The sequence below is a fragment of the Nomascus leucogenys genome, chromosome 21 (genome assembly GCF_006542625.1).
Source record: "Nomascus leucogenys isolate Asia chromosome 21, Asia_NLE_v1, whole genome shotgun sequence".
NCBI lineage: Eukaryota > Metazoa > Chordata > Mammalia > Primates > Hylobatidae > Nomascus > Nomascus leucogenys.
In genome coordinates, this window is record NC_044401.1 from 44,531,281 (window position 1) to 45,577,177 (window position 1,045,897).

General features: G+C 42.8%; 6 protein-coding genes, 1 long non-coding RNA gene and 1 pseudogene across 38 annotated transcripts; 3 read left to right on the forward strand and 5 right to left on the reverse strand.

The window, feature by feature from the left end:
* Positions 1 to 14,837: 14,837 nt before the first annotated feature.
* Positions 14,838 to 60,064, reverse strand: CCDC14 (coiled-coil domain containing 14). 7 transcript variants are annotated; one of them, XM_030801763.1, is made up of 14 exons: positions 59,826 to 59,935; positions 55,415 to 55,470; positions 55,025 to 55,097; positions 54,717 to 54,786; positions 54,513 to 54,635; positions 47,503 to 47,739; positions 47,385 to 47,392; positions 45,914 to 45,953; positions 45,437 to 45,691; positions 43,474 to 43,615; positions 28,999 to 29,081; positions 26,628 to 26,846; positions 26,422 to 26,554; positions 14,838 to 16,877 (listed from the first exon to the last, which is right to left on the reverse strand). In XM_030801763.1, the coding sequence occupies exons 1-14, from the start codon at positions 59,853 to 59,855 to the stop codon at positions 15,947 to 15,949; spliced, it is 2,400 nt and encodes a 799-aa protein (XP_030657623.1). In that variant the 5' UTR covers positions 59,856 to 59,935; the 3' UTR covers positions 14,838 to 15,946. The 7 variants fall into 7 exon arrangements, with proteins under 7 accessions (XP_030657623.1, XP_030657622.1, XP_030657625.1 ...); XM_030801762.1 differs by having other exon boundaries at positions 47,298 to 47,392; XM_030801765.1 differs by lacking the exon at positions 45,437 to 45,691.
* A 7,677-nt stretch (positions 60,065 to 67,741) lies between these two features.
* Positions 67,742 to 79,205, reverse strand: ROPN1 (rhophilin associated tail protein 1). The gene is made up of 5 exons (XM_030801718.1): positions 79,090 to 79,205; positions 75,583 to 75,700; positions 74,032 to 74,193; positions 68,699 to 68,874; positions 67,742 to 67,879 (listed from the first exon to the last, which is right to left on the reverse strand). The coding sequence occupies exons 1-5, from the start codon at positions 79,203 to 79,205 to the stop codon at positions 67,813 to 67,815; spliced, it is 639 nt and encodes a 212-aa protein (XP_030657578.1). The 3' UTR covers positions 67,742 to 67,812.
* Positions 79,206 to 132,636: 53,431 nt separating this feature from the next.
* KALRN (kalirin RhoGEF kinase) lies at positions 132,637 to 827,422 on the forward strand. Of its 24 annotated transcripts, none has more exons than XM_030802195.1 (60): positions 132,637 to 133,108; positions 324,699 to 324,773; positions 331,507 to 331,621; positions 361,183 to 361,375; positions 365,386 to 365,898; positions 395,680 to 395,802; positions 422,786 to 422,977; positions 426,646 to 426,777; positions 431,053 to 431,283; positions 447,499 to 447,621; positions 482,207 to 482,398; positions 492,003 to 492,211; positions 495,580 to 495,754; positions 510,077 to 510,272; positions 519,694 to 519,860; positions 527,526 to 527,645; positions 531,178 to 531,396; positions 535,006 to 535,155; positions 538,018 to 538,132; positions 542,310 to 542,425; positions 542,913 to 543,035; positions 551,345 to 551,527; positions 552,778 to 552,896; positions 558,072 to 558,138; positions 558,699 to 558,808; positions 570,841 to 570,910; positions 573,456 to 573,545; positions 579,738 to 579,830; positions 585,135 to 585,246; positions 587,610 to 587,800; positions 588,239 to 588,340; positions 589,657 to 589,799; positions 593,201 to 593,303; positions 659,717 to 659,963; positions 729,818 to 730,101; positions 731,569 to 731,673; positions 735,012 to 735,107; positions 748,405 to 748,535; positions 753,214 to 753,280; positions 755,054 to 755,157; positions 755,340 to 755,409; positions 756,037 to 756,123; positions 756,972 to 757,064; positions 758,530 to 758,580; positions 759,458 to 759,535; positions 764,041 to 764,226; positions 764,604 to 764,775; positions 769,244 to 769,482; positions 771,769 to 772,019; positions 775,564 to 775,687; positions 776,817 to 776,876; positions 793,602 to 793,629; positions 794,117 to 794,288; positions 795,910 to 796,031; positions 797,346 to 797,477; positions 799,611 to 799,775; positions 801,800 to 801,878; positions 813,750 to 813,950; positions 818,374 to 818,512; positions 820,026 to 827,422. In XM_030802195.1, the coding sequence occupies exons 1-60, from the start codon at positions 133,036 to 133,038 to the stop codon at positions 820,569 to 820,571; spliced, it is 8,964 nt and encodes a 2,987-aa protein (XP_030658055.1). In that variant the 5' UTR covers positions 132,637 to 133,035; the 3' UTR covers positions 820,572 to 827,422. The 24 variants fall into 24 exon arrangements, with proteins under 24 accessions (XP_030658055.1, XP_030658058.1, XP_030658060.1 ...); XM_030802198.1 differs by having other exon boundaries at positions 531,205 to 531,396; positions 820,026 to 827,415; XM_030802200.1 differs by having other exon boundaries at positions 492,003 to 492,172; positions 820,026 to 827,415.
* On the reverse strand, positions 249,695 to 250,995 carry LOC100582776 (annotated as a pseudogene).
* Positions 827,423 to 831,740: 4,318 nt separating the features above from the next.
* On the forward strand, positions 831,741 to 848,530 carry UMPS (uridine monophosphate synthetase). Of its 2 annotated transcripts, XR_004027623.1 has the most exons (7): positions 831,792 to 831,996; positions 836,529 to 836,682; positions 839,019 to 839,690; positions 841,455 to 841,630; positions 843,559 to 843,673; positions 845,318 to 845,596; positions 848,402 to 848,530. XR_004027623.1 is itself a non-coding variant. In XM_030802221.1 (6 exons), the coding sequence occupies exons 1-6, from the start codon at positions 831,841 to 831,843 to the stop codon at positions 845,485 to 845,487; spliced, it is 1,443 nt and encodes a 480-aa protein (XP_030658081.1). In that variant the 5' UTR covers positions 831,741 to 831,840; the 3' UTR covers positions 845,488 to 845,692. The 2 variants fall into 2 exon arrangements, 1 of the variants encoding a protein (XP_030658081.1); XM_030802221.1 differs by lacking the exon at positions 848,402 to 848,530 and having other exon boundaries at positions 831,741 to 831,996; positions 845,318 to 845,692.
* Positions 848,531 to 862,998: 14,468 nt separating this feature from the next.
* ITGB5 (integrin subunit beta 5) lies at positions 862,999 to 985,876 on the reverse strand. 2 transcript variants are annotated; one of them, XM_030802219.1, is made up of 15 exons: positions 985,498 to 985,876; positions 971,975 to 972,060; positions 957,902 to 958,106; positions 947,160 to 947,409; positions 940,232 to 940,400; positions 919,933 to 920,094; positions 918,362 to 918,457; positions 916,251 to 916,340; positions 907,625 to 907,759; positions 895,284 to 895,713; positions 873,678 to 873,900; positions 869,010 to 869,110; positions 866,231 to 866,350; positions 864,404 to 864,570; positions 862,999 to 863,740 (listed from the first exon to the last, which is right to left on the reverse strand). In XM_030802219.1, exons 1-15 carry the CDS (start codon positions 985,565 to 985,567, stop codon positions 863,645 to 863,647), a joined length of 2,400 nt encoding a protein of 799 aa, XP_030658079.1. In that variant the 5' UTR covers positions 985,568 to 985,876; the 3' UTR covers positions 862,999 to 863,644. The 2 variants fall into 2 exon arrangements, with proteins under 2 accessions (XP_030658079.1, XP_030658080.1); XM_030802220.1 differs by lacking the exon at positions 985,498 to 985,876 and adding an exon at positions 977,147 to 977,263.
* Positions 895,720 to 907,201, forward strand: LOC115832183. The gene is made up of 3 exons (XR_004027624.1): positions 895,720 to 895,914; positions 899,106 to 899,252; positions 906,847 to 907,201. It is a non-coding gene; the product is annotated as an uncharacterized LOC115832183 (long non-coding RNA).
* Positions 985,877 to 1,003,806: 17,930 nt separating the features above from the next.
* Positions 1,003,807 to 1,033,137, reverse strand: MUC13 (mucin 13, cell surface associated). Its single transcript, XM_003275550.4, has 12 exons — positions 1,033,086 to 1,033,137; positions 1,026,041 to 1,026,451; positions 1,022,027 to 1,022,149; positions 1,020,559 to 1,020,665; positions 1,018,598 to 1,018,653; positions 1,014,619 to 1,014,782; positions 1,011,865 to 1,011,984; positions 1,011,414 to 1,011,543; positions 1,010,407 to 1,010,444; positions 1,008,721 to 1,008,805; positions 1,006,493 to 1,006,694; positions 1,003,807 to 1,005,101 (listed from the first exon to the last, which is right to left on the reverse strand). The coding sequence occupies exons 1-11, from the start codon at positions 1,033,135 to 1,033,137 to the stop codon at positions 1,006,493 to 1,006,495; spliced, it is 1,488 nt and encodes a 495-aa protein (XP_003275598.1). The 3' UTR covers positions 1,003,807 to 1,005,101.
* Positions 1,033,138 to 1,045,897: the final 12,760 nt, after the last annotated feature.

A 1,045,897-nucleotide genomic window follows, 5' to 3' on the forward strand; every position in this document is an offset into this window, starting at 1 on the left:
GTAGCTGGGATTACAGGTGCCTGCCACCATGCCCGGCTTATTTTTGTAGGTTGTTTTGTTTGTTTGTTTGTTTTTTTGGTAGAGATTGGGTTTCCTCATATTGGTCAGGCTGGTCTCAAACTCCTGACCTCAAGTGATCTGCCCTCCTTGGCCTCCCAAAGTTCTGGGATTACAGGCCTGACCCATCATGCCGGGACAACAGTACATTTTCATCTAGTTTTTTGCATTCATGTTTATAATTGTTTATTAACAAAGTCAGAAGTTATTTTAACAAGTAGTACTTGAGTAGAAGTATAAATGGAAAGAGCTTACTTATTAGCTTTTCTGACTTTAAGATGTTTATTGTTTAATCAGTTTAGCTTCTGAATTAAAAACTTATCAGAGGTTCTTAGTTCTGTTGTAGAAAGCATTCATCTGCTAGCTTAAGTTGTCTTTGATAACTGCTGTTGGTATACGAGAACATGAACTAAGCCTTGAGTACTCCACCCTAGCTCTGCATGCTTCCTAACCCATCTCATGCCCTCACATGGTGTCAGATACCACCAATGATCCCCAAATGTAAATCTCTAGTCCATTTCTTCTGAGTACTCAGCTTTTGGACTTCTTCACCTGGAATTCATGTCCAATATTGCCCTCTTCCCCTCATCCCCAGGAAACCTGCCCAGCCTCCTGGCTCCCAGGTTAATGACACTGACACCCATCCAGCAGTCCTGGCCAGAAACCTGGGTCTTTCTGCATTCCCTTTGCCTCATCAGTTGCCCATGGGATTTCCTACCTATGCAGATGGCAAATTCCTCTCCTCCCCAGTTCTCACTACCACTTGCCTTACCTGCCCCTTAGGCTATTGTGGCAGCCTTCCAACTGGGCTTCCTGTCATCAGTCTTGTCCCTCTAATCCACACTGATAGAATGATTTTCTTCAACATAAATCTGTTAACGGGAGTCTCCTCTGTAAAAGCCTGTAGCTGACCAAACTCCTGATCTTTTTTTGGGTTCTTCTTTAGCTACTCATCGTAACGTCAACTCCAGCCGTGGGAGCACCTCACTATTTTCTGAACATGCCATGGTAGTTCAGGAATCATTCGTCTTTTCCAAGCTTGAATGATCCCTTATCTGTGAAACTGACTGAACTTCACCAGTTTGATTAAGATGTCTCTCCTCTGTGCTCCAATAACATGTGCCTCATACTGAGTAATCCATTTGTGTATCCTCAAATAGACTGCAAGCCTTTGAGGACAAGGACTAGGTCTGGCTTTTTCTATATATCCAAGCAATAAATGGAGAGCTTGGCACGATGTGGGTTAACAAATACATTTATTGCATGACTTATCTGTGGAAAGAAAAAGCTATTAATTGCAAAAACAAAACAACCAAACAATATCATAACAGTAAGGTGGAATTTTTAAGAAAGAAAGAAAACAGAAGAAATACTTTGGGAATTTTTTGCTCTGAATTATCCCAGCATGTTTTATAATGGTCTCCCACACACCCATGTACCCACTGGAAAAACTGGCTAATTAAGTCAACAGCCCTCACATGAACAGAAGCCTGACATTAGGAGGCTGCCTAAAACAGCAACATTCCAGATTCCTTTTCTGAGTAGGTCTTTCAGGGCTCCTCTGGTCCTTCCCCTTATCTCTCAGCAAGACCATAACTGAACAGTCTTAGAAAGGTGTATATCCATTTTTCCTTCCTGGTAAAATGAGAGGGAGCCTTCAACTCACTTACGAATTCCAGCAACTGGACATTCTATCTGGAAAGTTCTTTCTTATGTTTACATAATAATTCATGTTGCTAATAAAAATCTATTCAGATTAAGATAGTGCCAAAAGTTTTAAATACTTATACATTTAACAAGATCAACTCTAGGCTTATATTTTTTTTAATTGGGGAAAAACTATTAAAAGACACAAAATATTTGAATAGATTTAAAGTCATATCATGTACCTGGAAGAAAATACTTAATATAAAACTGTTAATTCTAGAAATTTTAATACATTAATTTAATGTAGTTCCAATTAGAATTTCAACAGAGTTTTTATTGGAATTAGATAAAATGATTCTAAAGTTTATATAAAGAAAGAATACCAAAGAATAGCTAGTAAAACTATGAAAAATATAAGAAGACAGAGCAGGCCAGGCACAGTGGCTCACGCCTGTAATTCCAGCACTTTGGGAGGCTGAGGCAGGCAGATCATGAGGTCAGGAGATCGAGACCATCCTGGCTAACACGGTGAAGCCCTGTCTCTACTAAAAATACAAAAAAATTAGCCGGGCATGGAAGCAAGAGCCTGTAGTCCCAGCTACTTGGGAGGCTGAGGCAGGAGAATCCCTTGAACCCAGGAGGTGGAGGTTGTGGTGAGCTGAGATCATGCCATTGCACTCCAACCTGCACAACAAGAGAGAAGCTCCATCTCAAAAATAAAAATAAAAAAAAAGAAGAAAGAGTATACAGGGGGGCTTATTAAGATATCAGTGATACTATAACACTTATAAATTCAATTCAATATAGCATTAGTAAGAATACAAAATATATTTCTGGAACAGAATAAATAATTAATGATTACATTGTAGTTATTATTTAAATGTATGTCAAAGTGGTAGTTCAATGGGAAAAAAGTTGAACTATTTTTTTTTTACTATGCAGACACAACTGGAAGAAAAGTGTTGAACTGCCATCTTACACTAAAAAATAAATACAAATATATTAAGCATTTAAACGTAAAAAAAATTTTAAGTTGAAGAAAAATATCTGGGAGATTATATGTACACACTATGGTTTGAGGAGACTTTCCTTACCAAGAACTATAAAATAAAAGATAGGCATACTCAGCCATTTATAAATCACTTTTTTGGTATGGCAAATAGTACTATAAACAAAGTTAATAGCAGTCAATGTGTCTGAAAAAATGTTTGTGCTACTATATTCATACAAAGGATCACTTTCTATACAAAGCACCCTTAAAAACTGATAAGACGGTGACTAACAACTAACACAACTGATTAGAAAACTGTGCAAAGGATACAAACAACCTACTAATTAGTAGTATCAAAAGGCCCAACAAACATATGAATATGATTCAAGTTCACTAGAAATCAGAGAAATAAAAATAAAAGTAACAAAAAAATCACTCAATCCCCATCACACTGGCAAACATAATAACAGACATAGTAAAGCTTCCAAAGATCAAACATGGGACAATGTAAGTATCAATGAAAATCATAACTGCAATGGATTGAAACACATCAAAGAAGTTTAATCCATTACTTCATAATGATACTTAAAAAACCCAGTCATCATTAAAGGATGCTAAGGAACCAATTCATTATTTTGAAAACTGGTAAATAATGGGAAAGAATCAAGCACTTATGTTGCCTTATTTATATGAACTATACCATTGGGTAACCAAACAGCAGAGGTGAGAAAATTTTTCTCGATAGACAGTACACCTCATAAATGAAAAAGAGTAGATTTAGACTGTCACCATTTTGCAATCCTACTGAACTAATAGATCTGGCTACTGAGCATCAATGGTTGTTAACATCACAAAGAGGGAGACAACCAAACATTATGTGACTCCTGATCGAGAAACAGTCACTGCCTTTGAATTCTTCTTGCCATAAAAATCAAACCTGAATCTGATCAAGCTTTTAGATTCCATTAACAATTCACAGGCAATAAGGATGAGGAAAATCTTCCACCAAAACATAGAAATGCATCTTGCAAAATTCAGACTGTGAATTTGTGAAGCTTTACAGCACCAAAAACTTGGTTCCTTCAAAAAATAAATTGTATAGAGGAAAAAGAATATGGCAGGGGAGACAATTTGTTAAAAGAGACATAAAAGACTAATCAATTGCAACTTGTGTACCTTTATTTGTGTACCTCAAATTAGATGTAAATACTAGCTAACTATTTAATGAATAATTATTGTTAATTTTTTAGATATGATAATATTGTGCTTATTTTTTTAAAAAAATTTTTTACTCTAAGTTCTGGGATACATGTGCTGAACGTGCAGGTTTGTTACATAGGTATACATGTGCCATGGTGGTTTGCTGCACCTATCAACCCATCATGTAGGTTTTAGGCCCACATGCATTAGGTATTTGTCCTAATGCTCTCCGTCCCCTTGTCCTCCACTCACCGACAGGCCCCGGTGTGTGATGTTCCCCTCCCTGTGTCTATGTGCTCTCATCATTCAACTCCCACTTATGAGAACATGTGGTGTTTGGTTTTCTGTTCCTGTGTTTTAGAAATACATTTATACTTATATTTACAGATGAGATAATAAGGCATCAGGAACTTGCTTTAAAACAAAATGAAACAGAAGGAATTGGATGGGGCAGGTTTGGCCATGGTTATTGGGCTGGCTGATGGACACACGGGAGTTCACTAGGCTATTTGCCTTTTTTGTGCATGCTTGAAATTCTCCATAATAAAAAGTATTATTTTTCAAACACACACACACACACACACACACACACACACACACACGACAAGCCACAGCATCTATTGCTTATTGCTGGTGGTATATAGGAAGGAAATTTTCACACATTTATAGCAGAAGTGTAAAGTGTTACAACCTCTTTAGAAGGCAATTTGGCAAGATCTATTTTTTAAAATAAGTATATCTTTTAGCTCAGCAGTTCTACTCCTGGGACTCTATTCCTTAGAAATAGCAGTAGACACACACATGAGGTCATACGGCAATTGTGTGACAGTGTTGATAGGAGACCCCAAACTGGAAACAAAGTGAATGCTCACAGCAATAGATTTGGTAGATTGGCCCACTCTCTGTTTGGTTAACCCCTTTCTTGTGTGTCTTTCTATTTTGCAGAGGCTGGAAAGCTAAAGACATATTTCCAACTCTCCCTCAAAGCTAGGACTTTAGATTGTGATTTAATCTTTCCAGATGCACTAGTGCAGATCTGACAGACACAATGTAGGTCTGGAGTAAAAAGTTCCTGTGGTAGCCTCCTGATCCTCAAGTTGCAGCTAAGGTAGTGTGATTCTGAAGCGAGCAGCTGGAACAGCAGCTTCTGGAATGTGACAGAGACAGCAGTTCTCTTGGAGAGAACGGTCTGTAGGACTGTTGTGGGCATGATTCTTTGAGGCCCAGCCTAGAGGCTACTACTTGGGCACTTCCAGTGATTTCATAAGTCCCAAATTCCCTACGTTAAATCTCTTTCTACTTAAAATAGCTATTTTCTGTTATATATAACTGAACAAAATGGTTGAATGAATTATGCATTATACAATATTTCCATATCATGGAATACTAACTAGCCATTGAAGAGAATAAATTAGATCCATACTAGATGACTTCCTAGTCATCCAGAGGGATTTCCCTAAGGTACTTCTAAGTCAGAAAATCAAAATACAGAAAAGTTAAATATGATCCCACTTTTGTGAAACAACAATCAGCTCTCTCTGAAGTCTATATAAATCATGGACCTATATGACTTAATGAGCATGGAGAAAACACTGACAATCACCCATTAGGTTATGAAGATAGGTTACAGGTGTGTGGCTAGGGAGTGGGAAAAGGACTAGTATGAAGAGAGAAGGTGGTGAGAGAAGGTGTTGATGAAAAAAATAGCAAGCATGATATGATCCTATATATATATATATATAGAATTACTTGTGTATTTTTATGTGTATGTATAAAGAATGCTTAAAAGGATAACCAACTCGTTAATCTCATGATGGCGGGATTTCAGGTGGGATTTACTTTTATGTGATTAGGAACAAACTAAAGGTCTTTTCATTGTGGAAAAAAAGAAAAAAAAAAAACCCTGGGATGTGCAACTGTAACAAAAGCTGTAAGGTACTTAGGAATAAATTCTATAAAAGTTTAACAAGATTTTTATGGAGTTAGTAAATGGAGCATTATACAATATTAATGGGTTGGAGGTTTCAATATAATAAAAATGGCAATTCTCCAAATTAACCTATAAATTCTAAGCAAGTCTAATAAAATCTCAAGAGAATTTGTCACAGAATTTGACCAACTGGTCCCTCACACAGAAGAGTAAAGGCCCAAGCATAGACAAAGACAATTTTGCAGATGAATGGGGGGAGAAAGGATCATTTTACCTGATATGAAGACATTATAAATCTGCAATAATTAAAAGTATGGTATTGCACAGAGACAGGTAAAACAGATGAGAGGGAGAATAAACAGACCCACAGATAAAGGGGAACTGGGTGAGTGACGCAGAGGTAACATTACACATCAGTGGGGAGCACAAGATGGCAAATGAACCTGGGTTGCTAGTCTTTCAGAACCCACCATGGAAATGCTACAGAAGTGACAGGCAAGTTAATAACGGATAACAGAATATACCATAAAACTACTGAGAAACCTTTGGGGAGACAGGAAGTGATTGGTTACCAGTGGGTATATAGGAAACGTCAGCCTAAAATAGAAGGTGGCCAGGCAGAAGGTGGGCTGGGGGACATCATTCTCCCTGCATTTTTCTTCTCCCCCCACATTGTTCTGAGTGAGTCATTGCTCACCTCTCACTTCTGGGGGGCAGAAGAGCAGTACTCAGGCCAGTGCCACTGAGTATTTGAGTTGCCTATGGCAGGGCTTGAAGAGCGGCTAACAACAGGTGCAGAAGAATGTCTTGACTCTTGAGCAGGCCTAATCTCTGTCCCAATCCTATGGGAGGAAGCTCTTGAAAAATGAGTAGAGCTCAGGAAAAAAAAAAGATACAGGAAACAGGGAATGATCAAACCTAGACTGAAGTGACAGAGGTCAACACTCTAAGGAGTATTTCCTATCACTACAACCACCACCTCACATCACATACACTCAATAACTCATCAGAAGGGTCTCAGTTGGATTCTGGATTTGTCTCCATTCCAGGTATACATTATCTGTCCAGGTAGCTGATACTCCCCAAGGTAATGTAAGCTTACAGGGGAAAATAATGATATAAACCATGTGCACATGTTTAACAGTCCATGCTAAAGCTATCAGAATCAATGGACCAGAGAGGCCTGAATTTAAAATACACATAATAAACACATTTAACAAGATAAGGGAGAGTATTGGAAATATGAAGCAGGAACAAGCAATTATAAAAAAAATACTGTATGAATAATATAACAGTTGAAATTAAGAACTCAACACATGAGTTTATTTGCAGAATAGGGATAGCTGAAAAACCAATGAATGAGATGAAAGATCACATCAGGCCGGGTGCAGTGGCTAACGCCTGTAATCCCAGCACTTTGGGAGGCTGAGGCGGGTGGACCATGAGGTCAGGAGATCGAGACCATCCTGGCTAACACGGTGAACCCCCATCTCTGCTAAAAATACAAAAAAATTAGCCAGGAGTGGTGGCGGGCACCTGTAGTCCCAGCTACTTAGCAGGCTGAGGCAGAAGAATGGTGTGAACATGGGAGGCGGAGCTTGCAGTGAGCCAAGATTGCACCACTGCACTCCAGCCTGGGCGACAGAGTGAGACTCCGTCTCAAATAAATAAATAGAAAGATCACATCAGGAAACTTCCTCCAGAAGAGTTAAGAATAGACAAAGAAATGAAAAAAAAAAAGGAGACATGAAAGTTTCAAATGGAAGTGTAATAGAAATCATAGGAGAGAGAAAAAGAAAGTAGTAGTAGGAAATATTTAAAGAAATAATGACTGAAGTTTTCCAGAATTAGAAAAATATGCAAGACCACTGATTTAAGCAGCTCACAGAGCATTAACAGGTGACATTAAAGATCAAAACCTCCCATACCCATTAGAGTGAAATTTAAGATGATCAAAGCCAGAGAAAATTCTACAGGCTTCTAGAGGGGAAAATTATGTCACCTACAAAGCAACAAGGATCTGCTCCATGACACATTTCTTAGAAGCCATGCTTAGAGCTGGGAGGCAATAGTGTAGTAAGTAAAGCGCTGAAGGGAGGACAAGTTTGAACCTATAATTTTGTATCAAAACTATTATGTTTAATCTATTTTACTTTGACTTGCTTTCAATTTTGCCTTCATTTCTGAGATGGTGTAATGTGTCCTTCCATCTTTTCCCTAAGTTCTGCCAACTCCTGCTTCATCCCCTCCTGTTATCAGATCATCTTGGCCCTAGACTCTTGCTTCTCTGCTCAGTGCTCTTGGTTTCAATAAATAGCTGTTTCATTCAGTTATAAACATTCATGACCAAATACTTAGTCACAAACTTTTGTCTACTTCATGGCAATGTTTTCCTGATAAGTGGTTTTAGTTTACAGTCATATTTTCCTATTTATTTCCCCTATTTCCTAAAAATATTTTAGTACAGATCCTCTGCTGGTCTTTCTTGGTGACTTTTTTTGAAGCAGTTAAGAAAAGTTTTCTTAGATCAGCTATTTGCAGCAAGCTTGTAAGGAGGACTGGAATTTTCCTTAATATTCAGGGTTTTTTGCATTACTATGTTTGGTGTTTATTCTTGCACTTGGGAATAGGCACCTGTGCTCCGTCTCTAAACATAAAATCTATGTAAAGCCCATGGATCCTCTCCCCATTGTTACAAACTAAGGATTTAAAACTTTTCCTGGCTGGGCATGGTAGCTTACACCTGAGATCCCAGCACATTGGGAGGCCAAGGCATGAGGATTGCTTGAGCCCAGGAGTTCAAAACCAGCCTGGGAAAGATGGTGAAACCCTGTCTCCACAAAAAAAAAAAAGAAAAAAATTAGGTGGGCGTGGTTGCACACTCTTGTAATCTCAGCTATTCAGGAGGATGCCTTGAGCCCAGGAGTTTGAGGTTACAGTGAGCTTTGATCATGTCACTGCACTCCAGCCTGGGCGACAGAGCGAGATCTCATCAATAAAAAAAAAATTAAAAAAAAACCCTTTTCACTTCTGGGTAAACCATTTTTCTTCGAGAAATGTAGTCTGCTAGCCTTTTCTGCTATCTGGAGTCATAGCATCCACTGTTTCCTCTCCTATGCACTCCTGCTTGATAACTCCTGCTTTTTCAGTCCTTCTAGCTACTTTGTGGTTTGGTTTTAGAGCTCTCTCCCTGTTTCCCCTGCAGATGGAGTTGTACTCTTCTTAGTTTCTGCAAAAGGGGGAAAAGGGCCACTTTATATTACCATCTTCACATTAAGAACCAGTGTAAATTATTTAATTTAAATGTGAGGGTAAAAGAAAAATGTTCAAGTCCTCAAAATTACCATATAAAGACACTCTTCGAAATTAAAAGAAGAAGAAAAATAAATATGGAGAGCACCCATGACATTAGTATGAAAGAAAGAAGGAAATAAAGTAAAAAAAGAAAGAGCAACCCAAAGCTAAAATTCTGTAAGATACCAACGTGGTAGGAGGACATACCAAAGCCACGTGGCTAGTTCCTTTGGTGTTGCGATCTTTCTTCTTGGAAAATTTAGCCTTTTGAGCTGGAATGAGTCTTTGAGATCGTATCTCCTCATTTGGGAGGCACTGGGGCTCTAGGCCCTTCAAAGGCACACTGTCTTATTTGTCCTTAAATGCTCAGTATGTAGCACACGGCAGGCAGCAATAAATTGTAAATGAATGAAGGTCACATAACACATAAAGACAAAATTACTAGGTCACCTGACTCTTGATCCACTGCTCTTGCTCTTCTAATGCACCATGTTGTTCAAGTGAATTTTCCCACCAACTTATCATTGCCTGTTTAAGTGTTTTATATTAATCAATAATATACCATGGCATTTTCTCAAATTTTGGCCAAAGATATAATACAAAACTATAATTTAAATTCTCATACCCTTTCTGGGTATGTTAGGAGTTGAGAGAAGTTGCTTTAAGTGTTTTGTCATCCATTATTTTTAAAATCTAACCAGACAGATTTGTAGACTGGTTGGGATATGGGGAGGGGAGAGATAGTGATGGTGGACTGAGTCTGTAGTGAAACAATGATCACAAGCTTTGTGTTGGGGAGGGGTGATGTTAGAATATAGCTCACTGCTCTAAATTGTGAAGACCTATTTTTTCAAATGTGATTTACTGATTTGCTCTAGTTTTTGTCTCATCTTCAATCACTCCATCACCCTATCCTAAGATGGCAAGTCTAATCATATTGACTGACCTAATAAAAAGAGAAAAGATTAATTTTCTCTTAATCCATTGAGGCTCTAGGTTTGAAAATTACTTTGCCTTTACTATTTTCTTCTTGCCAAACCTCAAACAAACTACTACCCTCCAAGAAGGTCTGTTCTGCTTGTTTTGGAGCTCCTTACTTTTAAAATATTTGAATCTGGTCTCTTACCCCACTCTGGGCCTAGAGCTCACAGCCAAGTGCAAAATAATCTGGAAAGGATGGTGGGATGAAAATATGTACCTTGGCCGTGTGCTCCCTACTCAGCGGCTGACAACATTTCTTGTTATAGATTTGAACAAACGTGTAAGTCTCTTGCTCCAAAAGGGACTGAGTTTTCTTCTTGGATAGCTGGTGTTCTTCTCCACGTCTTCTTGAGATTTCTGTGGAGAAATGAGCCCTCTTACCCTTGGGCTGAGCAGAAGATAATGCTGGGGTCCTGGAAATGTCAGAGCTCACTTTAAATGCCAGTGTCGATGGGAGAAAAACCTGTCTACTTTAAAACGAGTTTTAGTAATGACTTTGGTGGAAATGGCCAAGTGACAGGCGGGGAAATTGTTTTACTAGCATTATGCCACATGGTAAACAGATTTTAAGAACATTGTGTGCCTTTAATAAAGCAAAAGTAAGACCTTAAGTGTCTATTATAGTACACACACATACATACACATAGACCAACTACATGTAATTAGTAATCATTATCATCCACTTAATGTTTGTAGCTTGCAAAACATTTTCACGTGATTTTATTTAATCCTCACAATAAATCCCAGAGGGAATTCCTTATTATTAGACCATGCTAGTATAGACAGAACGGCACAGAGCTAGGTTCTGGTGACAGATTTGGAGCCCTAAAGTTTCCAGTGGTCATGAGACTGAGCTGTCAGGAAGACAACATAATGAAGAAAGGCAACTGAGAATCACAACATCTGGTTAAGATGTTAGGTGTGCGGCCTTAAGCAAGTGTCTTTAAATATGTCTGATTTCAGTTTCCACATGCTAATTTTCATATTTCATTATTCATGGCCTCTAAAAGCAGACCTGGCTTCAAGGAGAACAAGCACTGAGAGTTTGTGGTAAACTTGAGCTCTTCCTTTAGAAGCAGCTGAGACCACTTATCTAGTTAGAACCTTAGTCTTCAAGGAAATGCTCATGTCTAGCTAGATGGAAACGGCCACCCGTGACTTCCTGCCCCAGCTGCCCTAACATGGTGCCACTCAACACCAAGAATGACAATGTGAATATTATTGGGAAACTAACTACAGCCCTAATATGATCTGCAGCGTGATGGCTAAGATAGCCAACTCAACCTTTGTCCATTTTAAAACTACTACAAGATTAGAGAAAATGACAATCTTACTGTCATCCGCCTGGATCAGATCACATCTGAAGTTCATTGCTGGATTTACATTTTAAGGGACTCACTGACAAACTAGCAGACATCAGAAGAGGGCAAGCAGGATGGTGAGGACTCTTTAAATATTGTCATAAGTCACAGACTGTACAGTGCCCTGCAGTTTTCCAGTGCTTTGCTTACATTCATCCCTCCCAAAAACTGGTGAGGCAGGCTGGTGGGACAGATTACTCTGCATTAGTGTCATGGTTAAAAGAAAAGTTTATGTCCTAAATATTTAAGAATCTGTGGCTTCTCCACAGCACAAGCAGCAGTGTGCAAATGTTTGCCAGTAAGTGAATTTGGTTTCAGAAGTTAGTAACTGAATAAAGAATAAAAGGCACAGGGAGGCTAATGCTAGGAACTTAGATGTGTGTAATAAAGCTATTAACAAGCTGTTTCATGAACTTAACACCAACAGAAAATCAAGTTATGCCTAGGTCATCATCTGCAGAGATTTAGTTAGGTCCAACAATAGTTATTAAGTATAAACTATATGATAGTCACCAAGGGTCATGAGGGCAGTTGAAAATGAATCAATCCTGGTCCCTATCCTCAAGAAGAGTAGAGGGTAGGAAAGGTGGATATGTAAACTGATAAAGGCATCACTAGAAGTATCTACAAGGTACAGAAGTAGTACTGTGGATTTCAAGAATAAATAAAAATTTGTCAGGAGGAGCTTGGGCAAAAGGCGGTCCAGGCAAAAGGAATACCCCTGGTGTGCTTGGAATCTTCCAGTAGTAGGTATCCAGTAGTATCACTGTAGAACATTTCTTTTCTTTGAGTATAACAGTGAGATTATTTCTGTAGTCCTTTCAAAGTTAACTTTTAAACCCTTCAGAAGTCTAAGATCTTATCATCTCTGGTAATTCTATGGGAGGGTCAGCTCAAGACAACAGCTTTAAATAAAATAGTGCCTGGTTCTCTACAAGTGGTAATATTAATACATCCAGAAAAGTTAAGGGGCTTTGTACTGTGTGTGTTAAGGTATGCTATAGTCTTAGAACCCACATGTTTAAGCAATTCTGAGCAGAAAGAAATCTAGAACTAACATTCGAAAAATGATTAAGGGAGTGTTAACTTACAAATCAAACCCAACTTTCCCTAGTGGTTGCTTAAATTCTGGACCCTTAAACATTATTTTTGAGAAGGGGCCTGTTATCCTACTAATTAAAACTTAAGCCAGCGTTATCACTCTTTGTTCCCTTACCCTGCTTTATTTTTCTTCAAAGAACTGACTGTATGTTCCTTTGCTTGTGTCCCACTGTATCATAAGCTCTTTAAGGATAGAATGTCTGTCTTGTTTATTGTTGTCTTCTCAGAGCCTACAATAGTAACTGGCACATATTAGAGCTTTCATTTCATTCATTGAGTGAATGAATCTTTAGCTGAGGGAATGTGAGCACTAGTTACCTACCTGGTCAGCTGTGATGAAGCTGCATGCCCTTTTTACCTAAGCACGTTTTACAATGCTGCCCTACTTTCCATGTACTTGGAGCAGGCCTTTATCACTTTTAAGGCGCTTGACAAGTAAAATGCCACCATCAGTGAAAAGTAAAGGTTTTTGAAAGATTTACGAAATTCCAGGGATGGTGCGAATAAGGGAAGAAAATGTGCTAAGTACTTCTTTGGTTCTTTAGCCCTGCCCCTAGGATCTCTACACTTGGTCCAATACCATCAGATTCTCCCTTTTATCTTCAGTGGTGTTCACAACTACTAAATTCATTGTAAAGGGTTGTATATTACCTCCACAGATCAAAGACAGTAAAATAGTGACAAAATGCTAGAGGATGGTTCTCATTCCATGCTCAATACCTATCAGGAGACACGAATTTCAGTGTGTCAGAGGTTAGGGATACTCTGGAGATCTACTAATACGCTTTTTGCACTCTGGGACATCTGAAAAGGCTGAGAGGGCTGGGATCTGGGACCAGCCTGACCTTTCTGAGACTACAGTGAGGCAGTAATGCTGACTCCTGCTGAGATGATCTAAAGATGACGACTGAGAATGGACACTCTCCTTCTCCCCTTTTTATTCTAACGAAGACAACTTCGAACTTAACTAAGAACTTGACTTTTCATTTTAGACATTGCTCGGTGTGTCTCAAACTGATTAAACTGAAAACCTTGGAGTCATCTTTGATTTTTCTATCCTCTGTAGTTCCTATTTAGTCACCCAGCTGACTGAAAAATTTTCTTCAATTTGCCTCTCCTTTTTCACTTCTATTGCCAAAGGATTATGTCTGAACTACTGCAACAGCTTTCTAAATGGTCTCCAGTCTCTCCCTCCTCTAATCCTTCCTATTTACTATCACTCTATGACATTTTAAGAATACCCAACTTCGCCTGGTAATCCTCAACTGAAAAAAACCAAAAAAACAAAAAATACCACCACCAGATCCCCAAATACTTCAATGACTTAATGTTTAATGGATACTCCTCAGCCTGGAGCTCAAGACATTCCACAACTGACCCAAATCTTCTAATTGTGTTTTCTTCATTTATTATTACCACCCTCTCCCCACCTCTATTTCAGTCAGGTTGGTCTACCACGGTACATCCTAATATACCAAATTCAACCAATCTCCACATTTTGATGATACTGACTTTCTAAGGCGGAAACACTTAAGGCTGTTCACAGGATTACCCAAATCCTAGGTATTCATCCAAATGAAGTTCTCTTCTAGGTCCTCCTCTACTCTTGGCTTCCTTCTGTTCTAAAGTTCTAGAAAACTCACTATCTATTCTATCCATATTGCTAGGTTCATATTCCATCTTGAAATTTAACCAAATTCTTGCACGTTCCTATTTCAAGTCATGTGCATGTCTTTTATCAAATACTAAGCTTCTGCTGAAGGTCCCTGAAGAAATTTCTAGTCTCATTTGTTTCTTGATCAAATTATTAGCCACTAATTAATTGAACACACAGCGTTTAAAAATTTCCTTTGCATATAAGGATGGCTGTTCCATGTTAAGGGCCAAATAGGACTATCTTCTTGTATTACCATATAATCTTAAGATTTTACTTTTGCATATGAATAACAGTTAAATATTTGGGAGTAGATAGATGATACAATTTTCTTCCTTTTTTATTATTTTTTATATCTGAACTTATTTGTTAAAGAGTTGCGGCCTATTACCTCCAAATAAGATGCCAATAAATTAATTCATGAATACTAAATAAAATTAAAGATGCTAATGGACTCTTGTGTGAAATAGTTTAGAATTCACTTAATAAGTTTTTAGACTTAAATCTCTATCTGGAAAATCTGAACATATCAAAGAGACTACAGCTGGCTCCTTCAAATGCTGTAGCACTAACACCTAAAAAAAAAAAAACAAAAAAAAAAACAAAAAAAACACAAGGAGGTTCTGGGACTAGGAGAACGCTCTTTAATGATAAAGCCAAAGTATAATAATAAAATAAAAAAAATTGATAAAGCCTGTCCAAGTACTAAAGACAATTAGAGTAGGCAGGTAACCTGTACAAAGTATTAGTGATAACACAATGTTCAGCTTCCTAAGAGTTAAAATGTGCTGCTTACATGAAGGGAGATGATACTGAGCTAAGAAGTCCTGGTATGGAGAAGCAGAGAGACCAACCTACTTCATATTATTTATAAAATAGAGAATATTCTCAGCTAACATGCTGGAAAAAAAAAATTCTTCCAAAAAGGCAGAATTAAAATCAATGCCAAGATTTACAAATTCCATCATGTTTAAATATAAGGACAAAACTAAACATTTGTTATTTTAAAAAAACCCACAAATTTCCCAAACTATAGCTTATCTGTTAGCACTTCTTTATCAGTCTGACTATTCTTTAAAGGCCTTAAAACATGAATTTGGGATAAAAACAAATAAAAGTGCCCAAGTTTTAAGAAGCCATATGTTAATTTAGGATGTTATCTATATATTTTTTAGACCAATCAATGTTTTTTAAGAGGTGTAGATACTGGTAACTTTTCTCTTTAAATAAATGTTTATATATTTCACCAACAACACTGGCCTGTGGCACACAGCATGTTTAATAAAAACACATTGCTATTAAAAAAAAAAGTATATGGAAACAGAAAAAAAAAAACCTCTAGTTTCAATAGAAAAACTTACATCTAGAGATTCTTTTCCCATTATCTTTTAGGACAACCACAGAACTATTTCAACCTGAACCCTTAATCCAGCAGATACATCTTAATAAAAGAACTCTAATTGCTAAGTACTGAAATAAAACATTACTTACAATAATTTCCTAGTTATCTACAACTTTCTTCTTGTAGCAATTGTCAAGTTCTGAAGATGACTTGTTTTTATAAGCTCCTCAGTGTCAATGTATCTCAACAATACATTTACTACTTGTACAATGTATTACTTCACACATAATTAATAATATAAAACATCACTTCACTAAAGAGAAATACACATTCAATATAGCCAAGTTCTAGTTTTAAAAAGAAGCACCTGATGGATTTTCTTCTGAATTCATTTCTCCAGAAGACCAGTCCTTAAAGACTTCTGGAGTCTAGATATGTTGGCATCTAATGCCGCAAGGCCATTTCTGAAGTCTTGTTCATCACGAGAAGTGAACGTTGAAAATGAAGAGATGCTCCAGTCAGACATCAAGTCAGAAGTGAAAACACTACCATCACAGACAGTATTGCCTTTCACTTGAAGGCTGTTGCTAAGACAACCTGATGGGCCATGACATGCAGTTTGTTCCTCTGGCTCCTTGGTGGCAGCAGGGATCTTACCAATTGCTTCCTTTATTTTCTTGAGGAGCTGTGTGTCATTCATATCAGACGCTCTGGAAAGTTTTTCAGGTGCATCTTCTGCTTCCTTTGTTGAAGAGGAACAGACTACAGGTGTACACAGTTTATTTTCTTTTCCAGAGACAGCAAGTCCACTGTTGCTGACTAGCTGTGTTGTAGCTGCTCTTATTTGTGGCTGAGGGGATAGTCTCTTAGAAAGTGATTTCTTTTCAGAAGTGCTTCTAGCAAAAGGAATGTAAATTGTATTATCCAAATTATGCTCATCTTCTATTAAAGCCATAGTTTCGCTCCCTTCATCAGAATCCTGTTTTGAAAGGGCAGAAATAATTCCAGGTGCAGATATTTCCTCCATGCCCCTAGTGTTACTATTTTGAGGGCCTCTGGAGGACAGAACATAGGGTTTGTCTGGCTCTATGGTTTCCTCATTTTTAATTGTAGAAAGTGGCTCTGAATGTGTAAAACTGTAATTTGTTTCTAACTTATTTAGATAGCTCATTATGGAAGTGTGAGCAGGAGCTGGGTCATGTTGAAGTTGTTTATCATGAATGTTCAAGAGTGATTTGGTAAGGTTATTCCCAGGCTTGCAGCGAACACTGTCCACACTAAGATCGGAGAGAAGCTTTGCCATGCTAGTCTGTAAAGTTCTGTTAAGAAGAATTTAGAACACTAATTATTATTTTTTAACTGTTTCTTTAATTCACTTATCTATACCTCCATCTTTAAAAAAAAGGATTTGAGAGAAGTGTCTGGTTCTTAATACGAAAACAAGCAACTAGAAGCACAAAATCACAGAATGTGTCCAAGCTTTTGGCTTCGCTGGGCCACACTGGAAGAAGAATTGTCTTGGGCCACACATAAAATACATTAACACTAACGACAGCTGATGAGCTTAAAAATTTGTCAAAAAAAAATCTCATAATGTTTTAAGAAAGTTTATGAATTTGTGTTGAGCCACATTCAAACCCATCCTGGGCTGCATGTGGCTCAGGGTCTATGAGTTGGACAAGCTTGGTTTAGACCAAATAGATCTCATAGACATAAAATAGAACATTCCCTCCTATAGCAACAGAGTACACATTCTTCTCTCGTGCACACAGAACATTCTTCAGGATAGATCATGTTAGACCACAAAATAAGTCTTAACAAATTTAAGGAGACTAGAATCATATCAAGCATCTTCCGATTCCAATGGCATGAAACCAGGAATCCATAACGAGAAATTTTGGGAAATTCACAACATGGAAATTAAGCAACATGTTGCTGAACAACCAATGAGACAAAGAAGAAATTAAAAGGGTAATAAAATAATACCTTGAGACAAACAAAAATGAAAACAAAATATGACAACATTTATGGGATGCAGCAAAAGCAATTCTAAGAGGGAAATTTATAGCAATAAACATATATCAAAAAAGAAAGCTCTCAAATAATCTAATATTACACCTTAAGGAACTAGAAAAATAAGAACAAATTAAGCCCAAAATTAGCAGAAGGAAGAAATCACAAAAGATCAGAGCAAGAAATAAATGAAATAGAGACTAGAAAAACAATAGGAAAAAATCAGCAAAACTGAGTTTGTTTTTTGAGAGAAATAAACAAAATTGACAAACCCTTAGCTAGACTAAGAAAAGGAGAGAGAAGACTCAAATGAATCAGAAATAAAAGGAGATATTACAACTGATAACACAGCAATGCAAAGAATCATAAGAAGTTACTATGAGCAATTACACACCAACAAATTAGATAACCCAGAAGAAATGGATAAATTCCTATACAGACACAACTTACCAAACTTGAATCATGAAGAAACAGAAAGTCTGAGCAGACCAGTAATGAGTAAGGATATTAAATGTTCTTAATAAAGTCTCCCACCAAAGAAAAGCCCAGGACAAGACAGCTTTATAGCTGAATTCTAACCAACACTTAAAGAACATTTAAAGAAGGATTGAGAATACCAATCCTTCTCAAACTCTTCCAAACATTCAAAGTGGAGGGAATTTTTCCAAACTTGTTTTACATAGAAAACACTGAACACGGCCAAGAACAAGGCCAATATGACTCTGATAACAAAGCCAGAAAAGAACACTACAAGAAAAGAAAACTACAGGTCAATATCTCTGATGAACACAGATTAAAAAAAAACCCCTCAACAAAATACTAGCAAACCAAATTCAACAACACATTAAAAGAATTATTCACCATGATTAAAGAGTATTTACATTTGAGATGCAAGGATGGCTCAACATACAAAACCAATGTGATATACCACATTAACAGAATGAAGAATTTAAAACTATATGATCACCACAAAAGATGCAGAAAATGCACTTGATAAATTTCAACACGCTTTCATGAAAAAACTCTAAAAAGATTCCATATAGAAGGAATATACCTTAACACAACAAAGGCCATATATATGACAAACCCATAGTTAACATCATATTCAATGATGCAAAGTTGAAAGTTTTTCCTCTAAGATCAAGAGTAAGGTAAGAAGGCCCACTCTCACCACTTTTTTCAACATATTACTGGAAATCTTACCTAGAGTAATTAGGCAAGAGAAAAAAAATAGAAGATAATCAGAAAGGAAGAAATGAAATTGTCTGTTTGCTGACACGATTTTATACACAGAAAATCCTAAACACCAAAAAACTGTTTTGCTGATAAACTCAGTAAAGTTGCAGGATACAAAATCAACATAAAAAATCAGTAACATTTCTATACACTCACAACAAACTACCCAAAAGAAATTAAGAAAAACAAGCGACAAAAAACAAAGTAAAATACTTCAGTGAAGATTTAACAAAGGAGATGAACAATACACATATATTATTAGTATTTACTAAATATATATATATAATTAGTATATACTAAAAACTATGAAACACTGATAAAAGAAATTGAAGAAAACACAAATAAATGGAAGGCTATCCTGTGCTCATGACTGGAAGAAATAATATTGTTGGAATATGCATGCTACCCAAAATGACCTACAAATTCAACAGAATTCCTATCAAAATTCCAGTGTCATTTTTCACAGAAATAGAATAAACCATCCTAAAATTCATATAGAATAATTTTAAAAAACCCCAAAGAGCCAAAAATATCTTAAGTAAAAAGAACAAAGCTGGGGGCACCACATTGCCTGATTTCAAAATATATTAAAGGAATTGAAATCAAAACGGCATGAACTGGCATAAAAACAGACATGCTGATCAATGGAACAGGACATAAATAAATCCATGTATTTATGGCCAATTGATTTTTGACAAAGGTGACAAGAAAACAAAATGGGGAAAAGTCTCTTCAACAGATGGTGATGGGAAAACTGGAGATCCACGTACAAAAGAATGGAATTGGATTCTTACTTCACAATGCATACAAAAATATACTAAAAATGGATTAAAGATTTAAATGCAAGACCTGAAACTGTAAAACTATCAGAAATAAACATGAGGGAAAAGCTCCATGACACTGGTCCAGGCAATCATTTTTTAGATATGACCTTGAAAGCACAGGTATCACAAACAAAAATAGACAAACGAAATCGTATCAAACTAAAAGGCTTCTGCACAGCAAGGGGAACAATCTAACAGAGTGAAGAGACAAGCCACGGTGTGGGAGAAATATTTGCAAACCATACTTGATAAGGGGTTAATATTCAAAATACGTAAGGGACTCACACAACTCAATAGCAAGAAAACAAATAATTAAAAAATGGACAAAGGACATTTCTCCATTTAAATGGCCAATATGTCTAAGAAAAAATGCTCAACATTAGGGAAATGCAAATTAAAACCACAGTGAGATATCATCTCACACCTGTCAGAATGGCTATTACAAAAAAGATGAAAGCTAACAAGTGTTGATGAAGATGTGGAGAAAAGGAAACCCTTGTATACTGTTGGTAGGAATGTAAATTAGTATAGACACAATGGGAAACAGTACGGAAGCTCCTCAAAAATGTATAAATAGAATAACCATATGATTCAGCAATCCCATGTCTATGTACATATCCATATATATATCTATATATATGTATACATATATACACACATATATATGTATACATACATACACACACACACACACACATATCTATGTATCTATACACACATACCCAGAGTATGGGCATTGTAGCATTATTCACAACAGCCAAGGTATGGAATAAACTTAAGTTTCCTTCAGGGAACGAATGATTATTTCTTTATGGAAAACGTGGCATATAAACATATTGGAATACTACTCAGCCTTAAAAAAACAAACAAACAAACAAAAAACCCCAGGAAATTCTGTCATTTGCAACATGAATGAACCTGGAGGACATCCATATGCTAAGTGAAATAAGCCAGGAACAGAAAGACAAATACTGCATGACCTCACTTATATATGGAATATAAACAAGTTGAACTCATAGAAGCAGAGAGTAGAATAGTGGTTACTAGAGACTGGGGTTGTGGTGGGTGTAAGGTAGGGTATGGGATATGGGGAGATGTTAGTCAAAGGGTACAAAGTTTCAGTTACATAGGAGGAATAAGTTTGTGGGTTCTATTGAACAGTAGGGTGACTAAACTTTTTTTTTTTTTTTTAGACAGAGTTTTGTTCTGTTGCCCAAGCTGGAGTACAGTGGTGCAATCTCACCTCATGGCAACCTCTGCGTCCCGGGTTCAAGCCATACTCCTGCCTCAGCCTTCCGAGTAGCTGGGATTACAGGCATCTGCTACCATGCCCAGCTAATTTTTGTATTTTTAGTAGAGACAGGGTTTTACCATGTTGGCCAGGCTAGTCTCAAACTCCTGACCTCAGGTGATCTGCCCGCCTTGGCCTCCCAAAGTGTTAGGATTACAGGCGTGAGCCACCACGCCCAGCCTAGGGTGATTATACTTAATAATAATCCAACATTGCTAAAAAAGTAAATTCCAAATGTCTCACTCCAAAATACAATAAGTGAGATGATGGACATGTTAATTAGCTTGATTTACTTATTTCACCTTGTTTACATATACCAAAACATCACTGTACCCCATATAGTTAAGATGGTATTAATTTGTCAATTATGATATTAAAAGAAGCTAATGAGTTGTTACTACAACACAAAAATATGCTGGAGAAACATATCTTTGAAGGAATGCTGTAATGAATAATGACCCACTAATTAATTTGATCAGACTGCATACCAAAATTTTTATTTTTATTTTCAGTAAAGGAATACTTATATTGAGGTTTCTTTCCAGTTTTAAAAAAAAATTATTGTTGCTATAGATAAAATCAGAGATAAAGAAAGGAAGGGACAATGACATTTAAAAAAGCTTAATTTCTGGAAATTAGTAGCAATTACTAATCTTCTGATGTATAAACAGAATATGACTCATCATTGTCTCTGAAATTAAAGATCTCTCTAAGTAAAGAGATATGAAAACGTTAAAATTTTAAAGGAAGGAATATGAGCACCTAAACAGTGACAAGTGGATATATTGGTGTTTCTATTATATGTAATTCAGCTAAAGACAGTGATTTTTAATACTTACAAAATTGGCACATTTTCATAACAAATGCAGGGTTCTTTCTAGGCTACTTATAAAAATATATTAATTTAAATAACTATGAGTACTTGTAAGAATGCTCTTTGAAACTATTCACTACTTATTTACTTAAATAATGTTATATATTATTTAATTTATGTATTTTTAAATATAAATATTATTTAAATTAAAATATTAATTTTCCTCATTTTAATGGTTTTATAACATGTTGTAGTAAGATCTGAAAAAAAAAGTGATACAGGCACATTTAAAATCATTACAGGTTGGAGAAGGAAAAGAAAGATGATTTGTGGTATTTCTTTAGACCTTGTACATGTACCTTTCAGTCCCATTACTCCTCCCCCAAAGTCTGAGAAAGGCATTCAGAAATTTTACAAAATCTCTTTTCTAAGAGATTATTTAAAACACACATACAAAAACCATATGCCTATCTGACTAAGGTGACTATGGGAAGAGTGAAGGAGTAGAAGAGCATGTAGATTTATCTGTACTGTCGGATGCTGGTGCTTTACACTCTAACGTCCAAAGTAACACTAAAATGGTCACAGCAACCCACCTATAGTACTAGAGATGTTCCTAACCAATTGAATTGCATAGGGTGTCACCAAAGAAATTATAAATCAACAATGTGGATGAATTTAGATATAATTAAGCTCAGAGACTTTTTTGTTTTGTTTTAATTTAAAGAACAAAACAATGGCTGGGTGTGCTGGTAATCCCAGCACTTTGGGAGGCCAAGGTGGGAGAACTGCTTGAGCCTAGAAGTTCAATACCAGCTGGGGCAACATGGCGAGACCTCGTCTCTACTAAAAGTACAAAAAAAAAAAAAAATAGCTGGGCACAGTGGCATGTGCCTGTGGTCCCAGCTACTTGGGAGCCTGAAGTGGGAAGATTGCATGAGCCAGGGACGTTGAGGCGGCACTGAGCTGTGATCGCACCACTGCACTCCAGCTTGGGTGACAGCAAGATTCTGCCTCAAAACAAAAAAAAAGTATAAAACTGACATCAATGAACGTAGTTAGAATTTTGAAGCTGTTACTAAATCTTTAGAAAATGTAGGGATAGTGCTAAACTCTACATGAGATACTGTGCTAAGCCTTCCCATCATGTTTTTACAATCATTCATAAGAGTGCAGTCAATCTGACAGGTGAGCTAGTAGTCACGAGGCAGGATTTATGCCCAGCATAAAAACGTGCTTAACAAAAATATAAAAAACTGATAGGAAAATTCTTTAGTCTTACGAAAAGGAGGGCAAAAGTCTGTATCTAATATTCTAGACAGGGCCTTTTATAAAGGCAAATAGTAAGCAAGAATTAATGAACTTTTTCAGTTCCTATACTTCTATGTTAGGATAAATGTTAAGGAAAAAAAAGGCTCCAATTACACTTTTTCATTCTGAATAAACAATGGAAAAGGCAGACTGCATGTTATTTTGAAAGAATGAGCAGGTACAAAAGTATCTCCTACACAGGTAGAAGAATCCCTCAATAATGGGGCATCTTTATTCAGAGAAAAGCTGTCCTCTTTAAAACAGATAGCAAAGCTGAAGACAGAATCCAAAATCCTGGCTCTGGTCCTAGTTCAGACACTAACTAGCTGTGAAAGTCAGGTAAGTCCCTTTTTTCTTTGGGCTTCCATTTCTACTAATTTCTAGAAAAGTTATACTGTTACTCTGAAAGATTTTTCTTATGTTTTTGTTACCAATTTTCTTAATAAATGCATTGCATATGTTGAATAGTATTGTCAACATGTGCAATGCATTTACTTAAAAAAAAATGTATCTGGCCTGGCACGGTGGCTCACGCCTGTAATCCCAGCACTTTGGGAGGCTGAGGCAGGTGGATCATGAAGTCAGGAGATAGAGACCATCCTGGCTAACACGGTGAAACCCAGTCTCTACTAAAAAAAAAAAAAAAAAAAAAAAAAAAAAATAGCTGGGCGTGGTGGAGGGCACCTGTAATCCCAGCTACTGGGGAGGCTGAGGCAGGAGAATGGCGTGAACACAGGAGGCGGAGCTTGCAGTGAGCCAAGATAGTGCCACTGCACTCCAGCCTGGGCAACAGAGCGAGACTGTCTCAAAATAAAAAATAAATAAATAAAAAAAGATGTATCTCTACGTATGTCAGTAAAGCGCTAGAATAAGCTTTTCATTTGTCAATGTGGATATTTAGCCACTAAAAATAATTAAATATTTTTATGTATGCTTCACACATATATATTTGGAACATAATACAAAATTAATGTTTGTTGAATAAACAAATGAATCCATCCATTCATCTGTCTACCTCCCAGGTAAAAAATTATAAGGTTTACTTAGGCTAAATCATGCATGGAGTTGTTACCATGGCTAAAGCCACTCCATGTGCATGAGGAACATCTGGCTAGAAATTAAGAGATGTGAGTTCTAGTCCCAGCTCTGTTATTAACATTCTACTAATACTTATTTTGCGTGGCCTCAGTTTGCCCATTTATGAAAATGCAGATACTAAAATCTTCCCTCCATAGATGAGGACAAATAAAATGACACAGGAAAGACAGAACTTTGAAAAAAATCGAAGTACTTTATAAATAAAAGATAGCAGCTTGTGATTTCATATCCATAAAGAAGCTGAATTTAGCAGTATGAAGAAAAAGATTGTGAGAAGGAAAGAAAACTACCAGAGAACTATATCCTCCACTTCAACAGATTTTCTGCTTGGGGCTAAGAGTTGCCCCTTAGAATGAAGCAGATGTTCATAGTAACTCCTAAGCAAACTCTCATGGCACTTGACCATGCTGACTCACTATTTTTTTCTTTTCTTCCTTTTTCTTTTCTAAACAGACTGTATACCATATATAACTTTTACAAAATAACAGTTTATTGAGATATTATTTTAATATATTTATTTTATTATTATTTTTTGAGACAGGGTCTCACTCTGTCACCCAGGTTGGAGTGCAGTGGCATGACAGTGGCTCACCACAGCTTCCACCTCCTGGGCTCCTCCCACTTCTGCCTCTCGAGTAGCTGGGACTACAGGCATGTGCCACCACGCCCAGCTAACTTTGGTATTTTTTGTAGAGACAGGGTTTTGCTGTGTTGCCCAGGGCTCAGGCGATCCACCCACCTCAGCCTCCCAAAGTGCTGGGGTTACAGGCATGAGGCACTGCACTCAACAGATATAATTTACATACCACAAAATCTACTCCTTTTAAGTGCAAAATTTGGTGGTTATTAGTATATTCATAGAGTTGAGAACTGTCACCACTATCTAATTTTAGAACATCTGCATCACTCCTAAATGAAACTACCCATTAGCAGTCACTTCCCATTCTACACCCCTAGGTTCCTCCAGCCCCTGGCAACTACTAATCTACTTTGTGTCTCTGTGAATCTGCCTATTCTGGACATTTCGTATAAATGGAATCACACCATATGTGGCCTTTTGTTACTCGGTTCTCTTAGTATAAATACTTGAGACTAACAAAGTTCTCACCCCAAAATTATTCCTTAGAAAAAAGGAAACATGTTCCTTGGGATACCTTACAAAGACTTCCATAAGAAGGAACATTCTATTACTTTATTTTGAATAAGACTGGTATAAGCCAATATTCAGAACCTCTGACTAGAACCTAATCAATTATAATTCTATGATTACAAAAAATGTCTTGCTTTTGCCATTGTTAAATAAAAGTTTGAATGCAAACATCCTATGAAATATAAACGTGGAAAAAGGGCAATATTTCCATGTGAACAGATTATTAATTTCAAATACATTTATAAAACTAAATTAATAAATTAAATGTTATATATTACCGTTTCATCTGCTTCCCTACAAGTTTATCATTCAAAATGAGGGGAGAAGTTTAAAATTCAAAATCGATCTGTTCATTGGAAACACAAGGAAGATTATTTTATATTTGGAACTTCTAGGATCATTCAAAGACAAAGTCAGATCTGCAGATCTTTAGGCCTAAGATAACTGACTTCTTGCCTAGAACTTTAAAAAGCAGTTGAGAATCCAATTCTTCGCAAATATCTCAAAAGAAAACTTGAATTTTGTAAGTGAATATCATAGAAAAATTGAGCGAGGTAATTTTATTTTAGAAAAATACTGTTAGGGAATGAAGTGATCTCAAGGGCTACTGCCAACTCACTCATTTAACTGATGAAATAAGGCTGAAAGAGGCTGACTTACCCAAGATCATATGGCATGAGGGCTTACCATGCTAAGCGCTTTTCATGAATGATTTCTTAGTTTCCCATGACAACTCTATTCATGTCCCTACTTTACAGCTGAGGTTTAGAGAAGTTAAATGGCTTGCTCAAAGTTACTCAGCTAATATGTGGCAGAGCTAGGATTACAGTCAGATCTCTCTAGCTTCAGAACCAGAGGGCTCAATGGTGTTGCTATACAAGTCTTCAGCTTCTCATCAGGTCCCCCGCCCAGAATCACACAGTTTTAAAAAAACATTTCGCCAGGTTTGAAATTTCTAAACTAATTTAATTGGAACAGAAGAAAACATCATTAGAAATTAGCAAAAACATTGGCAAAATAAGAGAAAAAGATATGGGTGAGAAAACAGGTCTAACATTATTTTGAAGTTTATAAAAACATCTAAAAATAAAAAAGGCATGAGTTATTCAAAGGAAGTCAATTTTACCTGGTTAATTCTCTTAGTCGAGTCACCTCAGCATCACGCTGACGTAATGTTATCCCCAATATCTGGTTTTCCTTTTCAGCCGTTTCTAACTTAAACTGGGAGCTTCTCACATTGACTAGGGCTTCCTCCAATTCTAAAACAACAAAAGTTTCAGTTTCCTTATTCCTTTTAAAAGATGTGACCATAACTACTGTCTAAATACGTACCAATTTTTATTCTTGTTATCTCAATATCGTATTGCTGTTTATTTTCAAGTATAGTTTGATCTTTGTCTTTAAATATACTAGTAAATTTTTTGTTTTCATCTTTCTGATTTTCAATCACTTTTAACAGCTCTTCATTTTTACTCTGCAGTAATTCCTGGCTCTTCAGTGACTCCTCCAATTGATTTTGCAGTGACATATTCAATGACTGAAGAGAAAACACTGTAAGACAAAATGGATCAAATAGTTGTTTCCCAAACCTAAAAAGTACAAACTTGGAAAATACCTGTTTCTTTAAAAAAAAAAAAAAAAGCCTGAAATTTACTGATTTTGTTTAACAATTAATTGCATGAGCAGTTCTACATAAATACTACATATATTTTTAAAAATGATTGGCAGAAGTCATACCTTTCTTTTCCAGTTGACATTTAAGCATTAATTTTTTAACCCTTTCAAAAGAAAGAATACATAATCCTTTTAAAAGAATAATACATGTACAAAGTTAAAAAATTCAAACACCACAAAATGTCAATGATACCAAATGATTCTCAATGAAGAATCTCCCTTCCACTCCTCCTCTCTGTCCCCAGAAACAATCAGTATTAATTTTGGTATCTTTCATGAAAACACTTTTGCATATGGTATTAATTACACTACATACACACACACACTATACACAATTTCTAACTTTGCCTTTTTTTCCCATAAGACTGTTGTATGCAAACACATAGATCTATCACGTTCTTTTTCATGGTGATAAAAGTATATGGCACCATTTATTAAGCAAATACATGCTCACTGAATGCTTACTATGTGTGAGGTATTGTATTAGAATCTGAATATACGCAGATGAACAACACAGACGTGGCCCCTGTTCTCACAGAGCTGATAACAAACAAGTAATTATAAACAGTAATGATCTCAAAGAAACAATAAGATAAATGATCAGATAATATAAATAAGAGAAGCTATTTAAAGTGGCAACTACTGATCTCCCCACTTGTCCTCTAGGCCTCCTCTCTCCTACCCTCTCCCTCTCCTCACCTTTGGTTAACAGTGGAGACACAGTGATAATTTCTAAATCACTCTAGTGAAACTGAACACTTTTATAAAGTGCTCATTCTGTTGGGTAATCATATTTTTTTCTTATTGATTTATAAGATATATTTATATATTAAGAAGATTAAGCCTTCATCGTGTCATGTATTGTTTCTCCATTTTGCTTATGTTTTGAATGCATTTATAATTTTGCTATGTAGAAACTGAAAAAGTTTTCTGGGGACATATTTTATCAATCTGTTCCTCTGTGGCATTTGAGTCTTTGTCAGGCTTAGGAAAAATTCCCCTCCAAAAAAATAAAAAAATAAAAATTCTTATCTTTTCTTCTGGTACTATTATAGTTTCTTTCTTTATTAAGCTCTGTGATCATTAAGGACAATTTGGCAATATCTGTCACAATTGCAACTGTATATACCCTTTGGCTCAACAATTCTACTGCTATAAATCTATCCTACAAAAATGCTGGCCAGGCGTGGTGGCTCATTGTCTGTAATCCCACACTTTGGGAGGGGATCACTTGAGGTCAGGAGTTCAAGACCAGCCTGGCCAACATGATGAAACCCTGTCTCTAATAAAAATACAAAAATTAGCCAGGCGTGGTGGCAGGCGCCTATAATCCCAGATACTTGAGAGGCTGAGGGAAAAGAATTGCTTGAACCTTGGAGGCAGAGGTTGCAGTGAGCCATGATCGCACCACTGCACTCCAGCCTGGGCCACAGAGTGACGCCGTCTTAAAACAAACAAACAAACAAACAAACAAACAAAAAAAGCTGACATATATGCACAAAGACATATACAAAGATTTTCACTGCAATGTTGTTTGCACTGGGAAAAAAGGGGAAAGTGCTATCACCAAAGGAACATATTATGGTAGACCTGGATAAGCAGAATACCCAAGTAATTCTTAAAGAGAAAGATGCATAATTATGTATTTTGATAGACAAAAATGTCCACTATATGTTAAGTGAATAAACAGAAGCTGTGGAAAAGTATATACAGTGTGATCTCATTTAAAAAAAAGAAAAAGTACATATATAGTTCTATTTGTGCCTGGCACACAGTAGGTATTCAGTAAGTGTTTGTTAAATAAATCAATTATATATGCAGAGAAGATATGTAAAAGGAAACACATTCCTGTATTTCAAAACAAACAAAAAAAGGTGTATATTATTGGGAAGTGATAGCATCTTTTATTTTCCTATGTTTCTACAATATTTTAAATTTATCCCCTCAAAGTAATTACAAAAGCTCAATTCTTTATCAACATTTCCAGAGCCACAAATAATTTATCAATCCTTAAAGTTCTTTTACCTACATTCAAGGTTGCAATCCACAGCACCAGATGGCTTATGAGTTTTCTGTTGTTCTCTGAGTTGCTGGTTCAAAATTCTCAACTGCCTAAAGAAATAATGAAGAACTATGAATGCAAGAATACCAAGCCAATTTAATAGTATACATGTGATAGCCTATCAAAAAAGATAAAACATAAACCCACTAAGACGGCAGAAGTCCATCTCATCCCCAAAAAACAAAAACTAAATAAATAACAATAACGAAACCATACTACTATTATTATGAGGCCTGAGATAATTTTTAAGGTTGCCTGAAACAACATAAAACCTCCCCTCATAGGCCAGGTGCAGTGGCTCATGCCTGTAATCCCAGCACTTTGGGAGGTCGAGGTGGGCGGATCACCTGAGGTCAGGAGTTTGAGACTAGCCTGGCCAACATGGCGAAACCCCATCTCTGCTAAAAATAAAATTAGCTGGGTGTGGTGCCTGTAATCCCAGCTACTTGGGGGGCCGAGGCAGGAGAATTGCTTGAACCTGGGAGGTGGAGTTGCAGTGAGCGAGATCACACCACTGCATTCCAGCCTGGTGAAAGAGCGAGACTCTGCCTCAAAAAAAAAAAAAAAAACCGTCATGAGGAAAGTGTTCATTTCTCTTTTTTGTCTCTTCAGTGATTTGTTGTTTTTTTTCTTTCTTTCCTTTTCTATCTCCTCATGCTGTTTCTCGTCGTCTTTCTGTGTATCTTCATCACTGTAGTTAATCATCTACTTTTTAAAAGATTTGTCATTACTATGAACTAGAATACCTACAGGCACTGACTGCTATCAGACATCTATCTGCCTGATGTTTGTCATATGCTGAAACACAAATCTATGCTTCTAATAATTTTATTAGATGGAAAAGTTAATGGTCTTAAGTAACGAGAATATTAACATGCTACAAATCTGCCCTGTTACAATGAACTTCATGATATGTATCTGCTTCACAAATAGAAACATATAAAAGTGTTTTCTTTACTCCTAAGAAGTTATCGCTTATGGGGAAAAAAAGTTACCTCTATTATCTTTCCAGAATTACTTACCTAAAAATATTTTGCCTTAAAATATTTATTTTTGGTACTGACTCTAAAATGATAGTACCCTACCTCACATCACTCACATATATTAATTCTGAGTTGATTAAAGTGATAAAATATGTAAACAAAACCCAACTATACAAGTTTTAAGGGGAAATCCACATAATCTTGAAGTCGGGAAGGCATTTCCAAGTGAAACTCAATATCCAGCAAGCATCAAGGAAAAGAACGAAAGATTTAACCATATCAAAATTTGAAACTTTGTAGAATTAAAAGCCTGAAAGAAAATACCTGCACATATGTTATAGACAAGGGGTCCATAACATTTAAAGAACTCCTACAAATCAGTAAGGAAGGCAACCTAGTAAAAAGTGACAAAGGATAAGAATGAGCAGTTCACATAAGAAATAGAAATGGCCTATAAGCATATGATAAAAATGCTCATCTTCACTAACATGAAGAATTGCAAATTTAAAAGAAGGTATTTTTTGGCCATAGGATTGACAAAAATAAAAGGAAATAACATTTTCTGATGATAGTACAGGAAATGAATTAACTCAATTCGTGTGATTATATCAGTATAACCATTCTGGATGGCAGTTTGAAACGTCCAACAAAATGTAAAATGTTTATAATCTCTGACAAAATTATTCTACTTCTAGGTTATCAAGCATCAGAAACAGTTTTACATGTGCAAAAGCATCTCCCACCTTGTAGATACATACAAGGATGTTCACAACAGCAATTATTTAATAGTGCCAAGTTGGAAACAACTTAAAATGTTACATAAATTATGGTACATCCATATATGAAATACTAATACACAGATAATAAAAAGAGCGAGAGGTCCATTTGTACTGACGTGAAAAGATCTCTGAGACACATTATGAAGTGAAAGCAGCAAGCTGCAGAACAACAGTATAATGTGAGCTTATTTTTGTTTTAATAAAATTCTGATTTTCTTTAAAGGTTTCCCCTTTACAACAGAAGCTTTCCTCGATAATCTTTTTGTATGTCCCTGGTCAGATTCTTCTCTTCCCAAATGTAACCAATCTAAACTTCTAATAATTCACTGCAAGCCCCTCATTCCTACCCTCCTCTTCTCAATTGTATACTTTCCTTTTTTCACTAAAAATACTGTGGTTTGGGGACAAACACAGTCATCCTTTGGTCCCAGGGTGTATCCATGTGTATTAGCCCTCATTTTTTCCATCTAGTCTGATGAGTAGCCTCATCTATGCCCTGGATCCCATTCTCCTCCTAGACCATCAAGGACTCTGCTCCTATCCCACTCCCTTTATCTTCTGTATCTGCAGTTTCTCCCTCTTTGCCAGTTCATGTGCCTAAGCCAAGAAACATATCAAAACTCTTCCCATATTTTAAAAAAATTCCCTCCAATCTAACTGTACAACTAGCTACTTTCATTCCTCTCATTCCCTGCTTTCAGGGCTAGGCTTTTAAAAAAATATTCTATTTAAAATGATACATGATAAAAACAGAAAAAAGGATATTTTAAAAATTGATGTTATACATGCTATTTTAAGATATGTACTAAATTTAAACATACTGGATTTTAAAAAAGGAAAAGAACTGCTGCTACTTAGGCAAATATTTCTTTTATTCAAGTCATTCGTTTTTTTTTTTTAAGATAGCTTGAGATAAAACTGACATACTAGAAACTACATAAATTTAAAGTGTGTCATTTTATGTTCTGCCATATGATGTAGTAAAACCACCATCACAATTAAGATATTCATCAGCAGCCATAAAAAAGAATGAGATCATGTTTTTTTGCAATATGAAGGGAACTGGAGGCTATCATCCTTAGCAAACTAACGCAGAAACAAAAGCAAATACCACGTTCTCACTTATAAGTGGGAGCTAAATGATAAGAACTTATTAACAAAGAAGCAAACAACAGACCCTGGGGTCTGGATGGTAGGAGGGAGGGGAAGGTGGTAGGAGGGAGGGGAAGGTGGTAGGAGGGAGAAAAGCAGAAAAGGTAACTATTGGGTACTGGGCTTAATACCTGGGTGATGTAATAACATGTATAACAAACCTCCTGTGACACGTTTACCTATGTAACAAACCTTCACATGTACCCCCAAACCTAAAAATTTTTCAAAAAACATATTCATCATCCCTAAAAGTTTCCTCATAGCCCTTTTCATAACTCTCTCTTCCCAGATAAGCACTTATTTATAGTTTGCACATTCTAGAATTTTATATAAATGGAATTGTGGAATATATACTCTTTTAGCCTGGCTTCTTTCACTCAACATAATAATTTTGGGATTCGGCTGGGTGCGGTGGCTTACGCCTGTAATCCCAGCACTTTGGGAGGCCGAGGCGGGTGGATCACAAGGTCAGGAGATCAAGACCACGGTGAAACCCCGTCTCTACTAAAAATACAAAAAATTAGCCGGGCGTGGTGGCAGGCGCCTGTAGTCCCAGCTACTTGGGAGACTGAGGCAGGAGAACGGCGTGAACCCGGGAGGCGGAGCTTGCAGTGAGCCGAGATCGCGCCACTGCACTCCAGCCTGGGCGACAGAGCGAGACTCCGTCTCAAAAAAAAAAAAAAAAAAAAAAAAATTGTGGGATTCATCCATGCTGTTCCATGTATCAATAGTTCTAACCCTTTTATTGTTGAGTAGTATTCTACTGTATGGATATAGCACTATTTGTTTATCCATTCACCTATTGATAGACATTTGGGTTGTTTCCTATGAACACTCATCAACAAGTTTCTGTGTGGACACACGCTTTGGCTTCTCTTAAATATCTAGGAGTGGACTGGCTGGATCGTATGTTAGACATATGTTTAATTTCTAAGAAACTGCCAAACTTTTTTTCCAAAGTGTTGAAATTATTTTACATCCCCACCAGTTGTGAAATCCTTCACATCCCAACGTTTATTAATTTTGAATTTTAGCCATTCTAATGGGTATGCAGTGGTATTTTGTCATGGTTTTAATTTTCAATTTCCTAATCATTACTGATAAGCATCTTTCCATATTCTTATTTGATATTCATATTTGATATCCACTTATTTGGTGAAGTGTCTGTTCAAATATTTTGCCCGTTTTTAAACTTGATATTTAAAAATTTATACTGTCTTAAGTTCTTTATACGTTCTAATACAAGTCCTTTATCAGGTACATGTTTTACAAATATTTTCTCTCTGTCTGTTGGTTGCTTCTTCATTTTTAATAAGTGTTTTTTGAAGAACTGAAGTTTTAAATTTTGATGAAGTCCACTTTACTCATTTTTTTCTAGTTTATATTTTTTGTGTTGTATTTTTAAAATCTTTCCCAATCCAAAATCCCTAAGATTTTCTCTATGTTTCCTTGTAGAAGTTTTGTAGTTTTAGTTTATACATTAAGATCTGTGATTCATTTCAAGTCAATTTTGTATACTGTATGAGGTAAAGGTTGAGGTTCATTTTTTAAAAACATGACTCTCCCATTGTTTCAGCACTATTTATTGAAAAGAGTATTCTTTCCCCACTGAATTTCTCTGATATCTTTGCAAAACACTATCTCTGTGTGTGAATTTGTTTCTAGACTCTATTCTGTTTCAGTGATCTATTTGTCACCTTTACACCACACCTCTTAGAATACTATTCCTTTATGTTTTGAAATTGAATAGTACCAACTTGGTTTTCCTTTCTCAATACTGTTTTGGGTACTTTAGATTCTTCAAATTTCCATGTAAACTTTAGAATCAGCTTCAATTAAATATTTAAAAAAAGCATGCTTGAGTTTTTACTTTAATTACATAAAATCTATACATCAATTTGGGGAGAAGTGATATCTTAAGTCTTACATTTATGGATCTGGTTTATCTCTCACTTATACTGATCTTTAATTTCTCTCAGCAATATTTTGTAGTTTTCAGTGTATGGGTCTTACATATTTTTCAAATTTATCCCTAAATTGTTCATATTTTTTTGATGCTACTCTAGTACTGATTTTAAATTTAATTTCAAATTGTTCATTGCTGGCACATAAAAATACAATTGATCTTGTATCCTGCAACCTTGCTAAGCTTTCTTATTAACTCTAGCAGCATTTTTGTAGATTCCATAGGATCTTCTACAAGAGTTATCATGTCATCTGTGAACAAGACAGTTTTACTTCTTTCCTTTCCAGTGTGGCTGGCTTTTATTTCTTCTTGCCTTACTGCACTTGTTAGAACATCTAGCACATTGTTAAATAGAAATAACAATCATTATTTGCTGGATAACATTCATACATTCTCCAGCATATGCAGAGACAAAAAGACAAATATCTAAGAAGAATTTTAAAATAATGGGATGATATTACAAATACTATTTAAAAATATTATGTATTGAATTTAGGATTACATGATTTTAATGGAAAGAAATTAACAAGCGAAACCAAAACTGTTAGGCAAATGTTTCTTTACTTCAAGAAATATTATTCCTAAGTAATCTAAAATTTAGGAAACAGGATATGAAAAATGCAGAGTTTGGAATTCATATTGTCAAGATTACTAACACATTCTGATCTATAACCATAATTTCCATGGTTGTCTTAGTTTTACATATAGATTCAATGTTCACATCTGTCTGCTCTTTTGTTTGAATTCATCTTTTGGTTGACTGGACTTTGACATTCAAGTTTTTTGTTTTTTAAAGGTGTTCAAGGGTGTTAAACTTCCTAAGTTCTTGCACACTTGAGAATACGACTGTGGCCTTTACACTAAAAGGACAGCTAGACCACATTAGAGATTATCGGGGCATACTTTCTTTCTCTTAGAACTTTGTAAATGATATTCTATGATCCCCTGGCAACGAAAATCACCGTGGAAAGGCTGGAGACAGCCTAAAACTTTTCTCTTCATACATAATTTTCTATTTCTTTTGAGTGTCTCCAAAAATTAACTTGTTTCATCCTTAGGGTGTAGTAACTTAACCAGCATATGTGTTGGTGTTGATTGTTTTGCATGGTTTTTCTGAGATCTTCTATGTCCTATTCATCTGCTGACACAGATCTTTTTTTTTTTTTTTCTTAGAGATAGGGTCTTGCTCTGTCTCCCAGGCTAGAATAAAGTGGTACAACCAGAAAAATTTCCCTTTTAGGGGATATCACCACCGATCCCACAGAAATACAATCTACCATCAGAGAATACTACAAACACCTCTATGCAAATAAACTAGAAAATCTAGAAGAAATGGATAAATTCCTCGACAAATACACCCTCCCAAGACTAAACCAGGAAGAAGTTGAATCTCTGAATAGACCAATAACAGGTTCTGAAATTGTGGCAATAATCAATAGCTTACCAACCAAAAAGAGTCCAGGACCTGATGGATTCACAGCTGAATTCTACCAGAGGTACAAGGAGGAACTGGTACCATTCCTTCTGAAACTATTCCAATCGATAGAAAAAGAGGGAATCCTCCCTAACACATTTTACGAAGCCAGCATCGTCCTGATACCAAAACCTGGCAGAGACTTAACCAAAAAAGAGAATTTCAGACCAATATCCTTGATGAACATTGATGCAAAAATCCTCAATAAAATACTGGCAAACCGAATCCAGCAGCAGATCAAAAAGCTTATCCACCATGATCAAGTGGGCTTCATCCCTGGGATGCAAGGCTGGTTCAACATACGCAAATCAATAAATGTAATCCAGCATATAAACAGAACCAAAGACAAAAACCACATGATTATCTCAATAGATGCAGAAAAGGCCTTTGACAAAATTCAACAACCCTTCATGCTAAAAACTCTCAATAAATTAGGTATTGATGGGACGTATCTCAAAATAATAAGAGCTATCTATGACAAACCCACAGCCAATATCATACTGAATGGGCAAAAACTGGAAGCATTCCCTCTGAAAACTGGCACAAGACAGGGATGCCCTCTCTCACCACTCCTATTCAACATAGTGCTGGAAGTTCTGGCCAGAGCAATCAGGCAGGAGAAGGAAATAAAGGGTATTCAATTAGGAAAAGAGGAAGTCAAATTGTCCCTGTTTGCAGATGACATGATTGTATATCTAGAAAACCCCATTGTCTCAGCCCAAAATCTCCTTAAGCTGATTAGCAACTTCAGCAAAGTCTCAGGATACAAAATTAATGTACAAAAATCACAAGCATTCTTGTACACCAATCACAGACAAACAGAGAGCCAAATCATGAGTGAACTCCCGTTCACAATTGCTTCAAAGAGAATAAAATACCTAGGAATCCAACTTACAAGGGATGTGAAGGACCTCTTCAAGGAGAACTACAAACCACTGCTCAATGAAATAAAAGAGGATACAAACAAATGGAAGAACATTCCATGCTCATGGATTGGAAGAATCAATATCGTGAAAATGGCCATACTGCCCAAGGTAATTTATAGATTCAATGCCATCCCCATCAAGCTACCAGTGACTTTCTTCACAGAATTGGAAAAAACTACTTTAAAGTTCATATGGAACCAAAAAAGAGCCCGCATCGCCAAGTCAATCCTAAGCCAAAAGAACAAAGCTGGAGGCATCACACTACCTGACTTTAAACTACACTACAAGGCTACAGTAACCAAAACAGCATGGTACTGGTACCACAACATAGACATAGATCAATGGAACAGAACAGAGCCCTCAGAAATGATGCCGCATAGCTACAACTATCTGATCTTTGACAAACCTGACAAAAACAAGAAATGGGGAAAGGATTCCCTATTTAATAAATGGTGCTGGGAAAACTGGCTAGCCATATGTAGAAAGCTGAAACTGGATCCCTTCCTTACACCTTATACAAAAATTAATTCAAGATGGATTAAAGACTTATGTGTTAGACCTAAAACCATTAAAATCCTACAAGAAAACCTAGGCAATACCATTCAGGACATAGGCACGGGAAAGGATTTCATGTCTAAAACACCAAAAGCAATGGCAACAAAAGCCAAAATCGACAAATGGGATCTCATTAAACTAAAGAGCTTCTGCACAGCAAAAGAAGCTATCATCAGAGTGAACAGGCAACCTACAGAATGGGAGAAAATTTTTGCAACCTACTCATCTGACAAAGGGTTAATATCCAGAATCTACAATGAACTCAAACAAATTTACAAGAAAAAAACAAACAACCCCATCAAAAAGTGGGCAGAGGACATGAACAGACACTTCTCAAAAGAAGACATTTATGCAGCCAAAAAACACATGAAGAAATGCTCATCATCACTGGCCATCAGAGAAATGCAAATCAAAACCACAGTGAGATACCATCTCACACCAGTTAGAATGGCCATCATTAAAAAATCAGGAAACAACAGGTGCTGGAGAGGATGTGGAGAAATAGGAACACTTTTACACTGTTGGTGGGACTGTAAACTAGTTCAACCATTGTGGAAGTCAGTGTGGCGATTCCTCAGGGATCTCGAACTAGAAATACCATTTGACCCAGCCATCCCATCACTGGGTATATACCCAAAGGACTATAAATCATGCTGCTATAAAGACACATGCACACGTATGTTTACTGCGGCACTATTCACAATAGCAAAGAGTTGGAACCAACCCAAATGTCCAACAACGATAGACTGGATTAAGAAAATGTGGCACATATACACCATGGAATACTATGCAGCCATAAAAAATGATGAGTTCATGTCCTTTGTAGGGACATGGATGAAACTGGAAAACATCATTCTCAGTAAACTATCGCAGGGACAGAAAACCAAACACCGCATGTTCTCACTCATAGGTGGGAATTGAACAATGAGAACTCATGGACACAGGAAGGGGATCATCACACTCCGGGGACTGTTATGGGGTGGGGGGAGGGGGGAGGGACAGCATTAGGAGATACACCTAATGCTAAATGACGAGTTAATGGGTGCAGGAAATCAACATGGCACATGGATACATATGTAACAAACCTTCACATTGTGCACATGTACCCTAAAACCCTAAAGTATAATAAAAAAAAAATAAAAAAGAAAAATTTCCCTTTTATTTATAAATATCTTAATATTGTCTTTAATCCATTTGTTCTGTTCTCTTGTTTCAGGAACACCAATTTTATATCTATTTTCTTTTTCATATGTATTATCTTCTTCATAATAATTTTTAGATCATTCTTTTTCTATTTTGCCTTGTGTGATTCCCTCAAGCTTATCTACCATGCATTCAGTCAATTTAACAAATATTTGTTAAAGTGAGTGTTAGGCACAATTCCTAGCACTAGAAATATAGTTGCAAACTATAAAGCAACAAAATTTCAGCCTTCTCAAATTCAGAGACAAAAACAACAAAAAACAAGAACTTACCAGGAGGTAAGAAAAGGAAGAAGAGAAAGTTACTGTTTAATGGGTACAGAGTTCATGCTGGGGATGAAAAAGTTTTGGCACAGATAGTGGTAACAGCTACAGAACATTGTGAATTTATTTATTGCCACTGAAATGTACACTTGCAAATGGTTAAAAATAAAAAGGTAAATATTATATATATTTTACCATAATAAAAATAAATAAAAATTTTTTAAAGGGTTTAGGAATAGGAAGAAGCTAAGGGTAGTAGGAGACACTGAACTATGAATTTAGTAGCAATTAAAACAGAAAGACTTAGGGAAAAAACCTAAAAACCCAAAAAGCAACAAAACAAAAAACTTCAGGCTTCACAATACTTAAGTTCTAGTGGACTACACTATCCCTGAGTTTGTCTGTTTGTTAATTACTTTACATTTGTTTCTTTCATTTTTGTAATTTTTTTGCTTTATTTTTCTGAGTTCACTTAACTCATTTGTCTTCTTTTTTTCTTCTTTGAGCACTTTGTCTCAATCTCAGTCGTTCTCCCTGTAAGAGATCCTATTATCTTTAATTTCCTTGAGACTATGGAACACTGTTTTAAGTTTTTCTGAAGTTCTTTGAGTAATTTGTCTTGTGATATTTATTCTGGACCTACCTTTGTTCTTGTTGTCAGTTTATTTTAATGCTATACAAAATCTCTCCTATAAATTGTTTTCTTCCTGTGACTTTTGTGATGTCACTCTCCTAATTTTAATCTTCTGTTCTTTCCTTAAAAAGTTGTTACTCCCCAGCAATTCACCTTTCACTGCGTTCACACACTCTACCTTATTTGTGAATATACCACTTACTTATATGCTGGTTAACAAATCACTTACTTTCAATCAAATTGTCTCCAGTGTCTACAACGGTGCCAGATCTATACAAAAAGCTCAATAAAAACATGTTCAGAGAATAATTCCCCAGTCTACATTTCCATCTTGCATCTTGTTCCTGTCCTCCAGACAGTCTAACTCAGCAGGTCTAAATCTTAACTCACAGGCTCTCCTATTACCTTGCCCAACTCAAAAAACATTAACAATATGAAATAAAACAAATCTATTCTTCCTCTAGTAGCTCCCATCTGGAAGAATTATGTTACCATTTGTTAAATTATGAAGACAGAACCTGAACATCATTCTTGACTCCTTCCATTCACTCCTGTTTCATTTTTATGTTCTGTGTGGCTACATAATGGTCTCATAGTTGAGTTTAATATCAGGAGGTGGTCATGAATTCTTGGCACTCTCTAGCTCAATGGCTCTTAACTGGAGGTAATACCCACCAAACTCCCATCCAGGAAATTTGGAAATGTGCCAGGCCTTCTGGTGGTCAAAATTAATGGGGCACTACAGACATTTAGTGGTTGGGGACCAGGAAGGCTAAATGCTGAATAACTGTGCCAGAAGACACATTAAAAACTGTCTAGCCTAAATGCCAAAAATGCCAAAATATCATAGAAACGATGCATGTAGCTATTTTTTAAGCCACAAGATGGCAATAAACTCCAAGAAAGTCCTAAAAGATGTGGTTAAAAAGAAACACGTAGTTTCCAAATATCTAAACAGGAAAAAAAAAACTTTTTTAAAAATTGAAAATGATGAGAAACACTTTTGAATGAACCAATGTATTCCAATTTTCATTTGTAATGGAGATGATGGGTAATTCTTTCCAAATAGATTACCAAAGTGGCACAAAATTTCCTACACTACTACCAGAAACCTCATTCTGCTAAAAAGAACATATCTAAAAAATTCTTCATTTTTTAGTTTTTTCATCTTTTAGAAGGTCAAGTAAACAACAGTGGCAATAGCATGCTACATAATCTTTGTCCTGTAAAGACAGCCAGCCAAATAGCTCTGGTGCCAGTTGAAGAATTAGGTCAGACATCAAACAAATACCTTTGAAAAAAAACTAGAAACAAGTGGTGGCCCATAAACCAGTAAACTTCATTTTCTTGAGTGGCTTATGAATTAGCTCCTAAGGCAATTTAAAAATGTTCTAAGGAACCGAAATAAATAAGAACCACTAATATTTTCCATGGTGACAATGTTAAAATAAAATATTCTCAGACTACGTTTTGGTATCCTTATTTAAGAAACCAATTATTTGATTGTCATTCCTTTAAATAATATGCTTGTTTATTTTGAATGGCTTACAATACATTCTATGTTCCACAAAATACACCTAAATAGTGAGGTATAATTAAATCTCTACTTCCTAACCGAGACAGTGTAAAAATCTACAAGTTAAGATCACTGTACTCTAAAACCAAATTGCCTGGGTTCGAGTCTTGACTCTTAACTTCTTAGATGTATAACCTTGGGCAAGTTACATAAACTCTTTGTGCCTTCATTTCCTCATCTGTCAATGCGAGTAAATAGCACCTATTTCACAGAGCTGTTGTGAAGATATAAAGAGGTGACACATATCAAGGACAATAGTCTGGCATATATAAAACATTCAATAAATGTTAGCAGTATTTGCTGTTCATTATTTTATTATTTACTCACTTTTGGTTTTAAAAATTTATGCTGGTATAGGAATTCCTTAGGTCAAGACTAAAGGTGATATTAGATCTTAAACCCAGCAACCCCATCTTATATCGTAGTAGCTACAGGATAATGACCTCTAGAGAAAGAATCCTAAATGAGTGCATCTCTCTAGCTATCATGCCCACAGGCTCCAGATATGTATATTTTAGCTATGCTCCAACTATTTAATTGCTTTCCAGTTTCTTTAAAAATTTGTGTAGATCCTTGCAGGTCATATCTTACACAATGTCTATAGCTTATGTGGCTGTAACACTCTCTCAGGGCACATTCGCATTGTAGTGCTGCAGAAGCACTTGATATGTACTCCAATTTTCTGCAAAGTGTATTAATAAACAGACACTGAAGTGTTGGCCTTGAGGGTCATCACTGAAACATTCAAAGTTAAGATATTATTGCTAATATGTGGGTGATTCCTTTTATATTTCAAGATTAGATCCCTGGTCTACATCTTTCCTAAACAAATTAAGAATGTAATTCCAACAAGTTAAGATGACCAAAAGAAAAAATATCAAAGAATTTTACTTTTTTCTTTGTCTAAGTGTGGTGGGGCTATATTAGTGCTTACTAAGGTTCTCCTTTCCTTCCTGGGTGTATAGAAGTAAGTATATATCTGTGACATTATTTTCTATATTTTTATATATACATATTGTATATAAATGTGTGTGGTGTGAGTGTATGTTTGTTACTGCATATACATACATACACATACATATATACGTATATATACACATACATATATACGTATATATACACATACATATATACGTATATATACACATACATATATACGTATATATACACATACATATATACGTATATATACACATACATATATACGTATATATACACATACATATATACGTATATATACACATACATATATATGTTTTCATTCACAGTTCCTGGCTGTCAACGCCCACAGCCCTTGTTATTTGTTAAGCAGTCAAAACCAAAAACATACCTTTTATTAAAGTATTTGGCCTTTTGTCCCTGGTTCCTGAAGCAGCTTCAGACCAGCTTCAGTGATAAAGGTGAAAGACAGTCGTTTGTTAATATTCAGGTACTTTAGGCCTCAGAAGCAGGCCTCAGAAAACAGAATCTCTCTCTCTAACCTTCTCTTGCCATCCTTTCACCTGCCCCTTTTTCCTCCCCACTGTAGGCCATAGGAACTAAAAACATACTCTAATCTTCTCCCACCTTTCTTGCCATAAGGAAATTCTCTGACCTACCTTGTCTGTTTGTAGTAAATAAGAACCCCATTTCCGAAGGAGACCTGCCTCATACTGAGGAGAAAGGAATGCTCCACAGAGAGGCCAAAAAGAATTTGAACAGACAGAACTTCTTGGGTTTCCCCACTCTGTCTATTAGATCATACCCTTTCTGTCAAATCACATATCTTCACAGCTGTCCATGATTCAACCATGACTATCCAATGAAGCCTCCATAAAAGGCCCAAGAGGGCAGGGTATGGAGAGCTTACAGATAAACACATGGAGCTTTCTAGAGGGTGGTGCACCCACTGAGGGCATAGAAGCTCCACGCCCTTTCTCCAATACCTTGCCCTCTGCATCTCTTCATCTGTATCCTTTACAATATCCTTTATAATAAAGTGGTAAACTAAGTGTTTCCATGAGTTCTGTGAGCCGCTCTAGCAAATTAACTGAACCCAAAGAAGGAGGTCAAGGGAACTTCGATTTACAGCCAACCAGTCAGAAACACAGGCAAAATAACCTGGGGCTTGTGATTGGCATTGGAAGTAGAGCTCAGTCTTGTGGAACTGAGCCCTCAACCTGTGGGATCTGATACTATTTCCAGGTAGATAGTGTTGGAATTGAACTGGAGGACTCCCAACTGGTGTCAGTTGCAGAACTGACTGTTTGCTTGCTGGTGGGGAGAAATCCCTACACATTGGTCATGTAAGTGTTCTGTGTCGATTGTTGTGGTATGAGAGCAGAAGAAAAACAGTTTGCTTTTAATACAATGCCCCAGACCTTTCTATTAGGCAGGGCCATGTGCCTTGTTTTAGCCTATAAAATATAAGTGGTAGCGAAACGATCACTTCTGAGTTGAGCCATGTAAGACTCCCCCATTACCATATCCACATTCTCTTTTTCCTGGACAACACATACTGAGACAGTGGCTTCATAAAATGGAGGGAGTCTGGATCCTGAGTCACACGACGGAAGAGCCACCAATGATCCATGTTAGTCTTGGCATGAGGGAGAAAGAAACTTGCTGTGCTATGCAAATGAGATTTAGAAGTTTGTTCCTGCAGCATAACTTAGACTAGTCTGATAAATATACAGAGATACTTCATTTTTCTGCCTACACACTACCAAGTGACAACAGGGGTAAAAGAAGTGGGAGAAAATACGTACAAGTGGGCAGAAGGAAGTTAGAGAATGCTGGAAATCTCTGAAAAGTGAGGAAGAAAGGTAGAAATACAGCTAAGACAGCAAATAAATTTTACTTATGAAGTCCTAGGTATGTCATTTGGCACCTTTGTTCTGGCCAGGAGACATCTTTGCACACAGACAAAAATATTCAAAGAGCAATTCTTACCTTCGTAACTGAGCATTCTCACTTCTTAATGGTTGCATGGCCAGTGCTATCTCAACTTGAATATCTGTGTTTCCACTTACTGTTGGAAGTACAGATATACATGCCTCCATTTCTGTAACCAACCTCTGAATTTCTGAATCCCCTATAAAAGGCAACAGAAATGAGTAAAATCAATATTATATTTTTAGACAAGATTATTAGTATGTATTACTAAAAAAGAAAATCTTTATAGATATGTACATTCTTGTTATAAATTCAACTCAATTATTTATAAATTTATTATACAGGTTCCATTTTTCTCTTTCATGCTGCTGGTATTTGCTTCCTCAGAATTCTAAAGAAATTAAGTTCAGTAAACTAAAGATTAATCTTAAATCACAGGATTATTACATAAGTGGTTTTTTTTTTTTTTTTCAGTTCAAGAGTCAAGTAGGAATGTGACTTGCATAAATCTCTTAGTCCATACTTACCAAGGACCACAGTGGACTCCTATGATTGCTATAGGGTTTCCTATAACTGGTTATAGTATTAACATTTATAATACAACCTTTGATTCTGGCATAAGCAAACAATTTACTTTAGGGGGTTAATATGGCAAAATATTTAGTGAGGGTCTGCTAAGATAGTTTCATTATTTAATTTTCTAAAGTAGATTGAACACAAGCAGCCACATCTCATTTGTTGTGACATCAAAAAGTTGCTAATAATTGTGGAGAGATGTTTTTGGAGATTGCAAACAGACACAGGCATAGAAGGTAGATATTAATTCTTTTGCCTTTTATCTTTGTCCTCTCATTCCCATTCATATTTACTATGGGCTGAAAGTACCTAAAATTATTTATTAATCATCTGATAACCAAGAGGTTGAAAGTGTATTCTAAGTTACAAAAATGTATTCAGTTTCACAGATATTTTAACATCCTCATGAAAAGTATATGTACACAGTAAACAACTGTGTTCAATGATCAAGCAGTCTTCTACCAATCTTTATTTATTTATTTATTTATTTTTTATTTTGAGACGGAGTCTCAGTTTCCTCATCAGTAAAATGGGAGTGGTAACAGTACCACATAGGGCTGCTGGGAGGATTAAATGAGATAATGCATATAAAACACTTAACACTGTGCTGGACACATGGTAAGTGTTCAATAAATGACAGCCAATGGTATTATTATTACCATGATTATGTATCTGATTGTGAAAATGGTAATAAGTTGAAGGTCTGAAAACACAGCAATTTTAATACACTAAATCTTTGGTTTAATGGTGCTACATTTATATAGCATTTTAAGATTTTTTTTTTGTCTGCAAACATTAGGTATTCAATCAATGCTTCCAAAATCAATTACTGTGTTTGCAAGATGACAAAACTGTAACTCATTTCAAGCAAAAGCCATTACTATAGAATACATACACAGAATGGAAACAAATGAATAGAATCTGGCTCAGAAACATTTTTCTTGATTTAAGAAAAAAAAGTCCTAAAAATACACTGAAAAGGGCATAAGAAGGTATGGGTTACTTCTCAAAGTGAGATTTGTTGAACAATCTAACAGTTGGCTATTAAAGAAATGACAGGAAGGAATTCTCTGCATCTTTTTAAAATAGGAAGAATAACCAGTCTACTCAAGGAGTTAATCATTTATAGGCATTCTCTAATTAAAATTTTTATCTGTACAAATTCTCTTTGGTTGACTCTTTTCAAGGTCTACTATCAAGCAGAATAAATACACACTTGCAAGCAAAAGACTGAATGTCTGATATTCTCAAACACATTTTAAATCCACAGGAAAGAAGGGATCAAAACCAAAAAAATAATACAACAAGTAGAACTCATTTTCTTACTAGCTCAAAACACAGTTCTATGGAAAATACCACAAACTCCATTTAAATGATAGCTAAATAATATGACATTGCTATTTAGTATAACACCATACTACAGAAAGTTGTAAGTCCCATCTACCTTGTTCTGCTACCAGGGCCTTGAGCTCTCCCAACAAATATTTTATAATTCTAACTTTTTCAGCTGTCTCGTTCACATTTTTTGCCTTCTGTATATCCTTCGCTGTTTTTGTATCTCGCACACGTATGTTTAAATCCTTTCTTTCACTTGTGGCCTCTCTAATTTGCTCTCTGGCACATTTTTCTTCATTAGTAGCCAAGAAAGCTGATTGTGACTGAGTAGGGCTTCGGTGTGTCTGACTGTCCAGATGCATTTCTTTTCCATGAGATCGAAAAAGAGACAAATATGTTTGAAAACATTTTAGTAGGTCTGTTTCCTTATGAACTCCTTGTTGTGGCAGAATTCCATTAACAAGGCCCAGTTGCTGCAATGTTGGAATAGCTGATATGTCAGTTTTGGGCAGGCTACATGGAACTCCAGGGCTGGTATTAAATGAATTCCTTAGAACATCAGTACAGGTTGCAGAAACTGCTTTACCTTGTGATGCAAACTGACTGTTGCCATCAGTTCGAACTTCCTAAAGAAAGAGAAAAACAAGTCTTCAGAAGTATGAGCACTCATTTGTAGGTATTAATCACAACAAACTCAAATATATGAAATATATTTATTAAAACATGTTTATTAATATATTCATTTTGTGAATATTTAATAAGTAGTTACTACTATATTTTGAGGATATACTATAGTCTGTGTAACTACTCCCACACGGTTAGACATTTAAGTAACAGCCAGTTTTTCACTGCTGAAACATTTCTGTAAATATGTTTGTGCAAAAACTTTTTGTATGTTTGAACTTATTTTCTTATGATGTAATTTCCCAAAGTGGACTAATTTTTGATGCTTTTAAACCATCTGTGGTATTTGTAAACAGTCTATTTTAGTCATGGCCTTGTAATGCTCCCATATTACAGGGTAAACTAAGCTTTAAAAAACAAGAATCTTTATTGTACTGAGGAAAAAAATCCAACTTACTTTTAAGCTAAGAATATTAGTAAGTTTCTGATATTAGAAACTTGCTTATTAATAATAATATTAATTATAACAAACTCAAATATATGGTTACTACTCCTAACCATATAGTAGTTACACAGACTATGGTATATCCACAAAATACAGTATTAACAAGTTATTAAAAATTCAAAGGGTATATATTAATATGTTTTTAATAAAGTATTAAGTGAAAGAAGCAGTATATAAGACTGTATTGTTTACTTATAACTTTATTTTAAAAGGAAAGCAAACGTTAACAAATACAAATCAGAAACTAAAACCTGTACAGAGGATTAAACGACTGGAAAGAACTCTATCAGTGTGTTAACAGCAGTTGTACTTGGGTGGTCAGTATAGTTGATTTTTTCCCCCTACTGATCTCTTCCCCTCTTTCTCCTTCATTATTGTCATTAATAAATAGGTAAAACTTTTCTTTCTTTTTTTGAGATAGAGTCTCACTCTGTAGCCCAGGCTGGAGTGCAGTGGCACGATCTCACTCACTGCTACCTCCGCCTCCTGGGTCCCGGTTCAAGTAACTCAGCCTCCCGAGTAGCTGGGATTACAGGCATGTGCCACCATGCCCAGCTGATTTCTGTATTTTGGTAGAGATGGGGTTTCATCATGTTGGCCAGGCTGGTTTTGAACTCCAGACCTCGTGATCCACCCACCTCGGCCTCCCAAAGTGCTGAGATTACAGGCGTGAGCCACGGCACCCAGCCATAAATAGGTAAAACTTTTATAGCAAAAAAAAAAATAAACAACTGGTCTTTAAATCCTAGTGCATTAAGTTACAATCAATAAATTCAACAGTCCTTCCTGAATGACTGCTATAAACAAATAGTTACTTATGTAGTATACGAACTGTACGCACAGAATGAACCTTTGGAGGGCAGGGTGGCCGCTGAGGTGACCAGACTGGGGTGGAGGTATATAAGCCATAACTAGAATGAGGAGTTACCTGAGATTCTACAAGTAAGAGAGAGAAAAAATTAATCACATATCCTACTTTTTATACAGTAACCAAGCAATTTAATTAGAACTTACACTCATGATTTTTAAACAGTATTTATACTCACCAGAATGAGAGGGAGCATGGTATGGTACAGCAGGAATTCCATTAGGGATATTCTTTTTAGTCAAGTCATTCATCAGTGACATCTGAGTCTGCACATGCTCACAGAGGGCTTGATATATTATGGGTGAATACATTCTATAATGATCTTGCAATGACCAATTTTGTCCTAGGTCTGATGTGTCTCTTTCACTTCTAGCAGAAGCTTCATTAGGTATCTGTTTCTTATTATCTGAAGATGCTAATGTGGAAGAAGAAAAAAAGTTCTTGAAATATGATTATTCAAAAACTTTTACCATAGATTTTAAGAGAAGAAAGGGCTCTCAGAAGTAGTCCAATTCATCACATACTTCATAGAAGGGCTTTACCACTATCACCCCTACTAAAGAAAATCATCTCAAATTCTTTCTGAAAGTAATTAAGTTTCCCCAGTCAAAAATCATCTATACTAATTCTTTACAATTCCCATTTTTTATGCTGCTTGCCATCTGTAAAATCTCTCCTTCAATTTTAACACTTCTTTTAAGGGAGTTATATTATCCCTAAAGTCCAGTCAAACTCCTTCACTTTGTTCCTTGTCAGTTCACGTTCTCAAGGGAAAATGCAATAAGAAAGAGAATAGTTTGTACAATTCTGATGCTTTGGGTCCTCAAAAACAAAACAAAACAAAACAAAACAAAACAAAACAAAACAAAACCAACCAAACAAACAAAATCTCGGCCTGGCATTTAAAGTTTCCAAAGCTTGACCACAAGCTACTTTTCCAACTATCGCCCCATCACCCCCAACTCGAATTTTTCATTTCAGTCAGGCCAATTTAGTTACCCAACAAGCTTTTCTCACCTTCCAGTAACATTGTTCATGAACCATTCCTTCCAATCCAATTCTACCCACTCACCAAGGCTCATCTGAGTTTCCTTCTTCCATATGAAGCCTTTTCCAATCCAATCATTCCAGTATAGTGACTACTCTTCACCACCCCAGAGCACATATTGTCTATACAAATCATATGCCACTGACACACTGCCTTATACTGCTTATCTTTCATCCTCCTGCCTTTCTGACTAAACCATAAGTATCTCTAAACAGGGCTGTACTTCATTGTTTTCTCTTACAGAACCTAGTATTAGTCTATGAACAAGGTAGAAATCGGTATTAACAAAGTAATAAGTAAAAAACAAGAAAGTTATAGCACTACCTATAGATTGGTATAACAATCTGAATTCTATTTCCCTAATTAGGTCCCCTTCCCAAAGGTTTTTTAAAACACTATTAACAGAAATGAAAATATTCTGGTAAATCATAGGTTATCAGTATACAAAATAAATTTAGAAAAATATATGGCTATTTGTCATACCTACCAAAACTAAATGTACATATATTCTATGAAATAACAATTCCACTCCCAGGTATACACCAATAGAAATGAGTGTTTATGTCTACTAAAAGACACGTACAAGAATGTTCACAGCAGCTTGATTTGCAGTAGCCCAAAGCTGAAAACACCAAATAGCCATGAATAGCAGAAATGGATAAACTGTGGTATACTCGCAGGCTGGAATACTATACGGCATTAAAAAAACAACAAAGTACTGATATATACAACTACCTGGATGTTTAACACACTTAAGGCTGACCGAAAGTAGTCAAACACAAGGGCGCACAGTGTTCAATCACATTTACAGGAAGTCATCAAACAGGTAAAAGTCACAAATGGAAACAGAAGTCAGGAAAATGGTTACACAGGGATGAGGGTCTAGGTGATGGTGAGGGTACTGACAGGGAGGGAGCCTTGCAGGGTGCTAAAAATTGTCTATATCTTGATCTAGGTGGTGGCTACAGGGGTGTATACATATGCAAAAATTTATTGAGATTTATGTACTTTAAAATTGTTTATGAAAAGCATTCCTTAATTTTTTAAAAAACAAAATAATTAAAAATTTAAAAGTAGAGAATCCCTCAAATATAGTTTATTGAAAATAAAAACATTACTAAAAGCATAAAACTTCCATGTAAAAGCAAAAACAGAAAAAGTTAAAGGCAGATTAAATACTATAACCAGTGAAAATAGAAGAAAAAATTTAAAGAAAAAGACTTAGTACTTGACTACGAAAATGGCTGAAGATATCAGATGCTTCCCTTTCGACTTTGGGTATGTTTCCTTTTGAGAGGATCTATTCCTATGAGTGTACTTTCCAGACCTAAATACAAGCTTTAACACTTATTAGCTGAGTAACCTTGGGCAAATTAACTTCTCTTGACCTCTTTTTCCTCATCAGAAAAATTTTAATAATGCCTATTTTATAAGATTATTGAGAGATGTAAATGACGTAACACTTGTAAATTTCTTAAAGCAATGTCTAGCACACAGTAAAAACTCAATGTTAAATATCACCAAATAGCTGCACTCTTACAATAGACAAGTAAATATATCATATTCATAAATCATGCTATCTGATGTCAGTAATAAACCTCTGAACATGTCCCCTCTGAGATGATTAAAATCAAAATTAATAAGAGTTACCTTCACTATCTGAATAGATCAGCTCAAACAAAACTGGTTAATAAACTTCTGTAAAGCAAATACTATTTCTTACTGGAAATACAATTTTATAATAAATTAAATGGAAAAGTGCCCTCTAAAATATTTTAACTTTGAAATCTAAAATGATAGAGGGCGAGATCATAGCCCATGGCCATCTAGCATACCACAAGTCCTTTCCTCTTGATTCCTGGGTCTTTCCTTCTGCGCTTGGATTTCCTCTGGTCCTTAAGAATTGGCTAGTTTGAAGAATTCTCAGATTTCACACACAGGTCACAGTATCAGGCTCTCATTTACTTTCTTTTCAAGGCGTGGTTTTCACAGTTTCTAATAAAGCTGAGCTACATTATGCCTCAGCCAGATGTCGTCAACTAACATAAATGAATAAATTCCAAACCTATTTCTTCAAAATCAAAGCCTTAGAACTAAAATGACATATTCTGCTCCTTTATAAACTCAGTCCACACAAAGCTCTATGGATAATGTTGAGTAACTTTACTTAACGATATGAAGTCTTAAACAATCCAAGACAAGTTAGAAACCGTAAGGGAAAGACTGCAGTTATATGACTACTACACAATTTTAAAATAAAACAAACCAATGATCAAATGAGCCTGTTACTACACAAATACAAATGAAGTATATTTTCTTGCTCTTGTTAATTACACCAACGCACTCTACATGAAAATTTTAGCTATTGGTCTGGCAATATGTTTAAGTGATGTCAGGTGATAACTAGAATTCATGAAAGGAAAGTATTCATTTACTCAGTCCATAAAACTTTTTCAGTCCCTGAAGTCTAGCTGTTGTGCAAGCACTGGCTGTTGCTTGGATAGACAAGCACTGTCTGACAGGAAGTTATTCCTGCCACTCGAATATAGAACAAACATCCAGTGCAGGTAAGAGCCACTGGATGCCTATTATAATTTGAAATACGTAAGAACACCTGGCCTTTATGAATGGCAATCAATGCTCAAAGGATTTTTGCCTGTGGTTGGTTTAGTTCCCCAAGATGAAGACAGCAATGTATGTTACTAAAAGCAAAATCATGAAAGCATTCAACACAGTTATCACATGTAAAAGTTGCTTATTTAAAAAATACATATTGTTTTTTAATGCCAGAAGCACTCTCAAATAAGCTCAGTACAATTCTGGAAGGGCTTCTCTGCCTCCTTACTCCCAGAATGCATCATGGTGTGCTTACCTGACTCCATAGGCATTCAATGATCAGGTACGCATTCAATGATCATATGATCCCAGATAGAAAGTACATAAGGGGGCCACTCCCCAGAAGACAGCTAACGCAAAATAGCAAGCTAATGTGTGTTAAAAGTAAAATCATACGTGGATACTAGTTAACATGCTGTAATAGACTGCTTAAAGTTCTTTATGATTACTTCACTTGGAGATGGTCAAGAGAACAAGTTATGAGCTTGGATTTTGTGTATTTTTGAGCATTGTGGTAACAGAGCAAAATCTTGTATTATTGGTTAACAGCTGCCAACCACACACACACACACACACACACACACAAAATTAGGAACTAATTTCTAATATTGCAACCCTAAAGAAGATTGTCCTATGGAAGTAGGTCCTTCCTTCTCATTAAGAAAATATGGGAGAAAGAACAATAAGAATATTGCACCCTGATCACAGGCCAGAACTGCCGATTTGGCTGTAATCCAAATAAGAATTTAACGCTATGGACCCAGAATGCCAGAATCTTCCATCTGCCAATCCAAATCCACCTCTACTGGTCTTCATCCTGCTCTCCCAGGAATGCTGATCTACATGGGCTGCAAAAAGACAGTCCTTCAATATGTCTTGCTGTATATACCAAAAAAGCAAGGCTTTGACCTAAACCCCTTACCTGGGCCGCTTCTCAGGGTTGTGTTTGCAGTGAGCAACCTTGAAGGATGAGGTAATGTTTCCCTCTGGGACAAGCACAGGCTTGATTACTGCTTACTATCAATGTGACAGATTCCCCAAGCTCAGTGCTCCTCAGTTGCAACCTAAACCTAAGGCATGTGCAGCATCCATATGGGTCCACCATATCACCCCAATGGGAACTAGGGTGAATGAGAACCAACACAATATGCTGATGCACATATTGCTTCCTGTGCTGTGAGTAATAAAGTCCTTTGTCTCTGACCCAGTAGTTTTGTCTTCTGCTAGCATCCATGACACAGTAAGACTAACTTACTAGCTTGTAAGAGTCAAATCCCAGACCTGATATACATCAGTAGGGCATCAGTTGGGTTCAATCCAACGGGAGTCTTGGCATATCAAGGAAAGGAAGAAGCATGAAGTCAGGATATACACTTACTCCTGCTCCCTTTCTATAAGGCCACCTTGGGCTGACTTCATCCTTTCAATGAAGCTCACTGCTCTTCTCAAAGTAGCATATTCCATAAACAGTACCTCTTTCTAGATCCAGCAACCTCCCTCTCTCCTAATCTCTTATGGCCTAGAGATGATAACAGCTCTGCTGCTGCTGCTGCTAGCACTAGACTCACACGACCTAGTAGGCAAAATCTGTGGTTTTCCTATACCCTACTCATACCTTTATCAATCCCTTTGTAAATAAACCCTCCTCGAATTACCTCAATTTGAGTGTTGCCATCTGTTTCTTGCTGGAACTCTGACTGACAGAAGCACATAAGTCAAGATCCAATAAGCTGATACCATGACACCCACTGCCAGTCACATATATCGCAAATAATAGTTTCTTGAGGAAAGGTGCCCTGGGTAAGAAATAACCTGCCTACAGACAAAAAGTAGGAGACTGGAGGAACAGGTGCTACTGCTCCTTTCTTTCTCAATTGGGCCCCAATAAAAAGACCTCTGCTTTAAGAGTTAAGGCCAGGGTTTAGCACTCTTTCTTCAAAGGTCAAATAAATATTTTAGGTTTAGCAGGCCTGATGATCTCTGTCAAAACTACTCAACTCTGACACTGCAGCACAAAAACAGCTAATAAAAACGCATTAATAAATTAGCTTGGCTGCATTCTAATAAAATCTTATTTACAAAATAAAATAACTAAACATTACTTATAAAGCTGGCTGTAGTGTGCTGAACTTAGACCAATGCTGTCCAATAGAAATGTAATGCAAACCATATATGTAACTTGAAATTTCCAGTAACCATATAAAATAGGTAAAATTACTTTTCATATTTAAATCAATATATCCAAAATATTAACATTTCAGTGTATAATATAAATAACTGAAATTTTGTATTAAATCTTCTAAATCTAGCATATATTTTACACAAAGCACAATCTAGATGCTAAATTCTCATCAGAAATACTTGGTCTATATTTAGATTTAATAAAATTGACACTTGAAAAGGTAGGTTCACATGCCCAAGTTATTCCAAACATACTTAAAAGTTTTATAATAACTGGATCAATTATCAGTTTTCAAATTTAATTTTAAATTAATTTAAATTAAATAACATTAAAATTCAATTCCTTGGTTGTACTAGTCATATTTCAAGTGCTGAATAGCAACATGTGGCCAGTGGCTACCATCTTGAATAGTACAGGTCAAGATAATATAAGGCTATTGTTACTGGCCTCCAAGATGAGTTAGGTTTCCCTTGCCTTAGTTCTCTACCTCGGGACTATCTGAAACATCAACCTCTAGTCCCATGAATGCTCTACTGACACTTTCTCAGCCTCCTTGCCTAAATCCTGATCTCTTTATAGAGCTATTGCTTTATATGACTTTCTAAACTGCATTCCTTGCCCAAGCTGAATCTAAGCACGCACTACAGTGCTGACATTTCTGGCCCACCTGAACTATAGAACTGGCTAGTCTAATTCTAGTCCATCTGAATTCCCACTGTGGACTTTTTTCATCTTCATTTTGGGCTATCTTGTTCTCTAGGCCTCCAAGGGACAACATAATCAAAACTTTCTTGTTCTAAACTAGGAAAAGTTAGCTAGCCGTGAAGGTGTAAAGTACCCTTGGCTATATTCACCACCAATCAGCAGCAGGCTCTCTTTCCTTATTCATCCAATTTTACCTTCCTATGTACCATGTATCCTAACTGTGTAGCTTGACAAGTTCAGCTTGACCAACTTAGGATATATATATATTTAGATAATAATTTTAAAGCAACTACTGGAAGTATACATTTGAAATACAACCAATTTATGATTATCCATGAAAACAAGTGGCAGGGGAAACTAAAATCACTCTACATACCTCCCAAATGTCGTTCTGAGTTTGAACTTTTTCTCCTACAAAACCCAGACAGTCTCTTTTTCTACTTTTCTTCTTGAGAAAATGACAGCAAGCAAAGTGGACTACTCAGTGATTAGAAGCTGAATAGGGAAAGGCATAAGCACACATAAACCTAACTAATACTGATTATTAAAATGAAAGTCAACTGTATAATCCTGATAACTGATCAAAATACCCACAATTAAGGATTATCTTTAAATAACTAAGAGAAAAAAGGCTTACATGTTTCTTTCTGGACTACCAAAGGAATAGTATGTTTTTCGTGTCTTTTCTTTTTTGATCCATATCTTTTGCTTTCTAAAGGTCTAGAATTAGATCTGTTTTCTAAATATGCTGTTTCTGAACCTATTAATAAAACAAAAACTTGTTAACATCAAAATAATGACTTGAGATAAAGTGATCAGCAAAGAATTTAAAAAAATAAACCTGAATCTTCATTTCTCAAAATGTCCCTCAGCAAAGAAGCACAACCATCAAGCCCGTGTACAGTTTCAGCCTGTAGGAAATAAAGTCATTTAGAATACATTTGTATATAACTGTTAGTGTAGGAAAAAATATATATTATGTAGTTTTAAAATTTGTTTATTTACAAACAATTTATTATTGGTAGAAAAGATGTTTTAAAGCAACAGACTTCATACTTCCTTAGAGCAATTAATACTTTGCATTTTATTCCTACTTTTTAGCTACTATCTGAAAACTAATTAAAATAGTGTGTATCTATTCAATCTTACCTGACTTGCTGAATCAGAATGGATGGAATAGCCAGAATCTGCATTAAAACGTGGTATTTTTCTTAAATAGGTCCTGGAAAACAAGCTCATTAATATTCTTACAAATATTTTTCCCAAAATATATTAGTAAGTAGTCATTTTCTTTCCAGCAAAGACTAGACAAGAAAGCTTGTCCAACTATGTACAAGATGAATTTATAAACACATTTTGAAGATTAGAAAGACTATTAAATACTAAAATGATTAACATGGGTAGACATGAAAAATTGTTCCCCAGAGCTTGTGATGGTAGAGGCCTACCTAATTTTCTGGCGTAGACTACATGTCATCTAGCCCAAAGACCTGAAAAATTCCTTGAAATCTGAAGTTGTAAACGTCTTTAAGTACTTACGCTTTCTTTCCATTTGTTAATTTAGCAGGTCCAGTGTGCCTTCCTGAAGATAACACCTATGACATAATATATTATAGCAGATAAACAAATATTTTTCTATTATATTTTCAATATGCTATCTTGACAAAATTTAATGTCATTTTTTTCTTTTATTCATTTTCTCAAACTGAAACTCTGTATCCATCAAACAATACCTTTCCATCCCCTCTTCCCCCTGACCCTAGCAACTATCATCCTGGTTTCTATGAATTTGACTTCTCTAGAAACTTTATATAACTGGAATAGTACAATATTTGTTCTTTTGTGACTGGCTTATTTCACTTAGCATAATGTCTTCAAGCTTCATCTATATTGTAGCATGTGTCAAAATTTTTCTTCCTTTTTGAGGTCAAATATATTCCATTGTATGTATGTACCACATTATTCACTGTTTTAATTAATGTGATATATCCTAAAAATCCACAATTATAATTTAATTCATATATTAAATTTCTTTTATGTAAAATGTCAAGCAAACAACACATATATTTGTTCCTTAAGTCTATTTAAGGTGAAAAGGAAATTGAGATACCATTTTAAACCAGAAGTAACTACTACACTAAGTTCAGACTATATTAATCCCAAAATATGTTCTATATTCCCAAATTCTTTGAAACATGCAAGTTAATTCAAGACACAGAACAGAGTTCTTAACTCTGGTTCCTTTTATGTACATTCTTTAGAATGCCTGATTAGACCAGCAAGTGAGAACTCTACCTCTTCTCTTTATCTACATCTCACTGTCTTAATCTTTCTTTTTAAATTCATATACCACTGTTTTCTTAAACTTTTTTGTTTTAAAAGTGACAATAATGGACAACCTTTTGTGTAGAAAAACAGGAAAAAATAAGTATTTGCTTTTACATGCATCCGGTATCTTGGGAGTTATGCCAGAAACAGTTAATCATGGTTGCCTCTGGGGAGGGAAACAGAGTATCTGGGGACAGAGCGAGAAGGGACACTTTCCATGGTATACTATTTTATATCTTAATAACTTTATATCAGATAAATATAATCTCTATTCAAAATAATTTTAAATAGACATGAGAAAGTCCCTGATTCCCCCCTAGTTCCACCCTCCAGATGTAGTCACTGTTGGCAGTTTCATTTATAACTTCTCTTGACATATTTACATATTTCATCTCAAGATAGCTTTGAGCTGTAACTACCAAACTTTCTAAAGTTATATGGCACTCTATTATATGCTTGAATATGTGCTCCATCCTTCTAAGAATGTCACTGAGAATGCATTTTTTAAAAAACTGGGTTGGTAAGAGTTATACTTCTTGAGATAACTTGGAATATGATGGAGGGTCATGAAGCCAGCAGTGAGAACCAACAATGTGGGAAGTAAGACCTTGTATAACATCACTCCACTGGTCTCTGCATCACACTCTCAGGGTCTTTCCCTTTGGTATATTTATGTCGATGTCTTGGCTGGAATCACAATAAAAAATCCAAGCCACGACACTATAATACTATACCCTGGATCGAGTCCAAAAACAACTACCACAATTAAAGTACACTGTCTGAGGTACATGTCTGGCATAACTGTAAGATTATATATGGTGTTTCTCCAAAAAATATACACAAGGCTATATTATAGAAAATCTGGTAAAGAAAATTACTCATGATAAAAGCACCTTGAAACAGTAACTATCATATTGGAACAATTCCTTTCCATTTTTTTTTGTAGTTTCTACTATGAAATAATAGTACAAAGAAGCCCTATATATGCTTCACTCAGATTCTGTGACCCTTGACATTTTCCATATTCTCTCTCAATACATATACACAGCAGTACTTTTTGCCTTAACCATTAGAGTTAAGTTTGCAGATATAATACTCCTTTACTCCTAAATATTTCCTAAAAACAAGGCCATTCTCTAACATAACCACAGTATAATTATCAAAACCAGGAATTAACATTGATACAGAATTACGATCTAATGTTCAGACCTTATTCCCATGTTGCCAATTACCCCAATGCTGTTCTTTACAAAAAAAAAACAAAAACCAAAAAACAAAAATCCCTCTGGTTCACGCCCAATCCATGCTCACATTCTGTTTCTATGAGTTTTAACTATTTAGGTACCTTTATGTAAGTAAAATCATGCAGTATTTGTCCTTCTGTGACTAGCTTATTTCACTTAGCATAATGTCTTCAAGGTTTGTCTCTGTTGTTGCATATGACAGCAATTTCTTTCTTTTTAAAGGTTGAATAATAGTCCATTGTATGTATATACCATATTTTCTTTATCTGTTCATCTGTAGATAGACATTTGGGTTGTTCCCACATTTTGGCTATTGTGAATAGTGCTGCAATGAACACAAGAATGCAAGTATCTCTTCTATATCCTGATTTCAATTCTTTTGGATAAATTCCCAGAAGTGGAATTGCTGGGTGATATAGTTCTATTTTTAATTTGGTGAGGAATCTCCATATTGTTTTCCATAGCGGCTATACCATTTTACATTCCCACTGACAGTGTACAAGGGTTCCAATTCTTCCAAATCCTTGCCAACACGTGTTTTCATTTTTTAATAAGTCATCCTAACAGGTGTTAGGTGATAGCTCATTGTGGTTTTAATTTGCATTTCCTTGATGATTAGTGATGTTGAGCATCTTTTCATATACCTGTTGCTCATCTGTATGTCTTCTTTGGAGACATGTCTATTCAAATCCTTTTTTAATTTTTTAACCAGATTATGTGTTGTTCTGCTTTTGAGTTATAGAAATTCCTTATATGTATTTTGGATATTATTTATCAGATACACAGCTTGGAAATATTTTCTCCCATTCTGTAAATTGCCTTTTCACTCCATTAATCATTTCCTGTGCTGTGCAGAAGCTTTTTAGTTTGATGTCTCCACGCTCTTCTTATAATTCCCCTGCTCAGCCCTGGAGTTGGTCATTTCTCCAAGAAGCCATGAGTCCTTAGTGGACAGTGGTGCTTGGAAACCAAGATCTAGGTACTAGACGTGTTCTTTGCTATTGGGCCTTCCAATCTTTTTTCATATGCATTTTTTTACTTAGTCATAATAACTAGGTATTTGCAATTTTAAATCCTGTGTTTTCTACTTTTAAATCTTTTTCATATTCAGAAATTTTTAATGGTTGTATAATGTTTCCTTCAGTGGAAGTAATATAATATGGTCTTGGTTTGCTTCATATTTTTCACAATTAAAAAAACAAACCTGGAATAAGCCTTTCTATCTACTGAAAACAGCCTTTTTATATTTAGGATTAAAAGGAAAATTATTTGGTGAAAGGTTATTAGCAATTTAATAACCCTTGATACAAACTGCAAAGCTGCTCTCCAAAAGGAGTGTCCTGATCACAATACAGGAGAATCAGTTTACTTTATTTTACACTTACTTCTACGGGGTGATTATCATTAAACTTTTAATTTTGCTATTTGAGAATCATATAAGCATTTCTTAGTAGTCATATCTCCTACCAACAAGTACAAGATAATGCTGCCTCTGTAGAATGACTTACAGTGTGCCGAGGTCTTTCATTTCCACTTAATCCACACCTTGTGAGTTATTATTTCTGTGAGGTGGGAACCTACATTTCAGAAAAGTGGTTTGTTCAAAGTCATACATCTACTAGGTAAAATGTTTAAAAGAAGAATGGATTCTGGCATCAGCTTTGTGAGTCTGAATCTTGTTTCCACAGCTGTGTAACTGCTAAGTTATTTGAATCCTCCAGCCCTCGATTTCCTCATATATAAAATAGGGATAATAGTACTTACCTCATAAGGATATTGCGACTATTAAATGAGTTATTCTATGTAATATATAAAAGCACTTACAGTAGTATCTGCCACATAAGTCCTATCTAAATGCTGGCTGCTGTTATCATTAAGATAGTGGCAAACTACGTGTTTTAAAGGGAATTAAATTTTGTTGTATGTCTACAACAACTGTGTGATCGATGTTTTTACTGGGTTCTCTTAACCTTCTCAATTCTTTTGAGACAGGATTTTATGCTTATTTCCGCCTATTTTGCAGCTAAGGAATAGGAAGTTCTGAGAAGTAAAAAGTAGTAGACTCTCAATCTGCAGGTGACTGAAGCTAGGAGAGGTTAAGTCACTCGACCCAGCGGCGAAGGCTGGGACTTGAACCCGGGCCTGACCCCAAAGCCGGCGCTCTAGAGGCCTACGACGATTTCAACAGAAACATCTAGAGACCGAGCGGCCGTGTTACGACGGGAAGATTAGGTGTTCCCTGCACCTCTGTCCCAGCACTTTAATGTCGCCGCATTGTCTTTGTCTTTTTTCGAGCAGAGTTTTACAAGTTCCTGGCCCGAAAACCCCCCTGTTCCTCTCCATCCCCACAGCGGACTCCTCAGGTCCTCAGCCCTCACCTGGCCCGGTCGAGATCCGGACCTGACCATCTCTCGCAGCCTCAGAGAAGCCCAGACCGAGGGAGGTGAAGCCTCACGGTAAAAAGAATTAACCGCCGTGGGCTCCCGGACCTTCGAGCTTCCGCTTCCGGAAAGGATCCCGCCGAACGCCGCGCTTCATAGTCTGCGACGCGCCTCCACTCCGCGTCTCCTGCTCCAGGCCCAGCGCCTTGGGCGTACGCAATAGATCCCTCCCGGCTTCCCGGCTCGTCAGCCACCGGCAGGAGGTGGGAGAAGCCAATAAACGGCGAACGGGGCGGGGCCGAGGCATGGCTGGGGCGGGGCCGGGGCGGAGCCGCCGAGAAAAGAGTTAAGCGGCGGTTCCAGGACTTGCGGTGGGGAAAACGGGGACAAGGAACCGCCAGCGCCAGAGGAAGGGACAGGGGTAGGAGGCGGATAGGTTTCAGAAGGAATTGAGCGCGACTTTTTGGGTTTTCGCTCTTTATTTTTAGTTTGGCATCGTGTGCCTTTTGGATGATTTTGTTCTTGATATTCTATAAAAATAAGACCTCCGGGTTATTATCTTTGCGTGTGATGGCAATTGCAGAATTATTCCCTGTGGCCACTGATCTCAGAACGATGTTCATTAGTTGGGATTTTGGGTTTACTTCCATGCGTACTTGTCTCCTCTTATGTTGAGGTAATTACTTTTGATGAAAAATGACACAACATTCTTAGTATTGGCATGTGCACTCATTTTAATGAGGATTTCAGTCATTGGTTTTTAAGGCATTGAGTTTTGGGTTAACGATTTAAATCAAGTTGAAGAGAGATAACTCAGTTTATTCCATTTCAACTGTCACCCAGGCAGGAGTGCAGTGGCGCAATCTCAGCTCACTGCAACCTCTGCCTCCTGGATTCCAGCGATTCTCCTGCCTCAGCCTCCCGAATAGCTGGGATTACAGGTGCGCGCCACCACATGCGGCTAATTTTTGTATTTTTAGTAGAGACAGGGTTTCACCATGTTGGCCAGGCTGGTCTCAAACTCCTGACCTCAGGTGATCCGCCCGCCTTGGCCTCGAAAGTGCTGGAATTACGGTGGTGAGCCACCATGCCCTGCCTCATTTCTTTTTAATGGAGAAAAGAGCTACCCTTTAAAAGTCTGTTACAATTAATGTGAAAGCCCAGGAACTAAAATATGTCCACCAAAATATCACACATTTATCCTGAGCGATTTTAGGAAACGAGTATTTCACAGATTTAGTTTTGAATTAGATCAAACTGTGAAAACCTCTCCTTTCCTTACCCAGCCCTCACATAACTTCATAACTTGCTGACATATTCACCTGAAATTAAGGGGTTTTTTTTAGTTAAGTTGATTTTTTTAAAATTCATATTGATTTTTCTTAATACATGTTTATTTTAGAAAATATAGATAAGCAAAAAGGAAAATACCACCCATAACCCCATTACCCATGAGTTATCACTCTGAACAGCTTGGTGGATTCCCTTCAAGATTTTTTCCACCTACATATATATGTATAAATGTATTACGACAATATGAAATAATAGGTATTACTGTAACATGAGTGTTTTCTCTTAATATCTAATCAACATTGTTTCTCATTAATGTACAATTATAAAATGGCTGCCTGGTGTTCCATGATTCATTTCCCTAGTGTTGGGAATGTTATGCCCCCACCCCATTTCATTTTGTTGTTTGCTATTATAAATAATGTTGCAGTGAGCTGAGATCTGCAAATGAACTAGATAGAGAGTGGAGAGCAGAGTATTCTAAAGAGGTGGAGACAGCATGATGTTGAGAAAGAGAAACCCAGAGAGGCTCTTGCTGCTGAAGTATAGACAGTGGGGATGGAAATGTATGTAGGGCCAGACTATGCAGTCCTCATAGGCTACATGATTTGGCTTATTATCCTAAGGCCATTGGGAATATGTAAAAGTTCAAGCAGGGGGCACAGTGAACTGACTGGGGCTTTACAAAGATCCATGGCTGTAGTGTAGAGCAGGAATCTGAAATCTACAGTCCCTGGCTAAATTCAGTCTGCCATTCTTGGATATAGCCTGAGAACAGTTTTTACATTTTCAGGTAGTTTTTTTTTTTAAGTCAGAAGAATGATATTTTGTGATGTGAAAAGTTACCTGAAAATCATCTCAGTGTTACAAAGTTTTATTGGAACACAGTCACACTAATGTGTTTACACATTATCTGTGCTACAACTGCCAAAGTTGAGTATTTGTGATAGAGACCGTCTAGCCGGCCAAGCCTAAGATATTTACTATCTGGGCCTTTACAGAGGAAGTTTGCTGATCACTAGCATAGAGGGTGCTTGGGGGAAAGGCAAGTATGGGTGTGAGCACGTTCTCTCCTCCTGCATCCATTCTCTGTCCTCTCCTTGGACTGACATCAGTCAGACATGCCCTCCAGCTTCAGGTTCTGTTTAGTCAATAGAAGAGGGAGAGAATGGGGTATTCCTGCTATCTCAGCACCATTTGGCTGATGCACTGGCCCTCTGCATCATCAGGGGAGCCCCTGGAGCTCCAGTCCTCTCACAATCTAATAAACCATGTCCTTCCCTTTGTCCCTTCAGTCTTAGGGGTGATAATGGTTTGCTAGTCCCTGGGTGCCTCAACCCCCTTGTTGTCCATTACGTAAACCTTCTTTTGTTTGTTTTGTTTTGTTTTTTGAGACAGAGTCTCGCTCTTTCTCCCAGGCCGGACTGCAGTGGTGCTGTGTCGGCTCACTGCAAGCTCTGCCTCCCGGGTTCACGCCATTCTCCTGCCTCAGCCTCCCAAGTAGCTGGGTCTACAGGCGCCTGCCACCACGCCCGGCTAATTTTTTGTATTTTTAGTAGAAACGGGGTTTCACCGTGTTAGCCAAGATGGTCTCCATCTCCTGACCTCGTGATCCGTCCGCCTCAGCCTCCCAAAGTGCTGGGATTACAGGCGTGAGCCACAGCGCCCGGCCGTAAACCTTTTAATTGTCCTCAAAAATCTAGATTGTCTTCTGTTCCCTGTGAGGACCAGACTGATAGAAAGTCCAGATGAAATATGTTGGTAGCTGGGAGGGGATGAGGGGACCTAACGGAGGTGGTGGTGAGGGAAGGTGAAGAGGACATATTTGAGAGATGCACAGGAGGTAAAATGGAGAGCACTTGGTGATAAGAGTTGGAAAGTCAGGCAAGGGGAAGGTATTTGTTGACCTTGGTTTCTGGGTTTTGTATCTTGGCGGGTGGTGGGAGAGATCCACATTTAGGAAGGAAGCTTATGAACTCATTTCTCTCCAACATTTTATTATGAAAAAAATGCAAACCAGGAAAGTCATTTTGGGATTTGTTAAATTAGGGAGTACTTTGGAGTCATCCAAGAAAAGATGTCAAGTTAGCTACTGGATAGTTGAGTCTGGAGCGTGGCAAAGACCTGTGGGCTGCAAATACACCTTTCTGAGTTGCCTGTGGCTTCCGAACTTGTTCTCAAATTACTTCCTCAAGAAAGCCTCTCTATCCTGCCCCTGAAAACTAACTGTGTGCCCCATGCTACTATGTAGTAGCATCATTTCTCACAATATAAACTTGTGTTTAGTTATGTGATGTCTGTCTTCCTAAGTAGAATTTAATCTCTGTGAAAGCAGGGACCTCACCTTGTTCACAGCAGTATCCCCAGTGCCTAGCACAATCCCTTGCACTTGTAGGAATTTCTTAATTATTTGTTGAATAAACCAATGAATCAATTGTTTGGACTGCTTTGGTGCATTGGGGCTGACAGCTACTTGAATGTCCGAGGCTCAGGATTATCCAGGACTGGCCCTTTGAGCTTGGCCCAGAGGTTTAGTCCCTCTAGTATCATGGATACACAACTCTGCTTGTCTATCCAGTCTTTCATAATTCAGCACATTGGACCATGACTTTGCCAATTGGCTCACCTCTGAAGTATGAAAATCTCTGTTCAGGTTTGACCATGTTCCAGTTTATAGGAAATGACCAAAGTTGAAAGTATATGAAGATCTAAACTAAAAACACAGATTTATGGCCAGGATCTAAGATTCAAAAAGTAAGAGGCTGTGGATAAGGAGTCACATGTTGGGAGCGTGAGCTCAGTTCTGCTTGGAAAGATCTGAGAGACTGTGCTGTTGTCTTTCTTCAAGACATTTAGTGCTCTCTGGGGCTATTTTGAACCTGAAGGTTCTTGGCCTTTTGAGATAATATACAACTTTGAGAAATTGCTCAAAGCTTTATAATTTTTTCTTCAGAAAAATGCTAATGAGCACATTTTGGAAACATAGTTTTATATATAATGTTATCAGAGGCACTGAGGAGCCTCTCCAAGGATTTCAGGTTAATATTCCCATTCTAACCTAGTTCAAAACCAGCCTTCCACATTGGGGTGTCCACTCCTTCTGTTGCAGGGCCCTGGTGATCCTGGAAGTAGTTGGTTAACTAGGGATGGTAGGTCCCTGATGGAATAGCATCAAGGAGAGGAAGGGCATGGAGCATAGAGAAAATGGAATTGAGCCATAATCTTTGCATTTCCCACTGAAGCTTATGTATCTGCAGTCTTCACTTTAATCAAAATAGCTTAATTTAGGAAAGAAAGAGCCCACTGTTTCTGCTTTATAAAATCCTGATTTTATTGCTTCCTGAAAATTTTCGTAAAGGAGAAATACAAACCATATGTTACAAGGGCCTTTGTTTGACAGTTTAACTGGGGTCATGCTAGGACTCTATAGATATTGCCGATTATGATAGGAAAGCCAGTGGGATGGGTCTGACAAGGATCTGTTGGCAGCAAGAATCAAGGGACCCCCTTTGGAATGATCCCATCACAGGAAGAAATGGTTGGGGACAATGTGTCATGTTTGTGGGTCAGTTGTGAATTTTAATACAGCACAATGATGGTCACTTATTGCCCTGCAGACCCTGAAGACTTGTGCCTGACCCAAAGAGAGAAACATTAATAGTGATTAAAATGTTAAAATTTTGTTTTATTAAAATATCTCTAAGGCAGTGTAGCAGATGCGGGTGGCTTCTTATTGTGAACATCTATGATTTCCTGGCTGAGAGCCTTTTTCCTGGAGCAAAAGGAGCAAGCTGAGGCAAGCTGGAAAGGCAGAACATTAATTCCCCTGGAAGAAGCCCTCAGTCAGTGACAGGTGGGGATTATCCAGTGATGGATGAAGAGCTTCCTCACCCTTCGATTGGGATAACTCTCAGATGTGTTCTATGTTGTCTCCCAGAGTTCCCCAGCAGTATTGGGGTACAGGGGTAACTGACTGGATAACACACCATTTATTAGCTTTCTTCCCATCACTATAATATCTTACTCTTCCTATCCCTGTTCCACTTTCCTGGGATTGCCTCCTAAATAAAGCATGTAAATCTCTCTCTCAGGGATTATTTCAGGCGGGGGGTGGGAGGAATCCCATACCTAGACAGGCACTGAGGATATATACAAGGCATCATAGGTTTGGAGTCAGATCTGGATTCAAATTCTTTCTCACCAGTGACATTGAACAACTTAATTTATCTAAGATTGTTTCTTAGAGATAATGACACTGACTTCATAAGGTCATATTGTAAGGAAAAATTTGAGAATGTATAAAGCAGTGTACACAGTGGCTTACACATGGTAAGTGCTTAATAAATGTTGGGTATTATCATTAATACAGTATTTATAATATTGTTAATACAGCATAGCCCAGGTAGAGGGCAAAGCACAAAGCTGTTTTCCATCCTTGGGGTGACTGCAGAAGCAGGTTGAGTTGGCAGATGTGCTGTAGATACTGTGTCCCTAGTGAGCAGCTGTGGCATAGCAATATCAATAGCTTAGAGCAAGCATTGCCCCAGTGAGCCAGGGTGGGAGAGGAGGAAGATGGTGCACACCAAGTGGTGGCTCAAAAGATGAGCAATTGGCAGTGAACAATGGTATTGCCAATTGTGCTTAGTCTCAGTAAGCACAGATAGCTACAGCACCAATAACTTCATGTCTGTGTCTAGTATACCCTTGGGTCGTTGGAATTTCATTTGCCTCACTCTTGAGGGATTATGTTCAAGGCTACCAAGACTAAGTTTCTGATTTCAACCTGTTTTCCCAAATGTACGAAGGACTCCTGCTTTTGTTACATTTATGAACCTAATTTGTTATTTTAAGATCTTTCAAATTGGAGCTGTCTCTTCTGTCCCCCTTTATTCCCTATTTGCAGACAAGACCATATTTCAGTTCTTTGGCCACAGTGAAAGAGAAACTGAGAGACACCAAGAATCTGAGGCAGGTTAAAGGATTTCACTCATTCTCTAATCCTGATTAATTACAGTGCCAGGTTTCACCTGTAGTGCTTCAGCCTTCTCAAACAGCCTTAGGTTCCAGAGCAGATAGAAATGAGGGGGCCACTCACATGTATATATATGCAACAAATCTGCACGTTGTGAATATGTACCCTAGAACTTAAAGTATAATTAAAAAAAAAAAAGGAAATGAGGGGCCACTTTGGCTAGGAAGGCAGACAGCAGGTAGGATTAGTTGTTGCCCATCCCCTGCAGGTGCAGCCCAGTGCTGTGGGGGAAGAATTTGTTTCAGTCCCTTTTATTGTTTCACTCGGGTCAGAAATCAAGGACCATGGTAACATCCAATCACAATCTCCTCTTACCTTTAGACACTAATAGACAAATTTCTCCTCAATTGATGGAGAGAGATATATGCATGTAACATAACACGATTTTTGAGCAAAAGCAACTCTTTTTTTTTTTTTGAGACGGAGTCTTGCTCTGTCGCCCAGGCTGGAGTGCAGTGGCGCGATCTCGGCTCAATGCAAGCTCTGCCTCCCAGGTTCACGCCATTCTCCTGCCTCAGCCTTCCGCGTCGCTGGGACTACAGGTGCCTGCCACCACGCCCGGCTAATTTTTTGTAATTTTAGTAGAGACAGGGTTTCACCATATTAGCCAGGATGGTCTCGATCTCCTGAACTCGTGATCCGCCCGCCTTGGCCTCCCAAAGTGCTGGGATTACAGGCGTGAGCCACCACGCCCGGCCCAAAAGCAACTTTTAAGAGGGGATAGTGTTACAAATAGAAGGGACTGACCCAGCGACCTTGGCACACCTGACATTAAGAACCATAATCACAGCCTGTTAATCTCATCTGTTTCTTTCGAGAAAGGAAAATCTTTAAGACCTTGTCAGAAGGTCTTAGGCTCCTGTAGGGGATTTTCTCTAGTGGGTTCCATGACATCTGTATATGGTTTCAGAAAAATCCATTGACATTGACACTTTCTGGAATACTGTTAGTTCTTCTCAAGGCCATTTGCATGAAAATGATTTATGTTCATGTCTTATCTTAGTGTTAGACTGTGAGCTCCTTGAAGGCAGAATTCTGATATTACTTATTTGTATGTGCTCAGAAGCCAGCATAGTTCCTGGAATGCTGCCAGGTTTAGCAAAAACCAAAACAAAACATATTTTTGGTTTGTCTGAAATTCAAATGTAACTGGGTGTCCTGTATTTTTTTCTTGCAACCCTATTCCTGGCACATAGCTAACCTCAGTAAATATTGATGAGTGAGAGGATGAATGAATGACTAGCACAGTACCAACAAATGGAGAAATAAACTGGCAAAAACTTCAATTGACCATATAAAAGACACTCATCTAAATTATGCCTGACAATCACAGAACAACAACACTGTGTCTGGTTAACATACTACTTTTTAAAATCTGACAGTCTGGCTTTGATTGGCGATGCATTTTCTATCCATGCTTTGTCAGCCACTTTTACTCAGTGTCCACGTGGGAAGAATACTAATCTCCTGGTAATGAAAGTGGTTTGTTCTAACAATTTCACATCTTAATTCTGCACATTTCTGATCTCATATGTTTGTTTAATTGTTTATTAGTGTGTACCAGTTGTACAAGAAAATTGATTTTGGGTGGCATATGGGTTTCAGTCATTCTGAAGTACAATCATCTCTGTATCTTCCTTTAAAATTGCCAAAATTGTGCTGTTACTCCAGCCGAACCATGGGGTTTTGGGTAAAGTCATTCACTGTGATTATACCATCAGGGCCAATTCTGTTTGGAAAAAGGTATATCTGCAGTTAATTCATTGACAGTTAATCTTAAGAAGACAATATGCAAACAACTCTCATTTCACATTAATTCTGCTGTTGCTCCTTTTTCTCTTTTTTTGTTTTGTTTTGTTTTCTGAGACAGGGTCTGGCTCTGTCATCCAGGCTGGAGTAACTGGTGCAATCTTGGCTGACTGCAACCTCTGCCTCCTGGGCTCAAGCTACTCTCCCAATTAACTGATACAGACACATACCACCACGCCCAGCTAATTTTTGTATTTTTAGTAAAGACAGGGGTTCACCATATTGCCCAGGCTGGTCTTGAACTCCTGAGCTAAAGCCATCCACCCACCCTAGGGTTACAGGTGTGAGCCACCATGCCCAGCCCTCTTTTTCTTTTAACCCTTGACTGCCTGCTTCTCCTCCTCCTCCTTCTCCTCCACTTCTGTTCCACTGGTCATAGCTAAGTGTGAGTCAGAGTTACTAGGGGGGCTTATAAATACACAGATTCCTGGGCTCCACCCCTAGAGTTTGTGATTCCATAGGTCCAGGGTGTAGCCTGAGATTCTGCATTTCTAACGTGTTCTCAGATGCTGCTGCCACTACTGCTAGTCTCGGTAGCACTCAAAGAATTGTTGTCCTATATCATTCTTTTCCTTCCTCTTCTCCTTCCCTTTCCCCTTTTCTTTCAGATCCATATTTCATGTTTCTCACAATACTTTTCTGTTTCCAGAGCAGTATAATACAATAATCTCACTATCTTGGCCAGCTAGATTTGTTTTCCTGGTATTCTTTCACCTCCACTTGACAAAAGTTAACTTACACTTCCTGTTCCATGTAGTTTAGCATCCTGCTGACGTGTGATGCAGAGATCTCCCCATCCACTTCGGCAATATACGTGTAGAGAAACTGGAAGGTGCTGAACGGGATCCGGGGCGACCCACCATTATGGTCACATGATAAGACCTCACACACTATCTTGAGAGTTCTGGTAATAGTCTATAAAAGTTAGATAAAATGAGGAGAAAGTTACTCTTCCAGGCAATATTCCTGAGATCCATTTAGATACAAGAAAGAAAACAAAAATATTGCTCTTATAAAATGAAGTGGGAAAAATTTAAGATTCTAGAAAGCTTGAAATTTTTACATTCAAATGGCACTAATTCATTCTAAAAAATATTAAGTATTGGGTATCTTTATTTTTTTTCTTTCTTTGTTGGAAGACTACTCAAGGAATTAAATTTATACATTCCTAAGTACTTTAAGATATTTGTTACTTTAGCCCGAATAACCTCACTAAAGGAGGGAAGTTGATTTGCATTCTATATAATTAGAATTATTTCTTCTTATTACCCTCCAATCTTATCTCTAAAGGGCTGAGATAGATGGCCTAGTCTATATAATCCAGCAAGATACTTGTGGCAATGACACAGTAGAGAAGAAGATAAGAGAAGGGTAATTTCCCCAGGAAAATGGAGTCCCAGGAAGATACTGGAAAAATGGTGTTTAACATCAAGATAAACGTTCCTCTAAAGCATCTGGGTCCATCTAAATAGAATCAGCTAGTGCTTTATTTCATATTACATATTACTAACCCTTTTATTGCTGAGGAAATATTGGTTGACAATGAGTGCCAGGAATTTTAATAGAAGGGTTACTACAGAAGCAAACCCTCCTTACAATGAAACTTGAACATTAAAGGAGCACGCTCAGAACTCATCTCATGTCTTTAAATAAACCCACCCTTTGAATAAATGTTACAAGCAAAAGAGTTGTGAAATGAAGGTCAGCAACAGATCTTGGTGGTTTACTCAAACTGATGATGTACGGATCATCCTGACACACTCTTCCAGGGATCAGTGAAAGGTCAGTCCTGAGTCCTTAGGGTGAGTGAAAAAGCAGCTGCTGTATCTTCCCACATGATTAGTAGAGGAGACTTGTCCTGCCTTAGCAGTTGATGTTTGCTGTTCTCCTCTCATCCTCTCCCAGAACAGAATGATTGCCTAGATGGGGCTTCTCTAACTGTGGTGTGTGTTACCCAGGAGCGTAAGTCTATGTCAGGAGGTACTGAGGATGTGAATAAACTATTCCTTGAATGATAGTTTTACTTGATGGCAAGTAATTTAAACATAATTAAAATTAATTTTAATTGAGTTAATATTTCAAATTTGTTTCTTTACATTTAATAAGCATTGTTATTTTATAAAACAGAATCTTCAATAAACCACATGATGTCAAAAAAAAATTGAGTTTGAGGCAGGCCACCTTCCTTTCCTCTCCTCTGCCCCTGGGGGTCCTCTCATGGAAATCGTTGTGAAACGCTGCATCTTCTACTCACTTTCACTTAATTCAGAGCGGATGGGAGGGCGGGCATGGGGCTAACTAGTATATATGAGGCTGTCTGGGAGGATGGTAAGTCATGCATGTGAGTGGGAGAATGCTTTAGGGTAGATTTGCAAGCAAACTCTGAACTTTATAATTTCCACCCACAGCTCACTGTTTCTGTAAAAAACAAACAAACGAACAAAAAAAACCCTCTGCACCCCTAATGCTTTGTTCTGTTGCCCTCTCCCATGGGGCGCTGGTATGGGCTGAATTGTTCCCCCTAAAGTTCATGCGGAAGCCTTAACCCCAGAACTGGAGAATGTGATTGTATTTGAACATATGACCTTTAAAAAGATAAGTTAAAATGAAGTCAGTAGGGTGTCTTTATAAGAAGAGGAGTTAGGACATAGAGAGAGCCACCAGACATGTAGGCACAGAGGGACACAGTTTGAGAAGCTGGCCATTTTTAAGCCAAGGAGAAATGCCTCAGAAGAAAGCAATCCTGCTGACAGCTTGTTCCCAGAACTTCTGTCCTCCAGGACTGAGAGACAACAGATTTCTGTTGTTCAAGCCACCAAGTCATGGCAACAAATTAACATAGGGGCTTTCAACCCTAAACATCATCTTTTATTGATTATTCAAACTACAAACCTTCAAATTCTACTGCCTCATAAGATTTTTAAGTATTTTTAAAGATTGAATGAATGGATGAGTGTATAAATAACTCTTTGGACTGGAGCTATTTGGTAAACTGACCTAAACCTAAAGTAAACAGGTCTTCATTCTCTTGCACAATATTTTTTTTGGGATCTGCTTCACAGACGTAATCTTCAAGCATCTTGCAAGCTTCATTTTCAAAGTTAGAGGTGAAAGCCTTGAAATGTAAATCGTTTGCTAACAAAATATGCCATTCCTTCCAGTGAACATGATTATTTTCTACATATGTGATCTCTTCCTTTTTTAATAATCAGTTCAGTGGAACAGGAGGTGGCATAGGCCAGTCCAGAGGAAGGAGTGCTGAAGGGAGGAGGAATACAGGTCTGCATGCCATCGCTTTCTGAATAATGTGTATTAGATGCAGAGAGCTCAAGATGGAGTAAATGTACCTATTACCTACCAGAGTAAAAATTTCTGTTAGTAGACTCTTCTACAAGGAACAAACTGGCTTTTCTGAATGGCATAGAAATCCTGTCTTGCTGTTGAATTGGCAAAGGAAAGAGAAATTCTGGGCTTGCCTCTAAGGATATATGAATTAACTAGGATGCAAGGTCTTCACCAGATGGTGACCCCTGACTTAGTCTTGGCTATAATAAAATACCTTAGACTGGGTAATTTATAAACAACAGAAATTTATTGCTCACAGTTTTGGAGTCTGGGAAGTCCAAGACCAAGGGGCCAGCAGATTTGCTCTCTGGTGAGGGCCGGTTCCTCATGAATGATGCCTTCTATGTGTCCTCACTTGGTGGAGGGGGCAACTTTTATAAGGGCACTGGTCCCATTCACGAGGGCTCCACCCTCATGACCTAATCAACTCCTAGAGGCCCTACTTTTAAGGCCATGATCTTGGAAGTTGAGATTTCAATATATGAATTTTGGGAGGACACAAACATTCACACCGTACCACTGACCAACCCCACATTTAAGATCCCAGAAACAGTCCAGCTCCAGCATGATAGAAATGAATATAAGGGTATTGATTACTGGATTCATAGGACACCCTTTATTTACAGACTTAACCTCCAGGCTGACTTTATCTCTAGGGGTTCTTTGACATGGGGATGATGAGGAGCAAAGTCAGATATGTCAAGGCCTCTTAGAATTGGAGGAGCTCACTGTTATTCAGAGGTAGGCCTGAGGGTGTCTCAGAGGAAGCAGAGAAGTCTCAGAGGAAGCAGAGAAGTGGGGATAGAATCACAGGATGTCAGAGGTAGATGAACCTCATGGAACATTGAATCCCACCTCCTTATTTTAGAAGGGAAGTAGAAAGATCCAATTCACCTCATGGTTTCCCCTCTCCAGTTTGGGAGGCAGGTACATCAGAGGAAACCTAGCATCTACACAGTGGGCTAAGTAGAGGGAGGGTTGGAATCTGACTTTCCAAAGTCGCTCTTTGTTACTGTGAGGTATGGGGATAAGGGAAGGACTCAGGCACACCACACGCTGGTGACCACCAGAACCAGGGAGCAGATACGACAGCCTGGCAGAGAATCAAGGAGGCCCTTGACACCATTGAGAACGAAATGAGCCAGTGGGGGAGGCATTGTCAGCCTTTCACCAGTCTGGGAGAGACGAGACCAAAAACTTAAGCTGCAAGCAGCTAGCGACCAGACAGACAGGCATTACCATGGAGACCAGAGATGCCAGAGAAGACTGAGGGATGTGAGAAACCCTTCACTTGACTGCTCTGTGGTCCTAGAGTCACCTCTTTCTGTCTACATTTAACTGCCATCTTGGAGAAGAGAGCGTGGTGAGGAAAAACCTGAGATACTGGGAAATTTACCTTTAGGCTGTTTCAGTTACTGCATCAGACTAAAATTTCAGGATTGGATTGAATTTATTTATTTTCTTATTTGACCCTTTGTGGGTGGGGTAGACCAAGAAGATCCGAATTAACTACAGATAAAATTTTAAAGGTATATTTTCCCCCCAAAACGTCTCCAAATGTGGTGTGAAAAAATCTGTAACCCTATGAGAATTTAATAAAATATGTTCATTTTTTATCTTCCCGTTTGTGATTTTCCCCAGTCCTGACTGACAACTCATAGGCCTCTGCTGCTTACTTTCCTTTCCTCCTCAGAGGATAGTGATTTATTCAGTAATAAATGCTATAAAGGACAATGAAGAAAAAAAGCCACAAATGTCCTCTTGTTTACTTCTCTCTAAAGAAATGATTATGATGAAGGCTGTAGGGGAACCTATAGGAAAAGTTGGACTACAATATTTCCACTAAATTTTCTCGGAAACGAAACTGTCAAATATGTATTCCAAGCATATTTGAGAAGAACAAGATTATGTTTAGATATACTGAATGATTCAGACTACCTTTTCGTACCATTTGGTTTTGGCAGAGGCAATTATTTTCTCAATAATTTTCAAACTTGCATGTATCTCAGGGATTCTTTTTAAAAACCATGTTTTTGATTCATTTTAAGTTATTTTAACAATGTTTAGCAATGTACGTTCACATATAAGATACCCAAGCTATAAATATCTATACATATAAACTGATTTCAGCATCTTTGGCTTCAAAACAGTAAAATTGCTTTTCCAATATCAAACAAGTCAAATTTGGAAAAGGCATAAATCTGTATGAACATCCTGCATCCATGGAGATGTCATGACTAAATTCAGAAATAGCCTCATCTCTCTTTTCTTTTGCTTTCTTATGTCTGAGTTCTGCATCCAATTCTGTTTGTTACATAGTAGTTTTCTATAAGATTGTACCCCCTTTAAAAAGTGTCTATTGATACATATTCTAGGTGTCTGGAAGTCTTTTTCTACAGTGGGCTCTTGGTTGTCTCTGGGAATGTGAATGGAGGGAGCGGAGTCAAAATAAATCTGAGGGCAATATTCATAAATGATCCAAGAGCTACACTGTAGTCAACTCTCCCCAGAGCCTGACCATAGTGTTTCCCTCTCTCCTCCTCCCAACCCCTGCTACTGCCTGACAAGCACAGAAATGACCTTGCTTTAGAGAGGAGAAGGACAAGATGAGAAGAGGCATGTTTATCATCAGCCCTGGAGAGTTGACCGCGTGTATAGATGCACTGCCCTTCCAGGCCCAGAGGGAGATTTCCCCTTCAGGAACAAAAAACAGTCAAACTAACTTACAACTCCCAGAGCACTGCAAGCAAGGGCTAAAAACTTCAGCCACTCGATCTCCTCCGTGAAGCGACCCACATTCATCACACTATTAAACAGATCTGTTGGGAGATTCACCACTTTCCACATCTGGGCCAGCTCCTCTGCACGGATGATCAGTCTGCCAGCAACCTGCAGGGCAGGGGACAGACACAACAAAGAGGATGTGGGAGAAGTTGAGACAAGGCCCTGAGAAACACCCCACCCCCAGGCCAGGTCCACATCTCCCAGCACATGGCAAGGGGCGGGAGGGGGTGTTAGGAAGGTAAAGATGGCTCTGTGTGGCAGTTATCTTTGCAAATCCTAGTGAAGAGCATGCTGAAATATAATTTATTAATTGTTAAACTTTAGGTGTCAGAATTATGCAAAAGATTTATATTTATACATTTATATTACATTTATAATTTATATTTATATTTATAATTATATTACATTTATATTTATACATTTATATACATTTTAATTTCTGGTGATGCTTTTATCTGCTGTTGTATTCCTGAATTGTTTTATTCTTTATATGACAGATAGAACAGCCTGAAAACAAAACCAAGGGGTAGAGGGCTTATCTGAGACCACTAATTAATGGTAAAATTAGAACAAGACGTAGGCCTCTTTCTTCCAGATTGCACTGAGTTCTTAGCTTTAGACCTCAAGTGCATCCCTCATGCTTTCCCAGGAATGATATGGGGTATGTGGCTGACCCGTAGGGATTTGGTCTGGATGCCTAATGTTGCTTGATCCCAGGTACTTTAGAGCTCTGTCATGTTCACTGAACAAGGTACTTGGTGGATAAAAGGAGGGAAGGTGACTGATCGTTGGCCACCAATGCAACAAGAGCACAGATGCCAGATGAAGTGCTCCAACACCTTTCCTGACTCTCTGATTCTAGTGAAATGCTAAGCCTCTGGGACGAAGGTGGTTAGCCAAGCCAGTCCTAAATCACCCCAAACCACTCTGTCCTGGACCATAAAGCAGGGTATGGTGGTGCTCAACCATATTTCCTGGGAATTGGCCAAACCACAAACTTTCTCAAGCCAGACCCTCCTCATGCATTCATTCACCAAGCAACTCCCAGGATGATGTGGCTGTGAAGAGGCTCACAGCCTCTCCCTAAAACTAAAAGCTATGTCTGGACCTGGGTTAACTGGGGAGCTAAAATATGCCCTTCCCCAAACTGTGATTGGCATCATATTATGGTCTTGATCAGTAAGGAGACACTGTCGAATGACTGAGGACCTGCACTTTTCTGGAGAGACGAGATTAGCATTGCATTGAGCCCCTGTACATTCTGCCAGCTTCAAGGAAATCTGGGATGACCCCACCAATGACTCAGCCTACAGCCTATTTCAAAATTATTCCCATTTGCCAAGGAAAGATTTACTTTCAGGCCATGGTTTAGTGTATTTTAGGGTGGCGCCAAGTAGTCAGCTGACTGGCAGGTGAACAGAGGGCTTTCGTCTGTACCCACCCAGCCTCAACACTGTCCCTACATTCTCCTCAATGCTGCAGCAGGGCCCTTACCTGAGAATGTAGGACTTTTAACAGCTCAGGTGTTAGCTCTGCCCAGTTACACAAAGCAGCTTGCTCAGACTGCTCTCTCACCGGAGGCATCTCTCCACAGGACAGGGCCTCAAAATAACTACAAGAAAAAAAGTCAGAGAGTAGGAGGAGCATCCTATACGCCAGTGGCCTCTGGAGGTTCTAGCAATCTTTCCCCCTTCTTCTGAGGGAAGGAGGTAGAGAAAGGAACCTTTGTTAAGTGGCTTCTATGTGTCATTATGTTTAGTTCACTTACATATGGGAAAAGCCTGAATGTGTTACTCTCCACTTAGGGCATAGAGAATGCTTAGAGAATACAAAGGTTTGTTCTTCTCTAAGGATGAGGAAGAACCAAGAAAAGTTTGGGTATGCAATTCCCTGGAGCATATTGGGTTCGGGTTTCCTTTTCAGTCATCTCTGAGTGTTTTATACACACAGATATATGTTACATATGTATATATAATCTTGGGAAGAGAAGTTGGAAGAGAACTAAAAAGTAATGTACGTAAGAAAGGGGAAGGCAGCACAGGAATGGTGGCTAGGCCTGTAATCTGGCGACTCCAGAGCCTGAGGCTGGAGGACCACTTGAGCCCAAGAGTTTGAGGCTGCAGCGAACTATAATTGTGCCACTATACTCCAGACGGGGTGACAGAGTAAGACCCCCATCTCTGAAGAAACAAAAAAGGAGGGAAGGGGAAGAGATGGAAGTGTCCTGGGGTGAATCAGGAAGAGTTTCTGGTGGCAGGTAGTGAGGCCTGGGGCTTCAAGAGGGAAGGGAGAGAGGGTTGGCAGGGCAGGCTGCGAGGCTCAGGAGAGAAGACAAGCCAAAGAAGGTTTGAGACAATCTTAAGCTATGAGGTGCCTGTGAAATAAAACTGTTTCTCCATCTTCCCTTAAAATTTTCAGTAAAATCTGCCTGCTCCTCAATGTTTTGTGGAGTGGACTTTGTTTTGGGGCATTGTGAAACAAGTGCTGAGTTCTGTTTCAGGATTGGCATAAGATGAAAAGGGGCTGCCTGCAGCAGGGAACAGACATGAGCCGCTGACATGTGGGTCACCAATGCAGTATGGCAGGGTCTGTCTCCATCAAAAGCCTGGTTATTGATGATCCATGAACCAGAAATTTCTGTCCCTCCCTGCTTTTTTCCCTCCACTACTTCCTCCAGATCCAGGTAGTATGAAAATAATATAGAGGGAATTTTGTAAAAGCCCACTTTAGGGTCAAGCCATACAATGATGGGCTAACCATTGCCTGTCTCTGAGCCACATAGCAAGGCAGAGCGAAAGCTACATGGACTAAAGCAGTAATTGCCAGTCACCCCTTGGAGGTCATCAGCAGGAAGGACACCTTTAACAATGTGCATGAGAAATCTCTGCACACAGATCAGTGTTGGGGTGGGTGGGGCATGGGTGCAATATGACAATAGGAGCAGGGTGTGGCCTCAGGCTTTATAACCAGACTTGGGTGGTATAAATGGGAGGGACAGAGACACACAGTACCTCATTCCACAGAAGTGCTGCCCAGGTAGAGTAACACTCAGTACCAACATCTCTGGACTTCTTGTGGAATTGGTTAGACAACATGGAAGCAAAGCTGTAATCATGGATTTCATTCTTTGGGTTATTGAGCTTCATTTGCAAGTGATCAGGTCCATGGTTATACACATATATTGCAAATTTGTGTTGTAACACATGCCTACCAGAGGACAAATAAGTATATGTCCTGCTGATGCCTGGTAAGAGGTTTCTTCATTGACAACACATATGTAGGGAGATTCTTACTTGCAATGGATTAAAAACGTATTTTGTCTTGGAAATACTTTGCAGAGTTTTATTCTCTAAAATGCTACAGGTTATAAGTAAGTCATATACAACCATCTGAGAGGTGCTTTTCATGTCTGGATAGAATGGAGGGGTCTCTTAGGTCATGTCCTCCTTTTTCATTGTGGTTAAACTACAAACTAGGTTTTTATGGATGTCTAAAAAAATTATAGCACGTGATACAATATGAGAGCAAGCAGGCTAAAATAGTGGAATGCCTCTTCCATAAATGTCAGGGACAATACTAAGCAATGTCATTTTGCTTACTATAAAACAGCAGCACAAGAACAATCAAATGGGTTTGAAACTAACGTATAAGATAAAGTCTATCTGACTATGCCAAAATAAATTAGTCTTCTGAAGCTAAAGTTCAATCTTAGAGGCAATATATAAAATTTAGAATGGAAAACTAAACAGGGCTCATTACTAGGCAAAGCAACCCCCGTTTATGTTTCTTTTTATGAGCACCACTGGCTTATTTTCCTTCCAATTGTAAAAGCTGCATCCTAATCCAGTCCAGGAGCACAGCACTGGCCCAGAGACTCCGAAAGTCCCCTCTTAGATGACATTTTGTGTCTTCTCAAAGGTGTCCACACTCTCCCCACCATCTGGGCAGGACACCTACTCACAGCCTCAGGCTGAGGACATCTTCCCTTCCCCAACTCACTGGCTTTCTCTCAACGGCCTCTCTCACTGTCACTTTCCCACTGAAACCCTCCTAAGCAGGGAATCATCAAGCAGTAAAAATAGCCTGAAAATGGTCCGTGAGGTCTAGTTATCTTCCAACTCCTGTCTCAAGTCCTGGTTCCCCAGTTTCAAGCAGGCAAGTTTGTCTAAGGAGCAATTTCATAGCTGAGAGGTTTTCTGTGCAAAGCTACTTCAATCCAGGCCCACAGCGATTGTTGTGTAAGCTCCATCTACTGAGCAGCCTCTGGAGGTCTCTCCTGAAAGAAAGCACCCGTGTTTGAGGCACACTGTTTTCAGCCGTGCCTGAGGACCCCGTCACTCTGCTTGGCCTTTCCCCAGAATGCAATGTGCACTGTGCGGACATCTTTATGTTGGCAGAACAAATCAGTTCAGAGAAACACTAAAGAAAATAACAACAATTTCCTCCAAGACAAGATACAAAGCGTCTTTGGTTGGGTCCAAGTATGAGTTTTAACAGCAGGGGAGGAAGTGTCTCCTTAAAGGAGTGAACTAGCCGGACTGGTCCCACCCCATCCACCCGGGGCTGTCGCTCCCTCTCCCGGCTGCACTGCTGCCATCTAGTGGTGAGACAGGAGAACGAAGAAAGGCAGATTAAGCTTCGGAGATTCCCAGCCCTTCTTTCCACCGGAAGTGGGAAAAGGAGTGCAGGGAGGAGGTGGGTGTGCGTACGCTGGTGCGACGCGGTCATCTAACTCTTGCTGCTTGCCCCAGGACACGGCTTATTGACCTGGCGTCCTACTGCTCAATCTGGCTCGCTTAGGGGAGGCATCCCATCCTTGCCCAGCTAGATGTAGTATTTATGTGTGAATTTTAAAGCATCAAAGCAATGCAAGAGCTAAAACAAAGACGATGCCGGTTAGTCCCGACCCCCTGGCTGCAGCCATGACAACCTCCGCGGTTTTCCAGGACCCTCTCTCTCCGGCCGTCCTCCAAGGGGTGAAGGCGAGAAAGGAGCACGTACTCGGCTGCCCACTGGATGAGGTCCTGCGGCTGCACCCTAATGGCGGCTTTGGCAAACTCCTTCAGCATCTTCGGCAGCTCCGGCGGGATGCATGTTGGCTTATCTGTCTGAGCCATTGATTGGTTGGCCTATTCTCAGGAGAAAAAAATACATAAGATGGAAACTTCGATTAATAAGATGAGAGCAATCCTGGACAGGAGGTCACCCAGCCTCTGTTTGACCCTCAATTTTGGGGACTCTGCAAGACAAATGCATTCTATTGTTACACAACGCCAAGGTTAGAAAGCTGTCTGCTAACCCCTACTTTTTGTTGTAAATAGTTATGTGCTTTACATAAAAATTACACAGCCCTTGTTCATTTAAAAAGTGGAGGTCAGCAAAAAATTCCCTAATGATATTGCCCCAAAATAATGATATCACCCCCAAAAATCCAGAATTTTTCAGTATATATATGTTTGTAAAATAAAAAAATAAGATTATACAAAACAGCTTATTTACTCAAAAGTATATCATGAACATCTTTCCATGTCGTCCAGCACTTATTAGTTGGGTAAGAATTGTAGCAAAATTTACTCTGAACCCTCTATGAATTGACATTAGGCCATTTCCACATAAAAATAGTCATTAAACAGCCGTTTGATGAGCGTCTCTCTTTATAGCTGCATGTTCTTTTCCACTCTAATTGTCAGGTGGAAAATTCGTACATTTTCTTTCAAAAAGTTCCAGGACAAATTGAAACAAAATACGAAAATCCATAAAGTGTATACAATTCCCTCCACAAATAAAAAATAGATCAAAAGATTTTTTTCTGCTTTTAGTAGAGAAAGGGACAGACTAGATATGCTAAAAAGCTGTCCCTCTTCAAAACACCTAGAGGCCAGACAAATCTCAGTACAAAGCTTTCACATTGCCTTGCTGAGCTTGCAGTGAAGTGAGAGAAATCTTCCAGTGGCCAATGAGGTGAGTAAAGTGGAACCCGCAGTGCTGGGCAAATGAAGAAACTAGGGCTTATCTGGGCACATGTAGATGGCAGGAACTTGAAGCTTTGAGATAAATGGCCAGGCAGGGTGGGTGGAGACCAAGGATTGGGCTTACAAAAGGCAAACGTCTGGACTAAAGGACTCCCCTTCTGACCTAAACTTGAGACCCACCCAGGGACTACACCCTCAGAGTGAAAAGGTGTGGCTGAAAATATCCGCCTACAGGCAGGGGTAAGCAACAAAGAAACCTGTCTCCATTGCTGCTTCTAGTCAGGAGAGAAACAGTCCCCCAGGAGTTTGTAGCCACAGACTAGTTCTAAGTTTTCAACTTATACCAACACCAGCATGGCTGGGAAATCCCAAGACAAGAAACTAAAGTGGTCTTAGGTTGGTAGAACTTCATGACCTTTTACTTTATTTATGTTTTTTTATTTGGAGGAAAAAGAGGATAAAATAATGATTAATTTTAGACTTTGCAAAGTATTAGAAAGGTCGTAACAGTAATATAACCACTAAATCTGTAGAGAGGAAAAAAGGAATTTTTTAAAAACACAAACAAGGAAACAAACAAAACCCTTCATCAGTCAAAAAGAAGGCAAGAAAGGAGAAGTGAAAACGTAGGAAAAGTAGACAAATAACATGGTAGAAAATAATGCATACATATCAGTAATCACAATAAAAATAAATGGGCTTAAATGTGCCAGTTAAAATACAGGTATAGGTACACCTGAAAAAACAAAGACACAGAAAGACTCAAGGTAAAAAGGGTATAAATAAGCAAAGAATAACCAACAAAAGTTAAGGTAGACATACTAATGCCAGACAAAAGATACTTTAAGGCAAAATGCACTATTAGGAATAAAGAATGATAAAAGCTTCAGTTGTTTTTGATAAAATGATAAAAAGCTTCAGTTGTTAAAACAATAACAACAATTCTCAATGAGTATGCCACAGACATCACCGTGGAGGAGTCTCACCATGCTAGGTGGAAAAGCAATATATTGTTTCTGGTGACATATATATGTTATAATATTATAATAAAGAGTAAGGAATGATAAATACAAATTCAGAATGGTGGTTACCTCTGGTGGAGGAGGGAGAGGGATGTCATTAGGGAGATACAACAAGGGTCTCAGTACTATTAGTAATGCTGTATGTTTTAACCTGGATGGTTGCTGCCTAGATGCTTGTTTCATTATTTTTATACTTTTACTTACATCATGTATTTAATTTTGTCAGTATGAAATATTTCATCATTTAAAAACTTACTCTTATAAGTTGTTTCTGATGACTTTTCAACCCATTTTATCTATCAAAGAGCAGTGCCTTATTTGCTCATGTTTTCTGCACATATATATTCTTTTACTGTGTTAAAAATACACACAATTTACCATTTTAAATGTACAGTTCAGTGGCATTAAGTACATTCACATTGTTGCGCCACAATCACCACCAACCATCTCCAGAACTTTTTCATCTTCACCAGCTGAAACTCTGTACCCATTAAGTACTAACTCCCTATTCTCCTTCCCCACAGCTCCTGGCAACCACCATTCTTCTATCTCCATGAATTTGACTATCATATAAAATCATATGGCATATAATATTTGTCCCTTTGTGTGTGGTTTATTTCACTTAGCACAATGTCTTCAGGTTCATTCATGTGGTAGCATGTGTCAGAATTTCCTTTTTCTTCGGATCCATAGTCAGATGTGTTATCCATTGCACCACTGGCCCCAAGCTGAGAATTTCTTTGTTCTTAAGGCTGAATACTATTTTGTTAGATGTACCACAGTTTTATCCATTCATAGGTCAATGGAAAGTTGGATCATTTCCACATTTTAGCTATTGTGAATAATGCTGCTATGAACATAGGTATACAAATATGTGTTCAAGTCCTTGCTTTAAATTGTGTTGGGTATATATACCCAGAAGTGGAATGGATGGATCATATGGTAATTGTATTTTAATTTTTTGAGGAACTGCCACACTGTTTTCCACAGCGGCTGTACCGTTTTCTGTGTCCATGTATTTTGACAGGATCTTTTAGTTGTGCAATTGTTTAATTTCTCTCCTGGAGTCTCAGATAATCTCATGTAAATGAAAAGATGCCCCAATCCTAATTAAGGAAGCTTCCATGACGACAGTAACAATGTTAACCCTTGGTCAGTATAGAGCAAACTTAAGTAAAGCCTTTACTTCATCCCATTGCCGTTTCTAACAACTGGTCTGCAAGCTCTTTTCATTTTGGGGCAAGGAATCTCTTGTAAGTTTTCCATACCCATTGTCTTTCTCAGGGGTTGGTCCTTCTTTAACCTCTTGCAGTTTTTTTTTTCTCTTCTCATCATTCTATTTTTCCCTTAAAAGTTATCAATTATATCTATTAATTTATTGTAAGTGCCAGGTGCACTCATAACAGGACTAGTACTGTGCTAAGTACTGGACCATACATTTTTCTCAAGTAATCCTCAAAATATCCCTATGAGGTAGAGTATATTAGCATTATTTCACAGATGATGAAACTAAAAAAGATAACAGAACTTTTGCAATGACATATAATAAGTGACAGAGGCAGGATTTGAATACACATAGTCTGACATGGGAGGTGGCCTGCTAGACATGACAATTCTTTCCTTCTTGAGCCTTTCTCCTCCTTTGATAGCATATGCCATTCTTGTGTGTCTATTTTCCTCAGCATTGCTCCTTTGCCTCCTTCCATAATTCCTCTTCCTCCTTCCTTGCTCTAAGCAAGAGTTAGCAATCTTCCCCCAACTCAGGTCTTCAGCATTCTTTCTGTTGCTCTTCTTGGAGAGCTTGCAGCCTCTTCACGGCTTTATCTATGACAAAACTGTGTGGATTACACTTGTTTTCCCATCCTTGACCTCTCGCCTCGTGCTTCTATTTCATACTTCCCATTGCCTCCAGGACACTTCACTAGAATCCATTGTCCATCTCCCAACTAAATCCCTCTTCCAGGTTCTTCTCTGAACATGATACCCTAATCTCTCAGTCCTTTGGCCTCAAAGCCTGAGAGTCATCCATTTTCTTCAGTCTGCTGAATCTCACTAAATCCCACTATTTCCTTTGAAATGTGTCTTCAGTTAATCCCTTTCTATTTCTACTCCTGTGGCTCTGGCTCAGCCCCTTATCACCTATTGTGCAGCCTCCTGACTAGTCTCCCTGTCTCAGGTCATTCTCTGGCCTGTCCTGTCCAGTGTGTCCAGATCTATCTTCCAAGTTGCTTTTTATAGTCAGGGAGCACTGCTCACAAAATGACAATCATATCCTGACTTTCAAGGTTTTCTATGATTTATGCCTATAATTCTAAACTAAAAATTTTCTGCTACTTTTTACCAACACAAATTTCCTATACAGTCTGCTCTGGCCACTTTCCAAAAAAAAAAAAATTATATATCCAAAGCTTAACACTGTCTTGCCCACTGTTAACAGTCATCTATCCTTCTTTTCTCTCTTCCCCTCAGTATTTTGCTAATTCTAGCCGGCTTACTTGAAGTGCCCTTCTTCTTTCATCTGCTTAAACCCTATACTTCCCCAGGGTTTTTCATACTGCACCATAGGCGTTCCTAGAAAACTTGGATATCATCAAATATTGTTTGTAGTATGCATTTTACCACTTAATCCTCTTCTGCCTTTCATAGCTCTCTAAAGCTGAGCTCCCTACTAGAGGCCATGGCAGAATGGGCTACAGGTGTGCCATGAAAGATTGATGGTTGTAAACTTTCTATAGCAATACAAAATTTACAACCATTTACAGACTTGAGTTGAAATTATATTTGGATACTGTTTGGCACAGTCGGTAAACTTCCAGATTTCAGTACCTATTGTTTCTGTGCCGAAGGTTTTATGTATAACACCTGCTGCCAGAGACGCCTTTATAGGGCTTTTCCTTTCAACCATCTTGTTAAAACAATCCCTGTACGTCGGATTATTACTTTAATTGCGATGCATTTATTATCAGTGACAATGATAATCTTTATGCATATGTGTTGCAAATACTTAGCTCTACTTTTGATTTAATTTTCTCTTATTTTTCACATTATTTTCTCCTAACAAAGAAGTTATATGATTTGTTTTCATCGTCATCATCACCATCACCATCATCATCATTTGTCCCTAAGAAAACAGTAGATTTTGTTCACTTTTTTTCCCATTGTGACTTGATTTGTTTGTGACTTATTTTTGGCTTTTGATAGTAAACAAATATCCAAAATCTGATACTTAATGGACTTTTATAATGACTTATTGTTTGTTTACAAAAATAATAAACATTTGCCTCAAAAAAAGAAAATAATTTAATTGATTTAATAAAGGAGACTCTAGGCCTTCAGTAAAGTCTTATAAAAATATTTTTTGGCTGGGTGCAGTGGCTCACGCCAGTAAACCCAACACTTTGGGAGGCTGAGGCAGGCGGATCACTTGAGCTCAGTTCAAGACCAGCCTTGGCAATGTGGTGAAACCTGTCTCTACTAAAAATACAAAAATTAGCCAGGCATAGTGGCACATGCCTATAGTCCCAGCTACTCAGGAGGCTGAGTTGGGAGGATGAGGTTGCAATGAGCCAAGATCACACCACTGTACTCTAGCCTGGGTGACAGAGCAAGACCTTGTCTAAAAAAAAAAAAAAAGAAAAAAATTCAAAATATGTAAATTATACTTGAAATAAATAATACTTATAGTTTGTGAAAATCTAGAATTGTAATTATTAAATTAAATAATGTTTCCAAAATTCCCCCTTTACTTACCAAATGCTTAAGTTTTCAAAAATTTTATGTGACTTATTTAAAAATATTCTTAAGGACAGCCATATTTTCTTGAAAACTGATTTTTTGTAGTCAAAAAGGCCTATAGTCTCCTTAAGTACTTTATATATATTATTTATTTTCCATCATAAAAGGTAATTTAAAATTAAATATTAATAATTTTTATTAATATTATTACAAAAATGGTTTCCAAAGTCCTCAGGGACATACAAAAGTTCCTGAAATCACCACACAGTGGCAGAGGCAAGGCAGCTGTTGTGGGGAGCAGGGGTCCCTAATGGGGACTGTGTGTGCTCTTGCACTGGAGGTGATGTTGAATGGGGGCGGGGTGCTGGCCGGTGCAAGTCCAGGTGACTTCTCTGTGCCCTGCAAGCAGGAGTGGTTGCTTAGGGTGGAGGGAGATCTGCTGTTCTCTGCACAGTGTTAGCACAAGGACAGGTGTTGGCAGGGGTGGTGCTTGCTGGTTCTGTACCCACTAAGGCTCTGTCTGCAGTGGCAGTCAGTGGGGTCGGCAGGGGTGGACTACACTCTTGTGTGCTGGCAGGGCAAGTAAAACAAAACCTGCCTGTGCAGACATGGGAAAGCAAAGTGATGTGGGTAGTTGCTGTGGGCTCAGGGAAGCTGTGGTATGGGGAGGGAAAGTACTGGCTGCAGCATGCAGCCATAGGGGCCACCTTGCTGGAGCTCTCCACTGATCAGGCATGGTCCGCCAGTGCAGAAGCTATGGTGTGGACCCCCAAGGCACCTGAGACTGCCCTGTAAGCAGGCATGGCCAGGCTTGGGCCTGGAAGAGGCCAGCAGACCAAGGGGTGCTCAGATCAGACCAGCTCCATCTGATGAACAAGACCGCCCTGCAGAGATAAGGTTCAACAGTTCCCCTACAGCTAAAGTCTCTTATTGGAGCAAGTTGAGCCTAGTGGAATGGCCATCCCTGGCCATGCTGTACTACAAACACTCCCACATCAAACTCTCTGGGCTCCACATCAGCTGGCTTGCTGCCCTACTTCTCTAAGCAGCTCTCCCTGCCACCTCAAGTTTCTGTGGTGACTGAGGGGTCCCCTCCTTCCAGGGTTCCAGTGGACCCTGGTGAGAGCAGGTTGCTCATTGCCAGTTCAACTCACTCATTCCCCCAGAGCTGTTGTGGTTCAAAAATGAGCTTCAGTGTATGGTAGCCCGTATGGGGTTCCCAGCTTTCTCCCCCTTCAGCCAAGCTTCTGTGCCTTCCCTCAGTCCACTGTCTGTGCCTTCCCTCTGAAGACATGTTAAAAGCACTCCAGTCATCTCAGTTCCTCTGTGGGAGCTGTTCCACTTGTCTGCGTCTAGTTGGTCATCTTGCCCTCCAGTAAAATTTCTTAACCACTCATGTTTTTACATAACTCCGAAAAACGTTTAATGGATCTTCATTTCTTTTCTTATAAAAATTATGCCCTGTCTGACTTTCAAGATCTCCACAATTTGTCTTATTCGTATTAACTTTGCTTCTTCAACTGTGTTTCACAGAAGCCTGGATCTTTTTCTATCCTGAGACAAACCCACAGCCAAGTCAACACAGCATTTGGATGCCAACAGCAATATTGCTAAGAGCAGTCCTACTTGACCTTGTCCTTTTTTTGAGTAGTAGTTTTTGGCTTTATTAGCAAATTTCCCAAACTTGCTTATATATCATGCTAGTATTACCTCTTGAAAGCATGAGTTCTACATGTTTATTATTTAACAAATGAATAGGTACCTCTTTTGGTTTATCTAAGCCATGCTCATATTTCAAAGATTTCCCCCATGTTCATTCACATCATCATCCACAATTCTAGGGACACATGGCTCATTTACAGACTGGCATGTAAACTATGTCCTGTAAAGTTGTGCAACATGGTTCCCTGATTTGGGGACCTGGTGTACACACTTGGGTCACCTTAGCCCTGTCTTATATAAGAGTATGAAAGTCTTTATTAAGAGTAAGTGTCATAATACCCCACACCATTTTCATCTTTTACTTGTCCTTCCTACTTTTTTTTTTTTTTTTTTTTAGATGGAGTCTCGCTCTGTCGCCCAGGCTGGAATGCAGTGGCATGAGCTTGGCTCACTGCAACTTCCACCCCTTGAGTTCAAGCAATTCTCCTGCCTCAACCTCCTGAATAGCTGGGACTACAGGTGCGTGCTGCCATACCTGGCTAATTTTTGTATTTTTAGTAGAGACAGGTTTTCACCATGTTGGTCAGGCTGGTCGTCCTTCCTACTTCTGATTTCATTATAGCATTCCTGTGAGTCAGAGATTTAAAACATACAAGCAAGGGCTCTGAGGAGTGAATGCACTATAGTTTCCAATATAAGATTAGGGCTATGTTTCTCTTCAGTTTCCATTACCATTCCTGATGATATTCAACATTGCACTGGCCTTTTCCAAAGCAAAACAGGGCTGCTATCCTTCGTAGCTAGTTGTGGCGTAACATCTAGAGGGCAGATGAAGCTGTAGTGTAGAAGCCACTCTTGACTGTGAGGCAGGAGTCCAGGATTTTGGCCCTGGGACTATTTATGACTAATTATGTGATCCTTAGGAAATCATTAATCTAACAAAATTTAGGTGTTTTATTGGAATTGTGCTGAATACTGGGATACATGAATAAACAAGTCACACACTCTGCTTCATGGAGCTCACAATCTAGTGGAAGAGAGTGACAGGAAAATCAGTGACTCAAATAAGGTATAATAAGTGTCAAGAAGCCTGCACTAGATATAGAAGAACAGAAGAAAAACAGAAGAAAAACTCTTGGATGAGGCATCTAACATCTGCAGGTATTAGAAGGAGGTCAGAAAATACTTTTCAAAGAGTGGTGACATCTGAACTGAGACTTGGAAAAACCTGGTTTGTTCATTGCTGTATTGCAAGCCCTCAGAAGAGAGCTGGGTACAGGGCAGGTATTCAGTAAGCATATGTGTACTTATGAGAGTAAGGAGAGAATTTCATGTAGCTAGAAGGACTTAGGCAAAGATATGGGATTGTCAGAAACATGATGAGTTCAGGGAACTGTAATTATGGAGCTCTAAAGTGGACAAAGCAGGAGTGGTTGTGCCTAAGGCTGGAAATATAGCTCAAGGCCTGGGCTTTTGAACTTTTTGTTGAAGGCAATGGGAAGCCACTAGAAAATTTCCGTCTCAAAAAAAAAAAAAAAAAAAATTTAAGCACAAGAGTCACACCATCAGTGTTAGCTTGAGGTCCAGTTATCAATGTTTGCCTCTAAGCTCCAAATTCACCTTGTATTGCCTCCTCCACAAAAATTGAACTAGGTCCTTTAACATTTTTTCCCTTGCCAGCTGTCGTAAGGATAAGCTTTGTTAGGACAGGGCACTGGAAGGACTGGAGGAGGAAGAGGTTTCTCTTAGGAATTTAGATATGCTCTTCTTGCTAGGCTCCAGGAACTTGTAGTTTCTTCTATGCTGGGATCCTGTAGCACACAGCTTTTCCAGCATCTGGTTCATGCAGTGTGTGATCTTTTGAGTGCCCAACTGCTGGAGTACACGGTGGCCATCAGTGCTCCATGGCTAGCAGTGTCCCCTGGCACCTCTCTTGGGAAGCTCTATAGCAGAGTGCTGTCAGTGAGTTACCTTTTAGTGAATGGCTTCTCTGGTGTTTCAGAGAGTAAATTTTGCCTGCCTGGCACTTCAGCAATTTCTCTGCTCTCCAGTCAGCTGTGGCCAACCCCTCTGCACCAAGCTCTGGGAAAGGTTTCTTCCTTGGGTGATCTATCTCAGGGGTAGTGGTTGCCCCTTATATCTGTGATTCCTGTATATTTTAGATCTCTCCTGACATATTAGCCAATCCTTCATTACTCCAATCCCATCATTAACAATTCTTTATATTGAACTTCTCTTGTTAAAATTATTATATGCTCAAAAAATTGCTATATGATTTATTTCTCTTTGTTGGACTCTGAAACACGTTGACTGACAGCTGTGTGGATGAGCTGAAGAGAGGATGGTGAAGCTTCAGGCAGTGAGCCAGATTAGGAGAATATGGCAGCACTTTTGACAACTCTCAGGAGCTTCACTGCCTTGAAAAGCAGTTGCAATAGGGAGGGGTATAAGAGACAGGTATTTAGGAGATAGGATCTACAGGATTTGGTAACTATTGAAGGAGGAGGAGGAAGAAGAAAAGAGGAGGTGGAGGAGGAGGAAGAACAGAAGGTGGAGAAGGAGGAAGAGGTGAAGGACAGAAAAGTCTAGAGTGACTATCAGTTTTCAAGCTTGGATGACTGGGTGCACAGTGGTGGTACCCTTGTAGAAATAGAAAACACTATAAAGGAGGGTCAGGTCAAATTAACCTCCCATGTTCCCATTTATTTTCAGGAGTTCCATGCACTTTTGAATCACAAAGAGCTGAAATCATAGACTCTCTGAGTTTAAGAGGCACCAAAGCCCAGCTTTTCTGCCTTTGGGCAATAAGGGTCATTTGTTCACATCAAAGAAGTGGGAGAAAGGTCCATTCTGTCGTAACATTCCTCAATTTTAACATTTCGTAAAGTTCTTTTCCATTTTTATTATTTATTTATTTATTTATTTATTTATTTTTTTGAGATGGAGTCTTGCTCTGTCGCCCAGGCCGGACTGCAGTGGCGCTATCTTGGCTCACTGCAAGCTCCGCCTCCCAGGTTCACGCCATTCGCCTGCCTCAGCCTCCCAAGTAGCTGGGACTACAGGCGCTCGCTACCGCGCCCGGCTAATTTTTTTTGTATTTTTAGTAGAGACGGGGTTTCACCATGTTAGCCAGGATGGTCTCGATCTCCTGACCTCGTGATCCACCCGCCTCGGCCTCCCAAAGTGCTGGGATTACAGGCGTGAGCCACCGCACCGGGCCCCATTTTTAAATCTCTTGATATTGTAGGCCTTCTTCAATTATACATTCCAGAGCTTATCCATAACCCCAACTCTTTCAATTCAATGCATTTCCTCTTAAGTGAAACCTACATGCCTCTCAATGTGAAATGGCAGCTCAACATATACCTGCCAAGTGCTGAAGAATGTAGGTCTTAAAATAGACTATAGTCTTGTTTCAGGGATCTCTCACTTGGTTTTATTGGTATGGGCTAAACAGGGTTTCCGTTTCATAAATGAAAGTCTCCAGTTACATGAATGAAAGGCTCCAGGGCAGAAACTCAGAGGGTTTCTATGAGTAGCACTTGGAACCAAGCACAGGCAACTGCACATCCCTGTTTGGGTTTGGAATTGGAGATGGTGGGTTTGGGATGTGGTTACTCTTGTTTGGAATGCATTCTCCTCCTCTTAACAGGTTAATTCTTCCTTTGGAGGTCTGCTCAGCCTTCCCTGATTACCCTGTCAGTTCCATTGCACATACCCTTTGAGAGCATCACTTACTTATCATCGGTGTGATTCTTTGAGTAACATGTGCCTCCCGCAGCAAACTTCACGGCAGGACTGGTCAGTTTTTGCTCACCACACCATCCCAATGCCTAGCCCAGTGCCTGGAACTTAGTGTTCAATAGATACTAGTAAAAATGAACGCGTGATAGCAGTCTATGAAGTGCTAGGTATAAAATGAACGCGTGATAGGAGTCTATGAAGTGCTAGGTATAAAATAATGCGTGATAGGAGTCTATGAAGTACTAGGTATGCCCATTGGTCCACATGACAATTCCCCCAGAGGTATTTTTATATCCCTGTTGCTGATGAAAAAGCAGAGGTGTGGCTGCTCCGTGGAGGGCTCTGATTCCAGACTCTTGAGTCTCCCAACCACTGTCCTCCGGGTAAGAAACCGTATAATAGTATTCTGGGTACAAAATACGCACACAAATTGGCCAGAAAGCCATAATCCCCACAGTCACATTCTCTTGATCTCCTTGCCTTCCCCTTGCCCTGTGAACAAGGAGAGGCTCAGAATCCAGGGGGCGTCCGGCAGGGCTCCTCCCTCAGACCAGCGCAGCCCTCGGGGCGCTCAGAGCCCTGCCCTCCCTCCACTTCCCCTCGGGGTGGCTACCTCAGGCTCGCTCCCAAACCGGCTGTCTGGCTTCAGGCGACACCTGGCTCCTGGCCTCAGGCGAGAGGTGTGGGGAGAGATCCAGTGCCTCCCACCCTTCTTCTCAAGAAGGAGAGCAGTAGAACCTCGGCGGGGAGGGCAGCAGCGGCCAGGGGTGACAGCAGCGGCGGGGCACGACCGCCGTTAATGTTAGGACGGTTAGCGCTGCGCCTTCGCCTGGCAAACCCTGCGCGGGCTCCGCTGCCAGGTCACCCGCGGTAGCGCCGGGCGCGACGTCACAGAGCCGCCCCGCCTCTTCTGCAGCGGCGGGTTCCCAGGGTCCCGCTAGGGCGCTGCTGGGGGAAGCTGAAAGCTGTTTTGGGCTTTGCTGGTGGTGGAAGGACCAGATGGCCTGAAGGGTTCAGGACTGGGCTGGGGGCGTTAGGAAACCCGGGCTGGGGGCGTTGGGGGTGGGGCAGAATGTGTAGCCATTGACCGTGCGCTTTTGTAGGTGAGAGAGCGAAAGTGGAGCTTGATCTTTGGGCTTGTGGAAAGTGGACAGGTGAGAAGTCCTTGGGAATCATAGTAACAACACTTCTTACAATGCGTTTTTTGGTGCCAGGAATTGTTCTAAGTGCATTACACACATGAACTCATTTCATCCTTACTGTCACCCCATGAGGCAAGTACTATTGTTATCCCCATTTTTACAGATGAGGGAACTGAGCAGAGAGGTTAAACTTGTCCAAGATGTCAGCAAGTGACAGAGTCAGGATTTGAACCTGGGTTGCATGGTCCCAGATTCCTCACTCTTGACCTTATAATGCTAAGAAAGGGGGATGGAGTGGATAGAAACAGAGCCTGAGATGCCTGGGGACAACAGGGAAAAATAGAAAATATTTACCGACTAGAATGTGGTCACTGTGCCAGGGCACTTTTACAAACATGATGACATCAAAGTTTCACAGTAAACTCTGAAGGTAGGTATTACCTTCACTTTGGAAATAAAAAACAGGCTCAAGGCTTCGAGTAATTTTGCCTGTGATCGAACAGCTGGCAGTAGGGCCCAGAGCCCAACTTTACTCCAGGTCTTTCGATTTCAAGACTGTGTGAATATGTGTGTGTGTGTGTGTGTGTGTGTGTGTGTTTTGAGACAGGGTCTTGCTCTGTTGCCCAGGCTGGAGTGCAATGGGGTGATCCTGGCTCACTGCAGCCTCAATCTCCTAGTTCTAAGCAATCCTCCCACCTCAGCCTCCCAAGTAGCTGAGACTGCAGGTGCTTGCCACGATGCCAGGCCAATTTTTATAAACGGGGTTTTGCCATGTTGCCCAGGCTGGTCTTGAATCCCTGGGCTCAAGTGATCCACCTGCCTTGGTCTCCCAAAGTATTGGGATTACAGGTTTGAGCCACCACACCCGGTCTCAAGACTGTTTGTTTTAAGCACCCAAGGAGGCAAGAAAAGCCCCATCTTTCTCTGCTGCACCCTGTGTCACTTCACACCTATTTTAAAGGGGCCCATTGCATCATCTAACCTTCATTCCATTTATACAACAGTGTGTATTGGTCTAAATAGATCAGTTCACCCAGGGCCTTCAGAGCTTTCTCTGGTTGTGAGATGAAAGCCTTTGTCTCTTCTTAAAGCAATTTTAAGCATCAGTGAACAAGTCGGGGAACTAGATTTTTGGGTTATGCATGCAGAAAGCTTTTCATAGCCTGTTGTCATCCATTTGTAAAGAGGCCATTCTGCTGGCATTTGTCAAAATCCTGCAGGTCCTTGCACACCTGGAGAATCCTGGATGGTCTGGGGATGGCCACTGCCCACAGGGCAAGATCTGGGAATGAAAGAAACCTAGTCACTAGCTATCACCTGCCTTTCTGAGGCCTCTGTGGAGGAGCTGCCAGGTGTTGGTATAGGCACCTGACCAACAGGGTGTGCCTTAGGTTGGGAGGGGGAGGCTGGAGGCTTGAGGGCTGCAGGTGCATCTTCCAGGATAACAAGAATGCTGTGGCCACTGGGGTCTGTTCTGTATATGCACATGGGACAAAGGTGTGCCAATCTCTTCCTGCTTTCATGCAGAGTAAATAATGCTGACAGGAGTGAATAATAATGATCTTTGTGCAGAAGAAGGGGTTTTTCAGCCAAAGCACTAGCAGCTGGAGATGGGAGATGAAATAGAACAGAATTTTAGTGTAGCAGGTTAAACACAAGGGAGGAATTTCATGGGACTGTCTGACTGAGGTGGTTTGATGTCTGTCTGTAGGAGGCCAGGTTGAGAGGCATAGGTTAGATTATCTTCGATCTGTTAGTCAATAAATATAAGAGGATACAGTCAAGAGAATATAATTTTACAGGAAAATGATAATAACACAATTCAGGAAAATTGCTTTCTTCTAAAACAGAGGTAAGAGTAAAGAGGGAGGAGCACATAGATGTTACTGGTAGTGGTCTAGCTCTTGGGGTCGGTGGTGGGTTCATGGGTGTTTATTGTGTTTCAGTAAAAAAATCTGTCTTAAATATTACAATAAAATATTTTATTACATAAAATCTTTTATCAAGTAGGTTACATTGTTTTCTGCTATTTTCTTGTACAAATGAATATTGACTATATCCTTTCTCATCATTTCCCTTTTTCTACTAGATAATTCCCATCAACATAAAAACATGCCTCTCATCATTTTCCTCTTCAGCTTTGACCCTTTTCTCTGCTTTCCTTTGTTGCCAAGCTCTTTAAAAGAGTTGCCTATACCTGCCACCTCTAATTTCTCTCTTCAAAATCTCTTTTTAATATACTTGAACCATGCTTTTATCCCCATCACTCCACTGAAATGACTTGTGTTAAGGTCCCCAATGACATGCTGTTAAATCCAATATCATCTCTCAGCCTCGGCTCAACCTATCAGCAACATTTGACCCTGTTGATCACTTTCACATGCTTGAAACACTTTCTTTCCTTGGATTCCAGGACATCAGACTCTTGGTTTTTCTCCTTCCTCGTTGGCTGTTCTTTCTCAGTCTCTTTTGCTTGTTCTTCCTCCTCTCCCTGGCACTTTAATCTTGGAGTGCCCCAGGATTTACACTTGGACTTCTCTATCTACATGCACTCTCTTTTTTATCTCATCCAGTTTCATGTTTTGGAAATTACATTTATGTCTTCAGCCCTAATCCTTCCCTAAACACCACAGTAGAACACCCAACTGTTAACTCTGCACCACTGGGTGTCTAATAGGCTTCTCAGACTTAATACACCCCAACTGCACTCCAAGATTCCTCTCCAAACCAGCTCCTCCAGGCTTCCTCGTAGCAGAATATAGCAACTGTAAATTCCAGTTGCTCAGGCCAAAAACCTTGGCATTATCCTTGGCTGCTTTTTCTCTCACACCTTAAATCCAATCAGAGTGAATGCTATTGGCTGTATCTCCAAAAGTCATTCAGAATTGGAGCACTTCTCTCCACTTCCATCACCTTGGTCCAAGCAAACTTCATCTCTTACCCGGACCACTACAACGGCTTCCTAACCCAACTCCCTGTTTCCGCCCTTCCCTTCCGGTGGTCTGTTATCACAGCTGCAGGATCAAATTACTGAAAACCTAAGACTGATCATGTCATTCCTCTGTTTAGAACCCTCAGTGGCTCCCACCTTGTGCAAGTAAAAGTCAAAGTAACCCACAGGCCCTTAAACTCTCTGAACCCATCATTTTCTCTTTTCTCCTTCCTCACTTCCCGCCAGCCATGCTGGCCATCTTATTATCCCTCAGAAAGGCCAGACCCTCTCCTGCCTCAAGACTTGTGCACTTGCATTTTGTCTGCCTGGAACATGATTTCCTCAGGAATCCACAGGGTTCATTCCTTAGCATCTTTGGTTTTGTATCCAAATGTGACCTTCTAAGGGAGTCTTATCTGACTCTTTTAAGTTGAACACCAATATCCCTTCCAACTCCTCCCTTGCTTTATAATCATTACATACTATGTATTTTTAAATTTTTGTTTTATTGATTTCCCTATATTTTTTCACTGGAGTGCATGGGATTCTGTTTGTTTTAGTCACCACTGTATTTTGGGAGCCTCGAACAGAACTGTGCACATAATGGGTACCATAAATATTTGTTTACTGAATTAAATTCTCCTTTTTTTCCTCTCCTTCCACCTTGTTTCCCCTTCCTTCCTTCTTCTAGGAGGCCCTTCTGAAAAATGATACTTTAGTGTCCATTCAGCTTTGCATGTTCAGTATCTTAGGGACTAAAGTTCTATTTGGCCAAGTAACCATAGGTCTGGCATCAGACAGTGGGAATCCCGACAGTCTTCTCTACCATTTCAGCCTTATAATAAATATCAACTGTCTCATACTAGCTATGAGCTCAGAAAGTCAGTTCTGCCTATCCTGTGTGGCTTATATTGTGGCTCACTTTCCCCAGATCTTAAGTGTGCCATTTCATAGGAGGAAACGAGAGTGACCCTGTTCCACCTGCTGCTTGGATCATGGTGAGGCTGGGGCTGAGCAGTGATGATGGGTACACCATACTCGGGACCTTGGCTCAGGTTCAGCACAATTCTGTGATTTAGCTGTGGGGTGTGGTTGTTAGACTCCCCGTGGAGCCAATCAACCCTGTGTATATAAACTCCTTTCACATATACATTTGTTTCCTTTTGCTGCATTGCAAATTACCACATACTTAGCAGCTTAAAACAAGACAGATTTATGATCTCAGTTTCCACAGGGCAGGATTCTGGGTAGATTAGCTGGGTCCTCTGCTGAGGGCCTTGCCCAGCTGAAGTCCAAGTGTTGGCTAGGGCTGTGCTCTCATATGAGCCTTAGGGTCCTCTTCCATATTCATTGGTTGTTGACAAAATTCAGTTCCTTGGGGATGTAGGACTGAAGTCCCTGTTTTCTTGCTGGATTTTGGTCAGGGATTGTTCTCAACTCATAGAAGCCACTTTCATGTCGCAGTTCCATGGCCCTGGAATGGCAGTTTACAACATTGGTGTTTGCTTTCTTCCAGGCCAGCAGAGGCATCTGTTGTTGTTTCTTTTGTCTGTTTTTTAAGGCTCACCAGATTAGGTCAGATCCACCCAGGATAATCTCCCTTTTGACTAACTCAAAGTCAACTGATTAGGGACCTTAATTACATCTGAAAGTTCTCTTTTGCCACATAATATTAATCACAGGAATGATAGCTCCTTATATTCACAGGTCTCACCCACACTTACAGGGATGATGAGATTATACAGGGCACGTACTCCAGAGGGTGGAAATGTTGGAGGCCATCTTAGAATCCTGCCTACCACAATATGCCTCTTTGTGAAAGAAAATGATGGGAAGGTCCGTTATCTCTCTTCAGAGTTGCAACCATTGAGATGACAAGCACAGCTACTCATTGTGGTTCTGGATACCCTCCTCTTCCTGCTACCTCTGTGTGTAGTCTTTTTCCAGAATCTAGGAGAGCAACACCTCCTATAACCACTCAGTTATGAGAAACAAACCACAAAATTCCACATAAATGAAAATGTCTACTTAATCAAAGTCTACTTCTTTAAGGACTTGAGTGATTGGGGTGGGGGGAAAGGAGAATATTTATCACTGGGAGGCAGGGTGAGTTGTGTGGACATGGTTCCTTCCTTCTTGACACCTGTGTCTTCTGTGGGTGCTCTGATTCTACTTAGGACTCCCCTAGGCTGTATGGCATCTTCACATACATTAGAAAAAGGTGGTCACTCAGGGGCAGACATAGCCCCTTGGGTATACGGCCTGACAAGTCGGGTAGGAGCTGAACTTCAGCCCACTCTCACCCCTCAGAAAACTGCCTGGTTTTCCTGCCTCCAGAGCCTTCTATTTCTGTTCCACATTATTCATCTTCTAAATATGCACAACACTCACTTGCTCCCCACCATCACAAAAAAAAAAAAAAAATAGAGAAAAGAAAAGAAAACCTCCTCAGTCCTTGGTTTTCTCTCTATCTTCCCTTCATGAGAACTCCTATCCTCCTATGGATAGAAGTTTTCCAGCTAGTTGTCTGCGTGGATGACTCAAATCTACACCTAAAGTCTCAACCTCCCTGCTCAACTCAATCCCTTGTCCAAATGTCCTGGACCTCAATCAAACAAGTTCACAAGGGGCACATCATCTTCCCCAGGGCCAGCCTCAGACATTCACAGTGCTGTCAGTGGAGACATTCTCCTCCCTCTTATCCCACTACAAACCTAAGAATCACCCTTAGCCACTCCACTCTGCCTCTCACACAGCCCATATGCTTCTCACCTACAGGCACCGTGCCTTTGTCCATTTCTTGCCAGTCTCACTGCTCCACACTGATCTAAGCCGTTGTCATCTTACATTTGCCCCGTGTTTCAACGGTTTTCTGATCATGGTCTCCTCCGTTTCCTCTCCCAGTGGTTCTTCAACGTGGGGGTAGTTTTGCATTTCTAGGGTACATTTGGCAATGTGTGATGACATTTTTGGTTATCACAAGTGGGAGTGAGCTGCTGTTAGCATATAGAGGGCAGGGGTCAGGGCTGCTGCTAAACATCCTACAAAGGAGAGGACGGTCCTCCAAACAAATAATTATCCTACCCCAAATGTCAGTTGTGCTGGGATAAAAACTCTGACCTATGTCAATTCCTCCAAGCTTCCTGAATGATATAGCCTTACTCTTCTTAAGAAAATGCACTGTGCACATATTGCCTCCTCAATGGAAAAAAATTATTTCCCATTTCCTACATACACATGTCTACTTCTGCTTAAGATGATCTCCCCCTTCCTTTTCTATGCCAATATATCTTCCCTTTCTCTTAAGGCCCATAGCAAGCTCTCCAGTCTGAGTGCTGGGCTAGTCTCCATTTGTCCCGCTAGGTCCACTCTGTAGTCTTCTCTAACCTGGTGTCTGCACCAGAATTGTATCTCCTTGGCTTCCTTGCTGTCTAGTAGCTGGTTGGATTTGGGCTATCGGAGGTATCAGCAGGTGATCAGACATTGGGTACTTATTTCTCAGCTCCCAAACTGAGCTTCTTGCCTTGCCTCCGTAGCCTCAGCTACTGTCTAGTAGCTCATCTTCCATGAAATCAGTTCTCATGTGGCTCCAGTAACATCATTTCCTCCCTTGCCCTTTCAGGTCTAGGGGTGGTAATGGCTTCCCACAATTGCTAGTCCCTAAGTTCACCACTGTGATTGATTTACTCAACTCTGCCCATTCTTCAGTAAATATTTCCTTAGTTAAACTCTCTCGAGTATGCCATCTGCTTCCTGCTGGATCCTCAATGATGCTCAGTCACCTGAGGATTTTCTCTTCTCTTGGCTCTCATACAAAACTTACAGTTGGGACCACTCCTCTGTCATTCAGCATGTATGCCTTGATATTGCTGTGATCCACTTACATCCAGTATTTTCATGGTTTCTAACCATGTTGCAAACTCCTTTGGGTCAGGGCTATTTAATACAACATTTCCACTCTCTTCACATAGTGTTGTGCTCAATCAATGTTTACCAATGAAAATTATAATAAAATGCTGCATGAGGGACTCTAAGTAAAACTGGGGATTTCTCTACTGGCTTCCTTCCTTGAAACCTGTATTCCCTCCCTTCAAAGCCCCTTGCTGCGTTATGCTATGCCTCGTCTGCAGGGAGCAAATATTCTATGTGCTCCCTACGTCTAAAGCCTGCTGCTGCATCGTGCCCAAACATGTGCTTCATAAATGCCTTTCTGTCCCACGATTCACTTCAATGAGTTTTTATTTAAATATTTAATGATGTAAAAAGTGGTGTAAGTGCCTCCTTAGGGAATCTTGGTAAAGTACAGGGATATAATCAAATGGCTTGCAAATTATACTTATTTATTTATAACTCTAATTTTAAAAGGACCAGAGTTATGAAATTATGAAAGGGATGTTCACATTTCACAGAAATGTTATCCTAAGGAATGAGGGACAATTATTCCTAGGAAAAGGGGCCAATGCCAGATCATTTCCTAGAGTTATTGCATCTTATTCATCAGTTTTGTAATGGTTTTTGTGGGAGCAATTTAAAAAGCTTTTTCTTCTGCTCTCTGCCAAGTATGTCTCCATCTGCCTAATTCTGCTGTGAGGGTCTCCGTTTAACCTCAGGACTCTGGTTATTTTCATGCCAAAAATCTACACCCAAAGTCTGTTTCCTCTTTACCAGAATGATGAACAAGATGATTAGAGAGGAATAGTAGACATTTTGGTTCATAAGCCACCTTGATAATTTCATGGAAAGGCTTGGAAAATATGAAGCTGAAATATAGGCTAAGTGATGAGGGCCATATTGTGATTTTTGTGGGTAGTAGGCACTTTTGCCTTCTTGGACATTTTCCTCCATTAAGAAAATGAAAAATCATATTTTGTGACTGTTTTGGAATAATGGCAAATACATGAATATAATATGTTAAAACATTTTATGTACCCCTAATAGTATTTTGGTCCCTAGCTACTGTGTCTCCTGTGCCTAATGAATGAGTTGGCCCTGTTGGTGAGCAATGGGAAAAAAATGTATCTTAACTCCTTTTTCAGGGTGTAAAGATACCAAGGTGCCAATCTGTTCTGAATGATGGCTGAGTTGGGAGGTTATAATCATAAATAAGTCAAATTCCTGTTCTTCCTCTGAGAGGCTTTGGAGGGCTTTGGAGGTGTGGGCAGCTGTGGACCACAAAGCTTGGCCACCTCCCAAACATGGGCTGCTCATCTCTTCACCTTTTCCTAGAGTGACATCACCTTCTCCATATGTGACAGATAGTGTTACAGTCTCTACTCTAGGAGGGTCCAGGGTGACTATCCCCAACCCATAGATGGGGAGCCTCAAGCATGGTGAGATGAGCCTGGGTAACTTGCTCTTCTGCCTTGATTCAGATTCTAATGCCTTGCTGCTTTCTTGGCAGCAGGAAGGAAACATCTTTAAAATATTTTTTCTGACTATAAAAGTGATACTGGTTTATTATGAAATTTTGAAAAATATAAGAATTTGAGAGATTTTAAAAAAACAACTCCCTCGATCATACCTCCAGGAGCCAACCACTGCCAACTGCTTCATGAGGTTGTATAAATGGGTGCACCATACCATGGGTGGGATAGGACTATTTGACCTCCTGGGAGCCAGCCCAGGAGTGCTTGTCATTGCTGCTATTTCTGCCTGATGTCTCCCTCAACTGTAAAATGGCTGGATTTTATAATATCCTCCCCTCAAATGCTTACAAGCTACAATGTTAACTGGAAAAGGCAGATTGCAAAATTTTTATACAGTATGATCTCAAGTATGGAGAAACATGCATAAAAAATTGAGGAAGGTAATAGATAATTATGTCAACAGTGGTATTAGCTGTCCCTCAGCCATGGGAGCTCCTGTATGGGTGAGAAACAGCTTTTTGGGGGGATGGTTGCTTTCCAGCACCACACAACATCCCCCAGAAGGCAATTTTCTCATTTTCCTTTGAATACAATTGCCCGTTTGCACTCCTTAGAAGGTGGCAAGAGGAACCGTGATGTCTCCATGCCTGAATCTCAGACCTTTGGAGGTTGTTATCCTCTTTCATCTCCTCTTCCCTGTGCCCACTCATGAAGCAGCAGTTTCTGCAGGTTCCTATTTGTATTCGAGGCTGGCAGTGGGTTTTCCCAGCTATCCTCTTGGGAACGTGAATCTATTCTCTACATAAAAGCAAAGATACAATTAAAGCTACGCATCAGAGAGCAATGAAGGGAACTAACAACTCCACATTATCATGGAGAGGATGCTATAGAACAAGGTCAGTTTCTGCTAGGAGACTCTTCTTACTGTTGCCACAAATGCAGAGGAGCAGCTCCTGGTGCCTCTGCAGCCACTCAAGCCTGGCTTATCCGAGAGTGATGGGCATCTGCAGACAAAATATTTTTTCTTCCTCAGCAGCTTGATCCAGTGTTTTACCATGTTACCCTTAGCTCATACCTACATCTTGCCTACTAAAGTCATCATCCCATGTCTGTTTTCCCTGATGAAGACAAGACAGAGAACACTGGCCTGTGCATCTCCACAGGATAACCTTCCAAACCTTGATGCTGGGTTTCTTCTAAAGTGTCTATATCAAGCCCTGAATATTAGCATACTACCAGATTAAGGAACTTTGAGTCCAAATGGTACATTCACTAATTTAATTCAACAACTATTTGTTTGAGCATCTGCTATGTGCTAAGCAGGAAAGAAATAGTCAAGGGGAACACAGTCTGCACCAGAAGTCATCAGCATGTGCTACATCAGATGCTGTGTTCAAAGATCCCATGTCCTCTTTGGTTTTTAAAGTGAGCTTTGAAGTCAGATAAACTTTTGTCTAACTCTTTTTTGCCACTTACTTCTTCTGTTACCTAGGCTAATCTACTCAACTTGCATGGGTCTCGGTTTTGTTGCCTACAAAGTGGGGATATTAATACCTATTTCACAAGTTGTAGAATAAATAAAATTATTTAAGAAAAACACAATTCCTAAGGTGGAAGTTACTCTGCAAATGTCGCTCCTTCCTTCAGGTTTTAGAATGATTTCGTTATGGGGACATTGGAGATATTGAGTATCATATAAAATGGGTTTTTAATTTGAAAATGTAAATTTTTACATGTATTGTTTACTTTGTGGATTAACTATAATTCCAAATTGGTTTCCCACAAACTCAGGTTATGACTTATCATTTAATATGCTAGTATTCATTTGTTTATCCAACAAATATTTAAATATCTTTTATGGCACAGTCAATGTACATGTGGGGAATAAAAGCTGCCTTTGATATAAGCTTAGTCCAGACATGATCAGGAAAGGAAATCTGCCATGAAGAAAATCCTGTATGGAAGGCATTTTCAGGACAGTAGGAGATCGGTTCAGAGAAGCAGGGCTACCAGCAGAGACACTCCTCAAATGCTAGCAGAAAAAAATCCTAACAAATGCCTGACTGCAGAAGAATCTTGGGAGCCTGGACTTGCCTCTCATTCTTGAATTGCATTTATTCTGGGAATTAAGCAGAGTGCTGTGTCAATCTGCTATGAGGGAGGCAGAATTATAAATAGAATATGTGCTGGAAATAGAAAATGAGATGAAAGATGGCATTTTTGGGCTTTCACGGCTTCCCTCCACCCCCCCCGCCCCCACCTCCTTCAGCAAAGGGAGAAAAGTCATCCAGTTTTGGTGAAGGCAAAAAATTCAGAAGCCATCATTCCAAGAGCAGTGGAAGGGAGGGAGGAAGTAAAAAGTATGAAAGTGGTGAAAAGTATAGAAGTGGGAAGAGTTGAGTGAGATGTGAATAGAGGGGTGGGAGGGTAAGCTGGCCTCCTGGGCAGATGAGAGGAAATCAAAGAGAAGAACCCAGGGCTAGGACACAGAATGAAGATTTACCCAGCTGGAGAGAAACTTGAAATAGCAAGATAGTAATAACACATGGCCAGACAGGGATTGGGTTGGAAAAGAATTAAAAAACTTAAACCCTAAAAATGGAATTAGCTGGGAAGGCTAATGTGACTGTGAGCTAAAAGACCCAGGCCTGATCAGTAGCATTCCCAAGTAGCTCCTTTTACCGTTTTCCCCAATGCAGACCTTGACCTTCAGCTTTCAAGGTGAAACTTGGCCTTCACCTTTCAAGGCGAATATCTTCAAAGGTATTTTTGAATCTGTAATGAGGTGTCATTTCATCAGGTATGGGGAAGGGTGTTCTAGCTATGGTTGAGGAAGGCTTAGTGGGAAAAAGTCTTGAAGTTGGAGGTGGGTTCTGGTCCCAGCATTGCCATCAACTAGATATGTGACCTCAAACAAGTCACCTGACTGGCCTCTGTGAGCTGGGTTTGGATATCATCTCTACCATGAACTGCCTGTTTAATCTTGGTCTATTTAATTCCTTTATCTGTAGGCTGTCACAGCTTTCTTCCCTTCAGCAGAGGGAGAAAAGCCATCCATCCAGTTTTGGTGGAGGCAAGAAATTCAGGAGCCATCATTCCAAGCTAAGTGAAAGGGAAGGAGGAAATAAAAAGTATGAAAGTGGTAAAAAGTATAGAGGTGGGAGTGCGATGTAAACAGAAGGATGGGAGGGTAAGCTGGCTTCCTGGGCCTTCATAGCTAGTCTTCATTTTTTTTCAAATCTGCAAAATGATGGGTATTAGACTCTATGTTTTAAAAGCTGCTGCCTGATGTAACACTTTAATACTTGAATGAATATTTAGGGTAAGAGAGAATAGTGACCCCCTAACTTAATTTGTTCTACAATAGGAAACAGCTGTCATGGAGGTCATTCAGCTGAGATGCTGGATGAATTGACAGCTTTAAGTCCTGCTATAGTCAGAATATGTCTCCTTTCCACCTGGCAGAGATCCATGCCTCCCACCATTGCTCTATTGCAGGGGTACTAACTTTGGATCTGTGCTGCTTGAGTGGAGGAGCTCCCACAGTGTTTGTTCATACAAGAGGGTTTTTAGCAGCTACTCACCCAGAATAATTTGGGAAGAAGGCCTATAGATGCCATAAAATGGAGGTTCCTCAAGGAATTCTCAGGGGAAATGTTACAACAGCACTCTGCTGAGGAGATGAGATGCACCTAGTTATTTTGTAAGTAGAAGGTGTGGAACTGCAGGTATGGTTCTGCTTTGTTGCCCCAAAGTCATCAAAGTTTTGCAGCCCAAACAAGGATTTGGGGAAGTCACAGCTCAGAGAACACCCAAGCACATCAACGTTCAAAAGTGTAGTATGAAGTGGTACTGTCCAAACTCATTAATCAGGAACAGCCACGTGGTATATATAGGAACTTGCATTCTTTTACCTTACAAATTGCATTATCAATTCACCTTGATGCAATAATGTGTCCTCCCATTGGTCCTTGAGCTTTACTAAGATAGTTTCTTTGGCCAGAGTTCCTTTGAGGTCACTATAAAGAGAACCCAACTTACCTATGGAGATTTTATTGCTTCTGCTCTGTCTTCTGCTCATCTATTTCTCAACCCTGATGGAACTAGTATGCAAAACACTAGTAGGGAGATAATGTTGAATCTTTTCAGCCTTTATAACTTGATCTAGTAAGGTACTCCTCAAATAGCTCAAGTAATCTGGCCAATATAGTCCTGATTTTGCCCAATCAAATACACTTCTGACAATAGATATGAATTCAGACACTGGGCCACTGGGTCACACTGTCTGGGGGGCATCAGTCTTGGAGGTTAGGAGTCCTGGCCGGGGAAACAGGAGACTCACTATCCTATCAAGGATTGTATACAGCACACCCATATCTGGTGATGAATGTGGGTCGTGGTCAGAAACCATCCTTGTGGGAAACCGAGGGCATTCCTAGTAGACGAAGTATCCTCTCTGCTGGGGGTATTTTGTCACAGTGACAAAGTGTGGTGTTTTGCAAAGCTGGTTGACTACCGTCACCTCTTAGAAGGAGGTAAACCCATCGTAAAGACTGATTGATGGCAGGGTCAGACTGACTATGGCTTACAGTTGGAGCCCTGTTTGAGTTAGGGTCTTGTTCTCTAACAAACAGAAGTGCAGCCCTGGACAGGTAACATGAGCATCATCTGGAAGTTTGTGAAAAAGCAGACTTAGGCCTCATGCCAATCCTACTGGATCAAAACTCCATTTGACAAGATTCCCAGGCAATTTGTATGCCCATTAAAGTTTAAGAGGCCCTGGGTTAGGGTGCTTCTTTTGAAAAGAACGTAAGTATCTCTTCTAGAGGCCAGTCATTTACATTGTAATAAGATAGCTTAATCACAATACTTCTCATTTATCCTTTAGCTAAAATATGCCAGAATGGGAATTTTTGTTGCAAGGGAGGGATCAACAAATCCCAACTCCTGATTGCTACTGTAACTTCAGCTCTTACCATGAGGATCTAGCACATAGTAGCATCAACATATCTTTTGTCATTTGGCTGAATAACTTATTCACAATGAGAAAGAATATGTGGTTTTGTGTTTTTCAATATTTGACATATGCTCAGGTGTGGTGGGCAGAATAACAGACTACCAAATGCCCATGTCCTAATCCCTAGAACCTGTGAATATGTTACCTTTCATGGCAAAGGGGAGTGGAGGTTGCAGATAAAATTAAGGTGGCTAAGCAGCTGATTTTAAAATAGAGAGAGTGTCCTGGATGATCCAGGTGGGCCCCATATAATCACAAGGGTCCTGAAAAGTGAAAGAGGGAGGCAGAAGAGAAGGTCAGAGTCAGAGAAGGAGATGTGAGAAGGACTAGCGCTGCCCCTGCTGGCTTTGAAGACAGAAGAGGAGGGCCATGAGTTGAGAAATGTGGGTGATTTCTAGAAGCTGGAACAGCCAAGGAAACTCTCCTGGAGCCCTCAGAAAAGAACGCAGTGCTACCAACACTTTGATTTTTGCCCAATAAGACATGTGATAGACTTCTTACCTACAGAACTGTAGGACAATAAATTTATGTTGTTTTAAGCCATTAAGTGTATAGTAATTTGTATGGTAACAATAGAAAACCCATAAAGCAGGAAACTGCTCATTTGTTTTGAATATGAAAAACAGATAAAAAGCTAGAATTATGTCTACTTTTTTTCTTTTTTATATCTTTTGGAATTCAGGTGTACATGTTTGAGGTAATCCTGCTTCTTAGTTTGTGGAATATTATCATACTATCATCATAGAAGAACCAAACTTTTTATGAAAACATTTTTAAAGGTTTATTGTTTTTTCCCCTTCATCTAGCATTCCTAATTCCACTGCTCTCCTCCCATAGGCAACCACTCTAATACATTTAATATAGTTCTTCCAATCCATCCAACAGATGTTTATTTAGATATATAAGCGTCCTTACAAAAATATACAAGACTGCTTTATGTGTGTGTTTGATACATAAATGGAATTGTGCTATAAATCCCATTCTATTTTTGCTTTTTTTCTCTTAACTCCATTTTTGAGATCAATCCAGGTTTCTAAATGAAAATATAGTTCATTTTCCTATTGTATACACATACTACATTTTACCTGTACATTCCTTAGAGATGGACACCTAGGTTGCCTCCAGCAGGGTGGTAGTGAAGCTTGTTAGGAACATCTTGTGTTCCCTGGGAAGAATTTCCCCAGGTGTATACCCAGGAGTGGGCTTGGTGGATTTAAGGTGCACAATTGTCCTTCGGAATGGTGCACCTGCAGTGGGTGAGGGCTCTCTTTCCCCACCTCTTTGCAATGCTTGGTAATATCTGACTTAAAAAGTGATATGCAATGGGCAACAACTAGATGTGACAGGCAGTGCTATATAGATGACTTAGTGGAAACCATTCTGTAAATGCAGAATAAGCAGGGAAAAATTAAAAAATAATTCTTGGAGGAAGAGCGTCTTTTTTTTTTTTTTTTTTTTTTTTTTTTTTTTTTTGAGACGGAGTCTCACTGTCTTCCAGGCCGGACTGCAGTGGCGCTATCTTGGCTCACTGCAAGCTCCGCCTCCCGGGTTCACGCCATTCTCCTGCCTCAGCCTCCCAAGTAGCTGGGACTACAGGCGCCCGCCAACACGCCCGGCTAATTTTTTGTATTTTTAGTAGAGACGGGGTTTCACCGTGTTAGCCAGGATGGTCTCAATCTCCTGACCTCGTGATCCACCTGCCTCGGCCTCCCAAAATGCTGGGATTACAGGCGTGAGCCACCGCGCCCGGCTGGAAGAGCGTCTTACAACCAGGACAGATGTGGCTGGGAAGAGGAAAGCCCTCCAGGCAAGAAGGTTTCGTGTGTGGCTCACCATTGAGTGGTCTTTATCACCAGTGAGATCACCCTTCTGACTACAGCTACCTGGAACTCAGTCTAGTCTATTTCCAGCCTGAGGTTTTTGCTAAACTTCCCTGGACACGTAAGGGGCTCTCTTGACTCAGCTTCCAACTCCTTCTCTGCTTTAACTTCCTCTTTGCCACTATACAAATTTGTGTGATATAATGACTTTTGACAGACGCATACCTCTGGGAAAGCGCCATCATTACCACATGAAACATTTCCATCATTCCAAAAAGTTCCCTTGTATATGTTTGCAGTCCATCTTGCCTCCTGCTCTTAGCATCATAGAACTACTGATTTGCTTTCTATCACTTCAGGGAGGTTCACATTTTCCAGAATTTTATATAAATAGAATTGTTTAGTATATACTCTTCTGTGTCTGGCTTTTTTCCACTCAGCATAATTATTTTGAGATTTATTCATTATATTGACATATCAATAATTCATTTGTTTTTACTGCTGAATAGTATTCCATTGTATGAATATATGGCATTTTGTTTCTCTTGTTGAGGGACATTTGTTTTGGGCTGTTATTATTAAAGCTTCTATGGACATTCATATATAAGCTTTTGTGTGGACATATGTTTTAATTTCCTTGGATACTCAGGAGTCCAATGGCTGGGTCATGTGACAGGCGTATGTTTAACATTTTAAGAAACTGCTGGCCGGGTGCAGTGGCTCATGCCTGTAATCCCAGCACTTTGGGAGGCTGAGACAGGTGGATCACCTGAGGTCAGGAATTCAAGACCACCCTGGCCAACATGGTGAAACTCCCTAAAAATATAAAAAGTAGCTCAGCATGGTGGCGTGCGCCTGTAATCCCAGCTACTTGGGAGGTTGAAGCAGGAGAATTGCTTGAACCCGGGAGGTGGAGGTTGCAGTGAGCCGAGATTGCATCACTGCACTCCAGCCTGGCTGACAAGAGCAAAAGTCTGTAAGAAAGAAAGAAAGAGAGAAAGAAAGAAAGAAAAAGAAAGAAAGAAAGAAAAAGGAAGAAAGAAAGAAAGAAAGAAAGAAAGAAAGAAAGAAAGAAAGAAAGAAAGAAAGACTGCCATACTTTTTTTCAAAGTGGTTGTACGATTTTACATTCTGAACAGCATTATAGGAGAATTCCAGTTGTTTCCACATTCTTGTCAAGGGTTGGTAGGGTCAGTCTTTTAAATTTCTTGCCATTTTAGTGACTGTGCATTGGTATTTCATTGTGGTTTATTTGCATGATGACTAGTGCTCAACACCAACTAATCATGTTGAGTATTTTTAATATGCTTATTTGCCATTCATATATCTTATTTGGTGAAGTGTCTCTTCAAATATTTTGCCCATTTAAAAACTGTATTGATTCTTATTATTGAATTGTAAGAATTCTTTCTATCCGGATATATATCCTTTGCCAGATATGTGGATTACAAATGTTTTCTCCTAGCCTTCCACCTCAGCCTCCCAAGCAGCTGGGAATGCAGGTGTGCACCACCACTCCAGGGTTTTTGTTGTTGTTGTTGTTGTCTTCTGTAGAGACAGGGTCTTGCCATGCTACCGAGGCTGCTCTCAAACTCCTGGGATCAAGAAATCCTCCTGCCTCGGCCTCCCAAAGTGCTGACATTACAAGCATGAGCCACTGTGCCTGGCTAACTTTTCATCTTTTAAAGTAGTGTTTTGCAAAGAACAACATTTTAACATTTTAATGAAGTCCAATTTTTTGATTCATTGTCCATGCTTTTCGCATAGTAAGAAATCTTTGCCTACCTCAAAATTGCAAAGCTTTTCTTCTATGTTTTCCTCTAGAAATAGTTTTAGATTTATACATCACTTGTGCTTATTCTTAACTTCCTCATTTGGTCTCTTGGATCCTTGGGTCCATGGAGCTATTCTGGAAGGGTTACTAGTATCTGTTTTTGCTTGTAATGGGAGCAAACCTTAGGACCTAACTGGAGTCCTTTGATTACATCATCAGCCATTTGGTCTTGCAATCACATAAACATACTGAAGAAAATTCCAGTAGGAGAGTGTTCTCTCCTACTTAGGTACTTTAATAGAGAATAAGACTAGTTATCCTTTTGGGAGCCTAAATTGGACTTGTATCCCTCTGAAGAAAAGTAGGTGGGGTCCCAGGAGCTGATTTGGCTAAAAGAAGAGGGAAGGTGTTCTTGCTGAAATGCCTGGGGAGAACGGGGGATCAGGAGGCAGCAAGGTGTCTGTCCTGGATATTTATGATGAGCCAAATTCTAGCAAGTCAAGCAGAAACTGAAGGATGTGATTTCATAACTGATGTTGTGAGACAGAAGAGCACAAAGGTGCTGCATTGGCACCTGGAGGGAAAGTGTCCTAAGTGGGAGGAATAAGACACTTTTCCCCACTTCATGTAGACTCAGCATGGTTTTAGCCAGAAAACACTCTGGGAAGTCTAGGGCCACTTTGACACCATGGGAGTTTGCAGCTCTGGTTGCTCCAAGAGCACAAATATTAATGTAGCACAGATATTAATATTATTAATTAGCACAGATATTAATGTAGTCACAGAAAGAAAAAGAGATGAAAAAGAGACAGGTTCTTCAGTGCATGAGAGACTCCCTTTGGGATCTCTCAGAAATGCAGAAGCAGAGGCTATAGGACAAGCCCGGGTTATTGCTAGTAGCAAGACAGAAAATGAGGCTTGGGTAAGCTGTAGTTATAGTTTCAATGGAAATGACTAGCCCAAGAGAGTGCTACAGATTACATAACAGCCAGTAAGAAGAAGGACAGGCAGAAGGGGTAGGCAAGACATGTTCTCTGGCTGTTGCAGCCACCAAAAAGCCAGGATACAAAGGCAGGGGGTTATCTGAACTGCCTTCCTGGAGGGTCATACATTTAGGATCTGACTCATTGATTCTTTTCCTTAATTTTGCTCTGTATGTTTCTCTAAGAGGGCTGACCAGTGTCAAGGTCTGATAATATCTGAAATGGTATTCTGGTGCCAAAGTATCATCTTACAAATTATTTAGAAATTGCAAAGTGAAAATGTACTTTATAATCCAGATATCTGGCAGTTAACCACATGACCAAATTTAGAATCACTAACAGTAGGACAACTAGATATAATATACCTCTTGCTGTGATATATTATGAAGTACACATCATCAACTATGAAGTATTCCTTTTTTTTTTTTTTGAGATAGGGTCATGTTCTGTCACCCAGTTTAGAGTGCCGCGATGCAATCATAGCTCACTGCAGCTTTGACCTCCCAGTCTCAAGTGATCCTCCCACCTCAGCCTCCCTAGTAGCTGGGACTACAGATGTGTTCCACCACACCTGACTAATTTTTATATATTTTTTGTAGTGACGGGGTTTCACCATGTTGCACAGGCTGGTCTCGAACTCCTGGGCTTAAGCAATCTGCCTGAAAGTGCTGGGATTATAGGCATGAGCCACTGTGTCCAGACTATGCAGTATTCTTGCCAAAATTGATCAACCTAAATCTAATCAAGCTTCTAGGCCAGAACTGTCCAATAGCAATGTAATGTCAGCTACATGTAATTTAAAATTTTCTAGTTGCCACCAAAAGCACAGAAAAGAAAAAATAGAAAAATTGTGCTACATCAGGATTAAATACTTCTTTGCATCAAAGGACATAATCAACACAGAGAAAAGGCAAACCACTGAATGGGAGAAAATATTTGCAAATTGATATTCATAATATGTAAAGAATCTTTACAAATCAACACCCACAAAATAAAAAAACAGATTAAAAAATGGGGAAAGGACTTGAATAGACATTTCTCCAAAGAAGATGTACAACTTGCCAATAAGCACAGAAAAGGCTAATTATGAGGGAAATGCAAATTAGAACCACAATGAGATCAAACACATTATGTTGGCTATCATAAAAAGAAAGTGTCAGGCACAATGATCACAGCTACTCAAGAGGCTGGGTGGAAGAATCCCTTGAGACCAGGAGTTAGAGGCTGCAGTGCGCTATGATCATGCCTGTGAATAGCCACTGCGCTCCAACATAGGTAACATTGCAAGCCCCATCCCTAAAATAAAATAAAATAAAATAAAATAAAACAAAGGCAACAGAAAATAACATGTATTGGTAAGGATGTGGAGAAATTGGAACCCTTGTGCATTGCTTGTGGGTGTGTAAAATGGTATAGCTGCTGTGAAAAATGGGATGCCTATTCTTCAAAAAATTCACCACAGACTTACTATATGATCCAGCAATCCCACTTCTGCATACACATCCAAAAGAAGTGGACTCAAGGACTCAAACAGATATTTGTACCCCCCTGTTCATAGCAGCATTATTTACAATAGCCAAAAAGTGGAAGCAACCACAGGTTCATCAATGTATGAATGGATAAACAAAATGTGGCATATACACATAGTGGGATATCATTCGGCTTTAAAAAGGGAGGAAATTCTAACACATGCCACAACATGGATAATCCTAGAAGACATTGTGCTAAGTGAAATAAGTCAGTCACAAAAGCGCAAATACGTTGTGACTCTATTTACATGAAGTACCAGGGTTGTCAAATTTATAGAGACAGAAAGTAGAATGGTGGTTGCCAGGGGCTGAGGAGTTAGTATTCTACTGGATGCAGTTTCAGTGGGGCAGATAAAAAATTCTGGAGGTGGATGGTGGTGATGGTTGTGCAACAATGTGACTGTACTTAATGCCACTGAACTGTACATTTAGAAATGTTTAAAATGGTACATTTTATGTTATGTATATTTTAGCACAATGAAAACAACCATAAAAGGCATTCTTGAAACAACCGAGGATATCTGATATTCTGTAATTATTATGACTTTTCTTAGGTGTAATAATAGTATTGTGGTTATATCTATACATTATATAAAAACAGGATAATATCCTTATTCCTAGGAGATGCCTTCTGAAGTATTTGGGGATAAAGAGCTCTGATATCTATGACTTTCAAATGGTTTGGAACACTTAAAAACAGAAAAACAAAAACATTGCACACACACCACACATACAGATAAGCAAATGTGGCAAAAGATGAACAACTGGTGAATTAGGAATGGGGTAAACAGGTATTAATTGTTTCATTCTTATAATGTTTTCTGTCTCCTTAAAAATGTTTGTAGAAAACATGGGGCCAAGAAAGGAGGAGGCCAGGAGACTTCAGGAAATGGTCAAATCATGTCCCCAAACAGGGGACATAGTCTTCTCTGTCTTCCCCATAAAGTTCCTAAGGATGATCCATACATGCACAGGGAGCAATGACAAAGGAAAGGAGCTCTTCATTGAGCTTGTGTCTGAAAGCTAAGTGCCTCTCTTTGTTGAGTGGCCTAGGCCAGAGGCTTACATGTGCCTCTCCTTCCCCCTAAGCAAAGCCCAAGTTAGGAGACTTTCTTCATGGGACAGATCCCAAAAGTGATAAAAGTACCACAGCAAGCATGAGAGAAGAGAACTGAGAATCAGACAGCATCTTCAACAATGCAGAGGGAAGAGGAAGAAAGGAGAGTGGCAGAGGAAGGACACCACCTTTTACTAAGTGAAGCCCACTCAGTGTGAGAAATCTCTCCATCAAGTTGAGGTACAGAGTGAGGGGCATGGGGAGAAGGGAAGATGACTTGAGTTTCTTCTTTTCCCAGAGGCAAAGGGTAGATGGATTGAAGCCCTTAGAGAGTAAATATGAGAAGGCCACCCTCCCACCCCTGTAAGTATTTCTAGCACTGCCATAAATGATGTGAAGGCCATTGATTTTAGAGGAGCTACAAAAAGGAGAAGCTCCAATTGGAGAAGTCAGTATCTGGTAAAGCAGTACAGTTGCTGACCTCTCTAAGGCTGTGTCCAGCGACCAAGACCTCAACTAGAAGGGGAGGTGTTGTGAGCTGTAATAAAATGCTTAGGCATTCAGAGGGAAAATTATAAGCACCAATGATGACTTTCATTAACAGCCAAAGAATCACATGATGTAAAATCGAAAGAAGCACAGCTTGTCTGGAGGAATCATCTACTATCTTTCCTTCTCTTTAACTCATTTTTTTATAACCTGACAAAACAGAGGTTCAGATCATAGGCATAATTCAGGTCCTGTAATTTGGAGTATTATGGAGACAAAGTAACTGAGACTGCTTTGGCATAAATTATTGGCATTACCACTCCCAATTTAACCACTCTGTAAACATTTTATAATATAGATGAGCTCAGGGAAGTGCCAGGGTAGAGATGAGATTTGGGGATAAGGGAACAGATAGTAATCCCTTGAAGCAAAACAGGAGACCTCTGACTTCCAACTTAACTGGACGTTGGATGAGAGTCTCATGCTGAACCAGCAGAAGCTGAGCCACTTACAACTTTGCTTGAAGCTTCTCCTAAACTCTGGTATTTTGCCAACTTCCTGAAATAATCAAACCATCCTTGGCACACAGGTAAAAGTACTTCCTTTGATGCCTCACTGTATCTTTTTGTAAAGGTTTAGAAAAGAGGCAATGCCTTTAGCTGAATAGTTGTTTGTTCCAGAGGATATTGACTTACTGCATCTGATCAGGAATTAGTTTATCCTATATTCCTATCACCACTCCTCGCAATAACCTAGTGTCAAGTGACTTGGCATGGTGAGGGAGTGAGGCAGTTGTAAATATATATTTTAAAAACAGACTTTGTCCCTACCCTTGAATTCTCATGTATCCCATGGAGTCTCTAAGGGAATACGGCTTCTCCAATACTTTCTCAAACAGCTGTTGAGAATCATTCTTTGTAGTGAGAAATATTACTGATGTGGAGCCAGGAAAAAGTATGATAGCCACGGCAGCAGGGGGATGAGGAGGGGATGGTTGTGTGTGCCCTCAGCTCAGTTATCTTCTTAGCGTGGGACTGTGAACTCAAGCTCATGTGCAACACAACCCTACACCTCAAAAATACCTGGGACAGTTGCTCAGTGAGTAGTGGTACATTTAACTTCCTTCCAATCTGGTTTTTCCCATCTGGAAATATGGAGCTAGTGTGACAAACACTGAATGCATATCCCTCAGGCTGCCTTGCCATTTCAGTGTCTTCCAGACGTCTTCCATCTGCCAGGATTTGCATCTTGGTGCTTGAGAACTTTACCTGGAACCTTGGAGGGTCACGAGGCCTTAAGACACATGGCAGTTCAGAAACACTGGAAAATTAACTGCCCTATCCCCCAGGAGCATCCCTCAACCAATGAATGGTGGGAGATGATGTATAAATATCCCAACAACGTCATCCCTTGGGTGGAATAATTCTGAGGTGTGTGTCTTAGACTGTTTCTCAGAGTTTCTCTGCAGGATTAAGCTATAGTTGTCCTCTGTAGTTGGCTTAATGATCCACTTTTTATTGGCTGTCTTCTTTTCCCTGACTCACTTCCTCACTCACTTGCTGGTATTTCCCTGGATTATCTCCCAAATAAACCACTAGTTCTAAAATCCTTGTTTCAAGGTCGGCTTCTGGAAGACCCCAAACTAAGACGATTCTCTAGTATAAGTTAGCATCATTAAACACACATTGCTGGAGAGCTGATAAGGGAGAGAGATACTTCCTCCTCTTCTTACTTCTCCCTCCTCACATCCAAGGCAGTGGGGCTTGTGCCAAGATTTGTGAGCTGTACTGGATGCTGGATGTGCTCTCCTCCACATAATATCTGCTCTGTGAAGACAGACCTTAGGGAGGCTTTTCCTCTTTATTGTACTTCAGTCACCATACTCATCACATGATCCAGCAATTGCCTGGGCTTTGCAGGCTCCAGATGGTCTTACCACATGTTAACCCTCACAACAACCCCAAAGATAGGTCTTATAGATGCCTATTTAGTAGGTAAGGAAATGAAAGTTCCGATGTTTTCCCAGGATCACTTGGTGGTACATCCCTGCAGGCCAACTGGAACTTGAAGCAAGCGACACAAGCTGGAGACTTATTTTCTCTACACAGACTGAAGTTTCAGTAAAGACTCAGTTAACACAGTGGATTTTTCTAAGATTTTGGGGTTTGAAAGGTCACTGGACCAGGCCAGAAAAGAGGAAGCAGAAAACATATCAATTCTTAGAGTGTGATATATGAGATTCTTCCAAATGCTCTGTGGTCTGGGTCTATTGCCCCACAGAAGGTAGATGGCATCTTGGATAAGATCAGGTCTTCCAAAGCAGACTCAGGGTTGGAATTTTTGCTCCATCATTTACCAGCCATGCTACTTGAGTTAAATTACTTAAACAGTCTGAATCTTAGCTTCCTCATCTGTAAAACAGAGATAATAATATTTCTTATGGGGCCGTTGTGAGGATAAAATTAGATAATGTACCCAAAGCTCTTCACACAGAAAAGCCTTCCCCTGCTGGATCTCTCATGTACCCCCTGGATTTTCTAGGAGAGTGTGGCTTCTCCAATACCTTCTCAAACAGCTGCTGAGAATCACTGTTTGTAATGAGAAATATTACGAATGTGGAGCCAGAAAAAGTCTGACAGCCTTTGCAGCAGGGGGATGAGGAGGAGGTAGTTGTGTGTGTCCTCAGCTCAGTGGTAGGTGCTGGGCATGTGGCAGGAATGAAAAAGAAAAGGTAGCTATTATTAGTAGAATAGTATCCATAACTTTTATTTTTTGGCACAAATTAACAATTTAACAAAAACCAGACATGACTTTTGTTGGTGCTTTACCAGAAACATTGCTGTTTTCTAATGACTTCTGGTAGTAGTTTGTCATTATTTTTTCTTTTTGGTTTTATTTTGTGTAAAAGGACTAAGTGAGACGGGTGTTTGCAATTTTTTCTTTCCAACTGACTAGCTAGTCAATGCTCCTTTGGACCCCAGCCCACCCCCCTGAAAAAAAGGAAAAAGAGCAAATTGAGAACTTATGAAACCACAACCCAGAAACCTGAATGTTTTTCATTTTGACTTTTCTTGGAAAAATTTGATGAAAAGCCTGTGCTGTGGTTTTAAACGGCATTGGGATGCCCATCTCCTGTCCTTACCCCTAAGCTTCTGAATGTGATTTATATTTCCCTATTTTAAGCTAGCGCAGATTTATGAGACTTTAAACACCATGGTTGGAGTTACTGGAGGTTTAAAGAGATTAAGCAGGTCCAGTAGCACCTGGAGGTGTATAAGTTGTTTAAAAGATTTATCGGCATTCTCGTTAAAATTCACTTCTCAAGGATTCTCATATCCTGGATCTGAATCTATTTTGGGCAGAGGAGTAAATTTTTAGGATGTTTCATAAATGGAGGAAAAAACCCATCCCTCTATCACTTCTTGCTTTGTTTTTCCGGCTGTGCCTCTGCCCCCTCACCTCTCTATCTTGCATGTCTAGCTAATTCGTCTCTGGGGTTTCCCTTCTCTCTGTTCTTGTCCTCTCTCAAGCAGTTGATCTCTTAGTGTTTCTCTGTGTTCACAAACTCAGCCTGTGACCCAGGAACCTAATAACAGCTAGAGGGAGCCTGAAGTTTTCTTGCCTGCCCTTGGCTCCTTGTGGTCCAGGGAGGGCTGCGGTGGGTGGGAATGCCTGACACAGGGTAAAAAATCTCTGTGTTTACACCAGGGGGAGCAATGACTCCGTGGCTGAGAGGGGCTGGCTAGCGTCTAGAGTTTCCAAATGTCCATTCAAGGAAAAACACAATTCCTAGGCAGTTAAATTTAGGAGACTCTGTATTGAACGATCTTGCAAATAGGTTCAGGGCACAACATGGGCACACTGCTTTGTCATATTCTACAAATACTGGGGAGAGCCAACATTCTTCTCATTGCCAATAATTATGCTCATCAGACTCCACGTCTTGCCTCACATGTTTCTTCCATGTCCCAGCTCTGCCCACCCTGTCAAATCAGTGTGGATGTAGGGAACATGAACGCATTTTAATATCAGCCTAAACCAGACATCCCTGGGAAGGAAATTGGAGAAACCATTCCAAAGTCAAGTAAAAATAACTTGTGAATACGTACTCTATGGTTCCATTTATGTGAAACCCTAGAAAAGACAAATCTAATCTATAGTGACAGAAAGCAGACTGGTGGTTGCTTGGGACCAAGGTAGGGGCAGATTGGCTGGAATGGCACAAGAAAACTTTTTGTGATGTTGAAAGTATGCTATGCCTTGATTGTGGTGATGGTCGGACAGTTATATAAAGTTGTAAACACTCACTAAAATGTACAGTGAAAATGAGTGTGAACTATACCTTGGTTTTTAAATGTCTCTGTCGTACATTCACACCAGCCTTTACCTCCATTAGCATAGACAGTAGGAAGCTGTGTGTGAATCTTAGAATGCTCCCCAATCCAGGAGTGGTTGTTCAACTAGCCTATGCTGTGTGTCTACAGAGGGCACGGATAATCCAAAGCAGCAGATAAAACACCGAATTAGTTCTAATTGACTCTGGACTTTTTCCGTGCATTTGCATTCCCTGAGTACAACCTGACTGACAGGAGCAGGGAGAGTAGGCAGCCAAGAAATGTGGCAGGGGAGGCCAGATTAAACAATTACAAGGGAGGGACAACAAAAGGGTGACTGACCATGCAGATGATAAAGAATTGTTGACTTTGTAATGTGAACTCATATTGCGCAAAGCAATTGGTGAAGTGGAGCAGATGTGCATTAGAAACGAAACCAACCACCCGGAATGGTCATGGTCTTTGGATAACAGGGGAGCTTCATCAACTCCATCTTTTCCACATCTCTAATTAAAATTTTGATATTACCTAAGTCAGGCACACTGCTCTATTCATTCCGACATCTGAATATCCATTTTAAAGTGGGCTAGGCTGACCCAGAGGATGATATAACTAGATTAAGAGATGGTATGAGGGTTTAGAACATTGGATTTTTTGTCCCTGTTTGTGTGACCTTCTGGAAAATCACTTGTTTCATTTATTCGTTCATTTATTCCCTTATTCAATAAAACCATTGAGCACCTATTATAAACCAGGCAGTTTGCAAGACATTGTTGACATATTGCTATAGGCATCATTTCCTCATTTGTAAATGCTCATTCTGGGATCCTTGGACTATCCTGACCACTATGCTAATGATAGATAGTAATGGGGTCAGGCTCTGAGACCTTCAGTGCTGTGCCTCAATGTTGAGGCTGCCTCAGTATAAAAGATAAGACTCTCCAACTTCCTTGGTCTGCATCTTTTTAAAGAGTGGCTCCAGATCACTGAAAGCATCTTTGCCATAAAAATTCTATGGAAATGAAATTAAGCATTTTAGTTTTATTTGTTGAAAATCTGTCCTTTAAAAACCTCCTAAGACCATTTTAAAGTTAATTTCTTATTGCTTCAAAGCACAAACTCACATATAGGTATGAACTAACATTTGATCTAGCGCAAGGCAGCAAACTAGGGTTTACAGGCCTTTCTCCCTGATTTGCAGTGTTCCCTGGCACACCCACTCCCTCACTAAGCAAAATTTAGAAGTCAACAGACACAAAATTGCTTCTCCCTTGAAATCTTCCTCACGCTTATTTTCAAGCATCCAAGATATACAAGCTCTTTTCAAGCATACAAGATCTGTTCCCTTCCAGGTCATCAAGTCAACTCTCAGAAAATAGTCTGATAGAGTGAGATTCAATTTCTACTCTGTCCATTTATAATGTGTGACCCAGGGAAAGTTCCCTAACTTCTTTGCCCTGCAGTTTCTTCATCTGGAAGTGAGGATAACAATATCTACTTTGAGTTGTTGTCCAGTTTAAATAAAATAATGGATGTAAAAATGCCTAGCCAATAGTAGAAAATCAATGGTGGTTGTTATGAAAGCCCAGCAGAGGTGAAGGCTGGAGATTAAAGAGAAATGTCTGCCATCGAGTGAGAGGTACTCCACTTATTCTTGGAATGAAGAACCAGGACCTTCAGTCTTTGTTGAGTAGGTGGCTCCTATGGAAGGATAGGATCTTCAGATTATTAAGCTCAAAAGTATGTATTATCTATCTGGGAAGACTGGCATTCTAAAACGGGAAATATGTCATCCATATGCCAAAAATGGGAGGGCCCAGAAGCCAGCTGTAGGAAGAATGAATATGGAAGAAAATCATGAAGAAAAAGTCAGCTCCAGCCAGCTGTGATGGCCATATCAGCAGATGCCACCATCAGATTACCTCCACATTCCCCCAGGAAAAGTTGACATTTCCTGGTCCTTTTCCAAAGAAGGCACAGTCCCACCAACAGGTCAAAATTAGTATCACAAAGAGGGCTGAGAACCTGAAGATGGAGCATGCCTGCTGATCCAAGAACAACGGACAACTGGCTCAGGCTCTGATTAAAGTTGGTTGGAATTCATAGCCGGTAGAACAATGACCACATTAATGAACTGAACTTTGGCTTACCCTCCTGTTCCGAAGTCCTTCTTCTTCCCTCCACACACACAGCCAACTGTACTATGGAGATTTATGGTGTTAGCACCTGAAGTGTTGGATGGCCTTGATTGCTGTTAAATAAACTCTAACATGTATGATTTGAAAATACAGTTACAGGATGCAAACTTGCTAAGAACACCAAATAAGAACCAACTATATTGTAGAGCTCCACATGGGCAGGGACAACATTTACCTTTTTTACTGCTTTATATCAAGCATCGGGCTCGGAGCTTCTTTGGTGTCCAACCATCCTGGTTTGCCTGGAGCTCTCCTAGCTTCAGCACTGAAAATTCCTGTGTCTCAGGAAATTGCTCAGTCACAGATAACCAGGGGTGGCTGGTCACCTGGACTTGGCACATAATAGATGGCCAATAAATTTTTGACAACCAGAAGAAATGCATTAAATAAGTAGTAGAAGTGTAACTGGAATTACAATGCAATAAGTTATATTAACTACTTTGGTTACAAATCAGCCTCTAATAGATACCGGTTTGAAGTTGAATTTAATGAAACCAGCATACTAGTTTGATGATATATAGGCCAATTTTGCATTTTCTATACCTTCTTATTTCTGTCCCTTCTTTTGACCTTAGTATGTATATCTGGGCAATTAGTCAGCAACAGGGCCACACAGTTTCAAACTGTCAAAACATGGTCAAACATGACTAGGATTTCTAAAGTTTATTTTCCTAATTATTAACTTTCCCATCCCATCTACATAGAAGCTGGGTGTTTTAATATGATCTGTAGCATACACTTGGGAAGGAAGGAGCATTTGTGCAATCAAAGAAATTCAACAATCCTTTACTGAGTGACTGCTCTGGGCACTGTTTTGGATGCTGCAGGGCATTCAAAATGAGTGAAAAAGGATCCTTGCCCTTAGCAGCTCTCAGTCTAGGGATAGGATGTATGAATAAATAGACATGAATATTTATGATATGAAGTAGATGGGTATATTATTTTAATGATTTTAATTGTTCCCTGTATGACTACTGGAGAGAGGGAGGTTGATTTTGAGGCATTGTGGAATGTCCACCTGAAGGAAGTAGGATTTAAGGTGGGCTTTGAGGGAAGTGCAGGACTTCAAAAGTTGGCTATTGGGTGGGGAGAATTTCTTTCCAGGTAGAAGGGAGAGTAAGGGCATGGGAATTAGTTGCATTAGGCCACTCACTACATAAGCCTGACTAAAGGGGCTTAACTAAACAGAGACATATACAAGAAGCCCAAGGCTAATGCAGAACTTCAAGGAGCCATCAATGCCCCAGGCTTATTTTCTCTTTCTGCTCCACCATCCTTAGCTTGTGGCTTTATTAATCTGTGTTCCCAAGGTGGTTGCTCCACCTCAAGCCTCGTGTTGTGCACAAGGTAGGAAAAAGGAGAAAGAAAAAAGGGTAGGAAAGAAAGTGAAGAAGGAAAGAAAGGAAGGAAGGGTGGGGAGAAGGTGGAGCCTGTTATGAGGAGGGCAAAAATTTTCCCCAAATCCCTAGCAGACGTTTTCTTCATTTGTATTTCATGATAAGAAACAGGTTACAGGCCGGGCGCGGTGGCTCACGCTTGTAATCCCAGCACTTTGGGAGGCCGAGGCGGGCGGATCACGAGGTCAGGAGATCGAGACCACGGTGAAACCCCGTCTCTACTAAAAATACAAAAAAAAATCAGCCGGGCGTGCTGGCGGGCGCCTGTAGTCCCAGCTACTCGGAGAGGCTGAGGCAGGAGAATGGCGTGAACCCGGGAGGCGGAGCTTGCAGTGAGCCGAGATTGCGCCATTGCACTCCAGCCTGGGCAACAGAGCGAGACTCCGTCTCAAAAAAAAAAAAAAAAAAAAAAAAAAAAAAAAAAAAGAAACAGGTTACATGGCCACCCCTAGCTGCAAAGGAGTCTGGGCAGGTGAGCATCACAGCTGGACATATTGCCCTCCTGAATATTATTGTAGTTCTGTTAGTAGCAAGGCAGGGCAGAATGGATTTAGGGTAGGTACCCAGAAGGGTCTGTGCCTTTGAGCAGAAGCCTAGACATGAGGACAGGGCAAGGATTGCTGGATAAATGACAGAATGAAGAGTAGAATCTTGTGCCTGGAATGAAGCAGGGGTGTGTGTGTGTGTGTGTGTGTGTGTGTGTGTGTGTGTGTGTGTTGAGGAAGGGGCAGGACAAGATGGGATGGGATGGGATGGCTTTACAGGTGTGGGTAGAAGTCATCTGAAGAAAATAGTGGGAAAACATGTGCCCCAAATGCTGGAGATATGTGGCTTTAATCTGTCTCTTTAATTTCTCTGCAAAAGCTCCAGATTAGCCTGTTTCATGTTTCATGGGATGGTGTTCATCCTTTACTCCCATCTGCTTCCCTCCTCAGTCTCATGTTATCAAGAACCTTGGATAGGCCGGGTGTGGTGGCTCATGGCTGTATCCCAGCACTTTGGGAGGTTGAGGCAGGAGGATCGCTTGAGCCCAGGGGTTTGAAATCAGCCTAGGAAAGATAGGGAGACCCTGTTTCTACAGGGGCTGGTGAGGGGAAAGAACTTTGGATAGTTGTATTAAAAATGCCGCTTTCAAACCTGTACCTTCATGTCAGTATCAGAACTTGACAGAAACATGGCTTTTTCTTTCCCTCGAATTTACCTCTTATCTATATTTCAATTTTGAATTATTATTTATACATTATACTGATTGACTCTTTTATTTTCCTTGGGTACTATACAATATCAACCTTTCAGCATGAAACAATTGTGATTTTAGTTTTGTTAACTAATAATCAGGAGAAAAAATATACAGAAACATAATACTAATCAGAAGTATACATATATATTTTTCTATATATTTCTGATTAGTATTTATGAATCTAAAATCATATTTTACACACACACATACTCCCTCCTCCCCTACATATATTTTCCATCTATAGCAGTATTTCTTTTTCTTGATAGATATTGAGACCTTGTTTTATTGTCAATATAGTAGTTTTCCTTTTTTTATTATACTTTAAGTTCTGGGATACACGTGCAGAATGTGCAGGTTTGCTACATAGGTATACATGTGCCATGGTGGCTTGTTGCACTCATCAACCTGTCATGTAATGCTATCCCTCCCCTAGCCCCCCCAACCCCTGACAGGCCCTGGTGTGTGATGTTCCCCTCCCTGTGTCCATGTGTTCTCATTGTTCAACTCCCACTTATGAGTGAGAACATGTGGTGTTTGGTTTTCTGTTCCTGTGTCAGTTTGCTAAAAATGATAGTTTCCAGCCTTATCCATGTCCCAGCAAAGGACAGGAACTTATCTTTTTATGGCTGTGTAGTATTCCATGGTGTATATGTGCCACATTTTCTTTATCCAGTCTATCATTGATGGGCATTTGGGTTGGTTCCAAGTCTTTATAGCAGTCTTTTTGAGAGTCAGACTTGTTGTTTAGCTTGGCAATTTCTTTTGTATCTTGGAGTGATTTTACTTTGGTCACTGTCTAAGCTACAGCTCTGATTAATTTTCCCATTGCTTGGCTCCAGTTTTGGTTTCTTTCAGGGCAATAGTTTCTGAAGAAAACAACCATTCTGAAGAGTAGTTGAAGAACCACAGAGAGCCTGTCAGTATTAGGGGAAGTTATAAGGTTGTTATTACTCTAAGTCAGGGGTCAGCAAACATTTTTTAAAAGTGCCAGATAGCAAATATTTTTTACTTGTAGGCCAAATGGTCTTTGTTGCAACTACTCGACTCTGCCCTTGTAACACAAAAGTAGCCATAAACACTAAGTAAATGAATGGGCACAGCTTTGTTCTGATACAACTTTATTTACAAGTCCCCTGCTCTAAGTGAACAGCAGAAAGAGATTCTCTCCCTTGAGCATGCTCTTTGTCTGTGTTTCTTCTTTTTGTCTTCATATCACCATCTTTCCTCCACACTTGTCTTTATTCCTTTTTCATCATAACTTCCCTGTTTCTCACTTTCTTTTTCACATCTTGGTCCTTTCTTGTCACTTGCTGCATGACGTGTCCTTCAGGATGCCTGGCAGATCCTCCTAGTCTCCTGGGATGACATCAGAAAGGAAACCTCACTCCTCCTTGGGGCCACTTGGTGACAGAGTGTTTCCTGGTATGACAGGATTGCATGTCTGGCCACCTCTTAAGTACACCTAACTCTTTGTGGGTAGCTTAAGATATGTTTTAGTTTATTAGCTGCATCGTTCCTCTGGCTTCCTGGGACCTGCATCTCTGAGATGACTAAGGGGGTCTGAGGCGTATTTGAGTGTTCTTTAGTTTGTTGAGTTCTCCCATCTCTTCCGAATAGGTGAAGGCTGACAGGGAACATGAGTGTGGCATCTGTAAGGGCAACTTCCTGAGGATCTGTAGGAAATTGACATGATTTTACCTCCTGGAGATTTCCTCATTCAGGCAGATTTTTGGTCACCACATACTTCCCCCAAAGACAGGATGAGAGTGAATGGGCTTCCACTGCAGCAGGAAAGATTAAGAGTAGAGGTCAGGAAGAACTTTGGGGCTGTCACAACTGTATATCAAGCAAAGCCAAGACCAGGGGATGTTTTGGCATTCCCTTGGAATTGTTAAAAGAAGAGGACAGATTATTTCCTGTCCTCACTCTAAACAGAAAATAGTGTGACAAAGGAAACAGCTTTCTGTTAGAAATTTCCTGTGCAGTATGGACTGAGGGCTGGGAATCAAGATTTGAGACCCAAATATCTTCCACCAGCTTCCTCTATGCAGATCATCCTTCAGGGTGTCAGCTGCTCACTTCAGCAGGGAAGACACCCACCCTTCCATGATCCGAGTGATGCTGATATTCTTCTGGCTTCAGAATTCTCTATTCCTCTCTTTTTCTCTCTGCTGTGTCTTTCTCTCAGCTTTTTAGCTATGCACAGCTGCTCCATTTTGAAAACAACAGAAAAAAATAAACATTTGGAAACTTGATCATCCTGTCTAACTACTGTCTTCTTTTCTTTCTTTCTTTTTCTTTTTTTTTTTTTGAGATGGAGTTTTGCTCTGTCGCCCAGGCTAGAGTGCAGTGGCGCGATCTTGGCTCACTACAAGCTCCGCCTCCCAGGTTCACGCCATTCTCCTGCCTCAGCCTCCCCAGTAGCCGGGATTACAGGCACGCACCACCACACCTGGCTAATTTTTGTTGTATTTTTTAGTAGAGACAGGGTTTCACCATGTTAGCCAGGATGGTCTCAATCTTCTGAACGTGTGATCCGCCTGCCTCGGCCTCCCAAAGTGCTGGGATTACAGGTGTGAGCCCCTGCGCCTGGCCCTTCTTTTCTTTTTCATTGCTCACTCTTCATGAAGAGATGATTCCTCTTTGCTGCTTCCATCCCCTCACCACACACTGGCCCCTGTCCTGCCTGTGGTACGGTTGTATCCTTTGCTTTGCTCCCTCACCACACACTGTCTCCTATAACCCAGTTCTATGCTCCTCTTTCTCTACTGAAGTTCGCTTAAAACCTGCCACTTACCCAAATTCTGTCTCCATGTCTTAATCCTCTCTGCCCCTTACTTCCCTGTGGCATCAACATGTTTGACCCCTGTCTCCTTCCTGACACGCTCTTCCCTAGTCTACATGGCCGACATATTCCTGTGACTTGTCTCTCTGGCCTATTGTTTCTTTCAATCATTGGCTTCACTTCCCCACTTTGCCTGGCCAGTTGGCAAGCTGTTGTAGAAATTCAAGACCATAGAGCTGAAGGCTGGGCTAGGATGGCATTAGAGGGAAAAGAGGGCAACGGATGTTCTTTCAAAGGAAAACACAGGGTTAATGATAGCATGGATGCAGGAAGTGGAGGAAGGGGAGGAACCCCACAAGTCTCTCAGATTCTAGTCTGTGAAATTAGAATAAATAAGTCAGAAAAGTGGGGAGAGGTGCTGGTTCTAAGGCACGTTTGATTTGAGTAGAAAGCAGGATATACAGATAGATAATTTCATCCAAAGAGGAAAGTTAATAGAAGTGGATAGAAAATCTTTTATCTCATTCGTTATTGGTGCTTCAACCAGCTCCTAGCTCCCTAATCAATATTCCCAGCTGCCAAGCCCTCTCTCAGCTGCTCTGCCAATTGGACATCACCATAGTAATTGGATATTACTAATTGCTGATTAGACATTACCACTTGGATGCCCATCATCACTTCAGACTCCTAACATAGGCGAGGAAATGTGTGTGATAGGGAAACAGCATGGGAACCGGCCTAGGACTCATGAATTCTGGGGTCTGCTGTGGGACTTCGGGCAAGTCACTTTACCTCTACTTTTCAATCTTCTTGTTGTTGAAATGAGGGGTTTGATTAAGTAATATTTTAATCACTTTCCTCATCTTTCCCCAGATTGTTTTCTCCTCTCTCTCTAGAGGAAAAATTTCTCCTTTAGAAGCCAATTTTTCCTGTTATGCCATTGTTCTCTCTCGGTTACCTAGTGGTTCTTGGACTCGTGCTCACCCCGGCTCACTCTTTCCTGCCCACACCTGCTTCTCTCCATATATAAGGCATCAACACATGCTATTATGTTTCCTTTTTCATTGCCCTCCACAGCTTTCCATTTCAGTCACAGCCATAGCTTCGTTGAAGTACTTCTACACTATTCTATGGACTCTGAACTCCTTCTTCCAGTCTCCTAGGCTCATCTACCTTCCAAAAACACTTCTTCCATCTTGTCCCATCCTTCCTTTAAATCTTTGAGTAGGGGCGGAGCAAAGGGGGTGTGTGTCAAGATGCCTTGGGAGCTGTTTCTAAATACATAGACCTGAACATAGCTCTTCCTTCCTCTACTCTGGCATTCTTATGCATCATGTGAAAAAGTTTCTCCAGGTGATGATTTTCTCCCTGTCTGTCTCTCTCACATCATTGTAAAGAATCCACATTATGAAAATTTAAATATTTTATGGACTTTAAAAGTCCCCTCAAGATAACTGGTATTTCCTTGTAAGCACATGTAGCTTTATCCCATTTACTTAAAAAATTGCTTTTTAAAACAGTTTTATTGTGGCATAATTGACATTTGACAAATTGCGTGTATTTAAAGTGTGCAATTTGATCAGTTTTGACATAAGCATACAGCCATAAAAACCATCACTGCAGTCAAGAACGTATCTATCACCTCCAAAAGTTACGCCGTTCCCATTTATAACTCCCCTCTCTCTCCCTTCAGCTCCCAGTCTCCGACTCTGGTCATCTCCAGACAATCACGGATCTGCTTTCTGTCAGTATAGGTTACTTTGCATTTCCTAGGATTTTATAAAAATGGAATCACCTAGAATATACTCTTTCTTGTCTGACCTCTTTCACTCTCCATAATTATTCTGAGATTCATCCGAGTCCTGCATAATATTCCATTGTATAGATATATCACAATTTGTTTATCTGATTGCTTGTTGATGGGTTTTTGGATCACTTCCTAGTGTTGGCTATTATAAATGAAGTTGCTATGAACATTTGTGTGCAAATCTTTACATGGATATATGCTTTTATTTTTCTTGGGTAAATACCAAGAGTGGAATGACTGTGTCACATGGTAAGTGTATGTTTACCTAGTTAAGAAACTGCCAAACTGTTTTTTGAAGTAATTGTACCATTTTGCATTCAAAGTGTAAGAGAGTTCCATTTTTGCATTCTCTCCTCATCCTCACCAGCACTTGATATGTTCAGGCATTTTAATTTTAGACATTCCAATGAATCATGGCATCTCATTGATCTTTTAGTTTGCATTTTCCTCATGACTAATAGTATTGAGCATTATCTCAAATGCTTGTTGCTGTCTGTATATCTGCTAAAGTGAGTGTCTAGTCAAATCTTTTGCCCAATTTTAAAAGTTGGGTTGTTTGTTTTCTTATCATGAAGGTGTGAGAGTTCTTTATATATTCTAGACACAGAGAGATGGCAGTGTGAGACTGACTTGGCCCATCATTGTTGGTTTGGAGATGGAGGAAGGGAGGCACAAGCTAAAAAATGCAGGTGTCCTCTAAAATCTAGAAAACGTAAAGAAGTGGATTCTCCCCTAGATCCTCCAGAAATGACACATCCCTGCTAACATCTTGATTTTAGCCCAGTGAGACTCATTTCAGACATCTGACTTCTAGAGCTCTAAGGTAATAAAATTGTGTGGTTTTAAGCTACAAAGTTTGTGATAAATTTTTACAGCAGTCATAGAAAACTAATACAGATTTTTCAATTGTTCAAGCACCATTTGTAAAGACTACAATTTTTATACTGAATTCCCTTTGACTTTTTTTATTCTTGAAAATCAACAATAGCAATTGATGATATACATATGGGTCTGTTTCTGGACCCCATTCTATTACATCAATCTATTTGTCTATCTTTACACCAATACCACATTGTCTGGATTACTATAGCCTCATAAATATCTTGAAATTGAGTAGTGTAAGTCCTCCAAGTCTCTTCTTTTTAGTTGTTTTGGCTTTTCTAGGTTCTGTTCATCAAATCAACTTATAAATTTCTACAAAAAAGCCTTTTGGGATTTCATTGAATCTACAGATCAGTTTGGGAAAAATTAATGCCCTAAGGATTTTGAGTCTTCGCAAAATTCCATGACACAGTATTTCTCTCCATTTACTTAGATATTCTTTAATTTCCTTCAGCAATGTATTTTATCTTTGAGTGTATGGGTCTTACATATTTTAAAAATTATGCTAAGCCTTCAAATTTTGTATTTCCATGCTACTATAATGATGTTTTAAAATTTCAAATTCTAAATCTTCATTGTTAGGTTATAGAAATACAATTTAATTTTATATTGGTCTTATATCCTGAAATCTGGCTAAACTCGTTATTAGATCTACTAGTTTTAAAAATATATATATTTCATGGAATTTTCTAAGTAGCAATCATATCATCTTTGAATACAGACAGTTTTACCTCTTCCTCTTCGATCTGGGTGCCTTTAATTTCTTTTTCTTATTGCACTGTACATCCAGTACATTGAACAGGGGTAAGAGTAGACATCTTGCCTTCTTCTGATCTTAGGGAAAAAGCTTGCTGTTAACTATATATTTTTGGTAGATGTCCTTTATTAAGTTAAGAGAGCCCCTTCTATTCCTAGTTTGCTGAGAGTTTTGTTCAGAAATGGATATTGGATTTTGTCAAATTATTTTCCTGCATCTACTTAGATGATCATATGGTATTGCTTTTTTAAATTTAAATTTTATTTTATTTTTTGAGACATGATCTGCCTCTCATGCCACCATGTCCGGCTACTTTTTGTATTTTTTGTAGAGATGGGTTATGCCATGTCGCCCAGGCTGGTCTCAATCTCCTGGGATCAAGGGATTTGGCCACCTTAGTCTCCCAAAGTGCTAGGATTACAGGCGTAAGCCACCACACTCAGACTCGTATTGCTTTTTAAATATGGTATATTGGTTTCCTAGGGCTGCTGTAACAAAGTAGTGCAAACTGGGTAGCTTAAAATAATAGAAATTTATTCTGTCACAGTTCTGGAGAGAAGTCTGAAATCAAGTGTTAGAATGGCCATGCTCCCTCTGAGACTCTGGGCAGAATCTTTCTTTGCCTCTTTCTAGCTTCTGGTGGTGGCTGTCAATTCTTGGTATTCTTTGCTGCTGCGTCACTCCAATCTCTGCCTCTGCCATTACATGGCATTTTTCCCTATGTGTCTCTGTCTTCTCTGTCTTCATATGGAATTTTTTTTTCTTCTTATCGGGACACCAGTCATATTGGATTAGGGTCCATCCTAGTGACCTCATCCAAACTTGGTTATATCTGCAAACACCTTATTTCCAAATAAGGCCACTTTCACAGCTACCAGTGGTTAGGACTTTAACATACCTTTTTTGGGAATACAATTCAACCCATAACATGTGGTAAGTTACATTGAATAGTTTTCCAAATGTTAAACCAACCTTGTATATGTAGGATAAACCCACTTGGTTATGATGTACTATCCTTTTTATATATTGTAGATTTTATTTGCTAAAATTTTATTAAAAATTTTATTCCTCATAAATATTCCTAAGGAAGTAGTCTACATTTTTTTTCTTATATGGCCTTTGTTTAATTTTGGCATCAGAGTAATGCTGGCCTTATAGAAGTAGTTGGGAAATATTTCCTCCTTTTCACTTTTCTGGAAGAGTTTTTGTGGAATTGATATTATTTCTTCCTTAAATGTCTCATAAATTTACCAAAAAAGCCATGTGAATCTTGAGTTGTTTTATGTGTGGGTGTGTGTGGGGAAAGCTTTTAAGCTACACATTTAATTTCTATAGTAGATAAATAGCTATTTAAGTTAGCAATTTCTCCTTGAGTGAACTTTAGTAGTTTGTGTCCATCTTATGAAAGTTGTCAAATTTGTTGGCATAAAGTTGTTCATAATATTCCCTTATTAATATTTTTACATTTATAGAATTTGTAGTGATGTTACCCCTCTCATTCCTGCTAGCAGGAATTTGAGATTTTTCTCTTATTTTCTGATCAGTCTGGGTGGAGGTTTTTTGATTTTATTGATTTTAAAGAACCCACTTTAGTTCCATTGATTTTTTCTTTTGTTTTCCTGCTATTTTATTGCCTTCTGCTCTGATCTTTTTTATTTCTGTTCTTCCACTTTGATTTCATTTGCTCTTACAGTAGAATAGGAGCTTTTTGATGGGAGATCTTTATTTTCAAAATAGGTATTTAGCACTATAAATGTCTTTCTGCTTTAGCTGCATCCCACAGATTTAGACTGCCTTAGCTGCATCCCACAGATTTTTATGTAATGTGTTTTCATTTTTATTCACTTTGAGATTCTTTCTAATATCCCCGTTTGAATTCTTTTTTTGGTGGAGGGTGGCAGGGGACAAAGTCTCACTGTGTCACCCAGGCTGCAGTGCAGTGGCACAATCTTGGCTCACTGCAACCTCTGCTTCCTGGGTTCAAGTGATTCTCACGCCTCAGCCAGAGTAGCTGGGATTACAGGCAAGCGCTACCATGTCCGGCTAATTTTTGTATTTTTAGTAGAGATAGGTTTCACCATGTTGGTCAGTCTGGTCTTGAACTCCTGGTCTCAAGTGATCCCCTGGCCTCAGCCTCCCAAAGTGTTAGAATTATAGGCATGAGCCATGGTGTCCAGCCCGTCCTTTGAATTCTTAGTAGCTCATGTGTTATTTAGAAGTGTGTTATTTACTTTCCAAATATTTGGGAGGTTTTTCTAGATTCTTTTTGTTACTGATTTCTAGTTTAATTCTACTGTGGTCAGAGAACATACTCTGTATGATTTTTTTAAAAAAACCAACTTAGGTATAATTTATATACCACTTTGCATGATTTTAATCCTTTTAAATTTATTGAGATTTGTTTTATGGCTTAGCGTATGGTTTATCTTGACAAATGCTACCTGTGCATTTGAAAAAATGTGTATCTGCTGTTATGGAGTGGAATATTCTATAAATGTCAGTTAGGTTAGGTTGGTTGATAGCATTGTTCAAGTCTTCCATATCTTTACTGATGATCTGTCTCCTTATTCTATTAATTACTGCATTTTACAGATATTAAATTGTCTAACTATAATTATAAATTTTTATATTTCTCCTTGCAATCCTATCAGTTTTGCTTCATGTACTTTGAAGCTGTCTTATTAGGTGCAAACACTTTTAGGATTGTTACGTCTGCTTGATGAATTGAAATGTCCCTCCTTATCCCTGGTAATATTCTTTGCTCTGAAGTCTTCTTTGACATTAATATAGCCATGAACATTTAACATTTTAATAGAAATTGCCAAATTTCCTCTCAAAAAAAAAGTTGTGTCATTACATAAGGTGTTCCCCCATTCTTGTCTATACCTTGAGATTTTGATATGAGCCTTCCTCTAAACATGTAATGTTTCTTCTGAATTGTGATGAGCTAATGCCTTGCCAGGCCACTGGTTCTTTAGCTGCACAATGGTGGCAATTAATTAATAGCAGCTCTGCCATCACATGCGTGTGTGCGGAGGTAGGGGAGCAGACCAGGGGTTAGGCAAAGGATTAAGGGGAAGGAAGATTTTGAAAAGACAAATGAGAAGTATTTTCATTGTCAGAAAAGGCATAGGCAAAAGGGGCATCTTAAGCCCGTTCAAGATACTAGGGCCAGATGAATTAGATCTCAGGGCAGTGAACTTGTGATGTCAGAGCCACTACAGAGGTCTGATAGATGTACTCAAGGTTGGAGACAGGTCTGATAGGTGTATCCAAGGTTGGAAACAGGTACTTTTTTTTTTAATGGGTGAAAAAAAAGTTAGACTGTTTGTGTCAGTGAAGAACGTGATGAGTACAGGGAGCCAGAAAGTGTTCACTAAAAACTAATTTAATTCATTTTATTTGCTGCAAGGTTACACAGTTGGTGGATCTGCATAGGCCCCAGTTGCCTTGGCCCCCAGAGAGAGGTGAACCAAATAGGTTACTAGAGACAAACAGATCCAGGAGATTCTGTCTGATGGGTTGCAGTCATCAACTTCAGACCAGTACCTGGTTTTCCTATTAGGCGTGTTTTAACACATTAGGTCAGGCCACCACTTCTCCATCTGTCTGGATGAGGCAACAGCGAACAGCGCTCAGCGGACCTTATTACGTACTCAGGTCTTAAAGACCCTCTGTTTGGTGGGCTCTGTAGTCACTAGAACCATAAACACACTACTGGCTAATTATTGTTTAATTATTGCTTAAAAACTGATGGGCACAATACAATCACCGCATTAATTACCCCATACAGCATCTGTTTTCTTTTTTGCCGTCATCCCCATTCCTCCCCAGCCCCTCTCCCCACTTTAATTGAAATTCAGCTTGCTGTAACACCTCCTTCCTCCTGGCCAACTGGATCTCTCCATTCACACGAGGGAGAAGAACAAAACCGAGAAGGCCCCAGGGATTAGAGAGTTTTGACAGCTGTCCAAGAGGAGCGCGGAGATACGGGCCAAGTACGGAGGCAGGACAGAGACAAACGAGGGACAAGAGAGTGACGGAGGGAGGGAGAGATAGGCAGGGAGACATCACAGGAGCATTAAACTGGACAAAGAGTCACAGAGACAGGCGGAGATGTTAAAAGGGGCGCTGAAAAGGGGAAAAGGACGAGAAAAGATAAAAAGGAGAGAAACTGTGGCGAGCTGGTGAGGAAAATGTGAGAGGCTCAGGAGGGCAGGGAGACAGAAGAGAGCTCGTCAGTAAGGAGGGGAAGAAAGGCCGGCCTCTAGGGACAGGTCATTCCAGCTTGGGGACCGATCTGAAGATCCAGAGAAGGCGGGCGGGCAGCCTGGTGTTCCCCTCACACACCTGGGAGTGGAGTGGGCGGAGGAGGTGGCCGCGAGGCCGGGAGGAGCACCGGCGGCGCGAGCGGAGAAGCTGAGCGCGCAGCGCCCGGGCCGCAGAGCCCCCTGGACGAGCCTGGCGTGTGCCCTGCAGCCCCGGGCTCGCCCGGCAGCCCCGCCCCCTCCCTGGCCCGGGCTTTTCCTGCGGAGCTCAGGAAGCCGGCCTAGCACAGCCTCGAACAATAGCTCGGGACTCGGGCCCCGCTCCCCGGGAGGCCGGCGCGGGGCCGCTGGGACTGGGGGCGTAGGCGCCGCCGGGGGCCCGCAGCGAGCCCTCGGCCCGGGCCGGAGCTTCAGTTCAGCTCGGCGCTCCCGGGGTCATTGTTGGCCCGGACTGAGGGAGCGGGAGCCGGGGGAGGAGCTGGGGAGGCGGCGGCGGCGGCGGCGGCGGCGGGAGCCAGAGGGGGAGCCAGAGAGCGAGCGAGCGAAGGAGGGAGGTAGCGAGTGAGCGAGTGAGCGAGGGAGGGAGGAGGTAGGGAGACAGGGAGGGTGGGAGGGAGGAGGAAAAATAAAGAGGAGAGAGCGGAGCAGGGCTGAACAATAGAGACAGGCAGACGGGCGAGCAGGAGAGCCAGCTGCCGCTGCTAGGGGACAGCGGGCGCCCAGGCAGCCCGCACCCCGGCCCCGGGCCCCGGCCCTCGGCCCCGGCCAGACAGCAGGCGGCCAGCGCCCTGGGGAAGGGGTACCATGGGGGAGCTGGCGGCAGGCACCCCCAGCCCGCCGCGCGCCTCCGCCTGAGGGAGGCTCAGCGTCCTCTGCCCCAGCCCCGCCGCCCAACGCCTGCCCTCGAAGCCCCGCGGCCGCCAGCTCTGCGTCCGCGGCCGCTGCGCCCCGCGCCCTCCGCCCATCGGGCGCCGAGCAGCCCTCGGCCCCAGGCTTCTTCGGCCCCCGGCTGCCCGCGGACGCCCTCCCACAGTCATGAACCCCCCTGAGGGAGCAGCGGAGGAAGGAGGAGCAGCAGACTCGGACGTGGACGCCTTTTTCCGGACAGGTAAGCTGGGCAGGGCGCGGGAGGCCGGGGCTGAAGGCTGCTGCCTCGGACGCGGCGTCTCGGACAAGTTTGGGGAAGGAGGGCTGTTGCTGCCGCGTGCGTGTTGGGGGGCAGTGCCCCCTCGGCGTCGGGGCTGGAGTTGCCGAGATTCTGGTTGTTATGGCAGTGCTGGCTGCGTTTGGGGAGGCCGTGGGGGCTGGGAACTCCGCGCCCCTCCGCCTTCACCCCAGTTGCGGGAGTCTGTGTTGGGGAGGTGGGAGGCGGTCCCCTCGGACCGCCTTCTCCCGGAGCGCGGGGATGGGCGGTGTTGGCTCACTTTGCAGCGCGCCGCTCCGGCTACCGGCGTCCCGGCCCCTCCCTTGGCTCCCCCTCCCCCGTGCCTGTCAGCGGGGCTCCCGGCGGCCGCCCTGGGCCGGCACCCCTCCTCGCCGTCGGGGGCCCGGGGCCCTGATGTGCACAGAGGGGCGGCGGGGACCCGGAGCCGCGCCGGCTGCAGACTGACAGGAGGGGGGCGGAGGACATCGGTCTCGCCTGGTGCGTGTGGGGAGCTGGTCCCTCTGACTTGAGAGGCAGACCCGGCTGGGAGGGCGGTGGGCGCCTCGGACCTCCCCCTTGTCCTCCTCTTCAGTTCTGGGAACGGAGGAGCTATTCATAAGAATTACTCATTCCTGGAAGTGTGAGTTAGCGTCCCTCTCATACACACCCACTAAGTCTCTGCTTGCTGTGAGGTGTAGAGCCCTGAGATGTCTTTCTAGCTCTTTGCGCCCCTGCCATCGTCCAAGTCCCGGGTCCATTGCTCCTCCTGCTCCCTGGCTACATAGTCCCTCCCTAGAACCGGCACTGGCCACCCTCGTCTTCCACCACCTGTGGCCTTGTTTCTCTGATGGCCAGGGATTCCCCATCTCCCTGTACCTGTGGCTTCCACCAGCTTCTGTGTGTACCTCCCCATCTCCCCACATGTCTGAAACGGTTTTGTCTGGAATCTTTGTCCCAAGGAGTCCAGTAAGTTACTGGGGCCCCGTGCATCTGTTCTCCCTTTTGGAAAGTTGGATTAGAGGACATGAACTGGTGGGGGTCAGGGGTCAGGTTAGCTCTGGAGGGTCTCTGCACATCCATCTGTTTCCTAACCCTGTTACCTTGCCCTGGAGGTCATCTGTAGGGAAGGGGGTGGGGTGCTTTGCGGGGGAGACTTGTGGCTTTGGAAGTCAAGACTCGATTGGCTCATATGTTCATTCTCTAGTTGATGTGCAGAAGAAAAAGCTGGAGGACAGGAGCTTGTGCCAGGGTCTGGGGAAATCAGAGGGAGCCCCTGCCATTCTATTCTGCTTCCCAGGTCTAAGCCTTCTTTCCTTTTCTTTCTTCCTCCTTCCTTCCCTCCTTCCTCTTCCTGAGACATGGATTCCATTTTCTTTCTTCTCTCTCTCTCTCTCTCTCTTTCATACACACACAGCCCAGCACCCAAAAGCATGAATTCTAAAGAGGTGGAATCTAGGGAAAAGGTGGTTCTGTCGGCTAAGTGATATCCAGAAATACTCATTATGAGGCAGAGGAGGGGAGATGTGGGAATTCATAACTGGGACTAGAAACAAATTAACCAGTCAATCAAAAACCCAGCTGACCCCCCTTGCCTCCCAACTGAGGCAAAAGTCTGCATTTTCTTAGCTCTGAGGGAAAAATCTTGAAGTGTGAGCCTTCCCACCTTCCCTTTCTGGACTCCACTTTTACCTTTTGGTGCCTACTTCTCTTTCCCCTTTCCTATCATCCAAACACTAGGTCCTGTTCACTTTCTGTTCCAGGCACCTGTAGCAGAGCTCAGTTCCTGGAGGCTTGCTTATTTCTGATAATAAATTCACACAGTGTTAGTGGCCAGTAATAGTCCAATGTGTTACTTTTCCCAGGGCCTTTCAAAACACAACGTGTGGCACACATTATCTAACCCTGGCTCAAATCACAGAATAAATAGCAGACTGGGGTCAGTCTCCTGTGGGACTCCTATGTTGGGGATATTCTCCCTCCTCTTTGGGCAGCCCAGTGGCTGAGCTAAGTCTGATGTGCACTTAGTATCAGAGAAAGGTTAAGTCATTGGTGCATGAGGCTGGAAATGACTGATGTCCTGTAACATGTTGCAAGAGGGGGTAGGTCAAGGACTACATCCACCATGTGTGGCCCTCTATGCTTGGCTCACTCACTGTCACCACACTTCTGGTCTCTAGCCTAGGCTCTTGCTGGGGATTCTTCTTCTTCTTTTTTTTTTTTTGTTGTTAATTTTTATTTTAGGTTCAGGGGTACATATGCGGGTTATATAGATAAACTGTGTGTCACAGGGGTTTGGTATACAGATTATTTCATCACCTTGGTAATAAGCATAGTATCTGATAGGTATTTTTTCTGATTTTCTCTGTCCTCCCACCCTCCACCCTCAAGTAGGCTCCTGTGTTTGTTATTCCTCTCTTTGTGTTCATGTGTTTTCATTGTTTAGCTCTCACTTGTAAGTGAGAACATGAAGTATTTGGTTTTCTGTTCCTTCGTTAGTTTGCTTAAGATAACAGCCCCCACCTCCATCCATGTTGCTGCAAACGGCATGATCTTATTCTTTTTTATGGCTGCATAGTATTCCACGATGTACATATACCACATTTTCTTTATCTAGTCTGCCATTGATGGGCATTTAGGTTGATTCCATGTCTTTGCTATTGTGAACAGTGCTGCAGTGAACATATGCGTATGCATTGGTGGAGATTCTTAAGCTTAGAAAAGCCATATTTCTAAACCTTCTCCCTTCTGATTCCCCATCTCTATGGAATATAGCACTATACCTGATAGGCTGGATAGATTATAAATGTATTCATTGAACAACTGAGAAAGCTTCAAACAAATTTTCAAAGTCCCTAGCACCAGGGTTACCCCTTTCTTTCTGATGGAAAATTTTGTATGCACAAGGACCAAACTGGAAATTGCTTTGTCAAAATTCTGGCATACTGTGCTTCTAATTAGGCATGTTTCAAATTATTCTGTCATTTTGGTTCCTTGCTTGTCCTTCTGATCATTTTGGTGTTTCAATCCCTTGACCAATTGGTTAAGCTAGATTCCCTAAGTCTCACTTCCCTGTATGCACATGGACAGACACCCCACCCTACCCAGCCTACTATTCTAGATTGGTAGACTCCAGATTGTCTTCTTGGGAATTCTCTGTTCCAAGCCTGAGAAAGTGTGTTACAATAATTTTATTGATCATAGTTATGAGGCAGAGGAGGGGAGATATGGGAACTGATAACTGGGACCAGAAACCAATTGACCAGCCAATCAAAAAGAACTTTTCAATTATCCCTAGAGCCTTCTGCTGTCCAGGGTGCTGTGGAACACAAAAGAAATATTCGAAGTGGTCTCTGTCCTCAAAGAACTTTTGAAGAAGATTGACATTTACTGTTCAATTAGAGATTAATTGCTAAGCGTTGTGGTGCTATAAGTTAAAAAGTTGGCAGAACTACAGAGGAGGTGGAACTTAGAGTGGTCCTTGAAGGATGAATGGAGAATGGGCAGTGGCACATGGGAGTTTGGGCATTGAAGAGCCTGGGCTGACACAGAGGAAGATGTAGGTTAGTGAGGAATGGGAAACAGGATTGGAGAAGTGGGGCAGGGTCAAATAGGGAGAATCTTGAAAGCACAAGAGTGGAGATTGGATTTGATTCTGGAGCAGTAGGGAATCATTATGGATTCTTGAACAATGACACATCATGAAAAAAGTGGTGTTTGGAAAGGTTAATCTGGGATAATATGATTGAATAAGTGGAGAAGAGAAGGGTAGAATCTAGGGAGATGCAAAAGTGATCCAGAGCTGAGGGGGAGGAGCCTTGGTCTGGGTTGGTGGCAGAAAGGATGGGGAGTCAGGGATGCTGTTGAGCCACATTTTTAGAGGTATAAATGTGGGGACTTGTTGATAATCTAGTGATGGGGGAGAGGAAAATGAAGCCCATGAGGAAAATGAAGTAGCTGGGTTGAGGAGCCTAGAGGACTGACAGTGTCTGACTGATGGACGGGTGTGGGCTGGTTGAAGACAGGAACTGGTTTTGCAGGGCCGATAATGATGTTAACTTTGGACATGAAGCATGGGGGGCGACTCAGGGAAATCCTGATGGAGTTGTTTTGTCAGCAGTTGGAAATGTGGGACTCAAGACAGGAGCATGGCCTGGAGGCTAGGGCTGTTGATGTTGATTTGGAAGGTTGGATGCAGCTGAAGCTTTGTGAATGCATCTGCTCTCAGAGGGAAGAAGTAGAGGAAGAAAGGGAAGGGCGAAAGTTAGATTTTGGGGTAGAAATTCTTATTGCAGAAGTGGCAGCAGAGGAGACTTGATCCTGGAGACCCCAGGGAGTCAGTGTGGGCTCTGATGTGATGACAGGCTGCAGACAGGTTGAGCAGGAGGAGTGCTGGGGCATGATGAAAGAAAGACCCTGTGCGCTCCAGGAGCACAAGATTAGAAGAGGTGTTCAGAGGAGGGATTTGGGGTGGTGAGTGGGAATCAGCTACTTGCAGAGTTTATCAGTGAAAGGAAAAAGAGGTGTGTGCTTAGCCAGAAGGGACGTTAGTACCCAGAAAAGGAATTTTTGTTTTTTGTTAGAGTCACAGCAGGTTTGGAGGTGGCAAGGAGAGAATGTGTGGAGAGGAAAAATTGAGGAGGCTAGAACGAGTGTAGGGTTTGATACCTGAAGAAATGAGATAAGAATAGGTTCCCTAACAAAAGTAAGAGCTTAGCTTTGGTAAGCAGCAGAGAAACCTTTTTCTTTAAGGTGCAAAGGAAAAAAAGTAAGAAGATAAATGAAAAGAGAATGATGTGGAGATATTTTCTACCTCTGTCCTTCTGTTGAGCATTGGTTATGTGAATCTAGACATTTTTAACTGAAGTGTTTGTGGTTACTTGGGCTTCAGCCAATCTCAGACTCAACTCTGTATATCTTTCCAACTCCCCAAACTAGCTCTTCCTCTTGACTTTCTTAATTCTATCAGTGACACCTTCACTCTCCCAGTCATGATATTTAAAACCTTGGTATTGTTTGTGAGGAATCTCTTTCCTCCAACAAATCCTGTTGAATTATCTTTCATAGTTAGCCCTTGCTGCTCATCCACAGGGCATGGCCCCAGGCCAGGCCCCATATGCCCCCATGGACTCCTTTCCTGGCCCTCATTCTCATCCCTTGGAAGCTGTTCACTTAGCCCCACTCCAAATTGGACCTGCAGACACATTAAACTTCCTAAAGCACTACTTTCATCACACCACTGCTTGGTGCTTGAACCTTCAGTAACCCCCTAGTGCCTTCAGGGTCAAGTGTCGGCCTCACAGCTCAACTCCAGCCAGGCTGCTCTCCACACACTGCCCCAGGGCTCCTGCATTCACGGTCTCCTTGGATCAAGCACCCTGGCACCCTCCAAATCCAACACAGTCTTTAAGACTTGATCCCTGCCTTCTTCTGGGAGCTTTCACAGCTCACGATGACAGCCCTTTGAATTACTCACTGTGTGTACTCATTTTCTCACTTCATCAGTATTGTATTGTTATTTAGCCTTTTCAAACATGAAGGCTTGTCTCCTCCATTGAAGTTATTTGTTCTTTGGAGGTAAGAAAAAGGATCTTTTTAAAACTTGTGATTAATCAAAAAACACCTCCTCACAATATAAATCAAACATGGCAAAATATAAGCAGCTATTGAATCTAAGTGATGGTTTGTTTGTATTCACTGTATGATTTCTTAAACTTTTTTCTTAAATAATAACCCCATCACATCTAGACAGGGAAACTTAAACTGTTGTCATGTCCAGAGCATATAGAAGGGAGATTTGGGAATAACAATCTATGTTTGTATGCAATTCCTTGAGTAAATATCACCGCCCAGTCAGTACATTGCCAGGTACCTAAAAAGGGAGGGGTCTCTTACTTGCTGAGCTTTCTTTTGCAGCAAAGGAAAACATCTTTTTTTTTTTTTTTAAGTTATGCTTGATGCTCCAGAGTGTAAACACGATGCTTAATTTAATGCTTATTGTCCCTTCTTGATCTCCTCCACTTTCACCCATTATGAACTGGGCTTTTGGTCACATCATTTTTCAGGAGCCTTTGGGGGAGTATTGGGAAGACTTTGTGGTTCTGGAGAGGGAATGTTGTTAATATTTCTAATGCTATATTTTTATAGGCTATTTCTACTGTTAATATATTTTAGAACATATCAGTGACATCCAGGTCCACCTCTGTAAAATTTGGCAAGCTTTGCTTCATCCTTTTGCCACAAATCACCAGTAACTTTATTACTGGTATATACTGTCCAGTCGTATTTGATAATCCCTTGAGGGATGAAAGGAGGTTTTAGAATAAACTGAAGCTACAGAAAGAAATTAGCTGAGAAGTAAGAAAATCTTCCTGACTATAAATAAAATCAATAAAACACTATAAGGGGTGAACTAGAGGTTCTTCTTAGATGTTGGAAATGAACACTTTTTACTTTTCAAAGTTTTCTCTGGCTCTGGTATTTAATAGTTTACTGCTGGAGGTGGTCAGTATGGTATAGCCCAGTGGTTCTCAGCAAGGGCAATTCTCCCCCTCCCACCCCCCATCATAGAACATTTAACAATGCCTGGAGACATTTTTTTGGTGTCATAACTTGGGGAGGGTTTGCTACTGGCATCTAGTGGGTAGAGGTCAAGGGTGCTGCTAAGCATCTTACAATGCACAGGACAACAAATAATTATCCAGCTCCAAAATGTCAGTAATGCTGAGATGGAGAAACCCTGGTATATAGTCAGAGGATGATAGGCGTTGGATGGAATAGGTTCAGCACTAACTAGGGATAGGATCTTGCATTAATTATTTAATATCTCTCATCCTCATCTTCTGCAAAATGGGACTGATAAAGCTTGTTTCACAGGTTGAGAGTATTAAGTAGGAAAAAAACATGTTTGGAGCATCTAGTGGTCTCTGACACAGTAGAAGCACAAGAAATCCTAGTTATCCCTGTTGTTTCTGCTGTTTTAATTATTAATTGAATGTGATGGACGGAGGCTGAAGGTCTCTTGAAGGCATGCTGGGCAGGGCTTTTGACATGGGATGTGAGAGGGTGCCAGAGAGGCCACATAATGCAGTGCAGGGATCCTGTGTGTGGCATCAGAAGGCTAGGTTTTGGGCCTTGGCTCTCTTTCATTCATTCATTTAATCATTTGTTTGAAAAATATTTATCAAGTGTTTACTATAGTCATGTACCACGCATGCTATGGGAGTATATAAAGCCATTAAAAAAAGAATGTAGAACAGGAATGGAAATGGAAATAAATATACCCCCTCTGGGAGCACTTGGATATAAGGGGTTAAAAGGGGAGGGAAGAGTCTATGAAGGAAGCTGAGAAGGTCAGACAATAGAGCAGGAGGTAAACACTCCATTTTGCTCTCTACTTACATGAATAACTTGGGCAAATGACTTTAACATCTGTGTAAGATGAGGATAATAGCCCCCCTGCCCTGACCCTTCCCTTATAGAGCTGCTGAGAGACTCAGATAAGATACTGTATCTGAAAAGTCTTTATAGGTTGTACAATGCTATCCAAATATATGTAGGTCTTTCCAAATTGAACATTCTATTACTTTAAGTGCCTCTTCTGACAAGTATTATCTTATTTAATCTGACTTCCATGGGACCTTTCCAGTCCAGGAAGAGAAGCAGTTCTTCTCATTTTGGTTTCCCAAGGGGACTGGATGGGGCACCCTTTTACAGCAGGTCAGGGGATCCCTGTTTTCTCCTCCTCTGCATAAGTAGAAGAATGCCAGTCCCTGTCTGGGTTGTGGGGCATGTGGCTCAATCCATGTGGAGAAGGTTCTTGCTTCTTACTTCTGCTGAGCCTCAGGTGTGCACAGAGAATCAGGCCCTTCCTGCCTTTTCTCTGTCTGTGTGCAGTTCAGACTCCTCCTGCCACTCCTTTGTGTATGAATGACTGGCAGCGAAAATAACTAGGAAATGACTGACAGCCACAGAGCTGTTGGATCAATACAGCTGCTTGAAATTGTGTCTGCCTAGGAGCAAGGGAACAGAAAGAATCAAATGGGTGGACAGAGGAATTCATTCAGGGAGGTAAAGAAGAAATTGTAGGAGAATTAGCTTTGTCTCCTCCCCATCTGCCCTATGACATTATTAGAAGGGAGCTGGACACTAGCTAGGGAACACGGATGCAACAGGTAAACAAGTGTAAGAGTGAAAAGTGGTAGACACTCTGTACACTTAAGGGAGTGGCTACTTCTCCTTGATCTGCGACATATGATGGGTATGGTTTGGACAGGGAAGACAGAAAGTGTTGTGATCCCAGGTTAAAACAGCATTGAAAGGAGGTGTGAATATTCATAGCATATTTAGGGGCAGTAAATGGTCCAGTTTATGTGACTCAGTGGCTGGTGGAGGATCAATGGGAGATGAGACTCAGGAGGTGGTGACCAGGTTGATTAGTTGATTCCTTTATCAAATATTTACTAGGCTCCTAGATCGTGAAGGCATTGAATGGAAGGTCAATGAATTTGGTCTTTCAGCAGTTGGCTTTGGGAAGCCACTAAAAATGACATGATCAGAAAGATAAATCTGGCAGCCCTGTGGAGGGTCCATTGGAGTAGGGGAGGGACTGTTGGTTGGGGATGGGTTAGGAGATCACTGTGATAGGCTAGGAGAGTCTGAACTTGAGAAGCAGCAGCAGAAATGGAGAGGAGGGGATGGATATGAGTTACTTTGGGAAGTGGAGTCTATAGGGCCGGGCATCTTGGATGTCGATGTGTCAAGAAAGAGATAGGAACCCAAGATTACTCCAAAGTTTAGAGTTTGAGTGACTGGGAGAACAGAGATACCCTTAATGAAAGTCAGGAGCTGGTAAGAGGAGGAGCAGCTGTGGGGAGGCAGGGGAAGAGGGGGGATTTGGAGAATTTACTTTGGGACATGTTGCATTTCAGGTGTCAGTGAAATAGCTAAGGGAGGTGTGGATTCAGTAGGCGGATAACGAAGGGAGTCTGGAGCTTTGGAAAGAGGCCAGATCTGGAAATATAGATTTGGGAGCTATCTGAAAGAAGTTGTGGCTGGAGCTATCAAAATAGATGATATAATAAATGAAAAGCATACACAGAATTAAGGGCAGAGTGCCAAAGACAGAATTGTAGATATAGGGGTATCTACAGTTGGGCCGTAGGAGAACAGATGCAGAAGGGCTGGAGGAGAACCAGGAGAGAATACTTGGGAAACACAGGTGACCAACAGAGTTTAATGCTGCAGAGAAATTGAGGGAGATGGGAACTGAGCAAATACCATTGGTTCTGGAGACTAGGGATCACTGGTAATCTTTGAAATAACAGTTTCAATTGTGTATGGGAGGTGGAATTCAAATTCCAAGGGGAATGAGGAGTGAGCGCATGGGGAGGAAGTGGTGGGAGTGCATATAGATGGCTCTTTGGAAAGGTTTGACTGTGAAGGGAAGATTAAAAATAGCAAAGTAGTTGGAGATGGGGAGCAGAGTTGAGGGGAGGTTTTTTTTAGGAGGGAAGATATGTGAATACCTAGGGATAGGGTAGAGGGAGAAGGCAGGCGTGAGGAAGAGACTTAATATTTAGAAAAGACAGAAGTAATAGATTGAGGAAGGTCCTGGATGAGCCTGGAGGGGTGGATCTCAAGTTCAGCTTTGGGCCAGAGGAGGATGCTTCTTTCTTGGACTCTGGAGGGAAGGCAGACCTCAGTGAAGTAGCTGGCTGGCAAGGACCAATGGGCACAATGTTCCAGATTGACGGCTCCAGGAGAGAGAGCATCATCTGGCTGGAAGACTCAGAGACTAGTGGCGCCATGCTTGGGGAGGGTAGTACAAGCTGAGGCAGCTGTGAAATGGGTGGGCTGAGCTGTTGTGGCCCTAGGAGGCTCTTGGGCAGAGAAGCTAAGAAGCGAGGCTGGGAGATCTAAAGTTAGCAATCCGTTTAAAAGTGCTGGTGGCTTTCTTTTGCAAGCTGAGGTGGGACTGCTCTAGGCTGTAGTGGGGTCTGCAGAATTGCCTCCTACAGAGTATGAGTCAGAAAGGCAAGTGGGGAAAGAAGTAAGTGAGGAGAGGAGAGAGGGAGGGAAACTCAGGCAAGATGGTATCTGGGCAGCCTACTGAGGAGGGGTCAATGTCTGGCCATCAAGGTACTGTATCAGTGATGGGATTTGCTCATGAATTTCGAGTTTCCATAGTGTCTCTAGAAGTCCTAGAAGAAAGGGGAAGCAGACTAGGGCTCATGAAAGAGCCCCTTGCTCATTCTTCTCCATGACATGGAATCCTTCACACAAAAGAGAAGATGCCATACTCTTTTTCTTGGCCCCAAACACTCCTTCTACCGCTTGTTTCAGGGGCTGACCCAAGATAAAAAGCCCCATTTCATCAAAGGCTCCTCAGTGGTCTCACACGACCCTCCAGAGGGCTGGGGAGTAGGAATCTGGGTGTTGCTGCCACCAAAGGGTGGATTGTGGGGCACCAGGCTTATCTTCCCTAGAACACAAGAAGGTGGGAGTTTCCTAAAGTGTAGACCGTTGCAGAATCATAGAATCTTAGAACAGAAACTTACTAGCTTTGTGACTTTGTGCAAGTTATAACCACTCCAAGCTTTAGTTTATAAATCTGTAAAATGGGTAAAAAATCCTTGCCTTTCAGTGGGCACCTGTAATCCCAGCTACTCGGGAGGCTGAGGCAGGAGAATCACTTGAACCCAGGAGGTGGATGTTGCAGTGAGCCAAGATCGTGCCACCACATTCCAGGTTGGGCAACAGAGTGAGACTCTGTCTCCACAAAAAAAAAAAAAAAAAAAAAAAAATTGCTCATGTTAATAGATATATTGTGATAGTTATATTCATATTGTGAATAGTAATGTAAATAGGATATTACTAGTAGTGTGGTATTATATATTACTAGTATGACATATTACACGTACAACATATTATGATTATGTTACCACTTAGATGAATCCCTTTATTTTCAAAATCAGGAACAATGGTTCCTTCCTTCCTTCCTTCCTTCCTTCCTTCCTTCCTTCCTTCCTTCCTTCCTTCCTTTCTCTTCCTTCTCTTCCTTCATTTGGTAACAGTGTGGAGATAGGGTTATGATTTTTAAACTTGCAGTTACAATTATTCCAAGGCATGACAGGCAGGGACCAGGGATGAGGCTAAAATCTCCATCTTTTATACTCTTACCCAGCCCAGGGACAATGGGCATCTATGGGGTGGGGGCACAATATTGAGTTGGCAGCTGGACAGTGGGCCTAGAAGGGGACCTGGGAGACTGGCAGATGGTTAATTGGATGTGACAAAAGAGGGCTAGGAGGAGGGGTCTGGGCTCCTGGGGGATTCTTGTCTCTGACTACTTACTGTCCTGAAATGAGGTAGTGGGGAAAGAGAGGAGTGGCTCTAGGAACAGTTGGGGAAAAGATTGGCAGGACTCCGTGTCAGGGTGTGGCAGTGGAAGGACACAACACCGTAGAGAGTAATGTCACAGCTTTAAGTCAGAGGGAATGTGCAAGATTTTAAGCCTCTTCCGTGTACACCAGTGCTTTGGCACTTGACATGCTCAGATACTTGGATGTAAAGAGACACTTAACCAAAGATTGTAACAGTACAGTTTTCTAGTCATTCTTCATGATCCCAACCACTGAGTTTTGACAGCTAAGTATCATTCCTTTTGATGGGAATTGGAGAAAGAACTAATCAATTTTAGCAGAGTACTGGATTTCAGTGAGCAGATCTCTTCATTTATTCTTACACTCATTTATAGAAGTGTCAGACACCAGCTGTACACCTACTAAGTGCCAGGCACTGGGGGTACACAGACAAGTTATAAATAATCTTTCCCGAAAGGAGGTTAACAGCCTAATGGGAGAGTTGCCTGATACATAAACAGATGATTGCAGTGTAGTATAAGTTCAGCAAAGAGGAATGCACACTAATGTATAGAGGAAGGATCAACAACCTCACCCGGATGGGCGTGGGGAAGATTCATTGAAGAGGGAGTGCTTGGGCTGAAATGGATGAAAAGGTAGTGCAAACAAGAATAATGAGCATAGAGCACTATTCAAGAAGCTTGGTAATAAAAGTAAGGAGAAAAATAAGATGGTAATCAAAAGGACATTTTGGGGGCACTGATATTGTTCTGCTTCTAGACCGTAGGTGTGTTTCTTTTGTGAAATCTTAATGAGCTGTAAACTTATATGTGCAGTTTTATGCATGTATATTATTATTAATTCAAAAATTTAAAAAGTTGTCAGGTCCAGTGAAGTTATTTTTTCTTTCAGATCAAGAAAAAGCTTTGAATATTTGAAAAAGTCATAGGAAGAGACAATGGTAGAGACTCGAAGTATTAGAAGGTGGTATATGTGTTAGTGGGGTACCACGGTGGGTACCAGCTTCCCCAAAGTTAGCAAAGAACAAGATTTCTGGGCAAAGAGGTTATCTCTGGAATGGGTGGTCACCTTTTCTTCTATGGCTATGAGGAAAGACCAGGTGTTTTTCAGATCAGATGCTAGAGCTCTTATTAAGCTAACCTCAGTCATCTTAGTGAATGGGAGCCAAGGTCATCTGCAAGCACTGGGAGATGCTGCGAGCCTGGGAAGAGAGGAGATGGATTGGATCCATTCTCTGGAGAATGAGTGGGAATTGCATAAAAGAATGATCTGTTCAGTTGATTTGAGAATGGGCTGGGTATGTCTGGTTCTGACTCTTGCTCAGCCCTGGAGACTCTGGAACGGGGATAAAAACAGTGTTTTTGGCTGGTGATTTGGACGAGATGTCTAGGGTGAGGATGAGGTGTGCACTTCACTTGTTTGGATACTGTTCTCTTCCCCAAACTTTATGGAACATCAGTGGCTTTAAGGCCTTTTGGAGGCCCTACTTTGGAAAATGTTTTTGTCTGGTTTCTCCAAGTAGGTTGTACACACCCTTTGCTTTGGACTTGTCTGTATTCTTGTCAATGCCCAGGTTAGTGCCTTGCAAATAATACTTGCTCCATTAGTATTTGCTGACCCATTTTTTTTTTTCGAAAAAGCTACTTATTGGTGTCTAGGCTACTTGGGAGTTTTATAATGAAACACTGTGCTAAGGAAATGTATCTTTTTTTTTTTTTTTTTTTTTTGGTGGACAGGCAATTCTGCTTTAAACAAAAGACCTATGAAGTCAACATTGTGAAATACAGCTGTTGTGTGGATTAATTAGGGGGGACTCTTCTTATCATTTGCTTATAAATACTCACTTATTTCACAGGCACTGGAAAAGTAAATATTCACTCTTCTTTTAGAAAGACCCAAGTAGGAAAGTTCAAATATGCAAATGGACCAACTAATTAATATTCAGTGAGTGTCTGCCATGTGCCTAGTATTATGCCAGATACTAAGAGGGCTAATGAAAATGGCTATCACATGATCTTTGTCCCGGAAAAGTTTATAGTCTTGTTGAATTAGGAAAATAACGGCTAATTGGAGAACAATCAGAAAGGGAGTTTTAGTCATTCATTGACTCATTTAATATGTATTTATTGTCTATAAGCTAAGTGATAATTTAAATAAGTGGTAAAATAAGGTTTTATTTAGACAGACTCAATTTTAGGTATACCTTCATAGAACACTTTTTTTTTTTTTTTTGAGATGGAGTCTCACTCTGTTGCCCAGGCTGGAGTGCAGTGGCACGATCTCTGCTCACTGCAAGCTCTGCCCCCCAGGTTCATGCCATTCTCCTGCCTCACTCTCCCAAGTAGCTGGGACTACAGGCGCCCACCACCACGCCTGGCTAATTTTTTTTTTTTTTTGTATTTTTAGTAGAGACAGGGTTTCACAGTGTTCGCCAGGATGGTCTCGATCTCCTGACCTCGTGATCCGCCTGCCTTGGCCTCCCAATCCTGCTGGGATTACGGGCATGAGCCACCGCGCCTGGCCACCTCATTTGTTTTAACAGTTGTGTTACATTCTATTGTGAGGATGTGTTACTTTATTAAACCATTCTCCTAATGATAGACATTTATAACCCAGATTTTCTGTGGACTGGTGTTTGTTCTGGGACATTATTTGGTCCAAAGAGTAGCAAGAAAGGCCATTCATTTTTTTGATCTTGTTCAAAGGTGACTGTAGGACAACTGTAGGTTTGGGCTGTTTTCTCTGCCTTTATCCTCAGGAGAGAGGAAGAACAACCAGTCCCTGTTCTCTGAAGGATAACTTTTTGTGTAATGTTTAAGGACACTTTTGTTAGTGACATTTAAATAAATGGTAGAGGCCATTCTTGACCTCTTTTTCAGTGTGCCTTAGGAGCCAGATTTGCAGTCTCAATTAGCCAAAAAAGCCGCATCTGTTCTTGAGCTTGAATGTAAGTTAATTCCAATACCACAGTTAGCTATGGCAGCACTTTAGATTGTGTATGCAAAAGCCATAGCCTGTTCTTGGCTAGGAGACTCCAAGGATGTCATTCGGGAGACCTTGGTTTCTAATTCTACCCACCACTAAATAGCTCTGTGACTTGGCCAAACCCGGTAATATGCCTGTTTTTACAGATGGGATCTCTCTTTCCTCATTTGAAGAAAGAGGTAAACATACTTGCCCTGCCATACCTCATAGGAATAGTATGAGATAAAGTGAGATGATAGAAAGAAAATGCTTTGGAAAAACAAAATGCTGACTAAATGAAAAGGGATTTTGTCAGCTGCTTCTCTGGGGTCTCCTTCAGTTTTGAGTGTGGTTGAAAGCTGAGCTGGGGGACTCAGATGGGAGTGACAGCCTGTACTGCACTTGAGGACTGTACATTTTTTCATGTCTGGTAGGAAACTGGCAGCACTAGAAATGGAGTGAAACCTTTCATGACATGTTCCATTTGCTTTTGGAAAAAGACGTGTGTATGAGAGTGGAAGAGTAGCTCATCTAACTGCCCAGAATGGCTGAGGTTTTCCTTCTGGTAGGTAACAGTGTAGTTCAGTTGCACACTTACTTCTTATTACCCAGATGTGCAAAGAAACTGTAGCTTTTCAAATTTTCTAAAGTGGAGCCAGCCTTTCTGATAAGCCCCCACCCCTGTTTTGCTAGTTTATAATATATTATTCTTTTTTCTGGATTAGTGTCTTTTGGATGACTATTTCTTTTAGGTAAATTGCTCAGTTGCTCAGATTTTTCTCATTTTCCTCCACTTCTCTTCAGAGTGGGGTCTGGGTGCGTAGAGGTGTTTACATGAACCTGTGGTGGTAGTGATGGGAGCAAAGGAAGAAGAGTACTTGGAGCCAAGGCAAGATAGCTAGATCCCACTAGACTTTGCTTCATTGAGGCAGGGCTGGTCTGATGACCTCTCTTGTTTTTTGGAATATTGCGCTAATACCCAGCACTAAAATTTGTATCCTACTTTTTGCCTATGTGGTCAAAGACCCTACATATGGCAGCCTCTTAGTCCTGACTCCAGGCCTTTGCCCAGTCACTGAATGAGTACCATCAGCAGGGAATAAAGAAGCATATGGATCCCAGGTTGCTCAGCACCAAGTGTGAGAAGACAGAACCTCTGCACTTGGCTCCCTAACTAGACATTCACCTTGGCCAGTGCTGTGTTTTCATCTGTTCACCACCATCCTCTCCCCTCCACACCACAACTGGTGAAAAGGTAGGCATTTTTCTAGAGGCCTTCAACACCTCAGGAGTAGCCTTAGGGTTCTCAGGTGCCATCATAACCATTAGGGTATTTCTAAAGCTGTTCCCTAAACTCTGGTTGAGCCTTGGGGTGGGAGTATATATAGTGGAGCCTGAGACTCTGATATCCGATCTAGACTGAATTTTTCCCATGTTCCCCAGATGCCTGAGGAAAAGGGCTTTCCCTTTTTCCTTATGGCAGGGATCTCCCCTATGTCATATCCTTAGTACTGTCTATCTCTGGTTTAAAGAAAACCTTAATGGTCAACTCCACCCAGGCTGTATCTTAATATGTTAGTGGGAGCTTGAGAATTCAAGCTGCATACTAAAAAAATCCTATTTTGGATGTCAACAGCTGAACATTGACGCTTTCTCTTTGCCTGCTGCTATAACTATCCTAAACTTCCTTGAGGCAAATAGATGCTTCTGGCAGAGTAAGGAGGAGGTTAAATATATATAAAGACATGCAAAAGAGGAAAGTACATTATATTTTAAAAAGTATTACCCTAGTTAAAACAATAATTTGGGGGAAGAAAGGTTTAGAAATGAGGCTCCCGAGATTGCCTTCATTGGGATTCCATGTATATACATGTATATGCTTATGTGCATGTAAACATGCAAGGGTGTGATGTTGTTGATTCTTCCAGCAAGCATATAGTGAGCACTTGTTACAGATCATATACAGAGGGGCATATGGCACAGTCTTTGTCTTCAGGGAGCTCCTGGTTTTAGGAGAATGATGGAGTGAAGATGGATTACATTATAGAGCTGCATGGCTGAATTCTGCTTTCTGAGAGGTTGGTGTTTTGGTCTGATAAATATGACTAATGGTTGAGCTAGGGGCCTTTAGTGGGTCTGGTTTCTCCTTACCTTGCTAGGATCTGCTTTCTAAGTCTCTTCAACTTTCAACAATGACAAGTTCTAGTCACTTTTGCTTTTCTCAAATAAAGTGAATTCCTTTAACATCAGTCTGGGTTTTCATGAACATATGTTTTATAGCAAGGATGTGGTAAATAAGACCAATGTTAGTCAGTAATAAATCAATGGAAAAAAATGAAGTCCAAATTAGATGTTTTGCTCTTCTGCTTCTGTGGTGGTGGAGTTGTTTGGTTGCTGTTGTTTTTATCCAAAATTCTTTCACCTCTTTTTATGCGGAAAACTTGTGTTTTATACACTATACTCAATCCAGGGCTATGGAGTTCAAACAGCGCTAGGGGCTGTGAGCAGTATTTCTACTTTGGTGAAACTGGGAACTCTGTCCCCTGTGAAGGGAGGAGAAACTGGTAGCCTGGCAAGTCAAGCCGGGCGGAGCAAGCACTGAGCAAAAATAACACAACAGGTAAGTGGCAGAGTCAGATGGTTGGGTTCAAGTGGAAACAGCAGTGGGCTGGGTTTCGGAAGAACAGTTGTTACTGCTGAGCTTGGGCAAGTATCTCCCTCTCTGAGGCTTAAGAGAGAGTTGGGCTAGAAGGTCTCTAATGCGTCTTCCATCTACAATATTATGAACTGAATGGATAGCAGGTAGGGGGACAGGGAAGCCCAGGGGCATAGGAACCAAGTGGTAAGTGGTTTCAGGACCTTTATGCCTAGTTCTCTGGAGACTTTACCCTTTTGAGATCTTTCATCTCTGCAGCTCAAGACTGCTTGGTCAGTTCTCCTGATGCCAGAACTCAGAGGTGACCCAGTATCCTTATATGGTAAACAGGGGCACTAACCCCCTTGGGGAGAATCATCCTGACAGTCAGCAAATGAGTGGCTTCAAACAATTTTGGTTCTCAGAATCTTTTCAAACAACCATGTTTCTGGGGTTTCTGGGCCTGTGTTAAAAAGCCTACACTTCCTCACCTTTTTTTTGGGTTCCAAGTCTGTGTGCCTAAACATCCTAGATAATGCCTTCATCACGGAACACCTTTCTTCTGGCTCTTCCAAAGTACAGGGAGGACTAACTTATTCGTCTTCCTGTCATCCCATGTCCTTGAACCTTTCTTCTTTTGCATCAGATAGAGAAGATGGTAAAAAGCAGTCCAGAATCTTCTTTTCTTAGTGTATGTGCAAACCCAGCCCAACTCCAGCATCTCAAAAGGAGAAATAGGGTAAACTGCCATCTTGGCTCTCTTACATTTCCTTCCACGCAGAACTCTCCTTTCTTCCACATTTTCTAGAGCTTTCAAGAACTTACATTTTGGGAGAGGGAAACATACTAGATTTCTAAAAAGTACACTAAAGCATTCCAGTTATATGATAAGACCATAGTAGTGGATAGTGGGGCCATAAACGAGGAATGAAGTCTATGTTGGTGGATATGGTGGTTGTCATAGAGTAGGAAATGATTTGATGGCATTTAGAAGAGGAATTCATTATCCATAGTGACAAGTGGTGAGAGGCATTCCTAGCAGAGGAAGAAAGGTGAGCAAAGGGAGAGAGTTGTGTAAACATCATGGAGAATTAGAGGATTGTAGGGAGAGAGGGACTGGAGAGACATGTGAGGTCTTGGATTTTCTCAGGAGTTGGATTTTATATTCTAGGATTTGGATTATGTTTTTAAAGACATGGGGTCTCACTGTGTCACACAGGCTGGAGTGCAGTGGCACAATAATTGCTTACTATAGCCTCGACTTCTTGGGCTCAAGTGTTCCTTGCATCTCAGCCTCCTGAGTAGCTGGGTCTCCAGGCATATGCCCAACTCTGGATTTGGATTTTATCTTGTAAGCACTAGAGAGTTATAGAAGATTTTAAGAATTGAAGTGATGGAATAAAAAAAATCTAATTTAGAAGGGATAATATGCCATTGGAAGGACAAAATTGGAGATAGAAATTCTAGATAGGAAACTACTGAAATATAGTTGATGATACAAGAAATTTAGTGGTGGGGTATCTGCAGGATTTAATGTCTAATTGATGTTGGGATTGAAGGAGAGGTGAAATCTCAGACAATCTCCAGGTTTTGGCTTAGGTTGTGGGTGAAGACTAATGGTACTTTCACCAAGCCTGACGTCATAGGAATCACACAGGAGTATAGGAACACTTCACATGCTACTATAGCTTTCTGCTGTAAAAGGGTTTAGCACTGCTCCATTCTTCAAACTCCTTACATATTTTGAATACAAAACATTTAAAAAATACCCAGAGTGACTGATGGTTGGACAATTATATACTCAGACAACTTTTCCCACAAGTGGGGCAAGTCTGCATGCTTACGTGTGCATATATGTGCTGTGTGCATGCACATGATGTTGCTCATGCTTTGGATATGAATGTGTGTGCTCCTTTGATCATGTTGGGTTCTTGACACAATGTCATTTTTCAGCGTTAAAATTCCCATCACCTAGCAGAAGTGCTCCCTTTAAGATCCATTTCCGCTTGGCTTGTTGTGCATAAACATTCCACTGGGATTGATTGCTTGTGTCAAATTAATTTTTTCCCTTCCCAGGAACAGTGTCTGCCATGTGCAAAATGGGGGAAATCCCCAGGCCTCTAGCCAAATGCAAAGCTCAGATATAGGGGTAAAGTCAGGTTTGGGTCAAGAATTGTTCTAGATAAGCCACAGAGCCTGCACCTGGATACTTAAGCTAACCTTTCCAGTATGCTTTGTGACTGTTTCTAGGCAACAGGAAAACCCTAGGTTGGGTAGAGATGGCTGCATATGAGAGGCTTGGGTTTTTTCAGCATCAACTGCAGTACCACATCCTCCTCTATATCTTCCTTTTGCTGCTTTGTTTAAAAGGCTGCAGAGGCTAGGTGTTGTGGCTCCTACCTATAATCCCAGTACTTTGGGAAGCCAAGGTGGGAGGATCACTTGAGCCCGGGAGTTCAAGACCAACATGGGCAACATAGCAAGACCCCATCACTTAAAAATAAAAATAAAAATAAAATAAAATGTTGCAGAAGCCTCTGGAGGCAAATGGAGAACATGCTAAATATCCTCCTTCCCTACCTGGCTGCTATGCACACTTCACAGAACTCTGGGGTAGTTTTTCCTCCAGTTCCAGTCCTGACACTTCCCTGAAGCTATGGCAGACCCTCAGAATGTACCTGTAAGGCCTTTCCCTAACAGGTAGCCCCTATCTTCATGGTGCTCAGTTAGCCAGCCTTACCACATTTTGCCTGACTCCAGACACCAGACCAGGGACCTTCAAACTGCCTTACCTAAATTGGAAACTTTGGCCAACTGATCTGTACAACAGGGTAGTCTAGACTATATTGTCCACTGATGAACTAATTTGTATCTTGGCAGTAGGAGCTTTGTGAGTTGTATGATACAGTCTTCCTGAGAATGGTTATATATTCTTTTCCTGAAACCTGGATTTCTGGAAGTCCTAATTAACATCTGTTAAATTTAAGTTTAACTTTGTGGGTTGTGATTATCAGTAGTTCCAACCAAAGGATCTCTAGGAGTTTATCATCTATAATCTAGCTGCATACCGCCTTTTAATTAGTGGAGTTTATAGCAAATAGCTTACTCAGTTAGCCATTAACCATCAGGACTCTTGAACTTTAAGAAGAAAGTGGGTGAATTCCTCATCTCAGAGGGTAAAATGCTAAATTTCTGTGTCTGGTGTAACAGTTACTTTTGGGGGAAGGGGGTTTGGATTCCATTTGCCAAAAGCTTTTACATAAATTGATAACAGAAATGATTTTTAGCATTTGCCAACAGATTTTGTAATGCATCACTTTTAGCAGAGGACATGCATAGGACTTGGTTATACAATTTAATTTTCTGTCATTCCCATAGAATCTGATTGTAATGTCTGGTTTTTGAGCCAGGGCAACTGATTGCTGGAGGGGTGCAGGGTTCATAGAAGTCTGCCAACTGTTAGCAAGAATGTCTCCTCTTCCCCGCTCCTGATGCCACTAAACATGTCTCTTGAATCCAAAAGGAGGTCATCTAATTTCTTCTCTCTACCCTGGCCTAGTTTCTAAGCTTTTACAGCTATTCACTCTATTCTATCTAGTTTGTTTTGAAGTATTTATTCAACTTGTTATGCATAGAAGTCATTCTCTGAGACATATTTTCAGACCACCTTAATTACTCTATCTAGCATGATTCTGGGCATTGAATAGGCCTGTTTGTGATTTCCCCCTTAGATTTTGGGTTTTCCTATGACAAAGACCAAGGCAGCTCTCCAGTGGAGGTCCTCTCTGACAGACTCATGGGCTGAGTGTGTGATCACGATCACATGCTACTTTAGGTTTCCTGGATGCCCTAGAGCAATAGAACTCCAGATTTGATGGGATCTGACTATAGAGATGGCACTAGAAAATCCCATCCTAAATCTCTTTAGTACAGAGGATGAGGGGAATCCCTTTACATTTCTTGTAATCACTCTAGTGGGTGCCATTTTTTCCCCATGCCAAGTCTTTTCCATTCCTGGGCATTGATTCTGCACCCACCTTATTCATTCCTTCCAGGACCCTCAGTACTGAAGCTTTGTTCTCTGGGAGTTTTCCATTTCTGGGCTGTTGGATTTAATGTGACCTTCCTATATGTCAGGTTGAATGGTGAGAGCCTTGTGAATTCCTGGAGAGCCTTTGTGCAGATTAAGAACAAAGGAGGCAATTTATCTCTTCAAGTGTCAGGACTTTTAACCCTATGTTCTTTAACCTCCCTTTCAGGGTTGTTTAACCTTTTGCCAGTCCCTTGCCTTGCAGGTCTTGTGTATGCTGTAGTTGAGGGGGCATTTTACAGGATTGCTCAGCTTTTGAAAGGAAATTTGTTTGTGTTTATTTTTTTTTTTGAGGGAGGAGAGGAATCCCCCAAAATTTGATCAGTGGAAGTCTGTCCTTCTTTGGATGTCGGTGGAGACCTCAAGTCTTCTGGCTGCCTTGTGCAGTTCTATGTCTGTAGCGTGGTGCAAAGGGGTATGTCCCCAGCCTGGAGAGGGGATTCCTGTATGCTGCTCTCAGCTATTATGCACTGGTTTCCTTTCTGATTCTGGGCAGGCCACTGTACCTCTCTGGGCCTGAGTTTCTTCACTGTAAAGTGAAAGTGCTGAAATGGATGATCACTGAGGTTCCTTTAATCTCTTGAAAGTCTATGGGGTCTCTGATAATTTAGGAGAAAGTCTTCCTTTGCTTATCTCAACTCTGGGAAAAAGCATCTTATAATGGTTGTCTTATGTCTGGGAGTCCCTGTTCTCAGACATGACACACAAAACGTACAATAACCTGTCACTGGCTGGTATCTGTCCCTAGCTATTAGAAATCCAGCCGCAACAAACCTCCAGCCTTGCCAGTCTCTGGATGAGCTTTACAAGCTAAGTTCTGAACCAATTACAGTATCCTTAGTTTATTTTTTATAGGACCCACCAAATATTTATGGGCTTCTCAGGAAAGTTCAGTCAACAATTTTAGGGTAGCTATAATCTATATGTAACAGCTACTCTTCAACATGATTTGTTTCCTCTCTTAGTCTATAAAGAGGGTTTTCTGAAAGCAGAAAAGTTTTGTTTGAATTTTCTCAGAAACTCCAAGTTCTTTAAATTGGATATTTGGCAAATCTTTTTCCCCAGAGTTATCCGTGTTGGCTGGCCCTGCCAGATCTTTTTCCTCTCTCTTAGAGAGAGTTTTAACTGCCATTGATTTATCCCTTACCACATTTGGCTTTGTGAAGAGCTGGTGGGGAGGACGATCTGCAGACTGCTTCTTCCTCTGGAGATTAAGCCTTCAGGACCATATCCTGTACTTTTTCTTAGTGCCTTTCACCATACCACCCCCTCTTTTGCCACTCTGTCTTCAGGTATGAGCACATTATTCTGGAAGCTGGGCAGAGAGTGAGGAACTGGGATTGAGGGAACAGAAGCAAGTTTTAAAGGTCAAGAAATTCTCATAGTTTATAGAATGATCAAGAGTCAGAACCAGAGGGGGAAGCCTGGCCAGAGTCAGCAAGGGGCCAGGGATCAGGGAAGTAGATAAAGGCCAAGAAGATGAAATGGTGAAAGCTCAATCATGGAAGGCAGTATATGATGCATTCAGCATCCAGGGCATCTGCAGAAGCAGAAGGAGCAGGAAGAGAGAGGGGAAGCAGATGTGAGTTTAACTGCAGCAGTCCTTATTGATTGAGGAATCTCTTTGCTTTGGCCCTGCCTGCATTCGTGCGGGTGCCAAACTCCCAAGCAGAAGGAGCCTGGGCCTGGGTGGTAGAGCCCAGTGAGAGGACCTGGCCGAGGCACAATTCTTGATGTCATCAGCTGCTGGCTCCCTACTTCTCTCTGGAACAAGTCATCCTGTGAGGCTCTGTATTTCTGCTGCTCAAGGACCCTCTGTCCTTTCCATTCGGTGAGACTGCAAGTATCCAGGTTTATTCCCTAGGCCTAGGGTTTCAACTTGAGGGGTCAAACTATCTGGATACATTAAGAAAGTGAGAATGGGCAACCGTATTAGTTCCTTTTCATGCTGCTGATAAAGACATACCCAAGACTGGGCAATTTACAAAAGAGGTTTATAATGGATTTACAGTTCCACAATTATGGCAGAAGGCAAGGAGGAGCAAGTCATCTCTTACATGGATGGCAACAGGCAGAGAGAGCTTGTGCAGAAAAACTCCCATTTTAAAAATAATCAGATCTCGTGAGACTCATTCACTATTACGAGAACATCCCAGGAAAGACCTGCCCCCATAATTCAGTCACCTCCCATTGAGTTCCTCCCATGACAGGTAGGAAATGTGGGAGTTACAATTCAAGATGAGATTTGGGTGGGGACACAGACAAATCATATCAGCATCCAAATTCCCCACAGAGTATTATCCTTTAGCTTGATGGTCTTTAGATGTGTAATTCCCCCACTTTAGTTCATGATAACAGAGCTGCCTGTATATCTTTCTCTGTATCTTTAGCTGATGCCCTATCTTTGTGTTCTTGAGTCCTTGGGATGGGTTCACTCATTTTGTTGGGTGGGCCAAAGGGTCTTTCTGGCCACAAGTAGAACAGGTTGTGAACTAATTAGCCCATTTATCTTTGTGCTTTTATTCAGTAATCAAGAGGGGCCCTTCCTGCTTTTTGACCCAACTCTCCTCCAATTACCTTTTTCTTCTTTCTCAAGCTTGAAAGTTTTGAATCTACCTATCTCTCTATGGTGCTTGAGAGCACTAGCCTTATCTGTGGCTTGGCTCAGCACGGCAGGCTTCAGCCTTGACCTGCAATTGGATTTTTCTGGGAATTTCTTACTAGAATTGATCCAGCCCAATTAAATCAGTAAGCTTCCCTCTAGTATCTGTCTTTTCACCCTTCACTCATAGATTTAACATCTCTTTTAACCTTTTCCAAATTGGACCATTCATCCTCCAGGCTGAAGATGAAAGAGTCTAGATTTATTTTATATATTCATATATATTTTTTAAAAACTATATTATTTCTATACTGTAAGCATTCAGGTTAAAGTTTGAATCTTGAAAGTAGCTTCTTTAAACATAATTGTGACAAATGTCACTCTGTGTTGATTGTTAGTTTACACTTGGCTGAGACCAGCTCTGATTCCATTGGGTATGTGCTCCTTGTAATCCTCTTCCTTGTCCCTTCCTTCCTGAGACTCTCATTATAGAAGGAAAAAACGGAATTGTGTAGTGTGGAGGTCCTATAACTTTCTCAGTTCACGGTACCTTAACATCTCAGTAAGTTTTCTGTGGCACCCTTATATGAAACAGAATACTTAGTAGATCTGTTGATTAAGTAGTTAAATCCAAACAACTTAGTAAGTACTAATGTTCTAACAATCCAGTAGCCATTTGAAAAAATGTTGCATATAAACAAAAGTATTTTTTTCTTATTTATTTTTTGACAAATAAAAATTGTATATATTTATGGTATACAACATGATGTTTTGAAATTGTGGAATGGCTAAATTATACTAATTAACATATTCAGGACCTCAAATACTTATCTTTTTTTTTGTGGTGAGAACACTTAAAATCTACTCTCTTAGCAATTTCCAACTATACAATACATCGTTATTAACTATAGTCACCATGTTATACAATAGATTTCTTGAATGTATTCCTCCTGACTAACTTAAATTTTGTATTCTTTGACCAACATTTCCTCCTCAATCTCCCCAAGAAAAGTACTTTTATTTCATTTTTAACAAACCACAGTTACTTACTAATGAGATGTGTGTGCCTGTTGGGCACTGCACAGCTTCTCAGAGGCTGGACTCAAATTGGATATTGCTCCCCTTATTTCCTGTTCTCCATTGATTTTTTGTGCTGTGCTTGCTTTTTATCATAGAAATTGCCTCAAATCCAGTTTTGCAAAGATATGACATCATTTAAAGGAATGGAGTGTGGTTTAAGGTTGAAACTGAGAGCTACTTTTTGCTAGTAGCTATGCAATATCTGACAGATGCCAAGCATTGATGTGTTTCCCGCAAAAATTTAAAAATTCACATAGCCCCTATGAATTTTCTACAGTGGCCCACGGTATCTTGGTGCATAGTTTGGGAACCATGGGGATAGTGGAATAAATGTTGGAAAATCTTTTCCAGGAGCAATTTTGGTGCTTTTTATCCCCTCAGCCTGGTTGCCATTCTCTAGGTTGCCAGACTTCTGAGAATCTCTTAGCTTCCAAGTGGCCTTGATTCTCAAGGGACTCTTTCTCTCCATTCTCCACTGGCTTTGCTGGCCGTTTTTGAGGCTGACTGGTATTTATTAGAGTCTATATCAGGGAGTCCTTTCTGAGAAAGGGTTAGGTCTTGGTCCACCAAACATAAAATGAAGGGGAGGTGAACACAGCACCAAGTAGAGCATTTGGGGTGGGGGCCAGATGCTCATGGTCAGCATCAGCTCTATAATTTGCTGGGCCCAGGTCAAAACAGAAATGTGAAGCTTCTTGTTCAAAAATAGCTAAGAAAAGTACTATTGTAGGTGTTAATATATAAAATGCTTTCCTTTCTTTCACTCTCTCTCGATCTGTCATGGTGTTTTCTATTTGTTATTTAATGTTGTACTGCCTTAGCACAAGCCTGTTAGGGGCCAGTGCAAACCTCACAGGTGTCTGGCTCTCTTCTTACCTTGTGATTTGGTACACATGGCCTACTGGCTGCTGGGTTCCCGCTTCCCCCAGCTGCAGGACTGAGCCCTGGCCAGGAGCAGAGAAATTGTTCCAGGTATCTCTCTTTCCATGGACTTGCTGCTTCAACTTAGAGGAGGCAACCTCCAAGGATATTGCAAGCACAGGGAAGTGCTAGCTACCTGGATTGTGGGTGGGCAGGAGGCTTGCTGCTGAGTTGCTGAGCATGCGGTGACGGTGCTGCCAGCTCAAGGGAGGGATGGCTGACACCATGACTTTCCTGGAGACATTGTGGGGTGTATGTACCTGACCTCCACCTTCCCTCTGCTGGGTGGAAGGGGTGGGGAAGCCAGGCAAGGCCTGGGGCCCCAGTGGTTGGGGGAATGGTTAGCTAAGAGCCTGTCCTGAGCAGGTAGCTGGAGGTGGACTCTCAATAAGCCTAGGTCCCAACCCCCAGCACATGCTCCTTCATTCTCTCAGGCTTCACTTACAAAAATTAAATTATTAAGAAATTTGAGACAGTGACGATAGGGCCTTAAATCCCAAACACAGGGCCTTCTGAAGACCCTGTGCAACTACACACCTATGACACTAACTGTGGGGAGGCAGATACATGAGGGAATTCTACTTTGCGACTGATCAGACTGAGCTCACTGTTGCTGAATTAACTAAACTGTGGTTCATTGCTGCACTCAGATCTCTGGTAGTATTTATAGCCAGTTTGTACTGAATGCCCACCATGTGTCAGGCTTCATACTGAGTGCTTTTTTCTGTAGTAACTCATTTAATTTTCATAATAACTCCATTTTACAGATAAGAAAACTGAGGTTAAATGACTTACTCCAAATCCCACAACATGTCAGTGACAGAGCCAAGTTTTGAAGCCAGGCAATATGGTGCCAAAGCCTACCTCCATGCCAGGACACCATTCTTTTTCTGGGTGTCATCCAGCTTTTGTTCATAACAATGGCACTAAGTGCCGCTTTATTTCCTAATTCCAAATAAAACCCTCTTGTTTGGTTCCACATGTATTTCTAGACAAAGAAATTTATTTTTAATTTGAAAGCTTCCTTCAAAATGAAATAATCTAATTTTCCAAATATGTTTTCAAGAACAGTATGTGGCTACATCATTTTAAATCCCCAATTTTCATCAGGCCATGACACTTTTCAACATGGTTGTTACAGTAACAGTTAGGGGCTGAGGTTTGGTGTGAGTACCTTTGTTTTAGGCGCCATCTATGCTGGCTGTCAATAGGCGATTGGTGGGCTGAGGGGCAGCACTATAGAGAGTCCACACACTCCACACGGTGCAGCTGAGGACACCAGGGGTAGACTGCATTCTATGGCACAAGTGCTTGTTGTAAAGAAGCAGACTATTTATTTAGAACAGCAGAAGAGCAGTTATTTTACTTTCTAAGACTTGATGCTTAAAGGGTGGATGCTGACCTGGAAGCAAGGGCATTACCTGGGAGCTTGTTAGAAATGCGGGATCTCAGGCCCCCTCCTTGCTGAATCACAATCTGCATATTAAAAAAAGCCTCAGGCAATTTATTTGCACATTTTTAAAAAGTTGTTTTAAGCCTGTGAGTGTTTGTGTGCTTATTTCCTTTACTACTTCTATGAAAGGGTGTCCTTTGTCACTTAGGTTAAACATTCTGCCTTGGACTTATGTGGCCTTCTGTAGGCACCTAAACTCCTTTGAGCTTCAGTTTTTCTTCTGTTAAATGAAGAAGTTGGACCAGATAAACTCCATGGTCTGTCTTAGTTCTATGGTTTTAGTAAAAATCCCTAAGCAACAGAGCTTTGTAACAGTTTATTGCTTCTATTTAAAACCACCTTTGGGCATTTACACATTTTTAGCCTTGTCTCCTTTATCCTATATCCAACTGCTAAAATCCAGTCTCCCGGAATGTGACCTACAGCTGCTTGCATCAGACCCACTCGGGGACATTGTGAAAATGCAGATTCCTGGGCTACAGCTTAGCCTTCCTGAATCAGAGTCTCTGGGGACAGGTCCTAGAAATCCACATCTTTAACCTCTGCATTAGAGTGCAAGCATTAACATTTTCTTGCTACTTTCTAAATACAAAGGTCTCTAGGGGTTTTGTTCTCTCATCACTTTCTCTTGTTTTTTAAAGTCACGTGCTTCCCATGTATACATATGTAACAAACCTGCACATTGTGCACATGTACCCTAAAACTTAAAGTATGATAATAATAAAATTAAAAAAGAGAAAAATCCTGAAAAAAAATAAATAAAGTCACGTGCTTCCTTGGTGCCTTAGAAAAATGGAGGCCCAATGGAAGAAAGGAGAATGCTGTGAAAGGAAGCTAATTTGGAGAGGGGAGAAATTGAATTTGTGATGACAGCTGGTGATTTGAATGAAATTGTCTAGAAAACATACCAGGCTGTGGTACTGAAGTATACGTGGAGAACCGGTGAGATATATGGGTTTGTCGTTGCCCTGATGTAGGATTGGGAATGTGGTCACCTCGGAGCACTGAGGGATGTAAAGGAAAAAGAATGAAATACATTTAAGTGTAAGAACACATGTCTGAATAAGGCAACAAAGTCTTCCAGGCAGTTGGGGGAGAGAGCTAGATGCACAGAGGATCTAAGGGTTCAGCTTCGATGACTGCTCAGAGTTAGAGGGTGGGAGGAAAAGAGGAGTTAGTGAGCCCTCCCAGGAGAGCTTGGAGAGGCAGAGGAGAGCTAGGACAGCCGGAGGTGAGAACAGAGGAGAGAAGAGCATGGAGGTGATCAACAGTCAAACACTATATGCCAGTCAGTCTGTCTCCAGAAGGACTCGTGCCCTTGGAATGAGGGTTCAGTGTCTTTAATCATGTTACAGCAGCCAGATTATATGTGATTTAAGAGGGCAACAGGAAGAGGAGCAGAGGAGGGGAGGGTGACGGGGCCTGTGATTGTGATGATGTAATACTCATACTTTTGCAGGACAGGGGAAACACTGGGTCATTTTGAGGGGCGTGGTCTCCTCGGTGGAGGGGTGGGTATTCACCCTTGGTGCCTGTACCGTGCTTACAAGGTAGTGCCTGTGAGGTTGCCAGCTCGGGAAGGAAGTGATGTGGGTGCGATGGGGGAAGATAGTTGGTAAAGACACAAACATTCTCAGCCAGTTGGCAAACATTGGGAGCAGCAAGCTGGAGGCAAACAGATGTCAGTATTTAGCAAGATGTTAGGACATTTTGGAAGCAAGAAAGCCCTTCTTTCAGCCCACTTCCAGGAGGGATTGGTAATTTTCTTCCTCACTTGAACTTTGTCAGCTACTTAACATAATTCAAACACACTGTAGCTATATTTGGCAGATGGTCAACTTCTCTGGGGAGCTTAAATCACAGGCACCATCAGGTCAATTCAACAAGCATGTCTCGAGGGTGTTCCATATGTAAAGCACTGACTTTGGCTAGTAGGGATCAAAAAGGCTGGGCCAGCCCTTTAGGAGATGTGGTTCTGAATGTGTGTTGCTTTCCAGTTAGTTTGGTTATCAAGTGAGCTACTGAGAAGCAATCAGGGAATTTTGTTTTAAGTAAACAAATACACACTTTAGTGCCACTAACAAGACAGAGAAGGTGATTTTAGACAACTGTTAGAATTCAGTTAATTTTGACCAACATTTGTCAAATGATTGAGGTTTGATAGGCCCCATGTTAAGGACTGAGAATACAGAAATAAGTAAGATGGCTTTGGCCTCAAAAAGTTCAGAGTCTAGCAGGGGAGACAACCAAGAAGACATAATTACAGCTTATCCTACACATCCTGCAATGGGGTCACCACTGGATGCTAAGGAAGCATAAACCAGAGGGAGTGAGCTCAGGAGGTGATTCTGATTAAGCCTTAAAGAACAAGTAGGAGTTTAAACTGCTGAGAGACTAAAAAAAAAAGTAAATGAGATGATGTGATTCCTCTGTGGAAGCCATTTAGAGGCAGGACATGTGGTTTTGGTTTGTAGAGGTCTGCTGGGGACTTTCAGGACTTTTAGCTCGTGAAGAGCAGGCAGGGCAGCCTTGATGACATCTTCTCTATACTCTTCTTCCACTTCTCTCTTCCTTGTTTTTCTTTGTTACTCAAAGAGGTCTGAAGCAATAAGGAAAGCAACAGTAACTAAGGCCCGTTGCCCTTGCTGACTTCCCACGGCACACACTGCCCACCCAGGGTTGAGGAGGAAATCTAAAGGTTTTTGAGAGGGTGCCCAAAGATACCATCTGGCCATTGTACGAGCAGATTGTCTGGGCACTGAGGAAGAGAATGTGGTATGTCTGTTAGGACAGCTTTTTGGTTTGGGGTTGAGAATCTCAAAGGTAGCCCTCTGCATCTGGAATGGCCCAGCCTTGCTTTTCTTTCCAACTTGATACCCCTTGAGCTACACACACACTGTTTCCAGAACAAGAGTATTCAGACAAAGACAAGGACAAAATGTTGACCCCTCAAAATTTCCTCCCCTCTTGGTGAGACTTCTCACCCCAGGATGACCCCCCAATCCCTGTCTTTGGGAGCTTTCCCTCCGTTCCCCCTTCCCTGAGTAGGTGACAATGGACATAAGCAGTGCTGTGTCCTGTGTGTGTTGTTTACTTGTGTCTCTCACATGGTCTTGGCTACAGTGGGGCAGGAGCTACATTGGGAAGGTGGGTCTTTTCCACTCAGGAAAGACTGCTTTGTACTAGATTTATACCAGAATTGAGTGGAAGGAGTTCTGGAGTAAGAGAGAAGGTTTCTTATTTTCAAAGACTAAGAAGGAAAAGCATAGCAGGAGCATACATTATCGTGATGATAGGGCTGGGTGCTGATGTGGCTTCAGCAGCAGCATATGAGCCAACACTGCAACAATTTTAGCAAGATGAGCCCGGCCCTGTGCAAGGAGGATGTGTGCATTCAGAAGGGTTACATATTTTGGGGATGAAGTGAGGGAAATTTGAATATAGGATGGTTATTAGATGATATTAAGAATTATTAATTAATTTTGTTAGCTGTGGTCATGGTATTGTAGCTGAGTGCCCTCATATTTAAGAGATTCATATTGTAGTATTTATGGGTGAAATGTCAGGATGCCTGCAATTCACTTCAAAATAATTCAGCAAAAATGATGAAGCAAATATGGCAATAAGCTAATAATTGTTAAATCTAGGTTATGGTGACTAGTTATACTATTCTTTCTACTTTTCCATATAACTAAAACATTCCTTAGTTAAAAAAAAAAAAAAAAAAAGAGTACAGGCTCTGAAGCCAGACTGCATGGGCCCAAATCCTGGCATGTGGTTTTAACCTGTGTGCCATTTTTTCCTCTTTAAAATGAGATGAGATAATAAAGGTTCCTACTGCACAGGGTTGTGTGAAGATGGAATTGTATAACACATGGAATGCTTAGATCAGTATCTAGTCCATAAATTCTCAACAACTGTTTTATTATTATTACTAAAAAGAAACCACCTCAAGAAGTTGAGATTTCAAGCTCAGACTGGTGCTGAGAGAGAACATAACTTTTCTGGAAGCCAGTCAGAGACATCCAACTCAGCTCACCTTCCAGTTTGGGTAAGTTTGGTGGGAGCAGGAGTAGAGCTGGGCTAGATGGGGATCCAGGATCCCTGATGACACCCTTTTCCCTGGGAGGGTGGCCTGAGTGTTGTCAGGGAGAGGGGCAGCAGGTCATCTCCCAGAAGAGATACTGAGTCATCAGGCTAGGTGGAAGAGCATATTAGACAATGACGCGAACATTGTGTTGTGTTGTTCATCTATGTTCAGAAATGAGAGTTCTAGCCATTATGATTTTTTTTTCTTTCTATGTTGCACAGGAAATTTTGCAGGTAGTGATAAAGAGGGGTGTGGAGAAAAGAAAACTCAGCTTCTGTCTGGAAATTCCGCTGTACCAGAGAGAGTCCTGAATGTGCGGAGTTGCATAGTATAGAGATTTTCAGAGTGAATCAATTGTTCAAAGATGACACTAGGGTGAAAATGGGTTCATTAGATGTACCAGACAGGGCTTTAGCAGGAAACAGATGGCCCAGCCATGTTGGGTAACCTGAGGAAGGTTTAATGAAAGGACTCTTTACAAAGGTGTGGGGAGGGATTTAGATTTGAAGGAGTGAGGGAAGCGAGTGGTTACCAGAATGTGTGAAAGAGCAACCTCAAAAGGAGGTGTGACCTGGGTAAGGGACATAGCAAGCTCATGGCCACCCATGACAATGTCGGGAATAGGGAACACCGCTTCACCCTCCTTGCTTCTTCTGATCTCCTGCCACAGCTTTTCAAAGGCTGAGCTCAGCAGAATACCAGAGGGCGAGGGAGCCTTCATATGGTCCATCTAGGTCAGCCTTGGGCACTCAGCCAGCTGGAGAAGGACAGAGGGTGTGCCTGGAACAGGTGGAGAGTGGTGGAAGGGCAAACAGGAGCCCCTGGTGGACTAGGAAAATATGAGGCTTTTAGGAGACACAATTTTCTCCAACCTCACTTTCAGTTAGTTTCCCAGTACTAATATGTGAGCTAGGTGATCTCCAGACTCTAGCTACATAAGCTCCAGTATCTTTACACAAACTCCACTTTCTAAGGATGCAGTGTTAGCTGCAGTGCAGACTGGAGCAGACTTCAAATCCCCAAATAGGAGATCCAGAAGGCTCCAGAAGAGACATTAGAGATAATTTAGTCTATTTGCCTCATTCCTTCAGATAAGAAAACAGTTCCCAGGAGGCAAAGTGATTAGTCCACAACTTCTTCATGGCAGAGCCAGAAAGGAGATGCTCATATCCAGGGTCTCAGTAAAATGATATTTTCTGAGGCCCTAATCCTACTCTGACCTCAGATATGATATTAGCACTTATCCTCTCTTCTTACATCCCTGACCTTGACTGTTCTTTCCTACCCCACCCCACCCACCCCTGTTGCGATGGAGAATTACCCTAATGCAATGGTGGCCTTTAAGTATGCTCTACACATAGTTGGTACCCAAACCAGAGGTCATGGAACTGGAAGCTCACAGCCAAATTAGGATGCTCAGATCACATGGTTTATTAGATCAATTTAAAGCACACAGCAAAAAACAAAAAACCACCAAAACCACCCCCAACAAACAAACAAAAAAACACAAGACAAAAGATAAGGGATAGGTCTGTGCACTTAGGATAGGGTAGAAATGGGGAGAAGGATCACATCCATGACTTCTGGGTGACATATCAGAGTCTATGTCCTGTGTATCTCTCTGCCATGTCAGCCTTTCTCGCTGATGATGTGTTTATGGAAACCAGAATTGAGAAGTGAGGAGGAGGGCACAGCAGGTAGGAGGTGCCTGTTCACAACACACACTCACTTTTTCAGAGAGGCTCTGGGGCAGCTATGCTGGCCAGGGGAGCCACTCACCAGTTATCCTAATGAACTGCTCTGGGTTCTGGGCGCATGGCTTGGGCAGAGGACTGGTGAGGCCTGACTAGGATGTGAAGACTCCTGATGTACTGCACATGTGTCCTGAGGCCCTACGCCATAGCTCAGCTGGTTGGCAGTGGCCTTAAGGAGGTCAAACCATGGGTCTGATTGCTATGGGGCCCAGCTAGACTTACACAGAGGAACAAATGGCTTCTACTCCATAGGCAGTGCCTCCTTTAACCCTGAGTGGCTAGTCTGAAAATCTCATCATTGAGGGGGCAGGATGACAAAGTTTGGATAACTTAACCAAATCCCAGTTCTAGGATCTAGATCCCAATTCCAGAAGTTGGGGCTAGGGATATGGTCTTCTTTCTGGGAGGAAACCACCCACCTCCATCTGTTGAACTCAGTATACTTGTCTGGGCCCTTGTCGGCCTCTACTTGGTGTAACCTGCCTTTCCACGGGTAGCATCCTCTGTGACATCCTGTGAGGTTGCAGCATGTGAGCATCCAGACCGCTTTGTGAAATTAGAACTAAAACCAAAAAGTCTGGTTGGCCCAGTGACACCAATGACAGTCCCACATCCATCTACATTTCAAGTTCCTGGGAGGCTTCTTTTTTGCTGAGTGTGCTATAGAGTGAGATTTAATCTTTAGAGTTCATCTAGCAGCACCTCTGTTTCCACCTGACATACTCAATATCTGTGCTTAGGCCAGAGACACAAATAAGAGGCAGCTAGTGCAAAACCCCCTTCCCCATCTGCCTTCATCATAGATGAACATCAAGGCCTCTGCCCTGCCATGTCTGGAGATGATAGAGAAGCCTGGTAGATTTTAAATATTTATTGATTTACACCCTTTCCCCAGCAGTTGAATAATGCTTATTGACAGAAGCACTGGGGACATATCATTTTTACAAAAAGAAAAAAAATATCATGGAGCTTGGAGGAGTTGGGGAGGGGTAAAGAGGAGCCTGCACTGAGTGATGGTCTCAGGAAGGAACAATGTGACATTTTCCACTGGATGCATGAGGTAGCAATGTGATTTGTGATGTGAAAAGGGCCTCCAGGCCCTGGCAGTGCCTGCATTGAGACTGAAGACTGAGGATGTAAAGTGGGTGTCTGACCTCCTGCTTTGGTCTGTCTGGATGTTGAAGCATGAAAAACAGCAAGGACAATAATCATTAGTAACCATACCTAGTATTTATTGAATACCCTCCACACATTTGGTATAAAATCAAGCATTTTCACAAATATCTCATTAATCTTTAAAATGACCTTTTTGGGCCCTATTTTTAAGATAAACAGACTCAGAGAGGCTAGGAACTTGCCTAAAGTCACACAGCTATTAAGTGGCAGAGCTAAGACTTGAACCAATTAGTCTATTTGTCTATTTCTATAGTCCACATTCTTTCTATTGGATCACCCTGGGGGGAAAAGAATTCATGGAAACCTAGCAGGAGGAGGAGGAGGAGGAGGAGGAGGAGGAAATACTGAGGAAACATGATTAAGATGTCTGAGAGACTGGGGATCTCCCAGAGCTGAGTCGACACATGTCCCTCTATGTCGTGCACAGCCCAGGGTCAGTGCTAGAGAGAATCACATGAAATCTGCTGCTCCCTTTCACTTTAGCAGGGAACAGGGCATGCTTGAGAAAGGCAGGCAGGTTGGATTTTTAGGTGTATAGGACAAAAGTAGAAAATCAAACAATGTAAACTGTAGTAAAGTAAGAGAGTCCTTCATTGTGCAATGGGGAACCATTGAGTATTTTTGAGTGAGGGAATTATATGGTAGGACTGCTTTTCTTTAGCAAAATTAATTTTTTAGCAGTGTTTAGAGTGGATTTCAGAGTGGACTAGGGTAAGTGCTATAAAGGAGTAGATACCACATGCAGCTGAAGCTCAGAGGAAAGGGAGGTCAGCTTTGCCTGGGGGAGTTAGGGAATGGTTTGTAGAACATTTGACCTAGGCCTGGAAGGATGAATTTGGTGAGTCAGTGAGTGGGGCGACCAAGATATTTCTGGAGAAGAGACTACTGAGAGCCTCTCTCATCAGGCTGCTGTGCAAATGGGCTTGACTAGCAGGCATGTATTTAGATACCATCTTGCTTTGAAAGGGATTTACAACAGCTTAAAAAAATGTACCACAACAAGATAAAATGAAGAAAAATAAGGAGGTGATGAAATAGAAGCAGAGGAAAAATTAAGGTAGGAAAAATGAGATGAAGATAGGATTACAGTTAGTACAGTTAGCTGGATTTGATCCCTATATTCTGGGGACTTGCTCTCTAACGCTTATGGACAGAGACAACTGTTAAAGACAGCGTGTGTGGAGTAAAGGCAGAGACTGTGAAGTGGTAATGGCTGAAAAACTTGGAGTCTTGAAAGTCTCTGCTCTGAGTACCAAGCTCAATGATCCGTGGTGAGAGGTCCAGGAAGCATCCACATACATACTTACCAGGTCCTCGCAGAACCTGCTGGCATTCTTTCTTTACTGAGAACATACCATACTGAATCTAGATCCCAAGACTTTGTTCCTGCTGGAACCTTTACTTGAATGTTCTTTGCATCCTAGCCATGGTCTTTATGAGGCTGTAGCATGTCCCATTACCTGTGGGGAAGAGATCTTCTATGACATCACCCTGTTTCCGTCTCTGATCTCTCTGAACACATTCCATGACTTGTCATCACAAACCCCCTTTCATTATTGCTGTTTCACATGGTAGGTGTTTGCTACCCAGCTAGACAGACGTTAAGCTCCTGTAGGAAAGCTGGGAACTTGTTTCCTAAGTCTCAGTGCCTATCCCAGTGTTGTTTATAAAATAGCGGCTATGTAAATGTAAGCTTGGCCTTCCCTTCCTCTGGCATTTGCCTTGTGTGTCAATTTCAGTGGATCCTCAGCCCAGTCAGGAGGTCTTGGTTTTAGGACGCTTCTGTCATTGTTGTGGGCCTGTCCCTTCTCCTTTCTAGGTCTCAGTTTTGCCACCTATAAAAAGAGAGGATTTCACTGAATGACTGTTAAAGTCCCTTTCACATATATAATATTTGTGTGATTGAAATTGCCTTAATTAGGGATAGTTTCTGCCTTGTCTTGCTCCCTTCCTCTATCTTTTTTTTTGTGTGTGGGCTGATGTCTGTCATTGAAAGGTTTCTATTCATGTTTACACCTCATGTTTAAAACTTAGCATTTCTATGTGGAAGGTGATCAGGAAGGGGAGGGAGGCAGCCATGTGCCTGATTAGATGACATGGGGGACATGGTGTACATGCCTGCCTAGGTGTGCTGGGATGCTTGGTGATTTGAACCCAGTCAAGTGTTACCTGGTGGGTGACTTCTGTAATGGTGTCATCCCATCCCTTGCAGGTATAAGTTTGCTGGAAATTCATTGACTAAGCACTTTCCAAATGCAATCTCTATTTCTCCCAACAACTCTGAAAGGAAGTAGTTACTCCCATTTATAGCTGTGAAAACATACCCAGAGAGGTTAAGTGATTTGCCAGAAATGTTCAAAACGAAGATCTCAGCTAAGGCTGTCTGGCTCCAAAGCTTGGGTTCTTTTCATCAACTCAACCCAGAAGAGGAGAGCTGAAGATATCTTAGTCTATCTGTGCTTCTGTAACAAAATACCTGATACTTGATAATTTATAAAGAACAGAAATGTATTGCTCATAGTTCTGGAGGCTGGGAAGTCCAAGATCAAGCATCTGGCAGGTTTGTTGTAAGGATTCAGTCTCTGCTTCCAAGATGGCACCGTGAATACTGTGTCCTCTTTTATAAGGGCCTAATCTCAGTCATGATGAGGGGAGAAGCCCTCATAATTTAGTCACTTCTTGAAGACCCCACCTCTTAATACCATCACATTGGCCATTAAGTTTCAACGTCTGAATTTTGGAGGGGATACATCTGAACCATAGCTCTTTTCATCGACATTGCCTTGCCCCTCAATTAAACCCAGAGAAAGAGAGCAGAAGATGTCCATGTCACAACTATGTAGGAAGGTGAGAATTTCCCAAATGGCAAAGTGTCTCCTCTGTTAGAATTTCCCTTAGGCACATGAGTTCTTGAGTCAGAGAGATTCCTAAAAGACCTTTTGAAGATCTCTTCTAGCCTAGGGAGTCTGAGACTTGAGGAATAAGTTGTATTTCTATGCCAGTTTTCAAGTTTTTTCTTCTAAGGACTAAAGCTGGATGTTCTTCCATGGGCTGTTGACACCAGGGAAGAAAAAGAGGATATTGGGCCAGATAAATGTAGTGGGAGAGGAGCTATTCCTTTTTAAGTAGTGGATATCAATTTTCTAAATACAATCATGAACATATTACACTTCCTTCTGCAAGTCCTTGTAAAGGCAGCAGCTCAGTGCATTCTTATTCCTGGACTTGTTCTGTTCCGATCTGCTCCCTGTATCTGCTCTCTGTGTCTCTGTTCCTCTGTCTATCTCTCTCCCTCTTTCCAACCAACACTTGAAAGTGGTCTCTTCCTGTTAATAAAGCAGATATCTGCAGTTTCACCTGATAAGTCAATCAATGCCATTGATGAGGTGGTTACTGCAAATGAATTCCTGTTTTACTTGTGAAATAACCTTGAAATAAAAGAGAAGATGGGGATCCTGGCCCAGGGGAATTTAGCCCATAGAGGTTTCCTGGACGTAACAGTGAAGCCCATCCTCCCACACCCCCAGGAACCTGGAAATAATAGAAATGAAGCTGCTTCTGAGAGTTCAATTGGGTCCATCCATGTATCCCTCATGGATGTGATCTACCATCTGTAGCTATGGACCAGGAGGTGTTTTGCAAATATGTGAAGCAAAAGACTCCATCAGTGTGACCTGGAAATAATCTCAGGTATAGTGGCTGAAATGCAATTGTAATTTAGTAATATAAAACCTAATTAATTGCTCTGAGTGCAATTTGGAGAAAGATTGTATAGAAGGTGCTGGCCAGCCAGGGCACTTCTGAAAGGCAAGTTGAAGCAGAAGCTGGTGGTGTCCATTCAGACTCTGGCTGCCCACCAGGGCCCTTTGGTTCTCCAACAGGACCAGCACTATTCTTGCTAGTCCATCCCATCATGGCCTGCTGTTGTTGAACCATGGCTTGTTCTGCAGGCTTCCCAAGCCTTGATTACATGTTCATCATGCAATGTTCCGATGATGGCTTGGCATCCCCAGTGCATCAGCCTACAGTGATTATACTGAACTGAGCACTCCAGGGTCCTGTGGCAGTTGTGTTTCATTGTTACTTTTGGCACTCAAGATATGGAGTTTCTGGCTTATACATCAGCCTTGTGAGCTTGGTTAATACGAATCTTCACCCAATGATAGATCTGCTCTCAAAGTACTGATCCAGTCTAGTTTCAGCGTACACACCCTTTACCTTGTGGGTTAATCAAGAACAATGTCATCTGTGGAGCCTCTTGGAAGCAGTAAATGGCCCACTCCTTTTAAAATTGCAGGCATGCTGCCTTTTCCATGCAAACTTTACCCAAGAACAGGCAGCAATGACATTGACACATAGGAAGGACTTCACAATTTGTTAAGCAATATATAGACAAGCCTAAGAAAATACTGTGCCAAAAGATACTATAGGGACAACTGAGAGCCACAGAGCTGCAGAACAGAGAATAGAGAACTAGCATCAGTCACCCCCATTTTTTTTAAGTAGCCTTTTAAAAGCTGCATTTAGACAGGAGAAAATATAAAAAAGGAATAAATCTTCTGTTTAGGAATATGTTAGTACTAGCTAATATCAATGGATTTCTTATTATGCACTAGCTACTATATCAAGCTCTTTAAAATAAACATTACCATAATTGATCCCCAGAATTGCCCTTTTAAGTAGATAAACACTATTTTACCTGTTTGGCAAATGAGGATATTGATCTCTGAGTTCACTCAACTCATAATTAGGAGTGCCAGGATTTGAACCTATGGACATAGTTACTATAATTTATTGGAATAGGCTTTTGCAGGTGACACAACATAGAAGTATTTTGGCTCTGATTTCTCCATCAAGGCACTGATCTCAAGCCCAGAATGGTGTAGTAAGTTTCAAGGTCTCATCATGCTATAGGATGACTGAGGGGAGTTCTGTTGCCTGCAGTTTTGAAGGAATGAGTGGACTTGGATAGCAGAGATAGAGCAAAGAAAGTGTTGCAATGCCTCTTACCAGGTTGGAGGTAGTAGGAGAAGCAGAATAGATGGATGGGATAGGTTACAAGGGAACAGTGGGGCTAGGCAGGGGGTGCTGAGCTTACTCAGGTTTCCATTTCGACAGTCAGCTTCCTGCTATATGTCCAAGACAGAGATGCAGTAACAAAAATAGAGGGAATGGGTAAATCCAATCATACTCTATTGTTTGTTTTAGAATTCTCAGTTCATAGCTTCAGAATGACTTTTCTATGAATGTGTGCCCTGAATTTCTAAATCTGTAGTTCCATGCATTGAATGGGCACTGTCACGAAGAAGGAAGGGCAGGGCCATGGCAGGCCTGACTGGTCAGGGTTTAACCAGATGCAGTGGACAATCTCTTTGATAGTCTAGTCAGAAGTATTTTCTTTGAGTTAAATCTGCATTTGTTGCTGTTTTCCAGGCATATGTAAGTTTTGGAGCCCACAATCACAAGGTCTAGAGAATGGAGCCCAGAATTTATCTTATCTGGAGAGGAGACTAAGGAACTGTTATGAAGTAGATAGATCCCTCACACTGAAACTCAGTCACCTCTTCTACATCAACTCTTAGAACCTGGAAAGACTGTCCTATCATTTCTCTTGATCAGCGTTTCTGTCTCCTGCCTGGAAAAGTGTAGATCCATAGAGTACCTCACGTTAGCTCCCTCCTACAGATTATAAGAATGTTATATAAGTTCTAGTGTCATGATGGCTGATGAACCTCACTTTTAAAATTTCTTTAATTTGGAGACATGTCAGTGTATTTTTTCATTTTGTTTCTGGCCTCCAAGTAGTTTACTGAAAAACCGTTTTTCCTGTTGCATTGTTATTCAATTTTAAAAAGCTTTTTACTATAGTATCTTGGAAATTTTATGTAAATTAAATTTATGTAAATGGACAGATTTTCATTAGTTCACATTCATATTTACTCTCTGAAAAACTATTACAAACAAGCTTTGCTTTTATAAGAGCCATACTGTCTTTTTCTTTGATAGATTGTGCTTGCTTGCATGCTCAGTAGTCCTATTCTTAAGCTATGTCCTGCCTACTTTCCTGGTATGAAAATTAGAATTCTCCCTGGATCCTTTCATATGAATGGAGGCTACTTGGGCACTCTGCCAGTTCTAGAGCATGAGTGACTTTGTAATCAGAGGTTACACATTTTGGGCAGCCTCGCCACAATTTCACCCTTGAATTCCTTTAGGACTCCCAGGTGGGTGCCATATGGTTCTGGTGATTTCTTTACACTTCATTTGTCAGTCAGGTTCTCGTGCCCTCACTGCAGTTTCAACCCTGACCTCGCTCCTGTCCATCAAGGAGGGCAAGTTGGGAAGGATTTTCATTCTTGAGGACACCACTTGTACTAAGAGTATCATCAACTGGTTCCACTGATTTGGCCTCATTGGAACAAAATAACCTTTGGGATTGACCTTGGCATTGGCATCTCTCAGGTTTATTTTTGGCCTGATTATTTTCCTGGTTGTTGTTCCATTTTTATGAGCCATTTCTTTCTCCAGGTTCTCTGTGAAATCTCTATCTGGTCATGCAGGGATGTTTGCCTTCTTGAGGGTCTGCTATTTTAGGCACTGGCCTCTCCTCGTCTATCCTGGAATTCTAATGCTGTATTTAAAAACAATAGACTGTGTTTATAAACTTCTCCTTTTGACCTCCCCTTAATAATCTCACTCTCTTTCTCTGAAATTTGGCATTCGGGTTTGGGGTGCAGCTTGAGGCAGGAGCAGGACAAGCTGTAGAGAGGGAGTATTGTGCATTCTTACCAAGAGGCCCTTTGGCAATGCAGATGCAGAGCTGAGCATGCTGTCTGAGACAGGGCAAACTCTGTTTCTGAGGCTTGTGCTCTCAGTCAGGATCTGCACCAAGGATCGCCCAAGGTTGCCAGCCTTGTGAGTGTACCCCTGTCTCTGCAGTGTGGCCTGTGTGCAGGCTTCCTTCCACACCCCATCTCGCATACTGGCCTGACATGCTTCCTGTGATGAGGCCAGAATCTCTGCAGGACAGACTAAGAGAATGGGCTGAAGTGGCACCAGGAGAAACTAATTTTGCTGGAAAGTTTCTAAGGAGCCCAATTGGGAAGCTCAAGGAGAAGGTGAAACCTCTTTGGAGATATTTAGAATATCTATCTGTGTGAGCAGGAGATGCAGACCCAAGGGAAGCAAGGGAAGCTGGGATGGGGGGATAGGAAGGGAGTTCCTGAAGCGTCTAGGCTGAAGCTTCTGCTGATCAGGATCATTTCTCCACTCCAGCAGCAAGTGCCTGACCAGAGTTGTTAAGCTAATTGTTAAATTAGAGTGGCTGGGGAAGCAAATTGCTTCATGATGGGGCTTCTCTGTGTCCAAGACTGATGTCATCTGGCCTTGTGCCTTGTTGAGGGTGTGGTGTGGGGCGGTGGGCAGGCCTGACACACGTGTTAATGAACCTTCATCCGCTGTAGCAAGCCCTTGCTCCTCGGAGGAGCCCGCATCTTCCACTGAGGGAAAATCACTCCCAACTCCTCTGTGCTTCTGTTTAATGTCTCCAATTCCTGAATCTTGCAATGATGATATTTTAGATCGTTTTCTCTAGAGGTTGTGAACTCAGTTCCCTACAGGGGCCAGACCATTAGCATAAAAGATCATAATGACCCATGTATAGATGATGAGTGGCGGCAATCAGGGACAGTAGGCGTGGTGGGGACTGTGGCAAACTGGAGGGTGGTGTCCCAGCAGCCACTCAGCCCCAGCTGATTGATGCCATGTAGGAATGTGGGCTCCATGTTGCCAGACCTTCCTGCTTCAAGAACAGCAGCAAATATGCACTTTCTTTGTGAAATGGCCCAGTTTTTAAATGTTGAAACTAATTAAAAGACATTGTGTTGGTCAGAGTCCATTTACAAGATGAGTTTGTCCTGTGTGCCCCTAGTTTGCAGCTTCTGATTCTGGTTCAAACTGCTCGGTTTACAGATTAGGAAACAAATCCAGAGAAGTTAAGCTTCTGGTCCAAGGTTACAGGGAGTCAGTGAAAGAGTCAGAATAAACCTGTGGCCTCTAACTCCTGTCTGCTGCTATTCCACTTCTTGGTACTGGTTTGGGACCAGACATTGTCTGTGCTGGGTCAGGCTGGCTAGAGGAGAGTAGACCTGGGTGGACATGGTTGTGTGATGTCTCATGTCACATTATTATCCCTCTGCTTTTGTGAGTTGCTGAGCTCAGATGCCCCAAATGGGTGGGAAGGCTCAGGGAATTCAGGAAGCTTTTGCAGGTAGCAGCAATGCTTAGGGAGAGGAAGAGAGTGGGGAGGATTTAGGCTGCCCCCTGGTTTGGGGCTCCTGAGGACTTAAGGCTGCTGTACTCCCACCCATTCATTCCTACTCTTTCCCATGGCATGCACATATGCAGGGCCACTTCCAAATCCGCATCCTTCCAGTCATTCAGGTGCATAGCTTGGGATCATTCTTGATTGTCCCCACTCTTCCTCTGGAATTCCTCAGCTCTGAATCCCCTTGCCAGTCCTACCGCCACTCTCCAGTTCAGAAGTTTAATGATACAACATTGGGACTATTGCAATAGGCTTCAAACCTGACTCCCAATCTATTCTCCCCATTACTGTCTGATACATCTTCCCAAGCACAATCTTTGAACCTTGGCATGCTCCTGCTCAAAGTAGCTCCCACTGGGTAAAGTAGCAACTCCTTAACTTGGCATCCCAGGCTCCAAAGCACCACAGCATTGCTGCCATGGTCATAAGGCTGGCCTGGGTGTGCATCCCAGCTCTGCCACTTATCAACTGTGACATCATGGGCAATTTTCTTGACTTCTGTGAACCCGTTTGCTTCTTTGTGATAGGGGTTTTTACATAGAATTGTTTCAAAGAATAAATGAGATAATGAATGTAAAGCAGTTAGCCTGGCATATACTGACTACTCAAAGGTATTATTCAAGGATCTCTAGGCTCTGGCCCCAGTATTACCTGTCCCATAGGCTTAGCTCCAGTGACTTGAACTACTTGGTGATCTCTGTGCCTTTGCTCCTGTTTTTCCATCCTCTAATATTCATCTTTTTGTGGTGCTCCTTTATATATTTTGTGCCATAGGTATTTGTGTACTTGTCTTGACTTCCTTACTCAACTGTATGTTGTTTGAGGGCAGGACCTGGGTTTGACTCATTCTGTACTATACTTAGCATAAGAGACACAAAGTGTTTGTGGAATGGATATTTACCTCAGTGAAACAGCTGCCTAGACTTGGGTTCCATATGAATTAGTTAATTGATAATGTGTTTATTTATAATAGCCTCATGGATATTTATTGGGTCCTACTGTGTTTAGGGGCTCAGTGGCAAAAGCATCAGGTACAGTCTAGGCCCTGTCGTGTAATGGGGAAACAGGCTGGTAGAGTGACCATAATGCATGTGGTAAGGATGGTGACAGGGCAGGTACAGGGCTGTGGTTGGGGAGGTACAGGGCTGTGATGGGAGACACTGAGGAGGATATGGGAGCACACAGCAGGTACAACAAACATAGTCCTAACATCTCGAGGGCTTGCTGGAAGAAGAGGTCTTTCACCTGAGACTAGAAAGATGAGTAGAACCTTGACTCAGGTATATAGTAAAATTGCTTTAAGTCTCAGTTTAAAAAATCTTGTGTTATTTGCATTTACTCACAAGCACTTACAGAAATACTTCCTTAGTACTAGGTTTTCTGAAGTGATCTCTCACTCTCAACCAAGGCAGTTGTTAACATTCGAAGGTTTCTAGGGACTGGGACAAGGGTTGTTGATTGTATTCAAATTTTACCAAGCCAACAGCTGTGGCTGGAGACAGAAAGTTTTCTCTTTTAAGAGCTGGGTGGAAGATTATTCTCTTCTATCTGGGAAAAGATAATCATATACTTTCATGCTGTCAGGGTGGGGTCTATTCTGTTTTTGTTTGTTGCTTGCTCGTTTTGTGGCTTAAGCTGTGTGGATACAGAGCAGGAAGGCTAGAAGCAGGAAGAGGCTGGGGTGTTTTTCTGACCCTACAGATAGTTCTTCTTGGGTCGGGAAGAAAGACTGTAGCAGCAAACATGATCTGCAGCTGCAGAGGAAGCAGAGGGGATTTTTGCATCAAGGACAGACGTGGGGATGAGGAACTGTATACAAGTCAGGAAACTTGATACCAGAGAGAGGAGGCCACAGAAGATAAGAGGTCTCCGTAGACCATGTACAAAAGAAATGTTCAAGAGGAAAACAAATGGATTAAGAATCATTGTGATGGAATCATCAGAAAGATTATGAATGATACTTACATGTTTCTTTAAAAGGGATTACCTTTTTGGCTTAATGCTTGCACTCTGTTCTCTTATTTTATTATTTTATTTTTAAAGGTATTAAACTGTGCTTCTTTTTAACCACACTTAACATTTAGGACCCAGAGCCCAAGACATCTACTGCCACCTGGTGGTAGATATACCACCTGTGGGATTTGGAATTGATGAGACTATACATTGATTGAAAATGGATTCTGCAGTCATAATACGGAATCATAGAACATTAGAGTGGTTGGAGATATTCAAGATTGCACAGTTTTTCTTCTAATAAAACCCAACATCTTTTTATATACAGTATTTTAGTTGAATGCCTCCAATGACAGAGAGCTCATGATCTGGCCTGACAGGCTATTTTGTCATTCATTCTTGTTAGTTAGAATGTTTTTTCTTTTTATTAATTTTTAAATAGAAAAGTCACTTGTATTTATTTGTCTTCATGTTTACCTCTGGAGAAACTCACAGGTTTAGTGATTCATCTATATAATAAGCTTTCAAATATCTGCAGGAACGTGTTTGTTTCCCCATAATCGTTTTGTCTTCAGGTTAAACAGTCGTAGTTCCATATTTATTATTCTGATGTTATGCTTCTCAGAATCCCCATAGCATTTCTTTCCTCTAGTTGCATTCTATGTTGCCAGTGTTCCTGCTGCCAGAATTGGATCCAACCCAGTGTTCCAGACATGATCAGCTTAGTGAACTCTAGTACCTGTAAGGCTGTCTGAACACCAAACTTCTAACACCTTCTGTATATATGAGTTAGCTTTCTGTAGCCTTTCCACAATGCCGACTCCTCTTAGGTTTGTGGTAACTGAAAGCCCAAGAATTTGTATCCTTTCCCACACTGTAAAACTTTTTTTAAAAAAGCTATAAGCAAGGCTGTACTTTAAAAAGAAAGCTTAATTACACAAGTTTAACACAAATACATTCTAAATTTCAGAGGTTACTCATAAAGCCAAAGCCTTTTTGACCTCCATACCAACTAAGTTTCTCTTTGGAGGTAGATCCTGGTATTAGTTATTAGGGGTCCTTCCAGACCTTTCTGTGCATTTACATAGATAGATAGATATCAGCAGAAATGTGTAAATTGTGTATGTGTGTTTGGGGTTAACATATCATTTTGCAAGTTTTCTGCATGCAACATGTCCTGGAAATCTTCTGCATAGTATATTTTGCAGTGTGGATATTCTGTAGTTTTCTTAGTAATTCTTTGATTATTTCTGGTGTTTAAAATCATCATAAACAGCGTCTCCTTGTACACATGTACAAGTACTTCTCTAGGGTAGATAAAAAAGACTGGGTGAGTGATAAATATATGTTTATTTTAAAATGTAGATCTCAGACATGAAATTCGCCCTTGTTAATTTTGACCTAGTGTTCAAATCTGCCCAGATAATTTTATGTCTTGATTTTGGTCATCTATTATAATATTAAGCCCGCTATACCAGTTTTGCATCATCTGCCCATAGTATAAGCATATCTTTGATCTCCTGATCTAAGGAAATGATTGTTTTAAAAGTCAAACACAACAATCAAGGGAGGACCTCTGTGGCCATTACCAGAGACCTGCATTCCACCTAAAGCTCACTGTATTCTCCTAACAAACACTTTGGTCCGTGCAGTTTATCTACAGCAATTCTACCCAACTATATGCTCATCCCATTCTTTTTTTTACCATCTTATATACAATAATTTCATGGAGGACATTTGTAAAAGGCTTAGCAGAAATCCAGACTCACCTTCTATGACATTCTCCTGTCTGCTGTAGTGGGACTGTCATGGAGGGAAATGAGAACAGCACACACTGCTCCTGGGCACGTGTTCTTTAAAATAGATCCTGGTAACACTTTAATGAGCAATGTGTTTATGTACCTCTATGCAAGAGTGTATTCAGTCTCAAAGATATCAAGAAAAAATAAGCCGTCCACTCCCAGTTGCCTGTCTTACCTATATATTCTCAGTCTAGTTGGTCTCCCAGGGAAACTGTCTGATGGCTGAGACATAGCTGCTTTAGTGAAAAGCTCATGGGTTATATTTCCAATGTTATTCAGGCTAATTTGTCCCACCCCATCATAACATAACAGAGGTAAAGGGGCCGGGCACAGTGGCTCACACCTGTAATCCCAGCACTTTGGGAGGCTGAAGCAGGCAGATCGCTTGAACCTAGGAGTTCAAGACCAGGCTGGGCAACACAGGGAGACATTGTTTCTACTAAAAATACAAAAATCAGCTGGGTGTGGTGGCACACACCTGTAGTCCAGCTACTCAGGAGGCCGAGGTGGGAGGATCCCTTGAGGCTGAAAGTGAGCCAAGATCAAGCCACTGCCCTCCTGCCTGGGCGACAGAATGAGGCCCTGTCTCAGAAAAAAACAAGCAAACAAAAAACAACCTCAAAACAAAAACAAACAAAAAACAGAGGTATGCTCACACAGACATCCACAGGCCTAGTGCATGTATGTGTGCATTGACACGTAGTCATCCTCGCAAAGTTGTCTCTGTAAACATGATAAAAGGACTTTCCCCGAGTCACAGCCTTACTGGCTTACTTTGCATCATCATAAAAAGAATAGAAATGATAAGCAGGTAATTTCTAACTTACTTTTATCTAGATTAGAAATTTGTTATAAGACATGTCACAGATGACCCTCAAAATGGTAGTGAAGATGAGACTGTGGTCCTGGGGTTCTGGGTGGATGGTGGAGGTTGGAGGCAGTGTGGCTGTCCCTGGATGCCCAGCTGCAATTGCGTCAGGCTGCATGGCTTCCTGGGCTGGGGTTTGGCAGCACCATTGCCCTTCTGTAGGTAGCCAGATTTGGATTCTTCATTGAGGAAAAGTTCTCGTGTTCCTCATTTTTAGGGCAACTAGTATGGAAAACGTAACCTCAAGTATCTTTGATGTAATCTCCAAGGGAAAAGTTGCTCCAACTTTTTCTTACTGTAAGTAGAAATTCTGTTTCCCATTTTTTCCTTCAATGGGCCTGAGCTATCAAAGGCTCTGGCAAAGCTACAGCCAAGTAATTCTTCTCCAGAATCCCACAGCTGGCTTTATTTGGGGGGTGAGGTGGCGGTGGTGCCAGTTCTGCTTCAGAAAAGTAGAAGAAACAACAAATACTCCTCTAACAAACCTAAAAATCTTAGTGAGGAATGCAGAAGGGAAGTGACACCAAGTGAGTGAATTGTGCCCCTTTTGCAATCTGCAGTGTCCCTTTACTCTGGGCACTATGTTGGGTGCTTGGTGCTGATTGAAGGCAGCAGTGGGGTAGGATATAAACTATATGATCATGACAAACAATGACTTCGGTTCAGAGGAGTTTACAGTGTGGTAAAAATAGTCTGCAGACAACATGAATGCAATGAACTAACCAGTGTTTCTCTTGAAAGAGTTAGATTGATGCTTGGGTAAATAAACCACCCTTATAAAGAAGAGTCCACATTTATTTTTCATCAGTGCAAAGCTACATTAATTCTTCACATGCAGGCATGATAAACAGAATCAAAGCTTCTGCTGCTTGTTTCCAGTTAAACAGACCTATCCTAGGTAAACCTGTATTCCCCTCTGAGAGCACCCCTTCCTTCTGGTACTTGGTTGACCTCCTGCCTTGGGCAGGGCTACACCCACCTCCACTTTTTTCTTGAGTTACTGCTAGAAGGCAGAAACTCTGTGAGCTCTTGGAGAGCAGCCTTGGTGTTCTGTTCCTTCATGTATTTCCAGGCATAGTCCAGGGTGTGACATCTTGTAGGCACTTAGTAAATGCTTGTTGAGTGAATGAAAGCTGCCCTTCATCTATTCCCCATTCATTTATTCAGCACATATTTATTGAGTGACTTCTCTGTGCCAGGCGCTAGGGATACACTAATGAACAGGACCTGGGTGGGAAGACAGATGATAATATGGGGACACTAATATGGTGTTGAAAAAGTACAAGATTTTGTGGGTGCAGATGCAGGGATGGCTGGCCCCGCTGAGTTGACCAGGAAGGCTTCCTGGAGACCTGAAGAATTAGCACAGATAGCTAGATGAAGGCAGGATGGGAAACAGTGTTCCAAGCCTAGGAAGAGCATATGCAGGGATCCAACGGGAAGAGATAGCTTAGCATGGAAACGTGAAGGCTGACAACATAATGATAATCATAAACACATATATAATGCTTTCTGTGTGCCAGATATTATTCTAAGCCCCTTACATTTATGAAGTTATTTAAATACTATTATCATCCCCATTTTACAGAAAACGGAGGCACAAAGAAGTTTAGTAATTTGACCGATCTCACACAACTGTTAGAATTGGCATTTGAAGGGAGTTGGCTGCGGAGCCTTGGTGGTGACAAAACAATTATTATGCCTGTGTGTGTGTAGCACTGATTCCCAGTGAAAATCCTGGCATGCTGTTAGACATGCATGGGCCTTGTGGTAACAATCAACTTGGAAATTGTCTTGTTAAGACTGACAGAACTTCTGGCATATCCTAATTGTTGAGTCTGTTTTTGTCAGGCAGATGATGAGATTCCTTGCCTCAGTGGATGGTTTTGTTGTGTCTCATCCTATGTGAACAGGCTGTAGGGAGGGTGCCCCGACCTCCTAGTGAGAAGGGACTTGGGGCTCAAACAACAGTTTAACTGTGGATGAGCGAATCACATTTTCCACAGTAGATTCCCATCCCTAAATGGGGAGAAGGAGAAAGGAAAATGGTTTAAAGATCAATACCCAGAAATGGCCGACCTCTACTGGTGCTCTGCCACTGTGTGTGGTTGTTGGAGCTACAGCCCATGAAGAAGAATAGTTTGGTTGATTGCCAACTTGGCCCCGAGGGAGTGGGCCTGAAAGGGGGTTAAGGCATTGGTTCTGCTTTCTTTCCTTCCAGTTTGTAAATGGTAATCCAACCCCACGTCTTCAGTGCACAGGCATTGTGCAGCCCCTCCCTGTGACAGGTCATGGTGGCTGGGCCTTGGCCTCTGCCTTCCAAATTCCCAACTTTCCCCCAAGCTTCAGTATGACCACTTCCTCTGAATCCCTGTTGCTGCTACAGTCAGATCCAGCACGGAGGGGTGTCCTCAGCAGCCTCCTCACTGCCTGCTGCCACTTGCTCAGGAAAAGCACATGAGCTGCACATCAGTGCTTGGAAAAATTAATGCTTTCAAGATGAGCTCCATACAGTTTTAGCACGTCTGTCTCTTTCACCAGCTGAAAGAAAGAAGCATGTTTAGACAATTACTCCCCAAGGGAGCCCAAGGACTAACTTTGTTTATTGAGTGTTTTTAGTTACAACACGTGAAGTTCTGGGATTTTTTTGGCTTTGGCTTCTTTTTTCTCTTTTTGGTTATGGGAATATGAGTGTATTGCCAATTAACAGGGCACTTGGAGGTTTCAAAATTGTGAAAGGCATGTTTCTTACTTGGGCACAATTGCTGAGTCTTTGGGATAAGGAGCTCAGTTAGACGTGACAGATGGAATCCAGGCTCAGGGCTTACCTCAGACCAGCACTGCAACCAGATGTTCAGAGTCTCCCATATGCAGCTGTTTGGAGTCACAGCTCCACCTGCGAGGGCCCCCTTCCCCTTCCTCAGACACCCCATATCTTCACAGTCTTCCGATAGACGTACCATGTAACGACACAGTCACAGTCAGCTTTCACCTTACTTTACCCTGTGCCACCTCCCACCACCTTCAGCTTCCCCCACCTGATGCATAAAACTCTAAGTAGAGATGGCAGGTTTTAAAGCTTGAGGTTTGGGGAGTCAGAGCCCATTGTACAAGGGCAGGGATGGCTGACTTGAAAGCTGGTGTATCACAGTTCTTCCTGCCTTATCCTTGGCAGACATCACTAATTGATGGCACCATTCTTTCCCCATCCATCCTGTAAGTAGCCGCATAATCCTCAACACAAAGCTCTGGACAGTCACTGCCCCTGGGTTAGAGCTGGAACTTGAGATGAAACATAGTTTCCATTGCTGTCCAAAGTCCCATAAGGTGTCTAAGTGGCTGATAAACGAATGGTCTGAGAGGAGTTGAGGTTCTTCCTGAATGCTTGTTATGGAGAACCCATCCTGACTCTTGTGGTAAATAAGGGGTGTGGAACAAAGTGGGGAATGAATAGCATTTTCTCATGATATAGTGATGGAACTCCATCTGCCAGCCACTTGAACAGGTGGATAAGTCTGGTGAATTTTTTACTGTGACCTGTGGGTTCTCTGAAGACCATTTCACATTCTACACCTTATGAGTAGGGAGTAGAGAAGGAAATTGCTGCCATGGCCCTGAGGGAGCACCTCCTTTTTCAGAAAAGATTTGAGCCACTACTTTAATAGCAGCTTCAATATTTAAATGCTTTGAAAATTACCAGAGTAACAAGTGCTTATAGTAAAAAAATTATAACAACATAAAATTTTATAAAACACAATTCTCTACCTTTCTTCATTCTTCAGGGATAACTACTGTTAATAGTTTGGTATATGTATATCCTACTAGAACTCTTCTATGCATAGTGAAATACATATTGATAGTGTGTATGTATATATTTATATATCTATTTTCACAAAAAGTGGGATAATACGAATTGTTTTCCAATTATGTCGCAAATCATATCCTTTCATTCAATAATAGATCATGGAACCCTTTCATGTTACTACATATAAAACTGCTTGCTCTTGTTAATGGTTTCTAAGTATAATGTAGGCTGTGTCATAATTTATCTTATTAGTTCCTTATTGTGGGACATTTAGGTTTTTTCTTTGCTTTTTATTTTTTTCTATTATAGAATACACTGCAATGTGTGTATAAGTACAGATATTTCAGTAGGTGAGAATCTTAGAAGAATTGCTAGGTTGAAGGCTATATACTTTAGAAATGTTGATTGTACTGCCAAATTGACTTATAAGAATATTATATCAATTTAGTCTCCTACCAGGTTGGTTGTTTTGTTGTGTGTGTGTGTGTGTGTGTGTGTGTATGTGTGTGTTTTTGCTGGGGGAAATCTTATAGGTAAAATGTGGCATGCTGTTATTGCTTACTTGCATTTCCCTGATCATTAGTAGTGGTCAGCATCTTTTTACTTTTTATCAATCATTTATATTTCCTTATCTGTGGGTTGCCTGTTCATAATCTTTACTTATTTTTATACCAGGTTGTTAACTTCTTCTTAATGGTTTCTAGGAACTTTTTGTAAATTAGAGATATTAACCCTTTGTATAATTTATTGTTGCAAACACGGCAAATATTTACTTCCTGCATTATCTTTTAACGTTCATGTTTTTGCAACTTTATCTACTATTTTATTCTGTGAGGACTTAAAATATATGAAAATATAATGTACTCACAGTGTTCAAAAATTAGTACAAAATAAATAGGTCTTTATGTGACCCCTATACCTGTCTACCAAGCCACTTTTCCCATAGGTAACCGTCAGTATTAGTTTCTTGGGAACCCTCCCAGTATTTCTTTTTGTAAATATAAGCAAATCAGAATCCATACTTGTGTTATCCCTTTCTGATCAAAAGCAGGTGAATACTAACTATCCTGCTCTATGCCTTGTGTTTTTAACCCAACAGTATGTCTTGAAGATCTTTTCATATTAATTCACAGAAAGCCTCATCATTCTTTATTCATAGCTGCATAGTGTTTCTTTGTGAAAGTATACTGTCATTCAGTGGGCATCAGACTTTTTTTGCTTCTGTATGCTCTAAAAGAATATTGAAAACTTTATGTGCCTTCACACATTTAAGTGGATACCTAAACAATTTTTTACCATGAGTTTAAATGGTTGCAAATAATACATTTTCTAGCATGTTGCATATTATAATAGGCTTTAAACATATTTTCTTCAAAATCTTGGAGCTACGGATTTATATGAATTGGGAAAGGCAAATCTGATTGTCAAAGCAAGTAGCCAAATTAGACATACTTACTTCCTGTCAGAGAAAGTCTAATTTCTTTTTATAATTCAAGCAAGCATGTTAATTAGACACCCTCTGTGACAACCCCATCTTCAGAATTCTAAGAGTAGAGAGGAAGCTATTAATAAATAGATGTGGTCCTGAGACTAACCATGCTTTTTGTCTTCTAGATGAAAGAAGGCACAATCGTTTTCAACATCTCCTTGGCGATCTCATCAAATCACGGGGCTTTACTTTGCTCTGCATGCACCGATGACTCTGTTTTGTTACCTGTTACACTGTAACAAACCACCCTAAATCTTAGCGACTTAGAACATCAATTTATCATTCTCATAATTATGGGGCTTACCAGGCAGTTCTTCTGCTCCATGTGGTGTCTGTTGGGGTGCTGGGATAGCTGGCAGCTCCAGGGTGGTGGCTGGGTGGGGGCTGGGACTAGCTGGGGGTCTCAACCAGCATCTGTAGTTCTCTTCCACATGGCCTTTCCATGTGGTTTAGCCTTCTCACAACAAAGCAACTAGACGCCAAGAACAGTTGATCTATTATTGACTCCATTATTTTAAAACGTCTTTTAAAGAGTTAGGTGATACAGTCCAAGGGTCAAAATTCAAAATGTGTCAGATGATTTACAGTAAAAGGTTGTCGTTCTACTACTGTTGTTCAGCCTCCTGTTCTCCTTTGGTGATTTGCATATCCTTCAAAAAAATTTTAAAAAATATGTATATAAGCCAATATACTGAGTTTTGTGTCTTGATTAGGAAAACCATCCCACCCTAAGACTGTAAAAATTTTTCTTCTTGAAGTTTTATAGTTTTTTTTTCCCATGGATATCTTTAGGCTTTATTGAGTGCATGATGTGAGGCCAGGGTTGATGGACTTTTCGGAATACCAAATAATTGTTGTTCACTATGCGGATGGTCCATCAAGAACTTCGTAGAGTTTCTCTTTTCCTCAGTGCCGAGAGTCATCCCAAAACAGTTTTCATAACTGAATCTCCAGGGGAACTTTCCAACCTGTGTCAGAAAGAGGAGATCAGATGAGTTGGGGCAGCTGGACATTTTCATTTCCCTAGTGAGGGAAGGAGAGTGTCACAGGAATTAGAGGAAATGTAAGCTCTAAGAATCTGCCCCATCCTGAAGGGCAGGTAGAGAAGCCTGGGAAACTTGGAGTAGTGACTTGACTTTAACTCTGGTCCCATGAATTGAGAATTTCAATGTGACCTGAGCTTGTTTTTGTTGCAGGAGAATGCACTAACCTTTATGAAGTATCCACTATGTATTAAGTGTAGTGCTTTGGATTTTATATGCTATTTTGTTTTTTCCTCATGAAAAGTTCAAGTTTTATGGGATTAGTCTTATCTCCATCCAAAAGATGAAGAAACTGAAATGTGGGAAGTTATTCCAAAGCCTCAGCCCTTTCCCAATACCTCGAAGGCTTGCAAATTAATGGTACAAAAGGTATAAAAAGGTTTATAGAATTGATGAGACTCAATTATTTTTAAGAACCATAAGCAGAGTTCATTCGTTGAAAAGTAAAGTGATCTTTGCAAATAGTTTTTTTTCTTTTTGAAAATAAGAGCCAAGGAAGAGAGTATTCAAATTGGCTAGTGTGCGAGTAATTTCATTATCCAGCTCTATGTGTGTGTATGTAGGGAGCTAGGGCATTCAGTTGAGTCAGATATTCTGATTTAACAGTGGGTAGCCCTGTGGAACACACATAGATTATATACTTTCCATAAAAAGAAAAAAAAATACTCAAGGGACTAAAGCAAAAAAGGGACTAAGTAGAAAAAAGAACGTTGAGCTCTAGATATGTGCTAACCAAAATTTAGCATGCATTTGACAATACAGTGGGGGTTCCTTTTGATATGGTTGAACTTCACATTCATTATTATCAATCCTAGTCCTATGGTATGGTGCCTGATTTTACTGGGCAGACCTGCTGAGGGGGGCTATCTGGAAAAGTTCTTGGAGGGGATGGAGAAGGGCATGGGATGGAGAGAGCAGGTAGAGGTTCACAGGAGGGCTCCCCCTGGGCTGAGGAGTGAGGCTTCAGCTGTGGTGACTGGCAACTTAGCTTCCTGATTCTCTGATGGTGACCTCAGGGACTGAGAGATGTGAGGAACATTTAAGAGAAGCCAGACCTCCTGGGGGGTGAACGGCCTCCTGTTGGCCATGAAGTAACACCATCTCCTTTGATAGGCAGAGAAATGGCTCTTGGTGGAAATGAGATGGAGGAACTGCATGACTGGCTGCGAGGGAAACAGTGGAGGTAATAGTGAACTCTGGATTGCAGAGGCCTCATGGATCAGTTTTGAGAGGGTTTCTCCAAATATTTACTGGCTTTGTTTTTTTTTTTTTTTTCAAGAAGAACTCCTTTGCAATGTAGGTGCCTTGGGGAAGGCAACCAACCAGGTGTTCATGCTGAGTAGGAAATGGGAGGTCAGGGCAGTGAGGGAGGATGGAAGGAGCACCAACTTCTATAATTGACTTCATCAGGATGGCCTCACAGGGACATGCCTGTGAAGACCTGGGGAAGGGAGTCATGGACTCTGCTCCCTGACTGCAGATATCCACCCCCACCACTGCTTACCTAAGGCCTGCACTACTCTATGACTTCCTTTGACCTAGGCTTTATCTTTTGCCAAAATAGGAATATTTCCTGAGGGCCTAAATATTAAGCTCTCATCATAAATACCTTGGATGGCATGAGGTTGTCATGGTACTTTTCACAGGACTTAGTGGAGAGGACATGGGGCCCAGGGTAGATGAGCTTTATAAGGTCCTGAAGGAGGAGAGGGGACTGGCTCTTGTGTGGGCAGTGGGGGGGGTATTGGGGTGACATGCTGTGTTAGAGATTCAGTGCAACTGGGGGTTCTATTGACTGCTGGGGGAACTAGAAGCCCCCAGAGAAGGGGTAAGGAGGGATCAGGTTTTTACCACTTAACAAGGTGGTTTACAGCCCAGGGCAGTGAAAGGTTGTCTTCCATGAGCTGGGCATGCCTCAGCCAAGGCAGAGTTAAAGATCCTCAGCAGAGGTCAGAGGTGAGCAAGATGAAAGCTACACAAAAGCTGAGGCAAGGCAGAATAATTAGCTTCTGCCTTTCCCTCCTGCCGCCTGGCCTGATATTTGAGGTGACATTTAAAGCCATTGTACAGATGTGCAGTGGAACTGTGGCAGAACAAAGGCTTTCTGGAGCCTATGGAGAGATGAGGCTGATTTCTCAGCCTCCTGAATGGCAGCTTCTCACCCCTCCATGTGGGGCTGTCTACTGGCCCTTGAGAGGAGAGAGGCCCCTCTGCCTTCCAGGTGAGCATACTCTAATGGGGGACTCAGAATCTCCCTCCCTACTGGACTCTCAGGGTGTTGGGGGAGGCGGGGTACACACTAGAATTCAAGATAGTGACACGAAGCCGGTGCTGAGGGTAGGAGAGGAGAGCATGGCCTGAAGCGGATGGATCACCATCGCAGAATTCTCTGGGGAGCTTGTTAAAAATGCAGGCCTCTGGGAGTGAGGCCTCGTTATCTGCATGGATAACCAACTCTCTAAGGTGATTCTTCTGCCCATTAAATTTTGAGAACCTCTGAGATAGAGAATGTGTGAGGTTAGCTGGAAAGGTCCTCTTGGGAGGGTGGACTTGAATTTCAGTGTCTAGGTGATACTTACTTGCTGTAGATACTGTCCTCAGGTGTGGATCTAAGAAGCCCGTTCACCTGGGGACACTAAGCTGTCATGGGAGAGATGGCAGGGGTCCAACCCACCCTTGAAATGGCATCCCTGAGAATGTGTTGCCACGGGCTCCACTCCACCACTTGGGCGCTAATCGCCAAGGGGACAGAAGTGGTGTGGGAGGTGACTGAGGATGCTGTCTGCTGGAGTGTTTGATTCATGTTACAACTGAAGCACAACTTGCAGGGCAAAATGGTAGCCGGGTGGAGCCCACTTCCTGGGGCAGGATGAGGGAGATCAGTATGTCTGTGGACGGTCTTCACTTTGGTTTGCAGGTACCAGCAACTATGTTACCTCCTGTATTGCCTTCACTTGCCAGATAGGTCCATGTGTCTGAGGAATTGGGCCAGTGCTGCTGAGGGAACAGTGGCCATTATTGTCCTAGGAGATGAGTGGGAAAGATTTGGGATATGGTTGGATCTCTCCTCCCTCTGTGCTGCTTGCCTTCTGCTCTATACACTTGTGCTGGCTTTATCTGATTGGGAACACAGTGTTTTCAAGTTGGGGTGGGTGAAGAGAGGGAGAAAGAACAGTGCCAAGGAAAGAAGAAGGAACATCGAAGAGAAAGGAACACATCCATGTTGTGATATCAAGTAACTGCTGAACATCCGGATGGGCATCAGCTCTCTGGAGTGGATGGGCTGTTGCTGGCCTGGTGACTCTGTCTGTCCCTGGAAAGCATGTCTCTGTAGCCAGCTGGGTGGGCTGGAGGAAACATGTGAACGGGAATAGTTGTGCTTGCTTTGACCATGATGAAAGAAGGAGCCACTGTGGAAGCATTGTATAAGACAAAACAAAAACAACAACAAAAACCTACTAATAAGGCTGTGTTCTGGCCAATATCCTTTCTAATTGCACTGCAGTTAAATGGCAATGCTGACAGGCTCTTGGAAGATTTTGTTCAACTTCTGGAGGGGCTGCATTTCAAGTAAGACTTATGAGGCTCTGTGGGAGATGGAGAAATGAGCAGTGGTGGGCTGGGGAGCTCCAAGGAGCCCAGCTTGATGGGTTGAAGCCAATCTTGAGTAAAACTCCAGGCTGAATGGGTTCACCCTGGGGCTGACCCAATGGGCATTGCTTATGTTCTTAGGTCTGTTTGCGGGGGAAGTGCTTGCACTCATATTATTCTTGACAGTCTTTATTCCCATTTTCTCTGCAAATGAGACTGTGTGGAATGTTTTGCCCTTGATTACTGGAGGGAGGGGAACAGGGCCAGCTTCTTTCTCCAGCCCCAAGAATGAGACTTGTAGCACTAGCACCATTAGAGCACTCTCTGGGACTTTCTGCCTCACAGTCAGATGCTCTTCCCCTGCCCCTCTCTGTCTGGGTCTCCTGCCACGACGGGAGCCTCCCGTTTCAGATTTCTCCCAAGTTGTGTTAGAAAAAGCCTTTTTGGCATTCTTACTTGGAGATGCACTCTCTCTGCAGTCATAAGTCAGGGGCCAAAGAAAAAGATGAAAAGCCCTTAGTTAATAAGTGGCCACATTTGGACCCTCCACTCAACCTGTGCCCATGGCATGTCAGCACCGCCCTGGAGGGGCCTCCCTCAGGGTTCCTGTTAGGAAACAGCAGTGTTTCTCCAGGTCCTGCCCTACTGTGAGGGCTCCCATATCTCAGTGAAACATGTCACAATTTCCCAGGGAATCTCTTAGCGCCCCAGAAACTCTCAGGGAGGAGACAGATGGGCACCTACGAGTTATCTGACCTTAAACAAGTTATTTAATCTTTTGGAACATGGATTTGCTCTTCTGTGTACTGGAGAAAGTGATTCCCATCCTACAGACCTTGCAGGGCAAACAGGAGATGATACTTATGAAAGTACTTTGTGAACGAAAAAGTACTGGCCACACGTGAGCGATGGATTCTTGTTATTTGTGAAGGGAGAAACACCGGGTTACTTCTCTCTGGAGGGAGGAGGAGGGGTTTGCATTCTTGTGTTAACTACACACTGGAGTCTTGTCCATTTAAGGTAATAAGAAAATAATGCTAACAGAGCCTGAGAGGTAGCTTCTTGGGTGGTGATGTCTCTGCCAAGACCCAATGCTGCACTTTAAGAAGAAACCACAAGGCAGTTGGGGGGCAGGGGCAGGCAGTGGAGGTTGGGGCTCTGCTTGCTTTCTCCCTCTCCCTCCTAGCTCCTACCCCCTGGACGTGCCTCCTCCCCAGTCTGAGTTCTTCAGAAATCTGCACCCTCTCTCATCTTGGAGGTATAAGTTCCAAGGAAGAGCTGGTGCTGAGGGAGACATGCCTACCAGCGGCCTGATGGAGACCAGGAGGCCTGGGAGACCACCATTCTGTTAGGACAATGAGAAGGCATTGCTGGCATGGCCTAGGCTGCACAGAGCTGTGATGAATGTGCAGATGGCTGTTGGGTAGTTTTTAGGCTTGGAGAACAAGGTCGTCCTAGACCTGGGGACTCCTCAGGTTTCATTTCAGTGAACAGCACTCCCAGTCACCTGGGTCACAGGCCGGCCCACTGTAAGATGGGCTGTGATTGGGCAAGGACTGGGCACCCCGTCATGCCCCAAAGGCCTTAGACAATGCCCAGGGGCTGAGGTCTCTGCAGTTTATTCTTCTCCTTGCCTTGAAAACAACATTGTATCGGGGACTCAGATGCCCTTGCATGTTCATTTGTCCAGTTAGTAATCACTCAAGTAATTGCGAAGTTCAGGGTTCTTTGAGGGACACAAAGATGGAGTTTATGGGCAAGTAAGGGAGAAGAGTCATATACAAAGGAGAAGGTGGAATGAAAAAAATAAAATAGAAAGGAAGGAAGATCAGGGAAGTCTGCCTGGATTCTGTGGCATTTGAGTTATTTGTTGGAAAAGTTGGGAGGATTTGGCCATGATGAGGTGGAGAGTGGCAGCATGCTATTGGCAGGAAGGGCAGGAGCAAAGGCCTGGGGATAGAAAACCATGGGATGTATGAACGTGTGGGGAACTGAGAGTCTGGCAAGAGGGAGAGGGGTTGAGACGTAAGGGAGAACCTTCTATCTACCAGTATCTACCAGGTGCAACACCAGAAACATTATATTCTTCTTTTGTTTTGAGGCTCACAAATACTGTTCTCTCTGGTTTACAGAGGAGGAAGCTGAGGCACAGGGAGCTGAATAACTTGATCCAGGCCAGGCAAATATTAAGTGGCAACCAGGATTTGGACCCATGACTGTGTGACTTCAGAGCCCATGCTGTCTCTACTATAACAAAGGTTCCCTGAAGGGACGTAGGGAAAAAGGATCTGTGGCCTTTTACTAGTCATGCAGGTCCTGCAGTCTTGGGCAAGGAGAGCCGGTGGTCCCTACAGTGAGGCAGTGAGGCAGTAAGGCTTCCAGGCTCCTGGACTGGCCTCGAAGTCCAAAATGGCTGAGCTTCTGGCTTCCCATCCCATATGCTATTGGAGGAGCCACTGGCCTCTGGTGTGGGAGGTATGGAAGCCAGGATGGCAGGAGATGCTGGAAAAAAATTTAAGACATGGGCTTGACTGTGGATTTTCATTCTCAAGACCACTGCAAACCTTGTGTCTTTGCGAAAGCCCTTCCTGACTCCCTCCCACGCATCTCCGACCTCCCCTTGGGTCCAGGCAGGCTCGGTCTGCACACGGTGTTGTTCTGCACTTGTTCCTTTGTTGCTGTGAAACCGGCTCCCGGCACAGTCAGCCTCTGTGTGGGAGGACTGGTGGCTGTCTTTGCAGGCAGGCATTTGCTTAGAGCAGGCTGTGTGCGAGCCCAGCGTCAAGTGATTCCGGCCTCCTCGAGTCAGCGGTGGTGGGATGAGGCTCTGCCGAGGGGACTGGCTGTGAAGGATGAGTTCAGGGTGGGATGACGGACCGCTTCTGGGACCAGTGGTATCTCTGGTATCTCCGCTTGCTCCGGCTGCTGGATCGAGGTATCCTGAGTGTGTGTATGCTTGTATGAGAGACTGAGAGAGATAAATACACATAGAGACATAAAGAGACATGCAGAAAGACAAAGCAGACAGGGCAGGGGGGTCAAGAAGAGAGAGAAGGTATGAAACAGAGGCAAGTAGCCAACCCATGGAAAGTAAAGAAAGGCTGTTTTTCTGGGGACATGCATGACCCAGCTGGGAATCGGGAGCACAGGGTCATTTGGGGAGCATCTGTACAACAGGATCTCATTTCTTGCTGGGTTTTTGATCAAGCTCAGTACTCTAGCCAAATACAAGTTAAGCCCTCTCTTGCAGGGCTCTTGATAGAACTCTCTGAGAAGCAGTGCAGAAGGAGAATGATTCCTGCAGTAAGAAGCTGGGGGCAAACAGACTCAGGCTCAAGTCTCAGCTCTGCCACTGACCTTAGCCTGATTTATGTGACTTTTCTGAGCTTGTTTGCCCATCTATAAAATGGGCACAGTAAGACCTATGTGCTGGGGTTGCTCTGGAGCTATTATTTAATTCATACATGTAAAATATATAACATCATATCTGGTGCACATAGTAGGTGCTTAGTAAATGCTGAGTTCCTCCCTGTGTACCTCTTAGCTTCACGGAACTATTAATACCTATCCTGAGGATAGCTCCCTTTTTTGATTATCTATAGATAGAGCCGGTACAGAATTTGCAGTTAGTGGAAAGAAAAGAGAAAATCAGTTTTATTTCTCAGGTTAATCTGACCTTAATACATTTTATCAAATATTAATGCAATTAAAGTCTCCTGATAATGTGACACAAATCCAGATGTTCTTTTGTAAGGAAAAGCCACTGTGAACTTGTTTGGTAATTGATTTTTTTAAATGTTGAATATCATTTTTAAAAGCTTTGGCTTCTTTAAGAGGTTTTGGCAAGAATGAGATCAAACTCCTGATGGAAAAGATGGCCCTGGGGAAGCCTTGCTGTACAGCCCAAGGTGTATTCATCTCTATGAGGAATAGTCTTAGTGTGCCGGGAGATCAATACCAGGTGGAAGCAGACAGCTGCACAGAGCAGGTGAACCAGGGCCCTTATCACGAGAGAAATCAAAGATGGAGGAAACCAAACCAGCACACACTAAAAGCAGTTTCTCACTAGCACCGAGAAACAGGCCAGTGGGAGCCCAGACTTGAGATGAGGGCGTTAAGAAGGGAATCAGAACTTCACACTGATGAAGGTTATAGACTGGGAGAAGGGAGAAGAGACCACTAGATGTGAATCCTCCTTATCTGTGTGACCTCAGGCAAGTTGCTTAACCTCTCTGTATCTTCTTTCCTTCATTTGTAAAAAGGGGTAATGATGATAATGGTAGTACCAACTCAGAGGGTTGCTGTAGGGGCTAAGAGAGAAACTACAAGTGAAATACTTATCCCAGTGCATGGCACAAACAAAGTACTCTTTAAATGGTAGTTTTCATTACCAAGACAGTTTATTCTCACTCTCCAACAAACATCCTGGGAAAGACAGGAACAGGTGGTATATAATAACTGGGAACTAAGAAAAATCCAATTAAGAATGGTTAGAGGCTTAGAGACAATTTATACCTAAATGAATTAAAACAAGATTCACACTACCATATGATGCTAATTATAAGAAGAAACTAGATGTTAATGTATAAGTTATAATACTACCAATTTATTTTTATCTTTTAGAAATGCTTGAATCCATGGGTCACAAACTTAGGTTCAAGTTCTGGCTCCATTGCCTTCTAAGTGCCCTTGAATAAATGGCTAAGGGTAAGGACTTAAAACATAAAGGGTATTGTTTTCTAGGGCTATACTTAACCAAATTCTCAGTTTGTTAATCTTAAAAGTTGGAATATTAATAATAATGCCTACATCATAGAATTTGGGGGAAATTTATTGTGTTAGTGCGTATACAGTGTCAGGCATTTTGGAAATGTCAGGTTAATGAATTTATGGGTTGATAGATTAAACTGTCCCCTTGGATAGCAAAAGCTGGTTGCAAGAATTATGTGGTCTTCCATGCATGTTTGATCACCACATATGGCTGTAATTTGAAAGTTTATGTGTCTTTCTATCTATAGGGTTTTCCTTAATGTGAAGTTTTAGACCAGTAGCTCTTGACTGTGTAGGGTGTCTGATTTCCAGGTGTTTGGAGGTTGGGTGTTGATTATGTTGCCCAGTTCTGGTTAATCAGTATTAAAGTATTACACGTGTGCATACCCACATCCATATTCAAAAAGAATTTTCAGTTATAGCAACTTTCCTCTCGTAACGAATGTTACCTAACATTGCATAGAAAATGGCATGCTTTAAAGTGGCATATTAGGCTGAGCTAGCTCATTGAAAGATGCTCAATAAATATTTGTTGAAGGAATGAATGAGTAAATGAATGAAAGATGAACCTGCCTTTCTGGGCAGTGAACAGAATTCCCTTAGATTTGATCTTTCTTAAGTGTAACAGAATTTAGCTCCTTTGATCTGTTTGAAGATTTTATATCATTTTGCCCTCATCATTGTCATGTCTTATGTCATCTTGAAAGTAACAGGCCTCAAGAAAGTAAGGAGGGGATAGGAAATGAGAAGTGGGAACTGATGAGTTTATCCCAGGAAATTAAAATAATTGATGAGCTGTATGCTGGCCTGAGTCACTCACTTGGCTGTGACTGGAGGATAAGTGAATCTGTGATTTGACACACCTAGGAAAAGGCAGGAAACATTAGAACACATCATGGAGCTGAAATAAACTTTACAAAGAAATAACAGCGTAGGCTTGATGATTGCAGACTAATCTTTTGTCTCCCCTATCACTGTTCAGCTAAGGGTAAGAATTTAAAAAATAAAGGGTATTGTTTTCTAGGGCTATACTTAACTATATGCAAGAATTTATTTGACAGTGTACTACCAGCTTGTTCAGACATTATTTTGATGATTTATTCTCCTTAATAATAGATGCTGTTTTTATGGTGTTTGTTACTGGGCGTTTGTCAATTCTGCTGATTGTATTCTGTGCTTATAGACGTTGACTAAGGAGATGGTTGCTATGGTGGGGACTGTCTATCAAAAGAAAAGAGCTCATAAAGATAAGAAGCATGAGTTGTATATAAAAGAAGTCACATTGCTTTTTGTTGTTGAGTTTTGGTGTATTCATGGGGACCTGACAAGTAAGGTAGGGGTTTACGTTCCTTTGTTTACATGTAATATTTTTTTGGTAATGGGAAGAATGAAAGACTGCTGCTCTTTATTCATAGAGCATCAGGCAATGTTTCCAAGCATGTGGGAATGTCCACCACTGGTAGTACATGAGATGATTTTAGGTGATTTACAGACGTTTCTTGAGCTTCTCTTGCTGGTCACTGCTTGGCACAGTCCAGAAGACAGTCTGTTTTCCCTGATGCCTGCTTCTGTTGGGCTGTCCACTCCTGCCCCACCCATTCACTGTTGGCCCTCCTTAATCCCACCCATTCCTCAGCTCTCTCTTCACTCCTACCTCTGGTCTCCCTCTTCTCCTTCTGGCATCCCTGCCTGGGCCTCACACTTTGCCCTGCCTTAGTTTCTTGGCCACAGTATGTCTCCAGCCTCCCTGGCCCTCATACCTATTCTCTGTCCCTTGTATTCTTTCAAGGCACAGCTTTATGCTACCTGCTACAAGTATCCCCATTCCCTGGCATTTCTCTATTATTCTCTAACTCACTGCCCAGCTTCCATCCCTTCTTATGTCTGTGCTGGGCCACCTTCGCCCCACAGATCCTGTGTCTCCAATCCTGGGCCTGTCCCTACCTGTCTTCCTTGCCTCTAATCTTGAGTGCCTTTTCCTTTCAGCCATGATCTTCTTTTTTCTTTTTCTCCTACCTTTTTATGTCACCTTGCAGTCCACTAATTTCTTTTATAAAGAAGTATAAGTAAAAAAGAGTCAACTTAAAACAATACCAAGGAAACAACAGTGTAGGAGGTATGTGGATATGGTTAAAATAGTGACAGAAGTGCAAAAATTACTGATGTTTGTCATTATGTCAACATCTCACATGTTGAACTTAAGTGATATGCTGAATTAGGCTGCTAATTTCTTCTTGATGCTTTTAAAAATTGACACATAATAATCGCACATGTTTATGGGTACAAGTGATATTTTGTTACATGCATACAATGTGTAATGATCAAATCAGGGTACTTAGGCTATCCATCACCTCGAACGTTTCTTATTTGTGTTAGGAACATTTCAAATCTTCTCTTCTAGCTATTATGAACTATACAATATGGTGTCGTTAATGATCATCACCCCACTGTGCTATCAAACCCCAGAACTTACTCCTTCTGTCTATATGTTTGTACGCATTCACCAACCTATCATTGTACTGTTTACACCATAAGATGAACTTTTTTAGCTTCCACATATGAGTGAGAACATGTAATATTTGTCTTTCTGTACCTGGCTTATTTCACTTAACATAATGACCTTCAGTTCCATCTATGTTGCTGCAAATGACAGGATTTCCTTTTCATAGCTGAGTAGTATTCCACTGTGTATATATAACACATTTTCTTTATCTATTCACCCATTGATGGACACTTAGATTGATTCCATATCCTGGCTGTTATGAATAGTGCTGCAGTAAACATGAGGGTACAGGTATCCCTTGATATACTGATTGATCTCTTTTCTTTTGGATAAGTACCCAGTAGTGGGATTGCTGGATTGTATAGTAGTTCTATTTTTAGTTTTTATGAGAAACCTCCGTACTGTTTTCCATAACAACTGTACTAATTTACATTCCCACCAGCAGTGTATAAGAGTTCCCTTTTCTCCACATCCTCGCCAGCATCTTTTATTTTTTGTCTTTTTGATAATAACCAGTGTAATTGGGGTAAGATGATATCTCATTGTGGTTTTGATAGCATTTCCCTGGTGATTAATGATTTTGAGCATTAAAAAAATATACCTGTTGGCCATTTGTGTGTATTCTTTTGAGAAGAGCCTATTTGGGCCAGGTGCAGTGGCTCATGCCTGTTATCCCAGCACTTTGGGAGGCCAAGGCAGGCAGATAATCTGAGGTTAGGAGTTCGAGACCAGCCTGGCCAACATGGTAAAACCTCATCTCTACTAAAAATACAAAAATTAGCTGGACGTGGCAGTGCACACCTGTGATCCCAGCTACTCAGGAGGCTGAGGCAGGAGAATTGCTTGAACTCGGGAGGCGGAGGTTTCAGTAAGCTGAGATTGTGCCACTGCACTCCAGCCTGGGCGATATAACGAGACTCAGTCTCAAAAAAAAAAAAAAAAAAAAAAAAAAAGAAAAAGCCTATTCAGATCATTTGCCTACTTTTTAATGGGATTATTTGGGTTGTTTTGTTTTGTTTGCTGTTATGTGAATTCCTTGTATATTCTGGATATCAGTCCCATGTTGGATTAACAATTTGCAAATATTTTCTTTCATTGTACAGGTTGTCTCTTCACTCTGTTGATTGTTTCCCTTGCTGTGCAGAAGGTTTTTAGTTTCAACAAGGGTGCCAAGAATATATATTGGGAAAAGGACATCCTTTTCAATAAATGGTGCTGGGAAAGTGGGATATCTATTCAGAAGAATGAAATTAGACCCCTATCTCCCACCCTATACAAAAATCAGCTCAAAGTGGATTAAAGACTTACATGTAAGACCAGAAACTATAAAATTACTGGAAGAAAACATAGGGAAACCCTTCAGGATATTAGTTTAGGCAAATATTTTATGGCTAAGACCTCAAAAGCACGAACAACAAAAACAAAAGTAGACAAATGACATTATCTTCTTGGTACTGTCCACATTCCTGTAGCTACCACAAAGTGTTTTGGATTCTGGACCAGAAACCAACTGTTTCTCATCTCTCAATGTATGCTAGAATCATCTGGGAGCTCTTAGAAAGCATAATATCCAGTTCCTCCATTCAACACCCCCACTTCCACCTCCAGCCAATTAAATTGGAATAGCTGGAAAGGGGGCTAAACACTGGCATTTTAAAGATCTCTGTAGGTGATTCTAATGGCAGCCAGAGTTGAGAACTGCTTGTTGTCATCCTTTAACATGGATGTCAGAGAGTAAGGGCAAAAGGAACTCTGTTGCAAAATAACAAAATGAACGAAAAACAAGTCACTACATGGGAATAGTAAACATAGGAGTACACATAGAACTATGCTAAGGAACAAACTGTGTAAGAACGCAATCTTTTGGATACACCTCATGCAACTGTCTTTACAAACTGCAACCATTTTCAACGACTTTCTAGATAAACCTTGACTTGCCTTCATATTCCCAGAAAAGCAGTTTACCTGTGTCACAGGAGGTTGTTTGGCCCCAGCTTGCTTTGGGTTTATTGCTCTCAGTTCAGGCTGCTGAGGGGTTTGGAGGTAGGGATGATGGTCTGTCACTGTAGATGTCAAAAACCTTTCCTTCCTTGGTTAGTATAACTCATACTAGGAAGGCATTAGGTGGGCATTGTCCATATTCTACTAGAATTAGAGAAAGAAAAATCATTTTCTCCCTTCAGGATAAATGGGAGGTAAGGAGAATAACTGTTTTCGAGCCTTCATGGTGTTGGGCTCTACTTTGACCAGGAATCTACCTGGGTTTGTCACCAAAGTTCACCTCTCCCTGACTGGCCATTCTTTGTTGTCTCAACTTTCAAATCTCCCAAACATTCCAAGTCAAGGATTGATTCTGCTCAGGTGCAAGAAGTCAAGAGGCAGCTGGACCTCGTGATCTTGGTTGTCAGGGCACCCTGATCTTTGTGCTTTCCTTTTCCTCGCTCTCATCCTCACCATGCCTGCAGCCTTTTTCTGGCTCCTCATCTTCTATGTCTGACAGATACCCTGTCTTTGACTTGCTCTGTCATTGGCTTGCCTGCTGCTCAGCTATGTGCACAGCTCTGGCCCCTAACCAGGTCAGACTCGGTATCTGTGCTTAGGCCATCTGCTTGTAACTGGTCCCTAGCTTGCCACGGACTCTGGGTACCCATCGTGGTCTGGCTTACCCTGTTCTTGTTAACTATTGCATATGTGTGCCCAGCATGATGTGTGGGTTCTTTGTGCCAACCTTTATGACTTGTTCCTTCTTTCTTATATTCAGTGGGAAAAAGAAGAGAAAAGCACACAGCATGTGTATGAAAAGCACATTGGGTGATTCTGCTGTGCTAGGGTTTTTCTAATTAGAGGAGTTTATGTTTTAATCACCTCATTTGAGCTGAATATTTAGGTAATACGTAAAGAAGTTACTTTAAATTGGCTTTTATAGTCATTTATATATATATATACCTATTAGAGTTATTTAATCGGCTTTTGGCACAAGATCACTTTACTAAAGGGACCAGGCCTCTTGTCTAATAAAGAGTTTGAACACACACCCACTTGAAACACCATCACAGAACAATTCCCTGTTGTTCTATATCAGAGCCTCACCAGCAACCTTCATATTTTCTTGTGCTTTCTCTTGAAATGCCCCAAACCTCCTCCTCTTATAGTTAATCCACATTCTTTTCCCTCCAAGCCTCTTAGCCCTGATGTCCTCCAGAAAAAGATCCCCTGGCTATACCTGGTTCCGTTCAGAGACTCATGGTCACTAGGTGCATGGCTAGTGTTCTGTAATTCACAATGTACTCCTGTGGGTAGTAATAATACATACCTCAGGAGGTTGTTGTGAGCTGTGAAGGAGCTAATATGTGTGACCCGTGTTTGGTACCAGTAAGTACTCAGTAAGTATGTGCTTGTTTTCTGAATTTTTGCAGCTTTAGGAATCTTAGTTTCTTGTCAGGGATAATTTCCCTCCATTAAGAGTGGAGTTTCCCTCAGGGCAAGCCCTTGTCCTCACTATCCTTTGTATTTTCACCTAGATACCTAATTCAAAGTTATATCCTAATAGGAAACCTAATAAATAACTTTGGCTAACAGAGTATCTGAACTCTCCAGGGAACAATTGATTATCACAGCATTGTTAAGGAGGAAAAAGATAAATGTAATTATTTAATAATTCCAAATATGTTACCCCTTTGTTTCCCATTATGCCTTTCTGAGATAGATCATATCACTTCCCGTTTCACAGATAGGCAACAGGCTCGTAGAGATTAAGTGCTTGGTTAAAGTCAGAGAGCTGCTAAGGGAAAGTCAAGATCCAGGACCCTGGACTCCTGTCTAGGATGGGTTGCCCCCTCTACCTGCTGCCATACAGATGGGAAGAGCTACATCTGTCTGTCTCTCCAGCATGCATGTTAAACTGGGAGTCCAGCCACCTTCCCTGTCAGCAGGTAGTAGAGCATATCATTGGGATGTCTTGTCTGTGGTGTGAACTACCCAGGCAAGATGTATCTAGGCCAAGTACTAGGGGAAGGACACTGATAGCTGCTTTGTGAGGTCCCGGTGTGGTGTTTCCATCCAGTGGGGTGGAGATTACTGTGATGTGAGAACAGTAAAGCAGCACTTGCCCAGATATGGCATGTCCTCCCAGGGCCTGTTCTGTGGTGGCATACTCAGTGGTTGCTGAGAACCAAGGGGCAGTGAGACAGCTGTGTCCCTGGATATTCAGAAGGCTAGTTGGATCCCCAGTATAAGTGATGGGTTTGCTCTTCACCTTGTGGACAGAGGTGGCTTGTTATCAAAGAAAACACCAAAGCAATTAGTATCGTTGTTGTTATTAGTAGCAGTAGTAATAGACTCTACTAAGGATCCAGGTAGAGCAGGGAGTGATTAGGGTTAGGTGTAAGCTCGCTGCCCTTAGAGAGCTTACAATTCAAACTCCTGAAAGATCAAGAATCAACAGTAAGGCTGGGCGCAGTGACTCATACCTGTAATCCTAGCACTTTGGGAGGCTGAGGTGGACAGATTGCCTGAGCTCAGGAGTTGGAGACCAGCTTGGGCAACATGGTAAAACCCCATCTCTACCAAAATACAAAAAATTAGCTGGGTGTGGCAGCATGCAACTATAGTCCCAGCTACTCAGGAGGCTGAGGCAGGAGAATTGCCTGAACCTGAGAGGTGGAGGTTGCAGTGAGCCGAGATCACGCTACTGCACTCCAGGCTGGGTGGCAGAGCGAGACTCCATCTCCAAGAAAAGAGAGAGAAAAAAAGAATCAACGGTAACATCTCTGCGTCTCTGTTGGCCCTCTTTCAAGTGATGGATTACTTACAAGGGGGAGCTCTTCTAGCTCTAATGTTTCATGGTTCCATGTGGACAATACCTACAAAATATTTACCTATAATACCTATAATATATCTTTGTGATGCCACAGGTACTCTTTCATGTTAAGTTGCTAGATGAGTGCTATGAATTTAAAAGAGAGAAATAATTGGGTCTGAATGAAGGAAGAAATGTTCATTTATTCAACAAATGTCTTCTAAGGACCTACTGTGTGCTTTGCTCTACCCAAGGCTCTGGGAATACAATGCTAAAGAAGACAGTGTTCTTGTCTCTGTGAAGTGTTATAGTTTAATGGGGGAAGTAGACAATAACAAATAACACAATGGATAATGCAATGACAGGATAAAAAGGAGAGAACAGGGTTAAGCTTTAGTAGCCCTGAATTATGAGGATGGAAATCAGCAAATACAGGGTGTGCTTGGGGAATGAAGACTAAATCAGACTGCCTGGAGCATCTGTGTGATAAGAGTTAAGGTTGGAGGGACAGATTGGGGCTACCTTGTGAAGATTCTTGCATTGGCATGTTGGGTTAAGGGCAAATGGTTCCAGAGTTGTAGCATTCGATTAGAAAAGGTATTGAGCAGTACCAATGTACCAGCCAGTAGACTAAGTACTACTCGGTTCATATGGTTTAAGGAGAGACTCAGATGTGTAAAAAGGACCTTACAACAAAACTGGTAAGTGCAATTACCTAGGCTTGCATAGGATCACAGAGGACAGAACAACTAATTGCCTAGAGGGGTTGGAGAAGTAAGTCTTCTCGGAATATCTGATAGTTTAGCCTGGGGTGCAGGATTAATAAGAGTTTGTTTGGTGGAGAAGGTGGGGCCAAACATTCTAGTCAGTAAAGCATGGGCAGAAGCACAAAGTGGGTTGAAGGGGATGGATAGCTAAAGAAAAGGGGGCAGGTCAATGTATCAGGAAGGTAAGGCACACAAGAGGGAGCAAGGGTCATGGGGAACTTCTGAGCATAAGAGCCTGGTGCTGGTCATGTTCTTTAAAGATGAATCTGAATGCATAAAGACAACTGGAGAAAAAGAAAATGGACGTGAAGGAAGCATTGGCCTATGGAGAGGAAGGAAGAGAAGGATGTACGAGATAACATCAGAGAAAGTAACAGGGATTTCTTACTCTTCATATTAAAGGGCCATCGAAGCTTTCATGCTTAGGTTTGACTTGGGGAGTGGCAAATGTTACACTAAAAGTCTGAAAAGATGAGTAGGACTTGGGGTGTTGGTAAAGGGATTTAGAAACTTTTGAGTTTTAGATGATTACAAGATGTCTGATTCGTTCATGCATTCAAGTAGGTTTGTGTTTCTAGGGGGAAGTTAGGGTAGGAGATGAATATTTTGAGTCATTTGCCAAGAAGTGATGGTGAAACTGGTATTAGCTCAAGGAAGACAGCACAGAGAAAAGTGAGAGTAGTGTAGACTGTTTTTGAAAGTATTGACAAAGGGAGACAGGATAAGAGAGATACGAAGAGTATTCCTTAAGGGTAGGAGGAGAGCCAGGATACAATAATTTCATGGGAATAGAGGAGAAGAATTAGGGAGCTCCATGTGCAGGGAGAGGAGGCAATGTTGAGGGCTTTGGTGACAGAAGGCATTGGTGACTACTTACAGCATTGTTTCAGCACCTCAATGAGAAGAAACCAGATTGCAGTGGGAGGAGGTGGTGAAGATGAGGCAGCAGCAAGCACATATTGTTTGTTTGAGAAATATGTCAGAAAATGAAAGGTAAAAATAGAATGGTGGTTGGTGGGACATTAGGGTCAAGTGATAATTTTGTTAAAGGAGGAAGGCCTGAATGTGTTTGAGGCTGGGGGAAGGGACCAGTGACAGAAGTTTAAAGATGACAAACAGAAGTGAATTTATCCATTCAATAAATATTCATTGAGCACTGACAATATTCCAGGGACAGTGCTATTTGCTAGGAATATAATATGAATAAGGCATGAAATCTTCATGGAGTTTACATTCTAGTGAGTAAGGCAGACAATACACAAGTCAAAGCAACAGTTGAATTTGTAATAACAGCTTGTGATAAGTGCTCTAAAGTGAAGCAGTGGCCTGGAGGAGGTAGGAATGGATTGAATAAAGAGTGCAGATGGAAGTGGTAGACTGGAGGAGGGGGAACACTTCCTCTGTTGTAAGGAAGGAAGAAGGAGTGCTTAGAAAATGATTTTTAAGTAGAAGAAATGAAAAATGAGGAAATGCAGTTCAGATGGTCCTGATATTCTTAAAAAAGAACAGGCAGTGTCATGAGCTCAGACTGGAGAGGTGGGATAGTTCAAGACCTTGGATAGGTGCTTACTGCTCATTCAAACCTCTCATGACCCTGTGATGTTGTGGGAGGGTGTTATTCTCATTGTATACATGAGATAACTGAGGGGACTCAGAGAGGACCCATGACTGAAAAGTATAGGAGCAAGGGAGAGGAGCCTCACCTGGATACTCTTATCATCGAACTCACCTCCAAGGGCTGGCTCAGAGGGTACTGTCAGTGCAATCAAGACACCAGTTCCTCCTCCCTTCTCCTATATAAAGCCTTGTGCTGGGCCTTGGAGAAGACTGTGGAGAGGAGATGACACCTGCACATGGAAAATAACAAAGATGAAGTTGGAAGAGATGAGATGAGGAAACTGAGGTGCAAAGAAATGATTTTACCCCCCAAAGTCATACAATTATTGGCTGAGCCTGGATGTGAAGCCAGAATAAAAAACTCCCAGTTGAGACCTCTTTCCATTATATTCCCCGATATATACCCCTTTACTGTGCTCAGTAGCCTTGATGTAGTCATTGTATGTGGACAGAATGGAGAATTCATGTGTTTGAGGGTTATCTGGTTTGGGTTCAGCTTTTAAAGGCTCCAGGCAAAATTTCTAAGAAGCTCCAAAAGCAGGATTGTATTTCTCTATCCTTCCTTGTTATCATTATGAAAAATAAGCTGAATGGGGTTTCAAGTGGCACTTCTTGGTTCTCCTGGGCTGTTGCAGAATTGTGCTCTAAAGAACCCAGAGGAGTATCTTCCTTATAAACCCAGGATAGGAGGAACAATTGGCATGGGGCTTTTAATCTACTTTCATGCTAAATGAAATCTGTTAGATGGGATAATGAGCTCCATATTTTATAGACTATTTTAAGCTTGTCTCAAAATAAAGTACAGGGCTAGGGATGGAAGAAGGACGTTAAGTCTTAGAGACAAAATGCCATGGCTTACTCATCAGTGTTTTCATTTTAATGATCCAACCCCAGTACAAGTCCCTCAGTGATACTGTAATGGAAACCACATTTTTTTTTCCTGTTGGAAGTTTCAGGATGAACACAGCCAAATGCTTCAAGACATAATTAAGGCTACGATCTCCCATCCTTGGTAATATACAGACCTTTCACCCGGGGGGCTCATCTAGAGACAATGTGGTTGGAAAACAGTTGAAATTATGAAGACTTTTTTCCCACCAATCTGGCCCCCCAGAGCTTCTTTTCTAGGCCTTGTCCTCCCTGTCCTTAACTCCCTTCTCCTTAACTGCTGCCTCATGCCTGGGAAGGAATAAATAAGTAAAAACCCTGGTGTTGACTCTTTCCCTGCCACAGGGAGAGACTCCCAGACAAATGCTGCTGTGTCTGGAGGAGGCTGGACTGCGCTGGCAGAGGCAGCACATACATAGCAGGAAAGGCAGCCAAGAGAGCTTGCCAACAGATGTGGGGTGCTGGGAGGGAGGAGGTGGACAATGTCATCATTAGGTGTGGAAGGAGGTAGGGAATGTTCTGTACATTACAGGCTGGAAAATCCAGCTCATAGGAAGGTCTTGAGGACTTAAGAGAGCAAGACAGCTCCTTCTGTGTTTGGACAGAATGGGTCTCCTTTGCTTTGGCAAGCTTTCTGAACCTGCACAGATCAGAGTTAACAAGCTTGGCATGACAAATCTGATTATGTGGCTTCTCCGCCCCTCACTCTGTTAACCACATCTTGAACACCTGGAATATATAAGATAATGGGAGCCCATAGTACATATATGCATATACTGTCTGTTTGGCCAATTGCAGTCCAGTCTTATCCTTGCAGGGAAGGCTCCAGTTAGCACAAGGAACAAAGGAAGGATTAGGATATTTGCCCCTTGCTACCTTGGTTCCATACTGTGCCCTGGGGGTAGTGATTCTGGGATAGCCGAGGATAAGACCCAACTGGGCACTCTGCTTGGCTCCTTAGAGATCGTATCACTGGTACATTTCTCTTCTCACTACTGCAGCCACCAAAAGGCAGATAGTCTTATTAATATCTCCTCCAGGAAAATGTATTAATTAGTATATTTTTGACTCATTTAACTAGTGACTAAATATTTTTCTGAGTCTGTTTCTTTATTCAGAGAATTAAGATAATATCTATCTGTGGTAGTCATTAGTACCATTCATTAAGTACTTCTAGCTGCCTACATGTTTGGGCATACAGTTAGATTGTACTTCTCTACATCCTTGGTCATGTGACCTGCTTTGGCCAATGAAACGTGAGCAGAAGTCAGGTATTTCATTTCCAAGTGGAAGCTTTAAAAGCCAATATACTGTTTACTTCCTTCCATTGTTTAATTGATTGTAGCTCTGTTGGGATAAATCCTTCATCAGCCTGGGACTGTGAGTGACTATGATGATCACAGCTCTCTGCTGAACCAAGTTGAACATGTAGTATAAGCAAATATTCATCTTATTTTCTGTGAAGTTACTAAGATTTGGAGGGTGGTTTGTATCTGTAGCTTACCTAGCCTGCCTTGGCTGATAATATACTACCTCATAAGGCTTTGCAGGGGATTACACAATTGTATATGTACACATAGTCAGCACTCAATAATTGGTGGCTACTTTATTCTCACCATGAATATAATTTGGGATGCTTTTGGCTGCAGGTAATTCAACCCAAACTCAAAATGCATAAGCAATAAATGCATTTCTCCTCTTGCCTTCACTTCTCCTCCTGCTTCTCCTTCTCCTGCTTCTCTTAACAAGAAGTTTAGAATTTGGGCAATTAAATTAGAGGCTCAGCATCATCACTAGCTTCTTTCTTATTTAGTCTGCCTAGGTTCATTAGATTTCTTAAATCTATAAAATGTTGTAGTAGTTCATCAGTTTGGGAAGATTGTCAGTTATTATCTCTGTTCTTTTTCTTCTTTCCATTTGAGATCCCAACTGGTTGTATGTTGCAATTTCTCATTGTATAGTCTATATTTCTTATTATTCTAGATATTTTTATCTCCCTTTGATGCATTTCTAGATAATTTCCTCTGACATCTCCTCCAGTTTATTCTCTTTTTAGCTGTGTCTAATCTGCAATTAAACGTGTTCACTAACTTCTTAATTTCAATTATTGTATTTTTAGTGCTAAAATCCCTATTTAACTATTTCCCAGATCATCTTTCTTTTAGTTTCCAATTTTATGAAAAATACTTTCAAGCTTATCTTTTGTTTCTTTGAGCATTGAGCATAGTAAGCCTATTTGTTTTATAGTTTTTTGTTTGATAATTCTATTATCTAAAGTCTTTGTGGGTCGATTTTTTTTCCTGGCTTTATTGAGATAAAATGGACAAATAAAAATGGAATATATTTACCATGTACCACATGATACTTTGATATACATATCTCATATATATCATACTTTATATATCATACTTTGATATATATATGACATATGTCATACTTTGATATATATATCACGTGGTACATGGTAAATATATTCCATTTTTATGTATGTATATATGTATATATTTCATACATACATGTTCACACACACACACACACACACACACACACATTGTGAAATGATTACCACAAATGTGGGTCTCTTTCTGTATTCTGCTATTCCTGATGATCCTTCTTCATGGTATACTTTTCCTTGTGTTTTTTATCTTTGTATCTTGATCACTGGCTTTGAAGCCAAGAATGATAACATTCTTCTGCAATGATTTTTATTTTCTTTTGACAGCCCCTAGGATACTACCAGTCCAGTTCTACCTTAACACACTGCTTAAGATTCCTTTGACCTAGGTTGCAGGCAACTGGGTTTCAGGTTTGCATTAACAGCTAGTTTATTCTAGGCTACCTTTATCTTGAGGGTGAAGCTTCCCCTCTGAGAGGAAGCCTAGCTTAGAGTGGATGTTGTTTATCAAAGTCTTCTGGGGCAGAGGCCCTGGATGTTGCTTTCTGCTTTCCTACTCTTCCTGGTTGCCAAAAGCACAGCTTAGTTTTGCTACTAAACTAAATACTATTGTTTCTTGCAGATTGGCAAATGCTCTCAAGGCAAAAGCTTTTTTTGTGTGTTTTGGGCCTTCCTCTTTAGATTTTCAACTTCTCCTAGGTTTCGACCTAGAAATTCTTTATCTTGTTAGCTGTTTAATGCTTTTGAGAAAATAAAAACAAATATAAATGATTGTCCTCAGTGGGAAGGTTGGTCCTAATCACCTAGCCTGCCACTACAAGAAAAGACCATCTTAGAACCCCAATACCTTACATCTTTCCATGCTACCATCCTGATAGTCCCAACATGGCTGCTGTAACTCCATATGTTACGTGCAGAATCGATAACAACTGAAAGAGCCTATTTCTTCATGCGTGTATTTAAGAGCAAGAAAACCTTTCCCAGATGTCCTCCAGGAGATGTTTCCTCATGTCTCAAAGGCCATTATTTTGCCACCAATTCCAAAACAAGTCACTGGAAGGGGATGCAATTTCCGTGATTGGTGTAATGTAATTAGCATTTACCCTGTGGGACTGAAGTTGTCTTTGCTTCCCCTGAAGCACATGGATGCTTGATTTCTGAACAAAATGTGGGTCTGTAAGCAAGGAAGAAGGGGGTTAATGGCCACTGGGTAGGCAACCAACTGTGTCTATCACAGTCTGTGCTCAGGATTAAACATTAAGAAGCATAGTCATGGTTCTTGTTCTACTTTGAGACCTACGTGCTCTGAATGATGCAAGAAAATATAAGGCCAAAAGTAATACAGAAAGGATTCAGAAATATAGGGGGCATGTTCATTGAAAACACACTTTGTAACTTAAAAACTGTAAAAATTTGGGATACTCTGTGATCAAAATATAATAAATTTATTTAATCAAAAATATTTTAAAAATATATAGCAGGAAGAATGGCTTTGTTGGAAATTTACTCCCCAAACTTAATCACATTACAAATTACTTCTATAAATGCATATTGTACAAAATAGGAATAGATCTGATGCAGTCATGATTCCACTGAATGAGCTGGATCCTTCCAAGTGTTCCTGGTAGAGGTGGGCTGCAGTTTGCAGAAGAAAGAAAATATTAAGGCTTAAGAATCCTGGCCGGGCACGGTGGCACACGCCTGTAATCTCAGCATTTTGGGAGGCTGAGGCGGGCAGATCATTTGAGGTCAGGAGTTCGAGACCAGACTGGCCAACATGGTGAACCCTTGTCTCTACTAAAAACACAAAAACTAGTCAGGTGCAGTGGTGCACACCTGTAGTCCCAGCTACTTGAGAGGCTGAGGCATGAGAATCGCTTGAACCCGGGAGGCGGAGACTGCAGTGAGCCTAGATCATGCCACTGCACTCTACCTGGGCTACAGAGTGAGACTCCGTCTCACAAAAATAAAATAAAATAAAATAAATAAAATAAAATAAAATAATAAAATAAAATAAAAAAATATCCTCCAAAACCTTGGAAACATGAGCATCCCTTCCCTAGCAGGGCTAGAAGGTTTTTCTTGATCTAATATACCTGCCTTTGTTACCTGGGAGCAGGAGACCACAGAAGGCGAGGTACGAAGGTACAAAGATGATCTTTTCCAAGTTCTGGCTTGCTCCCAGAAGTTCAGAAACCAGATCCTCCTGTTTGGACAAGAGGCCCCAGAGAGAGATAGGAATTTATCCTGCCTGTCCCCAACTGCACCATCGGAGTATCTGATGAGCAGAGGTCCAATTCCTGAACAGTAGCCTTCCACAGGTTTGGGGTCCATCTTTCCTCCTTCTGTTTTCCATATCCTATATCTATGGCTTGATCTCATCTTAGAAGTCCCCCTTCCTAGTTTGTCATTTGCCACAGGTTGCTAGCTCTTGAAAGTCCCTCAAAGAAGATACCCAAAGGAAGTGTGCCAAGCAGGTTGAAAGTAGGCATGGGGTGATATTTTTGGTCACGAGCAGCTGAGTACAGCTGGGTTTTGGGGGAGGGTGGGGACAAGTAGGGTAAAAGTGAATTCAAAGTGTACCTACATGTACTTGTAGATATACTTTCATGTACTACATAACTACATGTCTCCTTTGATTACCTCCATGCCGTTTCATTCTTCATCTTCAATCCCACCAGTTAAAGCTATTGATTTATGTACCAAACTCCTTTAAAAAAACCAAAGGAAACAAAATTAATAAATTCGGATGTGTCAAGCCCAGTGACAAGGTTTGTTTAGCTGACTGGCTTGCTTTTCAGGCAGTATGCTGAGTAGTTAAGTGGGAGGAGGCTTTGAAATAAAAATGGCCTGGTTTAGCTCGTAGCTCCACCACTTACTATTGTGTGACACTGGGCATGTCACAGCCTCTCTAGGCCTTGGTTTCCTCATCTGTAAGATGCCAATAATATCCTATGTTTACCTTATAGTGTTATTGTAAGGACTAGGTGATGTTACACATGTTAAAGGCTCAATAAGTGTTAGTTATTAATTCTTAACCTGTATTGCCTAAAATCTAACTTTTGGATGAGAAGGGGATGGTGGAGTGGTTTTAAGGTGCTCTGGGGACTGAAGGCTTGGGAAGGCAGGTTTTGAAAGGGTACGGAGATAGAATATGCATGTGAGGATCTGGGCTTTGAAAGAGGATAATCAAAAGTTGAATTGGAAGAGAGTCGACGACTAACTTCCATTTCTCTTGAAGTGTGGCCCAAGGCCCTGGGGGAAACTTCAGCTTCAGGCTGTACCTGTGTACCTGCTTGTGACTGGGATATGTTTCCTGCAGGAGTGAAGCCATCGGTAGTTTCTTTTAAGGCCCCGCCTCCTCACCTTGAGACTACTGGCCAGGTGGCTGAGCTGGGCTGCCTCAGAGGGGGCAGGTGCCCTGCTATCTCCTGCTGGCTCAGCCTGCGAGGCTCAAGGTACATCCTGCCTCACTGGAGTTCCTTCTGCTAAGATTAAGGGCTTGAGTGGCCCAACCCAGAATAATAAATACATGAATTGGCAGGCATTAGAAGGCTTCAGCATCGATAAATCATCATATCCTGGGCAGTATCTGCTGAAACCCATTCTTATCAACCACTTCAGGAGAGAAGGATCCAAGGGCCATGGTGAATATCTGTCTCAACCCAGAGAGGAAGGAGCTGAGGCAACAGGGTCTTTGGTAGTGCTGGAAGGGTAGAGAGTAGGCCCTGGGTGGAAATATTTTTAAAAGGAGAAAGTTAAGAGAAAGGGTTAAAAGGCAGCCTTTTGTCACCACTTCAGGCAGCTGGATGAGGGACCAGGCTTGAGGGAGCAGGTTGGAAGAACAGTTATGTCAGAGGTAGAAGTGTAGCTTCAGTCTTCAAAGTGGCCATTATCAGCATTTGGATATGTTCTGGCCATTTCATCAGAGAGGCAAGCACCCCTTGGTACCTGTTTGTATGGTGGATTTGGATGGGAGGAAGGGAGAAATGGGATTTGGGGATACCATGAGCTCTTTTTCCCAGGGGTTGTTCTTTAGCCAATGCCGTGGGCTCACATCTGAGCCCTGAGGAGAGGAACCCTGTGCAAAAGTTGAAGGACCTGTCTGCTGTTTTCATGAGGGCTCTGTGTAACATATGGGGACAGATGATGCTGATCTTGTGAACACAGTGGGGAAGATGGACTTAGCTTCCATCAGGGCTTGATTCTGGCATAGTGAAGACTCCGGGAACTCAGGCTACTTGGCACTTGGAATATTGGGGATTTGAGAACCCTGGAGCCAGCACTCTGGATCTGATGGTGGTATCCTCACAGAGGGCACCCCAGGCATCCTCCAGCAACAGCGGGCAGCCAGAGTAGCAGAGGAAGGACATGGTAGGTACGGCTGACAATGCCTTGTGAGCAGGAATGAGTATGGGGAGATGTGAGTGGGGCTCCTGGACATAATGAGATGAAACTTTTTGGGGGCTGAGGTGCAACATGAGGAAGAAGATCAGGCCAAAGCCAGTGGAATTTGAATTGCCTCTGTTAATGGGGACGTCTTGTCTGGTGATGGCTAGGAAACTCAAGTCACAGAAGAAACTTCCTGTCAGTGAGGTAGTATTCCCCAGTTTAACAAATATGTATTGAATGCCTACCTTGTGCAGGCAATATTATGAGTGTGAACAAGACAGGCAGAATCTTTGTCTTCATGAGAATGACAGTGAAGGGAAGACATTACCCAGTTAGAAAGTGCCATGGGAGCAGAGAAAAGTAGAAGGAGAATTTCAGCTGTGGACTTGATCTTGAAGGGGCCTTAAAGGATGGGTAAAAGTTGGGCTTGTGGAAATAGAGGAGACCTAGAGAAGAAGGGAGAATTTGGGAAATAGTCTTTATGTGGTAGACGTGTGTTTATACACATTGTGAATATGTATGAAGGAGATTAGGAATACTGAGAGAGAAAGCTGGAAAGGTTGGTTGGGTGGGCTTTAGGTCCCATGCTAGGATTTTATTCAGTAGTCTATGGGCAGCCATTGGGAGATTTTGAGCAAGAAAAGTAACTTGATCAATCATTTCCTGCCTTTGGCTGAGGTCACTTAGCAGCACTGGTGTTAGGCAGGGCTGCAGGCCATGATTGTTTCAGTATGTTCTCTTCCTGGCCTTCTCACGGGAGCAGTCGTAATTTTATTTTTACCCACTTCGCTGTTTTGGGTGTGCGTCAGATTAGCAGCTAGCTCTATGCCTCCAGTTGGAAGAGAGCTTCTGTTCAAAGTGCTGTATGGGTGGAGTCTTTCCGCCACTGTCTGAGCCCTGCTGCCCTAGGTGTTGACCTTGGCTGTAGAGGGTGTGTCCCTTGATTTAAAGCTGTTTGTTCCCCCTTCTTTTTCAGCTTCACCCTGGTACTTCTGAATGACCAGGGTTCCTGCAGGGAGGTCGAGCAAAGGCAGCTTGTGGTTTGGGTGTTAGCTAGGGGCAGCAACTAATAAATGAATGGTCAGTTGTCTTGGGAATGTAGGTCTTTGCTTCAACTAGATTTACTTTCATTTTATCATAAATACCAGAAGCTTCATGAATTTAAATTGGTTTCCTGAAACAGACCCTGGTTCCAGGAACATTTCTCACTGTGGGAGACAGGATTGTCAACAAAAATGGGGACGCATTTTTAAAGATAAGATCTATTTAACAGTGTATGGTCCACAAAGAATCAAATTTGGTGACTGAAAACTTCTGTACTCAAATGAAGGGTGTGGTGCATATTTATCTTACAGTGACAGTGATGTTTTAGAATATCCGTATGGTACTGCTGGCTTAGTTGGCCTGGATGTTATATTCATGAGGCCAAGGCTGCAGCCCAGTTCTCTTCCCTCTGGTGGACAGATATCTTCTCTTTGGTCATGGCTAGAGACTACATCTTCTGTTCCAGCTGGTAGTCTTTTAGTAGCATTTTATTAGTCATGCAAGGGCCAGCAAAAATAGCATAGACAGATAATAAAAATCTAGTCCTTGTACTGGAAAAAGAACTTGGAGAATGTGGCCTGTTGATAATGGTTGTATTATCACTAAGTACTTTTTTCTTTTTTGATATTGATTAAGTACTTCCTATGTGCCAGGAACTGTCCTAAGTGCTTATCTCAACCTTCAAAGTAGTATAGATCCTATTTTACAGATCAGGAAACTGAGGCTGAAATAAGTTAAGTGACTTGACAAAGTCACTCAGCTTGGATAATGGTATGCATAATTAGGTTCTAACCTAGCTTTTCTTAAGTCTTGTGTCCTTTCCTCTCTTCCATCCAGAAATGACGATGAGAATATAGTAGTTCCCCCTTATCTGAGGGGGATGGGTTCCAAGATCCCTGCTGGATGCCTGAAACCACAGATAGTACTGAATCCTAAATATACTATGTTTTTTCCCTGTAGGTTCATACCTACAATAAAGTGTAATTTATAAATTAGGAACAGTAAGAGATTAACAGCAATAACTAATAATAAATAGGACAATTATAACAATATAATGGAAGTTATGTGACTGTGGTATCGCTCTTTCTCAAAATATCTTATTGTACTGCATCACAGGTAACTGAAACTGTGGAAAATGAAACCACGGTTAAGGATAGACTACTGTACCTATACTGTAGATTTCTGGAGGCAGAGTCAGATGTTGGACTGTTCAATAGCATCTTGGAATCTCCTTTGTCCACCAAAATGTCTTTGGCTGTGACCTTAGGCCTCTTGCTTTGAAGCAGAGTTACCTCTATCCTATGTGGAGTCCAAATTAACATCTGCTCACCACCAAGTGGATCCCTGGAGATCTTTCTTGCTCTATCCTCCAGCCCCTAGCCCCTTTTGGACTAGGGAAGTGGCAGATGGAAGATCAAGTGGCAGATGGAAGGTCAGATTTCAGACCTTGCAGGCTTCCTTCTGATCTGCATCAGCTCAGAGGGAGAGAAGGGGGGACTGGCTGGTGTGTGGTCAAGTGTATTTTGTTGACCTGCTGCCCTGAGCTGGGGGTCTATACTAGGAATTTCTTTTATGGGAAAGAAAAACAGTGTTTTTTTTTACCTTGAACATACTGGGGGTGGGGAGAATCAGCAAATTATTTTATATTTAAATAACTAAAACATTTATTAAGGGTCATCTCTGGAGAAGACAGAATTGGTGTGATTTGAAAGATGCTACAAAAGTGCCTCCTGCTCAGAACCTCTCTGACCCTTGTAGTGCTTTGACACCTTAAACAGTTCATTCATTCCTTTTGGCTAATATCACTCAGCTGATCCTTTTATAGGTGCTAAAATAATGCACTCTTGTGTTAATTTAAGATTCTTCCGGAAGAAGTAGAGGAACATTAAGGCAGTGTGTGTGTCGGGGGAGTGGGGTGGGTGGTGTTTAGAGTGAATGGATGACTCAGACTTAGTGAGAGATATTCTGGGATGGCTTCCTGGAGGAGAGAATTACTTAACATGATGTGGTGGCCAAGAAGGCTGTTGGCACCGTTCTTTCAGAAGCTTCAGATTGAGGCATTCACCAAGTTACTGAACATTAGTTTTTAGTTTCTCAGATAATGGAATTCGCTCTAGTAGTACAAGGTACAAAGCCATTATTAACTTATAAGCCTTTATAATTACTTTTCAGAAGCCCTTTTTGCTTTAGCATTGTAAATCTTTCTCACAATGCCAGGGATTTAAAAATTTTAGAAATGACATTTAATTAATGTTGAACGTAAAATCTCTTTGGGTTTTAAGCTGTCTTGGGAATCTACTCATTCCCTCCTCCCAGACCCATCTTGCCTCCTCTTAGGGATCATCCAGGAAAGCTCCCTGAGGGCTGGCATGGAGGTAGGCAGAGGAGAGTGCCTTCCCTCAGGGTGACTGTCAGACTTTCCAGCCCCCAGAAACATTCCGTGGAGATGCAAGAGACACTTCCATCTGTGCCTGGGCCATATTTCAGGGAGACTACGTGGTGGGACTCACAGCTGGGGGACAGGACAGAGGGACTATAGATGGCAGATGGCTCTGGCTGCCACTTGGAGGAGGCTGTTCTTGGGGCCGAGGGGGGGTGTGGCTTAGACTATACTCCCTGTGAAGTAAACAGGGAATGCTTTTCTTAGGATCTAGGGAAGTTTTAGTAACTGAGTTAGGATTGTGCCATCTCTGTAGGAGAGAGGGTTTCTGCAGGAAAGATATACATGTGAACATTTAAAAAGTACAACTTTCCAGCCCCCAGAAGCATCCCATGGAGTTGCAGGAGACACTTCCATGCATCCACAGAAGCCCTCTGTCCCTCACATGGGCTCTGGAGATTCCTAAGACTTCTGTGCATCTCGCTATGTGAGTCATGGGACATGTTCCCTTAGGCCACATGTAAATGCCAGGCAGTGAGGCCTAAATAGTCATTGCACTCTAAAAAAAGTAAACATATTTAATTTCTCATATTTTTATAAGGATGTCTTACTTGAACATTTATTATATACCAGATTTGTTCCAAACACTGGAAATCCATCTTCTCATTTAATTGTCACAACTCTGGCAGGTAGTTGTCATTCTTTACAGTTTATAAAGCATGTCCACCATCTATCTCACTTGAGTCTTTCAGCAGTATATGTATCCCCATTTTACAAGTAGGACGTGGCCAGATAAGTGACTGTCATAAGACTGTATGTCCATGGAGTAGTGACATTGAACTCAGAGCTCTTTGTTCCAATTCCGGTCTCCTTTTCATCATACTGTAATGAGAGCCCAGCTTTCTTCTTTCTCTCAACCCCCACCTTGTTTTACAGAGAGTGTGTCTGGGATTCTATGGCTGGGAGAGGTGGGAGAGGTAGCTGAGCAAGTAAGCCTTTTACGAATGTGTATAGATTTGAGACCTGCAAGGCGAGAGGCAGCAGGGAGTGGAAGCTGACTGACAGGGCCCTGGGGGATGTGTCAGAGACAGTGCAACTGTTGCACAGATGTGGTGCAGGCTCCTCATTAAGAGGGAGCTGGAAAGGAAAAACTCCCACTTCAGAGAAGAATTAGACTGTTCCCAATGTCTTCACATCTGTAAGGGGACTGATGGTACAAAGACTCACTGATAAAGGGACAGAAGTGTTCAGACCCAAGAAGATATTAAAATAAATATTTAATTGCAACAAATTATGCTGTGAATCATTAAGACAAACATAAATCTCATGAATAAGATTTCTGTTATTTCTCTGAATCTCAATGAAATATTTATTGAGGAAAATGAAGTCAGCTCATTGCTTTGCATGACTAAATGCCATTGCTGGCTTCCAAGAGCAGCTTCCTCAGGATCTGTCTTAGATCGCAAGGATGGGGGAGGAGGCAGGACTACTTCCAGGCTGTCCCAACATGAGCAGGGATCAGATCATTCAGATCGGGTAGGACTAAAGCATGGTCTAGCATTGTGTCTGGAATAGAAAATGATATCTAATTTTTGGTTATTTAAGGTTGATTTTGAAGGTCCTGGGGCACTTTCTAATTTGAGGAGTAGGGAGGATGGCTTCAGGGTAAGTTCTCTGAATTTTCAGATGGCAAACGCTGAGACAGCTTTCAAGTGTGTCTAGAACTTAGAATGCTCTGATTCAGGTTAATGCCTTTGGGGGTGATACACGGATGTCCTGATGCCATTCCTGGGCTGCTGTTTGGGTATGCTTTACCAATGCTAATGGTGTGCTCACACCTTGGGGATTGGGAGAACAACATCAATCCACCTAATCTCACCTAAGGTAGTAGAGGATATTGACCCATCTCCCCACAGAGGTCAGCCCCTTTCACTGACTTTCTTAGTTGTGGCTTATCGGAGCAAAACTGGATATTCTAGGAGATGGATTTCAAGAGGCTGAAACAAAAGACAGCAGTGTGGGTACACGGGGTGATGAGGATACCCAGGCCTTCCTGGACTGGTTTGGGCTGTAGCCATTCCCCCGACAGGGCAGGTGGCTCTGACTCCTGAGGCCTTCCTGGACTGGTTTGGGCTGTAGCCATTCCCCCGACAGGGCAGGTGGCTCTGACTCCTGAGGCCTTCCTGGACTGGTTTGGGCTGTAGCCATTCCCCCGACAGGGCAGGTGGCTCTGACTCCTGAGGCCTTCCTGGACTGGTTTGGGCTGTAGCCATTCCCCCGACAGGGCAGGTGGCTCTGACTCCTGAGGCCTTCCTGGACTGGTTTGGGCTGTAGCCATTCCCCCAACGGGGCAGGTGGGTCTGACTCCTGGGTTCGTGGTCCTTTGGCAGGCAGATCCAGTGTGGGTCACATGATGGATGTTTCTATGGGTGGTCTTGCTGTCCAAAGTCAGCCTTGCTGCTCTAATTCCATTCTGGTTTTCTTCTTGCAATCCACAGGTGGTTTAGGTAAATCCTCACAGATGAAATATGACTTTATTCCTCTCTCAAAAAACACAGTGCTTTGGTCAGAGAGAAAGCTTAGCTAGCATGTTGAGGGGACTGTCACTTAGAACTGACCATATTGTTTTCCTTTGCCTTAGACTTCCCGTTTTCTAAATCTAGAGTGCGATTAATGGTATAAATGTAGAATAGGAACTCCCATTTCTAGCAGAATTACTGAATTTAACTAAGTATGTACTGAGAATGAGCCATGTGCCTAGAACTGTGCTGATGCTCTAGAAGATACAGAAATGTGAACAGAAGAATCCCTACTTTTCAAGAAACTTACAATCCAGATAGGAAAACTAAATATATATATATATATTTTTCACATAATTAGCTAACTATTCATTCAACATGTATTTATGCAGCACCTTCTCTTAGCAGAATATAAAAGAATTCAGAAATGCTCCTGTAATCCCAGCACTTTGGGAGGCCAAGGCAGGCAGATCACTTGAGGTCAGGAGTTTGAGACCAGCCGGGCCAACACGGTGAAACCCCATCTCTACTAAAAAAAAAAATACAAAAATTAGCTGGGTGTGGTGGCACACCCTGTAGTCCCAGCTGCTTGGGAAGCTGAGGCATGAGAATTGCTTGAACCCCAGAGGCAGAGGTTGCAGTGAGCCAAGATCATGCCACTGCACTCCAGCCTGGGCAACAGAATGAGACTCCATCTCAAAAAAAACAAAAAGAAAGAAATCAGAAATGGCTACTTAAAAAGATATGTTAATAATTATTTTGTAAAATGAAGAGTAATATGAGTTCCAGGAAATGATATCCGTGAAAGATGCAGGAGTATAAACAGTACTTCTATTAGTAGACTAGAGAATGTAGCCACCAGATAGAGGTTTTGATTGTTTATATTTTCTACCTCCAGAATCTAGCACAGTGTCTGGTACACAGTAGATGCTCAGTAAAGAAATATTGAATGAATAAATTTTTCTAGGCTGGAGTAATCAGAGAAAAGCTACCTCATGGAAGAAGTCAAACTTGAGTTAGATATTTAAAACATGACAGAAATTGAGTGGCAGTGGAGAGGACATTGTAAGTTTTTCAGAGGATATCATTGCCATGTCTACAGCACTGTGTTATTTATTTCTCTCTCATATTTGTAAAATATTGCACAAGTCACCCATGAGCACTCAGCTATTTCTTTTCTCCTTTATCAGACCATTAAGGAAGGGTTGACTCTGGGGCCCATGGCACCTGGTTGTATGATAAAATGCAAGAAGTGGTGATTTATTTCTACTTGAAGAAACAATTTTACAGTTTGGGGATGCTTTTGGAGCCCTGTTGAAAGAGGCTGTGGATTGGAATTCTCCATAAGGCCATTAGTTATTGAATTTACTTTGCTGTAAAACAAAGGAGCTGCTTATAGGTGTCAGCTGTTGAAGGTGCAGAGCGACTTAGTAGCAGTATAAGTGCTCCTCCTAATCACAGGCAGACCTGTTAGCAGACACTCAGAAAAAAAGACAGGATACTGTCAGCACATTGCTTCAGGGAAGAAGGGCAATTAGTGGCTTCAGATGTCACACAGCATTCTTCTCCCTTTGGTCTCCCAGGTGCTGTCTGTTGGGCAATCAGAGATTTTAGTTATGACTCTAGAAACACGTCCCAGTGAGAGAAGTTTGGGCTTTTCACTTGCCAAATGGTGAGATGAGTGGTGCCAGGGAGTTTGGCGGCAGTGGTTGTGATGGAAGTTCTGCAGGTGGTGGTGCTAAAGAGAAAGAGAAAAAATTCCTGGCTGTCATGGAAGATAGTTGCTTTCTGGGCAGTGGAGCTGGATATACCAGTGCAGTCTGCAGTGCTGGTGGAGGCTTAGTACCACTCTGCTGCTGTGATTGTGTCCTTCAGCAGATTCTGAGGTCCTGATCTGCTCTCCTGTCTCATATGTAGGGGTGCACAAAGCCAGGCTGCAGGAGCCTTCTTGGTGGGCATTTTTATAATGATATGCATGGAAGCTTGACTTCTGAGTGTATAGGCATTCCTCACTTTATTGCACTTCACAGATATTGCATGTTTTGCAAATTGAAGTTTTGCAGCAACCCTGCATTGAGCAAGTCTATCAACACTGTCCAATAACGTGTGCTCACTTCGTGTCTCTATGTCACATTTTGGTAATTTTCACATATTTCAAACTGTTTCATTATTATTATATCAATTATGGTTATCTGTGATCAGTGATCTTTGATGTTACTATTATGGTTGGGGGCACCACAAACCATGCCCATATAAAACTGCAAACTTAATAATTGTGTGTGTTCTAACTGCTCCACCTACCAGCTGTTTTCTCACCTCTCCCTCTCTTCTCAGGCCTCTTTATTCCCTGAGACACAATAATATTGAAATTAGGCCAATTGATAATCCTACAGCGGCCTCTAAGTGTTCAAGTGAAGGGAAGAGTCATACATCCCTCACGGTAAATCAAAAGCTAGAAATGATGAAGCTTAGTGAGGAAGGCATGTTAAAAGCCAAGATAGTGGCTGGGCGCAATGGCTCATGCCTGTAATCCCAGCACTTTGGGAGGCCGAGGTGAGTGGATCACAAGATCAGGAGTTCAAGACCAGCCTGACCAACATGGTGAAACCCAGTCTCTACAAAAAATACAAAAATTAGCCGGGTGTGGTGGCACGCACCTGTAATCCCACGTACTCAAGGGCTGAGGCAGGAGAATCGCTTGAACATGGGAGATGGAGGTTGCAGTGAGCCGAGATTGCGCCACTGCACTCCAGCCTGGGCAACAAAGCAAGACTCCATCTCAAAAAAAAAAAAAAAAAAAAAAAAAAAGCCAAGATAGGCTGAAAGCCTTGTGTCAGACTGTTAGCCAAGTTGTGAATGCAAAGGAAAAATTCTTGAAGGAAATTACAAGTGCTATTTCAGTGAACACACACATGATAAGAAGGAGAAACAACTTTATCGCTGACATAAAGTTCTAGCGATCTGGATAGAAGATCAAGTCAGCAACAATGTTCCTTTAAACCAAAGCCTAATCCACAGCAAAGCACTAATTCTCATCAATTCTATGAAAGCTGAGAGAGGGGAGGAAGCTGCAGAAGAAAAGTTTGAAGCTAGCAGAGGTTGGTTCATGAGACTGAGGGAAAGAAGCAGTCTTTACAACATAAAAATGCAAGATGAAGCAGCAAGTGCTGATGTAAAAACTGAAGCAAGTTATCTAGAGGATAATTGATGTAGAAGTCTACACCAAACAACAGATTTTCAATGTAGATGAAATAGCCTTCTACTGGAAGAAGTTAGAGAAGAGAAGTCACTGTCTGGCTTGAAAGGACAGCTTGACTCCCTTGTTAGGAGCTAATGTAGCTGGTGACTTTAAGTTGAACCCAATGCTCATTTACCATTCACCCAAATCCTGAATCCAACAAAGCCTGGATGACAGTACCTCTGTTTACAGCATGGCTTACTGAATATTTTAAGCCCACTGTTGAGACCTACTGCTCAGAAAAATAGATCCCTTTCAAAATATTACTTGCTCATTGACAATACACCTGGTCATCCAAGAGCTCTGATGGAGATGTACAAGGAGATAAATGGTGCTTTCATGCCTGCTAACACAACATCCTTTCTGTAGTTTATGGATCAAGGACTAATTTTGACTTTCAAGTCTTATTATTTAAGAAGTACATTTCATAAGACTATTGCTGCCATAGATAGCGATTCCTCTGATACATCTAGGCAAAGTAAATTGGAAACCTTCTGAGAAGGATTCATCATTGTAGATGCCTTAAGAACATTTGTGGTTCGTGGGAGGAGGTCAAAATATCAACATTAATGGGAGTTTAGAAGAAGTTGATTCCAGCCCCCATGGATGACTTTAAAGGGTTCAAGGCTTCAGTGGCAGAAGTAACCACAGATGTGGAAGACATAGCAAGAAAACTAGAATTAGAAGTAGAGCTTGAAGATGTGACTGAATTATTGCAATCTCATGATGAAAATTGAATGGATGAGGAGCTGCTTCTTATGATGAGCAAAGAAAGTGGTTTCTTGAGATGGAATTGACTTCTGGTGAAGATGCTGTGAACATTGTTGAAATGACAAAAGATTTCTGTAAACTTAGTTGATAAAGCAGCAGCTGGTTTTGAGAGGATTCACTTCAGTTTTGAAAGAATTTCTACTGTGGGAAAAATGCTATGACACTGCATCACATGCTGTAGAGAAATCTTTAATGAAAGGAAGAGTCAGTCAGTGTGGTAAATATCATTGTTGTCTTATTTTAATAAATTGCCACAGGCACTCCCACCTTCAGCAACCACTATCCTGATTTCTGGCAGCCATCCACATTGAGGCAAGACCCTCCACCAGTAAAAAGATTATGAATTGCTGAAGATTCAGATGACTGTTAGCATTTTTTAGCAGTGAAATATTTTTAACTAAAATATGTACATTGTTTTTTAGACCTAATGCTATTGCACACTTAATTGACTACAGTATAGTATGAACATAACTTTATATGTACTCGGAAAACAAAAAATTCATGTGACTCACTTTATTGTGGTGGTCTGGAACCAAACCCTCATTACCTCTGAGGTATACCTGTATATGGTAATGCGTGGGAGAGGGTTTGTGTTTAACATTGTAGGGACAAGGCATTCAGTGCATTTAAACCAAATCTTGCTGAGCCTACAGAGTGGGGCACAACCCTAGTTCAGAACCTGGAGTATAAGGAAGAGACATGGCCTCTGTACCAGCAACAGAAATAGGATGATTTACAATTTACAAAAGGGTTTCACATGGGTTATCTCATTTGGAATCCACAATAGCCTTCTGAATCAGTAGAGCAAGGATTATCATTGCCCTTTTACAGATGAGGAAACTGAATCTCAAAAAGGTGAAGAGATTTGCCCATGGCTTCCTAGCAACAAGCGTTGAATCTAGGACCTTGGATTACAAGTTTCCTGCTCTGTTCTTTCATGTTAGTTTCTAATCATGAGAACAGACAACTACACATGAAATGACTCAAAGATACTGATTATCATGATGACAGGAGAATTTGAAGGGAAGGAGGAAGCCCAAGGTCAGAGACAGTGTAGTGAATGAGCAAACCTCCAGGAGCTAGTGACCTTGAGCTGTCATGCAGATGAGAGGAAGCTGTGATGTGGTGGGCGGAGGGCTCTGGTGCTGTGCCTGGCAGTGCAGGCAGGCACTGTCATCCAGGCCCACTCTTGCTTATTCCTGGACATTTGAGGGAGTCTAAGGGAGGTCCAGAGGAAACACAAACACCTCATTTTAACTTACAGTATAATCCCCCCTTTCTAGAAATGCTTTCAACACAGTGGCCCACAAAAAGCAAAATGACTTGGAGTCAATTTCTTCTACTCCTTGCCTTTGATTCCCCTGTGAGCGGCAGGGAAATACTTAGGAGGAGTAAAGAGGCATTGTTGAGAGCCTGGATGACTCAGAGTTAGGCCAGCAGATGCTCTGCTTAATTAGGAGTGGGCTGTCCTGATTAGGTGTTTCTGCTTTGAGCAGGAGTGGTTCCATGAGTTAGAGGCTGCGTCTTGGTTTGCGTCCTGACTCTGAGGCAGGTTTGGAGGAAAAGGAGGTGACTCTACCACCTTGTACCCCCAAATCTCGACAGCTTACCTACTAACATTCTCTTCTGACTCTAGGTTGCCTTTTAGCAAATCTGTTTTGCCTTCATGGTTTGCCTTGATATACAAAATGTTGAATAGGAGAGAATCATGGTTTTGTGAATGTCTGGCCAAGAATTGGGAGAGATTTCCTTGCTTTTACCAGTCCTCAACTTAATGATTCTGTTTTTTTTCTCTATTTAAAAAAAATTAATCATGAGTGAAATTTTCCAAACTTGAAAAGATATATATCAATCAGAAGGATTTTTCAGTAGGATTCCTTTATTTTTTTCCTCAATATTGTGTTAAGAAATACCTGTAACCTAATATTACCTCAACTGTTTTCTCAGCCACTGTTGGTCAGATTTCTTTCTTTCAATCATTGAAATTTTTGCAAAGTCTAGCAAATATTTGAGGCTCCTTCCTGCTCCCCACCACTCCTGCACCTTGAGAGGTGGAAAACGGAGGTTTGTGTGTGGTCTCAGGACATCCCCTGGCCACTCTTCTCCTTTGGGGTGATTTGCCTCCGTGTTTTAAATCCAAGATGGTGGACATAGATGACATCCAATTATAACTTCTTTCTGATTTGGGGCACAAGGCCAGATTCTCCAAAGAGAATTTACCATCATAAGTTTGGAAGAATTTCTCATGATGTAACCAAGATGTAAAGGCTATTTCCTTGCTTTAACTCATGTACAGTTTCTTGTGAAAATGGAATGGTCCAAGCTCTGCTGTACCATGCTCTCCAAGTGACAGTTTCATCTACTCCATATGTTCACAGATGAGGGAATCATTGTCACATGGCAAATGGCCAAGAAAGCCGCTAGCCCACTTCTGTGGCTTGTCCAAGAGTGCCTGGCACATTCCACCCCTCAATTATTCCCATCAATTGTGAACAGATGGGCACAGTACTCTAAGTCATAGTAAAGTGACTTGTATCTGGCCATTATCCAAGTGAAATGAAAGAAGGTGCTGTTGTCTATCTGGCTCAACTACAATATGGGATTCATAAAATAATGACCCCTGGTTCGATAATGACAGGAGCCCCAGGCTGCCAGGATGGGTACTTTTGTGGCAAGGCAGCTCAGAGATCACCCTTCATAAGTTTCAAATTGGTTGCAGATTTGTGGGCAAGACTTGCCTTGTTATTGGCTTCCTTTAATTTGCAACTCTATTGCCTCTCCATATTGCCTCAACTTGTTAAATATCTGATAAGATTTTCCCATTTCAATTTGATTCAGGTTAGGATTACCTACCAGTTTAGGAAGGCTCCAATTTATTCTAAATAGCTGTTTCTGAGAATAATATCTCTGGACCTTAAAGTGTCCCTGAGACCAATTATACTGGTAGAGTGATTTTTTTTCTAATCCTCCTCCCCTTACTGAGGTTTCTGGACCCTACACTCCAATATGTACCTGTGTTTCTAAACTAGGCTAATTTACCATTCTCTGTTACTCTCTTCTCAATCTGACCCCAAACTTCCCTCTTTCAGGAAATATTACCCACTTTTGACCACAGAGTTCTAGATTAGTAGAAACTTAGTTATGAATGAGATCTTAGAGTCCATTTAGTCTAACTTTCCACTTGAGGCAGAAATTGCCTCTAGATGATCTCTGATTGATGGTGATTCGTATCTTCAGTGACAAAGTGCTCATGATTCCATGAGACAGCTAATTTTATTGTGGGGCAGATCTAATTGTTAGTAAATTATTTTATGTAATTGAAATCTGACTTTGTCTAATTTAGGCATGTTGATCTTAGTTCAACCCTCTAGAGTAATGCAAAGCTATACAATTTCATTTCTACTTGAAGTCCTTCAGCTAATTGAGGACAGCAGTTACTACTATCACACAGTCTTTTTGGCAGTGTGTTATACTTTTTGGTTGATCCATGTCTCCTTATTTTTTTTCTTTCTCTTATGCTTCATTTACTTTATTATGCTTATTCCACAGTTTTAGAGGCTAAATCTCTTCATTATTTTGTGTCCCTTAATAATTTATGTCCTTGACGTGTAGAATATGTTTTAAGTTACTCAGTTTTTGCCTTTCTTCAATCATGTATTCACTCAATATTTATTAAGTACTTTTATTTGTGGAAGGTGTATGGTAGGTGCTAGCAATGACTAAGGCCAACTCCCCACCCTCAAGAAGCACTTACTGACGTGTCACACTAACTTTTCTCAAGTTATTAATTATTACCATAGTCATGTTTATCAGTGGAATAAGATCAGTTTATGAACAAAGAAAACCAGAAGACTAGGATGTTGAGACATAGATGCTTTCAACCAATGTTATGCTTGTTTGTCTGGTGGACATTCCTCACCCCTCTCTCCACTTGCTACTTTTTGTATATTAAAAGATATTTGGACCTGAAAAAGATGAGTTTTCCATAGAGACTATTGAGATAGCAAACACCGAAGCCTGAGGTCAAATAAATTTTTGGGCTGAGAATGGAAGTCTTAGCTCAATGCCATTTTACTTGTTGGCAATTCAAAGGTGGTAGTTATACTTCTGCCCCATCCAGAGGGCAAATGTTCCCTCTGAGTTGACAATACAGGGAAGCAGGAAAATGGAATGAAAATTTAAACCAAGTAACAAGAAGTAGAAGGTCCTTCGTGATGGAATAAGACTACAGAGCCGTGAAAAACCTTGATTTAGGCCCCAAAAGCTATTTGGAGAAGTGAGCTTTCTGCAGGGGAGCACTGTAATCCAAGAACTTCATGTGGGTGGCTGTGGTATGGTGCCAAGGTCTTCCTACTTGCCTCCTTCTTAGATGCTCACTGTGTCCTTTTCAACTGGTCCTGAAGAGTTCTGTGGTCCAGAGTCACCTCATTGGTCTAAACATTGTGTGCTTGTTCCCTGTCCCCTACCCTGTGTTAGCTGCCCTGTTGGCTTGGTTATATCTCTGCACAGGGATAGAAGCAGCTTTCCATCCCAGAAAATCATGGAGTTGTTCTCAGACATTTGCATTTGACATCTAGAGAGCCAAGCAGAAACTATGAATTGTGGAATTGAGGGCATAGAGGCTTACGAGCAAAACTGTGTACAGCCGTATTCAGCATGCTCGTATTTGGGTGTTCCTAAGAAAATTCCTAAAAGTCACAGTCATTGTGCTCAGGCAGCTTTCGTTTGAGGAAGGTCAGCCATACTCAGGAGCATTAGCAGAATGGTGCCCCAGCATCATGGTGGCGTGGAAAGCCACTTAGATAGGCTTGTGCTGTCTATTCACAGATCCCAAGGGTCCCATGTTCTTCCTACTGTTGTCTTTTGCTCTGCTAGAGGGTAGAGCACCCTCTATGTCTGCTTAACTGCTCTGCCTTAAGTCCTGTCTGCTTTAAGGATCAGCTCAATGCCTGTCCATAGTGACTCGTACTCCATTTTGCACCCTACATTTAGAACAGAGCCCCTTCTCACTTTACCCACCCAACTAGAGACATACTCTTTAAGGGTGGTATGTTTTGTAAGGTCGGGGAATATGTCTTGTCTTAGGCACTGTACTTGGTGGTTAGGTGTGGGATGTGATACTCTACTTCAATCTCCTGGACAATGGCACCAAGAGGCAAGGGAGAAGGAAGGAAGTTCGTGATGGGTGGAGGTTGGATAAAGATAGAGCTTGGCCTTCTGTTCTAAAGAAGACCAGAGTTGTAATAACCACGTCACCTTCAATCATCCATTCACTCTATCACCATGGCCTTATGGGCAGGGCTGTTCTCCCCTCTTCTGTTTTCATTCCCCAGGAAACCTCTTTTAGGACTTGCTTTCCCCTCTAAAGCCAAGGTCATCAATGAAGTTTGTTTTAACCTCATTTCATCTGTGAAAGGGGTTGGATGGGTAAAGTGAGAAAAAGAAGGCAGATGACAACATTCCATGTGATGTGTTCTGGAGCCCTGCCCCTTCAAGGAACTTCCAGAATGTCTAGCTCAGTAACAGAATATGTGCTTTATAAATGTGTGTTGTTTGATAACTGATTAACATTTGCCAAGCCACATAAAAGCAAGTGAAATGAATAACAACTCACTTACCTATTTTGGGGACAACTTTTACCATTCAGGACATAGAAATAGCCTTTCTAGTGGAAAGCCCATGTGACCAGAGCTTATTGACTTATGGTAGTATATAAATTAAAGTTCCTGATTGGGCCGTCTTTAATATTTTCCAGGACAGAGATTAGAGGGAGGTGCTCTAGGCTGCTGATACCTTAGTGATATCTACCCATGAAGGAGGAGACAGTGAAATCCCTAGAATTTTAATATCTCTGAATATATTAAATATATATTCAGAGCTCTCTGAACATCTCAGTGTAGTCTGCAATGGTTAGGTGGTTTACTATCTTCAAGAAGTAAAATTATTAGATTTAAAAATAAAACTGCTTAAAGACTAACATCAGTTATCTGGAAACATACATGGGGTGCCGTCTTTTCCAGTGATACTTTAAAAATGACTATTTACCAATAATATCAAGTTTTGTTGAGACTATGGAGTTCCTGGAACTTACTTTGCTGGTGGGAGTGTATATTTATACAGCACTTTAAAGAGAATTTCCATGATATCTATTATGTATACCCCATGAATCCATAATTCTACACCTGGATATACCCAATAGATTTGAACTCCATCTAAAAACAAAAACAAAAACATGTACAAGAATGTTCATATCAGCTTTATTCATAACAGCCCCAAACTGGAAACAACCAAAATGTTGTTTCCAACAACAGTAGAATGGATAAATACGTTGTATATCAACGCCACAGAATGTTATACAGAAAAGATAAAGAGCACACTATTGGCACTGTAATAGCATAGAAGCATCTTAGAAGATTAGGAAAGGAAGCCAGACGTAAGAGAATACATATTGTATTCTCCCACTTATATGACCAAACAAACCTAATGTATGGGATAGAGGTCAGAATAATAGCTATTCTTGACTGGAAGGGGGCATGAGGGAGCCTTCTGGGTAGCTGTAAATGTTCTAAATCTTGGTCTGGTGATTACATTAGTGTATAACATATGCAGAAATTCACCCAGCTGTACCCTTATGATTTGTATTCTTTGTGCAAGGTATGCTTTAATGAAAAAGCAAAGAAAAGGAAGAGAGATTACTGAAGTGTGATGCTGAGTAATTTGCCACAGGCCCCAGTGTCTTCTATATGTCTGAAGGTTAACAGATAATATTCTTAAGGTTCTTGCCCCTGAAACTGCTTGTGAATTTTCGCATATTTTTCCTGCTTCCAACTTGCTCTGGAAAGAACTGGGGTCTGTGACTCAGGAGTCCTCTGCTATAGTCTCTCAGCCCCAGTTACCAACTGTGTTTACTTACAGGTCAGTTCTTCAAGGAAATATATGAAGTAGACCTTCCAATCACTCCTCTACCTTTGACCCATGGGGTTTGGTGAACATAAAGTGAGGTATAAGCTATCAAGGAGTTTTTGAAAAAAATTAAAAGGGCCACCCAAATACTAAGAAGTAAGATTGTACTTGAACTTGATGAAATTGATAGCAGCTACTGATTAGAATCACATAAGGTGCTATTGACAAAGACAATGCTGTGACTTTAAATAATTGAGCAGTGATTTATGAATCATCATGGTACTTGGCCCAGGGCTGTTCAGTGGCAGCTGTGACATCAGGGTGTAGGAACACATGAGGTGACTTGTGTGTTGGGAAATTGTGGTGATTACAGAAGCAGCCACTGCCAGGAGGTCAGCATCACATGCTTAGAATGATGGTTCTTTTCCAGGTGAAGCCCTTGGACTACTGTGGCCAAGTGAACAGTGCCCTGTTTAGACAACCCAGGCCCATTTCTGGCTTTTCCACCAAATGATTATGTGACACAAGGCAATCTGTTCGCTTCCCTGGACCTTAGTTCCTCATCTGTAAAATGGGGGAAATGATGTCATAGGTCCCTCTGAGCTCTAACTTCCTCCATGTCTTCCCCACATAGCCAGTTCTCACTTTTTTTCTGTGTGTGTATTATATGGTCATTTTAAAATCTGGAACAGTCTTCTTTTCATGTGGCTGCTTTTTACAAGTAGATCTTTAAGAAGACAACTCAGCTGCCAAGAATCATGTTGTCTCCTAACAAACAATATCCATTATTCTGGAATATTGATTATTCATCATTTCAAGAACTCAGTATCTCTTTCCATCATTAGTGCTGATGACTGGGTGCTGCCTGAATTACACAACCACTTTCCTATCCCTCCAGCCTCCTCTACCCTGTTGGAGCCCCAGCCTGACATGTCTTGATGAGTAAAGCTGTGCGTTAGTAATACTTAGTTTGGGGCTACATTTTCCTAAGGGTTGTGAGGGAAGCTCAATCATCACTTCAAGTGCCCAGAGCCTGGAACCTGAGTCGGTGAGAACACTGATGGGAGGAGAAGAAACTCAGTGAGAGGGAGCCTCCAGCACTGGGAAGTGAGCACTATAGCACCGCACAACACACATTCCTGGACTTCTTTCCTGGCCTGAGCTTTTTAAGGCTGAATGAATATGCAAAGCCAGGAAGAAAATATCTTACTCTCCTCTGGTCAGCCTGGGCAGAGATCTTCTTTTGCACATGGCAGGACTTGGGGAAGGAAGAGGAGGATGATGAGGCCAGGAGAAGGTGACTTTGTTGTGTCTGGGAAGGAACCAGGGCCTTGTAACTCAGAGAATTGGGGAAAAGCTTTGTGGCACCTTCGTTTTTCTGGCTCCTTCACGGCTGTTTTGGCAGGGATTTTTGCTCCTGTCTCACATTCCAAGTTCTTTCATGAGAGTTTTGTGGGTCAGAGGCAGGGGACTAGGCCAGACCTTGGCCTCTGAAGATGCAAATTCTCCCCTGGCAGCCCCTGTCTCTTTGGGAGTTGTTCTGGTTCCTCCTGCTGGGGCATTTACACTCTTTTCTCTGAAGTCAAATCCATCTTCCTCTCTGTCCTCTGGAATTTGGTTTCTGAGGCACTTAGTAGGTGATAGCATGACTGACTGCATCACTGACCACTTCCAGATGAGGGGTACTCTCCTCACAGCAGGGCCTTGAGGCTGCTCATGCCAGGGATGCTGCCTGTGTTCCAACTGTGGATCTGCATTCTGGGAACAGCCAATTGATCTGATGGTGCGGGGTTATTTTTTATTTTTTAAATTTAAAAATTAAAAAAATATATCCTTAATGGTGATTAAAACTTCAGAACTGTTTTTGGATACTAATTTGGTTTTTGGAAACAGCCCAACTCCATTTGGGAAAATCTGGGGAAGAGGGAATCAAATCTGGGCAAGCTGGGTGACAGTATTTTAGTTTAAAAAACAAAACAACAACCTTCCTCTCTCCCCCACCTCAAAAAAAACAAAAAACAAAAAACAAAAAATACAAGGTTTGTCTATTAAGTAATGAAACAGTTTGCTTGTTTTTAATTTAGAATGGCAGTCGAGGCTGTTTTCAGAAATGCAAAAATGTTTAGTGTCTGCTAGAATAAGCATAGAGCCCTGGAAGTAGCTAACAAGGACAGCCCTCATTTCTGTGTTCAATTCAGGAGGCCACAGGTCAGGATCTGTGGCATTGCGCAGGGCCCGCCCAGGGCACTGCCTGTGATTGCAGACCCACTCCTGTGCCTTATGGGGAGGGAGGCGCTAGAGGAATCTGGGGCTATTGCCAAGTCCCCTATCGTTCACATGTTCCTGGAGAAGGAGTTTGGATACTGACAAATCCTGTGTCAGGGAGGGCTGCCTGAGTCCAGAGATCTCATCCTGAGCCTGTCCGCTTGCCTGGAACCACAGGCAAAAAGAGTTTCAGGGCAGCCGGAATAGGACAATATGTTCCTAGTGTAACTAAAATGGCCTTTATCAAGTTGCTTTAAAGAGGTGTTCTTTGACTGCTGAAAGAAATCATAGATGACACAAACAAATGGAAACACATCCCATGCTCATGGATGGGTAGAATCAGTATAGTGAAAATGACCATACTGCCAAAAGCAAGCTACAAATTCAATGCAATCCCCATCAAAATACCACCATCGTTCTTCACACAGTTAGAAAAAACAATTCTAAAATTCATTTGGAACCAAAAAAAGAGCCCATGTAGCCAAGGCAAGACTAAGCAAAAAGATTAAATCTGGAGGTATCACACTACCTGATTTCAAACTATACTATAAGGCTATAGTCATCAAAACAGCGTGATACTGGCATAAAAATAGGCACATAAACCAATGGAACAGAATAGAGAACCCAGAAATAAACCCAAATACTTACAACCAACTGATCTTTGACAAAGCAAACAAAAACATAAAGTAGAGAAAGGACACCCTTTTGAACAAATGGTGCTGGGATAATTGGCTAGCCACATGTAGAAGAATGAAACTGTGTCCTCATCTCTCACCTTATACAAAAATCAACTCAAGGTGGATTAAGAACTTAAGACCTGAAACTATAAAAATTCTAGAAGACAGCATTTGAAAAATCCTTCTAGACATTGGCTTAGGCAAGGATTTCATAGCTGAAAACCCAAAAGCAAATGCAATAAAAACAAAGATAAGTATCTGGGACCTAATTAAACTAAAGAGCTTTTGCACGGCAAAAGGAACAGTCAGCAGAGTAAACAGACAACCCACAGAGTGGGAGAAAATCTTCACAATTTATACATTTGACAAAGGACTAATCCAGAATCTACAACGGACTCAGACAAATCAGTAAGAAAAAAACAAACAATTCCATCAAAAAGTGGGTTAAGGACATGAATAGACAGTTCTCAAAAGAAGATACACAAATGGCCGACAAACATATGAAAAAATGCTCAACATCACTAATGATCAGGGAAATGCAAATCAAAACCATAGTGCAATACCACCTTACTCCTGCAAGAATGGCCATAATAAAAAAATTAAAAAACAGTAGACATTGGCATGGATGCGGTGATCAGGGAACACTTCTACACTGCTGGTAGGAATGTAAACTAGTACAGCCACTGTGAAAAATAGTGTGGAGATTCCTTAAGGAACTAAAAGTAGAACCACCGTTTGATCCAGCAATGCCACTACTGGTATCTACCTGAAGGAAAAGAAGTCATTACTTGAAAAAGATACTTGCACAAGCATGTTTATAGTAGCACAATTCACAATTGCAAAATTGTGGAACCAACCCAAATGCCCATCAATCAATGAGTGGATGAAGAAAATGTGGTATATACATATGATGCAATACTACTCAGCCCTAAAAAGTAATGAATTAACAGCATTTGTAATGACCTGGATGAGATTGGAGACTATCATTCTAAGTGAAGTAAGTCAGGAGTGGAAAACCAAGCATTGTGTGTTCTCACTGATATGTGGGAGCTAAGCTATGAGGACACAAAGGCATAAGAATGATGCAATGGACTTTGGAGACTTGTGGGGAAGAGTGGGGGGGAGCAAGGGATAAAAGATTACAGATATGGTGCAGGGTATACTGCTTGGGTGATGGGTGCACCAGGATCTCACAGATCACCACTAAAGAACTTACACATGTAACCAAATACCACCTGTACCCCAATAACTTATGGAAAATAAAATTTAAAAAATAGGTGTTCTTTGAAAGGGTATGGGGGTATTAGAGGTCTGGGGTCTGCACTGTGAGCTATCTTATAGGGAAAGTCTGGTTCCAAAGGACCCAGGCTGTTTTTAAGGACAGCGAATCAAGATGCTGGGATTATGGAGATGGCTGCTGAAGAGAACTCTTGCCCCAAGCTATGAACAGTCATGAAGTTTTCTTTCTTGGTGGGGAAGGGTCCTTGATGAGGGACCAGTGTAGGGGACATTGTAAACACAGCAGCCCAGCTGCTCAACTCAGAGTCAACCAGGGGCCCATTCTGGAGAAAGGAGGGAAGTGATGAACACTGGGAATCTGCTATATACCAGGCATTTCCATATATCACTTTATGTAATTCTCAATAGTCCTTCAAGGGAATGTTACACTCCCCATTCTACAGATGAGAAAATGGAGGCACAGATGGTGCAGCTGCTTGTCCTCATCTCCTTACTGCAGGATCCCTTCTCACTTGCATGCACACCCTGTTCAGTCTTTGCACTCAGTATACTGCATTATGATGACTTTTCCACTCCTAGAAATTCTAATGAAATTGGTTTGGGATGGGGCCCAGACTGGTATTATTTTAAAAGCTCCCCAACTTATCTTAATGTGCAGCCAGGGCTAAGAACTGATAGTTTAGATTATGGGTTTTTCATTTTTTTTTTTATATCCCCAGGGCCTAAGTCAGTGGAACTCAAACTTGAGCACACATCAGAATAATTTGGAGGACTTGTTAAAACACAAGTTGTTTGCCCTACCTTCAGGGTTTCCGATTCAGGGGGTCTACAGTGGGCCCAAGAATTTATACTTCTCACAAGTTCCCAGGTGATACTGATGCTGCTGGTCTGGGGACCTTGCTATGAGAGCCCCTGATCCTTTAGAACGAGAGGAGGCACTTGTTCATTACATGCTGACTGAATTTTACCAAATTGCCAAGGTTCCCCATTGATTGGAATCAGGATTTGAATACTGGCCTACCAGGTAGCAAATAGGCTGGCTCTAGGGGAGCCTGGGTGGTAAAGTGAGGTGGGCCCGCTTGTCTACTTAACCTCTGGGAGGAGGGTAGAGTTTGTTGGTCTTCAGGGTCTCCTCACAGGGAGAAACAATAACCAGTTTCTTGCCAGGAAACCTAGTGGCTGTTAGAGGCCCAGAAATTTTGGGTAGAGGTTCAAGGCAGCCAGAAGATCCTAAAGCCCTAATCCAGGACACAGATTCCTAGTGCAGAGTGTGACCTGGGAAAAGATGGTCATGGATGTGCATGTACCAGAGTGTTTGTTACAAAGCTGGTGACACTGCTCTTTAAAGTTCTTGTTTTTGCACTACAGGAAATTCAGGAGGCACTAGTGATGGAAACAGGGCTGAGTGATGTCAGAGGTGGGGAGTGAGACCCTGAGCAGACCTGGATGAGTAGGGAACACGGTTGATGGGGCAGAGCAGCTGTGAGAGTTTGGGCAACTGGAAAGAGTGTTTGAGGCCACAGCAGGAATGGTGTGTTTGGGAGAGGAGGAAGAGGCTATGCTGATGAATATAGCAGAAGACGTGAGGAGTCTGGATTCTCATTCTGGAGGGACGTGCTTGTTACCTGGACACTGGAGTCACTGGTTTTGCTGAACAACGAATTTAAAAAATGAAACCTTAAAACAAATATTTACTTACGTGTACAACACTGTTCTAGATGCTGTAGGGCTGCCAAAAACTGGTTAATGAGAAAATGCAGAGTGAGGTAAGTGTTAAGTGATTGTTGCAGGTGGCAAGTCCATAAGAGTGGGGAGAAGAGTCCAGTTGGCTGTGTGGCTGGGAAGGCTGTGAGCCTGCTGGTCCTGGCAGGATGAGTGAGTGTGAGATGTGCTGTGTCAATGGGGTGAGCAAAGGTGTAGGGTGGGGCTCTAATGAGGGACAGCTCATTATGGGAGCAACGGAGCATTTGTGCAGAGGATGTAAGGATGTGGTTGAAAAGGGGAAATGAATGAATGCCACCTTGTCCTTGTTTGTTGTTCCTTCTCTCTCTCCAAGTGTGAGGGCTGGGACTAACTTGAGGATGCAAGCCTCCTGACTAGCAGGGCTGCTGGAACTGACTACTTCTTAAAAGAGTTTCTCCAAAGAGTCCTTACACGCAAATTTTATGTTATTTTTACCCTTTCCAGAAATATTGGAGGCTGGAGGAAGAGGAGGAAATCTCTCTCTCCTTTTAGAAATGGGACTACTGAGGTCTAGAGAAGGGAAAAGGCTAAAAATGGTACTCTGGGTGTGAGTCGGATGCAGGGAGATGGCTGAGATGGCCATCTGAAAGTAATAGTGTCCTCTGAGGGCAAGGGTGAAGGGCACAGTTTTCCCTGGACAGCACTGGGGTATGGATGCTTGATCCTAAGGCTCTTCTGTAAAGTATGTGTTTTTGTGGATCTGGGAGGAAGTATAGAGAACAAGGGAGGTCAGAACAGCCCTAGTCAGAGCTTAAGGCCCTGGACATTCCCGGGGATCCCCAGTGGCCCCCAGCAGGCTGGTATCTCAAGATTCACAGAGCCTGTCCTGGGTGCCACATCCTCGCACTGTGGTTTCAGGCATCTCCCACAATTTATGCCACTTCCACCACCCTCCTGCAGCTTTCTCTTTGCCCCTCACTGCCACCTCTGGGCTCAGTGGGAGTTGAGCAGCTAATCAGAACTACAAAATCCTCTCTCCCTGCTGGATCACCATTAGACATCAATTTAGCATGTCTTTGGAGAGACCTACTCTTTTCCACTCCACCAACTTTGAAGTCAGTTAGCTCTGACTAAAAGAGGGGGAGGGGAGGCTCTCTGTGCTCTACTCCACCAGTGGTATCACCCACCAGTATTTATACCAAAGAGGTTCTGTTGCCTTGACAACTTTCTTGCATGGGTTCTGGTGCTCAGAATATCTGACAAATAGCAATGCTTCACACTCAATGGGCAGAGACAGACAAGCAGATCAAAGGGCAAATCTCAATAATCAATGCCAGGGTCAAAGATGAAAAGAGTGACTGAGGCAGGATACAAGAAAGCCACTGAGGCCAGAGGATTTACTTAAGTTCTTGCCCTCTCCCATATTCTCTCCCTCCACCTTTCCTTATGTATTCTCCTCCTCCTTTCTGGGGAGTTCCTGGGCCTTTTGGTCTTCTTTGTAGATCAGTCGTCAGCATGAACTAGGGTGCCTGTATGGCAGAGTATTCTCCTGGACCACTGAAGAGACATGGTGAGTACAGAGGGGGTGACTCCTAACTATGGCTTTGGTCCTCAGAGAGCTCCCAGCTTGTTGGAGGAGACCATGGTATTCATCTCCATGACACTTCTGCTGGGGGGAAAAGGAAGGCTATTAGTGTGAGGGAGCCCAAAGGTTGAGATGGTGTTCTCTGATATTGTTTACATATGTGTGTATCATGGCGCATATAATACAGATGTGAGGCCACAGAAAAAGCTTGCTGCAAAGATAAATGGTACAAGAGTGGGTGATGGGGAGCATATGGGAGGACTTGCAGCAGGAGGCTGGGGAAGCTGGCCCAGGGATAAAAGTCCTTTTGTGGTAGAGAAGAGCTCTCCTCTCGGGTTCCATCTATAGGGCCCAGATCCTTTCTTTTTTCTCTTGGTTACATGGTCCTTTGTGAGAACCATATCTCCTTGGATGCAAAAGACCAGAGTAATGAGGAGGCAAAGGGATTCTGATGTTGACAACACTCTCTTTTAGTTGTTCTCTAGAGAAAACATGCTGAATGGGTGGGTGCTCATGTGTCAAAGTTTGGGTGTATATGTTAAGTAAGTGAAGCTTCCACAGAAACAGAACAAAATACTACATCTCTTGTGGCTTCCTATGGCATAATCCTCTTGAGTCACACTTGGATTAGTGTTTTAATGCATTCGTTTCTTTATTCCTCCTGCAGCTTATTGTGTACTAGCTATGTACTAGGCCCTGCACAGTATAGACTCTTCTAAACCACTCCTTTCTGCTTTGCTGAGAACTGCTGGGCAGTGGTCCCTCTCTTTTGTTAGGGACAAGGAGGGTTTGTACAGAGAGGAGAGAGGCAGAGCCTTAGGGCACAGTGAGAGGGAATGCAAGAGTGGTCAGATACATGGTAGAAAAACCAGAGCACCTGGAGATTCCCTTATCAAGGGTTGCAAGGAAGGAGAGGGCACTAAAGTCAAGGATTAGAGAGTGAGACAGAACTGTGGGGGATTGGATGTGAGGAGATCATGGTTATCTTTGAAATAACAGTTTCAGGACTGGGTTGGTGCAGAATGAAAGCATAGGTGAGCAACAAGGGGGGATTTTGTATCATCTGAAAGGGCTTCCTGGTTTCAGACCTCCTCTCTCCTGGTACACCTTGATCTCTCTGAGTTTGCCTTCACGGGAGGTAGAAGTGGCTTTTCTGTTGTGCTTTGCAGTGCTCTCTGGAGAGGTCCTGCCCCCTATCTTTCATATTGTACCCCAAAGGGCCCATATTGTCATATGGTAGTTCCACCAGCAGAGTTATCTCTCTTGTGACCTCTTTTATCTGATGATTAGGACTGATCCCCAGTGAAGCTGTGAAACTTGCTTTCTAGGTCCCTTTGCCATTCCAGTCAATCGTTGACTAACTTCAGTAGCCTACCCAAATATGGCCAATGATTCCACTTCCAGAATGCCCCTCTCCTCCTCTCCAAAGCATTAGAACCCTGGCTCCCCCAGGCGTTGGATAAATGAATACATACTCTTGTACTTATGGCTGGTAACAACTCAATAAGTTACACCTCACAGGAGAATGTGTAGTTTAAAAGAAACATATTAAGCTAGAGAAATAAATCTCTAATGGTAGAATTTCAACTGCCACTGACAAGCAAATAGAAGTGATATTTTAGGGGCCCTGAGCTGCATTTATAGAGCTCTTCTCTATCTCTGTCAGACCTTATCTTGAGGATGGAATTCAGTTCAAGGTGCCCCAGATGGAACAAGTGAGATTCTTACCCAGGTCTCTCTGACTCCAAAATCTTATCCCCTGTCTCTATAACAAGATGCTGGGTGAGGTCTCCTGTGATTCCCCGCCCATGGCAAAGGCTAGATGACCCCTCACTAGAGCACAGAAGGAATTCTTGCCTGGACAGGGAAGTGGCTTCACCCTGTTAGAAAGCTTCACTTGCTCTACTGATGGGAATAATTAAGTGTTGGCCCTGAGAGTCCATTCCCATTCTCCCTGTGACTTCTTTCACCAGGACATACAGTTTCCAACTCCCAAAGCAGCAGCCTTGCCCTCCCGGGTCGGGGCACAGGGAGTAGGGGAGGGCTGGTCTCACCCTGGGTCATGGGTGACTTCACCTCCTCTTCCCCAGCCTCAGGTTTCCTTTTCTTGAGTTTATGATTCATGATTATTTCATTTTGATATCTTAGAAGAATCTTAAAAATGCATAGAATGGAAATAATCTACCTCATTACCATCTTCTCCGCAAAGTTTTTGTTGGACTTCTCTAGTTCTGAATATGATACCATCATGTTCTTGCCTTGAAGCTTGGGTTAACTTTGATTCCCGCTTCTTCAGCTCCCCAGTCACCAGGACTTGTCTGTCTGTCCTTGAAATACGCAGGGAACCAGTCCTTCCTGGCCACCTCCAATGCCATCCCTAATTCAGACTCTCTTCATCCCATGCCTAATAGTTGCTTCCCCGGCTTTCTGAACCCTGCAGGTTTCTTTTACCTTAACTCCTCTTTTCACCATGTCTTTCCTCACTGAAACAGCTGATAGTTTTCATAGCCCTGGTCAAAGATTAGAGTCCTCACTCTGTCAGCCACAACTCCCTAGCCTCACCCAACCCCACTTTTTTATACTGTTTCCCACCAGCTCTGTCTTCTAAGCAAAGTGGTCTTCCTTGGAGCGTATTTTCTGCTTTTTCTCATGTGTGTGAGATTTTTCCTTTTCCAAATGTCCTTACCTCTCTCATCCTCTCCTCACCTGTCCTCCCCCTGAATCCTTTAAGGCTCAGATCCAAGCTCCTTCTTCCACAGAATCTCCAGTGGCCACTACAGTTGGAAGCAACTGTTCCCCCATTTAAACTGTACTATGATTTATTTTTGTACATCTCATTTGGCACTTTTTGTAGGTTTTCACTAATTGTTAATTTTCACATTTTATCTCCTTGGTTGCAAATTGTCTTTTCCATAGCACTTGGCACAATGAAGGGTGTTGGTTAGTGACTGCCTGGTTCTCATTCTTTCTGCTTCCCCACCTTCCTTTCAGTCACAGCCTGTCTTTGCCCCAGGAATCTGCCCTTGTTAATCCTGGCTATTTTTCAGCCTGTCAGTATCTCTGCCTGTGTTGCCTCAACCAGTGTTCCTTGCACCCCTTTTTCCTATTAAATCTCACCATCTCAGAGAAGCAGTGTGGACCAGTGGGAAGTGTTCAGGCTTTGGGGCTGGGAGGATCTGGGTTTGAATCCCAGCTCTACTGTGTGGTTTTGAGCAAGTCACTCTCTGAGGCTTTGGCTTTTTCACCTCTGAAAATGGGGAAACTATTCTTTATCATTAGGTAAAAATATATAACAGGCCCTCAGGAAACATTTGTCTCCCTCTCCCCTCCATTCTCAATTCCCCCTTCTCCATGCAGCCCTTCCCAAGTACCCCAGGTGATACTCAACTCTGCTCTTACTGAGATCTTGTGGCATGTACAGTGTCAGAGACATAGGGCTAAGCTTTGTTTATGTCTCTCAACTTAGAGAGCAGATGCCTGAGGTCCAGAGATGTGGAGCGACTTGCCACAGGCTTCCACAAGCAGGTAAGTGGCTGAGCCAGGTCTAGCACTCAGTCCTGCGTTTCAGGCAGGTGTCTGTCTCTGTATCCAGCCAGCACATGGGCTCCTTCAGCTTGAGGGCTGTCTCTATCCCCACAGCATCCTGCACAATGTTGAATGAACATGGAGAAGGTGCTTAATAAATACTCGTTGGTCAACTATATGTGTGAATCCTACTTCCCTGGCGGTAAGGATTGTTATGTTCAGCTTTTGTCCCTTTTTGGTATTCAGTGCAGGCATGGTTACAGTACCTGAAGGTTAACTTCAGACCTAAGAACCAGGGTTTTTCAGTGGTTCCTGGGGCTGTGCCTACAGTATTCTGTCTATCTCTGGAGAGCATGATTCTGTGGAGTGTCCATTTGTGAGCGGCTCCATGGGGAGAGGCCTGTGTGCGTAGCCTCGATACTTGCTTATACCACTTTTCCTCCCACTGTGTACTCCTCCAGCCTCCCCTCTTTCCATCTCCACCCCCCACCCACTCCCTGCACCATGCTGCTGCTCTCCCTGCTCTAAGAATAAATCATCACTGTTGCGTAGCAACGAGTTTGGTTTCCTTTACTCCTCCTTCTCCTCCTCCTCCCACAAAAGTGCCTCATTGCTAAATTTAAGGTAGTGTGTCAGGAGATGCTATCACCCCACAAATGCCTCTGAACCCCAGCATTGTTCCCCTATAGCTGCTAGCTTTATAAGGACAGAAACTGTGATGGCTTTTTTTTTTTTCACTTTTCTACCCTCAGCACCTAGTACAGTTTCTAGTACTAGGCACATAGTAGGTGTTCAGTGAAAATCTATTGGATGATTAATGAATGAATCATTTTATTGGAATTCTTGCAGTTAAGAGGTGCTTCTGGGAAGGGGAAATGTTATTGCAGACTCTGGGATGATCCATAATTCACCTCTCTTGGCTGGGTGCCTCCCCTCCTTTCTTTCCGCAGCCACCAAAAAAGCTGATCTAGCAAGAAAAGGCACATATTTCTTCATATCTCACTGTCATGTGGATGGTGGATGTGTTTCCCTCTCTATTTTCTGGAAACTGGTGGTTCAGGCAATCCACATGGTTTATTGAGCCCAGTGGGAAGTACCAGTCTAGTGGGGCTTTAGGGTTGGGAGCAGATTGCTCTTTTTGATGACAGGAGTATAAGGCTTGTTTTCAGGGGAAGATGGACGTCTGTGAGCTTTGAAGTCACAAAGTCCTGGATTTGAATCCCAGCTCTGCAACTTGCAAGCTGTGTGGCCCTGGGTGGGTCCTGTAACTTAGTTCATGGATTGTAAGAATTGCATGAGGAGAACTACTAATAGAGCCTCACAGAGTGCTAGGAAACAAGGGTGCCCAAATAGTGTGTGTTTCTTTTTCCCCTTTAAATGGAGAGAGAGAAACATACCAGAAAATACCTATTAATGCTAGTGATGGAATGCCATCTATACACAGACAGGCAGTGCAAACAAAGGTAAACCAAGTGAAATTTAACAATTTTGATGTCCTAAAATCTTCCAATAAAGACTAAAAATGCTGTAATGTATATTTGTTCAATAAATAAGACTGGCATCAAATTCTGTTTGAAAGTGGGGCATGTATCCTAAATAAATTTTTAAAAAGCCAGTTTTCGTTTTAGAACAGGATAATCTGAACAATTAGAAGCTATTAGATGAGCAGTGAGAGGGAGACCTAAGGAGTGTCTCTTTTGAGGCCAGAGGGAGTGTTCTCCTTGGACCTAACATATGTACCTTTTTTCTTTTTCTGGCCTGAAAAACAAGTGTTGGATTTCACAACTGACTCCCTAGCTACCCTGTGTTTATCTCCTTCCAAATAGCATCCCAAATTGACTCAGTTGTAGCTTCATGGAGTAGGAAGTCCAGGATCCAGAGGGAGAATGACAAGTCCAGCTGCTCCTCTGAGATCCTGGAACTAGAGGTTGGAGAGGAGGCTGGGAAGGGGCCACTGTTCAGCTAAAAGTAGCAGCAGCAGCAACTAAGGAGCAGCCAGAGGTCAGAACCTGGGGCAGCCCCAGGCACACATTCCCAGCAGAGAAGTCTGAGCTTAGCTAAATTGTTCTCTGCTCCTTAGGAAGGGGTAGTGGGTACTGCCTGATCTTCTGTGTCATCTGTGCATCTGTGCCTGCCCACAGTGGGCAGCTAGCATCTCCCCTTCCAGGTATGCACACCACTTCCTTGTCATTGCCACCGTCATCCTCGTCCTCCTCCTCTTCCTCATCGTCCTCCTCCTCTTCCTCATCGTCCTCCTCCTCTTCCTCATCATCCTCCTCTTCCTCTTCCTCCTCCTCCTCCTCCTCTTCCTCATCGTCGTCCTCCTCTTCCTCATCATCCTCCTCCTCCTGTTCCTCATCCTCCTCCTCTTCCTCATCGTCCTCCTTCTGGTTGCCATTTCTCATCCTCCCCTTCCCTCTTGTCTCTCTGCAGCATTACCACAGCAGCATCCATTTACTAGACTTTCATAAACCAATCACTTTTTACAGTGTTCTTGGGCCTCTGTCCTCTGGAAGTCTGTAGTTTGAGATGGCATCCTGGACTGAAAGCTTCCAGGAAAACAAGCCTAGCAGCCATTAAATAAACATGAAATAGATGAGACAGAGTGTTCTTATTCTGTAGGAGTTGAGGCCAGTGGTATTTGTGGAGCCTTCTAGGTGTGTGTTCGAGAAAGTTCAGGAGTTTCCTGCTTGAAAAAGGTGAGGGTGGACTAAGTCAGTGCTTTCCTAGGGACCAGTGTTTGAGGGGAGGAGCAAGCGCTTCTCTTATGGGCAAGAGGATACTTCTTGGCTAGAGCTTAAGGCTGGAACTTGGGAAAAGATGCAGAGCAGCTGGAGGTGAGGGATCTGAGGAGACAGGGTCAAGGCCGTGTTTGCATTTGCTCCAGACCCATCCTCTTCCCTTTATCGATCTGCTGATCCAGTGACTCTCTCATTCATCTACTCAACAAACATTTAAGGAACTCTGCTATGTACCTGTGTGGATGGGAGAGTGTTCTAAATCAGTGAGTTTTCACCCTAGCCACACATTGGAATTGCCTATGGAACCTGAAAAATGCTGATGCCCAAGCTTCACCCCAGATCAATGACATTAAAAAGTCTCTGGGTCTGAGATGTAGGAGTGAGTATTGTATCAAAGTTTCCCGAGTGATTTCATTGTTCTGCCAGGGTAGACAGCCATTGGTCTCAGTGACATCCGAGGCTCCTTCCTGTGGCAGTGCCACTCACCGCCCCCCTTCTTCTGAGTGACATGACTGAAGGTGTGACTTGCACTCACTGCAGCAGCTGCTACTCTGTGCCCACTTCACATAAACGTCTACTGAGCAGCTAGCATGTGCCCAGCATTAGAGAGACACAGAGATGAGGCTAACAGTATCCCCAGGAAGTAAATTAATGTAACCACTCCATTTCCTTGAATGTTTATCTGGTGAGCCAGAAGCCAGCTTTTCTGATGAATGGGATTTTCTGAGATTTGTCCTATCTTCTCCCTCTGTGGAAGAAACTGTGACTATATCTGGTACATTTCAGTTAAATGGAGATGAAGCAGGTGGTAAAAAAGACACACAGAGAAATAGATGGTATGCAGGCAAACAGGGAGGGATGTTGAAGGGACAAAGTGTTCTCTTTAGGCAGGTTTTCAAGGATGCACCATCGAGGTGAAATCATGGAAAGGTAAAAGTAAATAATATGCCTGTTTGAGTGCTTAGATTATCAGCAAGGAATTGGCCCCCATGAGGCATCTGGTTCTGGGCTGGGCACAGTGGACATGACCCTGGCACTCAGAGAGCATGCAGTCCTCCTTGGCAATTAAAACCAATATCCCAAACACAGAGATCTTAAGCCCTCAGTTGTGTTTCACTGAAAATAAGGTTCCTACAGGCTTGGAGAAGGGAGGTAATGGAGAAGTGCCCTCTAAAGTGTAGTCCATGGAACTGCTCTGCCAACCATTTGTTGTCAGTCAGTAATGAGGAGCACAGAAATAGAAAGGAAGCATTTAGAAACTTTATACCAATTTTCCAGAGTAATTTTATGTCTGTTGAATCTAAAAATTAAAAAATTGGAACTTTTGTTTTTAAAATTGTACTTCGCTGGTAATTCATTTTTATTATAGTTTACTAAAGTACTAGTCTATAACAGATTAGAATAAAAGCAGAAAAAAAAATCAAACTAGTCCTTCACTGCAAATGGCTTGAGGAGAAGCACTGGACTGGAAATCTGAGACATCCTGGCAGGCTAGAGAGGTACTAGAAGGTGGGGAAAGGGCAGATGTTCTGTCGGATGTTAAAAAGGGAGTAAGGGCCAGGCTCAGTGTCTCATGCCTGTAATCCCACCACTTTGGGAGGCCAAGGCAGGCAGATCACTCGAGGCCAGGAGTTTGAGACCAGTCTGGTCAACATGGTGAAACCCCATCTCTACTAAAATTACAAAAATTAGTGGGTATTGTGGTGCATGCCTGTAATCCTAGCTACTCAGGAGGCTGAGGCAGGAGAATCGCTTGCGCCTGGGACCAGAGGTTGCAGTGAGCCAAGATAGCACCTCTGCACTCCAGCCTGGGCAATAGAGTGACTCTCTCTCTCAAAAAAAAAAAAAAAAAAAAAAAAAAGGTGGGGAGTTAGTAAATCCTGGAAACCTAGAACTTATCCATGAGCGAGGCTCTAAAACAACAAATATTTATTGAGTTATTTGTGGATGCTGGAACTATACCGTGTGCTTTATATAAATTATTTTATTGTCTCCTCTTACAAAACTATGTGAGATAATAGTGCTCATCACCATCTTTGTTTTGCAGAGGCTTGAAAAGAGCAAGTAAGATCCCCAGGCTATCACAGCTAGTGAGTGGTGGGCCTGCATTTTAAAGCCAGGTGTGTTGGACTCCAAAGCCTAATGGTTTATAACTCCCCACCCCATGCAGCCCCTCCAGGTGAGAGGGAGCACAGGCAATAGGCTCTGCCAATCCAGACATTCCAGAATAGGAATGAGGAGAAGGCCCTGCAGATTCAGATCATGGAGGATCTTCTATAAGCAAGTGCTTATGGAAGGTGCTCTGCCTCCTAGGGAGAGACAGAGTCTGGCCTTTTGTCTGACAGTTCTTGCACTCTGTTCACTTCTGTGTTATTTCAAGAACTATTTGAGTAGGTGGACCTATCCTAGTTTGGGCCTTTTATTAGGTTTTGAATTGTCCTGTCAGTAGCTTGTGTTAGTGGCATCTCCATGCATTAGAAAAAATTTATTTTGAAATAATTATAGCTTCATAGGAAGTTGCAAAGAAACATTCATGGAAGTCCTGGGTGCCCTTCACCCAGCATCCCCCACTGTTAACATCTTGCACAACTGTAGTACAATATCAGACTAGGAAATAATCCACAGACTCATCCATCCAGTTTTGCTCCCATATTCTGAAAATCACATTTTAAGAGAAACATCACTAAGCCAAAGTGTATCTGGAAGAGGGAAAGGGTGGTTGGTCTAGAAGCCAGGTCATATCCAGAAGTTCTAAGGGACTACTGTGAGCTTTTTGCATATAGATGCTGTGTGTTATTTACATCTCCTGTCTTAGCACCTAAAACAGTGTGAGGCACACAGTTGATCCTCAGATGATTTTTGGATTGAATGTTTGATTCAGAGCGTAAAACCTGTGTACACACATAATGGGTGCTTTCCATGTTGTGGGACCTCTAGTGAGGAAGAAGGGTGAGATTTGTCTGTCCCCTATTGCTCTAGAATGCAGAGCTGGGATTAGTGAAAGGGGAAAGGATGGAACGAGAAACGTCCCACCCAGATGTATAGAAGGACTTGACCAACAATGGGAGCAATGCAGCAGGGACGTAGTCGGCTCCCCTGTACTTGTTGTGTTTAGTCAGTGGCAGACCATCAGGGGTTCAGTGGGATGATTAATGCATTTTTTGTTCTTAGTACTAGATCAGATGGCTTTAATGGAAATCTCTTTCAGTTTCTTGTTTCTGAGATTCTAAGAACATGTGCTTATGGACAGAAATAGGATAACTGGGAAGGGGGAACAGTTTATGGGAGGGGTCTTCATGGAGTTTGAGGAAACAGCAAAACTTTCTCATGGAAGATCACCTGTAGATTTTGAAAAGACTATATTTGCTTTTTAAAAGGAAGATCATAGGCAGCCAGGTATGAAACCCCTTCTCTTAGTGTTTCTGCGTAACCTGTGGAATTTGCCCAGGGGAACATCTAGAGTTAACCTGGAAATTAGATGCTTTTCTTTCAGGCAGCATTTGGCAACATCAAAACATCAGTTCTAGAGAATATCGTGGGTGCTAGATTCTGACTATAGGTGACATGTTTTTGTCATGTTAATCAATTATTGAAATTAAGGAGAAGATGATTGCAATTTCTATTCCAGGAAATGAAGCATGCGCTGAGTTAATCAGATTACTTCCAGGTGAAAAAGGAAAAAAAAAAATAGGTCAAGGTTCTTAAATTAGGCCACCTGAGAAGGTTATTATATATTCATATATGATTACCTGGAAGGTATGAATTTAAATGATTTATGTTTTTATTTCATTCTGGCTAGCAAAGAAGATAGAAACTATTCCTTTCATGTGTTTTAAAAGCTCGCAGAAAATCCATCTTTTTTTAGTTGGTGAGAAGAGAAAGGAACAAAAATGTATTTACTGCCTACTATATGCCAATAACTTTATATTATTATTATGTTAATTTTCACAATGATTCTGATGGGTATATTTTGTCATTATTATTTTATGACCAAGAAAACTGAAACTCAGAGCAGATAAGTAACTTGTTCTGGGGCACACATTGAGTGAAAAATAGAGCTGGGACTGAAAGCCAGGTCTGGCAGACTCCAAAGCCAGTGCTCTTTATGCTGTTTACTATTGGCGGCATGCAACCCTAGCAGAATCCAAACTGACTGTGTGCATGAATGGATTTCAGAACTTGTATGTCTCAAACCCACAGGTGTCAGTTCACTGTCTGTAGCAAAGTCTGCCCAGATGAGTCTACCATTGCTGTTGACCTTTTGTAGTAGAGCAGACTCAGGCATTCAAACCATTGCTACAAGTAGGAGTCTTGGCACCTACCTATCTCCCTGTACCCCCCAGTGCCTCCATAATGCATGATCTTGAAGGTGAATGCTGTCCTTTCCTTTGACTGTGGCACAGCTTCCAGCTTGCCTGCTGCCCAGTGTCTAATAATCCTAGCTTAATTTTTTTCCAAGTTTTGAAAGTGGAATCTCATTCTCTTAAGTGGCTTGGAGAGAAGCCAAGAGATCCCATGGTACAAAGGACAGAGCACATGACAAATATGTTCTATCCATGCTATGGAACTTGCCAGCCATGTCGTTTTAAAGAGTCTCTTAGCTGTCTGAGTCTCAGTTCTTTCACCAATGAAAAGGGGATAATACTAACCTTCTCTATTTTCATTTTAAGGTGAATATGAGATTCAGATGCTATTGGTATCTAGGAAACTTTGAAAATAATAAGGCATTATACAAATGTAAGAGAACCATCTGTCCACTGCAAAAGCTTTCCTCCAGAAGAGGCGAAAGCCAGTGCACACGGCAGAGTAGGGAAACATCAGCTTTTACTAGCCAGCCAGGTTCCGTTTTGCTAGAAGTAGACTTGGTCTCTGTGGCCCCCTCTTTTTCCTGAATAGCATAGCTGTGTTTCTTGGCTTGGATTATTGAAATAATTGCTCCCAATCTTCCCTTTCCAATGAATGCCAAGCCGTTAGACCTGAACTACAGCCACTGGCTGAAGCCTTCCAAAGATCCTGATTGGGTGGACTGTGTTTTGCTCAGCTTAATTTGCTTGCTGGTTATGTAAATATTAGGGTTTTAATCTTCATTAGAGGGTGTTAGCCAAGAAAAATTGTACTTTATAAACCCGTATATTAACATGGGGAAAAAAGTAAAAGTAAACCAAACAAAATTGAACAACTTTGATGTCCTAAAAGCTTCCAATGAAAACTAAAAAGCCCCTTATGTGTATTTGTTCAACAAATAAGACCATGGCTTCAAATTATTTTTGAAAGTGGGACGTAGATACTAAATGAAAAGCAAATTTTCTTTTTTTTCTTAAGGAATGTTCAAGTTTTTTTTATTATTATTATACTTTAAGTTCTAGGGTACATGTGTACAACGTGCAGGTTTGTTACATATGTATGCATGTGCCATGCTGGTGTGCTGCACCCATTAACTCGTCATTTACATTAGGTATATCTCCTAACGCTATCCCTCCCCCAACCCCCCATGACAAATTTTCGTTTTGAAGAGAATAATCGGGACAATTAGAAGCTATCCATTTTGCTGTCATTTATAGATTTGAGTTTGCAGAGCAGTTTTCATGGATTTTTTGTTTTCCTACATGGACTTTATTCCTTAAATGTAGTTTGTGTTTATATTTTCATGTTATAAACTTTTCACTGAAGTATAGCAAGTGTACAGAAGAGTGCACAAATTCTAAGTGTACAGCTCCATGGATTTTTACCTAGTGAACACACTTGAGTAATCAGCACACAGATCAATAACATTATGAGCACTCTAGAACATTAGCCCCCGCAGGGTCCCTTTCCATTCACTAGCTCCTCCTCTCAAGGGTAATCTCTATGGTGACTCCCAGCATCATAGATTAGTTGGCCTGTTTTGAAACTTGGTATATGTAGAATCCTAAAATACACACTATTTTGTGTCTGTCTTTTGTTCAGTGTTATGTATGTGAGATTAATCCATGTTGTGTGTAGCAATTTATTTCTGTATTATATGAATATGCTACAATTTATCCATCTTACTGTACAAGACATTTGGGTTGTTTCCAGCTTGGTGCTATTATGAATAAAGCCGCTATGGACACTCTTGCACGTGTCTATTGATGAATATATACACCCAGTTTTGTGGAGTATATACCTAAGAGGAAATACCAAGCAATGGGGTATGAGTACGTTTAGCTTTAATAAACACTGCCAAAAAGTTTTCCAAAGCAGTTATAATGATTTATATCTTCACCAGCAGATAGAAGACTTCCCGTTGTTTCATACCTTTGCCAATATTTGGTATTATTTGTCTTTTCCATTTTGGCTTTTCTGCTAGGTGTGTGGTAGTGTCACATTGTGGGCATTATGTTTTTGTTTTTTGCATTTCCTTGATGGCTAATGAAGTCTAGAACGTTTTCATATGTTTATTGGCCATTTGGATATCCTCTTTTGTAAGGTGAATCTTCATGTCTGTTGCCTCATCTTTGCTATTGAATTATCTGCCTTTTTCTTATTGAGTTGTAAGAGTTCTTTATGCATTCTGAATATGAGTCCTCTGTGGAATATATGTATTATGAATATTCCAGTCTGTGGCTTGTCTCTTTACACTCCTTATGATGCATTTTCATGAAATGAACATATGTTATTAACTTTAATGTGGTCCAGTTTATTATTTTTTCTTTTATATTTAGTACTTTTTGTGTCCTGTTTAAGAAATTTTTGTCTACTCTAAATATTTCTTACTAAAAGCTTTATTGTTTTACTTCTCACATTTGGATGAGTAATTCATTTGGAAATGCTTTTAGTGTATGGTGAGAAAGAGGTTATTATTACTATTTTGTATTCAATTTGAGAGCAGGTACTGTTTATTAACTGACCAGCTTAGAAAAATAATCATGGTAGACACCTTAGTTCATTCTAATAAGCCTGTTGATCTGGTTCTCCCTGTTGCCAGCATCTCCACCTTCTACAAAATGGATGGTCTTTTTCTTCATTCCATCTCATGGAGAAGATAATTTAAAGGGCCACAGGAAGTTATTTGCTTCTTTGAAGCGTTGTCCAATATTATAGATCTCATGAATCAGATCCTCCCTGCAGATGATGCCATATTTACCAAGAGATCGAGCAATCAAAGCATTATCTGTCAAAGCAATTCGCTTTTTTATTGATTTTGCCATACCGCGCTTGTATTAGTTCATTTACTGACTTCAGATTTGGGTACCCCTATGCAATATATGGTTCTACAGTCCTCAGCATGTTAATTGAAGTCTTGTTAAGCTTCACAAAGGTTCCACTGAAGATTTGATGAAGGCGAAGAAGCTGCAACGCCTTTCGGACCTTTGGGCTCACACCACTGATACCTCTGATCCTGATGACAAATGCCAATTTGGGTTCTGCAGGTACATAGAAGTTGCCAGCTTTTCTTGCCATCCTGGCCATTCGAATTTCAGTTCTGTACATCTGCCTATATTCTTTGTAATAGTGCTTCGCTTTTTCTTTTTCTTTTTTCTTTTTTTTTTTTTTTGAGACAGAGCCTCTCTCTGTTGCCTGGGCTGGAGTGCAGTGGTGCAATCAAGGCTCACTGCAACCTCTGCTGCCCCAGTTCAAGCGATTCTCCTGCCTCAGCCTCCCGAGTAGCAGGGATTACAGGCTCCTGCCACTGCGGCTGGCTAATTTTTGTAGTTTTTTTTTTTTTTTTTTTTTTTTTTTTAGTTGAGACGAGGTTTCACCATCTTGGCCAGGCTGGTCTTGAACTCCTGACCTCGTGATCCACCTGCCTCGGCCTCTCAAAGTGCTGGGATTACAGGTGTGAACCACTGCACCCGGCTGTGCTTTGCTTTTTCATAGATAAGCTTCCTCCTTGCCTTTCAAAGCACTTTTGTGCAAACTTCTTTCTCAGGTGCTTGATCTTCAGCTCTGTGAAATTCCTTCACTTTTTCTTAAGGGTTTCTGGCACAGCAGGAACCTTCTTCTTCTCTTCTACACCCTCCATGGTTCCAGCCGGAAAAAAAGAGATTTTTTTTTCTCCTGTTTTGTCATCAGTAGACTTGAAGACATTTATTGAAAATACCATTCTTTCCTCACAGCATCACAATGTCACCTTTGTCTTAAATCAGAGGTGCCACCAAGTAGTTGATACTACCTTGAGTTTGATTGTACTAAATAAGTGGCTAATCTCTTGGCACAGGCAGGGGTGACTAAGAAAGGCCAGGACAGGATCAGGGGTCTAGAACATTTCCAGATCCACTGCCCCACAGACTAGGTTTAAATATCCTTCTCCAAGTAAAATAACTTTAATAGAATCATAGTATGAACACATAGACAGTTCACAAACAAGACAGTTAAGAAACCATCCTCTCCATTAGAAGATGGATATGGAGTGGAACCATATGAAATGGAATTTAAAGAAATGCAATACCTACTTTCAAGTTAAATTCAGTTTTTCACAAGATTCAACTGAAAATGATTATTACTTTGTCTAATGCCAGTTCTCACAATAAGGGAAAGGCTTTTCAGGAAACAGGCTTGGCTCATGCCGATTTCTTGGGGTTCATCCATCACATCTCCCTCAGCCGAGTGCAGAATTAGACACACAGAGCCTTTACCTTCTTGCTTATTTTAATTACTCTGTGAAGGGCCTTTTGTTTGTGTCCAGCTGCTTCTGGCAACCTGAAATCTTTCAGGATTTCTAAGACTCATTCGGGTCTGGGATGCTGATAAGGCAGGGTCTCCTTAGATAGATGGGCACCCATCCAAGGGCCCCATCCAGCTTAAACTATGGAGGACATCAACTCTCTGGCCAAGCCCTCATTCATCCAGAGAATACAGCTTCCTTCCATCAGCCAGATTCAGGGTGGTATATGAAGTGGAATCCCTCCTCTTAGGGGACTCGGACCTGGTCTAGGCACCTTTAAGTTCAGGGAGTTTCCCTCCACCTCTGCTTCTCTCTCCTGGGGCTGACCCGAAAGTCTTGGCTGCCGTGAATGAGAAACATTGTTCAGCAAACAAACCTCATTGGAGCAACATCTTCTTTTGTAAGTTTCCATTTGGTGAACAAGTGCAGTTGAATACCTTCTGTATATTAGCACTCAACATCTATTCCCAGTCCTTGAGAGACTTAGTTTACCTCTAACAGTCTCTACTTAAACTTGGGGCCTGACAAACTTTACTAATGCTTGATCACCTGACCTCATTCCTGTTCCCCGCCATGTTAGCTGAGTATTTTGTAATGAATCTCATCTGTCTGCTGTGTATTATGCCCCACTTTGAACCTCTGTTTTGACTTGAGTGAATCCATGTCCTATTAACCAGCAAGACTCCAACTTAGCTGAAGTCCTAAGTTCTTAAGTATCTTGAGATGCTTCGCTGCTGCCCCAGGATCTGCCATTGAGCTCAGGACAAAGCAGTGCACTTGTCAAGAGAGAATTAATCTTTTTCTCATAATACCATCCATGTGTTGGGGTCCTGTGTTTTCCCTGTGCCCAATGACAAAAGATATAACAATGACATGGAGTTAGGACTGTGGCATAATGTCCCAATTGTCATGCCTTATTTTCATCAGGAAAGAGTCCCAGTCACTACAAGCCTTTGCCACCCTAGACTTGCATAATTTTGATCTTGTTCACCCATTTGCTCTATATGTACACAGAATGGCTATTTTAGGCTCTTTAGTGTCTGTTCTTTTAAAATAGCTTTTTAAAGAGACTCTTCTGTTTTGTGTTTATGTTTCTTAATCTCTGCACATTTAAAAACCATTGTATATAATAGAGTCACAGACTTTCAGAGCCCAGAGATATTAGATGCCATTGATTCGGTCTTTTCATGACTACATAATATTGTGAGATTTGTCTCTCTAGAGATATTTTTAAACTTCTGTTACAATCACAGGAAGTCAGAGCTGGAAGACAACTAAGGACTGTGCTAGGCCAGCAATGTCATTCTACAGACAAGGACCCTGAGGAGGCAAGTGACTGGACCACACAGGCAGTGGTGGAATAGGGTCCTGAATCTCCAGACCCTCAGTCTGGGGCTCTTTGTTCTTGTAGACAGGGCTCCTTCTCACTTCCAATTTCACTTCCTAATTGTAATCCAAAGACAGCTAGGAGTTTCTCGTGGAATCTGTGAATATGCTTGTTATGAAACACGAATCACTGCCAGGATTTAAGGTAACATAGAAATACCCGAAATGTCTTTTGGGCAAGAGCCATGAATCCCAATGGGAGTAGGCTGGGATAAGTAGTTATGTTAATAAAACTTTTCCACATCAAAAGTGTGAGTCAGATTCAATGTATAAATACCTTTAAGAAGTTACACGCAGAGGGAGTTTAGTTTTAGTACAAATAGATCATTTGTTTGCATCCCTTTCCGAAATAAGGGGGGTAGAAGTTATGTCTTTCAAGTTACATTGATCACTAAAAAAAGGAAAACCATCTGCAGGAGGGTCATTTTCCTTGTGGACTGCTGTCCTGTGTGATATTTCTGATACAGCTTGAGCTTCCAGTGCAGCAGAGGAGAAGAGGAGAGTGTGTCTTTTCTTCCCTTTTGTCTTAGCTGCATTCAGAAAATTCCACCTCTGCCTCTTTCCCCTGCGAGTGCCCCTGTTCGCAGCTCCTTCCTGAGGCCTGTTGCTCCAGGTGCAGTGGCTGTGGGTCTGGGGCATGTGGGAACCTCCTGTGATGGAGTACAGAGCACTATTAAGGAGAAAGGAAACATCAGAGTCAGCTCTTCTTCTGCTCCTCAGGGCTCCCTCCCCTTTTCCTGCCCATCTTTCTCCTAGGATAGACTGAGCTATGCAGAGAGGCTCAGAGGTGTGCCTTGTAAACTTCAGAAATTATTCTACCCATCACACTCAGGGTTTGTTTCTGCCTGCTCTGTGTCACCTCCACCCCACCCTCTGCTCCTGAAGCAGCGATGTTTGTGGCTGAATGAGGAGGGTGGAGTAGATGGGAGTATGTTTACAGCCTCCTCTGGGCTTGTGCCTGGTGACTAGAAGGACCTGGATGGGAATGTTATGGAAGAGATAGCCCACTTCTCCCAGGAAGCTCCCAGTCTACCGAGGAGATAATTGCTTATCTGATGGCCTCTGGTATAAAGTGCCTGAGCTGAGCATTTCTTCATTACCTCTCAGATGCCAGCACCAGTCTTAGGCTGTTTCATCAGTAGAAGCCGGATCTGAGCTGAGATGGTGATTCTGTCCTCTCTGGAGAGGCCATTGTCCCCAAGAGGCATTCATGTGTTGATTTGCAAAACACTGTTGAGTTTCTCTTTGCCTGTTTGGGGATTTTTAAGCAAAGGGATCTCCATTCCTAGAATTCACTGAAAGCAATCCCTGACATGCCCTCTGCAACTCATCATGTTAATGGGAAAGAAGGGCTGGAGGCCAGCCAGGGTACCCCCCTCCCCCCGCCGCCCGCCAAGCCATGTCAGGATGGCTATATTGATTGCAGAGGCTGACGGAAGATTATGGCAATGGATGGGGATTCACTTGGCTTTTTCAAGGCCACTGACAGTGGAGAAATAAAGCTCTGGCTCTGGAGCCTGTCTTCTTAACTGGGCTTCCATCCAGGTCTTCCTTGCCATCCCCCTACTCGTCCTAGTCCATCATGCACACCCAACCAGATCTGGCTTCCCTGAACACCTCTTAGTCAAACTCCCCAGTTGCTTAGAACCCCTTAACGGGTCCTACTGGCCTGGACTCAGGGCCCTATAGGATCAGGTGTACATCTACAAACAATTGCCTTTACAACCTTATCACTGATAAAGCCTGCCTTCTGCAGCGAAACCTACCATCTAGTCAGATGGGGTCTTCTCATAGTCCCCTAAAAATTCCAGGCTTATTTGTACCTCTATGCCTTTCCCCAGATTTTTCCCCATGTCTTTTGAGCTCACCTCCATCTGCTCAAATTCAGTTCCTCCTTGAGTACTTGGCTTATGCCACACCTCCCTAGCCCTTGGCCCACATGGCTTTTTCTTTTCTTTCTTTCATTTTTGTTTGTTTGTTTTTGAGACAGGGCCTTACTTTGTCACTCAAGCTGGAGTGCAGTGGTGCAATCTCAGATCACCACAGCTTTGAGCTTCTGGGCTCAAGTGATCCTCCTACCTCAGCCCCCCAAGTAGCTGAGACTATAGGCGTGTGCCACCATGCCAGACTCATTTTTTGTATTTTTTGTAGAGATGGGGTTTTGCCCTGTTGCCAAGGCTGGTCTTGAACTCATGAGCTCCAGTGATCCACTAGCCTTGGCCTCCCAAAGTGCTGGGATTACAGGCATGAGCCACTGCACCTGGCTGGCCTTTTTTTTTTTTTAACTTCCTATTTCTTTTAAAGTTAACTGGTTACATTTTGCCTTCTCTGCTCCTGTAGCTGTGCAGTAGCCCATTTCTCTGATGTGTAATACCTGAGGGTAGGAACTGTTAGACCCTCCAGTCCAGGGCAAAATGTGAGATGAACACATGCTATTTCTTGGGTAAATGGGGAGAGATGAATGCTTGAAATAATGAACTCTCTCTGGACAATTTAGCATCATTTCCTTCTTCATCTGGTGTTCATATACCCATTGTAAAGTGAGGACTAGAGGTACTGATGGGTATGGGGGGAGATGGAAGCAGGATTCTCAGAAGGGTTTCCAGCATAGCAGTGATGATGCACAGGATTGAGATGGAGCAGGTGCTAGATGAAAAAACGAAAACGAAACCCAAAGAAAACAAGAAATTGAATTTGACATACCTTGGTGAAGGAAGATGGGTGTACTGAGTTGAATAAATGTCCCTTGAAAGTTCATATCTACCTGAAATCTTAGAATGTGACCTTACTTGGAAATAGGGTCTTTGCGGATATAATTAGTTAAGATGAAGTCATACTAGATTAGGGTGGGCCCTAAATCCAATGATGGGTGTTCTTGTAAGAGGAACAGAGGATACACAGAAAAGCAGACCATGTCTTCCATGCCGTCCTGGATGGAGGGGCCCATCAAGCACTCAGGGCAGCCTCAGGATGATGGGGAGCTGTGGGCCAAGCCATCCCTGCAATGTGCAGGAGGGGGAAATCACATCAGATGGGATCTCTTGAATGTTCACGTTTTTATGAAGAAGGAATCTGGTTAGAATGATCAGGAATAAAAGAGGTCTGTGCAGAGAGAAGGGTGATGGGAGTGTACTGTGATGCTTTTGTGAAAAGTGGATGGGATGTAGGTTTGCTTTTATGTGAGTGAAAAGAGAAGAGAAGGAAAGGAAGTGTGAAATGACCCAGTTGGTTTTTTGCAATCAATGACGTGTAAGAAAATGGTCTTTTTTTTTTCTGGGCCACCAGGCAGCTCTAACTATCTGTCAGATGGAGTCACATCAGGCAGAGGGTGGAGTAAGAGACAGCCTGGCCTTTGGAGGATTTCCTTAGGTACCACTCCAACACCTTCTTTCTCCTCCTCAGTGTCGAAGGTGGTGAGGGATGATGGGATGCACACTGAGAGCCTTCTCTGGATCCCTGCATGGTCAGTGCCCTGTCTGAGCAAGTCTGTCCCCTTCTTGGATTCTTGGTCTTCACCCATGTACAGGAGGCCTACAAAGTTTATGTGAGCATTGAGGAAAAATATTTTGTAAACCTTAAAATGCTATATAATATTGTATCCTATAGTTCTCCAAGGACTGAGAAGGAAGATAGGTGGAGTATTAATCCTTTGGGGTTTGAGGGAGGCTCACATACTGTGTGAAAAGTAATGAAGGTTTCAATTTGAGATGATGAAGTTCTAGAGATGGCTGGTGGTGATGCTTGCACAACAATGTGAAAATGTGAATGGACTGAATGCCACTGAACTGTACACTTAAACATGGATTAAATGGTCAATAATATATGCTATCTATTTTACCATGATAGAAAAGTCACACCTCCATCCCTCCCCCCAAAAAGTAGTGTACATACAGGACAAAGCTGATATGTAAGTAAATTTGCCACTCCAGACATTACAGAGCAATTATTAACATTTTGTGGTGAATGCTTGTATTTGCAATCGTTGCGAGGAATTAGGACTGGTTACCAGGACTCAACACAATATATTATTGTTAATGCTTTTGGATGGCTCTAGAAATTCTTTTGGGAGGGAGTAAATTCTGTCACAATAATGGAAACAGAAGTGAACTGTAAGCTGAACTTAATAACATGATCTGAGATCGCTTCTCCCCCTCTACCCCTGACTTCAAGGTTGTTCTCCTGCCTTAGCACTACTTTTTCTTTGTTTCCCAATTTACTCCTTATCCCAGTAGGTCAAGGTGAAAACAGATTTGCATCTATAGTACAGAAACATGTGAATCTCCTGTGGCCTCCTGTATGTTACTAAAAATGTCTCGTGTTATTATGGACCCCGGTCCTGTGGGCCAGACTTTGCTCCCAGAAAGAAGCAAGAACTATTTGCACATCTCCCAGATCATTCATTCTCCAGGCCTGTGGGCATCCACATCAAAGCTTTATAGGATCACCCCCAATTTTCTCCGTTCTCTAGCTCCAAGATGCTTTTGAAGATCAGAGCCATAAGTATGAATACTGCTTGAGGGTCTCTGCATTTCTGAGGAGTCTCCCATAGGCTGAAGGCCCAGAAAGTAACTCAGAAAGGGGTTGAAAGATAGATACCTTTTGGATTGAGAAATTGTTTTACTTCATCACAAAATAAAGTACTTATAGTTTGGAGTTTAAATACTGGGACATGTATTGTACCTCCTCTAAATCATCCCAGAAAATGAAGCAGAAGAGCAATGTTCAGTGTAGAACTGCCCATGGTGCCAGATGATTTTAAGTCACATACAGAGCCAGGTGCACCTCTCAAATGTTATGGCTACTTGTGTGACAGGTAGCCAGTTTCCTAAGAGGGGGTTGGGGGCAGGAAAAATTCAGTGCCTTCATTGTGGGCTGCTTCTTGTTGAATTTTGCTCCACAGGTTAGAAGACAGGTCCCAGTCTTCCTAATGAGGCATTGAAAGTCTAGGTGGAATAGATGCTTGCTGGAGCCTGTGGATATTATAAAAGAAAGAGCTCACTGCCTTAATGTGGTCAGGAGAGGCAGGAGTGAGAGCCAGTGTGAAGGTGTGGGAGTTGGAAGGAACTTGGAACTCAACCTCTTTTGGCCCCTCAACTTGAGATTCACAAAGAAAAAAAGCAATGTCTCCTTGCTGAAAGTTAAGAGTTTAAAATTTATCTGAACTCGGAATATTATAGTTTGTTTTGGCTCCAGTGGCATATTTCCATAATGTATTTAAATCACAAATCCCTGCTCTGAGGCAAAGTCAAAACACTTGGTCTTAGTCCTGAGGTGAGGCCATCAGAGCTGGAATAGTGCTTTGCCCTGTGCAGGGGCCATTATCAGATTTATATACAATGGGGAAGATTGTCTAGAACCTAGAGAAGCACTAACTACAGTCTTATCCTTTTCCTCCTTAGCAAAATGGAAGCTCCTCCTTGCACAGTGCAGCCCCTTCCTCACTGTAGGTTATTCAAAGTGTGAAGAGTAAACATGACTTCCAAATGCCATCTAACGATATATGCATATCTAAAGGAGACAAGGATGACTGAATGCATCTTCATGTGTAGGAAGTGAAGTGTCTGTTGACATTAAGTACTTCTTCATGAGTGAGAGGAGGCCCATGATGGAGATGACACCAGTACCTCCTTCTAGCACTCTGAATTCCCAATGTTTACTACTGCTGTCTCTGAAACTGCAGCATCCTCACCAGGATCACACAGGGAACAAAGGCAAGACACCTGAAATCCCTTTAGCCATATTCACAACACTTACTTCATAGATAAGATGATGTTTGAAATATGAGAAGGATTTTTTTTTTTTAAGAGCACTCTATTCTCTTGGTATCCCAGTATGAGTGCCTGAAAGTGCACATTGGCTAGAAGGTTTCATGTGAGCATCAGCCCCAGGGTCCAGAAGACACTCTTGGCAAGTCTGGAGAGTGAGGATGTTGAACAGGCAATGGAAGCATCCATGAAAGGCAGGCAACTGCGCATGACTTTCCAACAGATGGCTGGTCACTTGAACAGAGGGAAGGAGCCATGGATTCCATGATAATGACACTTATGCCAGCTTTTGTGTTTCCAGAAGTATTGAAGATATAAGCGAACCACCACATGTAGAGTATGTTAAGTCTTACAGAGACAAGGTCCTAAGGTATTTATTTTGACAAATCATGTTGCAAGTAATGTGAAAGCAGTTTGAAGAAAAAATGTCCCCATCTAATGCTGCATTATGGCATGCATTTCTATAGCCTAAATCTGTCAGTGACATGAAAATATATGTTTTGTTGGACACATAATAGGTTGAACACGTAATAGGTTCTAGCATGGATCTGCATAAAGAAGTAAGAAGAAAGGCTATAAAGGTAGAAGAATAAACTTATAAATATTACAACAGGACACTGAGCTGGGTGGCTCTTTACCATAGACCTCGCTCATATTTCTCACTATAGGCTTGCTCTGAGCTGACTTCCAAGTTCTCTCCTTCTCCTTCCAAACTTCCTTGTATGTAGTCTTGCTCCTGGGCCACCTGACTGATTTTTAATGCCTGGATATTTGCTTCCACCTCTGCATGACCAAGCCTTGGCCAAGTCACTGTTGACTCAGTTGCAACATCTGTCCCCTGCTGAGGGCTGTCGTAGCTTTCATAGCTCACAAACAGCCTGAATCTAACCTTTTCTGTGGTCATTTGGAGTAGCAAGAAGCATTGTGTTTTGGATTTACTGCAGAACTCACACACTTAACTGTATACAGTCAGTTTTTATAGCTATCACTGCATCCAGATTGGACAGTGACCTTGGCTGAGACATCCTTTACCTCTGTTTCAGATTAATTTAGGCGGCATATAAAATCTCTGTGCACTGCCAGGGGAAAGTAAAGTGAAAGACTTCATGAAGAAATGGAGAAGAGCCGAATAGTTGACCATTGTTGCTGTATAAATCTCGGATCCAGGGCTAAAAGGTGGCAGTATAAATGCAGATGGTGCTGCTGCCATATTTTCCTGGCACACCTTTAAGCAGCACATTTCAAGCCTTCAGGGTTGGAATGGCATTTCCAAATATAGACTCAAAAAATCCTCAGATGTTTGATTCTAGAATAGAGCTGGGAATTCTGTCTTGCAAATGCCTTCTGCAGCATGGGAGCAAACCCACTCTTCTGTGTCTGTTGCTCCAAACTCTTTATTTTCTGGAAACTAGAGAAAGATGTGGGTCTACATTTTGAAATATATGCCTTGAACAAGAATTATGCACCTATAGAAAACTTGTCATACATTGAGTAAACTCTCAGTTTACAGAAATCTATGGAAGTATCAAAATAAAACATCAGAAGGAGCAGTAACTATAGAGGTTATTAACTAAGGGGATAACATGAAAAATAAACTTATATTTGCTAAAAACTGTATTTGATTAGTTTGGACTTCTTTTTTCCTATCCCTCTCCTGTTTTATATTTATATTTTATTTCTTCTAAAATTAAGTGATCTTTCACTATCTAATTAATATTGTAGAAAATGTCCAAGTCTAGACATTAGGATGGCTTTTGTTATTTGAGTCACATGCAAGAAGCAGCATGGTTTTGTGGAGAGACCTCTATCTTTGGAGTCCAGCTCTACCTTCGGTGCTAACCCCAGGCATCTTTGTCCTGATCATAGTACCCCTCTGGGCCTCTCCTTATATTTGTAAAATGAGGGGGGCTCTCTGCAGTATCCTTCTGGCTATAAAATCTGTCAGCTCTTATTGCTGAAGGTTTCTTCTGTTCAGAGTTTCTAGGTTTCTCATAAACTGAGGAGCCAGAGGTCAGGAGGAATGGAAACTTGTTATTCCATTTGTAACATTGTTCAAAGTTTTAAATGAAAACACAAGTAATTAATTTGTCATCATTGCTTGAACATATTATACTTTACTGAATTATAAAATATAATCTTTAGAAAAACAAATTTGTTATGAGAAATAAATGTTGCTGCTTGTCTAAAATTTTTTAGGGCCCTTCAAATTATTGCCTACAGTACCACTTATCAGCCCTGGCTGTGCATTAGCATCTCTTAGAAAGCTTTTCAATATGCCAGTGTCTGCCCTCCCACCCTCAGATGTTTTTATCTAATTTGTCTGTTGTGGGGCCTGGGTACCAGTATTTTTAAGAGACAAGATTGAGAACAAAATATGTTCAATTCCCAAGGCTGATGTATGCATGGTTCCCATGCATGGCTCGTACCTATCCACCCTCCATAGCAACCACATGTGGTCCCCTCCAACATGCCGTCATGTTTCACACATGTCATTTCACACTGTTCCATCTTTGCGTCTTCTGTTGTAGCCTGGAATGCCATGCCCCAAGAGGCTTAGACTTTCTTGAGCCCCTCCCTACAGTGTAGATTTCTTTATTAGCATAGCTCCTGTACTTTGTAATGGCCTGCCTTGCACTCATTATTCCTGTACTGTAGATATGTTATCCACCATTGTATATATTTATATTCATACATTTGATCATGTCTCTTGGGCTTAATGCCCCCGCCCCCTGCCGCCCAAGTGCTTTCGCATTGTACCTACCTTGGTCTGTAAGGCCTCACATGATCCCTTTCTCATGTCCTCTCCCTGAACCATGGCCTCTTTCTCAAACCTCTCTTCCTACCACTTCCTGCTTGTTCACTTCGCTTCAGCCTCACAAGCCTCCTGACCCTCAAACATACCATGCTTGTCCTCATCTCAGGGCCTTTGCACATGTGGTTCCTCTGCCTGGGGTGTCTTCCCCTGCTCATCCTCCCATCTGCCTCCTCCCCAGCATTCAGGCCTTCACTCAAATGCTGTCTCCTCAAAGTGGCCTTTCTTAACCACCCTAGCTAGAGTAGCCTGTCCCCCACTCTACCATCCCAGCATCACACCCCATCCCACTGCTTCTATGTTCCTTGTAGGACTTGTAGTATCTCAAGTAATATTGTTGTTTTGTACACATGATTTTTGTAAGCCTCCCATTACTGGAATGTAAGTTTTATGAAGATAGCGACTTTGTCTAGTGGGGGCTTAACAAATATTGAACAGATGAAGATTGTCTCCCCTATGAGATAGTGCAGTGCCTAGTGTAGTGACTGGAAAGATGGTGTTCATTAAGTACTTCATGAGTGATGTTTCATAGATGTTTCTCCTTCAAAAGCAGGACCACCAGATCGCTCAAATAATACTCTTAAAAATTATTTTTTCACACTTTCTTAATTTCCAGTTTTAAAAAGCAGAGAAAATAAATGTTTTTTCTTTTTGTAAGAAAATTATATTATGTCTCTCCCTAATTTAAAAATCTTTATTTCCAGGACCCACACCTATGGGGACTCCCTCTCTCCAGGAGTCTGTTCAGCAGATAACAAAGGGAAAGGGATTCCTCTGGAAATCAGTTTTGCCTAGAAGCCCCAAATTTAAACTGACACCACTGCTCTGAGCCAATGTGAGAGGAAACAGATGTTTTTTTGAACATCTAAATTTGGAGGGCCTGGCGCAGTGGCTCACACCTGTAATCCCAGCACTTTGGGAGGCTGAGACAGGCGGATCACTGGAGGCCGGGAGTTTGAGACCAGCCTAGCCAACATGGTGAAACATGGTCTCTACTTAAAAGAAAAAATACAAAATTAGCCAGTCGTGGTGGTGTGTGCCTGTAATCCCAGCTACTTGTGAGGCTGAGACAGGAGAATCGCTTGAATCTGGGAGGCAGAGGTTGCAGTGAGCCAAGATCACACCACTATACTCCAGCCTGGGCAACAGAGCAAGACTCCATCTCAAAATAATGATAATAATAATAATAATACTAAAATGATAAATTTGGGGACTTTCCAAATAGGTGACTGGACAGGTAAAGATGGGGGGGGCGGTGGACCTAGACTGAACCTGTGTCCTTGCAGGGCTCTGCCTGAGTGACTGGGCCCAGGGCTCCCTTAGATCCCTGCACTTTACTGCTAACCTGTGGCTCCTGTGAAATTGTTAAGCAGTAGACTCTGGTTGCTAGTCATGGTGGTGACAATTCTAATTCCTTCTCCCTAGCTTGGCTCTTACCCTGGGATACCTAGAGGTAGAGAATAATTCGGAAAGTTGTCAGAAACATTGGGAGCAAGTATGGAAGAGCACTGGACTTTCTAGAGAACACAGGATCTGTAAGGTACGACCTGAGGAGAAAGATATAGTAAGCCTGTTTTCCCATCTGTGAAATAAAGGGGTTGAGCTAGATGGTCTTTAGTGGCTTCTCTGTTTCTAACCTGCTTAGTCTGTAAGAGTTCATAAGCATTTTGTTATTGAAGTGATCAACATTCAAACTGTAGGCAAAAGGTGTTTTCATCATGTAATTCTTTCAGCACAGATAACAGGTATTCTCTGTGTAAAATTGCATGACTCTCTTTGTGGACACTGTGTATCAAATTGAAGTAGTAAATTACTATTGCAGCAAAATCTGGTTGGGATACCATAGAGTGTGTTCTCCCGTAGGTAGCCAATAGTCACATGTAGCTGTTAACTTTAAAATTAGTTAAAATAAAATTAAAAATTCAATTTATCAGTCATATTAGCTACATTTCAAGTGATCAAAATGCACATATCTTCTCTTTCCAGTACAGTTCTCTATTGGACAGAGCAGATATGTGCATTTCCATCATCACAGGAAGTTCTACTGCACAGCACTGGTTTGGAGTGCACACCTGCCCTCAGATGAGAGTTGTATAGTTAGGGAGCTGCTAAGAACCCACCCATCTCTAAGGCTGAGTGATTCTGTGACTTTGTGTTGGGAAGATCATATTCATGCTCTTTCTTTGCTGAAAAGGTTTTTGGTTTCCAAAAGTACTGTGGTTGGCGGAGAGGTACAAAACAACTGCAGGGAGTTCCTGTCTGCCTGAGGAGATCATCATTCACCTCAAGAATTGCAATGAGAATAAGAGAAGATTAAATGATACTGAAAAGCTGTTTAAAAAGTTGAAGAGTTATGCGTATAAAGCAAGATGATTGTTAAGTGAATGCATTAGATATAAAGGCCACTTGCTCCTGAACCCTCCTTGACTTCCATCCCTCTAAGCCAATCAAAATGAAGTTGGAAGTGGTGGGGTTTGGTTGCCATTGGCAACTGATTCTCTACTTTGTCCAAGCTCTGGCAACCTGGGTTAGAGAAACTATGAGAAAGTTCAGGGCAGAGCAAGCAATATTGGCTTCTGCTGGTTTGAGTCATGTTTACCTTGGCTTTAAGAGAGTCCCCAGAATGCTGGTGAGAGTCATTGGGAGGGCCTGGATCAGCGGCTCAGTCAAGTTAAACTAGGGGAATCTCCCTGGGGAGAGGCTCAGTGATACCACTTTCTTTCCCAAATGAAGATCATAGAAGAGGTGACTCTACCCGGCCTGCATATCTCTTGGTCAACTTTCCGTCTGCTTCCTCTCATGTTTTTGCATCATAGTTTTAACTTCTGTTGTGACAATATATTATGTTAAATATTGTAGAAAAGGCACCAAATGTGGTAACTACAGCCACATGCCTCAGGTTTGGATTAGATCTCAATCGGCCTCATGGAAGAGGACACTGGGAGTGATTTGGAAGTCATCTCCATGTGTCTTCATTGTCAACACTACCTCCAAGCACATGGCACTGTTCTGGGAGCTATAGGAACCAGTGAAAAAGGCACATGAGTAGACAAACACTCAAACACAGGCAAGTATATTTAGAGTATATACTAAGAGAGCACAACTCTAAGTGTTGACTCGAGTGGAAAGACATGGGATTTGAGTCACAGGACCTTGATCTAAATCCTGTTTATGGACTGTGTTATCTGGGGCTCTATGAGCCTCTGTTCACTCATGTAAACTGGAAATAATATTGCCTTACATTCAGGGATGTTCTAGGAATGAATGCTGAACACATAGTGGTGGAAGGCTTTGCACATTGAGGCACATAAATTATTTCCTTTCTCTTTCTGAGGGGACAGTGCTGTGATTTGGAGGGGAATGGTGGAGTGACTATGGAGAGTCCATGCTTAGAGAATGGAAACCACTGCATTTTACTAAGCTTGTTGGCTCTCTGGTGGTTTGGATAATAGGGTAGGGATGGGGTGGATTTGGCTTACTGGGTCAGGGAGGATCTCCCTACAGGGTAAGGGCTCACAGGAATGGAACTGCCTATCTCTCTTTAATCCTGAGCCAGTGGTTGATGTTTTGGTAGCTTTAGCTTTTCTTCAGCTGTGGGCTCTAGCTGCACAGGGCTTGATACTTGTGGGTAATTTGCAACTACTGGTGCAGTGGAATCCCGGGGATTGACAGAGTGGTAGTGTGTGTACTTTAGCGGGAGGGAAGGAGGATCCCCTGTCTCATTGGCGCCTCATGTCCAGTGAAATGTTGTTCCAATCAATGGCATTGATTGGTCTCTGATGGAAATGTAGTTCTATTAGTTCAATTTCCCGTTTCACTATAGAATGTGACTGTATGTGTTTGTGAGGAGTTATTATCAACAGTGGACAATAGGGGAGTAGTCAGGGGAAGAGAGAGGGGACAGTTCTCTCTGGGACTCTCAGTTGTCCTGAACGTGGGAGTAGTGACTTGCTGGAGTGGGACTATGGAAATTAGGGTAACAGGGTTTTTTCCACTAAGGAAACTAGAGAAGGAAGTAAGATCAGTCTGAGTGTAGGATCAATGTTCTGAATACAAGAGGCAGATGCCCATTGTTGGATATGAGAATCTAAGGTGGAGAAGAGGGCTGGCTTGGCTGAAACTCAACCAAGAGCATTTCAGAGTTCTTTCCTCAGAAAATACCGTGGTAAAGCTTTGGTTAACTATAGATGTACTTGGGATGTGTGGTAAAAAACAAAAACAAATAACACAGGGACCCAGTCCATCACTCTGATTCCTTACCAACCACATCAAGGCTTCAAGATATGGCTTTACCCCAAGGAACCTTTGGCTCCTCCTTGGTATCTCACAAAGTTTTCTCTGAAGGAACCTCTCTTCTCTGAGTGTGATGAAGGGTGTTGAACCATTGGGAAGGAACTTTACAACATCTACTGTGTGCCAGGTATAGTACTGGTCACTTTATATCATCTTAGTTTTTGTAACAACTTCATGATCTATGCGTGCAAAATCCCAGTTTTACTTATTAAGAAACTGAGGCTCAGAGATGTGAAGTGTCTTATCCAGGGTCACATGGCTGGTGAATAAGTGGCAGTATTGGGATTAGAACCCCAGACCTGAATTTAGATCATTTAGAGCCCGTAAATGTCAGGTTAAGGAGTTTGGAATTCTTTTAAAAGGCAACAGGGAGTTGTTGGCTGTGACCAACAGGTTGATATATGAGAGAAGACATTTTCCTCTTGAGTACACACAGAGAAGTTGTAGATCAATAAAAGCAAGCGCTAAACCTCTCTCATTTTTATGGGCCCTTGGGCTTGATTCTTCTTTATGCAATCAAGACTTCTTAATGCTGTCTGGCTCCAGACTTGGGGTTTTTTGAAGCCTGTAGAGTCTCAGGGCACAAACAACACGAGCTGCTTGCCTAAGACATACTTTATAAGCTCCTTCCGCTTCCACATTCTTTTTTTTTTTTTTTTTTTTTGAGACATGGTCTCGCTTTGTCACCCAGGCTGGAGTGTAGTTCAAGCGATTCTCATGCCTCAGCCTCCCAAGTAGCTGGGATTATAAGTGTGTGCCACCATGCCCAGCTAATTTCTTGTATTTTTTAGTAGAGACAGGGTTTCATTATGTTGGCCAGGCTGGTCTCAAACTCCTGGCCTCAAGTGATCTGCCTAGCTTGACCTCCCAAAGTGTTGGGATTTCAGGCATGAGCAACCTCACCTGGCGCATTTCTACATTCTTTATGCTACCTCTGTTCTCAGAAGTGATGGAGTAATGCTTTGTAAGGATTTGGGAAATTAGGCTCCAAGGTTTAGTGGATTGAAAGAACTATTTGCTTACTGGTTTAGCTACTTGGGTTGGCATCAGCTGGGTAGTTTTTCTGCTGGTCTTACCTGGAGTCACTCATTTAGCTGCAGTCATTTGGCAGCTTGACTGGGGCTGGATGGTCTAAGATGGCTTTACTGACAAGTCTGGCAATTGGTGCTGGTTGTCAGCTTACTCTCTGTTCATCTTTTTGTGATATCTTATCCACTAGAAGACCAGGCGGAGTTTCTTTACATGATTGCAGAAGTGTTGAAAGAGGACGAGAGCAGAAGCTGCAACACCTCTTGAAGTCGAGGCCTAGAAGTCACACAGCATCTCTTCTGCTCTATTGGATTGGTCAAAGCAAGTCATGAGATAGTTCAGATTGAGGGGGTAGCAAAATAGACCCTACCTCTCTCTTGGTGGTAAAAAAGGCAGTCACATTGTAAAGGAGCGGGCACATAAGGATAGAAGGACTTGATTTGGCTATCTTATAAACAACCTACCGCAGAAGGACTTCTGTTTTTCTGATCCTCCCTTAAGTTTGAACTACATGTTCCCTGAGGAATTCCTGCCTGTGGAGATCAAATTAGAATTTGGATTCTCAGCAGATGGTTTAATAACTGCAAGCAGTTGCCTTCAGAGTCCCTGAATAAAATCATCTTCCTGGGATCCTGGGAAAGGCTTTGATGGGTGTCTTAAGCTCTCTCTCCGCAGATCTTGAACTACTTCCATAGGTTTTTGGATATTTGGTGAGAAAGGCATCTTGGAGGAATGGAAATGCAGGGGTTTGGGAGGTGGACAGACCTGGATTCAGCCAGTTCAGTCTTAGTTCTGACTGGCTACATGACTTTGGGTAGGTTACTTGACTTCTTTGAATCTTATTTTCCTTATCCATAAAATAAGTGTATTTATTTTGCATGATTGAGTTGAGGAGTCATTCATTCAACAATGGGTGATAATAACTAAAATCAACTCCAACAGTAGCATGAGTTCAAGGCCTCTCATTCAGACTCCTGACTCAGCCCATCTCACCCCTACCCCATTCCCCTTCACCTTACCTTGGCTTGCTGGCCAAATAGGCCGTGAGTTCCTAAGGTCTCCCTGTCTTACTCTGTCATGGTTGTTGTGAGCAAGGCTTATCCCAGTAGGATAAATGTACAAGGAGGAAGAGGGAGAGAGTTTAAGAAAACCAGCCAGAAAGTCTGCTCCAGATAACAAGAAATTCTGCCAGAGTGCTGGATGGAGTAGCCAGAAATGATGCACAGAGAATCTAGTCACTGTTTAGGACAAGGGTATAAGATTTGGATACACAAGGCCAGGCCCTGAGCCTTCTAGCTCTGAAGTCTTGGGCAAGGCTTTGAACCTACTAAACCTAGCTTTTCTTATCTGTACCCTAGCAATCAGAATTTTGTATTGCAAGTTCGTTGAGAATAGGAGAAGAAAATTTCCAGGGGCATCCCTGGAACGTAGAGAGTTCCTGGGCCTGTGTAGGTGCACAGTAAAGGGTGGCTTTGTGATTATTCTCAACCCTCTCAATGCTGTGCTCCCTGTGTGTTGTGGCTCTGTTGTTTGCAGGAAGTAATAGGGTAAGACCATTCCAGGCTTTTAATGACCCATCTCCTGGGACTCAATGGCTGTATTTTTTAAAAGTTGTGCTTTATGTAGATTTTTATAAATTGAGTCCTATTTCCTCATGGACCAATCTGATTATTAATCTCAGTGAAAGAGTTCATTGGAAAACAGATATAATAGGAATGAACAGAGCTGCTGCAATCAGCCTGAATCATCATTCTAGCCAGGAAATTAGGCTTCAGGAGATTAAATAATAACTGGCCTTTCACAACTAGTTAGTGAAAGAGCCAAGGAACCAGAATATCTGGTCCAGATTGGTGATTGGGGGGTGGGGATGGTAGGAAGAAAAATTCACAGCAAGTCGACTAGAAGGAAGTACATTAAAAATATTATGGTTAATATATGGAGAATGGGGTAGAATTGAGACATTAGGTCATTTTCTTTCCTATGTTGATTTTTCAAAATTTCTATGATGAACATGTATTGCTTTTATAATGGCTAAAATAAGTTTGATAAAGAAAAAATAAATTTAAAAAGAGAAAGCTTGGGAGAACAGAGCCTATGTAGTGGCCTATGGCTAGATTATGGACCTGGGTATTCCAGACGGGATGTAGTGAACAAAAGACAGACAGAATTGGGAATAAACACTAACTCTTTCTTAGGCCTTGCAGAAGTGATGCTGAGGTTAATCTGAAGTTACTTGGGAGATAGGGGAGAGGGGAATGTAGAGAGTCAACAAATCATTGTATTGAAGTTTCCTCTACTTTGTTTGTCTTTTGCCTTGGCCTCCTGGCCTAGTGATAATTGGGAGAAGAGGGAGTGAGAGGAAAGGGACCAAGGTTTCCTGTGCTTTTTTTAATTATTATTTTTGAGACAGAGTCTCTCTCTGTCACCAGGCTGGGGTGCAGTGGCGTGATCTTGGCTCACTGCAACCTCTGACTCCCTGGTTCAAGTGATTCTTCTGCCTCAGCCTCCCGAGTAGCTGGGATTACAGGCATGTGCCACCACACTCAGTTAATTTTTGTATTTTTAGTAGAGATGGGGCTTCACCATGTTGGCCAGGATGGTCTCGAGCTCTTGATCTCGTGATCTGCCCACCTCGGCCTCCCTAACTGCTGGGATTACAGGCGTGAGCCACCGTCCCTGTGCTTTTGAATGGCCATGTGTCAGGGCTACCTAGAAAGATCAGGGCAAGGCCTCAGAAATCCCCATCATGATAGACTGGGATGAGATTCACTCCAGGAGCTTTGGAAGAAAATATATAAAACTTGTTATTGTTACCATGACATACAAAATGCCACACTATCTATCATTACCAAAAAATTCCTGGTACTTCCATGGGCTTTCTGCAGCAGAGAGGTGGGTACTTTTAAAAGTATAGCATTTGGGCCAGGCATGGTGGCTCATGCCTGTAATCCCAGCACTTTGGGAGGCTGAGGTGGGTGGATCACTTGAGGTTGGGAGTTTAAGACCAGCCTGGTCAGCATGGCAAAATCCTGTCTCTACTAAAAATACAAAAAATGCCTGGCCCTGGTGGTGTGTACCTGTAGTCCCAGCTACTTGGGAGGCTGAGGCAGGAGAATCGCTTGAACCCAGGAGGCAGAGGTTGCAGTAAGCCGAGATCATGCCACTGCACTCCAGCCTGGGTGACAGAGCAAGACTCTGTCTTAAAAAAAGGAAAAAAAGTATAGCATTTGTCTGTTTTATGCACAAAGCTAACTAGCTTGTCAGTTGCTGCCAATCTGCCCTCAGGTTTGGGCCTTTCTACTAGAAACTCCCAAGCCAAGCTCCCTTCTTCGAGCCACCTGGGCCACTCCTCCATCCCCAGGATGTTAGGCCATTTGGCAAGGTGCCCAGAAGTCCTTAATTGTATCCGTCTCCCAGGAGGGGGGCATAAGTGCAGGATTCCCCTCAGGCCCCCATGCATGTGGCCTGGAGCTGAGCCTCTGCCAACTCCACTCCCCCTACAGAGCAGGACTGACTTGTCCAGGCCCCTTGTCAATGGAGCATATCCAGAGAAGGAGAGCTTTCTCCCAGGAGGGAAAGCTGTGTCTGTCAGAGCTCTTCCTCTCTTGATTTCAACTCTTATAATCTTTGGCAGGAGAAGATGTTTGAGGATAGCTCGGGTTCTGTAAGCTAATCACCATCTTCAGAATTGAGAAAATAGTAGCAGAATTTAAGTCATAGTGGGGCTTTCTTTAATGCCTGGTCAGTCCATGTGAGGACCTTGTGTTGTCCTTCCAAAGGGGCAGATGGCAGGACCAGTGTCCCATATCCCTTGGCCAGCTTGACTTCTATTGTCATAAAAAATTAATGTGGAGGATGAGGTGATTTGTAGGGCCCTGCAGCTGGCAGGCATAGCCCAGCCCACGTGTGCATCCAGGAGAGGCTTTGGTTCTGCACTTGCCACGTGCCCTGTGTTATGTATGGTGAGGCACATGGAATATCAACAGACCAAGTTCTCAGCACTCAAGATGCAGAAGGAATATTCGGAATGGGAGCCGCATGCCTGGAGGTACCAAGCACCTAGCGCTGTGTGCACTGCCAAGGGCCCAGGCCTGCTCTCCAGGATGCGGAGACGCGCGCTGCCGAGGGCCCAGGCCTGCTCTCCAGGATGCGGAGATGCGCGCTGCCGAGGGTCCAGGCCTGCTCTCCAGGATGCGGAGATGCGCGCTGCCGAGGGTCCAGGCCTGCTCTCCAGGATGTGGAAATGTGTACAGCCAAGTGTCCAGGCCTGTTCTCCAGGATGCGGAGACGCGCGCTGCCGAGGGCCCAGGCCTGCTCTCCAGGATGCGGAGACGCGCGCTGCCGAGGGCCCAGGCCTGCTCTCCAGGATGCGGAGACGTGCGCTGCCGAGGGTCCAGGCCTGCTCTCCAGGATGCGGAGATGCGCGCTGCCGAGGGTCCAGGCCTGCTCTCCAGGATGTGGAAATGTGTACAGCCAAGTGTCCAGGCCTGTTCTCCAGGATGCGGAGATGCGCGCTGCCGAGGGTCCAGGCCTACTCTCCAGTATGCGGAGATGCGTGCTGCCAAGGGTCCAGGCCTGCTCTCCAGGATGTGGAAATGTGTACAGCCAAGTGTCCAGGCCTGTTCTCCAGGATGCGGAGATGCGCGCTGCCAAGGGTCCAGGCCTGCTCTCCAGGATGTGGAGGTGCGCGCTGCCGAGGGTCCAGGCCTGCTCTCCAGGATGTGGAAATGTGTACAGCCAAGTGTCCAGGCCTGTTCTCCAGGATGCGGAGATGCGCGCTGCCGAGGGTCCAGGTCTGCTCTCCAGGATGCGGAGATGCGCGCTGCCCAGGGTCCAGGCCTGCTCTCCAGGATGTGGAAATGAGTACAGCCAAGTGTCCAGGCCTGTTCTCCAGGCCCAGCACAGACGTGACTGCCTTGCTTACATCTTTTAGATTTCAGCCTCTATTCTCTAGCTGTCCTCTCTGAGACTGTGAATATCTTCTTTAACATGTCTAAAATTAAACTCAGCGTCTCCTTCAGGATATATTGCCCCTCTTTCTCAAGACCTAAAATTTTGAGTTTTTTCATGATTTTGTCTCTTCCGGGGCTCTTTCATCTTAGGTTTTAGACCCAGTAGCCCCCCCTTTATAACCTCTTGTCTGCATCTCTTCCTTTCCACCCATCCCTGCCTTTTTACCTTGTGTGTAGGTGCCTTCAAAGCCCCCTGACCATCCTCTCTGGTCTGGCATTACTCCTTTTTAGCTTCCCCAGGTCAATCTTCCTAAAACAGCAAGTCTTTTTGGTTGTTTTTTTACCTCCTAGAACAGTGACTTAGCCTGGATTATATTAGGATCACCTGGAGAAGATGGACCGGGATGACTGGAGTTCCCAGGGAACCCACCCTGAGGAAGCCCCACAGTAGTAGTTGTTGAAGTGATCATTTTCAGGCTCAGTAATATCCACGCAGATTACCCACATGGTGATACGTTTTTGGTGTCTTGTAAAATCCTGGACTGGCTTCTCTCTGCCACCCAACTGTGGCCATGGTCTCAGTCCTCACCATTGACTGGTGTGTACTCAGGGATTTTGACACTTTGGGATATCAATTGGAACCAAACACCATGAGGAGGATAAAGCAGCTGCTCGTGCCAAAAGTCAGGGCATGCACTGTCAAGCCGAAGGTGGCTGACCCAAACTGTGGAGGGAGGCAAGCAGGAGAAGCTAGGAGTCCCGGCCCCAACTCAAGCTCAACCATCAATTGTATCACCTTGTGTTTAAGTCACTTTTCCAGTCTGATCTCAGTTTCTTTTGATGCAAAGCAAGGTTCAGTTAGGTGCTCTGCTTGTCTGGTTTGTTCATACCACTGCTATCTCCTGTTTTCAAGGAAATTTGGGAGATGTATTTTCTAACTGTAGATTAGTTCTCTCCTTGCTTCATGTTAAATAGGCATCCTTAGGTCTTGGCTGAAAGGAATTACAGACTGTTGGTGCTGGGAGGGAACTTGGAGATTACCTCTTACCTGATGAGTATCCACACTATTCATAATGCAAAGGAGACAGCAGATTGATTTCCTGTCAGACTCCCGGGGCAGAGAGGCCCATGAGGTCCCAGGGGCTCAAAGCACTTAGCAAGGATCACCTGACCTTTCCTGAGAAGAGGCACACTAAGAAGACTTAGAGAGAGAGGGCAGTCTGTCTCTTCTTAGAGGTGGACAGGATGCCTGGTGGGCACCACTGCCTGGGGCAAGTATGGTAATGGGGTTTCTTTATTCTCTCTCCCTTCCTTTTCACAGGGCCTGGGAGTCTGAGGACTCAGCTCTGTGCAGGATGGAGAACTCTGCGTGTGTTGTCTCTAGGAACAGGCCTGCCATTTCCCGAACACTCGGGGCAAGACTATTGCTTGGCAAGTGTGGACTCAGGCAAAGCCCTCTGTTGCATTTTAAGCACAATAAATATACAGGGTAACCTGGCTTACTCATTTTTAGCTCCCCAAATCAATCTTCCTAAAACAGCAAGTCTTTTCAGTTGTTTTTTACCTCTTAGAACAGTGACTTAGCCTGGATTATATTAGAATCACCTGGAGAAGATGGAGCGGGATGACTGGAGTTCCCAGGGAACCCACCCTGAGGAAGCCCCACAGTAGTAGTTGGTGAAGTGATCATTTTCAGGCTCAGTAATATCCACACAGATTACCCACATGGTGATACATTTTTGGTGTCTTGTAAAATCCTGGACTGGCTATAGTCTAGTAAAAGCATCAAGAATGGCAGCTAATTTGGAGGAATATTAGGGAGTTGGGGGGTCCCAAATGAGTCAGAAGCTTGGGTAGGGGTCATAAGGAGTCATTGACAAGATGATTGTGATGTGCTGGGGAGGGATGGTTCCTAGTATGCTAAAGATCACTGTATTTTAGTGGCCAGTAGCCCAGAAGTTTCTTTTTATCCTCTGCAGTTTTCCCAGTTTCCTAAGCCCCATCTCTTGGAAATCAGCCCCAGTCTGATCCATGGATCTCTGGGTAATAGGTGGACTTTACCATAGCTACTTGGTCCATGCAAGTGTTTTAGAAAGTGTGATCTGGACAACTTGCATCAGTACCACCTGGACTGCTCTTTCAGAGGGCAGAAACCCGGGCTCTACCTGGATTTATAGGTCCAAGCAGTGGCATCCAAATGCCTACCTGAGACAAAAGATGAGCACATGTTTCATAGCCCTCTTGTCGTATCTGCAACATACCTCTTTACTAAAAGGGTCATGTTTAAGGAGCACTAAGCAAGTGCTAAAAGGAAAATATAGTGGTTCCCTTTTTTTGTGGGTGATACATTCCAAGAACAGGTGGATGCCTGAAACCATGGATAGTACCAAACCCTACATATACTATTTTATCCTCTATATTCATACCTATGATAAAGTTTAATTTATAAATTAGCCACCATAAGAGATTAACAATAACTAGGAAATACAACAATTATAACAAATATAGTCATGTGCCACTTAGTGAACAGGGTTATGTTCTGAGAAATGTGTCATAAGGCAATTTCATTGTACAAACCTCATAGAATGTACTTACACAAATCTAGATGGTACAGACTACTACATACCTAGGCTGTATGGTATAGCCTATCATTCCTTGGCTACAGACCTGTGTAGCATGTTACTGTACCAGATACTGTAGGCAATCATAATACAATGATAAGTATTCATGTATCTAAACCTATCTAGACATAGAAAAGATACGGTAAAAATATGGTATAAGATTAAAAATAGTACACCTGTATGGTACACTTACCATAAATGCAACTTGCAGGACTGGAAATTACTTTGGGTGAGTCAGTGGTGAGTGAATGTGAAGGCCTACCACGTTACTGTACACTACCATAGACTTTATGAACACTGGACACTTAGGCTACATTAAATTTATTTAAATATTTTTATTAGCTAGATGCAGTGGCTCATGTCTATAGTTCTAGAGCTTTGGAGGTCTAGAGGGGAGGATCGCTTGAGGCCAGGAGTTTGAGACCAGCCTGGGCAACATAGCGACCCCGTCTCTATAAAAATTAAAAAAAAAATTAGCTGGGTATGGGGGCACACACCTGTAGCCCCAGCTACTTGAGAGGTTGAAGTGGGAGGATTGCTTGAGCCCAGGAGTTCAAGGCTACAGTGAGCTATGATCACACTACGGCATTCCAGCCTGCTGGGTGACAGAGCAAGACCCTGTCTCTAAAAAAAAATTAATAAACTTTTTGTTTAATCTTAGGTTACTGTAATTTTTTTTACTTTGTAGATACTTTTGTAATAACACAACTTAAAACACAAATAGGTGTATGGCTGTACAAAAATATTTTTATATTCTTATTCTGTAAGCTTTTTTCTTTAAAAAATTTTTTAAAACTTTTAAAACTTTTTTTTTAACAAATAAATACACAAACACATTAGCCTAGGCCTACACAGGGTCAGAATCATCAATATCACTGTCTTCTACCTCCACATCTTGTCCCACTGAAGGTCTTCAGGGGCAATAACGCACATGGAGCTGTTGTCTCCTATGGTAACAATGCTTCCATCTAGAATACTTCCTGAAAGACCTGCTTAGACTAATTTACAGTTAACTTTTTAAACAAATATATAAACCAGTTTTTTCAGCAAATATATAAACAAGTAACATTGTCATTTATTATTATCAAATATTATGCATTGTACATAATTGTATATGTTATACTTTTAGACAACTGGGAGTGCAGGTTTCTTTATATCAGCATCACCACAAACATGTGAGTAATATGTGCGTTGTGCTACAATGTTATAGCAGCTATGATGTCACTAGGTGGTGGGAGTTTTTCAGCTCCATCATAATCTTATGGGACCACCATCATATATATGGTCTGTCATTTACCAAAACGTTGTTATGCGGCGCATGGCTATTCTGCAATAAAAGTTATGCAAATATGGTCTCTCTTACTCTAATGTATTTTATTGTACTGTACTCACCTAGTTTCGGACTGAGGCTGGCTGCCAGTAACTGAAATCGCAGAGAGTGAAACTGTGGATAAGGGGGGACTACTATAATTCTTCCTGAGCAAACATTTTAAAGGAATGAATGCCCGAGATACATAGTTGTATAGCTTCCTTTTCATCAGTTGTCCCTTAACCATAATCATTGACACAAACTTTGATCAGAACAATGCTGAGCTTGAGCCTGGGGTAACTGCGTGTGTGGTGGGGGTAAGTTCAGCCTTTCTTGGTTTCATCACTGTGGCTCTTCTCAGCTGCTGACCTTGCCTTTGCCCTTCCCCACTGGGGCTATTCTGTTTCTCACCTGCCAAAGGAGGCTGTAGCAACTTTTGGCAGGAGCGCCTGGTTTTTCTCTTTCTAGTGCTCCTGAGCAGTTCTAGACCCGTTGTCTCCATCCTCCAGTTCCTACCTTGAAGGCTACAGAGCTTTCCATTGGGAAATAAAAACTTTCTGGTTCCCCAGAGTTCCTCTGCCATGTGCTTTAGTGTTGCCTTCCCCCAGCTTTCATCAAGAGAGGTAGAATAAGTGACCCCTCTCCCTCTTCCCTAACCTAGAAAAAGAAGGGAAAAGAAAAGAAGGTGCACAGGGAAGTGGCAAGAAGGTCCTTGCCGGATCTTCAGAGAGACCCAAGTTGGAATCTTGGCCCACCACTTATCAGCTGTGTGACCTTCAGCAGGTCATATACACTCTCTAAGAAGCAGCCATCTCTTTTAAATGGCAGAAGAGGACCTCCCTCGTTGGACTCATGAGGATTCACTACAGCAACATGAGAAATCTCTAGCTCAGTGTCCCTCACATACTAGCTACTCAGTAAAGGTTGCCCTCCCATGCCCCTGCCCTGGCTCTCTTTTCCCACACAGCCCACTTCTCTCTCTGCTCTCCTTCCTCCGAGTTCTGCATGGCCCCTTGCCCACGTTTATTCATCTCTCTCACCCCACTTCCTGTAATGAACAACACTGTCCTCACTCTGTATGTATCTGACCCCAACTTACAAGTGTGTTATATCTAAAAATCCATTAATAAGTCAGGTGTCAGAACTACTCTTGTGCTTTTCTAGGGGTGGCTCACACCTGTACCCCTAGCCCTTCGGGAGGCTGAGGTGAGCAGATCACTTGAGCTCAGGAGCTTGAGACCAGCCTGGCCAACGTGGCGAAACCCCATCTCTACTAAAAATACAAAAAAAAAAAAAATTAGCCAGATGTGGTGGCGTGCACCTGTAATCCTAGCTACTCAGGAGGCTGAGTTATATGAGAATCACTTGAACCTGGGAGACAGAGTGCAGTGAGCCGAGATCTCACCACTGCACTCCAGCCTGGGCAATGGAGACTGCACTTGTGCTTTTCTAAAAATCCACATTTATGCGTGATGGTTAACATTCCCAGGCTAGACCCAAAATAACTCATAAGTTACAATGAAAAAAACATAAAGGAGACAGCAACATTATTTTAATAATCATAGCAAAAACCACAGCAGGCAAGAGTCCTATTATATTTTTTCTGGAAAGCTGCTCATGATCAGAAGCGGGTCAAATTAAATTAGAGGATGAGGAGGTGAGGTTTTGGGGTGCTTTTAAAGGCTTTAAAAGTTGCTGGCTTTGGTTCATCATGAGCTCTAATTTACTACGAAATGCATGGCTCTCCCTTTTTCCTGATGCAGGTGTAAATTCCTGCACCAATCTTGCACTTATCTGCTATGATTAGGATTATTTTTGGCTCTAAAACAGAACAAAGCAGGGAGGAGAATGTGGAGGGGAGGGAGAGGAATCTTTTGCGGCAGTCGTTTGAAAGGAATTGGGAGGAAAGAAGGAAGGCAGAAAGGCCTAGGATAGATATGAATGTGCTGTGCAACACTGTTTGTAGTGGAAAGTGGTTCCTAGGAAGGACAGGAGCACAGCATCTCTTCTGTGATGGGGAAGGAGAAAATAGAAAAGAGAAGCCGAGTCAAGTGGTAGAGTGAGTATTCCCATGTGTTTTAGGTACAGGGTACAGGGATCTTGTAGCAGATCAGGGATGAGCATCTTGTTACCAACCTAAGTTTGGATATTTCCATGTTAGTGTCCCTGGCATGCCTTTGTAGTGACTCTATTCTTTTGCAGTAGGCAAAATCAAGCTGATGAAAATTATATACAGGATAAAATTATCTGAAGGGAATTAAATACAAATGTGGATGCTGGAAGATATTAGTTGGTCAGAAATTAAAACAATAGGGCAGCAAATATTTGGAGGTTAGAGAGAGGACTTTTGGGGAAGTGTATTAGTTATTTATTGCTGCGTAAAAAATTGCTCCAAAACTTAATGGCTTGAAATAACACACATTTATTGTCTGACAATTTCTGTGGTTCAGGAATTTAGACACAGCTTTCTGGGTCCCCTGCTTCATGGTCTCTTAGGAGGCTGCAATCAAGATATCGTCCAGGGTTGGAGTCTCATGTGAAGACCTACGTGGAAAAAGCTGACTTGACTTACATGGTTGTTGGCAGTTCCTCAAGGGTTTTGGGGCTGAGGGTCTCGGTTTCTTGTTGCAGAGGCTGATCTCTGGTCTTTGTTAGGTGGGCCTCTCCAACATGGTAGCTTGTTTCATCAAAGCCAGCAAGAAAGAGAATCCTCTGGCAAGATGGAAGCCACAGTCGCACATAGCCTAGTCACAGAAGTGATCTCCCATCACCTTTGCCTTATTATACTGATTAAGAAGCAAGCTACAAACCTAGTATATACTCAAGGAGAGAGGATCATTGGGGGCCTTCCCAGAGTCTCCTTGCCACAGGCAGGGAGCATTAACCAAGAAAAAGACTCAGGAGATTGAGAGATCTGGTGGCCCAGACCCATCTGGCTTCATCTAGTGCCTCTTTAACCATCTCACTATCAGCCTCCAGTCCTGAAAGATGTGCTTTATGCCTGGGTTCCAAGTGCTCCTCATCTATGCTGACCAAAACCACGTCTTCACAGCTGTTCTTCCTCATTAAAGATTTTCATACTGAAAACACATAAAAAGAAAAATAAAGTGTTGGGGAAGAGGAGCTGAAAAGTTCAAAATATTGAGTATTTGTATATTATATATACAGGGTGTTATGAACTGAATTGTGCCCTTCCCAAATTCATATGTTGCAGTCCTAAATCCCAGTCCCTCAGAATGTGACTGTAGAGATAAGGCTTTCAAGAGGTGATTAAGTTAAAATGATGCTATTAGGGTGGGCCCTAACCCAATCTGACTGATGGCCTTATAAGAAGAGAAGATTGATTAGGGCACATGGACAGAGACTGTGTTAGGTTGTTCTTGTATTGCTATAATTTAATTAATTACTGGGCAATTTTATAATTGCTGGTTAATTTATAAGAAAGGAGGGTTAATTTATAAGAAAGGAGGTTTAATTGGCTCATGGTTCTTCAGGCTGTATAGGAAGCACAGTGCTAGCATCTGCTTCTGGTGAGGCCTCAGGAAGCTTCCAGTCATGGTGGAAGGTGAAGAGGGAACAGGCATCTCTCATGGTGAGAGTGGGAGCAAGAGGCTGGGGGAGGTGCTACACTTTACAGTAACCAGATCTCATGAGAACTAACTATTGCAAGGTCAGCACCAAGCCATGAAGGATCCTCCCCCATGGCCCAAAAACTTCCCACCAGGCCCTGTCTCCAATACTGGGGATTGCATTTCAACATAAGATTTGGGTGGGGACAAATATCCAGACTATATCAGACACCATGGGACACAGACAGATGACTGTGTGAGGAGACAACAAGAAGGCAGCCATCTGTATCTGCAGGCCAAAGGGAGGAGCCTCAGAGGAAGCCAACCCTGCTCAACCTTGATCTTGGACTTCCACCCTCCAGAGCAAGCAAATAAATTGCTATGGTTTAAGCCACCCAGTCTGTGATATTTTGTTATGGCAGTCCTAGCAAACTAGTACCCAGGGCATTTTTGTTTTAAAGTGTTCATTAATCTTGTGTACATTTAATAAATGTCTTTGTTCCAGGAAATGTGTTGGGTAAGGACTGAGGACTTAAAAGATGGACCTGCTCCTTCAGAATCCTATAGGTCAAGAGAGATACAAATCACAATGTAGTAATGAATGCCATAATCACCATACATATGGTGCTGTGGGAACAGAAGAAGGGGCAATTATATGTTGAAGAAATATTGGAAGTGACAGGTGAGCTGCTGCTTAAAAATGCGGTGGAGTTCTCAGAAAAGGAGGAAGGTTGTTCTAGTCTAGACAAACTGAACAGAGGCATGGAGGCTGGAAAGAGCACAGTGTGAGCACTTTGGCTGTAGAGTCCCATGGATCTGGATTTTAATCTGCCTCCACCACTTAGTAGCTCTGTGACCTTGGGCAAGTCACTCTGTGCCCTTATGTCTTCATCTGTAAAGTGAGATTAATTGTAATACTACCTCATAAAGTTGTTGTAAGGATGGGATGAATTAATATGGTTGAAGAGCTTAGAAGAATGTAAGTATTACATAAGCATTAGGTATTATAATTCTAAAATGCAAATCTTATGTCATTCCTTTGGGTTAAGCTTCTCAGTGCTTGTGTAGTAAGTCTGTGGAATAAATTCCCAATTCGTTAGCATAGCCCTACCTTGATCCCCAGCCTCTTCCCCTGTGTTCTAGCCCCACAGGACAGCAATGCCTACATCCTCTCCTATCATATTCTCTCCCTACTGCTGAAATAAAACTGCACATTCCTAAAGACACAGGTCAATTTTCAACTCCCCTTTGAAGGCTTTCCTGACCCTCCTACCCTCACTTCTATAATTATATCATGTAGATCTAAATTGTAGCACTTATGTTTATATTCCGGTTCTTTTATTCATTTACCCCAATAGACCAGAGATACCTTGAAGGGTGTAACTATGTATCTTCCAGCCAAATTTTGTATTCTTATCATCTGGCACATACTGGGCACCCAATAAATGGTTGTTGAATTAAATAAATGAACAAATAGTGATTTGTATGTAGTAATAGTATGTCTAAGACATGGGCAGATAGGTGGGGATGAGCCTGGAAGCAGGGATTTTGAAGGGTGGATCTGTATGAATGCATTTAAATGATGAATAGGAGGAGCCAGTTGAGTATAGCTAGGAACCATCTTCATTTCCCCATTTATGGAGGTTTGTTTGTTTTGTTTTGTTTTTGAGACAGGGTTTCATTCCTGTTGCCCGAGCTGGAGTGCAATGGCGTGATCTTGGCTCACTGCAACCTCCACTTCCTGGGCTTAAGTGATTCTCCTACCTCAGCCTCCCGAGTAGCTGGGACTACATGTTGATGCCACTGCACCTGGCTAATTTTTGTATTTTTAGTAGAGACAGGGTTTTGCCATGTTGGCCAGGCTGGTCTCGAACTCGTGAGCACAAGCCATCTGCCCGCCTCGGCCTCCCAAATTGCTGGGATTACAGGCGTGAGCCACTGCACCTGACCTTCAACAAATGCAACAAGCTACCAAAACTTATCTCAAGCTGCGGGCCAAAGCTTGTTTTTGGGCCCAATGTTTATTCTAGGCAGCTTGAATTTCTGTCCCTTCCTAGTTAGAAAAGGGACCACCTTGGGCTTCCTCTCTTCCCTGCCACCTTTGTCTTTCTCTCAAAGCTCTGATTAAAGCTGTGATTGTGGGGCTTCTGTGCTGGATTGTATCCACTGTGATCCTCCAAGGCTGAGGACCCGCCTTCCTTGGCAGGTCTGTCTGGTGCTGACTCTGTCGTGAGCAGTAGTTGCTCCAGAGTTGGTTCCTTCCTGTTCCTCTGATCAGAGTCTCACCATGAGATGCCTCCAGCTCAGGCGAACCTGGTGCATAGATGGCACCAGTTGTCCTCTGCCTTGCTCTGGGGAGCTGCCTCATAAACCTGCAAGGTAGGTGGGGAGGGGGAGAGGAGGATCTGAGATAGACCAAGGCCACTCAAGGGTCATTTGTCAGCCTAGCACTGAGAGGGTGGTAGTGCCCTTCCTTTACTTTCACCGCCCCCTCCTCTTTCTTTGTCAAGGCCACTGGTATACTTGTTTTGACCTGGTTTGTAAGCAGGTTCAGTGCAGCAGGCAGGTGCTGGGTGGTGCCAGTTGCTGGGAGATGGAGGCAGACCTGTGGGATCTGCCCCTGAGTCAAGGGAATTGCCCTCTGAATGAGGTTAGGAGTGGCAGAGGCATTGTTAGAGTCACACTTTCATGGTGAGCTAGAATCATGGGCTTCAGGGCCCAGCTTTTTTACCATGGTTGCTTCATCAGAGAAAAAGGATGTTTTCAGTGCAGTATCTTCATAAGACCTTGAGGGAAAGTTGCTAGAGAGAGCATATAGGACTCCTCTGAGCAACAGCAATGCCATTAGAATAATGCAGCCTCCGAAGGGGCTGCCCTTGAGGAGCATAGCACTCCTGGATATTGTGTGTCAGCGGTCTCTTGAAGACATTTACCCCAGTGGTTAGGTACATGGATTCTCAAGCCCAGGCTTCCTGAGTTCAGTCCTGGTTCTGTTATTTCCCTTCTCTGTTCCTTAGCATTCCCAAATATAAATAGGGTAATAGCAGCAGCAAACTCCATGTAGTAGGGATTAAATGAGTGAATAAGTTAAAGATGATTAGAAGCAATGCTTAGCGAATGTGTAACATGTTATTTTAAAAATCTTAAAGTGTGATTGCCTTTTATGGTAAGTTCCAGAGGTGAGACCTTGTCATATATACTACTGAATCCATGCAGTGCCCAACCAAAACCTGTCCTAAGCAGGTGTCCAGTTATTTACTGGATGAAATACTGAGCTCTACAACTTCCCCAGTTTATGTGTTCATCAGCGGGGAGCTAAGGCCAATAAACATGTTCCTCATTCCCTAGGAGTAAAAACCCTCTCACAGTTCCCCTAGGGAATCATTCCTTTCAGTTCAACACAGTCCAAATTTCAACCATTAAAGTAACTCATTCCTTTGACTTAAGATGTTTTGCTCCTGAGGCTTCATCAGTCCTCCAAGCCTGAGTGTATCCAATTCCTCCTGAGCAGGGTTTTTGACAGGGGTGATGGGACACTTGTTCGCCAGTTGGGAGGAGGGTTAGAAGATGGGAATGATGCTGAATTATGCAGGTGATTTATTTTGAAGGTGGATCTTAATGACTTGGCAGCATTGCTAAGAGCTCACCTTGGTGCGAGTGGGATATCTTTCTGAAAGACACAGTAATTAGGACCTGGACATGTAGATTGAACTATCTTTGTTTTTTATCTTTTCTTTTTTTGAGAAGGAGACTCATTCTGTTGCCCAGGCTGGAGTGCAGTGGCTCGATCTCAGCTCACTGCAAACTCTGCATCCCGATTTCAAGTGATTCTCCTGCTTCAGCATCCTGAGTAGCTGGGGTTACAGGTGCCCACCACCACGCCCAGCTAATTTTTGAGTTTTTAGTAGAGGTGGGGTTTCGCCATGTTAGCCAGGCTGGTCTGGAACTCCTGACCTCAGGTGATCCACCTGCCTTGGCCTCCCAAAGTGCTGGGATTACAGGTGTGAGCCACCATACCTGGCCTGGGTATATCTTTATTGGCTGTGTGAGAACAGACTAATACACTGTCCAAACACAGGGCATATGTCAGGAAGGTGAGGCAAGGATCTTCAGCAGCTGTTCAGTCTGTATTGGCAGAAGTTCCTTAGCCTGTGGTATGAAAGGCCATCTTCACCTAAGCTTCTATTCCCCTGGAGATTTGGGTGCTGTGGGGAGGGGCAAAGAGGAGGGAGGCCATGAATGGCAGAGTAATCAGCCAGGATAAACCCAGTTGTTTCTGAAAGTATCTTTAGCAAGGTGCACATGGATTGATGGATAGATGAACTATAAATGGATTAATTAGAATGCCAAGGTGAAATAAAAGAAAGGGAACAGGCCAATTAAGTCTACAACGTGGGGGTAGATTTCTGTTGTAAGTGATTATTAGAGAGTTACAAGGTGGGGAGAGATTTTAAGATTTATATTTGAAGGAGGAAGACTAAATGGCTTTGTTGAAGGGCAATTAGGATGTTGGAGCAAAGGAATATTAGGGAAAAGTCCTCAATATGTGCATTTCCACCTGGTTACTGTCCCAATAGGGTAGATAAACTGGAAGTCCTTAACCCTGACTGCAAATGGAATCTCCTAGGGAAACATTTTAAAAAAACCCAGAAATGAAGCGAACCAACAACATACAAGAAAACAAAAAACCTATGTGTGGGCCCTACTTTAGAACAATTATTGAGACTCTTCAGGCTACAGCCAGGCATCATGTTTTTTGTGCAGCTACGGTTGAGCCTCCAGCATTTAGAACAAACTTAAACGTACTCAAGAATCACCTGGGGCACTTTTTAAAAAATGCAGATTGCTAGGCCTCACCACCAGAGACTCTATTCAGTAGGTCTGGGGTTGGGGGAGGAGTCTGCATGTTTTAAAAGGTCCTCAGATAATTTACATTCTGTAGTAGAGATATTGGATTAGAGGATGTGAACATTCTGGACAGCAAGAAAATAGTCATGAGGGGTGACAAAGGGTGGTGGAGGAGAGAAGCTCTGTAGGGAAAAGGACATCTCTGAAAAGATTTCCCTTCAGAGCAAAAGCTGCTATCATTAATATCACTATCCCCTCAGCATGGCTGGTTCTGACAGAAATTGGTGTCTAGCACTCAGATTACTCACTTAATTACATTTATCTTCAGCCTCTCTTGTAATGTGCCAGCACAAGCAGTGGGTCTTGTAATTAAGAGTATGATAGAAGGAAGTACTTTGGACAGGGAGAATGAGAGGGGCTGGAGCAGGTGTTTCAGAGGGGAGGCGTGTATACTCTATTACCTGATGTCAAGAACTGTAAAGTGTCAAGGTCTGAGATTTACCCTACCTGCTAGCTAACAAGTTAGCCTGCCACAGTTTCATGGATGCTGGCAGAAGTTATGAGACTCCTGGGTCAGAGACAAAGGACTTAATGACTCACAGCAAAGCAGGCAGCATGAACGTCAGCATATTTGTATTTGCACTCCTTACCCCCAAGTCCCACAGTAGCAATGCAGAGGGGCCCAGGTAGCTGCTGCACATGCTGTGGGTTTGCATTATAGTTGAGGAACTTTGAGCTTAGGAAATTCCAGTTTTTACAAGGGGCTACAAGCAAATCTGCTTTGTCCTAGGGTAGGGGCATTATCTTTCTTATACTTGTCAGTAAACAAATCTGTCCTTTGCCTCAGAGGGAAACAATATCTCTATCTTCCAAGTCTGTTCACTGTATGAACATCCTTGAAAAGATAATCTGGAACAAAAGCTATCAGGGTCTCACTTATAAGATGTGCAGAAATGTAAGAGACCGTGGAGAACTGTCTCCCAACATTTAACATCTAAGGTCTCCCAGCAGTGGAAGCTATCCACCTCTTCTCACTATGTACCATATGTTCCAGGGAAGATTGAACATGGCAGTTAGCATTGGTATGGAGTGGAGAGTGTTCTGAGACACTAACAATGTACCTGTAAATGTCGAAGTCTGTAAGTGTTGCTATTGTGTGTGATGTCGATTCCAGGAGTTTTGAAAAAGGGACATGAAGGCAGCAAGTGGAAATACTCCTCTCTCTGACCATCAGTTCTTGACTCTGGAGGTGTCATATATGCAAGAGTGTGTAAAAAGCAACATAGAGGGCCAGGCAAGCTGGCTCATGCCTGTAATCCTAGCATTTTGGGAAGCTGAGGCAGGTGGATCACCTGAGGTCAGGCGTTCAAGACCAGCCTGGCCAACATGGTGAAACCCTGTCTCTACTAATAATACAAAATATTAGGCTGGGTGCAGTGGTTCATGCCTGTAATCCTAGCACCTTGGGAGGCCGAGGCAGGTGGATCACAATGTCAGGAGATTGAGACTCTCCTGGCCAACAGGGTGAAAACCCATCTCTACTAAAAAATACAAAAATTAGATGGGTGTGGTGGCATGCGCCTGTAATCCTAGCTACTCGAGAGGCTGAGGCAGGAGAATCACTTGAACCCAGGAGGCAGGGGTTGCAGCGAGCTAAGATTGCGCCACTGCACTCCAGCCTGGTGACAGAGCAAGACTCTGTCAAAAAAAAAAGCAACATAGAAGCAAGAATTTATAGAGTGAACTTTTAAACAGAGCTTCACAGTTCACAAAGTACTTTCCCAAGTGACAATTATTTCTCCATTTTCTGTATATAGGCACTGAAGAATGTAGGAAATGAGACTAATTAGAAGCAGGTCAGATCCCACTTACTCCAGGAAGCAACTCTTGAACAGGGCTGAAAGACAGCAATGGACTAGGATGAAGAAGAGAAAGGAAGGAAAGAACAGAGGGCATTTGGATAGGCAAAGAATAGTGTGAAAGCCCAAAAGCTGAGACAAGCAGGGGGCTTCGTATGGCTGGCCCCCCACTGCTCCCCTGAACCCTTCTAGGGCCTCTGATGTTCTCCCCAGTGGAATTATATGTCTGAGCACCATCATTTATCCTCAAGACCCTACCTTCCCCCTTCCCACCATCACTAATTCTACATTCGTCTGTGGGCATTGGAGCACAATCTTAATTGAGCCTGGGGTTTGACCAGATTGCCACTGAAGACTGCCAGAACACTAGCCAGGCGTTTCATTTATCTATTTCTGACCCCAAGACATAGTGGCATAAACAACCACCATTTTATTATGCTCATAATTTTGCAGCTCAAGAATTCAGGCAGAGCACAGTGAAGATGACTTATCTTTGCTCCACAATGCTTGGTACCTTAGCTGAGATGGCTCTAACAGTTGGAATGGGTGGGACAGGTGTACTAGGGCCATATGTAGGGGGCTTTAGTTCTGTCTGAAGTTATAGTAGAGATAGGAAAATGAAAGTGTTTTTCCTAGTCTCAAACAAACCATGCAACACAGAAAAAGGTGTGGGATTTCTCCCCACCAGCAACCAATCAATTCTTCAGCAGACACCAACTGGGTGCCCTATAATTAAATTCAATTCTGACGTTATCTTCCTGGAGGCAGCATTGGATTCCACAGATTAAGGGCTTAGTCCCTAAGTGTCCCCAACTTCAGATACCAATCATCAGCCCCAGGTTGTGACCTGTGCTTCTGGCCAACCAGCTAAAAATTGGGGTTCGCATGATCCCCTCTTCAGATTCAGTTAATTTGCTGGAGTGGCTCAGGTAACTCAGGGAAACATGGTTTACCAGTTTATTATAAAAGATACTAAAAGGATACAGAGAAACAGCCAAATGGAAGAGATGCACAGGGCAAGGCATGTGGGAAATAGTTTCTATGTCATTTCTGGGTGTACCACCCTTAAGGAACCTCCACATGTTCCACTATCCAGAAGCTCCCTGAGGCAGCCCTTTTGGGCTTTTTATGGAGTCTTCATTGTATAGGTATGATTGATTAAATCATTGGTTATTAATGATCAACTTAACCTTTATCCCCTCTCCCTGCCCCACTCCTGAAGTTGTGGGATGGGGCTGAAAGTCCCAACCTTCTAATCATGCTTTGGTCTTTCCAGTGGCCAGCCCCCATCCTGAAGCTGCCTAGGGGCCCCCAGCCACCAGTCATCTTGTTAGCATACAAAAGACACTATCACTTTAGAGATTCCAAAGGTTTTAGGAGCTGTATGTCAGGAAGTAGGGTAAAGACCACATATATTCATATTTCCACAATATCACAAGCTGCCTTCTTTTTTCTCCCCCTACATTGTGTCTGCTGGGGCTGGAATGTCTAAGATGGTTTATTTAATACCATATCTGATGCCTGGGCAGGAACAGTTGGGCTGGCTATTTTTCTTTGTTTTTCTTTCTAGGGTCTCCCTACATGGTTAGCTTGGGCTTCCTCATAGCATGGTAGTCTCAGGGTAGCCAGACTTCCTATGTGGTGGTAGGCTTTCCCAAATGTGAATGTTTCAGGGTTGCTGGGCAGAGGCTGCAAGGCTTTAGGAGTCCCAGAATGTCCCTTTTACTCCATTCCATCGGTCAGTGAAGCCACCACAGCCAATCTAGATCCAAGGGAATGGGAATTAGACTCTGTCTTTTAATGGGAGGACTAGGGAACAATTTGTGGCCATTTTTAATCTACAACACTAGGTCTGGGCAGATCAAACCATATCTCCAGGTGAAGGGCCTGGGAACCTGTGTGTTCAACAAGTGACCCTAGGGGTCTACTGTTATCAGGAAAGTTTGGGAGATACTGGTTGGTATAGGCTGAATTTTGTTCTACCTAAAATTCATATGTTGAAGCCCTAACCCCCAGTACCTCAAAATGTAACTGTATTTAGAGAAGAGGCTTTTAAACAGGTGATTAAGATAAAATAAGGTCATTAGAGTGAGCCCTAATCTGATATGATTGGTGTCCTAGTTATTCGCAACAACATGGATGGAACTGGAGGCCATTATGTTAAGTGAAATAAACCAGGCACAGAAAGACAAATATCCCATTTTCTCACTTATTTGTGGGATCTAAAAATCAAAACAATTAAACTCATGAACATAAGAGAGTACAAGGATGGTTACTAGAGGCTGGGAAAGGTAGTAGGGGGTTGAAGGGAGTGGGGAGGTGGGAATGGTTAATGGATACAAAAAAATAGAATGAATAACAACTGCTATTTGATAGTACAATGGGGTGACTATAGTCAATAATAACTCAATTGTACATTTTAAAATAACTTAAAGAATATAATTGGATTATTTGTAACTCAAAGGATAAATGCTTGAAGGGATGGATACCCCATTCTCCGTGATGTGCTTATCTCACATTACATGCCTGTATCCAAACATCTCACATACTCCATAAATAATATACACCTACTATGTACCCACAAAAATAAAAATAAAAAAGGGAATATTGTACCTACAAAGAGATACCATGAATGTGTGTGCACAGAGGAGAGGCTGTAGAAGGACACAGCAAGAGGCCAGCCGTCTGCAAACCAGAGGCCTCAGGAGAAACCAAACCTGCTGACACCTTTTAATCTTGGACTTCCAGTTTCTAAAACCATGTAATTGCTGTTGTTTAAGCTACAATCTGTGGGGTGTTTTGTTATGGAACCCCTAGCAAAGTAATACACTGATACCATGAGTTAACTATTAAACTAGGCATTGTTTGCCTTGAGTTAATTATATATGCGTAAAACTTACATTCTCCAAAAATTGTCAGCATATGTACTGCTATTCTTTTTTTTTAAATTATTATTATACTTTAGGTTTTAGGGTACATGTGCACAATGTGCAGGTTTGTTACATATGTATCCATGTGCCGTGTTGGTTTGCTGCACCTATTAACTCGTCATTTAGCATTAGGTATATCTCTTAATGCTGTCCCTCCCCCCTCCCCCCAACCCACAACAGTCCCCAGAGTGTGATGTTCCCCTTCCTGTGTCCATGAGTTCTCATTGTTCAATTCCCACCTATGAGTAAGAACGTGCGGTGTTTGGTTTTTTGTCCTTGCGATAGTTTACTGAGAATGATGTTTTCCAGTTTCATCCATGTCCCTACAAAGGACATGAACTCATCATTTTTTATGGCTGCATAGTATCCCATGGTGTATATGTGCCACATTTTCTTAATCCAGTCTATCGTTGTTGGACATTTGGGTTGGTTCCAAGTCTTTGCTATTGTGAATAGTGCCGCAACAAACATACGTGTGCATGTGTCTTTACAGCAGCATGATTTATAGTCCTTTGGGTATATACCCAGTAATGGGATGGCTGGGTCAATGTACTTCTATTCTTTATTGACCTGACCTAGAATCTATCTGGTATTTGATCTAATGTTTACCTGCTTCCTGTTGGTCCTGGGCCCGTTTGCCTTCAGATCCATCCCAACTTCTGTCCTGCCATTTTGCAGAGTGCCAACCCCTGTAGACTGCATTTCCCAGGCTCCATGAAAGTTGGCTGCTGGCAGAGTTTAGCCAGCGGAAAGCACTGTTGGGAGATTGAAGAGTCCGGAAAGAAAGCGGGGAACTGGAGTATCCTTCCTCAGCCTCTCTCACTCCCACATTTTTCTGGGTGAAGAAATGAGGCTCAGCTGTCCTGGTTCCAGCTTCTATGGTATGACCCTGGTTCCTGGTCATCTCTGGGCTTTCTCTACATCTCGTTCTCTTCTTAGCTCTCCTGTCATCTGGATAAGCTATTTCCTGCATTGAATCTAGTATGTTTTTAATTCTTAGTATGATTTTTGTTTTTCTGGGTGGACCCTGAGTGATGTACTCTTTTAATATTTTCTCCTAATTTAATGAACCACTTACACTTCCCTATTTCCAAGTTCACTCCTACTATACTCCTTTCTACAAATACAATCAAATTTAATGTTCATTCTGGAATTTCTTTAAAGTACAACTTATGGCATTTCCAAAAGAAAAACACAAAACTAAATGAAAAAATAGCCATCTTTCAGAGTCCAACCTGCCAGTGATGACCCCTCTTTAACCTTTGGTATATGCCCTTCCAGTCTTTATTTCACTTTTTTCTTTAATATATTTTCCCTAATATTTTTTGCAATTTTACATAGCTTGAGCTCACAAAGTATATCTATGTTTGCATCCAATCTCTTTTAGCTTGACATTTTATCATAAGCATTTCCCTATTTTTTTAAGAACTCTTTATAAGTATCATTTTTAACTTGTGAAAGGAACTAAAAAGGTAGAATTAGGGAGGATTCTGACTTATGAAATTCTGTACTCCAAAAAGAGTGTTCCAACTAGGCTTTGCATCTGTATTTCTCAACCTAGTTGCTCAGCAGACATTCACTGAGTGCTTACAGTGACCCTGGTATGGTGGGAGAACTGAGGGAAGAAGCCATCTGGGGACAGAGACTGGTTAGGAAGCCGAGAGAACACCTATGAGGCAATTAGCAAGAGAAGGTTTTCGAAAAATCAATTGCTAGGGGGAGTGCTCCAGACAATGAGTATAATAAAAGAGCAGAAGAGGGAGTGATTGATGTGGGCTGGACTTGTCCCCAAAAGTCGCTTCCTGTGACATGATCTGAATAGTGAGTGAACCATGGGCAGGATTCTGGTAGGTCTGGAGGAGACAGAAGGAACTCTGGGGTTAGGAGACTTTGGTGTCAAGCATACCTGTGTCTTAGTTCTGGCTCTGTCATTTCTGCTAGTTATGTGATGATAGACAAGTTATGAGCCTCCCAAGGCTTCAGTTTCTTGGTGGTAGTGATAGAACTACCTACTGCATGGAATGAAATGCTGTACTCAGAAGAGTTCAATCTTATTTCTTCCCACAAGGATTAAACATTCCCCCAGGTGAGGATGGAAATGAATAATTTCCATGTAAACACTTGCTATGGATTATTACCTGTACCTAAAACTCCATTTTCATGTTATTGAAAGCATAAATGGCTTGCCCTGCTAAGACAGGGAAAGTTAGTATCTGAGATAGTATTTGAAGGTATATCTCCTGGTACAGCTCAACCCAAGGGCACTGAGCCCTCTCTCAGTGCTCCTTGTATGCCAGGTACTGCCAGAGCCTTGGATCAGTGTGGCTTCTCAGATTTCAGCTTGGCCCTGTTCCCTTTCTGGGTGGGCCCTTATCTGCTGTTCCATGAGAAGAGGGTTGCATGCTGAGGAGAAATGAAGTATGTTTGCTAAGGACACCCATTTGAGGGCTCTGAGCTGGTAGACCTGAGTTTTAGGAAGAGAAGGCAGTTATGGTAGGAATGGGGGGTTGGGAGAATGACAAGTATGAGAACATTTATATGTAATTGTTGCAAATATTATAGGCCTGGTACAAATGTCTGCAGCCCCAAATACCTTTGGAATCTGTTTGCAAAGTTGGCTTATTACTACTAGCAGAGATTTGGGGAAAAGAAGTAATGAAGAGGAAGAAACCACATACACTCTCTCAGAGGGTGTGAAAACATTTTTACTATAGCCCCTCATTAATGAACTTCTCTCCTGTAGCTTAGCCAAGCTGATGGGGGCTTGCCAGACCTCACAAGGCCTCATTTCTCCTTCCACAGATGAACTTACCTTTCTTAAGACCTCCTATGAGACCTACCTCTTGGGATGCTGCCTTTCCTAAACTGATAGGTTGCCAGCTCCTATGTTGGAAGGATCAAAGGATGGAGCATGTACAAGTATGTCGCTAATGGTGGGGAAAGGGTCCTGAGGAGCTGGGTCTGACTTTCTAAGAGCCATAATAAAGCATGTCCACATTTATGGAACTTCCTCCTGAGGTTCCCATGTGCCGTCAGGGTGAGAGGAGGGAAGAAATATTTTCCTCCTCCTCCTCAAGGACCACGTAGAATTACCTGTCTTACCCAGCCTGCCCTAAAAGGGGAAGGTCTTGAAAGAGAGAGCCTCGTTGAATCATGCGCCTGGATGCCTTATTCCTGGGCATAGAATTGGCTCCACAAGAGCCTATCTTTGCCTCCACTCTCATCTACCTCTTGACTCCATTGTTTGGATAACAATGAGGAGCTGAGTTTAGCAGCTGAACATGGGGTGCTTTGTCCATGTTTCTGCACAAAAGGACAGCTGCTGAAGCCTGCAAAGGCCTGCCTACCTGCCAGAAATCTAATTTCAGATGCTTGCATCAAACTCACCTGCACTCTAGTGCACTTCTATAATTGTTTTGGTTCTTGTCAAAAGCGCTCTTTTGCTTTGGGAGAAGGAAGAAATTCACAGAGGGAAAGGGAGAAAACCAGGGATCTTTCATCACCCACTTTGTCCTCAGGGCTTGGAACTCTTTCCCAACTGTCCACTCTGAATAATGGGAAAAAATGGGAAAGGATTAGGGCATTTTCCATGACCCCACTTGTTTTAATTGGGAACCCCTAGAATTCTCCCTCAGTGATGTTTGCACAATGTGTGTGATCCCCTCTGATTGTGGCCAAAGCAAGCATCCCTGATTTGTCATTTAATTCCTGGCCTTTACTAGGTTGTCTGTCTTAGTCTGAGACAAGCTGCAGGTGAGGTCTTTTTCAGGTTCACTGCTCAGGTTGTTTTAAAGGCCAGTTGGGTATGTGAGGGCTCTGAAAAAAAGTGAGGTGCTCTTCCCATGAGAAGTCTTACTGCTGTTATTACAGATAATGTAATAATAATGGGGACTGCTGCTGCCATTTCCTAGATTGGAGAGGCTCAGATCCTGGTTCACAGACAGAAGAAGAGAGAAGGGCAGGGTGGAGGAGGGGCAGCAGTGACAGCCAGGAATTTTTTATAAGCTCACATCAAAGAAATTCCTCAGGAACACATTTCCCTTAGAGCTTTTTTTGGCTGTATTGAAGTTGGTCTTTCTTTTCTTCATTTCTGAGGGCAAAAGTAATTTCCTACTCTCCTTGGCTACTTATTTCTAAATCTTCATTTTGTTTTCTTGATCATCTAAATAACATACACACATATATATGTGACAAAAATAAAGCGTACACACTTTATAACCTTTTTAAAACCTAAACACATTGTTCATGAACATCTTTCAATGTTGTTACATTTCTGGAAATTACTTTTAATGACACAATAGTATTCTGTCTTATGGCTGCATCTTGATAATGGCAATACTACTAATAGCGAATATTTATTGAGTGAGTTCTTGTTCTACAGTTATCTAGGAATATATCAAGCCCTGTACTAAGTAATAATATTAGGAGGCAGGTGCTATCATTATGCTCATTTACAGATGAGGAAATGGAGACTTTAATAATTTAAGTAATTTTCTAAAAGTCGTACAATTCTTGAGTGGTAGAGCTGGGATATAACCTAAGCATTCTGATTTCAGACCCCACGTACCCAACAATTATGCTTTGCTACCATCATTTATTTCACTACTCTCTTAGTGTTGGACATTTTGGATTTTTTTTAATTTAAAAAGATTGCAAACCCTGTGGTTTACCCTTTGCATACATCCTTAATGATTTTCTTGACTAGATTTGCCTTATATTATTCTATCTTTGAATAACATGGTAACCTCCAGATTCCTAACATGTTAAACTTTGTCTTTGTATTCTATATTGTAACTTTTTATTTGGTTTCCTGAACATCCATGATGCTGGGGAGAAGATGCTTACTTTCTGCAGGTGCATTATTGAAGAGCAGCCCTCTTGCTAATCAAGCCCTTGCTTCTGGCCTCTGAAGGCAAGCTTTGTGTGCTACTTATAAACAAACAGCCAGAACACAGTCTTCTCCTTCCTCTTAGTTTATCCTGTTTTAATTTTATCTTGTCTTATAGATTCCAGACTCTACCAAACCACATCTTGCCTTCATCCTCAGCCTTGATCGTTCTAGCTGGAGCACTTCTCCGGTTGTGGGCAAGAACTTTCCCGCACGTTCTCTGCCTGGCTCACGCTCCAGCCCAACCTCAGTGTCTCTTGTGGACATCTTGTAAAGATAAACCATTCTAATGCTGTTTCCAAGGGGCTGCCACTTGCTCTAGCCCTTTAGCAGGGACATGACAGGGAGGGCATTTCCTCTGCCCTGACCCCAGACCCTATACTGCTGTGCATAGGAAGGGATTTATCAGGAGCCTTCCTATCTGTTTTTCTTGCAGTGCAGTTTATCTAGAAATGTTCCTTCTATCTGCCAGGTAATTGTCCTCATCATATCTCCAAACATGCTCCTCTGCATGTTCTTTTCTGTCTGTTCCCACCTTCAGCTGCTCTCTGATGGTTTCTACCAGAGTGCTACCTACAGCTCTCTTCTGGTGCACACTTAGTGATTCAAGTGACTTCCATGGATTCATTCTCTGGACCCATATGCAATTCTCCAGGCACTGTATGATTTTTAAAAAACAATACCACATTTATATAGGCCCAGAGAGACAGACACATAACAATGAGGTATTACTTCTCTTTTTAGCTAGAGTTCTGATCAAGTAATTAATAGCTTCATGCTAAATGGGGAAAGAAGGGTAGATTTTGGATGGCAAGAGGAACTTACCTTTGCTTACTCCTAGAGGTCATCTAACCTTGGGAAGTCTCTGGAGTGTGGTGTTGAGAAAAGCAGGCATAGACCTTGGACAACACTGGGTTTGATTCTGCACTCCATAACTCATGATTTGTGCAACACAGTCAAGTTTCTTAACTTCTTTAAGCCTGATTTTTCTCATCTGAAATTGGGATAATAGCCACTTTAAGTTTATTGTGAGTATTAGATTTCCAGAAAATGCGTGTCAAGTCCTTTGCCTTTCCACAGCTTGTCGCACAGTAAGTGCTCAATATTGTTTTCATTAAAGGCTTCTGAGGTGGGAGGGCTCAAAGAGACAATCTGTGTTCTCACTGTGGCAAATGCTTCCCTGAGGGGAGGATAAGCTGGGAGTTGCCTGGCTGAGCTACCAGGGGCTTCTCCCAGGGAGGGCAACATCACTCAAACAAAAGTGCATGATATCCTCTTGATAAGGAGTTATTATTCTGGGTTCATGAGTGAGCTTTTTTGGAGGTCCATTCAGCTCCTATAATTGCATGGAAATTTTGTGCATGTATGTATACATGCAATTTACGAAGACAAAAGTCTGTGGCTTTCCTCAGATTCTGAAAGGGGTCACTGACTCCAGGGAGGTTAGGAATCGCTGCTCTAGAAGCTCCTTTGGCTCTTGCATTGTTTTCTTCCATCAACAGTGGCTGCGGACTATACTGGGCAGGAATGAGGGATCCAGAGCAGAGGCTGGGAATGGATCATGGGGCTTTAGCCAGAATCTGGAAGTACCAGGAAGCCAGAGGCCCAGATTGCGTGATGGGTCGTGCTAGGAGAGAGTCAGGAGCAAGAATGGGACAGGTACCTGGGACCAAAGTAAGGCATGCTGCAGACCTAAGGAAGCTAAGGAAAGGCCTGAAAGGCTAGAGATAGGGAGACTTTGAAGCCGAGGCCAGGCTGCCTGTTTCACTGCTGAACTGAGTTCCTGAATGGGAGACACAGGTTGGAACATTGATACTGCAGTGCATGCCTGGCATTCACTCTTGCTGCTTCCAGTCTAGGCTTCTTCCCATTTCCCTTTCCTCTGGTTTATTTGCACCAAGAATTCTCCCTGCCAAAGCTCCAGAGCCCATTCTCCTCAACTTCTCACACACCACATGCCACCCCAGAAATGCAGAAAGATCTTCCCCAATGCCCTAGACCTCTGGCTCCTTGGACTCTTGCATCCTAAGGAGTTTCTGGATTTGTGTTGAATAGCCCACATTTTGTCCTTCCTGGGATCTGTGGAGTCCTAAATTGGGCACCCACAGGAGAGTGACAAGCTAGTTTCCTTTTATACTCTGGAGAGGGGAAAAAGAAATGTAACAAGAAGGATTGATGTTTTGCATTCATTTATTCAAATAATTTTTATTAAGAACTTACATGTGCCAAGCACCATGCTAAATGCTGAGAAAATAATACTGAATTAGATGCAATCCTTTTTTCTTAAGGAATAAAGGATTTTGTACAGAAGTCAGAACAGTGGCCAGGCAATTACCATGCAGCAATCTAAGTGCTCCATTGGAGGGGTATGTGGCTAGCCTGAGCAATATGAGCCTGCACAGCAACACACATCAAGCGGGTAATTGTAGAAGCTTTAGAGAATGTCAAGATCTGTTTCAGCTGTTTGAGGTGGGTGGAGTGAGGCAAGATAGACAAGATGACCACTGGAAGGCATCATCTATTATTGGATTTGGTTTTTTAGTACCTCTTGTGGGTGAGCTTTGATAGAGCATCCTACCAAGATGCATGTTCTGTTGGCAAGAGTAAGAGGTTCCTGAAAAGGTTTTTCAACCTTCTGTGGTATTTGCCAGAATCCCCATGACCGATCCTCTTCTGCATATGTCTAAATTTTGAAATGAGAAACTAGCATCATAAACAGGAAGGTGGGTGGTTGCAGCAGTGGCCGCAAAACTGAGGTATGCAGTGTGAGAAGATGGCCAGTGGTGTAATGAAAAAAGCACTGCGTTGACACTAGAAAACTGGGTTCAGAACCTGGTGCTACCACTAGTAAGCCATGGAATATTTGGTAAGTAACTTCTTTCTGAGCCTCTCCCTCAACTTATAAATGTGGAATAAATCATCCCTGCTGCCTTAGTTCATTTGGGCTGTTATAACAAAATACCATAAACTGGGTGGCTTACAAACAACAAACCTTTATTTCTCATAGTTCTGAAGGCTGGGAAGTCGAGGATCAAGGTGCCTGCAGATTCAGTGTCTGGCAAGGGCATGTTCCTCATGAATAATGCCTTCTGTATGACATGGCAGCAGGGGCAAATGGGCTCTCTGGGGTCTTTTTTAAAGGACACTAGTCCCATTCATGAGGGCTTGGCCCTTAGGACCTAATTATCTCCCAAAGGCCTATCTTTAAATACCATCACATTGCACTTAGAATTTCAACATATAAATTTGGGGCAGGAGGACAGAAACTTTCATTCTGTAGCTCATGCCTTAGAGAATTGTGGTGAACAATACATGAGAGAATGCATGCAAAAGTGACTCAGCATGTTACATGGGAGGGGTTACATCTGGGAGCCTGAGAGGCTTTTCTAAGTCTGGGGTATATTTTTTCACAGCTTTTCACATTGAGAGAGCAGAAATTAAGAGCCACCCTACACCATCCCTCTTGGGAGGGTGGTGTAAGTGTCCTTTTGATTTGTGAATCCATGTGTATGGCATAGATAATGCAGGTTAGTGTACTTAATATCTATTCCAAAAACCTCTTTCCTTCCCTTATTATCAAGGATAGAGAGTGAAATACTTAACTTTCCAGCTTCCCTTGGCACTAAGGAAGATGTGACACAATTCTGTTGATATACAGGCACAAGCCAATGGGTGATCTTCTCTTCCTAAATAAAGGTAAAGCCATCCAAAGAAAAAGCTATTTGCTTTTCACCCTCTTTCCTCCCTAGAATGGGGATATGATGCCAGGAGGTTCTGCAGCCATCTTGTAACCAAGAGACAAAGGCCACGTATAAGACAACGGCCACCATTGAGGCAGCTCTGGAATGCCAGGTCCAAATTCTTACTTAAGACAAATAAGCACCTTACTTGTTTAAGCCATTATGGTAGAGCTTTCCATGACTTTCTGCCAAATCCTAATGTAGGATTCTGAAGCCTGGGAAGTCCCAGCTGAACTTGGGCTCAGAGGCTGGTGGAGATGCTGCATGGTGCAGGCCATCCCTTCCTTGCAGGAGGAACAATGGCTGTCCTTGACTCCATCTGGCTTAGCTCCTGGTCACTCCAGTGTCTTGGCACTTCCCCTGGAAGACTGGAGCTTTGTGTGTGTTTTCTTTTTTAGGAAAAAAGAAAATATCACTAGCATTCAGAAATTTTTCCTTCCTGAAATAGAATCCTTTGGAAAAAAACAAGGATTTAAAATGCTGTTCTCGTCAAAAAACATTTATAAAGTCTTGGTGTATGGTGGCTATGCTGGGGTTTGTACAGGTTGGTGGATGTGATCTCTATCCTCCTCAAGCTCCTTGTGGGAAGGCAGATGTGTAGACCTCCCCCTGGGTGCTCCTAATCTAATGGAGGACACTGAGCATAAACAAGTGATAGACCTGGGAGTGTTTGCTTTTTGAAAATGTTTAACTTTTGAGGACTTATAAATTAAATCTATAAATGCAGCTAAGGGAGTGGTTCCTGTCTTGGGGGAGAAGTGGCTTTTACTTGGGCCACATCTATGTCTCTAGCTAGGTTTGGCCCTTGGAGTCGTGACCAGCAGCTGCTGAAAATGAGGCTCATGCACTCAGCAGTCTGGGGCCAGCTGGAGCCCTGTGATGGGGCCAGGCTGGGCCAGATGCTGGGGCGGAGTGGGAAGCACTTCTTGTCACATCTAATCAGTCCCACTTCTTCCTGTCTCCTACCTCCCTTCACTTGCAGGGGAAAGCACAGCAGCTTCAGAGCTAGCTCAGGTTGCAAGTATGAAATTCTATGTGCTTGGCATGTTTCATCTACATGGAAGTGATTTGGAAATTTTACATTAGGAAAAACATCAGCATGAAGATCTGGAAAGTTCCCTCTTTGTGTAGAGAAGTAGCAGCCACTTCACCTTAGTTTTTTTGTTTGTTTGTTTTGTTTTTTTGAGACTGGGTCTCACTGTGTCACCCAGGCTGGATTGCAGTGGTGCGATCACAGGTCACTACAGCCTCAACCTCCCAGGCTCAAGCGATTTTCCCACCTCAGCCTCCCAAGTAGCTGGGACTATAGGTGCATGTCATCATGCCCCGCTAATTTTTGTATTCTTTGTAGAAACGGGTATCTCACCACATTGCCCAGGCTGGTGTCAAACTCATGGGCTCAAGTGATCTGCCTGGCTAGGCCTTCCAAAGATTACAGGTTTGAGCCACCGTGCAACCCACCCTAGGTTTTTAATGAGAAGTCTGGTAACCTAATTTTCTTTGAACCCCCCCTCCTCCTCCTCCTCCTGGTCTCTTTTCCTTCACCTTCTGTGGGGCTCTCTATCCACCCTTCCAGCCTGCCTGCTCCATTTGTGGTATTTGCTTGCCCCTTCTGTGATTATTTCTTTCAATGGATACAATGGGGGCCCTTCCTCCATACTTTTGCTTCATCACCTTTTCTTCAAGACACACCTCTTCCCCTCTGGAGAGAACAAAATGTGATTCCATTAATTCCTGAGAATCTTCTAGAGTCTCTGGAGCTCTCAATGCTGCTGTGGTCCTCTGAGGCTATCCTGCTGCCCTTCTGGCTGGCTGCATCTCATTTGTAGTGTGTCATGCCAGCTGGCAGGCTGGGCCATCAGCAATCTTCACTCACAGCTTTGCTTGTTTCCTTTCCTCCCTGACAGTTCTGGTGGTGGCTCAAGTTCCATTAATGTTTTATGTGCTGCCCCCAGGAACCTTGGTTGCTGTACTCTGGGGAAGTTCCCACTCCTCCTTCCTCCTCACTGCAGAACTTTGAGGATAGAGAGATCATTTGTTTCCCAGAAACCTGGTGTCATCTGTCATCAAGCTTCCAATTAGCTGAAGCTCAGTGCAGCAGTTTGGGGGGCCAACATTCTCCCTGACCAGGGAGGGAAAGCTCCCAGGGACAGTGACAGTCTGGCTTGTTATCCCTGAGCTGAGAGTCAGCCTTCTCCTTAACCCATTCTCCTGGGCTCTTCATTAGCACTTCTGACCAAGTCAGGTTCTATTTGATTGTGCCCATTTGGTGGGGATGGAAATTAAGACCAAGGGAACCAGGGGGCTGGGTTTCAGGCCATGTAGTGAGTTGAGGGCAGAGCCAAGCTAAAGCTGGTATCTTGTTTTCTGACTACTGGTGCTGTGATTAGCATCTTCTATTGTCCTCAGAGGACTGCTGGAGCCTGCCATGGGCTGCTGCTGGAAGAGAGAGGTTGGAGGGACCCAGGCAGCAGCTTCCATAGCTTTATATGTATTGCTTGGAATAATGTTCCTAAAGCTGATTGATAAAGAAAAATAATAATAATAGGGCAATAAATAACAATGACCTTCTCTGTGCCAGGAATTGTGATAGGTGCTTTCTGTCTTCCAGTAACCTACCAATTCAGGAGTCTTCCCATTTTATAGTTGAGGATTCTGAGACTCAGAGACATTAAGTAATTGCCCTCCAAAGGTAGCTAACAAATGGCAATTAGCTTTTCTGCCTTACACTCAGAGTCCTGCTAGATCTCTGTGAACAACACGGGTTTGAATTGCGTGGGTCCACTTATACACGGATTTTTTCAACTAAATGCAAATGGAAAATACAGTATTTGCAGGATGTGAAACTCTTGTATATGGAGGGCTGTCTTTTCAAATATGTGAGCTCCATAGGGTCCTCAGCTGCAGGACATGAGTATGTATTCTTGGGTTTGGTATACGCGGAGGTCCTGGAACCAAACTTCTGTGTATACTGAAGGGCCACTGTAATTGCAACCTCTTCAAAAATGGGAATCCCCTGTAGATCTCTGTACTAAGTGTTTTTCTGTTCTTTGGCCGGTTAACGTTACGTAGCTTTCTTCATAGGACCCTTTAGTTGCCACAATTATTGTTTTGCTCTTATGCTTTTATGAGTCTGTTCAGCTCTGGCAAACACAATTCTTTAGACTCATTGAATCTAAATATAAATGTAGACACCAAATTTTCTATTTTTACAAATCTTCTAAACCAAATGGGATGATCAGCCAGGTTTAGGAACAAACTGCTGTGGGCTACAAATGAAAACACTAATTTCTTTATTTTTCACATGGGGATTATTCTCCACATGTGGAGTGTTTAAAAGAAAAAGAAACGAATGCAGGCTGACTGCCTGTAACCACTCTATAAGCTTCTATGCTCCTTTCTCCAGATATTGGATTGGTGCATACTCATCTAATTAAGATGCACTTTGATTCAAGAAGGTAAATCTTGTGTAGATCAAAGAAAAAATTCCAGTCATTTATCTTTGGCTTTGGAATTCATCATGTGATTTTATCTTCAGCTTTGGATTATCTGTGCTGCTGCATTAATGTGCTAACTGCACGTTCTTCTTTTTTTAAAATAATCCCTGTTTTAGAATTTACCTCAAGGGACCTGTGATGCCTCCCCCATCTCTTAGTTTAAAAACTAAATCTCTAAGGTCTTTCTTTCCAAAGCTGTCCTCCGCACTGCTCCAGAATTTAACTGCCTCCCCACCTAAAACTAGTATTTTCTTTCCAAATTATTTCTTATCAGCTTGTTAGGAGAACTCATGGAACTGTCAGAAGGTTGAGCTGTGTTAAGGGAGACATGCTTCTTCCTCATTCCCTTGTGTCTTTGTAACATTTGCTTTTACTGTTTCAAGTTTTTGTTTGCAAAGTCTGCAATCCAGGAATTATTTCCTTATTATTGGTCTTGAAATTCCAACAAAACAGCGTCAGGACATAGTGTTGCCTTGCCATACCGGTCCAAATAGGAAGGCATAGTCAGTGACGTGCTGGTAATATTTCCAGGGAAGAATAAAAGCCCTGGTTGTGGTGTTTGTAACATTTGCTGATTTCTATTGTGTAAATACTCCTATCATAGCAGATTTCAAGCTACCAACCTGTTTAACAACGAGCTGGCAAAAATTCTGAAAATTACAATTAGTTCTCAGAAACCAGAACAAGCAGGCTCTAGCACACCACCAGGTGTAGATAACTGTTTTAGGGAGCACTCCAATCAGGTGTGATATTTTACACAAATGAAAATCGCTCTCGCAGCTCCTACTTAACCGACTTGTGACCTTGGGCAAATCATTTGACTTCTATGAGCCTCAGTTTTCACATCTATGAAATGCAGACAGTAATATCTATCTCATGAAAGAATATGAGAGGATTTAATGAAGGAGTTACTATAATGGGCCTGGCATATGTTGTGAAGCAAATGATTCTTCCCCTCCCTGAAATGCTAGAGACACAGAGTAGAAGATAGCGGGAGAGTTTTGAACTTTGGGTGCCATTTAATGGAAACACCTACTGGAGGTTGGAGATGCAACTGGAGGTAGACTGGTTGAGAAACAAGGTCAAGGATTTAGATTTGGGAATCAGAACAATAATAGTATGGTACCTTATGTTCATATCGCTCTCTAAAATTTACCTGATACTTTCACATGTGTTTGTAAGAGGTGTGAGAGTGGAGGAACCCTTAGGGAGAAGAATGGAGGACCTGTCAAATCCCTGGCAGCTGGCATCTAAATTCTTCTAAGTTTTCCCCTCCCCTGTGCTCATTATTCTGTTTCTCTTTGAGTTCTCCTGCCGTTTTTGTATCTAGATCACTGACATATTCTTGTTGCTTTTAAAGAAACCATGTGTATCCTTTATAAAATACATTAGCACCTGACATAAGATTTTGAGATAGAGATAGAAAGTAATTTCTTCAGTCTCCACGGTTTGCCACCCTGATATTAATAACAGAGTGTTCTCTGTCTGCTTATTGGTCAGCATAGGTTGATGGCTGTAATAACCAGTAAGTATCAGAGATCACATAATAGAAGATTATTTCTTGCTCATGTCATAGTCTCCTACAGATGTTCCTGGTTGATGACAACCCAGGACTCACCCTTTCTATTCAGTGGCTTTGCTCATAGGGCCTTGGAGTCCTCCACTCTACACTTTGCACCCAGCCATCCGAGGATAGACGAGAAGAGAGAATGTGGAGGACGTACATGTGGGATGATTTTATGAGCCAGTCCTGGAAGTGGCATATGATACTTCTGCTTACCTTCCATTGACCAGAGCTCAGTCATACAACTGTTCCTAACTGCAAGGGAGGTTGGGAAATGTAACAGTCGTGTGCTTCAGAAGAGGGAACGAGCTTGGTAAGCATCTGGCCAATCTCTGCACCAACCTTATATGGATTGGTGGAAGTAGTCACCACTATGGATATAGGTCAGTCCAGGTCACCAGAGAAGACTTCTTGTGCTTATTGCATAGGGTTTTCTGGGTAGTGTTGAGAAATACAGCTTCATTCCCACAGTTAGAATAAGATTTCATCTAAGTTGGACTTATTGCATTACATGAGTTTCCAGGACTTTCCAGGACTAGAGTGCTTTGCAGAGTGTACCAGCTGGTTTTAGTCAACACTTGAAATTGGTAATAATATTTGCTGTTGTGTTTATAATTACCACATCATTAACAGTCAATGGGATGGGGAATTTCATGGGATTCTTCATTTCCATTTAGCCACTTATTGTTGTCTAAAATGCCTCAGACAGTCTTCTGTGGATTGTTTTAGTCACTTGCCTACATGAAGAAAACTGATTTCCCACCTCAGAACATTGGCATTGGCACTTTCCAAGGGGCTGGTAGAATGTCTGGCTGCGAGTGAAGGGACTATTGGGCTAGCTGGAAGAGGCAAGCAGCAGCAGTGAAATACATGGGATTCACTGGAACATCACAATAAGAAGTTTTGCTCAGGTCAGCATCATCATCCAAGGTGAGGAGTCCTGCGAGGGAGAGTCACCAGAGTTTGCAAGTTGGGGGAGACATTCAGGGTCAGGCTAGTCTGTGGTTGTCCATTACTGGGCCATCACTCCATTCCTGGCAGGCCCCCAGGCAGTGACTAGCGGCACATAGACATCCTTCCCTCCTTCCCCTGCCAGGCAAAGGGTATGGCAAGGGATGGGCAAGGCCCTAAATAGACAGGTGGGGTTTCAGAGCACAGTGCTAGCTGTAAGGTGCTAATTATAGGGCTCAGCAGGAAACTGAGGTAGAAACCTTTGTCCTGTAACTCTCTGTCTTGTAACTGTCCCAAAACTTGGGGCCTGGGGGCTCATCCCAGGCACATCAAACACTGTGTTTGAGGCTGCACCAAACATGGCTATGTCCTAACCCTAAAGAGATAGAAGTGCTGGATATGTCCTATCCAGGGTGACTTGGGAGCTAGATGAGACAGATCTATATGTATGAGGCTTCATGCACAGGCTTTGGAATAGGATAGACCCATATTCAAATCCTGACTTTATCCTTTCCTACCTCTATGACCTTGGGTGCATTATTTGCTTTCTCTAATCCTCAGTTTTTCACCCATAAAATGTGGGAAACAGTATGTACCCCTTAGGGTAGTTGAGAGAATTAAGCAATATAAGATATGCAAAGCACTTAGGAGCCTGCACTTAGCAAGTAACCCTTAATAAATGGTAGCAAGCAACCCTTAATAAATGGTAGCAAGCATCTACCACAAAGTCCCACGAAAGCAGCAAGAACAAAACAACAGTAAGCAGGCCTTGGGAAGGCAGGAGCTGAAAAGTGGGCTCGTGTGATGCTTAATTTACAAAGCCTGTGTTCTGTGAGGTAAGTGATCACCAGTGGGGCAGGGGTATCTTGGTCTGCCTGCTGGCTTTACCAGCTGGGCTTTCCACAGACATTATTAACTGTGAGACTGGGTACACGCTTTTCCCCCCCAGTTCAGTGTCTTTAAAATGGAAAGTAGGACTACTAAGTCAGCCCACATCCTGGCCATGCAGCTTCTTTGGTACTTTCCACCTCACCGCTTGAGGACCCGCGCTTTCTCCTGGCAGCCTGCAGCATTATTATCACACATTGTCTTCTAACATGCACGTATGTAACTAGAAGTACAAAGGTCCCTAAAATGGTAGGAAGGGGCTTTTCCTGTACTAGCATTCAGCCCCTAATGGCTGGAAGGCTGAACATAAATTGCTTTGACCTGTGAAGTCTGGAGGGCTGCCCATGCCTTGGAAAGAGATTGGCCTTCCCTTTAAGACAAGCAGGATGAATTATGAAAGGAAAGGGACTTCTTCCTTTTTTGATTTTTAAAGCGCTTGTATATATATTTTTTGTATATAACAAAAAGTTAATGGAAGGGCAGATAGCTCAACTAAAGCTAGCAATTAAAGTGAGCTTGTGAACAGTTGTGATAGAGCAGGGTTTTAGCTCTCTGCTTGGGGAAGATGGTCTGTTATAGAGGGAGAGGAAGAAGCCCTGTTCTCATGCTTCCACTGTCTTCAGCCAAGAAAATGCACTTCAGATTAGAAAATGCAAAATAGATTGATTCCTATAAGAACCAAGAGCCAGCCAGGCACAGTGGCTCATGCCTGTAATCTAAGCATTTTGGGAGGCTGTAGCAGGAGGATCACTTGAACCCAGGAATTCGAGACCAATCTGGGCAACATAGGGAGGCCCCATCTCTGTAAAAAATTTAAAAAATTAGTTGAGCGTGGTGGTACATGCCTGTAGTACCAGCTCCTTGGGAGGCTGATGTGGGAGGATTGCTTGAGACCAGAAGATCAGAGCTGCGGTGAGCCTTGATCACATCAGTGCACTCCAGCCTGGGTGACAGAGTGAGACTCTGTCTCAATAATAATAATAATCAATAGTTAAGAAAAATGAGGGGATAGTAAAAGCCCTAAACTCCTTCAACAGTCATGGCTATAATAGCTGCAATTGATTATTTATAGAGACTTTATGTACATTGTCTCTCTATGAGGTTGGTGTTTTTAGCCTTATTTTACTTATAAGTCCACAAGGAACAGAGAAATTAAGCATGCTGGGTTCTTAGAACTAGATGGATTAGAACCCATGTCTGGGCCAGGCACAGTGGCTCACGCCTGTAATCCCAGCACTTTGGGAGGCCAAGGTGGGCAGATTGTCTGAGCTCAGGAGTTTGAGACCAGCCTGGGCAACATGGCAAAACCCTATCTCTATTAAAAATACAAAAAATTAGCTGGGTGGTGGTGGTGTGTGCCTATGATCCCCAGCTAGTGGGACTGGGGAGGCTGAGGCATGAGAATTGCTTGAAGCTGGGAGGCAGAGGTTACAGCGAGCTGAGATCTCACCACTGCACTCTAGCCTGGGCAACACAGCAAGACTCACTCTGTCTCAAAAAAAAAAAAAAATCCATGTCTAACTGTTGTGTCCATCCACCCTGACCTCTCTGAGGGTAGCTCTGCATCTCAGGCCTGAAGGAACTGTATCCTGAAATGCTAAAGAAATTTGCCTGTGTGGTTTTAGATAAACCATTAAGAAATTATAGAATAGAGATAGGAAAATGCCTACAACTTGAAAAGAAAGGAATGAATAGAATCTGAAAATTCTAGACTTGCAAACTTGATCTCATGACCCAGCAAAATTCTAGAATCTTAACTTTTGCACTAACTGGCTATGCAACCTTGGGCAAATCACATCATCCCTCTGGGCTTCAGTTTCCTTGTCTATAAAGTATATGTTGTATTACATCATCTCCAGGGTTCCCTCTAGTTCAAAGTATTGCATCCTAATAAGTTCCTTTAATATGTTCTGACAGTTTTAGTGTTTCAGTCTTACTACCATGCAATAACTCATTTTCATTTGGTATCAGATGCTCCGGTGTTTCTTCAGAGAGTAAAGGGTTAAGAAGACGGAGTTTGGAGTGAAATAGTTGTAGGTTCAAATCTTACCTCTTCTCTCTACTAGTTAAATGACCTTAAGCAGATTATATAAACCCTCTCTGTATCTCAGTTTTTCCTCTATAAAATGCTGGTCTTTCCTATGCTTGCATTTATTTCACAGGGTTGTTTTAGAGTTAAATGATATGTATAAAGCACTTAGCTCAGTGCCTAGAATATAACAAATACCCAGTAAATATTAGTTCCCATATTTATTGATCCTAAGATGCTCTTTTTCCTTCTACATTTTGCCATCTCTGAAATCAGGATGCATCTTATAGCTTATGGTATGTAATAGTTTAATTGGTAGCAGTTTTTTCTTTTTTAATGGCACATAAACTAATGATACATTTTGCAATTCATTAAATATGGTATTTCCCCAGCATGATTCTTATCCCTGAGGTTCTCATTTCTCCTCTGGGATGGTCCTTTCTCTAACTTTTTGCAGGCCATTATCTCTTCTACAGCAAAGCAGATTTAGGGAATGGAACAGCTGGGGAAGTGACAACCTCAGCCGTCATCTTATCTGGCTCATTTATTTTACTGGTTTTGAAAATGGAGGCCAGAAAGGGTTAGAGAAATAAGAAAAAAACACAAAGGGAACTGAGGTCTTCAGATTCCTAGTCCAGTGTCCTTTCCCCCATCAGCAATGTTATTGGCATGGAACAATCCCACAACCCTGACTCAGTTGTTCTGTAGATGCCTGGGCCCCAGTTGGATGGTGAATGCTTCCAAATTTACATATAGATTTTGATGGAAAGATTTTAATCCTACAGCCACAAAGCTGGAAATTAATAGATTTTGACAACTGTTTCCATTTGCACAAATGCAGAATTCTAAAATTTTAGAGTTGAAGGGAATAATTTTTTTTCCTGTGGGAACTATAATGTTCTCACCTTTGCCGTAGTCTGAATTTGCAAAGCATGCTCTCTGGAGGCAGCACATTTCCTCTAAGTTATTATGTCTACAATTTCAGGAGCTGATAGCATGTGGATAATTGTGTCTTGAATTGTGAATGGTTTCTGCAGTTTGGCTGTTCCCAGGTTTGTACAGCTGAGCCCAGTGGCAAATCAATCACACAGTTCAGACACTTCATTGATTCATTCACTCCATCACCTAGCACTTACTGGACATCTACCAGTCACAAGGTACACACATAGTCTCAGCTAATTCTCGTAATAGTCTTATGAGATGTTACTTACATTTTGCAGATGGAAAAACTAAGGAATAGTGATGCTAAGTTGCACTTTTTTGAGGTGGACATTGATGAACCTTCTAGATGTTGATTAGGGCATTTAAAAGCAAGAGATAACTTTATTGCTATAAGAAAAATGACTTAAAATTGAAATAGTAATATGAATCATTTTATAGTACAATATGTGAACAAATATAGAAATATGTCCATAGCCTGTAGAAAAGAAACAGAATGTTCATTGGGGATCTTATTAGCTCTAAACATTAATTGTATCAGTGAATTCAGTGGTCCCATGGTGGGCTCACAGGTAAAAGGTATGGGCCCATGGGCTTAGGAGAGGGCAGCAGCAGCCTCCCTCCAACAGCACACTGGTGAGAAGTAATCCCAGTTACCTCAGCCTAGCATCTCATTGTGCTTGTTGCATGTTTGTTGGAGTCTTCATCGCTGCATGATGAGGACTCATACCTCTTGGTGACATGTCCTTTCCCAGTGCTTCTCGGGGCTCTCCTCTGCCTCTCCATGTCCTTTCCCAGTGCTTCTTGGGGCTCTCCTCTGCCTCTCTATTTTAGAGGAGTGGTGGCAACACAAGTGGAGAGGAGGCTACTTACTTCCCCTTCTGTGATACCTCTATTGACTGAAAAGCACAGGGCCATCTCTGGGGATAGAAACTGCATGACTCTTGTGTCTTTTTGGGAAGGCTTCCTGGAGGAAGAGGGATTGACAGCTGAGGTCAGAGCCTTTCTAGAGTTCTCTTTCTTATTCTGGGGATTAACCTCAAACAGCAAATTACAGAACGTGCAAATAAGTAGAATAACAGACAAAAATGAGGCAAGGCATGGGCATTAAGAGATCAAAGAAGCAGAGGATTATAAAATCTAGAAAAGAGAAACCAGAGAAGTGGATTCATACAGTTTTAAATTTGGGGTATTTTTTTCACATGGTCTTTATATACTTTTACAACATTAATTTTAATACATATTTATTGTAGAAAGTTTGAAAACTGTAGAAAAGTGTAAAGGAAAAAATGAAATATCCCCATAATCTCACACCCCAGAAATACATTATGTCCATATTTAGGATCACATCAAATCACTATTTCAGAAGGTAAAAATAAAAAAAAAAGTTGAGTCTCAGCAATCTGATATGATTTAGCCTAACCTGTATAGTGTGTGTATCATTAGTATCCTAATGTTTACTTTACATGTTGTGAGCATTCTTCCATGAAATTAAAAATTACTCAGAAATACAAATTGTAATGGCTGATTTGTATTTAATTTATACCTATTTCAAGTTTATCTTAACTGTTCCCTTTCTGTTGGATACTTAGGATATTTGCAATTTGGGGCCACATTAAAAAGTATTGAATGAAACCCCTTGTTTGCAAATATCTGTCCTCATTTTTCCTTAGTTCCTTCACATAGACATGCAGAAGGGATATCACTAGATCACTGTATTATTATTATTATTCATATTACCAAATTGGTTTCTGAAAAGGTTGAAGTAATTTTACTTGCACTAACAGGGTTATAGGCAGGAAGAGGTAATTAATGCTGAACCTGCTAGCATTGATGATTATTGCCTTCTTAAAATCTTTGCAAATTTAATGGATTTTTAAAACATTTCATTGTTTAGTTTGCATTTTCTTTATTACTAATTAGGTGGACTGCTTTTTCTTATGTTTATTATCCATTTTCCCTCCTTTCGGAAATGTATATTTATATTCTTTGTGCATTTTTCAAATAGGGAGCAGTAATTTTTTCTCTATCGTATTTGTTGCATGTTTCCTAGCTTGTCATTTGCCTTTTAAATTTTGTTTATAATCTGACGTATAGTTTAAATTCTACATAAACAAAACCATCAATATTTTTCTGATTTCTTTCAATACTTTTGTGCCTTGAGAGCTCTTTCTTATTCAGGGATCAGTTAAATGACCATGCATGTTTTCTCTTCAGGTTTTTTAAAAAATGTCATTTTGAAGGTTTGGGCCCTAATCTCTCTAAAATTTATTTTATTTTGGTGTATGGTATGAAGTTGTCAGGATTAACTGGATTTTTCATTTCCAAATATTCAGTTTTTCCAGTGCCATTTATTGACTACTTTATCTTTTCTCCATTGCTTTAGATTATTTCCTTATCATGCATTAGATTTTAAAATATGCCAGATCTGTATTAGGGCTGTGTTTCAGGTTCCATTCATTGTATGTTAATTCTTGTGTCTGCTCCACCTTTTAATAATTTGAATTTAAAAAATATACTTTCATAGCTGGTAGGGCAAGCCCAACACATTATTTATCTTTTAAAAAAAGTTTAATTATTTTTATCTATTTGTTTTCATAGGTAAAAATCTAGCTGAAAATCCCTTTGGCACATAGCGGGTACTAAGAGATTCATTCAACAGATATCCACTGTAATGTTTAGCTTTTTAATCCAAAAACATGATTTTATTTGAATTTCATTTTACTTGAATCTTCTTTTATATCTTGCATTTCAAAGGGATAAACCCTATTTGCATACATGGAAAATTATACCTAATGAAAAATGGAGTTTTCTTTTACAGCTCATTTGGACTTCAGTTCTTTTAGTCATAAGACAATTTCATCTGTGATGAATGGTAGCCATTTTTTATTTGCCACAGGATCACATTGCAGAGTGAACAGCTATGTAACACAGTTGTCCTGAACTTTAAATAAGGTTGCTCTTAAAATGCTATTTGACTTGTTATCATAACCACAACCTAATTATTAAACTTTTTAAGTGTATGAATATTTTACAGATATTCTATATATGAAGGATCAATATACAAAAGAGGGAATTTGCTCTTTTCCAATTATTTCAATAATAAATAAGAAAAATCTGACATAGAAAAAATTAAAGAAACATTAACAAAATCTGCAATCCAACTTTTCAGAGATAACTGCTGTATACATATATGTATGTACATATATATGGTTTTTATACACACACAAACACAGACTGTATGTACAATTAAGACATGGTTGTACATAACTGTTTTATAATCTTTTTCATACTTAACAATATACCAGGAAATTTCCCAAGGTATTATACTTGTATAATATTTAATGAATATTTAATGAATGCATTGAGTAGATATACCATGGTTTATTTAACCACTTCCCTGAGGTTGAACATTTGAGGTTGTTTCTGATTTTTTGAAATATGTAAATCTATCATAAATCTCTTTACTCCCTAACTTAAAATTTTTCTAATCTTAGCATACAGGCTATGTTCTGAGTACACATGCATATTTATCCATGGACAAGACAATCTCCTGGCTCCCCAGTCATGGCAAGGACTCCTCTTTTTCAGGGAGCTGAAAGAGCAGGGGACCAGATATCCCAGGCTCTTAGAGGTCTTCTGCTAAGATTACTGGGAGAGAATTATGAGTGCTGGGGAGTTGGTGAGAAAATCGTTTCAGAGAGCATGGAACTGAGAATCTAAGCAACCTGGGGACATTTATTCTACATGTAGCAAGCAGATTTTAGGATCCAACTCACTTGGATTTGTATTCACCACTTTCCTGTGCCTTCACACCTAGCTCTGTGTGTTAAGGGTAACACAACCTCTCTAGCTTTTCTTTCTCTGTGAACTCCCCCTACTTACTATAGCCTGACAACTCAAGGCCAACTAAGAAAAAGACTCACAGGTCACTGACTCTCCCTAGACCTCTCTCCACGGGGCTCTGAAGACTGCCTACTAGGTAGATGTGGTGGCTTCTTCATCTCAGATGGTGGCCTCACTATCAGGATGTGTTTTCAGTAGGCATGCTTCTCAGAAATGCCAACTTGACCTGTAGATCTTTGTGTAGAACCCAGTCTCATAAGGGCAGGGGGAAGAGGAGTTGGGAAAAGAAGGAAGAAGGCCTGCCAGCTCCTGGCAGCTGCTGGCAGCTATGGTCATGGAGATGCCCCTGACCATAGCCCCCTGGCCACAGGAGGAGGGACGAATGCACAATCAGCTGGGCAGCTGGTCTTCCCTCGGGAACAGGAGGCTTTCTTTTACATCTGGGGCACCTGGGTAGGGGAGCAGGAGTAGTTGTAGTGCTCGCCAAATAGCCCAGGTTGGGTAGCAGAGGGAAATAATAAAAATTCAGAGGACCCACACAGATGGGTGTGAGCCACCGTGGCTTACTGGTATGCAGTGGGAAGTTGGGGAGGCATTTTTTAGCTGCCATTTTCGGAGTTTACTCCTTTCACTTACTCATTCACTTGCTCACTCATTCATATAATCAGTACTCATTGTTGAACATCTACCATGTGTCAGGCCCCATGAAGGAGATATCAAGATGAACAGAGAAGAGTGAGCATTATGTTTACTTAGTATCAGCTAGGTTTCTGGTTTTTCACTTTTCCTCCCTTAATCATTACAACAGCCTATGAAGTGTAGGTATTCTTATCTCATATGAAGAAACAGAGACCCAGAGAGGTTAAGCCGTCCAAGGGCATGCAGCTAATAAGTACTGGAGCTGGGAGTCAGACTTCTGTCCAAAGTCTATGCCTGACTCAGGGCTGTAACCTTCCCCTCAAGACATGCTTGTCCTGGGAGAGCTTGCTATCTTAAGTAGAAGACAGCACGTTGAGCCAGTAATGGCCAGGTGTGTCCTATGGTGCCAGCCTCACTAGGAACACTCCAGAAACCTTATCCTGCCATTATCCCGGCTCCAGCAGATCTTGATAAACATGTTTGCAGACCCTTTCTGCTGGCTCTAACCTTCACACAGTGTCAAGAATCGAGGAAGGGCCTGGGGTCAAGTTGTCATCCCTCCAATGGCAGGGTTGTCATCAGTTTGGAAGGCTTACTGGAAATGTACTGCCTTGATGTCTACAAAACTCATTTTGTGTTAACTAACCTCAGTTCTTCCAGCTCTTAGTAGCTCCATAATGAGAGAGAACCACCTCTAATAAAGCTTATTCTTACAGCACAGGATCCTTCACACAGCCTTCACCTTCTACCATCTGCCACAGTTTCCATTTATCTCAGCTAAGGAATCAAAATCATTTCATTTTTTCTCTGCCAGCCCAACCATGGTATTGGGTTCCAGCTAAACCGTGAGTGTCATAAAGTGTGCTGTGAGGGAGGCAGAGCCTAGAAAATAGGATCTAGTGGTTTGAACCCAAGATAACTTGTAGACTCTCACTGTGACTGCCCTAGGCTATTGGTTCTCAACGATTTAGGTTGTCATAGATCCCTTTGAAAATCTGTTGACAACTGGACTTAAAGATGATCTCTCAGAGAAATAGACACATATGGACAGATATGCAATGGTTTGCATACAGTTTCACAAGGTTCATGGCTTTCCCCCATCACATACATTTTGAGGCAGGGTTTATAGGCCTGCTTCAGTTTGTCAGGTGAAAAGCATAACTTAGTCTGTCCTCTGATGAGTAGAGTTGAGGATTACCCAGTCTACCCTCCAGAATTCTGGAGAAGGATTTTGGCTTCATGAGATATTCAGATCACCCCTGGTTTCCTGTTTAGCACTTAACATTGTTATGCTTCTTTCTAAAGAAATAGCAGACATCATGAGTCAAATGTTTTCCCAATCATGGCAAATCTTCTAGCTTATGCTGGGCCCTGGTTGTGCTAGGTCCACAGGGGAAGCTTTGTTGTTTATCTCCAGCAAACATTAACTCATCTCTTTGTTATTATGGATAGGGTCTAGGTCATGGGAAAACCCCATTGTGTCTTAGTTAGTCTCCTCTCTTCTCCTAGACCCAACAGAGACTCATCACCTGTCTTGTCCAATCTAGGACCTGGGTAATGATCCCGTAATCCATTGCCTCTTCTCTTGTTACTGCTTTTTCACATTTTAGAGACTTCCTTAGAGCTGGAGTTTTAGTATCTCTTTTGGATTATCTGAATATTTGTCCCCCATGTGTACCTCTATATTATATTTCTTGCATGATATTGAAATTACGTGTTGGTTTGTCTGACTCTTTCCTTAAATTAAAAGTCCCTTAAGGTCAGGAACTCTATATTGTTTTACCTTTGTACCCACAGTAAATAAATATTTATTGAATTGAATTGTATATGTTTGGATATCCAAGGCAATAACTTAAACAGGGACTCAAAAATTGCTTGAAACTCCAGGAATCTTTCCATGGCTAATCCGTCAGATATGGTTAGCCAATTTATCTAGATACCTGAACATTGTATCAGGGGACATATAGGGTTCGTGCTGTCTCATTTCCATGGGGCGTGTGTGTGTGTGTGTGTGTGTGTGTGTGTAGGGGTACATACACAGACCTTTGCTTCTTGGCTACTACAATAACTTGAAAACAATACCAGAAAAACTTCTATTCTGTAATCTCTCTGTATGTATATCCCTCCAGTGCTTCTTCACATTTCTTTATCTCCATGATATATCTGAACATCTCTTTCATCTCTGCCTCTTTCTCTTTTGGTTGACATATCCTAAGACAGCATGGACAGCAGCAACTCCAAGTAGCAACGTCACACTAGTTCAGGACCAAGGACAGCGGCATACATGTCCTGCCAGTGGGGAGAGGGTGCTTTAGTTTGCTAGTTTGTTCAGTAAAATGACCTTTGGATGTGTCCCTTCTCAGCTGTCAGACCGTACCTGCAGTTCTGCAAACCTGGTTGTTACTTTGGTCCTAGTTGTTCCGTGTATGTGGTGGACCTGTGCCCAGTCTGTGCCAGTGTATCCCTGTGACATTGCTCATTGATGGTCATGGTGAGGACACTGGAGCAGGAGTGGCATGGTTGTAGAATCAGAAAGAGTGCAAGTGGGAGTGGGGAGAAACTCTGGGCTTGGGTGAGAGGGTCTGCTCCAGAGCTCCCTGTGAGGGTCCTCCGCCCTAAACTCTGTGGTCAGCCATTGCTACTTTACTGCCACCCACATGGGGGTTGGAGAGGTGGTTGAGGGGAGAGACATCCAAGAGGTGCTGGACAATTTCATATTTAGATACCTGCCGGAGTGCCTTCCATAATGACAGAGCCCCAAACTGGCTTTTCAAGTCAACAATTTCATGTTTAACTAGTCTTTATGCCCTGATTAAATTAAGTATTAATATTATTGATATTTGTGCTGGGGAAAAGGGAGGGGGACTGAGATGAGGGTCCCAAGGAGCAAAGCTTTTCTGTGTCTGAACTTGCACAGCACACACCTTCTGCCCCTGGGCACCTTTGTAACTCTCTCCAAATATATCATAATAGCAAATACACAGCTAATGTTCAACAGTTGGATCATAGTAATCACTGACAAGGTAATGTTCTGTGTTACTTTGAGGACCCATCCAAGAGCAGTACTTAAAGTAACAAAAAAGACAATAAATCTACCACTATCACCACTACCTGTGATGTATAAGCACTTTAGGTAGCCTGGTGAGTTAGAAAAGAATCAGTTTCAAAACAAACACAGTGGATGGATAGAATCACTTCTGAAGCGGCCATTTTCTTGTGTCTGCACTATACTCAAGATGTCAACTTTTCTGGGGAGGGAGGGAGGGAGGAAGAGTGAGTAAGCCTGTGTGTATGGCAGGTGAGGTCTCAACTCGAGCTAATATTAAATCTTGTGAAGAATAAACAGAAATGGTTTGCTCATTAGCTGGGCTTAGAGAGGCATTACCCATATGTTTAAAGTGCTGATTATTAGTGATCTTTAATGGAGCTAATTTAGCAATAGAAAGTGTTACAAATTTCCATTCCTCAAAGGTAGCCCACTAGCCAGGACTTTATAGCTAATATTGACTTTAGAAAGTTAATATTGAAATTGGCCTCAATTAGAGTTTATGTGAGAGAGGGAGAAAGATGAACATGAAGGTAGAAATAAGCACAAAGAAGCACCATGTGAGGAAGAGACATGGCAGTTACTAAACACTTTTTACATAGAAGGTGTCTTGACACTTGGGATGTGAAAAACTCTGCCTCTGGGTCACCCATTAAGTGCCAGCTGTGTACCAAGCACTAAAGCCATTGAGAGAAGTACTCAGCCCCTGCCCTCAATGAGCTTAGAGTCTAGTGAGGGAGCCAGGTACAGTGGTGGACAATGGCAGAACAGGGAGGTACATGCCAGTGATATACTGAGGCAGACAAGTGAGTCCAGCCCAGATGGTGATTGAGCAGTTAGGGCAGGCACCCTAAGGAAGCTGTCCAGCTCACTACAGTGCAGGGCAGAAGATGGTCATTTATGGAAATAAACTTCAAATGCATATCAGAGTTGAGAGAAGGTAGACATTGCTTTTCTCCAGTGTAAAGGCTGCCCAACCTAGTTATCAGTCAAGTCCCTGGTTGCTGCCTCAGGTTACAGAAGGCCTGGCCAGTTTGCTTAGACAAGCTCAGTATTTAGCAATTGCCAAAAGAAGAACATACTTTTTTCCCCTTTTTGTGTTGAAATCAGGTTAGCAGAGGCTCCCGGGTGTCCTTTGCTTAGAAATCCCATGGTCAAGGAGAACTCTGCTGCACCATCCCTCCTTCACACCTGCCACCTAAGGAGGGGGATGCTCCTTGGTCCATTTGATGTTTGTGGGTAACAGTGATGAAGGACGACTGTGGGGAGTTGGCCCCATTGCGCACAGGTAGATTTTCAGGTTGGGGAGAGGCATGTGGGTCTTCACACTGTGCTGTGTGTTTGGTTGCTGACATAAAGCTGCCCAGTCTCTCTCTCTCTCTCTCTCTCTCTCTCTCTCTCTCTCTCTCTCTGTCTCTCTCTCTCTCTGCCAGGTTTATTCCTTTCTCTAAGCACACACTTCCTGTCTTGGTGGTAGGTTTTTTTTTTGTTGTTGTTGTTGTTTTGAGATGGAGTCTCCCTCTCTCTCCCAGGCCGGAGTGCAGAGGCGTGATCTCTGTTCACTGCAACCTCTGCCTCCCGGGTTCAAGCAGTTCTCCTGCCTCAGCCTCCCGAGTAGTGAGGTTCACAGGCTCACACTACCACAACTGGCTAATTTTTGTAGTTTTAGTAGAGACAGGGTTTCATTATGTTGGCCAGGCTGGTCTTGAACTCCTGACCTCGTGATCTGCCCACCTGGGCCTCCCAAACTGCTGGGATTACAGGTGTGAGCTACCAAGCCCAGCCGGTGGTAGTTGTTTTAAGGTGAACTCTAAGGAACATATTTATAGTCACTGGCGGCATTTTTCAACAGTTTCCTTAATAGCTCCTTAGTGTCTATAAAGAGGAGACAGGAACATTCACCTCCATTTCTTTCTGTCTCTCTTTCTGTGTGTGTGTGTATGTTTCTCTCTGGCTCTTTATCTCTTGCTTACCCCTTTTCCTTATTGTTTTCTCCCACTCTTGCCACCTCTCTTTTTCTCTTGTGTTAACATAGGAAAGGAGAGGATGAAAGAAGGGAGCATGAAGGGAATGAAGATCTTGCTTCTAATAGGTTCTCTACTAACTCCAGTTTCACTGACAGTGTCTTCTCCTAAGGGCTCCACCCATCTATTTTCTACACAGAAGAGACCAGGACTTTAAGTCTCTTTCCTTTATGATTCAGTTTCACATTGCACTTTCATGGGGTCTTACACAAACTGTCAGCCTGCTACTGTCCCAGCAGATCCCAGGAGGTTACCCACAAACATACTTCCTGCTTCTCCTGGGACTTAGGGAGAAGATCAAAAGAGACAAAGTTCCAGTGTCCCTACCCCCTATACTACCACTAACCTCAGCAGGGGCCAAGTCCCAACCTCCCCGTATCCTCAAAGATAAAGCAGAATGTGACCTGGAGGTTGGGATCAGAGCCTGCTGGGCCAAGCCCTGTTCAGGAGCCACAGCCTTCTTCTGGGACCAGCCAGATTCCACCCAGCTCTGCCCCTTGCTATAGCACAGACCTGGCTCTCGGAGTCTCTGAAGGCACTTGCAGTGACATCTTTGCCGATGCCTTCCCAGGTGTCCACCCTGTTCGGAGTCAGACCACAGAGCCCACCCTCCTCCATGCACTCCTTTTCATCACCCCCTAACTCTGCTTTTCTGTTCATTGAGTAAAATCTCTTCATCCATGGCATACAGTTTGTTTGCCCCTCCCTCTCTGCCTTGGTGTGTACTGCTTCCCACCATCCCTTGCCTCTTCTGTTATTTACAATCTAGTTTGAAGATCATCTTCTCTGTGGAGACTGACCTGATGGATCATCTTAACTTGCCATTCTCTGTCTTCCCTGTGCCTGTGCGTGGTCAGTTTCAGTATTTCTTGACTCTTTTTTGTGACAGGCCCTGTGCGAGGTTCTGGGGTACAGCAAGGAATACTACATGGTCCCTACCCTCAAGGCATCAGGATTAGTTAATGGGGAGTAAACGAAAACACATAAATGCCATTCAGGAGTGATGGAGTATAAAGTACAACTGGAGACAGCTCAGCTTGATGGGGAGGCCAGGGAAACAGCACAGAGGAAATGACACATTAGAGAGAGATTTAAGAGATAGGATCAACAGAACCAAGTAGCTGAATCAGTGTGTGTGATGGAGGAGGGGGAGGAGTCTAGGGTGCTTCCCAGGTTTCTGTTTGGTTAGCTCCGTGGATGATGGCACCAATAATTAAGATACAGTGGATACAGGATGGTCAGGTTGGGGGAAGGGTGGGAGGGTTTTTATCAGAATCTCAGAGTCTTCACTGGTTTTTTATGCAGTCTGGTAGCTTCCTGGTATCAGGGGAAATGGACACTCGGTATTTTATTAGGCTGGAAACTCACAGAGCAGAAATTGGGTTTCCCCTCCAAGGGAGAGAATTGCCTGAGATGGGCACTGTGTTCTCAGATGCAGAGCTCCCCAGGTGGGAGCACCCCTCCTTTCTGTTTCTTGTCCAGCATTTCCCCAGTGTTCAGGGCTTTGTACCTGTGAGTGGGGATGCAGGCGGGATAAAAAGAGGCATAAGCAGACTGGCTTCTCTGTCCTTCAGGGCTATCTTAGAGATGGCATCTTGGTCTGTAAATATTATCAGTGACAGTATTTACGCTACTGAGAGTACTTAGAGAAGGTAGGGCTCTGAGGGTAGGAAGGAAGATTTGTGGTGAAATTAAAACATCTGATACATGAAGGAATGGTTTAAGCTACCAAAATTCTGAGCAGTTTGGACAGGTGTTATTCATAAACACTCCTGCCATCAAAAAGTAAGATGTAGTCCACTCTTAATGCCCTGGAGGGGGAATTTATCTACCTCCCAGATAGCCTTTTTATTCCAAAGCTGGATTTGAATAATAGATTATTATAGGGTAATGGCTGAATCTCTGGGCAGTGGAGAGGGGTCTTCCCATGGTAGGGACTGGAGGGGTGATGAGTAGTGTTAGATGAGATTTTAGGGGTCCTGTTTAGGCCAGGCTACAGGATGCTTTTCTCTATCTTCTGCCTCTGAGGCAGGTCTGGAATGGAAAGACATACTTTAGTACACAACTTCCCAAAGTGTAATGTGCATATGGATCAGCTGGGTTTTTGTGTGTGTGTGGTGGGGGGTGTTGAGACAGGGTCTTGCTCAGTCAGCCGGGCTGGAGTGAAGTGGCATGATCACAGCTCACTGCAGCCTCGACCTCCCTAGCTCAATCAATCCTCCCACCTCAGCCTCCCAAGTGGCTGGGACTGCAGATCCATGCTGGCTATTTTTTGTTGTATTTTTTGTATAGATAGGGTTTTGTCGTGTTGCCTATGCTGGTCTCAAACTCCTGGGCTCAAGTTGTCTGCCTGCTTTAGCCTCCCAAAGTTCTGGTATTTTAGATGTGACCTACCATGCCTGGCCTCACCTGGGTTTCTTGTTAAAATGTAGGCTATGACTCTGTAAGTCTGGGGTAGAACTTGAGATTTTGCACTTCCAACAAGGTTCTAGGTGTATGTGATGCTTATTACCTTGAGCAGCAAGGCTTTAGGATTCATCTTTAAGAAGCTCTTTTTTTTTTTGAGTCTCCTTGCATTTTGTACAGGTGATGTCCTGTCTCTGATAACAGTTAATTGTCCTATTTGGAAACCTGTCTTTCTCTGCTTCGAAGCCCCCCTGGAGAGCAGGATCCATTTCTTATTTGTCTTACTATCACCAAAGCCCGACATATGGTCTGGCACATAGTAAGTGCTCAATACAGAATTAATGAAATAATGACCTTAGGAATAGGAAAATTTCAAAATTACAACCAAACTAAGGTCCAGCCAAATGAGCTCCTGCACCTTTCAATTGTAAGCCAAATCTCTTTTATGCAGCCTCTCAGTCAGTGACTCAGTGCCATTTTGAGTAAAGCTCCCATGCTGGACACCACAGGGGTGAAGTAGAAAGAGAAGGCAGAAACCTGAGCATAGGGAAGTGTGCAGAAACAGGGCTCATGCCCACTTGAAGCAACATAGTAACTTCTAAATAGGTGCACATTAAAGGGGTGTGACTGAGAACCAAAAGGAAACAAAGAGCAATCCATGGTTACTCCAGCAGCTTGAACCTCTGAATGCTCTATAAATGCCCACTCTGTTGTTTGTTTCTTCACTTGTTGAAATCAGGAATGCTTTCTGAAGGAGGTTAGTACGGAACACAAGGCACCCAGGTGCCCTGGGGAATATACTGCTACTCTAGACCCACAAAACCACAGACAGGGCTGGGGACTCAAGGGCCAGTTTTACCATTGCCATGTAAGGTCACACAGAGGCTGGAAGCCACAGTAAGGATGACTGGCATTTTCCAACATGGGAAATGATGACTAGAAGCAATGTAAGCATAACACATTTGGAGCAAGGAAAAGCAAAAGTGGGGCTTGGAGAAGACCCATGCTGGAGGATCCTGGGGAGATGGCAGGGGTATTTTGTACTTTCTTAATAGATGTGGAGCATTTCAGCTTTGCTAATTAACAGAACAGCAGGCTTGTAATTCTGACAGCAGCAGGACACAAATGGGGTGGGATTAGCACTGAATGCCAGCGAAGCACGCCTTTGTCCTTAAGAAGAGGCACAATACCCACCACCCACGTTGAGTCAGGTCCATGAAGGTGCCATCCCTGATTTTGATTTTTGTTTTTCCCTGCAGCAACTCCAAGGGCTTAGGGTTGTTTTTTTTTTTAATGTCTTCTCAGGCCTTCTTTAGAGGTAGCAAGCCTGTTTCAACAGGATTTTTTTTTTTTTAAGATGGAAACAGGTCTATGATTGGTCTAGAGCAGGAGTGTCCAGTCTTTTGGCTTCCCTGGGCCACACTGAAAGAAAAAGAATGTTTTGGACCACACAGAAAATACAGTAATACTAATGACAGCTGAAGAGCTAAAAAAAAAAAATTGCAAAAAAATCTCATAATGTTTTAAGAAAGTTTACAAGTTTGTGTTGGGCTGCATTCAAAGCTGTTCTGGGCTGCATGAGGCCTGCAGACCACAGGTTGCACAAGCATGATCTAGAGTTTATTTTCTAATAGTTCTACCAAATATCTTATACTAGAAATAACAATGGCAATGTAAGCTTGCCTTCTTCAAGAGATTAAGCCTCATCGAAGTTCTTCCATCACTATTCTTCCATTTTGGCATTTTGGGCTACCTGCAAAATGGGGTGATCTGCCCCTGAGTATCTGTAAACTGATTCTGGGGGAAAAATGGGCCAGGAAGCCAGTGAAATGTTTTATCTTCCTAAGGTGCAATGAATCTTGTTAAGGAATTTATTCCCAGTACTTCCTTTTAAAGCATATTGATCTGATAACCTGAGGATCTTAAAGGCCGACAAATATGAAGAGAAGGTTTAGACAGTCTCAGAGTATTAGAGCTGAGTAATACCCTGGAGGGCATCTACTCAGATCGCCAGTGCTTGGTGTGACAGATGAAGTCACTGACCTTGTATAAGTCATTTTAGGAAGGGTCAACATTTCATTCATTCATTTATTCTTTCATCAAATATTTATTGAACATTTACTATGAGTCTACCAAGACATGTACCTGATAGTGAAAACATGTTGCTATTTCATTGGTCTTGTTTGAGTTAGCATTCAATGAACTTCTCCTTTATTATATATTCCAACAGCTGGTTTCACAAGGGCCCTGGGGGAATTGATATGATACATAGGATCTTTAGCCAGTGCAAATAGGTTTTATATGCAAGGTCACCAATTTCTGAGCTGCTGGGCTAATTAGCTCTACTTGGCTTTGCATAATACATATATTGTTGAAAAGTTATATGTAATTCAATTTTTGGCAAATGAAAAACTAATTCAAATCACTAGGGGAACTTTTATTTGAAGAGACTCTGGAGCAAATCCTTTTATAATGTGAAAATTTTAGTTATAATTGGAAATGATTATCCCCTAGTTTGGATTTTGTAAATCTGGACACTTTAGGTTTTCTTATGGTGGACACACAACCAGGCCCAGAAGTGGCCTCTACAGGGTCTTCCCTGGCCTGGGAAGTAGAAGCCCTAGGAATCCTAGAACAGCCCAACCCAAGGTATTGACATTTACTGGAGCCCATGACTGCAAGCTGCATGGACAAGCTGCATACCTTCTCTCAGGTCCTGGGCCGTGGTGGGGAGAAGGAAGAGGTGGGGCACAATGAGTAGGTGTGATGGATGAGACTTGGAGCTTCCTCTTCCTCTCTAAGGGTGGGAGTAGAGAGGAGATAGGATGGGGAACCCTTTGCTTCCATTATAGCAAATTTGAAACCCTTCCTTAAGGTCTTAGGGCTATTTAGAACTAGGACCCTCTTGTGTACTGCAACACAGTAGAGGACAAGAGGGACAGCAGTAGAAAAAAAATAGGACAAGAGTTTAGGAGAGAAGAGAGTTACGTGGACTCTTTTTGTATAGTAAATCTCATTAGTTTGGGCCTTGCTATTTTTGAACCTGTAAATAATCTGAAAGAAGACAGGACTGAAATTTAACTTTTATATTACATTTTTTCTATAGAAATTAGTAGAGTGCATGGTGATATAGAGGAAAGTGTTTTAAAATTAATGTATAGAAAGATATATTTCACAAAGGAAAATCATGTATTTTGATACAGAAGCATCATTGTTCACAAACAAGTCAGGTATTAGTTAAAGATCCTTGTCTAACAGATAAAGCCTAATAGATTGCCAAGGAAGCTGAGATGTCTCCTCATTGCATGAGGATGAAAAAAAAATACTTTATATATCTATTTGTAAATTCTATAATAATTTATATTGATCCTAATTAGCCTCTATTAGTGAAATTAATTGTTTTTCTGTGGAGAAGATAAAATTAGAGCATAAATATCTGTAGAAACTAAGGATAGAAAGTTCAAAATAATGCTTATAGGCTTTGAAGTTCGAGTATTCTTTTTTATGGTGTTACTTTGTTTTCCTATTGTTCACGGTCTTCTCAAAGTGAGCCTTGTAGCTGGTTCTCTGTCAGCTAGTAAAGAGAAACGACTGATGAATAAAAAGACTTGCAGTCTTCATTTGGTGAAAAATGAATGAGAAGAAATAGGCAAAACGGTCAGAGACACTTACGAAATTTGTTTGAGGTTTAGGGTATGACCTCTGATCATAGAAACTGGAAAACATCATTCTCAGTAAACTATCGCAAGGACAAAAAACCAAACACCGCATGTTCTCTCTCATAGGTGGGAATTGAACAATGAGAACTCATGGACACAGGAAGGGGAACATCACACTCCGGGGACTGTTGTGGGGTGGGGGGAGGGGGGAGGGACAGCATTAGGAGATACACCTAATGCTAAATGACGAGTTAATGGGTGCAGGAAATCAACATGGCACATGGATACATATGTAACAAACCTGCACATTGTGCACATGTACCCTAAAACCCTAAAGTATAATAAAAAAAAAAAAAAAGAAACTGGCAGTCTGAGGACATATCTCTCTTCCTCCTCGGTTGAGTGTGCAGTTGGTCCACTTCACTTCCCTAGGCCAGTGATCTTAATGCCTGGCCTGGAATTTTATTGCCAAAATTCCCAGATGGGTTTCTTGAAACAGTCAATGTTTAGAGATTGAAGGATCGAGTGGGATTTTCCTGCCCAGCATGTTGCTTTCCTCTGTAAATTGTCAAATTTGGACCCCAAGGGTGTAAGCCAAGTGGAGAAAGGCACCAGAGGGGGTATCCATGGTATCTGGTTCCGCTCCTCGAGCTGACATACAACTGCTCACCTTCTGGGGTCTATCTGTGTCATGTCCCTAATGGCAACACATAACAGAGACCCCAGTTATAGCTCTAATCGCTGTTAAGTGTGGGTGGCTCTCCCTGAGAGTCCCTGTGGGGTTCTTAGGTTAAATGATAGGGGTGCAGTGGGCTAGCCTGGGGTTTGTGTATGTGGAAGCTGGGTCCTGACTTCCCACACATCTCACAAGGGGCTGGATTGTCCTTTGCCTCCTGAGGCTACTGTTCCTCCAGGCACATCTTTAGTTTCCATTCTTTGTGAGCCCCAAGCTTCTGCCTCCAGCCCCCTAACAGGAACTTAACTAGAACATAGAAAGGACTTTCTAAATGAGAAGCAAGATTTAGAAAGAGAACAAGTTAAACAAGGTAGTGCATTTCCTTCCCAGGAGATTTGTGTCTCCCCATCTCCTGTCTATCGTGGACTGATGATGATGACATTGAGGGGAGGAGGAAGAGGTGGGGTGAGGAGTACTGTCATCAACTTTGCTTCCATCTGTAGGAGTTTTGTGGTTTACTTTCCTTGTTTGTAAAATAAAGACTAATAGTTGTTGTGCCAGAGGAAAGGCAAGAAGGATTATTTAGGACTTTGTAATCCATCTTGATAGCAACTAATTCAACAGATATTTCCTGAGTGCTGAGTATGTTCAAGACACTGTGCTAGGCACTAGAGGTACAAACATGATTTTTTAAAAGTCCCCCATCTTCAAGTTGCTCAACAGCAACAGGGCTGGGTTTTTTGTTTTTTTTTTTTTGCCCCCAGGGCATGGAGGATTGTCCATGTGGGGAGGGTGACTTGGATTGTCCTCTCCTTGAGAAGGACTGGGGGATTGCAGCCCTGATCACCCCTGTGGCTGGCATGATGTGGAAGTATACCTTCTGTTGCGGACCCTCTCCTGGTCCATCGGGCTGGGCTGTAGGACTTGGACAAGGCAGGACTTGCTGACTGATGATGGGATTGGGAGACTGAGGATGGGACCCTGCGATTCAGCCAGCTGGCTCCTCTCACCCTGATTCCTTCTGGTTTGTTGTCCCACAGGGTCTTTTCGGAATGATGGTTTGAAAGCTTCTGATGTCCTCCCTATCCTAAAGGAAAAAGTGGCCTTCGTGTCTGGTGAGTATTTGTGGGACTTTCTTTTGTAAAGGACCTAGAGAAGTTGGGCGTGTGCACATGTGTTCAGATTCACTTGTGTGTTAGTTGGGGAGAAGTAGGGGTGGGGAAGTTGTGCTTGGGGCAGCTGCTTTTTTTCTGCTGAGGCAGATGGAGAGACAAACGAGGGCTCTGGCCCAGCTAAGTGTTCTAAAGGACAACCAGAACCAAAGGGACATTCCCCGAGCTTCCCACCCAACCTCAGCCCCGTGGTCTGGCCCTGTGAGAGTTGCTCCAACTGGAGAATCTGTGCACTTGGCACATTCCCTGAGGTTTAATTTGGGTTCATTTCTGCATGGATCAGGGACAGGAGATTTTTAAAGGAGTTTTTGCTTCCTCCTTATCTTTCTGTCCTGGCAAAGGGAACTCAAGTGAGGGTTCATGTTTAGATGTTTAGTTTTTGTTTTTTTCTGAATAATGACTTCCAAATATTTATATCTGACTTCTCTCTCCCATACATCATGTGCACAAAGACCTCTTAATGTTTCACTCTGGGGTCAGCAATCTGTAGCTGGTGGGCTATCCATCAGTTTTTATAAATAAAGTTTTATTGGTACATAGCAATGTGTATTTGTTTATGGAGTATATTAGTTTCCCATTGATGGTGCAACAAATTTCTATGAGCTTGGTGGCTTACAACAACAGAAACTTATTATTGCACAGTTCTGGAAGCCAGAAATCAGTTTCATGGGGCTGAAATCTAGGGGTCAGCAGGGCTGTGCTTCCAGAGTTTCTAAGAGAAAATTTGTTCCTTTCCTCTCCCAGCTTCCAATGGCTGCTGACATTCCTTGGCTTGTGGCTGCATCATTTCCATCTCTACCTCCAGTGTCAAATTGCCTTCTCCTCTTGCATCTGTGTCAAATCTTTCTCTGCCTCTCTCTTTTAAGGATACCTGTGACTACATTTAGGGCCCACCTAGATAATCTAGAATACTCGCCCTATCTCAAGATGGTTAACTTAATCATATTTGCAAAGTCTTTGCCATGATATGTTTATGGGCTATTATTCAACATACTACAGATCGTGTTAATGGCTGCCTTCTCACTGTAACAACAGAGTTGAGTAGCTACTGCAGAGACCATTTGGCCCACGAGCCTGAAATATTTACTATCTGACCCTTTAAGAAAAAGTCCGGTGACCCCTGATATAATTGAAGCCAAAGACTGGCCAGAGCCCCTAAGGCAGTCGTTCTCAAACAATAAGGTATGCCAGAATCACTCTGGGTGGCTGTTCCAGGGCTCCACTCTAGGCCTCCTGGATCAGAATTTATGGTAGGGTCTGGGGTAGACAGTGTTAGTAGCCAAAGATCGTATTTTGAGAAACATGCCACGTGCTTATACCACATGGACCAAACCTTTATTTCTGAGTGATTTGGGTTATCTACAAGGAGTAGCAGTAGAGTCACAGAGCAAGAACTAGTCCAGTCCTGTAGAGCAGAGGTTCATTGCCACAGGCACTGTTGGTCTGACTGTTGGGCGACAGCCAAAATAGAGAGAAGAGGAGGCGGGGAGAGGATAAAAGAAAAGGGAAGTTAAGCAGCAGTTGTCTCCCACCTCATTGGAGAAAAGGTGAGAGCCTGATGATTCAGAGTGTAGGTGTGGGAGGTGAGGGCAGGCATGCAATGGGAGTGTGCAGAAGACTTTGTAACGACTAAGTGCATTCTATATTATTGTAATTATTGTTAGCAGTAGTAGCAATAGTAATTTATTATTGTCATTCCTGTTAGACGAGAGTGACCTGGCAGCTGCCTCTCTCATTAGGGGCTAGTATATCTTATAAGGTAATGAGCCCCCTGCCACTAAAGATGTTGAAGCACATGCAGAACAACTCCTTGGCAGGATTATGCTGCAGTGATTTGGGTACGGGGAGAAGCATAGGTAAGACAACCTTCAAAACCTTTAGAAACTTGGATTCCGATTGCTTGCTAAGCATATGGGAAGACCTTGTGCAGAAATCCTAGAGGCCACCGAGCAGCGCCAGGCCTCTGATTTCTGCTGATCCCCACAGCCTGGGCTCCCAAGGATGTGGCCCACAGCCCTCTGGGAGCCCAATCTTATCTCTTCTTCCTTCTTTTTATGGTCCTTAGTTAACCTGATGTTCTTCCTGTCCCGTGGATATCCTGCCAATACTCTCATTTCTCTTGTGCCTGACACTTCTTTCCCTCTGCAGTGCCTTCTCCATACCTTCTGCCAGTTAGAGCCTTTCCTCTCCTTCCAGAGTCAGTTCCTACTTTGCCTCCTACAGGAGACCTTCCTGGATCTTATGTATTCCTCTGAGCATCATCCTATTCCACATCAGTTTGGGGCATATGCATGCACAGTACACGCTGACATGGAGACCCTTGTTTGATGTTCATGGTTTATTTTTTCCCGTGTAAATTCAGTCAGAGCCCTGGACAGAGCCTCAGAAAAAAACCTTCTCAAGTGATAGGGGCTTGTCCTAATGGAGCTTATAGAAGCAACGTGGCCAGGAAGCCAGTCAGGAATGAGGCAGGTAGACAATTCCCTGAGTAGGACGAAGGGGCCTGGGAACATAGCTCTCCCCCATTTGCCAGGGTAAGCTGAACAGCCTGGGGTAAGCCTTATTCAACTGCACCTGCGCTTGTGGTGCCAGAAACTTCTGGGCTTAGGGAACATTGCCCTTCCATGTCTGGGAATGACACTGAATATACTGGGAAGATAATGACTGGCTGCATCTTAAAAAAAACAAAAAACAAAAAGAAAAAAAAAAAACCTAAACCCCACCTTGCCCCCCCCAAAAAAAAACCAAACCAACCAACTCTTACATCCTGAGCTTTTAAAAGATAAAACGCAAAAATAAAACAAACCTATAATTAAATAATGCAGTTTAACAGTTGGATTTCTTTCTGAGAAGAAGAAAACACTGCAAGGAAGGTGGTGAGCAGAGAAACAGGCTGTTTGTTAATTGAGCCTGCCCTCCCCTGCTAGCGCCCAGCCTTGGCCAGGCAAAAGGAAAGCCATGCTGCCATGGGAACGTACATTGGGAATAATCCAGGGCAGCCCAGAAGCTTCTGCATGTGGGCGTGTGCATGTCTGTGAGACAGGATTTGGGGCTGTCCCTCAGTGAGCCTCCATTGTTCCAGCACTGCCCCATTCTGCGCTGTCATTCATAGCTTACGAGCTCCCCCTGGCCTCTCTGATGTCCTTTGTACTACTTAGAAGTCACAGCACCCATTGTTCCTTTTATCCAGCCTTCTCATGTGGGGTCCATTTCACCCTATTGTCTTTACGTGCATACGCGCCCTCCTTTTGGCCACCTCCTCATGATTCCTCTCTGCCTCCTTATCTCCCACCAATGTGGTTTTCCTCATTGTTTTCCACTGTTCCCAGGGAACCTTATGTTGCTGTGGCACCATCTCTTGTACCCTAGACCTGCATCTCTCACAATGTTTTCCAAGAACAGTTCCACAGGATGATCCTCTACAAAGAAAACGGGGTTCTACTCTCAAAAAAGTTTGGGATATGCTGGACATTGTAGCTCTCTTTCTTGGAGAATTACAATGTCCATTAAAATACATTAACATTTTAAGGCTCTGGGATGTCCTGCAGTAAAGAACTGAATTTTTTTTTAATCTGGCATTTTCCAAACTATAGAATAACCTCATTCCCTAAAAATTTATGTGTCCATGATGTGTATCCATTAACATCTTGCAGATCAATTGTTAAATTGACTTTATCATGGGGTGCCTTATTATTCATCTCTGCTTATTGTCCTCTGTAATTTCAGCATCTATGTCAATTATTGATCAAATCCTATAGCTTCATTGCTGCTCAGCCTCCTTGGTACCAAAGTCCTCCACCTACCTACCATGATTATGCATGTCCAAGATCTTGACCCTTGATATGTCTATCTGTGGTTTTAGTCCCTTACTTTGACCCTTTCTGATATCCTCTTGTCATTTGGGAGAGGATGGATATGAGAGGAATAAAATCAACACCTTTCCCTCTTTTCTGGGATCTCATCATCCAACAGGACATCTCCCACCCTCCCTGGGCATACCACATTTATATGGTGCATTAGCTCCACTCTGCCTTCACTCAGCTTGGAGCTTGGCACAGATACTGTGGCTAAAGCTTTCAACAGAGCTTTCGCTGTGCCCTAGTATCCTGTCAGCAACCCTGAAGCTCATGTCCTACCCAGTCCTACTGTCATTCTCGAGAGAAGTTCTCCAGTGATGGTTTCGTTTCCCTCTCCTCAGTACCCTAAGCCTACCCTGACCTTGGACTGGCTCTTGTCTACTGTTCCACCCAAAGAACCATGTCCCTCAGGCAGGCTGAACTCTTCCCTCTCCATTACCTATCTCCGTTTCCTCCTCTCTCTTGGAGTTCAACAGCCTGCCTCAGAGAGGGGGGTAGCCCCATCTGCTGTGGACTGGACCCCCCCACCCCCACCCTTGTGCCTTCCCTGAGACCTTGCTCCATTGTTGTCCCTACCCTTCCCAGCATAAAGATTCTCTTCCTCTAGGCTCATTCCTCTCCTTTTTTCTATAATCTTCAAAGGTCTCTTCCTTTCTGAATACCACATGGCTTGATCCTGCTGCCTCCTCTTGACTCCTTATCTACACTTCTGGATGTGGGGAATTAGAATTCCCCAGGCTTTCTCTTCTAACCCCTCCTTCCCTGCCATCTGAACTTTCCAAACTTCCTATTCACTATTTATTATATGATTTTAAAGCTCATTCATTAATGGACACTCTGCTTAGGAAGTGGGACCAAGTTTCTCAGGAGTGTCAGACATGGAAAAAAAAAGCAGAAACTTGATTCTGTTTCCTAAGCATAGTGTCCATTAGTGAATGCGCTTTAAAATCATATAATAAATAGTGAATAGGAAGTTTGGAAAGTAGAGTAAAGAAAAAGCGACTATCTTCCAGCCATCTAAAAACCTGCCCGGCCATGATCCTGAATCTCATGTCTCCAAGGCCAGCCCTGGTTCCAGCTTGGGAGGGACAGTGTCAGCCAGCCCTCCAAGCCACCCTTTGCCAGTTGGAGCTATTGTTCCTTGTGGTTCCAAGACTCTACTTGTAAAATGTCCAAGGAAGGTCAGGAAAAAAACAACAGCTATGGTAAAACAAGCAAACAAACAAACTGCCAGAGTGACAATGCTTGGGGTGAGGTCAAGGATAGAGGGGAAGGTTGAGAGTATTGGAGGACCTCCCAGCTTTTGGGAAACCTTCCATTTAATTTTCTCGCTTCCTTTTCCTCATGTGGAAGGCAATGGAGAGATGGTGACCATTTCCAAGGCAGATGAGACAAGGGTGGTTATCACGTCAAAGAACCAGGGCTAGTGGTATGAAAGGTCCAACTCTGAGTTAATCTGTATGAATCTGCCCTGAGTGGGGGTGCTGGGCAGTGGTGGTGGTGCTCAAACACTTTTTCATCAGGGCTGAATCTCACAGTGGCCTTAATCTTGTGTAATCCTTTTCTTTCTGCAGCCTCCTTACTTCCTCCTCAAGGGTATTCTGGATTGATTTTTTGTCAAGCCTCCCCTCTATCTGTGTGGCTTCTGGACCCCTTAACCAGAAGGAAACCTTGTTCGTGAACTCACACTTGGGCGGGATCCCTGGGAGACTCTGCCCTCTCTGTAAGAGATCCTTGTTTTCCAGTATTGGTGAGGTTCGCATCTCTCCACTCTCTTACATTAGATCCCTTTGTGGTCCTACTCTGGGGTATATCCAGTGGCCACCTGAGATGTGGCATGAGGAGTCTGTGATCATGACACAGTGGTTTTCTTTGTGTAATGGCCAGTGCTCTGTAAGGTCATATTACCCTTAACTTTTTTCCTGTTTAACGCCCCTGAGAAACTTGGTTCCACTTCCTAAGCATAGTGTCCATTAATGAATACATTTTAAAATCATGTAATAAATAGTGAATAGGGTATTTGGAAAGTAGAGGAAAGAAAAAGCAACGATCCAAAATCCTGGCCTTCTAATAGCAACAGCAATTGCCATTTTGGTATACTCCTTCCAGTTATTTTAAATGTGATGTTTAGAAAACACTTGTAATCTTAGCATGTACCTATGCATTTGCAGTGATTAAGACCTTGAGCATTCTGATTTCTGATAAGATTCATGTGCTCTTCCAGCAGGAGTGACAGGTGGCACCTCAGGCAGACAGGCAGGGGTGGTTTTTTGGCTGTGTAAAAAATACTTAATGTTTTTTCTATGAATCTAAAAACCTCCCAGTAATGCTATCCTGGGATGGATGCTTTGAGGTCTTCTCACCATAGTAGTCAGCTCATCACAAGCACTCCCACCTCACAGAAGTCTACAAAGAGAAGTAAATTAGAGGTTAAATTTCCAAAGAACATAGCACTTTCTACCAGCTTGTTTTCTCAATAAGAACAGTTATCATCACTTTCATTATCATCTCACATTTGTAGAGAGCTTTACTTTCCCAAGTGCATCCCCATGTGCCAACTCATCAGTTCTTGCAACAGCCCTGTAATGTGCACAGTACTGTTTTCATCTGCCTTCTGCAGATGAGGCACCAGGGAAGCCAAAAGACTTGCCCAGGTCATACGTGCTACCTGCATCTAGACCCCCCCCCACCTTGTCCTAAGCAGTGACCAGATTTCTCTGGATACCCTATTGATCCAGCACTCAGACAGATTCTTTTTCCTCTGTGGCTTTCCTTTCTGACTGGTTTTTAAAACACTCTTCTCTTCCTCCTCCTTGCAGGGGGTCGTGATAAGCGAGGCGGACCCATCTTGACCTTCCCTGCTCGCAGCAATCATGACAGAATAAGACAGGAAGACCTGCGGAAACTCGTGACGTATTTGGCCAGCGTGCCAAGGTAAGGGGAAGGGGAATGGCCTGTAGGGGAGTGGGAGGGGAGCTGGGCTGATGCCAGTTTTGGAAGGAGCCTCCATCCCTGCCAGGGACCCTAGTGGTTTCTGCTCTTCCAGTGGATTCTAACCCTAACTATTCCTGGAACACCATTGTCCGTTGTCTGCCTCATTCCCATTGTTACTGCTGGGACTCATGTGAATGGGGTGGGAGCTGGAAGTGGCAACTCCGGACACTCAACTCTGTATCACTCAGCTAGAGGAAATACTCTATGACACTGATTTAGGTCGTGCATTTTCAGTGGGAGTGATATTGCCCCCAAAGAGAGTGAAAATTGGTTCTTGGGGATAGCAAAAGATTTTTTTTCCATGTATTAAACACAGGTATACATACTCTACCAAGGTACAGTATATGTGTGGTATTAAATTTTCACTGGGTAGGGTCATTAGGGAAAAAGGATCTAAAAAGGCTCCTTCAGGGCCTAGGATGATAATTTTAAAAAGTGTGAGAAACACGGATCTAGGTAGCACTGGGCACAAGGTGGGTGTGGGAGACATGCCAAGGACATAGTTTATGTATTTTGAGAAGGGAGAGAAGAGACCTTCACTTGATCAGAGAACCACAAGATGTGAGAGTTGGGAGAGCCCTGAGGAGCAATCTAGGCAGATACATGTCGTGTCCTGCTTAGGGAAAGGGGCTGACAGGGGATGTGTGTGTTTCACAAGGGTCAGTGGCAGAGCTTGGTCTAGAACTCAACCCTCCTGAGTCCAGCCCCGGTGCTCTCTCACCATCTTTGTTCTTGAGCAGCGACAGCACTGCTGTCTGTCTCTTAGTGGGGCCAAAGCCTGTGAAATGTTTGTTGTGGCAAACAAGAAATGGTTCCTTGGGCTTTCAAAGCCTTCATCTTGTCTCTGTGCATTTTATAGAAGAATTAGTGAATTACAGAGAGGAACTATATATCCAGCTTTGCCTTTGCTGGAAGACCTGGGATAATTTTTGAATGTGCTGATTAAGTTCTTGAAGCAGGTGTTAAGTGAGGCAAGTACTGCATTTCAGAGAGCTAAAGAAGAGATGAATGTAAAGGGATGGTTGGGAGGTGATGGGCAGGTAGTAAAGGGGATTTTAAGAGTAGTCATCACATGCTTGGAAGGATGTTGAATGGAATGGTGAGCCCTGAAGAATTTCAGGCAGAAGACTGTAAACAAATAGATGCTGAATAGTGTCTATTTTCTTTTTTTTTTCTTTATGATATCCACTGGGAACAGAAAAAAGATAAAAGGTCTTAAGCTTCAGTAAAAGGGATTTGGGTTGTATCTGAAGAAGAACTTATAAACTTTGAGTGCATGAGACAATGAATGTAAGGATGAAAGATTTTTTTTCTGGGGGTCATTATACAGAAGAAATACTCTTATCTGTCTCAGAGGCAAGGAGGTAGACTAAATAACTCGTGATTGATATAGGTAATTTAGCAATTTAGCCATCTAGGAGCTAAGCAGTTTTTTAAAGCACTTTTCCTAAGTATGTGACTAACAGGCATAAAACCAAGAATTTTCTGAAGCAATTTACAATAGAAGTTTTCATAGGGACCCGTGATGAACTCTCAGTTCTCTTAAAGACAGAAGAAATTGGGATCCCAGAAGATATAAAGGGTACATTTTTCTTTCCTGCATGTTCATCACATAGCTGCAGCTAACTCATGCTCATCTTTTCTTTAGAATAAAGAGGGAAAGTGTTGGAAGAATACTTTTCTTCATTCTGACTTGTTAAGCAAAGAGTGGGACAAAACAGATTGGAAGCAATTTAAAAAGAAAAGATTTCTGCTGGGGTGAAGGGGAACAAAACCCAAGAGGGGCTGAGAGGAAGGTCGTGAAAAAAGTGGAATAATACATTATCACTGAAGGAACACACAAGATGCAGGCTCTCTGCTTCTCAGAGGGTGGTCACATCATTGCAATCTGCACTCCTGAGAACCGGAAGGCTCTTCACAGGGCAGGCAAGAGCCCTATTGCCAGTGGGAAGAACTGTTCTGTGATGCCTGCTGCCGTGCCTCCTGAGGGACCTGCATTCATGAAGAGTGTAAGTGCCTGGCAGGCCGCAGAGTTTACCTAGTCATGCCCACCAGTCACTTCCTAATTCTGTTGGCTACATGTCACACATAATGGCTGTTGGATGGAATAGGATTGTTCTAAAGAAAGTGAAGTTTCGGGTAGGAAAACTGAATAACTTAGCAGGTCAGATTATATTTGCCACTTTCTTCTGTGTAGCCATGGCTTTGGAAGAGAAAGGGAACAATGAAAATTAACTGTTAGACTCAGTAGATGATACTGATGAGAAGAAATTATTTATCTGGGTCAGATCCAGAATGCTAAAAAGACAGGCTCTTGTTGTTGGAGGTGGATTGTTACAGGCTGGTGTGATCAAGCCTATAGGTGACATTTGATCATTTGATGCTTTTTTTTTTTTTTTGAGGCTGAGTCTCGCTCTATCACCCAGGCTGGAGTGCAGTGACGCAATCTCGGCTCACTGCAACCTCTGCCTCCCAGGTTCAAGTGATTCTTGTGCCTTGGCCTGCCAAGTAGCTGGGATTACAGGCACCTGCCACCACAACTGGCTAATTTTTGTATTTTTATTAGAGACAGGGTTTCACTGTGTTGGCCAGGCTGGTCTCGAACTCCTGACCTCAAGTGATACACCCACCTCAGCCTCCCAAAGTGCTGGGATTACAGCATGAGCCACCTCTCCCGACCAACATTTGCTACTTATTTATTCATGCATTTATTCATTATGTAGTCAACAAGTATTTAGAGCTTCTCTATGCCAGGTAGATTGAGGATTTGTGGTGAGCAGGAACACACATTTTGAGAAATTTAGGGGAAACCTGGGTATTTTCCTACCCAGTGCCAAACCAGTAATAGTAAAAGGCAGCCCAAGATGGGAGTGCATTGTAGCATAGGAGATGAACCAGCCAGCAGAAGACAAACAAATAAGGACAAGTGAGTGGTGAATGAGGATCCTAGAATTTAAGGAACCAGCAAACTTAACAGCCATTTGAGGGACCATTTTAGAATAGATGATTAAACAGATTGTGTTGATAATTTAGAAATGAATAGGAAGAAATAGTCCTACTCTCCTCTCTGTAGGCCAGGCCATATCTGGACCACTGCATTCAACTCTGTAACATTCATCTGGCCAGCTTCATTTTAAGAACTACATAGATCAGTTAGAGTGCTGTCAAGGAAGCAGCACATTAAGGCACCCACAATCCATGTCTCCACAGTTGAAGGAATGAGGGATGTTTGCTGGCAGGCATGAAGATGAAGAAAAAAAAAAAAAGCAATTCCTGACTTCAGGCGAGCTGCCCCAGAAATGAGGGAACAGGCATGGCCTCTGTTGCGTTAATGGGTAGACATTAGAATGAGGAGAAAGAACCTGCTCACATGGAAGCTGTCTAGCAACATTGCTGCTACCTCTGGAGAAAGTGAACTTCCTGTCACCGGAGACCAGATGACCATCTGTTAGGGATGCTGTAGAAAAAGTTCCTCTACTGGGTTTGAGGTGGGCTTAGATAGCTTCTAAGAATCTTTCCTGCCCTGAATTCTAGGTTTCTGTGATATTGGAAAAAACAATGCATCATAAAATCCAGGGCCTCAGAATGAGTATTACCACCCCCACCAATATGCATCTAAGTACTCTTTTCTCAGACTTCCTAAGTAAGTTAAGGTCTGGGATTTCACTTAAGATTTTGTCTATACCTTAAATCCTAAGAGAATTTCTTTTTAGTCCCCTTGAACTCTGGGTGGAAATTTTGGGGCATTACCCAGGACCAAGGATCCTGTTGGGGTGTAACAGCTTGGATCAGTCCTGACTTATTCATTCAGCATATATCTTGGCCTGAGATGAGTCCCTTCATTTTAACTTCTCTATCTTGCTCCTGGTGAGTTTGGGTATCTATCTCCTAGGTCAGTCAGGTTTTCCATCATCTTATTCTGAGGAGTCATAGGTAACAGGGTGGGAAGAAACCTCAAACATCTTCTAATTCAACTTTTCCATAACTCCATCCACTCAGTTCAACAAATATTTACTGAGTGTCTACTATGAGACAAGTTCTGGATAGGAATCTTGGTGAGGTCTTATGTTATCTTTACTGTCATCCACCTACACTTATCTAGCATTTTTTTGTCCTGGTCTGCTATCTGCTTACAGTTACTTGTACGTGAAAGGAGTGGAAAGAAAATACTCAGATGTGATCAGCTGATGAATGTCCCTAGAAATTGAGAGACAGGATAGAAAATCCAGCCTGAGAGTAAACAACTGTCCAGGCCTAGCCCACAGTGTGGATAATCTACCCACTGTGATTATTGAGAGTTGATGAAATGCTTGAAATAGGAATTTCTAAGCACTACATCTAGTAAGGAAATCCTGGGTTGTTTTTATTGCATTGAATTCCTCTTCATCATCACTGTTAGCCTGCTTTGTCACGACCTTCTTTTTGTGACTCCTAAGGGCACCAGTTGATGTATCTGACACTTAATCTGCTCTTAGCAGTACCACTGAGATACTGAGTGTTCTGCCAAGGAATGTGGTTATCATATTGGTGAGGAAAGATGACAAGAAATTAGGATGAGTTATTCTGTAATGTCAATCAAATCAAGGTGCCTTTACTTGTGGGTTATTATTTGATAACATTTGCTCTTGTTCTACAGATTTCAGCAAAAGATAAGTTGGGCTTATGGCCTGCACTGTCTTTGTGCAGCATTACCAGAAAATATGTGTAAGCAGAGAGAACCAGGAAGACAGTTGAAAGAAGAGGGGTAAAAACTGCAAGGATTTCCTCCCTCTATTTTCTGCATGAGAGAGCCTGAGCTATCCAAACTACTGTCATGAAACGTGTTCTGTTGTAAGGGCCTGTTGAGATGTGTTGGCACCTCGCTCTTTGCTCTGGGATCATCAATAAAAGGAGGATGTGGGGAGGAAGGGGAGGAATCAGGTGATGGAAGGACCAGATAATAGGACCAATGAGAACATTTAGGTCACATTGTTTACATTTCCCTAAAACTTACACCTTTTAAAGATCATTGTTGATTTCTTTATCTGTTTTAAATTTAAACCCTATGTATAAACAGTTTGTAATTTCTATGTATAAACAAGATACTTTTTACACACATTTCCAGCAATACCAGTTAGGTGTCCCTGTTGTTGGCTATATGTAACCCCAGCCCTGAAGAGCAAATAGCATTTTACCATGCTGCTAAGAAACATAAAGCCACAGTAGTAACTGCAATTGTTAGTAATCACCTTCCTTAGAGTCATATCAGCTTTTGCAGCAAAGGATGAAGAGGCATCTTAGTCTAGATGGAAGATGCTGAGCTTCGGATCCCAGCTGTACCTTTCTGCAGCCAGGAAACATATGGCCCCTCAACCTAGGTAATTTGGGAAGACTTTAACCAAGAGACAGTTTACAAGGCTGTGGGCAGGGAACAGAGAAACCAGCAAGGTTTGGATCCCTCAGGCATTGCAGGCCTGGAAACAGCACAGAGGGGAAACATTACCACTCCTAAGAGAGAGGAGAGCTTTGTGAGAGGCTGCCTGACAGGAACTGTGGCCTTCAGTGGAAGATGCCACCAACTCATGGTGACTCCATGATGGGAAGCAGGGGAATTGGTACCTTGACCCCACTCTCTTCCCATTCTCTCATCTCCTGTCATCATTGGCTGAATGTACTGAGAAGCCAGATGACAGGGGAGCCCATTGATGTAGTCCATGTAGGTCAACTTCCCAGGGCACTGGGTAGTGGAGAGAAGATACAGAATGGATTCAAGGTGCAAATGGAAGATATTTGGCACAGAAGGAGACTTTGGGCATGCTACTCACCATTTCTGAGTTTAATATTCTAATTTTTATTTTGGGAATACAATGTCTGTCTCATAAGGGTATTGTGAGGAATTATCTAGCAGTCTCTCTCTAGCACCCAGGTGCTCATAATTGTTAGTCTTTCCCCTAAAGGAGGTCAGTAATAGTAATAATGATAATAATAGCAACAAAAATATATATGAACATACATAGATAGCAATATTTGCTACATATGATGGACTAGATGCAGTGTATACAAAGGTTATGAAGCACAATAATAAAGTGAGCACTTGAGAGCCTACCCTCCAATTTGAGAAGCAGAACATCACCTCTATCCTCAATGCTACCTAGGGCTCCTCCCTGTTCTGACTCTCCTACTTCCCCCCAAAATAACACTGCCCTGGGTTTTATGTTTATCCTTCTTTTGCTTTTTGGGAGATATAGTTCAGCACATATTTTCATAAACAATATATTATTTAGTTTTCTTGTTTTTGAGCTTTATAAGAATGGTATTGTACATTATGTAGTTTTCTGTGACTAGCATTTTTGAACTATTGTGATATGCAACAACATGGATGAATCTTTAAACATAACCTAGAGTGAAAAAGAAGCTAAGGTTTTGACTCTGAGAACTCCAAACCAAATTATTAATAGATTAATGCAGTGCTAAAGTGTCTCTTGAGAAGTTTCTCTTAGTTAACTGAAATAAGGAAAATTAATAATGATTACTTTTCTCAGTACTTTAGAATAAATATCATAATTTATATCAATATCAAAGAAAAAAATTCTTTTCAATTTATTAATTATTGGTATTAAGTAAGATAAAGTATATAAAGTCCTTACATAGTGCCAGGTACACAGTAGATTCCATAAACATTAGGTTGCGTCTCCTTCTATGATCTGGGGAAGTCTGGCATGTGCATAATTGTGGGGTAGCACCTTGAGTTAACTGATGAAATAGAGGATTGAACCCAGTGCTCTGGCCTCCCAGCATGTGGAACATACAGCATCACTGTTGAATGGGAGTAGGGAGACTTCAAAAGGGATGTGAGCAGCATTTAGAAGCCCCAAGAGAATTTTGCTGAAAACACAAAGGGGTAGGAGTGGGCCAGGCAGAGGGAAGGGCTCAAAGGAATGCTGGGGGTGGGCAAAGGAAGTGAAGGGGTGTCAGGTTAAGTTCCAGAAACTCAAGATGTAGAAACACATAGTCTTTTGGGAGAATGGCAGAGGATAGGGCAGAGAGGCATGTAGAATTCTGTGGGTCCAGTTCAGGAAGTTAGTTACTAATAGGCAATAAAAAAGCCATTGAAGAGCTTTTCAGCAGGAGAATGACAATTAAAATTGCATTTTAGAAGATTCACTCTGGCAACTGAGTGGAAGAAGAAATGGAAGAGAAGGCTAGGCAATGGGGAAATAGTTCCAATAATGTGGGTCAAAGATAGTAAAAATAACAACTAGCATTTATTAATCAATTCTAGGCACTATTATAAGTATTTTACATGCATTAACTTAATTCTCACAACACTTTGAGAGGGGAATTATCATTATTTCCCTTTTACATATCAGGAAACTGAGACTTACAGAGATGAAGTACTTGCCTACTGGCACACAGTCAGTATGATCTGGAGCCAGATGGTCTAGCATCAGAGCCTAAGCTTTTATCCAGTGAAGAGATGAGGAGGCCAAAGTGAAGGAAGTGGCAGTGGTGGCAGAGTGAGAGGACTGATTTGGGGAGAGTAAGAAGGTGAAATCTGAAGGATGGGCTAAGACTGGGTTTGGAACAGAGGGACAATGGAAGAGGGAGGTAGGGAAGGGTGCCAACACAGAGATCTAACAATGGTGGGCAGGGACCACTATGCTTCAAACTTGCTTTCCTGAAGCTTCTCTTTGGAACCTAAGTGTGAAGGTTGCTGCAGGTGAGAAATACAGGTGGTAACTGCCTCAGTCTTGGGCTTCTGCTGGCCAAGGCAACCATGGTGGCTGTGGATATGCAAGACAACAGGGGTGGTAAGGGTGGTGGTGGTGTGGGGGGTCCTTCACAGTTCCTCCCCCAGGTGTTTGTGTTCAGTTTTAGATGAGTTAACACTCATTTATGCTCATCTGTGGGTGATAGTCAACCATGATTGAGTTACCAAATTATACCAAGAGATGTAGGGAGAAAACAAAAGCACTTAAGACCATAGAAACTATTTAAAGAGATTAATAAAAGACTATCAGTAGCAGGGACCCTGAACTTAATGCCTACATTGGTGGGATAGTCTCTATCATATTCTAGCGATGATCATCTTGTTCATTTTCCTTGAGTCTGAGATGTTTCCTTCACCCACCTGCCTGTCTATTTCTGTATTGGCATTGCTGTGGTGTCAGAAGTACAATTCTGGAATTAGTGCTCAGTTAATGCACATTTTGAGGCTCCTTCATTTCCATGGCCATGCCACCATTGTAGGACTTGGCAGGTCTGTGGGGCCTGCACAGTCCATGTGGGGCTAAGGGGCTATAGGGGCTCATGGAAACACTGTGAACAGGGACAGGTTGTAGGGAGTGGGGAAGAGCTGGCTATCATGCTTCAAATGCGGAGAGACACATTTGTGATTCCCTGGAGAACAATAACTGGAGCAATCAGAGGCGGAAACCACTTGGTCATGAAGTAACTATGAGAAGCAGCCCTGGTTATTCCAGGAACCAGTAAGTGCCTTTAGCGATAAATCAAGGACCCACCCAGCACTGGACAAAAGAATTCCTAATAAGTGAGGGTAGTGAGTCTCCTTCGTATGCATATTCCATGTGTACTCTCAGAAGGGACCTTGGGCATCAGCACTGACTTGGAGTGGAACGATAGCAGAGGAAGAATGGGCTCCAGGGAAAATGCTGACACCTGGAAATTATGCAGGGTATTCCAGTCCAGGAAGAATGAACCCCAGAATCCTCCCCTGTGGGAGGTGAAATGTGCATGCTTGCTAAAAATTTTCTTACCTACAAAATAGGCATAAAGATATTACCAAACACAATGGTAGTGAGGATTTCATGAGATAACACATGTGAAGTGCCTAGCCCATTATTTAGCTCACAGAAGGGGCTGACAACAAGTGGCAGTTTCTTTCCCTTCCCTTGCTTGAAAGTAGGGACCTTGTTTTGTCACTTGTCCTTTATTGTCCCTAGCACTGCTTTTTCAAAGTTAGGGTTAGGGTTATGCTTAAGTTTAGGATTAGAACTAGTAGTGATAGCAGTTACAGCCATAGGTCAGTAACACTTCGCTTCTAATACATAATGAATGAATATATGTGCCTAACAATGTGACAAACTTTTGGCCTATATTTTTAAATTAGAAAGATATTTCTTTTACTGGAGAAAATAAGTGCAGAAAAAATATTTTAAGAGTTTTTTAAAGCTCTTGTAACTGTACCACCTAGAGATAATAACAATATATTGACATATTTCCTTCCTATCTTTTTTTGGAAGTTTGTTTTTTTGAGACAGAGTTTCACTCTTGTCACCCAGGCTGGAGTGCAATGGCATGATCTCGGCTCCCTGCAACCTCTGCCTCCTTGGTTCAAGCAATCCTCCTGCCTCAGCCTCACGAGTAGCTGGGATTACAAGTGCCCACCACACATCCAGCTAATTTTTGTATTTTTAGTAGAGATGGGGTTTCACTATGTTGGGCAGGCTGGTCTGGAACTCCTGACCTCAAGTGATCCACCCACCTCAGCCTCCCAAAGTGCTAGGATTACAGGCATGAGCCACCAATTGGACTATATTGTTTCTTCAGTTGTGCTGCTTGCTTTATTCCAGTTAGCATTATACTTTAGGAATATTTTCATAACATTAAAAACTTTTCATGTGTAATAGTGTGTCTTGGGATGCATCATATTTAATTAACCCTATCACTAGACATCTAAGTCATTTCCAAAAGTTCAGTGTTGTAAGTAACCCTCAGTAAAAATCTTTTTATATAAACTTTTCTATCTTAAGTGGTTTCTTCGAGATATATCTGTAGCAATCATGGACTTTTTTAGTTTTTACATACATAATTTATTTTTTTGCTTTTTAAAAATTGATACATAATGTACATATTTATAGGGTGCATATGATATTTTGATAGATGTATACAATGTGTGGTGATCAAATCAGAGGCATTGAGATTTCCATCATCTCAGAAATTTATCATTTTTTTTTGTTGGACACATTCCAAATCTTCTCTTATAGCCATTTTGAAATATATTATAAATTATTGTTAACTACAGTCACTCTACTGTGCTATCAAACACTAGATCTTATTCCTTCTATGTAACTGTATTTTTGTACCCATTAATCACCCTCTTATTCCTTTTCCCTTCTCTTCCCAGCCTCTGGTAATCATCATTGTATTTACTACCTCTGTGAGTTGTTTTTTTCTGGCTCCCACATGTGAGTGAGAACATGCAATATTTGCCTTTCTGTACCTGGCTTATTTCACTGAACATAATGTCCTTCAGTTCCGTCCATGTTGCTGCAAATGATAAGATTTCATTCTGTTTATGGCTGAAGAGTACTCTGTTATGTATTTATGTCACATTTTCTTTATCCATTCATCTGTTGATGGACACTAAGGTTGATTCCATGTCTTGGCTATTGTGAATAGTACTGCAGTAAACATGGGAATGCAGGTATCTTTTTGATACACAGATTTCCTTTCTTTTGGCTGCATACCCAGCAGTGGGATTGCTGGATCATACAGTAATTTTGTATTTATTTTTTTGAGAAACCTCTGTACTGTTTTCCGTAGTTGCTGTACTAACTTACATTCCCACCAACAGTGTATGAGTGTTTCCCTTTCTCTGCATCCTCCTCAGCATCTGTTATTTTCTGTTTTTTTTTTTTAATAGCCATTCTAACTGAGGTGAGATGATATCTTATTGTGGTTTTGATTTGCATTTCACTGATGATTAGTGATGTTGAGTATTTTTTTCATGTACCTGTTGGCTATTTTGTATATCCTCTTTTGAGAAATGTCTATTTGGATCTTTTGCCCATGTTTTAATCAGGTTACTTATTTTATGAACCTTTTTTTAAAGCTGGTGGGACAACTCACCAAATTTATTTCCGAATTTATCAATTTATACTCCCAGTATGACTTGCAATATTTGTCTTTCTGTGCCTGTCTTATTTCTCTTAACATAGTGTCCTTCAGTTCCATCCATGGTCATGCAAATGACAAGATCTCATTCTTTTTATTGGCTGACTAGTACACCATTATGATTTCCTTTCTTTTGGCCATATACCTAGACATGGGATCACTAGATCATATGGTAGTTTTATTTTTACTTTTTGAGAAACCTCCATACTGTTTTCCAATGAGATTTCCTATTCTTTGCATTTCCCTAAATTTATTTGCTCACCATTGCCCAGGCACCACTGTGCAAATATTCTTATCACCGTCATCAATGACCCCAGCTTAGGGCCATATATTGTATACCTAAACCTTATCCTGACTTTGGAAAGACTAAAGGGATTGGTCATAGGGCCTGCTCTGTGGGGTCTCCAGGCAAGGATTCCTTTTACTTTCCTAAACTAATATGGCCCCTTAACAGGGAGCACACATTAAAGTTAGGATCTGATATGAAATCTAAAAAGGGCTTACTTGTTTTTTTTTTTTGCCCTTGGTGATTCTTTAGTTTTGCCTCTGGATGTGTTTCAGCTCCTTGGCTGGTTGTGTAGTCAGTTCTGGCATGGCTTAAAGTGGTTAACCTTTTTTGTGTTTATCGGAACTGGTGTCTTTATCTGCCTTTTATGGAGAAAGGCCTTTCTGGGCAGCAATGTTGAATGAGCCTGGAAAGCCTAGGTGTGGTCATTTAATTTCTCTTTTAGGCTACTGTAGTCTATGGCTCACCAAGAGCAGGCTGATTAGGAAGCTGAAGTGTCTGGTGTCACCTTGATTAGGTCAACTTCAATGTCAGGTGAAATAAGATCCAATGCATTCAGGTGTTTCTGGAGTTTGTGGTGGGTAATCAGGATGAGTTAAATTTAGCTGGGATTCATTTGGCTGGAATATTGAAAATAAGAGAGTTCCTTGAATATAGATGCTGGAGAGACAGCCTAGCATCGGGGGAAAAGGATGCGTTTTTCAGTTACTGGGATCCAGGTTTGGGGCTGTTTCTCTTTTCCCCATTACATATCATTTTCACTATGTTTTCTATTTCTCTCTTTACTTACCATTGGTTAAGTCTGATTATGTGCCCTTCACTGATGTTTGGGGTTGAGTATACTTTCAGGCATATATTTGATACTGACACTCTATGTTATGACACTTCAGCTTTGTAGAGACTGCATTTATTGTACACTCTTCTGGCAGTTTAGGTGCGCTGCCACCAAGTGGTAGAGTACCTGAGCTCAGCTGCCCAAGAAGACATAGATGGGTTTTGTCAGAGGCTCCAGTGGTTCTATTCTGGTTCTCTCCTCATTAAATCTGGGATTTTCCAAGCTTTACTGTTTAAAATTTTATTAAAACACTGAAATTTAAGCAACCAATAAGCAAGGATTAGTCTTCCTCAACTACAAGTGAGTTTGATACAATCTTTCTCAAAGAACTGTAGTAAATGATAGATAAAATAATGTTTGTGAAAATGTTTCACCTGCTATGTAATAATTGCCAGTTGAAACTGGGAATTTTATGATAATGCTATTTTGGGGAAATAAATAGTGTGGTGTTTCTATAATAATTCTTTTTTAAATAAAATCAAATAAAAAAAAACTAAAACACTAACCAAAAACATTCCTGTTGGTTTTGCCTTCATCTTTGGTAGATTTGAAGTTGCAGTGCCCCAAGCAAACTTATCTCTCGGAGCTCCCACTCTCCCCCTGACCCTTTTCATCAGCCACAAACATTGAAGATAAAACATTGAAGATAATTTGTCTTTTCAGACCTTCCTTTCCAGACAATATTTTCTTTCTCTCAACATGGAAGATGAGTACAAGAAAAACAACACTATCTAGGGTTTTTGTTGCAGAAAATTTAACTTGGGTGTAGGCACTCATCAGTTGCAGAAGATTTCTGTACCAGTTTGCCTCTGTCACTTGTATTGAAAAAAAAAAAGTCTCCCCCTCGCCTTCTCCACCCCATCTCATGTTTTCTTAGATTGCTTTAGAAAAAAAGATTTATTCAGAATTTTGTTCTCAAAAGTCCAGCATTACCTAAACAAAACAAGTGATTTGAACAGCATTTAAAGATTTTTGAATCTAGAAAACTCATATAATTTTTGGGGGTGAGTCCCATCCCTTCTATGAGATCTGAGTGTCCTGAGAAAAACCACACAGCTTTCTCTCTGATAAGTGGTGAACCTCTTGCAGGTTGGAATGGTTGGTTTTGTTTCTTGCCCCTGAGGATGTGGAGCACTACCTTGCAAATTGGCTGAATTCAATTAGACTGGAGGCTCCCCAAGGAAAAAGGAGAGGGCTTCATCCCCCATACTCCTTAGGGCCAATGCCAGGATCTCTATTTCAGACATGAAGTACCTGAGGCCAGACTGAGGTTTCCTTCAGGAGGTTCTCTTTCCTCTGTCCAGGGCTGTGACCACAGGGGGTGCCCAGGCCAGAGGTGGGTGGACTGGCACTGTGGCAGAGAGGGGGGCACAGCCTTCTGCCAGGGGACGGAGCATGGAGGTACCTGCGAGGGAACTAGCAGTGGACTCAGTCTCACCAAGGAGGTATATTCTTGTTACTAAATTAAGCAAGTATGACAGCCAGCCCCATTTCTCCTGGAACTTAGATGGGAGCACTTTGTCAGCCACGGTGACTCAGCAAGGACGAATGTTTTTCTGGATAATTTACTGACGCAATTCAAGCATGTGTCCTGATGGCCCTGGCCCCTCTTTCCTTTTCTCTCAGAGCCTCCTTCCTCTCTGCATTCCCCATTTGTTCTAGGTCAAGTGAGGACCAGCCTTGGTTTTGAGAGCTACTAAAAAACTCTAAAATCAGTACATTTTTCTCCCTTGCATCTCCCAGACTGTTCTGTCCCGAGCTGGAATTTTATCTGTTTCCATCGCTAGTAATGCATGTGCCAGGTTTTGGCTTGGTGCCTGAGACAAGGTCTGAACCTTGTCCTGTGATGCACTCCACCCTGGCTCCCTACACAGGAAGAGAATGTCCTGGATCTCCAGACCATAAGCTGTTTTCCTTTGCAGGAAATTCAGGCTTCACCCTCAATGGCTGAAGAGAAACTCCCTGTTTTGGACTTGGAGGAAAGCAAGACCATTCCTCACCCTCTTGCAGCTCTGACTATGAAGGAGTGCTCCATTGGGAAGATTGCACATTGGTTCAGATTTAATTCTATGGATGCACAGGACAATTGTTTAGTTCTTACATACACACCAACTCAGAGGGAATGGTCAAATGATCTTTTGGCTGAATTTGCAGATTAATGGGGTGGGGAATGGGGTGGGGACCCAGTTCTTGCCTTCAGGAGGTTTGTGGTCTGGTTAAGGTTTCAGGATCCACAGGAAAAGACAAAAACTGAAAGCTTCCAAGGCAGCAGCCACAAAAGCATGTCAGTTAAATGGATGTAATCAGACATAATTTACTGGTGGTAAAAATCTGACCTGGATTGTAAAGGAAATAGATGAATTGGAATTCTGGAGCTTAAAGGCAGGAAGAAGCTGTAGAGGTCTGCCAGGCCAACTCTTTCTTTTAAAAAGAGTAGAATGCTGTCTAGAGGGGTCCAGTCATGGGCCCAGAGTCCTCCAGCTGGCTAGAGTACCAGTCCGGAGCTTGCTGCAATCAAACAGACACTGCCCCCTAACATAGACCCTGCCTGTGGGACAGCAGGGTCCCCAGAGCAGCATGCACAGGATAAGGACCTCTATGAAGTCATATGTGGAGGGATTCTTCCACCCTATATGTGAGCTTCCTGAGTCTCTGAGCTAGTTATGCATGGGGGCAGCCTAGTTTATTCTGATTTGGAGCAAAGACCTGGAGCCCTTGGTCCCCCCTGTTCCATTTCAAGATCCAAACATGCATACTTCCACCTCCCACAGGGCTCCCCTGACTCCAGCTCTTTGACCTCCCTTGTAATTCCCAGGTTCCCACTAGTGTCTGAGCCATCACAAGGTTTTTCCTCCATGTAAACCATGGGGATCTCATCAGTCCCCTCTGCCAGGGCAACCCTGGCTGGGTGTCAGAGGGAAGGCAGGCTAGCTAGAGGGTAACAACTGCCTGCCCTGCAGGAAATAGAGCTCCTGCACTGGTTGGTAAAACCCAGTGGGCATGGCCTAGCGGGGTGGCTTTGTGTGGGGTGTTGCATTGTGTGTTGGTGGGGATGGTTGTGCATGTGTCTGTGTGCTGCAGGCAAAGAGCACTGGGCTTTCAAGAATGTGACTGCTACTTAAGGAGAAAGAGGAGGAGGGAAGGAGAAGAGGTGTGTGCAAGCCACAGCAAGGGCTGTTTCCTGGAGGAAACATGTGGTTTATTAATGAAGATTCCACCTGGCCTGCCAGGAAACCAGAGCCCAGCTGGAGAGTGAGTGGGGGTTCCTGTGAGAGGGCAGGGAGAGGTGGGGGTGTGGCAAGAGAATGAGGAGTGGTGATGGCATGGTAGTAGGCCAAGCCTAGGAGAGTTGCTGCTCTGTCTCCTGGCCAGGTCAGAGGCAGCACCTGAGTGGGAGGCAGCCCATGGCTTCACTGTTGCCACTTCTCTTGAGTCCCCTCAGCTCTCTTCTCTTACTGAGGCACTGTGCTTAGACAGGTCACAGTCTTTGTTGCTCACCGGTATATGTGCTATGATCATAATGACATTTTTTAAAAGTTAAAAGATGAATTGTTTTTCATGTAGCCTGACTATGGGGGAGTTGGGGGCGGGGAAGAAGGAGAGGGTAGAGAAGGCCAGAGGAGAGTACCCTGGGGCTTGTCTGAGGAGGGCTGCGGAAAATGGGAGGGCTATGTGGGTTTTGGTTTCCAGTTCTTTCTTTCCATGTAGTGCTTTGGTTTCCATTTCATTTCTGCTGCATGTTCTGAATGGCCCAGAAGGAAGGGATGAACAGCTCTGTGAGAGAGGGTGGGAAATAGGGCAGGAAGCTGCTGTCCTGAAATGGATGTCAGTTTCCATCCCACTCCCATCTGAACCTACCCCTTTGCCACCTTCTCTCCCTAGCCAGCTAGACCAGACTCTAGGAGCAACGGTTCTTGTGCTTTCACAGTTTTCATGTCTTCTCTTGGCTAAGAGTAGCTCCTTCCAAACAAACGCTGTGCCCCCAAGCCACTCTGATTCAGAAAGTGGGTCTCTTCCTTTGGTGAACAGGAGTTGTGTTTCAGAGCCTGTAAGGCTGTAAAATGACCTTACTGATTGACAAATACATCAGGGTTTATGCAGCTGCCTCATGCTGGTCCCTTTAAGGTGTACATCCTTTGGAAGACTGCGTGCATTTGCCCAATCCTGCTGTCACCCCCGCCATTCCTGGAGCTCTCTTTGGGAGCTCCCTTCAGCTGTGGTATGCTCTTTTGACTATTTGCAGCATGGCATGGCAAGTCTTTGCTTTTTTTGTTGTTGTTGTTGGTTTGTTTTTTGTTTGTTTGTTTTTTTGAGACAGGGTCTGGCTCTGTTGCCCAGGTTGGAGTGCAGTCGTGCAATTTGGCTTACTGCAACCTCTACCTTCTGGGCTCAAGCTATCCTCCCACCTCAGCCTCCCTAGTAGCTGGGACTACAGGCATGCGCCACCTTGCCTGGCTAATTTTGGCATTTTTTTGTAGAGACATGGTTCCGCCATCTTGCCCAGGCTGGTCTCGAACTCCTGAGTTCAAGCAATTCGCCTGTCTCAGCCTTCCAAAGTGCTGGGATTACAGACGTGAGCCACTGTCTTTGTTCTTTTTGAGAAGACTTGATGTTTAGAATATTTTGTTTAAAGGCAGCATTGAAGACAAGTTGATATGTGGTTGCAGAGATCCCACTGAGTGATTTTAGGCCTCTGGACCTGTCACTTTATGGCTATACCTGAGAATGTTGGGTGTGACCTTGGGACCTGAGTCTGTGTTGTTGAATACTTTACCACACCCTGCCTGGAAGAGAAAAAGAGAAACCGCCACATCCTTGTTCCAATTGTTTGCAGTGAGAGGTCTTTTTGTTTTTGTTTTGTTTTGTTTTGTTTTTTAATAGTATTATTTGTGTAGAATTAGGTAGCAGACTTTAAAAAGGTGGAAACTGTCAACCTTCCTCATTGGTCTCCAGTTAGGGTTTCCCTGGGACTCTGATGGGCAAGAGTTGGGCTTGCCTCTGGCACACTTGAGGGTGAGAAACTGACAAGGAGTAGTTCCTAGACCTAGAAATAGGCAAACAAATCTCTACAACTTTACCTTCAGTGGTACTTAACCATGGCTGCACATTAGAATCACCAGGGGGAACTTTTAAAAATGATCGAGTCCAACCCCAGACCAATTAATCAGAATCTCTTCACTTTATAGACCTGGAGTAAGGCAGTTGACAGTTAGATGCCTGGTCCAAATGGCTAAGATATCCAGCCGACTGTGTGACCTAAAGCAAGTCACTTCCCACCTCTGAAACTTGCTACCCTCAGTTCTAACAGGAGGAGCTAGCAAGAATAAGCATGAATGTTTCCTCAAGATCAAGTGTTCTATGCATCTATGAGGCAAGAGAGCATGGCAGTTTTATGCACAGATACTGAGTCAAACCACTTTATGGAGGAGGGATTGAAACTTAGATTTAGGATAAGATACTGCCTTTGCACCACCCCACTGTCCCGACCAGCCCTGGCATCACAAATCAGATGTGCAGAGGCAAAAGATGTGTTGTTAAATGGATAGAAAAGACACTAACTCTTTGGAATAATAACCTGGGAAAGAGGCCAGAGGGTGACTTCCAGTACAAACAACAACAAAAACCTCTGGGTGAATTAATGTAGATCCTGAGGAGGTCTTTTGGCAGCTGGATTACAGCTTGACAGAAAGACAGCTGGTGGAGAACAGTCACCCATGACCCAGTGGAGAGAGCACATGACCAGCACAGGGAGCCCCACCACCTCTCTCCTGCCTTCTGGATGCCCAGCCATCCAGGAGGCCTCCCCATTTTAAAGGACCAGTTTGAGAACTGTCTGTGGGAAAAAACATTCATTTAAAACCCATTTCCAGAGAGCAGCTCATTCTCTGTAAGACACTGTCTCCTCTAATATTCTTTTTACTACTTCTGATTATACCAATTAGAGAACTTAAAGCAGGTGCTAATGTGTCTTTAACACTTTTCTTTAACACCTGCTGATTTCTGGTGTTTCAGAAAGTGGGTGTGGCTTGGGGCAATCAGCAGAAGTACAGAGGCAGTTAGAATAGCCCTAAGGAGCAGAAAGCAGCTTAACACAGATCAGGTAACGGCAAAAGTTTGAACAAAGTCTAGATCCCACAGCCAGAGAAGTTTGAACAAAGTCTAGATCCCACAGCCAGAGACTCTCCACATGTCTGAATGGCTTGAGAATTCTGGCACAAATGGATCAGAATTGTTTTCTCTACAGAACTCCAGGAACCTTTCTTTCTCCTCAAATTCGGAAGAACTCAGTTTATGTAATGATTTAGGGTAGACATGGGTGCAGCACAGCTCTGGTAGAAAGTGTGAAGTGGATACTTACTTGGGGCTACTTTTTCTTCCTCCCTTTTCTGGTTTCTGTCTGCTTATGGTGAACAGTCTGCAGGTACTAAAGGCTGCCCAGGCATCATGGATAAGACTCCTCCCGATCATTCCTCCAAGTCATCCTGCACTGTCAGCCCTGTAGGACCAAAGCTGTGCTATGGCAGGGCCAGTGCTGCCCTCATTAAATGAGGAACTCTTAGCTTGCCTTGTCCTTCTTCTCTGTCAGCCACTCCTCAGTGATCAGGCTAGCTCTCTACCCATGTTCAATTTGTCACCTTCCCTGGACATCCTAGTGAATAGGTCTTATTTGAAGGTTAATTGTGCTCCATCACAGCCCAAGCACTAGGGATTCCTGGTCCTCACACTAGGATTCTGACATCTTCACACTGCTGATACCCTGAACACACACCCATGCTAGTGGAACTGGCCCCCAGCAGCACACACTAAGGAGGTAAGCAGAAATGCTCGTCTCCCTGGCTGGTCTGCTGGAGTGGTGCTTGTTGTGGGTCTCTGCTTCCCTACCTGCCATCAGAATGGATCAATGTGATCTTTATTCCAGCAGCTGTTTTAAGTGGGAATCTGCCAGGCATTCATAGAAATGGAGTAGATCTCAGGTGGCATCACATGAGTGGGGACAAACAGGGTCAGGCCATTTCTCTGCTGCCAGGGCACAGTGGAAACCGTGAGGGGGATGGTCCTTATTCCCGAGTTAGGGGTTTTAGTACTCACACAGGATACCCTGGGCCTCCAAGCCAGATTATTTAGTGTTTGCTTCTTCAAGGGAGGATTTTTCTTCCTGTCACTTCCAGAGTTCTCATGGTTTTATAAAAGACCTGGAGTAAGGCAGTTGACAACTAGATGCCTGGTCCAAATGGCTAAGATATCCAGCAGACTGTGTGACCTAGAGCAAGTTACTTCCCACCTCTGAAACTTGCTACCCTCAGTTCTAACAGGAGGAGCTAGCAAAAAGAAGCATGAATGTTTCTTCAAGATCAAGTGTTCTATACATCTATGAGGCAAAAAAAAAAAAAAAAAGGTAGTTTTATGCACAAATACTGGAATCAAACAAACCAAGATTCAAATCCTGATTTTACTCTTTCCTGGTGACTGTAAGCAACTTCTCTGAGCCTCAGTTTCTTAGCAATAGGGCAGGATAATAAATAGCAGCTACTTATGAGTTTCATGTGAGGAATTAATAAGATAATGTATATAAATGTTAATATTAGAGCCTCATGTGTTCAGTAAGTTAGCTTTTACCACTAATATATGAATATGTCTCATTTTTACCAAAAAAAAGTTGCCCCAAATTTCAGTAGTTTGGCTCTCATTGTATATGCCTATTCAGCTGGAAGATTTGAGGTCCTCACGATTTAGAGGGCTAGCCAAGATGTAGCTGCTGGTCTCCTGCTTCCTTACCGAAGTTCATGATTTCTGCTTCCTCCCTGGCTGCAGTGGAGGAGCAGCCAGCATCCAGGCTCTTTGACTCCTCAGGGCCTTTGCACAGGCTGTTCCCTCTGTTTGAAGTATTTTTGTTTTGTTTTGTTTTGTTTTTTGAGATAGAGTTTTGCTCTTGTCACCCAGGCTGGAGTGCAATGGTGCAATCTTGGCTCACCGCAACCTCCACCTCCCGGGTTCAAGCGATTCTCCTGCCTCAGCCTCCCGAGTAGCTGGGATTACAGGCTCCTGCCACCACACCCAGCTAATTTTGTATTTTTAGTAGAGACAGGGTTTCACCATGTTGGCCAGGCTGTTCTTGAACTCATGACCTCAAGTGATCTACCTGCCTCAGCCTCACTAAGTGCTGGGATTACAGGCATGAGCCACTGCGCCTGGCCTGTAGTATTTTTTTAGTATTCTCTTAACAAATTATTTCTCGTAGTTTCAGTCTTTGCTCCTCATGTGGGCTGTCCTAAGAAGTTCTTAAGACTTATCATAACTTGCATTTATTCTCTTTATCTAGCATTGTCTTGTGTCCACCTCTCCTTCTAGAATGAAACTTTCATGTTTCTGTCTTGTCCACATTTATATATCCCTGGTGCCTAGTACTGGGGCAGCCACAAAGCAAATGCTCAATAAATGTATGTTGGATGAATAAATTAATGAACTAATAGATAATATGGTACAATTTATGTGACACTATGTTATTTCTGAAGCACCTTCATAATGAGGTTCTCCTTTTGAAGCCATATGAATCTCTGTAAGGCTCTAGAAATTGGTCAGCCAGAGCCTGGCTATAGATACCCCACAATAGCCATGACAGTTGCCATGTGGGAAAGCACAGAGTCATGGCAATGCATAGGAAGAGCCCCTTATCCCAGTGGGGATGGAGCAGGGTGGGGAGGGAATGTATCTGTAAGAGAAGACTTCTTGGAAGAAGAGGCTTATGAGGCTTGTGAATGTAAAAATGTGAGTAGAAATTATCCAGGCAAAGATGGGGTTGGCATGGGCAAGCACAAAGGCATAGAGGCATGAGAGGGCAAATTGAATATAAAATTGAAACTAATAAATACATTAAGAGAGGCATGGATAATAAGTTATCTGTTTTAGTGAGGAGGAGATTGCTCTGACAGAGGAAGATCAGGCAATAAGGTAGAAGAAAGATCAGGAAAGAATAGAAGGTAGCATTTGAATTCAACCCTGTGGTCAGATGATAATGGGTGGTATGCAGGGTGGTTCACTCATGTGGCCAGGAGAGAATCCAGAGAGACATTCTGGGATTTGCTCAGGCAGGAACCTGGAAAGAAGTCCAGGGAGAAGAGATTGGAAGAAAAGATGGGAGAAGTGGCATTTGTCTCCCTAAGGCCAGACTGTAACGTAGGGCAAAGCTTGGCCTGGGGTTGTCATTGACAGGTGCTCAGACCTGCTGTCTGGGTCCAGAGAGACCTGTGGCTTGAGGCACTGGTACCCTACTTGCCCCCTGCCCCTCAAGTGGAGGTAACTGAGTCTCCTAAAGTGTGAAACAGAGCTGGGATAATAGTAGCAACTAAGACAGAGAAGGCAAATCCAAAGGCCAACAAACTGGTTGTGTAAGTTTGTAAATGAGCTGGGAGTGGCTTGAAGAGTGGTTTTAAGCCTTCTCCAAAGACATGTAAAAACTTTACAAACAACAACAACTGTGCCTAATAAAACCACTTTGGGGGATTGGCTTCAATAGTGGGCTGCTAAATTGTGATCTCTGCTAGGCTACCATGAGTGAAAATGATCAGTTGTGACATGCCTATTCATTCATTCCTCACACACCCACCCACCCACAGAGGTCCTCTCCACCTGGATCCATCAGACCTGGAGCCAGCCCAGTGGGTCAGGAGATGACTCTGTGGGCATCAGGTGTGGGCAGGACCTAAAATGCACCTAGAGAGACACCCAGGCCTTGCCCAGAAGTTTGAGATGTGGCTGCCAGGTCAGGTGTATGACAAGAAGCAGAAACCTGGCAGTGATTTCATGGCAACTTAGAGAGGGGAGCCAGGGAAAGCAAATCTTCAGTAGGTGTCTGAGTACATGCAGCAACACTGGGGAGGGAAACTGCCAAGCTCTTTAGGGAAAGCCTCATTAGGCCAAGAGGAGGAGCTCAGTCTTTGCAAAAAGAACCAGACACTTACTCCAATGGCAGAAATCATTCCAAGCCTATTCTTGCAATAAGTGACTCCACTGGAGAGAGCCTGAGGCCATGGAGAGAGAAACTAACATTTTCAACAGGCTTCTGTATGGTGTAGCTGTTGTTCACCTTGCAAATGTTGTTCTGACTTATTTCATTGTTACTCTATCTGATATATTTGTGTGTTACCTACTATTTATTAAATGCATATCGTAATATCTGATTTAGACAAAGTCAGTTTTTAATCATTAAACTCTCAAAAACCACACCTAAGAGTGCCTAACTGTTGTCCTTGGATCACTATGGGGGAGAATCCTGAGCTTTATCCCAGACCAACATTCATCAGAATATCTGGAAGGCTTCCCCCAAATCAGCATTTTTAAACAAGTGTTCTAGGTGATAAAGAAAGTCACTAAAGTTTGAGAAACATTGGCATAAAGTGGTGAAAGTACTTTTCTGAGATAGCACAGGCTTACTAAGTGAAAACAGCCCCAGTGACATTTAATGAACAAAAGAGTAAATGGTCTAGAACTGCATACAAGAAACAGCTGATCCATCATCCAGTCATTTAGTATACATTTATGACTTCTGGGCCCAAGAGCCCTGGAGAGTCTATGAAACAGAACACAGCTCAGTTTGAAGGGATTGTGATTTATCACAAAGGGTGAGAACCTGGCCAAGGGGGCCTCAGGGGACCCATGCCCCAGATGGGAAACTACAGGGCAGGGTGGGCACAGGGGAGACAGGGCAGTGGCTGCCTTCTCTCTCTCAAGTAGCAGGTGTGGGAACAGGAAGGGGATCACCCACCGTTCTTTCCCCTCCTGAGGGGATTTCAAAGTCTGCTTTAAAAAATATTTTTAAATAAAAAACAAGGATATAAAAGTCTGCTGCTCCAAACTTCACCCTCCTATGCCCCCATCCTCACCATACACAATGCAAACTTCTGTCCTTGAAAGTTTGATTTGGGCTAATAAATATCTTTTAAAAGGTAAATCACCTAAAGGGAAAAAGCAGGCTACCTGTTAGTTATGTTCCACTGTACACGGGTCTGCTCAAACTGCTGTCATTTGAGCACAGTGAATGAGAGAAGAGGTCTGGGAGTGTTGTGCCTTGGGGAAGAGGGCAGGCTGGGGAGCAGCTGCAGGAGTTGGGTTGGCCAGAGAGCACCATGCAGACTCTGGCCACTGCTGGGGTCGGGGAGACAGAGCCAGGGGGTAGAAGTGCACCACAAGCAGCCTCTGATATCTGTGGCACTTCCTGCTAATCATTACAGAGATTAACCAGGAAAACTGCTTCCTTGCTCCAGAATTTATTCTGGCCCCAGCACCCCACTGAAATGTCCCTGACTCATGGGACCGTGGCCTCTTAGTTGCTAAGTACAGTAGTTCTGCTCTCAGTGAATGACCAATCTCTCTGCAGCATTTGACACTGTGGTTCCTCCTCGCAATCCTCTCCTCCCTTATTTCTTTGACGTCATTCCTCTCCTGGTTCTCTCTAACCTCTCTTCATTTTTTCCTCAGGGTCATCTACTTCCTTCTCCCACCTCTTAAACACTGATATTCCTGTCAATTCTATTCTTGACTCAGAAGATGGTTCTTTTCCTCTTCCTGGGTTTTGTTGGGGGATCTCACCCACTTGTGTGTACATCAGCTACCACCCATTCAGGGATCTATTCATTCAGCAAATGCTCTTGAACACCTACTATGTGCCAGGCACTGTGTGACTCCTAAATAAAAATTTCCACACCAGGTTTCTCTTTTAACTTCCAGACCATATATCAAATTGCCTTCAGAATTTCTTATATGTGTGAAATATACAATCGGTCCTCTAAATCTGCTGGTTTCACATTGGCAGATTCAATCAACCAAAGTTTGAGACCCGCTGATTCAGAGAGGTGGCTGTACATATTTTCCATCAAGGTTGGTTGAGTACATGGATGTGGAACCCACAGATATGGAGGGCCAACTGTATACAATTTATATTTACATTATTATTCATAACACTGTAATAAAAATAACTGTCTTAGACTGTGTTTAATATGACAGGGATTTGGATACAAATGATTTATTAAGGGTCTGCTATTCAGGAAAAACTTGTAAGAGACTGAAAGAAGCAAAGTTAGGAAAGGGGAAAAACCAACTAAGGATATATGAAGACTTCAGGTGAAGTCTAGCTGCAGCCTTCTGGGGAGGCTGGGGAGGCGGTGAAAATATATCACACTTCAGAGTTACTCTGCAATGAGGTAAAGGAGTTAGGCTCTGACACACCTGTACCAGACAGGCACTCACCAGCCCTGGTGTGGGGGTATAACTGCCCAGGTTTCTCTTGGAGAAGCGTAGGCATCGGCTAAAACAAGTATTCAGAGATGGTTACAGGCATCAGCTGATAGCTCCAACACTCTTGGAACTGGAGAACAGGCATAGTGGTTAGTAAAGGGACCCTGGGTGGACACCAGTGACATCTCCTATGGCAGCTTAGACTTACATAGAACAGTCTGTGTATGGCACCATCCTAAGTGATTTATGTCTATTAGGCTTTAAGACAACCCTGTAATTATTCACATTTTACATTGTGGGAACTAAGGCACAGAGGGGTTCCACAATAAGTAAATGATGGGGCCAGGATTCAGGCCTAGGAAGCTGGTTCTAGTTTTCATACCCTTAACTGCTGCCTCCCCTTCCTCGTTTGCACCAGGCACTGTAGTAGGCACTGAATATTCAACAGTGAAATGAATAAAAACTTCCTGCCCTTACTGAGGTTACTTTCCAGTGAGGGAAGATGGACAGTAAATAAGTAAAACATATTATCCAGATGGTTAAGTGCTAAGGAGAAAAATAAAGAGAAGGGTTATAAAGAGTGCCGGGTGACAGTTACAGGTTTAAATAGGGTGGTCCATGGAAGACTTCCTTGAAGAGTCATTTTAGCAAGGACCCTTCTTCTATTCTTACACACTCCTTTGGGCTGACCCCAGTTTACCCTCCTTCTGCACAGTTGGAGGGTAATCTATCTGAATCACCTGATCATGTTCCTTCTCTGAATCTTACCCTTCAGTAGTTCCTCATTGCCTTTAGGACAAATCCACTGGTCCTGCCTTGGCATATGAGGTGCATTCTGATTTGAAGCCTACATCCACTCCAGTCTCGTCTCTTGCAAGGCCTGATTCTAACATTGTGGTGCCTAGGGCAAGAGTACAAATGGAAGCTCACATACCCTTTGTCTGAATATTTAAAATTAATGTAGCAAGCTAACAAACTGTTAAATAAAACATGTTCTGTCCTTCTACCTTGACAAATATATCTTCACAGCAACCTAGGAGGCCAAATTTAAATTTAGATTTGTTGGACTCCTTTGAGCTCCCAGGCCCAAATGTGGCAGCACAATAGACCAGCCCCCATTCATGCTCTGCCTGCCTTCTCCCCAGCTCACCCCTACATGGCAGGGGGACCTCATGCATGCAAGTGAACACCCCAGCTCACACATTTATATTCTAGCCACATCCTTGCAAATAGCAGCCCTTTGTCACCCCTCAGGCCTAGGGGTACACATAATGGTGGTGTTACTTGCCCTTGGGAATTGGACCCTGGAAAGAGATACCCATGGGCCCAGGAAGTAGGCTAAGGGCCTTTTGGGCAGAGAGTATTAGGGTTTCAGATACTAGGAGCTTGGCCTAGAAGGGGAAGAGGCATGTGCAGCACAGACTGTATGTGGGTGAGTCATCTCGGCTCCTGGGGTGGAGTGGGGGTGGTGTGCAAAAAGAGGGACAGAGCCCAGAATGGGACTCTCCAAGGCACTCAGAGCTGCACTCTCTTGCATTCAAAGGCCTGAACCAGAGTTAATCACTTGAACTTTCTCAATATGCCATGCTCTTTTGTTTCTCTGACTTTGTGGTTTTTCACAGACTCCAGAAGGGAGACCATTCAGTTAGACTCCTTGCCCTAATTTACCCCATCTCCTCTGAGTCCCCTAACTTAATCCCCTCATCTCTGACCCCCCAACTCCTGTCCCCAAACAAAAACACCCATACATAGTGTCAGTGTGATGGGTTATAGTATGATATAGTGACCTGAGCTTGGGTTTTTCTTTCTTTCTTTTTTTTTTTTTTTTCTGTATTTTTGAGTAGAGACGGAGTTTCACCACGTTGGCCAGGCTGGTCTCAAACTTCTGACCTCAAGTGATCTGCCCGCCTCAGCCTCCCAAAGTGCTGGGATTATACGCGTGAGCCAGCCTGAGCTTGGGTTTTCAAGTCAACAGTCCTGGTTTTGAATTTTTGCTTAGCCACTTACTAGTTATGTGATCTTAGGCAAATTTTATGCCTCAATTTCATCTTCTGTCACATGGAGATAACCATACCTAGTTTATGAAGTTATTGTTAGGATATAATGAAATGATGTATGGCAGATACTGAACTATAGCCCCAGCATAGAATAAGCACACAATGAAATAGTTGTTTCCCCTTTCCCAGCTATGCCCCTTACTTGAAACCAAACACACAAAGCACCTTGGAAGATTAGCCTGTTTTCACAGAAAAATGCCAATTAGATTAGGTCATAGCACTCAGCTCCTGGGCCTCTTTTTTCATCTCCTGAGTTATTGAGAACCTCCTACAGAATATTAGGACCTAATTTCTACTCTTAGTTGTCAGAAATGATTAGTTAACAGGGCATAACCTGCTACTGACCACCAGCTTTGGATGCTGGGATTGTTGACCTCCAGCTCTTGGGAGCAACACAGAATATTTGTTGTTAGGGACAAGGAATTCTCAGGTCAGCATAATTACGGCAACAGAGATGGAGTCTGAGGAGCAGGGAAATAAGGAAGACAATCATCTCTAAGGAAAGGCAATACCCACAGTTAACGTTGCCAAACCTAACATAGGTGGGCATGCAACAAATATAAGTTAAGCTAAACTAAATGATGCTCAGTGAGAAAACCCCTAAATCCTAATAGAAAGTCACTAATCCCTAATAGAAAGATGGACAAAAGAGCTGATCAGATAGTTCACAGAAGAAATATTTACAGGCCAAAAAGCAATAACTAGTAATCAAAGAAATGCAAATTTAAATATAATATATTTTTTAATAAAATAGGGAAAGATTTTAAAAATTCAACAACCAGTGCTGGTGAGGATACAGTAAGGGGGCGGTACTGTCATACACTGCTGGTGGACATGTAGGTTGACATACTTTTCTGTAAAGCAATCGTGAGAATGATCAAATAAGTTATGGTATGTATAGGCATAAGATGGACTATCACTAAATGCAACAGATTGGAAGAAATTTTAGACATGAGAAAAAACTATGTTACAGTGAAAAGTAGAACAGTATATGATATGAAAACTATATGCACAGAAAAGGTGGAAAGGAAATAGGCCTGGGTGTTATACAGTCCTACCATTAGCATCTCTTGCATGGATCTTTGACTACTTTAACTTTTGTGTAATTATTAGGTGTTTCTCTTATAATGGGAAAGAAATCCTGTAATTTGGAAAATAGTCACATTGCTTTAAGACAAGAGGATAGAGAAAATTATTTATGGAAAATTTTGGCCACTCATTGTTTCAATAAGTGTCAGGGAAGAAGAGGCAACTCCTTTCCTTTGGGATGCAGGATTTGGGGAGAATACTCATCCTTTCTCTCATGCTGGAGAGAGTCGCCTCTCCTGGGGAATTTTCTGTGTACCAGGGAGGCCTAAGTAAGCTGACTTGGGCTTGAGACACTCACACAGTCGAGAGCTGTGGTCTCTTAATGAGGCTGTAACAATCTCATCACTGGTTGAAATTTGAGAATAAAGCCCCCCAAAAGGTTTTTATTTCTTTTTGTGACCTGAATCCTTCTGTGGCCTTACTGCCAGCAGCTGTAAGCAACTGATATGTGGTAGGCATATATGTGGGTCATGTAATGTACATAGTGGTTTAAACAAGTACAGTCTGGGAAATGGGAAATTAAGTGAAAGACCCTAAGGAAATACTATGCTGGTATTTATATTTTAAAATGTGAAGTAACCAATGTCTATTTTGAATTATAGAGTAAACGGATTGGCTTTAAAAAAATAAGAGAAGGAAAGACCCCTAACTACCCAAACATAGACTTTCTTCCAAACTGAGATGTTATAACTATTCTGACCTTCGATTTTTTTCTTCCTATTCTCAGGAGTTATAGTCAAAGTTCAAGTGTTTAAATAAACTTTGCTACTAAGTTATATAGCAACATCTTGATTTATTTAGCCTGCTTATCTCTTGGTTTTCAAGACGGTCGCTGTCACTTCATTTTGCCTTGATTTCAAGAGTTACTCCTCCCCCATCGTCCCTTAACATCCTGATACGTGCATTTCACACTGTGACTCTTACAATGGAAATACATGAAACAACTGGTCTGCATCTTCCGTTCCAGTCAGTTCCACTCGTGGCTTTCTCTGAGTGATCAGCATGACTCAGCGACCTGATTTTTTAAGCTGACATACATTTTAAACCACAAAGCTGGGCATGGTGGCATAAGCCTGTAGTCACAGGTACCAGGAGGGCTGAGGCAGGGGGATCATTTGAAGCCAGGAGTTTTGAGACTATAGTGCACTGTGATTGTGCCTGAGAATAGCCACTGCACTCCAGCCAGTGCACGTAGCGAGACCCTGACCCTTGAAAAAAAAAGTAAAAAGAAATAATAATAAACTACAAGTAATACATCTTAAATACAATAGTGATAAATACATGTTATTCATACTTTGTGTACCATCTCTCATCAACTGGCAGAATCAACCTAGAGCCATTTTTGAAAAAGTATTCTTTGGCCCAGTTTGGGCTTAGTGGTAAGATGTACCAGTGTCTGTCACTGATGTGGGCACAGGGCAGAACAACACCCCTGTCAAGGACTTTCCATCTCAGGTTTAAGAGGCGACAGGGTCTGTCTTTAGAGAACTGGAATTTCAATGGGGAAAACATGACTCATTTAGGAACAAGAAAGGGAGACAAAAATTAAAATAAAAATCAAATACAATTGTGAATATCCAAATTGTAAACATCCCAACAAGTACAGTTGACTACAGGTTGGTTAGCTCCTATCCAAAATGCTTGGAACCAGAAGTGTTTTGGACTTCAGATTTTGGTTTTTTTTTTTTTTTTGGAATGTTTGCATTCTACTTGCCGGGTGAGTATCCCTAATCCGAAAATCCAAACTCCGAAATGCTGCAACAATCATTTCCTTTGAGCATCATGCTGACCCTCTTAAAGTTTCAAGTTTTGGAGCACTTCAGATTTTGGATTTTCAGATTAGGGATACTCAACCTGCATGTGGAAGGCCAAGTTATTTGCCAAGTGCTGGGAGAAGGCAGAATGCCAGGACCATCGGTCAGATGCAGAAAGGGTTTTCTGAGGCCGTACAGTTTGAGTTGAGTTTGAAGGTGGCCAAGAGACCTGGCGTGAAGTTGAAAGAGTGATTCTGGTCAAGGGAAGTGCAGGTTTCTGGGTGCTTTTTGACTGTGTACTCCAAAGTCTCAGCTACCCAGAGTGACCATACTGACCTCTGACCTCCCCACAGTGAGGACGTGTGCAAACGTGGCTTCACTGTTATCATCGACATGCGGGGCTCCAAGTGGGACCTCATCAAGCCCCTCCTCAAAACGCTGCAGGAAGCCTTTCCAGCTGAGATCCATGTGGCCCTCATCATTAAACCCGACAACTTCTGGCAGAAACAGAAGACCAACTTTGGCAGCTCCAAATTCATCTTTGAGGTGAGCCAGATTTCTCTCTCTTAGCATCTTCTTTCCCTTCCCCTTCTGCCATCCACACATTTCTCACTTCCTCTTCTCCATCTACCATACAGTATGTGACACCTCAAGGGCTGAGATTTCAGGATTCCTTGGCCACCATGGCCTTACCAGTTAGAGTATGGGGAGGAACAAGAGGCTCACGAGATTGTCCCAAATGCACACCTTCATTAGACAGTCTTATTTACTGTCGGTGGTTGTGTAACTGGGACAACTGTTTCTGGAGGCAGCTTTGCAATTTGTAACAAAAACCTTAGGAAGAGTTTATGTCCATTGATGTAGCAATTCTTTTTTTATTGCTGTATCATAGTTGTACATATTTTTGGGTACATGTGACATTTTGATGCCTGTATACAATATGTAACGATCAAATCAGAGTAAATGGGATATTCATCACCCCAAACATTTATCATTTCTTTGTGCTAGAAACACTACAATTCTTATCTTCTAGCTTTTGAAATATACCATAAATGATTGTTAACTATAATTCCTCTACTGTGCTATTGAATACTAGAACTTATTCCTTCTATTTAACTGTATTTCTGTATCTAGTAACTAATTTAGGAAAATATTTTTTTTTTTTTTTTTTTTGAGATAGAGTCTCACTCTGTTACCCAGGTTGGAGTGCAGTGATGATCTCGGCTCACTGCAACCTCTGCCTCCTGGGTTCAAGTGATTCTCCTGCCTCAGCCTCCTGAGCAGCTGGGACTATAGGCACCTGCCACCATGCCTGGCTAATTTTTGTGTTTTTAGTAGAGATAGGGTTTCACCATGTTGGCCTGGCTGGTCTCAAACTCCTTACCTCAGGTGATCTGCCCACCTCAGCCTCCCAAAGTGCTGGGATTATAGGCATGAGCCACTGTGCCCAGCCTAATTTAAGAAAATATTCTTAATATGAAATCTCAACAAACAAGAAGGTAAAAAGCCAGGTAAAATTGCAAACAAGAAATGTCTACAAGAATGTTCATCACAGCTCACATGTTCCTATACAATAGTATATATACACATGTGCATAAATATTTATACATATATAGTACGTATACTTGCACATATATAGGTTGTATCCTTACTAGCCATTACCGTTGGTGACATTAATACACAAATACTGGCTGGGCGTGGTGATTCATGCCTGTACTGTAATCCCAGCACTTTGGGAGGCTGAGGATGGCAGATCACTTGAGGTCAGGAGTTCGAGATCAGCCTGGCCAACATGGTGAAACCCCGTCTCTACTAAAAATACACAATTAGCCGGGCGTGGTGGCGTGCGCCTGTAATCCAAGCTACTCAAGAGGCTGAGGCAGGTGAATCATTTGAACCTGGGAGGCAGAGGTTGCAGTGAGCTGAGATTGCACTATTGCATTCCAGCCTGGGTGACAGAGCAAAACTCCTCAAAACAAAACAAAACAAACAAACAAAAAACCCAAATACTATGAAGCCATGAAAAGCCGTATTTAGAAAAAATAGTATTAAAATATTTATTGTTTAGTAAAACGCAGGTGATAAAACAATATGGACAGTATAATCTGAGATTTGTTTTTAAAGTGTATGTATGGAGAAGAAAACTGAGATTGAAGATGTTAGTGATGGTTTATTCTAGGTGACTGGATAATGGGTGGTTTTTATTTACTTCATATATTTTTATTTTTTTCAAGGATGACATATTACTTTCATAATCAAGGAAAACATGTTTTTAAACTAAATTTTCTAGAGGGTATATGTTTCCCCTGAGAATTTTTAATGACAATACATCAGATTAAATCAATGATTTAAGCATCTGTGTTCCAGCCAAATTTAAACTGTTCCCTTCCTCAGAATTCTAGTCCTCATCTGCAAGGGGATGAACTTTTAAATGTGTGTGTGTTGAAAACGCAGAGCTGCTTTTAATCTTTCAGCAGGTTCCCATTTCAGACTTTTGTGCCCTGGGGGCCAGGAGCGCCTGTGTGTGGTGTCAAATAGGCTGTGATTTGAGCACAATGACCTGACACTTGATGCAGGCGATTCTCACTCTGTGTAAACAATACAAGAAATTTGGCTTGGTATAAAAGCTGTGACCTATTATAGTCTCCCAGCACCCCTCCAGAACACTAGGAGTCCTGTAGGGAAATGCTTTCTATATTTTGGCTTGTTTATACAGAGGTGGTGATAACAAGCCTATAAATGTATAAGCTGAAGAGACTGAAAACAATCTTTTCAGTAAGTCTTGATACTTCTGCTTCAGCATTGCTGGCCTGCGTGTCCCATCTCTCTGCACCTCTTTCACTCTAAGTTGAGCAAGCTTGTCTCTGCCTCCTAAATAAGAGGATAGGAGAGATAGCTGGGGGCCTCCCAATCAAAGGAATATTTATAAGGCAATATCTTAAAAACAGTGAATTTAATACTTAGTGCAGACTGGGGTGACAAGTGATACAGAGATGAGAGTATAAGCTTGTTCAACAACAGATACTTATACGTAATTGATAAGTATAATGATGGAGGACTTCCCGGAAGTGGTAAACTTTGAGCCAAATTTGAAGGAGAAAGTACTTTGGAATAGGTTTTCTCAAGTTTAATGCACACAAGTCTCCTGGGGATTTTGAAAATGCAGATTCTGCCTCAGTAGGTCTGGGGTAAGGCCTAAGATTCTGCATTTCTAACAAGCTCCCATGTGATGCCAATACTGCTGGTCTGAGAGGTATGCTTTGAGTAGCAAGGATGGAGATTAGCAGGAGTTTGCAACTCTGCTTGCACATTAGAATCATCTGAGGGACTCTTAAACCTACTCATGTCCAAGCTCCCATTTAGCCAATTAAATCAGAATTTCTAGGGATGAGGTTTGAGCATTGGTATTTTTGTACATTCCCCAAAGGATTCCAATGAGCAGTCAAGTTTGACAACCATTGTTCCAGACCAGCCCTCCTGCCTATGGCAACTCCTTCCTTCCTCTTAGGAGAGGGGTGGAAAGAGAAGGAACAAAGGGGATGCTCAGAGAGTAGCAAGACACAGAGAGATAAATTGCTTTTCAGGTTTTGAGTAATTATGCAGCCTTCAGATCATCAAAGTGGGCACTAACAGGGATTGAGCATGTACTCCATGCTATGCACCCTATGTGCTTTACACACATTGATACATTTAATCTCTGCAAGCCCAATGAGGAAGAAATTATTATCTCCATTACACAGAGGAGGAGACTGAGGCTCTGAGACCTTAATAGCTTGCCCTGGGTCACACAGTTAATAAGCGTAGGGCTGGAACCCAAACACAGATATTAATTTGCTAGCCTCTCATTCTTCATGAGAAAGAAGAGAAGCCTAAAGCCCTATAGGAAGGAAAAGATGTTTACTAATAAACTAAGGTGGTTGCCTTCATCATCATTTGCTGGAGACGCTTTGCTTCCTGGAGACAAACATTCTCCAATCTGCTCTCCAGGAGCTTGTAGGGGCCTCACAGAGAAAGCCAAGGGCCCAGACTCCACTGTTGCCCATCACCATACCACGGAAGAGCTAATAGGGAGAGCCTCGGAAAAGATAAGACTGTGAAATCTTTGCAGCCCAAGCACTGGCCCATGTTGCTTAATCCAACTATGATGATACCCTGGGTCCATGGGCCTTGGTTTTAAAGCTGTAGAAAACTGTCCCCCAGAAACTAGGTCAGTTTTTCTTCCAGTTTCTGCTTCAAGCCTCTGAAGCCCTTTTGAAGTGAACTGGGGTCAGGAGAAGGGAAAATGAGGAGAGCAGGGACACAAAAGCAGTTCTTCTGGGGTGGTAAATGGCGGGCAGTTGGAGAGGCTTGCTAAAGCAGTCAGCAGTCTGTAGAAACTGCTGATCCCGGCTGATCTGTGACTCCTGACCAGTGAGTCCCATGGCCTCCACTCACCCTTCCCGAGGCAGGCTGTGGTCATTATTATGTGGACTTATCTGTCCTTTCCCTCATCCTATTTCTGCCCTGTTCTTCCCCCAACATCACTGAGTGTCCTTGTCTGTGTCTGCCCCTTACAGACGAGCATGGTATCTGTGGAGGGCCTCACAAAGTTGGTGGACCCCTCCCAGCTGACAGAGGAGTTTGACGGCTCCCTGGACTACAACCATGAGGAGTGGATCGAACTGCGGCTCTCCCTGGAGGAGTTCTTCAACAGCGCCGTGCACCTGCTCTCGCGCCTCGAGGACCTCCAGGAGATGCTAGCCCGGAAGGAGTTTCCCGTGGATGTGGAGGGCTCTCGGCGGCTCATTGACGAGCACACACAGCTCAAGAAAAAGGTGCTGAAGGCCCCTGTGGAGGAGCTGGACCGAGAGGGGCAGCGGCTGCTGCAGTGCATCCGCTGCAGCGACGGCTTCTCAGGACGCAACTGCATCCCAGGCAGTGCCGACTTCCAGAGCCTGGTGCCCAAGATCACCAGCCTCCTGGACAAGCTGCACTCCACCCGGCAGCACCTGCACCAGATGTGGCACGTGCGCAAGCTCAAGCTGGACCAGTGCTTTCAGTTGCGGCTCTTCGAGCAAGATGCTGAGAAGGTAGGAAGGGAACAAGCCAAACCTGAGCCGGGATGGGGGTGAGGGAGCAGAGGTTGCTCATCCAACTTTCTGATTAATGATAGTACTTTTCTGGAAAGCTTTGAAACAGTGTGCCTACTAGTTTTAGCTAATGTAATTTTTTTTTTAAGCTCACCCTTATATAGTACGTATTATGTGCCCGGTATTGTTCTAAGCACTGTGTGTAAATTTACTCATTTTAATCCTTTCAAGAGTCCTAAGCGGTAGATGTACTATTATAATCACATTTTACAGATGAAGAAACTGAGAGGTTAAAGAATTCACCAAGCTGGGAAGTGCAGTCTGGCTCCAGGGTCCATGCTTTCGCCTACTGTTAGAAGCTGCCCCAGTGCCTGCAATGAGTGGTTCAAGCCAGCTAAGGAACAAAAACAGTACTGTTAGCAGCCACTATAATATTAATTAGTGATTATGGCCCTGCAATGTATTTTACCATTGACAAACCACTTTCACACAGTCTTATTTAATCTGCATAATCCTTTGATCCTTACGGGTTGAGTGGTGGTATCTCTCTTGACATGCAGGGAAACGGATGTTCTTTGATCTTGGGTCTACAGTGACAGAGCTGACATCTGAATCCAGCATTTTTCTGTTTCCAAGTCCAGGGCTCTTCCTGGCATACCCACTTGTTTCCAGAGGTTTCTCTTCAGCTGCTAAGCACTTTCTTGAGTAAGACACCATTTTTTCTAGCAGTGAATTTTCAAAGCTTTCCCCTTATCAGGGGAAAGTAAGATAAGAGAATGTAAAAAAGGAAAATTGCATATAGTGCCTCTTTGCTGAGGATACAAAGGTATCTTCCCTAGATTCTCTTTAAGCTAAAGAGGAGAAAGAATAGTTTACTATTGTATGTGCTTTAAGAAGAATAAAATAGGCTCTCCTCCTATCAGTTTTTTGGATATAACTTGTATTTAAATGGACAATACTGTTCTTAGGGATGCCATGACATCTCTCAGTAACCTGTGAATTTTACAATGTCTGAAATGATGGTTTTCTGTCTTTTAAGAGCTCAAATTGAGAAATGTCTCTAGGTATTTTTAAATGATGAAATCGAGATCTTAAACTCTCTGTATAAGTGTGATCCCAATTTATGTACTAAATATAACTGCAAGAAAATTTACCAGAATGTTAATAGTTTTGCTTCCTTGGGACAGGCTTATGATTGATTTTCTCCGTATAATTTTATAATGTTTTCTAATTTTTTATAACATACAGTAAAAGAAAATTAGTATGTGCAGTTTTTTTTAATGCATATCACTTTTTATAGCATATCCCTTTTTATATACCTCTTGAATATGATTTAAGCAAGTTTTGGGAACTTCTGACCTTTCTTGGGGCTCTTTGCCCAGTGGCCTGGTAGCCTAGGTCTGACCCTGGCCTGACCTGCTCTGGGAAGGGCAGCTTAGACTTCAGAATTCCTGCATTGCTCACCAAGTGATTAGATGCCAGGGCAGGAGCCAGCTGTTCTGTGAATCCAGAATCAGGTACTTTGGCTCTGTTGCCAGTTTTGTTTCCTTTGTTTTTTTTAATTTTTTTTTTTTTTTTGAGACAGAGTCTCGCTCTGTCGCCCAGGCTGAAGTGCAGTGGCACCATCTCGGCTCACTGCAAGCTCCGCCTCCCAGATTCACGCCATTCTCCTGCCTCAGCCTCCTGAGTAGCTGGGATTACAGGCGCCTGCCACCATGCTCGGCTAATTTTTTGTATTTTTTTAGTAAAGACAGGGTTTCACCGTGTTAGCCAGAATGGTCTCGATCTCCTGACCTCATGATCTGCTCGCCTTGGCCTCCCAAAGTGCTGGGATTACAGGCGTGAGCCACCGTGCCCGGCCCTGTTGCCAGTTTTGGAAAGATCTGGAACATCTCTTTTTTTCTCGAGGCCTGTTTTGCTCTGGGGCAGGGAATCTGCTTTGCAGCCTGGCCTGGGTACCTGTTTCAGTGAGCAAGGGACAGAAAGGGAGGTGGGGGACTTAGGTCTGCCTAGGTATGTTTTAGAGTTTGGGGCACTTCATGGTATCCCCGAGGCTCAAGGACAGGGGAAGCCTGCATAGGGCACAGATAGTGCCTGTCTGAAAAACCAAGCAAACAGCATACCATAGCTCCAGAAGTTCCCAAGTCAAGGAGGCTGCGCTTCTAGGGGCTGCCAAGTTCCATTCAACAGGGCAGTAATTGCTGTTACATATATATTCTCTCAATCCATGCCCGTAAGAATTGTATAGTATATGATAATTACTATTTTACAATTGAAGAAATGGAAACTCAGAGAGGTGAAGTGGCTGGCCCGAGGTCATACTGTTGGTTAGCCAGGGCCAGTGTTTTAATCTGTTTCCAAAGCCCATCCAAGCTCTTATCCAATAACCCTCCTGTCCCTCTGCTCCCAGAGCTTGCCTCTTGCTACCACTGAACACCACCTGTTAGCCCCTAGGTCTCCTGGTGCATGCCTTGATGGCCCTAGAGAAAAATCTCAAATCCTACATTTTAATGCTCATTCCACAGCAGGGGCTCTTTCTGTGCCATGGACTCTTTTGGTCTGGTGACGCATATGGACCCCTTCTCAGAATAACATTTGTAAATGTACAAAAAATATACATAGGCTTGGAAAGCAATTACTTAAACACGGTTATTTGCAGGAACAGAAAACCAAATACGACATGTTCTCACTTATAAGTGGGAGGTAATCATTGGATACTCATGGACTTAAAGATGGCAACATAGAACCTGGGGACTACTAGAGGCAGTAAGGAGAGAGGGGGCTAAGGGTTGAAAAACTAACTATTGGGTAGTATACCCAGTACCTGGGTGATAGGATTATACCCAGGTAATAAACCTGCATGTGTATCCCTTGAATCTAAATTAAACGTTAAAAATAAAATAAAGAAATAGTTATTACATTTTAAAAATAGCAGCACTATATGTACTTTTCAATTAACATGCTAATAAGATCTACTTGAAGTCTAATAACCACCATAATCCTGAAGTAGCGATGGACATAAATAAATGAGGTTTCAGGACAACAACCCTGATGTGATATGAAAATGTGTGTGTTTCTATTGGAGTCAAAGACACCAGCATTGCTAACACTAATGCAGTTTGTTGACTATGTTCATAATGGAAGAGAATGCTATATTTCAGTTAGAGGTTAGTGAAAATAAAGATATGATTTTTTTCCTATCCAAGTATATGATCCCTGAATTCTATCCTTGAACCCAAGGTTTAGAATGCCTGTTGTGTGATGTGCTCATACCTTAAAAAGGATTGTGGGGGAGTGTGCAAATGTGTACATGTGTATGTTCATGCATGTGCATGTGAGTAGAGGGGTGGGAAGAGAGGGAGAGAATATTCAAAACAAGGGAGCAAAAAGAAGGATGGGATGAGGGCAGCCCAGGAATATTTTGAGGTTGAGTCAGTGGTGAAAACGTCACTCAAGCTTGACCCAGCTGCCACTGAAAATGTGCTGAGTGCTGGACAGGGTAGAAAAACAGTCCTTTTAGGTTGCTTTAATATTAATTTAAAATATCTGCCCAGAGCTAAGTGCTTCAGCCTTTGACTTATTTGGTGGCTTTGGAAGGGGGTGAAGAGGGTGATGGTTTGGAGTAAGGGCTGTGAGTGTGGATCCACATCTAAACAAGGGCTTAAGGAAGTAGTTACTGCCTGAGCCAAGTCTTAGTCTCCCTTCTGGTGGGAGGCTGGTTGGCAGAGGCCTCTAATTCCAGATCTGGGAAGCTCTTGGCAATCAGAGGAGTCTGGTGATAGTTCAGCCTCTATTTTTGTAAAAGAGGTGGGCGCAGTCTCTCCCCTGGCCTTGCAGGGTGACAGCTTGTTCCCAAGGGCTTGAAAATGGGTTGGTATTCCCCATTTACCAGCTGGCCTTGGGGAGTGAAGCTGCCTCTCACTTCTTCCCCTGTCACCTGTGGTGACCCCCCACATTCCCCATCTTGGAGGTGCTGGGGAGTGGGCCATGCTGTCTCCCAACTAAGCATCTAGGGAGTAGGGCCTCTGTTCCACAGATAATTCATAAAGCAAGTCACTCATTCATTTAATAATCAATGTTGAACAGCTGTCGTGAGCCCCCAAAAGGGTGGGTAGGCCAGAAGTTCTGTCTGGAGCAGCTCACCATCTAATTAAGGAAGTGAGCACATAAGCTCCTGTGTATTCACTTTTTTTTTATTTTTAGAAGCAGATTTATTGAGGTATAATTGATAAATAATAAGTGGCACATATTCAACACATATGATCTGATAAGTTTGGACATGCGTATACACCTATAAAACCATCAAGGTGATAGACAGCCATACCTCCAAAAGTTTTTTTGTTTCCCTTTGCATAAACTCTTACTTATTAAATGCTTTCTGTGCACCCTGTACTGTCCTAGGCACAGCCTCTGTGCTTGGAGAATTTTCAGAGAACACTGCTGCTCAGGAATGACAGGAAAGTCTTAATGAGCCATCTGTGGAAACACAGAGTAATTCAGAGATGATTCAAACAATGCATGATGTTAGATGAACCACTGCAGTCTCAGCCGGGCGCCCTCTGGTCTATAACTAATGGGCCTGTCCTCCACTGTATTCACAGAACACAAGCCAGGTCACCTGTCATTGGCCTGGTGCAGATTAAGGCTCTCTGTGCAGCCATGTTTCACATCCAGCCACCCCTCCAGTTGCGGTAGACCCTGTGTGATGAAGGTGTCTGCCCTGCAAACACAACCTATTACTGAAGAGAGGGGATGGGCTTCTTCCCCTTTGGGGGCCATATGTGGTCTTAAAAGTTGTTAAGTAGACTCATTGTAGATGTGCCTTTGGAAAATGGAAGGGTGAGTGCTACTCAGTGGAAGATCCTCCCCACACACACCCCTTCCTGGGTGCCCAGGGCACATCTTATAATGCTAGAACTAGAAGCAACCGTGAAGTCCACACGTCTACCTCCCACACACTGTAGAAATCCCAGCCTTGCCATCTGATGACAGTCATTATGACCTCGTGATGTCAATGTGCTGATGCCAATGATAAGTACCAGAAAATACCGAAACTCTCATCTGCCTTCTGATCTGGGGAAGGCCCTCAGTCTTCCAGTCTTTTCAGGGAAGGAGCAGAGCTTCAAAGAGTTCCAGTGCATAACTAGACTTAACTGATTGAGAAATCTTTATCTACTTCATTTCTGAATAAAGGAAGCTCTACTGATGTCTACCCAGGAGGCCCATTTTTTAGCCTTGCCCAAAGCTATTCTGGAAAGGAGAAGATATTTGCACTTTGGGAGAATCCCCAAAAGAGTGAACAAAGCTGGCTAATGGGGCTTCCAGTATTGGAATCATGCCTATTATTGGTTTATGCAGCACATTGTATTTGTTTCATGTGTAAATGCATGGTTGGGAAACACCCAAGACAATATCCTTATCACCCTGCTTGAGAGGATATTTTGGTGCCTACCTCGCCCATGACCAAGACATCTAGCCCAAATGAGAATCTTTCATTTTTTTTAGGTGTTCAGCAGAGACTGTGGCCTCCATGGCTGCCTGGCCCTGCCTTTACCACTATGGGAAAGCTCACCTTGTAAAGCCTAATTTTTAAATGCCTTCCTGCATATTCATTTTTGCATGGTGAAATTCTATTCACATCCATGGGTGCCATGCTGAAATGGAGCTGTGGTGGGTGGACTTAGGATTTGTCCTGGGGTGACACGTATCGATTGTGAGACATTAGGCACATCTTTAAATTCTCAACCCCAATTATGTTACCGACAAAACAAAGATAAAGAATTTGTATTACTTCTACTTCAGCATCTTTTGACTTTTCTTCTGCTTCCACACTGCACTGTTCTCATGCACAATACTCTGTCAATGAAAACATCTTTCAACAGGAAAAGTGGGGTGGCCACGGTCATGGTGGTAGTAGCTTTGGAGGTGGTGATGATAGAGAATAAACTTCTGAGGAGATGTACCAGAATCTGCAGAGTGGTTTAATAAAGCCCCACCCCCACCCCAATCCATTCCTCTTCCTTTGAGACTTGCCCCACTAAATAAATATCTAAGCCCTTTTACAACTTAACAATTATATAATACTTTTTGCTTTTTTGCTTTTTCGTTTTCCCCTACATATTTATAGTGGGTTCTTCTCTTTTCAGGATTGTTGCCTTGGGTAATTATGAAAAATAAGAAACCTCTCAGCAAAAATAAAACCCTACTCCCTTGAGGTTTTGTTTATTTGTTTGTTTGCTTAAAAAAAAGACAAACTTCTTCGCAGGGTTGTTATGAGAATTGAGTGGGGTTATGTATGTAGCAGTGCCTGGCATGGTGCCTGGCCCAGCATAGCTATTCCAGGAATATTGGCTTCCCTTCCTTCTCCCTGCGCTATTTCAGTTATGATTTACTCTTCAGTCATGGGTGCCTGCTGAGACCATGAAGAGTGTCACTGATGCTCTCTTCCAAATGAACCTGCTCTAAATCATTTTCAATTATCCTTAATGGAACAAAATTCAGAATTGATTTTTGAGGGAAGTTGGAAATTATGGTGTAGATTCTTGGGGGTCCTGCAGGTCACCAGGCTATGCAGTGCCCCTGGGCAGGGCACAAAAGAGGAGCACATAGGTCAAATTGGGGTCACACCTGAGGAGTCAGGGCAGGGAGATCCTCCACAGGGAAAGTTCTCTGGAAAAACAAGGTCTGTCCTTGAAGCAGCCCCAGAGGAAAGTGATTCTTCCTGGTGTCCCATGAGAGGTGAGCACCCGTCCCCATGCACCCTCTACATCAGAGACACTTGTCACCTTCTGGCTTTGCAGTATAGCTAAGAGCATATTTGTCTTATTCCCTTGCAAACTTGGGGCCAGAAATACTTCCTATGGCAATGTTTATGCATTTTAATATTCTTGGAAGTCTGTGCAAACAAAATAATGTTGCTTTTATGTTAATCACCATGAGAAAATCTACACTGGGCACCACTGGGCGTTGTGGTAGGCAGCAGACCACTGTGCTAAGGGTGATGTGCTTATTGCATTTGGAGGTTGGTATGTCCTGTTGGCCACATTAGCATTGCAGGACATCCCCAGGATGCCCCGTCACTGGGCAAAGTATCCACTGCTATTTCCTGTCCTTTCCCACCAAGGTATAAACAGTTCTGGTCATTCCCTAGAGCCCAAAACAGGACCCAAAGTCTTATCCTGCCTGGGGTGACCAGAATCAGTGGGGCTGTTGTAGAGAAATCCTGCTGCTTCTACTTCCCTGGTAGACCCTGGCCCACTTTCTCTTCTCTTCCCCACACCTCCAACACCCTCATTCCCCATGAGGCAACAGTAACATGATTCCACTGTCATTTGTCAAAGTGAATTGCCTTTGCAGTAATTACAATATGTAATTCTTTTGGGAATGTTGAAAGTATTTTCACACCCATGACCTTAGAGATTTTCTGGCCCAGCCCTTCCTTTTATATAATAATCTTTGACCCAGAGCAGAGACCCACCCAAAGTCATCCAGTCCGTGGTTCATCATCCAAGTCTCCCATGTACTGTATGTGGTAGGCCAGGTGGGCACGTATAGGGGCACCATTTCACAGATGGGAAAGCTGAGACTTGGTGTGCTTGAGTGGTTTGCTTGGGATAGAGCCCTCTGCTTTGAAGCTGGTGCTCCTCCCTCTTCTCCCAACACACACACACACACACCACACGCACGCGCACGTGCGCACACAAACACACACGTGTTCGCACGTGCACACACACACACACCCTCTACACCCTCTCTTTGGAGGCTTCTTGCCATGCAGGACAGATGGTGGCATGTGCCAGGAACCTAGGTGGTAGCTAAAGGGGCTGGGGGCTAGGAGGATAAAGGTCACTTGACATGTGTCCTCACCAGTGCTGTGGTGAAGGGACAAGCACTGGACAGGCCTCCAGAGGGGCGTGTCATGTCTCTGTGTGGTTCAATTGCCTGAGCCCTTCATGTTGGGAGGGAGGCTTCAAAGAGCTGTGACCTTCGGGGTGGCCAGAAGGGCAAGGCCTTTACTGGGTGGTTGTAATTTCCTGCTTTTTTTGGAGAAAGGCTCCGGTGCCCTCTTGTTCCTGCTCTCCCCCTCCTACTGAGACCTTAACCACCAAACCCCTCCACCTCCTGTTGACGGGGCTCGGGACAAGGAAGTGTGTCTGTATCCCGCCCCCTGACACAGAACACAGTGTCCTGTATTATTTCCAGCCTGCTGGTCCTGGGAATTTCGACTTACTTTTTTTCATTTCCTCCCCTTGAACATTAGAAACATTAGATTCCAAAAATAATCTAAGTCACAGTGTTCTACAGGCTGCATGTGTGTGTTTTCTCCCAAAGCTGCTTTTCTCCCTCTCCTTTCTTCCCTCTCCTGCATTTTCAGCCCCATTTGTATCCTGAGATTAGCACGCCTGCAGGAGGAGTGTGGGTGTGGAGAACAGAATGAAGGAAGGATTGGGAAGAATGCTCAGGCATGAGGCTTGGCTCCCTTCCATGGTTCTCTCAAGAGAGTGGAAGGTGCCAAGACCTGAACTGCTGTGTGTGAAGAGTCTGCCTATGCAGCCCCTGCTTATGAATGGACCCCATAGAACTGTGGACCCCTTAGTGACTCTTTGGAACTGAGAACTAAGACACTGTGTTAACAGTACTTTCCAGAATCTGGGTTGTCACACTGACTCTGTCTGCAGCAATTGAGGTGAGCTGTGAAAAGAAGGTCTGATCAGAGATGAACTGTGTGTGTGTGTGTGTGTGTGTGTGTGTGTGTGTGTGTGTGTGGTGCAGGAAAGTAACTGAGAAAAGTTCATTGACTCATTCATCAACAGACATTGAGTGTCTACTCTGTGACAGGCCTTCTGCTGGGACTATGTCTCTCTACTCTTACCCCAGGCCTTGGATGGAGGATAATGTAGGGCAGTGCAGGGAAAATCAGAGTTAGCACTAACGTAATTCTTGATACATTGTAAGGAAAAGATGGTTTAGAGAGTCACCACTCCGGTGGCTAGAACCCAGGTGAGTTAAGATATCAAGGTCTCTGTTGCTTTCTGGGTGGAGGTAGGGCTGGTGGAGGTGGGGTGGGTGTCTTAGTATGTATGGGAGAAAAAGCATGGAGGTGGTCCAAGCAAAAAGGAGACATGTCAGCTCTGCCCCAGTAGGGGAAACAGGGGAAAGGTTTTGGTACCCTGTTTGAAGAATGAAGGACGTTTCAGGTGTACTTTATAAAGTAAAAGAAATTTTACTTTATAATTTGTTTTATAAATTATAAAGTAATTTGGGAATGCCCCGTCACTGGGCAAAGTATCCACTGCTATTTCCTGTCCTCTCCCTCCAAGGTATAAACAGTTCTGGTCACTCCCTAGAGCCCAAAACAGAACCCAAAGTCTTATCCTGCCTGGGGTGACAAATTTGTCAGACTTTATAAAACAAAGTCTCTGTTCGGGGTGGGAAGCTTTCCCAAGGTTTCTTTCTAGGCATTTTGCTTTGAGGAACCTGCTTTCCTTCCTTTTTTCTACCTTCTACCATTTTCCCCTGTTCCCTTTCTACTCCCTTTCCCACTTGTGACCTTCCTGGTCCCTGCGCTGGCATCTCCCCAGGCCTGTCCTTAACCTTTTGTGCACCTGTTCTCTCTGAACTGGTTGCATGGCCTTCCTTTTCCATTCCTGCTTCCTTCCTTGGTCAGAGTTAAGGAAGAGCCCCATGCACAGTTCAGGCCTCCTGTGGGGGACAGAGAGAGCACTGGTTTTGGAATTGGAGAAACCTGGGTTGAATCCCTGCTGGGTCACTTGTAGCTGAGTGACTGTGTTCAGTTCACCCCCTCTGAACACTGATTTCTTTATCTCTAAAATATAGATTTTAATACATGCCTTAGGATTATTGTATGAGTTAAAGAAAATGTACATAAATCTTCCAGTATGGCTGGAGCCTTGAAGACATTCAGCACATGGAAAAAATGGTAGATTTGTAGAGATAGACTTGTGCTGGTCCATGTAAATGAGTGGAATCAGCAGTAGATAGATGCCTGGGGAGGCTCTCTTGAGGGGCATGCATGGGAAATACAGCCCCATCCACAACAAAGATGCCGGAGTGGAAAGTAGGCAGCCTGTGGCAGCAGAGCATGGAGGTAAGGAACCTGGTGGCTGGAGAAACCAAGAAGGGATCTTGAGGAGGAACTCATCAGTGGGTATTAGACACAAGGTTGGCTGCTAGTAGGGAGAAAAGGAAACGGATGCTGTAACCAGGCTGGCAGGATCTTAGAGAACACTTGCTGAAGATAAGCCAATCACTGTACTGAGCACTGTGCCAGGGATGGGCAATTGGAAGATAAGCTGCATTCAGGCCTTGCCATGTTGGAGCAGAGGGCACCAGCAAACAAATAGCCATTGCACAGGTAAGTTCACAATGGTGTCTATTAGTGCTATGGGAATGTAGATGGAGAAATGTTTAGCCAGGGTTTGGGATGCAGGGAGATGGAAGAGTGTGAGCAAAGGCACAGCAGCTTCAAAACGCAGGCTGGATCCTGGAAATGTCTGCAGCTGGGTGTGGCTGGAGCACAGGCTCTACAGAGAGGAGTGCAGGAGGTCTGTGTTCATGCCATGTGGGTTACCAGGAGTCGGAGCACAACAGAGAGTCAGAAGTCCATGGAATAACCAGTGGACCATGAGGAAAACTGGATTCTGGCAAATGGTTCAGGTCTTGCCAGGAGCATCTGAGAATCCTGAAGTCTTTGATTCAGGTCCAATCCCTTACCCAGGGCAGAACTCCCTTCCAGATGTGCATTTTTCCAGATTCTTCTGAGCATTTGCAGGGCTGAGGAAGCCACAGCTTTGTGAGGCAGCTTGTTCCACTGTTCTATAGCCCCAGTTGTTAGAAAGTCCTCCTTCTAGCAGGCCAGAATCTACCCTCCTGTAGTTACACCCTGTAGTTCCATCTCTGTCTCCCAGGGTCACTGGGGAACTACTCTCTTCCTTCCCCTACAGGGCAGCTCTCCCATAACTTGGGGACAGTGCTTGGGGACCTTCCTCGTGTTTTCTTCACCAGATAAAGTTCTGTGAGTTCTTTCAGCCTATTTTCGTTTGACATGGGCTCTAAACTCTTTAATGCAGCTTTCCTGGGACCAGTTTTTCAAATGTGTGAGGGGAAATGGGAGGAGTCTGCAGCTTTTGGTCCCACTTGCGCAGGTGAGAATGAGATTTTGTATGTGTAGGTGCACTAGTTTTTGTAGCCCAAGTTAGTTGATCTGAAACCCCAAGAGTTCGCCCACCCAGAGAATGATGTTCTCTCACTTGAATAGAGGGAGACACCATCTTATTTGTAAATACAGGAGGATATCTTCTCACATATGAGCACAGAGAGATTTTTCCAGTATGAAAATGTTGAGTTAAAGTGTTCTGGTGCCAAGGTCAGTAGTAGTTACTGTTTCTCAGGGAAAAGCCCAACTCGAGGGTATCTACTATTCAACCCCATTCCTGTATCCCATGGCTCTTCCTGAGGTCATTACCAAGGAGAACTAAAGCCTCATACTCTTATCTTGTAAAGAGTTGGAAACCTGTGGTAAAACAACATGGCACATGTATACCTATGTATCAAACCTGCACATTGTGCACATGTACCCTAGAACTTAAAGTATAATAAAAAAAGAGAAAAAAAACATGCAAAGGAATATTAATCTCTTGGAGGAAATCTGCCTCTAGCTGGAATCCCAGAAGAGTTCTTCCCCCAGTCCCCCATCCCATGGCCTCTTTGAAATCCCACTCTCTTAGTTTGTTCACCTCTAGCCTCTCCTTAGTAAGCTTTCTCTAGCATAAGAATGTCCTCCTATAGGAACAACTGCTGATGTGGTGAGAAGATACACTCTGTAACATATGCTTTCTGGTGGAGAGATAAAAGAGGGTTTGGTTTCCTCCATCCTCTTTAGAGATTGGGTTGACCAGCTTGTCCCAGATTTCCCTGGGGAGATGACCTTGTCATGAGGTGGCAAGAGGGGGTACAAACACAAGGGCCCTAGAATGGAGAGTGAGACTGGACTTGGGCATTCAGCTCCCATACCTCAGGGCATTCTCTTCTGTGCTTTGCACATTCCCACCTTTTCATGCCTTTGTGCATGCCAACACTCCTCTCATTTGGAATGCCTGCTCCACTGTATGTGCCTATTAAAACCCTCCCTCAGCTGAAGGTCCAGCTCAGATGCTACTCTCTCTGTTCTCCCCTGTTGGACTTGCTCTTTCTCTCTCTGAGCATTTCCTGCAGCCCTTATCCATCCCCCTCAAGTTGTCCCTGTTCCATCCCATCTAGCATTATAGCTAGGTGCTCAAAGATCTCATTCCCCCAATTATATTGAAGATTTCTGGAGGTCAGGACCAGTGTCTTCAATTACTCTGTGTTGACCAGAGACACTTAGTGCCAAATAAATAAATAGTTGACTGTGACACAGTCTGTACTCACTGGGCTGCTTGAGAATAGAACAAAACCTGTGAACATTGAGCTGACACAAGAGCACCACCTACTGCTGAATGGTTTCTAGGAACGCTACGTTAATGCACTCACTGTTGAAAACTGGGGTGTTAGCAAGTTTCACCTTGCAATGGAAAGAGTGATTTGGAGGCAGGAAACCGGTTCTGGTCCTTTTATACTAATACAAGTGGGAACAGATGACGTGGTAGTGAAAGTAGAAATGGAAGGGACAAACCCTCGAGACACTCAAGGAAAGAAAATAAGACCAGTGACTGGCTGGATGTCAGGGGGCAAAGGCAGCACCAAGGCCTTCATGTTAGGAGGATTGGCAGTGGGACAGGAGTGGGAACAATTCCCAAAGACATTTTGGAAGAAGGATGGATGATTAAATGAAATTTTAATTTTAACTTCTTTTAAGGCACAGAAAAGTGAAAGAAGTGATTATGAAGGTTACTTAAAACATTATCATGTGTTAGCTGGTTATTGCATTTCTACTTTTTTCTTTTTCTTTTTCTTTTTGAGATGGAGTTTCACTCTTGTTACCTAGGCTGGAGTGCAATGGTGCAATATTGGCTCACCACAACCTCTGCCTCCCGGGTTCAAGCGATTCTCCTGCCTCTGCTGAGTAGCTGGGATTACAGGCATGCGCCACCACACCTGGCTAATTTTGTATTTTTAGTAGAGATGGGGTTTCTCCATGTTGGTCAGGCTGGTCTTGAACTACCAACCTCAGGTGATCCACCCACCTTGACCTCCCAAAGTACTGGGGTTACAGGCATGAGCCACCGTGCCTGGCCTCTAACCTACTTTTAGGGACAATGGATGCTATCTAAACACAGGCATTTACCTTGGTCCTCTGGCAGCCTTGAGGTGTGATGGGGCTCTTCATTCAGTAAGTTCTTCCTAAGCCCTGCAGAGTATATCCTGCAGGGTCTAGAAGCTGGAAACACTGCCAAGCTTCTCCTTGTGGATGTGCCCAGCCTGGCTGCCTGCATGGCCCCTTACCTGTCTGAGCCCCATTGCAGAGGCTGCTGCTGGAAGAGGGGAGAAGGGGCAAAATGGGGTGCCTAGTCCTCCTCCTAAGCTCAAGGTCAGGCCCACCTAGCACATACCAGCATAGCTAGGTGGTGGTCTTCTCCCCAAGAGAAGGGCTCCCACAGGGAGGCCTGCCTCCTTCTCCGAGAGAGGGGCTCCCAAAGGAAGAGCTGCCTCCTCCTTAGCCTCATGTGGAGCTTTGTTCCCAGATGTGCAAGTGATTGGCACAGCCGATTTTAGGATATGTGGGAGGACTAGATGAGAACATCCAACAGACACTCCATTTTTGAAGTAACAATAATAGTTACCATTTATTGAGTGTATCCCTTATGCCAGGAACAACCATTAGCTCATCTAAATTAACTTGCCAAGGGCCAGATCTCAGTTTATGTCTAAATTTAGCTCTGGGATAAAGTTGGGCATTATTTTCTCAGCCTGGATTAAATAGGATTTGACCTCTTCAAGTCTACATTTTGGGAAGTGAGTGAAGTACATTCCCTCACTCTGTTCCTGAAAATATTTTATCAGCATTTGTGGTTCAAATGGAAGGAATTTGGCCACTCAGAGTCAATATCCCGGGGCTGTCTGGGCTGACTCCTGGCTTGGTTAGTTCTGTTTCTCATCTGCTTGACTTGCTGGCTCCTGGATGACCATTCCTTCCCCACAGGAGGGTAATGAGTGTGTTGCCAGTGCTGCAGGGAATAAAGTGCATCCAGGTTCACAGGCTGGAAATAAAATGCAAAAACACCTTATTTAAAGTCTGAAAATATTTATATTAATGACTTGGTGAGATTTTTTATTACATCACTTAACTTGAGGAGGGCAAGAGTGAGGAGAGTGGCCTTTTAAGGCTTAGCATTGAGTGTGTGCTTCTCCAGACAGCTGCTGAACTGCAGCTCATCTGTCAAGAACAGTGTGTGATTTTAGCATGAAGTTTTGCAGTCTTAGTTTCTCTAATCAGACAGCAACTACTTGTTGTGACTGCCAGTTTATCTTGTCTGAACCCAGAGGAAGTAGAAAGAGACTAGCATACATTCTGGATCTGCTATGTATCATATGCTATACTCAGCACTTTTCATATATTATCATATTATGATCTTTATCTTCTTTGACCCAGACATTTGAAGAGTTTGTGTGAAAAAGATGGGAGAGGGAACAAAATGGAGGAGAAAGCGGAGGCAGAGACCATCAGTTGGTGAGAAGTCTGCAATGTGCTAGTTGGTTTTTGTTCTATGAGATCAAGGCTGGCTTGGTCTCCCCTTTGCAATGAGATAAATGCCTGTATATCTGGGAGGGTCTCAGTCTAGACACTCACTTCAGGGTTAAAAGCAAATCTGAGCTATCACTCTCCTCCAGTGGTTCCCCAATGCATCTTTTGCCCTTTGTGATCTGGTATCTCCCTATCTCCTACTATCCCTTCTTACAATCCCTCATTTTATGCTGCTGATTTAAACCTCCAGGCCTTTGCTCAAGCTATTTCCTCTGATTAAAATGCCCTTTCAAACTACACCTTCTTTGCCTGACGAGATCCAGTTGTCTTTCAAATGCTGTCCAGGTATTGCCACCCAGAAGCCATCCATGCTTTTCCCTAATGCTACCTCTGCCAAGTTGGACCAAGTGTTCCTCTACTGTCAGCCCACACTATACGTCTCTTATAGTACTTTTCACATTTTATTAACATTAACAGAATATGGAATGTGTTTGTCCACCTCATTAGACCATGGCCTTGATCTTTTATCACCAGTGTCTAATCCAATGTCTGGAATACAATGAGTGCTCAACAAGTGAATGAACGATCACACTAAACATCATGAGCGTGTGACTCTTGGTATCAGGATGCTTTGGGCTGCAAGAAACAGAAGATGAGTAAAATTTGCTTAAATATCAAGGAAATGTATTATTTCACATTTTAAGTAGTCACTCAGAGACAACGATGTGAGCTTCAGGATAGATGAATCAGTGCGAGCCTGTCTTCAGGCACTCAGGATCTTTCTATCTCACTCCTCTGCTGAGATCTCACTGTTTGGCCAAGAGCTTCATTGCAAGGCTGTTTCCCTTCGTGGTTCTAAGACAGCTGCCAATTGTAACAGAGCAACATGCTTCACTCTTCCCGAAGTGATAGGGGTAGCAGGAGAAGGAAGGAGAAACACAGACAGACATTGACTTCTCTTTCCCAGAAGCTCTAAGCAAATTTCTCCTCAATTTCGTTGGTTCATACTTACTAAGACTCGCCCAGTCCTGAACCTGTAAATAAAAAGGGGAGTGAAATTAGGATGACTGGTTTGAACAAATGATCTGGGGTGTAATGGATGTTAGGGAATCAAAGTCCAATATACTACTCTAGAAGGAGTAGTATATCCTTCTTATCCTTAGAGTCTATCATGTCCCATTTTCTCTCTCCTTTCCTCTGGGACTCTAAGTATGCCTGTGTTAAAACTACACTACCCAACAGGCAGTCAGTAGCCACATCTGGCTAATTAAACTTAATGTGTACAGTGTACACTGTTATGGTGATAGATACACTAAAAGCTCCCAGACTTCACCACTATGCAATCTATCCATGTAACAAAATTGCATTTGTATCCTTTACATTTATACAAATAAAAAAATTAAAAATAAAATTTTTTGTTTGTTTGTTTTCAAGACAGAGTTTCGCTCTTGTTGCCCAGGCTGGAGTGCAGTGGCATGATCTCAGCTCACTGCAACCTCTGCCTCCCAGATTCAAGTGATTCTCCTGCCTCAACCTCCCAAGTAGCTGGGATTACAGATGCACGCCACCACACCTGGCTAATTTTTGTATTTCTAGTAGAGATGGGGTTTTGCCATGTTGGCCAGGCTGGTCTTGAACTCCTGACCTCAGGTGATCCACCTGCCTGGGTCTCCCAAAGTGCTGGGATTACAGGTGTGAGCCACTGTACCCTGCTTAAAAATACAATTTAAAACTCAGTTTCTCAGTTTCACTCACCACATTTCAAATATTCAAAAGGCACCTAGTGGCAAACCAACTGGACAGGACAGACATAGAACATGTCTGTCATCACAAAAGGTTGTACTGGAAAGCACTATACTAGATCTTTTAGTTATGTCCCACATCTCTTCTGCTGTGTTCTGTGCTTCTATTTGCTTTTCTCTCTATGCTTCAGTGTGCTCTTTTCTTTTCTTCTTTCTCTCTTTCTCTCTTTCTTTCTTTCTTTCTTTCTTTCTTTCTTTCTTTCTTTCTTTCTCTCTTTCTCTCTCTTCTTATTCCTCTTCCTCCTCCTCTTCCTCTTCCTCTTCCTCTTCTTCTTGTTCTTCTTCTTCTTTCTCTCTCTCTTTTCTTTTCTTTTTGTGGAGTTTCACTCTTGTTGCACAGGCTGGAGTGCGGTGGCACGATCTTGGCTCACTGCAACCTCTGCCTTCCAGTTTCAAGCAATTCTCCTGCCTCAGCCTCCCGAGTAGCTGGAATTACAGGCGCTTGCCATCACACCTGGCTAATTTTTGTACTTTTAGTAGAGACGGGGTTTTACTGTGTTGGTCAGGCTGGTCTCAAACTCCTGACCTCATGATCTGTCTGCCTTGGCCTCCCAAAGTTCTGGGATTACAGGCGTGAACCACTGCACCCTGCCCAGTGTGCTGTTTTCTATTGATTTGTTTTCAAGTTCATTCATCCTGCTTGCTGCTGCATCTATTCTGCCATTACACTCATCCAGTGAATTCTTAAGTTCAGTATTATACTCTGCAATTCTAGAATGTTCATGCAATTCTTTTTATAAATTCTGATTCTCTGTTGGAGCATTTCATTTTTTAATCCATTTTGTCCCTTTCCCCCCATTTTTTTAAGATGTCAATCATAGTTATTTTGAAAGCCTTGTCTGCAAATTCAAATCTGGATCATCTTCTATGGCAATTTTATTGTTTTGATTATCAGTAACTTTTCCCTGTATCTTTATATATCTTGTAATTTACACTGTATAGTGGATATTGTAGATGATACACTGTAGAGGCTCTTGTTAGTTTATCTTTTCCTAAATATTTTAAAGTCTTATTCTAGAATACAATTAAATTACAAAAGATTATCTTGATCCCATTGAGCCTTGGTTTAGACTTTGGTATGGTAGGTATATTTTTCTCTTTTTATTAATCCTAGGGTATAGCCCTTATTCTAAAGATGTGGCTCTTATTCCTATAGCTTGGTGTTTCTGGGGTTCCAAATGAATGCCCAGAGAGCTCATGAAAGCCCCTCTACTCTGTTTGAATTAGAACTCCCAGCATTTCCCTAGCACTGTGTGACCTCTAAAATTTCTGTTTAGCTCTTAATATGCCCCACCTCTCATAGCTGTTCTCTGCTAGACTTTCTGGAGTCTTGTCCTGTATATGCAAAGCTTGGGATTTGGCTAAGGACCTGAGGGAAATTTTAGTGAAGATTTTAAGGTAGCTCCTCTGCATCTCCCTCCACTGTAATATCCTGTCACCCAAATCTCAACCTCCTTACCAGTCCCTGAACGCTAATATCTGTTTTTTACATCCATCAAGACTATTGCTGCCCTCTGCTCAGCTTCTACTTCTCTGCTCCACAGTTAGGAAAATATCCTCAGGGAGAAAGCTGAGGTGAATATGGGACTTACATTGTATGCTTTCTCTCTTTCAAGGATCATTGGTCTATACTGGTTATTGACCAATGCCTTTCAAATAGCTAATAGACAGTAGGGTTAAATCTGATACCAGCTACTTAGTCATGGACAGACCATAAGTCTCCACGTGAACATTTTAAATAAAAATGCAAGTATATTGAGGTTACCTGGAGAGCTTCTATGGAATCGGAAAATCAATGGTAGGGCCTAGGAAGAGATCTATATATATATCATATATCATATATCATATATCATATATATGATATATATTTATCATATATATGATACATATCATATATATGATAAATATATATGATATATATTTATCATATATATCATATGATATATATGATATATATCATATGATATATATATCACATATGATATATATATCATATATGTGATAAATAGATATCACATATATGATATATATATCATATATGTGATATATATCATATGATATATATATCATATATGTGATATATATCATATGATATATATATCATATATGTGATATATATCATATGATATATATATCATATATGATATATATATCATATGATATATATATCATATATGATAAATATATATATCATATATATCATAAATATATATATTTTTAATTTACATATATTTAATTTTTATGTATTTTATATATATATATTTAATTTTTGGTTTTTTGAGACAGAGTTTCACTCTGCCACCCAGGCTAGAGTGCAGTGGTGTGATCTCGGCACACTGCAACCTCCACCTCCTGGGTTCAAGTGATTCTCCTGCCTTAGCCTCCCCAGTAGGTGGGACTACAGGTGCCTGCCACCACGCCTGGCTAATTTTTTGTATTTTTATTAGAGATGGGGTTTTGCCTTGTTGGCCAGGCTGGTCTCAAGCTCCTGACCTCAGGTAATCTGCCTGCCCAAAGTGCTGGGATTAGTAGTGTGAGCCATCATGCCCAGCCAGGAAGTTATATTTTTTAAGAAAACATTTCAGATAGTTCTAAATTAAGGCTATGTTTGTGAACTACTATGGTAAACACTAGGGAAATGAGTTTCCAAGAAAAAGAAGTCAGTATGGGCTTATTTGGTCAAGAAAGGCATCAGGAGGAGATGAGACTTCAATTTTGAAGGATGGGAATAATCTGGAGATTTGAGTGTGGGTATTTCATGGTGGGGGGAAATGTGGACACCAATATAGGGATGGAATGAGCATAATATGGTGTGTCTGCATGGCAGTGAATAAAACAATTTGATTGCAAAAGGTACTTGGAATAGGACTGTGATGTGAAATAATAACATAGATTTGGACCAGTCTGGGGTTGGGAGAGGCCTTAAATACCTGGTTAGGAAGATTGGATTTTTCATTATAGGTATCAGCAACAATAGGGTTTGTTTTTTGTTTTCTTTTTATTATTTTGACTGAGAGAATGACATGGGAAAGCAATGTATTAGTGCAGTGAACCTGATGGGGTCAGATGGCTTAGTGTAAGGGACAGAATGGAGTAAGGGGGCCAAATAGGCAAGTATTTGTAATTTATTATCTAGGCAGGGTGGGCTGAGGGATGAGTAGCAGTAGCAATGGAAGTAAAAGGCATATTGCAGAGTTATTTGAGAAAATAGAGAAAAAGTTGAGTGCTGAGGGATGATTAGCAGTAGCAATGGAAGTAAATGGCATATTGCAGAGTTATTTGAGAAAATAGAGAAAAAGTTGAGTTCTGAGGGATGACACGAAGATGTGGGAAGACAGGAGAAGTTAGTTTTTAGGTGCTTGTGGAACACCAAGAGGATATTCATATTGAGTCCATAGATACTGTCTTAGTTTGTTTTCTGTTGCTATAAAATAATGCCTGAGACTAGGTAATTTATAGAGAAAGATTTATTTAGCTCATGGTTCTGGAGGCTGGGAAGTCCAAGAGCTTGTAGCATCCTGTGAGGATCTACTTGCTGCATCATAACATGGCAGAGGGCATCACATGTTGAGACAGGGCAAGTGTGCTAGCTCAGGTTCCTCTTCCTCTCCTTCTAAAGTCACTAATTCCATCATGGGGGGGTCCCACTTTGATGACCTCATCTAATCCTAATTACCTCCTAAAGGCCTCCCCTCCAAATGCCATCAACATATGAACTTGGGGATTAAGTTTTCAACACATGAAATTTGAGGGCACATTCAAAACATAGCAAGCACTGTGTGACTGTAGATAGTCCAGGATTTAAGTGTATATTTGGGAGACAATTTAATGGTTTAAAAGCATGACTTTTGGAGTTATGCAGACATAGATTTGAGTATTTAATATGCCACCCAGAATGTGTGACCATGACCAAGTTACTTAATCTCTCTGAATCGGTTTCTCTACCTAAAAAAAAAATAAAAAGGTGGTGATTATGGCATCTATTACTTCACAAGGCTGTTATGAGGATTGAGATAATGTGTATAAACCTCATTGCGTAGAGCCTGGCATGTATTTATTCTTGTCAGTTATCTGGGAAGTTATTGTTAGAGAGCATTATGAAACAGGAACTTGCATGGGACACTAGATTCCAATTTATCTTCATCACTTACAAGCTGTGGGATCTTAGCCAATTTATTTGGCTTCTTAATACTGAGTTTTCACCATGTTTAAAATGGAATTAACAACACCTTCTTTGTAGAATTATTATGAGGATTATGTGACATAAAGTATGAAGGCTCTTGGCACAGGCACATGAAATAAGAAATAGTATTAGTGTTGTTGAAGTTGTGGGCCCGGGTGGATATTCACATGGAGAAGGTTTGATGGATGAAGGGTAAAGGGCTGAGGTCCATCTTTAGATTGTCACAATAGGCTGTGAAGGACACAAAAGGAAGCCACAGATTGGCAGCCAGGGAAGTGGGAGGTAAGTTTAGATAAGTCAGGGTAGGATTGGAGGATTGGTAAGCTTTCAAAATTAGAGTTTTCCTATCATTTTTGTCATGCTGAGACTAGATATGATGTGTCAAGGAAGAAAATTCAAGTATGTGGAAACACTGATTCTCCAGAGAAAATGTTCACAAGTCTAGAGACTTGTGAAAGCAAGAAGAGACGCTCATCATGTCTGCAGCCAGATGGGCTGCTGCTGAAAATTACCTGGTCTTTGGGGGGCAGACAGGGTGGAATTTCAGAAAGGACTGCATCTGATTCTGACATGAGGTCAAAGTGAATGAGAACTGACAGAATAAAGAATTCAGAAACTAGAAAGTGACTGGTTTTCATCGTGGGTGTCAGCTCAAAGTAGTAAAAGCAACCATATTTTAAGGGCTGAAGGAGGAAATGGATGGAGGAAAAACAAAGGCAGCAGGGGCAGAACACACTTCTGAAAGTTTGGTGATGAAGAGAAGGAGAGACAGAATGAAGCTCTGAGCTCATTGGAGGGTTTAGCAGCAGGGTTAAGGGCATCAACTCTGGAACGAGACCTCCTGGGTTTGAAACCTTGACTCTGATGTTTATTAGCTGCGTGGCTTTGGACAAGTTAATTAATTTCTTGGTGCCTTAGTTTCCTAATTCATAAAATGGAGATGATGATATTGAGGGTTAATATTGGAGAGATAATTGTGAGGTTATTAGGATTAAGTGAGTTAATGTATATAAAGTGCTTAGTACAGTACCTGTCACATAGTGAGCATTTAACAAATCTTAGTTGTTGCAACTGTCATAACCATCATCATCATTGATGTTACGGAGATAACATTAACATATCGTGGAGATAAATTGTTATGGAGAGAAGTGAAGAGGAAGAAAAAGAAGACAAGAGGCTTAGTACTGTTGTAGGTATAGTTTGGCTCTAAAATATGAGCACAACACCTACCAGGGAGTCTTCTTAGTTCCTACTAAACACTCAGATTTATGAGAGTACCATGGGCCATCTTGGGTACTGATCTACTGAGAATGATATAAGATGGGGACCACAGCTTGCCAGCAGAGCAGTGCTTGCAGCAGTTCAGCTCAGCCATCGGCTTAGGTGCAAGGAGGTAAGATCTGCATCGGGCAGCTGCAGGAGCTGCCTTGGCTTATAAACTCCATGCCCCATGGGAACCAGTATGTTTGGTAACAACTCCGTTGGCATAGCTTCCAGAGTTTCTGCAATGAACATTGCAGTTATAAAAATCACCACCTCAGCGATGTCCAAGGTCTGGTGTACCCATCAGGTATTTGCAGTTCACTTACAGTTCCTTCCAATCAAGATGAAATTTGTGAAGCAGGGGATTTTTTTTTTTACCGTAAGAAACATGTTTTAGCAACATGTTGGCACCTACCATCTTTTATCTGTTTTCAGGGAAGCTGAACTTGGATGTTAACTGAAGGTCAAATTACCATGTAAGAGGGGAAAGGGTTTTGTTAACCCTTTGCTCGTAGTGGGATATTTGGCTATTTTACAGAGAAATCAGACCTGTTCTAGATTGTGAGCAACATGTAAGGGTGTTAGACATGGGATTTGAGATTTAAGGAATTTGGGTATGGAAGGTGTAAGAAATGAGTTAGGGGATCCGTAGCATGTTTACAAGTCAGAGACATGGCCTGGTCAGTGAGATGTTTGGCGTCCTGGCCAGTTACTGAGGATACAGTGAAAGTGTCTCCCAGGTAACCAGGCTGTGCTGTCCTTCCTTGAGCAGACTGGATTTATGACAAAAGACAAAAATGGCTTCTCTTTTACACAATATATAAAACTATGCCAACTGACATGCCAAAAACATGAAGGAAACAAGCAGAGCTTCAAGAGATATTTATTACACCTACAGCCTCTCAGGCTCACATCCCAGCTGCCTCCCCTGTCTGTAGATGTCTGTGTAATGATCTCTTCAGAACCTGAATACCCTGTGGCCTGCAGGGTTTGCAGGATACAAAAGAAGTGAGGTGTCACATTCTTTCAGTAAGGAATTCTTGGAACCTGGAGATAACTCCACATTTTGGGGTCCTTTATGTTTTTTTTTTCTCTCTCTACCTTTTTTTTTTTTTTTTTTTTTTGGAAAACTATCAAGGCTCAATCCTAGGAGAGTGGATAAATGAAAACCAAGCAGGGTCTTGAGGGTCCTGGGCCAGAATACACACACATGAGGTCTGTGTGTTGCCCTATTTGCACAAGAAAATGTGTCCTGGGTCAGTCCAAGTTCCATGAAAGAAAAATTGTAAAGTGGGGAGATTTTACCTTTGATTCTCACGTCTATTTTAGGGCTTCCCTCCTTCTCTCTAGGACCTCTCTGCCACTTTGTAGGATCTCATCCCTGGGCCATGTTCACAAAGGACCTTGCCCTCTTACTAAACTGTTTTTATATTCAGGATAAACTGATTCCAGGAAGGATTACATGAAAAATTGCATTTTAATAGGCATCTCACCTAAGTGAAAAACTGTTAAGAGCCAAAGGGACTGAGTCTCTAATAGTGAGAGTTGAGGTGTGGCAGAGAGTGTGGGGAAGACAGAGTCTGGAAGCAAGCCAAGAGGAAGTAAGATTCCCTGGTCAGGCCACCCAGGGACAGCAGGGAGGCACCAGTGCCCTCAGGCAGAGCCCCGAGAGGGTGTCTGGGCCTCTGAGTGCGTGGAGGTGGAGGTGGTGGGAGGATGGACAGGCACCTTTGGGCTGTGTCTATGCAGTGCTCTGTGGTCACTCTGGGGGTGCATGTCTAGGTGGGTAGGTGGCGGATGTGTTTGCATATGAGCTGCAGGTGTGATTCCCCATCTACTGCAATCTTAAATTCATAACTTTCATCTGTTTTTTACTATAATGAAAACATTTGGGAAATATGTGCAACAGAATATATGCTCATATGCAGATTTCAAAATCTATCATATATGTAGCACTTAACAAAGCATTTTCATAGCCATCATTTTATTTGAATCTCCCTGATACCCTAAAGTTTAAGTAGTTTAAATTGTTACCCACATTTTACAGATAAGGAACTGAATTTCAGACCAATGATAAAATTTGTCAAAGTTTATACAGCAGAGTCTGTATACTGATTTGAATTCTGTTCCTTGCCCTCTGACACTCATAAAATTTTATTTTGGAATTGACTGGGTGGCTAGTTTCCCAAATATAACAAGGTTCACCTGCAAGGAGGTTGTTAGTTCTCTCTAGGGCACAAGGTTTTATGGATGGACCACTGTAGTGTACACAGGGTATAGTGAACATGATTGATATTGGGATGTGTGTATTTAGGCAAAGAAAAGCCATTGGTTGTCTTGTGTCCTCTTAATCAGCTCATCAAAGCTGAATATGAACATATTTAATACCAATGTAATCTGTAATTAGAGTATAAAATACTAACAATGGATAATAAGGTGGTTTGAAAGTTAAAACTCTAAATCAGATGCTATTGCTAAATTTGGCAAATTAAGGAAAATAAACATAAGATTCTTAATATACTTGTCCTATGAAATAATTTATGCTTCTTAAAAAAAGAACAATAATAACATTTTAGCTATTCCTATCATTGAAAGGAGAAAAAGGTTTCTGTTTGTTTTCCTAATTTGCATTTAAATAGATTCATTTAACATTTACTGTATTAAGAACTAGATTTGTATATTTTCACTGGATTTTAGCCAGCAGAAAAAAAAAATTACTTAGCTTGGTTAAAAACAAAACCCCAAAAGAAAAGGAAAAAAAAAAAAACCCAAATGACTTACATGTAACATCTATCTTCTTAATGAGACTAAACTATGTTGATTTCAAAGAGATACAATTTCATTATTTAGACATGAACTTTCCTCTTTGTAGAATTTTTTTGTTATATTACACTTTGTTGAACTCACCATTTGTGGCTTCTCGAAAAACAAAGACAAGTTTGAAGGCACTTTGGAGATATTTTTAGTTTAAAATGTCCTAGCTGGAAGGGAGCTTAGAAAGAGTCCACTTATCTGGAGACTAGCAACCGAATAACCTATGACCAACTCATAGTATTCATTCATTCATTCAGTGAGTATTGAGAGAACTAGAGCTATTTGAATCAGCCATCCCCAGACACCTGGCACTCCATCTTGGTGGGGCAGGCAGTGGAGGAAGAGGAGGAGAAAGAGGTGGCAGAGAAGGAAGAGCAGGCTAGATATTGGCAGGGAAATGTTCCCACTGAGGAATAGCACCTTACCCCAGATGGAGTACCAACAATGCCCTTTCAGCTAACTTTTAGGGATAACTGCCCTGGGGGAGCTCAAGCAGAGAAAGTCTTACAGCCATATGAGTAGGAGGCAGGGCGGGGTCCCCAAAGCATGCAATGGGCACTCAGTGAATGTAGCCTTGGGCAGAATGAATTAAATCTACACCCTGGACTTTACTTCCCTGAACCTTTTCCTGCCTGTGAAGTGGGCCTGATGATAGCACCTTGTGGGATTGTTTTACGGATGCAATGTAATGATGAAGGGTGAGTGGACATTTTGAACTCTAAAGCATCACACAATTGTCAGGGCTGAGACTAAGAAGCTTCTCTTCTTCTTCTTCTTTTTTTTTTTTTTTTTTGAAATGGAGTCTTGCACTGTTGCCTGGGCTAGAGTGCAGTGGCACGATCTCGGCTCACTGCAACCTCTGCCTCCCGGGTTCAAGTGATTCTCCTGCCTCAGCCTCCCAAGTAGCTGGGATTACAGGCACACACCACCAAGCCCAGAAGCTTCTCTGGCTATAAAACAATGCCATTTTTCTCACTGACATTATTTTATTCAAAAAGATAGAAATGTAAGTTGTAGCAATGAATATATCTTCTGATCCAGGAGAATCAACAAAATTATTTTTTATTTTGGGTGGAAAAAATGCATTCTATACATTTCCAAATTGTGCCTATTATAAACCAGGATGCTTACCTCCATTCTGCAAACTACTATCTCTTCAAATGAGGAGAAGATCAGAAATGAAGTGACTTTTCCACAGTCTCATGTGGAGTTAGTGACAGAGCTGGGCCTGGAACCAGCATAGTCTTCATTTCACTTGACTGTATATATACATGCACATGCATGCATTCATGCATGCACACATTCTGCCTCTGCCGCCAGTTCCACTGAATGCAACAGAGATGACTATGACCCTTGCAGACAGCCAGCCTTGCAAGGGTGAGGATTATATGCAAGTAGGCAGCAAGTTTAGGTCCAGAGAAGACTTGTGATTGTCCCTTAGGAAACCTTGATTCCTGACATCACATGAGACCATCTAATCCCCAGAGCAGGTCTTTTTCTCTCTACTGAGATGTGTGTCACCTCTTTGGAGCACCACCTCCAGTGAAAGCTAAACTTTTCCAGAATGTCCCAGACCTCAGTGACAAGCTTGTATGCTCCAAATGTAGAAGGCAAAATCAGTTGGGATGGCATGGGCACAGACCTCATTTTGTAAGAAGCTGATTCAGCAAGGTGCACAGTTCCTTCGGCACTCTCAACTCTCACCTGTCTTTAACTCATTTTTATATTGCTTTCCACCCTAATTGGCCTGTGTTCAGCTTTCCCTACTCTGTGGTTGAGGGATCTGGTGCCGAGCAATCTAATCATTCTGGTGCCAGCACATAACTCATCTGCTTATTTGCATATCTAAGTCACCATTTAACATAACATACAGGGAACTAATCGGCCACTGAAACATCCAAGAAAGTGTATGGAGTGAGTGCTTTTCATCACAAGTTCTAAGGACTTCAGGCATTTCAGACTTTCATTAACTTTATAGATTCTTTTGTCAATAAAGAAAAGAAATGAGTAATTATTTTAAAATAGGGCTGGGAGGCAGAATTTTAAAGATAAAAATTACAGAATGAGAGTCCTCTAAATTCCTGTCTTCTTTTCCTTCTTGTCCTTAATAATAATTAAAGAAGAAAAAATAAAAGCCCTGAACAAATGCCTGTGATGTGAGGGTGGCTGAGGCTGGAGGACCCAGGATAGTGCACACAGCACAAATACCGACCCAACCTCTACAGGAGCCCCAGCCTGAAATAAATCCTCTGACACTCAGAAGTAAAGAATGGTCCTTTCGTCCTTTCTTTACTGTTGGTGTAAGTAGATGGAAGTGTAATTCAAAAGGGAGAATAATCTCCAAATCATGCACGTTTGCCTTTGGAAGGTGATGTTTTTATACTTAAGTGTGAGTTGTTACAGCCCTGATGTCTCTCTCCTGACCTTTAGGCACAAATCTAACTGCCTACTGGATACCTCCCCTTGAAACTCTCATAGGCCTCCCAAACTCAGCACATCTAAAACAGAACATATTATTTCCCACCCAAGCTTCTTACCTTCTTCTTTAGGCAGCATCTGTGGTGGTACTTTTTATTACCAGGACTCAGGGTGCCATGCCAGAAGCCTGGCTATTCTCTCTAGCTCTTCCCCATCTTCTCCTTTCTAAACAGCCAAGTCCCCAGTCCTGCTCCCAGTAGCTCTCAAATCTGCCAATTTCTCAGACTCTACAGCCACTCCCATAATCCAGGACTCCAGGTCCTCACCCTCGTCAGGATTTCAGTAGCAGCCTTCTAGCCATTTTCTCTTCCCTTCCAGTCCACATCCCTCACTGCCATCAAGCTCACTTCACACTTCACTACTCAGCTTAAAACTTTCCATCAGCACCTGGCAGCTGGCAATGTGTGGTCCAGGTTCCCTGAAGCCTGTGTGCAAGGCTCTTTGTGGTCAGTCTGTCCCACCTACCTCCCCAGCCACACCTCCTCCTTGATGTCAGGCTCCAGAAACACAGCTGAGGACCCTTCATTGTCCTGGGACGCAGTGGGCTGTCCCAGTTCTGTCGCTTTGCCTGAGCATGCATCCCACTGGCCTTCACCTGGCTGATTCCTATCTGAATCAAGGCTCGACTCAGGTGTCACCTCCTCTGAGAAGCCTTCTCTGCTCTTCCCCATCTCACTCCTCAAGGATAGATGAGGTGGCCTCTTCTGTGCTCCTTCAACAGCCAATATTCACCTCTATCTTATCAGTAGATGTTTTTTGAGTTGTAATTTTAATCACATTGTGTACCAGATTATAATAAAGTTGTATCTGAGTCCGTGCCAACTTTCCACATTAGCCTTTAAGCCACTAATACTCAAGAACCATATTTTAGTCATTTTTGCCTCATGTCACCTCCAGAGGTCCCTGGCACATAGCAGGTGTCCCATAAATATTGGTTGAATGTAATTGAAGTAGTCAATTCACTCTTCTGTTAAAGGAACATAATTGGATAAGGCTGCAGTTCTGGCTCTGGAAAGCTGGTGCAGTCATGGCCACTTCTTAGCCTGCTTCTGTTCTCAGCTGCTTCCTGCTTCACTCTGCAACTGGGCTGTGGCCTTTAGTCCATCCCAAATGGAGTGTGAGGCTTAAGTAGTGCAGTTCTCTTCTCCAAATGTACTCTTTCACACCTTTCCTGGCTTTTGCTGACTTAGCCATTGTTTTTTGGTCCCCAGCATGTGTGAGTCATTGAGCTGAGATGATGAGGATCCTCGAGCTGTGGCACATTGGAAATGGTTGAGTTTCCAGGTCCTGACCCTCATCAGGATTTCTGTAGCAGCCTCCTAACCATTTTCTCTTCCCTTCCAGTCCACATCCCCCTGGGGAAGAGAAACTGTAAGGGACATGTGATGGCTACCTTCAAATATTTAAAGGGCTGCCTTAAAGAGAAAATAGTAGAATTTTCTGCTCTGGGCAGAATATTACAGAAAGTCCAACTTAAACTGGCTTTAATAATAAAGAGGATTTATTGGCTCAGGTCCAAGGAAGTCCAGAGACAAAGTGGAAACCAGACAATGCTCAGCCAGGGCTCTGCCTGCTTCCTGCAGTTGTCTTGGCTCCACTCTTTCTCTACCTATTGGCTTCACCCTCAGGCTGCCAGAAGAATGGCTGCAGCAATTTGAGGTCAGAGCCACATACAACAATACTGGAAGAAGAGAAGCCATAACTAAATAACTAGGATTCTGTTTTCCTAGAAGTTTCTAGCAAACTTCCCTCATGTCTTATTGTACTAAATTGGATCACATTCTTATGTCTGAGACAATCCCATTGGTTGGGAAATGTCATGCACTGGTTGGCTTAGGTCTGGTGTCCCAAAGAGCCAGGGGTTCTGGTCAGCTCCCATTGAAGTATGTGAGCTTCTTGGAAGAGGGCTGGATACCTAAGTGAAAACCAGGGTATGGAGCTAGGAGGAGGAAGATGGCTTAATACCCACTGTGCTAGCACCAGGCGGTACTTATACTATGCTTAAAACCCTCATCTTCTGCTTCCCAATGGGTTATAGCAGAAAACCTGGAATTGTGAGGCTGTAGAGTTATGAGAAAAGCTGATTCACTTCAGAATCAATTCAACATTGTGTGTGGCTGGGCAGTGTATAAGGGGGGCAGGGGAGAGTAAGGATGGCCCTGTTGCTTCCTTCAAAGATTTCTCTCTTCTGCTAGTGCAGCAGGAGATGCATTAAGCCTCCCAGCTTGTCTCCTCAGCACCTGTCCCTAAAGCAAGCATGCTGGGAATGGTAAACAGCTTCCTCTCCCATCTCCCAATTATCTCACTCATTTTCTCTTTTTCCCTTAGGCTCTGTAATGCAACACAGTGGCTGCTGGTGGGTTCTTAAGCTAAAAGTGAGGGCTCTCCTGAGAACTCAGGCTGTGGCCCACCCCATTAAGACCCTGAGACTCAGAACAATAACTGGTTCTCACTGAGCACCAGCAGGAGAGCTTTTTCCCCTTCCACTAGCTCTGAAAGTTTTGCCCTATTCGACTCATGACCATTCTGATTATGCTGTGCCTTCTTGTCCTCTCTAGATGTTCGACTGGATAAGCCACAACAAGGAGTTATTCCTCCAGAGCCACACGGAGATTGGAGTCAGCTACCAGTATGCCCTTGACCTCCAGACGCAGCACAATCACTTTGCCATGAACTCCATGGTGAGCTGAGGGGCTGTTCTCAGCACTGCCTCTGGGAGTGGGAGAGTGGGGAGAAGGGGGAGGAGGGACAGAAACAGACTTTCCACCCGAGGAAGAACTGTGAACATGTGGACCCTTTGGTGTTCCATTTGTTGGAATGGGGATGAGTGCAGGGCATGTGGCCAGCCAGCTGTTCCTGCAGCAGATTATGCCTCCAGATCCTGCTTTACACAGTGAAAGAATGTGCCCCGGGTTGTAGGAGGCATTGGCTCAGCTCAAGTCTAGAAGGGCGAGTTCCACCAGTTCCACTTCACTGACTTAGCCAACGTTTTTTGGTCCCCAGCTTGTGTGAGTCACTGATCTGGGATGGTGAGGGGCCTCAAGCTGTGGCACATTGGAAATGGTTGAGTGACCCAGGGCTGTTTAGACTGGGAAAGAGAAACCCTAAGGGACATGTGATTTTTGCCTTTGAGTATTTAAAGGGCTGCCTTGAAGAGAAAAGGGTAGAATTGCTTTATGTTTGTTTAGAAGGCAGAAATGTTCAGGGGATGGCAGTTTGAGGGGGAGGCAGGATGTGGCTTGGAGCAGGAGGTGGGGTGGGATGCAGTGGGAGACAGTGAGCTCTCCATGATGAGCAGTGTTCAGGCAGATGCTGAACACTCAGAGAGGGATGTTTGCTAACCGTGTGGCCAGATGGAACTTACTTTACCTCTCTATGCTTCAGTTTCCTTATGTATAAAATGGAAATAATAATAGCTACCATATAAGGTTGTTGTAAGGATTTAATGTGTTAACTGTAAAACAATGAGAACAGTGCCTGGCACATAGTAAGTCATCAGTAAATGCTTGTGTTAGGATAATAATAAGGATGGAGGAGTTCACTCCAGATGACCACTCTTATCCCTCATAAACCTAACACTTCGGGATATACTTTTGTTTTCTTGCGTGGCTACCCCAAGATTTTATTTCAAAATTGTGTCTGCTCCTTGAAGCCATTATATTTCAAACTCCTGCAGCCTAAGAATGCCTGTCTCCTCCACCAGCTCTTTCTACTTGAATTATTGGTCCAGAAGGATAGCTCCACCATTCCTCATATATCTGAAAAACAAAGACAGCTTATCATTGTAGCTGGTGACGTTGGGAGTGGGGCAAGTGTTAGAAAAACAGAAACAAGGTGAATCGCAGAGACCAAGAAGGAAGAGAATTTCATTTTCTACCAGGCTCTTTTAAATATGCTATGCACTAGAGTTAACACACTGGAGAAGAAATATTTTAGGTTGGTGCAAAAGTAATTGCGCTTTTGCCGTTACTTTTAATTAAATAATTCTGGCCTCAAGTTGTTCACTGTCTAGCTAGAGAAAGAAAACTAGATAATCATGGTGCAGCTTGATATGTGCAGTGATAGAGATATGCTGAGTTAACTAAGAACCTTAAAATCTCAGTGGTTGAAAACAATAGAGATTTGTTTATTGTTCCTACCACACACCCATCTGTAGCTTGTAGGAGCTCTGCTTATCATAGCCACCCAGGGAGACCTGGGCTGATGGTATAGCCACCAGCTCAGATCTGCCAGCTCAGATGCTGCCAGTCTTGCCAGACAAAGCATGTACCCAAGGACATGTGCTGGACACACGCTGGCTCTGAAACCTTCCAACTAGAAGTGACACATTTGCTAACATTCCATTGGCCAACACCAATCACAGAACCGCGTCCAATTTGAAGTGGCTGGGGACATTGTGCAGTCCTACCACGTGCTGGGAAGGAGAGAGCAGGATGGTTGTGAACAGCTCTAATGACTAGCACACTGAAGGATGTTAGGTAGAGGTGAACATCATGAGACTTGCATAGAAAGTTCACTCTGGCTGCAGAAGTGAAGGTTGTGAGACCAGGCAGGGAAATCATCAACACTGGTTGTGTTATCAGTCTTGGCCACAACACAGTCTTGTGTCTTCATCTAAGTGTAAAGACTCATTCTCTTCCCACTGGTCTCCTGTAGATATTTCTCATTTCTGTCTCCCTTTAGTGTAGAGCAGCAAAGCAATTGGTAACAGGTGATTAAGAAGGCGAACTCAAATCTAGTCAAGTCTGATTATTTGTGTGCCTTGTGGATTTTCCCTGGTGAGTTTTACAAATTCTGTGCCAGAATTTTCATGTCATCCAACCGCCTGGCCCTAAGGCAGACAAACTCATTTTAATAAGAAACAAAGACAACCATAATTAGGGAGGTAAATCCACCACCAAGCCCCTAGAAACAGTGAACTGCAAAGTTAAATCAAAAGAGCCTTTGGTTTTGAATTATCAGTACAACTGCTCTTCTCTGCTAGTGTGGGTAACTGAGAGTTAACAGCACATCAAAAACCTTTCTTCGGACAGATTTACTGTTGAAGTCTCCATTTTTTAGGACAAAAATAAGGGAGGAAATTTACTGAAGGGAAGTATCTTCTGGAACTGGGAGAGAGAAGAGAAGAGATTTAGTATACAACAGCCAATTAGTGTGTCCCAGCCCATCTTGTAGCCTCCCTCACTGTGAATGCACACAGCACTCAGAGGCCTCCTTGGCCTGATTAGGCTGGATCTCCTCTCTGGCTTCAGAGTAAGGGAAGGGAAATCCCAGGGTTTTTGGATCAAATTGCCTGTGCGTCTGTGCTTGATAAACATGGCCTGGTGCGTTTGTTAAATGGGAGGTTTAAGGTTTGTTATTAAAAGAAACTTGCTGCAGAGGGATGTCAGCATCCCAAGCAGGTGAAAGGAGGGAATTACAGATTCCTTTTCTCTGGCCTGGGTGATGGATGTTGCTGCCAAGAAACACATGTATGCAAGTGGCTACTGCTCGAACTCAGTGACTACAGGAATGATCAGTTATTCAGGGGAAGTGGGAATGTGGATTGTTCTGTAGATTCACTGCAGCGTTTCTGTTCTTGGAAATTATACACACACATATACGTATACCCACACATCCATTCATGTAAATGTAAATATAGCATACTTTGTTTTAGGCTGCAGGTAAGTCTTTTGGTATTGAATCTTATTTTACCACACGGAAATAGGCCAACGGTTCCTTATGTTTAAGGTAGTTCACAGATCCCTTTGAAATCAAATGAAGGTTGTGAATCCTCTCTTCAGAGAAATGTATGCATAAACACATTTTTAAAGACAGTTTCTGGAGATTCAGGGGAATTCTAAAACCTGTCAATCAACCTCCCCAACTTAAGGTTCTAAGAACCTTATCACTTCTTTATTCACTCATTTAACAAATAATTAAAGATCAGACATTGTATTGGATACTGAGCATATAGTGGTGAACAAGACAGAGATGACTATGTCTCATGGAGAGTCCAGCAGAGAGATAGATGTTAAGTATATAATCTCACAAATAAATATATAATTACAAACGATAAGTCTTACGTTGGAAGAGTAAGGGATGTTATGACAGAGTTTAAGAAAAGGGCCCAATTTAGATGGGGGGTGGTCAGGTCAGGTACATTTTTCAATCAACAATCTGCGTTGACTTAATGTTGATTGTTCATTCATTGATGGAAATTAATGGCCTGTGAATTGAAGTAACTCTATAATGTACCAAAGAACTTATAATTTAAAGAAGTCCTAGGTATATCATTTTGTCGATGAAAATGATCAACTAATAACTTACCTGTTCTGTTTTATTTTTACATGTCAAGTGTTTATACATTGGTTGAAGACCCAATTCCAGCAAAGGTGACCATTACTGAGAGTACTAATTTGCTAGGGCTGCCATAACAATGTCATGACAATGACTGGGTGGCTTGAACAACAGAAATTTGTTTACTCACAGTTCTGGAATCTAAAAGTTCAAGATCAAGGTGATGGCAGGTTTAGTTTCTCTTTAGGCCTCTCTTCTTGGCTAGCAGATGGCTACATTCTCACTGTGCTGCCACATGGCCTTTTCTCTGTGAGCACACACCCCTGGTATCTCTCTGTATGTCTTAACCTCCTCTTTTTATATAAAGATACCACTCAGACTGGATTAGATCCCACCCTAATGGCCTCATTTTAACTTAATTACCTATTTAAACACCCTATCTTCACATGCAGTCACTTTTTAATGGTACTTGGAGGTTAGAACTTCAACATATAAATTTTAGGGCTCTGCAATTCAGTCTGTAATAAAAAGAAATAATTGCATATCATTAAATCACAGAAGAAAAATCAGAAATTTTCTAAATTTTATCTATGAATTGGTGCCAGGAGAGGCCATCAATTATTAACATACCAAGAGTGTGGGAGTGATATCCTACTACATACGGTACATAAATTAAAAAAAGTTAAAATTGGTTGATCTTTAGATTTTTTGTCGTAACATGTGTTTTTGAATTTCCCACTGGGAAACCCAGTTCTTTTGATCTTCAATTAATAATAATAATAACAACAACCCACCTACTAAACCCCATAGGAAAATATTCTGTTGCTTCTTACAGTGCCTCAGACAACTAGCTTTCCTGAGCTCTCTGGGGCCTTCCTCTTTTTTAATTCTGCCTTCTGTTGTGGAAGCCTTTTGCATAAATTTTCCTTCCCCTGATTGTGGCCTTCTACTCTGATGGGAGTATGGGCAGATGGAAGTGAAGTTGAGTGGTAATATGCACAGAACAGTCATCTAACCATCTATGTTCTGGTTCTTCACGAGACTTGCAGGAGTACATGCAAACATAACACAATCTTATTTACAATTTTAATTAGCTGGTTCTTTGGGAAAAATAAATTGCTAATGGCTTCTGTCTAGAGTTTTAAAATATGAAATGATATTCATTTTCTATTATGACTGTGAGGATTCACAGTAGTGATAACAATGTGCAGCTGGGCGGGAGGAATCCTTTCTGCTGCAGCATGCTTGATAGCTGTTTTAATCCCATTAATTTGCTCGCCAAAGGCACATATTGCCACTTGATGGTGTGCAAATCAGACCAGTTGCAGAAAAAAAAACTACAGTGTGTTCTCTCTTTGTTTTGAGGGAAGGTTACAAATGACAGCACCAAGGAAAAATCAGATCTGGTACGAGAAAAATCAAGATTCTGAGGCAGGCAGGTGGTCTCCCAACTCTAATCTCCCAACCCTAATCTGAGAAACCTTGCCCCAAGCCCTCTGTCATCTTTGATTCTTGGCAGCCCTAAGCCATGATTCTTTGGCACTTCCCATCTCCAAACAGGCAGCACTTTTTAGAATGTCAGAATTTCTAGATGTTGATGTAAACACACACACACACACACACACACACACACACACACTATTGTAATGTTTAAGTAGCCAGTGTTTGACACTGCCATAGCTGCAAAGCCCCTTAGTAGACATAGAACTTGTTTTAAAAAAATGAAGAAGAATTCAATCTTATCTAGTAAGCATTAGTCTTTTTAGTATAATTTTTTCTCAAAGAATCACATAGGGAGCTTGCTAAACATGCAGATTTCTTTTTGATTACCACCCTAGCTCTGGAAAATAATAATCTCTGGGAGTAGGACCCCAGGATTGTAAATAAGTTCCCCAAGTGATTTATATGCACGTTAAATCAGAAAACTGTTTTTCTATGAAGATCTATATGTATTAAATAATCACTTTCTAAAAGAAAACATTTTACGTTCTGAAGAACAGTTCACTTCCAGCATGACAGTGTGAAGAACTCTGCAAACCTGTTATCCATTGAAACTAGTGAAAAATTTTAAAACAAGCATTTAAAGTCTCAGAAATGGTCCAAAATGCATACAGCAAATGAAAAACATTATTCAAGAACATACACTAAAATTCAATAAGAACAGTGAGCCTGTGGTATTTGAACCAAGACCCACTCTCTTCTTTTCCCCTCCCAACTCAGTAAATTTGAAACTCCACTCCAGAAAGCTTCAACCAAGAACACGGGGTTCCTTTACCCTCCACCCTGGTTCCCAGTTGAAGGAGTATCTTCCCAGGTGGGACATTTCTTATCCTGCCCCAAACTACCTGTTGCTGAAGCCAAGTTCTGGGTGAATGCCCCCCAGAGATGGAGACTCCCTTCTACCCAGCCCTCATTCTTAGAACAGTGGCTGTGCAATGTGTGCCAGGGCTCCAATCACCCTTAGGCAGAATTTCCATGTTGGGAGAGATAAGCCAAGAAGACCTGAGGCTATTCATCTCACTCCACTGAGCATTCAGCTCCTAAAATGGGGGTGTCATTCAGGAAAGCACACCATTGTCCCCAACCCCAGCTCCAGAGCTGCAGCTCAGAGATTTTGCTTGGGGCAGAAACAAACTGTAAAAAAAGAACTCTAAATCTTTCCCCAAAGGAACTGACTCATGTGCAACAGAGGATGGAAAAGTTTAAGCCACTTCCAAAAATGCTCTTAGGGAGGTTCTGGTGAAAGCAAATTAGAAGATTGGTAGATTCATTGGCGACATAGGCTGCATTTCAGGCAGGTTAGTTTGCCAGAGAGAATCAGGGAAAGAGATCTTCTGGGGCCAGAACAAATTTCAAGCATTGACTTCAGGAACTATCTCTTCAAAGAGACCCAAATTTAATTGCATATGTCTGTGGAACAACTTATGCCCAGTACCTTGTTGAAAACAATAGAGCAATCAGCTTGCAATTAATGGAATTAAATTCCATTGACAGCACCAAGGAAAAATCAGACCTGGTACAAGATCTGGTACCAGCTGGGTGTGGTCAGGGAAAGAAAATCAGAGCGCTGCCAAAGCCACTGTCATTGCAGGATGCCTGTGAGCCTATCCAATGCTGTACTCCCCTGGGAGCAACAATAGAGGCTTCTTACTGTAGAGCTGTGGGGGAGTGGGAATAGATTTCAAGAATCCAGTCAGTCACTAAACAAATAAGCAAATAACAACAACAAGCTCCAAAAGAAGTAGGAGACCAGTACCCAGAGTTACTACTATATGACCTAAAGTGTCCAATTTTCAACAAAAAAATTATGACACATGCAAAGAAACTGGAAAGTATGACCAGGAAAAAAAAGGATTAAAAATATGCACTAGAAAAAAATAAAAACAGTCAATAGAAATCACCTGTGAGAGCAACCAGATGTCAGATTTTACAAAGACTTTAAAGTTGCCGTTATAGATATGTTCAAAAAACAAACCATGGTTGAAGAATTAAACGAAAGCGTAATTACAATGTTCCCATCAAACACAGAATATCAGTAAAGACATTATTATTATTATTATTATTATTATTTATTTTGAAATAGGGTCTTGCTCTATCACCCAGGCTGAAGTGCAGTGGGACAATCATGGCTCACTGCAGCCTCAACCTCCCAGGCTCAAGCAGTCCTCCCACCTCAGCCACCTGAGTAGCTGGAACTACAGGTGCATGCCACCATGCCTAGCTAATTTTTCTATTTTTTGTAGATATGGGATTTTGCCATGTTGCTCAGGCTGAGAGGCTTTTTTTTTAAAGGAAATATGGAGCTGAAAAATACAATAACTGAGACAAAAATTTTTTAGAGAGACTCAATGTAGATTTGAACTGGCAAGAAAAGACAGAATTAACAATCCTGAAGATAAACTAATAGAAATTATGCAATATGAAGAACAGAGAGAAAAGAGAATAAGGACAAATGTACAAAGCTTCAGAAAAACACGAGACACCATTAAGTGCACCAACTGCTATGCGTAATGGCAGTACCATAAGGAGAGGAGAGAGAGGAAGAAACAGAAAAAATTGTTAAATTATTAGATGAAATAGTGGCTGAAATCTTTCAAAATTAATTTAAAATATTTATGGCCAGGATGCTCAAGAAACTCCAAGTTGGATAAATTCAACAAGATCCACAAGCAGACACATTATGGCAAAATACTGAAAGCCAAAGACAAGGAAAATCTTAAAAATAGCAAGAGAAAAATGACTTCTCTGTTACAGGGGAACCTCAATAAGATTAAAAGATGATTTCTCATCAGAAACAATGGCGGTCCAAAGGAAGTAGGACAACATATTAAAAAGTGCTCAAAGGAAACAACTGTTAACCAGGAATACTATATCCAAAAAAACTATCATTCAAAAATCAAGGTGAAATAAAACTATTCTGAGATAAACAAAAACCGAGAAAATCTGTTTCTAGCAGATGCACCTTATAAGAAATAATAAAGGAAGTTCTTCAAGCTAAAAGCAGGTGACCCTTGATGGTAATCTGAATCTACACCAAAAGACAAAGAGTACTGATAAAGGTAATTATGTGACTATAAAAGACAGCATAAACACACACTTCTTCTCCTTTTTTCTCTTAATTGATTTCAAAAGCAATCATATAAAATAATATGTACATAATGTATTGTTGGGCCTATAACATAAAAATGTAATATGTTTTCCAGTGATAGCACAAAGGAGGTTGGTAGGAGCAAATTTGTATTAGGCTAAGGAAACTACTCCAGATGATAACTTGAATCCACGGGAACAAATACAGTGATTCAGAAATGATAAATAAGACTAATATGAAAGAAGCTATAAACATATAGTAATCCTCCTTTTATGTCTCAGCTTCTATAAAAGACATAAAATTACAGAAAGTGATACTTATAACAATCTGATGTTTGGTTTGTAACATTTATAAATGTAATATGTATAAAATATGACAAAATGTGAGGAAAGGGAATAAAGCTCTTTAGGAGTAACATTTTTATGTCTCACTGGAACTAAGGTACAGTAGAAGCTGATTCTGATAAATTAAGGTGTATATGGTAAGCCCTAGAACAATAGCTAGGAAAATAACCCCCAAAATATAGTGAAAAAAAAATCAATTAGTAAAGATATCAAGATGCTACACTATAAAATACTCACTTATGCAAAAAAAGCAGTACAGGGGTAATAGAAGTATAGAAAAGACATATAACATATAGAAAAAAGTCACATGGCAGACATAAACTCTATTAATAATGACATTAAATGTGAAAGGATTCAATAATCCAGTCAAAGGTAGAAATTGTCAGACTGGATTTAAAAGCCAAGATCCAGTTAGTAACACTGTCAAAAAACATTTTTAAAAAATATAAGACCCAATCTAACTGCTGTATACAGGAGGCACATTTTGGATTCAAAGATATAAATAGATGGAAAGTAAAAGGATAGAAAAACATGTATTATGCAAACAGCAATCAGAAGAATAGCCAAGTGACTATATTAATAACAGATTCTTAAGTGCATTTTAAAAGAGCAACAAAAAGTTACTAAACATAAAGAGCAACTTTTTGAAGAAGAATGTCACTCTATCAGGAAGATATAACAACTATAAGCACATATACACCTAACAAAAAAGTACCAAAATACACAAAGCAAAAACTGACAGAAATGAAGGAAGAAATATACAATTCAAGTGTATTAATTGGAGACTTCAATACCCCCTTTTAATAATGGATGGAACAAATTAACAGAAGGAAATAGAATACCTAAACAAAGAAATAGAAGACTATAAGCCAAATTGAACCAACAGACATCTATAGAACACTCCATCCAACAATAGCAGACTATACAGTCTTCTCCAGGGCATGAAGCGTTGTCCATAATAGACCATATCCTAGGCCAAAAAACAAACCTCATGAAATAAAAAAGGATAGAAATAATGCCAGATAATTACCCCATCACAATGGAATGAAATTAGAAATCGGTAACAGAAAGAATTTCAGAAATTCACGAATATGTGGAAATTAAATAACATCTTCCTGAACATCCAATAGCTAAGAGACGAAATAAAAAGGAGAATTGGAAAATAATTTTAGATGAATAAAATTTTTGACACATCATACCACAACTTATGTGATACAGCTAAAATTGTGCTTAGAGAGAACATATAGTTGTAATGCCTATATTTAAAAAGCTAAAAAAAGTTCTCAATAACCTAAACTTCCACTTTAAAACACTGGAAAAAGAAGAGCAAACGAAACCTAAAGCAAGAAGAAGAAAGGAAATAATAAAGATTAGAGTAGAAATTAATTAGAGAATAGAAAAAAATAGAGAAATTTAATGAAACCAAAAGCTGGTTTATTGAAAAGGTCAACCAAATTTACAAACCTTTAGCTAGAACAACCAATGAAAAAAATTGCTAGACTCAGAAGTGAAAGAGGGGATATTATTACTTACCTTACAGAAAATAGAAAGTATTATAAAGAGATGCTATAAATAATTGCAAGCAAATAAATTAGATAATAAATGAAATGGACAAATTCATAGAAAGATAGTAACAACTGATACTGATTCAAGAAGAAATAGATAATCTGAATAGACCGATAGCAAGTGAAGAGATTGAATTAGTAATCAAAGAAATATTCTCAAAGAAAAGCCCAGGCCCAGATGGCTTCATCACTGAATTCTACCAAACATTTAAAGAAGAATTAATACTCATTTTTTGTAAGCTTATGTAAAAAAAAAAAAAAGATGAGGGAACATGTCCCAGCTTAAGAGGCCAGTATTACTCTGATACCAAAACCAGATAAATCTATCACACAAGAAAACTACAGACCAATGTCTCTTATAAATATGGATGCAAAAATTTCCAGCAAAGTACTATCGAACCAAATCCAATTAGCCAGACACGGTGGTGCTCACGAATAGTCCCGGCTACTTGTGAGGCTGAGGCAAGGGAGTTATTTGACTCCAGGAGTTTTATGGCTGCAATGAGTTATAATTGTGTCATTGCACTCCAGCCTGGGGACAGAGCAAGACCCCATCTTTAAAACAAACAAAAAGAAACAAAATCCAGCAACATATAGAAAGAATTACACACCATGACCAAGTGGGAGTCATCCCAGAATTGTGAGCTTGGTTTAACTTCAGTAGGAAAAAAAAAACAAAAATCATATGATCATCTCAATAGACCCAGAGAAAGCAGTTGACAAAATCCAACACCTGTCCATAATAAAAACACTTAACAAACTAGGAATAGAGGATGACTTCCTCCACCTGAAAAAGGGCGTCTACAAAAATTCACAGCTAATGTTATACTTAATAGTATACTGGATACTTCCCCACTTAAGATCAAGAACAAGACAAGGACACTCTTGCCACTTCCATTCAATATTGGAGGGTCTGTTCAGGGCAATTATTCAGGAAAAAGAAATAAGAGTCATCCAAATTGGAAAGAAATAAAACTATATTTTCAGATGACACAACCATGTGTATGAAAAATCCCAAAACATTCAATAAAAAACTATTAGAGCTAGTAAATAAGTTCAACAAGGTTACAGGATACAAAACGAATAAACAAAAATTAATTGTATTTCCATGCACTTAAAATGAACAATTTGAAAATGGAAATAAGAAAACAATTCCATTTATAATGGCATAAAAAGAATAAAATGCTTGGGAATAAATTTAATGAAAAAAGTGTAAAACTTATACTCTGAAAACTATAAAGCATTATTGAAAGAAATTAAAGATACAAATAAATGGAAAAAAAACCTCATGTTCATTGATTAGAAGACTTAATATTGTTAGGATGGCAATACTCCTCAAATCCTTGATCTATAAATCCAGTATATCTCTATCAGAATCCCAACTGGATTCTTTGTAGAAATTGACAAACTGATTCTAAAATTCATGTGGAATTTTAGGAGATGCAGAATAGCCAAAATAATGTTGAAAGAGAACAAAGTTGGAAGACTTATACTATCCAATTTCAAAACTTAACACAAAGCAAAAGTAATTAAGACAATGTGATACTGGCATAAGGATAGACATATAGATCAATGGAATAGAATTATGAGTTCATAAATAAACCCATGTGTCTATGGTCAACATATTTTGGACAAGAATGCCAATATCATTTTATGGGGAAAGAATTGTCTTTTCAACAAATGGTGCTGGGACAACTGGATAGTCATAAGCAAAAGAATGACGTTGGACCCTTACCTTACACTAAATTAAAAATGGATAAGTTGAACATCATCAAAACAAAAAATTTTGTGCATCAAAAATGACAGTCAAGAAATGAAAAGAAAAACCACAAAATGGGAGACAATATTTGCAAATCATTTATGTGATAAGAGAGTTATATCTGCAATCTATAAAGAACTCTTACAACTCAATAATAAAAAGACAACTCAATTAAAATGTGCAGAGGATTTAAATAGATATTTCTTCAATAATATATACAAATGGTCATAAGCACATGAAAAGATGCTTGACATAATTAGTCATCAGGGGAATGTAAATCAAAACCATAATGAGATACTACTTCTTGCCTATTAGAATGCACTAGAATGGCTATAATCAAAAACTCTGGACAGGTGCGGTGGCTCACGCCTGTAATCCCAGCACTTTGGGAGGCTGAGGCAGGTGGATCACCAGAGGTCAGGAGTTCGAGACCAGCCTGGCCAACATGGTGAAACCTGGTCTTTACTAAAAATATGTAAAAAACTAACTGGGCATGGTGGTGCACACCTGTAGTCCCAGCTACTGGGGAGGGCGAAGCAGGAGAACTGCTTGAACTCGGAGGCAGAGGTTGCAGTTAGCTGAGATTGCACCACTCTGCACTCCAGCCTGGGCAACAGAGCAAGACTCCAAAAAAAAAAAAAAAGAAAAGAAAAACTCTGATAATAACAAATGTTAGCAAAAATGTGGAGAAGTCAGAATGCTCACACATGGCTGCAGGAGTATAAAATGGTATAACTACTTTGGAATACAGTCTAACAGTTCCTCAAATAGTTAAAGAGTTGCCATATGACCTAGTAATTCAATATACTTAAGAGATATGTAAACATATGTCTACATAAAATGTCCATACATTGTACACAAATGTTTGCAGCAACATTATTTATAATAATCAAAAGGTGGAAACTACCCAAGTTTCCATAAACTGATGAATGGATAGACAAAATGTAGTATCTTCATATAATGGAATTATATTTATTTGGCCATAAAAAGGAATGACATGCTGATATGTGTTACAACATGGACAGACCTTGAAATCATTTTGCTAAGTGAAAGAAGCTAGTAAGCAAATACCACCTATTATTTGGTTTCATTTATTTGAAAAGTCCAGAATAGGCAAACCTTTAAAAACAGAAAGTAGATTAGTTGTTGCTTAGAGTAGAATGGAAGGGGTATAAGAGAGATATATCTAATAGGTACAGAGTTTCTTTTTGAGACAATGAAAGTGTTCTAAAATTGATTGTGATATTGGTTGTACATATCTATATACTAAATACGAATATACTAAAAACCATTGAATTATGCACTTTTTATTTTATTTCCTTTCATTTCATTTCATTTAGACAGAATTTCACTCTTGTTGACCAGGCCAGAGTGCAGTGGGGTGATCTCGGCTCACTGCAACCTCTGCCTCCCGGGTTCAAGTGATTCTCATGCCTCAGCCTCCTGAGTAGCTGGGATTACAGGCGCCCACCACCACACCCGGCTAATTTTTGTATTTGTAGTAGAGATGGGGTTTCACCATGTTGGCCAGGTTGGTCTTGAATTCCTGACCTCAGATGATCCACCTGCCTTGGCCTCCCAAAATGTTGGGATTACAGGCGTGAGCCACCGCTCCCAGCCTGAATTATACACTTTAAACGGACATATTGTATGGTACGTTGAAAAAAAGAAAAGAAGACAACAGAAGAGTGAGTATTTTGCAAGTGGGTCTTTACTTGCTTGAAGATATAACCTTCCTAAACATTAAAGGGAATGGCCATGACAGAGTGTGGACACCAACCTTGGTGGTATTAGGGAAGCTGAAGTAGGAGGACCTGTGTTTACCACTCGGTATTCACTCATTTGTGCATTCAACAAACTTTTGCTGTCTGTGTCTTTTACTAAACACTGAGAACAGCAAGAATCACGAGATACAAAGCTATCTTCAAGGAGCTTGAAATTTAGTTATTCCCAAATTCATGTACCTAACGCAAAGAGAATTTTGCCCATTAGAGTATAAACTCCTAAAGGCAGAGCTTTATCTGTTTTATTCACAGCTGTATCTGCAGGAACTATAACAATGCCTGGCAATTAGTAGGTGCCTAAATAAATACTTGTGGAATGAATTATGATGTTAAGCATGTCACAGGATCTGTCACCAACTGTGAACACTATTTGAGCATCAAGGATGCAGAACTAGGAAGGTAGGGCCTTTATTTTTGAGGGAGCCCAATAAGGCATGGCTCCAGCAGAAGCTGAACAACCACCAGTTAGAAGGTGAATGAGAGCACTGATTTTCTTCAGGGATGGACATGCTTACAGTGTCCCCAGGCGATACACACTAACATCCAGGAACTACCAGACTGCATGATCTTTCAAGTTCCACTGATCCCAAACATCTTTGTTTCTGGGATTCTCATCCTAAAGATGAAGCAAAGCCACTAAAAAGCAAACCCCCACCCCCTGACAAAAATAAATATGATCCAGTGGTCACTGTTAACACTGGGGTTCATAAGGCAGGCCTTTAGGGAACCTGTGATTGCAAAGTACTGCATGTATACCCAGCCAGACCTGTTCTTATCAATCAAGTTGAACAGGATACAGTGTGTGTATCTCCACAGACAGCCTGGTGGGTGGAATTTCCCTTTTCTTCTGACTCAGTAGGAGCATTAGATTTTATTTTCTGATCTGCTCAGGATTCATTTATGACCCTTGCTCTTGGCACCATTGTCAGCATTAAACTAGACCCAAAGGAGAGACGGGTGTGCTTTGAACTCAACTCTGGTGAAGCTAGTGCTTGTCTCTAAGGCAGCAGTCCTGCACTCTGACTGCCCGCTGGAGTCACCTGGGAAGCTTTTTAAAAATGCCAAAAATACTACATATGGGTTTCACTCTAGATTCTGATTTAACCGTACTGTGGTGACTCAGGAAATCTGTACCAGGCTGAGAACCAAGTTGAAAATCACTACTGGTCAGGGTGAAGGAAATAAGCCAATTGACATTAGCCCTGAGGTCAAACTCTAAAGTTACCAAATAATTAGCCTGTGTACTTGGAGGGTGTCAGTTCATTTGTGTTGCTATAAGAGAATACCTGAGTCATAGGATGGCTGGGTCAAATGGTATTTCTAGTTCTAGATCCTTGAGGAATCACCACCCTGTCTTCCACAATGGTTGAACTAGAATACCCAAAGTTTTATAAAGCATGCTGCTATAGAGACACATACACACGTATGTTTATTGCAGCACTATTCACCATAGCAAAGACTTGGAACCAACCCAAATGTCCATCAATGATAGACTGGATTAAGAAAATGTGGCACATATACACCATGGAATACTATGCAGCCATAAAAATGGATGAGTTCATGTCCTTTATAGGGACATGGTTGAAGCTGGAAACCATCATTCTGAGCAAACTATTGCAAGGACAGAAAACCAAACACCGCGTGTTCTCATTCATAGGTGGGAATTGAACAATGAGAACACTTGGACATAGGTTGGGGAACATCACACACTGGGGCCTGTCGTGGGGTGGGGGGAGGGGGGGAGGGATAGCATTAGGAGATATACCTAATGTAAAGGACGAGTTAATGGGTGCAGCACACCAACATGGCACATGTATACATATTTAACAAACCTGCACGTTGTGCTCATATACCCTAGAACTTAAAGTATATATATAAAAAAGGATACCTGAGTCTGGGTAATTTATAAAGAGGTTTGTCTGGCTCACAGTTGTACAGGTCATACAAGGAGCATGGTGCCAGCATCTGCTTCTGGTGAGGGCCTTAGATGTCTTCCACTCATACAGGAAGATGGAAGGCACTAGCATGTAGAGGTCACATGGCATGAGAGAAGACAGGGTTTGGCTCTGTCTCCCAGGCTGGCATGCAGTGGCAGGATCATGGCTCACTGCAGCCTCAACCTCCAGGCCTCAAGCTATCTTCCTCAGCCTCTCAAGTAGCTGGGACTACAGGTGTGTGCCACCATGCTGGCTAATTTTTTAATGTTTTGTAGATACAGGGTCTCACTATGTTGCCCAGGTTGGTCTCAAACTCCTGGCCTCAAGTGATCCACCTTGGCCTCCCAAAGTATTGGAATTACAGATGTGAGCCACCATGCCCAGCCCAGGTTCTTTTAACAACCAGCTTTTGTGGGAACTAATAGAGTGAGAACACACTCATTACCTTGAGGAGGAGCCATTCATAAGGGATCTGTCCCCCTGATCCAAACAAGTCCTGCTAGGCCCTACCTCCAACATTGGAGATCACATTTCAACATGAGGTTTGGAGAGTCAAGTATCTAAACTACAGGAGAAGATGAGGATATTTCTCCAACCTCAAGAGTCTTCAGGGAGAAAGAGTGCCTGTGTTTTAATCCCTACTCCTTGCTCCCCATCCCAACCTTTCCAGATGTCCCATTTGCTTTTACCCCCCCATCTCTAATCAGCCATGTTTAGGGATTGGTTCCTATTCAAACTGGAAGCACAGGGAAGCTCCTTGGCTTAGGCAGCCTTCTCAGTGTTGCTCTAGTGAACACATGGCCTGGGTCGCTTCTGCAAGGCTCCTCTGAGCTGACCAGCAGGGCTTGGCTGATAACTCAGGTTTCTGACTCATGGTTGGCACTGCCTGGCTCAACCATCTCTCTTTATTGCCTATCCCCTTCAGACCCCAGATCTCCCTCCTTTTCTCCCTCACTCCTGGTTCTCTACCCACAATCCTGGGACCTTCTTTTCTGGCTTCCGTCCACTGCTCTCTGAGGTCCTTGGTCAGCATGTTCCTTAACCCAGGCTATTTGCTGTGTCCTCTTGGTGTTTGCCCCCTGAGACCTGTAGCTCAGTTGACCCACACACTTACACATACTCATCTATGGCTACTACTTGTTCTCCGTCAGGTCTGCAGTTGCTAAGCAGTCAATTTGTCTGAAATTCAGCCAAAGCTGACTTATGCCTTTCTTTGTGGTCTCCTGGAGTTGAATGAAAGGCATGAAATGGTCAGTGAAACCTAGTATGTCAGATGAGATATGTACATGAGAAGTCTTGAACTGTAAAGCAGAACACAAATATGAAGTGTTGATAATAAGCAGTGATAGTGCTATTTGGGGACAGCATGGTAGCCAGCTAGGAGTACCAGATGAAGGACAGAGACTGATTACAGACATTACAGGTGAGATGTTTGCAAGTCAGGAAACTGAAGAGGTGTGAGAGGTCAGGACCAGATGGGCAGATGGGAGGGGAGCAGTACAAAAAGCATAAGTCACAGTTCCTTACACAACCAGAGGCCTGGAAATGAGGAAAGGCTAAAGGACTGTCTTCCACAAATCCTTTCAGCTCTACTCTCAAAATATATCCAGAATCTGGCCTCTTATTGCCACCTCCATGGTTTCCCCCCTGATCCAAGCTGACATCAGCTCCTGCTTGGACTGCTGCAGTAGCTCCAACCTGGTCTCTCTGCCTCCACCTTTGCTCCCCAGCCGTCCGTTCTCAACCCATGGGCTGAGTGATCCTGCCTAAAGGTGAGGTCCATCACATCTTGCCACTCCTCTGCTTAAAATACCTTCATGTCTTCCTTTCCTCATGATGAAAGCCGAAGTCCCTTACCATGGCTTACTGGGCTCCAACAGACTGAACCCCACTTACTTTTCACATCTCAGCCTCTACAACTTGTTGATTTGTCCCAGTCATCCTGGGATTTTTGCTGTTTCTTGACCCACCAAAGACATTCCTGCCTCACGGCCTTTGCCCCTGCTGCTCCTCTTCCTGCAGATAGCCACATGGCTCACCCTCTTACTTCATTCAGGGCCAAGCTCAGGGTCACCCTGCCCCGGCTTCTCTATTTGTGTAGCACTCTCCAGCCCCATCACGTGCTACCCTTTTCCCAGGCATGTTTTATGTAACACTGAAATAAACATATAGTAAATATTTATTAATTTATTGTCTGACTCTTCTACTAAAAGGTAAGCTCTGAGAACATAGGAATTTTGTCTGTCTTGTACTTTGCTTGCACAATGTCTTGTATGGTTGAATTAATGAATGGATGAATAAACATATAGGATGACATATGTAAGACTCCAGCTATAAGGCAAGATATTGATGAAAGCAAAGAGTTGCCTTAATCTTGAACTTTCTCGCGGTTCTGTGGAGACAATGACCTGTTCCTCAGGGCAGCTGGCTTCGGATTTACAGGTAGAGATTATTGCTCCAAGGCAGGAGGGAGCAAGAGAATTCCACCTACCAGGCTCCTGCCCATTCTGGAGCTAGGCTATTCTGGAAAATCCAAGAGCATGTCAAGGGCCAAATGGGAAAGCTTCAGAGATGAAAACACGCTTACTGAGTTCTCTCTCCAGAGGCTCTTTTTCTCTGGGCTATGATTTTTAGATCTTTAGTAGAAATTTCTCATCGTCTTCCCTCCAGGGAGAGGGAAGTGCCCCAGCTGTTGCATTTATGGCAAAGTAAAACAGCTGGGGCAGTAGATGCTAACTGTAGCTCTGTACTTCCTTCTTAGTACTGTGATCCCAGGCAGGTTATTTAAATTTCTCAGAACCTTACCACCTCATCTGTAAATAGGGGATAATGATAGTAACTTTGTCAGGGATGGCGTAAGGGTGAAATGTGTTTGTGCATTTTAAACACAACATTTGGCATGATGTTATATTTGCAAATGTTCAGCTATTGTTGTAAAGATCAGGCGTGCTAGAAGAAATAGTTCATGTTCAGGGAAGCTCCTCAGCTCCTAACTAAATAGATTCTCAAACATTAATGTGCATACCTATCACCTGGGGCAATCTTGTTAAAATGTAGATGCTGATTCAGAAAGTTGGGGAAGAGCCTGAAATACTGTATTTCTAACCAGCTGCTAGGTGAAGCTGGTGTCACAGATCAAGCTCTGAGTAACCAGGCCTTATTACAAAAAAAGGTGGGGGTCGGGGGGTGGGTTTGGGGGGCAGTTGGGGATAAAATGCGGATAAATATATTTCCCGGAAGTCTTAGAGGCTCTAATTTCAACCTTAAAGGTAGCCTAAAGTTACTACATCCTAACCCAGAAAAGCTGCATTTTTCCTAATCACTTGCCTCACTCGGTGACCCTGAATCTGATTCCAGCTGTACCCATCATTCCCTACCATTTCAATTTTGCAACGATGCCTCATACAAAAACATTGACCCTGCCCAAGGAGTTTTACTCAGAGCTGAGAAAGGAGAGAGAGGAAACCAGTTCCTGGGTTTCCTGTGGCCTTTGGACATATGGCCAGGCGCTTGTTTTCATGGCTGCTTAATGGTTTGTAAAGCAATTGCTGGAGGCAAGCCAGGCCAGAGGGACAGGACTCGTGAGCCAATGTTATCTTTGCTGAGCACTGGGGCTATTCCTGTTCCTTTTCTCTCTCCATCCGGCAGTGACAGATGGCCTCCACATGGTTTGGCCTACTGTTTGGCCAGACCTGATCAGATGGTCATCAATCAGCTGCCCCATTTGGCCCCCTAGAGGGCACCCTGTGGTTCATGGGAGGCAGAAGTTGGAGTTTTCCTGTAGAGCTCATCACATCTCATAGCTATTGTAGTAGAGTTTCAAGCATGGACAGTTCTTATTCCAGATGTTACTATCCCAGTGACCATATGTTTCGAGGTGGGATCAGCAGGTTTACATGGTAATGTTAAACTAATTAATCATAAACTAATGATTTAACAGCTTTAGGACCCAAAGTGAGTTTTGTCCTGGCAAAGATGTAAGTAATACATATGGTGTTATTAAGCTGGAGAAAGGAGATGAGGCTGAGCTTTTTCCATTGCTTTGACACAATCTCTTTCCTTTTCTTACTGATACTGAATGTTACTCACAAGATCTCTGAAAACTGTATTGGAAAATCTCCAAATACTATTCCTCATGGCTTTGAGATTGACAAAATAAAAACTTAAGTTAATACAAGCTGCAGGGCACAAGAAAAAGGGAGCAATAAGCAGAGGGGCCATGTAGAGAGGAAATCAAGATGCTGGGGCTCTAGTCTCATTCTTCCTCTTTCTTTGAACATGTCGCTTGACTGATATCACACACATTAGGTAGATACAAGCAATGCTGGGTTCCTTTTTTTTATTTCCTAACTGTAAAATGAGATTGTTGCATGAACTTGGCTTCTAAAAACTTTAAATAAAGTGGTTTTATATTCTTGTCCTTAGAAAAGCAGTTTTGGTCATTAAAACCTGCTTATTCTGCTATATGTAAATTGTACTTCACTAAAAAATATAAATTTTTTTGCTGAAGTCAAAAGAGATGGGGACATTTGAATAATTTCAGCTTTGATGGAATACAACCCAGCTAAATGTATTAAAGATATATTAAAATAATTTTTAAAAGTAAAATTAAAAATGCCAAATGCCTGTAACCCCAGTAGTTTGGGAGGCTGAGGAGACAGGATCGCTTGAGCCCAGGAGCTGGAGTTCAGCCTCGGCAACATAGCTAGACTCCATCTATAAGAAAAAGGAAATTTAAAAAACCAAATCTATTAAAGTTAAAAATACCAATAAACCCCTAGCGTTATTTATAGTGGGGAAGAAACTAGAAACAACAACCTTTGCACCTCAATAAAAAGAGTGAATTGATAAAAGTAGGAGGTTGAACATAAATTCCCTAGCTCCATCAGGTGTTTTGACTTCTGATATTTTGATTATTAACTTCAGTGGGGAGGGAGAATCTCTTCTGTATAGGTTTAATAACCCTTTTCTCCCTGATTATTTATGTTATATATAAATTATATATATAAAATATATATACCAAAATTATTTTTTTGACTTTTCTATACATAAGAGAATAGAGATGAGAAAAAGTCCCTGCAGAAAAATTCCTACCGTCATGTATATCTGGTACAAAATAAGTATTCAGGCCAGGTGCAGTGGCTCATGCCTGTAATCCCAGCAGTTTGGGAGGCCGAGGCAGACGGATCACTTGAGGTCAGGAGTTCGAGACCAGCCTGGCCAACATGGCAAAACCCCCGTCTCTACTAAAAATACAAAAAACTAGCCGGGTGTGGTGATGTGTGCCTGTAATCCCAGCTACTCGGGAGGCTGAGGCAGGAGAATTGCTTGAACCCGAGAGGTGGAGGTTGCAATGAGCCAAGATCGTGCTACTGCACTCCAGCCTGGGCAACAGAGCGAGACTCCATCTCAATAATAATAATAATAATAAGTATTCAATAACGGGTAGTATTTGGGTGTGCTTCCTTGGTATGTATAATGTTTTCTCAGTTGAGGCAATACTGTTTATATTTTATATTAGCTTTTTGATTGAGCATTTGATTTTCATTTGACCTGAATGATTTTGCTGAGTACCTTGGCTCTCAGCTGGTTGTTTGCATGGCCTCCCTCCCTTGACTTTTGGATTTGGAGAGTCAAGGTCTCAAGAGCTGGTCGGGAGGACAGAGCCCCTTCAGGGAAAGTGTCCCCTAAGTGGTGGTTATACCTTGCCTCCTGTGATGATCTGACAGGTGATCACAACTTTCATTTTCATAATAATGATTAAAAATCTGTAGCCCCATTAACTGAAAAGGAATTGAGAACCCTGTGTTCAGGACTTGTTCCTCGCAGAGATGAAACAGCTCTTTGATGAGCTTCCTCTGCCTCTCTCGAGCTGAAGACAAGTCACTTTGCCCATAGACCACAAAGTGAAGAGCCCCAACACCCAGCATGGGGAGGAGGCTTCTGTCACCTTTTGTAATACAGTTTGTGATAAGGAGAAGGATCTGTTTCCTTGTATGAGGACAAGATGGCCCCACTTCTGAGTGCTCTGGATGTGGCTATCACATGCCAAGGTGGTTGAGACATCCCAAAAAGACTATCTCAAGAGATAAAGACCCTATTTTTCCAACTTAAGATATGGAAGGACATTGTATTGAAAGAGCATGGCTCAGAAAGCACCTTATTGGCTGAATCTGAATCCTCTGATCTCTCTGGGTCAAGGAAAAACTTATAGACAATTCTGGGCTCCAGACCTTTAACTCCTAGGGGAATAGTGTCTGCAGCAGAGGGTTTGTGGCATGTAGGGCATAGCCTGGTAAGTGGCTAGGGCAGCATTAACAACTATAGTAGGGAATAGTAGGAACTTTGTGTTGTGCTCTCTGTGAAAGACAATGAGACTTCGCTTATTTTGCCTCTTGTTGGAATCATTGATAGATTTTTCTTTTTGTTGTACTTTTTACTAATACTTTGATTTGGTATGCACTTAACTTGGGGAGTTAGTGCCAATCTCCTGGAACTGAATGAGGGAAAAGATATGACATTCTTTGCACTATTGGTTCTGTGCCAGGCATCTGGCTGGATGCTTTATGTTATCTCACGTAATCCACAGAGAGTGTGTCTAATTCAGTGTGGGGACCTGTGACCACAGGAGTGTAAAGTTCACCTCTGCTTTTAGGAGTGAAATGAATGGGATTCAAATAATATCTTCTCTTGGCAATGATATTCTCTTATAATCAGCCCCTGACACATAGCTTAAGGTTACCAAAATGATAACTTGCAACAAATGATTATTTCTAGAATAACCAGTATCTCTTTCAGTATACCACATAAGAAATCACAAAGAGAAAATTTAGCTAAGGTTTTTAATGGAAAGCTATCATTATCTTTTTTTTGTAGCCAGTAGGCATAAGCCAGGAATCAGGTTAGAAGTGGGAGCCCTTTTGGCAGGGCTGAAAACCTTGATCAAGATTCTGCCAAGCAGTTTTTTCAGGACAATGACTCTGCTCCATCGATTTCAGTTAATCACAGCAGGGGACAAGGTCTCAGAAGAAGGGGCTCTCCATCCTGTGATCTCCAGTTAATGACTGCAGGAATGAAAAAAAGAATTTTGTGGATAACAAAAGTGAGGGCAGGGTGTCAATATACATGGTTTTTGAGTTATCAGGATTTTGTTGGAATTTAGTTATTTTTCCTGTTTATGACCAAAATGATGGGAGGAGAGGCTTTGAGGGGAGGTAAGATGGGGTAGATGATGCAAGGGACCATGCTGCAGGTGCATTGCCTTCTGCAAGGTAGATTGTGTCTATACCTTGGGCTGTGCCATACTTTGGACAATGATAATAATTTAATAACAACAGACTGCATATATAGGGGGGTTTAAATTTAATAAATCAGTTTTGAGGAAAGGATTTAAGAAGATACATATCAAGCTAGAATTATTAGTCAAGTTATTACCTTCTGGCCAGGGAAGCTGGTTAGTCTGAGCATCTCAGCTGAGGGGAAGGGGCTAAAGAGGAGAGGGGGAGAAGGGCCTCTGGCCCTTGGTCACCTAGAAGCTGAAGGACTCAGGGGTCCAGCTCCAGCCTTGGTCCTCACACTACTGGGAAGTGAGTAGAGCCAGCATGAGGTGCTGAGACATGGACAGCAGGCCTGGGCTACATATACCTCTGCAGTAGGCAGCACTATGCTCCTGGTCTCCTGGAACTGACATTACTTACTCAGAAATGGAAAGTCTGATCATTAGGTCAACTCCCTCACAGATGAGGAAACTGAGGCACAGAGAAGTCAAGTCACATCTTAAGTGAATGCCAGAGCTGGGAACAAAACTCATGGCTCTTGATTCCTGGCCCAGTGACTTTAATGCCCTTGACTAATGGGCAGCTCTGCAGATGGAAAGGCATTGAAGGCTGGCAGGGAAGAATGGGAGAGCCAGGCAGATGGAAGACAGTGGAGGGGGCAGCTGGTAGGAAATGGGAAGGCTATAAAGAGCCAAAATATCCATTCCTCTTGGCCATGTCCCAAGGACAAACATAACTCCCAAATGTTCCTAATAGGGGCATAAACAATCACCCAGAAGAACCACACAAATGGATTGACCAAAGTCCATGAAAAGTCATTTATGCTTAATGAGTAAGCACTCCTGTTTATTCAGACTCCTAATCCAGCTCTTTAACCTCATTCTTTCCTTTTAAGTCATTGGAGACCTTCCTTGCCATTACTCTCTTCTCATTTATTGTGTGGCTGTCCTTGTACCCAGGGACAACTGCAGTTTAGAATCTATCTGCCCATTTCTCTCAGGTTCTGGGGCAAAGGAAAATGAAGAAGATGATGAACTTGGGCAATGTGACTTGCCTGAAGTGTTTCATATTCTGAAAAGGGGCTATAGAGAAGAACAATGAGCAAATTCATAAGTCAACATTATATTTATCCCTCTATTATGAGGGATACTGCCTCTACTTCTTTTGTGAGGCATAATTAGTTAGTTTTAGCAAGGCATTTCTCCACCTGCTGATAAGGAAACAAAAAAAGCATTTACTGTGCTAGTCTAGAATGTGAACTGTAAGCTGTGGTCTTTTTTTGTTTATTTGCTTTTAGTTTTAATCTATGATCACAGGCTTAGAGGTTGAAGGGGACCGTGGAGGACTGCCAGCCTCCCCATCCTCTTTCATGCGGGGAGCCTCTTCCCAACAGCCCTGCCAGTGGTTCAGATCCCTTCCCTCTGAATCCCCACAGGGAGTTGCTACTACCTCTGTGGAAGCACTTCCTTCATTTTGCCTTAAATTACAGTTATTTGAGGACTTGTCTTAAGTCTCAGCTGTGAGCCCCTGTAGGCAGGGGGTGGATGGGCAGGAATCCTATCTTATTCCTCTTTGATCTCCTACAGCCCCCAACACAGAGGCTGGCCCACTCTCCATAAATATTTGAATGAGTGACAAGGTGTTAAGAGTCTACAGAGGCAGCCACAGTTGGACACCTCTAATAGCTAGAAAGTTCTTCCTAAAAGTGAGCAGAAATATGCCTCCCTGTGTGCCATGGGAGGGAGGAGGATGTAATAGGTAGTGATGACAAAGGGCTGGGTGTCTATAGGATATATCTGGGGACAGGGTAATGCCTTGCTCTTACTGCTTTTCTTGCATTATATCTGGCCAGAGTATATAAGGCCTTTCTCCAGTACAGGAAAACCCAAAAACCTAGATAGATCTGGGTAAGGGGGCAGGGGCATGGATTCCAGGATTTGAATCCAGTTTGGAAGGACAGCTCTATCAGACACTGTCAATGTCTCACCTATATGGCCTCAGCCTGCCCTGGGAGTCATCTGCAGGTGATTCTCATACAGACTGACAGCTTCCTGCATTTATCTGCAGTGATCACTCTCTGATCTCAGAAGTGTGCTTGGTCTGTTTGTGGGTTTGGCTAGAAATGCCAGGAACTTACCCCAGGAAGGACCTTCAACCAAAGATCAATGGAACTTAGTGCATCAGTAACCCAGATTCCTCACCCCTCAGTGGGACAGCTCAGAGGTATGTTTTATACTTTCTCAAAAGGTCTCAACAGGGATTGAACCCCAGTTGCTCATAGAACTTAACACATCCTTTATTCATTTCCCTCCATTTCCTCATTGACTTCCCCTCCCTTTCACTATGCTTCCTGGGACCATGCCCAAGTATACTCTCTCTCCCAAATAATTGTCTCAAGGTCTGCTTTGGGGAGAACCCAAAGTAAGACAATGACATGAGCAGGGGATTTGAGGGACTTCCCATGCTATTCTTCCCATAGAAGATAAAACTGTCAAAATCAGTGTGTGCTTTCCCCCTCCCCATTCTTCCTCTCTATTTCTAAGTGCAGAGTGGTTTTTCCGTCAGCTCTAGAAATAGAGTTTAATTTTCAGTAGAATTTGTGTCCTGACTCAGAAAACAAGGCTGAGAATGATTCCTACATCTTTGAGGGATAGTTATTTCCCATAACAAGAATCAGTAATATCCTAGTTCTCTTAGGGAAATGCACTATGTTAGAAAGGTCTCAGGCCAGAGTAAAAAAAGAGATGACACATAGAGGTCATTAGACATCAGGATGGATTTGTGTGAAAGTTCTTCACTTAACCTTTTAAACTTCCACAGAGACATTTTAAATTAAGAGAGACCCTACCAACCTGGCCCAGGTTTGGGATGGAGTGCTTAGAGGTCAGGGACAGCTAAGACGAATGGGGACCATGAGGGAAGTGAGAGAGGAAAATAAAAAACCTTCATTAAACCTACTCAGTATTAGTGAACTACATCTGAGCTAGTAGAACCTAGAGAAAATGCTGTTACTGCAGAATATGTATAATCATTTGAGAAGATTGGTGACAAATAATGAAGGTGTGTGAATAACCTGCCTCCCTGGTCCTCCTTCATGCAGACATTGTGTGATTTGGAAAAGCTCCCTGTGGATGCCACAACCTTACCTGATTGTTTTGACACCTCAGACAACTAATAGGAGATAGCAGTTAAAAATAGCCATAATCACTACTGTCTTACGTTTGTGGGGTTTTTCTTTTGTCTTATTCCTTCCTGGAGCATTTTTCAGTGACCTAATAGGAAACAGCATACATGTTCATGAATTTTTAATTAGCAAGTAAAGATGGGAATGAATGTAAACAAAACAAGTAAACAAAACACAAGATGACAGGAGACAATGGGCCAAGAGAGCTCCTCCTTGATGCCTTTTGGGGTACCCACAGATGCCTTTTGGGGTCAGGTGGGGAAATCTTCCTAAATCAAGCAGGAATAAGAAAGGGCTTCACAGACCTTATTATTAACATGGAAAAGTGTGTGGCTTCAAATGCTGTCTTTATTTAAACCCTGTTTGATGACCACTGCCTCAGCTCTTTTGGCAGGGCTGAAGGAGGTAGGAGGCAGGTGGGGACATCTTTGCTAGGTGATAAGAAGATGTAGAATTACTGTGTCTCCTTTGCCATCTTTGATGAGTACTTCTGCCCGTTTGTTGTATGTAGATGGCAATAGTATCCTGGGTACAGCTCTCCCCTGAGCAAGAGAGATGTCTCTGCCTCCTTTAGCTCGTGCCCTCGTCTGAGCCATCACTTCCAAAGAGCACTCTTGAGAGTTATGTGCCATCCCTGGGAATGACCTCATAAGATAGTTGTGAGGTTTACATAAAGTAGTCCATGTAAAGTGACTGCATTAAAGTGCATTAATAGTTGGTACAAAATCTATGCTGGTTCCCCACAATGAAAGGTCCCTGCTATCTACTGAAATTGAATTGTAGAAAAAGATTTCTTGGGCTGAAAACAAATACACTAGTATGGACTGTACCAGCATCTCTCAGACTTTTGTTTTGGGCAGCTCCCTTCCCCAAATATCTACCCCACAAAAGTGCTCAGTGGATGTCTTTTGAGCCTGCCCCACTGAGCACTCTCCTTTGCTTTCCAGAATGCCTATGTCAACATCAACCGCATCATGTCCGTGGCTTCCCGCCTATCCGAGGCCGGCCATTATGCCTCACAACAAATCAAGCAGATCTCCACCCAGCTGGACCAGGAGTGGAAGAGCTTCGCCGCTGCCCTGGATGAACGCAGCACCATCCTCGCCATGTCTGCTGTGTTCCACCAGAAGGCTGAGCAGGTAAGGCCCAGAAACCCACAGCAGCTGCTGCTGGTAGGAAGGGTTGGGCATGGGCAAGGGAGGGCTGGATGGGAGCATGCACACTGTAGAGAGCTCCACCTGTCTTTTTGAAACACTGAAGACCCTGCCGAGTCATTGCAACAATAACCTATGTTCTACCACTTTCATGGCCCTTGTGTGCACAAAGAAACATTGGTAACTCTTGGTGACTTTGCTTGTCATACAAACAAGAGGGGACCCAGAGCCTTTTTACATTTTGCTTGGTAGTGGTTGCATGTGCATGTGTGCATGTGTGGACTGTCTGCTTAGTGTGCATTCTCTGAACACAGATCAAAGGGGTGAATGTAAAGTGATCATTGAGGTGCTGAGAGCAGGGGAAACTAATTTTACATGAAGCATTTGCTATGGATAGTGGGAATATAATAATAATATAATGGGTCAAGATAATAATTACTCGTACTTGCTAAGTGGCCAGGCATTGGCCAGTGACATTGCTAACCCATTTTACAAAGAGGAACACTGAAGCTCGGAGAGATTAAGTGATTGGCCTGCCTAAGATCCCATGATGTGTTGGAGCCTGTCTTGAACCAGCTCATAGAGAGACAGTTGTTAAATTTTCAGGAATTTTGAGAACTGGTTGTCACATTCTAGCTATTGCTTAATTATGTAGGTTTATAATTAAATATGTTATGTTAAAAGCAAAGTTAATAAATACTCAAAACTCATCCCTTCCTGATGATTTTACAACATATTGTTATTACCTATGTTCTTGAAATCATTTTTATGTATTTATTTTTTTCTGGGGTGGAAATACCATACAATTGTGTGCTATGTATGGATCACCTCTTCCCAACTCCTTGTTGGTGATGTCACATTGGTAGCTTAAAATACACCATGGTAGGAGTTTCATATTATAGAAATCATCAGATGCTACAAACCAGGGATTGATTTATTGCTTTATTGTTGCCTAGAGTCTTAAGAAAATGAGGGAGAAAGTGTTTGAAAATGCAGACTAAACTTAAAAATGTGTCCTGTGTATAGCTGTTACGTTGTGAATAACACACAAAAATCAAGGAAATATTCTTCCAATATTCAAAAACTGTTATTTGGTTCAGCAAAGAAGTTGCTGACATCCTTGATGAACAAGTGATGTTCTGGCGTAGTATTCAGGTGCTTTTCACCTTTGTCTCACTCCTTAACATAGTGAAAATGTCAACCAGCATGTGTGTCAGAACTATACATGTTTGTCAGGTGCAACCATAGGTCAAAAGCATCCTGTGAGAATCAACTGGCTACATTAAATATACAATACAGAGTATTGTATATGCTATTGTTCTCTGTAAGTTGTGTGTTATACATTTGTAAATGCACTTACCTGTGTATATGTAATATATAGTCATATACACCCATACATATATATGCTGGTTGTTAAACATTTTCTAACACACCACTGCTAAAATCACACAATTTATGAGTAGATAGGCTATCACCTCAGGTGTATTTAACACTAGGCCTGTGGTCTTAACCTCGCATTTCTTTCTTTGCATCACATTTGGGTAAGATAGGCCAAGGAGAGTCAGACACCTGGTCACACCTTAAATTTCTCCCTCTGTTACCCTCTCTAGCGTGGAAAGCAACATGGCATAATTAAGAGTCTAGACTTTGAGGCAAGACACATGGATTCTGATCCCAGCTCCACCATTCATTCACCCTTAGGCAAGTCAGGTCACCATTCTGAGCTTGTTTCCTCTTCCATAATGTGGAGCTAATCATAAATGGCACAGGGCTGTGCTAAAGATCCAACATGAGAGATGGAATATGTAAGGTGCCTCGTGTGCTTACTAAACAGTGGACATTACTGCTATGGGTGTTTGCACCACATGCTGTCATGGTATCTTTTTATTTCCTCCATTTGTGTCTATTTCCACCTAAGACCTTCCCAAAGACTGAAATAATACTTGTGTCAAGCACAACCCTATACTTTGAGAGGGATTTGGCCATATCTTTTTGTCGCTGTTGTTAAGGTTGTTGGTGGTGGTGACTGATAGTGACTGGTTCATTCTTAGGGCCATGAGAATATTGATGTCCAATCTCCTGTTCTCTCTTCAACCTTATCACTTACATACTTTATTCAAGGTTTGCCCAGATTGGTAAGGAAGACCCAACTGCTTCTCTCTTTGTCTCTCTGGCATTGTCTCCTTGAGGTGATCATTTTGTGGGATATGCTACAGGCCACCTGTTAGAATATTGCAGAGAAATCCCAAGAGCCTTGAAGCAGTGTTCCCCCCATGATTGACACAAGAATGTCAAGTTGCTCCCAGGGTCATTTGTAAAGTTGTTATTGGTGGAGCAAAGAAGCTTCTGAGATTTCAGCATGTACATATTATATGATCTGATACTGGATGGCACCTGGCACTCTTCCAGAATTGCTAAGAAATGGTCTAATGTGTTACAAAATGTACAGAATGAAAAGTCAACCACAACAATCAACAGGCCAGGGACTGAAAGCTGACAGTGACAACAAAACTAGAACGCAAACGGTTGCAGTACCAGAACCGAGAAAACTGGAGGAGTGCACGTTTATTTCATGTTTCCTGACTGGACTGGTTTGGATCAGAAGCAATTTTATTTGTATCTATTTTTTAATGCAATTTCCGCAGGTATTACTAGTCCTTCAGGGACACTCATAAACCATGCTTCTTTTTAACTGGGGAAAAAATGACTCAAAGCTATTTTGTCTATGCATTTATTTAGGCAGCTCTTTATTGTCCTCATATGGGCTGTTCTTGGCAATGGGATAAAAAGGTATTTAGGCAATTAATTTAAATGGAGCTGTGCATCCAGGCGAGAGGAATCACAGACAGAACCATTCCAGACTGTTGGGTGAATTATTTGCATTTTAAAGGGTGCATTTTTCCACCCAATGAATCTGAGTGGTTTCAGTTAGCTTACCCTTTGTGCGTGAAGACCCATAGTCTTCCACAGTTGTTAATTTTAATTTTTAAATAATTTGATGTCTGTCAAGATCTGTGTCTATATATCACAACCCGGGATGCAGTAGGTGTAGCACAGCCTGTCCCCCTAGACTGCCTCTCTCGTTTCCACCCTTCAGGGGACTGACCCAACAGTGGGAGACCTGTTGAAGGTAGTCTCCATCCCATATGGGATGGTCTCTGCAAGTTTCCTGGGGTTCCTGGTGGTCTGTGTGAGGTGTTTTTTGCTTGTCTTCACAACTGGATGTACACACTGTAAAGCACAGGTGTGGAACATCTACTTACATTACACACAGCCCCTCACATATGCCTGTGAGTACGCATGGGGCAAGAAGCTCTAATGTATCCGTGGAATGTGGTGAGCTGTTTCCATACCTGGGCGTTACAGTTAGTGTGTAGCTATAACCTATTGAACATCTGATGATTCACCTGCCCCCTACAGTTTCATAATAGTCAATTTTGTGGAGACTATACTTCCTAAATGGGTGCCTGGGTCTGATTTCTTACTAGGAGTTAGTGTTTGTAGAATTAAAAAACTCTACCCTCTACAGTGGTCTCTGAAGGCTTTCAGAAGTCCCGATGTTTCTTCCCAAGATATCTGACCCTCTCTCCATAATCCACCCAACTCGCCACCCCCAGTGCTCCCCCACTGACCCACCCTGCATCTCCTTCCAGTTCCTGTCAGGAGTGGACGCCTGGTGCAAGATGTGCAGCGAAGGTGGTCTGCCGTCCGAGATGCAGGACCTAGAGCTGGCAATCCACCACCACCAGACCTTGTATGAGCAGGTGACCCAAGCCTACACAGAGGTGAGAATGGAGCAGGGCAACCATGGTTCTTGGGCATGTGTGCATATGGGTGGGTGACGAGGGCACTGGCCTGTGCACTGTGAAATAGCCTGGGTGGGACTAAGAAGAAGAGAGGCTGTTTTTCTTTTTTTGGTGACGTCTTTAGAAACCTTGATCTATGAACTATGGTGTCTCCAGCCAGGAAGCAGAAAAAATTGGGGCCATTATTAGGTACCACCTTGGTGCACTCACATTCATTCTCTCTCTCTCTCTGTCTCACACACACACACACACACACACACACACACACACACACCCATACACCTGCCTCATCCTGTGTGTGAAGACTGGACTTTCTCCTCTTGGGGGAGGAATATAAGAAAATGAAACTGTGCTTCTCTGGAGTTTGCTTTCTGGTTGGTGAATGGAGATGTACACACTAGCCCTGCCACCTTTTTTATGAAGCAGCTCATCAAAAATAGATTAATTTTCTTACTAGAAGATCCAGAGGAAAACACACAGGGTGGAGATAAGTGTTTGCAGGAGTAAGAAGCTTCCATGAATGTGAAGGACAAAGACTCTTCCATTGAAAAATCAAAGGCGGGGGTTACTGTAAAGTTAAGAAAGGGAAAAAACCTCTTGACAGTCCTCTCAAAGTAAATGGAAATAGCTACACAGGTATATCTGTGTAGATACACACAAGTTAGTATGTTTGCTAACTGGCATGAATTCTGAGGAAGGGGACTGAGGGATGGAGAGAGATAGGCTCATTAAGGAAGCTGGATGAGGAGAAGAAGTGAATTCACATCCAACCCATGTGTTTCCTCTGGGCAGGATTAGTTAGAGGAGTATTAAAATGGGTTCCTGGACCACCTGCATCAGACTCACCTGATACAGATTCCTGGGTCCCACCCCAGACTGAATCAGAATGTCAAGAAGTGAGACCTGGAAACTACATTTTAATAACTATTACCCTAGGTGAGTTTGATGCACATTGAAGTCTAAAAACTAATGGCTTCTGGGTAAGAGTAAGGGTTTTTGCCACAGTCAAACTGAGTTTGAATCCTGGCTCTCCTATTTACTAGCTGTGTGACCTCAGGCAAGTTACTTAACCACTTTGAGCCTTGTTTCATCTGTGAAATCAAAGTGGTAACACTTGCCTCATAGGACAGTGTTGAGGTTGTAAAGGTAATTCATGACAATTCACAATTGCAAAAATATGGAACCAGCCTAAATGTCTATCAACCAATAAAGGGATAAAGAAAATGTAATATAAATACACCATGGAATACTACTCAGCCATAAAAAGGAACAAAATAATGGCATTCACAGCAATCTGGATGGAGTTGGAGACCATTATTCTAAGTAAAGTAACTCAGGAATGGAAAACCGAGTATGGCATATTCTCACTTTTAAGTGGGAACTAACCAAACACCACCTGTTCCCCCAAACTATTTAAATAAATAAATCAATCATTGTACCCAACAAAAAATTTAAAAAAATAAAATGAAGGTAATGTATGTAATGCAATTGTCCCAGTGTCTGACAGTAATGAATATTAAAAACATGGTAATGTATTCTGTCATTGTAGAAGGCATAATGAAGGACTTACAAGCCAAATCTGATCTCATCAGCTCTGATCCATATGGCTGAAAGCTTTCTGCCTTATAACAGAACTGTGCCTCTGCCCATGGGTGAAGAATCTTTAAATTTACTCCTTGCAAAATACAAATATAGAGAGTACAAATGAGATTAATATTATACTTCCACATATGTGAGGTGTGGGTGTAATTATACATATAGACACAATATTTCCCTCAATTAATTATCAGGCCCTAGCGTTGTGAGGATTAAACCTTCCCTCCAAGCCCACTTCGGAGGCCAGTGAGCTGTCCATGCTTCCTACAGATGTAGAGACTGAGGCAGAGGATTAGAGTTCATGCAGGGTAGATTTCTAGGACTTGGGCCTCCATCTCTAACTGCCCTACCCTGAACATAGCATGGTGCCAAAAGACAGCATTTGCTCAGAATTCCAGGAAGAGAGCTCTCTTGGGTTTCACTATAGGATATTTGTCTTACTCATGTCTCTGGTGGGCATCACCTCTGCATTATTTATAAGCTACTTCCCCCACCCCACTCCCCTGGAAGTCAATTATAGGAGATGGGGATGGCAGGATTGGGTGGGTGGTGGTGATTTCCTCTCCTGGCCTCTGCTGCACTCTACCCCAGCATCCCTCCTAACCACTCTGCCCTGAAAGCATTTCTGTGGCCCCATGGGCAGGAGTAACAGCTGCTTCTGTATTCCTGGACACCCATCCAAGCTATTATGAGGGACCAAAGGAGGGATGAGGGGAGGATGCAAACCCGGCAAACAGCTTCATCATCAGAGGTGTGGAGATGGAAGCACACCTCATTCCCTACCTTGCTGGTGAGATAAAAGACCATTTTCATCTCCAAAAGCCTTCTTTTGGGGAAGACTCCAAGGCAACTTTGATTTAGTTGGTAACCAAATTTGGGGACTCAAAATTTCTACCAATTCCCAGTCATCCCGGTTTTAAATTGGAAAGATGCCTGTTCTGTTGGGTACTTTGTCAAGCACAGGAGGGCCACAGGTGTTGATTGTATGATGTCATTTTCCAGAATTATTGATGCCTGTGATTGTGCCAGAACTCCAATGAGAAGAATGGCAGAGAGTGTCATCCCACTTTTCTCAGACTGTGGGCAAGTGTTGGGGAACCCAGGAATGTGGATGGTGTGTCCACTGTCTAAGTGTCCCAGCCTTTCTCTGCATGTTCTAGAAAAATGAGGATTGCACTGCTTTTCAGGAGAAAGAAGGGGCTCGTACAGAGCGAGAACAAAGTATTTTAAAAGGATAAAGTCAAAAGAAAGAAAATGACAAGGAAATAAAGAGGATGGGAGAGAGATGATGATGATGATGGTTGTGTTAGTCTGTTCTTATGCCGCTAATAAAGACATACCTGAGACTGGGTCATTTATGAAAAAAGAAAAAAAAAGAGGTTTGATGCACTCACAGTTTCACATGGCCATGGAGGCCTCACAATCATGGCAGAAAGGGAAGGAGGAGCAAAGGCATGTCTTACATGGTGGCAGTCAAGAGGGTGAGTGCAGGGGAACTGCCCTTTTGTAAAACCATCAGATCTCGTGAGATTTATTCACTAACATGAGAACAGCACAGGAAAAACCCACCTGCATGATTCATTTACCTCCCACCAGGTCCCTCCCACAACACGTGGTGATTATGGGAACTACAGTTCAAGATGAGATTTAAATGGGGACACAGACAAACCATATCAATGGTGATGATGATGAAGATAAAATTGGTAGCCAGTATCACTTGTCAGGCTCTATTCTAAATACTGTATGTGTGTTAACTTATTTAATCCTCACCATGACTTTATGAAATATGTACATAATTATCCCTCCTTTACAGACAAGGAAACTGAGGACCAAGGAGGTTAAATAACTTGCCTCTTGTCACACATCTAGAATTTTAGAGCCAGACAGAGGAATTTGGGAAAGAAAGAGGAGGAGAGGATTATGGTGGGAACTTACATTGACTTCATTTCTGAAATGAAGTTATGCTGTCTGACCTGGTGTGAGTCAGTTAAAATATTTACCAAGCCAGGGCACAGTGGCTCACGCCTGTAATCCAAGCACTTTGGGATGCTGAGGCAGGTGGATCATCTGAGGTTAGGAGTTCGAGACCAGCCTGGCCAACATCGTGAAACCCTGTCTCTACTAAAAATACAGAAATTAGCCAGGCGTGGTGGCAGGCACCTGTAATCCCAGCTACTCAGGTGGCTGAGGCAGGAGGATCGCTTGAACCCAGGAAGCAGAGGTTGCAGTGAGCGGAGATTGCACCATTGATTGCACTCCAGCCTGGGGACAAGAGCAAGACTTTGTCTCAAAAACAAACAAGCAAAAATTTACCAAGTGCCTACTGTGTGCCAGGCACTGTTTTGGGCATTAGGGGGAGAGCAGCAAGTAGGTAATGTCTCTGCTCTCACAGAGCTGAAATTCAGGAGGGGAGAGAGTCTCACAGACAACTGGCCAGCACTCCAGCAACTCCCCCATCGGGGGATTCCAGCTGCTCTGCCCTCCACCAGGCTGGAGGAGGGGCCCCATGGCAGGTCTGGCTGGCTAGGTGTCTGGATGTGGAATGCCTGAGATTCTCAGAAGGCCTAGTCAGGGACCCTCAGGTAGACACTTCCTGCTTCTCTATGTGCCCTGCCTATTACCTTTTTCCCTTAACTTAAACTTCTCTCTTTCCTGCAGGTCAGCCAGGATGGCAAAGCACTACTAGATGTGCTGCAGCGGCCCCTGAGCCCTGGGAACTCCGAATCCCTCACGGCCACAGCCAACTACTCCAAGGCAGTGCACCAGGTGCTGGACGTGGTGCATGAGGTGTTACATCACCAGCGACGGCTGGAGAGCATCTGGCAGCACCGCAAGGTGCGGCTCCACCAGCGGCTGCAGCTCTGCGTCTTCCAGCAGGATGTGCAGCAGGTAACAGGCTCTGAGCCCTGGTGTCCATTAGCCATTCTAGGAGGCAGACCGAGCTCAAGTCCCTGACCTAGGTGATCAGGCTTAGGAGAGCCCAGATTTATAGAAGGAAAAATGAAATTCAGCTCTCAACTGCTCCACAGAACCCTACCAAAACACAAAACAAAAACTGGACCTGTGAATTGCATGTTTCTTGCCTAAGTGACTTTATAGACTGGCCTTCTTGCCATGTGGTATTGGAAAGGGAGACTCAGTCTCAGGAACTGCAATTCCTCATAGTCATATGGCACATTTTTCTTTTGTTTTGTTTTGTTTTTTGGAGACAGAGTCTCGCTCTGCTGTCCAGCTTGGAGTACAGTGGTGTGATCTTGGCTCACTGCAACCTCTGCTTTCTGGGTTCAAGCGATTCTTGTGCCTCAGCCTCCCAAGTAGCTGGGATTAACAGTGTGTGCCATCACACCCAGCTAATTTTTGTATTTTTGGTGGAGACGGGGTTTCACCATGTTGGCCAGGCTGGTCTTGAACTCCTGACTTCAGGTGACCCACGCCACCTCGGCCTCTGAAAGTGTCAATATGGGTTAGGATTAGAGCCAATATGGCACATTTTTCTTTTGGTGAGCTTGACCCACACTCAGGCAATGATTGCTAGACAGCTTGGGGGTGGGAGGTTATCCAAGCACTGTCAGGCTTGGACCCCACATATGGTCCATCTGGGAATCAGGTGGCCTGCCAGAGTGAAGGTGAAGTGGGGTACAGGGACCTTCAGAGGATTCCTTGACAAGGTTGGACCAGGAAAATCAGATTTAAAACCTGGGCTGTTGTTCAGTGTATGTTTCATGATTACAGGTTACTCCTGACTTTATGTAGTTTTTTTTTTGTGTGTGTGTTATGACATCAGTTGTGGCTTTTTCCTTTACCACTAATAATAAAGAAATGGTTATGTTTCTGACCGCAAAAGGACAGTCTTGCTACAAAAGCCCTTTCAGATGGAATAGCCCATTCTTTTCTCCTTGTATTTTCTCTGTTTCTGTCTTCCAGGGGACCCTGGGATCTTTGCTGGAGGACTAATATACTAGCGCCGGGGGAGCTGGCTGGGAGATGGGGACTGAGATCCAGGCTCACTGTTATCTCCCTCTTAGGTCACCATAGGAGAACTAAAGATGGGCTTGGTTGTCCTGGGATGGGCTCTGCAGAGCTGCAGAGGAGCTGCTGGGGTGGACGGACTTGTGTTCAAACACCTGTTTGACTTTTCTGTGGCTACCGTGTAACTCCAGGATTATACACATAAAATAACAATTCACTCTCCTTTCATTCTTTTGTGGTATCAATCAGGTATAATCCAAGTATAATCTAATTTATCTACTGTATTATATAATACAATGTAATCCATTGTATATTTCCAGTGTAGTGAAATACACATGGAAAATTGAGAGCCAACTGTACATGTCTTTGGGATATTTGTTCCCTTCACAGGTGTCATTAGAGGGGCCTCTGGTGCTGGGTGCCTGAAGTAGTCAGGCAGAGTGGAGGGAGAGTTGAGCATTCTTATCGCTGACTGTGACACTGTCTGAATAGCGGGATAGTCACTGTGCAATCAGTCGCAGGAACAGATGGGCCTTCGAGCATGTCCCCACTTCTTGGGCTGCCATAACTCCCCTTGCAGAGTCCTCTTCTGACTGGAGCATCAATTGAGTTATCAGAGTCAACACCTCAGTCCCAGGAGAAATGGGCACTACTGATGTGCTGGCTGCAGTTCTGAAGCCCCTGTGGGGCCTGCTGGGAGTGGAGAAGTAAGTGAATCAGTTGCCTACTCCTGCCATCTGGAGCTATCCTGATAAATACTCACTCCTGAGTACAGGAGAGCACAGGAGGCAGTCTATGATTGAGACAGAGTGAGGTACCAGCCTCTGAAGGCACAAAAGAGAGGCGTTGCTGTTTCAGTGAACTCTCCATTACTCTCAGAGATGATCTGGGCCATGAATTGTGCAATATCCATGGTGTCCTCTTTACCCTCATGCTGATTTTACAGCTGTTGTCCTGGAGAGCTGTAGAGGGGCTACAAGGAGGGTGTGTGAAAGGCCTCCCCAAGGGGAATGTGGCATTCCAGACTCCAACTATCAGGGAACTGCTGTAATCTGACTTTTCTGTGGCCACTCTAAACTAAAGCTAAGAAAAAGTATAAAACCACACCTGTGGTTGTTCTGCATCATGCGTTTAAAAATGAGAGCCTTTCTGAAATTAAGACCCTGTCAGTTCATCACTTTCTTGTTTGTAAATCCATGAGCATGAAATCTTTTTCCGTTTATTTGTGTCCTCTTATTTCCTTCAGCAGTGGTTTGTAATTCTCCTTGAAGAGGTCCTTCACATCCCTTGTAGTTGTATACGTAGGTATTTTATTCTCTTTGTAGCAATTGTGAGTGGGAATTCACTCATGATTTGGCTCTCTATTATTGGTTTATAGGAATGCTTGTGATTTTTGCACATTCCTGAATTGTGCAAAAAATCAATTGCATTGATTTTGTATCTTGAGACTTTGCTGAAGTTGCTTATCAGCTTAAGATTTTGGGCCGAGACGATGGGGTTTTCTAAATATACAATCATGTCATCTGCAAACAGACAATTTGACTTCCTCTGTTCCTATTTGAATACGTTTTATTTCTTTCTCTTGCCTGATTGCCCTGGCCAGAACTTCCAATACTATGTTGAATAGGAGTGGTGAGAGAGGGCATCTTTGTCTTGTGCCAATTTTCAAAGGGAATGCTTCTAGCTTTTGCCCATTCAGTATGATATTGGCTGTGGGTTTGTCATAAATAGCTTTTATTATTTTGAGATACCTAGTTTATTGAGAGTTTTTAGCATGAAGGGGTGTTGAATTTTATCAAAGGCCTTTTCTGCCTCTATTGAGATAATCATGTGGTTTTTGTCATTGATTCTGTTTATTTGATGGATTATGTTTATTGATTTGCATATGTTGAACCAGCCTTGCATCCCAGGGATGAAGCCGACTTGACCATGGTGGATAAGCTTTTTGATGTGCTGCTGGATTCGTTTGGCCAGTATTTTATTGAGGATTTTTGCATCGATGTTCATCAGGGATACTGGCCTGAAATTTTCTTTTTTTGTTGTGTCTCCAACAGGTTTTGGTATCAGGATGATGCTGGCCTCATAAAATGAGTTAGGGAGGAGTCCCTATTTTTCTGTTGTTTGGAATAGTTTCAGAAGGAATGATACCAGCTCCTCTTTGTATCTCTGGTAGAATTCGGCTGTGAATCTGTCTGGTCCTGGATGTTTTTTGGTTGGTAGACTATTAATTACTGCCTCAATTTGAGAACTTGTTATTGATCTATTCAGGGATTCAACTTCTTTAGTCTTGGGAGGGTGTATTTGTCCAGGAATTTATCCATTTCTTCTAGATTTTCTAGTTTATTTGCGTAGAGGTGTTTACAGTATTCTCTGATAATAGTTTATATTTCTGTGGGATCAGTGGTGGTATCCCCTTTATCATTTTTTATTGTGTCTATTTGATTCTTCTCTCTTTTTTTCTTTATTAGTCTGGCTAGTGATCTATCTATTTTGTTAATCTTTTAAAAAATCAGCTCCTGGATTCATTGATTTTTTGAAGGGTTTTTCGTGTCTCGATCTCCTTCAGTTCTTCTCTGATCTTAGTTATTTCTTGTCTTCTGCTAGCTTTTGAATTTGTTTGCTCTTGCTTCTCTAGTTCTTTTAATTGTGATGTTACAGTGTCAATTTTGGATCTTTCCCGCTTTCTCCTGTGGGCATTTAGTGCTATAAATTTCCCTCTGAACACTGCTTTAGCTGTGTCCCAGAGATTCTGGTACATTGTGTCTTTGTTCTCATTGGTTTCAAAGAACTTCTTTATTTCTGCCTTAATTTCATTATTTACCCAGTAGTCATTCAGGAGCAGGTTGCTCAGTTCCCATGTAGTTGTGTGGTTTTGAGTGAGCTTCTTAATCCTGAGTTCTAATTTGATTGGACTGTTGTCTGAGAGACTGCTTGTTACTATTTCCATTCTTTTGCATTTGCTAAGGAGTGTTTTACCTCCAATTATGTGGTCAATTTTAGAATAAGTGTGATGTGGTCCTGAGAAGAATGTATATTCTGTTGATTTGGGGTGGAGAGATCTGTAGATGTCTGTTACATCCACTTGGTCCAGAGCTGGATATCCTTGTTCATTTTCTGTCTTGTTGATCTGTCTAATATTTATAGTGGGGTGTTAAATTCTCCCACTATTATTGTGTGGGAGTCTAACTCTCTTTGTAGGTCTCTGCGAATTTGCTTTATGAATCTGGGTGCTCCAGTATTGGATGCAAGGAAATCCAATGCACCTTTTGTTTTTTATTCTCCCCTAACTCTTCTATCTTCCATGTATGTAAAAGGGCTACTTTCAGGCCCAGATACACCTGAATTGTGGTGGGAAGAACAAGGAGTCATTAGATTCTTGCTCTTTCTGGGAGATGCAAATTTCATTCTATCTTTTCTTAGCTAGACCAACTGTTTTCAGAGCATCCCCTGCAGGCAGGCCACCTTGTTTCGCCTCCCCTTCTTCCTCACTCTCCATTTTTTGCAAGAATGAGTCTATCTGATAGCAAATCCTAGACAGACCACACTCTTCGGTAGAACAGTAGGTATGATCTGCGAATAAAACACAAACACAAGAATAGTCTCCACTGATCGTTTAAATCAAATAATTCCATGTTTTTGTCTTTTAGTGTGACTTTAACCCTCCCACCCCCAACTTCTATTTTTTAATTATAAAGTAATTTAGTTTTCTGTAACAAATAAAAAATATATCGGTTGACAGAGGCTGAGCATGGTGGCTCATGCCTGTAATCCCAGCACTTTGAGAGGCTGAGACAGGAGGATCACTTGAGGTCACGAGTTCAAGAGCAGCCTGGCCAACATGGTGAAACCCCATCTCTACTAAAAATACAAAAATTATGCAGGTGTGGTGGCATGCACCTGTAGTCCCATCTACTCAGGAGGCAGAGGCAGGAGAATTGCTTGAACCTGGGAGGCAGAGGTTGCAGTGAGCCAAGATCGCGCTACTGCCTTTCCAGCCTGGGTGACAGAGCGAGACTCCATCTCAAAAAAGAAAAAAAGAAAAAACACGTCTATAAAGTGTTTTGGCACACCTTCTGTGTACAAAGCCTTGTGCTAGAAGTTTGTGGTCTCTGCCTTTGAGAGTAGACACATACACCCAAGGATATATTAATGTTACACAGCTATCTATGTTCAGAGCCAAAAACAACCAAACAACGAGCTTATTAGAGTCAGGGCAGAGAGAGTTCCCTCTTGTTAGGGTGTGCTTTGCACTGGTCCTTGGAGCACAGGAAGGGGAGATGGGGGTAATATTCTTGGGAAAGACCAGAAAGCAGAGAACTAAGTTATAGGCAGGGCACAAGGATGAGAAAGTCTAACTGGACACCTACTCCTGGCAGCGATAGTGGAAGGTGAGGCTGGAAGGGCAGGGAGTGGTCTTGTTGGTGTGAGTAGGTCAGTGACACATTTGAGGCTCCTATGTCTTGTTTTCAAGCAGTATGATCAGGTGAACTAGGGAAGGGCAGTGATGTCAGAATATATCTGGCTTGGTGACTTCCATTGTGAATTAATAAAAATTAACATTCATTTAAAGTCCATAGTTCCTGTACTACAAATAGATTGTACCTGCTTCCCTCAGTTTTTCTGAAGCCTCAGGTGGAAAGTTACAGCTTTTACTATGTCAGCGGTAGTTTGCCAAAGACTATCTCAAAGGGATTTGACTGTAATTTTCTAAAAACCCAAATAGTCAATCTTTTACTAGCTCGATTGACCATAGTCTCTTAATCATACTAAAACAGTTTGGTCATTGTATAATCCAGCCGACAGTTTTGCATAATAGAAGATGAGCACTTCAGGTTGCTCTCAGAAGGAGTAGTTATTAAAAAAAAAAAACTGACCAGAATGATGTCAGGTCTAGAAACTAACTCTTCCTATAAGAAAGAAGGATTAAAACATCTAAAAAGGAAAGGGTCAGGGCATATTCTGCACCTCATTAGATCAAGGAATGCACTCATGGGGGAACCATGTGTGCAACAGGTTACTTGATGGAAACATTGAGAAGGGGATTCAAATATCAGAGCGATGGTTGGAGTCCAACCCTGAGATTTTGTTACTGAAACTAAATGTGTCTTTGGAAGTCATATTGTTCAAAGCTCAGGATTCATCACCTTTATGAGTAAATATGATTGAATATCTAATCTCTTCACTTGGCTTTTGTTTAATCTTCCATCACTGTGAGGCAGATGATAGTTTTGTTCCTGTCTTTATGATGGGGAAATTAAGGCTTAGAAAGGTTAAGTACACTTGCCTAAGGTCATGCAGCTAGTGGTAGATCAGGGATTGAATTCCAAGTTCACCTAATATCAAACTCCATCCTCTTAGCCTCTCTACTATGCCATATACCCTATGATGGGTGATGGGAATAAAAGACACAGATCATGCCCTTGAGAGGTTTATAATTTAGTGCTAGAGTATCACTGATCAAAGTGTCCTGATCAATTACTTGGTCCCACAGGATGAGACTTGCCTAACATCATATAGCTGCTGATAGCCGAGATTGATCCTCAAACTACCTGTCCAGTAAGATTCAAGATGATAGTCCTACTCATACCCCAAAACGCTTTTCCATATGCTTTCTCTATAGCTATTTATTACTAACACAAATTTCCCCAAAACAGACACTACCCATTCTCATTTATTTTTCACAGTCATAATTATGTTAACTTAGCATTACTGATGCTATTCTTTGCAGCATATATCTTGAATAATATCCATCTGCCCTTGGTCATAATTAGCAGTTTTAAGGTTCTCAAATAAGTTTTTTGATGGCGATATGATCAGTCAGATATTTTTCAAGTAGATAATAGGTGATTCTTTGGGCAGAGTGGGTGCCCGGAAAGAGCACAAGGCTGAGACTGCTGAGTTGGTGCAGATCGAGAGGGAGGCTCCTGCTTGTTGGGGTTGCTTTCTGATTGAAATGAAGAGAGGGAGGAAAACATTCCCATTTGCCTTTTTAGTGTCTCTGATCTTAGAGGAAGCACTCCATCCCTTTCCCTGTGGTAGGAGGCTAGTACAGAAGACTATGGGTTCTAGTCCTCTCCATGTGTTCCCTAGTCTCTGCAGGGCTGGGAATGAGCTAGAGGCTTGCCTCTTGCATGCTCACACCCTTCCTGCCAGGAACCTCATAGGCTCCTAGTACCTCTTCTTCCTGGTTCCCCATTTCCCATACTATACCCCAGCCACTCTGTTCTCTGCCCTACTTTCCTTCTTGCCTCTCTTCCCTTCCCCACCATGGGCTTCTCCCTTGGTGTTTACTTCGGTATTTATTTTGATTTTATGAATGCAAACTCTGTCCTGACTGAAGAGTGGTCCTTCCACAATGAGCACCTGGGCACCTCATCTGGCAGGAGTGGGAGGCTAATGGGGCCTGGGGAGGCAGTGAGAAGTCCTTTGCCAGGAGATACTGAAACTCAGGGCTTTATTGATCCACAGCACTTTTTAACATGTTTAATGTCCTCAATTCCTTTTTTATTGTTATATTAACAAGTGATAAGACAGTCACCATCTAAGGTATCTTTTTTATGACAATCCCTATCCTTAGCATGTTCTTGATCTCAACATGCTAATTCTGGTGCCTTGAATACTAGGCTACAGGATAAAGAACTCACACATGATTATTGACGAGACGCTGTTGAAGGATTCTGTGCAGAGGAGACATGTAATCAGAGTAGAGGTTTGAGGAAATCTAGTGCCAGTTTGGGGGCTGAGTTGGGGTCGGGGGAGACTGGAAATCATAGGCATGGTGTGTGGCCATACCGCATGAATGAGGGTAATGGGCAAGTGTAGGTTTGAGAGCTTTTATGGGAAAAAAAAATCACTAAAAATTATTTTCCATTTGTTACAGAAAATCAGGGAGGCATCACATGTGAATATGTAACTATATTTTTCAAAGTGTGATCCTTGGACCCCTGCACTAAAATCATCTGGGCATAGTGGAGGACTTTTTAAAAACAGATTATCAGGCCCTGTTCTACATTTCTTGATTCAGAATTTGGGAATGAGATAGAGCCTATAATTTAAAAAAGAACCCCAGGTGATTCTTAAGCATTCTGAAGTTCAAAACTGCTGGCAAGAGTTTGAAGCCTTAGTGTTAAAAAGTATAGTGCCTCCAGAAACAGACAGCAAGGCACCAGGCAGAGGAGGTTCTCTCAGAGAGGTGAGAGGATCCAGCCTCTGCTCTGCTGGGAGGGGACGGGTGTAGGTGGGCTGGGGCTGGAGAGGCCCAGGGTTAGGGGCAGCTGAGACTTCGGTTCTCTGGACCCTCAGCTGGCTTCCACCCAACTTCAGGTCTGCCAGGAGACAGGATTGCAGCTCTCAGTGGAAGCACAGTCCGTACACCTGCTAATGAGTTTCTGCTGAGCCCTCTCAGAAGAATGATGGCTTCTCCTGCCGTAGCAAGACATTTATTTTGATCATACTTGTTCCAAAGAGCGGATGGAAAATGAGTTGCTGGTAATTGGGCATTTCAAGTGGTGCCTGCGTGCTCTCCAGTTGCAGCCGATGGGGAGCTGGGTGGTACAGGCTGCTTAGAAGCTGCTCCCCTTCAGAACTAGTGCTCAGTGTGCTGTGTGAGGAGACAGAAATAATGATGTGGTAGACTCTCCTGAGTGCTCTTCATACTGTGTGTACTTGAACCTTTAACAGAACAAAATGTCTTGTAGATGCCTGATGGCATATAAGTGATCCTTAATTTACATCAGAATAATGGCTTTCTAAATGTAGGGGCCTGAGGGCTGAGAGGTAGGAATTAAGAGAGGATAATTCTTTAGTTTACCTAAAACATCAAGCATCTTCTTGTTTTACCCTGTGGATCAAATTATGACACAAACTGAATAACCTATTTCAAATAAGATGACTTATCAGAGAGAACCAGGTGAGGGATCAGAGAGGTGAGATTCTGATTCCACATATGTTTGCAAAACGTCTCCATTTCTTTTCATGGGTTTTGTTCTTCCCACTCAGGAAGTTTTCAAATTATATTTGTTATTCACTTACCCATTTATTCAGCAAATACTCTGAGAAGAACACAGCAGCAAATCAAATGAACCCCCTGTTTACATAGAGCTTACAGTCAGGGGGGTGGAAATAAAACAGAACCCAAACCAAGCAAGTATGCCATTTGTCATATGGTGATAGCTGGTGATGAGTGAGTGGAGAGCTGAATGAATGAGCAATGAGGACGTGTTTAAGAACAGGTTCTGGGACTGGGCACTGTGGTTCACGCCTGTAATACTAGCACTTTGGGAGGCTGAGGTGAGCGGATTGCCTGATCTCAGGAACCCAAGACCAGCCTGGGCAACATGGCAAAACCCTGTCTTTACTAAAATACAATAAAATTGGCTGGGTATTGTGGTGTGTGCCTGTGGTCCTAGCTATTCAGGAGGCTAACACATGAGAATCACTTGAATCCAGTAGGTGGAGGTTGCAATGAGCCATTATACTCCAGCCTGGGTGACAGAGTGAGACTCTGTCTCCAAAAAAAAGAAGAAGAGGTCTGGCACATGGAATGGTACTTACAAAGTCCTTAAGACCAGAGTGGTTTCCCATGAGCTCAGATGCATTCATGGCCACTATACAGAGATTATTTGTTAATAATTCTCTTCAAAAGAACATTTTCCAGCCGGGCATGGTGGCTCACACCTGTAATCTCAGCACTTTGGGAGGCAAAGGCGGGTAGATCACCTGAGGTCAGGAGTTCAAGAGCAGCCTAGCCAACATGGCAAAACCCCGTCTCTACTAAAAATACAAAAAATTACCCAGGCATGGTGATGTGTACCTATAATCCCAGCTACTCAGGAGGCTGAGGCAGGAGAATCGTTTGAACCTGGGAGGCGGAGGCTGCAGTGAGCCAAGATCACGCTACTGCACTCCAGCTTGGGCAACAGAGAGAGACTTCATTTCAAAAAAAAAAAAAGAAAAAGAAAAAAGAAAAGAAAAGAAAATTTTCCCTTCTCCTTGGCAGTTAGAAAAGACTGTCTTCTGTGCTGAAACGCATTGCATCTTGATTGTATGCTGGTTGGAATAAACACAATTAGATGAGGAAGAAAGGGGGTGATTAGGGAATTATGCATAATGGCTGTTAGGTTAGCTTTCAAATCTAGTTGAGGATGTGAGCATCTCTTTTGGAAAAGACTGTTCTTGGAAAAGACTACTTTCTGGTTGAAAAGTCCAGACAGAGAAAAGAAGAAGATCTTTACAAGCTGTTACAAGACTGACTGCCTGCTGTAGTGGCAAGGAGCCTGGGCTCACCTGCGTTGTTATCATTCCTGAATGGGGTGGCAAAATTCCTCTCAAGATGTGCAGGGCAGGGACCTCGGCCACATATGCATGTGGCAATTCATGGCTATAAACAGTCATTGTGTATCTTCCAAGTGCAAGATGCAGGCAATGATGCTGTGTGGTAGAGGAGAGGGAAGGGTAGCATACAAATGGTGAAAAACCCATGCTCTTTACATCCCTCTAAGAACTAACTACCTGCCAAGTGGGGCAGTGGAGAAGGTGGAGATGCACAAAGAGAGAACTTTGAGTGCAGACTGAGATAGAGTTACAGTGGGAGTGTAGAGCAGGAGATGTTCACTCCAAAGTTCTGCATTAGAGGGGTCAGTTTGAGTTCAGTTCAATTAAACATGTCTTAAGCAACCACTCTGTGTTGAGTACCACACTCTGTCCTGGGAGTACAAAGAGGTTGGAGTTTAGTGTGAGAGACAGGCCTGTGGGCAATAATTGTAGTTTCAACAGAATAAGAGAAACACCCACTCCAGCCTGGATGGGCTATTGAGGAGTTAAGGCTTTCCATAGCCAATGATTTTGAGGCAGAGCTTAAAGGATAAGTAGGAGATAGCCTGGAAAGTGGGTACACAAGAGGAAAGGATATGGAAAATGAAGTGAAAAACAGAGCAAAACTTAGGAGATGAGAGGCAGCTTTTAGGGTGTTGGGGGGTGAGGCAGGAACTCACTAGAGGTGGGGTTAAAAGGGGGTAGAGCCAGGCATAAGGGACTTTGTATGTCAAGGTAAGGGGCTGCTCAAAAAGTATACCCCGGTGAAAAGCCCTCTTGAGAATGCATGGGTTAATTTCATTTAATTCTGAGGGTATGCCTTTATTTATTTATTTATTTATTTATTTTTATTTGTATAAATATACGGAGTCCAAGTATAATTTTGTTATATACATAGATTGCGTAGTGGTAAAGTCAGAGCTTTTAGGATATCCATCACCCAAATAACATATGTTGTACTCATTAAGTAATTTCTCATCACCCACCCCCTCTCCCTTTCCAGTGTCCATTGTCTAGCACTCCACACTCTGCATCCATGTATATGCATTATTTATCTTCCACATATAAGTGAGAACATGTGATATTTGTCTTTCTGTGCCTGACTTGTTTTACTCAAGATCATGGCCTCCAGATCCTTCCATGTTGCTGCAGAAGACATTATTTCATTCTTTTTTATGGCTGAATAGTATTCCATTGTTCATATATATACCACATTTTCTTTATCCAGTCATCCATTGATGGACACTTAGGTTGAAATTATGTTTTTAAAATGGATGTGGTATTCTTAACTGTTTTATTATTGGGATTCAGCTAGATTAACAATTTATAATTTATTTTTAAGCCTTAGTGTATAAATTACTTCTTTGAAACTAAAGGCACATCTTTCCCAGAATCTGATTGACAACCATTATTGAGTACTATTTCCCATTCCAGTTCAGGGGCACAAATCACTGTCACTTATGCCCCTGAGTATCCCTTTCCATAGTCATTCTCAGAACAAGAGTATGAGCATGGAAAGGGAAAAAAATCTTAAGAAAAAATTATGTTATGTCTGTGCTACCCCTCATAACTCATTCACTCCTGTACCAGTGACTAGTTCTACCTTCCACTCAGTTATTCAAGACATGCCCTGGGGACCAGGCTTACCACCTGCCTCTCCGTCTCCCCCATAGCCAATTACCAAGTCCTGGCAATTCTTTCCCCCTGCCCGTCTATCTATAGACACTGCCATTGGCCTTGCCTGGGTCACCATCACCTCTTGTCAGAATTTCTGCCTCCTGTTTTCCCTTCTCTACTCTTGCCTTCTCCAGTTTATCCTCCACAAAGCAGTCAGAGCAACATGTATATACATTTGTTTGAGACAAGGTCTCACTCTATTGCCCAGGCTGGAATGGTGATATCACAGCTCACTTCAGCCTGGAACTCCTAGGCTCAGGGTATCCTCCCTCCTCAGCCTCCTGGGTAGCTGGGACTGCAGGTGTGCACCACCACGCCTGGCTAATTTTTTTGTATTTTTTGTAGAGACAGGGTTTTGCCATGTTACCGAGGCTTGTCTCAAATTCCTAGGTTCACGCAATCCACCTGCCTCTGCCTCCCAAAGGGATAGGATTACAGGCATGAGCCACTGCACCTAGTCAGTCAGAGCAATAATTTTTAACTGAAAATGAAAAGTGTCTTTATCCTCCCTGCAGCCCTTCAGTGGCTCTTAGGATGAACACTGGATTCTCCCATTCAGCACACCAGGGCTCACCACAATCTGGTCCTGCCTTTTCAGGGTCCATTTCCTACTTATCCCCTATGCAAGCCATGCTGGTCTTTTCAATTCCTAATTTGGTTAAATCCTACTCTCTCTCAGATCTCAACTAAACCTCACTTCTCCTGAGAAACCTTCTGTGACTCCCCAGAGAAGATGCATTTGGCTGTTGACGCTTTTCACCTTTGCAATGAATGATGAATTGTGTGATTTAGTGTCTAGTGCTTGTTACCCCTATAGACTGAGTTCTCAGCATCAGGCCATACCTGCCTTGTTTAGTGCTGCACCCCCACCTCCAGAGCTGCTCTAGTGCCTGGCACTGTGGCACAATAAAACTATTAAATAAATATCTGAATATGTGAATACTTATATACCCACACATGCTTCTCTGCTGCCTGACAAAAACAAAAAGATAAAACCTCCAAAGTTGGAAATGCTCAAATACCAAATCAGAACCATTGATAGGTATGAATGACTATCATGCTGTATACCCTGACTATGATTGATAATTGAGTATTTTAAATATGCCTTGTAGATGAAGAGAAATTATTCAGGAATAAGATTATAAGGAGTACCTTGATGGGTGCTTGTACTTAGGTAGAGTCCAGGATTTGACTAGAAAGTCAATTTATTCTTTAACCAATGATGTTCAGATTCTGGGGCCTTGTTCATCTTAATGGAACACACTAGAAACTGACAAATATCCAGAATCTCAAGCCACACATAAATTTATAGCATGTAATATAATTGTCAGGCACTGCTGGTGCCTGCTCAGGAACATGTTTCTCTGCTGCACAGGATCTGCATGGAAAGTCAGATTGTACTCCCAAGGTTGGAGGACATGGAATCAGGGTCCAGACAGTGTGTGGTCTAAACACGTGTATCACACAATGATGGCTCTAAATGAACTGTCTGAAACAAAATAGTCAGAAATTAGAATCTTTAACAATACTTCATATATTGACTATGTTTATCTAGCCTCAAGTACTTTTTCAGTCTGGATTACTAAAGTAATTTTGTTAACTTCCTAAATTTTTTGCTTTTTGATTTGTTAAATTGATTTCTGCATAGCTCCTGAACTTCCGTCGAAATTGCACATATTTTCCCTACAGCTTCAATTCTAATGGCAGAAATTGGACTAAATGATGACACTAGAGCATCACAGAGCAATCAAAGTTATGTTAAAATGAAGTAAAAGCTTCTCAAATATGAAAGAAATAGGTTTTTAAGTGATGAACGCATAGCCAATTAAGTAAAACTAAGTGTCACTAACTAAAAATAAATTGACATTTTAAAGAAAGCAAAGTAACTTAAAAAGGAAACAAATTGCCTTTAAAAAAATGTTAAAAAGTTGTGAAATCGTTTCTGGGGAGTGCAAACACTGTATGTGGGTGAACTAGTAGATGAAAAATATTCCTCTTCAACCAATTTGCTTCAGAATAACCAATTTTCTTAAAGCTAGAGATGAAAAATGAAATAAAACAAAAATCATGAAAACATTGCCAGACAAGCAGGTCATACTTAAGTGCTCAAAACTAAATTTAAAAAATTGTGGTCTGAAAAATCTGTTATAAATTCCAACACATTCATAAATGACCACTGGTAGTTCTTTTATATGCAAAAAAATATCCTCAAACCTCAATTTGTTTTCAAAAGGGATTGATGGAAGTTTATGCATTAAAATCCTAAAACTTTACTATACTTGGCACCTAATATATGCGAAACTTTGTGACTACAAGCATTTGCCTTTGACCTTGCATGCTGAAGCGCATAACTCCCGTTACAGTACAGAATTGTGAGATCTAATTGTGGCAAGCCAAGTAAAAATACACTTTCCTGATTTTTTTGGTTGAAGTTCCACCGTAAGTAATTCTAGAGAAATGTAGGCTCTTCTAAGAGAGGAACATGTAAAGTTCCTTGCAGTGCTGCCTTTCAGTGTTTGCAAAAGGTAAAAATCCAGCACTACCACAATTTCTTTTTAGGGCTGTGCCTCCAGAATACTTAAAATATGTATATTGCCAGAACATATTATAAAGTGTTTAAAATCTCCATAGATAATATTTAGATGAATTCATTTTTTATTTATAAAAAACTTTTTTTCTTCATGATAATGGACAATTACTCCACCTGTCTTCATTAAGTGGATATTTGTTAAGCTTCATTTTTATATTCATATGTACCTTTCTCTGAACTAGCACAATCACGATGTGGGCTTTGTGATCCTGTCACCAAAGACTTTGAAAATGTTCATACCTTGCACACTGCAGATATTAAAATATCCCAAATGTCAGAGAACTCCCATGCCTGTAGTCTATGGAATGATTTGGTTTTACCTCTGTTTGCTAAGGCCAATCCGTTTGAGACACAGGAATGAGTTAAACCATCCTTTTAAATAGACCTGGTTCATCTAAACCATTTTCCAGTAAGTTCTTCCAAAATCTGGAAAGGCTAGTACATCATCAATCAAATGTTTAGTTAATGGTTAATATTGCAGGCAGTGAGTGGGCTCACTTGAGTTTTAGCAGGATCTATAACAGGTGCGTCTATGCTGTAATTCTGATTTAATTGTGGTCACCTGATTTACTGAGCACCAACTCTTCAGAGATCAAAAGATGATCTCTGGATGCACACATTTTTGTTAGGCCATCTGCAAGAATGCAAAATGGGTATTAAAGGCTTTGGTCCTCCCTGCACGTCAAGGCTTTTACTAAGGAATTTCCATCCTGCCTCTCAAGTGCCCCTCAGGAAAACTTGTTTTCCACCCTTCTTAGCATCCCCTCTCTCTCACCTCTCCATTACCCAGGCTTCTCTGTTCCAGTGTCTCTAAATATCAAGGAAACTGTCTTGAAGCCAAATCACTAGATCTTTAGCCTGGAAGAACATGAAGTCTCCACTGCTTCCCAAGAGACTCAGATATTAAAGGACTTAGGATGCAAACACTTTAATTTATTTGTTTGTTTAGTTGGTTGGTATTGATTGGAGGAGGGAGATGGAAAGAAGTCAGAGGGGGCTGTTGTCCTAGTGGTCAGATATCATGGGCATCTAACTGGGGACTGACTACCCTGGACTTTGCTTTCAAGATTAGGAAGGGGAGTCCCAGGAGCACAATGAGGCAGGATCCCCATGACTGGTCGCCATTGCTGTTTGTGTTCTTATGGCAGCGTGACAGATGAGTAATGAGGGCCAAGATACTGCCCAAACTGCTACTACCTAATTTCCTGCCAATATCTTTATGTGATTGGGTAGAAGTGGTGAGGGGGTTAAATTGTGCCTGATGGTCTGTGTAGCTTGTTTAAAATAGTGAACTAAGAAAATGGAAAAAGTAATGGAAGGATAATATGGATATCAAAAAGGATAAGTTGAATTTAGGTAAGGGTGGGACTATCATATTGCCAATGACAGTAATGAAATCCCATGGACTCACAGTGGATTGACCATTTCCACCTGAACTGCTGCTTTACAACTGGGATGGGATATGGAGATGGTTAGAACTCTAGCAGTTGCACATGTTGTCATGTGTCTTTCCTTCTGCTAGGAAGTCATTGTTGCTGTTATCCTTCTTTGACCAGGTGTTGGACTGGATTGAAAACCATGGTGAGGCCTTTCTCAGCAAACACACTGGAGTTGGGAAGTCCCTACATCGAGCCCGGGCCCTGCAGAAGAGGCATGATGACTTTGAAGAGGTGGCTCAGGTGAGAAGCTGTGTGTTTGTGTGTGTGTGTGTGTGTGTGTGTGTGTGTGCGCGTGTGTGTGTCTAGATGAGGGAGACCAGGGCTGCGGCTTTGGTGTTTGGTGAGGCATGCTGGGTTGATAACCTGTGGCTGCTGGGCTGCCTTCCTGCCTGATGCAAGGGGTCCTTTGTCTTCTTTTGGATTCTAGGTGAGTGGTAAAATAGATGCCCACATTTATGGTCTTTCAAAAAAATCTTCCTGCTGGTGTGATCTAAAAATGCCTTGTCCACAAGGTGGTGCTAGCAGAAGGGAATGACATTATTAGATTCCTCATCACCCCAGGGCTACTGCTTGTGATTGTCACTGCCAGTGAGTGAGAGCTAAAAATCAGTCCCAGCTCTATTTACAAAGCCACATCCCTTCCAGGACCTGGAGAAATAGGTGGCACCTGCTCACCAGCCATGCGCTCACAGGGCTGAATGTGCCCAGAGAACCTGCCTTGGTGTCATTTGTACAATATTTAAACTGCCATTTATATAATGTTCAGTCTTTTAGCTGAGCTGCACACCTGATCCAAAAAGGGCACCATTTTTGAATTTATACAAAGATGTTGTATGACAGGCCCTGACCATTTGTCTAATAGTATAATTGTTTTAAAGTGTTTTTGTTCAGAGCCTCCACCTCAAAAATGTTATCTTAACTCTGTTATATTTCTGCATTGGGGAGTTTTCCAAATGGGTCCTGAAAATTTTCATTTTCGAGATGAAATACTGCTCTCCAGTTATTTTATCAGGTGTGATCAGCTGCCATGTAAAACGAAATAATGAAGAATAAGGCAGGGAGGGTGCCCATATGGGACAGAGGGGTGGGTGCAGCTGAAGGAGTGAGGATGACAGAGCTAGGTTTTGCCATATCACTGCTTTAGCCAGAGCTGACTTCGATCCCACCAGGCAGACAGCCCTCAATGTGGGCCCCACTTTGGGCATTGTACAGAGCCCTAGGCCTCACCCAGGGAGGCTCCCAGCCCCAGACAGACTATGTGCTGTGGATGCAAAAAGAGATGGCATGTCAACAACCAAGAAAGAACAGGAAAGTCATGGAGCATTACTGCATCTCTAGGGGAGCTGCAAGCATATGCTGAAAAATGAGAGAGGCCTTATAGGAGCCAGAAAGACCATGTCAGCAGCGACCTGAGCCCACGGAATATGGGTGGATTGGACCCAACCTATGGGATAAAGAAAGCCTCATATGGAACCCTTGTGCAATGTTGATGAGAATGTAAAATGGTGCAGCCCCTGTGGAAAACAGTGTGGAGGATCCTCAAAAATTAAAAATATAAGTACCATAGATCCAGCAATTCCACTTCAGGGTGTATCCCTAACAGAATTGAAAGCAGGGACTCAAACAGATTTTTTTTTTTTGGAGACAGAGTCTCGCTCTGTTGCCCAGGCTGGAGTGCAGTGATGTGATCATGACTCACTGCAACCTCTGCCTCCTGGGTTCAAGTGATTCTCCTGCCTCAGCCTACTTAGTAGCTAGTATTATAGGTGCCTGCCACCACACCCGGCTAATTTTTTGTATTTTTAGTAGAGATGGGGTTTCACCACATTGGCCAGGCTGGTCTCGAACTCCTGACCTCAAGTGATCCATCTATCTCGGCCTCCCAAAGTGCAGGGATTACAGGCATGAGCCACCGTGCCCAGCCATCAAACAGATATTTATACACTCATGTTCACAATATTCAAAATGCGGTAACAACCCCAATGTCCATTGATGGATGCATGGATAAACAAAATGTGTTCTATTCATATAATGGAATATTATTTAGCCTTAAAAAGGGAGGGAATTCTAATATATGCTACAACATGGAGGAACCTTGAAGACATTATACTAAGTGAAATAAGCCAGTCACAAAAAGGACAAATATTTTATAATTCTACTTTTACCTAGAGTAGTGAAATTCATAGAGATGGAAAGTAGAATGGTAGTTGTCAGAGGCTGGGGGGAAGGGAGGAATGGGGAGCTATTGTTTAATGCAAGCTTATCCAGCCCATGGCCCATGGGCTGTATGTGGCCCATGATGGCTTTGAATATGGCCCAACACAAATTGGTAAACTTTCTTAAAACATTATGAATATTTTTGCAATTTTTTTTTAGCTCATCAGCTATCATTAGTATATTTCGTGTGTGGCCCAAGACAATTCTTCTTCCAATGTGGCCCAGGGAAGCCAAAAGATTGGACACCCCTGGTTTAATTGATAACAGAGTTTCAGTTTTGCAAGATGAAGAGTTCTAGAGATGGATGATGGTGATGGTTGCACCACAACACTGTGAATGTACTTAATACCACTAAATTATACACTTCAAAATGGTTAGAATTGTAAGTGTTATATTGTGTATATTTTACCACAATAAAAAAAAGAAAGCCTCATAGCCAATGAGGACCTTCTGCAGAATGAGGTGGACTTTGCCAATGTAATAGACACAGATCCCAATGCACCTTATGATGGAAAAGATGCAGCACAGATCCACAATATCTGGCCCTGGGTCATTCCTCTCTAGGCTGTTAAGGGGCAAAGGATGGGAGAGGGCCACAAGTATCCCCTGACTGCTGAGAGTGGAGGTTGTAGTACGTGGGGTGGTCTGTTGGAATAGAGCCATCCCATAGCTTTGGTGCTTCTGCCTGTGGGCTGTCCTATGGCTCAGCACTCCTCACTTAGAAAGGACATCCCCAAAGCCACCCATAGCCCTGACCCAGCTCAATCTTCCTTGCTCTCTGCCTGATATGGCCTCAGAGGCAATGCCAACCTTGGTTATAGGCCCATGTTTTGGTTATAGGCCGCAGTTTTTGCATTTTGTTACAACCATTCAAGATCCATGGCCATACCAGTCCCATTTTTCCCAACTGTTCCTCTACCTTCTCACTGATGCCTGATATTCCTTTCACGTGGGACAATGCCTTTCCATCAGCAGCAAAGACACATGAATTTAAATTCATGCTAAAGAAAGAATGGACACATTTTTGAGAGCTTATGTTTCCATTATATACCTTGTCTTATACCAATCCTGAATGATAGGTAGTATTTGCCTTGTTTTATAGAAGACAACACTGAGGCTTAGAAAGTTCTTCCATGTGCGCAAATCATCCAGCTTGTCAGGGGCTCTGCTGAGATTCAAACCCAGGTCTGTTGGATTCCAGAGTCATGTTCTTATCCTAATTCCATGCTGTCCCTCCTTATTGAGGTATAGGAAGTGGGCATAAAACTCATTTCTGACTGCCCATTTGCTTATGGGAAGTGTGGGACAAAGAGAAAGGGAGTGAGGGTGGGGGATGTTGCCACCCTTATTGACATCCATTACAACTTTCCTCTGGCCCTTCCAGTGAGTAGTCCACTGGCATAATCCACATCTCCCTGACTCTGCTTTCTGATAAGACTGTATTTTTTTTGAAAGAGAAGACAGAGTTCTAACTTCCAAAAGGCTCATGCTTTTAGGAGGAGTGTTTGCTCTGGAAAGGAGAAAAGCAGCTGTAAGCTACAAAGGGAGCACTTTACCTAGGGTTTATGAGCCATCCCATTACCCTGAAATTAGACTCCAGAGCTGAATCTTGTAGTTGGGGAATTAATCCTGCCTTATTCCTTCACCCCTACTCTGGGAGATTGAGCGGCCCAGCATCCTGGGATTGTTAGTCCACATAGGAAAACCAATGCTGACCACAATGAAGGCAGGTTGACTGTCAGTAGCAGCCTGTCTGAGACCTGCTTTGTTCTGTACAACGTGATTACCATGTTTAGGTGCTGAAAATGGGGTAATCTAGGAAGGAAAGTGTTCTTTCTCTCTCGCTTCTGCTGTCAATTAGATGAGGGCCACTGGGAGAAGAGGAGTGGATTTAATCAGGAACTGAAAAATTCTCGAGTAAGAAGAGCAATGACAGAAAGCCAAAGCATGGACACTCTTGTTCTTTGTTTGGGTTGCTGTTTATGAGATGTGTTCAGGAAGGCTATATATGCTGTGGGGTAGGAGCCTGGGGTAACTTATAAGCAATACTCTAAAGGATCATGATTCTGTGAAGGGACCTCTTTCAGCCTTATCATTTAGGATTCCTTTACCTGAGGCTGATAATGAGAAAGGAATTCTGAGCACCCATTCTCTGTATTTAGGTTCAAAAAATTGTCTTGAATCAAAGCAGAAAGACAGCTATTACATCTGTCACAGCTCCTGGAAATTTGTCCTTCTGCAAGGAAAAGCAAGCCCTCAACAGAGGGAATGGCTACCCACGGGGAGGGGTTGAGGCAGTGTAAAGCCCCTGAACAAATACATTTCCACCCTTGGGATAGTGGAGGCATCTGTGATTCTTACCAGTGGTCAGCCTTTTTAGTAAAGACATTTAGGGCAGCTATTAAAATAGACGTAAATGATATCTTTGAAGAATTTATGTGGCAATCCATTATCCTTCATTAAACTTTAACTTTTGTGTTTAATAGCTCTTGAACAAATTTCAAACAAATTCTTCAAATACCATTTGAAGATGAATTAAATATTTGAGTCCTCAGTTCATCCTGCAGATGGCACTCTTTGAATGGCTGACATAGAAGCTGAGCTGACTGGGGAAAGGCTTTGCAGTCATGACAGCCTCCCCAGGGAGGAATCCAACATTCAGAGTGAAGGCCCAGGAAGGGATACACCAGGGGATCTGTGCCTACAGTTTTCTAGTCCAAGCTGCTGAGGTTGTGTATGCTCAAATAGAAGACCCGGGCACTGGCGGGGACCCCTCTTGGTCTTTAGTCAAATAATGGACTCAGTTTGCCTATAATCTCACCAAATGACTCAGGCCACTGAGTAGTTTTTAAGAGACGCATATTTTTTGTGGCACATTAGGTGTCATCAAGAATATAAACAAGTGTAAGATGGAGTTCCTGCCCATAATAGGATGGCTGTCAGGGGATAGATGTGTCCATGTCTGCCTAGGTGGTGGAATAGAATGTGGTACTGTTATATTGTCCTGAGATATTTGCTATTACGAGGTAGGCGAGTATTCAAGTGCCTGTGGTTTACATAACAGCTGTTCCTGCTCTGTTAGTGGTCTGCTTTATGGCCTCATTATCTGAAATGCCAGATTTTCTGTACGCTAATGTAGTCAAAAATTAGCAAGCGTTTATGTTCAAATATATATTATCTAAAGCCTCAGAGCACCAAATCACATTTAAGCAGCTAGACATATTAAGTAGCATTAGTGTAACATTTTTGAAAGAGCAGACAATTTAAAGAAAGACTTAAATAGAAAAACATGGGCACAATTAAGTACTTTATTCAGTAATCTCTGGTTACTTGTTTCTCTATCCAACCCTTGCAGTTTTTTTGTTTTGTTTTGTTTTGTTTTTTTATCAAACTTGACTAGAACACACTCTAAAAAAATCATTCTGAAACTGGAAACCATCATTCTCAGCAAAGTAACACAAGAAGAGAAAACCAAACACCGCATGTTCTCACTCATAAGTGGGAATTGAACAATGAGAACACATGGACACAGGGAGGGGAACATCACACACTGGGGCCTGTCGTGGGGTAGGGGGCTGGGGGAGGGATAGCATTAGGAGAAATACCTAAATATAAATGACGGATTGATGGGTGCAGCAAACCAACATGGCACATGTATACCTATGTAACAAACCTGCACGTTGTGCACACGTACCCCAGAACTGAAAGTATAACAATAAAAAACAAGAGCTATTATGAAAGAAGAATTAACAGAATGAATGGATAATCCAAACAAGTGGTAAGAGAAAGAGTCAATGATGACAAATGTTCTGAACTCTGTAGGCAACTGCATTGTGCTATCTTAATACTTTGTTGACTTAGTAAAACTGGAACTATAAAAAAAATCATTCAAAATAGGTAAGAATAGAGGAAAGGCTTTTTAGTGGATTTATCAGTGACCTTGCCTACCGAAGATACTCTGAGTACAATCAGCAAACCTACCATAGTAATAAGGGCAAAATAAAATAGGATAATCCACAGAGATGGAAAGTCTGTGCCCTCAGAGTTGGACAATTGCCCTCATCAATTTGCATTTCCCATCAAGTTTCTGTGTTGGGCACTGTGAAAAGTTAGAGTTCCACAGTTTCTGTCTTGAGGAACTCAAAATCTAATTTTAAAAAATGCATCAAACATGTTCTAATCCTCTAAGAAATTCTGTGGCAAGAAAGGAGGCATAATGTTTGCTCCTTTAGGATTTTCAAGGGGCATTTCTAGTGAAAGCTACTTCATCTGGCAATTCAGTTAATATGCAGTGATGCAGTGACCTTCAAAGTAAGTTCTTCTTTCTCTTCTTGCTAGAGATGATGACCAATTATAGCAGCTGCAAATGCACGCAGAAGGAAAAGGTGGGAGAGCTTAAATAGATGCTTTTTCACACTCTAGCTTCTTAGCAAGGATGAAAGATTCTTAGGCAAATGAAAAAAAAAAGTGAAGAAGAAAGCCAGGAAAATGCAGAAAAATTAATGTCATGAAGTGGGCAAGTGGAGGAATGTGAAGCAGCAGAGAAATAAAGGATAATCTTGCCCTTTGGATCTTGCATAACCCGTTTCCCGTTGGAGTGGATTCAGAACCTTCCCTCCCTGGAGCCCTAGGGAGAAGTTACTGGTATGAGCTGATGGGAGACCATCTGGTGATCACACTGAGGATGAAAAAAGATGTTACATCTTGTGGATAACTTCCAGTCAGGGGTTTTGAAGGTCACTTTACGTGGATATGATGTAGAAAATTGGGAGAGGGCAGGAGCCAATATCCAAGATATTATAGAGAGCCTACCATGAACCTTTTATTAACCCCATGAACTGTCACCCATATTTGCTGCTTCCTTTGGGGAACAAATGGCACATTCAAAAGAAATTGGGGCTTTATTCCTAATGACATAAGTTCTGAGTAACAAACTGAAAGATTTGAAAGCACAGGTGGTGTTTTTATCTCTCGTTCCATGTGATGACAATAACTACAGCAAAGAAGGGAAGCTTTGAGAAACAAATGCCTGCTTATGTAGATGGTGTTTAAAAAGTTCTCTGGACTGTGTTCTACAGAGCCAGGATGATGGGCTTCTGGCAAGGGATGGAGTGCATCTTGTAAGGACTGGGAAGGATATACGTTGGCAGAAACCTTGATGATCTCTATAGAAAGATTTAAATGAATTTTAAAGTAGAGGGAGAAAATTAACCCAGTGAAGCCAAAATCAGATATGTCAGGCTTTACACAGGTGACATAGAAAAAGTGTGTTATAAATAAAATGTGCTTAGATAACCTTAGGTTTCAAAAAATACCAAGAATACGGGTTGCAAACAATATTTTTAGGCTTCTTTATAAATAAACCAACAAAAGGCATGTGTAACAAGTAGTGCACTTAAACTTTTAACACAAGAAGATAAATATAATAGGTAGTCCTGAGACCTCAGGATATTGAGCTCATAACTAGAAAATGGCAATAGAAGAGAATTCTTTGTTGAAAAGACTTGTTATAATGGGAGGAGTGACAGTGTATCAGGATGCTTCACATCTATATGAAATCGACAAACCTGAGGGTAGAACCTTATGTAGAAACAATATGAAGATAAGAGGACCACAGAAATGAGCCATCATGTTAGTGGAGAGGACCATAGTCTGCTCCATCAAATGGAAGATATAGAAAATACTGTTGTGAGATTATTTCAATTCTGGTCAAGGAAAGCTATGGTCATAGTGGGAGTCCTCAAGCTCCCTGGAATCTCCTGGAAAAATTTGTGATACTGTAAATGAAATCAGTTAAGTAGGTTAGAGCAAAGGGTTCTGTGTGGTAGAATGTGAATGACTGTAGAAAAGTTCAAAAAAGTATAGTTTGTGTATAAACTCCCAAGAACTTTGACCTGTAGATGCAAGGATTTAGACTTTATTCTTAGAGCAGAGAGGAATGTTAAAGGCTTTTAAGTGATAATATAAATTAAAATATAGTATCTAAGCCAGAGAAATAATAATTATACTGTCACTGTTTAGATCACATGTGGAAAATTGTTCCTAATTCTGGAAAATATATTTTTAAAAAGATATTGACAAAATACACCACAATTGTTGGAAGGCTACCAGGATTGTGAAGCTGAGGTAACTGGATATGTTCTGTTTCAAGTAAAGAATGTTTTATGGAAGGCAGGGGTGATGGGATTGATAATTGAAGGCTTCCTATAGATAAATAAGAGTAAAAGGTTTAGTGAAGCCAATTTTAGCTTAATTCAGATGTAACTTCTAACCATGGGTTGCTGTTTCATGAGCTGTCCAAAACAGAGTGAAGTGCCTTGTGATGTAGTGTGCTTCTTCTCACTGGAGGTTTTCCGATACAGGCAACCTTTTTTTCCCTAGGATTAAACACCTTCATCTCTCCCATCTTTTTTTGTTGTTTTTTTTTTTTTTTTTTTTTTTTTTTTTGAGACAGAGTCTTGCTCTGTCACCCAGGCTGGAGTGCAGTGGTGCAACCTCAGCTCACTGCAATCTCTGCCCCCCAGATTCAAGCAATTCTCCTGCCTCAGCCCTCCAAGTAGCTGGGATCAAAAGCATGAGCCACTACACCATGCTAATTTTTATATTTTCAGTAGAGACAGGGTTTCACCATGTTGGCCAGGCTGGTCTCGAACTCCTGACCTCGAATGATCTACCTGCCTTGGCCTCCCAAAGTGCTGGGATTACAGGCATGAGCCACTGCGCCCAGCCTCTCCCATCTTAAAAACAAATTAATACAAATATAAGCCACCACGAACAGCTTCTCTGAACTCCACTTTCCGCTCTGTTTCTCCTTCCCTTTGTAGTCCAAGTTCTTGATAGAAAAGTTTATATTTGCCTCCTCTACTTCCTCACCTCCTCCATTCCCCTTGACCCCTGCCATTGGCTTTTGTTCTCTCTGGCCGACTGAGGTTAATCTTACTAGGGACTCCAACAGGAGTCCCTGGATTTTATTTGCTAACTTTATTATTTATTGCTAAATCCAAAAGACACTGAACAGTTTTTTTGTTTGTTTGTTTGTTTTGAGATGGAGTTTCTCTCTTGTCACCCAGGCTGGAGTGCAATGGCGGGATTTCGGCTCACTGCAACCTCTGCCTCCCAGGTTCAAGCGATTCTCCTGCCTCAACCTCCTGAGTAGCTGGGATTACAGGTGCCCGCCACTACACCCAGCTAATTTTTGTATTTTTAGTAGAGGCAGAGTTTTGCCATGTTAGACAGGCTGGTCTTGAACTCCTGACCTAAGGTGATCTGCCCACCTTGGCCTCCCAAAATGCTGGGATTTACAGGTGTGAGCCACCGCACCTGGCCACTTAACAGGTCTTAATTGACTGTTCTGAAGCATTTGATCCTGTCACCCACTTCCGCCTTTTAAAGCCCTCTTTTTCCAAGCCTTCCTTGACATCGTGCTCTCTTGGTTTCCTTATGACTTTCTGGCTGGTCCTGATTAAACTCTTTTCCCTTTTCCCCAGGATTTGTTCCTCAGATCTTCTCTTCTCCCTTTACACACACTCCCTGAACAATTTAGACTCTCTCTCAGTCTCAACGGCCACCCCTACTCTGATGGCTTCCAAATCCATGTCTCATCTCTGGTTTCACCCCTGGGTTTGATATTTATAAACCCATTGGCTCTGTGGACACATCTATTGCAATTTTCAGGGGGTTCCTAAACTCAGTGTGTCCAAAGTTTATTATATCACCTCCCACCCCTTCCGGTGTGCTCTTATTCCTGCATTTGTTATACCAGTGAAGACCACCAACCGCCCACTTGCTTGAGCCAGAAACTTGGGAGTCATTCTGGATTCTTCTCTTGCTCTTCCTCATCATTGAGTCTATTGCAAAGTCTTATTGATTCTGCCTCTTTCGTGTGTTTCTTTCCTTCCATCCCCATTGCCACTGCCTTAGATCAGAGCCTCATTATCTCTTGCTTGGAATACTGCAATATCCTGTTTTCCCTGACTCCAGTCATTGTCTTAAATCTATCCTCACGCTGCCACAACAGTGGCTTTCCCCAGATGCAATCTCATCATGATCTCCAATGGTTATGGAACCTATAGATGGCTCCCCATCAGGATAAAGTTCAAACTCTTGATAATATAAACCCTTTATGACCTGCCCATTACTTTGTTTGGCTTTACCTTTTACCCCTCCTGTGTTCCCTCTATCCCACCTTGTATTCCTGTTGTCCTGGAGTTTTCCTGAGCATACCATGCTCTCAAGTCTCAATGCTATCTCCTTAATCCTTCTCACTCCTTTAACTAACCAGCTCCTATTCACCTTCAAACACTTGTCTCAAGTATACCTCTTCTAGGAAGCCCTCAGTGGCCTCCTTGGTTTGGATTGGATGCCCCTTTTCTAGTCACCTAGTTACTCTGGTCATATCTCTATTATGGTAGTTAGCACAGTGCCATAATCAGTTTTATGCTATCCTCACTATCTGGCTGGACTGTGACCTTCCTCAGAGCAGTAATTTTGTCTCAGTCTTTTTAAACCAATGCCTAGCACAGTGGTGACCCTGACATGCAATGGATACTTGAAAGATAAACGAATGAGTGCTATGGAATGAATGCCTTTGTTGGGCAGATATCAGGCCAGATGATCTCTGAGGTCCGTCTCAACTTTAAGAATGATAAGAGAGGTAGATAAGATGAATATCTATAAGAACACAGGCTCCAGAACCACATAACCTGGAACATAACTGAGTACTCTCCTGATAGAATTAGCAAGACTGCCCTGTGCTGGGGGTCACCCTGATTAGCCCCAGCCCGGGGTCTGGCACTTTAGAGGAAGCATCTTTTGAGTCAAATTTTGAGTGAGTTCTTTGGACTCTTTTGTATTTTTTTAAAGAAAGCTAAAAAAGAATTCAGATGAAGCTATAGGAAACCACTCTTGACAAGAAGAAATGGCAGTCCTTACTGTGTCCGTTTTCCCAGCCCCACTAAGTTTCCGTGATTTATCCAGCTGGGATCATTATCAGCACACTGAGCCTGACTACCAGAGGAGGCTTTAACCTTCTCACTCAGTTAGCTGAAATGGAAGGAAGTCTTTTTTTTTCGTTTTAAAAACTCGCTGTTATTACAGGTAAGATTGGCCTTTTCCAAAGAGATCCGAAAGGCAACAACAAAACAAAAATTAGACAGAAGTGGTATACTGTATATTGACTTTGTATTCAGCATACTGATTTTGAGTCCAAGACAACTCTTCTAGTCACAGACTGCTTTTGATTCAATATAGTATGTTCACTAGTTGCCATTTTTTTCCTTCTCCTTTTTGACAAGGAAATGGCCTTAGTAACAACAACAATAATAACACCTACTGAGTACTTTCTGTGTGCTGGGCACTGTTTGAATTATTTTTCTTATGTTAACTTATTTATTTCTCACAACATCCCATGAGTTATTAATATATATTTCTAATTCTCATTTATAGATAGGGAATTTGAGGCACAGAGACTAAATGAGTAGCTCAAGTTGATAGACGTAGTGAGTGGTGGAGCTCAGATTCAAGCCCTAGTAGTCTGGCTCCAGAGTCCAGGCTTTCAACCACCCTGCTGTGGAGTCTCTTGATTCAAAAGAACCTTGGATGTCTCTGGGATCAGGCCTGGTGGGGTCCTCATTTCCATCCCAGAGCCAGTTCCTAGCCCTCTTTCCATGTGTGGATCTGGGTCATCCCTCAGACAGCTAGCTGCACATTAGCATTGTGGCTGTAGGACCCCTAAGTGATACTTTTTCCCTCCTTGACTCTAAGATTTCCATTGGACTATCATGAAGGGTCACCTTCATGGTCCTCCATGACATCTTTTTAACCCAAAAGGTGTCTATGCAGCCTCAGTCCACATATGACTGACTTTTGCCCTTCTCTGCCTGTCCTCTGGTGTATCTGAAGCACATGTAAGAATGATTGGTGACAGCTGGCTCTGCTCTTTGCTGAAGCTTGGCCTATTTAACAATTGATTTGGCCGGTATCTGGCCTGAGTCTTCCTTTCTATGTTCTAGCACAAAATGGTGGACTATACTTGGCCCAGACCAGATAGTTATTTCATCCCTTTCCTTTTACCTTTTGCTAAAATTAAGCTGTCATTAATGAAATGTCCTAGCTTTCAAAAATCTACCCCCCTAGTAGTCCACTATCTCCATGTGAAATGTCCCCTTTAGTTCTGATTTCCCCTCTACTGGGACATATGATATAGTGAAGAAAAGCATAGCATTTGGGGTCAGTCTGTTTTTTCCACTTTTGGCCCTGGACCTTGTGACAATCACTTAAGTTCTCTGATCCCCAGAGTTCTTCTCTCTAAAATGAGAGTGACACCTACCCTGAAGAGTGATGTGGAGATTAGAAATAATATATGGAAAGTACCTAATTGAGAATTTGATTCTCAGGAGATGCTCCATAAATGGCGGTCTCTGTGGCAGCAAATGGTGATCATGTTGGTGCTGGTGGCTGGTAATAGAATATATTTAAGCTTCACTCCCTTCCAGGCAAAGCTGTTAAGTCCCATGCTGTCATCTCTCAAGATTCAGCGTGGTTTGGTCTACTTAGCTATGTGGGAAAGAGTAGGCCTGTGCTTTGAGATGGCCAGGTGCCAAGAGGACAGATCAGCTGCAGGTACTGACAAACATCATCAAGCGTTAAGTGTTATGGAAGAGATGGATGCCCTGTTTGACCAGTCAAACAAGGAAAGCCAATAAAGTAATGGTATATCCTGCCTAGGGGCAGGGAACACCCAGCAGCTGGGCATCCAGGAGCCAGTGGTGTTCAGCGACCCAAGGTGGAGGCTGGACAGTTTGCACCTGGGAGGCTCTTAACAGGTAACTGGGCTGTAGCCGCTGGGCTGCAATTCAGAGGCAGAATTCTTGGGGTACCTGGTAAGGTAATGGCTGGCTCTTAGGAACAGGACAAAATTGTAGTTATGGAAACTGAGTACCAGGGCAAGGCTGGGTTGGCTGCCAGTGAAATCTGATATGGAGGACAAGTCTGTCAGGGAGATGTACGATTCCATTTGGTGTGTGTCACTGGGCTGGAGCTGAGCCTGCCATGGGGGCCCCAGAAGAGGGAGAAAGAAGTAGAGAGACACTATGAGCCAAGTGAGAACAGACTCTCCCTTCTAAAGGATTCTCTGCCTAGTGGCCCTCCTCAGAAAGAGTGGAATCACTCAAGTTTCACAAATGTGACAACACATTTTACCTTGCACAGTGAAAGTGACACACCAATAGGAAGAATAAAGTTAATGTCTCTCAGAGAGCATTGGCATGGTTTAGAAAGGAAACAGGAAAAGCTATTCCAGAGGAAAGCTTTCTCGTCTGCCCAGTATTGATTCTGAAAGCAAACCATTTATTACCATGTCTTCCAATAATTAATTTCAACACAACTCAACTTGCCCAGATTAAGAGAAGCAGAATCAACTTCCTTTCTCTTCTCCCTTGCTTTTGTTTCTGTGACACCGTGAGCAGGGTGGGCCTCAGGAGTGTGCTCGCTGCCGGGGAAGCCAGCATTTGTCTATGCTGAAAGAAGAGGGAGCATGTGATGAATTTGCATATAGGAGGAATGTATGCAAATTTCACAAGACTATTTTGCCTTCATGAAAAGATTTGGAAAAGTATTTGTAAGGTTTTAAACCTGTGCTATAAAGACGAACATACAAGAATAACTGATAATAACTACCATTTACTGAAGGCATGCTTTTACAAGGAATACCTCACTTAATCTTTGAAACAGCTCTATAGAGTTACTGTTAATATTTTCCAGATGAGGAATCAGGCTTAGAGAGGATCATTCAAGTGGAGGAGGCGAGATGTGAACCCAGGTAGGCTGACCTCAGAGCCTGCACTTCTAGCACACACACAAGAGGAATTAAAAAACTAGGGTTAGTCAACCTTCCTTCTGATTTTTTTCTAAAGGAAGTTTCTAATTTATTGTATTTATCTTTTTTATGTTTAATTACAAAGTTACATATTTTTCAATATAAAACATACAGACAAGCAAAAAGAAACAGAAATAATCCACCCACTTGGTTGTCTGTCTAACAGTTGCTAATACTTTCTGTTTATTCTCCCAGTTATTCCTCTGTTTATGTATATATGGGTACATTTAGTAACCGGTTTTTCTCATTTAATGATATAGCCATGGTAATAGATGCATATCTACAATGTTATTTTTCTTTGCTAGTGGCATTTTTAATATTAAAACTTTATATTCTTTTCCAGATTCTAGTAACTTACAGGCTATTAAAACCAGGTACCGTTATAAGTGTGTAAAGAGAAGCAACATTAGCATTGAAGACAGAGGGCTGGGTCTAAGCCAAGCATTTAGAATTTCTTCCCAAGAGACAGCTTCAGAGAATGGCAATTTACAAGAACCCTCCCAAGCCTTTCCAGTTCCTCATTGTAGGTGTGCATATATTACAGGGCCATGAGGACCTTCTGAGTCCATAAAACCAGCTGGGGTGGGGAGTAGTGATGGTGGCAGTGGTGGTGGTGGGGAGAACAGTAACATTTGTAGCCTCTTTCTTCCTCCTTCTCCTCTTCCTCTTCCTCCTTCATCCCTTCCCACTGGTCCAGGTGTGATATGAGGTGGGCAATGCTTTCCAGGCCCCCTGAGACCTCCATGAGTCAAGTACTTCCTGGCCGTGGCATTCAGGGTAATGGGGGCAAATCAGGTTGTGGGGGCTGACGGGTAAGAGATTTGAGAACACATGGTAGATGAGGCAGCTGGTGCAGGCAATGAGGAAAAGGAACTAGCATCAAAGAGCCCTGAGGAAAAGGGCTTCAGGCAGTATATTAAGCAAACCAAAAAATAAACACACATCACCAACAAGAGCAACCCACCAGGCAGATCTGTCTTTTTTCTCTGCCAATGAGCAACTGGAGGCATTTTCATAAACCAGTTTTGTTCAGAATAAATTTTTAACAGGAGAAAAGCCCACTCTCAAGTTGTGACAGGAAAGACCATTACATCTGAGTTATTCCACCTGGAAAGGTAGCTAGGTTTGAGACAGAGGGAGCTGAGATCTTATGGCCTCCTGCATATACCAGGGGACATCCAAGCCTCATCAGGATTGGTGACTTTATTTGTCTTGGGATGCACAAGGCATATGCCCAGCTAGCCCAAGGTACTGCCCTTTGGATTTAAAGAGAGATTGGTGCAGCTGTCCTACTGCAATCTAGGAGCCAACAAAACAAATACTGGCAACTTCAGCTATAATTACATATCTCCATGGTGTTTCACACCATGGGCTATTTTGTACAATATATCTGAGCCTCAACAATGCCAAATATGGATTGAAATAGCTCCGGTGGACTTTGGCTCATCACCTGCCTAGAATTTTAAAATATCACCAAGGGAAGGAAGCCATGGAAGAGGCTAAAAAGGGAACTCCAAATCCATATGATGGACATGTTTCATTTTTCTTTTTCTTCAGGAGGCTTTGACCTGTGGACTCTTTAGTGTCTTGGGAATTCCCAAGGTCAGTTTCATTTGCTTAAAAAAATACAGCTAAGAGAAAAGGATTATTTGGATGTAGATCTTGAGTCTGATTCATCCGCTGTAGCTGTCACTCTGATGCAACTTTGCAAGTTTATAAAGTTAGAAAGGTGCAAGGTTTGGATATCCCAGTTACCCTGATTTGATCATTATATATTACATACAGGTATCAAAATATCACATTACTCTAAAAATATGTACAACTATTATATGTCAATAAAATAAATTTTAAAAAAATTATAGTATAAAGTTTGGGATTTACTCCAAGAAATTACATTTTATCATGACTTCAGGTTGCCAGATGACCTGGACTAAGGATAATTTCCTAGATTTTCCCTTCACTCTATGTCTCACACAAAGATCACTTGAAAAATTAGTGCCACAATCTCCCCATCAACAAAATGGGAGTTACAGATTCTTCCTGCCTTTCTTCCTTGCGGGAAGCAACAAGATCCAGTGAGAAGTATACAGGGATTATAATACTTGGATGGGAGGCCAGAGCTACCCCACCTATATGTACAGCTCCCCTAACCTTGCCAAGCCTCAGTTTCTACATCTACAAAATGGGAATGATATCTATTCCATTTTAGTTGAAGTAGGCATGCAGTAAGATAAGGTAGTTAAAAGTGCTTTAAGTCTAGAGCACAGAACAAATGTAAATTGCCATCATTATTTTTCAGGGGATGTGGTGACAGTGGATGAGATCATGTCTGGAACACACTCAGAAAAGAAGAAAGATATAGAAGAGATTGATGATATTGCCCCATCCCAGGAGTTTCCCAAGAGAGGGAATGTGCTGACCAGTCTCTGAGTTTAACTGAACTCTTGATGCCCTGGGCTTCTTTCACTGTTTGAGGGCCAGATTCCCATGTGTAGCAGGGTTAGCCGGGAAACTTTCCACATTCTAAAGCTAAAGCTAATGATTTAATGAGCAAAATCTCTCCCTGTTCTGATGTTTATTTATGTAAGTTTAGGTCAGTAGGACTTTGGGGCAAAAGCGGTTGTAAGTGGAAACAGCATGATGCTTTGCATTTAAAGTTCTCCGTCGGTTTCTTTTCCCTGCCCTTCTAATCAGAGAAAAATGGGCAGCCCTGCCCAGTGACCTCTCAACAACAAGCAGTGTTGCCCCACTTCAAGACAGCAAGGGAGTGCTACAGTGCTTCTTATATCTACCTTTTGGGGGTTCTGTGAACTTACTTATGCCTAGGTAGATCCTGCCTCCAAGCCAGCTTGTTCTTGTTTCATTGTGTCACCATCCACATTAACACCATTGCTTAATTTTCTTTTTCTCATATGGAGGGTGGATTCATGTGGAATTACTTATGGTTCTTGCCTAGGCTTTTGTGACTGTGAGGATTATGGGTATAGTCTGTGGTCATGGAAGATAGCTCTTGGCCTGTGAACGTCAGGAACAGTCAAGAGTTTCAGAAAATTAGTTGAATGATGGGATGGGAGCCTGAACCTCATGACCCCTTCCCTGTCTCATGGTCCAATCTTCAGCTATTTGGATTCTGCCCTTTCCCTGAAGAGCTTTATGTGGGGAGACTTTGATCTCCTGCAGCTTCTCTGCTCTGAGGAAATGTTGCAATGGCTATGTCTTTTCACTTAATCTCCTAAGGAAAGGAAGTGGGAAGAACATGTTCCTGCTTTGAAAGTGGGGAGCCAGAGGTCCCAGATGGCCCTGGGTTTTGGCCAACAGTACACGGTGAACAGTCCTTAGTGGATATGTGGTGTCTCTTTTGTCCTAAAGCAAATCTCTCAATCCAGCCCTGTTTGAGAAGTGTGTGCAGATGGCCTTGTCATTAGCATAGGTCTCCTTCCTCTTGTCTTTCTCTCCTCTGACCCCCTCCCACCAGCTTTCCACACCAGGCAGCCACTCATTAGGGCTTATCCCACAGTGAGGACTACAGCTGGGGTCTCTGACTCTCAAACCATGCTTCTCTGAGGACAGCTGTTCTGCCTGGAGAGCTGTTAGACACTTCTGCTGTGCTCCCACAGTGAGCTTTCCAAATCTGTACTATTGCCCATGCCATTCCCTTCCCTAGTAGATTACTCTTTGGCTTCACATTCTAGGCTTTAAAGTTGGCTCAAAAAGTCACTTCCTGAAAATTTCTCCAGCCTTATCCCTCCTGCCCTGGTCACTCCTTTACCAAGTATGACCTCAGCATTATATTGCTAATTTGTGCTACTGTCACCCTTCATTTCTTTCATGTCCTTGGGGTCTATATAACTTAATTGTGTAGAGAACCAAGACTTAACCCTAGGCACCTCATGGAGAAACTTTTCAAGTTTTGTTTTTACTGATGATGAACTCTGAAATACAGTTTATGTTTTCCCATGCCTTACATACTGAGCATTCTGAACATAATTCACCCCTTTAAAAATGAAGGGGGTACCTATGGCAATGTCCACAAATCCCAGTCATGAGCAGAGACACCCCGAGAGCCACTGCAGAAGCTAAGTTTTTCTATTTCTACTCACTGTTGGGTCTCTCCCAACACTACAGTATGGTTCTAGGGCTAGTCTGCATTCCACACGGCCTCATCAGCTACTATACAGTCTCTAGAGAAGCCCTGTGCCTGACACCTACATTTCTGCTGGATGATGATGATGATTTTAACAGTATACCTGAGGAAGGTGAGATACAAGTGGACTTGGCTTTCTAAAGCCATGCTGATAGCCCAATCCTAGAGTGAACCAATGAGACTAGACAAGAGAGGATGATTCTTCTAGATCCGAGTATTACCTGTTATCCCTTTCACTTTGCATTACTCCTAGATCCGAGTGTTACCTGTTATCCCTTTCACTTTGCATTACTCCACGTTTGTGTTGCTAATTCTCATTTAAAAGGCCCTAAGCATTTCAATCGGTATTAGCTTGTCAGTTTCACACATGGAGGAACCCAAGGTCCAGAATCCCTGCCTGTCATTCTGTACTGCTGTTCTATGCCATGACACTAAGGCTTTTGACATTTACATGATGGTGATAGGGAAGGCTTTCAACCAAAACTTACAGTGCCACTTCAGACATAGGCTCTAGGGGTGTGATCGGAGCACCTGCTTCACTTTTAAGTGCTTTCAAATTTGACATGTTTCTTACTTCTGATGGCTGAGGAAAACAATTCAGGGTTATGAATAACTGATGCTGGCATTGTGCCCAGGGAGAATAATTTCTAGGACTTCATAGGTGATCATTTTTAATGAGTTTTTTTTTGCATATGTATGTCATACCAACATCATGTTTCTTCTAAGCTATGATAAGCAATGTCATAAAGTCCAAACTGAGAAAGGTGAGTTGTCTGATTGGGGCTATAGAGACATTTTACATGTTTTGCGATTGTATATTTTATTGTATTTCTTCAAGCATTCATGTCTTGAGGCTCTACATAACTAGAAAGTGCATTCATCTCTAAGATAAATATATTTGCAGTGACATTTATTTGTATTTCTAAATGCACTCACATTTTCACCTGTCAATTGACAAAAATATATTGAATCCTTCTCTTTCTCTTTTAAAATTTCTTTGGTGTTTTTCAAATTTTGGAGAAAGTCCTGTTTATTGTAATAACAAGTGGAACATTGCAAAGATGTGTAAAGAGCTAATTATTCCTCCACTCCCACTTCCCGATTCCACACTCCCAAGGTAATCAGTTATCTTGCACATCTTTCTCTTTTTCTTTTACATTTCTTATTTTTTAATCAACAGAAACATGTATGTATGTATTTACTATGTACAACATATTGTTTTGAAATATATATATACATTGAGGAATAATGTATAGATAATTAAGAGATGAATTACCTCACATGGTTATCATTTTTGTGGTGAGAGAACTTTATATTTACTCCCTTAGCATTTTTTAAGAATACATATATTGTTAACTATAGATGCTATGTTGTACAATAGATCTCTTGAACATATTCTTCTATCTAATTGAAATTTTGTATCTTTTGGCCAACATCTCCCCAACTCCCCTGCCTCAAGACCCCCCACCTCACCACCCCCAATTATCCCAGCTCCTGGTAACCACCTTATTCTCTGCTTCTGTGAGATCAACATTTTTAGATTCCACATATAAGTGAGATCATGCAGTATTTATCTTGCCGTGCCTGGCATATCCCACTTAGCACTTAGCATAACATATTCTAGGTCCATTCATGTTGTCAAAAATGACAGGATCTCCTTTTTTATTGCTGAATGGTATTCCATTTTAATGTATTTTATTACTGAATAGTATTCCATTATCTATATATGACAGCACTTTGAAAAGTTTATGGAAAATGGAATTAAAAATAAAAATATATATAAATGTTATTTGTCAACATAAGTTCCATCAAGTTCCAGACACCTTTGTAAGTGATGATACCAGCCATTTAGTCGATCCCTAAAGAACCAAAGGTCCTGGGAATTTAACCAGGTCAATGTATGTTCTTAACTCAAGAAAAATGGGTGCCCTTTAAGATTCTTTTTATGATCAGGATACAAAAAAGATATCAGAAGGAGTCAAATCAGGACTGTAATGTGGATGTCTAATGATTTCCCATCAAAATTCTCAAAAAAAAAAAAATACCTCTGTTTAGCTGAGAGAAATGAGCAGGAGCATAGTTTTAGGGGAGAAAGACTGTCTGGTGAAGCTTCTTGGGCATTTTCGTGCTAAAGCTTTGGGTAATTTTTTCAAAACACTCTCATAGTAAACAAATATTATCATTCTTTGGCCATCCAGAAAGCCAACAAGTGAAATGCCTTGAGCATCCCAAGAAACCGTTGCTATGGTCTTTGCTCTTGACCAGTCTGCTTTTGCTTTGACAGACTCCCACTTCCACCTCTTGGTAGCCATTGCTTTGATTGTGTTTTGTCTTCAGGATCATACTGGTAAAGCTATGTTTCATTTCTTTTACAGTTCTTCAAAGAAATACTTCAGGATCTTGATCATGCTTGTTTAAAATCTCCATTAAAAACTCTACTCTTGTCTGCACCTGATCTGGGTGCAATCATTTTGGCACCCATTGAGTAGAAAATTTGCTCTACTTTTATTTTTCAGTCAGAATTGTGTAAGCTGATCCTGAGATGTCTATGGTGTTGGGTGTTATTTCTGCTGTTAATCATAGGCATGAACAAGATTAATTTTTTTCACACATTGATGTGGATGGTCTGCTGCTATGGGCTTCATCTTCAAAATTATTTCACTCCTTCTTAAAATGAGTTAGCTATTTATAAACCGCCAATTCCTTTAGGGCATTGTCCCCATAAACTTTTTATAAAGCATAAATAATTTCACCATTCTTCCACCCAAGCTTCACCATAAATTTGATGTTTGTCCTTGCTTCAATTTTAGCAGAATTCATGTTGCTCTGATTGGGGCTGTTTGAAACTGATGTCTTATCCTTAGTACCTCAAACTACTTCTTGTTCAGGTATGTTATGACAAGTTAGTATGAGTTTTTTTTGGTGTAAAAAAGTTGAAATCCATGCATAGTTTCCTTTTAAATACTACACATTTCCCATGAACTTTTTGAAGACCCTTTGTCCTCTTCATCCATTTATATTCACTGATGGGCACGAAGGTTGAGTTCATATCTTGAAGGTTGAGTTCATATCTTGACTACTGTGAATAGTGCTGCAGTAAACATGAGAGTGCAGACATATCTTCAACATAGTGATTTCGTTTCCTTTGGATATATATCCAGTAACAGAATTGCTGGGTTGTATGATAATTGTATGTTTATTTTTTTCAGGAAACTCCGTACTGTTTTCCATAATGGCTATACTAATTTACCTTCCTACCAATAGTCTTACACACCTTTCTTCTTACAAAAATAAGGAAACATTTGCAAAACAAATGTTTCTGCTTACTTTTTGGAATAATTTCTTTAAAAATATTTTTTACTATTTTTAAATTTTTTGTCATACATATTGGTGTATATATTTATGATGTACATGAGATGTTTTGATACAGGCATGCAATGTGAAATAAGCACAGCATGGAGAATGGGGTGTCCATCCCCTCAAGCATTTAGCCTCTAAGTTACAATCTAAATTCTTTAAGTTGTTTTAAGATATACAATAAAGTTATTATTGACTATAGTCACCCTATTGTGCTATCAAATAGTAGGTCTTTTTCATTCTTTCTATTTTTTGTAGCTCTTAACCATTCCTACCTTACCACCAACTCCCTACTACCCTTCCCAGCTTCTAATAACCTTCCACCTACTCTCTATGTCCCTGAGTTCTAGTGATTCGATTTTTAGATCCCACAAATAAGTGAGAACATGAAATGTTTGTCTTTCTGTGCCTGGCTTATTTCACTTAACATAATGACCTCCAGTTCCATCCATGTTTTTGCAAATGACTGGATCTCATTCTTTTTTATGGCTGAATACTACTCTAGTTTACATATATACCACATTTTCTTCATTGGAATAATTTCTAAACAATGCCCTGCATATAATTTTTATATTTAAGTGATTTTTTTCCATTTTTCCTAATCATGAAACTAATACATATACACCATGGAATAATTAGGACGCAAGAAAATAGTGGAAAAGAAAATTTATCTCTGTCACTCAGACATGATCATTATTAATATTTATTGATAAATTTCCATTTAGCACAGCAGAATACTAAGATCGTTTTGCCCAGGATCAAACAAATGTGAATTCCAGATCAACATCAACTATTTATGTGAGCTTCTTTTACATTTTTAATCCTCAGTTTCCTTATCTATAATATAATAGCATAATCATTATCATTATCAGTAGTAGGTTTTTTTGATAATAAAATTAGAACCATACTTTGGTTTATTCTGACTTCTTCATTTAATATTACATTAAGAACATTGCTTTAAGTCATTAAATATTCTTCAAAAACATAATTGTAGTGAGTAGGTAATATTCTATCATGTGTTATGTACCACAGTGTAGTGAACTATTCTGTATTGTTGAGCATTTTAGTCATTTCTGGTTTTCATTTCTATAACCCACAGTTACTGTATTTAAACTGCCAAACAAAGTGTTAAATAGATCACTGTCCTAAGTTCTCAGCCATTTCAAGGCAAAAGACTGGATTTCTCTCATGTTGGAATTTCAGCCCAGGCTTTGAGCCCTTCCCTTGGATGAGTGGTTTCAATGGTAGATGAGTAGTTTCAATGGTAGATGAGTGGCTACAATTAGAGTCACCCGGGAGCTTTTAAAACATGTGGCTGCCAGACATTCCCACAACTCCCTCCCCCAGCCCATCCTGATTTACATAACCTGGAGCAGGGCCTGGGCCCTGCATTGTCCCTCCAAGCTCCTTTCTTTATCCCTCATACCCTTCCGCCCTCAACCCCCAACCTCCTCCCCCTGTCCTGTGAGAACCACGGATTAGAGGATTCCTTAAGGTTTCTGCCATCTGAAGGATTATCAGAAAAATACTGTAAGCTGGGGCAGTTGTATGATCTTTCTCAATACGGCTTCCTCTATGGTCTTATGGTCTAAAACGGTGGTTCTCAACTGGAAGGCAATTTGTGTCTCCCCCCGACTTCTACCCCACCTGGACATCTGACAGTAGCTGGGGGCATTTTTGATTATTACATCTGGGGAAGAGGTTGCTTTTGGCATCCTGTGGGTAGATTCCAGGGATGCTGCTAAGCATTCTACAGTGCACAGGACAGCCCGTGTTTGTTTCCTGTGGCTACTGTAACAAAGTACCACAAACCGCACAGATTAAAACAGCAGAAATTTATTGTCTCACAGTTCTGGAGGCTAGAAGTCTGAGATTGCAGTGTTAGCAGGGTTATTCCTTCTGAGGGCTGTGAGGGAGAATCTGTTCTAGGCCTCTCTCTTAGCTTCCAGTGACTTGCTGGTGGTTTTGCTGTTTCCTGGCATGTGGCTGCACCACTCCAACCTCAGCTCTCATGTGGCTCTCCCTGTATGTCTGTATCTTCATTTGGACATCTTTTTATATGAATGAACACCAGTCATACCACATTATGGGCCTACCTTATTTCAGTATGATCTCATCTTAACTAATTATATCTGCAACAACGTTATTTCCAAATAAGGTCACATTCTAAGGTACTGGGGTTAGAGCTACAGCATATCTTTTTGCGGGGACAGAATTCAACCCACAAGAACCCCCCAAGCAAATAATTATCCAGTGCAAAATGTTAATGGTGTTACTGTTGAGAAACTCTGTTCCACATAATCTGTGGACCAAGCCCAGGGGGGTTAACTAAGGTAAAACCCAGGGCAAGTAGCAGTATGGTCTGAATGTCTGTGTTTCCCCCAAATGAAACACATTTGAAAAACATATATTGAAACCTAATTCCCAATGTGATTGTATTATGAGGCAGGAACTTTGGGAGGTGATCAGTGCCCTTTTAAAGAGGTTCTAGAAAGCCAGCTAGTTCCTTCCACCGTATAAAGACACAGTGAGAAGATCATCTGTGAACCAGGAATTGAAGCCCTCACCAGATATTGAATCTGTGGGTACCTTGATCTTGGACTTCTCAGCCTCTAGAACTGTAAGAAATAAACTTCTGTTATGTTATGTATAAGCCACCCATTGTAAAGCATTTGTTATAGCAGCATGAATGGTCTAAGGTAGAAAGAGTCCAGAGTCTGGGAAGGTGGAAAGGGAGCCGGAGTATTGTCATTAAGAGGGTCAGGTACCTTTGCTCTTATATCAGAGGCTGTGGGCTCCCTACAGATGTATACAGACATAACCTCAGGCAACAGAGATATATGTGACCAAAACAGGGTGAAAGGACTTGAAAGAGCACTATGCTAACAGGGATAGAAGCAGAAGTGTGGCCAAACCCTCTGATTTGGTCACCTCACCATCTGACCCACCTTTCCATGTCAGGAACAGCCTTTTCCTCTTTTCCTCCGTTAGGAATGGAACAGGAGAGAAAAATAAATCCACAAGCCCCACAGTTTTCAGCAGTATTTTCAAGCCAACTGTCTTGTCTCTCCAAAGCCCAGTCTTCTCTCTCTGACACCCACTCCCTCCCACTGCCAGCCAAACATAGAATACAGAAAACAGGAAAAACAGCAACACTGCAAAGTTACATCTTTTGAGAGAGAACATTGCTGTGGGTACATTTCCCCCCGTACCTCTTGAATTGCCAAACCTTGCAGCAGGCAGCCTTATTCTTTTCCATGGGGATGCTGTCTCACCAACTGCTTGTTTCTTTGGCTTCAGGAATTCCATGCAAGAATGAATTTCTGCCGGGACGGGGTCACTGGGCATTCTATGTATCCACATCTGTATATATAAGTCTATCTTCTTCACTTTTAAAATATTTGTGTCCACATTTTTCTGTTGTGGCTACATGTTCCCCTTCATTGTTTTGCCAATTTGAATAGAGAGAGGGAAAGGAGGGAGGGGAGAGGGTGACCAGAGGAGTAGAGATTGTGTTATCAAATTCCAGGAGTGATGGGTTGCTTCCCAGCAGCAATATGAATGCCAGCTGGCTATATCCGGGGCCTGCGCGGTGGGAAAAGGAGGAAGCCTTCCTCCAGTCTTCAGAGTTCTGTGTCTGCATAGTGCACGCCTCATTTTGGTCTCCTAATTGCTCAGCTATCTTTACTCTTTATTGTTCCCTCTGGTTTGTCTCAGGAAGCAGCTCTGGGCCAACCTCTGGCCTCTAATCCCCTTGCTCTCTGCACCATCTTCTTTGTGTCCTATTCTAAGTGCTGGTCCTGGCTTCCCTAGGCCCAGCTTATAGCCCTGACTCTGCCTTCCACAGCTCCCCATTCCTTGGTGGGCTAGGTGGGGAGAGGTCAGGGACAGAATCTTTCCCTGCTATATGTTTCAGGACCCAGAGGGTGGCCATGTTTTCTGGAATCTGGACTGGTCTTTTCTTACAGTCTGGACCTGGTGTTATCTGTCAAATTATACCTTGTAACTAGTATTGGCAACCTCTAGGATTGACTTTGCCTTTTAATCCACAAACAAGGTATTTTATTGTTGTTGTTATTACATGGATAAAATGTTAACAGTTAATTATTTCTTTTGCTTTCCTGCCTCAGAGTGACCAGATATTTAGCTTCTAGTTTATAGTCAGAAGGGAATATTTTGAAGGTCCTTTAAAGTAATAATATGTAAATGAAGAGAGTTATTGAGAAAGAAAGAAAAGGGATCAGTGAAAGACAGCACCCCAGCAAAGAACAACTACTATAATTTTCTTAGAATTTCTAGGCCCATGTACCTTCCTAAACACACACAGTTAGACTGTAGGAAAATAAAACTTTACTTTAAAAAAAAATGTAGAGTTTTCAAAATATGCCTTTTATAGGAAAAGGTGCTAAAGCATTTTAGATATAAAGAAAAATAGTCTCCAGCAAGTAGAGTTGTGTGAGAATGGACAGGGTGATTATTACATAAGTAAATGTGATAAAGTTGGTGTTTAAGTCCTCAGAGATAGTCTCAGTACCGAAACTACTTGTGTTGGGAGGTATTGGCACCTGCAATAGTTATTTTTAGTATCAGTCCCAATTAGTAACTGAAGATTTAAATAGATAGTCTTCAACTTTAAGGAGCATCTCTTTAGGGTGCTCCTTAGACACTCCTTATTTGGACATAAAATTGTTCTAATGGAGGGAACTTATTTGTTCCTTTATTCAGGGCACCTAAGAAGATATTGTTCTTTCAGCAGATGTAATGTGGTGGGTCAAACCATCACTGGTACCCAGAAGTAGTTTCCTCTGTTTCTTCCTACTTCTTTCCACCAAAGACCACTTTGCCATTCCCAGAATTCATCCCCTTCCCCACTACAAGAGCCAACATATGGAGGAGAAATATATTCCTGGAGTTCTAGGATGAAAACTGAAAAGCATTTTTCTGTATCACCCTCCTTAATCATAGACAATGTGCTATGTCAGTACTCTATTTTAAACCTATTATGTGCTCAACGGAATTTCTTTATTTTATCCTGGGATCCTAACCTTCATTTACATGGCAAGTGCATTCTCAGTGCTAAATGGAACTGGGAAATGTGACACCTTACTGCTGACAAGCTGCTGAACTGCAGAGTTTTTGGGTTGAGTGACTATTGAAAGGAGAGCACTATGCCCACTAGGTACATTGATGAATAGTTGAGATAGAAAAGATGAGTAAGATAGACTCTTTCCTTTAAAGTGAATACAATTCTCCTTAGAAGACAACATGCACACAAAAGAAGTGTATTGCAAAAGAAAAAAAAGGCTGTTGCACATGCACAATTACAATGTCATAATTTAAAAACCAAAGGCCTAAGAGTGAATGTAATTCAAAGTAATAAAGAAGCAGGGAAGAGCTGGAGGTTTTACAGTGAGTTTTGGAGAAGTACATGTTTCAGTGAAAAGTACTGGAAGTTATAGTTAGAGAGACTTGGCTTACCATTTTCTAGCTATAAAACATTGTTTAAACAAGTTACTTTACGTCTCTGAGCCTCAGTTTTCTCATTTGTAAAATGAAATTAATAATACCTATCTTATGATTGATCCCAATGCTTAGAGACAATGTCGATAAAGAACCTAACACAATGCATAGCATACTATAGTCACCTGGTTAACTGATGCCACCTTCTTTGACCTATGGGTTATTTAGAAATGTGTTATTTAGTTTCCAATAATTTGTGAATATTCTGGTAATATTTCTATTACTGATTTCTAATTTAATTACATTATAGTCAGAGAAAATATGTTGTATGACTTGCATCTCTGTAAATTTGTTGAGACTCATTCTATGGCTGAGAATATGGTTTATCTTGGTAAATATTCTGTGAGCACTTGAAAAGAATATGCATTCAGCTGTTGGGGTGGGGGTGGAGTGTCCTACAAATGTCAGGCCACGTTGGTTGAGAGTGTTCAAATCTATATCCTTACAAATTTCCTATCTACTTGTTCTATTAATTACTGAGAGGGGGCATAGAAATCTCTGACTGTAATTATGGATTTCTCTATTTCTCCTTGTGGGTTTAATCAGTCTTTACATATTTTAAACTTTTGTTGATAGATGCATAAATGTTTAGGGTTATTATATCCTCTTGAATTGACCCCTTGATCATTATCAAATGATAATATTATTCATTTTTTCCTAGTAATGTTATTCACTCTGCAATCTACTATGTCTGATATTAATATAGCCACCCAGCTTTTTTTTGGCTAGTGTTATCATGCTATATCTTTTTCTGTCCTTTTACTGTTACCCTACTTGTGTCTTTGTACTTATAGTGCATTCTTTGTAGACAGCATATAATTGGGACTTGCTTTTTTGACTAATCTGACAATCTCTGCCTTCTGATTGTGTTATTTAGACAATTTATATTTAATGTAATTGCTGATATGTTTAGATTTAAATCTATCACCTTGTTTTTTTTTTCTATTTGTTTCATCTGTTGCTTTTCCTCCCTTTTTTTGCCTTTTTGGATTAATTTAATATTTTTATGATCCCATTTGACTTCCTTTGTTGGCTGATCAACTATAACTTTATTATTTTAATGATTGCCTTAGGGTTTATAGTATTTTAACTTATCACAGTTTACCTTCAAGTGGTATTATACCACTTTACATATAGTATAGGAATCTTGCAATAGTATACTTCCATTCCTCCCTTCCTGGTCTTTGTGCTGTTGTCATATATCTTACTTATATATGTACCATAAATCCCACACTACATTGTTATCATTCATTTTTAAACAGTCAATTATTTTTAAATAGATTCAAATAATAAGAGGAAAAACCCTTATTTACCCATGTAGTATTGCCAGTGCTCTTGATCCCTGTGTATGGATCTGTACTTCCATCTGATACCATTTTCGTTCTTCCTAAAGGACTTCTTTTAACATTTCTTGTCTTGCAAATCTGCTAGTGAAGAATTCTTTCATCTTTGTATATCTGAAAAAGTCTTTATTTCACTTTTGTTTTTGAAAATATTTGTGCTGGGCACAGAATTCCCAGGTTTTTTTTGTTTCGTTTCGTTTTGTTTTGTTTTGTTTTTCTTTTAGTACTTTAAAGATGTTGTTCCACTGTCTGCTTGCACTGTTTCCAATAACAAGTCTGCTGTCATCCTTATCTTTGTTCCTCTGTACATAGCTTGTTTTTTTTTCCTCTGTCTACTTTGAAGATTTTCTTTTCTTTCCCTTTTTTGCCACTTTATTTTATTTTTATGTTCCTTGGTGTAGTTTTCTTTGTGTTTCTTGTGTTGAGGGTTTGTTGGGTTTCTTGGATTTATAGTTTTTGTTATATTTGAAAACTTCTTGGTCATTATTTCTTTAGGTATCTTTTCCAATACCCTCCTCTTCTCCTGGGGAATCTCAATTACATGGATATTGGCCTGTCTGAAGTTATCCCATAGCTCACAGATGCTTCATTTTTAAAATTTATTTTTTCTCTCAGTATTTTAGTTTAAATACTTACTATTGCAGTTTTCAAGCTCAGTCATTTTATCTTCTGCAAAGCCTAACCTACTGTTAATACAGTCTAATGTTTTTCATCTTTAGAAGTACAAGGGTTTTTTAAAATTTTTTTTATTTCTTAACTATCTGAACATATGAAATACAATTATAATAACCATTTTAAAATACTTGTCTGCTAATCTTAACATCTATTTCAGTTCTGGGTCAGTTTTCATTGATTGATTTTTCTCCTTCTCATAGGTGAGATTTTCCTGATTATGTGCATGCCTGGTAATTTTTTACTGGATACCAGACATCATGAGTTTTACCTTGTCAGTTGTGGATATTTCCGTATTTCTATAAATATTCTTAAGCTTTATTCTGAGACACAATAAAGTTACATGGAAAAAAATTGATCTATTCCGGTCTTTCTCTTAAAATGTACTAGGCAGGACCAGAGCAGTTCTCATTCTAAGTCTACTTATTTATCCTTCTGACACTTCTGGGTACTCCATCCAACATCCCATGAATCACCAGGTTTTCCAGGCTGACTGCTGGGAGCAGGTGCTATTTCTAACTGTATGAGTGCTAGGCACTGTTATCTCTAATTCTTTCAGATGGTTCTTTCTCTAGCCTCAGGTAGTTTCCTCACACATGGATTCTTTGCAGGTCTGCCCCAGAGAGGGTAAGGAAAGAAGGTGAAAGAGATTTGTCAGCTGTAAAGTACTATTCAAATGTAAGGTTTTGGGTGTTATGTTGATTGCTGCCCTCTCCAATGTCTATGCTTTTGTGTCTCCTTTGTCTTTAATGCTTACATATTTTTTTTCCTTGCATCTCATTACCTATTGGTTTCAGCCTTGCTGGCCTGGAAAAAATGACCACTGTGAGGGGGATTTTCTCCTGGTCCTCTGGTAGTCTCATTCTTCAATCTACATTGCCTCTTTTGAATAGTAAGGGTGACTTTCAGGCCTCATCCTCCTCATTCCCAGGGCATAAAGTGAAGATTCTCACTTCATATTACCAAGGAAGTAGCCTCTTGATTCTAGAGTGTTTTTATTCACTGTCTCTCCCACCCCTTGCCTTTAAAAAGCCTGCTTCCTGCTTCTCTGCCTCAGCCTAGGGAATCTGAAAACATACCTATATTGCTGGAATTCCTGTTAGAGACAAATTATCCTAGAATGTTCTGTTTCTTCCCTGGGGAGAAAATTTAAAAGTAATGGGCCAAGGCTTCAGCAGAGCGTTTGAAGTTAGGCTTAAGGGCTGAATTATCTAGGGCATCATACCTGGTTGACACAGTCATGGGGTGTTGGAGAGGGAAGAACAGGAACTGCAGCTGTTGGTGTGGCCCATATCTCTGAATGAGGGGCTCTGTCTACCACAGGTCCTGCCTGAAAGCTCCAACAGCTGAGGGATCTATATACCAGCACTTATAACCCATTTTTGGCATATCTGTTGGGAAATGTCAATAAGGGGTCAAGTCCAAGGCAGAGACTAGGAGACTGGGAAACCAAAGAATGCCTAGGAAATATGTTCAGAGCAAGGTCAGACTCTGGCTTTGAGTCAAAAGCTGTTGTTGATTTGGTCAGAAAGTGAGCAGAAACCTGTTGTGATCCTTGCCCCAATTTGGGGGTATTGACAAGTGTCAAAGTATTGCTTTGGTAATACTTTAGTTGATATTTTCTATACACATTTCTATTTCAAGGCTGTGCCAGGAGGTAGGATATACCAAATAAAATTGAACATTGAACATGAATTCTAGCATGTAAGGTCTTGTACCAGGTAGTTGATGAGGAGTGAGGGTTGAATATTAAGATTGGTGGAGGTCAATATCTTCTTTAATTCATTCATTCATTTACTAAATATTTATGGAGCACTTACCAGATGCCAGACACTAAGGGAAAGAGATGAAAGACATTATCTGCCCCTAAGCAGATGAGAAAGACAAACATTTGCACTAGAAAGTGGCAGGTACCATGGAGAGGGTTGGTATAGATCACACTAGGAGTCCAGAGGAGGGCATATAAGCTAGCCTTGGGAGAGAAGAGGATATGAGGGTGGACTTCCTGGAAGAAGCAATGCCCTTGCTGGGTCTTAAAGAGTGAATAAGAGTTGGTCAAGTAGAAGAGTGAAGGGAAGGGCATCTCAGGCTGAAGAAGAATATGTTCAAAGGCACAAAGGCAAGATTCAGTGCAGTGAGTTTTGGGGGATGCAAGTAATTTACTTCACAGGCTGTTTGTAGGGAAGTGATGTGGGTTGAAGCTGAAGGGAAAAAGTGTCAGGTGAAGAAGGGCATTGCACACCGTGTCAAGACATTTTACCCCAAAGGCAGTGGGAAGGGAAGCCACTGAACAGTTTTAAGTAGAAGACAGTTGTGATTGGGTCTGAATTTTAGAAGCTTTTTTCTACTAGTAATGGGGAAGAGAGCTGGGCAGAGACAAAGCTGAGAGCCCAGCTTTAACACTGACACCATTGCCTTCCCACCTGTCTTTATTGTTCCATTCTCTCTATAAAATGTATCTTATAGCTCTTCACTGACTTATCCAACCTGATTTTTGGCCACTCTCCAATTTTAGTCAGGTTGACTCAACTTATTCAAACAGGCCTACTCATTTGTGTCTTGTTTATTCAACAAACATTTAGTAAATGCCTATTGCATACCAGCCACAGTGCTTGGCATGGGGGAACCAAGGATGAATAAGACATGGAACCTGCCTTTAAGGAGCTCACAGACCAGTAGGGAGATACCATGGAGACACATTGTTACTATAAAGTATGATGATGGCTGTGGGGTGGGCTAAATATAGAGTACCCTGGGTGCAAAAAGAAGACAGGCTTGGCTATGAGAAGCCCTTCTCCTTCTCTGCTAAATCCTATCAATCCTCAGGCTCCTGCCTATATTCTTATAGAGGCAGGGCAATTTAATGGGTTGTTGCTTGGGCTCTGAAGCCTGCCAATGGGGTTTTAATCCTGGTTCTGCCACTTACTAGCCATGTGACTTTGGCCAGAAATTCTTTGTACCTCAGTTTCTTCATCTGTAAAATGGGTATGATGTCTGCATCAACTTCATAGGGTTATTGTGAGGATTAAAGGAGATAGCATGCATAAAATCCTTTAGAACAATCCTTCTCATGTGTGAAATATTTAATAATTATTAGCTACTATTATTCTCAGTTTTTACTCCTTTTCTTCAGCATCTATATCATATCAAGAAATTTTAACCCCTAATTATCTATTAGTTTGCTGCCTGCCCCATCTTATGTATTGTCATGTTATTTCTCTCAAGAATGATTTTAATTCTTTGAGACAAAATACATTATATATTTATCTGTACTTTTGGGGTACTTACAGTATTGGGTATGTATTATAGCGATCAGCCATCCCAATTTTCCCAGGACTGAGGGGATTTCTGGGACACAGGAATTTCTGCGCTAAAACCAGGAAAATCTGGGGCAACCTGGGACAAACTGATCACCTTACGTGTAGTAGACACTTCAGTTTGGCTTTTTATTTATCTCCTATTGGTCCCAAACCTAATTTGCAAGCAAGCTCACTTTGACTTTGCCGCAAATTTTTGTTTATTGTCTACAGAATGTAAAGTTACAATCTCTAGGGTTCTTGGGGGGGAATCCTGAGATTCTCTAGGATTTAAGGTGGACAATTTGAGGGATTCCTAAAATACCTCTCTCCCATCAGCTGTGGGCATATAGACTAGAAATTGTGGGCAATCCCATAAGGGCTTTCTTTAACATGACCCACAGCCCTAGAGGTCTACCCTTGCCTGCCATTCCCCTTGTCTCCCTGCATGTCTCTCATGAGTGGATAACTTCCTTCATCTGCTTTCCAGAGTTGACATACCCTGCTTTAACCCAGTGGCAAAGCTCCTTTCCTCATATGAAGCTGCTGTTTTTCCATGAATTTCCCAGTTGGAGCCAAGTGATTTTTCCTCTTTTTCAACCCTGTCTTGGAAGCATTGGGACAATGTAAATGACTTTTTCTCTTTTTCAACCCGGTCTCACCAGCATTGGAACGATGTTTACCTTGGGAAGTTGCTTTTCAAGCAGCATTCTTTATGGATCCCCTGAGGCCTCTCTCCAAATTCCTAGAAGTCAAGACAAGTGTTTGCCTGCCCATCTTCCCCAGGTCCTATGCCAGTACAATCAAGAGGCTGGCTCCACAGCCTCTGAAAGTTTCAACCCTAGAGCCTCAGTTTCCTGGGGCTGTTGTAACAAAGCACCATGAGACTGTGACTTAGATAACAACAATTTGTTTTCTCACAGTTCTGGAAGCTAGACATTTGAGATCGAAGTGTCAGCAGAGCTAGTTCTTTCTGAGGAACATGAGGGAGAAATCTGCCCTGTGCCTTTTTCTCAACTTTTGGTAGTTTTCTGGGAGTCTTTAGCATTCTTAGCCTTGTAGATACATCTCCCAGTTTCTTCGTTCATCTTCACATAGCATTCTCCCTGTGTGCATGTCTGTCTCTTCACACGGCATTTTTTTTTTTTTAAATAAGGACACCAGTCATATTGGATTAGGGATCTGTCCTACTATAGTATGATTTAAACTTAATGTAACTAATTACATCTACAATTATCCTGTTTCCAAGGAAGGTCACATTCTGAGATATTGGGGATTAGGAGTTCAACATGTGAATTTGAGTGGGGGGCACAGTTCAGTCCATAGCACCCAGGTCTTCAAGTGAGTCCAAAACACTCCTTACAGACACAGAGACCCTATCTCCATAAGCAAAACAAAGCACCAGAGAGTCATTGCTCATGAATCCATTTCAATTCTCCACTCGCTTTGTGTTTGATACTGACTGCTCTGCTTGTTCGCCACTCTAGAGTTTTGTGCCAGCTCTAGGGATACTAAGAAATATATGTACACCTGAGTCACCAGCTCTAAGTCAGGACATATCAGGAGACTTTCAAAATGAGAAGCCTGCTGAAGAAAAGCTGTATCTGTGGCAAATAATGTAGTAACTATTCTAAAGGCAGTGGCTCCCATCCTGATGAATAATAATTACAAGTTGGTTGCCTTTTAAAATGCTCTGGAGAATACCATGGTGTGTACAGATAGGGAGTTGGACGACTGTGTGTGCGTGTGTGTGCATGCAGTAGCTTATGATAAACAAAATCACCAGACTCCTCCCCAACCTTCCTGCAAACATTCCCTGGGCCCGCAGGGAGTAGCCTGCATCTCCTCCCTCTGGCTGTGGCCGCTGCCTTCTGTCAGCTCCCTAGAGTTGCTGATCCCTTCCCCTCCAAAGAAATAGCTCTGTTCCAAAAAGATAAACACCAGTAGTTACAGGGAACTTGAGGAGAAAAGCAAAGCGAGTCTCCCAGTTAGTGTTTTTCTGGTGTTCTCACATAGAAATACAGACTGTCTTTGTGGGTGTGCTATTTCTGATCCTGGCAGTTACAGCCTGAGATGTGAAGGCAGTGATGGGTTTTCTTGAAGGTAGGGGATAGGGAGCAGCTGGGGTATGGAGGTTCTCTACGCTCTCCCCATTCTTTCCAGGGACACTGCACCTCTGAGAAATCCCAGGGGTGGATGAGGCACCTAGCTGGTGCCCGCCTGCAGGCTGCTAGCTTGCTGAGAGGCGGCGTGCCAGCTCCGCGCACCGCGCCTCAGTGCCAGCTCAGGGAGCTGTCGGCTCAGCGCCCACGCCCCTCCGCTTCAGCTCGGGGGAGCCCCAGGGTGGGCTGCTGGAAGGCGTGACTGCAACTTGACTTTGCCTCACTGTTGTCGCTGGCAGAATACGTACACCAATGCGGACAAGCTCCTAGAAGCAGCGGAGCAGTTGGCTCAGACAGGGGAATGTGACCCCGAGGAGATCTACAAGGCAGCTCGACACCTGGAGGTGCGCATCCAAGACTTCGTGCGCAGAGTGGAGCAGCGGAAGCTTCTCCTGGACATGTCTGTCTCCTTCCACACACACACCAAAGAGGTAAGGGGAGCTAGTGGAGAGAGGGCATTCGGTCCTGCCAGGGTCAGGTCGGCTTCCTAGTAAAATGGCCCTGAAGGTCTGACCAGGGTCCTGGGTAGTCTAGGGGTTGCTAACTTCCTAACTTTGGTAATATTAACAATTCGTTCCTGATAGCCTGCATTTAGGTCTCTCAGAATGGGGCAAAATTTCCTCCCATAATATCTAGTGGGGAAAGGGGGTCATGGAGACAGATGGTTTTGGAGGCATCTACTAAAGCATGCAATCTGCAGCTGGAGAAATGTGGGAATCCCTGATTCTTGCAGCAATAGTCACTGCAAGAAGAAATTAAGAGGATCACAGACTCTCTTCCCACTACACACCCAATTTCTCTTAGTTGCTGTTTCCTGTCAGAAATCAGAGTCCCACAGAACTTTGATCAGGTATCTTTGCTACAAGCAAGGAACATGTAGAGTTTAAAGATGTGTTTTTTCTGTGTTTTTATTTTTTTTTAACAGGGGATTTAATCTTCTTAATGAGGTCTGTGGCAGGGTGATATTAAAGTTGGTCCTCACTGTGCCTGAATGTGGAGTGACAGGCATTGAAAGAAGGGGGACTGAGATGCCCTCCACCAAGGAAGCTGGCTGGGCTTGAAGCCCAGCCTGAATAATTCACCAAGTGGAGAAAGGAGAAGGAAGGATAGATTATGTTAAGCTGCTGCAAGAGCAGAGGGGCCCCATAGAGAGGAGAATGGTTGCAAACCTGTGATTGCTTTTCATTTCCGATTAACATGGGACATGCTGAAATTGAATAAGTGGCCAGTAAGGAGGCACATTTAGAATCATCTGTAATAACACCCTTGGCAGATGAACTCATTAGGTGTATGCATGCTTGTTCCCCCCCCCCCGAGGAATTCCCTTTAATAGAGTATTAATTAAAGTTTGATTGCTGTTCAGGAAAAAAAAATTAGCCCTACTTAATTAAGTTGAATTTTAATATTGGGAATGCATTAAGAATCTTGGTTGTTACTGCTTCACAGCCTTTTCTGACACCGAGGGAATGAATGCAAACCATTGCAGCGCCTATCAGAGAAAAACATGAAAAGATAGTGTTCTCTAAACTGAGATTCCCCAGGCAGATGAAGGGCTGGCAAGCTCCCTGAAGCTGGATTTGCCTCCTCTCTGCAGGACCTGCAGCCACTCTCTGATGAGTGTCTATAAAGCAAGGGGATTAACATTAATACAGGGTTTCCTGCCTGGTTCTCTGCTTGATAGTGGCTCACCCAATTCTTAATGAAAGTCTCAGAAACCAAAGGCATGTGTATTCCCTTTTAATTATGAGCCTGTAGGTGATGGAATGGAGTATGAATGAACAGGAGTCATGTTCCTTATGAGGGCTGTGGCGGTACTGGCTGCATGGAGAAGTGGTGGACCAGGGTCAGTTTCCATGGAACTACCACTCCCCAAAAAGTGACCATGGCTTCCAGGAATTCCTCTAGCTACATCTCCCACCTGTACACAGAGCTAGTAGGTTGGGATTCTAGACCAGATTCTGCTGCTAAAGAACCATATGAGCTTGTGCAAGTCACTATGTCCCTGGCCTTGGGTTTCCTTATCTATAAAATTATGCAGTTGAACTTGGTGGCCCTAAGGCCCGTTACAGTTCTAATGTGAATCCAAGATTCCATTCTTCTTCTCGTCTTCTTTATTTGCTGTTGGTAATGATAATAAATAATAATAATAATTAAGCTGAAGTAGTATAGGTGATTTACCGAGCCTAAGATTTGGTTTATTGTAAGCACTTAAAATATATTACATGAGTTTTTTAACTGGACACCTATTACTTGCCAGACACATATACCATCTCATGTAACCTTCATGATAATCTTATGATATAGATTTTATTAAACACATTTTTAAATGAGGAGACTAAGCCTCAGAAAATAACTTTTCTAAGGTTACAGACTTTCTCAGTAGTACAGCAGATATTTTACCTGTCTTCCTATTACCTACACTCTTGTTTTTTTCCTTTTCTATCTCCTCTCCTCTGTTCTTCCTTCTCCTTACTTTTATTTTTCTTTTTTGCATTTCGAAACCCCAAATCAGGACAGATCTTGGCTTAGAAATACACAGTGTTGCCAGGATTGGAGATGTGGGAGACAGGAATAGTCAGGGAGTTACTGACTATTGTTTTCCCGGATATCTCTCAAATCTTGCTAAGCTTGGTCCTGTTTGAACCTGAGACTTGTTTCCTCACTGGAACTCAGCTATAAAGTCACATTCATGTGAAATACTACTAGAAGGAGTGGTTGTGATACAGGGGGCAGGTGAAGAAAGAGAAAGAACTGAAATTTATTTAGCACAAACTGTGTGCTAGACTATCTAGCTATCTAGTTCATAGCCATGATAATTCTCATTTTTTAAAATTCCAGTTTTACAAATGGGAAAACCAAAGTTCAGAAAAATTAGTAATTTGCCCATGGTTTTATAGCTAGGTTGTAGTAAGTACAGAAATTGACCCCAGGTCTTTCTGACTCTGAAGGCCATGCTTTTTTCTCCTTTGACACAAAACTTTTATATAAAGGCTAGTAAACAGAGACTTGAATGAATTTTTTTTTTCCATCAGAGAATTCATTCAAACAGGAGGCTGTCAGGAAATTGCATAGTCTCTTTCTTCTCAGTCCCAAAATATGAGAGAAATTTAGAGCAGCCCTGCCTGGATACAAAGGAGTTTATGATTGTGAAGCTCATTCTATTCAAGACATCTACAACTCTCTGATCATACAGATTTAATTTTTTTTTCAGGATGGACAGAAAAGCAACATTTTGAGTGGCTGTCATAGAGGAGCTTTTCCCAGGGGACATGCAGTGGGACTTTGTATCTGCATGTTCCCTCTTGGTCACCTTCCCATCCAAACCAGCCTATATGAGGTCCCATTTAAGTGATTTGCAAGGCAGGGTAGAAAGTAAGGTGTGTGTGTATGTATACATGCACATACATGTATATGTACATGTATATGTGTACACATGCACATATATGTGTACACACACATGCAAATGTTCCCACATACTAAGTACAGCAAGATCTTGGATGTCAGGTAGGTCTGATTTCCAGACCTATTTTTTTTTTATGCTTTGTGCCTTTGGGAGAATTACTCTTAATCTGTGTTGCTTTGCAATAATTATGAGGATGACTATTACAACATTCATTTTTTTTCCTAGTAGGAAACTTCCTCCCAAATTTTTCTTAGTGTTTCTTTAAAGTAGGCTTAATAAGGAACTTAAAGACTCAACTTAGACATCATATTTTTTTCTTAAACTTCTTCCTGGGTGCTTCCAACTTTCACCCAGACAAGAGCAGAGCACTGTATATACCTCACACTGAGCTGTGATTCTCTCCTTCACTAAATTGGGAGTGGTAATATGTGTAGTACACATGTGGCATTAGATGTGTAGACAGAGATACTACTGTGTCTGATACATAGAGGTGCTGAATAAATATTGAATAAATGGGTTTACTTGACAATGGGAAGGCAGTCTCTCCTAAGAAAAGTAAAAGAAAAAGAAGAAGAAAAATGAGGGAAGAGTCCCTTCAATCACATTTTAATCTACTGCAGTTCTTTGACTTGAGCTCTCCAGATATTGTAAATAAGAGAGGCTGGGTGGGGACTCTAACTTGCTGATGAGAGCTTTCCTTTAGGACCTATATGTAGCAGGCAGAAATGGATTATTAGGGGGGCAGAAATGAGCATCCTTGAATGGTCTCATGAAAGAACTCCTGTGGTTTGATTTTTCTGTACTCTGTTTAATACCTCTCAAGACTCATCACCTCTCAAACATCACTAAGTATGGGACCTATTTGATCCTGACTTCATTAACTCTTGACTCCTTCCTCTTGACTCTATAGGCAAAGTTCTGGCTTTTTATTCAAGACAGGATTAGTAGCCTGCTAGGGAATTTTGAGTTGCCGTGGTTGCTTTTCCCTCTTACCGTGAATAGAGTGAATAGAAGGAAAATCTGCTCAACTTTGCTAAAGTGGCCTTCGGTACTGCTGATAAATATTGTTATAAATCATTTCTGCCTCATTATGGCTATCTTCCTCCTTCTTTCTTTCCTTCCTCCATTTCTTCCTTCCTATAATAATTTTCAGAGTTTTTGTCTTGGTGCCAATTTGTAACAGAATGTCATCATAGTCTATAATTTTCAGGGAATGAAAGCCCCTTTTGTAGGAGATTTCTAAGTGGGAAGTGAATATCCACCTTCATAAATGATTTAACCTAGACTTCCTATGACTCCCTAGGCTAAAGTTCATCATTTTACTTTTGCCAACTTTCCACATCAAAAGATTTACTCTAATGAGGATCAGAGAGGAAACAGGAGGAAGATATAAAAAGATAACCTCAGGCTCGTTTCTTCTAAAAATTCAAGTCTGCTTAATCCTATTGGCCTCGTGAATTCTTTATTTATTGTAGGAGCCAAGAGGGTTAAAAATGTCTAACTGTTTCATCACAGTGTTAGTCATAATCTTGAATAATTAGAGACCATCTAAATGTTTCACATTGGGTGATTTCGTTAAACAAATCATAGTGCATTTATATAGTAAAATATTACACAGTCATTCTAAATCACATTGCCGAAGATTATTAATGACAAGAGAAGAGCTTGTGGTATAATATATAAAAACTGTATATCCAGTACAACACAATTTCAATAACACATATAGAATAAGGACTAGAAGTAATACCAAGAATTTAAGATTGATATGGGAGATTTAATTTTTTGGCTTTTTTTTTGTTTTGCAAGATTTCTTCAATGATATTTTAAATTTATACTCAGGAACAATCCAATAAATGTTATTTTTTAAAAGCAAAACTATTCATCCCTACTTATAGAGAAGAGTTACTCAAAAAAGAAAGGCAACAAACATGTACTTGGGACTTTCTTTTACATCCAGAGCCTCCACTACTAGTACAAATTGTGCTGAACTTAAATACATTCTTTTTTGCCTGGGGCTAAGAGGGCAGCCAGCTTTGTTTTCCGGTCTGGAGAGCTAGAGCAAGTTTGGGAGAAGCATTGACCCAAGTCCTCATTCTTTTTGTCCAGGAACATGGCATTTGTAGCACCTGCCTTGCAGAAATTGTCATCACAGAATTCTCTTTCCTTGCTGTGTTTCCATGGAAATGCGGCAGTCACTGGGCTTTCAAAATACCCATTTTTAGATATTTTTATAGTATAAATATAAGTCAAGTTAAATAAGGAACTTGGCCAAAGTAACCAACCTCTGCTCTTTATTAGACAGCTTAATTAAATACCCACTTCTATTTGTTTCACCTTGTGGAATCATTCTGCCACACCATTTCCTACTCAAACAGGTACAGACACACCACAGACACTCCCATATACACATGTTCCTCTACCCGCCAACTCTGGAACCAAAACTAAATTAGTCTTCAAGAGAGATGATGGCTTTAAGAACAAAAATAGCCTTATCCTCTATTTCACTTGCTGTACTGTTGTACTGTTTATTTAAGAAACAAGCTGGTGGTTGATGCCCAGGAAAAATTATCTTTTCAAAATAAGGGAAGAGGAGGTTCACCATGTGGATATGGTGGGCCTTTCAACATCCTTAAGGATCGTTGATATCATTATTGTTAATCAATTGTTGTCAGCACAATGGCTGCCCAAGCTGTGCAAATGGAACAGCCAATCAGCAGGAGAAAGTGATGAAATTAAATGACCTCTTTCCTTAACCACTCATCCATAAGCCTCGTTATTTTTCTTACAAACCTCCTAGGCTCTTCCTCTCTTGTCTCTTTCCTTCCTGTGTTTTTCAGTTGCCCCTTTCTCAGGCTGCCCCACTATGCAAGCAGAAGAGGGTCTGTGGGCTGGCCCTAGCCGAACTCACTGGTTCACTATTAGAGCTAATCTTATGTAGGGCATGGAAAGGCTCCTTTAACTGTACCCCTATCAGTGTTCTAGAAATTCTCAAATTGGATCCATTCTTTTGGATGTAGGTATTTTTGGCCACAACTACATGTGTTTTCTGTGAGAAAGAATACAGAAAACTATCTACGTGTGTATATCAGCATTGAACAAGCAACCATTGCCAAGAAATGAGCGGGACCCTAAAAGAAGAGTCATAGTATACATACATTTTGATCAAGAAGAGAGGATCTGGAAATGGGATTTTTTTTTCTGGGGAGGGGGTGGGTTGATGGAGAAGGTATAGTTCTATAATGTTAAACCTTAGATAAGCAGAAAGTAAAGAGGATCACCCAAGGGAGAGAAACCAACGTGGAAGACAGTGGAGAAAAAAACACATGTGGTTGCTGCTGCCAAGCTACCTCACTCACTCCATGATTTTACCTAATTAGTTCCAGCAAACATTGGCTTGTAGTAGCTTGACAGAAAAGGTCATTCTGGCTGGATCTCACTGACTGCTTAATAATCAGTAAAGTAGTAGCAGAAGTGTCCCTCTAATTTGAACTCTTTTCAAAGCATGTTCTTCAGGGATAAATCAGAGGGACATACATAGAAGAAACCTATGGGACATTGAGAGAGCTAGAAAAATTACAGCCTGATAAATAGGATATTGACTCTACTCATGGTTTAGCAGCACCAACTTTTATTTCTATCTACCTTATAGTGCTAAGCCTCAGAGGTGCTTATTCAAAATTATGAGCTTGCAGTTTAAGTTTGCTGCCACCAGGCAGTGACTGTGTGCCCCATGTCCACAATTTCACCTCTCTCTCTTTACATCTTTTTTTCTTTTAGAACTATCAAGACTTTTTAGTTTCTAGGCTTTCCTCGGTTATCCTGAGACAAAGTGGCAAAAACAGAATAGAGAGGCCCAGCCCAATCTAGTATCTTGAAGGACCAAATTTGATGTTGATCTTATACAAACTCCAAAATGAAGGAGTACTTCAAACTTTCCCTCTGCCCTCTAGTGGGAACTGGAGATGGCTTGCAGCAAAAATATCTGTTTTTTTTTTTTTTTTGAGACAGAGTCTTGCTCTGTCACCCAGGTGGAGTGCAGTGGCACAATCACAGCTCACTGCAGTCTTGACCTGCTGGGAACAAGCAATCCTCCCGCCTCAGCCTCCCAAGTAGCTGGGGCTACAGGCATGTGCCAACATGCCCAGCTAATTTTTGTGTTTTAAAAAAAATTTTTTTTATAGAGGCTGGGTCTTACCATGTTGTCTAAGCTAAAAATATCTTTTAAATGTAGTAATATGTAGCACTGATACAGTATTGACTATATGTCAGACACTGTTGATAAGATAGATAATATATTTGTGTATACACACACGTATCAACTTATTTGTAATCTTTATCACAACTCTCTGGGAGGAAAGCACTGTTATTATCCCCATTTTACTGATAAGGAAAGCCAAGGTGCAGAGAGAATAAGTAACTTACCCAAGATTATATAGCTAATATGTGGTAGAACTAGGATTTGAAACTTTTTTATTTTTTTGGAGACAGAGTCTTGCTCTGTTCCCCAGGCTGGAGTGCAGTGGCACAATCTCAGCTCACTACAACCTCTGCCTCCTAGGTTCAAGCAATTCCACTGCCTCAGCTTCCTGAGTAGCTGGAGTTACAGGCACCTGCCACCATGACCGGCTAATTTTTGTATTTTTAGTAGAGACGGGGTTTCGCCATGTTGGCCAGACTGGTCTTGAATTCCTGACCTCAGGTGATCTGCCCACCTTGCCCTCCCAAAGTGTTGGTATTGCAGGTGTGAACCACTGTGCCTGGCCCCTGAAACTCTGCCTCTCTGTACAATAATTTTTCAGAGAATCCATCATCTCTTCCCTAAAGACTTAAATACCCTTAGAAAATGTGTTTTCTCTCTAGACAAAACTACAGCCAGAAAATATGAAGTGACATTAAGCTATCATTATCAATATCCTATACTTCCTGGTTTTATGCTGATTTGAAATTAGCATATTCACACAGCAACATGTATCCCAGCTTATATGGTCTGGAAAACTTGTTTGGTGTTTTGTTTGGAAAGGAAATAAACTGAACTAATTAAAACCAGATTTGCAAGCTGATAAATGTGAGGGATGCTGAATAATAATTTGCATTCCCTATAGCAATCAGCATAATGCTGTAGGCTTATTAATACTGCTATAAGTTTATTTAAAGCATTAATAATAAGGAAATAGTTCAGTCCTCACAGTCTTTGAAGTGAGCAGGGCAAATCTTATCCTTCCTATTTTGTAGATAAGGAAACTAAGGCTCAGGAGGTTATTCACCTGTACAAAAAGGACATTCTTTACACTTTCTTATTCATGGCCTCCAAAGCTTATTAATCTTCCTGTTAACCTCTTCTGCCGCATCTAGGGCTTCTCTATCTAAGGAACAAAGAATAACTTGTCCAAAATCTTGAAGACTATTTTTGTCTCTCTCTATTTTTTTAATCTTCCCTTATTGAAAAGGCCATACTGTAATTTACCATACTGAGAACCAACTCGATGAAATAATATTCTTGAAGTAGACATTTACCTACGTTTTTAACAGGGAAGACTTTAAGATGTTAGAACCAGATGGAAACTAACCAATTTATTTCGTGCTTTCCCCAACCTACTTTACACATGATGTCATGGAGATGGAAGGGTATAGTGATTTGTGCAAAGGCACCATGAGTAATGGGAGGAACAGAAGCCAAAATCTGCATCTTCTGACTCCATCTACCAATTTTCTCTCTCTACTGGCTTTTTTCCTGGTAGAGCCCTGAGCTTATCTTTCCTGCTAGTCAGGCAAAGACTCCTGGTTTCAAAGCAAACACCAGACTCATCTTCCCCTCTCTCATTTATGAAAATTCTCAAAGTAGTCAAAAGTGAGCTCTCTGGCAGGCCACTGGAGACCTGTATTCAGTATGATGAGGAAAAGCTATCAATAAATGATTTTTCAGTAATTCGGTTTTTAACTCCTCATCATTTTCAGTGCTTATTTTGTTCAAAACACTACACTTTGCTCTTTTAAAGTTGTCTGGCCAGTAATACCTAGTTGCATTTTATCATCTTGAATATTATGGGAAAATGTCTCGTATATTTATTGAAATTAAGATAAGCCACATCTTTAGCATTCAACTTTCTAACGAATCTAGCAATTTTAAAAAGAACAAAATAGTATGGAATATGTACAGGTTATGCTCAGTTAATGTGCATTTAGTTCTTATTGACCACCACATTCTTTGTGTATTTGCAATATCATGATACATTTCTAGGAATCAATGTGCATGGAGTACATTGCTCCCTTTCCTCCTTTCTGAAAGATGAAATAATATTTGTTTATTCTAGTCTCCTGTTTTTCCTAGTGGTGTCTCAAAGATGACTGATCTCCTTGCTCTAAGACCATACCTGTAGGTTTCCCTGACCACAGGGTAGTTAAGCCAGGGGTGATTCCTGTCTTCAGGGACCTCAACACCAATGGAGTAAACTTAGCAAAGACTGGCAATGAATATAAATGTAAAAACACAAACTAACCCATAGGTGTGCTGATGAGAATGGCACTGACTGGTTGAGAGTAAGTTGGGTGATTCCAGTCTAGCTTCCTTGCCCTCACCCCAGCCCTGGCCTCTCCCATCTTCCCTGAGTGGAATCTCTGCTCTCTCTCTACAGTTGTGGACATGGATGGAAGACCTTCAGAAGGAGATGTTGGAAGATGTCTGTGCAGACTCTGTGGATGCAGTCCAGGAACTGATCAAGCAGTTCCAGCAGCAGCAGACCGCCACTCTAGATGCCACACTCAATGTCATCAAGGAAGGCGAAGACCTTATCCAGCAGCTCAGGTCAGCGCCTCCCTCCCTGGGGGAGCCCAGCGAGGCCAGGTCAGCATGGGCAGAGCTTTCCAGTGGGAAATGCCTCGGGCTAGACGTGAGATAAGTCCTGTCCCAGTCTTGACTCAGCAAAATCTTGCTTTGTGGTCTTGTGTGAGTTTCGGTATCTTTATCTGTAAGATGTAAAAATGCCTGCACCATACTCAACTTGAGTCTAGAATGAAATAGTAAATGGAAAAGCTTTAATGTTTCAAAGAATTATTTATCATTCAGGATGTTATTCAGCCGTCAGTAAGTAACATAAATACAACAAAAATTAACAAAAGACAAAAAAAAAACAAAAGTAAAAAATAATTAAGAATTAGAGCATATTTGCTCATGCAGAGAAATAGACATTATGGAATATAGTGTTATTTGACACCTGGTCTTAGGCTGAACTCTGACCTCCAGTGCCCCAGTCAGCAAAATCAGATCATTTTGCTGATGTTTGACTTTGGACCCATGAAGACATAGAAAAAGTGTGGTGGTGTCCTACCAGTTCCCTGTTACCCAGTTATGACCTTTTACCATTCCTTGCCGCCCAGAAAATAAAACTCCTTCTGCATCAACCTAAACAAACATAACTAAGGAGACAAATCCTGTCTAAAAATTTTCATTTGTTTAGAATTACCCAGGCCATTGCCTCCTGTCTATTGGCATCAGTATCTAGTTTTCTGCCCGTGTCAAGGACACTGGCTCCTTAGATAAAGTGTCATGAGGCCTTAAGCAAGCCCTCAGCAACCAACCCCATGCCCAGGTGCTGTATAAATAGGATTTGATGGTGCTAATGATGCTGCCCACAGGGACTTGTTCCTATCCCAAAATCACTGAGTGCTGGGACCTCTGCCAGCTCTGGACAGAAATAATCTCATCAGCAAGTCCCAGGCCATCCCTAGGGCCTGAGGGAATTACGTCAATTGGAGAGGGTTTTTTTCACCCATACCAGTTGTCCAATTAAATAAACAATGAGAAATTACCTTTAGAAGGCCCTGGCATGTTTTTCTATTGGAAATTAATAATTTATTTTCCAAACATGCACATGAGATGCTCCAAATCCTCCTATCGCATGCTAACAAGACAGCCTCTTTTCCTGCTTCCCCTAATTTATCTTCATGAATGTATAATACATGACAGCTTTGTCTGCCTCCCTGGGAAACTCCACTGTCATTTGCTTCTGAAGAGAATTCCAAATAGTGGACAGTCATTTAACCTCTCTGGGCCTCAGCTGCTTCGTCTGTGTAATTAAGGGGTTCTCTCCAGGAGCTCTGGCAGCTCTAGAATTTTGTGATGGCTTTGTGTTATCTGTTCAAATACTTTTCACAGGCTTGGCTGGCTTCACTTTCTGTGGGGCTAGGCCTATGGAGATGCCACTTGTTCTTAACAACTGTAAACCTGCACAATGCCTAAGGGCATAAGGCTACTCAATGATGGCAAAGGCAACAATGTGAGTGATGCCTGCTCTGCAAGATTAAATTCCATGGGTTTCAGAGAGTACCATAGGCATACGACCAAGAGCCACTGGCGACCATTCATTGTGCCAGTAACCTGACTCTAGCCTAGGCTCCCCTCCCTGACAGCATGGCAAGTCGAAGAGAAAAAGAAGTAAATGGTGCTTAGTGGACATTGACAGGATGCCTCACACACACCAGAAACATCTTCCCTAGGTCTTCCTGATTTTTCTGACACTTGTCACTAGAGCACCTAAGGGAGCTTTTGCATCATCTCTTTGATTCCTAGTGAGTGTGACACTGACATAGTGCCGCATAAAATGGTCTGAAATCATTCTCTTCCTTCTGGAAAATGTGTGATGGAGAAAGACTGAGAGGAGCAGTCCAAGAGAATAATCACATCCTCCCAGCAGCAAAGCCCTCAACAAATACATAACAGATAGCACTGAGTACATCTCATGTTATTTTCATGCCTGGGGATGTCCATGCAGTTGTGGAAGTAGAAACTGTGCCTGTATCACAACAAACAGGCCAGGGTGAGGATGCAGGAATCGGGAGCCCTGTGAATGGTAGATGGAAGGGCGCTTGACAAATTAGCCTTATGCCATCTTCAGAAACAGAATGAGCTCAGATGCCATTGCTTCTGAGACAAACACAGGCTAAAAGAACATGGCTTTGAGAAAGCCTGCTGATGAGATGATTGGAAATAAATGATTTTCCCCTTGTCCTTTGACTCCTTAAATTGCATGAGAAGCTAAGATGTCACAAGATGATGAATGTGCCAGTTTATTTCAAGTTTTAGGGCTCTAGCTTACTCAAGGCCCTATGGAATCTAAACTTCTTAGCTTCCATCATTTTCCCATTATAGTTACCACCACCTCATTTTGCTGAACAAATCAATCTGTTTATCTCTCAGTTTCCCTCTACAAGGCATCACCTCTCCCTACTATGTTTGTATAGACTCTCCCTGCTCAGAGGAGGCTACACCCCCTCCTATTACTTGACTGTGCTTCTCTATTTCTTCAAACCCCTAAATCAAAACTGTTTGCAGCCTTTGTTGGTTGTCCCAGCTTCTTAGGATCTAGCCTTTACTCTCCTGATCAGCACTTGACACTTCACTTGTGTCCTTTCAGGATTAATAATCATCCATACATATTACCGGTCTTAGTTCATGTGCACTCTTATTTAACAGCAAACTGTGAAGTGAGCAGGGCAGAAATTATTAAGTCCACTATTATTAAGTCCACTTGACAGATAAGGCAGCTGAGGCTCAGAGAGGTGATTTCCCAGGGCCACCAACCTAAATGTATCAGAGCAGAGACCTAATTCAGGTTTGCAGGCTCCAGATCCTATGCTTTCCTCAGTATAGCCTGAGCCTGTTTAGTATAATAACACCAGCCCATAACTTTAGCATAGCTTTACAAAGAGCATGCTTACAATTTTGGCAACCATGACGTCATCTGTTTTAACAAAGAATCTGTGAAGTAAAACTGGGAAGATTTTTTAAAAATATGCCTTTCATATGTTTGTCTGTATGTATTGTGATAGATGTATGTGTGTGTGTGTTGAAACTATATAATTAGACTACATATATGTGTGGAACCATTCCATTTCTCTAATATTTTATGCCTTGTAGAGTCCTTTCTCAGGCATTATTTCATCTTATTTCTTTCACAGTCCTGCTTGAGGAATAGGAGAACAACTAGTCTTGGAAACAGACTTGTGAACCCAAAAAAGGATGCACGTAGCTTTGGTTCACTCATTCAGCAGAGAGCATCAGGCTCACAGCAGGAGTTTAATAAATGTCTGTGGATTGAATGACTCAACTGATTCACATCCACCTTGCTCAGATGAGGAAGATTCCCCTCCTTCTCTGTCACTTTTAACATGGAAAGGCCTCTCCCTCCCTTTTTTCTCCCCACTCTGCCATAGGGACTCGGCTGTGTCCAACAACAAAACACCCCACAGCAGCTCCATCAGCCACATCGAATCCGTCCTGCAGCAGCTTGACGATGCCCAGGTGCAGATGGAGGAGCTGTTCCATGAGCGGAAGATCAAGCTGGACATCTTCCTGCAACTGCGCATCTTTGAGCAGTACACCATCGAGGTAGCGGGGGGCCAGGTGGGGAGGTGAAGAGGGGCCAAGAAGTGCTTCCTGGCCAAGGGCACTGCCCCAGGGACAGGGCAGTAGCCTAAGGAAATTAGAGCATCCAGCATGCATTTTTAGAACGCAAGAAATTCCCAGTCCACCACGACATTTTCCTCCCAGTCCCTCTCATCCCCTACTGCCAAGCAGAGCCCCTCTATTTTACTTCTGTCTGTAGATTACTTTCTTGAGAAGTTCTTTTTGTTTGTTTTTGTTTCTTTTGTTTTGTTCTGTTGAGAAGGAGTCTCGCTCTGTTGCCCAGGCTGGAATGCATTGGCAAAATCTCAGCTCACTGCAAGCTCCACCCCTCGGGTTCAAGTGATTCTTCTACCTCAGCATCCCAAAAAGCTGGGATTAAAGGCATGCGCCACCACACCTGGCTAATTTTGTATTTTTAGTAGAGATGGGGTTTCACCATGTTGGTCAGGCTGTTCTCGAACTCCTGACCTCAGGTGATCTGCCTGCCTCGGCCTTCCAAAGTGCTGGGATTACAGGCATGAGTCACCGTTCCCAGCCAAGAAGTTTTTTATTGCTATCCATTAGACTCTTACTTGGCATTTTCCTGAAATACCATGAAGCTGGTAGTTTGATGATTGGAGTAGAGTCATTGAATTTCACAGCTTTATGAATGGGTAGATGTTAAAATTAGGTGGCCTCCTTAGAGCTGATAATATAAATCATGCATTAGATTCAATCACACAGCAGTTAAGAAGCCAAGTGCCACAGGAAGGGGAACCTGTATCCGCAGTTTGATTTCTACCTATTAAGAAAGTAAGCCTGTGCTAAGACCATTTGTTAGTTCATTTCATAAACTCCTCAGTTTATTTTCGGAAGGTTGGAATCACATATTCTGGTAAATTTATGTCCCCTTTATCATACCAATTAGTAAGGTCTTCTCTCATACAATTTACCCCTTTTAATATTTTCTGCTTTGAAACCGTAACTAAAGTCAGGCCAATAGGGTTTCTGTGGTATAAGGAATATCCAGCATAAGGCACTTTTTCCTTTTCAGGGATGGCAAAGGGTTAAATTAAAGGCATGTCTTCTCTTTGCTCCTGGCTGGTATGGTAGGAGGAAAAGCCAACTTTCCACCCACCATTTCTTAACTTTGTTTTCCATTCCAACCATCTCTCTGGAGTTAGGGCTTCTGGGTTCCTGGAGAGTGAGCTTCCTAATAATATCTGCGGAAACTTCAATGGAACCGCTTTAGAAGGAAATTTTTTTTTTAATATATTGAAAGCTCCAATATCCCATCCTAATCCAACTCAGTACAAGAGACTGTCTTGGGAACAGCTACCCTTTGCTTTAACCCTAGGTCCAAAAATGTTCATATTGAGAATCTGAAATGTAAAAGGAAAGCAATCATAAAGGTATTCATCTTTCTATCCCTTACTCTCTTACAAGCACATCTGTGCTCCTGCCTCCTTGGGAGAACTTGTAATTTCTTGCTTAAAGACTTCGTGTTCTAAAAGGTGCTTTCTGGACAGGTCCTGGAACAAAGGAGAAGTTAAGCCTTTAAATCTAGACTTAACTATCCTTCCAACTGATTTCATAACCTTAGGTGAATTTATTTATACTTTTTATTTATTTTGAATGTACTCTCAGGATTTCAGGTGGCAAGTAGTATCAAAACATGTTTTGAAAAACAATCAAAATGCCAGTGGGAAAATAAAAATATTGACATGTAGTGAAGAGTGTATGTAGTGAACATTGTAAAGGCAGGGTAACAAGGTAATAAAGAGATAAAAGAGAGGGTATGGGTCATTATTCTTTAGTAATATGGATTGAGATGTACAAAAATAAATACAGGCTAAGTTGATTAAAGTAGCCCAAGGCACTCCTGCAATCATTCTCAGCTCCATTTTGCCCACTGGGAGTGAATATATCCATGGAGAAATTATGTTAGCCCGTGTGGTGGTTTTGCTGTTGTACTTCTTATTTACTCTCCTGTCATTCCAGGTCTGCTTCAAGACATGCTTAAGGGGGAGGAAACAATCTGAGGGTCTGGATTAAGTTTTATTTGAAAAGATGGCTGTGGCCTGGAAGTCAGGGTTGCTGGTTCAGTGTTGGAATGGGTCAGTTAGCTTCGCTTTAACATCGACTACACCCCTCACATCAGCTGGGGGCATCACAAGGGTGTCTTTGCTAGCATCGATTCTAGGCAAATCGAGTTCCACTCCTAAAAAACAATCCAAAACATATGGAGAAAATATCCTTTAAAAAATGTGGGTTTAAATCACATGCGTTAAAATTGGATCTGGCTTAAAGGTCACGAGAGAGGAACTTGATACTTAAATTATGGAGCCAAGGGTGGTGGCTCACTCCTGTAATCCCAGCACTTTGGGAGGCCGAGGCCGGCAGATCGCTTGAACTCAGGAGCTCAAGACCAGCCTGGGTAACGTGGTGAAACTCTGTCTCTACCAAAAGTACAAAAAGATAACTGGGTGTGGTGGTGAGCACCCATGGTCCCAGCTACTCAGGAGGCTAATTTGGGAGGATCACTTGAGCCCAGGAGGCGGAGGTTGCAGTGAGCTGTGATCACACCACTGCACTCCAGCCTAGATGACAGAGTGAGACTCTGTCTCAGAAAAAAATAAAAAATAAATAGATTATGGGATTTGCATTCTTTAGCCTTTGTATGTATAAAAATTCCTCTTCCCACCCTAAATACTAGACAACCTGGTATGCAGGAGAGCAAGAGTGTGAGGGCCTCATAAAATGAGGGAGAGAAAAATCATGACAGGATTCTGCATCCTCTGGTGTAGGCTATAACATCTGGATTTTAGAAGGGGTCTTATTCCCTTGTCTTATGGGGGAGGCCCAAAAGCTTGGGGAGAATGCTACATCTAATCTTAGAACTGGAAATCCTGCCAAACCTATGGAAAAGTTCTGCTTCAAGTCAGATTGTCAGAAGTTATTTTTGAGGGTGTTGAGATTATTCAAATACCAGCTATGTCTCACTGTGGGGATGAAGAACAAACTTTTAGAGAAGCTTCTGAGTGTGAAACTGAGGGTGGTTTCTGTAATGAGAGGCATGTTTATGCTGACATAAGCCAGGGCAGGGTCTGTGATTATAGGACCTACAGTGTGGTTTCTTTCCTAAAGGAAGGCATTTGATAGACATGCTCCAAATTCCTCGGGATTACTGAACACTGGAGGAGGCCTGCTACCCCGCATCTGAGGAATCTAAACATGACTCCTTAGCCATATCACTGAGGGCACAGATGAGCCACTTAATGTAATCATTAGGATAGCACATGAGCTGCTGCACCAATCTCTTTTTACTCAATAATAATGGTGCTCACATTATAACCTGGAATGAGATCACAGGGCATGCCCACGTAAAGTGAAACATCCTAAATTTGTTAGTCAGATGCTCAAAACCAGGCCCATAGCTGGATTCCTGGTATACCTTCTTGGACTCCATGGAGACCAAAGTGACCTATAGTGAAACATGATGTTCTGTAACGTTTTTTTCCTGTAGGTTCAGCCTCCTTCTATGAAAGACATTTTATATAAACTAGCTATGATAGAAGAGACATTTCACCAAATACAAATGTTTATTTTGTGGTAGTAAGAATCTGGGTGATTTTTTTTTATTTTTGATGCTTTCTTGCATTTCCAAGTTTTATACAATTAGGATAATCAGAAAGAAATGAAAAATATTTTTAGAAGCAAGAATAAGCCAGTGGTCTCCAAACATTTTTGATTGTGTACCTTCTCAATTTTTTTGAACTTGCAACCCCCTACATGTAAATATTTATTCATTTTTAAGTTAAAAAATGTTCAGTCACTAGCTAATAATTTCAAAATTCAACATGCTATTTGGGAGAGGTTTAGTTTTTTCATTAGAAGTTGTGGGTTCCATATTTCAAATAAGTCTTCTGATAATTTCCAATTATTTTTTGCCCGATTTCTTGAGAGATCGGATTAGATTGTCATTGTTGCCTTACACCATAATGTGGCTGACAGAGAATTCAAAGTTCTCTTGTGCTTTCGTGATTAGTATTATCTTCAAACTGCAGTTTCTTTGCAGGAATCTCGTTAAACCATGTGTCTTTTTGTGAAGGTTAGTTTAGTTAAAACTAGACAGTAGATAAAACTATTTAACTGGACACATGAAAAAAAGACAATAATTTGAAATGTGCTGAAAGCAATGAACAAATGAGCCACAGTCAGCCCCAATGAGTTGTGACACTCCTACCTTCCCCGCGGAGCCCTCTTTTTCATGCACTATGCAAAGCCATCTGCCATGTGGTCAGAGTGAAACTCCAGCACCAGTCTACTAATGAAAATCCTGGGAAATTTTATATACTTTGTATTGGCTTGATAAAATATATGTGCACAATATAATATATATGCATATATGCATATTTTTATCAAGATAGTTTTTCTATTATCAATGGATAATTTGGAGCATTTTCTGAGATGGGCATACTCATGTTGGAAAGCCTTAGAAATGACACTAAGAAAGATATTCTAGACAAGGGACTTTCTGAAAATATGGGCCACCTTTATGGTTTTTCTTTTAAATCTCTGTGTAATTGCAAGCAAGGTGTGCTTAATGCACCTGAAAGTTTATTTGAGTAATTAACCTGAGTGGGGAATGATATACTATGGGGTTCATGTAAAATAAATAGGGGCCAGGCTAAGGCTGGGGAGAAATGGCATTCAAGGAAGAAACTTCTGCCTAGAGAAGATAAGCTGATTATAACTTACTGGTGGTCTCAACTCTTCAATTAGTTGCACACAGAGGCCCTTAGCATCTTATATTAGAAAGAGACCATTCAGTCAGCCTTTTACCTATATAGAAATTCAACTCAGTAAACATTTGGTGAGCACCTCCCTATGTAGCAAAAACTATGTTGGACATTGAGGATATAACAAGGAGACACAGAAACAGAGAATCATCAGTACAATTTAAGAATTCTATGATAGAGGCTCCTAGTTTGCAGAGAACACTGGAAGGGGCAGATGCTTAGCCCAGTCAGGATGTTCATAGAGGGTTTCCCAATGAGGTTACACCTGAGGGCAGGCAAAAGTTGGTGGCTAGGATTTGGCATCCCTGGAGGATGACATCCAGCCTCTACCAGAATATCTCCAGAGCCCAGAAAGGGGCTTAGCAGGGAAGGGAGAAGAAAGGAGGGAGCTCAAAATCTCCACCTTACGGAGTCTTGCTCTGTCACCCAGGCTGGAGTGCAGTGAAGCGATCTCAGCTCACTGCAAGCTCCGCCTCCTGGGTTCACGCCATTCTCCTGCCTCAGCCTCCTGAGTAGCTGGGACTACAGGCGCCCACCACCACACCTGGCTAATTTTTGTATTTTTAGTAGAGACGGGGTTTCACCGTGTTAGCCAGGATGGTCTCGATCTCCTGACCTTGTGATCTGCCCACCTCGGCCTCCCAAAGTGCTGGGATTACAGGCGTGAGCCACCATGCCCAGCCAAATCTCCACCTTTTACACTTCAGTCCTTGTTCCGCTCTCTGGAAAAAAAAAAAAAAAGAAAGAAAGAACTAGTCTGCTCCCTCTTATTTGGGAGCCTTAAAAATATTTGAAAATGCTTATCATAGGCCTCTTTCCCTTTATCTGAAAAATGGTGAGATTGTATGAGTTATTTCTGCAGTCCCCCTGACTCTAAAAATGTTATAATGATTTCTCCTTAGTGTCAGCCCTCTGTGGTATATATCCCCTATTTTATTCACCTCTTTCTGGATAGGACGTGGTCTCTAGACACTGACTCTCTTGGTTACTGTCAGCTGAAGGGAGCCTGGCTCACATACAGGCTTGGATTGTCCTCTTCAGAGTACTGGCTCTGGTGCAGCCCAGGAGATAGGTACCTTTTTAATGACTTCGTCACCTGTCTTGTCTAGGCTTTGCTTGCTTAAAAGCTCCTGGTTGTCATTTGAAAATATGGGCTTCCAGTACACTGACTTAAAAAAAAAAACTTAAATGGCAGCTTTTATATTTTGTCACTCAAATTTAGTCTTTTTCTTTTTTTTTTTTTTTGCACAGTTCTTCTGCCTATGAAAATAGACATAAATTTAATTTATTATTACTGTCAATGTTATGGCTGTTTGAAAAGTTGGGCAGGTAAGTCAGGGCTGTCTGGTGCGTCACTACAGATTCTTATCTGGGGGACACAGAGCCATTAGTCTGCACAGTCACTGTTGTGGATCATCTAAGGGCCCATCATCTAGTCCAATTTTGCCACTTTTTCTTCCATAAAAACCATTCAAGACTGAAAGGCCTTGCTGTTCTCCACGTTTGTAACTGCCAAATCCACCAACATAGCAATTATATCAAGAAAGAAGCTAAGATCTATTTGAGGTCATCTTTGTGGACTCTTCCTAGTGATCACTGTCACATTTTCTAAAAGTACCCCCAGAACCTTTGGGAAGAACATGTAGAATGAATCCAATGAAGTAAACCTAATCCTTACAAAATATTTATTTCATAGTCTCTTCTAGACTTTTTGACAAATTAATTTCAGGATCATTGGGAGGTTTTCCCTACTATCGTCCTTTTTAAAAAAAAAATCAGGATTATTCAAACAGCTTTAGTATTCTGGCAGGTCACCTGTTTTCAGTAGAACTGTCAAAAATCCCTGATGGAAATGTTCAGATTGCTGTGTAATGGGGTGGGTCTGGGGCTATGGACCTGAACTCAAGTAACATTATCAAGGTTCAAATGCTGTATGCTCCTCCTTTCTGGTAAGGATGGAGTAGAAGGTTACATGGTGGGGAGAAACATTCTGACACTCAAGCATAACTAGGTTCTAGAATGAGTGAATGATATACATTATAGGAGCTCTTCAGCAAAAGAGAGATCTTTTAAAAGGAGAATAGAGTTCCACAAATCTCAGAATGATAAAAGGCAAAGGTATGGACACATGTATAAAAAGGGATGACTAAGATCCCTCCCAACCCTGTTAATTGACAGTTGTGATTATATCAAGGACCTCGGGGTTTTTTGTTTGTTTGTTTGTTTGTTTTTGAGATGGAATCTCACTCTGTCACCCAGGCTGGAGTGCAGTGGCACGATCTTGGCTCACTGCAAGCTCCGCCTCCTGGGTTCACGCCATTCTCCTGCCTCAGCCTCCCCAGTAGCTGGGACTACAGGCGCCCACCACCACACCCGGCTAATTTTTTTGTATTTTTAGTAGAGATGAGGTTTCACTGTGTTAGCCAGGATGGTCTCGATCTCCTGACCTCGTGATCCACCTGCCTTGGCCTCCCAAAGTACTGGGATTACAGGCGTGAGCCACCACACCTGGCCAAGGACCTCAGTTTTAATCATGATGACAGAGAAGAAAAGAACATAAAATTGGCCATAAAAATCATCCATTATCCAAATTATTCAATTGGTATAGAAATTAAGTAATTGAACATTGGAACTAATCAATTACAGCATTTTTGCAATATGTTCTCACATTATTTTGCCAAAAATTAAAAACAACTGACTGGATTTCATTATTTCCAAGTCCCTTTGCTTTTCTGGAAATTTCTTACAATATCTCCAAAGGTCTTTAGCTATTTAAACAAATATTTTAACTCTTCAGAGAGATTATACATATTACTAAAACAGGGAAATGCTATGATAACTTAAAAATAATCTGCTTTAGAATTCACTAATCTTATCATTTTAAGAATTGATTAACAGAGAGGAACTCAACATTATATTGGACAAGAAGAGTAAATGGCCATGGTACTTTAGCTGTTTTATTCATCATGGTAACCTATATCAAAAATTATAGATAAAATAGCTCTTCCCGTGCAATGAGATGGTTTCTTCAGCTGCAATATGTCTTTCCCTATCAGCCAGCATTTGTAGGCCAGTGGAGAATATTTGTCTTCCACTTTCCTCATCTTCACAAAAATAATGATGTCATAAAACAGAAAGATGCTCATTTTGCAATTGACAACCCAAGTATGTCAATGGCATCCCATCACAATGAAATGCCATGGACTCTTTCTTCCTACTGGTAATTGGAATGAGATTGAATCTTAACATACGCAACATATGTAGTGTTGATTAATGTATATAATCACCTTTGCTGAGAGACAGTAATGCCGTGATCAAGTGTGTAGTATTTTGAGTTAGACTGCCTGGGTTTGAAACCTGTTTTACTAACTTTACTAATTGTGTGGCCTTAGGCAAGTTGCTTTGCTTTTTTTTTTTTTTTTTTTTTTTTTTTTTTTGTTTTTTTTTTTTTTTGAGACAGGGTCTAGCTCTATCACCCAAGCTGGAGTACAGTGGCATGATCTCGGCTCACTGCTATCTCCGCCTCATGGGTTCAAGTGATTCTCCTGGGTTCAAGCCTCCAGAGTAGCTGGGATTACAGGTGTGTGCCACCATGCCCAGCTAATTTTTGTATTTTTAGTAGAGACGGGGTTTCACCATGCTTGCCAGGCTGGTCTCAATCTCCTGACCTCAGGTGATCCACCTGCGAAAGTGTTGGGATTACAGGCGTGAGCCACTGCACCCAGCCAGGCAAGTTGCCCTTGAAGCCTTGGTTTCCTCACTTGAGAAATGGAGACGAGATAATATTTCCCAGCCTATTGGGTTACTGTGAGGATTTAATAAGTTAACACATAATATTTTTAGCAAAGCTCCTGGCAGTTAATCAGCACTTAATACATAGTAGTCAGCATTGTTATTATTATTCATAATATGTTTTCTTTTATATATATATTTGCTTCCAGGTTTTAAGCAGTTAAACATCCCTTCTTATTCTTTCTCATTGTTTCTCTTCTGATTTGTTACTGAGTCATATTAGGAAATCCTTGAATGTTTATGCAGAGCACCTGCTGTGGGAGCCAAAGTCATTTGCACTTGCCTTACAGAGACCCTGCCTGTGTTGGGAACAGATCATATTTCTATCTGATGCAATTTAAGTCTCAATACCAAATTGCAGATGTGTTTCCTATTCATGACAAAGGCATCTGGATAACCAGATAATTCTATATAGGTTAATATTACCTTTATACTGAGCAATCTGGCAGAGTCGGTTTAAAAAAAATTACTAAAGTCTTTAAAAATATACTGTACTCTGCTCACTTCATCAGCACATATGCTAAACTGGAATGATACAGAGATTAGCATGGCCCCTGATGCACAAATATGTGAAGCGTTCCATAAATTTTTTTTTTTTTTTTTTTTGAGACGGAGTCTTGCTCTGTCACCCAGGCTGGAGTGCAGTGGCACGATCTCGGCTCACTGCAATCTCCACCACCCGGGTTCACGCCATTCTCCTGCCTCAGCCTCCCGAGTAGCTGGGACTACAGGTACCCGCCACCACGCCCGGCTAATTTTTTTGTATTTTTAGTAGAGACGGGGTTTCACCATGTTAGCCAGGATGGTCTCGATCTCCTGACCTCGTGATCCACCCACCTTGACTTCCCAAAGTGCTGGGATTACAGGTGTGAGCCACAGTGCCCAGCCAAAAAATTTTTTAAAAAATACTGGAGGAAGGCAGTGTGTTTTCTTGCAAGGATAAATTATGCCTGGCATTTATCTAAGGCCACAAACACACGATTTCTTGGTCTGCTCAAAAATATATGATTAATTTAAAAGGCTCATGTGAAGTGAAGAAAACTGAATTATGGGTTTTGTTTTTTGTTTTGTTTTTGTTTTTGTTTTAGAAGAAGAAGAAGAAAACAAGAAGGGTAAAACTGGTACTTTTCTGAAGTGGGAATAGTAAAAAGAAAGATATCCCCCAAAATTAATTCTTGGAGCAGCCCTATTGATGTAACACCATGGTTAAGAGCATTGGACTTGGTCATTAAATGCTCAGCTCTGCCACCACCAGCTCTGAGACCATGGGAAAAACTATATGACTTCTCTGTGCTTTCATTTCCTCCTATAGTGCTATGAGGATTAAATAAAGTTGATCAAACACTTCACACACTGCCTGCCCCATAATAAATGCACAATACAAAGTAAAGTGTCTTCTTCAATCATACTATCTTCTTCATCATTATTGCCAACATCAAAACACTGATCTGAAGAAAGAACTATACATTCTCCAGGCTTCATAACAGACCTGGGTTCCCTCTGGGAACCTTGTGGTCCATCTTTCATTCACTGGCTTCAGGCCCTAGTTTCTAGCCTGAACAAATTCTTTCCAGATGGAGTTAAATCACTAAATTCACTTGCGGGCACAGGCTTTTCTTCTCAGTCTTGTCTCTCTGTATTAGCAAACTAACCCATGACCCATGTTATTAGATAAGCCAGAGAAAAATATTCGGGTCTAGGTGTTGTCGTGAAGCTCTTCATGCCAGAGGGTTTACTCTGAAGGGTGGTCAGGGCTTAAGCAGATTGGGAGGAAGGACAAGGGCATTTCAGGGCTATTAGACCAGTGAAGAAGGCTGGAGAGGGCAGAACTTGCTCTCAGCATCAGCAAGTAAACCATCTGACTGGTTCATAACAAGCGCACAGGGTAAGCCTGGAAAGCTAGGTTTGTTCATTAGCAGTAAGGTCAACATAAGCTTTGAAAACAACTATTTTTCTTTTTAAAAAATGAACCCCTATTGTCTTCCAGCCTTATGCCCCAGAAAGAAGGTGGGAAGGAAGAACCTAATGAAAAAAACATTCCTTGAGGAAACAGAAAATACTTAGGAAAGAGAATAATTTAAATTCCAGTATACATTAAACACACAAATCAGACTAATTGAAAGCTGTGGGCATCAGTGCCTGGGGGAGAGAAGGGAGGGGGAGTCCAACAGAAAGAAGAGAGAGCCTGTGGACCCAGGGAGGGCAGCCTTAGGAGGAGGCCCTGGAAATTCCCATTCTCCAGGCTTCATAACAGACCTGGGTTCCTCAGTTCAATGGTGTCAGACGATGAGAGTAGAGGAGGTTAAGGAGAGGAGAGGAAAGAATATAGAAACACCAGATATAGAATCCTGGACATATTTCACATTTAGCTTAGATTCGAATTCCTAAGATTCCAGACCTCTGAGATCACTCTCTCAACTAAAGCCCTCTGACCTGACTCTGTTCTCCCTCACCAGGACCAGGACCGTCAGCACCTTCCACTCCATAGATTCCTGGCTATGGGACTCCTTGGATCTTCCTGCGGCAAATAGATACCTCATAGACTCAGTTTCACAGAAACAAACAGAACCTAAAATCAAAAGAAAAGGCAGGCTCTTCCTTTCATGCTTGTTGTTTTAGTTTTATTCGAATTCCCCTTAGTTTGTAGGCCAGAAAATGGAGTAAAAATTGTGATTTGGGCTATTTTACATATATTATCTGATAAAGAACTTACATCCAGAATATATTTAGAACTTTTACAAATCTACAATGAAAAGTTAATTAACTTAGTATTTTAAAAAGAGCAAAAGACTTGAAAAGACATCTTACAAAAGTAGATATACAAATGGTCAATAAGCATTTGAAAATGCTCTCACCATCATGAGTCATCAAGAAAATACAACTTAAAACCATAATAGCACTTCACACCCACTAGCATGGTTAAAATTAAATAGACTGATAATGCCAAATGATGGTGAGGATGTAGAGCAACCAGAACTTGAATACGCTGCTACTAGGAATGTAAAATATTACAATCATTTTGAGGAACTCTGATGGTTCCCTTATAAAGTTAAACATACACTTACCCTAAGACCTATATATAATTCCACCCCTAAGTAATTATGCAAGAGCAATGAAAACCTATGTCCACAGAAAGACATCTATAAGAACTTTCACATCAACCTTATTCATATTAGCCAAACACTGGAAACAACCCAATAATTCATTAGGAGGAGAATGGATAAACACATCGTGGCCTATATATACAATGGTACTCTACTCAGCTGTAGCAAGGAATGAACTAAACATACACACAGCAGCATGGACGAATCTTGATACAACATGTTGAACAAAAGCCAGATGTTAAAAAAAAATTCTGTGTGATTTCATTCATATTAAATTCAAGAATAAGCAAAACTACATCTATGATGATAGAAATCAGAAATTGGTACCTAGTTGTGGGTTGGGAAGGGGAGGAATGGATTGGAAGGGGGCACAAGTAGGTTCTCTAGAGTGATGGAAAAGCTCTATAGTTTATTTTTGGCGATGACTACATGGGTGTATAAAATTGTCAAGACTCAGAACTGAATGCTTAAAATATGTGTATTTTGTATGTAAATTATACTTCAGTTTTTAAAATACAGTAACAAAAAAGATATTTATAGGCTTTGTTCTATAAAAACTATAAAAGCCTATTTATACTTTAAATTATGCTTTTTTTTTTTTTTTTTTTTTTTTAGAAACAGGGTCTCTATCACCCAAGCTGGAGTGCAGTAGCATAATAATAGCTGACTGCAACCTTGAATTCCTGGGCTCAAGTGATTCTCCTGCCTCAGCCTCCCAAGTTGCAAGGACAACAGGTGCATGCCACCATGCCTGGCTAATTTATTATTATTTGCTTTGGAGAGACAGGTTCTCACTGCGTTGACCAGGCTGGTCTTGAACTCCTGGCCTCAAGTGATCCTCCCGCCTTGGCCTCCCAAATCACTGGGATTATAGGCACAAGCCACTGCACCCAGGCTAAATTATCTTTTTTAAATAATCTCTTTTAGCCTCATCAGTCTAACCCCTTTCTCGAGTTAGAGAATGAAGTACTTTTCAAAGATGGGGCTTTAACAAAAACCTACGTTGCCTGCCAACCCAGTAGCTCCCAGATCCCCCAAGGATGCCCCACAATAAGTAATACTGGGTTTTTCTGCTGAGCTCAGCAGTTCTCTAAATTGACCTGAAAAGATGTGGGGTGTGAAGTGAGAACCTAGGGCAGCGAGAGTGATACTTTCAATTTCCCCATTTCTCCTTCAAAGAGAGCAAGTACAATTTAATCTGTTTCTATTTTGCTTGAAGAAACGTCTTGTTGTTAGACAGAAAAGTGAAATCCTGTGACCCAGACAGCAGCCCCTTGTGAGGTGCTGCTTGGCTTTCCCATCCTAGTGTGTGTACCTCAGCATGGAATATAAGAGCACTGCTCCCACTTGCTTCAATCCATTGTCTGTCTCTCTGTGTCCCTGATGCTCCTGGAGCAGCAGTTTTTGATAACTTGGAAGGTTATGCCATGTGGGAGCTGGCATGAGACCCAGCATCATGAAAACCACTCAACTAAGGCTCTGGGATATATGCTTAGATGGCCTGGGCCATCCTGGGAATGTGTGACCTGGAGTGACACTTTCCTCTCCTGAGAAAAGAGGATGACAGTACACATGCTGTCACCTTCAAGGGGTGTCATCGGGGTAACACGAGATAGCAGATCTGAAAATCACGTTTAAAAACTTTTAATTTTGATTTGCACAGGTGGAATTATCTAGTTCAGTACTTCTGAATTCCTAGTCTGTGGATGATTGCAGAGATTATAAAGGAAGTGTAGGATTTAGTTTCTATTTGCAGAAAACTGAGAGTAGACCCGGTGAAGTCATGTGAGTTAAGGGGTAGAGAAATGAACAATTAGCAAGCTGCTATTAAGGCAATGTTTCCATTCATTACATGCTTTAGTATTCATTAGAATCATTAATGCCTTTCAATTGATTAAATCTGCTTGAATTCCTAGAGGTATGCTACACATTTATACTTTGTTTAGTCACTATTTTTAGGTGTCAACCTTTGTAATAGAAGGACAGAATGTTGCACCATAGAACACAGGAACCAGAGCAGGACCCTTGGTTTTGATGGACACCAGCTCTTGAACTGATTGTGTAACTTTGGGCCATTCACCAGGCTTTTCTAGCCCTCAGTTTCTATTTCTGAAATAAACCCACTACTTGATTTCTAAGGACCTCTTTAGTTATGAAAATGGTTACAGCAACAACTGTGGGATGGTAGACAAAGTCTTTGCAGTTAGTAGAAGAACTTTATCCCTCTCTGGCAGGGTAAATAACCCCATCTGGCTGTGTGAGGGTCAACTTCCTCTTCTAGAAGATGGACCTGGAGATCTCCACCATGCCTGCTTCATTGAGTTATTGTGAGGATTGAACATCAAGGAGTATGCAAAAACTTTATAAGCCATAATTCATAATATGAATGTTTGCTGCTGTTCCTTTGCTGTTGCTATAGGCACTGAAACACCTAGAGAGCACTCTTGGAGCCATGTATACAAGAGTATATGGCAATGTTGCTTAAATAGTCTAATGGTTGAAGATTTCCAAAGCAGAGACTTATCTGAGGGGTGGATTCATGAATAAGGCTTGGAATCGTGAGCCTTAAATTAATAGTCTCTCGTGGACCTGGTGAGCTTGTGCTGATGACAGTGGTTCCCTCACAGGTGACAGCAGAGCTAGACGCCTGGAATGAAGACTTGCTTCGGCAGATGAATGACTTCAACACAGAGGACCTAACCCTGGCAGAACAGCGGCTGCAGCGCCACACAGAACGGAAGCTAGCCATGAACAACATGACCTTTGAGGTCATCCAGCAGGGACAGGATCTGCACCAGTACATCATGGAGGTCCAGGCATCAGGTGGGTGACCTTGCTCATTCTCCTGGCAGGGGAGATGATGAAAACAAGCATACCAGCTAGCCTGCAAGGAGCACTGCCACATTGTTTATTCATTTTATTCCTACAGATGCAAAGAATAGAGATTTTTACCCACATTTTTTTTTAAAGAAAGGAAACAAGGCCAGGTGTGGTGGCTCATGCCAGTAATCCCAGCATTTTGGAAGGCTGAGGTGAGTGGATAATTTGAGGTCAGGAGTTCGAAAGCAGCCTGGCCAACATGGTGAAACCCCTTCTCTAGTAAAAATACAAAAATCATCCAGGTGTGGTGGCAGATGCCTGTAACCAGCTACTCGAGAGGCTGAGGCAGGAGAATCGCTTCAACCTGGGAGATGGAGACTGCAGTGAGCTGAGACCATGCCACTGCACTCCAGCCTGGGCAAGAGTCAGATGAAAAAAAAAAAAAGAAAAGAAATGGAAGCCATGAGAGCTGAAATAGTGCCCAAGGTTGCCCAGTTAGGCTGTGCTGAAGTTGGGAATAGGGCCAGGGTTTTCTGGTCTGCAGAGTGAGAGAATCGATGATGGTAATCAGCACAGATTCCTTTAAAAAATGGTAGCCTGGAAAAACAAACCAGAAGCAGTCAGACATTCATATGGATTGTATTCACATGTGTAGTGGTTTCCTCTTCTGCTCCCGACCCCTGCTGCCAGCACGCATTCTCCAGCCCTATCCTCTACTCCTAAGCTATCTCCTTGTCTCCGGTTCCTGCTTCTCAGTCTCCTCAATTGTTTTTTTTTTTTTTTGAGACAGAGTCTCGCTCTGTCACCCAGGCTGGAGTGCAGTGGCGCAGTATCGGCTCACTGTAAGCTCCGCCTCCCAGGTTCACGCCATTCTCCTGCCTCAGCCTCTCCGAGTAGCTGGGACTACAGGCGCCCACCACCACGCCCGGCTAATTTTTTTATTTTTAGTGGAGATGGGGTTTCGCTGTGGTCTCGATCTCCTGACCTTGTAATCCGCCCGCCTCGGCCTCCCAAAGTGCTGGGATTACAAGCGTGAGCCACCGCGCCCAGCCAGTCTCCTCAATTGTTAATCACTGGTCTTTGGGTGAGTATAAACAGTGATGATAAAAATTTATGACAAGATCATATAATTTTATAACTTCTCAGAAAAACATGGCTGAGTTACTCAGATTTAACTTCTTTTCCTGCTCAAGATTTATTCAAAATTTATCTAACAAATGAGTGAGCCCTTACTATTATACTTCCCACTCCCCAAGTCAGCCTTTATGTTAGAATGAGAGAGCACCATGGTGATCTTGAGGACCGCTGGTTGAGAAGAAAAGAAGTCACATGGCTGGTCACATCCCAAGGGAGTGCTAGAGCCCAGATCTCCACCTTCCAACCCACTCCACTGCCCTCCCACCGGGGTCCTTGTTGGCTCAGGTTCCTCACTCTCCAACGCGAGGTAGATAGGAGCTAAGGCCATCAACTATAAAACGCAGCTGGGCCATGTCCCTGCTTATCCCGAAGGATATGGAAATCCTGAGATTGTCGGGGGGGACCTTAGCAGTCATACTGAACTTTAAAGTACCGTGTTTCTTTCAATGACCTGAAAGAGTAAAGACCAGCATTCAAAGGGACTTCACTCCTGACCAGAGGAGAGACAGTCTAGTAAATTCTGTTCACTTTTGTCAGCATAGTCTGTCCTTGAATTTTCATCTGTGCTGTGAACAGACTGCCTCTGAGACCCAGGCCTGTTCACAGGTGTGCAGCTGAAACCCAGGCCTGTTCACAGGTATGCAGCTAGTGCTCTGTGTCGTCCCAGGAAGGGCTACTCACCTTGCAGTCTGTCTGGGGACTTTTTTTTTTTAATGACAGTGCCCAGGCCCCATGTCCTGATATTCTGGTTTAACTACCTCTAAATGGAACTTGGGCAACAGCAAAAAGCTCCTCAGGTGATCAACTGTGTGGCCAGGACCAAGAACCACTGCTTTTAATCGTGATAATTAAACCACAACAGCTGACATCTCTGGAATGACCTAGGACAGTGGCTTTCAAAATGTGATCCGCATATCAGCAGCATTAGCATCACCTGAGGATGTGTTTGAAATGCGAGTTCAAGGGCCCATACCTGAACCCATTACATCAGAATCTCATAACATAAATGTTTGCTGCAGTTCCTTTGCTGTCACTATAGGCATTGAAACAGCGCATACTCTTAAAGCCCTGTACACAGGAGTACGTGGCAATGTTGCTTAAATAGTCTAAGGGTCAAAGAATTCCCAAGCAGAGACTGATCTGAGAGGTGGTTTCATGAATAGGGCAGTGTTGCTTAAATAGTCTAAGGGTGAGCAGAGTGTGGCCCAGCAATCTGTGGTTCAATTAGCCCTCCAGGTGATTTCGTGCACCACTGACCCAGCATGTTGCTACTCAGTGTGGGCCCTGGGCCCAGCAGCACCAGCATCACTTGGGAGCAGATTAGGAATGCAAAATTGCTGGCCTTATCCCAGACTTGTGAATCTGAATGTAGATGTTAACAAAATCTCCAGGTAAATGCTGTGTACATTAAAATCTGAGAGTCAATGTTCTAGGACACAGACGGTACCTTATTAGGGAAGTCGGGGAAACCATAATCCTTTCTCTGTGACTGAGAATCTTACCTGGACTCGGGATTTATCCCATGGCCTGCCCTCATGGTACTTACTGTAGCTGTCTATGCAGCTACGACTGGGAACCATAAGAGAATGCAGACACAGCATCTAGCAGAGAGACGGGCAGAGAAGCTATGCAGGGATGCTCACCCTTCATCTCTCACAGTAGGTGTGTCCAGCAGGAAAAGGAGTCTTGTCTGCCTGGAAACCTGCAGCACTTACTACCAGGGTGCTGACGTGACCCTGGGCATGCCAACCTCTGTCCCAAGAGCCAAGTATCCATAGTAACAGAAAGACTACTGGGAGTTGGAAGTCCCTGAGGACTGCTTATGACTGAGGTGGGCTGTGCTTGGCGTCCACCTAAACTATGAGGGCTGAGTGGGTGAAAACACCCTAGGCAGATGGGCTGCCCACCCCTACAATATCCTGTTCTAGAAATGAGCTTTGTCAAAGGAGGTTTGATTGGCCTCTTCAGTGCCTCTTACTGAGGTTGGCTGTTCTCCTGCTCCTACCACAGCTAGCTGTTGGGTCTCATAGCCCATGAGGCTTTCAAGAGAATGAATCCAGGGGTTTTAGGAATGCTCACTCCCTGTCTATGGCTGAATGCCTGGTTCTGCAGGGGAGGCATCTAACTTACTTCTGGGCTTAGGGAAATGGAGGGTAGATTCACACCAGAGCTGGAGGGTGGGGATGGGGTAAGGGGTGAGCCCAGGTGGGCCTTGTCCCCCAGTGGCTGAGGAATGTAAGACTTCAGAGACACAGGACTGAGGCAATAAATGGCTTGGGAATTTATAGTCTTTGTTTAATGGACTGTATTTGAACTAAAGGTAAAATAAACTGTTGTCTTAGAAAAAGGACAATTAGCAATATTAAAACTTTTGTTGGCATTTAGCCCATGCTAAATAAGGGCTTATGCTTTGATTTTACAGTAGCAAATGGAACTAGGGAATTTTTATATGCTTCTTTTCAAGTGTGAAGTTTATAATATTGAGCCAGGCTCTACTAAATCCCTCTGGTGTGCCCACAACTCTAACCAAAGCAAAAGCCTTTGCTTAACTTAACATCAGGCTCAGGAATAGAGTAAATAGGAACAATTTCTTAATTTGCTCATTGTTCTTTCCTCACTATGGGATCATCTATTTGAGCCTCAAGTTGGGAGGTGGTAGGTTTTGCTGAAAGAAGTTGAGAGAAACATGCTGGCTGAATTCAAGGTCCAGTCCCACCACCAACTAGCAGTCTGATTTTGGAAGTCTCTTTTCTTTCTCTTTAGACTTTAGTTTCTTCTTCTGTCTAGTGTGGCAGGCCTTGATTCCTAAGGTTCCCTCCAGTTCTCACTTTCCGTAATTCAGCCAAGCTGCCCTCATCTGCCAGGCCATACTTCTTCTCTCCCATGAAATCTGACCATGCGACTGTTACACTTGACTTTTGGAATAAGACAAGAGCGATGTACCCTATGGATATGTTGTTTTTGTGATTTACTCAAAGCATCAAGTTCTCTCTTTATACAAGATTTGTAAATGAGAAATCTCTGGAGTCTGTGGCCATGATACTTAAAATTTACTTTGCCTGAGAAGAACCCAACCCCAACGTTTAAAAATAAATAAATTCTTAAAATAAATTAAGTTTTGTGAGGATCACTCTTCTCCTTGAGCATAAAGGCTAGAATACAAAATCAAGAGGAAATCCTGGGTTGAAATCCCAGCCACACCTCTTAGGACCTGAGTGTCCTTGTACATGTTCGCCTGTCTCTCTAAGCCTTGCCTTCCTCTGAAAAGTAGTGATCATCAGAATCCTTACCACATAGGGTCATGTGAGGATGAAGTGGGATAACATGGGAGGATGGAAAAGGTTCAGTGAAGCTTGGCAACTAGTATATTTTCTACTCCTATTCTAGCACATGCTGCATTCTGTTGAAGTTATTTGTGTTCCTGTAGTTTTTCCAGCAGCATGAAGGAACAAATTCTTTCTTCCCTCTTTACATTCCCAGCATCTAGCAGAGCCAGTGTCTTGTGCCTAGCAAGTTCTCAATAGTAATGTTTGCTGAATTAATTGAGAATGAACATCAGTGTGCAGTGTGGGTGTAACAGATGTAGGTAAAAATAATGGAGCACAAATAATTTTACTAGTGTCAAAAAGGAAAGAAAAAAAATCTGTGGGTTTTTTATTTTTTTATTTTTTCAAAATGAAAGCTACTCTGGGGTTAATAGGAATGTGGATCTGAGGGGCTGAGAGGAGGGGAAGAAGAAACCTTGATGTAAAACAATGGTTCTTAACCTGTCTGTAGATTGAGAATCACCTGGGAACCTCTTAAAAATACCAATGTCTGGGTTCCATCCCTCAGGGAGTCTTAGTTAATTGGTCTGGGGTGGGCCCAGATTTTTTTTTAACTTCCCAGGTGATTTAAAGGTACAACCAGGGTTGAGAACACTGATCTAAAAACCTCATTAAAGGACTTTGTGATTTCTGAACTAGTGTAGGTAGAGGGAGTGACACAGACAGAGAAATGGAGAGAGGAGGAGAAAAGAAAAGAGAAAAGAAGATGTTCTGTATCTGAGGCTGATACCAATATTTAAAGAACACAAACAGTTTTTTAAAACATGTTACAAGTATGGGCAGCATAGCCAGAAGTATCTAAATCTTACTCTAGACCACAGTCACCTCTCTCCTTGAGGAAATTAAAGTGGTACCCTCATCTGGTAACAAAGGAAAGCAAACTAACGCTTATTATTGTTAGCTGTGGCTTTTAGCCCTAAGGAAACACAAGTGCAGAGCGTTCTACTGAGTGTAGCAGAAGGAATATCTCTGTTTCCTGTACTGTCTTATCCAGTGGTTCATAATCTTGGTTGCATGTTGGAATCACACCTGGAGCTTTAAGACTTACTAATGGTTGGGTCCCCGCCACAGAGATTCTGTTGATATTGGTCTGGGGTGTGGTTAGGAGGTGGTGATTTTTTTTTTTTTTATTCTCCAGCTGATACTTGGGAGGTTGAGGCAGAAGAATCGCTTGAACCCAGGAGGCAGAGGTTGCAGTGAGCTGAGATTGCACCACTGCACTCCAGCCTGGGCGACACAGCGAAACTCAGTCCAAAAGACTGCTGAGTCCGATGTGAGCCAGGGTTGAGAGAAGCAGTCTAACAGCATTAAAGCCACCATTGTTTCCAATGATATACATTAGGCGAGTACATAAACACCTGTCAGTAAGATTTTATATTTACATTTTGTACAAGCCATTCAATAGTTCCATCAGCAATCAAAAGTGTATTCATTATAATTTCTCTGAGGGAGAGGAAAAAGTGAGAAAATGAATATTTTAAGCTTACTAGATGCCAAGCACTGTATACATTGTATCTCACTTAGTTCTCACAACATCCCTGAGAAGTCCTCTTTGTGATTCCCATTTTACAGACAAGGAAACCCAGGCTCAGAGAGGGTAAGAAGCCCAGAGTCTCACCATTCACAGCATACAGAGCAAATCTAAGCCTGTTCTTCCCCCAAGCTCTCGGGTACTTTCCACCACAGCATATGACCTCAGTTCTCTAAAGAGGCTCATTTGTTCATTGATTAGGTATTTATTGGGTGATATGAGTGAAGCATTGTGCTAGGGCCTGAAGAGGCAGAGATGGATATGACTGATATGGCCCTGGCATCAGGAAGCCTGCATTCCTGGAACAACATGGATAAGTTAATAAGGAACCAGCTTCAATGGAAGTGTTCTGATTGGGGTATGGGCACAGGAAATTGTGGGGCCACATCAGAAAGAAGTTTCTAAAAAAGAGCCTGACAAATGATTTCCTCACAAATATATTCCACTACTTGATGGAAAGAGGAAACATGTCTTTTTGCATTTCTAAGAACCCCTAAGAAAAACAGATATATCAATAGATTGAGAGCAGTAATGTCAACACAAGCAAACTCTGCCTGCTGCTGATTGACAGATAAAGACCATTTGATGGGCTTTAACTGGGACTCGTGTCAGTGTGTTTGGGGGCAGTGGGAGAGGGGGTAATTTCTATTCTTCTAGGTGTGGCTGGAATAAATCTTCATGTTCCTCCCATTTACTCCATCCACAATATGATGTGTTCCTGAGGAGTGCAGAGGTGCAATAAGCATTGTCTTCATCCATTTTATTTCCTGTGTTTATCTCACATAAAACATCATCAAATGAGATGGATGAAAATGCAGGGACTGAGTCTCAGGACATGCTGGGAGCCCGCTCTGTTTGATGTCCTAAGCAGGTGGCTGTCCTCTTTGATAGGTAACATGTGGTGTGGCAGAGGTGAGCTATGAGGCTCACATAGAAAGACATTTTGCCCAAGCCCAGGATCTTGAACACCAGAGATACATGCAGAATGAATATGAGCTACAACAAATCCGCATCGAGACTGGAAGTGAGAAAGAGCGTCTGCTTCTGCAGATGGATCTTAAATTGCATTTCCAGAAAGTAAAGATAAGGGTCAGGGGTCATCCCACTATGCCAGGCACTGCAGAGGTAGAAATTTTTGTATTCTTACTTTTGATTTCAGTCAAGGAGATGCTCTACCTCATCCCCTTGGTAATTGAAAATAGTAACTGGAAGGAGTTGGCTGCCAAAAGAACAAGCCATTCTTTTCTCTGTCTCCCACAGATATTTCAGGAGCTAGGACTTGGAATTATGAAACAGACACAAAAAATAAACATGAAAAGATACTGAAATTATTACCGTGTAACACCAGAAAAAGTAAACTGTTCCCACTTTCCCATATTGTCCTTATATAAAACATGATTTTTGCCTCCAGAGATGAATTTCCCTTAGCATGTACAGACTTTCCTTATACTCCCCCAACTATATGTTGCAGGTGTGTTGGTGGTGGCAGTGATGGATTTCTGATGGTGTGAGTTAGAGTGATGGGGAAATCTCCCAAATGGGATTTATTTTTTAGGTAGCCATATGTTGAGATTGGCAGGCTCCTTTGGGTTTGATCCCCATGGAAGTATACTACCTTTTGGTGACTTACCTGCTGGGCTTTTAAGTCTGAACCCCATCATTGGTTGGGATCCTGTTCTTCAGCATCTCAGACAAAGTGTCAGCATCAGGACCAAAGCTGCATTGGGTCTAGATTGTTGGATGAGGAGCCAGGGAAAGGACTTGGACAGAACTAAGAAGCTGCAGAGCCAGGTGGACTCAGGGATCAGAATAAGCAAGCAGTCCAGAGTTAGGATTTTCCTAGATCTAAGGATCTGAGCAAGGCTGAATAAGAAATATGTAGACAATCCAAATCAAGAAACAACATGGGTCACAACTTGCAACAAGTTAGAGACAGTTAGAAACCAAGACGACATGAATGTGAGAAGGCAGAAAGTTGAAAGTTTAAGGTAAGAGTCAGGAGTCAGGAAAGCCACAGGACTAAGGAGCAGTGGTCTACATTTACTGTGTATCATGTACACACAGTAATATGTGTATATGAGAGATATTTTACATGCATCATCTCATTTAATCCCACAAGTTTAGGAGGTAGGTAGCTTATGAGGTAGGTAGGTATGTAAATTCATATTTTACATATGAGCAAAATGAGGCTTCTGAGAGTCTAGGTAATTTGCCTAAGGTCAGGATTCCAAGTCAGGACTGTTCCAAAGCTAGTACACTTTCAGGTAGTCTTTGAGAGCCAAGTAAGGAATCAAATTCAAGTTACTAGTGGAAAGAAGGACTTCGATTACTAAGGCAGTTCCTTTGCTCTCTGAGTTCGTTAATTTCTGAGGCAGAAATTTATTTGATGAAGGCTACCTTGGGCCTGCGGATGATAATGTATAAATGGGAGAACTGGCATGGTGAAGAGAGGAAGTGTGTGTGTGCACCTGTGCTTATGAATTAGGAAAAGTATATAGGAAAAGTAAGACAAGGAGGTAAACAAGGAATGGGGCCACAGCTTCTGGCTGGCATATATTGACTCAAGGCTCCCATTGTAGGTCAGATGGTTGACAGTTTATTAATGTTGGGTGGTTTATACATAAACATTGGGAACACTTGTCAGTGACTGGTTGGGCTTACTAATTGTAAATCAGTAGAAAAATATTGAGCAAACTCTCCTTGTGTGGGCACAACTTTAATGTGAAACTTTTTCTAAATGGATAAGCACTCGTTATCCCTGTGGTATTGCTGGGTTGTATTTATTAGGTGTGTTTGCCTGAGTTTTATAAATAATATATGAGAGCTAGCTTATATTTCTAACAGTTCCTTTTTTTAGAGGACCTAAGTAGTTGGCTAATAAAATCACCACTGTCCATGTGTGACACTTCAGGGAATTTAAAAGGAATTTTTAAAAATCACTATTGTGCAGCTACTCTCATTGGAGTGAACTTAACATCTAATGATAAATTATATCTACCAGCTTAAAAAAAAAGTGTGTCATTTGCAGAAGTACTGAGACAGTCTTTTGGTTTGGTTTTCGATTTTCCAATATGATTTAGAAGCTTGTTTGTGAATATTCTGGGTGTTGGCAAATCCCCCAGCAGGAATTGCTGGGTGCTGTCATGCCTAGGGATGGACCTCTATATAACTCTAATTCCTGTTGATAATAAGGAACTGATCATCCATTGAATTCTCAGGCAAAGGATCAGTTAATACAAAAGAGATGGCATAATTTTAGCATCCCAAACAAGGACACGTTGTGGTGCCCAGTTTCACAGAAAAATGTTTAGAGTTTGGGAGGGTATGTATAATGGCTGTTTCCAAATTCCAGTTTTCTTATGCATATTGAAGGGAATATAGCCTTCACAGTACTAGCTGGTTTTTAATTGTTTCCATTTTTTAAAATCAGGAATTGAGTTGATCTGTGAAAAAGACATTGATCTGGCAGCCCAGGTGCAAGAGTTATTGGAATTTCTCCATGAGAAGCAGCATGAATTGGAGCTCAATGCGGAGCAGACTCATAAGCGGCTAGAGCAGTGCCTCCAATTACGGCACCTCCAGGCTGAAGTCAAACAGGTAAGCCCGGCCCTTCTTCCTTCAGCCTGGGTTTCTCAGCCAGCTGAGCCTGACCTGGGACCTGCTCCTGGTATGAGGTAAGGCATACAGAGCCACAGATGCCCCTTTAAGTAACCAGCACTTCGAAAACAGGTAAGTTAAGGACTACTTGTATTAGTTTCTGAAAGCTTGGCTACAGTAACAAATAGACTCAATGATACAATGGCTCAAACAACAAATGCATGATTTCTCTCTTACATGACAATCCATTCCAGAGTTGTCCTCAGTCACAGAATCTATTCTTTCTTTCTATTCTCAATCCTGTCAAGCAGTCCATGGGAAATATACAAATCCTTTATCAATAAATATATTTAGGATATAGAGTCAGGTTAATTAATTTGGGGTACCCGTGTGCCTGACACATAGTTAATATTCAGTAACTAGTAGCAATTACCATCACTATTTCCAAAGTGTGTATGGTTATTATAGGAAAGTTTTCTTGCCATATTAAAGTTGATTTTAAAAAGGAAAAATAACTTATCTGCATGAAGCATTATGCTAGGCATTTTATGCTAGATCTCTAGGAACCTGTGGGAACATAAACACAATGACCAATGTCACATTTTAAAAATAGTACAGGCCAGGCATGGTGGTTCATGCCTGTAGTCCCAACACTTTGGGAGGCCAAGGCAAGAGAGTCACTTGAGGCCAGCAGTTTAAGACCAACCTGGGCAGCATGGTGAGACCGCACAAAACATTTTCAATATTAGCTGAATGTGGTGGCACATGCCTGTTGGTCCCAGCTAATTGAGAGGCTAAGAAAGAAGGATCACTTGAGTCCAGGAGTTTGAAGCTGCAGTGAGCTATGATCACATCACTGCACTCCAGCCTGGATGACAGTGCAAGACCCTGTTTCCAAAAAATAAAAATTACAAAAAATACATATATTAAGAACAGACTAAGTGGTAATTGTTTTAATTACCTATTTGTACAAAGGTGGGGGTGAAGAAGTAAAAGTATAATAATAGTTCCATTTTGTTGAGTGCTATGGGCCTGTTACACACATCTTCATCAATCCTCACAACCATTCTCCGAGGTAAACTTTATTCTCATTTTATAGATTAGGCCACTGAAGCTTAAGAGGTCAGCAGACCATTGTTACCCTGAGGAGAGAACATACTACCACTCTCCACAGGTCCCGGAGGGGTTCCCAGCAGGGCAGGTACCACATCACTCCTGTGGTTGCCCCTTTCTGCCCCACTCTACCCAAATCATCCTAAGCAAAAAAACATCTTTCTTTTAAACATTTTTTTTTCTTGTCTATAACAGCTGCTGGAGCTTTTCCCTTTTTTCTTCAGAAAACCATAGCTCAGCATGCTGGAACTTTTGGAATTAAGCCTATTGATTTAGTATGAGGGCCAAAAACATCTTATTTTGTTTAATTGTTGCTTGATTCCTTATATTAAAGGTATTCCTTCCTCTAATGCCTCTGTCTTAGTTATTATATTGTTATTTATTATAATGAAAAAAACGCTATCTTCTCAACTCCCCATCTCTCCCAATCAGTGCTGAGCAATAGCCCACACATGCCATGCTAAAGATCTGTATTCAGCACAGATTAAATTCCTGAGCCCCAAGCAAGGCTGGGTTACAGTGCTGTCCTCTGGGTTGTTTCCACTTAATGACACTGGGATCACACTTGAGTCTCCAGAGAGACATGTTATTTATAAGGACTTGGTGGAAATCCTAGCAGGCCCGGAACAGTAATGAGTATGCAAATTCTGCAACTTAGTAGTTAGGACTGGACTTTCTTTGCATATGAGAAATCCTTTCTCATTTATAATCTCATTTTAAGAGAACATGCCCATAGGGAGAAGTGGTGTTATGCTTACTTTTCAAGTGAGGAAACTAAGGTACCATAGGCTTAGTGTTCCTCAAGTCCTCTTGACTGGTCAGCTGAAACTTCAGCCCAGGCCTCCTAAATCCAAGGTCCTACAGTTTGCCTCTGCTGGCCCCCACTCTTGCCATGTGGTCCCAGGAGAAATAGAAGCCCTCCAACGTTATGTGAAGTGAAATGAGCCAGGTACAGAAATACTACATGCATGTGGGAACTAAAAAGATTGTTCTCATAGAAGTGGAGAGTAGAGTAGTGGCTATCAGAGATAGAGAAGGGTAGAGGGGAGGGGAGGATAAAGAGAGGTTGGTTAATAGGGACAAAATTACAGTTAGAAGGAATACATTCTAGTGTGGTATAATACAGTAGGGTCACTATAGTTAACAATTTATTGTATATTTCAAAATAGCTAAAAGAATTTGAATGTTTCCAACACAAATAAATGAGGTGATGGTTATCCCAGTTACAATGTGCACTACACATTGTATATCTGCATCAAAATATCACATGTATCCCATAAATATGTACAATTATGTTTATCAATTCAAAATTTAAAAATAAGAATCCTAGCTGAATGGTCTGAGGTTTTCCTGACCTCAGCAGTACCATGTATGAGAGGACAGGAGCAGGCATGGCCTAAGCTTGATGGAGAGGGTGGCACCTGCCTGAGGTCAGCAGGGCTCCAGCAGGTCATCAAAGTCCTCTGCTGCACCTACTTGGTTATTTCCATCAGTGGAAGGTGGCAGGAATGACCTTCTGAACAAAACGTAATGGGAAAATCATTCCTATTTGACTTTGAAATGAAATATATAAATTTGCTTTTGTTCCTGGGTTTTAATTTATTTTTCTCCAGTATCAGTGGTAGATTCAACTCCCTAATTCTCTTTTCCTTGGCTGATATTAAAATAGAAATATATTCATTCTCCAACTACACATCCCATATAGGAGGAGACTGGGCTGATAAGTATTTTGTTAAATAGGGAAGTAGACTGTCTATATATGAATAATCTGGGGTGGACTAATATCTATATACATTCCCATTTATAATTTCATGAGTGGGAAGACAAAAAAGGAGTTCTTTTGTGGGGGTGGGAAGATTCCTTATTTCTACCATGACAAAAATGACACACCATGGGATTGTAGTTCAAGACTGTACAAAATTGCTCAAACCAGATTCTCAAGAAATCTACCAAGCCCTTTGCAAAGGGCAGTGGCCCTCGAGGTGCCAAGGGACTGCTGCTTGGTTAAGCCACCATGCCTCATTAGACAGACTTGTTTTCCTTGTCAGTGTAGGCTCTTTCCTTAGGGAGCACTCTGATCCAGTTTCAGAAAAGGCATTTGAGTTTGATGGAAATTGGTGGAGTGGGAAATATTGATTTGGAAGCTGTTGGCTCTTGGAAAAAGGGAGTTGATTTAGATGTAGGTATTGATCAGTGACGCTAAATTTAGACAGTAGCTTGAGAGTCTCTTTTGAATATAGTCTCAAAAAAGAAAGAAAAAGGACACTTTAATTGAAATGCCATTAATGGGGGCAGAGAGGGAGAGGACAGTAATAGATTATGATACAACTATGTCATTAGAGCTCATAGATTAAAGGTTTAGATTTGATCATGGCCCATCATAACCTTAAGTGTAGTTTTACCAAAATTATATTAAACTGAAGTACTGAAAAGAAAGGAAGGCACAGACGTTAGACTAAAAATTATGTTAATGGACTCAGAACAAATGAAATTGATTGATGCAACTGATTTTCTTTCTGAGGGTTTATGTAGGACTTTATATCTAAGATAGATAGCCCAAACACCCCTAGAGAAATGGTGGACCTTGAAGGGAAACCACTCCACTAATTACAGCCCATGGAGCAGATCCCTGGACCACTCAATGCCAAATTACTCTCCAAACCCGAAAGAATTCTCTGATAGCTACCAGGAAAATTACTACTCTGGTGAAGGTGACCTCACATCTATTAGACAATTCAGAAAGATTTGAAAGACCTACCTAATGAGCATAAAACTAAATGAATTTCCATATGTATTCCTGCAAAGCAGTGCATTTAGCAGAAAATAAGCTAAAATGGATTTATAAAATGTTGTGTCTCTAAGCTATGAGGAAAGAAGTTATATTTATTTGATTACCAAAGACATTGGCTTAATTTGCTTCTTTGCACCAAATGCTGGCCAAAATTTGCATATAATCAAGATGGACATTTAGGACAAAGGAGAAAATATTAGCATGTCCTCATTCTCCTGTGGAGAATACTGTGTTCAGTTCTGTTGGCTGAATATAAAAGAGAGGAATTGAAATAGATCCAAAAGAGGGGCAGCCAACAGGACAAGTACTATCCTTTTGTTTCAAAATGGAGATAATTAAGAGGACATATGGCCACAGTCTATAAAACCATGAAGGATGAACATGTGCAGTCTCATAGAACTTGGGTTTTTAGAACTAGGGAACACTGGACATATGACAGGCTCCCTGCTACTATCTGAGGAGCTGATTATTTTTCCTGTGGCTAGAGTTTCAGAAACAACTATGCCTTGTGATAAATCATCTACAATAGCAGTCCTTAGAGTCAGTTGCCTTGAGTACAACCTCAAAGCTTTGCTGTAGGTATGACCTTGAGAACAGAGCCATCCATAAGCGGCTTCCCAGCCTGCATGGTTACAAGGCTCAGCCTGCCCAGCTTAAATGGCATCACTATTTGTGGATATCCACATCCACTTACTCATATCCGTTCTCCTGACTTGGGCTTAGCTGAGCTCTCCTGGCCTGAAGAAGCAATAGATCTTCATGTACAGTTTCCCCTCAAGCTCAGACTGAGCTGAACTTTTGGCCTAGCTCTTAAGTCCCCAAGTAGTGATATTCTTTCAGTCCTTCATTTCTACATAACAGATTTTCTTGGATACCCTATAGATGTAGGGGCATTCTTTGAGTTTTGAAAGTAGTGTGGAATGTTAGAGCTGGAAATTATCTTTAAAGATCATCTAACCTATTGGGTAAATTGTTGCCTAGAATGATTGATCAATGTCAATATTCATTTTACGGTTTGTAAAATACTTTTACATTAATTATTTTATTTTATCTTTACCTCGTGCCTTATGCAAGGAACGTGTTCACATTTTACAGATGAGAAAACTGAGCCTTATGGAGCTTAAATGATGTTTGCAATGTCACACAGCTCAAAATTAATAGAACCAACATTTTCTCATTTTAATTATGATGTTTCTTAACTTGCATATATTTGTGTGCTCACAGAAGAATAACTAGCCAGTTTTATGAACCTGGAATTTTAAAAATACCAGTAATAGAAAATTATACCAACAAGGGTTATCAGTGATCAGAGTAAAAGGATAATGGTGACAAAACAGCTAAGGAAGCTACATCACATCAGAATATGCCAGTAAGCTCATACAGATTCTGGAATAAAGCTCTCTTCTCATTAAGAGAGGTATAAATAATCACATCATTATCCAGCTTTTCTCCAAACTAAAAATCACCACCATCATAATCATCAGACTTTACATTTTACACATTGTTGCATCAACCCTGCAATGCAGAAAGGGAAGGTACAATTATCCTTATTTTACAGATGAGAAAACTGAGACTCAGAGGGGTTAAGTGATTTTGCCAGGTAAGTAAAAAAGCCAGATTTCTGACTCCAAATTTTATGTTATTTCTCTACTATGCCAGTTCTATGTCCAAGACTGACTCATTCATAGGGCTCAGCCCCACCCTGGAGCTAAGCCATAGATATAAACTACCATGCATTTTTAGCTTCCTAAAATCAAATCTCCCACTTTAAAGTCCTGGAATGCCTTTTTAAACAGCATTTAATAAATAAAAATGAACAAGGAAATGATGTTATATAATTTAAAAAGTAGGTACTGAAACCCATGATGTTTCTAAATGGGAAGCTGGTAAGTAGGGATCCCAACACCATAGCTGTAACTCATGTTTCCTGTTGGCTGAAACTGGAGAGAAAAATTTTCTAACAAAACTGAAGAGACCCAAAAGGAGTCAAATTGTCCTACAGACATTGATGTGTGATTCACTTGGAGAAGTGGTTTCTCTGACACCCTCAAATGAATCTTCAGACCAAACAAAATGCAGTGAGTCATGGCAGAGGGACCCTGTGAGCTCCATTTCCCAAAGAAATGAGGCATTTGGGCATGCAGTCTATGAATGCATGTGCCCAAAGTTACAGGCAATTTTTCAAAATCATTAGCACCTCTAGCCAGCCAGCCACAGTCCACCAGTGACAACAGGGATTTCACGCGAACACTCTGAGCAGTTATTTCCTGTAACTAATTGCTTTACAGATTGGCATCGCATCTACAATCTGCCAGCTTGGCCATGAATTAACATCTCAATCCAAGTAGCCCAGCTTCAGTGGGATTTATGACCTGATGTTATCTATGCACAATAAGGCATGAGTCATTTTTTGCCCAGGGATGAAATTTGAGAGGTGCCTATGAGTTCTAGATCATGAGACTGGGCTTGGTATTTTCTAGTTGTTCAATGTGAGGAAGTAGAGGGGAGAAAAATATGAAAGCAAATCTGAAACAGATAGTGGTGTCTTCTCCTTTGGCATGAGGTGACAGATGGGTGGTATTTACTGATCTTGAATTTTCAGAATAGCTTTTATTTCTTCTCCAAGAAAACTCTCAGACTCCCTAATAAAGAAAGTGTTTGGCAATGTTCTGGTGACCAGACACCAGGTAGGTTTTCAGAGCCTAACTCTTCCAGTTGCATTATTTGCTCTGACTTTATTAGCTGGATAATTGCCACATCCCCGTTTCACCTAGAACTGTCTAGACAGTGTCAGCTGTTTCTTCTTCTATCCTAGTATTCCCTCGTTGAGTTTTCTGTCTGCCAGTACTTGTTAACATCACATAGAAGTTGTATTCAGCCTACCCATGGCCTCTAAATAATTTAAGTCAATTATATTATAGCTTACTCCCCTTTTTCTGATGATCCAGAATATGGGTTATTACTTCTATTTTGCTTGTTTTCTTTCTCTTTTCTCCTTTTTTGGAGTTGTTTACCTACTGAAGTTCAAACCTGCTTACTCTTGGTTATTTTGCAAGGTAGAGGAAATTAGACTCACTGCTCAGGTGTGACCTGGGTATTCTCCATTACTTCAAAAACTACACCACACCCATTATATGCAAAGTACTGTGCTAGGTACTATGTGAGACTAAAATACAACTAATATATTGCCCCAGATTTCAGGAAGTTTATGTTCTTAGGGGGGAATGAAACATAGGTCGAGATGAAAAAACAGGAAGTCTGTGGTGAATACCATAAAGGTGGTACATACAAAATGATATGCTTGCCCTAGATAAAGAAGAGATTGTTTCTAGCAGGAGAGATTAGGTGCAAAAGATTTCCGTAAGTTGTTGTTATTTGAACTGGGCCTTATAAAAAAAGAAAAGGATACCAACAGATGGAATTTATTTATTTATATCATCCTATGTTCCAGAAGGAAGTTTAGACATGCATACAGTACAACCACGTTAAGTAATGTTTACACTATGTGGGTGAGGAAATTGGGACAGAGGGGTGACGTGGAGCTGGGAATAAAGCAGGTACATAAAATAAGTACCTTATGGCACAGGTACTCTGTATGATTGGGGAGATGACCATTTTAATTATGGAGACCTTTCCTGTCCTCTCTCCAACAGAAGATAAAAGATAGTGAGCTCTCTGACTGAAGTCCCCATGAGAGGAGGCAACAGCTCTGGGGAAACTGCGGAAGGCCATTCACCTGTGTGCTTGTCCCGATTCCCTAGGTCCTGGGATGGATCCGCAATGGAGAGTCTATGCTCAACGCCAGCCTGGTCAATGCCAGCTCTTTGTCGGAAGCAGAGCAGCTGCAGCGGGAGCACGAGCAGTTCCAACTGGCCATCGAGGTAACACCCAAATCTGGCTGCACTGTCCTCCCTTCCCCTTTCTGCTCTGTACCTCAGGCAGGGTGATTCTCAGGTGTGGGTGTTCCTTCAGGCAGCAAAGGCTGTACCCCTTCCAGTAGAATGGTCCAGGGAGCCTCCCTCTTACCCAAGAATTGATGGGGAAGCAAATGCAGGGGTTCGTCCCCCAGAGAGGCCTGGTATTAGAAAATAAGTATTCACACTTCATATGAGAATCTTTGTTACCTATCTGTACCTTCAACCTTTAAGGCCACTGGTACATTGGTTTTTTATACATTCTAGATATGTACCATGTGAGGAAATGTAAAACTAAAAGGTTAGAAGTTACTTCCGGTGATGATCACTCAGGATTGAGGATAAACAAGTGCAAAGGTCATTATAAATTAGGATCCTATTTTTAACCATTTGGTTTACATGTAACCCTTAGATACTATTGTCAGAGTCTGCCTTTTAACAAGGATAATGAGCATTGGAGCAGATTGCACCAGATATTTTTACCCTACTGAAAGTAATTATTCAATAATGCTGGTAGAACAATATTTAAAGAATAAAATGCAACCAGAAGAAGTTCATCAACAGGGGCTTTTTAGAAGGCGATTTAAAAATAAAACTTCATTTATGATAATCTAATATAAATTTTGTCTTGCTTTAAGTATGCTTAATTATCCTTTTTTACTAGGACATTGTCCTTCCCAGAGAGACTTGAACTGATTGCTTTAGAGTGGTGTAGGAAAAAGAGTAGGAAATGGGACATGGGAACTATATTAAAAATAAAATAAGCTAATTACCAATGGGAAAAGAGACAGAATGAAAACTTCAAAGACATTCATTACTTATAGTTCAGTATAGAGTTCAACCCACTTCTGAGTGTGTAAGAAATGCAAAGATGTTATCTTTTACTAAAAAAAAATTGTTAATGAGTTATTTCTACAACAATGATGGCAAAATAATAAATTTTAACTGCCCGTCTCTTTTTATGCAGTAATCCAACTGATTGCTAGCCATTTTTAAGCTAATGTTGATTGATTGCAACCATTTAATTTCCCGGAAACCATCTTGGATGTATAAACAGTGTTAAGATGCATGATATTTTCTTAGGAACCATTACTAGTACTAGAAGAACTGTCTGGGATTTGAGATTTAAAAACAAACTTCATATTGCACACACAGCATCAGCAAATCATTTTCTAAGGCGTAATTAACCAAAGGAAATAAGTTTTATTATCATCAGCTGTCTCTATTGTAGCTTTCTGACACACCGAAATATCACAGTGTTAGGATGTATTCACTATAAAGAAAAAATCAGGATTAGGGTTATAATCAAGAATCAGGGCCAGGCATGGTGGTTCATGTGTGTAATCCCAGCAATTTGGGAGGCCAAGATGGGCAGACCGCTTGAGGTCAGGAGTTCAAGACCAGCCTGGCCAAATGGTGAAACCCCATCTCTACTAAAAATACCAAAAAAAAGTAGCCAGGCATGGTGGTGGGTACTTGTAATCCCAGCTACTCGGGAGGCTGAAGCAGGATAATTGCTTGAACCCAGGAGGTGGAGGTCGCAGTGAGCTGAGACTGTGCCACTGCACTCCAGCCTGGGTGACAGAGTGAGACCCTGTCTCAAAAACAAAAAAAGAATTGGGCACACAGCAGTCAAGTTCCCATAGTCATAAGCAGCAACGAAGAAAATGAAGGCTGAGTGATCAGATTAGAGGTATAGCACAGTTATGAGGCATGCCGGGCAGAATGAAGACAGCTCTTGGCCATACCTCCTCTTTATTTACCTTCAGTGAAAAGGTTTGCCTTAATCAAATGGTGGGCAAGTAAGACCAAGTGTCATAACACACTTAAGCATCTCAATGAGCTTTTGAGGAAACATGGGTAAATGTATTCACAGTGCTTGAAATGACTATATTCCACATGACTGCATATGCAATATGTATTCATTTGGGTTAGACACCATTTCATCTTTACAGAATAGAGGCTCACTAAGCATACACACCTCTTAATCAGTTCTGGGTTTCTATCTGGATACAACTTGATTAAATATTCTTGGAATTGACGTTGAGATATAGGCCACTTAGTCTCGAGAGGGCATGGCAGAGCAGTTAGGATTTCTAGAAGATATTGGGAATGAAAGGTAGGCAGAGTCTGCATTGCCTAGAACAATGAAGGGAACAGAACCAGAATTGCAACATATGCTCCTTCTCCAGGTGGCCTGTGCTTCTCCTTAAATGTGTCAGTTCAGACTAGGTTCTCCATCAGAAGGAAAATACGCCAGGGAAGATAAGCTATTTCAAAGGGAGTGAAAGCAGCTGGGTTTGGCTTAACCCATTTTGAGAGTGTTACTAGAGGCCTTTAGAGTGATTGTTGGTGGGGAGCATAATTTGACTTCTTTCTTGAACCCTAAGAAAGAACCCTGGGTTCCATCAGGGAAAATCAAAAAGTTAATAAAAAATAAAAAGTAAAAAAGTAAATTAAAAGTTAATAAAAAAAAGGATTAAAAAAATAGAACTTCTGGTCAGGTGTGGTGGTTCTTGCCTGTAATCCCAGCACTTTGAGAGGCTGAGGCCAGAGGATCATTTGAGGCCAGGAGTTTGAGACCAGCCTGGGCAAGACAGCAAGATCCCGTGTCTACAAAAAGTGAAAAATTAGCCAAGTGTGATGGCACACACCTGTAGTCCCAGCTATCCAGCTACTTTGGAGGCTGAGGCAAGAGATTGCTTGAGCCCAGTTCAAGGCTGCAGCAAGCCATGATTGCACCATTGCACTGCACTTCAGCCTGGGTGACAGATCAAGACCCTGTCTCAAAAAAAAAAAAAAAAAACGAAGAAAGAAAATAGACCTTCTACATATATATGTATCTCCTCAAGGGATATGTAAATAACATGGGGATTATGTATTGAGGTGAATTATCTCCTGCACTGTTGTGCCCCCCAGTGAAGTAATTAAGGGATGATGTAGGAGGTTACTCTCTAGCTTTATTAACCTGCCAAATTTATTCCTTCAACTGGAATCTTTTTCAACTGATTATTAATGTTTTAAATGATTGCAGTGTTAGCTGAGATTTGTGTTACATGAAGTTTCTTTTCATGTGCTGTCTATACTTGATCTGTAAAATGGGACTGCAGTAGTAACCTCCTCTGAAAACTCAATGTACAATTTTATTATTCTGTTTGTAAAGGAAATTTATGAACCAATTAGGGAGCAGATTGATATATAACTTCTGTTTCTCTACTATAGAAACTGAAATGTCCTTAAAATCTAGAATGCTGCAAGGAAAAAGAAAGAAATGGGGACAGGAGTTAGGGTCGTGAGAGATTAGCTAATAAAAATGTATGATATTCTTTTTTTAAATATGCTTTAAAAATAATAATGTATTAATGGTCATGACAAAATGGATCAGTCATTTAAAGCTCTTTAACTTCTCTGCATCTTTTCACTCACGCCTCACTCCACCCCCTCCCATACCACGCCTGGGTTGTTCCCACGGACCTTTCTCTCCTCTCCTTGTGCCCAGTCCCTCTTTCATGCCACTTCCTTGCAGAAGACGCACCAGAGTGCCCTGCAGGTACAGCAGAAAGCCGAGGTGCTACTCCAGGCTGGCCACTATGATGCCGATGCCATCCGGGAATGTGCTGAGAAGGTGGCCCTCCACTGGCAGCAGCTCATGCTGAAGATGGAAGACCGGCTAAAACTGGTCAATGCCTCTGTGGCCTTTTACAAAACTTCTGAACAGGTGAGGGAAAGGACTGTGGGGCTTGTGGGGCTGAGATTGCCAGAGGGCTATTTTCTGCCTTGCAGTGTAAATGGGCAGTACGTATGTCAGTGAGAAGCCTGTCCTCTCAGTACTAACATTTGAAGAATAGTTTGTGGAAACACCACAGATGACTTTTTTTATCATCCTTTCCATTTGAGCACTGGACTGTGGGATTTGTCTGTCATAAATTTCTGAAACTCACCAGATCTATAGGGAGGTGTTGAAATAGAAATTGGGTGTATACTAAATGCTAGATTTGGGCAGTATATTAGTCAGCTGTTACCACCTTAGTGCTGTGTGACAAAACACCCCAAAACTCAGTGACATCAATAAACATTTTTTTTTTTGCTTAAGTGTCTTGGATTCGGTTGATCTTGGCTGAACTTGGTAGAACTAGGCTTCGAGCTGCAGACTGGATCTAGATCTGTTCCCATGTCTCTTGTCCTCCTTGACCTGAAGCCATCTCGGGCACATTTATAGTTAAAGGCAGGAATGCAAGAGTCCAAAATCTACCATACAAGTGCATTTCAAGTCTTTGCTTGTGTCATATTCTCTTTCATCTCATTGGCTAAAATAAGTCACATGGCCAAGCCAACATTAGTGAGGTAGCAATGCCTCCTATGAAGGTTAGGAAAGGAGAATGAATAGTTGCTGAACAATAATTAAATCTATCACAGTTAGGCATTATGCACTGCTTGAAAAACACATGGTTCTTTCATGTCTTGGGCCCCTAGTCTAATGGAGGAAACACAGCTCTCTGTCATTGGGGAACTAGGAACACACCAGATAAGATGATGCTGCTGTGGGAGAAAAGGCAGGAACTGGACAGCAGGGCCATAACCATGCAGTGTGTTACCCTTTCATCTGTATAGCAATATGCACAGGGCTAAGAGGATTTTTAAAATGACTTGGGTCCTGTTAGGGAATCCTTTTTATGAAACAGGTTTAAAACAGGAATACTTTTACTCAATGTATAGTAGTTTCCTTCTCTGAATTGTTCCCTGATAGAAGTAAATCAGAATCATTCTCCTTGGGTGACTTACAGGGACCGTCGGAAAGTCTCCCTTGGAGCAAATATGACATGCGCATCAGAGGGCCCTGCAGCCAGGGTTAGAGTCTCCACCCCTTCTCTCAGTCCTTTCTGTTGCTTCAAAGGGATGACTCCTTTGATGGCCACAGAAGTGAGGAGCTGCAGACTAAGATGATAGAGAGCTTCCCCAGTTGATCCATAGATTCAACACAGTCTCAATCAAATCCCAGCAAGCTTTTTTTTTTGTAGAAATTGATACATTAATTCTAAGATCTATATGGAAATAAAATGCAAATGCAAAGAATACAAATGCAAAGAAACTAGAACAGCCAAAACAATTTTGAAAAGGAAGAACAAAGTTGGACAAGTCACACTGCCTGATTTAAGGACTTATTCTAAAGCAGGAGGGATCAAGACAGAATGGTATTTGGTATAAGAATAAACACAATGAGACAGAATAGTGGTTATAGAAATAGATCCACATATATACAGTCAGTTGATTTTTGACAAAAAAATTCAATGAGTGAAAGAAAGTCTTTTCAGCAAAGGATGCTGGACAACTGAATATCCATGTGGAAACAAATGAGGCTTAATTCCTGTCTAATATTATACACAAATTTTAATTTGAGATGGATCAAGATGGTGAGGGACACTGGAGTAAGAGTCAAGAAATTTTACCCTGAAGTGAACTTGCTGAAGGTTACTTTACCCCTCTGGATTTCTGTTTCCTGTCTTGTTAAAGTATTTATACCTAATAATCTTCTCATTTCTTCTAACTCCCAAATTGTTTGCTTCTAAGTTCAGTCCTATCATGGGACAGATCTCAAGTACTCTTTTTCTTAAAGTTTTTGCATGTCTGTAAGCTGTTTTATCTCAAAACATGAGCTGCCTGCACGTTTCAGGCCTTGCAGAAAGAAAGGTGTGATGCTAGAGATGGGACTAGAGAAGTCACCTCGAGTTCGGTGACAGATCTTCTCATGACATGAGAAGCATGTCTGGCTATGAGAGTGTTCTTCCTGGGACAGCTTTCAGCACATCTTTCAGCTCAGTTCATAACTCAGTGAATGCCCTATCCAAAGACATCTTTCATCTGGCTGGGCATGGAGGCTCATGCCTATAATACCAGCACTTTGGGAGGCCAAGGCAGGTGGATCACTTGAGGTCAGGAGTTCAAGACCAGCCTGACCAACATGGTGAAACCCCATCTCTACTAAAAATACAAAAATTAGCTGGATATGGTAGTGGGTGCCTGTAATTCCAGCTACTCGGGAGCCTGAGGCAGGAGAATCACTTGAACCTGGGAGGCAGAGGTTGCATTGAGCCGAGATTGCACCACTGCACTCCAGCCTGGGTGAAAAAGCTAGACTCCATCACACACACACACACACACACACACACACACACACACACACAAAAGACATCTTTCATCAAAAGACTTTCTCAGAGAACGCCAAAGATAATCATAGCAGTTCTTCCCTGCTGCCATATCCAAACAAGTAATCAAAGTCTATTGAAGGAAATCCAATCATTCCCAAAGTCTATTGAAGGAAATCCAGTATCCATGGGGTATTTGTTCCAGGACCCTTCACAGATATGTACATTCTCCCATGTAATTTAAATCATCTCTGGATTACTTATTGTTTTTATTTGTATTATTTTTTATGCTGTACTTTTTAACTAAGTATTTTCAATCCATAGTTGGTTGAATCATGGATGTAGAACCCACAGATATGGAAGGATGGCTGTATAGGTATATGAGTTTCAATTTTCTGCATCCTCCTCCAGGCCCTGATACTAGGCTGCCTTGGGTTTTCCACTATGGGACCCAGGCTGAATTTCCCTCCAAACCTCCTTCAAAATGCTTTTGCTCTCTTCTGAGTTCATTTATAAGGTTACTTAGCATGGCTTCTCAGCATCTTTAGAACTAAAAAGCTCCTTAACTGTCTTTTAGGTTAACCCAAATTTGTTACTCCTCTACAGGAAACGTGTATTTTGTAATAGAGGTCCTGGAGATGTCATGTCTTATGGCAGGATTTTTTAGACGTTTTTCCCCAGGGGAGGAAAAAGATGACATTCATTTATGGCCCGTAAACCATACAACGTAGGCAGCTTCCGGCAACTTCCTCCTTTGTCTCTGCTTGAGGCTCCTTACTATGGGACAAGTACAGATGGTCGGATAAGTCAAGTATCTTCTCCAAACCTCATTTCCTGTTCTACCTAATTTATAGTTATTGTGAAATTATAACAATATAATGTGTAAAAACACTGAAACTCCAAAGATACTAGACTGTCCTACTTTCTTACTTCACCTACTATTCCTAGGTAATGTCACCAAATCCCATAAAAAGATGATTCCAAAATCTATATCTCCAGTTATAACATCTCCCAGGTTTCAGACACAGGACTGACACTGCCTCCTGGATTTCTCTTAGATGTCTCAGAGGCATTAAACTTCTAATGAAAAATGTCATATATGTAGGCTTCTATAGACTGAAGGTCCTCAGAGAATACTTCCTGAATAATTAATTTACTGAGTCTTTTCTTCCATGATTCACTAGGTGTGTAGCGTCCTGGAGAGCTTAGAGCAAGAATACCGGAGAGATGAGGACTGGTGTGGTGGACGAGATAAGCTGGGGCCAGCGGCAGAGATCGACCATGTCATTCCACTCATCAGCAAACATTTGGAACAAAAGGAGGCCTTTCTTAAGGTCAGAGCACATTGTCATGCAAGGGCTCAGACTCCTGGCCTTGGCCTTGTTCTTTCATCCTCTTTCTCTTTCTCTTTCTCTTTCTCCTCCTCCTCCTTCTTCTCCTTCTCTCTCTCTGTCTCTCTCTCTCTCTCTCTCTCACACACACACACACACACACACACAGCTTCAAACATGCTTCCTAGCCCCTCTTTTTTTCTAACCTCTTCCCTAAAGGGGTAAGGGAGTGTAATGAAGATGTTGACTGGTTAATTTCAAAGGGTGAAAGGTTACATTTCCAACATTTATTTCTCTCTTAGCACTTTTTGTATAGTTAGGTGATCAGGATACACTATTACTACTACTGCAATCTTCAGATATCCCAGTATCCCATGGATGTTGTTAACTGAGAAAAAGACATGCTTTCATTCAGTTGTGTTTGGCTAATTAAATTATTTTTTGATAGTAATATCAAAAAGATATAAGCTTAGATATAAAACATGATTAAAATATTTTATAAATGGAAGGTGCAAAAATTAGGGTAAGAAAGAAATGAATTTGGATGCCCTATTTATTTATCAATCTAGCAATTACCAATTACCAACACACATGACACTGTTCATTCTTCTGTATTAAGAGATAAATGCCTTATTCCGAGTATTCTACTAGTGCCCTGCCCTCCGAGGGAGGAAGCACAGGCCTGCTCTGCACAGACTGTCAGCTGGTGTGGGAAGTCCTTGTGAGCCTCCTTCCCCAGCCTTTGATCTTCTCCTCTGATCGCCTCTCTTCTGTGTTCAAGCTCATCTAAAGGCTCCATTTGCTCTCAGATTTCTTGCTTTCATGTTCTGCTTCCTCTCAGGTTTCTGGGAATAGAAGAGACAATTTTTATACCCTGACATGTTGCCATTGATTTTATTCAATTCTGTAATTAACTGCCTTTCTTTTATTAGGGATTTTCTCTACTTGACCACCACTTTGAGCTTAATTTTTATTTTTTTTAAGCTGGCCTCTCCCTGCCCTCCTCCTGTCTATCTGGTATCCGCACCTATATGGGTCAGAACCTTTAGTAATCAGCTCTTACTAATAGGACTAAATAGAAATTCTTCTGTGCAGAGCTTATGATGATTTTTTACAGTTTTCCCTATTACAAAGCAAATTTTAAAATGGAACAATTTAAGTAGAGCATATAAAAATCCAAACAGAAGTATAAATATATTTCTTCATACAATTAAAAGAAAGTGTTTCTATTGAAGAAAGAAATAGAAAACCCTCTGGTCTGATGTTTTCCATATGTCCCTGAAACCATAGTGAGAAGCTGCCTATCACTGTGGGAATGATATGCCCAGTAAATAGAATATTGAGCTCTTTATTTGTATTCATTAGTTGATCCACTTGAAACTCCTTAAGCTGAGACCACCATCAAGCTGTTTTATTGAGTAGCCTCTGTGTTCATGGACACACCAGCAGGCGTTTGTGTACCAGATATCCTAGATGCCTTTGTTGGTAATTTTTCATATAACCAGAAAATTATAAAATTTTATAATTATGTTTCTATTAATTATATAATAATTTTTAATTATATTATTTGTAGGATCAGAGGGAAAGCATAAGATTCTAAAATTTTACATTTCAAGGTGTGTAGAAGAAAAAAATAAAATTTCAAAGAAAAATGAAATAAAATTTCACAGTTTTATCTGAGATAATTTAATTCTGAAAACTATGGATTAAAAATTAGTATGCTAGTATTTATTACTTTACAACCAGAAAAAAAACCCTGCTTTGTAGAGAAATCCAGAAAATACTAAGCTTGAGAGGAACAAGAAATACTGTCAGTCATCTTAGATCCTAGATCTGTGTTGCTTCCTGGCTCCTGCCATTTCTGGGCTCCAGTCTTGTCCATCAGCACAACAAGGAGAGTGTGACCAGCCCTCTCTCTGCCACCCATAGCTAATATGAGTCGTAAAGGGGGTAGGTAATATAACAGCTGTTAGTCCTTTATGTAGACTGGCATTCTTCAACAATAGAATACTTATTAATGATATTTAGATGAGGGGGACTTGATGGGCAAATAAGTCTGAAAAATGTTGGTAATTTCCATTTAGATTTGGAATGTAGGGTTAATAGATGTGTTTACCAAATTTACTTGCTCAGGTCTGAGTCACACTGATTTTCAAGTGGGTTTATGTTTCCTGAGCTTACACCAGTGGTCATGTAAGAGGCATTCTGGTGGCTGAGGAAAAGTAGGCTGAGAGTGAATATTAGTAATGCCTGGTCAACATAGAAGGAGACAAGGGGTGGCTCATTTGTGATTATTATCTGAGATGGAATGGGCAGAGACACAAGGAGTAATTCTTCACTTGACAAAAGGAAAGCTCAGAAGGGTGAGCTCCATAAATTGGAATTGGAGTCTCCATGAACCAGTGGAGACTTCCAGAGCTCTGCTCCTTCCACATTCCTTCAGAGTTCTTGAGCCTCCTAAAAAGTACAAGGAGGAGCCAGGTGCCATGGCTCATGCCTGTAATCCTAGCACTTTGGGAGGCCAAGGTGGGCAGATTGCTTGAGCCCAGTAGTTTGAGACCAGCCTGGGCAACATAGTGAGACCTCATCTTTACAAAAAATGCACAAAGTTAGCTAGGTGTGGTGGTGGGTGCCTATAGTCCCCACTACTCAGGAGGCTGAGATGGAAGGACCACTTAAGCCTGGGAGGTGGAGACTGCGGCGAGCTATGATCATGCCACTGCACTGCAGCCTAGGCAACAGAGTGAGACTCTGTCTCAAAAAAAAGCAAAAGAAAATATAGAAGGAAGGAGGGTATGCCTTCTCCATTGTCTTGGATTCCATACACCTGCTGGGACAGGGGCCTCACGGCTTTGTCTTTCTCAGGCCTGCACCCTGGCTCGGCGGAATGCTGAGGTGTTTCTCAAGTACATCCACAGGAACAATGTCAGCATGCCCAGTGTCGCCAGCCACACTCGGGGACCCGAGCAACAAGTGAAAGGTCAGTGAGAGACCTGCCCAGCCACCAGTCACTTCAGCAACAGCCGCTCCCTGAAATATACCATGTACCCAGTTTTCACACAATCTCAAATTTCCTGCTGCTTCTCCTTAGAAATGAAAATGTATGATGTGGGATGGTGTGGGCAGTAATGATTCATGGTCAATTTTTAAACATGCATCAAGATCTGGAAGGCAAAAACAAGGATAAAATTTCCCCAAGTACTTTCATTTATCTTAGAGTCTGGACAGCACTGCCTAGTGGAATTTTCTGAAATAATGGAAATTGCCTGTATCTATGCTGTGCAATACAGCAGCTATTGAGCACTTGAAATATGGCTAGTGCAACTGAGGAACTAAATTTTAACTCTTATTTAATATTAACTAATTTAAATGTAAATTACTGATTGTGGCTCCTGGTTAATATATTGAACAGCACAAGACTAGGGTGTCTTATAGCCTGGGAACAGAATGTGGACTGAGAATCCTAAAACCAAATGCTGACCCTGGATTTGTCACTGATTGATTAAGCCTTTTAAAACTTTAGTTTCTTATTTAAAATGAGGAGAGCATCTAGACTCTTGCTACTCAAATTGTAGTTCCCAGACCAGCCATGTTGACATCCCTGGGAGAGTGTAGGAAACATAGAATCTGAGGCCACACCCAAACTGACTGAGTCAGAAACTGCATTTTGGCACTTTGGGAGGTTGAGATGGGAGGATTGCTTGAGGCCAGGAGTTCAAGACCAGCCTGGGCAACATAGTGAGACCCCATCTCTACAAAAAATTAAAAAATTAGCCTGGTATGGTGGCATGCCTATAGCTCTAGTTACTCAGGAGGCTGAGATGGAAGGATAATTTGAGTCCAAGAGTTGGAGGCTGCAGTGAGCCATGTTTGCACCATTGTACTCCAGCCTGGGCAATAGAATGAGACCCTGTCTCAAAAAAAAAAAAAAAAAGGAAAAAAGAGAGAAAAAAAGAACAAAGAACCTGCATTTTGGCAAAATGCCCAATTCTACCAACCAGGTGATTTGTGTATTCATAAAATTTAGATAAGTGCTATTCTACATAATCTTTAATATCTCTGAATTCTAGAAAGTCTATGATAATAAATACATAACTTTTAAAAATTGCCCATTATCTGACCATGTGAAACTTAAATCATTATCTGTGGAATTTTTCTGACCATGCAGAAATTAGCCTTTGAGTGAGTGAAGAGTTTAACAAATGTCATCTTGCCAAGGCAGAGAAATATAACTCTGGAACCCGAGGCTAGGGAGGGAACCTAAGCCGACTTGGAGTGAGGAGTGGTATGGGCTTAGAGACACCACGGACAGGTCTCTAGGGTGCGTGGTCTGCTTAAGAAGGGCTTCCCTCTTTGCTCAGATAGCTCAAGAGTTGGAGAGAACAGAGGCCACTGGAAAGAATTAAATCTAGGAATCAAAGTTCCCTACAGAGAGGAGGGAGCAGAGTTTCTCTTCCAAATGTGCTATTCTATTTGTGGTCAGGAGACCTGTGGGGAGCTGGTATTATGTCACTTCTTCTAGCACATTTGAAAACATATGTTCTGGCTTCCAAATGTAGATGGGAGCTTCGGTGAGGCCAGCTGCCTACTGAGAGACCACATATCCCACCTACACCTCTGCATGCTGAAGAATAACAGGCACCCAGAGACATTGGGAAATGCCTACATCTTCTTGGAGGCAAGACCAGGTTGTTGCCCATGTGAAAGCTTTCAAGAAGAGGGGGGAAAATAATCCTGAAACTCTTTATGATTTCTGCCGGATCTGGGTTGATTCCCTCAGCCACACCATAGAGGGAGCTTCAATGAGCAAAACTCTGGCTAGGGAACATAAAGACTAAAAGAAATGGGTTTCTACTCCTTCCTTGCCCAATTGAAGCTTCCACCTGAGCAGGGACCTACAATCCCTTATATATCAGTTTCCTTTTCACCTACTACCTAGACTCAAAGCCAGTGTCATATATTTTTGGCTTTTTTATGCTGCTGGTTGTTATATTGCTGCATAACAACCAAGAAATTCAATGATATCCAACTGTAAGCATATGTTGTTCAGTGGCTGTGCATTGGCTGAGGAGCAGCATCTCAGCTGGGCTCAGCAGTGCAGTTGTGCTTCAGTCTGCAAGTCTAGCTAGCTTGGCTCCTTCACTCCAGGTAAGATCTTGTTTGCTCCACGTGTATGTATTCTGGGACCTGGGTCGAAGGGGCAGCAGTTACCCAGGAGAAGTTCCTATAGTGGTGATAGCAGAGGTACGAAGAGCAAAGTCAAGTCTATAAGTACGTTTCAAGGCCCTGCTTGTGTTTTATCTGGTAACAACTCATTTGCCAAAGCAAGTTATGTGGCCAAGCCAGAGATCAGTTGGGGAGTGAGAAACTGTACTTGCCTCTTTGGGAAGGAATGAAAAAGTTACATGATAAAGGCTTAGATACAGGGAAGGGTGAATGATTGGACCCAAAAAAGGCTGAGCACAGTGGCTCACGCCTGTAATCCTAGCACTTTGGGAGACTGAGGAAGGAGGATCACTTGAGCTCAGGAGTTTGAGACCAGCCTGGGCAACATAGTGAGACCCCCATCTCTACAAAAAAAAATGTTTACAAATTGACTGGGTGTGGTGGCCTGTGCCTATAGTCTCAGCTACTCAGGTGGCTGAAGTGGGAGGATCACTTGAGCCTGGGAGGTTGAGGCTGCAATGAGCTATGATTGCACTCCATCTTGGGTGACAGAGCCAGACCCTGTCAAAAAAAGAAAAAAAAAGAAAGAAAAAGAAAGAAAGAAAGAAAGAAAGAAAGAAAGAAAGAAAGGAAAAGAAAAGAAAAGAAAAGAGAAAGAAAAAAAGCACTTAGTCTAAAAGATGAAAAACAGATTCTGTCCTCAGAAAGCCAAACTTGGCTGGGGAGGTGAGAATGAAGGAGTATGAAAAGTACATAAAATCAACAAAAACTTCTCAGTGCAAGCACTTCACTTTGGGTTGTGCCATCTTCATAAAGCATAGAAAGTTGTACTTTATAGTCTTAGTAGTATGTTAGTAATATGGGAGACCAAGGTGACTAACAACTCAGGCTCTGAAGTCAGATCTGGCCCAAATCTGAACTCTGCCCTTTCCTATCTGAACAACCCTGAGCTAGTTACCTTCCCTATGCTTTCTCAAAAGCTTTCTCTAAACCTCAGTTTTCTCATCTGTATAATGGAGATAATAATGGTGCATGCATTGTGGGGTATTATAAAAATGAGTGTCTTCCACATACTGAGTATGTGATAAATATTATTCATATGGTTATTATTGTATATTTTGTTAATATCTAATATGGCAACAGGAAGCAGGGGAAAGACATAATAAAATAAATTTGATTGCTTCCAGCATAGAACATACTATTTAAAATGCTTAAGACATCTATCCACGTACCCAGCTATTCCTGAAACAACAGAAAATTTAGAGAGGGAAATAGCATGGACTGAATACCTAACCATGGCCCACTTGCTTTGCTATATGCCTGTGTATACACTCTCATTTAACATCAGTTTTAGCTTTTCTTACGATCACATCCAAAACAACATGGGCCCAGAGACAACATGAAGACATGATTCCAACACAGCTTCCCTATGACCACTATTTAGAAGTGTTTAAATTGAGGCTGTGCCGTTAAAGTGCTGTGTGTACAACCTCTTGTGCAGGTCCAAGAACATGGCTCATGATGTGGGTTGTCAAGCCAGTGACACCAGCCCTCATTCCACTATAAATCTCCTGCGCTCTTCTAATGAGTCCTTAAGAATGACTGAGATTCCTGTCAAGGTCCACCCATGCTCATTAGATTCTGGGGGCCAATTGAATTAGTTGCTTCCTAAGATTTCTTAGAACCAAGGACTAATTTTGCTATAAAGAGAATCGGGGTCATTTGTAAGTCACTGGTGTTATATTCTTGCCACCTTAGTTGATGGAACTCTCATCAATGGGCTCTCCCCCTAGACTTCTCGACCTTGCTCCTTTCTAGGAAATCCTTTCTGTATCCAGCTTTTGCTCCCTTTCTTCTGATGCTGGATTAGTATCATGGGGATGCTTGAAATCACGGTCATGGTCACCTGGCACCTGGGCCATGGGGCTGAAGGGGTTGGTTGGATTTGCTCAGAGCCTCTTGTGACCATCATGCATCTCCTCTGCCCACAGCCATCCTGAGTGAGCTCCTGCAGAGGGAGAATCGCGTGCTGCATTTCTGGACCTTGAAGAAGCGGCGGTTAGACCAGTGCCAGCAATATGTGGTGTTCGAGCGCAGCGCTAAGCAGGTTGTCCAAAGCTTTCCCTGGCTCTGTCTCAGTTCTGGGGAGCATACAGAGGCCCATCACCAAGGCTTAGTCCAGAAGAGGGCCACAGCAGCAAATTGGGGATGGGAGTGGGGAATAAAGAAGAAAGAAAGCAGGTTGTCACCTGTCAGCAATTCAGCATTTACCAAGCTCTCTGTTTTGAGTTTGGTACCAGGAGATGTGAGGAAATGCTAGGTCACCCACTATGCCCCTAATTCATGGATGATATTAGGCCTGGCCTAGAAGAGTCCTCAGTCTACTGGGGGAGACCCTCTCTTTGCTGGTAAATGTTCCAAAGCAAGGGAGGGCTCATTCATAAAAAAACAACTCCAGAGCTACATACCAATCAAATTGTCAGTGTTTCCTGGGTCCATTAAGTTGTCCCAGCAATAACCTTCATTGTAGTATGGCATGTTTTCCTACTGACAGCTGCCTTTTGGGGGACTGGATGAGTTGTTTCCTCCCATAGGCTCTTGACTGGATCCAAGAAACAGGTGAATTTTACCTCTCAACACATACCTCCACTGGAGAGACCACAGAGGAGACTCAGGAACTGCTGAAAGAATATGGGGAATTCAGGGTGCCTGCCAAGGTAGGAAACATCCCAGAGCCTCCCCCAAATCCACCCAGAACTCTCTGTTCTGGGCAATTTCACGTTATGGAAGCAAAGACAGCTTCTGTAAGCAAAAATACCTGGCTGCAGTGGCAAGGGGGGAAGCATGTAAATGTCCTAAAGGATTGTCTCTTTAGAAACCTGAATACCCAAAGAATTGCAGCTGCTGGGTAGAGCAGCTGTATGCAGGAAGTCAACTGCTATATACTGTGCTTCCAGATACTCATCTTCATGCTCCAGGTTCTGGAATCTGCTGTATTCTTTCAGACCAAATCAGGGAAAAGGGTGTATTCATGTAAAAATGTCACATGTGCATGTGAACACTGCAGATATCCACATATTCTTGCAATTTGAGTGGCTTGGGAAGTCCACCTTATTAGAAGGGTCATGACTACATATGGGTACACAAAATAGGTGAATTTCTCCTTTTCTCAGCTATTTCCATCTGGCCTCAAACCTGCTCATGAGCTAGGCTAGGTCTCTGGGGAGCAAAATCTGCAAGGATGTACATACCAATTCATACCAAGATTGTGGGGAATGCTATAATAGAAGGAAACCTGATTTTCATCTGTTTTCACAGCCAGGGTTTGATCTGAGGATGCTTGGGTTTGAATGAAAATCTGATCTGTCTCAAGTTCCTCTTTGTAATGTCCTCATCTCTCACACAGGGCTCCTTGCCACATGGGAGCCTTTTTTGGCATCACTTCCACACATAACATATACTTTTCCCAGGTTGAGAGATGCTCTTGTTGGGTCAAGGTGGGAAATAGCCTATCCGCAGATCCCTCTGACACTATAAGGAATGTTCCTCTGGTTTGATGTAACAAAATTAGGCCCTTAGCCTCATTCTTGAGCTGATATTTCAGAAGTGGTTATCCACTCTATGAATATTTTCCTATGAACTATCAATATTGGGGAGCCTCTCCCTGCATCCTTGTGAGCTTTGGGCCTTTTTGCCTAATGCAAAAAGCTATGAGCACAGATAAGAGGCTCATTTCAATACCAGTAAAAGCAAACAGCACAAATAAGGTGGCAGATGCACAGAACCCTATTCAAATCCAAATTAAAATGGCTTGTGAAATAACAAGTTGGCTTTATCCGCCCTTCTCCAAATAGGATTGATAATGAGCCATTAACAGGCTGAATAGTATGAGATCCGTTGGTGTTCCTATCTGCATAGGGTGGATCACAGCAGATACCCAGAACTTCATAGGATCAAAATCTTTCCATAATCAAAGTGGAAATCTGAAGAATTATTCAGTCAATCTTATTCATCCTACCTTTGTAACCTTCTTCATATATTTCTCCTCTTTTTCATTCACATAGCTACTACCCTAAGCTGTAGTAGCTTCCTAATTTGATTGCATGCCTTTGGCCTTTCCTTCCTTCCAATCCACCCTGTCCTTCATTGCTATTCATCTTTAAAATGCTACTTTGGTCACATAACCACCCAGATCAAGAACTTTAATGATTTTCCAATGCCTTTAGGATAATGCTCCACAACTCTACAGCTGTGCCACCCTACCTCCCCAGTTTTATCTTCAGTTATTATTTTATGCGGGGTTTATGCTCCAGCTGAATGGATGTATTCTCTTAGCCTCTGAGAGTTACATCATATACTTTTTTGTCTATGTGCCTTTTCATACATTTCTCTGCTTGGAATACCCTTTCCTTCCCTCTAGTTTGTGCTTTTTAAGAGGAGCCCCTCCTTTCCACTTTAGAGCCTCCTCCTCTATGATCCTTCCCACATACCAGGATATGATCCAGCTCATCCCTGCACTACAGCCCTTGTCCATATAACCCTTCACCTGGCACAGACCATCTCTCCTCCAGTAATCTATGCAATGTTATCGCCTGTATAAGCCAACAGGATACTTAAAGACAAGAACCACACTATTCATCCAGAGTTCCCTAGGTTACCTAACTGCATTTTACACATTCAAAGGAGGCTACGACCATTCAAGACCATAAGGAAAAAAGGAAGTTTGAGTAGATTCACCCCCTCCTCATTTATATTTAATATGAATCTTCTACTTTGGCTGTCTGTGTTCTGTGTCCCTCCCGACGTAACTATCATGTTCCAAATCTCAAAGTTATTCATGTTAGAATATCTATAGGATAACAAACCCAGTTGAGGAGCTTCTGATTAGAGGCAGCAGCCTCCTGCCCCACCCTAATCCCACTTTCCAGAGGTAAACCTCTTCTAATCAGCTGTCTTTGATTATAATCTTTATAACCAATAAAATGAATTTGAAATGGAAACCAAATTGACCTTTAGCCACAAGAGAATACATATAGTGGCCCTTATGGTTGAATAGGGCAATGGAGTACATTGAATTTAATAATACTCTGGTCCAAAGGAACAGACCAAGTAGAAGAACCATTGGATATAGAAAGATACTTTCTATGTAAAAGCTCATAAATGTAAGAATAAAAATGAAATAAAAAGAGTTTGAGGAAAAAAGGAAAACATAATTTTCATGTTGTGGTATGCCTATAGACAGTCCATTAAAAGAATAGAAATGGTATTTTCCTATTATGGGTTTCAAAATGTATAAGGGGTCAAGGCACACGGTGATGGGAAAGCTTAGTCATCATGACATTTGGAAGAACTCCATTTCTTCTAAAAGTAAAACTTTCTAAAGATTATTTTGTTTTTCATTTTTTACAAATTCCATGGTTTTTACTATATTCACAAGGTTGTGCAAACATTGCCACTGTTTAGTTCCAGAACATTGCCACTGTTTAGTTCCAGAACATTTTCATTACCCTAGAAAGAAACCCCATGCCCATTAGCCGTCACTCTGCATTCGCTACTCTCCTCAACCCCTGGCAACTACTCATCTGCTTTCAGTCTCTATGGGTTTGCCTGTTTGGGCATTTCATATAAATGGAATCATACAATATGAGATCTTCTGTGACTGGCTTACTTCCCCTAGCCTAATGCTTTCAGGATTCATCCATGCTATTTGCATGTATCAATCCTTTTTTCCTGTTTATTGCTAAATGGCATGCCATTTCATTGATATATCACTTTTTGTTTACTATTCATCAGTTGATGGACATTTGGGTTGTTTCCAGCTTTTGGCTGTTATGAATAATGCTGCTATAAACCTTTATATTCAAGTTTGGGTGTGAACATATATTTCACTTCCCTTATGTGCATACCTGGGAGTGGAATGGCTGGGTTATATGGAGTTCTACTGTGTTTAAGTTTTTGAGGAACTGCTAAACTGTTTTTCAAAGTAGCTATACCATTTTGTACTCTCAACAGCAATTTGTGAGGGTTCCAATTTCTCTGCATCCTCACCAACACTTGTTATTGTGTCTTTTTATATAGCCATCCTAGAGGGTGTGGAGTGGTATTCATTGTGGGTTTTGATTTGCATTTGCCAATGACTAATAATGTTAAGAAAATACTTTTTTAAGCTGGTAATTTCATCTCTGAAAATGAAAGAAGCCATGAGATAAACTGGACTTAATTCATCTTGACAAAAGAAAATTAAGCAGTAATGAAAGCAACTGGAGCCTTAGCTGAACTAAACTATGTTTTCCTGAGATTCAGATAGCAAGGAAAGGGAACACTGGGGTTGTCAGATGGTGCTTTAGACCGAGAGAGGTAGAATCTAAACAGTTCAGATAAAAGATAGGCGTGATATTATTTCTGAGACTCTTTTTTTGTTTGTTTGTTTGTTTTTTGAGATGGAGTTCCACTCTTGTCGCCCAGGCTGGAGTGCAGTCATGTGATCTCAGCTCACCACAACCTCCACCTCCTGGCTTCAAGTGATTCTCCTGCCTCAGCATCCCACGTAGCTGAGATTACGGGTGCTTGCCACCAGGTCTGGCTGATTTTTGTATTTTTAGTAGAGACAGGGTTTCACCATGTTGGCCAGGCTGGTCTTGAACTCCTGACCTCAGGTGATCCACCTGCCTTTGCCTCCCAAAGTGCTGCAATTACAGACATGAGCCACTGTGCCTGGTCTTTCTGACACTCTGAAGAGGAATATAGTTCATATGTGATGGAAAGTTTTGAAAATTTGGTTCTTTTATGTATAATAACAATCCCCTGCTGAATGAATCAGAAGATGTATTTCAAGAAACCTATTCACCTGCACAAGGAGCTCAGTAAATTTGTGTCTACAAAAAAATTGATAAGGAATATCAATATTCCTTATTATTATCTCATTATAAGGAATATCAATAATGAAAGGCAAATATGGAAGATTATGGGATTATAAGATTACTATCAAGAAGGCAAAATCTTAAAGTCTTGTAAAATGTGCTAAAGTCAAAAGGGCTTTAAAAAAATTTATTCAGAGTGAGGCTTACTGATGAGAGGAAGATCATAACCAAAGAAAAAAAGAAAGGAAAGGAGGAAAAGAGAGAGGAAGAGATAGAAAAAAATAGAATTACTGAACCCCTCTTTTGAACCTCTTTCTTTTCCAGCGGATAACTAGAATTCAAAATGGAAAGGCAAAACATAAATTAGGGGATACATGAAGCCCAAGATAAGTGAGCTGGCAGGTCTAGATTTCCAGGCCCAGATGAATTATGGTACCCAAAGTTTCCCTTTTGGCCACAAGATCATGTCCATACTTCTAAACCTTTCATTCAAGAACTGCTGCAGTCTGACTCCCATTTTATTAGTTTATATAAGTTACTGTCTTTGGAGGAAAGATTTGAGTTTCAAATGTGCTTAGGTTGAACGAGAAATGATATTGTATGGCTGTGTGTGGAAATAAAGACGATAGAAGCAATGTGTCTGAACCTCCCAGAAATCCAGAAAAAGCTCAGTGACTCAGCCCCATGGGAAGAACAAGAAATGTGGCATAGTGTCACCTCTGGAGATGAAAACTGGAATGTCATCCAAGACCAAGTGTGTCTCAAGCAGCCACATCATCTGGTCATCGTCTGAGAGCAGAGGACCAGAATCTGTGTAATGTTCTACGATTTCTATACCACAGCTTCCTTTTTCTTCTTCCTCTCTGCTTTCTGTGATTTCACTTCTACTCTGCAACCAATCACCCAGATCCCTGTCTGAGCAGTTTAAATCCTCAGGAAAGCAACCTCAGTTGACCCAGCTTATTTCTAGTCCCCTATTTAGACACAGCTTTTAGGCCAGGACACCTCAGAAGTCACTGGCTGCCTCTTGATGGGCTGCCCTCATAAGACAAGTTTTTACCTCTGATCTCAAAAGCTGTGACCAGGCATTTAGCAGGTCATGTGGTGCCACCACAATCACCTATGTATAAGAAGCCATTTCAGAATACTCCCAGTGGGGACCATGGCCATGGTTGGTGTCTCAGTGCACTTATCCAATTCATGGGCCAAATGTATCATCTACTTCCTCCCAATAAAAATCTTCAACTCTTGCTGGTCTAGCTTTACTCACCTCCAAACACAAGATTTGCTCATTCATTCATTCAGTCAACATTGATGGTATGCCTACTATTTTCTAGATACTGGAGATATACAAATGAATAAGATGTAATACTTATCTTTTAGGGTTCATGGTCTAATGAAGGAGACTTATAAATAATGTGATATATGCTAAAATAGAAGCATGTATGTGATACTGTGGGAACACTGGGAAAGGCATTGCCCACTTGTTTTTGGGGGAGGAGAGGAGAGGAGAGAAAAAAGGGCATTGGATCGAGAGTGGGGATGAGTAGGAACCACTTATCACAGCAGGAGGGGCATGTGACATTCAACATGGCTGCAGTATAGGGAATGGAGAGCAGTGGAGACAGGGCTGCTACAAAGGTAGGTGGAGCCGCATGGGGAAGGGCGTGTCTACACTTCCCTCCACCTACTTCCTAAGGATGCATCTAAACTCATTTTACTGTCTCTTTGCTCCTCTAGTCCCCACACATACCTAGAATACTCTTGGTCACAAACCATTTGCTTTGCTGACTCTGAATCACAATTTTGATGCTTTAGGATATAATTTTATCTGATAGAGCTCCCCTAGTATGGCTGCTGCCACCAGCTGGCTGTAAAACTCTTTCTCATAGGTGGAGTCACTTTACCAAGAGCAGAGAATATGTATTTCCAAGACTTTTCCATAAACACATGGTCTCTGTTTTAAGTAAATAGAAAACCAAAGAAAACTGTTTTCAGGAAAAATAAAAATAAAAAACACCCTACATGCAATAAGATGAAAGTCCTCAGTATGCTTAGACACTGGAGATATATAAATGAATAAGATGATTAAAAAGAGGGGTTCAGTAATTCTAGTTTAGGTAGAATCGAGTAGATTCTATTTTGAATAGAAATGAGTAGATCCTATTTTGAATAGAATCTGCTAATTCTGTCTTAACCAATTCCCCCTGTTATTACTCTGCCTTTTCTTGGCTGAGGACATGTTTCTGCTATCCTCACACCCACCTCTTTTCCTTCACACCAAAGCTCTTACCCTTTATTTTCCAGTGCCAGACACCGGCCTACTGTCCCAAGATAGGAGAGGCTCCATGTGCTGAGTGAGCTACTGGAGAGCTGGATCCCTGGTCCCTGGTCCCTGGTCATGCATGCGGCAGGCAGAGCACTCTCAACTCGCCTCTCTGACGCCCTCTTTCTCCAGCATTTCTTGGGAGGGTTGGTCTCTCATGGGAGGGGCTGTAGATAGGCCTGGAAGGATCAGATGGGGTGAGGATAGTAAAATAAAGAAAGAAGGGCTCTGTTATTTTTTCTACTGTTGCTCCAGTGATGTTCTGCCTCAGTTTCCCTGTTATCTAGATTGTAGCATGGTTTAAACCTTGGACCCACTTTCCTCCAGTCCAAAAGATAATTTTTTTTCTTAGAATAGTATTTAAATGTTCTTTCCTTTCCCTGAGCAATTTTAGAGTTTGAAAATCCAAACTTAGGATTAAAAAATGAGCAGCAGTCTGCTTGTTGGGTGTCTCTCTCATTCCCATGACTTACCCAGCTTAAGTACTGCCTATCTGTGAGACCTCCCCTACCCATGCCTGTCCACTTTCATTTTCTCCTTTTAAAATTCCTATAGTGTTAACTCTACATTCTCCCATTTTGACATTCAATTACATAATGCCCTGAGTTATTTAACTACTCTGTGTGAAATGAAGATTTTTTTCCTTCTGTTTGACCCCCAAGCCCTGCCCTATAGCTCTTTACACAGTACTATGGACCAAGTAGGTATTGAACAAACTCTTGCTAAAAATGAAATTAATCCAGTAAACATCAGAGTTCTACTTTACCTAGTCCTATAATAGATGGTGGCTTCATTAACCTCTTTCTCCTGCTCTCTAATGGAAACTAAAGAAAAGATTCTGGTGGTGACAGGGACAGAGTTAACTCTTAAATCTTCTCATTGTATTTAGATCCTGGCATGTGCCAACTTATATGAGGTTTAGAGCTGGTACAGTGAAGGGGGGAACTAGGAACTAAAGGGCAGAGACAAATGGGCTCTGTTTGCTTACTGGTAGTATGAAGCTGGACCAGCCCTAAGCCTCAGATTTTTTTAATCTATGGTTCAAAGAGACCTGCATCACTTCCCTCCACCTACTTCCTAAGGATGCATCTAAACTCAAATGGCTTTCAGATACAGTAACACACTATGTAAATTTGTAAAGCATATTAATGTAAGAGATTCTTATATCAATAATAATAATGGCTAATGTTTATGGCTTACTGAGTTCTTACTTCCACTGTACTAAGCATTCTATGTTTATCAACTCATTTAATACACCAGCCCTCTGAAGTAGGATCAGCCTTCCATGTCTACAGGTGTCGCATCCATGGATTCAACCAACCGTGAACTGAAAATGTTTTTTTTCAAATGGTTGGTTGTGCCTGTACTGAACATATACAGACTTTTTTTGTTCTTGTCATCATTCCCTAAACCATACAGAATAACAACTATTTACTTAGTATTTACATTGTATTAGGTATTGTAAGTAATTTAGAGATGATTTGAAGTGTTCCTGAGGATGTGGGTAAGTTATAAGCAAAAACCACACCATGTTATATAAGGAACTTGCGTATCTGGATTTTGGTATCCATGGGGGGCCCTGGAACCAGTTCCCCCAACCCCAGCACTAAGGGATGACTGTAATATTATGATTTCCTTTTTGCAGATAAAGAAATAGAGGCATAGAGGGTTTCAATAACTTGCTCAAGAGCTCCTAGTTAGTAGTAACAAAGCTGGGATACATACCCAGGTAGTCAGCTATGAGGTATCTACGGCTGCTCTAAACAGGAAGAGAGGATTTGGGGTGAAGGGGCAGGAGAATAAATGTAATCCAGTAACTTAAGGCCATCTTTTGGGGCAGCAAACAAAGGAGAAGGTGAAGCTTCTGATTCAGCTGGCCGATAGCTTTGTGGAAAAAGGCCACATTCATGCCACGGAGATAAGGAAATGGGTGACCACGGTGGACAAGCACTACAGAGATTTCTCCTTGAGGATGGGGAAGTACCGGTACTCACTGGAGAAAGCCCTAGGAGTCAACACAGAGGTAGGCAGGGGTATTGCCCTCTGGGACATCCTCCCTTTTCATCTCCCTGAGCACCACTGCCCTCATCGCCATGGAAGAAAAGCATGTTTCCAGAGCAGTTCTTCTGAGCTGTTGACCCCTAGAGCACTTGCCTTGTGTGGCTTTTCTAGTGGGGAGTGCTGGGTGGATCTTGCTGATCCATTAACCTTCAGTCCCCTGTGATTAGTACTCTATATATTATAAAATCAACTGGCCAGTAGTGGGGCCTATGGCTACAGAACAAAGTTTTTCTCTGTATAGAGTTAACTGTTGACTTTGAGAACCAAAAGCTTTATCTTGGCTTCATAAGTACCATCTTCCACCCAATTACATTAATCAGCAAATGATTAGAGTCCCCAGTATATATAATAGTGCTCTTTCAAGAACAAGGGGTGCAATTTCTACAAGGGTTATTTGACATTTCAACTGAACAGAGGTACAATTTGCCATGAACCAGGGAAGATGGACCTTTAATCTCTTCTTTATAATAGGGGTTAGTAACCTGTGAATTAAGAGCTTAATACAGCCTGGCAATTTAATCCTAGAATGTCTAATTCTTAAATCTTCAAATAGGCTCATGATCTGAAGCAGAGCAGCCTGGAGAGTGAAGTGGCCAAACCACCTAAAGTTGAGAGAGTTAATGTCTCCCCCAGGCTTTAATCTGTGAGTTTTTATCTAGGAAGTTCCATCATATATAAATACCAAATGGTGGTTAAAATTAGCAGGGATGAGCAATGAGAAAGTTCAGTCATTGTTCTGTTATTTAGCTTTCTGTTTCCAAGGGAAATTGCTTGTTTAAATAAATATATTTGATTTGATTATTTTCTTTTAACAAATGAAAGATGTTTTTATATCTTTATGTGTTTTTGTTTCACATCTATTTTAAATGGTTAAGAATCAGTCTTAGACTAATTTACGGATGTGTTTAGATTTAATTAGGACCAAAGGCCTTGGGGAAATAGACACATAATTATCAAATGTGTTTATTGTTTTTTCTTACTGTGGATATTTACCCTAAACATTTGACCTGAACATTTTATTTCTCTCTTATTTGAAAAAACAATAATGATCCCATGAAGAAGAGTGCTTATGGGTATGAGTCTGTAAGATCCCTCATGTTTTTATCCTTCTCCATTATATCTTTTTTTCCCCATTTTACCACCTCCCTCAACTCGAGTGAGTTGCTTTCCCAAAGCATCACAAGGTGACCTTTGTGATCCCTCCTTATGCAGGATAATAAGGACCTGGAGCTGGATATTATCCCAGCAAGCCTTTCAGATCGGGAGGTCAAGTTGCGGGACGCCAACCACGAAGTCAATGAAGAGAAGCGGAAGTCAGCCCGGAAGAAAGAGTACGTGTTGGCTTCCGCCCAGCTAGCTGGCTCCCCGTGACTACACTGGGCTTTCACCGCTACTTGTCTGTCCCTTTGAATAGCTTAATATGTCCTCATGGCCACCTACAGGGATTGGGATGGACAGACATAATGTTTGCATTGAGAATATGGGTTCCCTCTGAAGGCTTTGAAGTCTCTCCAGTCTGTCCTTCACCTGAATTCTCTTTACATTTCAGTAACTTCCTAGACAAAACCTTCCTCACAGATCATCACATTTTACTTCACAATGTCAAAACTCAACATGGAACAAATCAAATATTTTTTCTTCTCCAAATTTTATTCTCCCTTCTGATTTTTTTTTAAGTTTTTTATTTTTTTATTTTTTGGGACAGAGCGTCACAGTGTCACCCAGGCTGGAATGCAGTGGCATGATCTCAGCTCACTGCAACCTCCACCTCCTGGATTCAAGCAATTCTCCTGCCTCAGCCTCCCGAGTAGCTGGGATTACAGGTGTGTGCCACCATGCCTAGCTAATTTTTATATTTTTAATGGAAATGGGGTTTCACCATGTTGGCCAGGCTGGTCTTGGACTCCTGACCTCAAGTGATCTGCCCGCCTCAGCCTCCCAAAGTGCTGGGATTATAGGCATGAGCCACCACGCCCAGCCTCTCCCTTCTGGTTTTCTAATTCCCATCAATAGTGTCACTAAGCTAGTTTTGTCTGGATTATTTGCAAAAACTTCCCATAGCTTTCCTGCTGCTCATCCCTGCCCAATTCACGTGCACAGTGATGCCAGGTTTACCTTTCTGGAGTACATTTTATTATTGCTAATACCAATACTCTTCCTGCCACCAGCACCTACACTTTTTATGTCCTAAACATTACATAAAGTGCCTTTACACACATTTTCTCTTTGTATCTTTCTATCACTTCTCTCAGGCAGCTATGATTATTCCCATTTTACATATAATAAGACTTAGAAAAGTCAAGTAATTTTCCCCAAACCACGCAGATGGTGAGCAATGAAGCCAGAATTTAATCTAGCTTTGACTCTTCAACATTCTTTGATTTCTTTCCATTATGTCTCTCACCAGCTTCAAATTGTAAATGGTTTGCTACTACCCCCGGAATAATGATAAAACTCCTCAAGGTACTACTATCCTTTGGCTTCATCTAAGTCAATTTTACTTCAAAATACTTTCTAGTTCAGATCACACCCTTCAGTCAGATCATTTTCACTGACTCCTCTCAGGTCTAAGAATAAATTGTATATAATTGAGAATACTCTGCTGGCCGGGTGCGGTGGCTCACGTCTGTAATCCCAGCACTTTGGGAGGCTGAGGCGGTTAGATTACCTGAGGTCATGAGTTTGAGACCGGCCTGGCCAACATGGTGAAACCCCGTCTCTACTAAAAATACAAAAATTAGCCAGGCATGGTAGCACAAGCCTGTAATCCCAGCTACTTGGGAGGCTGAGGCAGGAGAATTGCTTGAGCCTGGCAGGCAGAGGTTGCAGTGAGCCGAGATCGCGCCACTGTCCTCCAGCCTGGCTGACAGAGCAAGACTCTGTCTCAAAAAAAAAAAAAAAAAAAAGGAGAATGCCCTCCTTTCTGTTTGTTATTTTCCCTTTCGTTTCCCTTCCTTTTTTTCCTGTTTGGTTTTATTTTGCTCTCTGCAAGTCCTATTGATTCTTTAAAATCCAGCTCATATCCTACGCCTCTATAAATCCTTTATCTACAACCCCTACTGTCATTGGCCCATCATTTTATGAACTTCTTTAATTCTTTTCTGTACCAATTCCCATTTTACTTATTCAACCAATTCCTAAGCATATGTCCCTAGCTAGATTGTAGACTCCTTGAAAACAAGTATTTTATATTCTCTAGTATGAATCAAGGGACCAGGAGAATAATGAAGATAACATAATTATTGATCAAGAAAAGCTTATAGTCAGGCAGGGCACAGTGGCTCATGCCTGTAACTTTGGGAGGCTGAGGTGGGCAGATCACCTTGAAGCCAGGAGTTCAAGACCAGCCTGGCCAACATGGCAAAAACCTGTCTTCGCTAAAAAAAAAAAACATACAAAACTTAGCCAGGCATGGTGGTGCACACCTGTAATCCTAGCTGCTTGGGAGGCTGAGACATGAGAATCCCCTGAATCCAGGAGGCGGAGGTTGCCGTGAGCCAAAATTGCTCCACTGCACTCCAGCGTGGGCAACAGAGCAAGACTCCATCTCAAAATAAAAAAGAAAGGAAAAGAAAATCTTACAGAATATAATTGGATATAGAAATTGAAACCTTGAGGGAAGGGCAGGATGTTATTTAAAATCACAAAACAAATAAGGACTGTAACATCAATTTCTTTACTTGAAGTTGAGGGATGTACCATTGGGCCAGCAGAAAATAAGGCATGCTTTGGGAGGCGTTCCAATATCAGATGGGCCCTCCCCTGACTTGCTCTAGGTATTCAGATTTCAAAAGGAAGAAAGAGGTGCTTGGAAATTGGTCCAGTGAGTGAATTGTAGATGTTAGAATATAAAGCTGCCACCTAAGTTTACTCCTAGGTCAGCAATAGCCCATGAGGAGATGAGGCAGAGGAAAATAGGCAAGAAGAGAGTAGAGGATGCTGAAATTCAAATATTTTGCAAGAATCTGAAGTAGCTGAGGTTTTCATAAATTGAACTCTTGTTTTCTCAGAATAAGAATGAATAGGGGCCAGAATTCATTTAGCGAGCTGGAACTAACTTATCATTAGATTCCTGCTTTGCTCTCTAAGTATCTCAGCTCCACTTTCAGAAAAGTCCTGACTCCAGGTAGGCAAAACCCATTTTTCTTCTTTGGTTCTTTGGTAGGGAGTTGTCTACCAACATTTCACTCTAATCAAGAAATACAGAGCATTGGACAGGGTAAACAATGAACGGTGCCAATCTTATAAACCATTTCTTGACACTGCTTCCTTTATGCTGGAGTTACAAAGTAACACATATCCAGAGATTTCTGGAGGACTTTATGAAGAATATTTTGACACTCTGTTTGGGAATTACTAGAAAAAAAATAGTATGTCCTAAGATTAAGAAGCTCTATATAGTTTATTTTATCAAGATGAAGTAGGACCACAGGTTCCTTGGAGCTGAAGAAACTAAAGCTGCTCTGTGAAGTCAGAGCCTGTTCATATGGGGAGTGAATTTGTTTGTTGGGGCTGCTGTAACCAAGTACCACAAATTGGGTTGTTTAAAGAGCAGAAATGTGTTGTCTCACAGCTCTCGGGACTAGAAGCCTAAAATCAAGGTGTCAGCGGGGTTGATTCCTTCTGAGGGCAGTGAGGGGAGGGTCTGTTCCAGGCCTCTCTGCTTGATAGCTTGTAGATGGCTGTTTCCATGCTCACGTGGCATAATCCCAGAATATATGCCTGTATCAAAAATTCCTCCTTTTATAAGGACATCAGTCGTTAGATCCAGGGGCCACTCTACTCCAGTACTGCAGTGATACTGTTTCCAAATAAGACCAAAATCTGAGGTATTGGAGGTTAAGACTTCAGCATATGAGTTTCAGAGGGGTCATAATTCAGCCCATATCTGGGAGGGGGATGAGGGGACTACACCTGGCCAGATCTTCCTCCTGTGTTCCTTCTGTGACAACAAATAGCCAGAAGAGATTAAAGGATGAGTGGAAAATAAAACAAAATGGGGTGGGGATAGCAGAGCCAAATTGTAAGGCAAGACAGGTAAAACTGCAGGAAGCAGATGGGAACAAAAGAACAATTCTAGAAAACTTAAGGCAATAAAATCAAAGGCAAGTTTTCAAAGCCGGTCAGTTTATGTTCCTTCTGATCTCCCTTCTGTCCTAATTTCATAGCAATCTACAGCTCATTTAATCATGGAATGTTTCCTGAGCACCTACCATGCACTAGGCATGTTGCTTATGTGATCTTGTTTAATACTTGCAGCAATTCTGTGTGATCAGCTATTTTATAAGTAAGGAGTCTGAGACCTGGAGAGGCAAGTCCTACCTCTGGTTGTAATTCAGTTCCTATCTGTCTGACTCCAAAGCTTATGCACTTTTTACTCTACCGACTGAGTTCAATTCAAAGAATAGAAAAATATAGAATATACCACAACGAGGCCATGTATCATAAGTTTAACAATTGCTTAAGCGCTTGTATTATTTAGAGGCCCAAGGAGGAAGAGAACCCTCTCTTTAAAGATGCATAACACAGACCTCTCTTTATGGGGGACTGAGAAGCAGTCACATATTACTAATTTATACTGTGCTTATGGTTGCATATTCAGTTTTCTACACATCCGTTTATGCTGTAAACAAGTCCCATTGGAAATAGTATTGAAATAGCTAAAAGGATAATCTAGGTCAGAGGTCAGCAAACATAGACCAAATTTGACCTGCCAACTATTTTATATAGTCTATAAACTAAAAATTATCTCTTATATTTTTAAATAATTGGAAGAATTATCAAAAGAAGAATATTTTATAATGTGAAAATTAGATAAAATTCAAATTTCAGTGTCCATAAATGTTTTTATTGGAACACAGCCACACTTATTTTTTTTTTACACATTGTCTATGGCTCCTTTCACATGACAACAGCAAAGTTGAGTGGTTGTGACAGAGACCGAATTGCCCACAGATATTTATTATCTGGCTCTTTACAGAAAAATTGCTAACCCCTGATCTCGATGTGTTGGACCTCTTTTCCTGGCTTTGAAACCTCGTTTATTATGGTACTAAGAACTGTTTTGGTATACATTTACAAACTCTACTGAACAGAAATCATCATTCTGGGAGCTGTAAGAGAAATGTGGAAAGCTGAGATTCAAGCTATCTAGTTGGTGAGACAGAATATAAACAGTCTTGCATGCCTGTACTCACATGAATATCACCACAGAATCACAAGTATTAATAGTAGGACTGGGGTGGAAAAGGGAGAGAGAATATGGACCTAGCTGAGTACAAACCTGCTAAAGGGATACAGGGCCAATGGTCAGGAAGTATCACAAGTATCATAGGAAGATACTTGTAGGAAAGGGAAGGAATTTTGAAGAAAGGAAAAGACCTGTTGATGAAGTAGAAAAATAGGACATTTAGGAATGTCATACATGCTGGGGTGGGGAAGTGAAGTTTGAAGGAGGAGAGACATTATATCTATGACCAACCAAAAGCCCATTTGTTTCCTTCTAGATTTATTATGGCTGAACTACTCCAGACAGAGAAGGCTTATGTAAGGGATTTGCATGAATGCTTAGAGGTGAGTCTTCCAGTAATCCGTTCACAGCTATATTGGAAAAATGACATCTTTGCCAGCATCAAGTCCTCCCTTGGAACTTGGTGCTGTTGGTCTTCTCCCAGAGAATAATGAATTAAAAAGCCAACAAGAGGAAATCTTTCTCCTAAAGTCAACAATAATTGCATGAGAGGTTGAAGTACTTTTGAAGAGAAAGTTTAAACTTTTCTCAGACTGGAGCTAGACCCAGGAACAAGAAGTGTATAAGGCACTTCAATTCAAAATAAAACCATGACACAGTCAATGAACTTAAATTGGGTCTGAAAATCTGCACCCTGACCCCCATAAAAATCCACACATATTTAATAAATAACAAGAGACTGTGGAGTTTGTGTTCTTGCTAAAGTTCAGGATAATGAAATATTCAGGTTTTATTTGTTTCTTTTATGTTTACTTAACCGTCACTTTTTAAACTCTACAGGCATTTACAGTTTGAGTCTTGCCCCACAAGCGCCTGTTTATTTTGTCTGTATTTTATATGGCATGCCAGACTTGCCAGTGATGAAACTGTTACTGTCTTACAGACCTACCTGTGGGAAATGACCAGTGGTGTGGAGGAGATCCCCCCTGGGATCCTCAATAAAGAGCATATCATCTTTGGCAACATCCAAGAGATCTACGATTTCCATAACAAGTAGGTTTGTGGAGGGTCTCAGAGGTGCACACTTAGACCGTAAAAACCAGACAACAGGGTTCCCAAGAAGTGGATCAAAGGTGATTGGTGAATCTTATCTGGTCAGTTTTCTAAGGCAGTTGCTATCAGACTTCTTTTTGACTCACTCCCCTTTCTCCGTAATTGTCCGAAAGTCCTAGTGGAGAGTGAAGTCAAGTATTCAGCAGTGCTCCTTCCCGTCTCTCCTCAGCATCCTCATTTATTCAGCCAGAATGAATACCAGGCTTTGAAGAAATAAAAGTAGCTTCTCCTCATTAAACCTTGTGGGAAATCCTGACATTAGAATTCATCTGAGGCTAACCATTCCACCTTGTGGTCTTTGGGTTTTGAATTCCATTGAAGTTTTCTGTCAACCTAAATATTTCCTCCATCCTCATTTTATTTCACATTTCTTGACAGTTTAGAGGGAAGGACATCAACCGATACTCTGTTTTGTTGGAATAAGTAGCATCGTAGAGCCCTAAGACTTCACAAGTCATTGTTTCCAACTTGATTTAAGAATCTTTCCCACACCATACAAAACAGTTTGTTCCATGGTTAACAGAAGATCAGCAAAAAAATTGGCATGATAAGTTACATAACCAACCACTAGAAATAACTGTGTTTCCAAAATACAAATTGAGATAATCTCAAGACACAAAGAAGAACACTGGCATAAAGTCTTAGAGCTCTCAGGACCCTGCTGCAGAGCAGTGCTATGCCAGGCTAGCCAAGGCATTTACTGAGTGGTGTAGGTTTGCTGGAGATAGAAGGGCCATGTGTACAGGTGTGGCAGCCATCCTGAGGCAAGACTCCAGAACAGCACTGTCCCATGGAGTCTTCTGCAGTGATGGAAATGTTCTATATCTGCAGTGTCCAATACAGTAGCACTAGATAAGTGTGGCTAATGAACACTTGAAATGTGGCTAGTGCTACTAAGGAACTGAATTTTCAATTTTATTTAATTTTAATAGATTTAGATTTAAATAGACCACAAGTAGCAAGTGGCTGCCATATTCAATATCTCAGCTCTAGAATAGCCCTGTGCTAAGAATGACCAAGATGCAAGCAAGAATTGGGTGTAAAATGATCCTGGGCTGTAATAGGTCCAGATAAGGGGTGGAAAGTCACTCCTCTCCCTTCACCTTCTGGTTATTAATTCCTGGTATGTCATCAAATGGCATCAGTTTAAAGAGAACATAATATATGTAGCTCCCATGGCATGCAAACCTTGTCAGATTATTGAAGCAATACGCTCTGGGGGGGAAATAACCGTTTAACTTTCTGGAATATGTGATAACAGTTCCCAGACTTTTGTTTTTTTAATCATAAATTTTAACACTATCAATTTGGTTTGTCTGGAAATTTCCAGATGTAGAAATATCATGTCCTCAGGCTTATCATTTATAAGATCCCAATAAAACTATTTGACCATTGATCCCAAATTCCATCATCTGAGCCCAGCTCAGTATCATCCCATCTCCCTCAGGATATCTGAGAAGACATCGGACTGGCAAACAGTAAGTCATGTTACCTTACTTTTCTGGCTTATGGTCTCTGGGATTTAGTCAACAAGTCTCACTTTCCCCATGTTCTTAGCGAATTGACTAACTACAGAAGCCTAGAGATCACAGCACGCACTTCCTGGGAGCCCTACATTTGCCAATCAGTTTATAAGGGGAATGAATACACATTTCAAAATTGACCACTTGTAACAAAATAGCTAACATAATCATGCCTCTTATTCTGCTATCATGATATCACTGGTAAGCCATGGTAAACAGTTTTGTAGTTTTCTAAATAGCTGAAAATCTACCTACCAGTTACAATATATAGTTCTAAGAAATCCTTTTAAAAAATCAAATTAAACCATAGAGAATCTCGCATGCTGCAAATCGAGAAATAAATCCAACTATCAAGAACACAGCTACCCAGCACATATTATCGAGTTAGAACATTATGAAAAAGAAAAAGAAAATAACAACTAGCCTCTCAACAACTAGAAGAGATGTCACAAAAATTAAGTTCTTGTCTTTTCATAGAAGCATCTTTCTATCCTCCCTAACAACCACTTTACCTCTTATTATATAGTTTGTAAGCCCACAGCTATTTAGAAACAGCAAATAAGAATCAAGAACTTGAGTGAGTAGTGGGATACCAGCAGCTCTCTAAAGACAAACTGCAAAAACAATAGGCAATAGAACCAAAAACAAAAAAAAACCTCATAGTAGTCAAGGGCTACTCAGTACTGGTGCAAACCATTCTATATCCCACTATAGGGCCCAATACAGCCACTGTGTTACAGCATAGTATACTTAATATTAGCGATAACCCTGAGTCATGAATATGTTCTGCACTGAAGGCAAATAACTGTAGTGCATTTAGAAAGCTATTGACCAAAACTAAATTAATGGTTTAAATTATCCACAATTTAAGGAAACATCTAACAAAATCAAGCTTCATATTAATTTCCTACCGGATCTGTGGGCTGTCTTTACTGTACTCATAATGTATGCTTTCTACTTGTGTCATACACATTTTGATTAATGAAGAAAACATAACACCTCTAAAATCTCTAATAAATAAGAGATAAAATGGCAGTTAGCCAACTTAGAAAATGCAGGAATTGTAAACTCTAAGGGACAGCTTAGAGGGGAGAACATCTTTCACTGCATAATCAGGTACCTGGCATATAAGTAAACATTGAGTAAATATTTGTTTGGTAGGTGAATGCATGGATGAACAAACTGAAAATAAAATTACTATTTGCAGACTTACAGCTAATACCATTCAAATCATAATTTAATCTTAAGTTTGTAAAAGTCTCAAGACAGAGAAAACCATTAGGTATGATTTTTTTCCCCATCACTTCAAGAACCATCTGGAAGAGCAAAATAACTTAATTTCTACGTGAAGGAGTTTCTTGGAAGCTTCTTACTGGCTGGACTATACGGTTGTCCTAATACTTATTCTTCAGAAATACTTCTCTGAAATTGTCACTTCTCAATATGAAAAAAAATCAAAGGTTGCTTTTTAACCCCAATTGTTTGTATTGTTCCAAAGTTGCAATTAAGCACTGTCTAACAGAAACACACTCCTCTCATTTCTAGTGCATAGCTCAGGTTATCTGCCTGTTATCTGGAGAGAGCCTATGGAAGGGAGAGCAGGAGGAAGGAATATTGGGAGATTGAGAGATTGAGAGAGAAAGGGATTGAGATTGACACGACCTTGTTAACTTAATTAGCTAAGTCACTAGAAAATTAGCACCTAGACCAAGCATTATGTGGTGAATACATATCTTTGCTAGATGGTATTGATCTGTCTAAATGGTGTCACTTTGAAAAATTGCAACCAGGATTAGTTCTGTCTCTTGCTGTGTGTGTGTGTGTGTGTGTGTGTGTGTGTGTGTGTGTGTGATCTATCTGTCTCAAGGACCTTTGTCTTTATAGGTATTGAATGGGGAAATTCCCCAGCACCAAAACTTCTTTAAAGAACAATTTAATATGTAGAATTTAATACCTGCAAACATTTGCTTTAATACAAACTGGGGATTGAAGTGGAATGATACTTCATTTTGCCCTCCACTCTCCTCATTTTGCACTACTTCTCTTTCCTACAGAAATAACTATATAGATCATGAAATTTACTTATCTACACAAGACTTAGACCTATTTTGATTGCATTTTGGAAGCATTCCGGAGCACTCAGACAGGAGAATATATTCCATTAGTAGATCCCTAGACAGTAATGATTTTGTTAATGCAGTCTTCCCATTTTGTCTACCATACAACTTGTTATTCAAGAAAATAATTTGTTTTCAGCTTGCTGATTATTAGATTTGCAACTTTGGTGTGGACAGCTTTTTGTTTAAAATGCTCATCGCCTTCTGTTAAATCTGAACTTCTTCCTTTTCAGTTTTTTGGAGATAGGGTCATATGTGAGTCTGAGCAATAACATTTTAATAAAATCTCTACTCCCAGGGCTCAGAGGGTCCTCTCAACCATCAAGTACATCCCTCTCCATGTACAGACAAGGAGACAATCCCAGAGGAGCCATTACTTGCCCAGTGTGCGCCCCCCCCCTTTCCTTAAAAGTCAGGTGTTAGATTCCAGGGCTTGGTCTCCCACTTTAGCACTCTCTCCCCTTCTCTCACTCCCTAGACCACCAATGTTGGCTGCCACATCTGTCTGGTTTAATTCATATTGAAACAGCTTCCATGTGGATCTTAGAATTTGATGAATATTTCTACCCATTTCTTCCAGAGCTATGTCAATGTCATTCTTGTGCCACACTCCTACAACAATTACCTGAAATAAATCAGTTTTCAGCAAGATCTAGATTTTCAAATTAGGGACCAACCACCAAGGTTGGATGCCCCTTCTGCACACTCCTTCCCTGCAGGCTTGGCTGGAAGCTATTAGATTTGGCCTTGGCCACCAGCCACTGCCCTCCCAGCCTGGTGTTCCCTGCCCCAAAGGAGCAGGACCAGAGACATGTGAGGTTGAGCTGGGAGCACTGGCCAGGCCAGGGTGAGCCAGGAGCAGTGAGAGGTGAGCAGCAGGGGTAAAATTGAGGCTGGGGAATTTAGGGAGGGGTACCTCAATGAGCGACTGAACCACAGCCACGTTTCGGTCATCTTCCCAGAGTTCCTTCTTTGGGCCAAAGGTGTGCTAGACTGGAGATGAAGCTGGTACCCTGTGATCAAACCCAGCCTCTGCCCTCTGGGTTCTGAGAATGACATACCTGTCTGCGATAAGGGTGGAGGTGGGCACAAGTGGAGCACAAAGAAAATAGCCTCAGTTGGAGAGTAGGAAAGGCCTCATGGAGAAGGGGGCATTTGAGATGTAATTTAAATAAGGGGTGGGATTTTTACAGGCAGGGATGGCTTCCTTGATGATGGAATAAAGTTTGAACAAAGGCCCTGCAAGGGAGAAAAGTGGTGAAGTCTAGCAGGGAGGTTGAGAGAGGCAATAGGGGATTTGGGAGTGGGGCTCCATCCTGGGTCATGGGAAGCAGAGAGAGGTCCCATTGTCGCACTCCCAGGTAGGTTGGGTCTTCTCACATCCATGTCTGTAAGATGGGGGAAGAGAAAGGAGAGGTGGTTGGCAGAGATAGTGCAAGTCAGAAATGTAGGGAGAGACAAAAGGAAAGGAGGAGAGAGAGCTAGATGGATAGAGGATAAGTGAGAAAACCGTGAAGTGGGCAGATAATAAGGAGAAAGGAAGAGATAGAGAAGGAGGGAAGCAGGAGAGCCGGAGGGAGGCAATGACGGTGGGAGGGTGGATAGGTAGGTAGGGTAGGTAGTCAAGCAGGTAGATAGGTAGATAGATCCATCTGGGGAAAGAGGCTCTAGGGAAAGGGGAGGGGATGAGGAGAAGGAGAGCAAGGGAAAGAGATGGATAAAGACCTAGATCTTCCCAGAGCTACCATCCTGTTGCAGGAGAATGAGCAAGGTGGTGTTTTTCAAACCATTTTTATCATGGACCAAAGAAAAAGACTGTACATTATGCCCTGATATACGCACGCATATATGCTATATATAACAGGGAAGTTAAATTTTGAAAAACAACACCTGCATTATGTGTGATGCACTGTGGTATTTCGTGTTAGGTTCTATTTCTTCCTCCTCCTCTTTTTTAAAATTCTGGTTGCCACCCATAAATTGAATTTACAACCCCTTGAAATTCAAGGGGGGGTCGATCCATGGCCGCACGGCGAGGCGCTGGCTCCACCAGGTGGTGAGAGAAGGGATGTGCAGTTCGGGCCCCCGGGGAAAGGCCACCCTGCCAGGCTGCTGCTACCTTTTCCTCCCTCTTTGCCCCTCCGACCCCTTCCCAACACACACACCCTTGCTTAAAGTGTGCATGTTCTATGCTTTCTAAGCTTCTTCCCCCACTCCAAATGCCTTTAGTGGTTTCTCATTTATAGAAAACCATAGAATTATCAAATATAAAAGCCCAAAAGAAATCTTTAAAGATAATCTAGTACTCCCTTGCTCTATAGAAACTGAAAGTTACAAAGGTTTATGATCTGCCCAAACCAAAATTAGTAACACAGCCAAAGAATCCAGCTGTCATTTTCTTAATAGTCAAATGTTAAGGAAAGAGAAAGGGGAAGACCTGTTGTGATTTTTCTCTGGTCCCCAAACACACACTTGAAGAGGTAACTTGCAGAACCCATCAGAGGAGCCCTATACAAATGTAGCTGTGGTCTTGTTACTGTTGTTTGTTTGCATTTTCAGTAAGCTATCAACATTGGGGCTGATTATAGACGTTGGGGAATACCCAAAGCAAGACAAAGTCTAAACACTTCGTTTGGATGTGCCAAAGTAATGTTAATTTTTGTTTTACACACTAACTTCTTAGCATCCGTGCCTGGTTGCTAAATACCACCTTAATGGAGATGAGTAATATTAAGCATAAGATTAATCTTTTGTATTTTATTTTAACATTAAACTTGGTATATATCTATGCAAATAACTTTATTCACCTGATCACACAAATTAGACAAAGTTAGAAGATATTGGCAAAAACATATTCAACAGGTAGCCATGCAGCAAGGTAAACTTTGCTGCTTGTGGTTGGAGGCTGAGACTGTGATGTGCTGAATGGGCATCCAGCCCTGCAGACCTTTCCTCTTCATCCCTAACCTGAGCTAAAGTGTCAAGTGTGAAATGAAGGGACAGAGCCAGGTGCTTCTCATGGCTCAGCCTGGGTGATCAAACTGCTGAAACTGTTACATGAAAAATCCAGCACCTTTCCCTGAGTGTACATGACCCTCCATTAGTTTAATACCTGCTCCAGTATGCTAACCAGCTGTCTTAGCCCCTATGGTCTAGAGCCTCTTATGTTCTAGGCTCTGAATCTGCCTGGTCATTAATGGATTCTTTAGAAATAATCTCTAGCTCTACTTGCATGAAAGCAGTTACCCAGCCTTGTTTTGAAAAGAAGGCAATGTCCTGGACTTCCTACAAATACGTGAACCTCACACCTTTCTCCCCACCCCATTTCTGACTTAATTTTTAAATGTATGCTCCACTTTGTTCCTCTTTATCCCATTGCCACAACGGGCCCCTTCCCCTTATCACCACCTCTGGCATTCCAACAAGCAAATGCACATTGACATACAAGGTCATCAAATAGCTATTTCCATTTAGAGGCAGACTGCACCCTTGATGTAAAGTCTGTTTGCTGACAAGATTGTGAGCCCGTCAATGAAGGATACACTTCCCCAGAAGCAGTGAGACTCTAGACCAAATTCATCTTCAGAGAGAATAACGAAACCAGTCCAGTACCTTTGAAATAGTGCTGTTTCTATCATATTTAATGACAAAACTCAGAAAGCTTTCTGTTAATAAATGCCAGCAGTTTCATTTCCCAAGATTGTGTACAAAGCCAAAGGGAAGCATTTTCCTCATAAAGTAACTGCATAATATATTAAATTATAATAATTTAATAGAGTAATGGCATTGCCTTGATCTTGACATTTCTTTAAAAGTTTTATTCCTTTCTGAAAGAGCCCCAGACATTCACACAAACGACTTGCCTTGCTCATTCTTTCACAGTTTATTACATGTAATTATTGGAGTAGTGAGGGCCAAATTGCTGCTATAAAACAGCTAAGGTGAAATGTTCCATCATTTGTGAAGAGAGTTGTGAGCTGTTTTGCTTTAATTTGAATTCATCGTGTCTATTTGAAGTAAGTAGAATGATATTGATCAGACTTACATAATCTGTCATCTTCATAAGCTTCAAATTAAGAAGTAAAACAGAGTTTAATATTGCCACTTACTTTCAACAATTACATTGAGATGGTAATGAATATCTTATTCAAACTTATCAGTTGGTATGCCTGGCACAAGCTGAATAGGTTTAAAAAAAAAAATTCTTAGCTTTCTCCCCCTAAATTAAATCCTATAGAGCCGATGTAGGATTTGCCACCTGGAAGCATGCTGGAATCTAGGACAGTTGCCTTTAAATGCTGATCTATGGACTGGATGTGTGGGAATTACCCAGGAAGCATTTCTAAACAGTGAATTTGCTCAGATAGTAACCCCAGAAGGCAATGTACAACCAGGTGTGGGACCGCTAACTAGAATTTTCCAAGAGTGTTCCTTGAGACAAAGTCTGATACTCGCCCCAAAAGTGCTGCATGCACAAAGACGTTTGAGAAGCACTGCATATTGTATTTACTTCAGAGGTTTATAGTGCAACTCAACATATTATAGGATTTTGGAAGTTCTTCAGCAAAAAAAACCAGCTTAGCCCAACATTTCCCAAACAAGGTGACCTTGGAATCTAATTGTTACATAATAACCAATCAAGATTTTCCCAGGATATGGTTTAGGAGAAAGTAACCTGCTGCAGATTTTTCAGCAAGGGCTTGGTAGGGAGTTCCCCCTAAATATAAGTCTCCAGCAGTGGGGAAGAGGGTCAGATGCATGTTTATCAAAGAGAATATGAGTTTACTAAGATTGAGAAACACTGATCATGAAGAACTACTGTTTATTTAGTGTCTACTGTGTGCCAGGCACTGGGTTGGGTTCTTTTTACCTGTGGATTTATTAAATCCTTACAAGCACCCCCACAAAGTTGTTTTATTATTATTATTATTGTTATTGTTATTATTATTATTATTTGAGATGGAGTTTCACTCTTGTTGCCCAGGCTGGAGTGCAATGGCACGATCTTGGCTCACTGCAACCCTCCGCCTTCCGGGTTCAAGCAATTCTCCTGCCTCAGCCTCCCGAGTAGCTGGGCTTACAGGTGCCCGCCACCACACCCAGCTAATTTTTTGTATTTTTAATAGAGGTGGGGTTTCATCATGTTGGCTAGGTTTGAACTCCTGACCTCAGGTGATCTGCCCGCCTCAGCAAAGTTGTTATTTAAAGATGAGGGGGATGAAGCTTTGGAAGACCCTTTCACAACTGTGACCAAGTGTGAGTGCTGATTCTTTAACCTGTGCTCAGTTGTGGGAGGGGAAGAAAGTCAGACGTGGGGGTAGGTAGATGGGTGAGCTAGTGGTAACTGCTGTTAAAACCTTCATTTTCCAGCACTTTGGGAGGCCAAGGCGGGCGGATCACGAGGTCAGATCGCGACCATCCTGGATAACACAGTGAAACCTGGTCTCTACTAAGAAAAATACAAAAAAATTAGCCGGGCATGGTGGCGGGTGCTTGTAGTCCCAGCTACTCGGGAACTCGGGAGGCTGAGGCAGGAGAATGGCGAGAACCCGGGAGGTGGAGCTTGCAGTGAGCAGAGATTGTGCAACTGCACTCCAGCTTGGGCAACAAAGTGAGACTCCATCTCAAAAAAAAAAAAAAAAAAAAACAGCTTTCATTTTACAGAAAGGCATTCCTCATGAGAATTATATGCTGTGCATTTAATTCTGGTTATAGTATTTTCGTTTCCTGAGGATTTTCAAATTGTGTATCTTCCCATAGGTTTTTCGTAGCTGCTATCACAAAAGTCAGGGTATTGCTCTATTGAAATTGATCAGATTTTAAATAAAATTGCCAGCATTGTCTTTCTCTCTATCAATGATCAATTCTTTAGACACAATTATCATTGTTTACTTCAAATTAAAGTGACCAGGCCTACTGTTCTTGGGTCATAAGTCAAGGAATGGCTCTCCCTGAGTCATCATGGGTATCCTTGCCACTTCTGAAACAATAAAACAATTTTATATCCTGTGTGGAATGTCCTGATGCAGGCTGTTTTACCATTTCTTTGGCTACTCTTAAGGGAGAAGGGCCCAGGCTGGGCACGGCGGCTCGTGCCTGTAATCCCAGCACTTTGGAAGGCCAAGGCAAGAGAATTGCTTGAGCACAGGAGTTTGAGACCAGCCTGGGCAACATGGCAAGACCTCGTCTCTATTATTATAAAAAATTGTTTTTAATTTTAAGTTAAAATGTGTATGTGTGTATATATATGTGTGTGTGTGTGTGTGTGTGTGTGTGTACCTGTGTGTGTGTATATATATGATGATGAGCCAGATTGATTCTTTTCTCAACAAAAAAGTTTATTTCCCTTTGGGTCTTGAACTAAGTTTGATCCTCAATTATAACATTATATAGCACTTTTTAAAATTTTCACTTTAATGGTCATATAAAGTACATATTAGTTTAAATGTGCCACTTGTAGTTCTTTAAAAGGTAGCAACAAATATGATACTTTATTGACTTTGAGCACTACATATTTGCATTTCTGAAGCCCAAATATCATTATAATTACTCTTTGATTCAGGTCAGAATACTCTAAAATCACATATGTAAGGACAAACTGGGTACAGCTAGGAGTCTCCCAGATTTTTTTAAATGGCTTTTTTCTTATTACTAAAGCAATGCTCATTTATTATAGAAAAAATTAAATTACAGATGGACAAAGAAGTCATCTATTATCCCATCAACTATTGTTAGCATTTTGACTTTCCAAATAGGACTTGCCAAACATCTTTAATTGCACATATATATTTTTAAGCTCCAAACAATGTCATTCTATGTCACTGAAGGAGGAACACATACAACACATATATGAAATCCATAACCACTTGTAATTAATTATACTGCCAAAATGTGTGGACAATAGAAGCTAGGTAAAGTTAGTCAAATAACATTTTTCCCTCTATGATACAGGTAAGTAGTAGAGTAATGCAGAACCACCTTATATCGTGTATCTTTTAATTCAATTTTTGAAGGTAATGCATTGTCACAGTTTTAAAATCAAAATTAGATAGAAAAGTAAACATTGAGAAGTGTCACCCACCACTGTCTTCTATTCTGTTCCTTCACCTGCTTCCCTGTGATAATGTCTTTTCTTAGTTTCTTGGGTTGGAAATAAGAATACATAATTCCTACTGAGACAAAAAGTTGCATATTCTACATATTCTTCTGTACATTTTTCCACTTAGCTTCTCCCAGAGTTCTTCCGTATGAAAACATAGAGAGCTGTGTCTTTTTTTCATAGCTGCATAGTATATATTCCTGTGGATGTACCATAGTTTAAATGCTTTGTTCTTTACAGACCATCTTTTGCTTGTATAAACAGTGTCACAGTTAATGCTCATGTATATACATCATCTTATAAGTATAGAGATAGCTATGGGAAAATTTACAGAATTCAAATTGCAGAGTCAAAAGATAAGCACATTCATGATTTAATCGATACTGTCAAATTGTTCCTTGTAAAGATCATAGCATTTCCACTTCTGTCAGTATGTGTTCCCAAAGCCTCATAATCACTTTGTATTTGAAAAATATTTTGTTTTTTACAGCAAATACCATTCTAATAATGCATGCTGGCTTGTTAGAATTTATATCCTATGAACCCAAACCAATGATTTAATACATTATTTTGAAGTCAGTGTAATTATTTCTTTATTATTTATTAACGTGGAAAGGAGCCATGGCACAGATATCCACACTGGCGGATAACAGTTGTAATTCAGTTCGGCTTTGGAATATATTGTGACTTTTTACTCATTAAATTTTCTTTCCTAATGGTGTCTGTTTTATAAAACATTGTTTAATACATAGTTTTTAGTACAAATTGGCTACTGGTGGAAGACAGAGGCCAAAAATTAGAAAGAAGCCAGTGTAGGCTGAATTTTTTTCTACTTTATCTCTGGGATAGCGCTATTTTATTTTGTTTCTTTGAAATATCTATATTATTTAAAATATTTATGATGTGCTTAGATCACTTGTGTATAAAAGTAGATTCTTACTTGCTGATAAAAAGTCCAACACAAATAAAATATTTTATCATTTATTTTCACTTCTAGAAGTGTTCACTCCGAGAGAAAGAATATTATTTTAAGTAGCACTAATTAATCAATTAACATACATTTTAATGAAATTAGTTCCAACATTAAAAACTGCACCTCACCATCTATCACTTGGACAGTAGAGAAGCCATGTATAAATAATTGAGAAGTTATGGTTGTGCTGGCCTCGGTGCAATCCTCTGGGGGGTCAGCTGCACAGAAGTGTCTGATTCAGTCTTTTTCTCCTCTTGTAGCATCTTCCTCAAAGAGCTGGAGAAGTACGAGCAACTGCCTGAGGATGTGGGACACTGCTTTGTTACCTGGGTAACCAACCTGAAATTCTTCTCCCACTGCCCATACACATGGCACCACTCTTCAGTGCCTGACCTAAGGACTGGGGTCACTGCCAGTCTCACACAAGACCAGGGGCTACTGAGAGGGACCATGAGTAGGTCTGAGAGAAGCCTTGGGAAAAGTTCTTAGACATCAAGATTAAGCTCCATCTTAAGCTGTCTAAGAACGTTCTAAAATTGTGAGGTTGGAAGAGTGGAACAAGACTACCACCCCTGGCAGAGGAAATGCATCAGCTCAGTCCATTAGCTATTGTTACAGGATATGGATTAGGGAATTAGAGCCTTAGGAAGCCACCTAACCATTTAAAAAAATTGTTTTATCTTTAATTTTGTGGATACATGGTAGATGTATATATTTATGGGGTAGACAAAATATTTTGATACAGGCATGCAGTGTGAAATAAGCACATCATGGAGAATGGGTGGGGTGTCCATCTCCTCAAGCATGTATCCTTTGAGTTCCACCTAACCATTGTTACATTTTCTTCTTTAATAGAGAAAAACAGATTTTTTGGGTATTCATCCCAATCTGACCCACAAGATGAGTGCCTGGTCATCCTCCTTCATGCTATTATCATGGGCCAAGTAAAGGGGCTGAATGTACAAGGTTCTAATTATATAAACTGAAACATTAGTCTTCATTGGCTCTCTACTCCGCATTATTCTGAACTCAGGCTCATGTACAATATATGAATGCAAACATCTCCAGGGAAGTCCACTTAGGACACTGAGTGTAAACATGGAAATCCTCCCCCGGGGTCAAGCGTTCTACTATTTAATAATTACCTGATAATAACTTCCACCCATAAGGGGCTAATTGCCTTTCAAAGTGTCTTCATGATTTAGAGGGTTTATGTTCTCAACAGCCCTGTGTGGCAGACAGGACTATGTTTATGTTTTAGATTTTAAAGACGGGAAAATTTCAGATGAGATAGGAGGTTGACTAGTTCACTGACATGTAATAAATATCACAGCCAGTCCCACAACTCAAGACCTGACTCTCAGAAAAGCTTTTTTTCATGAAATCTTAATATTTGCTTCCAAGCACTCTTGTTTCTTCAGAAAGTCTTAGCTACTGTCTTATTTTGTTCTAATACATTTCCTGCCTCTAAATAGATGAGCCAATGCAAAGCTCATATTAATGCTGATAAATAATTTATGATTCTTTGCACAGCCAACATAGAGAATGACAAGATTGACCATTAAGTAAAGGGTTTTTTTTTTTTTGCATCTTCTTTCATGAAACTTGTGGATTTCCTTTACAATCAGTCATAAGAATGATTTATCATCATCTCCTAGGGATGATGAATAACCTCCTAGGTAGTACATAGTCCCAAAAACTGTTTCAGAAAATTTTTTTGATTGGATAAAATATTCACCTTTTGCTAAGAATTATCCCAAGGTGATTTTCTTAAGTCTCATAATCTTAATATATGAGTGTAATGCAGAAATGAAGGATAGAAGAAGTTGTTTGTAATGTATTGAAAGGCAGTGGTCAAGACCAAGAAGCCTAAAGTCAGATACTCCGCTTAGTTAAGGGACTTTGAATTCCCACAGTTAGCAGGTAGCAGAGCCCTGTGGGAATTCAAAGTCACTTAACCAATCTGTGCCATAGTTTTCTCATCTGCAAACTAGGGATAATAACAGAACTCACTGTATAGAGGTCTCATGAGGACCAAATGAGTTAATACATGTAAAGCTCTTAGAACAATGCTAGTATAAATGAAACCTGCTGTAATAAACACATATTTGGGGTGCTGTCTCAGAAGAGGATGCCAACACAAAGTTCCAAAGGCACCAAGATGGGTAGCATTTCACCAAATAAGAAAAGTATTTGGTGGCCAAAATACACATACGTTTCCCAGTAACACTAACCCAGAGAGTCTTGAGAGTCTTGAATTTTCATGCAGCCATAAAAGGTTCTTGGTTTGAAGTAACAATCTGGTTAGGAACCATTGTTTAGCCTCTGCCCCAGGGGGTCACTCTGCTTTCTTTTTCCCCGTCATTGCTCTGGGAAGTTGGGGATGGCATAGTTGCTTACCATGACCTTCCACCTTTCACCAATGGAGACATTTAGAGTACAAGCAGATCTACTTCTGAGATAATACTTTATCTTCGTTATTTGTTTTTGTATTCAGAGCAAATGCTGTCCTTTTTCAAGATGGGGAGCACAATTGTGAATAATCCAAAAAAGGGTAAAATCTGTAGATAAGTTCTGTCCAACTTCAGAATATATCGGGATATATGAGTTGCTTTTTCTGATTCTTTCTAGCACAAACTATTATTAAAAGGAGCTCAGTTTCAGAAGCTTTCTCCATATGCTGACAGGAGAAAGACATCCCAATGTCTGTTAGGGGACCATGGGGGCTGGATGAGCATAGAACATTTGCCATAGAAAATCTAGACACTGGCATCTGAGAGTTTTAACTCTACAGTCCTTGCTGGGTCCTTCAGCATGGTGGACAGAAGGGAACAACTAATGAATGCTTATCTATTATTGTCTTTGTTCTTTTTAGGCAGACAAATTTCAGATGTATGTCACCTACTGTAAAAACAAGCCTGATTCCAACCAGCTTATCCTGGAGCATGCGGGCACCTTCTTTGATGTAAGCTGTGGTTTTTCCATTCTTGAGCAGCTGATGAGCAGGTGGAAATGCTTCTCTGCTTTGACATAATATGGATGTTTAGCTATCCTTTTTTCCTAATTTTTCTTTACTGGCCACTCCAACCTTAAGCAGGAAAAAAAGCAAAAACAGTATATGTCTATATTTTGTTTTATCCCATCCTATCTTGAGCAATGTGATTTTGGATGAGGCAAATTTTTCTCCCTGCCTCCACACCAAACCTAGGAAGCCATAAAGCACATGTTTAGAGAAGGCCCACTATGATGCAGTTGTTGATTAATATATTTCACTTCTGCTTCATATACAGCTCTCACAAATGTAGTGTTTCCAAAAGTGTGATCCTTGGACCTCAGTCCATGTCTATTAAATCAGAATCTCTCGGGGGGAGCCCAACAACCTAAGTTTTAAGGAGGCCTCTGGGTAACTGAAGTCCACTCAAGTTTGAGAATCACTTCTCTAATACAATTGATTCAACCTTGGCTACACATTGGAATCACCTGGGGAGCTTTGAAAAAAAACTTGATACCTAAATCCCATGCCTGGGTTCTGCTATGATTGGCCTGACTGTGGCCTGAGCATTGGGATATTTTAAAGTTTCTGGTGAGAGTGATGTGCAGCCAGGGCTGAACACCTCTGCTATAATAGAAGCCAGGAGAAGAGTGAGGCTGATGTGCCTTGTCAGATCCTTTGGTTTGGAATGATGACACAATCCTGTTGGCGACTGGTGGAATCTGTTCAGTGCTGTTTCCCAAAGAGAGTGACCTATTGGCTTTACAGTAAGCAAAATCAAAGGGGTCCCTGCAGGATTCAAAGGATGAATAAGAGGGAAAGATGAAATTGCGGAAAAAGAAAGTTTAGTGAGAGGCAGACTATAGCAGTGATGGCCATTTTGGCAGTCATATCAGAAGTGACAGAAACTAGAAACTCAGCCCTTTTTAAAGGTTATCTGTCTATCTTTCTGCCTACCTGTTTTCATTTTTTTCATAAATATTTGGATGTCTACTGTATGCAAGATAGTGGGCTAGGCCCTGTGGAGAATATAAAGACATTTAAACATGGCTCTTGTACTCAAGTGTGCGAAAGAAACCTTCCCTGAGCATCTTTCTAGCCTGGCACTGCCTCAACAGAAATCCTACAAATGTCTTGTTGCTCAGTAAAGAAATGACACTTGAATGGAAGGAAGCCAGATGAGGAAAAATGCACATGATATTTTTAATGGAGCATTAATATGGAAATGGCTCTATGTGTCCCACACTAGAATATCTGGGGTTAGATTTGTTACCACAGAAGAACCCAAGAAAAGTGCTCCTCTCACCTGATATTATTGGGTATCATATTGGATGCCATCTGCCACCATTACCTCTGATTGAGAATCTTTTTCCCTTAGGATGCTTCTGTTGATTATTCATGAACAATATCCAGAAGGGTCTTTTTGAAGTTTTAAATGCATTGTGTCCTGTCTTCCACTTAGCACTTTTCTGACGTACATGTCCTGTGCTCTGAGCATGACTCAAACTCTTCTGCTTCCTATCTTTGCTCACACCTCTCTCTCTGCCTAGGATAGATTGTGTCCTCTCCACACAGCACAAACACACACACACACCCTTCTCTCTCTCTCTTCCTTTTTTTTTCTTTATATATATATATTTTTATTATTATTATTATACTTTAGGTTTTAGGGTACATGTGCACAATGTGCAGGTTTGTTACATATGTATCCATGTGCCATGTTGTTTTGCTGCACCCATTAACTCGTCATTTAGCATTAGGTATATCTCCTAATGCTGTCCCTCCCCGCTCCCCCCACCCCACAACAGTCCCCGGAGCGTGATGTTCCCCTTCCTGTGTCCGTGAGTTCTCATTGTTCAATTCCCACCTATGAGTGAGAACATGCAGTGTTTGGTTTTTTGTCCTTGCGATAGTTTACTGAGAATGATGTTTTCCAGTTTCATCCATGTCCCTACAAAGGACATGAACTCATCATTTTTTATGGCTGCATAGTATTCCATGGTGTATATGTGCCACATTTTCTTAATCCAGTCTATCGTTGTTGGACATTTGGATTGGTTCCAACTCTTTGCTATTGTGAATAGTGCTGCAATAAACATACGTGTGCGTGTGTCTTTATAGCAGCATGATTTATAGTCCTTTGGGTATATACCAGTAATGGGATGGCTGGGTCAAATGGTATTTCTAGTTCTAGATCCCTGAGGAATCGCCACACTGACTTCCACAATGGTTGAACTAGTTTACAGTCCCACCAACAGTGTAAAAGTGTTCATATTTCTCCACATCCTCTCCAGCACCTGTTGCTTCCTGACTTTTTAATGATGGCCATTCAAACTGGTGTGAGATGGTATCTCACTGTGGTTTTGATTTGCATTTCTGTGATGGCCAGTGATAATGAGCTCTCTCTCTCTTCAAAATTCTTCCTATCCATTAAAGGTCAACTGCTGCTTCCTGCATGAATTCTTTCCTTTGTACTTTGTATCTTTGTTATAGCATTTGTAATGATTTGCCTTTTGGCAGGTGAACAATGCACCTTTCTATTACATCTCCCTTCACCTGTGAGCTCCTTGAGACCTTATGCCTGATTCATATTTGTCACATCTCAGTGCCTGGCACCAGACTGTATTTTCCCTTAGTACTACATACCTTGCATCCCCATTTCTAGCCAATTTCTAGGCTTTGATAAGTCAGATATATCCCCAAATTTCCCACCCTATACCCCATTTCCAACATAGTGCCTAGTGAGCTTCTACATTAGTTGGAAAGACTGATGGAAGCCAGAAAACCAGTCCAGTAGGAGTTCTTCAAGTCTGCGCTGGAAGTGGGGATGGAAGACAGTAAACTCTCCGGATTGCTTTCAAAACTTTCCAAAAGGCATAATCTTTGTGGCTTATTTTCATTCCATCAAAAGAGTTTCCCTAACTTCTACACTTAGAAACCATCTGCCTTAGGCCCTCATTCTATAAATGAGATAAACCCTTAGTAAAGGCAGCCACCTAATATCCATTACTGTAAAGATAACACAGAGAATTAAAGTTCTAGAAAGGTTTACACATTCACATGATCCAGAATTTTTTTTTTTTTTTTTTGAGACGGAGTCTCGCTCTGTTGCCCAGACTGGAGTGCAGTGGCGCAATCTCGGCTCACTGCAAGCTCCGCCTCCTGGGTTCACGCCATTCTCCCGCCTCAGCCTCCCGAGTAGCTGGGACTACAGGCACCCGCCACTGTGCCCGGCTAATTTTTTGTATTTTTAGTAGAGACACGGTTTCACCGTGTTAGCCAGGATGGTCTCAATCTCCTGACCTCGTGATCCACCCACCTCAGCCTCTCAAAGTGCTGGGATTACAGGCGTGAGCTACCACGCCTGGCCGATCCAGAATTTTTGACCCTAAATGTGAGAACAGCATGGGTGTGATGTCTAAGCTTGGTTTGACTGATGTATGCCCCTCCCTCTCTGCTGCCTTCCTCAAGCTGGGCTTTTCATCAGAGAAGGAAGACTGTCAAAGGTGCATTGTTGCTTGTGCTTTCTTGCCAAAGCTCCCAGATAAACTCACAAGGTTCAGTTGCCTGAAGAGAGTCAAGCTGCAGCTGTTTCGCCCATCATCCTCAAACAAGTCTTGTAACTACACACCTCTGGGAAAGAGGCAAATGGTGACAAAATTACTACTTTCTGGGATAGAAATCATTTCTGATAGGCAATGGAATAATTTTTAAAATTATTATTGTCCTCCACCCTTCTTCATAGCCCCATAACAAGTCCTATCTAGTCCATCTTTAAAATATTTCTTTTATTCTTCCCAATGCTTTATTATTCTCACTAATTCTAGCTTAGGGCATGCCCCTACATTGCATACCTGGACCTATTTTAAAATAACAGCTTTATTGAGAGATGATTTCAGATATCATACATTTCATCCATTTAAAGTATGAATTCAGTGTTTTTGTGTGTGTACTCACAGATATGTGCAACCATCCCTTCAGTCAAGTTTAGGGCACTTTTATCACCTCACAAAGCAACCCTGTATCCTTTAGCCATCACCCCCCAGCTCTCCACCACAAACCCTAACCCACAAGCAACCAATGATCTACTTTATGTCTCTACAGGTAGATCTGCCTTGCCTGGACATTTCAAAAAAATTGAGTCATAATACGTGGTCTTTTGTGACTGGCTTCTTTCACTTAGCATAATGTTTTCAGAGTTCATCTGTGTTGTTGCATGCATCAGAACTTCATTTTTTTTTATGTCTAAATAATATTCCATTGTATGAATATTCTACATTTTGTTTTTCCATTTATCAATTCATGGATATTTGGGTTTTTCATGCATAGTTATATATTTTTTATTTCTCTTGAGTATATACCTAGAACTTGAATTGCTGGATCATGTGGTAACTTCAGATCTATACACCTGGGCTTTTGCAATAGCCTCATAAGTTGTCTTTCTGTCTCTATTTCTCCAAGATTTACCCCCCTGTTGCTATTAGGTATATATTACTCTTTCTGAAACATTAGTTTCATCATGCATTTTTTTCTCTTTTTTGTTGTTTTTTTGTTTGTTTGTTTGTTTGTTTTGAGACAGGGTCTCTCTCTGTCATCCAGGCTGAGTGCAGTGGCGTGATCATAGCTCACTGCAGCCTTGACCTCCTGGGCTCAAGTAATCCTCCCACCTCAGCCTCCCAAGTAGCTGGGACTACAGGCACGTGCCACCATACCCAGCTAATTTTTGTATTTTTTGTAGAGATGGCATCTGTCCATGTTGCCCAGGCTGGTCTTGAACTACTAGACGCAAGTGATCCTGCCACCTGGGATCGCCACCTAGGATCCTGCTGGGATTAAAGGCGTGAGCCACCATGCCCCGCCTGTTTTTTCTCTTCAAGATCTGTGATGCTTTACCATTGAAAAACTTACCATCATATCCTAACTCTTTTCTAACTCAAACCCATCAATGACCCAACCTTGCATATCTAACTGTATTTTTCACTGCTTATAGAAGGTGGGTGTGCATCCTCTGTACCGTTCAGTCATGGTCCTCATCATCATCTAAATGCACAATGATTATTTCATCCAATACATTTTGTATTTGATGTAAGTGAATGTCATCCCTCCAACCTTTTACTTAACCCACCCCCTCTGCCCACCTTACCTCTTAGCCCCAGGTGAGGTTGAGGCCTTAGCTCTACTAACCACCTGGCCACTCCCAACCCCAGTAATCTCTCCCAATTTTTATTGGCTGTACCATTTTCTCTATTGTCCTTTGTTGATCTCCAGTTCATGTGCATTGAGTATTCTCAGCTAGACTGTAAGCTTTTTGAAAGCAGGCACAAAAATGTACCTTTCTCTGACCCTTATTAACCCTAGACTTTGGGGAGTAGAAGATCATTTTGGAGGTAGGATAGAGAGTAGATTAAAAGGAGAGACTAGAAGCACAAACAGCAGTTGGAGACCATGGCCCTAGCCTGGGCATGAGTGATGAGGGTGATGTCCCTCAAAATGGAAAGGAAAGATTTGTCACTAGGGACAACAGAGGAGAAATGACTAAAATTGACTCCATGGTTTCCAGCTTAGGAGACCTGAAGAATGAAGGAGGTGCCATTTATCACAATGAAATATTTATAAGAAATAAAGTGATGACCCTAAGTTGGGATGTGTTAAATTTAAAGAGAAGGATGGTATTAATAAGGGAGATATATCCTTGTGCTATTTGAAGGAGACTGAGGGCAGGGAAACACTCCTCAGGAGCCATCAGAATGGAAGTCAGAGCCTCATTCTCTGCCTTCCCTGTACTCTCATCTCCCCTTTTCGGAACTGATTTCCTTTCACTCCTACTTTATCTCTCCTTACCGTCCGCTGTGTTATTTACCTTATTGCTCTCTTTTCTACTGTTCTTTTTCTCCATTTTTGCTCAATTTCTATTTGTTTCACACACCTGCTTCTTTCCCTAATCCTTCTCCCTTTTTACTCTCTCTCCTATTTTCTCTCTATATGCATCTTGGTCTCTTTTGTTTCTCTTTTTACTCCCCTCTCCCTATCAAAGAACATGTTCTCATACTTGTCTACCTTTATCTCTTTCTTCCTCTCTTCTGACCCCTGCCTCTCTCCTCTCAGAGTTCACACACATGCACACACCCCTCTGTGTCTAATTGCACATTGTTCTCATCCCTGCAGGAGATACAGCAGCGGCATGGTCTGGCCAACTCCATCTCTTCCTACCTAATTAAACCTGTCCAAAGGATCACCAAATATCAACTGCTCCTGAAGGTACCTCCCCTCCCCTCCACATCCTCCTCCACTGCCTACTGCCTAGGGCAAGGGAGTCCCAGCTTTGGCCCCTAAGGATGGGAATGCTTCCACCTGAAGACCTTTCTTCTACCTAGAGCAGAACTTCAGCCCACACTGGCATTGCTGTCCTATCCCATGGAAATCCAGATGCCTACTTTAAGGCAGAAGGGGGAGAAAAGGGAGCAGGAATAAGTTGTGACTATTTTCTCATCACCTACCACTGCACAACTTTTAGCAATTGCCTTCTCAGGCACTGACTGGCTCCTAGAGGCTTTCTTGTCCCTCCTTACAGAAGCAGATTCCTCCTGGTAGCCCCTGCTTTTGATGAAATCAAGAGTCAGAGTCTTGCCAGGCACAGTGGCTCATGCCTATAATCCCAGCACTTTGGGAGGCTGAGGTGGGCAGATCATTTGGGGCCAGGAGTTTGAGACCAGCCTGGCCAACATGGCGAAACTCCATCTCTACTAAAAATACAAAAAATTAGCCAGGCGTGGTGGTGTGCACCTGTAATCCCAGTTACTCAGGAGGCTGAGGCAAGAGAATCACTTGAACCCAGGAGGTGGAGGTTGCAGTGATCCGAGATCGTGTCACTGAACTCCAGCCTGGGTGACAGAGTGAGACACAGTCTCAAAAAAATAAGAATAATAATAAATAAAAGGTCAAAGTCCTAAGGGCAGTGCCAGTTTACATGGGTAGTCGAGGCCAGGGTGGCACCTACCATTGTCTGTGTTTGTCAAGACGATGAGGATTTTAAGGTAAAATAGTCAAAGGGTACACATTAAAACACAGGGGTATTCTTATATCTGTAGGTTCTCGCATGTTAGGGGTTCTTCTGGAGCCAACCAAGAGATTTGGATTTTCCTTCAAAATCTTTTCTTTAAAAGTTAAATAACCAAGTATGCAAAACACTAAGTAATTTGGGTTTATCTTTCTCATATAAGAATGCATTGATACATTGAAAATAATGTCATTTCCACAGAAAGCCTGGGGAATTGACACAAGTAGTTAAATAACCCCCATCTATATTAATTCCTAAAGTTTAGGGGTAGAGTTTTCCCTCGTTTGAAGTATCCTGCTGGTTGCTCCTTTAATGCAAAGATAAAGGGATAGTAGGGGACATGTTATAAGTACATTGTGTAATTTCAGAGAAAATCTGATGTAATTCAGCTCATGTTTAAAGATGCCTGCAAAAACTTGCATAATCCCATTTCACTGAACCTGAAAACCAGTCTAATTTTAAATCCGCCATTCTAGTCACACTGGAGTGAGTCCACCATTCCCAGCCCATGGAATTTCCCTGGCTTAGCACTTGGGGTTCCATGATATGAGAGGCGTGAGGGCAGCAGTGCAGTGAAGGTGCAGGAGCCTGTGCCCTGGTAGGGTTTTCTGTCCTCTGAGTCAGAGTGGAGCCGTGCCACATCATTTCCCTTCAGCCTCATCCCTGCAATTCTTCTCCTTCCTCATCTCCAAGAAGAGGCTACAGGTGTCTGCTTCCAGGACTCCAGCAGAAATGGCTTAAAGTGTTACAACTGGACATCACACCCTCGGCCTTTCCTGAGGACTAGTGTGAGAAAAGAGTGTGCAGCCTCCCCAGCTGTCCTGACAGAACTGCTTTCCCTTCTTTGTTTTTTGAAATTTCTTATATGAAGACACAAGAAATTCTTGTGAGATCTCAGGACAGGGGTGTAGGGAATCCTCTCTCCTGAAAAATGGGTATACTTTCTATCTTTAAATGACAGATGCTTAGGCCATTCTTTACCTGTGGCTATTAGAAAGTTAGCATTGAATTTTGTGGTTGCTTACAGTAGAATCTCCTTAGCCCAGATTTTGTGTATAATTATCGTCTTCTTTCCTATCTCACTTCATGCTTGGCCTTTTAAAATTATTTTTCATGGTCGGGCATGGTGGCTCATGCCTGTATTACCAGCGCTTTGGGAGGCCAAGGCAGGTGGCTTGCTTGAGGTCAAGGGTTCAAGACCAGCCTGGCCAACATGGCGAAACCCCATCTCTACAAAAAATTAGCTGGGCATGGTGGCGTGTGCCTGTAATCCCAGCTGCTCAGGAGGCTGAGGTGTGAGAATTGCTTGAGCCTTGGAGGCAGAGGCTGCAGTGAGCCAATATCATGGCACTGCACTACAGCCTGGGCAACAGGGCGAGACTCCGTCTCAAAAAAAAAAAATGAATAAAATAAAAAATAAAATTATTTTTCTTGTGCTAATAGACTTTTAAAAATTGATTTTTATGGTTTTGAATGTACGTATCCCACCCAAAGGTTGTTCAGGAATTGGTGGGGTTGTCAATTTAAAAAGGAAAAAAAAAAAGGAAAGAAAGACAAACCAATGCTGACTCAACTATCCACACTGCCAGTGTCTTAAATCAACTAAGATGCAGTTCCAAAAGAAATATAACTTTTTACATCTCCCTTTAACTCTGTAAGGTGTAAGCCCCCTAGGATGAATTATGTGGCATAGACAAGGAAGGGAAGTTGAGGATGGAATAGGTTTGTGTTTTGCTGTAGGCAGTTGCAGGAGTGGGCTCTGGACCTTTGTTCTGGAATTGAGTGTTTTAGGAAGAAGTGCCTATAGAGGTAGCTAAGAAGTGAAAAAATAAAGTGGCAGGAATTTGATTGTGAGGAAGTCATAAAATTATTATTATTTTTTTAAGAAAATAGGCTGGGCACAGTGGCTCATGCCTATAATCCCAGCACTTTGGGTGTCCAAGGCGGGTGGATCACTTGAGGTCAGGAGTTTGAGACCAGCCTGACCAATATGGTGAAACTCTGTCTCTACTGAAAATATAAAAATTACTCAGGCATGGTGGTGTGCACCTATAGCCCCAGCTACTTGGGAGGCTGAGACAGGAGAATTGCTTGAACCCAGGAGGCGGAGGTTGCAGTGAGCTGAGATCATGCCACTGCACTCCAGCCTGGGTGACAGAGGGAGACTCTGTCTCAAAAAAAAGAAGATAGTTTTGGTCTTTTTTAAATGTGCTGGTGGCAGAGTGCCTGCTGAGTAAGAGAAAAACAGTTTGTTGAGCTTTTACTATAAATAAATAATATGGGATTTATTTTCATAAAGTCCGTTTTATTTCAAATAAATGTATATTTAATTATCAGTATCCTCTGGGTTCATCACTTCAGGTATGGCGTGAAAGTAGAAACTATGTCAGAGTGCTCAATATTCTTCATGTAAATCTGCTGTGGCTTTACAAAAGGATCCTAAATTAAATGTGGAGCCTTCTCCTTACCATAAAGTATAGCAAGAATCAGGGAAAATGTATTGGCCCAGCTGGTAGATTGGTAGACTTGCTAAATTGTTTTGGGCAGGGGGGGATTAATTCATGTTTTCTGTCACAAACTGAAGCATATTTCTTGTTTTTTCTCTTACGTTTTGCCTCAGGATTTTCTTTGATGATGTATGAAAATAAGATTGAGAAGGTTAAAATAAGGAAAGGGGTGGGAGAATCTGACAACCTTAGGTTGGCAGAAGTAAATACCACTTTCTGAACAAGGATGACATTTTAGCGACTGGAGCCAAGGGCAGAGCTGAGCACTGATCACTTCTCCCTCCCAAACATGTGCTCTAGGGGGCGCACCTCTTCTTTGGACACTCAGAGCTCCCTTATTCCTATGGGAATGTATCCAAGATAACACTAACGATTGAATTTTTAGATCAAACTCTCACTAATTAGATATCTTAGCAAGTATAAAGCTTGACTAATAATTTCAAGGATACAAGTAATTCCAAGGCAGAGGTGACACGGGAAAGGGCCAGGACCACCAGTGCAGCTCCAAGCCTTTTCTTGCAGCATCAGGACATGCTGCGGCCAGATTGATTTACAAAGTATGTAAATTATATATGTCACATTGTATCACTTGCCCTGAAGAGAGCCATTTGGTCATGAAAGATATTCCCTTTTTACTTAGATAGTTGCATAGCTTATGTGACACCTTTCAGAGAGCCAGGCCTCTAAAGCCACAGATTCTAGGATTGTTTACCATAAGAAGCCCCAGACAGACCAGATTTATCCTATTAAAAGCATTTCCTAGATAAGTCCTGTCTTGCTAGCAAGTACCATTAGGTTATTTGTCAAGAGGTCTGTCATTAATGTGTTTATAAGGTTTGAGCTGGTGAACTTCTTTCTTTCTGGGAAAGGCACCTCCACTCAACATGCATCCCCTGCCCCCTCAAGGAGAGAGTATGGTTTGCAGATCTGTTGCTTAACCATTCCCTTCCCAGTGTCAAAGTGAGCAAGATACAGTGACCCTGATAGGAAAAATGAAAAGCCAACATTCTTCTGGTTTGGGCAAAAATCATTCCAAGTGGTCTTATGATTCTCAAGATAGTTGGAAATTATCTTTTCTCCACCAACCAGATACTATATATCTTTTATGGGGATGGTGATGACTGAGTCTCCAATGAGGAAATACAAAAGAAAGGACATGCTTCCCAGCTCCCCAGGAGGTGAAAGAAAGAGGTTATTGCCCCTGGAAGCCTCAATGGGGGACAGAATATAGGAGAGACAGGGTTGATGTGGTGGATAAAGTGCCAGACTTGGATTCAGGAGACCTGGATTCAGGCCCCTGCATAGCCTCCACTGAGTTATATAACCTGAGGAAAATCACTTCATCTCTCTTAATCACACTTACCTCATCTGACAATGAAATAGCCTAGAAGCCCATCTATTGGCCCCAGATTAGGAACTCCTCATCCATATGATCTAAAAATATTTTATTACTCTGGGATGTCATAAGCCTATTAAATCTCCAACCTCAGGTTGTTCCCAGTAGGATGGAAGTCAGCATTCAGACTGTAGAGGCTTGTAAATAAAAGTGGTGTCAGCAGTAAACATGCAGGGATATATGGGTGCTGCATAGCACACTCTTTATCTTCCCTTTATCCTCCTCATTCTTCTCTTTATTCTCTTTATTGGATTATACAATGCTGCACCTCTGTTCATGTGCTTTGCCAGGGTAGTCCCTTCTCTAAGAGGGCAGTCCAGTGACAGAGAATGCCTCAGTTGCTGACTTACAGGTCAAGCCATTTGGAAGTCGGGTTGGATTGAGTTAGTTTGGGCTAGATTGGGCTGAGAATGCTCAGTGTGGGAGAAAAATCGTGGTTGAATTCTTGGAGATAACCCCTTTTACCCCACCTCACTTTCTTTATAGCTCAGAGGGAACCATTACAGAGAGCGAAGCTGGTCTATAATTTCCTTGGTGGGTTAGGTGGTGGGAGGAAGCTGGGGGAGATGGCCCTAATTGTGTCCGGACTTTTTTTTCCTCAGGAACTTTTAACTTGCTGTGAAGAAGGGAAAGGGGAGCTCAAGGATGGCCTGGAGGTGATGCTCAGTGTCCCAAAGAAAGCCAATGATGCCATGCATGTCAGCATGCTGGAAGGTAGCTGTCCTCCCAGCACTGGGGAAGCCTCCTTGCTTCCTTGACACGGGGGAGCTTGCATCATGGGAGGGAAGTGGCATGAAGTTAGACAAGGTGCAAGGCTGGAAGAGAGAAGAAATGACAAGTAGTTACGTAGGCCCTTGTCATGTGAGAGGGGCTCCACAAGGACCAACTTGGCTAGCACCCTGCTTCTAGGAAGGACCAGGCCTAAGCCACTGGAGGTTATGTGGACATGTTGCTGCCCATGAGACAGTCCAGTACAGGCCATCACCCTCACTGTTGGTGTGCTAGAGCCTCCAACCTACAGCAATCTTGTTAGTCTGCATAGCATCTGCGTTACATTGCCTTGATCATCACAATGAATAGAAATCCTGATCACATAAACACACACAGACACACATACACACAAAACATACCATCTTCAGCCTTATGCTCTTTTTTTGTTATTATGGTAAAATATACATAATACGTATAACATAAATTTACCATTTTAACCATTTTTGAATGTACAGTTCGGTGGCATTAAATACATTCACATTCTTGTGCAACCAGCATTTTGTCCTCCTAGAAGGTTAGTAAGTCCAGCCAAACAACTCTGATAAGACTTCAGTCAGCTGAAACTATCTTCTTGAGACCAGAAACCTGTAGAGTAAGATTCCAATAAAGTGCAGAATGAGTGGGCAGAGCAGCCATACTGGGGTGGAATTTGTTAGATGAGTTAAGATTTAACATTTTTTGGGGAGGCCAAGGTGGGGGGATCACCTGAGGTCAGGAGTTCGAGACCAGCCTGGCCAACATGGGGAAACCCTGTCTCTACTAAAAATACAAAAATTAGCCAGGTGTGGTGGCGCATGCCTGTAATCCCAGCTACTCGGGAGGCTGAGGTGTGAGAATCACTTGAACCCAGGAGTCAGAGGTTGCCGTGAGCCGAGATCGCACCACTGCACTCCAGCCTGGGCGATAGAGCGAGACTCCATCTCAAAAAACAAAAACAAACAAACAAAAAAAGACTTAACATTTTTAATGGGTGCTAAAGGAAATGTGGATAGTCTGTTGCAAATATGTAAACACGTGGGCTGTTTTTTTCTCTTCTGGACTCCATCCTACTCCGCCAATACCACCAACACCACCTTGGGAGACTTGATATGGTCTCCATACTTCCTGGACCATCCTTGGCACCAGAAGCCTCAATTCTTAGAGCAAAGGAGCCCTGGCTATTTTCCCTAGGCTGAGCAGGAACCATCTCAACGTATTCCTGTTGACAGTTTCTCCACTCCTTTCCTCTCTGTTTGTACCTTCCCCTCCACCCCACCCTGGAAGTGCCTGCAAGTACCCAGCTCCTCCAGTCTGTCCCTGACCTATGCTCTGGATCCAGCTACTCCATGCATGGTCTGTTTACCAGCAGCAGCAACAGCACCTGGGAGCTTGTCAGAAGTGCACATTCATGGACTCACCCCACACCTACTGAATCAGAATATCTGGGGAGGTTGGAGGGTGGGCAGTAATCTGTGTTTTCACAAGCTCTCCAGGTGATTTTTATGCACACTAAAGTTCGAGAGCCTCTCTTAAAAACTTAAAGTGGTGTAAATATAAACTGTTGAAGGCTTGTGCAAAGTAATCAAAGGGAGGAATTCTAGAAATGGAATATAAGAATTAAGGTAGGCCAGGCACAGTGGCTCATGCCTATAATCCTAGCACTTTGGGAGGCCAAGTGGGGAGGATCACTTGAGCTCAAGACCAGCCTGGGCAACATAGGGAGATCTTGTCTCTACAAAAAATACAAAAATTACCTGGGCATGGTGGCATGTACCTATAGACCTAGCTACTTGGGAAGCTAAGCTGGGAGGATCACTTGAACCTGGGAGTTCAAGGCTGCAGTGACCCATGATCATGCCACTGCAAAAAAAATTAAAAAATAATAGAAGAATTAAGGTAATGAATGACAAATAAAGAGGAGCTGAAGACACTCAGGCAGTGCTTGTACTCAGCCCCACTCATAGCTGCAAGTCAGGCACAGTAGAAAGTTGTGGAGGACAAAGGAGCTATGGGATTTGCTCTTGCAGGAGGCCAACTGTGGGTGTGTGAAGATGTGAGGTTACATAGGACCTTTGCAGGAGATTCCACTAATATTGGTTATGTATATAAAAGACATGGTGCAGGAAGGGGGCAGGAGAGATCTAATTGCAATTCTCAGAGATGTCTATGGAAGTGTTCAGCAGTCTCTGGAGTTAGCAGAGAGAGAAAAACCCTTCAGGAACTGAGGACTAACAATAAGAGAGGCTTTCTCCAAGAGGGGAGTGGAACATGGCCCCCTGACTGTGGCAGTAAAGAAACTCCACAGGGTGGAAATGGATGTTTTTCAGGGTTCGACGAGAACCTGGATGTGCAGGGGGAGTTGATTCTCCAGGATGCCTTTCAAGTGTGGGACCCGAAGTCGCTGATCCGGAAGGGGCGGGAGCGGCACTTGTTCCTCTTTGAGATCTCCTTGGTTTTTAGCAAGGAGATCAAAGATTCTTCAGGACACACGAAATATGTTTACAAGAACAAGCTACTGGTAGGTGGGGCAGGTGGGGTAAGACAAGACTCCCTGCTTTCATAGAACCCATGGGCAGGAAGGGATCTGGACACACTCATCTCATCTCCACCCTGGCCTCCACACCAAAAACATCCTGGACAAATGAAAATGTCTCCTATTTGGAAAGCACCCCACTCACCTCCCACGTCTGCATTGTAGAGTTCACAGTTCTTCTTTCTGTTTGCTTTTAGCACCTCCCTCTTCACCTTCCCTCCCTGGTACCTGCTAATCAGGCACGTGCCTGTAGGTCCTTCCATCCTGGGTAGATGAACAGAATATCCAGTCTGTTAAAGTTTGATTGACAGAAGCCCCTCCCTCGGTCCTCTCCTCTTTGTTGCCTTTCCCTTCCCACCCCAGCCCTAAGTTTCCCCACTGCCCTCCCCTTCCCCGCCTCTCACAGGCATTTCCTGTCTACAGACCTCAGAGCTGGGTGTGACCGAGCACGTGGAGGGCGATCCCTGCAAATTCGCCTTGTGGTCTGGGCGCACCCCATCCTCAGACAATAAAACAGTGCTGAAAGTAAGTACTGCTCTCTGCTAGGCACAAACTGGGGTTGGGGGTAATAGAAGTGGGGGTGGGCAAGTGACACCTAAAAGCTAAGGCCCAGAGACTCTACTGAGCCATGGGCCTCTCTTGGGAATGGCATCATCACATGGGCATTGAGAAGCAAATTCTATCATGAAGGTAGACCCAGAATATCAAAGACGCATGGTCTCCTCCAGTGCATGCACATGTGTGACCAAGAGGGAAGAAAGCAGGGAGTGGCTTTCAGGGCCAGCTCAGCAAGGCCCACTTAAACTGTTTTCTGTCCGTATCTCTTCCTTCAAGTGGCAAGAACAATTGACCCTTTGACAAAAGGCACCTTGATTTGCTCCACATTCATTTGACATTTTTTCCTAAATAGCTTCTGTGTAAAAGGTATAGTGCTTAGTGTGTTGGGGGATAACTATGTATAAGATGTGGACCTTATTCCCTGGGAACCTACATTCTTGAACCCCTACTAAATCACATTAGCATGGGGACCATGCTGATGGAGAGAAATGTCAAGAGGAGGCCTTTCACCAGAAGACGGCCTTGAGGAGTCATTGCAGCTCTCTGGGGCACAGCAGTGATGTTAGCCTGTCTGAGCAGCGATAATGCAGATGATGAAGTTCCCAGCAGTCATTTGCTTGTCAGGAAAGTGCCCATCACCAAGGAAAAAATGGTCCAAACCAGACAAAAGCTTCACACATATTCACTCTGAACTGCCAGCATAGCTGCTACCTGTTGTGAGGCAGAATTACCAGAAAAAAAAATTCTACCAAGACAAATGGGATCATCATAAAATGATAGCAGTGCCTTTAGTTAACAGAGCTTGCCACAAACCCAGGACTGACTTCTAGTCAGTACAAGTCTGTGCAGCCATGCTGGGTGAACATCCTGACATATATCCATACTGATTGGGAAGTAGATGCTGCCCCTCCCAGTGCCCACTAGACTTCCCCAGGATCTAGCAACCCAGGTGTTAATCCCTGTCCCAGGGGGAACTTCCAGATACTGTTCCACCTCCAGGGCAGATATCGGGATTGGTCAGTGCCTTATGAGTTATGAAATACTTTGACAGTTACTCCCATACAAGTAATTCTGCATTGAGTCTTGAGGTCAGAGCACTGTTCTGGGAGTTGGAGAAACCTGTTTCTGGTATTGAAGAGTCATAAGTATGAAATGAGAAATAAACTCCCCAGACATTTGGAATCCTTGAAAATAACAGATGAAGACTGCAGGAGGGTTGAGAACTGTTTTTGGCAAGGTGATGGGAGTTGGGGTTCTCAGTCTTTCTCCCTGTGGCACTCTAGGCCTCCAACATCGAAACCAAGCAGGAGTGGATCAAGAACATTCGAGAAGTGATTCAAGAAAGGATCATTCACCTGAAAGGAGCTTTAAAGGAGCCACTTCAGCTCCCCAAAACACCAGCCAAACAGAGGAACAATAGTAAGAGGTAACCAGCGCCTCTCCCTCCAGCACTGCCTGCCTCACAGGCTTCTGGGTGCGGGAATGGAATGAATCTTTGCTTCTGAAGGGGGATGTGCCCTGCAGGTGGCACTCTCCAGGAAGGCCTGTGAGTTCCACCTAGGATGAGTCATCTGATCTTTAAGCATCTCACTAGTGTCAAATTCAGCAGGGCTTCATTGAGCTCCTCTTATTTGATAAACACTCTGCTAGGTGCTACAAGATAAAAGGAAGTGTAAGATGAGTCGATTCCCTTAAGAGCCATCTAATAGTCGTGTCTCACACATGAAATAGACCAGAAGAACCACCTATAGGGATCATAAATGCTATAAGAATTCAAAGAAAGGGGACTTTAGATAAGCCCTAGAGTGGAGGAACTCTCTGGACTAGTTGGATAGTGAAAGGGCTTTGTGTACTGTAATGTGTGGAGTGGTGGTTTCATTGCAGCTCTTACTGCAACCCCCACAGAGACCTCACCTTCATTCATCTATGATAAGCAATGTCATTGGGCAGAAGAGGACTTGTTTCTTATATCTTTCTGGACGCTTCTGAATCCCAGTTTCCTCTAAACCCGTGGATGACTTCCAAAGTATTTCTTTCCCAAGTCTCCATGTGACACCTACACTTATAATGACTCTCTTGGGGGACAGTTCCAAAGAAAGCATACAAAAACTTCACATACATTTTGAAGAAAAAAAAACGGGGTTCTAGCAGAGATGCTCATTGGTGATAACAGGTTCTTCCCTCCTCCCCTGTACCAGAATGGAATAAATCTGGAGGATTTAGTTGACCCTTAGGCACCAACCAGGACAAGCAGGGTAGGGAGCCATTTCAGGGCCTATGAAGCAGCAGCAGCATTGGTCCTGAGTGAGGTGGTAGCCAAAAGAAGGGTGTGACTAAGGTAGAGAAACCTCCATGGGGCAGAAGCCCCAAGACCTGCATGACCAGGATAAGTTCACCTCCTCAGTGCTGCATGGACGAATTATAACTGCTCTGGGGGAGGGGTCATTTTGATGTCAGTTATCTATGTCCAGAGTCCAGGTAAGGAGGGGGTGGACTAAAGCCTAGCAGTGGAGACATGCCATGCCTCAGGGAATCCCTACTTTAATACAGAAATTAGAAAGGAAACAATTACAAAGAAATGATGGTCTAGGATCATAGCGAAAGAGGATACTCAGGTGAGGCTGACTAGGCTTATTTACCCTGACATAGCCCCTTTTTCCTATAGTAGGAGAGTTTGAGCATTTCTAGAACATGGGAAAGGGCATATCTTGGAAATGCCCCCACCTTTTCTCTGCTCCCAGCTTTTCTTTTGTCCTGTGATGGGTGGGTGAGAAACCTTGGCATACTCTCCAGAGAATAACCAAGCAGTCTATAATTCCATTATCTTGGATTCCTGGATATGGGGACAGTTTATAGAGAAGTTCATTGGTTGGGAAATACTACCCACACTCCTAGGTGGGCTCCCCACATCCCCCAGAAGTGGCTTCATCTGGAGTGGACCAGAAGGGCCCACCATGGACCAGAATAGCGGGAAGCAGAAAGTGCAGCCAGCTCTCAACTGTCTACACATGGTGGGGAGTGCTGGCCCAGATAATCCAAAACAACAGATGATCTAAAAGTCCTTTATTTTTGGTTTTGAAATGCGTCACATAAATTCTTTTTCCAGCAGATTTTCCTTCCTACGAATGTGTGGCTTATGTTATTAAAATAAATTGGCATTTCCCAAGCCCACAAATGATGGTGAGAGAGCAGTTGACTTAGAAGTGTTCTGGGTGGGAGAAAATACTTTTTTATGATGAATAGACATTGTGTGTATACATGTGCACATGCATGGGTGCTTGCATACACACATACATCCACATACATTCACACATACACCAGAGTGCAATCATTTAGACCCTTTGAGGTGAATTCGTTATTTGTGGCACTTTGTTCATGTGGTAGGATTCTCAGGCTTTTAGTTTCCCTGTCCCCTGATGCCATTACTTCTCCACAAGCAGCATCAGGGTGTCTTTTATAAAAGTGTCCATGGGAAGAGCTGTCATTTCCTGTGCTAATTCACCCAACCCCAACCCCACATCTGCCCCAGCTTTTCCTGGCACAGACCTTGCAGCCTTCATCAGTTTCCAGACATCCAATCCCTCTTGGCCATGGCTGTGGGCTCGGTACAGGATGGGGGCACAGTTCTACAGCTGGAGAGCTGAAAGAACATGGGAGTGGGGACAGCTGTGTGGTCCGGGGCCCAGGAAGGGGTCTAAATGCCAGGAGTGCACTCGAGACGGCCTTAGCTAACACACAGAAGCACAGCTGGCTCCAAACCTGCTGTGGAACCTGTGACTGTTCACCAATCTTTGAGAAAATGCCTTGGCCTTCTGTATTGATAAGAAATCATTATAAACATGCATGAGATCCTCAAAACCCAGCCACATGAAGGCAATAAATTCCTTCTCCACACCCGTGAGTTGAAGGTCTAATATCAGGAATTTCCCAAAGATAATATCCCCTGGAGACAATATTCCACTCAACCTGTTTTCCTGAACAGAAGAAACTCAAGTTTAAAAGAAATCTTGGCCGGGTGCAGTGGCTCACACCTGTAATCTCAGCACTTCAGGATGCCGAGACGGGCGGATCACCTGAGGTCAGGAGTTTTGAGACCATCCTGGCCAACATGGTGAAACCCTGTCTCCACAAAAAAATACAAAAATTAGCTGGGCATGATGGCAGGTGCCTGGAAACCCAGCTACTTGGGAGGCTGAGGCAGGAGGACCACTTGAGGCGAAGGTTGCGGTGAGCTAAGATCACACCACTGCACTGCAGCCTGGGTGACAGAATGAGACTCCATCTCAAAAAAAAAAAAAAAAAAAAAAAGAAAGAAATCTTATCACCTCTGTTTTCTTTATAGGCCAGCTGTAAATGAACCCTCATCTTAGTTACAGCATGTACAAAAACTTGAATACTCTGAATTTGGGATTATTAAAATGACCTAATCACCTGGATAGAAGCCTAGGCTCTAAGTAGGATATATATCTTCCTACTGCCTGTTATAGACCCATTCCCAAGTATGTGTGTGTGTGTGTGTATATATATATATATGTATATTCACATATACATACACCCCCTCTGCAGCATGGGCTGGAGGAGTTTTGGGGAAGGGGGTCATTTTGCATTTAGTTATCAACATAGTGATTATGTGTTTACTAAGTGCAAGAAGTGACGTCACTGAAAATCACATAGGGCCACTCTCTTTAGCAGGATAATTTTAGACAAATCCCTGCTAGAAAGTGCTGAGGCGCTGCTCTGCCCACCCAACCGGAAATCCTTGTGTGCTCTAAACCCACAGTGGTTCCCCCCACCCCCACCCCTGTTTTTTTTCTCTTCTTCCTGCAGGGATGGAGTGGAGGATATTGACAGCCAGGGGGATGGGAGCAGCCAACCAGACACCATCTCCATTGCTTCTAGGACCTCTCAGAACACAGTGGACAGTGACAAGGTAGGACAGAGTCCTAACCTTCCTTCCCCTAAGACTTCTTGATGGCTCAACCACCCTTGGAGAGGTACCCCTAGAGAATTTCTCTCACTATGGATCCTACCTTCAGGAGCTAGTTGTCTCTTTGTGCCAGCCAAGGGGGAAAGAACAGGGCTGGAGGAGGCATGTCCCAGCACGAGATCTGGTCTGAGGGGATGGAAGACTGCGGTGGTTCAGGCTGACCTCTCACACTGGGAGAGTTTAACAGAAGTGGGAAGGCTGAGTAGTGAGGGAGTCTAGGTTTCTTCTTTTTCTGAGATGCCCTACCTGGGCTTCTTGGGCTGCTCTGCCTTCTGGGAGGATGGATCTCAGGGAGGCCGAGTTGGGATACTGTCCTGAGACCTTAGTGGCTGTGACTGGCACAAATTTACAGTGATTTGAGAAGAGCTCATCTCAAAGTTAGACCAAGATTAATGAGTTGGGAAATGGCCACAGAGATGCTGTTTGGTAGCAGCCTGTTATCCAAAGGGACTCTAGTGGAAATGATGCTTTCCTCTGGCCAGATTATTGGGGCTCAGTTGCTGAGAGACAGGAGGACCAGGAAGTGGTATACGAAGGGTGTAGTTGTTGTGTGAGAAAGCCTGGCCACTTGCTTTCTGACATTTTGGAGCAAGTAAGCAAAAGTTAGTAGTCTGATGAGAAAGCAAAAGAAAAGAAACTGTAGCAAAGGCTGTGTGTATCTGCCCCAGCTAGGTGAGGAATGCAACCGCCGGAATTTGTAGCAGGGGGAAGAAAGGGTCCGTGTCTGAGCCTACTCTCATTTACTTACTCCAGAATCCAAAGAGTATGAGATGATCCTTTGCTGCCTGTTAGTGATCTTATTAATGAAGTTCTGGGTTTCCAAAGACTATTTGTCCCTAGTTTATCCAGACCTAGTATTTTGGCGTGCTCCTTCAGGCTCAGACAGCAGGCTGTGTCGTTGCTTCATCTTAGTTTTCTAAGTTATAGGTATTTCTTTTAAAGGTGATATGCATTCATCAGGATTTTTCCTATTTTTTCTTGCTGGGAGAAAAAAACCCATTGAGACCTTAGTGTGGGGACCGTGCCCCGAACCTGCTGAAATTATGGTGCCAAATCACCCTAATCATGCTTTAGACTAGTGCTCAAGGTCATTCAAGGTAATTCTGACAACTGCCCTCAAGTTTTTAAGCCATTTTCTACTGACTCTCAGAGTGGATGGAAAATTAGTTTTTTTTCCACGTGTGAAAACATACAATGAAAAACCATTTCTGTAATTTCCTGTCTCCTCTGACCTGTTGTCTAGAAATACAACCTAGTGTTCCTAGTGTATAAAAAGTGTTCCTCTTTAAACAGTCAGTGGGTGGTAAGTCAAGTGCAGTGTTTCCCATGTTCAGACATAGATTATTAGTGTCATGGTCCAGGGAATTCATCCCTTCCAGCTGCTAATCCATCTTCCCAGCAGCTTTGACTTTGACACAGACTCCTATGCTAGAGCCATTTGTTTTAGGAAGACCTCAGCTCCAGCTATTCCTTGTCTTTCTGGCAAGGTATGTGGGGCTGGACTAGAAGACTTTTGACAGCAGCCATTTAACTATTAATGAATCCTGGTACTTAGACTTTATTCTACAAGTAAGGAAGCAGGCTCAGAGAAACTAAGTGACTCACTCAAGACAATTCTAATAGTGGGAAGGCAGGAACTGGAACACAGATCTCCTGATTTTTCATGTTTTCCCCCACTCTGAAAGTCAGAGCGTTGAATTCCTGATGCTAGGATGAACTCAGCTGGTCAGTTTTTCTGCATATTTCACAGAAACAGCGCTCACATATTCATGTAGAAGCACCCATCATGTGCCAAGCTCTGTGCTGGATGCTGTAGAGAGATGTGGACTATTTGTTGAGTGTGAATCTCCACTTATGTAATTTTTTGTTTCATGTCTGTCTCAATAGCCAGGTCATTGAGCCCCGATGAAGGCAAGAGCTGTGTCTGTCTGTTTCATTGCCGTACTCCTGACATGCAGCACAGAGAGACTCAGGAGATACTTGTGGAATAAATAAATAGAGGGGGCAAAATGACTGGTCTCAGGAAACTCCAGGATTAAGAGGCAGATAAAACCAGTGGTCTGAAAGCAGACAGATATATGAACATTGTATTTTTAAATATGCTAAAGAAAGATCAAATACCAACTACCTTCTCTGGCCTTATGAGACATGAGCAGGTCAAGAGATTCTATATTATGTCTGTACACAAAACCTAGAAAATTCCTTAGACATAGTCACACTTTCAAAATAAAGGGAAGATCAGTCTAGGAATATGCACTGTAATTTAAATGTTCTTACTCTTCTAACACAAAACAGTTGATAACAGGGCAGCCATGTGTCTTCTGTGACTGCACTTTCCTTCTTGCATTAAATCACTCATTGGTATGTTTGAACTTGTAGATGTTATCAGCAGTGTCAGATTTTCCCCCAGCTATACTAGACGGCCAGGGAAACCTGGTTTCTAAGTGGTCAGATGAACAGTCTCTGAAAAAGAGGAAGATAACAGAGTGGACTGATTCATGTAAACTGACTCATATTCAACAGAAGGACAAACAAGGGCGCTGTGGGAGGGGAGGGGTGGAGACATCTCACCCAATTCAGACTCCTCTAACAGTAGACTTCTAGAAAGATGCCCCAGTCTTCCTCTTACAATTCAGAGGAATGACAGTAATAGTTTCCCTGTCTGGCTGAGTAGATGAGGAAAGCATAACCATTAAAGAGCCATGACACACCAACTTGAGGAGCTGTGGCGGCTCCAGGGTCTCCTCCAACCACTTCATGTGTGTTATGTATGCTGTGGTGTGGTGGAAGGAGTGCGATACACCTAGGTTCAAATCCCAGCGCTGACACTCTGTGTCACATTGCATAGGTTACTGCACCTTCGTTTTTCTGTAAAGCAAAGATAATAATACCTATCTCACTAAGTCATAGGTAAGATTACGTAAAATATTTCCTTGATAACCATTAGACATTCAGTAAAGGTTAATTCCAACTCTTACTAGAGGGGAAGCAAAGGTTTAGATACTATGAATAAGACTGCACAATTATTTGGCAGATTGTGAGGATCTTTGAAAATGCTTGAGCTAGTTCTGCCCTGTGGTTTTATTGTTTGTTAACTGTCAGCAGGTTCTTCTCTATACCAGACCTAAAGTGATGTAACTTCAACTCACCTGTCTATAAAAAGAACTTTACTCTCTTTTTCCATCTGCTAGCCCTTAGAATCTAAGGTTTGGATATTTGCTGTTAGCATTGGCTCATGGGTTATTATTTAATTAGTTATAGTCTATTACCATCACGTATTAATTTTAATGCTCAAATTGTACCACATTTTGCCAGTGGCAGCCCTTAAGCCTTTAAGTGTTGAAAGATGCTTGTCACATCTTTTCTCCAAATCATCTCTGATTAGAAGTCCTCAGTTTCTGTGTCTGTTCCTTATATTTATATATTTTTCAGATGCTTCCACATCCAGGTTGCCTTCATCTGGATTTACTCTAGTGTGTAATTTCTACATAAAATGGGTCCTATAAATACATCTGAATACAAATACATCTAAATATAAATACATCTAAAAGGCACATAATACTGCAGAAGTATTCTAACTAATGTAAACATGGCTTCTTGTTCTAGGACTAGCTGCTATGTGCGGATCCTCCTTAAGAGGGTATGCCATGTTTAGCATATGTGTCCAGTGCTGGCTCAGAAAATCTCCATGCCCTTTTTTATGGACTGCCCTTATTTGGGCAGGTGACTTAGTAACCTGAGTGTAGGACTACTTTATGTCTATTAGATTTTCTCTTATTTAGTTCCATCTCAGTGTTCTAGCATGTATTGAATACAAATTATCTTGTCCAGTATGTTAGCCATATCTCTCTGCGCTATTGGATAAATGCATCTTCTGCAGCTTCATCCAAATTCTTGCTAAAAAGACAAGATTGGGAGCAGAAGACCAATGCCCAACACCCCTCCTCATTTCTCACCTATGGTCTGTAACTTGAAAACCTCCTTGTCTGACTCATCTTTAACATCTCCAGGAAAAGAAATGCAATCACTTTTCTCTATAGCAGAGAAGCTGAACTGTTTTCTTAATCTGTAAATCCTCTCTTGATGAGAAAACAGTCTAATATTCTTAATCCTACATTAAACACTGACAACACAATATGGGTGCCTCAGTAAACGGCATTAGTAGCTTTTCCAGGGTTGCTTTTGTTCAATACTTAAATGGATCTGTATAGCTTCTACCTTACACCTGTCTAATGCAAAAGTGGTAGTTCCCTAAGGGACAAACAGGTGTGCTGACTTTGTTCCATGGTGGTCTGAGCCCCCCCTCCCTATTCTGTCTAGGAGTTCATGGTTTTCTGAAAAGGTCATTCCACTGTAAATAGTCTTTTGACTATATGTGCATTACTAAATGGTGGGGTTTTGCAGTCACACTTAGAAGAAATCTAGAATTATAGAATTCCAGCCAAGCAGGGCTGGGTAATGAGGTGACAGCCAAATATCTTCTTGTTTAACCTGATGGATATCTGCTGGATCCTTTCCAGCTAATGGTACAAAAGCAGCCATCTGCACTGTAATAGTTCCAGTGCATATATTTACCATTTAGCCCAGGCATGCTGGAAACATAAAATAAATGCTTATTGAATGGAACATTACAAACCTATCCTAGTAGGGATACTCTCCATCCAAAAATCACTATAAATTTCCAGACATGTCCGGATTGGCTGGAGAGAGGGAGATTGAAGTGAAATTGACTTGCTGGTATTCTTCTCTGAAAAAATTATAAGGGAAGGAACACTGCTGAAACCTTTCAGGCTGGTGTGTGGTTTGAAGAGAAACTTCAGTAACAAGCTAATGTGAGCTGAGGTGCAATGTGGGCTGATAATGGTGATATGCCAAAGAAGAACAAGGAAATACCTGGAGAACCCCTGAGATTTTTGGATATAATTCAATGGTTTTTAAACCCTGAATTATCACATCAATGTAGTGGGTCATGACCAATATTTTGTTTTACCATTTGGGAAGGAAGGCTTGGGTGGGAGATGGTAAGGATCCAACTAAGGGGAAATTCAAAGGATTCCTGCAGTGTCACTGCTGCTTTAATAATAAGCCATAGCATGATGCCAGTTAACAACAGGCGGGGCAGCCTGGCTGCAGGAGCCTTCTGAGAACAGACCTCCTGTAGAGCCTTACCTGGTTTATCAGAACTGACAATTTCATCACCTGCACACTGGGAGGCCACTAGATGCAAGGGCAGTAGCCAGAGAGAGGAACCACTCCCTGCACCAGGGGACGCCTAGCTCCTGTGTTGGCATATTCCCACCCACTTCGTTCATGAACTGTGCAGAGGCCCTACCTACTCTACAGCAGATGCTGTTCTCCATGCTAGGAGTACAGCAGTAAATGAGAAGAGGCCCTGCCATCTTCCAGCTTACATTCTGGTACATACAAAACCAGAAACAGAAAGGATGGCCATTTCTAGTCTTCTGCAAATTGCATCAGAGATAAAAGACTGCTTGGTTTTTCTTCTGAGAAAAAGTGGGCTAATGCTGCAACTGAAAGGACTTGAATTAGATGTAACACATTTTCGCTGTAGGGATTAGTGCTTATGGAGGACAGATGACTGAGAGAAAAATGGAATGTCTTTACTTAAATGGGCTCACAAATAGGAAAAAAGCAAAACAAAACAAAAACAGAATAGGGATGGAGTTAGGACAACTCAAGGCTCAAAGGAGAGCACCCTAGGTCCCATCCCCTAGAAGCAGTCTTCGACTGAGATTCCTATGCATGTGATTTAAGGATGTGCTCCTAAGGGGGGAAAGAGGGAAGGGAAGCAGGGTCCAGTGGGGAAGGAGTGAAGGCTAGTCCCTTCCAGAGCACTACAGTAGGAATTGCACGGAGTTTGCCCTGCCTTGAGGCAAGGGGGCCAGCCGTTTGTGTCAGTTGTGAGCTGTGAGCAGCCAACAGGCACAAGAGCTGGGATATGGGTGCCCTGGCAGGAAAGGGGATCTGGGTGGGCTGCCAGTAGTGTCTGTTGCAGGGAGGAAATGTGATGTAAAAGAAAGGGGATGGGTTTTGAGATCAGGGATGGATTCAATCCCCAACTAGGTACCAGCTGCATGACCTGAGTGGTCCTTTAATCACTTCATACCTCCATCTCCTCATCTGTGCAATGAAGGCAGTGATTTATACTTCCTGGGATTTTGAAGGACTAGCTGAGATCCTATATGAAAGAGCACAAAAGACCTGGTGTAAGTCACTGCCCAGGGGACTGCAGGGCACTCCTGTGCAAGAAAACAGGCAGCAACATGCCCCCTAGAGTTTCAAGGGGCCACAGACCACTGTGTTTTGCCACTGAAGAGAAAACCAAACATCTGGAAATGTGGAGACTTGGCAGCATTAGGATTGATAAAAATCTTAGCAGTTCACATGGTAATATTTTTCACTTGACACATTCTTAAAAACCATCAAGATGGTCCATCCAAGACTGGGCTTGCAACATGTTGCTGTGACAGCATGTTAGGTTTAGCTGTGGCCCCTGGACAGTGGCACCACACACTGGAGATCCAGACCATTAAATGTGCTATCTTAAAGGCAGGAAAAATGGGATATGTCTCTGGGAAAAATTCCTCAGCACTAGTATTACTCTTCCCTTTGTCTCATTGGGGCTGGAGGGCCCCATGAAATATTTCTTATTAGGGAGAGATTATGCTGCCTCCCATTTAGTAACAAAACACTTCAAACCCTTAAATAAATACCTGAAAAGTGTATATAATTGCACTTCCTGTCACCAGGGCCTGGAGTAGATATATCTGACGTTTAAACTTGGGCTTTATAATATAGCTGCGTAATCTCAAGTCTCAGTCAAATCCCACACCTGACAGCATATAGGATTAGAATTGCTGTATAAATCCGATAGAAACACTCTGATTTTTCTCAAGGACTTGATAGTCACTCCAAAGTAGGAAAAATACCATCTCCACTCTAAGCCCAAATTGTGATTTCGTTTTTTTAGCTTTCTTAATAATTCAAGTCCAGAGCTAGGTTTGAAAATAACTTTCTTCCTAGTATAGTTCCTTTGTTACTTTTATCTGTGGTAGGCAGGTGGCTGGAGGAGGAGGAGAAGGAGCAGAGAGCAACAAAATGCGGAGGTTTCTGTGGTACTCGGTATGCCTGCAGCTCCCCGCCTCTGGCTGCCCTCTCACCTCCCAGAAGCACAACTCCATCCTCTCCTCAGAGACATTCGACACAGTACAAATGTGTGGGCTTTTCAGAACAAGTTGATAAAGTGTGAGGAATCAAAGTCACAGGTTTTCCTCTAAGTGAAAGTTCCTCAAATAAATGACTGGCTTCCAGCTGTTGCATACCACCAAAGGGTATGAAATATACTTTGCTGAAAAATACAGCCTAGGTTCACAGGGCAAAATATTTCATATTGGCATAATTTTACTGAATATTTTGATTTATATTCCATAGCTTGAAAACCTCCCTCGAGAAACCCATCGTTAAAATTGCCAATCGTCTGCAAAAGCAAGTAAGTTTCATGAAATATAGCAGACAGTGAGTACTTTGCTGAACACACGCAGCTTGCAGGAAACCTCGGAAGTGCTCTCGTGGTAGTCAGAGCACTTGGACCCGCATAAAAATTTGTTTCAGGTTTATACAAGTACTTGTACAGAAATAGGGACACTGGAAAAGGTGATTTGCCAGTAGATGAGATCTATATGTGATAGCTGCAAGGGTAACCAGAGACTAGATCTGATTCATGTGAGTTTGGAATTTGAAATCATGGAATCTTAGGAAGGAAAGGAACCTTAGAGATCATGTAGCCCTCTTCCTTCATCCCGTTTAAAAAAAAAAAAAAAATAAGTGACTTGCCCAGAGTCATGAAGCCACTTAACGGCAGACCTAAGATTCAAAACCAGGTCAATCTCCTGCCTGGTAAGTTGGATTAAAAGCAGTACTTTTGTAGTAACCTTGATGGTTCAGCTCGTTGATCTTTGCAACAGAAAGGAAACCCTACTATTACCCCCCCCCCATCCACCCACTATGCTGAATGTCCTTGCATCACCTCCCACTCTGCCCCAGCAAATCCACAGCAACACAAAGTAAATTACAAAGTGGTTCTGTAGCCCAGTCCAGGGGCTTCAGGGTTGGCATGTGGCAAGTATTAATGCCTATCACAGACTCATTGATGCCAAGTACTCGTGACTCAAATCATAGCCTTGGTGGGAGTGTGATTCTGCCCTAGACAGAATCTTCCAGCTTCTCAAGCAAATTCTGGTTGGGCTCTGAGAGCTTGGCAGTGAGCACTGGGATATGGCAAGGCTGATCCCTGCTTCAGAGCTGCCTGGGAGGACTGAGCTGCCAGAACCAGTTCAGCCCCGCCACAGCCCAACTCAAATTGAAATCTACTTTATTATTAAAATTTTGGTGGAAGGAGAAAGCAAATCTGAGAGCAAGCCAAGATGTTAAAGTGGATTAGCTGGAGACAGTCCAAGGCAAACAAGACTCAAGTGAGTACACTTGCAGTTCTGCCAGGAGAAGGGGTACAAGAAGGGAGATGGCATGGATGGAGGGAGGGGGGGGAGAGCAAAGCTTGGAGCCTGCAGGGAGAGAAGTGGTGGCTTTCAGGGCAAGGATTTTACTGGAGTGTTCTGCACAAACCTTTTGATATGTCACTTACCCTTTCTTCCTTCTGTATCAATTAAAGAGAAAAAGTTATTTTCCTGGAGAACAAAATGACTGAATCCACATTGTCAAAACTAATGGTAGGGGAAACAGGGAATGGGAAATTTTGTTCTTCAAGAGTTGAGTTCCAGGATGACTAGAAGTGATATTGGGAGTGTGGTACCTAGAGGCAAGCTCTTCTGGTAGGCATGAAAATAAACTTAAAAACTTTAAGCAGAAGGAGGTGGGCATGGTGGTTTGCACCTGTAATCCTACTACTTTGAGAGGCCAAGGCGGGTGGATCAGCTGAGTCTAGGAGTTCAAGACCAGCCTGGGCAACATGGTGAAACCCTATCTCTACAAAATATATATACAAAAATTAGCCAGGCATGGTGGCACATGCCTTAGTCTCAGCTCCTAGGGAGGCTGAGGTGGGAGGATTGCTTGAGCCCAAGAGCTCGAGACTTCAGTGAGCTGTGATTGCACTACTGTACTCCAACCTGGAGTGAGACCCTGTCTCAAAAAAAACAAACAAAAAATAAAACAAAAAATCTTTAAGCAAAAATTTGCTAGACAGGAACCTCTGGAGCCAAAGCAATGTAGAGTAGGTGGGGCAGGCTGGAGGTGGCTTTGAAGCTGTGGCTCTGCTTTCGCTGGAGCTCCCTTTACCTTATGTGTGGCGATATAAAACATAACAATGTCATCTGTGGCCATAACATAGAATTCTTGGAACGATCTTGTTAACCAGACAAGTGGAAAAATGTAACTCTTTTTTGTGATCTTGAGCTTGGGTTGAAAATTCTTGCCTGGGTTTCACCTACCTGGCAGTTTAGTGTCACTTCATCACTTCTAGTGACTACTGCCAAACTGTTTGCCACAACCAAAGTGGCAGATGGATGATAGGAGTGGGCGAATACATGGGTGTGTGAGGTAAAACCTTCCCCATTGCTAAAAAGCCGGCTTTGTCAAGAGAAACAAGTTCGAAGATCCTCTATGGTGAAACAGTGAGGACGTAATGTTTGGCTCAGGGCTTCTTCCAGGAGTAGTCAGTAGTAGCAGATGCCAGTTAAGGGCAGCTTGCCTCAGGCTTGAGAGCTCTTCTTTTGGGGAGAAAACTGCTAAAAGAAGACGCAGAACTGTATAGATCGGACCAGGACAGGTGTCCACTCCTATTTTCAACCAGACACTTGCCCCACTACTAATCAGCCTTCTCATTCTTCTCCCGCCATGTCCCATGCAGATATGGCCCTGGTTGTGTTGAGCATTCATGTTCTCATATCAGGCTGGCAGTTTGTTTTCAGTGTTTCCCATTTGTAGGAACTTAAAGTTGAGTCTTACATGTTCAGAATGTTCAGATAGTCTTATTTTTTTTTCTTTAAGAACTCTAGTTCTTTTTGAAATTGCTAATTGCAGAGAGAGGTACACATTAACTAGAATTTCAGGAGAGATGCTTTCTGCATGAACCCTGCTGATCCTGGCTAAAGAATGCTTTGTGAATGCTCCTATATACATTGCTCTCTGCCCTGTGGCAACTGCAAGGACTTAAACACCCCTTTGAATGTTATGATGTGCTGGAGGAAAAACCAGGTTCTATTTTTTTACTACGTCTGTACCCTGTCTCCTGCTAGCTAGTGTCCTTTCTGCAAAAATAGAATTTTTAAAGTTTCACTTACTGTTTGCTGTTCCTCATTTACACATGGAAAACAGATTGGCTTAGTGAGCAATAGAAGATATTAAAAATTCATTATCTTTTCCTTTACTTGGGATTTTCATGTAGGCTGTCTTTTTATCTCATTTACTAATTAATTCTTCAGTCATTTTCTGAGCTTCTACCATGTGCCAGGCACTATTGTAGACACAGAGGATATGGCAATGAAGAAAACACACACAGCACCCTGGTTTCCTGCTTAGACCTTTCTCTGCTGTGCTGATAGCCTGAATATGCCCAACTTTGAGACATTTCAGATGATTGTTTGAAAAAAAAGAAAAATTCTTCTTGAAAAAGGATTTGAAGCTATATGGAGTGGGTGTAGTTTGTTAAAGAGAGGTACTTCAAGTCATGGAACCTGAAATCTGTAACTCACTTCACCTCCCCACCCCACTTCATCCCGGCACCCCCAAAATGAGAACGGTCACAGTTCTTAGGCCTTTTCCCACACAGTCTCTTAAAGGGGAATGCTTATTGCATTAATTTAAAAAATTCTTTAAAAATCTTAAAAGAGAAAGACTTCTAGAATATGTTCTCTGACATTTAAATTTAAGACAATACTTCCAACAGGGGAATATGAAGTCCAAACCATGAAATTTGCTGTTATTTGGAGGGCAAACTACTAGGAACTACCACTGATACATGCCCAAACAGAAAGCTCTGTTAACACAGAAGAATGAAATTAGGCAGGATAGAAAATTGTTTCAAGTATATTGGTACACTGAACTCATTCTTCTATTCAACAAAATTTAATTGTGTCCATTGATGACCAGATACCATGGAGATTCAGAATATATCAAAACAACTTCTGTTTCTGCCCAGTCTTCTGAGTTCACACCCCAATTGATAATATGTGATAGTATGTGATGATAGGGTGGCTGTATACATGTTATATGTATTTATGAAGTGAGACAGTTGTACTTAGCACTTCCTTTAAGCCAGTTGTTGTGCTAGGCCTCAGAGAAGTTACAAAGACAAATGTGCCAGATGAGATACACATTTACCACCCAATATGTTACATTTAAACCAGAAGCATACTTTTTGAAAGATAACTTTCACCTGGGAACCAAAGAAGACTTTTACATCAGAAGTGAAATTTGAGCTTGGCCTTAAAGTTCATCTTCCTTTCTGTTTTTCCTTCTTTGTATCAATTTTGGTCCTAAAATATTTATTCTATATTATTTTTTAACTGAAATGTCCAGTATTTATATTACCTAACTGAAAGTTATGGGTCAATCTGATTAAATGTTACTTACCATCTTATTTCTATAGATAAAATGTATTCCTAAGTATAAACATCTGATTTATATCGAACTTTCTAAATTTTTCAAAATGCAAAATATATATGCAAAAATGTCCAAACAGAACTGAACAGTTTAATGGGTAATTATAAAGCAAACATAGATGTAAAAACCATGCAGGTCATGAAATAGAATATTGTCAGCTTTTCAGAATCCCCCTTTGTGCCCCTCCCTGGTCACAACCCTGGAGGTCACCATTCTCCTTGCATGCATAATAGTGTCTTTACTTTTTTTATAATTTTACCTTCTATGCAGGTATCCCTAAACAATTTCATCTCAATGTGGCTGTTTTTATATGACTAGAATCATTCTACATATATCCTTTTGTGTCTTGCTTCTGTTGCTCAACACTTATTTTTATGGGATTCATTGATGCTGATGTGTATAGTTTATTCATTTTCATCATTATATAGTATTCCATTGTGTGAGTATACCACAATGTATCCATTCTGTACATGCAATGTTTGGGGCCATTGTGAACAATGCTGCTATGGATATTCTGGTATACATACCCCCATGCATGTGTACTTGAATTTCTCTAGGGTGTAAAACTAAAAGTAAAATTGTTAGGTGATAGGATGTGTGTGTATATTTTCACCTTTACTTGAAGATGTCAACTATTTTTCAAAGTGCCGATACCAAATTTACACTCCTGCCAATATATATGAAGTTTTCCATTGCTCTATATCCTCACCACTACTTTGTATTGTTAGACTTCAAAATTTTTACAGATCTGGTGGATGTGTATTGATATCTACTTATGGCTTTAATTCGTGTTTCCCTGCTTACTAATCAAGTTAAACATCTTTTCCTATTTGTATCGGGCCTTTGATTTTCTCTTTTATAATGTCCCTGGTTCGAGCTTTTACCTGTGTGTACAGTGGGTTGTTTGGCTTATTTATTTTTAGAAGTTCATATATTCTGGATATTAGTCCTTTGTTGGTCATGTATGTAATATGTTTCACCCTCTGGCAAATCTTTTCATTCTCCTTATTGTGTCTTGATAAACACATACAATTTGATACTCTGAAGGCTATACATTGATAAGTTAGAGGCTCATCTGATGTGACATATGAGGCATCTCTTACATTTTGTATTTTTTTTTTTTTTTGAGACAGAATCTTGCTCTGTCACCCAAGTTGGAAGTGCAGTGGCGCAATCTCGGCTCACTGCAACCTCCACCTCCCGGGTTTGAGCAATTCTGCTGCCTCAGCCCCCAGAGCTGTTGGGATTACAGGTGCACACCAACACACCCAACTAATTTTTGTATTTTTAGTAGAGATGGAGTTTCACCATGTTGGCCAGGCTGGTCTCAAACTCCGACCTCAAGTGATCCACCCACTTCAGCCTCCCAAAGTGCTGGGATTACAGGCATGAGCCACTGCTCCCAACCACATGTAGTATTTTAGGGTACAGTTCACCATTTGTTTCTCCACAGAATAGTGTACCAACATGGAAACTTAATATATAATGCAAGTTTGCTAATCGTTAAGTATGCCTCTGTTTTAATGAAGGAATAAGAAGTTGACTTTTTAAAATTAATGTTTGTTACATTTCACTCTATACATTATATGCAGGTAATAGAGATGCAGCAATGAAATATGCTAGAAAAAAGTTATTAAATTTGTTCATTTTGGATCTTAGATGTCTGACAAACAGCCAAAATCAGGAAGAAACTAGCAAAACTAAATATCTGTTGCTCACAGGAAAGCCTTGCAAATCTTAATTTTATATATAATCCTTATGATCTTTGCCATCTAGTTACTCAACTCAAAGGATATTAGAAGACGAGAAAGTTGCTTCTCTATGGGCACATGTATTGCCACAAAGGCTAAGCTGTTGACAGCAAGGGAGGATACAGAAAAGCTATGAAAGCAAAAGCTGATGGAGGAACTAACTCCAATAGTGTGGTTCTATTTAGTGAAGCTGTCAGGAGTGCTATATGGCTGGGTGTGTTCTGAGGTCATCGCTTGTATTTCACACTACACCAGAACAAACAAGCACAATGTGATGTGTTTGGCATTGTGGGCAAGGGACAGATCTAGAAACTGGGACGAAATGTAACTAAGAAAACCAAAGCTTCCAGTTTGGGAAGATCAGAGAATGTTCCACATTAGATTTTACTGAATGGGTAGAATTTATCCAGGCAAGATTAGTGTTGGGAACAAGGAGGAAGATCATTCCAAATGGATCAAACAGCAAGAGAGAGGGTTAAGGGAGAAACGAGAATATAGGGTTAGTTTGGGGCATGGAGAGTCAGTATGCCTAGTTCAAGTTCAGGGTTTGTGAATTAAGGGTTGGGAAATAAAACTGGAATGATTGGCTGAATCACATCATGGCAGATGCTGAACACCATTCAAAGGAATTTAGACTTTATTGAGTAGCACACAAAAAATGCTGAGGGTTTTTTTTTTCAGCATGATGATTATAGAATTACATTTATCTTCACCTTGATGCATCATTGTCCTTTTATTCTTTCATTCTCTAGCCTCCAAAACAGTCTATTGTTAGTCCATCCAAAAGCTCTGGATCTCCTCCTTTGTAGCTGCCTTCAGTGTATCAACTCAGCACCTCTTCTCCTTCTCATATTGTCAAACACCTCCTTTTCCTCTGCTGTCTAATGCTTATTTGTTACCTCATGCTCCCAATGAGAACTGCTCTTGAACTTCTACTCCTGAATCTTCTTTCTTTAAAACTCCCCCCTTCTTCAACAATAGTTTTTTGTTGCTTCACTTCTGATGTCTATGATCAAAATTCAAAACACAAGAGTGTGTCTCTGAAGTGACTGTACTGCTAATGCCAATTTCATATTCACTTACCCATTCATTCTCCACATTTTTTTCTGAGTACCTACTAGGTGCTAAGTGCTGCTCTAGGGTGGAGACGCGGCAGGGAAACAAAACAGGCCGGTTTTCAAATCTGGAAATGCCCACTGCTCTCCACATTAATCCATGCCCTGCCCCTCATCCCCACAGAGCCACTTACACTAATATTGCCCCTCTCCTCTCCCCTTCCTCTAGTCAAACATTATTCTTTAACATTCAGGGCATACGTTGCCCTGAATTTACTTTGTATTTGCCATGTTGCTTAGCATAAAGCTGTACTCTTAACAATGAGTTGAACACTCTCTGTTCCTAGCGCTTGCCTTTCACCCTGGGATCCAGCACTGTATTTCCAACTGTCTGTGACATAACTGCATTTGGATGACCTCTTGCATTCTACTCAACAGAACTGAAACTAAACTCATCATATACCACATCCTTGATCTACTCTTTTCTCAGATTCCGTCCACAGCTTTGTCTGTAGACGTCATGGCCCTCCTTCACTCTGTATCCTCTTGCTCAGGTGACTTCCACTGAAGGACTCTCATGATAGCACATTCCTCAGCCTGCTGCATATTTTGTATAATAGGCAAGGTCTGTCCCTGGGAGCTTCTAGAGGAAGAGCATGGCTGCCAAACCACATAGCACTTTCTAAGACCTAGAGCCTCCAATGAGCAGGCCCCTTCCCTCTGCCCCTGCTCCTCCCCTGGGTCCCAGGTAGTCTACAAACCTCTCCTCCAATGTGTGTTTTCCAGTATGTGTGTGATCAGCTTCAGTAAAAGATAATGATCTCACAATTGCCTTCATCTACCAAACTCTACTGCATCACTGTGTCTCCAAAATTATTTATCTGTCCTGAGAGGTACATTTCTGACCTCAGGAAAGTATTGCTGGAACACATCTTCATCATTCCAGTGATTACTGGAATCCCATCCCTCAGCATTTTGTGAGACTGTATCTCCTTCTGGTTTGCTATTGTTTCTCATGGGTTAGTTTTTAATCTCAACCACTGAATCACAAGATCCATGAAGACAGGCTTATGATTGCTCTGTGTATTACCTGCAGTCCACTGAGATAGAAGTAGCTTTTCACAGAAAGAGCACAAACAGTAATTTGAATGATACGTTTTATGTATATATCTCTGGTTTGTGTATATTTATGAATCTGTGTGTGTGTTCCTCAGTGTGTTTCCCATATACTCTGTAAGAAGTATTCATCTATGTGGTTTGAGGGGCAAGAACTTGGATGTTTTCCCTGGCCATTAGGCCAGTGACATAAACTAGTAAGTCGGGTCCTCCACAAGCTCATGACTGTCGCTGGCGCAATACAGGGCTTACCTGAGCTGTAGCCTGGAGTTATTTTTGCCCCCACTTCCTATTCTCTCTCAATATGAAAGACTAATTTTGCTTTTAAACATGAAGGGGGTGGCCAGGTGCAGTGGCTCACGCCTATAATCCCAACACTTTGGGAACCTGAGGCGGGTGGATCATGAGGTCAGGAGTTTGAGACCAGCCTGGCCAACATGGTGAAACCCTGCTGCTACTGAAAATACAAAAAATTAGCCAGGCGTGGTGGTACACGCCTGTAGTCCCAGCTACCCAGGAGGCTGAGGCAGTAGAATTGCTTGAACCACAGAGGCAGAGGTTGCAGTGAGCTGAGATCACACCACTGCACTCCAACCTGGGGAACAGAGCAAGTTTCTGTCTTGGAAAAATAAAAAATAAAAACAATTAAAAATTAAAAAAAAATATGAAGGGGGAATATGTATGTGCACAAATGTGTTTGTATGTGTGTTTATGCATATGTACATACATACGTATGTGCATGTATGTATGCATATATGTATATATGAAGAAAATACACCAAAATGTAAATAATGGGTATTTCTGGGTGATGTCTTTTTTAGTTTTTGTATTATGTCTTACAATAAGACATAATAAATTTAACAAAAACCTAATATTATTTTTTAAAGACCAGAAAGGAACAAGACTATCAGATAGTTGCTGGGGTCCACCCTCTGCATGAACCAAGGGTGAGGGACGAGCAGGTGCCTAGCAGAGAACAGGGTGATACGCTTCTCAGGACCTTGGGATTCAAGAAGGCGGTCAGAGAGTGAATTCAGGCTGACTTGCAGGACTGGCAGAGGTTGTGAGCTGAAGAACTGGCAACTTTGTTTGGTTGTGAAGGTCAGGAGCCTTGGACTGTGAAAAGAAAGAGAAAGAAAATCCAAGGGGTAGGGGGCTGGGAGCAGGAAGAAGTTCTTGAAGGTTTTCCCCAAAACTCAGCAGTTTAGAGACCTGTGGAAAAGGGGAGGAAAAGCTTGAAATATAGCTTCAAATTCATAAGACATTTTCATGAAGAGATATGCAGTGGGAGAGAGAAGCAGACGTGTTTCCGGTTTGGTGTTTACTTTCTGTGATTCCAGAGGGAGGGGTCCCCAGAGTGACTCAGCATGGGGACATGGGGACCCAGGTCAGGAGGGCACAGAGAACACCCACTAGGGAAAGCATTTGCCACTGTGTGAGCAGCAAGCTTTCAAACAGGAGGCGGGTCAAGACAGCTCCCCCGACCCCATTACCCTCTCTTCCCTCCTCTTCCACAGTCTAAGGACAGAGGGAAGGTTTTCTGGTAAAGAAACTATTTCTAACCTTTCTAAATTGGAAACAAACAAACAAAAAATGACATGAAACAAGTATTTTCCAGGATGTCTCTCCCACACTGCCTAGGTTCAGAGTTCTCTCAGAGGGTTCCCTGAGCAGAGGGAAAAATGGAAAGGGGAAAAATGGAAAGAGGAAAAATGGAAAGAGTAAAAACAGAGATTGAATGTTGCTGGCTGTGGCTGCTGTCTTTGCACTGGGGTGGTGGCGTGGAAGTGGGCGTGGCCAGCCTGTCACTCAGGAGGCAGCATAACAGGTGGGCATACCTCCACACCACCTACGAGGCCTTCCTGCTCATTGCTGATTGCTCAGCCAGGCTGTCTTTATCAGTAACCTCCTTATAGAATTTGGGAAGAAGAGCCCTAGGGTCAACATGAGCAGCAAACACAAACACCTAGATTCAAAAGGAGACCCTTCAGGCAGAGTAGGATGCATAATAAAACAAATAAGAAGGTTGCAAAAATCAGTCCTTGAAAAGAGCTGACCTGAAAGTGTGTTTCATGGTATTAATTTATGTCTTCTCTCTATGCAGTATTTAATATTTTTGTTACTGTGTATCTCAGTTTTTAATTCTGATGGCTGCATCAAGTGATATTTCCAGTCTGAGCTCTAGTTTGAAACCTGAGGTAGAGAAAGCCTTTTTAAAACCAGTTATTATAGTATTCGCAGAGTTTCTCTGTAGGTAATGAAGGAACACAATACATAAAGTCCCTGCCAAGGACAGAATCCCCCACCCCATCTAATGGAAGAGATACAGGCCTTTCCCTAAGAAGTCACTGCTATAATTGGGCAGGCAGAGAAAAACACAAAGGCTGCCTGCAAGCAAGCCATCCAGAGGTTAAGCAACTGACAGTAACCACTGCCTTTCTTACTGAACTCCTAATATGAGCCTGGCATTTTACATGTACTCTCTCCTGTCATTCCCACAACAGTTCTTCAAGGTAAGTATCATTATCCTCATTTTGCAGATGAGGAAAATGTCACTCCAAGAGGTTGAACAATTTACCAAGGGTCACACAACCAGAAAGTGGCAGAGATGAGATTTGAACCCAGGTGTTTCTGATATCCATTATGCACACTGCCTTCCACTGGCCAAGTCCACTAAAGAAAACAATTGGATGATTCAGGCAAAAACACACAAAGCAACATTTTGGCCCAAATAATATAAGTTCTATCAGTTCCCTCTCTTCATCAGCTGAATAAAACACACTTGAATTTAAAAACCAAGAAAATTCTGTGTTCCATGTATTGTCTGTTAATCACTCATTGTCTTCTGTGCCAAGCAGAGCATGGCATAAGTCAGGAATTTAGAGGAGGCTGTTTATTCTGTCTTAGCCATACGAATAGCAATTCAAGCACATCCCTGCCTCCATGGTTTTCTAATCCATCAGACAAAAAACATTGGAAACATACAGCCGACTGAAGATGCATTTGAAAATCTATTGCAAAATAACTGGCCCAAATTCTTAGTGGAACAAGAAAAGGTATAATATAATAAACATGTTCTCCTTTTGTGGCTATTTTTCTATCACTGGATGTCCAATGAATGCAAAATGTCTCACTATAGCTCAGCTCTTATTCCAAGAGTCTAACATTAGAATGGGGCCTACAGTATATTCAGTAAACAGCATTTATATGAAGGAGTCTGTACATGAATAGGGGGAGATAGGGGAAATTTTAGCATACCATCCCCTCATAAAAAAGAATGCTGAGAAGGTTTGGTTAATAAAAGCCACTGTCCTATAAACTGGGTCTCACTGATTCTTGCCCCTCATGGAAAATGCCAAAGACAAGTGCTTCTGGACAATGTGTGCTGGAAAATGTGAAAATGTACTTGATATACTGCAAAACTCAGCTTTTCCGATGTTGGAGTGATTGGCATAAAGAAAAGACCTCTATGCTAAGCATTCCAAGGCAAGTGACCCTTAGAATTACCAGGCAAATATTTCAAAAATTTGATCTCAGTCTCTACACCGGCCTACGGAATCAGAAAGCCAAAGTATAGAGTTATTGGATATGAAATGTATATGAATTCTAAGCTGAGAGCTGTTTTCTCAAACAAGAGAAATTATTAGCATTTCAAAAAAAAATTTTAACGGTCTCTTTTTCACATTTCCACTTAAACTTTTTCCACTAGTCCTTGCCCTAGGCCAGATTTTTGAAAAATCATCTCAGTAATGTCATGAATGACTATCATTTTTAAAGTTAAGAGCTATGCATTGATGTTTAGGCTAACCACTCTCTTAAGGTACCAAGTGGGCTATATAAAATAATGGCTTCCTGGATAACTGTGTATGTATTTTCTCAGGGCTTAAGGGAGCAAGTGTTCAGTATCACCTATATGAGCTTATCACCTATTTCCTATTTCTCACACATCAAACCATCATGAGAAAGATTTGTGGATATACAGAGATCATCATAGCTTAAGGTTTAAAAGGGGATAAGAAATTTTCTTTAACCCCCAATGGATATATATAATGAAGTGACCCAAACCACTTCAGGTTAGGTCCTCAGGGACAGGATAGATTCTTATGTGAGGAATGCTTTCCAAGATTTTTAGAATACACAAACATACAAATGTACAAATATTATTTAGAAGATGGATTCTCCTTTAGAAGAGGCAACATGTACAGTGGTTAAGAACCGCTTTGAAGTCACACAAACCTTGGTTCAGATCTCACCCCCTCCACTTGCCAGCTGTATGATCCTGGGCAGGACTTCTCCAGGCCTCAGTCTGCAAAATGAGGGCAATGGTATTACCCACTCCATGAGGTTGTGGTGCAGATCATGTGAAATGATGCATGTGAAACACTCAGCACCTTGTCAGACATGTGGTAAGCACTCAATAAATGTTAGCTATTAATAAGAACAATAAAAATATTTTTAAACTGCTATCCTCTTCAGAATTTTAACAACCATATAAAGAGCAGAATGCCAAACTCAGCATTTATAAGACTATTAAATCCTGCCACTAAAATAAATTCTGTAGGCCTTGTAGCACATCTATATATAAAAAAAAAAACCTGGTAATGACAGTGAATTATGGTGTGTGTGTGGGGGGGGGTCTAGCTAATCAGGACAGCTGATGCCACCTTCCATGCTAATGACATTACACACAGAAAAAAATGTGATTTAAAATTCTTTTTTTTTCTCTCTTTCTTGTTGGTGTTTTGTTTGTTTGTTTTTTTAATTATACTTTAGTTCTAGGGTACATGAGACGGAGTCTCACTCTGTCACCCAGGCTGGAGTGCAGTGGTGCAATCTCGGCTCACTGCACCCTCCGCCTCCCAGGTTCAAGTGATTCTCCTGCCTCAGCCTCCCGAGCAGCTGGGATTACAGGTGCCTGCCATCACGCCCAGCTAATTTTTTGTATTTTTAGTAGAGGCGGGGTTTTACTGTGTTGGCCAGGTTAGTCTCGAACGCCTGATCTTGTGATCTGCCTGCCTCAGCCTCCCAAAGTTCTAGGATTACAGGCGTGAGCCACCACGCCCGGCCGTGATTGAAAATACTTAAGCCACTTTTGCCCTGGTAAAGTTGGGCTCAGTGGGTGCACCAGTCCCTTTGCTGTGAGTTACTTCACAAATGCATGCATATAGCTCCTGGCTTTCTTCAGAATCTTATCTCCTCTCTGAATCCTAAGTATACCTTATATTCCTGGAAGCTCAGGGTAACTGCCACTTCAGCTGGAGCTGAAGTATTTTCTCTCACTAAATGAACAGTTTTTGCCCAGCTGGAGTTCTTACAAGAGAGTTTCAGACTGTTTTTCTCATTTCCATGCAGCAAGTGTGATAGAACCTTTCACATCATGGAGCTGAGCCACAGTCAATGTGAGACTGCGAGATTATACTCTGGAATTGATCCTGAACTTTTCTTTTGGCCAAGAGCCATTGCTCTTTAGAATAGATCACTCTTCCAAGAGCACTACAAGTTGACCTTCCTTGAGAGGTCATTTTTCTTAAGGATACAGTGATTTCATTGCTTCAGATCGCCCAGTAGAGATGGTGTAAGCCATGCTGGATATGGAAGCTGGGTCTCCAGCTTGGCTCCCCACTCGTTCACTCTCTCACTCAGGAATTCGCTCCCTCAGCCAGCCTTGCAGTCTACCCAAACCAGCTGCATGCCTTGGAAAAATTACAGATTGCCACCTGTCATGGTCCCTGGAAACACTTAAATCATGAATTTTAAGTCCATTACTGTCAACAATGTACTATATAAATGAGTAAACTTTTCTCAGTTTCTTTCTCCCAATTAAATGTTATATAGCAAGACTTGCTGGTAGGGCACAGGGACCCTAAAAGAGCTTAAACAAGAAAACAAATAAAGGATATGAAATAAACACTATTATGATCACTGTCACTAGGACCTCACATTTAATACATCCCCATTTCTATTATTCCTGACTACTCCTGCTTATGGGTCTGGAACATTGGGAAGCCACTGCAGGACTGGTCTACAGGTATCTAATGGGATGAAAGCGTATGGATTTGACTTCCAACAAAGTTAGTAAAAGTGGTTCATCAGTGATCCTCCTCTGGATTGTGGACTTGGTGGGCTTCTTCTGAACCGTCAGACCAAGGAAAGTCTTACACACACTGTTTCCTCTATATCCTCTTCTACAAAATGATTGTGTATTTGTCAGGTTGCACTCTGCATTGGGTTACTAGAAATACAGTAGGTTGCACTGATGATTTAACTCTGTTTTCTATAAGGGCTACGGGATCTCATGCAGATTTTTGCAAAGTTATATGCAAATCACAGAGCCCGGCCCTTTTCTTAACAGGATGGCAACCTTGTTCCTCGGTGGCACCTGGGACCTGGAGATCCTTTCTCCACTTACGTTTAGCGCGCATCCTGGGACTTGTCCCTGCAGCTCACCGGGTTAGCCGTGGCACCGTTGGGACCTCCCACCAGGACTCCAATCACCCACCTCTCTTGAGACTTCTCTGGCAGGGCTGGTGTGGAGTGCAGCCTTTGTTCAGAGGGCAACATGTTCCAAGCAAAATCTCCCCACCTGGGCCATGGGCTCACCCTCGGGGCTCCCTTCTTCTCTACTGGGTGCAATTTGAGGTTGCTGAGCTTCTCTCCAAAGTCTAAAATGGTGGGGCAGTAGGGACCTGTGAGAGGCCCCATGGCCCAATGTACTTCCCCCAGATCCCACTCGGAACAGCAGGTACGCCCAGGACCCTGCTGCCCTAGAGGTCTGCAACATGAGTGAAGAGGTTAATTAGAGGGACGTACTTGTCTCTAAAGTTTTTCTCCAGGCTGAACATTTCTATTGTCAGTGGCCCCTAATCTGGAGAAACCCATCATTCTAATCTAGCTTGCATCCCCACATCATGAGAAAGAGGGAAGAAGAAGAAGAAGGGATGATGTGTGGTAGAGAAGATAAGGGTTAACTTTAGCCTTTCCCAAACACTGGCAACAACCACTTCCTCAACAATTTTTCTATTTGCTTCAGCCTACCCAGATTTTTTCAGGTTTTTCTAGCTCCTCCATAACCTCACTCCCTCCCAAGGTCTCTGGTTCAAAGACCACCCTACCAGCCCCTATTTGCTTCAGGTTATCCTGTTGAGGGTGGGTGGGAAGAGTGAGAAGATATAAATGAAAAACTGGCCACATGTTGGTAATTGTTGAAACTAGATGATGGTACATGGACATTCATTATACCATTCTCCCCACTTCTGTATATGTTTGCAATTTTTCATAATAAAAAAGTTTTAAAAGTCCTCCAGTTTCCAACACACTCAAGAGAGAGCCCCAACCCCAAACACAGAGTTTCATGGAAACCCCACACCAAGGCAAGAGGCAGAGATGATGATTCCATTTCATATATTAACTCATTTTCTAACTTTTTTTTAAAGGCCCACTGCTTTATTTTCAATAGATTAAACCTGATTTCTGAGAGGTCCTAAAGTTGGACTTACTTCCCTGGCTGGGTTATGGGGGAGGGCAGGGTAAAGGGATCCTTAAAAAAGTTTACACTTCTATGTATCTCACAATCTTATTGTGAGGATGTGACTTGTTCAGTGTTCTGAACTTTTCGAAGGAATCGTGCTCTCATTGCAAAGTGTCATTCTCTGGAATTGCACCTGGCTCAGGAAAGGACTGTCTTTGTACTTGAATTTAAATCCAATGGAGAACTTTAACACGGGCATTTGCATGACTGAGAATTGCTGCTGTCTTTTTTCCGTATGTCACTTTCTTGAATGTGTTCTAATAAAATGATTCTAAAGCAGGCTGTTGATATACAGTGATTTATAAATACTTTCTGTTGAGTGCTGAGGCCCTTAATTCTCTGCCAAGAATCCTTCCCATCCCACTTTCCAGAAAGCTCTGTCAAGCTGGGGACAGATGCAATGAGCGTGTGTCCGGCATGATGGCGGCACCACTGCAATTGCAGCACTAATGAGAATCATATCAACCACAGCAATTTTGTCTTCTGGTTGTCTAGCAACAGAATTTGTTTTTCAGAATAAAGATAATCATAGGTAGAAGAGGAGTGTGGTGGGGGGAAGGCAGAGGAGGGGGCAGGGCAGGAACAGGAGTATAATTGACTCCACCAGGGAGGGAGTGAGGGAGCAGGGTAGAAGGGAGAGAAAAGCAGCCAAAAAGAGAGACAGGCAAAGTTCAAACTTGCTTTTTTCAGTGGTAGTCCTCAGCACGTTCAAGTGATAATCAATGGTTCAATTTTATTTACAAAATTAAACCTTTTGATATCAAGCTATAGCAATTTACAAATCTCGAAATCTCATTAGGCAAACTGGAAGCAAAAGGGAAATATATATATATCTCTGAAGGTAGATATTTTGAGAAACACTTTTTATCCTAATCTTTATGCCCCTCCAGCCAAGACTAGCTAGGGCAGGGGTCCCCAACCCCTAGGCTGCGGACTAACTAATGCCTGGTGATGCAAGATGGAACAGTTTCATCCCAAAACCATCCCCTACCCACCCCCTCGCCCCTCCCATTCATAGAAAAATTGCCTTCCATGAAACCAGTCACTGGTGCCAGAAAGGTTGGGGACCACTGAGCTAAGGCACTCCCATGAGCTAGTAACAAACTTGGGCCAGCTCTTTGGGAAATGAGGCATTGTTAGGAACCTCATGGCTTAAAGGCTTCATAAAAGGAAGGAGAGGCAGAACCAGTCAAGGAGGCTTCCATTCACTGGGCGCTTTTCTGACATCAGGTACTAGGAAGACACTTGATGTCCTCCTTTAATTTTCACAGCCATCCTGAGAGGCAGGTAGTACTTTGTTTTCCAAATGAAGAGAAGTAGATAACTTAAACTCACAGTCAGAACATAGCAGATCTGTGATTCAAATTCAGATCTCTCATCCCCAAATCCATGCTTTTCCAGGTCACTGGGCTGATGGCCCAGGTGCCCAGCCTGGGGTCTTCCTTGCATACCTCCCACAGGTGTTCACATCAAGGAACTGTGCAGTTCTGTATGCCCTTGGGGTGCAGACCAGTGTCCTGCTCTTCCTTGTGTGATTGAAGGAGATCCCTGACAGCCAGGGTCTTTGCAGCACACATCCATGTACCTGTGCCTTGGTTGTGTAGAGCACAGGCTGATGAGGCGGAAATCACCATTTGGTTTTCATAGGGATTTGTTTACTTAGCAAATATTTTTTGAGTGCCTCCAAGTGCTGTGCATTATGAAGTGGGTGAGTAAACAGTCCCTGTTCGCACAGAGCTTACCAGTAGAGGAGACAGATATTAGTCAAGTAACACATGAGTGGATATATAAATACAACTGTAAGGGACCTTGGAGATCATTGAGATCAGCTGATGAAACTGAGACCCAGAAATGCTAGTTGCCCAAGCAATTTGCCCAAGACCATGTAGCAAGTAAGGGCCAGAATAAAGACTAGAACTCAGAACTCCTGATTTTCGTTCTTAAACTGTTTTCCCAACCCTAATATGTCACACTCTGTTCTGTTGCATATCCATAATAGACTGCCCCCAAGCCCCAGCCAGCCATATAATCGTGTTGATCCATCAGGACACTATTGCCATTTTTAGAAAAAACCAGCGAGTATTTTGAAATGATAATTAAAGAGTATAGTGAACTAAATCCCTCAGGGTGGCACTTACCAAAGCTTGTTTTCAGAGTTATCTCAGAGCCCAGAGCAGAAACAGAGAGAGGCAAGGCTCCCATGCTGTAGCGACACTGACTAATAAGGGTGCTTACAGGTGTTTCAGTGTTTTGGTCTGACCCCAATGCTTTCTCATCTCCCAGATTCAGCAGTTGCTCATTCACTCATTAATTCAACAAATATATGCTGAGTGCCTACTATGTGCCAGGCACAGTTCTTGGAGCTAGGGACACAGCAGTGAACAAAACAGGCTGCCCTCATGAAGCATACATTCTAGCTGGGAGAAACAGACAATAAACAAAATAAATAACACAGCGTATTAGAAGAATCAAAGAAAAATAAGAAAGGAAGGTAGGGAGTGCCAAAGGTAGAGATGCATTTTTAAATAGGGTAGTCAGGAAAAAGACCTTCCTGAGAAAATGATGTACTCAGTACATCATTTTCTTTATTTAGTGAAAAATAAATGTATGTATATACATATATATGTACATATGCACAGGCATATATACATATAATTTATATAATACAGATACATATGTAAGACCCTGAGAAAATTATGTACTGAGTCATCATTATATATATACATATGTACACATACACATACATATATATACTATACATATACAAATGTACAAACGAATTGATGATAAATATATCTCTTTAAGTATGACAGTGCATTTGACATGATTTAACATGTTGCTGTGGGCCTAGCTCTGAATAGCCAGCATATTGTGTAATTTGCAAAGTCCCACAAGCTGCTTCCTACTCCTTACAGAAAAAGGAAAAGAAAAAAAAGCTTCTCATGGCATGTACCAATGCCCAATTCCTAGCATTCCCTTTTTGTGGGGCACTAAAGCAGTAGTTCTCAAACTTGAGTGTACATCAGAATTGCCTGGAAGGCTTGTTAAAGCACAGACTGCAGGGCTGCACCCCCAGAGTTTGTGGTTCAAAAAGATTTGGATGGATACAAAACTTTGCATTTCTAACAAATTCCCAGGTAATGCTGATGGTCCAGGGACCACACTTTGAGAACCACTAAATTAAGCTGTTATAGCTAGGAAGTTCCTGTTAAAATGAAGCTATTACCTGAGAAATGAGGCATCCATTCATTAGGATACATGGACGTTATCAAAGTAGTTATCCTTAAACAGCAGAATCGTTTAAAAATTGGACTATTTTTTTAAACAGGGGTAAGTTTCAGAAGCCACAGCCAAAGACCCCAAGCATGGAGGAATTAAACAAGGGATGTGTCCTGAAAGGAGGTGCCAACAGTATTTCATTATTTGTCTATTAATGCTTTACATTTTCATAACGTATTACTTTTATAAGCCCTTTTGACCACTGCTTTCTTTTGACCAGTTAACCTACTAGGTGGGCAGCGCAAATGAATTATTACATTTTATAAATAAGAAAATTGAGACAAAAAGAGGTTATATGGCCTCCCTTGAGCTATCAAGTCTGAGAATCCCAGATCTCCTACTCCTATTCCGTTTTTCTTTCTCCATTAACATTTTTCATAACACTAGCTATAGCTTTCTCCTGACATCTCTTCTGGTATCATTAAAATCCGGGACATACAGCTGCTCTTGGTCTTTTGCCCTGTTCAGAATCCCACTTGCTGCAAGTAGATTATTCATATAAGTGATTAACTATGGCACGTCCTAGGCCCTGCATCAGTTTCTTCTGCCATAAACACATTTTTATTTTTCTCCTACTGGGTATTTTACAGAGAAAATGCTAATTCATTTTGTTATTAGCCTAAGCTAGAACTTACCATTATGAAAGCAAACCTGCTGGGGGAAAACACACATAATCCTTTCCAAAGGCAAACAGAAAAGACATTTTGATTATATGTACCATTGCTTTCATTCCATTAGTAGAGATAATTGAAAGTTTTCTGTTTCACTGAAGTATCCAGCAAAATGAGAGTAGATTTTGTTATATCTGATGACTGGTGAATCACATTCTTGAGTATTTAAATATACCTACCCCTCCACAAAAAAATGGAAATGAAGCATAAAATCCTTTTTTCCAGTTCTTGTCCTTCTAGTCATTTTCTCCATGTCTGCACTGTCTCCTTTTGGTGAGACAGTGAGGTCTCCCATTGACTCTCATGGTAGGGATCCTGTGGGTCACAAGGAGCTATCTTCCTTCCGCTTCTATACTGTCTTTGACTATCCAGCAGCGTAAGGCTTTAGAAGTTTAATTTCTAAATCTGCTCTCATCTGTCACCCAATACATTGATATTCTGAAATCTTCTTCCTTCTGTACTGCCACTGGGACCGTTCATTTATTCAGTAAATATTTACTATGTATCAGACACTCTAAGAGCCACTGAACAGGCTACAAAAATGAGTTTGAAATAATCCTATCCTCAAAGAACATGGCATATCATAGAACCACTCCCTAAATCACATGGGATCATAAACATCCAGATGTCTTCTCTATGTGGGTTACAGTCCCACGCAAGCTGCTCCCCATTTTCATTCTCTGTACCCTGTGCTCAAAGAAAGCTAGTTGATGAGTTTTTTCAGCTTCAACATAAAATAGGCACCATTAGGAAAGAAAATATACCTGGGGAAGAGAAAAGTGGGATGAGGAAGGAGAACTAGTCTGCGATTCTGAGTACACACAGAGGTAGGTATGTATCAGCAGCCCAAAAGCATGGTAAACAGGGAGCAGTATAGGGTCTAATATCTGCTGTAGACATTCCATGTGTGGACCATGGAAACTGATATATGTGGGTCATAAAGCTTGGATGACTGGAAGTTTCATATTGATGAAAGATCCAGTGTGAATGTGGTTTTGCTGAGCTTTAGACTCCAAAGTGTGCTGTGAAAATGACTATCCTTTAAAAAAATTAATGTTCACTGCAACACAAGGACTGAACATAGGAGAAAACAGGTTGAGTTGTGGGAGAGAGTGGAATGCAGAAGATTCAATGAGCTGAATCAGTATTAGAGAACCCATGAGAAAGATTCAGATCCTAATCCAACAATGTGTATGTATGTGCATATAGGTACACAAATACACATGCACAGGAAATGTGTCAAAGGCCAGTTTTTATGAGGATGAGTCTCTAAAATATATTTCAAACTTATAATCCAGAAAGGAAAACAAGTTTAGAAAACCAAAAGTGCAGTCAGAGTTAAAGATAAGATTGTTAGGTGACCACACATCTTCCTCCCATTTATGTGGAGCCACCTGAAGGTGTAGCACCTTTCACACTCTCAGTAGCTTAGAGGGGCTTAGGCTCTGACCACTCTTTTTTAGATTGGGCTTCATGAATAGAATCACAAGCCAGGGGTTCAGGGCAGACATGCAGCTGGTTCTCAGATCTGTCCTTTGAAACCTGTTTTTACTGGTTCTGCAAACCTATCCTGGCCCTGAAGAGAGTTTTCTCAGCACAGGTGCTTATATCCAGGCTTACTAATGACCATCAAAAGTGCCAGTGGCATGATAGTACAGCCAGGCCTACCATTGGGTGGATGTGGACATGGATAATGGTAGCTGTAGTTAGAATTTAGAGAGTTCAGAAATAGCAGTGATGGGAGAGGGGGTTTCTATGTGTCTGCTTTTGAGTTTCTGGGATGGTGGAGTAGGAGTGTTATTCTATCTGTAAGGATGTCCAGTGATTCTGTTACCTATTAATGGTGACCTTCTAATCAGCTTTATACCTAACATAATGTGGAGGTTTTAGATTTGGCTGTGTTGAGTTCTGCTGGGTGGTTGTTATGGCATGCATCTGAGTGAAGGGAAGTACCAGGATGGGGGTGGAGATAAAAAATAATTGATGTAGAAAGAGGGTTTAGATTTTATTGGTATGGCACTCTCACTCTGAGAGTGACCTGTAAGGATAGCACTTTGAGTGTTGCTCTGGTGTCTCACAGATTCACGAGGACTTGCCTGGGATCTTGGCCTTGAGAAAAGCAAGTGGTTGATAAAATTGATCGACGCAATTGAGCTTCTCCAAGGCCAGCTGGAAGTTAGCAATGAAAATAGGAGGCTTTGTACTTCTCAGACTTTCCTGTGTTCTCGTTTGCTGTTGAGGATGCTGACCTACTGCTTTATGTTTTGGTATTTCTGGGACTATTCAACCAACAAACTTGTAGGAGAGCCACAGATATAACCCTCAAAGCCAGGCCAACACAAATGATCTAAGTACTCTCTGTCTACCCTGCAAAGCCACATAGGCAGGCTTGGAGATGGAATAGGTCATTAAAGAGGTGGGGCGGGGGCTGGTGGTGGGGGGAAGGGGTCAGGGTCCTTGCAGTGCTTGATTGGTTGGTGTTGTAAAATAAAAGTGATGACATTTCAGCTTAATGGCACAGCAAAACATTGCTTGTAGGGCTACACACATGCACAGCCTTCCATGAGAGGCCATCAAGCCATCAGCCCAGCATTTCTGGCTTCTGAGGAGTGAATGATTCAGAAATTAAAGTGAGAAAATAATGAGCCCAGTGAGTGTGATGATCATTCAAAGATGATTGCTTAGATCATCACCACATGCCACTTTCCCAACATGCCTCAGACCTCAAATTTGGCTATAATAGTAAAAAATCTGGATAACTTGTTTTTTCTCAATTAAAAGTCTTATAAAAATACATACGGAGCCAGGTGGGTGGCACATGCCTATAATCCTAGCACTTTGGGAGGCTGAGGTGGGCAGATCACTTGAGCCCAGTAGTTCAAGACCAGCATGGCCAATATAGTGAGACTCTATCTCTACCAAAAAGGATACAAAAATTACTCAGCATGGTGGCATGCACCTGTAGTCCCAGCTACTTGGGAGGCTGAGGTGGGAGGATCACTTGAGCCCAGGAGGCAGAGGTTGTGGTGAGCCAAGATCACACCACTGCACTCCAGCCTGGGCAATGGAGTGAGACCGTGTCTCAAATAATAATAATAATAATAATAATAATAATAATAATAATAATAATAATGCTTATGGGAGCAGGAGTAGGAGGAGTAAGGATTTGGAGGGTTAGATAGAGTAGCACCACTAGTCACATCTTTGGTAAATGTTTGACATGAGAAGGGCTATAAAGGGTTATATCCAAAATAGTATAATGATTGGGGTTCTGGAGAGTCCCTCCACTATCAGAGACTATAGAAATGGCTAATACCTCACCCAGAGGCCAATGAAGAAGTTATGTCTCCAAAACAAGAGAATGTGTATTGCTAATAATTAGTGACTCTCAAGAAGTACTGGGTATCCATCATATTCATTCATTTATTCATCCAACAGCTATTTATTAGATACCTACTATGTGTCAGGCACTATTCTAGACAGGAAAAAGAAAACAACAACAACAGCAACCACAAACAAGAATTCCTGCCATCATGGAGTTTATATTCTGGTGGAAATACAGACAAATAAGTAAGATATATAAAATGCTAGATGATGATATATTTTATGGTGAAAAATAAAGCTGCAAAGGAATGTAGGGAGTGCAGGAGATGAGGAAGGAGTGCAGGGAGAAACTAAGATCCAATGACTGACACAATCAGGGCTACAGAGCACTAGGAAATTCATCCAGATGATCTCAAGGCAAATAGTAGTAACGAGTCTGTGAGTGTCGGAGGGAATGGAGAGGTAAGGGTTTTGCAAGAAACATACAGAAGATTTTATAAATCTCTCTTTATTACTCCCCACAAAAAGCATGAAGATTGGCTGGGCATGGTGGCTCACGCCTGTAATCCCAGCACTTTGGGAGGCCAAGGCAGGAGGATCATGAGGTCAGGAGATTGAGACCATCCTGGCTAACACAGTGAAACCCCGTCTCTACGAAAAATACAAAAAATTAGCCAGATGTGGTGGCACACACCTGTAGTCCCAGCTACTCAGGAGGCTGAGGCAGGAGAATTGCTTGAACCCAGGAGGCAGAGGTTGCAGTGAGCCGAGATTGTGCCACTCCAGCCTGGGCAACAGAGCGAGACTCCGCTTAAAAAAAAAAAAAAAGAGAAGCATTGGGGAGAAGCAGTTTTATCTAGGAGCAAGTAGGATCTCTCAGATAAGATAGCCTCTGCCCCAGTCTTCATGCCTCCACTGGAGCGAAGAGGGTGCCCAGAAATGTACCCCAGAAGTCAAGTGGGAACCTCAGACTATTCCCCCATCCTTTACCAGCAGTCAAGAGAAGACTTTCTGATATGACATCAGCCTAGGTTTGAAGAACCTAGGTTCCATTCAAAGTGATGATGACCTCACCTATGGTGCGGTTAAACATCCTTCAAGTTCACATGGTGAGATTCTTGAAAACAAATCAAGGTTTGATCCAAGTTCTATATGAATCTGGGAGCCAAGAACTCATACTATTCATACATTGTTTATAAATCAAGGGAAGCTTAAAGGGGCATTGCAGATTCTGAATAGTGTAACAGGTATTTGTTTTGTCCCTAAGAGGTTTAAAAATATTAATTCCCTTTGGTTACTTCCTCCTGATTCCCAGCAGACCGTACAGTCCCTCCAGTCTAGTTTGATAAAATTTCAGCAGCAGCAGGAAGCATGGTTTCCAACAATGCCTGCATGGAGACCCACCATGGTAACTAGTACAAGGACAGAGAAAGTCCCGGTTTGCTTTATCACAAATAGGACAGGACCCCAGGGGACCCAGTGAAGAGGTGCAGGAATTCCTGCTACAGTCTTGGGATAGTAATTCATATAGAGTATACCTATTGCTTGGTTCCCTGTGCCCAAGTAATAGGTATGTTCAACCTAGATCTGAGTCCCTGACAGCAGGAATATGGCTCAGTCACAGTTGTGGGTAAATGTGGCTTCCCCATGTCCTCTCCCCAAACCCCACTTAGGACTCATCAAATTTATGCAGCAGACTGGAGAGTTAAGGAGAATCTGGCTCTCTCCTCCCAACTGCCTCAGTGTGCCCTCAAGAGACAAGCTTCTAAAGTTGAAGCCAAATGAGAGGGGAGCTCAGAGTACCAGCACACACACCCACCCTCCCGTTCATTATGTAATAGTTACCATCTAATGCTAAGGCTAGCTCTGGAGAGATACATTGCAAGACTAAGTTCAGGAGGTTGTTTGCCATTGTTATGTTGAAAAATTAGTCTAAGATGGCATTGGTTAGCCTTTCCAGATAATGGCTGAATGGGGGCAGGTTCATTCCAACTCAGGTCTTGTTATAGGAGCCAAGTAATGTAATGGCAAACAAAATCACATTCTCTACGTGGCTATGAGAAATCAAATGTGATACTTGGTTATTTTCTATTTTCTTGGATCTATACTTGTGCTCAGCAGGGGGGGGCTCTAAACATACCTGTATAGGTCAACCATCTTTTTGTCCTATCCTGATAAAAATTTAATTTTGAACATGACTCAGACTCATCTGTAGATTGCAAAAACTTTTGAACTTACATGTACATGTAGATCATTAGCTGGATAAAGAACCAGTATAGTTTTATAAAATTCGTGTCAAATCATACTAGTACCCAAATTGGTAATTGCCACGGAGTAAGTTCCATGAGGGTAGGGACTCTTGTCTGCTTTCTTCACTGCTATATCCCCAGTACCTATGCAAGTATCTGACACATTGTAGATAACGCAAGTACAATTACATAGCATGTACAGCAAGTGCAGTCTCCTTAGTGTACAGAAACACAGAGAGAAAAACTTCCCATCTTTAGTGCAACCAGACTGGTAGATGAGGACCTCCCCTGTTGCACTGCTGAAGAGTAGGAAGTTCTTCAGAATGATGTTATACTTGGCAAAAACAAGGAGCATGCTGCTTGAGTTCCAGTTCTTGATAATGCAAGAGTAGAAGACAGGTCTGATGCATGATCTGGTAGGCAAAACTCAAATCCAGAATCGAGGGCCAGGGGCGTTTAACAGGTAGGGCCTGTTAAACCTAGCAAATTATAGTGTTGGAGCTTCTTTGCTAGGTTTTCAGGTAGCAAAGAAGCTCTAAGGCCATAATCAAGGTGGACAGTGGAACCCAGGTGCACAGCCAGATGTGAGAAACTACAGGGTGGTTTGGTCACTGACAATTCAAATAATTCTGATAAATGCCAACTCTTCTCTCAACACAGTTTTATTGTACACATGAGCTTTTAAATGCGCTACTTGACTTCTGGGGCCCTGTAGATCATTTCTAATTAGGAATGGAAAATGGGAAGATGGGAAAAAAAAAAGCACCAAGGGCCAAGAACAATGAACAAGAGAATAAATCCAACAGAGCACATGTGAAATAAAAAAGAAAGAAACAACTGCTATGAGAAGTCAGATTTGAAAAATGTCCCTCAATTTGGTTTGCTTCACTGGGTTGGTTACCAGTGAGAAAGACTGAAGTCTCAAAGACAGTGTTGACTGCAAATGCACTTCTCTCTGCCCTGCCCCACCCCCATCTCATTCAACATTCCTGAAGCTCCAGGAAATGAAAATGTGAGAATCAATCCATCTATTGTGAGTCAGCCCAAGAAATGGTCAACAGTGGCGTCTGATGCCAATTCCCTGGTAGCAAGTGAAGCTGGTCTTCAGCTTGATTTTAATGAGCTTTAGGACTGTTCCAAAAATACATAAAAGGAATAGAAAATATCCTTAATTAGAAGAATCATACAGTCCATTTGGGAGAGAGAAAATATAAATACTCAGGGAACAAAATTCATACCATGTAGGATAGGAATAGCTATTGCATTATCCTGAGAGATCCAAAAGTTAGAATGATCTCACCTCCCTTTTTATCTCTATCCAACACCGAAGATGAGTCATTGGATGTAATGGCAGTCATCTTCAGGTTGTTTTTGTTTGTTTATTTGTTGCCCAGGCTGGAGTGCAGTGGTGTGATCATAGCTCACTGCAGCCTTGACCTCCTGGGCTCAAGTGATCCTCCTGCCTCAGCCTCTTGAGTAGCTGGGACTACAGACGTGTGCCACCACACTTAGCTAATTTTTGTATTTTTTTGTAGAGATGGAGTCTCACTGTTTCCCAGGCTAGTCTTAGACTCCTGACCTCAAGTAATCCTCAGCTTCCCAAAGTGCTAGGATTACAAGCCAGATTGTTTTAAGAACTGCTAGTAATAATCATGATAGTAGTAGTAACAACAATAATAAAATCCAGTAAGTCGGCTATAATTGCATTCAGTTTGTATTTGTCTTAGTATGGCCCCATTATAACTCTCTCCCTTTCTTAACTTTATTTTTCCTGCCACCCTTTCAAAGTTCCCGGACTCCTACCAATACTCATCCCTAAGACAATTCAATCGAGAACAAAAGTGAATATATCTGTCAGGATAAGCCAAGTTTTGCTATGGTAACAATTCTGAAAATATTGGTGGCTTTAAACAACAAGGACTTACTTCTTGTTAACACTACCTGTTCGTAATGTAGTTTTATCCATAGCAGGGGGCTCTGTTCATTATAGGCCCTCAGGGACTCTCTGGTTGACCAACTTCTAAAGTTGCCAATTACCATCCCAGACAGAAGGATAATTCTGAATGTTCTTACTCCCACAATTAAATGGTCCAACCTGGAAATGACTCAACACCAATGACCAGAACTAATCACATGGACCTACTCAATCACAAGGAGCCCAGGAAAAGCAATTGAGTTATATATCCAGAAGGCGGACATATTTGGTGAGTGTCAGAATGACTACCTTAGCAGTTAACATCAAATCATACTTGCAAATAATTTACATTTGGAATCTAATATTTATATTTTGGCTTTAACTCAAATAGATTTTCAAATTTTGGCTCTACTCAACAGATTTGTATATGTGAATTTCAAATTTACACCTTGAAGTAGTGTTATTTATGTTTAGCTCATGGTTTGCTTTCTGTTAATCTTTGTATTAGTCCGTTCTCACATTGCTATAAAGAAATACCAGAGACTGGGTAATTTGTAAAGAAAAGAAGTTTAATTGGCTCATGGTTCCACAGGCTGTACAGCAAACATGATGCTCACATCTGCTGGGCTTCTAGGGAAGCCTCAGGAAACTTACATGGCAGGAACAGGAGCAAGAGAGAGAGTGAGGGGGGAGGTGCCACACACTTTTAAACAACCAAATGTCACAAAACTTACTATCACAAGAACAGCACAAAGGGGATGGTGCTAAGCCATTCATGAGAAACACCTCCCTGATCCAATCACTTCCCACCAGGCCCCGCCTCCAACATTGGGGATTATAATTCAACATGAGATTTGGGCAGGGACACAGACTCAAACCATATCAATCCTACTACCATTACCCTAATTTCTACTCACCCTGTCCATGAATGTTAGGTCCCATATGTAGGGGGTCAGTGCTAATGTCAATGTTTAATTAAAGTATAAAGGTAAGAAAGCTTCGTGTTCTTCTTGGAACTTTTTCCAGACTTAGAGAACCAATGTTTAGGGTACAATGGCCTTTTGAGTCTAGTGGGACGTGAGCCCTTCTGTATCTTAGAGCTTAATTTATTACATTATTCATATGCTAACCAGTGGAGTTCTCTATTGGCATCTGGCATAAGATTCTCTACACAGTAGATGATGCATGGTAGGGAAGTGAACTTACTGAATCCGCAATAGCAGAGTCACTGACCAATGTTGCAAAGCATGTTTTACATAAGTGTAAGAACATGCCACATATGTCATGTCACCTCTTGTAAGTAATCCTATAAGATTGCATGACATTGCTCTAGAAATCACATAGTTACTCCATTATTACGTAGCTTGTGGTATCACTGCCAGGGCAAATTCCAATGTAAACCACATTCAGATTATCTGCAAACAGAGTAATGGACACAAGCAGACCTGGGCAAGAAAATGTAGCACTGTAATGGCATAGAACACTGGGTTGGAATCAGGACATTTAGTTTTGATCCTAATTCTGCTATTGATCAGGTATATGAGCTTTGAAAAATATGTTAGCCCAGTCATCTCTTATCCAAACCCTTTTCCTAGGCTGGGCATGGTGGCTCACGCCTGTAATCCCAGCATGCTGGGAGGCTGAGGTGGGCGGATCACTTGAGATCAAGAGTTCAGGACTAGCCTGGCCAATGTGGTGAAACCCCGTCTCTACTAAAAATACAAAAAATTAGCTAGGCAGGGTCGCACACATCTGTAGTCCCCGCTACTCAGGAGGGTGAGGCAGGAAAATTGCTTGAGAGGCGGAGGTTGCAGTAAGCTGAGATCCCACCACTGCATTCCAGCTTGGGTGACAGAGGATGACTCTGTCTCCAAAACAAAACAAATGAAAAAAAAAAACTGTTTCCTAATCTGTAACAGTGGAAAGTAATAGAAACTGATTTCTAAATTTCCTTCTTTTTTAATCAGTATACTTTCCTATTAGTTCTTACCAATAATTCCATGACTTTTATGGGAAAAAAAATAAACAAATACACATCCTAAGTAATGTTGAATTAGAAAAAAAAATATATATATATAACCTAATTTTATATATAATTATATACATAATTATTATCTATACTGATAAAAGAGACATAGATACTGTAAAATAGTAATTTTTAAAAAATTATTTATGGCTGGGCATGGTAGCTCATGCCTGTAATCCCAACAGTTTGAGAGGCCAAGGTGGTAGGATCACTTGAGGCTAGGAGTTCAAGAGCAGCCTGGGCAACATAGCAAGACCTCATCTCTACTAAAAGTTAAAATAAAAAATAATTTTAAAATTATTTAGCTTGAAATATAGGCACAGATGTTTTCAGAAATTAACATATATGCTCCAGTTTCTTTCTCATTTATTTATCCATTCATTTAAAAATATATTGAGCAAGGCCAGGCGCGGTGGCTCATGTCTGTAGTCCTAGCACTTTAGGAAACCGAGGCGAGCAGATTGCTTGAGCCCAGGAGTTTGAGATCAGCCTGGGCAACATGGAAAAACCCCATCTCTACTAAAAATACAAAAAAATTAGCCTGGCATGGTGGAGCGCACCTGTAGTTCCAGCTTCTCAGGAGGCTGAGGTGGGAAGGTCACCTGAGCTTGGCAAGTCGAGGCTGCAGTGAGCCAAGATGGCACCACTGCACTCCAGCCCGGCTGATGGGAGAAGTGAGACCCTGTGTCAAAATAAAACAAAAACAAACAAACAAACAAAGAAACTGTTGAGCATATGTCATGTAATCAGCTGGGTTAAGTGAGTGGAGAGGTGCAAGGACATTAAGGACACTGGCAAGAGCATTACTAAAATAATGAGCCATGCACTTTACTCTCCAAGAGGTGAAGCATAATTCCCCACTCTTTAACTATGGCCTGTGTATAGTAACTCATTTTCAAAGAGTACAGTGTGAGAGGGAGGGAAAGAGTAACTTCACAGTGGAGAAATCTGGCAAACACTACCTCAGTCAGGTTATTATCAACAGGTTACCTCCTTCAAACATCAACAGTGAAAGGTCACGTTGATAGCATGCACGCTTAATATGATGTGGTCCTCTTCCTCCCCAAATCCATAACCCCAGTCTACTCATAAGAAAAACATCAGATACATTCCAGTTGAGAAATATTCTACAAAATACCTTACCAAAACTCAATATATTCAAAAGCAAGGAAATCCTGAAATACTGTCACACCCAAGAGGATTCTAAGATGACATACTAAATGTAATGTGGCATCCTGAATGGGATTCTGGAAGAGAAAAAGAATATTAAGTAAAAACAGAGAATCTGAATAATGTATGAACTTTAGTTAAAATTGGGTCATTTATCAGAAAACCAAACACTGTATGTTCTCACTCATAACTGGGAGTTGAACAATGAGAACACATGGGCACAGGAGGGGTAACAACACACACTGGGGTCAGTCAGGGCATGGGGGGCCAAGAGAGGGAGAGCATTAGGACAAATAATTAATGCACAGAGGGCTTAAAACCTAGATGATGAGTTCACAGGTGCAGCAAACCACCATGGCACACGTATATCTGTGTAAGAAACCTACGCATTCTGCACGTGTATCCCAGAACTTAAAGTAAAATAAAATAAAATAAAAATGAGTCACGGCATCTAAGCTACATATAAAGGAAACCGATGAAGAGAGAGTATTGATGGATTGGGAGAAAGTAAAGGGCTCTATGAACTGGAGGTCTAGCGGGGTGAACAAAAGGTATGAGTACCTGAATAAGCAAATTGGAAGGAGAGGAAGTTGTGGTAAGGAAGGAAGATCTGAGGTGTCTAGTTCTAAGCAAGATAGAGAAGTAAGAACCAGATTTCCTTCCTGGCCTGAAACCTTTTTTCTTTAATGGGCAAAATATAAAAAACAATAATTTTCAAGACACTGGACATGAGACAACAAGGACAGTGTGATCCCTGAGAGACAATAAACAAACCAAGCGAACCCTGCAAATACCCCAGCTTACTGCTTTGAGTTTCCAGGCGTCGGTGCAGGGAGGGGTAGAATGCCTGTTCCCAGCCAGAGTAAAAAATCTCAAATTCCCAGGAATCAGGAAGAGTACTCAGAAGGCTCTTAACCTGAGTAGTGGGGAATAATAAATCCTAGACTAAACATGGCTCTGTTTCTGCCTAGGAGACCCTGTCTCAAAAAATATAAAAATTAAAATTAAAAAACAGTACATGATTATATAGTCAATGAGGTGGATGGGGGGATATTTCCTATAAAGAAGTTTTTTTTTTAAACACTAGCAACTTGTAAACACCCTTGAATATATTAAAATATATAAAATGAAATAAATTTGGAAAAAGATTATGTACAGATATGCTCACAAAACTCAGTCATCATCAGTCACTCCAAGTTTTCCCTATAAACACCAATTTACAGCTTGTTTCTCATCTTTTCTTTTAGGCAGAGACTTTATGGGCTCTGTTTATACCAGCTATACTTGAGTTTTCCAAGAGTGCTATAGCACGACCTGATATGAAAACTTGCCCCTTCAGTCTGCTTCAATCTGTCTGGTCACTTGGGTTTCAGATCAGGAGTGTCGCAGGCATTGCTGTCGGCTGAGCACTCATAATTAGCTCTCTGGTATTCCCCTCACTCTCTGTCTCCTTTGTCAATGAGATATGGTTCTTTGATCCAAGCTGCTTTTGAATTTTCTTTTCTCTTCTGATCAGAATAGAAAAACACGGAGATTAAAAAACATCTCAAACCTTCCTTTGTCTACCTTCATAAGACTCTGTCATCTAGATCAGGATCAGAAGGCTTGGCTGCATATAAAAGAAAAGCCCCAGGTGACACCGGCTTAAATAATAGAGAAGTTTATTTTTCTTTCACATAACAGACGACTGCAGGTAAGCGGTCCAGGACTGGTAAAGAAGATCCACAAAGTCCTCAGGCGCCCGGCTCCTTCTAACTGATTCCTTCACCATTCCCAGGGTTTAGTCTAATTCTCATATCCGAGATGGATGGTGTTCCAGGGAGCAGGTTGGAAGGGAAGGGAAGATGTGCCATCCCCATATTAAAAAGACCATTGCAACAAACACTAAGAGTTACATCCCATTGGCCAGAGCGTGATAATATGGCTGCAATAGCTGCAAGGGAACCAGGGAAATGTAGTCTTTTACTGGGTAACAATGTATCTACCCCAGCCAGCCAAAATTAGTCTTCATTACTAAGAAATAAGGGCACAATGGACTCTGGGAGGCACTTGGAAATCTTTGCCATCCATACTCTTTTTTTTTTTTTTTTTGAGATGGAATTTCACTCTTGTCACCCAGGCTGGAGTGCAGTGGTGCAATCTCAGCTCACTGCAACCTCTGCCTCCCGGGTTCAAGTGATTCGCCTGCCTCAGCCTCCCAAGTAGCTGGGATTATAGGCATAAGCCACCACGTCTGGCTAATTTTTGTATTTTTAGTAGAGATGGGGTTTTGCCATGTTGGCCAGGCTGGTCTTGAACTCCTGACCTCAGGTGATGCACCTGCTTCAGCCTCCCAAAATGCTGGGGTTACAGGCATGAGCCACCATGTCCAGCCTCCATACTATTTTGTATTACCAGAAAAATAGCTAGTAGCAATCCATTGTACATATCTAATTAGTTTCCTCCTCCACATTGTGTACTTTGTACAAAAAAGATGTTACTTTATTTGTGCAGAAGAGTATTAATGTATAGCAAAGGTATCCTTGAGACTCAAAACTCCTAACTTACTCCATATATCATAAAGAAGTGTCGTATTTTTCCTTCTTAACATTGAAAATATATTTTAAGACAGATCAGTTTTTAAAGAGTTATGAGACATTTTCCTCAAAATTGATGATGCCACAATGAAAAGCCCAAAGTTATAAACCAGTAAAAGGCATTTAAAATATACACTCTACACTTATTTCTGAAAGGACTTGAGAGAGTTCAATTTAAAACACTAAAAAAGATGTGAAATTTAAAAGTAAACATAAGAGAATCCACATCTTCATGCAGGGGATGTAGGTTTCAAATTTATGATGAGGTGAAGTACAGCACTTTCCATGTACTTCAGCGAACTCCAGTTGACAATAACTGAAAACCTACTCCATAAGAGAATTTTTTTTTAAGACAGAGTCTCACTCTGTCACCCAGGCTGGAGTGCAGTGGCACAATCTCGGCTCACTGCAACCTCCACCTCCCGGTTTCAAGCAATTCTCGTGCCTCAGCCTCCTTAGTATCTGGGACTACAGGCAGGTGCCACTACGCCCAGCTAATTTTTGTATTTTTAGTAGAGACGGGGTTTCATCATGTTGGCCAGGCTGGTCTTGAACTCCCGACCTAAGGTGATCCACCTGCCTTGGCCTCCAAAAGTGCTGGGATTACAGGTGTGAGCCACCATGCCCGGCCAAGGGAAATTTTTTAAAACCACATAGTCTCTATGGTGAAGGTACTTTCAATCCAGTGAAAGGCACAGGAATGTAGACAAATACCATCCAAGGCAAAAAATGTGCTGGAATAGAGATACAAATATTCTGCTAGACTGAAAAGGTAGGGAGACGTTACTGGGAACTGCTGGTGGTGAAGATGCAGACAGGAGCTACTTATGGAGGCGATTCGTGGATGAGGTGGTCTTTGAACTGGCCTTGAAGATGGAAAAGGATTTCCAGAAGATGACAGAAGTGTGGTTTGGGAAAGGAGGGAAGGAACTATTCCAGGCTGAGAAAAACATCATAAATAAAAGTCAAGGAGTTGGGAAAATGTTGGCTCTGTCTGAGAATCAGCAAGCATAGGTGTGATTTGGCGTGCAGGGTCCGTCTACGTAGCAGATGAGTAGGAAAGACTGAGAGGTTGATCTGAGAAACCTTATGTGGTATGCTCAGGGATTTGGACTTGGTTCTCTGGGCAGTAGAGGAATAGGAGAATAAGAAAGATGAGCATGGTCACATTCTATGACCCCTGTTTTCTCAGAAAGCAGTGAGCAAAGCTTCTGTTCATGAGATGTTTGCTAGTTTGTAAAGAATGTAAAGGGTTTAGAAGAGGATAATATGGTAGGGAATCGAAAAAGAAACAAGCAAAAGAATTGTGAGAAATGTCGAAGTCCCCACTGAGGTGTTGGAAGTGAATTTGTCTTCACATTTTTGACAAAAGCAAAACGTATTAGATTAAATAACATTTTGGCTTTTGACAAGTACGAGTACATACACCATGAGGCAAAAACATATGTACCTTCTCTCACCACTGCCTTCTTTCAGCACAGGAGGACGATTTTGAGTGACCTTGATACAGGAACCAAGGAAGGTGATATTGAAGAGCCAAAGAGTGGTGTGTGTGTGTGTGTGTGTGTGCACGTGTGTGTGAGAGAGAGAGAGAGAGACAGAGAAACAGAGGCAGAGACAGAGACAGGATGCAAGAGATGGGGAGGAGAGAGGAGCACTATTTGTCTTAAGTAGTTAAGAAGAAATTATCACTGGGTGGTAGTTGTTGGTCAGAGGAGAAGGTTATGTGTGTGCATTGTGAATAAGGTGGCTGACATTTAGATGAGTTTTTAAAGCAGTGCTGAGTATTCTGGGGCACAATGACACTAAAAGAAGATAATTTTCCATAGAGAAACTTGTACAAAGAGAAACTTAAATGATAACCTAAGAGATATTATCTCGTGGAGCAGGAGGGAGACAGACCTTTCCCCTTACTTCTTTCACAAGGGCATTGTGACATTAAAGATGAATGTGGAGATTCAAGCAGAATACCTTTCAGAATGACGACCCTGTAGCAGAGCGAATAGTGGGGCCCCAAAAGGCCACAGAGCTCAGAGTGGCTGGAGCAACTCTCCCACCACACTCACACTGAGTCTTGGCATCTCCACCTTGTAATTCTGCCTGGGGAAAGCTGCGAATTGGAACACTCAGACCTTAAGAATGCTTTTAGATCATTTCTTGAAGATTTGTTTTATAGATAAAGAAATAGGTCCGGAGAGAGTCAGTGGCTTGCCCAAGATCACTGTCCACATAGGGGCAGAACTAGATGGCCATCCAGACTCTTGACTCATAGCCCAGTGCTCCTCTTGCCATTTCTACTATGCTGTCGCATGGTGCCTGGGGGGCTGGTGCAGTTCACTGTGAAAGGGCCACTGAGATCTGTGCAGCCCTGACGGCTGTGCGTGCCACTCCCAAAGATGCAACTATGGGGACGTGATATGTAGCCTGCCAGATGAAGGGGAGCCGAGGGAAGCAGTCAGATGGGGATTTCAGGAAATGCTCTAAAATGGGTATTGAGAGGGTTTTAGGAGAAAAAATCTACTTACCACCCTGTTTCAGGGATATTAAAATGCAGTGCAAACCTCCCACATGCACTTAGGCTTTCTGTGCCTTCTGGGGACTGATAGATCTTCTCTCTAAAATGCATTGATCCTCTGAGGGAGATAGACCACAAAGTTCCAAATCCTCTCCCATCTGAGAGGTAGAAGGCTGGAAGCTTTAAAACATCGACCATTGTTCCATTAGGAAGGATGAGCATGACAATAATTATCTAACTTTTGCAGCAGCTGAGCACCCAATTCATTGAGACCCACCAGACGCACCTGCACACCCCTGGCAGGCTGCAAGCTCTATGGCTCAGCACAAAGCAAAACAGAGGGGAATGCAGATACTTTGCCCAGAGGTTTAGTGAGGTTCTGAATAAAGAAAGGACTATGACCACTGGTGTTTTTATAGGAAAACGTGAGAGAAAGAAGCTAGACAAGCCTTGGGTTTTCCAGATTCTTTTAAAGGAATGAAGGGAGAAAAAAAAGAGCAAGAGTCAGAGTTTTGTATATTTTTGTACATTTGACTTTATTTGTATCATTTTGTGTTTTTTTTTTTTTTTTTTTTAGATAGGTCTCATTCTGTTGCCCAGGCTGGAGTGCAGTGGCGTGATTTCAGCTCATTGCAGCCTTGACCTCTCAGGCTCAACTGATCTGCCCACCTCAGCCTCCCCGGTAGCTGGGATTATAGGCATGCATCACCGCACCAAGCTTTTTTTTTTTTTTTGAGACAGGGTCTCACTCTGTCATCCAGGCTAGAATGCAGTGGCACAATCTTGACTCACTGCAACCTCCGCCTCCCAGGTTCAAGCGATTCTCCTGCCTCAGCCTCCCGATTAGCTGGGATTACAGGTGCCTGCCACCACACCCGGCTAATTTTTGTGTTAATTTTTGTATTTTTTATAGAGACAGGGTTTTGCCATGTTGCCCAGGCTGGTCTCAAACTCCTATGCTCAAGCATTCCGCCCACCTTGGCCTCCCAGTGCTAGGATTACAGGTGTAAGCCACTGCACCCGGCCACATTTAATACTTTAAATTATTATAAGTGCATATGTGATAAATGAGCTATGCAAAGAAGTCCCTTTTATTTTTAGTCACCCATTCAGGCCCTTTTAGAAGAAAAATATATGTCAGGGTAGCCATGCGCCCAGGTCTATATATAAAGCAGTTTATGGAACAGTTCTCATTTTAAAGAAATCTGTCTTGTAGCCAGACCATGTTTCTTGGTTTCTCATTTGGGATTTTTTTAGACATAATATAACATGGTTACCATAGGTATAAGGTGAATGGCTAGCTGGGTGGGTAGCCATACACAGGTATTCGAGACTCTGAATCATACATATACACAATTTTGGAGAGCTGGTGTGGACCTTGAAAATCTTTTAGTCCAACCCTTTTGTTTTACAAACACAATAACCGTGGCTTAGAAAGTTATAGTTGCTTGTCCAAGCCACAGAGCTGGGAATCATATCCAGGGCTCTTCATTTTTAGTCCAGAACTCTTGACATTGTATCTCTCTATCATGGTGCTGTGAAAGTCAATTTTTTGGCAGATCAAGGGCCACTCCATGGGCACCACTTAACAAAACTAAGCCTTATGTGAGGCACTGGTTTATGTCCATCACAACTGACATTTAGGGGTTCACGATCATGTTCCCTAGCTGCATGCCAGTCAACCCCCCACAGCAGAGCTTAGGAACTATGTAAGTATTAATTGTTCTCCCTATTACTCGGGGCTGACTGTCACCTCTTTAGCACAGTCGGAAACAGTTTCTTAAAAACTGAAAAACAGTTGGTTAGTTCCCAGTCACAGCTTGTTCTGTGAGGGAGTGGAGCTTATTTCCTGTGTCTTGGTGGCATAAAATACAAGCCATCTTTGGCGACAGAATTGTTTTTGTTACCTAACTGTCAGAATTCATGAAGGTCTTTGTGTATATGTGTTTTGTTTTAGAAAACCCTTATGATTCAGCTGGGCATGGTGGCTCACGCCTGTAATCCCAGCACTTTGGGAGGCTGAGGCAGGTGGATCACTTGAGGTCAGGAGTTTGAGACCAGCCTGGCCAACATGGTGAAACCCCATCTCTACTGAAAATACAAAAATCAGCTAGGCATGATGGCACACGCCTGTAATCCCAGCTACTCAGGAGGCTGAGGCAGGAGGATTGCTTGAACCTAGGAGGCGGAAGTTGCAGTGAGCCAAGATCATGCCACTGCACTCCAGCCTTGGTGGCAGAGTGAGACTCTATCTCAAAAAATTAAAATTAAAATTAAAAAAAAACCCGTATAATTCTTGGAACTTTATAACCACACAGTTTTATTTTGCTAATTTTACATCAGTCCTACCAACTTTAGTTAAATTCATTTAGTTACTTGGAAAAGAGCTCTCTCAAGATAACCTGGATCGGCCGGGTGCAGTGGCTTACGCCAGTAATCCCAGCACTTTGGGATTCACTTCTGATCACTTGAGGTCAGAAGTTTGAGATCAGCCTGGCCAACGTGGTAAAACCCCATCTCTATTAAAAAAAAAAAAAAAGCAAAAATTAGCCGGGCGTGGTGGTGCACGCCTGTAGTCCCAGCTACTCAGGAGGCTGAGGCAGGAGAATTGCTTGAACCCAGGAGCTGGGAGTTGCAGTGAGCCGAGATGGTGCCATGCACTCCAGCCTGGGTTACAGAGGGAGACTCTGTCTGAAAAAAAAAAAGGGTAGCCCAGATAATTTTTTTGCCCCAGGCCAAGATGGTGCCACTGCACTCCAGCCTGGGTGACAGAGGGAGACACTGCCTCAAAAAAAAAAAAAGCCCAGATCTTCTTTTGCCCCAGGCCATGTCACTTGTCACTGGTCAGCCTTTAGGGTAGCTTTTCATGGGCCAAGTGCCCACTCTAGTCCAATCACCTGTGGGCACAGAATGGACTGGCGTTTTGTGATAGAAGATGCTGCTGCCTCAGGCCTGCCTTGTCAGCAGCTATAAGCAGGGCAGCTTCTTGTCGAAGGGGTTGTGGCCATGTTAGACAATGTCCTTGGCCTGCTTAATTTAATATTAGAATCAAAATAAAATAAGTAAATCATCAGGGAGGCAGCTGAAAGTAATGGAAAATAGAATTTAACAACAAAGAGTTCGTGGTTCAGTTTTCAACTCTGGAACTTAGTAGCCGTGTGACTTGGAGCAACTTTGAGCCTCAACTTTCTGTCTGTAAAACGGGGATTTATAAGGGTTAAATGAAATGATACACATGAAAACACTTTGTCAACTATGAAGCACCACACCCACATAAAGCATATTATGTTACCTCCTATAAGTCCCTCGAAGCATAAAATATTCCATTTGTAGGATTTTTGGATATCCCTTTCTAAATTGAGTATCACTTTCCAGCACAAAGCTTGTACCTCCGGGTTCAGATGACTACCCCTTGTTGTCAGAATCTGCAGAAATAGCCCAGAGAGCTCAAGGTTGTTACCCTTTACACATAGCTGACCCAAACTGCATTATTCCTAGAGTGCTTTGTTCAGAGAGAATAAGTTGTTAGCATTGGCATTCCTCAGAGTCCTCCGACCCAAACTCCCTTTATTTGCAGATGAGGAACTAAGGCTTAGAGAGGTTAATTGACTTCCTCAATGTCACTGATAGTACCAGAGTAGCACTCACTCAATTATCTATTGCTCCCTAACAAATTACTTCAAAACTTAGAGACTTAAAACAATATTTATTATGTAGTAGTTTCTGTGGGTCAGAAATCCAAGATTGGCTTTGCCTGGTGTTTCTGGCCCAGGGTTTCCTGTGAGGTGGTAGTCAAGGTGTTGCTTGGAGCTGCAGGCATCTGGAGGTTTGACTGGGGCTAGATCTGCTTCCAAGGTGGCTCCCTCACATGGCTGTCGGCAGGCGGCCTCAGTTTCTCACCTTGCGGATGTCTCTCTAGGGCTGCTTAAATGTCCTCACGACACGGTGGCTGGCTTCCCCCGGAGTGAGTGATTCAGTAGAGAGCAAGGAGGAAGCAGCAATGCCTTTTATCCCCTAGTTTCAGAGGTCACACATCAACACTTCCACCATATTCTACACATTCGAAGTAGTCACTAAACCCAGCCCACACTCAAGTAGAGGAGAGAGGAATTCAATTCCATCAATCCCTGAAGGGTGAGGTATTAAAAAAATTTTATGGACTTTTTTTTTTTTTTTTTGAGATGGAGTCTCACTCTGTCACCCAGGCTGGAGTGCAGTGGCATGATCTCGGCTCACCGCAAGCTCCGCCTTCCAGGTTCACACCATTCTCCTGCCTCAGCCTCCCGAGTAGTTAGGACTACAGGCGCCCACCACCACGCCTGGCTAATTTTTTGTATTTTTAGTAGAGATGGGGTTTCACCATGTTAGCCAGGATGGTCTCGATCTCCTGACCTCGTGATCCACCCACCTTGGCCTCCCAAAGTGCTGGGATTACAGGCATGAGCCACCGCGCTCGACCTTGTGGACATATTTTCAAAACACCACAGAAGGTTTCCTTTAATGTGGCATTTTCTTTATAAATGAGTTTCCGTCAGAAATCAGCAGGTTTTTTTTTCAATTACTTGATGAAGCAGTAATTAGTAGAAGAGAAATTAATTTATAAGGATGTCTTCTCAGGATATTGAGAAAACCTCTAATGCGAACAAAAGGGTAAAACAAGGAGAGGACGGTATAAGAATAGAAAGACAAGGGAAAAACAGAAGCAAGGGTGCATTAGATTCTGACTTCTGTGGGCAGAATTTTCTTTCAATTCAGGAAACACTGAGTGAATAGATGCTATGCAAATCATGTCTAGGGGCAGGGGTTTGAAGGTACAAAGCCTCTAGGTACCCCAACTCTAGTTGCAGAGCAGGACCCATATATGTAACTAGCCCAAATATAAATAACATGGAAGCTTACATTAAATACTGTCATGGAGGTACCTAAGCTTATGTTAAATACTGTAATAAAGGAAACTATCATGTGCATTGGGAACATGAAGGAAGGAAACAATTCAGTAGCTGTGGGGTTTGTAAAGCCTTGCAGAAGATATGCAAACCACTCCATTACCATACATGCGCACTGCCACTTTTCATACCCTTTCCTTGCTTTATTTTTCCCTTCAATACTTATCACGAGGGGGCCAGGTGCAGTGGCTCATGCCTGTACTCCCAGCACATGGGAGGCGAAGGCAGGAGGATTACCTGAGGTCAGGAGTTCGAGACCAGCCTAGCCAACATGGCAAAACCCTGTCTCTACTAAAAATGCAAAAATGAGTCAGGCGTGGTGGTGGGTGCCTGTAATCCCAGCTACTTGGGAGGCTGAGACAGGAGAATCACTTGTACCCGGGAGGCGGAGATTGCAGTGAAAGGAGATTGTGCTACTGCCCTCCAGCCTGGGCAACACAGCTCCATCTCAAAACAAAACAAAACTGTATTGATACATCTATATCGATATAGATACATCTGTATCGATATAGATACAGATATATCTATGTATATCTATAGATCTATATCTCTATATCGATATAGATATAGATATATATCTCACTATGTAACATCTTGATTATTTTGTCATTATCTTGATTATATACTCAAGAATACAAACTCCATGAGGGCAAAAGTGTTTGTTGTGTTCAGCGCTGTATCCCCAGGGCCTAAAGGAGTGCCTGGCACATAATAAGCACTTTGTAAGTATTGTTCAATGAATCAGTAAGATAATTAATCAGTTAGTATGGAAATTGAGCTCAATCCTAAAGGGGCAAGAAAACTTGGCAGATGTGGACTGGAGGGTAGGGTGCTCTAGGCAGAAGGGAAGCTGACCAAAGCCACTGTGTGGCTGGGCCTGTAGACTGTAGTTGCTGTGGAAGAAGGTGAGATCAGAAAGGCAGGTACTAGAGGATGTTTGTGAAGGAGTTAGGATTTTATTATACGCAAAGGGAACCCACTTAAATTTTAAGGCCAGGAGTGATATCCATGCTTTTTCTCTATGATCTTGCTGCATTTAAGAATATGTGATACCAGGAAGGTTCCCACAATTCCTATATTACCTAACATTTGATTTGCTACACTTTGACCAATAATCCTACCTCTTTTACTGTAGCAGCTAGCTCTTCACTCTTCATTTGCTCTTTTTTTGTATAGGAAATGTAAAACCCTCTAAATATTGTGGTCTCTTATGTTCTTCCTCCTTTGCTGGTGAGCCTGAGGTCAACATTAGACCCTGGGAAATTCAGTGGCATTGGTAGTGGCTGTAACACAGTAGTTTTATGCCTAGGGAATGAATCATAAATTTCTTGCTATAATTTCAAGGGTCCCTGATGTGTAGGGTATTTTTCTTTCCTCAAATCTTATATGCTGAGATGTTTTTCAAGAATCCATTTCATTGCTCCTGGCAGCAACTGTAGGCAGTGTGGGAAGCTCACACAGGGACATGACTGTCCTAGAGCCCAGGGGTGAGGGACCTCTTGCTTCCTGCCCTTTGCTAGAAGAGATGGAGTCTCTGAGCTGGGTCTCAACGACCTCAGCCCAGAGGCCAGGGCAGGGGGTTGGGCCCCACCTGCTGTGAGGGGGCTATCCCACCTTAATTGTGGATGTGTCATGTAACCTCTGTTCAGCGTCCCCATTAAGGAATGTATGGGATGCTGGCTGAGACTTTATGATGCAGCCTCACCTTGACGGAGCTTCTTTGATGTCCTAGAAAGCCCAGACCTCTCTAAAGGAACATTATTTTAGATAAGGACAGCAACCGTCTTAACTCTGAAATCTCTCAGCCCAAGCTCAGAACATAACCCCGCCCACACGTGACTGAGAAAAGAGATGCATTATGGTTGAGAAAGCAGAGATCACACGTAGGAATTTTTTCCCTAAGTTGTCTCCCTTGTTCTAGTTCCCTTAATATAAACAGAAGCAACTAGAAAACCTGGAGAGTAACTTATTATGGGAAAGGGAAGGCACTTAGCCACTAATCCCAGTTTTTAAATAAAATGGCCATTTTCAAAAGAAGATAACCACCATTGTCTTTTTTGTTGACAACTCTGTTACTTTGTCAAAGTGCTTAGTGATTGAAAGGCAGTGATATGGCCAGTCACACCTTTAATCCCGGTAATTTGGGAGATGGGCAGATCATTTGAACCCAGGAGTTCAAGACCAGCTCTGGCAACATATTGAGACCCCCATCTCTTAAAAAAAAAAAAGAAAAAAAAATTAGCCAGGTATGGTGGCATGTACCTTGTAGTCCCAGCTACTTGGGAGGCTGAGCTGGGAGGATCACTTGAATCTGGGAGGTCAAGGCTGCAATAAACCGTGGTCATGCCACTGCACTCCAGCCTGGGTGATAGAGTGGGACCTTATACCAATAAAAAGAGTGAGAGAGAGAGAAAGAAAGAAAGGCAGACAGTGGTGATTTTAACAATGACTTCATATGGACTCCAATATAGAAGAGGGTTGTTGTGGAAGTTGGGTTGGGGGTTAGGGAAAGAGAAGTACAAAATCAGAATGCCTCCTTCACCATGGAAACCTTGTACCCTCACAATATAGGCGATGGTCTTAGAGCCAAAAGCGCCCAGTGTGGATCCATCTTAGATGCAGCTGAAAGGAGATAGGGAGTGTCTTGGAAGGATCTCTTGTAGTTCTCAGAGTCTAGTGAAGCCTTTTCAGGGAAATGAGAATCAGGTGGAGGAGGCTGGTGAAAATGCAGTTTAGGAAGGTCTTAGCTGTGAGAGAACTTCGAGAATACAGAGACATCCTGGCCCATATATGCTGGGGATACATGTCTGTGGGCTTGGGACAGGTATTTGGGAACTACATTCTGTCCTGGCTATGAATCCAGAGGCAGAATACTCACACGGATTTGTTGAAAGAAAGAATGAGTGAATGAATGAACAAAGAACTTGAAGTCAGCCCTGAAGAAGAACTTTCTATGCAGTCTCTTCCTTTCAGAAACCAAATTGGTTTGAAGTCGACCAAAGCCCTCCAGAAGGGGTGGTCAAAGCACTGGGAGAGGAGCACCTCTTTTTTAAATTCCATTTTAATTTATTTTAAATTGTATTTATTTATTTATTTTTATAGAGACAAAGATCTCGCTGTGTTGCCCAGGCTGGCCTCGAACTTCTGGCCTCAAGCTATCCTCCTGCCCGGGCTTCTCAAAGTGCTGGGATTGTAGGTATAATCCACTGTGCCAGGCCAAAATAGTTTTTATTTATTTAGTATTTTTTAGAGACAAGGTCTCGCTTGGCCATCTAGGCTGGAGTGCAGTGGCACAATCATAGCTCACTGCAGCCTCCAACTCCAGGGCTCAAGCAATCCCCCCACCTCAGCCTCCTGAGTAGCTGGTTCTACAGGCTCATACCACCATGCCAACTAATTTTTTTATTTTTGTAGAGGCAGGGTCTTGCTGTGTTGCCTAGGCTGGTCTTGAACTGTTGGCCTGAAGCAATCCTCCTGCCTGGGCCTCCCAAAGTGCTAGGGTTATAAGGCATGAGCCACCATGCCCAACCTGTACCCAGAGTGACTGTCTCTAGATTGAAATCCAATACATTGCCTGTAGCTGAAGTCCCAGGAGAGCAGAGAGGGAGAAAGGATATCTGATGGTTACAATGTGGCTCCCCTGTCATGATGCTGGTTATGGTTGTGCCCCTCCCCACCCCCCAGCCACCCCCTTACCCCTATGTATACCAAACTTTTTGGCTCAAGCAGGGGACTCTCTTTTTTTTCTCTTTCATATACCAAACATGTTGTGAGGTTGATACTATTGACCATCTCCATAGCTAAGAGCTCATTCTTCTACCTGTTTGCTAAAATGGGGGCATAGGAGCCTTCTCACAGGGGCAATTTCCAGGTTTTCTATAACTTGCCCAAGTGTTCCTCCAGGTTCTGTTTTTTCCTAAAGATAAAAAGAAATTTGCTCTCCATCTAAGCACTGCCACAAGGAACTCTCAGCGAGCATGGTTGGTGTTCCCAAGGGCCTAAGTTTCCATCATCAAGTCCTTGTTCACTTTCTTTGTTATAATATTTTGTCCAGGACATATTTCAAGTCAAGTTGGCTCTTTCTAGCTACCAAACTCCTAACTACAGGGGAAGGGGTACAGGAAAGAAAGAATTGTAAAAATTTATAAGTAGAACTTTCTCTGCTTTCTCTGAAACTATCTGGCTGCTCTCAATCCATATTGGTATGGTTGACTTATATTTAAAGGAGGATAAAATTGCCCTCTCTTCCCAGTTTTTGGAGGGTCTGCCATCTTGACTTTGTATTTTGCCATAGCTATTAAATCTTAAATCTAGCCCAAATATTCTAATGGGACCTACAGTTTAATTATCTCCCATAATATCTAGCCCCCATCTCTTACAGCTATCAAACGGAAGGCAAAACTGTCCAATTCTTCTGAACCCTCTCTGCTCAGCACCACTGAGCCATTCAGCAGGACAGTGGGACAGACAGAAGGTCTAGAAGGGAGTATTCATGTGCCCTCAGTGACTCAATCACACCAAATAATAACAACAGCCATTAAGTAGGTATCAAGTATTCACATGCATTATAATCTTTTTGTTTTATTTTGTTTGAGATGGAGTTTCACCCTTGTTGCCCAGGCTGGAGAGCAATGGCACAATCTCAGCTCACTGCAACCTCTACCTCCTGGGTTCAAGTGATTCTCCTGCCTCAGCCTCTCAAGTAGCTGGGATTACAGGTGTGTGCCACCACACCTGGCTAATTTTTGTATTTTTAGTAGAGACGAGGTTTCACCATCTTGGCCAAGCTGGTCTCAAACTCCTCACCTCAGGTGATCCACCTGCCTCAGCCTCCCAAAGTGCTGGGATTATGGGCGTGAACCACTGTGCCTGGTCCCATGCATGTTAATCTTTAATTGAAACAGCAGCCCTATTAAGCTGGTACTTATCTTAATCTTTTTGAATGAGGAACTGAACTGAGTGTTCTAATATTATTGACAAGGAACTGAAGCTTAGAAAGAGAACTTATACCTTTAACATTTCTACAGTAACACAGCTAGTCAGTGGTGGAACTTGAATTCAAGCTCAGGGCTGCTGAGTTCAAAACCCAGATTATAAATCACCATGATGTAGTCTAGTAAGCTCCTAGACTTACCAATTCCCTCAGCCTCCTCTATCTTGCCACTGCCAACTGAAACACAGATTATGGACTAGAAATACTGACTTTTTTTTTTAAGGGAAGAAAACCCCAAGAAGCCAACACACACACACACACACACAATCACACACACACACAGGTCCTTCTGACTAATGCCAAACACAGAGCTCTAGGATGCCTTATTGTTGAAACAATGCCATAAAATAGGAGAAAAGTGATAAAACTAAGAAGCCACTCTAAAAATGACTATTCAGTAAGCCAAATAGGGAATACTGTTTTATTTTAGTTTTATAGTATATACATATATACACACAAGTTTTATAGTATATACATATATACACACAAGCCATCCAAAATATGTCCTTCTCACTGCTTCAGTGTTAAAATGTGTAGGATGAACAAAATTAGTCCCAGGAAGGGGACATCACTGTAGAAATCACTGTCAAAGAATGTGAGAGAGGTGGGGAATTGAGAGTTGTACTTGACCTCCAAAAGTGGGAAAGACAGGGTCTGGAGAGGAAAAGGGAAACAATTCAGATGGAACATTGCCCATCCACGGAAGCCCAGAGGCAGAAATGGCCAGGACACATTTGGGGCACCCTCAAGAGATCAAGCAGATAAAATACACAGACAAGTAGTGGAAGCTGGGGTTGAAGAAGTGGGTGGGGAAGTGTTATGAAGGGCTTTGAATGCCAGGACGAGGATGGCAGAGCCCATGTAAATTCTGAAATAAGAGAGTGTTATGAGAAGAATGGAGAGTGGGAGAGACCAGTTAGTGAGGAGACACCTGCAGAAATGTAGAGACGGGTGATGAACACCTGGATGAGCATAGGGGCTTCCAAGAGACAAAGGAAAGAATAACTTTGCAAGACTAAGTGATAGATCAGATATAAGGGGTAGAGAAAAGAGCCTCAAATGACTACAGTTTCTGCAAAAATGTTTTGAGATTAGGATGGACAAGAGGAAGAGGCCTGGTACGGGGTAAGGGAAAGAGAATCTGCAAGACTGGGCCCTGATGCTACCTAGTTTTGTGATCAGATCCCATTACTTGCCCTAGTCTCTGCTTTCTCATTTCTAAAATTAGGAATTTCATCCAGGAAACATGTGTTGGGCCCCCAATATGTGCCACCTACTGTATGCAATTTTTTTTGTCTTGTATTTCCTCTGCAGGCTGGTGGTTGCCCTAGCCAGGGTAGTGTGAGGCTCTATGGGACCAGTCTTCTGGTCAAGGAACCCAAGCACGTGTTTCCTTTAGAAAAGCCTAGCTTTTGCTTCCCTCTAGTGGCTACTTAGTGCCACTAGACCTCTGCCTTTGCTCTTTTTGTCCCTGGAGAGCTGGTCTGAATTGAAAATTTAAAAGTTAAGACCAGGCGCAGTGGCTCACGCCTGTAATCCCAGCACTTTGGGAGGCCGAGGCGGGCAGATCACGAGGTCAGGAGATCGAGACCACCCTGGCTAACACGGTGAAACCCCGTCTCTACTAAAAATACAAAAAATTAGCCGGGCATGGTGGTGGGCGCCTGTAGTCCCAGCTACTCTACTCGGGAGGCTGAGGCAGGAGAATGGCATGAACCCGGGAGGTGGAGCTTGCAGTGAGCCGAGCCGAGATCGTGCCACTGAACTCCAGCCTGGGCGACAGAGCAAGACTCCATCTCAAAAAAAAAAAGAAGTTAAGATGGAGCTGGATCATAAACCAGGCACATGGTCAAGGGAACAGTACAAAGTGTTCCCTAGAGGGCATGTCATGATAGCTGGTATCCAGAGAGGATGGTGAGAGGAGGAGATAAAGGAGGCATGATGTCATGAACCAGAGGTGAGGCATGGGGTAGCAGTCAGTCCCAAAGCAAAACCAACCAACAATAGCAGATGGGAGCAGAAAATCACATTAGGACTCACCCAGTAAGTGGGTTAACCTGAGCAAATGGAACATATGGGGTCATAGATGAAGGCCTATCTTTACACTGAAGAAGATAAAGTCAGGGATAAGGGGAAACCGTAACAGTAATTTGCTGAGGGCAAAAACTTGACATGAAGATGCTTTAAGATGCTGGGAACCCTTTCTGTTGCTGCTACCAATTCTACTCATTGCTGGGCACATGCGCTGGATCTGGGGTGGTGCCAGCACAGCTGGAGATGGGCTCATGTTGGTGGAGGTCAGCAACAGACCCAGAAAGAGGCAGATGCTCAGGGGTCCTGCTGGCTCCTAGCTAAGCAGGAGTGAAGATGTTATTGACTGTTGCAGCCAAAGGAGGGCTCACAAACTAACAATATAAACAGCTCTGAGAAGACACAACCACAGAAGTAGCAAGTGGAGCAATGGGGTGAGGCAGCACTGGGAAGAGCCAATCACTTTCTGAGGGACCCTATCCCCCATCCCTGGGCCAGCATCCCTCATTTCTCCTGTTGTCACATTCAGCATGCATACACATGATGTGTGCCTCCTGAGAGACTGTAAACATGGTGCAGGTAGGGACATCACAGCTGTCTCCCTGACTGCTGTATGCCCCATGCCCAGCACAGCAGCTGGCTGGTGAAGAAAAACAAGTGCATGGATGAAGAGGCTGGACTCATTAGGCTTGGAGTCCTGCCTTTGCAGTTAGCTATTAGGATGCAATCTTTAGCTAGTCATTTCACCTCTCTGAGCCTCAATTTCCTCATTTATAAAATCAGAAGATAATGCCAACCTTATGAGATCTATGAGGGTCATATGATGTCTGTGAAAGAGTTTATAAACGATAAAGGGCCATACAGATGTTAATTATTATCTTAGTCTGCCTGAAGATGAAAAATTAACAAGATGTCTACTGACGTTTCTTCTGGCCTGAGAGACAGTGACCAGGAGTCTTTGCTTTCTGAATCAAAGCATTTAGAATGTGCTGTTTCTTCTGAACATGAATCTGTAAGGCACTCCGCTCCCAGCCAGACCCCTTACAGAGGCAGGTTGTTCCCCTCTCAGGTGCTCCACGTGTGCCCTCTTCCCATCTCCAGTCCTGGCAGACAGGCTGCCTGTCCCCGGATTACCTAACAATAATTAGACCAACCAGAGTTTCCTGGTCAACCAGAGGAGAGCTTGGCCTCTTTCCAGGAATTAGTTTGCCAGGTTTCTATGTGTGACTGGATACTTTGACCTCCACCCTACAACCACAGTGTAAATAAACATGTATTATCTACCCTGATTTGGCAACCAGTTCCAAGAATTCTCTTCCCAGTCTGATTCCAGTCTGTTGTTTCTCTAGGATGCCCAGTACAGGAAGAGCAGAAAGTCACATCCAGGGCCCTACAAAGGGAAATTATGGCCTAAATTTAGGGTACTAAATCTTTGAACCATGGGTTTGGGAATAGTTTACTTTTTTTTTCTTTCTAGTCTGCCAGATTATCTCAATATATGTCATTAAGGGTGCTTTGGAAATTGATTTCTTTTTGTTTGTTTGTTTGTTTTTTGAGATGGAGTTTCACTCTTGTCGCCCAGGCTGGCATGCAATGGTGCAATCTCTGCTCACTGTAACCTCCACCTCCCAGGTTCAAGTGATTCTCCCACCTCAGCCTCCTGAGTAGCTGGGATTGCAGGCGCCCACCACCATGCCCAGCTAATTTTTGTATTTTTGGTAGATACAGGGTTTCACCATGTTGACCAGGCTGGTCTCGAACTCCTGACCTCAGGTGATCTGCCTACCTCGGCCTCCTGACGTGCTAGGATTATAGGCATGAGCCACTGCGCCCAGCACTGGAAATGGATTTCTACTCCCTCGGCGCAAGATATCAGTGCAAGAAAACAGATCTCGAGTGCATGCCAAGTTATGATTACTGGATAAACAATATATAACATTTATTAAGCATGTAATGCATGTCAGGGTTTACCTGTGTTAATGTAATCCTTCCAATAACTCTATATGGCAGGAATTAATATGACTCCTACTTTACAGATAAGGAAAATGAGCCAAAGAGAGACTAATTAACTTGCTCCAGATGATACAAATAGTAGCAATTGAGACAGATTCAAACCTAAGCAGGCTAGCTCCAGACCCAGTAATCCACAGAAAGGGAAATGGTTACCCACATCTGAATAATTGAGGTTTGATGACATTTTGCACTTCTGTGAAAATCGTCTGGTCTTTGGCCTGGTTTCCTCTGAAGCTCAATTTTCCAGAGTTGCACAGTCCATACAGTAGACAATTTGCAGGAATGCCTGGGGCTTTCAGAGAAGCCCGTAACTTCTTATCTCTCTCTAACCATGAGTTGCTCTTTTTGACCTCAGGTTTCACCCAGCCACCTTTCCTCCCTCTTCTGTAGGTAGCCTTGGGATTTTCAGAATCATGTCTATGAGCTCTTTCCTCCTTCCAAAGCTATAGGGTGTGTTGCAGGAAATGCCTTCCTGTGCAAGCACAATCAAAACAGCAGTATAGACAGCCTTAGTTAAGCACAAAGGAGCCAGGAGATGCCTCCCTGTAGACAGGACAGTTGGACAGTTACCTCCAGGCCGAGGGTCAGTGTTGCAGAGGCAAAGTTGCCAGTGGGTTAATCCTCCCAGCCGCATCTCTATTGACAACTTGTATGGGTTCCCCAGGGGCAATGAGATGAAGATAGAAGGGAGGATAAATACCAGTTGCTACTACTGCCTCTTCTTTCCCTGAGGAGAGTATGATTCTGCCCTTCTCACCCAAACTTGAGTCAGTGTCTAGTCTAGATGTTCTCTGAAGCCTAGGCAGGGAGTACAGAGATGAAGAACAGGCAGAGGCCAGGCACCGTGGCTCATGCCTGTAATTTCAGCACTTTGGGAGGCCAAGGTGGGAGGATCACTTCAGCCCAGGAGTTCGAGACCAGCCTGGGTAGCATGGCGAAACCCCATCTCCACTAAAAATACTAAAATTAGCCAGGTTTGGTGGCATGCACCTGTAATTCCAGCTACTTGGGAGGCAGAGGCAGGAGAATCACTTGACCTGGGAGGCGGAGGTTTGAGAAGCCCCTGTGAATTAAGTTGGGGTTTTTAGTAGGCTACATGCTCAGTGGAAGCCAGCAGCACAACTTGACCAAAAGGCCCTCAGATTACATTCTCCTTTTTCAGTGTTGTTGTTCCATTTTCTGCAAAATTTCCTTGACATTATCTTGCAACTCATCTATGAAATGTTTCATTTCAGCCATAATATTTTTAACTTCTGAGAGCTCTTTCTCGTTCTACAACTTTTTCCCTTTATGTAACACCTTGTTCTTTTTTCATGGATACAATATCCTCTCTTATCTTTCTGAGGATTTTATAGTGTTACTGATGTTTTATTGTCCTGCTTGCATTTTGTTTCCTCCGAGTTCTGGTCCTTTTTCTGTTTATTTATTTTGGTCTCTGTTAGAGAGGTTTTTCTGAAAAGTCTGGTAATCTATAGCTGAATATTCACATTTATGACTGAGGCACAGAGGCTGACTCAATATTCGGTGTAAAGGAAGGAACTTGTTGACTTAAAGTTCTCACTGTGAAGTGATCTGGCAGGGCACTGGAGGATTTGGGAGCAGAGAGGGATCTCTAAATGTCAGTATTTGAGTATCTGCACATCTTTTGGTTTCTCCCATGAATGATTCTAAAATCTCCCTAACATGTTTATATGTGGCTGCTAGCATTCTGCGATCCAAGAGGGACAAGGATACCAGCCATCTCTCCATTCTACATTTAAGCCTTCACTGAATTTTATTTTTCAGGAAAGTGCGCATAGGATAGAAGAGGGAAGGGGTCCCATCTTCTGTTTTAGCCCAACCTGTAGGTCCACCCTCAGTGCCATCCGGTGCTTCCCTGGGCCTGTCTGAGGGTTGTGCAGAGATAACTGGCAGGAACTTGAATCTCATCTTCTCATTCTACCAAGTCAGTATCACTCTTGCATCTGTTTTCTGTCATTAAAGAAAAAAAAAGTTATCAGCCGGGCGCAGTGGCTCACGCCTGTAATCCCAACACTTTGTGAGGCCGAGGTGGGCAGACACGAGGTCAGGAGAATGGCGTGCACCTGGGAGGCGGAGCTTGCAGTGAGCTGAGATCGCACCACTGCACTCCAGCCTGGGTGACAGAATGAGACTCCATCTCAAAATAAACAAATAAACAATTAAAAAAGAAGTTATCTTGTTTACTACCTCCAATTCTCTTTGTTCTTGTGGATTTATGTCTCCCCCCACTAACACCTTATGTTGTTTTTGTCAGGTTTAGGAATTCATGGAGATATAGCCACATGATTAAAGGGCAAGATAAATTTGGTTGAAAGGGGCTGAGAAAAAAATTTAACAGTTATCTGTAAGACACTAATAGGAATAGGTGGGCAGCCAATGGGAGAGCCCTCTCAGACATTGTAACTAGGCATCTCAGTTATATATCAGGCAATAATTCATGGAATTTATTCACTCACGCATTCAACAGATATTTATCACCTGCTGTGTGCCAGGCATTGCTCTAAACACAGGAGATATGACCATGAGCAAGACGGAATGCTCTGCTCTTCTGTATCTTACATAGGATAAGAGTAACACATAATTTATGTAAATAAGGCAACACATTAATGATAAGTGCTCAAGAAAATTCAATAGCACTGTGTTTTAGAGAGTCAATATAGAAACTACTGTACTTATCAAATATTAAAACTGGAAGCGGCCCTGGAGTCCAATTTCCTCATCTTAAAAATGAGGAAATTTAGGTATTAAGAAGGGAAGGGGCTTGCTAAGTGTCATACGTGGGTAAAATCTACACCAGCACCAAGGCCTCCTGATTCCCACTCCTGCATTCTTCCCACTATTAATTACTATGCAATTCGCAAGACCTGCAAGACCAGGGGACCATGGTGCTCATTTACACACCATGGGAAACAACTAAACCAAACAGCTCCTTCACTTGCAGTTAGTAGAAGCCACAGTTCCAGCAAGCAAAGATAAAGTAAGTTGTAAGCTTTAGCCTCTTAATTGGACCTGGCAGCTCCATGGGCTTCCAACATACAAACTGATGAAATCCCAGAGCTCCACGACAATGTTCCTAAATGCCCAGACATTGCTTTACGCATTTGCTAAAAAAAATTATAATCAATTCAAGATAAAAGCACAGCACTAAGCTCTTTTAAAGGAACCTAGTTTCTGGAGAACCCTTCAGAGTTTTATAGTAGGGCAAGGACAGACGTTTAGTAGAGGAAGGATTCGAAGCAGCTATACTAAAGCATCATCAGCAATTTGGGGCTTTCCTGAAGCTTCTATAGTGGTCTTAGAGCAAAATCGGAAACTGTCCATCCACTGCCCCATTTTTCCCCTCAAAGCATTATGCCTCCTTGAAATATTTGCATTTTTCCCCATTACCTTTGTTGATTTGTTTTAGAGATTGTTATTGTTGATGTTATCATTACTTTCATTATAAAGCAGCCCTTATGTGAGAAACACTGGGCAATACTGGAGATTAGAAAGCCAGAGGGAAAATTACCCAGAGTGCACCACCCAACAATACCAGTGTTAACATTTCAACGAATTTTATTTCTGTTTCCTATGAATAGGGTTGCTAAGTTGTTGATGATGTTCACACAGTTATATATACAACTGTACATCTTGTCCTCTTAAAAAAATTTTTACTTTATATAAGTATTTAAGTTATTACAAAGCTTTATAAATAATCTAATGGCTGCATAATTAATTTCTCACTTAGTAGATATATCATAATTACTTAACCATTCCCTTCCTGTTAGATTTTTTAAATAATTTCAACTTCCATGTTAGATTCAAGGGTTACACATGCAGTTTTGTCACCTAGGTATATTGTGTGATGCTGAGGTTTTGGGTACAAATGATCCCGTCACCCAGATAGTGAGCATAGTACCCAATAGGTAGCTTTTTAACCCTCATCCACTTCCCACTGGGTAGATTTTTATATTTTAGTATTGGGGCAGGGGGGCGGTGATGTTACTGTTGTAAAATTTTCCTCATTTGAAAAGGTGCTATTATGAGCATTTTCATGCTTAAAATACAGCCGCATGTCACTCGTGTGGTGCATCTCATCTTTTTGCATTTGGAAGGGAATCATAGTCTGCTTTGAGGTGTTTCATGGTAAGGGACATTACCTAATTAAATGAAATCACTTTCTGATGGAGGAATTCCAGGCATTAGCAGCAGGTGCAGGGCGTGTTGACGGGAGGAGAGAAAGACAGTTTTTGCACAGGAGTTGGCAGGACTTCACGGTGCCCTTGAAACCGTGCCAAGTGGATATGCTCCAGCTTTACATTTTTTGCCAGCCAGCTCTGGCCTCCTGTGAGGCTGTTCATATGTAGATTTTAATTTATGTGAACTTAGTGCCTCAGGCTAGCTAAGAGTTGTGGAGGAATCAGATGATCAGATGGAAGAAGTTGGAGGGCAGGCAGCCAGGGAAGGAGGAGGAGGTCGGACTTATCTGATTGGCGCTCTTGGGCACAGCTCCCCCTCTGTCAAGAGTATCAGATCCAAGTGCTCTGCAAGGCAGTGTCAGAAGTCAGTATTCACAGTTAGAAGGCTCAGTTGGCAAGTATTGAGGGCAGGTATCAGATTCTGGGGTAAGGGGGCTTCTTCACGTGGAAGCTTCCTTGGAAAGCAATGCAGAATGAAGAGGCAAGAGTGAATCCTCATTTTGCATAAGGGAATCCTTGGTCCCACCATGCCTTTGTTTTTATCATAATAGGAAAAGGATGTGCTGATTCGAGGGAGGTCTGAGTCACCTTCCCTAGTGAGCCTCAGCGTCAGTTCTTCTAGTTAGGGCAAAACTCCATGAAGATTACTTTTAAAAAAAGGATTTATTTACATAATAATGTATATGCATATATACAGTTGATACAGTCTGTTATCAAACAACATGCCATCAAAATTGATGTTTAAAATTTCTTCTGTACTCCTTTCCTCCCAAATTTAAATACTAATTCACTAATACCTCCAGAATTTTTTTTTTTCTTTGAGATGGAGTCTCACTGTGACTCCCAGGCTGGAGTGCAACGTCGTGATCTCGGCTCACTGCAACCTCTCCTTCCCAGGTTTGTGTAATTCTCCTGCCTCAGCCTCCTGAGTAGCTGGGACTACAGGCGTGCACCACCACACCCGGCTAATTTTTTGTATTTTTAGTAGAAACAGGGTTTCAACGTGTTGGCCAGGCTGGTCTGGAACTCCTGACCTCAAGTGATCCACCCCCCTCGGCCTCCCAGAATGCTGGGATTACAGTCACGAGCCACTGCGCCCAGCCCAGAACTTATTTCTTAGACAATCATTTAGCTGTCTCTGCTTAAGGCACTATCCTAGGTGCTTTAATATTATCTCATTTAATCTTCACAACAAGCTATGAAGTAGGTACTGTCATTATCCCCATTTGACAGATGAAGAAATTGAGACAAAGAGGTGAAGTAACTTGCTCCTGGTCACACAGTTGGTGAGGAACTGCAGAGCCCGTGCCCTAAACGAGGCTATGTTGCCTTGGAGAATGGAGCTCTGCCTGACCCCTCAAACCAGAGACACAGAGGTGCACAAATGGAAGCTCTGAAATGACAACAGGAGAATTCTTCAGGGGTCTTGTCCTCACTCTCTGGATGCCATTGGGAAACCATCAGAGAATAACTGTGTCTTTTCCATAACATGAGGAAGCTCACAGGGACAAGCTAGCTCACACAGTTTATACAAGAAGGAGGTTCAGTTAATCCCCAAATATTAATCATGTAAAAATAGACCTAAATGAAAATGATCATTTCTGGTGAATGTGAGAACTTTGAAAATGCAGATGGAGTTACAAAGCGTGGTTACGAAATGTCCCCTATGTATGTAGCGGTCCATGCTGGAAAGAAGCCAACACAGCTATCACTGTGGAGCTGGGGGAAAGTGAGGACAGGAGGAGCTCCTTCTGCCCCTCTGGGAAGCATCGCAGAGGGTGGAGGAGGCCACGTCCACCCAGGGATTGGTCAGCAGGGGAACAGGCTCCACTGGGAATGGCCAGGACCCAGAAAGGGGAGAGACTGGGAAAGTAAGGACAAGGAGTTGGATGGTGACTCAGCAGCAGGCACTTGGAGGGAAGCCAGGCAGACAATTAGCATCAAGAAGGCTTAGCAGGCCTTAGGTGGGGTTCTAGGGAATTAGGCAGAGAAAATATCTGAGAGCTCCTGGGAAGGGGGCCAAGACTTAGGCCTGAAAGGCCAGACAGGGACTCGCTGCTGGAGTGGGAGCATACAGTGAGGGGAGTAAGATGAGAGAAGATTCCAGAAGCAGGGGTACAAGATCAGAGAACAATCAAAAACATAACCTGAATGCATGCTGAGATTCTGTGCTGCCTACTCAGCTCCTAGCATCTCCCTGAGTAGGAATAACTTTGGTCTTAGAATCTTACCTTACAGCATCCCTGGAGGAAAGGATGAGAATGGACTGTTGCAGGAGCAGCTCTGCCTGACCCCTCAAACCATTTCCCCAGCACCCTCCCTTGTTGGCCATTCTTTGGAATTTGCTTCTTGCCAGGGTAGGGACCTGGTGTAGTAAATCTTTTTGATCAAGCCATTGAGGTGAAGTGAACCAGGATATTCATCATGTATTTGAACCATAATGGCTTTTGGGCTGCATCTAAAGCTTGAGCCTGGTTGTCTATAACGTGTGAGCATGGAAGAAATTACCCATTGATCTTGTTTCCACTTCTTCCTTTGTTTGGACTAGGCAGCCTACGGGAGGCAAACACCACCATCTAGTGGTGTATCTAGGCTTCTCGCCAGGAACTGTGTCTCGAATTGTAGAGAGACACAAGCCTGGTTTTTTATCCTCTCCCGTCCAGCCCATGGGTCTGATTGTAACCCACCCTAGAGGGAAGTGGGTCTTGTATCTGGGTGCCATGCTGGGCTGTTTGCAACTAGAGCTTCAGGCCCCTTCTGCTCTAACAGTCTGCAAAAGGACTACACTCATCCCTGGACTCAACCATGTTGCCCTGAAAGGGCTGCAAGTTGCATCCCCAGCTATGTGTGAGCTTGGCCTCAAGAAGCAACCCTGAGCCCCTGGCATTGTCAAAGAGGAGCAGCTCCACTGAGATGCAGAAGCTCAGTGATAGAGAGTCTCTCAGTTAGAAAGAATTTCAGTCATCTACGCCGGCATTCTACAGAGTCCATTAGTGAGGTGGAATCAAATTAGTGGGATGTCAACAGCAATCGAGAAAAACATCAAATAGAATGTCAGAGTGGAGCTTGTGTTTCAGTGATATATCTATTCACATGTAGTGTTCCCTGGTCAAAATATGAAATGTATTTCTTACAGAGCACTTTGGGATCTGAATCCCAGCACTTTGAGAGACTGAAGCAGGAGGATCAGTTGAGCCCAGGAGTTCAAGACAAACATAGTGAGACCATGTCTCTACAAAAAAAAAAAAAAAAAAATTAGCTGGGTGTGGTGGTACACACCTGTGGTCCCAGCTACTCAGCAGGCTGAGGTGGGAGGATCGCTTGAGCCAGAGAGGTAGAGGCTGCAGTGAGCCAAGATTGCACCACTGCATTCCAGCCTGGGTTTCAGAATGAGACCCTGTCTAGGGGCAGTGGAAGGTATTCCCAGGCCCTAACCCAGGCCTACTGAATCATGATGTGTGATTGAGGGGTGGAGCAAGAGAAGGAACTGCTAGGGAATCTCCATTCTATTAGCTCTCTACATGATTTTTATGTATACTCAATGCCCAACCACTGATACTGACATTTCTGAGCTTGAATTTCCTGATGTATGAGATGGAGATGATAGTACCACCTGGTCATTGTGAGGACCAACTGAATAATTAATGTAAAGGTATTTTGCTAACTGTAAAAGTACTCTAGAGATTTGAGGTGTCTCCATCCCACAAAATCCTTCTCTATATGATGTTTTTAAGGAGGGTAGCACCAGGAGAGTGGGGGAGTGAAGACTGCATTTAATGGGACCAGGAGAGTTAAATGGAAAAATATTTTCTTCTGTCTCCTTCCACCTACCTTCTGTCCTGCAGATTTCCTGATTTGATCCCAATGACAGTCCTATGGGGACGTGGTTAGCACAGACTCCCTGCCCTGTAACTTGTGGTGATGCATATTGCCGACATCAGTCTGATGCATTATTTTAACCTTTTCAAGCCCCCTCTGACATCGAAGTCCCTTTAGTGGAAATTTCTCACAGTCCTGAATGCTGAGCTTTTGGTCTGGTGGGACTATTAATTATCTACTCACTGTGGCATTCACTGTGTATGCCATTGGGCAGAAGCTTCCCAGAATGCATGTGAAATGGCTACACAACATATTTGGACAAGTGCATTAATATGGCCACTGGTGCAGAAAATTTGGGCCCCGAAGTCTTAAATCAGAGATGCACAGACTGAAGTTGAATTCCTGGAGGTGGTGCAGGGACTTTGCCTCCAAACTGCTTTTGGGGTGAACTTTAGAGGATAGCAGGCTACCAAGCTGGGCCTCAGCCTCCTCATTCCTTCCCTTCCCTACCTGTCACTCTGCCTCTAAGTGCAGCTGCTCTTCCAAGAGGGAGACTGTACTTAGTTCTATGAGACAAACTAATAACCGAATGGATTCTCATGGAAATATGAAGCCGGAAGAAAGGGGGGGAAGTGGGGCCAAATCCCCAAGGTGACAACGTGAGAAGTCTCAGCATTCAGCCAGTAGGGGTTGTTCCTGTCAACCCCTTTTATTGGTTCTGCCCCAGGATCAGTGAAGTAGGAAAATGCCAGAGTGGAGCCAAGCCAGCATGGAGCATGAGGGCTGGGCTTATGTTCCTAAGTAAGAAGTGGCCCATCTTTCCTTCTGATTCTTCCTCCTGGTCCCCAGTGCCTGAGCCTTTGAGGCTGTTCCCCTCCCAGACAGACATTGCTTTACTTCTGCCTTTGAATTGAAGCCCCATTCTTTTTGTAGTCCTCGTAGCCTCGATTTTAGGCTGATGGCTCCAGTAAGGGGTGGGGATGGGAGGTTTTCAGGGGTTAGAAGGAAGGAAGGTTGTCTCTTCCATTATTCCCTATCATCTAGTGAGAATCTAGTGGGAGGGGTGACTTAGAATAGATGCCCATACAATAGGAGTCTGAGGGTGGTAGTCAGGGCAGGGACAAGGCACAGGGTAGAACCCTTGGAAGGAGTAAAGGGGCATACAGGGAAGGGGTTTAACGGCACAATTAGCTGAAGCTTGACAAAGGAATAATGAGCTCTAACGAAGCAAGAGGAATTAGAATCAAAGCCCTGGTTCTGGGCAGGCTTCAGACCGTGGCTACAGCTAGAAAGCCTGAGTGATTGAATAGCACTGTGCTAATTACATTTTTGTCTTGTTTTCTTTCCTGTTCTCAACTCTCCTTTTCATTTTCTGCCATCTCTCCGCCCTAAACACCATTTTTCCCCTTTATTCCCCTTCTGTTCCTCCTTACCTCTGCTCTCACACATCCTTCGTCCCCTCTCACCAACCCTCTCCCGTATTTCTCCCCGCTTCCTCCATGCCCTCCTGTTCTACTCCCTCCACCACCACCCTCCAAAGCTCTCTGGCGGATGTGAGCTGACGGTGGTCCTCCAGGACTTCAGTGCAGGCCACAGCAGCGAGCTGACCATCCAGGTGGGGCAGACGGTGGAGCTGCTGGAGCGGCCCGGCGAGCGGCCCGGTTGGTGTCTGGTCCGTACCACGGAACGGAGCCCGCCCTTGGAGGGTCTGGTCCCCAGCAGCGCCCTGTGCATCTCACACTCCCGAAGCAGCGTGGAGATGGACTGCTTCTTCCCCTTGGTGAAAGGTAGGAGAACAGAGCGGGGGGCGGGAGGTACAGACCAAGGAGGCCATGAGCGCTGGCCTGACTCTAGCTGAAGACCACCATGGAAGTGACCTGTCTCACGGACCCGTTTTTACCCTGTGGGGTTTCTTTGGGACCTGATTGTGAAGTGAATGGGTTGGGAACTTGGAGAGGAAGAGCTCCTGAGTAACTGTGTGTGACCTTGGGAAAGTCATTTAGCCTTCCCAAGTCAGTTTCATCTTAGAAATGAAGGTTGAATTAAGTAACCTCTAAGATCTCTTCCAGTTTTCCCATCATATCACGCTACACTTGGAAAAGTCCTCTTCTACCTTTGGCCAAATATGGCTTAGACTCATCCTTTCTCCACTGACCCACTCCCCCTCCACAGCAACTTCTGGCTGTCTGACCCCCCACCAAGTACTCACATGCTGACCTGGAGACACCAGGCACACCCAGGGAGGAGCCACAGCTGAGTCAGATCTGATCCTGCCCTCAGCCCAGCCAGGGTTTGAGGTGCATGACTCCTTTGTGTGCCTTCAACAGATAAAGTATTCTAGCCTTGGCTTTTATTGTATGTAAGCTCTGTGTTCCCTTCACATGCCTGTTTACTCACTTTTTCTCATGCCAGGGAGACTAAACTCCTCATGACAGTGTTTCTTTAGGGGTGGTCTCTGGATTAGTAATATCAGCATGCCCTGGGAACCTGTTAGAAATGCAGGTGCCAGCCTGGGCAACATAGTGAGACCCTGTCTCTACAAAAATTTAAAAATGCAAGGTGGCACATGCCTGTAGTCCCAGCTACTTGGGAGGCTGAGGCAGGAGAATCACTTGAACCCGAGAGGCTGAGGTTGCAATGAAGCTCCAGCAAGCCAAGATCATGCCACTGCACTCCAGCCTGGGCAACAGAGCGAGACTCTGTCTCAAAAAAAAAAAATTAAAAAATTAGCTGGGCAAGGTGGTGTTCACTTGTAGTCCCAACTACTCAGGGCATGGTGAGGCAGGAGGATCACTTGAGCCCAGGAGTTTGAGGCTGCAGTGAGCTATGATTGCATCGCTGCACTCCAACCTGGCTGACAGAGCAAGACCCCACCTCTAAAAATAAAAAATCAAAGTTAAAAAAAAAGCCAAGTACAGTGGCTCACACCTGTAATCCCAACACTTTGGGAGGCTGGCTTGAGGCTAGGAGTTTGAGACCAGCCTGGGCAACATAGTGAGACCCTCAGCTCTACAAAAATAAAAAATTTTAGCCAGGCGTGGTGGCACACACCCATAGTCCCAGCTACTCAGTGGGGGGCTGGGGCAGGAGGATCACTTGAGCCTGGGAGGACAAGATTGCAGTAAACCATGCACACCACTGCACTCCAGACTAGGTGACAGAGCAAGGTCCTGCCTCAAAAAGTTTTTTTTTTTAATTTAATTTTAAAAAAGAAAGAAACGCAAATGATCAGAACCCCCACTCCTCCAGAGCTGGTGGGTCCCAACAGTCTGTGTTTTAACAAGGCCTCCAGGTGGCTCTGATGCACATTTGAGTTTGAGATCCACTGATTTGTGAAGTCCAAGTGGCAGAGGCCTTGCAGCCAAGCATTTTACACTGAGGAAGCCAAAGTCAGGCCTTAGTTCTGGGCTTATTTTTGTAGCTGGCCAGGTAATCAGCAGCAGGGATGCCTTCTATGCAGACCTGTGCTAGATATTTCTAGGAGAGGAAGATGGGGATGAGGGTCAGTATGGAGACCTGCTGCAGGCTTGCTGATGGTTACTGTGAACTCAGAACATGTTTAAAACGCTCTGGTGTCTGGAGTGCCATCTGGTCTACCTCCAAAGCCTGACTTCCTTTCTTCCACTAGATGGCAACAGCAGGCTGCATTGTTTGTGCTGCATCCAGCCTTCCAGGGTTTTTTCCACCAGGAGAAAAATGTCAGCTAAAACCGCCGCCCTGATTCTCCTCGTGCCCTCCACTCCCAATTTAGTCATTGCCTGCTTTCCCCCCTATCCTCTGAGGACTAAGGGGGGACTGTGTCAGGAAGTTGTGTGGGAATTTGAAATTACAGGCCCAAGAGGAAAATCAAGGAAATTCAGGAATCTGGTTCCGCTTGAAGTCTAGCCAAGAGGAGAACAGGGTACACAGAAGGTAGATTGTGAGGGTAAAATGAGGTAACGGAGACAAAACACAGCAGTGCCTGGCATTCAATGCACCTTAGTTGTCACGATAAGTTTTTGCTATTATATCATTTGCCATAGATTATCCAGCAAAATAACTACACACTCCCACAAGTCCAGTTGAGAGACGCATCTGCAGAGACGAAACCAAGCACAGCAATTCATTTGCCGCAAAAGGCTAACGTTCCTTGGATCCCCAGATGTGGGTCGTTTTCATCAAGAGGGACTCAGCTTCAAGGGAAGACGAGATTTCCTGACCTAGACCTGGCCTCCTAGCCTGAGGCTGGGTAAAATGTGCACTCCCTCCCTGCTGGGGCTGCCACATGTGCAACTTGGCAGGAGCAAACCCAAGGTGGAAAATCAGAGAGCAGTGTCAGAGTCAATCTGTGATCCCGAGGCGGGAGGTGGAAGCATTCAGGGTAAGAACTGCACAGGACTAGGGATTCTGTCTACTATAGGACAGATTAGTGGAGCTTTAACTAAAAATAGGAGCTGAAGACCAGGAATGGAAAATAGAGGCAAGAGACAAAGCTGGGAGGGAGGCTGTCATAGAACTTTCCAGCTAACTCTGCTAACCAGCATAGCTTCTTAAAGGTACCAGCAGTGCCTATCACCCATTTCTTTGGCTCTTTTTATTTCCAGCTTGGTTCCTGTTTCCCCAAGCTTAGGCCAGTTATGCTGAGCCTTCAAATGGCAACCTGTGAGGTCTTACTATCTTCTCACCCATGTGAGCTCTGAATACAGAGGTCCCCGACTCCCAATAGTCAAGGACCTAAGTCGGCCAGGCGCAGTAGCTCACTCCTGTAATCCCAGTACTTTGGGAGGCTGAAGCAGGTGGATTGCTCAGGCTCAGGAGTTCGAGACCAGCCTGGGCAACATGGCAAAACCCTGTTTCTACAAAAAAAAAATTTTAAAATTAGCCAGGTGGGGTGGCGTGCACCTATATAGTCCCAGCTACTCGGGAGGCTGAGGTGGGAGGATCACCTGATCCCAGGAGACTGAGGCTGCAGTGAACCATGATCACGCCACTGTGCTCCAGCCTGGGTGACAGAGTAAAACCCTGTCCCAAAAAAAAAAAAAAAAAAGGACCTAAGTCTGCATTCTCCATGGAGCATTCCTTATGCCCTCAACTAGACCCCATTTGAAAGTATGTGCAGTCATGCACATGGCCCAGGATCAAAACCCTTTCCCTCTCTCTCTGGGGTCTGCCCAGAGTGTTGGCCTTAGCTAAGACCCAATAAGCTGTTCCTTCTCTTATTCCAGCTGGCTGCCTGCTGGCAAACCGCCTTTTCTTCTCTCAGCAGTAATTTGTCTCCAGTGGGTGCTTTACCTTATAAGTTATGCACAACTAGATTGAGAATAAAATGTTCCTCTGGGGTTTGTGGAATAGGACAGAATGGTCTCATCTGGTGTCAGGAGGTTGGAATCAATTCCTTTTTCAATTCCCGTAAGAGAACTGGCCCTCTTAGCATTTGCAGAGAGCACCAAGTCAGCACTCTCGCAGGCTGTGTGAAGCAGGGACTATGTGTGATGGCTAAGCACCTTGTGAGTGCTCAGGCCATGACCATCACCCCGGAAACGGGGACAAAAGAACCACAGGATGGTTCTTGATGATCCACTAAAACAGGGTTCTCAATGGTGGCTACACATAAGAATCATCTGGGAGCTTTTCCAAATGACAATGCCCAGACCCGACCTAGAACAAATGGAATCAGAATCTCTGGATGGGGCCTGAGGGTCAGTATTTTCAAGTGTTCCATAAGTGAATCTAAGGTGCAGTCAGGGTTAAGAACCACTGCACTAGCCCGGTCTCCTCTCTTCCAGGAGAACACTCAGGCTCAGGAAAGCAAGGTGACCTCCCCGAAGCCACAGGGAGTCTGTGGCCGAGCTGGTGCAGAACAGGGCTCCCAGCACCTGTTGGGCTTCTGGGTAGTGCTAGGGCTCCTCTCTGCCCTTCCCTCCTCTGCCTTCTGTGGGAGCAGTGGTTGGTTATTTCCTCCTGATATGTCTTGGTGTCATTCATGACGGGGTTGGTGAAAAACAGTGGGGCTGTGTGACAGAATTGGGGTGGGGCTGCCTTTCCTTCTACTTTACTGCCACTCTGACATCTTAGGGCTTCTCACTGGGATTGGGCCCTCCAGCCCTAGTCCTGCCTTTCCACAGTCCCCTCTCACTTTCACAGCAGCAGGTGGTGGAGGGCAGCACCTCCCAAGAGGCGAGCCTTTGTAGCAGTGGTTTCCAACTCTGGATGCACCTTAGAAACCACCTGGAGGAGGTTTCTAAAAATACTGATGCCTCATACCCACCCCAGAACAATTACTCCAGCTGCCAAGGACCTGGACATCAGTATATTTTTAAGTTCTTTTGTGAAAAAAAAATAAAAAGAAAAAAATTAGCCAGGCATAGTGGCATGCACCTGTAGTCCCAGCTACTCAGGAGGCTGAGATGGGAGGACTGCTTGAGCCTGAGGGTTCAAGGCTATAGTGAGCTGTGTTCACGCCACTGCACTCCAGCCTGGGCAAAAGAGTGAGACCCTATCTCAGGGGGAAAAAAAAGAAGAAGAACAAACTTGGTGATTCTGATGTTCCCTTAGGGTTGAGAACCACTGCTTTGTGGACTCAGCACCCCCAGGGTGTCAAGCTTAGGAGATACTTAAAGATGTATTAGAAGGGTTGAGGGTTAATATCCAGATTATAAAAAGAACTCCTGCAACTCAACAACAACAACCAAAAACTAAATTTAAAAATGCGCAAAAGACTTAAACAGAAATTTCTCCAAAGAAGATATGCAAGTGACCGATAAGTACATGAAAAGATATTCAACATCATTAATTATTGCTAGAAAAATGATAATCAAAACAACAATAACATGTCACTGCAAAGGATGGCTATTGTTTAAAATGTGCACACACAAAATAACAAGTGTTATGAGGATGCAGAGAAATTGGAACCCTTGTATGCTGCTGGTGGGAATGCAAAATGGTACAGCTGCCATGGAAAACAGTATGGGATTCCTCAAAAAAGTAAAAATAAGATTATCGTATCATCTAGCAATCCAGCATCTGAGTATATATCCAAAGGAATTGAAAGCAAGGACACAAACAGAAATTTGTACACCCATGCTCATAGCAGCATTATTCACAACAGTCAAAAGGTGAAAGCCACCCCAGTGTCCAGCAACAGGTGAATTGAATATATACATACAATGGGATACTCTTCAGCCTTAGAAAGTTAGGAAATTCTAACACATGCCACAACATGAATGAACCTTGAGGACATTAGGATAAGTGAAATAAGCCAGACACAAAAGGACAAATACTATATGATTCCATTTAAATGAAATACCTTGAGTAGTCAACTTTTTAGATGTAGAAAGAATGATGATTGCCAGGGGCTGGAGGGAATAAGGAATTAGTGCCTGTTAGGTACAGAGTTTCAGTTTTGCAAGATGAAAAATGCTCTGGAGACGGATGGTGATGACGGTTGCATGACAATGTGAATGGACTTAATGCCACTGAACTGTACACTTAAAAATGGTGAGAATGGCTTTTTAAAACGTATTGTTCCTGGGTACTTCTGCCCCAGGCTCCAATAACCAGTCTAGGTTCTTCTGTACCTGGCTGTACAGGACACCTGTGTTCCTTTTCCTGTGCACTTTCTTCCCTGGCTGGGGCTGAGGGTCTGGAGAAGCTGTAAGGAAATACCTCTCTGCTTATGAAACCAAGCCCAAGGCTTCCCCTGTGAGCCTCAGAAGCAGATGCTCTAGAGGAGAGGGGCAGTGGCCCATGGCACCCCTGACTTGCTCTTGAGGAGTCCTCTCCCTGGGGGCCTCCTGATGATTTCTGCTGTTACCACCTACCTGGCCTCAGGAACAGCTTCCCCATGCTGTGGAAGGTGGTGGAGAACAGTGGATAAAACTTGGGCTCTGAAGGCAATTACCATCAACAGCCTGAGAATGCTGGGCAAGTTTGATACTGTCAACCTGTGTTAAGCGTGTCACCAACTCACAAAAATACCTAACATTTACTGAGCTTTACCATGGGCCAGGTTCCGGGTTGCTTTAATGCTAATAGCAATAATATTTTCCTCATCTTACAGATAAAGACACTGAGTCTTAAAGAGATTAGGTAACATGCTCAAAGTCACATAGCTGACAAGCAGTGGGCCTAAATTTGAACCCACACCTGTCCATTTCCCAAGGTCTCACTTTACCACTGTGTTCTACACCCTCCCAAGTCTGAAAGCCTTTGAGACAGGCACTTTATTCTCCCATCTGACTTGGCTTGTTAGCCAGTCTAGCTGAATCTAAAGAGCATCAACCCCATTATAGTTACACATACCCACTTTCCCACTCTCACTCTCACCTCTGGCCCCAAATGCCCCACTCTCCAGGTGGAGTAGCAGCAATCAGAGACAGATTTTGTCCTGTGGGTGCTTTGCCAACTAATAAGATTCTGATGTCCTCGGCTGGAGCTGAATGACTACAAGGAGCACTCTGGACAGCAGGCTGAGCTTAGTCCAACTCTGATAGCGGCCTGCCAACCCCTGGTGCTGGTCCAGCCTGTCCAACAGATTGTCTGCAGGATGGAAGTCCCCTGCACTTTCTGCTGCCAGGAGCCAAAACGCCAAAAAGTTTGGGCTCCTCTGCCTACTAGGAGAGTCCTCCAAAGGTCTTTCTCTACCTCTTACTTTTCAGTATAATTCTGCATTAGGAGCCCTACCCTCAGGTTTTTCATTTATTCCATAATGCCTAACATGGCTTCATTGTGAGAGGCTAAAAAAATAATTGGAGGATGAATATTCCCTAAACATTTCCTTTCAGGTACGAAGTGACATGTTACAAATTGCAGCTTGCTGATTTACTTCATCCTACAATCCTCAATTGCAGGATTGAAGTACGATCCTTCAATCCTCTTCATTTGTATAAGATTGTACTTGTAATTGACTAGATGTGAGGTAGTCATTTGAGATTCAGAACTCACTTCCTCATAGAAGCAAAAGTATACATGGGAGTATGATCAATGAAGGTGAGAACGGGTTTCCACACTAGCCCACAACATTTTCCTTTATATTAGCATAGCTGAATTACACTATGTTTGCAATGAAAAGGTGTGGTATGGTATTTTTAAAAATTATAATACTGTTGGGTAAGAATAGCTGAAACCCAAAAATAATGCATTTGAATAAGAAATGTAATTTATTTGAGTACTGATACTTTTTGAAGAAAAGTGTGTTTAAACATAGATGGAGAGAGTCTAAAAGGAGCTCCTTGACATTTTTCAGAATTATAAAAATTTAGAGTTGAAACTTACTCTTTTTATAACTGGATAAAACTGGTTCTTGATTAATTTCACTCCAGAACATTGGCTTCTTTTGGCTCCTGGGGTCTTAGAATTGAAAAGCAGGTGAAAGGTGTTCTAGCTCACTCTCTTTCCTAATACAAGAAACCCCTTCCACAACGCCCTTGACAAGTGGTCAGCTAAGCATTACTTGAGCACTTCTAGGGACTGGGAGCTTATTACTTCTAGAGCCTGTTGGATTTTAGTGCAATTCTAAGGGCTAGAATATTCCTCATATATAGCACTGAAATCCAAACACTTTCTACCCACGTCTCCTTCTATTCTCCCCCGTCTGAGCCCCGAGTGTAAATCCACCAGTGCTAATTATTATTCTCCCTCTCCTTCTGATCTGTATCTAGAAGAAAGTAATACAATTTGCAGATAAAATGTTAAACACTTCTTTCCTAAGCTATACAAGCCTAGCAATTTCTCCATAAATCCTTTTATTAAACGCTTAGAGCAGAACAAAATGTTTTTAATTAAATTCAACAATCCTGACTTGTTTAAAGTGATTGTTTGTGTTTATGGATTAATAGTCCTTTCCGACATCCTTGGATTTGAGAACTTCACAGTCCGTCCTTACCCTTGAACTTTGGGCATCCCCTGGTTTCTCACTCACAGACACCTGATCTGTTGTCCTCTCTGGGCGTAGAGCTTAGAGGCAAGTGCCTTCCACTCTGAGACTCTCTACAGGCTGGGCTTTTTTCCTAGTTATTCCCTACAGTCATTCATATTGTCATTTGTTCTAAAGTAGCATTTTTATTACCTTTTATTCATGTCTTCCTGAATTACCTCTAGGATCCTTTCCACTTCTAAAAATGTCTGTTTTTTTCTCTCTGCATCAGGTAATTACCTTTGTTAATTTAAAGGGATTAACCAAAGTATCCTGTGTTTATTTTTTTTTATTTATTTTGGAGACACAGGGTCTCACTCTATTGCCCAGGCTGGAGTGCAGTGGCAAGTAGCTGGGATCACAGGTGCTTGCCACCATCCCTAGCTAATTTTTGTATTTTTTTGTAGAGATGAGGTTTCACCACGTTGCCCAGGCTGGTCTCGAACTCCTGAGCTCAAGCAATCTGCCTGCCTTGGCCTACCAAAGTGCTGGGATTACAGGTGTGAACCACCGTGCCCAGCCAAAGTATCCTATTTTTGACGCATATAGGCATAGCATAAATATCTTCATTTTGAGGTCCAGTTTTTTAGTTTGGGGTGTATGAAATCTCCATTTTTGTAGCAAAAAATGGTTGAGACTGGGTGCAGTGGTTCACATCTTTAACCCCAGCACTTTGGGAGGCCAAGGCAGGTGGATCACTTGAGTTCAGGAGTTCTAGACCAGACTGGGCAACATGGTGAAACTCCATTTCTACCAAAAATACAAAAAATTAGCTGGGCATGGTGGCATGTGCCTGTGGTCCCAGCTGCTGGGGGTGGGGGTGGGGGAAGGGCTGCAGTGGGAAGGGAGGCGGAGGTTGCAGTGAGCCTAGATTGTGCCACTGCACTCCAGTCTGGGTGACCAAGCAAGACCCCATCTCAAAAAAAAAAAACCAAGTTGAATGTCAGCAATTTCAATTCCAAATGGCCCAACCTAATGTATTGTAATCTACTGTTTTTTTCCTTAAAAGGGTACTGGCAAATCTTTGAAAACGGAAGAGAATTTAGTTCTCAGGGAATCAGATGGGGTGGGAAGAGGACAGGGTATGGAATGAGAAGCCACTTATTTTGAGTAGAATGTCACTTAATCTTCCTGGATTTAGCTTCCACATTTATGCAAAAGGAAGCTGATAAAAATGCCTATGTAACAAACAGAGTTGCTGGGAGGCTCAAGGGTGGAAATGTTAAGTAAAAGTGATTTTTAAACTGTGAGGTTGGTTTTATTATTATGTGCACAGGCTGATTGTTTAGGATAAAACAAAAGTTGTCTGTGGCTTTACCTCGGTATGCAGTAGACTATAAAAAGATGGTCTGTCTGTAATCCCAACACTTTCAGAGGTTGAGGCAGGAGAACCACTTGAGCCCAGGAGTTCCAGACCAGCCTGGGCAACAGAGTGAGACCCCGTCTCTAGGAAAAATTTTTAAAAAGCCGGGCATGGTAGTGAGTGCCTATAGCCTCAGCCACTTGGAGGGTTGAGGTAACAGGATCACTTGAGCCCAGGAGGTCGAGCCTGCAGTGAGCTGTGGTTGAGCCAATGCACTCCGGCCTGGGCAACAGAGCGAGACCCTGTCTCCAAAAAAATGTCTTGGGGTAGAAGACCTGAGTCTGAATCCTGGCCACTGGCTAGATGATGACCTTGGGTAGGACACTTAAAATCTATGAAATAAGCCAGATGTGATCACACACCTGTGGTCCTAGCTGCCTGGGACGGGAGAGAGGATGGTTTGAGTTCAGTGCTGCAGTGAGCTATGATTGCACAACTGCACTCCAGCCTAGGCAATGGAGCAAGACTCCGTTTCTAAAAATTCTAATTTTAAAAAAATCTGTGAAATTGATTAATAGCACTTAAACTCCAACAAGGTAGACTTTGCAGCCCAGTATGCCCCAATTAATGTGAAGTTCCCTGCCTGCTCTTTGTCTAAGTTCTGATACCTCTATAGGGCTGAGTACAGGGTGTTTCCAGCCTGAATCATCCCCAGCATTGTTCAAGGGGTCAGGGTTCTCTTTCTAGTTTCCATTGGTTTTCTTTTTTCTTTTTTTTTTCCCCAGACAGGGTCTCATTCTATCGCCCAGACTGGAGTTCAGTGGCATGATCAGGCCTCACTGCAGCCTTGACCTCCCAGGTTCAAGTGATCCTTCTGCCTCAGCAACCCCCAAGTAGCTGGGACTACAAGTGCGAGCCATTGCACCTCCATAGGTTTTCAGAGGCCCCAGCATAACCTCCTGTCTGCGCTGGCTCCCTTCCCTCAGTCTCTATTCCTAACCTACCCTGGGTCCTTTCCACAGTCCACCAACAGCAGGTCCATCTAGCTCTGTGATTTCCCAAGAAATAATGGCTTAATCCTCTCATAACTTTCTTTTGACTTTAACCCAGAGGATTGATATAATATTTGATATATTTGAGCTAAAAATTCAAGTTTTTCCTTAGCTTGTACCTCTGGCACCTCTCCATGACCTATTCTCTGTCATTAATTCTGTGGTACTTGAAGGTAACATTTGGACCACATTATGGAGATGGGCTGACCTGTGTGATGGGGGTTGTGCTGACACTGTGAGTGTTGGGTGTATATGAGAGGACCACTCTTTAATTCAAAGAAGGGTAGGACAGAGAGGAGTTTCGTGGAAACTGCCTCAGGCCTACTTTGTTCTGGTTGAGATGTCCCGCCTGTGGCTACATCCATCTAATACTATTTAGGACATGAAAGGGCTTAGAATCAAAGCCTCAAATAGGAACATGTCAGGCCAGGCCACATCCTTCTCTAAATACAACTCAGTGTCATGCTGCCTCCAAGTAGAACTGAAGCAGGAAGACCCAGGTGTCCAGGCAAAGAGCTGGTCTCTCTGGGTCCCTCTGCAGAGATCTTGCATTTTTCCTTTTTGTAGCCAGCCTGCTGGCTTATGTTAAATGCCAATTTCAACAGCATGTTTTCATGCCTGCTGGTGCCCACTGTAAATCTGTGACATCTACATGATGATAATGCCCCTTATCATCCAGAGGTGAAGTCAGGGGGAAACTTGAATATGCTCTTTGGAGCCACATGAACCAGCTGATGGAGCTCAGAGCTAAAATGAGAGCCTCAGGATTTGATCCCAGAGAAGAAAGGCTGCCACAGACTGCTTTCTGAGAAGAAGCTGGAGATGATAGAGAGGAGGTTACCCCAGCAAACAGAATGTTCCCCCAGAGGAAAGAGGATGCAGTTTTCTTGCTTACAGCTAGCTAAGCTGAAAGCACTTTCCCCCTAGAAGAACACGGGGACCCAGGAATGACATGCACTGAATGTGACTTGGGGAAAAGAGAAGGCAAGGCAGTGGTCTGGACAATCTTGGGATGTGCCCATCCTGTCTGCTCAGGGAAGGGCAGAGATGGGAGGCCTTCAAAGGCCTTGAGGAGCAGCCCTTGCAGGCCACAGCTCTAGGAGCCCTCAGCAACAGGATTCTGCAGGACAGAGCAGTCAGCACCCTCCTCTCACTGCCACACTGCATTCCCTGTGTCACTTGCTCCTTGAGAACAACTCCTCACCGAGGATCTATGTGGGGGTGAAACTGCAGCCTTAACCCAAACCCTGCAAACAAGTGTGAGAAGTCTTTCCATTTACTACTAATTGCCATTCTGAATACCAGCCCTCTGCCTTATAGGCAGTGATTGAACAGCCTGCCCCTTTCTTTGCCCTCGTGGTAGGACTGGGTTGTCTTGTTTTCTCCCCATGTCCACTAACCCCAGCCATAATCTTGATTCTAAGATTGTGCCCACTTGTCTTACTTTCCACATGGCCCTCTAGGTTACAGGAAGTCTGGCTCCTCACCTTTGTACACAGGAGGGTGAATAGATAATTGCCGTTGCTTGCCCCCAGCTGCAGGGATGTGGCCCAGGCTGAAGACCCGTCTCAGCTCAGAATGTTCCAGTGTCTCCTGTCTCATTTCGAGTAAAGTGAAGTCCTTTCTGTGACTGCAAAGAGGCTCCACAAAACCTGTTCTGGAGCCTATTCTCTGACTTCATCTCCTATATATTCATTTCCTGTTGCTGCTGTAACAAATGACCATGAACATGGTGGCTTCAAACAACAACACAAACTTATTATCGTACAGTTCTGTGGGTCGGAAATGCAACATGAGTCCCCATGGGCTAAAATCGCAGTTTCAGCAATCAGGGCCACATTCCTTTTTGTAGGCTGTTAGGGAAAAGCTGTTTCTTGCCTCTTCCAGCTTCCAGAGACCACCACACTTTCTCCATCTTCAAAGCCAGCAATGTTGCATCTTTCTGATCCTCCTTCCATAGTAATCTTTCCCCTGGGCCACAGTGGGAAAGGTTCTCTGCTTTTAAGAACACCCACAATTACACTGTCCTCACCAGAATGATCCAGCATAATCCCCTTACCTCAAGGTCCCTAATGGAATCACATTTGCCATATAAGGTAACATATTTATAGGTTCTGGAGATGAGGATGTGGACATCTTTGGGGGATATTATTTTGTCTACCATTCACCTGACCAGCCTGCCTCACTGAGCCATTCACCAACCAAGCCACGCATACGCTCACCTCAGGGCCTGACCTTTTGTTCCCTCTGCTTGGAACACGCCAGATACCCCAGATCCTCAGGTACCTGGATGTCTTGCTGTCACACTTCCTTAGAGAGGTCTTCCCTAACTCCCACCCTCTCCCATCACAGTATACTCCCTTCTCTGTTTTACTTTTCTTCATTGCATTTATCACTACCTGACATATTTGTTAATATTCCTCTGCAAATCCCCCCTACCAATACAGGGATTTTGTCTATTGTGTTCATTGCCCTATCCCCAGCATCTAAAACAGTGGCTGCCATGTAAGAAGTTCTCAGTAAATATTTATAGAAAGGAGGGACGGATCATGCATCAAGGACCTCTGCAGAGTTCTTATGTGAAAGACCGGCTCAGCATGTAGAACGGTAGAGGAAACTGGCTTAAGCTTTAGCAGGAGGACCTGAGGATGGGAGTGGGGAATCATGTTCTGATGCTAGGAGTCCTGACTGAGGAAGTCTTCTCTGGGGATGTATGGGTTAAGCACCTCTCATTTATTTGGACTGGTTGAAGGATGAGCAGGTCATTATCCACATTCCATTATTGGCAGATGTACATCTTTCTATTATTGGAAATCCTCAATAAACTCACCTGAGTAACATCAAGACAAAATCCACTTTCCATTTGACTCATCAGAAACCTCTTCACCGTACCCCGTGAATCTACATGCTGCTGCAGCTGCTATTTGTGCCTGTAGGAGGGAAGGTGGCATTGGCAGAATTAAAATGCCATCCCGCATAGTGGACGCTTAGCAATCATAAGTTTACTTTAATTGAAACTCAGAGTGATAGACTGGCACTTTTACTGCCCTACTTTGGGAACACTTTGACCTACTTAGAGGTAAACGTTTTTGGAAGTGGATAAAACCTGGAGTGGTTTGTTTTTAGCAACTCCAGCTGCAGCCATCTTTCACTTTGATAAATAGCTCATCTGCCCCTGAGCTCAGGCCAGCTCAGGCGGCTGCTCAGTACAGATATCCAGGAAACTGTCCTTGTTGCCAGCAGCTCTTCCTCTCTGTCATCACAGAAGAGGAATGTTGGCCATTCTGGGGAGACATCTGTGTCCTCTCAGTATGGCCTGAACCACCCTCCTACCTTGAACCTGGTTCAGACCAGAGAGTGATCAGTAATACTTCCTGGAAAAAAAAAAAGAGGGTGGCTGCAGGCTGAGCTGGGGCCTCTCTTAAGGATAAGTGAGACAGCTAGAAAGAGGCAAACAGGTGTCAGGTGGGCAAGTGCAGAGGAACACATTTAAAGGTCAATAGGTGAAGACATATGGACTGAGCTCAGTAATGGTTCAGTCATTAGAATCCAGGAGCTGTCTGTCACCAAGTGGATGATGGTACCCATGGGACCAGCAGTGGTGCAGTGGTTAGACCACACTAAACAGCGATAAGAAGGAGAAGAGATTACTATGCGTGATTCTGGCAAGCACAATTTTTCTGTACACATTACTGTTAAAATAACACGTATTACCTGGGAATAGTTACCCACATAGATATTATACACTTTTGAAAAAAACATATTTGGGCTGGACGCAGTGGCTCATGCCTGTAGTCTCAGCACTTTGGGAGGCTGAGGTAGGATGATTGCTTGAGGCCAAGGGTTCAAGACCAGCCTGGGCAATGTAGTGAGACCCCATCTCTATAAAACGAAAAAATTAGGCAGGTGTGGTGGTGCATACCTGTAGTCCCAGCTACTTGAAAGACTGAGGTGGGAGCCCATGATTTTGAGGTTACAGTGAGCTCTGATTATGCCACTGCACTTTAGCCTGGATGTCAGAGCAAGACCCTGCCTCAAAAAAAAAACAAAAAACCCACCATATTTGGAGTTCAAATTAAATATAGAAGCAATGTACACATTGTACCTCCTCTCTCTAATTGAAGTGTTTCTGGTTACTGATGACTATTGTCTCAATTCCTCTTTTTCACATAAAGAAGAAACCCCTACTTTGTGTCCAGTACTATTCTGTTTCCATTTCTTTTTTCTGCCACAGAAAATTAAACCAACTTCTGCTAGAATTCACCCTGTTCTTCTTTGTCTTTTCTCAGGGAACAGGCCTTATTTAATTTACATTTTCCTTATAAACTCCCATATATAGGTTAGCTTAGTGACTTACAAATAGTAAATGTTCTAAGACCAATTATTTGTTGAATAAATGATTAGTACTTGGAAAGAATCTTAGATGTTTAGGCCACAGCCACAAATGGAGGCCAGGGCTTGGTAATTTGAGAACATTGATTAGCCATCCTGGTATTAGCAATCAGGCAGTTCATAGATCAGAAATCTACACAGGGAAGATGAGAATTAAGGAACCTGCAGTTAGCAACCAGGGAGCATGGCAGGCAGTGGAATAATGGGTCAAGGGACCGATTGTCAGAGTTGGAGAAAGTAAAACCATTTATGTCCAAGTGTTTCCTAAACTCTACAGTGCAGGAACTCATCCACAGTGTGAGTGGCCTTGGGCCCTAAAGTCGGTGGTTCTCAGCTATGATTTCACATTGAAATCCTCTGCAGAGCTTTTTAAAACGCATAGATTTCCAGCCTGACCAACATGGTGAAACCCCATCTCTGCTAAAAATACAAAAAAATTAGCCGGGCGTGGTGGCAGATGCCCGTAATCCCATCTACTTGGGAGGCTGAGGCAGAAAAATCACTTGAACCTGGGAGGCAGAGGTTTCAGTGAGCACTCCAGCCTGGGCAAAAAGAGCGAGACTCTGTCTCAAAAGAAAAGAAAAGAAACAAAAAAGAAATGCCTATCACAAAGAGTTCAATAATGATGACCTCTGCAGAGCTTTTTAAAACGCATAGATTGGCTGGGCGTGGTGATGATTGCCTGTAGTCCCAGGTACTCGGGAGGCTGAGGCAGGAGAATCACTTGAACCTGGGAGGCGGAGGTTGCAGTGAGCCAAGATGTGCCCCTGCACTCCAGCCTGGGTGACAGAGCGAGACTCCATCTAAAAAAAAAAAAAAAAAAACCAAACCTATAGAATCCAAATCTGGGGGTGAGTGCTACAGGTAAGAACCCTTGTGGGGAAAGGAGAGCAAGGGAATGGTTGGAGTGGAGTTAAAGAGATCAGGGCCTGGCCTCTGCACTCACCAGGAACCATGTTCACAGCTCACTGAGCCTATGTTCTATAAAAGGTCTCAGTACTTGTCACAGTAAGAAGGGTCTCCTATGAATCTCTAGGCCTGAATTGGGGCATGGTTGCTCTTCCTTCTGTCTCTGTCCTGAGCTCTAAGAAATGTGGGGAAATGATTGTGATTTAGTAAAATTCTATTCCTGTCCATCTGAAGAGAATAACCCTAAAGGAAAAAAAAAATGGACATATGCCTGTTGGTGGAAGAGACAGATGCCTGAGGTCATGGTCCAGTGTTACTGAAGGCTGTGGTTAATGTGGAGGGAGAGGCAGTCACACTGGTGCCTGATATCAGGCCTGGCATTGTGGTACACCTGGCCTACTACATCTGCAGGCTGATACCAGAAATTCTTTGGGGTTCACTGTTGTTGGAAATGAGGGTGGGACATAAAGTGGTCACATAGGTAGGCAGAAAGCCTTATTCATGTAAAATGGACTTAGGCTGCAGGTATCACTGAAGACAAAGTCTGCCAAAAATATAAATGGGACTCAGCCACCTAGTTGAAAAGTAAGACTATTGTAAATATATTGCTTATAGCTCAGGAGTTTTTAGCCTGAACTTTGGGAGTGGGTGGGTAGGTATGTGAAAACCCTGAAATAATAAGACATTCAACTGGCTTACACAAAAAGGAATGTATAAGCGAGGGGCTGGCACAAGTAAAGTCCAGGAATAAAGCTTTAGGAAGAAGCCTCTCTAGCTATTCAAATGATATCACGGGAAACCTACCTCTCTTTTCTCTCTCTCTCATCTTTTCCCTGTGTTGGCTTCATTCTCAGAGAGCTTCTTCCCATATTGTTATAGCAAAATACCCCCAGCTGCTTTAGGCTAAAATTCCATCAACTTAGAAATCTTGTAGAAAGAGATTGCTGTTTTCTCAGGTGTTCTTGCTAAGATTGCAGGGTTTATGCTCATTGCATAAACTCGAGTCATGTGCTAAATCTGAACCAATCCCTGTGGCTGCCTGGCCACACCCAGGTCATGGGCTTATCTTTGGAGTAGAGGGTGGACAAGGGGAAGATGTCAGCCACATCCAGAAACATGGCCTCAGAAGGAAGGAGAGCTGGTTCCTCAAAGACAAGTCAAGGTGCTGTTACAAAAAGAAGGTGCACAAATGCCAAATGGGCAAGGAAAATGTCCGAATCTCGAGTAGGTCTCCGTGTGTTTCTGCACCAACAACATCAGCATCACCTGGGAACTTGTAGCAGTGCAAATTCTCAGGCCCCACCCCAGACCTACTAAATCAGCAACTCTGGGAGTGAAGCCTAATAATCTGTGTTTTAGCACACCTTCCAGGTGATTCTGATATATACTCGAGTTTGAGAACCATCATACTGCACCAGTGGTTTTCAAACTATGCTGCATATTACAAACACCTGGAGAACTTTTAAAATACTTGTGCCCAGTTGCACCCAAAGTCAGTTGATCTAAAACTCAGGGTGTGTGTGTGGGGGGCGGGGAGGGGAGACTCAGGCAGCAATAGCCTCAAACTTGGTTCCACCCCAGAGCCTAAAAAATACTAATGCCTAATATTTTTAAATGCTTCCCTCCTGATTCTTATCAGCACCAATGTTTTAAAATCATATCCTCCACCATCCCTTCTAAATTGTCTTGAGAATATTAACTTAAAACATCTGGATGCAGGCTAGAGAATCCAGGCATCTATTAACCCTCTCAACTAATAAACCTGGTCACATATCTGATGTGGATTAACTTTTCTCTCACATTCATGATGAGTCTGTCCTAGGAGCTAGCTTCAGAAGGACTGAAATTGTTTTTGTTCACCAATGTAGACCCAGTACCTAGAACAGAGCCTGACGCAGAGTAGGCACTCAGTAAGTATTTGATGAATTAACGAGTAGGTCCACGAACAGTTAATGTCCCCATGTTGTTTGAGATTTCCTTGATGGCCAGGTGTGGTGGCTCACACCTGTAATCCCAGCATTTTGGGAGGCCGAGGGGGGTGGATTGCTTGAGCCCAGGAGTTCACGACCAGCGCAGGGAACATGGCAAAACCCTCTCTCTATTAAAATAATAATAATAATAATAATAAAGGAAAGGAAAGGAAAGGATTTCCTTGTTAGGTTGTAGACACTGGCTAGTCTCATTCTGGAAGGCATGTGAGGATGGCAATGGGACTCTTGGGTTATTGGTGTCTAAGCCCAGAATGAATCTCCAGCATGGCCAAAAATGTATTGACCTTGCCAACTTAAGATAGGAAGAGGTTCCTAATGGTTTTATGCCTTTAAATTGAGATAGGATAAATTCCTGGGTTATAAGAATTAGTAGAGGCTGGGTATGGTGGCTCATGCCTAAAACCCCAAAAATTAGATGTGCATGGTGGCGCCCGTCTGTATTCCCAGCTACTCTGGAAGCTGAGGCAGGAGAATTGCTTGAACCCGGGAGGCAGAGGTTGCAGTGAGCCGAGATCATGCCACTGCACTCTAGCCTGGGTGACAGAGTGAGACTCTGCTCAAAAAAAAAAAGTATCAGTGGAAACATGCCCAATGGACCCATTTTGCCTATAGTGGACTACTTTAGGGTCTACTGGTATTTGATTTCTAAAGTAAGAGTTGGGTCTTTCTCAAACATGTAACTCAAGCCAGTTTCAGCAAGATGACAAAAAAGTGATCCAGTGTTATCTGAACACAAAAACCAAGAGGGAAGATTTCAGTAAAAAACAAACTGGTTTTTCCCCATGAAATTTTGAAGCATCTTTGAATTCCCATCATAATGCCCCCAAAGTGTAAAAAGAGATGGATTGGGTGGGTAAACCAAATATTGAGCCTTGGACCATAGCATCCATACTATGGATCACAGGCAAATAAAGTTAATTTTTACAGACATTTTTGGTCTGGGCTTGCAAGAAAAACAAAATAGGTATTGTCTTTGGTGACATGGAAGAGAGAACTAAATAATAGTGCTGGTTGTTGTGGGTCAGAACTGGAACCCAGGATAACTATGTGAGGATTAAGGATCCTACAGTAATTCAGCCTGGCAAAATGAGACTGACCAATTATCAGGATGGTCAGTGAATCAGGAATCTTGGGTGCAGACAACATGAGCAATTTTTATTTTTATTTTTTTTTGAGACAGAGTCTCACTCTGTTGCCCAGGCTGGAGTGCAATGGTGCGATCTCGGCTCACTGCAACCTCCGCCTTCCGGGTTCAAGCAATTCTCCTGCCTCAGCCTCCCGAGTAGTGGGGATTACAGATGTGCACCACCATGCCCAGTTAATTTTTGTATTTTTAGTAGAGATGGGGTTTCACCATGTTGGCCAGGCTAGTCTTGAAGTCCTGACCCCAGATGATCCGCCCACCTTGGCCTCCCAAAGTGCTGGGATTACAAGCGTGAGCCACCGCGCCCAGCCAACATGAGCAATTTGACCGTAATTTCTCTGTTTTTGTATGTGTTAGAAAGAGCACCAGAGATTCATTTCCTGCTTGACAGTGACGTTCTTATGTAAACCTTGCCAAGAGAAACCATCAGGGAGATGGCAGTAGTAAAACTAGAGGGTAGATTTTTGACTTTATGTTCTACTGTTCCAAAGGGGCAAAGCTTTTTAGAGTTTTTCTTCAGAATTAAACCATTAAAGCCTCATCATAGTTTATTAATTCAGTTTCTTCAAAGGTAAAACAGGACACTACAAGATTTTTTTTTATGAGGATAAATGAGATAATATATGGATAACATGGAGGAAACTGCTTAGCACATAAATGCTCAATAAATGTAAGCTATTGTTACTCATTAGGTTATGCTTCGATCATTTACTGGTATCCCAACCATGTGGCAGATGCCTTGGCACATATTTTTTTTGGGGGGTTGAGCTGTGGGGGATGGCGTCTCACTCCGTTGCCCAGGCTGGAGTGCAGCAGCACAATCATGAGTCACTGCAGGCTTGACATCCCCAGGCTCAAGTGATCCTTACACCTCGGCCTGCCAAGTAACCAGGATCACAGGTATGGTCCACCAAGCCCCGCTCATTTATGTACTCATTCATTTATTTTTATTATTTGTAGAGACAGGGCCTCCCTGCATTGTTCAGGCTGGTCTTGAACTCGTGGGCTCAAGTGATCTGCCTTGGCCTCTCAAAGTGCTGGGATTACAGGCATGAGCAACCATGCCTGGCTGTTACATAGATAAATAAAGCACAAATCTAAGCATGGTTCCAACTGGGAAAGGAAGCCCCAAATCCTGGTAACTTTTGAAAGCCTTGTCCCATGAGTGTGTTTCTTCCAGGAAGGCATTGGTTACCTGGGTGATCAAGCTTCTGTTTTTCATTCCTCCCACAAACTTCCCTTTTTTCTGATGAATGGGCCCTCTTTATGAGTGTTGTATGTTTCCAGCAGGCCCTTTGCCCTAAAGCTGGACACAAAGGAATGGGAGAGACACCCTGTGAGTAATACAGTGGTTTGTGGGAAGGTCCCACTGATGTGGTCCAAGTGGGCTTCAAGGGGGTTGTGGAAAGCAAGCTTGGCCTTGAAACATGAAAAAGATTTAAAAGATAGGGATGGGGTATAAGTAAAGGCATGATAGGTCTACTGGGCATATTGGGCAGGGGGGATGGTGAATGGAACTCTTGCACCGTAAGTAAGTAAGATGTTCGAAGTTTCTCTGTAGGCATTCATTCACCTGGAAATATTAAACTTCACCTCTGTAACAGGATGTTAGCCCAGAAACATGGCCTGAGAAGGGAGGAGGACTGGTTCCTCAAAGACAAGTCAAGGTGCTGTTACAAAAAGAAAAGGGGACAGATGCCAAATAGGCAAGGAAAAAGTCTGAATCTCAAGTAGGTCTCAGTGTGGTCCTGTACCAACACCAGCATCACCTGGGAACTTGTAGCAATGCAAATTCTCGGGCCCCACCTCCTACCTACTAAATCAGCAACTCTGGGAGACATCCATAGATATTTTTAAATTCTACCATCAGCCATATGTGGTAGCTCACATCTCTAATCCTAATGCTTTGGGAGGCTAAGGCAGGAGGATCACTTGAGCCCAGGAGTTCAAGACTAGCTGGAGCAACATAGCAAGACCCTGCCTCTATTAACAAAAATTTTTTAAAGAAAATCTACAACCGTGGAATATATGAATTCTTTTACAATTTTTTTTAAAATGGGGAAACTGAAGATAAAAGGTGAAGTGACTTGCCTAAGGTCAAACAGCTAGCAGGCGGCAAAACAGAGCTTTGAAGGTTGGTTGTGTGATTCCAAACCCAGAATGTGTTTTCACGTCATTACAGTTGGAGAGCTGATCAAGATGAGGCACTGTTATCATTATTAGTAATCAGCATTACACGGAAGGAAAGGAAAGCATTGGGGACGGTGTTTTCAAATACAGAGGAGGCTGTGGGGAGGGAACGGGTGAGGATGCGAGGAAGAAAAGGGCATCCTTGAGTCTTGGACCATCTAAGTCTGCCTGCCCCTCTCTCACCTCTTCGGCCCCATCTAGTTGTATTTTTTAAGCCAGCGCCCATTGTGGTGGCCTTTGAGGGGAGGAAGTTGCACATAAGGAGTACCTACCTGTTTGGTGCGAAGGGCTCAAACTCCGCCCATTTGCCCCGTGCCCACAGCACTGATGCCACAGGCAGTGTTGCATAAGGCTCCGGCCGCTGCTGGCCAGGTCTCCTGCGCACAGCTGGACCTTGGAACTCCGCCCCTTAGGCCCTCCCTCCTCTCCTGGCCCCTCCCCGCTTCCCAAGGTGGCAGTGGCTCCCAGTAAGTCAGAGCTGCGGCCGCGGTGCGGGGAGAGCACAGCGGAGAGGGCGGGAGCGAGGTCTAGAGCCGGCTCTCGGGCGGCGGCGCTGAAGTTTCCTTCCCGCCGCGCTCTCACCCCGGGCTGGCGCCCCGTGCCATGCGGGAGCGCTGGGGCGGCGGGGCAACATGAAGGGCGGCGACAGGGCTTACACCCGAGGTCCCTCTTTGGGGTGGCTCTTTGCTAAGTGCTGCTGTTGCTTCCCGTGCAGAGGTGAGTGGCTGTCGGCGGCCTTGGTGCCTTCTCTTAGCCAGACTGGTCGCGCTGAGCGCGAGGGAGGGTGGTAGGGAGGGAAGGGTTGGGGAGGCCTCTGGAGTAGCGGGATGGGGGTGGGGATCAGGAGGGCGGCTAAGGGATAGAGTTTGCTGCGATCCGTTTCACAGTTTCCCAGACAGAACGCGCGCGCTCGCTGGCTGGCAGTGAGGTTCTGACTTGGATGCGGAGCTGCTGTTTGGGAATTCAGTCACTTAGCAGCGACTTTGGATGTCAGGGCGCCAGCCTGCTAGGGAGTGGGATGCGGACGCGGGGGTGGGAAGGGGACGCAGAGCCGCGTGTGTCCCTATAGTGGCGGAGAAGTACCTCACTTCTCATTTACACATGGATCTCAGCTGCGGGATTAACGTGTGACTCCTGGCTACAGGAATGTGTTTGACACCTGTCTGTACAACATGAACTGTTTTTGCCAAGTGACAATTTTCTCATGGGACTGGAGCACATTTTTTCTGCCTGGGTTTTCACAGGCCAGCGTGGATTTGCAGCTCTGGGCCGGAGCTTGGCTCATTAATTAACAACTCTCTCTGTGCCCAATTAGGACTGTATTTAATTATTCTGCCAATCTTAATGTCGTGGAAGAGACTTGCAGGAAGCACCCAGTTTCCCCCAAAGCAGCCGTCGAACAGGAGGGCGAGAAGGATCACAGAGGGAGGGTTCTCAATTGTGTGGCTTCTCCTGAAAAAGAAATCGGAACCTTCCCAAATAGGATAAGCAGATGCTCCTAAGGCTGTTCATGTCACTTTAACACACGCTAGGATAGCGGGGGAAGACTGTTTTTGTGTGGGTAGAAATGAGAATGTAGCCCCTACTTGACATTTGCCCTTTTAAAAAGTTTCGCCTTTTGGGCCTCTGGCCTCCACCCCCATTTACAATACCCCACCCAGTCTCCCATCCCATCTGCTATGCAAAATCCTAATGGAACTTTCTGGCTGAGTTACTGGTTCATAAACTTCATCCAAGCCACCTTTCACCATCCTCTATGCCACAAACACACAACATAGCCCTGAGAAATTTTCTATCCTGAGCAGATTTAAGGTTACCAAAACTAATTAAATCTGAATGGCTTTTCCTGCAAGTCATTAAGGTCATAATCTTAGCATTAGATTGTCTCAATCTCTGCATTTAATTAGAACAGCCTGGAACCGTGTAGTTTTGAGCTCTAAAAACCAAAATTCAGATGAAGAAGGAATGTGAGGGGCCGGGGACCCTCTAAGTCTGATTCAGAAACATTCAAAACCAAGGCTGGGAATTGAGGCAAAGGGGGAATAAAGCACGGAGGAAGCAGGAAATGGCTAAGGGGAATCTGAGTGGGTGGGTTCGCTCGGAGCCTGCCCTGCTTTCCCCGCAAAGAGTTTCTCTGCAGGATTTCTTGGGAGTCCGTTTCCTGTCAGAATGTGGGGGCTGGAGTGGTGCTTATCTGAAGCCCCCACAGCTGCCTCCTTGAGTCCACACGTGTGACAGCCCTGGCTGCCCTGCAGGGTAACTCTCTGGGGGTCTTGCTGGCCCTTGCTTTGTTGAGGAATTGCCCGACTTTCCCTCTCGCTGAGATGCAGGGGAGGGGCTGGGGAGCTGGCTCCGGGGCCTGCTGGGTGCCTCCAGCCTAGGGCCTGTGAAGGCAATGGCTGCTGGCTCCGTGGCTAGGAGAGGAGGTGTGTGAGTGGCTATCGTAGGAGCCGGAGCTGAAAAGGCCAGCGACCCTCAGATGAAGTCTGAGGGAGTCAGAGGTCCAAACAATGAGACCAGTTTAAAAGGGAAAAGAAGGGTGGCAAGGTGGGTGCCCGGGGTCTTGATTTACTCCTCATTCCCCTAGATCTGAAATGTGTGAAGATGAAAAACGGGCTCATCAGAGGACGATGGTGGGGGAGGTGAGTTAGCCACTCTCCAAAGAAAACTCCTGCCTGTGTCTAGGCTGGGGGTCCTGTCTGAGGTGTTGGGCATGCCCTGGGGCTCCCTCAGGCTCACTCTAACCGAAAACAGTCTCCACTCAGCCTGTAGGCATCAATTTGAAAACAGATTGAAAAGATAAGGTCTGTATTGAGCCTGAGTGCATGGCCCAGAGTCCATGGACTCTTTGGGAAGAGGCTTGCCCAATTGCAACACCCAGAAGGGCTGAGGGGAGAGTCTTGAGGCTGTCCCTCAAGTGGAGGGTGTGCACTGCAAGGGACTGACTGCCTCCCTTTTCAGTTGAACCAGTTCCTCTGGTCTTAGAGAAAATACAATGGAAAGGCAACCTCCCCACTCCACCTTGTAGATAAAGGCGGCCGGTTGTTTGGTCTCTATCGGTTGTTTGGTCTCTATCGCTTCTCTCTCAGGGAGAACTTGGCTGTCTCCTGCGGCTTGAGTAGCTTGACTCTGAAGCAATGACTCAGAGCCCACTGCTGTGGTTCCCAAGGCAAGGGGACTTGACCATCTGACTTCCAGTCATGCAGGATTTAAAGGATACCTCCTTCTAAAGTCTGAGGAAAAGGACAAAAGTAAAAGAACCAAGAGGAAGTGGAATGTTTTGGCTATTTTTGACTTGAAGCTAAGTGAGCTACACTGGAATTTCTCTGGTGACTTCTGAGTGGTTGTAATTGTCATCACTAGGGTCAGAGTCAAGGATTTAGATAAAGTACCTGTGTGGTCTTTAAATATCACATTTGAGGAAAATATGGATGAATTTCACTGAACTTATCTTTTGATTTGGAAGAGTATGGAAAGCAACTATCTTGTATTTTTCCCTCCACCCCCACCCTCCACTTTTTTTTTTCTGATACAGGGTCTCACTCTGCTGCCCAGGCTGGAGTGCAGTGGTGTGGTCATGGTTCACTGCAACCTGGATTTCCTGGGCTCCCATCTCAGCCTCTCAAGTGACTGGGACCATAGGTGCATGCCACTACCCTAGGCTAATATTTTTATATTTTGTAGAGACAAGATCTCACTATGTTGCCCAGGCTGGTCTCAAACTTCTGGGCTCAAATGATCCTACTGCCTCAGCCTCCCAAAATGCCAGGAATACAGGCGTGAACCACTGCACTTAGCTTTTTTGGTTCTATTGAGTATGAGTACAGAAAGCAGGTTTGATGAAAGATGATTTTTCTTCCCTACCTTGAAACTAGTGTTGAAAGGCAGGAAAACTGAAAACCAAGGATAGAAAGGAAATAGATATCAGGTGAGAAGGAAGAAAGAAGGCAAATGCATTTATAACTGCCTTTTTGAAGGTGAAAAACAACCAAAAGTGAGATAATGGCATGCATGTGTCTAAGGGGTGATAAATCATTGATGTTACATTCTGTGGGGAGTTAGTTTTGGGATAGCTTTGACTAGCTAGACTGTCCTTCAAGCCTGAAAAAGTGGGTCAGTTCAGAAAAGATTTCAAATCACCTGGAAATTGCTAAGTTACATATTGCACTGGAATTTGTGATCAAGGAGCCCAGAGATTTTTCTGACCTTTCTAGGTAGAAGCCAGTTTTAGAGACTTAATTTTGTTTTGAGATGGAGTCTCACTCTGTCGCCCGGGCTGGCGTGCAGTGGGACAATCTCGGCTCGCTGCAACCTCCGCCTCCCAGGTTCAAGCAATTCTCATGCGTCAGCCTCCTGAATAGCTGGGACTACAGGCATGCACCACCACGCCCGGCTAATTTTCTGTATTTTCAGTAGAGACAGGGTTTCACCATGTTGTCTAGGCTGGTCTTGAACTCCTGACCTCAAGTGATCCACTCACCTCAGCCTCCCGAAGTACTGGGATTACAGGTGTGAGCCACCGTGCCCAACCAAGAGACTTAAGTTTCTAGTCAACTTTCATTAGCTTTAGGTATGTGGACAAAAGTCCCCTTTTGAAAGCTTTTCCTGATTACCATCCTCCACAGTGTGCATGGGATTTATTTATACTTGTTTACTGCTGTATCAGTGTCCTTGCATCCCAAGCCCAAGTGCCATTGTGTGTTCACATTTAGACTGAGATAGTCCAGCTGCCTGAACATCTCAGAGGTAAAGAGAGGAAGGAAGTGGGACTTACCCAAGCTGAATCACTTCACTGGGGAGGTGCAGGGATCGGTTTCTGTGATTCTTTCTTTACATTGGTAGTCCTTCCTGCTTGACTCTGATGTCATGGGCTATGGGTAAGTGTCATGGGGATTCACAGGGCATCCAAAGGCATTTTTGTCTATAACTTTCTCTTATCCTACTTTGTTCCAGAATTCTCAACCAGAAACCTTATGACTTGATGTAAATGTCTCTTCCTTGGCCCTCAAATTAATATAGCCCATTTTATAAATGGAGTTTAATATGTGAAACCATGACACCAAGTTCCTTTAGAAAGGTGTTGGTAACTGCAAAAAGGAACCATTATGACATTCACTGTTGTTGACTTTAATTCACCATCTACTGTAATCCCAGCACTTTGGGAGGCCAAGGCAGGAGGATTGTGTGAGCCCAGGAGATCAAGACCAGCCTGAGCAACATAGGGAGACCCCATCTCTACAAATTAAAATATTAGCTGGGTGTAGTGACATGTACCTGTAGTCCCAGCTACTCGGGAGGTTGAGGTGGGAGGATCGGTTGAGCCCATGAATTTAAGTTTACAGTGAACTATGATGGCACCACTGCACTCAGCCTGGGTGACAGAGTGAGACCCTGTCTCCAAAAAATAAACAAAAATAAAAATTCACCATCCAGGGGATAAAATCCTTGGGGCCTTTATGTGTATCCTTTTATTTCTTCATCTTCTAGTAAGTGCCTTTACCATGATGAAAACTGAATTGATTATTTAGCATGTACAGTTGTCCCTCAGTAGCCACAGGGGGTTGGTTCCAGGAACCCCTGCGGGTACCAAACTCTGAGGATGCTCAAGTTCCATAGTCGGCCTTATTGAATCTTCAGATACAAAAAGTCAGACCTCTGTGCCCATGGGTTTCGCATCCCACAAATATAGTATTTTTTATCAGGGTTTGGTGAATCTGAGGATGTAGAACCTGTGGATACAGAGGGCCTACTGTACGCTTTTGCGATATATCTCTTGGTTTTCTTTGCCTCCCAGGGATGTACTCTATTTCTATCTTTCTTTTTTCTTTTTTTTTTTTTAACTAAATGTCTCAGCAGAATCAACCAGGGATATACTCAACCTGGGAAGAAGTAGCACACATATTTACTGTCTTCAACCCGAATCCTATGCTTCTCTTTCCATGTCTGATTATCTGATCTACTGAATGGTGATAGGTGTATCATTTATTACCTAGATACAGTATCAATTAGTATCTGGATAACATTACTGACTGCCAGTCAAACCACAGCCTGGTAGAAACGGGGGTGTATAAAGGTGGTGGGGTGAGGTGGAGATTGGAAACTGAAGCTGAATATCCCTCCTGTGGATGCTGCATGCCCAACAATCACTGATAATCCTGTAGGCAATGGTTCCATGGGGTATAGGTTCATAAGTCCTACCTTGGGAATAAAAGATACAAATTATGACCCTGTATCTGTTTTTTAATGCAAAATAACTTTAAAAATAAAAATAAAGTTGAATGTTGGGGACTTTACTCTTGAGCCCATACAACACTGGGCATACCTTCTGGAGTAGTGTTGTCCTATTTTGTAGTATTCCATTTGAGAATCTTCATACTGTTCTCTTCTACCCTAAAAACATTGCCCATCTTTTTGCACTTGATCTTAGCCAAAAGGCCAAGAAGCGATTGCCCATCTTTTTGAAGTGCTACTCCTCTTTCAGTGAGTAGTACATCCTGCCCCTTCCTTTAGACCTAACCCCAGGCTTTTCCTGAAGGAAGGCTCTGGAAAATGCTAAGGTCTGAAACCTGAGGGTGTCTTCTCAAGCAGAAGGGACTAAATCATGGAAAGCTACAGCCAGAAGGAACACCAGGAATCATTTAATTCCATCTACCCCTTTTATGCAGGAGAAAATGGAGATCCAGCCTTTTAGTAGCAGGATCAGAACTAGCATCCTTTTCTGATACTCTTTCCTCAACTCTTTCATTCCTGGGCATGTGGCTTGTCTTCCTCTGACCAGAGGCAGGACTGACCCAACTGAGAAGGGTAGAGATAGTACCCAAACTCTAAATCAGGTGTTGACTGTGGAATGATCTGTTGTTCTTGGGGGTGACTGCACTGCTTGGAGCCATTTGGAATTAAATGTACCTGCTTTCAAATGTGGTCTGCTTTCAAGGGACTCTTCTGTCCCAAAACTGAAGATGGCAGAGACCACCATCACATCTCTCTCTCCCAGAGCAGCTTGTACACGTTTTCTTAGTTAATATCTGTTCATGTTTTTCTCTCTGGTTCAACTTAATTCAGGTCCCTTTTCCCGCTCTTTTTTGTCCTAGTTCTTTCCTTTTCTTTTTTTTGAGACAAGGCCTCACTGTGTTGCCCAAGCCGGTCTCGAACTCCTGGACACAAGCAATCCTCTCATCTCTACCTCCCAAAGTGCTGGGATTACAGGTGTGAGCCACCATGCCCAGCCATTGTCCCTGTTCTTGAAGCTTACCCTTTCACAGTCATTGCATCTTTGAATGTTGCTTTTTTATGTAACACAGTGTTTTAATTTATTTGACAAATGTTTATGCTGACTGCATGCCAGCCCTGTGCTAGGTGCTTGGGAGAGTGGACAAGAAGGAATCATAATGACGTTTATACCCCATTGAGCTGTGAAGATTGGTTAAGACAATGTAAGCAAAGGGCCTAGCATAATGCCAGGCATATAAAGTGCTCTAAAAAAGATTAGCTATTAACCATAGCAGTAATTGTAATACTAGACATAGACCCCATCCTCAGGAGACTCCCAGCTAAATATCTGTGGGTTCACTAGGTGGTAACACTGTAAATGTAAGTTCCAAAGCAATTTAATGGCCCTGGCTCAAACCATTGTCAACAGTGCCTCAGTGCTGTGGAGTTGTCACTGTGGGGAAGAAAACTTGTGATCTTGATGTGTGGTGGGAATTTCCTTTTTAAAAAAATTAAACCAGTAAAAACCACATAACACTTCCAGTGTTGTAATTTCTTTGTGTTACATAAAAGAAGATTCAACAGAAGATACTGGCAAGAGGCTGGGCATAGTGGCTCACACCTGTAATCCCAGCACTTTGGGATGCTGAGGCAGGCAGATCACCTGAGGTTGGGAGTTCAAGACCAGCCTGGCCAACATAGTAAAACCCCCGTCTCTACTAAAAATACAAAAATTACCTGGGTGTGGTGGTGCATGTCTATAACCCCAGCTACTCGGGAGGCTGAGGCAGGAGAATTGCTTGAACCCAGGAAGCAGAGGTTGCAGTGAGCCAAGATAGCGCCACTGCACTCCAGCCTGGGTGACAGAGCAAGATTCCGTCTCAAAGAAAAAAGAAAAAATACTGGCAAGAAGCCTACATATCCCTAAGTTATCCTTCTCTTAGGGGCAGCACAAGGTACAAGAACTGGAGAATAGCAACCTGATTTTTGAAGTTTGGATCCTGAGAACCTACATTATACAAAAAAAAAAAAATAGCCAATTGCTTTTTCTTGCCTGTGCCTTGACTTTGGTTAGCAATATCATTGGAAACGTTTTTCTCTTCTTTTTGGCCAATATTTATTGCACATCTTTTATGTTTGAGGCTTTGTTGGTTCTTCTTCAGACTGTTTTTGCCTAGATAAAAATCATAACCGGCTGCCCTCAGGCCATTATTCCAGCCCCCATGGTGCTGGATGTTTCACTGAGGCTCCGCAAATATCTTCCCCCTCCCTTGTAGGTGAGGCCCACGGGTGGCTTGCCTCCCTGCCCGCTGTAATCAGTGACTAATAGAGCACATCTTTTGCCCTTGGCAGAACTGTGTTACAATTCCTGGAAGGAGGGGAACCCTGGTTACACCTGTGAGGCAGCCAGGAGGCTGCCAGGCAGCTTTTGCCAAGTGAAAGAGCAAAGATCAGAGTTCCTAAAACAGGTTGTTCCACATTCTTTTTGCCTTTCTGGTGACCACAGTGAGGAAACTGTCAAATTGAAGGGGAGGGAAACCCCTTCTGCTGCTAGGTCAAAGCAGTACCTCCTAAAATTTTTCTGTTTCCAGGTATGTGTTCTTCCCGGCGCAGGATTAGTTGTGGGCTTGTATCTCTTCTTTTACAGCATCTGGTGTGTCATCAGCTGTCAGGATATTCTCAGTTTTTGCTCTCTCTCCATGAGAATCTTCACATTGCTCCTGTGGGGAAAGGGATGTTATCTTCTCCCTTTCAAAGGGGAAACCAAGCCTTGTTGTTTAAAAGAATTGCAAACACATTGTTTGCCACAGATTTTGTATCTCAGTTTCATATCTGTGCAGTGCTCCTTCTCTTCTTTGTCTGCCTACTCACAGAATGACTTACAGCAGAAGTTCTCAAAGTGTGGTCACCTGGGAACGTGTTACAAATGCAGATTCCCAGGCATCATTGACTGCCCTGCCCTGCCCCGCCCCGCCCCGCCCCGCCCCACCCCACCCCACAACTCAGGGGTGGGCTCTAGCAGTCTGTGTTTTAATAAGCCCTCCAGGTGGTTGTGGTGCATGCTCAAATTTGAGGACTACTGACTTAGAGCTGCTGACTCGGAGGGAAAAGGTAGATTTCTTCTCAGTCTTGTCTTTTTCCTTTTGATTTGTTCTTTTCTCTCTTTCCTCCCTCCACCCTCCCCTAACCTTCTGCCGCCTCTCCCCATCTCCAGCAAAAGCATTCCATAATGGAAGGCTCCCTGTGTCCCTGGAGAATTCTTGGTTTGAGAAGTTGTAGAGGCCCATTTGCTATTTGCTTTCACAGGGGTGGCAGGGAATAGGAATTAGGAATCAGGAATTGTCTGTCTTCCACGAGGTTAACAGCCCAAAGATCCAGTAAGGGAGGTTGTTGCATCTTTCTTCTCACTTAAGATTACTTTGCTTTTATTTTGTTTTCCTCATTACCCTCTCCCACCACATTCCCCCGCCAGATGAGGTCTTGCCATGTTGCCCAGGCTGGTCTCTAACTCCTGGGTTCAAGTAATCCTCCTGCCTCAGCCCTTCAAAGTGTTGGCATTGCAGGTGTGAGCCACCACACCTGGCCTCCTCATTACTCTTAAAAATAACTATGCTCACTACAGAAAAAAATAAAAATTTAGGCAAACAAAAAGACCAAAATAGCATAATCCTAACCATCTAGAGACAACCACTACCTAATCACTTACTATATTCTTTTCCATGTGTTTACTGCTTTTTACTTAAATGGGTTCATTTTTACATGCTGCTTTTATAACTTGCTTTCATTTAATCTTCTGAACATCTTTCCCTATGGATGCATTTCCAGGATTTTTTTTTTTGGAGACAGAGTCTTGCTCTGTCGCCAGGCTGGAGTGCAGTGGCACAATCTCGGCTCACTGCAACCTCCGTCTCCTGGGTTCAAGCTATTCTTCTGCCTCAGCCTCCCAAGTAGCTGAGACTACAGGCATGCGCCACCACGCCCAGCTGATTTTTGAATTTTTAGTAGAGATGGGGTTTCATCATGTTGGCCAGGATGGTCTTGATCTCTTGACCATGTGATCCGCCCACCTCGGCCTCCCAAAGTGCTGGGATTACAGGTGTGAGCCACCGAACCCAGCCTTCCAGGATATTTTCGATGACTGTAAACATGTTTCCTTGCAGACAAGCCTTAAACTTGACAACTATTAGTATTAGTTTGATATAATGGTTAAGAGTTTGGTGGGAAGATCCTGGGAAGAGTCCTGGGTTAAGAAATAGATCTTTCCAGGATCAGATTATATAAACAGACTAATTCTTGTCCTGGGACTGACATATCTCCAGTCCCACTTCCCACCTTGCCTTTCTGCAGGGCCTGTGAATGATCAGCCTTTATCTCTCCTCCCCAGGAGATCAGCAAGCACTGTGGCTGGAGCCTTAGGATTTACCCCTCCCCTCTTTTTCTTAGTTATGAGGTATTGGGAATCTTCTCACCCTGGGGCCTTCTCATTGTGCAGCTGATCTCACTGAGCAGGTCCAGGGATTTTTCTTTCCTTTTTTCATTTTCTTTCCTTTTTTTGAATTTTTTAAAAATTTTATTTGTTTATTTATTTGAGATATACCATGGGAAATAGTTCATTTTCAAATTATTGCAACTAGGAAAGAGAACCTTGATTTTTTTTTTCTGAGAAAAATCATACATAAATGGGAAAATTTGAAAATACAGATAAATGAAGATAAAATTATATCACTTAGAGATAACTGGTATTAACACAAAATACATTCTTTTGGTCTTTTTTTATGTGTGTATTTTTTTTCTCGGAAATATGATACAGAAGTGTTACAAACTGTTTTCACCTAACATATTGAACAACTTCTACTACATTTTAATGAATGTATTCCATGGTATACTGGAGCCAGCTCAGCTCAGACAGGGATTGTTAAATAGTCAGGATTTCCAGAGCAGATTATCAAACTATTAGTAGCTTGAGATCAGCCATGGTGGGAGTATTTATACCATGGAAGTTACCAGACACCATGAATTGGGGCTTTTTGTTTTATTTAGAGAGCTGGTTTATTAGCGTACCACTGTATACACATTTTATCATGTAAATGTGATTTGTTCTGATTGAAATAATCTCCCTATTTTAGGTTATTTCTGATTTTTGCTGTTATAAACACTATGTAATGGCAATTATGGATGTCCTAGTACACATCCATAATTACTTCCTTAGGATACATTCCTTGAAATGGTTCCAGAATCAAAGGGTGTCTGGAATTACAAGAACTTGTTACCAAGTACCCTCAGTTTCTTACCCTTTGAAAGGAAGAGTGTACTATTTTTGTTTTAAGAGGATTTATGAGAAACATCCTCTAGTACCAAGAATTTCATGTCTCTCCTGTTCACTTCTGTTTACATTTTCTGAATGAATTCTTTTTATATAAGGAAATACCCTGGCTGAGAGTATAATAAGCAAATGCCTTTAATTCATAGGATATAGACTGATATGTGGGATATAAAAAGTATATTTTGTGGTATTCTGGAATGAAAGGTAATATATCATGATGACTAACTAAGAACTTGGAATCAGGTGCCAGAATGAATTTGAATCCCAGCTCTGCTGTAACTCTGTGCAAGATATATAAACTCAGATAGAATGATACTACAAATAGAATGATATCATTTCACTAATTATTAAAAAGTAGAAACAAACAGGTGAAATTAGTTTTATTGTATTGCATTTAACCCAATAGCTCCCAAAGTTTTTTCATCTCATATTTCGTTTCAAAACTATACCTCCATCTTAAAAAAAAAAAAAAAAAAAAAAAAAAAGACCAGGTGCGGTAGCTCATGTCTGTAATCCCAGCACTTTGGGAGGCCAAGGTGGGTGGATCACCTGAGGTCGGGAGTTCGAGACCAGCCTGGTCAACATGGTAAAAATACAAAATTTAGCTGGTCATGGTGGTGGGCACCTGTAATCACAGCTACTTGGGAGGTTGAGGCAGGAGAATCGCTTGAACCCAAGAGGTGGAGGTTGCAGTGAGCCAAAATCGCACCATGGCACTCCATCCTGGGAGACAAGAGCAAGACTCCGTCTTAAAAACAAACAAACAAACAATAGCTCCAAATATCATATCAACATACAATCAATATAAAAATTGAGATGCTTTACATTTTTTTTGTACCAAGTCTTTGAAATCTGGTGTGTAATTTAAATATACAGTACAGTTTCTTCAGTTTCTTCATCTGGAAGATAGAGATGACCATGGAATCTCTTCACAGGGTTTTTGCAAGGCTTAGGTGAGTTGATGTATGTAAATCACTTGCGCCTGGCCTGTGGTAAATCTAGGTAGGTGTTGGATTATTACTACCATTAATAAGTACATAGGGTCGGGCACGGTGGCTCACGCCTGTAATCCCAACATTTTGGGAGGCCAAGGTGGGCGGATCACTTGAGGCCAGGAGTTCGAGACCAGCCTGGCCGATATGGCGAAACCCCATCTGTACTAAAAATACAAAAATTAGCCAGGCGTTGGTGGTGCATGCCTGTAGTCCCAGCTACTCGGAAGAATGAGGCATGAGAATCCTTGAACCCAGGAGGCAGATGTTGCAGTAAGCCAAGTTTGTGCCATGGCACTGCAATCTAGGTGACAGAGCAAGACCCTGTCTCAAAAAAACAAAAAAGAACAAAAATAAGTACATAGATGTCTCTGTGGACCTGTGCCAACCGTCATCACATTCAGATGGTTTCATTAATTCCTTAGTCAAATAGGAAGTTAGGCTGAGCAGTTTTTGTGTTGATTCCCAAATATTTGAGTACTATGTGGCAGATATTAGGCTAGTGACATAGGAATCTTAAGATATTTCTCTGCCCCGAGTTGGTCCCAAGTAGATCAACTTGAGAGCTATTCCATAAGTGTGATACAGTAATAACAAAAAGGGGAAAGAAAGAAAAATCAGTTGCTAAAGACAATACGGGAAACAGTGCTGTGAGGTCCTGCCAGATTGCTGGCTAAAATAATTATGTAGAAGCTGATGGGAGCATAGTGGCCTGGGGTGATCTGGGAGGACTCCCCAGGGGATGCAGGGTTCTAACTATGTGCTAAAGAGCAGGAAGGGGTTTTTAAAGGGCCAAGGACATAGTGGGAGCAAAGCAGCAGGGATATTCAGGGGACCACAGAGGAAAACTTGGTTAGAGCTGCTTTCCAAAGCTGCACTGTCCAATCCAGTAGCCACTGGCCATTTGTGGCTATTGAGGACCTGAAATGAGGCCAGTCCAAATTGAGATATGCTGTATATGTAAATATTTAAAGCATCTCAATTTTTATATTGATTATATATCGAAATGATATTTGGAGCTATTGTTTTGAAATGAAATATGGGATAAAAAACTTTTGGAGCCACTGGGTTAAATGTAATGCAATAAAACTAATTTTACCTGTTTGTTTCTACTTTTTAATAATTAGTGAAATGATTCTATTCTCTCTGTAGTAAATTTTATATATCTCTGTAGAGAAGACAGTGAAATGTAGGACAGTCCTGCCCTTATGTTTGGGGGAACAGGGAGGGTAAAGTACTGGATCTAGTCTGAGGGAAGACCCAGCTCTTTGGAAGGAATCTGGAGGGCCAAGGACCCCAGCGAACTGGAACGCACTCTCAGGTTCCTGGAACTGTATTTTAGCCACCTGCTCCAGTTTGATTCCACAGAAATCTGTCCCATAGTGGTCACTTGCTTCTGATATTTACAAACATCCAGAGGGATTCTGGGGGAGAACAGCTGCTCCTCTGGAGGCCCAAGTCCATCTGAAATCACAGCTTGATTTCCAGAACCTAGGAGAGAGAGGTCCAGCTGGTCTTGATGAAATCAAGGGCTACTCCAATGGCCTGGAATCTCCAAGCAAGGCCGGAAGACTTTCTTGAGACATCCCAAGGGGCTTCCCATAGCCAGGTGGAAGGTCAAGGTTGACCTGAAGCCAGACCTGGATTGCCAGTGTGCTCTAACTTAATCCAGTCCTGTGAAGTCCTCCCAGAGATCCAGTGAGGTCAGTGGCTGCCAGAGTATTCTGGGGCCTTGCTGGAGGCCTCCTGACTCCTGGTCCCCTCAATAATCAGAAATCTAAAGGGGACAAGGAACTGCTGTCATAATTTTACGGTGTAGAGGGGCATCATAGATAGGTCCTTCTCTCTCTTTCTCTTTCTCTTCCCCTCATTACCCCCGCTGTCTCATTCACACACGTTTTGTTTTTTTGTGTGTGTGTTGTTGTTGTTTGTTGTTTGCTTGTTGTTGTTTTTGAGACAGGGTCTTGCTCTGTCACCCAGGCTGGAGTGCAGTGGCTCAATCTCGGCTCACTGCAACCTTCCCATCCTGGGCCCAAGCCATCCTCCTACCTAAGCCTCAAGAGTAGCTGGGACCACAGGAGCATGCCACCATGCCCAGCTAATTCCTAGTATTTAATAGAGACAGGGTCTTGCCATGTTGGCCAGGCTGGTCTGGAACAGCTGGGCTCAAGCGATCTGCCCACCTCGGCCTCCCACAGTGCTGGGATTACAGGTGTAGCCACCATGCCTGGCCTCACTCACACACATTTCTAAGTACTCTCAAGGAAAAGAACAGGATGCTCTGAGACTATCTGGGGACAAGGGTGGGTGGCTGTGGGGGTTAGATTGGGCAGTCAGGACCCTGCCTGAGGAACTGACATAGCTACCAAGAGTCTTGTTACTACCCCTCTTCTGGTCCGCAAGTGGGTATTATATGTGTTCTCTACCAAGTTTAAAAAGTATTGCCAAAAGGTTTTGCTAACTACTATGGGAGAACATCAGGTAGGGAAGTAGAGTAAAAGCAGCATAAAGCTGCATCGCCTTATCGCGCTCACATTTTTTAGGACCTTGCTTGAAGCCGACTTGCTTCAAGAGCTCTCCTGCCATTCTTTGGTCTATAAGAACCTCTGAGGAACCTGTACCTAAGTCACAAAGGATCACTGCCAGGGCCCTTACTTCCTGTTTGCAACCTGAGTCTCGTCGTAATTATGTTGGCGCTGGGATCCAGATTTTTAAAACAGTCAGAGTCCCATTCCCTGCAACCCACCTTGGCCTTTCCCATCTGTCTCTCATTTCTGTTCTGAGGCATTGCCATCCACAGCTGCTGCCTCCTGCTGCGATAACTATTATTCAGGGTGTGCTGGCAGGGTTCAGCTGAGTCTGCATGACCCTCTTTGGGCAATGCTGTAGACCTGTTTCTGTAACATTTGGGACATTGTACTCAGTGGCCTTTACGATCTTTTCCAATTCCCATTCCACAAAGGGATTTAAAAACCAGTGATAATCCTGTTTGTTTACTTGGGTTCTGCTTCAAAGCAAAAGACCTCAATAACCTTTTAAGGTTTTTTCCAGCCTTTCTAATTTTGAAGTTTCCATTTCTTTGGGCTTTGGTTTAGAAATTCTACCCCTTTTCCCAATTTAACTTACAGCTTCACCACCAACTAGTGCTTCCATCTTAGAGTGTTAGCAGCCAACTCTACCAGAGTGTCGATGGGTTCCACACACAGCTTGTTTCCCAGTGAACTCCCAGTGAGGTGGTCAAGTCTAAATTTAAACTATGACCCTTCTACCAGCATATGCAAGCCAGGGCTGCAAGAGCAAAATCAGAACTGGACTGTTCTCAGGGAGATGTGTGTGTAGGAATTAGAAGAGAAAGTGGGCAAGGCTTCCCAAAAGGTAGACCAGCCCCGGGGGAAGAAGAGCAGGAGTTCAGGGTGAGGATAAGTGTAGTTATCCGAAGGGACTGTTGGAGTTTATTGTAGCATGGCTGGGTCCCTTGGAGAAAGTCAGCCAAACTCTCCATCCTCTCAGTTTCCTCTCATTGTAACATACCAATGGCATAACTCACCTGGGTTTGTCATTACCATGGCTTCTTGCCAAGCATTATGGCACAATTATGTGCTCACCCTTGTCTCTTATTCCCAAGTCACAGATCCTTGATTTATGAGATACAATCTGCACATTATGTTATATTGGATTCAGCTCTTGTTTGGTTGCCTGGCTTACATCCTTATTTGCATTTTTCTGTATCAATGGGTACGTATTTCAAAGACAGGACAGGGCAGTGGCTATAATTCTGGTTGTGGAATGGCTTTGCCAAGTCAGGTACTAAAAAGTGAAACTGCAAAGCATAGAAACTGATTTAGTTTGTAACGTTTAGCTCATTATGATTTAGTCACACCTCCAATTTGTATTTATATTTGTGATTAGCATCCTATACCATGAAATTTATATATATATAGATATCATATATGTGACTATATATGTATGACATTTTTAGAATGGCATCAGATGTGATTCAAATAGAGCAATCTTTATTATTCTATTTGATTGTGATTGCTAACATATATTTTGGAAGTAGCCTAGAGGCAGGTTTGGAGAGGCTACCTTGAGTGCATGTGTTTTTCCAAAATGCCCCAGCTTGAAGTAGAGAGGAAAACCAGATTACAAAGCTTCTGAAGCTGGGGTTCTAGCACTCTCTGAAAGGGCCCAGGTTAGAATCACAAACAGGGCTTTGACTAAGAAGGAACATGGGCCAATTGGCCCTCTTGTGCTCACACGTCATTTTCTCTAGGTAAGCTAGAGCTTTTTGTGGGCAATTCTCTGTCTTTAGTTCAGACCTCTAAGAGCCAAGCATGGGTTGGGAGGGTCAGACTGAGTCCCCCTCCTGACATTAGAGCTTACTACATGTATGGCATTAGTCTGGTGACCTAACTTTATGGCAATTCTTCATCTGTGCACTTGGGGAAATACAGGCATCTATCCCTGAGGACGGTCGTGAAGATTCAAGTAAAAAAGTGTATGTGTATCACTTAGGGTAGTTCCTGGCTACCTGGTATATGGAATGCACTCAGTAAGTGTTAGCTTGAGAACAGCAACATTCTTCCCGTTATCAGACATTTCTCTAACTTATAGGGTAATAGCTTTAAATGAGCCATTATGTAGGATGGAAGTAGATTAGTGACTATTTCTCAAAGCTTTTAAGGAAACCAGACTTGTAACCTAGGTCTCAAACGATTGGCCTTTTGCCCAGGTTTTGAACCCTGGGAGTGTCCCTGTTCAAAACAAGTTGCTGATCTGGTAGATCCTATGGCTGATTCGTGATGACAGTTGTTATTAAAAAGAGATGGTCTCCTCCCAGTGTGCTGGATTCTTAAGTTATTCTTCAACCAGGTCACTATTAAGGACCTTTATATGTATGTGTTAGTTTGTACTATTATCCTGTATTCATGTTCAAAGTTGATGATCTTGGATGTATTCCTTTAGTTTCTACAATTATCTGCTATGCTCTGGTAAATATCTGCCTTTTATGGCTCAGAAATTTCTATTCTGGCCAGTGTGGTGGCTCATGCCTATAATCCCAGCACTTTGGGAGGCCAAGGTGGGTGGATTGCTTGAGCCCAGGTGTTTGAGACCAGCCTAGGCAACATGGCGAAACCCCATCTCAAGGAAAAAAAAAATATATCTGGCTTTGGTGGCACACACCTGTAGTCCCAGCTACTCAGTAGGCTGGGAGGGGAGTATGGCTTGAGTGTGGGAGGCAGAGATTATAGTGGGCCAAGATCACACCACTGCACTCCAGTCTGGACAACATAGCAAGACTCTGTCTCAAAAAAAATAAAAGAAGAAAAATTTCTGTTCTGTTGGCAGCAACCTGTCAGAGCTTCTTGTATTCAATAACCATACATACTAGTTTCAGGCAAAAAGAAATGACATTTTGGCTAAATATACTATTGGTTAGATTTATAGTTTACAGTAGGCTTTTTCCAATAGTGAAAATCACATATAGACCTTCATGTTCAGTAGGAAGGAAGAAGTCAGAAGTCCCCCAAATTGACTTTGCTTGGTGCTGTCTACCCTGAGTTAGGTGATATGCCCATCCTTGAGTTAACAATCCACTAAGTGAAATATTTCTCTTATTGTGGGACCTACCCTGGGAGTGGAGACTCAGCAAGGACAGGGTTTCAACTCACAAAGCTGTGAAATCTGGGGTGCTCCCATGAAGAGAAATGGATGCTGGGGAGATGGATGGGTGCCAGCAGATGTCCTCTATGTCAAGTGTCAACGTAGGACCTGTAGTCTAATGAGAAACTATGATGAGTTTAAGAACTGAAATCCCTCTGCCTTACCTGTTGTATGTGCGCAGAGGACAGAACTACCAGCTCTTCTAAAGGAGTGAGGGGAATGTGTTCAGAGGAGGCCTTGTGGAAAAGTGACACAGGGCTGGGTCTTAAAGGGTCAGGAGGGATATACTCCATCTAAGTTAGGCAAAGAAAATGGCACCAGGAAGGACATACAGACCTGGATAGGAATGGAATATCCATGGTAATGATGAACAGGTGTGTGACTGTAGCATCCTTAGGTCTTCAGCTTTTGGGAGTCAGCCTATATGTTTCACAAATGACAAAGCTGAGGCTTAGAGAGATTAAATGATTTTCCCAAGAGTACTTAGCTTGTGTGTTGAGTCCTGGTTTCTTCTCACTTACTCTGCTGGCCCCAGTTAATTCCAGTTTTCGTGTTTTTGTTTTTTTGTTTCGTTTTTTAATTACTACAGTGGGACCTAGTGCAATTCCACATCATGTGCCTGAAACCATGGGATGGGTTAGCACCTCCAGAAGCAGCCTTTTCTTGTGGGGTATTATTTTTATTTGCATATGTAAACCCTGTGCCGCCAAAGCTCTTAACACAAGCATTGCCTGGCATACACACACACACTTTTATACCCTAAATAGCAGAGGCCTGGAAATGTTTGTCTACCTTTGCCAACATCTGACTGTGATTATCTTTAACCACAGTCACACTTGTTTGTCTCCTAAAATAGTATTGACTCTCCAGAGGAGGCTGTTTCTAGTCATCAAAGCCCTCCCAGAAATCTGTCTCCTTCTACCTGCCTCCTCCTGGTAGCCTTGGCAGCCTCTAATTGATTCGCTTAATTTTCTTGCTCCCTATGGCAACACTCCTGAATCCTTCCTTAAAATTCACAGACCTCTCTGTGGATTTTACCTCCCAGAGCCCACCTGTTGATTCAGGCAACTGAAGTGTGGCTCTCCTTGAGATGTTCCTCAGCTATTCTCCCTTCCTGTCCCTGGCTCTCCCTACAGGCCATGCCAATATGCAGGTGTCGACTTCCCCAGAGGATAGTAGCCTGAAGGCCAAGCTGTGTCTGACCTATAGGGAGAGACTCAGTCAATTTTTGAAATGGAGCATCTCTCCCCACAACCCTCCCACGAGCATGGATATTAAAAACGTGTGTCTTTGCTTTGGGGTTCTGTCTCAGAGAAAGTCAATATTCCCATATGCTAGTCTATTGGGTTCCTTTGCCTTAAAGTAAAGGTTGCCTCATTTTGACTTTGAACTTGATAGGGGCAAAAGAGGGAGAATGAAGGTGTTTTTACCTTGTAGTATCTAACTATGCCCTCCCACCTCTCTAGAATAATACATTATACCAGGCTAGAAAAACTGCTTCAGATGGAGCCTGGTGATCTTATTTGAGAAGGTCATTCTCAGAGCCATCAGTAGGATAAAGAGAGTGAACAACATCAGCTCACACATGTGACTCTGTGTTGCGTGCTTTGGACTTGGATTCTATCACCAAGAGATCCCTTCTCTGAAACAGTTGGGGTAAAACATGGGTGGTAGACCCAAAAACCCCACAAAGTAAGAACTCTGAACAAATAGATGGTCAGGACTGCTTTCATGTTTTTTAAGCTTTCTCTATGCCTTGGGTAGTGTATTCTCCAGAGTGAGGGTGTGGAAGTTACGCATCGAGCCTGACAAGAGCCACTCTTGGTGCTGCTATTGGACTATATTGCTCTTCCCAAACCACAAAGGTTGTTTCTGTATAACCTTGTGATCATAGAATTGAAAGTTAAGGTGCTTAATGGTGGAAAATAGATTTGGGAGATGAAGGTTGGAGATGAGCTCATGAAAGCCCTATAAATATTTTTATGATCCTTAAAATAAATTATTCCACTAAAGAGAATAATAGTGATTACTGTGTAATTTCCACTCTATTGCGTTAGAAATTTTCAGACTTTTTCCTGATTCAAAATTTGAACTAGATGTTTTTTAATTCCTTTTAAAATTTTTAATTAATTAATTATTTTAGAGACAGGGTCTCACTCTGTCACCCAGGCTGGAATGCAGTGGTGCGATCATAGCTTACTGCAGCCTCAAACTACTGCACTCAAGCAATCCTCTTGTCTCAGCCTCCTGAGTCGCTGGGACCACAAGGATGTGCCATCATGCCTGGCTAATTAAAAAAAAAAAAATTAGGCCCGGGTGCAGTAGCTCATGCCTGTGATTCCAGCAGTTTGGGAGGCCAAGGTGTGCAGATTGCCTAAGCCAGGGGTTCCAAACCAGCCTGAGCAACATGGCAAACCTCATCTCTACAAAAAAATACATATATACAAAAATTAGCCAGGCATGCTGGTGTGCACCTGTAGTCCCAGCTACTCAGAAGGCTGAGGTGGGAAGATCATTTGAGCCCAGGAGGCAAAGGTTGAAGTAAGCTGAGGTCACACTATTGCACTGCACAGGGTCTCACTCTGTTGCCCAGGCTGGTCTTGAACTCCTGGCCTCAAGGGATCCTCCTGCCTCGGCCTCCCAAAGTTGAGATTACAGGCATGAGCCAGCACGCCTGGCCTAAATTCCTTTTTTGTGTGTGAGTATAGAGATAATAGGTGCATTGGCTGGGCGCAGTGTCTCATGCTGTAATCCCAGCACTTTGGGAGGCTGAGGCAGGTGGATCACTTGAGGTCAGGAGTTCGAGACCAGCCTGGCCAACATGGTGAAACCCCATCTCTACTAAAAATACAAAAATTAGCTGGGCATGGTGGCACATGCCTGTAATCCCAGGTACTCAGGAGGCTGAGGCAGGAGAATCACTTGAACCCGGGAGGTGGAGGTTGCAGTGAGCTGAGATTGTGCTATTGCACTCCAGCCTGGGCAAAGAAATGGGACTCCGTCTCAAAAAAAATAAAAGAGAGAGAGAGAGAGAATAGGTGCATTAAGATAATTTCTTCCCACTGTGGTCCTGTATCCAAATGGGGCCCAAAACTGTGTAAAGCTCCATAGACCTGCCTTGTATATTGGTTCTGTCCCCTGATTATAGAGCTTTAGTACCATAGGGGTTTTGGTGTCATGTATCTAATAAAAATGCATGTGCAGCCAGGTTTTTAAGCTGCTGTGCCTCACCCATGGCAGTGTGATTCGTCAAAATACACAAGAGCAGAATAGCACTTGGATCTGCCTCCATCACCACCCCTTCCATTACACATGAGTGAAATCCCCTCTACCCCAACACACACATCAAAATGTAATTCTTGCCGCAGCTTTTTGCATCTCTTCCAAGAGGGAGGCTTGACTGGAAAACCTACTTCTGATTAACCACCAACTTTACCCTCCTTTATCATTTCAGTCCACTGCTGACTTTCTCTGATTATCCCCATCATGAATAGCTTAAAGACTTGACTTAACATAGTCATGCATCTATTCAGCAAATTTTATTAAACCTAAACATACTGAAACTTAAGCTCACAGTTGCAGAAAACACAGAGGGAAATCACATTGATTGGAGTTTGTGTGCAAGGGGAATTATACTTCGGGGCAATTATATTGTTCTCATTTGGGGCATTCCTTTGGCCTTACATGATACTTAGACTGGAGTGTCTCCTCTCTTAGATGGGAGTCCTCACTGGGGACCTGAAGGAGCATGGAAACTGCCCAAGAGCTAGAGCCCAAAATCTCACATGTCTGACAAGCTCAGTGCTGGCATAGCTTGCAGCATTCACTTAGCTATGAAAATGCCCAGGCTGTGTTATGTGTGGCAAGGCTGCTTCTTAATCCTTTCTCATAGTCCTGTCTCCTTAAAAATACCGTAAATTTGATTTATAAAATATGAGAACCATAAAAGACAAATATAAAGCAGAGGTTCTTTGAAGTTTCTACTTTAAAATGTTTTTCTTAATATTAAAGTCAGGTAAGTTATATCCACAGATCTCATTATACATAAAAATAAATTTCAGAAGGATTTCAGGCAAATGTAAAGACATTATAAAGGAAGTTAAAACAAATGATGGACTAGGAGAAAATGTTTGTAACCTGCATAATAGATAAAAGATTAAGACCCAGAATGTATAAAGAGTTCTTATAAATTAAGAAAAAAGCTAATTAACCCAATATTTTTAAAAAGGGCAAAAGTGATGAAGATGTAAAACTTTTTAAAAGGCAATAAACTTTTGAAAAGATAACATCTAGTAATCAAAAATACAAGTAAAAACAATAAGATTATGTTTCACCCTTCAGACTGGCAAAATTATAGGTAAGGCCAAATAGATATTCATCCACTGGTGGGAACATAAATTGATTCTCTTTCTTCAGGGCCATTTGGCAAAATCTATAAAAATCGAAAATGTGTATGTCTTTTGACTCATCAATACCACTTCTTGTACTGTACCCTAAAGAAGGTCTCTATTTGTCACAGAATTTCAAGTGATAATTTTTGTAATAGCAAACAAGAATATGGACAGTGACATTGTTTCCAATAGGGGAATGATTGTGGTATAATTTTACAGTGGTGTGGTATTCAGCCATCTGAAACAAACAGCAAAATAGAAGATCCAAACTTAGGAAGAACTCCCATTTGTTAAATGGGAAAAAAATCCACACAGAACCATTCAATGACATAGCATGAACATCATTGTGCAAGAACAAACTGTGTGTCTATTGGGTAAATGCATTGAAAATGATCCAAGATATACACTGAATCACTGTGGTTACTTCTAGGTAGCAGAGTAGAATTGATTTGGGTGTGGGGAAGTAACTGGGAATAAGTTGGGGAGAGATGAACTTTTTACGCTATAATCTTCTAAAGTATTTTATGAAATTTCATGAGCATGTATTTATGTATGACATACTTTTTAAAGTAATATATACTTGTAGCCGATAATTTGGATGATAGAGGAAAAAATAAGGAAAATATGTCACCCTATAATCCTAGAGACCTTGACTTTACTCAACTCTCATTCTCACTCTGCCGCCCAGGCTGGAGTGCAGTGGCACAATCTCGGCTCACTGCAACCTCCACCTCCTAGATTCAAGTGATTCTCATGCCTCAGCCTCTCAAGTAGTTGGGATTACAGGCATGTACCACTATGCCTGGCTAATTTTGTATTTTTAGTAGAGACAACGTTGGCCAGGCTGATCTCAAACTCCTGGCCTCAAGTGATCTGCCTGCCTCAGCCTCCCAAAGTGTTGGGATTACAGGTATGAGCCATAGCGCGTCCACAGCTAGTTCAGTTTTTATAATTAACATTGTATCCTGCTTTTTTTCCACTTAATGTTATCTAAGCATTTTCCTTCAGTTTTACAAATTTATAATCTCTCTTTTAAAAAAATTTTTTTTTTGAGACAGGGTCTCACTCTGTCACCCAGACTGGAGTGCAGTGTCCTGATCTTGGCTCACTCCAGCCTCTGCCTGCCTGCTCAAGTGATTCTCCCACCTCAACCCCCTGAGTAGCTGAGACCACAGGCACACGTCACCATGCCCGGCTAATTTTTTTTTGTAGAAACAGGGTTTCACCATGTTGCCCAGGCTGGTCTCAAATTCCTGGGCCCAAGTGATCTGCCCACCTTGTCTTTCCAAAGTGCTAGGATTACAGGCATGAGCTACCATGCCGTGCCACAAATTTATACCCTTTCATGCAACCTTTAAATGTTTATTATAAATTCACACACTTTAAGTTTCTAGAATAGATAGTAAATTTTTCAAGGGCTATGAAGAGCAGATGAGCCCTCGCTCTGTCTCCCCAGGAAGAGTACTGATAAGTAGAGGGCAGCTGAACCAAGGCCCAAGCACCCAGAGACTAGTTGCTGGAAGTCAGCGGAGAACTTACAGCATCCTGTCTCCCTTCTTCCCCTCCCTCCTGATAGTCTGTGGACCATATGTTTTTGCTTCTCCCTAGCTCAGGTTCTAATTCTGGCTTTTGGGAGCTGCCTTCTCTGCTGCAGGCCTGCCTAAGAGTTAGGAACAAAGACCAGGATTTGCAATGGTGGCCCTCCCCTGCAGTAATGGCATTTAAAAGTCTGCTTAGAACACATAACTGAATCTTCTGTATTTCCAAGGTTTAAAGGTGAAAGCGCAGGTAAGGATAATCTAGAGTTGTTCTTCCACTTGACAGATTAGTACATTGAAAGCCAGCAAGATTGGGTTTTACCTAAGATCATGCAGCACGTTAAGAGTTAAGCTGGAAATCACACGTGGGGTTCTTTGTGTGGCCCAGTGCTCCTTTCACTGTACTCCTTTTCTTGAGCACTGGGAGCCTGAGGCCTGGCCTAGCATTGAAGTTACCATGAAAAGTACCTTAGCAGCATTCAGGCAGCCTGGAACTCTGAGACTCAGCCAAAGCGTCAGCGGACTGAAGAAAAGTCATCTAGGCTTGAGTTTTGTTCATTTATTCAACAAATATACTGCTTTACAGGTATACATGTGCACACAGCTACACAAAGATTTGGGAAATGTTCTAAAGTGTTAAAGGTCACAAAATAGTTGGATTACAGAAACTTTTCTTTTTCCTCAATTTTTTTTCCCTGTAATGACTATATATTACTTTTGAAATACTGACTTTTTAAACAAAGTCCTCCTGTTGATCTAAGTGTTTTTATTTGTTGAGGTCATGGAGTACTTACTACTTTGGCATAAGAAATGGGTGGGTGATGTTATCAACCACATAAATCCCCTCTTCCATGTGAGCCTGATAGTTTGGGGGGGGTCTCTGAGCTGAGTTTGTGGAAGTCGTAATTATGTCATGCAACTCATGTGTTCATGCTTGCCAGACACACCTATGGGTGTATAGATGTATTTGCACTAGCTAGGATGCTTCTGCATCTGTGACAGATGAGGAGCAGCAGGTTATAAAAGTGAGTAAAGGGCATAGAGCTACTTTAAAGCTGCTTGGAAGAGAGACGTGCATTCTCCCTTTGTTGCTGCCTGGGAAGGAAAGTGAGAGTGAATCCATTCTAGCAGATGACTCAAGGCATTGCAGTCTGAGGATGAGGGCTGGCTGTCTTGCAGGCTTGAGGCCTCACGGGCATTGCTGTATTACAACACACTGATCACTGCCATTCAATAGTCATTATTGTCGTTGCCATTTATTGTCATATAATAAGCTCTCACTATTGGGTTAAGTAAGTATTGTTATCTCAGAGGTGGGTGGTAGTTATCCTCATTTTATAGATGAGTAAACTGAGGTTCAGAAAGGTAAAGAGGTAGAACTGGAACTCGAATCCCAAGGTCACCTCACTCTACCCTTGGCTTGTGTATTCATCCATGCACACAGAAACAGGCATCTTGGCTTCCTTTTTATGCATTTAATATTTAGAACATATTTACTGAGCACTTTCTATGAAATCTTTTTTCCCCAACAAATGTTTATTGAGTGCTTTAGTTCTGTGCTAAGCACTCTTTTAGCTGCTAGAAGCACAACAATGAACAAAAACAGGAAAAAAAAAAAAAATCCCTGCCTTCATGGAGCTTTTAGTGAGGAGAGTAGGAGCAACAAATAAGAAATAAATTTCATCGTAAGTATTTTTAAATATAGTACATTAATATTAATAGAAATTTGAAATTCAGTCATGCCAACAGATGAGGAGGTGATTAAAAAGATAGTCTATTACTCACAGTTCCCCAAGAGGATGGGGCATCCCACACCGGGCCACAGAAGAAAACACTGAAGTTGCATGCAGGCAAAGAGAGAAAAGGAATTAGGGGGCTGGAGTCTTTAAGAGGTGAGGCAAGGTAAGTAGGTTTAGGACTGGCTAGTTTGAGTAATTGTAGAGGGCTCTGGGGGGACAAGGGGTTGTCCCCAGTTGTCTGGTACCTGGTCCTGGGGTGATTACGGCAGGTGGATATTGGCCCAAAAATGAAAGCTTGATAAAGAGGGTGGTTGGGGGTGTGGGCTCTGGATTAGTGGGTTTGCATAGGAAAGGTGTTATCTCTCTCTAGATATTAACTAACCCTGGGGGGGCGGCTATCCCTCTAGGATCAGCAATACCCCAGACATCAAAGCAAATAATACAGGAAATAAAAAGACATGGTGAATACGTTTGGCTTGACTGGGCAGGGTGGCTTACAACTGTAAGCCCAGCACTTTGGGAGGCTGAGGCAGGAGGATGGCTGGAGCCTAGGAGTTTGAGATTAGCCTAGGCAACATAGTAGGACCCCGTCCCTACAAAAACAAAAAAAAAGAAGAAGAAGAAAAGAAAATTAACCAGGTGTGGTGGCACACACTGTGGTCCCAATTACTGGGAGGCTGTGGTGGGAGGATGGCTTGAGCCTGGGAGATCGAGACTGCAGTGAGCCAGGCATGCCACTGTACTCCAGCCTGGGCAACAGAGTGATACCCTGTCTCAAAAAATAAAGAAACAAAACATACAGTTGTCTAGATGGCAGTAAGTGCTATAGAGAAGGTAACAGGGCTAGGGAATCAGAGTGGCAGCATGTGGAGGTGGGTGTTGTAGTTCTCAGTAGGGTATCAGGGAAGGCTGTGCTGGTAAGGCAGCCTTTTAATAATGACCTGAAGCAAGAGAATGGGCTCTGTGGGATCTGGGGAAGGACTGTCTAGGTAGAGAGAAAAGTAAGATCAGAGATGGGAGCATATCTCATTGATAATGTTACCTAAAGCTGTGTCAACACACCCTAGACCATAGCAGAAAGAATTGAGATACCAGATGACATGTTGGTGTGAGAAATATGAGCAGATAGTAAGGAGGCATAGGATGGCCTTGTATGTGTGAGCTGGATATGGAGTGTTTTGTCCAGAGACCAGATTTGAATATCCTGATGGTTCGTATTCATCCATATGTAGTAAGCTGTTTCTCCCCATATCTGTTACTCATCACTAGAAGAAAAGGTGATTCTTGGTGCAAAGGTGATTCTAATTGGAGGGAAATTTATCTGGCTATATAATATGGAGTGGTCAGAAATTAAAGATTGTCAATGAAAATGAATCCTATTGCATCACCTATGTCACACACCAGCCCCTTTTAAAACACTCCAATGGCTTCCCATTGCATTGGGGATAAAGTCCAGCTTCCTGCTGTGCCCTGCAAGGCTCTGGTTCTAGGCCCTGCCTACTTTCCAACTGCATTTCATGTCCCTTCACCCACCAGCTGTGCTCCAGCCACAAGAACTTCCTTCAGGAAGCTTGAACATCCCAAACTCATTTCTGCCTTAGGATCTCTGCATAGTCTGTGACCTTGGCAGAAAGCCTTATTTCCATCTTCATGTGGCTGGTTCATTCCCATTATTCAGTTCTCAGCTTAAATGTCACTTCTCAGAGAACTGTCACCAGCTACTCATTCTGAAGAAGTCCTCAGGCCCTCTCTAGCCCATTAGTCAGTGTTTTTTTTTGTTTTTGTTTTTGTTTTTGTTTTTTTGGGTTTTTTGTTTTTTTTGTTTTTGTTTTTTTTGTGATGGAATCTGGCTCTTGTAGCTCAGGCTGGAGGGCAATGGCACGATCTTGGCTTACTGCAGCCTCTGCCTCACACGTTCAAGCGATTCTCCTGCCTCAGCCTCCCAAGTAGCTGGGATTACAGGCATGCACAACCACATCCAGCTAATTTTTTAATTTTTTAAATTTTTTTTATTTTTTGAGACTGAGTTTTGCTCTTGTTACCCAGGCTGGAGTGCAATGGCGTGATCTCGGCTCACCACAACCTCCGCCTCCCAGATTCAAGCAATTCTCCTGCCTCAGCCTCCCGAGTAGCTGGGATTACAGGCATGCGCCACCATGCTCAGCTACATTTGTATTTTTAGTAGACACAGGGTTTCTCCGCGTTGGTCAGGCTGGTCTCGAACTCCTGACTTCAGGTGATCCACCTGCCTCGGCCTCCCGAAGTGCTGGGATTACAGGCGTGAGCAACCGCGCCCAGCAATTTCTGTATTTTTTATAGAGATGGGGTTTCACCATGTTCACCAGACTGGTCTTGAACTCCTCATCTCAGGTAATCTGCCCACCTCATCCTCCCAAAGTGCTGGGATTACAGATGTGAGCCACCACGCCCAGCCGTCAGTTTAATTCTTTAAAACTGTTCAATACTACTGGAAATTTTTCTCATTCATTTGTTAGTTTCTTATCTGACTCCCTCTCTACCCCAACTAGAATGACAAGTTTCTAATTTCAGCGACTTTGTCTGTCTCCTACACTTGCTATAGCCCAGCATCGGGAACAGCTCCTGGCATATAGGAAGCACTCAACAAGCATGTGTTGAATGAATGAATAATAAAGTAATATCTTCAAATATAAAATGTTATATAAATTGAGCCTATGGGATCCCCACTTAAATAATACAAGAGACATTATAATGATGCAAGGTCTGGGCAAGCTTTGGGAAAAGGGCATTCTTATGGAAATAGTCTGATTGAGTATTTTCTCTGCAAAGGATATCTGCAGGGATGCCTGTAGTACTGGTGACATTCCATACCAATCATTGCTGATCATGGAGCCAGAGGTTTTAGCTATAGTAAAGGAAAAGTGGCCTTGTCACCATTAGGCAAGCAAGGCAGAGTGGCAATCCTTGGGCCTTTGGTCCCAGATGTATAGTATTTGGCAGCAGAGTGGTTGCCTCCTTTAAAAAAAAAAATATGTCTTACACTCCCCAGCAGACTTACACTTCCCAGTTTGACACAGCTCATACCTCTCCTGATTGTTCTGTGTCCATCTTTTCATGTTTGCCTTATCCGTTGGTCTCTGAAGACATCTGAGCTTTGACTCTTGCCCTGGGTGAATAAGTGCCCCTTTCTCTAGCAGCTTAGTGGGTACATTGGATGTTTTTCCTGATTGAAGGAAAGTTGAAATACTGCTAGTTAAGTCTCAGGATTAGGCTCATGGCAACAGGGCAAGATATCAGTTTGTTTTATCTGCCCAAAGGCAGGGGATGCTTGCTAAAGGGAGTTTCTGGTCCCAATTATGCAAATAACCTACATGTTATAATTGGGAAATGATCTGTCCAGGGTCTTGTGGCATCTTTCAAATCCAGCCTCTCTACCCAGCTCTTGAGTTGAAGGCTTATTACTTGCTACAACAGTTAGGTAACCTAATTCAGTGTTTTCTAAACTAGAAGCCAACATTTGAGCTTCTAAGGTTCTCACTAATCTATTCTCTCATTACCTACTTGCCATTTCTCCTGCCTTTAACGTTGTTAAATTTGATTCGTGAGACTGGAAATGCCTCACTGTCTACCAGGGTCCTAGAATTCTGTTTCCATTCTTCAGCCTGTGGCCTTTCCAGCTGGTCAGCTCCCATACTCAAGACTCAAGAGCAGCCAGTGTTCTACATCCTGATGATCTTTCTGTATTTATTAGTAACATATTGCAAGTAGTTACAGAGCCAGCCTGGATTTATGCCTCCCCAAAAACCTCCAACACCATTTTCAGTGACAATTTCAGATCTATAGAAAAGACTCATGGGTTGAGTATAAACCTGGCCCCAGACTAGCTTTCAGAATCCTCACTTGAGAATCTCTGCTTCATGTGAAAACTTCAACTGGATGGATTTTGTGTGCCCACAAAGGCTAAAATCAACTTTAAATAGAATGTTAAAGCATAGCTTATAAAATTTTAACAAAACCTAGTTCTAGTCTTTAGTATAATTACCACTTTCTTTTTCTAAAATTATTTTTTATTTATTTATTTATTTATTGAGATAGGGTCTCACTCTGTTTCCTAGGCTGGAGCACAGTGGCTCGATCATGGCTCACTGCAGCTTCAACCTCCTGGGCTCAGGCAATCCTCCCACTCGGCCTCCCAAGTAGCTGGGACTATGGGTGTGCACCACCACACCCAGCTAATTTATTTTTTATTTTAGTAGGGACAGAGTCTCACTATGTTTCCAAGGCTGGTCTTAAACTCCTGGACTTAAGCAATCCTCCCACCTTAACCTCCCAAGATGTTGAGATTACTGGCATGAGCCACCACACCCAGCCAACCACCTTCATTATACACTGTTAAGTCTGTCTTCAATGGAGTAGAAAATTAGCCTCTTCTCATGTTTGTGATCAGGAAATTGTTTCATGAATGGAACTGAGTATTTTTCATGGGAATTATGTTCAAACATTACTTATAGTTAATTTGTCACATATATGACCAGGGTTAGGCAAGCCAAAATTATATCAGAGTTTTAAAATAGCTGGGCTAAGTGAGTATGCAGTTTTACCTGATGGATTAGAACACTGTCCCAGTGACAGACACTAGGGGATCAAAGTTAACATCACTGTAGTCTAATCAAATCAATATTATATGCCTCCTGATTTGATGCATCAATTTTGGGATATTCCTACCAAAAACACACACCTTAAATGTAATCATAAGGAAATACATGGCAAACCAAGTGAGGGACATTCTACAGAATAACTACCCTGCACTTATAAAAGATGTACAGATCATAAAAGACATGATCTTTCTCTATGAATGACATTATTGGAATAACTGTCAATGTTTGAAAAAAACAGGATATCAATGTTAAATTTCTGATTTTGCTGATTGTCCTATGGTTATATAAGAGAATGTCCTTGTTTTAAGGAAATCTATACTAAAGTATTTGGGAATAAAGGGGAATCTTCTCTGTAACTTATTCTCAGTTTGGAAAGAGAAAGATGAAAAAGCTAATGGCAAAATGTTAACATTGGAGGAATCTGAGTAAAGAGTATATAGGAATTATTTGTACTAGTCGTGTAACCTTTCTCTAAATCTGAAATTATGTCAAAATAAAAAGTTTTAAAGAACTGGTGCCAGTGGGATCATACTGGTGAATCTGGTTGCAGGGTGGGCCAGGCAGTTCATTTTCCTAGCCATGTGTATCCTTAGTGTGGAATCTATGCTCCCGGTAGCGAGGAGGCCAGAGAGGAGAACCACAGGGAGACTTTTGCGTGAAGAGCAAAGACTTGGGAAGTGTAGGATGAAACACTGAGCTTGGTCAGGAGGCTTAGACTGAACTCAATCTTGTTTCTCTACTGCTTTTTCCTAAGCCAGGTAGTGAAGACCTAGAAGAAAACCCACTTGGCACAGGTGGTTGGGAGAAGGAGGACCAGATTAAGACTGTAGAGCCTCCTATTACATTAAGCCCAAGAGACCCTAAGCCTTCACACTTTCTTTCCTGTTCCACGCAAAAATACAGTTTACCAAAAAAGGATACTGAAAACAAGCAGTCTTTGACCTCTAGCCACCTGTTACTTCCTCCATATATGCAGTTTCCTCTTCTTGCTTCTTCTCTCAGGTTTCCTAGGAGAATTTCCATTGCGACATTTTCAGTTAAGTAGCACTTAATTACAGTCTTAAACTTTCCAGAGTCACCCTGCTTAACTCTTCCCCCCGGCCTCTATAATTAAGCCTGTTGTAGTTACCTTTGGTTAAGGTTACTACTGAAGGGCACATTGTGAGTTGAATCCAGGCCAGGCTTCCCACTGGCTTCTGGGTATACTTGATGTGATAGCACATAAGCCTAAAATAACTGGGCTAGACTGCAACTTAGCTCCTACTTTGGCATTCATAACAGGTTTTGAGTTTGACTGACTACCCTGCTGTCAGGATACCATCTCGAGGAGTCTCACTCACTCTTTTTCTTCCAGATCTAGGGAATAATAGCCAAGCTCAATGAAATTTGGTAAATGTTCTCTGTTCCCTCTGGGGTCATCATCTACATTAGCATATTAAAGGTTCCCAGAAGTCTTGCAGTAAAGAAACAGGTGGCTTTCTTAACTCATCTTTAATTGACTGGGCAGCACTTAGAACTTCTTAAGAACTGGCCGGGCATGGTGGCTCATGCCTGTAATCCCAGCACTTTGGGAGTCCGAGGTGGGTGGATCACGAGGTCAGGAGATCGAGACCATCCTGGCTAACACGGTGAAACCCCATCTCTACTAAAAATACAAAAAATTAGCCGGACATGGTGGCGGGTGCCTGTAGTCCCAGCTACTTGAGAGGCTGAGGCAGGAGAATGGCGTGAACCCAGGAGGCGGAGCTTGCAGTGAGCTGAGATTGCACCACTGCACTCCAGCCTGGGTGACAGAGTGAGACTCCGTCTCAAAAAAAAAAAAAAAAAAAAAAAAAAAAAAGTTATATTGTTAAGTTTTGTCCCTAGCTTTTCATTACCAGCCATTTAATGACCAAAGAATTTGTGTTGGCTGGGTGTGGTGGCTCATGTCTGTAATCCTAGCCCTTTGGGAGGCCGAGGCAGGTGGATCACTTGAGCTCAGGAGTTTGAGGCCAATCTGAGCAGCATAGTGAAACCCTGTCTCTACAAAAATTTTTTAAAAAATTAGCTGGGCATGGTGGCATGAGGCTATAGTCTCAGCTACTCAGAAGGCTGAGGTGGGAGGATCACCTGAGCCCAGGAGGTTGAGGCTGCAGTGAACTGTCATTGAGCCACTGCACTCCAGCCTGGGTGACAGAGTGAGACCCTGTCTCACACAAACAAAGAATTTGTGCTGGCAGTGCAAAGATGGAGGAGACCTCTTCTCAAGGACTTTGCTCAGGGAGGGAAAATACGTAAACAAGCATTTATCAGTGCCAAACAAATGGCACAAAAAGGTACTCAGAGCAAAAGGAGAACATGCTGGGCTTACAACGAAGAAGTCCTTGGTAAGCTTCAGAAAAGCAGAAAAGCTAAAGGGTGTATGAGCAGGGAGGAGTGCAACATAGTACAGTGAACTGAAAAATTAGACTAAAGTGAAGGGTTCTTATAGGACACTGGTCTTCAAACTCTGGTGTGCATCAGAATTACTTGGGGAGCTTGTTAAAACACAGGATACTAAGCCACCCCAATAGTTCCTGCTCCACTAGCTCTGGAGTAGGGCCCAAGAATTTTTATTTCCCACAAGTCTCCAGATGATACTGCTCTTGCTGGTCTGGGGACCACAGTTTGAAAACTTTGGATTATCAAAAAGTGGAACTCAGAGAACAGGCAAGGTGAGATCAGGCCTGATCGTGGAACTACTGTAAAAAAGTAGGCTGACAAATTAGATACTATTGATGAAGTTTTGAATGTGATTTGAACAAAGCGATACAATTGCTCTGGTGGCAGAGATATATCAAATGAATAGGAGAAAAAGACTGGGGGCAGAGAGACCAGTCTGGAGCTGTTATGTAGTTAAAGCAAGTAGATTTAAACTATCTGAGTGACAGTGGGAATGGAAAGAAAATACCAGTGCAGAAATCTTTTTTTTTTTTTTTTTTTTTTTTGAGACGGAGTCTCGCTCTGTCACCCAGGCTGGAGTGCAGTGGCACGATCTCAGCTCACTGCAAGCTCTGCCTCCTGGGGTTCACGCCATTCTCCTGCCTCAGCCTCCCGAGTAGCTGGGACTATAGGCGCCTGCCACCACACCCAGCTAATTTTTTTTTTTTTGTATTTTTAATAGACGGAGTTTCACCATGTTAGCTAGGATGGTCTTGATCTCTTGACCTCGTGATCCGCCCACCTCGGCCTCTCAAAGTGCTGGGATTACAGGCGTGAGCTACCGCACCCGGCCATGCAGAAATCTTAGTGAATGAAAAGTCTGCTGGTAGGAGAACAAAACTGGAAGTTAGTCTTGCCCATTCTGTGGGAGAGTCTTCAGTTATATACAGTCATTTGTACAGTGCTATTTTGAGTCTTTGTGATTATTACTAGGACTGAACTTGTTTATGTTCATACCATCTGAAAAGAAAAGGAGAAAATATTACTAGGTAAGCTAATAGAGTTAACGGTGCTTTACGGAGCTCATTGAGGACTTGTTTGAAGGCCTAAGACATACCATGGACTCAGGAGTGGCCCTAATTTATGGGGAAATTGGGCTTACCTGCCAGATATGGAGCTTGAGAGGGCTGCATGCAGAGAGATAAACCCAGGAGAAGGTGCCCACTCCAGCCTTGGAACTTGGTAGGTGCCTTGTGCCATAATTAGATGACCCTCCGTGTTGTGCTTGTGATGTCTTCGTAGGTGAGTGCAGATTTCAGGCAATCTCAGTTCCTACTTATCCACTAATTCTTGCTGGCCACCACTTGAAAATAGTAAGCATTTCTTGTTTGTCTATTTTAAAATAAATGTTATGGTCTATATCTAAGGTATATGACATGATGTTATAGGATACATATAAATAGTTATCTGCTACTTTGTATCCTCTGGCCCACATCTCCCTGTTTCTTCCCCCTACTCCCACCCCTGGTAACCAGTGTTTTATTTTCCATCACTGTATATTTGACTTTTTTTTTTTAAGTTTCCACATATAAGCGAGATCATGCAATAGTTTTCTATGTCTAGCTTATTTCACTTAACATAATGCCTTCCAGGTTCATCCATGTTGTGCAAGTGGCAGAATTGCCTTCTTTTTAAAGGCTGAGTAATATTTCATTGTCTGTGTATATAAATATATACGTCAGTTTCTTTATTCCTTGGTTTGTTGGCAAACACTTAGATGGTTGCTGTATCTTGGTTATTGTGAATAATGTTGCAATGAACGTAAGGGTTCAGATATCTCTATGAGGTAGTAACTTCACTTCCTTTGGTTATGTACTCTAAAGAGGGATCACTGGGTCATATGACAATTCCTTTTTCTTTTCTTTTAATTTTGTTTTTCTGAGATAGGGTTTTACTCTCATCGCCCAGGCTGGAGTGCAATGGTGTGATCTTGGCTCACTGCAACCCCGCCTCCCAGGCTCAAGCAATTCTCCTGCCTCAGCCTCCCCGAGTAGCTGGGACTACAGGTGCATACCACCACACCCAGCTAATGTTTGTATTCTTTGTAGAGACAAGGTTTCACCATGTTGTCCAGGCTGTTCTTGAACTCCTGAGCTCAAATGATTCACCTGCCTTGGGCTCCCAAAGTGCTGGGATTACAGGCATGAGCCACTGCGCCTGGCCTGATTATTCCATTTTTAATTTCTTTAGGAACCTACATATTGTTTGCATAATAGCTGTATCAATCTGCAGTTCCAGCATCAATGTGCTAGGGTTCCCTTTTCTCTACACTCTCACCAGCATTTGTTATCTCTTGATTTTTGATAATAGCCATTGTAACAGGTATGAGATGATATCTCACAGTGAAACCGTTTTGATTTTTTTTTTCCACAATGAAAGGCCTGTATTTTATACTAATATAATGTGCCCTTTCTTCAGTCTGAATTTGTAAAGTTTCACCATATTCTTTCAGTGGCTATGGTTTTTGTTTTGTTTTGTTTTTGGTTTTGTTTTTGAGACAGAGGTCTCACTGTGTTGCACAGGCTGGAGTGCAGTGGTGCAATTACAGCTCACTGCAGCCTTGACCTCCTGGGCTCAAGCGATTCTGCTGCCTCAACCTTGTAAGTAGCTGGGACAACAGGAACGCACCACCACACCAGGCTAATTTTTTTTATTATTTTTAGTAGAGATGAGGTCTTGCTATGTTGCTCAGCTGGTCTCAAACTCCTGATCTCAAATGATCTTCCCGCCTTAGCCTTCTAAAGTGCTGGGATTATAGGCAGGAGCCACCACTCCCGGCCTTGGTGGTTATGTTTTGAACTCTTCAGAAGTCTTTTGGGAAAATGTTCTACTCCACAATTTAGAAAAAATGTGTGTTCCCTCTCCAGAAGCTGCAGCAAACTCTAGTAGAAGTAAATGGGTGTGTAGGTTGAAATAATATCTAGAATATTTACTCTTAGAAGAGCAGCACATCTGCTTTCACTGACTTTTGCTTGATCCCGCATATCAAGCTTCAGAATCCACCACTGGTGGAATATGGAGAGAATTTTCTCGTCTTTAACTTCCAGAGGCAGCTAGATGGGGCAGTGAGTCCAGTGAGTCAGCACGGCAGTATATCAGAGCAGCGGCCTTGTGTTTTCAGGACGTGCTTATCTAGGGGCAGAGGGTGGAGTTCATTGCCCTTTGAGGGCTTTCCTCCCTCTGTCTCTGACTCAGACAGAGGATTACACAGGAGAACCCAAGATTGAGGAGACCTTGAGGACAGTCAATTGGGAACTTTCATTTTATCCTCTGCTTCCAATGCCATCCCAACAGGAGCCAAAGCGTGGGGCCAGGGTGGTGGGGAGGACAGCACTGAAGAAGCCTGCAGTAGTTGAGGGAGATCTGCGCTGAATTAGAACAAAATTTAGGAGACTTCTTTTTTTTTTTTTTTTTTTTTTTGAGACGGAGTCTTGCTCTGTCGCCCAGGCTGCAGTGCAGTGTCGCAATCTCGGCTCACTGCAAGCTCCGCCTCCCGGGTTCACGCCATTCTCCTGCCTCAGCCTCTCCGAGTAGCTGGGACTACAGGCGCCCGCCACTACGCCCTGCTAATTTTTTGTATTTTTAGTAGAGACGGGGTTTCACCGTGGTCTCGATCTCCTGACCTCGTGATCCGCCCGCCTCGGCCTCCCAAAGTGCTGGGATTACAAGCGTGAGCCACCGCACCCGGCCGGAGACTTCTAATTTGAATCCAGAGGTGTTGACTTTTCGGTCTGTGGAGATTGCCTGTTGGAGATATTCCTATTGAGGGCCAGTGTCCCAGTGGGCTCTGAGAATGAGAAGGATCCCTGCCCTATGTGGATGCCACTGGATCTGGAATCATTTCTGTGGCTCAGGTTTCTGTACACATTCTGCCAGGACAGGAGCAGCCATATTGGGAAAAGAAGGGGGATGATAACTAGAAATGAACTAAGATGTGGCCCTTGCTTTTGTACTTTTAATTTAATAGGAAAAAATAGATATAGATGTTCTAAATGCATAAGGATTCAGTTGTACAAAATTTATGAAAACACAAAGTTAAGTCTGACTGAAGTGGTGAGGTAAAGGATGTTGAGTTGGTAAAGGATGCATTGGAAAAGAGACTCCTAAACTAGGTGTAAAAGCAGTGGCATAATAAGTGGGAGGCAGGGGTTTGCACTATGCATTTGAGACTTGGGGATGACGAAGAGATGGAAGATGGAGTATTCTGAGCCAAGATGCATCTACCAAGTTTAGCCTAAAGTTGTGGTAAGAGTAATTGCAAGGGCAACAAGTTTCCTAGTGTCAAGGAACAGTATTTCTAGCTCCCCCCACCCCCCAGCCCCATTTCCTATTGCTGTCACCATAGCAGCCATCTTAATTCTCCAGCACTAAGTGGCCCAGGCACCAAAATGGCTTACCAGTTGGTTTGCTGAGAAGCCAGCCATGCCAGGACCTGGCCATACATAGCCTCAGGACCTCAGCTGAATATGCAACCAGGAGCTTGTATTCTGCTAAATTTTGCCAGAGTATTATTGTACACCATGCAGGACATATTATATAATAATACCTACTGCAGGCCTTGTGCTGTCAATGCTTATGAACAAATATGGATTTATCCATTGGCTACCCAGGAAATTTTCACCTTTGGCCCTCCCGTCATGTGCCCTTCTCTGGATATTCAATTTCCAGTGTGAACAAAAATGTATAAATGATATTTCTATAATTTTTATATTAGCAAATTATTTCTGGAGGGCAAAGAAAATAGGAATGTTTGAGTATATAATATCTTCAGACAGATGTATTGAAGTACATTGGCCTTATACAACTCAAGCCATATGAAAGCAATATGAATGAGTTTGCAGTTATTCCCATGCCATTGGAGCTAAAGCAAGACAAAAGAACAGAAGGTCAAAGGACCCCTCTGTAAATTGTTAGTTGATATTAGAAATCTTCGTGGTTTCTTCTGATTTCAGCCATTAGAGTCAAAGTTTCCAATTCAGTATTATGATGAACACCAGGTGGACATTTATAGACCTATTGACCACCTAGATAAAACAGGTATGGTTTATATGGATCAACTGGGCCCCGTTGTCTTTTAACAATCACATGATACATTATGTAGAAGACATGCCTTTGGGGTGTGCTTGAATACCATCACTGAACTCCAGAAGAATGGATTGAAACCAAGTTTTTTCATTTTTGAGTTGTGCTACTCAAGCCAATGTAGAAAATAGTGAGCCGGCCTCATAAGTAATGTATTTGGGATGCCCACAATCCACGGAAGCCTCGGATGCCACCTGCACATATGCTTGCTCTCTAGGGTCCCAGCCTACCCCTTGCAAAGACACTGTTACTGGTCTTTGGGGACACCAAGCTCCTAACACTATTAGAACTATCTTCTTTTTCTGTCTGGGAAGTGTAGTCCTTCTCAACTTCCAAATTGCCTTGGGGTCAGTAGAAATAAGGCTAAGTCAGTATTTTGTGATTAGAAAGCTAATGGGTGACAGTCCTGTGGATGTAGCCATAAAGCATTCACCAGAGCCTATGTTTGCACTCTTTGATGACTTGTGTACAGTGTGTTCTGATTTCAGAATCGTTTGGCAAATTTTACACTAAACCAGAAAGGGGAGTAGCATTTTTTTAGGTGTAACGTTGAAGTAAGTATGAGTTGAAATTTAGAAACAAGAAATTAAATTTCTAAATTAGTTGTATCAGATATAATAAATTTCTGGTATATTCATTTCCTACCGATGTCTATACAGGTTTCTTTCTTTTCTTTTTTTCTTTCTTTGTCTCTCTCTCTTTTTTATTCTCTTTCTTTCTTTCTTTGTCTCTTTCTTTCTTTCTTTCCTTTGCTTTGCTTTGCTTTGCTTTTTTCTTTCATTCTGCTATGTTGCCCAGGCTGGTCTCAAACTCCTGGGCTCAAGCAATCCTCCTGCCTTGGCCTCCCAAAGTGCTGGGATTACAGGTGTGAGCCAGTGTGCCTGGCCTATGCAGGTATCTTCTATTTGGTTACTAATTGTATTAGTCAGGGTTCTCTAGAGGGACAACAGAACTAATAGGAGATGTATATATATTTATTTATACACACACACACACACACACACACACACACACAAAGGGGAGTTTATTATTAACTCACATGATCACGAGGTCCCACAATAGGTTGTCTACAAGCTGAGAAGCAAGGAGAGCCAGTCCAAGTCCCAAAACTGAAGAACGTGGAGTCCAATATTTGAGGATAGGAAGCATCCAGCACCGGAGAAAGATGTAAGCTGGGAGGCTAGGCCTGTCTAGTCTTTTCATGTTTTATCTGCCTGCTTTATATTCTAACTGTGCTGGCAGCTGATTAGATGGTGCCCACCCAGATTAAGGGTGGATCTGCCTTCCCCAGCCCACTGACTCAAATGTTAACACCCTCACAGACACACCTAGGATCAATACTTTGCATCCTTCAATCCAATCAGGTTGACACTCAGTATTAACTATCACACTAATGAAAGGCCACCTAAGTAGAAAAAGGACAATGTTTGACACAGACAATGGACTGGTTAGGGTATGTTCAGTGCACAAGCTCTCCCAGGCTTTATTCTGATTTTTGTCTTCAGTTGAAGCAGGTAGCACTTATGTGTGTTGCATGGAAACATGCTAAAATAGTGTCCATCTATGTGAGGTTTCACCTTCCACGGTTTCAGCTACCCACAGTCAACTGAGGTCTGAAAATATTAAATGGAAAATTTCAGAAATAAACAGTTCATAAATTTTAAATTGCACACTGTTCTGAGTAGTGTGATGAAATCTTACACCATCCTACTCCGTCCTGCCCAGGATGTGAATCTGAATCATTCCTTTGTCCAGCTTCTCCATGCTGTATATGCTACCTGCCCATTATTCACTTAGTAGCTGCCTCAGTTATCGGATCAATTGTCATGGTATTGCAGTGCTTGCATTCAAGTTACCCGTATTTTACTAAATGATGGCTCCCAAAGCGCAAGAGTAGTGATGCTGGCATATTGTTATTGTTGTCCAATTTCATTATTAGTTGTTGTTGTTAATCTCTTAAGGCCTAATTTATAAATTAAACTTTATCACAGGTACGTATGTATAGAAAAAAACATATATAGGGTTTGATACCATCTGTAGTTTCAGGTATCCACTGGGGATCTTGGACTGCATCCCTTCCCTCATGGATAAGGGAGAGATTACTGTACTGTGATTAAAATACCTGAAATCATGGAGTTGTTGCCCCAAGGCTTAGGCTAATGACATCGACGTGCTTTTTCTAACCCCAAGATGGTATCTGAGAACATGACCTCAACAGTTGTTCAATTACCTCCTCATAGGGTCCTTCAGAGGCTCCCACTCTGAGGGATACCCCTGTAGATAGAAGGAGGCAGGTGTCATCTTCAGGGAATAACCTGTGCTGCTTAAACTTCCAAATGGTGAGGGAGGGGGAAAATTGCCTGATAGCCAAAGGATGAGGCTACCTTATTCTAGGAAGAGATTTCAGGCATTGGTCTTAGGAGTGGTTAAAGAGCTATCATTACTTACTGGAGATAGGGATAATCTATTACCGGGTGGCAACTGGTAGTATTAGGTTTTTCTTTTGCTTTCATGAGACACAGAAATTTGAGGCTAAAACTTTTGATGCTTAACATATCAGGACTAGCCTGTAGAAGAACACACAGATGGAATGAATGAACACACAGAAAAAAAGTCAGTCATGGAATTAGGGCAGGTTTTTATGGTTTTATTAATTTTTATTTAACAAATGCTTAAATGGTGCTTCTCTGGGTCTAGACATTGTTCTAAACACTTTTCAAATATTAACTTCTTAATCCTAGGAGCAACCTTATGAGATAGGTTCTAATATTCCCTACTGATGAGGAAACCAAGATACAGAGATACAGAAACCAAGGTAACTTACACAGAGTCATAACAGCTGCCCAGTGGTGGAGCCAGGCAGTTCCACCTGGAGATTTATGCTTTAGAGTAAAAGCGGTGCTGTTCAGTGTGTGACCCACAGACAGCCAAGGTCTTTGAACTAAGTCCAATCCACAGTGAGATGAGCACAGAAAATAAGAGTGTTTTGACAGTTCCACAACATCCAAGAGTGTGATGTATTTCATAAAAGTATTGGTCTGGCCAGGTATGATGGCTCATGCCTGTAATCCTAGCACTTTGGAGGCTGAGGCAGGAGGATCCCTTGAGCTCAGGAGTTCGAAACCAGCCTGGACAACAGAGTGAGACCCCATCTCTATCTTCTTCCCCAAAAAAAAAGTACTGGTCCAAAATAGGTTGGAAACAAGTAAAACTGGTTCTTTACCACAGTCAGTTTGGGAAGCACTGGCCTAGAAGAATTCTCACACTCATGCAAACGGATTTGTACAATTATATATCTATTTATCTATATCCCCATATACCCAAATGTTCATCATTAGGAAAATATATTACACAATTATGATGTAGCCTATGAAAGAATATTATTCAACAGTTAACATGAAGCTGGGCACGGTGGCTCACACCTATAATCCCAGCACTTTGGGAGGCTAAGGGGGCCAGATCACCTGAGGTCAGGAGTTTGAGACCAGCCTGGCCAACATGGTGAAACCCCATCTCTACTAAAAATACAAAAATTAGCAGGGTGTGGTGGTGCACGCCTATAATCCCAGCTACACCAGAGGTTGAGGCAGGAGAATCACTTGAACTTGGGAGGCAGAGGTTGCAGTGAGCTGAGATCGCGCCATTGCACTCCAGCTTGGGCAACAGAGTAAGACTCTATCTCAAAAAAAAAAAAAAAAAAAAAAAAAATTAACATGAATGAACTACATCTACATGTATGAACATGAATAAATCTCAAATAATTTTGAATAAATGAAGTTGCAAAGTAATACCTACATTATGATAATTATATAAAATATAAAACACAAAATAATACTATATTCACATAAAAGTAAATGTTTAACAACGTGGATAAGAAAGATGCACACTAGCTTCAGAAGAGAATTTAATTCTGATGAGGGCAATTAGAGAGTGGGATTGCAACTGGGCAACATAAAAGGCTTCAACTATATCTGCAATCGTTTATTTTTAAAAAACCTGGAGTAAATATGGAAAAATGTTTACACTATATCTAGGTGATGGGTACATAGATGTCAATTTTTTCTATATTTTTCTGTATTTTAAAACTATTTCATGATAAAATTCGCTTCAGAAAATATTTTTTTAATTCTAGAAAGCCAACTGTACATACCAGAACATTAGGGGCTCTTTATTATTTGCAGCATCCAGGGATCCATTTGTCTTCCCATTTACTTAATGCCAGTCATTGGTCTTTGGGCCGTTTCTAAAGCCTCTTTGCTAAAGAGGAAGCATTGGTTCAGAGCCCTAGAATAGGCCTAGGGTTGCCTAGATGCTGGTACTAGTTTTGTTACTGATTTGTGACAAGCGCTTTTCCACATATAAACCTTTAAGCAACTTGATGCTCCTTTCTATAATAATGGTAAAGATGAAAGGAACACATGGAATGAACTTGGATGTAGAGATAAGATTAAATATATGTGTGGTAGAGTCAGATCTGGGTTTAAGTCTTGCCTTTGCCAGTCACTATGAGCCTCAGTTTCCTAAAACAGTCTCATTTTCTGTTTCCTAAGGTGGGAATCCTAATAAATAATACCTGTCTGGACTTGGGATGATTTGATGAGAGAACAATATTATTGTTGTAGTTATTCCAAATCTGTCACTTAACTGTTTTATCTAGAAAGGTAGTAAAATGAGTTCTCCAGCAGCTAATGGCAGCCATTTTCCAAAAAAGATGGGATGAGCATAACATGCCAATCCCTCTGAAGAAGCGATTAACTAAGTAGGTGTTTCTAATCTAAATGATGCCACATTCCTTTATAACCAGGCATTTAAAGTGTCTTGGAAATGGTCTTATCCCAAGTCAGGACACCAACTAGATGATGAATTACATTGCTTCCAGCTCTGAGATTCCCATAACTTGGGCCATGGTTGCATGTCTCCAGTTGCTTACATGGAACAAACTTGAACCAACAAAATAGAAATTATTCTTGGTCTTTAATTTGTACTTCATACTCTTGCCATTAATTTTCGCAGAAAGCAAAGAAGCAGAAGTAAATGACAACAGGGGAAGAGGAATGGTCATTCAAAATGTGCATTTGTGAATCTCAGAACCGGGCCATGATGTGCCATGGAACAGAAATCTTAAGCGGTCATCTGTCTCGCCTGGTAACACAAGGCACAGTTAATGTGGCCGGGCTTCTAGTTCTACTGACACGACATGTGCTGATAATAAGTCTTGAAGGCTTGGATTCAGTAGAGCCACATGGAATCACAGGGGTCTAGTGAATGAAAAGCTTCTGCAAACTTATCAGCAGAAAGATAGCAGAGAGGCCCTGCTTCTATTACCAGTGTTCTGAAGATGTTTATCACCCAGCCTTCTGAGAACAGTAGTTTGACCCATACCAAACACTTCAGAAACAATGTCAACACACCCAAGACCACAGCCAGCAAGGAATTTTCTGAGATAAGATTACAACTTTTTCCTTAAAGAGATGCCAACCAAGTTAGTCGAGCTCCTAATATTCCCTGAGTATAGCAACCCTGTGAGTTATCCTTCATACCAGAGAATTTTAGAAGCTCAATTTTTATGCTTCCAAATGCAAATATTCTGCTGCTGTTTTCCAAATTATGCACAAAACTCTAGCAATATCCAAGAAAGTTCCAGCAGGGTCAAGGCTCAGAAAGCCTGAGATTTGTGCCCATGAGACCAGCCAGTTGTAGCCACTGGAGACAGCTGTCTATTGGCAAAAGCATCCATTCACCTTTCCTTCCATCCTTCACTCCCTCCCTCCTTCCCTCCCTCCCTTCCTTCCTTCTGTCCCTTCCTCCTTCCTTCATTCCCTCCCTCCCTCCCTCCCTCCTTCCTTCCCTCCTTCCTTCTCTCCTTCCTTCTTTCCCTCCCTCCCTCTCTTCCTTCCTCTTCCTTCCCTCCCTCCCTTCCTTCTTCTTTCCTCCTCCTTCCCTCCTTCCTTCCTTCATTCCTTCTCTCCCTCCCTCCCTCCTTCCTTCCTCTCCTTCCCTCCTTCCTTCCTTCTCTTCTTCCCTCCCTTCCCTTCCTTCCTTCCTTCCTTCCCTTCCCTTCCTTCCCTTCCCTTCCTTCCCTTCCCTTCCTTCCTTCCCTTCCTTCCCTTCCTTCCCTTCCTTCCCTTCCTTCCCTTCCTTCCCTTCCCTTCCCTCCCTTACCTTCCTTCCCTTCCTTCCATTCACTTCCCTTCCTTCCTTTCCCTTCCTTCCCTTCCTTCCCTTCCTTCCCTTCCTTCCCCTTCCTTCCCTTCCTTCCCCTTCCTTCCCTTCCTTTCCTTCTTTCCCTTCCCTTCCTTTCCCTTCCTTCCCTTCCTTTCCTTCTTCCCTTCCCTTCCCTTCCCTTCCTTCTCTTCCTTTCCTTCCTTCCCTTCCATTCCTTTCCCTTCCTTCCCTTCCTTTCCTTCCTTCCCTTCGCTTCCCTTCCTTCCCTTCCTTTCCTTCCTTCCCTTCCCTTCCTTTCCCTTCCTTCTCTTCCTTTCCTTCCTTCCCTTCCCTTCCTTTCCTTCCTTCCCTTCCCTTCCTTTCCCTTCCTTCTCTTCCTTTCCTTCCTTCCCTTCCCTTCCTTCCCTTCCCTTCCTTCCCTTCCCTTCCTTCCCTTCCCTTCCTTCCCTTCCCTTCCTTTCCTTCCCTTCCCTTCCTTCCTTCCCTTCCTTCCTTCCCTTCCTTTCCTTCCTTTCCTTCCTTCCCTTCCTTCCCTTCCCTGCCTTCCTTCCCTTCCCTGCCTTCCCTTCCGTTCCCTTCCCTTCCTTCCCTTCCCTTCCCTTCCCTTCCCTTCCTTCCTTCCTTCCTTTCCTTTCCTTTCCTTTCCTTTCCTTTCCTTTCCTTTCCTTTCCTTTCCTTTCCTTTCTTTTCTTTTCTTTTCTTCTTTCTCTTGCTCTATTGCCCAGCCTAAAGTGCAGTGGTGTGATCTCAGCTTACTGCAACCTCCACCTCCTAGGCTCAAACTGTTCTCATGCCTCAGCCTCCCAAGTAGCTGGGATTTTAGTCATGTGCCACCACACCAGGCTAATATATATATATATATATATATATATATATATATATATATTTTTTTTTTTTTTTTTTTTTGTAGAGACGGAGTCTTGCCATGATGGCCAGGCTGGTCCTAAACTCCTGGCCTCAAGTGATCTGCCCACTTCTGCCTCCCGAAGTGCTGGGATTACATGCATGAGCCACCATGCCCAGCCATACCCTTTCACCCTATTTCAGGATTTTATTTCTTCTCTGTTGGCTACATGTGGGCCAGAGGGCCTCCCAGGTAGATTAGACCTCTAGTCTAGGTCTAGGGCAAAGTCATTATAGGAAAAGGTGACTCAGTCTTCGAATAGGTATGAAAAGCCACTGTAATAATTTGTTTAAATACCTAGTCCTGTGTTTGATTTAAATATCAGTATGCAAACTGGCACTGTCAGGGGGCCTATGTGCGGGTGAGGTAGAGCTGGTCAGGTATTCTCCCAAGATCATGGTGATGATGAGAAGCATCAGCATACACAGAGACAACTCACCTTTGATTTGTTCAGATGCTAATGGTATCACTTCTTGCTTTGAAGTGTCTCATGTTTATTTCTTTGTATTCCCTGTGCACAGCCCTAGTATGGCTTTCTGGGCTCTAATTCCTCCTTCCCAGGGCTGTGCTGTATATAGTTGCCAAGATTAATTAAAAACAAAGCAATAACAACAACAACAACAACAAAAAAAAACCCTTTTTATCATGTCATTTCCCAGTAGTCTCATAATAAAGTTTATACTCCTCTGGTTTATTATTGAATGTCCTCACAAATTTTTCTATCCAGGTTGTCTTTCTCCACTAATCTTTATTTCATCCAAAGGATCTATTACTGGCTGTTAACTTATTTTTCATTTTTCCTGCCTCTGTGCTTTTGTTCCTGCTGTTTCTCCCTTTTGGAATTCCTTCACCCTTCTATTCAGATACAGCTCTTCTATTAAATCTTTTCAGATCAATCCTGCCTACACTGATCTGATCCTCCTCTGAATTCTGCTTACTTGTCAGCTAAAGTCATACCAGCCCTCTGGCAATTAATCACATACAGCCTTATGAATTTATCTTTATATTGCGTGCTCAATCTTGCTTTTTCATTCTCTCTCTCTCTCTCTCTCTCTCTCTCTCTGCTTCTCTCTATTGTGTATGGATGTCTATGTATAGCTAGGTAAGAGGTCTATGAAAATAAAAATCTGTCTTATATATCTTTATAATAGATGACCTAATTGGTGCTCCATGACATAATTATCACTTAGGAATTCTCACTGAGGATCTTGATTTGCATGCTGATGCTCCTGTGCAACTTTCGAATGTCCGGGGATCCTAGCTTTCTCAATACTGGTAGAAACAAGCACTGAGAACTAGGAAGAAATCTGAAGTGGACTTAAAGGGCTTTCTTTTGAATAACTCAAAACTATTCTCTAAAGCCAAGGTAGGTAGATGCTAATGCTGATGTCCTCTGAGTTTAATGAGTATTCAGAAATCAAGGATTTAGGGAAAATTAAATAAAGTTTGCTCAATGTGCTTTTCCTGCATGCCCACATCTGCCACATGCCTGTTCTAGCCTCTCTATTCTTCCATGGCAGCGTGGCTTTCCCTGGACTTGCTCTTCCTCCAACCTCATCCCTAACCCCATATGCAGAGGGGGCCTAGAGAACTGGGCGGGTGTAGACATGAAAGGCTCAGTAGTTGTTTGTTTGTTTGTTTGTTTGTTTGTTTGTTTTGAGATGGAGTCTCCCTCTGTCACCCAGACTGGAGTGCAATGGTGCGATCTTGGCTCACTGCAACCTCTGCCTCCTGGGTTCAAGTGATTCTCCTGCCTCAGCCTCCTGGGTAGCTGGGATTACAGGCATGAGCCACCACACCCGGCTCCAGTAATGTAGTTTGGTGCTCAAGTCTGGCTGTCTGGAGTTCAGATTTCACCTTGCCCCTATGAGCTGTATGTCCTTAAGCAAGTTAACTCTTTAAGTCTGCAGTTTCTTCTTCTGTAAAATGAGGATAATGACAGAACCTACCTCATAGAGTTATACGGAGAATGAAATGATAGTCCACATAAAATGTTTAGACTATTGCAAGCATATTATACGATTGAAAATAGTCAGTATATGGCATACAGCTTACAAACAATATGCTGAGATTTAAAAAAACAAAACAAAACAAACTCTTGTTCTCCAATCACTGTGCCTTTAAAACAGTACAATAATTCTCTATACTCTGTCTTGTTTCTCACACCCATGCTCTTGCATCCTCTCTAATTAGGCCATGGCCCCCTCCATTCCACTACAGCTGCTTTTTTCAAAGTCACCAATGATCTCCATGTTGCTCAGTTTTAAGACTTAATTCTTAGGTCAACTCTCCTGACCTATCAGGCAGCATTTGACACAGCTGATCTCTCCCTTTGTAAGACATTTTCCACATGCAGCCTCCAGAACACCCCACCCTCCTGGTTTTACTCCTACCTCACTGGCTACTTTCTTGTCCTCTTGTCTTCCTGCTTCTGGTTTAGTCTTTGGACTTTGTCTTTATCCATACCCATGCCTCTCGCTGATCTCACCCAGCTTCATGGCTTCCAACCCCATCTCTCCTCTGACAACTCTGCAATTATCTCCAGCTCACCAGCACTTTCTCCCCTGAGCTCCAGACTTGAAGGCAAGCTGCTATTCATTTTCTCCACTCAGGTATCTAACGGGCATCTCAAAGATGTCTAAACCTAAACTCCTATATATCCTCCCCGAGTCCTGTTCCTCCTATATACTTCCACATCTCAGGTACCCCGTCCGAACCTCAGACCCAAAACCTGAGATACCCTTGGCTCTTTTTTCATATCCCATGCACACACAGTCTGTCAGCAAATCATATTGGCCCTTCCAGCAAAACATCTCCAGAATCTGATCACTTCTAACAACCACTAGGACCACCCTACTTCTAAACCACCAACATCCCTCACCTGGAATAGTGCAGTGGCCTCCCAACAAGTTTCCCTGTTTCCACTTGCCCTCAATATAGAAACCAGAATGACCTTTAAAAATGTAAGCCAGATTGAATCACTCTGGCTCAGAGTCTTCCAGTGGGTTTTCACTCCAGGTAAAAGCCAGAGGCATAACACTGGCCTACCACGTGCTTGTCGACCCAGCTCCCAGCAGCTTTTCTGACTTCCTTTCTTACTGATCCCCCCTGGCTTACTCCACCAAGGCCACCCCAGGCCTCGCCTTGGGACCTTTGTGTTTGCTCTTCTGCCCAGAAGGCCCTTTGCCAGATGGCGTCACCACCACTAGGCCTTGGCTCACATGTCATGTCATGAGACTGTCCCTGACCACCTGTTCAATCTGCACCTCCTCTTCCAACCCCAGCACTCCCTAATCCCTTTCCGTACTTTGTGTTTTGATGTAGCACTTCTCACCACCTGTCATACTTTTCATTTTGCTTATTTTATTGTGATAGTCTATTATATGTGTTTTCCACCACAATGTAAACTCCACGAAGGCAGGAGCCTCTGTCTTCTGCCCACTCCTATATCCATAGTACCTGGAATGGTGCTTCACACATTAAAAACTGAGTGAGTGTTTGCCTTTCTTGCTGTTCTTGAGAGGATTCTCTGGACTGGGGTCTACAGCTGGCCTGGACATTCTGCCTTGTGTCCTAGCTTCCTGAGGATGGAGCTGTCTCACTTCCAGGTTTGCAGCCTGCCTTCACCACCTCTGACATGGCTGTGTTTGTCTATTTTCTCAGATGCATACTCTCATTCCTCAAGTGAGAATGGAGGCAAGTCCGAGTCCGTGGCCAACCTGCAGGCCCAGCCCTCCCTGAACTCCATCCACAGTTCCCCAGGTCCCAAGCGCTCCACCAACACTCTTAAGAAGTGGCTGACGAGTCCTGTGCGTCGGCTCAACAGCGGGAAGGCAGATGGAAACATCAAAAAGCAGAAGAAAGTCCGTGATGGTCGGAAGAGCTTCGACCTGGGATCTCCCAAGCCTGGGGATGAAACAACCCCTCAGGGAGACAGCGCTGATGAGGTACTTACACGAAGCCCCGGAGTTGTCCATCAGGAAGGCCTTCTGACATGTCTCCTTCCTCAGGTTTTGTCGACTAAGCCATCTCAAATCTCCACTAGTGTGTTATCTTGAGCCTAAGTGATTTGGATTCTTTTTATTCTTTTTTTTTTTTTTTTTTTTTTTTTTTGAGACAGAGTCTCGCTCTGTCACCCAGGCTGGGGTGCAGTGGCACAATCTTGGCTCACTGCAAGCTAAGCTCCGCCTCCCGGGTTCACACCATTCTCCTGCCTCAGCCTCCCAAGTGGCTGGGACTATAGGTGCCCGCCTCCACGCCCAGCTAATTTTTTTGTGTTTTTAATAGAGACAGGGTTTCACCCTGTTAGCCAGGATGGTCTCGATCTCCTGACCTCATGATTCACCTACCTCGGCCTCCCAAAGTGCTGGGATTATAGGCATGAGCCACCATGCCCAGCCTGATTCTTTTTATTCTTAAGACATTGGCCAGTTTGATTTGTGGCCGATTCAGAAACTGACTGGCACCTAAGACATCCAGCAGACAGAAACCATTTGCCAGATTTGGAGATAGGACCTGGGCCTGAGGGGAGTCATTTGGTCATTAGTTCCCTACCTCTACTAAGGACTACATTAAAACCAGCTAGACCTGTTTAGATTTAGAATAAAAGAATGAAGGTTGTTTCATTTTGAAAACAGGACTGTACTGGGAGATTGTAGCTGTTTTCAAGTCTCTCGAGGAGTGCCACACATCAAAAGGAATAGACCATCCAGAATTACTCCAGATAACTATGATGAACAGATGAAGATTACAATAGGCAGGGTTTCAGCTCAAAGAAAAACTTTAATCTAGGAGTCAATCAGTGATTAAATGGGCCTTCATGAAAACTAATGAACACCCATACTGGAAGGTTTGAGAGACTGTAGCCAAAGTTAGGCTGGATGAAGCTGAGATTCTGTAACCAAAAGACAGTGGATATGTTTTGGTTGGGGAAATGAGATACCTGTTTTATTTGGCACACAATCCTGCTCTAATCACTGATGTGGCTAAGAAATTCTTTGTGATGTGTAATCGGACCCCCTCTTGTGATTTTATGCTACCTGTCATTTTTCCCTCTGGAAATGGCAGCTAAGCCTGGCGGCATTTGGGCTATGGTTTCATAGCCCTACAAAAATGTAAAAGTTAGGCTCTCTCTGACTACTTCCAGCTTTTTTTTTTCTTGCTAATCGATAAGATAGATAGTTTCGGTTTTGCTTCTTTTTGGGGGTATGTGTGTGTGTTCCCCACTGGTGCTCACTCTCGTTTGAAATAAGCAGGTGTATCCATGTATCAAAAGAGGAAATTGTGGCTGAACAGTTAAGAGTGAGTTGAGAGAGGAACTCTCCTCCTATGTATTATTTTTGTTAATGTCAAGTCCAGAACCACTGGCATGTTTAGCTTGTGACACAGTAACTAATGCTGCTCTTTTGTTCTAGAAGAGCAAGAAAGGTTGGGGTGAAGATGAGCCGGATGAAGAGTCACACACACCCCTCCCACCACCTATGAAGATTTTTGACAACGACCCTACACAGGATGAAATGGTAGAACTTCTTTACTTTCTCACTTAAAAGAGCAACGTGCCGTGCGTGATTTTGTTTTTTGTGTGTGATGGGGGTAGTCATACTCTTTCTCCCATGTTATCCTGTCCTCCACATGAATCCATGCTGATATCAATTGTGTCTCTATTTGGTAGGTGTCCCTTCCCCAACCCTGGAGGTCCAACTTCATTCTAGGCAGTGGAAGGGGTATGTGCAGAATTCTCAAAGTGGGAATCTGCCTGGTGTCTTGTCCTGTTGATAAAGGGTAATGGCTCTGTCTTTGGAAGCAGCACATCCTAAAAGGAGCAATTCCAGGTAGTTCCAGTCCACAACCATTTTGTTGTACCCGACGGTACAACCTACATGTTAGTTGTTTCCCTGTAGTCAACTCTAAACTCTAACTAATGGTAGCTACCAGTCAAGCCCAGTGTTGGTCAAATTTTGCAATGACAGTATGAGGAATGGAGATGCTGCTAAGGGGAAGTTATTGTCAAAGGTGGGCAAACCTAATATGCGAAATTGCCTGACTTTGCTTTGCAAGATTCCCCGGCCCCCTGGCATGCATAGGCTCACTGGTATTTGAAATATCGATGCCCTCTGTGTCTCCAGTCACCTGGCGATCATCCCAATTGTTCTGGAGCAGAAGCGTGGGTTAGATGTGCTTCTAGGTACTGACCCGAGGCTTGGGGCAGCTTTACGTTCTCCCTCACTTGTCACTCAGTCTCCTCACAGCCCTGCTTTCACATCACTTTTTTTTTTTTTTTTGCCTTAAGTGTTGCTGATTCTCTTAGACTCTGGATGTGGAAGCGGCAGGTTTGGGTTTTGACTGTATGGCACTTTCCATTTGCTTTTTTAAGTGCTGTTTTGTTGCAATGGTGGTAGTGGATGCAGCAGCTTGTCTACCTGTCCCTCCAGGCTCTCTTGTGCTCTCTAGTGCTCTGCCCTATAGTGGGACAGCCTCCTTCCAGGAGGTGGCCCAGCAAGTGTAAGCAGGAAACAAATCTCTGTAATAACACTGAGTACACAATTCAAAAAGCACCGTCTGCGGGTGTGTCCTTTCTGGTGACATCTCAGTTCTTATTTTAATTCTCTCTGCTTTGCATTTGAATTGTTAACCAACAGACATTAATTGAAGTCTTCCTCTGTGCTAGGCTGGAAGGACAGAGTCTAGGGACTCTGAGACGTGGCAGCTGCCCCCATGATGTGACTCACCTAGTCGTGGCCCCTCCTAGGTGATGTTGGTGGCCCTGTCTTCAGGGCCAGCTCTTTGACTCTGGATTGTTGGGAAGAAACATTGTAGGAAGGCTGGTGTTATACCATCCTGGGTTCCTGAGACAGAAGTGCTGGTGCTTCACCTTGAGATGGGAATGAGACCCTGCCTACTTGTAATGTATTTTATAAACAGTGACTGTGGCCTGGGGAGTAGGGTGCCCATGTCTCACACAGCCCTCTGTGCAAGGGCACCGCTTGCAGAAGGTCACCACCCTCTCTCTCTAATTCTCTCAAACACAGCTTGTTTACAGAAATGGATGTTACATTGTTTCTGGATAATTTTTAACTGAGAATTCTGACTTACCTTTATTTGTGTAGCCTTTTCCTTATCCAGAAATGGGGCAGATGGCAACAGTCTCCTTTCAGATACATGAACTCTCCTTATTCCTGCTTGTTTGATTTCTGTATGTTTTTTATAAATGTTTGGGAGTGGGATGAACTTCAGAGCATCTAGCAAATGGAGTTGGATTTATTAAAACAATTTTTACAACACTGTCAAAGGAATTTTTAAAAGTTCACCGTTGTAATATTGTGCAATTGTCTTCTCCATGTTTCCTTCTAATCTTTTTCATATGTGTGTACGTTTTACTTTTACAATTATAATAGGCATATGATGTGTCCAATGTTTTATTTACTACCATTTCCTAAAATTGCATGAATTTTTTTCTTCCTAGCTGTAATTTTAATAGCTGGAGAAAACTTTGCCTATTTGCTGTTCCATAATGTGTTTGATCAGCCTGTTGGGGACATCCTAACAGGGTGTTTCCATTGTTTGCTACTATGGCTAATACTACTACTACATACAGATCACTGTGTATCTACAGCATTTTTTCTTTTGACTTCTGTCCTTGGAATAAATTCCCAGGAGTAGGATTACTGGATTAAAAAGAGGATAACTTGATTTTCCACATAGACGTAAGCTTTTTCCTGTATTCCCCAAGAGAGGAAAAAGAATATTGTTATATCTTCCTTAATTATAATTATTTTCCTCCCATCTCAGAAGCAAAGACTTAATAAAGTAACTTAGATTAGATGAGAAGCTTCATTTTTGAAACTTTCCCTCCAACCCAAGGGGCAAACTTGAAGGAGCCTATGTCCTGGTCTTGGGAACACCACTGCCCTCTGCTCTGATAAGCTGGAAGTAAAAGCACACACATACTGTGCAGGGTTAACCATTTCTCCCCCAGTTTCTTCTCAGGTAGAAGAAGGAAGAAAAAGCCAAACAAAAAACCACCATCCTTCAGTGAACAGGAAGCCCCAAACCATTGACCACACAAACAACCACACGGACAACTCCTCACTGCTGGTGCAGGGGAAAAGGGACACAGGGAGGTCCTGGAGTCGTCTCTCTTTACTATGGACAGGGTAGTTCCTGGCTGCTTCAGGACTCCTGCTAAAGCCTTTTATTACTTCCTAGTGTTCCAGTTCAGGGGCCTTACCAGAGCCAGCTATGCTTTGTGGAGGGGTAAGGGTGTATGTGTGTCAGGGGCAGAGGGGGAGAGGAAAAGAGAGGGAGAGAATATAGGAAGTGATTATCTAGCTTGCTGGTCTCTAAGGGTCCTGCCCCTAGCATTTTTGCTGGACACATAATAAAGTTCTATATCTAAGGCTGTAGTAAAGCAAGGACTGTTTTCCTTTTTTGGACACACTCGAGGCTGGGTTTGTTGAATACTTCACACCCCGAAACAGCAACGGGCAGCTGTGTAGTAGCCAAAGTCTTGTTTGCCCATGGAGCAGTAGCCCCCGCCCTCCAAGCTGTTGCTGTCAGTAGGTGCAGCCCTGGTCTGTAGGCCTCCCAGGAAGTCAGTGATTTCTCCTCTCCCCTCCTTCATAGGCCTGCCTAAGGATCGCCTAGTCCCATCCATTTGCTGCTGGCTAGAATTCCCGATAAGGGGTTGGGCAGGCCTGTATTACACCCACACTCTTCTCCCTCTGTCACCTCTTCCCTCTAAACACAGAACTTTGCTTCCCTTCCCCGGCTTGAGCTTTGGACTTTCTGTTTTATTTCCTGATCACTGTTCCTTATTCCTTGCTAATCTGCTTTTCCTCTGCTGCCTGATGTCTTGCAGTCGTCCTCTTTGCTAGCAGCCCGGCAGGCTTCCACTGAAGTACCTACTGCTGCAGATCTTGTCAATGCAATAGAAAAGTTGGTCAAAAACAAGCTGGTAAGTGGGGGTCCTGGAGGCAGTTCTGTGTGTGTCTCACTTCCACACTGCTCCAGCCTTGCATCTGTCTGCCGTTTTCTCTTTTGCACCTGTCCTCATTCCTCCTATGTGATTGCAGCTAATGATGGTTTCTAAAAAGCTGTACCCCAGAGCCCTTTTTGACTTTATTTGGGAATGGGTATAGGGAGTTAATAGATCATTTGGGGGCTGCAATGTTGATGAAAGTTGAAAACTATCCAAGACAAACTTACCTCATTGTAAACCTGATCCAGCGGCCCACAGGCAAGTGGCATTCAGTCAGTGATTGATATATATTTGGTTAGCCCAGAAGCTAGTACACTGTTGATGCTGAGACCCAGAACACACTGATTGGATATTTGACAGCACTAGGAAATTTTATGGGGACTTGGGTAGCCTTCCAGCATACAAAGTCTTTCAAAAGTAGACTGCTGATTATAAAGGGGAATGGGCAAAAGTGTGTGGATACCTCACCACAATAAATTAAGAGAGTCAGTGCCTAGCCCTACGATGGGGGGAAAAACTGAACATAAGCCACTGGCAGCCTGTCTAGCCTGTGACTGTCTCACGGACCCATCAGCCTGTTGGAGGGATAGGTGATGAGTCTGAGCAGGTTTGGGGGTTTGGCATAATGCTGGTGAAAGGGCCCCTTTTTGGATAGCTCATTAGGATGGAGCTGTTCCTCCACTCTCCTGTTTTTACATTTAAGTGTATCACCACAGGATAACAATTGGAAGCATTTTCCTTTCTTTCCCTCTCATCCATATCACCCATTTAGCTTTTCCTGCAATTCTCATTAGGATAAATGTCTATGCTTCTGCCAGACTTCTATTGGGCAGTCTTATTAATCACTTGGCCCAGGAGCTAGAGGAAAATGATGGATGCTCTACGGAAAGCTACCTAATAATTTTGACTATAGTAGCTCCCTTTTCAGATATCCCAGCATATACTATATAAATGAGGTTTAATATGTATGATTTTATTCTTTTCCTGCTAAATTTTCCTTTCTAATTGAAAAAAAAAACAAACCTGCTGTTTTCAGTACCTAGTGTCAAACTCTTGAAAATTGTCCATTTTCCTGCCATCTTTCCTTTTCCTCCCAGCAGGAGTTAAGTACTCTTCTGGGCACTACATTGACTTTCAAAGACCCCTCTCTGACTGCTTCTCACTTGCTCTCCCTCTCCACACCAACCTATATACCCTCTTCATTCTGCAAATGCTATATTTAATTTTTTTCTTAAAGTCATCGTTTTTCTTTCTTTTTTGCATTTTTTCTTTTACCGTCTGAGCATGGGCCCTGAATTCATTCCTGGAGTATTGCAGTAGCCATTGCCTGCCTTTTCCCCGCTGAGTCTGCCTTCACCCCGAATTGGTCTTCTGTAAACACTGCTTATTGCCTCCCTCTTGGCTACATAAGCAGTGGTCTCCAATGTGGGGGTGCCCTCAGGTACATAAGACAACTTACTGGGGTATGGGAAGAAAATATTAGAGCCTCTTTATATCATTTTAAAATGGTTTTGTGTTTTCTTATGTATATGATGATAGTACAGTAGCATAGATGTAGAATTTATAAACAAGTTACATGTTTGGGGCTACACGAACAAAATTATTTTCAGTGACAGAGATATATCATCAAAGTTTGGAAATCACTGGCCTATACATGAAGTCCACACTTACCTAATATTCTGATATTTTTGTAGCCTATTCTCCAACCTACCTTTCCAGCATCTAGTTATTTATTTGGTTGATGAACTCTGTTCCAAACAAATTGTTTTCTTTGCTATCCTGAAACTCACACTTGGCTTTCTTCCCTCCAAGTTTTTGTTCATATGGCCCCACTTCTCTGGAATGTTCTCCCTCTTATGTTTGCTTATCTAGAGCATAGTGGTCATTCAGGGTCCTACTCAAATCTCTCTACAAGGGCTTCTCTGACCAGCCCAGGCCAAATTTCCATTGTAATCCCATGGTAATTACTAAAGCCACATACTGCGTGGGATAGCTCTTAAGTAGCTCTGTGGCGTAATTTGTTAAAATATCTTAATGTTTTCATTTGCATTTTACCTCCCTAGCTAGATGGTAAGTCATTTAGGATATTATTTTTTTTTTTGCTCTATTAGTATAAAAAAGTCTTGTACACTTAGTGGGTTTTTCATGAACACTTGTTTCCAGAGCCTATTTTTATATTTTGGATTACCTTTTTGCCCACTACTACTGCTAAGCTTTGCACTGCTGACAGTCTCCAGACCACTAATTTGTGTGATCGATGGTGTTAAACATGTAAGCAAAGACATAGAAAAGTCCCATCACAGCAGATTTTCTAGAGAGGAGGGGATGTGGGATGGCATTGGTGTTGATTGGCTTTATTATAGGCTCTCAATAAATGTCTATTGAATGAATGTCCTTTCTGTGGTGAGTTTGCCATAATGAAGGATTTAACTTCTTCCAGCAATAACTACTCTTGAGAACCTACAGTAAGCCCAGAATTAGAGCTATCTTTGGCTTCACATGTAAAACCAAGCTCACGTCACAGAAAGGAAAGAGGAAGCAGTGGTTTGGTTTCTTAGAATCTTCCTACCAAAATTTGATTCTTGGTTCTTTCTACCACTTTCTCTTTCTTCCCTTCCCACATGGGATAGCAATGTAACAATACTAGGTTGAGAATATCTCAGCCATGCTTGGGAGCACTAAGTTGCATTTTCACCTTCAAGACTTTTAGTCCTATTCCTTATCAGTTCTTCCGCTTAGAAGAAGAAAAGATTCAGAGCTCATAAAAGCTCTGGAGTATTTATTTGACTAAGTACAACTGTGTGATAGCTGCTAAGATAGTATTATCACAGGCTTGGTTAACGAAAGTACAATGTACAGATCAAAAGAAGCAATAGTATTCAAAGGTATTCAGACCATACAAGTCATGAGCTGTGTATGAATAATGCATTCTTTTTTTTTTTTTTTTTTTTTTTTTTTTTTTTTGAGACAGAGTCTCACTCTTTCACCCAGGCTGGAGTGCAGCGGCATGATCTCGGTTCTCTGTAACCTCCACCTCCCAGGTTCAAGTGATTCTCATGCCTCAGCCTCCTGAGTAGCTGGGATTACAGGCATACCACCATGCCTGGCTAATTTTGGTATTTTTAGTAGACACAGGGTTTCACCATGTTGGCCAGGCTGGTCTCAAACTCCTAACCACAGTGATCCGCCCACCTCGGCCTCCCAAAGTGTTGGGATTACAGTCGTGAGCCACCATGCCCAGCCAATGCATTCTATTATTCTATTCTAAATGCAGCCTTCTACAATGTTCTTGAACAAACTGGAGGGGCCCAGAGGAGGTAACCAAACCATGTAGTCCATGTAATTTGAAGGAAAGTTGAGGAAACCAAGGTTAACTATGGGGAGAAGTTAGGAGAAGACACATGAGAGCTGTCTTCTAGTAATTGAAGCACTGCCATGGGAATGAGGTTGCAAAGAGCAACTAACTCTTTGTTACCCCAGAGGGCAGCACCTAGACCTATGGGTGGGAGTTCTCTTCGTTCCATATCAGGAAGAACTAATAAAGTTCTTTCCACTTTACAGAGTTCAATTCCATCTTACAGGAGCATCTGGTATTCTTGGACTTCACTGAGTCCTCAAAGTCTTTCCGCTTTATTGGTTGCTCAAGCCGTGGCACCGAATTCTGCTTTAGAATTCATTTGGCTCCCTGGCTCCACCCAAAGGCCATGAGATCCCCCATGTTCCTATCTCCCAGAGCTGCCCCTGGTGCTTTATGGTCACTTGGTCATTGTTACACCAAAGCTTCTGCCTCAGTGAGTTAGGATCTCTGCTGCACAAGACCTACTGTTAAGGAACAAAAACAGGGTGTATCTGCAGTGCAGATAAAACTCCCGAAGAGTCACCACCCACCCATGAGTCCTTCTGGACGTTAATGGGCCCTTCTGTGGTCTTGCTACCAGCCTTGGTCTTTAATCCGTGCTTTTGTTTATCAAGAAAGGATGCTCACCCAACTCCCCAGATAGAACTAACACAATTTTTCTGGGTTTTGCATTAAGGGATTATCTCTAAGCCAGGAATAGGGCTCCCCCTGCTTTCACTGTGTGATTTTTAATAAAGCCTTTTCTAGACTTGTGGACTGTTGCTGCTGGCAGTGAGTGTATAAGGAATCAGAAGACCTAGGATTTAGTCCTGCCTCTGTTGTCTACTGTATAGTCCTGGGAAAATTACTTAGTCTACTTGGGGTTCTCTTTTACCTCACTTATTATCGATGCTGATTCTGTCTATTCAAATCTAATCCCAAGAGAGTTATGATGATAATTGAGTGGCATGAACGGGCTTTGTAAACTGATAATCAAGCATCTACAAATGTTCTTAGCCACCTCAACTGCCTTGTGAAGGACAGGGAAAGGGAACTGTGTCATCCTCATCTCCTGTAGCTTGGTATGAAGCTGGGCACTTGGAAACTTAGTATTTGCCAGCAATAGATTGGTTGGGTGAATGTTGCAGGGTAATAGCTTAACAGTCTATACAATTTGGTTTTATTCCCCAAGTTTGAGAAACAAGAGCTTCCTCGCCATGTGAGAATCTAGTGTATCTCTAAACTGAAGTCCTGGAGCCCCAGAATTCTACCATCTTCCTGGCATGAAAGACCAAGCCTCTGGAAAGAAAGCCCCTAGGCCGAGTGTGGTGGCTCACACCTGTAATCCTAGCACTTTGGGAGGCCGAGGCAGGCAAATTGCCTGAGCTCAGGAGTTCAAGACCAGCCTAGGCAACACGGTGAAACCCCATATCTAGTAAAATACAAAAGAAATTAGATGGGCGTGGTGGCATGCGCCTGTAATCCCAGCTACTCGGGAGGCTGAGGCATGAGAATGGCTTGAACTCGGGAGGCAGAGGTTGCAGTGAGCCGAGATCGCACCACTGCACTCCAGCCTGGGGTGACAAAGCAAGACTCCGTCTTTACAAAAAAAAAAAAAAAGATAGAAAAGAAAAGAAAGCCCCTTTCTGAGCTCATCATTGGGTGGCACACTGGCGTAGTTCACTGGGCTCAGGATGGCCCCAGTGGACCCTGGCTAATAATCCTCTGCCTTTAGGGAAGACTGGCCAGGACTGAACTCCTATTTAGTCTACTTGGTGGCCTGGCACCCTGAGAATGTGCCCTACCTGCTTCAGCAAGACTTCCCACCCTCTGCTTCTCCTATTTTGACAGCATTCATCTCCTCCTTGGGCCAGCCTTGTGGATCATGGAAGAACATGGCCACAGCCAGGCTGTATTTGTGTGTGTGCTTTGCCTCCCTTTGGAAGAATTAACTTGTTTTGTCAATAGCCAGGTGGAGTGAGCAAAAGTTCAGAATCCAGATGGGGAAAAAATAATGGCCTCATCATATCCATTGCAGAGGTGTATGTTTCCAGGGACTGGGTTCTTCTAGCATTCTTCCGTGGAAGAGATTCCCAAGGTTCTTTTTTTTTGAGACAGAGTTTCGCTTTTGTTTCTTGTTGCCGAGGCTGGAGTGCAATGGTGTGATCACGGCTCACTGCAACCTCCGCCTCCCAGGTTCAAGCTATTCTTCTGCCTCAGCCACTTGAGTAGCTGGGATTGCAGGCATGCGCCACCACACCAGGCTAGTTTTGTACTTTTAGTAGAGACAGGGTTTCTCCATGTTGGTCAGGCTGGTCTCGAACTCTCAACCTCACATGATCTGCCCGCCTCAACCTCCCAAAGTGCTGGGATTACAGGCATCAGCCACCACACCAGGCCAATTACTGAGGTTCTTGTAAGAAGGTAAAAGTTTAGATTTCCACCATTTTTTGTTTGTTTTTCTTTTTGTTTTTGTTTTGTGGAGGCAGAGTCTGACTGTGTTGCCCAGGCTGGTCTCAAATTCCTGGCCTCAAGCAATTCTCCTGCAGTGGCCTCCCAAAGTGCTGGGATTACAGGTGTGAGGCACCAATGCCCAGCCTCCACAAAATTTTTTTTAGCCCAGTTACAAACCTGAAATGTCATTGGCCCGGAAAATCCAGACTTAAGCTTTTCAACTGTGTATTGTCCCTACACCCACCAACAGTTTGCCTAGGAATTACTTAGATCTCATGCTTTTTGTCCAGAGAATATTACATAAGGTTTTCGTTGTTGTTCTGTTTTTTTGAGACGGGGTCTCGCTCTGTTGCCCAGACTGGCGTTGAACCTGAGCTCAAGCAATCCTCCCACTTCAGCCTCCCAAAGTGACAGCCACAGACATGTGTTATTTTTTTACATAAATTTTATTGTGTATATTTGAGGTTTACAACATGATGTTATGGGATACCCATAGATAGTAGAATGGTTACTGTAGTGAAGCAAATTAACATATCTATCATGTCACACAGTTACTTTTTTGTGCATGTGGGACAAAAGTAGCTAAAATTTAGATTTTAATTGGTTAAATAAAATTTTGGTGGAAATCTAAATTAGTACCTAAAGAGTAGCTAAATGTACTTATTTAACAAAAATTCCAAATACAATTTTATTAATGATAATCTTCACGTAGATTAGGTCTCTAGACCTGTTCATGCTACAGATTTGCTACTTTGTATCCTTTGACCTACATGTCCTGGTTTCCTAGCTGCCTTCTCCACTTTGCTGGTAACTACTGTTTTATTTTCTATCAGTATATATGTTTGTGTATATTTTGACCTTTTAAAAAAATATTCCACATATAAATGAGATCATGCAATATTTTTCTTTCTGTATCTGGCTTATTTCACTCAGCATCATGACCTTCAGGTCCATCTGTGTTGTGGCAAATGGCAGGATTTTTTTTTTTTTTTTTTATACTCTAAGTTCTGGGATACATGTGCAGAACGTGCAGATTTGTTACATAGGTATACACGTGTCATGGTGATTTGCTGCACCCATCAACCCATCATCTACATTAGGTATTTCTCCTAATGCTATCCTTCCCCTAGACCCCCACCCCCAGACAGGCCCCAGTGTGTGAGATTCCCCTCCCTGTGTCCATGTGTTCTCATTGTTCACCTCCCACTTATGAGTGAGAACATGCGGTGTTTGGTTTTCTGTTCCTGTGTTAGTTTGGTGAGAATGATGGTTTCCAGCTTCATTCATGTCCCTGCAAAGGACATGAACTCATCATTTTTTATGGCTGCATAGTATTCCATGGTGTATATGTGCCACATTTTCTTTATCCAGTCTATCATTGATGGGCATTTGGGTTGGTTCCAAGTCTTTGTTATTGTGAACAGTGCTGCAATAAACATACGTGGACATGTGTCTTTGTAGTAGAATGATTTATAATCCTTTGGGTATATACCCAGTAATGGGATTGTTGGGTCAAATGGTATTCCTGGTTCTAGATCCTTGAGGAATCACCACACTGTCTTCCACAATGGTTGAATAATTTGCACTCCCACCAACAGTGTAAAAGTGTTCCTATTTCTCCACATCCTCTCCAGCATCTGTTGTTTCCTGACTTTTTGATGATCGCCATTCTAACTGGTGTGAGATGGTATCTCATTGTGGTTTTGATTTGCATTTCTCTAGTGACCAGTGATGATGAGCTTTTTTTCATGTTTGTTGGCTGCATAAATGTCTTCTTTTGAGAAGTGCGTGTTCATATCCTTTGCCCACTTTTCGACGGGGTTGTTTGTTTGTTCCTTGTAAATTTGTTTAAGTTCTTTGTAGATTCTGGATATTAGCCCTTTGTCAGATGGATAGATTGCAAAAATTTTCTCCCATTCTGTAGGGTGCCTTTTCACTCTGATGGTAGTTTCTTTTGCTGTGCAGAAGCTCTTTAGTTTAATTAGATCCCATTTGTCAATTTTGGCTTTTGTTGCCATTGCTTTTGGTATTTTAATCATAGTCTTTGCCCATGCCTATGTCCTGAATGGTATTGCCTAGATTTTCTTCTAGGGTTTTTAGGTTTTAGGTTTTAAAAATGTTTAAGTCTTTAATACATCTTGAGTTAATTTTTGTTTAAGGTGTAAGGAAGGGGTCCACTTTCAGTTTTCTGAATATGGCTAGCCAGTTTTCCCAACACCATTTATTAAATAGGGAATCCTTTCCCCATTGCTTGTGCTTTAAGGCTGAATAATATTTCTCTCTCTCTCTCTCTCTGTGTGTGTGTGTGTGTGTGTGTGTGTGTGTGTGTGTGTATGTATCACAGTTTCTTTAACCATTTGTCCATCAATTACACTTAGGTGTTTCCATATCATACTATTGTAAATAATACTGCAATGAACATGGGGGTGCAGATATTTTAAGAAAAGCTGACTTCATTACCTTTGCGTATATACCCAGAAGAGGGATTATTGGGTCATATGATAATTCTATTCTTAATTTATTTGGGAACCTCCATACTGTTTTCCAAAATGTCTATACAAATCTATATTCCCACCAACATGTACTAGGGTTCCCTTTTTTTCACACCCTTGCCAACATTTGTTATCTCTTATTTTTTATTTTTATTTATTTATTTACTTTTTTTTTTGCTGCCTCCCTGTCTGGGAATTGGACCCTGATCTCCTATTTTTTTCATAATAGCCATCCTAACAATTGTGATATGCAAATTTTTATCAAAGAGGAGCAACTAAGAGGTGATTGGTTGGTGTGGTAGGTGGTACTGGACCAGCCAGCTTACCCATTGTATCATCACATGAGCTTTGATCTCTTCCCAAGTTACATAGCATATTTAATAAATTCTTGGAGTCCTCCTGTACACCAGGCTTTGAAATCAAGCACAGAATTTTCCTTATATGGAGCTCGCAGTCTCTAGGGTTAATGCTCAAAATCCTCTCCTCCCTGGACTGTTGGAAATCATTTCCTCTCAGATTTTAGTCCGACATCTCTCTGTGTGACTGCTAGAGGGATCTTTCGTTTACTTTTTTTTTTTGAGACAGAGCCTTGCTGTGTCACCCAGTATGGAGTGCAGTGGCATGATCTCGGCTCACTGCAACCTCCACCTCCCAGGTTCAAGTGATTCTCCTGCCTCAGCCTCCCGAGTAGCTGGGACTACAGGAATGTGCCACCACATCTGACTAGTTTTTGTATTTTTAGTAGAGATGGGGTTTCACAATGTTGGCCAAGCTGGTCTTGAACTCCTGACCTCAGGTTATCTGCCCGCCTCGGCCTCCCAAAGTGTTGGGATTACAGGCATGAGCCACTGCGCCCGGCCTCTTTTCCATTTTTTTTTTTAATTAATAGTTCTTTTCTGATGAATAAAAGAAATATATGCTTATTCAAAAAAATTTGGAAAAATGACAAGAGTATAAACGTAAATCATCATCTAGACATATTCAGTGTTGAAATTTTGATACGTTTTCTTCTAGACCCTTTTAAAAATAGTGTAGTTAATCATAAAGTACTTAAAGTTTAAGTTCTGTTTCTCTTTACTATCACATCAGAGACATTGTCCCAAATTATGAAAATATCTTTGGAACATTAAGACTGACATTTCTAAGTCTTAAATCAAAACATGTTATTTCCCTGCTTACAACCCTCCCATCATTGGTCTTAGAAAGTAAAGTTCCTACTTCTTTCTTTTAATTTTAATTTTAATTTTTTTATTTAATAGAGATGGGGTTCTCGCCATGTTGCCCAGGCTCGGTTCAAACTCCTGAGCTCAAATGATCCTCTCAGGACAGCCTCCCAAACTGCTGGCATTACAGGCGTGAGCCACCATTCCCAGCCAAGTCTCCACTTCTTAATGCCATGCAGACAAGGTTCCTTATGATCTGATCCCTGCAAACTTCTCCAGGATTCTGTTTTCACTCCTCATCCCCTCTTCCTTTAATACCTACTCACCCAGACCCACAAAACATACAGTTACTTGCCAACCTCCTTCCCTCACGCTCTGTACTCTGCCCACACCAGGCTACTTTCAGCTTCCCAGGCTGCTCCCATGTCATTTGCTCCTTCACCCTATACTCACAATGCTGCTCCTGCCTGGAATGTCCTCCCATTGGCATATCCAGTGAAAGTCTCTTCATTTATCCATTCTCAGTTCAATCATTGCCTCTTCCATTAAGTCTTTCCTTTCCTTCTCCACCCCACCATAGAGCCACCTGCTCCTTTTGTTCATCCTCCATTGTACCCTGTGTCTCTACAAGAGTGCCCGTTTTGGCTTAGATTATGGAGGCCAGGGAGCTGTGTCTTATTCATCCTCATTTCTCCAGCACTTTGCAAATATTTAGCATGTAGTACATGTTCAATAAATATTTGCCTGAATTCAAATCAGTGGTTACAATACTATGTGATGAATGCCGTGCAGGGAGTATGTAAAGAGTGTTTACAGGTGCCCAGAGAAGGGGCAGGTTATGAGTATATGATCCCAGATCCAGCGCCCAGGAAATGTGCTCATTTCAAATATGGGGATGACCTTCCTCCACACTTCGTCACATATTTGAATCTATTTGCATTTCTATTCCCCATCCTTGGATCGACTATGGGAATATTTGTTGCTCTATCCCCATATACCTTTTCCTTTGTCCTCTGAGACTATTTGTGCCCTCAGCTCCAGGTGGGGCAGAAGTCCTCACTATGGCAGAAACCTGGCCACCACTGCCTGTTTTCTCCCAAGAGCAGAACAGACAATTTTAGGTCAACCCTAGTTGCCCTTAGCTGGGGCTCAGTATCCCAATTCTAGCATAGGTAGCTAGGTCTTCACAGGCAATCACTCTTGAATTATAACAAGCATTAAAATCAAACCCATTGTTTTAGGCAGACTACCTAGCATATAGCTTTAACCAAATTCTTTCTTCCTCTTGTCCTTCTCTCTCAGTGTTGCCATCCCAGAGAGACCTTCCCTAGAGATAACTTGGGCTACTTTGCTCATAGAACAGGTCAGGTAGGAGGAGATGGAAGTATTTCCCCATTTGACTTAATGGACTCCTCAGATGCTCTTCGTTCTGTAGAAAGGTTGAGAGTGGACCACACAAAGCTGGATGCTCCATGGGAGTGCCTGTGGGCAGAGGTGTCTCCCTGGGAAGGGGTAGGAGCACAGAGGATACCACTGAGCAGCAATTCAGTAGAGGAAGACATTCATTTCTTCTAAGGGCAAAGGGATGGAACTGTGAATGAACTTCAGCAGCATCTAATGGTCAGACGAGCCTATAAACCAAGGCTTGTTTCCCAGGCGTTGCAGTCACCATGCTACCACTCAACAGGCTGCAGAACAAAGGCTGAAACAGGACAATGGGGAGAAGGAGAGAAGAGGAAGTAAAAGGCATGTAATCAGATCAATCACCAGCTGGGCCCATCTGCCCAGGAGCCTGTCTCTGGTGATGGCACCAGGAGACATGTCATTGGAATGCCTGCCTGTGTGCTTGGTTGTCAAGCACCAGACACTCTCATTTCCTTAATAACAGGTTACAGATCCTGTATCTATAAATTGAGCTAAACCCTTCTTGACCTTTCCATATTTTTAGCCTATACTGCTGCTCTGGATATAACAACTTCCATGGCTGATTACTTGTTCTGTGAATACTTTTATTTCAAGTTAAAAGAAATTCTGTCTTAAGTTTGAAGACCCTGTCCTCTTAGTTCCAGTTTCTAGTGTTGGTAACAAATTCATGTTCAGCCCTTGGCATATTTTGTCAATTTGGGGGTGGGGGAATGGAAGAAGTTTGATATCTCTGCTTAGTGTTATGTTTTTCAGATTCAAATCTTCATATTCTCCATCTTTTCTTATAAAATGGGCCATCAGGAACCTCATTACTTTTTGATTTATTTCTCTTGACCTTTCTTTTCTACCTGTTTAGCCTATGTTAAAATAGAGCAACTAAGAGCATTGTGACAATACTCCAAGTGCAGCTCACTGAAGGCCAGGCTGAAGCCTTTACTTCCTACTACCTTTTTGGACTGCATTTTTTTAAATCTTCGTGACTTTAACCTTAGGGCTAATGTTTTCAAAAACTACTAAATGAAACTGTTTCTGTTAGCTGCAGTAGCTAGTTGAGGCAGGCATCTTGTAAGAGCAGTTTAGGGCCAGGCACGGTGTCTCACACCTGTATTCCCAGCATTTTGAGAGGCTGAGGTGGGGTATCACTTGAGCCCAGGAGTTCAAGACCAGCCTGGGCAACGTAATGAGACCCCGTCTCTTAAAAAAAAAAAAAAACAATTAGCTGGATATGGTGGTGCATGACTGTCCCAGCTATTTCGGAGGCTGAGGTGAGAGGATTGCTTGAGCCTGAGAGGCCAAGGCTGCAGTTAGCCATGATTGCACCACTGTACTCCAGCCTGGGCAATAGAGTGAGACCCTGTCTCAAAATAGATGATAGATAGATAGATAGATAGATAGATAGATAGATAGATAGATAGATAATTATGGCTGGGTGCATTGGCTCATGCTTGTAATCTCAACACTTTGGGAGACTGAAGCGGGAGGATCACTTGAGCCCAGGAGTTCAAGACCAGCCTGGGCAACATAGTGAGACCCTGTCTCTAAAATAAAATAATAATAATAATAATAATAATAATAATAATAATAATAATAAAGAATAGCCTTAGATTAGTCTGTCATTATTTGTTTTACAGTTGCCCAACTTGACCTTACTCTCCAGCCTTACTGTGTATCCATACTACTTCTGCCAATTTGCATAATGAAATGCTAAATGTCACAGTGTAATCCTTCTTCCAGGACACTTGTAAAAGTGTTAAAATTGACTCCATTTTGAGTATTTTTATCGTTAACAGTTCCATCCATGGGGACAGGGGAAAACCTTATCATCATAGGACATTTTTAACTATAGTAGGGGTTGCACAGCTATTATCTCTGCCTATTCCTTAGAAATCTGTAGAGAGGGAAGATTTAATTTGAAAACTGAGGAAAACTGAGAAAAACTGAAGCGTGGAACAATTTTAGCTGTCTCACATAAATCATTCAGTGACTAGCAGATCTGGGATTCAAATTTAGGTTCTTTTACCCTTAGTTCCCTCTAGAGTACCATATTCACCCTTTTCACTTGTTTTCTTTTGTAACTGCATATTTGGTATAGAATTGCAATCGTTAGCATTACCTCTGGAGCACTTACCTAGAGATAGTCACTTTGACAATTTCATTATGTCTGGGAAATTGGCAACACATAGATGCCAAGTACATTCTGGTTGCCTGAGAAGGTGGCAGCTTTGGGCTCCCTGCTGCAGGAGGATAAAGTCTCTGGTCTGCTAGTGCTTCACTGTGGTTTGGTGAGAACAGCCTTGGCTACTGATTTTCTATGTTGTCTGTGGCTAGGCTGGGAGGACACAGGGATTCCAAATGACTTTCCAAAGTACACTTTTCTAAGGCTGTTTATTCTCTCTTTTCAGAGTCTAGAAGGAGGCTCATACCGGGGGAGCTTGAAAGACCCTGCAGGCTGCCTGAATGAGGGGATGGCCCCACCCACACCTCCTAGAAACCCAGAAGAAGAACAGAAAGCCAAGGCCCTGAGAGGCAGGATGTAAGTGGCTTCCCCAGGTTCCTCCCTGTGGTGCACATGTGAGTGCGGTGGACAATGGACAAAGGTTGGGGAGAATTCGAGAGGGGTTCCCCACACTGTTTCCACTGACATCATTCATTCTAAGACTCAGATCTGTACAGCATAGCACTGATAAACATTGAGCCACTTTGGCACTGACTTGATTGAAGTTTAGGCTAAAGTATGTTCTATGAGATAGCAGCTATTACTGACAAAGTGTGGTCATAGGTCTGTTAGAAATTTAAAACTTAGTGATAAAAGGAAAACGGCAAAGTTGAGGAAACTATGAGACTGTTACTGAGGGCCTGTAGAATCAGAGAGTCTCTGACCATGGCAGAAAGTCTGATAGAGGTCATCTAAGAAAACATTTCCCCAAATGTAGGAAAGTTATATATAGAGGAAGGAGCTGTTGTACCACCAAGCAGGTCCTGTCTCTACTCCTTCTCCAAAGGTTTTAATTTTGCATCTGTTTCTGGGATTAGTTCCACGAGAACTTCTTCTCCACTTTAAATAGTTAGTGGTAAAATAAAATTCATAATGCAGAACAGTCCCATGTTATGCAAGAGTTACCTATGTTGATATGAAGTCAATCTATTATTTTAGTTGATCAAGAATATACCAGATACCACTAGTGCAAAAGCAGAACTCCTCCAAAACTTTCATTTTCTTTTTCTTTTCTTTCTTTTTTTTTTTTTTCTTTTTTTGAGACAGGGTCTTGCTTGGTCACCCAGACTAAAGTGCAGTGGTATGATCATAGCTCACTGCAGCCTTGACCTCCTGGGCTCAAGGGATCCTCTCACCTCAGCCTCCCAAGTAGCTGGGACTCCAGGTGTGCACCACCATGCCTGGCTAATTATTTTATTTTTTGTAGAGATGGAATCTCGTTTTGTTGCCCTGGCTGGTCTGGGACTCCTAGGCTCAAGTAATCCTCCTGCCTCAGCCTCCCAAACTGTTGGGATTACAGGCAGGATCCACTACACTCGGCCAACTTTTGTTTTCTTGTTTAGGGTTTGACTCTGTGTTGGAAGCAGAGCTACTGATGAGTCTTAGACATAGCTCAGCATGTGAGAGATTATAAGCAGTAGTGAGAATTGGGAAGGCAGGTGTAAAGGGTGTCTCCCTGCTGTTAATTAGCCTGCCTTTCTCTCTCAAATTCATCACTCCTTTAGCCTGGCCACAGACATGAAAACTAGCAAAAATAAGTGAGACCAGGTCCTTCTGTTACCTAGAATGTACAAAGTGTCTATTTATGAGTTTTTGTTTCCTAGGAAACAAAAGTGAGAACATCACAGTGAAGGCCTGGTTTGAAAGCAGGGCTATCACTTCATAGTGGAGATGAATAAGTAGCATGTAAATCCTGAAATTCCATATTTATCCCCTCAGCTTTGTGAGTACTCAGGGAGAACCCCAAGAAGTTGGTAAGTGTAATAGAGGTTAAGAAATGCCATCCCCCAAAGGGAAATTTCCTAGGACTTGCACAAAGCTGAGTCTCCTTAGCTTCTCAGGTTGTTGTTACACAGGTGAGGCCGAGTTGGAGCTGATGTCTTAGTCCTTTGTCAAGCCAAAGCAAAGCTTAAGTCAGGAAGGTGACCTCTGAGGTGGCAGGTGACCCTGGGAAAAGCCAGTCATTACTATTTTTTTTTTTTTGAGACAAAGTCTCGCTCTTTCACCCAGGCCAGAGTGCAGTGGCGCTGTCTCGGCTCACTGCAAGCTCTGCCTCCTGGGTTCACACCATTCTCCTGCCTCAGCCTCCCGAGTAGCTGGGACTATAGGCACCCACCACCGCGCCCGGTTAATTTTTTGTATTTTTAGTAGAGACGGGGTTTCACCGTGTTAGCCAGGGTGGTCTCAATCTCCTGACCTCGTGATCCGCCCGCCTCAGCCTCCCAAAGTGCTGGGATTACAGGCATGAGCCACCGTGCCCGGCTGCCAGTCACTACTCTTAGCATGTAGCTTGAACCGGCCTTTGAGCAGTCATTTAAGCCATTGTCCAGATTCAACAGGCCACAAAAGTTTGCTGTCTCTTTTGCCCACTTTACTCATCTCTTCTCCCTCCTCATTCTTGCCAAAATCCACCCCTCTTCACATCCTGAGCTATCCTGCAAATGCAGCTGTTAGAGTATCTCATACCTCTTACTATATGTCATCCTTATTCTCTCCTGCTGTACTTTATGGTCATGATGAAAGGGTGGTGTATAGGTGTTTCACTGTAAACCATATGTGAGGCCAGAGGCTGAGGGGTGTAGTGAACCAAGACTCAATCCAGAAGATGGCAGTAGGGCATCAAAGGGTTAAATGAGAGCTCCGTGGAGAAAAGATGAACACAAATAGTCATTTGTCCAGGAGAAGAAAAAAGTTGAGAATGGAGTTACTTGTCTTCAAGTTTTAGTCATTCATTCAACAAATACCGGTCTAACACCAGTATGTACCATCAGTGGGATACATCAGTGAATAAGACAAATAATAATAACAACATAAGTCTTTGCTCTCATGGCAAGTTTAAATTCTAGTGGGAGAAATCAGACAATAAACAAAATAAATTATGTATTATGTTGGAAACAAGAAAAAGAAAAAAAAATAGAGCAGTGTAAGGGAGATCCAGAGAATAAATGAGGCCATGTTGCAATTTTAAATGGCCCTGGCATTTGCACAAAGACCGGGGGAGGTAAATTAGCCATGGAGAAAAAGTGTTCTCAAGAGAGAGAACAGCCAGTGCAATGAATCTAAGGGATTTTCTGTGGAAGACCGGCCATTCCCTATCCCTGTGAAAGGAGGTTAGAAGTGGTTCTAACCAGTAGCTGAAATAATTTTAGTTGGACCAAAGAATAACATTTGTTTGTAAATGACTTCTACTGATAAGAACTTATCATGAAAAACATGCCTTGTTGTCAGTTCATTTGGCAATTAATTGTGCACTGCCTTGCAATGCCTGCAATTTAAATCCTTGATGTCACTCTTCAGAATGTCTTTTAATACGTCATGGTCTTCCTTCATTAACCCTTCAAGGGAAGAGATGACAGGTCCACTAGCAGCACCTAGTACAGTTCCCTTATCTAAAGGCTGAGAAGCCAAAGATAGCCCTCATCTGTCAGCAAATAGCTTAGGATAAAAATATCGCCTGGAGACCGAGAGCTGGACTTCATCTCCAGAGGGCCCTCCCAGCCCCATATTCCTACTATAACTTTCCTGTGGGTTTTCTTTTGCCACTTTCTACCAGGCAGTAACTTGGGCCATGGTAAAGATATATTTAAATGCTTTTATTTGGCCTTGCCAGTTCCTTCCTGTGGCCTAAAACACATGATTGTCTGTGCTAGAGAGGGAGCTGTTGGAAGTGCTGGGTGCACTGATAAAGAAGCATGTGTTCCTCTGCTTCCTCCCCATTGCCCAGAGGCCCCAGGCCCCAGGAATGTGGTGGCTTCTGGGGCTATACGGAGCAAGAATTTCAGATGAATTGCTTCCTGGGTTCAAAACGGTTACAACCCTTGTGCTGGGGTCCCACTTTGACATCTCAGAACTTTATCCTTTCTGCTACTTGGGCCCAAAATGCAATTGTGTGGTCCCAGGCAAAACTCGTTCCAATCAGATTGGAGGAGTTTGACTCCAGTAGGTTGCACAGCACCACCCTGCCCCTGTGCACAACCATTAGCATTTTATGTAAAGCTCTTTAGTGTCTGGACAAAAGACAGAAAGAGTGTTTGGGTTTGAGGCTTCAGGGACTCCCAAGAGCCAGTCAGAGTAGTTTACCAGGCAATGGGCTGCTGGGAAAGAGCATGGTCTTTGGACTCTTACACAACTGGGTTCAAATCCTGGCTCTGCTACTCATTTTGTAATCATGGTCAGGTTACCTAATCTTTCTGTCTCCGCATTTTCATTTATATAAAATAGGCTTTACAATACCTACCTTATTATAAGCCTGGGGAAACCCAGATGAAGGGAGTGGCACATAGTAAATGGTAGAAAGAATTAACAAGAAAGAAACCAAGAGGGCAAATGTCCTTGTAATTATTAAATCCTGCATCCTGGAAAAGGTAGTGCTGCATTAAAGGTGTGATTTTGGGATGTCTGCAGTCCATCTTTCTGGCCTTGACTGGGGATTTTCCAGGCCAGTTACTGTGGATACCTATCGGAATAATTGCAGCTTCCATATCTTAAAAGCTTCACTTGATATCTATCCATGTCTTGGAGGACTTACAGGTTGGTAATCAAGTAAATGTCTTTCTCCTCTTGTTAAGTGAAGAATGGAGCTGAAATGAAGGAAGAAAAGTCTCATCTTAACCCCTGCCCAGCCTTAAAGCTTTCAGAACTCAGTTTTGCCAAAATGGTTGTCATTCTTTCTGCCCTCTGTCTATACAATTGTTCAGTTGTAGGTGAGGGAGAAACACATGACGAATGGAAAGAAGAATGCTAGGTGCTGAGCATCATTTTTCATGTGACTATTGTATGTCACCTGGGGAAGTCCTTTCTGGCCTTGGTGTCCTCAGCCCTTCAGTAGGGCCTCCTGTAGGGAAAGCATCCGTAAGCATCTTTCCCAGGAGATAAGTGTGCATGTTTTAAGGGGACTTGTCATAAAGGTGCCAAAGTAACTTTTCTGTGAACTTAAGTGAAGATCTTTGGCTTAACAATGAAGAGGAACACTCATTGTTCTTAATCTCCTGCTCAGGTTTGTCCTGAATGAGCTGGTACAGACAGAGAAAGACTATGTCAAGGATCTGGGCATTGTGGTGGAGGTAAGTAGAGGGTTCCAGGTGGGTCTGTGCTTACCCAACCAGGAGCACATTGGACCCTACCTAGGCCAAGGTGTTTTAATCTGATGGTTACGTGTACTTTACTGTCTGAGCACTTGCAGAAATGAAAATAGAAATGATAATAAGTAGAATATGTAGGCAATATTTTTCTTTTCCCCTTGAAATAAGATATTTAGAGGGAAGTAGGGGCCCGAATGTTATAGCATTTGGGGGAGCCTCTTGGTTAGAGTGGAACTCATTCCACTTTGTTTTAGGTGACCAAGCTATTGTCTTAAGAGCTTTTTTTTGATGTTTAACTATGTGGACATATATTCTTCAGAGCTATGAGCCACATAGGCATAAAACCGTTCATTCTTAGTGGGATCTTAGGGCTTATACATTTCCATAGATTTTAAGGAGAAGTGTTATAGCTAACAAAAAGACAGATAAAAGAAAAGCCCACCAATGAGCAAGGTTGACAGGTCCACAGTTAAGAGTCAACTTGGTAGTAAATTAAACAAATCTGGCTCTGTAGGGATTCACTTAAGAGGGACTTAGACACTTGGATGAAAAAAAAAGCCTGAGAAAGTAAGTGGGTAATTTGAATGGCTTAGATCCCTATTGTTAATCATCTTGAAAACATGAAGTCTAAAAGTTCTCGGCCAGGTGCGGTGGCTCATGCCTGTAATCCCAGCACTTTGAGAGGCCAAGACGGGCGGATCACAAGATCAGGAGATCGAGACCATCCTGGCTAACACAGTGAAACCCCATCTCTACTAAAAACACAAAAAAAATTAGCCGGGCGTGGTGGTGGGTGCCTGTAGTCCCAGCTACTCGTGAGGCTGAGGCAGGAGAATGGCGTGAACCTGGGAGGTGGAGCTTGCAGTGAGCTGAGATCGCGCCACCACACTCCAGCCTGGGTGACAGAGCAAGACTCCATCTCAAAAAAAAATAAAAATAAAAATAAAACAAAAAAATAAAAATTCTGTGCCTAAAGCCTACATTGCCTGCCAGTTCCTTACATTTGGCCTGAGTTCCCATCCTGTGAAATCTGCTGACTTAGGGTTTTGTATTTGCTTATCCTGAACCTTGAATAAACAGATTAACCAGGCATATAGAAGACCTGAATTTTAACTTATGGAAAGTTATTCTTGTTTTTTTGTGGGGCTGGGGGGTGGAAGAGGTACAGCAGCTTCCGTATGCAGTCCAGCCCAGGAGTAGAGGACGAGGGAATCTGAAGACTGGGAGGCTGAAATGCAGGGAACTCAGACATCAGCGGTGCGATTATGGGACAAGTCATCATCCAACACCCAGGTGCCTGGGTTTTCTTGTCCGTCAGATGGGGATAATGCTACCTGTCCAACCTCAAAACCTGATTTTAAAACAGAAACGAAATTCTCTATGATCACGTTTTATAGACTATAAAGTATTAACATATTAAGACTTACTTCTAGGCCAGATGTATCTAGTTCTGAGCCTTTACAGACCTGATTAACTTGGATTGGGAGAAGGAAGAGGGACAGCTTATTGTTTTCTTCTATGCTCTGCTTTCTTAAGGGGACTGGAGACAAAGAAGGGGATCCTGAAACTCAAAAAAGTTTTCTTTATTGCTCTGCACCGGGGGTAAAAGACCTGGTTGAATAGTGAGAAACCACAGAAGCATTTGTCCTCAAACTCACACACAATGTGGACTCGCAGGGGTGCTGTGGTGTGTGGCATGGCCCAGAAAGCTTTCCTGTGAAAATATGCTACTAACCATTGCCTTTGCTGCTGCAGGGCTTCATGAAGAGAATAGAAGAAAAGGGTGTCCCTGAGGATATGCGAGGAAAGGACAAAATCGTGTTTGGAAATATTCATCAGATTTATGACTGGCATAAAGAGTAAGTGTTAATGCTGCCCCGAGGATCCAGTGTCCTGGGAACCCAGGACTTGAGTCCTCTTCCTGCATCTGACTCAAGGAGTAGGGCTTAGGGGAGAGTCTTCTGTAACTCATCTTATTATTGAGAAATAATACAGTTCTGAATAATGTGGCTTCCTTCTCTTATCCCCTTTCTCCTTTTAGTTTTTTCCTGGCGGAACTGGAAAAGTGTATCCAGGAGCAAGACAGATTGGCACAGCTCTTTATTAAGCATGTGAGTGTCTCCCATCACCTCCTCCCTAACTCCTTCACTAGGCTCATTTATATTCATTTTGAAATCCTGGCCAGACACAGTGGCTCACACCTGTAATTCCAACACTTTAGGAGGCCAAGGTGGGAGGGTTGCTTGAGCCCAGGAATTAAGACCAGCCTGGGCAACATAGTGAGGCCCCCATCTCTACGAAGAATTTAAAAATTAACCAGGGCTGGTGGCACATGCCTACAGTCCTAGCCACTTTGGGGGCTGAGACAGGAGGATCGCTTGAGCCTGGGAGGTCAAGACTGCAGTGAGCCATGACGGCCCCACCCTGCACTCCAGCCTGGGTGACAGAGCGAGACCCCGTCTCAGAAAAAAAATAATAAAATTTCTTCTCTTCTGCTCTTCCTTGACTGACCTTCCTTCTCAGCCCTCTCTAAGTTTTTTGTTTGTGTTTTTGACCACCTTGGAGATTTGGAAATTGGCTCTTGCCCACCACATTTATATCCCTGATATTCAGCTGCCTTGGTGCGTCCCCAAGTACGTCTTTGTCCTTTGTCCACATGGTGGCCAGCACGGCACTCTGAGATTGAACAAAAGACACAAGATGCCTGACTGTCCACATGTCTCTCTCTGCTCTTTCAGGAGCGGAAGCTGCACATCTACGTGTGGTATTGTCAGAATAAGCCGCGCTCAGAGTACATCGTTGCTGAGTATGATGCCTACTTTGAGGTAAGCTGTGCAGGCTTTGCTGAACCGGGGTGAGAGGAAAACTCAGGCCAAGACAGCCACTTTCAGAAATACCAGACATCATCCATCCATATGTGACCCCCACACAGCACCGTTGACCCCTTCATGGCAAGAATAGCTGCCTCAACAGAGAAAGCAGCTTCTTAAATTCTCATGAGCACCTTCACTTGAGAGGAGCTGAGGTGGCCCAGTCTGGGTTCTGATTTGAGAAGCCCCCATTTGCAGAACAAGCCTGAACACAGAGATGGTTTGAGAAGCTCCAGTTCTTCTTAAGTGGGAGCAGACTGTACCCACCAGTCCCCCAGGGACCACTTACTGAGGAGCCTTCTGTTGGTTGAAGGGTTTGCAGCCACTTCCTAGTTTGCTTGGCCTAGCCTGGAAGGATTTATTTTGCTAGGAGAAAGGCAGCATCATCACTTAGAAAGAGCACTCAGCTGAGTGTTTGGAGATCTAAGTTTAAGGCCCGGCTCCATAGGCTTGTGTGTCCTAGGAGAAGCCCCTTTTCCCTGACTTTGCCCTGAAGCAGTGGAGAGAATAAGGCTCCTCCAGCTTGTCTCCCAGGACTGGGGTGAAGACCAAGGTGTGGAAGTGCTCACTGTAAAAGCATGGGAGGATGGCAGGAAGCCAGTGGTGATGTGTGTTACGTGTTGTTCATAACAAGTAAACAGTCCTCTAGGCAATTTTACCCCTCACATTGCTTAAAGATGCTTAAAGATTCTTCAGCTTCATTGGAAAACATGCAGACCTGTCTTCCATGCCTTTGAACCCTGATTCAGAGCACCCCAGTTCTTCAGTTCCTTTTTCTTCTAATATTGCTGCCTGTGTTTCAGGAGGTAAAACAGGAGATAAATCAGAGGCTGACACTGAGTGACTTCCTCATCAAGCCCATTCAGAGAATAACAAAATACCAGTTGCTCCTCAAGGTAAGAAGCTGGGAGCCTGGGTCAGGGCTGGAGAAGGGTCCCTCAAGCTCAGAGCAGGTTAGCAGTAGAGCTAGGGGTTCTGCCTCCACCACACTGTCCCAAAGGACTGTGAACTGTGGGAGGAGTGGTAGGGACGTGGGAACTTTTATCTAACTGCTGGTTACCCCATCAGCTTTGCCCCCACATAAACTGCATGGTTGTTCTTCCTGCCCTTAAGGTGGGTTGTTACTTGATTTTATTTTTTCAATTCACATTCTTACTTTGTCTCAATCATTGACTTGATACCTTTAAAAAATAAGAAGAATATAAAATCAGAGTGGACTACAAGGGAGAAAGAAAGGGAAAGGCAAGGCTTTAGAAATCTTAGATTAGTAATACCTAAAATTTGATTATATATATATATATATATAAAATCAATATATTATATAAAATCAATATATTTTATATATAATCAATATATATTATAAAATATAATATATATGTATATATTTGAGGCAGGGTCTCACTCTGTCACCCAGGCTGCAGTGCAGTGGCACAGTCATAGCTCACTGCAGCCTCAAATGCCTGAGTTCAAGCGATCCTCCCTTCTCAGCCTCCCAAGTAGCTAGGACAACAGATGCATGCCATCATGCCTAGCTAATTTTTTTATTTTTCTTATAGAGACAGGGTCTCACTATGTTGCTCAGGCTGGTCTCAAACTCCTGGCCTCAGGCAGTCCTCCCACCTTGGCCTCCCAAAGTGTTGAGATTACAGGCATGAGCCACTGTGCCTGGCCTAATTATATTTTAAACAATGGCTTAACTTGATTCATCTTATGGAACTAGGAGGCTAAATAGAAAAGAGAGACTTAACTTTCCTTTCTCTCCTTTCTTGTCATAATCCCCCTTTCCTTTGTCTTCCCTTCCTCTCACTCTTCCTTCTCCCATAGCTTTGAAATTTTGAGGCTGGGTGCAGTCACTCACACCTGTAATCCCAGCACTTTGGGAGACCGAGGCAGGTGGATCACCTGAGGTCAGGAGTTGGAGACCAACCTGGCCAACATGGCTAAACACTTCTCTACCGAAAATACAAAAATTAGCTGAGCGTGGTGGCACTTGCCTGTAATCCCAGCTACTCAGGAGGCTGAGGCAGGAGAATCGCTTGAACCTAGGAGGCAGAGGTTACAGTGAGCCGAAATTGCACCACTGCACTCCAGCCTGGGCAACAGAGTGAGACTCTGTCTCATAAAAAAAAAAAAAAGAAAAAAAAAGAAAAAAAGAAACTTTGAATATTCTGGGAGTTCTCTCTATGTTATTACATCTTACATGACTCATAATTTCATTTCTCAGCTACTCTAAACCATTGCCACCTCTGCTGGGAAGGAAAGTCTCCAGGGTGTTACTGTATTTTTATGATAAGTTTTTCCCCAGCTATTTTACTAATTTTACCCCTTCCCACACTCTTCCCTGCTTCCCCTACTTGTTAGGACTTCCTGAGATACAGTGAGAAGGCTGGTTTGGAGTGTTCAGATATCGAGGTGAGTTTTCTGCATGTAATCCTTGCTGTTCTTAGGGACCATATTGGATATCTTTCTCTAGAGGGGAAAAGATTGTCTCAGGAGGACCACAGATCCCGGTGGACCCCTCTCAGACAGTAAGAGGCTCTTGTAAACAGCTTTGTACCTACTTGAGGAATGACAAGTGTTAACACAGTGTTTCCTAGAACTCGAGAAATCTGTCCTGGGGTGGACTAGAGCTTAGCCCCACTGGTGTTCTTTTGGCTCCTGGTGACACATAGTGGGAAAGGGTAACCCCTTAATATCCTTCAGGGATTAGATGTAAGTTGCACGAAAGCCTCAGCATGCAATTTTATTCGTGAAGGCAAGTATTATTTGAGTCAAACATATAAAGTATTCCATTTTCACCTCCCTGTCCAAACCCTGCAGACTACTTCCAAGTGAAGTCCTTTGAGACAATGTCACCATGGGATTATTTTAAGCCAGAGAGGTTACAGACCATTCTGACAGATTATTTTAGTTTAAAACCTCTAGTGTTTCACAAGCCAGGCTAAGCTGTTGCCTGGGCAGCCAGGAAGCAACAGAGAGAAGAAAGAAAATTTGAGAAGGCAAGGGAATTGATGAACAAAAACAGGAAGGTAGGGAAAGGAGGGACTGAGTAATATTCCCCCAACATATGCTCAGTGACTGACATGGAGCCCCTGTGCTGAGGACCAACACCCTCCCTCTGGAACAGAAAGCCCTACACTCTCTCAGAGTGGACAGCCAGAACCAGCATCCCTTCCTAGAATAAAGGAGCCACCAGAGATGAAGTCCCTGTTTTCCAGCACTGAATTATCAAGAGCTTCCTGCGTGAGTCCTGTTCCCCCTCCTGAGTAACAGTTGTTCTTTCCCACAGAAAGCAGTGGAGTTAATGTGCCTTGTTCCCAAACGCTGCAATGACATGATGAATCTAGGACGTCTGCAGGGCTTTGAGGTGAGTCTTTAAGAATGCGTCTAAGCCCACTCTCTCCAGGACAGTAGGAGTCCAGGCTGTTGTGGCTTCCTCCCCCTGAAGCCCTGTGTCCTGCCTCTGCCTCCTTCACTCACCACTATGCCTTCATACCCGGACCCCTCTCATTTACAGTCCTGGAAGATGCATCTCTTTAGGAAGTCCAGCAGTAGGGAGGTCATAAGAAGTTACAGAGCATTTGTCCAAACCAAAGTCAGAATTCCAAGGAGATTGGAAAGACCCAGAATTCTTTTTCTTTTTTTTTTTTTTTTGAGACAGGGTCTTGCCCTGTCACCCAGGCTGGAGTACAGAGTGGTGCAATCCTGACTTACTGCAGCCTCAGCCTCCTGGGTTCAAGCAGCCCTCCCACCTCAGCCTCCTGAGAAGCTGGACTCCAGTCACACATCACCATACCTGGCTTATTTTAAAATAGTTTTTATATTATAAAGATGAGGTTTTGCCATGTTGCCAGGCTAGGAAAGACCCAGAGTTCTTTATGAGTGTTTAGACCTGATAGTGACCTCTTCCTTTCCCTTCTTGATTGATAAACTCAGGGACTGTGAGTGACAGCAGGGCTATGTGATAGAAGTGGAATTAGGCAGGAGAATGGAACACCTGTTTTTTGAGAAGGCGGTTCTGGCTTTTTAGTTAAATGAATAGTTAAAACTCTAAAACATTACAGTACAAAGTTCCATTATTTGAAGAGGGGAATCAAGTCTGCAGGGAAATGGCTGTGTCCCAAAGATTTTGGTTTAAGTGAATATACAAGTTTACTAGGGCTGCCATAACAAAGTACCATAAATTGGGTGGCTTAAACAACAGAGATTTATTGTCTCACATTTCTAGAGGCTAGAGGTCTGAAATCAAGGTACTGTCAGGTTGGTTCCTCCTGAGAGCTGTGAGGGAGGGGTCTGTCCCAGGCCTTTCTCTTTGGCTTGTAGATGGCTGTCTTTATGTTCACATGGCATTCTCCCTGTATCTATCTTCACATTCCCTTCCCTCTGTGTTATCTCTGTGGCCAAGTTTCCTTTTTTTTTTTTTTTTTTTTTAACAGAGTTTTGGCTCTTGTTGCCCAGGCAGTGGCAACAAAACCTCCTCCTCCTGGGTTCAAGCGATTCTCCTGCCTCAGCTTCCCGAGGAGCTGGGATCACAGGCATATGCCACCACGCCCAGCTGATATTTTGTATTTTTAGTAGAGACGGGGTTTCTCCATGTTGGTCAGGCTAGTGTCGAACTCCCGACCTCAGGTGATCCACCCCCCTCAGCCTCCCAAAGTGCTGGGATTATAGGTGTGAGCCGCTGCACCTGGCCGTTTCCTTTTTTTTTTTTAATAAGGACATCAGTCCTATTCTATTAGGGCTTACTGGCATGACTACTTCACTTTAACTCGATTGCCTCTGTAAAGACCCCATTTCCCAATAAGGTCACATGCTGACATTCTGGGACTTCAGGGGCTAGGACTTCAACATAGGAATTGATGGGGGGCATGGAAGGAGAGAAAACACAATTCAGCCCATAACAGTGAACCTTTGAAGAGCAAATTGACTTTCTAATTTAAACTTAATAACTGTTATTAATGTATATCCAAACCTAATAAATTAACCACACATAATATGTTTTTAAGATTAATATGATAAAATTGGAACTGACACAATTATTGATTGGTACCTAGTAGTTGTTGATCCCTTTAGAGAAAGATGTGGATCTTCTATTTCCCAGCAGTCTGAAACCTAAGCTTTCATTATTCCTTTTTGGGGCAAAGGGATTCCTAGAATTTGAGATAATTCAGAAATAAATGGCTTGTTTTTGTTTTTTTTTTTTTCTGGCTAAACTGGAATGGAATAGATACAAGACAGAGATATAGTTGACTCATACTCATACCACTGTATGAGTAATTTAGGGGATAGTATATTTAAGTTTGCTTTCATGCATTGGATTCATGACATTCTTGAGCCAAATTCTCTTCTCCTCCTTGCCCTTTCAGCCCATCCCATGTGTCCCTGTCTGATTTTCATGCTTTGCTGTGACAGGAACTATGTGGATGGTTTTCTTTGCTGTGCATTTTTCGTAGGCTGTTGGTCTTCCAAAGCAGGCCGGAGACATTAGTGTAAGCAGGGTTACTCGGCAGACACACACTGAGTTCTTAACCATTTTTCTTCGGTCATACTGGGTGGAGTTTTATACTTTTCCCCTTGGTATTACATCAGGTCTGAGGCTATACTGAACAAACCAAGAGATCCCTTTTGCTCTTCAACCTTGAAGGCCCCATGTTTTCTGAACAGGAGTCTAACTGTGCTTCTCTGGGTCTCTGGAGGAAGTGACCACTGGCAGGAGGAGTGACTGACTGTGCTGTCTGCCCCAAGTTAAACTTCACAGGAGCTGTGTTGTACCTGTGCGTGCGTGCGTGTGTGTATGTGTGTGTGTGTGTCCTTGTAAGGGCACCCACAAGCACAGAATCAAGCTTTTTTTTTTTTTTTTTTGAGATGGAGTCTTGTTCTGTCGCCCAGGCTGGAGTGCAGTGGCATGATCTCACCTCACTGCAACCTCCGCCTCCTGGGTTCAGGCGATTCTCCTGCCTCAGCCTCCCAAGTAGCTGGGATTACAGGCAGGTGCCACCATGCCTGGCTAATTTTTGTATTTTTAGTAGAGACGGGGTTTCACCATGCTGGCCAGGCTGGTCTTGAACACCTGACCTCATGATCTGCCGGCCTCGGCCTCCTAAAGTGCTAGCATTACAGGCGTGAGCCACTGCGCCCGGCCCAGAATCAAGCTTTTAAGTTAAGCACTGCTGTCTCCTGTTTTTGTCAAGCCACCAGAACCTGCTTTTTGCATTCCTTCAGCTAACTGGGAAGAACAGTGAGCATGTGTCTATTCCCTCAGCTCATGGCTTTGGGCTTGAGAGAAGTTAGATCCTCCTCTTTTAAATTCCCCTCCATTTTCAGATCCCCTGGCTTTCCCTTTGGTGCTGGCCGAGCTATAACCCATGATAGGTTCTTGTGTAATATTAATAGAGCTTTCCTGGCTAGCTGGTCACTGGCTTAATATTAACTTTGGACCAGGGTAGAGATAAGCCTGTTTGGCCGCTGACATTGGCAGTAAGGAGCCATGATCCAAGCAGAGGGCAGGGACTTCTCAGGAACACAAAAGAAAAATGACCCCTCTGCCGGCTAGTGTTTGGAATAAGGCATCACATGAAGGGAATGGCCACGTTTGCACCAAAGGGCAGAGTTGTTGCCTGAGAAAGAGCACCTGCATTTCAGAGGAGGCCCTCTGATTGCTCTCTCTGATGTCAGGGTCTTCTTGTTGCAAAGCAATAGAAATGCAAGGTGCTTTGACAGAGTCTGGGAAGACTTTCTCGGTTGGGCCATATTCCCTTTGAAGCTGTGAAGATGTCTCTGAAAATCTCATTAGAAACTGGCAAACCAAATAGGTTATACCTCCTCGGCTAGGTGTCAGGTGGCCTAGTAGCTGGAATCATTTTTTTTAATTAATTTTTTAAAATTTATCTATTTATTTATTTAGATACAGAATCTCGCTCTGTTGCCCAGGTTGGAGTACAGTGGTGCAGTTTCAGCTCACCACAACCTCCACCTCCCAGGTTCAAGTGATCCTTGTGCCTCAGCCTCCTAAGTAGCTGGGACTACAGGCACACGCCACCACACCAGGCTAATTTTTATATTTTTAGTAAAGATGAGGTTTCGCCATGTTGGGCAGGCTGGTCTTGAACTCCTGACCTCAGGTAATCCACCTGGCTTGGCCTCCCAAAGTTCTGGGATTACAGGCATGAGCCACCGCACCCACCCTGGAGTCATTTTTAGAAGAATCACAGAACCCTGAAAAGTATCTACCCGCTTATAAAATATAGGAGACCTATCTATAGGTCCCCCTAACTTTCCCTTTTGGCCTATAACTACAAACTAAGATTTCAGAATTTCCCCATCCTAAAATAATTGAAGAAGAGAAGGGAGTGACTTATCAGAGTATCTGTGGTCCTGCCTTCATCACTTCCCTTGTCTACAGGTGAGTTCAAGGTTGGTGGCCATGAGAATGCCCTTAGTCCTTGGCCCATACTGCAAATGAACCAGGCAGGCACCGTTCTCAGAGCTCTGAGGATGGAAAGGCCACTTCTAGCTCCAAGTGTCACCTACTTTCTATTGTCCTTTCAATAAAAAACAAGAAGGGCCAGGATTATGGCTTTTCTGCTAATAGTATTACCTTCCTGCCTTCTGGCATTTGCCTGGAGCTATTTCTCAGTGGTTCCACAGCTTGCTTTCCCTTTCCTTCCAGGGCCCTTGTGTGAACAGGAAAGTGGCCAAGGTCGGCCCCTGGATGAGTGGGTGGGTCCTAATTCAGTCTCTTCCTAGAGCCCTGAGGCTTTTGTTGTCAGATTTGTTGCCCGTATCCCCAGATGGGGAGGTTCTGTGGACCCAGAGGGCAGTGGCCCTCTCCCCATTTTTCAATCACTTCACCCCAGCCCGTCTTTCCTTCAGGGCACCCTGACTGCTCAGGGGAAGCTGCTGCAGCAGGACACATTCTATGTGATCGAGCTGGATGCGGGCATGCAGTCCCGGACCAAAGAGAGGCGCGTGTTCCTCTTCGAGCAGATTGTCATCTTCAGTGAACTGCTCAGGAAGGGATCCCTCACCCCTGGCTACATGTTCAAAAGGAGCATCAAGGTGAGGATCCCAATGGCGGGGAGAAGAGGCAAGGAAGAGCCCAGCTCTTGGGAGCTGCTTCCCTAAGATGAGGCACTGGAGTTGTGACATCCAGAACCGTGAAGATCTTTCAGCCTAATAACGTTCGGTCACGGAGGTTGAACGACAGTGATTATCTGTGAGCTGAAGTGACAGGCTGAGCCTGTCTCCAGCATGATCCTGCAGGTTCCCTGGGATCGTGTCACTCACCCAGAGACCAAAACCTAAGTACTGTCCTGCTGGATCCAGGGCAAAATTTGGAAGCTTGTCCTGAAATAGAAACTTTGAGGAACGGTAATATGTTGCTGATTTTTTAAAAATCTCTTAAATGTAAAAAGGATCAACTTGTTTTCTTCCAGATGAATTACTTGGTCCTGGAGGAGAATGTGGACAATGATCCCTGCAAGTTTGCACTCATGAACAGGGAGACTTCTGAAAGGGTCATTCTGCAAGCCGCCAACGCTGACATCCAGCAGGCCTGGGTACAGGACATCAATCAAGTCTTAGAAACACAGCGAGACTTTTTGAATGGTGGGTGCTGGGCTTGGTTTCTTGCAGGGCTATGTCAGGGGACTCCGCAACCTCTAAGCTTCCTTGAGTCTGGGTTCATGTTGAGTTATGAACCCAGATCACATTTTATAGGAACTCCAACTTTGTAGTTTTCAGAAACACTTTAGAATTTTTCTGAATCTGAATATACAAGTACAACAGATAGGGTATGAAAAAGAAGCTCCATCTTTCTGATAGAAGAGATTTTGTTTATAGGACACAGGATATATGTCTTGTGGCCATCACTACCACCTGGTACTAATTTGGGCAAAAGTCTGAGATAGGCACATCCTCTGTGTCTAAGGGACCAGGACCGGCTAGAAATGACATGTGTTTTTCCACTTCTCACAGCTTCTCTAGTGTTAACTAGAGATAAATGAGAGTTGGCCGATCAGTTCAAATCCCTCCTCTGCTCCCAACAGTGTGAGAGCCTACATAAGCCACATTGCTAGCCAACCTTACCCCTTTTAAATGAGAGATGATTGCTAACTTTAAATTTCTGTAATACCCTGAAACTTCCTAGAAGAAAATTTGTGGTTACACAGAGGGTGTAGCTCTTTGTGGCCCTTGCAGGAGCTCCCTCATGGGTGGTGTGAACTGGAGTGAAGTAGAGTTGCCACTTTGTATATATTTCTTTATTTTTCCCCTGCTGGGGTTTTCTTCACACTGAGCTTGGCATGGGAAAGGGGTATGCGATTTTAAGCTAGTGGCTGATCTCTGTTGACTTGGTTAGCTCAGAAGTCTAACCAAGCAGAAATAGAGCTTGAAGTTGAATGCAAAATGTAACTAGTAATGAAGTAAACCTGAAGACTCAGAAAACACATATGCCTGTGTAGAGACACACACACACACACGCGCGCGCGTGCGCGCACACACACACACACACACACAACCACCTTTGGGTATACCACCTCTTCCTGCCTGTCCTGAGATCTGTACTACATGGCCGTATGTGCTCACATGAGTGCACACACAGGTACACACATGTACACATGTACAGGCCCATCCTCGGGTGTGCCACCTTTTCATGCCTGTACTAGGATCTGGACTCTTTCAAATGATCCAAATACAGCATTTTCTGGGTGTCTAGAATGGAACTGAATGCTGAAGGGAAAGATAAAAGGTGACATATGAGTTGAAGACCTTGAGGAGGTCATGACATTTATCTGGGCCTTGTGGCTGGTTTTGTGAAAAAAAGAGTTCAGGTAGCTCTACTCTGCCCATGCTGGCATGCTTTGTGATGGGCCAGTCTTCCTGGAAGCAGGAAACCTGGCATCCTCCCTACAATATCAGTTTCCCTATATTATAAGGGATTTAGCACAGTGTTTTAAAGACAAATAGAAGGAGATCATGTAACAGGATGCCATGACTTTTTAAGATAGAACATGAGACTTCAAAGCAATTTTGCACTTACAGAAAGTATTTTTGGGCCAGGCTCCTGGCCCTCAACTGTAAAAAAAATTTGGTGAAAAACAACTAGACTAAGTGATCTCTAGGATTCTTTTCACTCTAAAACGTCTAAAATTAAACACCAGCCCAGCCCTGAGGGATGGTAATGAAAGTTTTATATGGCTTATGATTTCTGAATATAATATATGACTTCGAATGAACACTTTTGTTGATAAAATAATTTTATGCAAAAATGTGTGCATATGTAAAATATATCTGTTTAAATTGCATTCTATTAATTAGGAGTTTCTGATAGATTCTAAGCTGAAATTAGGAATTTTAAAATTCATCAATTTGGGACAAAAGAAAAATAAGGTACAACAGTAAGTTGAAACAAGAAGTTATTGACATAACAATAATGGCTCCCGTGTATTGAATCCTTGCTCTGTGCCAGGCACTATGCTAAGCATTTTACATGGTTTTTCATATTTAATCCTCACATCAACATGGAGAGGTAAGTACTATTGTCCTACTTTTTTCAAGTGAGGAAAAGGAGACTCAGAACTTGTCCAAGGTCACAGAAACAGTAAGCGATAGAAACAGGACTTGAATCCACAGCTATAGGACTTCAAATTAAGGTTGTGAACCACAAAACTGCAGTATAGGTGCTAGTGTTAGGGCACTCATGTATTTATGATCTCCCTAGCAACCAAAGTGAAGAAAGAAACAGGATCAGACATAAGACACTGTATCTATCAGTCAAAAACAAACCCTGTAGGGTTGCAATTTTCTTGATTCTGAGAACTAAGTTATTCAAATAGAGGCTGGTGAAAGAATGCAGGCTGTCTATTTAGCTTATTTAAGAAGACATTCTATTTTCAAATGTTTTAGCATAATTATTGTAAATAACCAGGTAATATCACAATTCCATATGATGGGAATTGATTCATAAAATCAGTTTGATAAGGCCTACTTTATAACTCTGCTATGTACTTAGAACTTGGAACTGTATTTATTTAGGCATAGTCAATGATTCAGACCTTTACTTGGTTCCAAGAGACCTTTCTCCTAATGAATCATGGAGATACAGTCAGCCCTTGGTATCCACAGGGAATTGGTTCCAAGACCTCCCGAGGATACCAGAGTCTGTGGATGCTCAAGTCCCTTACCTAAAATGGCATAGTGTTTGCATATGACCTATGTGCATCATCCTGTATACTTTAAATCATCTCTAGATTGTTTATAATACCTAATATAATGTACATGCTATGTAAATGATTGTTGTACTATATTGTTTATGGAATGACAAGAAAAAAAACTCTGTACATGTTCAGTACAGACCACAACCATCCTTTTTTCCCTCATATATTTTCTTTTTCTTTTTTTTTGAGACAGAGTCTCGCTCTGTCGCCCAGGCTGGAGTGCAGTGGTGCAATCTCAGTTCACTGCAAATCTCCACCTCCTGCATTCAAGTGATTCTCGTGCCTCAGCCTCCCAAGAAGCTGGGATTACAGGTGTATGCCATCAATACAAAAATACAGAAATGCTAATTTTTGTATTTTTAGTAGAGACAAGATTTTGCCATGTTGGCCATGGCTGGTCCTGAACTCCTGGCCTCAAGTGATCCACCCTTCTTGGCCTCCCAAAGTGCTGGGATTACAGGCATGCGCCACTGCGCCTGGCCCTTCCCATATATTTTCAATCCACAGTTGGTTGAATCCATGGTTGTGGAGCTCACAGATACAGTGGGTTGACTGTATTACTGAACTAGGTTATCATCTCCTAAATACTTAATGCCCATAAAACGCTCCTCAGTGAGAGAGGCAGTGCTCTGGTGGGCCTGTTATTACTTTGACACATACAAGAGACAAGGATGTGATGATGGACCAGGGCCAGGCTTCTACTTACAGAGATGTGTGCAGGCATCTCAGAGCCAACCTTTCCTTCTGAGACCTCAGATAGAAAGGAAGTGTGACCCTATGTTGAGTCCTGTTGAGGTATGTACCTATCACCGTAGAAATATCCTTTTAATTGAGAAGTTCTCTGGGCTCCAGCTGTTAACCCACTTAAATAGCTGTTACAGTGCAAACTGATATAAATGACATAATCGGCCAACCCTTGAAGTCATTCTTGAAGAATTGGACCTGTATGGCATTTGCCTAGCTCTCCCTCTTTAGTTCTCAGACCTTGCAACCTTGTTACCTTAAACTCAATAAAACAAAGCTCCAGTCTTCTCCTTCACATCAGCTTATTCTCCTGTCCTCTGAGTTCTACTGACTGCCATCCTCCGAGTCTCCAAACCTGAGCCATCCTCGATTCTTGCATTGCTTTTCCCACCTAGGCTGTCAAAGTCTCATCTCTCCCACCTCACCATGCCCACATCCATTCCACATCCCACTGGTCCCGCTCTCCTAGACCTTCTGCCTCTCGCTTTTACCATTCCATGGCTTCTGAATTAGACAAGAAGCCTTCTGTCTCGTCCTCTCCAGTCCCTCCTCCTAACCACTACAAGGACAGTGTTCCTCAAATGTCGCTCTCTGACAATAGAATCTCAATTTTAAAGCTTTAAAGTTCATTCCATCCAATTACTTTTCATGACCTTCAGAATTCAGTCCAGACTCATTGGCCTCACTTTCTAGACTTTTCATACCATGGCACTTCCCACCTCACAGACCCTTCTCGTTTCCTCTTCCTCCTAGACACTCTTGACTACTTCCTGTTCCCCTCACCAACACGTCACACTCGCTTCCTTCCTGCAGCCTGAGTGGCAGAGTCTGGCCACAGCTCTCTTCCGAAGCTCTTTGTTATTACCACCACACACATATTACAGAGCCTTGTCTCTCTTTGCACAACCCTTGGCACCTCACAAAGGGCACTGTTTTGTTTTTTGTATTTTCATTATTTAGGTAGATGTCTTAGTTCTCCCATTGCCTTAAAAACAAGGGTAGTGTTTTTCTCACTTATCCACACGATGCCTAACACAAAGCCTTGGACCTAAGAGGCCTCCAAATCCTTGTGGGATTCCCAAAGCTTAGAGTAACCACCTGCTCTTATCCCACAGCACTGCAATCGCCCATTGAGTATCAACGGAAAGAAAGGAGCGCAGCCGTGATGAGGTCTCAACCTGCCAGGCTTCCCCAAGCCAGCCCCAGGCCCTACTCCTCCGTTCCTGTGGGCTCAGAGAAGCCCCCAAAGGGCTCCAGCTATAACCCACCTCTGCCTCCCCTGAAGATATCTACCTCCAATGGCAGTCCAGGGTTTGAATACCACCAGCCTGGGGACAAGTTCGAAGCCAGCAAGGTAAGTGACAACTCATTACTCCCACCCTTGTCACTGCAAGGGCACAGCCTCAGGGGTTACTTTAGGAAGAGAGAGTCTCGGTCTGTCGCCCAGGCTGGAGTGCAATGGCACGATCTCAGCTCACTGCAACCTCCGCCCCCCAGGTTCAAGCGAATTTTCCTGTCTCAGCCTCCCGAGTAGGGAGGACTACAGGCGCCCTACCACACCCAGCTAATTTTTGTATTTTTAGTACAGATGGGGTTTCACCATGTTGGCCAGGCTGGTCTCAAATTCCTGGCCTCAGGCGATATGGCCATTTCAGCCTCCCACAGTGCTGGGATTACAGGTGTGAGCCACTGCACCCGGCCAGGAAGTAGCATCTTTTAATACTTGCTGATTATTTTAGCAGGAACAGCACACTAAGTACAGTCTAGTCTCAATTATGTTTTCCTTTCCCTATAAATTGAGTGAGTTATACCAGTTCCCTGTGGCATAAATCATCATAAAAATGGATGATTTTTGCTAAATAGAATAGTTGCAATGTGGATCATCTTCATCTAAAAGTCACAGCTGTAGTGTTTGACATCTTAAAAAGAGATCACCCTTTCTAATGATGATCTGCCTTGAGCACCTACTGAAAGAATTTCCCAGTTCTTCACCATCTATTGGCTGATGTGGAAGGGAAGTCGATCATCAGTGTGTGAATGGGAGAAGTCTGACTTGGATTGAATGTTTGTCGTCGATAATCCACAATTCAAACATCACCATAAGGAAAGTCAAAGACTCAACTATAGACTTAGTCTACACAGCTATTTTGCCCCTACAAGGTAGGTAGAACAGGAGAGAAATGGGAAAAGTGCTAGATTAGGAATCAGGCAAACCTGGTTTCTATTCCCAATTCTGCAAGTCACTTGCTTTAGAACCTTAGCAAGTTAGTGAACCTCATTAGGCCTCAGTTTTCTCTAGAACTCAGTGGCTCTATGAATAGGAACACTTACATTTTTTATCTACATGTTCCAATTTTATAGTCTTATTTCTCCCCAAAATTATTAGTTTATATTGGTTATGTTAAAAAAAAATATTAGTGTCCAAGTTCAATCGTGTATTAGAGTAACCATACTGATTTGTTCCATCACATCACCTGGAAATGATTTTCCACCTTAAAAAACAATCCTGCCTTCGTGAGTAAGCTGAAGTCGCTTTGGCATTTTGTCAAACATATTGGGCCAGATGCGCTGGCTCACGCCTGTAATCCCAGCACTTTGGGAGGCCAAGGCAGGGGGATGGCTTGGGCTCAAGAGCTCAAGACCAGCCTGGGCAACATAGCAAGAACTCATCTCTAATAAAACTTTTTTTAAAAAAAGTAGCCAGGCGCAGTAGCATGCACCTGTTGTCCCAGCTACTGAGGCAGGAGAATCACTTGAGCCTGGGAAGTCGAGGCTACAGTGAGCTATGACTCTGCCACTGCACTCTAGCCTAGGTGACATAGCAAGACCCTGTCTCAAAAACAAACAAACAAAAAAGTATATACTGAAGAATTTGTATGTATATCCTGTATGTATATACATATAGAATATATACGTATTTACTGAAGAATTTCTGGCTCTTACCATGCTCTGCAAGGCAGCCAGTCCTCCTTGGAAAGTTACACGTCTGTCTAGAGGCAGCTGCCCTGAAACAGACTCACATGAAAAGGTCATGGGCAGCATCTCATGTATTAATGAGTAGGGGAGGGTACCTGGTGCCTGCAGGAAGTTGGGTTAGGGTAGGTCATGGCCTTGCCTTTGAATTGGGCAGAGATATCATTCTTAGTCCTGTCTCAAAGAGGGTCAGAATATAGAGTAAAGCCAACGCACTTTCGAAAAGAGAAAAATTTAATATCAAACAATCCATGTTCTTTCCATTGAAGGATTGTGACCCCTGACATGACCCTTGCCCTGACCTCACTCTGCCCAGGTGCGTACATACCCCTATGCCAGTGCCAGGTTCTTCCTTTCACTTATAAGAGAATGCTGGCAGGAAGGTTGTATGCTGGGAAGGGGCTTCCAGGTCGAAGGCGTGTTTATACCTTTATGTGGGGTGGAGCCTATTCACCCTGGATGATAATATTGTTGAAACATTGCTATTAAAAAATATACTTTCAGAGCACGTTTATTAATATCATGTCATTACTCAAGAGAGAATGCTGTCCGCTGCCTACCCTGCTAGTGGGAGATTTGGCCTTGAACCACCAGGTAGGGTGCAGAGCAAGCCCATGTGAACTAGCGTCCTTGTGTTTGTGCCCCTCTCACCCTTATCTCCCAGCAGAATGACCTGGGAGGCTGCAATGGGACCTCGTCCATGGCCGTGATCAAAGATTACTATGCACTGAAGGAGAATGAAATCTGTGTGAGCCAAGGTGAGGTGGTCCAGGTCCTCGCCGTCAACCAGCAGAACATGTGTCTGGTGTACCAGCCTGCCAGCGACCATTCCCCCGCCGCCGAGGGCTGGGTCCCAGGCAGCATCCTGGCGCCCCTCACCAAAGCCACAGCAGCAGAAAGTAGTGACGGGAGCATCAAGTAAGTGCCTCGTTGGCTTCCCCGGGAGAGGAGTATGAGGATTAAAAATATTCAGAAACAAACAAAAGAACACAAAAATGCAAACACCTGGTAGGGAATTACTGCTGCTTATTCTCAACAGTGCCACGGAACCAGTGTTTGAGTGCTGGCACCATATGCAGCATGGGGCATCCAGGCTGGAGTGGTCCAGTTTTTTTGTTGGTGGTGGCGATGATTTTTCTTTCCTTTTGGTTTATAATTTTCTGTTCATTTTCCCCCTTCCCCCCCCCATTCATTAAGAACCCTACTGAAACCCTAGGTGACAAAAGGTGTGCCTTCTGTTGCCACATTTGACCCACCACAGGACTCACTGGACTGGACTTCTATTTATATTGTATTAAGTAACTGATATATATATATATTTTTTGATTGACACCAAAAAATTACCTTGGCACAAATGCCAGACCTGTGAAGGTCAGAGGCCTGCTGCTTCTCCCAGGAGGGAGGGAACTTTTTGGTTGTCTGTGGCAATTCCTCTGTACAGATTGTAACTTTTTAAAAATTCCCCTCGACCCCGTCACTTGAATATATGTTCATAGTAATTTGTAAGATACTTCTTTTCCTTATTTTGGTTGCAAAGACCCTTCCGAACACATTCCTATATAAAGTATTTTGCACTATTTAAAGAAACCCATATGGATGAAGTCAGGTTGTGCAATATGATGGCGTCACAGTGCTCATCGTTGTACCTGTAATGTAACTAATCAGTTTAAATGTACTATTTTAAATATGTAAAATAAATTTTCACCATGAGCATGTTTTAATGAAGTTAAAGACTAGTTGACCCTTTTTCCCCCATTTCCCTATTCTTTGACTTTCAAATGTGCCAACGATTCTTCTTCTTTTCCTCTTCTTCTTTTTTTTTTTTTTCCTTTTCTATATTTTAGGATTTGGGTTGATGCATTGGCATTTTTTTCCTACATCAAAAATACTTTTGTTGCTAAAGTTCTGACCCTGGCCTTCCCTCCTAAACAGCTCCTGTTGATTTTCCCTAACCTCTGAGATGAGGGAAGGTACAGATTTGATGCTATCCAACTGGTTCCCTGCAACTGGGCGGCCCTGAGGTGCTGATGTCAATTAATGACCAGAGTAGAAGGCAGTGTTTGGCTGGCATTCCCTGCTGCTTTCCCCACTGCGTGGTGATCCATGGAAGACGTGGTGCAGGGGGCTCCCATGAGCTATCTGAGCAGTGGCACCAGCAGAACTGCACTGCTTTGGCCCTCTCTCTAGGTCAGGGGATAGCAGCTACTGACATCCCCCTGGCCTCAGTAGGTAACTACAGGCCCAACCAAAAATCCACAGTGGCCCCTAAGGCACAATAGCCCCCATGCATTTTGTCCTAAGTACACTTGTTTTGGGTACCTTTTAGGAAGCCTTGGGATAAAGGTCCTCAAAGCACTGAAGTTTTTATTAATCAGGGGACTTGCAGAGCTAACTCTTAATGATTTATCCTCTAAATATCCAGGCACTAAACACTTCTTCCTCCCTACCTTTGGTTCTGTTGGCCACTTATCCGTACCTTCCATGGGAGGGAAGGTAAAAGGATGTCAGACCGAGCAAAAGAGAGCAGATTGAAATACAAATGGGTCATTTTGATTTCTTGTCAGCTGCTCTTGCACAAGTGTTGGAGGTGTGTGTGGCGGGGGAGCAGTGGACTGAAAGAGGTTGTCAGTATTTACCAGTGGAGGACACTCAGCACACCCTCCCCCAAGGCCTGCCATAACCACAGGGGTCAGAGTTGGTTGTGATGCCTACAGGATAAACGTCACTGAAACCCTGTGTCCACATCAGTGCCCGGGCTTGCAACCAAGAGATGGAAGCTCCCCAAACCATGATGACGAGTTCTTCTGGGAAGAAGAATATGAAACCAAGCCTGTCCTGCCATTTATACTACTCTGAGTCTTCCTTCTGAACATGAAATGTTATTGCTCATATTTCTAGCTTTTCACCAAGCATACTAAATAATGCAGAGAGTTTAATAAATGTAGAAACACACCCCCACATGGACACACACATACACAATGTGCTGCCTGCCCTGGAAGTCCTTTCAGCAGGGATCTCCCTGACTCGAGTTGTTCTCAGAAGGAGCCAGGGACGTGGGTTTTCGAGTAAAGTTATCAAAGTCTGAAGTTAACAGGCTGATGCCATGTAAGATTAGCTTCTATGGCTGGTTCTCACTTATACAACGGTTGGAGCAAGGTGCTGGTATGCAGGGGACAGTAGAGAGCCTGACTAGTTAGGAGATACAAGGGAGGTCTGGGTTTTTGAAGGAGCCCACTTTCCCACAAGATTCAAGAATATTACTGTGATTGCTTTTTCCTGCTCAGAAGGTTGAACCTATGTGTTAGGGATAAATATTTTTGGAACACCTGCCTCAAAGTACCCTTAAAATCCTGATGTATGTGGAGAGTTTCGGAGGGATGCTCTGTGTTTTGCAGCAGCTTCCTTTTCCTAAATCTCCTCTGCCTCTCTCCCATAATGGACGCTCATCTCATGGAGCCCTGTCTGCATAGGCCCACCTTTGACAAGGAGATACTGAGGGGAAGCCATGTCTCACTTATTCCAGACAACAATTAGAACTTCATTCAGGCTCTGTGACCTCACCTGAAACTGATGATGCCTGCTCAGGGTCACTGATGCTGTTTGTGACTTGGCTTTTGGTATCTCTGTCTTTGAGATCTGATATTTGTGGAATGTAAGGGCTCTGCTCTGAGCTTGTCTTCATAGGTCTGTGAAGAAGTTGCTCCCAGGACCCTTTGTGGGAAGAAAGAAGTTAGGATGAAAGGCCTGTTGAAAAGCCATTGCTGCTGTCACCTCCCTGAGAGCACACATTAGGTCTTGTCCTAACAGGGAAGCTCTAGGACCTCTACAGGCTGACAAAGCCATATATTCACAAACACTGAGTGATATGGAGAATATAGACCGAGAAACTCTTTGCCCTAAAATATCCAGGTAAATGAGTGGTGCTCAACTGTTTATTAAGCAAATGTCTGCCACAGAAAATCCTGTCTGATCAACATTGTTTGGGAGTGTAGAACTCTCAACGTCATCCTTTTGGGTCTTTCTGTCTGGTTCTGGGAAAGTGTCAGTAGCATATGCATTCTAGAATATACTTCCCTTGTCTTTCCTATTCTCCTCGCCCCCTTTCCTCACCCATCCACCGTGCCCTTCTCAAGAGGAATTCCTCAGTCCTGTGAGGCATCACGGGTATGGTATACAAACTCCCTTATTACAGTTTAGTAACCTAGCATTCATATTTTCTTTAAATGCCGCAGTCAACCTTGCACATCTACCAGGGGAGGTCAGAGTTCATCCTTGCTCACTTCCAGCTGGAGGCAAGGTCAGCCGCCAGCCACCCTTGGAGCTGGTGTGCAGGTTTGGGGCCTCTGAAGCCCGGGCTTGATGGAGCACCTCACCTGCTGACTCACCCAAGGGTGGTGAGCCTGCCCTCCACATCACTGTCCCTGACCTGCCATTTTGATTGGTGCATTTTTTGGTACAACAGGAAGTCATGTTCATGGCATACTCTACGCATGAGAAAGCGGGCGGAAGTGGAGAACACGGGTAAAAATGAAGCCACAGGGCCTCGTAAACCCAAGGATATTCTGGGCAACAAAGTCTCTGTTAAAGTGAGTAAGGTATTCCGGAGCTGTGTCCCCACCTGTCATTCACTCCCACCCTGCAGCATTCTCACAAGCCAATTTGGGTGGATGGGTTATTTTTTTTTTTCCCAGTATGGGTACCAGAGGGGAAGTAGTTTAGCAGGATTTTGCATGCAAGATCAATTTATTTTTTATCTTTTATTTCTCCTGGCAACTTCAATTCAAGTAAGTACCTTTTTTTTTCTTTTATACATTTCTCTTTATACTGTGCAGATGTTTTACAGCAAAATTATCGCAGCATTCTCTTAAAAATGCGAGATGCTTGATTCATATTAAATTTCTCAAAGCTGCCATTTGGTACCCTAGGTTTGAGAATACACACAGGTTAAAGCAATTAGGGATGCCTTCCAAACCCCCAACCCTGTGAGGCTGAGGTTTGGAATTTAAGGGCCACTGTGTCCTTAGTAAAGTTTCATTTCTTTTCCCCAGAGTTCAGACAACATCAACTTCAGGCCATTTTACTTGCATGGACACAATAAGGGGGCACATTGGTGAAGCCAAAATTATTTCTTTAAATAATCCATCTACTACTTTGAACTCATGAATTCTAAGCTTGGCAGACTCTTATTTACCCCCATCTTGAAACAATGTCATCCGCTTTCTTTAAATTGGAACCTCTGGAAAGGTCTGCCAATGGACAATGGAAACTAGACACTGATTATTATAGCACTAATTGTGCTATAATGTGTGATCGTCTACCTGGAACTTTGTTTCCCTTCCTTAGCAAAGTAAGAACAACTAAAACCCAGTCTAACAGCTTTCTTGGGGAAAAGAAATTGTATGCTCTCCTTCACTCTCATCTGGGAAGTCCAGCCTCACAGAAGACAACAGTTTAAATTCGACTCATGCTTCATTTTGCTTCCATTGCTGTTTCCCATGAGATAGGCAGTTGTACACAACCCCTGCCTCCTCTCCCTGAAAAGAGCATGCTGCTGCCCCTGGTGATTCTCACCCCCACTTTAAAAACACCTGGTTTTTTCTCTGCCCAAGATCCCATCGCCCATGCTTCTCTGAAGTTCTCCTCTCTCTCTAGCAAAAGCTACTTGTGTTCTAACTGTGTTCTCTTTCTTCCCCCTTCCTCATGCTGCCAATCAAGGAGACGAACAGTTCCGAGGAATCAGAGTGTGATGATCTTGACCCTAATACTAGCATGGAGGTAGAAGCAGCTATTGTTGTCCTATTTCCTACAATGATTGCCTTTTTTGATGTGTTCTCTAACAGTGACCTTGCTAAAATGACCAGCCATTCAAAGATAAATTTTGATGTTGGGGCATCTCTGGGTATCCCATCCGAGCTATAAAAGAAACAAACGAAAACATAATTCAGTTCAGTGTTGGTAGAAAACTCTACCTAGATTTTTTTAAAAAACAAAAACTTCTTCTCTTGAATGCTTGCTAAATATTTTCTCCTTTGGCAGGTTCGACTTTATGTAGAAAATATCCAATTTCATTATTTGAAACTTAGGACACGTTTTTTCATGGAAAACAGCACTATAAAGAGTGGATGAGTCCCAGCTAAATGACAAGGACTCATTTCGTGTTTAGTTTCTCCCTCTTTTGTTTTCCCCTCCTCCGCTGCTTCTTTTTCTTTAGCCCTTTATCCTCTTCATCTTGCTCTTCTACTGGGTTTTATTCCCTGCTCAGTGTTCCACAAAAATAATGGATGAAGTATGGCACCTGGTTGCTATGTAGAGCTGATTGATAGCAAATAAGGTGTAATTGTAGCAACTCCAGAGCACACTTCAGCCCAGTGCTGGGCCCGTGAGCAGTGGCTGTGCCCACCATGTGAAGGAAAAGAAGCCCTGGGGAGGGCCTGTCTCCTGGAGCCACGGCAGAGGCCTCTCCAGAGATGGTGAGATGGAAACACTGCCCAGGGGACGTTTCTCGCACTCCAGGCTTACAGGGATGTGGGAGTGGAACCAACACCTGTATCAACAAGAACATCCATTCCACTTCCAACTCCCAGTCTGTTGGGTTATAGAAACGTGGCTCTTACGTGGCTTGCCACTGAGTGACAACCATGATAAATTTACAAACCGTAGACAATGAGGGCAAACATGGAGCTGACTTCCCTTGCCATTTTATCATTCAGAGAATGTTTTTCTCCAGATCTGTGCCTCCATCTCCAGTAATGGGTACAAGTTTAGAGATTTCTTCTAAGTACAAAATAGACAACATTAAAAAAAATTTATATAGTCTCAAACTTTTCACTTAATTAGATAGACTTTTATTCTTATTCTAATTTGGCCTAATCCCAAAGAAGTCCAGCACCATGTTGTTTCAGCCACCACAAAACCCAAGAGAGCATGAGGCCTAAGAGCCGGTAAGTCAGCTGCAGAAGGAGCCAACTGAGTTGAATCAGGCCCGAGGCAATCAGCTGACAGTGGGAGTTCTGCCAGGATAGAGTAGTCCCCTGTGGATGTGGGTATTACCACAGAGCTAAATCTGGTAGGTGTGGCTCAATACATACCCCACTGTGGGAGAAAGTGGAGGTGGCATTTGTAGCCTAAATGTATCTTAGAGAACAAGGAAGCCAAGGGAAATTTCAGGCTCTGTTTTCCTTGCATTTCACAGGATAGGCACCAGCTCTCCTGGAGTTCACACCTGTCAGCTTGTAGATACTGGGTGGCACCTGTATCCCCAGACCTAAGTGTTGCCAGCATGTATTATAATGTCGGCTGCAAGTGGAGGAAGGCCAGACAGAGGCAGGGGAGAAGCCAGGTATCTGTGTTCTAGGAAACAATTTAGGATCTTGTCCAGTTCTCGTGGACTAGGGGAGAAGAGTGGTGTTCCCACTCTGTAGGAAGAAATGGGCACAGAGGGATGTGGGGCCAGGGGAGCAGCACACATTGAAAATTAACTGGGGTCATCGAATGCCCCATTCTGCACTTAGATAAAAGCATGTGTGTGCATATACACATCTTGACTCTGCTTTGCTAATTGAACACATTTTAAAGGTTCTTATTCATCTAAGGCTTTTAGTCCTTTGCATGGGCTGAGTGAGATGGGTCCTCAGGAGGTGCTATGGAGTGCATGAGCAAAGACATTAAAATATTCATGCTGAACAGAGGAAAACCAAAAATTGTGTTGATGCATGTCTGAAAAGTTTTCAAATACAGTAGTTGAGACACAAAGTTTCCTTTAGGCACAAACTTTCAAGTAACTGGAACCTCAAGGAGGCATGTTGTTGGAAGCTGCAATATCCCCAGTATGTGTGGATGTAGCCCTTATATATTCCATATACATCCTTTTAAATTTCAGTGATTCCCTTTTTTTTTTTTTTTTTGACGTGGAGTCTCTGTCACACAGGCTGGAGTGCAGTGGTATGACCTCGGTTCACTGCAACCTCCGCTTCCCTGGCTCAAGGGATCCTCCCGCCACAGCTTCCTGAGTAGCTGGGACCACAGGTGCACACCACCACTTCTGGCTAATTTTTGTATTTTTGGTAGAGACAGGGCTTCACCACATTGCCCAGGCTTGTATTGAACTCCTGACCTCAAGTGATCTGCCTGCCTTGGCCTCCCAAAGTGCTGGGATTACAGGCGTGAGCCAATGCACCTGGCCTAAACTTCAGTCATTCTCTGAATGTGTTGCCAGCTTCAAATTAACTTTGAGTACATGAGCAAGTCCAGAGGGAAAGCAGGCATCTTGGCACTACTAGTTTGGTATTTTCAGACACAAATAAATAAGATATAGAAAGTTAACCTGTTCAGCGTGAGTTGAGAATTTTCTCAAGGCATGTGTAAGTAGAACCTTATTGCAATGTACACTGCAGAAGAAGAAAATGACTAGGAGTGCATACTGAAGAGAGAGGCTATACCTTAAAGATCCAAATTGAAATACAGGTGAGCAGGCCACCTCTTGAAGGCCTCTCACTATTCAAGTGGTCATTTAGGGCATCATTCCCAGACCCAACCTGGCCCCCAACCTCACCCTTGTCTTCTGAACTTGATGCTGCAATGAGTGTTGTCCCTCTGGGAGTGTGTCTGTTACTCTTAGTGAGCTGAACCCTGTGCTGAGGGTGCCTCTGTTCCTGGAACCCCAGCTGACATAATGGGACCATGCACCCTGTGTGTTCACTCCGTGCTAGATCTCCAGATGTTAAATCCTGCCCTGACTGACTCCCTTTAACCTGAGGCCAGCCTGTTGATCCCAGCCCTAGCTGTGCATAGGCTCTCATCTCCTGCCTGCATGGGAATGATGTCACCAAAACATTCTTTACTTTTTCTCACAGAGTGGACCGAACGGTTCCTTTAAGGGCAGTTTCCTGGGGTCTTTACTTAAACACTGGCTGCTTGCTACCTTCAGGCTGGCATTTGTCCCACCATGGTGTTTTGGGGAGATATACAGGCACATTCTTGAAAGCTAATTAAGAGGAAAATAAAGCACCTTGAATCCTAGGAGTCAGATGTACAAAGCTTTCCAAGAATACCCAATTAGGTAAAGGGAGGTAATTCTGCTCTAATGTTTACATCCTTTTCCTTCCCCTGCTTGTGAATGTCCCACTCCCAGCAGTACACACCACACCAACGCCACTGCAAGATTGGCTCCAGGTCTGTGCCATCCCCTCATGGCCCAGTCTCCTGCAGCCAAGTCTCCTGCTGATCTGTGACCATACCTCATGGAGAACTGTTGTAAAGATGATGAGTATCATCCACAGTTCAGCTTACTTCTTTACCTTGTACTGATTAAACTTTGGGGTGGGGGTGAAAGGGGGGCATCATACATGAAAGAGATGTTTCTACATGGAAGAAGAGTCAAACCAAGCTGAAAACCAAACACAAGGGTGCCTTAGGAACAGGTTAATAGTAATTCATTTTTTCCAGTAAGGTTAGACTGCTGAGTGCCTTTTGCAGGGCTGAGAACCACATGCCCAGCCACCACCTTTTTCAGTCTTGTCTCTACCCCGGTGTCTGCACTGACACCCCAGGCTCACGTGTTCAGGGCCAGCATCTGGCCTATACTAGATTTTTCTTAGGACCCAGGCGAGGCAGGTTTCCACCTCTGAAAAGTTGTCTGAGAACTGTGTCAATGCTCACTTGTTTTTGCACCTGCCTCCTAGCCGCAGCATTGCCACCTGCCTACATCACAGGATGGGGTTGAAAGTCCTGAACTAGCCTCCCTGACTTGGGCCTTCAAGGATAAGGATTCTCAGACCAGTTTTTACACCAAGCTCAAGTAATTACATGTATTTTAACTAAAACAAAACAAAACCCAATACCTCTTGTAGCAGAGAAAGTCAGTTCCTCAGAGTGAGAGTTTGTCATCATTCCAAAAAGACCCTGCCTCTGCCACAGCCATTCAACGTGCCACTGGCCTCATCCACAACACAGACTAGTGCAGATGTTATCCTCAGTCAAATACCAGCCACCAGATATTTAGCTTAGGGAGTTAAAAACAGTGTTGGGATCTTCTAGGAGAGGGCTCTGAAAGATGAGAGAAAGCACTTGGGAAGGTGAAGCTGATTTTGGAGGAAATTTCCCATTGGAGAAAGAATCACACTTTCAGAATAAACAGAACTTGGGAAACATTTAGTTAACCTCTTCATTTATTTTTATTTTTTGTAGTAAAATATACATAACAAAAATTTACCATTTTTACCATTTTTGAGTGTGCGATTCAATGGCATTAAGTCCCTTCACAGTGTTATACCACCATCACCACTATCCATTTCCAGAACGTTTGCATCATCGCAAACAGAAATTCTTTGGTGGACCCACTAAACAACTCTCTATTCCTCTCCATCCCTGCAGCCCCTTCACCTTTAACAGAGCCACAGGAACTTGTCCTTTTCTGTTTGAAAACTGGAAGGTGCTCTAGTTTCTGAGGCAGCTTCTGTTTTTTCTGGTTGCTATTCCCCCACCTACACCATCCTGTGGCCACTTGGTGCCCCATCTCCAGGTCGATTTTAATCTAAAACACAGATCCTGGCAGACGAGAAGACCTAACTCCTAGAGCCAATTTTTGTGTATAATTGTGTTATTCCATTTTCCACCTCAATAAAAAGGAATATCATTTCTGCCCATCTTGGCTTTCCAAGGCTGAAGTGTAATTTAAACAAAAACCACAAAGGCAGTATCACATGGAAAACTGGAACAGGAGTCAAAAACCTGGATTCTAGTTTGGATACCGCCAGCTATGTGACCGCGGGCCAGTTAGCCTTTCTGAGCCCCAAGTTCCTCTGGAAAGTTGCACAGCTCCAAGTGTACAGGTGTTTATACAGTGATGTGTAACCCTTTGAGCACCATGCAAATCTAAGGTGTGCTAACAAAGGACTTTGCTCTCCAGCACTTCTGACTTTGAAAACATTGAGATCCCGACAGAAGAGGACGTGGAAGATTCTCTGCCTTGGCCAGAAATTCACTTTTCAGGGGGTGTGGCGGGAATGGCCCGGGCAGATTTCCTCCTGAGACTCAACTGGAGTGTCCACTCCTGGCTCTGGGAAGTTTGAGCGGCCAGAGCTGGTACATTTTTCCTTCCTCAAACCTGCAGTTCCCTGGCCCACCTTTCATGTCCTCAGATCTGAAGAGCCAGCCTACTCCCAGCACCCCCCTCTCCCCCAGCACCACATCAGCTACTCTGGCCTCCTTATCCTAGAGCTTCAAAATAACCCAGCCAGACAGATTGAAGGAAACTTTTACACCCCCAGCCAGGTGGCCAACCTCCTGGCATCCCCAGTGTGTGTCCACTGACGCCTGGTTCTGCATTTTATAAAAAGAATTTTTTCATGAAAAGAACCCTTTGGATGAAAAGAAAGTGAAGCATCGCATTCCTGTCGTTTTATTTTTGCAAAATATTTTCTTTGTAATATATCTGAAGGGTGTGGCTTGAAGACTTCCTGCCTGGCTTTGTTCTGACTCTCCATGCAGACTGATTTATATTCCGCCACCAAGAGAAGGGAGCTGAGCTTAGTGGCTGCTTCCCTCTCCTGGGAGAATTATAAGAAGATCGTCCACAGCAGATTCACATCTATTATGCTTTTGGTTCCTTGCAATTGCCCTGTGAAGTAAGCAGGGTAGAGTTTCTCACCCTCCTGGGGGAAACATGTTCAGGGAGGTCAAGGTCATACAGCTAATAAAAAGAGCAAGTCTTGATGGCAGTGCTTTAAGAGAACAAACTTAGCATGTGCTATAGAGGAAGTCTACTCGTATGGCTCAAGTACTTTCTTAACAAGGGTCAGGCTCAGGCCCTCTTTTGCTGCACATCTGTTTTAGGAGGAGAATTTCTTCAACAACTTTTCAAATCTCTTGACTATTGGGATAATTACTTGGCCTCGCCCACGCCCTTTCTCAATGACTCAAGAGCCCAGCCAGAGCAACCAAGAAAGGAAGTCCAATTACATGAGTTGGAAATGTCTGAGCTGGTTTCTCAGGCCAACACAGTCACTCAGCATGCCCTGTCATGCATGTTCCATCGCACCCTCACCCTAGACTTGGGGCCTAACCCATTTGATTTATGTTGTACACTAATGAGATTACAAGGTACCATTGACCCAGAAGTTGCTCTAAGAGCCTGTTACTGAAGAAGCAAAGACCATCGCCCCCCAACCCCACCCCCATGCTGTCAAAGTTCACTCAATGTGAATTCCTAGTCAGTTCAATTTCACACAATTTGATTAACACAAGGCATTGCAGTGATTATTATGGAAGACTAACGAACAATGTAAGATTGGTTCTCACGCTTAAGGCTTAAGAAGCATAAGAAGGAGGCAGGTATAATTAAATGCCCATGTTACAGAGCAAACTATAAAACCTGCTCTAACAGTCATGGTGAGGGACTGATTAATCCTGCCTGGAGCCATTTATTCATTCTGTGGATACTTATGCACCCACTCAGGCACTGGGCTCACAATAATAGTAGCTACTACTTAGCAGTCTTTTCCTGTGTAACTGGCTCTGTGCTGAGCTCCCAACACATCCTTTTTATTTTTGAGAGCACACTAAATGTTCTCTAACCAAAATATTGAGGGGTAAAGGGGAGACATTTGGACTAGAAATATCCATAAAACAATCAATGTACTTGACACATGGACACATATAGGTACTATTTGCGTTATTCCCACTTTATAGATGAGAAAACTGGAGCACAGTGAGGTTACGTGACTTTCCCAGGACTGTGTATTCTTAGGTAGCTTGTCTCCCAGGGAGCCTATGAGTGTGGTCATTGATTCACTGGGCGGCAGTGTGTGGGTTGGATGAACTAATAGGATGTGGGCAGTCTTAGAGAAGACAGAGGGTGAGGAGAGAGCATGAACAAAAGCCCTGAGGTGGGGGGTGCCTAGCACATGCTGAGCAGGTATATGTCTGGGTACGTGGGGTTAGTTATGTAGGAAGAGCTGTAGGAGATAAAGCCTGGCAGATGGGTTGAGACCAGACAGACAACAAAGGCGTGGAAGGACCTGCTAGGAAGCCAGGACTTGATCCATGGACTGCAAGAAGCAGCAGTAGGTTTTGAGCAGTCCATATGATTTGTCCTGTGCTTTAGGAAGGTAACCAGCACCTATGCAAACACTGGTGGGATTTTTTTTTTTTTTTTTGAGACAGGGTCTTGCTCTGTCACCCGGGCTGGAGTGCAGTGGCATGATCTCGGCTCAGTGCAGCCTCAACCTCCCAGGCTCAAGTGACCCTCCCACCCTCAGCCTCCTGAGTATCTGGGACTACAGGCACGTGCCACCATGGCCAGCTAATTTTTAAATTTTTTTAGAAGTGGGTTCTTCCTATGTTGTTTAGGCTGGTCTCGAACTCCTGGCCTCCAGTGATCCTCCTGCCTCAGCCTCCCAAAGTGCTGGGGTTATAGGCATGAGCCATGGCACTGGGTCCTTAGAACAAATGTTAATCTGTTACATAGCTCCAAAGACTCTGGGAAGTTTAGGGGATTGGGGCATAATCAGGGCCAAATCATTGAGGGATAAGACTCCAAAACACTCATACATAAAGACATTATCCAAAGTCAAGGTCATGGCTATAGGTTGGAAATGTGATTTATAAAGAAGAAGCTGTAACTCCACTGCTGCATCCTCCTCGGCCCCCCACCTCCAGTCCCTTCCTAACTGACTCCTAGGCTGCCAAGAGCAGCTGGAGACCGGTGCATACACAGCGATGCACCCCCATTTTGGTCCTTTGCAATCAACTATCTTGTGAGACGGGTGATAGATGCTTTCATTATTCTGTTAAAAGCCGTATTTTCATCCTTTTTATTTTTGAGAGCACACTAAATGTTCTCTAACCAAAATATTGAGGGGTAGAGGGGAGATATTCGGACTAGAAATATCCATAAAACAATCAATGTACTTGACACATGGACACATATAGAGACCTGTACCCCCAAATTAATGATTATACATTTTTTGGAAAAACATGAAACTTTTTTACAAAAATTGATGATGTGTGCTACTTACAAAGCAAACCTCAACAAAAACCAAGGAATCAATATCATACAGACCAAGTTCTCCAAACACGATCCAATTAAGTTAAAAATTAGCATCAAAAAGATCCTTTTAAAAAATCTCACATGTTTGGAAATGTAAAAACATACTCATTATAACTGGGTAAAAGAAAAAATCATAGTTGAAGAAAAACACTTAGAACTAAGTGGTAATGAAAATACTTGAAGAGTAAGGAACTAGTTGAAAGAGACAAGTCTATCACTGCTTGGGATTATGTTGCATTTACATTTTTTTAAATTGCAGCTTGTCTTATGTTCATTTAGAAATGGGCAGAGGAGGCTGTGTGTGGTGGCTCACACCTGTAATCCCAGCACATTGGGAGAGTACAGGTGGGAGGATTGCTTGAGGCCCGGAGTTCGAGAACAGCTGGGCAACATGGCGAGACCCCATTTCTATAAAGAATAGAAAAAGCTAGTTGGATGTGGCTGTGTGCACCTGTAGTCCCAGCTCCTTGAGGAGTCTGAGGCAGGAGGATCACTTGAACCTAGGAACTTGCAGCTGCAGTGAGTGGTGATCATGCCACTGCACTCTGGCATGGGCAACAGCATGAGACCCTGTCAAAAAAAAAAAAAAAAGAGCAGCGGTAGGAATATTTTCTAAAACTTTAGAAATTCGAGTCCAGTTTGGCCAGATCGAAAACACGAAGGGTTAAACCTTCAAACCATACTATTATGCCTAAATTCTTAAAAATTGTTTTTCTTATATCTTTATTTTATTGCTAGATCTCATCATCTAAAATTCCTTTCCTGCCTACTCTGAATACAGGTTCACATGAAACAAGTGTAAAAGGAATAGAAAAAGGAAACAATATAGAAATATGTTCTGGGCAGCTGTCAGTTGGGTTTAGGGTATTTGGTTTATGTTTATTTGACCGTTTTTATTCCTTCAGTGTTCTCAATACGTAGTTTTGAGCTATGTTTTGTGAATGTGATGAAGAATTTGGAAAAAATGGGGGTGGAGGTCTTTTTCTTCTGGAGTCGGTTAACAACTCATTTTCTAGACAGAATTTCATCCTCACTCTTAAGTCTTAGAGTCAGTCAGACATTGGCTGACAAGGAAAATAGACGCAAGATTTCCTCAAAGCTCAGCTTATGCTACTCCGTGCTGGTTGATATTACCTGTGACTCTTTCCTCTTACCTGACTGCCCTGCCATTTTGAAGAAAAACCAATAAAATTATTGGATTTCTCTCCAGAAGGAAACTAAGTTGCTGATGGATCACATTGTGGTGGTTCTTGTTCTCGCCTGGGAGGAACGCTGCCACCTGCTGCCTTCTGCTGGTCAAATAAAACCAGCTTTAGGAACCCATAGTTCTTTCCCACGGTGTCTACACCAGCCCTGTCCTCCCGGACTTGGCCCAGCATTCTCTTGTGCTGTCTCACAGAGAGAGAACATGTGCATTTTATGTGAACAATGTCATCTTTCCTCCACGACTACTATTTCGTCTATGTTTTCTTTTTTGTTGTTTTTTTGAAACAGGGTCTCACTCTGTTGCCCAGGCAACAGTTGCCCAGTACAGTGGCACTTTCTTGGCTTGCCACAGCCTCAACTTCCTGGGCTCAGGCAATCCTCCCACCTCAGCTTCCCGAGTAGCTGTGCACCACCACAGCTAGCTCATTTGTTTTTTATTTTTTAGTAAAGATGAGGTCTCATTATGTTGCCCAGGCTGGTCTTGAACTAAGCTCAAGTGATCCTCCTGCCTCAGCCTCCCAAAGTGCCGGGATTACAGGCATGAGCAACCATACCCAGCCCACGACCACTATTTTGGATTCCAGCTCTCTCCTCCTTCCCATCTATCATTTTACATTGACTCCAACCTTTACATTTACTTCCAACCTAAGGAAGGAAAACATTATATTTCAAGAAAAATGTGCAACTTATGTAAAGCCCTCAGGATCCTGCACACACCAGGAATGACCACTAGACAAGGTGGTCAGGAAGCCTAATTTCTAGTCTACTAATTGGGTGACCTTGGTTAATTTCATTCAACAAATATTTGATTTTTGTGCTATGTGCAAGACTCATAGCAAAAAAAATATGACTGATGATTCATAGCAAAAAAAAGTTATGACTGATGGTGCATAAAACGTGAGAAAGGGTTACTACCTTCAAAAGGTTCACAAGTCTGGTAGGGCAAATACAGTTCAGTAAGACGTTATGGTACTTAGCAGCTCGTGGTCAGAGACATAGAGGTACCTACAGCCCCTAGAAGAGTGCAGAGGAGAAAGATCACTATTGGCTACATCTCAGACATTGACTGACTGATTAGATTCCTGAGCAAGTTCATGGCAGGACATTTTCTCAGCTCTCCTCCCCAAAATTAGGATCCCACCACTTTAGCTTTTCATTGATTTGACAAATATCAACAGAGCACATATGTGCCAGGTATCATGCTAAGCTTGGAGGCAATAATAGCAGAACAATATGGCCCATTAGAATTCAAAGAAAGAGAAAATAAAAAATTTAAGAATATAAATAAAAAGTAATAATAAATAAAACAATATGGTCCTTGTCCTCATGGGCCCTGCAGTCCCTAGGGAGCCATAGACAAATACATGGGTAATTAGTCTACTGTGTGAGAAGGGTATCCTCCTCCAGTTTGTACTCTGATTTGCTTCAAAGAAGAAAGAGAAAAAATGAGGGAGGAATCTTCTATGGCCATAGTCCAGAGTCAAAGTTAGAAAAAAAACATTAGTGTGGACCTTGCCCAGGCTCTTGGTCCTTCCCAGAGGATTTTAAATTAAAGGACTGAGTAGAGACAGGATAGAGATAGAGGTGGAGAGCAAAGATAAGCAGGTAGGCCTTTGATGTCAGTGACAAAGTTTCACAATGCTTTTCCTAAGACTCTCCCACTTTGCTGAATGCTATGATGGAACGAGCACTGGAATAAAATTCAAGAGCTCTCAGAGCCAGTCCTCTGTCACTGTGATCTTAACACTTCACTTCCCTATCTCACCTAGGAAATGGGGATAAATAACATTTGCTCTGCACTTCCTCCAGGGTTTTGGAGGAGCACATGAAGGAGTTTGTGAGTAGCTTATGTGAACCACATAATGCTACCCAAATCAGTGATGCTATTACCATTATCAGCCACACCTTGTGTCAAGGTGGGCTCTCCACACCTGGGCCAGCCAAAAGGCAGAAGAATGAAGACCAAAGGCTTTCATGAGTCCCTTCCAGATGGAGAAACTGTAATTAAGACTTATTGGCAATCTTTCTTTCCAATGTCTCTGCTAAGGACTACACTCAAATTAGGAATATTTGCTTTTGTTCGGGCATGTTGGCTTACACCTGTAATCCCAGCACTTTGGGAGGCCGAGGCGGGCAGATCACTTGAGGTTCTCATAAGCTACTCACAAACTCCTTCATGTGCTGCTCCAAAACCCTGGAGGAAGTGCAGAGCAAATGTTATTTATCCCCATTTCCTAGGTGAGATAGGGAAGCGAAGTGTTAAGATCACAGTGACAGAGGACTGGCTCCGAGAGCTGTTGAATTTTACTCCAGTGCTCGTTCCATCATAGCATTCAGCAAAGTGGGAGAGTCTTAGGAAAAGCATTGTGAAACTTTGTCACTGACATCAAAGGCCTACCTGCTTATCTTTGCTCTCCACCTCTCTCTCTATCCTGTCTCTACTCAGTCCTTTAATTTAAAATCCTCCAGCAAGGACCAAGAGCCTGGGCAAGGTCCACACTAATGTTTTTTTTCTAACTTTGACTCTGGACTATGGTCATAGAAGATTCCTCCCTCATTTTTTCTCTTTCTTCTAAAAATACAAAAAATTGGCCAGGTGAGGTGGCATGTGCCTGTAATCCCAGCTACTTGGGAGTCTGAGGCATGAGAATGACTTGAACCCAGGAGGTGGAGGTTGCAGTGAGCTGAGATCACACCACTGCACTCCAATCTGGGTGACAGAGCGAGACTCTGTCTCAAAAAAAGAAAAAGGATTTTTTTTTTTTTTTTCTGAGGCAAGGTCTCCCTCTGTCGCCAAGACTGGAGTGCAGTGGTACAATCATGGCTCACTGCAGCCTCAACCTCCTGGTTTCAAGTGATCATCCCACCTCAGTCTCTGAAGTAGCTAGGACTATGCCCAACTAATTTTAAAAATTTTTGTAGTGACACCTCATGTTGCTCAGGCTGGTCTCAAACTCCTAGTCTCAAGCAATCCTCCCACCTTGACCTCTCAAAGTGCTGGGATTACAGGCATGAGCCACTGCACCTGGCCAATATTTGCATTTTATTTTATTTATTTTATTTTATTTTGAGACAGGGTCTCACTCTGTCACCCAGGCTGGAGTGCAATGGCATGATCTTGGCTCACTGCAACCTCTGCCTGCCAGGTTCAAGCGATTCTTGTGCCTCCGCCTCCCTAGTAGCTGGGATTACAGGCACCTGCCACACCTATGTGTGGCAGGAACAACGCCTGGCTAATTTTTGTATTTTTAGTCGAAACGGGGTTTCGCCATGTTGGCCAGGCTGGTCTTGAACTCTTGACCTCAAGTTATCCACCCACCTCAGCCTCCCAAAGTGCTAGGATTCCAGTTGTGAGCCACCACGCCCAGCCAATATTTGCTTTTTAAAAGTGTGTCTGTTTAGTAATAAACATACTTAGCACAGTTAGGGTTATGTGATGAAAAAGAGGAACAAGGCAAGAAGTTCTTCAAGCAGCACTTTGGGGCATTTTCTTATAAAAGTGTAGGTTGTTTTTTTTTTTTAATGTAGGTTTTATAAGTACCACAGCGTAGGTTTATGAAGCCCTACTAAAATTGTATAGCATATAAGCCTGCTATTTGTCTCTTCCATTTTGTCAGCTTTCTTCTCTGTGGGAGCCCTGGCATGGACTCCATGCCCTGCTTCCTTGTGGATTCCCATCATGATGGGAAGCACAGGCCACTGAACAAAGTTAGTGGTATTATCAAATCATTTCCACCCTAGAGTCCTTCTGATGGCGTGGGGGCAGCATAGGGGACAGTGTAATGTTCTATGTTTGTTGAAAGCTGGTCATTAACATCTGTCAGGCGCTGCATCAAATGCAGATGTTGTTGAATTCTGTCTTTCCCACTAGACTGTTGGCCCACTGAGGGTAGAGGGCACGCCTGCCTTACTCCCTGCCCGGTCAGTACCACCTCACCAAGGGTCAGCTCAGTACCTCTTCATCAAATAAATTGAGTCCTTACATCCAACAACCCTTCCAGGTGGGCATTTTTGTCCCCGGTGTATAGCTAAAACTGAGGCAGGAGTTGCTTAAGAATGTTGTCCAAGGCGAGGGAGAGTGTCTGGCCCTGAGTCTGGATACTACATGCTCTGTCTGCTCCCCAAGCTCACACTCTTCCACGCGGTGTGCTGCTAAGAACGTCCTCTCTCAGAAGCTATGGATTACGTTGTATTAAAATCATTTTCTAAAAAGTTTGCATCCATCTGTGTTTCCCAACAGGCTCTAGTCAAGTATTATTAGTCGTATACCCAGAACTAAGTATTTTGGGTATATGACTAATAACATTGGTCCTCTTGGTCCTATTCTGAGATTCTATTTACGAACCAGTCCTGAGTTCTTGGAAGGTCTGAAATGAAGTCAAAGGTCAAATATGTATTCACCAACATTTATTAAGTACCCTTTATGAGACAGACCCTCGCCTAGGCCCTGAGGTACAAAGGTGAATGATAAATACTTCCTGTCTTTAAAGAGCTTATAGTCTAATAGGTTTCACTGTGCCGTTTTTTTCCTTCAAAAATAATTATTAAGAAAGTGAGGACGGGCGCCATGGCTCATGACTGTAATCTCAGCACTTTGGGAGGCTGAGGCAGGCGGATCACCTGAGGTCAGGAGTTCAAGACCAGCCTGACCAACGTGGCGAAACCCCGTCTCTACTAAAAATACAGAATTAGCCGGGCATGGTGGCGCATGCCTGTAATCCCAGCTACTCGGGAGGCTGAGGCAGGAGAGTCCCTTGAACCTGGGAGGTGGAAGTTGCAGTGAGCTGAGATCACACCATTGTACTCCAGCCTGAGATCACACCATTGTACTCCAACCATTGTACTCCAACAAGAGTGAAACTCCATCTCAAAAAATAAATAAATAAAATAAAGAAAGCGAAACATGCTGACTGCAGAATATTTGGAAGCCCACATAAGAAAAGAAAGGAAACAATAGTCACCCCAAATTAAGATGCTTTATAAATCCCAAGGGTAGAGCCTGTGTCTTAGTATTTCTCTACCCACAAAACTGTACTTAGAGCAGAAGACAAGTTCATTAATGTTTTTTGAATGCGGAGAAAGCCACCCTTAAACCTACCACCCTGAGATAACCACTGTTAACATTTAGAAAATATTCTTAGCCTTCTTTTCTTTGACTGTCAAATGACTGACTGGGTGGCCATTGTCCCTGCCTTATCCAAACCAGGGAGAGAAATGTTTGGCCTCTTTAGCGCCCCCTACAGGTGATGCAGTGCTGCTCGTGGTTGATTTAATTGTCTGAGTGGAGCAACCCTTTACATACATACTTCCCCATGCCATGCCTCGAAACCTTTTCACACAAAGGACTCTTTTAGGTGTGGGAAATGCAGTAGGTTCTACCAGATGTTCTCATCCACTCCCCCATCCCACCCCAGAAAAGCCTCCGGGGCAGGAAGTTGGTTTATCCAAGATCAGTTCCCTGGGATAGAGGGGGACTTTCATCAGGTTCATCAAACAAGGCTGCATGTTGATTCACTTTAGAGAGTTAAAAAAAAAAATCCCAATGCCCAGGCCCCACCTCACACCAATTAAAACAGAATCTTTGGGCATGAGGCCCAGGCATTAGCCTCTCATGTTTTTAAGGCTGCCCAGGTCAGGCGTTGAGAACCACTGATATAAAAATAGGCTAAGCAGAGGTGTAAGTGGTCTTTTGAGACTAGCAGAGGGCATTGCAATGGCCAGAGTTGGGGCACTCAGCCCAGAACTTGGCATCACAAGGGTTTTCTGCAGCCCACTTTGCACAAAACCTGAGTGGTATAAGCGGGCACTTGATTTGCAAAGGGGGACGCAAAGAAGGAAATAATGTCTTTCTTCCAAAGGGTTTATATGGATTCCTCTATAAGGGAAGAACACACAGAAGCCATGCATGTTCACAAAGATATGCATACATACAGGGAAATAAGTGCAAAGGCCCCAGTTGGGCTGTTTTGTAAGGCATGTGAGTTTTCTGGCTTCATGATAAAGCAAAGAAGAATTTTGCCAAATAAACTATTAAAGATAAGCCACTTTAATAACAGTCTGCTTAGCAGAAGGAAGATTATTAAAATGAGATCATCTTTATTTAAATAGGTATTGAGTACCTGTTATTTGCCGAGCATTGTGCTAAGTACTTGACGTACATGATTTTATTTAATCTTTGTGATAACATTTTACACTAGGTATTATTTATCCCCATATTATAGTGGAGCATCAGTTATTATATAATTAACATACAATCACATTAAACAAAACAGATGACCTCAGCCTGTCTTCGAAGTCTGTGCTTTTTTTAAACAATGCCATGCTGTACAATCTGGACATGCATGATTAGTGGTAATACAAAAGATCGGGGGAAAAGTGACCATCTTCTCAAGAAGATGTAGCTTTCCAGAATGGCTAGTTGGCTAAAATGTTTTCCCTACTGTGAAATCTCCAAGGTGTCCTGAGGCAGGCAGCATGGTATATACCAAGAGCCCTAGCAGTTCCTCCCTTGAACAAGCCTTGTGACCAGAGTTAGTTGGCTTAGTCACTTAGTATTCATTTTCTCACCTATGAAGTGGAAAGGGTTAGAATGGTTGGGTCACTGGCTTCAAGTTGCCCCATGCAGGCCTGGGCTATAGGAGATCATGCTTGAGAAAGAAGAGACAGACAGGACTTCTCTTATTCCCTTTCATCCAGAGAAGATCTGTGTTTAGCTGCTTGAAGAGTTGTTTCCCCTGCCTGGGGATGAGCGAAGGGTAAAGGGAGGACATTTGGAAGGAATCCACTGTATTAGTGAATTTCAATGACTCTTCCAGTTTGATAGGTCTCAGGTCCTCTATTTTTGAGTTTATGATGCTAGGAAGAATCAGTGCCACCACATTGCTTGAGTGCATAATGACCAAGAGAATGGGTTTTCTGCCTATGATGGGAAGAAAAGCAACTGAGAAGAGGGAGGACAGAAAGACCTCTGCTAGCAGAGCTCCAAGTTACAATAAACCCGCCTGGGGCCGCACACTGCCAGGCAGGAATGTGAACAACTGGATCAGACAGAGTAAACCAAGTGCCAATTGTTGCTAAAGAGAGGTTTTACTAATGTGACAGTAATACAGTCACAACATAGTGGGAAGTTGGGCTCCAGGCCTCGTCTCCCTAAATTGTACTTTCTTTTTACTCAATACGGTGAAGTCCCTTGTTCTCTTTTAGTAGTTTAGGATTCAAGCAATTTTCTGTCTCTTTTTGTTTTTCAGATCTTAAATCCAAATTTCATCCAAGAAGGTGAGTTAAAAAGCATTAGAATTGGAAACATGGGGATTGGTTAAATAAATTATAGTTAATCCAGCACTAAAGCACTGGCTGTATGCAGTGGTGATATAGTTCTCTATCAATGGACAAGGAAAGAGGTTTATGATAAACTATTAGATGAAAAAGACTAAAGCTTGCAATATGTATAATGGGATCCAATTTTTATAAGAAGTCTGTTTATATAAAGCCCGAAAGGATATATACCAGAATGCTTACAGTAATTATCTCTGGATTATGACATTATGGAGCTTTTCTTTCTTTCTGTTTATATTTCCTATTTTTTCTATAATAGGTATTACTTTTAAACACTTTTTAAAGAGACCCAGATGACTCACCAGTGAAGGTTATTTGAGTCATTACATGACATGGGTGGGAAATGAGAGTGGTGTGTTAAAAAAAAATGGCTGTTTTATTCTAAATTTGCTCTGAATGATGTGAATGTATGTTGATTTGATCATAGTGGCCCCAGAATTCCTTGTGCCCTTGGTGGATGTGACCTGCTTGCTTGGGGACACAGTGATACTGCAGTGCAAAGTCTGTGGGCGGCCGAAGCCCACCATCACTTGGAAGGGTCCAGACCAGAACATCCTTGACACTGATAACAGCTCAGCCACATACACCGTCTCCTCTTGGTAAGCTGATTGCCCTAACATCAGCACCAGCAGCCCCTCTTAGCACAGCACTGAGAGGCTGAATCTGGGGTGCAACTTCTGCTCTGGTGACTGGGCTCTGCAAGAGAATAGCTGCCCTGGAGCCTGTTCTTGGGCAAACGCTTGGCCTTGATTAGAGAGAGACTGAGGACACTCAAGTGTTAGTCACAGCCTCTGCCACTCACGCTGCAGCCTGATGGACACCTGCACCAGCACCAGCACACATTTCCCATGGTGCTCAGCACCACATAGACATACCTGGGACCAACAGAATGGTTTGTAAAGACTGTGCTCCAGACCCACATTAAACAAATAGGGAAAAACATAACCTTTATATCTCAGGTCAAGCATGCATCATACTTATGAAGAGTTTTTACAGTCATTGCCTTACATTCACCCTGGTGGATGATCTTTCCCTACAGATCCCCAAGTAAATCTCTAAGTCAGAAGATTTAGACTTCTGATTTAAGTGGTGAAGGCTCCAGACCTGTAGTAAAAACGTAATCCTCACATCTGGACATCCTGACATTTTTTGTGCCCTTCAGGATGCTGTGAAACAGTGAGATGTTTAATTCCTTACCTAAGAACAGTGTTATTAGAAAAAGAAACGACTCATTCCAAAATGTGCAATAGAAAATCAAGCCGCAAGCATGCTTCTACACACAGAGTCCATTTAACAAAACTTAGCTGACTGCCTCCCATTCTGTCAGCATTTATTGTTACTAATTATGAATTGGACTGTGTACGGTTGCTTACAGTGGACAAGCGGTAGCAAGCCCTAGATGCTTGAGAAACATTAGTGGAAGAAGCACCTAGAATCAAGAAACTTTCATTCATTGACTTAATTTGTGTGTATGTGAAAAAGAAGAAGACCATCATTCCTTGGTATTCCCAGCAGAGACTACCTGGCCAGGTCATAAAATATCAGTGGGTCCAAGAAGCCTAGTGTGAGAGGCAGTGGTTGGTGAGGATCACGAAAAGTGCCAGGGGATATCATAACCCTAGGGAAGGGGCAGAGCTGACTGTGACTTCTGTATTTCAGAGCATTTCTCCCCTGGGGATATTCCTGGAGCTTATATTGGGATGAATGGGGAAGTTATCATTCAGGTGATGGAATTTACCCTTTCTTAGAAATTCACTTAATTCTTTTGAGGATCCCACATCTAGAATTTGAAATACTTAAAATATTTTATCCTTGAGTCTTTCCTTTTTTTTTTCCCCCATCATTCATTATTAATCTGTGAAACTGAAAATATTCTAGGATAAAGTTGGTAGTGGTAATAATACTAATAATACTATGAGCCAGAACTTGCATACGACTTTATATATTTCAAACAATGCTCTAATTCTTATGTCATTTTATTCCTTATTTTATCCCTCATGTACAACAAACTTGAGAGATGGGCATGGCCAGAAAATTTTTTTCCATATAAGGAACTGGGGATGTAGAGAGACAGGGTGGTAGGTAGCTCACAGACCAGGGACTGACCTTGGGTCTGAGGACTCTCAGCTCAGCACACCATGTGCCAACCCTATGGGATTTTACCCAGCAGTCAAGTGTCTCATTACTGGAGTCTGAAGAGCATCCTTTTGGTGTCCCTAGTGATTCTGGAGAAATCACCCTGAAGATCTGTAATCTGATGCCCCAAGACAGCGGGATTTATACCTGCATAGCAACAAATGACCACGGGACCACATCAACGTCTGCAACAGTCAAAGTGCAAGGTACAGCCTCTTTGTTAGTCAAACCTTTCGAAATAATTTTTTTTTTAGACAGGTTCTTGCCCTACTGCCCAGGCATGGTCTCTGTTCATGGCAGCCTTGACCTCCCAGACTCAAGCATCCAACCACCTCAGCCTCCCGATTAGCTGAGACTACAGGCACGCACCACCATGTCTGGCTAATTTTTTTTTGGCATTTTTTATAGAGATGGGATTTTGCTGTGTTTTCTACAATACTTTTTAAAATATTTATTTTTTAAATTTCAGTAAAACACACAATAAAATTTACCATCTCAACCATTTTTTAAAAATTCAAATAGAGACAGGGTCTTGCTATGTTGCCCAGGCTGGTCTCAAACTCTAAGGCTAACACGATCCTCCCACCCTGGCCTCCCAAAGTGGTGTGAGCCACTGTGCTCATCCCATCTTAACCATCTTAAATGCACAGTTTTAAGTGTACAGTTCAGTGGCATTAAGTACATCCACATTTTTGGGTTACCATCACCACCTCTCCACAGAACTTTTTCATCTTTCAATCTTTCTGAAACTGCATCTGTACCTGTTAAACAATGGCTCCCCATTCCCTCCTCCTCAATGCCTCTTGGCCACCACTGCTCTACTTTCTGTCTCTATCAATTTGTGTTAGTCAAACTTTATTTTTTCTTGAGACAGGGTCTTGCTCTGTCGCCCAGGCTGGAGTGCAGTAGCATGACACCACTCACTGCAGCCTCAGCCTCCCAGGCTCAAGCTATCCTCCCACCTCAGCCTCCCAGGTAGCTAGGACTATAGGCATGTGCCACCATGCCCAGCTTTGTTTTAAACTTTTGTAAAGATGGAGTCTCGAACTCCTGGGCTCAAGTGATCCTCCTGCCTTGGCATCCCAAAGTGCTAGGATTATAGGTGTCAGCCAGCACACCTGGCCCTAGGTTACAAGCGAACATTATAAGGGCTCCCTGCAACCTGGGGGAGAAAATGTCCATTGTAAAAATTCAAAAATAAAGTTCTGGCAAATGAGACGAGAACGAATCTTTGCTAAGAGCTGTCTGTGACCTACCATAAACCTACCATCAACATGTTAGTTCCCTGGCCAAGCTTTATCTTCAGGGTGCAGTATTTAGCCCAAGGAAGAACTTCAGACAGCATGCTGTGTCTCCCACATCTGCCTTGGGCCTGGAGAAAGGTATGCCACTTGGTGGAGAAGGTCACAGGAAAAAATTGTGAGATGGGTTAGGTAATGTTTCCTACATGACCTTATACCTTGGTGTAAAATGCTAAGTTCTGCAGAAATAGCACCTGATCCTGATTTCTGTCTCCATAGGTGTTCCAGCAGCCCCTAACCGCCCCATTGCCCAGGAGAGAAGCTGCACCTCCGTGATTCTCCGCTGGCTGCCCCCATCCAGCACAGGAAACTGCACTATTTCTGGTTACACTGTGGAGTACAGAGAAGAAGGTGCACTATCTTCTGCTCTTTTTTTATTCTCTCCTTTTAAAACATTTATTTTTAAAATTGCAGTAAAACACACACAATAAAATGTACCATCTTAACCATTTTTTAAAAAATTTGAATAGAGACGGGCTATTGCTATGTTGCCCAGGCTGGTCTCAAACGCCAGGGCTAACGTGATCCTCCCACCTTGGCCTCCCAAAGTGCTGGGATTACAGGCATGAGCCACTTTTCTTTTCCTTTATTTTTATTTTTATTTTTATTTTTTTTTTGAGATAGGGTTTGGCTCCATCAACCCAGGCTGGAGTGCAGTGGTGCAATGTTGGCTCCCTGCAGTCTCCACCTCCTGGGCTCAAGCCAACCTCCCACCTCAGCCTCCTGAGTAGCTGGGACTAAAGCACACACCACCATACCCGTCTAATTTTTGTATTTTTAGTAGAGACAGGGTCTCACTATGCTGCCCAGGCTGCTGGCTGCTGTGAAACTCCTGAGCGCAAACAGTCCACTCGCCTCAGCCTCCAGAAGTGCTGGGATTACAGGCGTAAGCCACCGTGCCCGGCCTCCTGCTCTTGTTTTTCTGTCTTGTCTAGGAGGTCCTTCAGAATTGTAAACATATTAGCCTCCTCATCTTTCAGAAGTTGTTCCTTGTTGTGTCTTCCAACTCAGCACAGAGGCCTCAGTGCCAGATTACAGCTGCCTGCTGATCCCAGATGTTGAGCAGCTGTTTTGGCTAAGATGATCCAAACCTCCCTGACATATTTATGACCCAGGGCAGGTTTCAAGATGCCTTCATGCATATATCCCTACTTAACATGCTCGATCACCCAGACAGGGATGGTCAAGCCCATTTGACAGAGGGGGAGGCTAAGGCCTAAAGAAAGTTAAGAAACACAAGATTATAGTTAGTGAGAGGCAGAGCTAACACTAGAACCCAGATGTCTACTTGGCTAATTTGTGATCTATCTCTCAGAGAAATAACTAGTGTAGTACGGGTGGAGTTCTACACCCCCTATCCCCAGATAAAATTAAGAGAATATATATTTTTTAATTGTACTGTTTAAAATTGTGCAATTTAAACTGTTAAAATTTGTTACATTTACATGCTATATTTCTTCAGCAGTTGGAAACAACTGAGACTTCCATCTAGTTAGCAAGAAGAATTAGTTAAAATAAGAAGCTGCCAGATAGCTCTAATTGTTAATAACACAACTACAGTTATTCAGAGTAATAACACAATTACTCTGAATCACATTAGGAATTACACAATTGAACTGAAAGCAAGTGCTTGCTACTCTATCCCCCGAACCAAAACCATTTGTTTTATTCTACTTTCCATTATGCTTATTATTTTAACTCTTCTTTCTCCTTGTTTCTTATTAAACAGGCCCTATGCTGTTATAAACCCATTTATTTCTGCATCCTTCTTGAGCTGTTCACTCTTGTGTCTCCCAGGTTAGCACAAAAATATTAATAGTGAGCTGGGAGACACATTTTACAAAGTTCATATTTACCTTAGCATTATCCAGTTCATAGTTCAGCTCAGTAATTAAGTTCTCTTTGGCAAATTGTTTAATATTTCTGAGGCTCAGTTTCTAAATCTGTAAAGTAAGATTAGCGGTCTCTACCTCACTGGGTTTCTGTGGATTTAAGACAGAATTAACTTTCTGTCTTAAATCCCATTTAACTATGAGATAATTATGTTGAAGACACCTTCCGCAGTATTTTACATGTATGTAGTGTTCAATACATGTTACTTTCCATTTTGTTTCAATTTCCAAATGCATATTTTCTCTCATGTTATTAACTAAAAATATACTCTTCTGGCCTTATGAAAAGTTTGCCATGTGTCCCCTGTAAATTCTGTATTATCTATGTCTTTTTACTCTGGCACTTGCACATTTGAAAGTGAACAGAATCTATAGGCCAGCTTCTTCCACGCCTCTCACCATTTATTCCATCATTTAGGAAATTGAACCCAAACTACCATAGTTAGCCTACAGGCTTTCAGAGCCTAACACGGTAACCACAAGCATCCCTTGAATTGAATGTGTCTATTTTCCTTTCTTTGTTTGCTGAAGGTCTTTGAAACAATATCCCTTTGGCTTTTCTCTTTCCCTGTCCTGGGAAACTGTACACTAGGTTCTCAGATCTGGCAGCAGTCGGTGGCTTCGACCTTGGACACTTACCTCGTCATCGAAGACCTTAGTCCCGGGTGTCCTTATCAGTTCAGAGTCAGTGCCAGTAACCCCTGGGGAATCAGCCTTCCCAGCGAGCCCTCGGAGTTTGTGCGACTTCCAGAATATGGTGAGTCCCAGCCCAGCCCTGGCCCCCCAGGCAGTGGGGACAAGGCACCTGGCTGCCTGTCACAGACTCCTGGGCACGTTGACATGTCAGGCCACCATGCAAGAGGCACCTTTTAGAGGACTGAGAAGAATGTTTCTGTAAAGTATAGCTCCAAGCATCTTGGGCAAATGTTAGGTCTGTACCCATGCCTACCCCTGCACCTGCCAAGTTCCCTGGGGAATGAGTATGTTCCCCAGGAATGGAGAGTTACAGACAAGAGTCACGAGTCCTATGGATGTTCTCTGCCCCTCTTCTGAGACAGTAATACAAAGCCTCCTCCCACCCGGGCACCCCTGCCAGCCGTAAACGTACCTCCCTGCATGAGGGACTCACCCACTCCAAATGGGGGAGAGAAAAGCAACCTGGCTGAAGGACTTCATTACAATATGAGGATTTCATAGTTTCCTCACCCCCAATCATCCCAGAATTTCTTTTTTCAACATGGATATAATTTTATGTAGATTTGTTGAAAAATTAACTAAGATACACATATAGCTAGCTAAATATGAGTATTTTACAAATAAGGTTCTTATTTTGCCCAAATCATCTTCGTCCCAGGGACATTTTGAAAGAGAAAACTTGGCTATCCTAAAGAAATCTCCAAATGATGAGATTTTGGGCAGTGCAAGGGAGTGGTCTGTGTATACTGGGGAGAGCAGTGGGTGGGGGGCAGCTGACTGTACTCGAAAGACCATGGACCTGTGTGCCTTAGGGTTAAGGGAATTCTGGAGTCTCCAGAGGGGTTTGGGAAACCCTCTAAATCACCTCTGCCCCCACCTGAATCCAGAAATGCTCTCCAGTTCCAGTCCCACTGTCAGCCCAGTTTTCTGCCAGTCACTTTGACTTTGTTCCCATGAGCCTGTGATGCATGCAGAAACCTAGGTCCTGGGTCTGTGTTTCCTCAGAATTCAAGATGGATGAGCCGCCTTCAGTCTCAGCCAGGTTGTGCTCTGGGAAACCTGAGGGAACTGGCTCCAGGGTCCGCCGAGCCAAGCTGCTCATGTGGCCCCTCTTCTCCCAGGCTGCTCACTTGCTCCAGCCCCGGATGATGCTGTGTGTTTTGCTATTGTGAAACCTTGGTCCCCAAGAGATGACACAAATGCGTATTGCTGTGCATGCTGTGTGCGTGTGTGTGTGCACGTGCGCGTGCACGTGCGCGTGAATCATTGCCAAGGAATTGACACATCACACAGGGAAATACTGCCGAAGAATCTACTCAGGCATATATTGTGGGTTAAGCTAAATCCTTCAGTATACCAGATAAGCTCATTAATGCCTGAGAAGAGTGGGATAAGAAGAGAATTTTTTCTTTTTCTTTTCTTTTTTTCTTTCTTTCTTTTTTTTTTTTTTTTTGGAGAAAGGGTCTCACTCTGTCTCCCAGGCTGGAGTGCAGTGGCGCGATCATAGCTCACTGCAGCCTCGACCTCCTGAGCTCAAGTGATCCTCCAACCTCAGCCTCCTGAGTAGCTGGGACTACAAGTGTACACCACCATACCTGGCTAATTTTTGATTTTTTGTAGAGACGGGGTCTTGCTATGTGGCTTAGGTTAGGAAGAGAAATTTCTAAAATGTCTTTTCCTTTTCTCCTTTCTTGACCTTGTAACTTTTCCCTTCTCTCTCTGCATCCCCCTTACACCCCTGATTTTCACGAGCTTTTCTAGGCCTTCAAAGTGTTCTTTTATCCCTTTTAAATTTTTCTCCCAAATTTATCTTATAAAATATCCAGAAGTCATATTTCTGATTGTCCTGAGTTTTCCCTTTGTTTAAGTAGATGGGAGAGAGAAGCTGACCCTGTCATGTCAGTTTCCCCTTGGATGATTTTTTAAAATAACATTCCAGAGAATCATGGCATTTTCCCACTGAGTCAGACTCCATATTTGGTCATGAGAATTGCTTTGGGGTTACTCTGGAGCTTTTCTATTAATTTTTTCTTTATTCTTATATGACATCCTCGATATTGTAAATGGATTCTCTTTCTTCCGAAGATGCTGCTGCTGATGGTGCCACCATTTCTTGGAAGGAAAATTTTGACTCAGCTTACACTGAGCTGAATGAAATTGGAAGGTAATGACACAGTTTTATATTCGTTTGTTCATGAACACGTAGCAACATCACATCAGAATAATAACTCTTTGTTGTCATTGTTTATTTCTTTTACAAATGCAATTCTCTCCATAGCAAGAAAACAACTAAAATATTTATTTGTATTTTCTACTGTTCTTTTTCTAACTTCTTAAGTTGGATGCTTCATTCATCAATTCTCAGCCTTTCTTCTTTTCTAATATGAGAATTTAAGGCCCAAAATTTTCTTCAAAGTACAATTTTAGCTATAGGTCCCAAGTTTTGATATGCAGTATTTTCTTTATAAGTTATATGTAGGTTTCTTCAACTATGAATTTTTCTTTGACCTGGTTATAATGGAAACATGTTTTAATGTATATGAGATTTTTAAAGGTATGAGTTTTTTAAAGTATCTTTTTATTACTGATTTCTAACTTAATTTGCATTGTGGTCAGAAAATCTATATGGTACTGATTCCTTGGTTTTTGTTTGGACTTGCTTTATGAGTAGTACATGGTTAATTTTTGTAAAAATTTCCACATATTCCTGGGAAGACCGTATAATCACTAATTGTTGGATATAGATCTCTATATTGCCCGTGTGCCAAGCACATTAATTATTTTATGAGTATTTCTAATCCCAATCCTCCCCCTGCCACACATATACACTCCATACTTTTCTCTTTCTCTCTTTCTCACTTTCAGTATTTTGGTTAGAGAACATTTAGTGTGTCCTCAAAAATAAAATGGATAAAAATATGACTTTTAACAGAAAAATTAAAAATCTATCACCTGGCCCACAGAATAGTTGACGGAAAAGAAACAAAAGGGGTTCATCCCTGTGCATACTTTGGTCTCCAGGTGGTCTGGGTGAGGGAATGTGGGTAGATCTTACAGGTTGCCCACCCATAAGATCATCCCCCCTGGATGTATAAATAAAAGAATACCCACTAACGATAGGCCATTGGCATCATCTCTATCTCTGAAGGGCATTTCTCAGTGAAGCATAACATTTTTTAACTGGCGTGGTTGTGACCGAAGTTGTAGAGGAAACCAAAATGATCCTTATTTCTGTGTCTTAGGCAGGAGTCACAATGTCATTCACTGCCTTCCGTTACAGCACCTTTCATCAAAAACAAACTCTGCCTCCCTTTCCTGTCTTCTTTGTGTAGTCAAACAGAAGAAAAAAAGCCAAGGAAATTTATGTAATGATGATATAATAATGATCTCAGTATCTATAGTATTCGAGATACTAAGCAGATACTATATACAAATGTTATTTTTGTTTATTTGTTTGAGCTCTACTGCTTAATACACAAACATTATTTAATTTAATCCATACAACACTATGAGATACTGTTTGAGCAGATTTAAAAAAAAAAAAAGATAGAGATCGGGTATTGTTATGTTGCCCAGGCTGGTCTTGAATTCCTGGGCTCAAGCAATCCTCCTACCTCAGCCTCCCAAAGTGCTGAGATTACAGGCCTGAGCCATTGCATCAGGCTGAGTATACTGCCTTTTCATCTTCTTTTTTCTTTTTTTGAGACAGGGTCTGTCTCTGTCACCAGGGCTGGAATGCAGTGGCACTATCATAGCTCACTGCACCCTCAATCTCCTGAGCTCAAGCGATCCTCCCACGCTTGTGGGGAGAATGATCAGCCTTCCAAGTAGCTGGGACTGTAGGTGCACACCACCATACCTGGCAAACTTTTAAAAGAATTTTTTGTTGTTGTTTTGCAGAGATGGAGTTCTCACTATGTTGCCCAGGCTGGTCTCAAACTCCTGGGCTCAAGCAATCCACCCGCCTCAGTCTCCCAAAGTGTGAGATTACAGGTGTGAGCCACTCATCTCACCCAGCCTGAAGTATATTTTCAGTAAAGGAAATTCAGGGTCAGGCAGGTTAAGTAACTTTCTCAAGGCCCCACAACTAGGAGGTGTGGAGCCAGGATTCAAATTCTGGGCTACCCAACTCCAAGCCTGGTCTTGTTTTACTAGCATATGTTGTTTCTCATCATATCGATTATTGTCCAAAATAAGCTCTAGTAACTGAAATCTAGTTTGCTCTATTATATTGAAATTTGTGAAGCTAAACATGACCCCCAATAATGGGCCAATTAAATCTCCAGCTAGTTCTAAATGAAATTGTTTTCATCACCAGGATGCCCCAGTTAATTCCTCCTGGAGACATATGTTTGCTATTATTAGCCATAGGTTAAGGCATGTTTTAGCTAAAACAGATGGCTGATTTGATATTTCTCAAAGGGAAGATCAGTTTTCTTATCTGTTCAAAAGTAATCAATGTTTTTGTTTTAAAGTCTCTAACAGCCTGAAGCTTTTCCTCTCTCCTAAGAATAGTCCTCATATTTTCAGAAGATCTTTTCAAAATGTTGTGCATTAACAGAATGGAAATAATACATGGAAATTCTTATTCTTTTTTCTTTGAGACAGGGACTCGCTCTGTTGCTCAGGCTAGTGCAGTGGCGTGATCACTGCTCACTTCAGTCTTGACCTTCTGAGCTCAAGTGATCCTCCCACCTCAGCCTCCCAAGTAGCTGGGACTACAGGTGTGAGCCATCACAGCCAGCTAATGTTTGCATTTTTTTGTAGATATGGGGTTTCACCATGTTGCCCAGGGTAATCTCAAACTCCTGAGCTCAAGCAATCCACCCACCTTGGCCTCCCAAAGTACTGGGATTACAGGCGTGAGCCACCCCACCAGGCCCAAATAATACATGGAGATGTTAATGTGAGACACAGGAAAGATATCTGTGTCAGGGCCGTAGAAGTCAGTCGACTTGCTTCATCACAACTAAACCTGGAATTCTGGGCCTTTGTGACTATTCTGTTAAAAGGAGCACTCTGGTAATTAAATACTATAAAAAGCCACAGTGCAGGAAGGAATATGTTCTCTCCTACAGCACATCCATAGAAGGAAAGGGCACTTGAGTATGGCATGTTTAACCAGGAATGAACTATATAGGCAACAATGCAGTATAAAGAAGGCAGGGGATTGTCACTGGAAATGCTGACCTATTGCCTATACCCATTGCTATATAGAAAGTTAGCAGTACCAGGCCTCCAGGTGAGATGGCAGGTTGAACACAGGCATCTATATTCACTTCCTCCTAAACTTCATTGAAACTACAATGAAGGTTTTTTTTTTTTTTAAGTAGGCATATAAGAATGAGGACATTGGAAGAAGAGACAAAAATAAAGTATTATTTTCACAGAAATACAGATGTTTTTCACAGAAATTCATCTGTTTTTCTTCTACAGAAAAACAGATGAAAGAATGATAAATGGCCTTGAAAGGTGAGTCAGTCAGTCATGGGGTCAAATGAGGGCCAGTATAATTTTTGCAGCAGAATTACCCAAAGGCTCAGTACCTTTGGGTACTGAGCATCAAGTACCTCTGGAAGTAGGTAGAAGGAGGATGCTAAAATTGAAAGGATTGGCTGAAATTTTTTGGGAAGTTGTGTCTCAGAAGGGAGTGAAAAACTGATGTGTGTGTTCAGCCTGCCATCCTTACCTGGAGGCCTGGTCCTGCTACATTTTTAGATTCTATGCAGGCAACCGGTCAGCATTCCCAAGGGATAAGCTGGCTCCAAATCTGCTCCCCAGCTTCAAGTATCTGTGTGATTGTCTTTCTTCATCCAAGAAAAGACTGGTCCCTCCCTCCCTCCCTTCCTTCCTTCCTTCCTTCCTTCCTTCCTTCCTTCCTTCCTTCCTTCCTTCCCTCCCTTCTTCCCTTCCTCCCTCTTTCTCTCTCTCTCTTTCTTATTTCTTTGTTCCTTTTGTTGTTGTTGTTTTAGGACAGGGTCTCACTCTGTCACCTAGGCTGGACTGCAGTGGCTCAATCACGGTTCACTGCATCCTTGACCTCCTGGGCTCAAGTGATCCTCTTAGCCTCCCAAGTAGCTGAGACTACAGACACACACCATTATGCCCAGCTAATTTTTTAATTTTTCATAGAGACAAGGTCTCCCTATGTTGCCCAGATTGGTCTCGAATTCCCAGGTTCAAGCAGTCCTCCTGCCTTGGCCTCCCAAAGTGCTGGGATTGCAGGCATAAGCCACCATGCCCGCCCTGGAGTTTTATTTTGTGCAAAGGGAAAAATGGAGCATCCCTGCCCTTGGGGACACCAGGCACAGTTGAAGGCAGTGGAGCCATTCTGCAAACAGGGACAATAGGAGAATATATGCATGCTAGGTACTCAGAACCCCAGCTCTCTTATCCACTGGACCTCCAGAGGTTGATAGCCAGGGTTTCACCCTCTAGGCAGAAGGCAGGGGGCTCTTTCTCTGGGAACTCTAACCAGCCCAAAAGGAAAGACTTAAAGATACTGATTATGGAGCTTTCCCAACTGAGCAGTCTGGTCAAATCACTCTGTAGTAAAGTAAAAGGTGACAGGCTTCACCCACAAAGCTCAGAGCTTCTAAACATCTTTTTTCTTTTTCTTTCTCTTTTTTTTTTTTTGAGACAGAGTCTTGCTCTGTCTCCCAGGCTGGAGTGCAGTGATGCAATCTTGGCTTACTGCAACCTCTACCTCCCAGGTTCAAGCGGTGCTCCTGCCTCAGCCTCCCGAGTAGCTGGAATTACAGGCACCTGCCACCATGACTGGCTAATTTTTGTATTTTTAGTAGAGATGGGATTTCTCCATGTTGGCCAGGCTGATCTCAAACTCCTGACCTCCGGTGGTCCACCTGCCTCAGCCTCCCAAAGTGCTGGGATTACAGGTGTGAGCCACCCTACCCTGTCACCAAACACGTTTTTATTCCTGAGCTTTCAAAATGAGCCAACTCCCAATCCCGGTCAAGATAGAGTAAGCCCACTGTAGCCTTTATCTCCCACTGATTACAACCAGAATCACTGGACAAGATACAAAAAGCAATACCTGGGTATTAAATTAAACAATAAAGATGAGAGTGGAAAGACAAAAGATTTGGGCTGGGTGTGGTGGCTCACGCCTGTAATCCCAGCACTTTGGGAGGCTAAGGCAGGAGGATCACTTGAGCCCAGGAGTCCAAGACTAGTCTGGGCAACATGGCGAGATTCATCTCTACAAAAAATAAAAGAAAAAACTAGCTAGGCATGGTGGTGCACACCTGTAGTCCCAGCTACTTGGGAAGCTGAGGTGGGAGGATTGCTTGAGCCTGGGAGGTCGAGATCGCACCATTGCATTCCAGCCTGGGCAACAGAGGAACAACCTGTCTCAAAAAAATAAAAGGAAAGAAAGAAAAGTAAAAACTTGAAGAATGGCTAATGACAAGGAGAATAGCAGTTTCCTTCCTTCCTTCCTTCCTTCCTTCCTTCCTTCCTTCCTTCCTTCCTTCCTTCCCTCCTTCCTTCCCTTCTTCCTTCCTTCCTTTTTTCTTCTTTCCTCTTTTCTCCTTTATCTCCCCAGCTTTGATACAAGTGTGGGCCAAATCAAAGAACTATGTAGCATGCAGAAAGAGCAAAAACTCCAAGAAAAACCCACATTTCTGGCCAAAGGACAAAGAAAGGGGAACCCTTTGAGCTGGAAAGAACAGAATAATTCATGCTTTATTTGTTTTTTTCTGTCTCCTTACTGTCACTGCTTCACCCCGAGGGCAGTCATGTGAAACTGCATGACAATGCAGGAAGCTAAACCTCTGAGGGAATCCCATCTTTCTGGCCAGACAACTTCGAAAAGGGGCACTTGGGAGATAAAGAATGCAGGAGAAATCTCAGGAGAAAGCAAAAGAAGAAGATCTCCTAATTCTATATGAAATTACTCAAATCCTGGGCCACCTTCCAGCTGTGCATGTATGAGGCACATTCAAAGAAATATAGCAAGTCTCTGAGAACTGGACTATGATGTAAACCACTGCTCAGTGACTGTTTAGTCTCAGACTAATCTTTGTATGGTGCTCACAAGGGGCAGACCTAAAAGCATAGGAAACACTGAAAACTGAACTGAAAATAGAACCACCTCCCACAGAAGGTGAGACAGAACTTGCAGTCTGAACCTAACCAAGTTGATTGCTGACCAAAACATACAAATAAACCAAAAATCAAACTTCTCCAGAGGATTTTAACAGAATCAGAGTCTCACAACATAACATTCGAAATGTTTGGGATACAATCTAAAGTTGCTCAACATTACAAAGAGCAGAAAAAATCTTTAAAAATTCTCGGGAAGAAAACAATCAACAGATGCCAGCTCTGACATGATCCAAATATTGGAACTATCACACAAAGACTTTAAAGTAGCAATTACAACCATCCTCTGTAAGGTAAAGGTGAATACTCTTGAAATGAATGGGAAGATAGAAGTTATTGACAGATATAGAAATTATTTTTAAATTAAAATTGCATAACAAAAAATACAATATCTAAAATTTTAAAATTTACAGCATGGATTCAATAGCAGAACAAAGCTGATGGAGGAGTTGGTGAAATTGAAGAGGAAGAAATATAAATTATCCAACATGAAGAATAGAGAGAAAAAATGTTTTACAAATATTAGACATAACCCCAAGGACCTATGGAAAAATATCAAAAGGTCTGACATTCGTGTCATTAGAACTCCAAAGGGAAAGAAAAAAGTGATTGGTGCAGAAAAAATTTTTGAAGAAATAACAACTGGAAATGTCCCAAATTTGGCAAAAGACACAAATTTTTAAAGAAGCTTGGTGACCTAAATAAAAAACAAACAAAAACCATGCCCAGAACACATTGTGATCAAACTGCTGAAAACAAATATATGAAAAAAAAATCTTGAAAGCAACAAGAGAAAAAAACAATGTATTACATTTAGGTAGAACAGTGACTCGAATGACAGCAGATTTCTCATCAGAATTCATGGAGGCAAGAAGATAGCAGAACCAACATCTTTAAAATGCTTAAAGAAAAGAGCTGGCCACCAAGAATTCTAAATCTAGCAAAAATATCCTCTGGGTGAAATGAATTAACTACTAAGAATTTCTGAACAGTTGAGGAAAATCTTTAAAATGAAAGACAGAAATCAAAACAAAAGTAGAAGAAAGGAAACACACTATATAGCAAAAGACTTCCAAAAACTCTCATTAGTATCCTTAGATAAAAGATAATATTGAAATTATAAAACAAGAGCATAATTCTACAATAAAAAAGAAACAAAAATGAAAAAAAAACCTATTTTAAAATTTTATTGTTATTTATTTATTTATTTTTTTTTTAGACAGAGTCTTGCTCTTTCACCCAGGCTGGAGTGCAGTGGCACAATCGTGGCTCACTGCAAACTCTGCCTCCCAACTTCAAGCAATTTTTGTGCCTCAGTCCCCTGAGTATCTGGGATTACAGGCACGCACCACCATGCCTAGCTAATTTTTGTATATTCAGTAGAAACGGGGTTTCACCATGTTGTCCAGGCTAGTCTTGAACTCCTGTCCTCAAGTGATCCACCCACCTTGGCCTCCCAAGGTGCTGGGATTACAGGCGTGAGCCACTGCATCTGGCCTGAAAACCTTAATAGAAGTGTGGGAAGACAGACTTGAGGAAATTTCCCAGCAATCTGAGCAACAGGAAAATAAATGGGAAATAGAATAGGAAAAGAAGAATTAGAGGACTAGACTAGAAGTTCTAATTTGAAAAACAGAAATTCCGGAAAGAGAGAATAGAGCAAATAAAACAGAAGAAGGAATTATTTCTAAAAAATAAAATATTACCAGAATGAAAAGACATGAGTTTACTATTTGAGAGAGCACCTGAGTGCCCAACCTAATGGATGAAAATAGATCATACTGCAGCACATAATTGTGAAATTTCTCAACACCCAGGAAAAGAGAAGAACCTACAAATTCTGCATGAGGAAAAGGGGTCATGAAGGATTAGGAATCAATGCTTTAGACATTAGCAGTTAACATTACCAGTAACAATAGAAGTTGGAAGGCAACAGAATAATTCCTTCAAAATTGTGAATGAAAAATTTTCCCAACTGGATTATACTCAGCTAAACTCACAATCAAGTATAAAAGTAAAATAAGTACAAGTTTTCAGATATTCAAGTCTGAAACAATTTATTTCCCATGCACTCTTTGTCAGAAATGATTGAAAATTGCATTCTATCACAAAAAGGAAAAGTATTCATAGTTTACTAGAGGCTCAACTGTGAATAGCATGAACATAGTGTAGTAATACAGATACTGAATATTGATTATAATTCTATTGGGAAGACAGTGGATGGGGATAGTAGTTATGTGGCAGGGACAGAGGGATGAAGGAGGCTAAAATCTCATCTTCCATAGTGGGATGTCAACAGAAATAATTGAAACTGAAAAATCAAGAAGTAGCCACTCAAAGCATACTATTGAGAATCATAGAGTAAATATTTCAATAATCTGCTAAACTATATTAAATTGATATATTAAACTGCCTCTCAGGCCAGGCACAATGTCTCATGCCCATAAGCCCAGCACTTTGGGAGGCCAAGGTGGGTGGATCGCTTTGAGCTCAGTAATTCAAGACCAGCCTGGGCAATATGGCAAAATCCTGTCTCTACAAAAAAATACAAAAAGTTAGACAGGTATGGTGGTGCATGCCTATAGTACCAGCTACTTGGGAGGCTGAGGTTGGAGGATCACTTGAGCTTGGGAGGCAGAGATTGCAGTGAGCCAAGATCATGCTACTGCACTCGAGCATGGGTGACAGAGCAAGACTCCATGGAAGGAAAAATGGGGATGAATTGTTTTTAAATAACAAACCTGTAGAGATAATTGACTTTTTAAACCGTGGGTCTGCATAACTTTGACAACTACAAACCTTTTTCTAAAAATTAAGCTAGCAGTACCTTGACATGGCCACTAAATTCAGGAGCGCTATCCTCAGCATTCAATTGTTTTCATTGTTCCATTTCACTCCTCTGCAAGAAGTAACTTACAATAATCAAACTCACAAAGAGAGCGCTGTTAAAACCAGAATGGCAATTTATTAATTTATGATGTGAAAGAAAACTGCCATTTTGACCAAATATTTGCTTACTGTGCCAAAATGATATTTGGTAAATAATATATTCAATAAATACTTGTCTAAGACTTGTTTTACTGATTAGTACATTATTTTTTAAAAAAAATTATTTTAAAGAGAAAGGATCTCACTATGTTGTCCAGGCTAGTCTCAAACTCGTGGGCTCAAGCGATCCTCCTGTCTCAGCTTCCCAAAGCACTGGGATGACAAGCATGAGCCATTGCACCTGGCCTTGTTAGCACATTATTTTATGCAAATATATGATGAGAAAAAAAGTATTATTAAAAAGTTGCCTTTTGAGCACAGAGCCAGGTCAAGGAGGCAGTTAGATCACCTTCATGGTGGCCATGACACACCCATTTCTGTTGGAGGAATGGGCTGGTCTTCAAACTGTTCTCTCCTCTGCTCGTGGGTTAGGACACCTCATGGACAGGGCTTGGATGGTGCTGCCTTTTCACCTCATTGACCCTCCCTTCATCTGCCCCATTGCTGACCTGTGCCCTACGGAGCTCTCTTGCCACCTTCCACAGGGCAACAGCTGTATCTGGGAACCATTCTATTTCAGGAGTGGGTAATTTTGTCAGATGCAATAATGGCAGAGTGGTTGTATATTTCTAAGTGTTCTTGCCGATAGGGATGTAAACTGAAGTATTTATGGGTGAAATGACATTATATCTGGATTTGCTTAAAATATTCCAGGGGAAAAAAAAGCAGGGGATAGAAAAGAGACAGATGAAACAAAATTGATTAAATTGTTCATGATTATTGAAGTTGGCTGCATAGGAGATCAATTTTGCTATTTTCTTTACTTTTGTGTATATTAGAAAGTTTCCATAATAAGAAGATAACAAACACAAAATAAAATGAAGCAATGGACTCTTTAAAATGTTTTTAATGAGAGCTAAGCTATGAGGACACAAAAGCATAAGAATGACACAATGGACTTTGGGGACTTGGGGGAAAGGGTGAGAGGGTGGTGAGAGATAAAAGACTACACATTGGGTACTGTGTACACTGCTTGGGTGATGGGTGCACCAAAATCTTAGAAATCACCATTAAAGAACATAGTCATGTAACCAAACACCACCTGTTCCCCAAAAACCTATTGAAATAAAAAAAAAATTCAATTTGCAATGGCTCTGCAGTCTGGCTTTTTCATCGTGTCATGGCCCCATAAAGAAGTAGCGTTTGTGCTACACCTTGAAGGAAGTAGAATTGGTATGTATGAGAAGGAGAAAAAAATAATAAAAATGTTTTTAAAATTATCATTGAGTAGAATTCCTCCTTCTTTAACGTTATTGCTGTTTTTATTGTTATATTTCACAGAAATACATATTCTGCCCAGAAAAGAAAACTGAACTGCTGTTGATGGTTAAAATGGCAGACAAAAATATTGGTTTAAAAAATTACATAAGTTAGGCCCGGCATAGTGGCTCACACTTGTAATCCCAGCGCTTTGGGAGGCCGAGGCAAGAGACTTGAGCCTGGAAAGTTGAGGCTGCAGTGAGCCATGATCACATCACTGCACTCTAGCCTGGGTAACAGAGCAAGACCCTGTCTCAGAAAAAAAAAAAACAACTTTATATTACATATAAAATATAATTTATAATATAATTATATTATATATAATATAAAAAGTTTTTGACATCTCAAAAACCCTAAAATGCTAAAGAAGGAAAAATGGATTTTCTGAATAACATTATCATTAAAAATTTAGGAGAGTAGTGTTGCAGGAAGTCAAGGACCCCAAACGGAGGGACCGGCTGAAGCCATGGTAGAAGAACGTGGATTGTGAAGATTTCATGGACATTTATTAGTTCCCCAAATTAATACTTTTATAATTTCTTATGCCTGTCTTTACTGCAATCTCTAAACATAAATTGTAAAGATTTCATGGACACTTATCACTTCCCCATCAATACCCTTGTGATTTCCTATGCCTGTCTTTACTTTAATCTCTTAATCCTGTCAGCTGAGGAGGATGTATGTCGCCTCAGGACCATGTGATAATTGCGTTAACTGCACAAATTGTACAGCATGTGTGTTTGAGCAATATGAAATCTGGGCACCTTGAAAAAAAAACAGGATAACAGCAATTGTTCAGGGAATAAGAGAGATAACCTTGAACTCTGACCGCCAGTGAGCCAGGTGGAACAGAGCCATATTTCTCTTCTTTCAAAAGCAAATGGGAGAAATATTGTTGAATTCTTTTTCTCAGCAAGTAACATCCCTGGGAAAGAATACACGCCTGGAGGTATAGGCCTATAAACGGCCCCCTCAGGTGTGCCTGTCTTTTATGGTCAAAGCTGTAGTGGTGAAACAGACCCCAGTCTCCCATAGCGCTCCCAGGCTTATTAGGAAGAGGAAATTCCCACCTAATAATTTTAGTCAGACCGGTTGCTCTCAAAACCCTGTCTCCTGATAAGATGTTGTCAATGACAATGGTGCCCAAAACTTCATTAGCAATTTTAATTTCACCCCGATCCTGTGGTCCTGTGATCTCGCCCTGCCTCCACTTGCCTTGTGATATTCTATTACCTTGTAAAGTACTTGATGTCTGTGACCCACACCTATTCGCACACTCCCTTCCCTTTTGAAAGTCCCTAATAAAAACTTGTTGGTTTTTGCGGCTTGCGGGGCATCACGGAACCTACTGACATGTGATGTCTCCCCCGGACGCCCAGCTTTAAAATTTCTCTTTTGTACTCTGTCCCTTTATTTCTCAAACCGGCTGATGCTTAGGGAAAACAGAAAAGAACCTACGTGACTATCAGGGCAGGTTCCCCGATAGAGTAGGATTCCTAATAAAATCTATCTGACCACTTCACACAAAACTTTACTTATCCATGAATAAAATATATCTAGTTAATTGATGAATGTTGGCAAACTCTCCCTTTTGTTTTTCCAGAGGCCGTTTCTCTATAGTAAAGAAATGCATTCACAAAGCTACCCGCAAAGATGTGGCTGTGAAATTTGTTAGCAAAAAAATGAAGAAGAAAGAACAGGCTGCCCATGAGGCTGCCCTGCTTCAGCACCTACAGCACCCCCAGTACATCACTCTCCATGACACCTATGAGTCCCCCACATCCTACATCCTGATCTTGGAACTGTAAGTACAGACGCCATCTCTCCAAAGTGGCCCCCATCCATCTGGGTTAGCTCTTGCCCACAGTTAATGGAAAAGACAGTTACGTTTTATACAAGGTCCTATCATTTGCAAAGTGCTACATATAACATGCACTCTCTCCCCCATTTTATAATCAATGTCATTTCCATTTCAAAGATTAAAAAATCATAATAGGGATAAGAGAAGTCCTCAAAACTAGCTCCTTAAGACAAGAATGGAGAAGCTGGGACTTGAACCCATATCTCTCTCACTCCCATGTTTATTTTCTTTCTATTATGGACTCTTGGGCTAGGCAGGAGTTTGGGAAGAGCTTGCGGACAGTAGGCTGATTGACAGGGTGGAGTTGAAAGAGAGGGCTCTGGCCGGGCGCGGTGGCTCACGCTTGTAATCCCAGCACTTTGGGAGGCTGAGGCGGGTGGATCACGAGGTCAGGAGATCGAGACCACGATGAAACCCCGTCTCTACTAAAAATTACAAAAAAATTAGCCGGGCGTGGTGGCGGGCGCCTGTATTCCCAGCTACTTGGAGAGGCTGAGGCAGGAGAATGGCGTGAACCCGGGGGGCGGAGCTTGCAGTGAGCCGAGATGGTGCCACTGCACTCCAGCCTGGGCGACAGAGCGAGACTCCGTCTCAAAAAAAAAAAAAAAAAAAAAGAAAGAGAGGGCTCTGTATGTCAGTTCGCCACCATAGCAACTCCAGTCTACCACCCAAAAAAATTCCTTCTAGGGGACGGCCTTACCTTCAAAACATTCCACTCATTCCAGATTTTCTAGGGACTTAGGCAACCATATACGTGACCCCTAGAATAGATGTAATAAAGCAATAATGTCCCATTCTCCCCACCACTACCCCAGGCTAAGAAGAGACAGTATGTTCTGTGGTTTAGATAAATATCACAGAGATTAAAGAGAACAGAGTCTTTTCAGAAGTGATACAAGTAACAGAAATGTGATCAGATTGGTGCTAATGAGGTCCTTGGCCTAGACAGGAGACAGACATTTCCGCCAAAGACCATTGCTGCGTATGGCTCCACAAGAACCCGTTTTCAGTAGAGAAGTGCCTGCATTTTCAGCTTTTCAACTAACATGTTAGTCCGGCTCTTGCGTGTTTGTTAGTCTAGGTGTGTGTGTATGGGATGTTTGAGTCAGTAACTTGTCACAAATTTATTTATGACACAATAAGAAAGCAAAAATGCAAACAAGTTTGGCTATTTTTAAAATCAACTGGAAAAAAAAAAACCAGAGGGGACAAAACCTGTGCTGCTAGCATCTGTAATTCTTTTGTGAAACTTAAACTTTATGTAGTTAAGTAGTTGGTAGTTTGTCACTTTAGACTTAACAGACTTAACAGTCTCTTTCAGAGCCTGACCTGTTTGTAGGGAACCTCCTAACTCAAAAGGCATATTCTATTGCTAGTGAACTATACTTGTCCACAGATGACACCTGCGCTTCTGTTCCAATGAAAGGTATTGTCACTGTGTACCAGGTTGAGTTCAGCTGACCCAGAACTTCTGCCCCTTCAGACTTGCCGACTGCTGTTTCAAGGGAAGGTGCTGATATTGGGCTACTGCAGTGCAATGGAAAGAAGCTGCTCTTGGAATGAGGAATCTGGGCTCATGTCCCAGCTCTGTGATTTGAAGCAGAATAGTTAGTTTGCTAGGGCCCCGGGTCCTCATCTGTGAAGACTGAAATTCCTCCAACTTCCCAGAGATGTTGCAGGGATTAAGTTAGATGAATAGTGGGTTGAACTAGTTTAGCAAACATTTACTGAGCACTCGCTATGCACCAACCACCATCCAGACCAGGGTCAGGGCTGGGGGAACAAAGTTATAGTTATAAGGGTAGTTTATAGGAGGCAGAGGTATAGTTTATAGGGGGAAAAGGGCTGGGCACGATGGCTCACGCCTGTAATTCTAGCACTTTGAGAGGCCGAGGTGGGAGGATCACTTGAGGTCAGGAGTTCGAGACCAGCCTCGCCAACATGGTGAAACCCCATCTCTACTAAAAATACAAAAATTAGCTGGGCGTGGTGGCGGGCACCTGTAATCCCAGCTACTCGGGAGGCTGAGGCAGGAGAATTGCTTGAACCCAGGAGGTGGAGGTTGCAGTGAGCCAAGATCACACCACTACACTCCAGCCTAGGCGACAGAGTGAGACTCCATCTCAAAAAAAATAAATAAATAAAAAATAAGGGGAAAAGATATAGTTTTTGCCCTCGAGGAGTTACAAGTCTAATGAGGAAGACCAATAGATAGATAGATGGATGATTTTAATATAACATGATAAATACTAAGAAAGAAATGCATGTATTGGAGAAGACTGCTGTGAGAACATAGGTGCTTGGTTGGACTTGAAGTTCAGGGAAAGTCTGTGGAGAGGCAGTGCCTGAGCTAACCCCTGTGCTGGATCTCATTACCCTGTTATGCTTATTTGGCAAATACTTATGCTGCCAATTATGTGACGGTGGCCTCCCCTTAGGTGGTCACCAGAATTGCTGGGAGAGCCTTTCTTTACCAGGCAACTGAGATTTGGATTCCCTAGTCTAGGGTAGGATGTGGGCCTCTGCCTTATCCAAAAGCTCTAAAGGTGAACTTGGTGGCTAAGACTCTCTCACTTGGAGCAGTGCTGCTGTTAATTGCTCCCTTAATGACTCCAAGAAGTTCAGGGGAATACATTTAACAAGCCCAATCCTACTCCACTCTACTCTGATCACTCTTACCTCACCCTTAGCAGGGTCAGAGGAAAGCAAAAGAGGCTTGCATGGATTCTAGCCTTTGCTCCTGTCAGGGAAAGTAGAAGACACCAGTGGGAAGGAGCAAGCTAGAGGGGAAGAGGGAAACTTGGCCAGGGGGATTTCAGCTATAACTGAAAGTCATTTCTGACCCTGCATCAGTCTTCTCTGCATGGGCATTTCCTGGGGATGTGCCTTTAACAACTCAATGCACACTAAAGAATACCTGACATTTGGTAACTCCTTGCTGTAAGAGGACAGAGGGTGGCTGAGAATAGCTACCATTTATTTAGCACTTACCTATGCTACCAATTATGCTTAAATGCTTCGTCGTCTCACTCCATCCTTGCACAATCCTCATAATCAAATAGGTGAATAGTAATACTCACACTCACCCACTATAAGATAATATTAATTCATTATATTATATTAATATAATGAATAATAATTGTTATTATTTTGTTGCTGTTCTTATTCCCACTTTAAAGATGGTTCACTTTGGTGAAACCAAAACACAGAGTTCAAATGACTTGCTCCCAGCCTTCAGCAGGTAGGTAACAGAACCAGGATTCAAATCTGGGTCTGGATGGCTCCATATACCATGTTCTCAATCACAGTTCTCAAGGTTGGAAAAGTTGCCCAGAAGGCAAAGGATTCAAAAAGGGATCAAGAGCTGGGCACGGTGGCTCATGCCTGTAATCCCAGCACTTTGGGAGGCCCAGGCGGGTGGATCACTTGAGACTAGGAGTTCGAGACCAGCCTGGCCAACATGGCAAAACTCTGTCTCTACTAACAATACAAAAATTAGCTGGATGTGATGGCACACACCTGTAATCCCAGCTATTTGGGAAGCTGAGACATCAGAATTGCTTGAACCTGGAGGCGGAGGTTGCAGTGAGCTGAGATCATGCCACTACACTCCAGTCTAGGCGAAAGAGAGACTTTGTCTCAAAAACAAAACAAACAAACAACAACAACAACAAAAAGGTGGTGGGGTGGGGGAGAGGAAGAGAATCAATAATGCAAAGAACCAACTTTGCCTACTTTCTGTTTTCCCCAACTCAAAACTGACAAATGAAGGTAGTTTGGCTAGGCATAGTGGCCTCCTCCAGAAATCCCAGCTATGTGAGAGGCCAAAGCAAGAGGATCACTTGAGTCCAGGAGTTCGAGGCTGCAGTGAGCTATGATTGTGCCACAGCATTCCAGCCTGGGCAGCACAGTGAGACTTCATCTCTAAAATTAATCTTAAAATAAAATTAAGAAGTACTTTGCAAAACACATGTGGGGCTGTTTGCAGCCACTAGGTTATGGTTAATCAGGATATTGCTGAAGTATCTCTTGGTGAAGGCTTTCTTTACTTAGCAATCGAACCTCTTAAATGGGTGTCACAACTTTTTTGTTGTGTGCAATTTTCAGAGTTAATGAAGGAGAATGTTTCTTAAACAAGGTTATACACACTCCCTGCAGTACACCATATTTGTAAATATATTTATTTTAGTTCTGAATATTACAGTAACTTTAGGATGTAACTAAATATGCATGTGTTGCACATTTGGTCTTCATGTATAACAAGAAGTATGAGAGAGCTTAGAGATCTTACTGATTTGTACATGTGTTATTTTTCTATTTCTTCATTTCAAACATATTTCCTTTGCCTTTCCCTGCCTACTTTCAGGATGGATGATGGCCGGCTCTTAGACTACCTTATGAATCATGATGAACTGATGGAGGAAAAAGTAGCTTTCTATATCCGAGATATCATGGAGGCTCTGCAGTACCTTCACAACTGCAGGGTTGCACATTTGGACATAAAGGTAATAAGAAGTGGCAACCTGCCGGGCACGGTGGCTCATGCCTGAAATCCCAGCACTTTGGGAGGCCGAGGCGGGCGGATCACGAGGTCAGGAGATCGAGACCATCCTGGCTAACACGGTGAAACCCCGTCTCTACTAAAAATACAAAAAAATTACCCGGGCGTGGTGGTGGGTGCCTGTAGTCCCAGCTACTAGAGAGGCTGAGGCAGGAGAATGGCGTGAACCTGGGAGGTGGAGCTTGCAGTGGGCCAAGATCGCGCCTGGACGACAGCGAGACTCTGTCTCAAAAAAAAGAAGTGTCAGCCTTGCAGGGAATACCTTAAATGGCCAAGTCCAACTTACCAGTCATTACTCATAAGGAATATAAATTCAAATTCATTGTATTTACTTAGAGTAGAATATTATGACTTTTTTTTTTTTGAGACCGAGTCTGACTCTGTTGCTGAGGCTGGAGTGCAGTGGTGCTATCTCGGCTCACTGCAACCTCCACCTCCCAGGTACAAGCGATTCTCCTGCCTTAGCCTCCCGAGTAGCTGGGATTATAGGCACTCACCACCACGCCCAGCTAATTTTTGTATTTTTAGTAGAGACAGGGTTTCATCATGTTGGCCAGGCTGGTCTTGAACTCCTGACCTCAAGTGATCTGCTCGCCTTGGCCTCCCAAAGTGCTGGGATTACAGGCATAAACCACCATATCCATCCCATTATGACTATTTTTTTTTTTTCCTGAGATGGAGCCTCACTCTGTCGCCCAGGCTGGAGTGCAGTGGCATGATCTCAGCTCACTGCAACCTCCGCCTCCCAGGTTCAAGCAATTCTCTGCCTCAGCCTCCTAAGTAGCTGGGATTACAGGCACCCACCACCACACCTGGCTAATTTTTTTGTATTTTTAGTAGAGATGGGGTTTCAACATCTTGACTAGGATGGTCTCGAGCTCCTGACCTTGTGATCCACCCACCTTGGCCTCCCAAAGTGCTGGGATTACAGGCGTGAGCCACCGTGCCCGGCCTCCTCATTATGACTATTAAAGAGAATCTGGGTTGTCACACAATTTAAGTGTATCATCCATGAATTAATGAGAATATACCAGAGCCACAATGACATCTGGTGTGAGAGAAGGTAGGGAAGTTCTGCCTACCTAATCTAACTTCATAGAAGTAAGCCAACAAATGTCACCTTCTCTTCCATGCTGCTCAGAAAGAAGCCCCTGTTCACCAAAATGAGTAATTTATTATTTCCTTGATTCAATGCAGAAGCAATGTAGTTAAGAAGACATGATTTTCAATGTCAAACAACTTCCCTGAATTGCCACCCAAACTCAAAGTGTAGTAAGCTCAAAATGATCGTTTGAAGTCTCCTATGCAGTTTCCATAGTGCCTAGGGAATTTTCCATACACCATAGGCTTTATCAAAGAATAGCATAACTGTGTTTGAATTAATGAGGTCTTTTGAGTAGTCAGAATGGAGGCCTGAACTTCCCTTCTTTTCTTCCTGCTTCCTTGGATCTCTGCAGCCTGAAAACCTGCTCATTGACCTACGGATTCCAGTGCCTCGAGTGAAGCTCATTGACTTGGAGGATGCTGTCCAGATCTCGGGTCACTTCCACATTCACCATCTGCTGGGGAACCCTGAGTTTGCTGCCCCAGAAGTCATTCAAGGCATCCCTGTCTCCCTGGGGACAGACATCTGGAGCATTGGGGTTCTGACATATGTCATGCTGAGTGGGGTCTCCCCCTTCTTGGATGAGAGCAAAGAGGAGACATGTATCAATGTATGCAGGGTGGATTTCAGCTTCCCCCATGAATACTTCTGTGGTGTGAGCAATGCTGCCAGAGATTTCATCAATGTGATCTTACAGGAAGATTTTCGGAGGCGGCCCACGGCAGCCACATGCTTACAGCATCCATGGCTGCAGCCCCATAATGGCAGCTACTCTAAGATCCCCCTGGACACCTCCCGCCTAGCATGCTTCATAGAACGCCGCAAGCACCAGAATGATGTGCGGCCTATTCCCAATGTCAAGAGCTACATTGTCAACCGGGTGAACCAAGGGACGTAGCCATCTCCCAACCCCTATGGTTTCACATAGAAGTGCAGTGTGAACCAAAGCAAGACTGAATGTGACTGTAAATAATTCTGTTCATCATTTCACTCCGTGCAGTTCTCTGAATTGAGAGATGTACCTCTTAAACCTCGTCAGTGGTTATTCAGGGTCTGAGCAGCAGTAAAAGTCACCCTAAATCCAGGGGCTTTCCAGAAGGTCATTCTGAAGAAATAAAGAGGCAAAGGGTCACAGAAGTGTTCAGAAGAAGGGCAAAGATAAGAACAATATTAGCTGTTATGAAATTTTAACTGTATCTTCCAAAATGAGTGGTTAACTGGGCAAACCTTAAGCTCATAAGAGTATAAAATTTCTGGCCTTGCTGAAATTTTAAGCAAAAAGTTCTATTTAATGGAGATGTCATGTATATCAACTATTCTGGTTTAGATAACTTAGATATAGTTTCTTAATAGGATAGATACACACATACAGTATAATATATCCCATTCAGGTTTCAGAGTTTTCTAATATAGAGATATATATATTAAATCAATCACAAGTAACTTTGAGTGCTCCAGTTAAGACAGTAATTTATTTACCGAAGCATTACATTGTTTTGACTAAGCACAATTAGATGACAAGTTTTTTAGAGCATTTTATAAATCTTGTATAGAAATCTTTTACCAGAACCTGTGCATTAAGAGAAAGCAATGTTGCCCTTTTGAATGAGAAAATTTTTTCTGTCAATCACAGGTTATTTGATTAAGATAGGTTCTTTCTGTATATGAAACGCTACCCGCAAATTCACTGGCAGCTCAGAGTTAATCTGGCAAGAAAGCCTGCCAGGAAATAAATTCAAATACAGTATGAGCTGCGGGGATATTTTTGTGTCTACACCAGGTTTGAAATAAGTAAACAAATATAAGAGGTTCATACAAAAGGGCAAATGAAAACCTTTCCTACAGTTCCTATGAACAACGTGCCAACACTTTCTGATTTCTTCTACGGCTGTAGAATACCATCTCAGAAAGTTGGCTGGCTTTATTTCTAACTCCTTATTGAAGCTAAGGGGTGCTTACTAAAAGGAGGCAGCCATATAGGCCTTTTAAAGGCCTGGTTCTAAGTCCTTTTTAAAGCCATGGAACAAAACCTGATACATCACCCTAACAGAGCATTAAGTTGTAACTGAGATTGCAATACCTGTCACCACTCAGCCACTGATAGTTCTCTGAACTAAAAGGACTAATTGTACTTTGAGGCCAATGCTGCTTTCTGGTGTATATTCTCCATACAAGATTATTATTAACTGCTCTTTTTCCCTCTGGTGGAAAAAAAATTAAACCTGGGCATTTCATGGGTTTTCTTTATTTATTTTTGTTTGTTTGTTTGGAGGGAGGGAGCTTGTTTTTTGTGTTTGTACATGATCCACCCTTAGTTTTCTAGAATGTGTGCTGAAAATTGCGATTATACAAGTAAGATTTTAAAAATGTAACTCAAGTGTTTGTTCAAATCAGGTTTAATGGTGTTGCTTCTCTCCTATAATAGGATAGAGAAAATTAAAATCACGCAGTACAGAAGTGCAAGAAGAGAATTTATGAAGGATGAATAGAACTACAAACCTATCTAAATGAAAAAGAAATGGTGGAAACTAAGCCTGAACTTTAGCATATAAAAAACACTTATTCCCACAGTGAAAATGTAAAATTAAAAATCATCATCTTTTTTTTCCATTGGTTTCAAAGACAACTTCCTCATTCACCCTCCACCTCAACCCATCCAAGATTATAGATTGATAAATTAATGGAAAGTATAAGCAATAAGACTAGAGAGCACTTAGTATTTTGGGGATTAACCAAATATATGGAAACTGACTCTGACTGTATTTGTTTCTTAGTTTTCAAATGGCCCTGGATCATTAAGCCTCACTCCCTCAGAGGTCTCTCTTGACTAACCCCTATAGTCTTCATTTGGACCTTTATGTATTTACAAACACTCTATGATACAATACATAAAAATTTAAAACATACATTAAACATGTTTACTAAAATTTTTTGAAATGTAAAACATATTTAGTAAAAAAAATTTCAGTAAACATGTTTTCATTGTGTTTAAAAAATTTAAAACATATTTACTAAAAGTCCTTTTAGTAAACATGTTTACTAAAAACCTTTCAATAAACATGTCTTCATTATGGTATGCAGCACAAAAGAGGAAAGCCTGAGCCGGGCGCAGTGGCTCACACCTGTAATCCCAGCACTTTGGGAGGCCGAGGCGGGTGGATCACAAGGTCAGCAGTTCAAGACCAGCCTGACCAACATGGTGAAACCCCGTCTCTACTAAAAATACAAAAGAATTATCTGGGCGTAGTGGCGGGCACTTGTAATCCCAGCAACTTGGGAAGCTGAGGCAGGAGAATCGCTTGAAACCGGAAGGCGGAGGTTGCCGTGAGCTGAGATTGCGCCACTGCACTCTAGCCTGGGCAATAAGAGCAAAATTCTGTCTCGAAAAAAAAAAGGAAAGCCTGGCCCATAGGGTTTGTCATGGGACAAACTGTAGGCTCTGAGGATTCCCAATATCCATAAAGTCCAGCTTGGCAAGTTCTGTTCTGTCCACTGTGGATGACCTGAATCAAGATCCCCCTGCTGAGCCATTCTGAGTTTTTATAACAAGTTGAGTTTCTGCTTGAGAAGGCCAGGGCCCAGAACAATGGTGTGCAGACCACAGCAGGTGGGGGGCAAGGAGGGTATTGTTGAAATTATGTTATGGGGGCAGTTGACAGAATGTTATACAGACCCCAAGCTTTCATATCAGCTTTTACAACAGAGTTGGGAGGATCCAGATGTGGGGTTGCATGGAATTCCCCCAAGTACACATATTTGGGAAGTGAGAAGACAGGAAAGGAGGGACCTAGAAATGAAAAGTAGGATGATTTTGTTAACTAGAGCCAAGGTACAATCATTAGACTAGAATGAACTTAATAGAGGCCCCAAGAGAAAGAGGGTATATTTTATATAGTTTGATAATGGAGGGAAACTAACAGGGAGGCTCCCTGTCTGCAAAGCTCCTGGTCCCTCCCAACAGAGATAAGAGAGTAGTCTTGGTTCGAGAGCTCTCCACAGCAAGTTGGAAATAACAAGGAATCCCAGACGATGAGCCTGGGGAATGTACTTTAGGTTGCTCTGAGGGCAGCCATGGTTAGGGAAGAAGGATCAGGGGCCACTCTTGTTTTGGCAGAGAGATTTATTACTTGGTAGTAAGGAAGAGGGGAGAGAAAAGAAAATGATCCACTTCTATCATTATGATGGTAGTTCACAATGGGAGTGAACTTTCAGTTGAAATGGGAAAAACAAACAATGGTCAAGGTCACAAGTTTCTTTCTTGGCTTATATTCATTGCATAGGGTTTTGAGCTTTTTGTTTTTTGTTTTGTTTTGTAAGGGTGGGATACAGAAAGAATGAAAAGATCAGGGACAACCCATAATAACTTTTAAAAAGTATTAATATAATGATTTCCTACATCTTTTACATTTGTTTCAAATTAAATAGATATATATCCACTTATAGCTGAATGTGGTAAAATTTTTAAGAAAAAAATGGTAATGTTGGAGATATCCTTCAGGTCTCTCTCAGCCATAAACGATGTAAGCGGGAGTAGAGGAAGCAGAGGAGAAAGCTAGCTTCACTGCTTTGTGGTCCACAAAGCCTTTATAAATAGTAGTGCCTTTCAGAGGGGAGGATGGGAGATAAAGAAGTTCATCGCATTTAGATGTACTGATATTGCAGCATTTTTTCTTTACTTTAAAATATCTTGTAAATGAAAACATCTGAATATAGGGGTGGGACCAGGAATGTTTGAGTTTCAATCTCAGCTATTCCTGATTCATCTTTTCTTACAGAAAGTCTTCGTTTTTCCTTCCCCAAATGTCCCCATTGGTAAAATGGGAGTTGGGGGATGGGGAAGGAGGGAGGACATTAATCTTACAGGAATGTTGAGAAATAACCTTGGTGGGGACATCTATAAAATACTTTGATTTTTTTTAAAGTGCTACACACTGCCAGTGTTAAGAATTTTATTGATAGTAACTTTGAACATTCCAGGTTTTCAATATTCACGTCTTTAGATACCATTTATAAACTCATGAGATTAAATTCTGTAAATTGCTTTCAGTTGGAAGTATCAGGTGCTCTTTGTCTAAATGTTATTTGGTCTTAGCCTATAATTTGGATCATTTAAGAGCTTGTCTACTGAAAAGGGTTAGGAGAGCTGATGAAGTCTTATGTCCATAAGCCGTTTTCTCCAGTATTTCTTATGGCAGATGCGAAGAGTAAAATGCCCTCGAAAGCAACTGCTACCTTCCTTCTCAAGCTTTATGCTCTGAAAAAAAGGACAGAGAAGAATCCAACAACCACTTTCTTCACTTGGGAGGGCAGAAGTGAGAAGAAAACATCTTCTCATATCACAATTTATTTTTCACAGTCTCACAGGAATCTAAGAGACAAATTAAATGCACAGGCAAATTAAATGCATAGAAATGAATTGGACTGCTCCTTTTTGGAGGACAAACTTTGAATCTTTTTTTTTTTTTTAGGTGGTTAGGTCTTTCAGGAGTTGCATATTTGCTATCCCATAACCTCCATGATTAGAGCCCATGAGTTAGGCATTACTTTTTTCTTGCCTCTGTGGAAGAGCATGGCAATTTAGATTTGTGAGAATATGAGGGAGCAAATATGATATAAACTAAATTTTGCATTAACTAAAACTTTGTCCCATGCATTTAATACAGGAGGAAATAATTTTGTACATAAGAGGTCTTCGTAGTAGGGCAAAGGTCAAACTCACCATGTCCTTATTCAGTGTGGTCAATGAATTGTGCTGGATGAGTTTTGAGGAATGTAGACCTTCTTCCTTTCTCTCCTGGGTCGCACCTCTGTGGAGTCTGGGTTAGACAAACGCAATATGTGACCTTTCAGTGAATTTATTTATAAAACTGCACCTTGATTTTTCTTCACTATTTAAAGCCTAGGGATGATTTGATGATGAATGATTAAACCCAGGGTGGGCTTAGAGACGATAGAGCTCACACACGCTCCATCAAGAAAAGGAAAGCTACTATGTTAATATTTATTTTCTAAAAATAGTAAGGCTCTCAGTTGTTTCATTAATTCTAAAGGGTTAAAAAGGGCTGAATTTGTTTATAGTACTAAATGTTTTTAATAGGAAATTTACTCACATAAAAAATTTATGCAGAAGTAGTAGAACACAGATTATCATAAGAACATATTTTCTATGAAAGGCATTTCTTCCTCATTTTCAATAAATATAAAGAAGTTAGAGGAGAGGAAAAAGCAATCACTCTAAGACAACTTTTCATCTTTGAGGGACATTATGATAAGCCTGAAATTAATACGCACAGGCTATTGCATTTTTCTGTGAGAAATGTGCCCCTTTGCTGTGAGATTCTAAAATGTGTTCAGATTTAGTTTTTATTCAAATGATCAAGATAACGCATTAGTTAGATAACTGCTATTTCAGATAGTGAGGTTAGCTGAGAAAAGGGAGCATGGTAGAAGAAATGCAAATAACAATTCTTGGAATGCTAACTCCTGAGGCTTATTTTAACCAAGCAAATTTGTTGGCCCAGGGATGGCCAGCATAGGAGTTTCCATCAATACCTGACTTCCATCAAGAACTGGATCCATATTCTGGAGTATTACAGAGACTGTTACTATGACCTCAAAGACTGTGGCTACGAATCTGAAGTTAACAAGACATACATCTTCTCTTACTAACTTAAGCCATATCTGTCATCTCTATGTTTGATTTTTCTGACCCTGGTGCTTTTACTTCTGTTTCTGCCAAACTTCAGCCTACTCTATGGGGAAGGTGAGTAAAACTAGTAGTTAGAACAAATATGAAGACTGTGAAAAAAACTAAACATACTCTTCAGAATGAGATCCTGTTCAGAGAACAGTAGTGATCAAAGTGCAAACTGTTGGAAAATACGGATATATGTACATCTGTACATGTATATAGTGTATAATATGTATGTATATGTTATTGCTCATATGCAGAAATCTATCCATTTGCAGACAGCCCAGGTGGGTCAATTTTTCTAATAGAAAACCATTTAGGGCCATTCAAAACCATTAGGGCTGATTTGTGGAGATGAATTCTACTCATTCTGGAATTAATTTGCTGTCTTTTGACATCCACGAAGCCAAACTAACAAAGTGTGAAACACAAAGGGGCCATCATTTAGGTTATTCTGTTTATCTAGACTTATAACTATCTTTATATTTGAACTATTAATGGTCGATTTGCAAACTGTATTGGCATCTCTTGGTTTTGAGTGACCCCTGCCTCCACCCAAGTCTTTTGAGAATTTGGAGTGGGCTTCACTGGCCATTCAGACAAAGGGCCTTATTCATAAGTGGACAGGTTTCCCCATAGGGACCATCACACATATACATATAAGTACATACTTCCATCAGGCTTGTAACAATTGATTTAAAATCACTCCACAGTATTGATAAATAGCTCTATATTTTCAAGGTGCAGAAGAATTCCACAGCCTTAATTATTTCAGTGTCTTGCTGGTCTGCCTTAAGTGTATCTTCTGGGTTTTTGGTTGTTTTATTATTTTTAAATTTTTCTGCTGTTGTTCATTTTGTATGCACACAATGTCGTTTTGTAAAGGTAGGTTGTAAATATTTTATTTGTAAGTCAAAATCACTCATGTGTAATGTTGTAAAGTGATGACCTGCTGTCTTGTTACTGCTACAGTAAATGTTATAAGTTATGGATGAAACTTCAAAATGTACATCTCACATGTTATGCATTCCTATAAATATACTATACTAAAGATACTATATGGTTGTCTCTTTTTTCCTAATTAAACCTGTGTTCAAAGAAAAGAGTAATTTTTTTTTCTTTCTCCAAATATACAAAAGACTTTGAAAAGGTAAAAATATCACAGGATTATTACAACACATTTGGCCCAGGATTTTAGAGAGAAAGCAACAATTTTGTGCCCTAGAGTATTCTAAGGCATTTACCCAAAAATGCCAAGGAAACCTCAGGGCCAGGTGTGGTGGCTAGCACCTGTAAATCCCAACACTTTGAAAGGCCAAAGTGGAAGGATCTCTTGAGCCCAGGAGTTTGACACCAGCCTGGACAAAATAAAGAGACACCCACCTCCCCCTAACCCCCCACATATTAAAAAATTGTTCAAAAAAAATTAACTGAGTGTGTTGGTGCATGCCTGTGGTCCTATCTACTTGCGAGGCTGAGGTGGAAGGATCATCTGAACCCAGGAGGTAGAAGCTACAATGAGCTGTGATTATACTACCTCACTCTAGCCTGGGCAACAAAGTGAGACCAGACCCTATCTCAAAAAAAAAAAAAAAGCCTCGGGTTGTTGTTAATTTCATACTGGTATTTCAGGTGATAATGTTGTTAGAATCTTTGGAGGGTATTTTGGGCTGGATCTCACAAGTTTATACATTCTGGTGTGGACTCCAGCAATCTGGGTTAGCCTATGCAGATATGATCAGGCTTTGAAAGTTTAAATGTGCCACCCAAGTGCAAATGAGGCTGATTCATGGTATACTGTCAATTAGCCAGAGTGTTAAAGTGTTTTGATTAGCTTACTTTGCCGAGAAAAACAAAAACATGTTTTAACATTTGGCTTCTATTTCATTAAGATTTTATTGCATTTAGCCGGGCGCGGTGGCTCACGCTTGTAATCCCAGCACTTTGGGAGGCCGAGGCGGGCGGATCACGAGGTCAGGAGATCGAGACCACGGTGAAACCCCGTCTCTACTAAAAAAAAAAAAAATACAAAAAAAAAAAAAAAATTAGCCGGGCGTGGTGGCGGGCGCCTGTAGTTCCAGCTACTCGGAGAGGCTGAGGCAGGAGAATGGCATGAACCTGGGAGGCGGAGCTTGCAGTGAGCCGAGATCGCACCACTGCACTCCAGCCTGGGCGACAGAGTGAGACTCCGTCTCAAAAAAAAAAAAAGAAAAAGATTTTTATTGCATTTATTTGTAATGAGAAACACTTGTCAAAAGCATGGGCTCTTCACATTGGCTCATCACAATCTCCTGAGAAAACATACATAATAAATAATATTAGAAATGAAATCAGAATCAGGTTTATGAATTAAAATCATAAGCCCCTTATGAGCTTTTTTTTTTTAGATCTAGAATTTGTATGTATTTTAGCACCTATATAGATTATGAAGCCCATTTGTAATTAATATTTCATTTAATCCCAACAAATTCTTATGAAGTAACTTATTTTACTTGGATTAGGGACAACTGAGTCACAGATCTAGGTGATTGTTCAAGGTCACTAAGACATTCACTGGAAGATAACTTTTTTTTTTTGGCACAGGGTCTCACTCTGTCACTCAGGCTGGAGTGCGGTGGCATGATCACAGCTCACTGTAGCCTCAACCTCCCAGGCTCAAGTGATCTTCCTGCCTCAGCCTCCCCAGTAGCTGGGACCACAAGTGTGTGCCATAATGTCTGGCTAATTTTTTTTTATTTTTTGAAGAGACAGAGTCTTGCCATGTTACCCAGGCTGGTGTCAAACTCCTGGGCTTCCCATCTCTGCCTCCCAAAGTGCTGAGATTGCAGGCATGAGCCACTGACCTGGCCCTAAAAGATAACTTAAAACAAATGTGTATGTGTGTGTTTCAGTGTGTCTGTGTCTGTATAGTGTAGGTCAAACAATAATAAATAATTAAATAACAGTACCTCAGCCTGTATTTTTTTGAAGCGGAGTGTTTGAGAGGAATCACCAATGTGGTTATGGAATACTAGCAAAAGCCCTAATACAATGATAATCAGAACCCCACAAGCTCAGTCTAAAATAGGTATCAGAGTAGAATATAGAAGGGATTCAGTGAGCAATATAGAGCTAGGTCCATGAAAAGGCTCTAGATTGAACTATTGCTTGAAGTTTTATATTCATGGAAACTCTTTAGGATAAATACCTAAAATAGTAAGACGAAATATTGGTTAAAGTCAAGATCCTTTACCCAGCCTAACTAAATGAAATGGAGAACACAAAATGAATTGGTACAATCTATGTTCCTCTGCTTTTTGTTGTTGTTGTTGTTGTTGTTTGTTGTTGTTGAGACAGAGTCTCTGTTGCCCAGGCTGGAGTGCAGCGGCATGATCTTGGCTCACTGCAACCTCCACCCCCTCGGGGTTCAAGCAATTCTCCTGCCTCAGCCTCCCAAGTAGCTGGGACTATAGGCACGCGCTACTATGCTTGGCTAATTTTTGTATTTTTTGTTAGAGACGGGGTTTCACCATGTTGACTGGGCTGGTCTCGAACTCCCAACCTCAGGTGATCCACTTCCCTCGGCCTCCCAAAGTACTGGGATTACAGGCATGAGCCACCACACTCAGCTCCACCAACTTTTTATCAAGTGTCTTTGAGTGAACTATCTTATTGAATCTTCATAGTGATTTTTGGAGAAAGTTAATATTATTATTTTCATTCTATTTTTTTTTGAGATGGAGTCTGGCTCTGTCGCCCAGGCTGGAGTGCAGTGGCGCGATCTCGGCTCACTGCAAGCTCCGCCTCCCAGGTTCACGCCATTCTCCTGCCTCAGCCTCCCGAGCATTTGGGACTACAGGCGCCTGCCACCATGCCCGGCTAACTTTTTTGTATTTTTAGTAGATACGGGGGTTTCACCGTGTTAGCCAAGATGGTCTCGATCTCCTGACCTCGTGATCCGCCTGCCTCAGCCTCCCAAAGTGCTGGGATTACAGGCGTGAGCCACCGCACCCGGCTTCTTCATTCTATTTTTGAGAAAATTGAGACTCATATAGCTCAAAATGCATTGCCTAAGATCACTCAGCCAGTAAGCAGAACGGGGCTAAAATCCAAATGTTTTGGTTTGAAACTTCATGTTCTTTGTAGTGCACAATACTGCTATGCCTTATCTGTTCCTCTTTTTTAAAAAAGTATTTGTTATAATTGACACATGATAATTGTACACATTTATTGGCTACACAGTGCTATTTCAATACACACAATGTACAGTGATCAAATCAGAGTAATTCATATATTCCTCACCTTAAATATTTATCCTTTCTTTGTGTTGGGAACATTCAAACTCCCCTCTTCTAGCTATTTTAAAATATATAGTAAATTATTATTGACTACAGTCACCCTACAGTGCTACAGAACACTAGGACTTACTCCTCCTATCTAGCTGTAATTTGTATCCTTTAACCACCCCCTACCCTCCCCAGACTCTAGTAATTACTATTCTATTCTCTACCTCCATGAGATCAACTTTTTTAGCTTCTGCATATGAGCGAGAACATTTGGTATTTATCTTTCTGTTCCTGGCTTGTTTCACATAACATAATGTCCTTCAGTTTCATCCACCTTGCTGCAAATGACAAGATTTCATTCTTCATGTGAATTTAAGGGTTATTTTCTTTAAGCTAGAATAAAGTATTGCCTTATATACACAATGGAGAAGGGATTTATTTGTAAAGATTATTTATTAGATTATTTCTTTAAGGGATTTATTTGTAAAGACCAAATATGTTTGGATTTCCAGATTGTCTAGCAATATTATCCTCCTGGATAACCCTGATACCAATCAATTAACCATCTTCTAACTCTCCTCCTTCCCTCCCTTACCTTTTCTACACCTATTACCTAAGCATTTGAGATACGCCAAAGGAAATAAAAAAGTACTCCTCCAGGAAGCAGAGTACAGACAAAAGAGGTAATGAATACTGTAATGATCTAAGTGCTATATATTCCTATGTGCAAACTTCATAAAGTTAATAAAAGAATTGAGTAAAGGTCCCTGTCTTTGATAACTTATATTCTATTTGGAGAAACATGGGGGGGGTAAATCGTGGCTAATAACTAGCAAATATAACATGCTAGGCCAAGGAGTAGAGATAATTCAGAGAACTAGTCGAGAAGGCACTGGCTCTTAAAAAATGGACAGGATTTATGCAAACTCTCATGAAAGGTTGGACTTCATGATCCTACAGTCAATCTAGCTGTTCTGGGCTTTGAAGCCCAGCGACCCCATCCAGAAGAAACCAGGAGAAGCACAAACTGGCGCTAGGTTCGCTACCACCCACCTGACCCTTGAGCCCGGGGAAACCCACAGGTGGGTGCAGCAAGCCCGGGAAGCTGCAGACGAGGCAGGCGGAAGAGGCGGGGCTTCGCGGGTCACGTCATCGGGGCGCCGGAGGCCCGGGGCGCCTGGGAGTTTGAAGCAAACAGGCAGTCCGCGACAATGGCGGCCGCTGGTGCAGCTTTGGGGCCGTTGGTGACGGATCTGTACGACGTGCAGGCTTTCAAGTTTGGGGACTTCGTGCTGAAGAGCGGGCTCTCCTCCCCAATCTACATCGATCTGCGGGGCATCGTGTCTCGACCGCGTCTTCTGAGTCAGGTGCTGGCCTAGGAAGGGAAAGGACAGGGCTTGGTGGCGGGAAAGAGGACAAGGAAATGGAAGAGGGTGACAGGAGTTGGGCCGTGAGTGAGAGCAAAAGAGCCAAGCAGGCAGACCGACCCTACTCTTGGTTTGGGGAGTAAGCATGAGAAGCACAGAGGCCAGGGGTTGGGCTCTTTGAGAGTCGTCTGTTCTTTCACCCACAGGCTTAGACACGTGTTTTGCAAAAAGTCGGGAAACCCAGTTTGGAACCCTTTCTGGCACTGAAGCACACTTGAATGAATTCTGTATATTTAACTCTAAGAAAATTAGACTTGCGGCCGGGCGTGGTGCCTCATGAGTGTAATACCAGCACTTTGGGATGCCTAAGTGGGCAGATCACCTGAGCCCCAGGAGTTCGAGACCAGCCTGGGCAACATGACGAGACCCCCGTCTCTACAAAAAATTAGCTGGGTGTGGTGGCGCACGCCTGGGACGCTGAGGTGGGAGGATCACCTGAGCCTGGGAGGTCAAGGCTGCAGTAAGTTGTCATTGCACCACTGCACTCCAGCCTGGGCGACAAGTGAGACCATGCCTCAAAAAACAAACAAACAAATAGACCGGGAAAACGTGGGTAGGCAGAGAATTCAGTAGCTGGGAAAATACTTGTGAGAAAAGGAAAATAGAAGAACCTGAACCCTGTGATGTATACAAAACTTATCAGAGCCCAGAGAGACTTCAACCGTGCTCCCCTATGCAGCCCCAGGGACAATTATTTAAAGGAATTTTATCTCTGACTAGCTGTCTCCCCCATTATCTTCATGTACCTGGAATTTGTGATACAAAGAACAATGTATAGCTAATCAATCGCTTGTGTTGTTATTTTACTTATTTATTTTTTAGATGGGGTCTCTCTTACGTCACCCAGGCTGGAGTGCAGCTCTGTGATCATAGCTCACTGCAGCCTGGAACTCCTGGGCTTAAGAGATCCTCCTGCCTCGGGTGAGCACGGGCTCATGCCTGTAGTCCCAACTTTGGGAGGCTTTCTTTGGGAGGCTGAGGCGGGTGGATCACTTAAGGTCTGGAGTTCGAGACCAGCCTGGCCAACATGGTGAAACCCTGCCTCTACTGAAAATGCAAAAATTAGCTGGGCGTGGTGGTGTGCACCTGTAATCCCAGCTACTCAGGAGGCTGAGGCAGGAGAATCAGGAGGTTGCAGTTAGCCGAGATTGAGCCACTGCACTCCAGCCTGGGCAACAGAGGGAGACTGTCTCAGAAAAAAAAAAAAAAGAAAAAAAAAGAGAGAGAGATCCTCTTACCTCAACCTCTGAGTAGCTAGAACTACAGGCATGTGCCATCATGCCCACCAAATTAAAATTTTTTTTTTTTTTTGTAGAGAGGAGGTCTCACCATACTGCCCAGGCTCATCTCGAACTCCTGGCCTCAAAAAATCCTCCTGCCTTGGCGGCCTCCCAAGTAGCTGGGACTACAAATGCCTGGTGCCACCCCCCCCCCCCCCCCGGGCTACCTCCTGCTATTTCAATGCAAATTCTTGGTGAACATAGGAACTGCCCCTTCTTTTGCTTTAAAAATCCACTTGTAACTACTGTAATCGAAGCCTATAGTCAGGGCAACTTAAATTTATGCTTTGGGTTGCACTCCTTGAACTTGGCACAAATTAGTGTTCTACTCATATTAATTTTGCCTCAGCCTCTTCCTTTTAGGTCCACACTTGGAAGGGCTGTTTGGAAAGGGGAGTTGAATTTTGCACTGTGCGGCCAGAAGCAATAATTAAGACTAGAAGGTGGACATATTGGGAAAGCAGGTTTTTAGTCAATATAAGGAAAATTTTTGTACAAATTAGAGGTTTCTAATACAGTGCTTCTAAACTTTGAGTATATATGAATTACCTGGGAATTTTGTTAAAACGCAGAATCCAGTTCTGTAGCTCTGAGACTGGATCTGAGGTTGTGCATTTCTAACAAAGTGCCAGCTGCAGACCACACTGAGTAGAGGGCTGTAAATATGCTTTCCAATAGAGTTTGCTACTAGCCACATGTTACTATTGAGCATTATGAATTTTTAAGTATAAATAGTCATATATGGCCAGTGGCTATCATATTGGACTGCACAGATAGAGGACATTTCCATCATTGCAGAAAGTTCTATCTAGAAGACATATAAGTTTCCTCAGCCCACTTAAGGGTTTATGTTCACTAGGGACCACTTTGTGTGGTTATTGTAACAAGTATTGAAGATAGGTTGGACTATTAAGGTTGCAGTACTTTGGAGTATTAACTTCTCACCATCCAGAATCTTGCTATGGTGTATCTTGGCAATGTGGAGAATTACTAAGGATTTTCTAGGGAAAACTTGATTTATTTTAATAAGCCAGCTGATAAATGACAGAAAACGTTTTTTGATAACTAGATCATGGTGTGTGTGTGTGTGTGTGTGTGTGTGTGTGTGTGTGTGTATTTTGGTGATTAATTGGGGAGGAGTTCAAAACATGGAGAGACTTGAGTATAACAAAACTCCTTTTCACATCTTATGCGAATAGAATTTCTCAGTATTTACACCCCAAAAAGCAATATAATTTATGCTAAACTCTAACTTCCCTGAATAAGTGATATTTGACTATAGTACTATATACACATTAGTGTACATAAAGTAACTGGAGAGGAAAGGTAGCACTAACTCACTAAAAACGCATTTTCCAAATCTGTTTTTATCCCTCTGTCAAAATTTGCAAATCATGTTTTAATCATATGCTTGTAATAATTTAATAATATACAGAAGAATTCTCTTCTTTTAAAAAGTACAATTTCCATTTTCTTTTCCTCAAGAGAATAGTTTCTCTTCAATCCTTAAGGATTCAGCTCCTTACATGGGCTTTGGTGGGGGTCATGAGGCAGCACCCACAGGTTTAAATCAGGGTGGGGTATTTGGTCCTTGTGGGATTCACAAGATGGATTACTGACTACCTTGCTGTGAATGACACAACTCACACCTTAACATAGCTTCGCATACAGCTTGAGAAGAACATAGGAGGCAAAGTTGCTCACTGCAGTAATGTCCCTGACTGCTGCAGCCTCTACCATGTTTTGCACGACGGGCTTCTTAATAGTCTTTTCCTTGGGCATGCATTGGACATAGTATGTGCCACTACTGGCCACAGCCCTTTTTGGCACGATCATTGTTCCTTTCTTTTCTTTGTCATCTTGGAAGTAAGGACCTGAGAGAGCTACATAAGAATTCTTGACACCTAGAGACTTATGGTCATGGGAAATTTTTTTAAATTACCATTTTAAATTTCAGTTTACATACATATAGACAAGTATGACAGAGGGATCAGTAAAAGCTTTTCAAGTATAATCATATGTTGCTTTAGAATAAAATTCTGTGGACACAGTGGAGTGAAAATATGAGTTGGAAAAAGATGTAAAAAATTTTAAACTTTTCATAGTCCAGCAATTTCATGTTTTGTTTTTTTTAAATGGAGATGGTGGATATCCAGTCACTAGCATTTGTATTCCAAGTTTATTCCTTAAAAAGAGTGATAAAACAGTTCTAAGATAATATGTTAGTATTTTTAGTACTAGAAATTACATTCTCTGCAACTTAAAATAGTCATAGGTTTTTTTTTTACTCTTTAGAAGTACTGGAGTAAACCTATGATGTAGTTCACAAAGCAACTCAGTGATTGTTTGCTTTTTTTTTTTTTTTTTTAAATGAGGTGGTCTTGGGTGGGAATATGTATCCTAACATTAAAATGTGATAATTTATGTGGAAAAGGAGATTATAAAATAGCAATTCACACAATAGTCTGTATTTATGAAACTTCCTAATTGAAGGCTTCTTTCAGGATATATAACTAAAAGATGATAGGTTTAGATACTCAGCCTAATGGGTTACTGAGGGAAACCAGGAAGTCGGGACCATCCTTAGTCTTTGGGGTCAGCATCATGAGCTTCCCCAACATATCTCAGGTTGCCTTCAGAACAGATTCTGAATCTGGTTGAATAGATTCATTCTTGTGTTTTTAGATTTATATTTGTGTACTGGGTTTATGGAGAGGGTAATAAAAAGGCATTTGTTTTTTTTCTCCAATCAAGTTTGAGACTTACCCCCACTAGTTTATTACTGTCTTTTCTGTTATGTTGTTAGATGTTTATACACTATTTAAAATAGTTACAATAGGCTGGGCGCAGTGGCTCACGCCTGTAATCCTAGCACTTTGGGAGGCCAAGGTGGGCGGATCACAAGGCCAAGAGTTCGAGACCAGCCTGACCAACATAGTGAAACCCCATCTCTACTAAAAATACAAAAAAATTAGCTAGGCGTAGTGGCGCGCGCCTGTAATCTCAGCTGCTTGGGCGGCTGGGGCAGGAGAATCACTTGAACCCAGGAGGCGGAGGCTGCAGTGAGCCGAGATCTCACTACTGCATTGCAGCCTGGGCGACAGGGCGAGACTCTGTCTCAAAAAATACAAAATACAAAATAAAATAAAATAGTTACAATAACACATTGTTTATGTGTTCATTTTCTTACAGGTTGCAGATATTTTATTCCAAACTGCCCAAAATGCAGGGATCAGTTTTGACACCGTGTGTGGAGTGCCTTATACAGCTTTGCCATTGGCCACAGTTATCTGTTCAACCAATCAAATTCCAATGCTGATTAGAAGGAAAGAAACAAAGGATTATGGTAAAATAAAAGTAACATAAAGCATTAAGTTAATTAATCTGTAACATCATACTGTTAGAATTTTTCCGCTTCTGTGCACTAATGTTTTACCAGAGTCATCTTGAGTTCTTTAAGTTGTTACTGCTTGTAGAATTTATAATTGTTACTATAAGTCACCTTCCTTTTTTTAGACTAGGGGTAAAATGCTTTGTATTGATTAGGAAATGAAAAGTGCTTTTCTTGGTACTGTATCTATGAAACGCCAACATTTTTTTTTTTTTACCAGCCCTTCCCTTAACAGCAAAATGTTGTAACAGCACATACTTTCCCAGTATGTTTGTATTTAAACTTCATGAAAAGTAATCCATGGATAAAATTACTCTCATAAAGCAGTGTAAACACCTCAGAGAGATATTTTTGTGGGTTCATGGCAATAGATTATCAGGTGACTTGCTTTAAAACCTGAAAATTTGTCCAGGCACTGTGGCTCACGCCTGTAATCCCAGCACTTTTGGAGGCTGAGGTGGGCGGATCACTTGAGGTCAGGAGTTGGAGACCAGCCTGACCAACATGGTAAAACTCCGTCTCTACTAAAAATACAAAAATTAGCTGGGCGTGATGGTGTGCACCTGTAGTCCCAGCTACTGGAGAGGCTGAGGCAGGAGACGCACTTAAACCCAGGAGGTGGAGGTTGCAATGAGCTGAGATTGTGCCACTGCACTCCAGCCTGGGCGACAAAGTGAGACCCTATTTCAAACAAAAAAAACCCTGAAAATTGGCCAGGCACAGTGGCTCACACTTGTAATCCCAGCACTTTGGGAGGCCAAGGCGGGAGGATAGCTTGAGCCCAGGAGTTCAAAACCAGCTTTGGCAACATAGTGAGACTTTGTCTCTACAAAAATAAAAAAAGAATACAAAATTAGCTGAGTGTCACAGTTACATAGGAGGCTGAGGCAGGAGGATGCCTTGAGCCCAGGAGCTGAAGGTTGCAGTGAGCTATGATTATGCCACTGCACTGCACCCTGGGTGACAAAGCAAGACTATCAAAAAATAAATAAAACCTGAAAAGCAATCTTAATGATAGTAAGGAATTAATGGGCTTTTTTGTTTATGTTGGTTTATTAGTGTTTTTTTACTTTTTTTTAAAACAAATCCTTCTACAGATGCATTCTAAAAATTTTCATGATAAAAAAAGAAACATATTAGTTGAGTTTTTGTTGCATAAGGGCAGTGTTAGTTTTTCTGTTTTTGTTTTTTGTTTTTTTGAGACAAGGTCTCACTCTGTTGCCCAGGCTGGTCTTAAACTCATGGTCTCAAGCCATCCTCCTGCCTCATCCTCCCAAAGTGCTGGGATTACAGGTGTGAGCCACTGCACCCAGCTGAGATTTTCTGAGCTAAAAAAAAAACTGTATGAATCCCTACCCATAAGAAAACTCTTATTTCTATTTTCTTATTTTATGTTTTAAAAAATGTTTCCAGAATGAAATTATGCATTTTTAAATATACTATAAATACTTGCAGTCTTGTATTCTAGCTTAAGCTGATTCAGTTAAACTTGCCAGTTGTTCAAGAGGCAGAAAGGATTTGATGAGTCTATAAAGTCTACAGCCCAAGTTATTTACATTTTGTAGATTATCTGAAAATAGTCTGTAGTGGGATTTGGGTAGAGAAGTATATATTTAGTCACATTGCATTATATAATTCTTTAGATTGTAGTAATGAGTCTAAATGATTGCTGAATATTTTTCCTTCTGAATTTGTATCTTCAAAAAGCCAATTATTTGGCTGATCTTGAATAGTGAACTTAAAATACTTTGATGGAAAAAGGAATTATTTCATTCGTGATATTGGATTATTCTGTTTCATAACTTTCCTTGATCTAGGTGATCTTGCTGTAAGAAACTCTGTATTTAGGCTGGACGTGGTAGCTCACACCTATAATCCTAGCACTTTGGGAGGCTGAGGCGGGAGGATCACTTGAGCTCAGGAGTTCAAGACCAGCCTAGGCAACATAGTGAGACCTCATCTCTATGATAAAACAAATTTTTTTAAAGTAAAAAAAAAAACTCTCTTCGAAAATTTGATCATAAAACACATTAAGCAGTGTTTATAATGCAAAATAATTTACTTGATTTACTATAAATATACTGTATGTGTAACTGGCAAGTTTGGTATACGGAGTTGGCTTTATACATAAATATACTGTATGTGCAACTAGCAAGTTTGGTATACAGAATTGGTATACACATATACTGTATGTGTAACTGGCAAGTTTTGTATACAGAGTGTGTGTACATATATACACACATATACATACATATTTAAATTTGGAATCAGCAAAATTTTTTCTTTTCTAGGAACTAAGCGTCTTGTAGAAGGAACTATTAATCCAGGAGAAACCTGTTTAATCATTGAAGATGTTGTCACCAGTGGATCTAGTGTTTTGGAAACTGTTGAGGTTCTTCAGAAGGAGGGCTTGAAGGTCACTGATGCCATAGTGCTGTTGGACAGAGAGCAGGGAGGCAAGGACAAGTTGCAGGCACACGGGATCCACCTCCACTCAGTGTGTACCTTGTCCAAAATGCTGGAGATTCTCGAGCAGCAGAAAAAAATTGATGCTGAGACAGTTGAGAGAGTGAAGAGATTTATTCAGGAGAATGTCTTTGTGGCAGCGAATCATAATGGTTCTCCCCTTTCTATAAAGGAAGCACCCAAAGAACTCAGCTTCAGTGCACGTGCAGAGCTGCCCAGGATCCACCCAGTTGCATCGAAGCTTCTCAGGCTTATGCAAAAGAAGGAGACCAATCTGTGTCTATCTGCTGATGTTTCAGAGGCCAGAGAGCTGTTGCAGCTAGCAGATGCTTTAGGACCTAGTATCTGCATGCTCAAGACTCATGTAGATATTTTGAATGATTTTACTCTGGATGTGATGAAGGAGTTGATAACTCTGGCAAAACGCCATGAGTTCTTGATATTTGAAGACCGGAAGTTTGCAGATATAGGAAACACAGTGAAAAAGCAGTATGAAGGTAAGTGTATTATTCAGGAATCTGCAAGAATCAGAAATCCAACTTAAACTGAAGAAAAAAAGGAAATGCTCATGTCATTGAAAGTCCATTCATAGACCAAGCGTGGTTGGATCCAGGAGCTCAAGTGATATCTTCATGACTTGCTTTCTCTCCATCTCTCAGCTCTGCTTTCTTCTCTGTTGACTTCTTTCTCAGGTAGGCATACTCTACATGCTCACCCCAAACCAATCACTCTAGCTTGGGACGTAGAATACCTTCATTAACTAGCCTGGACAATTTGCTCTGCAACTGTGAGGTTGTTAACTCTGTTTGACCTTCTTGAAATAAGAACCAGACAGGGATAATTTCCTTAAAGAAAATGGGTGTGCTAGTACCAGAAGAAGGGTATGTGTCAGGGCAAGCAAATTTGACAGATGTCCTTGGCAGAATATGATGTTTTGAATGAAAATTCCACATAAAGGAAACAATGAAAAAGAAGTATAAAATGGTAAGATTTATTTGTAGCAGAAAAAGTTCTATTGATAAACATTATTTAAAGATTTTTCTTGTATCAAATAGGGACTCAAAGTAGTGCATGTGTTGGTTGAGAAAAATGCTTAGTTCTGCTGCCTATTCTATGCAAATTTCTGTGTTTTTACAACTGTGTGATCAGACTATAATGCATTTTTCACTTAACCTTGTAACAGATATTTGGTTGTGTTATATAACATTTTTTGTAGGCATCTTTGAGGTGACTTTTCTTTAATGTATGCATGTTCATAAGCTATTTCTTTAAAACAGATTTGTCTTTAAGTGACTTCTTCATGTGCTTAAGATTTCCTGCCCTCATCACATTACCTAGCTTACTTTAGCTGATTGACTGATATAAGAGTTTTATACAAACTTTCTTCAGCTCTGCATAGAGTTTTTTCGAAAATCAGGCTTGTTACTGTCCGCTTTTAAAAGGAATATAGTTGCCTATTAAAATTAAATAGCTAAGGAGATCTAAGGAACACGTAGAAATATTGAGCAATAATAAAGCTGCTGAGAGACCCCTGCAGAGTGAAAACTTGCCATCTTCAAGAAGAATTTTATTTTTATTATTATTTTTTTTGAGACACGGTCTTGCTCTGTTACCCAGGCTGGAGTGCAGTGGTGCAATCTTGGCTCACTGCAACTTCCACCTCCTGGGCTCAAGTGATCCTCCCACCTCAGCCTCCCAAGTAGCTGGGACCACAGGCATGCGCCACCACACCTAGCTAATTTTTTGTATTTTTGGTAGAGATGGAGTTTTGCCATGTTGCCCAGGCTGGTCTCGAACTCCTAAACTCAAGCAACCTGCCCACCTCAGCCTCCCAGAGTACTGGGATTACAAGCATGAGCCACCATGCTCAGCTTCAAGAGGAATTTTTAAATGTTATCCTTGACATCAATAAATGTTTGTCTTCACTGGAGTCCCTTTCTAATAGCATGAGCTTTATTTGTGGTCATGAGCTTCAGCCTTCAAGGAAAAACAGTCCTGTTAGTGTTCCAGATAAGCCAAGCGCAGACCTTGAAAGTTTTTTCTCATTGTAATCTCTCACCCAGCTACTTACCTAAATAACAGATACAGTTTTCACAGATGGAACCATGGGTCTGCTGATAAACACTGAAGTTCCTGAAGAGTTTGATTCTGTCATTAACATGTTACTGGGAGATTATTTCATATTGTAGTTGGTTGACTGGACAAGAGGTTAGAGGTTTTGTTTGAAAATCAGCAAATATCTTTTTCCCCCTTCTTCTTAGGAGGTATCTTTAAGATAGCTTCCTGGGCAGATCTAGTAAATGCTCACGTCGTGCCAGGCTCAGGAGTTGTGAAAGGCCTGCAAGAAGTGGGCCTGCCTTTGCATCGGGGGTGCCTCCTTATTGCGGAAATGAGCTCCACCGGCTCCCTGGCCACTGGGGACTACACTAGAGCAGCGGTAAGTGGTGGGGGGACTGGGTGAAAGGGGGCAGGGGCTGCTATGCTGCATGCTATAGGGCAAGAAGGTATCTCCTAATCTGGTGTCTCTGGAACCTCTGCCAAAAAAAAATCCAGTTCTTGTTAGTGTGACAGTATATTAATACTAGTTGGATAGAATTCCTTGATAGTTAATAGCATTTTATATCATGTAGTGGACACTTCAGGAATTTGAATTATACTCCAAGAGAAACTTTGAGACCCAGATAGTTAGTTAAACAAACACTTACTAAATCTACCAGGACTTTAAGATAATGTCTTTTTCATCTTACCATGAATTGAGAGAAGATGAGAAGAGCTTCCCAGACATGCAGTTTCTCAGAATCTCCCGAGTCCTACAGAGATGCACATTCCCATGACAGCAGCCCACGTGCAGTGGCTTTCTCTTATTCTTGTCAGATATTTTAGAATATAATATTTTTAAAAATTGCCATGGGGGCTGGGCGCAGTTGCTCACACCTGTAATCCTAGCAGTTTGGGAGGCCAAGGCGGGAGGATTGCTTGAGGCCAGGAGTTGGACGTCATAGTGAAATCTTCTCTCTCAAAAAAATGAAAAAGAAAATTAACCAGGCATGGTGGTACGTGCTTATAGTCCCAGCTGCTTGGGAGGCTGAGGTGGGAGGATTGCTTGAGCTTGAAGATCAAGGCTGCAGGGAGCCATAATCATGCCACTTTACCTCAGCCTGGGCAAGAGTAAGAGCCTATCAAAAAAAATAAGAAATAAAAAGCCCCAAGAAAATCCCCATGATTTTTTTCACCCATGTGAAGATTCTAGAAGTAAAGGATTTCCATTTTTTCATATTACTTCAGACTATCTGGAGACTTAACTCATATGGCCCTACAGTCAGGTTTTAACCCTATCCCTGAATTGACTATAAATGTCTGATTTCCCAAGTCTCAAAAGCACAGGGGCCATGAGTCAGTTTTAATATTTGGCATTCTGGGAGTCTGGGTCTGGCTCAAGGACAAGACATGACTTGTTTGTTGGCAGTAGTACTTGGTGACAAGAATGAATGTATCAATGTGTGTCTCAGGTCTCGAAGTACCGAGGCTGGAGTGCAGTGGTGGTACTGAGTCAGGTCTCCAGGAAGTATCAAATAAGAAGGGAAGTATGGGAGTCACGTCTCGGGGAAAGTACCTACCGAATCAGAAAGCCAGGCAGACCTTCTAAAGAGACTTTTATGAATGTGAGATAATAGTAAAGAAATTGGGGAGACCAGTTGATGTTACAGAAGAGGGAAAGTGGTAGAGGTGAGATTTCTTTAGCTCTTGAAAGCATAGCTGTTCTTTACATGACAGCTGCCTTTGGATATGGAGTACCCCATCTGTAGATAGTCAGTAAGCCTTGAATGTGGTTTCATACCATTATAATATGTTCTAGAGTACTCGCCTCAAATCCTTTTTGGAAGTAGATGGGTCACCAAGCATTATTAGAAATAAGAAATTATGCAGCATCTTGATTTTAGATGCACATAGTATAGGATTTCTGTTTTACGTATAGTTTATTGCGGGAAGGGAAGGGAAAGGGTTATCTCAGAGTCTTAATGAAGCAAATGTGTTTTTTTATGGTTTCTGTCTAAGATGACCTGTTTCAGATATAGTAACTTTATATATATGGAATGAGAAAAGGCATCTATAATACAGCAAAGTTTCTAACTAGATAATAGAGCATAAGCCGGGCATGGTGACTCACACCTGTAACCCCAGCACTTTGGGAGGCCAAGGTAGGAGGATCCCTTGAGCCCAGGAGTTCAAGACCAGCCAGGGCAATATAGGGAGACTTCATGTCTTTTTTTTTTTTTTAAGTTTTGAAAAAATAGAGCATATTTTTACTTTTATTCTGTGTGATTAACTGTTTTCTTGTAATATGTCCTATTACATTCCATTTAGGTTAGAATGGCTGAGGAGCACTCTGAATTTGTTGTTGGTTTTATTTCTGGCTCCCGAGTAAGCATGAAACCAGAATTTCTTCACTTGACTCCAGGAGTTCAATTGGAAGCAGGAGGTAAATCTGGTCACTGGTCGTGGCTCTTCCAAAAATGCTTCTTTACCCATGGCAGGCAAAATAAAACTTTGCATGTTATTGTACACTTGCTTAAGAAAAGCCTTCTTAGTCTAGAACAATAATGAATGAGCCCTTTGGTAACTATGTATCTTTGGACAAGTCAGTTTACTTCTTTTAGTCTCATTGTCTGTAAAATGGGGATGATAACAGTATTGACCTCATAAGGTAATCAAGAGGCTTTAATGAGATAACATGTAGAATATTTAACACAATGTCTTGGCACAGAGTAAACACTGTACTTGGAAGCCCTTATTTGTAAGCTCTCATAATTCTTTGACTAGATACTATAGTTAGGGTCGAAGCTTTTAAGAATACTTAAAGTATCTTGGATTTGGAAGATAATAAGCCATTTAACAGAATGCTTCTGGAACAGCAGAATTTAATAAAACAAAAAAGCAAAATTTAAGGATTAGGGTTTATGGATAGTCTGTGTGACCACTTGATGGGGTTCTTGTATATGGTAGTGGTCAGGTTAGACTTGCTCAACAGTGCCTTGTGGTGATTCTGAGATGTCTGCTAAAATTTTCTTTAATTGTGAGGCCAATCTTTATTGTATTTTTTTGATATTGAACCTTTCTTGGCAATATATGGGTTTTACTTCTTTTTTTAATATATTGTTAAGCTACAGATGATCTAAAATTTGACATTGAGGGAGTGAATATTTAGGGCAACTTGAATCTATGCTTCTGGAAAAAAATTACATGAAAAAAATAATGATAAATAAGGCTGGGTGCAGTGGCTCACGCTCGTAATCCCAGCACTTTGTGAGGCCGAGGTGGGCAGATCACCTGAGGTCAGGAGTTCAAGACCAGCTTGGCCAAAATGGCGAAACCCTGTCTCTACTCAAAATACAAAAATTAGCCAGGCGTGGTGGTGCACGCTTTTAATCCCAGCTACTCGGGAGGCTGAGGCAGGAGAATCGCTTGAATCTGGGAGGTGGGGGTTGCAGCGAGCTGAGATTGCACCATTGCACTCCAGCCTGGGTGACAGAGCAAGAATCTGTCTCAAAAAAATAAATAAATAAATAGGGCTGGGCGCAGTGGCTCATGCCTGTAATCCCAGCACTTTGGGAGGCCAAGACGGGCGGATCATGAGGTCAGGAGATCAAGACCATCCGGGCTAACATAGTGAAACCCCGTCTCTACTAAAAAATACAAAAAATTAGCCGGGCGTGGTGGTGGGCGCCTGTAGTCCCAGCTACTTGGGAGGCTGAGGCAGGAGAATGGTGTGAACCTGGGAGGCAGAGCTTGCAGAGAGCCGAGATAGCGCCACTGCACTCCAGCCTGGGCGACAGAGCGAGACTCTGTCTCAAAAAAAAAATAAAAAATAAAAGTAAATAAATAAATAAATAAAATAAACTTTACCATTGAAAAGGAGTTGGTGAGCATCTTTCTCCGTTTGATGTCTCTGGCCTACCCAGTGAGTCTCTTCAGCTCCTGTTTTTACCTAGTTGCTGTACAAAAGGGAACGAAAGTAGGGGCACGTTTTTATTTAAAGCTGGTTAGATACTTTTTCAGAGAAGTCATGTGACAGGTTTTCTGATTTTTGTATTATGTGAAACAGTAGTTTTTGTGTTTCTTGCAGGAGATAATCTTGGCCAACAGTACAATAGCCCACAGGAAGTTATTGGCAAACGAGGTTCCGATATCATCATTGTAGGTCGCGGCATAATCTCAGCAGCTGATCGTCTGGAAGCGGCGGAGATGTACAGAAAAGCTGCTTGGGAAGCGTATTTGAGTAGACTTGGTGTTTGAGTGCTTCAGATACATTTTTGTGAAGACATTGAAGATACGTGGTCCCCCTGAAAGTCACTGGCTGGAAATAATCCAATTATTCCTGCTTGGATTCTTCCACAGGGCCTGTGTAAGAATGGTTTCTGGAGTTCTCATGGTCTTTGGGAAATATTGAGTAATTTGTAATCACTGCATTGATACTATAATAAGTTCATTCTTAAGCTTGTTTTTTTTGAGACTGGTGTTTGTTAGACAGCCACAGTCCTGTCTGGGTTAGGGTCTTCCACATTTGAGGATCCTTGCTATCTCTCCATGGGACTAGACTGCTTTGTTATTCTTTTATTTATTTATTTATTTTTGAGACAGGGTCTCACTCTGTTGCCCAGGATGGAATGCAGTGGTGAGATCATGGCTTATTGCAGCCTCGACCTCCCAGGTGATCCTGCCACCTCAGCTTCCAGATTAGCTGGTGCTATAGGCATGCACCACCACATCCAGCTAAACTTCTTTATTATTTGTAGAGATGAAGTCTTGCCATGTTACCCAAGCTGGTCTCAACTCCTGGGCTCAAGCGATCCTCCTGCCTCTCAGTCTCTCAAAGTGCTGGGATTACAGGTGTGAGCCACTGTGCCCAGCCTAATTGCAGTAAGACAAAAATTCTAGGGCACCAAGAGGCTAAAGTCAGCACAGCTTTTCTTGTGTCCTGTATTCTCTGTCTAATGTGTTGCCCAAATAATATCTAATTGTTAGCCATTCTCCTCCGTCTCCAGCCTAAAAGTGACAGTCCAGGTATCCACATGGGCTGGTTCCCAGAACTGCCATTGCTCACTCTCCAAAGAGGGGAAGGTGGGGAAGGGGAAGGTGACTATAGCTCAGCTCCTGAGCTAGTATCTGGCTGTTACTTCAACAACTGGAGTTGGGGTTTGGGCTCATTTTTTCCCCTAGCCAGCAATTATGGACCAGTGGTAACACAAGTGACAGCTTCCTGTGACTGACTTCACAATTAGGAGGTCTAAGGTTCCATTTGGGTATTTGCTTAAGGATCCCACATAATTGTCCCAACTATCATTAGTAGAGGGGAGGTAAGCCTTCATTAATAATAAAGAGAAAGCCCACATTCAAGGTGGTGTTTGAGCAGGGGCAGAGTGAGGGCCGTCCCGGTGCTAATTGCACCAGCACACTCACATTCCTTCTCATTTGGGGCCCACCTGCAGGAAGTGGCACAGGATCAGCCATTTCCCCACCCTTGTCAGCTGATGGCCCACTCTTCTCTGTCTCAGAAGAATGCCTAGGATTTTTTTTTTTTTTTTTTTTTTTTTTGAGACAGAGTCTCACTCTGTCGCCCAGGCTGGAGTTCAGTGGCACGATCTTGCCTCACTGCAACTTCTGCCTCTCTGGTTCAAGCAGTTCTCCTGCCTCAGCCTCCTGAGTAGCTGGGACTACAAGCCTAGGATTTTTAACTCAGGTTTTTATTATGTTCCCTCCTGAAGTTTTTACTTCAAGAGCTTCTGCTCTGAAGTCCAATTTGGGCTTCATGTCCCCAGGGCTGCATCTCCAGGGAAATGCTGTCTGTGGGAGAGAGACCAACTCTCAAGGAAGAAGTGGCCACAGAAGGAGCAGGAAGGGAGTTGGCCCTCAGGGCTACTCTGGGGAAGCCAAAAGTCATGAAGGGAAGAAGAATTTTCTGACAAAAACTTGCAGGAATCTCTTAGGTGTCTTCAGTGTTGAGAGGCCTTTGGAGTGATGTGCTGAGGTCTCAGGCGCCCACCTCCCTGGCTGTCACTTCCATGTGTCAGTGGTTCTCCCACTTTAGCAGGTATCAGAGTCACCTGGAGTCTTGTCAAAACAGGTGCCCAGCCCCACCCCCAGCGTTTCTGACTCTTGGTAGCTCTGGGATGGGGCTTGAGAATTTGTGTTTCCAAAAAAGTCCCAGGTGATGCTGCAGTTGTCTGCGCAGGGACTGGACTTTGAGAACCACTGCACTGGTTATTCACATTTCTGCCTCTGCAGTGAGACAGCCTTGAGGTCTGCCTCCTCCTGCTGAGAGTCACATGCTCCTGTCCTTTAGAAATGTGGGCTCCTGCCATCTCCAGGACGCAGGCACTGTTCCTGTTGATGAACCCTATTTTATAGGACCCCTGCTAAGGTGATTTGAGGGTAAATGAGAGGAGGCTCAAATAATCACCCAGCCCCTGCCACTTATTGAAAGTGTAGGTCCTTGTGCCCCACACCATCAGAGATTCTGCGTTAGCAGAATTTGTGGTTTGCCCAGCAGCCTGGGCATGTGCATTTCTAATGGGTGCCTCAAGTGATCTGTTTCTGATTTGTATTTCTATTGTTAAGAGTCAGCCCAGTACTGCAGGCCTCTTACCTAAGCAGAATCCCAGTCTGGCATCAAAGCTTTAGAGGACAAGTTGATTCAGGCAGAGAAGAACTTGGGCTATACAAGCGCTGTTCTTCAGCAATGAAGTATTTTGGAGGCATTAGATAGTTTAACCCTTTCTCAGTCAAGGAATATTTACAGAACATGATCTCTGGGCATTGTAACTCCTGGTCTTAGTGGGGAATATAGGGACCCCATGTCTCCATGGGGTGCACAGAATGTCTGTGAGACTGATGGAGTGGAGAACGCCATCCCCCAGCCTCTCCAGCTACTCGAGGCATTCTGCAGAACATAAGCCCATAGATGTGTGTGTGTGTGTGTGTGTGTGTGCACTGGAGGAACCTAAGAAACTATTTGGTGCACTTCCTCTTATTTTAGAGCTCCCAAAGTGTAGCTCCAGAATCGTAAAGGGATCTGCTCAGTCTCACAGCCAGCCTTTGGATCTCAATCCCAACACTCACCCCCGTGTTACTGAGTCAGCTCTAAGAAAATCTGCCAAAAGTAGGCCCAGGGCCGGTTTTTTGTTTTGTTTTGTTTGTTTGTTTGATGCAGGGTCTTCACTCTGTTGCCTAGGCTGGAGTACATCACAGCTCACTGCAGCCTGACCTGGGCTCAAGCAATCCTCTCAAGTAGCTGTAACTACTCTCAAGTAGCTCTCAAGAGCCTCTCTAGTGGCTGGAACTACAGGCATGCACCACCACAGCTGGGTAATTTTTAAAATTTTTTGTAGAGATGGTGGAGGGGGTTCTCACTGTGACTCAGTGTGTGCCCGACAGCAGAGCCCACAACCACTCCAGTTACAGTGGTTGCCATCTGGGTCATCAGACCTGGCTGCCAGGGGTGCAGCCACAGGAGAGCCAATTGCAGAGGGTGCTGGCGGCTGAGCTAGCTGCTAATGCTGGCCTGGGTGCAGTTCTCATCCAAAGTGCCTGGTGGGTGGGAGTCACTCAGTACCAGTTCTGAGCCTGAGCCTAAACTCTCGTGTTTCTGCTCACCCCTCTCTGGCTTCTGCCACCACATGGGAAGAATATGCCCTGGTTAGCCCATGGCTTCTGAAGAGCAAGAGAAAGTAGAGCAGAGCCTACTCCAGCCTCCCCCATCCAACGTATGAAAGCCCCAGCTGATCTGTAAGCCTGGGAGTGTGATAAATGCTTAGTAGTGCATGCCATGGAGTTCCAGGGTGGTTTATTACACAGCAATATCTAGCTAAATATATTTAACGTGCTGCAGCTCTCTGGATCCAGCCTGGTTACCAGGAAGACAAAAACTGGGCTCCACCAAGAACCAGTCTTCTGCCTTCCCAACCATCACCTCTGGCTGCATCAGTGACCTCTCCCAGCGAAATAGCTGCTTGGCCTTGTGTGAATCCTGTACTTTAACACAGTGGACCGAGTGTCAGTCATTGAAAATGACCGTGAGTAACCCTATGGACTCTCTGCAGCTTGGTTCCTTTGCCCCTTAACAGGTGGGTATGAATCGTGTCTTCAGTGCCAGGGCTGAATGAGAAAGGGCATTCCTTTTTGAAGGAATCTGATATTAAACACAAAGCATGAGAAAAATCAGGACTCATTGGAGTTATATTTTTAAAATATATTTTTTAAGTTATATATATTAGATATAATATATAATAGTATATATAAATAATACTATGTTGCCCAGTCTGGTCTCGAACTCAGCTCAAGTGATCCTCCTGCCTTGGCTTCCCAAAGTGCTAGGATTACAGGTGTGAGCCACTGCGCCTGGCCTGTTGGAGTTCTTTACATTTATTTTATAATCAATGCTGTTTTATTAAATGCGGATTTTATTTTGGATTACAGGATGTAGAATGCCGTATTTTTCTTAAATCATAGGGCCTTTCACATTTGTAATTTGGCCTTGTATGAGTTGCCCTGCAATCCCTTTGTTTTCCCCATAACCCTTCCAAAGGAAGGCCACAATAGAAATACAAAGAGAAACAAAATAATTAGAATATTTTTTAACTTCTGAAGTTCAAGGTTTTGGCATAAGTCTGGTTTAGAAGCACATTTGCCTAGCCCTCTCCTTCCCACCAAGGGGGAAAGTCTTCCTCTAGACAAGAGGCAGAGGGCTCCTCAGAGTCAGATCCTGGTGTGGGCTCTTGCGTGCTGCTGTTGAATCCCAGGGAAGGAGGGAGGAAGGGCAGTCAACACCCAAAATAAGGGTGGGGAACTGTCAGCAGAGGAGGTCTGTGTCATGCTTTTCAGCGCTGGGGTTTGGGGGAGCCCAGGAGAGCAGTGAAGATCCAGAGATCCCTCGCCCCAGCTCGGCGCGCAGGGCAGTGGACTCAGGCCATGTGTGTCTGGGATAGAGCCTGAGGTGGCCTGAGCTTCCTGTGGCTCCAGAGTAGCATTATAGAGAAGCTGAATTCTCCTGTTTTTCTGAAAAGGGCATGGGAGTTAGCCGAGAAGCAGACCTGGTGGGCCTGAGAGTCTTAATCGTCATGTAAGGACAGTCAGTGGGAAGCTGACGGGCCGCACACCAAGGTTCTCATGAGGACAACCATGTCTTCGGGGGTGCCCTTGTGCACAGACAGCTCCACAGTCCTGCCTCCAACATCCCAACACTGCGTTGTCTCCCTGCACTTAGCAGCCCTGCAGGGTGAGATGTGGGGAGGATCCTGAAATGATTGTGTTTAACAAGACATGCTGTCCTTGTTTACCTGGAACCTAGCAATGTTGTTTTCTGCCACAACTTGAATAGATACTTGAAGTAGAGATGATGTTGAGTTAAAAAATAAATAAATAAATACGGCCGGGCGCGGTGGCTCACGCTTGTAATCCCAGCACTTTGGGAGGCCGAGGCGGGCGGATCACGAGGTCAGGAGATCGAGACCACGGTGAAACCCTGTCTCTACTAAAAATACAAAAAAATTAGCCAGGTGCGGTGGCGGGCGCCTGTAGTCCCAGCTACTCGGAGAGGCTGAGGCAGGAGAATGGCATGAACCAGGGACGCGGAGCTTGCCAAGATTGCGCCACTGCACTCCAGCCTGGGCGACAGAGCAAGACTCCGTCTCAAAAAAAAAAAAAAAAAAAACATAAAAATATGGGTTCTTTTCAACCTGAATAGATGGCCTAAAAATTCAAATTTGCCTCATGGCATTTGCTCACGGAAAACCAGTATAGGTAGTCTTTGACCTCCTTTCCTCCCTTATCCTTTCTTCTTCCTTCTGAGGACTAAACTCTGATTTTTTTTTTTATCTTGCCCACATTCCTATCTAAGGGGTCTGGGGAGTCATGCCCTACAAGTCATAAATAGCTAGATCTTTATCTTCCAGACTCTCCCAATCCTAAAGAGATTAACTAAGATCTGAATAGGAAACATTTGTCATCTATTGTCTCTAAGGGCAGCCACTTACAAGACTTCAAAGAACTTTTGTCTCCACAATCTTAACCTGAGCATTGCCTTTCTGTCAATCCCAGGTCTTTAGACAAACTCAACCAATTTTCAACCAGAAAATGTTTGAATTGACCTATAGCCTGGAAGCCCCCACCCCCACCCCTCCCCACCCCTACCCCGCCACCCTGCCCCTGGCTTTGAGTTGTTCTGCCTTTCGGGACCAAACCAATGCATTTCTTAAATGCATTTGATTGATGTCTCATGCCTCTCTAAAAGGTATAAAACCAAGCTGCACCCTGACCACCTTGGACACATGTTCTTGGGACCTCCTGAGGACTGTGTCATGGGCCATGGTCACTCATATTTGGCTCAGAATAAATCTCTTCAAATATTTTACAGAGTTCCACTATTTCTGTTGACACTTCCCTCACTCCCACCATCTTGCTGCCCTCTGACTTCCCCAAGCCCCTGTGCTCTCTTCTTGGGCTATAGCATTACCTCTTCCTCACTTCTATTGCCTTCTTCCCCTCCTCAACTCCAGTGCCATCCAATGGGGGATGTCTCCCAACTGAAATCAAGCCTATAGTCCTTGTGGCTTGAGCTGAAAAGAGACCCTAAGAAAAGGTGCTGAGTGGGAGGGAAACCCAAGTATCCCTGGCTTCCCATCCTCCTGGGTCCTTAAGGTGCAGCTCATCACCCACGTTTTCTAAAAAATTGTTTTATGATCATGTGTCAGGACATGAATGCCAACCAGCACATGTCAGCTCATACCTGGGGCCTCCCTGATATGAAATCCTGCCAGGCCAACCTGTTGTGTCTTCCTAATGGAAAGGAGTCTTTGAAGGATTGAACTTCTGTGCAAGGAAACATGACATTTGTGTCAGTTGTCATCTTCCTCCATTTAAAAAAAATAGAACAGTTCCAGGGGTTTTTGTTAACCTGTGTTGTTCTGCATTGGCAGGCCTGTGCAAACCTACCCCTCAAAGTCTGAGGAAGCTGAGAGGTCAGAGAAAGAGGCTGACAAACCCAGTTTCTCAGAAAGAAGTATTTAATAGGGACTTAAGAACAGAAGCTATGTCTGTGTCTTGGGCAGTGGTGAGACAAGTTGTTGGATCCCTGAGCCATTATCCCCTAAACCTAGGGCTACAGACTGTGGGGAAAAGATGGATGTGAAAAGAAGGGGTGTGTAGGACAATTGCTTAAGGGCAGAACTTGTGGTAAATACAATAATATCAAGGTTGTTTAGTTAGTACCTACTCTTACACAAGGAACAATAAACTGGAAATCTTAGAGAGCTTTCCAGAACAGAAGTTAATCAGAAGTCAACATGGCAGATTCACTTCCAAGATGGAGTTGCCTTGGCCTCCACATGTGGGTACCAGAGACTGCTCATGTGATGAGGACAAAAGAGAAAGATTCAAGGAGGAAGGAGAGACATTTTATAATGTATCAGTCTGCTCTTAGAGCACTTCATTTTATTTCAGTAGAGATGTATGCCCCCAAGACGGAGACTCAGATGACTCCCCAATCATGCGGCAGAATTCTGGGATAAGAAGAGACAGTCAGACTTTTTCCAGGAGCAGGTGCAGGGCAGAGGACTCTAGAGAAGGGATTCTTGAGCTTGGGTCTCACCAACCCTCACTCAAGGCCTGTGACTGTTCTCAATCTCCCCTTTTGTAAAATGGGGAAATACCTTCCCTGAATGTGGTATTTGTGGGGTAGTTGTGAGGATCAAATGAGGAGTTTGCTTTCAGTCACAAGGGTCTGATATTCTATGTGGGTGGGACCAATGAAGCTTTCAATGATGTGTCTTCCAGGGAGGGTGTTTTTGAAATCAAAGTGAGATGATAACCCTGAGAAATAGGCTTGGACTTTTTAGCATCTTCTTTGTTACACATTTATAGGCATTGTTCTGAGAAGGGTGTCTGTAGCATTCACCAGAATGCCAGAGCAACCCATGACCCAAAAGGGTCAAGAACTCCTACCCCAGCAGGTCAGTGAGGTGGCTGCCCCTGATGGGTTGCCCCTTGCAGTTTAGAGCTTGCCTTTTTGCACCAAGAATTCGAGGCATCTTAAAGTGAAGAGTTATGCAGTCGGGCATCTATCAGAAGGATCAGGACATGTGTGGAGGGGGAAGGTAGGAAGAGGATGGGGTTGTTAATGGAGGGGGTAGTGGGGTTGGGTTGAGAGGAAAAGGGGTGGCACTAAGAACCCTAGCCTCTTTTTCTCTTGTCCCCATGTTATGAACAGTCTCTGGTCCACTAAATGCATTCGGTTCCCAGCTTCCTAACGATCAAGATTCCAAACTGATTATACAGGCCCCATTGTGTGACAGAAGGAAGCATCAGTTATGGGGAGAGATGGACTTCCTGACATTCACATCCAAGAGAAAGAAATTGGATATGAAGGCCTTCTCACTGATACATCACCCAACCCATCTCGGAGGTGGCTCTCTCAGATGGGGCTGGCCAGGCAGCGACTGTCTTTCCCTGCTTCCCATGGGTCCCTCCCAAAGCAGCAACTGAGCAGGCGGGGCCTCTGAGGGCTGAGAACTGTTCCTCAGGCGCAGCCCCCTCACCAGCACGAGTGCCTGCTCAGCTGTCTCTCCTATTCTTCTCCCTGCAGCTCTAAGTCTGCACCCCTGGAGGGTCTGAAGGCCTGAGTAGGAGCTGGGTCCTGACTATGAAGTCTGGAGCCCCAGAGCTGGGGGAGAACAGGATGCCAGGTGGGAGAGACCTAACTAGGCCTTCTCAGCTGGGGGACCTCCAGAGGAGCCCCAACGCTGAGTCACAGCCAGGCCACAGCTGTCTGAGTGCTCACAGCCTCCATGCAGGCAGTGACCCAGCTCCAGGCATGTTCACATGCCATGCTCTGTCTGTGTTTCCAGTGCCCACTGGACAAACCCCCAGCTTCCTCAGGCACCTCACACCCCACAGGCACAACACCTCTTCCGGAGCCTCATCCCAGCGCTGTCACTGTCACTGCCTTTGCGTCTTTTACTTCTTCCCGCCTCCTCTCTGCCAGTCTCAAAGTTTGTTACTAAGCTGTATTAGTCTGCTCAGGCTGCCATAACAAAATACCACAGACTGGGTGGTTTCAACAACTGTAACTTATTTTCTCATAGTTTTGGAGGCTGTGGAAGTTCAAGATCAAGTGTCAGCAGAAATGGTTTCCCCTAAGGCCTCTCCTGTTGGCTTGCAGGCAGCCACCTTCTCAGTGTCTTCACACAGCCTTTCCTCTCTGCAGCCCTGGGGTCTCTACTTGGTCTTATAAAGACACCAGCTGCACTGAGTTAGGGTGCCACCCTATGACCTCATTTAATTGCAATTCATTCTTTAAAGGCTCCATCATCCCCAAATGCTATCCCATTGGGGCTTTAGGGCTTACAACAAATGCATTTTTGCAGGGACACAATCCATTCCATAACAGCTGAGTATACAAGGATATCCTCAGAAGCAAGTAGGAACCATGGTATTGGATGTCCTCCAGGGAGAGGGAGGAACTAAAGGGCATACTCCAGCAGAGAAGGACCTTCTGTCCTCCCTGCCAGTTTTTCCCCATCTGTTTGCTCTTACCTGAAATTCATCCCAAGAGTTTCATGATAATCGCCTCAAGCTTTGATCCTAATTAAACAAATTTAAAAATCACATTGCTTCCCTGGAAGAGGTAGCAATTGGTTAGTTTACTAAAGTACTAGTCAATCAAGCTGAATGAGAATTCCCTTTTTTTTTTTTCTTTTTTGTAGAGCCAGGGTCTCATTGTGTTGCCCAGGCTGGTCTCGAACTCCTGGGCTTTGGCAATCCTCCCACCTTGGTCTCCCAAAGTGTTGAGATTACAGGCGTGAGACACCGTGCCCGGCCAAAGGCCCATTTTGATAAAAATATCTTAAAATTACAAAATGACCTCTCTGGGGGTGGGTTGTGAAATGAAGCGTTTGGAATAGATTATTTTTGTGGTCACTTGCAGCTCTCTGGATAACCTTTAAAATCATACGTTGGGTCAGAATCTTGGGAGTCAGATCTCCAAACAGCTCATCCCAAGAGCTTCCAGCAGGGGGCAGCAAGGCACCGTGAGCGCTGGTTCCGTAACATCCCTCAGCGTCAGACGAAAACACCCCCACTTTCCACGTCAAGTGGAACTAGAACAAATCCTCCTTTGCTATCTGTGGCTCAAGAATGTTGTGCCCAGGCCAGGCGCGGTGGCTCACGTCTGTAATCCCAACACTTTGGGAGGCCAAAGTGGGAGGATCGCTTGAGCTTGGGAGTTCTAGACCAACCAGCCTGGGCAACATAGTGAGAACTTGTCTCTACAAAAAATTAAAACAAAGTATTATCTGGGTGTGATGGTGCACACCTGTAGTCCCAGCTACTTAGGAGGCTGTGTTGGGAGGATCATGGGAGACCAGGAGGTTGAGGCTGCAGAGAACTGAGATCACACTCTGCACTCTAGCCTGAGTGACCCAGTGAGACCCTCTCAGAAAAAAAAAAAAGACAGAATGGCATGCCCTCACAGAAAATAATGAGATTCTGAGCCAGTTAATGATTTGTCTCCAAGAAACCCAAAATTAAACAGGAGAGAAACCCAAAGTTTCTATCAAAATTACATTTATTTTTCTCAATTCAGAAAGTCTCAACGCCATAATTTATCTGTTTAGTGTTTTCATTTACATTTGGCTTTATCCCAGACAGGGTTTAACAGTGTCACCAAGTTACCAGGTCTCTGTTTCATCCTATTTACGCAAGATGAAGGAAACTCCATCTGTTCGTATTTGCCCTAGGTAATGGGTTCTTTTTTTTTTTTTTTTTTTTTTTTTTTTTTTTTTATTATTATACTTTAGGGTTTTAGGGTACATGTGCACAATGTGCAGGTTTGTTACATATGTATCCATGTGCCATGTTGATTTCCTGCACCCATTAACTCGTCATTTAGCATTAGGTGTATCTCCTAATGCTGTCCCTCCCCCCTCCCCCCACCCCACAACAGTCCCCGGAGTGTGATGTTCACCTTCCTGTGTCCATGAGTTCTCATTGTTCAATTCCCACCTATGAGTGAGAACATGCGGTGTTTGGTTTTTTGTCCTTGCGATAGTTTACTGAGAATGATGTTTTCCAGTTTCATCCATGTCCCTACAAAGGACACGAACTCATCATTTTTTATGGCTGCATAGTATTCCATGGTGTATATGTGCCACATTTTCTTAATCCAGTCTATCGTTGTTGGACATTTGGGTTGGTTCCAACTCTTTGCTATTGTGAATAGTGCCGCAATAAACATACATGTGCATGTGTCTTTATAGGAGCATGATTTATAGTCCTTTGGGTATATACCCAGTAATGGGATGGCTGGGTCAAATGGTATTTCTAGTTCGAGATCCCTGAGGAATCGCCACACTGACTTCCACAATGGTTGAACTAGTTTACAGTCCCACCAACAGTGTAAAAGTGTTCCTATTTCTCCACATCCTCTCCAGCACCTGTTGTTTCCTGATTTTTTAATGATGGCCATTCTAACTGGTGTGAGATGGTATCTCACTGTGGTTTTGATTTGCATTTCTCTGATGGCCAGTGATGATGAGCATTTCTTCATGTGTTTTCTGGCTGCATAAATGTCTTCTTTTGAGAAGTGTCTGTTCATGTCCTCTGCCCACTTTTTGATGGGGTTGTTTGTTTTTTTCTTGTAAATTTGTTTGAGTTCATTATAGATTCTGGATATTAGCCCTTTGTCAGATGAGTAGGTTGCAAAAATTTTCTCCCATTCTGTAGGTTGCCTGTTCATTCTGATGATAGTTTCTTTTGCTGTGCAGAAGCTCTTTAGTTTAATGAGATCCCATTTGTCGATTTTGGCTTTTGTTGCCATTGCTTTTGGTGTTTTAGACATGAAGTCCTTGCCCACGCCTATGTCCTGAATGGTATTGCCTAGGTTTTCTTGTAGGATTTTAATGGTTTTAGGTCTAACATATAAGTCTTTAATCCATCTTGAATTAATTTTTGTATAAGGTGTAAGGAAGGGATCCAGTTGCAGCTTTCTACATATGGCTAGCCAGTTTTCCCAGCACCATTTATTAAATAGGGAATCCTTTCCCCATTTCTTGTTTTTGTCAGGTTTGTCAAAGATCAGATAGTTGTAGCTATGTGGCATCATTTCTGAGGGCTCTGTTCTGTTCCATTGATCTATGTCTCTGTTGTGGTACCAGTACCATGCTGTTTTGGTTACTGTAGCCTTGTAGTATAGTTTAAAGTCAGGTAGCGTGATGCCTCCAGCTTTGTTCTTTTGGCTTAGGATTGACTTGGCGATGCGGGCTCTTTTTTGGTTCCATATGAACTTTAAAGTAGTTTTTTCCAATTCTGTGAAGAAAGTCATTGGTAGCTTGATGGGGATGGCATTGAATCTATAAATTACCTTGGGCAGTATGGCCATTTTCACGATATTGATTCTTCCAACCCATGAGCATGGAATGTTCTTCCATTTGTTTGTATCCTCTTTTATTTCATTGAGCAGTGGTTTGTAGTTCTCCTTGAAGAGGTCCTTCACATCCCTTGTAAGTTGGATTCCTAGGTATTTTATTCTCTTTGAAGCAATTGTGAATGGGAGTTCACTCATGATTTGGCTCTCTGTTTGTCTGTTATTGGTGTACAAGAATGCTTGTGATTTTTGTACATTAATTTTGTATCCTGAGACTTCGCTGAAGTTGCTAATCAGCTTAAGGAGATTTGGGGCTGAGACAGTGGGGTTTTCTAGATATACAATCATGTCATCTGCAAACAGGGACAATTTGACTTCCTCTTTTCCTAATTGAATACCTTTTATTTCCTTCTCCTGCCTGATTGCTCTGGCCAGAACTTCCAGCACTATGTTGAACAGGAGCGGTGAGAGAGGGCATCCCTGTCTTGTGCCAGTTTTCAGAGGGAATGCTTCCAGTTTTTGCCCATTCAGTATGATATTGGCTGTGGGTTTGTCGTAGATAGCTCTTATAATTTTGAGATACGTCCCATCAATACCTAATTTATTGAGAGTTTTTAGCATGAAGGGTTGTTGAATTTTGTCAAAGGCCTTTTCTGCATCTATTGAGATAATCATGTGGTTTTTGTCTTTGGTTCTGTTTATATGTTGGATTACATTTATTGATTTGCATATGTTGAACCAGCCTTGCATCCCAGGGATGAAGCCCACTTGATCATGGTGGATAAGCTTTTTGATGTGCTGCTGGATTCGGTTTGCCAGTATTTTATTGAGGATTTTTGCATCAATGTTCATCAAGGATATTGGTCTGAAATTCTCTTTTTTGGTTATGTCTCTGCCAGGTTTTGGTATCAGGATGATGCTGGCTTCATAAAATGTGTTAGGGAGGATTCCCTCTTTTTCTATCGATTGGAATAGTTTCAGAAGGAATGGTACCAGTTCCTCCTTGTACCTCTGGTAGAATTCGGCTGTGAATCCATCAGGTCCTGGACTCTTTTTGGTTGGTAAGCTATTGATTATTGCCACAATTTCAGAACCTGTTATTGGTCTATTCAGAGATTCAATTTCTTCCTGGTTTAGTCTTGGGAGGGTGTATTTGTCGAGGAATTTATCCATTTCTTCTAGATTTTCTAGTTTATTTGCATAGAGGTGTTTGTAGTATTCTCTGATGGTAGATTGTATTTCTGTGGGATCGGTGGTGATATCCCCTTTTTCGTTTTTTATTGCATCTATTTGATTCTTCTCTCTTTTCTTCTTTATTAGTCTTGCTAGCGGTCCATCAATTTTGTTGATCTTTTCAAAAAACCAGCTCCTGGATTCATTAATTTTTTGAAGGGTTTTTTGTGTCTCTATTTCCTTCAGTTCTGCTCTGATTTTAGTTATTTCTAGCCTTCTGCTAGCTTTTGAATGTGTTTGCTCTTGCTTTTCTAGTTCTTTTAATTGTGATGTTAGGGAGTCAATTTTGGATCTTTCCTGCTTTCTCTTGTGGGCATTTAGTGCTATAAATTTCCCTCTACACACTGCTTTGAATGTGTCCCAGAGATTCTGGTATGTTGTGTCTTTGTTCTCGTTGGTTTCAAAGAACATCTTTATTTCTGCCTTCATTTCATTATGTACCCAATAGTCATTCAGGAGCAGGTTGTTCAGTTTCCATGTAGTAGAGCGGTTTTGAGTGAGTTTCTTAATCCTGAGTTCTAGTTTGATTGCACTGTGGTCTGAGAGACAGTTTGTTATAATTTCTGTTCTTTTACATTTGCTGAGGAGAGCTTTACTTCCAACTATGTGGTCAATTTTGGAATAGGTGTGGTGTGGTGCTGAAAAAATGTATATTCTGTTGACTTGGGGTGGAGAGTTCTGTAGATGTCTATTAGGTCCACTTTATGTAGAGCTGAGTTCAATTCCTGGATATCCTTGTTAACTTTCTGTCTCGTTGATCTGTCTAATGCTGACAGTGGGGTGTTAAAATCTCCCATTATTATTGTGTGGGAGTTTAAGTCCCTTAGTAGGTCACTCAGGACTTGCTTTATGAATCTGGGTGCTCCTGTGTTGGGTGCATATATATTTAGGATAGTTAGCTCTTCTTGATGAATTGATCCCTTTACCATTATGTAATGGCCTTCTTTGTCTCTTTTGATCTTTGTTGGTTTAAAGTCTATTTTATCAGAGACTAGGATTGCAACCCCTGCCTTTTTTTGTTTTCCATTGCTTGATAGATCTTCCTCCATCCCTTTATTTTGAGTCTATGTGTGTCTCTGCAGTGAGATGGGTTTCCTGAATACAGCACATGATGGGTCCTGACTCCTTATCCAGTTTGCCAGTCTGTGTCTTTTAATGGAGCATTTAGCCCATTTACATTTAACGTTAATATTGTTATGTGTGAATCTGATCCTGTCATTATGATGTTAGTTGGTTATTTTGCTCGTTAGTTGCTATAGTTTCTTCCTAGTCTCGATGGTCTTTACAATTTGGCATGTTTTTGCAGTGGCTGGTACCGGTTGTTCCTTTCCATGTTTAGTGCTTCCTTCAGGAGCTCTTTTAGGGCAGGCCTGGTGGTGACAAAATCACTCAGCGTTTGCTTGTCTGTAAAGTGTTTTATTTCTCCTTCACTTATGAAGCTTAGTTTGGCGGGATAGGAGATTCTGGGTTGAAAATTCTTTTCTTTAAGAATGGTGAATATCGGCCCCCACTCTCTTCTGGCTTGTAGAGTTTCTGCTGAGAGATCAGCTGTTAGTCTGATGGGCTTCCCTTTGTGGGTAACCCGACCTTTCTCTCTGGCTGCCCTTAACATTTTTTCTTTCATTTCAACTTTGGTGAATCTGACAATAATGTGTCTTGGAGTTGCCCTTCTCGAGGAGTATCTTTGTGGCGTTCTCTGTATTTCCTGAATCTGAATGCTGGCCTGCCTTGCTAGATTGGGGAAGTTCTCCTGGATAATATCTTGCAGAGTGTTTTCCAACTTGGTTCCATTCTCCCCATCATTTTCAGGTACACCAATCAGACGTAGGTTTGGTCTTTTCACATAGTCCCAAATTTCTTGGAGGCTTTGTTCATTTCTTTTTATCCTTTTTTCTCTAAACTTCCCTTCTCTTTTCATTTCATTCATTTCATCTTCCATCAGCGATACCCTTTCTTCCAGTTGATCGCATCTGCTACTGAGGCTTCTGCAATCTTCGCGTAGTTCTCGAAACTTGGCTTTCAGCTCCATCGGCTCCTTGAAGCCCTTCTCTCCATTGGTTATTCTAGTTATCCATTCTTCTAATTTTTTTTCAAAGTTTTTAACTTCTTTGCTGTTGTTTTGAATTTCCTCTCGTAGCTCAGAGTAGTTTGATCGTCTGAAGCCTTCTTCTCTCAACTCATCAAAGTCATCCTCCATCCAGCTTTGTTCCGTTGCTGGTGAGGAACTGCGTTCCTTTGGAGGAGGAGAGGTGCTCTGTTTTTTAGAGTTTCCAGTTTTTTTGGTCTGTTTTTTCCCCATCTTTGTGGTTTTATCTACTTTTTGTCTTTGATGATGGTGATGTACAGATGGGTTTTTGGTGTGGATGTCCTTTCTGTTTGTTAGTTTTCCTTCTACCAGACAGGACCCTCAGCTGCAGGTCTGTTGGAGTTTACTAGAGGTGCACTCCAGACCCTGTTTGGCTGGGTGTCAGCAGCGGTGGCTGCAGAACAGCAGATTTTCGTGAGACCACAAATTCAGCTGTCTGATAGTTCCTCTGAAAGTTTTGTCTCAGAGAAGTACCGGGTTGAATGAGGTGTCAGTCTGTCCCTACTGGGGGGGTGCCTCCCAGTTAGGCTGCTCAGGGGTGAGGGACCCACTTTAGGAGGCAGTCTGACTGTTCTCAGATCTCCAGCTGCGTGCTGGGAGAACCACTACTCTCTTCAAAGCTGTCAGTCAGACAGGGACATTTAAGTCTGTGGAAGTTCTTGCAGAGTTTTTGTTTGTCTGTGCCCTGCCCCCAGAGGTGGAGCCTACAGAGGCAGGGAGGCCTCCTTGAGCTGTGGTGGGCTCCACCCAGTTCGAGCTTCCTGGCTGCTTTGTTTACCTAAGCAAGCCTGGGCAATGGCGGGCGCCCCTCCCCCAGCCTCGCTGCCGCCTCGAAGCTTGATCTCAGACTGCTGTGCTAGCAATTAGCGAGACTCCGTGGGCATAGGACCCTCCGAGCCAGGTGCGGGACACAATCTCCTAGTGTGCCGTTTTCCAGGCCCGTTGGAAAAGCGCAGTTAGGGTGGGACTGACCCGATATTCCAGGTGCCGTCTGCTTCCCCTTTCTTTGACTAGGAAAGGGAACTCCCTGACCCCTTGCGCTTCCCGAGTGAGTCAATGCCTCGCCCTGCTTCGGCTCGCGCACAGTGCGCTTCACCGACTGTCCTGCACCCACTGTTAGGCACTCCCTAGTGAGATGAAACCAGTACCTCAAGCAGAAATGCAGAAATCACCTTCTGTCTTCTGTGTCGCTGGGGCTGGGAGCTGGAGACTGGAGCTGTGCCTATTCGGCCATCTTGGCTCCACCCGGTAATGGGTTCTATGTAGTGACAGGCATTTGACTATTTGACGTCTTAGTGTTTGCCAAAATGAAGTAGGGGGAATTTGGTACAGAGCTGAGGACAGATCCATTTGGAATGAAAGCATAATAACCTTGAAGTTATTCCAGTGACAAAAAATGATCAGTGAAAGATTTTCTAAGAGCAAGCAGGAATGAGGAGGCTGGCCCTCTGGCCAGCATGAGATGGGGTCTTAAGAACAGTTTGTCATTCAGTAACCTCCTAACACTCGGGCAAGCCACTTCCCCTCTCTGAGAATCAGTTTCCTCTTCTGTACATAAGGGGAGAGGGTCAGACAACCATCTCAGATATGGGAACTTAAGGGGACTTCATGGCCCTGCAGGAAAAAAGCTCAAATGTGTTTTTTTGCATTGGGCCTGCGTGGGACATAAGTGTTTCGGGAGTGAGGGGAGGCCTTGGAAGGGAATTGCTATTGCTAATGATGTTTAAGAGATGACTTTGTGTGGGAACCACCACTCAACCCTTGCTTGTCTGCACAATCTATTTCCAGCCTCAGCCCCTCAAAACAAGGGAGGGAGAGACCAAGGGGTGGTTTTTATGGTGTCTAGCCTGGAACTCTCTGTCAGTAAAAGCTGGAAGGGGCCAAAGGTATCTGCTCAGTGCTCCCTTGCACAGCCCTGACTGCCCCGAGCACCTCATGCTTACTTGACAAGCTAAAGCCTGGAGTATCAGACCAGCTTGTGTCCCATCCCTGAGGAAGTACACGGCTGCTTCAGTCCCCACTGGGGACACCATTTTAAGTCCGCTCAGAAAGAAACAAACAAACACATAGAGAGTATCAGACAAACACAAATTCTTTTGGTTTTAATCTTATTTTCAATCCCAAACAATCTTGTTTCTTTTCATTACAAAAGTACTAAACAAACATGGACAGGAGAGGAAACTGACATTTGCAAACGATGTACCTTCAAAAGGCATCTCAACAGCCCCATCACCAACACCTGTGTGCAAGGCATAGCCATCAGGCAGAAAAGTCTCAGGACTCAGAACTACACCATAAATGCAGGATCTTTTTATTTCATATAAAAATGATCAATGTGAAAAAAGCCAAACTGTATGCTGGTTTTACACACTCTGACCCTTCTGACAGTCTTCTTGTCTGGCCAGGCTGGGAGCCCAGCACTCCTGGAAGGGAGAGACAACCCAGCATCTCAGTATTTCATTGGGACAAGCTGGATGTGGCAGGAAAAGCTGAGAGCGCCAAGGTCCCCTTGCTTTATCCCAAGCTCGGAGGGATGCAGCCTGGTGACATGGCCAGGCACCTTCCTGCGCAGGCAATGTGGGCTCCTGGCCCAGGCTCACTAGAAGGTCTTCTCTGTGGTGCCTACCTAGGGAGCTGTGATCAAGCCGAGCAGCCGTGCAAGGCGTTTCAGTCTGACCTTTTCATTAGTTCCCCCCTCCAGCCCCTCGGAGAAGGAAACATCAGTCCACAGTGCCATTGTAGGATTTGTTGAACTTGTTGAAGGTGAAGTCCACAGTGTGCGTGGAGATAGGCTTTCTGTACAATGGGTTTGAAGCCTACAGAACACGGTGGGGAAGAGGATGAGGACACATGTTAGCTCACACACTCAAACCGACAGACGCAGGCCCTAGGATCCCTTCCCAGGTCAGCCCCCCGCAACAGCAGCAGGCAGAGCACTCAGGAGGAGACGGCCGTGGGCTCTAGGACAGCTCTGTGTTCCCCGGGAAAGCCCTCACCTTCTCTAAGCTTCCACTATCCACCTCTGGAAGGAGGAGTTGGGTCAGAAAGTCTCTGAAGTCCCTTCCAGCTTTAACAGAAACCAAGCCTGGCTTCAGCAGGCACTGACTCTGTGCTCAGTCCTTTGGGCGTTTGCAGTCAGCCCGGGGTGACCAGACTGCAGGTGTGAGTGTTGTAATGGACCGTAAGAATCTGAGCTTTCTTGTGGGTCTGTGCTCTCTCTGAGACTGGTCAGACTTCCTGAGGCACACCCAGCGCCTCTGCCCCCATGACCCTCCTGACCTGGGTCTAGAACAGGGATCTGTGCAGGTCACTCTGCACTGGGGCTGTGCAATTCTCTGTCCAGAACTGGGCACAGCCTTTCTGGTGTTGTTTTGTTTTTAATGCCAAAGGCATTAGTGAGCCTCTATTGCTAACGTACCACTGAAATCAACCACGCCTCTGAGCTTGAAGTCTCTGCTTCCCATTTCCCACATGCTTACCATTTCGTAGCGGGCCCTGGATCGCTCGCTCTGGAACTTTGCAAATTCCCTCCGGTCGTGGATGGTGACAAGCAGCTTCCAGATAGCCAGGAGTGCGAGCCCAACCAGGAGGATGCTGCCGACCACAGCCAGGAGGATGGTCATGGCGTTGGGGGTGTTTCCACACTCTGGGGGGACCAGAAGCATGGTAAGCAAAGCCACTAGCATCACCATGCCCCTCTCACCCCCCAACTGCAGGCATTTCCGAGATGAAAGTTGCACCCCTTCCAAAGGCCGCCTCCTCAGCTCTCCCTTAGATCCTCAGGAAGGTTTCCCCAATGTACAAAAAATGAAAGATTCAAAAGGGACGGTGACTGTTCCAAAGTCACACAGCAAGTGTGGCAAAGTCTAGATGAGAGCCCTGGGGCAGGGCTGCCTTTCCCCTCATGGGCAGCACCCACACCCCGCCTGGCCCAGTCTCCATTGCGGGATGCCGGACCTGCTCAGCTTTCATGTACATAGTTTCAGGAGCAGACTGGGCAGGCAGGAGGTACCATGAAGCCACTTCCACAAGGTCTGGGCTGGGGGCCAACATTTGTAAGCCTTTAGTGTGGAGTCCTTTGGAGTAAATGTGCTTGTTTTCAAAGAACCGCAGAGACAGCATTGGAAACAAAGCCTCATTCTTTTAGGCGTGCATCCTAGGCTGGTACCACACTTCTCTCTGCCTCTGGCCTCAGGAAGGCACATTATGTGGTTGGGCCCAATTTGGAAAAGTAGTTTGCAGTGCTGTCAATTGAAGAGAGCAAATCTTTTTCTGCTCCACCCCTGCCTCCCTACCCCCAAGAAGAATGTAAGGGGTGATATCAAATATTCCAATTAGTCCAAGGCAAAGGCTCTTGGTCCCTGGGTCCAAGCAGAGGCAGAATGTTGGTATTTGGATTAAAGCTTGACCTCTTCAGTGGTTCTGGGAGCTGAGCATGGGAGCAGCAGGAATGTTGAACCCAGCACTCCGTTGTCCTTGGAATCCATGCTGGGAAGCAGCAGTGGCCCCGCCCAGGCTGTGTGTGGAGCTGGATGCTCCCTGACTTGAGTGATACCCTGCCCAGCTCTGGTGGTCCAGATGCCCTGCACCCTCCCTGTAGAACACAGCAGTTCCTTGCTGCCTTTGGCTGTGCAGGGTAGGTATGTTCTGTGGTTACTTTCACCTCTGTGCTCCTCCAAGATGAGACCCTCCCCAGGGACAGGGCCCTATCCTTCTATAACTCCCATTGCCCTGACTCACGCCCTCCCTAGCGCTTACCCCAATAATGGGCCCCCAGCTGCACATTCATCTTTCTTCTAAACTCTAGGAGTGGAGCAGCAGTGACCTCAGATTTGATCTTCATGAGAAATTGTACTGGTTAGGTGCAGTGGCTCAAACCTGTAATCCTAGCACTTTGTGAGGCCAAGGCAGGTGGATGGCTTGAGCCCAGGAGTTCAAGACCAGCCTGGGCAACATGGTGAAAACCTGTCTCCACCAAAAAAATAAAAAAATTAGTCCGGTGTGGTGGTGCATGCCTGTAGTGCCAACTGCTCGGGAGGCTGAGGTGGGAGGATCACCTGAACCCGAGGAGGTCAAGGCTGCAGTGAGTCGTGATGGCACCACTCACTCTAGCCTGGATGACACAGTGACGGCCTGTGTCAAAAAAAAAAAAGAAACGAAAAATAAGAAATTGTATCCCTCCTCTCCCTGGAGTTTGAAAAGGCCGATGAGGAAAGAAAGGGCAGTGGTCCCAGAGCAGGGAATGGCATCAGAAATCAGAACTGAGGGCTGGCTGAGTGGGCTGGGCCCTCATAGCCCTCACCTACCTGGCTCCCTGAGGACCGTCAGGTTGGACTTCCCACTGGGGAGCTCCGCATAGGTGAACATCATGACGCAGTCCTTGGCAGTTTTGTAGAAACAAAGCACAGCCTCCTGGTCATCTTTCACTGGAAGAAAACCAAGCAGGAATGGCCTGAGTCTGAGCAGCCCACAGCTGCTGATGGTCAGGGCAGGGAGCCGAGCGCCTTGAAGAAGGAAAGGGCATGGGGGGTGTGGGCAGAAAGTCTTAAGGGGAGGCTGGGCCTTTGAAGATGAGTTCAGGTTTCTCACACCAAGAACTCAGGTCCAGGGCTGAATTTAGATGGCTTTGGGGACACGTGGAACGCATTAGAGGATCTCCAAGCCTCTGAAGTGTTAGTCGGGGGTGATGTGAAATAACAGAAGGTTTTAATGGTTTCGGGGTGGGGATGGGTGAATGGATTGGCCACGGAAGTTAAAGGGATAAAGAAAGAAAGCAAGCCATGCCAGCCCCCTTTGAGGCTTGAGTGGGGCTTCATATTTGAGAAACAGGCCAGGCCACTTGGGGCTGAGAGCTGGCCGCAGAGGCCAAGAGGCAGCAACTCCTTCCTGGGATGCAAAATCAAAAAGAACCACAGGGCAATGAGGACACTGGGTGAGAGGCTGGTGCCCACCGTGGTGCCCGTGCCCGGAGATAAAGTGAGACAGCGTGGAGCTCAGGCTGTCCCCAGCCAAGCCCTGAATGCAGCCCGGCCTCCCTCCTCCATATTAAGAAGCCCCTTCCTCAAGCTGCCTCAGCAACTCCCTGCCCCCCACTGCCGTTCCCCAAGGTGGGGGGCATCACAGTCCCCTGTCTAGGCATTATCTACATTCCAAGGCTTCCCTGGGAGAGGGTTAGCAGGCTGTTTTTTTGGAGGGAAAGGAACTAGGGGAAGTGCAAAGTGAGGCAAGGGGTGATGAAATGCGGCGGCGATGGCAATGGGTCCTGGGGAGGAACAGAAGGTGAACACTAGGGCGGGAAATGCTTTCCAGCTCTTGCCTTTTTAACCTTTTTAACCTTGCTGCTAGACAGAGCTGTAACCTGGAAGCAGATGAATTAGTGTGGTTATCAGACATGAAAGCCTGGACTTTCTGTCTCAGCTCCCTTCTGGGCTGGGTGAGTATGAGTGAGCATGTGAGTGTGTGTGTATGAAAAAAGCTGGGAAGAAGGAAGAAAAAGGGTAAATGATGGAACATAAGCTTTCTCTGCTGCTCTATGTCAGAGGGCTGGGTTGGGAAGCGGCTGTGCATGAACGGCTGTCACTGCTGTGAACCAAGCGAACCAGTCCTTGGGCCACAGGAAGGCATTGTTTCCTTCTCTGACCATGTGTGCCTAGTTAGGGGCAACCAGCCCAGGTCTGCATGCAGAACCTGAGTTCAGTCAGGCCCTGGACCACAAGACAGAAGCAGAGGCAGGAAGACAGGCATGTGAGGAACCAGACTGTGGTCCACTCCCCACAGTCTCCTAAGGAGATAGCACCTGACACACAGTCGGTGCTCAATGAATATGTGCTGGATGCATATATAGCTCAAATACTAAGAAGTAGCCAGGCATGGTGGCTCACACCTGTAATGGCAGCACTTTAGGAGGCTGAGGCAGGTGGACTGCTTGACCCCAGGAGTTTGAGACCAGCCTGAGCAACATGGTGAAGCCCTGTCTCTCAAAAAATACAAAAACTTGCCAGGCATGGTGGCACATGCCTGTGGTCCCAGCTACTTGGAAGGCTGAGGCAAGAGGTTTGCCTGAGCCCAGGAGGTCGAGACTTTAGTGAGCTATGATGGTGCCACGGCACTCCAGCCTGGGTGACAGAGACCCTGTCTCGAGACAAAAAACCCTCAGAAGCCATGACTGTAGTCAGTCAAAATAGGGAGGTGGGAACCACGAAGTTTACAAAAGATGTAAGTTAGGACCAAGACAGACAGGCAGCTGGGGGCCAGGAGTTTGCAGAAGCCAGAGGTGAAGATAGGGGGGAAGCCTGCCAGTGAGGGGAGCCTGAGATGCAGATTCCCTTTCAAGGTGCGTAATTTCCCCCTCATCATTTAAACCATTTTAAAGTGTACAATCAGTCGTTTTACTGAACTCACAATGTTGTGTAACCATTCCCACTAATTCTGAATATTTTCATCACCCTAGAAAGAAATCCACACCTATTAGTAGTCAATGCCAATTTTCCCTTCTCCCTAGAATCAGGCCACCACTAATCTACTTTCTGTCTCCATGGCTTTCCCTATGTTGGACATTTCATATGAACAGAACCATATAATACATGGCTTCTTTCGCTCTGCACTGTGGTCAGGCCTCACGCTGCCATAGTGTGTATCAGTGCTTCACACCTCTTAGTGGCTCAATAGTGTCCACTGTATAGATGGACCACACTTTGTTTTCTTTTCTATTCACCCATTGATGGGCATGTGGTTCGTTTCCACCTTTGGCTATAGTGAATAATGCTGCTGTGAACATTTTTGTGCATATTTTTATATGGACATATGGACCTAATCCTCTAGGCTGTATACCTGGGAGTGGAATTGGCACATTGTATGGTGATTCTGTGTTTGACTTTTTAGGAAACTGCCAAGCTGCTTTCCAAAGTCCGTACCATTCTACATTCTCATCAGCTGTGGATGATGGTTCCAGCACCGGGTCCTCATGGGGAGCCCATAGTTATGCCCAGGAAGCCTGGGCGGTGCCTCCTGACTCAAGGCTAAAACCACCTTCCTCCCCAGAGAGGAGAGAAACCATGGCTGCCCGGGCAACAGCAGCACACTCACCGATGGTGTCCACCCATGTGATCACCTCATCCCTGCACAGGCTGTGGCAGGTCTGGTTGTCAGGTTTCCCAGAGTGGAGCAGCAGGCACTCGACGCAATCTCTTTAGAAAAGAGGAAATAAAGGTGGGTGTCAGATAATGTAGAACAGTCCCACACCTGTCCCTGAGCCCCCGACAGTGCAGGACCTGGGAAGGCTTTCACTTCTTTCCAGCTGCAGATGTTCAGCCTCAGGTAATGTTTCTGCTCTGCCTTTCTTGTTGTTATGCTAGGAAGCCCAAGGGTTCCTGGAGGAACCTGTGTGAATTTAGTGGCATGTCTTGTCTACATGTCAAGTTGCAGACCTTTCAAATTCTGACACCAGGAGACAAATCCATCTGCACTCTGGTCCATCTAATGCCTGGTGAGGAGTCTGCTCCAAGCCAGAGGTTTCTGGGTGATAAAACAGTATTCCTGGCCTCCCAGAGATCCTCACACTCCCATGGCCAGAGCTCGATGCCCCAACATTGTCCCAGTTCCCCACATCCTGCCCTGGTCATCACCCAGGGTGGGGATCTCAACCCTCCTGCACGTTCAACTCTCCAGGGAGCTTTCCAGAGAAACTCCCAGTACCTGGGCCCAACCACACCTCCGGGGGCCGGGCTTCCTGGGCAATTCTGATGCATGTTGAGGGCTGAGATCCACTGTCCCGGAGAATCTTGGGCTCCAGCCCCCTTCTCTCTCTCAGACGGAGCCCACCTGCCAGGTCCCCCCCGGCCTGCTGCCCACTTACCCATGAATCAGTCTACACTAGGCTCTGGCACAGGCTCTAGGGTGATGGCTCCTCCCAGGGAACCCTTGTTCTTTAACAGGGGCCTCCTCTAGAAAATGGATGAGCAGCCAAAAAGTGACACCGTGAGCCTCTCTCCTCCCACCTCAGGCTAACAGCGGGTGGTGGCTCAGACAGCGCGTGAAAATGCTTAACTACAACGTTCAATCAAATGGTCATTATTATACTTTATATCATCAAAACCAAGTTCCAGACATTCTTTCTCTGTCTTAGACATCTGGGAGAACGGGATTCCTGAGGTCACAGGGTGGGGAGCTAAGCTCTGGCTGCGGGGCTGTAAAGCTGATGTTCAAGGGGAGAGGTCCCAGGCTCCTCTGGTGGCTGGGGGATGGGACTATAAGATGGTGAGCTCGAAGCTCCAGGGAGGAGTGGGCTGGGGCGTGTCACTCTCAGGGACTTCATGATGCAGTGCTGCCTGGTGGCCTTCCAGGAGGGTGAGACCCCAGGAGAGGCCCCTAGGAAACCAGGTCAGGACTCAAGAGCCAGGTGTGCTGGGGAGGCCATCAGAGTGCAGGGGGTGACCTCAGAACCTCAGCTACACGAGGGACAGCCGCCATGCCCCCACAGGCCTGCGGGGACCAAAGGGGCTGTGTGTCCAGAAAGCTCTCTGGTAAAAATACAGAGGGATGTGCAACTGCAATGTGGTGCCTTTATCATCATCTTTCTTAACTCCTCGGGATTAAGAGGCCAGCTGCTAAAACATTTCCAGTGCAGAAACTGCGAAGTGGAGGAGCAGAACTGGATGGGAGCTCTGAGACCATTTCACTAAGTCCCCTTTATTTTATGGAGGAGGACTTGAGGTTCTGCAGCCAAGTGCCCCACCTCTCAGACTAGGCCTCTTAAGAGGTTCTAACATGCTTAGGAGCTCAACCATCCCTGAAATGGCTACAAAATCCCACTCTCCTGGGACTGACTTTATGGAAATATTCTGAAGTTAGAAACAAGATGGTAACTCTCCCCACAGTCACAGCCCCGGAAGGCGGGCAGCTGAGACCTAGCCGGGGGCCAGGAAGGGGTGGTTCCAGCTTCAGTCATTCATGCTGACCCAGCTGCCCCCGATTCCCCACCCTCCCCCGGCACCAGCCTCCCAGATTAGCACAGGGCTAAGAAGAGGGCTGCTTTCTCTCCTGGCCAGGATTCTCTGTCCCTCCATCTGATTCTCTGTTGTTAAACCATAGCTCCAGGCCGCTTTCAGGAAACACTCCCTAAGTATTCACGTGGACGTATCAGTATAACTCATATGCCCCATGTACTGGTTGAAACTTGTAATATATTGTAGTCATGTACTAAAATAAGTCTGCTCTTTAAAAAAATTAAGTTGTTTAGAGAGACTCTGCTCTGAGAGCCTGTTAATTGAAATCAGCTGGGGTTGAGTGTGAACTCACCCAAAGTGAAAAGTGTGCTTGGTTAGATCCAGAAAATGAAGACTGGCTGCCCTGAAACCCCCAGGAAAAAAAAGGATATAGGACATTCAAAACCTGGTGCCTCTTAACAAGCAGCAAGTAGAAAAAACAAGACTCTGATGTAAGTCACCATCAAAAGGACTTTGTTTAAAAAAAAAAGTTTCACCTAGGCTGTGAAAGAGACAGAGGGTCAGTGTGGCCCAGAGACAAATAAGAAGGAATAGTGGGCTGGGTGCAATGGCTCACGCCTGTAATCCCAATACTTTGGGAGGCTGAGGTGGGAGAATCGCTTGAGTTCAGATGTTTGAGACCAGCCTGGTCAACATAGCAAGACCCTGTCTCTACAAAAAATAAAAATTAGCCAGGTGTGGTGGTACAAGCCAATAGTCCTAGCTACCCGGGAGGCTGAGGCAGGAGGATCGCTTGAGCCCAGGAGTTCAAGGCTGCAGTGAGCTGTGATGGTGCCATTGCACTCCAGCCTGGGTGATGGAGTGAGAACCTGTCTCAAAAAAAAAAAAAAAAAGAATCGTTATATTCCCTTGTGGCATCTCTTTGCTCTCCTTGCTCCCTTCATATTGTGTGATGAATAATAAACTATTAAGTCTATGTCTTCTAAGAAATAAATGCTTTAAACATTTAAAGCTAGAGCTGTTTTCCCCTGGGCCTTTGACTTAAAGCCAATCCTCCATTGCCTGCTGCTCCATAGGAAGGCAAGACTCATTTGATGGGCTCCATGTGTATTGTCCTAGCTTGACCCCCACTCCCCATTAACCTAGTGTGCCCCAAGGACTAGAAGCATAGACTCAAAAAGGTTCTGCTGCTGGGAGCTGGAGGTGGGGGCACCTCCCTTGGGTACAAAACGTGGATAATGGCTGACTCCGTGCTGGGATGGCCACAGCTATCTGGGCTCCAGATCCAGGATCCTAACCTTCCCCGGGCTGTTTCTACTTGGATCTGTTTTTTCCCTGCTCTTAGCAGGTCTAAAGCGAATCTGTTTTTCTTCTTCCTTACTCTCCCCCATCTCCTCCAATTAAACACATTAAAACCCAGCCCTGTCTATCTTGTCTCTCCATCTGCAGCCAGCTTTCAATTACCCACGCCTGGGTTATTTATGGCAAATGTCCAACCAGGGGTTCTGCCACCCAGAACGTTTCCGAGCACAGACTGACCAGCAGCCGCTGCAGGCGCAGGGAGCATGAACTCATTTCATTATCAGCCCGAGCCAGACATTTGGAAGGGAAATCTGCCAAGAGAAAATCACAGATGTGTTCCTCAGCCAAAGAGAAGCGACGTTTGTATTATGATTTGTTTCTGATCCTCTGTGTCCCTGCCTCCTTAGCATGGGTAATGATGACACAGCTGTTTCTCCAGCAAACTCCAAGAGCAAATGTCACTCCTGCTTTCCAGGGGCATCATTCTATAATTCCCTCTCATTTGCACTCTGGTGGAGCATGTGGGGTTGAGCAGGAGGAGGTCAGCATGGCTATGGGAGGCCGTGGCCGAGTCAGCGAAGGCTGAGGCCCAGGTCTAGACAATCTCTGCATTCAGCAGCAGCACAGAGCCCGCGTTCTATTATCTGTATAAATGGAGCAGAAAATTCAAAAGCCATTGCAGTGGTTTCTGGCATGCCTTATCTAGGTCGGGTGCCTTTCTCTCCAATTTACTTTTTTTTTTTTTTTTTTTTTTGAGACAGAGTCTCACTTTGTTGCCCAGGCTGGGGTGCAGTGGCATGATCTTGCAATCTCCGCCTCCCAGGTTCAAGCCATTCTCCTGCCTCAGCCTCCGGAGCAGCTGAGATTACAGGCACGCACCACCACGCCCAGCTAATTTTTGTATTTTCAGTAGATACGGGGTTTCACCATGTTGGCCGGGCTGGTCTCAAACTCCTGACCTCAAGTGATCCACCCCCGTCTTGGCCTCCCAAAGAGCTGGGATTACAGGTGTGAGCCACCATGCCCAGCCTCTTCCCAATTTACCTTCTGATGATGTTTGTCAGCATTTCCCATAAGGGTTCTGTGAAACAGTGTTTGGGAGATATCAGTGTGGGGGATTTAATTCATTTGAAAAAAGATGCACGCTGTATTCTCCTGTGAAAGCACACAATAGTAAGGCTCTGAGAAGGTGCTATTTTTGGTACCAACACCAATTTAATTTCATTTAACTCTGTTATTTCATAATTTCTAAACGTGTTTAGGAACAGAGTAGCAGTTTTGTATTTCTTGTTCTGTTTTTGTTTTCTTACAAAACCCTTATGGAATCAGCGTTTGAAAGCCACAGTTTCAGTTACTGTTGGTAAGAGTGCGGCTCCCCAGTGAGGCTTGCTGGGTGGGAGATGCAGGAGGTGAGGAGTGGAGGCTAGCCGGCCCTGAGGGCTGCCTGGCTGGACCACAGGCCTGGCCTGGGTGAGAAGTAAGGTGGGGCTGTCGGTGGAACCAGTACCTCTTGGTGCTGCACGCATCCGGGCAGGTGGGGCACTTCTCACACATCTCCCCAAAGGCCCCCGGCTCTGTGCATTGGCACTGCCCACAGAGACAGTGCCCACGCTCACTGCAGATCTGGCCATCTCTGCCCCGGCATGTGCTGATGTCTGTCGAGCAGTTACAGTTGTCCCCGATGTAACCTGCATGGCACTTGCATTCCCCGCAGTGACACTCGCCATGGCCTAAAAGGATACATGTGGCACATCAGCACCTGTTCACCTTTACACACGAGCACATAACCATCTGGTGCCCCACATGCCAGGACTGGGATTCAGCAGAGAATGGAACACCAACTCTGCCCTCAGAGCCTATTTGGAGAGATAGATAGACAGAGGGCCTAGAGCCAGCATGAAGGGACAGCAGGGGACCCTGGCAGCTGGTGTGGCCAGGCTGGGTCTAGACTGGTGCTCCAAGTTGGTCCCGAACTTGGCCAAGTTGGGCCACAGGGCCAGGACCCAGGGAGCTCCCTCCTGCTTCAGCTGTGTGAATAATGGCCCCCAAATATGTTCCCACTCCAATCCCCAGAGTATCAATGTTACCTTCTACAGCAAGAGAGCTTTCACAGATGAGATTAAGTTAAGGATTTTGAGATGAGGGATTCTCCTGGATTGTGTCTGTGGGCCCTAAATGTAATCACCAAGGTTCTTCTGAGAGGGAGCAAGGGAGACTGGACTATAGAGGAAGGTGGCAGTGGGACAACAGAAGCAAGACGCTGGCTGCTGCTCTGAAGATGGGGAGGATGCCAAGAGCCAAGGAATGCAAGGAATGCGGCTCTGGAGGATGCAAAGGCCAGGAAGCCGAGGCTCCGGAGCATCGGTGGGAGTGCAGCCCTGCCGACACCTCCATGTTAGCCCAGTGAAAATGATTTCAGGCTTCTGACCTCCAGAACTGTAAGAAAATAAATCCGTGTTGCTTTATGTCACTAAATCTGCGGTCATCTGTTACAGCCATAGCAGAAAACACAGTTGTTCTCCCTGAGTCCTGGTTAGAAGCTGAATTCCTGCCCAGGGATTGGAAACCCAGAAATGGATGATTTAGGAGCAGATGCTGAGAACAGCAGCAGCAGCAGCAGCTAACACTCACCAGTGCTTCCTATATGAGCACCTTACACGTAGAAATGCGATGAATCCGCATAGCGACTTATGGGGCAGGCATTATTGTCCATGTTATATGAGGGGTGAAACCAAGACCCAGAAAGATGAAGCAAAGGTTGATGGTCACACAGCTAGTGGCAGCAGAGCCAGGACTCAGACCCAGAGAGTCTGGCTCCAGAGTCCATGATCTCAATGCCAGAGTCTACTGCCTTCTATGAGCACACCCAGCCAGGACTAGAACCTGCAGGGGGATGCCCTGGCCCTTCCTTGCAGGGGGTCCTCTCCATAGCCTGCAAGGGTGGAGAGGCGGGTGCTGTCCCCACTCAGCAGGTGTGAGGGGCAGGAATATCACTCGGCTCAGAGGAATGTGTGTGCGTGTGAGAAAGCGAGTGTAAGTGTGTATGAGTATGTGTTTGAGTGCAAGTGTGTGTGAGGAAGTATTTAAGGGTATGTTTGTGTGTGAGTGGGTGCAAGCGTGCATGAGTGTGTGTGTGTGAAGTGTGAGTGTGTTGGAGTGCAAGTGTGTGTGAGGGAGGATGCTTGTGTGTGTCTGAGTGTGAGAGTCTGTGTGTGTTGGAATGTGTGTGTGAGGGTGTGTTGGAGTGTGAGTGTTTGTTTTGGAGCGTGAGCGTGCTGGACTGTGGAAAGACTAAATAGCGCCATCTTCCAAGGGGACCAGGGGCCTGACAGTGGAGTCTCCATTTTCTACACAATCAGAGGCAGAATGCAGTGCTACAATTGGTACTTTTTAAAAAATCAACTTTGTGTTATTTTTTTCCCTAATGCCATTATGTGAAGGCTGATATTAATACAACCAAGAGTTTCATTTGCTGAGCACCACCCATCAACTAGTGGGTGACTGGAGAGGCAGGGTGGGGAGACTTTTTATTTTACCTCCACATCTGAGTCAGTTACCTGGCTTGTTAATTGGATCCCAGCACCTTCCCTGGGACAACCAATGTGTGTGACCCACAATATAATATAGGTCAGAACTCAACTCCAGAAAGCCTCTTCACCCGCCACTTAACTTCCTGCCCCTGCTTCCCCTGGCTCTGTCCTCTCTCTGGTGCCCAGAACCTGTAGGCGGCAGGGAGACCATCTGGACAGCCAAGCCTCCCAACCCTCCTGTGCTCAGCAGCCTCTCTGCTTACCCAGGGGTCTCAGAGCCACAGCAAATGTGTGCTGAGCGGGTGCCCTCCCATGTCACAGGCAGCACTGAAGCAGATGGCAAGCCCTCCAGGAGAGGGGAGGAAAGCCAGACTCGGGCCCAGAGTCTGCTGTGGAATGCAGTCTTAACTGTGTAGATGCGGGCATGTGAGGGGTAAGCCACTGGAAAGGGCAGTGTCTCGCCGCTCAAGGGTTCCATAGCGGAGGCTGGGGGAATGGGCAGCACGAGCTCATCCCCGGAAGGGAGAGGGCGGCCCTGCCCCTCCTCTCCACCAGTCTGGGACCAGCACCACTTTTGAGCCTTGGCAGCAGGAACTCCCCATGGGGAGCCTTCACAGGTGAAATGGATCCAATCCACACAACTCCCTCACCCTCTGGCCTCAGGGACCACACTGGTCAAGAGCCTGGTTTCAATTAAAATGGCTCACTGTCAGGGGATTATTCCCCGCCTCCCCCCCCCCAACATTTTATTAGGAAAACTTCCAAACCTGCAGCAAAGTCGAAAGGATTGTGCAGTGCACATACATATCCTCCCCACCCAGATCCTACCTTCACATGTGACATGCTGCTTGACTGCTTATCTATCCACCTGTCTGCCCTTCCATCAACCCGTATTTTTAAAGATGCATTACAAAGTGAGTTGCAGACACTGGTGCACTCCAAGGGTAGACTTAAAACGGCTCTGGCACTCTCTGATGGCTTGTCCATCACACCATCCCCACAACACAAACATACAAAAAGTAAAAGGCATGCTCAGTGCTAAGCAACAAAGATGGCACAGAGGCCAGGTGGGTGTTGTTTTCTTTCCTAGTCTAATTGTTGTTGGCTGCACCATAAAATTATCCAAATACAATGTGGCACAATATGCGGAAGTGTCAAAGGTTTGGAGGTAGACCTATTCTTTGCTGAAGGGCCTGGGCGTGGGGTGAGGCATGTGTGTTGAGGGAACGGGCCTTCCATGTGAAAAGGCCTGTTTGCTGTGGAGGGGAGCCAGGCAGGGTGACTGCTGCTCTTCACTTCCCCCGGATGGCTGGGGGGCGGGGAAGCCTAGCTGCTTTAAGTATGTCTGATACCTTGCAGGCCTGAGAGTTCCACAGCCCAGCCCAAGATCAGGGTGGTTGAGTGTGCCCCTGACCTAGGGTATAAGAAGAGGAGTTGGGAGTCAAGGGTAGGAGAGGGTGAGAGCTGGTGGCTCACCAGAGGTCACCACCATTCCTTGGAGAGGGACAGGACCCAAGGCCAGAGCTGCTGGCCATTCCTAAAAGCTTCCTACCCCCTTGAGCCCAGCCAGAAGCTGCCAGGAAAGCAGCGGTGTGTGGAGCCCAGCCCGTTTCTGGGGATGAGCCAGTGGGAGCCGCGGAGGGGCTGTGGGACATCAGAAAACCTTCATCTACATGGCTTTTTGGCCTCCAATATTTGATGACTCCAAAGCAAAGCCCTAGCCAGCCAAACCAGAAAATAAGCCCCAGGCTTCACACTTGATGAAATCATTGAAGCCACCAGAATGCTCGTCCTTCGTGACTCTGATAATAGTCCCAGTTGAGTTTACCTTGGGTAGTTCCCTGCCTTTCGGAGACAGCCTAAAGCAGCGATGGCAGACGCTGCACATCTCCTTCTCCACACTTGTGGCAGGCATCGCTGTCTCCCCATAGGAGTCTTCTCCAAGGGGCCTGGGCTTGCCCTCAGAATCCTCAATGCAGTCCTCCAAGTAGGTTCTACCAAGTGGTGGGGGCTGGCACACAAGTCACAACTACTGGCCACCTTGGTTGAAACCAAGACTTCCAAGACTCCTTCAGAAAGCGTGACCCACACAGACAGTCAAAAGCTACATAGGCCTGGTCACATTTTATCCCAATCCAAATGTCTCAGCTCCTGCAGTTGAGCTTCAACCTGCCTTTCCCTCAGCCTGCATGCTCAGAGATTGCTGGCATCTTCTGGTCAGCCCCAGACCCTCCTAATGCCCTAGGAGGAACACATGTCATTAAAAGGACCAGGGTCATTTGGCCCTGTCCCAAGGATCAATAACCTATCAATCACCATCATGGGGATTGGGAACAACATCCTGGCTGACAGTGCTCAGAGGACCTAAGTCAGGACTCTTCATCAAAACAAAGCTTAACGTCTAATGCCACCTCGGCAAAGTGAGTTGAATTTAATGGTGCCTGCAGAAAAAATATTTTCATTACACATAGATAGGGATATTGAAGGACATGTGAAATCCCTGTGCAAGCTGTGAACTGCTACACATGCAAGTTATTATTAGTACCTTTGTTACAATGATTGATAGCCAAATGGACAGGAAGTTGTAAATGCGTCTATTAATACAGATTTTCAGCTTTGTAGAATTCAACAGCTTTCCATCAGCAACACAGTGCTTGTGTGGGCTATGGGCCAAGACACAGCCTCTTGCCTCCTCTTATAAAATTGAATGCTGGCTATTCAGAGGAAGGGGCAGGCTGGGAGGTAGGAGGGGATCCAGTGGCCCTGTAAGCCCAGGAAGACATGAGAGGAAGCCCCAGCATCGACGCTCTGTGGAGGTCAAGGCAGGCAAATCGTAAAGCAGCTACCAGGCTACACCACAAACCAGTGAGGACAGAATCCAGCCTGCAGGGGGTAAGGAGGTGGTGACAGTGAGCGTAGGGAACTCCCACAGGTAACCTAGTTGTGTGGGGACAGGCGGAGATGGGGGACAAGGAAGATGGGGGATTTTGCAGATGGGATACATTTGAGCATTCTTCAGATTAAAGAGAACCATTCAGAAGAAAGTCGGACAGGATGGGGAAATGAAGGAATCAAGGGAATGGCAAACTGAAGAGATCACAGTAGAGATGGAGTGGGAGAAAGGAGAAGCTGGGCTGAGGACGAGGGTGTGGCCATGGGGAGATGCTGAAGCCTTAAGTTCCAACAGCAGAGGAGTTCAGGGAAACAGGGTGACCAGCGGTATGACAAGCTGAGGGTGTGGGCTGAAGCTCAGTTCAGATCCCTGGGTCACCTTGGGCAGGTCCCTAAACTTCTCTGATGATCTGTTTCCTCCTGTGTCGATGGGGATAATGCCTCCCTTGCAGGAATACTGTCAGAAATATCAGCGCTATTCCAAGTGATCTCTGACACATGGGGCATCAGGACATGGGAGCTGGCATTGCTGTGGGTGCCACTGGAGCTGACACTCTAGGAACTCGGAGACCCACGTGTAGTACAGCTTGTCCACAGGGAAAGGCAAGGCACCCAGAACAGCAGAACTCGGGGCAGAGGGCGAGAGTGTGAGGCAGGACCAAGGTCTTTGGGGAATGTAGGGGGTGACCAGGAGGTATGTGACAGGAAAAGTGGAGGGATGGGACAATCTCAAAAGAGGAGAGGGAGCAAAGGGGATGGGAGGCAATGAGCCAAAGGCACTACTAGGGGGCGAGAAACATGTGACCTGGGTGTGGGAGGCCTCCCACCACCAGCCGCCCCAGCCTCCCCCTACTCTGTGGTCTCAGGGACCAACAGACCCAGGAGAAGGAGCAGGTGGGGAGTTGTGCATGAGGCTGAGGATGAAGAGGAGCCTGTTCACCATGAAACATGGGCAGTGGAGAACAGAGCTGAGCTATGAAGAACCACCTGGAAAAGGGGGCAGTGGAGTGCCATGGTTAACACAGGGATTCTGGAATCAGGCTTCCCCGGGCTGGCCTCCTGAATCTGCTATTCACCAGCAGTGGCTGCCATTTCACCCCTTTGTATATTGGTTTCTTGACTTTTAAATGGGGCCAGTAAAAATGCCTTGCGGGTAGGGTTGTTGTGTGAGTTAGCTCGCTTAACCTCTATAAACCACTTAGAATAGTGTTGGCTCATTAAACATCACTGCCTTATCATGGCGGGGTGTGGGGGAAGCTTGGCACAGGTCTTTTTGGAGGATGTGAAGGGGTACCCTTTTTGTCAGCGTGAATCACAGATTTCCACAGCTAAAGGGCCTCATAAGGTTACCCAGGCCATGCCCAGTCGGAAACAAGAGCAGCCAGGACTGAGAACACCCAGGGCCTGAGGGAGCTGCTTGGCCAGTCTGAGCCTTGGCGGGGAGGCTCACACCACAGAGGCCCCCTTCGGCCCTGCGTGGGGAGCTCCCTGAGGCATGCCAGAGCAGGGCACAGTGGCCCTCAGCAAGGCCTCTGAGGCAGGGCACAGGGACCCTCAGGGAGGCCTCTGAGGCAGGGCACGGGGACCATGGGAACCCTCAGCAGGGCCCCTGAGGCAGGGCACAGGGACCCTCAGTGATGCCTCTGAGGCAGGGCACGGGCACCCTCAACTCTGGCCCAGGAACAAAGCCACTGTTCCATTCACCCCCAAATGCCACTCTGGGTCTGCAGAGGCCCAAGGCAGCCATGGGTGACTGCAGAGGGCTAGCAGGACCGCAGTGGGGCTGCAGGAAGGAAGGAGCCAGCTTGGGATGGGGCAGAAATGAGGAGGGGTTCTCTTCTTCCCATCCTCACCCAGCTCAGTGTTATAACCAGGCAGACGTCAGGCCCTCAGGGTACAAATCATCTCTCCATAGCTGGCTCAAAAATAGTTTCCACTAGCTCTGGAATGCACTGTGGCTTCCTTGGCTTCCCTCAGCGAAGCTCCATCCCCTCCGGGAGTCCATTCTGGCTCACAGAAGGCTGAAGAGGGAGGACTGGGCTCAGTGCCTGAGACAGGAGGGCCGTCCCCTTCTCTCTTCTCACGGCCCTGTCCCCCACCCCCATGCCCACCGTGTCTCCTGCACACACACTCACTTCCTCCTGCTTCCTCTCATTGTCTCATCTCAGTTTCTGCCTCTCAGTGTCCCGCTGTGTTTCCCCACTCTCCTCACATCCCCCAAGGAACCCTCCCCTCTCCGCGGCAGTGTCCCCTCCTCCTCCCTCTTCCCCTCTCCTCCGAACAGGCAGCCATGTAAACAGGAAGTGGCTCAAAGACATAGAGGGAGTGTGGCTGGAAGCCTTTACACATGGGAGGTAATTTCCCTATCACCCAAAGTCAGATTTCATGTGTGTTCTAGACAGCTCTGTGTGAGGCTCTGGGCCCAGCTTCTGGAACTCTCCATCAACTGTCATAGGCAGAGCAGGAAGCCAAGTCAGCAGCTGTGTGCTTCAGGTCGCTGGTGTCTGTGTGGCTCAGGGCTGTGTGACACTGCTGAGCCAGGGCAGCTGGAGATGAGATTACAAAGCGCGGAATGCGCGGTGGCTGGGGAGAGCTCGGTGACGGTCCCGCTTGGCGCTCACAAGCTGGGCCAACCACAGTCCTCTCTGGAGCACCAGAGCCAGACCCAGGATGGGCTATCTGTGGCCAAACACATACATAAGCTTCCAAGGACTGCGGCCTCTGTCTGAGGCTTTGAAGATTTCCTGGGGGGAAATCCCTCCTAAGAAGCGCTATTCCTGGTTCTGCTGACAAGCAGGTTGGTACTACGTAACAGACCCATTGCCCTCCCATGCCCTCATGTGTCCCCACCTGACCTGTGCTGCCTGGTGTTCTCGAGGTGTCTCCAAGCCTGGTCCCCACGGCAATGTGCCCATCCCACTATTTTCCCTCTCCCCTCCATGTGCTGGTGTTGATTGTAGAAAAAGTAAAGAACAGAGATTTCTGAAACGCACAGGACATGTTCCCAACTTCCTCACAAGGGATCTCAGCTTGGGTCCAGGCACCTCAGTAGCAACTAAATAAATCTCCGAGGGCAAGACAGAAGTTGCTCTTGAAAAGTTTTGTTCTCACCATGGGTTTCCTGCGCTTGTGAACAGCATTACCATGCCTGGGGGGAGTTATGGATTGGAGAACTTGCCAACAAAGGGCTGTTTCTTTCACAAAGAAAGCACAGCTCTCCCTTGCTTAGAACCACCCCTAGAACTCAGCTTTGGTGGAACGTCTCCCCTGCTCTCCTCGGTCCTATCCCTGTCCCTCCACTGTGCAACTCCTCACACCTGCTGGGGAAGTCCTCTCTGAGCGGTGCTGCCGTGCAACCTCACCCACCTACCTGCTGGCTGTGGGCAGCGGTCCAGTTTCCTCACCAGTAAGACAGGAATAGTGCCTTGTCTATCTTATAGGATCAGGGATATTCTTAGTCAATGTGCAACAGAGAAATGTATGTTTTACTTCAATGTTTACTGCCTTCTGGGAAGTTGTAATTCCACTGAGATAACAAGCCATTAAAATCTCTTAATAATAGTAAAACTTTATGGAATTCTTACAATAGGCTAGGCATGGTTCTAAGCATTTTACATGGATTATCTCATTCATTAGTCCTCCCAATAATAACTCTATGTTGTGGTACAATTATTACTCTAATTTTTACAGATGTGGAAATAAGGCACAGAGAAGCCAAGTAACTGATCCAAAACCACACAGCAGGCAGGTGGCAGGGCTGGAATTTGACCCATATCTGTTTGACCAGAAGCCCATACTCCTTACCACTATGAGAAGAGAGCATTTCAAGGAGGACATGGTCAACAGAGTCTGCTACAGCCGAGAAGTCAAGTACGATGAGGACTGAGAGCCCATAGATTTATCAAGACAAGGTCACTGGGGACGTGGGAAGACCTATTTTAGTGGAGTCACTGGACTGAATTCAAATTAGACTGAGTTAAGGACTGAGAGGGGGGCAGTGAAGGAAGGCAGCAAGTGTAGACAACTGTTTTAAGGATGTGGTTGTGGGCTGGGCACGGTGGCTCACGGCTGTAATCCCAGCACCTTGGGAGGCCGAGGCAGGAGGATCACCTGAGGTTAGGAGTTTGAGACCAGTCTGACCAACATGGTGAAACCCTGTCTCTACTAAAAATACAAAAATTAGCTGGGTGTAGTGGCACACGCTTGTAATCCCAGCTACTCAGAAGGCTGAGGCAGGAAAATTGCTTGAACCCAGGAGGTGGAGGAGGTTGCAGTGAGCTGAGATTGTGCCATTGCACTCTAGCTTGGGCGACAAGAGTGAAACTCCGTCTCGCAAAAAAAAAGAAAAAAAAATGTGGTTGTGAATATGGAGGAAAGGGGAGCTCGCAGTGAGTGTGGTGCAGACTAATGACAGGGTTTTTATTTTCTATTCTTTTATTTTCCTTTTCTTTCTTTTTTTTTTCTTTAATATTTTAAGATTAAACAGGCCAGGCGTGGTGGCTCACGCCTGTAATCCCAACACTCTGGGAGGCTGAGACAAACCTGGGCAACATGACAAAACCCTGTCTCTACTAAAAATACAAAAATTAGCCAGGCCTGGTGGCGGGCGCCTGTAATCCCAGCTACTCTGAAGGCTGAGACACGATAATTGCTTGAACCAGGGAGGTGGAGGTTGCAATGGGCCAAGATTGCACCACTGCACTCCACCCTGGGCAACAGAGCGAGACTCTGTCTCAAAAAAAAAAAAAAAAAAAAAAAAAAAAGAGAGGGAGAGAGATTAAACAGACCACAGCATGTTCAAAAGCTGACCAGAAGACTTAGTTAAGACACATAGGTATAGAATCACTTGGCACATTGATGGACTTGTTTGTTTGCTGGTCTGCCTCATCTCATTAGCCTACAAACCCACACACAATCAAAGCCTCTGTTTTATGTTTCTGTGCCCCACGCCTAGCATGGTGTCAGGCGTGTAGGAGATGCTCAGAACATGCTGTCGTTTGGTTGTGGTTGACAATATCACCAGGACAAACCTCAAACCCTGGGGGAAGACATCCAATGCTGGACATAAGAAAAGGAACAGAAGTATTATTGATACCTGAAGAACTTATATGTGATTCTTGAGATATTTCAGATTCTTAACAAATGTCCAAGAAACCCAGAGACTTCAGAATAACATGAGAAAAAGACGATTAAGAATTCTCTTTCCTCTGGAAGAACATGGTTGTGGTCACACTGAAATCGCAGCCTTGTATCTCCCACTGTTCTTGCAGATTGTTTGGGTTTCTCCAGCAAAAGGCTCTTTAGAGATACAAACAATGACACATCTTTAGTCTCAGGGACAGCTGCTCCTCTGTCCGTGGCATATTGTTAATAAACCAGCCCCATCAGTCAGCTGATGGTGTTTCCTGACAGGCAGTGTCCTTCATTGGCTGGACCACAGGGGGGCATTCTGTATCTGAGCAGCAAAATACTACTGCTATAAAAAAAATAAGGTCATCTTGCTTCAAGCCAAGGTCCTCCAAACTTCAACATTAACTTTCTGAGATGATGGTACTGGCTAGAAAGCTAAGACTCCATTGCAAAAAGCAACAGAACCATCTCAAAGGCTATCTTTGCCTTTCTGGTCTTAGCCACCTGATTTCTCAATGCTGATGCCAGCTGGGTGCAGTGGCTTAGGCCTATAATCCCAGCAGTTTGGGAGGCTGAGGTGGGAGGATCCCTTGAGTCAGGAGTTGTAGACCAGCCTGGGCAACATAGTGAGACCCCATCTCTAAGAAAAAATTAAAAATTAGCCAGGCATGGTGGCACATGCCTGTAGTCCCAGCTACTTGGAAGGCTGAGGTGGGAGGATTGCTTGAGCCCAGGAGTTCAAGCCTGCAATGAGCTGTGATTTGCATGCCAGTCTAGGAGACAGAGTGAGACCCTATCTCAAACAACAACAACAACAAATAAAATCAATGCCGATGCCCAGCTGCCATGTCACAGGGAGATTAAGGCAGTGGAGGGAAGATGGACAAATCCTGTGTTCTTTAATGAACTCACCTTTCCAGTTTCAAAGAAATCTAAAACCAGCTGAGTGAAATCAACCATAGTCCTCTTCTAGGACCCTGAGAATGCTGATTCAGAAAGAAAAACAGAAGGCTGTAGCCAAAAGAAACAGAGGTACTTTAGGTCAACACCTTAGGTTCGGCTTAACCTGCCCAATCCATCTGGCAGGCACTTCTGGGGAAATGCCAACCACATCTGGAAAGTGTAAACTCACCACCCTCTTGGTCACTACAACAGGATGCAAGGGTTACTATTTTCAAACTGGAAACCATCATGGTGTTGTGGATGGTTAACGGTTCCCATATTCTACCCCAGGCTGGCCACTGTTCAGAGACTAGCTGCATTCTCAAAGGACGGAGGTGGTTTGGAACGTCCCATGTGTAGGCCACACTGAAGCCTGGCTGCCGGGACCCCAGTCAAGACATGAGACAGCAGGGAAGCAGCTGCTCAGCAGAAGAGCAGCCCCCTAGGGTTAGGGGAGGTAGACTTTGTTTGGGTGAAGACTTTTGGCCCAAAATTTCAGTGGGGAGTGTGGCCCACATGCCAGTCTTCTCAGCCTTAGCCTCCCACATGGGCAGGGTGAGTGACAGCACACCAATCTCCTGGCACAGTAATAACAACAAGTAAATGAGATCATTCACATCAAGGGTGTTTTATAAATTAGAATAGACTAAAAAAGATGCACTTGTGGCCGGGCACGGTGGCTCACGCCTGTAATCCCAGCACTTTGGGAGGCCGAGGTGGGTGGATCACGAGGTCAGGAGTTCGAGACCAGTCTGGCCAACATAGTGAAACCCTGTCTCTACTAAAAATACACAAAAAATTAGCCAGGTGTGGTGGTGGGCGCCTGTAATCCCAGCTACTCAGGTGGCTGAGGCAGGAGAATCGCGTGAACCTGGGAGGCGGAGGTTGCAGTGAGCCAAGATCGTGCCACTGCACTCCAGCCTGGGCAACAGAATGAGACTCATCTCAAAAAACAAAAAAACAGAAAAACAAAAAAACAAAGGTGCACTTGTAGTTCAGCATCATCAATTACAACAGCCAGATACCCACTGACTACTAAGAGGAGCTCTGTGTCTTTCATCAAATTATAGTCACAAAACGATGAGCACCTCAGGCAGTTGCCTGGTCCATGTGTAGCCTTCAGGCCTGGTTCACTGTGTCTGACATATCCTTATGTAACCCAGAGAAACTCACTTAAGAAAACAGGGGCTAAATCTTTCCTAAAATTTTGACAGAGATAAAGAACGCTTATAAGGTAGGACTTGGAAAATGTAGGCTAAGTGCCAGGGTGGTGGGAAGGGTCTTAAGCTAATCAAAAAAAGTAAATTTGGTAGAAATGAGCTAATTGTTTACCTGCAAAAGGCAGTGCAAGGTTCTCCCTGTCTGACTCTATAATCAAAAATCACAAGAAGCCCTAGTTCAGGCTCTGGGCTTCAATTTTCCCCAATGTAAACAGTCGAAGCAGGCAATGCACTGTAGACACACCGTGTGTGACAGGCTCTGCTAGGAAAGGCATGAGATGCAAAAAAAATCCTCCTAGTTAGGGCTTGCTCATGATGAGTGCAAAATACTAACAAATGAGCCTGTCTGTTTCCAAGGAAATGATCTCAATATAGTGAAAAGGCCATTAAAACAGATTCTCAGCTGGGTGCAGTGGCTCACATCTATAATCCCAACACTTTGGAAGGCTGAGAAGGGAGGATTGCTTGAGCACAAGAGTTTGAAGCTGCAGTGGGCTACTGAGTGTACCACTGCACTCCAGCCTGGTCAACAGGGCAAGACCCTGTCTCTTAAAAAAAAAAAAGATTCTCCTTGTGTTATTATAGTATTGCCTGTTGCTAAAGGCCAACTTCATGACGTCAAATAATACACCAACCTGGGTTGCATATTTCTTTAGCTTAGGGACATCTGGACTCACCTGATAGACTTTGGGGGTGGTGGCTATGGGGTGGAGTGACAGCAGGTTCCCTCCTCTGGGTCAGTGAGCAACAGTCAGAGCCCAGGAAGGAGCCCTGGAAAGAGGAAGGAAACCTTCGAGCAGATCAGACTCAGAGCACCTTCCAGACTCAAGGGAGCTTTTGGATCTGGGTGGAGCTCTTAGGTCAGTGTTCTGAGTGTGATGGACACTCACCCCAAAGACAACATAGCTCCATCCAGACCTGTCCCACCTCACCAGAGGCACCGAGCAGCAGAAGCCTATAAATAACCAACTATGTTGAAGTATCTAAAACCAAGACCAAACTCAAAGTGTCAGCCCAACCCCTAAGAAATGGAACAAAAGGATCCTTAAGAATAACCATTTCAGCCACTGGAGGTCTCTCACAGTTTTAAATTTAAACATGGAAAAGTTTCCAACATGTTATCCTATAATATCAAAAGGCTAATACCACCCACACCTCAAGCCTACATGACTAAGATCTTATCTTTGGCATTCTTAGGTCTTCCTAGTATTTTCCTTTGCTTTTTAAATGTCATTATTTCCTTCACAAGCCAAACTTCGTGACCTTAAGCACCAGGCCTGAAGTTCAAAGGCACACACAGAATCCTCGCCACAGGGTTCTGTTTGCAAACTTCTCTTCCTAAGTAGAGGGAGGGGGACGGTGAGGGGAGGCCCAATGCTTAGATTTTCAGAATCACAGGTGAATTGTTGCTTAAGATGTTTCTGGACACAGGATCTGAGAGGTAAGCAAAAGCAGTGAAAAAACTCCATTTACTGAGCTAAGCGCAGAGCACCGAGAAGGCAGGTTCTCAAAATGCTTCTCAACACTCTGTTTTTTTTGTCTTTCAAGATCTCAAAGAAGTCTTAATGGTAAAGGTAGAAGCATAAGATGATTCATGTTCCCATTCGTCGTTTCCAGAAAGTTTCAAGAGAAGAAGCGGAAAATTCCAGGGGCAATAAAAATTTAGAAATTAATTCAAGACTGAAACTCCAGCTGTATATCCCTGGCAGCCAGTACAACACTTGGCTTATGAAGAATGCTCAATGAACTTTTGTTGAATGAGATGAATGCAGCAACCTGCCTAACATAAAATGACCTTCAATGAGAGATTGTTGTTTCTATATTTGTAGCTGCATTGTCTCAGATCAGATACTTATTAAGCTCTGGTTTTTCCAAAGCTCTGGTTTCTCCAACCACAAGCTGCAAGAGGCTGGCTGACTCCAGAGATGAGCAGCCCAGCTGGCTCATGTGACTAGTTTAAAAGATGCATTATTTCATTACAGGATCACAAGCCCTACAATTTGGTACCTTTTTGCTTTTCAAGTGAACTTGAGTAGTGGCCAGAAACAGATGGCTTTTTTTTTTTTTTTTGAGATCTGTTGCCCGGGCTGAAGTGCAGTGGCATGATCTCTGCTCACTGCAACCTCCACCTTCTGGGCTCCAGCGGTCCTCCTACCTCAGCCTCCCAAGTAGCTGGGACCACAGGCACACGCCACCACAGCTGGATAATTTTTTGTAGAGATGGGGTCTTGCTATGTTACCCAGGCTGGTTTTGAACTCCTGAGCTCAAGCAATCCACTCACCACCTTGGCCTCCCAAAGTGCTAGGGTTACAGGTGTGAGCCACTGCACCCAGCCCCGGGGGAGAAAAATATACTCAGTGCCCCTGGTGGTAGGGCCCCTGCAAGGAGCTTTATAGTAGTTCCTCACAACTCCCTTCTGGGTAGGTTTTTCCTCCTTACTTGATAGATAATAAAAAAATCTAGGTTTGTCTCATTCCAGAGCCATTTCCTTTCCATTATATAAGGAGGCCTCTAAAGGCTTTTGCAGTATTCCTGTGCAGGGGACAAAGATAAACATCTCTGTGCTGGTTACTGCCATGGTTTTTGGCAGCTCTGCCTGTGTTATCATTGCCTAAGGAACATGCATTGTCCTTAGTCACCCTGTATGTGGTATCCTGCAGAAGTATTACTACCACTCACAGGTGTCTCATTCCTTATGATGACAGTTATTGAAGAACCCTGTAACAAATTCTGTTCTCAGAGCCACCTGTTCCAAAATGGAACCGGACTCTCCTGGCCCTCACTGTCATGTACATATTTAGGATTTCTATGATACCAGGTAAGGGAAATTGCTACACTGGTTTCTGAAGCTCTGCCTGGGGGCTTCCTTTGGGAGAGAGGGGTCCTTTCTCTGGAAGATATATCTTGCATCCTTGTATTTGCTAGAAGCACCTGGGTAAACACCAAACTGAGCAGAGATTAATGTATGTGGAAAAACCTGAAGAATTTCTAGGTGCTCCTACCAGAAGCACACAGTGGTGGTGATCCTGCCAAGAGGTCCCTTTCCTGGAGATTAAATACGTCCAATCTAGGTTCATTCAAAAGGTACTTTTAGCTCAGGCCTGTAATCCCAGGACTTTGGGATGTTGAGGTGGGAGGATCCCTTGAGCCCAGGAGTTCGAAACCAGCCTGGGCAACATAGGGAGACCCTGTCTCTATTGTAAAACAAACAAAAGGTACTTTTGGAGACCTCTGTCGTGGAAGTCACCTTCAAGACAGTACTGTAACGAGCCATTTGTGAAATATGCCAATTGCAATGACAGAGATACAGCAGCAACCCGAGCCCCAAGGACGGCTGCCAGGCTACTGATTCTGAGTGTGAAAATTACATTACTAAAGAAAACAATATAAATATGGTGAGAAACACTTTTAAAACTGTATCTGGATAACTGTTGCCATGGCAGGTGTTTTGTTTGGCAAGAGTCAAGAAGCCTAGGATGTGGCCTTAATCTCAGGAGTGGCTTTAACTAGACAGGGTTAACAGAACTGCCTTTAACTAGACAGGGTTAACAGAACTGCCTTTAACTAGACAGGGTTAACAGAACTTTGCTAAATCGGCCAGGAACTGTTAGCCCAGACCCAGAACCCATGCTTGGATGCTGGCCCTGGCCTACTAGGAATGATGCTACTAGTACCATGCTTCTTTTTTTTTTTTTTTACGTTTGGGAGAGAACGGAGGATGCCCCTTGACTTCTAATTGCCTGCCACATAGTAATAAAAGATTCTTGCTCAAACTTTGGGTAAAATAAAGGAGACGTATACATGAGACCTTACTCAGAGGTGCTTTTGAGATCTTACAGCCACGAGACCAAAAGGGCTCTGTTCAAAATTCTATATCCTATTTGATTTAAATTTCCTCATTTTGTAGAACCCAAGAATGAGGCTGACCATTAGCAAATGATTCAATGTACTCCAGTGCAGTCATTTTAAGTGTAGAGAAGGCTGAAAGCATCTGGGTTGAAACTGACCTCGTCAATGTACCACAAGGGAGTAGCTCAAATCCCAGAAAATGCACTGTTTGGACACAGAAACTAACAAAGAAACTCAAAGTTTGAGCAAGAATCTTTTATTACATGAAAAACAACTGAACAGAACATGTCCTGCTTCTCATATTCTGTGGGTCAATACTTTATGAGACTCAAAAGAAAAGAAATCCTCTTGATGGCCCCAGGAAGCTCCCCTCACACACACAGAAACAGTCTGTGGACAGAACCATCCTCTCAGTCAAGCTGCCTCTAGAAACCGCGGGGAGACACAAGAGCCCCAAGCTCACACACATTCCCATGACAATGTGTCACAAAAGTAATAACAGAGTTGTTCAATTGCTTCCAGACCTTAGTCGGATTTGTTCACTGCTCATTTTGATGACGGATAACATACTGCGAACCTGTAATCTCTTGCACTTTGCCCCCAGCCCTGTCTTGGTAGGGGCAAGGACTGTAAGCCTCCTACTGACAGAGAGTCCAGTGAAGTGGAAGGAGTTTCTCTGGGGTGACCCTACCTATTCTGGCCCTGGTTCTGCCTCAGCCACTTCTTCAAGTGCACCCCTCAACCCCACTCTGAAGACAGACCACAACCACACGATTTCCTTCCAAGACAGGCTGCAGGGAAGAGGGGGTGTAAAACTGTGAGAGAATGCTGAAGTCAGCTGCTTGGGAGTCTCTGAGTCAGCACCTTCAAGAGCAGAGTGGTGGCTGGGAAACAGGCTTCTCTGCCACAACAACTCCAGATGTAGCCGTGACCCAAGAGCTCAAAACCAACACACACAATTCTGGAGTGGGAGCCCCATGCTGACCACAGGTGCCAAGGACCCAGGGGCTGGAATTCCTTACCCATCCCTTCACAGCCCCTCCTGAGCTGTAAGGTTTGAGAGACAAGGAAGGGCTGGTGCTGTAACACTGTGAAAGAAGCCACTGCATGAACATGTTATCAAGTCCTGCCTGGAGCTGGACTCAGTTTAAGTCCTTCCCAAATTGTCAAACAACAATGATCTCACTCCAGAAACTATTTTCTCCGGAAAGACTTGGATAGCGTCACGTTTCAACTAGTTGTTGCTTTTAAAGTGAAGAGGTGGAGGAGGCTAGTTGGGAGTGCAATGGAAAGACATTCAAAATGTTCTCATCAATGATTTACTAAAGTAATTCGACTTCAAGTGCTCCTTAGGATATAATATTATAGGAAAAAAAGCATCATACAAAATTGTATGCAGCCATAAACACACATAACTTAGAAGAAAGTTTAGAAGGAAATAAACTAACCTCTTAAAATAAGAGTGATGAAATTATGGATGATTTTTAAATTTCTTACTACTGCTCAGAATATTCTCAACCTAAGGCTAATCCCCCAACTCTCTGGCAAGGTCTTGACTGAGCACACAGCCTCAGAAGTGATGGACACGAAACAGCCTGGGTGAAAGGAGGTCTGGTTTCCCAGATGGTCCAAATTACTCCTGGTCACCAAGAAGACAGACAGCACCAACTGGCCACATATCCATCAACTTCCCTGTATTTTTCAAGTTTTCTTTAATGATTGTCTATGGCTTTTCCAGTGGGGAAGAAAAAAGACATTCCATTCTGCAACCTCAGGGAAGTTAGTGACTTTAGGCATCGTTGATCTAGGAGCCTCAAGGGCTTGGCAAACCTCTGGTTTCTCTACCCCATGATGTGAGCATTTCCCGATCCCGCAGGATTGTATGGGGTAAAGGGAAGAAAAAGAGATAGAGCACCAGGGGTTTTTGGATATGAAGTCTGGCAGAATCCTGTAATGCAGGATTAACTCAGGACTGTGGGTTCTGATGATTGAGCAAAAAAAAAGCTGCATTTTCACTCAGCTATGGAATATTCCTATTTCCAAAATGACCAGTTTTCCCCACTGAGGGCCTCTCATACCCCATCTCCCACTTGCCCTGTCTCCCAGGCTCTGTACTCAGAGAAATGCCCAATCTCAGCGAGACAGAGGAGGCATCTAACATCCACTGGGTCCTGTTCCCTACCGAGTACCAGGCCAGGGCCTTCATCTCTGTCTTCTCCTTCACTTCTCAAAATAATGCAGAAACAAGTGGTGCTGGCCCATCTTAGGAGACAGGAAAAGACAAAGTCCAAGACAACCAAGGTCACAGCCTGATGAACTGTGGAGATGAAACGTGCACCCAGCATCTGACTCAGATGCCCTTGCTCCCAGGCTGCATGGACACACGCAGCCTTCTAGGGTAAAGACATACCAGAGGGTTATTTCAGGCTCCTGAAGGGGAAGGAGGGAATGGTTCTGTCATGTTTGCTAATATCTCTTTAAAATAAAAACTGCTAAAAAGCCTGCCAGGCTGCTTAGAGCTTTTGTTATGGCTACTAAGAGGAATGGAAACTCCATTCCACCACCCCGGAATTTTTTAGGCAAAGCCTGGGGGAAGGCGGGGCCCTCCAGCACCCGGCACCAGGTGTGGGCCCCCCCCCCAGAGGGGTGTGGCACTGACTCATAGAGGAGCCGGCATTGGGTGTGTCTTCCTTTTGTGTCAGGCAATGTGCTGGGTGCTTCACACACATCTCTTATTCCTCATAACAACTCTATGCCCAAGTCACACTAGCAGATACGGTATGATGGGACTTAGGCCCAGGCCTCCTGCTGTTGAGCCCAAACTTTTTCTACTAACCAGATAGAACCATCTAGCTAACACCAACCTATCATCACTCTGCTGAGGAAAGCGTTGATCCCTGTTGCATGCTTGGCATGTCGAATCCTGATTTTTCCACCTACTTTACTCTGCAATGACATTGCTAAGTCCTGCACTTTGCAGGGCAACTCCAGTTTTAGACATGCTGGCCCCACGACGCCCATGGGTGTACTCACGCTTGTCTCATGGCAAGGTCCGCTCCAGGAACTGCTTCCCTTGTTAACCCACATCTGTGCAACCCTGCGTGGAGGTACAATTCCTCCTCCCACAGGATGGAGTATCTGCATGTTCCTGGTTTGCTTCAGATGCACCTTATGCTTTCTTTCCCAACTGAACCCTTCGTTCCTTTCAAATCCACCCATCCCAATTGGAAGACCATTCTTAAGGAGGGAGCCCTGGAAACCACAGAATACATGATGTGTAGAAGAAACCACAGCCCTGCCTAAAACTGTTTCACTTACTACCTTTACAGGTGGCATGGTGTTAGATAAAATTTGAGATACAATTTTGAAGCATTTAATCAGAACGCAATACCAGAGTGGGAACTGCCAACTTGTCATTTAACTGGAATCAATGTAAACTCCTGTGTTTAGATTCAGAAAATTAAGAGCTCCAACACAACACACTAAAAAAGTACCTCTCCTTCTGAACCACAGTTCTAAAAAATAAAATAAATTAAAAGCCTCAAACTTTTGGTAGTGAAGTTAAAAACCAGCTCAAGAGTGTACTGTGACTGTTTAACAGAAAGAAAAGGTGGGCTGGGCGCAGTGGCTCACACCTGTAATCCCAGCACATTGGGAGGCCGAGGTAGGTGGATAACCTGAGGTCAGGACTTCGAGACCAGCCTGGCCAACATGGCGAAATGCCATCTCTACTTTAAAAAAAAAAAAAAATTAGCCAGGCATGGTGGTGGGCACTTGTAATCCCAGCTACACAGGAGGCTGAGACAGGAGAATCACTTGAACCCAGGAGGCACAGGTTGCAGTAAGATGAGATTGCGCCACTGCACTCCAGCCTAGGCAACAGAGTGAGACTTCATCTCAAAAAAAAAAAAAAAAAGAAAAAGAAACAAGAAAGAAAGAAAGAGAGAAAGACAGAGAGAGAGAGAGAGAGAAGAAGGAGGAGGAGGAGGGGAGGAGGAGGAGGAGGAGGGGAGGAGGAGGAGGAGGAGGAAGAAGAAAAATAAAAAAATAAAAAAAGGTGAACGTATTGTCAGGGTGCATCCATGTAAGCGGAATGTCCAAATCATAGGAAATGAATGCTCCACTGAACCCTGGACCAAGCCCTCATCAACCAGCATGACAAGAAATGCCCTTGATTCTGTGAAGCATGCTTCACAAATGATAGCACCCTCAGACAAGGAAGAGACTTGGGATGTCTAGCCTAGATCAGCAGAGAGAACAGAGAAACATAAAGAAGCTTTTAGATGTTTGACAGGTTGTCACGTGGAAGGGGGACTCTAGAATGTTAACCATTGGGTGGAAGTTATTGAGAAACAAGTTTCTCTTCAATATAAAGAGGAATTCTGGGCCGGGCACAGTGGCTCACGTCTGTAATCCCAGCACTTTGGGAGGAGATCAGGAGTTCAAGACCAGCCTGGCCAACATGGTGAAACCCCGTCTCTACTAAAAATACAAAAATCAGCCAAGTGTGGTGGCGGGCGCCTATAATCCCAGCTACTCGGGAGTCTGAGACAGGAGAATTGCTTGAACCTGGGAGGCAGAGGTTGCAGTGAGTCGAGATCCTGCCACTGCACTCCAGCCTGGGCAACAGAGTGAGACTCCATCTCAGAAAAAAAAAAAGAAAGAGGAATTCTGGCAGGAAAAATAAGAGCTCCCAGAGATGTCCACATCCTAATCCCTGGAACCTGTGACTTTGTGGCCTTACATGGTGAAAGGGACTGTGCAGGTGTGAGTAAGCTGAGGACCTGGGGATGGGGAGACTTTCCAGGGTTCGACTGAGGGTCCCTTGTAACCACAAGGGTCTGTAGGAGAGGGAGAAGGATTTGACAACAGAAGCAGAGGTCAGAGTCAGAGAGATCTGAGGATGTTACTCTGCTGGTTTTGAAAATGGAAGAAGGAGCTGCAAGCCAAAAATACAGGTGGCCTCTAGGAACTGGAAAAGGCTGGGACACAGATTCTCCCCTGGAGCTTCTAGGAGGTATGTAGCCCTGCTGGCACCTTGATTCTAGCCAAATAAGATCCATTTCAGACTTCTGGGCTCCAGAACTGTAATGGATTAAATGTGTATTATTTTAAGCCAACAGGTTTGTGGTGAGTTATGGGAGCAGCAATAAGATATGAGTTCACTGGCTAAGTAGCAGATGGCTACTACCAGCCCCAGTGAGTTCCCTGTCCCAGGAGGCAATCAAGAAGAGACTGAACATCTCTACCTGTCAGGAATGCTGTGCAGGCCAGTCTTGCATGAATGGGGAAGTAAGGTGGATGACCCACGGTCAGGCCCCTTGAACTCTGAGAGACCACAATTCATGGCAATGCCTTCTGCTTTTGTATTCTGCACACTGATCCCCATCTCCTGCCTATGGGCGGCAAGGCTTGCCCACTGTCTTCTTCAAGGAGAGCCATGGTAATGACACTTTCTACCACCACCGAGTAAAAGGCAGGCTTTGGGAGGGTGTCCTAACGGCATCTGGGCCTGGCTCAGAGCTAAAGTGCTGGCTGGGGACACTTACCTGAGCAGAGGACTCCCTTGTTCCTGGCACAGGAGAAGTTGTCGCACTCACAGAAGGGCCCGTAGATCTTGCCGAACTCGCTCTCGAAGCAGGAGCACTGGTTGCAGCTGCACTCCCCGCGCCCGCTGCACAGTGGCTTGCCCTCTGCCTCCCGGCACAGGTTCTGGTACACGCTCTGGTTCTCCCCATCCTGGCACTCGCACCTGGTGCCCAGGTAGCCGGGGCTGCACTCACACAGGCCGCAGACATAGGTCCCACTCCCGCTGCACCTGGCACTGTTGGGTTCCAGCCCCACGCTGCAGCCGCACGTGCAATTGTAGGTAACCCCCACCTCCAGGCTGTCCCGGAATCCCACCGGCCGCAGGGCAAACACGTGCTCCGTGTGTCTGCTGGGACAGCTTCGGGCCTCCACTGATACCTCAAAAGATGCCTGGGCAGAAGGAAGAGAAGGGATATCATGGCTGTGGCAAGCCAGGGTCTCCCATTCACCCAGAGGCAGGAGCCTTGATGAAGAGCAGCTCCGAACTCCAGCCCTCTCCACGCACACAGTTAGAACCACCAAGCTGGCCTGAGTAGGAAGAGACCTCAGAACCAGCAAGCTCCCCTGCTTCATGGAGAAGAGAATGCGCAGGTGAGCTCACATTTGACGGTGAATTATTTAACATTCATTATCTCTTTGCATCTTCATGACCCTGAGGAAATGGGCCCCTGCAGAAAGGTATAGAGCTTCCTTGAGTTCACACAGTTCTTATTCTCCCTTTCTTTTCTCTTCTGTCCTATCCTCTTCCCAGCCCCGCTGCAGATGCCTCTTCTCTGCTCACTTAAAAAGTCATTCGGTGGACAAATATTTCCTGGGTGCTGCCTCTGTGCCAGGCACAATGCTAGATGCAGGGGCACGGTGGCACTCTCACAGGGTGCTGGGTGAAGGGCACCTGCCTGGCCTGCCATAGAGAGGGCTCCGTACCTGCTGGCAAAGGGCTCAGCTGACTCCAGAGCTTGCTCTCCAGACACCCCCAAGCCCCCCATGCCCCAATTCCTCCTTTGTGAGTGCTTGTCATAGCTGCATCTTTCACAATCCCCCCATGCCCCTGAGGTCTTAAAGAAGAGTCGCCAACTGATGAAATGCACCGTGCACATGGACAGACCTTTTCTTTTTAAACAGAATATGTAAGGAAGTGTTTCCCACTCAGGAGCTTCTCACAGATTGCCTTGGAAACAGGCTCAAGGTGGGCCTGGCTGGGTGGCGGATGGTGCGGGAGGGATGCCTATCAGCTGCCCACAGGGCTGGGATGGAGGGAAAGCAAGGATAAGGCTTGGTCTGATTCAGGAGCTAGAGCCTGACTCCCCCACTCTCTCCTCCTCACCCCCCTGAGGAGAGCCATGTGGGGTTTTAATCACCCAGCAGGGCCCTGAGAGCAAGTCACTGTGGATTCTATGAAAACGCACAGACAGGTGGCTGGTGCGCCCTGATGAAATGCCGTCGTAAAGTTTTACTCAGGGGCGGGTTCTCCCTTACTCCCTGAACAGAGGCCCGGCCCACCCCACAAACGGACTCACTGGATCTGGGTCCAAATGTCTTTATTTTTCAAAAGGCTCCTCAGATCATTCTGAAGCTCAGAATGGGTTAAAAACCACTTTCAGCTATAGTATTTTTAATTTTTTCTTTCAGTTGGAATAAAGCTTTTTTTTTTTTTTTTTTTTTTTGAGGTGGAGTCTCACTCTGTCGCCAGGCTGGAGTGCAGTGGCATGCTCTCAGCTCACCGCAATCTCCACCTCCTGGGTTCAAGCGACTCTCCTGCCTCGCCTCCAGAGTAGCTGGGATTACAGGTGCGCACCACCACGCCCAGCTAATTTTTGTATTTTTAGTAGAGATGGGGTTTCACTATGTTGACCAGGATGGTCTCCATCTCCTGACCTCGTGATCCGCCCACCTCAGCCTCCCAAAGGCTGGGATTACAGGTGTGAGCTACTGCGCCCAGTCATTAAAATTAATTTTTAAAATGTCATCATTCACTTGATTTACTGGACAATCTTCAGGTAACAATGTTTTTGTTGTTGTTGTTGTTGTTGTTTGAGACAGAGTCTCTCTCTGTCACCCAGGCTGGAGTGCAGTGGCACCATCTCAGCTCACTGCAGCCTCTGCCTCCCAGATGCAAGCGATTTTCCCATCTCAGCCTCTCGAATAGCTGGGATTACAGGTGCCTGCCACCATGCCTGGCTAATTTTTGTAGTTTTGGTAGAGACAGAGACGGGGTTTCACTGTGTTGGCCAGGCTGGTCTCGAACTGCTGACCTGAAGTGATCCACCCGCCTCGGCTTCCCAAAGTGTTGGGATTACAGGCGTGAGCCACTGCACCCGGCCCACAATGTTCATTTTTTGAGAACATGATAAATATCTGTTTCTAAACATACAGATCCCTGTTACTTTGAGATTTTTACTGGTTCTAAAAGGCCTCCCCTCAGATGCTGTGACATCTAGGGACACGGGGAGAGGGGAGAGGGTATGGGACTGAGCAGGAGGATAGATCCTGCTCTCTAAGTCCTGCAGAAAGTCCTGCGTGGCAGCAAACTGCTGTTTCAAAGGACTTGACGACAGACACCCAGGACTCAGCATTAGCCAAGAGGCTCAACAGGAGAGGCTTTTGGATAGGTGAGCTGAGGATAGCTAGGGGAGCAGGATCAGAAGACACTCAGGGCACCAGGCCAGCTGCAGACAGCTTGGGCTAGCTCCACCTTACCTTCCATCTCTGGGGGGTAGGAAGAGTAGGAGGAGGCAAAGGGGAGAGATTGACAAAAACAACTCCAAGGCTAAGTTCCAAGGTCTCGAGGTACAGGGAGTCTCTCAAGGTGAGCAAAGATTCAATCCACTTGGACACTAAAATTGGTTAAAGGATAACACGAATAGGATGGGCATAGTGGCTCACGCCTGTAATTCCAGCCCTTTGGGAGGCCGAGGTGGGCAGATTGGGAGGATCACTTGAGGCCAGGAGTTCGAGACCAACCTGTACAACATGGCAAAACCCCATCTCTACCAAAAGTACAAAAACTTAGCCGGGCGTTTTGGCACATGCCAGTGGTCCCAGATACTCAGAAGGCTGAGGTGGGAGGACTGCTTGAGCCCGGGACGGGGAGGTTGCAGTGAGCCATGATCATGTCACTGCACTCCAGCCTGGACGACAGAGTGAGATCTTGTCTCAAAAAGAAAAAAATAAAACAAAACAAAACACTAATAATTATTAGTTGCCAGTTGCCTACTATGTACCAGGCACTGTGCTGGACTTTTCTACAAGCATCTCTTTTAAATGCCCTAGAAGGAAGTGTCCTCATTTTACCAGAGAGAAAACAGGGTTGGTGGGGTTGGTGGATTTAATAATGGTCACACAGCTGATGAGGAGTGGGGCCAGACCTAGAGCAGGGCCTGCGCTCTCCTTAGCATATCACCTCCTAGAAGGGGGAATGAGGTCTACCTCATCAGGGTACAGAGGGAGAGCCAGCCTGGCTTACTAAAGGGACCCCTTGGTGGTGATCCCCAAAGTGGTGGCCAAAGGCATCTCCACATCTTTCTGCCATGGGCTGGGAATGATTTGAGCCTGTAGATGGGATGGGAGTGGGGACTATGCCTGCCCGAAGCCACCCATGGGGCCATCAAGAATGCAGAGGTGAATGGAACTTTGAGGGGCAGATGCCATCCCTCCCTTCTGAGGCCCAGAGAGAAACTTGCTTGCATCTCCTATTACTACTTGCTTGAAGCTCCCACAACAGTGACATGCTTGAAGCTACCTGTAGCTTGCTTCAAGTTACAGCTGAAACCCTGTACTCCTAGGGCTACAACTTGCTGGACTTGTTAAATGAAAAGGCTGTGCTCCACAGAGGCATCTGCAGGTCAGAAACTGAATAAACTACAGAGGAATGACCTGGACCAAGAGCCAAAGGCATTTAATTATTGAAAGACTGTGGGGAGTGCACACCTGTGAGTATAACCTTGTCTCATGGAAACTTGCCTGCCTTGGGGTTAAAGCAATGAAAGTGAGAGTTAAGTCTCCAGAATCTTGCTGATGTGTCTGGGAGAAAGTGGGAGGTTAGGGCACCCCTATAGTTCTGGTGCTCAATCACCAGCATGTAGAAACACTCGGGCACTGTCTGCCCAGCTGGGCAAGCAAGGAGGGCCCAGCTTTCAAGCAGGTACTGAGGCCTTCCCCAGCCAAGGCTTCGGTCCAAGTGAGGTGCTATCTGTCTGACCCTGTGCAGCCTGGAGTGCAGCCAGATGCCTGATAACCAGAGAATGTTCTATTTCAGCCACTGGGTCTCAACTCCTGCTGGGCACAGGAAGTGCTATAAAAAGCACTTCAGGACCAGCAAGGAAATCTGTTTGCTTACCCCTCCTTTCAGAGGGTCCATTTTCCCTACTGGATTTGGAAAGAATCCAGAAAAGCTGGAAGGCAGCTGGAATGAGGCCTCTTCGGGTCCCTCCCCTGATTCCTGAGAACTTCAATTGATACTGAAGGCTCCCCAGTTCCTGGAGACTTTCCATTCACTCGCTCTGAGATTCAAGAGGAAGGTCACAGACACAGCAATCCTCCCGCCCGGTCTTGTTATTAAAACTTCATTGGGATTCTCCTGGTTCCTCTGTGGGGCTGGCTGGCCTGATGCACCCTTTCAAAAGGGCTGCCCAGCCCCCACCCCGAACCCACCAAATCCAGGGCTATCCTATGCAGATGCCAAGTCCGCTCAGATCTCAACAAAAAAGGAGCTGGGATGAGCACAGGCTACAGGGCCCCGAGAGTGGACGGGAGCAGGGAGGGGGTGCTGTGGGAAGACCATGACGGGGTTCACTGGCTGCTTTGTGCTGGGCGTCCGTGCTAGCCTCACAGCCAGTCACTTGCATACTGATTTGTTGAAGCCAGTTCCTGAGTAAACTGATGGTTGGTGTAGGATAAAGGGATAAAGGGAGGAAAATTAGGGAAACAACTGAAATCACTGGGAAAGAGAATCTCACTGGGTTTGGGGCTTTCAAGGTTTGATTTAAGCCATATTTCTCTTTAAGGACATCCCTGCCCCTCAGCCCCTGCCCTGCCACCTCTCCTGCTTCTTGCTAGACATCTGTCTTGACCCAGAGCGCACAGGGTTGTCACAGAACCACAGCCTGCACCTCCTCCACCTCTGCAGGAAGCTGTGATAATGAGGAGGCGAGGTCCATCTGGCTGCCCCTCACACGGGCTGTGTCCTTGTCCACAGGCCAGACCCTGAGATCCCTGATGACAGCTGTACCGTGTCTGCTTTTCCGAATCCCTCTTCTCCAGGGGAGTCCCCAGACCCTCCAGCTATACTCAGTACTCTTGTCTACCCCCACCACCATTCCCTGACTTGCCCATAGCCCTCCCAACTCCTGCCACCAAAGAATGGAACCCACTTGCCAAACAATGGCCAGAATGGCCAGACCCCTTAGGTTGGCAGGTATGTTTCACCACTGTGGCCCAAGCCAGCCACTCTCCCCTCTCTCCCCAGCCCACTCCTCTTGCCTCCATGGCCATCACCATCAGCTGCTTTCCACTGGCCAAAGGATGATGCTCTTCACACTCTAGCAGACACATCTTGCCAATATGCACGTGGCAGGCCCACTGATGGGACCAGCCCACCACCGCTTTCTCTGTCTGGGAAACTCCCACTGGTGCTCTGAGCCTCAGCTCCAACAGCTCCCTCTGCAGTGCTGGGCCCTTCTTCCTTGGGCTCCTGCAGTGCCACACCTGGCTTTCCCACAGCACTCCTCATCCTCTAGGGGGCTGACTCCTCTGCATGTTATTTCCTACACCACACTCTGAGCCCCTGATCTGTGGCCTCATCTGTCCATCCTGAGTGAGCACGGGATTTGGTACATAAACACTTAGTGAGTACGAGTGGATGTCAGCAGTCACTGGCAAGTTTTGAAATGTATAGCTTTGGGACACATGTCCAGAGGGAAATACTCACACACTCAGTAGCACCCCTGCTTGCCAAAGCCCAACTGTCAATGCTTTGGAGACAGTTCAGCCTGAGAGAAGGGATGGAAAGTTTACCTTCTTGGGCCAGGGTTAAGAAAACCAGACTGGTCCCAGCTGTAAGTGCACCCCTTCTGTCTTGGGGATCAGAAGAATTGACAGACCCCTCTCCTTCATTGAAAGGGGAAAGCCCCTTAACTCCCCGTGCCAGGGCCGGCTCCCTGGCGTATGCCTGTGCAGTCACAAAGGCCCCCCACTCAGAAGGGCCCATGCTTACTCTAATGCTCTGTGGTTGCTGTGCTGGAATTCTTACTGATTTTTGAACATGGACCCCATTTTTCATTTTACACTGGGACCTACAAATGATGGAGCCAGTTCTGCCCCTGGTGGCCTCCAAGGCCCTCAAGAGAGCTGCCTCTCCTGGCCTGCATGGGCTGGTGTGGCTCTTGTGAACAGAATCATGTTTGGCTCTGAAGAGCAGAGTGGCCACTGCCCTGTGCCAGCCTGTCTTCATCCACAGAAAACAAAAACCCCACAGCCCTTGCAGTGGAGTCAGGGGCCATGTGACCACGGCCCTTGGACAGCAAGACAACAACACTGGGACAGTGAGTAGAAACAAAGGGCCAGCTCGGGTCGGTCGCCTAGGGCCCCTGCTGTTCCCACAGGGCTGCAGCCCATCCAATCCCACAGGAAGAGCTGTCAAAGGTGCCGGCCTGAGCAGAAGTTCCCCTCTTCTTTAGTGTCACTTTGAATGCTCTAAAAACCACTTCAATACCTCTGAGATTTTCAGAGCATTTGAAAAATCATGTAAAATCTTTTTCAAGTTCTGGACAATTTCCCCATTTTTCTGAGGTATCCCAGCAAAAATCAAAATCTGTACACTAGAGTGTCCATCCATAAGTGGCCATGACACCACTGTATGCTTCCTAGAAGCTGTTACTCCCAAAGTGTGTGGGAAACGCATGCACTGTGGCCTTGGAAGCAGTCCCCAGCTTGGCTCCCAATGCTTGAGGCTTCTGGCATGCTTCTCAGGCCCCACTTTGAGTCTTAGTTTTTCATACATAAAATGGGGAAGGAACAGCTCCCTTATAAGGCTGCTGTAAGAGTCAGAGAGCAGCAGTAATGCCCCCACCACAGTAAGGGGCACGTTGGACAGGGCACATTGGATGTCCCCATTCCATGCAAACAAATACAATTTACTCTGTAATGGGGAGGCAGTGATGAGCGAGATGACCTGGTGTGGAGGGGGAACGGCCTTGGTTTGGCTTGTGAGTTCACTGCCTCTTAGATGGGTGAGCTGGGGCGAGTCACGCTCATCCTCAAATCCCAGGCTGCCTGTCAGCAGTGCGCGAGCGCTGGGCTCCCCACATGGTGCAGGGGGGCTCAGTCAGCAGCACTCTCCCATGGACGCTCCTGTTCCTCAGGATTGTACTTTGTGCTGGTAGAGTCCTTTGAAATAGGTTTGGTAGAATAGAATCGTGGGCACCAAGAAGCCGGATAAAGGTGGTGAGGGAGCTGGCTTCAGAACAGAAAGCCCTGGCTTTGAATTTTCATGTCGACACTTCAGGCTATGTACCTGTATGCTTTGTGCCTCAGTCTTCCCCATCTGTCAGCATGAAAAACAATGTCTTCCTCACAGGCAATTAGTGACCACAGACTGCTCATTGTCTAGATTGTTTCTGGTCCTTCCCAAGACTAACTGTATTCCTGCTTTCCATGAGGAACCCCAATATATTTAGTATGACTTTCTCCTTTTCACTTTAGGCAGCATAAATTGGCTTCAGTTTTTTTGTATCTGAAAAGAGTTCTGACTTTACAATCTTACTATCGACAAACATTAGTTCCTTTGACCTTTCTAGCTTCTAAACAATTCATCATGATAGTTGCTTGTGACTTTTCTTTTTCAAAAAAGAACTGGGCTGGGCACAGTGGCTCATGCCTGTAGTTCCAGTACTTTGGGAGGTCGAGGCAGGAGGATCACTTGAGGCCAGGAGTTCAAAACCATTCTGGGCAACATAGTGAGACTATGTTTCTTAAAAAAACAAAAAACAAAAAAAAAAACCCACAAAGAAATTAGCTGGGCATGGTGGTCCAGGTCTATGGTCCCAGCCACTTGGGAGGCTGAGGTGGGAGGATTGCCTGAGCCTTGGAGTTGGAGGCTACAGTGCACTATGATCAAGCCACTGTACTGCAGCCTGGGAACCAGAGCAAGACCCTGTCTCTAAAAAAAAAAAAAACTGAATATAGGACTCCAGGTGTGAGGTTTCAAAATATCTCTATTAAACACAGCTTCAACTGGCATTACTTTTTATTCATTTATCTTTTTTGTTTGTTGTTTGTTTTGAGAAGGAGTCTCGCTCTGTCACCCAGGCTAGAGTGCAGTGGTGCGATCTCGGCTCACTGCAACCTCTGCCTCCCAGGTTCAAGTGATTCTCCTACCTCAGCCTCCTGAGTAGCTGGGAGTACAGGTGCACATCACCACGCCCTGCTAATTTTTGTATTTTTAGTAGAGACGGGGTTTCACCATGTTGGCCAGGCTGGTCTTGAACTCCTGACCTCAGGTGATCCACCCGTCTCAGCCTCCCAAAGTGCTGGGATTACAGGCGTGAGCCACCATGCCCACCTTTCTTTCTCTTTCTTCCTTCCTTTCTTTCTTCCTTCCTTCCTTTCTTTCTTTCTCTTTCTTTCATTCTTTCCTTCTTTCTTTTCTTTTTCTTTCTCTCTTCCTTTCTTTCTCTCTCTCTCCTTCCTTTCCTTCCTTTCTCCCTTTCTCTCTCTCTCTCCTTCCTTTCCTTCCTTTCTCCCTTTCCCTCTCTCTCTTTTTTTTTTTGACAGGGTCTCACTCTGTCACCCAGGCTAGAATGCAGTGTCCCAATCATGGCTCACTGCAGCCTCAACTTCCCGCGCTCCAGCGATCCTCCCACCTCAGCTTCTCAACTAGGTGGGACCACAGGTGCTCCCCACCATGCCCAGCTGATTTTTGTATTTTTGGGGGAGACTGGGTTTTGCCATGTTGCCCAGGCTGGTCTCAAACTCCTGAGCTCAAGCAGTTAACAAGCCTCAGCCTCCCAAAATACTGGGATTATAGGTGTGAGCCACTGTGCCCAGTCATTACTTTTTTCTAAGAGACGGGATCTCACTCTGTTATCTACGCTAGAATACAGTGGTGTGATCATAGCTCACTGCTCCCTTGAACTCCTAGGCTTAAGCCATCCTCCCGCATCAGCCTCCTGAGTAGCTGGGACCACAGGTGTGCGCTACCATGCCCAGCTAATTTTTTATTTTCTGTAGAGATGGGGGTCTCATTTTATTGTCCAGGCTGGTTTTAAACTCCTGGCTTCAAGTGATCCTCCCACCTTGACCTCCGAAAGTATTGAGATTACAGGCATGAGCCACTGCGCCTGGCGGACTTTTTTTTTTTTAATCACTGTTTATTTGTATTGAGCCTTTGAGCCATTATAATCTGCCAGATGTTTTTCTTTTATTATCAAACCAAGTTTCCTATATCCTAGTAATATTCTGAACTAAAATATAAGACATTCATCTTCATGATTTCAATCCGTCTCAATTTTGAAAAATATTTTTAAATCTTGGCTTTCCTGCTTTATAACATAAGCTGTTTTCTCCAGCTCTGTGGCCTTCCCACATTTGATAAGATCTCCTATGAGTTCAACCCAAGCCAATGATAAACACAACAGACAAGAGACATTGGAACCCCGGTCAAGTCCTCCCCCTGGCTGCATTATCAACACACTCAGAGAGCATGTTCACCCAGCTACAAATCCGCATGGCTGGGCTGTTGTCAACCCATATTATTAAATATTTGCCTTATTTATAAGGATGTCATTAGAAATCATTGAGAGCCTTCCTGAAACCTGGTGTATGCTAGATTAGACAGTCCATCCCTCTCCCATCTCTTTTCTATCATACCTGTTTCTCCAAGTAAAGGGTTCCTTGTTTGGGTATATTTCCCATATTATCCTTCAGCTTTTCTGACATGCTACACCAAACATTCCACCCACAGATCTATAGAATTCACTTACATGTTGTTAGGGTTTTTTGGCTATTTCTGCCTCATTCCTTTTTTTGTTTTTTTTTTGTTTTTGTTTTTTTTTTTTTTTTTTTTTTGAGACAGAGTCTCACTCTGTCGCCCAGGCTGGAGTGCAGTGGTGCAAACTTGACTCACTGCAAGCTCCGCCTCCCGGGTTCTTGCCATTCTCCTGCCTCAGCCTCCCGAGTAGCTGAGACTACAGGTGCCCGCCATCACGCCCAGCTAATTGTTTTTGTATTTTTTAGTAGAGACAGGGTTGCACCGTGTTAGCCAGGATGGTCTCGATCTCCTGACCTCATGATCCACCCGCCTAGGGCTCCCAAAGTGCTGGGATTACAGGCATGAGCCACTGTGCCCGGCCTCATTCCATTTTTTATAACTATCTCTTTAAACCCTGTCCTGTCACTATAAAGCATTAGTGGTTTTTTTTTTAATCATCTGGCTTGAGTAATCATTATAATGGATGAAAACAACACAAATACATTGCAACTTCCTACAATTATTAAAAATAAACAGTAAAATGTTATTGGAAGTACCTCTTTAATGAGATAAGGCTTTCCCCCAGATGTAAAATAATATTAATTATTGCTAAACAAGACAGGGATCAATTATCCACATCAATTATACTTCTATTTTTCATTTGTAGAGATTTAAGCAAAAAAAAAGTTCACATAAATAGATGGGAACAAGAGTTTTGTAACAGCAATGTCACCTTGTTCTATGAATGTCTTCTGAGTTAAAAGCCATAAATAATCATTTGTGGGCAGGCGTGGTGGCTCACACCTGTAATGCTAGCACTTTGGGAGGCTGCAGTGGAAGGATCCCTTGAGCCCAGAAGTTCGAGACCAGCCTGAGCAACATGGTGAAACTCTGTCTCTGCTAAAAATACATAAATTAGCCAGGTGTGGTGGTGCATGCCTATAATCCCAACTACTTGGGAGGCTGAGGTATGAGAATCGTTCAAATCTGGGAGGCGGAGGTTGCAGTGAGCTGAGATCATGCCACGGCACTCCAGCCTGGGTGACAGAGCAAGACTCTGTCTCCAAATAAATAAATAAATTATCATTTGTAATGACTTACCATCCAACAGCTTGATTAGGCCTTCTTTCAATCTTGTTAAAAGCAAAAGAAACTTGGAAACAACATGTCTTAGAAAAGGCCTTGGTAGCCAGTCATGAGAGGCTTTCATTTTCTCAACTTCCATATGATATTTTGAACTGTCCCTTTATTTGGGGGAGCGAGGCACTGCAGAAAGATTTGGGAAGGGTAAGAGGTATGTCTGTGTGTTGTGAAGTGGGTGAGGGACAAGTGTGAAGGCGGGGATGGGAGAGGATCTACAGTGGAATGTGGAGAAGCCCCAGGAGACCATTGCTACCAGCCACGAGACTACGAGACTGTCCCTGCCTCCGCAAGCTCTTTCCCTGAAGCTAGGGGATGAGTCAGCTTATATCCGCCTTGGCCGTCATGAGTGCTATGAATGCCAAGAGGATATAGCCATCTATTTGTAAGGTCTCTATAATTTTTTTGTTTCTAACTAGATTCTTTTAAGTGTAGAAGAGAATTATCCCTCACTGGCTTTCTGTTTTCTGAGTACTGGACCTGTCAACAAAGCAAGTCAGGAAAGGAGCTCATGATCTGCTTCCAGCAGCAGTACCTCCAGAAGATGTGTGGCTAGCTCTCCATCACCACTCGCGGCCTCTGTGCCTGCGTCTGTATCTGTGTTCTTGGTGCCCACATATCCTCCTCCCTGCTCCCTCACGCAAGTCCTTGGTTTAGCGCACAGGCACACATCTTCACACATCATTTGAATAAACTTAATCTGGACAAGGCATCTGTGTCCTCCACTGCTGTAGAGTCATCCATTCTATTTCACCAAAACAGAATGGGGGGAGTGGCTTTCTTTACATTTCACAGAAAGGAAAAGTGAGGGTCAGATTATCCAAGGAACAGAGCTATTTGCAGAAGACTAGGAATGAAAGCCAGGTCTCCTGGATTCCCACCTGTACTCTTTCTCCTGATTACAACTGTGTCAAGCTAAGAGGATAATGGTTTAAAACACCAAAGTCACAATGCCAACTTGAGAAAGCCTTAGGTGGCAATGCGCTGAGGGCTGCCTATTGACTGGGCTCTTTAACAAGTTCACCTGAGACTGAACACATCATGCAAAACAGGCTTAGGAGACTCCTCTGGGATGCTGAATTGGAAAAGAGAATATAAATTCTGAAAGGACTCTAATAAAGTCACAAAAGTTATTAGAACCCAAAGACTGATGACCAATGCTAACAAGAGTTCATAAAAACTTGGGGTGAGACTTACCGTGTCCCCAATCTTCAGGCCCTCACACTTCCTCTGACCAGGATAGGATACCCCATCTTGGCAGGTAGCAGTAAAGAAGAGATTAAGATCCTCAGGCTGATCCCAGACCGACAGCTCCACTTTAGACCGGATACTCTGAACAGAGAGAGAAAATGAAGCCCAACCATTTAATAAAGGCTGTGGCTGAGGTGCTCCCACACTGGTTTTCTGAGGCCCACGTGGCTTCCTCTAATTCAGGAATCCCAAGCCAAAGGAAGAGCCAGTGAGCTTGGTTCCCTGGCCCTCCCTCATCCTTTCCCTTCTCTCTGCACTCACACAACATCTTGCTAGACCCAGCCTGAGGTCTCCCTCTGTGAGTGTGGAGAAGTTGATAGTGGTTGACCTGCCATATGATATTATCTGCTTCAAATGGGTTATGCCCCAACCCCTGCTTGCTTCTCCAGAGCCACCTCTCATCCCCATCCTCGGCTTCAGACATGCAGTTCCTCATCCAGGCTTTGAGCCTTTCCATGCACCCAGGGTAACGATCCTTTGCACAATGGCTCCTCTCCCTCCTCCTCCTGGTTGGCTCCTTATCATCCTTCAAAATCAGCTCAGCAGGCACTTTCTCCAGGAATCCACCCTATCATTCACATCCATACCTATCCCCATCAGATGAGGTTCATATGCCTGAGTTTGAAACTACATAATGAGAGAATCCAATCTTCTGTGCGGATTATATTCTTAAGACAGTGAATCAAACAAAAATCAAGTCAAAATTGCCTATCAGAATAGAAAAAATAAAGATTAAGAACATCAAGTGTTGGAAAGGATGTAGAGCAACTAGGGCTCCCCAATCCTGCTGGTGGGAGTGAAAATTGGTGCAACCCTATAGAAAGCCATTAGGCTATATCTACTAAAGCTTAGGCCAACCTCAGACCTAGGATTCACCCAGAATTATACCCAACAGAAGTGTATGCGTCACCAAAAAGACATGGACAAGAATGTTTACAGCAATACTGCTTGTAATAGCTAGAAACTGGAAATTCCTCAGGTGCCTATCAATAGTAGAATGGATTTTTAAAAATTGTAGTATGTTCATATAGTGGAATAACATACAGTAATGAGAAATAATAAAATATGACTACATGTAATAATATGGATAAATCTGACAAATATAACATTACTAGAAAGAAGGCAGAGACAAAGGCATATATATTGCATAACTCTATTTATATGAAATTCAAAAACAGGCAAAATTAATGATTGCCTTTGAGGGACTGTGATGGAAGAGGGTAGAATAGTGACTTCTAGGCCTTGCTAATGTTCTGTGTGTTTGACCTGGGTGCTGGATACTCAGGTTTATTTAATTTGTGAAAAGTCTGTGAAATTTTCTATATGTCTATTAGTTTAAAAAATTGTCCTTGTGACACATGCCTGTAGCTACTCAGGAGGCTGAGGCAGGAGGATCGCTTGAGCCCAGGAGTTCAAGGCTGCAATGAGCTACGATCATGCCAGTGCACTCCAGCCTGGGCAACAGAGTGAGACTGTCTCTTAAAAAAAATTAATAATAATAATAATAATAATAATAATTTCCTTGAAAATCTCTAAGGAAGATTCCACTTTGGAGACTGAGGCCAAATGAAGTAAGTAGCTTTTATTCAGAGGTCCTATTTTACCAGAAAATTTAAAACAACTGTCTGTTTATACACTCAACACAGAGTATAGCAAGATGTACCCATATGAGAGACAAGGACCCCAACATCCGCAGATGGCCCTGCAGATTCCCTCTCCCTTCTCGGGTACACTCTAGGGAGTGTGGCTGTTGGAGAGAACAGTAGACAGACTTGCCTCTTGCTCTTGTGGGTTTTCTTTCTCTCTCTTTTTTGCTGAGCATATAGTGCTAAAGTTGAATAAGTGAAATATGTAGTTTTCCAGCAAATCAACAGCTTGTTGAAAATACTTTTTGTAAAAAATAGTCTCTCCCTTTGCAACAAATTATCTAAGTGCTTCTACAACTCTAAAAATATGATCCATCTTAAATCCACTTCCCTTTGCAACTTGCCAGCCTTAACTGGCCAAGGGTCACAAAAGCGCCACTCAATACACACAGCACTCTCCTGCTGCCTGTGATTAGCTATTTACAGATCTGTCTTCCCTACCATGTTGTGAAGTCCAAGGGCTGTATCATAGATCTCTCTGGGACTTAGTACAATCTGTTGTTGAATGAACAGACGCATGGATGCTTAGACAGATGAATGATTTAACAGCTATGCTAAGGTCTCAGGCCAAGTAGATGAAAATATTTCTTAAGAGAAATATTAAAAATTAAATTTATAACTGTGAATAAGTATGTGGATGAAATAAAACCGTATTGTAAAAGAGCTGAAGAGTGAAGGCATGTAAAAAATTACTTGGGAACGATCACTTGAAATATGGGGGCCCTGTGGTTCACAAATAAAACTTCGGAAGGAAGCACCAGTGCTCCCCAGCAAGATTTGCCCAAGCCGCCACTCGAAAGCCCCAAGGGAGGATCTGGGAGAGGATCTGGGAAAAAGCAAGAGGGACTTGGACTCCTGTGAGTCAGCAACTAAGAATTAGATGGAAATGGACTCTTATGTTCTACTCAGGCCATAGGCCCCATGTTCTGATGTGAAGTTTGTATTATTCCTGCTACCCAGAGTCTCTGGAATCAGAAACTCTTAAGACATTTCAGGCAGCAGGAACCGTGGAGATGATGCAGCCCAAACCTCTCATGTATGGAAGCTGGAAGTCAGGGCAAGGAAAAGGTGGCCTGGGACCACTCTGCTGCACAGGACCGGGTGCAGGCTTTCTCGAGCCACCCCAGGGCTCTTTCTAATCCCCACGCCTGATATGCCCTTCTTTCTTTGGAAAGTGGCTCTCTGTCCACAGAGAAGGTAAAAAACAAAAATAAAAAAATAAAAAGGAATTTGGCTGTGACTTTGGAAAGAGATTGTCAGGTTGTATCATGGTTGTAAGGGTCTCTGCCCCCAAAACTATGAGTGCTGGAAGGCAGGACTGTGTTTTGCTCACTATTTTATTTCCAAGGTGCAGCATGATCCCTGCCACACATTAGGCTGTTAGTATATATCTGTTGAATAAATGAATGGATGGAGTATAAAATATAGTAGAGGGTCAAAGTGCAGTTCTTACGCATGAAGACTTTTATGTGTGACTCCTAAAATTCCATTAACTCCTACCAGATTCGCCCCTCTAGGTGCACTCCTTAGTTCTCCGGTAGGAAACAAGACGATGTTGGGAATGTCAGAAGTTTAAAGGCTATTAAATACTTGGTCAGGTTAGGTCACATCTGCAATTGCTTTAAGTCGGGCCAGCTGTGGAGTGGGTGGGAGCAGACTTTATGGCAACAACAAAAAGAGAAACATGTGCTCTGCTAGGGAAAAATACACCACAGCTTCTGAAGTCACCCTCCACATGCAGCTCCAGTGCTTTCCAATTCATTCCATTGGCTCCCACACTGAAAAGAGGCCTTTCTGGGTGCAACATAAGGCCAGCCCCCTCTGCACGTGTGGACCGAGGGCTCCACGGCTGAGCTCTGGAAGGGATTCTCTCACCAGCACTTATTACAGAGCAAAGAACCACATTGCCGAACTCCCTTGGGAAGACTTGGTGATTTCTCACAGTGAAGAATTTGGCACAGCAAGAAAAAATGCATAAATCCAAGTTGAAGATTTCACACTCTGAGAGATGTGTACACCAGACTTGATTCTACAAGACATGAAATTAAACATAACCTTTCCATTTTGCTCCCTCCTCAGCCTGGCCAAATACCACAGCCATTGCATCTGTTACATATGTTCCAACCCAAATCTGCTCAGAATGTCCCCACAGATGGTCTGCCAGCATTCTAGGGGAGGTAAAAGCCAACACCCACACTTAGTCATGTGTTGCATGACTCATGAAATCCAACACAAACCACTCGGACAGTGAGGTGACAGAAACACAAGCGGTCTGGAGAGAGCTGTGACTGGACTCTGGCCGGGTGCGGAGCAGGTGAAAGGAGAGCGGAGCTGACGAAAGCCTCTCCTGCTGCCCTGGCACACCCTACATGCACCAGGGACCTGTGCTGGGGCTCAGAGTCGGGAAAAGTCCAAGTGCAAGGAGCTTGAAGCCCAGCCCAGCCCTTCCCATTGGCCAGGACAGCAGCAAGTAAGATGAGTACTTGGAAGGAAAAACCCAAACTGTTTTTCCTACTCTACTCTCACACACCACTCAACACAACACTTCTGACACCAGATGTGAGGATTTTTCCCCCCACACACCATGCAGTTTTCTACTGGACACCAGTTGGTTATCTTCTAATTCGGCACAATTCTGACATTATCTACCTGGATATAGTGTCAGGTCCCACAGGTGAAGGGCTCAGCCCATAAGACTGCCCCCACCGCAGATGCCAATCACAAGTACTAGATTGTCACCTATACTTCCAGCTGATCGGCTATAAATTGAAATTCCCATGACCCCTTTCCTTCTTTCATCAATTTGCTAGAATGGCTCACAGAACTCATGGACACACTTTGTTTACACTTACCCACGTATGAATAAGAGATAAGGGCTGCAGATGAACAGCTAGATGAAGAGAAACAGGCAAGGTGTGTGAGGAGGGTGCAGAACTTCCCTGTCCTCTCTGGTGCCACTCTCCAGGAACCCGTCCCACAGCTTTCCCAAGGCCCTCCAAATCCAGGCCTTCTAGGTTTTCATGGAGGCATCGTTACATGGGCATGACTGGTCACATCTCTGGCTACTGCTGATCCACTCAACCTTCAGCCCCTCTCCATCTCCCCAGAGGTCATGGAGTGGGGCTGAAAGTTCCAACCCTCTAATCACATGGCTGGTTCCCCTGGCAACCAGCCCCCATCCTGAGGCTATCCAGGAGCGCCACCCCAAGAGTCACCTCATTAGAACAAAAGATGTTCCTATTACCTAGGAAACTACAATGGTCTTGGAAACTCTGTGTCAGGAACCAGCGTTAAAGACCAAATATTATAACAAAAGATTCTCCTAGTGTCCTTATCTATAAAGGTTTTAGGGGCTTTATATTAGGAACTAGGGGTAGGGACCTATATATATACCTTATTATACCACAGTATCACAGGTTCTAATCAACATAGAAAACCAACATACCCCTAACATGACTTCAACCAACTGAACTTGCTTCAAAGATCTTGCAGTTTCACATTTCTATATTTAATATATATATTTTAAATTTCACCTGAAGGGAGGGGTGGAAGAAGGGAATTATCAAGGGTCACTTTTTGGAGTAATGGACATGTTTAGTATCTTTATGGTGGTGATGGTTTCACAGGTGTATACCTGTGCCAACACTCATATTATACACTTTAAATCCGTACAGTTTGCCGTATGTTAATTATATGTCAATAAGGCTTTACAATTCTTTTCCACTGGATTTGAATAGTTATTGTTGAGAGTATTCTAATAATCACTTCTTTTTTTAAAAAAAAAAAAAAAAAGAGAGAGACAGAGACTCACTCTGTCACCCAGGCTGGAGCACAGTGATACGATCATGGCTCACTGCAGCCTTGAACTCTGGGCTCAAGCGATCTTCCTGCCCCAGCCTCCCAAGTAGCATGCCCAGCTAATTTTTACAAAATTTTTTGTAGAAGCTAGGTCTCACTATGTTGACCAAGCTGGTTTCAAACTCCTAGCCTCAAGGGATCCTCCCAGCTTGGCCTCCCAAAGCACCGGAATTACAGCTGTGAGCCACCACGCCTGGTCATAATCACTCAGTTTTAAAAGTGCTGAGTTTCAAAGTCCATTCATAAGTCATCAGCTTCATTTCACAACATGTTTGCTTACAGGAACCAGTTTAACTCGCAGAATCAAGCGACAGTGCTAGGTTCCCACAGTTCCTCTGGGAATTCGTTCCAGGTTCCAAAAGCAGCTCTAGCCCAGAACGATTGTTCCCTGTACTCATCCCGGCTCCCCACTCCCCATCAGCAGGGAGGGATCCACACTCCTCTCCTGGCCTCTGCCTACCACACAGGGAATGCCTTCCCTTCTCACTCCTTGACCCTGGGTCCCTGGATTTCCATTAAGAAAATGAATGTAGATATATGAGAAATCCTGCTCAGGGCTAAGTACTTATGAGATCCCATGCAGGGAACAAATAAGAAAGCCTCCTGCTCCCTGGTTTTCAGCGGTTCCAGCAGGAGCACAGACACACAGAACCTGCCAGTCACATAGAAGCTGGCTGAGCAGTGTGCCTTCCCTGCTGCTGCAAGGCTGCCCAACCAGGCCTATGGAACTGTGCGCCATGATGCCTTCTGATATCAAAGCCGCCAGGAGAAGGGGGCCTGGGCCTTCACCAGCCAATGCTCTTGGGGAGCCCCAGAGCTCTGAATTCAGGAGGTGGCTGACGATGAAATGCTGACAAGTGGCCCCTCCGCAAAAGCCTTAAAGAGGGACCTCACCCCGCTCAACAGAGCCCAGATGAGCTGCTCTTCAGCCATTTCTTCCCAAAGGCCCTGACTCAGCAGGAGGCAAGCGGTGGCCTCCCTGCCTGTGAAAGTGGGTCCAGCAGCAGTGCACCTTCTGCCCCGAGGGGTCTCCCAGCTCTGGCATCCTCAGAGGGAAGGGGAGAGTGGCAAGGTAGGGGTTCTGGCTCTTGATTTGGTTCTCTTAGTTCAGTGTCCAGAGCTTGAGACCCAAGAGGCTCACAGCTCACACCAGCTCACCCCAGGAAAGAGGGTGACATTCACAGGCTGCCCCTCCTTCCCACACAGGCTCACATCCCAAACCCTCTCTGGGTGTCACACTTCAGCAGACCTATTGTGCCCACATAACCAGCTTACATGTTCCCCCCCTTCCTGAAGTATAAAGCAAATCACTCACCATGGAATCTGAAAGTCACTACAGTGTAAAGTTAATTAGGAAACCCTGTCTCACTGCACTCTGGGTTCTGAAGTGCCTATGGGATCTGGTGAGGCTCTAAGGGCCAGAGAACAGAAAAGAGGATGTTAGTATGAGGGCAATGGGGTAGGAGAGAAGGAAGTCTTCAGTTTCTCACAATAGAAAGTTCCAGGAGTATCTGAATCTGTGAGAGCAAGAGGACCCTTGGCTACAACAGATGGGGGCAGTGGGAAGGGGGAAGGAAGGAAGGAAAAACAGGCCAAAAATCCTCACTGCTGCCCACCCGGTCGCATTTAGGACACTGAGGCTCCAGGGAAATAAGCGCAGGGCTGGCCACACCCCAAGCCCCAGGGTTCCCCCTAGCTGGGCAGTACTTTGTAACTCAAAACAGGGCCACATCGGCAGGTGGACAAGGCCAACATTGGGAAAGGCCGAGCTCCAAATACTCATTTGTAGTCAGTCACTACTGGGAAGGCAAGATGACTTTTCTCACAGATGTGTGATGCCATACTGATTCGTTACGTTCCCAGGTTAGCCAGAAAAACCTATTTTACCTAAGTTTAGGATTAATAATGTTCCTTAAGCCACACTTAGTCTGTGTATAACTTAGTTTTAACAGGAAGATGCACTCTGAATGCCAATTTAGAAATTACCTGGCCCCTTGAGCAGGTGGGTAGGCAATGGATGCCATAACCATCTTGGGACCCACAAGGGAAGGGATAGCAGAGGGTCCACACTTCCCAGCACAAGAGCTCTGCCTGCCATTTGCCTGAGAGAAGGTAGGTCTGAGTCAAGTACTTCTGGAGTGTCATGAATTGAGGGAAAGGAGGGTAGGGAAGAGAAAGGCTTGGGAAGTGAGTCTGTGGATGCGTGGCTTGGAATGTGAAAGTGATTCCTAAACCACATCTATAAGAACTTGCACTTATTGTATTAGGGCCAATTTCACATGATATGTTACAATAGCATAGAATTTAATAGCCCCATTCACAAACCCTCTGAAAGGACTTCATTACAATCACATCCTAAGTAGGTAGGCAAAACATTGATTCTTTGGCCAGGCATGATGGCTCATGCCTGTAAAGCCAGCACTTTGGGAAGCTGAGGTGGGAGGACTGCTTCCAGGAGTTCAAGATCAGACCAACCAGGGCAACATAGTGAGACCTCATCTCTGTATCTATATTTTAAAATTAAAAACAAAAACAAAAAAATGGATTGTCGATTCTCCCATGTGAGTCTGCAGCTCTACGCTGAGCTCCAGGAGCCTGAGGGATTCCCATCCTGCCACTGTGAGGTGAGCTCAGTGTGCAAGCTTTTCACTTCTTGCAGCGTGGTCCTGTGGCTGGTGGATGCTCTGCTCCCTCAGGCAGGGAATACGGTGGCAGCATTAGCCTGGGCACCGGATAGGTGGAGAATACCACTGCCTGCCTACGTGAGGTGTCAGAACCTAAGCACTTCCCAGGCCGCCAGCCTGAGTCTGAGCCACTCCTTGGCTCACTGAGATCTGCAGATGAGAGTCAAGATGGCAGAGGTGAGAGGGAGACTCATCAAGCAGGAAGGGTTTCTCCACCCTGACCCTGAGTGAAGCAGGAAGAAGATACCAAACTCAAGGCGACGGGGGAGCAGAGCCAAGAAGAGCAGCACGGTGAACTGCCCACCTGAGCCCGCGGCAGCTGCAGGGCCTCAGTGGGAGGGGGTGGAAGGGAGGTGACAGTGGGGGAAGAAACTGGTGACTTACATTGTATGCATTAATAATCAGTTGAATAATATTTTTGGAGTCTCCGTCTAAAATCTCCACCGTTGTTCCAGGTATCAAGGCTGTAAAATTCTTGGGAAAAAAAGTAAAGAAAAGAAATAAGTTCATTTTGCCCGGCCAACCATCAGAGTGAACATTGCTACACTGGGCTAGAACAGTAAAGACTCCTAGAACCATATCCTGCCACCTTCTCCCACCATGAACTGAAGAAGATCCCAAAGGGAAAAGCAAGAAGAAATGGCACAGAGGAAGAGTTGTTGCAGTAGGCTGTGGAATATCCAGCCCTATAGATCCATAGGAAAGGTGCTCACAAGATCTTTCTCTAAAAGATAATGTCTTAAGACCCCGCCCCTCCCACGGTAACAGACAGCTCTCTAAAAGCCCATCTTCTAAGGTCGACAGCTCCTGACAGTTTCTTGCCATCTCTCCCCTGGTCTCTGAGGTATTCACAGGTTCAGCTTTCAGGATCTGCTCAATCTATTCAGAAGGAGTGAAAAGGGCAACTTTTCCAAGGGTCTCAAGTATAGACCCTTTCTTTAATAGGAAGCTGAGATACGAATGGTGCCCTCCCACGGACCTCTGAGGTCCTGTGGCAGAGGGGCAGCCCTTGAAGTACCCTCCTTTCCTCTTTCATCTGTACTAACTCCTGAGTCTTCCACTTCTAACAGTGACAGAGACATCCACCACCCTCTGCCTGCCTTGGGACTGGATGGGCTTCCTCCCCCAAGCAAGGTGTATTTAGCTCTGAGGAAGGATGCTTAAGCCAATGTGGACTTCTTCCCTCTGGAAATATCTGGAAACCCAATACAGTCTGTGCAATTGAGCCCTCTAAAAACATAAAACGTTATTTCTAAGTGAATAGCTTTTTGTTTGTTTTTGTTTTTGTTTTTTTGCGACAGAATCTCGCTCTGTCCCCCAGGCTGGAGTGCAGTTGCGCAATCTTGGCTTATGGCAACCTCTGCCTCCCGGGTTCAAGAGATTCTCCTGCCTCAGCCTCCCCGGTAGCTGGGATTGTAGGCGCACACCACCATGCCCTGATAGGCTTTATCCTGATATCTTCCACTAAACAAAAAAAGAAAAACAATCCTTCTCCCTTGTTTCATCTTCTAACATTGATTTGGACTAAAGGAGGATAAAGAACTCAAGAAAATATAAGTGGCATTTTATCAGTGATAATCTCAGGCAGGAGCAATAGAAAAACACAGTCAGACAAAGGTTCTTTTGTGGACATTCAAGAGCAAGAAGGAGAGGGAACTATGGCCAGCTGTTCTGGGGGTGGAGGGTGGAGAGGGATTCCAGATTAAGTTCTCATTGCTTCATCACGTAAAAGAATCTCAGAGGCGAGTTTACATTTAGCTTACATGAGCACACCGAGGAGATCTGTAATTCAAACTTGGCTCATCTGTGACTGTGAGGAGCACGTTCATGTGGGGAGTTTTTGAAGATGGTCCAGGGTGACCCAGGAACAGTTTCTTTAGACAGAACAGATCCATACCCAGACTGCTCTATTTACTCAGGACACTTATGTGTTTCTTTGGGAATTCCTGCCCCAAACTAAATGGGGCAGTCCAGGGTGACCCAGGAAGTTTCTTTAAATGGAACAGATCCACATGCAGACTGCTGTATTCACTCAGGACATTTATTGGTTTCTTTGGGAATTTCTGCGCCAGACTAGCCCACTGGTCTCCTATAGTCTGCAGGCTCAGGCATAAAGCTCTGGAATACCGAGATTAGTGACGTAGCCTGATGAGATGCCTTATTTTTCTTTGTGTATATCTTCATTTCATTTTATATTTTCCTTCTCTAGTAGAGTGTGCCTCTCTGTTTCCAATTCATCACTCAAAAAAATGGGAATTCATGCTATTTTCAAGGTTTTTCTCAGAATCAAATGAGATACTATATGTTCAAATTTCTTGTAAGGTATTCACTGCTATGTGAATGCTTAATTGTTTCCTCCTATTATTTTCCATTAGATCAAGACTGGGCTATATTCCACCCCTCCTTTGAATTTCCCCCATATAGGCAGAGTTGTAAACACTCCTCACCACCCTCTTCACCCCACCAATTACTAGCCTCCCTCCCTCCCAGCATACCTTGTACAGCATATAATGGTTTTTCGTCACTGCAAAGATGAGGTTGATGTTGTTCTCTGCCAATTTCTCTCCAAGCAAGGCAAGGGATGGATAGTCCTAGGGCCAAGGCAAAAGTCAAGGCTATGATATTCCTAACAGGTGTAAATACCAGCACCTGGCTCCAATGCACAGTCAGCAGCCAGCATTTGCCAGGGAAGCACCTTTTCCTTAGGTGGCCCATTAGAGTCCCTTAATAACTAAGCCTTCTTGGTAGCTCCTGAACTGAGGAACTGAGTAGAGGAGACCCTCAAGGAAAGGACCCTCTGGCATCCACCAAACTAGATTCACTGCTTTCACCCCAGAGTGGAGAGGTGATGAGTGGAGGTTTTCCATATCTTGTCTGTGTCTCCATCCTTTCAGCAGGGAGGGGGACGAGTGGGGACGCCCTAGAGAACAGCCACCACATCCTACCCTCTGTCATCGGTGCCTCTTACCTTCCCTCTCTCCTCTAAGACTTTTCCTCTCTGCCTCCTTGCCCTATTTTCCTTCTCCTATGCCTAAAGCTTAGGTCTGCCAACATCCCCCACAGGTCCTGCTTCATCCTGCTTGTGGCTCAAGAGGGCAGAGGAGGGTGCCGAGCTCTGGACTAAAAGTTGGGCCATGGGGCAGAGGTGCAGAAAGAGGAGGAAGAGAGGAAGCTGAGAGGCAGTTTAACAGTGTCCTGAGGGATTTTGAAGACTAATGATGGGTACAGGAGTCCGCATCTGGTGAGGTCCTACAGTTGTAGTCCTTTTTTCAGATTCCATTATTCCTAGACAAGATGGAAGGCTTGGGCACTGACCACCTCTTGAAACTGGAGAAAATGGGCTTCTCCAAGGGAGAAAATTGGGAGGAATTCCACTTTGGCCACCAGAATGGATTTGAGAAAGAAAAGGGTGCAGATTTTGCGGGGAAAATTGCATAGTGAGTATGCAAGATCTTGATCATTGTTGGGTCTGGATGATGGGTATGTAGGGTTCATTTTACTTGTCTATTATTATATATGTTTGAAATTTTGCACAAATTCTTTTAAATTGCATAGTTGTGGTTATAGACTGTTGGGAGTAGATGGTCCTTGGGACCTCTTATTCCATGCAGAACACTTCTGCTCACTACTGACACTGACAGGCAATTCACCACCTCTGGGAGCCCATGTCTAGAAGTCAGGAAGTCCTGCCCTGTAACTTCTATACCAGTTGTGACTTCTGCAGGGGCACAGCACCCACCCTCCTTTAAGATACCCTCCCCACTATGAGATCTATCCTGTTTCCCCTGGGCCACCCGTATCCCAACCAAACACTCTCCATTTAGATGCACATTGGCAGAAAGATGAACAAGCTACAGAAATCCCTGAGAAATGTTGTAAGTCAATTAGGAGTTCTGGAAACCCAGATGGAGAAGACTGAATAATGAAACCCAACACCAAGAATGGATCAGAAAGCCAGTGAATACTGAGGGCCAGAGGAAGGTTTCAAGGCTGGGCAAGTACTAAGACCACGGGCAGGGTCACAGGAGAGGCATCAGGGAAGGGGGGTCTGGTCCCCAGCACTCACCATCTGGTTGGATGCAGTGTACTCGTTGGCCTCGTTTAGGTGGCACTGGCCATCGTGTGGCTGCACCAGGCCTCCCAATTTTCCATCCAATGCGATGTGGGGCACATCATCCGTTGTGAACACCAGCAAATGCAGTGCATCTTTTCGCCAGCCAATCTTCTCCTGAAGGACAGAAGGTGGATGGGTACACCAGTCTTTCTGCCCAGTCCTGCCCTGGTCATGCAGGGCACTGGCCCCTCTCCAGGAGTCACGGCCTGAATCAGAGGCATTCCCCTTGCCATGTGTACCTGGGGCACACTCACAAAACCACTAGGGAGGGATTCCACAGGGTCTTCGAAGAGACATAGCCTGGACTGGGGAAGCCCAGATGCACACAGACAAATGTCCAAGGCTTTGCCCACTTCGGCCCATGCACCTGAAACCCCCTCCCTCCAGCCCATCATACTCCTCTCTGCTCCTTTCACTGATGACCCTCGAGGGCTGCTCCTCCTGGACGCTTCCCCTTTTGGCCTCAGCTATTCTTCCTTCTCCAGAACAACCTTTAACATTCCCCCCTACCAGCTCCCCCATCAACATCCCCTGGTTGGCTGGGCTAGTCTAAGATGACGGTTAAGATGGTTAAGTCCCCCCATTAGACCTGAGTCAATCAGAACAGAGAACTCAAATGACCAATAGGTGGGTTTGTCTTTTGAGGGTTTGTAAAACCTGCCATCTATTCTGGTAGATATAAACCACTCCAATCGTTATTTGAGCCACATTGGTGTTTAAAGTCAATCAGATCCCTATTCTCCCTTTACTGCTCCACTATCTGAAATTTATCCAGTCTTCAGACTGAGGCACAGCTGAATACAGTCTGTATGAAGGACTCTGCATTTTTCATACTCAGCCACTGTGGTGCCAACTCTACACAAAAACACTCCCAGTCATCATTTTTAGGAGCAGCTAGACCTTGATACAGAGCAACAAACACTGGGATATGGTCACCTTCTTAGTAATGGTGAACGGGCATCCCAAAATGCGTCAGTAGCAGCATGAATAAATGAAGGATTTAAACACTGCTGACAGTCTTCTATACCTGCACACTTGCTATTGAAATAGGAGACTGGATTCACAGACCTTACAGGTTAAAAGCTATTGCTCTGTTATGACAGATGAAAAGTAAAGGGTATGATCCTCTCTTACTTATCATCATAATGGTGGATAAAACAGCCAAAAGAGCTATGACATTTTCTCACTTGCTCCAGAGGCAGCATGGAAATAAAAAATAAATAAATCACAAAAGAGCCCCCCAACATGAGGAGGAAAAGAAGTTTGAAAAGAAGCCAGTGAGGACTGACAGCCAGGAGACCTATTGTGAACAAAGGGATTAGCCTTTTGGGGAATCAGTTTCCTAGACACTCAACATTCATCCAGCATTCAACCACTGATCTCTTACTGCATGCCAGGCCCCACAGAAGGCACTGGGTCCACAGAAAAGCTAGTTCCAGACCTCAAAGAGCTTATAGTCAAATGGAAACAGCAACTTCAATACGCCATGACAGGAGTGTTAATGAAGGAAAGTCCAATGCTAAAGGAAGCCAGGGAGAGGAGGAGGAGGGAAAGGCTTCCCAGCACAGATGAAACTTAAACTGAGCTGGAAAAAATGAGGACATTTCAAGGAAGCTGAAAGAGGGTGGGATGGCTCACACTTGGAATCCCAACACTTTGGGAGGCTGAGGCGAGAGGATGGCATGAGGCCAGGAGTTCAAGACCAGCCTAGGCAACATAGGGAGACCCCATCTCTACAAAAAATATTAAAAAATTAGCCAGCCATGGAGATGTGCCCTTGTCATCCCAACTATTCAGGTGGCTAAGGCAGGAGGATCACTTGAGCCTAGCAGTTTGAGACTGCAGTGAGCTATGATCATGCCACTGTACTCCAGCCTGGGCAACAGAGCAAGATCCTGTCTGTAAAAAAATAAATAAAAATAGAAACAAATAATTTTAAAAAAAATTTAAAGGAAACTGAAAGAAGGAATAAGAAGGGAGAAGGCAGAAGAGGAAGTGGGCATTCTAGGCGCTAACAGAAGCTCAGAAGGGAAAGGAGCACAGTGAGGAGGCCAGACACATTTTAGGAACCTGGAGTGAGAAGCCTAGAAGGTCCCTTACTGCAATGAAATGCTAAGCCATAACAAAACTACTTATGGCTAGGAGTTGGAATAGTGGTTCTCCTTGCTGTCAGGATTGGAAGGGGTCACAAAGAGGCTTTCAGGGTGCTGCTGATGTTCTGTTTCTTGACCTTGTGGGCATTTATCAAGATGTACAGTATATATATAAACTATATATAGCTTTCGGTGTGTATATTTTGATAAAGAGTTAAAACCTATTAAATAAATAAGGCAATGCATTATAAGCCATGGAGTGTGGAAAAGAGGGAGCCAGATACTTGGGAAATAAAACACAATAGAGAGAAAGTGTAAACTAGTAGAGTTTTTTGCAGGAAACATGTGAATCTGTTATCCAAAAGGGCATAGCCATGTGCTCAACACCCTAGCAAGGAGGCAGAAAACCAACTTTTAATTTGACAAATTGTATTAAGAACCTTAAGGAAAATCAGAGACCTAAATAAATGGACAGAGATATCATTTCAGGCTTGGAAGAGCCAAGGGTGTTGAGATGCTATCTCTCTGCAAATTGGTTTATAGATTTGACACAATCACAATCAAAAGCCTAGAAGGCCTTTTTGAGAAAATGACAAGCTGATTATAATATTTATATGAAATTGTAAGCAATGGAAACTGGCCAAACAATTTTGAAAAAGAACAAAGTTGGAGGACTTACTATCTTAGGTCAAGACTTCTTACAAAGCTACAGTAATCAAGGCTATGGTAATGACAAAATAGCTGCAATGACAGAATGTATAGATCAGTGGAACGGGATAGATAGAGCAAAAATAGATCCACACATATCTAGTCAATTCAGCAGAGAATACTGGAACTGGACATTCATGTGCAAAAAAAATGAAGTTCAACCCACACGTCTCACCACACACAAAAATTAACTCAAAGTGGATCACTGACCTAAACGTAGACCTAAAGCTATAAAACTTCTGAAGGAAACCTAGGAGAAAATCTTTGTGACTGTGACATAGGCAAAGATTTCTTAGATAAGATGATTCATAGGATAAAAAGTTGATGAACTGGGATTAATCAAAACAAAAACTTATTTGTTCAAAACCTTCTTTGAAAAATACTGTTAAGAAAATGAAATGACAAGGCACAGACTGGGAGAAAATATTTGAAAAAAATAAAATCTGATAAAGGATTTGTTTACAGAATATATAAAGAACTCTCATTAGTCACTAAGAAAAAAACCAAACAACTGAATTTAAAAAGTGGTCAAAAGATTTGCACAGACAATTCGCCAAAGAAAAGATATGGGTGGAAATGAGCACACGAAAGGGTTCTCAGCATCATTAGTCATTAAGGAAATGCAAATGTGAACCACAGCGAGATAGCCATTAGATCCCTATTTGAATAGCAAACCAACAAACAAACCCTGACAGTATCAAGTGCTGATAAAAATGTGGAACGAGGCCCCGGGCACGGTGGCTCGTGCCAGTAATCCTAGCACTTTGGGAGGCCGAGGTGGGTGGATCACGACGTCAGGAGATTGAGACCATCCTGGCTAACATGGTGAAACCCCATCTCTACTAAAATACAAAAAGTAGCTGGGCGTGGTGGTGGGCGCCTGTAGTCCAGCTACTCAGGAGGCTGAGGCAGGAGAACGGCGTGAACCTGGGAGGTGCAGCTTGCAGTGAGCCAAGATCAGGCCACTGCACTCCAGCCTGGGCAACAGAGCGAGACGCCGTCTCAAAAAAAAGCCAAAAAAAAATGTGAAATGATTAGAACTCTCATAATTGCCTATGAGAATACAAAATGTTTCACCAACTTTGGAAAACAGTTTGACAGATTCTTACAAAGTTAAATATACACTTACTATCAATCCAGCAATTCCACTCTTTGGCATTTACCCAAGAGAAATTAAACTTTATGCTCAAATAAAAACCTATATGCAAATATTTATAAAAATGTTATTCACAGTCATCATAAACTAGAAACAATCCAAATGCCCATCAGTAGTCAACGGACACATCATAATACATCCGTACAATTAAATACTACACTGCAATAAAAAGGAACAAACTACTGATAACACACCACAACATGGATGAATCTCAAAGCATTACATTAAGGGCAAAAAGCTCGACTCAAAAGGCTAATTCCATTCATATGGTATCCAGAAAAAAAAAAAATACATGGACAGAAAACAGATCAGTAGTTGCCAAAGCGGCTTAGGGTCATGGGAGGAGATGGATGACAAAGGCATGCTGGGAAACTTTCTGGGGTGATGGAAATAATCCATATCTCAATTGTGGGGGTAGCTATAAGACTTTATACCTAAAAAGGGTCAATTTTACTGTGTAAATTATCCTTGACTCAGTGATTCTACTTCAGGGGAATCTATCCACAAGAAGCATTCTGAAATACATGCAACAGTATTTTTATTAATAGTGAGAAAAAGGGAAAGGCATGAATATCCCACTGTGCTGGAAAAGGTAAATAAACTCAGATATCTTCTCTACAGCCATCAGAAATTATTCATAGAAAGTATAAAATTATGTGTAAATATCTACAATATAAGCTGAAAACAAAGAGTTTAGCACTATAGTTGTAGTGTGATTACAAACTACTTAAGAAACAAGCGTAACTCTCCATTAAGAGAACAAAATACCCCATAATGTGGCTGTGGTTGGGACTGGGGTTAAGGTTATAGACAATTTTTTGTTTTCCCATTATTTTCCAAGCTGTCTTTAATAGGCAGGCACAACTTCTGCAAAACTGGGCTCTGAATGTGGCTCTGTCATTTAACTTCTTCAGTGTCCAGTTCCTCCACGCCAGCTTCTTGAGGGTCTTGTGGGGACACAAAGTGGGGTGGCAGTAAGAAGACAGAACAATGTGGAATTTGGGTGCCTTCTGATGAGCATGTGAATTTTCTTGCTGCCCCTACTTACCTGTGCAGTTTCAGCCAACTATTCAACACCTCAAAAGCTTTTTTCTTATCAGTAAAACAGGAATAATAATACAAAACATGTACTGTGCACTTCCATTATTTTACTTAATCTTCACTGCAACCTTTGTGACATAGGTAATACATTGCGATCTCATAGGTAAGGAAACTGGTGTTCAGAGAGATGAAGTGACCAGCCCATCAACTAGCAAGGGCCAGAGAAGCCAGATTCAGATGACCAAACTCTTGCCCACATTCATATACAGAGAGGAACTGTGCATGTAATAAATGGGATAATTCATAAACGTGCCTGGTTCATGATAGGCTCTCCACTTGTGGCTGCTGGATCCAAAATAAATGTTTGTTGAATGGAAGGTTGCATCTAAAATGGAAATGGCTCCACAAGTGAAGGATGGCTCAGCATAAGAATAATAATTTTGTTTTCTGTGAAGTGGGCACTTGTTATGTAAATGGCGTTAACAAACTTGGCCCAGAGGTTGGGCTGCTGCGAATGAGTCAGGAGATGCTTGTTCATCACCCAGGCTTTCAGGCTTGGAGGCTTTACAAGTGGTGACTCCACAGAGTATTTACATTAAAAATAATTTCCCTTATTGTTGGGTTGGCTGGCAGAGCTAGCTGTTTTGGAGGCTTGAGTTCTGTATTCCATGTTTGGGGAAGGAAGCAAAAGTGGGAAAGTGGATTGAAAAAAAAAAAAAGAAAACAATGAACTACAAATGGAATATAGCATGACGGCCAGAGTACATCAGCTTTGGAACAGATTCTGAGGTCAAATCTTTGCTCTATTCTAACTGTGGGCCCCTCAGTCAGTCACTTCACCTCTCTCAGCCTCAGTTCTTCATCTGTAAAATGGAAATAAGCCTGCTTTGCAGAGCTGCTGCTAGGTTTAGACAGAATGTATTAAAAAGTATTATAGTTAACACATAAAAGGGACTATAAAGGGAACTTGTAATTATTATTCCAGGACCAGTAATAATTTTTACATCTCTTCTCCTTTTACTAATTGATATGTGAAGCTATATAACTGTTACAGGGAATATAAATTATTGCATGCTAAACAATTTAAAAGCCTTATATTAATTCAAAACTATAGTAAGATCCTACCACATGCCTTTAAAGTATCTAAAATTTAAGACTGATCACATCAAATGTTGATAAAAATATGTAGAGACTGGAACCCTCACACTCTGCTGGTAGGAATGTAAAATGATAAATGTTCTTTGTGTCAGGCCTCTGAGCCCGAGCTAAGCCATCGTATCCCCTGTGACCTGCACGTATACATCCAGATGGCCCGAAGCAAGTTAAGAATCACAAAAGAAGTGAAAATGGCCTGTTCCTGCCTTAACTGATGACATTCCACCACAAAAGGAGTGAAAATGGCCGGTCCCTGCCTTAACTGATGACATTACCTTGTGAAATTCCTTCTCCTGGCTCATCCTGGCTCAAAAGCTCCCCCACTGAGCACCTTGTGACCCCCACCCCTGCCAGCCAGAGAACCCCTTTGACTGTAATTTTCCACTACCTACCCAAATCTTATAAAACAGCCCCACCCCATCTCCCTTCGCTGACTCTCTTTTCAGACTCAGCCCGCCTGCACCCAGGTGATTAAAAAGCTTTATTGCTCGCACAAAGCCTGTTTGTTTGGTGGTCTCTTCACAGGGACGTGAAACTTTGGAAAACAGTTTGGCAGTTTCTTAAAAAGTTAAAGACCCACCACATGACCCAACCATCCCACTCCTGGGTACTGACCTAAGGGAAATGAAAGCATACGTCCATACAAAGACATGAACATGAACATTTATAGCAGCTCTCTCATAACAGGCAAAAACTAATGTTCATCAACAGATGAATGGATACATAAACTGTTGCACATCTATGCCATGGAATACTACTCAGCAACAAAAGGAATGAATGGATACACTAACAGCATGAATGAATCTCAAAATAACTGCTAAGGGAAATAAGGGAGGCAAAAAAAGAGTGTATACTAGACATGAAATTTGAGTAAATGCAGTCTAGTGTGTAGTGACAGAAAGCAAATTCATTGCCTGGGGTAAGGGAGACAGGAGGGAAAGGAGGAAGAAATGATGATAAAGGGGCACAAATACACTTTTGGGGTGAAGGACATGTTTGTTACCTTGATCGCGGAGTTGCTTTCGTGAGTGTACATAAATGTCAAAATCTGTTAAACTGTACACTTTCAATATGTGTAGCTCATTGTACATCAATTATACTTCAATGCTCTGGTTGGTCTTGAACTCCTAGGCTCAAGCCATCGCAGTGCTGGCCTCCCAAAATGCTGGGATTACAGGCATGCACCACCATGCTGGGCCCAAATACTTTTTTATTTGATAGCAGTATCCACACAGAATTTATGTGCATGGGCTCAGGTATCTGGCTAATCTGAGTTCGGTCCCATGTCTCCCTTAAGTTGTTTTTGTGATCTTAGACAAGTTACTTAATCTTCCCTATCTCAGCCAACTCGTTTATAAGAGGGAGATAATAACAGTATTGATAAAATAGGGTTGTTTAGAGAATTAAAGAAGATGATACACATTGAGCAGCCCACTCAGTACCTGGTATGGGATAAATAGTAATTAATAGTTATCATCATAGTATTTCCATGGAGTTGAAAAACTGTTACTTATGTCTATAATTCAGAAGCACATCATCTTATATTTAGATTACATTAATAGAATTATGGATGATGTTTATTTCCTTTCTGCTTATCTACATTTTCTAATTTTTTATGTTGAATATATTCTCTTTTTATAAATAGTTTTTAAAAGAAGGAGAAGACCTATTTATTTAGCTGAACTTTTCTCTATGTCACTAAGTAAAGCCAAAATGTAAACAAAACCAATTTTGCTAAACATGACAGAGGTCAGCCTCAGATGAAAGCGTCAGGAGTGCGTGGGGCGGAAATGCACTGGACGCAGATACATGAAGCCAGGCATCTAGTCAGGGCTGCGAGTCCTGTCACTTTTCTTTGTTCACTGTCAAATTCACCAAGAGATCTATTTCCAACTCCCACTTCCACACTCATGCGAGGGAACGACCTCACCTGTTTCATCACCCACAGAGATAGGTAAAAGGACTTCTCCCTTCACCTATTCCCAGGATCTCACAGTTCTGGTCCTAGACCCTAGGATGCCTTTCAGCCAGCGCTCTCCTCTCCATCCTAAACAAACTGGCGTGTCCTCCCAGCCTTGCTCTGATCTCACCATCCCAAGGGAAGAAGTGCTCCTCCCTCCTTGAGGAAACGCAGCCCTGCAAACCCCACTCTCTTTGAAGAATTTATTCCATTGTCACTCTCTCCTCTGGTCCCTTCCATGTGCCTACAAATATGCTCATGGCCCACTAATAACAAGCTTTCTCTTCACCCTGCTATGCCACCAAACTCTCATCACTCACCTCTCTCTCTTTTTTAAGACTAGCAGACCTATTCCATTTCCTCCTCTCAGTTCCTTAAAATCTGACCTCACTCTCAGTCATCCATGAAAAGGGGAAGCAGGAATGAGATGGAAGACCAGCCCTTCCCAGTCACTGAGAAAATTAACAAAAATGGACTCCTCCCAGGAGTGAAGACAGGCTTGCTGGCTTGTTCACATCCAACATCTGGCCCCAGAGAACATACGGACTGGCAGAGAGAGAAACAAATGGTTAGGGAGTAAAGGACCTGGTTTCACTAGTTTGAGGACACAAGCTTCCAGCCTGTGGGGCAATTTGGCTTCTTAAGGCTGAAAGGAGTCACACTCTGTGGCTACAGGTCTGACAAAAAACGAAGCTCATGCAGAGAACCAAGAACAGCTTCCATCCTTCTCTGCCCCACCCTCCACAGTTTGTCCCTGGTCTCTGTCCCACCTGACTTTCACCCACATGGTAAGGTGGCTCCATGGGAAGCCAACAGGAGCCAGGAAGAAGTCAGCTCAAGGTCAGCTGCACTTGGCAAATAAAATTAGCATGTATAGCAGAGTTCGTGGTCACTGTGGCCAAATACAGGGGCCGCTTAGAGGGTGCACTGCTGAGAACCAGAGAAGACAGGCTCCAAGGGGCTACAACAGGACAAAAGCACCAATGGATGACTGGGTAGAAAAACAGAGAAAACATGTAGCACCTGAAGTATGGAAGGAACCTCAGAGGTTCTTATACAGCCTCCCATCCAGTGCAGGGATCTTTCCTCCAGCACCTGCCACCTGGGTATGGGGCTCACACACAGACTCACTACCACACTGCTAAGCAGCTCTCCTTGATAGAAAATTCTTCCTTGGCCAGGCACGGTGGCTCACACCTGTAATCCTAGCCCTTTGGGAGGCCGAGGCAGGTGCATTACCTGAGGTCAGGAGTTTGAGACCGGCCTGGCCAACGTGGTGAAATCCTGTCTCTACTAAAAACACACAAGTTAGCCAGGCATGGTGGCACGTGCCTGTAATCCTAGCTACTCGGGAGGCGGAGGCACGAGAATTGCTTGAACCCAGGAGGCGGAGGTTGCAGTGAGCTGAGATCAAACCACTGAACTCCAGCCTGGGTGACAGAGTGCAACTCCATCTCAAACAAACAAACAAAAAAACAAGAAAATTCTTCCTTTCATTGGACTCCAACCTGCTTTCCTGTGGCTACCCTAGTACATCCCCTGGAATAGCCAAAAGGGTCTATTCCCTCTTTTATAATGATATCTGAGGTCAGTAGCTGTGCTACTTCCCATGGTGTCTCTCCTCTGAGGATGTGGTTCCCATGCCTGGCACCACCCACTTATCCCTTTTGCTCTCTCACTGTCAATGTCTGTCTTAAACACAGCTCCCAGAGGCAGGCCAGGCATGGTTCCCAGGATGTGGTCTGACCTGCACAGAGGAACTAGGCTGAAAAGGTGGCCTGTGGGCTCTGAATTGGACCTGGAGCATGAGGCCTGTGTTTGGCAGCTGAATCTTCCTACTGGCTCATGTTAAGCCTGGGGATCCCCAGGTCCATTTCATAGTAACTTATTTACACAAATGGACAATGGCAGAGCATGACAAGTGAGACAGGCAGATTCAAGGATGTCCCGTGGGAAAGTGCAGGGGAAGGCCCAGACCACCAATTCCTGGGAATCTGAGGAAAGCCAATGTCCCACTCAGCTGTCAGAAAACACAAGTGGGGCCTGCCTGAACATGGGCTGGCTCACTGACCTTGGCTTGCTAATTCAAACACAAGGGAGTCCCAGAATAAAGATGCCATCCCAGAGACTGTAGCTTTAAATTTCTAGGTTCTGTGATCCCGAGGTCAATCTCCCTAATTAAAATTAACAATTGTCCAAATGAAGAGGCCCTCAAGACTGTTATCAATGCAGACCATGGGCCCCAGTTGTCACAGAAGAGTCACCAGGCACATGTACTCTCTCTGCTGGAAAAGATCCACCACGTGAAAAGCAGCATCGTGCCTCAGTGCTGAGAAAGCCCGAGGGAGCACAGCCGATGGGTCTGAGACGCCCTCCAAATTAGGAATGAGAAGGCAGATATCAGAGTTTCCATTTTACAGACAGGGAAGCCAGGGGCAAAGATAAACATTTCACATATCAATCAACATGCTAACCTTGGGACAGTACCAGTGGCCTCCCTGGAAAATCCTGAGGGCTGTTAGAGTCACATGATAACTGTTTCTGATAGAGAGGAAACTCTTAGCTCCAGAAAAGAGTGGCACATGCAACTTTCTTCCCCTGGGACTGTTTCAGTACCATTCTACAGTTGGCAAACTGGGTCATGTGGGTAACTGTGATGGTTCCTTAGACTGGGACTATGCTATCTTTGGAAGCACACCCTTCCCACTTCTCTGTTCCTGTGTGACTTCAAAAGATGGCAGGCTGGGCGTGGTGGCTCACGCCTGTAATCCTAGCACTTTGGGAGGCTAAGGCGGGTGGATCACCTGAGGTCAGGAGTTCGAGATCAGCCTGACCAACATGGAGAAACCCTGTCTCTACTAAAAATACAAAAAAAAAATTAGCTGGGCTTGGAGGCGCATGCCTGTAATCCCAGTTACTCGGGAGGCTGAGGCAGGAGAATTGCTTGAACCCAGGAGGCGGAGGTTGCGGTGAGCTGAGATCGCGCCATTGCACTCCAGCCTGGGCGACAAGTGCGAAAACTCCGTCTCAAAAAAAAAAAAAAAAAAAAGATGGCAGATACTCTAATGTCAAGGTTAAGCCATACCAGCAGGTGGATATGGTTTCCAACTCTGGTGCTGCCTTTTGTGGCTGCAAGACTTTGGAGAAGTTACTCCACCTTTCTAGGCTTGTTTCCTCATCAAAGGAGATAGTAAAGCCACCTTCAAAGGAGTATGTAAAAGAAACCCTGTTAAATGCCTGGTACAGAGCCTGGCTCTCAAAAGCACTCAGCCAGTGGTGATCAAGAGCATCATTAGCACCAGCACATCACCGGGAAGCAAGAGACCAGGATGACCCCTTGAGAGAGAAGTATACTCTAATTGAACCATGGGTCCAAAGGAGCCAGTCCTTCCACAGAGTCTGTGCTCTGGCTGTGCCTCAGATCCTACACATACATCAGTCCTACAACTACAGTGGTGCTCATGGAGACAGGCACCACGGCTACTTCAACTCTGCATTCCCCACGGCACCTAACAGGACGTCTTGTACACAGTAAGTACTCAAGACGTTTTCAGATGTAATAACAAAACACTGTCCATTCACCTTTCAAGCAAGCACTGAGGAAGAGGGGACAGGTTTCAAGGCAGGAATGAGGAAGGAAAGGGGACTGACCTGGGCAGCCAGTGGGCAGCTCCCACAGTAGATACGAGCTTGGGGACAGAGGAGTCTCCACAGCACATAAGGGAAAACAAGGTTAGAGGGTCTCCGTGATTGGTTTCCCGAATCATGTTGACATTCAGGCATATTTCCATCCCTTTATAACAATATACACATTCTTTTTAGTTTGTTTTTCCTACTTCCATCCACTGTTTGCAATGAAGTATCTTTTTAAAAAAAAATCTGTTCTGTGGCTAAACTTAATTAGGCCAAAAGTGTAGCATTTCTTTCCTTGGGAAAAAGAAATCCTGGCCTATGACTCAGGATACAGACATTCCTCTTGAGCTCAAATCCCAGCAATGTGCAGGATAACATTTCTAATGTGTACTCTGTGACAGAGCCCAATATGAATTATAGTACATTTTGGAATGAAGAAGGTTGAACCATATGAATTTTCCATTTTTGCAGGAAAAACATCAATAGGCAAATAACAAATATCATCAATAAATATCAATAATTTTAGATGGTTCAATCTAATATTTCCAAACGGGTTGTTTTATTTCCCTTCTAATGGATCTGCAGGCTCAAACCAAATCCCAGAGGATAGAGACTTCTCATCTATCTTTAGTTTTCTCCACCATACCTGCCACTGAGCATTTATTGGACAGCCAATAAATGCTTTCTGAATGGAAAAGTATTACCAAGTAATAGTACTTCTGGTTCTGCTTTAATGAATTTGCATGAAGCACTGTAAATTCCATGGAGGCAGCCTGGTGGATGGGAGGGCGGAAGTCCCATCCAGGATGGGACAAGCTTGGGGCCAGAAGAACCTGGTATTCCTGAACTTCAGAAGCATAAAGGCACCTGTGAGAATGAAGCCTTTGTTCACCAGATGTTTAACAAGGATCTATTATGTGCCCAGCAGTGTGTGGTGCTGGGAATATAGTCATAAGAAAAAAGACATAGTCCCTGCCTTCAGGGAGTTTACTATCTCAAAAGGAGGCAGGCATTCCAGGAATGCTTCAAATAAATAAAAATAAGATGATAACTAGGACAGAAGTGATTAAGGGCTTGCCTGGAGCCAGGGCATCCTGACCTACTCAGGGAAGTCCACCAGGGAGGGCTTCTCTGACAGACAGACAGTGAAGCTGAGATCTGAAACACAAACAGGCACAGGTTAGACATTAAAAGGACAACAGATTCAGGGAGAGGAAGCAGGAATGGACAGGTGGAGCACAGGGACTTCCAGGGCAGGGAAGCTACTCTGTGTGATATTTAATGGTGGCTACCTGTTGTTGTACATTTGTTAAAACCCACAGAACTGTACAAACCAAGAGTGAACCCTAATGTGAACTATGGACTCTGGTTGATAATGATGTGTCAACACTGACTGGGTCACTGACTGTAACAAATATACCACACTGATGTGGAATGCTGATGGTGGGGGAGGCTGTGTGTGCAGTGGTCAGAGGGAAGTTGTGGGAATTCTTTATTTTCTATTCACTTTTGCTGTGAACCTAAAACTGCTATAAAAAATAAAATCTACTGAAAGAAAGAAAGAAAGGAAAGAAAGAAGGAAGGAAGGAAGGAAGGAAGGAAGGAAGGAAGGAAGGAAGGAAGGAGAGAGAGAAGGGAAGGATGGGAAGGGAGGGAGGGAGAGGAGGTTAGGAAGGAGGGAGGCGAGGAAGGGGAGGGAGGGGAGGGAGCAGAGGGAGGAAGGAAGGAAGGAAGGAAAGAGAGAGAGAAAGAAGGGAAGGACGGAGAGGAGGAAGGGGAGGGAGGGGAGGGAGCAGAGGGAGGAAAGAAGGAGGAAGGAAGGAAGGAAGGAAGGAAGGAAGGAAGGAAGGAAGGAAGGAAGGAAGCAAGCAAACCAGGAATACAGGGAAGGAGTATCAAAGAAAACCAGGAATACAGGAATGGAGTATCCAAACAGAGGAAACAACACATGCAAAGGCCTTGCCTGAGTCAGAGTAACGGACTACAGGTCACTGTGGCTGGAATGCAGAGGCCACAGGTAGAGGCCACAGGCAGACAGCCTTGCAACAAGAGCCCAAGAGCAAATTCCTGTCTCCTTTCATCTTTGCCCAATGGACATTCCAAGCAAGAAGGAGCCTCTGACTTAAAATAAAAAATTGACATTCTCACCTGGTATAAAAATAGAGCCCCAGCCATCAAAGGGGCCTCCTACCCTTTCCCCCGGATGATTATTCCCTGCCTTGGTCAGTGAAGGGAGCCACCAGCACGTGTAGACACCTCCTAAGCACAGGTGCAAGACAGGCACGTGACTGGTTTACACTAGAGGGCAAAAAGAAACGCAAACTCTCCCAGGTGCCCTGTTCACGATACTGAGTTATGACTCAGCCAGTTCCCACCACTCAATCCAGAACGGCAGCTGTCGGTGGCGCTGCGGAGACCACAACACAGCTCACAGCAGAAGGCAGAGCAAGGAAACCAAGGAGTCCTGCACTTGGGATGTCACCTCAGAGACCGAAACAGTAGAAGGATTCAGAAGTGCACATGAAACCACTGCCCTCTGCCACATAGAAAGCCAAGGGGAAGCTGCGCCACGCCCGTCCAACAACAACCCCGCAGAGCGGAGGGTCTGCACACCTGCATGCACAATGCCCAGGGAAATCCAATACTTTAATGGTGCTTCCCAAAGACACAGCAGCACAGGAAGAGCAGGCAGCCTGGCGCTGGATCAAGCCCCGGAAACCTGTGGTGCGATCTGCTAGCAGAAGCAGCTCACACATGCTGAGACAGACAACGCAGACAGCCGGGAAGCAGAACATGTGGCTGTTCCCTCTCTTCAGGTGGTGCGGAGGTTTGAGGAGTGGGGGGATGCCTTCCTTGAGGAAAGAAAGGCAATTTCCTGTATTTCTCAACTCATGCTTGGAAAAGTGACACAAGTCTGAGGTCTACAAGAAATCAGGTAATAAGTCAAAAGAAAGCAAGTCAATTCTGCAGGAACTGGGAACTGGGAGGGAGCAAGAGGAAACCCTGACAAAGTTGTGCCTGACTCTGGGACTGGGGAATTTTCCATATTTTACAGGTATCTGCAGCAGCCCCTACTGGGTCTGAGGCTTAAGCCTGAGCCAGAAGAGACAAAAAAGCAAAATCAAAGGCCCTGAGCAAAGGAGACAGGGCTGTGACCAAGTCCTCTGAGAGAAGTGGCACTGGCTGGCACAGATGAAAGGCAACCTGGAGCACCTCCCTCCAGTCCCATGCCTCCCTGCATCTCCCAGATGTGCTCTCTGAGGCCTGGAGAAGTCAACTGGCTTCCATGGAGGCAGCCGATAACAGAAGAGGCAGAGCTTGAGTAAGGAAAACATGACTCTAAATTCAGTGCCTTCCTAGGTTTGGAATGTATTATTAAAAAAAAAAAAAATTAAACAGGCTGTGTGCAGTGGCTCACACCTATAATCCCAGCATTTTGGGAGGCTGAGGTGGGCAGATCGCTTGAGCCCAGAAGTTCAAGACCAGCCTGGCCAACATGGACAAACCCTGTCTTTACTAAAAATACAAAAAAATTAGCTGGGCAAGGCTGCAGTGAGCCATGATCACACCACAGCACTCCAGCCTGGGCGATAGAGTGAGACCTCCTTTCAAAAAAAAAGAAAAAAAAAAAATTGTTTTAAATAAATAAATGCAGTGCTCCTTGCTCAATAGTGCATTATTGCTACTTCCCAGAGCACACAGTCACTGAGTAATAAAAAGGGCACAGAATTTCAAATCAACAGAATTGGTTCACATTCTGGTTCTACTCCTTACTAAGTGCAATTAGTCCCTGTGATACTCAGTTTCCACCCCTGTAAAATGGGAACAACCCTTATCAGAGTCCTACTGTAGGATTCTGGTAAGGATCCTCCAACAAGAATCACGGCTCCTCTGAGGCTGTGGTCTTCATTTTAGATAAGATATTCTGGCCAGGGAAGAATAAAAGTCTCAATTCCTGCCAAAAAAATTTTATTCAATACATAAATTTACTTTGTTTGCTTTAAGACTTATTCATCCAACTATTTTTGAGAGGAAATAAATGCTTTAAAAATTGAACACAGTCAAAATTAAGAGAATCAGGATTAAAACAGAAACTCTGTCTAAAGAATACAAAGGATAAGTGCCAGGGCTCCAGCAGTGGAGACAAACAGGGAAACGCATTGGGTTGCACTGATTTATTTTCTGGCTGACGAAAAAAAGCAGCACATAGAATACCGTGCAGCCAGCATGTACCCAGCCAAGCTCAAATGTACAAGTAACTTCTTTAACCTGAGAGCCATGAAGAAGAGCAAAGTGATAACTGACAACTTGGGACCCAGAGCTTCTAGTCAACTGCTCACCCTCTGTCCTCCCTAGGCCAAGGGCGTGCCCTGTTTTGAGAGAAGAGGAAAGCAGCCATATTTCCAGTCTGAACCACACATCACACTTCCGCCTGTACAATTTCAGAACAAACAACTTAGAGTCAACTTCTAGAAGGTCCTGGAAGAGAAACTATTATTCTGACCATAAAAAAGTATAAACAGGTTCAATCATAGGCTCTGGGTAAAGATAAGAAATTATAGGCAGTGGCATTCTCCAACTCCAATGCAGCCAGGAACAGTGCATTAGAAAAAATGCCCGCCTTGACGACAGAGGCATCCCTTAGCTGTGGATGCTGTTGGATGGCCTCTCACAGCAATGTGACCTGCAGGGGATAAATAAAGCAACTCAAAACCTCCATTCATAGAAACAGAGTCCTTATCATAAATGGAATGAATCCTAAATAGAAACAGGTAGTTTCTTTCTTTTTGCAAAGAACAACTTTCCAAGAGCAGGCCACAGAGGTGGATTTAAAGTCAGACATGTGAATATTCCATACCCCTAAATCCCAAGTTGATAACTAACAGTCCATTCAGGGAAACAAGAATGAGAATAAAACCAGAGTGAGAATAAAACCAGGACAAAGAGCTCCCTGTGGTGCTGGGAGATAGGCCTGTTATCAGCTCCATCTCCAGGGCATGGGGTCAGGGGAAGTAGAGCGTGCAGCGCTGCCGGGGAATTGCCTGGCCAACTCCAGCCCCTGTGACGCACAGAGCCAACTGCACAAGATTCCAGGCCTTCTCCCTCTGTTCCACTGTTTGCAGGACTCAGTGGAAGGGCCTTTAATCTGGCCAGATCAGGAGGAGACACAGCATTCAGTAAACAAAGTAAGGGATACTTAGGACTTACAAATGATAGCCAAGATCTGCTTCAAATATGGGTGTGGTTGGGAATACAAATGAAACAAGACTGGTCATGAGTTAGTAATCATTAAAGACGAACAATGAGTACATGGGGTTTCATTTTACCATTCTTTATCCTGAAACTGTTCCAGAATTAAAAAAAAAAAAAAAAGAAACCATACATATTCACTGTGGAAATTTAGGTAGATATTAAACAAAAAGCCAAAGAAGAAAATAAGCCTATCACCTATCAGAAAAATATAATCCTGTCACCTGAGACAAACACTGTTACCATTTTGTTCCATTTCTAATCTTTTCCACATTTTTTCTTTCTTTTGTTTGCAAAACAGAAGTATACTGTCCATATTGTTTTATAACCTGCTTCCCATGCCAATCTTAATTTATCTTACGTATTATTCTGGAAATTCTTAAAACATAAAACATTGAGTTGTATCTTCCCTAAGGACAATTTTTTCTAGAAGAGGGAGCCAAGAGAGAGCAAAGTTACTATTAGAGCCATCTGATACTAATACCCTACATATTATTCAAGTCATTAATTTTTTTTTTTTTTTTGAGACAGAGTCTTGCTCTGTTGCCCAGGCTGGAGTGCAGTGGCACAATCTCAGCTCACTGAAAGCTCCGCCTCCAGGGTTCATGCCATTCTCCTGCCTTAGCCTCCTGAGTAGCTGGGACTACAGGCACCCACCACCATGCCTGGCTAATTTTTTGTATTCTTAGTAGAGATGGGGTTTCACCGTGTTAGCCAGGATGGTCTCGATCTCCTGACCTCGTGATCTGCCCGCCTTGGCCTCTGAGCCACCGCACCTGGCCTCAGGTCATTAAATATTTTAAATAGTATGACTGTTGCATAGTCTTTCATCCAAAGGTAGTCCATAAACTACTTCCAATTTTTTGTTACGATAAGGCTGTGGTGAGCCAGGAAGGATGACATGTTTTATAAATAGGTGATGTCAAGTGAGAAATAAATTGCTTAGTATGCACCTGAACGTAAACTGACAGCACAATGGAAAAGAAAAGGCGAAGAGAGATGCTGGAGGCTCATCGGCTGCGTAATTCTGAGCAATTATTAACTTTCCAGGTATTCCCTTTTGCAAAGGTCGTGGTGAGGAATAAGAGCAAATTTCAACAGGTATAAGCCTAAAACTTGCTCACAAAGTGCCTCTCCATCAACAATAATTCACCAGGTCCAGGCAATGAATTGAGAAAATCTGCTAGCATCACCTCTGAAATGCTTGAGTCTTGAAATACTCTGTTTTCAAAGGGTTGAAGAGTTCATCCATTGGGGATGGCACAGTAAGGGTCAACAGACATAAGACTGGATCACATGGCTTCTCAAAGACCACTGTGGTCCAAGTGATCAATCATGCCCTTTCAATTCATCTAATTGAATAAAATATACTCAGACATCGCTTAGGCCTGTAATTGGGTTCTTTCTCCAGAGAAAGATGAATTTCTCTCCCAAAAAAAGAAAATCCATAAAATCCTCAAGGTGGGGAGATGAGGGAGATCCTGTGTCTTCTCTGCACTATTTTTTTCCCTACCAAGAAGCAGAATTTGGCTGAATGTCTATGGAGAAAATGCCTCCTATAGTCAATATCTGAAAGTCAGTCAAAAATACAATTTTTCTTTCTGAATCAAATTCATAAACTATTTTGTGAAACATCTGAAAGGTTCAGAACTGAATACATTCTAACCATGTTTCCATGTGTCTCTCTCAGACTGCTAAAAGACACCAGGGACTTCTGAATCAAACCATTTGGCTCTGGCCAGTAGCTGGGAAAAGGCCACACGGCAGCTTTCCTGGATAGGAAGCCACTGCCACCTTCTTCTCCAGGAGGGGCCCATGGACTCTGTGATGGGCAGGACCACAGTGGGATCAAGAGAACGGCAGATGGCTGTTGCTGCTTTCTTTACATTTTACCTTCTCCTTATCCATTTCCTTCTGCCATTTTGGTTTTCTATTTCAGAAAGGACAACTGGGGTTTTCTTCCCATCTTGTCAAGGATTGAGTGGAGAGGAAACAGGAGTCTGTGTGACACACCAGACTCAAGCTCTGAGGTCACAAACTATGTAAGTGAGCAATTAAGTGCTTACCACTTAGTAAGTGAATAGCAGCTGCCATATGCAGGCTCTCCAGGCTGAGTTCTAGCCTCTGACCCTGCCCTCCCTAAACGGAAGAGTCCCCACCTATTGAGGAATCTGCCTGAATTTTCAAGAAAGCATTACCAATTATTCACACTCTATTGATGACCACTATGAAAAAATACTAAATGTACGCACAAAGACTAAGAAGAGACACACATTTTTAAAGTATGTGTTATGATAGTGAATTCAAGAGTGGTTTTTTTTTTTTTGTTATTGTTATTGGGTTGTTTCAACAGTAGAAAATTATTTTAAGACTATGTTATCACCAACATTCCATTTATATATTTTGCTAAGATTGGAACCTCTCGAAGCATGAGTTCATTTCTGATCTAATTCTAGGCCCTCCCTCTGGATTCATATATCACAGAGAAGCAGGAGGAAAACAACTAGAATTGCAACCAAAGATGCCACACAATTCTTTTTCTTTTTTTTTTTTTAATTTGAGACAGAGTCTCACACTGTCGCCCAGGCTGGAGTGCAGTGGCGTGATCTCCACTCACTACAACCTCCGCCTCCTGGTTCAAGCGAGTCTCCTGCCTCAGCCTCCCGAGTAGCTGGGATTACAGGCACCCGCCACCATGCCTGGCTGATTTTTTTTGTATTTTCAGTAGAGACAGGGTTTCACTATGTTGGCCAGGCTGGCCTTGAACTCCTGACCTCGTGATCCGCCTGCCTCAGCCTCCCAAAGTGCTGGGATTACAGGCGTGAGCCACCGCGCCCGGCCTCACACAATTCTTTTTCAGCTGGGTTTCCCAAGAGAGCAATCTCTAAGGTTTGCCAAAATTGGTCCAGAAAGCTCTACAAGTTTCTATGCCTATAACTTGACCTTTACTTTTTTCCCCTGAAAATAAACCAAAAAGCCAATGTATAAACGCAGACAGCTGTCTTCTGGCAGACAGTACTCCATTGCACACAACCACACCCTGACACAGAGACACAGACCAGCCCAATCCATTTCCGAGCTCTGGCTGATTTGACTGCTGTAGATTTCCCAGAGGTTTAGCTCACCCTTTGACTTCAGAGTGGTCAGGAGCCACATGCTGGGGCACTCAAAGACTCCTGCAGGAAGTACCAACACCCACTGATGCTCTCTACCTTGACCTCCCCGCGCAGGGACAGGACCAGAAAGGAAAGTTACCTTGCAGACGGCTGCCTGGAGTACTGCATCAAAGCCCCCCTCAGGGGCATCTCGGTTACGGGACACCCTCTGTTTCCGAACTTCCTCATTGAAGCTGTCCACTCTGTCTGTGAGAGGCAGCAGATGGCGGAACCCAAAGGAGGGGACGCAATTTGGAAACAACTTGTAACTGGAGAGAAAGAAGAGAAGAGTCACTTTTCCATCATTGTCTGTAAATCTTAACCAAGTGTTCTGAGCATTCACTGAGTGCCTTGAGAGGCACCGATAACTATTTACCCAGCACCTACTATACGCCCCTAGGACAGGCACAGCAGAGAGAACAAAGATAAATAACATAGTCCCTATTCTCCAAACATCAGCCCTAAACTGCAGGCAAGGCAGTATATGCCAAGTTATAAATGAATGGTATGCACAAATGGTTCAAAGGAAACAGAGATAATAGTAGGCTACTGTGGTTGGAGGAAGACTTGACATGGGCATTGAAAGGTATGTGGGACCCGGGGTGTGGGCCAGCCTAGGCAGAGTGGAGAGGAAGTGTCCTCTGGGCTAAGGAACATGGATGATGCCCAGTGAGGGCAATGTAAGTGCAGTTACTCCATGCAACCAGCTTCTACATCAATGCTGCTGCAACGCAACAAAGGATGACAGGATCACATAATCTCGTCATGTCAACCCACTCAGTGACCAGGATGTGCAGGCACATGGACAAATGCTCAGTGGAACAGGAATGAAAACATCTTATCTGCTTCTTCATTCATTTCTAAACATTGTACCAACAAACTATCAATTCTGCTAAATGCAATAAAAATTATTTAGAAACTAAGCATCTTCAAATGAAAAGTTATGTCTGGAAATTAGGAAAGAAGGAAGTATTACATATCAATAGTAGGTTAATACCAAGCCTTTCTCCTGAAATATGGGGTGATCTCCTTTTCAGTCTCCTGTGGAGACTCCAGGTAGCCCCATTCCTGAAGGAAGTTACTTTCCATTACAGCTCTAAGAGTTTCAGCTTGATCTAGAGCTAATAAAGTCGGAAGAGAGAGCTTATATTGTTTCACCAATGGGTTCACAAAGTAAAGGGAAGAGGGGAGAGTGTCCCAGCCAGAGAAGAGCACGTGCAAGAGTCCTGTGGCAGGAGGGCACACAGAGCCCAAGGACAGAGGGAGGTCGGGGGGGCTGTGGTGCAGAGTAACGGGTGAGGATTGGCGAGGAGGAGCCTGGGAGGCAGGCTGGGTCAGACTGTGCAGGGTCTCCAGCCGTGTTAAGGAAGTCGCTCTTTCAGGATAAATGACGGAAAACGAGCATTAACAGGCCTGAGGGAAAGGCTTTATAATCTAATTCAAGCTGCATACATGGGAAAGAAAACAGCCTTAGCAACAGCTAGGAGGATCCTACCTTAAATGCTGTCAAAAAGCAGCCTCACCAGGGCAGGTCTGGGCAGGCTGCCTTCTGTAAAGGAGCAATCTTTGGTTCTCTAAGGGGCCATTCCATTCCCTCTCAGGGCTACAGTCCCTTCTCCATCCACACAATCACAACAGCACAGCACAGAGTCCCCAGCAACAGGCCCACCCTGCACAGAATCAATCAGCCCCACTCCTATGACAGTCGCGCTCCCCCTCTCGGGGCCAGCGGCAGCGATGGGATCTCCCTGCTTGGCTTTCCTTTGTGTTTCTCCCTTCTCCTTTCCCGAAATCTCCATGATCACCTTGTACTTGGACAGGTGGAACTCTCTTTTAACCTCAGCCTCGGGCCACCCAAACTTTCCATTACCTCCTCGTTTTGTCATGAAAAGAACAATCATGGAAATTACATTCCCAGCTGGAAGAAGGAACTGAGGTCCCATCTGTAGCTGTTTGGCAAGTGGATCATAGGCCCAGAAGGCAGTAAGTCTATCCAAACTCTCCCCCTCTCTCTTCCTCCAAGATCCTGCCCTCACCTATGTGGCTCCGGCCCATGATTTAGGACTTCAGGTGTGTGTTTTTTTTTACACTTGGTCCTGTTGGTTGTGGACAGGGAGGAAAGAAACTGAATAATGATTGCTGTTTAACCAGGAAAGCTGTGAGAAACTCAGCTACACCTCAGCATGTTTTACCTCCTCCCTTTCACTTCCACAAACAGCAAACAGCAACGAGCAGATACATTTTTACTGCAAGAATGACTGTTAAGTAGTTAGGAATTAGAAAATGTGTTTGCCAGAGAGAAGCCTTCATTGCAGAGAATTTACTATAACCAAGTCAGAGTCACTTAGGAAAAGAGCTTTGTCACACAGACACTGGGAGTGTCTCCATTGACACTGGGGTAGGATGTCACCTGTGACGAGTTATCTGACTTAACCCCAGAACAGCTGTCTGAGTGGCCTGAAGATCCAGATGTTCTGGGGTCATGCCAGGAGACTATCCTACCCCTCTCATGTGTCTGTGCTGTGAGACCCCAAATAAGCGCCAAGCACACAGAGTTACTAAATTAAGGATTATTAACAAGGGAGACAAAAAATAAAATATATATGGTTAAAGAGCCAAGGGAGTGTCTGTATGTATAAAAAGTGAATCCAATTTGAAGACACCAGACCTAGGCAAATCCAGAAAACAATCTAATGCCTCAGGAGAGTATCATGGATCAAGCTGACATGGAAAGGCTCTCCATGTCATGGAACAGGAATGAAAACATCTTATCTGCTTCTTCTAACTCTAAACATATACAACTGCTGGATAAAATGTAATTAAAAAATTTTTAATATATAGCCTAGACTGGAAGCTTAGAAAGTAAATCCCAGAAATGAAGAGGAAACCATTCAATAAATGAACGGACCTTTCAGAAGTATTTGGTTTTGGCAAAAAAAAAAAAAAAAGAAAAGAAAAGAAAACACCAAAAAACAAAAAACAAATGAATGGACTTAAAAGAATAGGTGGGGGCCGGGTGCAGTGGCTCACACCTGTAATCTCAGCACTTTCGGAGGCTGAGGCAGGCAGATCACCTGAGGTCAGGAGTTCAAGACCAGCATGGCCAACATGGTGAAACGCCATCTCTACTAAAAATATAAAAATTAGCTGGGCATGGTGGTAGGAGCCTGTAATCCCAGCTACTCAGGAGGTTGAGTCAGGATAATCACTTGAACCCAGGAGGTGGAGGGTGCAGTGAGCTGAGATCCCGCCACTGAACTCCCGCCTGAGTAACAGAGCGAGACTTGGTCTCAAAAAAAAAAAAAAAAAGTAGGTAGGAAATGGGCAGGCACTCATGACAAGGATCCCCGCAATGGGTCAGGCCTTGACTGATGCCCTACAGGCTTGGAGCAAGGTCTACCAGGAATAAATGCTGAGCCTTAGTCCTGCACAGGGCTGAACACTGGAATAGGGCTCTCTGCATAAAGCCACACTACAATGAGCTGCTGTGCCACTAAAACCAGAAACAGAAAAACTCCAGCTACTGGTCTAGGAAAGCAGCGCGGAAGCTGACCATCTACCATGAATGAGATGAATTACCCATAAAAACTGTAACTCCAGGCCTGAGCAACTGGAATACACTGCTTTTATGGTGAAGACATCTCCAACTGAAAAATTAACAGAAAAACTAGTCCCACGGTGAACCTGGAGATTCTCGACAACAGCAAACATAAAACTGCTCTGCAGAGATGCCCCCACAACCTCCAAGGAAGATGTGCTAACGAAAAGCTTATAAAACGCATGAAAAACAACTCATGAAGGCACGTCAGCAGGTCCAATACACTGACCAGCTGTGGATCCACCTGAAGGATCCACAATTCAAGAAACAGAAACAGAATAATTTAAAATACTTTAGGCCGGGCATGGTGGCCCACCCCTGTAATCTCAGCACTTTGGGAGGCCAAGGTGGGTAGATCATCTGAGGTCAGGAGTTCAAGACCAGCCTGGCCAACACGGTGAAACCCTGTCTCTACTAAAAAATACAAAAATTAGCTGGGTATGGTGGCATGTGCCTGTAATCCCAGCTACTCGGGAGGCTGAGGCAGAAGAATCACTTGAACCCAAGAGACACAGGATGCCGTGCTGCCTGGACTTGGGGAGACAAAGCTCGGCCTGCTCACCAAGCCACAGTGTGCCCCCACGCTGCATGTGCCTCCCCAGCTTAGAGAAGAGAGCTTCATGTAACTCAGGCCCGAGGTTTCCTTCCACACTCTCATTCTTCACTGGACTTCCTGCCTTACAAGCAGCTTTTCAGTGTGCCTTGTACTCAATGTCAGGAGTTTTACTGTCTGTAACAGGCTCTGCCTTAGAGGACTTGGAGAGCGAGCTCTGAATAAGTAATGTGTCATAACTTTGAATATTTAAATGCTGAGCGCCTAGAGCCAGCCCTTGATTCTCTGTCAGCTTCCAATCTAGTGTCTTGGTCAGTGGAAGGGCCTTGAAAGAATGAAAGTGGGGACACACCCTATCTGTCTGGAGACAGGGCCCAATTAGGACAGAGGTGAAAAGAAGCAAATAAAATCCCTATTCCAGATGAACTGATAAAAGGCTTAAGGCTTGCCATTAAGATGCTGTTGCTCCTGGTAAGCAGCAAAATTTCAACAAAAAACATTTGGCACCCAGACTTAGCTGAAAAGGGCTTTGGAGACAGGATCAAAGTAATAATAGTCCCTGTGGCCACCTGTCACCAGGAGGAAGCTAAACCCAGCAAATGATGATGCCTAGTGCCTCTTCGTGGTTAAAGAATTTAGAGTTCATTTGTATTTAAAACTTTTTCTTGTCTGTTTTTCCACCAGTGTCAGTTCCCAACACCTGGAGAAGATCTAAATCAGCTTCTAGGAGAGTATACAGATAATCTGGAGGGATTCAGAAGAGCCCATGCCACCAGCACACTAACTTGCTCCCATCACCCAGCCCAACTTGGAGCTGGGAGCTCTGAAGGCTACCAAAGAGGACTTGTGGTGAGGGAAGGGCTCAGGGTTTAAGAACAGCTCTCTCCCCTTGGTGGCAGCTGGAAGACCAAGAATTGAGAATGGCATCACAAGATGGAAGGAGCTGGACCCCTGAGTTACTGCATGGAGAGCTGCCAGGGAAAGCAGCTCAGCCCTCATCAGATTTTGCACAAGCGAAAACAAAAAAACAAAAACGTTCATTGTATTGAGCCACTGAGATTTGGAGACTGTACATTACTGCAGCATAGCCTACTATGATCCTCAGGTAAGCCCCTAGGAGGTTGGGGTAGGGTGGTTTTGGAGCAGGTATTATTACTCAGCCTAAGGTAAAGTATCTGTGTTGTAGTGTGATTTGAATGGGGAAGAAGGCATTATATTAAATGCAAATGCAGGCCGGGTACAGTGGCTCATGCCTGTAATCCCAGCACTTTGGGAGGCTGAGGTGAGTGGATCACTTGAGGTCAGGAGTTCGAGACCAGCCTGGCCAATATGGTGAAACCCCATCACTACTAAAAATACAAAAATCAGCCAGGTGTGGTGGCAGGTGCCTACAATCCCAGCTACTCAGGAGGCTGGGGCAGGGGAATCGGCTTGAACCCGAGAGGCAGAGGTTGCAGGGAGCCGAGATCGTACTACTGCGCTCCACCCTGGGCAACAGAGCAAGACTCCATCTCAAAAAATAATGCAAATGCAGACTCTAAAATAGTTTGTCTGTATTCATATTCCAGCTCTACCCCTTGCTGTTTGTATAATATTGGGTAAGTTATTCTCTCTAGGCCTCAGTTTCTGCATCTTTAAAATCTGGCTTATACCTACCTTAGAGACCTCAACAGATTGTTATGAGATGTAAATGAGATAATCCACAGAAAATATTTAGTATGGGGCTTGACACTTAGTAAAAACTTAAGTCTTAGTTGTTCCCTATCTCATGACTAGTTTTGGACCTTACAACACAAACCCTCACTAAAGTTAAATGTGGAGATGAGGAAAGCATGAGTTGTAAGTTACCACTCACTGCAGTCACTTGCATAATCTTGACATTTAAAGAAACTCCTGAAAGACTAAAAAGGAAAGAAACCAACCTAGTAGAGGTTGTGTTACATGGGCTGAAGAATGCAATCTCCTCATACAACCACCAAACCCAGCATGCACACAAACACCCCATGGCAGAGACCTGCTCACTAATCCTACTTCTTCTGATTCCTGGGCCTACAGCTACACTAGTTCCCAGCCTCCTGGCTCAGTCTAATAGCATGTGGGAGCGGGCATGGCAAAGGCCTATCCTCCTGTGCATGACCCTCTAGGTAGCATGACCTTAGGAGCCATGTGTGGAAGATGGTAAAGCCTAGAAGATGGAAGGCACCTAAGTCCCTGAGTCACTGCTTGCAGGAGAAGTTCCAAGGATGAAGAGACCCAGATGGACTTAAAAACAGGAAATAAACTTCCAGCAAGTTTGAGCCATTATACACTTTGTTATTATAGACTTTGTTGCAGCAGTTAGAGACACCTGTTTTCTAATAATATGTCAAATCTTTTCTAGTTCAGGTGTTTATGTTGAAAAAAAATTCTTACATTTAAAATAGGATTTTAATCTAATTATGTGAAAATAAGTTATAGTTATTCATAGAAAAACAACAGGGACAAATTTTGAATTCATTTCTCCCCAAGCACCTCAGTTACTACAAGCAAGGGGAAAGTTTAAGTTGCCCTGCCTGCTGCCTCCCTGATAATCTGGATCCATCACTCCCTGAGAACATTTTCTGAATTCTATTAATGTGAGCAAATGGTGCTGTGCATGGCAGGCAGGAAAATCAAAGGGTTGTGATCATTTTATCTTTATAACCTTGTGACAGTTCACTCACTTCTTCACATGTCAGGAAAGGAGAGAATGTATGCTTATCATTAATCAAATTAAACGCCTAAGCCTGGACACCCCTCCTAACCATGCCTTCCTTAATTCTTTCTTTGAGCTAAATTTTCCTGCTACTCCATTCTCCCACTCTTAAGTACCCAACAGAAGGGCAACCGGTCACTTACCCAATGCATGGATTGGTCTGGTACCTCGGTGCCGTGTAGGAGAAAGGAGAGATGTCCTTATCGACAAAAGACCCAAATCCCAACCGGAAGTTGCTGGTGAGCTTCCTCATCTCCTCTGCGAGTTTGGTGCCCAGGCTCCGGATATTGTCCAAGTCATCCTTCATGGACAGGGAGAGGTCCATCAGGTAGTACAGGTCCACAGGATAGTCCTCCACCTGGCGAACCTGTAGCTGGAAGGTGGTCTTGTCACCTGCACCAACAGAGAGGCCATGTGTGTTAGAGGTTGTGCAACCTGCTGAGGGCTGAGGGATGGGATTTGCTTTCAAAGCTGGTTCACCTCTTACTGTTCTTTAGTGATTGTGTGCCTCCCAGAAGATTTTTCTTGGAAGTAAAGTGCCTGAAGGGAATACGGTGCTGAGAACGGAGGCCTGGGTTCTCCTTCCCAAACACTCGGCTTAGCATTTCTTTTTCTATTTTATTTTATTTTTTTGAGATAGAGTGTTGCTTTGTCGCCCAGGCTGGAGTGCAGTGGTGCGATCTCGGCTCACTGCAACCTCTGCCTCCCAGGTTCAAGCGATTCTCATGCCTCAGCCTCCTGAGTACCTGGGATTACAGGTGCCCACCACCATGCCTGGCTAATTTTTGCATTTTTAGTAGAGATGGGGTTTCACTATGTTGACCAGGCTGGTATTGAACTCCTGGCCTCAAGTGACCCACCTACCTCAGCCTCCCAAAGTGCTGGGATTACAGGAGTGAGCCACCACGCCTGGCCTGGGCTTAGCATTTCTAAGGAAACTCCTTAACAACCAGGCTCCTTGGTAGTGTTCCGTCTTCTCAGCAACAAGGACCCTTGGGTAATCAGTGGACAGTGAACCAGACAATTTCATGAACACAAACTGGGTGGAGAATAGCCCACCAACCACATACCAACTCCAGAGAAAGACCCAGCCACGATGGGAATGTGCGTTTGAAACAAAAAGCAGGAAGAAATGAACAAAAGAGGGGTGTGGGCCTGAGTGGGGAAGAACCAAGTTGGGGAGAGAGATGTGCAAGGCAAGGGAGGGCAGAGAAACAAAGATGGTTGTTTAAAATACCCCAGTGGGCAAAAATATGCGTGCCTATGCCACATCACCTGTTTTTGTTTCTATTTCTCTCGCCACTTACCAGACTAGTATTTACTTTGGGGGGCATATTTGATGTTTTGGGACATCACAGGCACAATTCATTATCATCAGAAACTACATATATAAATACAGGAAGACCGATTCCAAATTTTAGCTCTATCAAAAAAAGAAAACAAGAAGAAAGAGAAAAGACAGCACTAGATTTGTCTACCACCTACAATAAGATAGCCAACAGGCAGAGAAAAGGGGAATTAATTCAGAGGAAAAGAACAAAGAGAAAAGCCAGTGTCTAGCAGGTGTGGACTTTGCTGTCTCACCCTACAGAGTTCAGAGAGGCTCAAGTCAGGGCAATAACTGGAAGACCCAGGCCAGGATAATGATCTTGAAATCATTTCATAATTTCTAAAAACAAACCACTTAGAACCAACTTTAAGGCTCAACTCATACCAGATCATTCTATCTGCCTTGGGCTTATTAACATTTCAGGAGTGCCAAGAGATGTCCTATTTATCCTGCAGTAGAACTGTCTATACATACTTGAAATTTGGATAGATTCTTTGTGTGTTTAGAGGCACAACAGCAAAGGTGGCCTCACTCCTGCCCAGCAGGTCTACACCTGAATTGCCAGCAGCCACATCTCAGAGCAACCGGTCTTTCATCTCAAGCTGACAACTAGCAAACTGAAGCCTTCTTTAATTTGCAGGGAACTCAACCCTCTATGCTCCCTCTCCTCCTCCCACCGTGACAACAAGGCATATTTCACTAACTAGACCACGAGGAATCCAATGATCAAAAGATTTTAGTTCAAGTTCCAGCTGTGTCCCTTGAATAGGAGTGCAACCTGGGCCTCAGTTTCTTGAAATATAAAATGGAAATAACAACAATGCTCACAGCATCAGTTAAGCCTATGATGCACTTATGAGGGAGAGCAGTGTTTTATGAGCAGTACAGGCTTGCATGGATGCAGTATGATTATGATCATTACTGCTTGTAGTCAGAGTGGCAGCTCTGAGCCTGCTTCCCCTGACTTGTCTTTGCGTGTACTGTTCTAGGCGCCTCAGGATTGATGGAGTTTGAGTTGCCTATTGATATAAGCCTATTTTTTAAAACCATCAGAGTCTGACTCAAACAGAGGAATGTTCAAGGTTTTCTTCCAGAATGAATTCCAGGCTGCTGCAGTGTCTGCCTTTGGTCAGACAGACACAGCTGGTCCCGCCAGAGGGCTCCTTGGGTGCCACATCATAGTGAGGAGGGGCAGGGAGGAGGGGGGAGTTGGGGGAAGGGAGCTCCCTCCTTGGCCCTTGCATGGGCAGACAACAGACCCCAAATGCACAGAGCCTGCAATCCTATTTCCTCTTCCTGATGCCATGATCTTTTCACAGGTCTTCTGCATTTTCAGCCACCTGTCCCCCGAAGTTCCCACCTACAACTTATTTTATCCAAAATCTACTTCTACTTTTATACGAATTATAAGAAATTAACAGATGGGCACTTTAGAACCAGGAAACAAATAATTGGCTTGGATTCTGGGAGGCAGAGAGGCATCTATGGGATAGAGGCTTGGAAGCAGGAAAGCTGGGTTTGAATCCAGACCTGGTCACCAAGGACTAGGGAGAACTCAGGCTCTCTTTAACTCACTGTTCAGTTTCTGCATCAGTCAAGTGGGGAGGATATTAACTATTGTAGGGATTAAAAGAGATAAACACCACACAAATGTTCCTATACAAAGAAAACTTTGGCCTCAGTTTTCCCAAAAGTCAATTACTGAAGCAATTTCCTGTGAGGATAAAGAGAGAGACAGAAAATCCTGCCAGCAACTTGAATTTCAACAGCTACAGCCTTGGGCATACAAATTTAACCCTAAATTTTCCAGACATGAAGGCTGAGGGAAAGAAGGCATGATATATAGGTCCCTTTGTATCCTAAGAGGCTATCTATTCTGAAGCAAGAAACTTCTTGGCATTACATTCTAAGAGAAATTGATCAGTAAGAAAACACACACACACACACACACACACACACACACACACACACACACACCCCTCCCAAAGGAAGGCTGTAGTTGTTAAAAAGAAATACTGTCCCATTTTTCCAGAAAGAGAGGGATGTAAGAAAGATGGTAACACCACTGATGTTCAGAGTGAGGGTTTATTGCTGCCTCTAATATATTTGATTTTAACTGCCACAGACTCCTGAATAGGCCGTGGCAATGACAGAATCTTCTGTCAGCAGATCCTGGAGGGACTGACATTCCTGGTCAGATCTGTGGTGAGGGCGTTAAGCTTCCAGTGTACCAACTCCCCAAAAAGGGAGGCCTCTAATGTTAGCAGCCTGAAGGTGAAGCCATTAATGCATGTGAAGTGCACTTTCTGCAGAGAGAAGGTCTTGGGTATGTTTTCCACCTTTGGGTACACTTCCAGAACCATGCACGCTTAAGCACTCTCCTCCCTTCCAACTCTTTCCCAGCCACCCTGCTTTCCTTTAAAAACACCCCAGACTTTAAGCCAATCGCCACCTCCCGCTGCCCAGCAGAGTGGGAAGGGCTTCTCACCCTTAATTTGCCTGTCTTGGTCTCTGGTGACACCATTCCGGCCCATGTGTCAGGATTCATCCTTCTCTGCTCCTTCCCTCTCCACTTAGGGTCTCTACAGGCTCATGTATCCCTGTGGCTGTATCCCTTCTCTCTGGGGCTATTCCACGTAATTCCTGCCAGCCTCAGGACCAGAGGCAGGATTAGAGAAATGGCAAACTCAAAACAGAAGCTGATCACCTGGCACCAGTGAAATGCTACCCCAGGCAGCCCCTCTCATGTCCTTCTGCTTGTTCCTGGTTCCACAGAACCCAGCTCCAACTGCATTTTGCACAGAATTTCTGCACTGCTCAGTTTGTAACTACAGGTTCTTCCACTGTAATCGGGTATCAACTAGCATTCCATCTGAAATGTATTTTTAAAGCCTTCTTCTCTCTGCCTTCCCTTTAATAAAAAGTGAAAAGTTGGCATTTTCCTTAGGGATATATATCAAATAACAAACATTTCTAGAGAGTGAGTTGAGAATTCCAGCAAAAACCTTTTTTTTTTTTTTTTTTTTTTTTTGAGACAGGGTCTTCTTCTGTCACCCAGGCTAGAGTACAGTGGCACAACCACAGCTCACTGCAGCTTCAACCTCCCAGGTTCAAGCAATCCTCCCACCTCAGCCTCCCAAGTAGCTGGGACCATAAGCATGTGCCACCACACCTGGCTAATTTTAAAATTATTAGTAGAGACAAAGTCCTGCCATGTTGCCCAGGCTGGCCTCAAACTTCTGAGCTCAAGTGAACCTCCCCTTCAGCCTCCCAAAGTGCTGGGATTACGGGTGTGAGCCACATGCCCAGCCTCAAAAACTTTTTTTAAATTTTTATTTATTTTTTCTTCTTTCTTCTTTTCCCTCAAGTTTCCTGCCTTTGAGCCAAAAACTCTTAAGACTGATTTTGTTCAAAGTGTTAAGACAAAGTAATACCTCAGCAAATAAAGACCCTTGCCATCCCAAAATAAATGCAAATGGTTTTTGATTCCCTGAAAGTACTATTCAGTGCTGGAAACTGAAAGAAAGAAGGGAAACATAAAAATCCACTCTGTTATAACAGGACTACAACTGAACAGAAAATTAGGGCCCTGGTGCACACATTATAAATGAGCAGACAGCTCTTCCAGTCACTACAGCAGAAGGCACTTAGTATCCCAGGATTAAATCCAGATCTAGAACCAAATTATTGCCTCACTGGTTTAGAACAAGGATGCCAGGCTGTACTGCACCCCCTCTCCACCTCAGAATTGTGACTGTTGACTGATGGAACCAAGGAACAAGTCACCTGAAGACATGGTTGTCCTCCACAGTGTCTGCCTCCAAGCCCTGGGCTCTATACTTCTGGTTTCCTTTAAAATAACCCCTTATCCAGCCATCATCAAAAGACTTTCTTCATCTATTTAAGCTATGTACACTGTCACCCAGGGTGGCAACTTTACTGCAGAAGCAATACCTAAACACTGGCTCTTCCAAGTAGAACCTGGAAGGAGAAGGGAGGAAAAAAATAGGGGCTGGCAGGAAACCCAAAAGCAACCAATCACCTGTAGTTTAGTTAATAGTATTGTAACCGTCTTGGTTTCCTGGTTTTCAGAACGTACTTTTGTTATATTAAGATGCTATCATTGGGGGCAGCGAAGGAGGGTACATAGAACATCTCTGTGTTATTTCTGCAACTTCTTGTGAGTCTAAAATTATTTCAAAATGTAAGAAAGCTACCAAGCAAGGGTCATTTTTTAAGAGGTTAAAGGACTGAGGCCAATAATGACTTTAATAAACTCTTCTTAATTGCTCAGTGTTTCAAAACCACCTTTAGCTTTTGACCATTCTCAATAAGCTTTACTTTAAAGTTTATGTCCTTTCTTAAGGATTTTATGCTCTTTGTTAATGATTTTTTCTAAGGTTCTTATCCTGACATGTAGTTTCCAGTATTGAAATAAAATGGAAAACATGATCCTATATTTACACAAAATCCTGCTTAAAGCTTGGCAGTCCTTCAAAAAGTTAAACATAGAATTACCATATGACCCAGCAATTCCAGTCCTAGCTATAGGCCCAAGATTATTGAAAACATATGTCCCCACAATAGTGTGTATACGAATGTTCCTAGCAGCATTAGTCATAATTGCCCCAAAGTATAGGATGTTAACTGTGGGGTTATTAAAATAAAAGAAAAAAGAATTGTCCCAAAGTAAAAACAGCCCAAATGTCCATCAACTAAAATGTAGTATATCTATACATATACAATGGAATATTATTTGGCCATAAAAAGGAATGAAGTACATGGATGAACCTTGAAACATGTTGCTAAGTGAAAGAAACCAGCTAAAAGAGCCACACATTATATGATGTATAGGAAATGTCCAGAATATGCAAAACTATATATAGAGAAAGTAGACGGGTGGATACCAGGGGCTGAAAGGGGAGGGTGGGAGACGGTAGGATAGGCAGTAACTGTTCATGGGTATGGGACTTCTTTTTGGAAAATGTTCTGGAATTAGATAGTGGTGTTGACTGTACAACCTTGCAAATATACTAAGAACCACTGAATGTACACCTTAAGATGGTGAATTTTATGGTCTGTGAATTATATCTCAATTTAAAAAAATTAAAAATGTCCTGCTTAAAGTAAACAGAAATTCTTTTTAATTTTTATTTCCTTCCTGAGACTTACCTTGGAACAATTACTTTGCCTTCATGAAGTGTCTTTCATATTATGCTGAGGCCTGTCCTTGATTAGTCTGCGATAAGTCTGGCAAAGTCTTATATTTCACTCAACAAATAACTATTATGAGGCATGGGGGGCAGGACAAGGAAGGAGACACAAAAGCATTTCTAAAAATATACAATGGAGGCCCAGCACAGTGGCTCACACCTGTAATCCCAGTACTTTGGGAGGCTGAGGTGGGCGAATGACTTGAGCCCAGGAGTTCGAGACCAGCTTGGCCAACGTGGTGAAACCCTGTCTCTACTAAAAATACAAAAATTAGCCAGGTGTAGTGGTGTGCGCCTGTAGTCCCAGCTACTCAGGAGGCTGAGGCATAAGAATTGTTTGAACCTCGGAGGCTGCAGTGAGCTGAAATCATGTCACTGCACTCCAGCCTGGGCGACAGAGCGAGACTCTGTCTCTCTCTATATATATAGATAGATAGATACATGAAAAACCAACCCCTATATACCTGAAAGCCCTCCTTAGAGTCAGGGGGGAAATACCCTGAGGCAAATATGCATTTTGCATAACTGAAAATTTTGCTAACTGCGACATACCATTTTTCTCTCCCCCCAAAGAAATTCTTCGGGTTTGCCTGTACTTCTCTTTGTAAATGTTAAAATTATATTTTCAAAATTTTAAGAGGCATCATTGGTTTCAAGTGTTTCTACCTTTGGGAAACATATTCACAATGCTTGTAGGTCTTAGGAACTCGTATTTTCATCAAATCTCTTCCTAGTCTTTATCTCTTCAGACTGAACCCTCTTCATAGTCTGGATGTGTTTTCAGGAGGCAGTCAGCTCCTCCGTCCAATTCACACCCCCAGCACTGGGCTCTCCACCACGACACCTTACACAAGACAGAGCTGCACACAGCACCCACACTGTGGTTTTGTATAAACATAGGGTCATGGTTTCCGTTTTATTTCTAATGCCAGAAACCATATCATAATGCTTAGCAGGAGATGTAACTATACCAAATAAGAATGATTTTTTTCTTTAATTGAGCATATATTGAGTTTCATGCATAAATATGGATTGTATACAAACCTGCCGTTACTCAAATCACTTGTTTTTTATTTTGGGTTCTTGTTGTTGTTGTTGTTGTTTAGAGTCTCACTTTCATCCAGGCTGGACCCTCAAACTCCTGGGTTCAAGGGATCCTCCCACCTCAGTCTCCCCGATAGCAACGGGGTGGCACTATGTTGCCCAGGCTGGTCACGGATTTCTGATCTCAGTTGATCCTCTCTCCTTGGCCTCCCAAACCACTGAGATTATAGGCATAAGCCACCACACCCAGCCTTCACTAACTCTCTAACTCTCTAACTCTTCTACAGGGACTGCTGTAAAGGCCAGTTGATAGTCAAACCAGACAACCATCTCTGCTCACACTCACACCTTAATTCTGATTTTAAAAACTGGAATTATTAAAGTGTGGACATCTTTGGATTTGTGTGATGCAATTCTTTCCTAAGTTAAGTCTACCCTAAAGAAGAAAGATTTGCCACCATAAAGGATACTTCCTGGAGAGAACACCACAGGCTTTGAGAGCTATTCTAGATGAGGAGTTCCGAAAATGTAAATTAAAACCTTCCTCCACAATGGCTCTGAAACTACAAACTTTTTTGGAGGTATGAATTTTTGTCCTAATTTTCAAAGATTATTGAATGAAAATAGCACGATTATACATACATTATGATAATAAGTATATGAAAAATACAAAGAGGTGAATAAAGACAGGGGACATAGTAAAAATGAAAAATAATTTCATGTGTTATTGCTATACTGTTACTATGATAAAAAAGAAGAGATGGCATTCACATTAGTCAATACACTATTCTTATACAACACAATGTTCCAATATATTAATAGTCTACAACAACTCCTATATCCCCTATCGGTCCAAACCCTGGACCCTGAGCCTGTCTTTACGTAAGATATTTCTCTTTCTGCAGAGGACATTACCAACCATCTGCCCACATAAGGGCTCAGCTGACTTTTTCTACCCACTCACACAGCTCTGTAAGAGTTCTCTTCCTTTTCTCTCTCAACTCAGTATCTCACTAAACTAAAAGGCTGAGTGTCGCTTATAGTGAGAAGGTTTGCAAAAATCCTAACTTCAATTAATCTGAACACTGATTCCCGGGCAGGCAACCCAATAGTTTAGGCTTCTCTATCAGCAGGGCCATCTTACACTCTTCTTTTGTTTCTTATTTTCAAGCCAATTAAAATAGACAAAATAAAACATTTCTCAACTGTATGATAACTTGGAGCTCTTTCTTTAAAAACTCATGGTGCAGACCATACGATGATAACCACAGCAACAACAACGAGCTTTACTGAGTGCTTACCACGTGCAGCACTGTGTTAAATCCATTTCCGAGGCACTGAGCATCCCTGATCAAACCTCCATCTGGCACCCTTGGCTACTGCTCTTTGAAAATAATAAAAATTTTAACTTTGAAAAGTTCACTGATATAAAAAGTCCATTTAAGCCTCTGAACATGCCCACGAGGAACAAAGGTGACAAAGACCCTAAGATGCTGAGAGATGGAGTAACTTGCCCAGGGCCTCCAAGCTAGGGACAGAGCCAGAGCTGGCCAAGAGAGCCAGCCAGATCCATGATCTTTCCACTGCTACAAGCTTCCCTGGAGTCTACATAAACCATGTACAAATAGTTACTGCCAGTGGTTTCCTAGACCACAGGATAGAAGAAAACGGCAAAAAATCAGTGAAATGTGAAAAAATCTGCCCCTTCCCAATAGTGTAATACTTTCTAATTTAGCCACATGCACATCCAACCCTTTGATGTTTCAAGGTTTCTAATATGCAGAATATTCGATGATAAAAGTGGTGAACTAGAAACAACCATGGGTTTGTGGTTACCAAGACCTGGGGCTGAATCGATTCACCATTAACTGAGAGACCTTGAGCAGGTTTTTTCCTTGTGCGTAAAATGAGAGCTACCTGGCCAGGCATGGTGGTTCACGCCTGTAACCCCAGCACTTTGGGAGGCCGAGGAGGGTAGAACACCTGAGGTCAGGAGTTCAAGGCCAGCCTGGCCAACATGGTGAAACCCCGTCTCTACTAAAAATACAAAAAAAAAAAAAAAAAATTAGCTGGGCGTGGTGGTACACACCCAGCTACTAGGGAGGCTGAGGCAGGAGAATCTCTCGAACCCGGGAGGTGGAGGTTGCAATGAGCCAAGATTGTGCCACTGCACTCCAGCCTGGGTGACAGAGCGATATTTCATCTCAAAAAAAAAAAAAAATAGCTACCTTAAAGTTAGGTCAAGTGTTTAGCACATAGTAGGTGTGCAAAACTGTTTCTTTATATTACATTATAAGTAATTATATTACTATTTCCTTATATTAAGCAACTCTAAGGCTTGCAGGGCCCCATGGTCACAAAACAAAATATCTCCACTCTAAAAGGTTTGTCCTTGCAGAATGCTACAGACTCAAATGGAATTTGCTGATGGGAAAAAACACTTTTTCCTAAAAGTGGCGTGTTTCCTGAGCAACTTGCATTCACTAAGGAGTAAATCTACCAGCATCCAGCATTATTCACAAGAGCCAAAAGTTGAAGACAACCTAAATGTTCATTGACAGACAAATGAATAAACAAAATGTGATACACCCATACAATGAAATATTACTCAGCCAAAAAAGGAATGAAGTTCTGACACATGCCAAAATATGTGTGAAACTTGAAAACATTACACTTAGTGAAATAAGTCAAACTTCAAAGGACAAATATTGGATGATTCCACTTATGGTAGGTACCTGGACTAGTCAAGTTCGGAGTCGGAAAGTAGAGTGGGCAGCCACTACACCCTGAATGACTGTAATTTCTGCCATCAGTTGCTCCCTGATTTAAACAAAATTTAAAAATAAAAATAAATGAAAAATAAAAAATAAAGTAGAATGCCAGTTACCAGGAACCAAGGGAAAGAAAGAATGAGGAGTTAATGTTTAATGGGTATAGATTTTCTGTTTAGGACGACAAAAACGTTCCGGGAATAGATACTGCTGATGTTTATACAATACTGTGAATTTAATGCTGCTGAACTGTACACTTGAAAATGCTTAAATGGTAAATGTTATGTATATTTAAACACAATTGTTTAAAAATAGCAAAGATCTCCCTCTGTCCACAGGAGCCTGTCCACAGACACATCAATAAGAACATACTCTGCTTCCTGAGGTCTGAGCCTCGCCTCCCCATCACCATCTCGTGGCTCTGATCTCAGCCTGGCCTGACTCATTGTCCCATTATTAACAAGTCCCACCTCCCCCATGGGCCTACCTGATCCCAGAGCATCCAGCCCTTTCTGTGGGCAACTCACCGGGACGGAGGTTCACGGCAATCTCCTGTGGTGTCATCTGAATGACGTCCCAGCCCGCAGAGCCCGAACCCTTGCTGCTGAGGGGCAGGCTCCTCAGGACATGGAAGCTGCTGGCTGGGCTCTCTATCTCACCTCCACAGCCATTTCTGACAAGGTTTGCCCTCAAGTCACACCGAGAGGTGATGGACCGTGGGCTTCCGAAGTCCTAGGCAGGGAAAAAGAGGAAGAGAGCAGGAGGTGGTCAGGGTGTCTCCCGAAAACATCGCATGTCGTGGCTGCGTCTCCATCCGGTTGACCTTAAATTCTCTACTTTCCATTTTCATTGTCTGAAAATGGACGAAATGGTAATCCCTAACCCAGATGCTTCACCAAGTATTGTAAGGATTAACTGAGCTGCTAGATATGAAAGCATTTTGTAAACTGTAAACACATAATAAAAATGTTCGGTTTTGTTGTTATTTTGATGGTTAAAATGCTCCTAACTGCCTACATGATTAGCAAGAGAAAGAAACAGAAATGATTAGAAGTTGTACAGCTAAAATTATTTAAAAGTTGTTATATATTGCTGGGCGTGGTGGCTCATGCCTGTAATCCCAGCTATTTGGGAGGCCGAGGTGGGAGGATTGCTTGAGATCAATAGTTTGAGACCAGCCTGGGCAACATAATGAGACCTCATCTCTAAAAATAAATAAATAAGTAGATGAAATAATATATAGTTAAATAAATAAGATGACATATAAGTAGCTGAAGTCTTCCCTTGGGCATTCAAGAGTTAACCTTTAAGCTGTTCACTTATCATCTTTCACAGGCATTGGATGCTGGATAATCATTCAGGAGAACAACGTGGCAGTACAGGTCATATCCACTGACCCAGTGCTCTACTCCAAGAAACTTATTACAAGAAAATCATCTAAAGAGAAAGGAGAAACTCTATGTGATGTATATGGCAGTATTATTTATAATATAATCTTTAAAAGTTGCAAGCCTAAATCCTTAAACCAGAAGAATAACATAACATATCACTTCAATAGATGCAGTCATTACAAATAATTATGAGAATTAAGAAGAAATTTAAAATATTTACACTAAGGAGGAAAAAAAACCCAGAATATAGAATCGTATTTACTAGGATTTGAAGGAACAATTTTAAATGAGGTGTTATAGTAAAGTGACAAAAACATTTTTATCTTTGTTGTTTGTGTGATAACGATACATTGATAAGAAAAATCTTTCTTTGGGTTTGGGAGAAAGCTGGACATCAGAACAACTCAACCTCATTTGGGATACCAGGAGGTTAAGGTATTAACTTTAAAATGAAACAATATACTTTATTATAAAACATGAAGCCTCCCTGGTCATTTCCGGCAAAGGGGTTTCACCTTTTCCCTGGTGAATGTGAAAAACAAGATTCCCCTCCGCTCTGGCAGGCTGGAGGCCAATGCTGTCCTATGAGTCTTTCTGGAAGAGTTAAGACACTGGTCTCTTCCTCTTCCCTCTGGAACACTTTGCCAGAAGCCTCATGTGAGTCAGCATCCCTTGACCACTTTGTTAGAAGCCAGACTGCTGGCAGAGGCACAAAAATCAGAGGAATGCACCCTCCCTCAAGGTCTCAGATGTCCTGGAACTACCCAATGCCCTTTAGAATCCTTGTAAAATTCAAGACCAAGAAGTCAGCCTGGTCTGGTGGCTCACACCTGTAATCCCAGCCCTTTGAGAGACTGAGGCAGGAGGATCATTTGGGCCAAGAGTTCAATGCTGCAGTGAACTGCGATTGTGCCACTGCACTCCAGCCTGGGCGAGAGAGCAAGAGCCTGTCTCAGAAAAACAAAAAACAAACACAAAAAAGAACAAGAAGTCAAGAAGACGCTGCAGTGTTTTCAAATAAGTAAAGCCAGATGTATTGTCCTAAGCCTATGGTACGTTTGTTTGTTTTTTTTTTTTTTTTTTTTTTAAATAACGATTTATTTGTGCATTAAATCCCCGAGGATCTTGCCTGTCAACAACCTCCAGGACTACACCAAAGGTATAAGTGGCTCCATAAACACTTGTTATGAAACAAGGTTAGTAAAATGAGTTTTCTGGCCAGACATGGTGGCTCATGCCAGCACTTTAGGAGGCTGAGGCAGGAGGATCTCTTGAGCCCAGGAGCTCCAGGCTGCAGTGGGCTATGATCCATGCCAATGCACTCCAGCCTGAGCGACAGTGAGACTTTGTTTAAAAAAAAAAAATACACACACACACACACACACATATATATATATATATATTATTCTGGCCTTAGTTTTTTTTTTTTTTTGAGACCAGTCTTGCTCTGTCACCAGACTGGAGTGCAGTGGCGCAATCTCAGCTCACTACAACCTCCGACTCCCTGATTCAAGCGATTCTCCTGCCTCAGCCTCCTGAGTAGCTGGGATTACAGCCACACACCACCATGCCCAGCTAATTTTCGTATTTTTAGTAGAGACGGGGTTTCACCATGTTGGCGAGGATGGCCTTGATCCCCTGGCCTTGTGATCTGCCTGCCTCGGCTTCCCAAAGTGCTGGGATTACAGGCATGAGCCACCGCGCCTGGCCTCTGGCCTTAGATTTAAAAGCAGAGCTTTCTACATGGGGTTCCAGGTGGTCAAGCTTGGCTCTGATATAGCAGTTCTAGTGAAGCAGTGAGAAGAAAAACACAGGGTTCAGGAAAAGAAGGTGTAACAACCTAAGGGCCCTGCCAGTTTGGGTCTGCTGTCTTGAGCTGTCTGAAGTAGATGTCTAATTAGCTTTCCAGAGCTTGAAGAGCTCAGGGACCTGCCTGCCCAGTGCTTACTATGCTAGAGAATTTCTGACTTTCTCACTGGCGAATTGAGCCTTGCTATCCAGCCCCTCTGCTTCTGAGGAGCTGACTATACTTGGCCCAGTTCTGTTTGTCAAGGTGCACCTGTTTTGATCAGTCCAGTGCACAGCCCCACCACCAGGGTGGCAGTGGAAACATGGTCAGTTTCCTCAGAGTAATGGGAACCCCTGACACCTCTCCCACTGGTCTGGACCAGATTACACTCTGGAATAGACCAGGGCACAGAGCCAACCTGCTTCATCTAAGCAGGAGGCAGGTGCACAATTCCTTCAGGTTGGTCAATGAGATGATCCCCCCACTGCTGGGATACTTGCACTGGCAGTGAACTTCATCTGAGCTTCCCAACATCCTGCTCAAAGGGGTTTTTGATAGACACTACCTGTCACGATGAAGGACTTGTACAGGGCCAAATGTATCTGCTGGGACCATCAGGAGACTTAAAGTCTAAATCATATTTCCCAGACCTGAAGAACTGTGAGGCAGCCAGGTCAGTGCTGATTACAACCCTAGTAGTGTCACTGGCTTTCCCAAGTACAGGCTGTAGCAGCTCTAGGGCTTCTTTATTCTCTAGGATGTTAAGAGCAAAGCCCTCTTCATGCCCTTCGTCGGTAGCAGCTTTCCCATGTTTCTCCTTAAAAACATTCTTCAGCTGAGGTTGTGATAAACCTCAGCTCCAGTGCATACGAGGCTTCCCTGAAGTTAGCTGCACCAACAACAAGAATCATGGGCTCCTGCACTGTCACCTGGTTGCCAGTGTGGAAACCACCATTAATCACATTAAAGCTGCAACTTGCAAGGTTGTACTGACTTTGGAAGTGCAGACCAAGTCAGCAACATGATGGTACAAAGGGAGTCCTATTCTCAGCAACTCCAGCTTTATAGACAGCAAAGGACACCCAATATGCCATGTGGACCAAAGTTAGATTTCCTCTCAGTGCCATGCATCTCTATCATCAGTGTCAAAGTTCACTTTCTTGCTACCTGGGTCAGGCCATATGGTTTTGTTGATGTGCTCAACAACTTTGAGACTTCTTTACCTATATATCGAGTTCTGTCATTATTGTCCCAGAGCTCTAGGAACTCAGAGCCACTAGCTGAGGCACCACGGGGTAAGGCAGGTCTGAAGAAGATTTTGAGGGTAAGGCAGCTACCTTAACAGGGAAATTCCCCTAAGAGGTGAAGATCTCTTTTGGCACGGAGTCCAAAAAATTGCTTTGACTAATCTCTTTTGATTTATTTTTGACCCAATAAGGAAGGAGTAAGCCATAACTGATTTGTAGCTATAGGTTCTTATTGCCCAAGAAAAGGATAGTGCTGCAGACCTCAACAGAGGGTGTCAGGCCACAAGCCAAGAGCTTCACCTCTATTCCATGTATTCCTTCCTAAGTATTTTTGTTTTTATTTTCATTTTTGAGACAGAGTCTCACTCTGTCACCCAGGCTGGAGTGCAGTGGTGTAATCTCAGCTCACTGCAACCTCCGCTTCCTGGGTTCAAGTGATCCCACCACCTTAGCCTGCTGAGTAGCTGGGATTACAAGCATGTGCTACTATGCCTGGCTAATTTTTGTATTTTTAGTAGAGACAGCGTTTTGCCATGTTGACCAGGCTGGTCTCGAACTCCTGACCTCAGATGATCGCCATGGCTGCCCAAAATGCTGGGCTTACAGGCATAAGCCACAACACCTGGCCTAGATATTTTAATTTTTAACAAGGATAGATGCATATTTAAAGAGAGAAAACCAAAATGACAGAGACCAGGGGCATATCTGGTAATGGCTATGACCTTCCAGGTATACAAACATTATAAATCTGGAAAATGTCTCTTAACCCTTAGTAGTTTAAGGTAAAAAAAGAAAAAAAAAGAAAAAAAAGAAAGAGAGGAGAAAGAAAGAGAGAGAGAGAGAAAGGAAGAAAGAAAGAGAAAAAGAAAGAAAGAAAAAAGAAAGTAAATGTCTCAAGACCTATATTTCTATTTTTTTTGAGATGGAGTCTTGCTCTGTCCTCCAGGCTGGAGTGCAGTGATGTGATCTCGGCTCACTGCAAGCTCCGCCTCCCGGCTCAAGCCATTCTCCTGCCTCAGCCTCCTGAGTAGCTGGGACTACAGGTGCCTGCCACCACGCCCGGCTTTTTGTATTTTTAGTAGAGACAGGGTTTCACCGTGTTAGCTAGGATAGTCTCGATCTCCTGACCTCGTGATCCGCCTGCCTCAGCCTCCCAAAGTGCTGGGATTACAGGTGTGAGCCACCACATCTGGCCCCTCAATACCTATATTTCTAAGCTCCAAATTCAATGAATACGGATGCCTCACATCATAAAGCCTTAGAGAAAAGGCAGACTCATGTTTAAGAAAATCCTCCTTCCTAAGCAAATTAATGCAGGAACAGAAAACCAAATACCACGTTTCCACTTATCAGTAGGACCTAAACATTGAGCACCCACAGACAAACATGGGAACAACAGATACTGTGAACTACCGGGACAGGAGGGTTTATGGGTCGAAAAACTACTTAATGGGTACTACGCTCACTACTTAGAGTGCAATATACCCATATAACAAACCTGCACATGTACCCTCTGTATCTAACATGAAAGTTGAAAAAAAAAAAAGAAAAAGAAAGTCCTCCTCACATGAATGACATCCTGATGTCTGATGGTGTAACAGCTTCAGATCCCAGAGACCTGACACTCAGACCCTCTCCAGGTGTCAGACATAGCAAGTTCCAAGGGGCAGGGCCCTTGACTGCATCACCTGGTGCCATCCCCTGGCTTCCACAGGTGGGGAATCAGAGGTCTACAAGCCTAAGTTCACCCAAGAAGTTGAAGTTCATCTGGCCCTGGCTTCTTGGGCCCAAATCCAGTGCTCTTTGCAGCATGTGCCGCCTCCCATTTTAGCCAAGGCCACTGCCAAGTTCTGCAGCAGGAAACTAACTTTGGGCCCACAGCTTCCATCCTTCTGAAGGCAGCATTTCTTTGCTTCCCCAAATTCAGAGATCTGTTACCTACCAAACATGAGGGATAAATATCCTTTTGCAGAGAAACAGGTACAGAGGGGTCTCAACCTATAGAAGAGGCGGGGAGACTTCATCTCAACAGGGAAAAATGGCAACCTTTTGTTCAAGGAACAAAAGGAATCCAAGCAAGAAGGATGGCTTCTAATGGGCCACAACACAACTGCTTGTAGATGCTCCCCATGCTCTATGCTGGAAGAGGTTCCTGTACACAAATAAAGCATTGATCCCTGGTCTCCAGAAATGCCCTTATTAAACTCTCCAAAGGGGAAAAGCAGCAGAATGGAAATAAAAAGTTGAAGTGTCCTTTGCAGCTTTTTTTTTTTTTTTTTTTTGAGAGACTGGGTCTCGCTCTGTCGCCCAGGCTGGAGTGCAGTGACGTGATCACCACTCACTGCAGCTTCAACTTCGCAGGCTCAAGCTGTCTCCCCACCTCAGCCTCCCAAGTAGCTGGGACTACAGGCAGGTGCCACCACATCCCACTGATTTTTTACTTTTTTTGTAGAGACCAGGTCTCACTATGTTGCCCAGGCTGGTCTACAACTCCTGGGCTCAAGCAATCCTCTCGCCTCAGCCTCCCGAAGTGCTGGGATTATACACGCCTGGCCTTTTGCTGCTTTTAGTTACTAAGTCGTAATAATATAAAAGAGAAAAGAGAGGTGTTTAAAATTTAGATTGTTTTTAGTTTGTTACAACACTGGTGTTTGCAACTTACTGTAAGCCACCATGCTCACTCACCCCATCATCACTGTTACATGGAGGATAAGATGAGGTCTGCTACTTATTATAATATGTTAACACCTGACTCCATATATATTTTGTTTGTTTGTTTTTGAGATGGAATCTTGCTCTGTCACCTAGGCTGGAGTGCAGTGGTGTGATCTTGGCTCACTGCAACTTCTGCCTCCTGATGTCAAGTGATTCTCATGCCTCAGCCTCCCGAATAGCTGGGACTACAGGCGCCCACTGCTATGCCTGGCTAATTTTTGTATTTTTAGTAGAGATGGGGTTTCGCCATGTTGGCCAGGCTGGTCTTGAACTCCTGAGTTCAAATGATCCACCCGCTTCAGCCTCCCAAAGTGCTGGGATTACAGGCATGAGTCACCATGCCCAGCTCCCCTACATATTTTTTGCTAATCAAGGTCTCTTACCCTGCAGTCAAGGCTAGTGCTCAATGGGTGCTTGGCTGTCCAGCATCACAGCCAGTGCATTCAGGTTCCTCTATGCCAGACCAGACATTACATTATTTGAGTGCCATCCTGCCTACTATTGCTGAAGGCTAAAACTCTAAAAAGGTGAGGGTGATTGTTTTGGGGGAAAAGACAAATTCTTGTTTGTTTCTGAAATAGAGTAGAAAGTTGAGAAACTGTAGGCCCTTGAACAAAAGGAACCCAAGCAAGAAAGGAGGCCAGCATGCCCAATCCCTGGGATGAAGAGGGAAGAAACAAACTGGGAAACAGGCAGAGAGCCCAGGGGAGAAGTGGACGCAGGCGGGGAGCTGGCTTCTTGCTAAGGCTGACCTTTCTGGCTGGGATACGGCAGGGCCTGGCCCCCTGACCAGCCATGCCTGCAGCTCCAACTTGGCAGAACCCTCAGGGATTTGAGGGGAAGGTAGCTGATGACAACCAAAACGTGTGTTGTGTGCCAGCAACACACTGCCACGTATACTCCCTGCCTGGGGCATGGAGAAATCCCTCTGCCAGCTTTCAATGGACTTACTAATTCATTGAACAAATATTTATGAAGTGTCTACAATAGGCCAATATTATTTCTTTCATTTAATCTGACCACAAGGAGATGTTCTTTAAAGAATCTATAGTTTATGTGAGCTGGATTGAATATTGATTCTTTTCATTTCAGTCGGCCCATCTTGCTTCCCAGCCTCTCACCTGTCTCCCTCCTCATGCTCCTACCTCCAATCCTACTGATGCTTCATTGCTTCTTCTCCACATCCACTTCCCCAGGCAAAGACCGCTCACCCCAGCCCAGGCTTCACTAGTCTTCTCCCATGCCCAACCCCATTTCCATGCATCCATGGCCTCACTGTTCTTCTCCCTGTGGGAATTCAGCTCCACAGCGGTGGCCTTGCCTAACCTGGTCCTTCTCCCAGATTTCACAGCAGCCTGGTACTGCCCACAGCCACACCATTTCACAGAGCCTCATATTCACACCCCAACAACCTCCCAACTTCTGCAAGCCCTAAGTGCAATCTCTCTGTCTGCCTTTGCCTCCTCCCTTGCTTTCCCCAACCCTGCTTTCTCTTCTCACAGGGAGCACTGATCCCTCAGCCTTGCCCACTTCTCCCAAACCACTGTCCTCTTGCGAGTGACACGAGCATAAGCTGCCAGTACACTGGGCCCATTCTCCCTTACTTCTGGGGCACAAAGCTAGAGCAAGTCTCCCAGTTCTCATTGCAGTTAGGCAATGCCATGTGGCTGGGTTTTAGGCAACAGTGTGAGTAGGAAGAATGTGGGCTACCTCTAGGCCCTGCTTGAAAGCATCTGCACACTCTCCTCCAGGCACATTCCTCATGACAATTGGCTGGGTTGTAAAATTTACAATCTTAGAGGGGAAACAAAATGTCCATTTTAAAAAATGATGGACAAAATAGATCATAAACTGCTGGGGTTTTTGTGTGTTGATATGGTCAGGCTTTGTGTTCCCACCCAAATCTCATGTTGAATTGTAATCCCTATAATCCCCATAATCCTCACATATCAAGGGAGAGACCAAGTGGAGGTAACTGAATCATGGGGGCGGTTTCCCCCATGCTGTTCTCTTGATGGTGAGTGAGTTCTCCTGAGATCTGATAGTTTCGTAAGGTGCTCTTCCCCCTTTGCTCAGCACTTCTCCTTCCTGACACCTTGTGAAGAAGGTGCATTGCTTCCCCTTCACCTTCCACCACGGTTGTAAGTTTCCTGAGGCCTCCCCAGCCATGCCGAACTGTGAATCAATTCAACCCCTTTCCTTTATTAATTACCCAGTCTTGGGTATTTCCTTATAGCAATGTGAGAACAGACTAATACATGTGTCTTAAGCTGTGCTGTATAAACAGCACCATAAGGGCTGAGAAGCTGGCTGAGAAGCAGGCAGCCAAGGCTGTGTAGAACAAGGTAGAGAGTGTGTTGCAGAGAGGCAGGGGCAGCATGGACAGGCCAAGACAGGCAGTGACCCATACATCCTGGTCTCAGAGTAGGGGAGAGTCTGGCAACTCTGGATATGAGGGCAGAGAGTAAGTCTGAAACCCTCAGGTAAACCATGGTGTGAAAATAAAGGCAACAGGCCAGGCACAGTGGCTCACTGTCTGTAATCCCAGCACACTGGGAAGCCAAGGCGAGTTTAGCCCAGGAGTTCAAGACCAGCCTGGGCAACACAGTGAGACCTGTTCTCTATCATAAAAAAAAAAAAAAATCAAAAACTTGCCTGGATGTTGTGGAATAGGCCTATAGTCCCAGCTACTTGGGACGCTAAGGTGGGAGGATGACTTGAGTCTGAGAGATTGAGGCTGCAGTGAGCTATGATCACACCACTGCACTGCAGCCTGGGCAACAGAGTAAGACCCTGTCTCAGAAAATAAATAAACTAAATGATTAAAAATGAAAAAAAAAAAAAAAAGTAAACGAAGGCAAGAGAGCCAGGGCTGATGTGACACAGAGCCAACTAAGAACTAGCAAGAGCACCGTGCAGGGGGTGGTGGGGAAGGACACTGGTGAACTCACACATGATGCCTGTGGGAGGAGACGGAGCCAGCAGGCATGGAATTCGGTTACAAGGAATGTGAAATGGAGGGATAAGGAGTCGCCATGCCCACTTCAAGTAAAATAAGGGTAAGTCTTCATGGGATCTAGAGCAGGAGAATCCCCATGGAATGTGCCATGGGATTCATCCTCATAGGTTGGGAACCTGGCCCTCACCGGCTGTCTACTGGGCAGCAACCCTAAGTGTACACACATATCATATGCTCATTACATCTTTGATGATGTCCTGGGATATATGGTTAAGAAGGCACCCAGCCACACTTACTCTATCTTGCTAAGGGGTAGGGGTTCATCAAAACCATTCGTGGCCAAGCATGGCGGCTCACGCCTGTAATCCCAGCACTTTGGGAGGCAGAGGCAGGCAGATCACTTGAGCCCAGGAGTTCGAGACCAGCCTGGGCAACATGGTGAAACCCCATCCCTACTAAAAATACAAAAATTAGACAGGTATGGTGGCATGTGCCTGTAATCCCAGCTACTCAGGAAGCTGGGTGGGAGAATCACCTGGGACTGGGAGGTTGAGGCTGGAGTGAGCCATGATTGTATCATGCACTCCAGCCTGGACGATGAGAGTGAGACCCTGCCTCAAATGAATAAATAAATAAATAACCATTCCTGAACTCTCCTAACCTGGCTCTCTAAAACACACCCATGTCCTGGGGAAAGGTCACCCCCAAAGAAGATGGGAAGCTGCATTCCAGGGCAGGGATCATGGGAATTTCTTCAGCTAAGAATGAGGCTCCCGATGAGCAGAGAGGGAGCCCAGTGGGATAGACAGGGAACCTAAGTGTGGGCTGGGGTGATAACAAGCTCCTAGGGACACCTTCATTTACTATCAGCATCAGGAAGTCTGACTTGTGGAAGTACTAGCACAAGAAAGGAAGCTACTTAAAGTAAAAATGGACCTGGCTTCTGGATTTTCTAGCCACAGGTCACTAGAAAATACTCATGGATGACAGTGGCAGCCATTCAGAAGGCTCAGCTAATCAGCCTTGTCCACAAGTTCTCTCATGCACCGAGCTCATTTTACACTCCCAGTCATGCTGGAGGGTGGGAACAGTCACCTTCATTTTATATATCAAGAAATTAAGAGTAAATCATGGCAAAGGGGGGTTGAAACTTTGGTTTTGCTCACTCCATGTCTTTTTAACAGTACTCTTATATCAAATACAAATTCCTGCCAGATTCTTGGCTGGATACTGGGTATCCAAGATGAATACGACAGTTTAGTTTCTCAAGGAGATGATGATTTAGTTGGTAACAGGCATGAAAACAAATTAAAACAAAAAGAGGTTATAAGTGCTAAAGAAGCACAGAGTACAGAGAGACAAAGAGGTAGTCATGGCCTGCACCTAGCAGACACACAATAAATAGCCACCCAGTGAAATCCTTTGAGCAACTAGTATGTGGTAAGCATCATTCAGAATACAGCAATGAAGAAAACAGATAGAAACCCTGCCCCAGCTAGGCATGGTGGATCACGCCTATAATCCCAGCACTTTGGGAGGCCAAGGTGGGTGGATCACAAGGTCAGGAGTTCAAGACCAGCCTGGTCAAGATGGTGAAACCCCATCTCTACTGAAAATACAAAAACTAGCCGGGCATGGTGGCACATGCCTGTAATCCCAGCTGCTCAGGAGGCTGAGGCAGAGAATTGCTTAAACCCAGGAGGCAGAGGTGGCAGTGAGTCGAGATCATGGCACTCCAACCTGGGCTACAGAGTGAGATCCCATCTCAAAAGAAAAAAAAAAGGAACCCCTGCCCCTAACACTCACACTCCAGTGGAGGGAGCTTACATTCTCATACATTCTCATATCAAATGGATACACAGATAAATAGACGGACGGATGGATGGATAAATGAATGGATAGACAGATGGAGACAGTCAGGTACGCAGGTCGTTATGGAGTAGATGAGGTTGAACTGATTCATTTTTTTTTTTTCTTTTTTGAGACAGGGTCTTGCTTTGTCGCCCAGGCTGGAGTGCAGTGGCACAATCTCGGCTCACTGCAGCTCCTCCTCCTGGGCTCAAGTGATCCTCCCACCTCAGCCCCCCAAGTAGCTGGGACTACAGGCATGCACTAGCACACCCAGCTAATTTTTTGTATTTTTTGTAGAGATGGGGTTTCATCATGTTGCCCAGGCTGGTCTTGAACTTCTGAGCTCAAGCAATCCACTCACCTTGGCTTCCCAAAGTGCTGGGATTACAGGTGTGAGCCACTGCACACAGGGCCTGAATTGATTCTTTTTTTTTTTTTTTTTTTTTGAGACAGAGTCTCGCCCTGTTGCCCAGGCTGGAGTGCAATGGCCTGATCTCAGGTCACTGCAACCTCCACCTCCCAGGTTCAAGCAATTCTCCTGCCTCAGCCTCCCAAGTAGCTGGGATTACAGACGCATGCCACCATGCCTGGCTAATTTTTTGTATCTTTAATAGAGATGGGGTTTCACCATATTGGCCAGCCTGGTCTCGAACTCCTGACCTTGTGATCTGCCCGTCTCAGCCTCCCAAAGTACTACGATTACAGGTGTGAGCCACCGCACCTGGCCAAATTGATTCTTAAAAACGATAAAACACGGTATCAGTTAAGGAAAGGAGGGGCCGGGCATGGTGGCTCACATCTGTAATCCCAGCACTTTGGGAGGCCAAGGCAAGAGAATCATTTGAGGCCAGGTGTTTCAGACAAGACTGGGAAACAAAGAGAGATCCCATCTCTAAAAGATTTTTTTTTTTAATTAGCCGAGCACAGTGGCGCACACCTGTAGTCCCAGCTACCTGCTGGCTGAGGTGGGAGGATTGCTTGAGCCCAGGAGATGGAAGCTGTAGTGAGCTATGATTGCATCACTGTATTCCAGCCTGGGTGACAGAGCAAGATCCTGTCTCAAAAAATATAAATATAAATAAATAAAAGAATGAAAGGAGGAAGAAAAAGCCAGGAAGTCTCTCCAGGGAGAGGAGCAACACTGGGAAGATCAGGCAGGGTTTCTCAAGCTGGGCTCTCTGGGTATCTGCAGGTGGTTCCCTCTGGCTAAATGTCGGGTCAGACAAGAGATGATGGTAGGAGGAAGGCAAGAGCCACACAGTTTGGATCTGCCCTGCGGGTCATAGAGAACAAAAGGAAGATTTTAAAGAAGGGTGATAACAAAGATGGTTCAATTAATCACAAATACGATTAAAGGTTTATGTGTTGGAAAGATTCCTCTCTCAAAGTAAATTGAGAACTCCCAAAGTTTTAAAATTGACATTTTAGAGAGTTCATATAGCAAGCAAGAGGCCATATAGTTTGGAGGGAAAAGCTTGGGCTCAGAGGTCAGATTAAAACCCCAGCTTTGGCACACTTGTGTGACCTTGAGTGAGTTACTTTATTGCTCTGAGCCTCAGATTTTCATCAATAAAACAAGTGTATTACACCCACCTGACAGAGCTGTTGTGAGGATCAGAGATATTGTATGATGTACAAAGTGTACGACATCTAGTAGGGTCCCCATATGATCAGTTTTAGCCATCATAGGTTAAAGGAATCCCTAGACCTCTGAGGCTGCCATGATGGAGACTAACCCCAGCCTCCCGAGAGCCATCTCTTGGTCCTCCTGACAGGGACCACGCACTGCATTGCAGACTGAGCCAGTCCAAAAGTCCTGGATTCTTTTACAAATAACCTTAATGGGGCACTTTTATAGGGAGGGTTTGTGACCCAGAAATTTCCTTCAAGACAGGAAATTTAGAAATCGATCATTTTCTGATTAGTCCACCAAGTTACATTTCCTTCCCTCGTTCCTTCTTCCCTCCCTCTCTCTTTCTTTCTTTCCTATTTAGTAGAGATAGAGTCTCACTATGTTGTCTAGGCTGGACTCAAACTCCTGAACTCAAGCTTCAAGCGATCCTTCTGCCTTGGCCTCCCACAATGCTGGCATGAGCCAAGTACCCAGCCCACATTGCTTTATGATACCAATGGCCTAGGTTGTCCCAAACCTATATCTCTTCCTAAAAGGCTTAAAGAAATGGCAGCCATTATTTTTAAATAAAATCATTCCATAAAGGCTAATTCCTAATATTTATTCTCAAGTAAACACACTAAGATAACTGGCCTCCACCAACATGCCAGCCATCTAGATATGTTTTGAATCATTATGCAACAAACTCAATTCACAGGCTCAGGTCTTTTGGAGTTCTTATACCAAAGATCAGAAAACTATAGATGAATCCTAATTGGTTTCCAGACAAAAGGGAAGGAAAGTCTTGTTTCCCCAAAACAGGATTAGCATTCCACAGTATCAAGAAACCCAGTTTATCTTAGTGTCTCATAAACTTGGATTTGTCATCGCTCTGGCCTGATGGGGAAGAGGCAGCTTACAGAATCTGCACAGGATTTTTATGTATAGTGAATTGGTGTGTTGTGGTGTTGCCTCCTCCTCACCCTCACCCTCGCAACATTCCTTCCCTTCTTCCTCCCCTCCCCCACCTACATACCTCTTTGGAGCACCAGGCACATTTTGGGTGGATTAGCAGACATTCTTCACATGAGGTGGCACTTCCACTAGTGCATATGTTGAGACCTTTAAAGCAAGATAAAGATGTACTAATTAGTTCCTGGCTATAAATTTCATGGATCAGGCCTTTGAATAAGTTGGGAGAATTACTTCCTTCTTTAACAGGAGGCCTCTCTGAGTCTAAAGGGTGCAGGTTCCATTGCTAATTGCAGGTTAAGGCTCATTTGCTGAGGCTGAACATTGAGTTTTTGAAGCATTCACCAAGCATGCACGCTTGTGTTAGCGACTTCCATTTCTTCTGCTAGACCCACTTGGATTCTCATTTTCCTCATAACTCGGCAACTCCTCTCTTGCTGAGAGAGAACAAGGCCCCTTTACACTTAGTCTATCCAAAATGACAAAAATAGTCTAAAACAAAAAAGAAAAGAAAAAAGAATACATTTGTTTTATTCAGTAATTTTTTTTAAATAAAATTCTAAATCAAATACTCTTACATCAAAATGTACAGTGTACTGAAAGAAGCCATGTATCCCAGGAATACAATATTGAATTAAGATAGAGGAAATCCACTGATTCAATATATCTATTAATAGGTCAAATAAAAAAAAAACAAAACCCAAGGCTGGGCATGGTGGCTCACGCCTATAATAATCCCAACATTTTGGAGGTGAAAGCAGGAGGACTGCTTGAGCCTAGGAGTCTGAAACCAGCCTAGGCAACACAGGGTCCCTGTCTCTAAGAAAAACAAAATTTCACCAGGTGTGGTAGTACGCACTTTGAGCCATGATCGTACCACTGCACTCCAGCCTGGGCAACAGAGGGAGACCCAGTCTCAAAAGCCAAAAAAAAAAAAAAGAAAGAAAGAAAGAAAGGAAAGAAACTGAAGATATTCCCAAAATGGAAAGATATCCTGTGCTCATGGTTTGGAAGAATTAATATTGTCAAAATGTCCATTCTATCCAGTCTAAAAATTTAATTCACTCTTTATCAAAATCCCAATGTCATTTTTCACAGAAATAGAAAAAACAATCCTAAAATTTTTATGAAACCACAAAAGTTTGTATGAAACCCAAATAGCCAAAACAATCTTAAGCAAGAAGAACAAAGGTGGAGACATTGTATTACCTGATTTCAAAATATACTACAAAGCAACTGTAATTAAAACAGCATAGTATTGGCATAAAAACAGACATGGAGACCAATGGAACAGAATAAAGTGCCCAGAAATAAATCCAGGCATTTACAGTGAACTGATCTTCAACAAAGTTGTCAAGAACACACAATGGGGAAAGGCTAGTCTGTTCAATAAATGGTTTTGGGACAACCAGATATCCATATACAGAAGAATGAAACTGAACCCTTATCTCACACCATATTTAAAAAATCAACGCAATATGGTTTAAAACCTTAAATGTAACACCTGAAATGTAAAACTACCAAAAGAAAACATATGAAAAAAGCTCTCTGGCATCAGACTAGGCAATGACTTTTTGAATTTTATCCCAGAAGCACAGGCAACAAAAATGAAAACAGGCAAATGGAATTCTATCAAACTAAAAAGCTTCTGCACAGCAAAGGAAACAATCAACAGAGTAGAGAAACAACCTACTATATGTGAGAGAATATTTGCAAACCACACATCTGATAAGTGGTTAACATCCAAATACATAAAGAATTCAAACAACTCAATATTAAGAAAACAAATAACCCAGTTAGAAAAATAAGCAACGGGCCAGGCACCGTGGCTCACGCCTGTAACTAGCACTTTATGAGGCCAAGGTGGGCAGATTATCTAAGATCAGGGATTAGAGACCAGACCAGCCTGGGCAACATGGTGAAACCCTGTCTCTACTAAAAATACAAAACTTAGCTGGGTGTGGTGGTGCACCTCCTAATCCCAGCTACTCGAGAGGCTGAGGCACGAGAATCACTTGAACCCAGGAGGTGGAGGCTGCAGTGAGCCTACATAGCGCCACTGCACTCCACCCTGGGTGACAGAGTGAGACTCTGTCTCAAAAAAAAAAGACAAAAGATAGCCAGTGCTAGCAAGAATGTGGATAAAAGGGAACCAGGGAAACTTGTACATTGTTCGTGGGAATGTAAATTAGTACAGCCATTATGGAAAATGATATGGAGGTTCCTTAAACCAGAAGTACTATGTGTTCTAGCAATTCCACTTCTGGGTATATAGTCAAAGAAAATGAAATCAGTATGTCAAAGACATACCTGCACTCTCATGCTCCTTGCAGCACTATTCATAACAGCCAAGATATGGAATCAATAGACAGATAAATAAAGAAAATGTGATTATTTTTAAAAAGTGGTATATACATACAATGTAATCTATTCAGCCTTAAAAAATCGAGAAAATCCTGTCATTTGTGACAACATGGATGAACCTGGAGGACACCATTAAGCAAGGCACAGAAAGACATACTGCATTATGTCACTTATACGTGGAGTGGAAAAAAATTCAACTCAGAAATACAGAGAGTAAAATGGTGGTTGCCATGGCTGGTGGGGTTGAGGTGGGATGGAGAAAGGGGAGATGGTCAAAGGGTACAAAGTTTCAGTTAGAATGAATAAGTTCTGGAGATCGATTGTGCAGAATGGTGAATATAGTTCATAATAATGCATTGTATACTTGAGAGCTGCTAAGAGAGTAGATCTTAAATACTCTCACCACACACATAAAAAGATAACTATGGGAGGTGATGAATATGTGAATTAGCTGGATGGTAGTAATCACTGCAAATATATACATATAATAAAACATCATATCATATACTGTAAATATATACAATTTTTATTTGTCAACTATACCTCCATAAAGCTGGAAAAAGAAAAGAAAAATTTAAAAAGTAAAAGAGAAGAAATGCCAAAATTGGGGTTAAAAAAAAAAAACCAGTATCTTGCAACTGGAACATTTCCCTAATTTGCTAATTTTAACTCCCTGCTTCTCCTTTGTCACTAGCAGTAAAAACTCGCAGAAATCGCAAACAGCAAAACTGCTGACTGGGAGAGGGGTGGGTGCAGGAGGTGGTGGTAAGGGAAGGAAACTTTATCAGGTCACCCCAGGAACTTTAGAAGGAAGAAATACCAATTGGCATAAGGATAGTAGCTGGGATGAGAGGGAAGGGAGAAACAGGCAGAAGCTGAGAGGCTAGGAAGAAAGGAAGAGAGGCTTTGAGAACCCACAGCAGGTGAGAACAAAGGTTTCCACCAGCCCTAACCCTGAACCCTAGGCCTCCTCATCCTTATCTACCTCACCCAGGGAGGCCTGCAGCAGGAGGCTCTGGTGCTGCTCGGACCCACCCACCATGCCTGACCTCACTTCAGCAGGAAAAGCCATCCCAGGCCCTAATGTGGACCAAGATGGTCTGAGAACACAACCTACTGGGAAGCTGGACCTGCCTGTGTATGTGCTGACAACCTCCTTCTAATTTTATGAATTCACTCACTCAGTGAGTTTTCTTTTCTGTTTTTTTGGATTTTTTGTTCGTTTTTTTTGTTTGTTTGAAACGGGGTCTGGCTCTGTTGCCCAGGCTGGAGTGCAGTGGTGTGATCATAACTCACTGTAGCCTCAAACTCCTGGCCTCAAGTGATCCTCCCACCTCAGCCTCCCAAGTAGCTGGGACTACAGGTACACACCACCACACCTGGCTAATGTTTTTTGTTGTTTTGTTTTGTTTTGTTTTGTTTTTTGGTGGAGACAGGGTCATGCCATGTTGCCCAGGCTGGTCTCAAACTCCTGGGCTCCAGTGATCCTCCTGCCTGGGCCTCCCAAAGTGCTAGGATTACAGGTGTGAGCACCACACCTGGCTCACTTAGTGATTTTCAAATAGGCACTTAAGCCTTTAAAAACAAAAGTGTGTACAGGAAAAGAGTTGCACAATGCCAGTCCCATTTTTTGGTCAAATCCCCGTACCTATCAGCAATCACTATCTGCAGGGGAAAAATAACAAATCTAGAATGAAAGTAACTTTGCTCCTCCTCTCCTCAACCTTATCAAATACAAACTCAGGCTCGTTGTGGCATATCCTTTTCTCTGACATATAAAATCATTTCCGTAAAATCATGAAATTATAGCACCTTGGGGCTAGGATTGTTTTAAGATGAGATAGTCAAGTTGCCTCTTTTTATAGATGAAAATGTAAGATAAAGAGAGTATGTGCCTTGAAACAAGGAGCCCTATCTACAAAAAAGAGGTCAGACGGGGTCCTGGCCAGCAAGTGCCCACATGGGATGCCTGCCTGGTGGTCCCTCTGCCACCTTGGACATAGGGCTGGTGTGACCTGTTGAGCTCTAGGGTCCTCTGGAGATCTGTAACAGCCCCTTCATCAGAAAGGAATTTGAGGTCAAAGGCCTCACTTAGGACCCTGATCAAAGCCACATTTTTTTTTTATTTTTTAGACAGTCTTGCTTTGTTGCCCAAGCTGGAGTGCAGGGGCATGATCTTGGCTCACTGCAACCTTGCCTCCCAAGTTCAAGTGATTCTCCTGCCTCAGCCTCCCGAGTAGCTGAGATTACAGGCATATGCCATCACGCCTGGCTAATTTTTGTATTTTTAGTAGAGATAGGGTTTCAGCATGTTGGCCAGGCTGGTTTTCTGACTTCGACTCCTCACTTCAAGTGATCTGCCCACTTCAGCCTCCCAAAGTGCTGGGCTTACAGACGTGAGCCACCACACCCAGCTTCAAAGCCACATACATTTACAAACAACACTTTATAATTACCAGAGCCTCATCACTGCGCTCTGGGAACTTGGGCTGGAGGTCCAGGGCTCAGTACAATAAGAGCTCCTCAATTCTGATGCAGATCAGACTGAGCTCTGGTCTTCTGGTCCACCAGCCTAAAAGCCCTTACTGAATATTGGACACAATACCAAAGAAACTCAAAGGATGTGATAGTCACCTGGTACGAAAACATCATGAACAACTGTAAAACAATTTGTCATATAGCATTACTAACTGTTTCTGTTATTATTAAATATTCACATGGAAAAGTAAAGTCGTTGGTACTCAAAATGATTGCCCTAAAATTCGGTTGCTGCTGGGACAAATTCAAATTCAAGAAACTCTGCACTCGACACACTCTAAACACTGAGCACTGGACTGGGGGGATGCTAGAGATGCACAGGTGAACGACCTACCAGCCCTTGATGCCCAGGAACTCACAGTGTGCCGGGTACCAGGTACCAGACAGGTACTCCAGGATCCAAAACCACAGGCTGTGTGCTGATATGTGTAGCGTCAGACTCACTCCCTTTGGCATCTCTCCTCTCTCCACCTATTAATATTTCAGAGAGTTTGGACTTTGCTGGATGAGTCACTTGGCACCAATAAGCATTTTGAAAAGGAAGGAAGCAATGAATAAAAAACTAAACACACGGAGTTCACAAATGTCAGTGTTAGGTCTAGGTCATGGAAACAGGAACTAGCAGCCCAGACGATAGCCACATCTCATCTTCTTTGCTGTTTGCATAGTGACTATTCCCAGCTCAGTGGCAACTCCCTGTATCTCTTTTGCTTCACATCTCTGAAGCCCAGTGTTTATTGCAAACTGTAATCTAAAAATATGTTCTTCCAAAATTCACTGACTCACCCCTGTGTTTCATCAATCATCCAAGGAGCCACCGCATCCGGTCGATCATTCCTTTCAAGATGCAAGAAATGTTTATCCCAAGCCAACCCTTCCTGTCTGCAACCTCTAGCCCCAACAGCCCGAGCCAGGCCCTCTGGTCTAAATTCCTGCCATAGCCTCCTGGCTGGCCTCCTTCCATTCAGCCTTTCTCCACTTCTGTACACCCCATGGGTCCAAGGTCAGACAACTACTACTGAAACATACATCTGCAGTTGGAATTTCCTGATCCAAAATATTCAGTGGGATAACAGAAGTGAATACAGAAGCTGAAATGGCCTTTCTGCCTTGAAGATGGCAATGCCCTGGAATGCTTCTCCCCACACCCTGAACCAGGTCCTCACATTTGTCACACAATGGACAAAAGAGTCCCAGTATAGACTCTAGCAACTAAATAGCCATATGTCTAAATGTTACCATGAAATGCAAATATGCTCTAGGAAGGTTCTATCCCAGCAGTTCTCATTCTAGACTGCCTTTATGAACATCAGACATCTGCACAACACTCAACAATACCAGCCTTACAGATCTGACTTCTATTTTTAAAACACCAATTCATATAATGGAGTGCTATACAGCTATAAAGAAAGAATAAGCACGCTCTCTGTATTGACAGGAAGCTTACCCCAATACATTGCTAAGTTAAAAATAAAAAGCAAGATACATACTGTGTTTTGTGCTGCCTCTGAATAAAAATGAAAGAGGGATATTCGTAACATATGCATAGAAACCCTCAGGATACATAAGAAAGCTTATTAGCTCTATAATAGGAATTATATAGGCATAATCTGTTTAGGAAAGGGGGTCACAGAAATATCCCACACTGATGGGCAACAAGAAAGAGAGGCTTCTCAGTTGATATGAGTTATACTTTTAAAAATTATGGGACTATATTACCTATCAAAAGGTATTTTTTTTAAAAGACAATTAATTACCTCTATGTTCTTCTTCCAAAATCACCTAACTCTGTCTAATCACGGGAAAAAATCAGAAAATCCCAAGAGGGGGATGATCTACAAAATATCTGACCAGTACTTCTTAAAACTGTCAAGGTCATAAAAAACAAGGAAAAGACTGAGAAACTGTCACAGCTGTAGGAACCCAAGGTGACATGACAACTCAATGTATTGTGGTATCTTGGATGGGATCCTAGAACAGAAAAATGACTTAGGTAAACACTAAAGAAATCTAAACTGATGGACTTTAGTTAATAATAACATATCAATATGGTTCATTAATTATAATAAAGGTACCATACTAATGTAAGATGTTAATAATAGGCAAAACTGGGTGTGAGGTAGATGGGAACTCTTTGCACTATCTTCTCAATTTTTCTGGAAATCTAAAACTGTTCTAAATTCTTTGAAGGCTTTTTAAAGGTCCAGGCACACTGGCTCACTTCTGTAATCCCAACACTTTGCAAGGACCAGGTGGGAGGAGCAGTTGAGCCCAGGAGTTCAAGCTGCAGTGGGCCATGATCACGGCAATGCACTCCAACTTGGGTGACAGAGCGAGATTCTGTCTTTTTTTAATAAATAAATAAATAAATAAATAAATAAATAAATAAATAAAAAAGACACCGGGCACAATGGCTCATGCCTGTAATCCCAACACTCTGGGAGGCTGAGGCAGGCAGATCACCTGAGGTCAGGAGTTCAAGACCAACCTGGCCTACATGGTGAAACCCTATCTTTACTAAAAATACAAAAAATTAGCCAGGCATGGTGGCACGTGCCTGTGATCCCAGCTACTTGGAAGGCTGAGGCATGAGAATGGCTTGAACCTGGGAGGCAGAGGTTGCAGTGAGTCAAGATCACACCACTGTACTACAGCCTGGGCACCAGAGTGAGACTCCATCTCAAAATAAAATAAAAATGAAAGGGAAAAAGAAAAGAAAAAGTACACATGTAAGTTTTTTGTTTTTGTTTTTGTTTTGTTTTGTTTTTGAGACAGAGTCTCTCTGTCTCCCAGGCTAGAGTACGGTGGTGTGATCTCAGCTCACTGCAACCTCAGCTTCCAAGGTTCAAGCGATCCCCCTGCCTCAGCCTCCTGAGTAGCTGCGATTACAGGTGCACACCACCATGCCTGGCTAATTTTTGTATTTTTAGTAGAGACTGGATTTTGCCATGTTGGCCAGCGTGGTCTCGAACTCCTGACCTCAGGTAATCTGCCTGCCTCAGCCTCCCAAAGTGCTGGGATTACAGGTGTGAGCCACCCTGCCTGGCCAAATCTTTTAAATAAAGTTTTTCTAAGCCCATTAAAATCCTGGGGTGAGAGGAGGGATCATTTGAGTACCACGCATTGTGGCTGTGTCAGGGACACAGGTAAATAAGACCAGGGCTATTAACCAGGTAGCAGGTGAGATAGACCAGCTGCAGCCCCCAGTCTCTCTAATGGAATGGGCCATTAAAGCAGGAGGAGGAGATAGTTCTGCTCCACCCAGGGACGTAGGGAAGGAGAACAGGATATACTGGGTGTAAAAGATCTGAGGACTTATTCTGTCACTTACTGGTTATGCGACCTAGGGCAAGTCACTTAACCTTTCCAGACCTCAGCCTCCTCACGCAAACAACTCAGGGAGTGGATCAAATGGCCTCCATACCAGCTCAAAAAATCCTAACACAAAGCCAGGCGTGGTGGTTCATGCCTGTAATCCCAGCACTTTGGGAGGTCAAGGTGGGCAGATCACCTGAGGTCAGGAGTTCAAGACCAGCCTGGCCAACATGGTGAAACCCCATCTCTACTAAAAATAAAAAAATAAGCTGGGTGCGGTGGTGTATGCCTGTAATCCCAGCTACTCAGGAGGCTGAGGCAGGAGAATCACTTGAACCTGGGAAGCAGAGGTTGCGGTGACCAGAGATGGCACCACTGTACTCCAGCCTGGGCGATAGGGTGAGACTCCAATTAAAAAAAAAAGAAAAAAAAAATCCTGACACATTCCAACAGAATCTCTTTCTCCCAGGATGTTTCTTCCTAACAAGCCACATGCATAGTCCCTGACTTCAAAGCTAGCTGTAAAAGGCAACAGGGAGTTGAGGATGGGATGCATCGCCCTCTTCACCTCCCAATTACCAAGACTCAGGTTCATCCATTATTCATTCAACAAATATGTTCCTGGTGCTGTTCTAGGTATGGAGGATACAGAGATGAATAAAACCAACAAGACTCCCTTATTCACGGAGCTCACATCCTGGCTGGGGGAGAATTCTACTTAGGGGAAATAGGGAACAAGATATGTAGTTACATTAAATGGTGATGAGTGCTAAGGACAAAAATTAAAGAAGGAAAGCAGATAAAAAGAATGTGGGATATAGGGAGGAGGTTGCAGCTTTAGCTGGGAGCAGCCAGGGAAAACTTTGCTGAGCAGGAGACGCTAAAAAAAGGGTTGCAGGGTGGAGGAAGCCGGTCATGCAGATATCTTGGAGGAGAGTATTCCAGGCAGGGAGAAGGGCTGCCATGGGAGCATGGCTGGCACACTGGAGGGACAGTGGGAGGCTCATGCTGCTGGAGCAAAGGACTCGAAGGCAAAGTGGTGAAGGAAAGTCAGAGAAGTCGGTGGACAGTTCGTGGAGCCTGGCAGGACTCTGGGAAACCGTTTGAAGGTTTTAAGCAGAGAGACATGATCTGACTGGAGTTGGATCTCAGGATCACTCTGAGGGAGAGTTGAGAATAACTAAAGGGAACAAGTTGCAGAAGTCGGTCCCAGCTCTACATGAGACAACCAGCTCTGAAAATGTCTCGCTGGAGTTGGGGAGGGAATCCTATAAAGAGAGGGCAGGGTACCCTGCAGTGCCTTCAAAGCATCAGCCTTAGGGGATGAGTCAAGCCTGTCTTGGAGCAAACTTTTCACCAAGAGGCCCAGGAAGCAAACCCTGCATTCAACGGAAGCAAGAAGCCTCAGAAACAAATGGGCGCCTCTAAATAAAGCATTCCTTTACATTTATAGAGGCCATTAATCCCATTCGAACCGGAAAGAAGGAAAACAAACCATGGCAGTCAGTTCTCCAAGGCCCTCGGCTCCAGCCAACTGGAAATACCTGTGAAAAGAGACCTTATCCCATTAACCCAGCTGCACACTGCCATGTGAAAGGGGCCCTATTATTTAAGTAGTGTGTAATTGTCCCACATTACTGATATCGTTAAAGCATCTCAGAATATTTCCATGGCCAGGCTGAAGAAGAAAAAGTAGTTACCAGGCCACGCAGGCACAAAAGGCCTTTTGCCAAACTACTTAGATATTTTAATTCCCCATTGCCTCAGTGGCTAAATAAGCATGGCGAACAAGCAGGCAGGGAATACTAATTAGAGCTAATTAGACCCTGCCCTCTTCTGCCTCAATCCCCTTTATAAAAAGCTCCCCCAACTCAAGGATGATGGAGTTAAAATGTAAATCCATAGGATAAACAGCAGTCTACAGACCAAACCCACTGTTTGTATTTCATTGTCCTGTCAGCTCTAAACCTGTGCCTGGTTACCTACAGAGAAATGCAGACCCAGCCAAATTCCAACAACCCCATCACAGACCACCGGAAATGTGGTAGGGGGTGGGGGGTAGAGGAAGGGTGCTGCCAACATGAGTCCACTAAATAAAACAAAGGGCTTTCTTAGGATGTGCAGAGCATTCACTAGAAGAACATTTGATTGCTTTTTTAAAAAGAAATGAATGTGATAGCACACATAATTCCAGTGGTATTGCACGATCCTCTTTATAAGACGGTGCTCCTCTCTGTCTTAGCAAAGGCAGCGTGGAAAAGCCTCACCTCAGTGAACCCCTGGTTTTGTGGGAAGACCACGTCCTAGGATTCTGTCTGAAGGCTCTTGGCCGTAAGATAATAAAGAGAGCAGGAGATAGCCCTTGGTGGGGACGGGAGGGGGTTGTCAGCCGGCCAGGGACTTGTTTGAAATGAGCCCCTGAAACCTAAGGTCAGTTTCCTACTGGAAATCCATACTGAGATGAAAGTGGGGTTAGAGCAACAGAGAGCCACTCAACCACTGGTCCAGGAACACCCAGGCAGGCATGGCCCTGAGGGTCATCTCCTTCTTTTCTCTGAGTAACTAAGTTTTTTTCTTTCAAATAATGTTCCTAGTGGCAAGACAGAAACACATCCTGAATAAAGTACCTGTAATGCTTCAAGAAAACAAAGAAGGGAAGGGAAGCAAAAAAAAAAAAAGAATATTGAAGTTAATTCAGCAACACTGAGAAACTAGGAGAAATCACACAGATGTGAGTCAACCTCTGCTAATCCTGAGAAGCTTCAGGGCCCTAAGAGGTAGGCAGCAAGTTCTGGAGGCCAGTGCCATGGCTTGCTCCACCACCACCACCACCAAAACCTGTGGTCAAAGAGATGGGCAGAGGCCAGGCGTGGTGGCTCACGCCTGTAATCCTAGCATTTTGGGAGGCCAAGGCAGGCGGATCACCTGAGGTCAGGAGTTAGAGACCAGCCTGACCAACATGGTGAAACCCTGTCTCTACTAAAAATACAAAATTAGCCAGGCGTGGTGGTACATGCCTGTAATCCCAGTTACTCTGCAGGACAATCACTTGAACCTGGGAGGCAGAGGTCGTGATGAGCTGAGATCATGCCACTGCACACCATCCTGGGCAACAAGAGCGAGACTCTGTCTCAAAAAAAAAAAAAAAAAAAAGAAAAAAGAAAAGATGGGCAATGGGAAAACGGGACCCCAAAAGAGTTGCAAATGAACTACCATGCTCAGTGCTTTTCTCTTCCCTAAACTGACTTGGTAGGACAAAGGACACTGGACCAAAAGCCATGGTCTCTGGTCCACCACTCCTGACCCAAGTAGAGGGGAAGGCAAGTCACTTCCTTCCTGAGCCCATATGAGAAAATGGACATCACCGTGAAGATGTACGTGAACTTTGAAAAAGAGAAAGCACGATGCAAGTGGAAAATAATGTATTTTTAGAAATTATTTGCAGCCAGGCGTGGTGGCTCATGCCTGTAATTGAAGCACTTTGGGAGGCCAAGGCGATTAGATCAACTGAAGTGAGGAGTCCAAGACCAGCCCAGCCAACATGGTGAAACCCCATCTCTACTAAAAATACAAAAATTAGCCGGGCATGGTGGCAGCACCTGTAATTGTTGCTACTTGGGAGGCTAAGCCAGGAGAATCGCTTGAACCTGGGAGGTGGAGGTTGCAGTGAGCCGAGATGGCACCGCTGCACTCCAGCCTGGGCTACAAGACCGAAACTCTGACTCAAAAAAAAAAATTATTTGCAACTGGAAATTATTATTATAATTCTGTTTGTCAGAATTACAGAATGTCAAGCTGGAAAGGAACTTAGAAGCCATCTCCTTTGGCAGTTTCCAAACTTTCGGATTTCAAAGAAAACTAAGATTTAAAAACAAAACAAAAGAAACAAACAGAAAAAGAGAAGGGGAGCTTAACATAGGGTTGCCAGATTTTCTTATTTTGCCAAAATTAAAAACTACTAATATTATTAAAAAGTATTAAAAGAAAATGTTCCCACCAAAAAAGAAAAAATGCCTAATTTCAAACTAAAGGAAAGTCCTTGTGGAGCAGGGGAGCGCTGACAACAATACATTCCTGTGTGATGCAGGCTACATCTTCCTTCTCCTCGCCTTCCCTAGGGACCCATGAAAATATCCGTGATGGGCACTGGCTGCCGGATGGGTGTTTGGAATCCACTCATCTACTCTCCAAGCTCTGGAGTGATTATTTTCCCATTTAAAACAAAAAACAAAAACCTTGCTATAGTATTAAGTTTGAATTAGGGTCTGAACGAAGTTATTGTTTGCTCAGACCCCTCCTCCGCTCTTACACCTAAACCTCCACTGCCTTCATGTAAATGAGACACCGTGGGGGAACAGTCCTCCCCTCGGGCAGCCAGGCAACCACTTGGCTCACAAGAGCAATCAAGTATCTCCGGCTTGAAAGTGAATAGAGCACTATTATTTCCTAAAGAAAAGGAGAAAGTCCGCATCCCAAACAAGTGCATCCTTCCTCGAGGGCCTCCGAACTACCACGTCCAATCATCTCCCAACTCTGAAAACTTAGAGCAGGTAACCGAAGGATCCTTGCACCGCCGCCAGCCCACCGCAGCGTCGGGCTAAGGCAATCTCCACAGCCCCTGTCCTCTGCTCCAGAATCCTCCACAGTTAGGGGAGTGTGAGGCTCCGGGCGTGTGCAAATCGCGGGATAAAGTCGGGCAGAAGGAATCTAATAGGGAAGTCCCAGGTGGGGCTGTGGCTTGGGACGCGGGTGCCCCCTCGGGTTTGCGGTGGCCTAGGCGAGGAGGAAGCAGGCGGGGGGCGAGTAGGAAGCAGGCGGGGAGCGGGGAGGGTGGGGGCTGCATCTTCAAAGGCAGGCGGCTAGCCTAGGCGCAGCGAACTCCAGGATTCGCTGTGGGCCCTGTGCACCCGCCGTTCCAGGAGGCGAGCCCTCAGGAGTGGAGGTGGCCCCCGGCTTTGGCTGGGGTTTCGAGACTCCCTTGCTTCTCCGGGAACAGGGCACCGGCGGCATCCCCCCCAGCAGCCCGCCCACTCCCGGCCGGCCACAAGGACCGCTTTGTGCCCACCAATGGAGAGCCTGGGCCCCAACGCAGGGCTGGCGGGCTAGGTCAGCAGGCCGGCCAGGCTGTTTACACAGGAAGGGAAGCTCCTCCTCAGCCCGGGAGGGAACAGGAGACTCACGACAGCCCGGCGGGGCTGCGCGCGGGGAGCGCCCCGCGGGGCTGTCCCCCAGCTGCTGGCCCACCAGGGAGTGCCCCGAAGGCGCCCTCCGCCCTCAGGCACCGCCTGCGCTCTCCGCCCCTCCGAGACGCCCGCCCGCGGCTGAGTGCGCGACAAAGTTTCTCTGAGCGCCGTGGGCGGCGCGGCTTACCTGCGAGCCGGGGCAGGAGCGCGCAGAGCCCCAGGAGGCAGGCGTACAGCGGCGCCCGGGCCCACGGCATGGTGGGGCGCCCTCCTCAGCGGCGGCGCAGTCGCTGCACTCCGCGAGGGCCGGCAGCCGGGGCAGGGGCCGGAGCGCTGGGGCCGAGGGCCGGGGGCCGCAGCCGCATGCCCCGCGCGCAGCTCCGGGTCAAGGCGCCCGCACTGGCCCGCGCCCCGCCGCCACCATCCGTCCCGCAGCGCTCACGGCCGAGTCCCGGGACCGCGGCTGCCCTGGCTGGCCGGCCGGCCGGGACGCCTGGAGTGTCGCCACTCGGGACGGCCCCGGCGGGCTGCTCCGGGTAGGGGAGGGGCTGGCTCCGCTCGGCGGCCGCGACTTGGGCTCCTAGACGCGCCCAGCGCGGAGGCTCCCCCGCGCGCCGGCACACTCTGCCCTTCGCCTCCGCCCCTTCCCTTCCTCCCTCCGGCCCGCCAGGCTCCACTTTCCTCCTCTCCTTTCTCCTCCCCTTCTCTCCCCTGCCAGGCCCCCGCCTGGCCGCCACACGGTCAGCTTACGGCGAGGCGAGGCGGGGCGGGGCGAGCTCCGGGCCAGGCCAGCTCCGCCCTGTGCGGGGACCGGCCCGGGACGCGGAGGCCCTACGGGCCCAGGTGGAAGTCGCTTGCGACTCACTTGGGGCGTGGGGGGCTCGAAACCACTGAGTAGAGCCCGCTCCAGTTGCTTAGCCGGCCGTCGCCACGGGAAGGGGGCGGGGCACGCTGCATTAGGCGAGCCGAGATTACTTGGGCCAAAGGCTGTTGCTAGACTGCGAGAGGGAGAGCAGGTACGGGGGTCGTGCCGAGGCCACCTCATCCTCCCAAAGCCACACCGCCGGCGGCCCGAGATGGGACGTAGACGCCCGCGCGTGGAACCGCAAAGCGACTTCTGGATGGGCAAGGGATGGCATCATGGTGGGGCGTGGAGGCACAGGTAAAACCTACATTTCTTTTTTCTTTTTTTTTGAGACAGCGTCTGGCTCTCACTCAGGCTGGAGTGTAGTGGCCCAGTCTCGGCTCACTGCAGCCTGGACCTCCTGGGCTCAAAGATTCCTCCACCTTAGCCTCCTGAGTAGCTGGGACTACAGGCGCGCGCCACCACACCCGGAAAATTTTTATGTTTTTGTAGAGATGGGGGTCTTGCCGTGTTGCTCAGGTTGGTCTCGAACTCATGGGCTCAAGCAGTCCTCCTGTGTCTGCATCCTAAAGTGCTGAGATTACAGGTGCAAGCCACCGCGCCCGGCCCACTTTTCACTTTTTAACCTTTTCAACTTTCAAGGATTTGAGACTGGCCAATATGCCGCTATATTTCATTGTCCTTACTGATAATCTGTCAGTTTCCGTGATCAAACTGATAGACTCAAAAACATATGCTTAGGTTTTCATCTTATCATTTACATATGAGCTGGATCTGAACTAGCCAATAAGGAGTGGGGTGTTCCTCAAATGGCCTTCCTCAGATGGTGCAGCAAAGAATGCCTTGGGCTTGGATTCGCTACAAGTGCGTTTAGAGTGGAGTGTTTCATAGGCAAGAGAAGAGGCGACATTCAGGAAGGGGAAGATAACGATAGAATACCTACCAAGTACAGAGAGCACACTGCCAGCCAGGCACTGTTCTAAGTCCTTTACCCATATTAACTCATTTCATCCTCCTGACAACCGTACTGTTATCCAGTTGAGGAAACTGAGGGACAGAGGGGTTAACTGCTGGAGGAAGTGACAGCTGGGATGCCTTGTTCAAAAGTGCAGCATGGCTTGGCTAAAACTGAAGCAGTAAGGGGTAAAGAACAACGGGGTCTCACCTTTGCAGGCCAGGGACCTGGTGGAAGAATGGCTTGGAGGGCCCAGTGGAAAACTGTCCTAACGGCCCAGCTCAAGGAATTTGGATGTTAACCTTTATTTGTTGGCCTCCTCCCAAACTCTAACAGGGTAGTGCCTCAATGCCTGAGGAAGTAAACTTCTTGAAGTACAATATAGCGTGCCTGGGGGCAAAGATGCAGCAGTCCATAGCAAGCTCCTTTATAGTATTTGTGAAAGGAAAATAAATCTCAAGGCCCCCAAATCACTAAGCCAGGAGAAAAATCAAGCTGGGAACCATGTCAGGCAAAGCTGCCTCCCATTTTATTCCTAAATAAGATAGCTAAGAAGCTACATACCTCCCTCACAATTTTACCCACAGGAAATTCCTTGTGGATAAAGGACAGATAGAACTCAAAGTCATCCCTCTGAGGCTTACCTGAGACAAATGAATACCTGATTGCTCCCTCTGGCCTATTGTTTATGTAAAAATGCAGATTCACTGAGCCAGACTAAATTGTGTATTCAGTGGAAGGCTGATCAAGGACCCAAAAGAATGCAACCTTTTGTCTCTTATCTGCTTCTAACCTGGAAGCCCCCACTTCAAGTTGTCCTGCCTTAAAAAACCAAACCAATGTACATCTTACACATACTGATTGATGTCTCATGTCTCCCTAAAACGTATAAAAGCACACTATACCACCGACCACCTTGGGTACATATTGTCAGGACTTCCCGTCACTGGCACATCCTTAACCTTGGCAAAATAAACTTTCTAAATTGACTGAGACTGGTCTCAGATATTTTGGGCTAACATATTCTATAATATCCTCATGTTTGTTTTGATGTAAAATGTTTGTCCCTAAACATTTTACAGGAGCTGTCCTGGGTTTATCTTGGAGCTACCTGTCCCGCAGGTCAGCGGCCTTGGAGCTACTCTTATCCCAGTTTGAGAGGCAGTGATTATAAATAATGGGGCCAGCGCGTTGGCTCATGTCTGTAATTCCAGCACTTTGGGAGACCCAGGCAGGTGGATAGCTTGAGGCCAAAGTTCGAGACGAGCCTGGCTAAACATGGCGAAACCCTGTCTCTTAAAAATACAAAAATTAGCCGGGCATGGTGGCGGGTGCCTGTAATCCCAGCTACTCTGGAGGCTGAGGCCTGAGAATCGCTTGAACCCAGGAGGTAGAGGTTGCAGTGAGCCAAGGTAGCGCCATTGCACTCCACTCCAGCCTGGGTGACAGAGCGAGACTCTGTCTCAATCAATCAATCAATGCCCTGAAAGAGCTTGAGCTATGAGGTGTTGTGTGCCAAGTGGTGATTTTAAAAGATTTGTCTGTCAGGGGAGTGTAGGATGGATTAGATGGAAGGGGAGTGGAGTCCTGGAAACTGGGTAAATATTGCATTAATAACTACAATAAAAATTCGTATGTATCTAGCTTTTTTTTTTTTTTTGAGACCGGGTCTTGCTCTGTCGCCCAAGCTGGAGTGCAGTGGCGCGATCTCGGCTCACTGCAACCTCTGCCTCCCGGGTTGAAGCGATTCTCCTGTCTCGCCCTCCCGAGTAGCTGGGACTACAGGCATGTGCCACCACACCCGGCTGATTTTTTTTATTTTTAGTAGAGACGGGGTTTCACCATGTTAGCCAGGACGGTCTGGAACTCCTGACCTCGTGATCCGCCCGCCTCGGCCTCCCAAAGTGCTGGGATTACAGGCATGAGCCACCGCGCCCGGCCTTATCTAGCATTCTTTAAGCCTAGGCCCTGTGGAGCAGATCTTCTGCGTGTCACCTTCCTTCTTCCAACTCCAGTGCTTTACAAACTGTTGAAATATCAGTTTGATCTGTCTCAGACTCAGATCCAACACAGAACGCCACTTACCTAAACTGCGCTTGCAAAGTTCTGCGATCAAACCTGCCGCTCGTTCCCTTCTTACCAGCCCCCCTCCTATACCACCTGGTGGTTTCCTGAGCCCCTAACTTGCCCAGACCTGCCATAAGCTCTAAATCCTGAGTGATCCAGGCTCCAATATCTTAAAACTGGTTTAGAGATGCCTTTTCTCTGAGATTTTGCTTTCTGGTTTATGCCTTTTTTCTTGTCTCTTCTTCTTCTTCTCCTTCTCCTTCTCCTTCTCCTTCTCCTCCTCCTCCTCCTTCTCCTCCTCCTCCTCCTTCTCCTCCTTCTCCTCCTCCTCCTCCTTATTCTCCTTCTTCTTCTTTTTATTAAGCTGGAGAGTGGAGATGCCCTTCAAATGCTTTGACTTACATCTACTCATTAAATTCAGTATGCACTGATTGCTAACCTCGAGGCAAAACTTCCACACAGCCACTGGAACAGTTTCCTTTGTGGCTACTTCTGGAACATTCCATGTCTGATCACTGCTAGGTTTCTGGACCCAAAGGAGGCTGCTGGTTTTGGATCAGTTTGACTATGGGGTTTGAGCATGGATAACCCAGAGAAATTTTATGTTTCTTATGGTTAGTTTTAAACTATGATGAGTTCAAGAATTAAATATAGACTTACCATATGACCCAACAACTCCAGCTCTGGGTATATCCTCCAAAAAATTGAAAGCAGGGACTCAAACAGATACCTGTACACCAAGGTTCATAGCAGCATTATTCACAATAGCTACAAGTTGGAAACTACCCAAGTGTCCATCAACAGATGAACAGAAGACAGGATGTAGTAGGTACATATAGTGGACTATTATCAGCCTTTAAAATAAATGAAAGCCTTTGCAGTGGCTCATGCCTATAATCCCAGAACTTTGGGAGGCCGGGATGGGACGATTGCTGGAGGCCAGGAGTTCAAGACCGGCCTGAGCAACATAGGGAGACTGAGGAGAGAGAATCATTTGAGCACTCAAATTGGAGCCCTGTAGCTGGAGGTTAAAGTGAGCTATGCGATAGAGTGCATAGCTGCCCCCCCCCAAAAAAAAAAAAAGGAAATTCTGACATTCTGACATTATGCAGCTGTGAGCAGTGGCTCATACCTGTAATCCCAACACTTTGGGATGACTGAGGCAAGAGGATTGCTTGAGCTCAGGGTTTGAGACCAGCCTGGGCAACATGGTGAAACCCGATCTCTACAAAAAAATACAAAAATTAGCTGGGCATGGTGGCATGCCTGTAGTCCCAGCTACTTGGGAGGCTGAGGTAGATCACCTGAGCCTGGGGAAGTTGAAGCTGCCATGAGCCATGATCATGATTACACCACTGCACTCCAGCTTGGGAGACAGTGAGGCCCTGTCTCAAGAAAAAAAAAAAAAAAAAAAAGAAGAAGAAAGAAGAAAGAAGAAAGAAGAAGAAGAAGAAGAAGAAGAAGAAGAAGAAGAAGAAGAAGAAGAAGAGGAAGAAGAAGAAAAAGAGGGAGGGAGTGAGGAAGGGAGGGAAAGAAATTCTGTTATATTACAGCATGGGTGAATCTTGAAAACATGCTAAGTGAAATAGGCCATATAGAAAAGGACAAAATATTGTATGATTCCACATACTATGTATGAAGTATATAGAATGAAAAATTCAGAGACAGAAAGTAGAACAGAGGTTACCAGACCCTAGAGGGAGAGGAGAATTGAGAGTATTAATTAAATTAATGTGTAAATACTTTGATTTTGGTCTCGAACTCCTGACCTCGAGTGATCTGCCTGTCTTGGCCTCCCGAAGTGCTGGGATTACAGGAGTGAGCCACCATGCCTGGCCTCAGTTTGGGATAACAGAAAAGTTCAGGAAATAGATGGTAGTAATAATTGCAAAACATGGTGAATGTACTTAATGCCACTGAATGGTAAACTTAAAAATGGTTAAAATGGGCCAGGTGTGGTCGCTCACACCTATAATCCCAGTGCTTTGGGAGGTAGAGGGGGGGTGGATTGCTTGAGCCTAGGAGTTCGAGACCAGCCTGGGCAACATTAGTGAAATCCCATCTCTATTAAAAAAAAAAAATAGCATTGTGGCAAGTGCCTGTAGTCCCAGCTACTCAGGAGGCTGAGGTGGGAGGATCGCTTGAGCCCGGGAGGTGGAGACTGCAGTGAGCCATGATTGTGCCACTGCACTCCAGCCTGGGTGACAGAGGGAGCCTCTGTATTTAAAAAAAAAAAAAAAAAAAAAAAAAGTTAAAATGGTAAATTTTATGTTATGTCTATTTTACCTGTAAAAATAAATAAACAAAAAAACTTAAAAATCAGATTCGTTAAGTTTCCTATTTCACAATTCAGATTTACCCACTCTCAAAGTGACTTGTTATATTGGGCAATTCAATTTATAATCCAGGTCAGAAATATCTTACTGAGGCATACCTGTAATTTAACATGCAGGGAGAAAAAGAGTTCAGGGGCAGAAAAACAACCATCCTACAGTACACCCCTTAGTTTAGATAAGGCACTTAATTTACTCTGCTTTTAGTAGTCATCCCTAGGATTTGCCACACTCCAAGAAATGAGTGACTCAGGTGACAGAGTATTATAAAATTCTTTTGTAGAGATTGATAGGCCTATGACACATGTATACAATTTTCTTTAACTTTAAGTTAAGACTAACTTTTTAGGCTGGGCGTGGTGGTGGCTCACGCCTGTAATCTCAGCACTTTGGGAGGCCAAGGCAAGAGGATCACCAGAGGTCAGGAGTTTGAGACCAGCCTGGCCAACATGGTGAAAACCCATCTCTACTAAAAATACAAAAATTAGCTAGATGTGGTGGCGTGCTCCTGTAATCCTAGCTACTCAGGAGGCTGAGGTACGATAGTTGCTTGAATCTAGGAGGTGGAGGTTGCAGTGAGCCAAGATCGCACCCCTGCACTCCAGCCTGGATGACAGAGTGGCAGTTTGTCTCAAAATAAAATAAAATTAAAGTGATTAACTTTTTATTTGAAAAATACTAAATTATATTCCTTTTTATAGGAAAATGCTCTGTCATAAGTTTTTCTTTCCCTGTCCACCATGGTCCTGGTTAGGAAAAAGTAATCCCCGTGCCAGCTGTCCTAGTTCACAGCCAATACGGGACTACTGAGGGCAGACCCAAAAATGACACCTAGATGATGGATGAACATGGGAGACAAGGAGATGACAAGTCCCGGGGCACACTGGGTTCCCTGTTAGTAAAAATAGCCTATTATGGTAACTGGCATATAGTAGATATCAGTAATTTTTGTTCGATGGCATATTTTTAGGTTCAGCATGTGCATAGTGGTCATTGCCAAGTGCGAGGGGGGTGGAATTTCACATTGAGAGACAGAATAGCAAACAAATCTCGACAGAAATTTTCAACATAGGGATAGGTGTTTATCTTTGGTGTTGTTGCTTTTAATGTGCAAATGTAGCTGTAAGTCATAGAAATGTCATATTTCTCTGACGCTGTTAAGCACACACAAGCATTTAATTACCAATTCTGAAAATACTCATTAATTATTACATCTTTCTGAGGGCAACTTTTGAAAGGTTAATTTTGAAAATACTTTTTAATTATATATTCCAGAGGAAATATATATTTTCCAGCTTTCATGAACGATGTTAACAAATCTATGAATGAAATTATAGTAAAAGTTGTGATATTTTTCTTTTCTTTCTTTTTTTTTTTTTTTTTTTTTTAGATGGAGTCTCGCTCTGTTGCCCAGGCTGGAGTGCAGTGGCGCGATCTCGGCTCACTGCAAGTTCCGCCTCCCGGGTTCATGCCATTCTCCTGCCTCAGCCTCCCCCAGTAGCTGGGACTACAGGCACCCACCACCATGCCCAGCTAATTTTTTGTATTTTTAGTAGAGACAGGGTTTCACCGTGTGAGCCAGGATGGTCTCAATCTCCTGATCTTGTGATCCGCCCGCCTTGGCCTCCCAAAGTGCTGGGATTACAGGCATGAGCCACCGCACCCGGCCCTGATATTTTTCAATTAAGTTTGCCATGCTTGTTTTATTTTTTTTTTTCACATCGAATATTGCTTATGTAAAATTTTCTTTAAGATTATCAGTAGAGCTTAAACCTGGAGGAAACTCTCCTGGATTCTTTCTCTAAATGCCCTCTTTCCACTGGAGCAAAGCAATCACAATGTGTTCCTCTTTTCCTGGATGTTTTCTCATATCACCTAAAGGGCATAGATTCCTTTCCAGTTATTTCAGTAAAAGGCAGAATGAATGAATACAAATACACATAAATACACACACTATATTTTAAACCAATCATGTTTAGAGACTTCTTGAGTAAATGCCAGTAATAAAGGAGTAGGCAGGAGATGGAGAAGAGACACAGAACAGGTATGGTCTACACCAGGGGTGTCCAATCTTATGGCTTCCCTGGGCTACATTGGAAGAAGAAGTCTTGGGCCACACATAAAATACACTAACATGAACGATAGCTGATGAGCTTAAAAAAAAAAAAAAACCCCAAATCTTACAATGTTTTAAGGAAGTTTACGAATTTGTGTTGGGCCACATTCAAAGCCATCCTGGGCCTCATGTGGCCCACAGGCCACAGGTCGAACAAGCTTGTTCTACACAGATGTGGCTTGGGGAGAAATGCTGTAGGAGTGGAGTGATAAGACAGAAGGCCCAGAATATCACAGCTCAAGACAAGGACAGAGATACCTGAAGATGGAAGAACCAGTACATGGGAACACTCTTGGAAGCTGAGCCAGGATTATTCCTCGGCCACCTTGGCACCACTTTCTTGGAATTCCTTTTCTTTTGAGACAAGGTCTCACTCTGTTGCCCAGGTTGGAGTGCAGTGGCACCATCATAGCTCACTACAGCCTCGACCTTGTGGGCTCCAGCAATCCTCCCGCCTCAGCCTCCCAAGTAGCTGGGCCCATGTGGGCACCACCACAGCAGACTATTTTATTTTTTGTAGAGACAGGGGTCCCCTATGTTGCTCATGCTGGTCTTGAACTCCTGGGCTCAAGCAATCCTCCTGCCCCTGACGTCACAAAGTGCTGGGATTACAGGTGTGAACCATCATGCCTCTCACCTTTACCTTGTCTTAGGTATACTAGTGGCTTTTAAAACAGTGCTTAGCTAGCAGTTCAGCAGCCTTTCAAAAGATGGGACAAGCTTCTGGACCCCTACCCTTCTTAGGGTGTCATGTTTGGGGCTGCGGTGGGGAATGGAGCGTGAGCAGCTGCTGAAGGACCAGGTACACAAGAAGCCATGGCTCAGCCATCAGCCACCAGCCCAGGACCCAGCTTTCACCTGTTTGCAGTAGCTGATGCCCCTTTTGTAGAATATGGCCCCTCATATTCAATTGCTAGTGGAGGAAAATGAGAAATCTGGGCCCAGGATCAGAAGAATTGAGTTCCAGTCCTCATTGCCATCAACTAGCTGAGCAACCGTGCAACTGCCTGCCACCCTCTGGACCTCAGTTTGCTCATCTGGAAAGTGAAGGGCCTGGTCCCTGCCAGAGCTGGCTCTATAATTACCACTTGCAAAGCCAAATGTGTTCCGCACTTGGCAGCAGACTCTACTTTACATAACCTGATCTACCGACTAAAAATTGTTCTACAAAAAAGCACTGCGCTTACATAGAAGACGGAATGCCTGTTTGAACGTGTTCTTTATGTGGGAAGACTATGAGGGCCTGTCTTATGGGTGGACTCTAAAAATGATCACCTCTCCTCTTTAAAGGATGTCCCAAGAGGCCTCCATCAGCTTCCTAGCTAATCCACCCCAATTATTTAATCATCAATAAGTAAATACTTCATTCCTTGTAACTCAAGAGCCTTTGATAGTTTCCTCTTCTCCCAGCTTCAGTGGAGATTGATCACTGTCCCTTCCAATATTTCAGAGACCATAAAATAAAACATGATGCCTGCAATGCTCACTAGGGGTTCTTCTTATGTTAGACTACACATTCAGACTCGTGTGCCTTCCAGAGACCACACTTAGCTTTAGTCAACTCAAAAAGATGTAGGAGGCTGAGTGTGGTGCCCCATGCCTGTAATCCCAGCACTTTGGGAGGCCAAGGCAGGAGGATCGCTTGAGCCCAGGGGCTTGAAGCAGACCAGCCTGGGCAATATAGTGAAAGCTCATCTCATAAAAAATTAGCCGGGCACGGTAATGATACGCGTGTTGTCCCAGCTACTTGAGAGGCTGAGGTGGAAGAATTGCTTAAGCCCAGGAGTTTGAGGTTATAGTGAGCTATGATTGCACCACTGTATTCTATCCTGGGACACAGAGTGAGACCTTGTCAAAAAAAGAAAAAGAAGGAGAAGAAGAAGAAGCCGGGCACGCACATGGCTCATGCCTGTTATCCCAGCACTTTGGGAAGCCAAGGTGAGAGGATCACTTGAGCCCAGGAGTTCAAGACTAGCCTGGGCAACATGGGGAGACCTTGTCTCTACAAAAGAAAAAAGAAAAACCAAAAAAAAAAATTAAAAAAGAAAAAGGAGGCAGAGCACATATACCAGGTATATTTGAAAGACCGAAGTATACTGAAGTAGACCAGGAATCAGATTGCACAACTCACAAAGCCCTTCAGAGCCTGGCCCCTACTCCCACCCTCACAGACAGATACATTCTTATCTTTGCAGATTGTGTTTCTTCCTTCGAAGGCCCTATCCCTGATCTTTTGTGACTGGTAAACTCCTATTTGCCTTTTGATACCCAGCTCAAATGTTGCTTCCTTTGTGAAAACTCCTAGGACTACTATTGACGGAGTGTTTTCCTCCATGTTCTTCCTTTTTGCTTGTTTTTGTTGTTATTGTTGTTTTGGAGGGAGAGGTGGGATCTCACTATGTTGCCCGGTCTGGTCAACCTAGTATGTTGCCCGAGCTTCTGGGCTCTATTAATCCTCCCCGCTTGCCCCCCAAAGTACTGGGATGACAGGTGTGAGCCACCACAGCTGGCTTCCTTCATGTTCTTAGAGAACTTGGTCCTTGCCTCCATTGGAAGAGTTGAAGTTGAAGTTATTTGCTTATGGAATTAGTCTCTGACTTATTACTCAACTCCCTGGGAGTGGGCACTGAAATAAGTATCTGTTGGCTAGGCGTAGTGGCTCATGCCTGTAATCCCAGCACTTTGGGAGGCCGAGGCAGGAAGGCTTGAGCTCAGGAATTCATGACCAGCCTAGGCAACATAGCAAGACCCCATCTCTACAAAATAAAGCAAAAAAAGTTTTAAAATATTTGTGAAATGATGCATTTATCCAACAAATATTTATTGAGTGTATACCATGTGCCAAATACTGTTACAGGGTTAGGGATAAATAGTGGTGTTTATGATGGGTCTCAAAGGATGAGGAAATTTTGTAAGGTGAAGGAAGGGAGAAAAACAGAGACTAGAGAGCTGTTCACAAAGTGCTATGTTCCTGGACAAGTAGCTCTTCTATATTCCCCTGCCTCCCTTGGGGTGTTGGGTGCGGTTATGTGACAAATTCTAAGCCAGTATGATGTGGGGGGAAATGAGGTGCAGTAATACCAGACTTGATTCATAAAAAATCTCTCTTGCAAAATCTTCCATATTCTTTGGCTTTCTACTGAATTGAGATCAGTAGTGACCTTGAAAACAAAACAGGAAGGACCTGAATCACCACTTTAAGAGGGTAGGGGTAGGGGTAGGGGAATTATCAGGAAGACACACAAGCAATAATAGATGTGGCTTGATTAGAATATTCAGGTGGGGTCCATTGTCCAAATATCTATTTGTATTGACACTTTGAGGTCTTTTTTTTTTTTTTAAACTTGAGACTGTGGATAACAGCAACAAAAAATGATTAGTTAAAAATGACAGATGCTCTATTATGGAATGAGACTTACATACCATTTAGAGGATATCGTGTAAGTTAATTCTCTTTATTAAGAAAATGACAGCACTTTGGGAGGTTGAAGCAGGAGGATCACTTGAAGCCAGGAGTTTGAGACCAGCCTGGTCAACACAGCAAAACCACAAAACCCCATGTCTTTTTTAAAAAAAAAAAAAAAGCCCAGGCGTGGTGGCTCACACCTGTAATCCCAGCACTTTGGGAGGCCGAGGCGGGCAGATCACCTGAGGTCAGGAGTTCGAGACCAGCCTGACTAACATGGTGAAACCCTCTGTCTACTAAAAATACAAAAATTAGCCAGAGTAATGGCGGGTGCCTGTAATCCCAGCTACTTGGGAGGCTGAGGCAGGAGAATCACTTGAACTGGGGAGGCAGAGGTTGCAGTGAGCCTAGGTCGTACCATTGCATTCCAGCCTGGGTGACAGAGTGAGACTCCGTCTCAAAAAAAAAAAAAAAAGAAAAAGAAGAAGAAAGAAAGAAAATGGTAAAGACCCTTACTCAGGGCTGGCTAAGAGATGCTTTCTCTTAGCCCTGACTCTATTTATTTGCTTTCATATTCCAGGACATGCTTTGCTCTAGGATGCCATGCCACTTCATTGAAATAGGGACTTAATTTTTACATTCAATAAATTTTGTTAAGGGCTTTTTACATAGCAAAGAAATAAAACAGAGGATTTTCCTTCAGGAAGTTCAGGTGCAGCAAAGGGGCTGGCCGTACAGTGGGGATTCATTTTTGACTTGGACCCAGTCAGGAGGCTATTGTTTCCACCAAAAGGAAAGAAGCCTCCAAGATTCCTCCCATCACTGCACAAGGGCAGGACACCACAGCTGATTAGAGAATGGAGAGCCTTCACACAAGATAGAAAAGCTGGAGGGCCCCCAAACAGAGAGGAAGCCATATCTGGGGTAATAAATGAGAAGCAGACCAGGCGTGGTGGCTCACACCTGGAATCCAGGCACTTTGGGAAGCCAAGGTTGGAGGATCACTTGAGCCCAGGGCTCACAGCCAGCCTGGGCAGCATAGCAAGACTTCATCGCTCCAAAATATTTTAAAAATTAGCGGGTGTGGTGGCATTCACCTGTGGTCCTACTACTCAGGAGGCTGAAGTGGGAGGGTTGCTTGAGCCCAGGAGGTCAGGGCTGCAGTTGGCCATGATCATGCCACTGCACTCCAGCCTGGCCAGCAGAGCAAGACCCTGTCTCAAAAAAAAAAAAAAAGCTGCAGCAGGCATGTTGCAGGTAGTTTTAGATAAGTTACTTTACTGGAGAGAATATGAGAATACTTTATGAAATTTGAACAATGACATAAGTAAAGAAAGAGTTTTGCACTTTTGGTAATAAAGGCCATTAACCTGTGAGCTACAGGATGGTGAAGCCTGTGTTTCATCCACCGCTCTATTTGCATCTGGCACCAGGTCCTGGTAAATACAGGACACTCTCAGCTTCAAATATATGTCATATTGTTCCTGCTGACTATTGAAATATATTACCTCTGTTAATATTTTAATGTTAAATGACAGAGAGGTGGGCAATGGAGTTGGACTGCCTGGCTCAAATCCTGGCTGTGTCACTTCCTAGTTATGTGACTGCAGACTAGTTACTTGCCTCTATTTCCCCTAATATTGAACAGGCATAAAAATAGTACCTACTTCATAATTATCGTGAGAATTAAAGGGGTTAATATGTGTGAGGCACAAGAATTGTGCCTGGCATATAGGGAGTGCTTCATAATATACGAAATATTATTGTTGTTGTTGATTTTCAAACTGGTTCTCTCATCTGGAAGTAGCAGAGAATTTCCTTATTGGCCCACATGTCATGATTGTGGGCTCAGGAGAAATGTTACCAGGCCTGCAGAAATTATGAGGCCTTTGATGGTTTGCCCCAGGCTTCTGTCTTTGAATAAGAGCACCACATTTCATAGCCCTGAGACTGAGAACAACACCCCCCTATGCCTTCCAGGGCTCTCCCCAACCTAATCTCCAACCTTGCTTTTTGCACTGTGGATTGTCAATTAATGGCAAACTGGAGTTCTCGGAGAACCCTCAGGGAAAACCCAGACAGATCTTGCTCACCTCACCTCCCACGGGTGGCATTTTGTTTTTTATTTAACTGAAGAATTTTTCAATGAAAATGGATTTATCTCCTTTTTAATTTTGTACAATCACCACTAAATAAAACATTGACTTCTCTGAACAATCGTACCAAATTTTATGCACCATTAATATGACATTAACATTACTTATGGTTATGTATAAGAGCAATAAAGAGGACAATATATGATCTCTAATGATTCAGTAAAAATGATGCAAATATCTCAACAAGAGCAAACAGCGTAACATTCATTTTTCCCTAGCACAATAACAAGCAATAAAGAGACCAACAAGGAAAAGTCCAAGGAGAAATTTAGAAACGGTGAATTAAAAGTTAATGATTTTAAGGTCAGGTGTGGTGGCTCACACCTATAATCCCAGCATTTTGCGAGGCCAAAGCGGTAGGATGACTTGAGGTCAGGGGTTCAAGACCAGCTTGGCCAACATGGTGAAACCCTGTCCCTACTAAAAACACAAAATTAGTCGGGCATGGTGGTGCTCACCTGTAATCCCAGCTATTCGGGAGGCTGAGGCAGGAGAATCGCTTGAGCCCGGGAGGCGGAGGTTGCAGTAAGTCGAGATGTCGCCACTGCACTCCAGCCTGGTCGACAGGGTGAGACTCTGTCTCGATAAGAAAAAAATAAAATGAAAGTTAATGATTTCAAAAAAGCCTTTTAAAAGCGCCGCCCCGCCGGAAGTTGAGTTTTCTGCAAGCCATAGGAGACAGCGCCATCTACCGGCCCGGAGATTTGCCTAGCCGTAGAAAGGGGCGGGAGGACAGGGTAGGTTTGGGGGCAAAATGACACAAAAGAGTTCAGCCTCAAGCGGTTTTGGTGTTGATGCAATCTGGATGCCTGGTCACCTTCTCCATAAAGAGACTTGGAGCTTACTGGGGCTTCTTGTCCACAATGTGGCTCTTGGCTTCTAGACTCTCGGAGGAAGGAATGGGAAATGAAGTGATGTGACCTCGAGTTGGACCATTAGCCAATTCAGTGACCTGAAACAGTGGTTCTCAAACTCGACTGCACATTAGAAGCACCTGGGAGCGCGGGGCGTGGCGGGTGGCTCCTGGAATCCCAGCTACTCAAGAGGCTGAGGGGGGAAAATGGCTTGAGGTCACGGGTTAGAGGCTGCCGTGAGCCATGATCATGCCACTGCACTCCAGCCTGGGTGACAGAGGGAGACTCTATTAAAAAAAAAAAAAAAAAACATGCAGGTGGGAGTTTAAATACTCCTGAGACTCAGGTCTGCCCTAGACTGATGAAGTGCTCTGGAATGGGACCCAGGCATCAGTAACTTTTATACCTCCTCAGGGGATCCCAACGTGAAGCTAAGACCTGCTGCTGTCAGGGCAGCGGGCCATCCCGTATTGTTTCACCCAAAGCCAACCTCAGAGGACCTTAGGTCTAATGCGGAGAGCCAGCAGTGTGACATGTGCGTTTTCTCGTCCTGTCTTAGGGCTGTGCATAGAAGGTGCTGCCCTCAAGGTTGGAGACAGCTCTACATAATAGTTCACTCCCCACTTAAAAAATAAAAATAAAAAAACCCAGCTTTGTGAAGGTATAATTGACATACACCAAAGTATACATTTATAAAGTGTACAATTGGACAATGTTTGACATATGTGTATACTTGTGAAACCAGTGCCACAATCAAGATAATGAACATATTCTTCAAGGTTGAGCTGCAAGAGTCCTGTTTTACACTCCCATTTCACAATTATTTAATGCTTGTTCTATGCCAGGCATTGTGCTGGGTGAGAAAGAACCATATACAACCACTTCCCTGGGGGAACTGGTTACAGGACCAGTTGGGACATGAAGGAGGCAATTCTACTTGAGAGTGCTGGGGTAGCCAGAGGAGATAATGGTTTAGTAGCTCTAGGCAGATGGAGGTATTTATCAGGTGCTGTGGTCTAAAAGTTTAGGTACCCTCAAGATTCATATATTAAATCCTAAAGCCTGATATGATGCTATTAGGAGGTGGGACCTTTGGGAAGTTATTAGGTCATGAGGGTAGAGCCCTCATGGATGGGATTAATGTCTTTATAAAAGAGACCCCAGGCTGGGCGCAGTGGCTCACACCTGTAATCCCAGCACTTTGGGAGGCCAAGGCGGGCGGATCACAAGGTCAGGAAATGGAGACCATCCTGGCTAACATGGTGAAACCTTGTCTCTACTAAAAATACAAAAAACTAGCCAGGTGTGATGGCACGCACCTGTAGTCCCAGCTACTCAGGAAGCTGAGGCAGGAGAATTGTTTGAACCCAAGAGGCAGAGGTTGCAGTAAGCCAAGATCGCACCACTGCATTCCAACCTGGGCAACAGAGCAAGACTCCATCTAAAAACAAAAACAAACAAACAAAAAACCCAGAGAGATCTTTTGCCCCTTCCAACATGTGAGGTTACAGTGAAAAGATGGCCATCTATGAGGAATTGGATCCTCACCAGACACCAAATTGGCTGACAACTTGATCTTCGACTTCCCAGCCTCCAGAACTGTGAGAAATAACTTATGTTGTTTGTAAGCCACTGAGTCTGTGGTAGTTTGTAATACAGCTCAAACAGATTAAGAGACATTAGGTAGTTGAAGGAAACAGGCATTCCAAAATGGGAAAGCATGAGGGAAAGCAAGAGGGAAAGCATGAACAAAGGAACGGAGGCATGAAGAGATGGTATGTTGGCTGGGCACGATGGCTCATGTCTGTAATCTCAGCACTTTGGGAGGCCAAAGCAGGTGGATTGCTTAAGCTCATGAATTCGAGACCAGCCTGGTGACATGGCAAAACCTCGTCTCTACAAAAACACAGAAATTAGCCAGGTGTGGTGGCATGTGCCTGTAGTCCCAGCTACTCAGGAGGCTGAGATGGGAGGATGGTTTAAGCCTGGGAGGCAGTTTGCAATGAGCCAAGATCACACCACTGCACTCCAGGCTGTGCAACAGAGCCAGACCTTATCTCAAAAAAAAAAAAAATTAATTAAAAAGGTGGTATGTTTAGGAAACAGCAGGTATGGCCAAAGTGTTAGTGCACCGTGGGGAGGGGCATGAGACAAAGCCAGCACAATCAGCGGCAGTAACCGGATGTCTAGGAGTGCCATGCCACCAGGAGTCTGACTTTATTCTATGAGCTCTATTTCTCAGTGGACGACCCCTGAAAGCTTAAGCAAGGGAGTGTCACAATCAGATATGCATCGTAGAAAGTTCACTCTGACAGCCCTCCAAGATGGCAGGACAATTAGTAGAAAACCTTTGCAATGGTACCAGCAAGCAGAAACAAATGAATTATAGGTCATGTTGCACAACAATCAAAAAGAAATTTTTGAATGCAAATGCAAAAGCCATTTTCATAAACATTATACATATACATGTTTAGGAGATTATTTTTATTCAAACAATAGCAATGGAAGTCTTTGAAGAATGGCCCAGGAAGCCCAAAATTAGTATGGCTCAGGACCTTTGAGAAGTGACAGGAGTTGGCATGCTCCGGTTCAAAGCGGGATCAGGAAGGGGGAAAGGCCTCTTTAGAAATAAGGTTCCAATAGCCTTCTGCTAGTACTGAATCCAGAACCATATTTATATATAAAGGGGGTAATGTGCGGGTCAGAAATAAAGTCTGTGATGACAAATTACAGTGGCCAGCCAATTGTAAATTCTGCCTGCATTAACTCTGCTGCTGTTAACTGATTGGTTTATGGCTAATGTCTTTAGTGTGGGCATTAATAGCTCATAAGAGTATGTTTCTTGTATGTGATCCACCATTTAGCCATGAGAATACAAGAATAAACATAAGTGGTATCAGTGAGGATTTTTTGACGGCAAATAACAGGAAAAAACTATTCAAACTGGCCTGGTAGCAGAGGCAATTCCAGAGGCTTCAGGCATGGTTTGATCAACGTGCCAGGTCCATTTCTCTCTGGTTCTCTCAGCTCTTCTCCTCTGTGTGTGTCAGCTTTGTCCCCAGCAAAACAGAAGCAGTTCAAGACCTCACACCCTCAAGCCCACTTTCCAGAAGAAAGTTTCTCTTTCTCCAAACTTCCTACCAAAGTTTAGGCTTTATTCTAATTGTATCCACTTATGCCACATGTTCACTTTTAGGACAATTATTGTGGCAAGGAGGCATGGGATTTGACTGATTGGCTTGAGCCAACCAGGGCCAACCTCTGTAGCTGGGAGCAGGATCAGCCCCACCCAAAATGCTCGTCATCATGGGGTAGGAGTGGGATGTGCATGAAGGAAGCAAATGTCTACTATGCGGTAGAACGTTATCTTGGGTAATCCAATAACCCCTAATAAGAATAGCAAATATCAATCACTCCCATTTGCCATGTGTCACTTTTGCTATTTAAAATGAGACTAACTGCTGTGTGCATCATCAAAACCCCCAAACTCAGCTTGGGCAACATAGTGAGACCCTGTCTCTACCAAAAAAAAAAAAATTAGCTGGGCATGATAGCACACTCCTGTAGCCCCACCTACTCAGGAGGCTGATATGGGAGGATTGTTTGAACCCAGGAGTTTGAGGCTACAGTGAGCCATGTTCACACTACTGCACTCCAGCCTGGGTGACAGAGCGAGACCGTGTCTCAAAAAAAAAAAAAAGAAAAAGAAAAAAAAAAGCCCCAGACACAAGAAAGGACACCATCTAACAAAGGCACTTTATTGTATTACCATTCACAATTAACAGTCAAGAACAAATAATAATAACAAATAAAATAACTTTAAAGAGAACAAGGCATTAGAAATAAAAAACATTTGTAAAAGCTTGTGCTGGATGTGGTTGCCCCCATTTGTGTGTGTGGTTGTGTGTGTGTGTGGTTGTGTGTTGGTGGCCACAGCTGAGCCTCTGTCACCAGGGAAGGCTGAGGCCCCAGTGGCTCACCTCAGGAGCCTACACCCCGAGGCTGGACGGCTGGACTCCTGAGCACAAGCTCCCTCTCGCACCCTTCGCTGGACCGCATGTTTCCAATTTCAAACTGACCTAAGGCTCTTACTCCTGGGTTTTTTGTTTTTAAACCTTCTCCCAGCCAGTCTTCGGGAGGGCATGATTAGAGAAGTGCTCCTTTGCTGATGGAGGAGGGGACCTAAGGAAGAAGGTGGATCCCCGGTGCCTCCTCTCTAATTGATCCTCCCTGCCCAGTTTCCTTTGCCTGTCTTCCTTCTACCCGGTCATGTTTTTTACTCTCTGCCCCTTCTGCCTCGTAGCATTTCAAAAACTGTAGAGTGCACCCCATAGTGGACATTTTTAGTCCAGGCCTTCTAATTAGCATCAAAAATTTCCTGGATTCCCAGGCACGCCTCCTGAAAAAGCTGAGAGGTATGTCTCTTTCCAGTCTTCTTGGGTGAGGCTAGGTTGCAAGCTCTGGGCTGTTCAAAGGTTGCCAGAATCCCTCCATTGGAGGGATAGAAGCAGTATCCCTATTCTGACTTGTCAGAGAGTGAGCCTGTGACCCTTGAAAGATGGCGGGTATCTCTTCTCATCCCCTCGGACCTCCACAGTTGATGCGTATGTCTCCCAGGGGAATTAGGTCACTTAGCTCAAGAGCAATGTTTGCCCAGGAGCAAGCAATGCTGGGGAGCTTTCCTCTAGATTGGAAATGATTCTTGTTGCCCTACCAGGAAAAAAATTTCAAAAACAACCCTAACCATTGTCTCAGTACTTTGTACTGATTGAAGAAAACCACCTCTCTGATAAGCGCTAATAGCATCTACTACATTTAATGTCATAGACTCTTATTTAGCAAGCGAGCTGGATTCATTGCAAGCATTCACAACTTCCATTCAGAGAGGCTGGCAGATGTCAGATAGAAGAAAAACCCCGGAGGCCAGATCTTTACTGGTGCTCCCTTCTCCATCAGTCTTTCTAAACGCTCTAAATAATTATTATTATTTAGCTTGTACATTGGTTGGGGCCCATGGCGGGTTCCACATTCTTATGATTCTAGACAGAAACAGAGAGGGAGAGATAATACTCTTAGAAAACACTCCAACAGAAACATATGCGATTATTTAGATCTGTAAATTATTAACATTACTTTCATTAACATTATTTGTCTTCTTCAGCTTTATCCCATATTCTCCCTATCATTTCTCTCACGTCTCTTCCATTCCCCATCTCTTCCCCAGCTCCCTTTCTCCTCTTCCTTTACCATCTTCCTTCTTTCCATCTCAGTCTCCTGTCACTCTTCCTCCAAAAGTCTCTTACAGGCTTCCTCCTTTCAACATTTCATTCAATCACACTAAGCAGTGCCAGCTATGATTATCCAATACAAACCCAGTGGGTACAAGCTATTGTCCTTGAAAGTTCTCCCTAGAGAAATAAAGTATCGCCAGCCTAACTAGCCTTATCTCCTTTTTTAAAAAGCTATCTTTTATTATTATTATTTTTTGTAAAGATGGGGGCCTCATTATTTGCCCAGGCTGGTCTCGAACTCTTGGGCTCAAGCAATTCTCCTGCTTCAGGCTCCCAAAGTGCTAGGAGTATGGGATGAGCCAACAAGCTAAGCTCCATTTTATCTCTTTAGAAGTGGACTGATGCCCAGTTCAGTGGCTCATGCCTATAATCCCAGCACTTTGGGAGGACGAGGCGGGAGGATCACTTGAGCTTAGGAATTTGAGACCAACCTCTACAAAAAATACCAAAGTTAGCCAGGCATAGCAGCATGTGCCTGTAGTCCCAGGTACTTGGGAGGCTGAGGTAGGAGGATCACTTAAGCCCAGGAGGTTGAGGCTGCAGTGAGCCAAGATCGTACCACTGGACTCAAGTCTGGGTGACAGAGTGAGACTCTGTCTCAAAACAACAACAACAACAACAAATAGAACTTTATATATATATATATATATATATATATATATATATATATATATATATTGAGTTGCCTTGAGATCAAGTGGCAGGGAAAGAGAGCATTGCCTTTACACAGCCTGGTGAAAAGGATCCCACAGAACTATGTTTACATCCAATGTCCTTCCCTGGTCCTGGCTGAGGACCTAGGTCTTTAAACAGCCTGAGAAGTGTCATCATAATCTCTGGAGTCGTATTCGTGGAAGTTGGTAATCTAAAGGGACCTTAGGGGTATCTAAATTAAGCTGCCCTTTTTACAGATGAGAAAATCAAAGGCCAGGGAAATTAAGTGATGTGTCTGAAGTCACATAGATGCTCAGAGTTACAACAGCAGGGAACTTCCTTTTTGATCTCTCTCTCTCTTTCAATTAAGAAAAAGAAAAAGAAAGCCTGCAGGGCAGCCAAGGATTGAAGATCCAGCAACCAGGTCTCTGCTCTGCCCTGGTGCATTCACTCCCAAAAGCAGGAGAAAAAGCCCATTGACTCACCTAATAGTCAGGGCGGGGCATGTTGCTCTGGCTTGCATAGGGATTTTGCATCTGGCTGTCTCTGGAGGCCGCTATCCTGACCTTAGGAAAGATGCTCCCTTCTGCTCCAAGATTGGTGAAGCCTGTCGGCTGCAGTTTTAGATTTTGAAAGTCTTCGTCAATCAAGTTCTCTTCTTCAATATCCTTCTTTTTGTTATTTGATCTGTAATCAGTAAGAGGAATTAGGATTTGACAATGGCAGAAAGTTTCTTGAAGTAAATGTTAATGTTCTTTTAAAAAATATTTTTAAATTCTGAAATAATTTCACATTTATTTGTAAGTTACAAAATTCATATATTACAGTGTTCTCACACACTTATCACCCAGATTCCCCAATTATTAACATTTCTGAACCAATTAAGAATAAGTTGCATAACCAAAGAACACTAACAACAGTTTTTTTATGAAAGAATAAGTTGCAGACTTGATGCCCCACTAATAATGAAATAAAACACTTCATTATTTTATTCAGTGTAGGTTCCCTAAGTTTAAGGTCATGAGCTCTGTGTAGCTACAAAACCTGGACTTCAATGCTGATCCAACATAACCATCTAATTCCACTGGCCTCATTCATATTTTGCTCATAATATTAGAAAATAATTTGAGATACAGCATTTCATTCAAGCAAAGTCAACATCTAAGAATGGTGGGTAAAATGAGTAAAACAAGTTCAAAGACTTGAAAGGAGGCCAGGCTTGGTGGCTCACCTCTGTAATCCCAGCACTTTGGGAGGCGGTGGTGGGCAGATCACTTGAGGCCAGGAGTTCGAGACCAGCCTGGCTAACATGGTGAAACCTCGTCTCCATTAAAAATACAAAAATTAACCAGGCACAGTGGCACGTGCCTCTAGTCCCAGCTACTTGGGAAGCCGAGGCGGAAGAATCGCTTGAACCTGGGAGGTGGAGGTTGCAGTGAGCCAAGATCATGCCACTGCACTCCAGCCTGGGTGACAGACCAAGACTCTGTCTTAAAAAAAAAAAAAAAAAAAAAAAACAAGAACAAAATATTTTAGGAAACTAAAATCTGTTTATCCTCTCACATTGTGGTGGAAAACTACCTATTTTGCCAAAATATAAGATATGAACTAAATGTTAGAAAACAGTAGCTTTAAAAAATCAAAGTGGATCCCCACTTGGCACATTTAGAATGGGAAAGAGATCACAGCATTTGCCTCCCTATTAATGGGGGGACCTTTAGTCTATCTAAATATTTGTTGAATGAATGAACTCTACTGCCCCTTCCTTAAGAGAAGAGACCTTAAGGCACCAAGCTGAGAAATAGCCATGCAGAGATAACACGTGTGTGTGTGTGTGTGTGTGTGTGTGTGTGTGTGTGTGTGTGTGACAGGGTCTTGCTCTGTCACCCAGGCTGGAGTGCAGTGGGGCAATCTTGGCTCACCGCAACCTCTGCCTCCCAGTTCAAGGGATTCTCCTGCCTCAGCCTCCTGAGTAGCAGGATTACAGGGGTGCCACCACCATGCCCGGCTAACGAGATAACCTTTCTTAAAAAAAGTTAAAAAAAAAAAAACAACCCAGGGGGTTTAGTTGAGGTTGATTTTAGACCATTTGTAGCAGAGTCCTGGACAGGGAAGTGACCCAATGAAAATTGTATTTGACAACTTCAGTGGAGTTAAATACTATTACATTAACAAAGAATTTTTAGTGACATAAGGAAATGGTTGCTATGTCATCTTATGGTGTTAAACCAAAAAAAAAACCTCAATCCAAAATTTTAAAAACACAAAAGATATAAATAAATCTGGAAGGTTATATCTCAAAATGTTAGTTGCCTCAGCGTGGTGGGTTTTGTGAGTGATTTTTAAATTCCGCCCCTTTACCCACTTCTCTATTTTCTTCCGTGATCATGCTATTGCTTATATAATAAGAAGAAAATTAAGGTAAGGAAAAAAAGTCAGTGGTATTAGAAAGGCCTCTCCTTATCTCCCTTCTCTTGCCCAGGAAAGGATGAGTATGTTTGGAAACTAGAGAGTGTCATGCTGGTGGTGCTGTGCCGCAGGAAAAGGCCACTTCTGGCAGGTGTGGTGGCTCATGCCTGTAATCCCAGCACTTTGGGAGGCAGAGGTGGGAGGATGGCTTGAGTCTAGGAGTTCGAGACCAACATTGGCAACATAGTGAGACCCCCATCTCTCTACAAAAAAAAAATTTAAAAAGGACACTTTCATCCCATACCTTGCTGTGACGATCAATGCAATTATCATGCTGAGAATGACAATGCCAGCGATGGTGCCCACAATAGTGAGGATCAGCTGAAATTCTGAAAGGGAGGAAAAAATAAGAACAGTTTCCAACAAGCTGGCCCCCAGCTGTCTACTGCACAGGTTCGTGTATTCCCAGGGACTCCTAGCTGTGAAGATGATCAGGTTCTGGTCTCCAACCCTCCAGGCCAGGTTGGGTAGTTGGCCTATTTCCTTTAGCATTCCCTCCTCATACTTCCTAAACTGTGTCTTCAGGACTCAATTGGAAAGGGCAGCCTTGCCAGACAAAAGACTGTAAATACAAAGGATGGTGGCAGGGTCTTCCTGGACTTTGTGGGGAGTGGAGTATCAACTGAGGGCCACACCTCCCTCCTTACCTCTGCTGCCTTTGCCTGCCCTCCATACCTCACCTTACTGATAAGCTAAGGAAACTAGGTTGGAGTTAAATGTCACTGCTAGAGGAGCCAGCTAATGGCTCGATAATAACATCAATGAGGGAAGAGTCTAGACATTCATTATCACTCATTCTCCTCTCCTATCTCTGCCTTGGTTGGCACTATTGACACTTCACTGTGGCTATGAGACACAATGTAACAGACACACCAGATTGCAAACACTTCCTGTGAAAAAAATGTGAGATAATTGGTTTATCTTTTTTTATTGATTCCATGTTGAAATGATATTTTGGATATATGCGTTAAATAAAATATGTTCTTAAAATCAACCTCATCTGTTTCTTTTTACTTTCTAACAATTTACTTGAAATTTCTAAAATTTCAAATGAAATGTGTAGCTCATAATATTTCTGTTGCACAACACTGCTCTAGACCTCTGTCTCTTTCTGCTATACGGCTTCCACAAATGCCACCTTTAATGTGGATTCATGGGGCCATAGACTAGCAAATTTGGGAAAGACCTCAAAGTTTGTCTGGTCCAAACTTCTCATTTTATAGGTGCGGAAATTGAAAGCCCTGAAGAAAGACTTAGCAAATTATTCCTTGCAATAAAATACAGTAGAAATGGAGAATGTCACTCATCGCTATCTTCATGGCTGGCAGGAAGGCTGACAGTAATATTTCCTTCATCTTGGAAAACTGATCTCTAGTTCATTATGTAAATTTTAGAATATAAAATAGTGAAAATTTAAAGTTAGTATTGTCTTAATCTGGTGGGGGTGGGGCATGGGAGGGTACAGAATTTGAATTTGCAGCAAAATATCCCAAACCAGTAAATAGCTCTGAGACAAAAGGATTTGAGTATTTAAATGTCTGGTTTCTAGGTCTGCTCTTCTACAACCACCAGAATTTTTGGAATGTACTGGTCTTTTATCTCTAGTAGCAGCAGATAACGCATATGTTAGCTAATGTAGGAAATCAATATAATGCTAAGACTCCCTTCTCTGGTCTCAAGCAAGTCCAGAGGTGCCAGCCCACTCCTGGTGCTGAGTTCTGTTATTTTCTATGGCAGAGGGGCTGCTGTTCATAACCTAAGGGTGGGCATGGCATGGCAGGACCCAGAAGGCAAACTGGAGGCAGATGGTCTCTCTCTTTATGAAAGAGGACAGAGACTTTGAGGGACTGGGCAGGATGTTGAATGGGGTCACTATTGATTTCTCAGATGTTTAATAACTTGTTTATAATAGCAAGGCTTTCATACTCACTGTCCTTACAGTCGAGTCCGCTGTAGCCAAATGCACACCTGAAATACAGTGACCGATAGGAAACAGTGTTAAAGAGCCCCTGTGGGGAGCATGTCAGAGTTCCCACCCCAATCTCCACCTCTTCCTTTCCATCTTCCTTTTATTCTGTCCTCCCTTGCTTTTTCCTCTTTCTTTTGCCTTCCTTACACTCTCATTCTTCCAGGAGACCACCTTCCCTGGGGTTCTGGAAGGGTGAGGGGGATACACAATCCCATGCAGGCTCATTTGCTACTGACTGAACACTCCACCCTCCAGGCTTCAGGAAGATTCTCCAGTTCAGGCAAAGCTGAACCCAAGAGGTATGGAGGGTAGTGGGACCCTCTTAGGCTGTGACGCCACATGGCTCTGCCACTTATTTGCTGCCCTGTGAGCTGGAGGATGTTATTTACATTCAGTTTCAGTTTCCTCACCTGAAAATGGGAAATTAAGACATTCCTGACGGTGTTGCTGTGCGATAGGTATTACCTAGTGTGTTTCCTGGAGCATAGAGAATGCTCAAAAACTATTGATGATGCTGGGTTCGGTGGCTCACGCCTGTAATCCCAGCACTTTGGGAGGCCGAAGCAGGTGGATCACGAGGTCAGGAGTTCAAGACCAGCCTGGCCAAGATGGTGAAACCCCGTCTCCACTAAAAATACAAAAATTAGCTGGACACGGTGTCAGGCACCTGTAATCCCAGCTACTCGGGAGGCTGAGGCAGGAGAATCACTTGAACCTGGGGGGTGGAGGTTGCAGTGAGCCGAGATTGCACCATTGCACTGTAGCCTGGGGGACAGAGTGAGACTCTATCTCAAAAAAAAAAAAAAAAAAAAAACCATTAACGATAACGATGATGAAGATGCTCTGTCTCTACCAACCTATGCGAGCTTACCAACTTCCTGACTCAACACCTATATACGTGTTGTAAGGTCTCTCTTCTTTGCCTAGCTCCAGCTGTGGCAAGACAAAAACAAAGTGATTTTTCTTACTTTTGGCAGTTCTGATTGGCATCTTCCTCATAGCCCGGCATACATGCACACTCAGGGGCCCCACCGTTCTTCTTTATTAAGCATTGCTTGTGCTCTGCGTTGCAGGCCTCAGGACACTTGAGACTGGAAGCTTCAAAACAGAATGATTTCTGGGTAATTTTCAGAAACAATCTCTTTAACCCCAAAGTCACATGTGACAACATGACAGTGTTTTTCACATTGCTTTTTCTAGGTAAAATGAGATGCTTATTGACTCCACACATGATGTGCCCCCTGTGAAGCTAGATATGGGCTAGCAAAGGTCTCAGCCATGGTCCATATGACTAAAGTCAGATGTCACATCACTCGGACTCTGAAATGCATGTGGAAACTTAAGCAGTGAATTTTGTATGTTGCAAAAGAAGAGAAAGTTATGTTGTGAAGAACATTTAGAAGCAGGTGAAATACTTACCAACGCAGAAAGGGCTCTGTGGGCTAGGCCTTTGCAGGTCAGATTTGCAATCGCATGCTAAACCATCGAGGCAGTCATCCGCAGTCTGATTACAGCCATAATAATCACAACGAGAGGTCGCTGAGAAGCACAAATAATTTAAAAATATATTCATCATGACAATATGGATAAGGTAATTTGTGAAAATTACCCCACCCCATTGCTGTTATACTTTGCCTTTTAATAAGTTTTGGGGCCAGGTGCAGTGGCTCACAACTGTAATCCTAGCACTTTAGAAGACCAAGGCAGGAGTATCGTTTGAGTCTAGGAGTTCAAGACCAGCCTGGGCAACACAGTGAAAAAAATTAAAAGTTAGCAAGCTCCTGTAGTCCCAGCTACTCAGGAGGCTGGAGTGGGAGGATCACTTGAGCCCAGAAGTTCAAGGTTACAGTGAGCCATGATCATGCCACTGCACTCCAACTTGAGCAAGAGTGAGACCTTGTCTCAAAATATAAATAAAAATAAATAAAGAAATATAAATGGGTTGGAAGGCATTAGGGTTAAAAGATGAGTCTGGGCTGCCCATGGTGGCTCATGTCTGTAATCTCAGCACTTTGGGAGGCCGAGGCTGGTGGATCACAAGGTCAGGAGTTTGAGACCAGCCTGACCAACATGGTGAAACCCCGTCTCTGCTAAAAATACAAAAATTAGCTGGGTGTGGTGGCATGTGCCTGTAATCCCAGCTACTCAGGAGGCCGAGGCAGGATAATTGCTTGAACCTAGGAGGCAGAGGTTGCAGTGAGCCAAGATCGTGCCATTGCACTCCAGCTTTGGGTGACAGAGCAAGACTCTGTCTCGGGAAGAAAAAAAAAAAAAGATGAGTCTGAGTATGGATTGGGGGAGAGAATAGGAGTAGGTAGAGTCATATGGCTCCTCTCTACTAAACATCCCAAACTGTAATTGAGCCTCCTTCATCACCTGCCACATGAAAATGCCTCTGATTAAAAGCCTAGAGCAAGAGATTCTACAATTTTGGGCAAAGAAAACAATTTATCTTTGCCACTTAAGCCAGAGAACAGGAAAAAGTGTTTTCTGGCCAGGTATGGTGGCTCACACCTGTAATCCCAGCACCTTGGGAGGCCAAGGCGGGCAGATCACCTGAGGTCAGGAGTTTGAGACCAGCCCGGCCAAAATGGTGAAAACTGTCTCTACTGAAAATACAAAAATTAGCCAGGTATGGTGGCACACGCCTATAATCCCAGCTACTCAAGAAGCTGAGGCAGGAGAATCGCTTGAACCCGGGAGTTGGAGGTTGTGGTGAGCCAAGATAATCCCACTGCACTCCAGCCTGGGCAACAGTGTGAGACCCTGTCAAACAAATGAACAAACAAAAAAGCAAACATTTAAGAGATGAAAAAAGGAGTCTCAGAAGGAGCAAAAAGAAGGATGAGGGAGGCACGAAGGTGATTAGGAGAATGGTGGATGCGGGCCCAGGAAGAAGGGAACATCTAGAAGGGAAGGATACTAGTGTCAAATGCTATAGAAAAGTCAAATAAGTTGTGGCTCAACAGAGGATTCCGGATTTGGCAACCAGGACTGAGAACCAGCTGCAAACACCTCTTCCCGGGACTGGCCCCAAAGGGTCACCTCTGGGGTGAGGAACTTCTGATGACTGTTGTGGTGGGTTGACTGCAGTCATGACATCAATTTACTCACACCTTTCTGTACCCTTTTGGCAGGGCCCTTTCACACTGTGCTTGGTCATGTGAATTGCTTTAGCCAACTGGACAGTTGTAACTGTGATGTGAGCAGAGACTTGAGAAATATTTGTGCATTGAATCTTACCCTCTTGCTGCTCTTGAAATCCTTTGGATGGGTCTGCTGAGGATAAGAGACCACGTGGAGTAGAGACAAACCATTTAGCTGACCCAGCAGCTAATGGCAGATGCTTAAGTGAGCCCAGCAGAGATCGATTAAGCCTGGCCCAGATCAGCACACTATCCACTTGAAGCCCAGCCCAAATTCAGACCCATAGAATTCTAGGGTTGCAATAAATAAATGGTGGTTGTTTTTGGCCACTACCGTTGTAACACAGCAAACGCAAATTGCTACAGCTACATGGTGGGTTCATGTGTCAGTCTAAAGGGGAAAATAGTACAGGTAATGCTGGGTCTTGCTCTATTGCTCAGGCTGGAGTGTGGTGTCGTGATCTCAGCTCACTGCAGGCTCAACCTCCTGGGCTTATGCAATCCTCCCACCTCAGCCTCCCAAGTAGCTGAGACCACAGACCTACACCACCACACCTGGCTAATTTTTTGTAGAGATGGAATTTTGCCATGTTGCCCAGGCTGGTCTCAAACTCCTGGGCTCAAGCAATCCACCCGTCTCGGCCTTCCAAAGTGTTGGGATTACAGGCGTGAGCCACCACACCCAGCCATAGGTAAAATTTCCTGTAATAATTTGGAAAGCTTTAACTTGATATAAAGCCCTGTTGTTTCTCCTTTTTCTTTCCCTGCCCAGCAGTGGTTTGTCTGGTCATTTATACCTTCCTAGAGAGGAACACACTGGTCAGTTTGATGACTTGGGAGATGGTTGGAAAGAAGCAGAAGGCAAGCGAACAAGAAAAGGGAAGAAGAATTGGTTAAAAAGAAATTTAGAGACAGTTGTCAGTTCAATGACGCAGTTCTTGTGTCCTTTTCACATATAATGAAAAGATTTACAAAAAAGGTAGGTAGGTCTTCAGGTAAACTTTGAATAAAATTATACAATACTTACAATTATAGTTTAGAATGTTGCTTGAGTTATTTCCAGTTGCTTTATTAATTTTAGTAGTCACAGTCTTCTCATCGTCACTTGTGGTTTCTGTCAAAATTGTTACTATTGTTACATTAACAACCTTGTCATCAGCACGCATTTCAGATCTTGGTGACCGAGGTGTGCTAAAAATGAGATGAATCTGTCACTTAATGAATTGAACTGAAGAATCAACAAATAAGTCTTCTAATCTCCCAGACTCCTGAATCTCCCGGCCCTAGTCCTGACCCACTGTCCTGTCCCTACGATTGGGACCCACACATGGAGGCCGACAGCTGCAAAAAGATGGCAATGTACAGGCTTGAAGGTCTCTATTTGATGTGTATTCAGAGGAAACCTATGGTGAAAACAATGTTCTGTTGGAGAAAACTTAAGAAAATTGTGGATAATCATTTTTGGAAAAATTGTGAATCATCATTTTAAGGATCTAGGAGCCTAGAGCTAATCAGAATTAGAACAAGTAACACCTGAAATGGGAAATTGTCACTTTCTGTAGGACAGCAAGAGTAGGTCTCGCTGAGCTGTTAAATCTCAGACTGGTTCTTTGAGAGAGACAGAGGGGCGCGTGTCCCTCCCTCTGCATGGAGAAAGCAGTAACCAGCCACAGAGAGCCTGGATCACTCCCAGAAAGGACCAGGAAGTCAGCAGGCAGTTTCAAAGTGGGAACATGATTGGGCCTGGACACACATGACCCAGAGGAGAACTGAAACAAAGAGGGCCAGGGCTGCGGGAAACATGAGCAAATCCTACCAGCAAGATCAAGTGCCTGCCATGAGCAAGACATTGTCACTGTCTCTCTCTCTAATCAGCACTGCAGTTTGGAGCCCTAAGCACAGCTGTGCCAAGTTTAATTATTTCATTCTCCAAAATGAATCAAGTGATACAATCACTGAGACAGGGGGAAAAAGGACTTTTAAAAACGTATTCACTATCTGATTTGTCGCTCTGTGCTTTTAAGCCTCAGGATATATTTTTGTTGTCTAAATGTTTTTTTCTATACTCCTTTTTGACTTTTTTTTTTTTTTCTTTGAGACAGGGTCTTGCTCTGTCACCAGGCTGGAGTGTGGTAGTGAGATCACGTCTTACTGCAGCCTCGACCTCCTGGGCTCAGCTTATCCTGCCGCCTCAGTCTCCCAAGCAGCTGGGACCACAGGCACACGCCACCATGCCCAGCTAAAATTTCATTTTGACTTTCGAATAAATGCAGAAGGCTGAAAATATAGCCAACCTATTTAAGCAATGTTTGCAGCCACCTTGGGTCCTCAGAACAATCAAGAAAAATCCAAAACATGAACCAAATTCCATTTTTAGGCACAATCATCTCAAAAGGGAGTCCAAAAAATGAAATGGGCTTCAGCATTGTAATTTAATATTTTCTACCATAATTCATTCATGATGGGATTTGGTGGCGGGGCGGGGGGGGTGCGGGGAGTGGCAGTGGAATGTAATAGGGCAGTGAGAAAGGTGTACTTGATAAAAATTATTCTATATTGGTTGAAATATATGGCATAGCTTTGCACTGGGGCTAGGAAAGCAAATGCCATCCATAATATATTCATTAAAAGAACCTGCTCGTTTATACTCTAATTCAGGAGAGGCAAGACCTTACACCTGTGAAACGGTTAAAGGGAATATTGGAGCCACTGCACACCTGAGTATAAATGACGAGGGCACTAGGCTTGGAGTTAAGGCAGGAGGTCCAGACCCTTGTGGCCCAAGACCAGTCAGCTTCTCCAGGCCTGAGTTTCTTCCTCTGTCCAAAGAGAGGTTTTAAAGAGAGAAATTCTGAGGATCCTTCCAATTCCAACATTTGTATAGTAGGAAAGAGCTTGGGGAGTCAGAGGGGAGAGACAATTTTGGGCTGAAAGAGCTTGGGGAGTCAGAGGGGAGAGATAATTTTGGGCTAAAAGAGCTTGGGGAGTCAGAGTGGAGAGACAATTTTGGGCTGGAACCTAAGAAATGCCTTTCTAGGTGAGCCCCAGGTGCATTTGCCCTGCAATGGCCCCTGAGGTGGGGGAAGTAGTTCCCTCCATGCCTCTGAGCTCACAGGTGAAGGTTTGCCTCCAAACACGCTTGGCTCCCTTCTAGTAACTCCTTAAGAATCAAAGGAGTGCCACAGTTTTGGGGATCCCCCAAATGATCTTGTGGGACCAGCTCTCCATCACACTGCAGGGTCCCATATTCTAGAAAGGAAACAGATGATGTCGAAATCAACTACGTGCCAGGCACTGCATACAGGGAATCTTCCAAATGTTATCTCAGTTACTCCTCACAAGGCTCCGGGGAAGTTGATCAGATTATCCCAATTATACAGACGCAGTGACAACGGTTCCGAGAGGTTAGAACACCTGGCTGGTCACTCAGGTACGAAGTGCCAAGGCCAGGATTCAAGTACAGGCTTAGCTAACTCCATTCCAATTTCACCGTTCCTGTTTGTATCCAGTCATCCGCTACACATGAACTGGCTGTTGTCCACTAAACCAAACCTAATTCCCAGAAACAATTCACAGCCCTCCAGCAGCTGTCCGCTGCACACCTCCAGCTTCAGAGCCACTGCGTTTGGGCCCAGCCTGTCTGCTTGCTGCCAGCTTCCCACCATGCAAACTGTGCCTCTTCACTGCCAACCAGACTTGCCCCTCATTCAAGACCAAGCTAGAAATCTATCACTTTTAAAATACCTCTCTGAAATTCTATACACATACTCTCTCTCTCTCTCTCTTATGCACAAAAGATTTTTAAAAGTTTTTTTTTAGGCTGGGAGTGGTGGCTCACGCCTGTAATCACAGCACTTTGGGAGGCCAAGGAGGGTGGCTCACGAGGTCAGGAGTTCGAGACCAGCCTGGCCAACATGGTGAAACCCCATCTCTACTAAAAATACAAAAATTAGGCTGGGCGTGGTGGCGCACACCTGTAATCCCAGTTACTTGGGAGGTGAGGAAAGAGAATCGCTTGAACCTGGGAGGTGGAGGTTGCAGTGAGCTGAGACCACACCAATGCACTCCAGCCTGCATGACGGGAGTGAGATTCCATCTCAAAAAAAAAAAAAAAAAAAAAAAAAGATTTTTTTTTTTTTTTTTTTTGTAGAGATGTAGCATCATTATGTTGCTCAGGCTGCTCTTGAACTCCTGGCCTCAAGTGATCCTCCCATTTCAGTCTTCCAAAGTGCTAGGATTACAGATGTGAGCCACCATGCCTGGCCTCCACAAAGGATTTGATATGGCTTATAAGGATGAATACAATAGTAAGACTTAAGATGTAAATAGTGCATTGCTACCCGAGGGCTGCTTTTCCTACCTAACTTCATCGGTCTTAGAGCATTCTTTCCTCAGCCTAAGTATGTGTGTATTAATGTGCTCCAGAGGAGGAGCACATTAGCAATTGCTAATTTCTTGACAATCTTCTGCCTCTTTGTTTCCCTAAATAGCACCCAGCACTTGCCATTATATATTGAAGTGCTCAGTAAGTGCTTGTTCTCACTGCAGAAAGCTCACCACTGACCCTTCTGTAGCCAGGTGTGTGATTTGGGTGTTCTTGTCCCCCTCACTCTTGCCATATGAGGGAAGAGATGATCACGGGCCACTCGGTCTCCGCCTGGCCCGCTGGAATGCACATTTCAGAGATTGACTAGCTATGGTTTGCAGCCATGGGATCAAGACAAACAAAGAGATCCCGATGATGTCCTGGACCATGTGCACAAGTTGTTGCATAGCCAATCACAGGCAGAATCTTGCCTTCCCCAGGCCATGCCCTGCCCAGAGTTGGGGTGACATCGGAGGCAGGGCCAAGGCACACAGTCCCCTTTGCTGTGCTCAGACTGAGACTGACCCTCTCCTCTTGTGACTTGCCACAGAGGGCCTTAATGTTACATGCAGACCTCAAGACAAGCTTGGAAGTTAGACAGACACACATCTGCCTCCAAAGTAGTCCATAACAAACTTACCTTACAGTAAGAATTACAGTCTGTCCATAAACAGATGTGCCAAATACATCTTTAAACTGTGGAGGAGAACAGATTTAATAACAAGTAAAAAACAATTTTTTTTCACATTTTCTACAAATCAAATGGGGCAGAAAAAAATAATGCTCTATCTAGCCTTTAACAGGATCTAACTAGGTAGAAAATGGACCCTGGGAGACTTCTTAGGGCCTGAGCTGGGACTGCCCCCACAAAGGCTGCTAAGAGGACCTTGAAGAAAGTCAGTTGTCTCTATTTTCCTAACTCTACTCTAATGGTTGCAAGGGAGTTCTGGTGCATCCCTTCTGGATTACAAATCTCCCAGAAACTATAAGAATGCTTCATCCCCTCACTGGTTCCCCCAGGAACATCAAACCCTGACTGAGATCAAGTCTCTAATCTGATCTTTGAAGACTGGGGCATAAGGCCTGTAACTGGAGGGGGCTTTTGTGACACTCACACTCAAAGTCAAGTTTGGGGAAAGTTGTGACCATTGCTCAGTAAAGCCACATGAAGTTCTTCAGGGGTTCCCTGGAAGTAGGACCACATTGATGTTGCTATCTTCAATGTACTGAAAACATCCATGCTGGCACATTTGAAAGCAGATCCGAGATGAGAAGGCAAGTCACTGCCAGCTGGCCCACAGGGCAGAGGTGACATGGCAAAGGGGCAGAGCAAACTCTGTGACACAGCAGCCATAGATTCTATCCTAGCATTGTCATGTACTGGCTGGCTGTGCAGTCAGAAGCATTAGCTCTCTTTGCACCATCTGTAAAATCATTTCCATGATATATTTTTTACATGTTACCAGTTCTAATAGTGATATAATTTCAAATTGAGAGACATTGTCATGGAATAAGACTTCAGCTTTAAAAAAAATGTCTCTCCATCTCTACTTTTTATTTTTTTTTTCTCCAGGCAGAGGCTCACTCTGTTGCCCGGGCTGGAGTGCAGTGGCATGATCTTGGGTCACTGCAACCTCCACCTCCTGGGTTCAAGCGATTCTCCTGCCTCAGCCTCCTGAGTAGCTGGGATTACAGGCACGTGCCACCACGCCTGGCTAAATTTTTGTATTTTTAGTAGAGATGGGGTGTCACCATGTTGGCTAGGCTGGTTTCAAACTCCTGATCTCAAGTAATCCGCCCGCCTTATCCTCCCAAAGTGCTAGGATTACGGACGTGAGCCACCATTCCCAGCCTCCACCTCGACTTCTAAGACATATTTAAGGCTAATATTTTTTCCTTTAAAACTGAACTTTGAGCTATATTGGCTGGACATGCTCTGAGAGTCCTTCCAGGGCTAACATCTGTGGCTGCAGAATGGAAAGACCCTTTCCTTTCATGCTTGCTCACATGTGTGCACTCACTCACAATAATCTAAACGATGAGAAACTATTGTTCATGCCAACATTTTTGAAAATGGGAAAAAATAAGTAACAGATATTCAGATGTAATTCTTCTTCTAGACATTTTTTTTAAAAGCCAGACCAGTATGAAAATTTATGCAAATTTGAATATAAAAAAGAAAAACAACATCTTTAAATTTTTTCTCTTTCATTCTGTGGAAATAATTTATTTTAAAACTTCGTGATATTTATCTGTCCATTTACAACTGGGTTAATAGCTCATAAAACAATGGGTATGGTATGGCTGGAGCCAGCTTGTGCATGTCCTCTGCCATGCCAGGCCAGGTGCCACGCCTCCAGGTGCAAGACTATGGGGTGGTCCAAGGGCCCCAGGGGAGAGGCCTGGGCAATGAAGAAGTGGTGGCACTGGTGGAGGCGCTCAGGACAGCTTCCATTTACCGACCAGTAAATGTACATTTCACTGTTTGAACAACTGGTACAATGGTACCAGCGTGAACCACCTGAAGACCAGCTCTACACTCTGCAACTCAGTGTTAGAACAAAGAATGCTTTACAGAAAGGAAAGTTGGAAAATACTTACGAAGCTAGTAATTTCTCTATGCAAGTCTTGATAGGCCATGGAATGTTTCTCTTCTGGGTCAAATGTTTCTGATACTTTCACTAAAATCGTCCCAGGGAATACCTTTCCTGAAAGTTAAGCAGAATCTTTCTGTACTACTTAATGAAAAGAGGGTCATTTCCATTTTGTTTTAAAACATAGATTATTTTTTAGAATTCCCAACATTGTATAATGACACAACAGGAAATCTGGAAATATTTTAAAAGTTACCCATAATCCCGCCCAACCTAGCACAACCATTTTCATTTTGGTATATTTCTTTCCATTTACAGTTTACATTGTTGTAATTCCAAGTTCATGCCATATTTCTTTTTTTCTTATTATATAATAGGTATTTTCCAAATCATTGCCTAGTCTTTTTTTTTTTTTTTTTTTTTTTTTTTGAGAGAGAGAGAGACAGACAGGGTCTTGCTCTATCACCCAGGCTGGAGTGCAGTGGCACAACTGGCTCACTGCAGGCTTGAACTCCTGGGTTCAAGGGATCCTCCTGCCTCAGCCTCCTGACTAGCTGAGACTACAGGTATATGCCACCACAGCCAGGCAATTTTTTAACTTTTGTAGAAATGGGGGTCTCAGTATGTTGGCTAGGCTAGTCTCAAATTCCTGGCCTCAAGTGATCCTCCTGCCTTGGCCTCCCAAAGTGCTGGGATTACAAGTGTGAGCTCCTATGCCTGGTCTCATAACCATCATTTTTAAAGGTTGCATAATATTCTGTGAAGTACATGTCCCCTTCCTTGATGTAATCATTTTTTGTTATTGGACTTAGTGCTTTTAATTATTTAAAAGGAAAAGAAAATGTTGCAATGAACATCTTCACACACAAACTGTTCTTCTGTATTTGGGGTCACTTACTTACAGTAAATCCCCAGGAGTGAGATTATTAGTGCTAAAAATATGAGCATTTGGGGGGCTTTTGGTATATGCCTAACCCCAGTGGGCAATACAATGCATTCATTTCTTATAGAATTGGCTGCTCTGGAAAATGAAGATATTTCTCATTCATAAAACAGAAAAAAAAAATAGAACTCAGACAGTCAGCCCTCAGACCTTCATTGCACCCTGGTGATCTAATCAAAACATCATTATGCCACAGGTGTATAAATGTACTCCTGAAATCCATTTTTAGAGCTGAAGGGCTCTTATGTCTCTAAGAGGGGATCTGATGTTATGGAGCAAACAAATCTTGTGACACAGAACTGAAGATCAGGCTCCCAGGGTTGCTGGACTGTGTGGTCTTTGATAGATCACCCTGTTCTGCCTCAGTGTCCCAAGGTAACAGCACTTTTCTCTATTTTGCTGGCATTTGTTGCCTCCGCATTTTCTTTATCTCTCATATTTTGGAATCTCCTTTTGCCATCATTTTGCGTTTTTGATTCTACTTTTGGTGTGACATACAGAGTTCAGCCATGGCTCATCCCTTGTAACTCACCTTTCTTACATGTAGAAGAGTTGTAGTAGTACCCTTCCAAACACAGGCAAAAATGTGTATTATTCAGCTCAACACATAACGAATTATCTGCACAGGGATCATCTTGGCAAGGACTGCTGGGAACTTAGATGGAGTAGAAAGAGATTAGAAATCCAGAGAAATGACAATAAATAACAACTGGAAACGTATTTTTCCATCTTCATGCCTCCCTCCTGGGCTCTTTCCATTCCTTGGTTGTGTTACTCCACAGCACACTTTTGGAAGAGTTAAAAACAAATATTTGCTTGCTTAGGTCTCTAGAGAGTTTGTTTCTGAAATTCTAGAGCCAAGTATAATACTTGTCAATAGTAAAGATCGGAGATTAGTGGACAAGTGCTTGCCCAGAGAAAGAGAGATCGCAGTCTTCTGACTCCAAGGAGTCAGGAATCTTCAGATCTCAAAGTCCCTCCAAGATCTTGAAGCACAGTCCTCTAACACTAGGTGGGACTCCCCAAAACATTCTAGATAAAACGTCTTATTTTTAGAAAGGTATGAATAATTGTCGTATAGGAAGGAACAGCCAAGAAGCTCCAAAAAGAAACTAGATGTCATATTCTGGTCGGCATACCTAGGAGACATAGTCATAAAAACAGGAATGGGATAGTAAAGGAGAGAATGTGGATTAACTCAGTGAAAATTCTAAGAGGCCACGATAAGACACTCCAGCCTCTGGCTTTCTAAGTGGATCACTTGAATAAATGGTGAAAATAACACTGCAATGGGTTCTACACTGTGGGCCAAGACTCCCAGGCCAGGCAGGGTGCAGCATCTTTCTTTCTCTGGGGAACTGATGAGATCTGAGGAGGAGAGTTAGCTCAGTGGTCCAGTGGTGTGATCTGGGCTACCAGTTTTCTTCACTTCTGTCAAGTGGAATGATTCTGAGCTGTGATGTCTGAATAGCTTATGTGTTTGATAACCTTCAGAGCTGTCTTGAGAGTCTTACAAACCTATATGTAGAAACCACTGATTTCTTTAAAAGCTGTGTGTAAGGTACGATGTGTATAACATGCTCTCTTTTGTGAATAAAAGAAGGGGAGGATTATACACAAGCAAATATTTGCTTATATTTGCATAGGTAATTTCAGGAGGGAGATACAATGAACTGGGCACAGAAGTTGCCTCTGGGGAAGGAAACTGGGGGTCTGGGTCCTAGAAGTTCAGGATGAGAGGGAGATTTATTTTTTATTGTACATGATTTTGCCCTGTTTGAGCTGTTTTTTCCATAATCATAGGCCTAATTTACTTTTATTAAAAAATAAAAAGTAAAATAGTGCTGGTGAGAATATGGGGCAATGGGAACTCTCATTCATTGTTTGGTGGGAATGCAAAATGACACAGCCACTTTGAGAGGAAAGTTTGGTGGTTTCTTACAAAAATAAACATACTCTTATGAGAAGATCTGAGAGTCACCCTCCTTGGTGATTTAACCAAAGGTGTGGAAAATTTATGTCCACACAAAAACCTGCACATCCATGTTAATATCAGCTTTGTTCATGAGTGCCACAACTTGGAAGCAACCAAGATACCACTCAGTAGGTGAATGGATAAACAAACTGGTACATCTAGACAATGGAATATTATTCAGCACTAAAAAATGAGCTATCAAGCCATGAAAAGACATGGAGGAAACGCATACTACTATGTAAAAGAAGCCAATCTCGAAAGGCTACATAATGTATGATTCCAAATATATGACATTCTGGAAAAGGCAAAACTATGGAGACAGTAAAAAGATCTGTGGTTGCCAGGAGTTAGAGGGGAGGATGAAAAGTGCAAAGGTTACTTAGGGTTGTGATCCTATAATAGTGGATGCATGCCATTATACATTTATTTGTCCAAATTCATAAAATGCACAACACCAAGAGTGATCTCTAATGTAAACTATGGTCTGTAGGTGATAATGATGTGTCACTGGAGGTTTATCAATTGTAATAAACACACCGCTCTTGTGGGGGATGTTGATAATGTATATGTCAGGCCAGGGAGTATACGGGAAACCTCTGTACCTTTCTCTAAATCTTGCTGTGAGTCTAAAACAGCTCTAAAAATAAAGTTCATTAACATTCTTTTTTTGAGACAGGGCCTTGCTCTGTTGCCCAGCCTGGAGTGCAGTGACACAATCTTGGCTGGCTGCAACCTCTGCCTCCTGGGCTTGAGTGATACTCCCACTTCAGCCTAGTGAGTAGCTGAGACTACAGGTGCGTGCTACCACACCTGGCTAATTTTTGTATTTTTCTGTAGAGATGGGGTTTTGCCATGTTTCCCAGGCTGGTCTCGAACTCCTCAGCTCAAGCAATACACCCACCTCAGCCTCCCAAAGTGCTGGGATTACAGGTGTGAGCCACCATGCCCGGCTTCCATTAACAATTTTTTAAAGAGAAAAAAAATAGACTATATAGGATAAAAGGAGGCATAGTTCAGTATCTTATAAACAAAAATAAGGCTCGCCCCTCTGACAAGGTATGAACCAGTCTTCTAAATAAAATTAATGGCTTCTTTAAGAAAAGCCTCAGCCACCTTGCAAAGATGACTTAGGAAATCTTAAGGAAGAATGTATCTCCTTCTGGAGACACCAGACAAATAACTCTCGGGTGCTTTATTTTCAGCAACGAAGGACATACTCGTTAGCTTGTTTCATGGCCAGGAATTATGTCACAGGACGTTACAGCCAGAAGAGATTTGGGGGGCATTTTAGTTCAGTCTTGCCCTATTGCAGATCAGTAAGTTGAAGCCAAGAGAGAAATGACTTGCCCCATGCCCCAGTTTGTTCATGGTAGGGCCAGAACACAGGAAGACGGCCTGATTCTGAGGGAACACCTGGCAAAACAGAAATGGCTTAGAAAACCTCTCTTTCCTGATTCCAGGAGAGCTGTGTCCCATTGGATCCCGCCTTCAGAGTGGCCCCTCCACACATGAAAGAAGACTGGGGAAAGAGGTCTTAGATACAGCCTCTGGGATCTACTTGCTTAACCATCTGTTTCTTAAATCTATCAAAGAACATTGAGGAAGCTACCAGAAGTTAAGGGTAGGGAGACATCCACTTGGTCTTTGACCCTGGGTGAGCCATGGCCCTCACTGGCTCCCAGCTTTCCCATCTGAGAATGGTAGGATTTATCTAGATTCTTTAGGCTCTAAAGTGTGACGATTCTTCTAGATCAAGGGCTGGCAAACTATGGTTCACGAGTCATATCTGACCAACCTTTTGTTTGTTAACTGCGGCTGCTTTCATGTTAAAATAGTAGAGTGCAGGAGTTACAACAGAGACCCCACATGGCCCACAAGGCCATTTAGCCTTTACTGATAAACTTGGTTGATTTCTGTTATAGACTGAGCTTGGGGAAGTGAAGCAAATGGTTCCTGTTTCATTAACTTCTGCTTGAGGTCACTTGTCATCTCTTAGTGTTCCCAAAGCATCTGTCCTTTGGACAATGGCCCTGGTTATGCCTAGGATTGTTTGAACACTGCTGTTGTTTTGCTTTCTATCCCTCGGTCTCAAATTCTATGACTTGGCTCAAGTTCCACATTGTGATCAGCCACCTTCTTACCTTAAGTGTAGAACTGACTTCTTCCTTAGGTAGACCAGAGAGCTAGACCAGTGGGGCTGGACAGTCTGTGCTTATTTGGACCTGGTCCTCTCAGAGCAGCTGAAACTATTTCTAAAAATCCCCTAGGGAGAGGAAAGCTATAGAGATACCTTTCACAAATCCCGAGTTCATTAAAAAAAAATACTGCATAGCTAGCAAATAAACTTGAGGTAGGATGGGAGGGAAGGAAAGGAGAACAGAAGGAAACTGAGGGTTTTAGGGCCTCTGCCGTCACTACATTGTGACGCAGATTTCAAGCGCACAGTTCATTTCCAAGGAAACCTTGGGCCTCTTTAGACCCATTTTCCTACCCCACCAGAACATATCCACCTCCCTCCCTCCACAATGGTACGCTCCATCCTTGGGGAGTCTTTGAGGGAATTGCCCTTACCTGTGTTGCTTAGGGTGCTGCTCTCCAATAAAGTGGTGCCAGTGGGAGGCCCTGATGATTGATTGTCTTTTGTGGTGGGGAACGTTTCATTGTTACTTTGTGTTTCAGAATGAACCGTTGTGATTAATCCATCATTTGTAGATGAAGTGGTGATTATGTCAGATGTAGCTAATGAATTTGCATTTGTGGTTGACTCACTGTCTGTAGCAGTAGGTGTAGGAATTGTGGAGGAACTATGTGTATTAATTATGGGGGAAGCAGGTGAAGTAGCTGTTGGGAAAGATGGTGTATTTGTTGTGGTGCTAGCAGTTTCAGGGAAATTAGTTTCAGTGGTATCAGTTGCAGCTACTGTAGGACCACTAGTTGCAGTTTCTGTGGCTGTTACAACAGGTGAGCTGCTTTGGCTGGAGGCTGGAGGAACAAAGATACCAAGTTTGAGGAGACAGTACATTGAATAACTAATGACAGTTACTTAATACTAAATCGTATCCAACTCATTCTTTTTTTTTTTTAGAGATAGGGTTTCCCCAAGTTGCCTAGATTGGTCATAAACCCTTGGGCTCAAGTGATCCACCCTCCTTGGCCTCCCAAAATGCTGATATTATAGGTATGAACTGCCATGCCCAGCCTCAACTCATTCTTTGCTGGAAAAATGAAAATATATGACTACATTAAAAATTAAAATACATGGTTATTTCTAAACACAAAAAACCCACAATAAAATTAAAAATTAAACAGACAAAACTGGAAAAATGTTATTGAAAAATACGACACATAAAGAGTTAATGTTTATTTATTTACTTTAGAAATAAGGTCTTGCTCTGCCACCCAGGCTGGAGTGCAGTGGTGTGATCATAGTTCACTGCAGCCTTGAGCTCCTAGGGTCAAGCAATCCTCCCACCTCAGCCTCCCAAATAGCTAGGACTACAGTTGTAACACCTCCATGGCTGGCTAATTTTTTTTTAGAGATGAGGTTCTCACTATGCTGGCTAGGCTGGTCTCTTAACCCCTGGCCTCAAATGATCCTCCTGCCTCAGCCTCCCAAAGTGCTAGGATTGCAGACGTGACCCATCAGTCCCGCAGAGGAGTTAGTGTTTTTTAGGTTGAGTATCAAGAAGTAATATTATTTATGCCTGTAGTTGTGTAACTGTAGATCTGGGTTTAATATACTTCAGACCGTTCTCAGTGAAGACAATTGAGAATGTGCCACAAGGTGGCGCAGTGACTACCCAGAAATGGACTCCTTTTGTCTTTCTGCACTTTAAGGCAACTGTCCCAATTTTTCATTACCTTGATAGATTGAGGGAGGGAAAGGTTAGGGTTGGGTAATTTAAAGAATAATAAAATAAAAACACCTCATTAAGTGCTTACTATACTTCTTCCAAAATTGTATTCTAGTAGTATTTTCCCATTCACAATTCTAGATACATTGACTAAGAATAAGTGATCTTTGCCCTCTGAGCTATCATGGGTATCAAAGTTGAATTTTCACAACTTTTAGGAATCCCTGGACACATGGAGTAGTAAACTCTAGTGATCCAGTGATCCATTTTCTCTTCCCGCCCTTTTTTTTTTTTTTTTTTTTTAAGAGACATGGTCTTGTTCTGTCACACATGCTGGAGTGCAGTGGTGCCATAATAGCTCACTGCAGCCCCAAAACTCCTGGGCTCAAGTGATCCTCCCACCTTGGCCTCCCAAGTGTTGGGATAACAGGTGTGAGCCACCTTGACTGGCCTGGTGATAAGTTTTCTAGAACTTTTCCAGAACTTTTCCTTGTCTCTAAGAACTCTGACCTTGACAATAGGTTTAAAAAATTACTGAAAGAAAAAGTTTTAGTGAGGAAGCAATTTCTAAACCTTACAGTGCAGAGAACTGTGGAATATGCTTCCTGATTCCCCCATGGGTCTATGAGCCCCTTGAGGGCAGAGCCCGGCTCTTCACCTTGAAGACGGCTTGGCTAACATAGCCATTCAGAAGTGTTGAAGAGATCAGCAATTGCTCTTCCTAGGTAAGAAATGCATCACCAGCTGGCAATGTTGACTGCCACTCTTCCTAGTCCTGCCACTCAGGATAGTTCTCATCTATCAAGCACTGGCCGTGTGCCCGACAGTACCTGTGAAGTAGACGTAAGTGCCCACATTTGACAGAAGAGCCCACCAATACTCAGAGGGGTTAAGGAATTTGCCCAGAGGCAAAGCCAGGTCTGTAAGATGACAATGTCCTAACTATCACTTCATTAAAGTTATGGGGAAGGCCATCCATTTAAAGAAAAAGCTAAGACCCCCAAGGAACAAACACAAGAGCAAATAGAGAAAATTGGGGATCAGAATGAAAGTAGCGGAAGTAGAAGTGACCTCCATGGTGCCCTCTATCATTGGGGTAGCAGTGAGAGTGGCCAGGGGCTGGCTCTCACCATGGAAAACTCTGGACAGAAGAAAAGGGCTTGGCAGACTGTGGGTGCAAACCCCAACCCCACCAGACCCTGAATTTCATGCTTTGGGAATGTTCATTCTCGGCCGATGCCAAAGAACCAACATGTTTCTGTAGATGTGCATAAAACAAATTGGGACTTCTTAAGAGGTTTTCTGCAGGTCTTTGAAATTATGACAAGGAGTTTTGGACTGGTGGCTTGTTTATTTTGGTTTTAAATTTCTGTTCACTGGGGAGATTACCTTTCAGAATGCTCAATTAGTTTTAATAAATGAGACACATTCCAGGCTGACAGCAATTCATTGCTGTGAATAGCTACAATTTTTTTAAAACTAAAATACACTTGTGTGTGTCTATGTGTGTATGTGTTTTATCTGAGGGTTGTATAGATTTCAGGGAAGACAGCTTAGAGCTGATATCCCAGGCTTAAATTATCTAGTAAAAATACCCAAGAGGAATTGTAAAATAACGTATTTTGTTCAATCTATAGACAACAGAAATATGTGAAGACATCTGTGCAGTAAAAATAGCTTTAGTCTTTTTACTTCCTTAGGTCCTAAAGCTTCTAAGTAACACAAGGATAGCACAATGTCCACAGAGGTACAAATCATAGGTTTCAATGGGAAAATATATGCCCTGACCCGGTTTCTTTCTGGGGAACACCCCATAATCACCACCCCTGTCCAGGGCACATCTATAACTCTTTATTCAAAGCTAGCTGAAAGTCACAATCAAACGCCTTTCTCCCAGATCTAAATTCTTCATTATGATGAGATGTTGGTTCCCAAAGGCACTCATCATATTCTGTGGAATAATGCAGTCCTAATCTCTCAGAGAAAGCAAAAACAACCTGGAAAGTTTTGCCTGTTAAAGGCACCTCAGCTGTCACCAGCACATTTTTCATTTGTTTCAGTAAATGCTTGCGCAGGGGTTCTTGCAGTCAAGGTGCTATACAAGGCATGGGGGTGAGGAGGAACGTAAAGGTGTACAAGACATACTTCCTGCCCTTGGTTGCTCAGAATCTGAGACGGAACTCATGTTTGAAGTAGTGATTCCTTATACACACCTCCAAAATCCTTAACGTTACATAAAAAAGCAACTTTAAAAAAATTTTCAGGCCAGGAGTGGTGGTTCATGTCTGTAATTCCGTCACTTTGGGAGGCTGAGGTGGGTGGATCACGAGATCAAGAGATTGAGACCATCCTGGCCAACATGGTGAAACCCCGTCTCTACTAAAAATACAAAAATTAGCTGGGCATGGTGGCGCATGCCTGTAGTCCCAGCTACTTGGGAGGCTGAGGCAGGAGAATTGGTTGAACTCAGGAGGCAGAGGTTGCAGTGAGCCAAGATCGTGACACTGCACTCCAGCCTGGCAACAGAGCGAGACTCCGTCTCAAAAAAAAAAAGCAACTTTTTAAAAATTTTCAGGCCAGGAGTGGTGGCTCATGCCTGTAATCCCGGCAGTTTGGGAGGCCGAGGAGGGCAGATCACCTGAGGTCAGGAGTTTGGGATCAGCCTGGCCAACATGGTGAAACGCCATCTCTACCAAAAATGCAAAAATTAGCTGGGCGTGGTGGCGGGCACCTGTAATCCCAGCCACTTGGGAAGCTGAGGCAGGAGAATCACTTGAACCTGGGAGGCAGAGGTTGCAGTGAGTGGGGATAGTGCCATTGCACTCCAGCCTGGGCGACAAGAGCAAAACTCCATCTCAAAAAGTAAAATAAGGCCAGGCGTGGTGGCTCACACCTGTAATCCCAGAACTTTGGGAGGCCAAGGCGGGCAGATCACAAGGTCAGGAGTTCGAGAACAGCCTGGCAAACGTAGTGAAACCCCGTCTCTACTAAAAATACAAAAAAATTAGCCAAGCATGGTAGTGAGCACCTGTAATCCCAGCTACTTGGGAGGCTGAGGCAGGAGAATTGCTTGAACCTGGCAGGCGGAGGTTGCAGTGAGCCGAGATGGCGCCATTGCACTCCAGCCTGGGCAACAAGAGCAAACCTCTATCTCAAAATAAATAAATAAATAAATAATAAAATAATTTTTTTTTTCAAAAGCAAGCCTTAATAGTCACAAAAACTGTCAATATTAATACGTCTGGAGGTAGATGGGTGGGAAGGCAGATTGGATGCTCAATTTTTATTTCATATACATATGTATTGTTTGGATTTGTTACAGTGGGTCTGCATTACTTGTATAACTTTTTTAAACAAAGAAGAGGAAATCAAAACCAAAGTTTGAAAATCAGATCCAGGCTGGGCGTGGTGGCTCACGCCTGTAATCCCAGCACTTTGGGAGGCCAAAGCAGGTGTATCTCCTGAGGTCAAGAGTCTGAGACCAGCCTAGCCAACATGGTGAAACTCCATCTCTACTAAAAATACAAAAATCAGCCAGATATGGTGGCAGGTGCCTGTAATCCCAGCTACCCGGAAGGCTGAGGCAGGAGAATCACTTGAACCTGGGAGGCGGAGGTTGCAGTGAGCCGAGATCATGCCATTGCACTCCAGCCTGGGCGACAAGAGTGAAACTCGGTCTCAAAAAAAAAGAAAGAAAAGAAAATCAGATCCAAGTGCAGACATGACAAAAAGGGAAATCATGTATTAAGCCCCTACTATGTGCCAGGCAGTATCCCAGCACATCAGGCTCTTTGTCTCATTTAATCCTCTCAGTCACTCTTCAGTATAGAGATTTCCTCTCTATTGCTGCACAGGAAGACACTGAGGGTCAGAGACACCCCACAGCTAATAAGTGGTGGCATGCCATCTGAATCCCTGCTTGCCCCACTATTTGCCCTTCCCCCTGGGATCTCTGGGTCAAGAAACATCTCCACTCCCCTAAGGTACCTTGAGCCTCAATAATTCCTGATTCCCTTACCTCTCTATTCATCTCCTTGTCCCCTCCCAGTCAACTTTCCCCTGTCTACCGCCCTTCTATTCTATTTTTAAAAAGTCAAGCCTTTTTTAACAGTGGCTCCTGAAAGTCATACAAGCCTCACCAATTCTTCCTTTGTCCTGAAGGCTTGGACCTGACATCTGCCCCCAGGGTTGGCAGGAGAGATCTGGTGAGCCCTCCCCTCCTGTGCAGCTAGACTTCTCCAACCTTCCTGCATTAAGAGCTTGAAACCAGCTCTTGAAAAACTCTAATCCTGATGCCATTCATTCCAGTTCTCTGAAAGGGCTTAATTTCTCTTCATATATCTGCCTTATCAAATACTTTCTTCCTTTCTGCAAGCAGCTTCTAGATTTCAACTCATTGAACCTGAAGGAAATAAAAATATTTCACCCCCAAATATAGCTCCATGATATAATGAGTATTTTAAATTAAAAACTCTTAGAGGTCAACAAGTGCTGTAAGGACTGATCCACCAAAGAAGAGCTATTGCTCCTGTTCCCCTCCGTGTTATGTCATTATCCACTGCAGGAAAGAAGACCGAGAAGGAAACCATCCCTGAGCAGACCCTTCGTCAAGATAAGGACTGTCTCCAAGGATCTTCAAATTCCAAGGAGAATTATCTACAAGTTCATTTTTGTTCCCAGATCCAATTATTCTCCCTAATAATCATTTATTGCCTCTCAACAGAATTCCTCTTCTCCCTTCTTCCATAACTTGTTTTACCAAGATCCAAGCCCCCTTTCTTTCTGTAACCTCAAGATGGTGTATAAGCTTCTATACCTCATCAGGAAGTTGGGTGTTCATGCTGAAGGCTCCTGGGTACACACATTAAATACTTTGTATGCCTTTTTTCCTATTAATCCGTCTACTTCATGCCAGTGATTTTTCAGCAAAATTTTAAGAAGCCAATTGGCCCCCACAACCCTCATCTCTCAATATACTGCTGACCTCACCCACATGTGGCCCATAGAAGCCTTCCTAACTCAGAACAGAGAGTACATGTCTGAAGTCTAATCAACACAACAATTACTCCCTATGGTTTAGCATTCTCAAATTCAAGTACATTTGTGAAAGGAGGCTTTTTGCTGTGGTCAGCTCTCTGATTATCATGAGAAGGGATCCAGAACGCTACAGTAAAGAACTGGGTCCTTGCAACCTACTTAGTCCTTCTTATCTGGCCTCAGGAACTCTCAAAGACAAACCTCTGGTTTGCTGAGCCCCAAATCTCACTCCATAGACCACTTCTTCCCCCCACCCCCACAAGATGGAGTCTCGCTCTGTCACCCCATGTCATCTCAGCTCACTGCAACCTCCATCTCCCGAGTTCAAGCGATTCTCCTGCCTCAGCCTCCTGAGTAACTGGGACTACAGGTGCCCACCACCATGCCTGGCTATTTTTTTGTATTTTTAGTAGAGATGGGGTTTCACCATGTTGGCCAGGGTGGTTTCAAACTCCTGACCTCAAGTGATCCACCCGCCTTGGCCTCCCAAATTGCCGAGATTACAGGCGTGAGTCACTGCGCCCAGCCGCCTACTTTTGCTATTGCTCTATCTTCCCCATCACAGAATAAAATGCCTGTGTCTTTGAGCTGAGCTGGACAGCAAACTTCATTTATAAAACAGACCGTGTGCTGGGCTGGGAGAATTGGTAGCTGTAGGCCTGCTGATTCTACCTCGAAGACAACATACATGATTGGAAGAATTAAAATGTAAAAATATTCCTTACCTGTGTTTACAAAAAGGAGAGCAAGAAGAGTAAGATGAGTGATGGCTTTCATTTTAGCTGTTCTTGCTTGGTAATCCGAGGAGGAAATGATTTCCCTCTCTGGCTACCTTTCGTTTTAACTGTCTTTCAGGTACAAAGTCCAGTCATTAATTGACGTCAAACCAGAGAAAGGCAATTATAGCTAGCATTTGGCCATATACCATAGGTCTCTTCTGAGCTTTTGAGATAGAAGAGGTGGAGCTGGCCTTACGAATCATTTTTCTGACTCAAAGCCCAAAATAACTCAGGACATTCCAAATATCCTTGTGAGGTTGGTGGCACATGAGTTTGGTTAATCTCTTGATATCTCAGATGTCTCCAAGCTGCCATCTTTTAGGAGGTCACCATTCCATTAAACATTCAATAACGAACTGTGCTCTACTCACCCGCATTTGAGCGCAGGAAACCCACTTTCCTCCAGCCGTAGTTCTGAAAATCCCTGAAGAGGACTTACATGTTTCCCAAAATTATTAGTTGCTTAACTTTCGTCACCATATGCTGGAGACCACCATTCTGGGCCTCTCTGATGGTCACGTCTAGCAACTTTGTAATCACATCTCCAAACTTCTGTGACTCTACCTGGATACAGCCCCCAGTAAAGTTCCCAAGCACAATGGACATCACATCATGGCATTTAACCTAACTTTACTGAAGTCTTGTGGGTGACTAGTGTGTTGGGGAGTGGGCAATAAAGTACAGAAAAGAGAAAACTTAGAACAGCTGATTTGATCTCTCTGCTCCTGGCCGCTCACTGGGCAGGCCCCACCTCTCAGTTCCCTTTCTCACCCTCTCTCTAGTTCCTCAGCCCCTCACCTCTCACCATGTGTCAGGAACAAGCTTTACTGCATGGATTTGGGTCTTCTTAATCTAGTTCTCCCTCCTTAAAGTCCAGGGCCCCAGCTCTACTGTGTCCAGCCCCAGCCAGAGGAATATAAACTAATGATACCTTGTGAGTTGTGGCTAGAGTTTTGAGTTTAATTTTTTTTTTTTTTTTTTTTTTGAGACAGAGTCTCACTCTGTCGCCCAGGCTGAAGTGCAGTGGCACCATCTCAGCTCACTGCAACCTCTGCCTCCAGGGCTCAAGCGATCCTCCTGCCTCAGCCACCCAAGTAGCTGGGATTACAGGCATACACCACCATGCTTGGCTGATTTTTGCATTTTCAGAAGAGATGGGGTTTTGTCATATTGTCCAGGCTGGTCTCAAACCCTTAGACTCAAGCAATCCCCCTCAGCCTTCCAAAGTGCTGTGATTACAAGCGTGTGCCACCACACCTGGCCTTTGGGTTTAAATTTTAACTCTGACCTTGATGAAAACAAAACATTTTTGTATGATCACCCAGCAAATAAGTTGCTTATTGTCCTAGAGTCTCCATTCAAGAATAAGGCAGGGGTTTGTTCTTACATGGCTGAGAGGTCCATTTAAACACTTTTTCCAAAGCAAAGACACTTCTAAGGCCCATTATGTTATGCTATTATTCTCAGCTTGAATAACTCCTGGCATCAGGATTTATACAAAGGCTTGTTTTTCTTTTCTTTTCAAACTAGCTTTATTGAGCTATAATTTATGTCAATAAACTGTATCTATTTACAGTGTACAGTTCAGTGAGTTTTGATTGATGTATACACATGTGTAGCTACCGTTGCAACCAAGATTCCGAGCATTCCCAACACACCCTTTGGGACTTTCCTCTTGTCCCTTTGTAGTGCTACATCCCCTACACTCCACCCCAACCCCAGGTAACCATTGATCTGCTTTCTGTCTCTATAAATTAGTCTGCATTTTCTAGCATTTTATGTAAATGGAATCACACAGATGTAGTTTTTTGTTTTGTTTTGTTTTTTGGGCCAGTTTCTTTCACTTATAACCATTTTGAGACTAATCCTTGCTGTGTGTATTCATAGTTTGTTTCTTCTTATATCTGAACACTATTCCACTGTATCAATGTACCATGACTTGTTTATCAATTCATCTGTTGATGGACATTTGAGTTGTTTCTAGTTTTGACTATTACAAATAAAAAGATTATAAATAAGGCCAGGTGTGGTGGTTCATACCTGTAATCCCAGCACTTTGGGAAGCTGAGGCAGGTGGATCACCTGAGATCAGGAGTTGGAGATCAGCCTGGCCAATGTGGCGAAACCTCATCTGTACTAAAAATACAAAAATTAGCCAGACGTGGTGGCAGGCACCTGTAACCCCAGCTACCCAGGAGGGTGAGGCAGGAGAATCCCTTGAACCCCAGAAGTAGTATTTGCAGTGAGCCAAGGTCACGTCACTGCACTCCAGCCTGGGCAACAGAGTGGGACTCCATCTCAAAAAAAAAAAAAAAGTTATAAGTATTCATGTACAAGTTTTTGTATGAACATACACTTTCATTTCTTTAGGGTAAATATTTAGAATGGAATGGCTGCATCACATGGTAGGTATATAACTTTTTAATAAATGGTCAAATGGTTTTCCTAAGTTGTTATGCCATTTTACATCAGCAATATATGAGAATTCCAGTTGTTCTCTATCCTTGCCAACACTTGGTATTGTCAGTCTTTATATTAGCTACCCTAAAGGGTATGTAGTAGCAACTCACTTTTGTTTTAATTTGCATCTGCTGATGACAAATGATGTTGAACACCTTTTTACATGCATATTAGCCACTCGTGTCTCTTCTTTTGTAAAGTACCTGTTCAAATAATTTGCACATTGTAAAGTCGAATTGGTTTTCTTCTTGGTTTTTAATGGTAAAAGTTCTTTATATATGTATTGCAAATCTTTTCTCCTTTTCTGCCATTTTTATATGGAATTTTAAACTTACTATATTCACTTTATAAAAGCCTAACCAGGAATCTAGAAAAATTGAAAAAGTGGCCTGGGGTCACATAAGTAGCTGCAGGATCTCAAATGCAGGGTCTCAAATCCTGTCTCCTAATCTGGGAGGAGCCTATCACACACCATCATGTCTTAGGTTCAAGATATAAGTGAGTAGTGCCCACAGTGCTCTATCACCAATGTCTACTGATGCCACCATATTACAACAGTGTCAATATTTCCATGGTTTTCTATATTACTTATCTGCTGAGCATAGAATGAAAAGTATAACCAGGAAGGCGTGGAGGACTGCCAAGCATCTGGCTTCCTGACTCTTCCTGGCCTTATCATCTGGAAAAATATGGGCAGCAAGAAAGTCAGGCAGTCCTCAAAGTATAAATCAGCAATCACTGTTATGCCCCCTCCTAACTCATCCACACCGGACTTCAGTACTGCAGGATGACAGAGACAATGCACAGAGCTTTCATGAGGGGAACTGCTTCTTCCTCAGGGCTGATGTTTCCTCACATATGGAGGGAGTTTAATTCCTGAAATACTCCTGGCCTCTTGGCATGTCTTTATGCATTTTGCCCTAAATGAAGAGCAGTGACTTATTTCAGAATAAACTGGGAATACTCACCTCAGATCCTGCAGTTTCCCTTTGGGGAGATAACCTGGATTCTGGATTGTTGTGCCCAAGAAGGTAAGGATCCAGTAGGAGGGAGCCCTAAGCCACATTCTCAAAAATAAGCTTCTATAAAAGTAGTATTTTGTCTCCATCTGTTGTACTCTTTGTTTTACTTCTCACAGAACTCAAAACCTGGTTAGGAAAAAGGGGTGATATTTATTAGTATGAAATGGCTGAATTCTAAGTATTTATCTATAAGTCAAGAACACAGACTCCATTTTCCCATAGAAACAATGTTATGTTGGTAACGCTGTCAACAAGTCAGCTAAAAAAATGCTGTTTACCCATAGTTACCTGGTTGCAAAAGAACTATTATTCAGGGTGAGCTTTTCAATAATTCTATTGACTATGCAGAGGAATAGGACATGCCCATTAAGCTAAAGCAATATCCAGTTATTTAGGCATGAAGTAAACTCAAGAGAGCTATATCAGAGCCATTTAGAATTAGAATTTGATCCATCAAGAGCCCCTCTAGCCAGGTGAGGTGGCTCACATCTGTAATCCTAGCACTTTGGGAGGCCAAAGTGGGAGGATTGCTTGAGTCCAGGAGTTCGAGACCAGCCTAAGCAATATAGTGAGATCTTGTCTCTACAAAACAATTTTAAAATAAATATCTGAGCATGGTGATGCATGCCTGTAGTACCAGATACTTGGAAGACTGAGGCAGGAGGACCCCTTGAGCCCTGGAGGCAGAGGCTGCAGTGATCCGAGATTGCACTGCTGCACCACAGCACGGGTGACAGAGCGAGACCCTGTCTCAAACAAAAGAGCCCCTCTTTGGCTACTTTGATTCTGCAACACTGCAGTACCATGATAAGGCTCTAGAGGATCATTAAAACATAAAATTTCTATCAAGATTAAATAGTTAGACTCAAAGATTTTTTTCTGTCTACAGAACCAAATGTAAATACATGTTAAGCTCCGATCTCCTTCTCACTAATTCCAGCCCCTCAATAGAGGTGTGAGTATAATCTTCCCAGAGTCACTACTACCATTTACAGATACCACATTTAGATACTATATGACGCTGATCAGCATTTTCCTCTCTAATTCAGAAAACCATTCCCAGAGAAATGAGTTGTGGAATGCAATATTCCCAACTCAAATGTCTAATTGACGACACACTGACAGAACCATTTCCACTCTTGCTTTTTATACCCTCTGAAATTAACTTTTCAGTGAATGGTTGCTTTACATGAGTAATGTTCAGGAGGGGGCTGTTCAATCACTCCCAGGTACTCGAGGCATCTCTGCACATCCATCAGGTATTGAAGATGAAGCAGTGAACAAGATGATGAAGGTCTCTGCTCTCCTGAAGCTTCTGTGAGCTGATGGGTAGTGGAGGTCGGCAAAAAAAGTAATTAAATACAATGATTTTAGAGACTGGTCAATGCTTTGAAGAAAATAAAACACAACAATGGGATAGTGACTTGTGGGGTATGAGGTGCTACTTTAAATAGGATGGTCAGCAAAACCTTCTTGCAGGAGCTGATATCGGAACTGAGAGCTGCTACTGAAGGGAAGCCTGCCATAGAAACATCAGAAAAAGGGCATTCCAGCTAGGAAAGTAGTAAGTGCAAAGGCCCTGAAGCCAGAACAAGTCTGGTGTGTTTGAAGAGCACCATGAGTTAGGAGGAGATTGGGGGGAGATGTCAGAGAGGCAAGCTGGGGCATGATCCTACAGGATCTTAGAGGCTGTGGAAAGGAATGTGGATTTTATTCCAAGCACAATGGTAGAAGCCATGGGAACATTTAAGCAGGAGAACGACAGGCCAGATCTTCCTTGGGGGCCTTATCTAAAGGAGCTGGTCTACTCGCCTGACATCCCACCTCAGTTCGTTTCATCCATAGCCCTCATCACAATATGTAATTACTTTGTCTCTGCTGGTTTAGCTTCCTGTTGCTTAACTTCCATGAAAGTTTCTCTTCCCTGTCCACTCCTGTGTCTCCAGCATCCAGAGCAGCTGGCACATGGCAGGTGCTCAGTAAAGATTTATGGAAGAAAGGAAGGAATGAATGAAGGCCGTCAGATTTGTTCTAGGTGCAGGGAACAGGGAATGCAAAGTAAATAAGACACAGTTTGGGGTCTTCAGACCCACAGTGCATTCAGACAATTTATCTTCCAAAAGTTGGTTGTCATGAACAAATTATTCAAAAGAGAAAATATTATTAGTAAGTAAATATGTGGGGGAAAAATATTTAGCTTTTTCTCATCTTTTTTTTTTTTGAGAAGGTCACCCAGGCTGGAGTGCAGTGGCGCAATCTCAGCTCACTGCAAGCTCCGCCTCCCAGGTTCACGCCATTCTCCTGCCTCAGCCTCCCAAGTAGCTGGGATTACAGGTGCCTGCCACCACACCCGGCTAATTTTTTTATTTTTATTTTTTTAATAGAGACAGGGTTTCACCGTGTTAGCCAGGATGGTCTCAATCTCCTGACCTCATGATCCACCCGCCTTGGCCTCCCAGAGTGCTGGGATTACAGGTGTGAGCCACTGTGCCCAGCCTTTACTCATCTTAAAGATGTTACAACTAAAACAAAAGTGAGATTATATTTTACCTCTTTTTTTTAATTTTAATTTTTTTTTTGAGATGGAGTCTCGCTGTGCCACCCAGGCTAGTGCGCAGTGGCATGATCTCTGCTCACTGCAACCTCCACCTACCAGGTTCAAGCGATTCTCCTGCCTCAGCCTACTGAGTAGCTGGGATTACAGGTGCACACCATCCCACCTGGCTAATTTTTGTATTTTTAATAGAGATGGGCTTCACCAAATTGGCCAGGCTGGTCTTGAACTCCTGACCTCCAGTGATCCACCTGCCTCGGCCTCCCAAAAGTGCTGGGATTACAGGTGTGAGCCACCACACTGGTGTAATATTTTACATCTTTTAAAAATGTGTACAATGATATATCCAACTCTGGTGGGGGTGCAAATAATTCAATATGCTTTACAATTGCTACGTTGTAATATGCTACAATTTGGCAACAGGTATTAAGAGCAATTTAAAAATGTTCTTGGCTGGGCATGATTTTGAGAGGCCAATGCGGAAGGATCGCTTGAGTCCATGAGTTTGAGACCAGCCTGGGCAATACAGTGAGACACCACCTCTACAAAAAATTAAAAAATTAGTCGAGCATGGTGTTGCATGCCTGTGGTCCCAGCTACTCAGGAGGCTGTGGTGGGAGGATTGCTTGAGCCCAGGAGGTTGAAGCTGCAGTGAGCTGTGATTGTGCCATTGCACTCCAGCCTGGGTGACAGAGCCAGACCCTGTCTTAACAAACAAACAAACAAACAAACAAACAAACAAGTTTTTACCCTGTGACTGAGAAATTTACTTCTGGAACTTTATCTTAAATCATTTCTTCAAAAAAAATTTTTTTTTAAGTTTTGTAGAGACAGGGTTCTTGAACTCTGGCCTCAAGCAATCTTCCTGCCTCAGCTTCCCGAAGTGCTGGGATTATAGGCATGAGCCACAGAGCCTGGTCAAGGAATAATTTCAAATGAAGGGAAAACTATATGTACAGATATGTTTGCTGCAGTATTACATATATACAGTATAAATAATTGAAAACAACCTTACCCAACAACAGAGGTTTAAATGTGGTGACCACCCTTGATGAGAGGCAGGACTCCATCCACACACAGTACGATGCAGAAGACCGCAGCAGTGAGGGGAAGTGCTTATTCTACTACGATAGAAGTTGAAGGCCGGGCGCGGTGGCTCACGCCTGTAATCCTAGCACTTTGGGAGGTCGAGGTGGGCGGATCACAAGCTCAGGAGATCGAGACCATCCTGGCTAACACGGTGAAACCCCGTCTCTACCAAAAATACAAAAAGAAATTAGCCGTGCGTGGTGGCGGGCGCCTGTAGTCCCAGCTACTCTGGAGGCTGAGGCAGGAGAATGGCGTGGACCCGGGAGGCGGAGCTTGCAGTGAGCCGAGATCGCGCCACTGCACTCCAGCATGGGCGACAGAGCGAGACTCCGTCTCAAAAAAAAAAAAAAGAAGTTGAAGAGGCAGGATTCTCACTATATCTCTAATTATGTAAAAACCATGCCCCCATAAAGATAAGCGCTGGCAGGAAACATGAACACACGAAAATGACTTGCTTTGTTGGGTGGCAGAACGGTGGCCGGGCACTCTCATGGCAACTTCCTCTTCTTACACACACGATGTAACGGGCTCAGAGAAGGGGTCAAGTACCAATGTATAGATTTTCTTTTTCTTTGAGAGACAGGGTCTCACTCTGTCGCCCAGGCTGGAGTGCAGTGGTGCAATCTCTGCTCACTGCAACCTCCGCCTAATCCTCCCACCTCAGCCTTCCAAGTAGCTGGGACTACAGGGGGTGCACCATCACACCTGCCTAAATTTTGTATTTTTAATAGAGATGGGGTCTCACTATGTTGCCCAGGCTTGTCTTGAACTCCTTAGCTCAAGGAGTCTGCCCGCCTTGACCTCCCAAAGTGTTGGGATTACAGACGAGAGCCACCGCGCCCAGCCTTGTGTTTAACCACTGGAGATGTGTTCTGAAACACCTTGACCTTCAAAAGGAGCAGGCATTGGCTTTTTGAGTCTTGGCTTATAAAATTTCACAATTGCTTATCTACTCACCTCACTGAATTTAGTCAGCTCTAAAAATATATTTCACATCATGACAGATTTTGTGGGCTTCTTATTTTATTATTTTATTACATTTTATTATCTTCTGGAATGAAACTCTTGGAGAAGTTCTATAAAGGGATTTTCCCCAGGAAGGAGTTTGATTTCTCACCCACTTCCTCCTCTACTCACCCATCAAGACTATGGGAGGTTTGACTGAGATCAGAAAGCTCTAGCGGTGGCCACAAATTGTAATTCAGATCTCTTCAGAGAGGAAGTGAGTGGTTCCAGAGATTAAAACATTGTCCCCAGAGATGCTAGCACCAGGCCTGGACTTGTTGCTCTGAGGAAAATTGAAAACAATGGGTGGGAGTAGGTTTGCCCCTCTTTGGGGTTTGTGCCTCTCAACCTTACTCAGTCCAGTTATTCCTAAAATGAGAGATGATACAATTAGGGCATCAGTCCTCAAAAATGTGTTCCCCAGACCAGCAGCACTAGCATGACCTGGAAACTTTTTAGAAATGCATATTCTCAGGCCCCACCTAGGCCTACTGAATTAGCAATCTGTGTTTTTTTGTTTGTTTGTTTTGTTCTGAGATGGAGTTTCACTCTCGTTGCCCAGGATGGAGTGCAATGGCATGATCTCGGCTCACCGCAACCTCGGCCTCCCGGGTTCAAGCGATTCTCCTGCCTCAGCCTCCTGAGTAGCTGGGATTACAGGCATGTGCCACCACACCTGGATAATTTTTGTATTTTTATTGTGACTCTGCTGGTGCTCAGCTCTGAGGACAACTGCCTTCGTGGCACACAAGATGATTTTAAGTGTCCATGGACACAGCATTAGGTAACAGGGATTCACTTGGAGGGGAAAGTTATGCTTTTTCAAATTTCAGCCATTCTGATTACACAATGAGAAAATCTCATGTATTGCTAAGATATCTTTAACTCTTCTCTAATAATTACATATTTCTCTTTGTGAGGAAGAGAGATCAGGCCCCAGACACAGAGCCTTTGGCAACCAAACTCCTGGTAATCTAATAACACTTTATTTTTGTTTATGTTTCTTATGGCTATTTTCTATCCATGGCAAAGGAAACTAGTTTTTTTTTTCTTCTAAGTTTGGGGTGGTGATGTAAAGCTAATTTGCTTTTATTTATTTATCTATTTTCTGGAAACAGGGTCTTGCTCTATCACCCAAGCTGGAGCACAGTGGCACAGTCACAGCTCACTGCAGCCTCAAACTGCTGGGCTCAAGTGAGCCTCCCACCTCAGCCTCTTGAGTAGCTGGAACTACAGGCATGTACCACCATGCTTGGCTAAATCACAAACATTTTTTTTTTTTTTCATAGAGACAGGGTCTCAGCATCTTGCCCAAGCTCATCTCAAACTCCTAGGCTCAAGTGATCCTCCATCTTGGCCTCCCAAAGCGCTGAGATTACAGGTGTGAACCACCATACCGAGCTGTAAAATTTATTTTAAAATTAAGTTTGGCCCGGCACAGTGGCTCACGACTATAATCCCAGAGCTTTGGAAGACCAGTGCAGGAGGATCACTTGAAGCCGGGAGTTTGAGACCAGCCTGGGAAAGATGGTGAGACCCCCATCTCTACAAAAAAGCTTTTTTTCTTTTTTTAATAAAAATTAGCCAAGCATGGTGGCACATGCCTGTAGTTCCAGTTACTCAGGAGTCTGAGGCAGGAGAGTCGCTTGAACCCAGGAGTTCAAGACTGAGGCTGCAATAAGCTATATCGTGCCACTGCACTCCAGCCTAGGTGACAGAGCCAGACAATGTCTAAAAAAAAAAAAAAAAAAGAAAGAAAGAAAGAAAGAAAGAAAGAAAGAAAAGAAAATTCAGTTAATTATTTTTTTAAAAAAGTCAGTTTCAACAAAAATATGTAAGAAAGACTAGTGATAATACATGATTTGTCAAAAATCACGAGGGAGGTACAAAACTGATGGAAGTTTGGAAAACACTGTGCTAGGGCACACTGTAGGGTGAATGGCAAGGAAGAGGGCCTTCGAAAGTGTGAGAGCAGAGAAGCAAACAGGTGAGTTAACTAAAAAAGAAATACACATTTTCCACCACATGAAAAATGTCACAACATACTAATAAAAGAGAAAATTGAACAATGCCAGAGCTAGAGCTAAACTTATCAACTTTAATGCAATAGGAACCCATTCCTGGAAAGTCTCTCTCTCCCTGCAGCTGACAGTTCTGGGAGAACATAATGACATTTAGACAGACATGCAAAGCTTGAACTCAACTCACAACTATCCCCATAATCTTTAACTACACGTCCTTTTTTATTGTTGTTGCTCCAAGTCACCTTTCCCAGAGGAAATCTTTGATTTGACTTTCTCAGAAACCTTTTACTTGATAGAAAATTTGCCTTTGACACATACTCATAAGCAATTTCCTAGAGATTGCTTTAGCACTGGGAACCAATTAGATACCATGATGTTGAGGCTATTTAACTGGCAAAGATGAAGAGAATGGCAATGGTTGCTGTTGGCAATGATGTGTGGGAAACAGGCCTCAAACACAGCAGTAGGGAAGGTATTTAAACAGCCTTCGGAGGAGGGAAATTCAGCAATATGTATCACAGACCTTTAAAATGGATCTATCTCTTGATCAAGCAATTCCATTCTAGGAATTTATCCCAAGGAAATAGCCAGACATATGCTCAAATACATTTGTATAAATATATCATTATTTTTGTTTTGTTTTGTTTTGAGATGGAGTTTCGGTCTTGCTGCACAGGCTGGAGTGCAGTGGCGCGATCTTGGCTCACCACAACCTCCGCCTCCCGGGTTCAAGAAATTCTCCTGCCTCAGGCTCCCAAGTAGCTGGGATTACAGGCATGTGCCACCACACCCAGCTAATTTTGTATGTTTAGTAGAGACTGGGTTTCTCCATGTTGGTCAGGCTGGTCTCGAACTCCCGACCTCAGGTGATTCGCCCACGTTGGCCTCTCAAAGTGTTGGGATTACAGGCGTGAGCCACCGCACCTGGTCTCATTATTGTTTTTCAAAGAAAAAATTTAGTTTTAGTTTTTGTTTGTTTGTTTGTTTGTTTTTTTCAGAGATAAGGTCTCACTGTGTTGCCCAGGCAGGTCTCAAACTCCTGGGCTCAAGTGATCCTCTTGCCTCAGCCTCCCAAAGTGCTGGGATTACAAGTGTGAGCCGCCACGCCCAGTAAAACTATATAAATATCTAAAAGTTGTGGCTTGGTCAAGACAAATTTGGTAAGTTCATGAGAAGGGTCTTGTGGAGCCACTAAAACTCAGCTTATAGTTGATAACAAAGGAAACTTGCAACAATATGTTGAATTTAGGGTTTTTCCTTCATTCACTAAATACTTGAGAGTACCATGAGCATTATCAGGGACAGACACTGTTCTAGGCTCTGGATATAGCAATGAACTAGAGCCATCATTCCTGCAGCAAGAACTGTGCAGAGCACTTTTAGAAAGGACACATTCGGGATATGGTGGGAACATGTTTAACAGGAAAACCTCACCTTGAAACACTGTGATGTTCACCCAGTAAGAACAATACCCAGCAGGGGTAGGCATACAGTAGGCACTCAATAAATAGCCCTTGATTGAGTTTCTTTAGGGGCAAATATCCCAATCTCAGCACTACCCTGCTTAGCAGCTGCCATGCAGGTCAGGACCAGAAACCACCCTTCCCTCTGAGCTCCTGCCCTGATGCTGGGCCTGACTCCCTTACGAGGCTCCTCCTTTCTTTTCGGCAACTCCTCTCCAGAGGTCCTGGTTTCTCCTTTGCAATTTAGCCTTGGTCAGTGTTTGCATTTGTCTTAATACTGTTTGCAGAATTCAAGTCACCTCCCTTCCTCAGAAAGATCCTTTAGTGTCTCTGTAAATCACTACAAGGAGGGTGAGAGGTAAGAGGTGGGGCTGGGGCAATACTGTCTACGGAACTCTCCAGAAGGGATCACATCCTAATGCCTGCTGCATAAATAACCTGCCCTGCAAATATTTACAGTGCCTTGAAAAATATCTCCATATTGCCAATAATGGCTTCTTAGAGGGTGACATAATATGTGGGTTTGTGAATTGAAAAACTAATTATCGGCTGGGCGTGGTAACTCACACCTGTAATCCCAACACTTTGGGAGGCCAAGGCACGTGGATCACTTGAGGCCAGGAGTTTGAGACCAGCCTGGCCAACCTGGCAAAACCCCGTAAAAAAAAAAAAAAGAAAAAGAAAAAGAAAAAAGAGAAAGAGAGAGAAAGAAAGAAAAAGAAGGAAAGAAAGAAAGAAAAAGAAAGAAAGAGAAAGAAAGAAAGAAAGATTGGGCAGATGTGGTGGCACATGGCTATAATCCCAGTTTCTTTGGAGGTTGAAGCACAAGAATCACTTGAACTCAGGAGGTGGAGGTTGCAGTGAGCTGAGATCGTGCCACAGCATTTCAGCCTGAAGGACAAAGTGAGACTCTGTAAAAACAAAAACAAACAAACAAAAAAACAGAAAAAGAAAACAAAAACTAATTACCAATGGGACATAATCTCTGTAATCTCTGGGATTCTTTCCTACCTTGAAAAAAACTTACATTTTCAATGGAAGTGACCTGAAGTTCTTACAGAGCTGAGCTCCTAGGGTGGTGTCCTCACATGCACCAAGTATGGAGTAGTATGAATGATCGCCTTCCCCATTGCCCCAACTT

Coding starts and splice junctions, on each gene's coding strand:
- UMPS (XM_030802221.1), top strand. CDS start 831,841: ATGGCGGCCGCTGGTGCAGCTTTGGGGCCGTTGGTGACGGATCTGTAC. Junction 831,997..836,528: donor GACCGCGTCTTCTGAGTCAG/GTGCTGGCCTAG, acceptor ATTTTCTTACAG/GTTGCAGATATTTTATTCCA. Junction 841,631..843,558: donor GGGACTACACTAGAGCAGCG/GTAAGTGGTGGG, acceptor CATTCCATTTAG/GTTAGAATGGCTGAGGAGCA.
- ITGB5 (XM_030802219.1), bottom strand. CDS start 985,567: ATGCCGTGGGCCCGGGCGCCGCTGTACGCCTGCCTCCTGGGGCTCTGC. Junction 873,901..895,283: donor CAAGGGAGTCCTCTGCTCAG/GTAAGTGTCCCC, acceptor GTATCCTTTTAG/GCCATGGCGAGTGTCACTGC. Junction 869,111..873,677: donor GATGCGTGCAGCACCAAGAG/GTACTGGTTCCA, acceptor TCTTTTCTAAAG/AGATTGCGTCGAGTGCCTGC.
- CCDC14 (XM_030801761.1), bottom strand. CDS start 59,855: ATGGTCAGGTCCGGATCTCGACCGGGCCAG. Junction 45,954..47,297: donor GCCCTCCAAAGGTTCATTCT/GTGCGTACAGTT, acceptor CTCTTTCTTTAG/GAAGTTCGAACTGATGGCAA. Junction 29,082..43,473: donor GAGAATGCTCAGTTACGAAG/GTAAGAATTGCT, acceptor TTATTTCTTTAG/GCAGTTGAGAATTTTGAACC.
- ROPN1 (XM_030801718.1), bottom strand. CDS start 79,205: ATGGCTCAGACAGATAAGCCAACATGCATCCCGCCGGAGCTGCCGAAG. Junction 68,875..74,031: donor CTTGCAGTGCTCTGGGAGTT/GTAAGTTAGTTT, acceptor TAACTTTTATAG/ACTATTACCAGAACTCTCAA. Junction 67,880..68,698: donor AACTACATGGAACAGGAAGT/GTAAGTTAACTT, acceptor TTTTCCAAACAG/AATTGGCCCTGATGGTATAA.
- MUC13 (XM_003275550.4), bottom strand. CDS start 1,033,137: ATGAAAGCCATCACTCATCTTACTCTTCTTGCTCTCCTTTTTGTAAAC. Junction 1,026,452..1,033,085: donor TCTCCTTTTTGTAAACACAG/GTAAGGAATATT, acceptor TTGTTCCTCCAG/CCTCCAGCCAAAGCAGCTCA. Junction 1,022,150..1,026,040: donor CAGCACCCTAAGCAACACAG/GTAAGGGCAATT, acceptor ACTCCATCTAAG/TTCCCAGCAGTCCTTGCCAA.
- KALRN (XM_030802195.1), top strand. CDS start 133,036: ATGAACCCCCCTGAGGGAGCAGCGGAGGAAGGAGGAGCAGCAGACTCG. Junction 588,341..589,656: donor ACAATAAAACAGTGCTGAAA/GTAAGTACTGCT, acceptor GTGGCACTCTAG/GCCTCCAACATCGAAACCAA. Junction 769,483..771,768: donor ACAAGTTCGAAGCCAGCAAG/GTAAGTGACAAC, acceptor ATCTCCCAGCAG/AATGACCTGGGAGGCTGCAA.